At 38.7% G+C, this 957,500-nt stretch overlaps 21 protein-coding genes and 2 long non-coding RNA genes across 29 annotated transcripts in view; 15 read left to right on the top strand and 8 right to left on the bottom strand.

Annotated features, from left to right (window-relative positions):
- The window catches only part of tnrc6bb.1 (trinucleotide repeat containing adaptor 6Bb.1), a 30,180-nt gene extending 7,732 nt beyond the window's left edge, over positions 1 to 22,448 (bottom strand). Inside the window, exons 1-19 of one of the 2 annotated variants that reach the window (XM_081376367.1) lie at positions 22,396 to 22,448; positions 21,197 to 21,264; positions 21,086 to 21,107; positions 17,272 to 17,619; positions 13,329 to 15,209; positions 13,079 to 13,243; positions 12,558 to 12,742; positions 12,361 to 12,435; positions 12,129 to 12,278; positions 11,027 to 11,158; positions 10,825 to 10,947; positions 10,639 to 10,743; positions 8,674 to 8,881; positions 7,688 to 7,831; positions 5,839 to 5,958; positions 5,041 to 5,175; positions 1,656 to 1,742; positions 450 to 653; positions 302 to 366 (exon numbers count right to left, since the gene is read on the bottom strand). In XM_081376367.1, the coding sequence (XP_081232493.1) occupies positions 302 to 366; positions 450 to 653; positions 1,656 to 1,742; positions 5,041 to 5,175; positions 5,839 to 5,958; positions 7,688 to 7,831; positions 8,674 to 8,881; positions 10,639 to 10,743; positions 10,825 to 10,947; positions 11,027 to 11,158; positions 12,129 to 12,278; positions 12,361 to 12,435; positions 12,558 to 12,742; positions 13,079 to 13,243; positions 13,329 to 15,209; positions 17,272 to 17,619; positions 21,086 to 21,107; positions 21,197 to 21,241 (4,194 nt within the window). In that variant the 5' untranslated portion in view covers positions 21,242 to 21,264; positions 22,396 to 22,448. The remainder of the gene's footprint in view (positions 1 to 301; positions 367 to 449; positions 654 to 1,655; positions 1,743 to 5,040; positions 5,176 to 5,838; positions 5,959 to 7,687; positions 7,832 to 8,673; positions 8,882 to 10,638; positions 10,744 to 10,824; positions 10,948 to 11,026; positions 11,159 to 12,128; positions 12,279 to 12,360; positions 12,436 to 12,557; positions 12,743 to 13,078; positions 13,244 to 13,328; positions 15,210 to 17,271; positions 17,620 to 21,085; positions 21,108 to 21,196; positions 21,265 to 22,395) is intronic. The other variant, XM_081376368.1, reaches the window with a different exon arrangement.
- A 15,020-nt stretch (positions 22,449 to 37,468) lies between these two features.
- Positions 37,469 to 63,145, top strand: LOC308695350 (uncharacterized protein). Its single transcript, XM_081373468.1, is given in 10 exon segments — positions 37,469 to 37,507; positions 37,984 to 38,031; positions 40,271 to 40,984; positions 41,572 to 41,613; positions 41,740 to 42,408; positions 44,051 to 44,571; positions 44,575 to 45,278; positions 48,342 to 48,442; positions 48,570 to 50,248; positions 58,269 to 63,145. Coding segments are annotated over 10 exon segments (9,177 nt in total). The 5' UTR covers positions 37,469 to 37,497; the 3' UTR covers positions 62,958 to 63,145.
- A 5,730-nt stretch (positions 63,146 to 68,875) lies between these two features.
- Positions 68,876 to 79,595, top strand: LOC308697363 (uncharacterized protein). Its single transcript, XM_081376542.1, has 5 exons — positions 68,876 to 68,955; positions 74,263 to 74,688; positions 75,079 to 75,120; positions 75,195 to 76,337; positions 77,522 to 79,595. Exons 2-5 carry the CDS (start codon positions 74,457 to 74,459, stop codon positions 79,480 to 79,482), a joined length of 3,378 nt encoding a protein of 1,125 aa, XP_081232668.1. The 5' UTR covers positions 68,876 to 68,955; positions 74,263 to 74,456; the 3' UTR covers positions 79,483 to 79,595.
- Positions 79,596 to 107,936: 28,341 nt separating this feature from the next.
- On the top strand, positions 107,937 to 109,372 carry LOC308695338 (uncharacterized protein; the record flags this gene model as incomplete). The annotated part of the gene is made up of 2 exons (XM_081373457.1): positions 107,937 to 108,386; positions 109,364 to 109,372. The coding sequence occupies 2 exons, from the start codon at positions 107,937 to 107,939 to the stop codon at positions 109,370 to 109,372; spliced, it is 459 nt and encodes a 152-aa protein (XP_081229583.1).
- Positions 109,373 to 110,155: 783 nt separating this feature from the next.
- On the bottom strand, positions 110,156 to 111,043 carry LOC308691812. Its single transcript, XR_014030279.1, has 3 exons — positions 110,996 to 111,043; positions 110,502 to 110,585; positions 110,156 to 110,405 (listed from the first exon to the last, which is right to left on the bottom strand). It is a non-coding gene; the product is annotated as an uncharacterized lncRNA (long non-coding RNA).
- Positions 111,044 to 185,413: 74,370 nt separating this feature from the next.
- On the bottom strand, positions 185,414 to 826,741 carry LOC308697603 (uncharacterized protein). The gene is made up of 6 exons (XM_081376953.1): positions 826,603 to 826,741; positions 782,440 to 782,570; positions 187,611 to 187,818; positions 187,072 to 187,111; positions 186,498 to 186,572; positions 185,414 to 186,407 (listed from the first exon to the last, which is right to left on the bottom strand). Exons 2-5 carry the CDS (start codon positions 782,509 to 782,511, stop codon positions 186,557 to 186,559), a joined length of 336 nt encoding a protein of 111 aa, XP_081233079.1. The 5' UTR covers positions 782,512 to 782,570; positions 826,603 to 826,741; the 3' UTR covers positions 185,414 to 186,407; positions 186,498 to 186,556.
- Positions 204,914 to 208,370, top strand: LOC308687145 (major histocompatibility complex class I-related gene protein-like; the record flags this gene model as incomplete). The annotated part of the gene is made up of 6 exons (XM_081359415.1): positions 204,914 to 205,208; positions 205,312 to 205,599; positions 206,591 to 206,875; positions 207,024 to 207,089; positions 207,189 to 207,193; positions 208,359 to 208,370. 6 exons carry the CDS (start codon positions 204,914 to 204,916, stop codon positions 208,368 to 208,370), a joined length of 951 nt encoding a protein of 316 aa, XP_081215541.1.
- On the bottom strand, positions 212,187 to 222,097 carry LOC308697448 (uncharacterized protein; the record flags this gene model as incomplete). Its single annotated transcript, XM_081376683.1, has 2 exons — positions 221,432 to 222,097; positions 212,187 to 213,034 (listed from the first exon to the last, which is right to left on the bottom strand). The coding sequence occupies exons 1-2, from the start codon at positions 221,886 to 221,888 to the stop codon at positions 212,187 to 212,189; spliced, it is 1,305 nt and encodes a 434-aa protein (XP_081232809.1). The 5' UTR covers positions 221,889 to 222,097.
- On the top strand, positions 259,594 to 277,331 carry LOC308701543 (uncharacterized protein). Of its 2 annotated transcripts, none has more exons than XM_081383892.1 (6): positions 259,594 to 259,645; positions 260,571 to 260,646; positions 267,368 to 267,934; positions 268,000 to 268,542; positions 272,671 to 275,532; positions 276,598 to 277,331. In XM_081383892.1, exons 1-6 carry the CDS (start codon positions 259,616 to 259,618, stop codon positions 277,245 to 277,247), a joined length of 4,728 nt encoding a protein of 1,575 aa, XP_081240018.1. In that variant the 5' UTR covers positions 259,594 to 259,615; the 3' UTR covers positions 277,248 to 277,331. The 2 variants fall into 2 exon arrangements, with proteins under 2 accessions (XP_081240018.1, XP_081240019.1); XM_081383893.1 differs by having other exon boundaries at positions 259,598 to 259,645; positions 268,006 to 268,542.
- Positions 294,068 to 296,040, top strand: LOC308701571 (uncharacterized protein). Its single transcript, XM_081383927.1, has 3 exons — positions 294,068 to 294,297; positions 294,401 to 294,585; positions 294,721 to 296,040. The coding sequence occupies exons 1-3, from the start codon at positions 294,217 to 294,219 to the stop codon at positions 295,493 to 295,495; spliced, it is 1,041 nt and encodes a 346-aa protein (XP_081240053.1). The 5' UTR covers positions 294,068 to 294,216; the 3' UTR covers positions 295,496 to 296,040.
- Positions 297,046 to 315,090, bottom strand: LOC308701553 (G2/M phase-specific E3 ubiquitin-protein ligase-like). 2 transcript variants are annotated; one of them, XM_081383911.1, is made up of 19 exons: positions 314,639 to 314,740; positions 314,074 to 314,214; positions 309,585 to 309,660; positions 309,405 to 309,488; positions 308,111 to 308,203; positions 306,359 to 306,481; positions 305,368 to 305,621; positions 305,181 to 305,273; positions 304,713 to 304,823; positions 304,562 to 304,630; positions 304,432 to 304,479; positions 303,959 to 304,084; positions 303,030 to 303,200; positions 301,571 to 301,960; positions 301,025 to 301,335; positions 300,108 to 300,286; positions 299,468 to 299,640; positions 298,141 to 298,355; positions 297,046 to 297,540 (listed from the first exon to the last, which is right to left on the bottom strand). In XM_081383911.1, the coding sequence occupies exons 13-19, from the start codon at positions 303,086 to 303,088 to the stop codon at positions 297,296 to 297,298; spliced, it is 1,572 nt and encodes a 523-aa protein (XP_081240037.1). In that variant the 5' UTR covers positions 303,089 to 303,200; positions 303,959 to 304,084; positions 304,432 to 304,479; positions 304,562 to 304,630; positions 304,713 to 304,823; positions 305,181 to 305,273; positions 305,368 to 305,621; positions 306,359 to 306,481; positions 308,111 to 308,203; positions 309,405 to 309,488; positions 309,585 to 309,660; positions 314,074 to 314,214; positions 314,639 to 314,740; the 3' UTR covers positions 297,046 to 297,295. The 2 variants fall into 2 exon arrangements, with proteins under 2 accessions (XP_081240037.1, XP_081240038.1); XM_081383912.1 differs by having other exon boundaries at positions 314,074 to 315,090.
- Positions 324,790 to 327,872, top strand: LOC308701583 (GTPase IMAP family member 6-like). Its single transcript, XM_081383936.1, has 2 exons — positions 324,790 to 325,358; positions 327,773 to 327,872. Exons 1-2 carry the CDS (start codon positions 324,876 to 324,878, stop codon positions 327,824 to 327,826), a joined length of 537 nt encoding a protein of 178 aa, XP_081240062.1. The 5' UTR covers positions 324,790 to 324,875; the 3' UTR covers positions 327,827 to 327,872.
- Positions 406,823 to 414,758, top strand: LOC308687137 (uncharacterized protein; the record flags this gene model as incomplete). The annotated part of the gene is made up of 5 exons (XM_081359401.1): positions 406,823 to 407,374; positions 407,440 to 408,045; positions 408,659 to 410,149; positions 413,850 to 414,521; positions 414,643 to 414,758. Exons 1-5 carry the CDS (start codon positions 407,161 to 407,163, stop codon positions 414,756 to 414,758), a joined length of 3,099 nt encoding a protein of 1,032 aa, XP_081215527.1. The 5' UTR covers positions 406,823 to 407,160.
- Positions 430,283 to 444,225, top strand: LOC308687127 (uncharacterized protein; the record flags this gene model as incomplete). The annotated part of the gene is made up of 7 exons (XM_081359390.1): positions 430,283 to 430,331; positions 431,246 to 431,321; positions 432,240 to 432,806; positions 432,878 to 433,480; positions 437,379 to 438,935; positions 439,017 to 440,039; positions 443,582 to 444,225. The coding sequence occupies exons 1-7, from the start codon at positions 430,302 to 430,304 to the stop codon at positions 444,223 to 444,225; spliced, it is 4,500 nt and encodes a 1,499-aa protein (XP_081215516.1). The 5' UTR covers positions 430,283 to 430,301.
- Positions 499,943 to 504,329, bottom strand: LOC308705548 (uncharacterized protein). Its single transcript, XM_081390598.1, has 3 exons — positions 501,365 to 504,329; positions 501,162 to 501,272; positions 499,943 to 500,697 (listed from the first exon to the last, which is right to left on the bottom strand). Exons 1-3 carry the CDS (start codon positions 501,786 to 501,788, stop codon positions 500,213 to 500,215), a joined length of 1,020 nt encoding a protein of 339 aa, XP_081246724.1. The 5' UTR covers positions 501,789 to 504,329; the 3' UTR covers positions 499,943 to 500,212.
- Positions 525,280 to 546,911, bottom strand: LOC308687223. The gene is made up of 6 exons (XR_014029716.1): positions 546,489 to 546,911; positions 545,930 to 546,102; positions 543,934 to 544,044; positions 533,244 to 533,319; positions 533,064 to 533,147; positions 525,280 to 527,617 (listed from the first exon to the last, which is right to left on the bottom strand). It is a non-coding gene; the product is annotated as an uncharacterized lncRNA (long non-coding RNA).
- Positions 628,537 to 634,316, bottom strand: LOC308694627 (BEN domain-containing protein 5-like). Its single transcript, XM_081372258.1, has 7 exons — positions 631,437 to 634,316; positions 630,696 to 630,973; positions 630,013 to 630,140; positions 629,769 to 629,804; positions 629,567 to 629,613; positions 628,839 to 629,046; positions 628,537 to 628,722 (listed from the first exon to the last, which is right to left on the bottom strand). The coding sequence occupies exons 2-7, from the start codon at positions 630,902 to 630,904 to the stop codon at positions 628,595 to 628,597; spliced, it is 756 nt and encodes a 251-aa protein (XP_081228384.1). The 5' UTR covers positions 630,905 to 630,973; positions 631,437 to 634,316; the 3' UTR covers positions 628,537 to 628,594.
- Positions 697,049 to 763,868, top strand: LOC308691831 (uncharacterized protein). Its single transcript, XM_081367394.1, has 3 exons — positions 697,049 to 697,189; positions 750,503 to 752,324; positions 763,167 to 763,868. The coding sequence occupies exons 2-3, from the start codon at positions 750,508 to 750,510 to the stop codon at positions 763,228 to 763,230; spliced, it is 1,881 nt and encodes a 626-aa protein (XP_081223520.1). The 5' UTR covers positions 697,049 to 697,189; positions 750,503 to 750,507; the 3' UTR covers positions 763,231 to 763,868.
- Positions 768,871 to 797,799, top strand: LOC308697382 (uncharacterized protein). 2 transcript variants are annotated; one of them, XM_081376562.1, is made up of 3 exons: positions 768,871 to 769,059; positions 789,253 to 790,993; positions 795,786 to 797,799. In XM_081376562.1, exons 2-3 carry the CDS (start codon positions 789,258 to 789,260, stop codon positions 795,832 to 795,834), a joined length of 1,785 nt encoding a protein of 594 aa, XP_081232688.1. In that variant the 5' UTR covers positions 768,871 to 769,059; positions 789,253 to 789,257; the 3' UTR covers positions 795,835 to 797,799. The 2 variants fall into 2 exon arrangements, with proteins under 2 accessions (XP_081232688.1, XP_081232687.1); XM_081376561.1 differs by having other exon boundaries at positions 768,929 to 769,059; positions 795,783 to 796,210.
- On the top strand, positions 804,608 to 818,923 carry LOC308697396 (uncharacterized protein). Of its 3 annotated transcripts, XM_081376582.1 has the most exons (5): positions 804,954 to 805,127; positions 812,017 to 812,114; positions 812,264 to 812,344; positions 812,904 to 814,458; positions 817,245 to 818,923. In XM_081376582.1, exons 2-5 carry the CDS (start codon positions 812,108 to 812,110, stop codon positions 817,339 to 817,341), a joined length of 1,740 nt encoding a protein of 579 aa, XP_081232708.1. In that variant the 5' UTR covers positions 804,954 to 805,127; positions 812,017 to 812,107; the 3' UTR covers positions 817,342 to 818,923. The 3 variants fall into 3 exon arrangements, with proteins under 3 accessions (XP_081232709.1, XP_081232708.1, XP_081232710.1); XM_081376583.1 differs by lacking the exon at positions 812,264 to 812,344 and having other exon boundaries at positions 804,608 to 805,127; XM_081376584.1 differs by lacking the exons at positions 812,017 to 812,114; positions 812,264 to 812,344.
- A 326-nt stretch (positions 826,742 to 827,067) lies between the features above and the next one.
- On the top strand, positions 827,068 to 856,124 carry LOC308697440 (uncharacterized protein). The gene is made up of 4 exons (XM_081376673.1): positions 827,068 to 827,448; positions 828,903 to 829,186; positions 853,275 to 854,590; positions 855,414 to 856,124. Exons 2-4 carry the CDS (start codon positions 829,129 to 829,131, stop codon positions 855,417 to 855,419), a joined length of 1,380 nt encoding a protein of 459 aa, XP_081232799.1. The 5' UTR covers positions 827,068 to 827,448; positions 828,903 to 829,128; the 3' UTR covers positions 855,420 to 856,124.
- An 85,953-nt stretch (positions 856,125 to 942,077) lies between these two features.
- On the top strand, positions 942,078 to 947,695 carry LOC308695329 (uncharacterized protein; the record flags this gene model as incomplete). Its single annotated transcript, XM_081373448.1, has 3 exons — positions 942,078 to 942,243; positions 944,742 to 946,320; positions 946,986 to 947,695. The coding sequence occupies 3 exons, from the start codon at positions 942,078 to 942,080 to the stop codon at positions 947,080 to 947,082; spliced, it is 1,842 nt and encodes a 613-aa protein (XP_081229574.1). The 3' UTR covers positions 947,083 to 947,695.
- A 9,289-nt stretch (positions 947,696 to 956,984) lies between these two features.
- The window catches only part of micall1b.2 (MICAL like 1b, duplicate 2), an 11,951-nt gene continuing 11,435 nt past the window's right edge, over positions 956,985 to 957,500 (top strand). The window contains exon 1 of the mRNA XM_081380271.1: positions 956,985 to 957,500. This exon is cut by the window's right edge and continues 86 nt beyond it. Within this exon, the coding sequence (XP_081236397.1) occupies positions 957,444 to 957,500 (57 nt within the window). The 5' untranslated portion in view covers positions 956,985 to 957,443.

Genomic DNA, 957,500 nt, shown 5'->3' with positions numbered 1-957,500 from the left:
GGTGGATTGCCGCTGAGTCACTACTAGCCGTTTGTCTGCTGTCTGTCAGCGTCACGTCACCTCAGCTAATCCGCATCTTTGCCCATTTTCGTTTATCCGGGAGTGACGCTGCCAAGATGGCGACGGCCGGCTCCGCCCAAAAATGCTCTTCAGAAACACTACGGTGACGTCACACACACTACGTCCATATTTTGTTTACAGTCTATGAGTTTAACACATTCACATAGAGAACAGCTGTTTGACATTGCGATAATATTTCCCAGTTTCCGCTGTATTTTTGACCGAATAAACTCAGCTGTACCTGTGGCGTGAGGTTCCTCAGTAACAGCCATGATTTTCCCGCCGACGCTCCACCGTCGCTCCACTCTGAAGAACACGATGAACATGAACAGGTTGAGCTTCACGCGGGTCCGTTGCTCGCGTATGATGATTGTGTGTGTCTGCAGTACCTGATTTAAAGGGCGAGTCTGGGCCGCTGGCTCCGCCTCCCCAGGCCCGGGGCATCCGAGGCCCCTCCCCCGACCATGCCTGCTTCTGACTGCTGAGGCCTGGGGGGGGACGGGGCAGGTGAGAAGCGCTCCGATTGGACCGCCACGACTTGCCGTGTCCAATGGGCTCCGGCGGCCAACTGGACTTCAGCTCGGAGTATTTAGCTGGAAACGTTATTGCAATATTACCAGCTGTCTTAGCAATTGAAAAGGCTTAAAGTCCCCCGTAGTCAATAATTTCATGCCTTAAAGGTGCAGTCTGTAAGAATGACAACTAGTGGTCGAAATAGGTACTGCAGTCGAATTCAAAATATTGGAGATCGCCGTTTCTCACGCCTCCTGCTCCTCAGACTGGACGGCGCTCACACAGGTTGCCAGTTTGAGCAGACGCAACAGGAACGAGCGCAATGGACAATGAAAATTGGCAAATTGGCAACGTGCAGTCTCACAGACCAAAACAATAACACACATTCCAGCCTGGAAACGCACATTTCGAAGTAAAATAACTGGCTGTAGAAGTGTTTTTCAGAGAAACGAGTTCGTGAACTTAGCATGTTTCCTCAATTTCTGCAAACATATTATTTTTATGCTGTAGTAGAGTGAAAAGGTTACATACAGCACCTTTAAAGGTGCACTGTGTAATTTTTAGTGCATCTAGAATATAGTGGCCTTTATACACCACTGAAAACATAATTATGTATATGATATTGCAACATCTGTCAACAGATCCTCCTAAATATTACACAATGCACCTTTGAAAATAGTTTTTTCCTTTAAATAAATTCTTCATGTCTTAAAATATCTTGAATGTAACTCTACTCCATCGCCTCATTTAGTATATGCGGTTCTATAAATATGCAAATGAGCCCCGCATCCACTCACTCGCACCAGCTCAGAGATCCACTCGTTGACGATCACACGTTGATCTGATTGGTTACTAGGTAGTTTGTGATGTCAGAAACACCAGCGATTTCAAACCGTGTTTTTGGTTCACTGCCGTTTTAAGGAGAAAATACACAGCAATGGTGTTGACAAATGAATTTACACATGGTTTGTCTTAAAGCATATTAAAAAACACCACATAGACATATAAACAATATTAAAAAACTTGAATTTCACCACAGGGGGACTTTAATAAACATAGTTGGGATGGTTTTGAGGCGTTACCTGTCCCGTGTGCAGAGAGGGGCGTTTCTGAGGCACTGTACGGCCAGGCACCGGGTGAAGGCATACAGGTGCTCAGAGAGTTTGACCCTGGAAAACACACAGAGTCAGACTTATTTAGGCACAGCAAGTCACATTTATAAGGCCTCTACATGACCAACATCTAAAATATATATAAAAAGGTATTTTAGTGTGATTGTACAAACGTCCACTTTCAGCTTGTGTCTCTTTGCTGTGAAATCTTTTATTTATTTATAACTTTTAACAGGACTGAAGGAACTTTTGTTTACTAGATTATCCAGACGTCATTTTATACAAAATTCACGAGTCTAAATTAAGACCATCAGGCTTTTGAGGAAGGTTTATTAGTTCCTCTCTCAATCAATATTGAATTGCACTGCATTATATGTTTTAAAGTCCCCCTGTGGTGATAATCAAGCTTTTAATGTTGTTTATATGTATGTTTCATTTATATATATATATACACTTTAAGTCAAACCATGTGTAAATTCATAAGTCAACACCATAGCTGAGTATTTTCTCCTTAAAACTGCAGTGAACCAAACGTGATCAACGTGTGATTGTTGACGAGTGGATCTCTGAGCTGGTGCGAGTGAGTGGAGGCGGGGCTCATTTACATATTCATAGAACCATGTATACTAAATGAGAGACGGGTGTAGAGTTACATTCAAGATATTTTAAGGCACAAAGAAACTTTTTAAGGAAAAAAAACTTTGTTATTTTGGTGGTCAAAGATGAGTTTTAACCCCCTGAGGTCGACGGTATCGCCGGCGATACCAGCTCGCTTTTTTTTTATCAGTGTAAAAGAAACTCATGAATACTCTGTTGACTTTGATTTTCCATAGGAGTTCCATACATCAATCGATTCTGTTAAATGTGTATTATTTTTGTGTATACTCACAATAAAAACATAGTGTTGTGCTTTTCGACAAATAAAGAAAAATTAACACGAAGCGAGTTCTGCCTTCTCTCTGTCCGTGTAGTCCATTCTGAAACGCGTCCGAAAATGAACCATAACTCAGTGAATACTTTTCACACATACACGTGATATATGTCTTTATGAAGCTTGAAATCTCTTCTTTTAAATGAAGTAATTTATATAAAAAACAAATATTCTCATCTTGTGAAATCTGTATTAAAAGAGAGCGATTCCAGTCGACCTAATTAGAGCTAATTCAAATGTAATGTGACTCCGCCCACGGAGAGCGCACGCTATTCAAACGCAAATGGCTGAGGTAATCCGCGCAATCCTGTGAACGCCCCCATCAGCTCGAGAAAACCAAAACACAAGTTTATTCAGAACATTACTTGCTTACACCGTCTTGCAGCGCTGTGAGGAATAATGAGGAATACGAGGAATACGAGCTGAGGAATACTAGTAAGTTTTTCCTTCTCGGGTTTCTGTTTATTGACGAATGAACGGCATGCGCTCTGTTTTTTCTCCATTATGGACGCGAGCTCTAAAAAAAAAACACTAAAAGACTTTCAAACTTTCACAGAGACCTCAAAACAGAAAGTACAAATCCTTTCTTTAAAACGAATTTCGTTTTGTATCAATTGTATCTTAATTTTAATAATTTTTTCATTAACAACTTTCCTGGATTTAAAGTAAATAAGCCTATCGTCAACGAATGATGATGTTTTAGCAAACTGTATTTCTATACTGAGATGAGTAAAAATCGACTGAAATATGTTGAAATAAAATGTTGGCTATTTGTATAAGCAACGTAAACTGCAAATTAACATTTATATGCCCTAATATTTCATGAAAACAACTTTACAGTCAGGCGAAATATGAAAGACAACATTTTGTTTAGTAGATTTGGGTACAGTTTTTACTGTAGAATATACTGCCTCGTCAAATAAGCTTTTGTTTAGCAATTTCTATATATAAAATAGCCTAATATTTTTGTCAAAAATAAAGTCATCAACTAAGATGTTAGCTGTTCCAATGTTGGCTATATTCAAAGTAATGAATACATAGATAAAATGTAGGCCTATAATCTTTCTCTTTTTTTACAAAGAAAGAGTACACTTGAAATATTGTTGAAATTGTAATTATTGTTGTAATTGTAACCTTTTTAATAAAATAGCACAACATATGTACAAGATAGATGTAAGCAAAATCTTAAATGGTCAATATAAGTCTTCTTCTAAATATCTTTTGTCCAAGCATTGTGGCTCAGCCAGTTTCACACCTGTGTGAATGGCTCATTATGCAGAGTGGGTGGTAATTCAGGTGAAAACCACTCCTCGTTCACGCCCCCTCGCATATTGGCTTTCCAAGCAAAACCTGTTTTACATCAATTTAAATCAATGTATGGTTTTATTTGAACGATAAAGCAAGACTATTTTCACATAATTTTGAAGAAAAAACTATAGGCGACGACATCCACTGGTCAAAAGTCTTATTGACACATATTTACTATGTGTTTTGTGGCCTTAATTCAGAAATTTTAGTTTTTAGTTTTTTCAATATCCACGCATAAACATTATTCTCTCAAAAATTAAAACATGTACATACACGTGGCTCACATATTATGGTAGCCCTGTTTGTGCTTTATAGAGTGAATTTACACCTTTGCCATTAATATGTTTATAAGCAACTGAAAAAAGCACAAATGTAAGAGCATGTCAGAACATCTCAAGGGCCCAGAAAACCGCTCAGACTCCAGAGGGTTAAGGTATAAATAATTGACTACAGGGGGATGTTAAAACTACAGAGCTTTGATCATAATACTAAGCATTTAAATATCTTACTAAGACATTATTGGCAGATATTGATATTTAAAATATAGACATTTTATGTAATCATCTGCTATACTGTTATAAAGATCTCATTGATTTATATCACAAGCATAAGATTTTCATCCTTTTGTCTATATAAATATCAGCATTGGGCCTCTGAATATATTAATATATGAAACTATTATTTCATGTTAGGGCAAATTATATATATATTAAAAAATAATACTTTTTTTAAACTAGATTAAATCAATATTTTCTATTTTATATAGAATTTTGAGTTACATAATAATAAAAATTTAAACATTTGAACACACATTTTTAAATTAAACTTAATACCAAATTACAAGTTTTTCATTAGTGTGGGAAACCTGGCAGAGTGCTTTTGTATGTGATGCTTCAATAAATCAGAAATCCGTCATATTTTTGAGAAAAAAGCCAAACATACAGTTGGTGCAGGTCAATCTCTAGTCTATCTGGTACATTTGAATCAAAACACTTAATATGGATCTTAATCACAGATCTGCTCAAACATGGTAAATACGACACTGATGTAAAATGACACATGAATGCGCGTCTGAAGATGAGGCCAGGTTAAGGTGAACCCTCTCTGACTCAGCACCTGTGTTGTCTTGCAGAAGGTGATGTTCGGTGTCAGCGAGCACGGCGGATCCCATCATTCCCGCAGGGGTCATGTAGGGGTCATGCTCGGGCTCAGGGCTCTGGACGCCCTTCCACGGGACGCCCGGCTGAAACTCTGAGACAGACCAGATATTACAACAGTAAATGCATGTGATCTGAATGGTCTTCAACATCAAATTTAAGGCTTTTCAAGGACCTGTGACAACCCTTTCATATAATATCATACGTCAAGCTGAGCTGAATGCAATGATGAGGAAGTAATAACACAGACGATAAACAGTTTATGAAGATGTCCTTGCTACATCAACCCAACTAGACATTTGCGACTGACTGACTCTTATGGGTTATAATGGGATTTTTACATTTTTATAATGGGAAAAGACCATTGCATCTGAGACAAGCTCTTTTAAAATAATGATTTTAACTGAATAACTCCTGTCAAGCCAGTCAGGTATATATATATATATATATATATATATATATATATATATATATATATATATATATATATATATATATATATATTATATATATATATATACATATACATACATATATATATATATATATATATTCACAAAGAAAACAGATATTTTAAATTGTATAATATTTCACTGTTTTACTGTATTTTTCATCAAATAAATTGAGCCTTGGTGAGCAGAAGAGACATAAAAAACAGTCAATTTTGTATGGTAGTGTAGAAATGCCTATAAATCCGATGTTAGGGTGAGCAAAGTCAAGACAGCTGAAGTAATTTCACTGATTCAAAGAGAGTTACCTGGAGGCCAGGTGGGGTTTGCAGGAGGCGTGTCCATTTTCCCAGCTGTGCTTCTGTGCCAGCCGCCGCCCAACACATCAAACTGAGAGAACGAGCCGCTGCCGGGCATCTTCACCGGCCCTGAACACACACACACACACACACACACACACACACACACACACACACACACACACACACACACACACACACACACACACACACAGAGTTAACACACATTCACAGGGACCCGTGACATCAGCTTATTTCCCACAAATTCTGTGCATTCCGTTTTAATTTATTCTGCGTTCCGTTTTAATTTATTCTGCATTCCGTTTTAATGCTTCAAAAACTATAGTTAAAACTAACAATTCCATTAATCGCTTTAAAAAGTGAAATTTTAATAATTCAAACCAAGCACTGCACATTCAACAGAGGTTTATAAATTAAAACATGGACGATATTGAGTAATATTCCATAAAAAATTAATTTCTATTAAACTGTATTACTGTTTATTATTACCAGGGAATTTGTAGGTATCAGCACTTCAAATTTAATACTTTTTTTAATACCATTTTCAATAAGTTTTTAATAGACGACAATATTAAAGAAAAATATAATAACAATAACAACAGTAATAATGATAATAATAACAACACTTATTTAGGGATACAAATAATAATGTAAAAAGAGTAATATAGTTAATAAGTATAATTATAATTAGACAGATTTTACGATTTCAAAAAGCAACAAGCGAAAATCTTTACTACTGTGTCAGTTTGGTCGCATTTTTAAGTCATTTAAAAAGTGGATTTAAAGGCAGGATTTTTCTAAAAAACTTTTTCCCAAATTTGTTTAAACTGTCTTTATATACCAGTACATAATTAAAATGTAAGTACTGTGAAAAAGAGAGTATACAAATCGAGTGTCTGTAGTCCTCTCAGGACTGCAATAAACACAGCTACTTATTCGATTCACTCCCAGCTCCTCCCTTCTGGGCTCCTTCCAAAGCCACGCCCCCAAAACACATGATGCCGACCGCTCATCTTGGAGGACGCGTTTGCCAGCGCCGAGCGGAGAGGAGCGCAGTGCATGTAGTGACATCATGTCAGAATCACATGTAATAAAATACCTTTATCATTATGAATATAAACAACTAGCATGGCTGTTAGTACTCACTTATCAAGCTAGCGTATCGATACTGGTAAAGTTTATAATGTATTGAGTTTGATTCGGTAACGAGCTAGTAACATAAGGCAAAGCTAAAAACAGGTTGCATTGATACATGTTTTCCCATTACCATTCATTTAATTCGTTCCGAATGGAAATAAGTAGCTGTGTTTATTACGCCCTGAGAGAACTACATACACTCGATTTTTATACTCTCTTTTTCAGAGTACTTACATTTTAATTATGTATTGGTATATTTTTTTTCCAAAATTTGTTTAAACTGTTTATATATACCAATGTATATATAAACAGTTTAAACAAATTTGGGAAAAAATTTTTTTGAAAAAAACTTGCCGACCCTACCTTTAAGACAAGGACTTATTTTTACTTTAAGGAATTTGAGACATTTTAAACTTTAAGGATCTTAAACACCCTATTCACTCTGAGAAGTGCACTGCACTGTACAACAGTAAAGCGTCTGTCATCATTTCTTTAAAGTTAAACCGAACGTTTATTTTGGCGGGTTGTAGTAAAGAGCTGATTCAGATCGTCAGGTGATCAAGTGCACAGCGTTTGAATTATTCATGCAGAATTCTGTGACATTCAGTAAATTCTATTTGTATGACTGGATTCTGCTATTCCGTCTAAGAGCGAATCACAGGGCTCTACATTCAGTGCATATGTGTATGTACTATTGTACCGTTGTGTAGTGTTTGCTCTGGTGGGGAGGGCGTCAGACTGTTCCCATCCATCATCCACTTAAATCGAGACTGAGTCCCACCTCCATCCTTCAATCCAGCAGGAGAACTCATCATAGAGTCCAGATCAGATCCACTCGCAAAACCTGACACAGGCAGATGAAAATTTACTTACGCAATTTCTCAACCTCGCGTTTTGTAACAAATCCTCCCCTCGTGGGTCTAAATGACCCGAAGCCCTAAAAGTATATTGAATTTTTATTTTGTCCAGAAAGCTTATTTTATTTCATTTTGATAATATTTTTTCAATTTTTGAATGCGATTTGTTTGGAGATTTTTTGTTATTTTTTGTTTACCTTTAAATGACTAGATTTCATAAATAAATAAATAAATAAATAAATAGTAATTTAGAAGCACATTCCTCACATTCTTTCAACTTGAATTCAAAATAATTTCATGCCTAAACCTTTTAATTCAGCTCAAAACATCTTATATTGGGTGTCTTATACTGGTCCACTGGGTCCTAAAGTTCTAAAGTCAGTTTCTCTTCAGTATGCATTCAGATACACATGTAAACATTATAAAATAGTTTTTTGGTAAAGTTCTAGCATTTTTAGTTTGAATTTTGAGCATTTTTCGGTTTGTCTGTGTGTACTAAAGCATTCCTCACATTCCATTCATTCATAAGAGGGTCAAATTGACCCGCAATGACGGATTTGTTCCCTTTTTTTATTTCAACCACAAAACTCCTCAAATTCATTACATTTTTTGTGCGTGTTTTCGTGGTTCAAGTGCGACAAAAGTCATGGGGTCTTGGACACCTCTGATGAAAACTCAATTTTTAAAAATATTTCACAAAACAATTCCGGGTCAAAATGACCCGAGGGAAGGATTGAAACCATTCCAAATTCTCATTTAAAGCAAGACATTCTCATTAAACACTTTCCAGTTAAGGAAGTCTGACCGGTCAGTTTGAGGAGGTCCTCACCTGTGAACCCTGCTGGAGCTTTGCTGTGCAGCTCAGATCCTCCCATGGCCGGATGCATTGGCACATCAGGCTGCTTGTGAGCGTTCATGCCCAGGTGATGGAGGTGTGCGTCTGGGTGTTTGGGGATGTGTCCTCCCATGGGGGACGGCGAGAGTTTGGGCCCTCCGACCCCCTGCTGCTGCTGTAGGATAGCCATGATCCGCGCCAACTATGACGAAAACACACCTTAGTGAAAGAGACTTAGCATGAAAACAATGTGCAATCCCAATATTTTCTTAATGAGCATTTATTTTTGTCTTGCATTCCAGTTCAGATATCTAAAAATCCTTAAAACAAAATACATACTTTTTCCATCTTCAATATACAGTTTTGTCTTAAAGCACTGGCAGACTTGATTATACATAAAATAGGTGTAAAAATCTGCCTGTGCAGGAAGACAAATACACTCGTATTAAAGACACAAACTATGAAAACAGGTCTGAATATCTAATGCAGTGTTGCTTCTCAAGTGAATCCATCTCCAAGAGATTTTAGATATTTTATAAAGACGGAAAAAAAACTAATTAAAATGTGTTAGGCCCAAACTGAGCAAAAACATGCAATTTAGTGCAGTTGCTGATATTTATATGGACAAAAATTAAAAGATGTAATAATGATGAATGCAATTTATATCAATTAAATCTTTAGAACAGTATAACAGACTACTTCAGGGTTTTTCCTACATTGAAATTTTTTTGGCGGCCGCCAAAACGATTTTTTGTCCCACCAAAGCCTTATTTGATCTGTAATTGGGTTTTGTGAGTGAAGCAGGCTACTGACGGAGTGACGGAGAGAACGATCACAGCGCCCCACCCCCGCGCGAGCACTCTTCAGTTCTGTCTTTGCTCTCTCCCTCGCATCAAAACCAACTGATCCTAAAGGTCGGAAGACCGAATCCATGTTTCACGTGTTGCATTCGGTGAATATTTTTGCTGAATTAGCGCTGGGTGTGAATTGCAGTCAAAAAAAGTTGCCTTATCTTCTCTTACAACTTGTGACAAGCATTCCGCACATGCAGCTGACATAACTTTAAATAAAAGTTATTTAAAGTTTTTTTTTTTTTTTGTGTGTTGACAAATCTTTCGTGATGTCCTAACAGCCAGGATTCCCACACATCACATCCGCTAAAGTCTGATTCGCGACCTAATGACTCCTTTGAGCCGATTCATTATAATGAATGGTTAAAGCAATTGGTCTGCCCGTCAGTGTCTGAATCGGTGTATAACAAATCATTACTTAGAAGAACATACGAGTCCGATCTCATGAAAGTGCGTATCTATGACACAAATGATATCCAAACGAGCCCTCCTCATCCCTAATCCTACCCAAGGGGTTTACAGTGCGTATCATTTGAATGCAAAAACTCATTTTGGCGTATAAATGATACGAGAAATATCATTTGTGCTATAGATACGTACTTTCATGAGATCGTGTTGACATCTGAAATGATAAAGTAAGTGTGCTTACCTCATTTAGCAAGAGTGTTTAGTAAAATTTAGCCTTAATAATCCACAGTATGTATAGGACAATTATATCTGGACAATCTAGTAAACCTGAGTTGCTTCAGTCCAGTGAGTGTTCATCCTGAAATATTACTAACAATATAAAAGCTAATCTTACGTGTACTTGTTAAAAATCAGTGCAGCTTTCACAGCAATGAACACGAACTGAAGGTGGACATTTGTACAATTATACTAAAAGCCTTTTACTTGCTAAACAAGTCTAAACTATCAATCAGATGATAGAAGGCATGTAGGTTTTTCAGCAAAGTTTTGATCATGTTAATTTAGAGGCCTTAGACATTTGCGTTTCAAATATGATCCAGCAGGCTTTATAGGGTTGAGTCAGAAGAGGGCGCTGTGCAGTTCTTTGGATAATTCAGCAGGGGGCGCTGTGCTAATATCTGGGTGAGCGGTAATGCTGTACCTGCTGCGGGTCGTGCTGTTGTCTTACAGGAGGAGGAAACTTCCTCTGATTCAGAAACTGCTGCTGTTGCTGTTGTTGTTGTTGTTGCAGAATAAGCTGACAGGCCTGGGACAAGGAACGCATATAAAACGTTAATATAACGCTTATTAAACATGTTATTTTGCAGGGCCGAAATGTGAATCATACCAGCTGGAACTGCTGCATGTGTGGATGAATGCCACTGAGCATGGCGATTTGCTGGGGGGAGAGTTGTGGAGGGAACATCCCCCCACCAGGGGGCGCCATTGGCTTCAGCATCGGCCCAGGAACCTGCCGAAACATGGAGGAACCGTGAGCTAATAATAAACGTCCATTTATCACAGTGCTAAAACCAAAAACACAAACTGACCTGAGGTGGCAGGAACTGGGGAGGCACTTGTGCTCGTATCCCGGGGGAAGGGTTTAAGGGGTGCACACCAGCCTGATGCATCCCTCTCATTGGAGGAATCCCACCACTACCATACATATTATGACCCCCGACCTTCAAAAGAACAGCAAAGAAGAGTTCAAGATTATGGCTTTAGAAGGTTTTTTCAAGTCTGTAAAAAATCTACCTATGGACCCCATTGTACCCTTGAGAAAGGTACTTGTCCCACATGGCACCCTAAACAAAGGTACCTAAAAGGTACTTAGGCTGCATTTGAAATCGCATACTTCCCTATTATACAGTAGATTAAAAACATTTCGGACAAGTAGCATGAATTCACAGTACTCATAAAAGAGTAGGCAAAAAGTACACTGATTACCTAATACGACAGGCGAGATTCTGAATCCCATGAGGCCACGGGAGAGGAGTTATGAATGGCAACTGATGCCAGTAGGTCATATGGCAGTGTAGTACATCCAGACAACACACATTAAAACAATATAGAACAAACTTTTTTTTAATCAGATGTGTAGTAATTACATATTCAAAATAGGTACCTACTGAAGTATGCAATTTCAGATGCAGCTATATAAAAAAATGTTTGCAGTTTTTTCCATATAAAAAACAGAAGCTACGATGGATTTACGTATTATGACGCATTTCCAACTGAAACTGCTGGTCAAATTAGACAAAAAAAAAAAAATATTTTGCCATTTGTCATTGTCTTGTGAAAAGTGAGTAGCGCTGCAGATAAATCAAAGACGTTGAATGAGCTTATCACGGGAAGAGCAAATTAAGACATTTTGTTTAAAGATTAGGTCTGCATGGATGAATCATTTACAATATGTGGACTAAAATAAACAGATAAATCAAAAATGAGACCAGTGGCATACACTATGAAAATAAATGGGGTCAAATTTGATATCAAAACCTCAAGTTGCTCGAGGGTCACTTAGGCCTGGAACAAGTTCAGTTGGTCTTCCTTCTCAAGAGGGTTTATGCATTTCTATGTCATGCGATCTCTGTTATTAAATACAATTTTCTTTCTCCTTCAGTGAAGATGGCATTGGAAGAGTCTCAGTACCTTGTCCAGGTAAGGTCCGGTCTCCCCACATGGCATCTCTTTGGAAGTCTGTGAGCGGAAAGCTCCCCCAGTCCTGCCGCCTCTCCGCATCTCACCATCATTCATTCCTCTCCTGTCATGTCTATCGTGACTCATACTGGAGTCTTCATCCTGACATAAACAATCAGCATATTTATACAGCTCTGCAGCATCACACAAGAGCAAATCAACACAGAGGCAAGGACTAGCTTACCGTAACGCCCATGTTTGAGAACTGCCGAGTCACAGGAGATGCCCACGAGTCCCCACTGTTACCTTTAAGTGGGCTCTGGGGGACAAACCAAAGGAGAGAGGGTTGGGAATGTTAAGGTTTGTGCTTCTTAGGAGTCAAATGTTTTCCTTTAGTCTTGGTGAGGTCAAAAGATCTGGCTATGAAGAGCTTAAACATACCTTAGTGTTGAGTCTCCTGGTCCCCTGGCCTTGCCCCCAGCCGCCAGAGTTGTATGTGTTACTTTGGGATCCCCGATTTCCCCAAACACCAACACCACCACCACCACCATCCTCTTCCTCCCAGCTGGAGTGACGGGATGCATTTGAGCTTTCATCACCCCACCCCTCTTGCATAGACTTTGAACCTGAAGAGAATGTATATGAAAATGAGCACAAATTACACAGTGGAAGTGTTCCACCTTGTTCCCGTTAATGCAACAAATAATCAAGAACATTATACTTAGATGTACACTAGTTGCAATTAAAGTTACAGTTTTCCTTTAAGTTTTCATAAATTAATTTAATACCAATATTGAAACTGTGCTAAAAAAGAAATATTCAGTCAAATATTTCAGTCAAAAATTATTTGTGCAATGTCACATCTTTAACACATGGCAACAGTTTAAAAGTAGCACAATTCCATGGGAAAACCACAGGATTGGCAGAATGTAAAGGGCATGTGTACTTGGATAGGCTATTACCAGGCTTAACAGAATGGGAATGTGAGTTTCCCCATCCTCCACCTTTCGCTGGTTCACTCGATTCCCCCCAGCCACTTGGTGCATCATACGATTTCCCCCAAGAAGCCGTGGCACTGTCCACAGATGGTTCGGTGGGACCACTGCTGCGTGCCCATGTTGCAGGAGCTAGAAAGTGTAAATGTTTCAATGAAAGGGATGTGTCTGGTTCAAAATGGTTTAATCGACTCAATATGAGCTGCTGCCTTCTTACCAGAGTTCTTCGATGCGGTTCCAGGCGGTCTTCCAGACGACTGCTGTTGGGCTGGTGCGCTGTTCTTATCCCACAGATTGACGTTCTTGCTGCTGTAGCGTGACGGATCGCCCCATGCAGACGTGCCATCATCGATCTCAATCTTCCGGTTGATGGACTGAGGCGAGGGTTCATCCCACCCACTCGGCTCTACAACTGAAGGCATCTGAGGGATTGGCCCACAGCTCCACCCGGATCCTTTGCCCTGGTCATCCAGCTCTCCTGGACGACCCCTGTCCTGCAAGGCCTTTGGATATCCCGGCATTTGCTGCTGGGTCTGCGATTGCTGCTGCGGTTGTTGATTTTGGGTTTTAAGTGCTGTTTGTTTGTTTGGTATCGGTGATGGAAGAAGCTTCTCGCCCCATCCCTGGTGCGGTTTGACACTGCCGCCCCCGTTACCTCCCCAGCCTCCACTCCGCTGTCCCGACTCTTCCGGGATGTCCTCATCCTGATTCTTGCTGTCACTGCCTCTCTCTTCCTTCCAGCCTCCACCCTCAGGCAATGACGTCCACTCACTACCACCACCCTGTTTCCACTCCTTTCCTTCCCTCCTGCCTGTATCTTCAACCTCCTGGTCTTCTCCCCAACCACTCCCTTTGCGACCAATCCCAACACTTGTTTCTCCATGTCCTGTCCACCCTTGAGCTCGACCCACCTGTCTAACCTCCTGCTTCTGCATTTTGGAGCTGGAAAGATCACCTGCATTCCTCCGGCCCTCTTTACTTCGGTCTGTGTGCGCTTCAGCATCCCAACCAACGTTCCCACTGTCGCCCTCGAATTCCCAGGCAACGTTCTGCTTGATCTGGGTCTTGCCCCATCCCGTGTTGCACAGCACTTTAGGATCCAGGTTAGTGTGATTGATCATGCTCTGCAAAGCTTCTTCTTGGTGAAGGGCCTGACGTCCGGAGGGACTTTGAACCAGATTGTGGGCTTGCTTCCCATCTTCATTGCTTTCTCTACCAGTCGATTCTTTCTCTGACCCATTCCAGCCATCTCCTGCTTTCTGATTGTCTTCTCTTGATCCCACACTGTTTGCAAGCATTGACGAGTCCTGTAAACTATCCATTCTTACCTCAGAGATCTCTCTCCCATCCTCTTTTGATGCTCCAACTGCTAAGTTTGAGGTCCATCCTGTAGCTGCCTGTTTGTTTGAACCTACTGTGTCTTCATCCCACTTTCCCTGAGAGATGCCAGTGCCATCACCTGAACTTCCACCTACTGCATTACTGCTCTTCCCAACAGGGTCTTGTCCTGTATCCCACAAATCCGCACTGGAGACTCTAACATCTCCACCATCATTTGGTCCAGCCCAATCCCCAGTAATGGGCTCTTTGTTCTTGCAAAGAGTCTGGTACAGCGCATTGGCTGGACTCAAGGGTGCAGGAGGAGATTCCTCAGAGGCAGTGTGAGTTAAGAGATCTCGACCTGAAGACGCTCTATCAGGGTCATCAGGGTTGTAGATTTGAGTGCGCTCCTGTTCTCCAGAAGGTGACGACACCTTGGAATTTAAATGTTGATTGACTCCTTTAACAGACTCTTTATTCTCGGACTGTGAGGATGCACCTCCTGCCACACTGGCTTCTGCATATTCAGAGAGTTGAGAAGAACTGTTCATTCCCAGCGCGGCAGACTCATCCATCCCTAACCTGGCAGACTGTGGGGTCTGATCACTATTCCAATGGTCTTCCGGTCTTGGCCATTTCTCTACGTCAGGATTATCCTTGTCCATTCCCTGAGCAGAGGGTTGACCTTCTGAGCCAAGCCCCCATGTGTAATTTGCATAAGTGGGAGTGGCAGAGGCGTCAGACGATGAGTGCAGAGAAACTGAATCTACCGTATGATCTGAAAGAGGAAAAACAAACATCAGAACACACACACAAAAAAAAAAATCAATAATTAATATATGAAACTCACAAATAAACAAACATACTATACAAAAGTTTGGTGTCACTATGATATGTTTAAAGAAATTCATATTTTGATTCAGTAAGGATGCATTAAATTGATCAAAAGTGAAAAAGGAAATTTGTTACACAAATAAATGCTGTTGATTCAAAATTTCAGTTAATCAAAAAACACACTTTATTGTAGTTTCCACACGTCATTAATAGCACAACCCCTTTCAACACTGATAGTAATCAGAAATGTTTCTTGAGCAGCAAATCAGCATTTTAGAATGATTTCTGAAGGATCATGTGATACTCAAGACTGGAGTAATCAGTGTTTCCCATTCAACTAGCCCACCATACTCTAATCTGTACCCCCACAGTTTCATAATGACCTAATATATTGAAATAGGGCTGTCACTTTTGTGAAAAAATCCTGTTTCGATTTTTGAGACATAAGTGTTCTTTGAATCGATTGTAAAATCGATTTTCCATGTCTAAAGACATTTCCATTTTAAACGCCAAATATGGGCAAATCCACGGACAACTAACAGGCTTTAGGACGAACGTAAAGAGGGCGCTTGAGACGCGCACAAGTCAGCAAATATTCCTGATGATTTATTGGCGTGAAGTTTCGTGCACAATGACAAACAGGAGTGCAACATTCTCGAAAAACAATAAGCAGAGTGGACTGCCACAACATAAATGAAAAACATCACTGCAGGCTTCAACATGGCTGTGTTTACAATTAGAAATGTCAAACAAATTTCGCCTACGTAGGCGATTGTAGACCGTAGCCCGAATCTGTATTGTACGCATGATGAGAGTGTCTGCATACCAGCAGAATTCTCAGTTTTGTTGTAAAAAGAGACACAATATGCAGAAGTATAATTTGCTGTTATGCGTGTTTACAGAGCCTGTAGTTGCTGTGTGACGCGCGTTCGCTGTGGGCGTATCGTGACGAGCTGGACGCGCTCCGAGATTGTTAAAATCGATTCCCTATTTTCGTTTTCGAAACTTGTGTTGGTTGGTCCGATCGATTGTGCAATCGATTTTCAAACGTAAAGTGACAGCCCTATATTGAAACTTATCATAATAACATAAAAGATCTTTAAAACTTTTGAACGGTATTGTGTAAATCAAACATGTTTAAAATCTTATATTCTCGAAATCTCTGTTTTCGAGTTGGTTTGATTTAACTCTCTAACCTTGGTTTTAGTTAAGGTTAAAAAAATAAAAATAAAATAATGTATATTTTAAACTTTATTTTAGTCATGTACACAGACTTACAAAGCATAAAAGTAATGGCAAGATGAATTTCTTTTTCTTTTTCTTTCTTGTACATAAATCTTGTACATGTGAAGTTGATGCAATGAAAAAAACAATTTTTTTTTAAATTAATTAATGGGAAATTAATGGGAGACGAATTTTATCAAGTGAAAACTTTTGGTACTGCGGCCAAACAAAATCTTACTGAAAGCGAATTTTTGGAGGCATCAAGCTCAAATTTTAAACACAACTTGTTTAGATTCACGGCTTTGATTTTCTCCCAGTTTTAGAGTAAAACGTTTTTGAAAATTGTAATTTCATATAAAATTTTAACATTTTTCACAACAATAAATGTAAAATTCGGTAACCTTTTTTACGTTCAATTTTTAAAACTTTTTTCACTTCAGCAATAATCTGCCAAGTGTCGTATTTGAAAAGAGATCAAACTTAAGTCTGTTGCTCTAAAGCATTCAAGATTTATGACAGTTTAAGTGAAAAATTTTATTTTCAGGTCTATGCTCAAAAAAGTGAATAAATGGATTATAAATACAGCGTAAATATAATTTAGTACCATAAAATCCTCTAAAAATACACAATATATAAAAAAAAATAGATTATCAAACTAAAACATAGTGCATTCATTGAGATAAGAAAATACATTTCGGCCATTTTTGAACAACACGCGAAGAGCACCAGAGGATTGAAGACCGTTCTGTGTGAACTGTCCCAACAGTTTTAGCTGGACCCACCTGAGGCTTCAGCGTGCTCCTGCAGGGGAAGTCGGGACGTGTTGTCCGCTCCGTTCGCGCCCCCCAGCAGCATGCAGGACAGTGGCGGCTGGCCCCTCTTCAGTAGCACCTTTGGCTCCGGCGTGTTGCGGAAGCGCGGGGGCACTTCGCGGGGCATGGGGCGCTGGGACACCGCGGGGGGGGGCTGTCCGTCGGCCACAGCGGCCCGCTTTGCATTGTTCCCTCCCTCAGGGGGGCCCAACGAACCCCCGACAACAGGACAGGGGGAGGATGTTTCGGCGGGACTGGGTCGTGATGAGGCACAGGTGAGCGTGCTGAAAGATGCCGCAGACGGAGAGGAGCCCGTTTCTGACAAGAGGGGTTAAGAAGAAATTATAAAGGCCTTCTGAAGCGAAGCGATGTGTTTAAGTAAGAAAAATATCCATATTTAAAACTTTCTAAAGTAAAATAACTAGCTTCCGGCCAAATACACCTAGAATGACTTGAAGGTGAGTAAATCATGGGCTAATTTTCATTTTAGGCTGAACTATCCCTTTAATTTCAGAGGGAAAAAGTACTGTATTGTCTCCTATGCCCACAAGAGGGCGCAAGTGAGCGCAATATAAACCAAATAAAGCATGGCATCTTTTATTGAAATGAAATGACACTCACCTTTTTAAGTGCATTTACTTTTGAAACAATTGTTCTTAAATAAAATATAATTTGCTTCATGTGCATGCAAAGAAAATTAGGTTACAATTGCGCATAAAACTGTGAAAGTGTATCAGTAACCTGAGAAAACACGCTTCAACAGAAGCGTACTACAACACAAAACAGCAAACTGCCATTTAGAAACAATCTACTTCTACTCACTACATCTACATATTGTACGTCAACTGGATCTGAGTGCTTTTTGTTGACAATGTTTTCAGCTGATGAACACACGCTCAGCTCTGACTGATGTGAAGGTTTGGTCAAGCATGTCGCTGCACGATTTTAGTCATCAACTGAGAGGGTTTTCGCCAGCTGGAAGCCTTTTCCGGCAATTTTTTAAATTAACAAATCAGCCGCACCGCGTTGTATCCCTAACGTCATAATCATGTCTCGCGCGCCTCTTGACACACCAAAAATTCGAATGCCAAGTTTTGTTTCGATTTGACGAGAAATGACTTCTACAAATCCTCTAAGGTCTCAAGTGGCATTAAATGTCTAAATTCTGCACAACCAAGTGATGCAATCGGCTCCCAAATTAATCACAACACAGCATTTTATTCTAAGCAAAACATATTTGAGAGTCAGAAAAGAGATAGTGATGCACAAAATGTTTGGCAACCGAAATTATTGAAAAATAAATAAATAAATAAAGTTTTGGCTGAAAAAGCTTTAGAGAGCTGAAACCGTTGACTTTACAACACCTGGTTTAATTGAACACGACCCCACACTGAGTTCAATTACATGATCAACCAAACTTTATTTTCGGTTTCAGCTGTTGTTCATTTGGGTTTTGGTTAAATTTCAGTGAATCACTAATAAAAACAAGACAAGACTGTGTACTAATATACCAAAACACAATAGACACTACCAGTCAGAAGTATTGGATCGGTAAGATTTTTAATGTTTTTTTAAAGAAGGATCTTCTGCTCACCAAGGCTGCATTTATTTGATTAATAAATACAAAAGGAAAAGTAATACTGTTAAATATTATGACAATTTAAAATAACTGTTTTCTATTGTAATATATTTAAAACTGTAATTTATTCCTGTGATCAAATCATTACTCCAGTCTTCAGTGTCACATGATCCTTCAGAAATCCTTCTAATATGATGCTTTGATGCTCAAAAAACATTCATTATTATTAATGTTGAAAGATGTTTTTTTTTTCAGGATTCTCTGATGAATAGAAAGTTCAAAAGAACAGCATTTATTTGAAATATAATCTTTTGTGACATTATAAATGACTTTACTTTAACTTTTGATCACTTTAATTCATCCTTGATCTTTATCTTCTATTTCTTTCCCCCAAAAAATTAAATAAAAAATCTTACTGACCCCAAACTTTTGAACGGTAGTGTTTAATGTTACAAAAGATTATATTTTAGATAAATGCTGTTTATTCGTTCTATTCATCAAAGAATCCTGAAATTAAAAATGTAAATAACTGTTTTCAACATTGATAGTAATCATAAATGTTTCTTGAGCATCAAATCATCATATTATACTGATTTCTGAAGGATCATGTGACACTGAAGACTGGAGTAATGATGCTGAAAATTCAGGAATCACAGGAATAAATTACACTTTACTGTATATTCACATAGAAAACAGCTGTTTTAAATTGTAATAATTCACAATATTACAGTTTTTTTGTAGTTTTAATCAAATAAATGCAGCCTTGGTGAGCAGAAGAGACTTCTTTCAAAAACATTAATCTCACTGACCTCAAACTTCTGAATGCTAATGGTGTGTGACGGCTTCAGATTTGTGTATTCGAGAGTTTCACGTATGCATTAGCGTTGTGTATCGACGACAGTCCTTTGAAGATATCAAGAGGATAATTGGCTCATTTTCTCTTTAAAACATGAACTATTATTATTATTATCATCCGGCTAGTATTATTATCAAAAAAATATTAGGACCTACAATTCATTTGCCTTCCCTAATTGTAATAACGAAATCACCACATAATACCGACTTCCATCTGAGGATTGAAGAGGACTCAATGAAAATGTTTTTAAAACCGACTACAAAACTTCATCCCACATCAAAACTGAATTGCAAGGTGATCCACTGACAAACTGTCCAGAGAGCTTGTTATACAAGACATGCATCTTGTTATAGTTGTTGTTTAGGATGACAATGGTTGTCAGTCAACACTGTTTTGTTTCCATAGCACATAAACAAAACATTTAAAGAGACTAATAAAGATACAAATTATTATTATTATTAATGATTACTATTATTACAAAGATTATAGAGGCGTAATGACTGAGCACAGCACAATCATCAGTCAGCGATGAAAACCAAAAGCAGCTTCAAACGCCGACTTAAAGCAAAACTTGTTTGACAAGAAATATTGATTCTTCTCATTTTTTTTACTGTCACATTAATGTATGGTCCACAATATTACGCCAATAAATTAAGATAATTGATAAGCCGTTATCAGCACTGATGCAGGTTCAGCTCTCGTCGTGTCCGAGAGAATCAATGTGCCGTCAATGCAGCGTCAGATGCCAAAAGCTCAGTCCGTTTTTGCTTTCACTTTCAGTCCGAAATTCTCGTCCGAAATGTTCGCACGTTAAAAAATAAACACGGTCACATTTACACACTGCCTCCGAAACTTCCGTCCGTCATAACATTTTTGGGCTCGGGCTCGATTTTCTGCATTTTTCGCATCCATAGTAAGCATTTTAAGAGGTGTTTTGACAATTCAGCACCACCGAGTGACGAATACGGAAAAACGCATGCGAACATTTCGGACTCAGTGTGTAAGGTCCTTAACTCGAGCAACAAAGTTTGCAAATTGCGTGTGGTATCCACAAGCTCGCCTTTTGAGTGAAATATTTCTATGCAACATGACATTTTTCTTCATCAACTGATAGTAAAAGATTCTCATTTCCCGTGATAAATAATTAAATGAATGAGTAAATAAACAAGTAAATATGTAAATGAATGATCAAATAAGTAAACTATTGCAATCCCAATCTCCACCCGCCACCGATAATCGTGTATCGCTGACGATATGACTATGATTTGATTTATAGCTTCTGTATGGTGTGTGTGTGTGTGTGTGTGTGTGTGTGTGTGTGTGTGTGTGTGTGTGTGTCCAATACCAACCTTTTGAGCCGTCTTCAGTGTCCTGTAATAAAAACAAAGTGTTCATCAGATCTCTGTATAGTAATATAGAGTTAGTCTGTGATTTCGAGATGAAACTAGTCTCACACACACCTCCGGATGACTGCGGTCTCCTGTCTTATGGTGACTGTCTTCCATGAACTGCTTCTCCCTTCCTGTTCCTGTGATCGACACACACTCACTCAACATGGGTTCATTGTGCAGCACATTTTTTTAATGGTGGCCTGTTTTATACACCTTGTTTATGTCCTGTGTTTATGCCATACAAGTCGTAAAGCTGCAACTTCAGCAATTTCCAACAGCCAGAGATGTAGCAGTAAAGATTTTATTCTATTATGTTTTTATGATAATATTTACAAACTTCCTTACATAAACACAACATTACATTGATTGTATACCCAGATAACAAGCAAGGGGAGGTTCACAAAACTTGGCTAATGGTCTTCCAGTAACAATGATAGAACATTTGTTCATGCTATAGCGTTTTTAATAATGTTCTCAAAACGTCAGCACAAAACATTATTTATACATCATTTATGGCTTTATTTTTTTTTTCTGAAACGTGTTTTTAATGTTACTTGTTTTAGAACGTTCAGAGAACATTCGAAAAGTAACATTCCAATAATGCCTGCAGAATAATAAAATGGAACGTTCACGTAACGTTCGTATGGCACAAAGAACGTTTTAAAACATTTAACAGGGACATTTTTAAAAGTTCAGAGAACGTTAAAAAATACCGTTTTTTACAACTTAATGGAAATGTTAGCAAAGTAGTTTTGTTAGCAAGGCAATATATCAAAGTACAATGATATTTACCATGGTGCTAAAATATGACCACACTATGATATTATTTATTTAATGTACTTTAAAGACCAATGTGCTACTTGAAATGAACTATGATCACTCGGAATCATTTGTGATTTTTTGACATAAAGATGTTTTATTCATCTTCCTGCATAAACTTACCAAGCTAACGTGCTAATTATGGCGCATTTACACACAGCCATTTAACCGCAAAGAAATCGTTTAATAGCACTTAAAGCGGGTATAATAGTGTTACTGGTATCATTCCGTGTCACATAAGTTGATATACGGCTCCTATACATTTAATTATTCAGTGGATTTCGATGAAAACATAACAACTAAGATACTTCAGATTACGTTGGCAAAATAACAAATATAGCCTTCAAACATCAGTCTAATAGATTATGTGACATATATACATATGCATGTTGATGCTAACTTGAAATATGTTGTGTATGTTTGTACATGTTTGGGTTTGTTTTGCTCACCTCAGTCAGTCCGGCCTGCAGCTGCGCACTGGACGCCGCGCCGATTAACATCCGGGTATCGGTTCGCATCCGAACAGGCGACTGCGACTGCGCGTGCGCAAACACACACACACACACACACACACACACACACACACACACACACACACACACACACACACAGTTTATGTGGGCGCTGCTGACAGACCAGCATAGGGCGCTGTGTGACATTCTTACAGCAATTCTTAAAAGCAGACAATGTATTATTCTGTCCTGTTGTTATTATTATTGTGTTAAATTTAAATTTATTGTCTAATTCTGCACAATGGTAACTTTATTGTATTGTAACTTTATTGTAACAATGGTAAATTTATTGTATGTCTGCACTAAATGTCTGCACTGATCCTGTCACCGAGACAAATTATTTTGTACCCTTCTTTAACCTTTTTTTATTTTTTAATTTTTTTTTTATTGAACAAAGATCACAGATCAAACATGTATCACACACACAAAATAGGATAAGAAACTCAAGGTAAAGCAAGGCAGTAAAGTACATACATTAAGAGAAAGTCAATTAAGAAATGAATTCATAAAAGATTTAAAGCAATAGAAATTAAACATATAATAACATACAATAAATTAATAAGAATAAATAGAAATAAATAACATGGGGGGGGGATAATACAAAATTGTCATCTTCAGGAAGTCAGGAGGTAATTTTTAATGAAACCATATTTTTTTGAGCAACTGAGCAGTTTTTTTCCTTTAACCGCTCAGTGTCAAAATATGATGGAGGCTATGCACGTGACGTCATCGTCGGCCGGTCACGCCCACTGAGTGGCAAAAGACGCGAAAGATACACAAAACACAAATTATTAAACTCTCATGTCCCCCGTAGATGAGAGATTTCTATATTGTGTGTCTGGAAAAAACTCAAATGACGCAAAAATCGTCATTTAGCGTCATCTGAGGCTTTTTTGGCCAGAGGCGAGAGACTACAGTCAGTAGGAGGAGCTACTTCCACATGTTTCAACCCGCCCATAGAGGTATCTCACGATAAAACGGTGTCTTTTAAATTTTGAGTTAACTAGTAGCCAAGTTGTATCATTTCTTCCGATACTGCCCTCTGTAAAAGGTAGGCGTGGTTTGGGAGTGGCCTCGTAGGGCAGCGAAGCAAGTGCATTCTGGGAGTTGTTGTCTTTCATCCACATGAGCACAAAATACATTTTCTGGCTTTTCTCAGTCTAGAAGGCACCAACTTCTAAAATAATTTCACATTTCTACTACATACCCAATTTAAATACACATTTATCTTTCCAGCGGTGAAATATCCCTTTAAGTGTTATTTTATGTGTTTTTCAGTAAAGGTAAAGGTGTTGGTAGTTTATGTTAATGTTTAATGTTCAGTTGGACATTTACAGGAGTTTCTGTCATTGAATGTTGTGGTTACCATTGTGCTGAAGAATGAGGGTAATGAATTATTTTTTGAATCTACTTACATTAAGGTGGAAAAGGACTTTCATCATATAAAAAAAAAGAAAAAAAAAAGATGATCTCAAAATTAAAAGCAATTTTACCAAGCTTGAGAAATCAGGTTATATCTACTGACAGTTATGTTTCAATAAAATCTTGTTTTTCAGGTTGGTTGAATTCAGTTAAAATCAGTAATCTTAAATCATTCATTTCAGCAAAACCAGTTTTTCAGGTGTTTTATCTATTTTTGATTAAGTAAACGCTTTAATTACACGTAAATGAGAATCCTATATTAATCACAAACGTTTGAACGATAGTGCGTTTATCAAAATATATGACATAATATATTTATACAGGTTTATTTCAGTTGTTACAGTCAGTGATGTGTACAATAAAGGACACCAACTAACAAAGTCACAGTTTTAAAACATCGCAAAGTACAAAGCAATTGCACAACTAAATGAAATAAAGTCTGCTTTATTTCTGTAGCGCTTTATACAACAGGCCTACATATTTAATGCAAAGCAGCTTTACTGATTCATTGATTCAAACTGAATAAAATGCTGCTGTAAAGTAGAAAAAATAAAATAAACTTTTAACTTAAAAAAGACAATAGTGTCATTATTCAGATCAATTCAGTTCAATAGAGTTCATCGAGTTTAATTTAGCTATAAAGTATGCAGCTCTAGAGAAAACAAGTTGAAGCTCATGTTGGCTATGCATAAGTGAAGTTTAATTTACTATTTCTGTAGTGTGTAAAGCCAGTGTGTAAAATACCAACTGTAGTGGCTATTTGTCCATAAACTTAAACAAAACTAATACCAAACTTCTCAAATGGCCACTGAGGCTACGTCATGGGTTAGGCTTTACGCATGGTTAGAGGTACCAAAATAAACTAATGTCCATAGCAAAAGATGAGTTCGAGGAGGTTTATTTACACATATAAGCAAGCTCACAGACATTTCCTGCTGCCTCTCTCACGCTGTGGTAAAAAACCATATGCCCTCGCAGCCCGCTGATTGCTCCCACCTTGACCTATTTATACAAATTAACATAGCACCACGTGACCAATAAACGACAATGTAAATAAACAAGAAAATAAGCATAAATGCAAAATAAAGCAAATTAACTTTTAGCAAGAAAAGAAAAGAAATAAATTATAACTTAAGCCTACAATAAACAAAGTGCAAAATAGCTCCAACAACCCAGCCCCTAATTGTGACGTAATTTACCCACAATTAATCTTAGCTTTTAGCACAAAGGAGCTATTTCCTGATTATAACCTAAACACTAAGCTTGAATCTTGCATCTTCAGATTTTCCATGCCTGCAAAAAACAAATAGATAGAAAACAGAGATAGGAGAGAGAATGAGATGCATAGTCAATTGTTAGCCTCCAAGAGAAGACAGAGCTTGGTTATTGGTCTGTCCAGGATGCTGGTCTTCGTTTGGACCTTCACAGAGCGGACCAGTCCTCTTGAGTCAGCTGTGGTACTTAGAACTCTGCCCATCATCCATGAGCCTCTTGGAGCTGTAGCATCAGCGATTACAACAATATCTCCTGGGATGAAGTTTCTTTTTTGCTTTGTCCATTTTTGTCTTTCTTGCATTACAAGCAAATACTCTGATGTCCACCTTTTCCAGAAAAGCTCCGCAACGTACTGCACTTGCCTCCATCTCCTCTTAATGTACAGGTCAGATTTTTCGAACAGACCTGGTGGCAGAATGGGCTTGCCTTTCAGCAGGAGAATGTGATTTGGAGTGAGCGCTTCCAAGTCATTGGGATCTTCTGAGACCTTAGTTATTGGCCGGTCATTGAGTATTGCTTCTACCTCACAAAACAGTGTTTGCAGGCCTTCCTCGTCCAGCAGTTGATGTCCAACAACAGAGGTAAGTACACTGCGCACAGAGCGAATCAGACGCTCCCACACACCACCTTGGTGAGATGCAGCTGGGGTGTTAAAACTCCACGTCACTCCTTCCTGCACAAAAGTCCTTTCAATTTTAGAGTGATTTAAAGCAGCCAGAGCCTGCCTCAGCTCCTTCTTCGCACCAACAAAATTTGTGCCGTTATCTGACCTCATACTTGTCACAGGTCCTCTTCTGCAGATAAATCTTCGCACAGCATTGATGCAGGAGTCTGTGTCGAGGGAGTTCGCCACCTCCAGATGTATTGCGCGGCTGCTCAGACAGGTAAATATCACTCCATATCGCTTCAGCACAGTTCTCCCTCTCCTCACATCCAGTGGTCCAAAATAGTCCACTCCCGCATTTGTAAAGGGTGCGTTATCAGGCACAACTCGTTCCTCTGGTAAATCGGACATTTTTTGTTCTCCAAGTTTTCCTCTGTACCTTCTACACACTGTACATTGTGAGAGAATCTTCCTGGCCGCAGAGTTGGCATTTATAATCCAATACTTCTGTCTCAATCTGTGCAGCATGTGATTGCGTCCAGCATGTCCAAGTTGGTAATGGATGTAACGTAATATGAGCTGGGAAACATGCAGATCCTTCGACAGAATCACAGGATGTTTTACCTCCAACGGCAGGGCAGATTTAGACAGGCGTCCACCAACTCTGAGGATGCCATCTTCGATGAAGGGGTCGAGGCGATACAGAGGGCTGTCTTTGGAAACAGTCTTTGGGTCGTGTTTTAGTGAGGAAATTTCAGTGCTGAATCTTTGGTTTTGTGCAAACTGAATTATTGCCTTTTCGGCTTCCTCCAAGCGCTCTGATGTCAGGCTGGATCTTCCAAGTGCGGCTTTGAATTTTTTAAGCTCCTTTTCCACATTTTCATTCTGCTTGACCACATATTCTTTCCTCTTTTGGCTCAAAAGTAAAAGTCTTTCTTTCAGCTCCAACAACCAGGCCACTGATGTTTTAAGCTTTCTCCAGGATGAGAAATAGTGAATGAGCTGACTGAGGGGATTGTCACTGTGTGTTGTAACAGCATTCACTTTAAGTTCCCTTTTTACCTCTGGATCATCAGATGGGATGGAGGAGGAGTCCAAGTCGAGTTTTGGCCATTCGGAGGAAGACAAATGCAAAAAGTCTGGTCCTATTAGCCATTTTCCTTTCCCAAATTCCTGAGCTCTTAGTCCTCGAGATGCTTCATCTGCCGGATTATCTTTGGTGTTTACATACCTCCACTGATCTTTGTCCGTGGCTTCTCTTATGGTGCTGACACGGTTGGCAACATATGTGTGAAAGCGCTTTGTTTCATTGAAGATGTACTTGAGAACAGTAGTGCTATCAGTCCAGAAAAATGACCTTTGCAATGGCAACTGTAGCTCCTTCAACAGCATTGTGTTCACTCGAACCGCAAGCACAGCTGCAGCAAGCTCAAGGCGTGGGATGGTTAGTTGCTTTAGAGGAGCAACACGAGCCTTGCCTGTGATGAATGAAACATGCACACTGTCAGTACTCTCCAATCTCAAGTATGAAACAGTGCCATATCCTGATTGACTGGCATCTGAAAAATGATGCAGTTCTGCTTTCACTTGTGTTCCAAAGTTCTTGGGTTTGATGCACCGTTCCACTTTAAATCCACTCATATGCTGAAGTTCAGAGAGCCACTCAGACCAATGTCTGGAGACGGCACTGGGGACTGGCTCATCCCATTTGAAGTTCATTCTACACAGCTCCTGTAACAGTAACTTTGCAGGGATTATGAAAGGAGACAGAAAACCCAGTGGATCATAGAGAGAGCTCACCACAGAGAGGATGCCCCTCCTGGTGTGTGGACGTTCCTGCAATGCAGTCCTGAAGCTGAACGTGTCTCCTTGAACACACCATTGCATCCCCAGAGCTCTTTCCACAGGGAGTTGGTCCCTGTCCAAATCCATGTTCTCCAAACCCACTGCTCTGATATTGATGGGAATAAGTGCCAACACATTTTGGCTATTTGTGACCCACTTTTGGAGACGGAAGCCGCCTTTTTTACAGAGAGATGTTAGTCCATGTATGAGCTTCACTGCATCTTCCTCTGTCACAGTGGACTTGAGACAGTCATCCACATAGAAATTTGTTTTGACTGTGCTGAGGACGTCGGGTGAGTATTGCAGTGCATTATCCTCAGCAGTTCTTCTCAGTGCATAGTTTGAGCAGCTTGGAGAGGATACAGCTCCAAACAAATGCACGCACATCCTGTATTCCTCTGGCTCCGTTGTAGCGTCTCCATTGGGCCACCATAAAAAGCGCAAGAAGTTGACATGCTTGTGTGGGACCCGGACCTGATGGAACATGGCGTTGATGTCAGCCATAACAGCGATGGGCTCTTCTCTAAACCGGAGGAGGACACCAATAAGCGTGTTAGTGAAGTCTGGGCCCTGCAGGAGCTGGCTGTTTAATGATGTACCTTTGTAAGTACAGCCGCAATCAAACACAACACGCAATTTCCCTTTGGTTGGGTGATGTACACCATGGTGGGGAATGTACCACACCTTTCCTTGTTTTGGAGTGGGCTCATTTGTGGGAACCTTTTCTGCATATCCTTGCTCCAACATGTTGTTGAGGAAATCAATGTATTGAGCTTTGAATGAAATATCTCTGTTAAATCTCCTCTTCAGGCTCTGGATTCTTTGTAATGCAATGCAGCGATTATTTGGCAAAACAGGATCTTCAACTCTGAAAGGCAAGTCAATGCAATAATGTTCATCGTTAAGCACTGTTGTATCCTTCACAATTTTCATGAATTTAATGTCTTCTCTTGACATCTCAAGTTGTTCATCATATGTTCTTTCAGCAAAGCCATGATTGTACTGCTGCATCAACATATTTTCCAAGTGCTCCACAGATATATGATTAGCAGTTACAACAGTGCATCCTGATTTAACACCAGTACCTCCAGAGTCTCCAACACGAAGAGGCCCGTTTATGACCCAGCCAACTCTGGTCCTCACTGCATACGGTCCACCACATTGACTGTTTATTAGTTCCCATGGCTCCAAAACTTTGGGACAGTCAGTTCCAATGAGCAAGTCCACATCTGCATCTACTTCATGTAGCCTAATGCTACTCAAATACGCCCACTTGGCAACATCATCCTGACATGGCACATTGACTTTGGATACAGGCATTTCCGTTTGTGTCAGAACAGATGGCAGCTCAATAAAATCCTCGGTGTCAAACCCAGACACCTCCAGACCAATTATCACAGTGGTATTAATGGCTTTAGTCTGTCCCATTGTCCTTAATAGTATGTTACAGTTTTTACCTGATACTCCCAGCCTTTCAGCCAGACTTGCAGTGCAGAAGGTACCAGAGCTCCCAGGATCCAAGAAAGCGTAAGTGTGCACAACTTTATTACTTTTCTGACTTTTCACCTGCACAGCCACAATGGAGAAAACAGCAGTATCTTCTTCACCAGCCCCAATATGACCACACGTCTGCTGCTGCTCGGGTACAATGCTCACAGTTTCTTTGGAGGTTATCCTTGAAGTATCCTCCTTCTCCACATGCAGGACAGATGGGTGTTTCCTGTGACACACTTCACAATCCAAACGACTCCTACAGTCTTTGCTTGTGTGTCCATATTTCAAGCACCCAAAACAAACACCTTTCTCCTTTAGAAAGTGAATCTTGTCCTGTTGTGTCTTTCTTCTAAACTGAAAGCATTTTTCCAGAGTGTGATTGGTGAAATGGCAGAACAGACATTTGAGCTGGTTACCATGAGCTGTTAAGTTTTCCTTTTCTTTATGTCCATCCTTTATTGCATTGATGCTGGTGGCAAAGGTACCACTTTTCCTTTTCTGCTTAACTTGAGTGGATAGCTTTGTGTGGCTGGCTGGGGAAACATCATTAATATTTCCAAACAACGGGTCTGAAACAATTTTGACTTGTTTTTCAATAAAATTTACAAAATCAACAAACACTGCTCTGCTTCCAGTTTGTTCCAGTATGTCACATGCCACATTTCTCCACTTTTCCCTCAGTTTATATGGGAGTTTCATTAGGATTGTCCTGAGGTTAGCTGGCATGTCCAACTCCTTCATGTACTTTATATGATGTACTATATTGGAGCAACCTCGAAGGAACAAAGCAAATGACTGCAGAGCATTAACATCCTCAGGTTTTATTGAGGGCCAGTTGTTGATTTTGTCCATATAAGCAGAAGAGATTTTGTGTTCACTGCCAAAATGTTCAATCAAAAGTGTTTTTGCTCTTCGATAACCAGGTTCAGAGGGCAGATGCTGACAACTTCTTACAATGTCTCTTGGTTGCCCCCTAGTGTACTGTTCTAGGAAGTACAAACAATCACTGAAATTTTGAGTTTTATCCTCAATACAATTTTCAAAGGCTCTGAGAAAAGATTTGAAATACAGGGGATCACCATCAAATACAGGTATATTTCTCATAGGCAGAGCAGAGGCTGTGTTTTGTTGGACCAACAGGGCAGTAATTTCATTTTGACGCTGCATGATGTTCAAAATGTCCGGAGAGTTGGTGGATTGATTATTGTCATGAGCATTTTGCAAAACCAGTGGTCGTGTACTTTGTCTTTGAGAAACAGGAATGACATTAGGTATGGGTGGTTGTATTACAGCATGTTTGGGTTTAACACCAGCAGAGACAGAATTTAATAAGCGACTGGAGGAAGGTTCAGAGTTTTCATTGGTGGGCACAAACCGTTCAGCATTTGGATTTAAATCATATTTTCCTGGAATTTCTGACCTTTCCAAGTAAGAGTTCATGCCATCTGATGTTGTAGATGCACATTTTGACACTTTAGAGCCACACTTTGAATTTATTTCCAGAACCTTCAATTTAGCATTTGTCACCTTTAATTCTGCCTCCAGAGCAAGTTGTTCCTTTTCTCTCCTTAAACGTTCCCGCTTGTTCCGTAATTCCTCTTGGTCCTTTTCCTGTTTCCTTCTTGATTCCTCTTGTTCAAGTCTTATTTGTTCCTCCTGCGCCTCCAAAATGTGCTTTTGTTTTAGAGCAGCCATGCGCTCCTGTAATGCTGCTTTATCTGCTTGCGCTAATATTTTTGCAGATGCACTGGATGAAGTTCTTGACAGTTTAGAGCCAGCTTTTGAGCGTGCTGCAGAACCTTTATTGGATACACTGTCCTCAGGCCTAATATCAGTTTGATTATCAGGTGGTTTGATTGGAAGTTCATATGAATGGCCTGCATTTGATAACCACCCTTTGACATCATCAATAAAGCTTGAAAACAGATTTTCCTTTTGTTCAAAATATTTATCTTGTTTGTCCTTTTCATCCTGAGGTATATTCAGTGACACAAATGACAAATGATGTTGTTTTGCCTCATTAACACATGTTATCATTTGATCCAAAAGAGACTTGACTGCATCAATATTGTCTGCAGAATGCATCAATTTATCCATTTGATTCATGCACAATTTGGCTTGTCTGCATTTCGTCGATCTCTTTTCCTGACACGTTTGCATGAAAAACATCATTCCTTTAGCAGTAAAACTTGTGCGCCTCCTTATTGAAAGCGCCGTGTCACTTGTGGCTTTGGATGCAACGTCAGACATTTTTACTTTCTATTGATGTTGGCCAGGTGCACACACAGTTATTTGCAAAGGTTGAATAAAGCACGTACCTTGCGGAACTTTGTTTGCAGCGGTGGTTGCCTTTGCGCACGGAGTTGAATGCGCGCAGTGATTGTTGTTGCGCGCGGCCGTGCGCGTGAACTGTGAAGGCTTTGGGCCAGCTTTTGCGAATCCAATTGCAACAAACATCAATCCTCCACTCCGTAAATGCAGCTCCAGCGCTCCAGTAGCGTCACCGTTATCCAGTACGGTGTCCAGGGAAGCTTTACACTGTCGGATGGGTCGGATTACTTGATGTTTGCGCTGTATCCAGCCCGCGCCTCCGCCACTCCTAGACCCAGCGTTGTCTCGAGCATCCAGGTGAGTAATCCACTTTCAAAAGGGTAATCCAGCAAACAATCCAGAGTCCATTTCCAGGTAAACCAACGATATACATCCAGGGGCGGGTTTTTTACTTATTGTAGTGGCTATTTGTCCATAAACTTAAACAAAACTAATACCAAACTTCTCAAATGGCCACTGAGGCTACGTCATGGGTTAGGCTTTACGCATGGTTAGAGGTACCAAAATAAACTAATGTCCATAGCAAAAGATGAGTTCGAGGAGGTTTATTTACACATATAAGCAAGCTCACAGACATTTCCTGCTGCCTCTCTCACGCTGTGGTAAAAAACCATATGCCCTCGCAGCCCGCTGATTGCTCCCACCTTGACCTATTTATACAAATTAACATAGCACCACGTGACCAATAAACGACAATGTAAATAAACAAGAAAATAAGCATAAATGCAAAATAAAGCAAATTAACTTTTAGCAAGAAAAGAAAAGAAATATATTATAACTTAAGCCTACAATAAACAAAGTGCAAAATAGCTCCAACACCAACCTTTTATGCTGTCTTCAGTCCTGTAATAAAAACGAATTGTTCAAAATGGAGAAACTGTCAAAAATAGGAAGGCTTTTGGAGTCAGTACTGACCAAAACAAAGGTAAGAAACACAACATGTACTTCTGTATCTGAATAAATTAAAATGAATGTCATAAAATCACGATTTCATGGTCCGAAGCTGGCTACCTGACGAATTAACATGACAAACATGACACTCAAATAATTGTATAAATACAATTTATTATTAGGCTCTGTAATATAATTTTATCTCATATTAAATTAGGAAAATAAAGTGGGTTGAAACCAAAAAGCTCTAAACAAATTTTAGAATTGTTAAGACGGCATGAGAAGAAAAAAATCAGCATATGTCTGATGTTTTTTGATCGATTTGATGCTAGTGAACTCTGAAATCAGAACGGATTACTTTTTTTTTTTTTTTTTTGGTTTGAACTGAATACATAGGCCTACACGTGCGAGTGTTTATAGGTGTATGCGTGCGTCAAGTTTATATGTATAAGTTATTCACAAGTGTATATGCATTCATGACTAACATAATATGTATTGGTATGGATTTCATATTAGTGTGCACGTGTATTTCATATATATGTATTTTGAACATCCAATAGTAGCCTATACATGTATATGCGAGTAATTTATAGGTGTATATGCACGTGTGTTATGTACACTGTAAAAAAAATCCTAATTTTACAGAAAATAATTGTGATTTTTTGACGATCATTTTCTTTCATTTTAAATTGTACTAAAAACACTGTAAAATTACAAATAATATCTGTAAAACAAAAATTCAGCTGTTATGGTATTGTGACATTAATGACAAATTACAGTAATTCACATTTTTTATACGGAACATTTATTGTATTTTTCACATAGTATTTTTTCTGTTTTCTTAAATTACATAAAAATGTATGTAAAATTACAAATATAATCTGTAATTTAACAGAAACAAAACAGTTAAATGATAAAATGGTCAAATGACTGGCAGCTCCCCCCAAAAACTGTAAAACATCCTAAATTAAATAAACTGAAAAACACTGTTATTTTACAGGTATTTCCTGAATAATCACGATCATGTACCTTCATTGTAAAAAAAAAATAAAAATCGTAAAAAAAGGGTCAAATGACTGGCAGCTGCGGCTGCCAAACAAAAACCATAAAATTAAAGTAAAATATGCTAATTTAAATAAAGTGTAAAAAACTTTAAAATAAATTTGATGTCACCATGATTGAGATTAGTGTCTGCTTTAGTTGGGCTCATGACCCTTGAGTTTTTAACTTGTATTTCTCTCTGGCTGCTTTAACTGTGTATTTGATGCACATTTGTTATAGCAATAAATGCAGAAGAAAATATCAGAAGATCTTGGTCAGTTAATGGTGATGTTATAATCATCTTATGATGATCTGATTCACTGATATGTCAGTCAAATCTATGAATATATTAGCTTAGAATACATAATATGTAGATGGAGTTTAGCTTTATACAAAGTCTATATTTAGTGCTATAATTTTTCATTTGACCTTTGAAATATTGTGGCATTAGTATTATAACAATCTGAAAAAAAAAAAAAAAAAAAAAAAAAAAAATATATATATATATATATATATATATATATATATATATATATATATATATATATATATATATGTTGTACAGAAAAAGTTTTGAGCTGGTTCATTTTTATTATAGTATAGAAACATCAAGAATCAACATATGAATCGCAACAATGGTTACAACCAACAAAGCCTTTTTGTGACTTCAAATTCTAATCAAATTTTCTAAATGAAATGTAAAAGAATAAGATCATGCTGCGTTTCAGAGATCGAGAACCAGTGGTTTGATCTAAACTCAAGCTGAAGCCGCTGTTCATGTAGAGTGTCTCACACACACACTCCTGAGGGTTTATCAGCCGTCAGACCCAGACAGACTGATGATTATCAATCATAATGTGCCATACATACACGCAAACACTCCTCTCGGCTCTTTCTACATGTGTATTTCAGGGTATCGTGAGGATTTATTGACATCATTAAGTATCATTATAAACTGCTGCGTAATAAACCACAGGAAATAATACTTTACCATAGTAAATACCTGCAGTTTTCAATGAAGCAGTTTAGTTTGTATTTTCACTTTCTTTTCACTCTTAAGTGTTTTCGTTCTTTCTTCCTCAAATGGATGTAAAGATGCGTGAGACAAATGCAGAATAAACCTCAGGGCCCGTATTCATAAAGAATCTTAATGCAAAGAGTAGCTCCTAGTGACAAAATTCTAAGAAAATTCTTAGAAATGTGGGCGTTTACTCTTAAATTTAAAGAAAAAATCCTAGTAAAGAAAAAAGTAATTCAGAAAGCATCTTAACCCTTAAAAGAGGTCTTGAGGTCAAAATTGTTAGGAGCACGGACGAGGACTTTTAAGAGGCTTAAGAGTTTCTTTAGCAGAGGAGAAAATGACAGAAAGACGAAGAAGGAGAAGAAATGTGTTGCAGACAATGGATGACAGTGAGTTAATAAGACGCTTTAAATTAGATCATGCAGGGATCATGTTTGTGACTGATCTTTTTAGAGACACTCTAATATCTCCAACACAGCGCAGAAATGCCATAGCGCCCGAAATGAAAGTAATCACTACATTACGATATTTGGCAACTCGGAAAATTCCATGTTTGATACATTAAAACCAACATTCAAACCACCATTTAAATAGACATGCCAACAATCAGTGTAATTATAAAGAGTGGAAAAATTTTTATCATTCTAAGCCAAGCAAATACCTTATAGGAAATCAACAGCATGGTTAATAAAATAAGGATTTATATATATAATGTGTGTGTGTGAGAACGGTCAAATAGGAAAAATTAGTATGTAATTTCAAAGTGAAGGCTTAGAATAGACCTTACTTAAAATCACTTTTTTCCCCTTCTTGAACAACCAACCAATCACAGTCTTCAAAAGATTGTGTCATACATAGCAACGGGGTCAACCCCGCCTCCTTACTAAGATAAAAGTTTTTGTCTTTTCCTTACTCAGAGTTGCTCTCAGATCAGTCCCGAATTGCTCTTAAGCTAAGACTCCTACGTAAAAGTTTTTAAGCTAAATTAAGAGTTTTCTGAGAGGATTCTTAGAATCTTTATGAATACGGGCCCAGATGTTTGAAAGCAGTGAGTTCTGACACAACAGTTATTTGCTGATCTGATCTTAAAGGGTTAGTTCACCCAAAAATGAAAATTCTGTCAGTAATTACTCACCCTCATGTTGTTCCAACCATGTAAGTCTTTCGTTCATCTTCGGAACACAAATTAAGATATTTTTGATGAAATCTGACAGAATTTTGACTCCTCCATAGGCTTCCAGTGTGACCGAAACTCACCGGCCCAGAATAGTTATTAAAACATCGTTAAAATAGTCCAAGTAACTACAGTGGCACTACATTAAGTTTATCATGCGACGAGAATACTTTTTGTGCGCAAAAACAAACAAAAATAACGACTTTATTCCACTTTTCATTTCCTTCTCTCTGGGCCTCTTAGTGTTTTTGCGCTGCGCGTCTGTGTTGCACATCATCACGCAACACACACATGACCGGCGTCGGCCAATAGTGAGCCTACGTGGTGACGTGTAACACAGACGGGCTGCGCAAAAACACTACGCGAACCAACTAGAGGCCCAGAGAGAAGGAAATGAATAGTGGAATAAAGTCGTTATTTTTGTTTGTTTTTGCGCACAAAAAGTATTCTCGTCGCTTGATATACTTAAGATTGAGCCACTGGAGTCACTTGGACTATATTAACGATCTCTTTAATAACTTTTCTGGGCCAGCAAGTTTCGGTCACATAGCAGCCTATGGAGGAGTGAAACATGGCTCAGATTTCATCAAAAATATCTTAATTTGTGTTCCGAAGATGAACGAAGGTCTTACGCGGTTGGAACAACATGAGGGTGAGTAATTACTGACAGAATTTTAATTTTTGGGTGAACTAACCCTTTAATTTCCAGTTTGGTTTTCCTCTAATAACTGTCCTCTTTAATTCTATTATCCATCATAACTAAGAAATACACATTATAAATCTTTGAAAACTAATGATGTTTTATTAACAAAGTTCGGGAGGAGCACGTTCAAATAATCAAGCAAGCAATCAATCAATCAACTCATCAAACAATTACCATGTCTACCCTATCAGCATGAGAGGAAGCATATATATATTCACTCTGTCAACTCACCTAACTTCCTTGACAGTTTTCAGCATCCCTCCACCACCCCGACTCCTCACTCTTGGCTTGTTCTTTCACAGCCAGGAATACGGGGGGAGTACTCTGGGTTCGGGCCAAATACCGAGCCCGGAGCCCTCTCCTCGGACAGCACGCCAAATACGCATTTATTCTATCTGACTTATTTGTAAGTGTGAACTCGTGAATTGGTAATTGAAATATGCAGTGAATGTTAAATCTTCTTGATCTGTGCAGGTCAGTTTCTCTAGTTTTGTGTCTGAGAAGGAAGAATGTCCTACAGTTAAAGTTGAGTTTATGCCATCTCAACTATATTAACTTCACATTAATTCAAAAAGGTCATAAAGTCATAATCATATAACTTGCACTTGAACTGAGAATGTCCGTAGTGTTTTAATTCTCTGTTTTTTTTTTAGACTTTTTCTAGTTTATTCAACGACTAGTAATTGTCATTCATCTGTACATGAACTCTTTAGGTGTATTTTTGGCAAGAATATACCTAAGAAATGTATGCAAATTTGATTATTTAAATGTAAAATTTGGCAACACTAAAGCATTTATCTAAGTTAATTTTAACATTTATTAATACGTTATTAAAATCAAAAGTCATATTTTTATAATTAATGGACAGACCTGAACTAACAATTAACTGTTAACAAACATTAATACATACTGGAACATGTATTGCTCATTGTTAGTTCACGTTAGTTAATGCATTCAAACATAATGTTAATTAATGTTATCTAGAATTTTAACATAATGCACTCGTTTTGGTGAAGCATTTGGGTTCACCGTTTATATCATAGGCTACATGTTTTATATTTCAGTTTATATAATTCGTGTTTAGTAGATCAGACAGCCACAAAATGAGAGTGATTTGCTTGTTTGTTAGAAGTGCAGAATCTGTCCTTGTGCTTTAAAGTCTCCACAGGAGGGCGCGTGTGAGCTTGTCTTCTCGGTTTACGCTTTCGGTTCAGAAACCTAACGGAGCTGGTGATATAATGGCACAGAGTGCGTGTAGCTTTGACTTTAGCTAACCGAGATATGTGTACTAACATGTTTCTTCACATATCCACCACTCTTATTGACTACGGATCTCACTTAACACACTAAACATTTTTTTGTTTTTCTGTAAAGGTGTTGACTGTGCTGTTGTGCTGCAGGCCTGTGTTTAATGACACTAACACCGACTTTACACTAACGTTTCTTGCTACAGCGAGTTCGTGTCAAGACGAGTCACAACAAAGTTAACTGACAGATTACTTTTTTATTGTTGTTTTTCTATTATGGTTTTTGTTTTTATGTTCTTTGATTTTTACAATGCCATAATAACACAGCAAATTCTAAAGTGTTTATTTTCTAATCTGCTCCCTACCTCAGCAATTCACACTTTTACTTTGCCCAGTATTGCTGCTTGTAAGAATCGTTCAAATGTAATTTGTGTTATTGTGGTGACAGTCAATTGTGATGCAAGACTTTTGTTTCAGTGATTGATCCTTTTCGCAGCAGATGGAGCATAGATCCACCTCCTGAGAGTAAGTTCTAACACCATAAACAATTATATGAAGATTCTGTGGAAATTATAGGCAGTTTATCCACTTAAAAACGGACGAGATTAATTCAAACTCAAATATTTTGTTCACTTTTGTTTAACAACTGGGATGTTGGATTTAAACACTGGTTTAAATTATTTGAGTAAATGTATTTACTGTACTTAAGTATATTTTTGGCTACTTACTGATTATCAGAGATATTAACAATTTGTACTCTCTACTTGACAACATGTTTTGATAATTATATGACCTCTTTACTATCTGTGATGAGTAATGCAATTGTAGTAAAGTATAAAGGTATTTGGGAGTGTGAACACACTGAAAAAAAGTGAAACATCAGTGCAATTCATTCAAAATATATATTTACTTGGTCTAATGGAAAATTGTGATTTTCAGTTTATACCTTCTGTTTTCACTTTGCCTCAAAGTAAGTGTTACACATCACTGAAAAAAATTATACTTTGGATTAACTTAAAACAATTGATGTAATTTTGTTACAGATAATTTTTTTTTAGATTATCTCAAATTGTATTTATGATTTTGTTAAAACCATAAATTTTGATTTAATGTCAAACCAAAATTATTATTTTTTCCAACTCAACGTTTTACCTTAACCCAAAGTACACAGCAAAAACTACAGTGTTAAATTAACACTCAAGAGTGTTGAAGTTAATGAGATAATTAAGTGATTAATTGAGTGATGATTGATCATTATTGAAGACACCTGATGTTAACAAGCAGAATCACTGAAGGAGAAAATCACAAATTGTAAGTTACTGTTATGGTGATCAGTGTTTGCTTTAGTTGGGCTCTTGGCCCTTATATTATTAACTTTAGATTTTGTTTGGCTGTTGTATCTGAGTTATAACTGCCAGATGAACAAAGAAAAAAAGGGATCTGATGGTGTTGGTTGTATTATGACAATCATCATTTGAACTTGATTACTGAACTCATTAAGACCCTTATTCCTGACGAAGATTTATGTTGTTGATCACAGAATAACTGTGATTCTGCATAAATATCCAGAATTTTAGATATAATACAAACGATTTCTTAAAAGTTGTTTTGAAAAAAAAAACAAAACTTTTTTTAGGCACTCACAGACAGATTCAGTCTATGCATCTCAACAATGGTGACGAGTAGAATATTCAATTAGGAAAAGTAAATTACATAGACAATTCAGATCATAATTTATTCATACCGCAATGCATGATGGGAGCCATTAATGAGTTGTGATTGGTGGCAGCCACTGCAACATGCTTTATTATTGTCACCATTGTTGAGATTCACAGGCTGATTATTGATGTCTGTGTTTTAAATGAAACAATGTTTAATAAATATTTTGGATTATATGATAAATACTGAAAATCATAGGCTGTAGAATCACAGAGCTGCTGTAATTAACAAGTTAAACCAAACTATCTCAATAAGTTTCATTTTTTGGATCACAACATGATTATGTCAAAATATAACCAACACCATTAGATCATACTGTCTCCTTGTTCATCTGACTGTTATAAATCAATAACAGCAGACAAGCAAAATTTAAAGTAAACATATAAGGGTCAAGAGTCCAACTAAAGCAAACACTGATCACCATAACGGTGACTTACAATTAGTGATTTTCTCCTTCAGTGATTCTGCTTGTTAATATCAGGTGTCTTCAATAATGCTCAATCATCACTCAATTAATCACTTAATTATCTCATTAACTTTAACACTCTTGAGTTGAGTTGATTTGAGTTGGAAAAAATTACATTTTTGGTTTGCCATTAAATCAAAATTCATGGTTTTAACTAAATCATAAATACAATTTGAGAAAATCTAAAAAAGTTAGCTGCAACAAATTACATCAGTTTTTTTAAGTTAATCCAAAGTATCATTTTTTTCAGTGCACTAGTAGTGGGCATGCTTGTTCACCAAGTGGCTTTACCTCAGAGTTAGCAGTGTTATTGTTGCCCTTGCTTGGTAGCAGATCCAGCTTGGGTGTTTTTTGCATTTTCAGGCCCCCAAAACATGTAGTCATGTAACATCAGTCAAAACGCATTAAAAGTTTTCAGTTTTAGTTGAAAACGGTGTTGTGTAAATGGCCTCTTAAAGGGTAGAATTCACTACAACGATGTTTGATTTGCTGTTCTCCTGTGGTGAATGTTTAAATGTCTTTGTGTGTGTGTGTGTGTGTGTGTGTGTGTGTGTGTGTGTGTGTGTGTGTGTGTTTCAGTAAGCGATCTGAGGATTGTTCTTCTGGGGAAGAGTGTGTCAGAAAACAGTCAATTGGGAAACGTCCTGTTGGGAAGAGCAGCGTTTGACAGTGAAGCTCTTCCAGATGTTGTAGAGAGAGTCATGGGAAGACTGAAGGAAAGACATGTGATGGTCATCAACAGTCCTCAGCTGCTCCAGAGTCATCTGTCACTCCGTCACATCACACACACAGTGAGAGAGTGTGTGTCTCTGTCTGATCCAGGACCTCATGTCTTCATACTCGTACTGCAACACAATGACTTCACTGAAGAAGACAGATACAGAGTGAAAAGTATCCTGAGAGAATTCAGTGAAGAGGCGATTAAACGCACCATTGTGATCACGACTGATGAAGAGACACACGACGCTATAGGTGCACCTGTGAAAGCTAATGAATCAATTCAACAGTTTAATGCCGAATGTGGAGGAGGACATCTGCAGCTTGAACATGAAACAGAGGAATGGTGCTCTATAATATCGCAACGAATAGAGGAGATTCTCAGAGAGAACAGTGAAGAATTTCTCACATGTGAACTATACGATTATGCAGAAGGATCATCGGTAGATGAAGATCACAACAGGTCCTTTGCTTCCCTCAGAACAGAGGAAGACGATGATGGAAAACACCTAGAAACTCCTACTGAGAAAAAGGAAGCAAAAGGGTTTCTTCATAATATACCCCTAATATCTTATTGTAAGTATTCCTACATTTGAAATAACATATTCATCCATATTCAGACACTGGGTTATTGAATATTAGGGACTTACATTGTATAACATTTAACTTGGGTAGAGTGCATAGCAAAAAACTGTGATTTTGACACACTATTGGTAGTAGTATTGACAGTTTTATGTCCCTGTACACACCTAACATCTGAATGACAATGAACAGACTACAGTATCTTTCTTACAGTGTAATGCAGGACAACTTGTCAATTATTTTTCTGTAGCCATTTGATTGATTTAGTTATTCCTGATAGATCAGAGGTATACTCAAAGCAGAAGCACCATGTGATCAATCACAGTTAAACTGATAAAGAAGCAGTTCATGTAAACAAAACTACAGTTAAACAAAGTTTAAGCCATGATGCATAATTGTGTATTGAATCGTGATATATTTATTGTAAAGTGTATCATATCTTATACTAGATATATGCAGAGCAAATTTGAGTTTAAATGTTTAACTAAGAATTGCAGGAAGCCCCACAAGTGAGGCAATGATATATATATATATATATATATATATATATATATATATATTCACACTTTTTTTTTTTACAGTTAGGAATCCAGAGACCAGACTGGAGGATTATCAAGCAAAGAGTAAGTTTATAAATATAGGCAAGTTTTTTAATTGATGTAACATACTAAATTAAAATAATAATAATAATCATAGTAATAATATATCTAAAAATGCTGCAGTAACCTATTTTGTTGTTGTGGTTTAAGGAAGTGTATGCGTGAGCAGAAAACAGAAGCTGTGTTTTGTGTTATGTGGAAGTGATGGAAGACTGAAGGCCTCCGTATCAAAACTTATAAGAGGAAAAAAGAAGTTTCTTCCCCCCTTACACCTGAAAGAGAAAGAGTGTGTGAGGAGAAACCTGGAGCTTCATGGACGTGTGATCAGTCTGGTGGAGCTTCCAGCTCTCAATCGGCTCTCAGAGGAGGAAGTGATGCGTCAGACTCTCCGCTGTGTGTCTCTCTGTGATCCTGGAGTTCATGTTTTCCTCCTCGTTGTTCCTGATGCTCCACTGCCTGATGAAGACAAAGCAGAAATAGAGGAGATCCAGAGGATATTCAGGTCAGTATTCGAAAACCACTTCATGGTTCTCATAATCCAAGAGAAGAGCATGATTAGTAAATGGATTAATTCTAAAAGTCTATATAATACTTCAGCTACTGAGACGTTTCTTCAAACACTTGGAGGTCATCGTTTTGTTCTGGAGAACAGCTCACAGGTTCCAGCTCTACTTCAGGATGTGGAGAACATGATACAAGAGAACAAAGAACGTTTATACACCACCTTCATGTACCTTCAGGATCGAGTAGAACTGGAGAAAAACAAACACAGAGCCGAAATAGAGGAACTGAGAAGATCTATGATGAAAACTCAATCAGGTATGAGTTCATGAAAGTGTGTTGATGTTTGTCGTTATGTGTTCAAATCCTCCTAAGAAGTTGGGAAGTCACTTTGATCAAAGCAAAATGTTGATGTACCTTTTCTAAAAAATGTTCAGCAAGATTTTTTTTTTTTTTAACAAAATGATTCAAATGTAATGTGCAGTGGGTGTGTTTTTGCTTTATGTTTTTATAAAATGTATGTAGATCCTGTAAATTTAATATATATATATATATATATATATATATATATATATATATATATATATATATATATATATATATATATATATATTATACCATGGTCTGGGTGAATACTCGATTCTGATTGGCTGCAGGGTGTCCGTTAAAAAGTGATAATGGACACCTAGGAAAGGCGTCCCGTCAATTTGCCTGATGACAGTTCTAAATGATTGCGCTGGCTCAAACTCACTGATCAACGGCTGCGGTCGGGTCGCTGTGGCCACGTTGCTTGGCAACGCCTGTATACGGGAGATATTAAATAGTGCGCTCGACTTAATTAATCAAAACCCTCACGATTTTTACTCTAAAACACATTAAAGTAATATTAATTGATTAAATATTTCTTTCTTTCGTAAGTAACCTTGGTATAAGCGGGTTAATGCCCTTCGAGGTGTCCATTATCAGGTTTTAATGGACTTCGGCGGAGGCAACCGTCCTCCGCTGCGCGTCGGACGGTTCACGCCTCGCCGTCGTCCATTAAAACCTGATAATGGACACCTCGTCGGGCATTAACCCTTACATATATATATGTGTGTGTGTATATACACACACATACATACATATATATATATACACATATATATACATTCAATTATTTGGTCAATATAAATTCAATTATTCTTTATTTTACATTTACGGTAACACTATTTAATGTGCATGCACAAAATACAACAGTATTTATGATACGATATAATGTACATTTAAAATTAAATATCTACCTTATTATTTTTATTGTAAGAGAGGCGAGGCCATTTGTAAATTGAATTTGTCTGGTTTCCGGTCTCAAACCAGACATATTTTAATTACGCTCTTACAATCGTATCATACAATCTTAAAATCGTATCGTAAATACTGTTGTATTTTGTACATGCACCTTAGATAGTGTTACTGTACATGTAAAAAGCATAATTGAATTTATATTGACAGTAAATAAAAAAATTAAATGATAACAACTCATGAATATGATCTTTCCAACATGACTTGATTGCACCATAACATTGCAATTTTCATGTGCAAAGTGTTTAATGAATCAGCAGGCAGCATAGAAAAACAGGCAAGGTTAGAAGCCAGGGTAAACTGTCCAAACAAGGCAGACAAGTCCAAAGCGCAAGACAAACAGAAAAAGTACCGAGAAACAAAAAAAAAAAAAAAAAAAAAAAAAAAAAAAAAATATATATATATATATATATATATATATATATATATATATATATGTGTGTGTGTGTAGCTAGTATATGTTTTTTCTGATGTAATGAATTTGCCCATTACCTCAACTGGTAAGCACAGCTCTCACTGATATAGAGCTGTGTTGTAGAAACTATGGCGTGGTTGCTTCAGCAAATGTGATATTAGCAAGTGTGTTTCACTGTAATAACTGTTCTTCTCTTGTTGTTTGCAGGTTTAACACACGGTGATATTGGTGTGCGGATTGTTTTGCTGGGAAAGACGGGTGTTGGGAAGAGTGCAACAGGAAACACCATACTGAGAAAGACAGCTTTTAAATCAAAAATGACTTCACGCTCAGTGACCCGAGAGTGTGAGAAAGAAACAGCTGAGTTCAACAGAAGACGGATCACTGTGATCGACACTCCAGGCCTGTTTGATACTGGAGTTGATAATGTTGAGACTAGAAAGGAGATTGTGAAGTGCGTCTCAATGGCGGCACCTGGTCCACATGTGTTTCTGCTGGTGATTCAACTGGGACAACGATTCACTCAAGAGGAGAAAGATGCAGTGAAGATGATCCAGGAGACTTTTGGAGACAAATCCAGAATGTACACCATGGTGCTTTTCACCAGAGGAGATGATCTTAGAGGAACAAGGGTTGAAGAATTTATTGAAGATGATGATAGTTTAAAGAGCATCATCCAGCAGTGTGGTAAGAGATACCATGTGATTAATAACATTGAGACTAAAGATTGAAAGCAGGTTTCTGAGCTGTTCGATAAGATTGATTGTTTGGTAAAAGCAAATGGTGGGAGTTACTACACCAACGAGATGTTCCAGCTGGTGGAGAAGAACATCAAAGATGAACAAGAGAGAATACTGAAAGAGAAAGAAGAAGAGAACAAGAGAAAAGAAGAAGAGCTGAAAACCAAATATGAAGCTGAAATAGAACAAATGAAGAAAGAAAATGAGAGAGAAAGACAAGAGATGCAGAATGAACTGAGAAAAAGTGAAGAAGAATTCAAAAAGAAAGAAGAGGAGATCAAGAAAGAAAAAGATGAAAACCTACAAAAAGAGCTGCAGAAAAAACTGGAGGAGCAGCAGAAACTGTTTGAAGAAGATAATAAAAGAAAAGAAAAGGTTTTAGGAGAGCAGCAAGAGAACTTCATAAAATACCTAGAAGAAAAGCACGAGAAAGAAAAACAAAAACTCCAGGAGAAAATTCAACGTGAAACTAGAGAACAAGCAGAGCGTGAATATCTTATAAAGCTTGAGAGAGAAGTGGCTAAGGCTTTAAAAGAGGCTGAAGAACAACTTCCATGTAGTGCAAAACGAGCTCGTGACTGGAGTCGGTATGGAGGTTTTTTAGGAGCAGCTGCCGGAAGTTTTGTTGGTTCTTATGAGGACATTGTGTGTTGGATTGTCAGTTTTAAAGCTCAAGCTCAAATTCAAACTGAAGGGTGAGTTCAGGTACATTGGGAGAAATCATCTTGAGCACATTCATTTTTACATTTTCCAAAAACATTTTTGTGTTGTGATGGTTGTGATATTAGTGTAACTACTTCATTTCACATTCAGTATTGAATTTGTTCGCTTTGCTTGGTTTCATTCTTTGGTTTTCATGCTTGTTTTTGGACTTTGCACACTGCCATTTGGATTGTAGATTACTCCCTTTTCTCTTTCAAATAAACCTGCGCGTGGATCATAACTTTTCAGCAGTATCGTTACAGATGACTTTGATAATTCCAGTAGAACTTCAAGGAACCACAGTAGCATTTTAATATCGCAATAATAAGTCTCTTCATATTTCTTGTCTGAGTCCAACACCAGAATTGGCTATATTAATTGTCCATCATTTTCATTTTCTTTTTTTTTGCTAGAATATTCAGATTTGACTGTAAAGAAGTTAGGACTTTTTATTTTTTTGACACATTTCTAACTAAGTGCTGTTACTTTCTCTAAACGTGCTGTATGTGGTGTAACACACAATGCATGTTAAATTTATTCTAATATTATATCTAAAACAATATGTATCAAACAACCATGTCAAAATCATGTGTTCCTCCTTCAACGCATTCAACCTTTTAAGTTAGCTCAACTAATTCGCTCCGCTTAAAGTAAACTTAAAAACTTGTGTTCATCTAATGAGTAAGAGGAAGTGACCTTAACTTAAAACTTACTGTCAAGACAGCCAAAGAATGTGTAGCAATGCAGGCCAGCTGACAGTCTTGCCTGGGCCCGGGACTAGATAATCTTAGATGAAGAGAAACTGCACTGAATGATCTTCTACAAGAACATGATGAATCTCGATTTAGAGGAAGTAATCTTGCAGAATGGCTGAATAAAAGAGAAAGAGAGTCTGAGATCATTAAAACAATCCTCAGACAGTTGAAAAGCGTTGAGGTAAAAGACAACATTGATCTCATCAAGATGGATCTGGAGGTCGGGAATCTAGTCAGTTACACATTCACGTCACTGAACTGCTCAGATGTGCTTCTTCAACAAACTGCCTATCTGAGTCCTTCAACACAAGGGGAAACGGATGGGAAGAGCCTTGATTTCAAGCAAAAATCTTGGCTAACTCCTGAGATCCAAAATACCATGAGGAGCAACTTAAAGATATTTAAGAAGTTGATCAATTTAAACAGCTGTAAACAAGACAGATTCATTGTGTCCTCAAAGGAAATGGAGAATCATCCTGGATCCTGCATTATTCTGTACGGAAGTGAATATGATGAAGTTGTTTGCTTTACTCCTCCATCCACACCAGCCTGTCCAATCATTGAAGAGGTCAAAGGTCTGAGAGTAATCTGAGCTCCTCTGTAGCAGGACATGATGGAGGAACCTTCAGAACCACACTACAAACCGAAGCAGGACACAGTCTGGAGATCTGAACCTGTGCTGAAGGATCAACACACATAGATCTAGATGTCGCCTTCGCTACTGCAGTTCATTGGAACGAAACAGTAGCCAAGGCGACATCTATGTATATATCTATACCCGCCCGCGCCCTCAGATCATTTGGACGCGGCTGTGTTCAAGAGGTAATAACGATATAAATACTGCTCGTTTTCTCACACAAACTGCTCGTTTCGTGTCTTAGGCCATCAACGTGTACTTACGATGGGGAATTGTTTAATTTGGACGATGGGGAATTGTTTTAATTTGGACTTTGTGCATGCTCTTTGAGACAGTGACCATAGACCTGCATGAAATGACTGACAGACTAGAACGGTTTGACCTAAAAACATCAAAATTGAAACTACTGCGAAAAAAAAGACACCTACATCTTGGATGCCCTTGAGGTAAGCTAAAACATACCAAAATTTTATTTCAAAGTGAACTATACCTTTAACCGCATAAAAAAAAAAAAACTTTCTCTTTAAAACCTCACTTATCGGGCTTATGCTACTCTGAATAATGCCTGAACTTCGTATTTTGAGCACTTCTTGCGTTATTTTTGCCTCTTCATGATGACTCGCTTAATTTAGTCCTAATTTGTAAGTCGCTTTGGATAAAAGCGTCTGCTAAATGACTAAATGTAAATGTAATCATCCACACACCCCTTATTTCCAAATAAAATCATCTCGGTCTTATTTAATTGGAGAAAGTTATTCGCAAGCCAACACTTAACTTTGGCCAAACATGCATGAAGAGACTGAATGGCACATTTATGCCCATGTTTCAATGGTAAATAAATTTGAGAATCATCCGCATACAGATGATACTGAATCCCAAATTCCTCAAAAATCAAACCGAGAGGAAGCATATAAAGGGAAAATAAAATTGGTCACAGTATAGAGCCCTGTGGAACCCCACACACAAGAGGTGCAACGGAAGAAAAATAATCCCCTAAACTGACTGAAAAAGTCCTATCTTTCAAATAGGAAGAGAAACATTTCAGGGCTAAGCCCTGAATACCAACACTGAATCCTGCTGTACATAAAGCAAGATTGGTTTGATATTTTTAAAGTTGATTCAATGTAAAATAAGTGATTTAATTTAAGTTGAACAAATATCGATTTTATGTCCATCTTGATCTATTTTTCATCACTGAAATAATATTATGTCAGGGTGCAAACCTGATGAAGAAAAAAATTATGTTAAGTTTCAACTTTGATTCAATGTTGGTCCACACAAAAGAGGGTGTAACACAGACTGTTTCAGTTAACTCCACAAAAACACCAAAATAATGATGTTCAGGGATACAAAAAAAAAAAAAAAAAAACCCAGTCACAAACATCATAACTTAAAATAAGACAGCATGCCCTCAGAGCTATACATACCTCTACAAAAAACTTCAACACTGCCTAAAATAAATGTCAATCTTCAAACTCACATACCATGTCAAGCTCAAACCTGCCAAGGTATGTGATTTTCTCTCTCTCCATTTTTCTCTCTCTGTATTTTACCCAGATAGCAGATGAACACTGAACATTGTCAGCAGCTTTTAATGTGTGACTTCACAAACAGTAGCTGAAACCTCACGGATCTGTTTCTCCTCTGACATGTTTTGGTTTTAGTATGGATTCGGTGGGAGTGAATGCGATTGAAACAGCAGCTCTTGGGAGACCCTTCCAGCTCGGCATGCTGTACGACTGCAGAAAGGACATGTTAATACCAGGTACCAAAATATAACATTATCACAGATTCAATATATTACTATGATTTAATGAAAACTATTTTCTGATGTGAAATGCATTTATAATAAATTCACTGTTGAGAGTTAAAACACATTTTTCCTGTTACAGGTATTAGACTTTGGAATAAAGAGCAGCTGCAGCAGAATATTTGCTCTTGTGCCCAAATTAATACAGGATTCAATGTTACAGCTTCAGACTCCATCCAGGACAAATCTAAATTACTAGATATTGACGGTGGACTGAAACTGAGTCTTTTAGGTGATCTCATCCATGTTAGTGGAGCAGCAAAATATCTCAAAGACACCAAGACATCTTTCAACCAGCAGAGACTGACGCTTCATTATCATTCAACCAGCAGGTTTGAAGAACTGACCGTGAATCATTTGCCTTCTGGAAATATTCCTGATGATGATAATGACATTGCCACACATGTAGTGACAGCAATACTGTATGGAGCAGATGCCTGCTTTGTGTTTGACAGACAAGTTTCTTCAACTGAGAACAAAAAATCAGTAAAAGGAGAATTAAAAGTGGCTCTTGAGAAACTGCAGGGCATCATTGCAGTGGGTGCAAATGCTGATCTAAGTGTGAATCACAGCCAGCAAGCTGCAGTCAAAAAATTCACTTGTACATTTTATGGCGACTTCCAGCTACCGTCTAACCCGATCTCTTTTGAAGATGCGTTGAAGGTTTTTGCTGATCTTCCAAAACTGCTGAAAGAAAACCAAGAGCTGACGGTTCCTCTGAGAGTTTGGCTTTATCCTCTGGACAAACTTCACTCAAGAGCTTCAAAACTTCATAAAGACATCAGCATGGATTTGATCATAAAGATAGAATCAGTGATTGAGAGTTTAAATACAGCAGAGATGAAATGCAGTGATTTTCTGAAAGACTCACCTGCTCTGACATTTGCTGCATTCCATGATACAGCACTTAAAATGAAGCAAAACTGCTACACGTACAAGTTGAGACTCGTGAAGACACTCGGCTCTCTGCTGCCAAACATCCGTGGGAATGTGATGAAGGAAACTGAACTGAATGATCTTCTACAAGAACATGATGAATCCCCATTTAGAGGAAGTAATCTTGCAGAATGGCTGAATGAGAGAGAAAGAGAGTCTGAGATCATTAAAACAATCCTCAGACAGCTGAAAAGCGTTGAGGTAAAAGACAACATTGATCTCATCAAGATGGATCTGGAGGTCGGGAATCTAGTCAGTTACACATTCACGTCACTGAACTGCTCAGATGTGCTTCTTCAACAAACTGCCTATCTGAGTCCTTCAACACAAGGGGAAACGGATGGGAAGAGCCTTGATTTCAAGCAAAAATCTTGGCTAACTCCTGAGATCCAAAATACCATGAGGAGCAACTTGAAGATATTTAAGAAGTTGATCAATTTAAATAGCTGTAAACAAGACAGATTCATTGTGTCCTCAAAGGAAATGGAGAATCATCCTGGATCCTGCATTATTCTGTACGGAAGTGAATGTGATGAAGTTGTTTGCTTTACTCCTCCATCCACACCAGCCTGTCCAATCATTGAAGAGGTCAAAGGTCAGAGTGTGGTTCTGAAGGTTCCTCCATCATGTCCTGCAACAGTGGAGCTCAGATTACTGTACAAACAGAAGCATGACACAGTCTGGAGATCTGATCCTGTGCTGAAGAATCAACACACAGTTACTCTGACTGATCTGAGACCAGGAACTGAGTATGACATCAAGTGTGCAGCGGTGGGGAAACTCAACTATACCGTAGACAGTGACGTAATCAAAGTTACCACAGAGGTATGATGATCATTCATCAAATATCACCTGGCAATAAATACATTAAGTAACTGTACAGAAATATTTTTACTTACTCTTATTGCAACTTCAATGACTTAAAGGTACAATATGTAATAATTTGTATCAAAATGTCCAAAAACCACTTGCACAGTGTTACTGTATATATTTCTTTCAATTATGTACTTACATTATCCTAAATGTTTCCAAGAATTTGTCAATTCAGATAAATTTTACTATTTTAAATAGTACCCGTCCCTTGTCGCATGTCAATGATGTAATATCCGCATTATCCCTGGTTTCCGCTCCTAGTGCCAAAGTAACCACGGCGACAGATATGGACAACTGCGTAATTGTTTGGCGGCACGCAGTTGTTGTTTCGTTTTAACATTATAGATCATGGCAAGCAGACTTTGGGACAAAAGGTGAAATAAAACGTGGATCAATATCGGTGTGGCGTTTTCGAGATGTCAAGAGCTTCGCGACAAACTTGGACTTGACAGAGACGCTGCTCTTGCATGTACTTTATTAGACAGGTGAACAAATGTACATAAAACGAATCAATGTTATAAGCTCAACATTATATGAAATGTTAGAAAATTATCAGTATGTTATTCTAATGTTGATCTAGCTTACTGCTAATCTCATATAGCCAACAAACTAACACATAGAATAACATTATAACTTTCAACACACTCAAATGCTGTTTAGTGTGATAGTGTAACATTAGACCAAGTGAAACAGCGCTGCATTACCTCAAGTTTAATTCTTCAAATAATCTGACCTGTGTGAGTAATTCAGCACTTGCGGGTAGTTCGGTGGAATGAAATGTCCTCATTCCTTTATATACGCGGATCTCGCGTATATCTGACATCTGTCTCTCTTTAGCAATCGTGTCCAGCTTCATACCACTGTCATGTTAAAAACATCAATGTTATCACTCATCCAAAAACATTATTAGATCCATCAGCATGACGGCAAGTTCCATGATTCTGCTTATTCACTGCGTCATCAATCTACGCCTTTGTTATTGGTTAGCGACCTCTAGCGGCAAAACAATTACATATTGTAGCTTTAATCAGTTGTTCATTTGAATCAAGTGCGTTTTTCAGCAAAGTACAAATAACCTAGTATTAAAAGTTTAGTTCATCCAAAAATAAAAATTCTTTCATCAATTACTTGCTCTCATATAATTTCCAACCCGCAAGACTTTTGTTCATCTATGGAACACAAATGAAGATCTTTTTGATGAAATCTGAGAGTTTTCTGACACTTAAAGTTCATAAATAGATCGTAAAACTAATCCATTAGAATCAAACTGTTTAGTACAAATTTTCTGAAGAGACACAATCGCTTTATATGATGAAAAGATTGAATTTAGGCTTATATTCTCGTATAAACATTTATCAACTCACACATCACTCTCCACCATTAAGCTGGTGTGTGGTGCGCGTTCTGGGGCCGGTTTCACAAAGATAGACTTTGACTATGGCTTAGATATAGTAGATAGTCAGACTTCAGATAGACATCTAAATCAGACCATTGCACAAAGCACTTAAGACTCTGACTATCTTAAGTAGGACTACACTGCAGTGCATTCTGGGTAAAATCAGACACTTTTCAAAACAAAAAACATGGCGGATCGCGTAAGCGCATTCAACCGCTCAGTGCAGTTTACCCCAGCGGAGAATATGTGTTTGTTGGAAGAGTATAAATGACGCAGTATGTTTTTATGTTTCCACTGTTCGATCGCGCCCGTGCCTCTCTCTCTCTCTGACACACACACACATTCCAGCATTGCAATCTTGACATCGCAGCCTGTTATTATGCAGCGTTCACACCAAACACGTCTATCTTGAACATTTTAAATCCATTCGCGCGTCCAAGGCGAATTAGGACGCGCGTATAACATGAGCGTTTGAAGCGAAATATACGGGCATTCAGAGCTATGACTCCACTATGACTCTACTAACGTTACCCCCTGTTTGAGCAGTCACAGTGTATTGCATTTCACGCATCGCCCGTGACGCTTGCGTATGAAAGGGAGCGCGTCGATCGTTGCTCGCGTTGACTATGTAACGGCCCTAACAGTCACAAGGACATTTTACTTGGGAATGTAGTAACAAGAAGAAATGTTTAAATTATGAGCCATTTTCCCTTTTCTTTTGGCAGTTTGTAATGTTGCCAAGGTAACATAGAGTCTTAGAACTAAGTTAGCCTGGGGGTAAGGTGTCTAATTTTTTTGGTCTAAATTAAGTCAGTCTTTATTTTTGTGAAACAGTCTAACTTGCATTAGACTAGTCTATGAGCAAATTTTAGACTTGTCTAACACTATAGACTGGTCTAAAATAGCTTTGTGAAACCGGCCCCTGGTGCATTATGGCTGCCGTCGCATCATCATATTCCCTCCTTCCATGTAAAGTGCTTTGAGTGCTGAAAAAAGCGCTTTATAAATGTAATGAGTTATTATATTTATTATTATTTGTGGTAAACGGAAGGTCGAGCATGTTCGCTTGATTTCGCATGTTCGCTTGATTTCGCATGTTCGCTTGATTTCGCATGTTCGCTTGCGTGATTCATTCTCGTGTGTTACGCAGCACATTTGAGCTTCTGCAAGAACCAGTGAGGTTCATTCTCGTGTTACTTGGCACGATTATGCTTCCGTAAGAACCAATGAGGTTCATTCTTGTGTTACGCAGCACGTTTGAGCTTCAGCAAGAACCAATGAGGTTCATTCTTGTGTTACGCAGCACGTTTGAGCTTCAGCAAGACCCAATGAGGTTCATTCTTGTGTTACGCAGCACGTTTGAGCTTCAGCAAGAACCAATGAGGTTCATTCTTGTGTTACGCAGCATGTTTGAGCTTCAGCAAGACCCAATGAGGTTAATTCTTGTGTTACTCAGCACGTTTGAGCTTACGTAAGAACCAATGAGGTTCATTCTCCTGTTACGTATTCTTGTGTTACGCAGCTTCAGCAAGAACCAATGAGGTTCATTCGCATGTTACGCAGATCTGCCGCAAGACCCAATGAGGTTCATTCTTGTGTTACGCAGCATGTTTGAGCTTCAGCAAGACCCAATGAGGTTCATTCTTGTGTTACGCAGCATGTTTGAGCTTCTGCAAGACCCAATGAGGTTAATTCTCCTTTTTACGCAGCATGTTTGAGCTTACGTAAGAACCAGTGAGTTTAATTCTTGTGTTACGCAGCACGTTTGAGCTTCAGCAAGAACCAATGAGGTTCATTCTCGTGTGTTACACAGCACATTTGAGCTTACGTAAGAACCAGTGAGTTTCATTCTTGTGTTACGCAGCACGTTTGAGCTTCAGCAAGAACCAATGAGGTTCATTCTTGTGTTACGCAGCACGTTTGAGCTTCTGCAAGACCCAATGAGGTTAATTCTCCTTTTTACGCAGCATGTTTGAGCTTACGTAAGAACCAGTGAGTTTAATTCTTGTGTTACGCAGCACGTTTGAGCTTCAGCAAGAACCAATGAGGTTCATTCTCGTGTGTTACACAGCACATTTGAGCTTACGTAAGAACCAGTGAGTTTCATTCTTGTGTTACGCAGCACGTTTGAGCTTCAGCAAGAACCAATGAGGTTCATTCTTGTGTTACGCAGCACGTTTGAGCTTCAGCAAGAACCAATGAGGTTCATTCTTGTGTTACGCAGCATGTTTGAGCTTCTGCAAGACCCAATGAGGTTAATTCTCCTTTTTACGCAGCATGTTTGAGCTTACGTAAGAACCAGTGAGTTTAATTCTTGTGTTACGCAGCACGTTTGAGCTTCAGCAAGAACCAATGAGGTTCATTCTCGTGTGTTACACAGCACATTTGAGCTTACGTAAGAACCAGTGAGTTTCATTCTTGTGTTACGCAGCACGTTTGAGCTTCAGCAAGAACCAATGAGGTTCATTCTTGTGTTACGCAGCATGTTTGAGCTTCAGCAAGACCCAATGAGGTTCATTCTTGTGTTACGCAGCATGTTTGAGCTTCAGCAAGACCCAATGAGGTTAATTCTCCTTTTTACGCAGCATGTTTGAGCTTACGTAAGAACCAGTGAGTTTAATTCTTGTGTTACGCAGCACGTTTGAGCTTCTGCAAGAACCAATGAGGTTCATTCTTATGTTACGCAGCACGTTTGAGCTTCTGCAAGAACCAGTGAGGTTCATTCTTGTGTTATGCAGCACAATTAAGCTTACGTAAGAACCAATGAGGTTCATTCTCCTGTTACGCAGCACGTTTGAGCTTACGTGAGAACCAATGAGGTTCATTTCTGTGTTACGCGAAACGGTTAAGCTTACGTAAGAACCAATGAGGTTAATTCTCATGTTACGCAGCACATTTGAGCTTCAGCAAGAACCAATGAGGTTCATTCTCATGTTAATTGGCACGATTATGCTTCCGTAAGAACCAATGAGGTTCATTCTTGTGTTACGCAGCACGTTTGAGCTTCAGCAAGAACCAATGAGGTTCATTCTCATGTTAATTGGCACGATTATGCTTCCGTAAGAACCAATGAGGTTCATTCTCGTGTTACGCAGCACGTTTGAGCTTACTTAAGAACCAGTGAGTTTCATTCTTGTGTTATGCAGCACGATTAAGCTTACGTAAGAACCAATGAGGTTCATTCTCGTGTTACGCAGCACATTTGAGTTTACGTAAGAACCAATTAGGTTCATTCTCCTGTTACGCATTCTTGTGTTACGCAGCTTCAGCAAGAACCAATGAGGTTCATTCTCGTGTTACACAGATCTGCCGCAAGACCCAATGAGGTTCATTCTCTTGTTACGCAGCACGTTTGAGCTTCAGCAAGAACCAATGAGGTTCATTCTTGTTACGCCGCACGTTTGAGCTTCTGCAAGAACCAATGAGGTTCATTCTTGTGTTACGTGGCACGATTAAGCTTCAGCAAGGACCAATGAGGTTCATTCTCGTGTTACGCAGCACGTTTGAGCTTCAGCAAGACCCAATGAGGTTCATTCTCGTGTTACGCAGCACGTTTGAGCTTCAGCAAGACCCAATGAGGTTCATTCTCGTGTTACGCAGCACATTTGAGTTTACGTAAGAACCAATTAGGTTCATTCTCCTGTTACGCATTCTTGTGTTACGCAGCTTCAGCAAGAACCAATGAGGTTCATTCTCGTGTTACACAGATCTGCCGCAAGACCCAATGAGGTTCATTCTTGTGTTACGCAGCATGTTTGAGCTTCTGCAAGACCCAATGAGGTTAATTCTCCTTTTTACGCAGCATGTTTGAGCTTACGTAAGAACCAGTGAGTTTAATTCTTGTGTTACGCAGCACGTTTGAGCTTCAGCAAGAACCAATGAGGTTCATTCTCGTGTGTTACACAGCACATTTGAGCTTACGTAAGAACCAGTGAGTTTCATTCTTGTGTTACGCAGCACGTTTGAGCTTCAGCAAGAACCAATGAGGTTCATTCTTGTGTTACGCAGCATGTTTGAGCTTCAGCAAGACCCAATGAGGTTAATTCTCCTTTTTACGCAGCATGTTTGAGCTTACGTAAGAACCAGTGAGTTTAATTCTTGTGTTACGCAGCACGTTTGAGCTTCTGCAAGAACCAATGAGGTTCATTCTTATGTTACGCAGCACGTTTGAGCTTCTGCAAGAACCAGTGAGGTTCATTCTTGTGTTATGCAGCACAATTAAGCTTACGTAAGAACCAATGAGGTTCATTCTTGTGTTGCGCAGCACGTTTTGAGCTTCAGCAAGACCCATTGAGGTTCATTCTCCTGTTACGCAGCACGTTTGAGCTTACGTGAGAACCAATGAGGTTCATTTCTGTGTTACGCGAAACGGTTAAGCTTACGTAAGAACCAATGAGGTTAATTCTCATGTTACGCAGCACATTTGAGCTTCAGCAAGAACCAATGAGGTTCATTCTCATGTTAATTGGCACGATTATGCTTCCGTAAGAACCAATGAGGTTCATTCTCGTGTTACGCAGCACGTTTGAGCTTCAGCAAGAACCAATGAGGTTCATTCTCATGTTAATTGGCACGATTATGCTTCCGTAAGAACCAATGAGGTTCATTCTCGTGTTACGCAGCACGTTTGAGCTTACTTAAGAACCAGTGAGTTTCATTCTTGTGTTATGCAGCACGATTAAGCTTACGTAAGAACCAATGAGGTTCATTCTCGTGTTACGCAGCACATTTGAGTTTACGTAAGAACCAATTAGGTTCATTCTCCTGTTACGCATTCTTGTGTTACGCAGCTTCAGCAAGAACCAATGAGGTTCATTCTCGTGTTACACAGATCTGCCGCAAGACCCAATGAGGTTCATTCTCTTGTTACGCAGCACGTTTGAGCTTCAGCAAGAACCAATGAGGTTCATTCTTGTTACGCCGCACGTTTGAGCTTCTGCAAGAACCAATGAGGTTCATTCTTGTGTTACGTGGCACGATTAAGCTTCAGCAAGGACCAATGAGGTTCATTCTCGTGTTACGCAGCACGTTTGAGCTTCAGCAAGACCCAATGAGGTTCATTCTCGTGTTACGCAGCACGTTTGAGCTTCAGCAAGACCCAATGAGGTTCATTCTCGTGTTACGCAGCACATTTGAGTTTACGTAAGAACCAATTAGGTTCATTCTCCTGTTACGCATTCTTGTGTTACGCAGCTTCAGCAAGAACCAATGAGGTTCATTCTCGTGTTACACAGATCTGCCGCAAGACCCAATGAGGTTCATTCTTGTGTTATGCAGCACGTTTGAGCTTCTGCAAGAACCAGTGAGGTTCATTCTCATGTTACTTGGCACGATTATGCTTCCGTAAGAACCAATGAGTTCATTCTCCTGTTACGCAGCACGTTTGAGCTTACGTAAGAACCAATGAGGTTCATTCTCGTGTTACGCAGAAAGTTTGAGCTTCACAAAAAGCAATGAGGTTCATTCTCGTGTTACGCAGTACATTTGAGCTTCAGCAAGAACCAGTGAGGTTCATTCTCATGTTATGGAGTACGTTTGAGCTTCCACAAGAACCAATGAGGTTCATTCTCGTGTTACACAGATCTGCCGCAAGACCCAATGAGGTTCTTTCTCGTGTTACGCAGCACGTTTGAGCTTCCACAACAACCAATGAGGTTCATTCTCGTGTTAAGCGGCACGATTAAGCTTAAGCAAGACCCAATGAGGTTCATTCTTATGTTACGCAGCACATTTGAGCTTCTGCAAGAACCAATGAGGTTCATTCTCGTGTGTTACGCAGCACGTTTGAGCTTCAGCAAGACCCAATGAGGTTCATTCTTATGTTACGCAGCACATTTGAGCTCCCTCAAGTACCAATGAGGTTCATTCTTCTGTTACGCAGCAAATTTTAGCTTCTTCGAGAACCAATTAGGTTTATTCTCGTGTGTTACGCAGCATGCTTGAGCTTCTGTAAGAACCAATGAGCTTCATTCTCATGTTATGCAGCATGTTTGAGCTTCCACAAGAACCAATGAGGTTCATTACCGTGCTATGCAGTACGTTTGAGCTAAAGCACGATTAAGCTTACGTAAGAACCAATGAGGTTCATTCTTGTGTTACGCAGCACGTTTGAGCTTCTGCAAGAACCAATGAGGTTCATTCTCGTGTTAAACACCACATTTGAGCTTCACCAAGAACAGGTTAATTCTTACAGGTTACACAGCACGTGTGTTACGAGAATGAACCTCATTTCAATCTGTTCATCATATAAAGAGATCAAGTCAAGTCGGTCAAATTTGGACTTAACCGCTCAACTCATATTGATTTTTTTTTAAATTATCTCTTTAATTAACTTTTTGAAGTGTCAAAGTGTCAGTTGCATAGCTGTCAATGGAGGGACAGAAAGCTCTCAGATTTCATAAAAAAAAAAAATCTTCATTTGTGTTCTAAAGATGAACGAAAGTTGTACGGATTTGGCACAACTTTTGGGTGAGTAATACAATTACAGAATATTTTATTTTTGTCAGAACTATTTAAGGTTGAGTACTGGAAAAGACTTAATATAATAAATATCTCATTGTTTTTTTCTGTTAACAGAGAAAAAACAAGGACATTGGAACAGAGCAGAGCAGAGTAGAACAAATATATCATCTATTTCACAGACTTCATCTTGAAGACAGGTACCACAATAAACTGAGACCTGCAGATGTTCTTCAGATATTTGCTCATTCACTACAGTCCCATGAGTCTTGTGCTGAAGAGGAGCTGATTCAGACTTTCCTACAAAAACTACTGATGATGAACTACAGAGCAAGATACATTAAAACTAAAGAGAAAAACAAGGAAGATCACACTCAACTAAGAAACAATCACTCATCTGAAGATGAAAGTGATATTTTTCATGAAATGTCTTTGTCTAGTGATGGAACAAGTCATTCTGAGCGCATTCACCCGATGGATGTTCAGATGGCCGTGTTTCATTGTGCTGATAGTTTCCTGAAGCAGCTGATGGTCACTAAACTGTCCCAGTGTCAGTACGCTCTGCCTCTGCTTGTTCCTGATCCAGACACACAACAGATTGAGTTTCCTCTCTGGACATTCAGACAAATCAACAAGACCTGGAAGATGAGAAACACAAACAATGAAACCATCATTCAAATCCAGCCGATCTGCAATGCAAAAACTCCAATGGTGTCTTTCTTCAGGTTTGGCTCTGTGTCTTCATCCAAGTCTCAGCTGATAAACAGTCTGATCAATGAGAAACACAACACGTTCTTCCACAGGAACTGCCCAGGCAGCAGCAGAACCAGAGTCCTGATGGATGGAGTGGTGGAGATCGCCTGGTTCTGCCCCTCTGGGACAAAAGATGATAAATTCACAGACTGTGTTGCGTTCTGTAATCTACACGGTGATGCAGGAGATCATGAGAAACAGCTGCAGATCCTCACTGAAATGGCCTCAGTCAATGTTGTTCTGCTATCACAACTGGACATGAATGACAAAAGTGCAGCAATAATACAAAACATGTACAGGAACTCAAAGCCATTCATTTGCCTTTTTACTGAAAATGAATCTGCTGTAACTGAAGTAAAGAAAAGGAAATACAAGATTGGTCTAAGAGACAGAAATCATTCAGTTGTACCTGAAGAACTGAGAAGAACCATAAATGTTTGTCTCTCAGAATCATCTTCCACTTTCAGACTTGAAGATGTGTCCAAACACTCAGACATCAGAGTAGATGAGGAAGATGATGAAGACTGCAGGAGAGGAAGAGAAGCAGCACAGCAGATGATGAGTTTACTGGAGAAGAAAGATCTGACAGAAATCAAAGAATCATTTCTGCCTCATCAGGGGAAACTGTGGCGTCAGTGGAGTCAGAAGAACAAACAACTACATCGACCTCGAGCAAATGAGACAGAAATGGACATCAGTAGAAAGAAAACAGAGATGAAGAAAATCCGTGAACAGCAGCATGAATCTGACATCAGGGAGTTTATTAAGATCTTTATTAAAGAAATGAACTCACATGCTACAAACAACATGTATTTTCTTAAATGGCTCAGAATCTTCCTGGATGAATATATCTCAGGTGACCTTTCTGGTCTACATCACAAATACGATGAAATGTGGTCAACAGTCTTAAAACTGAAAGGGAATCATGATGAATCTGAACAACTCAAGGTTGAACAAACTGAACTTGAGAGAATATCTGAGGAACTTCAAGCCGCAGACTTTGGTTTGGAGCACATCATGAGGGAGATCGGTCAGATCTACGAATCATGTTCATCTGTGAAGAAGAACAAGAAAGATCTGCAGTTTGACTTCTCTTCTCTCCCGAGTCTTGCAGCAGAGATGATGATCTCTGGATTTCCACTGGAGCTGATGGATGGAGATGCTGCTCATGTTCCTGTGATCTGGATCTCTGCTGTTCTAGATAAACTCATCCAGAAACTGGGAGACCAGAGAGTCTTTGTGCTGTCAGTTTTAGGGATTCAGAGCTCTGGGAAATCCACCATGCTGAACGCCATGTTTGGACTCCAGTTTGCCGTCAGTGCTGGCAGATGCACCAGAGGAGCTTTCATGCAGCTGGTCAAAGTCTCAGACGAGATGAAAACACAGATGAACTTTGACTATATTCTGGTTGTTGATACTGAGGGTCTCCGTCCCCAAGAACTGTCTGGAAGATCAACAAAAGATCATGATATTGAATTGGCAACATTTGTTGTTGGTCTTGCAAATCTAACCTTGATCAACATCTTTGGAGAAAACCCATCTGAGATGCAGGACATTCTTCAGATTGTTGTTCAGGCCTTCCTGAGGATGAAGAAGGTCAGACTGAATCCCAGCTGTATGTTTGTGCATCAGAACGTCTCCGATATCACAGCTGGAGAGAAAAACATGGATGGAAGAAGACGACTGCTGCAGACACTGGATAAGATGACAAAACTTTCTGCAGAAGAGGAAGTCTATGATGCAGAATATTTCAGTGATGTCATTAGATTTGATGTTCAGAATGATGTGAAGTATTTTGCTCAGCTCTGGGAGGGAAACCCACCCATGGCACCACCAAACCCAAAGTACTGTGAGAATATTCAAGAACTAAAGAAAACTATTATGTCTCATGCCTCAAAATCACATGGAATGATGCTGGTAGACTTAAAAGATCGTATTAAAGATCTCTGTGAGGCATTACTGAATGAACGATTCATCTTCAGCTTCAGAACTGCTCTGGAGATTTCAGCCTACAGGAAACTGGAGACCGAATACAGCAAGTGGTCCTGGAGTCTTCGCAGTGCCATGATGGAAACTGAGAACAAACTACACAACAAAATAGAAAATGAAGCAATTCATGAGGTTGAGGAAACTGATCTTCAAACAGAACTGAAGAAGACAAGTGAAGAAGTGGAGAACTCGATATCAGGATTCTTTGAGAAAGACACAGATGCAGAAATGCTGATTCAGTGGAAATCATCATTTGACATAAAAATGTATGAGCTTCAGGAAAACATTGTGAGAGAAACAAAGAGGAAATTAACTGCGATTCTTCAGCAGCGAGACCTGAAGAAAAAGATTGATGCTCAGAGGACAAATCATGAAAACACTTTCTATGAAAAGAGCAAAGAGCTTGCCTTACAACTCAAAGACAAAGCAAATAATGAAGAAACACTGAAGAAAGAATTTGATTTGTGTTGGGAACAGAGTGTGAATATGATTATCTCAGACACTCCTCCAATCAAAGACATTGACATAATGAGAGATGTGAGAGAGATCCTCAAAAACATCTATAGAAGTGCTCTTGTATACCATTGCAGTGAGACCTGTGATATTTTTACTGTGTCGACATTCTCTCAATATGTTATTTTCAGAAAGTCCTCAAAAACAGTTAAAGAAACATGTGGATTTGTTCAAACTCTTTCTCCAGAAGATGAATCTGAAATAAGATCATTAGTTACAGACATTGCTCAGCAGACAGACAGAATGATTCAGTCATTTAACATTTCAAGGATGGGATACAACATCAGCTGCATTCAACAGCTCATAGATTACATCAAGAAGAGTGTAACAGAACATCAGAAAAGACCAGTGAATTATGTGTTCAAGATTGAATTCTTCATGGATTTGGTTCTTTCTATCAGTAAGAGAGCAAACAAGATGATCACTGACCAACACAGACTGTTCAAGGAAGCCAATGATCATGTTCTCTATTTGGAGAGGAAGAGAGAAGAATATTACAGTATTTTGCAGAAATACTGTCATGGAGCAACATCAGCTGCCATTTTTGGAGAGATCATCTGTCAGAAACTTAAAGAGCCCATTGAGCAGAGTGTCTACAAGAAGACTGCCAGAGATCTGACAGATGAAATAATGAAAAATTGTGAATCACTGAATGGAAACAGATCAGATCTGGAGAAACACATCCTGAAGACACTGGCAGAAGAGGAGGATTTTGACAAATATATGAACTACATTCATAATACCAGAGATCACTTCAAGAGTTTCATCAGAGATGAAGTCAGTCGGTACATCACTGATAAGTTCAGTGTAAGTGTTTTACCCAAGATGAAGGAGAACATTAAACTCCTGCAGCAGAAGATCATGAAAGCAGCACATGGATCTACTGAACATGTTCAAGTGAACAGAGGAGATGTTGGTTTGTGGTTGAAGAGATTCACACAGCAGCTCTCAGATGAGCTGATCTTCTCTGAAAAAGACCTCAGTGGAGTGAAACATGATGATGTTGATGATTTCAACCTCCTAAAAGATGTGATAAGAAAAGAACTTCCTCCTGTAATGTCCTATATGAGCAGTAGATTCAACACAAAGACTTTTCCTGCAAATCTGGACTATAAGTTCAGACCAGATGAGCTTCTGATTGATCACTTCTGTCAGTGCTGTTGGGTTCAGTGTCCTATTCGTAAAGACGTCTGCACCAACACCATAGAAAACCATCACGGAGAGAGAGGAATTAATGTAAGACATTTCCCTCAAGCAAAGTATCTCTGTGCTGTTGTTTGCACAAAATTAGTGGCAAGTGATCAGGATTTCAATGCACCAGATGAAAAGTTCCCTTGTCGAGAATACAGAAGAGCAGGAGGAGTTTATGAAGACTTGAGCATCACCCCTGATCTCTCTGAGCTGCCCTACTGGAAGTGGTTTGTGTGTCGATTCCAAAAAGATCTGGAAAAACACTACAGTAAAACATCTGAGGGGAGTTTTAAGATATCAGATGAATGGAGAAAATACTCAAAACAGAATGCTATTGAGTGTTTGGGCCAATGCATCTAATGGAGCAGAGAGTGAATAGCCGGGCTAGTGCGAGACAGGGCTTTCAACATTCTGGGCCGGGCTCCGGCGCTTCACTTTAACCCGCCGTAACAAGCCTCTCTGGAACAATGTCACACAAACCCATCATTTCACCAACAAATGGAAGTTTTATCAGAAAACTAATCAGAAAGAAATCACTGGAAACAAGCGATCCCAAAACGAACATAATAAAAGCTGCCTTTTGTTGCCATTTTTGTTGTTAACCTACATAAAGTCCCCCTGTAGTCAATAATTTCAACCCTTAAAAATCATCTGTGATCACCAAAATGACATATTTAAAAGTTTTTTCCTTGAACATTTTTTTTCTTAAAGGTGCCCTAGAATTTGTTGAAATAATATTAAAATTTTGTCCCTGATATCTACATAGAGGGTATGTGGCTTAAAAAGCCATTTAAAATGTCCAGAAAAGGTTTTACAGGTCAATTTCCAACCCTATAAATTGGCCCTAGAATGAAATGGTCTGTTTTTACCTTATTTGGAAGGGTCATGAATAGTAATGAGGAGTTCTGCTCTGATTGGCTCTTTTCACTGCGGGCTGCAGGTTTGAGTGAGCTAAGTTATCTGCTAAGTTATCTGTGAGGAACTATAACAGCGTAGTTACGTTAGCCCCTGACATGTTCATGAAATAAACGAAAGTAACATTTGAAAAAAAATAGGGAATTTACACATGCATCCACAGTATTACTTTGTACATTTAACGTTATATGACAATACAGGCAATAAATATGAACCTCAAATAACAGTTACTTTGTCATACTACAGTATTTAGCTAACGTTGTGTATGCTAGTTTGAGTTTGCTATTTGTTGCCGTCATTTACTAGGATCGTAGGCTTGATTCAGATAACACAAGTGTAAATTATCACTACTTACCACTTGCTGGACTATCCACCTTATTCTGCTCTAAACAATGGGCGCTGCCATAACGACGACTCCGGTTCCATACTTCCGGTTCGTAGCGCTTGACCTGTACTAGTAGCGAGAGAAGTTCAGTTTTAACGCTAACCACTCTAAACGTTTACTTTATTGAATGCATCTGATACGGAATCGGACATGGGCATTATCTCCTTATCTTATGCTCGAAACACTCAGTTTCTAAAAAGTTTGAAATCTTCTTTGAATTGTTAAAACAAATAACAACAGCACATGAGAAGCTTGAACATTCTCTCGCTGCTAGTACAGGTCAAGCGCTACGAACGGAAGTAGGCAACCGGAGTCGTCGTCATGGCAGCGCGCATTGTTTAGACTGAGCAGAATAAATAAAGTTAATAAAAGGCTGATTTGACGTTTACTTGACTGACAGGACAGCTGTTTCAGTAGTTGCCTAGCAACATAAAAAACGCAGCGCACTGCTCGTTCTGTGTGATTGTAAAAACTGTACACCTCGCGTTTTCGAACCTGAAAAACGCGTCAGGTGTGATCGGCCCCAAAGGTGGATAGTTGGAATTGCCCCCTTCTTCAGCATTAGACGCTGACTGAAGCCTGCTTGATATTGTCCAAGGTTAGCAAAACAGTCCGTGGTGAAATGAGCAGAGCAAACAAACAACTTAGAATTAATGATTCTTCACCTGCGCAGCGCAGTTCCGTGTAGCACCGTAGCTCTGAAAGGGCTTGGCTTATGCAAATTTTGGAGGCGTACATATTAATGATCCCATCGGTTTCGTCACAGTTGGTGTTGTGTGGAGATTTGCCCGTTTTTCAGGGGTGTTTTTCAAAAACGAGATTTAAACAAGAAGGAGAAAACAATGGTGTTTAAAACTCACTGTATGTAATGTCCATGTACTAAACTATTGTTATTTAACTATGGCAAGTTAAATTCAATTTCACATTCTAGGGCACCTTTAATAACTCGCCACCCTTGCCTCATTTAGTATAAGCGATTCTATGAATATGCAAATGAGCCCCGCCTCCGCATTCAATAAAGTGGTATTTACCATTATTTCACAAATGAAAGAAGACACATAAAGTACTTATTCGGTCGTGTCTATTTCTGTTTATATGTAGTCACAGGACACCATTTACAATTTACAACATAAACCATTTCTGTCAGGACAACTATCGTCAAATACGATTGTCAATTAGCATACAGTTTGGATTGACGGTATAGTTCTGTTCTGGGCAAGAGCTCCATGCACATCCATGCAGCCTAGCATGGATGAGAGTAAGGAGAGCAGCAATAACCCCTATTAACAGAACATCAATTTATTAACATAAATTAATTGCAGATATCGTTAATGTCAATATTTTAATGTAAAAAATAATTAGAGAATTTAGTCTGATTCAAAGGGGAATCAGAATGCCATACTGACTGGAAGAGAGGAAGAGCTGGGGATGGAGGAAGGTAATTCACTCCTGAGAAATGCGATAGCTGTTGATAATACTGAAGGAGCTTATATATGAATACAGAGATAGGCGTCAACAGTCAACATCACCTGATCTCATTTTCTCATGGCTTTTTTTGCCACAACACATGTGCTTTATAAATACTCAATTATAGCAGTCAGAGAAAAGTTTATATTAGAGAGTCAAGGGTCAAGAGCACAACTAAAGCAAACGCTAACCACCATCATGGTGACTTTAAAATACAAAATATGATTTCTTTAAACCGGAAATTAAATAAAGTTAATCTGGTAGTTTTAAGTGAAGCTGGTAATAAGTGTACGGCCATGCATTTCACCTTTTTGTTTGGCAAAATGACATCAGCAGAGGTCAAAATCTTGACATCAAATTGACATTGACACTTTGACGTCAATATGACTTTCATTTTTGACCTGTTTTGTGTTGATGTCATATTGATGTTAAATTGACGTCAAGGTGCCCGCTGGGAAATGAACATAAAGGTCCATGTTTAATAAAAATGTTCACAAAACTTAAGACACAGTGTAATTACCATGGGAAAATCTCAGAGTAAAACTGGGAGTTGTGAAAAATGATACACCGGTGTTTTGCCAGATGAGAAGTTTATCCATGTATCATCTTTTGACTCATTTTTATAACTGTATCATATCTCTTTTAATTTCATTTATAACTGTTTTAATTTTCCTTGCTTTTATTTTGTGATTATTTTAATTCCTTTCTGTAAAGCACTTTGAATTGCCATTGTGTTTGAAATGTGTTCTATAAATAAACTTGCCTTGCCTTAATGAAATGTTAAGTGAAATTAGAAAATATTTAAGAGATTGTTGATTTAGTTGTATACATATTCTCATATCCATATATTCTGTCCTAATGTCCCAAGTAATAATCTCAAGGTTTACTGCTTTACATGATTCTTTTGTCATTGGTGGTGTATACTTAAATAAACATTGTCACATGTGTACCTTACTTCTCACTGCTGATTCCTGATGGTGTAGAGGACAATTACACCGAGTCGCCCCCTTTCCGTTTCAAAGAATAATACAATGGCGAGCACTTTAAGCTTGGTTTATTCTTGCCGCATCTGCATGAGTGCAAATGTGCGAGTGGCAAAAATGATATCATTGCTGTGTGGGTGGTCGTGCGCATTGAGTGCACGAGACCCCATTTCGCATGGCGGTGTGCACGGCATTTATTTAATTTTCCGCGCAGCTCCGATTACAAGGATGCATTCAAGGCTAATCTGGCCGACCATGTACGTCTCACCACATCGGCACCCAGTTTGCACGTGTCTAAAATATATGCCTATACATTTAAATGAGCCTACAATAGCAGAAATTGAAACTTGTGTTGTTGTAATTTAAAGTTGATCAGTTATCCTGCAGGTACAGGGAAACACTGAGCAGTTGTACTGCTTAATTCAGCTTTAACAGTTATAAAAATGCAGATTTGTGAGCATAAGTGGAACTGAAGGTGTGAGAATAAACACAAATTACACGTGATTGTTATCATGGGGTGTATCCTGCCAATCGTGGAACAGCTGTGTCGTCATCATCAGAGGTGAAGAAACTGCGCCATCTGAGTCAACCGGTGGCACAACACATGTTGCTCTCCAAACGCTCTCACATTAGCATTTGAAGCATACGATCCCACCCTCCCTGCAAATCAACGTCCAAAGCCACACCTCCTCCAAAACACATGAACCTGTGTTGTGCCGAATTTTGAGCCCCTGCCAAATTTTTACCCCCCTCATTGAAGTCAGTAGCCTACCTGTTTGCCTAATCCTAACCCCAGCCCTAATCTTAACCCCTCCCCCACAACTAATCCTAAACCTACCAATGCTAGGGGGGTAATCATTTGGCGGGGGTCGAAATTTGGCACAGACCAGAAGTGAGATGACCAGAGACAACGTTATTGGATTACATGGGTCATTCACCGGTTAGAAAACTTTACAGTACAGTGAGGGGAGAAACAGAAGTGCTTACTTGCATACATACGTATGTGATTGTGGAATGACTCCGGTTCAGAAGTTGAGCTGTTGACATAAAGGAAAGACTGCACTGTATTTCAGCTTTATTCATTTGCGATTTCAGGACAAAGCGGCAACACAGTCGAATCTCACTGAATTATCTGCATAGGGCAAAGTCAGCCTACATAACTGTTGTCGGTTCAGAAGTAAAGTTAGGTTGTCTGCACAGCATACGTGAAAAGTGAGGATGACGTATGAAGTTTGCTTACGTGAATATCCTGCGAAGTGGTCTGCAAACACATGTTGACTGACTGGGAACACATGGTATCATTTCATTCGGAACGAACATTTTATGGTCCTATGCCTTCCACAGACATAGTGATTAACATAACATAGTGATTGCTATCAGGTTATGAGGAGACTATCAACCAGCATAACAAAAATGTTTCTGTAGAGAATCACCTATTGCACCTTTAAGTCGAACACACATTTTGTCTTCCTGGTCACATGGTCTGAGGTGCGGCCAAATATTTCATTAGTTCAGAGAGACTTTTGCGTGTGTTTTGGTATTGCCAAAAAAAAATCAAAATGCCTTTTTTTTTTTTTTTTTTAGGATGAGGTATATGAAAAATATGAAAAAGAATTTAGCTGTTTGTTTTCTAAGTGAAGTTTAGAGGGTTAGACTGGGGGATACATGCCACTCAATAGAGAATAACATACAAACCACTTTATTTAAAGTTATTACATTAACTCTTTATATTGCCTTTACGCTGATTAAATCAAACTAACCTGATTTCTGTAGATCTATGTCAGTTGTCTACATATGTCTTTAAATATACGGGGGACAGCATTTTGCACCGCTTCTGTAGAATGGCACAAATGTAACATTATATCTTCACTTTAAATGCCAAATACAAAGTGCATTACTTTAGTTGAATATAAGATGAATATAAGCATTGAGTTTAATATATCGACATGGTTTTCTTGGTTTTGAAGCTCATAGCTATTGTTCTGGTAATCTGGTGAATTTTAATTTGTTTGTGAATTTGTTCACTACATCAGTAATGCATGTGAGAAGCACGCTGAAAAAAAAGGTGTAGAAAACTCTGTAAACTAAACTGTGAAAATCCTGGGGCAACATATCACGAAAAAGTAAACAATGTCATGGCATGTAATGTCTCAGCTAGGTAACTGCTATTAAGTATAATCTTCTTTGAGAAGCAACAGAAAGTGTACCACATCCTGTCTGTCTGTAACGGAAATTACTTTGGTTTTGCTGCATTGCTGCAAATCTTGAGGAAAGTACTTCAGCTCACATATACAAACTTGTTTGATAAAACTTTGATAAATCTGCATGTTTTTTTTTTTTTTAGGTGACATTTTTCTTCTTTTTCAAGTTTTGTTTGATAAAATACCAAGCACACATTTAAAAAAAAAAAAAAAAAAGGAACAAAGAGATTTGTATATTAGCACAAAACTGTTTTTACGTGAACTGTGGTGTAGAAAAGCCACAAAGACAGTGAAATGGAAATTATGCGGATGTGCTTTAAAGCCTCCACAGGGGGACGCATGTGAGTTTTACGCACAGGTTTTATCAAATGTCATAGAAGTTTATGATAAAATGGAGCGTAATGAAGGTATGTTGATCTCTCTTTAAAACTCTCTTTAAAACGTCAAGGTCTGTTACTGTTTGTGTATGTTGGCATTAATTAGTGTATTTGTTGCTTTGTTTTGACTTTAAACGCATGTTTCCGGTACTGAGAGAAAGGAAAACATGAGTGTAAAAATAACAACCAATAAGTTACTTATTTAGTTGGGGTTCATTTTTTATTTTTTTTTTAAATATAATCATCTTACATATTAACATGAATTTTCAATTCCACATTGAATTTTGCACATTATACAATTCAAATTGAAATTTGCCTGCAAAATGCGTCCATAGTTTTAGTGTCTCTTAGTGTAAAAAACAATAATAGCAGCACATCTGACGCATCTTTTGAAAGCTGATTTGTGAGTTGTTTGCATAAAATAATGATAAAAAAAATATTTTGCACAGTGTGATGTATCCCCATCAATATTACCTTTTAAGACTAAAATGTACAAGAACATATCCAGTATGTTTGGCTTTTAAACTATGCGAGTAAGTAACAAAGCTTCCTCCATTACATGGGTGGATCTGTTTTTTATTCGTACACTACCGGTCTCTTCTGCTCACCAAGGCTGTATTTATTTGATCCAAAGCACAGCAAAAAGAGTAATATTGGGAAATATTTCTTTACTATTTAAAATAACAGTTTTCTACAGGAATATAAACTTTTTTTTTTTTTATTCCTATGATTTCAATGGATTACTCCATCATTCTAATGTGCTGATTTGCTGTTGTTGTCAAGTTATGTTTTTCATAAACTGAAAAACCCCATTATAAAAATCCAGAGGAAAATCTTGAGGGAATCACTGGCAAATTAGTCAGCATGATCTTTCTTTTCAATTTAATCTCTGTCTGCCATATTGCAGTTTGATATCAAACAAATGCTAGTTTTAGCCATCAACATGATTCATTTTAACTGACGTTCAGTGCAAGCTGTGTTTGAGCTTTATGTCAAACAAACATTGGGATCAGACATCAACCCAGTTAATTTGTTAATTGTTAATCGAAATTTGATGTCTGTCCGATGTAGGAGTCCATGTCTGTTGTACTGTATCTTACATTAGTACTTTAAACTTATATAAAAAAAATTGCAGCATACTCTACTCGTACTCACTTTTTTTTGTTCCTACTATCCCCCTGCAGCCATAGCAGATTAAGCCAACATAACATTTTAAGACAACATAACAACATGCTTGCTGGGAACATACAGTATGAGTAAAAAATTAAAATTTGTGACCGTTTTTTGTGCCTGCAGTCTGAATGTAGAATATCCTACACTGTAAAAATAAATATGTAGAGAAAAAAAATAAATGGTGAACCGCATGGCAGCACAGGGTGCCAAACGTTTGCTATTAATGGAAAAAACAGTCAAAGACTATCAACTGAAGTAACATGTTTAGACTGCAACAGACAAAAAGGCAAGCCAACCATAAACTACATCAAATTAACATTGAAATATTGGCAGCCCAGTTGTCTTATTGCAATTCCTTTAACAGTATGTTACTGTAGTAATACAGTGAATGTATTTCATTTTAGTCCACTAATAAAGAATATTGCTTAATATAAATTTAAGCTAGAAAACCATACACAAACCATACACATTTCATGGTGTTTTTTTTTATATACCATTCATGATGACACCTGCTGTCCACAATCAGAATCACACTGTCTGAAAAATAAATACATTTGAAAACGGTAAAATGCATGGAAGCACAGGGTGCCAAACGGGTGCCAAACAAGAACAACAACTGACCATTAAGCACGTCTGGGATGTGAATGGCATGAAGCGACCTTGGATGCTTCTGACTCCAAAGGATGAGATGGCCGGCGAGTTGCGACATGCGACGGGAGCACAGACCACCTTGTTGGCTGATGTACGCAACGGTCGCAGTGCTGTCTGTATGGACCAGTACGTATAGCGGCACCTTGAATCGGCTCAGCCCAAGACATACTGCTAGCAACTCGAGGCAGTTGATGTGACAATGCAGTTGGGGACCTGTCCACATGCCCGAGACTGTATGCCCATTGTACGTGGCCCCCCAACCGGTGGCAGAGGCATCCGTGAAGACCATAGCATGCCTGGACACTTGTTCTAGGGGAACTCCTGCCCATAGAAATAAAGGGTCCAGTCACGGGCTGAAAGATTGGTGACAGTGCGTGGTGATGTAAACCTGGTACGGGCCGCTTTGCCACACCCATCTTGGAACTCTGCAGTGAAAGAAGCAACTCTGCTGAAGCAGTCTCATATGAAGCAACTGGAGTGGCGTTACTGCGCCATATGCCCCAGGAGCCCCTGAAAAAGGCTGCTGCCCTGCCTCTGAACAAATTCAAGCAGTTCAACACTGACTAGACGTGCTCCTCTTTGAGGCGCGCTGTCTGTTGACCGCGCTCAGCTTCATAGCGAGATAAGAGATCCTCTGCACGGGGGAGAGTTTGCTCTTGTCCCAGTTGACCTGAAGCTCCAACAGGCTGAGGTGACTGAGCACCATGTCCCTGTGTTCGCATAACTGCTCTCGCGACTGGGCCACTATGAGCCACTCGTTGAGATACTTGAGAATGCGAACCCTGTGTTCTCTCAGTGGAACAATGGCTGCCGCCGCGACCTTCATAAAGACGCAAGGCGAAAGTCACAGGCCGCCCCGAGAAACTTGTCATCCAGCCTTGAGGGTTCGGGACATGATGGAGGATTCCACTCAAGCCCGACGCTCGCGGCGGCCCAGGAAAACATAGCAGTCAGCTCCGGGTCTGATTTGGGCAATGCTACGGTAACACAGCTGAATTATCATCCCCAGAGAACTCGTGCTCACCCTCTGATGCAGCGATCGACATTTGATCATCCGGCAGATCCCCGAAAGAAACGACTGGCTCCGCCAGGAGGAGCCAGCAAGCTCTCTCGGAAGCTCCATGGTTTTTGGTGTGATAAAGGAGTGTTGGGCCTGTGGAGGTGGTCTCGTCAAGGAAGCCAACACTCTAACCCTCAGATCCCCAGTGCTATTAGCCGAAGTAGCCCTCTTCTGATTCCCACCAGAAGAGGAGTTAGATCGGGAGCTGGAACGCTCGTGCCTGCTCTTTTAGGGAAACCGTTCACTCTAGTGCTGAAGCGCCCAGGGGATGGCCACGGCCAACAGCAGGAAATAGTGCAGCCCATTGTGGCACTCAAAAACCAAAACTAAAGTCTCACTGTTGCTGAGTGACAGCAAACTCAGGATGGCTCAATGCCCAGAGCTGTAAATTTTTTTTTTTTCAGTCGTGATCACCGCTGAAAAGCACTGTCACACCAACTCCATGAGAGACTTCTTCCCAGAAACAACGAAAGGCTCGTCGAACACTCTGTGAACCAGTAGAGCTTAACATACACAGTGCTTGGCTCTGAAGCGAAAGGCAAATATGCGATGCACCTACTGCTTGTTATATACCTGTGCTGCGAGGCAATGTTAATGTGCATTAGCTTGTTTAGTTTACACTCAAAGTGGATTGTTCTCTCAAGCGAGATCCCATTTTTGTCGGCCCACCTCCGTGTACGTCAAGAGTGACCGACTGAAAGGGAACGCCACATATTTGGTTGTTGTGCAATAATTTTTCAATCTTTTTGTTTAAAGTGCCCCTATAATGCCATTTTAAAGTCTCAAGATTTTGTTTTGGAGGTCTCCTACAACAGGTTTTACATGCATCAAAGGTAAAAAAAAATGGTTTAATTTTCTCATAATAAACATTGCACATCATCACATTTTTCAATGATTCTCAAACGACTCCATGGATGAATCAATCTCTCTAAATCCCTCCTTTTCGTCAGCTACTGTTACGGCCCTTGCCATTACACAAAAGAGGGTCAACACAGAAGGCTCAGTCCAATAGGTTTTTTATTAACAAACAATAATCATAACATAACGTTTTGGAGAAAAGTAATAAGGGAAACCGAAAACGACCGCCGCACCAATCCCGCCTCCCAGATGTAACAACGGGGCTCTTTATATCCATGCTCCTCTTACACGGTTCGCAGGTGTTGAGAATCTGCTCATAATAAGACATGTAATACACATTTACAACCACTAGAGGGCAGACAAAACATTAATAATCTTTAAAGGGGGGGGGGGGGGGGGGGTGAAATGCTATTTCATGCATACTGAGTTTTTTACACAGTTAAAGAGTTGGATTCCCATGCTAAACATGGACAAAGTTTCAAAAATTAAATTGTCAGTTTGAAGGAGTATTTCTGTGCCAAAAATTGTCCTGCCGGTTTGTCACAAGTTTCGGAAAGTTTTTTTCGAGTATGGGTCTGTGTGACGTCAGTTGGGGCGGAATTTCCTTATACGGGTCCTAAAGGCATTTCTCCATGAATAGCGCGGGCGCACTCGTAGACCAGAGCGAGAGAGCGAAAGCAGTACCTCATCAAAGCGCTGTGCTCGGCTTAAGGGAAGTCAATGTCACCAAAAAAGTGGGTTTTTGGTTGCCAGGGCAAGACAACCCTGCACAGATTCCCAAAGAACCCAGCTTTAAGGGAACAGTGGATGGAGTTTGTTTTTTCAGAGCATAAACAGAGGTTGTGCAAGACTGTTTGTTCCCTGCATTTCGACGATGATTGTTTTATAAACAAAGCCCAGATCGACGGATTTGCAGATCGTCTAATGCTTAAGGATCGAGCAGTCACAATGATAAAGGCTCGCGGTCGTGCGTTGGAACCGCAGGCGGTGAGTAAAACTGCTTCAAATGTCTCTGTGTGTTTTTAGCTCTGCGCATTAGCACAGCTTTAGCTTCGCCTGCACGGCCCGCCTCCACGGCCCGCCTCCAGCCGCTCGTTTTTTTCCGGAAAGACTCGGTACAGCCTATCTTTCTTTTATAAATATAATAAAACTAAAGACTTTTTGGAGATATGAAGGATGCAGTACTACTCTATAGGTACTCAAGATTAACAGGAGATTGAGTGAAAATGAGCATTTCACCCCCCCCCCCCCAACCTTTAATCACTGCGAATAAGAACAATATTGTTTGTTTGATGCTAATTATATAATAAAAAGAAAGACTGATTAAACGAAATATAGCCTGTGCTTGCAAAGATAACATATCATATCATATCATATCATATCATATCATTTCATATCATATCATATCATATCATATCATATCATATCATATCATATCATATCATATCATATCATATCATATCATATCATACATGTATCATATCATACCATGTATGTCTTTTATTATAGAAATACTTTATACACAGCAAATGCTGTTAAAAATTGTGTGTGTGTGTGTGTGTGTGTGTGTGTGTGTGTGTGTGTGTGTGTTTTAGAGAGTGTTGAAGAATGTGTCAGAAGACAGTGAAACTACCTTTTGGGACAAGCAGCGTTTGACAGTGAAGCTCCTCCAGATGTTGTAGAGAGAGTCGGAGTCAACCGTCCTCAGCTGCTCCAGACAAACATCTCAGAGTGTGTTAATACTAGAACACACTAGTTTTAATACTATAAAAACTTCACTTTGGAAAAGATGAGCAGGGTGAAACAAATGCTGAAAGTATTTGGTGAAGAGGCTATTAACCGCACAACTAATGAAAGCACACATGATGCTAAAGAGGCAACTGAACCCGGCTCATCACTGGACGAAGACAACAGCAGACCTGTGCATTCTTTCAAAGAGGTTAAAGCATATGATGACAGCCATAAAGAGAAACATGAAGAAAAAAGGAGTATATCCAGTTTCCTGGGTATCCCAGCACCTTGTATGTATTCAAGATTGTGCTGCATTTTAGATACTTAAATAAACTTGCATTATATGTACAAATGAATGTAATTGCATTTAATGACAACATACAAAATCAAATGCTATATATAGCACAGAGAGGGACATGTTGACACATATACAGACACTTGATCTGATGAATATGGATTTATATCTGATGAATACATATTACTCTTATTAATTTACCAGGCACTTTCATTCATGACCAAAATATTTCATTATTAACAATTTACATCATTGTGACATCACACTATGGTGTCACAATATAGTTAAAAGTGTTAATTATTAATTTAGCAGATGTTTCTTTGCAAAGCAACTTACAATTAATAGCATAACTAAAATATATGTGTGTGTTTTATTTTGATTGCAGGGAGCAAAAGAGAGAGAAGTCCAGATGCCAGTCGCCCTAACAGTAAGTCTATGTGTAAGTCTCAGTGTATTCTACTTAATATAAAAGTCCATTATTTATTTTTGTACGTTTTCCAGTGTCAAAGCTGAATCTGGTTGTGTGCGGGATCAACGAGAAATTAAAATCCTCCATATCAGAGCTGATCCTGCAGAAAACAGATATAAGATCAAAGTGTGTGAGGAGAGACGTGAAACGTCATGGTCGTCTGATCAGTCTGGTGAAGATTCCACAACTCAGTCGGCTCTCAGAGCAGGAAGTGATGCGTCAAACTCTCCGCTGTGTGTCTCTTTGTGATCCTGGAGTTCATGTTTTCCTCATCATCATTCCTGATGCTCCATTCAATAATGAAGACAAAGCAGAAATGGAAAAGATCCAGAAGATATTTGACTCCAGAGAGCATTTAATGCTGATCTTCACCTCCGACCTTTCTGTTGGAGACTTAGTGACAGATTTAGTCAAATCAGAAACTCTGAGATCAATCAGACTATATGGTGATCAGTACAGAGTGATGGGGTTAAAGGAACCTGAAAACTCAAGACAGATACCAGAACTACTGGATTATATAGAGAACTTGAAGACTAAACCATATTCACTTCAGATGTATGTGAAAGCTCAAGAGAACAGAGCCAGGTGTGAAACAGAAGATAAATATAAAGAAGAACTGAAGAGACTGGAGAATGAAAATAAAGACTTAACACAAGAGGACAGAGCCAGGTATGAAACAGAAGATAAATATAAAGAAGAACTGAAGAGACTGGAGAATGAAAATAAAGACTTAAAACAAGAGGACAGAGCCAGGCGTGAAACAGAAGAGAAATATAAAGAAGAACTGAAGAGACTGGAGAATGAAAATAATGACTTAAAACAAGAGGACAGAGCCAGGTATGAAACAGAAGAGAAATATAAAGAAGAACTGAAGAGACTGGAGAATGAAAATAAAGACTTAAAACAAGAGGACAGAGCCAGGTATGAAACAGAAGAGAAATATAAAGAAGAACTGAAGAGACTGGAGAATGAAAATAAAGACTTAAAACAAGAGGACAGAGCCAGGCGTGAAACAGAAGAGAAATATAAAGAAGAACTGAAGAGACTGGAGAATGAAAATAAAGACTTAAAACAAGAGGACAGAGCCAGGTATGAAACAGAAGAGAAATATAAAGAAGAACTGAAGAGACTGGAGAATGAAAATAAAGAGTTAAAACAGAAGATACCATCACAGGGTGAGTGTATTTTACTCTCAAAATCTCTGATAGGACCCATTATGATTTTCTCTGCAAAACCCCCAGTGTTAGTCCCCCTGAGGTGAAAATCAGGGTTTTAATATTGTTTATATGTCTATGTGGTGTTTTTAATATACTTTGAGACAAACCATGTGCAGAAAAAGTCAAGGACCATTTCTGAGTATTTTGTCCTTAAAACGGCAGTGAACCAAAGACTCAGGGCCCTATTTTAACAATCTGAAACGTAGTATCAAAGTACCAAACGCGAAACGCAAGTAACTTTGTGGGCGGATCTCGCAAATCTAAAATGGGTTGGTCTGAAGTAGCTACATTACTCATAGGTGTGGTTTGGGCATAACGTGAAAAAAAAAACATCAGAGCGACATCTCACATTCCCTTTAAGAGCAGGCGTGCTTGTTCCATAGCGGATTGCTATTATAACAGTGGATTTACCAGGCGCACGCCAGGAGCGGTTCTATTATACCAGCGAATTCTGTCTGTGAACTGAATTTCCAGAAAAAAGTGGTTATGCAGCAAGACAACAACCCCAAGCACACAAGTCGTTCTAAAAAAAATTGTTAAAGAAGAACAAAGTTAATGTTCTGGAATGGCTGAGTCAAAGTCCAGACCTTAATCCAACTGGAATGTTGTGTAAGGAAGGACCTGAAGCAAGCAGTTAATTTGAGGAAACCCACCAACATCTCAGAGTTGAAGCTGTTCTGTACCGAGGAATTGGCTAAAATTCCTCAAAGTCGTGCAGGACTGATCAGCAGTAAATCAAAACATTTAGTTGCCATTATTTCTGTTCAAGGGGGTCTCAACAGATACTGAAAGCAAGAGTTCATTTGCCACACAGATATATAAAACTTTTTTTTTTCTTTGTTTACTTTTAGGACTTCTGTAAACATTAGATGATGTTTTGGATCATATTTATGCAGAAATATAGAAAATTCTAAAAGGTTCACAAACGTAAAAATTATATGCTGTGTGTCCTGTCATGATTGTGCCACTTTTGTTACTGTTTTATTACTCTTTCTTCCTTTCCTATAATATAAATTAACAAAGAAGAGCATCATTCTACTTTGAAAACGTATTTAAATTCAGCGGTGATGTCATATATATATATATATATATATATATATATATATATATATATATATAATTTTGTGTTTCATGTTCTTAAGATCAATCAGATGATCCAGAGGGTCTGAGGATTGTGCTGATCGGGAGAACAGGAAGTGGAAAGAGTGCAACAGGAAACACTATTCTGGGAAGAAATGAGTTTCAGAGCCAATCAAGCTCAGATTCAGTGACAACTGTTTGTCAGAAAGGAGTTGGTGAAGTTGATGGTCGATCAGTAGCTGTTGTTGATAGTCCAGGACTCTTTGACACAACACTGTCAAATGAAAAACTGGTGGCAGAAATAATGAAATGTGTTTCAATGTCTTCACCTGGACCTCATGTGTTTGTCATTGTGTTGAGTTTGGGAAGATTCACCAAGGAGGAATCAGACACTGTAGATCTGATAAAGAATATCTTTGGCCCAAAATCTGCTCAGTTCAGCATCGTTCTGTTCACTAGAGGAGACGAACTAGACAATGTGTCCATGGAAAATTATGTGAAGGGAAGTAGCTCTGCTGAACTGAAGAAACTGATCAGAGACTGTGGAAACAGATTCCTGGCTTTCAATAACAGAGAGAAACAAGACAAAACTCAAGTGATTCAACTGTTAAACATGATAGAAGAAGTGAAAAATAGTAATCAGGGTCGATACTTCACTAACAGCATGTTTGAGGAGGCAGAGATGTCCATTAAAAAGAGAATGGAGGAAATAATGAAAGAGAGAGAAAGAGAAATTCAGAGTCAGAGAGAAGAATTACAAACCGAATATGAGATAGAAATGAAAAACATGATGAAGAGACTCGAGGAAGAAAAACAAAGAGCAGACGAAACGAAAATGAAAATGGAGAATCAGTTGAAAGAAAAAGAGGGAAAACTCAGAAAAGAGTTTGAAGAAAAAGAGAAAACAGAACAAAAGATCAGAGAGATTGAAAACCAGAAACAATCAGAAGAGGAAAAACAGCGAAGAACTGAATATCATCAAAAAATAGAAGAGATGAAGAGAGAGATTGAAAATCAGAGATTACAGTATGAAAAACAGCAAAAAGAAAAACAAGAAGAAGATAAAAAGAGAGAAGAGAAATACAGACAAGATCAAGAGAAGATGAGAAATGAACAAGAGCGCATTATTGCAGAATTACAGATTAAACAAGAAGAAGAAACAAAAAATAGAGAATCTGAGGAGAAAATGAGGAATAAAGAAGAAGAAGAGGAGAGACAGAGATGGGAGAGAGAGATAAAAGAGTCTGAAAATGACAAAAAAGAGATTCAAGAGGAAATTAAACGACAGCAGAGAGAATGGGAGGAAAACAAGAAACGACAGATGAGAGAACGAGAGGAAGAAGAAAGAAAGAGAAAAGAGAGACATGAGGAGCAACTGAGAGAAAAACGAGAAGAACTGGAGAAAATGATAAAACAAATTAAAATAGAGACAGAAATAGAAAGACAGAAGATAGAAGAGGAGAGACAGAAACAGAGAAGAGAAAGAGAAGACAAAGAGAGAGAATATGAGGAAAAAACACATGAAATGAAAATACATAATGAACAACTAGAACGAGAGAGAAAAGAGGAGTGGGAGAGAAGAAAACAAGCAGATGATGAGAGACGAGAAGAAGAGAGAAAGAGATGGGAGAAAATGATTGAAGATCTGAAACGAGAACAAGAAGAAGAGAAAAAGAGAAGAGAAACAGAGGAGAAGAACAGACAAGAAAGAGAAGAGAGAGAGCGAGATGAAATAAAACAGCAACATGAAGAGGAAATAAAAGACATTAAGAAGAAACATGAAGATGAAGCCAGAAAACAAGCAGAAGAACTGAATGATTTCAGAGAGAGAAAAGAGCAACTCAAAGAGATGCTGGACGATCGTCAGAAACAACAGGAAATAATGGAAAAACTCTATCAACACCTGAAAGAAGAGAAAGTCAAAGAAATAAGAGAACAAAAAAACAAGAAAGAAAAAGAAAGACAAGAGCTACTACAAGAAATTGAAAAACTGAAAAATAAAAAAAGTTGTGTTGTTATGTGATACTTTGTAAAAGCACAAATATGATATGTCATACAAATTAATGGCAATTTTAAACAACATATTAGGCTATATATATATATAGGCTATATATATATATATATTTTTTTTTTTATTTATTTTTTTTTAACTTTTTTTATGTTATATGATTGAAATGGCTTGCATTTTGGGGAGGGAAGGACCCAGCTAAGAGGGAACGTTCTCATAAATTTGGCTAAGATTCTGATTCTCTCAAAGTTATGAACAAATGTTCTTTCAGTAACATTAAAGGAGTCATAACCTAGTATTACATTGGATACCGACTGCTGTATTATAGTCTTTCAGGCCCTTCTAAAAAAGAAAAGTGGAAAAAAAATAAACACAGGGCTCCTCAGACCCTTATGTCTGAAGGCATTATTGTCTCGCGAGATCTGATGCGATATTTTGGCTGTCGTGGACGGTCATTTTAATAATGCAAATGTGGGACGCGTTGATTGGTGGCAGGAAGGAGGGGGGTTGACACCGCAGGTAACGCTTTAGCATATCATTCCAAAATGACATCATGGCGCCAAGTTATGAATGAACCCAACCTGGCCGCGACCGGCTTCCCGGCCAGTGTATAAGTATGAGGCGCCGTTTAGGGCTTAAATCAAACTTCATTCACGCACACATATATGAGACACGCTTGCATACTTACTAAGTAGTCACACATACATGTATATGAACTCTCCACGCACATACTCATATGAGACGCGAGCACACACACACAAACTCGCGCACATACTCAAATGTATCTATGCTCATATAAGACGCGAGCACACACACACACAAACTAGACGGCGCCTCATATAAGCGTTGGCAATCAATATACAATAGCCGAATTCATGATGATCTCAGTCATTTGTTGTTTGCAAAGTAATGTTAGCAGCCATTCCCCATGTTTACCTCGAAGCTAATACTCCCGATAGCATACAATAGCCGCATTAGCAGTTAGCTGCTCAGTCTTACCGTTTCAATTTCAGGCAAGTCTCTGATGGTTGGAATTGCACCTTTTTCCAAACAGAGCTTCGAGGCCAACTTCGCCTGATATTGCCCCAAATTTGTGTATGATTCCTGTGTGAAATGTTTAGCGCAGACTCCTAACGATAAGCCAGTTGAAAGGGTTGTTGAGACAGCGTCATTAAAAATGAATTTCTTCCACTGGTCCCTGATAGTTTGGTCCGTTTTTGGTAGAGAAAACACATTTACATGTTGTTTGTGGCAGTCAACCACAGAGCAACTCAGGTGTGCACTCGGTTTCTCCATCTTTCTCGACTGAACTGAATATGAGGGGGGAGAGGGGCGGGCTTCCCGCGGCATAGGTTTGCGGTGTCCATATATGGTATATCCTGCCCCGTCATGACATCAAGACGGGGCTGAAATCAAAATCTCATATTTGAGTGTGCGTGCACGCTCGCTGGTTTATTTACCCTGAGGTAAACAAACGCTTCACTTTTAAATATCGGCTTCCCGGCCAGTGTATAATCGTTAGGCAATCATAACATACATTGATTCTCGTGGAAAAGTGAAAATTGCAGGTTATGCAACTCCTTTAATACAATTTTTGTTCAATGTTATCAGGCCTATAATAATGTTCTCAAAAGTTTAGCAGAAAAACATTATTTGTAAATTTTGTGGAAGTTTCAAGTTGTAGAAGTTTTTATGTCCTCAATGTTGGGAGTAAACGTTCTTAAAACAACAACTTGGAACATCCTTAAAACATTTAGAATGACAAATATCTTTAAGTGAATAGGTTTGTGTGTGCTGTTATATATAGGGGTGGTATAATGCCCCTTTTTACAAGATGTAAAATAAGTCTCTGATGTCCCCTGAGTGATTTTGTGAAGTTTTAGGTGCCTGTCCCTTTAAATGCAAATGAGCTGCTGCTGCCGGCACAGAGGGCGGAGCTACAACAGCCTGTGTGTTAGCAGCTCCGATTACTTCACGCAGACACACACTGAAAATGTCAGAAACTGTTCTGCCTTTTATGTTCAAGTCGGAGTCGGACAAAGATGGAGAGACTCAAGAAGCATGAGAACATGTAGAATGCAACAGGACGTTTCTGAATGGTTAGTTGATGAATTTATGTGATGTGGAGTTAACTATCTTCAAGTCTTTGATTAGCATATTCTGTCATGATAATCTATATTCTGTCATGATAATCATGTGGGAACTGTTGTAAGATATGAGCCAGAGAATATATGCGATCATGAAGATAGAACAGGTATAGTTTAGTTTAATTACGGTTATAAACTATGTTGTCATCTTGCTTTTATGGCATGCTATTGCATTTGTGTTATGTACTGTATTGAAATAAATGTAAAAAGATGAATGCGACTCATTAATCTCATTTATGGTAGAGAAAGCTGCTTATTTGAACAAAAGTAACCGTGAATAATTTAATATAAACACAGCTTTTGTGTCTTTATCAACTTTTCCATATAGCTACTACTGGCCCTGATAAACATCACATATACTTACCGCTTGCTCCATTTCTGTAAATCTGAATGAATGACTCTACCCGTTGCTCTAGTCTTCATCAACAGCCCTGCTGGTGAGATCGACTAACAGCAGATGGAGATTATGAATCGATAATCTATTGATATTCCTGCAGTTCTCGGATGTGAAATGTTGTATTTTCTACTGAATTTGAACCACTGAATGTATGGAAGCTTAATAAAATGGACTGAAATTTGCCTGTTAAATATTATAGAATGTATTTTTAAATATAATTAATATTTTGGAAGTGAAATCTGAAAGGTGAGTATGGATCATTTTTAATAATTAAAATGTACCTGAAATGTTTTGAATTAAATTATTCGCAGCTTAAATATAAAACCATGTTGAATTTCAGCCCATAAAAATGCAAGCCCTAAAAATACCATGCATAAAAATGCAAGCACAAGTTAATGCAATGTCCAATTCAACAAGCTTTTTTTTTTTTTCAAACACATTTGGCATTATTTTACTTCCATACCCAGTGTTCCTCATTCCCCAAACAGTCCCCTTAATTAGCTATCAGGACTAGATCCGAAAGCACAACACACATTACACAAAGTTCATTCATTATATTAGAGCTTCGCAAAAGGTGAGCAAAAAAGGTGAGTATCCTGGAAAATACTGTCAGTCAAGAATAACATTTTACATTTAATGCATTTGGCAGATGCTTTTATCCAAAGCAACTTACATTGCATTTCAAGATACACATTTACATTCTTATCAGTTCATGCTTTCCCTGGGAATTGAACCCATGACCTTGGCATTGTATGTGCCAACGCTCTACTGTTTGAGCTAGAGGAATAAAGCATTAAAGGCTGTCAAATATTGCTGTATTGCTTTGTCATGTTCAGTTGCTTAAATCTTACCTTGCATTCTTTGAGCGTTAAAAAGTGCCATGCTGAAATTCCTACTCAACTTCTGTGAACAATCAACACCCCTTATTTTATATGTTTGGCTTTCTGAAACATTTTTACATTGACGAGCACTAACAACAACCATTCGTCTCTGCCGACAAATTTAAGTAACTTAATTAATTTGAATAGACTGGGCCACATTGTCCAGCTGTCCACCAGGAAAAACTGCTCCAGGTACCCAGTCCGCATGAAAACAGGTGGTGCAGACTCATTTCTGTCCCACTGGCTCTCAGTGAGAGCATTTTCATTGCATTTTCATTTTTCACAACAGATTTACATGTGTAACGGACGTAGGCCAGTAAGATCTGTGCGTGTAAACCTCACTCCCCTGGCCTCAAGTGGTGCGCTAGCGACCAATGGTAATATCTGCGGTAATGGCTCCCCGCCCATGTCTAAGACCCTGGTTTGAATCCCGCTCGGAGCGGGTCGTGTAATACTGGTTTCAGTTGGTGCCGTGACCCAGACGGGTTTACACACACAGCTCTTACTGGTCTACGTCAAACCCCCCAAATTTATATATGTGTCCATGCAATATGAAAATGCCATGTAATGGTGTACAGACATCAAGCTGCAAACATCAAGCTGTAGAAAAGAGATTAATTTTATTTTTCAGGGAGATAATTTCAATCAAATACTATCCAATTAATCCAAAGATAGGATAAACGTTTCAGGTAAGTAACTAAAAAAAAAAACATTAATATTGTTAGTTGACACTCATCTTTAGGCTTTGAAAATCACAGAATGGCACAGCTGGTTTTATTCTTCTGTTTTTCAACTTCTTTTAGTAGCTCTTTTATTTCTTCTCCTTTCTGGTCCTGCAGATGTTGATAGAGTTTTTCCAGTAGTTCATGTTGTTTCTGACGTTCATCCAGCATCAGTTTGAGCTCCTGAACGTGCTGCTCATTTCTCTCCCTGAAATCATTCAGTTCTTCTGCTTTTTTTCTGGCTTCATCTTCATGTTTCTTCTTTATGGCTTTTATTTTCTCTTCATATTTCTTTTTCATTTCATTTCTCTCTTTCTCTTCTTTTTCTTTTCTCTCCTTATCCTCTTTTTCTCTTCTCTTTTTCTCTTCATCTTGCTCTTGTTTAAGATCTTCAACCATTTTCTTCCATCTCTTTCTCTCTTCTTCTCGTCTTTCATCATCCTCTCGTTTTATTCTCTCCCACTCCTCTTTTCTCTCTCGCTCCAGCCTTTCATAATGTCTTTCCATTTCAGTTTTCTTTTCTTCATATTCTCTCTCTTTGTCTTCTCTTTCTCTTCTCTGTTTCTGTCTCTCGTCCTCTATCTTCTGTCTTTCTTCTTCTCTCTCTCTTTCAAATCTCTTTCTCATTTTCTCCAGTTCTTCTTGTTTTTCTCTCAGTTGTTCGTCATGTTTCTCCTTTCTCTTTCTTTCATTTATCTCTCGTTCTCTCATCTGTCGTTTCTTTTCATCCTCCCATTCTCTCTGCTGTCGTTTAATTTCCTCTTGAATCTCTTTTCTGTCATTTTCAGCCTCTTTTAATTTTCTTTTCCATCTCTGTCTCTCTTCCTCTTCTTGTTCAATCCTCATTTGCTCCTCAGATTGTCTCTTCTTAATTTCCTCTTTTTGTTTCTTTCGTAACTCCATTATAATACATTCTTGTTCATTTTTCATCTTTTCTTGATCTTGTCTGTATTTCTCTTCTCTCTTTCTATCTTCTTCTTCTCCTCTTACTTTTTTCTGTTTTTCATACTGTGATCTCTGATATTTAATCTCTCTCTTCATTTTTTCTATTTTTCGATGATATTCAGTTTTTTGCTGTTCTTCCTCTTCTGATCGTTTCTGGTTTTCAGTCTCTCGTTTCTTCTGTTCCGTTTTCTCTTTTACTTCAAACTCTTTTCTGAGTTTTTCCTCTTTTTTTCTGAATTGATTCTCCATTTTCATTCTCTCTTCATCTGCTCTTTGTTTCTCTTCCTCAAGTCTCTTCATCATATTTTCCTTTTCCATCTCATATTTAGCTTTTAATTTTTCATTCTGAGCCTGAATCTCTCTTTCTCTCTCTTTCATTATTTGCTCCATTCTCTTTTTAATGGACATCTCTGCCTCCTCAAACATGCTGTTAGTGAAGTACCGACCATCATTAGTATTTTTCACTTCTTCTATCATGTTTAACAGTTGAATCACTTGAGTTTTGTCTTGTTTTTCTTTGTTGTTGAAAACCAAGAATCTGTTTCCACAATCCCTGATCAGTTTCTTCAGTTCAGCACAGTTATATTTGCACACATAATCTTCGATGGACTCATTCTCAAGTTCATCTCCTCTAGTGAACAGAACGATGCTGAACTGAGCAGCTTTATGACCAAAGATCTTCTTTATTAGATCCATAGTGTCCATTGCCTCCTTGGTGAATCTTCCTAAACTCAACACAATGACAAACACATGAGGTCCAGGTGACGACAGTGAAATACATTTCACTATTTCTTCCACCACTTGATCAGTTTGCAGAGTTGTGTCAAAGAGTCCTGGAGTATCAACAACAGCTACTGATCGACCATCAACTTCACCAACTCCCTTCTCACAAACTGTCGTCACTGAATCTGGTCTTATTTGGCTGTGGAACTCATTTCTTCCCAGAATAGTGTTTCCTGTTGCACTCTTTCCACTTCCTGTCTTCCCGATCAGCACAATCCTCAGACACTCCTGATCATCTGATTTACTTTCAGCACCTGAAAAATAATGTTGGTAGAATTAATTTATTACTATCAGGCAGATTTAGGTTTGGTGTTTTTCAATAAAATAAAACTGAACACAAAGCATAAAACAATGTCACAGACTAAATAAAAGTTAGGACATATTAACGTTTCCATCACCAAAACTGAAAAAAAAAAAATGTTTGCAGGGGACTTCATGTCATTGAAAATGTTCTGGCCGTTCAAAAGCCAAAATTCCATAATGAATGTGATATTCCTGAAACATTCTTTTCTAGGAATGTTACAAATCAACATTTTTAATGTTGAGTTGTTAGATTTGCATGACAGGCCAATCGCCCAGACATAAGGGTATATAATGTTGCCAGCAACTCCTTATATTTCATTGACCGATGAACATTATCTTTACATTTGACTAATTCTGCTTTAAACATTTGTGATATACTGATAACCACCAAAATAATGCCAGTAGTAAAAAAAAAAAAAAAAAATTCTACAAGCTGAAGCACATGTTAATATAAAGAATGTGTGTCATACACACAAATACATAACACCATGATGGTGACACACACAACTCTTAAAATATAGGTAACATTTATTTTTAGACATTTTACTAACTATAAGTAACTTTGCAGCTACATGTCAACTAACTGTCATTAGAGTAGTCTATAGTAGACTGTTAGGGTTCGGGTTCAGGTAATAAGTTGACATGTAGTTGCAAAGTTATTTATAGTCAATAGAATGTCTGTTGGGGGACCATCAATAGTGTTGGTAGATAAGCAGACAGTCTACTAATACTCTACTAATACTCTAATGACAGTTAGCTGACATGTAGTTACAAAGGTACTTATTGTTAGTAGAATGTCTAAAGTGGACCATTTAGTTGGACAGTTTGGGTCTTGGCTTTTATGTGAGTGTGTGATCTTTGAAACAGTGTCTACTACTGAAACACATAATTTATTGCAAAGAAAGCCAGAAACAAAGATAATCAGTTGAAATATTTTTCAGCATCATAATTCACTAATTTTACCACTGACCAAAAGGTAATTTCTTGTTAAAAAGTTATATTTACAAACAATACTTTCTTGCCACAGATCAGACATTCTGAATTTTTTCAAATACATTAATGGAAAATAATTTTTAGATACACATCCAGACAACAAGAGTCAGCATATGAATCTCAACAATCGTGTCATGCCATCATTGCTGAGATTCGAATGCTGATTCTTGATGTCTGTGTGTCTAAAAAAGAACATTCCCATTATGTATTTAAAAATCAAAATTCTGAACACTGATCTGTTGCAAGAAAGCAATATTTTTAAATTATTACATTTTAAAGATTATTTTTGATTCTGGCTTTCTTAGCAACAAATTATGTTCGGTAAACACTACTGCAAAGACCAAAAACTCACATAAAAGCCAAGAGTCAAACTGTCCAACTAAAGCAAACACTGATCACAACAATGGTGACTAAACATTTTAAAACATCAACTACTACACCTCTGTTAATTCTCAAAAAAAAAAAAAACTTGATGCAGGACGCAGGGGCAAACTGAATTACTGAACATCTGAATGAGGCAGCGAGACGGGCTGGTAAGGGCTACCGACGACCCCAGACACTGGGCAAGCGGCACTAGTGGAACTATTTCTGAATCAATCCCAGCTCAGAACTACCCTTGGACAACCCAAGAGGTTGATTATTGACTATTTCTTTAATGCCCTTTCTCATTATATAAAGAAAATTATCATGCAAATGCACAATACAAAAATCCACTCACCTTCTGACTGAATCGTCTGCTGCAAGTCATTAATCTTACTTTCCATTTCACTCAGTTTTTCTTGCAGTTCACGTCTGACTCTGTTCTCTTGAGCTTTCACATACATCTGAAGTGAATATGGTTCAGTCTTCATGTTCTCTATATAATACAGTAGTTCTGGGATTTGTCTTGAGTTTTCCAGCTCCTTTAACCCCATCACTCTGAACTGACCTCCACAGAGACTGATTAACCTCTGACAATCTGGGCTGTCATTTATAAAGTCTATCACTGCTGCTCCAAAAACAAGATCTGAGGTGAAGAGCAGAATGAAATACTCAGAAGAGTCAAATATTCTTTTAATCTTTTCTATTTCTGCTTTGTCTTCATCAGTCAGTGGACCAACAGGAACTATGAGGAGGAAAACATGAACTCCAGGATCACAGAGCGACACACAGTTAAGAGTTGCACTCTTCAAGTCCTCCTCTGAGAGTCGATTGAGAGCTGGAAGCTCCACCAGACTGATCAGACGTCCATGAATCTTCTCTTCTTTCTTCACACACTCTTCACTGCTTGCTATTCGACATGAAGGTTTTATCTTTTTCCCTCGTAAAAGTTGACACGGCGACCTTAAGTGATCCATTGCTTCCACACAGCACCAGGTTCAGCTTCTGTTTTCCAGAGAAATTAGCTGACACAAAAAAAAAAAAAAAAACATATACAGTCACACTTTCACAGAAAACTTTTTTAACTCCAATCAGTTTAAAACAACATTATTTCTATTATTGCTAAGACTTAATTAATTACTTACTATTGGGACGATTCCATTTTGGGCTATGCTTTCTTGTATCATCTTTAACCCTCTGGAGTCTGAGGTGTTTTCTGGGCACTGGAGGTGTTCTGACATGCTCTGACATTTGTGCTTTTTTCAGTTATTTATAAACATGTTAATGGCAAAGGTGTAAATTCACTCTATATAGCACAAACAGGGCTACCAAAATATGTGATCACCATGCATGTATATTTTTTTATTTTTAAGAGAATAATGCTTATGCGTGGTTATTGAAAAAAATTAAAATGAAAGTTGCTGAAAGAAGACCTCAAAACTCATAATAAATATGCATGAATAAGACTTTTGAGAAATGGATGTTCTTTCTTCGAGTTCTGGCTTCAAAATTATGTGAAAATAGTCTTGCTTTGTCGTTCAGATAAAACAATACATTGATTTAAATTGATGTAAAACAGGTTTTGCTTGGAAAGCCATTATGCGAGTGGGCGTGAACGAGGAGTGGTTTACACCTTGGAATACAAAATTTCCCACCCATTATGCATAATTAGCCATTCATTCAGGTGTGACTCTGACTGACTGAGCCACAATGCAAGGACAAAAAAGTCCTTGTAAATATGTTTTGTTATTTTATTAAAAAGGTTACAATTACAACAATAATTAAAATTTCAACAATATTTCAAGTGTACTCTTTCTTTGTAAAAAAAAAAAAAGATTATAGGCCTACATTTTAGGCCTATCTATGTATTCATTAGTTTGAATATAGCCAAAATTGGAACAGCTAACATCTTAGTTGATGACTTTATTTTATATATAGGCCTATATAAAAATTGCTAAACAAAAGCTTATTTGATATGTATATTCAGTATATTCTACAGTAAAAACTGTACTCAAATCTAGTCAACAAAATGTTGTCTTTCATATTTCGCCTGACTGTAACGTTGTTTTTATGAAATATTAGGGCATATAAATGTTAATTTGCAGTTTAATACGTATTGCTTATACAAATAGCCTACATTTTATTTCAACATATTTCAGTCGATTTTTACTCATCTCAGTATAGTAATACAGTTTGCTAAAACATCATCATTCATTCACACACGCGATTTAAATTTAAACTGTCTTTTTGCGAGCTGTGGTAAACAGCGCGCATCTCTGCCGTTCATTCATCAAAAACAGAAACCCGATTCACGTGAGAAGAAAAAAAAACTTACAGTATCCCTCAGCTCTCTCCTCGATATACCCGCACTTCTGAGGTAGGCTACTTTTTTCATCAAAAGCTTATGTGGCAGTATATTCTACAGTAAAAACTGTACTCAAATCTAGTCAACAAAATGTTGTCTTTCATATTTCGCCTGACTGTAACGTTGTTTTTATGAAATATTAGGGCATATACAATTGCAGTTTAATACGTATTGCTACGTACAAATACGTACAAACAGCCTACATTTTATTTCAACATATTTCAGTCGATTTTTACTCATAGTAACAGTTTGCTAAAACATCCTCATTCATTCACACACGCGATTTAAATTTAAACTGTCTTTTTGCGAGCTGTAGTAAACAGCGCGCATCTCTGCCGTTCATTCATCAAAAACAGAAACCCGATTCACGTGAGAAGAAAAAAAAAAACTTACAGTATTCCTCAGCTCGCTCCTCGATATACCCGCACTTCTGAGGTACTTTTTTCATTATTGTTATTGCTCACAGTGCTGCTGAGACGGTGTTAAAGTAATGATCTGAATAAACTGATATGTGGGCGTTCACAGGTTTGCTTGGATTGCCTCATTCATTTGCGTTTCAATAGTGCGCGCTCTCCGTAGGCGGAGTCACATTACATTTGAATTAGCTCTAATTAGGTCGACTGGAATCGCTCTCTTTTAATACAGATTTCACAACATGAGAATATTTGTTTTTTATATAAATTACTTCATTTAAGAGAAGAGAATTCAAGCTTCATGCCTGTATGTCTGTTTGCCTGTTTGACTGAGTATTCGCTGAGTTATTGTTCATTTTCGGACGCGTTTCAGAATGGACGACACTGGCAGATAGAAGGCAGAACTCGCATCACGTTTATTTTTCTTTATTTGGCAAAAAGCACAACACTTTGTTTTTATTGTGAGTATACACAAAAATAATACACATTTAACATAATCGATTGATGTACAAAACAAGCATAAAAGATAAAAATTTATATTTTTATTTTATTATTTTTTTGCACTCATACGAAAAAAACGAGCCTATCGCGCCGGCGCGATAGCCGACCTCAGGGGGTTAAAAGAAAAAAATGCATAAATAAAAAACAATGTACAAATAATATATTTACAATACATACTGCTATTCCTAAATCACAAGTATAAAGTCGGGAAGGCTGGGGTCCTTGTTCCGTTTTCTTCTAATTTAGTTTTCTGTTCCTCTTTCAAAGTGTCCAAAATGTTAACAACCCAGATAGCAACATTGTTTCGGCCTGGATCCAGCCCACATCTGGCACTTGTGGAATACGGATCTGGCCCACATGCAGCGTGGAATGACAGCCCTTGAGTGGCCCACTACTGTTTGCCAGATCTGGGCCAAAAGCAGGCCATAGCAATGCCACATGTCAGCCAAGAGCAAAGTAATAAACCAGAACTGGACCTTATCTGAGCCACAAAGTCTGTGTATATTAAATATGGAGTCATTTCAGCCTTAATAAGCCTGTTAACAAGCAGAATCACTGAAGGAAAGAAGAGAACAGAAAAAGGGACGAGCAGAAACACAAGAACTACAACTGACTTCAGACACAGCCTCAGATGAAATCCACTGAAGAGAAAAGAAGACATTAAATCTGTGAAGATCTCAGCAGAGGAGGATTAAACAACTCCACAAACAGCATTACCAGCTTCACTTATTATAACCATCTGATCATTTAATTTCCTATTCGGAATGGAATAACGATAAATTAAAAGATGGATCGTTTATTTGTTTTTTCGTTTAGTTTAATAAACGGAAAATGAGATATCGGCTCGATGTCTCATTTTTCATTTGTGGTTTACAAATCGGTTTATGGCTTTGATATTTCGTTCGCACATCTGGGCGGCGCTGAAACGCCCCTTTCATCTGATTGGTCAAACCGCTTCGTCTTCAGTACAGCCAGCATAAGAGTCCAGAGGTCAGAAAGTAGAAGTCCTGCCATATGTTTATTCCACCCATGAACTCAGTCAGCTGATTTCACTAATTAGTTCTCTCTCCTGTCTGAATTAGCAAATCCAGGAGATTGGAAGAAAATACTGAGCAGGACTTTTACTTTCTGAACCTGGACTTCACACCTCTGAAGAGAACAGAAAAAGAGACGAGTAGAAACACAAGAACTACAACTGACTTCAGACACAGCCTTAGATGAAATCCACTGAAGAGAAAAGAAGACATTCAATCTGTGAAGATCTCAGCAGAGGAGGATTAAACAACTCCACAAACAGCATTACCAGCTTCACTTATTACACTGTAAAACTCAACAATTTAAGCTAACTTATTTCATTTGAGGAACCCGATTGCCTTAATTCAATTAAGTTTATTAACTCAAACAATTTAAGCATAAAAGAATATTTGTTTTGTGTCCAAGTAACTCAACTTATTGTTAAGATAACTTGGGTAAATAAAGTTAATAGTACTAAGTCCATTCAATTAATATAACTCAAATCTATGAAGTACACTTTAAACCTGAATAAGTTGGCAGAACAATCAATTGCCAGTCAAAGCTCTTGAAAGAACAATCAAAGTTCTTAAACTCATAGTACATTAATTCATATTTTTCATTTACTCTCAATGTGAACAATTTTATTAGTGTAAACTTATTTTTTAAAGGTAATCTGTTAACATACTTATTTGCTAACATATTAGCAATAATAGGTTAAACAGAAGCAGTTGTAGTATGAGCACAACTATATGAATAGTTTTTTTGCTCTCAAATCAAGCTGCATGCACCACTTGTCACCATGATGGTAACTATTCCACGCTGTAAAAAAATCGTAAAAAAAGTGTCAAATGACTGGCAGCTATGGCTGCCAAACAAAAACCATAAAATTTAAGTAAAATATTCTAATTTAAATAAACTGAAAAATACTGTTATTTCACAGGTATTTCCTGCATTATTATGATCAAATACCTTCATTGTAAAAAAAAAAACATTAACAAAGGGTAAAATGACTGGCAGCTGCCAAACAAAAACCATAACATTAAAGTAAAATATCCTAATTTAAATAAAGTGTAAAAAACTTTAAAATAAATTTGATGTCACCATGATTGAGATCAGTGTCTGCTTTAGTTGGGCTCATGACCCTTGATTTTATAATTGTATTTTTCTCTGGCTGCTTCAACTGTGTCTTTGATACACATTTATTATAGCAATAAATGCAAGAGAAAATGTCAGATGATCTTGATTAATTAATGATAATGTTATAGTCATCATATGGTGATCTGGTTTACTGATTTATCAGTCAAACATAAATTTATTAGATTAGATTAGATTACGTAGTATGTAGATGGATGTTAGCTTTATACAAAGACTCTAATACCATAACTTTTCACGTGACCCTTGAAATATTGTGGCATCAGTAAATACAATCTGAAATTTTAATAAATATATATTATACAGAAAAAGTTTTGAGCTGGTTCATTTTTATTGTAGTATAGCAACATCAAGAATCAACATATGAATCTCAACAATGGTGACAACCAACAAACCCTTTTTGTGACTTTATAGTAGTTCAGAGTTGATCAGATTTTTCTTTTCATTGTCACCATTGTTGTGATTCATACGCTGATTCTTGATGTCTGAGTGAGTCTATGTGATCCTGTCAAAACATTTTCTGTATAATGACTCATAAAATCTGAGTATCACAGCACTGCAGGATCTTCTATAGCAGTTTTAACATGTAAAGTTAATTAATATTTAACAACTTAATCAGAAATTACACTTCAGATGATATCAATGAAGCAGGACACTACATAATGACTATTATCACTAAAAAGTGACCAATATCATTTGATCTGAGTTTCTTTTGGATTTCTACCATAACTAATATGCATCAAAAACACAGTTAAAGCAACCAGAGATAACTAAAATTAAACACTAAAAGGTCAAGAGCCCAACTAAAGCAAACACTGATCTCCATCATGGTAACATCAAACTTTATTCTTTTCAATAAAGCTTCAACTTCTAAACCTCTGTTAATTCTCAATAAGAATTTTAGTATGAAAGAAATAAAGTCTGGATTGTAATAAGTGAAGATGCTAAGATCCTGAGAGATCTGATAGTGTTTAATGTTCTGTTGGGGTTTAAAGTGTTTCTGTATGGTGTGTTTCGTGTGTCACCGTTGTGTTGAAGAGTAGAGCCTGAGCTTCAGTCCAGGATGAGCAGAGAAACACTGATGAAATACTGCCATGTTGCTTTATTTAACTGACAGTAACTGTGTAGTTGTTGATGCAAAGACATATAGTCACAACAAATCATGCATGAAGTTAACTGCATGTTTTTTAGTAAATAAAAATATCAAATTAAAAATATTTGTGTTTATAACTGTGTTTCTGTTAAAAAAGATTAATGGAAATTTCTGTAAAATAATTTTGCACTTCATTTGGTCCCACTTTATATTAAGTGGCTTTAAGTACTATGTACTTACATGTACTTACATAGGAATTAATAATTTGATACAATGTACTTATTGTGTAACTACATGTTTTTACATTGTACTTACATTTTAAAAATTCCTGCATGTAATTACAGCTGTAATTAATTTATGTAATTACATTTGTAATTACACAGTTGACCCTTCCATTACACCTTAAACCTACCCAATCTACCACACCTGTCCCTAACCTTACCCGTATCACACCTCAATAGCAGCAAAAGTGTTTTACAATACAACATGAACACAATAAGTACATTGTACTTATTTTTTTTATGTAAGTACATTGTACTTAACGCCACTTAATATAAAGTGGGACCCTTCTTTTAAATAAAGATATTTTACTTTATTTTTACGGTTTTTGTTTGGCAGCCGCAGCTGGGCTGGGATTTATTTGATTTTTTTTACAGTGTAAAGCCAACATTAACAGAAATTCTTCTAAATTAGCATAACAAAACATTAATCACTACTAAATCTCACTCTTAACATTAATCTTACAACAAACAAACAAACAAACAAACAAACAAACAAAAAACATAAAATTACACTTAATTTTAGCATTTACTCTCCCTTTCGAGTGCCATCGGCAAAGCATGCTGGGAAATAGACATCCCAGCTGTTTCAGTTAAACTTAAGTTTGTCTAAATTAAAATAAATAATTTCATAAAACTCAAAACAATGAAACAGTTCAGTTTACTTAAAATATATCAGTTCTGTGAACTTGAAAGAAAAAAGAAAGTGCTAAATACTCATACAAGTTAATTGGACTGAACTAATTAGTTTAATTTAAGCTTGTCTTACTCAAACCAATTAATGATTTTGAGTGTTAGGGTTTACAGTGTACTAACCAGACTGACTTTATTTCTGTTAGAACTCCTTATGGAGATGTTTAATTTGAAGTTACCATAACAGTGATTAGCATTTCCATTAGTTGGACTCTTAACTCTTATTATGTTTTTTGTCTTTTTTTGGCTGCTGTCACAGTGTGTTTGTCAAACACATTTGCAGCAGCAAAGAAAGCTAAATTTAACCAGGGCAGGTGATGTTGATTACCTGTTGATGGCTTTGTAATCATAATGCTGTTACCTGAATCACTGCTGTAATTTGTATAATAAAATTGTTTTATTCAGTTAATTTATTAATATTATAAACTCTGTGTTACTGCAGCATGAAATCAAGCAGTATTAGACTTAGCAATTAAAATATTTTAACAACCATGAAAACAAAAATGCTATCTATAGTGTGACACACACACTTATCAACAATGGTGACAATCAAATATATTCAGATAAACTGATCAACTCTGAACATTACAAAAAAAAGCTACTAAATGTCAATACAAAAACAACAGCAAAAAATAAAAGCAAATATTTAGAATTAAACAAAATAATAGGACAATTCAGCTGCATGATTTATTCATGTTGCAATGCATGCTGGGAGTTGTGTACTATGCTGGTACCCAGCATGCATTGCAGCAAGGTACTTTTGATTGTCACCATTGTTGAGATTAATACGCTGATTATTGATGTTTGTCATAGTAGATTGACTTTTAGTGCTCAAGTTTATAAAATTCTTCTAGCTGATTATTATAGTAATGCTGTATCTCATACTGCAATAACTTAGGGTTTGTGATGTGAAAATATTAATGACACAATTACACATAATAACACAATTGTTAGATTTGAAAAGCATCATGATACTTCATGATGATTATAAATCCATCAACAGGTAACCATCATCACCTGATCTCATTTCACTTTAGCTTTCTTTGCTGCTGTAAACATGTTGGACAAACACACTGTCACAACTGCCAGAAAAGACAAGTTACAATCAGAGATAAGAGCCCAATTAATGGAAACATTAATCACTGTTATGGTGACTTTAAATGAAACACAGAGTTAAACCTCTGTTAATTCCCAATAAAAACTTCTGTAGAAGTCTGACAGAAATAAAAGCCCGTTCTCATACCCAAGGCGTCACTTTTTGTCACTTTCAACCATGCTTCAATATCTGACGCTCAAAGCACCCTTTAGCGTCCATATGAGACGCATAACCCTACCACAGACCTAAACCTACCCAACCGAAGCGTCTCATATTGACGCTAGGGGGTGCTTTGTGCGTCGAATATTGACGCTTCCGAAAGCGTCAGTTACATGACGCCTAAAGCTACCCATAACCGAAGCGTCACATATGGACGCTAAAGGGTGCTTTGAGCGTCAGATATTGAAGCATGGTTGAAAGTGACAAAATGTGACGCCTTGGGTGTGAGAATGTGTTGGAAATAAAGTTAGTCTGGTTAGTAATAAGTGAAGCTGGTAATGCTGTAACGACCCGTCTTTTAATTTCTCGTAAAGTCAACACAAAACCAACAGCAAAATTAAAAGCAAAAAGCAAAAATGAAAGAAAATAACCAGACAATTCAGATGCATAATTTATTCATGCCGCAATGTATGCTGGGAGTCATGCATAATTCTTTTTCACTATGTTGGTACCCAGCATGCATTACTGCATGAAACTTTTTTGATTGTCACATTGTTGAGATTCATAAGCCGATTCTTGATGTCTGTGTGTGTCTGTCTACTGTTGAAGTTCGAAATGTTCTAAGCTTTTGCTTTTTAAAAATCCTTCATATTTACTGGTTGTAAGGACTCCGATATATCTCAATAAAATCACAGTGATACCACAATCATTACTGCTTGACAGCCGCAGCTGACAGTCATTGACTGTTTTTTAAAGATATTATTTTTTACAGTGCATTTTACCAAGCCATTCAGATATAACACTGGCAGTTCTTATAGAAAGTCCTCTAAGTTTCTAACATAACTGAATATTAAACACTAACATTAACTAACAACATCTTTCCATTTACAGAAAAACACATAAAATAACACTTTAATCCCTAAATGTACCCTCCTAATGCAGTCTCTTGCAAAGCATGCTGGGAATACATATCCACTGCCCAGTTAGTTGTCAACAAAAATGATTCATGTAGTTTTCACACAAATTAAGTAAACTTCAGTTTTAAATACATTAGGTTGATTGAACACAATTAAATTAAGTTGTGACAAAATATTAAACAATTGTGTTACTTTTGCTTATTTTAATTAATTAAATTTAACAAGAAGGAAAATTTCATTTTTTGAAATGATGAAATTGATGAAGTTGAAACCATTGTCATCCCAATCTCATCAGCTGAGGCTGAAAGAAGTTTCAGTGCTCTTAGGAGACTGAAAACATGGCTCAGAAGTGACAGTTGACAGCCAACAGTTTATTTCTGTTAAAGGGATAGTTCACTTAAAAATGAAAATTCTGTCATAATTCTGTCAAAAACACAAAAGAAGATATTTTGAAGAATGTCGGTATTGAGCATTTTTTCTAAAATGGAGTCAATGGGGTCCATCAACTGTCTGGTTACCAACATTCTTCAAAATATCTTCTTTTGTGTTCAGAAGAAGAAAGGAAATCATACAGGTTTGAAACAACTTGAAGGTGAGTAAATTCTGACAGAATTTTCATTTTTGGGTGAACTGTCTTTAAAGGTGGTATCAGTGATTTCAGGCCCAAAAATATTTTTATCACATTCATCTAATCTTTCCTAACGATCCGCTTGCTGCCCGCCCCATAAGCATACCGTCAAAAAAACGCGTCTCTGTAGGCAGCCTAGGCTCTGAGATCTGCACACAAAAACAAATGGTTTAGCCAAACACTCAAAACCAAACCTCACAACACCCTCCCCCTGTCGGTGATTGGTTCAACACTATTTGTTTTGGTTTTGATTGTTTGGCTAAACCATTTGTTTTTGTGTGCAGATCTCAGAGCCTAGGCTGCCTACAGAGATGCGTTTTTTTGACGGCATGCTTATGGGGCGGGCAGCAAGCGGATCATTAGGAAAGATTAGATGAATGTGATAAAAATATTTTTGGGCCTGAAATCACTGATACCACCTTTAATGACAGATGCAGCTTAGCTTCTGGGGATGACCCCGTCCTCACCAATTTCAAAATCAAACCTACGCCCTTGATTGCATGAAACTGACATTATCATTTCCGATTTAGATGGTAGGAAATTGACAGCACTTTCACTTTTTACTATTCTTTTGGAAGGATTCGATCACAGAGAAGAGATTGAGTAATGAACTATTATTTGCCCTGGAACAATTTCTTCAAAAGAAAGATATGTTTGCCTTAATAACCGACTCTGGTAAAGTACGTCACCTGGATCCTTGGTCTGATTTGCTGAAGGACTATCCAAATGCATACAGAGTCATTTGAAATATACCCGTTGATCACGCATCTTGTGCAGCATTTTGAACTCTTGTTTGACTCAGACACACACAAACATCAACAATCAGCACATGAATCTCAACAATGGTGTCAATAAAAAGTTTCATGTTGCAATGCATGCTGGGTTCCAGGATAGTAGAAAACTCCCAGCATGCACTGCAGCATGAATACAAAAATAAATAAATTATTGCCACCATTGTTGAGAGACAGGCTGATTTATTTTATATCTCTATGTTTCTACAAAACAATTTAACTGTTTCTTTGATTGTGCATGATGTGTTAAAATTCTTTATCTTGGTGATAATGTAACATTTTTGATACACTGTAAAAAAATTCTAACCCTTCCAAATCAAAAATTTCAAGTGACCGATAACATCTAAATTTTTCAATGGGCCCAAGTGAAATTCTGTAAATTATAAAATTAAATTTACAGAATTTCACTTGGGCCCATTGAAAAATTTAGATGTTATCGGTCACTTGAAATTTTTGATTTGGGAGACTTAGACATTTTTTACAGTGTACATGATTAAACTCTGAATGAGTTTAGTGAATGAACAGACTTTATGCTGATTTTGTCATCATGTTCAATATAACAATCTGCATCTACAAATTGTGTGTATTCACAAGTGTTGCTTGCAAAAACACAATTAAGATTCACTCTCCCATGTCTCTTTTTCCTTGTTTTTGTTTTTGCCAGCATTTTGTGTTTAATTGTGTGTGTTTTTTATATTTTTTTATCTTGTTATCTTTTGATTCAATTCTTGCATCCCACTAGCAGATCACTATTAAATCTAGCAGATGCTAACATTGTCTTCAATGGTGTTCAACACACATACCTCTATTAAAATCTCAGAAAAATTGGTTTAGGGTTTCATGACCCTTTAAAGATCTTGGTAGTTTGTTTTGCTATTTACTCTTAGTGTAAATTGCATCTATCTCTATATGCTCTTAGTGCAAACAGCAGCTGCCAAATAATAAACTTTTCTTTTGCAAAACTTTGTAAATTATTTGCTAATAATATAACCTATATAATAACCTATATATATGTATATTTTTCTTATATATATATATATATATATATATATATATATATATATATATATATATATATATATATATATATATATATATATATATATATATATATATATATATATATATATATATAATGTTTACAATTTCACATTTGTGTTTGTAGTTTTGTTTGTGTTTGAGCAACGCATTGCAGGATATATTTCAAGAAATATGTCTTAATTGGATAAACAGTTCAGTAAAAAAAAAAAAAAAAATTATCTGTGGTATTCAGTGTTTCCACAAGCGGTTGTTTATCTCTGTGCGTTTCAGGGTTCAAAGTTCCAGGTGTTTCAGAGTTCAAAGTTCCAGGTGTTTCAGTGGCAGGTGCTTCAGTGGACACCTGAAATGGCGGACAGTATAGGTAAGAGTTCTACAAAACATTTAAAATGCTAGTTTGTCATTAATTTCCTGATTTGTCTTGGTTAAATTCCACTATAGGCAACAATTTAGATGGTTACTACCTTGGATGGTTTTTTTGTATTGTTTTTTTTTATGATTGTAGATTCCACTGTTCCGCAAACCAGGAAATGAAGAATGAAATAAATAAAATAAATGAGTTAATATGCTGTAAGAAACATCAAAGGCAATGTACTGACATTAAATGCTGATTAATTTCCTCAAATTTGAAGAAAGATCTGCAACTCAATTCTTGTGGATTTTGTGTTTGTAGGCATGTAATTGTGTCACATGTATGGCTTTTATTGCGTTCTGGTGTTTTCTCTTAGTTGTTTCTTGTTGTTTGTAAATTGTCTTTTATATACACCTTAATTAGGTGAATATTTCTGATATTTAATATAAAACATAGGCATGACCATTTTCAAATTTGAATGTGGAACATTTTAAGTATGAGTGACAAAAAACAGTAATTGCAAAGTAATTTCTGTCCAGTGGCCCCAAATAAAATATTTTTCAAACAATTTATTTATTATACCCTATAATTATATTCTTTTGATTAGATTCATAGGGTGCCCACATGTAAACTTATGTTTTTAAACAGTTTTTTTTTTTTTTATTTATATACCACATCAATTATTTTGCTGCATGGAGTCATTCATTTTGAAAATTATATAATTTCAAAAAATATATATATTATTCTATCTTTACATTATTATTTTATTAAGCTATGTCTTTATTTAAAGTGATTTGGCTGCTTAAACATATTTAACATGAATTCTTGCTAAATGTAGAGTTAATGTGTTAACAGGGGTGTCGTATCGATAGTGATGGCACCCTATAGACCTAGAAACCTAGAAACTGCCCCGCTTAGGCGTTCTCATTGTTTCATGCTGCCCCTATTTTTGTTGCAGGAATAAGGAGGAGGAGGAGTGGAAGTGCTGATCGACCTACCAGTATGTAAACCAATTAAGTATAACAACAGATGTATGCATAATTGCATTTGATTTGGCTAATCTTGGCAAAAAAACAAACAAACAAAAAAAAAAAACACCAAACCATGTAACGTGTACATTCTTTTAGGGACCGTTCGGTATTTATGGAAGGGGCCACCGGAGGAAAATAGGGGAGGGTCATGTCTTTTTATTCTTTGTTGAGGGGAGGGTCATCCAACTTTTTTTAAGTTTAAGGGGAGGGTCACCCAACTTTTATATTCATGAAAATAGCAACATTTCAAAGTGGCTTGTTTGGTGCTATTTTTTTCCATTTAGCTCCATGGCATGTTGATCTCGCGTTATCAGCCCCCCTTCGATATCAGATGGGTCTGACCCAACAAAAATCACGTTTGCCGCTGTTCGCACACTTCAGTTCGTGCTTAGAAAAAGTGCATCATGTCAGAACAGAATGCCAAAGAAATGTTTTCCCGGCAAAGCTTTAAAGCACGATCTAATAATGAACTTTTGTGAATGCGAATAAGTGCACAGTGTCCTGTGAGTGTACCTCTACCACTGCATTAACATGTGATGTGAACGTACGTCGAGTTTTACAGTATTGGGACTGATCGAGGCGCCAGAACTGCAGCTGATAGAATGTGCGCTAGCGCGCTACTACCATATTTTAGTTTCTATTCTTATTTTGTTTCCACGATGTGTAAGATGTAGGGCTACCACATCTTTAAATTACTATTAGTATTATTTAAGTTAACATTAAATACATAGACCTACACCACAAAAACTAGTTGAGGATAAATTCGTTAAAATTGGGCGATTCCAGTGTTATGGACGTGACATTTGCAGTCAAAACTTGAAATATAAATTCTCAGAAAATGCATTTAATACCAATATGTTGAAACGTCTGAAAGGAGTCAAGACATTAGAAAAATATCAGTCTACAAATGCGTTTTGTATTTAATATGAGGGAAATACACATGTGACGTGACAAAAAATCTTTAACTTTTAGGTGGCAAAATATTTGTTAGTAATTCTATAAATTACACTGTGCAAACCAAAAGATATATACCCACCGGATTAATAAAGATCGGCCTCCACAGAACATCAAATATTATTTTTATTTTATTTTTCGTGTTCGCATTTATGTAAAAAAATAAAATAAAAACAATGTTACGGGCGTGACAGTTCTCCATTACAGACATGACTGCTCTGCACTGTTAGACCTTACCGGGTTTTTTTTACAGTAAAATACTGGCAACACTGTTGCCAGTAATTTACTGTTAATTGTACAGTTCTTTACTGTAATCTACAGTATGTTACTGTATAAATGCACTAAAACTCGAGTTAACTAATTTCACTTGCAGAAACCGACTGTCTTAAATTAACCAACTATCATTTAAATGTATCAACTAAAATGTATAATGCATTAATAAAGTGAGCAAAGTATCACTGTGAACTTACTTAATTTGAAACCACTAAAAAATTTTGGTAAATAAAGAGATTCCCACTGGACCAGCAACTACATCATCACTGCCTTTTAAATAAAGCAACATGCAGCAAATCATCAATGTTTGTAGATCTTCTCCTGAACTGAAGCACAGGCTCTACTCTTCTGCACAATGGTGACCCCAAAAACAAGATTTTACAGTAAAATACTGGCAACAGTGTTGCCAGTATATACCTGTTTTATAACTTACAGTTTATTACTGTTAAAATACATTTTGTGGGTGTGTCTTTTTATCTTACACTGTTAACCCTTTCAACCCCACAGGGAAATCCACACTACAAAGAGTAAAAAGTAACACTGATGCAGTGTTGCAGTGAGTTAATTAAGTGAATATGTAAGTGATTGTTGAGCATTAGTGATGAACACCTGCTGTTAGAACAGAAAATAGAGAAACACAAGAACTACAACTGACTTCCAGACATTTCACATTATTACACTTATTATTAACCAGTATGACTTTATTTCTGTCATACATCTACAGAATTTGTTGTTGAGATGTTTAATAGAAAATGTTTGGTTTTAAGTTACCATTACAGAGATCGGTGTTTGCTTTAGTTGGGTTGCTGATGCTAAAACTTTAGTGTTTCTTTTGCCGCTTGAGCTGTGTTTTTGTAAGTCACACTTGTGCACACACACAGTTTATGAATGATGGTGGTTATGTTGATTATGGTGATAAAATCATCATATAGCCTGTTCATTCACTAAGGAATTCATTCTTACTCATTCAGAGTTTAATCCTCAATCAAAAGTGTTACATTACCACCACTGTGAAACCACAGCAATAAATTATAATGACTTATTATTTTTTTAACACATCATGCATAAACCAAAAGGAACAAAGCTACACTGTCTTTTAGAAACACAGAGATATCACAATTTAGCACATGAATCTCAACAATGGTGGCAATATATTTATTTTTTATTCATGCAGCAGTGCATGCTGGGAGTTTATATTATCCTGGAACCCAGCATGCATTGCGACATGAAACTTTTGATTGTCACCATTGTTGAGATTCATGTGCTGATTGTTGATGTCTGTGTGTGTCTGAGTCAAGTAGGAGTTAAAAAAGTATTAATGCACTATATGATTAAAATGTTCTTTAGAAGACCTGATTACAGAAATGTTGATTTCATGTTGTGGATTCACAGATAAATATGCTAAATATGAAATACCCATAATTCAAAGAATATATATACAGGAAAGATCTGAAAAGCAGACATGTCCAGGATGAGTGTTAAATCATCATAAAAGCCAAAAACAACTAATCGTCTTCTTCTTGACTTCTTCTTGCCATAACAAATGTGCTTTATAAACACACAGTTAAAGCAGCCAGAGAGAGATGTATGATAAGCAGTCAAGGGATAAGAGACCAACTAAAGCAAATACTGATCTCCATCATGGTGACAACAAACTTTATTATTAACTCAATCTCTGTTCATTCTCAACAAGAACTTTTGTACATGTATGAAAGAAATAATCGTAAACTGGTTTCACACTCAGTGTAGCTGGAAGTCAGTTGTAGTTTCTGTGTTTCTCTTTTTTCTGTTCTTGATTCTCTGTCGTTCAGTGATTCTGCTTATCAGGTGTTCATCAGTTTCTCAATTCACTCACTTCTTTTCATTCAAGTGGACTATATTAGTGAACTAATGTAGTGAATAGTGATTGAGGATATAGGATGTGATTGTGAAAACAGCCGCTGAGTGTCGATTTTGAGTAGTATTAATTCACAGTATATTCCTGTAGGCTAGTTTTATTTTCTACAGTATATTACTGTTTTAATGGAAAATGGTATGATATTGTCAGAATTTGGCCTTTTTTTACAGCAAGGGTTAACAGTGTGCGTCTGAAAGCGACTTATAAAATATCCCAGATACCTCAAACAGAAAGCACAAAGCCTTTCTTTAAAGTGAATTTCGATTCTTTATTAATTGTATCTTAATTTTAATCAATGTTTCATCTGTATTTAATAAATAGCCTAAGAAGTAAATATAGTAGAACTGTCTGATCATGACACGGAGGCACGGGCGAGTGAACTGGACTCTTGTCTCATAAATGAACCGAAACTCAGCGTAAGGTATGCTACTTGCCTCATAGACCTGAGAAATATATAGAAAGCTTGAAATGTCTACTTTTAAACAGAACAATTCAAAACGAAGGAAAACAGACTGCTTTCTGCTTTTGAAATGTGCATTTCTCTCTGGCGCGTTCTGAGAAGATCGCGACGCATTGTCAACTTCATTGTCAACTTCATCTTTGCAGTCGACACAGAAAACACTTGTTTATTAATAAACAATTAAAATGTCTCCTTGCTATATTTGCTATATCTGACATATTAGGCTAATAATCATTACTTTTGCCGGTTATTTTGTGACAGCTTTTAGATGCTTTATTCGCAGCGCCACCCACATGTTGAACGAGTCACACCGCATCAGCACCGAAAACATGATTTTTTTTCAAAATCTAAAATAAAAAATCTTGATACGAACCGAATCGTGGGTTTGGTCTATCGTTACAGCCCTAGTAAGATGAGAAAGCAAGAGTTTATGGTGTAAAAAAAACAAACAAACAAAAAAAAAACAATGGCTATCTGAACATCTTTGCAGAAGTAGGCTAATCAATAAATTATCGGGGAGGGTCATGCCTTTTTTGACAACAGATCTCAAAACTCCTCCGGTGGCCCCTTAAATAAATAACGAACAGTCCCTAAGCTAACATTAGAGCAAGCAGACTTGTAAAGTTGCTGCTACTTACATGTTTCAAGTGATAAGCCATATTTGAAGTCGAAAAATGATAGGTGAATGTTTGGATTTCCTGCCGTTAACGATCTGTCTGTTACAACCTGCATGATTTCGCCACTTTTTCGTTTTTTTTTTCTTCTGCGACTAAACGACTTTTGTATGTAACGATGTAATTAATTTTGGTCTGGACCTGGACCTGGGAGTTCACTGGGGGTGAACATTCACGAGAGCCACCCTCTCCCACCACCTCTACATAAGCCAGCCAGTTCCCCAACCCTGTCACTGCTGTTATCGGTCTGTCTTTCAACTCATCCTCAGCCTGTTCCATCTAGTGGTGCGAATCCGCACCGGGCCTTCCAGTTCCCAGCTCCATCTTGTCGTAAGGATCCCCTGTCTCCGCCTCCAGCCATCGAGCCCCTAACTCCACCTCGACCCTCGGACCCTTCAGTTCCACCTTGGCTCCATGCTTCCTCGTCTCCGGGGTGGCCCCTCATCCCATTGGTGCCACTGGGCTCCCTAGTCCCTCCAGGTCCGCCTTGGTCAAGCGTCACCATGTTCCAGCACGGTATTCCTGACCTCTTGATAAGTCTCTGCCTTCCATCCCTGTGGCTCCACCAGGCTCCACCTTTCCTCCGGCTCTGCTGTTGTCCTTAGTCTCTCCAGCTCCACCGTGGTCTTGCGGATCCCCATCTCCACCTTGGCCCCATGAGCTATCAGCTATACCTTGGCCCTCCAGACCTGCGATGTCTGGACACTGGCTCCATATCTTCTCGGCTAAGTGTGTTTTTGGTAAGGCGAGTGTGACTTACCTGGGTACAGAAGTGGGCGGAGGACAGGTAAAACCTGTAGAGGCTAAGGTGACTGCCATTACCGAGTTTCCCGTGCCTACCTCACCGAGAGAATTAAGACGTTTTCTAGGTATGGCAGGCTACTACCGTAGTTTTTGTGTGAACTTCTCTACGGTAGTTAGTCCACTAACAAATTTGCTTAGCCCTGCTCATTCTTTCATCTGGTCTGAGGATTGTCAAAGTGCATTTGAAACTGTGAAAGCTTTGTTGTATAATACTCCTGTTTTAGCTGCTCCAGATTTTGAACGTCCCTTTAAACTTGAGGTTGATGCAAGCGCTGTGGGAGCTGGGGCAGTGCTTTTGCAGGAGGATAATGTCGGAGTAGATCATCCCGTTTGTTATTTCTCCAAAAAGTTTAACAAGCATCAACGAAATTATTCTGTTATTGAAAAGGAAACTCTGGCTTTGCTGCTCGCCCTTCAATTTTTTGAAGTGTATTTGGGTTCTTCAAGTGTCCCTATAGTCGTCTATACAGACCACAACCCGTTGGTGTTCCTTGCAAGAATGTACAACCAGAATCAACGCCTTATGCGTTGGTCGTTGGTGGTTCAGGGATACAATCTCGAAATCAAGCATAAGAAAGGGTCCGAGAATGTGCTCGCCGATGCCTTATCTAGAGTGTAATTTTAAAGATTTGAGTGGAATAAACATTATGTGTTTATTCTTATGGGGAGGAGTGTTACGTCTTATACTGTCATCTGTTTGGAGCTGTTGTTGTTTTTTTTTTTCCCTCCCGTACGCTCTTTCTTTTGTTTCACTTTCACTGTCAGCAGGACGATGCGGCTACCTGATTGGCTTATCCATCTGTCAATCATCTGGGCGACGTCATCGTTATCATTGCTGTTGGATGATGATTCAACGCGCCTACACCAATGAGGGCGCGCCATGTGCCTATAAAGAGCGCACCTGTGTTGGAGGCGGGAGATGACTTTGCGCACACTAGAGCTCTCGCTTGTTAGTTTGCCTGACCTGTACCATTAATTGGATTGATGTGTTCTTTGAGAACTCAGTAATGAGACCTCTGTAAGTGAGGCTCATTTGCGCTGTTTTTTTCCTTGTGAGTATCACCATTTATTCTGTCTGGTGGTTTGATCTACTGTTAAATGGGGGAAGAGAAAAGAACAGCTTAGATATCACGTGATATACATATGCCACACTGAGAGATCAATTTGTGTTTAGAACACCAGTTTAGTGACTTGTGCCACTCCTTGTAAGTTTTGTTTTGTTAGTAAGAATAGTTTATTTAGGGCGTATTTTTGACGTTGAAGATGTTTTGTTTGGTTCTTGCTGGACGCTGATCTAGTCAGATTACATTGTTTTTTAGTTTTTTAGTAAGACTGGTTTTGGTTTTACTTAGTTCTTTGATTTGGCACAAATCTAGCTCTTTTCTCTTTACCTTTCTTTATTATAATCTAACTAATTACTTTGAGGTGTCCTTCTCATGTTGAGACTCATTGTAATAAATCACTTCCCTAAAAAAAACTCAATCGGGTGATGTGTTTGATGTTTTCCAGTACACGCTCATTATTTTAATGTTACATTCCTTAATCCCTCTAGATATTAAATAAGGTTGTAACAATCTGGGTCTCGCCCTTGACTCCATCGCAGGAAATCACATCCCTGATTCCATCTCCCAGGCTTTCCTCGTATCTGCCCTCCTGCAATTCTACCATGGAACATCATGCTGGCTGTGGTCTGGATCCCTACCTGGCTCCTCCGGTTTCTGGCTCCTTCCAATCCCCCTCTTTATTTGCTTATAGCCCTCTACAGCTCCACATCCTCCACCAGAGCCACCTCCCTCTTTCCCTCCTCTTAAATACTCTTTATAGAGCGAGGCTCTGTGTATTTGGCTCTGTGTATTGAAGCCCTCAGTTTAAGTTAGTTCCCTGTCCAGTATCGTTTGTGTGAAATGTGTGTTTGCTCTTTCTAAAGCTCCTGTTGTTCTCTCGGTATTTAAATAAAAAGTATTTTCATTTACTCCTGGTCTGTTCCTAAACAAAACGGGACACCTAGATATGTGTCTGGAACAGACCTACATTTAAGTTTTTATTCACTGAAATAATCAAATAACAATTAACAAATTGACACCTGTTTATCTGCTTTCACATAGCTAAATATGTATTTCAATATATATTGTAGTTGTGTTTTCCAGTAGAATATGTACTTTTTTTATGTACCAATTCTAAATTGACTCCTTTTTCCTAACATGTTTTTCAGTGCCATTAAGGTCATATAGAAAACCAAATCTGAACCTGATGTTGTGTGGAAGTGATGCGGCTCTGAATGCTGTATCAAAATGTTTCAGGGAAGAAAAAACACTTTCCTCGTCACATCAAAGAGAGTTTAGAACAGTGTGTCAGATGGAAGAGAAGCTTCATGGACGTCTAATCACTCTGGTGAAGCTTCCAGCTCTCAAATGGCTATCAGAGGATGAAGTAAGGCATCAGACTGTCCGCTGTGTGTCTCTCTGTGAGCCTGGAGTTAATTTTTTCCTCCTCATTATTCCTGTTGGTCCACTTAACAACGAAGACAAAGCTGAAATAGAGAAAATCCAGAAGATATTTGACTCCAGAGACCATTTCATGGTGCTTTTCACTACAGAGCTAGTTGTTGACGAAAGAGTGACAAAGTTTGTCAAATCCAGCCCGGAATTTCAGAGGTTAATCAGTCTCTGTGGAGGTCAGAACAGAGTGATGGGATTAAATGAACCTGCCAACTCGAGACCGATCCCAGAACTACTGGATTATATAGAGAACATGAAGACTGAACCATACTCCCTTCAGATGTATGTGAAAGCTCAAGAGAACAGAGTCAGACGTGAAACAGAAGAAAAATATAAAAAAGAACTGAAGAGAATGGAAAATAAAATCAAAGAGTTTCAGCTAATGGGTAAGTGTGTAATTTTCATACACAAAATAAGGTGTTCTTACTGTATGTGATTTTCATAATTAAAGCAGCACTAGGTAACTTTTCAACCTTCATAATATATTTCCAAGACTCTTGTGATGGTACATCGACTTACAATAGGTTGAATGACATGTCTGCCATAGCCTGACGGGGTCTGTATAGTTTTTAATCGTACTTTTAAACTTCGGGGTTCGGGTAGTAACATCCGCGCACCAAAAGAACAACAAAATTCGACTGCTTTACGGCATAGGCTACCTCACTTCCCCCAACACGTCCTCACATGCTGTTGGACTTGTAAGTATATTGCTTATATTGTATATCACTCGGACAAGCTTTCACTCGTTGGTGTGAGCTAAAAAGCACCTGGCGTTCTTGTTGATGGATTAGTAACTTAGACATCTTCGGAGGCTATAGCTCGATGTCCGACGATTTGAAACGCGTTGTGTTTATTCCCCAATCGAACTCGTGTAACTGTCTGTCACACGTTTTACCGTCCACAGCATTACTTGACAGACAAAAATAGGACAAGAATGAGGATCAAACAGAAACAACCCGCTTACTTCGAGGCGCACATACAATACAGACTGTGCCGAGTCAGTTAAACAGGGCGCGCGCAGCTCTTAAAGGGGCCACAACTTATTGCCACTCGTTACAGCTTCCATCTGACTGAACAGGGACCGGTATACAGGGGGGAGGGGATCAGGCCGTGAGTGAAGAGACTGCTCTGCGTGAGTGGTATTTACGACAGTAACGTTAAATACAAGTAGGCTAGTCCTCAGCGACTCTAGGGGTCGTTGTTTGACCAAAACGGAATTCCTACCTAGTGTGGCTTTAAGTTCAGTCATGAAGCTTTAAATTCACTGTCTTGCTGTGATCACAGTACAAGTAATTCATAAAATGCATAACCAAATGGCAAATAAAGCCAAGCGTCTTAATTTAATTAATTAGATCATGCATTCAAGCTGTTAAATGTATTCACTGTCAGTGGCAGCACTGTATACTTGTACTCAATCTTTTGATCGAGATCTACTTAAAAGTAGAATTTAGTATGTTAAGTATAATTGGCTTGTACACAGCAAATTCTGGTCTTTGGAATAAACTCCATGCGAGTTAAAATCAACTCAATTTGAGTGTACATGCGTGACCATCAAATAGACTTCAACGCAGAGTTAAAATAACTCCGCTCTTGGTGTTGAATTTTTAACACTTTTTCAGATTTAAAATATAACTCTTTCTGGAGTTAAAATACAAATCATACAGAGAGTAATTGTAACTCTAAAATTGAGTTATTTATAATATGAACTCCTTAACAGTGTCAAAAATCAACGCTTAAAAAATATTGCATTTAACACTTCTTAGAGTTAACATATATTTAACATAATATAATGTTTTATGTGAAAATGATATACTGAACGCCATACTCTCAACTCAGTGCTTTTATTTGATCAAATTCATACATTGGTTTAAAAATTCCATGTATGGACACACTTTAAAATAATATCTGTCATAAAATACTGTAAAAATCTAACAGCAAAACATTTACATTTATGCAGCTAACAGAGTGCCAACTAAAAAAAATTAAATTGTATAAAACAATGTCAACAACACATCACTTCATTATATAAAATCAAGACTGCAGGATTATAAAAAAACATGTAGTGCAGTAGGATTGTGTAACCTGAGATAGACACTTATACATCAGATGAAGTAACAATGAACAACTTCACAGTGAACTCATTTAAATGGGACTTGAACAGCTTGTCAAAAGCACCCAAGGATGTACATGACTGACAAGGCAAGAGTTTTTTGTCCAAGACAATGTAAAAGGTGAAAACCTGTGCTTTCGAAGTCCCTGAGGCAAGAAGGTATAGCTGAGGGTTTCCTTCAGTGGTCAGGATATGATCATCAAGGCTTTGGAATGACTTGAAACACAACATAAATGTCTCTTTATAAACAATTTGTTTAAAAATAGGCATTAACTACAATATTTGGAGTAGGATAGTGTTGTCTTAACAAACCTTGTGAAATTTCACCAGATTCCACCAGTTGTGGAGTGAGAAGATGCAGCAGGACAAGTAAAGAAGCCATGTCGCTGTCCCATTCTGGAGACAGAAAAAAACGTAGTTGTTTCAAAGTATGTTTAGGGCATCTCTAAGTTAGCCCTGTGAATTGTGTATCATAATATATTAAAATGATGAAATATTAGTGGGGTAGTTTTATTAGTAGTTTTTTATTGTGTGCTGGAGAGCAAACTGGATACTGTACATGCCCAAAGCCAAGGGGACTTACTCTTACTATGTTCTTACATGCATCATGATTTTTTTTTAATGTAAAATTTATGAAAAGCATTCACAAAGCATGAATTCATGAGCTTTCATAATAAATTACATTAAGAAATAACTGTGTATTAAGTGTTTTTAGCAGACTTTTTGGGAAATAATCAATAAAAACTTTTTAACCAGAAGATTGATTGGCTCAAGTAACAACATTACTATTTTGATGATGACTGTACCTGGATCATCAGTAGTGTCAGATACTTCATTCAGTGCAGCTTTCAAAAGATGTTTTAGGAGAGCAGTCTCTTTAAGGTTCCTCCTGGATGACTTTCTTTAAAACTGGTGTTCCATTTTTCCAGGAAACTTAAAGCAACCTCTGCTCCAAACATCAGTAAGAAGTCTTGCAAAATCTAATTAAAAAAGGAAAGACAACCATTCAGACATCTAATGTAATGTAATATTTTTGATACAATTTTCATAATCACTGTCATCCCTGCTGGCTTTGACGAGAGAATTTGCTTTACATTCACGTTGCACTATTATCAACATCGTGAACTGACATTAAAGAGAAAACATGTAATTTTTGTTAACTGTTATGTTAGTGTGATTGAAAATGCAAAAAAAATAAAATAAAAAAATGTTTAAGCTGAAAACTACGCACTTTTTAACTATTCACTAGTCTAAAACGTTTATCATTACAATTCAAACCCGTTGCAGGCCAAACGTTACACTTTCACGGCTCAAATATATTATTATCCAGGGTAGACACTGCAGTTAGGACGTCTGTAAAACAGGCTATATGACACACATAAAGTTCCATGGCTGTATAAAGTGTATTACCTCGTCGGCATTAACGTATGGAAGCTCAACAGAAGAAGGTTTCTTGAGTTGAGTCACCATTTGACGGCAAAAAACAAACAAACTAATTTTCAGAAACACGGTGTGAAAGACGGTTAGCCTATCTAATGTTAGTTCGTTTAATCGAGGGGAAAAAAACTCACAAAACAGGCTAACAGCCACTCAATTCAAACACCACGTTCGCCACGGTCATTGACGTTAGTACACACACATATAATGCAACAGCTACGACAAAACGTGTTTCTGTCAGAAAATATCGAACATTTTGAAAAAAAATATATATATATTGTAATAAAAACGTTTTTACATACCTCACGGCGGATCCATTAGGCCTTTAGTGCTGCACCAGGGTCGTGACTCGATCGTGTGGCGCACTTCTTAATATTTAACTCCAGATGTAGTGTTAAAACACGCTTCTGAACACCATTGAATAAACTCCAAAATACAACACAAACAGGGAGTATCCCATAACACAAACTGTAGTCAGAGTTAAAAAATAAACTCACAAATCTAACTCTTTCGCACTTTTTTGCCTAACTCTGGATTTTTCAACTCCATAAATTTGCTGTGTAGTTGTGTTTACTCTTTTGATTGAGTAGCCTATTAAGTACTTTTTTCACATAGTTTTACACAATGTCTTATGAACGTACATTGTTTGAAATGATTGATTTATAAAGAAAACTTACAAGTATACTTGCTGTATAAAACTACTAAACTTGTAGTTTACTGAGAGTATGTATATCAACGTGTACTTTCATAAACTAAAATTGCTATAAGTATTTGACTAGTTAGTATACCTATAAGTTCACTGGTGGTATAGTTGCAGTACAAACAAAAAACTTAGTTGTAAACTAGTTGTGTACTCAAAGTTTACTATTGTTACCCTTAAATTATTCTTAAAAGTAAAAAAAATACACTAATAAGTGGAACCATTTAGTCCCAAGTATACTACTGAAAAAGTACACTTACAAGTATATTTGTAAGTCTAGTACATTGATATTAGAATACTTCCTACATAAAGTATACTTGAAAATAAACTTGAACTTTATTTAAGCATCCCTAATAAAATTAACTTGAAGTAATACTTACCATACCCATTTCAGTTTTGCATGACTATTTTCCAACAACTTTATGGCTCCCTAATTTTTTAATTTATTTTACTACTGTATCATTAAATATGTCAATACCTCCTTAGAATTTTACCAGAAAATGGGATATTATGAGGAACTGTAAATTTTCTTATTTTTTGGGCTTAAAATAATGCCTCCTTAGACAGCTAATTTTGAGAACAGAAAGTGTGATTGTATGTTGAAAGAAAAGGTTATGTCTTTCTAACACTAATTAAAATGTTTGTTTCAGATCATTAATTAATCATTAAATGACCAGTTTTATCAGCTGCTTTTGTTGTCGGATAACTAAACCAACTGAAACTTCTGCAGTCCAGCATAATCCTTTTAAACTTTTGCACTTGTTTTCAGTTAGTCTGTTTTTTATTTATTTTTTCTCTCAATGTGATTTTCAGGTGCTGAAGGTGAATCAGATGATCAGGAGTGTCTGAGGATTGTTCTGATCGGGAGGACAGGAAATGGAAAGAGTGCAACAGGAAACACTATTCTGGGAAGAAATGAGTTTCACAGCCAAATGAGCACAGATTCAGTGACGACTGTTTGTGAAAAGAGAATTGGTGAAGTTGATGGTCGATCAGTAGCTGTTGTTGATACTCCAGGACTCTTTGACACGATACTGTCAAATGATCAAGTGACGGAAGAAATGGTGAAATGCATTTCACTTTCATCACCTGGACCTCATGTGTTTGTCATTGTGTTGAGTCTAGGAAGATTCACCAAGGAAGAAGCAGACACTATGGATCTGATCAAACAGATTTTTGGTCATGAAGCTGCTCAGTTCAGCATCGTTCTGTTCACTAGAGGAGACGATCTTGAGGATGTGTCAATCAAAGATTATGTGAGGCAAAGTAAGTCTGGAGAACTGAAGAAACTGATCAGAGAATGTGGAAACAGATTCCTGGATTTCAATAACAGAGAAAAACAAGACAAAACTCAAGTGATTAAACTGTTAAACATGATAGAAGAAGTGAAAAACACTAATGAGGGTCGATACTTCACTAACAGCATGTTTGAAGAGGCAGAGATGTCCATTAAAAAGAAAATGGAGGAAATACTGAGAGAGAGAGACAAAGAAATTGAGATCCAGAGACAGATATTACAAGCCAAATATGAGATGGAAATGAAAAACATGACACAGAGACTAGAAGAAGAAAAACAAAAGGCAGATGAGGAGAAAATTAAAATGCAGAATCAAATCAGAAAAGAAAAAAGAGAGAAAGAACTAACAGAGAAAAGAATGCAATATATTCAAAGAGAGAAAACAGAACGCGATACAATGAAAAGGAAATATGAAGATGAAATGAAGAAGATCAAGATGAAATATGAAGATGATGTTAGAATAAAAGCAGAAGAATTTAATGAGTTCAGAGACAGAATAGAGCTGCGGGTTTGGGATTTCAAGAATAGGCTGGACGAGCAACATGATCAACATTATCTACTGAAAGAATGGTACGAAGACTTGAACGAGGACAAAAAGCAGAACAAGAAGAAGAATAAAAAATCAAAGGGATGTGTCATTTCTTGATTGATTTTAATGCTTAAATATATCTCTCAAATACTGTAATTATTTGCAGTGCTTCATATTTTGTCAAGCAACGTTTTTCTACATGCTTTTGATTGTAATAATTTGTTTACTGCAATGCCGTTTGGTTTAAAAAAAATAATATGTTTTTAATTATTGATAAAAGGAGGAATTTTGAGTGACACTTTTTAATGAGCACATTTGCAGAATTTGTAGTAGACTGTAGATTTGTAGTACACCTCAGTAGAGTGTGAAAACCATTGGCACTAATGTTCTCTATGATTGACTTGGGCTCACAAATGATTTGATAAATGAAGCCCTGGACTGCTTTGCTTTTATGGTGGATCTTCAGCTCCTGGTCATGTTCCATTTTCTCTAAAATAACATTCTGTTAAACATCTACTCTTCAGATTAAGAAAAAGTATTATGACTTTGTAATCATAGAGACTATACTCTTAAGGAAGTTCTCTTGTATGTTAGTTCACATTGATATTTAGTCATCTGTCCATATAACAGCCTACTACTGAATGTAATCATTATTAAATCAAACATCTTGCAAGAAAATGTCAACATATAATATGTATATTTGAAAGAATATATGCAAGTTAACATGCACAAATAAACACCGAAATTAATAGCACTCAAATACATTCTAAGGTATGTCAATGTTTCTTTTCAAAATACCAATATAACTTTATTTTGTAAAATAGATATTTACTTCCATTTACTGCAGCGGTTATGCATCTCCAGCCCATGATCTCCACAGAGGTGTTTTAAGAGAGTGTATAATGTCTCTTCTCAGTGGGTGTTAAGCGCGGTACAGACTGCACGATTTTAGCAATCCTATAAGATCCTTATATCACACTGTGCGACATGGATCTATTAAACTTGGGTACGACATGTATGTAGACTGTACGATGATGACACCAATTGAATCGTAAGCTATGATGCATGTTTCTATAGAATAATAAAATGTCATCAGCAAGTGCTAGTGGTAAACAAAAAGATAATGATGAATCACACTTTTGAAAGTTGTAGTTTTTATGTGTGCTGAAAAAAAAGAGGAAGCAGCGAAAGAGGAAGGGAAAAGAGCTTGAAGTAATCAGTTTTACGTTTTAGTGCCATATAGCGTTGATTTCATGTTGCATTTTTATTGGCTGTTCAGTAGACGTAGGTCGTAGCAGCAAACACATGTGAGATGATCATGTTAAAATTCTGACACTGTCAGAAAATTATTGTAGGTTATCTTTGGTCGCAAGACCGTGACAATGGCCGTCTCTGAATCTCTCTCACTGTACAACGTAGGACCAGCATTTAAAGAGCCATGACCACAGAAACCACCACGATTGTTTCACGATGGAAATCTTTTGTCTGGGACAGCTGAAAATCGTGCAGCTTGTCAAATTTGCCCCTTTTTGGGTGTGAGCAAAAACATGCCGTTTTTGTGTGTCCCTTTAAATGCAAATGAGCAGCTGCTTCGCCTCTGTTCAGAAGAGGCAGATCCTTTACACGAGCTTCAGATACTCAGCAATAACAAAACGCATGTCTCACTCATCCAAAATCTCAGAAATAACAAATAGCGAGTGCAGCCTTACGGAGATACTCAGGAAAAGTTTGACTTTTAGACACACCTGGACATTTCAGACTTGTGAATACATTTATGTAGTTGTTGTGGAGTTACATTGTTTCAGCTCATTGACTTGCATGTACGGTCCTGTTTAAACTTTCACACAAGTTGGCACAGTTCCCTGAGGTCTTTATAAGACAGCTGTGTTTTTTTTGTGTGTTTTTTTTTTTTTTTTTGTGCTCGTCTGTGCAGCAAAGTCAGATCTGTTTGCATGCTTTGCTCGAACTTTTGCCATTGCATTAGAACTGGTTACATTGTTGTCGCTTTGGAAAAGCAAATGGCGGCGCCGTGGGTGGAAACGTGGAGATTAAAGGGACAATGTGTAGCTTTTTAGGTATTTTATTATCTAAAAGCAATATTTTTATTCATAAATATGTCCTCAATGGTGTACAAATACCTATGCCAATGATCTGACTTATCCTCGTAAACGAAGAATTCGAATTATTAACTTTATATACATGGGACGGGTAGGTCCACGGAGGCTTCCATGTAGTTCCGCCATCTTGAAAAACTATAATAGCAGAGAGGGACAAAAAGTACTAGGCCAACGCGTTTCCACAACGCGCTTTCGTTCAGAGCCAGCGTCACATGACTGAAACCAGCAGAAGCGGAGGAGCAGAGCAGAGCAGAGAGAGGCACTGTCACACAAAAAACAAGGGTTAATGTTGGGATAGCTAATGCAGGAGAAAGCTTTCAAAAGAGACGCTGAAGTTGCCTGCTTTCTTCTCGACAGGTAAGTCAATGTTACGGTCTTAATTACAAGCTTTTCATTGTGTATATGAGTCCACACTCAAGAGTGTAAAGTGTTAAAATATGAGTGTTAAATTAACACTCAAGAGTGTTAAAGTTAATGAGATAATTAAGTGATTAATTTAGTGATGATTGAGCATTATTGAAGACACCAGATGTTAACAAGCAGAATCACTGAAGGAGAAAATCACAAATTGTAAGTTACCATTATGGAGATCAATGTTTGCTTTAAATGGTAAAATGGTAAATGGACTGCATTTATATAGCGCTTTCACAGACCTATGGCCACCAAAGCGCTGTACATAGCCTCACATTCACCCATTCACTCACTCATTCACACACCGACGGCGGTGTCAGCCATGCAAGGCGCCATCCAGCTCGTCGGGAGCAGCTGGGGTTTGGTGTCGTGCTCATGGACACTTCGACACTTGGTCAGGTGGAACCGGGGATTGAACCACCAACCTTTCGGTTTGTAGACAATCTACATGAACCACTAAGCCACTGCCGCCCCATTAGTTGGACTCTTTACCCTTATACATTCACTTTAAATGTTGTTTGTCTGCCGTTATTGATTTATAATAAAGAAAAGTGTGATCTGATAGTGTTGGTTATGTTTTGATATAATCATGCTGTGATCTGAAAATTAAACTTATTGAGATAGTTTGTTATTTAGAAACACATACATCAATAATCAGCCTGTGAATCTCAACAATGGTGACAATAATAAAGCATGATGCAGTGGCTGCCACCAATCACAACTCATTAATGGCTCCCATCATGCATTGCGGTATGAATAAATTATGATCTGAATTGTCTATGAAATTTACTTTTCCTAATTGAATATTCTGCTCGTCACCATTGTTGAGATGCATAGACTGAATCTTGACGTCTGTGTGTGCCTAAAATAACGTGTTTTTGTTTTTTCTTTTCTTCAAAACAACTTTTAAGAAATCCTTTATATTATATCTAAAATTCTGGATATTTATGCAGAATCACAGTTAGGCTGTAAACAACAACATAAATCAAAAACATAATGTTCAAATGATGATTGTCATAACATAACCAACACCATCAGATCACTTTTTTCTTTGTTCATCTGGCAGTAAGTCAGATACATCAGCCAAACAAAATCTAAAGTTAATAATATAAGGGTCAAGAGCCCAACTAAAGCCTGGTTCACACAGCAGGATAATTAGGCCGATTTTAGCCCCGATTCACCCCTTCCGACAATCTTAAGGATGCTCCGATTATCGTAAAATAATCTGATCAGATATTCCTGCCATGTGTGGTGTGTTAAAGGAATAGTTCACTTTAAAATGAAAATTCTGTCATCATAAGCCGCTTTCCGACCGGAGGAAACTTTTCACAGTTCCTAGAACTATTGGCTAAAGTACCCGGATGTCGGCGTGTTCGCACCGCAGGAACTAGGAACGATTTTAGTTCTAGGAACTCCATTTGTAGGAACTAATTTAGGTCCTACTTTGGAGTAGGGTCTAAACCAGCACTATAGGAACTACCCGTGACGTTAGTGTACGCTGATTGACCGAACGCACGCGGAACACCAGCACCCGCCATTTTTAAAACAGCTAGAATGTAAACACACAGATTATAGCCTATATATTTACTCCAGAAACTAACTATACAAACATGGAAAACAGTGATAGATGGGTCTCTAAACATTTATGCTGAAGAGAAAATCCAACGCAACTTTGAGGGGACCAAGCCAAACATTATTATGTATTTCTGCCCAGCTAGCAACACTGGACATCAACCACACGGCATAGGCTAATAACTTTTTTTCATATACTGTCTACTTTCTATAACAGTTCTATCTAATAACGTGTTAGACAGATCGCTAACTAATAAACACAGAGAATGCGAGCATTGTTTGCTCTGGCGTTCTCAGCGCCGCCAAAATAAAGGTCCGTCGTGCCGTCAAAATAAAAGTCACTATGCTTGCATCACTCCCTTACCCCTCCTACCAGTTCCTATGGCCACTTGGCCAGTGCGAACGCAAACAGCAAAACCGAGTTTGGGGGAGAGTAGTTCTTAGAACTGTTTAGAAGTGGACAGTTCCTAGAACTAAGTTCCTGTAACTACTTGGTCGGAAAGCGGCTATATACTCACCCTCATGTTGTTTCAAACCTGTATGAATTTCTTTCTTCTGCTGAACAGAAAGGAAGATATCTAGAAGAATGTCAGTAACTAGACAGTTTCTGGGTCCCATTGACTTCCATAGTATATTTTTTTCCTACTATGAAAGTCAATGGGAACATTGGGATAGATGGTTGCCATTGAAGACCATTCTGTGTATAAAAAAAATCCTGGAATGTTTTCCTCAAAAACCTACATTTCTTTTCGACTGAAGAAAGAAAGACATGGATATCTTGGATGACATCGGGGTGAGTAAATTATCAGCATTCATTTTTTTGAAAGTGAACTAATCCTTTAATTGAGAGGGAAATGCAAAAAGAATACAGAATGGCGCAGCATAAAACAACCTCTGTCCAACTCTGTGTGACTGCTGTGCTCCAGGGGAAACCCCAAACATGGGTCTTAAAGGGTGAAATAACAGTACCTTTACCCTCCGGTGGCTTCTCGCAACCCAGAAAGAGCCTTGGGTACGGGTTATCCTGTGTCAGCTTCTTGTCAACGAAGTGAAACGAGCACACAAACAGGTATTTTGGGGGTGTTTTTAAATTTAAGTTCTTCAGCCATATTCTTTTTGATTCATCGTCTTTTGGGGGATGATGGAAACTGTACAATCGTTGACAGGAACACTCTGATTTAGTTTTAGGCTTATGTTCAAAACACTTAAGTCACTGAATTATTCCGGTTTACTTTATATGTACAGCCGCGAACAGCACATGGTGTCCCTGCATGTATTGCAGATTGACAAAAATATGAGTTAATTGTTATTAAAAAATTATTATTGCTTTGCATTAACCGGCTTGATTTATGCTGCTGCTGTTGTTGTCACTGTTATCTAGCTGTCATATGGCTCTGAGTTCATATTTTTATTGAATTACAATATTTGATCCTCACCATGTTTGAGATTTGTGTGTTGAGTTTTATGTGCTTATTGCAACTTATTTGCTCAGGTGAAAAGGGTACGTCTATCTCAGATTTAACATTTGGTCTGTACGTCCAGCATCAGATTCAGGTAATAACATTAATCTCATTTATGGTAGAGAAAGCTGCTTATTTGAACAAAAGTAACCGTGAAGAATTTAATATAAACACAGCTTTTGTGTCTTTATCAACTTTTCCATATAGCTACTACTGGCCCTGATAAACATCACATATACTTACCGCTTGCTCCATTTCTGTAAATCTGAATGAATGACTCTACCCGTTGCTCTAGTCTTCATCAACAGCCCTGCTGGTGAGATCGACTAACAGCAGATGGAGATTATGAATCGATAATCTATTGATATTCCTGCAGTTCTCGGATGTGAAATGTTGTATTTTCTACTGAATTTGAACCACTGAATTTGTGGAAGCTAAATAAAATGGACCGAAATTTGCCGGTTGAATATTATAGAATGCATTTTTAAACAGAATTAATATTTTGGAAGTGAAATCTGAAAGGTGAGTATGGATCATTTTTAATAATGAACATGTGCTTGAAATGTTTTGAATTAAATTATTCGCAGCTTAAATATACAACCATGTTGAATTTCAGCCCATAAAAATGCAAGCCCTAAAAATACAATGCATAAAAATGCAAGCACAGTTAATACAACGTCCAGTTCAACAAGCTTTTTTTTCCCAAAAACATTTGGCATTATTTTACTTCCATACCCGGTGTTCCTCATTCCCCAAACAGTCCCCTTAATTAGCTATCAGGACTAGATCCGAAAGCACAACACACATTACACAAAGTTCATTCATTATATTAGAACTTTGCAAAAGGTGAGCAAAAAAGATGAGTATCCTGGAAAATACTGGCAGTCGAAAATAAAACAGTAAAGGTTGTCAAATATTGCTGTATTGCCTTGTCATGTTCAGTTGCTTAAATCTTACCTCGCATTCTTTGAGCGTTAAAAAGTGCCATGCTGAAACTTCTGTGAACAATCAACACGCCTTATTTGATATGTTTGGATGTCTCAAACATTTTTACATTGACGAGCACTAACAACAACCATTTGTCTCTGCCGACAAGTTTAATTAACCCATTCTTAATTAATTTACATAGACAGGGCCACATTGTCCAGCTGTCCACCAGGAAAAACTGCTCCAGATCCCCAGTCCGCATGATAACAGGTGGTGCAGACTCATTTCTGTCCCACTGGCTCTCAGTGAGAGCGCATTGCATTTTCATTTTTCACAACAGATTTACATGTGTAACCGACGTAGGCCAGTAAGATCTGTGCGTGTAAACCTCACTCCCCTGGCCTCAAGAGGTGCGCTAGCGACCACTGTTAATATCTGCGGTAATGGCTCCCCGCCCATGTCTAAGACCCTGGTTTGAATCCCGCTCGGAGTGGGTTGTGACCCAGACGGGTTTACACGCACAGCTCTTACTGGCCTACGTCAAACTCCCCCCCTTACACCTCACTCCTCTCTCCAAGGGCCTCAAGAGGTGCAATAGTGACTAGCGTTAAAGGTCGGGTCTTTAGCATTCTTGTTAGCGCGCTGCCTCCTGCACCGGAGACCCCGGTTCAAATCCCACTCGGAGTGGGTCGAGAAGCACAGGTTACACATGCTTTTCTAAAATACTGCTATTTATATACGTGTACATGCAATATGAAAATGCCATTATGTAACGGTGTACAGACATCAAGCTGCAAACATCAAGCTGTAGAAAAGAGATTAATTTTATTTTTCAGGGAGATAATTTCAATCAAATACTATCCAATTAATCCAATGATAGGATAAAAGCTTCAGGTAAGTAACTAAAAAAAAACATTAATATTGTTAGTTGACACTCATCTTTAGGCTTTGAAAATCACAGAATGGCACAGCTGGTTTTATTCTTCTGTTTTTCAACTTCTTTTAGTAGCTCTTTTATTTCTTCTCCTTTCTGGTCCTGCAGATGTTGATAGAGTTTTTCCAGTAGTTCATGTTGTTTCTGACGTTCTTCCAGCATCAGTTTGAGCTCCTGAACGTGCTGCTCATTTCTCTCTCTGAAATCATTCAGTTCTTCTGCTTTTTTTCTGGCTTCATCTTCATGTTTCTTCTTTATGACTTTTATTTTCTCTTCATATCCCTTTTTCATTTCATTTCTCTCTTTCTCTTCTTTTTCTTTTCTCTCCTTATCCTCTTTTTCTCTTCTCTTTTTCTCTTCATCTTGCTCTTGTTTAAGATCTTCAACCATTTTCTTCCATCTCTTTCTCTCTTCTTCTCGTCTTTCATCATCCTCTCGTTTTATTCTCTCCCACTCCTCTTTTCTCTCTCGCTCCAGCCTTTCATAATGTCTTTCCATTTCAGTTTTCTTTTCTTCATATTCTCTCTCTTTGTCTTCTCTTTCTCTTCTCTGTTTCTGTCTCTCGTCCTCTATCTTCTGTCTTTCTTCTTCTCTCTCTCTTTCAAATCTCTTTCTCATTTTCTCCAGTTCTTCTTGTTTTTCTCTCAGTTGTTCGTCATGTTTCTCCTTTCTCTTTCTTTCATTTATCTCTCGTTCTCTCATCTGTCGTTTCTTTTCATCCTCCCATTCTCTCTGCTGTCGTTTAATTTCCTCTTGAATCTCTTTTCTGTCATTTTCAGCCTCTTTTAATTTTCTTTTCCATCTCTGTCTCTCTTCCTCTTCTTGTTCAATCCTCATTTGCTCCTCAGATTGTCTCTTCTTAATTTCCTCTTTTTGTTTCTTTCGTAACTCCATTATAATACATTCTTGTTCATTTTTCATCTTTTCTTGATCTTGTCTGTATTTCTCTTCTCTCTTTCTATCTTCTTCTTCTCTTACTTTTTTCTGTTTTTCATACTGTGATCTCTGATATTTAATCTCTCTCTTCATTTTTTCTATTTTTCGATGATATTCAGTTTTTTGCTGCTCTTCCTCTTCTGAACGTTTCTGGTTTTCAGTCTCTCGTTTCTTCTGTTCCGTTTTCTCTTTTACTTCAAACTCTTTTCTGAGTTTTTCCTCTTTTTTTCTGAATTGATTCTCCATTTTCATTCTCTCTTCATCTGCTCTTTGTTTCTCTTCCTCAAGTCTCTTCATCATATTTTCCTTTTCCATCTCATATTTAGCTTTTAATTTTTCATTCTGAGCCTGAATCTCTCTTTCTCTCTCTTTCATTATTTGCTCCATTCTCTTTTTAATGGACATCTCTGCCTCTTCAAACATGCTGTTAGTGAAGTACCGACCATCATTAGTATTCTTCACTTCTTCTATCATGTTTAACAGTTTAATCACTTGAGTTTTGTCTTGTTTTTCTTTGTTGTTGAAAACCAAGAATCTGTTTCCACAATCCCTGATCAGTTTCTTCAGTTCAGCACAGTTATATTTGCACACATAATCTTCGATGGACTCATTCTCAAGTTCATCTCCTCTAGTGAACAGAACGATGCTGAACTGAGCAGCTTTATGACCAAAGATCTTCTTTATTAGATCCATAGTGTCCATTGCCTCCTTGGTGAATCTTCCTAAACTCAACACAATGACAAACACATGAGGTCCAGGTGACGACAGTGAAATACATTTCACTATTTCTTCCACCACTTGATCAGTTTGCAGCGTCGTGTCAAAGAGTCCTGGAGTATCAACAACAGCTACTGATCGACCATCAACTTCACCAACTCCCTTCTCACAAACTGTAGTCACTGAATCTGGTCTTATTTGGCTGTGGAACTCATTTCTTCCCAGAATAGTGTTTCCTGTTGCACTCTTTCCACTTCCTGTCTTCCCGATCAGCACAATCCTCAGACACTCCTGATCATCTGATTTACTTTCAGCACCTGAAAAATAATGTTGGTAGAATTAATTTATTACTATCAGGCAGATTTAGGTTTGGTGTTTTTCAATCAAATAAAACTGAACACAAAGCATAGAACAATGTCACAGACTAAATAAAAGTTAGGACATATTAACGTTTCCATCACCAAAACTGAAAAAAAAAATTTTGTTTGCTGGGGACTGTTGCAAAAAAAAAAATTATCTGGCCGTTCAAAAGCCAAAATTCCATAATGAATGTGATATTCCTGAAACATTCTTTCAACTTAATGTTTACTAACTAATGTCCATTGTCACGCACAAATGTTTCATGAACATCATATTAACCTTTAAATGACGTTCTAATAAAATTAAGAAAGCTGGACAATTTTATGTTCTAGGAATGTTACAAATCAACATTTTTAATGTTGAGTTGTTAGATTTGCATGACAAGCCACTCGCCCAGACATAAGGGTATATAATGTTGCCAGCAACTCCTTATATTTAATTGACTGATGAACATTATCATTACATTTGACTAATTCTGCTTTAAACATTTGTGATATTACTGATAACCACCAAAATAATGCCAGTAGTAAAAAAAAAAATAATAATTCTACAAGCTGAAGCACATGTTAATATAAAGAATGTGTGTCATACACACAAATACATAACACCATGATGGTGACACACACAACTCTTAAAATATAGGTAACATTTATTTTTAGACATTTTACTAACTATAAGTAACTTTGCAGCTACATGTCAACTAACTGTCATTAGAGTAGACTGTTAGGGTTCGGGTTCAGGTAATAAGTTGACATGTAGTTGCAAAGTTATTTATAGTCAATAGAATGTCTGTTGGGGGACCATCAATAGTGTTGGTAGATAAGCAGACAGTCTACTAATACTCTACTAATACTCTAATGACAGTTAGCTGACATGTAGTTACAAAGGTACTTATTGTTAGTAGAATGTCTAAAGTGGACCATTTAGTTGGACAGTTTGGGTCTTGGCTTTTATGTGAGTGTGTGATCTTTGAAACAGTGTGTACTACTTAAACACATAATTTATTGCAAAGAAAGCCAGAAACAAAGATAATCAGTTGAAATATTTTTCAGCATCATAATTCACTAATTTTACCACTGACCAAAAGGTAATTTCTTGTTAAAAAGTTATATTTACAAACAATACTTTCTTGCCACAGATCAGACATTCTGAATTTTTTAAAATACATTAATGGAAAATCATTTTTAGATACACATCCAGACAACATGAGTCAGCATATGAATCTCAACAATCGTGACATGCTTCATGCCACCATTGCTGAGATTCGAATGCTGATTCTTGATGTCTTTGTGTCTAAAAAAGAACATTCCCATTATGTATTTAAAAATCAAAATTCTGAACACTGATCTGTTGCAAGAAAGCAATATTTTTAAATTATTACATTTTAAAGATTATTTTTGATTCTGGCTTTCTTAGCAACAAATTATGTTCGGTAAACACTACTGCAAAGACCAAAAACTCACATAAAAGCCAAGAGTCAAACTGTCCAACTAAAGCAAACACTGATCACAACAATGGTGACTAAACATTTTAAAACATCAACTACTACACCTCTGTTAATTCTCAAAAAAAAAAAAAACTTGATGCAGGACGCAGGGGCAAACTGAATTACTGAACATCTGAATGAGGCAGCGAGACGGGCTGGTAAGGGCTACCGAGGACAATTGGGCAAGCGGCACTAGTGGAACTATTTCTGAATCAATCCCAGCTCAGAACTACCCTTGGACAATCCAAGAGGTTGATTATTGACTATTTCTTTAATGCCCTTTCTCATTATATAAAGAAAATTATCATGCAAATGCACAATACAAAAATCCACTCACCTTCTGACTGAATCGTCTGCTGCAAGTCATTAATCTTACTTTCCATTTCACTCAGTTTTTCTTGCAGTTCACGTCTGACTCTGTTCTCTTGAGCTTTCACATACATCTGAAGTGAATATGGTTCAGTCTTCATGTTATCTATATAATACAGTAGTTCTGGGATTTGTCTTGAGTTTTCCAGCTCCTTTAACCCCATCACTCTGAACTGACCTCCACAGAGACTGATTAACCTCTGAGAATCTGGGCTGTCATTTATAAAGTCTATCACTGCTGCTTTAACACTGAGATCTGAGGTGAAGAGCAGAATGAAATACTCAGAAGAGTCAAATATTCTTTTAATCTTTTATATTTCTGCTTTGTCTTCATCAGTCAGTGGACCAACAGGAACAATTAGGAGGAAAACATGAACTCAAGGATTACAGAGAGACACACAGTTAAGAGTTGCACTCTTCAAGTCCTCCTCTGAGAGTCGATTGAGAGCTGGAAGCTCCACCAGACTGATCAGACGTCCATGAATCTTCTCTTCTTTCTTCACACACTCTTCACTGCTTGCTATTCGACATGAAGGTTTTATCTTTTTCCCTCGTAAAAGTTGACACGGCGACCTTAAGTGATCCATTGCTTCCACACAGCACCAGGTTCAGCTTCTGTTTTCCAGAGAAATTAGCTGACACAAAAAAAAAAAAAAAAAAAAACATATACAGTCACACTTTCACAGAAAACTTTTTTAACTCCAATCAGTTTAAAACAACATTATTTCTATTATTGCTAAGACTTAATTAATTACTTACTATTGGGACGATTCCATTTTGGGCTATGCTTTCTTGTATCATCTTTAAAAGAAAAAAATGCATAAATAAAAAACAATGTACAAATAATATATTTACAATACATACTGCTATTCCTAAATCACAAGTATAAAGTCGGGAAGGCTGGGGTCCTTGTTCCGTTTTCTTCTAATTTAGTTTTCTGTTCCTCTTTCAAAGTGTCCAAAATGTTAACAACCCAGATAGCAACATTGTTTCGGCCTGGATCCAGCCCACATCTGGCACTTGTGGAATACGGATCTGGCCCACATGCAGCGTGGAATGACAGCCCTTGAGTGGCCCACTACTGTTTGCCAGATCTGGGCCAAAAGCAGGCCATAGCAATGCCACATGTCAGCCAAGAGCAAAGTAATAAACCAGAACTGGACCTTATCTGAGCCACAAAGTCTGTGTATATTAAATATGGAGTCATTTCAGCCTTAATAAGCCTGTTAACAAGCAGAATCACTGAAGGAAAGAAGAGAACAGAAAAAGGGACGAGCAGAAACACAAGAACTACAACTGACTTCAGACACAGCCTTAGATGAAATCCACTGAAGAGAAAAGAAGACATTAAATCTGTGAAGATCTCAGCAGAGGAGGATTAAACAACTCCACAAACAGCATTACCAGCTTCACTTATTATAACCATCTGATCATTTAATTTCCTATTCGGAATGGAATAACGATAAATTAAAAGATGGATCGTTTATTTGTTTTTTCGTTTAGTTTAATAAACGGAAAATGAGATATCGGCTCGATGTCTCATTTTTCATTTGTGGTTTACAAATCGGTTTATGGCTTTGATATTTCGTTCGCACATCTGGGCGGCGCTGAAACGCCCCTTTCATCTGATTGGTCAAACCGCTTCGTCTTCAATACAGCCAGCATAAGAGTCCAGAGGTCAGAAAGTAGAAGTCCTGCCATATGTTTATTCCACCCATGAACTCAGTCAGCTGATTTCACTAATTAGTTCTCTCTCCTGTCTGAATTAGCAAATCCAGGAGATTGGAAGAAAATACTGAGCAGGGCTTTTACTTTCTGAACCTGGACTTCACACCTCTGAAGAGAACAGAAAAAGAGACGAGTAGAAACACAAGAACTACAACTGACTTCAGCCACAGCCTTAGATGAAATCCACTGAAGAGAAAAGAAGACATTCAATCTGTGAAGATCTCAGCAGAGGAGGATTAAACAACTCCACAAACAGCATTACCAGCTTCACTTATTACACTGTAAAACTCAACAATTTAAGCTAACTTATTTCATTTGAGGAAACCGATTGCCTTAATTCAATTAAGTTTATTAACTCAAACAATTTAAGCATAAAAGAATATTTGTTTTGTGTCCAAGTAACTCAACTTATTGTTAAGATAACTTGGGTAAATAAAGTTAATAGTACTAAGTCCATTCAATTAATATAACTCAAATCTATGAAGTACACTTTAAACCTGAATAAGTTGGCAGAACAATCAATTGCCAGTCAAAGCTCTTGAAAGAACAATCAAAGTTCTTAAACTCATAGTACATTAATTCATATTTTTCATTTACTCTCAATGTGAACAATTTTATTAGTGTAAACTTATTTTTTAAAGGTAATCTGTTAACATACTTATTTGCTAACATATTAGCAATAATAGGTTAAACAGAAGCAGTTGTAGTATGAGCACAACTATATGAATAGTTTTTTTGCTCTCAAATCAAGCTGCATGCACCACTTGTCACCATGATGGTAACTATTCCACGCTGTAAAAAAATCGTAAAAAAAGTGTCAAATGACTGGCAGCTATGGCTGCCAAACAAAAACCATAAAATTTAAGTAAAATATTCTAATTTAAATAAACTGAAAAATACTGTTATTTCACAGGTATTTCCTGCATTATTATGATCAAATACCTTCATTGTAAAAAAAAACATTAAAAAAGGGTAAAATGACTGGCAGCTGCCAAACAAAAACCATAACATTAAAGTAAAATATCCTAATTTAAATAAAGTGTAAAAAACTTTAAAATAAATTTGATGTCACCATGATTGAGATCAGTGTCTGCTTTAGTTGGGCTCATGACCCTTGATTTTTTAATTGTATTTTTCTCTGGCTGCTTCAACTGTGTCTTTGATACACATTTATTATAGCAATAAATGCAAGAGAAAATGTCAGTTGATATTGATTAATTAATGATAATGTTATAGTCATCATATGGTGATCTGGTTTACTGATTTATCAGTCAAACATAAATTTATTAGATTAGATTAGATTACGTAATATGTAGATGGATGTTAGCTTTATACAAAGACTCTAATACCATAACTTTTCACGTGACCCTTGAAATATTGTGGCATCAGTAAATACAATCTGAAATTTTAATAAATATATATTATACAGAAAAAGTTTTGAGCTGGTTCATTTTTATTGTAGTATAGCAACATCAAGAATCAACATATGAATCTCAACAATGGTGACAACCAACAAACCCTTTTTGTGACTTTATAGTAGTTCAGAGTTGATCAGATTTTTCTTTTCATTGTCACCATTGTTGTGATTCATACGCTGATTCTTGATGTCTGAGTGAGTCTATGTGATCCTGTCAAAACATTTTCTGTATAATGACTCATAAAATCTGAGTATCACAGCACTGCAGGATCTTCTATAGCAGTTTTAACATGTAAAGTTAATTAATATTTAACAACTTAATCAGAAATTACACTTCAGATGATATCAATGAAGCAGGACACTACATAATGACTATTATCACTAAAAAGTGACCAATATCATTTGATCTGAGTTTCTTTTGGATTTCTACCATAACTAATATGCATCAAAGACACAGTTAAAGCAACCAGAGAACAACTCAAATTAAACACTAAAAGGTCAAGAGCCCAACTAAAGCAAACACTGATCTCCATCATGGTAACATCAAACTTTATTCTTTTCAATAAAGCTTCAACTTCTAAACCTCTGTTAATTCTCAATAAGAATTTTAGTATGAAAGAAATAAAGTCTGGATTGTAATAAGTGAAGATGCTAAGATCCTGAGAGATCTGATAGTGTTTAATGTTCTGTTGGGGTTGAAAGTGTTTCTGTATGGTGTGTTTCGTGTGTCACCGTTGTGTTGAAGAGTAGAGCCTGAGCTTCAGTCCAGGATGAGCAGAGAAACACTGATGAAATACTGCCATGTTGCTTTATTTAACTGACAGTAACTGTGTAGTTGTTGATGCAAAGACATATAGTCACAATAAATCATGCATGAAGTTAACTGCATGTTTTTTAGTAAATAAAAATATCAAATTAAAAATATTTGTGTTTATAACTGTGTTTCTGTTAAAAAAGATTAATGGAAATTTCTGTAAAATAATTTTGCACTTCATTTGGTCCCACTTTATATTAAGTGACTTTAAGTACTATGTACTTACATGTACTTACATAGGAATTAATAATTTGATACAATGTACTTATTGTGTAACTACATGTTTTTACATTGTACTTACATTTTAAAAATTCCTGCATGTAATTACAGCTGTAATTAATTTATGTAATTACATTTGTAATTACACAGTTGACCCTTCCATTACACCTTAAACCTACCCAATCTACCACACCTGTCCCTAACCTTACCCGTATCACACCTCAATAGCAGCAAAAGTGTTTTACAATACAACATGAACACAATAAGTACATTGTACTTATTTTTTTTTATGTAAGTACATTGTACTTAACGCCACTTAATATAAAGTGGGACCCTTCTTTTAAATAAAGATATTTTACTTTATTTTTACGGTTTTTGTTTGGCAGCCGCAGCTGGGCTGGGATTTATTTGATTTTTTTACAGTGTAAAGCCAACATTAACAGAAATTCTTCTAAATTAGCATAACAAAACATTAATCACTACTAAATCTCACTCTTAACATTAATCTTACAACAAACAAACAAACAAACAAACAAACAAACAAAAAACATAAAATTACACTTAATTTTAGCATTTACTCTCCCTTTCGAGTGCCATCGGCAAAGCATGCTGGGAAATAGACATCCCAGCTGTTTCAGTTAAACTTAAGTTTGTCTAAATTAAAATAAATAATTTCATAAAACTCAAAACAATGAAACAGTTCAGTTTACTTAAAATATATCAGTTCTGTGAACTTGAAAGAAAAAGAAAGTGCTAAATACTCATACAAGTTAATTGGACTGAACTAATTAGTTTAATTTAAGCTTGTCTTACTCAAACCAATTAATGATTTTGAGTGTTAGGGTTTACAGTGTAACCAGACTGACTTTATTTCTGTTAGAACTCCTTATGGAGATGTTTAATTTGAAGTTACCATAACAGTGATTAGCATTTCCATTAGTTGGACTCTTAACTCTTATTATGTTTTTTGTCTTTTTTTGGCTGCTGTCACAGTGTGTTTGTCAAACACATTTGCAGCAGCAAAGAAAGCTAAATTTAACCACGGCAGGTGATGTTGATTACCTGTTGATAGCTTTGTAATCATAATGCTGTTACCTGAATCACTGCTGTAATTTGTATAATAAAATTGTTTTATTCAGTTAATTTATTAAAATTATAAACTCTGTGTTACTGCAGCATGAAATCAAGCAGTATTAGACTTAGCAATTAAAATATTTTAACAACCATGAAAACAAAAATGCTATCTATAGTGTGACACACACACTTATCAACAATGGTGACAGTCAAATATATTCAGATAAACTGATCAACTCTGAACATTACAAAAAAAGCTACTAAATGTCAATACAAAAACAACAGCAAAAAATAAAAGCAAATATTTAGAATTAAACAAAATAATAGGACAATTCAGCTGCATGATTTATTCATGTTGCAATGCATGCTGGGAGTTGTGTACTATGCTGGTACCCAGCATGCATTGCAGCAAGGTACTTTTGATTGTCACCATTGTTGAGATTAATACGCTGATTATTGATGTTTGTCATAGTAGATTGACTTTTAGTGCTCAAGTTTATAAAATTCTTCTAGCTGATTCTTATAGTAATGCTGTATCTCATACTGCAATAACTTAGGGTTTGTGATGTGAAAATATTAATGAAACACAATTGTTAGATTTGAAAAGCATCATGATACTTCATGATGATTATAAATCCATCAACAGGTAACCATCATCACCTGATCTCATTTCACTTTAGCTTTCTTTGCTGCTGTAAACATGTTGGACAAACACACTGTCACAACTGCCAGAAAAGACAAGTTACAATCAGAGATAAGAGCCCAATTAATGGAAACATTAATCACTGTTATGGTGACTTTAAATGAAACACAGTGTAGAAAATCCTGCTGTGATCTGATTGGCTGACTGAGTCTTGATAAAGAGCACCTGTGGCCCCTTACTAATTATGTTGCAGTCTCCTCTTGTTTGAACCAAAAAGCTGTTGTTCAGACATGGCTTGTGTGGAATTGTTGCGTTGTTGACCATAAACCAACAATTACCATCACTGCCATCTGTGAAATGTCTACTCCTATATGTCACCACAAATAAACTGGGAAAAGTACTTGATGACTGAATGAGTTTTAATGGACCCACCATTCCAGTAGCAACAGCCAAATCAGCCTAGAACTTTCTGCTAAATTTCTACATGGTCCTTCGAGCCGGAGAGGCAACTGGAATGGAGACTGAGGATGACTGTGTGAAACCTAAACGTTCATCAAGGATTGTAAAACCTCCAAGATGGCACAAAGATTATATGATGACTCAGTTAAATCCTTCAATGCATCCAGCTGGACAATTGTCACACCAGCCAGAAGATTTGAGCCATTTGGTTGCATCACAAGGAGCTTCCATTACTGCTACTCAGAATGAGGTGAAGTCTTTGTCTGAGGAGATTAAACAAATGAAAGGAATGTTGTTGGATGTGGGACACATGATGAAGGATATGCAAAGGAAAAGAAGTTCTTCATTTTCTACTGGTTCTGAATGCAGTTCTATTCAAGAATCCCCTGTTCATATCCCCATACAAGCAAACCAGCAAGATGAGATGAATGCCAGAGATTCTATTGTGGATGAGTTGAGTGAATGTATGCGACGACATCAAACCAAGCAGGATAATGTGCTTTCTACACCACCAAAACTTCAGAGACAAAATACTTTGCCCTCATCTCAGTATGTGCCACCTACCTCTTCAATGCCTACTTCTACAGCAGCCATCACTAGAGGGCCATCAGAGAGACAACACCAGCAGCTTTCTGATCCATGTCCGCCTATTAGGCTTTCAGTTCCACTCCCAGATAACCTCAGGTCACAACCTTTAATGCATCCAAATGTAATGGGTGAAGGCTTAACTCAGCAACAGCGTAATGGTCTTTCATCTTCAGTCAGTCATCATCAAATGAATCCCAGTTTTTATCCCAGTGATCAACAAGTAGGAAGGGACCAAAGCCTTTGGCCACCTGATCAGATGCAGGGAAATGCATTTTGTATGCCCGGTCTTCCGTGGATGCCTCCAAGTTGGCCAGCCTTCCCTCCAAATGGAGGATTTTTAAGGCCTCCATATCTACCTGATTTTTCGTATCCAGTATTATATCCAGCTCATATCCAGAATGTTCCACCAGTTCCTTCAAGGGTTGCAACATTGCCTCCTAGAGATTTATCAGCTGGATTTACTTATGCTTCTCTTGGTCATTCACATCAAACTTCTTTAGAACAGCAGACAACTAGAACTGTACCGCAGCAAGATAATCCTTCCATTATGCACTATCAGAATCCTTTGATACCCAGAGTTATAACCACTGCATCAGCACCTCAGGGGCAGCAAAGAGATGTAAATCCAATAACTGCACTTTCCCCAATTGGAATGCGAATGATGGTACCTAACCAGCATATGTCTATTCATTCACCCGTGAATGTGCCCCACGCAAGTATGACAGCTCTACATTCCTCCAGGTCAGCCCGTATTGAAAGACTTTCATTTCCATATTTGAAGAGTGATGACCCCCAAGAGTTTGCCATGCTGAATATGGCTTTAAAGAATTTGTTACCCTCAGAGGAAACTGAGCAATACAAGTATCATATTCTTCTTGATCATTTGAAGTTGGAGGCAGCTCGACTTCTGGCCTTGGCTTATGCCCATCATTCCCAGCCTTATACTACTGCCTTAAAAGCTCTTCAGAAAAGATATGGGCAACCCCACCAGTTGGTGCTGCGAGAGATTGCTACAATTAAGAACTTACCCGCTGTACGTTCAGGAGATTCTGTTGGATTCGGCGACTTTGCTGTACGGGTACAAGCTCTTGTGGGAATGCTTCAATCCTGGGATCATGAAGAAGGAGCAAAGGAATTATCTTGTGCATCACATGTCCATCAGTTACTCAGTAAACTTCCAGCACATCAGGTTGCTAGTTTTGCAAGATATGCCAAAACCACCCGACCAGACCAGTCCTACAACTTGGTGAATTTTTCAGTTTGGTTGGAAGAGGAATCAGATTGTCAGAATCTAGCTGCCCAAGTGTTTGAACAATCTAAAAGTATGAAAAGGTATCAGGTAAGAGAAGCAAGGCCTACCAAGTCCCAATATCACACAGCTACATTTCTTCATGGCATAAGTCAAGAAGTTAATCCCACTCAAAGAAAGAACTCTGAAACTGCAAACCACGAAATTCTGCGACACGGCAAGAAGGAGGGCCTTAAACCGTCATGTGCAAGCTGTGGCAGTAATGATCATCATCTCAGTCATTGTCCTGAATTTCAGAGCTTTGATACGGCAGCCAAACGGAAATGGATTGTTGACAATAATCGTTGTTGGAGATGTGGTTGGGCCCATAGATCATCTAAGTGTGACTTAAGAGGAAAATGTCCATTGTGTCAAGATCGTCACTTAGGAGTACTGCATGAAGTAAATGTTCGCAAACCAGATTCTAGGATATTTTATTTGAGCCGATCAAGTGGTCCGAACTCTGTTCTTCTGAAAATTGTGAAGGTAGTTCTGAGCCACAAAGGAAAGACTCTGGAGACGTATGCCATCCTAGATGACGGTTCTGAGAGAACTATGCTCATGTCTTCTGCAGCAGAGAGTTTAGGTCTTCATGGGGCGGCAGAATCATTGGTTCTTCGAACCATTCGGCAAGACACCGAGAAAATTGAAGGTGCGACGGTTTCCTTTACCATATCTCCAGCGTCTCACAAGCAAAGTAAATACCAGATACAAAGTGCATTTACTGCTCAAATGATTGACTTACCTGAACAGACTTATCCTGTGCAAGTCCTACAGAGACGCTACCAACATCTAAGAGGCCTCCCTCTGGAGGAGTTTCAGAGAGTTAAACCCTTGTTACTAGTGGGAGCTGATCATCCTCACCTTCTTTGCTCCAAAGAGCGAGTACGTTTTGGTCCTCCTGGAAGTCCAGCTGCTTTGCATACTCGACTGGGATGGGCATTACATGGACCTACTTCCTTGGGTGAGAAGTCTAATTCCACGGCTCAGTGTTTCTTCCAGGCATCTCTCTCCACGGATCAGTTGCATAAAGATGTGGAGAAGTTATGGCAAGTTGACGTAGTTCCTTTCTCTCAGACTCCAAAGCATGCTCTGCGGTCTAAACAAGATAAGAAAGCTCTCAAGTGTCTAGACGAGAAAACAAAGCTTGAAGAAATGAACGGAATCAAAAGATATGCGACTCCTTTACTTCGAGTTGAGAATGCACCAGTCCTTAAAGCATCTCAAGAGGCAGTAATGCCGGCTTTGCGTCGAATTGAGAGACAGCTAGCTAAGGATCCAGAACAAGCAGCTATTTATGAGAAAGAAATTCAGAAACTCATTGAATCTGGATGTGTTAAGAAACTGAAGTTAAATGAGATTAATCTCAGTGACGAATCTTGGTATATTCCCCACCATCTTGTGGAACATAATGGCAAGCATCGTGTGGTATTTAACTGTTCCTATCAGTATCACGGAGAGAGTTTGAATGCCTATTTGTTACCTGGACCGGTTCTAGGCCCTACCTTGATTGGAGTTTTACTTCGGTTTAGAGAACATCAAGTTGCGATAAGTGGAGACATTAGATCAATGTTCCATCAAGTTTGTCTCCTGGCTTCTGATTCTCCTTTGCTACGCTTCTTGTGGCGAAATATGAGAACAAATGATCCAGTTGATGTCTATGAATGGCAGGTCTTGCCTTTTGGTGCTACATGTAGCCCTTGTTGTGCCATATATGCTCTCCAGAAATGTGTTCAAAACCTTCCTGTTGAATTTCAAGATGTGCAGTCTTCTGTCTTGCATTCCTTTTATGTGGATAATTGCCTACAAAGTTTTCCAACTACTAAAGAGGCCAAGGAGATGCTTATGAAATTGCGTTCTTCCTTGGCTGAAGGAGGGTTTGAGATTCGACAGTGGGCCAGTAACCATGTCTCTGTGACTGACCACTTACCAGCCGAAGCTCGTTCAGTAGATACTGACCTGTGGTTAAGTCATGACTGCACAGATCCATGCGAGGGAACTCTTGGATTAAGTTGGTATTGCTCGCAGGATACTTTGAGCTACAAGCACCGTCTAGTGGAGTATACTGTCCTAACTTTGCGAGTTGTATATCGTATACTTGCTCGTCAATATGACCCTCTGGGTTTTATCATTCCATTCACGACACGTGCTAAAGTTCTTCTGCAACAATTATGGATGAAACCTAACAGAGGATGGGATAATCCAGATATCCCGGAGGGGATCAAGGCAGCTTGGAAGGCATGGGAAGGAGAGTTGCCAGATTTGGTCAAGCTCCAAGTACCTCGATGGTATGGTCCAAGAACGAACTGGGAAGATCCAGTCATTAGAGAGCTTCACATCTTCTGCGACGCATCCGAAAAGGCCTATGGTTCAGTTGCCTATTTGCGTCTGGTAAACGGATATGGTGAGATTTCTATATCTCTGGTTATGGCTCGTTCAAGGGTAGCACCGAAGAAGACCATTTCTATTCCTCGTTTGGAACTGTGTGCTGCTCTGACCGGGGCTCAGCTGGCAAATCTGTTGCAAAGGGAACTCACCTTGGATGTTGAAAAGGTGACACTTTGGTCTGATTCCACAACTGTGTTGACCTGGATCCAGTCCGAATCCTGCCGGTACAAGATCTTTGTGGCAAACCGCATTACGGAGATTCTTGAGTATACTAGACCGGATCAGTGGAGATATGTTGACACTGTAAGTAATCCAGCAGATGACATCACTCGAGGCAAGAGACTTGATCAATTGTCCGCAACTAGTTCTTGGTTTCAAGGACCTCCCTTTCTATATTTGCCCCATCAGCAATGGCCAAAATCTCCAGCCTTAAGAACAGAGGAGGTTGGGACAGAGCTGAGAAAACCTTTGTTTTGTGGACTTAATCAAGCATCAGGAAACTCTCTAAAGTATGATGCATCTCAATTCAATACCTGGTCAGAGTTGATTGCAGCAACTGTTGAGAACCTCTCTTTGGACTTAAGAGCTGAGACTAAACCTTCTCAAACACAAGCAGAATTATGTCTTTTGCGTCAAGCCCAGATGGAAGATTTCCCTGAGGAATATAAACTGCTTAAAGATGGTCATGGAGCTCCCTCACACAGCCGTTTAGTTGGTTTGGCACCAGAGTATGATCCCGTTACAGAGCTGATAAGAGTGGGTGGACGACTTCGTCAGAGTGAGGATTTGGATCTTGAAGCTATTAATCCAATTGTTTTAGATCCTGAGAATCATGTTACCAAACTTTTGGTTGCTGATTATGACTCCACTCTGTGCCATCCAGGACCACAAAGAGTGTTCGCTCAGCTTCGTCGGAAATACTGGGTTCTGAGAGGGCGACAGTTAATAAAGAAGATTCAGAGATCATGTCTTGAATGTAGGAAGTGGAAAGGTGTGCCTTCAGTTCCTAGAATGGCCGATCTACCAGTTTCCAGACTTCGCCTGTATAAGCCCCCCTTTTGGTCGACAGGTATGGATTGTTTTGGGCCTTTAACCATCAAAGTAGGTCGCCGACATGAGAAGAGGTGGGGCATTATATTCAAATGCCAGACGACACGGTGTCTTCATTTAGAACTCCTCTCTGGTATGGATACTGACAGTTTCCTCTTGGCCCTTCGAAGATTTGCAGCCCGTAGAGGTAGGCCCTATGAAATATTATCTGATCAAGGAACTAATTTCAAGGGAGGAGAAAGAGAACTCCGGGAGGCATTTTCACAGCTTAGTCCCTCTTTCCAAGAGATACTTGCCCAACAGCAAATTAAATTCTCATTCAATCCGCCATATTCTCCCCATTTTGGAGGTACTTGGGAGAGAGAGATACGGTCTGTTAAGACGGCATTACGAGTAGTTTTGGGAATACAAGTAGTCTCAGAGGAAGTTTTGTATACAGTGCTCGTTGAAATTGAGGAGTTGTTAAACTCAAAACCTCTCGGCTATGTATCTTCAGATCTTTCAGACCCTGATCCAATCACACCAAATATCCTACTGATGGGGCGGCGAGATGCATCTCTTCCTCAAGTGATGTATGCAGATTCAGAACTACTTACCCGTAGAAAGTGGAGACACAGCCAAGTTCTTGCGGATCGTTTCTGGGTCAGTTTTGTTCGAGATTATCTTCCAAGTCTTCAGACTCGTCAAAAGTGGGAACTTGATAGTAATCCTATTGCTCCTTCTGCCATCGTCATGATTGTGGAACCTCAGCTTCCTCGGGGACACTGGCCTATAGGAACTGTCAGTAAGATTTTGCCAAGTTCTGATGGAAGAGTGAGAGTTGCTGAGATTTTCAGCAAAGGGAAATATTTAATTCGTCCAGTCAGCCGTCTGATTGTTCTTCCTGAATTGACTGATTCTGATAATTCAATCACATGAACTTTCTGTAAATGCAAATATGTTAACATATTTGGGGGCGGCTGTAGAAAATCCTGCTGTGATCTGATTGGCTGACTGAGTCTTGATAAAGAGCACCTGTGGCCCCTTACTAATTATGTTGCAGTCTCCTCTTGTTTGAACCAAAAAGCTGTTGTTCAGACATGGCTTGTGTGGAATTGTTGCGTTGTTGACCATAAACCAACAATTACCATCACTGCCATCTGTGAAATGTCTACTCCTATATGTCACCACAAATAAACTGGGAAAAGTACTTGATGACTGAATGAGTTTTAATGGACCCACCATTCCAGTAGCAACAGCCAAATCAGCCTAGAACTTTCTGCTAAATTTCTACACACAGAGTTAAACCTCTGTTAATTCCCAATAAAAACTTCTGTAGAAGTCTGACAGGTGGAAATAAAGTTAGTCTGGTTAGTAATAAGTGAAGCTGGTAATGCTGTACCGACCCGTCTTTTAATTTCTCGTAAAGTCAACACAAAACCAACAGCAAAATTAAAAGCAAAAAGCAAAAATGAAAGAAAATAACCAGACAATTCAGATGCATAATTTATTCATGCCGCAATGTATGCTGGGAGTCATGCATAATTCTTTTTCACTATGTTGGTACCCAGCATGCATTACTGCATGAAACTTTTTTGATTGTCACATTGTTGAGATTCATAAGCCGATTCTTGATGTCTGTGTGTGTCTGTCTACTGTTGAAGTTCGAAATGTTCTAAGCTTTTGCTTTTTAAAAATCCTTCATATTTACTGGTTGTAAGGACTCCGATATATCTCAATAAAATCACAGTGATACCACAATCATTACTGCTTGACAGCCGCAGCTGACAGTCATTGACTGTTTTTTAAAGATATTATTTTTTACAGTGCATTTTACCAAGCCATTCAGATATAACACTGGCAGTTCTTATAGAAAGTCCTCTAAGTTTCTAACATAACTGAATATTAAACACTAACATTAACTAACAACATCTTTCCATTTACAGAAAAACACATAAAATAACACTTTAATCCCTAAATGTACCCTCCTAATGCAGTCTCTTGCAAAGCATGCTGGGAATACATATCCACTGCCCAGTTAGTTGTCAACAAAAATGATTCATGTAGTTTTCACACAAATTAAGTAAACTTCAGTTTTAAATACATTAGGTTGATTGAACACAATTAAATTAAGTTGTGACAAAATATTAAACAATTGTGTTACTTTTGCTTATTTTAATTAATTAAATTTAACAAGAAGGAAAATTTCATTTTTTGAAATGATGAAATTGATGAAGTTGAAACCATTGTCATCCCAATCTCATCAGCTGAGGCTGAAAGAAGTTTCAGTGCTCTTAGGAGACTGAAAACATGGCTCAGAAGTGACAGTTGACAGCCAACAGTTTATTTCTGTTAAAGGGATAGTTCACTTAAAAATGAAAATTCTGTCATAATTCTGTCAAAAACACAAAAGAAGATATTTTGAAGAATGTCGGTATTGAGCATTTTTTCTAAAATGGAGTCAATGGGGTCCATCAACTGTCTGGTTACCAACATTCTTCAAAATATCTTCTTTTGTGTTCAGAAGAAGAAAGGAAATCATACAGGTTTGAAACAACTTGAAGGTGAGTAAATTCTGACAGAATTTTCATTTTTGGGTGAACTGTCTTTAAAGGTGGTATCAGTGATTTCAAGCCCAAAAATATTTTTATCACATTCATCTAATCTTTCCTAACGATCCGCTTGCTGCCCACCCCATAAGCATACCGTCAAAAAAACGCGTCTCTGTAGGCAGCCTAGGCTCTGAGATCTGCACACAAAAACAAATGGTTTAGCCAAACACTCAAAACCAAACCTCACAACACCCTCCCCCTGTCGGTGATTGGTTGGAACACTATTTGTTTTGGTTTTGATTGTTTGGCTAAACCATTTGTTTTTGTGTGCAGATCTCAGAGCCTAGGCTGCCTACAGAGACGCGTTTTTTTTGACGGCATGCTTATGGGGCGGGCAGCAAGCGGATCATTAGGAAAGATTAGATGAATGTAGGGATGGGCGATATATCGCACGATATTGTTATGCGCATCTCATCAGTAAAGCCGGTTCCCTTGATTAGTAGTAAATCGCCATCACCTGCTTTCAGATGGAGCGGTGTTAAATTAACACTCCTGGGGCTGGGAGTGTATATGAGTCCACACTCAAGAGTGTTAAAGTTAATGAGATAATTAAGTGATTAATTTAGTGATGATTGAGCATTATTGAAGACACCTGATGTTAACAAGCAGAATCACTGAAGGAGAAAATCACAAATTGTAAGTTACCATTAAGGTGATGGGTGTTTGCTTTAGTTGGGCTCTAGACCATTATATGTTTACTTTAATATTTACTGTTGTTTGTCTGCTGTTATTGATTTATAACAGTTAAATGAACAAAGTATAGTGTGATCTGGTAGTGTTGGTTATGTGTTGACATGCTGTGATCTGAAAAAGGAAACTTAATGAGATAGTTTGGTTTAACTTGTTAGCAGCAGTTTAGTGATTCTTCAGCCTATAATTATCAGTACTTTACTTATAATTCAAAATATTTAATAAACATTGTTCTGATCTAAAAGACGTTTAAACATAATTATTTAAAACACAGACATCAATAATCAGCCTGTGAATCTCAACAATGGTGACAATAATAAAGCATGTTGCAGTGGCTGCCACCAATCACAACTCATTAATGGCTCCCATCATGCATTGCGGTATGAATAAATTATGATCTGAATTGTCTATGTAATTTACTTTTGAATATTCTGCTCGTCACCATTGTTGAGATGCATAGACTGAATCTTGACATCTGTGTGTGCCTAAAAGAAAGTTTTTTTTAAAAAACAACTTTTAAGAAATCCTTTATATTATATCAAAAATTCTGGGCATTTATGCAGATTCACTAACCAACAACATAAATCGAAGTCAGAAATAAGGATCTTATGGCGCTTTTCCACTGCATGGTACGGTACGGCACGGTTCGGTACGGCACGCTTTGGCGCTTTTCCATTGCATGGTACGGTACGGCTCGGTTCGGTACGGCTCACTTATGGCGCATTTCCACTGCATGGTACGGTACGGTACGGCTCGCTTTGGCTCGCTTTAAATGGTACCACCTCTGTTGAGGTTCCAAGCGTACCGTACCGGTACTAAAATGTGACGTGAAAACACTGCAGATCACTGATTGGTCAGACAGAATCGTCACTACCAGTGTCATTGTATTTGCGACACGAGACCATGCACGAGACAAACCCGCTAGATTCAAATAGCCAGTAGACAACAGCCAACGCTGTAGTTTTTTGCAGTTAAAAAGTTTCTTGCAAACTGTTTCTTGCAGTCAGGGGCGGCGCCGGATCATTTTTAACGCACATATGTGTGTGTGTATGTATGTATGTATATATATATATATATATATATATATATATATATATATATATATATATATATATATATATATATAAATTAGCAAAACTTGGCCACAAAATATTTAATATTCAATTATTTTAATGATCACAAGTTGTAATTTTATTAAATTGAACAAGCGCAAAATTCAGCAATCAAATATTCAAAAAGACTTAATAATAATGTTATTTCTCTCTATAGGCGCGTTTACTACGAATATGGCGATCGTCAACTTCATCTTTGCCAGACACTGACAGAAAACACTATTTTATAATTAAAAATAAATGCACGCGTCCACGGATTTACAAATGCACGTCTTGCTTGTTGCACGCACATTATGTCGAAATAACGAGATATTATGTTGAAATAACATTATTATTAAGTCTTTTTGAATATTTGATTGAATGCTGAATTTTGCGCTTGTTCAATTTAATAAAATTACGCCTATATATAGCCTATATATATAGGCTACTATTAATAAATGAGCAAAACTTGGCCACACAATATTTAATATTCAATTATTTTAATGATCACAATTAAAGTTTTAATTTTATTAAAACGCACGCACTGATTTTTATTTATAAAATAGTGTTTTCTGTCAGTGTCTGTGCATGGCAAAGATGAAGTTGCCGATCGCCATATTCGTAGTAAACGCGCCTAGAGAGAAATGCACATAATGGATTACATAAGAGAGTAGCCTATTTCTTTTTGTTTTGAATTATTTCGTTTAAAGACATTTCAAGCTTTGTGTATTTGAGGATGAGATGCGCTCCAGTTAACGTACAATGCAAGTGACTGCTCGGGCGCCTCAATGATTAAATTGTCTATTTTGCTTCTTATTTATTTTGATGAAAAAATTATTAAAATTAAGATACAATTTATACAAAACGAAATTCACTTTAAAAAAATGTTTTCTACAAAACAAAACTTAATGAAGTGGTCAAAATTATGTCCGACTTGCTCCATGTCTCTCTACTCGTGCTGTTCACTTTTCATAATCAACATAGGCAGATGGAAAAAAATAACAACATTAACTAAATGCGCTTTTTTTTATGGCAGTAGGCTAGTTTAAAACAGTACATTAGGCCTAGACTCTCTATTTGTAAAGATTGCTGCACATTTATTTAATTCTGAATTTTGCACACACAAGTTGTAAGGCATTTGTTCAAATCAAGTTCACGGATAATTGTGCGTGCATTTATTAATCATTATGATACTAAAATCATAACAAAGTAGGCTATGCTTGCTATGTACAAAAAACCAGATGAGCCCAGAATATGAACGCAACGTTTAATTACACGTTAAGAATTTTCATTCCATATAGTAAACCATTATAAGAATGTTTAATTTAATTTAAAAACATCCACATGCCGAGAATCAAGAGCACCATCCCCTGTGTTGTGCGTTTGAAATGTGGCGCGTTTACGATGATGTCATGGCAGTAGAGGCGGCAACTATAACGATCAGTCCCACCCAGTTTGAAGCGGTACTAACTGCAATGGAAAAGCAACCGAGCTAAAGCGAACCGAACCGTGCCGTACCGAGTCGAGTCGTACCACGCAGTGGAAAAGCGAAGCGAGCCGAACCGTTCCGCGCCGAGTCGAACCGTACCGAGCCGAACCGTGCCGTACCATGCAGTGGAAAAGCGCCATTAATGAGTTCAGTGATCAAGTTCAAATGATGAATGTTATAATATAACCAACACCATCAGATCACTTGTTTCTTTGTTCAACTGGCAGTTACAATTCAGAAACAAAAACCAAACAATATTTAAAGTAAATATAATGGCCTAGAGCCCAACTAAAGCAAACACCCATCACCTTAATGGTAACTTACAATTTGTGATTTTCTCCTTCAGTGATTCTGCTTGTTAACATCAGGTGTCTTCAATAATGTTCAATCATCACTAAATTAATCACTTAATTATCTCATTAACTTTAACACTCTTGAGTGTGGACTCATACACTCCCAGCAGTGTTAATTTACTGGAGTTTTTGCTGTGTACAAAGAGCCGTAGTTAACTGACAAGCTGAGCCATATCGCATTAATTATTGCTGCCGATACATCCGCGATATTGATGTGATTTGGCTCAGCTTGTCAGTTAACTATACGGCTCTTTGTAGTAAATGCCGCTCCATCTGAAAGCAGGTGAAGGCGATTTACTACTAATCAAGGAACCGGCTTTACTGATGAGATGCGCATAACAATCGCATGCGATATATCGCCCATCCCTAGATGAATGTGATAAAAATATTTTTGGGCCTGAAATCACTGATACCACCTTTAATGACAGATGCAGCTTAGCTTCTGGGGATGACCCCGTCCTCACCAATTTCAAAATCAAACCTACGCCCTTGATTGCATGAAACTGACATTATCATTTCCGATTTAGATGGTAGGAAATTGACAGCACTTTCACTTTTTACTATTCTTTTGGAAGGATTCGATCACAGAGAAGAGATTGAGTAATGAACTATTATTTGCCCTGGAACAATTTCTTCAAAAGAAAGATATGTTTGCCTTACTCAGGCCCGTCGCGACAAGGCAGGCAAACCAAGCAACTGCTTGGGGCCCCGAGCTGGCCTGGGGCCCCAAGACAACGACTGGTTAAGAATAAAATGCAACGACAAACTGTGTGAGCGCCCCTTTGATAGTCAATGCAGTAAAGTGCAATGACACTGTTATCGGGATCCCCCTCAAGGGGGCCCCCTCAGTAGTCGCTGACAGCAGCCAGCCAATCACGCGATCTCTGCTGCCGGCAAAATACAAAAACTCCTCGGCAGTCATGAAGCGGAATTATGCTTCAGGAAGCCAGAAAATAATGAAGCGAAAGGAATAGGAGGATAAGAACAAACAAGATAGTGGTAAGTAGGGGTGTAACGATACACGTATTCGTATTGAACCGTTCGGTACGAGGCTTTCTGTTCGGTACGCGTTTTCAAACCGAACGGTTCGTTGGACTTGGATCATTTTTCCTGCCGACCAAAATTTCGTTATTTCAAATGTAGGCGCGTTGCGCGTGGCAAGCGCGCTCATTGTAGAGACGCCGGCGCGACCACACATTGCCCAACATCAAATGTGCAAACGTAATGTAAGCGGAACGAAACTGCTCATTGTGTGGTTGAAGGACCGTTGTTTATCAGTTTGGACCAGTGCAGCGCGAGCCGATCATGATCATGCGACACTGTTACTACACAACGCTAATGAGAGATCCAGTAAAGAAAGCATTTCGCCACAGAAGTAATACCATCGCTGCGAGATCTAGTGAGAAACATTCACATAGTTTGGCAGGAATAGTAGGCTATAATGCCTTCAAGTAACGTTACGTCGGTTATATTTTGACATTATGAATACAATGCAAATGTTAATCTTAACTATAATAAACATTTGTTTATAACTACTACAATATAAATACAATTACATTTATTTTTTTTCCAAGGAGCTGTTTTGTTTTATATGCTCCTAAGAAGAGTCAATTATAGCTCCAGAATTGCTCAAAGTAAAAAGAAATCATATTTTATGATGCTAGTTTTAATAAAAAAAAAAGAAGAAAAATAAATAAATCAAGGAAATTGGCATTTCTTTCTTTTTGCTGTATCGAAAACATACCAAACCGTAACACATGAGTATCGTATTGAACCGAACTGTGAATTTTGTTACACCCCTAAAGATAGTGGTGATAAATTACACTGGATAAAATAGCTCCACTTGTCTTGTACAAATAGTGTAATTTTGCAGCAAGTAGGCTAGAAAAAATATGTTTATGTTTTGAACTCTTGTTTGACTCAGACACACACAAACATCAACAATCAGCACATGAATCTCAACAATGGTGTCAATAAAAAGTTTCATGTTGCAATGCATGCTGGGTTCCAGGATAGTAGAAAACTCCCAGCATGCACTGCAGCATGAATACAAAAATAAATAAATTATTGCCACCATTGTTGAGAGACAGGCTGATTTATTTTATATCTCTATGTTTCTACAAAACAATTTAACTGTTTCTTTGATTGTGCATGATGTGTTAAAATTCTTTATCTTGGTGATAATGTAACATTTTTGATACACTGTAAAAAAATTCTAACCCTTCCAAATCAAAAATTTCAAGTGACTGATAACATCTAAATTTTTCAATGGGCCCAAGTGAAATTCTGTAAATTATAAAATTAAATTTACAGAATTTCACTTGGGCCCATTGAAAAATTTAGATGTTATCGGTCACTTGAAATTTTTGATTTGGGAGACTTAGACATTTTTTACAGTGTACATGATTAAACTCTGAATGAGTTTAGTGAATGAACAGACTTTATGCTGATTTTGTCATCATGTTCAATATAACAATCTGCATCTACTAATTGTGTGTATTCACAAGTGTTGCTTGCAAAAACACAATTCAGATTCTCTCTCCCATGTCTCTTTTTCCTTGTTTTTGTTTTTGCCAGCATTTTGTGTTTAATTGTGTGTGTTTTTTATATTTTTTTATCTTGTTATCTTTTGATTCAATTCTTGCATCCCACTAGCAGATCACTATTAAATCTAGCAGATGCTAACATTGTCTTCAATGGTGTTCAACACACATACCTCTATTAAAATCTCAGAAAAATTGGTTTAGGGTTTCATGACCCTTTAAAGATCTTGGTAGTTTGTTTTGCTATTTACTCTTAGTGTAAATTGCATCTATCTCTATATGCTCTTAGTGCAAACAGCAGCTGCCAAATAATAAACTTTTCTTTTGCAAAACTTTGTAAATTATTTGCTAATAATATAACCTATATAATAACCTATATATATGTATATTTTTCTTATATATATATATATATATATATATATATATATATATATATATATATATATATATATATATATATATATATATATATAATGTTTACAATTTCACATTTGTGTTTGTAGTTTTGTTTGTGTTTGAGCAACGCATTGCAGGATATATTTCAAGAAATATGTCTTAATTGGATAAACAGTTCAGTAAAAAAAAAAAAAAAAATTATCTGTGGTATTCAGTGTTTCCACAAGCGGTTGTTTATCTCTGTGCGTTTCAGGGTTCAAAGTTCCAGGTGTTTCAGAGTTCAAAGTTCCAGGTGTTTCAGTGGCAGGTGCTTCAGTGGACACCTGAAATGGCGGACAGTATAGGTAAGAGTTCTACAAAACATTTAAAATGCTAGTTTGTCATTAATTTCCTGATTTGTCTTGGTTAAATTCCACTATAGGCAACAATTTAGATGGTTACTACCTTGGATGGTTTTTTTGTATTGTTTTTTTTTTATGATTGTAGATTCCACTGTTCCGCAAACCAGGAAATGAAGAATGAAATAAATAAAATAAATGAGTTAATATGCTGTAAGAAACATCAAAGGCAATGTACTGACATTAAATGCTGATTAATTTCCTCAAATTTGAAGAAAGATCTGCAACTCAATTCTTGTGGATTTTGTGTTTGTAGGCATGTAATTGTGTCACATGTATGGCTTTTATTGCGTTCTGGTGTTTTCTCTTAGTTGTTTCTTGTTGTTTGTAAATTGTCTTTTATATACACCTTAATTAGGTGAATATTTCTGATATTTAATATAAAACATAGGCATGACCATTTTCAAATTTGAATGTGGAACATTTTAAGTATGAGTGACAAAAAACAGTAATTGCAAAGTAATTTCTGTCCAGTGGCCCCAAATAAAATATTTTTCAAACAATTTATTTATTATACCCTATAATTATATTCTTTTGATTAGATTCATAGGGTGCCCACATGTAAACTTATGTTTTTAAACAGTTTTTTATTTTATTTATATACCACATCAATTATTTTGCTGCATGGAGTCATTCATTTTGAAAATTATATAATTTCAAAAAATATATATATTATTCTATCTTTACATTATTATTTTATTAAGCTATGTCTTTATTTAAAGTGATTTGGCTGCTTAAACATATTTAACATGAATTCTTGCTAAATGTAGAGTTAATGTGTTAACAGGGGTGTCGTATCGATAGTGATGGCACCCTATAGACCTAGAAACCTAGAAACTGCCCTGCTTAGGCGTTCTCATTGTTTCATGCTGCCCCTATTTTTGTTGCAGGAATAAGGAGGAGGAGGAGTGGAAGTGCTGATCGACCTACCAGTATGTAAACCAATTAAGTATAACAACAGATGTATGCATAATTGCATTTGATTTGGCTAATCTTGGCAAAAAAACAAACAAACAAAAAAAAACCCACCAAACCATGTAACGTGTACATTCTTTTAGGGGCCGTTCGGTATTTATGGAAGGGGCCACCGGAGGAAAATAGGGGAGGGTCATGTCTTTTTATTCTTTGTTGAGGGGAGGGTCATCCAACTTTTTTTAAGTTTAAGGGGAGGGTCACCCAACTTTTATATTCATGAAAATAGCAACATTTCAAAGTGGCTTGTTTGGTGCTATTTTTTTCCATTTAGCTCCATGGCATGTTGATCTCGCGTTATCAGCCCCCCTTCGATATCAGATGGGTCTGACCCAACAAAAATCACGTTTGCCGCTGTTCGCACACTTCAGTTCGTGCTTAGAAAAAGTGCATCATGTCAGAACAGAATGCCAAAGAAATGTTTTCCCGGCAAAGCTTTAAAGCACGATCTAATAATGAACTTTTGTGAATGCGAATAAGTGCACAGTGTCCTGTGAGTGTACCTCTACCACTGCATTAACATGTGATGTGAACGTACGTCGAGTTTTACAGTATTGGGACTGATCGAGGCGCCAGAACTGCAGCTGATAGAATGTGCGCTAGCGCGCTACTACCATATTTTAGTTTCTATTCTTATTTTGTTTCCACGATGTGTAAGATGTAGGGCTACCACATCTTTAAATTACTATTAGTATTATTTAAGTTAACATTAAATACATAGACCTACACCACAAAAACTAGTTGAGGATAAATTCTTTAAAATTGGGCGATTCCAGTGTTATGGACGTGACATTTGCAGTCAAAACTTGAAATATAAATTCTCAGAAAATGCATTTAATACCAATATGTTGAAACGTCTGAAAGGAGTCAAGACATTAGAAAAATATCAGTCTACAAATGCGTTTTGTATTTAATATGAGGGAAATACACATGTGACGTGACAAAAAATCTTTAACTTTTAGGTGGCAAAATATTTGTTAGTAATTCTATAAATTACACTGTGCAAACCAAAAGATATATACCCACCGGATTAATAAAGATCGGCCTCCACAGAACATCAAATATTATTTTTATTTTATTTTTCGTGTTCGCATTTATGTAAAAAAAAAAAATAAAAACAATGTTACGGGCATGACAGTTCTCCATTACAGACATGACTGCTCTGCACTGTTAGACCTTACCGGGTTTTTTTACAGTAAAATACTGGCAACACTGTTGCCAGTAATTTACTGTTAATTGTACAGTTCTTTACTGTAATCTACAGTATGTTACTGTATAAATGCACTAAAACTCGAGTTAACTAATTTCACTTGCAGAAACCGACTGTCTTAAATTAACCAACTATCATTTAAATGTATCAACTAAAATGTATAATGCATTAATAAAGTGAGCAAAGTATCACTGTGAACTTACTTAATTTGAAACCACTAAAAAATTTTGGTAAATAAAGAGATTCCCACTGGACCAGCAACTACACCATCACTGCCTTTTAAATAAAGCAACATGCAGCATATCATCAATGTTTGTAGATCTTCTCCTGAACTGAAGCACAGGCTCTACTCTTCTGCACAATGGTGACCCAAAAAACAAGATTTTACAGTAAAATACTGGCAACAGTGTTGCCAGTATAAACCTGTTTTATAACTTACAGTTTATTACTGTTAAAATACATTTTGTGGGTGTGTCTTTTTATCTTACACAGTTAACCCTTTCAACCCCACAGGGAAATCCACACTACAAAGAGTAAAAAGTAACACTGATGCAGTGTTGCAGTGAGTTAATTAAGTGAATATGTAAGTGATTGTTGAGCATTAGTGATGAACACCTGCTGTTAGAACAGAAAATAGAGAAACACAAGAACTACAACTGACTTCCAGACATTACACATTATTACACTTATTATTAACCAGTATGACTTTATTTCTGTCATACATCTATAGAATTTGTTGTTGAGATGTTTAATAGAAAATGTTTGGTTATTGAAGTTACTATTATAGAGATCAGTGTTTGCTTTAGTTGGGATGCTGATGCTAAAACTTTAGTGTTTCTTTTGCCGCTTGAGCTGTGTTTTTGTAAGTCACACTTGTGCACACACACAGTTTATGAATGATGGTGGTTATGTTGATTATGGTGATAAAATCATCATATAGCCTGTTCATTCACTAAGGAATTCATTCTTACTCATTCAGAGTTTAATCCTCAATCAAAAGTGTTACATTACCACCACTGTGAAACCACAGCAATAAATTATAATAGTTGGGGGCCTTAAGCACATAAATAGGTAATTTCACGCAAATTCATCTAAAAGCGCCAAATTTGGCACAGATGTAGCTCAGGTCATACCGAAAGGATTTAGCTAGGGCGCCGGAGCCAGCGACCCTCGGGGCCAAGATGGCGGCCAAATCCAATATGGCCGCCGCCCGAAAAGGGTTCCGGCTTTAACTTTTGAACCACATGAGTTACAAATACAAACTTGATATGTTTTTCAGCTTAATTGATCATGAGAAACACATAGGAATGTTTATATTTATGACCCAGTATATCTGGACCCCTCGATCCTCCAATTCCAATATGGCCGCTGTCCAAAAAAGCAGTTTGGGCTGTAGTATGGGGCCTTGCACACCATTGTTCGCGCAAATTCATCTACAAGCACCAAATTTGGTACAGATGTAGCTGAGGGGATACTGAAATGATTTAGCCAGGGCGCCCGAGCCAATGGTCCCTGAGACCAAGATGGCGGCCAAATCCAATATGGCCGCCGCCTGAAAGGGTTTCGGCTATAGCTTTTGAGCCAGATGAGATACAAATACAAACTTGATGTCTATTTTACCTTCTTTGACCATGGGAAACCCATAGGAATACTTACATTTATGATTGGGTATATCAGGACCCCCCCAAATTCCCTAAATTCAATATGGCTGCTGTCCGAAAAATGGTTTTGGCTACAAATTTTAAACCAAATGCGCTACAAATGAGGATGTGGTGTCTATTTTATGTTTATTGACCACATGAAGTCCATTGGCATATTTATATTTATGCTTGTGTAAGTCTGGAACCTGTATTCTTTTCAAGACTGTGGTTGAAAATCCTTTTTTTTACCACAACTTTGAAGGTTATTCTCAATGTTGATTCATTTCCTTAAAAGTGAAATGGTTTTCAGTTTACCACAGGTGAATACATTTCAAAGTGTATATCATTTCAAATATTTATATTATATCAAATTGTTAAAATAATAATATAGTCAATTTTTTCAAAACTCTTAAAGGTTTGCTTAGCATAACAAAAAAACAGCAATAACATAAAAAAACAACAGTGAATTCTCATGGTCTCTCACATGAATTATCATTATCACTCACAATCACCGGATCTCTCATTGTCTTCACCATCATTGTTTGTACAAGCATGTACATATAGAAGTGCAACGAACTCCGGCTTTACAGCACTTACAGTGCCCTCTACATGCTGTCTTGCAGCCACAGTGGAGGAGAATGGTGCAGGCTTTACTGGCGTCTCCTAGATTAGTCCAGTAAGGTTCCCAAGTCTTGCTCGTAGAGTCCCGATACCATCCCCATGCATTGAACTCTGGGATATCTTGCTTGACAGCGGTTGCCTGATTCCAGTAGAAGCTGGCCTGCAGCAGTGCTCTTTTGATGTGCTGAATCAATGCAGCTTGTGTGGGTGGCAGGTTCTCGAGAGACTTGGTACCATTCGAGAAAAGGTGATGTCTAGCTTCATCTACACGGCTAGAACCACAGCTCTTGCTGTACATGATGACGACCATACGCTCCAGTCTTTGGACATGGACGTCATTGTTGATCTGTTCAGGCTCCAAAATGAGGGTAACCAGAGATTCTGTGAGATCTGGTGTTGCCTCCCAAGCTGCCCATGCACTCTTTTTCCCATGGCACTGGAAGGCTGAGGTTGTGTCACAGCCTGTTAAAGCGTGGAAGAGTGGTAAGGCTAGTGACTTCTGGGGACCAAGATCCTTGCTGATTTCATGAGCAGGAATGTCCCTATAGTTTTTTCTACCTGCAAAGCCGATCCAGAGCTCTGTGAGGCCGAGTGTGTTGAAGCAGATGGCAAGGATGACAACATCGCTGTCGACAGTCCGGACAAATGCCTTTTTATGGCCATTGGCCCCAGCATGTGCAAGATGCAGGATTATTCTTGTATCTGCTTCTAGATGATTACAAGGCTGAAGGGCAGACATGTCATACCCTGGTCTGTTGGAGAGTACAGCATCTTTCTTGGTGGAAAGGAGGAGTATACCTGACATGCCATGCTTGGTTATCTCTTCACTGATATATCCAAATAGTTAGATATATAACAATATATCCAGTATATATATAATAGATATATCCAGTTACGTTTTGGAATTGGAGTTCTCCCATCTATTTTAGTTCTTGATCCGGTTCCTCTGCATTGGTGAGTTTGTGTTTTGAGGTTCTCCTCTGGATATTTATCAAACACAATATCCAATCACGTGACAGATTCATAGCTCATGTGTGACCTTACAAACCAAGCAATATTGGTGTTAACGTAGTCATGGAATGTTTTTTCAGTAGTTGGCTGGACCATTTGGACCATGAGCTATGAATCTGTCACATGAGCTCATCATGTACAGCAAGAGCTGTGGTTCCAGCCGTGTAGATGAAGCTAGACATCACCTTTTCTCGAATGGTACCAAGTCTCTCAAGAACCTGCCACCCACACAAGCTGCATTGATTCAGCACATCAAAAGAGCACTGTTGAAGGCCAGCTTCTACTGGAATCAGGCAACCGCTGTCCAGCAAGATATCCCAGAGTTTAATGCATGGGGATGGTTTCGGGACTCTACGAGCAAGACTTGGGAACCTTACTGGACTAATCTAGGAGACGCCAGTAAAGCCTGCACCATTCTCCTCCACTGTGGCTGCAAGACAGCATGTAGAGGGCACTGTAAGGGCTGTAAAGCCGGAGTTCATTGCACTTCTATATATGCATGTGAGGGTGCTTGTACAAACAATGATGGTGAAGACAATGAGAGATCCGGTGATTGTGAGTGATAATGATAATTCATGTGAGAGACCATGAGAATTCACTGTTGTTTTTTATGTTATTGCTGTTTTTTTGTTATGCTAAGCAAACCTTTAACCCTTGTGTTATATTGCGGGTCAATTTGACCCGTTTAGATTTTATAGTTGCTGGAAATACTGGTTAACCTATGTTTTTTTTCTTGATATTTTGTGACTTTTTCTCATTTATCATCATGAACATGCATGCAAGGTTTCAACATGCTGGTGTTTTTTGACATATACAAACAAAATTACTGTTCCTTTCGTGATGTTCGCGGGTCAATTTGACCCGCATATTTTAACGCTCTAAGGCAACTGTACAGACCCAAAATAATAACATTTCTTGGTTATACTTTGTTATTTTATTTTTTTACTACCTTATGAAGCAAAAAAAATAGGTTTTCCACACTTATTTCAATACAGAAAAATATTTTGTCAGCCAGAGATGGTAAACATTACCTATCATTTATTTTTTCAAGCTACCTGAAATAATATTAAATCTTTTATATATATATATATATATATATATATATATATATATATATATATATATATATATATATATATATATAGTGACTTTTTTGCATTTATCTTCATGAACATGCATGCAAAGTTTCAACATGCTGGTGTTTTTTTTTTTTGACATATACAAACAAAATTACTATTACGTTTGTGATGTTCGCAGGTCAATTTGACAACTGTACAGACACAACATAAAAACATTTATTTTATGTATCAACTGGGCATCAACTCCAGTTCTAAAGTGTAAGGGTATCTAAAAGTGCTCTAACCCAAACCAAAAACACTTGAAACAGCTAAATCATGGTGTTCAGAGTTAATTGCAAATTACAAATGAAAAATTTTGACAGACGCAGATAGTAAAATAAGCTCTCATTTATATATTCAAGATATCTGAAATATCTTGAGACTTCGACATAGACTGCAGGAAAAATTAGCTCAGATTAATTGATTAATTGTTCAGTTATGATGTTCTAAGCAAAAAAAAAAAAAAAGTAAAAAAAAAATGTATATTCAAATGTATATAAATATAATGTATATTAAAATTTTGTCAAAGCAAAACAGTTTTAAAAAACGGTTAAAAAAATGGTTAACATTTTCATTAAATCATATCTTCAGATATATATTTTTTGGAATATTTGACAAATGTTGATATTAAAAGTTTACAGTTTGTACCTGAATCTTTGTTGTTTTTCATAGTGCGATTTTTGAGGAATTGTATTGAATCCAATGCGGGTCAATTTGACCCGGACCATAAGGGGAGTGCACAGAATTCCAACATAACACAAGGGTTTCGAGTTTTGGAAAAATTGGCTGTATTATTATTTTAACAATTTAACATAATATAAATATTGCAAATAATTGTGTCTTATTCTTTCTTATATGATTACACTTTGAAATGTATTCACCTGTGGTACACTGAAAACCATTTCACTTTTATAAGGAAATGAATCAACATTGAGAATAACCTTCAAAGTTGTGGTAAAAAAAAAATATTGAAATTATTTCATTATTTTCAGGTTCCAGACTTACACAAGCATAAATATAAATATGCCAATGGACTTCCTGTGGTCAATAAACAAAATAGACACCACATCCTCATTTGTAGCGCATTTGGTTCAAAATTTGTAGCCAAAACTGTTTTTCTGACAGCGGCCATATTGAATTTAGGGAATTTGGGGGGTCCTGATATACCCAATCATAAATGTAAGTATTCCTATGGGTTTCCCATGGTCAAAGAAGGTAAAATAGACATCAAGTTTGTATTTGTATCTCATCTGGCTCAAAAGCTATAGCCGAAACCCTTTCAGGCGGCGGCCATATTGGATTTGGCCGCCATCTTGGTCTCAGGGACCATTGGCTCGGGCGCCCTGGCTAAATCATTTCAGTATCCCCTCAGCTACATCTGTGCCAAATTTGGTGCTTGTAGGTGAATTTGCGCAAACAATGGTGTGTAAGGCCCCATACTACAGCCCAAACTGCTTTTTTGGACAGTGGCCATATTGGAATTGGAGGATCGAGGGGTCCAGATATACTGGGTCATAAATATAAACATTCCTATGTGTTTCTCGTGATCAATTAAGCTGAAAAACATATCAAGTTTGTATTTGTAACTCATGTGGTTCAAAAGTTAAAGCCGGAACCCTTTTCGGGCGGCGGCCATATTGGATTTGGCCGCCATCTTGGCCCCGAGGGTCGCTGGCTCCGGCGCCCTAGCTAAATCCTTTCGGTATGACCTGAGCTACATCTGTGCCAAATTTGGCGCTTTTAGATGAATTTGCGCGAAAATGTGCTTAAGGCCCCCAACTATAATGACTTATTTTTTTTTTTAACACATCATGCATAAACCAAAAGGAACAAAGCTACACTGTCTTTTAGAAACACAGAGATATCACAATTTAGCACATGAATCTCAACAATGGTGGCAATATATATATTTTTTATTCATGCAGCAGTGCATGCTGGGAGTTTATATTATCCTGGAACCCAGCATGCATTGCGACATGAAACTTTTGATTGTCACCATTGTTGAGATTCATGTGCTGATTGTTGATGTCTGTGTGTGTCTGAGTCAAGTAGGAGTTAAAAAAGTATTAATGCACTATATGATTACAATGTTCTTCAGAAGACCTGATTACAGAAATGTTGATTTCATGTTGTGGATTCACAGATAAATATGCTAAATATGAAATACCCATAATTCAAAGAATATATATACAGGAAAGATCTGAAAAGCTGACATGTCCAGGATGAGTGTTAAATCATCGTAAAAGCCAAAAACAACTAATCGTCTTCTTCTTGACATAACAAATGTGCTTTATAAACACACAGTTAAAGCAGCCAGAGAGAGATGTATGATAAGCAGTGAAGGGATAAGAGACCAACTAAAGCAAATACTGATCTCCATCATGGTGACAACAAACTTTATTATTAACTCAATCTCTGTTAATTCTCAACAAGAACTTTTGTACATGTATGAAAGAAATAATCGTAAACTGGTTTCACACTCAGTGTAGCTGGAAGTCAGTTGTAGTTTCTGTGTTTCTCTTTTTTCTGTTCTTGATTCTCTGTCGTTCAGTGATTCTGCTTATCAGGTGTTCATCAGTTTCTCAATTCACTCACTTCTTTTCATTCAAGTGGACTATATTAGTGAACTAATGTAGTGAATAGTGATTGAGGATATAGGATGTGATTGTGAAAACAGCCGCTGAGTGTCGATTTTGAGTAGTATTAATTCACAGTATATTCCTGTAGGCTAGTTTTATTTTCTACAGTATATTACTGTTTTAATGGAAAATGGTATGATATTGTCAGAATTTGGCCTTTTTTTACAGCAAGGGTTAACAGTGTGCGTCTGAAAGCGACTTATAAAATATCCCAGATACCTCAAACAGAAAGCACAAAGCCTTTCTTTAAAGTGAATTTCGATTCTTTATTAATTGTATCTTAATTTTAATCAATGTTTCATCTGTATTTAATAAATAGCCTAAGAAGTAAATATAGTAGAACTGTCTGATCATGACACGGAGGCACGGGCGAGTGAACTGGACTCTTGTCTCATAAATGAACCGAAACTCAGCGTAAGGTATGCTACTTGCCTCATAGACCTGAGAAATATATAGAAAGCTTGAAATGTCTACTTTTAAACAGAACAATTCAAAACGAAGGAAAACAGACTGCTTTCTGCTTTTGAAATGTGCATTTCTCTCTGGCGCGTTCTGAGAAGATCGCGACGCATTGTCAACTTCATTGTCAACTTCATCTTTGCAGTCGACACAGAAAACACTTGTTTATTAATAAACAATTAAAATGTCTCCTTGCTATATTTGCTATATCTGACATATTAGGCTAATAATCATTACTTTTGCCGGTTATTTTGTGACAGCTTTTAGATGCTTTATTCGCAGCGCCACCCACATGTTGAACGAGTCACACCGCATCAGCACCGAAAACATGATTTTTTTTCAAAATCTAAAATAAAAAATCTTGATACGAACCGAATCGTGGGTTTGGTATATCGTTACAGCCCTAGTAAGATGAGAAAGCAAGAGTTTATGGTGTAAAAAAAACAAACAAACAAAAAAAAAACAATGGCTATCTGAACATCTTTGCAGAAGTAGGCTAATCAATAAATTATCGGGGAGGGTCATGCCTTTTTTGACAACAGATCTCAAAACTCCTCCGGTGGCCCCTTAAATAAATAACGAACAGTCCCTAAGCTAACATTAGAGCAAGCAGACTTGTAAAGTTGCTGCTACTTACATGTTTCAAGTGATAAGCCATATTTGAAGTCGAAAAATGATAGGTGAATGTTTGGATTTCCTGCCGTTAACGATCTGTCTGTTACAACCTGCATGATTTCGCCACTTTTTCGTTTTTTTTTCTTCTGCGACTAAACGACTTTTGTATGTAACGATGTAATTAATTTTGGTCTGGACCTGGACCTGGGAGTTCACTGGGGGTGAACATTCACGAGAGCCACCCTCTCCCACCACCTCTACATAAGCCAGCCAGTTCCCCAACCCTGTCACTGCTGTTATCGGTCTGTCTTTCAACTCATCCTCAGCCTGTTCCATCTAGTGGTGCGAATCCGCACCGGGCCTTCCAGTTCCCAGCTCCATCTTGTCGTAAGGATCCCCTGTCTCCGCCTCCAGCCATCGAGCCCCTAACTCCACCTCGACCCTCGGACCCTTCAGTTCCACCTTGGCTCCATGCTTCCTCGTCTCCGGGGTGGCCCCTCATCCCATTGGTGCCACTGGGCTCCCTAGTCCCTCCAGGTCCGCCTTGGTCAAGCGTCACCATGTTCCAGCACGGTATTCCTGACCTCTTGATAAGTCTCTGCCTTCCATCCCTGTGGCTCCACCAGGCTCCACCTTTCCTCCGGCTCTGCTGTTGTCCTTAGTCTCTCCAGCTCCACCGTGGTCTTGCGGATCCCCATCTCCACCTTGGCCCCATGAGCTATCAGCTCTACCTTGGCCCTCCAGACCTGCGATGTCTGGACACTGGCTCCATATCTTCTCGGCTAAGTGTGTTTTTGGTAAGGCGAGTGTGACTTACCTGGGTAAAGAAGTGGGCGGAGGACAGGTAAAACCTGTAGAGGCTAAGGTGACTGCCATTACCGAGTTTCCCGTGCCTACCTCACCGAGAGAATTAAGACGTTTTCTAGGTATGGCAGGCTACTACCGTAGTTTTTGTGTGAACTTCTCTACGGTAGTTAGTCCACTAACAAATTTGCTTAGCCCTGCTCATTCTTTCATCTGGTCTGAGGATTGTCAAAGTGCATTTGAAACTGTGAAAGCTTTGTTGTATAATACTCCTGTTTTAGCTGCTCCAGATTTCGAACTTCCCTTTAAACTTGAGGTTGATGCAAGCGCTGTGGGAGCTGGGGCAGTGCTTTTGCAGGAGGATAATGTCGGAGTAGATCATCCCGTTTGTTATTTCTCCAAAAAGTTTAACAAGCATCAACGAAATTATTCTGTTATTGAAAAGGAAACTCTGGCTTTGCTGCTCGCCCTTCAATTTTTTGAAGTGTATTTGGGTTCTTCAAGTGTCCCTATAGTCGTCTATACAGACCACAACCCGTTGGTGTTCCTTGCAAGAATGTACAACCAGAATCAACGCCTTATGCGTTGGTCGTTGGTGGTTCAGGGATACAATCTCGAAATCAAGCATAAGAAAGGGTCCGAAAATGTGCTCGCCGATGCCTTATCTAGAGTGTAATTTTAAAGATTTGAGTGGAATAAACATTATGTGTTTATTCTTATGGGGAGGAGTGTTACGTCTTATACTGTCATCTGTTTGGAGCTGTTGTTGGTTTTTTTTTTTCCCTCCCGTACGCTCTTTCTTTTGTTTCACTTTCACTGTCAGCAGGACGATGCGGCTACCTGATTGGCTTATCCATCTGTCAATCATCTGGGCGACGTCATCGTTATCATTGCTGTTGGATGATGATTCAACGCGCCTACACCAATGAGGGCGCGCCATGTGCCTATAAAGAGCGCACCTGTGTTGGAGGCGGGAGATGACTTTGCGCACGCTAGAGCTCTCGCTTGTTAGTTTGCCTGACCTGTACCATTAATTGGATTGATGTGTTCTTTGAGAACTCAGTAATGAGACCTCTGTAAGTGAGGCTCATTTGCGCTGTTTTTTTCCTTGTGAGTATCACCATTTATTCTGTCTGGTGGTTTGATCTACTGTTAAATGGGGGAAGAGAAAAGAACAGCTTAGATATCACGTGATATACATATGCCACACTGAGAGATCAATTTGTGTTTAGAACACCAGTTTAGTGACTTGTGCCACTCCTTGTAAGTTTTGTTTTGTTAGTAAGAATAGTTTATTTAGGGCGTATTTTTGACGTTGAAGATGTTTTGTTTGGTTCTTGTTGGACGCTGATCTAGTCAGATTACATTGTTTTTTAGTTTTTTAGTAAGACTGGTTTTGGTTTTACTTAGTTCTTTGATTTGGCACAAATCTAGCTCTTTTCTCTTTACCTTTCTTTATTATAATCTAACTAATTACTTTGAGGTGTCCTTCTCATGTTGAGACTCATTGTAATAAATCACTTTGATGTTTTCCAGTACACGCTCATTATTTTAATGTTACATTCCTTAATCCCTCTAGATATTAAATAAGGTTGTAACAATCTGGGTCTCGCCCTTGACTCCATCGCAGGAAATCACATCCCTGATTCCATCTCCCAGGCTTTCCTCGTATCTGCCCTCCTGCAATTCTACCATGGAACATCATGCTGGCTGTGGTCTGGATCCCTACCTGGCTCCTCCGGTTTCTGGCTCCTTCCAATCCCCCTCTTTATTTGCTTATAGCCCTCTACAGCTCCACATCCTCCACCAGAGCCACCTCCCTCTTTCCCTCCTCTTAAATACTCTTTATAGAGCGAGGCTCTGTGTATTTGGCTCTGTGTATTGAAGCCCTCAGTTTAAGTTAGTTCCCTGTCCAGTATCGTTTGTGTGAAATGTGTGTTTGCTCTTTCTAAAGCTCCTGTTGTTCTCTCGGTATTTAAATAAAAAGTATTTTCATTTACTCCTGGTCTGTTCCTAAACAAAACGGGACACCTAGATTTGTGTCTGGAACAGACCTACATTTAAGTTTTTATTCACTGAAATAATCAAATAACAATTAACAAATTGACACCTGTTTATCTGCTTTCACATAGCTAAATATGTATTTCAATATATATTGTAGTTGTGTTTTCCAGTAGAATATGTACTTTTTTTATGTACCAATTCTAAATTGACTCCTTTTTCCTAACATGTTTTTCAGTGTCATTAAGGTCATATAGAAAACCAAATCTGAACCTGATGTTGTGTGGAAGTGATGCGGCTCTGAATGCTGTATCAAAATGTTTCAGGGAAGAAAAAACACTTTCCTCATCACATCAAAGAGAGTTTAGAACAGTGTGTCAGATGGAAGAGAAGCTTCATGGACGTCTAATCACTCTGGTGAAGCTTCCAGCTCTCAAATGGCTATCAGAGGATGAAGTAAGGCATCAGACTGTCCGCTGTGTGTCTCTCTGTGAGCCTGGAGTTAATTTTTTCCTCCTCATTATTCCTGTTGGTCCACTTAACAACGAAGACAAAGCTGAAATAGAGAAAATCCAGAAGATATTTGACTCCAGAGACCATTTCATGGTGCTTTTCACTACAGAGCTAGTTGCTGACGAAAGAGTGACAAAGTTTGTCAAATCCAGCCCGGAATTTCAGAGGTTAATCAGTATCTGTGGAGGTCAGTACAGAGTGATGGGGTTAAATGAACCTGCCAACTCGAGACCGATCCCAGAACTACTGGATTATATAGAGAACATGATCACTGAACCATACTCACTTCAGATGTATGTGAAAGCTCAAGAGAACAGAGTCAGACGTGAAACAGAAGAAAAATATAAAAAAGAACTGAAGAGAATGGAAAATAAAATCAAAGAGTTTCAGATAATGGGTAAGTGTGTAATTTTCATACACAAAATAAGGTGTTCTACTGTATGTGATTTTCATAATTAAGTTCAGTCATGAAGCTTTAAATTCATTGTCTTGCTGTGATCACAGTACAAGTAATTCATAAAATGCATAACCAAATGGCAAATAAAGCCAAGCGTCTTAATTTAATTAATTAGATATCATGCATTCAAGCTGTTAAATGTATTCACTGTCAGTGGCAGCACTGTATACTTGTACTCAATCTTTTGATCGAGATCTACTTAAAAGTAGAATTTAGTATGTTAAGTATAATTGGCTTGTAGTTGTGTTTACTCTTTTGATTGAGTACACAGCAAAATCCCCAGTGTTAAATTAACACTCCTCAGTGTTTATATGTGTCCACACTACAGGGTGTTAAAAATTAACACTGAAGCAGTGTTGAAGTTAATGAGATAATTAAGATAACACTGAAGCAGTGTTGAAGTTAATGAGATAATTAAGTTAACACTGAAGCAGTGTTGAAGTTAATGCAATAATTAAGTGATTAATTAAGTGATGATTGGCCATTAGTGGTGACACCTGATGTTAATAAGCAGAATCATTGACGAAAGAGAAAAAACAATAACAGAAAAAGAGAAACACAAGAACTACTGACTTCGAGTCATTACACATTGTTGCACTTATTATTACCAGTTTGACTTTATTTCTGTCATACATCGACAAAAGTTCTTGAGAGTCAACAGAAGTTTAGACGGTAATATTTTATGGAATTTTTCTTTTCAAGTTACCATTTTGGTGGTCAGTGTTTGCTTTAGTTGGGCTCTTGACACTTTTCATTTTTAAATATTAGTTTTTCTCTGGTTGCTACAACTCTGTGTTTATAAAACACATTTGTTACTGCAAGAGAAAATATGATCTGCTCACAATATGTTTTGATGATAAAAACATTATCATCATGTAGTGTCTTGATTCACTGATGTGAGAGTCTAAATTGTTGACTATATGCTTGATGTCTTGTTTTAGTATTGGTGATTGTAGCTCTGAGATTTTACAGTTTGAGATCCAACAGCAATATCAAAAATTTTGAAAATACTTATTAATAGTTATTGTTACTATTATAGTTACTAATAGTTATTGTGTTTAAACACACAGACATCAAGAATCAGCATATGAATCTCAACAATGGTGACAATAAACAAACTAGTGACAAACTGATCAACTCTGAACATCACAAAACAAGCTACTAAAGTCAGAACAAAACAATAGCAAAATAAAAGCCAACAGAAAAAAACAATGAAAATTACAGGACAATTCAGCTGCATAATTTATTCATGCTGCAATGCATGATGTCAGCCATTGATGCGTTCTGATTGGTGGCTCCCATCATGCATTGCAACATTAAGCATTTGTTTGATTGTCACCATTGTTGAGATTCATATGTAGATTCTTGATGTCAGTGTGTGATTTTAAATCCTTCAGATCTTTAAAACATTGCTGAAAGTAACTACTGTAGTGAAAAATTAATAAAACAATTAGATAATCAGTTTATAACGCTGGGTGACATAATTGAATCAGGTCACTAGTAATTTCATCATTGAAACATAACCAGGGCTGCAGTCCCAATAGCATCTTAAACTTAACTTGATTGCAGACCAACTGCAACTAAAGGTCTGTACGATCAAATTAGGCTTGCGATGTTTTCAGGAAACACAGCCCAAATCATAGTTTCTCTTGCCACAACTCATATGCTTTATAAACACAGAGTTGGAGCAGCCAGAGAAATACTAATGTTAAAAAGTAAAGGGTCAAGAGCCCAACTAAAGCAAACACTGACCACCATAATGGTGACATGAAACGAAACATTCCATAAACCATTACCATCTAAACTTCTGTTAAATCTAAATAAGACCGTGTGTAGATGTATGACAGAAATAAAGTCAAACTGGTAAAATAATAAGTGCAATAATGGCTCGAAGTCAGTAGTTCTTGTGTTTCTCTTTTTTCTGTTCTTGTTTCTCTTTCCTTCAGTGAGTCTGCTTGTTATCATCAGGTGTCACCACTAATGGCCAATCATCACTTAATTAATCACTTAATTATGTCATTAACTTCACCACTGCTTCAGTGTTAACTTAATTAACTCATTAACTTCAACACTGCTTCAGTGTTAATTTTTAACACCCTGTAGTGTGGACACATATAAACACTGAGGAGTGTTAATTTAACACTGGGGATTTTGCTGTGTAGCCTATTAAGTACTTTTTTCAAATAGTTTTACACAATGTCTTATGAACGTACATTGTTTGAAATGATTGATTTATAAAGAAAACTTACAAGTATACTTGCTGTATAAAACTACTAAACTTGTAGTTTACTGAGAGTATGTATATCAAAGTGTACTTTCATAAACTAAAATTGCTATAAGTATTTGACTAGTTAGTATACCTATAAGTTCACTGGTGGTATAGTTGCAGTACAAACAAAAAACTTAGTTGTAAACTAGTTGTGTACAAAAAATTTACTATTGTTACCCTTAAATTATTCTTAAAAGTATACATTTATACACTAATAAGTGGAACCATTTAGTCCCAAGTATACTACTGAAAAAGTACACTTACAAGTATATTTGTAAGTCTAGTACATTGATATTAGAATACTTCCTACATAAAGTATACTTGAAAATAAACTTGAACTTTATTTAAGCATCCCTAATAAAATTAACTTGAAGTAATACTTACCATACCCATTTCAGTTTTGCATGACTATTTTCCAACAACTTTATGGCTCCCTAATTTTTATTTTATTTTACTACTGTATCATTAAAGGAGCTGTATGTAAGAAATCTATTTCAATTAATCATAAAATGGCCCTGATGTGTCACTAGACATTAAGAAATCATGTTCATTTCAAATACTTATATCACTGACAACAGTAGTATGGCTAGGATATTGTCATTTAAAAAGTGGACTTGCAGCCCTCAACTGATGTTGATGTTGTCATCTTGTGTTTTGGCCTGACGCGCCTCCCTCCACCTATCTACCAATCACGAAGTCAGTAGTGTTTCGGGATCCGGGTTGCCAGCTTTGCTCTAACCTACCCTAACTCTAGTCGGATAAAAATGTCTAACGTTACTAAATCAAAAAGACCTCGTTATAATTCAGAAATTCGTCGTGACAAAGTCCGAAATAAAACCAGAATTTGTATTGGAGATGCTTTTAAAAGATGGAGACGGCTGAAAACGGAGAAGAATTTGAACACAGACGCCAACGTTGTTATTTTCTCCTGGACAGGTAAGATTCATCTATGCTTGGCTAACTTGTACTTGATGTCAATGGACATTTCATATATTCATGACAGTCGAACAAAGTTATGCATGTTCGTGCAAAGTAACGTAACGTTAGCTCACATGGACGTATGCTAACATTAGCAATGCATTTATAGGAGCCCGTTTCTCTGTTATTATGCTGAGATGCTGAGGAAAACATTAGCACGCCCATTATATGAAAATTTGAAACGTAATTGAGACAGAAGCCTAACTTTACCTCAGAAAAAATTATTCGACATTCGTTCTTCACGTATATCGTGGACTAAGTTACACATGCTGCAAGTTGACATTTCACATCACATATTTTAGCGTGTTATGGACGTGGGCTGCAGGGTAAGTAAAAAAATACAGCTGGCCACTTTCACTTAGCTGCATCAGCTAAATGAATAGCTGTATCTTTGATATTGGTTACACATGGTGACATAGGCTTGTGCTTGTACTTACATTAATGACAGACGTTACAAGTTAGACTTACAGCTACCGTTCTGTCTGTCATATACGAGCATACATCTTTACGATTATATTTAACTAAGGACAATTAGTACATTTTTTAAATGCATAATTACTTATCAAAATATCTCTCATGAAGCATAAACATAATTAACAGAAAAAAACTTACTGTGTACGTCTCGTCGGAAGCTCATTGAAGCAACCTACGTTTCTGCTGAATTCAGCTTATCTGGCAACCTCGAGTGAGGGGGGAGGGGGAGGGGATACACCGCTCTATAGTATTTTTAAAGTGATTGCAGTACCAGTTTTGGCCACAATCCTACATACAGTTCCTTTAAATATGTCAATACCTCCTTAGAATTTTACCAGAAAATGGGATATTATGAGGAACTGTAAAGTTTCTTATTTTTTGGGCTTAAAATAATGCCTCCTTAGACAGCTAATTTTGAGAACAGAAAGTGTGATTGTATGTTGAAAGAAAATGTTATGTCTTTCTAACACTAATTAAAATGTTTGTTTCAGATCATTAATTAATCATTAAATGACCAGTTTTATGAGCTGCTTTTGTTGTCGGATAACTAAACCAACTGAAACTACTGCAGTCCAACATAATCCTTTTAAACTTTTGCACTTGTTTTCAGTTAGTCTGTTTTTTTGTTTTTTTTTTCTCTCAATGTGATTTTCAGGTGCTGAAGGTGAATCAGATGATCAGGAGTGTCTGAGGATTGTTCTAATCGGGAGGACAGGAAATGGAAAGAGTGCAACAGGAAACACTATTCTGGGAAGAAATGAGTTTCACAGCCAAATGAGCACAGATTCAGTGACGACTGTTTGTGAAAAGAGAATTGGTGAAGTTGATGGTCGATCAGTAGCTGTTGTTGATACTCCAGGACTCTTTGACACGATACTGTCAAATGATCAAGTGACGGAAGAAATGGTGAAATGCATTTCACTTTCATCACCTGGACCTCATGTGTTTGTCATTGTGTTGAGTCTAGGAAGATTCACCAAGGAAGAAGCAGACACTATGGATCTGATCAAACAGATTTTTGGTCATGAAGCTGCTCAGTTCAGCATCGTTCTGTTCACTAGAGGAGACGATCTTGAGGATGTGTCAATCGAAGATTATGTGAGGCAAAGTAAGTCTGGAGAACTGAAGAAACTGATCAGAGAATGTGGAAACAGATTCCTGGATTTCAATAACAGAGAAAAACAAGACAAAACTCAAGTGATTAGACTGTTAAACATGATAGAAGAAGTGAAAAACACTAATGAGGGTCGATACTTCACTAACAGCATGTTTGAAGAGGCAGAGATGTCCATTAAAAAGAGAATGGAGGAAATACTGAGAGAGAGAGACAAAGAAATTGAGATCCAGAGACAGATATTACAAGCCAAATATGAGATGGAAATGAAAAACATGACACAGAGTCTAGAAAAAGAAAAACAAAAGGCAGATGAGGAGAAAATTAAAATGCAGAATCAAATCAGAAAAGAAAAAAGAGAGAAAGAACTAACAGAGAGAAGAATGCAATATCTTCAAAGAGAGAAAACAGAACGCGATACAATGAAAAGGAAATATGAAGATGAAATGAAGAAGATCAAGATGAAATATGAAGATGATGTTAGAATAAAAGCAGAAGAATTTAATGAGTTCAGAGACAGAATAGAGCTGCGGGTTTGGGATTTCAAGAATAGGCTGGACGAGCAACATGATCAACATTATCTACTGAAAGAATGGTACGAAGACTTGAACGAGGACAAAAAGCAGAAAAAGAAGAAGAATAAAAAATCAAAGGGATGTGTCATTTCTTGATTGATTTTAATGCTTAAATATCTCCCAAATACTGTAATTATTTGCAGTGCTTCATATTTTGTCAAGCAACGTTTTTCTACTTACATGCTTTTGATTGTAATAATTTGTTTACTGCAATGCCGTTTGGTTTAAAAAAAAATATATTTTTTTAATTATTGATAAAAGGAGGAATTTTGAGTGACACTTTTTAATGAGCACATTTGCAGAATTTGTAGTAGACTGTAGATTTGTAGTACACCTCAGTAGAGTGTGAAAACCATTGGCACTAATGTTCTCTATGATTGACTTGGGCTCACAAATGATTTGATAAATGAAGCCCTGGACTGCTTTGCTTTTATGGTGGATCTTCAGCTCCTGGTCATGTTCCATTTTCTCTAAAATAACATTCTGTTAAACATCTACTCTTCAGATTAAGAAAAAGTATTATGACTTTGTAATCATAGAGACTACTCTTAAGGAAGTTCTCTTTTATGTTAGTTCACATTGATATATGTTGTTGTGTCGGTGCCAGAGTGAATGAAACCAGGGATGATCGCATCCTGGGCAGAGAAACACATGGAGTAGACGAGGTCGGAGTCAAAAGGTTACTAACCACTGACTTGTGAGCATCGGCGCGTGATGTTTCAAGCGCGAAACGTCGATCTCGTAGCTCGGCCTGTCTCTCTAGTACGTCGCGGATCTGCTTCTCCACGGATTCCAGCTCTAACTGCACAGAATGCAGCTCGAAGGTGTCCTCCCCTGCACTCAAAGGTAACGTTAGACACACATCCGTTATATTCGCCATTATAGCAGATGTGCTATAATGGCGAATTATAGCTTTCAGTGATACGGGTGTAAATAAGTCGATCGATAGGCGCGACCACGCGTGTAATGCTAGCGGGCTAAGGCTAGTAGCGGAAGTTCGAAAGGTTGGATATATGTAGCGATATCAGAGCAATCCGATTGTTTTTTAAGGAGAATAGTATTCCAGATATGTTCACACGCTATAAAAATGAAAAAGTTCGTTTGTAAAAGAGTGTAAAGAAGAAAAACAAGGTTTCTGAATTAATTCGACGGAGCTCCAAACACAACAACGCACTCAGTCGCGACGCATGCGCAGATCCAATATATGTGTGTGTGTGTGTGTGTGTATATATTCCATATACCTGTAGAGTAGTGGTCTGAAATGTGACTGAAAAGTGAAGGCTTGTTGGACTTTATGCAGCGCTGCATAGAACCGATCGGCGGCTGACTTGATGCAGTGCATACCGGTTAAAAATTGTGTGCGACTTGATGAATTACATGACCATATATTCTGTCATATAAGCAGTACAAGTATATATATAAAAAGTAAATTAGCCCACAATTTACTTATTATTATTACATTGAATTTTTTTTAAGGGACAATGCATACACATCAATTGACATTTTTTGTTTACACTCATCATATTACAAAAAGAACACATGAAAAACAGAAAACAAATTAAGAAAATAAATACATAATAATAAGTACAATACAAAGAAGGGCAGTACCTAAGATAAGGTAAACCAACTATTGATGATTGCAGTTTTGAGTGTTTTTAATCAATTTCTAGAGTGTAAATTTAAATGATAGATAGCTGGTGCTTTCTCTGAGTTCAGTAGGGAGGCAGTTTCAATAATTTGAGGCCTGTACTGAGAAGACTGTTTGGCCAAACTTGCTACTTCTATACTGTACAACACAGACTCCCCTGGTAGCTGTCCTATTGCCCTGCCACTGCTGTTCTTCGGTTGTATAAATTCCCCCAGTGGTGGAGAGGTGCAAGCCCATGTAAAATTTTGAAAATGAGGCAGGCATCTAAATAATGTAAGAAACTGTAAAAATTGAGTAAGTTATATTTAGTAGTGATATTGCAGTGGTGATAGCTGATAGGTTTTTGATCTAGTATTTTTAAAGTTTGCTTATAAAGGGTTTCTATTGGTTTAAGAGTTGTCATGTTTGCTTGGGACCAGCTTGTGAAACAATATGATATGTGGGAAAAAATCATGGCATGCATAAAAAGTTTGTCTGCCTCTGTGGTTAAATATGGCCTTATGTGTCTGAAGTTAGCCAGATTATATCTGATGGTATTAGCCACCTTTTTAACATGCTTTTTTAAAAGTTAAATTAGAGTCTAAAATAATACCAAGGTATTTAAAATCAGACACAACCATGAGTTTTTCTCCTTCAATAAAAACATCAGCCTGCTGTACACTTGTGGACCTCTTAGAAAAAAACATAGACTGGTTTGTTAATGTTAAGATGCAGATCTGACAATGTTGAAGATTTTATTATTTAGAAAATAAGTAATTTAGCTGTATTTTTTGTACACTATTATTTCCTTTCTGTCTGTGGGTGTCTTTGGATTGACTTTGGAAGCCTGAGAGCAGAATGTGTTGTTGCAGCAGAGAATTCTATTTCAGTAAAGTCACATGGTACAAACGTTCGGCTTTGTTGTAAAATAAAGTCTAATATTTCTGGCATCAAAAATCTCTGAAGTCATTTCCCTGAAAAGAAAAGAATTAACATTTTTAGCCAGTCAGAAACACAGACTTTATATGATTTACATCATTTAAAAATGGAGACTTCAAGCTTTGGAAAGACATATGTGTCATGTCACAGTGACAAGCATTCGCTGAGTTACAGATCATTTTCTGTCACGTTTCAGAATGAACTTCACATTGAGAGAGACGGCAGAACGCGCATCATGTTTATTTTCTTTATTTTACGAAAAACACAACATTTTGTTTTTATTATTAGTGTACACAAATAAAAGACATTTAACAGTTTTGAATGATGTATAACACTTGCCTGTATGACAAAAATCGACAGTTATTTGAGTCTCTTTTGCACTGATAAGAAAAAAAGTGAGACAATCGCTTAATGAATAAAACAGCAGAGCTGCACTCTCAGGTTTATGGCTTCTGTAAATTTGACCTGCCACAAGACTATACCGATTTTGACACTCCTGACGCCTATAATATTTCCCCAAAACAATCAGAACAAGGCTTCAAAGAATTAAGAGGCTTCATTTCCCCAACCTTATAGTGACTAGGTCTTCATGCAAGATCCCATTGAACCAATCAGTTCTGATGTAATGCCTCTATGCTCTACATTAGTAAGAGAGATGTTACAGGAGCCAGACAAAAGTAAAACTAAAAAGTCAAGTGTCAAAAGCCCAACTAAATCAAATACTAATAGCCATAATGGTGACTTCAAACTTTATTTTTTTACTAAAGCTCTATTAATTCTCAATAAGAACTGCTGTAGACGTATGACAGAAATAAAGTCAGTCTGGTTAGTAATAAGTGAAAAGGCAGTAACTGTATTGTTATGATGTTTGTTAAATTCTTTGTAAAATGTATGTCTTTATAGTTAAATGATTTTTTTTATTCAGTTAAGTTTCAGACATGCACAAAGTATTTGCAGTTTAGTAAATGCAAAGAAAGGCACAGTCTGTCATTGTCCGAGTACTCTTTTGTGAGACTTTATAGAAACTTTGAGTAAATTATTGAGATGGGACACAGTGACCAGGTCAGGCCCCCTGGAGCCTCCTCATGAAGCAGACTCAGATTCTATGTAAATGTAAAAAGAGAAGTGCACAACATTGGTGAAGCTGCAGTTTCTGTTTCACTTGAAAAGATCTGTAATGTATTTGCGTCCTTTGCTTCTTTCAAACTAATACATGCTTGTTAGGCTATTTTTTTACAACTGTTTCTTGGCTGTCTTTTGTTAGCATTGAGGAAAAAACTGATAACGGTTATCTGAACTGAAAAGCTCCTCAGAGTAAAACAGTCTAGCCACGGACCGCCCACAGTCAAATGTGTGGCTGTGTGAGACTCAAGAGTGTCCGCAGTCCGTCATGTGCATGCCCACTAAGCAAAATGATGTCTAAAATACATCTTTTCAACGTCAACATTTTTGTCACAAAAGTCGTACATTGAAAAGACATCCACTGAGGAGCCAGAATAAATGTTTTTATGACGTCTTTTTTTGACGTGTTCTGCACGTTCATGGAACCTTCGTACAAGGTTAAAAACTAGTTCAAATGGGGCCATTCTGGACATTTAGATACTGTTTCTGGACCAAATAAACACTCTCAGGATGCCTCAGAGAAACCAGATCTGAAGGAAAGACTTTTCTGGCTCAGACACATGTGCTGCCCTTAATCACAGACATAAAATACAGATACTTTGACTATTTCTGTCAGACATCTAAAGAAGATCTTAGTGAGAATTAACAGATGTTTAGATGTTGATATTTGTTTCATTTGACATCACCATTGTGGTGATCAGTCTTTGCTTTAGTTGGGGTCTTGGTCCCCTTTTTGTGATGCTCGAGAGAAACCAGGGAGACTATCTCACATATTTCATTGTTTTAAAGGGATGTCTGTGGATGAAGAGTCAATCATTTCAGAAGACAAAAGCACGAGTTCTCACCACAATGATTATGGAAAACCAAGAGAGAGACAAAAAAGGAGAAGTGAAGAAGGAAGTCCCTTTTGTAAGTTTTCAGACTTTCTCTTTTAAGATTATGATTCATTAACCATAGTTTCAACAAAATACATTTGAGAAAGTCGTTAAACAACATGTCAAACAGGTTTTAAAATTTGCTTTGACATTTGCTTTGACTCTCAGAGATAACTGATACTAGACCTCATTACATTTTTAAATTGTGCCTAATGCAGTGCGATTTAAGTATAATAAAATAGAACACTTACGGATCGAAAATATATTTCCATATATTTATGATCAATATATTATATGGTGTAAATATACTGAAAAATATATGTAATAATATATTTTAGTAATGTGTTATATAATATGTTGAATAATACATAAGGAATTGCTGCTTTTCATATATTGATGAGTATTATACCACACTGTTAACCCTTGCTGTAAAAAAAGGCGTAATTCAGACAGTATCATACCATTTTCCATTAAAACAGTAATATACCGTAGAAATCAAAACTAGCCTACAGGAATATACTGTGAATTAACAGTGCTCAAAATCTACACTCAGAGGCTGTTTTCCCAATCACACCCTATACCCTCATTCACTATTCCCTACATTAGTTCACTAATATAGTCCCCTTGACAGAGTGAATGAAAAGAAGTGAGTGAATTGAGAAACTGATGCACACCTGATAAGCAGAATCACTGAAGGACAGAGAATCAAGAACAGAAAAAAGAGAAACACAAGAACTACATCTGACTTCCAGCAACACTGAGTGTGAAACCAGTTTACAAACCAGTTTACGATTATTTCTTTCATACATGTACAAAAGTTCTTGTTGAGAATTAACAGAGATTTAGTTAATAATAAAATTTGTTGTCACCATGATGGAGATCAGTATTTGCTTTAGTTGGTCTCTTGTCCCTTGACTTCTTACCATTCATCTCTTTCTGAATGCTATAACAGTGTGTTTATAAAACACATTTGATATGGCAAGAAAAAGTCAAGAGGAAGATGAACAGGTGTTTTTGATCTTTTGTGATGATGTTATAATCATCTTGGTCATGTCTGATTTTCAGATTTTTCCTGTATATTTTATGGGTATGTCATATTTAGCATAAATCTGTGTATCTACAAAATGAAATAAATATTTCTGTAATCAGGTCTTCTGAAAAATAACAACAATATAGTGCATTCAATATTATTTTACTACTGCTTGGTTTAGACACACACAGATATCAACAATCAGCATATGAATCTCAACAATGGTGAAAAGTTTCTGTGCAATGCATGCTGGGTTCCAGGATAATATAAAACTCCCAGCATGCACTGCTGCATGAATAATAATAAACAAAAGAAATATTGCCACCATTGTTGAGATTAATGTGCTAAATTGTGATATCTCTGTTTCTAAAACATAGTGTAGCTCTGTTTTTTTTTTTTTTTTTTTGGTTTATGCATGATGTGTTAAAAAAAATGAGTCATAGTAATTTATTGCTGTAGTTTCACAGGAGTGCTAATGTAACAACCGCAATCATTCATAAACTGTGTGCGCACAAGTGTGACTTGCAAAAACACAGCTCAAGCAGCAAAAGAAAGACGAATGTTTTAGCATCAGCATCCCAACTAAAGCAAGCACTGATCTCTATAATGGTAACTTCAAACCAAACATTTTCAATAACAACTTCTGTATAACAGAAATAAAGTCATACTGGTTAATAATAAGTGTAATAATGTGTAATGGCTGGAAGTCAGTCGTAGTTATTGTGTTTCTCTATTTTCTGTTCTTGTGTTTCTCTTTCCTTCAGTGATTCTGCTTGTTACCAGCAGGTGTTCATCGCTAATGCTCAACAATCACTTACATATTCCCTTAATTATCTCACTGCAACACTGTCTCAATGTTACTTTTTACTCTTTGTAGTGTGGATTTCCCTGTGGGGTTGAAAGGGTTAACAGTGTAAGATAAAAAGACACACCCACAAAATGTATTTTAACAGTAATAAACTATAAGTTATAAAACAGGTTTATACTGGCAACACTGTTGCCAGTAGTTTACTGTAAAATTTCGTTTTTTGGGTCACCATTGTGCAGAAGAGTAGAGCCTGTGCTTCAGTCCAGGAGAAGATTTAAAGACATTGATGATACGCTGCATGTTGCTTTATTTAACAGGCGGTGACTGTGTAGTTGCTGGTCCAGTGGAAATCTCTTTATTTATCAACATTTTTTTGTGGTTTCAAATGAAATAAGTTCGCAGTAATACTTTGCTCACTTTATTAATACATTATACATTTTAGTTAATATATTTAAATGACAGTTGGCTAATTTAAGACAGTCGGTTTTTGCAAGTGTAATTAGTTAACTCTGTGTTTAGTGCATTTTTACAGTAACATACTGTAGATTACAGTAAAGAACTGGCAACAGTGTTGCCAGTATTTTACTGTAAAAAACACCGGTAAGGTCTAACAGTGCATGGTTGCTCCCAGAATGCATTGCTGCATGAAGCATGTCAACATTGTTGAGATTCATATTGCTGATTCTTGATGACTGTGTGTGACTAAATATGATAGTAGTTTTTAAATGCTTAGTTCACAGCGTGTTTAAATAAAGTATCTGATTACCATAACAGCACTGAGCGTCTTGTTATAATATCAGCGTTATTTAAAATGCATTTAACGGCTTAATACATTTTTATCCAGTAATAAATGTTGGGATTAAATCTGTACCACATTGTGCTGAAGAGTAGAGCCTGTGCTTCAGTCCAGGAGAAGACAAAGACACATTAATGATATGCTTCATGTTGCTATATTTAAAAGACAGAAATCTATTGCAGTGATGTCTGTTAACTTCTTTAAATTTATGTTTTTTTATTTATCCAGTTTTCAAATATATGGAAATATATTTTGGTTCCGTAAGGGAATACATGTGTAATTTGTCTGAGCAGTACTTGTTGAACTTTTAAGTTGCAGGCTCTGTCAAGGAAGGTTACTAACAGTGTTCCACAAAAACCTGCATTGTGGGGAAAAAAAAAGAAAAAAGATTTGTTTCAAAAGTTTAAGTTTAAACCAAAGTGCCATCTTTAATATATATTATTAAAGCAGCCATGTGACTTAGGGACTAATGGACTATTAAGAGAGGAATAGGGAACTGTTGTTAACACTTTGGACAGAAAGAGGAACAGAAAACTAAAGTAGAAGAAAACGGAACAAGGACCCCAGCCTTCCCAACTTTATACTTGTGATTTAGGAATAGCAGTACCCAGATGGCAACATTGTTTTGGGCCAGATCCGGCCCACATCTGGTACTTGTGGAAAGATGATCTGGCATGCAGTGTGGTGGAATGATGGCACTTGGGCAGACCGCTCCTGTTTGCCAGATCTGGGCCACAAGCAGGACATAGCAATGCCACATGTCAGCCAAGAGCAAATAAATGAACCAGAACTGGACCTTATCTGAGCCACAAAGTCTGTGTATATTAAATATAGAGTCATCTCATCCTTAATAAGCCTGTTAACAAGCAGAATCACTGAAAGATGAAGAGAGCAGAAAAAGTGTAGCGACACTGACTTGGCATCCGGCCAGATGTTCTGAATTAGCGAATCCTGATTTGCAAAACACAGCTTGTTTCTTCTTGAGTAAACAAAGAGCATTCTGTTTACGACCCCCTTGGGGCATGTTGACCAGCGGGGGCGCCGCTCGGGCTAGGGTCTCCCTGGCACATGACACATTTATAACAAGCCGAGCGTTGAGCAAAAGGGTCGACCTAGTCCCTTGATTCAAATCTCGCCAACTCATGGGACTCACATCCTGACTCCCCCCGAAAGGGTGGGGGAAAGGACAAGAGTTCACAAAAGCAGCCTGAATTCTGAATGACACACACACACACACACACACACACACACACACACACACACACACACACACACACACACACACACACACACATCCTTTGTGTTTAACTTAATATCCTTTTAATGTATGTAACTCAGACTTGTATCTGAACTTCCTGTATGTATGTGTGATTAATGTTGTTTTGATCATATAGTTATGATCTTCGAGTGTTTGGCTCTGAAATGTATTTTTGAAGAATATTCTCCCAGTAGAATCGCATCCCGTAAACCGATCTCATTGGCAGGTCATAAAATTTGACCACCAAGCTCATCCAGCCCTATGCAAGGGAAACAACGGGGGCGCAACATTCCAACGCACACACATTCCAAAACACACATTACACACACAGACACCATCCATGGAACTTTTCAGAGAAAAGTACCGCTAAATATTTTAAATATATTCCTTTTGGTGCTTAGATGTCTTCACATGTCACAATGGAAGTATCTACAATTTTATTGTGTGTTAATCAAATGTAGAATGCCTATAATCGGGTTTTTGAGTGTAATTGTGTATCCTTAAATGTTTTATCTGTCATCCTTGGTATCTGGTTAACCGTCGTGTTTTGACTGAAACACTCACACATGCGAGATTACAGTAAAATGTAATCTTCTGTGTGTACAATCTTTCTGGGTAGAAATGACAAAAATTCATACCATCATAAACCATGCAGATTAGTTGTCCTGACAAGACAAAGAAAAGATCTTCCCGTTCGAAATGTTCTAAGATGATTCGTCCTCCACGCAAAGGAGGCGTACACGGGACACTGATAAAAAGTCCAAACCTTCAATTCTCTCTCTCTTCTCCCTCCTCCAAAACTTTGGAAACCCAAGTCCGGACTGGCTTCGACCTGCTTCTCTTCTCTTCTCTTTTATTTCTTTGTATGTTTTTCTATAGTCTAGTTTCGTTTTCCTATTCACCTCTGTTCATTCACGAGCTGAATGAACTTAGCCTGAATCGTTCCCGGCAACTTCACCTCAAAGAAAGAGACTCGTTGAACCTCCCGCGCTCGCACTCGCCCGGAAGACGCAGCATGCGCACACGCCTCCCCTCAGACGACTCACGCTGCTCTTAAAGACACGCAGGACTCTGCCTTCCATCCTCATACAAAGAAAACCATATGCAAGTATCGATTATTGAATTGAACTTTTAATGTGATTTCTTTGTGGTCTCTCAAGGGCTACTGTCTGTGATTTTTGCCATAGCCTACTGCGATCTCTGATCGCAGATTTTTGCTTTCACTTCCGATCTCATCTCTCATCCTTCTCTCTCTCTCTCATCCTTTTCTGTCATTCTATCCTTCTCTAATTCTGATCATTTTATTCTCTCTCTCACTGTTATTCGTTATCTTGTATTGTTTAACTGTATTTTATGTACATAGACATATAATCCGTGTGTATTGTGTAGTTTGATGTATTCCTTAGTTCGATGTATTAGTCCAATTATTAAATTCCATATGTCCTTGATTGACTCTGTTTTAATTGCCCATGTTACGAAATGTTCAATCTTAGCTATATGCTTTATCTTGGTACGATTTAAGTAACCTAATTTTATAAACACAGAGAGTTGTGTTTTTTTCAAGGCCTGGAAAAGATACCCTTTCTTGTGTTTGTAAGAAGGATAATTTTCCTTGAGAGTTAAGTTAATCTTACGTTTAATGTTTGCTGGACAAACAGATTGTTTGATAGGTAAATTAATTCCATTAAAGTTATCCCATAACTTCGAGCTGAAATAAAACTATTGATGTATTAACCCTCTGGGGTCTGAGGGGTTTTTGGGGTCCTTGAGATGTTCTGACATGCCCTGACATTTGTGCTTTTTTCAGTTGCTTATAAACATATTAATGGCAAAGGTGTAAATTCACTCTATTTAGCACAAACAGGGCTACCATAATATGTGAACAACTTGCATGTACATGTTTGTATTTTTGATAGAATAATGTTTATGCATGTTTTTTTCAAAAACAAAAAACTAAAGTTTCTGAAATAAGGCCATAAAACACATTCTAAATATATGTAAATAAGACTTTTGACGAATGGATGACGTTGCCTAGAATTTTTTCTTCAAAATTATGTGAAAATCATCCTGCCTAATCATTCACATAACACAATACATTGATTTAAATCTTGTAAAACACTTTTTGTTTGGAAAGGCCATATGCGGGTGGGCGTGATTCACACCTGTGGAGTCAATGGGGCCCGCATAATGAGGCTGCATACGTAATGAGCCTTTCATTCAGGTGTGTGACTGAGCCACAAGAATGCAAGGACAATATATAACTGGTTTGTTGTTTTTTTGCACAAATTTTGCTTGCAAATTGTACAATATCCAAGGTAAACATTTCTAGTAATTGTGCAGTTAATTGTTCTCATACTGTATTTTCAGATTTGGAACATATTATCTTCCCAAATGTGTCACTAATAAAGCATAATAAAATTATTTAAAGAGAAGGCTTATAATGACCTTTTAAGATTTTGTTTACATCTATCCTTATATATATATATATATATATATATATATATATATATATATATATATATATATATATATATATATATATATTTTTTTTTTTTTTTTTTTTTTTTTTTTTTTTTTTTAAGGTTATACAATTACAACTACATTTAAAATTGTAACAATATTTCCAGTGTAATCTTTCTTTGTATTCACGATTCATATTAAAACAGTATTTTTGCCAGCTGTAGTAGCTCCACAACAGCGCGCATCTGTGCGTTCATTCATTCAAACGCGATTCATATTATTTAAACAGTATTTTGGCCAGCTGTAGTAGCTCCACAACAGCACGCATCTGTGCGTTCGTTCGTTCATTCATTCATACACAGAAACGCAATTCATATTTAAACAGTATTTTTGCCAGCTGTAGTAGCTCCACAACAGCGCGCATCTGTGCGTTCGTTCGTTCATTCATTCATACATACACAGAAACGCAATTCATATTTAAACAGTATTTTTGCCAGCTGTAGTAGCTCCACAACAGCACGCATCTTTGCGTTCATTCATTCCGATTAGAACAAAGCAAACAGAACTGACCTAATTCCTCAGCGGGATCCGTTTGCTCCTCGAAATGATACTTCCAGAACTTCTGAGGTAAATTTTTGCAGGATTATCAAGATAGTAGTATTCCTCACAGCATCGTAAAGTAGGCTACATAAGTCTGAAAGTGAACTCGCGGTGTGTGTTATCCAGCTGATGTGGGCGTTTCACAGGTTTGTTTGGATCGCCTCACATTTGCGTTTGAATAGCGCGCGCTCTCAGTGGGCGGAGCACATTAAAACTTAATTAGCTGAGATGAGAACGACTGACATCTCTCTCTTTGCATACATATTACATAAACTGTGTGTTGTGTCTACATAAACTGTTATTACAAGAACTGAACACTAGAGGGGGATAGAGAAGGGCGATTGATCAGTGTAGATACAAGAGGGAATGTGAGATGTACATGTGAGTTCGATCTGGATTAAAAGAGTGAGCATCTAAGAATTCCTTGTGCCATCGCATCATTTATTGTTTTATTAAATTAAGTAACAATATAACAAATTGGCGACGAGGTGGTCTGCATCTATATTGCGTGACGATGGCTGCACTGAACGCTCCATTTCCAGAGTTATTTCTGCCCTGTCCGGGTGAGCCCAGCATTCCATTCACAACGTGGACCAGGATGTTCCGCAACTATCTTCTCGTCGTGGGAGCTACAGGTGATGCTTGGCCAGAGGCAAGGAAAAGAGCCTTGCTGCTTCATTGCTTAGGAACCGAAGGACAAAGGATTTTTTATACATTACCAGAGACTGGAGATACACTGGAGTCTGCTATCACTGCGTTGAGTACACATTTCACCCCTGCCATAAATGTTGTGGTAGAACGTCATAATTTCCGGAAACGAGTGCAAGGTGCTCACGAGTCTATAGTGAATTATATTGCTGCACTGAGACAGTTAGCTGCAACTTGTGATTTTCCTAATACAAATGACATGATTCGAGATCAACTCATTGAGCATGTGTCGGATCCTCGAATTCGCGAGAGACTGCTCTTCAGACCTGACCTTACATTGGCAGAAGCTATTACAACTGCGACCCAAGTCGAGTCTGCATCGGAACAAGCAAAGGTCATCGGGGAACGGAGTTTTCCTGTGCAAGCCGTCCAAGTTCAACGTAATGCCGTTCAGCGCAAACAACAAAGAACTACGTTCACCGCAAATACCTTTTCAAAATCTTCTGCACCTGCTGCGCAAACACGCGCATGTTTTCGTTGTGGTTCTAGTGGACACTTGGCTAATGCAAGAGAGTGCCCGGCTACAAGAGCAATATGAAAAAACTGTAATAAAGAGGGACACTTTGCACGCGTGTGTCGTTCGGCTCCTACGCACACAGTTAGAGAAGTTGAGTTACCCGAGTACACGTTACTGTTAATTCAAGGATCCAGCATGCAGAATAAAATCCAGTGTGCTGTGGGCATCCAGACACCCAAGTCCTTTGCAAACGTGGAACTGATCGTGGATACTGGCGCTTCAGTATCAGTTCTGCCTCGATCTGTGTATGAAAAACACTTCAAAGGTACACAATTGCAGCCATCGACAGCGCAACTAGTTACATACTCGCGCTCGCCTATTACTGTGCTCGGCTGTCTGCCAGCTACTGTTATTAAAGACAATGTAGAATGCTCTGCTACCTTCTTTATTGTGGAATCAGGAACTGCTCTAATGGGGATGGACTTGATATCTGCTCTACACCTTTGCATAGAAGGGAATACAATCACTCCTGCACGGGCCGCCGACCTACCTGCTTCTCTTCCTCTGACACCAGTGATGCAGCTTTCCTCTTCTGCACCTGCGACAGGTTGTGTGAAAGGGTTCATGCATAAAGTTAAAGTCGTACACTCCGCTGTACCTGTGCGACAAAAACTGCGACGTCTTCCTTTCTCAATACGTGCTGCTGTGTCTGATGAACTGAACCGCCTTCTCAGCACAGGTGTAATAGAGAAAATTGATGCTTCACCGTGGATCTCACCAATTGTTGTAGTACAAAAAAAGACAGGAGGAATTAGAATGTGTGTTGATTTGCGGGAGCCTAATAAGGCTATTATAGTGGATGCTTACCCTCTGCCACACATGGAGGAGACTTTAGCTGCCTTGTCAGGTGCAACTGTTTTTTCTACCATTGATCTGGAAAACGCTTACCACCAGGTTCCGCTCCATCCAGATAGCCGTGACCTCACAGCGTTTATAACGCACGACGGGCTGTTTCGTTTTTGCCGTGTTCCGTATGGCCTCGCATCGGCTCCGGCCGCATTCCAGAAAATGATGTCAATAATACTCAAAGATATTCCCAATGTACAGAATTACTTGGATGACATCATCTGTTTCGGACGTACACAGCAAGACCATGACGTTGCTTTGGATGCTGTCCTCAAACGTCTAAGCGAGGCTGGTCTACGAATGAATGAGAAAAAGTGTAATTTCCGTCAGTCCTGCTTGCGCTTCCTTGGACACATGGTGAATGGAAATGGTATCCAACCTGATGAAGATCATCTGCAAGCAATAATGCAGGCCCCAGCTCCAACTGATGTCACCAGCTTGCGCTCCTTTCTGGGTATGTTGTCCTGGTATAATAAGTTTATACCTAATTATGCCACTCTCGTTGAGCCGTTGCGTGCATGCCTGCGCCAGGATTCTGAATTTGAATGGACTGATGATGCCCAACAGAGCTTTATGGATGTTAAGAAATGCTTAGTGGACAGTTCAGCGCTTGCCCTATTCAACCCAGAAATGCCAATCATTGTGTCCACTGATGCATCAGATTATGGTCTGGGAGCGATATTATCGCAGGTGTACCCAGATCACAGTGAACGCACAGTGGCATTTGCGTCACGAACCTTAACCTCAGCCGAACGGCGTTATTCAACTGTGGAGAAAGAGGCTTTAGCGTGTGTTTGGGCCGTCGAGAAGTGGCGCACATACCTCTGGGGCAGACGTTTTACGCTGCGCACTGATCACCAGGCGCTGACAACACTGCTGTCTACGCGGGGAGCTGGACGTGCCGGGATGCGCATTGCTCGGTGGTCAGCTCGCCTTCTGTGTTTCACTTATGACGTTGTGTATCGGGCTGGCTCATCAAATCATGTTGCAGACTGTCTGTCGCGGTTGCCTCTTCCTCTCGCTTCTGCTTCTACCTCTGATGATGAGCCAGAGCTGGTCGCTTTACTGTCTACTGCCCTGACTGCGATTTCACCATCCGAGTTCGAAACTGCTGCAGCCTCGTGTCCTGAACTGACCGCTTTATGCACCCAAATCGAAAAAGGATGGCCTGTTTCTGTAAAAGCTGTGCATACCGACCTTCAGCCCTACTACAATGTGAGGAATGAACTTAGTGTCAAGGACAATGTGGTGTTCAGGGACACCCGTCTAGTAGTTCCAGTGACATTGAGACATAAACTAATAACTCTCGCGCACGAAAGTCACCAGGGAATCGTGAGGACAAAACAGCGCTTACGCGAACTATACTGGTTCCCTGGAATGGATCAGATGATCCAGACTCAGGTCTCCTCGTGCGAGCTGTGTCAAAGGCTGGATAAATCTGCTCGTACGGTTACCGCCCCCCTCCAACCGGTACCTTTTCCAGATGCACCATGGAGTAAACTGGGAATGGACATTGTCGGCCCGTTTGACACTGCTGGTTGGGACTGTAAGTACGCTATTACATTAACTGATTACTATTCCAAATGGCCAGAAGTTGCCTTTACATCGTCTGTGACGACAGGGGTTGTTATTGACTTTCTCAATGGTATTTTCAGTCGCCATGGTTACCCGGTAGAGTTGGTTACGGATAATGGGCCACAATTCACGTCGGATGCGTTCACCACCTTTCTGCGAGAAAGAGGCATTGCGGCAGTTCGCACGGCTGTCTATAACCCAGCCGCGAACGGGGCTATAGAACGTTTTAACAGAGTTCTTAAGGACTGTGTACAGTCGGCTATAGTACAATCTAAGCCATGGAAACGTACTGTTACAGACTTTCTCCAAGTTTATCGCTCTACTCCACATGCTACCACGGGAGTTTCTCCCTTCGAATTACTCCATGGGCGGAAGATGAGAACAAAACTGAACGTTGCCCTTCATTCCCCTGCAAGCACTCTCCAGACAACGGATGTTCGCAAGCGAGTTGTTCTTAAGCAATCTCAAATGAAGCGTTATACTGATGCAAAACGTGGAGCACGACGGCTTATTCTCAAAGAGGGGGACAGGGTGCGAGTGCGCAAGCCCTTTCATGTGCCGAAGGGACACTGCAAATTTTCTGATCCTGTTGAAATTCACAAACAAGTGGGTCCGAATACCTACTTGCTAGAGGATGGAAGGAAATGGCATTCCTCACGATTGGCACGAGCTGTTCAGATGCCTGATCCTGCAGCTGAGCTTGCGGAGCAAAGTCCCTTCTGTAATGAAGCTGATAACTTCCCGCAGGTTGAGGAACGTCCGTCAAGAATGCGCAAACCTCCCTCATGGCTAAAGGATTTCGAGACGTAAATGTATAGTTATACATTGCATAGTCTATAGCTTATACGTTCTGTTCCTGTTATAATTAAGATAAGCTTGTTTTTGTGCTCAAGCACTATATTTAAAAAAAAAAAAAATACTGTTCAAACCATTTTACTTCCTTGGGTTATTGCTTAATGTTGGAATGAAACATCTTTTTGTTTTATGGTAATTACTGATAGATTAAGTGGGAAGGAAAATATCTTACGTATTGGGGGGATGTTGTGTCTACATAAACTGTTATTACAAGAACTGAACACTAGAGGGGGATAGAGAAGGGCGATTGATCAGTGTAGATACAAGAGGGAATGTGAGATGTACATGTGAGTTCGATCTGGATTAAAAGAGTGAGCATCTAAGAATTCCTTGTGCCATCGCATCATTTATTGTTTTATTAAATTAAGTAACAATATAACACTGTGAATATTTGTTTTTTATAAAAATTACTTCATTTAAAAGAAGAAAATTCAAGCTTCATGCCTGTGTGACTGTATGCCTGTTTGACTGAGTATTCGCTGAGTTACAGTTCATTTTCGGACGCGTTTCAGAATTGACTTCACTGACAGAGAGTAGGCAGAACTCGCATCATGTTTATTTTTCTTTATTTGGCAAAAAGCACAACACTTTGTTTTTATTATGAGCATACACAAAAAAAATACACACTAAACAGGATCGATTGATGTATAACACAAGCATATAAGATAAAAATTAATATTTTTTTTTATTTTTTTTTGCACTCATACGGAAAAAAACGAGCCTATCGCGCCGGCGCGATAGCCGACCTCAGGGGGTTAATGACGAACCATAACCCGTTATGGTAATCATTCATATATCAATCTAGTTCAGCTGCGATAAATTAATGTAACTGTAATATGCAAAATATTAATCATATTCATGATTAATTATTAAAATTCCCTATAGATCATTTGAGCTAATATTAATATTAATGTACAACCCATTGTTGCTACAAAAGAGACGAGCAGAAACACAAGAACTACAACTGACTTCAGACACAGTCTTAGATGAAATCAACTGAAGAGAAAAGAAGACATTAAATCTGTGAAGATCTCAGCAGAGGAGGAATAAACAGAGGTTTAACTCTCACACCGTGTGCTAACTACACGCGACGCAATAAAATTCCAGCGACAGGCAGTGTGTCTGTCCACACTAGACGCGACCATAGACAGTAAAAGAAATGGACACAGCGACCCCATTGGAACTCAATTGAGACAAGTGAAACCCATTTTTAGCGATTTCTTAGCACTTCCTTTCCTGACGCGCAGACTCAAACCGAGCAAAGCGTTACACGGACCACGTGAGCAACCCGTCTGTCTTCTAGTAGATGTGCCAAGAGAAATCTGAATCATTCCCTTCCGAATCTTGCAGAGACGGAGAGTGTGAGTAGGAATTGTCCATGAGCTTGGAGCAGGATCAACTTTTGCTAGGTATTCTGATTAATTATATTGTCATTTTGCCTCTACGTCCCCCCGATTGCCAGCGAGCTTCTCCTCCTGTCCATACGGTAATCTCTCTAATGTGCGACAAAGAGTCGCTTGGTTATGACGCAATCGTTAGCCTACTTTTACAAAAACTGCTTCTACGGGGCCATAACATAAGCTACAAGGTAATGGAGCATTTTATACATTGTCGTGTTTCTTTAGAAATAAAAAATGGACAAATGGAGTCTTCAAACGCCTCAGATGTAAAGTTATTCGCTGTCAAAGTGACGCCAAAATGAATGGAAGTCAATGGGATTGCTAACGCAAGTGAAGTTCCGCTCAAGATGGCGGCACCCGGCCGACTTCAACTTCCGGTCGACTTCCTTCCCGCTTGGACGCGACACGACGCGACTATGAGATGCCACAACGTCAATCAAAAATCACAGCCAATCAGAACGGCGTGTGGGCGGAGTCTCGCGGCACTAGAGAGTAAACTTGACGGCACTCGCAAGAAAATGGATAAGTAGCTAGGCTAGGACTGTAATTTGCTCTGGCCCCCTTCCTGTTCGCAGGAGTGATGAGATAGTTAGTAGATTATGTTCGCTTAACGGTTGGCTGTCTCGGTGGTGTCCGCTTAATAATATAGAATTCATAGACAATTGGAAAAGTTTTTGGGGCAAACCTGACCTGTTGAAAAGAGATGGTATTCATCCCTCCTGGGATGGTGCTGCTCTTCTCTCTAGTAATATGGCTCATAGTCTCAGAGCTCAAACATGACAATCTGGGGCTCAGGTCAGGAAGCAGACAGACTGGCTAAACCGACTGTCTGCTAGCGGCCTCGCGTCACCAAGGTCAGATACATCCTATCACATAGAGCCTCTTTCACCTAGTTATCATCATATAGAGACTGTGTCTGTTCCCCGAATTTGGAAATCCAAAAAACGTTTAAACCCAACTAAGGATAAAAATTTAATTGATGTTCAACAAATAAAAAACAGCTATAATACAGATGAGCAAATGCTAAAGCTTGGGTTGCTGAATATTCGATCGCTTACTTCAAAAGCACTCGTTGTTAACGATATGATTTCAGATAATAACCTAGATGTGCTGTGTTTGACAGAAACCTGGCTAAAACGATTACATTACTTTAAATGAATCAACCCCGCAAGATTACTGTTATAAACATGAGCCTCGTCTGAAACGCAAAGGGGGTGGTGTTGCTGTAATTTATAGTAATAGTTTCAAAACCACTAAGAAATCAAGTTTTAAATATAATTCTTTTGAAGCATTGGTGCTTAATGTAAAAATATATAGTGTAAACGATAAATCACGTTTGAGATTTGTGTTGGCTACTGTATACAGGCCACCAGGGCACCATACAGACTTTATCAAAGAATTTGCGGACTTTCTATCAGAATTAATATTGACTGCAGATAAAGTACTAATTGTTGGTGATTTTAATATACACATCGATAATGAAAAAGATGCATTGGGATTGGCATTTAAAGACATTGTAAATTCAATTGGAGTTAGACAACACGTGTCAGGACCTACTCATCGTCGTAATCATACACTGTAAAAATTAAAGGTGCCTGGAGGAACCTTTTGGGGTTCTTCACTTTGCCACACCGGCGGAACCGTCTGTAGATCCTCTAGGCACCCTTTAAAAAGGGGTGGTTCTCTGAGGAACCACACAGGTTTCCTGAGGAACTCTTATATGAAGCACTGTGTGGAACCACTGTGGGTGCCTCCAGGAACCAAATTTCAATTTTTTATTATTTTTTATTATTTGTATTAAATTAATTTCATGTTGTTACTACGGTTACCATAAACTTCTATTATAATAAACAAACTGAACCAAATACAAAATAAGAATTGTTTATTACATATTTTAGATCCATTTTAATACATACACTTCAATGCACTTGGGGAAAAAAGCTAGTAATAGATTAATATCAATGAATACACACAAAAAAAAATTGTATAATACATAGGCCTAAGTAACATGAATAATCAACCATGTGTATGCAATAGGCTACACAAGAAAAGACATCTCAACAAAATGCATGGAAAACACATGTTCCATGTAATAAATCAATGTAAAAAATTAAAATTGACTAATTAAAAATGTCCATCTACACTTAATTTTAAAACGTGTTTCAGTTCGCTTAAGTCTGACGCTACTGTTCAGCAATTTTGTGTGGTGCTTCATACATTACATTGCTACACTGCTGACAATGGTCAATGGACCTTTTTGCCTGTGTAATTTCACGAAATTCACAAATGTGACGCACCTTTACTCGCTGCAACATAAAATGCAATCAATTATAAAATCTTCACAAGGGACTTCACAAGGTGATGTGAGGTACTTAAAGGAGTAGTTCACTTTTAAAATGAAAATTCTGTCATCATATACTCACCCTCATGTTGTTTCAAACCTGTATGAATTTCTTTCTTCTGCTGAACAGAAAGGAAGATATTTAGAAGATTATCAGTAACCAGACAGTTTTTGGGTCCCATTGACTTCCTTAGTAGGAAAAAAATATACTATGGAAGTCAATGGGACCCAAAAACTGTCTGGTTACTGATAATCTTCTAAATATCTTCCTTTCTGTTCAGCAGAAGAAAGAAATTCATACAGGTTTGAAACAACATGAGGGTGAGTATATGATGACAGAATTTTCATTTTAAAGTGGAGTATCCCTTTAACGAGTTAGAAAAGTGAAAAGGTGCATCAGCTTCATTTTCCGTTTGTTTTTCCTCTTTTCTGGTGGATGGTCCAGGCACTTCAGTGATTTTCAGGTCTACAGGAGGATTTTTATTCTTCTTCAAACTTGTATTTCAGCTTACCGAGATCCCTGCAAAATACAAAATTTACTGTTACTAAGGTTATTAAAGTGATTGTTGTGAAATTTAAATAATTTCCTCAGCCTTGTGACGTTCCAAACCTGTTTGACTTTCTGTCTGTGGAACCCAAAAGCAGATCTCAGGCATAATGCAACCCCAGTCACCATTCACTTTCACTGCATGAAACACAAGCAGAAAAGAATTGTGTAAATCATTCATGAAACCATTCTTATGTACACTTGTCTAGTTCAATTCAATGCAACAATTTATATAAAAATGGTTAAGCTCCAAAAATGTCCCAGAAAAGATCCTAAAAATAATCAATGAATTCACAACTCATGTGTTATGGGTTGTGTTGTAAGTCTTATGAAGCCATTTAATAGCTTTTTCCTTTTTTTGTCGAAAAAGACCAAACTTGAAGTTATAATTCAGGGTTCAAATGTCTTATATTCAAATGCATATGATTAAGGTATAGCCTATAAAAAATGCATAGCATTATTGGCTCCAAACCAGTGATATTACATGAATGTAACATGAATGAGATTTGAGAGCATGAGGGAAGAAGATTTTCAGAGAATAACTGATTAAAAAACACAAGTACACAGTCAAACAATACAACTGCACACAGAGAAAGTTCATAGTAATAAAGTACTTGCATGTGGTGCAGGTACTTACTGTAATTCAATGTTGCCACTGAAACATTGTACTGGTTGTTCTGGGGAAACAAAATAACAAAGCTGATTATTCACAACATAGTATTTATTTACCACTAAATGGATTCAAAATGATATCTGAGAGAATGAGGGGACCTGTAGGCTGTAGTAAGTAAAGTTAGGCTAAACAAAAACAGACCAAACTATATTAATCTGCTTTTGTTATTCATAACAAACGCCAATGACGACAGCAGGAATCAGCTAAATTAGTTAGGCTGTAAGTTATATCAGCAATTTGAAGACACAGTTGTACAGAATATGTTGAATTGAATGACTAACTTTAAATCAATCTAAGACAATAAGTCAATAATTTCAATTTGTTCATTAGATCAACGTAGTTTGCATCGCGGCTAAAACCTTCATACCAGATACTGTTCAATAAACCATAGCAATAAACGAGTGGTAAACACTGTAAAAACGTAGTAATGTATAGTAAATTTAGTTTATATATGTGTGTGTTTGAATAGTGAGTATTTATATTTCGTTGGCGAGTTTACAAACCTTGTAACGGAGAGCCGAACAAACGGCGGAAGATGCGGCAGGCTTTGATGAGGAGAGCCGTTACTTTCAAACGCGATGACGTATCGTATATGTCGATCAGCTGAGCTTTGTTGCGCGCGAGCAGCGCGAGCACCACTGAAGCGACGACAGCAGAGGAACAGCAGCAGTTTCGTGACTGAATAAAACCTTTATCCTCCTGGTTCTTCTTCTTCAAATAATAATTTATGAACAAGTAAAAAATATTATTTTATTACTATTATTTATTCAATAATAATTAATGATTTTTTTTATTAATATTATTATTATTTAGTGTTGCTGTTTAAGGTTTAAATTAATCAATAAAATAGGCCTATACTAAATAAATGTAAGCTACCCAGGTGAAAAAGACGTAGGCTACTGTTAAATGTATTAAAATGCATTAAAGTAGGTTATATTTGTATTGAAGGCCTACTAAAAACACACTCAAGTTCATTTTTAATAGTAGCCTATACGTATTTTTCACCTGGGTATATATACTGAATCAAACTTAAGTAATAATAGGATAATAATAATATCATTCTGGCCTCACTGAACCACTGGGTTCCTCCAGAAGCTGGCTTTAACATAAGAGATCCTCCAGGAACCACTTAAATGTTAAAAGATCTTCCAATAACCCTTTTATCACATTCAAGTTCCTCTATTTTCCCCCAAAGCACTTTGAGGACTCATGGTAATGAAAAGGTGACTCCAGAACCTCTGAACTAAATACAAAGTGCTTAAAGGATCCCATAAGTTCCAGCAAGAACCTCAAATATTGTCAATGCTCCTCCAGTAACCCTACTATAGGAGAAAGAGCTTTGAGGCACCTAAATTACATTTTTAAGTTCCTTGAGTATCCGACAGGATATTTGAGGCTCCTTTAGTTTTTACAGTGTACTCTAGATCTAATATTATCACATGGAATAGATGTTGATGCCGTTGAAATTCTGCAGCAGAGCGATGACATCTCAGATCATTATCTAGTCTCGTGTAAACTTCATTTAGCCAAGGCTGCAAAGCCGACTCCGTGTTTCAAATATGTGAGACCTATCACTTCTGCTACTAAAGATTGCTTTATTAATAATCTTCCTAAACAGTTTCATCATCTCAGCATCTCAGATAGCTTAGAAGAACTAGATATTACAACAGAAACGATTAACTCTCTCTTTTCCAGCACTTTAGACACAGTTGCTCCGTTGCGCTTAAAGAAGATTAAAGAAAAAAGTCCAACGCCGTGGTACAACGAGCACACTCGGGCCCTTAAGAGAGCAGCCAGAAAAATGGAGCACAACTGGAAGAAAACAAAATTAGAGGTATTTCGCATTTCATGGAAAGAGAGCTCAATTACTTACAGAGAGGCTTTAAAAGCTGCTAGATCTGCTTATTTTTCAACCCTATTAGAAGAAAATAAACATAATCCTAGGTATTTATTTGAAACGGTGGCTAAACTAACGAAAAATAAAGCTTCAAGCACCGAAGTTTCCAAGCAACACAGCAGTAATGACTTTATGAACTTCTTCACTTATAAGATTGATAATATCAGGGACAAAATTATAACTATGCAACCGTCTACTACAGTATCACATCAGGCAGTGCATTGTAGTCTCCCTGAGGAAAAATTTGATTCATTCGTTGCTATAGGAGAGGAAGAATTTACTAAACTCATTAAATCATCTAAATCTACAACATGTATGTTAGACCCTATACCGACTAAGCTACTGAAAGAAATACTTCCAGAGGTCATAGATCCTCTTCTTAATATCATTAATTCGTCTTTGTCTCTAGGATACGTACCAAAAAACTTTAAGCTGGCTATGATTAAACCGCTTGTTAAAAAAACGCAACTTGATCCTTCAGAATTAGTCAATTACAGGCCGATCTCGAATCTACCTTTTCTGTCAAAGATATTAGAAAAGGCGGTATCCTCACAACTGTGTTCCTTTCTTGAAAGAAATGATATCTGCGAGGATTTCCAGTCAGGATTTAGACCGTACCATAGTACCGAAACAGCTCTCGTTAGAGTCACAAATGATTTGCTCTTATCATCCGATCGTGGTTGTATCTCGCTATTAGTGTTACTCGATCTTAGTGCTGCATTTGACACCATCGACCACAACGTTCTTTTAAATAGATTAGAACATTATGTTGGCATTACGGGAAATGCACTAGCATGGTTTAAATCATACTTATCTGACCGTTATCAGTTTGTAGCAGTAAATGATGAGATGTCTCATCGATCACAAGTTCAGTATGGCGTACCACAAGGCTCAGTACTAGGACCGTTGCTGTTCACTCTGTACATGCTACCCTTAGGAGATATCATTAGGAAACATGGCATTAGCTTTCACTGTTATGCCGATGATACTCAGCTCTATATTTCTTCAAAACCTAACGAAACTTACCAATTCACAAAATTAACGGAATGCATAGCGGATATAAAAAATTGGATGACTTGTAATTTCCTACTACTTAATTCTGAAAAAACAGAGTTTCTAATTATTGGACAAAAAACTTCCTCACGTAATAATCTAGAATACTGTCTAACACTTGATGGCTGCTCTGTTAAGTCTTCGTCGTCGGTTAGGAACCTGGGTGTGCTCTTTGATACCAATCTTTCATTTGAAAGTCACGTGTCTAGTATCTGTAAAACTGCATTTTTCCATCTTAAAAATATATCTAAATTACGCCATATGCTCTCATTGACAAATGCGGAACAGTTAGTTCATGCGTTCATGACCTCAAGGCTAGATTATTGTAATGCTCTACTGGGTGGTTGCCCTGCACGCTTAATAAACAAACTACAGCTAGTTCAAAACGCAGCAGCTCGAGTTCTTACCAGAACCAGGAAGTATGACCATATTAGCCCAGTTCTGTCAAAACTGCATTGGCTCCCTATTAAACATCGCATCAATTTTAAAATATTGCTGATTACTTACAAAGCACTGAATGGTTTAGCTCCGCAGTACTTGAGCGAGCTCTTAACGCATTATAGTCCGTCACGTCTATTACGATCTCAAAATTCCGGCCAGTTGATAATACCTAGAATATCAAAATCGACTGCTGGCGGTAGATCCTTTTCCTATTTAGCACCAAAACTCTGGAACAGTCTTCCTACCATTGTCCGGGAAGCAGACACACTCTGTCAGTTCAAAGCCAGATTAAAGACACATCTCTTTGACCTAGCTTTCACATAATACATTATAGACTTCTATAATTTAATGTTAGGCTGCATATAGTAGGTCAGCCGGAACCGGGAACACTTCCCAAAAATCCTGATGTACTCGTTGCATCATGAGAAGAATGGCATCTACGCTTTTCCTGCAGCCTGCCGGATCCAGGCCGTATCCAGATCTGACGAAGGACCTTCGCCTGGACCGATGACAACGCAGTGCTGAAGTGCCAACTAGTCTCTCCCTATGGAGGATCCCACTACCACTCTACAGATAAGGCGTTGTCGGGAAAATTCGTCTCGCGGTCCTACCAAAAAGCAACAAATAAAATAAAATTCCTTATCAAAATTTATAAGGAAAGACAAGTATTCTGTTTAGGCTTGGCTTGTAGGGAATTCCAAACCTGCGTATATTCAAACGCACATAACTATAGAACCCATTCTAAATGCGCATGTGAACGCCATCAGTGTTTCTCACAGGTTCGCATTTAAAGTCTGTGTAGAGAGAATGGTGTCGTCTTAGCGGCCCCTAATTTAATAACAAATGATCATTGCGACGGAAGCAAATCAATTAAAACTAACTTTAGATGGAAATAACTTAACTCTGCTGTACAGCCGAAACAATCTCTGTTGCCTTAAATTATACGCTTATCTCTGTAAAGCTGCTTTGAGACAATCTACATTGTTAAAAGCGCTATATAAATGAAGATGACTTGACTTGACTTGACATAATCAAATTCACAAATATTACACCAAAATACATAGGCCACTGAGTTACTAAAACAAACTTTGTCAAATAATACACTTGTTTGTTCACAGTTTTAACGTTCTTGTTTCCATTTGTTTAATTTTAAGATCTGAGGTGAATTATCCATTGTTGCTTTTACAGCTACAAAGCTTGAACACTAAATGACATTCAAAGTCACATTACACGCTTTTAACAGTAAATAAAGCACATAAACAGCACTTGAGATGATCATTGCCACACTTTGTGTTAGGGCTGGGCGATTTAAATCGCGATATTGTTATGCGCATCTCATCAGTAAAGCCGGTTCCTTGATTAGTAGTAAATCACCATCACCTGCTTTCAGATGGAGCGGCATTTACTACAAAGAGCCGTAGTTAACTGACAAGCTGAGCCAAATCACATGAATATCGCGGACGTATCGCCAGCGATATTTAATGCGATATGGCTCAGCTTGTCAGTTAACTACGGCTCTTTGTACACAGCAAAACCTCCAGTAAATTAGCGGTGTTAAATTAACACTCCTGGGAGTGTATGAGTCCACACTCAAGAGTGTTTAAGTTAATGAGATAACTAAGTGATTAATTTAGTGATGATTGAACATTATTGAAGACACCTGATGTTAACAAGTAGAATCGCTGAAGGAGAAAATCGCAAATTGTAAGTTACCATTATTGTGATGGGTGTTTGCTTTAGTTGGGCTCTGACCCTTTTATATACTTTAGATTTTGTTTGACGGTTGTATCTGAGTTAAAACTGCCCGTTGAACAAAGAATAAAAAGTGATCTGATGGTGTTAGTTATATTATTACAATCATTATTTGAACTTGATCACTGAACTCATTAAAATCCTCCTTTCTGACTTCGATTTATGTTGTTGGTTACTGCATAACTGTGAATCTGAATAAATGGCCAGAATTTTTGTTACAATATAAAGGATTTCTTAAAAGTTGTTTAAAAAAAAAAAAAAATCATTCTTTTAGGCACACACAGATGTCAAGATTCAGTCTATGCATCTCAACAATGGTGAGGAGCAGAATATTCAATGAGGAAAAGTAAATTACATAGACAATTCAGATCATAATGTATTCATACCGCAATGCATGATGGGAGCCATTAATGAGTTGTGATTGGTGGCAGCCACTGCAACATGCTTTATTATTGTCACCATTGTTGAGATTCACAGGCTGATTATTGATGTCTGTGTTTTAAATGAATATGTCTGAATGTCTTTTTGATCAGAACAATGTTTATTAAATATTTTGAATTATAAGTAAAGTACTAATAATTATAGGCTGAAGAATCACTAAACTGCAGCTAACAAGTTAAACCAAACTATCTTAATATGCTTTATTTTTTAGATCACACAGCATGATTATGTCAAAACATAACCAACACTATATGATAACATTTTACTTTGTTCAGTTAATTGTTATAAAACATTAACAGCAGACGAACAACAGTAAATATTAAAATAAACATATAATGGTCTAGAGCCCAACTAAAGCAAACACCCATCTTAATGGTACCTTAATGGTAACTTACAATTTGTGATTTTCTTCTTCAGTGATTCTGCTTGTTAACATCAGGTGTCTTCAATAATGCTCAATCATCACTAAATTAATCACTTAATTATCTCCTCAGCCCTAAATGCCGCTTCATCTGAAAGCAGGTGATGGTGATTTACTACTAATCAAGGAACCGGCTTTACTGACGAGATGCGCATAACAATATCGCGATTTAAATCGCCCAGCCCTACTTTGTGTTTGTTGTTCCAGCACGACGTCACAGAAAAATAGAAACCGTTTCTAAAGGCACTTAATTGTAATGTCTGTGGATCCCCGTCTGAGGATGTTGATGATTATTATTATTTAATTAACTGCTTTAAATGGCTTTTTGGTCACTTTTAGAAAGAAAATGTGAAGAAAATTTGAACAGGGTGAACAGGCTGTGCTGTTAGGTCTGCAAACCCACGTTGACTGACAGGGAACACATGGTATTATTTAATTCGGATCGAATGAAATGACTGAACACATTTTATGATCCTACACCTACCACAGATGATATGATTAATCCCACGATCATTTAATCCCACTGGTCAATTCAATCCCACTGGTCACAATAGTGACCGTAATTTTTTTTTCATTTCTAAGGCTATAAAAATGTTACTAAATGATCTATCAATGCATTTCCAGCAGATATTGAAATAATAAAGGGTCTCAATGAAATATGTGCAGTGTCGCATGTTTACTGTAAATTGTCACATGACCAGAGCTGTTTACTTCCTGTTTGCGCCAAGAGAAGAGGATGTCAGCAAGAAAGCTCCCAAAGAATATGTTAGTAAAGTATGTTAACATAAAGATAGGACATAGATTTTTGGTACACATCATGTTTAAGGTGTCTAGTATTGATATATGCATTTGCAATTACTCAACTTTGTTTAATGTGGTCATAGAACTCACAAACATGTCACCGGCAACAATAGTGACCGGTGGGATAACCCATTGTATCTACATGCTAATACATATAGGCTAACTGTTCTACCTTACTTTCTGCCATACCTGGCAAGTTTTGGATTTGAAAATAAGGGAAATTTTCCGGCGCCAACCCGCCCCCCCCCCCCCCCCATGCTGTGAACATTCATTATAGCCTAAATGAAAACACAAAAGGGTGTATATGAAGAGCATTTATTTAAAGGCTTATTTGCATATTTTCTGTTCATTTATCATTGCTTGTCTTTACATTTACATTTTATTTTCATTCCACACGTTCTTTTCATTTCATATTGCTTTTCTTTTACAGTTTTTCTTTTCATTTTACATAACTTTTCTTTACTCTTTCAGTGAGTTATTGTACAAATTTGTTGCAGACTTTGCATTCGCGGTATTTACATGAGGGTTTTGGTTTTTTGGCAGGAGTGCCCAATTCCGTCTTTTTTCTTCTTTTTTTTAACAAACTTTATTATGAACAATGCACAGGACAATAGGTACAGAGAACACTATAAATACTGTGCGTACCTTCCGTCTCTGTAGTAGCGTCCATCATCCGTCTCTGTTTTTTTTCTGTTTTTTCCCGCGTTGTCACCATAGACTGTAAGGGTTGTCACTCATCATCTGACCTCACACACTGACCTCGCGACAACTGCCACCTACAGTACCTGTAGGCTACTGCAGGTGGCAGTTATCGCGAGGCTACTGACAGACTCAGATTAGGAAGGTTTTTTGTATTTTTTTTTTTACTCCGCCCGGGCCCGGGGTAGCCTATTATTATTTTTTAATAACGCAGGTTAAAAACCGGGAGATTTACGGGAAAATACTAATACGGGAGGACGGCGGGAAAGAAGGGTAAAATACGGGACTTTCCCGGCCAAAACGGGATACTTGACAGGTATGCTTTCTGTTGCTACCTAACTTTCTACCTAATTTTACACAAAGACACACACACACACACACACACACACACACACACACACACACACACACACACTCAGAAACACACACACAAAAACACTGCACAGGTCAAATAGACCTATATTCAGTCTGTCCAGTGGTTGATACAACACAGTATCCCACCGGTCACAACACACTTTTTCACACACTTTTCCATGAAAATTTCTAAAAATTATGATTGATTGTTTCAAAGGGATACTAATGACACATGACTTGGATATTTTTGTGTCTGGGAAAAATTTGGAATTAAATGGGTTGAAGTTTTTCTCAACTGTTTACACACAAATACTGGTACTTGAGACACAATGACCACAACATGTAACTCATTCACCAACCGCTTGAACCAATTCTGCTAAACTACAAGCACAATTCCTGCTTTACACTCAAATTGCAGTTCTAAAACACACCTTTTTCAAAACACTACACACAATTCTCTGCTTTTGGCACAATTTTCATGCAAAAAATCTCTTGTTTTCACAAGGAACACACTGCCATTCAAATATGCACACTGACTCATCACATGGGCAAACACCCGTCACACAGTTCTCTTACGAGAGGTTCTCTCGTATTGCGTAGTTGCTTACGCTACGGAAAGCCTTTCTTTCTCGAGATACTGAAGCCAAAAATTATCCTTAATTTTTATAATCTTGTCAACGCAGTGCGGCAGCCTGCAGACCTAGGGCAAGCTAACTAGCGTGCCCATTGGCTGCCCTGCGGCAACTGCAGCAGCCTACCGCTGAGCCCTTGGCGTGACGTCACGACCAATGAGCGCGCTTGGCGCGCTTAATGCGTCACAGCCCGCGAAAAGGGGTGTGGCTTAGCGTATATAAACAGGGCTCGGAGGCTGCTTCTCTGATTTCTGTCTTTTCAGCGAAGCTCTTCGCATCGCTGCTCTCTGAGGAAGCCGCCGTCGAAACAAGCGACCAGCACGCCGAGGATCTCAGCCTGAGGACGCCGGCCGCCTTCGCCGCCTTCGCCGCCTTCAGCTTTCCCTGCCTGCTTCGCTATCCGGCGATCATATCCTTTACTGCTCTGTGTTGTATGTGTTGTGTGTTCGCCCCGCGACACACTTTTGCATCTAAAAGAGCGCGAGGCGTTGTTGCAAATGCCTCGCTCATCCTGTGGCTCGTGCAGAGCCCCGCTCAGCGATGGAGACCGCCACGTGGTTTGCGCTCTCTGCCTGGGCTTCGACCACGCAGCCCGCGCCCTCTCCTCGGGCGGCTGCGAACAGTGTGAGGACTTGCCGATGTCGACCCTGCGGGCTCGACTCGCCATGTTTGACGATCCTCCACCTTCCCCGGCTGCCTCTTCAGGGCCGCGTAAGAAGAAACGCCGCTCTCAAAGGCCTCCCGAGCCGGTGGTTATAGCTGAGCGCTCGCCGGAGCCCCTCCCGCGAGCCTCGCTTTCTCCTTCTCCCCCGCCCTTCACCGACGCGCAGCGGCCGGCTACTGCCCGCACTGCCGTCGCCTCAGGGGATGAAGCAGATGACGCCGCTGACAGCTGCTCTCTGCTTGCTTCGGACAGCGAGGAGTGGTCGGGCTCTCACCGCTCCGCCTCCTCGACTCCTGAGTCTGGCAGGTCCCGCTCCAGTGTCGACGCGGAGCTTATCCGCCTCCTCACCAAAGCGGTCGACCGACTGGGATTGGACTGGTCCCCACCCAAGGAGCCCGCGCCTAACCGACTCGACGGGTGTTTTCTGCCTAGCCGCCGCCAAGCGCCAGCCTCTAGGTCAGCACCCTTCCTGCCTGAGCTCCACCAGGAGCTATCGAAGTCGTGGAGCGCGCCCTTCTCCGCTAGACTCCGCTCGTCTGTCTCCTCGGCTCTCTCCCAGGTGGACGGGGCCGCCGAGAAAGGCTATACCGGCATCCCTTCCGTTGAGGAAGCGGTGGCAACGCACCTTTGCCCGCCGTCTGCTAGGTGGCGCTCAAAGTCTGCCCTGCCGTCTAAAGCCTGCAGGACCACATCAGCTCTCGCCGGCCGCGCATTCGCCGCCTCCGGCCAAGCTGCTTCTGCCCTGCACTCGATGGCTGTTCTTCAGATCCTGCAAGCCGACCTCCTCCGCGAATTGGACGAGAAGGGCTCGGATCATACAGCCTTAACAGATCTGCGCAGCGCGACGGACCTTTCGCTCCGCGCTACCAAGACCGCTGCACAAGCCATCGGCAGATCTATGGCCGCGCTCACCGTCATCGACAGACACTTATGGTTGACGCTGGCGGATATGAGTGAGTCAGAACGCGCTGTTTTCCTCAACGCCCCGCTCTCGCCCACCGGCCTCTTCGGCCCTGCGGTCAGCGGGATTGTGGACCGCTTCTCTGAAGTGCAGAAGGCGTCGCAGGCTATGAATCTCTTCCTGCCTCGCCGCTCGAGCCCAGCCGCAGGCCGCTCTCAAGCTCAGCCTCCTGCGCGCAGCTCCACACAGCGCTCGTCTCGGCCACCAACCACTTCGCAGCGACGCCAGGGCGGCCGCCCTAGGTCGCGCTCGACCAGCCGTCACAGACCGCCGCCCCCCCGGGGTCCGCGTCCCAAGATAACGCTGAAGTCTGAGCCCGCGAAGTCCTCCTAGCACCCGCAGGGAGGAAGAGATGGCTGAGTCCCGCTGCGGCCGGACCGCCATCAAAACGCCCAGCGCTGTCAGTCCCCTCAGTGCAGGCTACTGCAGCAGCTTACATCGCAGCCAACGAGCCAGTAATACCACTTGCTCGCCTGCACACAAACGCCGTTTTTACGGCGGCCCAAATAAATCTCAGAAAGAGTGTAAATTCGGGCTTTCCGGCTCCGGCCGAGGGTGTTGTAAGTGTAGAAAATGTGCCCACTCCCACGTGCTCACTGCTTCACACAAACACGGTCCCCATGGTAACGCGTTCAGAGCGCTCTCTCATAAAGCGGTCACACGCCGCTCGAGTAATAAGTGTAGTAAAGGTGCCCACAACTCTGTGCTCACATCTACCTGTAACTCGCTCTGCCACTCGGTTACCCCGGGCAACAGCGGCTCAAGCCGAGGGTGTTATAAGTGTAGAAAATGTGCCCACTCCCATGTGCTCACTGCTTCACACAAACAGGGTCCCCATGGTAACGCGTACAGAGCGCTCTCTCATGAAGCGGTCGCAAGCCGCTCGAGTATTAAATGTAGAAAATGTGCCCACAACCTTGTGCTCACACCTACCCGCTGCTCGCTCTGCCAGCCAGTTACCTTGGGTCACAGACCCTCTAAAGCTCCCAAACACTGGCCGTGTCATAAGTGTAAACCCTGCGCCCGCTCACGAGCACGCGCACTCACTTGTAGACATTATAATCCCCACGCCACTCTCGCGCCTGGGATGTTTGACAGCAAATCACGCTCCATCCGATGGGACCGAGCTACTGAACGCTGTACAGTCGGCCAATACTGTTCACCAGCCCCCGTGTTCGAGCACCAGCGGCGCGGGCGCCGCACCTTTATCTCTGATTCAGGCTCCCCATCCCGCGCAGCGCGGCGATCTGAGCCCAGAGACCATTCGACCCCTAGCTATGCATGCGGAAGCATGGGAAGCGATTCAGGGCGCGTCAGAATGGGTGCTGAAAACTATAAAACACGGCTATTCGCTTCAATTCGCTCGTCGCCCTCCGCGCTATACAGCACAGACGGAGACGAGAGTGAGTTCAGAAGCTGCGCACTTGCTTCAAGCAGAAATAGCGAAGCTGCTGCGCAAAGGGGCTATAGAACAGGTTCATCCTTCTTTGAGCGAGTCGGGCTTTTACAGCCGCTACTTCCTCGTGCCCAAGAAGGACGGAGCGTTCAGACCTATTTTAGATCTGAGACATCTGAACAAAGCCCTCATGAGACGGCCGTTCAAAATGATCACAACCAGAAAAATCCTCGCGCAGATTCGCCCAGGAGACTGGTTTATCTCTCTCGATCTAAAAGACGCATATTTTCAGATCCAGATAACTCCCCGTCACAGGCCATTCTTGAGATGGTATCACACAGGAGTGACTATGGGAGTGATTTCACACCGGAAAGTTGTCTCGACAGACGCTTCCAACCTAGGTTGGGGAGCGCTCTTCGAAGGCAGACCGGTCTATGGCCGCTGGTCAGACCAGGAGAATCTCCTACACATAAACTGTCTAGAGATGCTCGCGGTCGAGAAAGCGCTCAAACACTTCCTCCCATTCCTCCACGGTCACCATGTTCTAGTCCGCACGGACAATACATCGGTAGTGGCCTACGTGAATCACCAGGGCGGTGTCAGATCAAAGATGCTCTGCACCCTGGAGGAACGCCTCCTCGTGTGGGCTCAGCACTCTCTGCGCTCGCTGAGAGCCGCGCATGTGCCTGGCCACCTGAACGAGGGCCCCGACAGACTGTCCAGGGACAACGTTCCCCCTGGGGAGTGGTCTCTACACCCCCAAACAGTCCAGTCACTGTGGCGACGGTTCGGCAAAGCGAAAGTCGACCTTTTTGCGTCAAAAGACAACGCTCACTGCCCAGAGTTCTTCTCGAAGAACGAGGACGCGCTGGCCCAGATCTGGCCCAGCAGCCCATTGTACGCTTTTCCCCCGGTCTCTCTGCTGCCTCAGGTCATCGAGAGAATCAGGGAAGCGCGCCACTCAGTGCTCCTCATAGCCCCATGCTGGGAGAACCAAGCTTGGTTCCCGGATCTAATACAGCTGGCAGACTCAGCCCCCTGGCCGATACCGGTGAGGAGAGACCTTCTCTCTCAAGCACGCGGATCGATATGGCATCCCCATCCAGAGCGCTGGTCTCTGCATGCGTGGAGCCTCAACGATTACACGCTAATCTGCCAGACGGGGTCATGAACACGATCATACAATCTAGAGCCCCCTCTACGAGGCGGCTCTACATGTCGAAATGGTCAGTGTTTAACACATGGTGCACTGCTAAGGGGCTCGATCCACAGACATGTGGGGTATCGCGAGTACTGTGTTTCCTTCAAGAGCTACTGGACGCGGGCAGGTCCCCCTCCACGCTCAAAGTCTATGTTGCGGCCATTTCAGCGCTCTCTGTTTCTGAGCAGGGCCGCGCATTAGGAAGGAACGAGCTCGTCATCCGCTTCCTTAGGGGAGCCAGGAGGATGAACCCCCCGCGACCCCCCTCGGTTCCTATGTGGGATCTCTCTCTGGTCTTGGAGGCCCTGAGAGCGCATCCCTTCGAACCCTTGGAAACTGTGGATATGAAATACCTCACGCTCAAAACCGTTTTTCTGATAGCTCTGTCGTCAGTCAAACGAGTGGGAGACCTTCACGCGTTATCTGTTAACGCCGCGTGGCTCGAGTTCGGACCTAATGACTCCAAAGTCATTCTCAGACCGAGGCATGGGTACGTTCCAAAAATTTTGGGCACTCCCTTCAGAGCACAGGTCATTTCCCTCTCGGCCCTGCCGACGCACGGCAGCGAGGCCGATAGTAATCTCCTCTGCCCGGTCAGGGCGTTGAGAAACTACATTTCACGGTCCGCCGCTTTCAGGCGCTCGGATCAGCTCTTTGTTTCGTTTGGTGGGCGCACCAAGGGTCTCGCCGCCTCGAAACACAGCCTGTCCAGATGGATAGTGGACGCTATTGCTGCTGCTTATGCGTCTAAAGACCTGCAGTGCCCATTGGGCGTTCGAGCTCATTCCACTAGAGGCATGGCCTCGTCGTGGGCATGGTCCAGCGGGATTCCCATTCATGACATTTGTGCAGCGGCAGGCTGGGCCTCCCCCTCCACATTTGTTAGGTTTTACAACCTGGATGTTCCCGCCTTGCAGGCGAAAGTGTTATCAGTCTAAGTCTCGCGTATGCCAGCCCACTATCTGTGCGCAGGCTACGTTGTGTGATTTAGCTCTACTGGTTGAGCTGCACTATGCAGGGAATTGTCAGTTAGGACCGGCCGTGCCGCTCCTAACCCCCTAGTGTGTGCTTATGTACGGCGCTAGCCCTCTTCGGGCTGCCCGGCTCTCCGCTATCACGTTCCCCGGGCTCTCCCTGGGACTCATTCAGTGGATGCTGGGCGCGCACGGCGTTGACAAGGGCGTTCCCGTAGCGTAAGCAACTACGCAATACGAGAGAACCTCTCGTGAGAGAACGTTTCGGTTACTCACGTAACCTCTGTTCTCTCTAGAAGAGGGAACGAGTATTGCGTAGCCCGCCGTGCTCGCGCCACGAGCTCATTTCGCTTCATGCGACAGAAACCAGAGAAGCAGCCTCCGAGCCCTGTTTATATACGCTAAGCCACACCCCTTTTCGCGGGCTGTGACGCATTAAGCGCGCCAAGCGCGCTCATTGGTCGTGACGTCACGCCAAGGGCTCAGCGGTAGGCTGCTGCAGTTGCCGCAGGGCAGCCAATGGGCACGCTAGTTAGCTTGCCCTAGGTCTGCAGGCTGCCGCACTGCGTTGACAAGATTATAAAAATTAAGGATAATTTTTGGCTTCAGTATCTCGAGAAAGAAAGGCTTTCCGTAGCGTAAGCAACTACGCAATTCTCGTTCCCTCTTCTAGAGAGAACAGAGGTTACGTGAGTAACCGAAACGTTTTACAATTAGCAATCAGAGCTTTAGCATAAAAGGGCAACAGGTGAGCTCTTCAATGGAGCAATGGGTGCCACTTTGTTTGTTTTTTTGTGTTTTTTTTTACTGTAACTGTATACAGTCAATTGTTCTGTTGTTTTGTATGTAGACCACTGTATGTACAACTTTGTGTTGGTTGGGATGTACACTGTGTACAATGTTTTTGTGGGAAAAATGAAATGTATTTGTTACCGTGTATTTGTGTGTTCTGAGTATAAAAACAATATTCTCAAATATTTTACAACACACTTATGTATGTACTGTCTGTAGTAAGTGTAACACTGAACCAAAAAAAGGCCTAAGTCATTATGATGAATGGAGAAGAAGTGTTTTCCATTCATCATAGTGTTTTACACTGAGCACATCAGTGTTCAACTGGTTCTTATAAATGTCTATTCATGTGATGGTTTGTGTGTGTCATTTGAAAACAAAATACCATTTTGAGAAGAAATAACATTGTTTTGAATGTAAAGTTTCATTTTGCAGGAGAATTGAGGGGTTTTGTCCATTGTGTGTGTTTTTTGATTTGTGTGTAGAGTTCTGAGAATATGAGGCATGCTTTCAGAAAATGTGTGTAAACAATCGAGAAAAACTGTAATAAAAATGTATATTTAGACCACTTAACATAGTAATTTATATCAGGAAATGAGGAGACTACACAACTTTTGTCTTCCTGGTCACATGGTTTAGGGTGTGGCCAAATATTTCATCAGTCCAGACCAAGCGTGCAGCACAAGTCCTGAAAAGTGAAGCCAAAGCGTCTCGATCGCCCCTGGCCGGGTCACCTGGGTGATGCTGAAAGACCCGAAACACCCAATGACCTCAGGAACATCACTGAAGATATATACCAGCACATCCTAGGATGTATCTTTGACGCAAATAAGAACTTATCAAGGCACATTAGGATGAGGTGTTTTAAAAAAAAAAAAAAAAAAAAAATATATATTTAGCTATATTTAGGGCATATATTTATTTTCTAAGTGAAGTTAAGCCACTCTATAAAGAATAACATACAAATCAGATGTAAAGTTATACATTAACTCTTTATATTTCCTAAAAGTGAAACTGATTTCGGTAAATATATGTCAGTTGCCCACACATGTGGTTAAAAAAAAAAACATATATATGTGGGGGGGACAGTGTACCACATCCTGTCTGTCAGTAGCCTAACACAAATCACTTTGGTGTTGCTGCATTGCTGCAAATCTTGATGCAAGTACTTCAGCTCACACATACACACTGGGTACTGTTGTTTGATAAAACTTTGATAAACTTGCTTTTTATTGTGATTTTTTTTGTGTGTGTTTTGTCAAGTTTTGTTTGATTAAATACCAAGCACACATAAAAAAAAAAAATGATGTAACCAACAGATGTGCAAATTAGTATAAAACTGTTGGAGTAGAAAAGCCACGCAGACAACCTTTCTTTATTGCAGTAAACAACTGCAGTGTGAAGTTTTTTTTTTTTTTTATCTGTCCTGTGATATTTGAGTGTACTTTCACACAGTTGCAAACCTCAGTCTGTTTTTTTCTCACTGGCTGTGGTCTTTATTTTTCACCACAAGATTTACACTTCAGTGTGCATGTTTCTCTCAGACCAGATTTCAGGAAATGCGCTTCTCGCTCAAACACATTTCAAATAGGCTATACTGTATTTCCGGGTATCTATAACCATGAAATAGTAAACGTAAGGCTTTCAGTCATAATCACGAGGGTCACGATGAAGATCTTTGCTCTGCTTTGTGTCTTTCTTCTTTATGGGACTTTGCCTTCAATTCAAGCAGGTAATAATTATTATTATTATTATTATTATTATTAACTTGTACGTTTCGACCATCAGTGTCTTCATTAGGCACAAACTTTGTGAAATAGAATACAAATCTTTATTGGTGTAACAGTTTCCTCTCAAAATATTTTCTATGCCTTCTTTATGCCAATGTATTGTAAGGCACTAACAATATGAACCGCATGTCTGAAGTGTGAGGCTACACTCAAAAAAAAAAAAAAAAAAAAAAATCTTGGTTGTTTCAACTCAACTTTGGGTAAAATATGGACCAAACCAAACATTGGTTTATTTATTTTTTTAATTACATTTTTATATTTGGTAGAAACAACACTTCAGTGTTAAAGTGTATCGGACTGTGATCATCTCCCGTCCTGATTTTACTGTGAATGTGAAATGATCTTGAAGTTTTAAGCGAGACCACATGGACACGGATAAGATAAATCACATGTGTAGAAGAACAAGTGATGAAGCCACGTATTAAAATATTAGGACCAGTGTGTGGATGACTAAAAGCCTTACACTCATATGTAAAAGCACTGGACACAGTTTCCACACCCCGACAGAGGGAAGAGTCGGAATATACCCAATTTAACAAGGAGGCAAGCCGATTTTGACATTTAAAAACCAATCGAGGACCTTCTTTAAATATACTAAATTTTTGGATATCTATGTTAATGCCATAAGACTCTGCAAAACTCCACACCCAATGCCGAATCCTTAACAATGCAAACAGGACCATTACATGATTGTTTTTATTATTAACCTTGTATTTTGAGATGTATCTCCAAATTTCTTTTTAACATAATTTAACATAATTTCTCTGTGATAACCACGATTCATAAATCTTAGAGTTAAACCATAGACCATTGCGAGTATGATTCTTCTGTGCCACAGACTGTCTAATAGGAAAACTCTTGATAAGAGCTTTAGGATGAAAACTCACCCCTCAAAGTTTACTCTCGGAAATACTTTTACATCAACAAAACTAATACTTGCTGTGTCACATTTCATAGTAAACTTTAGTAAACATAGTAAACATCATCAATGTACTGTTTATAAAGCACACTCTTGGAGAAAAGAAAGGATTCAATCCATTTAGAATAAAATAATTTTCAAAAACTCCCATATACAAGCAGGCATAATTCGGCGCCATTTTACATCCCATACTGTAGCTGTTCCTTTCACTATTAAGAAGAAATCATTCTGGAAACGAAAATAATTATTGGTCAGGACAATGCTTGTTAAATCCATTAGGTTTCACATCAACCGTTCCATCGGTTCCATCGCCCATAAGCCATCCGTATAGGGGATATTTGTGGGTCTATATAAACTCTGAACATCAAACATGGCGAGAAGAACATCATCAACAGCATATAGTGATTCAATAAAGAATCTCTTAAGTCATGATAATGTAATATAAACCTTTCAGGATCAGTTGTCAGTAAAATGTACAGTTACACAAAAACTACCCAGCCCCTGGGTAAAAGTAATAAAAATGAATCACATAATTATCCAACAAGCTGAATCTAAAATAATAAAAATAATAATTTCATTACAATCATTTTTAAGAGTGCAGTTCTTTTATGCCTTGTTATGGGTATTTTATTCCTCTTCATTGTAGAGAAACACTCGCTGTATTACATTTACACTGGTTTGTCCAAACCTGTGGATCTGCCGGGCATCTATGAATTCAGTGCTATGGGTCTGCTAGACGACACACAGATCGACTATTACAATAGTGAAGAAAAGAGAAAGATTCCCACACAGCCCTGGATGAAAGAGAAAATGCAGGAGGATTACTGGGAAAAAGGCACTCAGTCCAGAAAGAGCAAAGAACAGTGGTTTAATGTCAATGTCAAGATTCTGATGGAACGACACAATCAATCAGGTGAGGAACATTCATGCTGTTTAACCTGCATATACCTAAATTAATTATTCATATTATTATTTTTTACTATTGTTGCAAACATTTTGCTTCATCTCCATTCCAGATCTTCATGTTTTTCAGTGGAGACACGGTTGTGAAGTTGAGCAGCAGGGAGATAAAGTGAAGTTTCTCAAAGGTGTTTCTGACTACGGCTATGATGGAGAGGACTTCCTGTATTTTGATATTAAAGAGTCTCAATGGGTCGCCCTAGTGGATGCAGCTCTACCAACCAAGAGAAAGTGGGACAATGTGCCGATCCTAAACCAATACACCAAAGGCTACCTGGAGAAAGAGTGTGTGGACTGGCTCAACAAATTAAGAGAATATGCAGACGAGAAGCTCAGAAACGGATGTGAGTTTGGGTGTGTTCACACTGTCAGTCCAAATCTGATTATCCGTGCATCCGAATGAACTCTGCATTGCGCTCTATGGAAATGACGTTGTGTTGGTGGGTATACGCAAAAAACAACAGCAACAGCAGCAACATAGAGCGGTTTGCAGTACAGATGTTGTCTTATTTAAAACATGACTCGATGTGAGCTGGCGTGCAGGACTACTGCGTCTTCTGAGGCAGCGGTAGAAGGAGGACAGACGCAAAACATATCACCGTTATATTATAATTTTCTGTGCGCCTGCACTTAAAGGTGCAGAGTGTAATTTTAGCGCCATCTAGTGGTGAGGTTGCGGATTGCAACCAACAGAAGTTACGGTGGCCGACAGGAAGTGATGTCGTCTGAGACAGCAGAAAGTAGCCAGTCCAGCAATGAGGTTTCTTTACAAAGATAACTAAGGAAATTAGGTTTACTTAATTATTCAGTAAAACGATATGTTATTGAGAATATTATTGTAACTTTATTCATCATTGTGTTTTTTTTTTTATTCGCTGAACAACATAGTAACGAAACACGTTTGTCCGTTTAGGGCTCCTGTAGAAACATGTCGATGTAAGGGGACCCGAGGTGTTTGTAGATAGAAATGGCTCATTCTAAGGTAATACAAACATAACGGTTCAAGGTCTTTATACACCACTGAAAACATAGTTATGTATATGATATTGCATTTGTCATCAGATCCTCCTTAATATTACACAATGAACTATTATAACTGCAACAGCCTTGTTTCTGCAGCAACTTTAAGCATGTTTCTTATAACAACGTCTGACGTTTTAATGTAATTTATTTTATTTTTGCCGTTCACACATGCTAAATGTGTTCGGATTCCAATCGGATATTCACAACATTCATATTTGAACTGACAGTCTGAATGATGCTGAGATTTGTTTATTATCTGCAGGTTTCATATAGAGATGAAACTGATTAATCCATTGATTCCTGTGTTTCCAGCTCCTCCAGATGTGCATTTGTTTGTAATAAGGTCTATCAGGGACAGATCCAAGCTGAAACTGACCTGTCTGGTCACCGGCTTCCACCCCAAAGACGTGATGATGACCATTAGGAAAGATAACACATCTCTGCCTGATGATCAGATTGAATCCTCAGGAATCAGACCAAACCATGATGGATCCTATCAGCTGAGGAAGAGTGTGGAGATTGAGGAGGAGGAAAAAGATCAATATGATTGTCTTGTGTCTCACAGTTCCCTCAAAGAACCAATTATCGACAAACTAGGTAGGCAATCTGCAAGCATTCAATTATTATATATACATTGCAATGCCTTTTTCAGATATTATTTAGAATTAAAATATTCAGATATTGTTTCAGCTTTATTCATGTCTGAGAATAGCACTGCACACTTCCTTTTATCATGGTTTTCTAGCTGCCGAATCACTGAATGCCTATACAGCGAATGCTGAAGAACCTTTGCCTGAGCAAGAGTCTGATGGTATGTCTTCACTACTTTTTTTAAAAGCTTTGTTATTTATCAGGCAAATTTCCAATAGATTAGCACTGCAGATTTGACGTTTCACTGTTTCTCCAACAGGACACGTGAGTTCTGCTGAAACATCACACAGCAGCACAACTGTTTCCATATTTTATCTCTCTCTCATATTTCATTTGATCTGGGTATTTTGAAGCACTTTCCTCGAGAAACTGACAAGATTTTCCAGACTCAAACTGAATGCTATGAATGAAATTCAGTCATTAAAAAAATGTAATTAATCAAACGTGTGAGTTTGTCTTTCTGACTTGCATAGAGCCATCAGCATGTTTCCACTGTAAAATAGAATTTCCATCAATATTTTCAATAATAAATCAAGTACATTTTGCCAGACATTTATGCACAGTAACATTATGAATAGCTGTCTCTTGACAAACATTGTAAAATCAAAATTTGACATCTATATCTTTTTAAATTGAAGAAGATAATGTTTAGCAGGTTATATTCTATGAATAAGTCTAAAAAATACTTCTCTAACCTCATTTCTTAGGAAATAATGATTAGACAACAGTACATTTTTCTTCCATTGACATCATCAACAAATTGACTCCAGTATATCATAACATTTGGTGGTGTAAGAGTGTTATTTTGGAACATGTCTATTTTTTAAGCAGTTATTGTTGCAAAAAGCATATTTCACAAAAGCAGGTTTGGGTAAAGAGGAGGGAGATTCAAACAATCCAGTCTCCTTTTGTTTTTTAAACAGCATGCACACACACACACACACACACACACACACACACACACACACACACACACACACACACACACACACACACACACACACACACACACACACACAGGGATTGGACTAGAGTCCTTTACAAACATTACAAACAGTGGTATGAACACACAGGAAAGTGTTTTTTCCTTGAAATAAAGTTGGTTGAATGTCACGTTTAAATCTAATTTTAAATTAGATCGTCACGTTGATTTTGTAATAAATAAATAGATATATGATAAATAAATAAATAGATAATAAAATAAATAATCCACGCTGAAGGTGAAATTAATAGACATGTCACACATAAGTATATTGGATGAAGACCATTTGCATACATATATGTGCACTCCAAAAGCAGGAAGTATAACTTGGTGAGAAACACACTAGATAGTCGAGGTGAACTGTCTAACATCATAAGAGAACTTACAAAATGTCAGAACTGCTTTCACTTTCAGTTTGAATCGTGTGCCGCTGTTTGTCTCCTGAAGGAGGCGCTGTGACTCCATCAGAAACACCAGAAAAAAAAAGCCTTGTCAAATCCGCAGTGATCAAATGTTTTAGCTCAATAACATTAATCAGATGTTAACAATATCTTGTGTAAAGACGATATTTAAACCAGTTGATCACTGACACAGCAGCAGCTCTGTTATAACCAGAGATGTATAGTAACGAAGTAGAACTACTTCACTACTGTACTTAAGTACTAAAAGGCTGTATCTGTACTTTTCTAGAGTATTATTTTTTTCTCCTACTTCCACTTTTACTTAAGTCCATATTTTCGGCGAGTGTAATACTTTTACTCCGATACTTTTTTTATGTGCTGCATCGTTACTCGTTACAATTATAAAAATGTTACGAATCATTCCAAACCCACATTATCACTGCCAGAGCGGTAGATGGCTCTGTCACCAGGTTTGATGAAGCTAGCCCAGCGAATCAAACGATCAAGAAGACCGCGCGTACTCCCGTTCTGCCCAAGGGTGCAGCGATTTGTATTATTTTGAAGCACCCCCGGACGCCGCCATTGGCTAACGGAACCCCACCTGCAGTTAGCATCCCATTGACTCCCATTCATTTTGGCGTCACTTTGACAGCGAATAACTTCACATCTGAGGCGTTTAAAGACTCCATTTGTCCATTATTTATTTCTAAAGAAACACGAAAATGTATAAAAGGCTCCATTACCTTGTAGCTTATGTTATGGCCCCGTAGAAGCAGTTTTTGTAAAAGTAGGCTAACGATTGCGTCACAGCCACGCGACTCTCTGTCGCACAGTAGGAAATTACCGTATGGACAGGAAGAGAAGCTCGCGAGCAATCGGGAGGACGTCGAGGCAAAATGACAAAGTAATTAATCAGAACACCTACAAAAAGTTTCTCCTGCTCCAAGATCATGGACAGCTCCTACTCACACTCTCCGTCTCTGCGAGTTTCGGAAGGTAATGATTCAGATTGATCTTGGCACAGCCACTAGAAGACAGACGGTTTGCTCACGTCACATCTACGTCGTCGAGCTCAGTTTGAGTCTGCGCAGTACGCTGGACCCCCAGGAAGTAAAAGTTTCTAATGGGCTTCACTTTGTCTCCGTTGAATCCAATGGGGTCGCTGTGTCCATTTCTTTTACTGTCTATGGTTCTGCCTTTCGCTCTGCTGCCTGCCTCCACTGAGAACACTTGAGCTTTGTTCAGTTGTTTCGAGATGGAAGAACCAGAACTTCGTGATCGTGGCGGTGAGGGTGAGGGTGAGGAAGGAGACCACTCCTGGCCCTACTAGCCATGTTTTCATTTGTCGGAGTGAAAGACAATTCAAATAGATTGAAGTGCGTAACTGTTAACTGTCATGAGGACGCCGATGAACTGAATCGTTCCTTGTTTAAATAGTTTAAAGTTAGGCTACTATTATGTGTAATGTTATTACCTTGACAAACTATACATCATTAAAATGATATAAGACTCAAGTTTCAGTATTTGAGCACTATTTTATTCTGAGAAACTTATAGGGACAGTTATGTTTTAATTTATGTCAGTTATATATCAGGAAAAAATAGTCGATACCTTTAATATGAATTATGAGCGTCAGCCGCACCCATGCAGAAAAAAAAAAAAAAAAACTCATGTGCGGTCGTCATGAAAGCGCTTGACCAAACAACGTCCCTCAGGGCTTTTAGCTCAAAAATTTGCAGATTTTGATAGATTGATAGATTTCATAGGTTTACGTTAGATTTCTATAGAGAGGAATAATATTTATTTAAATTATTATAACCAAAATGGGCCGATGTAATCATTATGAGCGCTGGATACTCTGATGTAGCCTACTGTGTTTTCAGTCCATACTGGCAGCCAGAGGGCGCCCTATGCACATTAGACCATATATGGAACACATGAAGAAGAGCCATTCCAGGAACTCCCTGACATAAACAAAGCTTCAAGAGATCGCTGTTACATGCTGGTAAATACACAATAAGCTGTAGAGAAAAAAGGCACAAGCAGGGAAGAGAAGAGAGGGATGCTTTAGAGGGGGGAGGGACATATTTGATCTGTTTTTTGTTTACAAAGAGTTAAGCTCAGTGTGTTAAGGTGTTCTTGAACATTCATGTCCTTGTACTGCTGCTTCAGCCAAATTAATTGTGTCCTAAACATTTGAAATAATATAAACAATATGATGTTCAAACTTTTGACTCTTTTCTTTAATAACTTCATAACACAATACTTGTACTTTTACTTTCAGTACTTGAGTAGTAATTTTTTAAATAAACTACTTGCAATACTTAAGTACAAAAAATGTTGAATACTTTAGTACTTCTACTTAAGTATTTTGCTTAAAGAGCACTTCAACTTCTACTCAAGTCACTTTTTTGATAGAGCACTTGTACTTTTACTCAAGTCTGGGTCTCTAGTACTTTATACATCTCTGGTTATAACTGATCTCAGAGCAGCTGCTGTCTGGACGACAGGAGGAATGCTGCACATGCGCACATGGCAGCAAAAAATCAAAACCTGACAGCCTCTGCTAGAAATCTTATAATGGGCCGTGGTTGGATCTTCCATCAGGACAACGATCCAAAACAAACATCAAAATCAACACAAAAATGTGTTAGGGAGCACAAAATGAAGCTTCTGCCATGACCGTCCCAGTTCCCTGACCTGAACCATATAGAAAATGAGTGGAGTGAACTGCAGAGAAGTACCAACATGGATCTGGGAATCTGGGAGAGATTCTGTATGAAGGAATGATCGCTGATCTCTTGTCAGGTGTTCTCCAAACTCATCAGGCATTATAGGAGAAGACTCAGAGCTGGTATCTTGGCAAAAGGAGATTGCAAAAAGTATTTAATAACAGGGTGCCAACAATTGTGGCCAACGTGTTTTGGAGAAAAACATTTATTTCATAATGTGATTTACCCCCCACTTTCAATTCTTTTACTTCAATGAAAGGTTAGATTTTGCACATTTTGTGAATGAAAGATCAAAAGGATAAACAATGCAGATTTATTTTTTACAGCCAGTTTTGATCATATTTACCAGGGGTGCCATTCATTCTGACATTGACAGTATATAAACATAGGCTATAGTTATTTCATTATCAAACTACTTGGAATTATCAATTAAACTCTCCCTCACAGTGTCTGAGAGATATTAAAATATTGGTACAGAAAAACCTTAGAAGAAATCAAAACTTTTACTCTTCACATGCCAATTACTGAATTTTTAAAACATTGTTGCACATGATAACAACTATCATAAATAATGAGGTCTTTGTGTCCCTTATTTAAAATATATATATATATATATATATATATATATATATATATATATATTTATGTATATATATATATATATCTACTGAAACCATCAGCAAAGTTCAGTCCATCAGATTATAAGAGACACAAGGTCTGCTAACAGTTTTACACATTAGATAATAAGGAGAAAATGGAAAGGAAAATAATTTTGCAATATTTTATGCTTTTATTAAATTATGTAATGTTTCAGTACAGTATGTGTCAAAATAATCAAATAACACTATTGTGTGCAGTTTATTTAGTGCTAAAATCAGGCTGTTGGAAAGAGTTTTTAAAATGTTTTGACCTTTTTCCATTTTCCCAGAGAGACAATTTCCAATGAAATGGCATCCCATTAAACAGAAACTAAAGTACTATTAGCTTCATGTAAATACAGAAAATAAAAATAAAGCATTATATTGCTATTTGAGTTTTGATTTTAGACTTTCAGAAATATCACAGAATGACACAGCCTGTTTTATTCTTCAGTTTTTCAGTTAGCTGTCGTTCTTTTATTTTCATTTTCTTCTTTCTTTATGCTAAAGACGCTCTTTAAGCATCTCTGTGAGCTCCAGAACATGCTTCACTTTTCTTTCTGTTGACTCATGAAATTCCTCTGCTTGTTTTCTGGCTTCATCTTGATGTTTCTTCATCATGTCTTTTATTTCCATCTCATATTTGGCTTGTAACTCTTTTTTCTGATTCTGAATTTCTCTTTCTTTCTCTTTCAGTATTTCCTCAAATCTCTTTTTAATGGACATCTCTGCCTCCTCAAACATGCTGTTAGTGAAGTATCGACCCTCATTAGCATTCTTCACTTCTTCTATCATGTTTAACAGTTGAATCACTTGAGTTTTGTCTTGTTTCTCTCTGTTATTGAAAGCCAGGAATCTGTTTCCACAATCTCTGATCAGTTTCTTCAGTTCAGCACAGTTACTTCTCTTCACATAATCTTGTATGGACTCATTCCCAAGTTCGTCTCCTCTAGTGAACAGAACGATGCTGAACTGAGCAGCTTTTGGGCCAAAGATCTTCTTTATCAGATCCATAGTGTCCATCTTCTCTTTGGTGAATCTTCCCAAACTCAACACAATGACAAACACATGAGGTCCAGGTGCTGACATTAAAACACATTTCAATATTTCTTCCACCACTTGATCAATTTGCAGCGCCATGTCATAGAGTGCTGGAGTATCAACAACAGCTACTGATCGACCATCAACTTCACCAACTCCCTTCTGACAAACTGTCGTCACTGAATCTGTGTTTAATTGGCTCTGAAATTCATTTTTTCCCAGAATAGTGTTTCCTGTTGCACTCTTTCCATTTCCTGTCCTCCCGATCAGCACAATCCTCAACTCCTGATCATCTGCTTCACCTTCAGCACCTGAAAATAAAGTTGATAGAATACATGTATTAAATGTGTTATGAACTGGCTTTTTTATTGTTTTATATATTGTTGTGGTCAACTTATGACGTTCGCTTGGTTTTTACATTCAAAAACATGAAAATGAATAAGTAATAGGCTGTTTTCTACCCTGGTTTTAGGCTCGGTTTTTATGGCCATTGAAGACTTGGAAGTAAACGCCCACTGCTATGATTTGATAACAGTTTTGCATATTATAATGAGTTTCATGTAATGCGCGAATCGGTGGGAAGGGCTAAACAGGCAGCGTTGAAGTAGCTGTTGATCTTCTGCGGAGGTGGTGTTTGATACCCTTTGACGTCATAGTTCCCCACTTTGAAAAACCTGTCGTTCACTGTGCCTGGTGTCAATAAAAGCTTTTACTGGACTAACAAGGAAGTTTTCAGTTCTGAAACTTACAGGATATTCTTTTAGTGTGATGACCTTTTATATGTCAAAAGCTCAAGGAAAATTTGATTTCTCAGTTCATCACCCGTTTAATATCATGCAGGAGTTTACTACAAATTTCTCAAATTAATAAAACATCAGTCTCTTGTTGTTTCTGAACCCAAAACATAGAAAACACCACAGATTGTCTTTCAAGTTTGAATAGTTTTGTCTACATTTGTTATGAAAGCAGATGGATGATCTACTAGTATTTTTGATAATCTGAGAGGCGTCTGGTTCTGGTCTGAATACAGACTTTGGGAATGTTTAAAAATAATTATATATAAGTACATTTATGCTGGTGTCTATTGTTTTTCCTGCTGTAAACTTCTTTTACATGATATTTCAAAAACAGAAAGTCTGTATCCATAGCCACGGTGAGTGGGTTTCAAAAACAGCTAGATATGACAAGGGACTGAAAAAAAACTGAAAACTACAGTATATACAGAGAACACTTCACTGTTAGACCTTACTGGGCTTTTTTACAGTAAAATACTGGCAACACTGTTACCCAGTAACATTGATTTATAATGCACTAATAATGTGAGCAAAGTATTACTGTGAACTTTAAACGTCTGGAAAGATGAATGTGTATTTAAATTGGGTCATTTATGTTGTAGAAATGTGAAATTATTTTTGAATTTGGAGCCTTCTAGAATGAGAAAAGCCAGAAAATGTATTTTTGGCTCACGTGGATGAAAGACAACAACTCCCAGCATGCACTTGCTTCGCTGCTCTACGAGGCCACTCCCAAGCCACGCCTACCGGTTAGAGAGCAGTTGTAAACAACAAAGCTAAGCTAATAGCTTTCCGTGAGTCTGCCCAGGTTTTTGAGATCGCACAAAATGTCCGGGATTCGGCTTTTGTGTTCTACAGTCGCCATTCATCATGTTTACTGTGGCGAGCAGGACGAGGCTAGGGCCGCGGGAGAACGACGCGAGGCCGGTGGCGTGATTACTGATGCGCGAGACCTGTGAGACGCACCGGTCTAGTATCTCTCACGGAGGAGCGGGTATTTTCTTAGCAATGGTAAAACGCACATCAACCGATCACTTGTTTAGCGTTCATGTAAACACTACATTCAGATTCACCAATCGGAATGAATTCCGTTAGATTGAAACAAAAGGTGTGCATGTAAACAATGAATGGCGACTGCAGAAAGCAAAAGCCGAATCCCGGACATTTTGGACAATCTCGACGGCCGGACATGTCCGGGAAAAAGAGTATAACCCCTACTACTCAGCTTTCTCCACAGAATAAGAACCTGATAGCTTAGCTTCCAAATAAAGATGGCTGAGACTGCTTGTACATTCTGTGAGTGAGATCCCACTCTCTATGGGCGGGTTGAGAACATGCGGAACAGCTCCTTCTCTACTGGCTGTAGTCTTTAGCCTCTGGCCAAAAAATCCTCCGATGACGCAAAATGACGATTTTTGCGTCATCGGAGGATTTTTTCCAGACAAAAAATACATAAATGAGGGAGGAAAGCATGGTGATTCGAAAATACTACAGGTTTTCTACTGATACAAAGCTTAATGCTAAATCCTGAAGTATCCCTTTAATTTTTTATTTGAGACCACTAAAAAAATATTGTAACAAAGATATTTCCACTGGACCAGCAACTACACAGTCACCGCTTGTTAAATAAAGCAACATGTAGCGTATCAGCAATGTTTCTAGATAGAGGGATCACGTGACTCATCGACAGTGATGCAAGCATAGTTTTCAGATCTGCTTCCATAGTCTTAATTTTTCAGTAATCCTATCACATACTTCGAATACTTCAACATCTATCTCATCATGAATCCTTCCCCAGTCAAAGAAGCACGGAAAAGGGAAAATGAACAATCACCTTTAAAGAAAAAAAAAATTCAAGGATTCTGCCATCTCCAAGGAAGAACTTGATGCAGCTATTGCTAATGGCATAAAGCTAGCCCTCCAAGAACAACAGCGTGGTCTAGATGTGGCCGTAGCCTCCACTGTCAGGGAAGCTGTGGACTCTATCCTGATCCCAGCACTACGTGATTTACGAACGGAAATCCAAAAGGCTAATGCAACTGTGAAGGAGATCAGCAGTGAACTTGAGAATGTAGCGAAATCTACTAAACGGACTCAAGACCGAGTGGACTCTGTTCAGACGGCTGCACGTGAGGACAGGCGATCGGCTATCGAACTAAAGACACAGCTAGACCAGCTCACTACAAAGTTGACAGACCTGGAGGACAGGGGATGAATAAATAATGTAAGGCTAGTTGGCTTACCAGAAGCAGTGGAGGGTTCGGATGCAATCGGCTACCTGAAAGATAATCTTCCCAAGTGGATCCCCTCATTGGTGGACTGAGACATTGACAATGAATGGGCACATCGTGTGTATGGTGGAGGAGAGGCTAACTTCAACAAGCCGCGCACCCTCATCTTCAGATTACTTGCGTTGGCAAGACAGAGCGGCTATCCTTAACGGGGCTCGCCAAGATTATCCAGTAAAGTACGCAGCCAATGGAGCCACCCACTCACGCGCATCCGCTCACCTGCTCATGCCTCAGCGCCAACAGCTGGCACTATCCAGTTCTTCCCCGACTACAGTTCAGCGACAACAGCAAAGAGAAGAGCTTCAGTTCTGTCATGAAGAAGGCTAAAGACATGGGCCTGGAGCCATTCCTCATCTATCCTGCGTGGATTAAACTGCAGTATAAAGGCGAAAGGAAGATGTTCGACTCCCCTCAGGCCGCCAAAGATTTTATCAACTCTCTTCCACGGAGGTCCACCTCTACACCGGTACGGCGCGACGGTGGTGCTACTGACGCAGCCTCAAACCCGACCATAGAAAAGAACCACGCCAGAGAAGGCAATTTAGTGGACATGGAGGAATGAACTTAGATCACCTAACAAGTTATGTAGCCAATGGTCAATCTCAGGATCCTCACTGCAAGGTATTTTGGAATGTAAGTTTAGTTAGGCTACGTCTTATGATAATTACTTTTCTTAGGTACGATCTAAAAACTAGTATGCTAAATTAGCCTTGCTTTACCAGTTCGAGAGGTGATGAATGTATTAATTTTATGTGTTATGACTGTGTAGGCTTGTCTGATACTATAGCCTTGCGTTGGGGTGGATTGGTCACGTATCAGACAATGTTTATGTTCTTACAGACCTACGGATTTTTGCCTGTGCGGTCTGTGTTTGTTTTTGTATACAGTTTTTCCCACCCCCTCCCCTTTACAGATGAGAATGGAAGACTTGCTTTTGCCCATGTTAGCTCCTGGTCCAAATGGACCAGGAGCTGTGTAAATTGGAATGCGGCTACTCGCCCCAAACAATCCCAATCTTATCTGTTTTCGGCCCCCCTAAACCAGCACTGGCCTTGGCCAAGGCCGCTGTTGGAACAACAACTCCCCCGGAAGAGCACTGCAGCGAGACGCTCTTGCGTTCCTTCCCCCAATCCCCACAGACACCTGCTGATTGTTGACTCTGACTGGGACCTGATCAAGGTTGTCTCCATGGCAACTGCTGCGTGACGCTATGACAATCCTGCGGACTGAGGCACCTAGGTTATGATGCCAGGCGTAGCGACTCTCCAGGCCAACACATACACGAACTCTTACAAATATACAGATATGCATTCACTCCCCCCACACCCCATCCCTCGCCTTCGACGCTTTGTACCCCCAGCCTGACAGACGGGTCTGTGACCAGCGCCGAAAATGGCTGCAGGAACAGGATGGCTGCTTTCCTGTGCTGGGTTACCTCCACCCTATTATATGCCTGTTTAACCGAAGCTAATTTGGTTGTGTTTCTCCATCCCCAATGTCACTTCTCTCTCTTTTACGGCCGTGACGAGAGCGTTGCTCTCCTCGGCTGTGAACCGTTCCTGGCGCGCGCCTGGCAAATCCGCCGTTATAATAGCAATACGCCAAGGAAAAAGTGCGTCTGCTCTTAAAGGGAATGTGAGATGATGCTCTGATTGGTTTATTTCACGTTATGCCCAAACCACACCTATGAATAATAAAGCTACTTCAGACCAACCCCTTTTAGATTTGCGCCGGGCGCAAGAGTAATTTATCCCGCCGGGAAAATAGCAACAGCGCCGAGACCCGCCCACAAAGTTACTTGCGCTTTGCGCTTTGACACTTGCATTTCAGATCGTTAAAATAGGGCCCATTGTATGTATGTTTGTATGGACAGATTGATGGCTAATTTCACTGGTTCTTGTACTTGTACTTGTACTTGTACTTGTGACTATGTGACAATAAAGGCTACTACTACTACTACTAGTAGTATACTCATTCATAAATTAGCTTTCACATCCATATACTGCCCAAATGAGCCTGACAGAGATTTTTTTTCTTACAATGGAAGCACATTGTTAGTACAAAATGATTGTTCTTTAGTGGTGGGAGGTGATTTCAATGCAGTCCTTAACAGTGTTGGGTGTAATGCGTTACAAAGTAACGCGTTACTGTAATTAAAATACTTATCCACTGAAAAGGTAAAGTAAGGGATTACTTTTCATTTTTAGGTAATTTAATTACAGTTACTTATAATGTACTCGCGTTACATACTGTAAATTAGTTCAACAGGTTTGCATAAATCAATATTGAATTTAAAATCTAAATGTATCGCCAAAGGTAAAAGTGAACGCTGCCTCTTTAAAATCGTTAGCTGTGTAGTGCAGTTGTGCGTGACGAGTTCGCGGCGCGCTAGTTGGTTACGTTGTCTGAAGTGGAAGATGTCGGCAGAAGCGAGTGGCTGTTTTAGTAAATGGAAATATTCCAATTATTTAAATTTTTTGACACAGGTAGACAAGAACATTACGGTACAATGTAAGCTATGTCCTGGGGAGAAAAAACTATCGGCCGCTGTCAATAGCACAAGTAATCTACTGAAGCACCTGACAAGGCAGCATCGACGAACACTTTTGAGTGATCCATGTTCGTCGACAGATAACGCTACGGCAACCCCTGTTAAGCAGCCAAAACTTGATTTTACACAGGCGGTGCAGAAAGTGTCTGAAGGTGAGCTTAAAAAAATGATTGCAGGCTACGTAGTGGAAGAGATGCTACCTCTGCGTACTGTAGAGTCTCCGTCTTTTAGGCGCATACTAAACAAAATACCTGTGTGTGGCAAAAAAGCAGCCCTGCCCGATCGAAAAACGTTTTCATCTTACTTAGATAAGTGTTACACTGACATGGAAGTCGAGCTAAAAAGGACATTCGAGAGTTTGGAATATATTTCCACGACTGCCGACATTTGGACGAGCCATAACAAAAGTTTTCTCGGAATGACGGCACATTGGATTGATCCTTCTACTTTTCTACGCGGACACGCAGCATTAGCTTGTAAAAGAGTTAAAGGGAGACACACATATGATGTAATCGCCAATGAAATTGAACAAGTCCATTCAGCTTATGGACTTAACTCTAAAGTGACAGCAACTGTGACAGACAACGGATCCAATTTTGTCAAAGCATTTAGAATGTTCGAGCAATCAGATTCTGATGAGGAGTCAGAGGAAGATGAAGAGGTGACATTTACTGATGTTGCACAGACTCTCTCCACAGACTCTGATGGACAGTTTTCTCTCCCTCCACACTTAAGGTGTGCATCACACACACTGAACTTAATTTTTCATGATGTTGAGAAATGGCTAACAGCAAATGAGTCCAAAGTCATCTACAGAAGTGCTATTTCAAAGTGTTCTGCACTGTGGACAAAAGCGAACCGTTCTTCTGTGGCTTCAGAGTTAGTAGATAATTTTTTCAAGAAAAAACTCATAGTGCCTACTTCAACACGATGGAATTCATTTCACGATGCCCTGTCCAGGATCACTGACATTCCAGTTGCGGAGTTAAATACTGTTTGCGCTCAGTTTGGAATAAAATGCTTCAATGATCGGGAGTATCTGTTCCTAAAGGAATATTGTATTGTGTTGAAGCCACTGACTGTAGCGCTAGACATATTGCAAGGAGAAGATAACTGCTATTTTGGAACCCTTCTTCCAACTCTCGAGATTCTAATGTCCAGGACGCTGGCACTGCGGGATGAGCTTAGGATGACAGCATCTCTCCCTGATGTCATTGTTCAGGTAATCTGATATTTATACAAATTGCTAGATTTTTGGTTTACCCATGGCTTAAATCCATTTTTATATTATCTGTCATACTCTTGTATAATGTGAAGTGTCTGATGTATTTTTTTTTTTCCTCATAGGCTATCAAGATACGCTTTTCCTCTATGATGGACAGTAAAAAAGCTCTCCTGGCTGCAGTCACTTTGCCCAAATTTAAGTTACGCTGGATCAGAGAAGAAGAGAAAAAAGACACTGTTAGGGCAATGCTTACTACAGAGTGCCGTGGGTTGCCTCTTGAAGACCAACAGCATAATGATCAACATCACAAGAAGCATGCTGACTCCACTGATGACTTTTTTTCATTTGAGGAGGAGGATTGTACCTACTCTGCTGAAACCGAGGTCATGGAATATTTGAAATCTGCAGGGTCTGACCTGGGCGTTCTTAGACAGTATCCCAGGATTAAGGCCATTTCACTGAGGTACAACACAGCCACACCATCAAGCGCACCAGTGGAAAGGCTTTTCAGCCTGGGCAATCTTGTGCTCACCCCCAGGAGAAACCGACTGTCAAGCAAACGTTTTGAGAGACTTACATTAATGAGATACAACCACTTTTTCAAAAAGGAGGCAGTACAGTCAGCTGAGCACTGAGCAGTAGAAATTAGTTTTTGTTGAAAAACATATGACTGCATACAGTATGCATGAAATATGTTGCTCATTGCTTTGAAATATGAACTATTTACAGCTTGATTAATTATAATAGTAATTATATTATTTGTTGTTCAGATATTTTTCAAAGGAATTCTGACCGTTAACTAAAGGTTACAGTGAATTATAAATGAGTTCATTTTGTTGAAACACATGACTACATATAATATTGTACTCGTTGTTTTGAAAGCAAGTTTCATGTTTACAGCTTGATACATGTCATTTAACTTCTCTTAAGTTTACCTTTTTTGTTATTCAGATATGTAGCAGAGGAATTCTGTTTAACTAAAGGTTACATTTGTTACTGAAATGTTAAATAAAGCTAAAATGCTTTAAAAGGATAAACTATTCCATGTTTGACTCATATTTAATTATTAAGAGTTTCATTTCTATTGTCTATCTATCCGGTCGAGGTTTATAGGGATTTTAAGAAGTAATTTGTTTAATTACTTGTTGAGTAATTCAATTACTTTTTAGACAGAGTAATTAGAAAAGTATTTTAAATACAATATTGATGATGTAATTAGTAATTAATTACTTTTTTGAAGTAACTTACCCAACACTGGTCCTTAACCCGTCTCTTAATAGATCTAATTCAGATGCAATAGCCAATCCTTCATCTACCTTATTGAATACGCTTTTTAAAGATATAAATATTGTGGATGTTTGGCGTATACAGAATGCTACTGCTAGATATTACACATTTTTATGATTATATTTTTCTTAGCCCAACCCTAATTGCAGGACATACGTTCATTACTGTCTTACCAATTCTACTATCTGACCACTCATAGGCTACTTTCTCGAAAACGACAAATATTATCCAGAATGCATTGGTTTCTAGGGTATATTACTGTTTTAATGGAAAATGGTATGATACTGTCAGAATTTTATTTTTTTTTACAGTGTTGCAAATGCGCCATGGCGCGAGCGCAACTGGCTTTTAAAGGGAATGGGAGATAAGACTCTGATTGGTTTATTGCATGTTACGCCCAAAACACACCCATTACTCATTACGAGAATAGGGACACCCCTTTTAGACCATGCGTCTACCCTAAGTGCGCTTGTGTCGTGCACTTTAGACCATGTGCTTAAATTGTTCAAATAATTTCCTTATTAAGATATGTCATTCACAACAGAAAAAAATCCACTTACCTTCAGAGTGAACCTTCCCTTGTAGCTCTTTGATTGCATTCTCCATTTCACTTATTTCTTTCTTATGTTGTTCCTCCAGTTCATGTTTGACTCTGTTCTCTTGGGCTTTCACATACATCTGAGGTGAATATGGTTCAGTCTTCATGTTATCTATATAATCCAGTAGATCTGGGATCTGTCTTAAGTTTTCAGGTTCTTTTAACCCCATCACTCTGTACTGACCTCCACAGAGACCAATTAACCTCTGGGAATCTGGGCTGAATTGGACAAAATTGGTCACTCTTTTAATAAGCTCTGTTGTGAAAAGCACCATGAAATGCTCTCTGGAATAAAACATCTTGTGGATCTTCTCTATTTCTGCTCTCTCATCATTATTAAGTGGAGCAGCATGAACAATGAGGAGGAAAACATGAACTCCAGGATCACAGAGAGACATACAGCGGAGAGTCTGACGCATCACTTCCTCCTCTGAGAGCTGATTGACAGCTGGAAGCTCCACCAGACTGAGCTTACGTCCATGTATCCTCTCCTCTCTCTTCACACACTCTTCACTGCTCGCTCTCTGATTTATCTTTTTCCCTCGTAAAAGTTTGGACACTGAGATCTTTAATGTGCTATCACATCCACACAGCACGATATTCAGCTTCTTTTTTCCATAGAAATTCATTGACACTGAAAAACATATTAAGAGACATACACTGTAAAAAATTGCGCCGTAAAATAACGGTAATATACTGGCAGCTGTGGTTCCAGCAATGTACTGTTAATTTACAGCCATCTACCGTCAATATACAGCTCTCCTTTTTTACAGTATGTTACCGTAAAAATACCAAAGAAGGTAACTCATTTGGGTAACCGATTGCTTCAAACAGTTCGAGTTTAAAAACTACTATTTATACTGATAGTACTGTGAAGTTACTTCATTTGAGTCCACTGAAAATTAATATCTCTTAATATTAAACTGTAAACACCTAATGTGTAATAGTGAATTTATTAAAAAAATTACTTTAACTAAAATCTTTGCAGTTCGCATTTAGCGAACATTAGCATACATGTATGTGCTAAAGTACTTAGCAAGGAGATTGTCACTGCATCAAGAATACACAGTTACTGCTTTTAAATAAAGCAACCGGCAGCGTAACATCAGTGTTTCCGTGCTCATCTTTGACTGAAGCACAGGCTCTACTCTCCATCACAATGGTGACACCAGACGGGGGCAGTCATGGCCTAGTGGTTAGGGAGTTGGACTGGTAACCCAAAGGTTGCTGGTTCGATTCCAGAACCGGTGGGAAATGACTGAGGTGCCCTTGAGCAAGGCACCTAACCCCTAATCGCTCCCCGGGCGCCATACAAAGGCTGCCCGCTGCTCTGGGTGTGTATCCACGTTTGCAGTGTGTGTGTGTTAACTACTCACTACTCTGCTCCTAATGTGTGTGCATTAACTTGGATGGGTTAAATGCCCAGCTCTGCATCTTAAATGCAGAGGTCAAATTCCAAGTATGGGTTACCATACTTGGCCGTCACGTGTCACTTTCACTTTCATTTTTCACACAAAACTAATGAATTAAACTAACAGATCTTTCCTGTATCATCTTGTGCAAAACAACATAAAACACTTCAATTTAATATTTACTCTCCTTATCAGTTATTGACTTTGCCTAACTTTTTTCTATAAACATTTACTAATATTTCAGTGAAATTATCCTCTTTTGTTTAGTAAATCTAAATGTTGCATTTTACAGTATATTACTGTTTTTACTTGATTTTACGGTAATCTACTGGCAGCTGGGTTGCCAGTAAATTGCTGTTTTTCTACAGTTTTATGTCGTAAATTAATTTACAGTTGATTACCGTTAAATTACACTTCACTCTGTGTTCTTTTTATTTGACACATTTAACCCTTTCAACCCCACTTCAGTTTTAAATGAACACTTGTGTGTCCACACTACAGAGTGAAGGAGTAATACTGAAGCAGTGTTGAGTTAATGATATAATTCAGTGATTAATTAACTGATGATTGAGCATTAGTGATGAACACCTGATGTTAACAAGCAGAATCACCGAAGGACAGAGAAACAACAAGAAGATAAAAAAGCGATACACAAGAACTACAACTGACATCAGCCACAGAAGACATTAAATCTCTCAAGATTTCAGCAGAGGAGGATTAAACAACTCTAAAACAATAACATTACTATCTTCATTTATTACTAACCGGAATTATTTATTTTTTCATATATGTCTACAGAAATTCCTATTGAGAATTTACAAAGGTTTAGATGTTGTTTTGTTTCATTTGATGTTACCATTGAGGAGATCAGTGTTTGCTTTAGTTGGGCTCTTGACCCTTGACTTTAACATTAGTTTTGCTTTGACCGTAACTGTGTTAAGACACATTTGTTGTAGCAGAAACAAAACCAACAAAACATAGATCAGGTGTTGCTGGTTATGTTTTGAATGTTTCATCATCACATAATGTTTGGATCACCAATCTCATCTAGAGTCTAATCATATATCTAAAATGTGTTTTTTATTACAGATTAATTTTATATTTCTACACTGTGAATCTACAGCAAAAGATCAAGCATCCTGCACAATCAGTTATGAAGGATTTTTGAACTCATCATTCACTAAAAAATTTGAACTGCGGTTTCAGTTAGACACACACAGACATCAAGAATAAGCCAATGAATCTCAACAATGGTGACAATCAACAAAAAAGATATAAAATCTGAACATTACAAAACACACTATTTAAAGTCAACACAAAACAAACAGCAAAAATAAAAGTAAACATTAAAGAAAATAACCAGAAAATTCAGCTGCATAATTTATACATGCCGCAATGCATGCTGGAGGTCACGCACAATTTTTTTGTACTGCTGGTACCCAGCATGCATTACAGCATGACACTTTTTTTGATTGTCACCATTGTTGAGATTCATATGCCGATTCTTGTTGTCTGTGTGTGTCTGTCTAATATTGAAATTCAAAATATTCTAAAATAATTCACTTTTTAAAATCCTAAATATTTTCTGATTATTAAAATTCCGATAGCTCTCGATTAGGGCTGGGCGATTTAAATCGCGATATTGCGCATCTCGTCAGTAAAGCCGGTTCCTTGTTTTGTAGTAAATCACCATCACCTGCTTTCAGATGGAGCGGCATTTAGGGCTGAGGAGATAATTAAGTGATTAATTTAGTGATGATTGAGCATTATTGAAGACACCTGATGTTAACAAGCAGAATCACTGAAGGAGAAAATCACAAATTGTAAGTTACCATTAAGGTGATGGGTGTTTGCTTTAGTTGGGCTCTAGACCATTATATGTTTACTTTAATATTTACTGTTGTTTGTATGCTGTTATTGATTTATAACAGTTAAATGAACAAAGTAAAATGTTATCTTATAGTGTTGGTTATGTTTTGACATAATCATGCTGTGATCTGAAAAAGGAAACTTATTGAGATAGTTTGGTTTAACTTGTTAGCAGCAGTTTAGTTATTCTTCAGTCTATGATTATCAGTACTTTACTTATAATTCAAAATATTTAATATACATTGTTCTGATCAAAAGTCATTCAGATTAATTCATTTAAAACACAGACATCAATAATCAGCCTGTGAATCTCAACAATGGTGACAATAATAAAGCATGTTGCAGTGGCTGCCACCAATCACAACTCATTAATGGCTCCCATCATGCATTGCTGTATGAATAAATTATGATCTGAATTGTCTATGTAATTTACTTTTCCTAATTGAATATTCTGCTCCTCACCATTGTTGAGATGCATAGACTGAATCTTGACTTCTGTGTGTAAAAGAAAGAATTTTTTTTTTTAAACAACTTTTAAGAAATCCGTTATATTATATCAAAAATTCTGGGCATTTATGCAGATTCACTAACCAACAACATAAATCGAAGTCAGAAAGAAGGATTTTAATGACTTCAGTGATCAAGTTCAAATGATGATTGTCATAACATAATAACCAACACCATCAGATCACTTTTTTCTTTGTTCAACTGGTGATTATAATTCAGAAACAACAGACAAACAAAATCTAAAGTTAATAATATATGGGTCAAGAGTCCAGCTAAAGCAACCATTGATCGTCATAACGGTAACTTACAATTTGTGATTTTCTCCTTCAGTGATTCTGCTTGTTAACATCAGGTGTCTTCAATAATGTTCAATCATCACTAAATTAATCACTTAATTATATCATTAACTTAAACACTCTTGAGTGTGGACTCATACACTCCCAGGAGTGTTAATTTAACACTGGAGTTTTTGCTGTGTACAAAGAGCCGTAGTTAACTGACAAGCTGAGCCATATCGCATTAATTATCGCTGGCGATACGTCCGCGATATTAATGCGATATGGCTCAGCTTGTCAGTTAACTACGGCTCTTTGTAGTAAATGCCGCTCCATCTGAAAGCAGGTGAAGGCGATTTACTACTAATCAAGGAACCGGCTTTACTGACGAGATGCGCATAACAATATCGCGATTTAAATCGCCCAGCCCTTCTCTCGATATGTAAAATCACAATGATATGATAATATACAACACATTACCAAAATAAATACATTAGACAATAAAAAGATCAGTGCATCAGACCACTAGATGATGATTGTGACCATTAACAAATATTCACTGTCATCTAATACGGTTTTCTTTCAGCTTTTTAGAAATAGCAAATGTAAGACACAGCTACCACAGCCAAATAAAAACTAATGATCAAAAGTGGAGGGTCAAGAGCCCAACTAAAGCAAACACTGCTCACCCTCATGGTAACATCAAATTAAAATAAAATGACATCTAAACCTCTCTCACCTTTTAATAAGAACTTCTGTAAACGTCTGACAGAAATAAAGTCAGTCAGTGGTTAGTAATAAGTGACGCTGGTAATGCTGTTTGTGGAGTTGTTTAATCCTCCTCTGCTGAGATCTTCACAGATTTAATGTCTTCTTTTCTCTTCAGTTGATTTGATCTTTTGTCTGTTCTTGTTGTTCCTCTTTCCTTCAGTGATTCTGCTTGTAAACAGCAGGTGTTCATCAATGTCTGAATTAATTTCGAAATTGAACTCAATTAACTATGAAATTATTCACTCAGTCAAGTGGACTATATTAGGGAACTAATGTAGGGAATAGTGAATGAGGGTATAGGGTGTGATTTGGAACACAGCCTCTGAGTGTCGACTTTGAGCACTGTTAATTCACAGTATATTCCTGTAGGCTAGTTTCTCGAAAATGACATATATCACCCAGAATGCATTTTTTCAACGGAATATTGCTGTTTTAATGGAAAACAGCATTTTACTGTGAAAATGTGGCCGTTTTTTTACAGCAATTTTTTACAGTGTAGGACACAGTTTAAGATTTAGTTAACAATCACTTTCAAACACTTTCACTTTCAAAAGTACATATACATATGTACTTGTATGTGTGTCCTGGTAATCCTTACGTTATGGGGACCAAATGATGGCAATACCAGTCATTTTTTAACTTGTGAGGATTTCTTTTATCTCACAATTGCGAGTTTACATCTCACAATTCTGACTTTAATTCTCAGAATTGCAAGATATGAAGTCAGAATTGCGTGTTATAAAGTCAGAATTGTGAGATATAAACTCATAATTGCGTGTTAAGTCAGATTGTGAGATATAAACTCACATATGCGAGTTATAAAGTCAGAATTGCGAGATATAAACTCACATATGCGAGTTATAAAGTCAGAATTGCGAGATATAAACTCACAAATGTGAGTTATAAAGTCCAATTCTCAGAATTGTCTCAGTTTACAGTTTATGTCTCACAATTCAGACTTTATATCTCCCAATTGCGTGTTATAAAGTCAGAGATATAAACATGCAATTCTGAGAAAATTTCTCACAATTGCGACTTTATATCAAGTATTTCTGACTTTATAACTCGCAATTATGAGATAAAAAAAAGTCACAATTAACTTTTTAAATGTTTTATTCTGTGGCAGAAACAAAGCTTCCATAAATCAGCACAAAACTAAATGAAAATAATTAATAATTTGCATTGCTGAAATGATTCCTTTCATGCTCACTTTGTGATGGGTTCATCCTGCATGTCCATCTACGTAAACTGGAACGTAGACCTTAAGAGGGGAAAGATGGATATTATCCATAATCCACTTGTCACTGTATTGTACTGTAATTTTTTTTTTTTTTTTTACAAATCTTCATTAATTATTAATTATTCTTAACTGGAAGCCAATGTTTACCCCGAGGTGGATTGTTTGTTGTGTGGCAAACAGGCCTTAATTCTTCAGGAGTACTCAGGTTAGGATTTCTGTTTTCCTCCACCGTTGTCTCAATGCCCTCCAGAATTGACTGGTCTCCTTTCTTCTGTAGATGATGGTGTGGTCTTTTGCAGGTCTGCAGTGGACGCTCCAGTGAGTCTACAGCATCAGAGTCTATAATGCGCATGTACTCCTTCTGCACTATTCTCGACTCTTGCTTGGACACAGAATCTGGAATTGCAGAAACAACATTTCTAGCAGGTGCAATGTATTAACTACTCACAGTGGCATTTGTGATCACCCTCTGTCTGAATTGTTTTCTTCAAAAGAAAGAAAGAAAGAAAGAAGGTCATCTGAAAGTCAAAGTCAACTTTTGACTGAATCTTCTGCTGCACAGAAAACATTTTTAACTCCAATCAGTTTAAAACAACATAGCTTGCTTAAATAATTACATACTATTGGGACAAATCGATTTGAACTTTGCTTTCTTGTATCATCTTAAAAAAAAAGAAAAAAAGAAAAAGAGTGTAAATTAAAAACAATGTACACAAAATATGTTTACACTACATACTGCCATTCCTAAATCACAAGTTGGGAAGGCTGGGGTCCTTGTTCCGTTTTCTTCTACTTTAGTTTTCTGTTCCTCTTTCTGTCCAAAGTGTTAACAACAGTTCCCTGTCCCTTTCTTAATAGTCCCTAAGTCACATGGTTGCTTGGAATTCTATGAGTTTGAGTTTACTATATCCCATACACAAAAGAAATATATTTGAAATATATTTTCAAAATATATTTTTGGAATATATGCAAATATTTGAAATTGGCCCAATAAATATATTTTAGTTAAATATATGTAAATATATTTTCATATATGTTTACATATATGTTCATATATGTTTTAACTTTTGCTAATTGTTTCATTTGAAATATAAAAAGTTAACATGTTCACAAACAAACAACACATTTTCAATTTATTTTTTAGATAGACCACTTCAGCTGTGGAAGTGGAGCAGTGCTCTACCACTTCCCCTGCCCACATTTTTCCTACTAGTAGCCAACTAGGTGAACCCGGAAATGTTGAGTACACCAAAGTTTTTTTTGCAGAAATGTGAAGTATGGGTCCCCAGCATACAGAAACTGCCGGATGCTAATTCGCATATGTTGAGCAATTTGCATAATTAGCATAATTAGCATTATTAGCTTAATCGTCCATTTTTAGCAGATATTTTACACTGTATGGCCAATTTCTACAATATGTGAGTGGTTTTAGAGGTTTTAGAGGATGCTGATTTCATTTTTGGCATTTTCAGATTTCAAAGAGCTAATTTTATTACATATTTTGATTTATTTAGGCAAATTCTGATTACTTTCAGTTATAATTTTAGGTTATTTTTATGGTATACAAAATAACTTACATTTCAGAATCTTGAGTGCTCTTGCGAATATTGATGCATTGTTTTGGGTGTGGTGAGGCTGAATCCCCTCCTGACACTTTTGAAGATTCAAAATTGCTTTTTGGATAAACAATGAATCTTTGTTAGGCTGAATGTTATGCATTTCTGGAGGGAAAAGCAATGCGGGTATTTGACATAACTTGGATCCTGCAACTGTACGATACATATTAATGGGGTAGCTCTTTAAGACACCCAATGAGATGACATCACCTAAGCCCATCACCATGTGTGATCAACAAACTACAAATATTCACTGTATACATGCCATTCAAGACAGGCCACGCAAGTCGCTAGGGCAACTCCCGAATGGCAGAAGGGCTGTCCAGGTTGGTCCGCAAGTCGCAAGATTCAACGGGGACCCAGTTAACCCTCTGGGGTCTGAGGGGTTTTTGGGGTCCTTGAGATGTTCTGACATGCCCTGACATTTGTGCTTTTTTCAGTTGCTTATAAACATATTAATGGCAAAGGTGTAAATTCACTCTATTTAGCACAAACAGGGCTACCATAATATATGAACAACTTGCATGTACATGTTTGTATTTTTGATAGAATAATGTTTATGCACAAAAAACTAAAGTTTCTGAAATAAGGCCATAAAACACATTCTAAATATATGTAAATAAGACTTTTGACAAATGGATGACGTTGCCTAGAATTTTTTCTTCAAAATTATGTGAAAATCATCCTGCCTAATCATTCACATAACACAATACATTGATTTAAATCTTGTAAAACACTTTTTGTTTGGAAAGGCCATATGCGGGTGGGCGTGATTCACACCTGTGGAGTCAATGGGGCCCGCATAATGAGGCTGCATACGTAATGAGCCTTTCATTCAGGTGTGTGAATGAGCCACAAAAATGCAAGGACAACATATAACTGGTTTGTTGTTTTTTTCCACAAATTTTGCTTGCAAATTGTACAATATCCAAGGTAAACATTTCTAGTAATTGTGCAGTTAATTGTTCTCATACTGTATTTTCAGATTTGGAATATATTCTCTTCCCAAATGTGTCACTAATAAAGCATAATAAAATTATTTAAAGAGAAGGCTTATAATGACCTTTTAAGATTTTGTTTACATCTATCCTTATATATATATATATATATATATATATATATATATATATATATATATATATATATATTTATATACAATTAAGGTTATACAATTACAACAACATTTAAAATTGTAACAATATTTCCAGTGTAATCTTTCTTTGTATTCGCGATTCATATTAAAACAGTATTTTTGCCAGCTGTAGTAGCTCCACAACAGCGCGCATCTGTGCATTCGTTCGTTCATTCATTCATACACAGAAACGCAATTCATATTTAAACAGTATTTTTGCCAGCTGTAGTAGCTCCACAACAGCACGCATTTTTGCGTTCATTCATTCAAACGCGATTCATATTATTTAAACAGTATTTTTGCCAGCTGTAGTAGCTCCACAACAGCGCGCATCTGTGCGTTCATTCATTCAAACGCGATTCATATTATTTAAACAGTATTTTTGCCAGCTGTAGTAGCTCCACAACAGCACGCATCTGTGCGTTCGTTCGTTCATTCATTCATACACAGAAACGCAATTCATATTTAAACAGTATTTTTGCCAGCTGTAGTAGCTCCACAACAGCACGCATCTTTGCGTTCATTCATTCAAACGCGATTCATATTATTTAAACAGTATTTTTGCCAGCTGTAGTAGCTCCACAACAGCGCGCATCTGTGCGTTCATTCATTCAAACGCGATTCATATTATTTAAACAGTATTTTTGCCAGCTGTAGTAGCTCCACAACAGCACGCATCTGTGCGTTCGTTCGTTCATTCATTCATACACAGAAACGCAATTCATATTTAAGGGCAATTCTTAGACTACGGGCACTTTCATGTCCTTTGATCATATTTTATAAAAAAACATTTAATTTTGAAAAATTAACACTTTCATAGTTAAATTTACAATGAAAGTACTTTAGGAACTTTTTACCGGTAGTCTACGATGATTTTTTCACCTTTTTAAACATCATTATACATGCAAATATTGCTGTTTTGTGCTTGTCCCACACCCAGACTTTTGATCTTCAATAATGAGAAAGAAGTGTAAAAAAATTATTTATCTTTTTTTTTTAATTATGACTGAATAAAGTTTCAGTAAAAGAATCAAAACATAATTGAGGTATTTAAGGTCAGACAACTATTAATGTGATTTTATATACAAAATGTAGTTGTCCCACAGTATTGCCGTCATTTCCACCACAACGCTGTAATGTCCCTTTAAAAAGTTTTTTTGAAAGATTGTTTGGGTAGTTTCTATGGAGATGAACAATGACATCACAGCACATGTCTGACATGGAGGAGATTTTAAATTTCTTTAGCAACTTGGATAAGAAAACTCAAGGTAAATGTTGCTTAAAATGAAAATATTTTTATTGTATGTCATTTCCAAACATGGCGTAACAATAAATGAGTTTGTAAATAAATAGATTTTTTAACACAAATAGATGTATTTTGCATGCATGCAATGCTAACTACCAATTCATAGCTAATATGTAATACTAGCTTGGATTTTTTTACAAAATACTGTAGGATTATCATTTCCACCACAGTCATTTCCACCACATTTCCACCACATTACCTTCTTGGGTGGAAATGACAAAGGTGTGGTGGAAATGACATTTATGCTTACAAGGTGGAATTCTTAGATTGAGTGGCTACATATGAATATTTTATTTATTGAAATGTACAACACTAATGTATTTATTCAAATATATATTTGTTTAAATGCCTTTTCATCTATTTTTAAGATGCTGCGGAGGTCATCTGGATAAAGGTCTCACTATTTGTGCTTAAAGTTGTTTACAGCAAGACTGTAACTGTTCATCTGGTTATGGAACCAAACAGACTAATGACTAATGATTTGTTAAATGGGTTTCAACTAAATGTTTTCTGTTTTTCTACATGGACGTCCATTCATTGTCATTTCCACAACACCCAGTCATTTCCACCACCTCATAACTTTTTTAAAAATATGTACAAAATTCTAATCACTCATTAAAAAATTCAGCATATTTTATGGGATAATGTTCCACTTAATGTAATAACACAAGTAGTTATTTTTCTGAAATGTATCTAACCAATGCAATATTATATTTCAGGTTGTGGTGGATGTAAGCTTTGTGTTTGGGCCTCATGACAATTAATTTACTTAATCCACAAATCTATGGTAATTGCAATATAGGTATAAATTGGTAAAACTATGTGTGGAAGTGGTTTTACACTGTTAAGAAATTATGGATATCATAAGAATTTTAAATAATAATCAAATATTTGCATGTGATGGAAATGACATTTGTTCAGTGCGGATCGGAAAATATGTCAAAAAACACCAATTTGTCTTATAATGTAAGTGCGTTCTCTTATGGATCATTAAACTAGACTAGTTATATTTAACTGTTAGACTGTGACCATTTTGATTTGAACAATTTTTTTTACATCAAGTTCACAAGGCCAAAAGTGCCCGTAGTTGAAGAACCACCCTTAAACAGTATTTTTGCCAGCTGTAGCTCCACAACAGCACGCATCTGTGCGTTCATTCATTCAGATTAGAACAAAGCAAACAGAACTGACCTAATTCCTCAGCGGGATCCGTTTGCTCCTCGAAATGATACTTCCAGATCTTCTGAGCTAAATTTTTGCAGGATTATTATCAAGATAGTATTATTCCTCACAGCATCGTAAAGTACATAAGTCTGAAAGTGAACTCGCGGTGTGTGTTATCCAGCTGATGTGGGCGTTTCACAGGTTTGTTTGGATCGCCTCACATTTGCGTTTGAATAGCGCGCGCTCTCCGTGGGCGGAGCACATTAAAACTTAATTAGCTGAGATGAGAACGACTGACATCTCTCTCTTTGCATACATATTACATAAACTGTGAATATTTGCAGGCACGTGCACAGGTAGGGCTCAACCTGTGCAGAGCACATGCCCTTTTTGCCCTCACACTCCGAAGTGCCCTTTTTTGGTGGTGTTTTTTTTTTTTTTTTTTTAAATCAATGCTATTGGTCATCCTTTACGTCTGTCTGTCTGTTTTACAAATATTTAGCCAATGAAAGTTCTTAAACCGAGCTTGTGTAAATCTTATTCGATCCTCAAGCTGTCAGTAAGCTGATAACTCCGCCTCCTCTATATTCACTGAATCAACTGAAGTTCCACAAGCAGCCGCACAGTAGACAGCAGCTGAACGAAGTTTTGCGAAGGGTAAATAAATATCTTGCTGTTTGAATAAGTACTACTAAACACTATGTCTATAAAGGCTCATATATTATTTATTTGATGACTCACTGACTGAGACATGTGGGACGTCGCCTGAGAGAGAGGTCTAGGCTAGCATTTGCCATCTAGTCATACCCAATATATAGCCTAACGCAAATAACTTAAATATCCTGTGCATACAGTAGTATTTCATCTTTTATAAAATGCGATTTTGGCCAAATGTATTTTACAACAGGAAAAACAAACTAGTTTGTAACCTGTTGATGAAAATGTAATGTGATAGCCTACCGCCTGCGCCGTATTAATGACGGACAAAAAAAAATGCACATTTGCACACATTCGCTGGTCAAAAACTATATATTGATAAGTAATACAACAACATATAATTTGTTTTTAACATCGGAAAATCATAGCAGGTGCGCCCCCGCGCTGTTTCGTACTGGAACTTACACAAAGCGATCCTCATCACCTAGGTAACATATTTCTAAGAAATTTCTTCTTTGATTTATGATTGCTGATACACTTAATTTATTAACATTTAGGCTAATCATGTTATGGTAATAATATTCAATTATGGTTAATTCAAGGCTGTTAATATGCATGTATTCGCTATCTAGCTAATTTTTAATCTATATTATTCTATACTCTCCGCTCATCCTCACATGTATAAAATGTAGTAAAACATGGTTTTACTACAGTAATGTTGTAGTAGTAACTAAAAAAAAAAAAAAAAAAAAAAATTACAGAAGATCACTGTGAAATCTTTATATTGTATCATGCAGAATGTAATTCATGATGTAATTCATTCCAAGGCTTCATTTATTTGATCCAAAATACAGCAAAAACAGTAATATTGTGAAATATTTTTAGTGAATAAGAGACCTTCAAGAGACCAACATCCCTTGTCCTCCACAGCACAGTATCAAATTTTTGCCAGGTAGGCGGATACATGTTGGATATAGTAAAGGTATGGCTATAGTTTCTTATAATCTGGAATTGATTTGGACATAATTACTCAAATTCTATTTCAAAATAGTTTGTCAAAAATACTTGACTCATTGCTCTACCTTCCCCTCTTCTCAATGTCATACATAATCATGGTAACCAAATAATACAAATTAGCTAAACAGAATAGCTAAAAAAGAGAATATGAAGAGTTCAGATGCAAAAGCCTCTAAGTGCCATCTGAAAATTTCTTCTAGAATGATCATTTTTATCAAGCTCATATATTTAAGTTCAGTAATTTCACTTAAATGGCAATGAAAATTAGCTATTAATTGTCATTTAAGTGAAATTACTGAACTTAAATATACGAGCTTGATAAAAATTATCATTCTAGAAGAAATTTTCAGATGGCACTTAGAGGCTTTTGCATCTGAACTCTCTCTCTCTCTCTCTCTCTCTCTCTCTCTCTCTCTCTCTATATATATATATATATATATATATATCTGCAAAGTTCATAAAAAAGTGCATAAAGTTCAATAAAAAAAAACAGAATTTTTTAGCTATTCTGTTTGGTTTTGTAAGCTAATTTGTATTATTTGGTTAACATGTTTATGTATGAGTCAAGTATTTTTGGCATATATTTCTATGCAATTTAAAAAAGACGGAGTACACAAGAGCAACAGAAGGTTGCTGTTGTATTTAGGTTAAGAGGCCCTTAAAACCCTGTTTATCTATATTATTATTATGGTTGTTATTAATCGTGAATAAATCTAAAGCTTTTGAGACTATTATTTTGTGTTATTGAATTTGTCATGAAGACGTGACCATTTCTTCCTTTTATGTAGGCTTACTAAATAATTTTGATATAAAAAAAGGGAGGGGGGTGCCCTTTTTCAGTTTCAGCACATGCCCCTCAAAAGGTCTGTGCACGGCCCTGAATATTTGTTTTTCATAAAAATTACTCCATTTAAAAGAAGAAAATTCAAGCTTCATGCCTGTGTGACTGTATGCCTGTTTGACTGAGTATTCGCTGAGTTACAGTTCATTTTCGGACGCGTTTCAGAATTGACTTCACTGACGGAGAGTAGGCAGAACTCGCATCATGTTTATTTTTCTTTATTTGGCAAAAAGCACAACACTTTGTTTTTATTATGAGCATACACAAAAAAAAAACCCACTAAACAGGATCGATTGATGTATAACACAAGCATATAAGATAAAAATTATTATTTTTTTTTTATTTTTTTTTTGCACTCATACGGAAAAAAACGAGCCTATCGCGCCGGCGCGACAGCCGACCTCAGGGGGTTAAAACTCCGCCAGATGCAAGAGTTAAAACTGAGTCTGGCCAACCCGGGTCAGCCCGCCACACCAAAGGCTAACCAAGAGGGCCTCACCTCCGCACCACACAAAGCACACACTGGCTACCACCTTCAGGCAAAATACTATGCCTCACAATTAATTAACAAAAGGCAGCCTCATCATCTTCACTATCCTCGTCTGTCCTGGTGAGTCGAGCAATGGTCCAAAGACACGTATATTCTTCATTTTAGACACACCTTCATCACTGTGACGATCTTGCACAACATTGTAGGCTGACCAGTCCAGGGGAAGAGGAGTAGAATGGAAGCATCCCTCCTCTGTGCTCTAGAAGCCCTCTCTCGGATGCTCTCTTGGACAGTAGCTGTTCTTGGCACTTCTTTCAGAGCGGGTGGAGTCAGCTTCTTAGGGCCTGTATAATGTTCAATGGCAAGACTGCTGTTAGCTACCGGACAGAATTTCTCAGCTTGGAGCTTTGTCAGACGGGGAACTTTTAGTGACGTAATCCCACCGTCTGGAGTCGCCACTCCAGGGAACAGGATCCCTGCAGGATTTTGCGCAAACTGAGTGGCCATAGCATGTCTTGTGCGGCAACCATTGGGTGTGAAGACTACAAGATCAAAGTTATCACCCCAACTGTGGCCAATGCACCTCTTCAGTCCATACCCGCAGGTACTTACACTGAAAAAAATTATTCATTGAACTTAATCAATTTTAGTTCAACTTAACGCATTTGTTTAAATGTAGGTAAAATAAATTGAATGCAACCACTTACGATAAAAGTTTTTATTAAATTCAACGAATCATTTATTTCAGTGTATCCGCATCATCTGAGGCGTATTTGGCAGCTGATTTCCGGAACCCGGAGGACCTCATCATATGTTACAACAAGACCATGCTCATTTAGGTCCCGAAAAAGTTCTGAACTACCTTATGATGAAGTTTTACAGTTAGCCCCAAAGTTGTGTGATTCCAGCTTTTACGGATGTGCTGATGCATTGAGCAAGTGTGAGTGCTGGTTTGGTCACCGTTTCTACCCTGGACACAAGACTGGAGACAAGTCTTAGGAGAGTTGGACTTGTATATTGAATGACCCTTTCATGCCTAAAGCTGCCAAGGTCGTATTCACAAGGCAATGGAATATTCTGGACCTCTCCCCGCACTTTGTCGGCCCACCACAAACTTGTCAACATCATCATCGTCATCATTGAAGAGGCCAGTTTGTCCTACTAATTTGAGTTATTTAGCAATGTACGGCCTAAAGCCAACAATCGTCTGACATCCTTCAACTCTCAGTACAATAACGGCATCACCATAATAATCACACAGGTGTGCTAGCATTTGTTTCCGGCACAAACTCCCAGAATTAGCTACAAAAACATCATGTAATTTGGAGACAGTCCAAGTCACTGACTTGTTTGCACTCATGTGGTCTATGACCGAAGCTAGGCAGCTGTCAATTGGTTTACTAGCAGTTGCATTAGAGTCAATAGGTACCTTCCTGAAAGCATTGTAACACTTGGAGTGATACTGAGCATCAGCTGCAGGTAGGTCTATGATGCCATTCACCCGTAGCTTCACAACTTCTGCCCAATCATCCTGCCGTTCATTAGCCTGGCAAGCCAGACCTACATCAAGATGTTAGGTCTGGCAACTCACCATTGGCACGGCTCAATCCGAGGGGCGGGATAAATGGTTGTCTTTCAAATTCCCTCTTCACGCAATAGGATAGCGCTACAACCAACCAGAGTGTTTGCCCACCATCGGAGCTAGTTGATAGATTAAACTTTTGCCGTATCTGGTCAGCAAAACTACAAACACATCTTCCTTTTTTAAGAATGACTTAAGTGCCGTACTTTGTTCTTTTCTCAAAGAAAAGCTTAACTCCAAGTACTCCAGAGTCGCGGCCAAAGCCGATTGGAAAGACCGCTGTTCGCCAGCAGCAGCCGCCATTCTTTGTTTTCCAAGTAGCAGGGAATTCACGCAGAACCATCACAACTCTGCCATCATTGTTAAGCCCGCCCACCGACTCTATACATGATTTGATTGGCCTGACTAGAGTTTGGTTTTTCCAGCTCGATAGTCAACGGAGAGTTGCTAGACTACACTGGCTGCAAAATACATTTTGCTGCTGCTAGGGTGCATCTAGATTTCTAGGCTAGCCGTTCATCACATTTAGACAAAATCACATCTTTCAAGGGTGGAAGGCCTGGCCTATCTAAAGTCTGACATTTTTTTAACTGGATTCCACCTGTTAGGATTTTTAGAGTCTTTTTCTTCACAAATAAGACCACAGAACAAGCACTGTTTTGAATACTCAAAGGCAGAGAATTGAGAACGAATGATTCGCTTTCCTGGCTGACTCTGACATGAGTGTGACTTGCGTTTGCTCACGTTTCTAGAGCTAGTAGTATATGAGCTGTAGCAAGATTTGTGACATAGCACAGAAGCTGATGGAGCACCATCAGAAGCAATAATGTTTGACAAAGTCTCATGTATGGCTGTGTCTCCAAGCTCTTAATTAGCATAGTAGCGATTCCTTTGGACCCAGATATTTTAAAGTTGCCAACTTTTCCACTGCATGGAGCAAACAGACACTTCTTTCCCAACATTTCGACCTGATCAACCCATCTCTCTTTGTTTTGAAAGTACTTAACCCTAGAGTTGAATGTTTAAATAATCCTCCACAACAACTTGAGAAAGCAGCAATAACACTGAATATTGACTGTTTTTAATCCTTTCCTTATCAAACCACAAGAAGTCTGAATTTAATAAAAAGAAGAATCCGAAATTTTTAAATAATGGTAACTAATTTTAGAGCACCAGATTCACCCACAAAATGGATCTGACTAGAAATTTACAATGTATTGAACAATACTGTCACTATAACTCTGTCCACCTTTTATCTTAATGTGAAACATAAGTAATATTAACATTAAAATGTCAACATTAAATCCCTTGACTGACTTTTACGAATATTAAGTTGATATAAGAAAAAAATATTTGCAAGGTGAATTTCGACTTTAAAACTAGACTATGCTCCCTTGCTTTACAACATACTTATTACAACTACACCAGCTAGCTGCAACAGCTTATTTGCATAAAAACATAACTGGACCTCAAGAAATGTAAACAAATTTAGGTTAACAACATTCACATCAAAGAGCAAGAGCTCTTGTGATTCTGAAATGTGAGATTATTGTGTTTACCATGAAAATAACCAAAAATTTTGGCCGAAATTAATAAAAAAATGTCTAAATTTATCCAAATTTGTTCTAGAATTACCATTTTGAATTCTGAAAGTGCCAGAAATGAAATCAGCATCCTCTAAAACCTCTAAAACCACTCACACATTGTAGAAATTGCCCATACAGTGCAAATTATGTGGTCAAAATGGACGATTAAGCCAATAATGCTAATTATCCTAATTATGCAAATTGCTCAACATATGTAAATTAGCATCCGGCAGTTTCTGTATGCTGGGGATCCATACTTCACATTTCTGCAATAAAACTTTGGTGTACTCAACATTTCCGGGTTCACAATGGGGCTCTATGGGCTGGCTACTACACTGTTAGACCTTACCGGGTTTTTTTACAGTAAAATACTGGCAACACTGTTGCCAGTAAAATACTGTTAATTGTACAGTTCTTTACTGTAATCTAGTTTGTTTCTGTAAAACTGCACAAAATTCTAATTCAAGTTAACTAATTACACTTGCAGAAACCGACTGCCTTAAATTGACCAACTGTCATTTAAATGTATTAACTAAAATTTATAATGCATTAATAATGTGAGCAAAGTATTACTGTGAACTTCTTTCATTTGAGACCACTAAAAAACTATTGTACTTAAAAAGATTTCCACTGGACCAGCAACTACACAGTCACCGCCTGTTAAATAAAGCAACATGCAGCATCTCATCAATGTTTGTAGATCTTCTCCTGGACTGAAGCACAGGCTCTACTCTTCTGCACAATGGTGACCCAAAAAACAAGATTTTACAGTAAAATACTGGCAACAGTGTTGCCAGTATAAACCTGTTTCATAACTTACAGTTTATTACTGTTAAAGTACTGGGTGTGTGGGTGTGTCTTTTTATCTTACACTGTTAACCCTTTCAACCCCACAGGGAAATCCACACTACAACGAGTAAAAGTAACATTGAGACAGTGTTGCAGTGAGATAATTAAGTGAATATAAGTGATTGTTGAGCATTAGCGATGAACACCTGCTGTTAATAAGCAGAATCACTGAAGAAAAGAGAAACACAAGAACAGAAAATAAAGAAACACAATAACTACAACTGACTTCCAGCCATTACACATTATTGCACTTATTATTAACCACTATGACTTTATTTCTGTCATACAGAAGTTGTTATTAAGATGTTTAATTGAAAATGTTTGGTTTGAAGTTACCATTATAGAGATCAGTGCTTGCTTTAGTTGGGATGCTGATGCTAAAACTTTCATTCTTTTGCTGCTTGAGCTGTGTTTTTGCAAGTCACACTTGTGCACACAGTTTATGAATGATTGCGGTTGTAATGCTTATGATGACAAAATCATCATATTGCCTGTTCATTCACTAAGGACTTAATTCTTACTCATTCAGAGTTTTCATTATCTGAAAACGTGTTACATTAGCACTCCTGTGAAACTACAGCAATAAATTACTATGACTAATTTTTTTAACACATCATGCATAAACCAAAAAAATAGAGCTACACTATGTTTTAGAAACACAGAGATATCACAATTTAGCACATTAATCTCAACAATGGTGGCAATATTTCTTTTTTATTATTATTCATGCAGCAGTGCATGCTGGGAGTTTTATATTATCCTGGAACCCAGCATGCACTGCGACATGAAACTTTTCACCATTGTTGAGATTCATATGCTGATTGTTGATATATGTGTGTGTCTGAGCCAAGCAGGAGTAAAACAAATTTGAATGCACTATATGATTGTTATTTTTCAGAAGACCTGATTACAGAAATATTGATTTCATTTTGTAGATACACAGATTTATGCTAACTACAACATAACCATAATTTCAATGATTATATACAGGAAAAATCTGAAAATCAGACAGGTCCAGGATGATTGTGACATCATCACAAAAGAATAAAAACACCTGACCAACTACCTCTTGACTTTTACTTGCCATAACAAATGTGTTTTATAAACTCACTGTTATAGTAGCCAGAGAGAGATGAATGGTAAGAAGTCCAAGGACAAGAGACCAACTAAAGCAAATACTGATCTCCATCATGGTGACAACAAATTTTATTATTAACTAAATCTCTGTTAATTCTCAACAAGAACTTTCGTACATGTATGAAAGAAATAATCGTAAACTGGTTTGTAAACTGGTTTCACACTCAGTGTATCTGGAAGTCAGTTGTAGTTTTTGTGTTTCTCTTTTTTCTGTTCTTGTTTGTCTCTGTCCTTCAGTGATTCTGCTTTTCAGGTGTTCATCAGTGTCTCAGTTCACTCTCTTCTTTTCATTCAAGTGGAATATATTAGTGAACTAGGGAATAGTGTATGAGGGTATAGGGTACGATTGGGAAAACAGCCTCTGAGTGTCGACTTTGAGCATTGTTAATTCACAGTATATTCCTGTAGGCTAGTTTTGTTTTCTACGGTATATTACTGTTTTAATCGAAAATGGTATAATATTGTCAGAATTTGGCCTTTTTTTACAGCAAGGGTTAACAGTGTAGACTAAACCCTTTGGTTACAAGCCTGAAGCCCTAACCCCTAACCAGTAGGCTATGGCTACCCCTTTACTGACTTTATTGGCCTAAAATGACAATTTTATACAGAATGATACACAGAATGCAGTGTTTTCCCTATTTTTACAGAATTTAATACAGTTATTTAATAGAGTTCTATCTATTGTTTAAGTGTACTTCACTGTTGGAGTGTCACTTATACTTGCATCATAAATATTGTGCATATTTTCAATATTTAAATGACTTCAGGAAAGATGTTAATAAAACACAACAATAAATCTAATAATTGCACTTAGTGTTAGGTACGTGCCAGGTAATATTGCCTAATAGTCCTAGGAAAGCAACTATCTGTCATTTTACATTAAATGTAAGTACAGTATTTATTAAAGCTGTGTGTCATAAAACAGTAGTGAAATATTGTAGCCTACTGTTGTGTATAGGGGAAAAGGTAGAGGAATTACTATGATCAAAATACATTTTCGACCCTTCTTTAGCAAGCTAAACATTTTATGACCATATATTTTGTCATATATTTTACATTACATGTTATAAATGTAAATATATTTCACACTTAACATTATATATTTTTGTTATTTCAGAATATATTTCAAAATGATAAATATAAGTGAAAAACAATGCAAATTTGTCAATACATTTGGAATATATGCCACACTGTTAGCCCTTGCTGTAAAAAAAGGCCAAATTCTGACAATATAATACCATATTCCATTAAAACAGGAATATACCGTAGAAAACAAAACTAGCCTACAGGAATATACTGTGAATTAACAGCGCTCAAAGTCGACAATAAGAGGTTGTTTCCCAATCACACCCTATACCCTCATTCACTATTCCCTACATTAGTTCACTAATATAGTCCACTTGAATTAAAAGAAGTGAGTGAATTGAGACACTGATGAACACCTGATAAGCAGAATTACTGAAGGAGAGAGAAACAAGAACAGAAAAAAGAGAAACACAAAAACTACAACTGACTTCCAGCAACACTGAGTGTGAAACCATTTTACAAACCAGTTTACGATTATTTCTTTCATACATGTACACAAGTTCTTGTTGAGAATTAACAGAGATTTAGTTAATAATAAAATTTGTTGTCACCATGATGGAGATCAGTATTTGCTTTAGTTGGTCTCTTGTCCCTTGACTTTTTACCTTTCATCTCTCTCTGACTGCTGTAACAGTGAGTTTATAAAACACATTTGATATGGCAAGAAAAAGTAAAGAAATAGCTGATCAGGTGTTATTATTCTTTTGTGATGATGTCACAATCATCTTGGACTATCTGATTTTCAGATTTTACTGTAAATATTCATTGAAATTATGAGTATGTCATATTTAGCATAAGTCTGTGTGTCTACGAAATTAAATCAATATTTCTGTAATTAGGTCATCTGAAAAATATCATTATCATATAGTGCATTCAATTTTATTTTACTCCTGCTTGGCTCAGACACACACAGATATCAATGATCAGCACATGAATCTCAACAATGGTGAAAAGTTTTAGGGGTTCCAGGATAATATAAAACTCCCAGCATGCACTGCTGCATGAATAATAATAAAAAAAGAAATATTGCCACCATTGTTGAGATTAATGTGCTAAATTGTGATATCTCTGTGTTTCAAAAACATACTGTAGCTCTGTTTTTTTGGTTTATGCATGATGTGTTAAAAAAAAATGAGTCATAGTAATTTATTGCTGTAGTTTCACAGGAGTGGTAATGTAACACTTTTGATCAAGGATAAAACTCTGAATGAATAAGAATGAATTCCTAAGTGAATGAACAAGCAATATGATGATTTTGTCAAGCATTACAACCACAATCATTCATAAACTGTGTGCGCACAAGTGTGACTTGCAAAAACACAGCTCAAGCAGCAAAAGAAAAATGAACGTTTTAGCATCAGCATCCCAACTAAAGCAAGCACTGATCTCTATAATGGTAACTTCAAACAAACATTTTTAATAACAACTTCTGTATGACAGAAATAAAGTCATACTGGTTAATAATAAGTGTAATAATGTGTAATGGCTGAAAGTCAGTCGTAGTTATTGTGTTTCTCTATTTTCTGTTCTTGTGTTTCTCTTTTCTTCAGTGATTCTGCTTGTTAACAGCAGAATTTAATCACTAATGCTCAACAATCACTTACATATTCCCTTAATTATCTCACTGCAACACTGTCTCAATGTTACTTTTTACTCTTTGTATTGTAGATTTCCCTGTGGGGTTGAAAGGGTTAACAGTGTAAGATAAAAAGACACACCCACAACATACATATTTTAACAGTAATAAACTGTAAGTTATGATACAGGTTTATACTGGCAACACTGTTGCCAGTAGTTTACTGTAAAATCTTGTTTTTTGGGTCACCGTTGTGCAGAAGAGTAGAGCCTGTGCTTCAGTCCAGGAGAAGATCTACAAACATTGATGATGTGCTGCATGTTGCTTTATTTAACAGGTGGTGACTGTGTAGTTGCTGGTCCAGTGGGAATCTCTTTATGTGCAATAGTTTTTTAGTGGTCTCAAATGAAAGTTCACAGTAATACTTTGCTCACATTATTAAATTTTAGTTAATACATTTAAATGACAGTTGGTCAATTTAAGGCAGTCGGTTTCTGCAAGTGTAATTAGTTAACTTGAATTAGAATTTAGTGCATTTTTACAGAAACAAACTAGAATACAGTAAAGAACTGTACAATTAACAGTATTTTACTGGCAACAGTGTTGCCAGTATTTTACTGTAAAAAACCCCGGTAAGGTCTAACAGTGCACATATATTTTTGACACTTTAAAATATATTTAAATATATTTCTTTTATGTATGGGATTAAAGATGGCATTTTGCTTTAAACTTAAACTTTTGTAACAAATCATTTTTTTCTTTCACAATGCAGGTTTTTGTGGAACACTGTTAGTAACTTTCCTTCACAGAGCCTGCAACTTAAAAGTTCAACAACTACTGCTCAGCCTCAGACTGTTACAAATATACAAATTACACATGTATTCCTTCACAGAACCAAAATATATTTCCATATATTTGGAAACTGAATAAAAATAATTTAAAAATATTTTAAAACATGGAGAATTAACATCATTAATGTGTCTTTGTCTTCTCCTGGACTGAAGCACAGGCTCTACTCTTCAGCACAATGAGGTACAGATTTAATCCCAAGATTTATTACTGGTCAAAAATGTATTGAGCCGTTAAATGCATTTTAAATAACGCTGATATTATAACAAGAGCAGCCTGGTGCTGTTATGGTAATCAGATAGGCTACTTCTTTTTAACACGCTGTGAGCAAAACATTCAGAAACTACTATCATTTTTAGTCACACACAGCAATATGAATCTCAACAATGTTGACATGCTTCATGCAGCAATGCATTCTGGAAGCCACCATGGTATAATACACCAATTCCTTATGTATTATTCAACATATTGTAAGATATAACACAATATATTATTATTACACCATATAATATATTGATCAGAAATATATGGAAATATATAAGTGTTCTATTTTACTTAAATCGCACTGGATTAGGCACAATTTAAAAATGTAATCAGGTCTAGTTTCACAACTTTCTCAAATGTATTTTGTTGAAACTATAATTAATGAATCACAATCATAAAAGAGAAAGTCTGAAAACTTACAAAAGGGACTTCCTTCTTCACTGCTCCTTTTTTGTCTCTCTTTGGGTTTTCCATAATCATAGTGGTGAGAACTCGTGCTTTTGTCCTCGATTGGCTCTTCATCCACAGACATTCCTTTAAAATCATGAAATATGTCACATGTGAGATAGTCTTCCTGGTTTCCTTTGCGCATCTGATAAACCCATGTAAATATATCTGAGTGCAATTCTGTGTTTGTTTCATCCAGCTGCAGATGTCGACCTCCACAGTCCTTAATCAACTGATGAATAGTGTGCGGTTGCACCATAGTGCTGCCTCCAGTCACTTCTGCAGTATGGCTGATTACAGAACTAATTAATGTGTGTGTCTCTTTATCAGTCGCGAGCACGATGGTGCGTTTAATTGCTTCTTCACTGAACTGTTTCAGCACATATTTCACTCTTCTCACGTCCTCCTCAGTGAAGTCTTCATGCTGAAGTACAAGTATGAAGGCATGAGGTCCTGGAGCAGACAGATCCACACACTTTCTCACAGTCTGTGTAATCTGATGATCTGAGATGTTTGGATTCAGCAGATGAAAAGTGTTAATGACAGTGATGTGTCTGTTTTTCACCATCCCACTGACTGGGATTACATTGTTCTGCTCTAAATCTGTATGTACTTCATTCTCACGGATATCTATTCCCAGGATCAAGTTTCTAACTTTGCAGTTTTCTGATACATTCTTCCCCAGAAGAACAATCCTCAGAGCACACACTGGAAAACAAAACAAAATGAAAAAAGAAAAAAAAAAAACTTGAAAAATCACCACCTAAAAAGTGTAGAAATAGCTACTGTACCATAATCACTGAAAATGTAAACATTTGTGAGTATTTTTGGCTTCAGATTTACATTACTGAATATTAAATGAAAATTTTTTTTGGTTGTGATTCCCGTGTAAATTATTCACAACCAGATTTCCCATTACATATAGACTGTAAGTGAAACCTCAAAAAACAACTGACTGTCACTGAATATAACAAAATGTGCAGCCAAATTATATAATCTATAACTTAACTGACTTACTGTTAGGAGTGTCAGAATTTAGACTTTCCCGTCTTTTTCTCTCTGAAAATAAAATCATCCATATAATATCAGATGTAAAGAATATAATGTAATTGAATCTTTAATGATCATGACAGATTTAATTAGTGACAGAACCGATCAACGACAGAACGTTGTGAAAATATTCAAAAATATTTTAGGAATTTCAGAAAGAAATGTTATTAAGAAAAATATTTAAAAACTAACAAAATGACAAAAAGAGTGCAAGTACATAACATTTTTTCAACTCTTTGAAAATAGGTGGAACTCTTGCTGCATGTGATTTGACTGAATCTAGACAAAATCAAGAAGAAAATTAAATAAACACCTAAAAATACTATCAGTGAAAAAGTGGCAAATGCTCTTCTTATTTTATAAAAAAAAATGTATGAATTACATAAACTTTGAAAAAAAAAAAGGAATTATTCACTGTTTATCTTTATTTACTCCATTGCCACAGTATATACACATTTCAACCTATCTTCTATATGTATTGTAATTTAATTTGTTTCCTACCCATTCTGGATGTTACTTCACCACCAGCAGCCTCAAGCGTTGTGCTGAAATCTGATTTCTCAGCAAATTGCTTCTGCTTTCGTTTGTATGCACATGACGGACTGCGGACACTCTTGAGTCTCACACAGCCACACCTTTGACTGTGAGCGGTCCGTGGCTAGACTGTTTTACTCTGAGGAGCTTTTCAGTTCAGATAACCGTTATCAGTCTTTTCCTCAATGCTAACAAAAGACAGCCAAGAAACTGCTGAAAAAAAATAGCCTAACAAGCATGGATTAGTTTGAAAGAATCAATAGACGGAAATACATTACAGATCTTTTCAAGTGAAACAGAAACTGCAGCTTCACCAATGTTGTAAAGGGACATATTCACACTTCTCTTTATACATTTACATAGAATCTGAGTCTGCTTCATGACGAGGCTCCAGGGGGCCTGACCTGGCCACTGTGTCCTATCTCAATAATTTACTCAAAGTTGCTAATATAAAGTCTCACAAAAGAGTGCTGGGACAATGACAGGCTGTGCATTTCTTTGCATTTACTAAACTGCAAATACTTTGTGAATGTCTGAAACTTAACTGAATAAAAAAAAAAAAAAGTTTCCAAAGAAGTTAAGCATAGAGCTAAAGTAATATTGAAACTACATTCTAATAAATAAAGTGAGCGACACTGGAGTGCTGAAAAGACATACTGTACACGCATTATACCTTCGCCCACAGAGTTGGACTCCGTCATTGGGCCAATAGGTGGTCTTTACAAAGTGGTGACCTCTACGTGATTCTCTTGATTGTGAGTGTCTTTTCAGCAAAATATTGGGACTTGCAACAAGTAAGAGGTTTGATACAAAAGTCAATTACAAACATTACTATTCAGTCCAACATCAGTAGCATGCACACACATTATTTAGATATTGGAATAAAGTTAACTTGAATCTTCGAAAAGATAAGATGGACCTCAAGGAAAGAAGAAGATTATTCCAATCACTAATAGCTTTGTAGTGACAAGTTTTACAACCAGTGGCTGAAAAGATTCCTGGTACAGTAAAGACGAGAGATTGCATATCTCTAAGAGGATACTAAGAACTACGTGGGACCAAGAGTTCTCTCAGATATGGAGGACATTCGAAGTAGGCACATTTGAAAATAAAAAGAAACCAATGAAAGTCTCTTCTTGAATTCAGCTGAAGCCAATTCAATGTATACATTACGCAATGATGTGTCTTAAAAGGACACCTCAGAACAAATCTACATAGAGAGTTAAAAACAACATTAAGTGGCTTAAGAACAGCGTCACTAGTGTTCATGTAGATAATATCAGAATAATGGGCAATATCAACTGAGAAATTAATATTTTCCTAACTTCCAATGAAAAACAATTAACAGATATTTAAAGTGTACTGAGACAACCATATATTATCTTTGTTATATAGTCAATGTGAGGTTTGAAGGTAAACTCAGAGTCCATCCACAACCCAGGGTATTTACATTTTTCGGATTTCACCATAGAGGACCCATCAGCAAAATGCAGTTGTAAGTTAAGAGCATGGTCTTCTGTGCCTTGCCCCAAACAACATACAACAGGACTTTTCCATATTCAAAACTAGGTTGTTACTGTGAAGCCATTTTTTAATCATAATAAAGTCAACTTGTAACCTGGATCTGGTGAATATCAGAGTCAGCAGTATCAATTACTGTATCATCATCAGCATAAAGATGAATCTTACTCATGGAGCAGATGTGTGATAAATCATTAATAAAGATCGAGAACAAAAAGGGTCCTAGAGTGGAACCTTGAGGAACACCCTTATCAACCAATAAATAATCAGACAGTGAACCTAAGCAACACACTGCCGTCTATTATGAAGATAAGAATTGAACCATAATAGAGCACTTTGATTCAAACCTATTGCATAAAGCTTATCAAGAAGAATGTAATGATCCACCATGTCAAAGGCCTTTGAAAGATCAATAAAAATAGCACCAGTTAGCTGTCCCTTATCACAGGCAGAGAAAATATCATTGGTGAACTTTAATAAAGCTGTGGTGGTAGAAAAATTGGGCCTAAAGCCAGATTGAAATGCGGATAAGATATTATTCTGAATAATGAATTTTGATAATTGATTAAAAATTATTTTCTCAAATATTTTGACAGTGGCACAGATAATAGAGATAGGACGATAATTATTCATAATAGAAGCATCACCAGTTTTTAATAAAGGGGTAACTTTTGCACATTTCCATGTAGCGGGTACAGTAAGTATTCAAAAACAGATTAAATAGGTCCGCAAGTGGAAATATCCGACAAATTCGACAAATCTGTCACAATCATAACTGAATATTAGACTTATATATATATATATATCTATAAAATGTACTTACATATCTTGAAAAAGAATTAGAGGTGATGTTATTATCTATTTTAAGAGTAGTTAAATTATTTCTCTTGCCATTTCGTTTCTCTAAAGCAAATAAATAACTTGAATTTCTTTCCTCTTGTTCCAGCCATTTTGCTCGAGATCTTAAATGCCCATTTAGCCATTTCAATAATTCTATTTCCTCTTTTAATTTTTTCATTATTGTTTCTTCTTCCTCTGATTATCCTTAGTCATTAAAACATTTAATTTACCCATAATACTTACTTATTTATTTGGCTATATATATTTTCAACTTTTTTTGTATGTGAATCACTCTGTTATAATATGCTTTTAGCTGTTTTTTTTTTTTTTTACTAAATCACAAAACCTATCATCTGTGTGAATAGTTTTTTTTTTTTTTTTTTTTTCGCAGGGATGAAAGAATTGACGTCATTACGTGAGGAAGTAAAATAACTGGTGAACCGGGTTTTTTTAACCGGTTCATTGAAACGAACTGTCCGAAAGACGGAGAAACTGTTCGTGAGAAACTAAAGACTTGTTCGACTTGAACCGGCGCTGCACAGACCGATCAGTGAATAGGCTTGTTTGAGATGAGCAAAATCTGTGCAGAACCGATCACCGGTGATCACCGCGAGATGCATGCCGGTTAGAAATGTGTCCGAGTGTGGTCCGCCTTGCTCTGATGTCATGCTGACGTATGTCAAAAATATCTTGCGAGTGCAAGGCACACGTGTCGGATTCTGCAGTCGAGCGCAGTTGCTCTCCACTGACCAAAAGCATGATGGGAAACGACTTGCTGACGACACAGTTTAATGTTCATTGGTTTAAACAACCGTGATGTAGCCTATTGTTCTCTTTTAAAATGTTTTGATTTTAAAACTCTAATATCATGTTTTATGTGTATATTTTATGTGTGAATATTCCCAAACTATCTGACAGTGCGATCTCTTTCGGTTATGCGATTTGATTTTTATAAAAAAAAATTTAAAAATAAAAACACATATGTCTGTAAAGAAAAAAAATATTGATAAACATGTAACGTTATTTGGAATGGAATTAAATAACAAGTACTTTGGGTGTCTTGTTCGTTTTATTTATTTCCATATAAAAGCAACAGAACTTGAATTACATCCAGTTTATTAGCAACACTGTGCACGAGCGTGAATCCCGCGATATCCATCTTTGATCTCACAGGTGTCAGATCCACTGCGAGAAGAGAGAACTGTCCCGGCTTGCCTGCGCTTTTTTCACTCCTCCTCTCACTGCAGCCGCTCCTACTCTCGACTACATTTCAGGCGAGGCAAGGCGCATCTCAAACAAGCCTATTGTGTCCGAGTGCGGTCCGCCTTGCTCTGATGTCATGCTGACGTATGTCAAAAAACTCTCGCGACCGCAAGCCGCACGTGTCGGATTCTGCAGTCGAGCGCAGTTGCTCTCCACTGACTGCACTGATCAAAAGCATGATGGGAAACGACTTGCTGACGACACAGCTTAATGCTCATTGGTTTAAACAACCGTGATGGATTGTTCTCTTTTAAAATGTTGGATTTTAAAACTCTGATATCATAACTAACCCTTTAAGTTTAATTCTGCAGGTAAAAACATTTTTCAGTCGTACTCAAAATCTTAAAGGGGTGGTTGATTCTGATTTCATTTTTCTAATTTTAGTTAGTGTGTAATGTTACTGTTTAGTATAAACCACATCTGCAAAGTTAAAACGCTCAAAGTTCAAAGTAAAGGGAGATATTTGCTTTTAAAGAAATCATTTTTTTAAGGACTACAACAAACGGCTGGTAGAGACTACTAACCCTCACGGGTTAGTGACATCACCAACCCTAACATTTACATAAACCCCGCCCCCGGGAACACGCAGTCCATGTTGAGAAGAGGAAGAGTTGTTGTAGTCGAGCACATTTGTGAGTCAGCTCAAACTTTAGCATCCATCTTTTCACATGCAATAGAAAGTCACTCTGTGTGCATCTCACAACAGTTCCTATACGAGCAATTTATATGACAGAATATGCTAATTGAAGATAGTTAACTCCACATCAGCAACATCAATTTATCAACTAACCATTCAGGGTTGTCCTGTTGCATTCTACGTTTTGTCACTTCCAGCCCGTTCTCATCCCAGGGCGTCATTGACTGACGTCAATATGAGACGCAGATAGATAAGGGCCAGAAGGCGCCTCCTAGCGGTCTAACCCTAACCCTACCCCTGACCTAAACCTACCCATAACCGAACAAAGCTCTGTGCTTGTCATATTGACGATAAAGGGTGCCATGTGTGTTCGATGTAGACGAAATGTCAAAAGCGTCAGTATATGACGCCCTAGGATGAGAATGCGTTGTCACTTCTTGAGTCTCTCCATCTTTGTCTGACTCCGTTTAAACATAAAAGGCAGAACAGTTTCTGTCATTTTAGTGTGCGTCTATGTGAGGTCATCAGAGCTGCTAACACATGTAACCCCGCCCTCTGTGCCGGGAGCAGCAGCTCATTTGCATTTAAAGGGCCAGACACAAAACGGTCCGTTTTTGCTAACCCTCAAAAAGTGATAACTTTAACTTGCCGGAGCAGATCATCTTTCTTTCTATGCAAAGTATATAAACTTAACAGAATTCTGATATTTAACCCCTTACACCCTGAAGCCATTTTTAATAATTTCATGTCTAAGTGGCATACTTAAAATAATAACTCTACAAAAAAAAAAAAAAAAGTTATCAACCAGTGTATGTAGAAAACCTTTTAAAAGATTTTGATTTTGGAGGTCCTTGTGTCACATAACTGCTGAGAAACCCCCCCCAAAAGTGATACAATTTATAGATTTGTTTTGTTATTATTCTTGACAGGGCTTGGGCTTGTTCACAACCATGTAAACAGCATCTAAACCATTTTTTATTTATTTTTTATATATCTCAAAGCAGGCCAAAGTTATGGCACTTGGAACCATGGTGGCTTTTTTATCCATACAAGTCCATAAAAGTATTTTTTTAGTCCATAAAAACAAAAAAAATGGCAACTCTCCAAACAAATGATATGAGTGTTTTACTGAACATAAAAACTACTTGCATACCACAATAAATTAATTTATAATTACAAAGAAGAGAAAAAGTATTTATAATTACAAATAATGGATTAGTGGATTCTTCCAGCACTGTTTCAGCTGTGGCTTCTATTCTTTTGTGCATGGTAAATCTAGACATGTCAGTCTGATCAATCAAACCAATCCAAGCACGCTCCAGCTGTAAAACAGTGTCTGACTGCTCTAGACACATCGTCCCTACGACCACACTCGAGATCCAGTTTCCATTGGTTGCTTAAAGGGTTAAAAACACACACACACACACACACACACACTCAAAAAAAATGATTTTAGCTCTTTGTTCAATTTCATTAATTAAAATGAGCATATACAACACAACCCTTCATAGAAATGATTCCAGCTTAATTTCATTAAATGTAATCAATGTAATTTTTTTAAAATTTGGTTTACCAAATTTTTTTTAATTGAGTCAACATGAATATTTTTCGTTCGTCTTAACCGGATGTCACTCAAAAAAAGAATTTTGGCCTCTTGTTAAAATAATTAATTACAATAAGCCAAAGTAACACGATTGTTTAATATTGTCACAACTTAATTTAATTGTGTTCAATCAACCTAATTAATTTGTGTGAAAACTACATGAATCATTGTTGTTGAAATCTAACTGGGCAGTGGATCTGTAGTTCCCAGCATGCTTTGCAAGGGACTGCATTAAGAGGGTCAATTTAGAGAAAAAGTGTTATTTTATGTGTTTTTCAGTAAATGGAAAGATGTTGTTAGTTAATATTAGTGTTTAATGTTCAGTTATGTTATAAACTTAGAGGACTTTCTGTAATGTTTTTGAATGTTGTGGTTACCATTTTGCAGAAGAGTGGCGACTGTGTTTAGGCTGTGGGCTCAGTATTATGCTATATGTGCATTAAACCTCGTGTTCAGGCTGTGGGCACTCAGTATACACTGTGTAAACCTCGCTCACAGACCTGCACAAGTAATAATTCAATTGAACACTAGTGTCTATCATTAGAAGTGACCATATGTGACCCTGGATCACAAAACCAGTCTTATGTTGCACGGGTATATTTGTGGCAATAGCCAACAAAACATTGTATGGGTCAAAATTCTAGATTTTTCTTTTATGCCAAAAATCATTAGGATATTAAGTAAAGATCATGTTCCATGAAGATAATTTGTAAATTTCCCACCTTAAATATATAAAACATTTATTTTTGTGAATGGATGCAGCACTATTGCCAATAGAAATGGACAATTTTAAAGGCGATTTTCTCAATGTTTCGATTTTTCTATACCCTCAGATTCCAGATTTTCAAATAGTTGTATCTCGGCCAAATATTGTCCTATCCTAACAAACCACACATCAATGGAAAGATTATGTATTCAGCTTTCAGATGATGTATAAATCTCAATTTTAAAAAAATTACACATAAGACTGGTTTTGTGGTCCAGGGTCACATATATTCAAATTAACTAAAATTATAATGTTGGTTATTTAAGGCAGGTCAAAAACTAAATGTAGTCAACCTGACAAAACTTTATCTAGCAGGAATGACTAAATTAATTTAAATTCATACAACAAGATTACAACACATTATTTCAAACTATTTAGATTTTGTTGGAAAAATGTAATTCAATTTCGTGGAAAACCTTTCCTTAATTTAATTAAGTTCGTTCAACAGATTATTTTTTTGAGTGCACACACACACACACACACACACACACACACACACACACACACACACACACACACACACACACACACACACACACACACACACACAAATCTTCTTTTACTTTATTCTCTCCCAGTGATGACAAAGACCATCAGTAAAAATATTCTGTGTATTTTTTAAATAATACATGGAATGAAAAACACCAAAAATAGACCTGAATGACATTAATACATACATACATACATACAGTACATTGTATTAATAATAATAAAATTGACATTAATACATACATACATTTCAGGTGCTGAATGTTCGGATTATCTGAAGTGCTTGAGGATTGTGCTGATCGGGAGGACAGTAAATGGAAAGAGTGCAACGGGAAACACTATTCTGGGAAGAAATGAGTTTGTAAGTCAACCAAGCATGGATTCAGTGACGACAATTTGTGAGAAGGGAGTTGGTGAAGTTGATGGTCGATCAGTAGCTGTTGTTGATACTCCAGGACTCTTTGACACAACACTGACAAATGAACTAGCAGTGGAAGAAATAATGAAATGCATTTCACTTTCATCACCTGGACCTCATGTGTTTGTCATTGTGTTGAGTTTGGGGAGATTCACCAGAGAAGAAACAGACAGATCTGATAAAGAATATCTTTGGCCCAAAATCTGCTCAGTTCAGCATCGTTCTGTTCACTAGAGGAGACGAACTTGAGGGTGAATCTATAGAGGATTATGTGAAGAGAGGAAACAATGCAGAACTGAAGAAACTGATCAGAGATTGTGAAAACAGATTCCTGGCTTTCAATAACAGAGAGAAACAAGACAAAACTCAAGTGATTAAACTGTTAAACATGATAAAAATTCTAATGATGGTCGATACTTCACTAACAGCATGTTTGAGGAGGCAGAGATGTCTATTAAAAAGAGAATGGATGAAATACTGAAAGAGAGAGAGAGAGAAATTCAGAGTCAGAGAGAAGAATTACAAACCAAATATGAGATGGACATTAAAATCATGACGAAGAGACTCGAGGAAGAGAAACAAAGAGCAGACGAAGAGAGAAAGAAAATGGAGAATCAATTCAGAGAAAAAGAGGAAAAATTTAGAAAAGAGTTTGAAGAGAAAGAGAAAGCAGAACAGAAGAAACGAGAGACTGAAAACCAGAAACGATCAGAAGAGGAAGAGCAGCAAAGAGCTGAACATTATCAAAAAATAGAAGAGATGCAGAGAGAGATTGAAAATCAAAAATCACAATATGAAAAACAGCAAAAAGAAAGAGAAGAAGAAGATAGAAAGAGAGAAGAGAAATACAGACAAGATCAAGAAAGATGACTCAACAAGCATGCATTTTAGCTGAGGTACAAAAGAAAGAAGAAGAAGAAACAAAAAAGAGAGAATGTGAGGAGAAAAAGAGGAATGAAGAAGAAGAGAAAGAAAGAAAGAGATGGGAAAGAAAAAATAAAGAGGCTGAAACTGACAGAAAAGAGATTCAGGAGGAAATTAAACGACAGCAGAGAGAATGGGAGGATGAAAAGAAACGACAAATGAGAGAACGAGAGGAAGATGAAAGAAAGAGAAAAGAGAGACATGAGGACCAACTGAGAGAAAAACAAGAAGAACTGGAGAAAATGAGAAAGAAATTTGAAAAAGAGAGAGAAGAAGAAAGACAGAAGATAGAGGAGGAGAGAGAGAAACAGAGAAAAGAAAGAGAAGACAAAGAGAGAGAATATGAAGAAAAGAAAACTCAAATGAAAAGACATTATGAACGACTGGAACGAGGAAGAAAAGAGGAGTGGGAGAGAAAGAAACTAGAAGATGATGAGAGACGAGAAGAAGAGAAAAAGAGATGGGAGAAAATGATTGAAAATCTGAAAAAAGAGCAAGAAAAAGAGAAAAAAATAACAGATGAAGAGGAAAAGAAGAGAAAAGAAAGAGAAGAGAAAGAGAAAGATGAAATTAAAAGGAAACATCAAGAGGAAATAAAAATCATAAAAAAGAAACATGAAGATGAAACCAGAAAACAAGCAGAAGAAATGAATGATTTCAGAGAGAGAAATGAGCAGCACGTTCAGGAGCTCAAAGAGATGCTGGAAGAACGTCAGAAACAACATGAACTACTGGAAAAACTCTATCAACATCTGCAGGACCAGAAAGGAGAAGAAATAAAAAAGCTACTAGAAGAAATTGAAAAACTGAAAAATAAACCAGGCAGTTGTGTCATTCTGTGATATTTGTATTATCAAAAACAATATTAATGCTACTTTTATTATTATAGTTACTTCCCACCTTTGTGAAAAAAAGAGTGCTTAATTGTATCGAAAGTGTATTTTTTGTGTACTTCAACTCTTAAAAGTATACTTTTGTGGTGAACATCAGTTAAGATGGCATTGCAGGGACCAGTTTATGGCAAGGCCCCTCTCTAATGGCCAGTATGGAAGAAGCTGTGCCACACTGTGATTGGATCCTTGGTGAATGAACATGTGATCAACAAATGATCAGCAACATCAGATTAGATGCTAAAACAACTGGCAGACACTTCTTACAGGACAGGAAGGGAGACCTTCTGCACCCACCACCACAGAGGAGAGGACTTCCCAATGGTCTACAGGTTGACTCTAACCACCAAACCCATTCCTAAGGGTTAGACAAGAACTGCCATAAAAATTCCTCCTGGATGCATCAGCAAAGAGAGAGGCCACAGAGACCTATCTAAATCCATTCATACATATGTTTGAAGGCCTTGAACTGCAAAACATCCACTTCAACTTACATGAAATTTTATGTTAATGGTTATTGACTGTTAACTCAACAGTTGACGGGACAGACCTATTAACAGAGAAGTGAATGCATGTACGACGACGACTTAATCATTTCTCATCATGTTTGGGCTCTATCTGTTCCATATGATGCCTTGAATATTTTAAAAGAGGTTTGGTAAGGAAGAAATACAAGGGTAAAACGGTAAAGGAACTGTTTTAACACTGCACTTTATGCTATGTAAATGAGTTCCACACTAGGGTGGGCAACACCGTGGCTACTTCAGACACCAGTGGCCAATCACACTCCAGGATCGGAGAGGTGCCGGATTTCAATCTCCTATAGGGATAGATATGTCCCCCGGGTAGACACAGCCTTGTTCTGCGTTTCCAACTCTACGGGGAAGGAGACATTAACAGACACACCACGTCCTGAGTTTCTGACCTGTCCACCAGTTCACCATCCTCCAGTCTAGGGGGATTAATGTAATCTACAAATGTTTCAGTGTCTTTATGTAGATCTACATTAATCCCCCTTGTGTGCAAATGTGTTAGTTTTTTTTTTTTTTTTTTTTTTTTGTATGCTGTTGTATTTGTAACATTATATTTTTTTAATAAAAAAAAGAAAAAAGAAAGTTTAATCAGAAAACTAATCAGAAAGAAATCACTGGATGCTGTAAGGGCATAATTTCCAAAGATAACTTTTGCCTACAGTGCAAATATAACAATGAGCAATTTGCAAATAAAATTAATTTGTAAATTAAGTATTACTTCAGTAATTTATTTTTGTTTAATTCTCTGTTGACCTGTTATGATTAGATGTACAACAGAATGAACAGTATTTGAGTATAAAAATAGTATAGATAAAAGTTTACAGGAAATGTCTTTTGAGTTGCAAAAAAACAAATATTTTTTGGGGATAAATAATTTTTAACCATGGGAGTCTCATCTCCCATTCCCTTTAAATGCCAGTTGCGCTCACACCATGGCAGATTCGCTATTTACATGAAGGAATTTGATAGTGGAAAGACCGAACGCGTCCCCAGAGAGGAAACGGATCTGCTCGTACGCGAGTTAAAAGTGTGCAAGCAGACCATCTACGGGACAAGTCGGATTCCACCATATCTTTATGTACACAATAATAATCTTTCACATTGTGTGTTAAAAATATACACAATGTGTCAAAATACCATCAACACATGCTGTGTGTTGTTTTTAACACATCTCTTTTTAGAGTGAAACAGTTTCTCAGTCTGTGTGTTTTCATGGCCCTGTACATTTAATTATCGTTTCACTGATTTTTACTGTCAGTACATACAAATTAACTGAATGCATTTATTTCCATTAAAATGGATGAAAATTTATAGAAAAGGATTGGGCTTAAACGATTCTTTATTCTGTGGCTTCCTTTGGTGGGCAACGTTAATATCACAGCTTGGACCCCTAATTATAAGATAGTCCTTATGAATCCAGTAAAACATGTTACAACCATATAACATTTATATGATATGGTGGAAAAAATAGTACTACTACAGTACAGTATAAATTGAATGAAATATAAGCGTAATATTGATGTAGTGTATTAGTGTAATGGTCAGATTTAGTAGTTCAATTCTATTGCATATTATTATTATTAGCCTTAAAATACATTTGAGTATACAGTATGAGTATGATATTTAATATAATAGCTGAATAAAATAGTATATATAGCGTAAATTGTAATATAATATAGTCAGTAAAATAAAAATAGTAAATAAAATAGTGAGTTGTGTATAGTAAAATAATATAATGGCGCTTTTCCATTACCAGTACCAGCTCAACTCGACTCCCCTCGCCTCGTCTCGCTTTTCGCTCCGTTTTCCATTGCAGATAGTACCTCCACAGTAGTACCTGGTCGTCATAGCGACGCGGCAGGAAACTGCCGTGACTTCTTCTACGCGACACACACTCAGGACAATGGAGGAAATCGAGTGTATGCTGTTTTTGGATGGATTTGTTTTTTTTTTGCTGTTTTTTATTCAGGATACTCAGCAGTCGTGCCGTGTTTTCACGTCACATTTTAGTTTCGCCTCAGCTCGCTCAGAACCTCGCCGGAGGTGGTACGAAAAAAAGTACCTGGGAGCAGGTACAGGTACAACTTTTACACAGTGGAAAACCAAGCAAGTCGAGCCGAGGCGAGCTGGTACTGTGTAGTGGAAAAGCGCCATAAAAGTATAAGTCATATAGTAATAATAGGCAAAAGAAGTACAGTATGGCGGCGCCGTTGACTTTCGATCCAGCGGCCAATGGGGAGTCTATGTATTTAATAGGCTTGTTTGAGATGAGCAAAATCTGCGCAGAACCGATCACCGGTGATCAGCAAGAGATGCATGCCGGTTAGAAATGTGTCCGAGTGCGGTCCACCTTGCTCTGATGTCATGCTGACGTATGTCAAAAATCTCTCGCGAGCGCAAGGCACACCAGTCGGATTCTGCAGTCGAGCGCAGTTGCTCTCCACTGACTGCGCTGATCAAAAGCATGATGGGAAACGACTTGGTGACGACACAGCTTAATGCTCATTGGTTTAAACAACCGTGATGTGACGAAACTCTGATATCATGTTTTATGTGTATACGTGAATATTCCCAAACTATCTGACAGTGCGATCTCTTTGGGTTTTTTATAAAAAAATAAAATAAATAAAAACACATGTCTATAAAAAAATATTGATAAACATGTATTTGGAATGGAATTAAATAACAAGTACTTTGGGTGTCTTGTTCATTTTATTTATTTTCATATAAAAGCAACAGAACTTGAATAACATCTAGTTTATTAGCAACACTGTGAACGAGCGTGAATCCCGCGATATCCATCTTTGATCTCACACAGATCCACTGCGAGAAGAGAGATCTGTCCCGGCTTGCCTATTCTCACTCCTCCTCTCACTGCAACCGCTCCTACTCTCGCATACTTTTCAGGCCAGGCAAGGCACATCTCAAACAAGCCTCATGTTCCTCATGTAACGAAAAGTGTTTCGTCACAAACCCCGCCCACACACAGCTTTCTTCCTGCTTTGATGAAGGGGATTACAAACATCGACATGCAGGTAACACCTTTACTTTAAATGCACTCTTTTAGTGTAGAATATAACGTGAATATGAATGATATAGGCCTACGACACAAAAGGAAGATTTAAGTGTAATTATGAGTGTAATCAATAACCATGAGCTGCTTCTGCTGCAGAAATCGTTGGTTTCACTTTCAGAAAAACGAAACACACCTGTGTAACTCAGATCATGCCTTGAGAATCATAAAATAACTTTCAGTATATTTTTTGTGCAAATGGAACAATTGTTATCGGTTGTTATGAAGTGTAAAGGTAGGCATTAAAATTACGATTTAAAGGATAATGTTATTGTTGTTTTACACATTTTTCAAGTGGTTTGTTGTTGTCATCAAGGCAGTTGTTAAATTAGATAAGATATCTTTGAGAATATAAGTGTATGCTTAGATAAACAGAAAAACAATAATTTAGTTTTTCTTTTTTTTCTTGTGTGTAAAACCAACACACATAACATATTTTGGATATCACTTCAAAATAAGGTTTCATTAACATTACAGTGAACAATACTTCTACAGCATTTTTTAATCTTAGTTAATATTAAGTTTAACATTTAATAATACATTATTAAAATCTAATGTTGTATTTGTTAACATTAGTTAACGCACTGTGAACTAACTTGAACAAACAATGAACAGTTGTATTTTTATTATCTAACATTAACAAAGATGAATAAATACTGTAACAAATGTATTGCTCATTGTTAGTTCATGTTAGTTAATACATTAACTAATGTTAACAACTTAGACCTTATTGTAAAGTGTTACCATATTTTTAAACAACAGAATATTAAAATATCCAATTATGGATAATAATAATATCATCATTATTAAATATTGTACATGTAGTATAGTAATAATCTTATTACTGATGAAGTAAAATCAGTGTTATCTCTCGTCGGATGATGAAGAGACAGACGTCAGGAGCTGGAGAAGATGATCCACTAACGACTGAAGTTGAACAGAATATCAACATGTCCAGCAGAGGTCAGTAAATATCAGTAATATCAGTCAGTCATTTCTGGTTGAGATATTAACAGCTGGAGAAAACAATCAGAAAACTACAGAGACAGCTGAGTTCAGTTCAAACAGCTCATCATAAACACAAGCATTGGTTACATTAAACAGAACAGCAGAATGTGTTGAGAAAAATATCCTACATAAAGTATGATACAACCTTCTGAATAACGACACTCGGTTACTAACGTAACCTCGGTTCTCTCTAGAGAGGGAATGAGTGTTGCGTAAGTTTAGCTTACGCTACGGGAAAACTCCTTTTCTCGAGAATACTGAAGTAAAAAATTATCCTTTAATTTTTAGAATGTAAAACGCATTTGCTGCAGCAGGCAGACATAGGCGAGACAGCTCGCGCGCCTATTGGCTGCTCTGCGGCAATTGCTGCAACCTATCAGTGCGTCTTGGCATGACTCCAGCGCCAATGGGAAGCCTTCCCGCGCTGTCGTCATAGGCCGCCAGAACAGGGTGTGGCTTCGCCTATAAAACCCCCCTGCACAGGTTGCACAAGTGATTTCAGTCGACTAGAAGCGAAAACCAAAGTGCAGCACAAGCACGGCAAGCTACGCAACACTCGTTCCCTCTCTTGAGAGAACCGAGGTTACGTTAGTAACCGAGTGTCGTTCTCTTACGAGAGTACTCTCGTGTTGCGTAAGTTTAGCTTACGCTACGGGAACCCTATGTAAAACGCTGTGCGTGCTGAATTTCAAACACTTATGTCCCAAGGGCAGTGCCTGGGGCTCATGTAAAGTGAAGCAATCACAGCGGCATAACAGGGCGGGACAACTCGGTGTTATGAGATGGGTGCATTAACGTGTATCCATACAGTTAAGGCAGTATGACCACCTTAAACTGCGTAGGCCACAGGACTTGCAGTATATCAACAGTCTAGTCAAACTGAGTTGGGTAGACAACGTTAATATAGCATTATCAGACTGAAAGCAGTCTGGCCTGTAATGTGGGTACTTCCAGGTTATAAAACCTTACAAATGTAGACAGCGAGGCCCAGCCTGCTGCCATACAAATGTCATGGATAGAAACCCCACTTGACCATGCCCACGAGGCCATGCCCCTAGTCGAGTGGGCCCTCACCCCCAAAGGGCAGTTTAGACCTTTGGATGCATAAGCTGACGCGATAGCGTCCACTATCCATCTGGACAGGGTCTGTTTCGAGATGGCTAGCCCTTTAAGGCGAGACACTACAGGTGAATAGGGTAAAATTTTAAAATGATAGATATCACCATGAAACTTCCTCAGTTGATTACTTTCACAAGTATATAAAAAAAATGTATTACAAGTTTTAGAAATTTGTATGTTTAATTATGCAAATTAGGCATTATCTCATTAAATATGCACGATTTTGCATATATTTTCGGTAGATAGATCTCAACATATGATAAAGCCAGGTGAAAAATTATTTTTTCATTTTGTTTACACACAAGATGAAAATAAAAACTCAGAGGGATTTCAGGATATATGCTTTCATTACCTAGAAAATCAAAATATACTGTCCATAGCCATAAAAAATAGATTTTCACCATATTTATTTTATTAAAATGTCACATAAATCAGGCCAGGAATGATTTATTAACAAATCCCTCTGAAAATATCTTCAGAATACTGCTAAGTGTATAACTGGAAAGTTTGGTGTACATAGATGCTGCATAGGCTGAGATGTTTCTACTGGAGAATGACAAAAACTCATTTTGAGAAAACGGCAGTTAAAGATTTAAATAGCTCTAAATGAGAAATCATCGTAGCTTTAAATCCCCCTTTGGACATTCACGATTGGTTACTGATAGAAAGGAAATGTCCATATTTGGGTTACATAGCGTTGTGCAGGAGACTCAGAGCTTCACAGTGATACCGGTCATGACAGACTTCAGTAAACAGACGGAGCTCGGCGTGTCGCGTTGTAATGCTTACTTCCTGGTAAATTCGGGAGAAACTTACAGCCGCAAGTAAACAAAATGTAATAAAATAAACATCTTAATGTATATTTTCAACGTTTTCTTTATAGCAGCTTGAAAGAACACATATTGAAGGAGTAAACTAGCCCAAAATCTCAAAATTGACCACTGCATGAAAATCGATGTTTTTGCCTGCCGTGTCTCGCCTTAATGCGACCACCGAACGAAACGAAAAGCTGCTCCGACTGCCTGAAAACGGCGGAATACTCCACATAAATCCTCAATGCCCTCACCGGTTAGAGAAGGTTAACCCCTGCCTCACTATCAGACATAGGAAGGGCCGAGAGGGAGATAACTTGCGCTCTGAAGGGAGTCGTAAGCACTTTAGGGACATAACCGTGTCTTGGTTTGAGGATGACCTTAGAGTCATTAGGCCCAAATTCCAAGCACGTTGCGCTTACTGAAAGCGCGTGCAGGTCGCCCACCCGTTTTACTGAGGCTAGCGCCAGCAGAAAAGCGGTTTTAAGCAATAGGTATTTTAACCCTACTGTGTGCAGTGGTTCAAACGGTTTGCCCTTCATGGCCTCGAGGACCGTAGAAAGGTCCCAAACCGGAACCGAGGGTGGCCGAGGAGGATTCATCCTCCTAGCACCCCTGAGGAAACGAATTATGAGGTCGTTCTTTCCTAACGACTGGCCATTTGCAGGGTTTGTGAACGCTGCTTTAGCCGCCACGTACACTTTGAGCGTGGAAGGGGTTCTCCCGCTGTCCAACAGCTCTTGTAGGAAAGAAAGAACCACCGTTACCTCCCCTTTTAGCGGGTTTAAATCATGAGCTGAGCACCACTCAGCAAACTGACCATTTAGAGTTGTAAAGCCGTCTAGTAGACGGAGCTCTTGCCTCTGTGATCATGTTCAGCACTCCCTCTGGGAGGTGCAGTGGTGGTAGTTGATCGCCCACACATGCAGAGCCCACAGCTCAGGGTATGGGTTCCAAATCGCTCCCTGGGCCTGAGACAACAGGTCTTTCCTCAGCGGAATCGGCCATGGAGCCGCGCTCTCTAGTTCTACCAGTTCTGGGAACCAGACTTGATTTTCCCATAGCGGAGCTATGAGAAGTATCGAGCATTTGTTCTCCCTGAGTCGTTTGATTACCTGTGGTAACAGAGCGACCGGGGGAAAAGCATACAGCAAGCGTCTGGGCCAGTTTTGGGCCAGCACGTCCATCTCTTTCGAGAAGAACATTGGGCAGTGAGCGTGGACCCAGGTTCAGGACGCCCGGCACGTGCGCCACTCTCAGTGAGCGCAGATTGTGCTGGCTCCATATGAGGAAACGCTTTGCTATTGTGATTTATGTAGGACACCACTGACGTGTTGTCTGTTCTGACTAGAACGTGGTGGTTCCTCAGTGCAGGGAGGAAGAACTGAAGGGCATTCTCGACCGCTTTCATCTCTAGACAGTTTATGTGGAGACGCTTTTCTGCATTTGACCACAGGCCCATAGAAGGTCTCCCTTCGTATAGGGCGCCCCAACCCGTGTTGGACGCATCTGTCGAGACCACTTTGATTCGTGAAGCGATGCCCAGGTTCACGCCTGACTGGTACCAGCCGGGTCTCGTCCACGGTTTCAGGGCGGAAACGCATGTCTGATTCACCGTGAGACGGAGCAGACCTGAGGTCCATGCTCGCACTGGTACTCGCCGTCTCAACCATAGTTGAAAAGGGCGCATATTCATCAAACCCAATTGTAGTACCGACGAGGCTGAGGCCATGAGACCCATCATCCTCTGGAACACTCTGATGGGGAGATTTTTCCCCACAGTGAATGTCGCTGCCAGGCGCTGTATCACTGCCGCACGTTCTCGCGTCAGGTGCGCCACCATACAGTTGGAGTCCAGTTCTATCCCCAGAAAGGAAATTTTCTGGCTGGGGAGTAGAATGCTTTTGGCCCAGCTGACTCTGAGACCCAACTGCTCGAGATGGGTCAGCAGTAGTGTTCTGTGTAACACCAATTCTTCTTTTGACTGTGCTATAATTAGTCAGTCATCCAGATAGTTCAGGACTCTCACGCCCCTTCGTCTGAGGGGCGCGAGGGCCGTGTCCATGCACTTCGTAAATGTACGAGGTGCCAAAGACAGGCCGAAAGGAAGAACGGTGTACTGATAAGCCCGGCCCTCGAAGGCGAACCTCAAGAAGTGCCTGTGACGGGCTGCTATTTGGATCTGAAAATAAGCATCCTTCAGATCCACTGATATAAACCAGTCCCTGGGTTGAATTCGAGCGAGAATTTGTCTGGTTGTAATCATTTTGAACGAGCGCTTCACCAGCGCTTTGTTCAGGTGTCTGAGATCTAGTATAGGGCGGAGCCCGCCATCCTTCTTTGGTACTAAGAAGTAACAGCTGTAAAACCCCGACTCGCTTCTTGCCGAGGGGACTGCTTCCACAGTCCCTTTTCTCAGTAAATTCGCTATTTCGGTGCGAAGTAGGTGTGCTACTTCCTGATTCACAGAGGTTTCGACCCGGGCTATGAAGCGCGGTGGTCTGCAAGCGAACTGTAGCGAGTATCCCCATTTCACTATATTTAGCACCCATTTTGAAGTCCCTGGAATGCTTTCCCACGCTTTCGCGTGAATGGCCAGGGGTTGAATGAAATCTGGGTTGTGGTCGCTCATATTCGAGGACCCGGAGACCCAGCCATGATGACGTACTTCGTTCATCATGTTAATTTTGAGTGGGGCATACAGTGCTTCGCGCAGTATTTCTGTAACTGGCGGCCCGGTCGTGAGCGCGTGCAGCTGCTTTGATACAGATACAGCTCTGTGGGCCACGCGCCACGTGCAAGCTGTTCACAAAGTGTGTGCGCTGAGAGGCAAACACGTGACCTGCACTCATCACACTGGCAGTGCGCGCGCTCACACATTGAGGCTCTATGTGTGTGCGCGGCGCAGATACAGTCATATTCACAAGCGGGGGTGAGCGCTGTACAGCGGGCACATTTCCTACACTTAGAACATGAACGGCGTGAGCCAGTTTGACTGATATGGACCCTGTGGTGGTGTGGGACACTGCATGGGTAGTGCTTGTGTGTAAGAGTGAACACTGGGGAGTAGGCACAATTCTTACACTTAGCGGTCGGGCGGCTTGAGCCAGCTTTATTGTTTTCGACCTTGAATGAGTGTGACACACAGTGAGGGTAGTGTTTTCGTGTAGGGGTGGGCACTGGGCGCTGCCTAGCGCTGCCTGCTGCGGAACTAGAACGCCGCGGCAGAAAATGTCTCATGGCCTGGGACGTTTGCTGCACCTCTGTAAAACGCTCCGTGAAGCCCTTCACCGAGGGGCTTCACCAAACAAACCCGCTGGTGACAAGGGGGCGTCGAGGAACATGTCGGACAGCGTTAGCCACAAGTGACGCTCAGTGACGGTGAGAGCGGCCATGTTGCGGCCAATAGCTTGAGCAGCGGTCTTGGTAGCTCTGAGAGCTAAATCTGTTGCGCTCCTCAAGTCCGTCACGCACTCCGCAGATGGGCCAGCCTCGTCCAGTGACCGGAGAAGGTTAGCCTGGTGGATCTGCAAAACGACCATGGTATGCAGAGCGGAGGCAGCTTGACCGGCGGTGGCGTAGGCGCGACCGATCAGCGTCGAAGTCGTTCGGCAGGCTTTAGTGGGTAGGCTCAGCTTGGACCGCCAACCCGCAGAGGGCGGGCACAAGTGAGTCACTACCGCTTCCTCGACGGGAGGAACACAAAGATATCCCCTGTCTTTCGCGCTGTCAACCGCGGAGAGCGTCGAAGAGACAGAGGATTTTAGCCTGGCTGGGTACGGAGCTCCCCATGACTTGGAGAGCTCGTCATGCAGTTCGGGGAGGAAGGGAGCGGCCGCCCTCGGCGAGCGCGTGATCCGCGTGGTCCTTTCCCAGACAGGAAGCGCACAGCTCGTGGCGGTCCCCGTCGCTGAGAACGGCTCGGCAGGAGCCGCAGGACATGATGAGCATTGAAAAATGCCTAGCTCTTTTAGAGGAAAAAACGTGTGTGTCGCAGCGGCGAACACACACGGAGAGATTGTAAAGGATATGAGCGCCGGGAGCGCAGCAGGTACAGCGAGCGAAGGTGGCGAATATCCAGCCGGGTCCTTGACTCGAGCTCGTCCCGCTGATATGCTGATCGACGGCGTTGCTTCTCTCTCTGGAACCAGAGAAGTCCTTTGCTGAAGGAGACGAAATCACTTGTGCAACCTGTGCAGTGGGGTTTTATAGGCGAAGCCACACCCTGTTCTGGCAGGCTATGACGACAGCGCGGGAAGGCTTCCCATTGGCACTGGAGTCATGCCAAGACGCACTGATAGGTTGCAGCAGTTGCCGCAGAGCAGCCAATAGGCGCGCGAGCTGTTGCTGGATTATGGGTTATTTTAATTTAAAAAAAATTGAATTACACCTTATATTACACTTTTTATGTGCTTTGCTTCATTTGAGCTGCTAGACCTTAAATTGTTATTGTGTACTGCAGTAACACCTTTAGAGAATCAATACATTTGATCCTATTTTTTTACCTGTTTTTATGAATCAGTTTTACTCACTTCAAAACAAAGTTTGAAATTCAAATTCTGAATGACGATGTTGATGCATTAAAACGAACTTGGTGTCATAAGATGCAACAACCCATACTTCCCTTCTGTTATTCCCTCCGGACACACATTCTCATTATTTGTTTGTTTTATGTAATAATATAAAATCATGTGTTGATGCATTAAAACTAAAGATCTTGGTGTCATAACATGTATGTGTTTCAGTGAGTGATCTGAGGATTGTTCTTCTGGGGAAGAGTGTGTCAGAAAACAGTGGAGTGGGAAACTTCATATTAGGGCGAGCAGCGTTTGACAGTGAAGCTCCTCCAGATGTTGTAGAGAGAGTTGGAGGAAGATTGAAGGACAGACATGTGACCATCATCAACAGTCCTCAGCTGCTCCAGACACACATCTCAGATCATCAGATCACACAGACTGTGAGAGAGTGTGTGTATCTGTCTGATCCAGGACCTCACGTGGTCGTTCTGCTCCTTAAACATGATCAGTGTTCAGCAGAAGATCAAGAGTGTGTGGAGAAGGTGCTGGACTCTTTCTCTGAGCGGGTTTATCAACACACCATGATACTCACCACACAAGAGCCGACTGAAACCAATGACATCCTACAGAAAATCATTCAGAAATGCTTCAGACACTTCAGTCTTCAGAGAAGCAGCTCTCCTGATGATCTTCTGCAGACGTTTGAGGAGATTGTGCAAATGAATGATGGGCGGCACCTGGATTGTGCTGAAGGTTCACAGTATTTCACAATGAGCCAACAGGCCACAGAAAGACGTGAGTGTGATGATATTTGATGTTTCTAGTGATAAATGAACAGTTTTTAAATGTTATTTTATCAGTTTCAGTCGGAGAGAAGCTGAATCTGGTTGTGTGCGGGAGCGACGGCACATTAAAATCCTCCATATCAGAGCGTATCCTGCAGCAGAAAGACAGAAGATCAGGCGTGGATCTTCATGGTCGTGTGATCAGTCTGGTGGAGCTTCCAGCTCTGTTCAACACTCGACTCTCAGAGGAGGAAGTGATGCGCCAGACTCTCCGCTGTGTGTCTCTCTGTGATCCTGGAGTTCATGTTTTCCTCCTCATTATTCCTGATGCTCCACTCAATAATGAAGACAAAGCAGAAATGGAGGAGATCCAGAGGATCTTCAGCTCAAGAATCAACAAACACATCATGATCCTCATAATGCAGAATTCAGAGCATCAGACAGCAGAACTCAATGAAGAAACACAGTCTGTCATTGAGAGTTTTGGAGGACGACATAATTTCTTTGGTCCCACCACACAAGTGTCCACATTGATGGAGAACATTGAGCAGATGGTGGAAGAAAACAGAGGAGAGTTTTTCTCCACAGAGTCATTTCGGTATCATCTCGGGACTACAGGTGAAAATTAGCATTTATGCTATAACCTGGCTCATTTACAGTCTGTACAGAAATGTTAGATTGTCAATTAATGTGCACTGTCCCGAACAAATAAATAAATAAATAAATAAAAATAAATAAAATAAATAAATTTCTGGAGGCACAGATGAAAAAACTGCTGAAATTTGAAGCGATGAAAAATAAAATTCATTCACTAGAGACACTTTTACTACAAGGTAATGACCAGAAAATGAGTCTTAAACTACAGCATGAAACATTACAAAATTATTTGAATTATTACATTTGAATTATATACAGGGGCGTAGCACCAAATTTTGGGCCCTGGGTACAAACCATCTTGCTGGGCCCCCGTACCAAATACCATAGTGATACCAATGGGTGGGGTATTGCATTTTTATCATAAAAACATTTAAAATGTAAACAAAATAAGCCACACTCTGATTAATATATTTTTGTTTTATTGTCAAAAGTACAAGTTAATTGATGATTATTTGTCTGTTTAAAATAAATGCAGACTATAGAATCACAGGGTACACTAACCGCCAAACTAGACATTCAGTCTTTGAATTACGTTTTTAAAATAAGTCATTTTCAATCATTAAGATGTGCTAATAAAAACTTCTGTAGACGTCTGCCAGAAATAAAGTCAGTCTGGTTAGTAATAAGTGAAGCTGGTAATGCTGTTTGTGGAGTTGTTTAATCCTCCTCTGCTGAGATCTTCACAGATTTAATGTCTTCTTTTCTCTTCAGTTGATTTCATCTGAGACTGTGTCTGAAGTCAGTTGTAGTTGTGTTTCTGCTCGTCTCTTTTTCTGTTCTCTTCTTTCCTTCAGTGATTCTGCTTGTTAACAGGCTTATTAAGACTGAGATGACTCTGTATTTAATATACACAGATTTTGTGGCTCAGATAAGGTCCAGTTCTGGTTTATTTCTTTGCTCTAGGCTGACATGTGGCATTGCTATGGCCTGCTTGTGGCCCAGATCTGGCAAACAGGAGCGGTCCACTCAAGTGCCGTCATTCCACGCTGCATGTGGGCCAGATCCGCATTCCACAAGTGCCAGATGTGGGCCGGATCTTGGCCGAAACAATGTTGCTATTTGGGAGTGTCATATCCTCCGCTCCCACAGGAGCTCCGTCTCTGGCATTCCTCTAGTTAACCTTTTTCATTGTCAGCAGTCCATTCTCCTTCCACAAGAGTCAAGTTTCTCTGGCTAAACTTGCCGTCCCCTCACACTCCTGAAGGAGCTCAGTTTCTGTCTAAACTTGCCTTCACTGCGCAGCAGTGTTACATACCCGCTCCCACGGAGCTAAGTTTCTTTGTAAAGTTCTCCAAAGCCGCAGCAATGTCACCTCGGCTCCCACAAGAGCTCTGTTCTCTGGCAAATTTTCTCCACTGCCGCAGCAGTGATGTTTTCTCTACAGTACCTTACTATTCAGAATTAATATTCCCGTAACTCACTTGTTAAAACCCCTACTCGACACATCGCTTGACACCATCCTCCAAGCAGTTTCCCCCAGAACCATCCAATCCTGACTGCATGGAGATGTTTCCTCATTCATCTCCCATATCAACAGCGGTAAGGCTACATTTACGGCACCCCCTACCCAGAGATAAATAATTTACAAACCTCCCTCCTGATCAAAGGGATGCAACGATTCCAGCCCACCCACCCTGACACCAGACAACCTCTCATAGTCAATCCAACCATACCAGTCTATTCTGGCATATCTTCAATGGAGAAGCTATCAGGCTAAATCCCTTCTTGAACCCCTATTCATAGATGATTCCAAAAAACCTGTGACTCGCTTTTGGTTCCAGAAACACCAAAGCTTCATCGATTAAAACTCCTCCAGGTTGTCCACCTGGGTTTTATTTCTCCCTCCAGCGAGCATTGGTCTCCCAGCGGAAGTAGCATGCATTGGTTTCCTCTTTCTCCATCCAGCGAGCATTGGTCTCACAGCAGATGCAATGAGAAAATCTCCCGGTTGAGTACTCATGCTCCTCTTTCCCGTTTTCTCTTTCTGTTCAGCGAAAAAAAAAAAAAAAAAAACTTAATCCTTAATCCTTAATCTTGCTGCTCCCCGCCCATCGGTCGGCAGAGCTTGCCCGTCTGACGCCGTGAGCTGCTCCGGTCAAGAAGCGTTGTGAGCCCTCCCGATCTGGCGTTTCCAAATCTTACTGCTCCTCATTCATCAGCCAGTAGGGCCTTTCCGCCCGGTGCTGTGAGCTGCTCCTGTCAGAGGCAACACGGGCCCTCCTGGTCAGAAACTTAAATCACACTGCTCCTCATTCATCGGCCGGTAAGACTCGCCAGTCCGACGCCGCGAGCCCTCCCTACTGGTTGTTCCAAAGTACGACTGCTCCCTGTTCGTGGGCTAGCAGGGCCTGTCCACCCGGCGCTGTGAGCTGCTCCTGTCTAAGGCAACACGTGCCCTTCTGGTCAAGTAACCAGGCTTTTTCTCAAAACGCCAGCCCGCCAAATCTCTGCGTTTTCGGGGGTGTTTAGTCTGGCGGATGTCCGTTGCTCTTTTTGCTTTTTGGGGAGTACTCAGGGTCCAGGCCAAAATTCCGAACTCAGAGCCCTCCCCCAGACAGCACGCCAAATACGCATAATCTTTATTCTGTTTAATTTGATGTAAGTGTGAACTCGTGAAATTATGTTTTATTAAACAAAGTTTGGCAGGAGCACGTTCAGATAATTAAACCTAATTAATTGAGTGATGATTGAGCATTATTGAAGACACCTGATAATAACAAGCAGAATCACTGAAGGAGAAAATTACAAATTGTAAGTCAACATTATGGTGATCAATGTTTACTTTAGATTTTGTTTGTCTGCTGTTATTGATTTAGAACAGTCAGATGAACAAAGAAAAATGTGATCTGATGGTGTTGGTTATGTTTTGACATAATCATGCTGTGATCTGAAAAATTAAACTTATTGAGGTAGTTTGGTTTAACTTGTTAATTACAGCAGCTCTGTGATTCTACAGCATTTGATTATCAGTATTTTTCATATAATCCAAAATATTTCATAAACATTATTCTGATCTAAATACTTTTAATAAATTTATTTAGAAACACAGACATCAATAATCAGCCTGTGAATCGCAACAATGGTGACAATAATAAAGCATGTTGCAGTGGCTGCCACCAATCACAACTCATAAATGGCTCCCATCATGCATTGCGGTATGAATAAATTATGATCTGAATTGTCTATGTAATTTACTTTTCCTAATTGAATATTCTGCTCGTCACCATTGTTGAGATGCATTGACTGAATCTTGATGTCTGTGTGTGAAAAGAGAGATTTCCTTTTTTTTTTTTCTTTTTTTTTTACAAATTTTATTTATCTAAAATTCTGGATATTTATGCAGAATCACAGTTATTCTGTGATCAACAACATAAATCTAAGTCAGAAATAAGGATCTTAATGAGTTCAGTGATCAAGTTCAAATGATGATTGTCATAACATAACCAACACCATCAGATCACTTTTTTCTTTATTCATCTGGCTGTTATAACTCACTAACAGCAGCCAAACAAAATCTAAAGTTAATAATATAAGGGTCAAGAGCCCAACTAAAGCAAACAATGATCGCCATAGCGGTGGCTTACAATTTGAGATTTTCTCCTTCAGTGATTCTGCTTGTTAACATCAGGTGTCTTCAATAATGATCAATCATCACTCAATTAATCACTTAATTAGCTCATTAACTTTAACACTCTTGAGTGTTAATTTAACACTCATATTTTACCACTTTACACTCTTGAATGTGGACTCATAAACTCCCAGGAGTGTTAATTTAACACTGGAGTGTTTGCTATGTACTATGTTTAATTTGATGTAAGTGTGAACTCGTGAACTTACTACAGGTATGGGGTAATTTGTGCCAAAGCTTATTAAACTCTTTCAGTTATGGAAAAGGAAAGAGGCACAACACTTTATAATTTTAATTGGTATAACTGTAACAATAAACTTGTTTGACATTAAAATAGCAATTTATAATAGTGATCCCCAATTCCCCTGTTGATCTTGTCACTTGAATAAATTAAGATGGTTTCTTACATTTCTGTATGATTTGTTTTGCTTTTAATGCTTTTTAATCTTTTACATTTTCAGGTTCACGTGAAAACACAGATGAATTGAGGATTGTGCTGCTGGGAAAAACTGGAGTTGGGAAAAGTGCAACAGCAAACACAATCTTAGGAAGAAATGCATTTACAGCAGAAACATCTCAAGAGTCAGTGACTAAAGAGAGTCAGAGAGAAACATCTGACATCAACGGCCGACACGTTACTGTGATCGACACTCCAGGACTGTTTGATACTGAACTGACTAATGAAGAGATCCAGAGAGAAATCAGACACTGCATCTCCATGATCCTGCCTGGGCCGCATGTGTTCATCATTGTGCTCAATTTAGGACAACGATTCACTCGAGAAGAAGCAACATCAGTGAAGATCATCCAAGAGACGTTTGGGGAGAAATCTTTAATGTTCACCATGGTGCTCTTCACCAGAGGAGATGATCTGAAGGACAAAACCATTGAACAGTGTTTGGGAAAACCTGGATCTCCTCTGATGAATCTGATTGAAGCGTGTGGAAACAGATATCATGTGTTCAATAATAATCAGACTGGAGACCGAACACAGGTGTCTGATCTACTGGAGAAGATAGACAACATGGTGAAAGCAAACGGAGAGAGTTTCTACTCATGTAAGATGTTCAGACAGATGGAGAGAGAAAGACAAGAACAACAGATGAAGATCCTGATGGACAGAGTCAGAGAAAGAGAAGAACTGGTGGACAAACTGGAAGAAGAGATTAGACAAGAACGAGAGATACTTACAAATGAAATTGATCAAATTAGGCAAGAAAAAGAGAAAATAAAAAAAGAAAAAGATCAACTGCAGATCAAATACGACACCGAAACAGAACGACTGATGAACGGAATAGAGAACGAGAGGAAGAAAAGAGAAGAATATATAGAAAGAGAAGAACAATATAAAACACAAATACAAGAGAAAGAAAGAGAGATACGAGACAAGATGAGACAAGACCGAGAGACATTTAGACATGAAATAGAGCAAACAAGGCAAGAAAAAGAAAAACTTCAGACCATATACAACACAGAAATAGACAAAATGATGAACAGAATAGAGAATGAAAGACAGAATCATGAGAAAGAGAGAAAGAGAGGAGAAAGGGTGTTTAATGAGAGAGAAGAACGGTATAAAACACAAATGAAAAAGAAAGACAGAGAGATCCATGAGATGAGGAGAGAACGAGAGGAATGGGAGAAACAAAAAATAGAGGAAAAGGCCAAAAGAGAAGAAGAGGATGAGAAAAGAAGAGAGAAAGAACAGGGAGTCTGTGATGAATTTAATCAGAGAGTGAAAGAGAGAGAGAGAATGGAAAGAGAGAAAGAAGATATTCAATATAAATATGAAGCAAGAGAAAACAAGATGAAGATCCTGATGGAGGAGAGAGTGGAGAAAATTAACAGAGAAAGAGAAGAACTGACGAAGAAACATGAAGAAGAGAAAGAGAGAATAAAAATGAGGATGATGGAGAAAGTGGAGCAACTGGACAGAGAAAGAGAAGAACTGATGAAGAAACTAGTAGAGGAGAAAGTGAAAATGAAGATGATGGAGGAAGAACTACAAAATCAAGAGAAAGAGAGAAAGAGAAGAGAAGTAGAGTTTAATGAGAGTGAAAAGCAATACAAAAGAGAAATTAAAGAGAAAGAAGAGAGTGCGGAGAAGATGCGTGAAGAGATTAAGAGAGAGCGAGAGGCATGGAAGAAACAGAAACTAAAGGAAAAGATGAAAAGAGAAGAAGAGGATGAGAAAAGAAGAGATAAAGAACAGGGAGTCTCTAATGAATTTAATCAGAGACTGAAAGAAGAGAGAGAGAAAATGGAAAGAGAGAAAGAAGATCTTCAGTCTAAACATGAAGCAAAAGAAAACAAGATGAAGATCCTGATGGAGGAGAGAGTGGAGAAAATGAACAGAGAAAGAGAAGAACTGATGAAGAAACACGAAGAAGAGAAAGAGAGAATAAAAATGAGGATGATGAAGAAAGTGGAGCAACTGGACAGAGAAAGAGAAGAACTGATGAAGAAACTAGAAGAAGAGAAAGGGAAAATGAAGATGATGGAGGAAGAACTAAAGAATCAAGAGAAAGAGAGAAAGAGGAGAGAAGTAGAGTTTAATGAGAGAGAAAATCAATATAAAAGAGAAATTAAAGAGAAAGAAGAGAGTGCGGAGAAGATGCGTGAGGAGATGAAGAGAGAACGAGAGGAATGGGAGACACTAGAAGAAAATATGAAAATAGAAGAAGAGGATGAGAAAAGAATAGAGAAAGAACAGGGAGTCTGTGATGAATTTAATGAGAGACTGAAACAAGAGAAAGAGAGAATGGAAAGAGAGAAAGAAGAACTTCAATCTAAACATGAAGCAGAAGAAAACAAGATGAAGATCCTGATGGAGAAACTGAACAGAGAAAGAGAAGAATTGACAAACAAACATGAAGAAGAGAAAGAGAGAATAAAAATGAGGATGATGGAGAAAGTGGAGCAACTGGACAGAGAAAGAGAAGAACTGATGAAGAAACTAGAAGAAGAGAAAGGGAAAATGAAAATGATGATGATGGAGGAAGAACTACAGAATCATGACAAAAAGAGAAAGAGAAGAGAATCGGTTAATGAGAGAGAAAAACGATTTAAAACGGTAATGAATGAGAAAGAAGAACTGATGAAGAAACAAGATGAAGAGAAGAAGAGAATGAAGATGATGATGGAGGAAGAACAACAGAATCTTGACATAGAGAAAAAGAGAAGAGAACAAGAGTTCAATGAGAGAGAAGAAAGATATAATACACTAATGAAAGATAAGGAGAAGAAAGAGAGAGAGATGTGTGAGGAGATGAAGAGCGAACGAGAGGAATGGGAGAAACAGAAACAGCAAAGTCCAACAAACCGTGAGTAGAAATATTAACTTAATTAGAGAGAGACCTATTTACGCTTGCTAAGATTGTTTTGAGTGCTGTTGAAATAGTTGTGCTCTGATTCTGCATTCACAATCATCTACTGCATTCATGTTAAAATAAGTCTTGAAGAGCTTCATTCATTTGCTGAAGTTTTGCAGGATATTCCTGAAATACAGGCTGAAAGCAGATTAGACACAGTTGTAAACTGTAGGGCTGCGCTCTAATAAACATGTTTCTAGTCGACTAGTAGATGTTGTAGCAACTCATAATGTAATAACTTTGCATAATGTAAAAACTGCACATGATGTAATAAGTATTACATTATTCTTGTAATAAAATGTTCATAATGTAATAATTTTCTCAAAACGAAAAAAAAAAATTATTGAGCTCATAATGTTTTAACAATTTTTACATTATGATAAATGTATTTCATTATATGCTCAACAAAAACATGTGATATTATCATAACTGTAATTGCTTTTAAAACATACAAATATTAGTATTCCCTTTTTGGCGGGAGGAGCAAACGACAGACACAGTGAGAGTGGTGTCAAGCCTCTGAGAGGTATTTATTAAATAAAATAAACAAAAAATGTCCAAAAATGGGAAAATAAAGTGTAGAAATAAAAGGGGATCTGGTGTCCTCGTTGTGCCAGGGAATCGTGAAGGGTAGTGAAGAGATGGGAAGGGTCCAGGTAAGAGGGCGGTGTCCGGTGGTCGCACGCGCTTACAGTAAATTTTAACTTCTACAATTTGTTTTACACTTTCATTTTTTGAAGAATAATCTACTTAGTGTCTTTATTCCAAAACATCCATAAACCATTTAAGGTTATTTTCACGTCTGTGAATGTTTATGTTTTTAAATTTGTCCATTTTTAAATTTAAATTCAACAGTTATTTGAGTGTAAGCAGCATTAATATTGTCCCCATTATTCAGCTACAGCATTAGTATTTACTGTAACTGTAGTATATTAGAAAAGTAAGTTAGAGCAGTGTGTAAAGTACATGTAAAGGTAAAATAAGTGATTGTTTGATCTGTTTTCTTTTTTCATACAGTGTCAAAAATACTGCAAAGAGTGCCTGCTGTCAGTCTCCCATCCAGACGGATTGTTCTTCTGGGTAGAAGTGGTGTTGGGAAGAGTGCAACTGTAAACACAATACTGGGACAAAGAGAGTTTAAATCATATGCCAATAAATGTTCAGATGCTCACGGCACTGTTTCAGGCAGATATGTGTCTGTAGTTGATACTCCTGGACTATTTGACACACTGATGAATCCTGATGAGTTAATGAAGGAGATAGCGAGAAGTGTTTATTTATCCAAACCTGGACCACACGCTTTTCTCATTGTGTTTCCTGTGAGTATGAGGATCACTGAGGAGGATCAGCAGATTCTTCAGATGATTGAGATGATGCTTGGTGAGGAAATGTTAAAATACTCCATCATTCTCTTCACTCATGGAGATCAGCTAGATGAGCCCATTAAGAATCTCATTAAGCAGAACAGTGCTTTAAACAGTCTAGTTGGTCAGTGTGGAGGCAGATATCATGTCTTCAACAATACAAATATGAGAAAAAGAAAGCAGGTGAATGAACTACTGAAGAAGATTGACACAATGATAGAGCAGAATGGAGGAGGACACTACAGTAATGACACGCTTCAAGATATTAAGACATTAAGACAAGAGGAGGAACAGCAGAAATAGAGAGAGGAAATTACAAGAGAAACAAAGGCAAGATCTGTGTCTCTAGTTGATGCTCCTGGATTCACTAACACAAATGAAACCTGAGTTAACGGCATGATTTTCTGTTGTTTGGTCAGGAGGTGTTATAGTACTCCATCATTCTCTTCACTCTTGGAGATCTGATAGAAGAAGAGACCATAGAGCAGGGTTCACCAATCTCGGTCCTGGAGGGCCGCTGTCCTGCAGAGTTTAGCTCCAACCCCAATTAAACACCTGAACCAGCTAATCAAGGTCTCACTAGGCATACTAGAAACTTTCAAACAGGTGTGTTGGAGCTGGTTGGAGCTAAACTCTGCAGGACAGCGGCCCTCCAGGACCGAGATTGGTGAACTCTGCCATAGAGACACTCATTGAGGGTATATGTTTAAGGACAAAGTACAGATTACAGATGTAGACGAGAGGAGAGGGAGAAAAAGAGGAGAATGATATATTTATTTATTGAAAACCCTCAGACTGTATAATTTTTTTTTTTTAAGAATCCTCTAGTAATATTCTGCTTAGGTTTTTAAAGGGGTTTTAAAGGAGTTTTTCCTTTTCACAAGATGTACCCCAAGTTTTAGCTCAAAATAACCCACAGATATTTTTATATAGCATGTTAAAGTTGTCACTTTTTGAGGGTGAGCAAAAACGCCTCATTTTGTCTGTTCCTTTAAATGCAAATGAGCTGCTGCTCCCGGCACAGAGGGCGTCCTTTAACCTCACACACACATGCACTGAAATTTTAAAAAACTTTTAGCCTTTTATGTTTAAACCGGAATCAGAAAGATGGAGATACTCAATAAGAAGTGACAACATGTAGACAACATTTCTGAATGGTTAGTTGATGAATTTGTGTAGCTTTTGAGTTATCTTTTAATCATTGGTTAGCATATTCTGTCATGATAATCTATAAATGGTGTTCAGGGGGCGGGTTTATGAAAATGTTAGGGTTTGTAATGTCACTAACCTGGGAGGAATGTCATGTAGTCTCTACCAGCCGTTTGTTGTTTTCCTTAAAAAGTGATTTCTTTGAAAGAAAATATCTCCCTTTGCTTTGAACTTTGTAACTTTGTTTGTTTGTTTGTCTTGTTGCTTGTCCAATTGTTTTGTGTTGGGGAAAAAAAACAATTTGTCATTGTGGTAATCTGTAATAAAATAATTTTGACTCGAATCAATATTTTGTGCAGGCCTAAACCCTAATAAGTTGAGACTACTCAAATTATTGGAGGAAAGTGATTCCCTCAGTTAAACTGAGTAATGGGGAAATTGACAACTCATTTTAATTGAGTTGACCTAATATGGTCTCTTCATTTAATTAACTTAAGCATTTAAGTTCAATGTACTTAAATGTTTAAGCAGGGTTCGAAATGAGGGGGGTCTGGGGGGGTCCCGGACCCTCCATAAGTCATTAGGGACCACCCATAAGAATTTATTTTGGGATTTTGGGGGGTCCCCGACAAATATATTTTAACATTAAAAATGATTGTAAAAATTATAGGTCTTTAGTGACGTTTTATATTTATAACAGTAATTAATTTATTTCCTAGCGCGAGGCAGCAATCAGGGCAGCTATTAGCCGAGTGAGTTCCTATACAGCGTCACAGGCCCTGTCCCAAATCGCGCACTTCATGTGAACTTTCGGTCTCTCTCGTGCACTTGAATTGCGCGTGCTCGCCGCGTCTACGAGTCCGTAGACTGTCCCATTCAGCATTTTAACGCTCTGAAGTGTGCTCAGCAGCGCCCCCTTTGTACCCTTGAAGCGGTCTTCCGCGAAGTCGGCATAGATGCAGGCTCCACGCACTTTAACTACCCAGGAATCATTGCGAAAGGCCAATCAGACAACGGATGGGAGGAGATTTCGCTTACGGATAATTGTTGACATGGCTGAGAAGAAAATATTACGGTTTTTATTACCTAGATGTATATTTTACTAGTTGTTACCTACAGTTTATTCAAACAATATGGTCATCGAGCAGTGGTTGATGTCTAAAACATAATAATAGTGTGTTTTTTAATACGATTACATTATAATTCATATAAAAACCGAATGTCGGGGCTTTACTGAGTCATATGTAAGCCTAAACATAGTATGAATTTTGAAACCCGTAAATTCATCTGAAACTCATTTCATTATGTGTTAAAATTGTAATCTTAGTTCAAATGGAACATTATGTGTAGCTAGCTACAACTGTATACATCTTTTAAAAAAGCATGATGATGTATCTATTGTCTAATGCCCAGGTGGCATGCACAATATAAAAATATAGAACTGTAAAATTAGGCTGTGTAGTTGACATGGAGATAAGACGTCGGGAGCGCAAAAACGTGATTTCTCCTGTCCAACAACAACCAAACCGTTATTTCCGACGTGACGATCGAGTCTGTCCCAAAAATACCTCTCAATGCGCCCTCGTGGACTCGCGCCAAGGGCCCTATAGGTCTGCACTACATGACGTCACCAAAGTGTGGACTCTGAGGAAGTCCACAAGTCCGGAGTGTGCCATTTGGGACAGGGCCACAGATTTTTGTTGTGGTGCTCCCGCAGACACGCACTGTAGCTGAACGCGGCAAAACGAAACCTCACAAAAGTGAAAACCTGAATGAAAATCCTGTAAGTGCTTGGAAGCTATGGAAGCTTGTTTCCGCCACAGAGTGAAAAATAAAAAAGGTAATAGCGACTTTTTAATCTCACAATTCTGACTTTTTTTTCCTCACAATTGAGAGTTTAGGCTACATCTCACAATTCTGACTTTTTATCCCAGAATTACGTGATATAAAGTCGCAATTGCAGGTTATAAAGTCAGAATTGCGTGATATAAAGTCGCAGTTGTGTGTTAAGTCAAAATTGCGTGATATAAAGTCGCAGTTGTGTGTTAAAGTCAGAATTATGAGATATATACTCGCAATTGCGAGAAATATAGGCTACTTGAAATTCTGACTTTTTTTCTCAGAATTGCATGTTTATATCTCGCAATTCTGACTTTATAATACGCAATTAGGAGATATAAAGTCAGAATTGCATGATATAAAGTCGCAATTGCGTGTTATAAAGTCAGAATTGTGAGATATAAACTGTTCTGAGGAAAAAAAAAAAAAAAAAAGTCCGTCTTTTTTCCCCTTAGAATTGGACTTTATATATCACAATTGTTAGTTTATATCTCACAATTCTGAGAAAAGATATAAACTCGCAATGTGTTATAAAGTCAGTAGCCTATATTGCGTGATATATAGCCTAAAGTCGCAATTGTGAGAAAAAAAGTCAGAATTCTGACTTTATAAGACGCAATTGCGACTTTATTTCATCCAATTCTGACTTTATATCTCGCAATTCTGAGGGAAAAAAACTTGCAACTTTGTTGCTCCAGAGTTAGAGGTTTACCTGTTAGATCATAGCCACTTCTCCAGACACCACTACAATACTGGGCCTAGCCCAAACAATGAAAACATCCCAAGACCATTATCCCACCTTCAACATTGGTCCATATAATTTTGCCTACAGTATATAGTGAGTCCTAAGAGTCCTAAGTCATTTCGAACCCTGTGTTTAAGTACAGATAACTTAAAAAGCCATATATATTGTTTCCTTGTATTAAATAATTTCTAACTCATTAAAACAAGTATTGTTTTTTACATCAACCACTTTTATACATTTATATGTTTATAATTGTATATGTTTATACAGGAGGAACAGCAGAAAGAGGAAATTACAAGAGAAACAAAGGCAAGATCTGTGTCTCTAGTTGATGCTCCTGGATTCACTAACACAAATGAAACCTGAGTTAACGGCATGATTTTCTGTTGTTTGGTCAGGAGGTGTTATAGTACTCCATCATTCTCTCATGGAGATCTGATAGAAACCATAGAGACACTCATTGAGGGTATATGTTTAAGGACAAAGTACAGATTACAGATGTAGACGAGAGGAGAGGGAACGAAGAGGAGAATGATATTATTTATTTATTGAAAACCCTCAGACTGTATAAATGTTTTTTTGTTTTTTTAAGAATCCTCTGTGACATTACGGGTCCTATCATACACCCGGCGAAATGGAGCTCCAGGTGCGACGCAAGTGTGCTAGATTCAGCCTGATGCAGTTTTCATTTTCACGTCCTGCGCCACGTTGTTTAAATAGAAAATGCAATCGCACCCATCTGTGTGCCCATGGGCTGCTGGTCTGAAAACCAGGTGTGTGTTCAGGCACATTGATGGACAGTTGCTATTTTGAGGAACTAAAATAAACCGTGCCACTGACCAACAAAAACCTGGTCTAAAGTCAATGGCACAGTATTGTTTTTTTGTTTTTGTTGTTGTTGTTGTTATTTACAACGCGAGTAGCCTACACTCTTCTTATTACACACACAGGGACGCAGCACACAAATATGCCAAATATTACAATAAATAATTACAATGTAAAAAAAATTATTGTGTACATAAAGATGATAAAGATAAAGATATGGTGGAATCCGGCTTGTCCTGTAGATGGTCTGCTTGCGCTTTAACCTCACACACACACGCGCACACACACATAGAGAGAGCTTTATCCTCGTGCACGGGGAGATGCTTTGCCTCTCTGGAGAAGCGTTCAGTCTTTCCACTTCTAGATTCCGTCATGTAAATAGCGAAGCCGCCATGGCACGAGCGCAACTGGCTTTTAAAGGGAATGGGATATGACATGGTTTATTTCACGTTACGGTCAAAAAACACCCATTACTCATTAAGAGAATAGGGACAATCCTTTTAGACCATGCACCGGGTCTGCTTTCTCTTTCTTTTGTTACTTTTCATTATTCTGTTATATGTATTCTTTGTTTAAGTATAGTCATATGTATTTGTAGTAGTTTCATTTGTTAAAACTCATTATACGCTTGATTGCCTCTGTCTCCTGCTCACACATACATCTACAAAAGCTCTTATTGAGAATTAACAGAGGTTAAGAACCAACCAGACACATATTTTCACAAAGTAAAAGTCCATATGCTGTAAGAAAACAAAAGCACAGAGTTTTTGGGGGGTTTGGAAACTAATATATATATATATATATATATATATATATATATATATATATATATATATATATATATATATATTTTTTTTTTTTTTTTTTTTTTTTATAAACGTTTACTTGAATGGCCACTAAATATTTATAATACATTTGGATGAGGAATTGGTGGCCCTGTAGAGCCAGAGTTTATCGCTTATCAAACACACCTGCAAAACAAAGTCTGGAGCTGAACTTTGCAGGACAGAGGGTAATCACCCATCTCTGGCCTAAATTTAATGTTTTAATGAAAGTTTTGTTTCAAGTCACGATGATGGAGATCAACCACCTGCAAGATATAAATAACCAGATAATAAGACAACGAACAATGTGAACCATGAGAAGAGGGAGGGAGTTTATGATAATAATGGGGTAAATGTATTAAACTAAATGTTTTCTCATTGTTTATAATGTTTGTAAAATGTTATAGTGTTATTTGTGATGTTGGAGGTGATTTGGGAAATAATGAGACAATGATGCAGATTGTAAATATGTTGTATTTCAGCTGATCTTGTTGCACTGCAGAATATGGTTACATTTTTATTTTGTAGTTCACTTTTATTTCTAAAAGTGTGTTAATATTCACAGACTCAGTTTCAAACTGTTACTTGCAAAACAATTACAATACAAAACCAGTGTAAACACTATGAAGAGTAGAGCACTAATGATATAATTATGAGTAAATATCTAACTGCTCATTAAAACACATTGATGTGTTAGTTCACTTGGATACACATTTGGAAACACTCATGATGTTTTCAAATAGAATTGTGTATTAGAAATAGGAATTGTGTATTACATAAAAAATGGTCAAATAAATCAGACCTGCACACTTCATTTAGTTTTGTAATTAAAAAAAAGAAATACATAAGCATAATCATAATCATATGTTTGTCTACAATACAAATAATAATTCAAGCATTAAGCTAAATCTCTCATATCAAAAGGTGCATTGTAAACTACTGCCAGGAATTGATATGTTTAACCACTGCATGCTGGGTAATACAAATGCACTGTAGAAATACAGTATTATATTCCAAGAGTGCAGTTAGATACAAGATAAGTCCTACTGTGGAATTACTGAGAAAGTCATGCAATTGTTAACCTGGAATATACTGTAATTCTACACTAACATTTTTAACAGTAAGATCATGAGAAACATTACAGTATAGGATTATTAACTAGTGAAATAATTGCAAGCTAACTGCTATCCAAACACACTAATGAGGGAAGATCAAACACAACTCAATGTGTTTCAGTGTCATGATGTAAATATAATAATTTACTGCACACTTATAAGCCATGTCCCATTTTAGAGGCTGCATCCTTCCAAGTCCACAAAGTTTGAATCAAGCTTTGTTAAATGAAGCGGTCTTATAGACCTTATGCGCCAGAGAAACGAGGGTGCCGCCATCTTTCGAATATTGTCTTTGAACTTCCGTTTTTGCGGTTGCTCTGTATATCTCTATGGCATTGCTGTCCATGAGTAATTTGCTTTTGAAGTGGATTTACTTAATGTAAAGTTAAAGGTATAGCGGAGGATCTTTCCGAATTTTAGATAAGTCCTGCCCTCTCCACTTTTTGAAAAGTTTGATTGATTCACCAGAATGATTGACAATTAGGAGGACCAATAGTATAGGTGATCCACCCGGAAGTAAAAAAATCCTCTGCTATACCTTTAACAAAAGTTATCATGAGGATTGTAATGTTTAAAGCAGATGTCTTAACAAATGTCAGTAGATCGGAAATATTTTAAAACGAGTCGTTCATTCATAAATACGTAAGATCGCTGTGAAAATACAGACCGGAAGACAAAAGACAACGAGCGCAGCGCTGAAAGGGGCGGGGCTACATAAGGTCTATAAGGAGGAAAGCTGTTGTCGCCTAGCAACTGTCACCTAGCAACCTAAATAAGTTCTAAATATTCACTTTGGTTCATTTATGTACAAAATAAAGAAAAAACAAATCTATAAGATCGCTTTTTGGTAAGACATAAGCCAAATATAAACAGCTTTAAATGGTTTTTCGAACATTTGAATTGTTAAATATTTGAGTAAGTTGAAACCTAATACTTGCATTTAAAAGTCTGGTGAGAAAAGCTACACTTGTTTGTCCTTTGCAGTCTAGGATCCTCGCTCCTGTGACACAATCACGCCTGAAACAGGCAATTGACATCTATAGTAGCGCTGCACAACTCTCCATTTTTGTGTTCTCCTGTCAATTTAATTGTATGTAATTGTATAGACTCCACCATATCCACATTGGGACAGCGTTTTTGGAATTTCAGTCCAGACTGAGCCTCAATAACGTCAATGTGCTTCCGATAGTTGGATAGCAATATAGAAATGTCTTCTACGCCTATCTCTTTATAATTCGGATTTATACATTTTTGAGGTTTTCTTGTATTCTGGATTCATATTGGGCATACGATAGCAATCTGGCTCTTCTACTGTCCCATCTTCGTTTTCAACAATTATCACCTTAAAGAAGTAAGTTGGCTTTACTTTTCCTCCCAAACGCTCCATTTCACTTGAGTCAGACAGATATAAATTCTCAGACCCAGACTCAGACTCAGTATCAGTTCCTTCTGTTGGCTCACTCAGGTAAAGTGGTCCAGTGTACACATGCACATTACGGACGTTGTATTCCAGAACTAGGCCTCGACAATAATTCTCAAGGATTTTCCAGACGCTGCTGTTTAAGTCCCTAAGCTGTGGTGCCATGTTGCTCATCAAGTAAGTGTCATGATAGGCTTCCATACACCATGTGTGATTGGCAGCCGCAGCAAGATGACCTTGATGATAGTGTTCGTCATTAAATGTGTTCGTTCCAAAGCTCATTTGCTTCGGCCAGTTTGGATCCCTTTCAGCTATCATATTTTCAGGTAAAGTACTCTTGTTCAGTATCTCATACACCCATTCAGCATTCTTGGTTCTATTGTCGAATGACATGACATAAGATTTTCTTATCCTTATTTCAGTGTCTGAAGGAACTCCGTCAATTAATTTATAGGTTCTTCTGGCATTTTGTTTATCTTCACTAGATGTACATTTATCAATAATTTGTTCATTATTAAGCATGCCTGAGAATGGGATCCGTATGAAGAAAATCTCTGAAGCCTGACTTGAATGTTTGGATTCCGATGGATCTTTTGCTGAACATCTGCGTTTAAAACCTCCGAACTGAAAAATAAAATAAAAAATGCGTGTTGGATTTACATGATTTGATCATGTACATCGGTTCCACATGAATCAATTAAGTTAAACTAACATAATGTTCACATCATTTCAACATAATTGAATAAAGTCATTTTGTAAACAACCCAATTAAATGAATTGAATTGAATTTCTTTTATTTTTGTCACATGTCTAAATAATAAGATTCCATTAGCTAGCTATCAAACTATTAGTTAGCAAGAGAACTGAGAAGATGACGTTCCTCTTCTACTTCTTTTTATAAAAATTAAAATTAAATTATAACTTAATTAAAAATTAAAGTCTTCATCTACGTCTAAATCTGCGGACATATTTCCAAATACAGTTTTATGTACAGCGCACGTCTTCCTCTGCTTGTAAACAGACAGTGTTGCGCTTCCGGCTATGTCAGGACGTCATCTTATACAGTAGGTGGCGGTAATACTCCTAAAGAGTGAGTGGCCAGTAACAAGAAGAAGAAGTAGAAGAACGGCATCTTCTCAGATCTCGCGCATGCGTCGTGGCGCTCTCGTGAACTCACGTCAGAGGCCCACACTGAAGAAAATGAATAGTTGAATAAAGTCCTTATTTTTGTTTGTTTTTTCGCACAAAAAAATATTCTCATCGCTTGATAAACTTATGGTTGAGCCACTGTAGTCACTTGGACTATTTTAAACATTTTCTTTACTAACTTTCTGGGCCGGCACGTTTTGATCCTTAGAAGCCTATGGAGGAGTGATCCAGCTCTCAGATTTAATCAAAAATATCTTAATTTGTGTTCTGAAGATGAACGAAGTCTTACGGGGTTGGAACAACATGAGGGTGAGTAATTACTGACAGAATTTTCATTTTTGGGTGAACTAACCCTTTAATGAGATAATTAAGTGATTAATTGAGTGATGATTGTTTGACTATTAAAAACACCTGATGATAACAAGCAGAATCACTGAAGAAAAGAGAAACACAAGAACTAAATTTGACTTCCAGACACAGCCTTACGGGCGTTTACATTGTATAAAATTATATAAAATAGTAAACTATATAAAATAGTAAACAGCTGAAAACCCATCTCTTCCATGAGCACTTAACCGCATGAGAGAAAAAAAAAAAAACTCCCCTTTCCCTCTAAAAACTCACTTATCGGGCTTATGCTACTCTGAATAATGCCTGAACTTCGTATCTTGAGCAGTTCTTGCGTTGTTTTTGCCTCTTCATGATGACTCGCTTAATCTAGTCCTAATTTGTAAGTCGCTTTGGATAAAAGCGTCTGCTAAATGACTAAATGTAAATGTAAACTAGACAGAAAATATGATAATTTAAATTAATTTTCCCCACAATGTATTTTAATAATCACAATTTAGAATGTCTGTTCTGTGGCAAGAAATAATTGTTGGTGAAAAGTATATTTTTTAATAACAACCATTTATGGTCAGTGATGAGATTAGTGAATTATTCAAATTAATGATGGTTAAAACTACATCACCTGATCATTTTTGTTTCTGGCTTCCTTTGTAACAACTTGCGTGTTTTGGTAAACATTGTTACAAAGACCACAAACTTGCATAAGAAAGCCAAGAGTCAAACTGCCCAACATCAACATCTAAACCTCTAATAATTCTCAAAAACTAGTTAGTAATAAGTGAAGCTGGTAATGCTGTTTGTGGAGTTGTTTAATCCTCCTCTGCTGAGATCTTCACAGATTTAATGTCTTCTTTTCTCTTCAGTTGATTTCATCTAAGGCTGTGTCTGAAGTCAGTTGTAGTTCTTGTGTTTCTGCTCGTCTCTTTTTCTGTTATCTTCTTTCCTTCAGTGATTCTGCTTGTTAATAGGCTTATTAAGGCTGAGATTACTCTATATTTAATATAAACAGACTTTGTGGCTCAGATAAGGTCCAGTTCTGGTTTATTTCTTTGCTCTTGGCTGACATGTGGCATTGCTATGGCCTGCTTGTGGCCCAGATTGTAACAGTACAGAGACGGATACAATCGCAAGTAAAAGAATGTTTATTTAAAGGTCAGAATACACAGGTCGGGAACAACACTCAGATGTAGGAATGACGCAGGGACTTCAATGGGCAACCCGGTGATGGTGTGCGGTGAACGGCGTGCTCAGGAACCAGGAACAATAAACAATCCAGACGCGTGAACACACAACGAAGCAAATCCACGAAGACAGGAATCCACACGAGGAGATGAGAGCCACACACGGGAACAGGACACGACACCGGGGAAGCCACAACGATCTGACAACATGAGATGGGAATTACTGCACATATAAAGGGAACGGGGATTGAACACAGCTGGCAACAATAATCACCACAATGAGTAACCACACCCACACACACACAACACACACACACACATCAGTAATGAGACAGCCGATTCATGAACCGTGACAGTACCCCCTCCCTTAGGAACGCCTCCTGGCGTTCCCCGATAACCCTACCTGTCGATTGTAATCATCGATAAGGGAGTGATCCAGGATGTCTCTAGCAGGTACCCAACTTCTCTCCTCCGGACCGTAACCCTCCCAGTCCACCAAGTACTGAAATCCGCGTCCCCTCCGTCTCGAGTCCAGAATACGACGTACCGAATAAGTAAGCTCCCCATCTACGAGTCGCGGCGGGGGGGGAACTGGGACTGGCGGATTAATGTGAGAATAAAACACAGGCTTAATTCTAGACACATGAAAGGCGGGGTGAATTCTCCTGTACGCTGGAGGAAGTTTGAGTCGGACTGTCACCGGACTAATAATCTTGGTGACAGGAAACGGGCCGATAAATTTGGGAGCTAACTTGTTAGAAACGGAGCGGAGAGGAATATTTCTGGTAGAAAGCCACACTTTTTGACCCACGACGTATACGGGAGGCTTTGACCGGTGGCGATCGGCCTTGGCCTTCATGCGCCCCCCCGCTTGGAGAAGAGTCTCACGGGCTCTAGTCCAAGTGCGGCGACACCTCTGGACGAAGGCGTGAGCAGAGGGGACCGCGACTTCGGATTCCAGACTCGGAAAAATTGGTGGCTGGTAACCTAAACTACACTTAAACGGAGAGAGGCCCGTAGATGACACTGGTAACGAGTTATGGGCGTACTCCACCATAGAAAGTTGTTGGCTCCAGGACGAAGGATTCTTGGTTACCAAACATCGCAACGTTCTCTCCAGATCCTGGTTGGCCCGTTCAGACTGGCCATTGGTCTGGGGATGATAACCTGAAGACAAACTGACCGTAGCCCCCAATAATTTACAGAACTCCTTCCAGAATTTGGACACAAATTGGGAACCCCTGTCAGAGACCACGTCCGTCGGGAGGCCATGTAACCGAAAGACATGATCAATGACCGTGACCGCTGTCTCCTTGGCTGAAGGTAATTTGGGCAAGGGGATGAAATGTGCCGCCTTCGAGAACCGGTCCACTACGGTTAAAACAACCGTCATGCCCTTGGAGGGCGGGAGGGCGGTAACAAAATCTAGTGCGATGTGGGACCAGGGTCTCGAAGGGACAGACAGCGGTCGAAGTAACCCATCCGGAGGTCGGTTGGATGTCTTACCAGTGGCACAGATAGAACAAGCCAAAACAAAATCGTGAACGTCGCGAGCCATTAATGGCCACCAGAATCGTTGCTTAACTAAAAAACTGGTGCGAGTCACTCCTGGATGACAAGCCACGTTGGAGCAATGACCCCACCGAATAACGTCGGACCGTAACCCCTCCGGAACAAACAAACGATTCGGTGGGCAGCCGGGCGGAGGCGTTACCCCTTCTAAGGCCGTCTTGACCTTCGACTCGACCTCCCATACGAGTGTGGAGATAACTACTTTCTCAGGTAAAATACACTCGGGAGTCACCGGGCGTTCGGAAGGATCAAAAATACGAGATAAAGAGTCGGGTTTGATGTTCTTGGAACCCGGGCGGTACGAGAGAACAAAGTCAAAACGTCCGAAAAAAAGAGCCCACCGAGCCTGCCTGGAGTTAAGTCTTTTAGCAGATCTAATATATTCAAGGTTCTTGTGATCGGTCCAAACGATAAAGGGGACCCCTGACCCCTCTAACCAATGACGCCACTCCTCCAACGCTAACTTGACTGCCAACAACTCTCTGTTACCAATGTCATAATTGCGTTCGGCAGGCGATAGTCGATGAGAATAAAACGCGCAGGGATGCATCTTGTCGTCTGAGGAAGCGCGTTGAGAAAGCACTGCTCCTACTCCCACCTCTGACGCGTCGACCTCCACCACGAACTGACGTGTGGGATCAGGGGTGATGAGAATGGGGGCCGAAACAAAACGACCTTTGAGTTTGACGAACACTGCCTCGGCAGTGTTCGACCACCTGAACGTCGTTCGGGGGGAGGTCAAGGCAGTCAGAGGTGCGACTAGTTGGCTGTAATTGCGAATGAAACGCCGATAAAAATTGGCGAACCCCAGAAACCGCTGTAGGGCCTTACGGGAATCTGGCTTTGGCCAATCTACCACAGCCTTAATCTTGTCAGGATCCATGCGCACTCCCTCAGAAGAGATGATGTACCCTAGAAAAGGAACAGACTGTGCATGAAACGCGCATTTCTCCGCCTTGACAAAAAGCCCATTCTCTAACAGTCTCTGGAGCACTCGTCTGACGTGTTGAACGTGTTCCTGGAGAGACGAAGAAAAAATCAATATGTCATCCAGGTAAACATATATGAACTGATCGACCATGTCTCTCAACACATCATTGACGAGTGCTTGGAAAACCGCTGGGGAGTTGGAAAGCCCGAAGGGCATAACCAAGTATTCAAAGTGCCCCCTAGGGGTATTAAAAGCGGTTTTCCATTCATCCCCCTTCCTGATGCGAACCAAATGATATGCATTACGCAAGTCCAGTTTCGTGAAAATGGATGCTCCCTGCAACCTCTCGAAAGCCGAAGACATCAACGGCAAAGGATAAGAATTCTTTACCGTGATGTTGTTCAGCTCTCGGTAATCAATACAAGGTCGCAGAGAGCCATCCTTCTTCCCAACGAAAAAGAACCCCGCCCCCGCAGGAGAAGAGGAAGGCTGGATGAACCCAGAGGCTAAAGAATCAGAAATATATTTCTCCATGGCCTCCCTCTCGGGAACAGAAAGAGAGTAGAGTTTGCCTTTAGGCGGAGATTTACCTGGCAGTAGATCTATCGCACAGTCATAGGAACGATGCGGAGGAAGAGAAGCAGCACGAGACTTACTGAACACCTCCTTCAGGTCGAGGTACTCCGCGGGCACGTTAGACAAATCCGCTGCCTCACTCTGAAACACAGAACCAGACACAGACGAACAGGCAGACAACAAACAAGACTCATGACAATGGTTACTCCAAGAGGAAACAGAATTATTGTGCCAGTCGATATGGGGGTTGTGTTGAGTGAGCCACGGGTGCCCTAAAACCACTGGTGCTAGTGGTGAATCCATGAGTAAAAAGGAAATGTTCTCGGTGTGATTGCCAGAAGTAATAAGTTTAAGTGGTTCAGTAGTGTGGGAGATTTCGGGAAGTTCTTGTCCATTGAGTGCGTTGACGGAGATCTTGTGGGAAAGGGGAGTGATAGGGATCTGGAGTCTGAGTGCAAGTCCGAAGTCCATAAAATTACCCTCTGCTCCCGAATCCAGCAGTGCTTGAGTGCGATGCGTGGAGGTTGCCCATTTCAGTCTTACCGGGAGGAGGGTCGATGATGGTGATGAGGTCTTCTCGGCGGAGATCCCACCCGATAGTAGCCTCATACTTACTATCGGGCTTGCTCTTTTACCGGGCAGCAAAAAAGGAAGTGGCCAGCCTTGCCACAGTAAAGGCAGAGTCCCTGGGACCTCCGCCTTTCCCTCTCCTCCCGGGAAAGCCGAGCTCTCCCTACCTGCATGGGTTCATGATCTGGAACTGGGCTGACCGCGTTCCCGCCGCTGGCCCGTGGATCCTCAGGATGGTGCTGGAGTCGACTCTGCTGTGCACGAGAAGCCACACGATCAAGACGAGCATCGACCCTCAGCGCAAGATCCACCAGGCCATCCAGGGTCTTGGGAAGGTCCAGGATGTAAATCTCTTTCTGAACGCGGTCAGCCAACCCATGCAGGAACATGTCCCACTGCGCCTCCTCGTTCCATTGGCACTCTGCAGCCAGGGTGCGGAACTGGATGGAATAGTCCGACACCGAGCCATTCCCTTGGCGTAGATCCGCGAGTAATCTGGCTGCCTCCTTACCCGCCACCGCTCGATCGAATACTCTTCTCATCTCCGAGGAGAGTGCCTGGAACGAGGCGCAGCAGATGTTTTGGTTCTCCCACACCGCCGTTCCCCAGAGAGCCGCCTTCCCCGACAGTAGTGTCAACACGAACGCCACTTTAGACTGTTCGGTGCAAAAGGTCCGTGGCTGCAGTGCAAAGTGCAAAGAACAAGCAGTGAGAAAAGCCCTACAATACTCGGGCTCACCTGAGTATTTCTCTGGCGTGGGCAGACGAGGCTCCGGCTGATTCTCTTGCAGAGGCGGGGGGGGTTGAACGGGCGGTGTGGGCGGCGCAGTGGGAACACGGAGAAGTTGTAGCTGTTGGGTGAGCTCGGACACCTGCGTCACGAGTGTCTGAACCGCGCGACCTGTGTTCGCGATCTCTTCTCCTTGTTGATCCATTCTTGTGACGCTGTGCGTGATGAACTCATTCAATCTGGCAGTACTTGCTGTATCCATAGTGGGTCAGATCGTTCTGTAACAGTACAGAGACGGATACAATCGCAAGTAAAAGAATGTTTATTTAAAGGTCAGAATACACAGGTCGGGAACAACACTCAGATGTAGGAATGACGCAGGGACTTCAATGGGCAACCCGGTGATGGTGTGCGGTGAACGGCGTGCTCAGGAACCAGGAACAATAAACAATCCAGACGCGTGAACACACAACGAAGCAAATCCACGAAGACAGGAATCCACACGAGGAGATGAGAGCCACACACGGGAACAGGACACGACACCGGGGAAGCCACAACGATCTGACAACATGAGATGGGAATTACTGCACATATAAAGGGAACGGGGATTGAACACAGCTGGCAACAATAATCACCACAATGAGTAACCACACCCACACACACACAACACACACACACACATCAGTAATGAGACAGCCGATTCATGAACCGTGACACAGATCTGGCAAACAGGAGCGGTCCACCCAAGGGCCATCATTCCACGCTGCATGTGGGCCAGATCATCTTTCCACGTGTCTATGGCAAGCCATTTTAACATTTAAAAGCTAATTTTGACTATCCGGAATTAACATTGTAGATATCAACAATGTCTTTCTGACTAGTCGTAATTACATTTTGGATAGTTGGAATTGTCATTCAAGATATCTGTAACGTAATTGTGACTAGTCGAAACGACAGATAGAGATATCTGTAATTCAGTTTTGACTAGGCAAAACTGAATTACAGATATCTGCAATGACGTCATTGAAAACGATATTAAACTCGTCACACATCTTAAATGACAATTGCAGATATCTGTAATTCAGTTTCGCCTAGGCAGAATTAAAGTTAAAGATATCTCAAACGTCATTATGACTAGTGCAAATTATTGTGCATGACGTTCCTCTATTTTAGATATCCATAAATACGTAATTTCCCCTCCCCGCCCTAATCAAAGAAGAAGTGAGGTTCATTTCCTTATTTCTGTGAATAGAAGAAGAAAGCAGTCATGGCGTTGGCTGTAATCGAAAAAACCACCAGAAAATGGCATGAAATTCAACGAGCCCTCACACAGGGGATTTGTGGAGAGAGAGAACGTCGTTCTATTGAACAGTGTGAAAGAAATCTCGGAAGAATTGAGCATTTGCTATCACCAGACACAAACAATGAACTCAAAAGCAGTTTGGCTCAACTAAAAACTCGAGTAGACGCAGATTTCCATGCTGGGGAAGACAGACGTTTCTCTGTCAGGCGCATTAGTTCAGGTGAGTCTGTTTATCACTGCATTATCATTGCATTAACGTTAAAGGGGAAATCCGGCCGTTTAAAACATTTAGCGGGGTCTCCAACACGTCGCTCGCGAGCTACCAGTAGCTCGTTGCCTGATTTGAGGTAGCTCGCCAAGGGGCCGTTCACTATCGCGTCTTTTGCGCGCTCAAGTTCATTCAAATGTAGGCGCGCGACAAGCGCGCTCATTTTTTCCAGGCGCAACTTTTCAGAATGCCACAAACCATATGACAAGAACCAACCAATCATTACAGGTGTTTTTCTCTTATTTGTTAATAAATCTTGTAGCAAAGCATACAGCAAGCATTTTTCGGTGGTGGAAATCTTTGTCCGTTGTGGAGAGCAGCGCATGTTTGCATAGTAACGACAGACGCCACAGGCAAATCGGACCGAATCTTACTATTAATAATAAAAAATAAGCTAATCATGTGCATTGTAAATATCATTCATTTATCTTTTTTTGACTCATTCTTTTTATAAAAAATGATTTAAAGGCTGAAATATGTGAGGTTTATCTTTTTATAAAACCTTTTTTGTCACAACTTAATTTTAACTTGATGCATAGTAACGTTGCAATTAAACCCTGTTCTTTTTGTAGGGAGAAGAGGCCGACCAGCCATTGATGTTACCAGAGAACACATTGAATTTCTGCTAAAGCAAGGCCATACAATTTCAAAAACTGCTGAAATACTGGGATGCTCCTCATCATTTCTGTACAAGAAATCAAAGTTGCTGGGTATACCTGTTAGAAGTATGCTGTCTGCAATAGATGATGGTGAACTAGAACAACGTGTGAGGCAACTTCAGAGCCAATACCCTAATTCTGGAAATGAGGTAATTGGAGGTCTTTATTTTTAGGCTGTATTTAATTCACATTTGTGTGCCATTGTTTTGTGAATATCATGTCAATTTAGATCTTTTCACAAATCTGTTGCAGATGATAAGAGCCCTGTTGCGCGCACAGGGTGTGCTTGTTACACGGTCCAGGGTGCGTGAGATGTTGACACGGGTCAATCCTACTGCTGCTGCAAGGAGATGGAGCCAGACAGTTGCAAGACGTGTTTATCATGTACCTTACCCCAATAGTTTGTGGCACATTGATGGGAACATGCGTCTCATAAGGTTATTATTACCTTTTTAATATTTTGAAAAGAACTTCAGCAAATAAAAAAAATGGAGTTTACAGCTATATTGTTTGCAGTCTACTGTCAATAGTATCTTCATTTTCAAGTAATATTTGTTTTTCAACCTTTCTAGATGGGGCTTTGTGATTCATGGTGCAATTGATGGATACTCCCGTCTGATTACTTACCTAAACTGCAGCACAGACAATCGTGCCACAACAGTGCTTTCTCAGTTTTTGAAAGCAACATGCCTCTATGCCTTACCATCAAGAGTCAGATCTGACCATGGTGGTGAAAATGTCCTTGTGGCTTTATTCATGCATCTAGTTCAAGGACTTGAACACAGAGGTTTCATAACCGGACAATCAGTTCACAATCAGAGAATTGAACGACTTTGGCGTGATGTATTTTTGCATGTGTTGCAGCAGTTTTACCTTATGTTCTACTCCTTAGAGGATTCAGAAGTTCTAAACCCAGATGATGATGTCCACAGACTTTCACTGCATATTGTTTATCTTCCTGAGATTCAAAAAAGACTGGAGCAGTTTAGACAGGCCTGGAACCTCCATCCGTTGCGAACAGAAAATAATCGCACACCAACTCAACTCTGGACAGAGGGCATGCTCAAAAACATTGCAACAGACAGCACAGCTGTCAACAATGTGTTTGGGGAAAATCCCTACAGCGACCAAAACATTGATGCCATCCTAGCGCAGTATGGAATTCAAACACTGCCTACACTTGATGAGGAAGAGTTCCCAGCTGTTAATGTAGAGCCACCTCAACTCATCCTCACTCAGCAACAACAGACATCTGTACACAATGCAATCCAACACCTTTCTGATCTAAAGATAAAATATCAGGCTTGCTGTACTGCAATTATCAGTATTTTGCAAACTCAGGTATAGTCCAATTCCAAGCCCAGAGACAAAAGTTTATTGGCTGCATATATTATCCAGGACTGACTGTAAGACATTTTTAGTTTAAAGAGCTTTAAGTTATATTTTCTGTTCAAATAAGGCGGTATGGTCGGTGCAGCTGCAGCTGATGCATGGAGCTAATGTCAGGTGTGCTAGATTTGTGGGTGCCAGTCCAAACATTGGCAGTAGCTAACAGCACTGTTGGTGCTGTGTTATGTTTCGTCTTTCTTTTTTTTGTAGTATTGTTGGCTGACAGTATTTGTATTGTTCCTTTCTACTGTTGTTCCTTTTTTGTAGAAAAAAAACCCAGAAAATCATCTAATTAGTATGAATGAGATTTAAATGTTGAACTCTTAATGTATGAAAAATGTGAAACATCTTAAGGTTTAAATTGAATATGAATCAATAGACAAGACTTGAAAATGCATGAAAAAGAAATTCAATTAATCCTTGGAAAAATGGAGAAGGATCTAACTATTTTGAATGGGATTGACAAAATGAATAAAAAAAGATGAATAAACTGGTAATGTATGAAAAAAGATTGAATGTTTAATGGCTTGAATGAAAATTTTAGATCAACAGGTTTAACTGCCAAAAAATCCTTAAAGGGATAGTTCACCCAAAAATGAAAATTCTGTCATCATTTACTCACCCTCAAGTTGTTCCAAACCTGTATGAGTTTCTTTGTTCTACTGAACACAAAGGAAGATGTTTGGAAGAATGTTTGTAACCAAACAGATCTTGGTCCCCATTGACTTCCATAGTATACTATGGAAGTCAATGTATTCTGTAGTCAATTATATATTTTCTGTATTCCATAGTATACTATGGAAGTCAATGGGGACCAAGATCTGTTTGGTTACAAACATTCTTCCAAATATCTTCCTTTGTGTTCAGTAGAACAAAGAAACTCATACAGGTTTGGAACAACTTGAGGGTGAGTAAATGATGACAGAATTTTCATTTTTGGGTGAACTATCCCTTTAACATCAATCCATTAGTCACATTACTGGGGAATCCATCCAACCAAAGGATAGAACGTTTGTGGAGGGATGTATATTTACACGTGCTACAATCATTCTACAGCATATTCTACAGTCTTGAAGATTCTGAACTGCTTGATCCCAGCAACAACCTTCACATGGCATTGAGTCTTTGCCCACAGCTGAAAATTAAGAAATCCCAGCTCTAACTTTTGAACACTCAAATTAACCTTACTCCTCAGCAAATGGAAACGGTTTCCCATGGTATTGACCATATTACAGATTTAAAGATTAAGTTTCAGGTTTGTTGTGCAGAAATTGATAATGTTTTGGTAAACTAGTGTTGCAGATTAGAGTGTTAAAGAATGTTATTTTGTAATATTTTAATATGTAAAAGTTTTAACTACAAGAATGCTCTGTTAAAAAATTAATAGATACTTAGATGGTAACATTGAAAAAAATATATATATTTTCGATGAAAAGCTGGTGAACAAGTGAGAGAACCTGAACAGTTAATGAGCAATGTAACAGTTTTCCACAATAAACACGAACATGCATAATGCAGAACAATGCATTTTATTTTGCAATGATGCACAAACATTTGACTTCAAGGTGCTTCTTAATGGAAATTTAAATTTATAAAAGCTGTACTCAGTTGTGACTGTACCTAAAATTACTTAAGTGTAAAAAGGTAGGCTAATATTAAAGCTTAAAGCATGAGACTTCTGTAAGTCAAATCATTGACAACATTTATTTTATTGCTGAACTATTCCTTAAAAAGAGGAAAAAATAACATTTTAACATTTCATGCAACACCAAAATATGGGCTCTGCATGATCCCCTCTGTCATGTAGGTCTTGAACAGTTCATTATCTGTGTGTATCGGCAGTCGTAGTATAATGAGGCAAGTATTGGCCTCTGGAAAGATTTTCCTGTCTTGATGGAGGAACTCTATTTCCGGGCGGTGGGGGAAACCCAGAGGTGGCACTGTGGAGGCTCCAGTGGCAAACTCCATTATCATTTCAAGAGTGACTCCATCAGTCTCTCCCTCTGTAAAATATATGTACAGAAAAATCACAAACCTCAAAAGACTAACCTAAAATGTGTGGTACATGCAGTTCTTTGACAGCGATATTTTGTTCTAAACAGAATTAGCCAGCCTGTCTAATTATGACTACATCTAGCTGCAGGGTTTCTATATATTGTCTGATTACAAAAAACAAAACAAAAAAAAACACAATCCTAAGTATTTGTTCTGCATAATGGATAGATTTACCAAAAATCTGATAATTTTTCACTTCAAACACTTGTTTTCTTTAAATCTAAGTCATTGTTTTTATTAATCACTGTTTATAGAGGAACAATAGCATAAAACAAATACAAATGACACATTACAAGAGAATTAAAAGCTACATTAAGTAGCGTTAGCATTCTAGCTATTAATTTAAATGCTCCTTTAAATGTGTCCTGCTCAATGAAACAGTCTGAATATAAATATTTACTATAATTGTAATGATTCAGGACAAGGCACAAATACAATTTGGAAAATGGATTTAAGTATTCACTCATTATACTGTAGAAATTTTAAACATGTTGAATTTATTTTTATTACATGGCATACCTTTAACATTACATAAAAACATGTCATACCTTCAACATCGATCAACCAGTCCCTCCAGTAGCATATGGTCTGGTTTTCCTTTGCCCTTCTGTTGCTGCCTTGTGGGGAAAAGTTCACAGAAAAAAGACTGCAGAGGTCCTTTGCTTGAAGGGGCCTCTGCTCATTGACGAACATGTCATTAAAAAGTGCAGGATATTTCTGCATCTCTTCCAGCAAACCGAGAGTTTGCAACCCTTCTGAAAACCTGCATAACAAACAAAGCAGTCAATGGAAGTTTCAAGCTGATGATTAGTTATGTTGTCAAAAAGTAAAGGCTTAATTTACTAACTAAAGTCCTGGGGCCTCATCTACAAAGACTTGCGTGGAATTCATACTAAAACATTGTGTACGGACAAAGCTGTAAATGTGCGTACACACAAAAAAAATCAGATGTATGAATCTCTGCGTACGAAGGATCCCACACATATTCTCTTTGTACATCCCAGTTAACGTAAAACGGAGCGCACATGCACGAGCACAACGCCCCACCTAGTCTCCTCCCTTAATTAGGGCAATTTAAATATGGTAATGAGTCCACTTTGGCAAAAGAAAGCAGTAAGAAAATGGCTAAAGCAAGCGGCAAGATTCGAAACTTTACAGAAAGTGTGTAGGTGCTACTATCGGAGGTAGAAACGAGAAAAAATATTTTATTTGGAACTTTGTCCTCCGGAATTAATAAAAAAAGGAAAAAATATGAGCGGGAGAGTTTGGCTGATGCCGTCAATGCTGAATTATTATATAAATTATTATTATTATTATTATTATTATTATTATTATTGTTATTATTATTATTATTATTATATATATATAAATAAAAATTTTTTTTATTAATATTATATTAGAAATTTATTTTATTTATATACTAAGGGTTGTATCAATTTGCATATGCTTTTATATGTTCTTAATTGCATAATTGATAGAATATTCCCATAAGGCTCGTGTGACAATATATGTAAATTATTTTATAAATTGCAAATGAATCAATGCTTCCCTCGGTTGGTGGTGCGATAGACTTGTAGAACAATTCGTTGTGTAATGTTTGCAACTTCACTTCATTGCCTGTAAGAGTCGCCAACGGACAAAAACAATGAGAAATGTACGTACACTAGACATGAAATTGGCGTGGAGGAACGCACACTCTCGCGTTAATTTCACTGTTAGTACATACGACCGTGAGTGTGAAAGCTGGCGTACGCAAAGTTTTTGTGCGTACGCAAGATTGATACATGAGGCCCCTGGGGTGTGGAAACCCATGAGGGTGAATAATTAACAACAGAATTTCAATATTTGGGCAGACTAACCCTTTAAATCACTTACTGGTCCAAGGCAGCCCGCAGTCTCCCATTCACAAAGAACTCTGCAGCTGACTGGACAAGAGAGTTCCTTTCTGTCAAGTGTGATATATATCTCAAGGCACCAATGATACTTAAGCTGTCTGCTGCTTCTGCAATGGCACAATTTGCCTCCTGAACAGTTGTTGCTTCCTGTATCTAAAACAGTTGCGAAAAAAAGAATGAAACTGTTAAGCAAAGAGAAACGTTCAGCCTGATGGTGGAAAAGCAGCTCTAGATGCCCTGTGTTCTGTATGACACTGATGCCTGCTCAAGCAGAGCTGAGCAACATGTACCCATTAACTGTTTTTATATGTACTTTGAAAGCTGTAGCTCACAATTATGGTAAGGGGCATTATATTTCTGACACACACTTGAGGGTATTTTGTCAATCACAATGCACTGGGTCAGCTGACCAATCAGAGCAGATGGAAGGAGGGGCTTTGTAGAAAACGCCACATTTGAGAGAGGCTGGGCATAGTAGAGGAGCTAAAATAATGCACTGCATATGAAAAATAATGTTTTTTTAAACATTGAAGCACGTCAACATATTTTCCAAATACACATGATCTTTAATAATAGCATCATTTTTAAACAATAATTGAAATTCTCAAACATCTCTGTACCTTGATTAGTTGCTCCCTCAATGTATGATCCCCAACCTCATCCACTGAGGCAGAGGATGTTGGCATGCCACAGATCTGCTGAAAAAGTCTTTCAGAGAAGAAATGTGGGCCAACTCCTCCATGGACGACACACATAGCAATCATCTTCCCCACTGATGCATACAACCTATTCTCCAAAGCTAAAGTAAAACAAATTGCACAATTGGGAGCAAAAAGTCAGAATTGGGAGCAAAAAGTCAGAATTGTTAGATAAAAAGTCAGTAACCTTTTTTATTTTGTGGCAGCTTCAACAAAAACATCTTTGCATATGAAACAGTTACATACACGTGTAACTACTGAATACTTTCACAAATTTTTATTATAACAGCTGTATAGATTAACAGTGTGAGTTGTAGATTATAGGATTATATTTAGATCTACCCTCATCACCTGAAAGGTTGCAGGAACGAGCACTGAGCATTAATCAAGTGAATGCAGTGATCTCATCTTTGCAACATGATTTCTGCGTTCTCACAAAATCATTTTATCATAACTAATAGTGCAAACAAGGTGTAAATAGCATGAGACTAGTGTAGCACTGTCATTATAACGGACATTTTACGAGTCTGGAATCAATAAAACCCTTGAATAAAACCCTTTACTGGACTACCAAGTTAGATATTTCTGAAACAAGCAGAATGTTTTAATAGTACAATGTGAAACTTAGGAAATTTGATTTGTCAGTTTATGAACCCTCAAAAATACAAACACAAAAGATCAAAAAGACTATGACTGTTAAGGTGGAATCCAAAAGCATCATCTGACCAGTAGTGGCGGGAGAGAAAAAAAAAAGCATTTTTTCCATGAATACCAAATAGCTGAATAGCATTAAAACATAACCTGACACAAAAGCTTTCTTTTATAACAGGAGTACTGACCTTGTGTGTCTAGAGCCAAACTCCGGTCTTTCTCATGGCCCTGAAAGACATTCGATTGATGGATGGCCCGCATCAACAACCGCAAGTATTCTCTAGTAGGGCCGCCTTCATCTATTGCCCCTTCCCCATTTTCCTCAGCATCAACAAACACTACATCTAATTTTGCTTGTGGGTTGAATCGTCGCCGCTTGATAGCTTGCAGGCTGCACTGTAGTATGTTTTCTCTGAACACATTTATTTGGTTTGCTGTTGGGCAGATGTTTCCATTGATTTTGCTTTGCAGTTTTTTTAGAATGGTCTGTAGGTCAACCCTGCAAGAGACAAAGATTGGATTGTTTTTAGTCAAATGCTGAACATTATGGTATATTTTAGAATATTGCTAGTTGCATAAAGCCCCGCTCACACATGCAGGGACTTCCAGTCACAAAGCAACCTCATCCCATTATTTTTAAATGAAGAGATGGTGGCTTTGTGTGCGAGTGTTTGTTAATTTGCGAATGCATAAAAAGTATTTAACTAAGTAAATAAGCATATATAGGAACATACTCATCTAGGGCCACGGACCTCCCTTGATCTGTTAGGGATAGATCTACAATGTCTGATTGCTGGGGAGATGGAAAACTAAGTGGTGTCTCTTCATCAATATCAATGACAATTGGCTCTGTATGTTGGTCTTCAAAATTAAAATTTATGAATGGAGTCTGGGCTGTGAACAAAGCCGCAGAGGCCAGAGCGACTGGAGACTGGGCAGGGGATAGAGCCACTGGAGACTGGGCAGGGGATAGAGCCACTGGAGACTGGGCAGGGGATAGAGCCACTGGAGACTGGGCAGGGGATAGAGCCACTGGAGACTGGGCAGGGGATAGAGCCACTGGAGACTGAACAAAGGGCGAATCCACTGGAGGCTGGGCAACATTTACAGGGTCAGTGTTTTTCCTGAAATGAAACACACAGACATTAATGTAGACCAGGGATCAGCAACTCCGGTCCTGGAGGGCCACTGTCCTGCAGAGTTTAGCTCCAACCCTAATTAAACACACCTGAACAAGGCAATCAGTGTTTTCAGGATTACTAGATAGATACAGGCAGGTGAGTTTTTATCAGGGCTGAAGCTAAACTCTGCAGGACAGTGGCCCTCCAGGACCGGAGTTGCTGATCCCTGATGTAGACTGTAATCGCAGACTGAACACAACTGTACTGACTTTACATTTGGGCATGATGAGCTATAATCTGTCATGTACTGGATTTTATTTGGTAAATGTGTTTCCATCTTAGTTTATGTGCATGTTTTCATGCAAAATGCACAGAAATAGGTGGATGGACACATAGCGAGGTTTCAAACATGCAAGACCGATGGAGAGGGGGTTTGAATCACTAATAATAAAACTTTCAACTGATAAAAATGTTTATTTAATGTTATTCATGTTAGATTTCATCTTAACTAAAAAGCTTTCCTGTAGCTCAAACAGTAGAGCGTTGGCACTAGCAATGCCAAGGTCATGGGTTCGATTCCAAGGGAAAGGAAGAACTGACAAAATGTAAAATGTGTACCTTAAATGCAATGTAAGTCGCTTTGGATAAAAGCATCTGCCAAATGCATAAATGTAAATGTCTTTACATGCAAGGCTCATAAATATTTTCTCTCAGGCTAGTAGCAAATTAAATGAAATTGTGGAGGATATTAACTGTGAAAAGATGATTGACAGGCCAGTTTATGGTGTCCGTTTCATGACTGGATAGTATGTCCCAAAAGCTTGCCTAGTCTTCTCACACACTCAAAAGTATGTACTTTTTCTTCACAAAAAGAGCACATACTTTTAGGGCATGGTATAAGTAGGTAAACTGGGACGCAGGGATTCTTAACAAGCCTTAAGAAAACTTAACAGGGACAATCAGGCCAAAAAATGATAACTGATCAATAAAAGGTAATGCATATGGCCAAATCAAAATCATTATGAAAAAAAAAAAAAAAAATTGTTCAAGTGATACTGTCGTAGTAACTTACCAGATAATCAAAAGGGGATGTCCAAAGGACATACAATGTAGAGAACGGTTTGATTCCATGATCTGAAATTGACCCAGTAGAAGTGCTTTCTATAGCATTTGAAGTAGTAGCTTCCTGGATTCTGAACACCTCACTGGCCATTTCATCTGTTCCAATAAAATCAAACAAGACCTAAAAACAAAGAGCCCACGATGGCAAATATTAATAAAGATATCCAGAAATGAGGAAAAATAACTAAATAAAACATCTATGTAAAAAACACCTTAAAGGTATAGCGGAGGATCTTTCCGAATTTTAGATAAGAACCGCCCTCTCCACTTTTTGAAAAAATGCACATGCGCAACACACTACATGCTCCCGAGAGGGAACGCCTATTAAACGTGTGCGAGGTTCTCCTCGTGCACGCTCTGTTTACAATTTGCTGTCGGCATCACTCATACAAGATTACTTTCCAAAAGAAGATTTGCACTTTTTCTCCAAATAGCATGCCAAACTTTACCTGTCGAGTAGAAACTTCGCGACTGAGGCATCAGTGGGAAGCCCAACCTGTGTTTTCAGCGCACGCCATCGTGTGAAACAATCTCCCAAAAACACTCTGATCTTGTTTCTCTCTTCTGAGGCCTTTCTCTTCTTCTCATACAGTTCGTACAAACTTTTTCTCTTGCGACCCTCAGACATTTTCAAAGGACCCGGTGAAACGGCGAGCTTCAATGAATGGCTTAAACCGTAACTCTAGCTCACCACCACACATAAACACCTGAAAGTGCGCATGCGCAGAAAGCGAAAACTAAGGGACGAGCACGTACGACGGCCTTACGTTACATATCACCAGAATGATTGACACTTAGGTGGACCAATAGTTTACACTACCCACCCGGAAAAAGAAAATCCTCCGCTATACCTTTAATCCTTCACAATGAACGTCTTACTTGAATTGGATCAGACATGATGAACTTCCTCTTATTCACATCTCCATTTGGATATTTGGCTTTCAGATATTTTCCATCAAGAGGTTCAACACAGGCTGTCATTCGCTGGCGTCTTTCCTCAATGGCCTAAAAAAAAAAAAAAAAAAAAAGGATATAGATAGAGAGATATATATATATAAACAAGTAATAAAACCTGTTTTAGCGCAATTTTCTGACCTCATGGGATCACAACACTAAGAGATAGTAAATCTTTTCCTGGATTTTTTTTTTTTTTTTTTTGGGGTCCTAAGATTAGACCTTCTTTAACAACGCCGAAAACCCGAAGTCTCTAGGTGGTCTGGTTGAGGAGTAGATAGAAGTGCACGATTGGTGCGCACAGACAGAACAGAAATCATGAGTTAACAATCGCAATTTTGTCCGGTGGAAAATTGCGCTAAAAATTAAACAATAAAATATTTAGTGGCAGCACTAACCTTTTTGCGCTTTTCTTCCAGAACCTCATAGCTGTGCCTCCTTCTGTCCTGAAATACCATATATGTAATACACATTTTGTTTTAAACAAAAATTTAACCTTGGCAAGCAAACTGTGAATAGTCAAATTACCTTTTCTATATCTGCCAACAAAGAAGCATTATATTCTTCATCTTGCTGGGAACGTACAGCTCGCCACTCCTGAAGGAAATAAAGTACAACTATGAGTCACAAATTAGTCATATTTACAACCATTGACAACATCAAAAATAACTTCACTCACACGGAGATTTACAGATTCTGTAGTCTCAGAGCTGAAGGAGATTTCATCAAGTGCTGTAGTGCTGGATGGTTGTTGTGAGTTCTGGGGAATTGCTGCGGATGGTGTCATTACCTAAGAGAAGACAAAAAATATATAATGACAAAGAATTTGTTAGTCACTGCACAGTAAAGAAGTTACTTGAACTGTCACCTAACATTAAATGTGCACTGTGCAAAAACATGTCATTTATATTAAGGTTAATGAAAGGCCAATTCAACTGAATTGAAACTGAAAATATCCATCTGTAGAAAAAACTGTTATCCTAGGGAATGTAACTGCTCAGACATCACACAGAATAAATAGATACATCTTAATACTGTACATTTTAAAAAAAATAACACAAGGGTTTTTATTTGTATTTGTCACTCATCACTAAAAAGTGTATAGTGGACATAAAATCATTAGATGTGCAATCATTTTAATATGGACCTGATCTGAAACCTCTTCTGAGGTCTCATCTACTGCTGGAGCTGCGAGTGGTGGGAATGAATTCTGGGACATGGCAGAGGGTGGTGATGTTACCTGAGCAGAGGGTAACTTCAGTTATAGGCATAGACATTACAGAGAACACATTTATATGATAGTATGATATAAATCCCTGTGCATAATTCCATACCTGCAAAACATTGGCTCGTGGCACGATGTAAAGCCTGCTTTTGCCAACAACAGCTTTTAGTTCCTTCACAGAACTAACTTGCAATTTCTGGATCTTGCGTCCTTTGCCTGTCCTTGCCAATTCAAAGCCTACCAAATTTAAACTGATACGAGGGTAGCTTTGGCAAACAAAGTTGTTTAATTCAGATAAACTCCAGTTTAACACAATCTTTGAGTTTGTGCATCCGGCCTCCGTTGACTCATGCACAGGTTTTCCTAAAAATGGAAAAGTAAACATCAGTATAATCAGTTCCTAGTGGCAAAGTAACATTCATTAGTTGCTGCAAGATCTTTCAGGACTCCTAGCATTCAGGACTCATTTTCAGACATAATCGTAGTGTTGCCAAACCCCAAAAGTACACCTGTATGACAGTTAACCTAAGATCATTTGTGTTTCTACAAAGTTTACAGCTTTGAATCTAAACAAACCCATACACTCCTAAGAAAATTGCAGAAGAAAGAGCCTGGTCTCACTCACAAGGCCATCACACATTTGACCATAATGTGAAAGAACATTAACATACAATATATGGTGTAGCTTGCCTTAGCGTCTGAATGCACCACCCAGATCCTCACACTAACCATAACCACCACTGACTAACTTCAGATAGCTAATGCAAAAGGATTCATTGGGAGGTATTTCTGGCCACTTTCAAAGTGATGCCTTGACATGAGAAAGTGTTGCATAGGTGTAACTATTAAAATGGCTACATGGAAACTTATGGAAATGCATCAAAGAGTAAACTGCTCTACAATATTTCTTTAAAAAAAATGTTAAATGTATTAACAGTCAAATGTTTCCCAATATAGAGACATTACAACAAATCGGACCATACAGGCTCAAGCTAACAAAATTCAAAGCAGCTCATTCCATAGCTTTCTTTGCAAGAAGGTAAGATAAGGTGTACAAGTAAATAACACTCAATTCTTATCTGCTTCAATCTCACATTTACCTAATCCATGTTTAGCCAGTTCCTCAAGTTCTATTGTGGGGGGCAGAAAACCATTATCTGGCCCTGGGAGGAGGAAAAGTTTTGCTTGCCAAATAGGGTTTTCCCTGCGGCCACCAGATCCTCCTGTAAAACACAAATACATAAGTGTCAGCAGTAATTCTTGGCTAAAATGTGTGTGTGTGTGGGGGGGGGGGGGATTCATGCTTAAAATTACTGTAAGCTATTGTTAACATAAGATTTATGAGAGAGATTCACTCTAATACACTTTAATAAAGATGCTGGCATGCATGTTATTCTTGCAATAACACTTAACTTCCTTAGAACAGAAAAAAAGAATTCTCTGAATGCTGAATTCCCCTAAATTAGATTCTGCCAAAAAGATCTTTAGCTTAAAGAGAACTTACAATATATGGCAGAACGCTGTTATCTAAAGCTGAAGGAATTTCACACTTTGTTTATCCTTCTATATCCCTTTATGTTGATTCGGTCGCCTGTAAATTTATTGACACTTAATTTTAAATTTATATGGAAAAATAAAGGGCAACACACCAGCAGGAAATATTGAACTCAACCGTACTCAAAGGAAGGTTTGCATGTTTTAGACTTTTTACCTTGAACCAGGTTTTTAAAAAACTGGTTGGAAAAAAATGTTTAAAGGGGAATTCAGTCTGGTTTTGGATTCCTAATTTGATTTTTAAAAGATGTGGAAATTTAAAATTTTTGCTTTCTTGTGACTTTAAATGTACGAGACTACCTATGAAACTTTCCATGTTATGTCATGGAAGCTGATCTTTAAACACAATTTTTCTCCTCATATCATATGGAACAACCAATATTATCAGCCTGTAAATCATTTTTCTTCCCTTATTGGTTTAATAAGGGCATTGTTTTTTTGTTTCAGACTTAGTAAACAATAGTGGAGACTTTATTCTTAAGATATTATTGAACTATATGGTTTAAATGTATCAAAACAGAACTACATTAAGCTCACGAAGACTAAATTGTGGTTTTAAATTTCAGCTTCCATCTTGCATTTCATCAGTTGTGTAATCTTTCTGTCAGTAAGGTTCTTTTTCACTCGGATGTCTCTGAAAATAAAAAGCTAGATATATAAAATTTTTGTATGATGGTATATCATATTCACAAAGCAAGACAGGCCTACCATAAATTCAAATACCTAAATGCAAAGTATTTTCTTATGATTTACAATTATTGTCATCACTTCAAAAAAAAAAAAAAAACCTCCAATAAAAAAAGCTTTACGTTTTATAAATGTAACTTTTATTTTTTCCTTATCTCTGTATCCCACATGTTCATGGTTCTGTATTTCATTTGTACTGATTTATAATTACGCAAAAAAAAAAAAAAAAAAAGTGAGCTAGGTCTTGTGCTAACAAACTCGTCTTTGTACACTCAATGTTCTCAGTGCTTGAGTTCATAGGGACATGTGTCATGTTGTCGTGCCTTCTTGAGATTTAAGAAATAGCTATTTTTCATGTATATTTGCAGTAGTTCTAGCTGCTAGTGCACCTAGCGAACCCATTCAAAAAGCCATTAGTTAGACCTTAAAAGTGAAGTTTTTATTGTCAATATAAATTTTAAACGAAGTAGCAGGCTACATTTGACTCGAGTACATTCACAAAAAGACCCTATAATGCATTTTGGCAACTGTTTTGCTTTAAGTTATTAAACAACTACCCCGAACCTCTGATAGCACATTAGCAATTCTGATGTTAAAAAATAAAAAATTACCTCGACCTCGATGAACTCGCCGGCGAAATAATCGTCTTGTTGTGGAAAGTAAGGAATCATCATTTCTCGCTGCCAGCTCCTGTCTTGCACGGGCTGCAGCATTAAAAAGACGATTAAAAATTCCTTCGCCCTCTGGCTGCTCCAACATGGTGCTAATCAGTGCTAATTAAGTTAACAGTTAACAGGTGCGATTTGAATGATTAAAAAAACAACGCTCCCGCCTAAAGTGTGATGCGGGACTAATTTGCATACAGATATCTGCAACGTCATTTCGCCTAGTCAAAACTCTAATTTAAGATATCTGTAATTACATTTTGACTAGGCAGAATGAAAGTTACAGATATCTCAAATTTCAGATATCTCTAATCAAAATTTATTTCAAGATATCTATAACTTGATAATAGATATCTACAATTAAATTATGACTATCCCTAACTCCAGTTTGAGATATCAACAACGTAATTTCGCCTAGTCATAACTCCAGTTACAGATATCTACAACGTCATTTCGCCTAGTCAAAACTTAATTTAAGATATCTGAAAAGGAACATTTAGATATCTTGAATTAAGGTGAATTAAAGATATCTTGAACTGGAGTTATGACTAGTCAGAATCAAATTGAAGATATCTCAAACTAGAATTACAGATATCTACAATTCAATTGCAGATATCCGCAATTCACATAGTGGATATCTGCAACTGAATTGTAGATATCTGTAATTATAAACCCCATTCAAATGAATGGCAAAAGTGACGTCATTTGTCCTAGGAAGAATGTCTTTGTGGATATCTGAAATTACAATTATGGATAGGAAGAATGTAGTTGCGGATATCTGAAATGTTCTTTTTGACTAGGCAAAACTGAATTACAGATATCTGCAACACATATCCAGTCTAGCTTTTAAATGTTAAAATGGCTTGCCATACGTGTCCAGATGTGGGCCGGATCTGGGCCGAAACAATGTTGCTATGTTGGACAGTTATAGCATGACGATTCTCTTGAGTTACTTGTTGTTACACTCATTACAAACAAATTTTTAACCAATCTGCAAAATTATAACATAAGCACATTGTTTTCTATCATCTGAGGTTTTATCCATTTGTTTGTATTTCTTCCCAAATTCGCTTGATATCATTCTCTTGCCAGCAGTCATTCTCTGTTTTAATGTCATAGTTAATTATTATTTAGAGTGTTCTACATGGTCTAAGGACTTGAAACAAAAAACTAAAAAGATTGAAAATAAATATTTAATCTAAAGTTTCATCAGATGTGTTTTTCTCGTAAGTGGTCTTACCATTCTGGAATCAAGTTGGAATCAAGCACTCTTGACTCAATCTGGTGTTGGTCTTCAAAGTCTGCAACGATCTTTTTATCAGGTCTGGCCCAAAAAAACAATGAAAAAACAAAAAACCTTTGTGTCAAAATTCTGCTTGATTTAGGACTGAAGTTTATGTAGAGACAGAAAGATACTCACATGATGAGTTTTGTTGAGGATCTGTCAGATAAACAGAAACTTCTGCTGCTCTGATTTACACCAGTTCTGTTTTACTCTGCACACAACACACACACACACACACACACACACACACACACACACACACACACACACACACACACAAACAGGTTTAATAATGTACTCTTTACATAGCGTGTAGACTAAGGTGTTATTAAAAATAAAACGAAAGCTAGTTGCTTGTTGGCTCCTACAATACACCCATCTCATAAAATGTATTCAGAGGAAATACTTTTCATAGACTATAAATTCCATAAAATTCTGCTGAAATGCATATATGACTAATTTGATTGTGACGTGTAATTAATCCATCTTAAAATAAAGTGTTACTGATCTATCTTGTGCAAAAACACATAAAAACAGCTCAGTTTAATATTAACTCACCTTATCAACTATTAACGTTCACTAACATTTCAGTTAAATTAATTATATTGTTTTTTCCTTGATTTTACGGTAAGCTGTGGTTGCCAGTAAATTAATGTTTTTCTACAGTTTGTTGCCGTAAATGAATTTACAGTTGATCACTGTTAAATTGTGTTTCACTGTCTATTTTCATCTTACAACTTTTAACCCCACAGCAAAATACTCAAACGCAAATTGAATTATTTGTGTGAGTAGATTTAATACAAAGTCAATGCAAAGATGCGAATAGACGTGAATTGAATTAAAAAATTGTGCGTCTTCCGCACAAGTTAAAAAATTTCAATTCAAGCGTAAAATTCGTATGACGCGCTGTCGTGCAAGCCAATCAGTTTTCAACAACTGCTTTTTGATAAGTGGGCACCTGTCACCCTCAAGTAATGCTGGAAACGGCTCTCACTCAGGCGTAGTTCTTGGAGAAGACGGTGAAACACTCCAAGTTTTTTTTTTTGTGTGTGTGTGTGTGTGTGTGTGTGTGTGTGTGTGTGTGTGTGTGTGTGTGTGTGTGTGTGTGTGTGAGTGAAATCACTGAGAAGTGTGTGTTCGCCTCTGGATGGTGCTGTGAACCCAGAAACCTCTGCGTTTCAGAGTTCCACAACAGGTACAGGCAAGAGTAATTATCTCCAACATGGTTAATGATGGAGAAATGGCAGAAAGAAATCTAGTTTTTGTTGTTGATGTGCATGAAGACCATAGACAGTGAAGTAAAAATGTAAAGACGCTCCTAATCGCGTGATGTTTTTATTCGTGCGAGTGACACGAGAAACACAAAAACATCCAGCGAGTAATCTAGAGCGAGTAACGCGAAACAAATATACGCATCGCTTTTGGTGTGAACACACAATTACTGTCAACAGTGTTAATTAGACAATTCAGTGATTAATTAAGTGATGATTAAGCATTAGTGATGAACACCTGCTGTTAACAAGCAGAATCACAAGAACTACAAGAAGAACCAATTTTGTGTGAATGTGTGTGTGCTTTTGTTTGTGTTAGATATTAGTTTTATGTGTTAGAATAATCAATTAAGTCATGTTTGTATTTTAAAGAGAAGTGTTCTTGTGTTATGCGCTCACAAATTTACTGTCTTAAACTGCTGATCTAAGTTACCTTGCTAATCCACTGCAGAGCTGATTATTAGCTTGGCCGTAAAATAAGTGATTCTTTCAAAATTCCCTATAAATCAATTAATAATTCCCTTTGAGCTAAATTGACCTGTTTTCCTTACAGTGGCGTCAAATAAACTCTGTGGAGTGTTAATTTTACAGTATGTAGACAAAATGAAGAGCTAAGCATGGCAAAGAGCTTATGTCCTACTGCAAAAATGAGTAAATAAAGGCATTGAGATGATTTTAAGCAAACTGCCATAAATAAAATGACTTGTAATGTGACAAAATTGCTCATTGCTTCTGACCAATAGGTGGCACTGTCACCAAATTAATGTGGTGAGGTCAGGGTGGAGTGTCAATGCCAGACAAAAAGTTTAGTGTCACTAATCCAAAGTGTTGCAGAGATAGGCTGAATGTGAAATCGCCCTTTATATCCTCAAATAAGGCAATATTTGAGGGGCATCTATTTGTAGTGCTGTCTGAAACCATAGTGGATGTTGAGTGCACTCATTCAATCCCAATGTACATTTAACCACCGTCCGAATTTGCTCCCTCGTTTTCATTCAGTCCTTCAAGTGAACTATATTAGGGGACTATAGGGAATAGGGAATGAGGGTTTAGGGGGCGATTTCGGATTCATTCGGGATTGGGTTAGCCCTTTTGGTAACAATCCCTATTGGAAATTATAAATGTTGCAAGTGCATTAACTGCCAATTTACCAATAATATTAAACTTTTTGAACATCCCATCTATAAAAATTACATAAACATTAAAAGTTTTATCACACGTAATACCAAAAATGTTATATGCCCTTGCAAAAATGTTTATGTCGGAGAAACATCGTTTCACTGAACACAGGAGTTTGATTAAAAGAGGTCATGTAACAAAATCAGTTGCAAAACATTTTAAAGAATGTAATCATCCTTTGTCTTCTTTTTTTATTCTTTAGTATTGAACACATAAAAATTCCAGTAAGAGGAGGTGGCACTTACCTAAATAGAAAGAGAGGAGAGGCATTTTTAATCTTTCATTTAATTTTTTTATTTCCTACTGGGATGAATGAAGAGTTGAGGGAATTTTTATAAAAGATAAAAAAATATCTAATGTTTGTGTTTTTTATGAAAACTTCTCTAAATTTGTGCATGTTTATTAACAGTTTTATGTATGTGATTGATGTTAAATTTGTACATTCCCATTAAGAAGATATTCGAGAGCGAAGGAAATCTACCTGTGAGAGGAGATACTAGTGCTCTCGCATCACATGGATAAGGTATTGTCGACATTTGTTATCAGGAGTACATGTTTTAAATGCGACAATGACATTGACCTGCAACAACCCGTGATGTCACTACTAGTGTACACACTAATACACACTACATGAGTATTAAAGGGCATCTAGAGCGCACGTCACCACCTTTTATGTCTTCAGGAGGCCGTTTGTTTTTAAGGCGAATGACAATGATGTCCTCTGACAAGTGCATGTTTCATGAAGTGTGCTCCCTCATGTCCACGGTGGCCCTGTCCCAAATGGCACCCAAGCACTCGTGGTCTTCCTAAGAGTCTGCACTTTTGTGCGTGAATTGGCAAAAGTGCACATCAAGGGCGCATATCGACCGCAGAGGGGGCGCTCGCAAGCACCCTTCTGAGGCCTAAAATTACAAATGGGACACCCTACAACAGGGTTCCTCAAACTTGGTCCTGGAGGGCCACTGTCCTGCACAGTTTAGATCCAACCCTGATCAAACACACCTAGCTGTGAGTTTCTAGTGATCCTAAAGACATTGATTAGCTTGCTCAGGTGTGTTTGATCAGGGTTGGAGCTAAAATCTGCAGGACAGTGGCCCTCCAGGACAGAGTTTGAGGAACCCTGATTTAAACAATAATAAAATGTGTCGATTAGCAAATATTCGCACATTTGCACGTATATTTAAGGTGCGCATCTAACTCCTTTATATTTATGTTTTAAGCACTCAGACGAAATCAACGTTTCTAGGAAAATTATATCAAAGCGGACAGGTTGAAAAGATTATAGACAAGTGTAGGTCATGAATGAAAGATTTGGAAATAAAAATATGACCCTGTCCTTCTCTCAAAATGACATCTTTTCTTTCCCTTTAAAACGCTTGTATAAGTAAGTACCCATCTCCCATATTCCTCTAGCACACATGCCATATGGAAAGACTCGACGCCGCCGTCTGCCACTCCCAATGATGAGAGAAATAAAAGGCTGTCTCATCTCCAGTAAAACACATGACATTTCGGAAAAAGTCAGTTTTGTGTTTATAACGACCTTGACATTATTGATGAACAGACACAGTCTCTCAATAAAATGTGTCAGTGTTTTTATGATCTCTAGTAATCTTCAACCTCTCGACTGGTCCAATGTTTCATTAACTTGATTATCAAAATCCTTTAATTTGTTAATACAAAACTAGGTCACCCTTTATATTATGTTTATTTAACTACTATGCATTAATGTTTTAATTAATCGTTTGATACAATGCACATATTGTGTACATGTTTTTACAGTACTTATATATATTTTTAAATACCTGCATGTAATTACAGCTGTTACTTATCTCTGTAATTACATTTATAATTACACTGTTGACCCACCCTTAAACCACAAACCACCAAACCTGTCCCTAACCTTACCGTATCCCACCTCAATAGCAGAAAAAGTGTTTTGCAATACAATATGAACCCAATTGTATTCATGTTTTGACCTAAACACCCTAAACATGTGGTTAAAGATTACAGCTACCGTATTGGTATGTATTTAGTCAATATAATGTGCTATAAAATCAAATCAATCTACAGTCAATTGTGCAGAACTTTTCCATATCAGACATGACGATTTCTATTAATTGAATACAATTGACATTTAATACAATTGGTATTATTAGGCAATAGACTCAAACCTGGTTGTTTCTTGTCTGTGTGTCAGTCTGTCCAGCTCCTGGAGTCCAGATAGGGAGTGAAAGCTCTCTGCAGGTCTTTATAGAAAGTGGGTGTATGCGTGTGACGTCACTGTTGGCCACACACACTGAGTGGAAAAAAGACTGAGAGGCATCATTAGTTTTCCGCGTGAATCCCGAGAAAAACACACACAACACATGCAAAACGGGAGAGAGCTTTGAGATTGACTGTACAACTAGATTCGACAAGAAATCTGAGGTATATTTACAGACTGCTGAAAGCTACAGAGAAGCAAATGGATCTCAGTTCACAGAAACAACTAGATCATTTTGTGTCAATACCTACGATGAATTTTGGGGTAAAATCACATATTGTATTGTTAGATTGTATTGGCAACTCGTCAATTAAATATTTACTTAAATATTTTATTTAAACACTGACAAAAAAAAAACTGGACATGACGATATAACATTGATATAAGTGATCACATTAATCTATATTGTATTTATGTAAAGCGTTCACAGGCAATCTTTGCTCAGTTGTAAGGAACACTATATCGAGTCCAACCTTCAGTTTAACTGATCATCTTCTGTTTTACTCGTGTTTTCTTAGTTTCTCCTATTAAATCCAGCCACACACAGCTCTTCTGCCTCTCAGTCCGGCTGAGGGAGTGTGTTGGTTGCGGGAAAAGTGACGTCAATGCATTCCCTGTAAACGATGCCTTGAAATCACGTGACATAGGAGAAAGTGAAAGTGTTTGCTTTCTTTTATTATCGTGATTCGTATTCGCCCCAATAACTATAATATATTAAGTTTTACGCGTAATAGTAACCTTTAGAAACGTTCATTTCGCCACACGCGAACACATTATGTTGTGCAAAACACATACACGTATTTATGTGGATCGCTTAGGCAATTTTAATGAGACTGAGTGTCGAGTCAAAGCAAGATCAATCCATGCTCACGTGTCCTGCTGCTGCATTGCAGTGAATTCTTCCATTGTAAAGTGAGAATGTACTAACGGAGCGCCGGGACACATCCGCTTACAAGCGTTTTAAAGGGAAAGAAAAGATCCGACATGATGCCAATTTGAGAGATGGACAGGGTCATATTTTTATTTCCAAATCTTTCATTCACGACCTACACTTGTCTATAATATTTTCAAACTGATTTTGAAGTCAACAAAGCATTGCAACTTATGACAGAGATCATCTGACACATTTTGTCTATATTCAATGATATAATGTCAAGTTTGTAAGACGCTGAACACAAAATTGACTTGTTTTGAAAATGTAATGTGTGTTTTACTATAACATAGCCTCTTTCTTTCTTTCTTTGAGATTATTTATTTGTTTTTTCTGTTCATTTATTCAGTAAAAGGGGGATAAAAAACTGAAGGCTATACTGTGATAATTGAAACCTCAGGATCATCAGCAGAGATCTGACTGTATTAAGAGTTTGTAGTACAGATCATTTGAGTATATGCTGAAAGACTAAAAAAACTGGTTGTCTTGTATATTGTCCAATTGATTTATATCAGAATAAACTATTTGTCATTATCTGTAATATAATCATTTTAACTTACATCAATATTTAATGTTATGCATTGTTTTTAGCCATTTATCTATATAATAAGCAGGCTAATGTACATGCATTGGTTCTCCACAATTGGTTCTCCAGTGTCTCAATATTTATTATCTAAGTCAGTCCTGATTATTCTGTCCAGGCTCATACACAGCAAAATCCCCAGTGTTAAATTAACACTCCTCAGTGTACATATGTGTCCACACTACAGGGTGTTAAAAATTAACACTGAAGCAGTGTTGAAGTTAATGAGATAATTAAGTTAACACTGAAGCAGTGTTGAAGTTAATGAGATAATTAAGTGATTAATTAAGTGATGATTGGCCATTAGTGGTGACACCTGATGATAACAAGCAGACTCACTGAAGGAAAGAGAAACAAGAACAGAAAAAAGAGAAACACAAGAACTACAACTGACTTCGAGTCATTACACATTGTTGCACTTATTATTACCAGTTTGACTTTATTTCTGTCATACATCGACAAAAGTTCTTGAGAGTCAGAAGTAAACAGAAGTTTAGACGGTAATGTTTTATGGAATTTTTCTTTTCAAGTTACCATTTTGGTGGTCAGTGTTTGCTTTAGTTGGTCTCTTGACACTTTTCTTTTTTTAATATTAGTTTTTCTCTGGTTGCTACAACTCTGTGTTTATAAAGCACATTTGTTACTGCAAAAGAAAACATGACCTGCTCACAATATGTTTTGATGATAAAAACATTATCATGTAGTGTCCTGATTCACTGATGTAATTCAGAGTCTTAATTTTTGACTATATGCTTGATGTCTTGTTTTAGTATTGGTGATTGTAGCTCTGAGATTCTATAGTTTGAGATCCAACAGCAATATCAAAAATTTTGAAAATAGTTTGAGCAAAGAAGTTAATGTGTTTAAACACACAGACATCAAGAATCAGCATATGAATCTCAACAATGGTGACAATAAACAAACTAGTGACAAACAGATCAACTATGAACATCACAAAATAAGCTACTAAAGTCATAACAAAACAATAGCAAAATAAAAGCCAACAGAAAAAACAATGAAAATTAAAATAATTTATTCATGCTGCAATGCATGATGTCAGCCATTGATGCGTTCTGATTGGTGGCTCCCATCATGCATTGCAACATGAAGAATTTGTTTGATTGTCACCATTGTTGAGATTCATATGTAGATTCTTGATGTCAGTGTGTGATTTTAAATCCTCCAGATTTTTAAAACACTGCTGGAAGTAACTACTGTAGTGAAAAATTAATAAAACATTTAGAAAAATAGTTTATAATGCTGGGTGCCATCAGTAAATCAGGTCACTAGTAATTTCCTCATCAAATCATAACCAGGGCTGCAGTTCCAAGAACATCTTAAGCCTTACTTGATCACAGACCAGTTGCAACAAATGGTCTATACAATCAAATTAGACTTGTGATGCTTACGGGAAACACAGCCCAAATCATAGTTTGTCTTGCCACAACACATACACTCTATAAGCACAGAGTTGGGTCCGTGTACTTTTTGATCATTTAATTTTCTGTTTGGAATGGAATAACGATAAATTAAAACAAACTCTTTTATTCGTTTTTTAATTTAGTTTAAAAAATGAAAAATTCGATTTTGACTCGATGTTTCATTTTTCGTTTGTGGTTTACAAATAGGTTTATGGGTTTGATATTTCATTTGCACACGTGGGCGGCGCCGAAACGCCCAATTCATCTGATTGGTCAAAACGCTCCGCCTTCAGTAAGCTACGAGCTTTTCTTTCTGTCAGGTAGAGTCAGTACGACAAATCCAGGGGCGGATCTAGAAAAATATTTATGGGGTGGCGAGAGGGGGGCAGGAATTTTTGAGGGGTGGCAAAATATGGCAGACGTATATACACTGAATTTAATCACAGTTAAATTGGCCATAACTTTTAATTTGTTGCTGCCAATAGGGATGGGTATCATTCGGTATTACTATTCTTACCAATATACTCCTTATCGATCCGGTACTTTAACGGTATTCTTATCGGTTCTTTTTGTTATATTAAAAAAAAGGAAAAAAAAAAAATTTAGAACACAATTAATATTGTTTTATATTTTGAAATGTAAAATAAATATACATAGCAAAAGAAAAAGCAATGCTTTAACAAAACAAAACATACGTTATGCAGAAGGGTGCAGGCTTTTGTGTTTTATATACAGAAGACAGGACACCAAAAACAAAGTACAAACACATGGTCAAACAAAAAAAGTATACAATTAAACAAATATACAAATTATAGACCCAGTGCTTTAATTTCAGTAATGTCTGACATAGGCCATAGTAATCGATTGTCGAGTTCACGCGCATAGGTTTAGTTACCAATGATCACGCGCGTGAACTCGACAATCGATTACTATGGCGTTCCACCGAAAACAGGATGTAAACAAAGGTATGAGCGCTGGCTGAATTAACTTCGTTTTTATTAATATCTCTAACATCTACTGCAGTCAGATCCACCCGTGTTCACTCGGAAGGAATCACTCACATTTTCTGTGCACTTGTAATGACACTTAAAGGATGTTAAGAGGCTAAAAAGCAGGCTTACTACTTGCCCTATTGAAGTCAACAGGGTGCAAATTTTAAAAATAGAATAACTCGGTGTAGGCAACACCGATTTTTGTCGTTGTTCTCTGTATTGACAGCACTCCAAATGTACAAAAAAATTAGCTCAATGTTAAAATTGACCGGAGTTCTCCTTTAAGACCAAATGCAGATCTATTCATTATTACGCCTCATATTTTCTCCCAACTATTAACGCCCATACTTAATCCTATTGTATTTGTTATTTCCCCAGTTGTAGCCTGGTTTCATTGCTGTGATATCTGAGAGAAATTGGATTTAATAGGACTGCTTAGCGAATCAAAAGATCGATCTCCTAACTGGCACTGTATTGTGTGTTGTAACGTAACTTCTGCGTAACGGCGACCATCAGTAAACGTTATGGATACAAACAATATTTTATATTTTTTATTAAGCTGTTCTTGTCTTCACTAAAATAAAGATTAGGCCAATCAAAGGGAAGAGTGATCTTACAAATCACGAGGGAGTGTTTGACCGCTGATTTTGGCTAACGTAATAGACTCGCTGTTTTTGCTGATGCTGAATCGTCTTTAGCATACATTCATTACAAATGTAACTTTAAGTTAAACGTGTATTTAAACTACACCTGGGGAAACTCACTTCACCTTCAGAGGCTCTGTCAGGGGCAGCTCTCCAGTAGGGTTGCAAGACACTACGTACTGCAGACAGATGCACTGTGCTGCCTGCCCAGGCTGCCCTGCTGCCACTGGTGAAATTTCATTTTCGCGGGGGTCGCTGCCGTGCTAGTGATGGGTGAAACCATTGTGAGGGGGAGGGGATTCTAAATCGGCGATTTCTGTTTGAGAGGAGTTTGTTGCGGGTCTCATTGGCCTTCAACGTGTAGGCTATGAACATAAAATATCCTTAAAAAATATTATCTGATTTACAAATGGGGTGGCAGCAGGGGTGGCAAGACTGTATCCCAGGGGTGGCAGCTGCCACCCTTTGCCACCCCGTAGATCCGCCACTGGTCAAATCACGCACTATAATAAAATAATGTCTGAAATCACCACTCACTTGTAACTACGCACAATATTTGAAGCAGAATATGTTGCTGGTCACGTAATTCGTGCTGCTGCTACTTGCAAGCGACCCCATTAATGTGAGCCACAGTATAGCCTATGACAGATTATTTTAGCATGATATTTCCCATTGATAAATACAGTGCAAATAGTTCCGTCTCTTTGGATAAAAGGGAAGTGGAAATAAAAATCAATAATAGGCTGAATGGTACCACGATATGTCCGTAACGTGTTTCGTAGATGACCTACCCATAACTGTTACATTAGAGGGGATAACACAGTTTGTACAGTATAAAAAATATGTCTAAAGTTCCCATAAAACATAAAAACCCAACAACCCAATGGGAATCCTTGTTGTGTAAAACATCTGTTCATAATCTGTGATTACACAATTCCAATACGAATAGCACCGGGAGGCGTCTGGAATAACTGCAATGATCAATCCGCATTTTCAAGACAGCTAATTTTACAGTAGGCTCATATTCAAAATGTTCTTGTCGTATACCGCACGACCGCACAAATGCGCTTCCTTATAGCAGACCACCGTTTTAAATAACAGTTTAAAAAAAGATGGTCTGTTATAGTCAGACAGACAGACAGACAGACAGACAGACAGACAGATAGATAGATAGATAGATAGATAGATAGATAGATAGATAGATAGATAGATAGATAGATAGATAGATAGATAGATAGATAGATAGATAGATAGATCTTGAAGTGTAAAGCGTGTTCTCACAGATATGGCTTATTTATGAATGAAATTCATGCATTTATTTGTCATTTAAACTGATGAAAACAGGGAAAGAAAGTAGAAAACACTTATTATCCTGTCGCACCCTCTAGTGGACAGCATTAAGCATTTCGGCCTTCATTGCTCAGAAAAGATATAGAAAAGATATAAGTGAGTCAGACCAGTCTGAAGGTCTGAGCTGAGTTTGGTGATGAATTTAAGTTCTAGGCGGAGTCAATTTCTCATAATATTAATAGGCTACATAATAATAATGTTTAAATATATGCTGGCTTTTTCAAGCCAACATAAAGAAAACTCAGAGAGACTCGACCAATTCAGTAAATATATGTAATAAAAATGTAATAAAAATTGTATTAGTTTTATAATAAAACTACATTTTAAAGGTATCCCGTGCTCTTCAACCAACATGACTTTAAATAACTTTAATTAATCCCAAACCTGTAATTTTGTCAGTACTAATGTACGTTCACTTCTAGCTTCTCTCTTTTCTGTCTCTTTCTTTTCATGTGAACTGAGGCTACACATGCATACATTCATAAATATAATCTTTATTTCTATTCAATTTTCAAAATTATTTATACGTCACACACGCCTACCGGCCTTTTGATGTAAATAAAAGACTAGAGCGGTAAATGTTACGGACATATTATCATTGTACCGTTCAGCCAATCATTAATTTTTATTTCCACTTCCCTTTTTTCCAAAGAGACGGAACTATTTGCTCTGTATTTATCAATGGGAAATATATCATGCTAAAATAATCTGTCATATACTGTGGCTCACATTAATTGGGTCGCTTGCAGCACAAATTACGTGAGCAACAACATATTCTGCTTAAAATATTGTGCATAGTTAACAGTGAGTGTTTTTTTCAGACATTATTTTATTATAGTGTATGATTTGCAGAGCCGGATTAACGCAAAGGCAAACTAGGCACGTGCCTAGGGCCCGATTGGCGGGATGGGGCCCAGACAGAGGGACAAAAAAAAAAAAAAAAAAAGTACAAATGTCCTATCTACAATTTATTTCAATATTTATTAATTCACTATAAATAGTGACGATGTTTATCTTAACCATAGACTGTTACATTACTGCAGTTAAACCAATTAATGTGTGCCGGCTTCTGAAAGTATGTGTAACGAACGCATCCATCAGATGCTGCGAGGCTAAAGCCTAATAAGCACACAAAGAAGCACAGCTCATAATGCAGGTGTGAGAGTTGTCGTCATCTATTTTGGAGTGATTGCAATGTATTCTAAATATAAACTTGTACTGTAGATCAGCGTCATTTCTGGAAAAATCATTCACCGCTTTATTACGAGTTTAAAAGAGCGCGAGCGTCATTAACGTGCCCAGACGCGACGCTTTGAATTTGCGCGTACAATGAATAACATCGCGTCGGGAGCTGACTAGTAAAAAAGCTACAAAATTAAAAGACAAGACGTCTGTATTCTAAGTTAAAAAGCCAACACACTACAACATTTTTAAATGTTTCAAATAGTCTAAAGGATCTCATATCTATGGGTCTATCTTCTAAATTCTGCTGATGATTAGATTCCTGACATTACGCCAATAATTTCACTTTATATATTTTTTTCTGCTCAGTATAGCGATCGTGTCTTTCTCTTCCACTTGATTTGTGTATAGCATATTTAAGGTAGCAATGCAATATAAAAGCACTTATGCTCATCTACTGAAGTGGGATTCTGGAACTGTGAATAAATTGAATAAAACAGCAAAATAACAACAACAACAATAACATCTTCATTAAACAAAAAAGAGATTACCGTAGATAAAGTTTGATTAATATGTACAGTACCGGTAAAAGTCTGGACCCATTACTATTTTTAATGTTTTTGAAAGAAGTTTATTATTATGCTCTACAAGCCTGCATTTATTTGATCAAAAATACAGAAAAAAATATATATGTGTTAAATATATAAAAAGTGATAGTGAAGACTTTTTTAAAACAACTCTTTAATAATCAAAAATCCTGAAAAAAAGTATCACAGGTTATAAAATAAATATTAAGCACCATTTCTAACATTTGATAATAAATCAGAATGATCACGTGGCACTAAATTCAGCTTTGCATCACAGAAATATAAAGTATAGTAAAATAGAAAACCATTATTTTAAATTTTAATAATATTTCACTTTATTATTTTTCTGTTTTTTTTTTATCAAATAAATCCAGGCTTGATGAGCATAAGAGACTTCTTTCAAAAACATTAAAAATAGTAATGTGTCCAAACTTATGTACTGTGTAAGTAAAAATATACTGCTTTTAAAATTAAATGTTGTATAAATAAAAAGGTTAGGAATCATATTTGTTTCAAGTGTTTTTTTTATTGGGGGTGGGGGGCCTCCAACATGAATTTTGCCTAGGGCCTCCTAATGTCTAGAACCGGCTCTGATGATTTGTCCGTGCCGCACTCGTACTGACTCTTATTCTGCCTGACAGAAAGAAAAGCTCGTAGCTTACTGAAGGCGGAACGTTTTGACCAATCAGATGAAAGGGCGTTACAGCGCCGCCCACGTGTGTGCAAATGAAATATCGAACCCATAAACCTATTTGTAAACTACAAACGAAGAATGAAAAATCGGCCCAAAATCTCATTTTTCGTTTTTTAAACTAAACTAAAAAACGAATAAACGAGCTGGTTTTCATTTCTCGTTATTCCATTCCAAATAGAGAATGAAATGATCAAAAAGTACACGGACCGAGTTGGAGCAGCCAGAGAAATACTAATGTTAAATAATAAAGTGTCAAGAGCCCAACTAAAGCAACCACTGACCACCATGGTGACATGAAACGAAACATTCCATAAAACATTACCATCTAAACTTCTGTTAAATCTAAATAAGACCGTGTGTAGATGTATGACAGAAATAAAGTCAAACTGGTAAAATAATAAGTGCAATAATGGCTCGAAGTCAGTAGTTCTTGTGTTTCTCTTTTTTCTGTTCTTGTTTCTCTTTCCTTCAGTGAGTCTGCTTGTTATCATCAGGTGTCACCACTAATGGCCAATCATCACTTAATTAATCACTTAATTATCTCATTAACTTCAACACTGCTTCAGTGTTAACTTAATTATCTCATTAACTTCAATACTGCTTCAGTGTTAATTTTTAACACCCTGTAGTGTGGACACATATGTACACTGAGGAGTGTTAATTTAACACTGGGGATTTTGCTGTGTAATGATGAATGTCTGACTGCACATTATGTGTTATTTTAGATAGCCATTTCTGTATTGTTATACTGTTTTGCAAGTTCATTCTGTGGTAAGTCTCATTCGGCAGATGATCAGATGTGTTGTTTGCGTGCAACTGAAAACTGGCCAAATTCCCATCTAGTTTGTAAATATATTTTAAAATGAAGCAATTCTACTGTCAGCAGTTCCATCAGTCCGCCAGCAGAGGACCTCATCACTCCATTAGGCTACTAATCAGATTCATTACAGCTCATTGCTCCTTATTATGTGTCATGGTGAAGAATTGTTTGCCATTCCCAACTGCAATTATGAGCATAATGAAACTTTTTTCATAGGTACTCAGGGCCATAATGAAATAATTTTTTTTAGTGTGCACTGTTGTTGCTGAGTGAAAGTGTTGTGGAAATTTAATAATGTACTATTTAGTTGGATCAAATGTGGAACAGTACCAAGCTGTGCAGATATAACACTGGCAGTCCTCTGACAGACCTCACTGCACTGAGAGGATCATATGTAAGGGAGTTGAAATATGCCAAATATCAAGTCCAGCCAGTTTCTGAGTTGTCATGAGTGCACAACTTTTGATTTAACACAACTTTACACACTTACAGAAATCCAAAGGTCGCTGTAACAGCTTGTTTCTTAATGTCTGAAGTGCTTGACTGTACAAAAGTGACAAATGAATGAAGATGGCCGATTGGAGAGGATTATCCACACAACATGGTGAGTCTGTTCATTTCTGTTCATTTCTGTTCTTTTCTGTTCTATTGAAATAATGCAGCGTCGAACACAAGTTCTGTGAATTTAAAATCTAAATATTGTATGGAGAGATGAAATACCTTACAATTCCAACAATAAGACATGTCAATTCATTATTTCATCATTAATGATAATACTATTTTTTTAACAGGTGAAGATCAGGGAAGTTCAGGATTAATTAACAGAAGAGGAAGCAAACGTCTGCCTCCAAACAGTGAGTTTTACATTTAGATAAAATATAGTCCAACAAGATATGCGACCCGTGCTTGCAAAATTAGTCGGAATCCGCACAGGATAATTACGAGCTACAGACAAAACAAGTGAAAAATGTCAATTTTGGTTGAATGAGTTTTTTACAAAAATTAGTTCATTAAGCCCTCTTCTAGCGACCCCATTGCTCCAAATAGCAATTAAACATCTAAAAGTATATTTATTTTTTGCATTTTCTGAGAGGAGTACCTTTCCTTTCCTCGTGAAAAATGCTGTTTTTCTCTGCTCGCTTTCAATGACTGGCACTTCCCCTCAGCACAAGTTTGGTATCGTTTTTAAGTGCAGCATTACAACTTTGTGAATATTCATAGCAAATTCTCAATGGCATCAGTATGAACCAAAATAATCCATGCACTAACCACTTAATGATTCCAGGGATTTTTTTTTTTTAACTATCTTGGAATATAATGAATACCTGAATTTGAATAAAATCTCCCATAAGTACAAGACATATATATTGTGTATATGAGGCTAACAGCAATAAGTTTTGTTGGGGTCACGCAGATGTTAAAGCCTCCTGTGGGAACACAATCTTTGGACGAAACGTGTTCTCAGAGTTACTGTCCTCCTTACATTTGTTTGAGAGGCATGATGGGATGGTGCTGGAGAGACATGTGTTGGTCATCAACACTCCTGACCTGCTCAATCCTGCTCTCTCTCCTGAAGAACAAGACCTGAAGAGATTCTTCTATCTGTCTGATCCTGGACCTTATGCCCTTCTTCTGGTCCTCAAGCATGGCACATTTACAGAAGATACAGATGCTCTCAAGCTCATTAACATCATTTTTGGTTCAGGTGCATCTGAGTATGTTATTATAGTCTTCATGCATGAGGAGCAGGAGTATGTGAGTGTTAAAGACTCTGACACTGACAAGAGATCAGTAAAGTCCCTACAGCAGATCTGCAGACGACCACCCTATCATCTACAGAGGAATGGAGACCAGTCACAGGTGCAGACACTTCTGGAGAGCATCGAGAAGATGGTGGAGGAAAACGGAGGCCATCATCTAAAGATTTCTGATGACCCAAGACCTTTCCTGATGAAAGAAGACACAGTTTGTCAAATAAGACGCATAAAGGTAAACCTTTACCTCCAGCTCATTTGAAATATGAATAGAGGATTATTAATAAAAATATTTATGAATTGGATAAAAATAATATATATATATATATATATATATATATATATATATATATATATATATATATATATATAATATATATATATATATATATATATATATATATATAAATATATAAAGTAAGCTTTCTTATTTTTGTTTGACATTAGTCAGTTTTCCACACTGCAAAAACTCAAGTGTTCAATTAACTCTCCTGGGAGACCACACTGAGTGGTAAAATAAGGGTGTTAAAGGAACACTGAAGAAGTGTTAAAGTTAATGAAATAATTAAATTATTAATTGAGTGATGATTGAGCATTATTGAAGACACCTGATGTTAACAAGCAGAATCACTGAAGAAGATTCACAATTTGTTGTAATATGTTTAGAGTAAACACTATTAATGCCCAAAAGTCAAGAGTCAAACTGCCCAACTAAATGATACACTGATCACCATAAATGTGACCAAACATTTTCAATAAAACATCAACATCTTAACCTCTGTTAATTTTCAAAAATAACTTCTGTAAATTAATGGTTAAATATAGTTAATCTAGTTAGTAATAAGTGAAGCTGGTAATACTGTTTGTGGAGTTTAATCTGCTAAGATCTCGAGAGATTTAAGTCTTGTTGGACTTCATGCAGCTCTGCGCAGACCGATCGGCGGGCGGCTGTAAGCAGTGCATGCTGGTTAGAAATTGTGTCCGACTTGAGACAGGGCCGACACCGCGTGACTGTGACGTATGACATCAGCAGCCAGAGGATACAGCCAGAGCAGCTTCTCCAGAGCATTTCACGAGCTCTGATGATGACACAGCTGTTCCACAATTGGCCGGATTCACTGCATGACAAATATCACGTGTGTTTCGTAGTAGAACCCTGTAAGGACATTAGCTCTAAGGGGAAATATTAATAATAATCCATAATTACCAATTATGATTAATTATTAATATTTGGGTCAGTTAATCAGATTAACTTTGAGGTAAGCCAAAGTAATATTACAATCAATTAATCAGTTCCAAAGAACTCTTTGATTATTCATTTATTCTAAGGACAATGTATTGTTCATGGTCGCTGAAAAATAATTATTCCTTATGTACAGCAATTAGCATGTAGCAAGATCAAAATCGTAAAAGGGACTTTGTATGCAAACAGAGGATCAGAAACCAAATTCATAATCCTGCACAAATTTTATTAACTAAATCACAAACATAACTAACACTAAACAAACATAAATACATTCATACATCCATACATACATGCATACCGACCATATCGAGACCAAACATGGTTACATAGACAGTTGGTCTTGTAATAACTACATAGTATCAAAGAGATCATAGTATCAACAGAATTATTAAAAGACAAAACACACAACAGTAAATCATTCTCAAAATGTTCTGGAATGCCTGTTCATTTCATGTCAGTCAGTTCATCAATAAATGAATGCAGGAGAGTTTGTTCTGATATCTGTGGCAGAGTTAGTTACTTGTTAGCATTCCTGAGAGTCATAAAACATCCTATCTGATCGCGGCCATGGCAACCAGGCCCCTTTCACCCCGCCTGGGGGTTGGGACCCTGCTCTCGGATGGAAGTTTTAAAGATTGGTGTGTGCATATGGCAAATAATTGTGTCTGATTTGTCTCAGTCGCTACAACGATTTAAAGTAATTAATTACTGGTACAATTGACATTTAATACAATTGGTATTATTAGGCAATAGACTCAAACCTGGTCGTTTCTTGTCTGTGTGTTAGTCTGTCCAGCTCCTGGAGTCCAGATAGGGAGTGAAAGCTCTCTGCAGGTCTTTATAGAAAGCGAGGGTATGCGCATGATGTCACTGTCGGTCACGTGCACTGAGTAGCAAAAAGACTGAGAGACATCATTAGTTTTCCCTGTGAATCCCAAGAAAAACACACAAAACACATCTAAAACGGGAAAGAGCTTTGAGATTGACTTTACAACTAGAATTGACAAGAAATCTGAGGTATATTTACAGACTGCTGAAAGCTACAGAGAAGCAAATGGATCTCAGTTCACAGAAACAACTAGATCATTTTGTGTCAATACGCAGTATTTTGGGGTAAAATCATACACTAGCCTATAGCCTATTGTATTGTTAGATTGTATTGACAACTCATCAATGAAATATTTACCATCGTATATTCTGCATAATTGGACGTTTTTAAATAAACACCGAAAAAAAAAACTGGTCATGACGATATAACATTGATATAAGTGATCACATTGATGTATCTTATTGTATTTATGTAGAGCCTTCACAGGCAATCTTTGCTAAGTTGTAAGGAACACTATATAGAGTCCAACCTTCGGTTTAACTGATAATCTTCTGTTTTACTCGTGTTTTCTCAGTTTCCCCTATTAAATCCAGTCACACACAGCTCTTCTGCCACTCAGTCCGGCTAAGGCCTGCATACTGTACGCTGAAAGACTAATAAACTCTTTGTCTTGTAGGCTATTTGTCCAATTGATTTGTATCAAAATAAACTATTTGTCATTGTGGTGATCTGTAATAAAATAATTTTAAGTTAAATCAATATTTAATGTTATTATTTTTTAGGCACTTATCCATGTAATAAGCAGGCTAATGTACAGCATTGGTTCTCAATATTTATTATCTAAGTCAGTCCTGATTTTTCTGTCCAGGTTCATATTATGATGACTGTCTGACTCCTACCGTTTTTTATTCCTGTTTTGCTAAATAAACGAACAAACAAACAAATAAATAATCTCAAATAAAAGAAAGAAAAAATAATTATTTGAGTAAGAAAGAAAGAAACAGGCTGTCTGATATCCATTAAAACACACATTACATTTAGAAAACAAGTCAATTTTGTGTTCAGTGTCTTACAAACTTGACATTATAGCACTGAATATTTACTCTATCAAATAATGTCAGATGATCTCTGTCATAAGTTGCAATGCTTTGTTGACTAAAAAATCAGTTTGAAAATATTATAGGAAATAAAAATATGACCTTGTCCATCACTCAAATTGGCATCATGCCGGATCTTTTCTTTCCCTGTAAATCGCTTGCATAAGCGGGTGTGTGTCGGTGCTCCATTAGTACATCCTCACTTTACAACAGAAGAACCACTGCAATGCAGCAGCATGACACGTGATGTATTGATTTTCTGTTTGAACTCAGAGTAAGGGATTTTTATTAGTCTACATAATATCGGTTTCCTCTCATGCTAGCTTTTTATTATTATATTCAGAAATAAGACAAAAATGCATTTAGTAAATTCCTCCAGCGCAGAATTGCGAAAACCTCGATTAAGTCACAGTTAGTGTTGGCCTACTGCTTTTAATTTCATTTATACTAAACAAACAAACAAACAAACTTAAATGACCATCAGTCCTCGAATAGGAGCCAGTTTCAGTATTTTCCACATCTCCCACATTCTTCTGGCCCACATACCGGACGGCGATGACTCAACAGTTTCATTCAAATTGCCTAAGCGGTTCAGATTTATGTGTTTTCCACAACACGTGTTCGCGTGTGATGAAATGAAAGTTTCTAGAGGTTACTATTACATGTAAAACTTAATATAATGTACGTATTGGGGCGAATACGAATCACGAATATGAAAGAAAGCAAACACTTTCACTTTATCCTATACCACGTGATTTCAATGTATGGTTTACAGGGAATACATTGACGTCACTTTCCCGCAACACACTCCCTCAGCCGGACTGAGTGGCAGAAGAGCTGTGTGTGACTGGATTTAATAGGAGAAACTGAGAAAACACGAGTAAAACAAATGATTATCAGTTTAAACTAAAGGTTGGACTCAATATAGTGTTCCTTACAACTTACCAAAGATTGCCTGATGTGAACACTTTATATAAATACAATATGTCTAAATCAATGTGATCACTTATCAATGTTATATCGTCATGTCGTCCAGCTTGTCAGTATTTAAAAACGTCCAATTATGCAGAATACGAAGGTAAATATTTCATTGATGAGTTGTCAATACAATCTAACAATACAATATATAGTGTGTGATTTTACCCCAAAATTCAGCATATTGACACAAAATGATAACTGCAAATCCACTTTTCTCTGCCTGGATCAAGTTGTTTCTGTGAATCTCAGTGATTAATTTGCTTTTCTGTTCTGTAGCTTTCAGCAGTATGAAATATACCTCAATATTTCTTGTCAAATAGTTGTAAAGACAATCTCAAAGCTCTTTCCCATTTTAGATGTGTTGTGTGTGTTTTTCGAGGGATTTATGCTGAAAACTAATGCTGCCTCTCAGTCTTTTTGCCACTCAGCGCGCGTGACCGCAGTCAGTGTATGTGGCCAACAGTGACGTCACACACATACACTTGCTCTATATAAAGACCTGCAGTCACTTTCACTCCCTATCTGGACTCCAGGAGCTGGACAAACTGACACAAAGACAAGAAACAACCAGGTTTGAGTCTATTTCCTAATAATACCAATTGTATTAGTTATCAATTGTATCAGTAATTACTTTAATAGAAATCGTCATGTCTGATATGGAAAAGTTCTGCAAAATTGACTGTAGACTGATTTGATTTTATAGCACATTATATTGACTAAAACACTTCCTGTTTTCGAATGCGCATGCGTCGCGTCTGAACGCGTTGTTGTCTTTGGAGCTCCATCGATTTGATTTATAAATCTTGATTTTATTCTTTAAACTTACAACAAACATTTTCTACTTTACCTCACTGAGAAGCACTACTGCTCAACCCTCATAGTTACAACGCGGACTGTTGAGCAGACGCGTCTCAAGCCTATTATTGATCCAACGCTGGATACTCCTATAGGTTACGTCCGTGGATCACGGCTGAACGCGTCTTCTCAACACTCACTTACAAACATTTTTCGCCTGTCGTGCGTCTACTCTACACCCGTACCACTAAAAAGACGGATTATATCTAAGACTTCAATCATAAATTACAACGCGGACTGTTGAGCAGACGCGTCTCAAGCCTATTAGTGATCCAACGCTGGATACTCCTATAGGTTACGTCCGTGGATCACGGCTGAACGCGTCTTCTCAACACTCACTTACAAACATTTATTGCCTATCGTGCGTCTACTCTACACCCGTACCACTAAAAAGACGGATTATAACTAAGACTTCAGTCATAAATTAGTATTAATATTGATAGCATCACTGGTAGCTTCGTTGCTAACTTACTGTCCATCTGTTAAAATGGCGAATATATCAGATGTAAGTAGTCTACCTTTTGGTGCAGGTGAGGACACATTTGAGCTGCACGCACTACAGTCTGAGCTGGAAGCTGTTGAGAAACAGATCCACGACCTTTTATTGAGACAAGCCGAGCTGATAGACCGGCGGTTAGCTCTTGAAACATCACGCGCCGATGCACACAAATCAGAGATTAACGTTACTAACCCGCTGACTCCGACTTCGTCTACTCCGTGCGTTTCTCAACATCGGTCCCGAGCGCCGAGGTCGCGATCAGCCATGGTCTCGTTCACTCCGGCTCCAACACGCCACCACGAAGCCTGGGTGGTTCCGCAGCGGAAGACGCGAGTCAGGTCTAGACCAAGACTCTCTCCGACCCTCCCGGTTTTCGAGTTATCCACACAAAACCGCTTCTCCCCTCTTCGCGAAACAGAACGCGATGCTGTGATCATCGGCGATTCCATCGTTCGGCACGTACGCGCAACGTTAGGTAAAAGTAAGGTGCACAGTCACTGCTTTCCTGGTGCTCGTGTTTCTGAAATCGCTACTCACGTTCCCGAGATTCTGAACGGTGACGAGCGCGTCGGAACTGTGGTCCTACACGCGGGAGTGAACGACATCAGGATGCGCCAGACGGAGATTCTGAAGAAAGACTTCAGGAATCTGATCGATACGGTACGCAGCACATCGCCTGAAACAATGATCATAGTGTCAGGACCGCTTCCCACGTACCGACTAGGACATGAAAAGTTTAGCAGATTATTTGCGCTAAATGAATGGTTAATGTCATGGTGCAATGAGCAGAAACTGCTCTTTGTAAATAATTGGAATCTGTTTTGGGAGCGTCCTAGGCTTTTCCGTGCCGATGGCTTACACCCAAGCAGATTCGGAGCAGATCTTCTGTCGGATAACATCTCCAAAATGTTAAATACCTTTTGACTAGTAACCAAAAGTCCAAATCATAGTCTCTGCTGCACCAATTTAACTGATATAAATACTAGTGTAGAATATTGCATAGAAACCGTGTCTATTCCTCGTTTAGTGAGATCAAATAATAAATCTACTGCAGGATCTAGGAAAAATCTAATTGTTATTAAAACAGAAAATGTTGCTATTAGTAAACAAAAACAATTTCTAAAGCTAGGTCTTCTAAACATTAGATCACTCACACCTAAGGCAGTTATTGTAAATGAAATAGTCACAGATAATAGCTTCGATGTACTTTGCCTTACTGAAACCTGGCTTAAACCAAATGATTATTTCGGTCTAAATGAGTCTGCTCCTCCTGGATACTCCTATAAGCATGAGCCCCGTCTGATTGGTCGTGGCGGTGGTATTGCAACAATCTATAGAGATATTCTCAATGTTACTCAGAAAGCGGGTTATAAGTTTATTTCGTTTGAAGTACTTGTGCTAAATGTTAAGCTCTTAGACGCTAGAAAAACATCCCTATTATCTCTAGCCTTGGCTACCGTATATAGACCGCCTGGGCCTTACGCTGATTTCCTAAAAGAGTTTGCAGATTTTCTCTCAGACCTATTAGTCAATGTCGATAAAGCATTAATTGTTGGAGATTTTAACATACACGTAGATAATCCAAATGATGCGTTAGGGGCTGCGTTTACAGATTTATTAAATTCATTTGGGGTCAAGCAAAACGTCACCGGACCAACTCATCGTCTTAATCATACACTCGATTTAATTATATCACATGGAACCGATCCAACCGATATAGATATTATACCGCAAAGTGATGAAGTCACTGACCATTACATGGTAACTTGCATATTACGTACTGCTGTAATATGTCATGCGGCGCCGCGTTATCAACCAGGCAGAACAATCCTTCCATCCACCATAGATAATTTCTCAAATTGCTTATCTGATCTGTCTCAGCTGCTCAGTGAACCCAAACAAACAGATTAACTAGAAGAACTAACTAGCACTATGAGCACTATTCTCTCTAGAACATTGGATGTTGTTGCACCTATTAGGCCATCCTTAAAAATATTCTTGTTTGCCGTAACCCGACCGACCCTGTCAATTTAGTACCGACCCAATTATTTATTTATTTTCCCTTTTAGTCCGACCGACTTGCCGGTTGTAAACTTGCGTTAAGACCGACCAATTTTTTTTTAACTCTTCAAACAACTAATACAAATGCAATAAAATAATATTAGTTATTAAGTATTGTGAATATAAATTGCTTAGACATACATACAAACATAAGCTACGTTCTTTCTTTTAAATAAAAACTCGTGGCGCGTCATTATGTTTACACCAGGTTTACGCATGTCACACGGCCTGCAGGCTAAGATCGCTCCGTTTCATTCACTGTCAATGGTTCGCGCTTGGTAATGATGGCTGCGGCTTTACTCTAAAGATTATTTAATTTTTATATGTTGTTGATAATGGTTTATTAAAAAATAAACATGTGAAAGCGTGTTATATAGGCTACATGTCATGTTTTAGTCAGTAATGACGACGCTACTGCAACACGCATCGCCGCAGATGAGAAGCTAAGCATCAACGTGCTATCGCAAATCAAAGTGAAAGTAAGTCGCAGACGCTTAACACACGATCATCTTCATTAAATGTAAAGAAACGAAATGATCTTACCAGGGCTGTTTCCGCTTTCTCTTATTGCGGGCTTTGATTCAGAAATTTTAGCTGTTGACCAATAAAATAATAACTGTTGCTTTCGGTGCACTGCATTAAATCTGCATATAGCGGGAATTAAAGATCGGTTATATCCGCAAAAAAACAACAACACACATCTATGTAACCAGGTGTAAATAATTTAATCGTTTTGATCAATCAGATTGCAATCCGATCTGAGAAAACGCAAAGTGGCCTGGTGTAAACAGCCCCTAGACATCAGTGAAAAATGTTCTCTCAAGACCCCCCCGTCCCCGATTTTTTTTTATTATTAAAAAAATATACTTTTTTATATTATTTTTTATATAAAAAAATATAGACCTACCTACCGACCCTTTTTTTCTTTTTTTTTTGCTGTTACTGCAAACCAAAATATTTTTAAGGATGGCCTTAGATTAAAAAAGGTCAGAGAGAAAATTAAAGCACCATGGTACAACAATACTACGCATGTTCTAAAGAGAGAAACACGTATTTTAGAGCGTAAATGGAAACAAACTAATTTAGAGGTCTTTAGAATCGCGTGGAAAGACAGTATGTCACGTTATAAAAAGGCCCTAAAAGCAGCCAGGGCTGAGCACCTCCGCAAACTAATAGAAAATAACCACAATAATCCAAGGTTTTTATTTAACACCGTGGCTAGACTAACAAATAAACAGACGTCACCCGAACAAAATATCCCGTTACAGTTTAGTAGTAATGATTTTATGAAGTTCTTCACTGAGAAAATAGAAAGCATCAGAACCACAATTGTAAACATTCAATCTTCAATTGCGCCTTATAATTCAGCCTTAATTATCACCCCGCAAGAACAATTGCAGTGCTTTACAACTATAGAACAAATAGAGTTAAATAAACTTATCACTTCCTCTAAAACAACAACATGTTTATTAGATCCAATACCAACTAAACTACTGAAAGAAGTGTTACCTGTAGTGGAAGAGCCTCTTCTCAATATTATTAACTCGTCTTTATCTTTAGGTCATGTTCCAAGAACATTTAAACTGGCAGTTATAAAACCTCTCATTAAGAAACCACAATTAGATCATAATAACCTAGCAAATTATAGACCCATTTCAAATCTTCCATTTATGTCTAAAATATTAGAAAAAGTGGTGTCCGCTCAATTGTGTTCTTTCTTGCAAGAAAATAATATCTATGAAAAGTTTCAGTCAGGATTCAGACCGCACCATAGCACTGAAACTGTGCTCGTTAAAAGCACAAATGATTTACTTTTAGCTTCTGACCAAGGCTGTATCTCAATACTAGTTTTACTTGATCTTAGTGCTGCGTTCGATACTATAGATCACACAATACTCTTAGATCGACTACAAAATTATACTGGTGTTCAAGGACAAGCATTTAGCTGGTTTAGATCATACTTATCTGACCGCTACCATTTTGTCTATTTAAATGGAGAAAAATCGATCATAACTCCAGTAAACTATGGAGTGCCGCAGGGATCTGTGTTAGGCCCTCTATTATTCTCAGTATATATGATGCCACTTGGAAATATTATAAGGAAACATGGAATTAGTTTCCATTGTTATGCTGATGACACTCAAATATATATTTCATCAAGGCCAGATGAAAACGCTAAATTATCCAAATTGACAGAGTGTGTTAAAGATATAAAAGATTGGATGACACGTAATTTTCTTTTATTAAATCCAGACAAAACAGAGGTACTACTTATCGGTTCAAAAAAACGCCCACAAAACCTCTCGCAATACAACTTTAATATACACAGCAAAAACTCCAGTGTTAAATTAACACTCCTGGGAGTGTATATGAGTCCACACTCAAGAGTGTAAAGTGTTAAAATATGAGTGTTAAATTAACACTCAAGAGTGTTAAAGTTAATGAGATAATTAAGTGATTAATTGAGTGATGATTGAGCATTATTGAAGACATCTGATGTTAACAAGAAGAATCACTGAAGGAGAAAATCACAAATTGTAAGCCACCGTTATGGTGATCATTGTTTGCTTTAGTTGGGCTCTTGACCATTATTTTATTAACTTTAGATTTTGTTTGGCTGTTGAATCTGAGTTATAACTGCCAAATGTTATAACTGATGGTGTTGGTTATATTATGACAATCATCATTTGAACTTGATCAGTGAACTCATTAAGATCCTAATTTCTGACTTAGATTTATGTTGTTGATCACAGCATAACTGTGATTCTGCATAAATATCCAGAGTTTTAGATATAATACAAAGGATTTCTTAAGTTGTTTAAAAAAAAAAAAAAACACTTTCTTTTAGGCACACACAGACATCAAGATTCAGTCTATGCATCTCAACAATGGTGACGAGCAGAATATTCAATTAGGAAAAGTAAATTACATAGACAATTCAGATCATAATTTATTCATAGCGCAATGCATGATGGGAGCCATTAATGAGTTGTGTTTGGTGGCAGCCACTGCAACATGCTTTATTATTGTCACCATTGTTGAGATTCACAGGCTGATTATTGATGTCTGTGTTTCTAAAGAAATTCTTTTGAAAGTCTTTTGATCAGAACAATGTTTTTTAAATATTTTTGATTATATGACAAATCCTGAAAATCATATGCTGTAGAATCACAGAGCTGTTGTAATTAACAAGTTAAACCAATCTCAATAAGTTTCGTTTTTCTGATCACATCATGATTATGTCAAAACATAACCAACACCATCAGATCACATTGTCTCTTTGTTCATCTGACTGTTATAAATCAATAACAGCAGACAAGCAAAATTTAAAGCAAACATATAAGGGTCAAGAGCCCAACTAAAGCAAATACTGATCACCATAATGGTGACTTACAATTTGTGATTTTCTCCTTCAGCGATTCTGCTTGTTAACATCAGGTGTCTTCAATAATGCTCAGTCATTACTAAATTAATCACTTAATTAGCTCATTATTTTTAAGTGTTAATTTAACACTCATATTTTAACACTTTACACTCTTGAGTGTGGACTCATATACACTCCCAGGAGTGTTAATTTAACACTGGAGTTTTTGCTGTGTACTTGTGCAATCAAGTACAAACAAGTATTAACTTCCTCAATGTTTAACAAACACCGTCTGGTGCAAACAATCAATACATTTGATTGTCAATTTATAACAAGTCCAAACATATATTAAAGGGGTCATGACATGAGAAACCAAATTTGCCTTGATCTTTTGGCATATAAGAGGTCTTTGTACCATTAAAACGTCCTGCAAGTTTCATAGCTTAAGACGTCCTCCCCATTATAAACGAATCATTTATTTAATCAAGCTCTAAATACAGCTAGTTCTGGATCCATGGTATGAAGTGACGTCACGGTACGAAGTGACGTAGCAGTCATTTGCATATGACCGCCTCTAGCGTAGACAACTACGCTTCAAGCGCAAGATAACTACACCTCATTTCATCATCGCATCTGTCACGCGCTTCACATGTGTTCAGTCGACGTGCAGCGAGTGGGTCTGTTTACAAGAAGATTGCGATGTCACGCATGTGCTGTTCCTGGCTGTGGACAAACAACATGTTTGAATAATAAAAACCCCAGTGTTAAATCAACACTGCTCAGAGCACATATGGTCCCACTCTACAGAGTGTTAAAATTAACACTGAAAGAGTGTTGAAGTTAATGAGATAATTCAGTTAACACTGAAGCAGTGTTGAAGTTAATGAGATAATTAAGTGATTAATTAAGTGATGATTGGCCATTAGTGGTGACACCTGATGATAACAAGCAGACTCACTGAAGGAAAGAGAAACAAGAACAGAAAAAAGAGAAACACAAGAACTACTGACTTCGAGCCATTATGGCACTTATTATTTTACCAGTTTGACTTTATTTCTGTCATACATCTACACACGGTCTTATTTAGATTTAACAGAAGTTTAGACGGTAATGTTTTATGGAATGTTTCGTTTCATGTCACCATTATGGTGGTCAGTGGTTGCTTTAGTTGGGCTCTTGACCCTTTCCTTTTTAACATTAGTATTTCTCTGGCTGCTCCAACTCTGTGTTTATAGAGCATATGTGTTGTGGCAAGAGAAACTATGACTTTGGCTGTGTTTCCTGAAAGCATCGCAAGCCTAATTTGATCGTACAGACCATATGTTGCAGTTGGTCTGCAATCAAGTAAGGCTTAAAATGCTTTTGGAAATGCAGCCCTGGTTATGATTTGATGACGAAATTACTAGTGACCTGATTCTATGATGGCACCCATTATTATAAACTGATTATCCACATGTTTTATTAGTATTTCACTACAGTAGGTACTTCCAGCAATGTTTTAATGTTCTGAAAGTTTTAAAATCACACACAGACATCAAAAATCTACATATGAATCTCAACAATGGTGACAATCAAACAAATGCTTAATGTTGCAGTGCATGATGGGAGCCACCAATCAGAATGCATCCATGGCTGACATCATGCATTGCAGCATGAATAAATTATGCAGCTGAATTGTCCTGTAATTTTCATTGTTTTTTCTGTTTGCTTTTATTTTGCTATTGTTTTGTTCTGACTTTAGTAGCTTGTTTTGTGATGTTCAGAGTTTATCTGTTCGTCACTAGTTTGTTTATTGTCACCATTGTTGAGACTCATATGCTGATTCTTGATGTCTGTGTGTTTTAACACAATAACTTCTTTGCACAAAGTATTTTCAAAATTGTTCATATTGCTGTTGGATCTCAAACTGTAGAATCTCATTGCTATAATCACCAATACTAAAACAAGACATCAAGCATATAGTCAAAGATTTATACTCTGAATGACATCAGTGAATCAGGTCACTACATGATGATAATGTTTTTATCATCAAAATATATTGTGAGCAGGTCATGTTTTCTCTTGCAGTAACAAACGTGCTTTATAAACACAGAGTTGTAACAACCAGAGAAAAACATATATTAAAAAATGAAAAGAGTCAAGAGACCAACTAAAGCAAACACTGACCACCAAAATGGTAACTTGAAAAGAAAACTTCCATAAAACATTACCGTCTAAACTTCTGTTGAATCTCAAGAACTTTTGTCGATGTATGACAGAAATAAAGTCAAACTGGTAATAATAAGTGCAACAATGTGTAATGACTCGAAGTCAGTTGTAGTTCTTGTGTTTCTCTTTTTTCTGTTATTGTTTTTTCTCTTTCCTTCAGTGAGTCTGCTTATTAACATCAGGTGTCACCACTAATGGCCAATCACTTAATTAATCACTTAATTATCTCATTAACTTCAACACTGCTTCAGTGTTAATTTTAACACTCTGTAGAGTGGAACCATATGTGCTCTGAGCAGTGTTGATTTAACACTGGGGTTTTTACTGTGTACAGCTGTTTGTAGTTATTTGTGCTAGACAGTGCCAGTCTGTTGTTGGCGTAATAAAGACCCTAAAGAACACTCCTCCTTTGTATGTTCTCCCTCCATCTGATGCATCTCAGGCAATTATAGAGTAATTAAGAAAAAAAAATTAACTAGTAATATAACTAGTAATATAACGTACTTGGTTACTTACGTAACCTCGGTTCCCTTAGAGATAAGGGAACGAGTACTGCGTTGAAAACGCTGTGGGAAAACTCCTTTTCTCGAGAATATTGAAGCCTTTATTTTAAAACGCATTGCTGCAGCACATGCGAGAGCTAGAAGCTCGCGTGAGCGTGCTGATTGGCTTGTGCAAAGCAACTGCACGAACCAATGGCGGAACAGCAGAGGAGCGCGAGCCAATCGGGGCGCTTGGCACTCTGCCAGAGTCAAGCGCGCGAAACTGCACGTGACAGAAGAGTATAAATACACAGAGAATCCGCCATTTGACAGGTTTAAATCGACTGAAGCGAAAAGACACCTGCCATAAGAGACAATAGCACGGCAAGGCAACGCAGTACTCGTTCCCTTATCTCTAAGGGAACCGAGGTTACGTAAGTAACCAAGTACGTTCCCTTAAGAGAACGTTCTCTCGTACTGCGTTGAAAACGCTGTGGGAACACTATTTAAAACGCCGTGCTTGTCGTCTTTGGACAATCTGACTCACCGAGAGCTCCAGGAAGTACAGAATAGCCTAGGATAAAGAGACCGAATCTTCGGGCCCTTAGATATCCAAACAGATAAAGCTGGGCCAAGGGCCAGTCTTAAGAATCCCACAACACGAGATGACAACCAGTGTCTGAGTCAAAAAACTAGTCTGGGTCCACAGAGCCAGCGTTAGATAGAGACTACTCATGCCTATAAGGCAGGTACCATAGAGGTCTAAGATGTGGACGGAACGGACCAGCCGGCCGCCGCATAACGCCCTGCATAGACATTTTCATAACTAGTCTGGATCCATAGAGCCAGGGCCTAGCTAGAGAGAATTCGTACCTGCGGAGCAGGGACTTTTGGGTTGTAAAGTTTCACAAGTGTGGACGAAACAGACTAGCCGGTCGTCGCACAAGTGTGACAGAAAGAATGTCAAAACCAGCCTGGATCCGCAGAGCCAGAGCTTAGATAGATAGAACTCGTGCCTGCAGAGCAGGAACTTCCAGGTTGTAAAATCTCACAAACGTGGACGGGACGGACCATCCGGCCGCCGCACAGATGTCTTCGATAGGAACACCACTTGACCAGGCCCACGACGAGGCGACGCCTCTCGTGGAGTGAGCTCTAACACCTATGGGACATGTAAGGCCCAGTGAGGTGTAGGCCAGAGCGATGGCATCCACTATCCACCTGGACAGCGTGAGCTTCGTGACAGGAAGACCTTTGGTTCGGCCCCCGAAGCAAACAAAAAGCTGTTCAGACTGTCTGAAAGAGGCTGAACGCTCTAAATAAATTCTCAAAGCTCTGACAGGGCAGAGTGTGAGAACATCACTGAACTCTTCTGAGGTGGGAAGAGCTGACAGAGAAATAACCTGGGCTCTGAACGGAGTTGAGAGCACCTTAGGAATATATCCATGTCTTGGCCTAAGGATGACCTTAGAGTCATTGGGGCCAAATTCCAGGCAGGACGCGCTAGTAGAGAGCGCCTGTAAGTCACTTACTCTCTTGACTGACGCCAGTGCCAACAGCAGGGCGGTTTTCAGGGAGAGAGGTTTTAGGTCGGCTGACCGAAGTGGTTCAAAGGGAGGTCCCTTAAGAGCCCGCAGAACCAAAGAAAGGTCCCATGCTGGGACAGATGGCGGCCGAGGCGGGTTAAGCCTTCTGGCGCCCTTAAGGAAGCGAACTATAAGGTCGCATTTTCCTAAGGAGGCTCCTGCTTCCAAAACATGCTGTGTAGCAATGGCTGCTACGTATACCTTGAGAGTGGAGGGGGATCGACCCGCATCCAGCATCTCTTGGAGAAAAGATAGCACTCTTGAAATTTCACAAGTGTGTGGGTCGAGGTTTCGAGCTAAACACCAGCTGGAAAACACTGACCATTTATGGTGGTAGAGGCGTCTGGTAGACGGAGCTCTAGCTTCCCTGATCGTGTTCAGGACGCCCTCTGGGAGGTCCTGGCGTACCCGTTGAGTGGCCAAGCGTGTAGGGCCCACAAATCGGGACGGGGATGCCATATAGTTCTGCTGGCCTGAGCCAGAAGGTCGCGCCTCATTGGGATTGGCCAAGGGTCTGTCACAGACAGCCGTATCAGCTCCGGAAACCAAGACTGGGTTCGCCATAGAGGAGCTATCAGAAGCACTGGGCATTTCGTGACTCTGATCCGTTCGATGACCTGAGGGAGCATCGAGACCGGAGGAAAAGCATAGAGGGGAAGGCTGGGCCAGTCGTGGGCCAACGCATCCCTGCTCTTTGAAAAGAAGATTGGGCAGTGACGATTGTCTTCTGAGGCGAAGAGATCTACTTCTGCCTTCCCGAAGACCTCCCAAAGCAGGAGAATCGTCTGAGGGTGGAGAGACCATTCCTCTGGGGGAACCCTGCCCCGAGAGAGCATGTCTGCTCCCGTGTTCAACGTGCCCGGCACGTGAGCTGCCCTGAGCGAGCGCAGATTGGTGTGAGCCCATAACAGTAGCTGGGTGGCTATGGCAAGCAGGTTGCGGGACCTGAGGCCGCCCTGGCGATTTATGTAAGATACCACTGACATGTTGTCCGTCCGGACCAATACGTGGTGTCCAGCCAGGTATGGGAGGAAGGTTTTCAGGGCCAGAAAAACTGCCCTCATTTCGAGGCAGTTGATGTGTAGGCGTTTCTCCGAGCTCGACCAGAGGCCGGAGGCAGGCCTGCCCTCGTACAGGGCTCCCCAACCTAAGTTGGAAGCGTCTGTTGAGATCATCCTCCTCTTGGAGACCACCCCCATACTCACGCCCTGCTGAAACCAGCTGGCGTTCGTCCAAGGGGCCAGGGCTTGAACACAGCGCTGATCCACCTTGATAGTCAATCGGCCTGAGTGCCAGGCGTGGGGTGGCACCCGAGGTGCTAGCCACAGCTGAAGAGGACGCATGCGCAGTAGGCCTAGTTGGAGTACTGATGATGCTGAGGCCATAAGGCCAAGGATCCTCTGAAACGTTCTGAGGGGTGCATGAGAGCCCTTCGTGAACGATGCGGCGAGCCGCTGAATCGATAGAGCACGGGCCGGGGAGGGCCATGCTCTCATAAGAACGGAGTCGAATACTGTCCCCAGGAACATGATACGTTGGCTGGGTGACAGAATACTCTTTGAAAAATTCACCCTGAGCCCTAGACATTCTAGATGGCTGAGGAGCCAGGCTTTGTGAGTATGTGACTCCGCCTCTGACTGAGTCAGAATGAGCCAGTCGTCGAGGTAGTTTAGAATGCGCATTCCCCGCTGTCTCAGGGGGGAGAGAGCTGCATCCATGCACTTCGTGAATGTACGAGGTGCCAGAGCCAGTCCAAACGGTAGAACCGTGTACTGGTATGTCTGCCCCTCGAAGGCGAATCTCAAGAATGGCCTGTGGTGGGGATTCACTTGAATGTGAAAGTAAGCGTCTTTCAGATCTACTGAGAAAAACCAGTCGCCTGGGCGAATCTGCGCCAGTATATGTCTGGTCGTGAGCATCCTGAACGGCCGTGACATGAGAGCCTTGTTCAGACGCCTGAGATCTAAAATGGGCCTCAGGCCGCCGTCTTTCTTTGGAACGAGAAAGTAACGGCTGTAAAAGCCTGACTCGCTTAAAGAGGGGGGAACCCTCTCGATAGCCCCTTTTGCTAGCAGACTTAATACTTCGGTGCGGAGGACATGACGTAATGTGCTGCTGACCGAGGTTTGAACCACAGCGCGAAAGCGCGGGGGTCTGCGTGCAAACTGAAGCGAGTAGCCGCCCTTTATGATGTTTATCACCCATTCTGAAACTCCTGGGATAGCCTGCCAAGCTAGAGCCCGAAGAGCCAGAGGCATCATTATATCTGGAACGCCCGGAGACGGGGGCTCGAACTGATATGAGGCCAGGGGAGAAATTTTGCTCGTTTTGTGCTCTGTGTGGGTCGCTGTTAAAACAGCGTTTGGGTGCAGGGGTGCGTAACACGTGACGGGCCCATTGTCTGCATACACAACTGCTCCAGCCGCCTGAACTGAAGAGGGGGCTGTGAGAAGCACTCGAGCGATCTTCGGGGCTGGTCCGGCCGCGGCGGGACATAGACCCCTTTTCCTGCCGGTTAGGACGGCTTCTTGGGCTCGTGGTCGAGCGTCAGCTTCGGTCGAGGGCCCTGGCGCCTGGGAAACGGGAATCGTTTTGCAGGCTTCAGGCGTCGAGTGGTGTCAGCCGCGGGGAGGGGCTGGGGAACCTGAGACGCGGGCTTTTCTGGTCGCGGCGCGCTCTTGGGGCGCCGTTGGACCGAGCTAGAGCGTTTGGGCAGGAAGTGTCTCATAGCACTTGAAGCTTTCTGAGCCTCCGTGAAGCGATCAGCGAAGCCATTAACAGAAGGGCCGAAGAGACCGGATGGAGAGACTGGAGAGTCGAGGAAGGCGGTTTTGTCAGCGTCCCTGATCTCCGTTAACGTGAGCCACAAGTGGCGCTCTAAGACAACCAGGCTAGACATGTTGCGGCCCAGTGCTTGCGCGGTGGTCTTTGTGGCCCTCAGCGCCAAATCTGTAGCACTCCTGAGGTCTTTGAAGGTGTCTGGGTCCGGGCTAGACTCGTCCATAGTGCGGAGGAGCTTAGCTTGAAACACCTGCAGGGTCGCCATAGCGTGGAGTGCAGAGGCGGCTTGGCCGGCGGCAGCATAAGCGCGGCTGGCGAGAGCCGAAGTGGTCCTGCACGGCTTAGAGGGGTGCACTGTTTTAGCCTTCCAACTCCCAGCAGTGGGAGGGCATAAGTGTGCAGCGACCGCTTCCTCTAAAGGAGGTAGAGAAACATACCCTTTCTCTTCAGCGCCGTCGACAGAGGAGAGCGTTGAAGAAGCTGAAGAGCGCGTTCGCGCTGAAAAGGGCGCGCGCCAGCTTTTAGTGAGCTCATCATGAACTTCGGGCATGAAGGGGGCGGCACGTTGACGAGGGGCCTGTTGGCGCCCCGGCAGGTACCATTCGTCGAGGCGGCTTTTGGTAGGCTCAGCTGGGGAAAGCCAGTCTAGTCCCAGTTCTTCGACAGCGCGAGACATGACACGGAAGAGTTCGGCGTCGATGCTCGCTCGAGTGTCAACAGGATCCAGCTGAGAGAGGGGGGCGGGGTCCGCGGAGCCCGACCATTCCTCACTTTCAGATGCCGCCATAGAAACAGCGTCGTCCAGTTCTTCGGACAAACCGAAAGAGACGAGACCTGCCGCTTCAGAAGAGGGGCGTTGGTCGCTCTGTGAGAACAGGACTGGAGATGAAGGCGCGGGCGAAGCGGGCGGGGAGAGACCCGGCGTGCATTCATCCAGATGAGCGCGTTCAGGAGGCCTCTGATCGCGCCGCTTCTTCCTACGGGGCTCACGGGGCGCCGAGGATGGAAGGTGGGCGGGAACACTCAGCGAGGCGGCGGAAGATCTGGCACGGAGCGTGGCAACAGGCATTTCGTCACAGTGAAGGCAGCCGCCTTTAGTGAGCGCTGCCTCGGCGTGCTCAGGGCCGAGGCAGGCAACACACAAAGAGTGTGTGTCAGAGGCGTGCAGGGAGACCCCGCATGAGTCACACACGGTGAGCGGCATTTGCAACAACGCCGCGCGCTGTGAAAACAGCGATTTGCTCTCTTAGAATGCTCTTTTTGAGTTAGAAAAAGGATACTCGTCGGATGCCACAGGGAAATGCTCAGCTTGGCAGACGCCGGGATGCGAAGCAGTTCCGCTGGAAGGCTGTTCGACGACGAGCGGCTTCACTCGGAGAGAATCAGCGACGAGGTGAGTCGAAAGCTGAAGGAGATAAAATCTGTCAAATGGCGGATTCTCTGTGTATTTATACTCTTCTGTCACGTGCAGTTTCGCGCGCTTGACTCTGGCAGAGTGCCAAGCGCCCCGATTGGCTCGTGCTCCTCTGCTGTTCCGCCATTGGTTCGTGCAGTTGCTTTGCACAAGCCAATCAGCACGCTCACGCGAGCTTCTAGCTCTCGCATGTGCTGCAGCAATGCGTTTTAAAATAAAGGCTTCAATATTCTCGAGAAAAGGAGTTTTCCCACAGCGTTTTCAACGCAGTACGAGAGAACGTTCTCGTAAGGGAACTAGTTACTTTCTCCAGGGAGTAATAAAGTAAAGTAAGGCATTACTATTTTTGAGAGTAATATGTAATATGTAATATATTACTTTTTTGAGTAACTAGCCCCAACACTGCCGACCAATCACAGATCTTGCGGTCCGCGTCGCCGCGATGCGTTGTTACATTTTTGAGGAGGTGCGCGTCAGGGTACGGCGAAGGGTACGACGTATGATACGCGTCTATGCGTATGCTACGCCGTACCTACTACGCGCACCCGATGCAGAAGTATAAATTGGCCTTAAGGATGAATTTGTCTGCCAAAACAGCAGCTTGTGACAATGATGATACTTTTTGTTCGTTCAAAAAATCACAACGCGTTCTGGCAAACAACCCTTGAAATCTTCAAGCAAGACTAGCTCTCTCAGTGACGCAAGGTCATCAACTTTTTTTGTGTGACACCATTTATCGAGCAGATTACTTTAACTCTACAAAAGTAGAATTAGAATGTCTTTTATGATTTCGAAACCTCTGCCTATAGGCTTCAGGAACAAACTCATAAGCATGGAGAATTGCCAGTTTTACAGTCTCGTATTTTAAACTCTCCTCTATAGGTAAAGTTGAAAATACCTCTTGTGCTTTCCCTACCAATCTACATTGAAGCAACACAGTCCACACCTCTTTTGGCCAAGCAAGCGAAGTCGCAATACGTTCAAAAGCGCAAAAATAGGAGTCAACCTCCGTCTCCCTGAAATGAGGTACTAACGTAATATATTTGCCTACATCAAACGTGTTCGTTGCCGAACTTGAAACTGCTACTGGGGAAGCACTCATTACATTAGAAGGAACACTCGAAACTTTAGGAGGAACGGGCTGTGTGGCTACACCACCAACAATAGCGTCTAACTCTAGTTCTCACATCTTTACCTGCTTATCCGCCTCAATCTCAAGGGTGCGTATTTTAAGACGCAATTCCACTTCTGCCTGTCGAGTTTGAGCTTTGTCCTGAGCTTCCATCTGCAACCTAGCTAACTGCACTTTTAACCTCGCTTCCCCCTTAGAACCTGAAGAAAAAGGGGAAAATGGATCAAACGGCGGTAAACCTGCCCTCTCAGTACCAAGCATAGGTTCAGATAACTCAGTTGGCACCTTGTCTCTATCTGTTATATCAGGATTAGGAGAAAACCCTTCTGCACCCTCGAACTCTATCTCTGAAGCAGGTCCTACCAATACCTTTAGTTCCACTAGACGGTTCCACACAACATTTTTAATTTCCCTTTTAAGAGCCTGTCTCACTACCGAAATTTGATAATGACCCCCAACAGATAATAAATCATCCTTTCTACATCTTTCAAATTGCTCCACAGTTGGATTCTCAATAAAAGTTTGCAAGTTAAACAAAGTCATGGTTATTATCTCTACTACAATCCACAACATATAAAACCTTAATACACACACAATCCCTCTATCTATTAATCTAGCTGTCTATATATTAGGGCTGTTTTCGACTAAGGATTTTCATAGTCGAATCTGATTCGTTAAGATTTTGCCGTAGTCGACTGATAGTCGAACCTTTTTTTTTTTTTTTTTTAAGATAGCAGCTAGATTTTTTCCATTTCAAACAAAAGAGCTAAAAAAACTAAAAGAAACACATGGTGATACATTTTTAAAATAAAATACATTTTTATTTATTTTATATTAGTAAGCTACAGGACATCGTCTTTCAAAACATGACCTGCGCGAAAGCGGAACATATTTTTTTGTACCCAGCCCTTCTGAAAATGCGAATGCGTCTCTGTCCCCAGCACATTTCAAACCAAACTGACGCCCATGTACCGTATATTTTCCACACTATAAAGCGCACCGGATTATAAGGCGCACATTCAATGAATGGCCTATTTTAGAACTGTTTTCATATATAGGGCGCACCGGATTATAAGGCGCATAGAATAGAAGATACTGCAGTCAAACGTTTGACTGGGTTTGCGTTATGCAGTGGTCACCAACCTTTTCATAAGATCACATCCAAAGTCCAAATATAAACCAAGATCTACCACTTGCAAAAAAAATATGAAAAAACAAGTGGCTGAGCTGTAAAACCTTGTTTATACTCGACGCGTCCGCCTGAGCGCGAAGCTATGGCGCGAAGGTAATAAAAAACTAATATCCGTCTGCTCGGGCAGATTCGGCTTAACAGCGCGCGCGCCTCCGTATCCGAAGATGCACGACTTTGACCCGAATCTGCCCGAGCAGACGGATATTAGTACATCTCATATGGCAAGCCAAAGTATTCATAAACGCCTGGTCGGGCGTCTGATTGCACACTGACACGTCAAAAGCGTGCGTTTCGACCGCCAAACGCGCGTCCCTGACGCGCGATTTGCCATAAAAGCGCACGTTCTTAACGCGCGCTTTGTGGTCACGGAAAACGCGCGTCGCAAACGCGCGGTTTTTGCATCAAAACGCGCGTCCTCGACGTGTGATCTGCCATTTAAAACGCACGTTTGAAACGTGCGCTTTGGGGTCACCGAAAACGCGCGTTTTTGACGCGCGTTTATAATAACAAAAATGGGCGTTGAAAACGTGTGTTTTGACTAGGAAAAAACGCACGCTTTTGACGTGTAAACAGTTAACCCAAACAGGCAGTACAAACGTGTGTGAAGTTTCCAACCAGGCGAAAAGGACGCGTCAGTGTCATTGGCTGCTGAAGGCTTGGGTCTAACCATTTCTGTGGGCTTAGGGGGGTTTAGCTTCTGTTCATAGACTAGGCTACCACCATTTAACATGCCATAGATCAGGTTATTCAGCCTATCTATTTTGTCCTTTTTTGTAGAACTTATAGAAATAATATATTTAAATTGCAGTTTTATCAAAATTTAGATAAAAATAAAATTGCCTTGTTTTTCTTCGCTCATGCCTTTTTGTAAATAAACACATTAGTGGTCATTCTAGCTCTAACATGAATTCATTAACATTTGTGTGGGAAAATCAGTTACGGTGGAAGTAAGCAATCAATGCAGGTTAATCAATATCTGTCTTTAGAGAACAACTTGGACTTTTGTTGTGCTTACATTTGAAGGTATCACAAGCAGGTGGCGCTTATTGAAACCTTTTTGTTCAAATATTGTGCGCTCAACACAGACAAACAGCAATTAAGTACAGAGGTGATATTATCCATTAAATTTTTTTAAGACTTAGTGTTTAAATAGGGTATTTTATACTTTATAGAAGTATTTAAGACTTACAGGATTAGAATGAGAGCTTGTGCTCAGGGCAGGACATATATAAGAACTTAATTTGTCCCTATATTTTTTCCATTTTCTTTTTCTTGTGTATAGGCCAAATAAAATATCTAGATTGCAATTTTATGAAAACATTTTTTTTATCAAGATAAGATTGCCTTCTTTTGCACATTAATACCATTCTAGCTGTATATCTATACCTCAAGTTTTCAAACTTTAAAAGTTAACATTTGATTGGGGAAATGCGTACAGATGTGGTTATTGATCGATGCAGGTATAATGAAAATTTGTTAAGCAACATAACCTTTATATATATACAGGGGTGCACATAACATTTTGGTCTTGTTCTCAGGGGATAACCTGGGGTTGTTGCTTGGTCCTCACATTTTCAAATGCATTTTTTCCTTAACCCACCTCACGGGAGGAACAAATTAGAGGGATGCATAGCCTAATATATTGTTAAATATTGTTATCTGACTATACCTACATCCAAATAAAAAAAATAAAAATAAAAAAAAATCGAGCACACTTTAAAATAGTCAAATTTTTATCAGGCAGTAGGCTAATATGGCCTAGTCGAGTCTATGCAGACTGCTTGTTATTATGGCAACGCCGGCGAAGGAGGTAACTTTACGTGACAAACTCAAAAAAGGATAATTAAAAACAAAGGCAATAGAAGGTCATCCATCCATTTTTTCCCCCAAAACGCTATAAATCCATCCTCAAACAGAAAGCACAAAGCCTTTCTTTAAAGTGAATTTCGTTTTGTATTAATTGTATCTTAATTTTAATCCATGTTTCATTAACCGATTTCGTGGTTTTAATAAATAAAAAAGTAAATAGGCTGTCTTGATTGTTTAGGCTACTTTTTAATTATAGCCTAAGTGTAAAATATTAGGCTGTGTATACCGACATGGATCAATTATTAATATTAAATTTCATCTGTCTTTTGTAGGCATGGGCTAGCTGATGGCGCACCAATGAAAAATCCTAAATGATGTGCCAAAATGCGTTTTCTGTTAGGCTACAATGAAAATATTGTACGGTCAGGTTTGCCGAAGTTCGTTTAATTTAGGCTATTTATTTATTTAAATTATTTATTTATTTTTGTCCATGTGCGCCGATCGGAGTTCACTGCTGATATTCTGAGGTAAGAGAGTTTTCTAGTCTCTGCATTGCCCAATCAGCGGATGGCGGGCGGGTGCGGTTTTGAAAATTGGTCAAAAACGTTGGTGCGGATGGATGGCGGACGGATGATGAGTTTTGCGATGCGGTTGAGGATGAAATAGCCCATCCGCGCATCTCTAGTTCTGAGGCCTATCCAACACCACAGATTGTGCACATATCCCCAAATCTTAGGTACGCAAATGAGGGTTGCGGCAATTCATCTGGTACGCATTGTTTAATTGGGTAGCGCATGCGCACCTGCGCACCACTTATGTGCATCCCTGTATATATATATATATATATATATATATATATATATATATATATATATATATATATATATATATATATATATATAATGACTATAAAATGTATATCACTATTTCAAGCAGGGTGCCACCAAGATGCTTTACAGGGACCAAATTACAGAAACATCCGATAGTTCACTCAAAATTCAAAACATTCTGTCTACATTTATTCACCCTCATGTTATTTCAAACATGCACAAGTCATCCTAATTTTTTAGATTTAACATATGCTTTTTATTCATTTACTTAAATGTGAGCAATGGTAACAGAACTAATTTACATCCTGGGATCAATCAATTATATTTTTTATCCAATTTATTTTCCACAAATGGGTTAGGGTAGCTTGCAGCTATATTTTTGTGTATAGATTGTGTATATTTTGTGTATATTTTTAATATATATATTAAATATAGCTGCAGGCAGCGATTGCGGGCCCAAGCCGGGGGCACAGCCACCCTGGTGCCTTTGGTGAAGGTGAAGTTTCATCAAGATAAGTTAATGTGTGCAGACGTTTTAACACACTTCCTGTGTCCCATTATTTGCCATAAATTCGTTTCCTCACCACGGCCAACCCGTTCAAGATATCAAAAATCTGCTGTCAATAATTCATCCTCTATGTCTTGACTTCATTCACACCGAGTTTGGTGGCAATCGGATAAATTCCCTAGGAGGAGTCTTTCACATTCCACTGTATGTGTTTTCCAAACAACCCTAAATAGTCGACTTCCTGTTGGGCGGAGCTAATAACATAGCTATTATGTAAGTTGTTCGGCCGATGAGATCTGTATGAGTTTCATAGAATAGAATAGAATAGAATAGAATAGAATAGAATAGAATAAATCTTTATTGTCCACCGAAATGTAAATTTTTCTAAGAATATTCTAAGAATAAATTTTTCGAAAAGAATATTTCTAAAAAATAAAATATACAATATAAAAAATCATGATGAAGATAAATATACTTAAATACATCAAGTTAACTCCTTTGTTGTTGGCACTTAATTTGATTAAGGATATTAATGGCATTCGGAATAAAGGATTTTTTAAAAGTACTTTTAGCCAGAGGCACTCTGAAGCGCCTCCCGGACTTCAGAAGTTCAAACTCACTAGAGAGGGGGTGAGTACTATCTATAGTGATCTTTCTTGCTTTTTTACTCAATCTGTCAATGTATATTTGAGTCAATTGTTTTTGTGGTTTTCCTACTATCTTACTAGCCATTAACACTATCCTGTTAAGCTTTTTCTTAAGCTTACAGTTTAAATGGCCAAACCAAGCAGAAAGATGAAAAGTTAAAACACTTTCAATGTGTGTGATATACACAAGCTCAATAATCTTAGTACTGACACCCAAACAGTTCAATTTTCTGAGCAGACTTAGACGTTGTGTGCATTTCTTGTAAATAAAATCTGTATTTTCTATAAAACTCAGGTGATTATCAAGAACCGTACCTAAGTACTTAAAAGTTCCCACTGTTTCAACTACTTAACCATTAAGTAACACTGGCTCTGTTATTATGTCTTGTTTTTTACAGAAAATTAGCTCATTTGTCTCATTTGTGACGCATTCAAATTGATGATTACATGCAAGCATGTTTGATCTATGGACCAAGTTTTCGGACCCCATTCCAGGGGGCGCTGTCGAGCCCCCCTGCCACGCCCGGGTACCAACTTCAGCCCGGCCCTGATGGCAGCGGGTTCTGACCCGTGTGCAAAGTTTCAAGAGTTTTCGAGCATGTTAAGGGCCCCAAAAGTGCCTGAATAGTTGTAAGAAAAAAAATAAAATAAATAATAATAATAATAATAATAAATAATCCTAAGGAAAACAATAGGGCCTTCGCCCTTTCAGGGCTTGGGCCCTAAAAACATGGCACATATAAACTAATGATTTTTGGGTGTGTGTATTGTAAGTTGTATACCATTTCAATTCGTTGAGTTCGTCTGCAGCATACTGCAAAGCACACAGTACTCCTCTGCATTACCTATACATTTGTTAACATTAAAAAGTTAAATGTGAATTCTTTGGGCAATCATGTAGCCTACTAAATGTCAACATACACGACATGAAAAATACTATCTCAGAACGGTTCTGAAATTACATTAATTCATTCTTACATTACTTTTTGCAACCTTCAAGTTATTTTGAGGTATATCTGGATTGTATTTCTGTATATTTGAATATTCTTACTTGATTAAATACATTTTTAGACTGAAGATAGCATCTAAAGAGGTGTAATATGACATACTGTACATTGAAATACTGTACATACATTACCATTACAGAATTAAAATTAAATTAAATTAAAAATGGAGCACCCCAAACAAGTAATTATCAAAAGAAATGACAGCAGTAGATAAATACCATTAGATTCTTCATTTGTGATGTGGAGGCAAACTATAACTCGGGCTTTGATTCTTTCCGTACATTTTTATATGTGTTTTAGAGATTGAATTCAAATCAAATATTAACATTACTGCCCTAACTATTTCTGAATAGGATGTCTACTTCATACATATTTGGAATAGTATGGAAATATAAGGTTCAGATCACTAAAAACCATACATGGAAGTCGAAGATCTCATTGGTGGAGTCTGGATGTCATCTAGTGGAAAATTTTGGTACTGCGCACAATACAATTTTTCCTAAAGCTCATTTATTGAGACATCAACCTAAAATCTGGCCCAGAACTTGTCCAGATATATATATATATATATATATATATATATATATATATATATATATATATATATATATATATATATATATATATATATATATATATAAACAACATTATGTATTGTATACATTTAAAATGTTCATAAACTTAAACTACTTACTTTAACAACTTTGTTTTACTTTACTAATCTGAGAAGTGTACCCTTTTATACCCTGTTAGTTCACAGTGCATTAAGTAATGTTAACAACAACTTTTGATTTGAATAAATATTAGTAAAGGTTGAAATGAAATTTGAAATGAACACGTAGAAGTGCAGTTCATTATTAATTCATGCGAACTAATGTACTTAAATAATGTATGAAACCTTTTTGTAAAATGTTACCAAAATTACAATTGGAAAATAAAAAAACAGTTTTTTCCCTCTTTCTTTTTTTTACCTTGAATGATAACTATTGGATTATAATAACTCACCAATTATAATCCCCTCCTCTGTAAAATTTGCCATTGATAATTCCATGCTGTTTTGCTTAGGTTTAAAGATAATACAAGAGACCTAAACCACATAGGGACAAAGGCATGAGTGAAGAAAAACAAGGCAATTTTATTTTTATCTAAATTTTGATAAAACTGCAATTTAAATATATTATTTCTATAAGTTCTACAAAAAAGGACAAAATAGATAGGCTGAATAACCTGATCTATGGCATGTTAAATGGTGGTAGCCTAGTCTATGAACAGAAGCTAAACCCCCCTAAGCCCACAGAAATGGTTAGACCCAAGCCTTCAGCAGCCAATGACACTGACGCGTCCTTTTCGCCTGGTTGGAAACTTCACACACGTTTGTACTGCCTGTTTGGGTTAACTGTTTACACGTCAAAAGCGTGCGTTTTTTCCTAGTCAAAACACACGTTTTCAACGCCCATTTTTGTTATCATAAACGCGCGTCAAAAACGCGCGTTTTCGGTGACCCCAAAGCGCACGTTTCAAACGTGCGTTTTAAATGGCAGATCACACGTCGAGGACGCGCGTTTTGATGCAAAAACCGCGCGTTTGCGACGCGCGTTTTCCGTGACCACAAAGCGCGCGTTAAGAACGTGCGCTTTTATGGCAAATCGCGCGTCAGGGACGCGCGTTTGGCGGTCGAAACGCACGCTTTTGACGTGTCAGTGTGCAATCAGACGCCCGACCAGGCGTTTATGAATACTTTGGCTTGCCATAATCTCATCATCACACCGGCACCCAGTTTGCGCGTCTAAATCAGTTGTATGGTCTGGTGTTCAGTCTAAAACAAAACAGTTGCGTCAAGTATAAATGCCTCGTCTGTTTGAGGAGTTGCGCGTGCAGTCAGCGGAGGCTCGCGCTCAGGTGCCAGGCGAAAGTATAAACAAGGGTTAAGTCAGCGGTTGTTTTACAGACATTAACATAAGGCGCCAGATCCATAAAGGCGCTCCGGGTTATAAGGCGCACTGTCGTTTTTTTGAAAAAATTAAAGGCTTTTAACTTAAGTGCGCCTTATAGTGCGGAAAATACGTTAGGCTATTCGACTATGAGGTTCATAGTCGAATCAGACCTCTCCGAATCGAATCGTCGAATCCTCGACTATTAGAAGTCAGCCCTACTATATATATATTTATATCTATGTATCTATTAATGTGTCACTATGTGTATTCTCTGAATGTCTCTAGCCTATCAGTCAATGTGTTGTGTAAATTTAAATGTAAGCCTAAATAGCCTATAACTAATCAAATCGCACTATGTCACTATATCATCAAAAATCCGCTATCTCAAAATCAAACTCCTCTCACAAAAACCGGCGATTCGAAAGATTAGATGAATGTGATAATTTATTTTTGGGCCTGAAATCACTGATACAACATTTAATACAAAACTAGGTCCCCCTTTATATTACGTGTTTTTAACTACTATGCATTAATGTTTTAATTAATCATTTGATACAATTCACATATTGTGTACATGTTTTACAGTGTACTTATATTTTTTAAAAATACCTGCATGTAATTACAGCTGTAACTAATCTCTGTAATTACATTTATAATTACACTGTTGACCCATCCTTTACACCTTAACCCACCCTTAAACCTGTCCCTAACCTTACCCGTATCCCACCTATAGCAAAAAAAAAAAAGTGTTTTGCAATACAATATGAACACAATTGTATTTATGTTTTGACCTAGGACACCTAATTTAAAGTGTGACCAAAAACTAGTTTTAAACATGTGGTTAAAGATATACCGTATGAGTGTGTCAAGTCAAGTCAAGTATATTTGTATAGCGCTTTTCACAATACAGATTGTATCAAAGCAGCTTCACAGTATTAAATTAAAATAATACAACAAGGTTTGTTTCTAGTGGAATTTATTGATAAAATCAAATTAGATATCCCCAGAATATCCCCAACTGAGCAAGCCAAAGGCAACAGTGGCAAGGAACCGAAAAACTCCATCAAGTGACCTAATGGTGTCCTAAAACTCCATCAGGTGACCCAATGGAGAAAAAAAAACCTTGGGAGAACCCAGGCTCAGTCGGGGGCCAGTTCTCCTCTGGCGTTTATTAACTAGAGGCCGGATTGTAATTTGAACTGTAAGATTAAAAATATTATATGAATGCCTGGCTGAAGAGATGCGACTTTAATCTAGTTTTAAACTGGGAGAGCGAGTCTGAGCAACGAACACTATCAGGAAGGCTATTCCAGAGTGAAAATGCAGTGTGAAAATGCTCTCCCTCCTTTGGTGGTTCTGGATATCCTAGGTATGACCAAAAGCCTTAAATTAAGTGATCTTAAAGAGCGCGATGGATTATAGGGCGATAGAAGATCCGTTAAATAGACTGGAGCTAAGCCGTTTAGGGCTTTATAAGTAAGTAGCAATACCTTGTAATTAATACGGAACTTTATAGGTAACCAATGTAGTGATGATAAAATCGGTGTTATATGATCATATTTTCTTGATCTAGTAAGAACTCTAGCGGCGGCATTCTGGACTAACTGTAGCTTGTTAATTGAGGATGCAGGACAACCGGCTAATAAAGCATTACAGTAATCTAGTCTCGAGGTCATGAATGCATGAACTAACTTTTCTGCATCAGAAACTGATAGCATATTACGTAGCTTAGCAATGTTTCTAAGGTGGAAAAAGGCGGTTTTTGTAACATATGAAATATGATTTTTGAAAGACAGGTTGCAATCGAGTATAACACCCAGGTCTTTTACTGTAGAGGATAAAGTAACAGGACATCCAAGCTGCTGAAAGATCCAGACGTCAGGGGAAGATGGATGCAGTTTATTTTTCGCGGACGTCCCAGTCACGGCAGTGTTAATTTAAGCGTGTGTTCTCCACATTTCAAGGATGAGTGACAGTTGAGAACAATCGCAGTTTGATGCTGGCTTTGCCAGAAAACTTTTGTACAAGATAAGGCCGTGTGGACTATTCTGGGCTACACAACGACGACGCAAACTGTAAGTAATGTAGGCTATTTAAAACTTAAAACTTTTTAAAAACGTTAATTGCAGTTTAATTCATTATGAATAATCACCGTGTTTTTTAGCCTACTTATTATTTTATGACCGTCATGTTCATGCCCCTTAGGCTATTTAAAGATGTATGCTGTTAAACTGACAAAATAGTTTCACACTTTCTATGTGGACGGGCAGATACATTCTTAGTTGTGTTGATTAGGGCTGCACGATAATGGCTAAAATGATAATCACGATTATTTTGCTCAAAATTATAATCGCGATAATTATTCACGATTATTCTTATTCTTATTAATCTACATAGAAAGACTTAGTTAACGGTTTTGCACAAGTATTTGCGCAAAATCCAAGCAGATTTGGTTTACACGAATTTCCCCAGCAAAGTGAGTAAATATAATAACATGCCAAATTGGCCAGTGATTTGACAGAGATACCCGCCAAAGTTCATTTTTAGCCGCATTTGGCGGGTGTTAATTTCAAACCATCAGACTTTATTTAACCAACTGCTACAACTTCCATAGACAGCAAGTCAATAAATGGCATGATTTAACGTTGAAGCGCTTTGTGATGCGTCTTCAAATTAGATCTTCTAAGCGACACATTTCGGTTGAAAATGAGACAAAGTAAAGATCCAGATCGCTCAGCAAATTCGTACTGCAGAGAAAAATAGTCTAACGTTAACTTACTTGTTGATGCACACTGAAAACGGGCAGTGGCTGTCGTTTTCAACTGATTCACGACACATCTTGAAAACTGGTAAAAACTTAAACTTCAAAAAATAGAACAGTGAAACTCATTTAGAAACAGATTTAGTCACACAAACAGCACAAGTGGCTTGTGAAGAAACAGACTGGCTGTATAACAATTTCAAGCAAACAGAATATCGCTGTGGAGATCAGTGCTTTTCCCGCAGTGTAGAGCGCGCGCGCTGGGTTGCCAGATTGCACCGACTAAGTAAAACACGGAGGGCATAAAATGTAAGAGAAAAGCTCTGTTTGGATAATTCGGGAGATTTAAGCTATTCAGATCTGGCAACCACAAACATCAGTGCTAGTGGGGACTTGTTTACAATGCAAGATAATGCAAATGTCTAATAAAAAAGCGTTTTCAGGATAAAAAACGAGCGGGCAAATATCGCGACGATTTTTAAAAATTAATCGAGAGAGGCAGATATCGTTATCGCGATTAAAATACGATTAATCGTGCAGCCCTAGTGTTGATGGTTCATTTCCTCTGATTCCGACTCAAACATCATTGCAATCGCCATCGCCTCGCACGCATCACCCGTTACTATGGTAACGGTAAACACAGCTCGCAAAATCCGCACGTTTTGACAAGGGGGCGTTAACAATTGATGCATAGGCACTGACGTTATCCAATCATAACAGTGGGTGTTAACACTGAACTCTTAAAGGGGAAACACCCTCAAAACAGACTGTTTGAATCAGAGCATGAGAAACAGGGTGGGAAAAGGTCATAAATCACTAAATTTTAAACGTTTTTTTGTCCAAAAAACTATAGTAATACTATAATTGCACCTAAGGGAACACAATAAAAGAAAAGAAAAAACCATGTCATGACCCCTTTAACTTCCTCAATGTTTAACAAACACTGTCTTGTAAATGGATAAGTAGCTACATAATCAAATTCACAAATATTACACCATTTAAAAAATACATAGGCTACTGAGTAACTAAAACAATCTTTGTCAAATAATACACTTGTTTGCAGTTTCCATTTGTTTAATTTCAAGATCTGAGGTGAATTATATCCAGGGCCGGCCCTAGGCATAGGCGGAATAGGCAAATGCTAGGGGCGCCACTCATCCATAGGGGCGCCAAAATGCGTGAACGAGTGATTTTTTTTTATTTTATTTTTTTTACTAATACTATTTTAAAACCATTAATTCGAAATACTACCAAATAAAGCAAAAAAACTCAAAAACTTAACTAAGTCCTCCGACTCCGCTCTGGCGCATCAATCTCCCCCCACCCTGCGAGCGCTTGAAGTGCGTCAGAAACAGAGCGCGCACGATCAGTTGTTGGTAATTTGTTGTGTAGCGTCGCCTCTCGCCGCATCCAATGTAGACAGCATTGCTTTTGTTTAAGGGGGCTTAACACACTCGAGCACCCCTGTAAAAACGGGCCTGCCAGCTCTAGACACGGTGAAAGTTTCCTGATTGTGACGGATGGCCGAATTTACATGACACATTATAAATGAGCATTATAGTCTGCAATAGATACAGTGTCAAAAAGAAGAGAAGAGGATAAAAGGGGATAAAGACAGAGGTAAAGTGATGGAATGAATGAACAGTTTATCTAATTGCATAGTATTAAGATACTATAATTTAATGGCAGTTATTTTTACCTTAAACTTTATGCTAGCAGTTGTTCTGGGTTCTCCAGAGGCCGCAGACAGTGTGATTTTGTAACAATCAAATCATGTTTTTTAGACGCATTTAGGCCTACTATCACTTTTTTAATTAATGTTTTAATCTTGTGCAGTTTTGGGGGGATATATGGCTTTTTTGTTGTTGTTGTTGTTGTTGTTTTTTTTGCCAAAATTAGTAATGATATTTATTTTCAGGTTTATTAAAATAGCAATGTTTTATGCAAAATTCACATTAAAGAAGACATTTCTCAGTTTCATTCATGGTGAAAACATGAAACGTGCCATAGTTTAGTGGAAGATTGCTACAATCAACTGGAAAACAAACACTTTTGCTGGTGCTCCATGAATAGTTTGTACATGAATGTCATTTGGACGATGACATCACTGTTTTATCCAGAGTGATATAAATGAACTAAATTAATAACTTATTTACAACAAAATTAAACCATCACTGAACTTACTTAAGCTGGACTATGACACTATTTTCTTCTAGATCTGCTGTACAGGAGAAGCAAACTTTTTTGCGTTATTTTCCTGTTATCACTGTAAAGCTGCCTTGAAATAATCTGTATTATAAAAAGCGCTATAAAGGAGACTTGACTTACTTGCTAGATGTAATGCTCTTGCTATTAGTGTTTAGGGTGTAATGTGTGTGTGTGTGTGTGTGTGTGTGTGTGTGTGTGTGTGTGTGTGTGTGTGTGTGTGTATTTAGCCTATATATATATATATATATATATATATATATATATATATATATATATATATATATATATATATATATATAGGCTAAATAATCATGAACACAATGACGGGGTGAAGTGGGCTGTGATGCATGGGGCACCAGGTAAAATCTTGCCTAGGGCAGCAAATTGGTCAGGGCCGGCCCTGCCGCTGCTAGCCATTTTGGTGCCCTAAGCATAATTCCTTTATGATGCCCCCCACCCCGACCCCGAGAAAAAAAACGTTTGTTTTTGCCAGTTTGACTTTTTATTACCAAACATATAACTCAATACCAATAACACAATGGCAGCACCACAGTATAAAATTTAAGAACACTAAAAAGAGAAAGTAAAATCTTCACAGCTTTGCTGACTTTGTAAACATATGTAGAATAGCCAACACATACACATTTGAAAGGGCAAACTTTTTTTCAGTAAACAGAATAGCAAAATAAAAAAAACCTATCAAAATAATCCAGACATGTTTTTCCCAAATTCAATGTCACTTTGAATAAATTACATTTATTAGACAAAATATTCAAACAAAGAATCTCATACGAGAAAAAAATTATAAACATTTAAAACTGAAAGCATGGCAGCCAAGGAGTTCTCCCCCTTTATTCCTTATTTATCAACTATTTGATAAATATAATATAATATAAAAGCATAATAGAATGAGGTGCAATAATGCACACAATTAAACAGTATTGTTTGCTTTACATCATTCATATTGACATTTTATATTTTTTTATATATTTAACAGGAATTGTTAGCCTACCATGTGCACTGCACTGACTGCTAACGTTAACTGTTACTGAGAAAGTATTAACCACCGTCACGTCAAAATAAACCATAAACTACTGCTCAATATCTAAAGAAAGATAGTAAAGAAAGTAACAGCTAGCTGGCGTCAGTTATTTGTAAAACGGGTAGTGTTTAACAGTAAAATCTCAATTTAGCTTGCACCGAAGTTATAAGTTATAATAACATAGTTTGCTAACATTAACGTCAGCAAGTTCGAGGCGCGTTAGCAGCAGCACATTTCCCTTATTTAAGAATGATTAAACATGGACTTACCTGCAAGTGATGCACGGGCATCATCTCGCAGTTTCTTCTTCTTTCTTTTCTCATCCTAACTTCTGCTGTCTTTTAGGGGCCATTTCCAAAAAAAGTTGCCTACTGTCTGTCTGTCAAACTTCGTTCGCGTTCGTCCTTCGCAAAGGCGCCTGCGCGAACAAACGGCACGGACCATCCAAAGCGGGGGGCGGTACTTTCTAGACTAGAGCAATTAAATGATCTTGTTCCCCCTTTTTTGTTACATATACATGGCTAAAATGTGCCTAATAATATTTCTATATTATTAGCTAATGAAATAATATCGGCATTATATATATTTTTTAATTAGGCTATTTTTGGTGCCCCCTCAGCACTTGGTGCCCTACGCACAGCGCGTGATGCGCGTGGTGGGAGCGGCGGCGCTGAGCAGCGGCACTGCGTACCATTTTATGCGTGTGATGATTTTTTCCGTCGATATTGGACCGTGAGTGAAGTTCAAAATCCTATGATAAAGAATAGTTTAGCGTTTAAATACATCGCAAATGTTGAAACATTTGGATTCTAATTAGAGAGTTACGTGAGCCCAACGCCGCTTACTTTCACTTTCGCTTATAAAGCATTTCATTTTGGCTTTAAATGTAATGATATTCAGAACAGAACAAGAATGAAAAAATAACTAAAGGCTTTAGTTATTTTTACATTCTTGTTCTGTTCTGAATATCATTACATTTAAATGATTTGTGTTGAATATGTTTAGTGTATTTTTTACCACATTTTATTGTTGCGTATATTGGTATAATAATACCGCGAAATTCAGTGCGGTCAATATGACCGTTTATGACCGAAATAGGTAAATAATAGGCTATGTTCATTTGTTTGTTTTTTTGCCTTATGTGTAATTTATATGAAAAACATTTTAAATGAAAATACAGACACTTTTAGGAAAAGTCAGGCACCAGCAGGATTGTATTTATTTTTTCAACAAAGTTATTGCAGATATAAAATTCAAAACGGTCAAAATGACCGCCATGGCAGTTCTAGTGGTGAATGAGTTAGCTAAGGCGAACGATAGGGACGCAAAGCCGATAGTTGTTGTCGTCTCCCCTCTTGTTGCACTAATGGAGGACCAAGTGAAGGAGGCAGAAAAGTTGTCTCCGTAGGGACATTCTAAAACGCTTAACGTGAAAAACGCTTAACGTGGCTTACTGTACTAAGACAGTGATAGTAGGCTAAAAGACCAAACTCAGTACACATCATATTTATAAACCATACTATGTATAAAAAATCAGATGAGCCCAGAATATGAACGCAACGCGTTTAATTACACGTTAAGCGTTTTCCTCCCAAGAAAACCGTTATATGAAAAGGCTTAACGTGGCTTACTGTACTAAGACAGTGATATTAAAAGACCAAACTCAGTACAGATCATATTTATAAACCATAGTATGTATAAAAAATCAGATGAGCCCAGAATATGAACGCAACGCGTTTAATTACACGTTAAGCGTTTTCCTCCCATAGAAAACCGTTATATGAAAAGGCTTAACGTGGCTTACTGTACTAAGACAGTGATATTAAAAGACCAAACTCAGTACACATCATATTTATAAACCATACTATGTATAAAAAATAAGATAAGCCCAGAATATGAACGCAACGCGTTTAATTACACGTTAAGCGTTTTCCTCCCATAGAAAACCGTTATAAGAAAACGCTTAACGTGGCTTACTGTACTAAGACAGTGATATTAAAAGACCAAACTCAGTACACATCATATTTATAAACCATACTATGTATAAAAAATAAGATAAGCCCAGAATATGAACGCAACGCGTTTAATTACACGTTAAGCGTTTTCCTCCCATAGAAAACCGTTATAAGAAAAGGCTTAACGTGGCTTACTGTACTAAGACAGTGATATTACATGACCAAACTCTGCACACATCATATTAATAAACCATACTATGTATAAAAAATAAGATAAGCCCAGAAATTGAACGCAACAAGTTTAATTACACATTAAGCATTTTTCTCCCATAGAAAACCATTATAAGAAAACGCTTAGAAAAATACTTAACGTGTAATTAAACGCGTTGCGATCAGTTTCTGGGCTTATCTTATTTTTTATACATAGTATGGTTTATTAATATGATGTGTGCAGAGTTTGGTAATTTAATATTAATGTCTTAGTACAGTAAGCCACGTTAAGCGTTTTCTTATAATGGTTTTCTATTGGAGAAAAATGCTTAATCTGTAATTAAACTTGTTGCGTTCAATTTCTGGGCTTATCTTATTTTTTATACATAGTATGGTTTATAAATATGATGTGTGCAGAGTTTGGTCATGTAATATCACTGTCTTAGTACAGTAAGCCACGTTAAGCGTTTTCTTATAATGGTTTTCTATGGGAGAAAAATGCTTAATGTGTAATTAAACGCGTTTCGTTCAATTTCTGGGCTTATCTTATTTTTTATACATAGTATGGTTTATTAATATGATGTGTGCTGAGTTTGGTAATTTAATATTAATGTCTTAGTACAGTAAGCCACGTTAAGTGTTTTCTTTTAACGGTTTTCTATGGGAGGAAAACGCTTAACGTGTAATTAAACGCGTTGCGTTCAATTTCTGGGCTTATCTTATTTTTTATACATAGTATGGTTTATTAATATGATGTGTGCTGAGTTTGGTAATTTAATATTAATGTCTTAGTACAGTAAGCCACGTTAAGCTTTTTCTTATAACGGTTTTCTATGGGAGAAAAATGCTTAACGTGTAATTAAACGCGTTGCGTTCAATTTCTGGGCTCATCTTATTTTTTATACATAGTATGGTTTATAAATATGATGTGTGCAGAGTTTGGTCATGTAATATCACTGTCTTAGTACAGTAAGCAACGTTAAGCGTTTTCTTATAATGGTTTTTCTATGGGAGAAAAATGCTTAATGTGTAATTAAACGCGTTGCGTTCTATTTCTGGGCTTATCTTATTTTTTATACATAGTATGGTTTATTAATATGATGTGTGCAGAGTTTGGTAATTTAATATCACTGTCTTAGTACAGTAAGCCACGTTAAGCGTTCTTCACGTTAAGCGTTTTAGAATGTCCCTTTCCGGATCGCGCAGTAGCCTGGTGATCACTGTACAGCATTTGCGGCAGATCCGAAACGACCGCAGCGGCGTACTGTTAATGATTAGACCCAGCTTCGACAGTTGACTGAATACATCACTGTCCTTAGTGTCAAATATACATTTAGAATTTACAATTGTTCCTTGAACTCTTAAATTCGATTAACAAAACCAGCAGCTCTCGTTGACAGACATCTTATTCTAAACATAATCCTCTGATCATTTGGACTTCTTGTTTCCGCCGGCCGGTTTCGGCGCATGATGACATACGTCACAGTCAACCACACGTTAGTGATTGGCTATGGCAGATCCTGAGCGACTCTGGGCAGATCCAATAGTTTTGAACTTTAACAGAGAACCCGCCTACAAGGAAGTAAACGTTTCTCAATGGAGCGAGGCCAGACTCTCTGTACAAATGAAATGTACGAGAGTCTGGTAGAACCAGGCTACCTTACACTACCAGTTACTGAAAAAAGTAATATTATTGTAAATATTATTGTAAATATTACAATTATTGCAGTTACTTTGTAACGCGTTACACCCAACACTGTTGGTCGGCTTGGTAGCATCGCATTTCCTCCTACACATTTCCGGCGTGTTCTTCTGCACCGCCCGTCATTTTTAAATTCGGTTCAACCGTCAACAGGTTCACAGGTCACACGTACCATCTCCTCCGACGCCTTCTCTCATTTCTGCCTTTTAGTTTTAGTGATTTCACTAAAACTGTTTTTCCACCTCGATAAGCTCCAACTCCAACATGATCCACTCTCTTTCAGACGCTAGTAGCCTAAACTCAAAACAGCCGCGAGGAATCTAAACACAGTGGAAAATTAAAAACTGCCCCCGCCAACTAGCGTTTCGGTGGTGTAACTGTAGAGCAACACAGACATAACGCAGAAGTATAAATGCTTACGACGGAGTCACCTACGTGCATAGCCTACGACATACACTACGGCGTACACTCGACGCAGAAGTATAAATTGGCCTTTATGCATAAGACTGTTTTTCCTCCACGCATAGATAAGGGCGCAGTAGTAAAAGTCTCTCCAGGTTTTGATCACTCTCTGCGAACGAAATTCATTCCTTCGTCATCGAAAGAAGTTCGGGAGTGTTTTTTTTTGCCATAAGCAAGGTCATTTAATTGCCGACTGTAACGTTTTGAAGTGAAAACAACAGACCGGACAGACGAAAAGTGTTGGCCTGGTAAACGCTGTGTCTTCTACCGAACTGTTTAATTTAGCAGAGGAGGAGATCGTTCCTGATGTGAGTTATAAACCTTTTGTGACAACAGGGTTTATTTCTTTATCTGATGATGGAAATGAACAGAAAGAAATCCATATCTTGAGAGATACTGGAGCAAGTCACTCTTTTGTCTTGGCAGATGTGTTACCTTTGTCAGCTGAATCATATAGTGGTTCGAGTGTTTTTGTGCAAGGTATAGAAATGAGCGTAGTTAAGGTTCCACTGCATCGGGTGTACTTAATTAAAAAGTGCGCTTGTTACAGGTTTTGTGCAGGTTGGAGTACGTCCTTCGCTTCCGGTAAAATGAATTACTTTCATTTTAGGGAATGACTTGGCAGGGGGTAAGGTCATGCCTATGCTAGAAGTAGCCGATGCAATCTGTGTTTCCCTTTTGATGAGCTATCTCGAGAGTATCCTGAGGTGTTTTCGGCGTGCGTAATTACTCGCGCGCAGTCAAGAAAAAGATAAATGATGTTGAATTGGCTGACACTTTTATGGTACAAAAACTGGTTGGTGAAGAAATGACGAATGCCAATTTAGAGAAAAAGTCTAGTTTAAAAGGTCTCGAGGGGGTGCTCAATGATCCTAACCTTTTGAATTTGCCTGTAACTCGCGAGGAGATTATTGCGGCACAAAAGAGGGATCCGACCTTAAATAAGTGTTTCTCTAATGTTGTTCAAGTTGATACTGCTGAGAAGAAACAACCTCAATAACACAGCCTATTTTGTTGATGCTAGACTGTTGATGCGTAAATGGAGCTCTGTCGCTGACACTGAGTTGGACTGGAATGCTGTCTATCAAAATGTCATCCTTAGTGAGTATCATCACAATATTTTATCCTTGGCGCATGAACACGTGTTATCTGGTCATCTGGGAGTGACGAAGACGTATCATCGCATTCTTAGACATTTCTTTTGGCCAGGATTAAAGAGAGATGTGGCTAGATTTCGTTGGACTTGCCATACTTGTCAGTTAACGGGAAAACCGAATCAGTTGATTAAACCCGCTCCTCTTTTACCTATTCCTGTAGTGGGGTAAGCGTTTGAACAGGTGCTTGTTGATTGTGTCAGACCGTTACCTAAGACGAAGTCCGGTAATCAGTTTTTGTGTACGGTCATGTGCAGAGCTACTCGGTTTCCCGAGGCCATCCCGTTGAGGAAAATCACTGCTCCTGTGGTTTTGAAAACGTTAATTAAATGTTTCTCCACCTTCGGTCTTCCTAGGGTTGTACATACTGACCAGGGAACCAAGTTTTTATCACGACTTTTTGCCTAAGTTTTAAAATCATTGTCGATCAAACACCGAGTGTCAAGCACTTATCATCCCGAAAGCCAGGGAGGTATTGAAAGATTTCACCAGACACTAAAGTCCATGCTCCGAAAATACTGCCTGGAAGCGGGAAATGATTGGGATTGTTGTTATTTGCAGTGCGAGAAACCGTGCAGGAGTCACTGGGTTTTAGTCCAGCTGAGTTGGTGTTCGGACACACTGTAAGAGGACCACACAAAATTCTCAAAGAGAAAATGTTGGAAGTTGATTCTGGGTCAGAGGTTCATATTTTAGACTACGTTATTCGTTTTCGGGAACGACTACATCATGCTTGCAGTTTTGCACAAAAATCCCTAGTGATTGTTCAGTCTGGAATGAAGAAACTATATGATGTGAAGCTGTTTTTAGTTCTTTTCAACCTGGGGATGAAGTATTAGTGTTGTTACAGTACCTATTCAGGGTTCTGCATTATCAGCACGTTTTTCAGGACCAATTGTGGTACTAAAGAAAATCAGTGAGACTGATTATGTCATCCGAACTCCTGACAGGAAGCGCCAGTCGAGCGTCTGTCATATTAATATGCTTAAAGGTACAATATGTAAGAATTTTGCATTAAAATATCCCATAATCTCAAGGCCAGTGTTATATATTTTGTTAAGTTGATTACTTACAATATCCCAAATGTTTCCAACTATTTTTAAATCGTGAGAAAATTGCGATTTTAACCAAGGAAACGGGGCGTTAGAGCAGGGGGGAGCTGGGAGTCGCCAGTCAATTGCGTCATATCCACGTTACCCTCGGTTTCCGCTCGTACTGCGTGGAGTCCTGGACAAATGCGGAAGTTGTAGTTGTAGCGTCTATCAAGCAACACACGTTAGCTTGTTTCTTGCAGTCGTTATGGAACACAATTATTCTTTACTGATTGCAGCTGGTTCTGTCGACAAAGTATGCTTAATTTTATATTTTCCAAATGTAGCATTCGGTAATAGTTATGTTTAGGTAAGGGAAGTATTATTGCTTTAGATTTGTGTTTAGTTCATTGACATTGTTTATCACGTCGTGTGTTTATGGCCATGTAAATAAATATAGCATGTGTTATACATAAAGATTAATCAGTATTTTGGCAAATTATGTGGGTATGTTCGAATGTACTTTTACAACAATTGTTTAGAACACGTAAAACTGCGCCGCGTTATCACAACAATGAATTCGACATACAGTAACATCTATGATAACCAATATAGTATTAAACCTTACTTTTCTTGCGGTTAATTCATTTTAATGAAATAAAAGTATGATGAGGTTCAACTGATGATCAGTCTGACTGATTTACATCCACGGTGGAGTTGAAAACGACAGTTCCCATCATTCCACGCTCCTTCACATCGTCATCAAGCTACGCCGCTGTTGTTTGGAATGTAGCGCCCTCTAGCGGCCAAAAAATTCTTGCATATTGTACCTTTAAGTCTTATCACACCAGACATGGTTCACGGAGCGGATCTACTGAGGTGAACATAGGGCCCATGGAATCTTCTATGGCTCTGATTTGTGGACTACCATTAGACCTGAAGGATGAGGTTGGTGCAGTTGATGACATAATCTTGCGAAATACGTCTTAGCAGTGTGCTAAACTGGAAAACTCTGAAATTTTGAAGAATTTGCCGACACATCTTACTCATTTACCTGATGTTCAGATGCAGGACATTGTGGGTGCTGTCACTGATTTTCCATCTTTGTTTGGAGATGTTCCGTCGCAAACTACGGTGCTGCAGCATGATATTAACCCATTTTTTTGTTGATTGCGCATCCTCTATTAAGTAGCATGCATATCGGATGAACGCTGTTAAAGGAGAACTCCGGTCAATTTTAACATTAAGTTCATTTTTTTGTACATTTGGACACAAGTGCACAGGTCATGTGAGTGATTGCTTCGGAGTGAACGCGGGTGAATCTGACTGCAGTAGATGTGAAAGAAATATACATTTCAGCCTCTCAACAGGATGTAAATACAGGTATGTGCGCTGGCTGAAATGTATATTTCTTTCACATCTACTGCAGTCAGATTCACCCGCGTTCACTCCGAAACAATCACTCACATGACCTGTGCACTTGTAATGACACATCAAGGATGTTAAGAGGCTAAAAGCAAGTTTAAAACTTGCCCCATTGAAGTCAACAGGGTGCAAATTTTAAAACGAGGATAACACGGTGTAGGTAACACCGTTTTTTGTCGTTGTTCTCTGTACTGACAGCACTCCAAATGTACAAAAAAAATGAGCTCAATGTTAAAATTGACCGGAGTTCTCCTTTAAGAGAACTATTATGAAGCAAGAAACTGATTATCTGTTGGAGAATGGGTTAGCAAAACATAGTAGTAGTCCCTGGAGTTCCCCTTGCTTGTTAGCGCATAAGTCTGATGGGTCGTTTCGTTTTTGCACGGACTATCGTCGTGTAAATGCGGTTACAGTGCCTGACTGTTACCCGCTGCCCAGAATGGAAGATTGCATCGATAATTTGGGATCAGCCAAGTTTGTCAGCAAGTTGGATCTATTAAAGGGGTATTGGCAGGTTCCGCTAACCCCTCGCGCATCTGAAATCTCTGCCTTCGTAACCTCGGATTGTTTCATGCAATATCAGGTGATGGCGTTCGGGTTACGAAATGCACCTGCCACCTTTCAAAGATTAATTAATTAATTAGGGCTTGAGTTCCTCATTGTAATGCTTATCTGGATAATCTTGTACTGTATTCAACAGTTTCATCTGAAACTCATTCGTACAGTGTTTGAGCATTTAGAGAAAGCTGCGTTGACACTCAATCTAGCTAAGTGTGTCTTTGGTAAGGCGACTGTGACTTACTTGGGCAAGGAAGTGGGACAAGGACAGGTCAAACCTGTGGAAGATACTTTCCTTTGTTGATTTCTTTGGGGTTTTTGGAGAAGGTTAATTTAGTTTAACTAGAACTCATTCTTGTATAGTAAGATTGTTTTTTGTTTTGTTTCTTTCTTTGATTTGATACGGTCTAGTTCTTTTCTATTTACCTTGCCTTTTTTGTTTGTTTGTTGTAAATTCTTTTTTTCTTATTTGGTCATTATTTGAATGTCAATGTAAATATCACAGGGTATTCTTTCATCCCGTTTCTCAGTGGAATAAATCATTATTCTACTAAAAATTAGACGGGTTTGTGTCATATGTTTTCTAGTACACGATCACTATTTAATGTTGCACGCCTTATTTTCCCTAGACTTAAAAGGTTTGTAACATATATATTTGTTAAGAAGAAGGCATACTTATTTCCCAAACATTTTTAGATTCATAAATTATAAATTACTGTGTTGTCTCATGTTATATTATTGTTGTTGTTGTTGTTGTTGTTGTTGTTGTTTTAGACCAGACATCGAAAATGGAACCAAATGGTGTTTTAAACCTTGTCTTACTGGGGACAAAGGGAGCTGGGAAGAGTTCATCAGGGAGAACAATACTGGGACAACAAGCTTTCTCACCAAAGAAAGGTTCCAGTCCTGACACCCGAATTGTTGCTGTGGAATCCGGGACTTTTGAGGATATAAATATCATTGTGTATGACACTCCAGGATTAATTGACACAGACCTGTTTGAAGATAAGATTGAAAAAATACTTGAAAAGATTCAGCAGAGATGTGAATCAGGTCCCTGTGCGTTTTTGCTGGTCATCAAAGCTGACAGATTCGCTGAAGAAGAGAGAAAATTTGTGGAGAAGATTGAGGAGGTGTTAGGAGAAGAGCGCTTGGAGAAAACCTGGATTCTCTTCACTGGAGGAGATGAACTTGAACGCAAAAACATGACAATAAAAGAATTCATTGATAAGTCTGAATTACTAAAGAAACATCTTCAGAAATATGATCAGAGATACCATGTGTTCAGCAACGAGAAAAAAGGACATACTGAAATACAAGTTAAAACGCTCCTTAGAAAAATACATCGGACATGGTGGTTAAAGAGTGAGTCTTCTTAAAATCAAATGTTGAGTTGTGTGTCCTATTGTTGGTAAACTCTATTTCAGTTTTGCAACACTATGGTAGTTTTCATATATAAATGCACAGCTACATTGTTTAAAAAAATAACTGAACATTGTCACATTTTAAAATGTGCATATTTGTTGTAATATGTAATGCCTGTAATGTCAATGTGCTAATGCACATAAATTGTATGCTAATGCACATAAATCATATAAAAAATGTGTTGCTGCCTAACACCAGCAACACATTTACCTCATCACATTTTAATGGTTTCAGCTGAGTTGTTTCTAAATAAATTCCTACTTACATCTGTTTTGTATTTTATACAGCACCAGAAGGAGGAAGACTAACCAGACGGATTCCTGTCATCAGACCAAATGCTCTTGATAAACCACAGATGACTGCTGTCAGTCTCTCATCCAGACGGATTGTTCTTCTGGGTAAAACTGGTGTTGGGAAGAGTGCAACTGGAAACACAATACTGGGAGAGGAAGAGTTTAACTCTGATATAAGTTCGAGTTCCGTAACCAGTGAATGTTTAGAGAAACACGGCACTGTTTCAGGCAGATCTGTGTTTATAGTTGATACTCCTGGATTCTTTGACACACAGATGAGACATGAAGAGTTAGCTAAAGAGATAGCCAGAAGTGTTTATTTATCCAGTCCTGGACCGCACGCTTTTCTCGTTGTTCTCAGAGTAAATGACAGATTCACTGAACATGAGCAGCAGGTTCCTCAGATGATTGAGATGTTGTTTGGTGAAGAAGTCTTAAAATACTCCATCATTCTCTTCACTCATGGAGATCTGCTGAAAGGAAAGTCTGTAGAGAAACTCATTCATGAGAGCTGTACTTTAAGAGATTTAGTTCAGCAGTGTGGAGGAAGATTTCATGTCTTCAACAATGAAAATGAGAGAAACAGTGATCAGGTGAATGATCTACTGAAGAAGATTGACACAATGATAGAGCAGAATGGAGGTGGACACTACAGTAATCAGATGTATGAAGATGCTGAGAGATTCAGACGAGAGGAAGAAGAGCAGAGACAGAGAGGGATAGAGAGAAAAGAGACTGGATTTAATCAATTTCATAAGGAGTATGAGCAAACATTCAGTTATACATCTGGATTAACTCTTGGTAGTATAATAGGTGGATGTTTGGGATTAATTGCTGGCCCTATTGGTGTAGCTGTTGGTGCAGCTGTTGGTGCAGGTATTGGTGCACTAGTTGATTATATTAGATTAGATTAGATTTGATTATATTAGATACAATTTTATCCCCAAGGGGAAATTTAGATGTTACAACATGGACATGCCAGTATGGCGACTGCATCATAAACACTAACATGCACTAAAAAGTATTGCAATTAAGAAAAACAAAACATTATTGCTGCAATGTATTCTGGTGATAATTAGGAGACCAGAACAGATAATAACAGATATATCATTAAACACAAATGAAAATATGATAACTTTTTGAGTTATCTTTTTACATTGACATTAAATTGTACCTAGAATGCTATTTTTTTCAGCTTGACAAATTAAAGGGTTAGTTCACCCAAAAATGAAAATTCTGTCAGTAATTACTCACCCTCATGTTGTTCCAACCCCGTAAGACCTTCGTTCATCTTCGGAACGCAAATTAAGAAATTTTTTATTAAATTTGAGCACTGTCTCACTCCTCCATAGGCTTCTGAGGGACTGAAACTTGCTGGCCCAGAAAAGTTATTAAAGAGATCGTTAATATAGTCCAAGTGACTACAGTGGCTCAATCTTAAGTTTATCAAGCGATGAGAATACTTTTTGTGCGCTAAAACAAACAAAAATAACGACTTTATTCCACTTTTCATTTCCTTCTCTCTGGGCCTCCAGTCTTTTCACGTAGTGTTTAAGCATAGCGCATCTGTGTTGCACGTCACCACGTAGGCTCACTATTGGCCGACGCTGGTCATGTGTGTGATACGTGGTGACGTGCAACACAGACGCGCTACACTTAAACACTACGCGAAAAGAGTCGAGGCCCAGAGAGAAGGAAATGAAAAGTGTAAATCATCATGTAAACGAACACTTTTCTGAAAACTGACAGAGCATTGGCATAATTTTATTTCATAAAGTGGGAGATTCAATTTAGCTTTTTATGGGGCCGGGTTACATCTGCTTGAAATATACATAATAAAACCTAAATTATTGTAACTGCACATAATACTCAGGCGCCTTCAAGAGCAGCATGGACATGAAGTTGTCATGGCACACACAATGCACGCTGAATTCCTCTATGGGATGTGCTGAATGTAACAGGAATTGTAAGCTTCATTTGTATTAACATTGACATAATCAGTGTCAGCCAAGCTAAGCATGCAGAGACAGAAGCATATTTGAATACTAGCGCATTTAACTGCACTGTGATTGGCATAAACAAACATATAGCTACCTTATCCACACGACACCAAAAGCACCTTGTGCAGAAGCGGTTGTAGCTAATTGTGTAATTGCATCTGTTTGAACCAGCTGACCATCGAATGAGTCTGGCAGTGTATGTATGTTGCTGAGCCATCTTATGTGTCAAGTTCGCATCACTGATCATTATATTTAAATAAATATGTTTTCTTTGCACTCAGACTGTGATTACTGCAATATAGAACACAATTTAAAGCATGTTCATGGCCAAGCAATCCTTGCTGTGGCTAACACATAAAATGCAGCATGAAACCCATTCCGAAAAGCAGCTCATTCATTATATTTCTATTTATACCTTAAATTCATAGAATTGTTTTCATGTAATTTGTGTGCTTTGCATTCATGACAGTAGCATATTTAAATGTGTTTTCTGCCTTCTGCATGGTATTTTTCCATTGGCTTCCAAAAATGAACATGCACACACAGTAAATTCCCCGGTGTTAAATTAACACCGCTCTGTGTTTATATGGGAGCCACCAGCAGGGTGTTAAAAGTAACACTGAAGCAGTGTTAGAGTTAATTAGATAATTAAGTAATTAATTGAGTGTTGATTGTTTGATTATTGAAGACACCTGATGATAACAAGCAGAATCACTGAAGAGAAACAAAAGAACTACAACTGACTTCCAGACACAGCCTTAGATGAAATCAATTGAAAAGACATGAAATCTCTCTTATTACAAACCAGTTTGACATTATTTCTGTCATTCATCTACATAAGTTCTTTTTGAGAATGAACACATTTTTAGATGTTGAAGTTTATATATATTTCATCACCATAAAGACTAACATTATTGTTTGACAAATGTCATAACTGACCAAAGGAGAAAACTTGTTATTAACAGATTTTTTACCATAATTATTTATTTTTTTTGCCAAAGATTAAACATTCAGAATTTTTAACTTCTAAATACATTGAGAGAAATGAACTGTAAAGAAACAAACACACACTAACATCAAGAATCAGCTTATGAATCACTACAATGGTGGCATGCTTCATGCTGCAATGCATGCTAGGAGCCATTAGTTTTATAATATGGTGGTTCCCAGAATGCACTGCTGCATGAAGCATGTCACCATTGTTGAGATTCATATGCTAATTCTTGATGTCTGTGTGCGTCTTAAATAATTTCCTCTACAATGTGCAAAAATAAAATCATAATTCAGAATGTCTGTTCAGTGGCAGGAAATTATCATTGGTGAAAAAAAACAACAACTCTTAATAACAAATAATCATTTTTGCTAATCTATGTGATTAGTGAATAATTCTACTTCATGATGGTTAAATCTACATCACTTGATCATCTTTGTTTCTGGCATCCTTTGTAACAAAATTATGTGTTTTGTAAAACACTGTTACAAAGACCACAAACTTTCATAACAAAGCCAAGATTCAAACTAGCCAACTAAAGCAAACACGGATCACCATAATGGTGATTTTACACAAATGTATTATTTCCAATAAAACATCAACATCTACATCTCTATTAATTCTCAATAACTAGTTAGTAATAAGTGAAGCTGGTAATGCTGTTTGTGGAGTTGTTTAATCCTCCTCTACTGAGATCTTGAGAGATTTAATTTCGTCTTTTATCTTCAGTTGATTTCATCTCCTGAAGTCAGTCGTAGTTCTTGTGTTTCTCTTTTCTTCAGTGATTCTGCTTGTTATCATTAGGTGTCTTCAATGCTCAATCATCACTCAATTAATCACTTAATTATCTCATTAACTCTAACACTGCTTCAGTGTTACTTTTAACACCCTGCTGGTGGTTCCCATATAAACACAGAGCGGTGTTAAATTTAACACCGGGGAATTTACTGTGCAGTTATAAAAGTGAAGTTATAAAAATGTGTACAAAAATGTATTTAAATTACAGTTATGGTGACTGTTGTGATACATTGTGATACATTGAAGCATTGCTGATCTCGTCTGCATATTAATGTGAACTAATGTATACATTCAATTCTCTATTATATATTGTGTTGAAAAAGAAAGAAATTAGTTCACAAGCCAATACAGCTTGACACACAGACAACAACGAGTCTGTGTCTTCTCCTTTATTAAAGTCTATTTTTCCCTTTTCCAGGGGTGCAACACATACACTCTAAAAAGAGATGTGTTAAAAAACAACACACATCATGTGCTGATGGTATTTTGACACATGTTATGTAGATTTTTAACACAAAATGTGTGTTAAAATGTAACAGAATAGCACTGGGTGGAGGAGAGTTTGTGTTTATGAAAAAAAATTATAGGTATATTTTATATGGTATCCCATAAAATGCTCTAAAATAAATAAAGCAATATATTCAAATAAATAAATTAAATCTTAATTCATGAAAACTTAAAGATTAACGGTTGTTATTTTTGCAGCCAATCACATCATGCCTCTTTTTCAATGTCTTTTTCAAATGCTGCTTTCACTTGTTATTAATAACCAGATTGACTTTATTTCTGTCAGACTCTACAGAAGCTCTTATTGAGAATTAACAGGTTTTGGTGTTGACGATTCATTGAATGTTTCATTTAAAGTCACCAGAATCGTGATTAGTGTCAGCTTTATTTGGGCTCTTGACCCTTGACTCATTAACATTAGATTCTCTGATTACTGTAAGTGTGTATTTATTTTAACACATTTAAAACAGCAGAAATAATCATGAAAAAATATGCTCGGATGAGAATATTATCATCATGGACATGTAAGATTGTTAAGCTCAGCAAGAGTTTAATATTTGAAAGATGAGTGTAATATATAAAAGATGATTTTTTAAAAGATTAGCATATTGTAATTAACTTGATTAACTTTTAAATACACAGTTCGTACAGATCCTTACAGACTACACTATCAAACAGACATCAAGAATCAGCCCATGAATCTCAACAATGGTGACAAACAAAAAGCTTCATGCCGCAATGCATGCTGGGTGCCACCATAGTACAAATATCATCCATGACTCCCAGCATGCATTGCGACATGAAGCTTTTTGTTTGTCAGCATTGTTGAGATTCATACGCTGATTCTTGATGTCTGTGTTTGACTAGTTTCTGCTGCAGACTAAAATTTTCAGAAAACTTTTTTTATTTTTTTATTATGCACTGCTGGATAGCATTATGTAGCCTCACAAGATTGTGCAATTAAATGTGCACCATTCATTTACTCATAAACTTGATCAGATCAGCATTTGCTGATTATGACATCATCAAGAAACATCTGATCATATTTTCTCTCACCATAACAAATGCATTTTATTAAAATACAGTTAAAGCAGCCAGAAAAAAACTAAACGAAGAGTAAAGGGTCAAGAGCTCAAATAAAGGAGCCATTAATCACGATTCTGGTGACTTCAAATAAAACATTCAATGAAACATCAAAATCTAAAACTCAGTTAATTCTCAATAAGAGCTGGTCTATGTAGATTCATGATGTCTAAACCATCCAAATGTTCAAACAAACTCTTTATTAAACGTCACTGGACTCCATAAACACAAGTTAACAATACGTTTCAGTTTTCATCCAAACACTCAGTTGTAAAAACACAGGAAGTAACTCTGGCAAATACACACCGACTACAGTCACATGTGACACATATCTGACACAACTTGTGTAACTATAACACATTAGTGTGTAAAAGGTTTCAACACACTTCTGTGTAAGAGGAATAACACGTTAGTTGTGTTAAAGGTAATACAAAATGTGTAGTCCTTATAAACACAGAGATTTGTTAAGAATCGACACAGGTTGTGTGTTAAATTTGACACAACATGTGTTGTCCCTGAGCACACAACACATCTCTTTTTACAGGTTGTGTTGTTTTCAACTCATCATTTTGAGCGCCGACACTCACCATCACTGTGAATGGTATGCAGTGTTTGCTATGTTCTCAAACAAACAGACCAGTGTAAATACAAGTTATTTATATACACTATTTTGTAAATTGCTACATTTTAATTAAATTCAAAGTGCGTACTCAGTTAACTGTTATCTCTTCATGACCTTTTGTCAAAAGCAGCATTATCAATTAGGGGTTGAAGTGTAAATAACTGAATAATGTCCAGTACAGTGAGTCTGTCCAGTCATTGAACTTGAAACATTGTGTTGTACTTTGTGTGCACATGCATTCTGTACTCGATTATTGATTAAACTGTTAATATTGTTGCATCTGGCCCTTTCGCTTTATTTTTTAAAATGACACAATTTGTGTGTTAAAATGACTTACACAGTGAATGAGTTAAAATTAACACAAAACTAGTAGTCCTGGAGCTCAGCCACGGATGTGTCAAAATTTAACACAGGTTGTGTCATTTTTAACACATTCTTTCTAAGAGTGTACAGTACCGGTAAAAAGTCTTGACCCATTACTATTTTTAATGTTTTTGAAATAAATTTCTTATTATGCTCTAAAGCCTGCATTTATTTGATCAAAAATTCCGAAAAAAACAGGAATATTCAACAAGGATGTGTTAAATATTAGGGCTGGGCGATATATTGCATGACATTGTTATACGCACATCTCGTCAGTAAAGCCGATTCCTTGATTATTAGTAAATCACCATCACCTGCTTTCAGATGGAGCGGCATTTACTACAAAGAGCCGTAGTTAACTGACAAGCTGAGCCATATCGCATTAATATAGCGGACGTATCGCCAGCGATAATTAATGCGATATGGCTCAGCTTGTCAGTTAACTACGGCTCTTTGTACACAGCAAAAACTCAGTGTTAAATTAACACTCCTGGGAGTGTATATGAGTCCACACTCAAGAGTGTTTAAGTTAATGAGATAATTAAGTGATTAATTTAGTGATGATTGAACATTATTGAAGACACCTGATGTTAACAAGCAGAATCACTGAAGGAGAAAATCACAAATTGTAAGCCATCGTTATAGCGATCATTGGTTGCTTTAGTTGGGCTCTTGACCCATATATTATTAACTTTAGATTTTGTCTGGCTGCTGTATCGGAGTTATAACTGCCAGATGAACAAAGAAAAAAGTGATCTGATGGTGTTGGTTATATTATGACATTCATCATTTGAACTTGATCACTGAACTCATTAAGATCCTTCTTTCTGACTTCGATGTATGTTGTTGGTTACAGCATAACTGTGAATCTGCATAAATATCCAGAATTTTAGATATAATATAAAGGATTTCTTAAAAGTTTTTTTTTTTTGGTTCTTTAAGGCACACACAGATGTCAAGATTCAGTCTATGCATCTCAACAATGGTGACGAGCAGAATATTCAATTAGGAAAAATAGACAATTCAGATCATAATTTTTTCATACCGCAATGCATGATGGGAGCCATTAATGAGTTGTGATTGGTGGCAGCCACTGCAACATGCTTTATTATTGTCACCATTGTTGAGATTCACAGGCTGATTATTGATGTCTGTGTTTCCAAATAAATTCATTTGAAAATGTTTTGATCAGAACAATGTTAAATATTTTGGAATCTAAGAAAAATACTGATAATCATATGCTGTAGAATCACAAAGTTGCTGCTAACAAAATAAACCAAACTATCTCAATAAGTTTCATTTTTCAGATCACAGCATGATTATGTCAAAACATAACCAACACTATCAGATCACATTATTCTTTATTCATTTGATTGTTATAAATCAATAACAGCAGACAAACAAAATTTAAAGTGAATGTATAAGTGTCAAGAGTCCAACTTAAGCAAACACTATTCTCCACTCCATAACGTTGGCTTACAATTTGTGATTTTCTCCTTCAGTGATTCTGCTTGTTAACATCAGGTGTCTTCAATAATGCTCAATCATCACTAAATGAATCACTTAATTATCTCCTCAGCCCTAAATGCCGCTTCATCTGAAAGCAGGTGATGGCGATTTACTACTAATCAAGGAACCGGCTTTACTGACGAGATGCGCATAACAATATCGTGCGATATATCGCCCAGCCCTATTAAATATATAAAAAGTGATAGTGAAGACTTTTTTAAAACAACTTTTTAATAATAAAAAAATCCAGGAAAAAGTATCACAGGTTATGAAATAAATATTATGCAAAATAAATATTATGCACCTTTTCTAACATTTGATAATAAATCAGAATATTATAAAGTTTTCTGAAGGATCACGTGACACTAAATTCAGCTTTGCATCACATAAATATATTTTAAAGTATAGTAAAATAGAAAACCATTATTTAAAATTTTAATAATACTTCACTATATTATTTTTCTGTATTTTTGATCAAATAAATCCAGGCTTGATGAGCATAAGAGACTTCTTTCAAAAACATTAAAAATAGTGTGTCCAAACTTATGTACTGTGTAAGTAAAAAAAAAAAAATTCGAATTAAATGTTGTATAAATAAAAAGGTTTGGAATCATATTTGTTTCAAGTGTTTTTTATTGGGGGTGGGGGACCTCCGGCTTGAATTTTGCCTAGGGCCTCCAAATGTCTTGAACCAGCCCTGCTGATAATGGTCAGATAAGTATGATTTGAACCATGACAATGCAATTCCACTAATGCCAACATAATTTTCAAGTCAAATCTATTTAAAAGAATGCTGTGGACCAGAGGTGGAGAGTCCAGGGGTCAGAAAGTAAAAGTCCTGCCATATATGTATTCCACCCATGAACTCACACAGCAAACACTCCAGTGTTAAATGAACTCTCCTGGGACTTTATTTGGCTCCAGACTCAAGAGTGTTAAAGTTAATGAGCTAATTAAGTGATTGTTTGAGTGATGATTGAGCATTATTGAAAACACCTGATGTTAACAAGCAGAATTAAGAAGAATTAACAAGTAGAAGGAGAAAATCTCTTTTTTAAGTTGCCATTATGGTGATCAGTGTTTGCTTTAGTTGGGCTCTAGACCCTTAAACTAATAACTTTAGATTTTGTTTGGCTGTTGTATCTGGATTATAACTCTCAGATGAACAAAGAGAAACGTTGATCAGGTGGTGTTGGTTATGTTTTGACATAATCATAATTTGACCTGAATCACAAAACTCAATTAGAGAGTTAAGTTTACTTTGTTGATTATAGCTGCCTGTGATTCTAATATTATGCCATGTTAATCATTTTCAATGTAATCAGAAAGATTTCTTGAAAGTTGTTCTGATCAAAGGACTTTGAAAAATTATATTATTTGGACACACTGACACCAAGAATCAGCCTGTGATTCTCAACAATGGTGACAATAATAAAGCATGTTGAAGTGCATTCTGGGTGCAACTAATACGCTGATTTCACACAGCCGCCATTTTGAACTTGAAAGTGAGGCTCCGGTGGAAAGAACCCCGGAAGTACAGATAAACAACGCCTTGGATACCAACCTGAAGCTGCTGCCGCGATTTACACTATTGGAAGATAATATCTAATATAGGATATGTATATAGTTCATTCCTGCTTCATTTTTTACTCTCTGAATTATATATAAAAAAATTATTTTATTTATAAATAAATTTCACTGTATATAGTTTAAAGTATGAAAGAAATGTATGTACAGTTTTAGAATTGACACAACATCATTAAACACAACAATACGCCATCGCATTCACGACTCTCCTATGATTAAAGGTGACACTTCCGGTTTTCTTACCACCGGAGCCTCGCTTTCGATTTCAAAATAACGGCTGCGTGAAATCAGCGTATCAAAACTCATCCATGGCTCCCATCATGCATTGCGGTATGAATAAATTATGATCTGAATTGTCTTGTTTTCCTAATTGAATATTCTTTTTGTCACCATTGTTGAGATTCATACACTGAATCTTGATGTCTGTGTGTGCCTTAAAGAAAGATTTTCTTTTTCAGAACAACTTTTAAGAAATAATTTGAATTATATTGAAAAATCTGGAACTTAATCTGTAGAATTACTGTGATGTTGTAATGACCAATATACATTTAAGTCAGAGATTAGGCTTTAATTGTTCAAATATAACCAACACCACCTGATCAACTTTTCTTTTTGTTCATTTGGCTGTAATAACTCAGATCAACAGCCAAACAAAATCTAAAGATAATCATTTGAAGGTCAACTGCCCAACTAAATCGAACACTAATCTCCATAACGGTGTCTAAAATTGTGATTTTTCTCCTTCAGTGATTCTGCTTGTTAACATCAGGTGTCTTCAATAATGGTCAATCATCACTCAATCAATCACTTAATTAGCTCATTAACTTTAACACTCTTGAGTCTGGAGCCAAATAAACTCCCAGGAGAGTTCATTTAACACTGGAGTTTTTGCTGTGTGAGTTCATGGGTGGAATGAACATATGGCAGGACTTTTACTTTCTGACCCCTGGAATCTCCACCTCTGCTGTGGACAATGGTATCAAATGCAGCACTAAGATCGAGTAACACTTATAGAGACTCAACCACAATCGGATGATAAGAGCAAATCATGTGTAACTCTAATGAGAGCTGTTTCAGTACTAGGGCTGGGCGATATATCGCACGATATTGTTATGCGCATTTCGTCAGTAAAGCCGGTTCCTTGGTTAGTAGTAAATCGCCATCACCTGCTTTCAGATGGAGCGGTGTTAAATTAACACTCCTGGGGCTGGAAGTGTAGCCTATATGAGTCCACACGTGTAAAGTGTTAAAATATGAGTGTTAAAGTTAATGAGATAATTAAGTGATTAATTTAGTGATGATTGAGCATTATTGTTAACCCTCTGGGGACCAAAAACGCGCCGGCGCGTTTTGCTCGTTTTTTTTTTTAGCAATGAAAAATAAACACAAAATGCTCTGTTAATTTTGATCTTTAATTTTCGTGTTATACATCAATCGATCCTGTTCAGTTTCAATTTTTTTTCTGTATACTCACAATAAAAATAAAGTGTTTTGCTTTTTGACAAATAAAGAAACTTTAACATGATGCGATTTCTGCCTTCCCTCTATCAGTAAACTCCCATTTGAAACGCGTTCGAAAATGATCTATAACTCCGCGAAAATTCAGTCAAACAGGCAAACAGACCCACGGGCATAAAGCTTGAGATCGCAGCTGTTAAATGAAGTCACTTATATAAAAAACAAATATTATCAGCTTCTGTAATCTGTATAAAAAGAGAGCGACTCCAGTCGACCTCATTACGAGATGATTCACACTAATGTGACCACTCCCCCGAGAGCGCGTGCTATTCAAACGCAAATTCTGAGAACTATTTCAGAGCTGTGAAACGCCCACATCAGCTGTAAACAAAGCGCGTCGCGACTCCTCGTGAGTGAGACATTATAGCCTACCTTATGGAAAAAAGTTTCCTCAGAACAGTGCTGATATGAGGAGCAATATATCCTGATATGAGGAGCAGATCCCGCTGAGGAGTGAGGTAGGCTGTTTTCTTTTCTCACGTGTGGAATAACGTTATGGAATAACGTTAGTGTAGGCCTATGCAAACCGCAAAAAGATGAATCGCATTTCTATAATATGACTCGCCTTTCTGTGAGATGAATGAAGGGGACATATTTGTAAAGACTGTTTAGTCTAAATATGAATCGCGCGTCTGTTTGTGAAAGAATAAACTGCTTTGCTATAGCCTACTGAGATGAGTAAAAATCGACTGGAATATGTTGAAATAAAATGTATTTGTATAAGCAACATATTAACCTGCAAAAAAATACTATTTTTGTCAAAAATAAATTCATAGACTAAGATGTTAGATGTTCCAATGTTGGCTATATTCAAACTAATGAATACATATGATAAAATGTAGGCCTATAATCTTTTTTTTTTTTTTTTTTTTTTTTTTTTAAAGAAAGAGTACACTTGAAATATTGTTGAAATTGTAATTATTGTTGTAATTGTAACATTTTTAATAAAATAGCAAAACATATTTACAAGAGAGATGTAAGCGAAATCTTAAATGGTCAATATAAGTCTTCTAAATACATCTTTTGTCTCTGCATTGTGGCTCAGTCAGTGTCAAACCTGAATGAATGGCTAATTATGCAGAGTGGGTGTGGGACACTGTAATCTGGTGTAAACTACTCCTCCCCCTCGCATATTGGCTTTCCAAGCAAAATCTGTTTTACACCATTTAAATCAATGTATTTTTTTTTGTGAACGATAAAGCAAGACTATTTTCACATAATTTTGAAGCTAGAACTCAAAGGAACAACATCAATTACTCAAAAGTCTTGTGGACACATATTTAATATGTGTTTTGTGTTCTTAAATCAGCAACTTTCATTTTATTTTTTTCCAATAACCACGCATAAACATTATTCTCTTAAAAATACAAACATCTACATACACGTTGCTCGCATATTATGGTAGCCCTGTTTGTGCTATATAGAGTGAATTTACACCTTAGCCATTAACATGTTTATAAATAACTGAAAAAAGCACAAATATCAAGGCATGTCAGAACATCTCAAGGACCCCAAAAACAGCTTGGTCCCCAGAGGGTTAACAAGCAGAATAACTGAAGGAGAAAATCACAGATTGTAAGCCACCGATATGGTGATAAGTGTTTGCTTTAGTTGGGCTCTTGACCCTTATATGTTTACTTAAAATTTTACTGTTGTTTGTCTGCTGTTATTGATTTATAACAGTTAAATGAACAAAGTAAAGTGTGCTCTGATAGTGTTGGTTATGTTTTGACATAATCATGCTGTGATCTGAAAAATGAAACTTATTGAGATAGTTTGGTTTATCTTGTAAGCAGCAGCTTTGTGATTCTACAGCCTATAATTATCTAGCCTGGTTCTACCAGACTCTTGTACATTTCATTTGTACAGAGAGTCTGGAATCTCTCCATTGAGAAACGTTTACTTCCTTGTAGGCGGGTTCTCTGTTAAAGTTCAAAACTATTGGATCTGCCCAGAGTCACTCAGGATCTGCCATAGCCAATCGCTAACGTGTGGTCGTGACGTATGTCATGCGCCGAAACCGGCCGGAAACATTTACAAATTCAAAATGTATAAGGACAGTGATGTATTCAGTCAACTGTCGAAGCTGGGTCTAATCATTAACAATACGCCGCTGCGGTCGTTTCGGATCTGCCGCAAATGCTGTACAGTGATCACCAGGCTACTGCGCGATACGGAAACAACTTTTCTGCCTCCTTCACTTGGTCCTCCATTAGTGCAACAAGAGGGGAGACGACAACAACTATCGGCTTTGCATCCCTATCGTTCGCCTTAGCTAACTCATTCACCACTAGAACTGCCATGGCGGTCATGTTTACCGTTTTGAATTTTATATCTGCAATAACTTTGTTGAAAAAATAAATACAATCCTGCTGGTACCTGACTTTTCCTAAAAGTGTCTGTATTTTCATTTAAAATGTTTTTCATATAAATTACCTATGTAAATTACACATAAGGCAAAAAAAACAAAAAACAAATGAACATTTACCTATTTCGGCCATAAACGGTCATATTGACCGCACTGAATTTCGCGGTATTATTATACCAATATACGCAACAATAAAATGTGGTAAAAAATACACTAAACATATTCAACAACAAATCATTTAAATGTAATGATATTCAGAACAGAACAAGAATGAAAAAATAACTAAAGCCAAAATGAAATGCTTTATACGCGAAAGTGAAAGTAAGCGGCATTGGGCTCACGTAACTCTCTAATTAGAATCAAAATGTTTCAACATTTGCGATGTATTTGGATGCTAAACTATTCTTTATCATAGGCTTTGAACTTCACTCACGTTCCAATATCGACGGAAAAAATCATCCTCTTCACACGCATAAAATGGTACGAATTGTAGCCTACTAGTACTGAGAAACAGAGCAGTGAAATTTTTATATGTTAGGTTGACTATTTTATTGTTATATTATATTATGGCTATAATGAACAGGCTGCAATGCTGGAATATGGTGTGTGTGTCGGCGGGCGCGGGCGCGATCGAACAGTGGAAACATGAAAACATCTCCGTCATTTTGTTCAGGGCATCTACGAATATTATTTATTTATAAATTATAATTAAACTTGTTTAAATGTACAGTTTGGTGTTGTTTTGTTTTTAAAAGACATCCTAATACAATAAATGCATTAATCTCTCAATTGGGGATTTATCATTAAAGATAGAGTTTTGAATAGCGATCAAAATGACCGCTTGTGGCAGTTCTAGTAGTTATGGAATTCTGCCACTTCTAGTGCTGAGTGAGCTGGAAAATCAAACTTTTCCCGAACCCCGTGGGGAGGAGGGCCACAACATCATGGCCACCAACAAAACTTAGCAAACATTGTTCTTGCTCCGGCTTTAGCTTCTGTATATTCGGCAGTTTTGCAACAACGGACCGAATAGCTTTTCTCACATCTTTCTCCGCTGCCATTACTCCAACTCAAACTGACGCACTACATCAACGTCATTGTTCTCAGCCACTCCCTCTGTTCGCTGATTGGTCCTACAAAAAATTGGTTTCTGGAAACCTAAGAATATACAGCAGTCCCAGACGTAGTACTGAAGGAAAATGAAATTGAGCAGAAGTACGTTGGAGGGCGGAGCCAGTCTAATAATTATCAGTATTTTTCTAATAATCCCAAATATTTAATACACATTGTTTTGATCAAAAGACTTATCAAATTAATTTATTTAGAAACACAGACATTTTCAAATATCAGCCTGTGAATCTCAACAATGGTGACAATAATAAAGCATGTTGCAGTGTCAATCAATCACCAATCACAACTCATTAATGGCTCCCATCATGCATTGCAGTATGAATAAATTATGATCTGAATTGTTTATGTAATTTACTTTTCCCTAATTTAATATTCTGCTCGTCACCATTGTTGAGATGCATAGACTGAATCTTGACATCTGTGTGTGCCTAAAAGTAAAAAAAAAATTTTTAAACAATTTAAGAAATCCTTTATATTATATCATAAGAATTCTGGCATTTATGCAGAATCGCAGTTATTTTGTAATAAACAACATAAATCTACGTTAGAAAGACGGATCTTAATGAGTTCAGTGATCAAGTTCAAATGATGATAATCATAATATAACCAACATCATCAGATCACTTTTCTCTTTGTTCAACTGGTGGTTATAACTCAGATACAGCAGTCAAACAAAGTATAAAGTAAACATAAGGGTCAAGAGTCCAACTAAAGCAAACACTATTCTCCATAACGGTGGCTTACAATTTGTGATTTTCTCCTTCAGTGATTCTGCTTGTTAACATCAGGTGTCTTCAATAATGTTCAATCATCACTAAATTAATCACTTAATTATCTCATTAACTTAAACACTCTTGAGTGTGGACTCATACACTCCCAGGAGTGTTAATTTAACACTGGAGTTTTTGCTGTGTACAAAGAGCCGTAGTTAACTGACAAGCTGAGCCATATCGCATTAAATATCGCTGGCGATACGTCCGCGATATTAATGCGATATGGCTCAGCTTGTCAGTTAACTACGGCTCTTTGTAGTAATTAAATGTCGCTCCATCTGAAAGCAGGTGATGGTGATTTACTACTAATCAAGGAACCGGCTTTACTGATGAGATGCGCCTAACAATATCGTGCGATATATCGCCCAGCCCTAGTCCACACTCAAGAGTGTAAAGTTTTAAAATATGAGTGTTAAATTAACACTCAAGAGTGTTAAAGTTAATGAGATAATTAAGTGATTAATATAGTGATGATTGAGCATTATTGAAGACACCTGATGTTAACAAGCAGAATCACTGAAGGAGAAAATCCCTAATTGTAAGTTACCGTTATGGTGATGGGTATTTGCGTTAGTTGGGCTCTGGACCCTTGTATGATTATTTTAAATTATACTGTTGTTTGTCTGCTGTTATTGACTTATAACAGCAAAATGAACAAAGAAAAGTGTGATCTGATAGTGTTGTAAGGCTGTTTTCGACTAAGGATTTTCATAGTCGAATCTGATTCATTAGATTTTGCCGTAGTCGACTGATAGTCGAACCTTTTTTTTTTTCTTTTTTTTTAGATAGCAGCTAGATTTTTTCCATTTCAAACAAAAGAGCTAAAAAACATATATCACACATATATCATAACATTTCATAAACATGAGGAGCAATATGAGAGAGAAATTTGGTGATGGTTGTTTAGGTACATTAAAGCACGTAAAGCTTTTTCACGCCCATGAGAACCGCGTGGAGTCAACTCACAGCCGCTCCGCTGCCCTGCTGAAAATGTGAAGCAGAAACGCTTAATATCAGATAACGTCCATAATAATTGGACTCTGGGTTCGATTTTTTGACCATTTTCAGTGGTTATGAGGAGCAATATGAGAGGGGAATTTGGTAATCGTTGTTTAGGTACATTAAACAAAGCTTTTTAACGCACATGAGAACCGTGTGGAGTCAACTCACAGCCGCTCCGCAGCCCTGCTGAAAATGTGAAGCAGAAACGCTTAATATCAGTTAGCGTCCATAATAATTGGACTCTGGGTTCGATTTTTTTTTTACCATTTTAAGTGGTTCTGAGGAGCAACATGAGAGGGGAATTTGGTAATCATTGTTTAGGTACATTAAACCACGTAAAGCTTTTTAACGCGCATGAGAACCGTGTGGAGTCAACTCACAGCCGCTCCGCAGCCCTGCTGAAAATGTGAAGCAGATTTTTGAATACATTTTTATTTATTTACATTAGTAAGCTACAGGACATTTCTTTCAAAACATGACCTGAAAAAATAAAATAAAAATGGTACCCAGCCCTTCTGAAAATGCGATTGCGTCTCTGTCCCCAGCACATTTCAAACCAAACTGACGCCCATGTATTCGACTATGAGGTTCATAGTCGAATCAGACCTCTCCGAATCGAATCGTCGAATCCTCGACTATTAGAAGTCAGCCCTATAGTGTTGGTTATGTTTTGACATAATCATGCTGTGATCTGAAAAAGGAAATTTATTGAGATAGTTTGGTTTAACTTGTTAGCAGCAGATTTGTGATTCTTCAGCCTATGATTATCAGCACTTTACTTATAATTGAAAATATTTAATAAACATTGATCTGATCAAAAGACTCAAATAAATTTATTGAGAAACACAGACATCAATAATCAGCCTGTGAATCTCAACAAGGGTGACTATAATAAAGCATGTTGCAGTGGCTGCCACCAATCACAACTCATTAATGGCTCCCATCATGCATTGCGGTATGAATAAATTATGATCTGAATTGCCCATGTAATTTACTTTTTTGAATATTCTGCTCGTCACCATTGTTGAGATGCATAGACTGAATCTTGATGTCTGTGTGTGCCTAAAAGAAAGTGTTTTTTTTTTTTAAACAACTTTTATAGAAATCCTTTATGCTATATCAACAATTCTGGGCATTTACACAGATTTACAGTTATGCTGTAACCAACAACATAAATCGAAGTTAGAAAGAAGGATCTTAATGAGTTCAGTGATCAAGTTCAAATGATGAATGTCATAATATGTGACACTGCCTGTGAAAACCCAGCTAAAGTCATTTTTTTGTGATGTTTTTCAGTGTTTTTTACATAAAATCATCCTACACAATGTAATGAACATTCTGTGAAAATATAACCTTGATATCTTTAAAATTGACTGAGTAAGGCCATGTCAAAGATTTGCTCAAATTCGGAAATTCCAATTTAAAGATAAGTTATTTTTTAAAACTGCAACACATTTGATCCATAGTTATCCTGCATATGTGACTTATAACACATTAAAGCTAAGATTCTCCCCTTTTTAGTGATATATGACACATCAGTGGAAAAATTCTTAAAGTTTTGTAAAACAGATCTATTTATTATGATGTACATGTCCAAAAAGCTAAAAGCATAAAAACATTGAAAACGAATGGGGGTACCACAAGAGCTTTATCGTAGCAACAATTACCATTTCAATTCAGTGGAATGATTTGTATAACTTTATTAGTAAAATGAAATATCAGTGAAATGTCAATAATATATCAATTAAATAACATACCATTTCTCATTCTCTGAAATTATCATTCTCTTACTGGCCCACGGTGTAACACTGAGTAAATCTGGAGTAAAAAATAAATAAACAAATAAAATTTCAAGGGATAGTTCACCCAAAAACTACAATTCTGTCATAATTTACTCACCCTGATGTTGTTCCAAACCTGTATGAGTTTCTTTCTTCTGCTGAGCAAAAAATAAGATATTTTAAAGAATGTTTGTAACCAGACAGTTGACAGCACCCATTGACTTCCATAGGTGCTGCCAACTGTCTGGTTACCAACATTCTTTAAAATATCTTATTTTTTGTTAAACAGAAGCAATAAACTTATACAGGATTGGAATAACATGAGGGTGAGTATGAGTATGAGTAAATCATTTTTGGGTGAACTATCCCTTTAACAGGTCAGTCTCAAACTTTGTACACATTCTAAAATTGTCTAGATGCAAAATAAAATCCTGAGTGACAGCAACTCTCCCTCCTTGAAAAATAAAGAACACTTTTCCCCCATTTAAATACTTGCAGTTGCAAGAGAAACTGATTTTCAGTTTCACATCTGGACTTCCAGCATTCGAAGCAAATTCTTCTTGCTGGTGTTCCCTCTTCATGTTCGCCAGACAAATAGTGGGGTTCAATCACCAGAACTGGCTTGTCCTCCTCATCATGTTGGTCACTGCCTGAAAAAGCAAAGATCATTTTTTTTTTCAATTCAAAGCAAGATACCTAAAAACATGATTGTGTAACATGCAAGAATGGGAAGTGGGTTTAATTTCACATTTAAAATGGATAATGAAGCATTTTATATGAAAATATCAGAAAATATTTTTTCAGTTTAGTCAGACTGGATCTGATTAATTGAGGGTAGGGCATAGGAACAAGAAACAGCCTATAGGTGGTAAGTAGGGATGGGCGATATATCGCACAATATTGTTATGCGCATCTCGTCAGTAAAGCCGGTTCCCTTGATTAGTAGTAAATCTCCATCACCTGCTTTCAGATGGAGCGGCATTTACTACAAAGAGCCGTAGTTAACTGACAAGCTGAGCCATATCGCATTAATATCGCGGACGTATCGCCAGCTATAATTAATGCGATATGGCTCAGCTTGTCAGTTAACTACGGCTCTTTGTTCACAGCAAAAACTCCAGTGTTAAATTAACACTCCTGGGAGTGTATGAGTCCACACTCAAGAGTGTTTAAGTTAATGATATAATTAAGTGATTAATTTAGTGATGATTGAACATTATTGAAGACACCAGATGATAACAAGCAGAATCACTGAAGGAGAAAATCTCAAATTGTAAGTTACCGTTATGACGATCAATGGTTGCTTTAGTTGGGCTCTAGACCCTTAAATGTTTACTTTAGATTTTGTTTGGCTGTTATATCTGAATTATAATTGCCAGTTGAACAAAGAAAAACGTGATCTGATGGTGTTGGTTATATTATGACAATCATCATATGAACTTGATCACTGAACTCCTTAAAATTCTTCTTTCTGACTTCGGGTTATGTTGATGGTTACAGCATAACTGTGAATCTGCATACTTGCCCAAATTTTTAATATAATATAAAGAATATCTTAAAAGTTGATTAAAAAAAATCATTCTTTTAGGCACACACAGATTTCAAGATTCAGTCTATGCATCTCAACAATGGTGAGGAGCACAATATTCAATTAGGAAAAGTAAATGACATAGACAATTCAGATCATAATTTATTCATACCGCAATGCATGATGGGAGCCATTAATGAGTTGTGATTGGTGGCAGCCACTGCAACATGCTTTATTATTGTCACCATTGTTGAGATTCACAGGCTGATTATTGATGTCTGTGTTTTAAATGAATTTATCTGAATGCCTTTTGATTGGAACAATGTTTATTAATATTTTGAATTATAAGTAAAGTACTAATAATCATATGCTGTAGATTAGAATCATAAAGCTGCTGTTAACAAGTTAAACCACTCTATCTCAATAAGTTTCCTTTTCAGATCACAGCATGATCATGTCAAACCATAACCAACTCTATAAGATAACATTTTACTTTGTTCATTTAACTGTTATAAATCAATAACAGCAGACAAACAACAGTAAATATTAATATATTAATATATATATATATATATATATAATGGTCTAGAGCCCAACTAAAGCAAACACCCATCACCTTAATGGTAACTTACAATTTGTGATTTTCTTCTTCCGTGATTCTGCTTGTTAACATCAGGTGTCTTCAATAATGCTCAATCATCACTAAATTAATCACTTAATTATCTCATCAGCCCTAAATGCCGCTCCATCTGAAAGCAGGTGATGGCGATTTACCACTAATCAAGGGAACCGGCTTTACTGATGAGACGCGCATAACATGTGATGCGATATATCGCCCATCCCTAGTGGTAAGCAGACTTCAATTCAGAGTGTAATGAAACAAATAAGCATCATGCCATAAACGTAATTAATTTAAACTGACTAAATCCCAATCAACAAATGTAATAAACATTTAAATCCACTATTTTTGCATCACAGATATGTGTTAGCATTACATTGGCTGGACACTGACAGTATACATTTACATATTTAGTATAAAACAATAATAACAAAAACTTACCGTCAAATTCCTCGTCAGTTTCGTCAAAGAAGTGTCCTGTTCATCATCACAATCATCCTCCAGAAAATAATCTGCAATAAAACCGGTTAAATCATAATTTGGGTTCAATTCCACCGAGATTAATATCAAGCTAGCTGTTTAAAGGGGGGGTGAATTGCTCATTTTCACTCAATCTCCTGTTAATCTTGAGTACCTATAGAGTAGTATTGCATCCTTCATATCTCCAAAACGTCTTTAGTTTTATTATATTTTTAATGTAAAGATAGGCTGTACCGAGTCTTTCCGGAAAAAACCGAGCGGCTGGGGGCGGGCCGTGTGGGCGGTGTGCTATAGTGCTAACCGAGCTAACAACAACACAGAGAGACATTTGAAGCACTTTACTCACCGCATGCGACAGCGAACCTTTATCATTGTGACTGCTCGTGCTCGATCCTTAAGCATTAGACGATCTGCACATCAGTCGATATGGGCTTTGTTTATAATACAATCATCGTCGAAATGCAGGGAACAAACAGTCTACACAACTCCGTTTATGCTCAGGAAAAACAAACTCCATCCACTGTTCCCTTAACGCTGGGTTCTTTGGGAATCTGTGCAGGGTTGTCTTGCCCTGGCAACCAAAAACACACTTCTTTGGTGACATTGACTTCCCTAAAAGCCGAGCATAGCGCTTTGAGGTAACGTAGTGCTTTCGCTCTCTTCTCTCTCTGGTCTACGAGTGCGCGCGCGCCCGCGGAGAAGTGCCCTGAGGACCCATATAAGGAAATTCCGCCCTCTCTTACGTCAGAGAGAGCCATACTCGAAAAAAACCCTCCGAAACTTGTGACAAACCGGAAGGAGTATTTTTGGAACAAAAATACTCCTTCAAACGTACAACTTAACTTTTGAAACTTTGTCCATGTTTAGCAATGGAATCCAACTCTTTAACAGTGTAAAAAACTCAGTATGCATGAAACAGCAATTCACCCCCCCTTTAAGCAAGCAGCTATTTTTCGTTCCTGCTCATACTTAGGTGTCGCCGGCAAAGCCATGGCCATGTCAGATGTCAAAACAACGCATTACGTTACCATCATCCAGCAAATAACACGTAGCAGGCCAAAAATGTCCTTAAAATAAGTTTAATATTATTGGCAGAATACTAAGCTACAAAACAAATAAGCAGTTCTTAAAATATTGGCTATGACAAGAAAAAATCACCACAGACATCTAAACGCGGCTGACTCTCTCTTTTTTTGCATTGTGTTGACCTGATTACCGGAGCTTGCGGTCCGGATTGATATTAAAGTCTGTTTTTACTCTTTCTAGTAGAAAATACACAGAAAAGAAGTTCCTGAACCGATTGATATACGAATCAGCAGTGTTGTTGCGCAAAATAAACCCAGAGACGACTGAAATCAATGTTTAGGAAGCCCATGTCCGTTTTTTTTTTTTGCGCAAAAGTATAACGTAGTGTCAATAAAATCATTAATTTCAGTATTTATCATGTTATAAATGAAAATGTAAGTATTACATCTCAAAACCATTGGTATAATCTATCATTTTAGGCAATAAACACACATGGACTATTTTTGTCATTTTTATGGCTATGACTACTTTGACGCTCGTTAACTCATAATTCGTTTCTGCGACTTTAGCCGGGGTTTCACAGGCGGGTCACATATGTGTCCACACTACAGGGTGTTAAAAATTAACACTGAAGCAGTGTTGAAGTTAATGAGTTAATTAAGTTAACACTGAAGCAGTGTTGAAGTTAATGCAATAATTAAGTGATTAATTAAGTGATGATTGGCCATTAGTGGTGACACCTGATGATAACAAGCAGAATCACTGAAGGAAAGAGAAAAAACAATAACAGAAAAAAGAGAAACACAAGAACTACAACTGACTTCGAGTCATACATTGTTGCACTTATTATTACCAGTTTGACTTTATTTCTGTCATACATCGACAAAAGTTCTTGAGATTCTTTTCAAGCTACCATTTTGGTGGTCAGTGTTTGCTTTAGTTGGGCTCTTGACACTTTTCATTTTTTAATATTAGTTTTTCTCTGGTTGCTACAACTCTGTGTTTATAAAGCACATTTGTTACTGCAAGAGAAAACATGACCTGCTCACAATATGTTATGATGATAAAAACATTATCATGTAGTTTCCTTATTCAATGATGTGAGAGTCTAAATCTTTGACTATATTCTTGATGTCTTGTTTTAGTATTGGTGATTGTAGCTCTGAGATTCTACAGTTTGAGATCCAACAGCAATATCAAAAATTTTGAAATTTTAGCAAAGAAGTTATTGTGTTTAAACACACAGACAAGAAGAATCAGCATATGAATCTCAACAATGGTGACAAAAAACAAACTAGTGACAAAACAAGCTACTAAAGTCAGAACAAAACAATAGCAAAATAAAAGCCAACAGAAAAAACAATGAAAATTACAGGACAATTCAGCTGCATAATTTATTCATGCTGCAATGCATGATGTCAGCCATTGATGCGTTCTGATTGGTGGCTCCCATCATGCACTGCAACATTAAGCATTTGTTTGATTGTCACCATTGTTGAGATTCATATGTAGATTCTTGATGTCAGAGTGTGATTGTAATTTCTTAAGAATTTTAAAATATTGCTGAAAGTAACAACTGTAGTGAAAAATTAATAAATATTTAGATAATCAGTTTATAATGCTGGGTGACATCATTGAATCAGGTCACTAGTAATTTCATCATTGAAACATAACCAGGGCTGCATTTCCAAAAGCATCTTAAACTTAACTTGATCACAGACCAACAGCAACAAATGGTCTGTACGATCAAATTAGGCTTGCGACGCTTTCAGGAAACACAGCCCAAATCATAGTTTCTCTTGCCACAACACATATGCTCTATAAACACAGAGTTGGAGCAGTCAGAAAATACTAATGTTAAAAAGGAAAGGGTCAAGAGCCCAACTAAAGCAACCACTGACCACCATAATGGTGACATGAAAAGAAACATTCCATAAAACATTACCATCTAAACTTCTGTTAAATCTAAATAAGACCGTGTGTAGATGTATGACAGAAATAAAGTCAAACTGGTAAAATAATAAGTGTAATAATGGTTCAAAGTCAGTAGTTCTTGTGTTTCTCTTTTTTCTGTTCTTGTTTCTCTTTCCTTCAGTGAGTCTGCTTGTTATCATCAGGTGTCACCACTAATGGCCAATCATCACTTAATTAATCACTTAATTATCTCATTAACTTCACCACTGCTTCAGTGTTAACTTAATTAACTCATTAACTTCAACACTGCTTCAGTGTTAATTTTTAACACCCTGTAGTGTGGACACATATAAACACTGAGGAGTGTTAATTTAACACTGGGGATTTTGCTGTGTAGACACATTATTTGCTAGATCTAACCAAGTTTCTGTTAGAATTAAGAAATCAAGGTTATATGCACAAATAAGATCATTAATTAAGAAGGACTTATTAATTAAAGATCTGATATTTAAAAGAGCCAATTTCACTATGGTAATATGATCTGCTTTAGAAATCTTACACAGCAAAAAGTCCAGTGTTAAATTAACTCTCCTGGGAGTTTATATGGCTCCAGAGTCAGTGTTAAAATATGAGTGTTAAATTAACACTCAAGAGTGTTAAACTTAATGAGCTCATTAAGTGATTTATTGAGTTATAATTGACCAATATTGAAGACACCTGATGTTAGCAAGCAGAATCACCAAAGGAGAAAATCATTTTTTAAGACACCGTTATGGTGATGAGTGTTTGTTTTAGTTGGGCTCTTGACCCATAAAGCATTTACTACAAATTTTGTTTGGCTGTTGTATCTGAGTTATAACTCTCAGATGAACAAAGAGGTGTTCATTTCTCACTCTCAGATGATCAGGTGGTGTTGGTTATGATTTGATAATCATAATTTGACCTGAATATCAAATCTTATTAAGAGAGTCAGATTTACCTTGTTGATTACAGCAGCCTGTGATTCTACAGCAAATGATTTTCATCATCAATATAATCCAAAATATTTCTTAAAAATTGTTCTGATAAAAAAATAAGTAGAAAATTACTTTATTTAGACACACTGACATCAATAATCAGCCTGTGAATCTCAACAATGGTGACAATAATAAAGCATGTTGCAGTGCATTCTGGGTGCCACCAATCAAAACTCATTCATGGCTCCCATCATGCATTGCGGTATGAAAAAATTATGATCTGAATTGTCTTACTAATTTCCTTTTACTAAATGAATATTCTGTTTGTCACCATAGTTGAGATCAATACACTGATTCTTGATGTCTGTGTGTGCCTAAAATAAAAATTTTGTTTTATCAGAACAGCTTTTAAGAAATCCTTAAAACTAGGTAGAAAAAAAGATCTTATGCTGTAGAATCACAGTGATGCTGTAATCAACAATATACATTTAAGTCGGAGATTAGACTCTAAATGAGATCAGTGATTCAGGTGAAATTATGATAATGTCAAAACATAACCATCAAAACCTGATCAACTTTCTCTTTGTTCATCTGGCAGTTAAAAGATGAAGCTAGGGATGGGCGATATATCGCATCACATGTTATGCGCGTCTCATCAGTAAAGCCGGTTCCCTTGATTAGTGGTAAATCACCATCACCTGCTTTCAGATGGAGCGGCATTTAGGGCTGATGAGATAATTAAGTGATTAATTTAGTGATGATTGAGCATTATTGAAGACACTGATGTTAACAAGCAGAATCACGGAAGAAGAAAATCACAAATTGTAAGTTACCATTAAGGTGATGGGTGTTTGCTTTAGTTGGGCTCTAGACCATATATATTTATATTTACTGTTGTTTGTCTGCTGTTATTGATTTATAACAGTTAAATTAACTGAATATGCTTAATTTCTCTATTAACAGAGGTTCCTTCTCTGCCAGTTCAAATATTGCAATAATATCTCTATTACTTAAGAAGGACAAGCCATCTCGTGACTGTTCGTCCTATAGGCCGCTAAGTCTTCTGAACTGTGAAGTTAAGCTTTACGCTAAGGTCTTAGCTACACGTTTAGAACGCTACATGCCCCATTTAGTTCATCATGACCAAACGGGGTTTATTAAATCTAGATTAGCATCAGATAATGTCCGTCGTTTACTTCACATTATAGATTTTGCCTCCAACTCAGAAGATCAAAATGCCATTCTTTCACTAGATGCCGAGAAGGCTTTTGATCGGCTGGAATGGTGTTACTTGTGGTCTGTCCTCCAAATCATGGGTTTCAGTGATATCTTTATCTCCATGATAAAGTTATTGTATACTAACCCCTCTGCAGTCGTTATAACGGGCAACAATTGTTCAGCTAGGTTTCCAGTTACAAGATCGTCCCGTCAGGGTTGCCCCCTATCTCCACTTTTATTTTCTTTATCTTTGGAACCTGTTGCCCAGGCAATACGGCAGTCAGAGGCTTTAGAACCAATTATTATTCAAGACACATCGCACTGCATTTCTCTGTATGCTGATGATATTTTAATTTTTACAAAAAATCCTTCTAAATCCCTTCCACATCTTCTTAAAATTTTTGATAACTTCAGCAGTATTTCAGGCTATAAAATAAACTGGACAAAATCGGCTTTAATGCTGTTGGGGGGACTGGATGACCAGGTACCACTTTTTAATATTCCGGTTGTTAGTAATTTTACATATCTAGGAGTGTCCATCAGTCCCTCACTTAACCAGCTAACTGCTGACAACTATAATAAAGTTAAAAAAAATGTAGAGGGTGACTTGAATAGATGGGGGATGCTCCCTACTTCCTTTCAGTCCAGACTTTCAGTCATTAAGATGAATATATTGCCTCGTGTTAATTTTGTGAGCAGTATGATCCCCCTAGCTCCACCGGGTGGTTACTGGAAGAAGCTCCATTCAATCATCAATTCTTATTTATGGAATGGAAAAAAGCCCAGAATCAAAGCATCTACTTTACAAAGACATAGATTATCAGGAGGTGTTAATTTGCCCAATTTTGAGTGGTATTCCTGGAGCTTTGTTTTGCGCTCACTTGCTATATGGTCGAATTCAGAGATTATGGTGTCATGGCGCCCCATTGAAGAACGTTTAACATATCCATATTGTTTGTCTAGTCTGGTATATTCTAATATACCCCATAGTATAGTTAAACATGATTTTGGACCAATAATTTCTTATTTTTTTACGGTATGGCATAAAGTCCAGCGATTTGCCAAAATCCCAAATACATTCTTCGCTCAATCCCCTATCTTCAACAATCACTCACTTTTAATTGAGAAGAAACCAATTATGTTCCCTCAGTGGAGCAATAGAGGGGTCTGTGTCCTCAAGGACATCATAGGGGAACAGGGTCTTCGTGCATTCCATGACCTAGAGAGAGCGTATAATTTATCGGGCACTTTTTATTTTTATTTACAGTTACGCACAGCAATGCGCGCTCAGGGTGTTCCTTGGGGTATCGAGTTGGGGAATCATCCCCTTCATGCAATCATTGATACTAAGGGTAAAATTAATGGTATTGTCTCAGAGTTATATAAGTTTATAACCAAAGCTTCATATAAGCCCTTGTCATTTATCAGACTCTGGAAGACAGATATTAACATCTCCCAGGACCCAGACTGGGGCACGGTTTGGTTAAACATATCTCTATCGTCTAGAAACCCTGATCATCAAATGATACATTATAGATTAATCCATAGGTCTTATTTAACCCCGCGAAGATTACAGCAAATGAAACTTAGAGATAACCCATACTGTGAGTTTTGTCCAGATAATACTATTGCTACTTTTTTCCATATGGTGTGGCAGTGTCCAGAGGTCAATAGATTTTGGCATAGTGTTTCATCTATCATGTCTAGTATTATTAAGGGACCCATCCCTCTTTCACCATGCTTGCTTCTGCTCAATGATACATCGTCTTTAAAGCTAACTATTAATAATAGGCGTCTTCTTCTGGCTGGTTTGACAGCTGCCAAAAGAATGATAGTTTGTCGCTGGAAACCACCACATACATTGTCAGTGAGCAAATGGCTCTCTTCTTATCGGGATATTGTTCAGCTAGAGTTATCTACAGCTCGCTTACATTATGCCAAAACTTCTAATATTGACTGTTGGTCAGAGCTATTAGAGAAAATAAACGAAATGATGTAGCCTAGATATGGTCAGACTTTTCCTCTTTTTTTATTGTTTACATATTGATTTGTCTTACATATACGCTGGCCGGGTGTGTTTTTTCACATCTAATTTATGTGTGTGCATCTAATTTATACAATGTGTAATGTTTAAATGTTTAGCTCTATGTGATGTAGATATGGTCAGATTTTTTTCTTTTTTTATTGTTTACATTTTGATTTGTTTTACATATATGGTACCCGTTTTTTTTTTTTTTTTTTTGAGTGGGCATTTAATGTATACAATGTGTAATGTTTAAATGTTTAGCTCTGTGTGGAGAAGTCAGGATGTGCTTGATACTTTCAAGTATGAGATATTTATCTAATATATACAATGTTCAATGTCCCGCTCTGTGTTATATGATGTTATGTGTGGATCTATGTGGATATCATAATGATGGACGGGTGGCAATGGGAAAGGGTTGAGAGGTATGTGTGTGCGTGCGTGTGTGTGTGTGTTCCCCTTTTATTTATTTATTTATTATTATTATTATTATTATTATTATTATTATTTTTTTTTTTTTTATTTTTTTTTTTTTTTACTGTTCATTACCTTGAGCGAATCTTGTTAGGGGTTGGAGGGTGGACTTGGGTTGGGTAGGATATGGGGAGGAGAAGAGAAACAGGTACCAGAATAAGCAAAACCTTATTGTGCCTTTGTTATATGTTTAATGATTATGTAACTAGCCTAAGGTTTTTCTCTCTCTTGCGAAGGTGTTTCCTCTCCAATGTGTACATAATGATTGTAAGAAAATAAATAAATAATTGATCACAAAAAAAAACAGTTAAATTAACACAGTAAAATGTTATCTTATAGTATTGGTTATGTTTTGACATGATCATGCTGTGATCTAGAAAGGAAACTTATTGAGATAGAGTGGATTAACTTGTTAACAGCAGCTTTGTGATTCTAATCTACAGCATATGATTATCAGTACTTTGCTTATAATTCAAAACTTTAATAAACATTGTTCTAATCAAAAGGCATTCAGATAAATTCATTTAAAACACAGACATCAATAATCAGCCTGTGAATCTCAACAATGGTGACAATAATAAAGCATGTTGCAGGGGCTGCCACCAATCACAACTCATTAATGGTTCCCATCATGCATTGCGGTATGAATAAATTATGATCTGAATTGTCTATGTAATTTACTTTTCCTAATTTAATATTCAGCTTCTCACCATTGTTGAGATGCATAGACTGAATCTTGAAATCTGTGTGTGCCTAAAAGAATGATTTTTTTTTTAATCAACTTTTAAGAAATCCTTTATATTATATTAAAAATTTTGGGCAAGAATGCAGATTCACAGTTATGCTGTAACAATCAACATAACCCAAAGTCAGAAAGAAGAATTTTAAGGAGTTCAGTGATCAAGTTCATATGATGATTGTCATAATATAACCAACACCATCAGATCACGTTTTTCTTTGTTCAACTGGCAATTATATTTCAGATATAACAGCCAAACAAAATCTAAAGTAAACATTTAAGGGTCTAGAGCCCAACTAAAGCAACCATTGATCGTCATAACGGTAACTTACAAATTGAGATGTTCTCCTTCAGTAATTCTGCTTGTTATCATCTGATGTCTTCAATAATGTTCAATCATCACTAAATTAATCACTTAATTATATCATTAACTTTAACACTCTTGAGTGTGGACTCATACACTCCCAGGAGTGTTAATTTAACACTGGAGTTTTTGCTGTGAACAAAGAGCCGTAGTTAACTGACAAGCTGAGCCATATCGCATTAATTATTGCTGGCGATACGTCCGCGATATTAATGCGATATGGCTCAGCTTGTCAGTTAACTACGGCTCTTTGTAGTAAATGCCGCTCCATCTGAAAGCAGGTGATGGCGATTTACTACTAATCAAGGGAACCGGCTTTACTGACGAGATGCGCATAACAATATTGTGCGATATATCGCCCATCCCTAGATGAAGCCAAAGATAATCTAATGTTTACAGTTTAAGGGTCAAGAGCCCAACTAAAGCAAACACTGATCTCCATAACGGTGTCTTAAAAAAAATGATTTTCTCCTTTGGTGATTCTGCTTGTTATCATCAGGTGTCTTCAATAATGCTCAATCATCACTCAATTAATCACTTAATGAGCTCATTAAGTTTAACACTCTTGAGTGTTAATTTAACTCTCATATTTTAACACTGACTCTGGAGCCATATAAACTCCCAGGAGAGTTAATTTAACACTGGACTTTTTGCTGTGTAGTTTGTTTATTTACTCTCTGAAGATTTGCCAGATTTACCCCATAGGCTGGACGCAATCGATTTCTCCTATCACTTATTATTACTGGAATAGGCCAATTTGGGATGCTAGCATTAGATGGCACAAACTGAGTGGATGGACAAAGACATAGAGGATTTTCATTTTCGTTTCCAGCAGGACATTCCTAATTTATAGATTGCAAAGTATCTGAAAGCACAGGGAGAGCTGGAAAAACTGTCAATGTATACCAAAGGCCATGTAATTTAAAAGGATAAATGTCAATTTTTTGACTCCTCTATTTAGATGAAGGCCATTTCTTCCAAACAGATCATGTCTAGTCCAAAAATAATCAAAATTCCCAATGAAATTAAAACCAGCAGCAATACAAATTTTTTTTAACCATATGTGCAATCCAAAAAGAAGGCTAAAAAACTCACATCCCCTAGAGGGCAATGGAATGGGACCTGATATGAGGAGTTGTCTACCTGAGGAGTCAGCTTTAAAACAGAGGTTCTCAAAATCTTGGTACAGTTTTGCTGACTGCCTATCCATTACATCATTTGCCCCAGCATGTACAATGACTGATTTTACAGAAGGGTGAAGATCAAGAAGTTTTGGTAAAAGGAGGACAAAATCACTGACCTTACCATCACTAAGTGAGTATGTGATGGCTTCTGGAAGTCTAATTTCTTTAACTATTGAGTCCCAAGAGAAGTTGTGGAGAAAGAGTGTCTTTATATGAGAACACAGCAAGATTGGCAGGAAGAGTACAGATAACAGGAGACTTTGGCTCCAGATTAGGCCAGAGGGCAGTGTAGTCTCCCTAGAGATGATTGCCACCGGGTTTTTTTTTGTTTTTGTTTTTTTTTATTAACATTTTGTCAAAGTACAATTTTAACACGTATACACCATTGAATCAATATACAGCTTCATATATCTGATCTTAACAAGGTGAACAAAATAAGAAAAAAATAAATAAATAAATAAATAATAATAAAAAAAACACATAGATACACAAATGAAAAAAACTTAGGGGTCTGCTTATACATTAAAGTTAAAATAATGAAATAATTTGATTGTTTTGTTTAATTTGTTGTTCTTTTTTTATTTTCAATGCTGTTCCAATATTTTTTAAGGTCTGTAATTTTGAAATTGTAAAAGGAGGGTTTGCTTCTTTGCCAAATAATTTTGTGCAGATAATATTTAGCTAAAATAATAATTAAGTTAATTATATATTTTTCATTGGCTGATAAATTTGGCTCAGTGACTATAAGAAGTATTTCAAATTTGCTTAGAGAAATGTTCTTTTTTATCTTTTGGGAAATAAATCTTTGTAGATGGGACCAAAAGGAAGCTACAAGGGGACAATCAACAAAAACATGCTCAATGGTTTCTCCTTCACAGCCATAGAATGTACAAATGTTACACACAGTTGGAAAAAAAGTACAGATGTTTGCTTTTGAAGGGTAATATCTGTGAACAATTTTAAATAAAACTTCTTTGATTTTATTTACAATAATATACTGATGAGGTAGCAGGAAGATCATGTTCCATAATTTCTTGTCCAGTAAAGTCCATCGGTGTTAACATATAGGAGTACTGGCAGGATCAAGTATGTTTCTAATAAAAGTATTGTCACATCTCTTATCTGTGAGTGGAATACCAGAAATAGTAGGAGAACCGACTGTTACAGATAGAGAAGTATCTGTCTGTATGCTCTGCGCTAAAGAAACAAGACTAACAGGATACCATATTTACCATATTTTTCCATGAAGTGCTCATAAGAATAAAATTAATTTTTTGTATTTAGCAAATTGTTTACTGTATTCAGATTACTTATAAACCAATTATTCAGAAAAAGTGTTTTGTTTTTGTGTAGTATATATTGTTCCAAAGAATACAGTTGTGAGGGGAGAAATTGTGTTTAAAGATAAGATTCCAACATAACAAGTTTTGTTTATGAAAATTGCTTAATTTCACGGGGAGTTTTCCTACCAAAAAAAGGACAAATCAGTAGAAAGTTAAGACCACCAATATTTTCAAATAAGCTGTTTGGAATAATATTCCACATACTATTTGGACACTTGAGGAATCTTTTAATCCAGTTGATTTTTATAATTTGGTTAAATGAAGTAAAAGTTAGTACATTCAGACCACCTTCAGCCAGAGGGTTTGAGAGAACAGACCTTTTAACCTAGGCTTATTCTTCCATATAAATTTGAAGAGAATTTTATCTAATTGGGAACAAGTGGATTTTGGAATATCTAGAGATGAGAAAACATAAGCTGCTGACATCCCTTCTGCCTTACTTAACAGAACTCTGCCATATATGGATAGATCTCTCTGGCAGACCAACAATTTAAATTTGGTTTTGATGGTCTGAGTCACCGGGAGCATATTTAGGTCCAGAGTTTCTCTAGGATTTCTCAATATTTTAATACCAAGATAAGTTATTGTGTTTTTGAGCGGGATATTACATATTTCAGATTTGCTGCTGTCTTTTAGGGGCAGAATTTCACATTTTTTAACGTTTAGTTTTACTTTTGAGAACTTAGATATTGTAGATAAAGCTAGGGGTAGCCTACTTGTTCGATATTTTGCAAAAATAAAGTGGTATCGTCTGCAAGTTGTGAGATTTTGATTTCTTTGTCAAGTACTCCAATTCCCTTAATGACGGATTCTGCAGTCGAGCGCAGTTGCTCTCCACTGACTGCGCTGATCAAAAGCATGATGGGAAACGACACAGCTTAATGCTCATTGGTTAAACAACTGTGATGTATTGTTCTTTTTTAAAATGTTTAATTTTAAAACTCTAATATCATGTTTTATGTGTATACGTGAATATTCCCAAACTATCTGACAGTGCGATCTCTTTGGGTTATGCAATTTAATTTTTATAAAAAAATTAAATAAATAAAAACACGTCTGTAAAAAAAAAAAAATATTGATAAACATGTATTTGGAATAGAATGTCTTGTTCATTTTATTTATTTTCATATAAAAGAACAGAACTTGAATTACATCCAGTTTATTAGCAACACTGTGCACGAGTGTGAATCCCGCGATGTCCATCTTTGATCTCGCAGGTGTCAGATCCACTGCGAGAAGAGAGAACTGTCCCGGCTTGCCTGCGCTTTTTCACTCCTCCTCTCGCATACTTTTCAGGCGAGGCAAGGCATCTCAAACAAGCCTCATGTTCCTCAGGTAACGAAAAGTGTTTCGTCACAAACCCCGCCCACACACAGGTTTCTTCCTGCTTTGATGAAGGGGATTACAAACATCGACATGCAGGTAACACTTTTACTTTAAATACACTCTTTTCAGAGTGTAGAATATAACGTAAATATGATATACGACACAGAAGGAAGATTTTTAGTGTAATTATGAGTGCAATAACCATGAGCTGCTTCTGCTGCAGAAATCGTTGGTTTCACTTTCAGAAAAACGAAACACACCTGTGTAACTCAGATCATGCCTTGAGAATCATAAAATAACTTTCAGTATATTTTTTGTGCAAATGGAACAATTGTTATCGGTTGTTATGAAGTGTAAAGGTAGGCATTAAAATTACGATTTAAAAGATATTATTGTTTACAAATTTCTCAAGTGGTTTGTTGTTGTCATCAAGACAGTTGTTAAATTAGATAAGATAACTTTGAGAATATCAGTGTATGCTTAGATAAATAGAAAAACAATAATTTAGTTTTTTTTTCTTGTGTAAAACCAGCTCCCACACAAGATATTTTCGATATCACTTTAAAATAAGGTTTTATTAACATTACAATGAACAATACTTCTACAGCATTTTTTAATATTAGTCAATATTAGTAATAATACATTATTAAAATCGAATGTAGGCCTATTTGTTAACATTAGTTAACGCACTGTGAACTAATATGAACAAACAATGAACAGTTGTATAACATTAACAAAGATGAATAAATACTGTAACAAATGTATTGCTCATTGTTAGTTCATGTTAGTTAATACATGAACTAATGTTAACAACTTAGACCTTATTGTAAAGTGTTACCATATTTTTAAACAACATAATATTAAAATATCCAATTATGGATAATAATAATATCATCAATATTAAATATTGTACATGTAGTATAGTAATAATCTTATTACTGATGAAGTAAAATCAGTGTTATCTCTCTCCGGATGATGAAGAGACAGACGTCAGGAGTTGGAGAAGATGATCCACTAACGACTGAAGTTGAACAGAATATCAACATGTCCAGCAGAGGTCAATAAATATCAGTAATATCAGTCAGTCATTTCTTTTTGAGATATTATCAGCTGGAGAAAACAATCAGAAAACTAGGAGAGACAGCTGGGTTCAGTTCTAACAGCTCATCATAAACACAACTAGCCTGGTTCTACCAGACTCTTGTACATTTCATTTGTACAGAGAGTCTGGAATCTCTCCATTGAGAAACGTTTACTTCCTTGTAGGCGGGTTCTCTGTTAAAGTTCAAAACTATTGGATCTGCCCAGAGTCACTCAGGATCTGCCATAGCCAATCGCTAACGTGTGGTCGTGACGTATGTCATGCGCCGAAACCGGCCGGAAACATTTACAAATTCAAAATGTATAAGGACAGTGATGTATTCAGTCAACTGTCGAAGCTGGGTCTAATCATTAACAATATACCGCTGCGGTCGTTTCGGATCTGCCGCAAATGCTGTACAGTGATCACCAGGCTACTGCGCGATACGGAAACAACTTTTCTGCCTCCTTCATTGGTCCTCCATTCGTGCAACAAGAGGGGAGACGACAACACCTATCGGCTTTGCATCCCTATCGTTCGCCTTAGCTAACTCATTCACCACTAGAACTGCCATGGCGGTCATTTTGACCGTTTTGAATTTTATATCTGCAATAACTTTGTTGAAAAAATAAATACAATCCTGCTGGTACCTGACTTTTCCTAAAACTGTCTGTATTTTCATTTAAATTGTTTTTCATATAAATTACCTATGTAAATTACACATAAGGCAAAAAACAAAAAAAATGAACATATTTACCTATTTCGGCCATAAACGGTCATATTGACTGCACTGAATTTCGCGGTATATCAATATACGCAACAATAAAATGTGGCAAAAAATACACTAAACATATTCAACAACAAATCATTTAAATGTAATGATATTCAGAACAGAACAAGAATGAAAAAATAACTAAAGCCAAATTGAAATGCTTTATACGCGAAAGTGAAAGTAAGCGGCGTTGGGCTCACGTAACTCTCTAATTAGAATCAAAATGTTACAACATTTGCGATGTATTTGGATGCTAAACTATTCTTTATCATATAGGCTTTGAACTTCACTCACGTTCCAATATCGACGGAAAAAATCATCCTCTTCACACGCATAAAATGGTACGAATTGTAGCCTACTAGTAATGAGAAACAGAGCAGTGGAATTTTTATATGTTAGGTTGACTATTTTATTATTATATTTTATTATGGCTATAATGAACAGGCTGCAATGCTGGAATATGGTGTGTGTGTCGGCGGGCGCGGGCGCGATCGAACAGTGGAAACATGAAAACATCTCCGTCATTTTGTTCAGGGCATCTACGAATATTATTTATTTATAAATTATAATTAAACTTGTTTAAATGTACAGTTTGGTGTTGTTTTGTTTTTAAAAGACATCCTAATACAATAAATGCATTAATCTCTCAATTGGGGATTTATCATTAAAGATAGAGTTTTGAATAGCGATCAAAATGACCGCTTGTGGCAGTTCTAGTAGTTATGGAATTCTGGCACTTCTAGTGCTGAGTGAGCTGGAAAATCAAACTTTTCCCGTACCCCGTGGGGAGGAGGGCCACAACATCATGGCCACCAACAAAACTTAGCAAACATTGTTCTTGCTCCGGCTTTAACTTCTGTATATTCGGCAGTTTTGCAACAACGGACCGAATAGCTTTTCTCACATCTTTCTCCGCTGCCATTACTCCAACTCAAACTGAGTGACGCATTACATCAACGTCATCGTTCTCAGCCACTCCCTCTGTTCGCTGATTGGTCCTCCAAAAAAATTGGTTCTGGAAACCTAAGAATATACAGCAGTCCCAGACGTAGTAGGCTACTGAAGGAAAATGAAATTGAGCGGAAGTACGTAGGAGGGCGGAGCCAGGCTAAAACACAACCACTGGTTACATTAAACAGAACAGCAGAATGTGTTGAGGAAAAAAATCCTACATGAAGTATGATAAAACCTTTTGAATAACCATCAAATAATTATAATAAAATAGAATGCATACTCTTTTGCTAATTTAGTTGTACTTAACGAACATCACACAGATGAATACATGAGCGGATTCACTCCATCACTGATATAAACATACAGAGATGAACACAGATGATGAGGAGAAAACACGTGAATCACGTTTAAATGCTCATGCTTCCTGGATCATCCACTCATACTCATATATTCCCTGCTTTTCATTTAGTTAAATGTAGTTATTAGTTCTGATCTGCAGCTTTAACATGCTCTCATATAAAAGAAGAGCTTGAGAAGAAACAGAGAGGAAGAAAAAGTTGCTGGATCATGGGTTATTTTAATTAAAAAAATAAATAAATTACACCTTATATTACACTTTTTATGTGTTTTGCTTCGTGTGAGTTGCTAGACGACCTTAAATTGTTATTGTGTACTGCAGTAACACCTTTAGACAATCAATACATTTGATCCTATTTTTTACCTGTTTTTATGAATCAGTTTCACTCACTTCAAAACAAAGTTTGAAATTCAAATTCTTAATGACGATGTTGATGCTGATGCATTAAAACGATCTTGGTGTCATAAGATGCAACATCCCATACTTCCCTTCTGTTATTCCCTCCGGACACTCATTCTCATTATTTGTTTGTTTTATGTAATAATATAAAATCATGTGTTGATGCATTAAAACTAAAGATCTTGGTGTCATAACGTGTGTGTTTCAGTGAGTGATCTGAGGATTGTCCTTCTGGGGAAGAGTGTGTCAGAAAACAGTGGAGTGGGAAACTTCATATTGGGACGAGCAGCGTTTGACAGTGAAGCTCCTCCAGATGTTGTAGAGAGAGTCGGAGGAAGACTGAAGGACAGACATGTGATAGTCATCAACAGTCCTCAGCTGCTCCAGACACATCTGTCACTCCGTCAGATCACACAGAAAGTGAGAGAGTGTGTGTCTCTGTCTGATCCAGGACCTCATGTGATCGTTCTGCTCCTCAAACATGATCAGTGTTCAGCAGAAGATCAAGAGTGTGTGGAGAAGGTGCTAGACTCTTTCTCTGAGGAGATTTATCAACACACCATGATACTCACGACACAAGAGCCGACTGAGACCAATGACATCCTACAGAAAATCATTCAGAAATGCTTCAACAGACACTTCAGTCTTCAGAGAAGCAGCTCTCCTGATGATCTCCTGCAGACGCTTGAGGACATTGTGAAAATGAATGATGGACGGCACCTGGTTTGTGCTGAAGGTTCACAGTATTTCACAATGAAGCAACAGGCCAAAAGATGTGAGTGTGGTGATATTTGATGTTTCTAGTGATACATGGACAGTTTTTAAATGTTCTTCTATCAGTTTCAGAGGGAGTGAAGCTGAATCTGGTTGTGTGTGGGAGCGACGGCACATTAAAATCCTCCATATCAGAGCTGATCCTGCAGCAGAAAGACAGAAGATCAGACGTGGAGCTTCATGGTCGTGTGATCAGTCTGGTGGAGCTTCCAGCTCTGTTCAACACTCGGCTCTCAGAGGAGGAAGTGATGTGTCAGACTCTCCGCTGTGTGTCTCTCTGTGATCCTGGAGTTCATGTTTTCCTCCTCATTATTCCTGATGCTCCACTCAATAATGAACACAAAGCAGAAATGGAGGAGATCCAGAGGATCTTCAGCTCAAGAATCAACAAACACATCATGATCCTCATAATGCAGAATTCAGAGCATCAGACAGCAGAACTCAATGAAGAAACACAGTCGGTCATTGAGAGTTTTGGAGGACGACATCATTTCTTTGGTCCCACCACACAAGTGTCCACATTGATGGAGAACATTGAGAAGATGCTGGAAGAAAACAGAGGAGAGTTTTTCTCCACGGAGACATTTCAGAAAGCACAGATGAAAAAACTGATGAAATATGAAGAGATGAAAAATAAAATTCATTCACTAGAGACACTTTTACTGTCACAAGGTAATGACCAGAAAATTAGGATTGCTGCTATTTTATTCTGGAGTAGTGTATTTTTTGTGTGTATTTTTGAACAGCAGAACTGCGAAATTCAACATTCTAATGAATGTTCAACAATCCAAAATGTAAAAAAAAAATCTAAATTCAAAACTCAAACATTCTGACGACATTCAATTACAAAATATTCCATTACGAAATCAAGTTCAAAGGTCAAGCTTCAATGTTCCACAGGAAATGTAAATTATTGGAATATTCAAACTTATCATTTAACCAATTATAGAACTACTATAATTCTTTAGAGCAGTAAAGCTGAAAGATCTGATAAATAATTTTATCTTACAGATACAGAGAAAACAACATAAATGTTTTCAGTTAGGATAAATATATATTATAGAAAAATATAGAGTTTTATTTGGTATAAATATAAGAATGAATATATTTGACTCATCAACAAAATGAAAAATGGCTCATCTATCCCAAACGCCCTATTGATCTACACAGTAAAATGAACTCTGCTCTGAGCACATATGGTCCTACTTTAAGTGTTAAAGTAACTCTGAATCAAATTGATCTAGTTATTGAAATAAATTAAGATTTACATGTTTTTAATTTTCAGGTTCACGTGAAAACACAGATGAATTGAGGATTGTGCTGCTGGGAAAAACTGGAGTTGGGAAAAGTGCAACAGCAAACACAATCTTAGGAAGAAACGCATTTACAGCAGAAACATCTCAAGAGTCAGTGACTAAAGAGAGTCAGAGAGAATCATCTGACATCAACGGCCGACACGTTACTGTGATCGACACTCCAGGACTGTTTGATACTGAACTCACTAATGAAGAGATCCAGAGAGAAATCAGACACTGCATCTCCATGATCCTGCCTGGACCGCATGTGTTCATCATTGTGCTCAATTTAGGACAACGATTCACTCGAGAAGAAGCAACATCAGTGAAGATCATCAAAGAGACGTTTGGTGAGAAATCTTTAATGTTCACCATGGTGCTCTTCACCAGAGGAGACGATCTGAAGGACAAAACAATTGAACAGTGTTTGGGAAAACCTGGATCTCCTCTGATGAACCTGATTGAAGCGTGTGGAAACAGATTTCATGTGTTCAATAATAATCAGACTGGAGACCGAACACAGGTGTCTGATCTACTGGAGAAGATAGACGACATGGTGAAAGCAAACGGAGAGAGTTTCTACTCGTGTAAGATGTTCAGACAGATGGAGAGAGAAAGACAAGAACAACAGATGAAGATTCTGATGGACAGAGTCAGAGAAAGAGAAGAGGAGATGAACAAACTAGAAGAAGAGATGAAAAGAGAACAAGAGACATTTAAAAATAAAATTGAGCAACTGAAGCAAGAAAAAGAGAAAGCAAAAACAGAAAACGAAAACCTTCAGATCAAATATGACAAAGAAATAAACAGACTGAAGAACAGAATAGAGATTGATAGGAAGAAAAGAGAAGAATATATAGAAAGAGAAGGACAATATAAAAGAGAAATTAAAGAGAAAGAAGAGAGTGAGGAAAAGATGCGTGAGGAGATGAAGAGAAAACGAGAAGAATGGGAAAAACAGAAACTAGAGGAAAAGACAAGAAGAGTAGAGGATGAAAAAAGAAGAGAGAGAGAACAGAGAGATTGTCATGAATTTAATCAGAGACTGAAACAAGAGAGAGAGAGAATGGAAAGAGAGAAAGAAGATCTTCAATCTAAACATGAAGCAAAAGAAAATAAGATGAAGATGATGGAGAAACTGAACAGGGAAAGAGAAGAACTGATGAAGAAACAAGAAGAAGAGAAAGAGAGATTGAAGATGATGATATTGGAAGAACGACAGAATCATGTCAAAGCGAGAAAGAGAAGAGAAGAAGAATTCAGTGAACTAAAAGAACAGTATAAAACACTAATTAAAGAGAGAGCAGAAAAGGAGAGTAAAATGCTTGAGCAGATGAAATGGGAACGAATGCAGTGGGAAAAACAAAAACAAGATGAAAGACAGAAAAGAGAAGAAGAGAAGAAGAAAAAAGAAGAACAAGAACAACAGAAATCTGAACTTCACAAGGAACAACAAATTCCAGTTAATGATTGCACAAAGAGTAAGTCAAAATTATGGTCTTTTAATATGTAAAGATCAATATTAATTTAATACTTAGTTATCAGAGAACAGATGTATGAGGCTACAGCATAACATGTCAAGGAAACTGTTATGTTGAAGGAGGAATGGATGGCAGAACATGAGCAGTAGCCTTGCATTCACTTAACTCAACTCTTCTAGTTTTCCCTTTCACACAGTTCTTACATCAGTTGAACATGTAAACACCATAGTACCATCTAGTAGACATGAATAGTTAGGGCTGAGCGATAAAACGACAACGATATGTATCGCGATAGACATGTAATCGATATCAATAAAAAATGTGTTCGATATAACGTTCGCTGATTTATTTTTTCTTCGTCGGAAGAAACCAGAGGTTGCGAAGCAAGTTTGGTTGCATGAACAAACGCGCACTTTCTCAATTTATGGCCAGCAATATTCTCATGTTTAAGGACATTATGGAATTAAGATAATATCTGTACTATGTTATGAGTGTACTGTACTACAATTAAATACAATCGTTGCTAAGTCTGCAGTCTGAACACTTTACCTCAGAGCGTCCGTTAACTGAATGAATTGAAAATATCACCTGATAATCCGATAACATCAGCAATTTTCATTCAAGCAGCTGATTTCTGTGAATGAATTGTTTTATGGTGTGTCCTTTAATCATTACACCTTTTACCTATTTATTAATTATTCTCAGGTAGGTAAGGAAAGTCGAATCTGGAAAAACTATAAGCATTCAAATGTTACTTACAATTTACTCAGAAGACATCCCCGTGGTCAGTTCCTGCTTAAGTCTTTTCAATTACTACTCTGGTAGACAATAATTTGCCAATAATGTAATATAAAGTAATAAATAAAAAAATAATTAAAGTTAACAAAACTTATATAAAAGTACAATAGTAAAGTTACAATAATAAGTTTCAATCAAGGTACAATCAGCTGATATCAGGTGTCGAGAGATACTGCGCTATTCAGTATCCATCTGTCCAGTCTCTCTCTCAGTCTTTTATATAAAGACAGTCCACTGCAGATGCCAGACTCTCTCCTGACGTCATCATATGGAGTGCTGCCAAGTCCTCCACCAAGGCCTTCAGTTGTTTACGGCGTATTCCTTTCCAGTATCTTCAAGCCCTTTTCCTCTTCCTTCTTCTCTTAACCGTCTGTAACATATACCTTAACTAATACATTTTCATTCATCATAAAAACTATTTCTAATACATAAGTGTTTTCTACTCTAAATCAGTCAATACATATATTTCATGCAAGTAAGTAGTTTTCTTAATAATAGTGAAATCACACAATACATTTTCTGTGCAGCATTAGTAATTGGGTTACATGCATGTATTTAAGCAAAAGCATCATTACTACTTAGGTTACATCAGTTTAAAGCAAATCAAGCATTAATCAAGGCAGTATAATTGCAAAATCATCATCTCCATTAACAGAATGTAAAACTAAATGTATATTGCAGTACAGGGTGAAGTCAGTATACATTAATGACGATTTGAGACAAATAAATGTCAATTTAATATAAAACTATGTAAATGGCGCTCTGTGGCGTGGCAGGATTTTGAAAAAGGTCAAGCCGCCCGGTGTGTGTACACACTCATAGAAAATAATGTGTTTGAATTTTAAATACGAGGCGCTGCGCGACGCACAGTCGTGGTTGTGTTGACATATCTGCCTTTATAACTGAGGGGATTATAGTCAGAGGAAGGTTAAGTTTAAAATAAAAAATGTTTAAATTTATATATTTTTCTCCTGGTCCTTTTTTTAAATAGGTCATTTAAAATATCAATAATTGTCTATATCGACTGATATGAAACACTTATATCGTGATACAGTTTTCAGCCATATCGCCCAGCCCTGTGAATAGTACAGCAATGCAATGGAAAGAGAACACAAACCAAACCCTTTTTGATCAAAAGTTAATTATGAATTATAATTTGTTCTTCAAAACGTTCATACGCACACTTCAAGACAGAAGCAGAACATGGATAAACAAAGTGGGCCCTATTTTAAGGATCTAAGCACATGGCAAGTGCACTTGGGTCATGTCCAAATCCACTTTTGCTAGATTAACGATGGGGGAAAATGGTCGGAGCTCCCGGTGCATGATCTAAAAGGGATGTCTCTATTCTCTTAATGAGTAATGGGTTTGTTTTTGGTCGTAACATGCAATAAACCAATCAGAGTCTCATCTCCCATGTGAAGTCAAGTCACCTTCATTTATATAGCGCTTTTAACATTATGGATTGTTTCAAAGCAGCTTTACAGTGATAATAGAAATTACTAGGGGTGTAACGATACGCGTATTCGTATCGAACCATTCGGTACGAGGCTTTCGGTTCGGTTTTCGGTACGCACTGCGTACCGAACGGTTCGTTGGACCATTTTTTCTGCCGACCAAAATTTCTTTATTTCAAATGAAGGCGCGTCGCGGGTGGCAAGCGCGCTCATAGAGTCTGCCGCGACCACAACATCAACTGTGAAGCGGGACTCGCGAGCCCTGTGCGCGAGCCTGATTAAGCAACACCACACAGCGCTAAGAGATCCAGACCAGTAAAGAACGCGTTTGAATTTCAAATGCTTTTTGAATTCGCCACTTAAGTAATAACATCGCTGCGAGATCTAGTGAGAAACATTCACATTTCTCTGTTATTAACGGATCAAACAGCGCTGATATGGAAACCATGGGAAGAAACATCGTGCCATGAATGAATGAACTGGACGATGTCCACAGATCAGCAGAATTCACCGTGGATTTACTGTAGTAACACACTAACTGCAAGGTATGGAAGGCTATAATGCTTTCAAGTAACATTACGTCGGTTTTATTTTGACATTATGAATACAATTGCTGCCCTCAAAAGTTAATCTGATTCTGAACTAAAATAAATCTTTGTTTATACAATATTACATTTCATTTTGTCCAAGGAGCTGTTTTGTTTTATATGCTCATAATAAGAGTCAAGTATAGCTCCATTAGTACATTATTAACAAATAAAAAAAATAAAAAAAATCATACTTTGTGATGTTAGTTTCATTAAATAAAATAATAATTTAAAAAAAATAATTCAAGGAAATTTCTCTGGCATTTATTTATTTTTGCTGTATGGAAAACGTACCGAACCGAACCGTACCGAACCGTGACACAAGTGTATCGTATCGAACCGAACCGTGAATTTTGTGAACCGTTACACCCCTAGAAATTACGTTACAGTGAAGTTGCGAAAACGCAGACGGCGCGCACATGCGCATCACGTGGCCTGGAACAATCGCGCTCGGGGTCGGACCGCAGCAAACAAGCCCAGTGTGAAAGCACCGTCACCTGCCTCCGCAATTTTTCATATCAAAGCAGTGAAGGTGGGGGAGGGGGAAGAAAGAGGACCGCAGATTGATCAGCAGGGCGCGCACAGCGCACAGACTGGTGTGTGGAGGTGAACTGCAGTGAGCCGTTTGAGATGGGAGATGAGGGAACGTTGAGGGTGTGAAACTGCCTCTGTCTAATACTGATGTGTCATTCATGAAATTGTAACAAATCAAAACCTTTGAGTTTTAGCTGCATTTATTTGGAAACAGAGTTGGTATTTATTATTACTATATTTTACTGTAACTATTTTATTTGTATGGTAATTTAGTATGTTAAGTAAAATAAGATATTCTTTAATCTGTTTTCTTTTTTCATACAGTGTCAAAAAAAGCAAACAATTCCCAGCGAAGAATTTGCATCAACTTCCAGGATATTCCTGCTGTCAGTCTCTCATCCAGAAGGATTGTGCTCCTGGGTAATGCTGGTGTTGGGAAGAGTGCATCTGGAAACACAATACTGGGACAGAAAGAGTTCATATCTACACTCAGCACAAAATCAGTAACCAGTGAATCCTCAGTGAAACACGCCAGAGTTTCAGGCAGATCTGTGTCTGTAGTTGATACTCCTGGATTCATTCACTCACTGATGAACTCAGAATTTTTTTTTACAAAACTAACTAGAAGTGTTTATTTAACCAGTCCTGGACCCCATTCTTTTCTCATTGTGGTTCCTCTGAGATTCAGAGAGGAGGATCAACAGATTATTCAGCAGATTGAGATGTTGTTTGGTCAGGAGGTGTTAAAGTACTCCATTATTCTCTTCACTCATGGAGATCTGCTAGAAGGAGAATCTGTAGAAAAACTCATTGAGGAGAACAGTAGATTAAGAGATCTAGTTGATCAGTGTGGAGGCAGATTTCACGTCTTCAACAATAGAGATGTGAATAACAGAGATCAGGTGAATGATCTACTGAAGAAGATTGACACAATGATAGAGCAGAATGGAGGAGGACACTACAGTCATCAGATGTTTGAAGATGCTGAGAGAAGGAGTAGATATAAAAAGCTTCTTAACAAATATCCTACTTGTGGAGCTGTTATTGCTCCAAATGTTGCTGATGCCAAAAGTGGTCTTTTTGAAACTCTTCTTGGATGTGTTATTGTTCTTATTAGTGCAGCTGCTGTTGGAGGTGTTATTGGAGTTGTCGCAGGAGCTTCTGGTGGAGGTGTTGATGGAGCTGCTGTTGGGGCTGCTATTGGAGCTGCTGTTCTTGGAGGAATTGCTCTAGCTTTTGTTGTATTGATTTTACTGAGCTATTTTTTAAGTACAGTGTAAAAAAAAAAGTCCCGTAGCATTTACCGCATGTTACTGTAAAATATATGGTAGCAAAATTTATGTTTTACAGCACTGACCTTACATTTATGGTAAAAAAACGAAGCTGTGGTTGAAAAATTAGTAGTAAAATAATAGTTTAGGTTGTATTACTAAACAATTTGTCACATATGTGTTCCAAAATTGTTATTGATAATTAACAGAGGTTTAGATGTTGATGTTTTATTGAAAATTATAACGTTTGTAGTCAATATGGTGACCAGTGTTTGTGCTCATTAGTTTTACTGTCAGACTGTCATAAATATTCACAAATAACTTTTAAAGCCTGAGGAAGGTCCCACCTCTCAGGGTTGGCTCGACCATTAAGAAAGGTGGAATTTCCAAGTGGGTAATTCCTCTTTTAGGAGGATTTATGACACTGTCTCAAGTTTGGTTAGACATGGGCCTTGCCGTTTGTGTCCATTTATACTCAGATAAATATAACAAACACACATTGCATTCTATGATGAGGCATTGGAGACATGATATAGGTGGGGTTACATTAACTATTAGTTCTTTCCCAACAAGCGATTTACAAAGCGGTTCACAAATAAATGCCAGGCAGAGTTGTGTTCTGTAACGGGCACCTAGTGTTAAGTAGTGTTCATGACATGAATGTTGATATGCCTTTAAAGCAGAACTATACAGCTTTGCCGATTTCTTCGCTGTTTTCTCGCTTTTTGCTCGCGGGTTTCTCTATAGAGCTCCCCCTACAGCTTCGGAATAGATATTTGACAACACTGTCGTCAAAACTCGTTGCCGACTCTCCCCCCTCCCATCTCCTCCTGCTGGTCATGTGCATTTGTTTTCAAAGAAGCCGGCGAACGCACCAAGCCATGTCCACGGAGGTATGTATGATACACAGAAGGCTAGCAAATACATATTTAGACAGTTTATGTGTGCAGTGCCGTAAAGCAATTCGTTACATCGAGAGACCTGATATCACGCGATACTTCCTGACGCTGAGGCCCGCGGCCCGCTGGCCCAAAGTTGCAAGGGTGGTGTTTCGGCTCACAGGCGCTTGGGGGGTGCGAGACGACCACCATTCAACCCGAAAACAGTCATATAATACCAATGACTCCGAAGCTGTTCGGTTAAGGTAAAAAAGTTACTTAGTTCACCTTTAAGATGACTTCTTCTATGGCGTACGTTATTGTATGCATGCTGTTCTTATGTGAGCGTGTTTCAGAGTGTTTTCTGTTCCCTGCTAACATTCGCTCATTGACATGTATGTGAAGACTGAAGAGTGTGCTTAACTGAGAGGAAGCATCTATATGAATCTCGTGGAACTACCAGTTCATTTGTACTTGTCTTGTATCCTTCATCTGGGCAGACTTCAAACTATCTGACAGACATTACAGTTTGTGACATAAAACACATTTTTAAAAAAAAATTTGATTTGAAAATCTCATTTGATTTATTTGTGAGTTTTATACATTTTTGTGAAACTCTTTACATTTATTTGTGGATCTTAATCTATTTATTTGTGAATTTGATAAATCTTTGTGAATCTCTTTAAATTTGTCTGTGAATCTCAATCTATTTATTTGGAATAATGCAACAATTCTAACCCCATTTTTTACAAGCATATATCATCATATATATATATATATATATATATATATATATATATATATATATATATATATATATATATACTCACCTAAAGGATTATTAGGAACACCTGTTCAATTTCTCATTAATGCAATTATCCAATCAACCAATCACATGGCAGTTGCTTCAATGCATTTAGGGGTGTGGTCCTGGTCAAGACAATCTCCTGAACTCCAAACTGAATGTCAGAATGGGAAAGAAAGGTGATTTAAGCAATTTTGAGCGTGGCATGGTTGTTGGTGCCAGACGGGCCGGTTTGAGTATTTCACCATCTGCTCAGTTACTGGGATTTTCACGCACACCAATTTCTAGGGTTTACAAAGAATGGTGTGAAAAGGGAAAAACATCCAGTATGCGGCAGTCCTGTGGGCGAAAATGCCTTGTTGATGCTAGAGGTCAGAGGAGAATGGGCCGACTGATTCAAGCTGATAGAAGAGCAACTTTGACTGAAATAACCACTCGTTACAACCGAGGTATGCAGCAAAGCATTTATGAAGCCACAACACGCACAACCTTGAGGTGGATGGGCTACAACAGCAGAAGACCCAACCAGGTACCACTCATCTCCACTACAAATAGGAAAAAGAGGCTACAATTTGCACAAGCTCACCAAAATTGTACAGTAGAAGACTGGAAAAATGTTGCCTGGTCTGATGATTCTCGATTTCTGTTGAGACATTCAGATGGTAGAGTCAGAATTTGGCATAAACAGAATGAGAACATGGATCCATCATGCCTTGTTACCACTGTGCAGGCTGGTGGTGGAGGTGTAATGGTGTGGGGGATGTTTTCTTGGCACACTTTAGGCCCCTTAGTGCCAATTGGGCATCGTTTAAATGCCACGGCCTACCTGATCATTGTTTCTGACCATGTCCATCCCTTTATGACCACCTACTACTGCCAGCAGGATAATGCACCATGTCACAAAGCTCGAATCATTTCAAATTGGTTTCTTGAACATGACAATGAGTTCACTGTACTAAAATGGCCCCCACAGTCACCAGATCTCAACCCAATAGAGCATCTTTGGGATGTGGTGGAACGGGAGCTTCGTGCCCTGGATGTGCATCCCACAAATCTCCATCAACTGCAAGATGCTATCCTATCAATATGGGCCAACATTTCTAAAGAATGCTTTCAGCACCTTGTTGAATCAATGCCACGTAGAATTAAGGCAGTTCTGAAGGCGAAAGGGGGTCAAACACAGTATTAGTATGGTGTTCCTAATAATCCTTTAGGTGAGTGTGTGTATATATATATATATATATATATATATATATATATATATATATATATATTAGGGGTGTAACGGTTCACAAAATTCACGGTTCGGTTCGATACGATACACTTGTGTCACGGTTCAGTTCGGTACGGTTCGGTACATTTTTGATACAGCAAAAAGAAAGAAATGCCAGAGAAATTTTCTTTATTTCATTTTTTTTAAATTTTTTTTATTAAAACTAACATCATAAAGTATGTTTTTTTATTATTATTACTTTGAGCAATTCTGGAGCAATGATTGACTAGGAGCATATAAAACAAACAGCTCCTTGGAAAAAATTAAATGTAATATTGTAGTAGGCTAGTTATAAACAGGTGTATTTTAGTTCAGATATCCATAGTGAATGTTGCTGATCTGTGGACAAGTTCATTCAAGGCACAATGTTTCTTCCTGGTTTCCATGTCAGCGCTGTTTGATCCGTTAATAACAGAGAAATGTAAATGTTTATTCTGTGGAGAATTAAAATGCTTTCTTTACCGGATCTCTTATTAGCGCTGTGTAGTAAGTAACAGTGTCGCTTGATCATGATCGGCTCGCGTTCATAGACAATATGCTCGCGCTGCACTGGTCCAAACTGATAAACGGTCCTTCAACCACGCAATAATGAGCAGTTTCGTTCCGTTTGCATTACGTTTGCCATTTGATGTTGGACAATGTTGTGGTCGCGCCGGCGTCTCTTACATTATGAGCGCGCTTGCCATGCGCCTACATTTGAAATAAGCAAATTTTGGTCGGCAGGAAAAATGGTACAACGAACCGTTCGGTTTGAAAATGCGTACCGAAAACCGAACCGAAAGCCTCGTACCGAACGGTTCGATACGAATACACGTATCGTTATACCCCTAATATATATATATATAAACATAGGCTATAGTTATTTCATTATCAAACTACTTGGAATACTAACTCGTGGCCTCAAGATACTAACTCGTGGCCACGAGAAAGTGAATTTTTTCAAGGCGAACGTTCCCTTTAATGTTTCCATGGCGACGCCATGGTGATTCTCAAATACGTGTAAGTGGGTGTGTTTGGTCGTTTAAAAACCTTAAAGGACAAGTTCGGTATTTTACACTTAAAGCCCTGTTTACAGATCGTTTCTGATGAAATAGAACGGTTGAGATAAAAATGTGGACACATGCTGCTGTCCCGAGAATTTTAGGTTTATTTCGCTTCTCCCCCCCACCTACAGAATGGCAGCCTATGGGCACTGGAACAATCCTTCCTAAAACGCATTAAACTTTCGATTACAAAGACGTGAAACTCACCGAGTGGTCAGGGGTGTTCACTGATATGCTCACACAAAAATCGCTGCAAAAGATGCTTTCCAACAGGTTTTATCGTAGTTTTTGTCCAACACCATTGACTTGAATTGGATGGGCTGTGTGCGGTACGGTATTACTTCGCCGCTTCTTCTTCTGCTTCTTCTGTGTATTCAATGAAATGCCAGTAGTTTGCTTGCAATTGGCAAAGGTGCATTATCGCCACTAACTGGGCTGTAGTGTCTATTATTCAAGCTCTCAACGGAAGAATCTACGGGTGTGAGACGTTTGGAAAAATAGGTCCACAGTTTTACAACGAATGGTAAAACACCTGTTGGAATGCATCTTTTTCAGCGATTTTTGTGTGAGCATATCAGTGAACACCCCTGACCACTCGGTGAGTTTCACGTCTTTGTAAACGAAAGTTTAATGCGTTTTATGAAGGATTGTTCTATTTCATCAGAAACGATCTGTAAACAGGGCTTTAAGTGTAAAATACCGAACTTGTCCTTTAAATAATCTTGATCTATAAATGAGATGGGCGCCGCAATGTTGTCCTGTCAGTCGGATTTACAGCACGTGATTTCATCAGTTTCTCCCGAAATAAATGCAAGAAAGTGGCCCGGTGAACTGAGAAGAATAGAGTAAACTTTATAGTTCCTTGTCTTGCACTATGTTTGTCTAATATGAATAACACATGTCGGCAAATTATATTTGAATAGATTGTTATTGCTGCTTCCACAGACATCAGTGTGTTTTACAAACTCCAAATGTATTGTTTGACTCGTGCTTATGTGTATTTAAATATCTGAAACCAAAAATAAACATTATGAAGTTGAAAAAACTGCTTTTGTGATGACAGCGCTGAATGCGTCAGACTCCGGCTCATTTAAAAACCTTTATAAATAATCTTGATCTAACATGAGATGGGCGCTGCAATGTTGTCCTGTTTTTTTTACAGCACGTGAATTCATCAGTTTCTCCCGAAATAAATGCAAGAAATTGGCCGGTGAACTGAGAAGAATAGAGTTAACTTTATGAAGTTTGTAAAACACACTGATGTCTGTGGAAGCAGCAACACACTCACACAGCAAAATCCCCAGTGTTAAATTAACACTCCTCAGTGTTTATATGTGACCCTGCCTGTGAAAACCCAGCTAAAGTCATTTTTTTGTGATTCAGTGTTTTTTACATAAAATCATCCTACACAATGTAAACAACATTCTGTGAAAATATAACCTAAACCTTGATATCTTTAAAATTGACTGAGTAGGCTATGTCAAAGATTTGCTAAAATTCGGCCTCAGAAAATCATATTTTTGAGAAATTCAAATTTAAAGATAAGTTATTTTTTAAAACTGCAACACATTTGATCCATAGTTATCCTGCATATGTGACTTATAACACATTAAAGCTTAGATTCTCCCCTTTTTAGTGATATATGACACATCAGTGGAAAAATTCTTAAAGTTTTGTAAAACAGATCTATTTATTATGATGTGCAGGTCCAAAAAGCTAAAAGCATAAACACATTGAAACGAATGGGGGTACCAAAAGAGCTTGATCATAGCAAAAATTACCATGTCAATTCAGTGGAATGGTTTGTATAACTTTATTAGTAAAATGAAATATCAGTGAAATGTCAATAATATATCAATTAAATAACATACCATTTCTCATTCTCTGAAATTATCATTCTCTTACTGGCCCACGGTGTAACTGAGTAAATCTGGAGTAAAAAAAAATATAAAAAAAAATAAAAAAATTCAAGGGATAGTTTACCCAAAAACTACAATTGTCATCATTTACTCACCCTGATGTTGTTCCAATCCTGTATAAGTTTCTTGCTTCTGCTGAACAAAAAATAAGATATTTTAAAGAATGTTTGTAACCAGACAGTTGACAGCACCCATTGACTTCCATAGGTGCCGCCAACTGTCTGGTTACCAACATTCTTTAAAATATCTTATTTTTTGTTCAGCAGAAGCAAGAAACAATGAGTATGAGTAAATCATTTGTGGGTGAACTATCCCTTTAACAGGTCAGTCTCAAACGTTGTACACATTCTAAAATTGTCTAGATGCAAAATAAAATCCTGAGTGATAGCAACTCTCCCTCCTTGAAAAATAAAGAACACTTTTCCCCATTGAAATACTTGCAGTTGCAAGAGAAACTGATTTGCAGTTTCACATCTGGACTTCCAGCATTCGAAGCAAATTCTTCTTGCTGGTGTTCCCTCTTCATGTTCGCCAGACAAAAAGCTTGGGGTTCAATCACCAAAACTGGCTTGTCCTCCTCATCATGTTGGTCACTGCCTGAAAAAGCAAAGATCATTTTTTTTCAATTCAAAGCAAGATACCTAAAAACATGATTGTGTAACATGCAAGAATGGGAAGTGGGTTTAATTCCACATTTAAAATGGATAATGAAGCATTTTATATGAAAATATCAGAAAATATTTTTTTCAGTTTAGTCAGACTGGATCTGATTAATTGAGGGGAGGGCATAGGAACAAGAAACAGCCTATAGGTGGTAAGCAGACTTCAATTCAGAGTGTAATGAAACAAATAAACATCATGCCATAAACGTAATTAATTTAAACTGACTAAATCCCAATCAACAAATGTAATAAACATTTAAATCCACTATTTTTGCATCACAGATATGTGTTAGCATTAGCCTACATTGGCTGGACACTGACAGTCTACATTTAGGCTACATATTTAGCATAAAAAAATAATAACAAAAAACTTACCGTCAAATTCCTTGTTAGTTTCGTCAAAGAAGTGTCCTGTTCATCATCACAATCATCCTCCAGAAAATAATCCGCAACAAAACCGGTTAAATCATAATTTGGGTTCAATTCCACCGAGATTAATATCAAGCAAGCTGTTTAAGCAAGCAGCTATTTTCCGTTCCTGCTCATACTTAGGTGTCGCCGGCAAAGCCATGGCCATGTCAGATGTCAAAACAACGCATTACGTTACCATCATCCAGCAAATAACACGTAGCAGGCCAAAAATGTCCTTAAAATAAGTTTAATATTATTGGCAGAATACTAAGCTACAAAACAAATAAGCAGTTCTTAAAATATTGGCTATGACAAGAAAAAATCACCACAGACATCTAAACGCGGCTGACTCTCTCTTTTTTTGCATTGTGTTGACCTGATTACCGGAGCTTGCGGTCCGGATTGATATTAAAGTCTGTTTTTACTCTTTCTAGTAGAAAATACACAGAAAAGAAGTTCCTGAACCGATTGATATACGAATCAGCAGTGTTGTTGCGCAAAATAAACCCAGAGACGACTGAAATCAATGTTTAGGAAGCCCACGTCCGTTTTTTTTTTTTGCGCAAAAGTATAACGTAGTGTCAATAAAATCATTAATTTCATTATTTATCATGTTATAAATGAAAATGTAAGTATTACATCTCAAAACCATTGGTATAATCTATCATTTTAGGCAATAAACACACATGGACTATTTTTGTCATTTTTATGGCTATGACTACTTTGACGCTCGTTAACTCATAATTCGTTTCTGCGACTTTAGCCGGGGTTTCACAGGCGGGGTCACATATGTGTCCACACTACAGGGTGTTAAAAATTAACACTGAAGCAGTGTTGAAGTTAATGAGTTAATTAAGTTAACACTGAAGCAGTGTTGAAGTTAATGCAATAATTAAGTGATTAATTAAGCGATGATTGGCCATTAGTGGTGACACCTGATGATAACAAGCAGAATCACTGAAGGAAAGAGAAAAAACAATAACAGAAAAAAGAGAAACACAAGAACTACAACTGACTTCGAGTCATTACACATTGCTGCACTTATTATTACCAGTTTGACTTTATTTCTGTCATACATAGACAAAAGTTCTTGAGATTCTTTTCAAGCTACCATTTTGGTGGTCAGTGTTTGCTTTAGTTGGGCTCTTGACACTTTTCATTTTTTAATATTAGTTTTTCTCTGGTTGCTACAACTCTGTGTTTATAAAGCATATTTGTTACTGCAAGAGAAAACATGACCTGCTCACAATATGTTTTGATGATAAAAACATTATCATGTAGTTTCCTTATTCAATGATGTGAGAGTCTAAATCTTTGACTATATTCTTGATGTCTTGTTTTAGTATTGGTGATTGTAGCTCTGAGATTCTACAGTTTGAGATCCAACAGCAATATCAAAAATTTTGAAATTTTAGCAAAAAAGTTATTGTGTTTAAACACACAGACAAGAAGAATCAGCATATGAATCTCAACAATGGTGACAAAAAACAAACTAGTGACAAAACAAGCTACTAAAGTCAGAACAAAACAATAGCAAAATAAAAGCCAACAGAAAAAACAATGAAAATTACAGGACAATTCAGCTGCATAATTTATTCATGCTGCAATGCATGATGTCAGCCATTGATGCGTTCTGATTGGTGGCTCCCATCATGCACTGCAACATTAAGCATTTGTTTGATTGTCACCATTGTTGAGATTCATATGTAGATTCTTGATGTCAGAGTGTGATTTTAAATTCTTAAGACCTTTAAAACATTGCTGAAAGTAACAACTGTAGTGAAAAATTAATAAACATTTAGATAATCAGTTTATAATGCTGGGTGACATCATTGAATCAGGTCACTAGTAATTTCATCATTGAAACACAACCAGGGCTGCATTTCCAAAAGCATCTTAAACCTAGCTTGATCACAGACCAACAGCAACAAATGGTCTGTACGATCAAATTAGGCTTGCGACGCTTTCAGGAAATACAGCCCAAATCATAGTTTCTCTTGCCACAACATATGCTCTATTAGCACAGAGTTGGAGCAGCCAGAGAAATACTAATGTTAAATAGTAAAGGGTCAAGAGCCCAACTAAAGCAACCACTGACCACCATAATGGTGACATGAAAAGAAACATTCCATAAAACATTACCATCTAAACTTCTGTTAAATCTAAATAAGACCGTGTGTAGATGTATGACAGAAATAAAGTCAAACTGGTAAAATAATAAGTGCAATAATGGTTCAAAGTCAGTAGTTCTTGTGTTTCTCTTTTTTCTGTTCTTGTTTCTCTTTCCTTCAGTGAGTCTGCTTGATATCATCAGGTGTCACCACTAATGGCCAATCATCACTTAATTAATCACTTAATTATCTCATTAACTTCACCACTGCTTCAGTGTTAACTTAATTAACTCATTAACTTCAACACTGCTTCAGTGTTAATTTTTAACACCCTGTACACAGCAAAAACTCCAGTGTTAAATTAACACTCCTGGGAGTGTATATGAGTCCACTCTCAAAAGTGTAAAGTGTTAAAATATGAGTGTTAAATGAACACTCAAGAGTGTTAAGTTAATGAGATAATTAAGTGATTAATTTAGTGATGGTTGAGCATTATTGAAGACACCTGATGTTAACAAGCAGAATCACTGAAGGAGAAAATCACTAATTGTAAGTTACCGTTATGGTGATCAGTGTTTGCTTTAGTTGGGCTCTAGACCATTATATATTTACTTTAGATTTTGTTTGTCTGCTGTTATTGATTTATAACAGTCAGATGAACAAAGAAAAATATGATCGGATGGCGCTGGTTATGTTATGACATAATCATGTTGTGATCTGTAAAACAAAACTTATTGAGATGGCTTAACTTGTTAATTACAGCAGCTCTGTGATTCTACAGCACATGATTTTCAGTATTTTTCATATAATCCAAAAATATTTCGTAACATTGTTCTGATCAAAAGACTTTCAAATAAATTTATTTAAAACACAGACATCAATAATCAGCCTGTGAATCTCAACAATGGTGACAATAATAAAGCATGTTGCAGTGGCTGCCACCAATCACAACTCATTAATGGCTCCCATCATGCATTGCGGTATGAATAAATTATGATCTGAATTGTCTATGTAATTTACTTTTCCTAATTGAATATTCTGCTCCTCACCATTGTTGAGATGCATAGACTGAATCTTGAGGTCTGTGTGTGCCGAAAAGAATGATTTTTTTGTTTTCAAAACAACTTTTAAGAAATCCTTTATATTATATCTAAAATTCTGGATATTTATGCAGATTCACAGTTATGCTGTAATCAACAACATAAATCTAAGTTAGAAATAACGATCTTAATGAGTTCAGTGATCAAGTTCAAATGATGATTGTCATAATATAACCAACACCATCAGATCACTTTTTTTTCTTTGTTCATCTGGCAGTTATAAGATACAACAGCCAGACAAAAATTAAAGTATACATATAAGGGTCTAGAGCCCAACTAAAGCAAACACCCATCAGCATAGCGGTGGCTTACAATTAGTGATTTTCTCCTTCAGTGATTCTGCTTGTTAACATCAGGTGTCTTCAATAATGCTCAATCATCACTAAATTAATCACTTAATTATCTCATTAACTTTAACACTCTTGAGTGTTCATTTAACACTCATATTTTAACACTTTACACTTTTGAGAGTGGACTCATATACACTCCCAGGAGTGTTAATTTAACACTGGAGTTTTTGCTGTGTAGTGTGGACACATATAAACACTGAGGAGTGTTAATTTAACACTGGGGATTTTGCTGTGTAGACACATTATTTGCTAGATCTAACCAAGTTTCGGTTAGAATTAAGAAATCAAGGTTATATGCACAAATAAGATCATTAATTAAGAAGGACTTATTAATTAAAGATCTGATATTTAAAAGAGCCAATTTCACTATGGTAATATGATCTGCTTTAGAAATCTTACACAGCAAAAAGTCCAGTGTTAAATTAACTCTCCTGGGAGTTTATATGGCTCCAGAGTCAGTGTTAAAATATGAGTGTTAAATTAACACTCAAGAGTGTTAAACTTAATGAGCTCATTAAGTGATTTATTGAGTTATAATTGACCAATATTGAAGACACCTGATGTTAGCAAGCAGAATCACCAAAGGAGAAAATCACATTTTTAAGACACCGTTATGGTGATGAGTGTTTGTTTTAGTTGGGCTCTTGACCCATAAAGCATTAACTACAAATTTTGTTTGGCTGTTGTATCTGAGTTATAACTCTCAGATGAACAAAGAGGTGTTCATTTCTCACTCTCAGGTGATCAGGTGGTGTTGGTTATGATTTGATAATCATAATTTGACCTGAATATCAAATCTCATTAAGAGAGTCAGATTTACCTTGTTGATTACAGCAGCCTGTGATTCTACAGCAAATGTTTTTCATCATCAATATAATCCAAAATATTTCTTAAAAATTGTTCTGATAAAAAAATACGTAGAAAATTACTTTATTTAGACACACTGACATCAATAATCAGCCTGTGAATCTCAACAATGGTGACAATAATAAAGCATGTTGCAGTGCATTCTGGGTGCCACCAATCAAAACTCATTCATGGCTCCCATCATGCATTGCGGTATGAATAAATTATGATCTGAATTGTCTTACTAATTTCCTTTTACTAAATGAATATTCTGTTTGTCACCATAGTTGAGATCAATACACTGATTCTTGATGTCTGTGTGTGCCTAAAATAAAGATTTTGTTTTATCAGAACAGCTTTTAAGAAATCCTTAAAACTAGGTAGAAATAAAGATCTTATGCTGTAGAATCACAGTGATGCTGTAATCAACAATATACATTTAAGTCAGAGATTAGACTCTAAATGAGATCAGTGATTCAGGTGAAATTATGATAATGTCAAAACATAACCAACAAAACCTGATCAACTTTCTCTTTGTTCATCTGGCAGTTATAAGATGAAGCCAAAGATAATCTAATGTTTACAGTTTAAGGGTCAAGAGCCCAACTAAAGCAAACACTGATCTCCATAACGGTGTCTTAAAAAATTTGATTTTCTCCTTTGGTGATTCTGCTTGTTATCATCAGGTGTCTTCAATAATGCTCAATCATCACTCAATGAATCACTTAATGAGCTCATTAAGTTTAACACTCTTGAGTGTTAATTTAACTCTCATATTTTAACACTGACTCTGGAGCCATATAAACTCCCAGGAGAGTTAATTTAACACTGGACTTTTTGCTGTGTAGTTTGTTTAGTTACTCTCTGAAAATTTGCCAGATTTACCCCATAGGCTGGACGCAATCGATTTCTCCTATCACTTATTATTACTGGAATAGGCCAATTTGGGATGCTAGCATTAGATGGCACAAACTGAGTGGATGGACAAAGACATAGAGGATTTTCATTTTCGTTTCCAGCAGGACATTCCTAATTTATAGATTGCAAAGTATCTGAAAGCACAGGGAGAGCTGGAAAAACTGTCAATGTATACCAAAGGCCATGTAATTTAAAAGGATAAAAGTCAATTTTTTGACTCCTCTATTTAGATGAAGGCCATTTCTTCCAAACAGATCATGTCTAGTCCAAAAATAATCAAAATTCCCAATGAAATTAAAACCAGCAGCAATACAAATTTTTTTTAACCATATGTGCAATCCAAAAAGAAGGCTAAAAAACTCACATCCCCTAGAGGGCAATGGAATGGGACCTGATATGAGGAGTTGTCTACCTAAGGAGTCAGCTTTAAAACAGAGGTTCTCAAAATCTTGGTACAGTTTTGCTGACTGCCTATCCATTACATCATTTGCCCCAGCATGTACAATGACTGATTTTACAGAAGGGTGAAGATCAAGAAGTTTTGGTAAAAGGAGGACAAAATCACTGACCTTACCATCACTAAGTGAGTATGTGATGGCTTCTGGAAGTCTAATTTCTTTAACTATTGAGTCCCAAGAGAAGTTGTGGAGAAAGAGTGTCTTTATATGAGAACACAGCAAGATTGGCAGGAAGAGTACAGATAACAGGAGACTTTGGCTCCAGATTAGGCCAGAGGGCAGTGTAGTCTCCCTAGAGATGATTGCCACCGGGTTTTTTTTTGTTTTTGTTTTTTTTTATTAACATTTTGTCAAAGTACAATTTTAACACGTATACACCATTGAATCAATATACAGCTTCATATATCTGATCTTAACAAGGTGAACAAAATAAGAAAAAAATAAATAAATAAATAAATAAATAATAATAAAAAAAACACATAGATACACAAATGAAAAACACTTAGGGGTCTGCTTATACATTAAAGTTAAAATAATGAAATAATTTGATTGTTTTGTTTAATTTGTTGTTCTTTTTTTTTTTTAATTTTCAATGCTGTTCCAATATTTTTTAAGGTCTGTAATTTTGAAATTGTAAAAGGAGGGTTTGCTTCTTTGCCAAATCGTTTTGTGCAGATAATATTTAGCTAAAATAATAATTAAGTTAATTATATATTTTTCATTGGCTGATAAATTTGGCTCAGTGACTATAAGAAGTATTTCAAATTTGCTTAGAGAAATGTTCTTTTTTATCTTTTGGGAAATAAATCTTTGTAGATGGGACCAAAAGGAAGCTACAAGGGGACAATCAACAAAAACATGCTCAATGGTTTCTCCTTCACAGCCATAGAATGTACAAATGTTACACACAGTTGGAAAAAAAGTACAGATGTTTGCTTTTGAAGGGTAATATCTGTGAACAATTTTAAATAAAACTTCTTTGATTTTATTTACAATAATATACTGATGAGGTAGCAGGAAGATCATGTTCCATAATTTCTTGTCCAGTAAAGTCCATCGGTGTTAACATATAGGAGTACTGGCAGGATCAAGTATGTTTCTAATAAAAGTATTGTCACATCTCTTATCTGTGAGTGGAATACCAGAAATAGTAGGAGAACCGACTGTTACAGATAGAGAAGTATCTGTCTGTATGCTCTGCGCTAAAGAAACAAGACTAACAGGATACCATATTTACCATATTTTTCCATGAAGTGCTCATAAGAATAAAATTAATTTTTTGTATTTAGCAAATTGTTTACTGTATTCAGATTACTTATAAACCAATTATTCAGAAAAAGTGTTTTGTTTTTGTGTAGTATATATTGTTCCAAAGAATACAGTTGTGAGGGGAGAAATTGTGTTTAAAGATAAGATTCCAACATAACAAGTTTTGTTTATGAAAATTGCTTAATTTCACGGGGAGTTTTCCTACCAAAAAAGGACAAATCAGTAGAAAGTTAAGACCACCAATATTTTCAAATAAGCTGTTTGGAATAATATTCCACATACTATTTGGACACTTGAGGAATCTTTTAATCCAGTTGATTTTTATAATTTGGTTAAATGAAGTAAAAGTTAGTACATTCAGACCACCTTCAGCCAGAGGGTTTGAGAGAACAGACCTTTTAACCTAGGCTTATTCTTCCATATAAATTTGAAGAGAATTTTATCTAATTGGGAACAAGTGGATTTTGGAACATCTAGAGATGAGAAAACATAAGCTGCTGACATCCCTTCTGCCTTACTTAACAGAACTCTGCCATATATGGATAGATCTCTGGCAGACCAACAATTTAAATTTGGTTTTGATGGTCTGAGTCACCGGGAGCATATTTAGGTCCAGAGTTTCTCTAGGATTTCTCAATATTTTAATACCAAGATAAGTTATAGTGTTTTTGAGCGGGATATTACATATTTCAGATTTGCTGCTGTCTTTTAGGGGCAGAATTTCAAATTTTTTAACGTTTAGTTTTACTTTTGAGAACTTAGATATTATAGATAAAGCTAGGGGTACTTGTTCGATATTTTGCAAAAATAAAGTGGTATCGTCTGCAAGTTGTGAGATTTTGATTTCTTTGTCAAGTACTCCAATTCCCTTAATGACGGATTCTGCAGTCGAGCGCAGTTGCTCTCCACTGACTGCGCTGATCAAAAGCATGATGGGAAACGACACAGCTTAATGCTCATTGGTTAAACAACTGTGATGTATTGTTCTTTTTTAAAATGTTTCATTTTAAAACTCTAATATCATGTTTTATGTGTATACGTGAATATTCCCAAACTATCTGACAGTGCGATCTCTTTGGGTTATGCAATTTAATTTTTATAAAAAAATTAAATAAATAAAAACACGTCTGTAAAAAAAAAAAAAAAATGATAAACATGTATTTGGAATAGAATGTCTTGTTCATTTTATTTATTTTCATATAAAGAACAGAACTTGAATTACATCCAGTTTATTAGCAACACTGTGCACGAGCGTGAATCCCGCGATGTCCATCTTTGATCTCGCAGGTGTCAGATCCACTGCGAGAAGAGAAAACTGTCCCGGCTTGCCTGCGCTTTTTCACTCCTCCTCTCGCATACTTTTCAGGCGAGGCAAGGCATCTCAAACAAGCCTCATGTTCCTCAGGTAACGAAAAGTGTTTCGTCACAAACCCCTCCCACACACAGGTTTCTTCCTGCTTTGATGAAGGGGATTACAAACATCGACATGCAGGTAACACCTTTACTTCTTTTCAGAGTGTAGAATGTAACGTGAATATGATATACGACACAGAAGGAAGATTTTTAGTGTAATTATGAGTGTAATAACCATGAGCTGCTTCTGCTGCAGAAATCGTTGGTTTCACTTTCAGAAAAACGAAACACACCTGTGTAACTCAGATCATGCCTTGAGAATCATAAAATAACTTTCAGTATATTTTTTGTGCAAATGGAACAATTGTTATCGGTTGTTATGAAGTGTAAAGGTAGGCATTAAAATTACGATTTAAAAGATATTATTGTTTACAAATTTCTCAAGTGGTTTGTTGTCATCAAGACAGTTGTTAAATTAGATAAGATATCTTTGAGAATGTCAGTGTATGCTTAAATAAATAGAAAAACAATAATTTAGTTTTTTTTCTTGTGTAAAACCAGCTCCCACACAAGATATTTTCGATATCACTTTAAAATAAGGTTTTATTAACATTACAATGAACAATACTTCTACAGCATTTTTTTAATATTAGTTAATATTAGTAATATTAGATAATAGTTCAACATTTACTAATACATTATTAAAATCGAATGTAGGCCTATTTGTTAACATTGGTTAACGCACTGTGAACTAATATGAACAAACAATGAACAGTTGTATTTTTATTATCTAACATTAACAAAGATGAATAAATACTGTAACAAATGTATTGCTCATTGTTAGTTCATGTTAGTTAATACATGAACTAATGTTAACAACTTAGACCTTATTGTAAAGTGTTACCATATTTTTAAACAACATAATATTAAAATATCCAATTATGGATGATAATAATAATAATATCATCATTATTAAATATTGTACATGTAGTATAGTAATAATCGTATTACTGATGAAGTAATATCAGTGTTATCTATCGCCGGATGATGAAGAGACAGACGTCATGGGTTGGAGAAGATGATCCACTAACGACTGAAGTTGAACAGAATATCAACATGTCCAGCAGAGGTCAGTAAATATCAGTAATATCAGTCAGTCATTTCTTTTTGAGATATTATCAGCTGGAGAAAACAATCAGAAAACTAGGAGAGACAGCTGGGTTCAGTTCTAACAGCTCATCATATACGCAAGCATTGGTTACATTAAACAGAACAGCAGAATGTGTTGAGGAAAAAAATCCTACATGAAGTATGATAAAACCTTTTGAATAACCATCAAATAATTATAATAAAATAGAATGCATACTCTTTTGCTAATTTAGTTGTACTTAACGAACATCACACAGATGAATACATGAGCGGATTCACTCCATCACTGATATAAACATACAGAGATGAAGACAGATGATGAGGAAACACACGTGAATCACGTTTAAATGCTCATGCTTCTGGATCATCCACTCATACTCATATATTCCCTGCTTTTTCATTTAGTTAAATGTAGTTATTAGTTCTGATCTGCAGCTTTAACATGCTCTCATATAAAAGAAGAGCTTGAGAAGAAACAGAGAGGAAGAAAAAGTTGCTGGATTATGGGTTATTTTAATAAAAAAAAAAAATTACACCTTATATTACACTTTTTATGTGCTTTGCTTCGTGTGAGTTGCTAGACGACCTTAAATTGTTATTGTGTACTGCAGTAACACCTTTAGAGAATCAATACATTTGATCCTATTTTTTTACCTGTTTTTATGAATCAGTTTCACTCACTTCAAAACAAAGTTTGAAATTCAAATTCTGAATGACGATGTTGATGCTGATGCATTAAAACGATCTTGGTGTCATAAGATGCAACATCCCATACTTCCCTTCTGTTATTCCCTCCGGACACTCACTCATTATTTGTTTGTTTTATGTAATAATATAAAATCATGTGTTGATGCATTAAAACTAAAGATCTTTGTGTCATAACATGTATGTGTTTCAGTGAGTGATCTGAGGATTGTCCTTCTGGGGAAGAGTGTGTCAGAAAACAGTCGAGTGGGAAACTTCATATTAGGACGAGCAGCGTTTGACAGTGAAGCTCCTCCAGATGTTTTGGAGAGAGTCGGTGGAAGACTGAAGGACAGACATGTGATAGTCATCAACAGTCCTCATCTGCTCCAGACAAACATCTCAGATCATCAGATCACACAGACAGTGAGAGAGTGTGTGTCTCTGTCTGATCCAGGACCTCATGTGATCGTTCTGCTCCTCAAACATGATCAGTGTTCAGCAGAAGATCAAGAGTGTGTGGAGAAGGTGCTGGACTCTTTCTCTGAGGAGGTTTATCAACACACCTTGATTCTCACGACACAAGAGCCGACTGAGACCAATGACATCCTACAGAAAATCATTCAGAAATGCTTCAACAGGCACTTCAGTCTTCAGAGAAACAGATCTCCTGATGATCTTCTGCAGATGCTTGAGGACATTGTGAAAATGAATGATGGACGGCACCTGGTTTGTGCTGAAGGTTCACAGTGTTTCACAATGAAGCAACAGGCCAAAAGATGTGAGTGTAATGATATTTGATGTTTATAGTGGTAAATGAACAGTTTTTAAATGCTCTACTTCCTCTATCAGTTTCAGAGGGAGAGAAGCTGAATCTTGTTGTGTGTGGGAGCGACGGCACATTAAAATCCTCCATATCAGAGCTGATCCTGCAACAGAAAGACAGAAGATCAGGCGTGGATCTTCATGGTAGTGTGATCAGTCTGGTGGAGCTTCCAGCTCTGTTCAACACTCGGCTCTCAGAGGAGGAAGTGATGCGTCAGACTCTCCGCTGTGTGTCTCTCTGTGATCCTGGAGTTCATGTTTTCCTCCTCATTATTCCTGATGCTCCACTCAATAATGAACACAAAGCAGAAATGGAGGAGATCCAGAGGATCTTCAGCTCAAGAATCAACAAACACATCATGATCCTCATAATGCAGAATTCAGATCATCAGAAAGCAGAACTCAATGAAGAAACACAGTCTGTCATTGAGAGTTTTGGAGGACGACATCATTTCTTTGGTCCCACCACACAAGTGTCCACATTGATGGAGAACATTGAGAAGATGCTGGAAGAAAACAGAGGAGAGTTTTTCTCCACAGAGGCATTTCTGGAGGCACAGATGAAAACACTGCTGAAATATGAAGAGATGAAAAAGAAAATTCATTCACTAGAGACACTTTTACTACAAGGTAATGACCAGAAAATTAGTCTTAAACTACAGCATGAAACATTACAAAATTATTTGAATTATTACATTTGAATTACATAATACTTTTATTCTATATTAGAATTTTATACATTTGTGTTTTTAAACAGCAGAACTTGAAACATTTAACATTTTAAAGTTCCGAAATTAAAAATTTGTAACATTTGAAACCCAAACATTTTGATTGCACAAAAACAAGGTCTAAGGTCCAGCTTCAGTGTTCCACGGGAAATGAAGATTATTAGATTATTAGAACATTCAAACTGATCAGGACTACTACAATTCTCTGGAACAGTGAAGCTGAAAGATTTGCTGCTTTGATTTTTTCTTCTTCTAGTTACACAGAAAAACAACATATATTTTCTTCCGTTATGGTGAATTAATATGATAATGTAATTGTTTTGTTTTAAGTAAATGTATAAAATGTAAAAGTACATATTGAAGGAATTGACTCTGTCTGACTGAACCCACTCACCATATTATGTTTTATTATCAAAGTTCGGGAGGAGCATGTTCAGATAATTAAACCTAATTAAACATCTGTGGAGCACATTCAGATGTGTGTATATACAGCAGACTTACCTCTGTTCATTGACAGTTTAACAGCATTTGGCCGCGCCCTACCTTCCTAACATGTCCGAAACGAGCTCTCCCGTCCGATGAAGAATCTTTCGTCCTTCAGGAATCTTTGCCAGAATCCTCTGGTGTTATCTCGTGGGGGTCAGGCCAAACAAACGGGTCCTTGACGCCACGGGTGAAACATCCGCGATCTCCTTCCGCGCATTTCTCCAAACCGGACCTTTCAATTATTCCTGGTATAGAGAAATGGACAAAAAAGGCCCACCGAGCACCATGCTCGCGTCTCGGGCAATGCAGCCCTCTTCACGTGAAGGAACGGGCCTCCACATTAGGCCGCCGCAGCAGGCCCTCAATAAGCCGTGCCGCAGATTCAGTCCCGGCCAACCAGCTCACACTCTCAACCTCCCCTGGCTGAGTGCTCAGCTCAAAACCTTTTAACGTTTTAATGTCCCTGGTTAAATTTCGCATCGCTTCAGTCGTTGAGTCACGAGCACAGTTATGCCATCTGGATACTCATTTTGATTGGGGGAATACGCGTTTAAATGGTGTCTGTTCAAATGATTTTCCATCATTAATGCGCTGCTTCCTTGTGGTTAAACTCACACGCAGATTGCACACACACAGAATCATTAAGAATCTATCGTTAACACTGTCCTGCAATTTATCTACAGACATCGCTTAGAAACTTAAAGTTATAGCATAGATGTATTTTTATTTTTTAAAGTAATTCAAAATCTGATTCAGAACGAACAAAATTGCCAGGTAATATGACCCATAGAAATGAAGAGAAAATGCAACATTCGCTGCAAAATTCTATGAAAAGGTCTTTGTCTGTTACCATAAGCGAGTCTCTTTTGAACTTCACTAAATAAATGAACCAGCAACAGATAAAGGAACAAACGATCATCTAAATCAGATTGTACTTTGCTGTTTGATGATCATCCAGTATCAAATCGATGCGTCAGTGGTGAATATACGCAGGTTTGTTTATATTAACTGTTTAACTGTTTATGCTTCTCATGTATTCATTCAAAATAAAATAAAAATAATTTAGCAATTGATCTCTCAGCCGCCAAAGGATATTTCTGGTCTCACCCACCTTTCCAGACATTTTAAACTGTCCTAAACGTGAACTGCTATCTTTGCTCGGCCACTTAAACTTAAGATGCGCATATTCCTGCAAGGCTGCCCTCTAAACTATAAACCTCTAAACCTACAAGCTCACCGAATCCATCATTCCCACAGGATCCCACTCACTTCTCACACTGCCACAGCAGTGTCATCTCCACCGCTCCCACAGGAGCTCCGTCTCTGGCATTCCTCTGGTTAACCCTTTTTCACTGTTAGCAGTCCATTCTCCTCCCACAATAGTCAAGTTTCTCTGGCTAACCTTGTCGTCCCCTCACACTCCTGAAGGAGCTCAGTTTCTGTCTAAACAGCGCAGCAGTGTTACATACCTGCTCCCGCGGAGCTAAGTTTCTTTGTAAAGTTCTCCAAAAGCCGCAGCAATGTCACCTTGGCTCCCACAAGAGCTCTGTTCTCTGGCAAATTTTCTCCACTGCCGCAGCAGTGATGTCTTCTCTCCAGTACCTTACTATTCAGAATTAATATTCCCGTAACTCACTTGTTAAAACCCCTACTTGACGCATCGCTTTACACCATCCTCCAAGCAGTTTCCCCCAGAACCATCCAATCCTGACTGCATGGAGATGTTTCTTCATTCATCTCCCATATCAACAGCGCCCCCTACATTTACGACGCCCCCTACCCAGAGATAAATAATTTACAAACCTCCCTCCTGATCAAAGGGATGCAACGATTCCAGCCCACCTGCCCTGACATCAGACAACCTCTCATAGTCAATCCAACCATACCAGTCCGTTCTGGCATATCTTCAATGGAGAAGCTCTCAGGCTAAATCCCTTCTTGAACCCCTATTCATAGAGTATTCCAACAAAGTTAATAATATAAGGGTCAAGAGCCCAACTAAAGCAAACACTGATCACCATAACGGTGGCTTACAATTTGAGATTTTCTCCTTCAGTGATTCTGCTTGTTAACATCAGGTGTCTTCAATAACGATCAATCATCACTCAATTAATCACTTAATTAGCTCATTAACTTTAAAGCCCCACTAGGTAAGAATTCCGTTTTGGTCAAACAACGACCCCTAGAGTCGCTGTGGACTACGTAAATACCACTCACGCAGAGCAGTCTCTTCACTCATAGCCTGATCCCCTCCCCCCTGTATACCGGTCCCTGTTCAGTCGGATGGAAGCTGTAACGAGTGTAAATAAGGTGTGGCCCCTTTAAGAGCTGCGCGCGCCCTGTTTAACTTTCGGCAGTCTGTATTGTGTGTGCGCCTCGAACACCCCGTAAGCGGGTTGTTTCTGTTTGATGCTCATTCTTGTCCTATTTTTGTCTATCAAGTAATGCTGTGGACGGTAGAACGTGTGACAGACAGTTACACAAGTTCGATTGGGGAATAAATACAACGCGTTACAAATCGTCGGACATCGAACAAGCACAGCTAGCCTCCGAAGATGTCTACTAATCCATCAACAAGAACGCCAGGTGCTTTTTAGCTCACACCAACGAGTGAAAGCTTGTCCAAGTGATATACAATATAAGCAATATAACGTTACTTACTAGTCCAACAGCATGTGAGGACGTGTTGAGGGAAGTGAGGTAGCCTATGCCGTAAAGCAGTCGAATTTTGTAGTTATTTTTGTTCTCGGGTTACTACCCGAAACCCGAAGATTAAAAGTAAGATTAAAAACGATACAGACCCCGTCAGGCTATGGCAGACGTGTCATTCAACCTATTGTAAGTCGATGTACCATCACAAGAGTCTTGGAAATATATTATGAAGGTTGAAAAGTTACCTAGTGCTGCTTTAACACTCTTGAGTGTTAATTTAACACTCATATTTTAATACTTTACACTCTTGAGTGTGGACTCATATACACTCCCAGGAGTGTTAATTTAACACTGGAGTGTTTGCTATGTACTCTGTTTAATTTGATGTAAGTGTGAACTCGTGAACTTACTACAGGTATGGGGTAAGTTGTGCCAAAGCTTATTAAACTCTTTCAGTTATGGAAAAGGAAAGAGGCACAACACTTTATAATTTTAATTGGTATAACTGTAACAATAAACTTGTTTGACATTAAAATAGCGATTTATAATAGTGATCCCCAATTCCCCTGTGGATCTTGTCACTTAAATAAATTAAGATGTTTTCTTACATTTCTGTGTGATTTGTTTTGCTTTTAATGCTTTTTAATCTTTTAAATTTTCAGGTTCATGTGAAAACACAGATGAATTGAGGATTGTGCTGCTGGGAAAAACTGGAGTTGGGAAAAGTGCAACAGCAAACACAATCTTAGGAAGAAATGCATTTACAGCTGAAACATCTCAAGAGTCAGTGACTAAAGAGAGTCAGAGAGAATCATCTGACATCAACGGCCGACACGTTACTGTGATCGACACTCCAGGACTGTTTGATACTGAACTGACTAATGAAGAGATCCAGAGAGAAATCAGACACTGCATCTCCATGATCCTGCCTGGACCGCATGTGTTCATCATTGTGCTCAATTTAGGACAACGATTCACTCGAGAAGAAGCAACATCAGTGAAGATCATCCAAGAGACGTTTGGGGAGAAATCTTTAATGTTCACCATGGTGCTCTTCACCAGAGGTGATTATCTGAAGGACAAAACCATTGAACAGTGTTTGGGAAAACCTGGATCTCCTCTGATGAACCTGATTGAAGCGTGTGGAAACAGATATCATGTGTTCAATAATAATCAGACTGGAGACCGAACACAGGTGTCTGATCTACTGGAGAAGATAGACAACATGGTGAAAGCAAACGGAGAGAGTTTCTACTCGTGTAAGATGTTCAGAGAGATGGAGAGAGAAAGACAAGAACAACAGATGAAGATCCTGATGGACAGAGTCAGAGAAAGAGAAGAACTGGTGGACAAACTAGAAGAAGAGATGAGACAAGAACGAGAGACACTTACAAATGAAATTGATCAAATTAGGCAAGAAAAAGAGAAAATAGAAACTGAAAAAGATCAACTGCAGATCAAATACAACACAGAAATAGACAGAGTGATGAACATAATAGAGGATGAAAGACAGAATCACGACAAAGAGAGAAAGAGAAGAGAAAATGTGTTTAACGAGAGAGAAGAACAATATAAAACACAAATGAAAGAGAAAGAGAGAGAGATCCTTGAGATGAAGAGAGAACGAGAGGAATGGGAGAAACAAAAACTAGAGGAAAATGCAAAAAGAGAAGAAGAGGATGAGAAAAGAAGAAAGAATGAACAGGGAGTCTGTGATGAATTTAATCAGAGAGTGAAAAAAGAGAGAGAGCGAATGGAAAGAGAGAAAGAAGATATTCAATATAAACATGAAGCAAAAGAAAACAAGATGAAGATCCTGATGGAGGAGAGAGTGGAGAAAATGAACAGAGAAAGAGAAGAACTGATGAAGAAACATGAAGAAGAGAAAGATATAAAAATGAGGATGATGGAGAAAGTGGGGCAACTGGACAGAGAAAGAGAAGAACTTATGAAGAAACTAGAAGAAGAGAAAGAGAGAATGAAGATGATGATGGAGGAAGAACTACAGAATCAAGAGAAAGAGAGAAAGAGAATAGAAGAAAAGTTTAATGAGAGAGAAAAGCAATATAAAAGAGAAATTAAAGAGAAAGAAGAGAGTGAGGAGAAGATGCGTGATGAGATGAAAAGAGAACGAGAGGAATGGGAGAAACAGAAACTAGAAGAAAAGACGAAAAGAGAAGAGGAGGATGAGAAAACAAGAGAAAAAGAACAGGGAGTTTGTGATGAATTTAATGAGAGACTGAAACAAGAGAGAGAGAGAATGGAAAGAGAGAAAGAAGATATTCAATATAAATATGAAGCAAAAGAAAACAAGATGAAGATCCTGATGGAGGAGAGAGTGGAGAAAATGAACAGAGAAAGAGAAGAACTGATGAAGAAACACGAAGAAGAGAAAGATATAAAAATGAGGATGATGGAGAAAGTGGGGCAACTGGACAGAGAAAGAGAAGAACTGATGAAGAAACTAGAAGAAGAGAAAGTGAAAATGAAGATGATGGAGGAAGAACTACAAAATCAAGAGAAAGTGAGAAAGAGAAGAGAAGTAGAGTTTAATGAGAGAGAAAATAAATATAAAAGAGAAATAAAAGAGAAAGCAGAGAGTGATGAGAAGATGCGTGAGGAGATGAAGAGAGAACGAGAGGAATGGGAGAAACTAGAAGAAAAGATGAGAAGAGAAGAAGAGGATGAGAAAAGGAGAGAGAAAGAACAGAGAGTCTGTGATGAATTTAATCAGAGACTGAAACAAGAGAGAGAGAGAATGGAAAGAGAGAAAGAAGATCTTAATTCTAAATATGAAGCAAAAGAAAACAAGATGAAGATCCTGATGGAGGAGAGAGTGGAGAAAATGAACAGAGAAAGAGAAGAACTGATGAAGAAACATGAAGAAGAGAAAGATATAAAAATGAGGATGATGGAGAAAGTGGGGCAACTGGACAGAGAAAGAGAAGAACTGATGAAGAAACTAGAAGAAGAGAAAGAGAAAATTAAGATGATGATGGAGGAAAAACAACCGAATCATGACAAAAAGAGAAAGAGAAGAGAAGAGTTTAATGAGAGCGAAAAACAATGTAAAAGGGTAATGAATGAGAAAGAAGAACTGATGAAGAAACAAGATGAAGAGAAAAAGAGAATGAAGATGGTGATGGAGGAAGAACAACAGAATCATGACAAAGAGAGAAATAGAAGAGAAGAAGAGTTTAATGAGAGAGAACTATATAATACACTAATGAAAGATAAGGAGAAGAAAGAGAGAGAGATGTGTGAGGAGATGAAGAGAGAACGAGAGGAATTGGAGAAACAGAAACAGCAAATTCCAACAAACCGTGAGTAGAAATTATAACTTAATTAGAGAGAGACTAAGTATTACATTATTCTTGTAATAAAATGTTCATAACGCAATAATTTTCTCAAAACGTAAAAAAAAAAAAAATTGAGCTCATAATGTTTTAACAATGTTTACCTTATGAGAAATGTATTGCATTATAAACTCACCAAAAACATGCCATATTGTAATAATAGCTTTTAAAACCTAAAAAAATTAGTATTCCCTTATAGTACATTTAAAAAAAAATCTAAATCCAGTCTTAAACTACATGTGAAATGCAAAATTTAAAAAAATCATGCATTTATTATTATTATTATTATTATTATTATTATTATTATATTTGCATTAAACCATTGCTATTCCTTTACAGTACATTTTAAAAATCTAAATCCAGTCTTAACCTGAAATCCACCAGATTACAGCTACTACTACAAGTAGTAATGATTTTGTTTAATTTAAACTGACAGAGTGTGTCTGCTTCCCGAACAAGAGAAAGACTGTTCCAAAGTTCTAAATAGGAAAAGGATCTACTGTCTGCGATAGATTTTTATATTCTAGGTATTATCAACTGGCCGGAATTTTGAGATTGCAGTAGAGGTGAATGACTATAATGCGTTAAGAGCTTGTTCAAGTACTGGGGTGCTAAACCATTTAGGGTTTTTTTAGTGATCAGCAATATTTTAAAATGTTTACGAATATGGTCGTACTTCCTGGTTCTGGTAAGAACTCGAGCTGCTGCATTTTGGACCAGCTGTAGTTTGTTTATTAAGCGTGCAGGGCAACCACCCAGTAGAGCATTACAATAATCTAGCCTTGAGGTCATGAACGCGTGAACTAATTGTTCTGCATTTTTCATTGAAAGCATATGCCGTAATTTAGATATATATTTAAGACGGACGAATACGGTTTTACAGATACTAGAAACGTGGCTTTCAAATGAAAGATTGGTATCAAAGAGCACACCCAGGTTCCTAACCGACGATGAAGACCTGACAGAACAGCCATCAAGTGTTAGACAGTGTAAGCCCGACTCAATCGGCCCAATGGAGGCATCTGATCAGCGGGTGAAGGTCCCTGCGAGTCTCTACTGAGGTCTTTACTGTCCTTTCTCATGGCAAAGTAATTTGATTTAATGAAATACATTTTTTTTATTATTTGTATTTCCTTGTTATTTCATCTGACTCCATAAATGAAAATGTTTTAATGATATATGTGCATCATTAAATGTGAAAGAGTGTTTGTTTCTGGATGCGGTCGTTTCCTGTCCTCACTGACGGCCACGATCACTGTCTCGCATTCCTGTGAAACATGTGATACTGTGTTCGTGGGTGGTTCATTTTTTCGCATGGGAACATGACCACGTCGGCACGCCGGTTGACTCTTCTTTCTCCGGAAAGCTTGAGTCCCATCTGTTGTTGGCCAGCCACTGCTTGTGTGTAAAAGCACAGCTGCAGGTCTGAACGACACTCTGGGAGACTGTTGAGATCAACGAAAGCTTCTGCCGGACAAAACTCGATGGGTCTCTCGCTCCTCAGCGCGTCGTGTGGCGTCGAGCTGCCGGGCTGCAGTCCGTTGTAGCGCCCTCCCTGGTGGCCACCAGGAGAGGTCTACTTCAGTAGAATAGCTTGGGTGATCCTGAGAGCTGAGGGCTTCTCCTTTGGGGAACCAACTCCCTAGGGCCCCTCCCTCTCTAGCGCATCACAAGCTGTGCAGCTTCTGGTTGGGATTGCTTGTCCTTCAAAAAAAAAAAAAAAAAAATGGAGGAACCTAGCATTTCATTCAGGGCTCCAGCTGAGGGCAGATGTCGATTGCTGCATCGGAGAGAAAGGGGCTGCTTCGCTCTGGAAATGAGGATGATGCTGAGTTCCCACTGTAATAGTGTGTGTGCTTATGCTGAATCATATCTGGAGCTGACAGCCATGCTTTCCCGGGTCTTTCTCGGATGTGCAGTGAAAACTTAGCTGTATGGTGCTTTATTGGTGCCAAAATATGGAACACCAAAAGTGCCAAATTCTGCATAAAGGTTTTCACCTCTCTCACTACTCTCGATGGTGGGGTGGCTGTGCACTTGACAGGCCACTCCTGCCCTGCATGCGAGGCCAAGGCACTCTTATTGCACGAGGGTATTTCTGAGCCGGGTTGAGCTGCGATTGTCAACTGACCGTGTTCAAGTCACAGCGCAGGCCCTCGGTCAGACGATGTCCACCTTGGTGGTCCAGAAGTGTCCCTGGCTGTCCTTGCAGAGGTGCAAGAGGTCTTCAAAATACGCTTTCTCGATGCTCCCATCCCTTGTGAGGTGGCCTTTTCTGTTGAGAACTGGCCCAGCAGTTCTCCACAGTCAGCAGCAGACTGAATCGCTTCCCCCAACGTACCATTGCTCTCTCCCGGTGGAGGGCCGGGAAACTAATATTTTGAGTCAAAACCTCTGGAGTCACAATGGTACCCAAATTCTCAAAAAAAAAAAAAAAAAGAGCAGTTCCTCTATCCCTGGGTCTGAAGAGGGCCGGGATAGTTTAAATAGGGTTTAAATAATAAATCAGCTCCATAGAGAATTACAAGTGTTCAAGGGCTAGGGCATTCCTTCAGTATTGGACACTCGTGCAATGTAAGTAATGACGCACATCCGAATCCACAAGACAGATTTAAGTTTGCAAGTGAAGCAAATTCACAAGCATTTGTGAAAGAATGGATCGCTCTCAGGAGCTCAATGAATTCAAGTGTGGTACTGTGATAGGTTGCCACCTGTGCAATAAGTCAGTTCATGAAATTTCCTCACTACTAAATATTCCATGGTCAACTGTTAGTGGTATTATTATAAAGTGGAAGCAATTGGGAACAACAGCAACTCAGCCACGAAGTGGTAAGCCACGCAAAGTCACAGAGCGGGTCAGCGCATGCTGAGGCTTACAGTCGCCAACTTTCTGCAGTATATATTATATAGTATATATTATATTATAGTATAATATATGTATAATATATTATAATATAGTGTATATTTTGTAAAAAATAAACAATGTTTAGTTCAGTAAATTTGCTTTACATTAAATTTAAACTTTTTTGAAGAATAATCTGCTAAGTGTCTTTATTTCAAAGCATCCATGAACCATTTAAGGTGATTTTCACATCAAAAGTTAAAGTTAAAGGAACAGTTCACAAAAAAATGATCATTATATCATAATTTATTATTATATTATATCGTGTCATTCCAAAACTTAGTTGGCTATTGATGAATCTCATGCATTGTCGTACTATCATGCTGATAAACAGCTGCACGTAATTGCTCAGCCACACAAATGTATGACTTTCTTTCTTTTGTGGAATGTTTATTTGTTTTTAAATTTGTACAGTTTTCTATTTAAATTCAACTAATCAGTTATTTGAGTGTACGCAGCATTTATATTGTCCCCATCATTTAGCTACAGCATTGGTATTTACTGTATGTTAACTGTAGTATATTAGAATAGTAATTTAAAGCAGTGTGTAAAGTACATGTCAAGGTAAAAGAAGTGATTGTTTGATCTGTTTTCTTTTTTCATACAGTGTCAATACTGCAAAGAGTGCCTGTCAGTCTCCCATCCAGACGGATTGTTCTTCTGGGTAGAAGTGGTGTTGGGAAGAGTGCAACTGGAAACACAATACTGGGACGAAAAGAGTTTAAACCATATGTCAATGAATGTTCAGATGCTAACGGCACTGTTTCAGGCAGATCTGTGTCTGTAGTTGATACTCCTGGACTATTTGACACACTGATGAATCCTGATGAGTTAATGAAGCAGATAGCGAGGAGTGTTAATTTATCCAGTCCTGGACCGCACGCTTTTCTCATTGTGTTTCCTGTGAGTATGAGGATCACTGAGGAGGATCAGCAGATTCTTCAGATGATTGAGATGATGTTTGGTGAGGAAATGTTAAAATACTCCATCATTCTCTTCACTCATGGAGATCTTCTAGATGAGCCCATTAAGAAACTCATTAAGCAGAACAGTGCTTTAAACAGTCTAATTGGTCAGTGTGGAGGCAGATTTCACGTATTTAACAATACAAATATGAGAAAAAAAAAGCAGGTGAATGATCTACTGAAGAAGATCGACACAATGATAGAGCAGAATGGAGGAGGACACTACAGTAATGACACGCTTCAAGATGCTCACAGATCAAGACAAGAGGAGGAACAGCAGAAATAGAGAGAGGAAATATCAAGGGAAACAAAGGCAGATCTGTGCCTGTAGGTGATACTCTTGGATTCACTAACACAAATGAAACCAGGTGTTATAGTACTCCATCATTCTCTTCACTCATGGAGATCTGATAGAAGAAGAGACCATAGAGACACTTATTGAGGGTATATGTTTAAGGACAAAGTACAGATTACAGATGTAGATGAGAGGAAAGGGGAAAAAAGAGGAGAATGATATATACTTATTTATTGAAAACCCTCAGACTGTATATATATATATATATATATTTTTTTTTTAAGAATCCTCTAGTAATATTCTGCTTAGGTTTTAGGGTTTTATAAAGGAGTTTTACCTTTTCACAAGATGTAAAATAAGTATCTGATCCCCAGAGTGTGTATGTGAAGTTTTAGCTCAAAATACCCCACAGATATTTATATATAGCATGCTAAAGTTGTCACTTTTTGAGGGTGAGGAAAAACGCCTCGTTTTGTCTGTTCCTTTAAATGCAAATGAGCTGCTGCTCCCGGCACAGAGGGTGGAGCTTCAACAGCTCCTGTCCTTTTACCTCACTCATGCACTGCACTGAATGCGGTGAAAATTTCAAAAACTTTTAGCCTTTTATGTTTAAACCGAAGTCAGAAAGATGGAGAGACTCAATAAGAAGTGACAACATGTAGACAACATTTCTGAATGGTTAGTTGATGAATTTGTGTAGCTTTTGTGGTTATATTCTATGAAGGACTAAAAATGACAGAACGAAAAATAAATAAATAAATAAATAAAAGTAGAAATAAATAAATAAATGCAGAAATAATAGTAAAAATAAATACATTTTGGTAATATAAATGGCTATTTCTGTATTTTTACATGTATTTATTTATTTATTTATGCATTTCTATATGTATTTATTTATGTATTTATACATTTATGTATATATTTATGTATTTATATATGTATTTATTTATATATTTATATATGTATTTATTTATACATTTATTTATTCCTACATTTATTTATTTCTGTATTTCCACATTTCTACATTTATTTATTTCTGTATTTCCACATTTCTACATTTATTTATTTCTGTATTTCCACATTTCTACATTTATTTATTTCTGTATTTCCACATTTCTACATTTATTTTTCCCTGCGCATGTATGCTAATTGACCAATGGATAAGCCACGCCCCCAAACGCGATGAGCCAATCACAGTACGCATAGCTAACCCAATACACTTGGACATTCTCTGCTTCCTCGTCCATTGCAATGGATTGCGGGGATCAGTTTTCATTCGTTTTTGTTTTTTCTTGTCATTTTGGCTTTTAAACAGTGTGTGTGTGTGATTTTGGTTGGGTGACAGTTGTAGGTTACAGTTTGACAAGAGTTTACAGTTTGACAAAAGCACAATGTTGTGTTTTACACAAATATAAGTAGGCTAAACACTTTGCAGTTTTAATCATGTCCTGTATGATCAAAATGGAGTATATTTTTATGTTTCCACTGTTCGATCGCGCCCCGGCGCCCGCTCTCTGAACACACACACACACACACACACACACACACACACACACACACACACACACACACACACAGTGTCACACACACACACACACACACACATTCCAGCAATGCAATCTTGACATCGCAGCCTGTTCATTATTCTGCGCTCCCACCGAATAGAGCGTCAAATTCGCGCGTATCCGCGTCTAGTTCGACGCTTGAACATTTTGAATCCAAAGCGAATAGGACGCGCGTATAAAGCGAGCGTTTGAAGCGAAATAGTACCAAAATATAACGTTTACACTGTGAACTGTAAATCTTTGTTCTGGAGCTGAAGCTATCGACCTTCTCAACAATAAAATGTTTAATATAACCCTCCAATGCATATTTAAGGCCCTTTTGGTGACATCGAGATGATATATAATCTTTCTGTCTCCAAAAAATCCTCAATTGCCTCCTGTGAAATGTCTCCTACTGTGACAGCTACCATAGCGCCTGTTACCGAATGTTGAATGTTTGTCTGAGTGAGTGGAGGGGGCGTGGCTTAGCCATGTCAATTAGCATACATGCGCAGGGAAAAATAAATGTAGAAATGTGGAAATACAGAAATAAATAAATGTAGAAATGTGGAAATACAGAAATAAATAAATGTAGAAATGTGGAAATACAGAAATAAATAAATGTAGGAATAAATGTACAAATAAATACATATATAAATGTATAAATAAATAAATATATAAATACATAAATATATAAATAAATGTATAAATACATAAATAAATACATATAGAAATGCATAAATAAATAAATAAATAAATACATGTAAAAATACAGAAATAGACATTCATATTACCAAAATGTATTTATTTTTACTATTATTTCTGCATTTATTTATTTATTCCTACTTTTATTTATTTATTTATTTATTTTTCGTTCTGTCATTTTTAGTCCTTCATAATATTCTAGTCATTGATTAGTATATTCTGTCTTGATAACCTATAAATGGTGTTCAGGGGGCGGGGTTTATGTAAATGTTAGGGTTCATGATGTCACTAACCCGGGAGGAATGACGTGTAGTCACTACCAGCCGTTTGTTGTAGTCCATAAAAAGTGATTTCTTTAAAATAAAATATCTCCTATTGCTTTGAACTTTGAGCGTTGTAACTTTGTTTGTTTGTTTGTCTTGTTGCTTGTCCAATTGTTTTGTGTTGTCATTGTGGTAATCTGTAATAAAACAATTTTGACTCGAATCAATATTTTGTGCAGGCCTATCTACACTCTTAGAAAAAAAGGTACACTGTAAACCCAAATAAGTTGAGCCTACTCAAATGATTTGGGGAAAGTGATTCCCTCAGTTAAATTGAGTAATAAAATTGACAACTCAATTTAATTGAATTGACCTAATATGGTCTCTTCATTTAATTAACTTAAGCATTTAAGTTATCTGTACTTAAATGTTTAAGTACAGATAACTTAAAAAGCCATATAGACTTAACTCAAACTTTCCTGTTAATATATTGTTTCCTTGTATTAAATAATTTATAACTTTTTTACATCAACCACTTTTATACGTTTATATGTTTATACTTTTATATGTTTATACTACATTTACATTAATTTAACAGAAACATTGCTCATAACAATAAGATCATATATTTAAGACACACAAACATCAAAATCAAAAGCTAATTTTTAAGGGACTGTTCGTTTTTTATTTAAGGGGCTACCGGAGGTGTTTTGAGATCTGTAGTGAAAAAAGACTTGACCCTCCTTTCGCCAGCAAGAAATTTTTCTATGACCCTCCAAAATTATTGTGAAAAAAGGCATGACCCTCCCCGATAATTTATTGATTACTTCTGTACTGGTTTGCATTTGACAAAGATTGTTTTTTTTTACCACCATGGCAAACGACTAAACTCTTTCTCATCTTGGCTGTAACGATAGACCAAACGATTCGGTTCGTATCGCGATTTTTGACTTTAGATTTGAAAAAAATCATGTTTTCGGTGCTGATGCGGACCAATAAAGCACCTAAAAGCTGTCACAAAGAACCGGCAAACGTAATGATTATGAATAGGCTATGTCAAATATAAAAAGGAGAGATTTTGCTGACTCGCGATCTTCATAGCATTGAACACGCCAGAAAGAAATGTCTGCAGAGAGCAGTCTGTTTTCTTTCGTTTTGAATTGTTCTGTTTAAAAGAAGACATTTCAAGCTTTCTATATATTTCTCAGCCTCAGGTCTGTGAGGCAAATAGCCTACTTTATACACTGAGTTTCGGTTCATTTATGAGACGAGAGTCCAGTTCACGCGCTGGCGCCTCCATGTCATGATTATCTATTTTCTACTATATTTACTTCTTATTTATTAAATCCAGATGAAACATTGATTCAAATTAAGATACAATTAATAAAAAACGAAATTCACTTTAAAGAAAGGCTTTGTGTTTTCTGTTTGAGGTCTCTGTGAAAGTTTTAAAGTCGCTTTCAGAGCGGTCATGTCCGAGAACTGTCTCGTCCGTAACATTATTTTTTTCCTCATAAATGCGCACAAGAAAAATAAAATGAAAATAATATGTTCTGTGGAGGCCGACCCTTCTTCATCCGGTGGGTACACAGCAAAAACTCCAGTGTTAAATTAACACTCCTGGGAGTGTATATGAGTCCACTCTCAAAAGTGTAAAGTGTTAAAATATGAGTGTTAAATGAACACTCAAGAGTGTTAAAGTTAATGAGATAATTAAGTGATTAATTTAGTGATGATTGAGCATTATTGAAGACACCTGATGTTAACAAGCAGAATCACTGAAGGAGAAAATCACAAATTGTAAGCCACCGTTATGCTGATGGGTGTTTGCTTTAGTTGGGCTCTAGACCATTATACGTTTACTTTAGATTTTGTTTGGCTGTTATATCTTATAACTGCCAGATGAACAAAGAAAAAAAAAGTGATCTGATGATGTTGGTTATATTATGACAATCATCATTTGAACTTGATCACTGAACTCATTAAGTTCGTTATTTCTGACTTAGATTTATGTTGTTGGTTACAGCATAACTGTGAATCTGCATAAATATCCAGAATTTTAGATATAATACAAAGGATTTCTTAAAAGTTGTTTTTTTAAAAAAAAATCAGTCTTTTAGGCACACACATATGTCAAGATTCAGTCTATGCATCTCAACAATGGTGAAGAGCAGAATATTCAATTAGGAAAAGTAAATTACATAGACAATTCAGATCATAATTTATTCATACCGCAATGCATGATGGGAGCCATTAATGAGTTGTGATTGGTGGCAGCCACTGCAACATGCTTTATTATTGTCACCATTGTTGAGATTCACAGGCTGATTATTGATGTCTGTGTTTTAAATAAATTTATTTGAAAGTCTTTTGATCAGAACAATGGTAATGAAATATTTTTGGATTATATGATAAATACTGAAAATCATAATATAGAATCACAGAGCTGCCGTAATTAACAAGTTAAGCCATCTCAATAAGTTTTGTTTTACGGATCACAACATGATTATGTCAAAACATAACCAACTCCATCCGATCTCATTTCTCTTTGTTCATCTAACTGTTATAAATCAATAACAGCAGACAAGCAAAATCTAAAGTAAATATATAATGGTCTAGATCCCAACTAAAGCAAACACTGATCACCATAACGGTGGCTTACAATTAGTGATTTTCTCCTTCAGTGAGTCTGCTTGTTAACATCAGGTGTCTTCAATAATGCTCAACCATCACTAAATTAATCACTTAATTATCTCATTAACTTTAACACTCTTGAGTGTTCATTTAACACTCATATTTTAACACTTTACACTTTTGAGAGTGGACTCATATACACTCCCAGGAGTGTTAATTTAACACTGGAGTTTTTGCTGTGTAGTATTACTTTTGGTTTGCGCAGTGTAATTCATAGAATTACTCAAAAATATTTTGCCACATAAAAGTTTAAGATTTTTTGTGTCACGTCACGTGTATTTCCCTCATATTAAATATAAACGTAGATAAAAACGTAAATGTAGACTAATATTTTTCTGTCTGGACTCCTTTTTGTTTCAATATATTGGTATTAAATGCATTTTCTGAGAATTTATATTTCAAGTTTTGACTGCAAATGTCACAACCATAATGCTGGAACTGCCCAATTTTAAAGAATTTATCCTCAACTAGTTTTTTGGTGTAGGTCTACGCATTTTATTATGTTAATAAAATAAAATAAAAGGCGAGACCGAGAGAGATACATGGAAAAATATATGCACCAAACAAGCCACTTTAAAATTCTCCTTTTAAAATGGTCCTGTCCAGCTCAGAGCCCTCTTCGCCGCTGGTCCTGCCCAGCACAAAGCCTTCACCGCTGGTCCTGCCCAGCATAAAGCCTTCACCGCTGGTCCCGTCCAGCACAAAGCCTTCACCGCTGGTGCCGCCCAGCACAAAGCCTTCACCGCTGGTCCTGCCCAGCACAAAGCCTTCATCGCTGGTCCCGCCCAGCACAAAGTCTTCACCGCTGGTCCTGCCCAGCACAAAGCCTTCATCGCTGGTCCTGCCCAGCATAAAGCCTTCACCGCTGGTCCTGTCCAGCACAAAGCCTTCACCGCTGGTCCTGCCCAGCACAAAGCCTTCACCGCTGGTCCTGCCCAACACAAAGCCTTCACCGCTGGTCCTGCCCAGCACAAAGTCTTCACCGCTGGTCCTGTCCAGCACAAAGCCTTCACCGCTGTTCCCGTCCAGCACAAAGCCTTCACCGCTGGTCCTGCCCAGCACAAAGCCTTCACCGCTGGTCCTGCCCAGCACAAAGTCTTCACCGCTGGTCCTGCGTAGCACAAAGCCTTCACCGCTGGTCCTGCCCAGCACAAAGTCTTCACCGCTGGTCCTGCCCAGCACAAAGTCTTCATCGCTGATCCTGCCTTCTTCAAAGCCTTCTTTGCCGCTGGTCCTGTCCAGCCCAGAGACTTCTTCGCCCCTGGTCCTGTCCAGCCCAGAGCCGTTTTCGCCCCCTGCCTCATCCAGCCTTGTGTCAGATTTTGATAATTTGAAGGGTCTCCCGCCTGAAGGGTCTTCTCTGCCATGGTCGCCTGAAGGGTCTTCTCCGCCATGGCCACCTGCTCAGCCTGCACCGCCGTGGTCTCCTCCTCAGCCTGCACCGCCGTGGCCCCCTGACCAGTCTGCTCCGCCATGGCCGTCTGGACCATCCTGGAGTCCGTCCATCTACACCTGGTCCACCTCACCCGTCACAGACTCCAGGATTCAGTGTTTTATATTGTGGAGATCTGGTATTTATCTCATTTTCTGAAGAAACCCTAGTATCTAAGTAGCTAGGTAGTCTTTTGCTGTCAGGTCAGAATAGGATTAAATCTTCACTAGCTTGTTTAATCTATGCTAGTAAATCTAGGTGTGTCCCTAGACCAGGCATGGATTGGGTAATCGGGAGAATCGGGAGAATTCCCGGTGGGCCGCTTCACTTTTGGGCCGGTCGAGGATTTTTTTTTTGTTTGTTTCACATTTCAATGTCACATTACACACGTGGGTTGTACCATGTGAGGGAGTTCTCCCCTCCCCTACTATAGAGTTGGTTGGGTCCATAGCCCGTCTTTTCCAAAACGTTTTAGGTACACTGTTAGACCTTACCGGGTTTTTTTACAGTAAAATACTGGCAACACTGTTGCCAGTAATTTACTGTTAATTGTGCAGTTCTTTACTGTAATCTACAGTATGTTACTGTAAAATGCACTAAAACTCAAGTTAACTAATTTCACTTGCAGAAACCTTAAATTGACCAACTGTCATTTAAATGTATTAAACTAAAAAGTATTTAAAGTATTACTGTGAACTTATTTCATTTGAAACCACAACAAAACTTTTGTAAATAAAGAGATTTCCACTGGACCAGCAACTACACAGTCACCGCCTGTTAAATAAAGCAACATGCAGCGTATCATCAATGTATCTAGATCAGACGTCAGCAACCTAAGGCACGCGTGCCAACACTGGCACGCGGAGGGTTAATCGCTGGCACGCAAGTAAATGCGAGAGAAGTGTATGTATTTCATTCAGATAAAGTAGTCTACCTGCACACAGATCTACATTTTGATGTAATAATTCCTCATAGTAAAAAAAACCTCATTTTATTAAGTTAGGAGTAGAGATGCACCGATTGATCTGCTGGTGACCGAAATTAGCCGATTTTCACGTGATCGGCCAGTCAGTCTGACATGCCGATTTTATGCCGGTCAAATGCACTCGGGCTCCCCATGATTAACATCGCGCAACACCAGCATTACATGTGCACACGGAACGCACATGTAGGAAACCTCGTGAATTACGGCCGTTTCACGCATATTTTTTTCGGCGTGCATGTTAATCAATGAGTGCATTCACACCGGGAGCAGGAGCAGCGCGTGAGCGCCCAACAGGAGCGTCGCATGAGCAGCAGTGAAGCGAGGGTTTCGCCGCCGAGTCTATTTTGTCTGCGCTGCTCACGCTCAATAAAGTGAAAGCACACATTTGATGGACAAAATAAATATGATTTCAAACAAAAGTGCCCAAAATGCACAGAATGTGCATGCCTAGTGTTTTAACAAGAACTGGATTAGGTTATATCAGAAATAAAAGAAAATGAAGACTCAAAAATAATTATATAAAATGTACCCATTTAAACTTGTTTTTATTATTCAGTTTGGTTAAAAAGGTCAAACTCAATGAGAAATCGGAATCGGCCTAGAAAATTGTAATCGGTGCATCTAGGAGTTATAAATACTATTAAATTCTCTATCTAAATCTAAAACAAATTTCAAGAGAAATATTTAAATTTCTGTACTATTTCTGTGTAAGCCATTATGAAAATGTTTGTGTATTTATATGAGTGTGTGTGTGTGTGTGTGTGTGTGTGTGTGTGTGTGTGTGTGTGTATATATATATATAGGCTATGTGTGTGTTGTGGCACAGTGATGAACTCGGAAACTTAAAAATGGCACTTTATGACAAAAAGGTTGCCGACCCCTGATCTAGATCTTCTCCTGGACTGAAGCACAGGCTCTACTCTTCTGCACAATGGTGACCCAAAAAACAAGATTTTACAGTAAATTACTGGCAACAGTGTTGCCAGTATAAACCTGTTTTATAACTTACAGTTTATTACTGTTAAAATACATTTTGTGGGTGTGTCTTTTTATCTTACACTGTTAACCCTTTCAACCCCACAGGGAAATCCACTCTACAAAGAGTAAAAAGTAACACTGAGACAGTGTTGCAGTGAGATAATTAAGGGAATATGTAAGTGATTGTTGAGCATTAGTGATGAACACCTGCTGTTAACAAGCAGAATCACTGAAGAAAAGAGAAACACAAGAACAGAAAATAGAGAAACACAATAACTACGACTGACTTCCAGCCATTACACATTATTGCACTTATTATTAACCAGTATGACTTTATTTCTGTCATACAGAAGTTTTTAATTGAAAATGTTTGTTTGAAGTTACCATTATAGAGATCAGTGTTTGCTTTAGTTGGGATGCTGATGCTAAAACATTCGTCTTTCTTTTGCTGCTTGAGCTGTGCTTTTGCAAGTCACACTTGTGCGCACACACACAGTTTATGAATGATTGCGGTTGTAATACTTATGACAAAATCATCATATTGCCTGTTCATTCACTTAGGAATTAATTCTTATTCATTCAGAGTTTTATCCTCGATCAAAAGTGTTACATTAGCACTACTGTGAAACTACAGCAATAAATTACTATGACTCATTTTTTATAACACATCATGAATAAACCAAAAAAAAAAAAACCCAGAGCTACACTATGTTTTAGAAACACAGAGATATCACAATTTAGCACATTAATCTCAACAATGGTGGCAATATTTCTTTTTATTATTATTATTCATGCAGCAGTGCATGATGGGAGTTTTATATTATCCTGGAACCCAGCATGCATTGCGACATGAAACTTTTCACCATTGTTGAGGATCATATGCTGATTGTTGATATCTGTGTGTGTCTGAACCAAGCAGGAGTAAAATAAAATTGAATGCACTATATGATTGTTATTTTACAGAAAACCTGATTACAGAAATATATATTTCATTTTGTATACACAGATTTATGCTAAATATGACACACCCATAATTTCAATAACTATATACAGGAAAAATCTGAAAATCACAAAAGAACAAAAACACCTGATCATCTGCCTCTTGACTCTTTCTTGCTATATCAAATGTGTTTTATTAACTCACTATTACAGCAGTCAGAGAGAGATGAATGGTAAGAAGTCAAGGTACAAGAGACCAACTAAAGCAAATACTGATCTCCATCATGGTAACAACAAATTTTATTATTAACTCAATCTCTGTTAATTCTCAACAAGAAATTTTGTACATGTATGAAATAAATAATCGTAATTTGTTGTAGTTCTTGTGTTTCTCTTTTTTCTGTTCTTGATTCTCTGTCCTTCAGTGATTCTGCTTATCAGGTGTTCATCAGTGTCTCTATTCACTCACTTCTTTTCATTCACTCTGTCAAGTGGACTTTATTAGTGAACTAATGTAGGGAATAGTGAATGAGGGTATAGGGTGTGATTGGGAAAACAGCCTCTGAGTGTCGATTTTGAGCACTGTTCATTTACAGTATATTCCTGTAGGCTAGTTTTATTTTCTACGGTATATTACTGTTTTAATGGAAAATGGTATGATACTGTCTGAATTACGCCTTTTTTTTACAGCAAGGGCTAACAGTGTAGGCTACCGCGGCATCGCCGGTGGCGCTTACCGAAAGCTGGGCCGGCCCTACCGTAACGGTACGCGTCAGGGAGGATGGATGGGAGGAAGAGGCCAGGAGGTATGGAAGCTTGTTTCCGCCACAGAATAAAACATTTTAAAAGATAATTGCGACTTTTTATCTCACAATTGCGAGTTTACATCTCGGAATACATCAGAATTGCGTGAAATAAAGTCTCAATTGCGTGTTATAAAGTCAGCATTGCGAGATGGTCAAAATTGTGAGATATAAAGTCGCAATTGCGTGTTATAAAGTCAGAATTGTGTGAATTAAAGTCGCAATTGCTTCTTATAGTCAGAAATTGCAAGATATAAAGTCAGAACTGCGTGAAATAAAGTTGCAATTGCTTCTTTTAAAGTCAGAAATTCAGAATTGCGAGATATAGTCAGAATTGTGTGATATAAAGTCACAATTGCTTCTTATAAAGTCTAAGTGAATTATTATTTAACCTTTACATTATTTGTTGAACTATGGTATTAATACAAACTACACAATAGTAACAGCTGAACTGTTGCTTCATTTATCCAAATTGGAAAAAGTGCAAATTTGGAATTCCACCATGGAAAAAGTGGGCCGGTCTTGGGCCTTAACTCCAGGGCTGAAAAGTGGCCCCACTCCGGCCCTGCCCTACACACTCGTGAAACAATAACAATCATTGACAACTAGACATATGGATCAAATTCATGCTTACCCTCCAGCAGAATCTTTCCTGGATCCATCGTTGTCCTTGATCTTGCAAGATATACAATAATGCTCTGTCTATTACTTATAGAACTGTCTTTGTAAGATGAAGAGAGACTTAACAGTGTTTGTCTTTATGAAATAAAAATTTATTGAAATAAAAGATAAAAATTCTGGTTACACAATGATTAATATTTGTAGCAAATAATCATAAGGTTACAGGTTATAATACTTCAGCTTATCCAATCTAAACAGTGCAGAGTGGACGATTATAAAGGCTATTTACCTTGTAAGTAGTTCCAGCAATAGATGTAAAAAATAAATTGTTCTCATCCATTGTTTTCAAGTTAAGATAATACAGAGCAATACAAGCAAAAAGAATCTCAGTAAATAAACTGAACTGGAAGAGAGCTGATTTCTCCCCCAGGAATGCACACGACATCAGAATAAAAAATGCAACAACCAACAGTCAAAAAAGCAGTCATGTGTATATGGAACTGGGTTACATTGTTCCTTTGCAGTTTATTGTTTGTTTGTTTTTCCAGAGGAACTAAATCATGCGACATCAACCTTCTATTGCCTCAGTCAAGGAGGCTTCTGATGTCTACATAGTAATAAGTGAAGCTGGTAATGCTGTTTGTGGAGTTGTTCAACCAGATCTAGAGAGAGTTAATGTCTTTTATCTTCAGTTTATCTAAGGCTGTGTCTGAATAATGTTGTAGTTTGTACTCTTTAGAACTCTTTAGAAAGATGATTGAAAGAATGTTTCAGGAACATCACACTAACCTTCAAATAACATTCTAGTAACATTAAGGAAACTGGACATTTTAATGTTCTTGGAATGTTAGAAATCAATGTTCCTATAATGTTGAATTTTAAATCAAAATTAAGTTGAAAGAACGTTTGAGGAACATTATACCTTTAAAACACGTTCCTCTAACGTCAAGAAAACTGGACATTTTTCACGTTCCCAGGACCAACACTGAATATTTGGAGAACGTTCTTATAATAAAAGTCTGTTAGCTGGGTATGGCCCTCACTGACCTATAAACAACATGAGATTGTTACTCTGCTAGATTCATTCTCTTCTAACCTAATGCATGTATGTAAAACTAATAACATACAGATCGTCGAGGTAATGGTCGAGGTTCGTCAAGGTTCTCACAACTGAGAAAGGGCATAGATAAGGACACATTCTTAAATACAGACTAGCGCTACGAAAACACGCAACTCATACAACCAGAATGGCAAATAACAATGACGAAAAACAGAAACGCCCTTCCTGCCACACATGGAAGAGCAGAAGTGGAAGAGAAACTAGATGTTCTGTAATATTACTAATGAATCATCTTAATTTCTTCAGGACTAACTTCTCTCTGCTGTGGATCCTCTCATGTTTTTTCAGATGTGTTGACTGATTGAATCTCTTGTCACAGTGTGAACACTTGAAAGGTTGTTCTCCAGTGTGGATCCTCCTCTCATGTGTTTTCAGATTTGCTGAACGACTGAATCTCTTGTCACAGTGTGAACACTTGTAAGGTTTTTCTCCAGTGTGAATCCTCTGGTTCCGTTTTAAACTGTTCGCTGAAATAAAAGTCTTCTCACACTCAAAGCACATGTACTCTCTCACACCAGTGTGTATTTTCTCATGTTTATGTAAGTATGGCAGCACTGAAAAACTCTTTCCACACACAGACCATGAATGTGGCTTCTCCTTCGTATGAACTGTCAGGTGTCTCTTCAGGTGTGATGCCCGGGGAAATGTTTTGCCGCACTGATCACATGTGAACGGCTTCTCTCCAGTGTGGATCCTCATGTGAACATTGAGATGATGTTTGCATGTGAATCTCTTCCCGCATTGATCACATGTGAACGGCTTCTCTCCAGTGTGGATTCTCATGTGAATCTCAAGACTGTGGTTGTTTGTGAAACTCTTCCCACACTGAGTGCAGGTGGAAGATTTATTGGCTCTTCTTTTCTTTAAAAATGTCTTTTTAGTCTTGGAGCGACTCAGAGGTTTTTCTCCATGATGTTCCTCCTCCACTTCATTCAGTTCTTCACTGTCCTCGTTCTCTTCCATCTGGTCTGACATGAAAGAAATTTCAGTACATCAATATAATTCTAAGAGAGAAATATGAAAGTGAGCCTTGATGTATTAGCAGAAAGTACTAGACAACTGCTATAAAATATTATGATAATTCTGGTGTGTTTTAACAATTGTACAATACTGCAATATTGACAGAGAAAATGTATCTCGATACTTGTTAGGATTTTTTCGATAACATAATTAAACAATGTTTAGCTGACTCTGTTTTGTTTGGTACAAGCCTGTCATGGATAAATAAATATGAAAATACAACCCCAGTAGGTGGCGGCAAGTCCATGTCTTAAAGAGTGATTAATTGAATCATTAAATGATGTTTTATAAACAAAGTTCGGGAGGAGCACGTTAAATAATCAATCCAATCTACTCGTCATCGACGAGTAGCACAACGAAAAAACATGCAATAATTAAATCCCCCTCCCAGTACCATGCATAGTGAAATGATAGAAAAGACAGATGCATTATCTATGTTAGTTAATTCACCTCATTCGCGCGACTACCGCGCCGCACAAAATGCCTCATTTGCATCGCAGGACCTCTAGACGCGGTTAAATGCGTCTTTACATTGACTTAACATTGAAATCACTCACGGCAGACGCTGAAGAGTGAGTGAGTAATCAAAAAACCTTTGCTTTAGCCTCAATTGAGTGAAACACCGTATGTGTAACTTAGGCCATTCTCAGTGGTGTGACTGGGACACTAACTCTTCTTGAACAGATAATCAGATAATCAGATTGTGATGTTTAAAATATGCTGCCTTCCTTTCGACACACAGCTCCACTGCCCAGCGGACCTGCAACCATCTTGCAAGTGTTGATAGGCTATTACTCGTGAGGTGTAACCAATCACATAGCGCCGTGGGCGGGACATTGAGCATTAATGAGCAAGTCTACAGAGTGGTGATTACAGAGAGGCTGCGGCAGCTATATCAGAGCCAGCCAAAGTTGCGCATTTAGTATGGTCTGAACCCGCCGTCGACAAACGTGCGATATCGATCGTGACGGATTATGCAGAGTTGACAGAAAAACGTTACGCATTGCCGTATCAGATGAATACAACCAAGAATTAAAGCCCCGCCTCACTCAGTTCGGGTACAGGACCTGGTTGAAACACTCATGCATCTAGCTGGCAGAGTGCCAAAACTTCGCCGGCGCCTTCAGCCCCGCCCTAAACACGGTCGAGCCAATGCTGGACTAATATATCTATGGAGGTATTTTGTCATGTCAAATGTATTAATAATGCCATCAGAATGCAACCAAAGCCCAGGATAGCAATAAGTAGTATAAATAATTGTAAATCATACAAAATAAATGCCATGATCACTAGATTTTATACAGGTGTTAGGTTCAAGGTTCAAGGTTCAAAGGTTTTATTTGTCACATACTCATACAGGATGCGCAGTGAAATGTTTTTGTGACACGCACTGTACTTCTGTGCTCATTTGTAATAAAAATAAATGCAATGTAACAAAAATAAATAAAAAATGTACAAATGTTAAAATTCAATGGCTGTTTTTAAAAGTGTTGAAAATGTATTAAAAGTTTAAAAAAAAGTTCAGAATGCAGAGTTCAGAGCTCTGATTGCCGCAGGGAAAAAACTGTTCCTCATCCTTTCTGTACGTGTTTTGTGGCAGCGCAGGCGTCTGCCTGACCTGAGGGTTACAAACAGTTTGTTACAGGGGTGATGGGGATCCTTGATAATCCTTCTGGCCCTGTTGATACAGTATGTGGTGTATAAGTCCTGCAGAGGGGGAAGTGTGGTACCCATGATCCGCTCAGCGGTCTTCACCACCCTCTGCAGGGCTCGACGGTCCCTACAGGAGCTACTACCGTACAGTAATGATAGGCTACTATAATGATTTTGTTAATGGTGATCAGCAACCAAATACTGAGAATGTGGAAGTTACTGCCTTTTGCCTTGGCATGACTTCTCACTTTTTGCTGACAATACAAAGGCAGAGTACAGTAACTTTAAAATAGTGGTCAAAAGTCAAGTTTGAGCTCCAAAATTTTTTTTATGTATATAATTTCCATTACTAAAACATCTATTTGCCAGATTTCCAGTGTCCTACCTATAATTAATTTGATGGGACAACAAAAAATCTTTAAAGTCATTTTTCTCAGTTCCACACTCTAGCGACTTAAGGTCTTTTGCCTTTGTAGGGCAGTATTGTACCTGATATCCAAAATAATCAATATTGAATCAAATTGTGAAATTTGTGTCAATACCCGGCCCTAACTTGAACTGTAAAAACAGCACTTTAAAAATTTTTTATTTTATTTTTATACACAGTAAAATTGTGCTTCAAATAAAAAAAAAAGTATTTGCCTACAATTTATTCTTGTATAAAAGTATTTACATAATATATGTAGTGCCTTCCAGTAAATTACTTCGACGCCTCAGGGGTTTCAATAGATTGTTCATTTTATTCCAGTATAGCATTTTGTCACTAAACTGGTAAATAAACCAAAAGAAAAATAAAATAAATAAATAAATTGAAAACCATATGCCTGCTGGCGTCCATGCATTTCCAACATCCAATTCCAAACTTTTCAACACCTCAAGGATTCCTCCTTTGTCTACCTCTATGACACTAATTGGTGCAGGTGTGCAATTTTAACTCCTTCTGAGCCAAGGCCTTCCAAGGCCGCAAGGTCATAATTCACCAGCAGGGGTCATTAAATTAAATTTAACATAAATGTCACAAATGGCTCCTACACACCGGCCCTCTTATTGCTACCGGCTAAATAGGTACAATAACAAAAAACAAAATATGGAGCCATATTACTAAATATCAGAATATCATATCACAATATACACAGTAAAGATACAAATCTGTTGAATCATCAATCATCAGAATTGTCCACACATATACAAACATGAATACATTAGTTTCATTTGAAACACGTCAATTTTCTTTGTTCATTCGTGACAACATTAATTTCAATTCAAAATAAAGTCCATCAATGCAATCAATCAATGCTCCTTTTTAAAGTCCTTATTGCTCAGTGTATAACGTAAACAGTCCATTATGCCACAATAGGCATTGTGCATTCAAAAGTTCATTTCACTGTGTATGTGAGTGTTTATGTGTATGTACGTATGTGCATGTTGCAAGAAATTCCTTGCTCAAATAGTCCATAGTCCATTGTGCGTGTGTAAAGATCAGTATACATGTCAGTTCCTACAAGGTGAAGTAAACATTACATATACATTGGACATTCATATTCACATTTCATTTTCCAACAATAAGCAAACCTTTGTAATCGGTCTGTCTATAACACTTGTCTTTGTTTTTAAAGTCAAGCTACGAACAATCCCTTTTGAATCTTTCTTTGTGTCAATAACTCTCCCCAACATCCAAGATCCCCTAGGGGCAGTAGGGTCTGCAATTAACACAATGTCACCATTTGCATAGTTTCTTTTCTCTTTAAACCATTTTTGTCTTTCTTGTAGGTTTGGAAGATACTCTCTAACCCATCTTTTCCAAAACATATCAGCTAAGTATTGTACTTGCTTCCATCTGCGTCTACTATACACGTCTGATTTCTGAAATAAGCCAGGCGGTAATGTGGGTTGTCCTTTGAGGAGTAAAAGGTGGTTGGGTGTTAAAGGTTCGAGGTCATTTGGACTATCTGAGTTTGAGGTAAGTGGGCGACTATTCATTATGGCTTCTACCTCACAGATGAAAGTGTGAAGGGATTCGTCGTCTATTATCTGATCCTTTGTTAGTGATAGAAGTATTAGTTTCACCTGTTTTATTAACCTCTCCCATACTCCTCCAAAGTGTGAAGAGGCAGGTGGGTTGTAAGTCCATTCTATGCCCTTTTGTTGCAGAGCAACTTGGAGTTTGTTGCTTTGATTCCATTCCTTTATGGCATTCTTTAGTTCACGATCAGCTGAAGTCAGGTTAGTTCCATTGTCAGATCTTATTTGCCGTACTTGCCCTCGTCTGCTTATAAATCTGCGGACTGCGTTGATACATGAGTCAGTGTCAAGTGAATTGGCTATTTCTAAATGTATTGCTCGAGTTGTGAAACATGTAAAAATAACACCATATCTTTTCACTTCACTGCGTCCTCTTTTTACTATAATTGGACCAAAGAAGTCTGCTCCAACATAGGTAAATGGTGGTAAATCTGGTGTTATTCTTTCTTTTGGCAAGTCTGCCATTTTTTGTTCTCCTAAATTTGAATGTAGGCGTCTACAGAACACACACTCAGACCGTATCTTTCTAGCAAGAGACATTGCTGCTGGAATCCAGTACTGCTGTCGCAGTTTGGCCAACATATGGTTCCTTCCACAGTGGCCTAGTTGTTCATGAATGTGTTTCAACACCAGTTTGGACACATGATGGTGTTTTGGAAGAACCATAGGATGTTTTCGATCCTCTGGCATAGCCATTCTGCTTAATTTCCCTCCTGTACGAAGTAATCCATCTTGCAGAATAGGATCAAGCCTACGAATGTGGCTCTGGCGACTGACATGAGCGTTTTCTTTTTGCAAGGTTTCGATTTCTTCAGGAAATGCCTCCATTTGAGTAAAGCGTACAATTGCATTTTCTGCCTTTTTGACATCTTCTAAAGTAATCTGCTGTACATTCATGCATTTTTTGACTGTTTGCATTTTTCTTTCCACCAGACATTGTTTCTCTGCATTTGAGTTCTTAATGCTCATGTTGTTAAGTATTTCCTTTCTTTTCAGACTTAATTGCAAGAGAACGTCTTTTAGCTTAAGTAGCCATGCTACTGCTCTGGTTAGATTGTTCCAATTTGAGTGATAGTGTATGAATGTGTGAGTAGGATTTTGTTCTTCCTTTACAATTAAGTTCATGATGAGAACATCCTTCTTCACTTCCACATCATCATCATCTTCTTCTTCATGTGTTTGTATGGAAATGTCAGAATTTGTCCATTCAGATTCCTGACGTTTGAGCAATTCTGGACCATTCAACCAAACCTTTGAATTCAGAAGAGCACTGGCCTTGAGACCACGAGATGCACAATCCGCTGGATTTTATTTAGTGTTTATGTATCTCCATTGTTTTACCTTGCTCATTTCTCTGATCGTGTTCACTCTATTAGCTACGAATGTTTTAAATCTTTTGTTTTCATTCTGAATGTACTTCAATGTCGATGTACTATCTGTCCAAAAAATGGAGTTCTCAAGAGCAAGTTGTAACTCTGCTTTGATCAGTCTATCCATTCGTACTGCCAGTACTGCCGCAGTGAGTTCCATTCTTGGCATTGTAGTTTGTTTCAGTGGTGCAACTCGTGATTTCCCCATTATAAATGAGGTGTGCACTTCACGTTCTGAATTTGTGAGACGAAGGTACGTGACACAGCCATAACCACTTTCAGACGCATCACTAAAGTGGTGTAGTTGTGAAGATGTTATCCGATCAAAGCCTTTTGGCTTGAGACATCTGTTGACTCTGAGCTCTCCAATGCAATTTAGACCTGCCATCCATTCATGCCACAGCTGTATGTAGTGGTCTGGTAGGGCTTTGTCCCAGGCATAATTCAGCTTGCAAAGATCTCGCAGAATGTTCTTAGCAGTAAGGACGAATGGAGAGATGAAGCCAAAAGGATCGTAAACTGAGGATATGATGGACAGTATTCCCCTTCGAGTACATGGCTGATGTTTCAGGCTCACTGCAAAAGTCAGTTTGTCTCTTTCTATGTGCCATTGTATGCCAAGAGTTCTTTCTGTAGGAAGATCACTGGATTCCAAATTAAGGTCTTTGACCTCCTTTGCTCTGGCTGCTTGTGGGATGGACATTAGGACTGTTCTGCTGTTACTTATCCATTTGTGCAAACGAAAGCCTCCCATTGAGCAAGCTCTTTCAAGCTCTTTGCACAACATCACAGCATCAGCTTCAGTGGCCACCGATTTCAAGCAATCATCTACATACAAATTTTGCTTAATTGTTTCCACTGTTTCAGGCAAAAGGAGATCTTTGAAATCTTCGGCAGTTTGTCTGAGGGCGAAACTTGCACAACTTGGTGAAGACGTTGCCCCAAATAAGTGCACTGTCATTCTGTGTTCTTTCAGTGGTTGACCTGTGTCACCATTTGGCCACCATAGAAAGCGCAAAAAGTTCACGTGCTTCTCCATAATTCTCACCTGGTGAAACATGCTTTCCACGTCTGCCATAAGGGCAATTGGCTCCTGGCGGAAGCGCAACAGGACGCCTATCAAGTTGCTGGTGAGATTTGGACCTTGCATCAACTTGCTATTCAAGGATATCCCCTGGAAGGATGCAGAGCAATCGAATACAACTCTCAGGGAGCCCTTCTTTGGATGGTGCACTCCATGATGTGGAATGTACCACACCTTTCCGCTTTGTGTTTCCAGTTCATCAGATGGCACAGATTCTGTGTGACCCTTTTCAAGCATTCCTTCTAGAAATGCAGTATATTCTCTATGATATTGTTCATTCTTTTCGAATTTTCTTTTCAGAGACATAACACGTTGCTGTGCTTGTTGGTAGTTGTTTGGCATTATTACTTCATTTTCTTTAAAAGGTAACGGTAAGTAATAATGACCATTTCTCAGTTCCTTTGAACTTTCCATCATAGACACGAACCGTTTGTCTTCGACTGACATCTCTGATTTCTCCTCAGCTGCCAGTTCTGGAAAATCTTGATGATACTGTTTAATCAACAAGTCATTCAAATCTGCTACAGATATGCGATTAACTACAGTACATGAGTGACTTCCTTGCGTTTGACATGTTGTTTCTTGCATGAGCCCATTGACGACCCATCCTAAGGGTGTTCTAACAGCATATGGCCCATTACCTCTACTGTTTATTACCTTCCAAGGCTCCATAAGCTTTGCAGCATTTGTGCCTACTAACAACTCAATGTCAGCATCCAATTTTGGAATCTTCACCTCACGTAAGTATTTCCATTTATCTATTGATTCTTGTACTGGTATGTGTCGTTTTGAAACTGGTAATTTTGTTTGAGTATAGACTTCTGGGAGTTTATGATACAGATGGCCTTCCATACTGCTGACTTCAAGACCAGAGACTATACTGCTGTGGACATTTTTTTCCTGTCCCATTGTGCACAAGAGTATTGTGGTATTTTTACCGGTGATGTTTAACTTTCTTTTCAATGAGTCTGTGCAAAATGTAGCTGAGCTACCGGGATCCAAGAATGCATGAGTATTTATGACTTTATCTGAATTTGAGACTTTTACTTTCACTGGCACGATAGCAAGAGTGCATTGTTTTGATTGACTGACCCCCATTAGGTCATCATCTTCTACAGAAACCATAGCACTACTCAGTGGTTTGTTTCCAGTAAAGTCATCTTTAATTCCATCTTTTTCCTTGCCAGTGTGAATGTGAAGTATGGTTGGATGAGACAGAAAACATGTTTCACATTTCATTCTGTTTTTGCAGGTTTTGCCAACATGTCCCTTTGTTAAACATCCAAAACACATCCCATTTAATTTCAGAAATTCTATTGTCTCACTATTTGGTTTAGACTTAAACTTTTCACAACTTTCAAATGTGTGATTTCTTTCACAAAATAAGCAAGGCCTTTCGAGAGCACACTTATTTGCATTCAGTTTGTGTCTATATTGTGACTCGTTCTTTTTTATTTCAGGTGCCTGAGCAACTGTAGTGGCAAAGCTGGTCCTCCCACTAAGTTTGGTGAACGTTTTTTGTGGTTTAGGTCTTGACGTTACTTTGCTCTCTGTTGAGTTGAGTATGTCGCCGAAAATTGGATCAAGCATTGCCCTGGACTGTCTTTCAATAAAGTCTATCAAGTCCTTGTATGTTGCTCTGTGTTTGTTATCTTGCATGCTACACACATTTGCTCGCCATTTATCTCGCAGCCTAAATGGAAGTTTAGACACGATGAGTCTTAAGTTGGTGGAACTTTCAAGCTCTTTTAGGCCATCAATGTCTTGCATTGTATTGTAGCAGCCATGTAAAAAGAGAGCATATGATCGCAACCCATTGCCATCCTCTGGTTTGATGGTTGGCCAGTTCAAGGCTTTATTCATGTAAGCAGATGCTATTTTATAGCTGTTTCCAAAATTGTATTCTAGTTGTTTTTTAGCTTCTTTATACGCAATGGAGGAATCCATATGCATAAAGCTACTGACAAGGTTTCTGGGTTGGTCTCTTGTATACTGTTGTAAGTAGTATAGCCGGTCATCCATATTAGTAGTTTTATTCTCAATACATTGCTCAAATGCTTTGATGAATGTCCTATATTGAAGAGCATCACCATTAAATATGGGAATTTCTCTATCTGGAAGAAGAGAGAGTGTTTGCTGTTTCACTAGCATTTCAGTAATTTCAGTTTGTCTTTTTAATACATCAGTGACGTTTGTATCGTTGCCATTTGGGTGAATCTCGCTTCCTATTGGTACTGAGACGCTCTGATTTGCATTTTGTTGTGCACCTACAGTTTGCCTAGGGTCAGTACGAGTAGCTGATCCTTCTCTCTGGGATCTCACTGGTCTTTGTACTGTCGCAAGGGTATCATATTCCGTTGGTGTACCGTATTTGTATACGCCCGACACTGAACGTTGTTTTTCAGCTTCTCTGAATACTCTAACCTTTGCCTCTGCAGCAGCAAGTTCGGAATCTACGGCCATTTTTTCTCTTCGTGCTTTTAATTTTGCAATGATTTTTGCTTCTTCGATATCAAGATCAATTTTGTCATTTAAAGCCTGCGCCTTCGCTCTAATAGCTGCGCATTCTGCCTCGGCCCTTAAATGAATGAAAGATTCTCGTGACGCGCAACTGAGAGTGCTTGTTGCTTTACAGCTATGCGTGACACTGTGCGCTACTTGAGATGCGCTATCTTGGGACTTAACAGTGCCAATATCGTCCTGCTCCTCTTCTTTCTCATCTTGATTAACCTCAAGCCAGTTCTTAACACCTTCTAAGAAATTTTTGAAAAGGTGATATTTAGGTTGGTACCAGTCTAAGTTATCAGCCTCCTTTTCGTAGGCATCTTTCGTCAATTTTTGTACAGTTGCTTGTAAACTAATAAACTCAGCGAAAAATCCATCAAACGAGTTAACTTGTTTCCTAACAGTTTCTTTGTCCTGTCCAGCTTCAATAAGACTATTAATTTCATTTCGTTTGCGTGTTAAAACACCAAGCTTTCCCCTACGTGTTGCAATTAACTTAAACAGTTCCTTTTCTTCATACAAATCCTGCTCTTCAGGCTCTTCGTCAGACATTTTTTCAAAGATTAACTCAAAGTTCAACACATAAATGAGAAAACAAACGCAAGTGAAAGGTTCAGTTTGTGGTGTAAGCACGGCGGCTCACATTCAAAGTCATTTTATGAGCGCAGCGGCTCGCTTCAATTCAGCGTTTTACTCACAAACGTCCAAGGAGATAAAGGTTAAATCCTCATTTTTCCAGCGGGAAACGTGTATAATCCACATACTTTAAAGAATGCAGCTCCCAATCTTGCAAGTATTCTTAGGATAAATCCGCAAATCAAACTTTCCAAACGCAGGTGACTTCCAAATGTTCCAATGCAGCAGGTTTTCAACTATGTAGTGCCTTCCAGTAAATTACTTCGACGCCTCAGGGGTTTCAATAGATTGTTCATTTTATTCCAGTATAGCATTTTGTCACTAAACTGGTAAATAAACCAAAAGAAAAATAAAATAAATAAATAAATTGAAAACCATATGCCTGCTGGCGTCCATGCATTTCCAACATCCAATTCCAAACTTTTCAACACCTCAAGGATTCCTCCTTTGTCTACCTCTATGACACTAATTGGTGCAGGTGTGCAATTTTAACTCCTTCTGAGCCAAGGCCTTCCAAGGCCGCAAGGTCATAATTCACCAGCAGGGGTCATCAAATTAAATTTAACATAAATGTCACAAATGGCTCCTACAATATATATGAATGTATATGGAGTGTTATGAAAAGGTGACCTTGAAATTGTGGCGTTAAACGCAACGCGAGACAAGGAAAAATTTGAGTGCACCTAAATTTTGTTCTGGTGCACCCAATTAAAAAAGTTAGGCGCACCAGTGCAACCAAGGCAAAAAGTTAGTCTGGAGCCATGATTATCTGTGTCCTACATGTTTCACTCAACACTGTTACTTCTGACATGATTTTTCTCCTTTCAAAAACAACAGCATTTCTTAAAACTAATATCTTTTTACAAAAACTGTACAGTGTTGTCCGCATTCATCAACCCTGTTACTAATGTTATTATATAAAAAAAAACAAAAAAAAAACAGGTGTCAACACAAACAGGACTACAGTAATATGTGAGCAACATTTACATACAACTTTGTAGTTTTGAGAAAATAACATAAATGGTTTTTGAACAAGCTAGAATTTTAAGTCACTGAAATAAGGCCATATAGTGTTAGGGAAAGTTACTTTGAAAAGTAATGCATTACAATGTTGCGTTACTCCCTTAAAAAGTAACCAATTGCGTAACTTAGTTACTTTTTAAGAAAAGTAAACCATTACTTTTGCGTTACTTTTTTACTCAAACAAACCTTTGAGCTCTGCGGCCATTTTGGATAACAGTGTTTTTGCTAGTTTCTGCTCGACACATTTATCATTTCCATGTCATGCTCCACGTTGTTTAAATAGCAAATGCATTTGCGCCCATTTGTTCGCCCATGGGTGTGTTGATCTGAAAACGAGGCGCATTGTTGGTGCGTGGCTATTTTGAGGAAACTGAAATAGACTGAGCCATTGACCAACAAAAACCTGGTCTAAAGTAAATGGCGCAGTATTTTTTGTTATTTAAAGACACTTTGGATTAGATAATGCGCTTAGATCGTTAAAATAGGGCCCTTAATGTGAGAATGGCTGTATGCAGGGAGGCGAGAAACATCATGAATAATGCTGTGATTCACACCTGAAGAGACAAAGACCCTCCGCCGGGAATATCAATGAGGAATGAGGGAACTATAGAGAATGAATGTGAGGATATTAATGATTGAATCTATTGTTTGTAGCTTACACACAAAATCAAGTTTAAGTTAAAGGAGCTGTATATAAGATTGTGGCCAAAACTGGTACTGCAATCACTTTCAAATTACTCCCTCCCCCTTGACTCTAGGTTGCCAGATATGCTGCAGGATCCAGCAGGAACGTGAGCTGCAGTTTGTAGCTGCAGCCAGTGGCGGTTCTACATTGAATTACACCCTGGGCGAGACCCCTTTCGAGCGCCCCCCCCCCCCCCCCCCCCCCATAAATAATATTTCTTACCCATTGGCAGATAATGTTTTGCTTGTTTTAAGCAAAAACTCAATTTTTATTTATTTCTCCAGAAAACAAGATTTAATATCTTATGTCATTTTACTACTTTAGTAAAATAACGTTATGCATCTTTATTTAAGAAATGTTTGATATTTGGACTGGAAACAAGACAAAAATACTAAGTAGGAAAAGCATTTTTGCAGTGTAATAACTGAACTTGCAACAGTTTTGTTGCAAAGAACAATATTATGGTGAATTAGATCTCGTGTTTGAGTTAAAACCGAATTATTGTTAAGCATAGCAAGAATCATAGCAAAAAGGCTATAAGAGTTATACCCACCAATTAATATTGCCCCTTCATTCATGACATGGATACCGTAATCATACAGAGAAAACATAGTTGCATACCTTTATCTTTCGCTCGTTTCTAAATTGGGCACCTGATGGCTTTGACCTTTCTTGTCCATCTCTTATTTGGCACTCGACATCCACAATCGACATCCACAATCAACAGATTTCCCCTGATCCCCCGTCACTCACGAGTCACGACCAGAAGTCAAGACTAAACCAATTCACCTGGGTGGTGGTGACCAAGTAATCGTTTTGTATTACCTATTTTTATTAGCCATTCAGACCATTCAGAAATACAAAACTGTGCATGAAATATAGAGGCCTGTATTTATAATATTATGAATGAAATGTGCGTTATTTGGAAGAAAGTCGAGGTGTGACTGACTTCGATAACTATATGGATCCCCCTCCTTGTCCGTTCCATTTGGGAGAGACCCAGAGGTGAACTGTCATCCGCGCCCGCGCCTCCGCGCCCCCTCCCCTTTCCCCTTCTCAAACAAACAGCTTCTGTGCACGCCACGGCATCTTCTCAGCAAGCAGGGGCGCCTGCAGCTGAGATTCCCCACACAGTGAAATGATAGATAATAGAAAACCGCTTCGCGACGCAGATTTTTTTTTCTGCTCGTGCCGGCGGTGCCGCCCCCCCCCAAAAATGCCGCCCCGGGCGATTGCCCGGTTCGCCCGTGCCTAAAACCGCTACTGGCTGCAGCTGTGGTAACTAGAGCAGAGCTGGCAACCCGGATGCTGAAACACTACTGACTTCGTGATTGGTAGATAGGTGGAGGGTGGGGCTTCAGGCCAAAACACAAGATGACAACATCAACATCAGTTGAGGGCTGCAACTTCACTTTTTAAATGACAATATCCTGGCCGTACTACTGTTGTCAGAGATATAAGTATTTGAAATGAACATGATTTCTTAATGTCTAGTGACACATCAGGGCCATTTTATGATTAATTGAAATACATTTCTTACATACAGCTCCTTTAAAAGTAGTAATCTGATTATACATTTTCTTTACATAAAGACTTTAGACCTATACTACCTTTCAAAGGTTTTAGATCTGTAAGATGTTTTTAAAGAAGTCTCTTCTGCTCAACAAGGCTGCATTTATTTGATCCAAATACAACAGTGATATTGTGAAATATTTGAAATACAATTAAAAAAAATAAACGTTTCCTATTTAAATATGTTTTAAAGTGTAATTTATCCCTTGTCACTTGATCCTTACATGATTCTAATATGATGATTTGATGCTCAAGAAACATTTATGATTATTATCAATGTGGAAAACAGTTGTGTAATTTATGTTTTCTGGATTTTTTTGATGAATGGAAATTTTAAAAGAACAACATTTATCGATTTTTTTAAACATTATAAATGTCTTCACATATAAGGCATCCTTGTTGTATAAAAGTATTAATTTCTTTACAAAAACAAACAAAACTTTTGAATGATAGTGAATAATGTTTCAAAAGCTTTCTATTTCAGATAAATGCGGTTGTTTTGAAATTTCTATTCATCAAAGAATCCTGATTTTATTTTACACAACTGTTTTCAACATTGATAATAATCATAAATGTTTCTTGAACAGAAAATCATCATAATATAATGATTTCTGAATGATCATGTGACACTGAAGACTGGAGTAATGATTTACATCACAGAAATAAATGGCATTTTAAAAATATATCCAAATAAGAAAACAATTATTTGAAATTGTACAAATATTTTGCAATATTACTGTTTCTACAAAATTGTATCCACAGTACAATTATCACATTAACGATAATGATAAATAGCTGACGCAGGAGAAACTGTACATCTCTTTTGTTTCATTCAGATTTAAAGGTGAACTAAGTAGCTTTTTTTACCTTAACTGAACAGCTTCGGAGTCATTGGAATGGTTATATTACTTATTTCGGGTTGAATGGTGGTCGTTTCGCACCCCCCTGGTGCCCGTGAGCGGAAAATCTGCACTTGCAACTTTGAGCCGGCGGGCCGCCGGCCGCCGCGTCAGGAAGTCTCGCGTGATATCAGGTCTCGCGATGTAAACAATTGCTTTATGGCCAAAAGAAATCTGCTAAAATGCCGTCATTATTGCGCTCCCTCACGCTGTTCGAACCCGGATGAAGAAGACATTTTAAAGAATGTCCCATCTGCTTTGATGTCGTTGATCTATAGCCTCTGGTGTCTGAGAATCACCAACGAGTTTTTACAACAGTGTTGTCAAATATCTATTCCGAAGCTGTGGGGGGAGCTCTAGAGAGAAACCTGCGAGCAAAAAACGAGAATACAGCGAAGAAATCCCGAAGCTACTGAGTGCTGCTTTAATTGCAGGAGAATATTTGTTTTAATTACCAATATGTATACATAAACTACATTGAGAAATGTCCAGCATTTTGGTAACAACGGTTGCAAAAACGGTTAACTATAAATGTAAAATAAAACAGCTATAATATTTAATTTGACCTGATTTTGACAACCATTATGAAAGTTTCTCAAACCTCCCTTTACTGACAATTTGTTGAAAACGAAAAATACTAACAATTACACAATTCTGTACCCATTCAGCATCATGAGTAAATGAAGAATAAACACCAACCTCTTTGTTCTTCAGGATCTTCAGTGTGTTTCATTCTGCAGGGTTCTGGATCACTCATGTTCTCACTGTCCTCTTTAATAAACTCAGTCTTTGCAGATTTCAGCTCTTCCAGATGCTCTGCTGCCGTCTTCACTTGTAGACTGATGGGAATTTACAGCATTTATTGGAGAATTGCAGTGGGAGGAGCTTCACTGATGATGTTATTGCAGTGGGAGGAGCTTCACTGATGATGTGTTTGTAGTGGGAGGAGCTTCAGTGATGATGTGAGTGCTGTGTGTAGCACTTAAGGCTTGTTCGACTTCATGCAGCTCTGCGCAGACCGATCGGCGGCTGACTTGAAGCAGTGCATGCCGGTTCGAAATTTTGTCCGACTTGATACCAAGCATGCCACACAAGCCCTGAAAAGTGAAGCCAAAACGTCTCGATCGCCCCCCGGTGGCTGGTCCTAGTATAGGTCATAAGCCCCGCCTCCCCGTGTTATTCAATAGGACTAAAAACCAACACTTCAGATATCTTTTTTCCGAAGGTGGTTTCTTTGATTTACTGTAGTTTGTATCACGCTGATGTAAATTCAAGTGTTTGTTTTTAAAATAAGTTTGTTTTTAGTTAGTTATTTGATGCTATAAAAACGGTGGTGTGACATCATGATTGACAGCTGTGATTAAGAGGTTCTCTGAGCGAAGTAGTCACTGAAGCACCAACAGACTTTTTTTCGGAAGAGAGCGAAGGGGCGTCGTCCATCTTTTTTTACAGTCTATGCTTGATACAGCGCCGAGGCCACGTGACTGTGACGTGTGCCATCAAAGTATCGCAAGAGCGATTCGAGAGTAGCCGGAGAACTCAGCTAGCGCATCTTCTCAAGAGCGGCTGCACGAGGGCTGATGACGACACAGCTGTTCCACGATTGGCCGGATTCACCGCATGACAACGATCACGTGTGTTTCGTGTTTATTCGAACACCTTTAGTTCCTCTAAAGCTCACAAATCGTTTTTTATAACAGTAACACTCTTTTCATGTCGTTGTGATGTTATATTGTGTCATGTTTATCAAATTAAAACTGAATAAAAAAACATAGACTCCACTTCATTGATAGTAGCTTATGAACTTTATTCTTGTTCAAACAGACGCTGTATGAAGCAGTGCATAAAGTATTGAATTAAAATGTCTCTGAAACATCTGTGTATAATTTGGCAAATATTGCATTTATTTCACTTCAGCTGTGGTAAAGTATGCAAACACCACGTGAGCGGTCACTACGGGAACCAGAAAGTGTCCGAAGGTGTCTCTCGCAACGGACCTGAAGTGATTGTAGTGGGAGGAGCTTCACTGATGATGAATTGCAGTGGGAGGAGCTGATCTGCCTAAACGTGGGGCACGTTCAAGTTCAAAACGGTGCGCAACCTTTTGCTACGGTTTCAGGTTGAACGTCATGTTTCCTGGAAACGGCGTGCACTGGTGTGCAACAGTATGCAACAGGGTTTGAGATAAGATTTCTCTTGTTTGGTGGGTGTGTCAGAACTGCAGTCCAATCAGCAGCAACATGTAACCTATATAAAGCACGCGGTATTAAAGTGAACTCGCACAATGGGTTCAAGGAAGTAATTTACAAATGTGTTCGATGCAGCTCGGTATACGCAACAACTGAGGATATTAGAAGACATGTAAGTTGTCCTAAGTTTTATTGTAAAAATGTAGGATACCAATGTGATACACCTTTATGTGGTAACAGAATTAATATTTTATATGATATATATGTCATTATAATATCTGAAAGCATTCATTAGAATCGCAACTTTTATTGTATTGAACAATATGAATCAGGGGGGAACCAAAGAAACCGGAACCAAAGTGCGAGTATTGTTGCACCGCGCCGCCTAAAGTGACAGACGCTTCCCTTTTCTATGGGGGTATTATTGTTGCATTATTCCAAATAAATAGATTCATATTCACAAATAAATGTAAAGAGATTCACAAAAATGTATCGAATTCACAAATAAATAGATTAAGATCCACAAATAAATGTAAAGAGTTTCACAAAAAAATATAAAATGCACAAATAAATAAAACGAGATTTGCAAATAAATAAAATATTTACAAATGTTTTATAATTTTACAAACACAACTCTGTCTGGCATTTATTTGTGAATCGGTTCCTGTGCATTTGTAAATCGCTGCACACATTTGTAAATCGGTTCCTGTGCATTTGTAAATCCCCTCACGCATTTGTGGATTTTGAAACACTTCTAGCGTCGACGTGCAGACAAATCCACAAATACGTGGACTCCACCCACCGTGTACTCAAGCCAATCAGATAACGGCCACATCGATCTGGCCAATCGTAGCGCGTTCTCGCTTCAACCAATGACGTTTGGCTTTACACTGGGAGATCTTGCTCTGAAATAACTGCTCATTCATCTGCATTTGCTCAAATAGGAAGTGTACGTGTAAAGGCCCATAAAATATTTTTTAAATTTGGATTTTGTTAGAATTACACCATTAAACTGCTTGTCAAGCCAATAAGCCACAATTTTTATGAGCCTTGAAAAAAGGCAGAGAAACAGCACTTTGCATCTCTGTTATGAGAACAATGCGTTATGGACGCGTCACGTTATTCAAGATAGAACAGAAAAGCATCGAGTAGCTGACTAATGAATAACTGGGTTCAACCCATAAATAGCTACACAAGTTTTTAATTTGCATTGCAAGATTTTTATTTGCAGCATCGACCACAGTAGCCTACTACACGCTGATGCTGAGGCTCGTACTGTTATTGGGTGGTCATTTGGGCTCATATATGGTATTCTACATGACATTTATTTATGTTCTATTGCTATTTGTCACCGTGACTGTGCTTTAAAAGGCAAAATCGTATATGTTCTGTAATTTCTTGCATCGTGTCTATCCCGTGCGAGGCTATCTACACTGGGCAAACCGAATGTGCAAAACATTTGTCCTAATTGCGTGAAGTAGCCGCTACATCAGAAGAAGTCCGGGCATCCGTTTACTATCAATGAATGCCCCGCGTCCAGGACACTATCACGAAATATGATTTTTCAAGTAACCAGCACTAGTCAATAAGTAGGCTATGATCAGAGCAATTAAGAGTACGATTATGCAGACATGTCTGCAGCTAAGCAGACGTCACATAGGGAACATGTGTTAACATTTCAAACATGCTAGTTTTACATTATTTGAAACTGCTACGGCAGCAGTGAATAGATAGTGCCTATTTGCTTTTGACGCGCTGTGTCGCGCCTCTTGCCGGTGTAGAGACTGTTCATGATGCTCGGGATCTCTGATTATCATAATTCCCTGAATGTATCCTGATGGAAATATAAAGAGTCCTTAAACTCCAACAATCTTTTGAAAACAGAGTGTTTTTAACACACAGACAGTTCAGCGCTACTACTGCTCCTTTCAAGGATGCAAGAATCAGTTCCCGCCCCGAGTGTAAAGCCAAACGTCATTGGTTGAAGTGAGAACGTGCTACGATTGGCCAGCTCGATGTGGCCGTTATCTGATTGGCTTGAGTACACGGTGGGTGGAGTCCACGTATTTGTGGATTTGTCTGCACGTCGACGCTAGAAGTGTTTCAAAATCCACAAATGCGTGAGGGGATTTACAAATGCACAGGAACCGATTCACAAATGTGTGCAGCGATTTACAAATGTGTGCAGTGATTTACAAATGCACAGGAACCGATTCACAAATAAATGCCAGACAGAGTTGTGTTTGTAAAATTATAAAACATTTGTAAATATTTTATTTATTTGCAAATCTCATTTTATTTATTTGTGCATTTTATATTTTTTTGTGAAACTCTTTACATTTATTTGTGGATCTTAATCTATTTATTTGTGAATTCGATACATTTTTGTGAATCTCTTTACATTTATTTGTGAATATGAATCTATTTATTTGGAATAATGCAACAATAATACCCCCATACTTTTCTCTCATTTTGAGATTTGGATCTGAAGATGGCGGTTCGCTCTTTCTCTCACTAATCAACTGATTCTGTTTTCCAAGTTCGTACTCCGTAAATAAAAAAAGACAATAAGGACTGTTTCCTCCTAAAGTGTAAGAGATGTATTATAACTGTGATGAGTTTGTTATTGAATGTTTGATGAGTAAAGCCGAGTGAGAGAGCCGCGTTTATAATCGCGGGAGAAAGCTTGTGTAAACAATGGCGCTCGCGGCTGTTACACGCAAGTGTATTGAGACTTTGAAGTTGGGAGACGGTGTATTAGTGTCCTCACTCTCTAGTAAGGCTTTATTTTGAGTTTTTGGGTATCCTGACATGTTATAAATATTCTGTAAATGTTAATAGAAGAGAGATATGTTGTTTAAAACTTAAAAGAGATTTAACCCTCAGAGAGTCTTCGGTCACTTCTGACCGAAAAAATTTCTGTTTTGAATTTTAAAAAATCACAGCTTCATCGGAAGGTTATGATACTTGGTGACTTTTATGGCATTAGGTATATGTATGCAAAAAAAAATTGAGGTCATGATCCGAGCATGCTAAGTGGTCGTAAAAAAAATAGTCACACTCAGTGCCTTCGGTCAAAAATGACCGACCCATAGGAAATGAATGAGAAATTTACAAAAATACAAAAATTCTCAGAATTTTTGTCTGTACAATCTACAAATCGGACACGATTCTAAAAAAAAGTACACCGCAGTAAAGGGGTGACACTCTACAATATCAAGAGTGCAAAAAATTCACACCCACCCACACACACACTCATAGAAACACACTTTTATACACATACACACCAATAAATTCAGATTACAAAAAATCTGTTTTGAATTTTTAAAAATCACAGCTTCATTGGAATGTTACGAAACTTGGTGACTTTTCTGGCATTAGGTATGTGAACACAGAAAAAAATTGAGGTCATGATCCGAGAATGCTAAGTGGTCGTAAAAAAAAAAAGTCACACTCATGGTCTTCGGTCAAAAATGACCCCCATAGGAAATGAATGGGAAATTGACAAAAACACAAAAATTCTCTACAAATTGGCCACGATGCAGAAAAAAGTGCTCAGCAATGAAGGGGTGAAACTTTAAAACATCAAGAGTGAAAAACATAACATAATTAATAATTATAATTAATATATATATATATATATATATATATATATATATATATATATATATAATATAATAATTATTAAAATTATTAAAATAATAATTAATAAAATGTTATAAACCTTGGCAAAAAGTATTATTTGACAATTTCTAAAAAAATACAATCAATCCACATCTTAAAAGTAAGTAATTTGGTCCAAAAACAACTAGAATTCACAAGCATCTCCATTTAGAGCTATTACAGGCATCTAGTGGTAAACCCATGCAATAACATGATTTATTTCATTTTATGTTTAATAAATTGATTTATTTTTTTTATTTTTAATTTTTTTCTGAAAGCCTAGTCTCTATTTTAACCGAAAATACCGCATAGAAAAATAAAATAAAAAATAATAATAATTAAAAAAAAAAAAAACCATTATTTTCAATGGCAAAAAATGGACTATAAATATTGCATAAATATTAATAAGTTCAATCAAATTGTCTCAAAATACTAAATTAAAAAGAATAAATATTATAGAACAAAAATAAATTGCATTGGTTTTTACTGGGATGGAGCAAGTTTCATTTTTAGGTGTCCGGTCACTTCTGACCGGGAAGGCACTGAGTGTGACTGCTAAACGAAGACTCTCTGAGGGTTAATACTGAAGTTACAGAAGCAGTTAGCTGTCTAATCTGTGTTTAATAATGAGTTGAACAGTTTTCCCTATGTGTATTATGTTGTGACTCTGAAGTCATTTAAATATTCATTTACAGCCAGAGAGTGTTTAATTCACATAATTGCATTAGTGAGATGATGCATTTCTGAATTTTAATAGAAAACAAATAACCATAAATAACTATCAAGTTCAAGTTCAAGTTCAATTTATTGTCAATTCTTACTCTATGTACAGAACATAAAGAGGATTGAAATTTCGTTTCCCTCAGACCCATGGTGTTAAAAATCCCCAACACAACACTAGACAATTATTAAAAAATATATATATATAAAAATAAAAAATATATATATAAAATCACAATACAAACATTCGGCACATGATCATTTCAATAAGTTATAAGTATAATAGCAGCAATTTTAAAGTGTCTAGTGCATTGTGTTCGTATGTATGTATCTGTGTGTGTGCGCATGTTTGTATGTATGCGTGTGTATATACATGTGTGCATATCCATTGCTATTATGACAAAGAGTCAAAGTTCAGTGCAGAGAGGGAAGTACTAAAAAAGGCAGGAGGAAGAGAGTTCAATTTCCTGACGGCCTGGTGGATAAAACTTTTTGTCAGTCTAGTGGTTCGGGCCTGCAGGCTCCGAAACCTCCTCCCAGATGGCAAAAGTCTAAAAAAGTCGTGTGAGGGGTGGGTGGGATCACCCACTATGCTGAGTGCTTTTTTGGTTAATTGGGAGTTATAAATATCATTGAGGGGAAGCAATGTAGCACCTACAATTTTTCCGGCTGCATTCACTATACGCTGCAGCATTTTCTGGTTGTGAGTGGTGGAATTACCAAACCACACAGTGATGCAGCATGTCAGGACGCTCTCAATGGTACCACGATAAAAAGAGCACATGATGGGTGCCGGGGCTCTAGCTTTCTTCAATTTGCGCAGGAAATAAAGGCGCTGTTGGGCCTTCTTAGCCAGTGATGCGGTGTTAGTAGACCAGGAGAGGTCCTCTGTTATGTGCACACCCAGGAACTTGGTGCTGCTTACTCTCTCCACAGCAGCACCATTGATGGTCAAAGAAGGGTGCTGGGTATGAGCTCTCCGAAAGTCCACAACAATCTCCTTTGTTTTCTCTACGTTTAAACAGAGATTGTTTTCTCTGCACCACCTGGCCAATTGGCACACTTCATTTCTGTAGTTGGTCTCATCATTGTTGTTGATGAGACCCACCACATTTGTATCATCCGCAAACTTAATAAAACGATTTGTGCTATACATTGGTGAACAGTCATGGGTTAGCAGAGTAAAAAGCAGGGGGCTAAGAACACATCCCTGGGGAGCCCCTGTGTTCAATATGATGGTGCTAGATGTGTTTTTACCAACCCGAACTGCCTGTGGTCTTCCAGTAAGAAAGTCCAACAACCAGTTGCACAGAGAGTTGTTTAGGCCAAGCTGGTCCAGTTTCTGTATTAACTGCTGTGGAATGATGGTATTAAAAGCCGAGCTAAAATCTATAAAAAGCATTCTCACATAAGAGTTCTTTGTTTCCAAGTGAGAGAGGGCTGAATGAAGAGCAGTAGAAACTGCATCATCGACGGATCGGTTGGCCCGATATGCGAACTGGAAAGGATCCAGGGAAGGGGGAATAATGTGTTTGATATGTTGCATGACTATCCGTTCAAAGCACTTCATGACAATAGGAGTCAGTGCGACTGGGCGATAGTCGTTAAAAACAGATGGAGTTGATTTCTTTGGAATTGGTATTATTGTAGTAGTTTTAAAGCATGTAGGTACAACAGCCTGGCTCAGAGAAATATTAAAGATGTCCGTAAAGACATCTTTGAGCTCTCCTGCACAATCCTTTAACACCCGACCAGGTATATTGTCTGGACCAACTGCTTTTCGGGTGTTGATCTTGGAGAAGGATCTCATCACGCTGGTCGGAGAGAGACACAGAACCTGGTCGTCATAAGGTAGTATGATCTTCTGTGCATGAGTGGAGTTGTGTGCTTCAAAGCGTGCAAAGAAGTTATTGAGTTCATTTAGCAAAGAGATGTCACTATCACAGGTCTGTGTTGAGGGCTTGTAATCCGTGATTGTCTGGATTCCCTGCCACAGTCTCCTTGTGTCTCTACTGTCTTCAAAGTTCTGGGCTATCCTTTTAGCATACTGTTTTTTTGCCTTTCTGATGCCCCGGGACAGGTTGGCCCTTGCCATTCTCAGGCCCTCATCATTTCCAACTCTGAAGGCAGCATTTCGTGCCCTCAGTAGGCTGTGGACCTCTCCTGTCAGCCATGGCTTCTGATTAGCACGTATGGAGATAGTCTTAGTTACAGTTACATCGTCAATGCATTTGGTGATATAGGCAGTAACCGTCTCAGTATATTCCTGAATATCAGTCTGATAGTTGTAAGTTGCAGCCTTTTTAAACATGTCCCAGTCTGTAGTGGCAAAACAGTCCTGAAGTGCTGAGGAGGCACCTTCTGGCCATACACGTACCTGTCTTTGGATTGGTTTAGTGACTTTCACCCTTGGTCTATATGCTGGTGTTAACATGACAGTGGTGTGGTCAGAAAAACCAAGGGGAGGGAGGGGTGAAGCTTTATATGCCCCTCTATGAGTTGTATATACCAGATCCAAAGTGTTTTCCCCCCGTGTTGGAAAGTCAACATGTTGGTATATTTTTGGAAACACAGATCTAGGGTCTGTGTGGTTAAAATCTCCAGCCAGTATAAGGAATCCGTCAGGATGTACTGTCTGTTGCTCATTAATGGCATGATACAAATCGTTGAGTGCTTCGTTTTTATCGTTATTATTAGTGCTGGGTGGAATGTAAACAGCGACCAGCAAGATCGCTGTAAATTCCCTCGGAATATAAAAGGGTCGGCACTTGAGGATAATAAACTCCACTAGGGGTGAACAATGTCTACAGACTACCACAGTATCCCGACACCAAGCATCATTGATGTACACACAAACCCCGCCACCGCGGGTCTTACCGCCCTTGACGAGGACTCGGTCCGCTCGATGACACGTCAGTTGATCAATCTGAATGGCGGAGTCCGGAATGTTGTCTTTAAGCCACGTCTCCGTAAATACAAAAACACAGCAGTCTTTAAGCGTCCGTTGGACAGATCTCAGTAGCCGTATATGGTCCATTTTATTATCCAAGGAGCGTACATTGGCAAGCAAAATGGTTGGAATAGCCGGCTTGTGTGGGCTGGCCGCTAGCCTAGCCCGAATACCTCCACGCTTTCCCCTCTTCTGTTTCCTCTCAAACCGCTTACGGCGCTTTCTCAGTGGTTGAATTACAGCAGTCGAGGTCGGTGATGTAGTAGGCTGGCGAAGTAATCCTAATGTCTGAAGCTCGTCAATGTCCACAGAGCTTAACTCATAAGAAGCTTTGTTTATGTCTAACATAAACCTCCGATCATATGTGCGCCTAAAATTAGACAAACGCGTCAAACACTCACTCTCACTCAAACTCAACGACTTATACGAGGGTAAACATGTAAACACCATACTGGGACTGAGAGGAGCCGCTGCGTGTGCACGCGCCGCCATTTTGTCTGAAGATGGCGGTTCGCTCTATATAGCTACAAGCATGATTTATCCTTGTGATATTATTGCACTTATTATTGCACTTTAAAGAGAGTGATGTTTATTTTTGCAAAGACAGTATTTTGTGAATGTGAGTTTTAAAGAGGAACACTGATATATAAAGAAAACTTTATTGACATGTTTAAATTGACATTAACAAACTGAAACATGGTTACATTAAGGGAATGTTTCGGTTTAATACCCTGATTTGATACAATTGTAAATAAAGATATTGAGATTTGGATCTGAAGATGGCGGTTCGCTCTTTCTCTCACTAATCAACTGATTCTGTTTTCCAGGCTGACATCAAGAGGTGAAAGTAATGAACCCCTGAAAAAAAAAAAAAAGAATCTTTTTGTTACTGCCGTTACTATATATTTGAAACCGGTAACACCAACATAATGATGTAGTTGTTTATATTTTTAGCTTCATTGCAAGTGTATGACATTTGGTATAGAAATAAACAATGGTAATTAAGTGCTTTTCCTAAAAATGAGAAAGAAAATACAGGGTATTAAAACAATATGAACTACAAATAATGTCAGTATGTGAGGCTAAATAGATGTGTTTTAGTCTGAATTAGGTTAGATGTGTTCTTCCATTTCAGTTTCCACAAATCCCTTCACTCGATTGGGATGTTCTCTTTTGTTCTGGGCGGCAAGTGCAGTAACTGTAACATCGGGCATATTTTGTAGTATTAAACACATATTTATACCGACTTCATCAGGCTCAGAAAATGCTTCACAAAGATCACAAAGAATGGCCTTCTCAGCTGCCATAGTTGCAACTCTTGCGTCATCAGAACAGTGTGTTCAACGCTCCACCGTTTCTGTTTAAAAAACGTTGTGCAATGTTTTGTCGGGGCTGAACGCAGCCCTGATCTGTTTGTTTTATACCAGTTTTTAACAGAATATAAATAATGTAAATTCTTCCAATTATAAATAACGTAAAAAGCAGCAAGCCACAACCTAATGCAGGGCTAGTTGTAACACCCTTGTTTTAAATACTTCCGCACAGGCTAACATTTCGAAACTTAGTGGATTTACTTGTTGCCATATCAACAAATAGAGAAGAGAATTGTGCCAAAATTCATAAATCTTTGGAAGATATCACTGAACATTTATATAACCATAGAAAAAGTAAATTTCTTGTGTTCATTTTTCATCTCTATTTTTGGTGTTTATTTTAAATTAGACAAATCTGATATTATTTGAATCTCCAATATGTTATTTATATGGTTCTTTAATGCTTTGAAGACGACTAGTCGGGTTTAAATCCCAGTTGTGCAGGCGGGGCATGTTGTCACACTGCGTTACAATGAGCCCCTATTAGAACTATGGTGAATAAAAACAGAGACAAGGTTCAGAAATCATTATGTTTTGAACTGTCATATAGCTGTGTTTTCTGGTGTGTCCGCTGTCAAACACAAAAAATATTTAAACTATTTTTTTTATTTTTTTTTTATAATTGTATCTTGTTGAGAAAATATTTAAGTTTGTCTTGTAATTTTTTTTGATTAGATCAGATAGCATCGCTGTCATTACAATGTACCACATGGGGCATGTAAATCTACTTAGGGTTCATATTATTTATTTTTTCTTACATTAATTTAATATGTCTAGTAGCCTACAATTATGTGGTTTTATTTTTTTTTTAATACTCCAAAAGAATGGAGGTGAAATGTGACAACACAAACTGAGAAAGTCAAAAAGCATAGGTTGTGCCCCACTCTCCTCTACATATAGTATAGACAACAAATACCCTCAGTCGGCTGACACCAATGAAATGAGCTTTAAGTGTCAATTTACAGGAGATCTGAAGACATCAGCATAATAAATGAGATGAAAACAGGAACTATTGTCATGAAATAAAGAGTGTTTTCAGCAGATCTGATAATTGATGAGCCTCAGACTATTAACACTCATTCAGCAAGCCATTCAGGATCATCAGCAGATCATCTCACTTTATTATTAATGTTTGCTATTAGAAACACATTTGTCATTGTGCTAATCTGTAATACAATCATTTTGACTCAAATCAGGCCTATTTGTGCAGGCCTATCTATTAATTTAATTATTTTATCCATATAATAAGCATGCTCAAGGTGGTTCTCAACATTTTGTGCGTCAGCACCCAACTGTCACCCCCCTTTTTTTGAGTTGACATGAAAATGCACATTTCGAACTTAAATGGTTGTAATTAAAGAATGCTTTGGAGTATAGACATACAATTGGTCTTGTTTTAAAGAAGACATTTGGCAGATTTTTGTAGAAGTGAAATAAATTAAGAAAGTGAAAAAGAAAAAAAGTTATAGAAGTTTGAGTTTATGGAAATGTCCAATATAAAAAAAATAATTATTCATATTTTATATAAAATATATATTTTTAAAACCTGGGTGACTCTAAAACTGCAAGAAAATCAAAGTCAAAAATCTGAACAAGTTGTGTTTCAAAATTTAGGTTGATATCTCAAAAAATGAGCTTTCAGTAAGATTTTGTTTGGGCGCAGTACCAAACTTTTTCACTAGGTGACAACCAGACTCCATTACTGCCCATATAAGGGCGCCTCCATTTCCATATGTGGTTTGAGTGATCTAAACCATCATTTCCACAATTTTCATGCAATTTATGAAGTAGACATTCTATTCAGAAGTAATATGGGAAGTTTGACAGATTTTGATATTAATTCAACCTCTAAGAAACATAAAATAACACGTATACGCGCTATAGCTCGCTGCCACATCACAAATGGTGAATCTATAATTTTTTTCTTCATATTTGAAACATTTTCAGACCCTTTTTTCTAAAATAATTGAATGGATGCTATCTTTTGAACTCTTGGCATGAAAACAAACAGGTTTCTACCATTCTTTCATGATTTTTCATGTTCATTGCTATTTCAAAATAAAGGTCTGAACACGCCTTAGGAATATGAAAATATTCTTGTTGCAAATTGATAAATTATGGCTCCTCTGTAATTTATTTTGAAAATCAGTCACCAAATATGAAAACTAGAGATTGTAAGCTTTCAAATGATATATAGTTTGTCAAGATTAGTTTAGGTTTAGTATTGGATATTACTGTTTTAAATATGTTATGGATTTGGGCCCACCGGTGGGCCCGTGACAGTTAACAGGTGTATATCCATTATCTAATAAGTCCTGATTCTCCAGTCTGGGTTTAATTTTATGACAACTGGCTGACTGTACAGTATGCAATACTTTAGATAATATGATTTTCTTGTATAATGATACTGTTGCACAAGTTCTTTCTGTGATAAATTATAAAGCAGCTGATCAGATGAATAATGAAATGTTTTACTTTTTTTTTAAAGATCATTGTACTGCCATATCTGCAGATACACCAGTGCACCACTAGAGGACCTCATCACTCCTCATTGCTACTAATCACAGTCAGATTCATCACAGCTGTAATTGTTTGACATTCCCAAGTGTAATTATATTGAACCTCTACTGTATTTTTTAGATTGATTTCATTTAAGAATTCTTAAGAATTATGTATTTTAATTTCAACTTAAAATGAACTTTTTAGGTCTGAAATTATTCATAACAGAGGAATCTAGCCGCAGCCATTTTTAATGATAGCGGGACAGACCCGGAAGATATAGAACAGTTGATCAAATGAGCAATAGGAGAAGAAATTATAGGCAGATTTGAAGAAGTGATGCAGTTGCTGGATCTAACTGACCAGTAGATGAGCTAGTTTGAGGCCACTAACAGAAGATGGGCTGGTGGGATTATGGGCTGAGGTAAAGACCAGTTAGAGGAAACCTCTGATGAGTTTGATGAAAATTTTTCATAAATAGATTTTATTTTCCAAAAAAAAAAAAAAAAAAAAAAAGTGGAGGAAGGAGTTGCAGTCTCTCTTCTCCACCATCTTACGGCCCCTAATGCTGATTGGCTACACACGTTTGTTGTTGTTTGTTCGAGTGTTGGTCCGACTTTTTCCAAACAGTGTTTTTCAAATATCGCTTACCCCACCTTTAAGTAAACCAGAAGACCCAAAACTCAAAACTGAGCCACACCTAAGCCTTATCTAGATAAAAACAATAAATAAAGGTCAATGACTTCAACACAATGGTGCAAGTCATTTGAATTAATTCAGGAAATACCTGTTAAAGTTTTTTTTTTTTTTAATTATGATATTTTAATATATATATATATATATATATATATATATATATATATATATATATATATATATATATATATATATATTTTATTATTTTTTTTAACGATCAGTAGTAAAGAAGGAGATAAATATCCAAGAATAAAAGTTTGAATTTGGATCTGTTCCTGTAATAACGAGAGATACGTCTGAGAATTAAAGATTGATCATTTACTGAGCGAGTTCAACAGAAAGCAGTTCAATCAAGCGAATCACAGGCCGATCCACATGTACAAACTAGGCTCTTCTTTGCTGCTTTTTAAGATGGGTTCAACTGCGTTTGACTGTCATAAATATTCACAAATAACTTTTAAATCTCATTCTACAACAGTTCCTCACTCAAAGCATCACATCCTGAAGATTTGGATTAAATGATCACAGAAATGTTTATCAATTCAATATATTAAATATAAATAATTTGTAGTATTTTTAAAAATGAATCTTAACTGCATTAAAGTGCACGGTCATAATCCTGATTTGGACCCGTTGATCACTGGATTGATCTGGATCCTCACACCAACAATCGGCCCACATGACATGCAGTGTCAGATTGAGGAAACATTCGGGACAAGATCACTTGCTGTGTGGCTAGTGTACCAAATTACATAATTTAATATAAATGTCATCTTTATTGTTAATCATTTAACCATATATTACGTATTTTTACTACAAGCTCAGGTTACAAATTAGATTATCTTATTTTGTGAAAAGTTGTTTAAATATTATTATTATTATTATGATTATTATTATATATATATATATATATATATTTTTTTTTTTTGCATTTGATATAAACTGTATATTTCATTGGTGAACTGGACAATAATTGGATGTGAGTCTAAAGTCTTTAAAGGGAATGCAAATGAGTCACGTGGATGTTTTATTGGCATGTCAATCATATTTGACCTTTGATTTTTAGAACTTCAAGTTGTTGGTGATATAATGGTGCGCAGTGCAGGTAAGATTTACGTTTAACCAATGAGATGTTACCCAGATACTTTAATGTTTAAATGTTTCTTTCATGATCCATCATAATCTAATACTTAGGTTACTTCCATACTGAGTTTATTAGTGTTTTTCAGTAGTGAACTGGGCTTGCTTAGAATTGGGATTTCAAATGACAAAGCAACTACTATGCAAAACTCTTTTTCCAATATAAATTAATCTTGGAGATGAATATTGTAAAATGTTTGTCTCTGTCTGTCTTTGAAAATGATGAAAGATCGACCAATGTTTTCTTTTTATATCCGTGTATGCTGTGCAGTTGTTTTTCCATTCATTAGTGGTTGTTTGGTGTTGGTTTGTTCCCTCCTTTTTTCAGATATTATTTGGACTAATTATAATGGCTGAACAGGATTCTGTTAGCAACTTGCCCAACAAATTATGATGAAATGCATTAGACATATTTGTTCTGCAAATCAAAATCCCTTTCAGTTCACTCAGCGGCCATCTTAGGAACACTCAGTACAGCTCCTATTATAGAGGGAAATACCAAAATGTCAAACTCTGATTCAGTATGACATTTAAAATTAACAAAACATTCTGACATTAATAATAATAATAAAAATTATAAAAAAATGGTAACACTTTATTTTGATGGTCCCTTTTGAACATTCTGTTGACTATAAGTAGCTTTGCAACATGTCAACTTATTCTAACCCTACCAGTCTAATAATACTCTACTGACACTCTAATGAGAGTTAGCAGACATTTAGGTGCAACACTACTTATATACAGTCTACAGAATGTGTTAAAGGGACCATCAACATAAAGTGAAACCAAAACATTATGTTAAAAAATATGTGTCATCTTTTTCCAGCCAATGCAGAGTGTACAGCAAAGACAGACAAAAGTCACAGTTTTATGTAATAAGACGTTGTATTCAGAGGTAGAGGATTCAATGACCATTGGAAATCCATTTCACAATTTTTGGGTAGTGACCAAAAATGAATCTTTTGCTTATTAAGTGTGACAGAGGAATATCAAGAAGCAGCTGGTTGTTGGATCTAGCGGCGGCCTTAAAGGATACTTCACCTCTGGGAAGATGAATGTGTATTTAAAATAGGTCATTTAAGTAGAATAAATGTGAAATTATTTTTGAATTTGGAGCTTTCTAGACTGAGAAAAGCCAGAAAATGTATTTTTGGCTTATGTGGATGAAAGACAACAACTCCCAGAATGCACTTGCTTCACTGCCCTAGGAGGCCACTCCCAAACCATGCCTACCGGTTAGAGAGTGCAGTTGAAAACAACAAGGCTAGCTAGGCTTCTAGTGAGACTCTGTGACGAGTTTGCTCGGGATTTCGAGATTGCCCAAAATGTCCGGGATTTGGCTTTTGCGTTCTACAGTCGCCATTCATTATGTTTACTGTGGCGAGCAGGACGAGGCTGAGGGGCACGGGAGAACAGCGCGAGGCCAGCGGCGTGATTACTGAGACGCACCGTGCGGTCTGGTGTAGAGGTCGACCGATAGTGGATTTTACCGATAACGATAGCTAGGTTGGGCCATACTTGCCGATAACCGATTAATCAACCGATAGTTTTTAAAATTGATTCTGGATAAAAACAAATTGCACCTTGATCATTCATGTTAGTTTGATGGTTAACAAATGGTAAAAAAAACATGTTAGTTTTATGGTTAACTATATGGTTAACAAATAAAAACCTTAATTTAAAAATGTATTAGTACATTTTAATTAACAAACAATGAACAATCCTTATACAGCAGTTATTAACCATATTTAATGTTACATATGGAATTTTATTGTAAGTGTTATCATTTCATATAAATCCAAACAGTCATGCTGAAAGATGGCCAACTTTAAATATCTACAACGCCAGAGCATTGAAATGACAAATATTACATGTATAGTCTCACACTTTTGCTTCTATTTTATAAACACTTGATGATTATTTAATCAAAATAACAAAATATGTATTAAAGCGATGATGAAAAAATAACCGAAATCGAATGCTTTTCTGATTTATGTTTCTGTCGGCTGTATGAACATATCAGTTTGCTATCTTACGTCTCTAGCTTTAAATATGCAACTTCTCAGCATATTTAATGCATAAAAGTGACTAGCTGGATATAAACTAATGCAAATAGATGTTAACAATTGTGATATTAAACATTCGGGTCGGACTTAGTTTATTTTTGTCAGTGTTTTAACCGCTTGAGGTAGGGGAGAGCGGGGCACAACCTAACGCTTTTTGACTTTCTCAGTTTGTGTAAATCTACTTATGGTTCAGAGTATTTATTTTTTTCCCACATTAATTTCCCACATGTCTAGTACAATTATGTGTTTTTGTTTTATTAATACAGTATATACTTTTTTCTTGATATACCCCGAAAGAATGGAAGTAAAATGTGACAACATGCCCCATAGGTGGGGTACATTGTAACATGTGTGGGGCACATTGTAACATAACATATATGACAGCTTAAAATGTTATCAGATCTAATAAAAAATATATACAAAACAAACTAAAATATTTTCTAAATAAAATACAATTAAAAAACTTTTTCATATAAAATAATGGCAATTTTTAATAATTAAATAGAATCTCATTTTTGAGTTTTGACTACGAACACATGAAAACACAGCTATACAACATAGTTCAAAACAAATAAATAATTAGTAATTTCTGAACATTGACTCTCAGTCTTTATTCACCTTTTTCTCACGTTTTCTCAATAAAATTAATAAAAGTATAGAATATAATAGCATATTTCTAATAGGGGCACATTGTAACGCAGTGTTACAACATGCCCCCGCCTGCACAACTGGGATTTAAACCCTGCTAGTGTCTTCTGCTAGTTAGCGAAGCATTAAAGAACTCTCAACTGTTAAATAACATCTTGGAGATTAAAATAATATCAGATTTGTCTTATTTTAAATAAACACAAAAAATAGAGATGACAAATTAACTTAAGTAAGAAATTTACTTTTGCTATGGTTTAATCAATGTCTATGGATATCTTCCAAAAAAATATATAATTTTGGCGGATTTTTTTTCTATATAGTGTTGATATGGCAACTAGTAAATAAACAAAGTTCCGTCATCCAAGCATGTGCGGAAGTATTTAAAACAAGCGTGTTACAACTAACCCCGCGTTAGGTTGTGCCCCGCGCTTCCCTACTACTAATGTTAGCGTCCTCTCAGCCTCGAAGGCAAACAAACAAACTGTTGTGCTGTTCTTTCTCTACTAATGCAGCATTTAGTCAACAAATTAATCGCTTTATAATGATATGAAAAAAAAACCTTTTAGCTGTCGTGGTTTAAACGTGCATCTGAGCGCTCTCCACGCAGCTTGTGCTCTCAGTGCAGCTCGCAGCATCACGTGTCGAAATAAACAACACCAGAGCCCGTCTACGGAGAGCCTTGGCACTCCCTATATTCAGCCCCATTGTATTGATTTTGGTTGCAGTTCCATTAGAATTCCACTGGGGGTGATCGCGAGCGAGTGCAGACTGAATGGGAGTCAATGGGGCTATACGGCTAAATGTGTCTCTTTCACCCGATTGTCGTTGAGAAATCTCAGATTTTATTGTAGGCTTTGCAAGTTCAACATGGGTTATAGGTCGAAAGTTGAATGAACGAGTACTTATTTCTTTTCAATTTCTTACAGGTTGAGTTGTTGTTGCCCATAACACGCTAGCATTCTGCTAATGACGTCAGCATTCTGACGTCATTGACATTTTAAAAGACTTTTTAAACCAAATAAGTGACTCTAAAAAATCTAACACCCAGTAATGTGTAATTTCTTTGCATCTCCTTTCGCATACAACATTTAAATTACTAGACAAAAAATTATATCCTGAGAAAAGTGGGTTTTGAGGGGTATTTCGCCATAGACCTCCATTCATTCTGCACTCGCTCGCGAGCGCCCCCGCATGGATAGAGACGTGTTACTGCAACCAATCCAGAACCCGGAAGTAAGCAGAGAGTGCCAATTCTCTTCCTATTAGACATTCTCTGACAACACGAGGCATCAGTGATAGTTTTTATTACACCTCTAGAGGCCGCTCTTGTACTGCATGATGCCAGCAGAGCCTTCTCAGCTCTCTCTTACTGTGTAATGAATGACAGCGTGCGCTTCTCAGCCGCTCCAACAACGGACGCAAACAGGAAAAACTATCGGTATGTATTTTTGCCGATAACGATAGTTCCACCAATCAACTATCGGTGCCGATTAATCGGCAAAACCGATGAATCGGTCGACGTCTAGTCTGGTGGGCTAAGGCCGGTGATACACTGGATGCGTGGCGTAAGCGTCTCAGCTGCATGGCGTGTCCGTTTATATTTCGGCTCCCATGTTAACAGGTTAGAGCTTGCACACTGCGTGCGTGACACGCGCGTCTCAGGCGGAAAACGCGTGCATGCTAGAAATAGAACCGACACCTATTTTTCACGCGACACGCAAGCGTCTTGGAAGCGTTTCCAGGCAAAATTGAATAGGAAAAGATGTTTATGTGACATTTTGACACGAATACATATTAATAAATGTCATTTTGATGTTTGAAAGTGTCTAGGGTTTGACATAAATGCAAATATAAATGCAATTTAAAAAAATATTATCGATTTTCAAATACTGCACCTGTTAATACAGAACAAAATATTCTATAGTCTATATTGCCGTCAACACTGCCGACGTTGTCTTTGCTGCTATATATTTATGTTTAACATGAAGTATAGGCCTTCCACAACTCTCTCCCCGTCACCAATATGTCACCAGCAGCAGCGCCGCGTCAGACACGCTTCTGGTGTGCAAAGACATGGAAAACGCGACGCAGCCGCCACGCAGCTGACACGCAACAGAAACACCACGCTCACGCCACACATCCAGTGTGTCACCGGCCTAAGTTATCTCTCACGGGGGAGCGGGAATTTTCTTAGCAATGTTAAAACGCACATCAACCGATCACTTGTTTAGCGTTCATGTAAACACTACTTTCAGATTCACCAGTCGGAATGAATTCAGTTAGATTGAAACAAAAGGTGTGCATGTAAACAATGAATAGCGACCGCAGAAAGCAAAAGCCGAATCCAGGACATTTTGGACGATCTCGGCGGCCGGACATGTCCGTGAAAAAGAGGATGGTAACCCCTGTACTGTCTATGTAACCCCTACTACTCAGCTTTCTCCACAGAACAAGAGCCTGTTAGATTAGCTTCCAATACTATATGTGTACACTCTGTGAGTGAGATCCCACCTCCTATGTGCGGGTTGAAAACATGCGGAACAGCTCCTCCTACTGGCTGTAGTCTTTAGCCTCTGGCCAAAAAATCCTCAGATGACGCAAAATGACGATTTTTGTGTCATCGGAGGATTTTTTCCAGACAAAAAAATACATAAATCTCTCCTCGCAGGGGGATATGAGGGTAGAAAGCATGGTAATTTGAAAATACTACAGGTTTTCTACTGATACAAAGCTTAATGCTAAATCCTGAAGTATCCCTTTAAGCATCTGGGGGCCTGTTTCAATAACTAATATGGGGCCCTACCCACATAAAACATAAACATAATAGAGCAGAAAAAGCCGTTTGCGGGGGCGGTAAACGTCACCATGGTAACCGCGGCGCGAGTTTGACCAATCAGAGCAAGTGTTTTGCTTAGAACTGACTTCTCTGATTGGTAAAACTCGTGCCGTGGTTACCTTGGTGACGTTTCCCGCCCCGTGAACGGGTTCTCCAGAAGATCGCAAATAACAAGGTTGATTTCATACCTTGTGGCTTAGGAGCAGAAACTTTAGTTTCACAACCTCGTAGCTCGTGGTCAATCTGCCTTGGATGGTTTAAGTCAAGTCAGTCAAGTCATCTTCATTTATATAGCGCTTTTAACAATGTAGATTGTTTCAAAGCAGCTTTACAGAGATAAGCGTATAATTTAAGGTAACAGAGATTGTTTTGGTTTTATAGCAGAGTTAAGTTATTTCCCATCCAAAGTTAGCTTGATTGATTCGCCTCCGTCGCAACAACCACCCGTCACCAAACTAGGGGCCGCCAAGACGACACCACTCCCCCCACACAGACCCCAAACGCGAACCTGCGAGAAACGCTGATGGCGCCCACATGCGCACCCAGAATGGGCTCTACAGTTATGTGCGTCCGAACATACGCAGGTTTGGAATTCCCTACAAGCCAAGCCTAAACAAAGTACTTGTCTTTCCTTATAGATTTTGATAAAGAATTTTATTTTATTTTGTTGCTTTGGGGTAGGAACGCGAAACGAATTTTCCCGACAACGCCTTATCTGTATAGTGGTAGAGGGATCCTCCATAGGGAGAGACTAGTTGACACTTCAGCACTGCGTTGTCATCGGCCCAGGCGAAGGTCCTTCGTCAGATCTGGATACGGCCTGGATCCGGCAGGCTGCGGCAGTACTTGAGCGAGCTCTTAACGCATTATAGCCCGTCACGTCTATTGCGATCTCAAAATTCCGGCCAGTTACTAATACCTAGAATATCAAAATCGACTGCTGGCGGTAGATCCTTCTTCTATTTAGCACCAAAACTCTGGAACAGTCTTCCTACCATTGTCCGGGAAGCAGACACACTCTGTCAGTTCAAAGCTAGATTAAAAACACATCTCTTTGACCTAGCATTCCCATAATACATTAAAGACTTCTATAATTTAATGTTAGGCTGCATAGATTAGGTCAGCCGGAACCGGGAACACTTCCCATAAATCCTGATGTACTAGTTACATCATGAGAAGAATGGCATCTACGCTAATTTTAGTGTCTGTGTTTATCCCGAGGTTTTCCCGGAGCTAAACCATTTAGTGCTTTGTAAGTGATCAGCAATATTTTAAAATTGATGCGATGTTTAATAGGGAGCCAATGCAGTTTTGACAGAACCGGGCTAATATGGTCATACTTCCTGGTTCTGGTAAGAACTCGAGCTGCTGCGTTTTGAACTAGCTGTAGTTTGTTTATTAAGCGTGCAGGGCAACCACCAAGTAGAGCATTACAATAATCTAGCCTTGAGGTCATGAACGCATGAACTAATTGTTCCGCATTTGTCAATGAGAGCATATGGCGTAATTTAGATATATTAGGTTTAGACATTATGGCTGAAAATCAATATCCTACAGAGAAAATTAGTGGGATTTTGCTGGTCTGTTGGGGCCCCCCTTGTAGGGCGGGGCCTGTTTCAATTTAAATGGGTGAAACATAGGTAAGGCCTAACCTTCTTCTATTTGTCATGCCTGGACATCAATGTTAGATGGGATAGATCCTCCGGAAGTGGAGGTGGCATTATGTGTGAATGTCTTGCAGTAAGTTTAACTCCGTTAATGATTTAGGGGTTAAAAATGATTTTATCCCCTCATGTCATTTATTGTTATAAGTGTAAAGACCCCCCTCAGCAAACAATTAAACAATTATATATATGTATATGTTAAGACACTCTATCTTAGTTTAATTTTCATGGACTTTTAATTTGTAATTTTGAGTCACATGTGTTTCTTCGTTAAATTTCCTGTCACTGCACAGGTTTTCATCATTAGTTCCCTCAATAGGGGTTATGCGCAACATACTTCCAGGTTCTACAAAACAGATATAACTACTTCCGGTCGTCAGCTACTGAGGTAAACACAGCATAGGAATGGCAACCTTTTATAGCCGGTGTTTACAGGAGCTACCCATTTTATCCATTTCAGATGTACATCGTATTGCCAAACGGACTTCCAGAGCCGCGAGTACTCCGTTAGATAAAGGATTTAAGTTTTTACACCTCCTCATTTATTCATGATTATAAAGGTATGTAAGTTAGTATATGTAGCTTTTGCTAATGGCACCCGATGTAGAGTTAGCTAACTATCAGTAAGTTAGTTTAGATTTGTATGCTATCATAGTAGTTTAACCTTTTATATTTGCTTGCAGACGTTTAAAACAATCAAATGAAGACTGCATTTTATTTATTTTTATAAAAAAAAAATTCTGATACTTAAGCATTCGTGACATTTTAATTAAAACAGAAATAAGAATTGTATTATAAAAAAGGCGCAAAATAAGTTACCTCAGAGATCATCTACCGCTGCAGATGCGTACTGTAATGCAAACGGAAATGCTTATACCTGTTTTCCGGTTCGAACGTTGGCCGTTCCGCATAACCCCTATTGATACTTTGCAGTAACGTGATATCTGGTGGGCAACAAACGCGGTTAGTGCATCCAATCGCACAACAACTATCTGGCATGTCGTGTACACCTCAAAACACCAACTTTTGTATATTAAAACTGGCAACGTCCTGGCAAGATCCTTGATTAGTTTACTGGTTTTCGTTGCTAGAGAATGACGTTCTTGCCCGCCAGCCAGTACAACTGACGTCACGTGCAAAGTATCAATTGACCCTTCGCAAAGACCAGCCCACCTTAGGCTACGTTCACACTGCAGGGCTTAATGCTCAATTCCGATTTTTTGAAAAAATCCGATTTTTTTGCAAGGCCGTTCACATTTCCAATTAAATGTGACCTTATGTGATCTCCTGTGTGAACGTGAAATGACCCAGAAGTGACCCGCATGCGCAGAAGAGTAATCAACGTCAACGACGTCACTTGTTGTTTGCGGAAGTAGTTACACATGGATTTCGAGAGCGGAGCTCGTTTAGCCTTATTAAAGTTATTTTTACAACGGAGCCAGCACAATTTCAATCTCCTCATTTTAAGGAGAAAAATAAAAAGGAGGAGAGCAAGGTTTTTGGCCATGGCGTTTTGCGAAGCAGTGGTAGCAACGTCGGTACATAGAAACGTGTGGGTTCGGAGTCGCAGCCAGGAGTGGTGGGATACTGATGTGATTGGCTTCACTAATACAGAATTCATCAGTAACTTCCGAATGTCTAGATCCACTTTTGATTATGTTTGTGCGCGCCTTCAATTTACTCTGTCACGGGAAGAGACATGTCTGCGGCAGCCCATAACAGTGCAGAAACGCGTTGGAGTTGGAGTGTATTGGCTAGCAACAGGTGCGTGCTATCGTACGATAGCTAACTTGTTCGGCATAGCCAAGTCTACGGTCTGCTCCATTGTACACGAGTTCTGTGAAGCAGTTCGCCATGTCCTCATGCCCCATTACATAAAACTGCCCAAAGAGGAAGACCTGCAAGAGGTCATTGAAGGCTTCCGCCAGAGATGGGGTTTCCCGCAGTGTGGAGGAGCTGTTGATGGGAGTCATATCCCCATCATTGCTCCAGAGGATAACCACGCAGAGTATTTTAACCGTAAAGGGTGGCACTCGGTTCTGCTCCAGGGTGTCGTGGATCATCGGTTTTGGTAAGAAATATAGATATTGTTATTATAATAGTTTAAATGTACTGTACTTGCCTCACTTTCTTTTGGTACAACCTGTAACGATCACCAGCTGGAGTGCCTCTGAGAGTCACCAGAGGGCACTCCACACCAGACTGATCACATCACAAACTCAACTTCCCATCATGCCGCTTACCTGGGACTGATTGCACATACACCTGCAACTCATCCACACTCATCTCATCCACCTGCAGCTCATTCACTTACACCCATATAAACCTCTGTCACTTTTCAGTTCACTGCGAAGTATTGCATTGCCCCGGCGTACAATCTCTGAGCGGTTTCCCTGTGTTTGCTGAACTGTTACTGACCTTGGATTGTTTATACCGACTTCTGATTCTTCTGCTGCCTGTCTTGACCCGGATTGTTCATTGGATTGTGATTCCTGCCGCCGCCTGTTTTCAGTTTCTGCTCTAAGATTATCTCTATTGTTCTGTCTGCCCCTGATTTACCCTGCCTGTTGATTATTCTAATAAAGCTGCAATTGGATCTTACTGCGTCCTCCACATCATTACAGAATACTTCGACACTTCAGATCCAGCAGCCGAGAGAGAACCGAGACCCACCATGGACCCACTAATCAGTCTCTTCCGCCTCAGCCAAGGTAACCGATCCATTTAGGAATGTGTTGACGAATTTTGTGAGCTCTGCCATGGGGTAGACTTGGACGATGCAGTCTTAAAGGATAGTTTCCGATATGGGCTTGAGGACATGTTAAATTATCTCATGCCTGACAACACCCCTCAATGGACTCTATGTCAATATATTGAATTCGCTCTGAGGTTAAGCAGATCATCCTTTTCTGCAGGCCCTATGGATGAGGGTTCCCATGAACTTACCACACCCGTTGAACCAGAATTCTGCTATACCTCACCGTACTCTCGTTATGTCGTAGCAGAATTTCCAGAGCCCTGTCACTTCTCTGCAGATCTTCCAGAGCCCCGTCACTTCTCTGCAGATCTTCCAGAGCCCCGTCACTTCTCAGCAGATCTTCCAGAGCCCCGTCACTTCTCAGCAGATCTTCCAGAGCCCCGTCACTTCTCAGCAGATCTTCCAGAAGCCCATCACGACTCAGCAGATTGTCCAGAGCCCTGTCACGTCTCAGCAGACCGCCCAGAGCCTCGTTACGTCGTAGCAGAATTCCCCGAGCCCTCTACTGCTGAGGGGGTGTTTCCAGAGACTGCTCCCGTCATGCCAGCCATCAAGCTAGTCACCGGATCGGTCTATTATCGTCTAGGACTGGTATCCAGTGTGGCCGATTCCCCGCTGAGGTCAGTACGTGTTGCCATAAGGGCCATCGTGCAGGAGTCTTGTCCCGCCGAGACTATCCTGCATAAATCATGTTTCACCGAGACCTTCCTGCCTGAGTATCTTCCTGCCGAGCCTGCACCTCACGCCAGTCCAGCCGAGCCTGCACTTCACGCCAGTCCAGTCGAGCCTGAGCTGTCTTCGCCGCTGGTCCTGCCCAGCTCAGAGCCCTCTTCGCCGCTGGTCCTGCCCAGCTCAGAGCCCTCTTCGCCGCTGGTCCTGCCCAGCTAAGAGCCCTCTTCGCCGCTGGTCCTGCCCAGCTCAGAGCCCTCTTCGCCGCTGGTCCTGCCCAGCTCAGAGCCCTCTTCGCCGCTGGTCCTGCCCAGCTCGGAGCCCTCTTCGCCGCTGGTCCTGCCCAGCTCGGAGCCCTCTTCGCCGCTGGTCCTGCCCAGCTCGGAGCCCTCTTCGCCGCTGGTCCTGCCCAGCTCGGAGCCCTCTTCGCCGCTGGTCCTGCCCAGCTCAAAGCCCTCGCTGCCGCTGGTCCCGTCAAGCTCAGAGTGTGCCGAGCCAGAGCCAGAGCTTCACGTCAGTCCTGCCGAGCCAGAGCCAGAGCCTCACGTCAGTCCTGCCGAGCCAGAGCCAGAGCCTCACGTCAGTCCTGCCGAGCCAGAGCCAGAGCCTCACGTCAGTCCTGCCGAGCCAGAGCCAGAGCCAGAGCTTCACGTCAGTCCTGCCGAGCCAGAGCCAGAGCTTCACGTCAGTCCTGCCGAGCCAGAGCCAGAGCTTCACGTCAGTCCTGCCGAGCCAGAGCCAGAGCTTCACGTCAGTCCTGCCGAGCCAGAGCCAGAGCTTCACTTCAGTCCTGCCGAGCCAGAGCCAGAGCTTCACGTCAGTCCTGCCGAGCCAGAGCTTCACGTCACGTCCGCCCGTCCAGAGTCTCGTCCCGCCGAGACTGAATCTGTTCCTGAGCCTGAATCTGTTCCTCTTCGTCTTTCTGCGCCTGTGTCTTCGGACAAGATGGCCGGCTCCACGCCTGTGTCTTCGGACAAGATGGCCGACTCCACGCCTGTGTCTCCGGACAAGATGGCCGAGTCAGTGTCTCCGGACAAGATGGCCGAGTCAGTGTCTCCGGACAAGATGGCCGAGTCAGTGTCTCCGGACAAGATGGCCGAGTCAGTGTCTCCGGACAAGATGGCCATCGCTAAGCCAGTGTCTGTTCCTGTTTCTGAGCTGGTGTCTGTGTCTTTTCCAGTTCCTGAGCCGGTGGTGTCTGTTCCAGTTCCTGAGCCGGGGGTGTCTGTTCCAGTTCCTGAGCCGGTGGTGTCTGTTCCAGTGCCTGTTCCAGTTCCTGAGCCGGTGGTGTCTGTTCCAGTGCCTGAGCTGGTGTCTGTTCCTGTGCCCTGGCCGCCCGAGGGAGAGTCTCCGCCCTGGCCGCCCGAGGGAAAGTCTCCGCCCTGGCCGCCCGAGGGAAAGTCTCCGCCCTGGCCGCCCTGTGGACTGTCTGCACTGCCTTGGGCACCCGATGGACTGTCTGCTCTGCTCTGGTTGCCTGCACGGCATGCTCCGCCATGGTTGCCTGCACGGTCTTCTCCGCCCTGGTCGCCTGCACAGCCTGCTCCGCCCTGGCCATCCGTTCTGCCACAGTCTGCAGGTCCTTTTCTGCTCCACGGACCTGGCCCTCCATCCCGCCCCCGGATCCGCCTCCGCTCCACCTCCCTCCGGGACTGCTTTTTTGGAGCGTCTGGAAGCCGCTCTTTGGGGGGGGGGCTATGTAACGATCACCAGCTGGAGTGCCTCTGAGAGTCACCAGAGGGCACTCCACACCAGACTGATCACATCACAAACTCAACTTCCCATCATGCCGCTTACCTGGGACTGATTGCACATACACCTGCAACTCATCCACACTCATCTCATCCACCTGCAGCTCATTCACTTACACCCATATAAACCTCTGTCACTTTTCAGTTCACTGCGAAGTATTGCATTGCCCCGGCGTACAATCTCTGAGCGGTTTCCCTGTGTTTGCTGAACTGTTACTGACCTTGGATTGTTTATACCGACTTCTGATTCTTCTGCTGCCTGTCTTGACCCGGATTGTTCATTGGATTGTGATTCCTGCCGCCTGCCTCGACCCTTGCCTGTTTTCAGTTTCTGCTCTGAGATTATCTCTATTGTTCTGTCTGCCCCTGATTTACCCTGCCTGTTGATTATTCTAATAAAGCTGCAATTGGATCTTACTGCGTCCTCCACATCATTACACAACCATACATCTGCAAGAATATTATCCTTGAAAGTACATAAATTCTACCATGGCATATTCAGTAATTTAACACTGTCTTCCAACAGCTTCACCAACATCTATGCTGGATGGCCAGGGAGTGTCCATGATGCGAGGGTACTCCGGAATTCCCCTGTGTACTCACTTGCAGAGAGAGGGGAGCTTTTTCCACCAGTGAGTAATCTAGTACTAGTGATTTATAACGTATACAATCTATCTTTAATTATTTAGATTTTTTTTTGTGTGCTTTTAAATCTAAAGGACACTGAGGAGATAATGGGCGTTCAAGTGCCAATCATGCTGCTCTGTGACCCGGCTTATCCCCTTCGAAGCTGGCTGTTAAAAGGATACTGTGACACAGGGACCCTGACAGTTGAGCAGAAGTACTTCAATGAGCGCCACAGCAGAGCCAGGATGACTGTGGAGTGCGCATTCGGCCGACTGAAGGGCCGGTGGAGGTGCCTTGCTAAACGACTGGATGTGGACGTTTCCTTCGTCCCCACCATAATCAGTGCATGTTGCACACTCCACAACGTGTGTGAAATGCACGGGGAGAATTATGAAGAGGCTGGTGGAACTGTTCCTCATATTGAGAGATGGGCTGAAGGAGGGGGATTTGTAGATGTGCAGCCAGCAAGAGTCAGAGAAGCACTGACTCAGCTTTTTGTTAGCCAACGTTGAGCCACAAACTGGGCTGTCACAATAATTCCTATATCGTTCAACATTCGTACTTTTTGACCTCAATATTTCTCTGTACATATATTTGCATTTTTTGACACATTTTTCTAATGTAATACTATATTTTTTAACCTGCATGGGTTGCGTTTAATCATAGTTTATGTTTATAGTGGGATATTTTTAGTGTTTAAGTACTTTTCAGCTTTACTGTAATTTTTTGGGCTTTAGAGTTAGTTTCTGTGTCTTCAATATCATTTATCACAATATTTTAATGGCTCAATATATTGAATTCTGTTATCTTGACAGGCCTAACCACAAATTACTTATTTGTTTTGTGCTGCTTTGCTGAATTGTTACAATAGCTGCAATAAACAAGTTTATAAATAACATTTCCAATACTGTTATTGCTGTTTCCTTTTTATTAAGAGAAAATAGTGTGGCTATAATAGTGCAAATTTTACCCACGGTTTAACACCGCAGAACAATAAATCTGACAGGAAAACTTCACAGTGCATTAGCAAACAAATACAATACAACATATTCAACGTAGCGTCAAGTATTTTCCATCAACAAATCAAAATAACCTTGCATATCAATAACCTTCACAGTTCAACCTGAACATTGTGCAAAACTGTATCATTAACTGTCATTAATGTTTTAGAACTATTCATAACAATGTAAGGTGGGTTTCATCTTCTTCAGACTGGAAAGGTGGCTGATGATCCTCGTTGTTGAAAGCCTGTTGACCCTGAGTATTTGCCGGTGCCTGGAAAAATGACTGATTGAGACGGGGATGTGGATGAGTAAAGGGCAGTGGTTGATTTAAATCTTGAAAAAAGGGCATGGGCATGGGCTGGGTGGGAGATGGAGAGGAAGCCACAGGAAACCGTGAGGAATGATGAGTAGGAGGATGAATTGGGTTGTAAAGCTGAATTGGTGCCTGGTAGAAAGGTGGCTGTGGAGGCTGGGTTGATCTCTCCATAAATTGAGATATCATGGTGAACATTTTACAATCATGCTCATGCTGAGCTGCTTGCATCTTCAGCAAAAGATCTGTGTCGTCATCTTTAAGGGCACTGGTAATCTTGTCAGCAAACACCTCCAGCGTTGCCTCCATCTTTGATTTTCTTTTTCTCTTCTTGGCAGTAGTAGCTGTAAAAAGAAAAAAAGAACAGATCAAAATAAGGATTACAATGTTTATTTTTTTATTAGTATAACAGTAAAAGCGTCAAGCATTCCAGTTTATATCTTAACCGAGTGCATTTTCTTGGGCTTTACACAAATCTAAAAGCTTACAGCCTACAGACCAGACTAACGCCTCATTTGAAAGCTACAAAATTGATCTCACACTGTTTTTTTATGACCACTCTTCTGTAAATTTTTTGTTGCACTTTCATCATATTTTTTTTATTTCTTTTTGTCACGTTTTCATCACTTTTTTGTCATGTTTTTGTCACTTTTTTTGTTGCATTTTCATAACATTTTCGTTGCTTTTTTTTCAAGAAGCTTTTAGATTTGGGTAATGACAAACTGTAGAAAATGTGCTTAGTTCAGGTGGGGGTTAAGAGGTTAATTGAGTTGGAAAACTATCAAAATACAGCCAAGAACTTTCTTACAAGCAGTGGGTGTGGAAGATGCATGGCTGTTCACTGATGTATCTTCACTTGCTGCAGAAATTTCTTCGGAGGGAGAAGCCGTAGGCGAAAGAGCTACAAGGGTCCCATCACCTGTGTATGCATTTAACAAACTGTCACACATCGTATTTCAATGTTATAAAGTTAAGTCACTTGTAGCTATAGGCCATGTGCAAATAACCCACCTGTATCACCGCAAGAGCTACTAGCTGGGCTGGCCGCGACAGCTGCGGGATCTGGGCTCTTCTCCTCGGGCTCCTCTTGGGCAAAGCAGCTGTCCAACAGTTCTAGTGGCTGAACGCTGGGCTTATCCCCCAAAACGCGGTCCAGCTCTTCATAAAATGGACAGGTGATACGTTGACGCCCACTTCGTTTGTTCCAGTCTTTAACCTCCTTGTATTTGGCTCGGAGGCTTTTTATTTTTCGCTGGCATTGGAGCCAGGATCGTTTGTAACCACGCACGGCCATTTCGCTGTAAATGTTTTCATAAACCACCCGGTTCCGATAAGAGCCCTCGAGTTTGGCCTGAATAGAGCTGTCCCCCCAAATATTAATTAAATCAGAAACCTCGCTTCCCTTCCATTGACTGGTCTCAGCATCGTCCGCCATGGTTGTTGTTTATCTTCCCAAGTTCTCTTTCCCGCCTACTTCAACGCAGAATTATGACGTGCGGGTCGGATACATGCGACCTGGCCGTTCAGACGGAAGTCGCATTTCAAAAGATCGGATATGTATCGGATTTGGGACCACATACCCAAGTGGCCTGGGTCGCATTTGAAAAGATCGGATCTGTGTCGTTCAGACTGTCATGAAAAGATCCGATACAGGTTGCATAGGGGCAAAAAAATCGGAATTGGGTCGTTTCAGCCTGCAGTGTGAACGTAGCCTAAGTTACTGTCGCTATGTCCGACAAGCTACGCTGCTCTCACGCCACACCGTGTTCTCATGCAGTGAAAAATACATCGTGGAGCAGAGAGGAGACTGACAACACGCTGACAGACAGGACAGACCAGGTTACTTTTCAGTTACTTTTGATATTAAACATATTAAACAAAGTCTCACCTTTCAAATTTGGTGATTATTTAAAAGAAATTGAAACGATACGTACCGTTTTGTGGCTCTTAAATGTGTCGTAACAGGTCGCTGTAGAGCATCAGTTAAAGCTGCTCGTCAACCGATCATCTCTTCCTTCTAGTTCATTTATAGCATCAAATAAACATGAATGAACATAAGAAGGAATGTTGTTTTAAACCGCGGAAAGGCGTCAGTACATTCCGTTTTTCAAGTTTAAATCCTCCCATGTTAATCTGCTATCTCTCCTGCCTGCTTTGTCGGACAAAATGGCGGATGGCGGATTATGATTGGTTAGATCGTCTGTCAATCAAGCTCCCTGCGAAGGGTCAATTGCTTGGTATTTAAGTTGCTCTCTTTTCAATGTACTTTTGTCCATTCTCGTTAATGCATCAGTTGAGCTATCTCGCCTTGATTTGTTGGATTACCTTCTGAGGTTGTTATTAAAGACTGTTAACGTATCTTATTCATCATCTTCTGCTTCTACAATGCATGGCAGTATACTTATGAATTGCCTATTTTTATTTTAGTTTTACGCAGACTTCGAAAAGGCAATCATGTGTAAGCAAACATTTTCCTTTCGTGGCCCGTTACAGTAGCCTATGTGTGTTCTCAATATTAATTGTCAAACTAATATCTGCATACAATAGTGCAGTATAAATTGAAACAATAAAATGAGATAAACTGTTTGCAATATAGTGGAACGAAGTGTTCTTGCTCGCAAAACTTTTTCTTTTGATTTCAGGTATGGTGTTCTGATGATTTGTGCTACCGGCAGTGGGTGCAAAGAAAATAAATTCCAGGATGGGTAAGAATCAAGTTAGAATGTATAGGCCAATATACAGTAGGTGAAATGTTGCTATTTCCCCAGTCTAAAGAATCACTGCTTTTTAAAATGTATGGTTAACTTCATCGCAGTGCAGGAAGTAAAAAATGCATGGGCCTAGAACGTATCCTAAATAACTTGCTGTATTTTCTCAAAGTGCTTGTAATGTAACAACATTTAGAGAAGATTTGTTACTTGTGCAGTGTGTTTGGTTGTTTGTTTTATGTTGTGTTTGGATTTGTCCAGACTCGATCATACAGCAGGAAGCACAAAGGAGAGGACGAAAGTTACGTAAGTGTCAAATCACGAAAATAATCACAGAACTTTGAAAATGGTAGAAGTTATCAAGAATGAGGACTAGTTATAGTAAAATGTTACTTTTGTAGAAAAATGTTTTGGAGTGAACTTAATCACAATTATCTGTTCTATTTATAGGCTACTTGAATAATGCTTCTATATATGGGGCGCCGTTTGTAAAGCAGCTCACTCTGAAAATAACAGCAACATTTTGTCACATTTAGCTTCAAACAATGTTTAAAAAACTGGTATGAATTTTTGACGGTCACTTTTTAGCACATTTACAACAATATTTGTCAACTTAGAGATATTTTAAATAGTTAAATATAAATATTAAATGTTACACCTAAATGTTAAATCTAAATGTTAAATCTAAATCTAAATGTTAAATCTAAATCTAAATGCTAAATCTAAATCTAAATGTTAAATCTAAATCTAAATCTAAATGTTAAATCTAAATGTTAAATCTAAATCTAAATGCTAAATCTAAATCTAAATGTTAAATCTAAATCTAAACCTAAATGTTAAATCTAAATGTTAAATCTAAATCTAAATGTTAAATCTAAATCTAAATATTAAATATAAATGTTAAATCTAAATGTTGAATCTAAATGTTAAATCTAAATCTAAATCTAAATGTTGAATCTAAATGTTTCGGGTGAAACTAAATATATAACTAATATGCAAATTCAAAATGCCGGTAACCGGAAGTGCCAAAATAAAAGCGCGAGGAGGTAAGTGTGTGTTTATAGCACGGTTTAGTGTCAAATAACGAATAAAAACCATCTCATCTGAGGAAATGGTCTCTTGGACATGGATTATCGTGATAATAACTACATAAAATAATAATCACGTTTGGAGAAACTGTATTTGTATATGATGACAGAGTGATGACATGACATCCAATCAAAGTGAGCCCCCTCGTGGCTGACTATTATACCTACAGGTCATAAGTCCCGCACTTTTTCATAAAAGTGACACTAGCCTACTCAAATACAGTTTCTACAACGTGTTAATTATTTTAGGTAGTTATTACGATAATCCATGTCCAAGAGAGGCCATTTCCTCGAATGAGATTGTTTTTATTCGTTATTTGACACTAAACCATGCTATAAACACACACTGACTTCCTCACGCTTTTATTTTGGCACTTCCTGTTACCGGCATTTTGAATTTGCATATTAGTTAAATATTTAGTTTTACCCGAAACATTTAGATTCAACATTTAGATTCAACATTTAGATTTAGATTTAACATTTAGATTCAACATTTAGATTTAGATTTAACATATAGATTTAGATTTAACATTTAGATTTAGATTTAACATTTAGATTTAGATTTAACATTTAGATTTAGCATTTAGATTTAGATTTAACATTTAGATTTAACATTTAGATTTAGCATTTAGATTTAGATTTAACATTTAGATTTAACATTTAGATTTAGCATTTAGATTTAGATTTAACATTTAGATTTAGATTTAACATTTAGATTTAACATTTAGATTTAGCATTTAGATTTAACATTTAGGTTTAACATTTAATATTTATATTTAACTATTTAAAATATCTCTAAGTTGACAAATATTGTTGTAAATGTGCTAAAAAGTGACAGTCAAAAATTCATACCAGTTTTTTAAACATTGTTTGAAGCTAAATGTGACAAAACATTGCTGTTATTTTCAGCGTGAGCCGCTTTACAAACGGCGCCCCATATCTATATGTTATAACATTGTGGCACTGATGCTGCTCTCTGTTTCTCCTTTATAAATGTGTTTACTGTTTATTTAACTGCTGTTGTGCGGAAGGAGCAAGGCACATGGCTAAAAAAGGGAGAAAAAGGAATGAAAAGTTGCAGTAAGCTGTTTGGGAAAATATATACTGTCTTCTTTACGTTTTGTTGTTTTGGGGAATTTAGGATGCCTCCAGATACCCATGTTTTTAGGTTGTAACGTTCAGAAAATAAACAACAGCCTTTTAGTGTTTGTGAACTGAATCTTCATATCTTCTATTTCTTCTGAAATTACATGACACAACACTGATGTAAGAAGTGAGAAGCATACCACATCTTTCGGTTTGTGATTCCCAGAAGACAATGGAGAATAAACTGCTAAGATCGCTTCAGTTATCCACTCAAAAATTAGGATGCCATGAGACTAATCCAGAGGGAGAGCAAACACTGTTCAACCACCTGCCATGTACTTTTCTGTTTATCATCAATAACACTTCTATATTGTTGTGTCGTGTATTTTCCCAGAATAAATAATTTTCTCCCTGCTCCTCCCCCAACTATCCCTTGATTCAAAGTCTTTTCCATGCACTAAAATAAACTCTAAAGTTCACACCATCAGAGATACTTTCATTAAATTAAATCCAATCAGACATATTGATGTCAATTAGGACATTTGATACAATAACAATACCTGTAAGTGTTTTCTTTTTCTTTCTTTTTTTTTCAGAGAAAGAGCGAAGTACAAGTTCTGAACGTCCTAACAGTAAGTTAATTCTATCTTTGTTTTTTTTTTTTTTTTTTTTTTTTTTTTTGCAGATATAATATAATTGTTTTTAAACAGTTTCTGGTGAAAGGTTTTTGATTATGTTTTTTTCATTACTAGTATATATAATGATTTAACCCTTTAGGCGCCAAGTTTTTTTTTTTTTAAATGCTGGATTTTCTGCCCCCGCTTCTGTGTGCGTATGGCGTGACATAGCCTGTTACATCAGCTCAGCAGATAGCTAACAGTTTCCCCAAGACAAAGAATGAAGCTTGTTTATCCTTTCCAAACTTTACTCAGGAAGCACTGTAAAACTGCAAAGAACAATACATTTCAGTATTCAATTCAAATACATAAGTTGTTCAGGAACTATATTGACATTTAATCTGTTGAAAGTATAAAAATAAATGCGCTAGCTTAATGCTAACTCCTATAGGAAATTACATTACGAGGCTAACGTTTAGCATATGCGATCAAAATACACATTTAGAACGAACTCAACTTCATAAACAAAGGATCTCATTACTAGTATTCTTAGTGCTAGATGATGATATAACTGTATGACTTCGTACTTACAGGCAAACGTGTTTTCTGGCCGAATTAAATCCAAAGAGACAAATAAGAGACTGCTTAATTTACCAAGAGACATTGAACTGACGCGAGACTACTAGTAAATGTAAACAGCACGCTATGCTATAAGTCGCCACAAGTGGTCTCTCTTTTGCCCAGAAAAACAACAGAACATAACACTGGATTTTGACATCAAAATGTCAAAAGCTTGTGCCTTGAAAGGGCTTAAATATAGAGATCTACTGTAAATTAGAAAAATGTTGGGGATGACTGAAAGTTTATGTGGGGTGTAAATATACTAATCTAATTTGCATATTATGACGTCATCAGGGGGGCGGCCCTATTGAATTTCATAATGTTCAGGAAATAGTAGATATTGAACTGATTTTTGAACTTATTTGCATGTTTTATTGTATTATTCCAAATGATGAGAAAAGAGGAAACCAACAATAACAGGAGAAAGTACAAAATTATTACTATACTATATAGTAAAACGCATGAGAACAGTAGCCTACTTTTTGATCAGTTCATCAGTAATATTCAGGAAATAGTAGATATTGAATTGATGGTGAAATTTATTTACATAAGAGGAAACCAACAATAAAATAGGAGAAAGTACTAAATTATTACTATATTACAATACTTTAGTAGTAAAACACATGTTAACAGTAGCCTACTTTTTGATCATTTCATCAGTAATATTCAGGAAAAAATATATATGGAGTGTTTTTTTTTTTTTGTGTGTTTTTTGTCTTTTTATCCTTATTCCAAATGATCAGGAAAAGAGTACACTAAGACCACGTCCACCCCTGCCACCCCTATCGAGCAAAATTATCTGTTTGTGCTTCGTGAACACTCGCACCTTGCACGGCGGAACCATTACGCGGCAAAGATGTACCGGGAGAAGCGCGCGCGGCTCCATTGCACGGCAAAGATGTAACGGGAGATGCGCCGACGGCAAAGATGTACTGGGAGAAGCGCGGGCGGTACCATTGTGTGGCAAAGATGTACCGGGAGAAGCGTGGGCGGCGCGGCAAAGATGTAAGTTACTAGGAGAAGCGCGATCATTAGACGGCCGATCGTCATTTCCAAAAGGCAAATATTCCTCTTCAGAGTCAGAATCGGTGAATAACATTTGAACGCATTCTCACTGTACAAGTTTTTATTAGTCATTTGACGATTTTCTCTCGCAAATCTCACAATTTACTCAGACGCTTTGAACTGAACTGCTTCCGCATCAATGACACGATTGCTCACTTGCTCTGCTGTTTCCTCCAACACTTTGAATAGGAACATGACGTTATTTTGGTATGAAGTATTACTAATCGAAGTATTACATGTCTGCATCATGTAATACTGCAAGTATCTAGTGGTAGGGAATACAAATGAGATATTACACCATATTAGGATCTACAGCCTGTTTTATTAAGTATGACGTCTTGTCGCAATTTTGCGACTTTGTCGCTTAGAGGGTTAATATGAAATCAAATTGTGCATTAATTCAATTACATATGAATCACAACAAGGAACTCGACAGGGTTTGGCTAATGGGCAACTCAACTGGCGCAGAACGGCGCATGTATCCGGTCCATAGGAGGGGAATGGTGCAGCAAGCCAACACTTTGAGCAGGGCCTACAGTGTTGACTGGCTTCTATGAGAAGAGAGCACACGGGAGAACACCGGCTCGACATCAAGGCTATAAAACCTAGCGAACGTGTTTGGTGTCGCCCAGCCTGTAGCTCTACAAATATCTTTCAGCGAGGCACCTTGTTCCAGTGCCCAAGAAGCAACACTCCGAGTGGAGTGGGCTCACAACCCACTCCACCACTGGCATGGCACGTCTTGGGACTGGTATGCCATGACGATGGCATCGATAATCCAGTGGGCCTCCCTTCTGCTGGCCTCCATAACAGACGAAGAGCTGGTCTGAGGTCCTGAGGCTTTGCTTTCTGTTTAAGTATAGGCACAGAGTACGAACGGGACAGAGAAAAGCCAGGTCTCTGCAGTGCCGTGGGAACCAGAGATAAGTCCCAAGAGGGTATGGTGGTGGTTGGGGGGGTAGGCAGATTTAATTTCCTCATGCCCCTCAGGAACCTGACGAACAGTTTGTGCTTTCCCAAGGATTTTCCGTCTAGTGCATCGTGATGAGCAGCAATCGTGGCAGCATACACTTTGAGGGTGGAGGGAGACAGATTTTGCTCCAACACATCTTGCAGGAAGGAAAGCACAGTACCGACCAAACATCTTCGGCGGTCTTCTGGGTGAGAAGAACACCACTCAACAAACAGGTTCCACTTCAAGCGTAAGCGTCCTTCTACAGAGGATTGGGCCAGGGAGGGGCTGTCGCAAGGAGCATCAGCTCAGGGAACCAGGTTCGGTTGGGTCAATAAGGGGCAACTAGCAAGACCTGCTCCTCGTCCTCCTTGACTTTGCACAATGTCTGTGCGAGAAGGCTCACTGGGGGAAACCCATACTTGCGTAGACCCCAGGGCCAGTTGTGTGCCAGTGCACCCATGCCAAGGGGCCCCACAGTCAAGGAAAAAACAACTGGCTGTGGGATGAGTCCAGAGAGAAAAACAGCTCTACCTATGCGGCTCCGAAGTGGTCCCATATCAGCTGGACCACCTGGGGATAGAGTCTCCACTTTCCTGGGGCCACAGGCTGTTGTGAGAGCTCTTTGACTGCATGATTGAGCAGGCCAGGGATATAAGTGGCGCAGAGCGACCCCAGATGCTTCTGACTCCATAGAAGGAGATGGCTGGGCGAGTTGTGACATGATGGTTGATGTATGTGTTGTCTGTACAGACCCGTAATTGCTTGCCTAGTAGCGGCTTTTTGAGGCGGCCCAGCGCAAAGGCGTACTGCTAACAACTCGAGGCAGTTGATGTGCCTTTGCAGTTGGGGGCCCATCCAGATCTTTGCAACAGCATTCCAGTTGTATGTGGCACCCCAACTGGTGGTGGAGGCATCCATGGTAACCACAGCATGCCTGGACACTTGTTCTAGGGGCACTCCTGTCCAGAGAAATGAAGAGTCTGACCACGGTCTGAGGGTTTGGTGGCAGGCTGGAGTGATTGTCACACAGAGTGTGCCTCTCTACCACGCCCATCTCGAGACTCGGTCATGAAGCCAGTGCTGAAGGGGCCTCATATGAAGCAACCTGAGCAGCGTTATTGCGGCTGCTGATGCCATATGCCCTAGGAGCCTCTGAAAGTGTATCAGCGGGACCACTGTACTGCTCTTAAATGTATTCAAGCAGTTCAACACTGACCAAACACGTTCCCCTGTGAGGCGTGCCATCTGTTTGACGAATCTAACCGAGAAAAGAGATCTTCTGCAGAGGTGACTAAGCACCAGGTCCCTGTGTTTGCATAACTGATCCCGAGACTGAGCTAGTATCAGCCAGTTGTCGAGATGGTTGAGAATGCGAACACCACACTCTCTCATGGGAGCATGGGACCTTCATAAAGACGCGAGGCGACAGGCACAGCCCGAAGAGTAGGACTTTGTACTGATATGCTCCACCCTCGAAGGAAAAGCACAGAAACGACCTGTGTCGCGGGAGGATCGAGACATGAAAGTATGTGTCCTTCAAGTCGATCTCTGCAAACTAATCTTGGGGACGGATGCATCGGAAGATGCATTTCTGTGTCAACATCTTGATCGGAAGTCTGTACAAGGCGCGGATCAAGACTCACAGGGTCAAGATCGGCCTTATGATATATGATAAATAATAATGATAAAGTGTTTTAATTATTTAATTATAATAATTACATTTAATGAATACTGTATAGACAGAGTTATTTTACATTAAATTATTCAATTTCTGTACCTGAATACATTTACATTTACCTAAAAAACATAAAGCATCTCTTATTTATTTGTATTTTTGTTCTATTTTATTTATTTGTGATTGTAATTTGTTTATTTCCTATGCAGATGCAGTAAATCCTAAAATGTTAATGTGGACATTTAAAATTTGTGTTTTTTCCCTCCCAGAAAGACAGCGAAGTACAAGTCCTGAACGTCCTAACAGTAAGTTAATTCAACCAATTTAGCAGGTGTTACATAATTGATTTTATGCAGTATCTGGTAAATTATTATATTTTTTTTTTACATGTTTTATATTAGTCTGCAAGTATATATAATCATTTAATATGAAATAAAATAGTTATTAGGGATGCAGTGATCATGATTTTTAAAGTCCGATTAAATTTTTTTTCTACAAGCAAATTGGCAGATTAGGATACCTGATTACGATTGTTGTTGTTGTTGTTTTTTGTTTTGTTTTTATTGAAAATTTTTTTTAAAAACATGTATCTTCCCCCGACAGAGAGTCCAGGTTTACAGCTGGTATTTTATCGTTCCTTAGAAGGATGCAGGGTTGCGTCCAATTCTAGATATGTGCGATGAGGCAAATCGTGACACAATCAGATCCGAGGACTGCTTTGTCACGGTAGATCTTTAGGACACATACTGCCATATTCTGTCCTTTCTCAACTCAGAAAGTCCCTCGGGTTGCTTTCGGGGGCAAAGAGGTAACAGTATCGTGTTTTTGTCACCCCGTATTTTGGCTCAATGTGGAGAAGATGGCAGTTTAGCATTGAGATATCGTCCTCCCTATATGAAAAACATGGGGGAAACACTTTTTCAGGATTTGTGAGGGATTCGACAACAGTGCATGCACGTCTATCTCCTGCTCTTATCGGTTTGATCCTCACAGCTGTGAGCAAGATAAAGCTAGGCCAGTCACTCACTGTCAAACAGTTTTGAGACTGTTAGGTCTGATGGCAGGTGCTTTGTACTTTGGTTATATGGAAGAAGCCTCGGTTCTTGTCCTAGGGTTCTGTGCTAGGAACTCCTTGTCGTCACATATGCTTCTCTCATATGCTGGGGAGCGATCATGGATGGTCGCTCAGTGTCTCACTCTAGAACTCCCAGCACAAGGAAACTGGTGGGACTCATCACTTAGATCATGTTAACTGCCTGGTTGGTACAGTGCTGGAATTTCTGCAGGATCAATTCTCTGTAGGGCTATCCCCACCACTCTAAAGGTTAAGGTGATAGTGTAGCTGCTTACCATACATCTTTGGGTGGAGTCTTTGGGGAGAAACCGTTGGTGTATCATCAGTGGTGCGTAGATCAGGTGGAGTATGGCGGCTTTGTTAGTCTTATAACAGGGGTATCCCTACAGACTGGTCCCTTCTGCACACATTCGTCAGGTTTTAAAACCTAGATTTGGGCTTTACCCCTGGGTCCCAGGTGATTTCTCTCTTTGTTGTGATCGCCTTATTTCATACAAGACAGGCACTGGTCACTAGGCAGCATTGGTATAAACGTTTCCATTGTGTCAATCTCGACGCAGTACGGGTTCCCTTGAAAGGGAAAGTTACGATTCTAACCTCGGTTCCCTGAAGAGGGAACAAGATGCTGCATCGCTCTGCCATACTTCCGGTGTGCCTGTGATGAACTTGCTTTGGCCTATCACAAGCTGACAATGTTTGGTTTGTGTGTGCTTTCCTGCCATGACATCATCCGCTTATACGCCATTAAACTGATTTCAAAAGTGCTTAAATTACACAGAGTGTTCCCATAGCGCCAATCTCGATGCAGTCATAACCGAAGCGTTTTGTGTTCTTAAAGAGTGTGATGGATTGTATGGCGATAGAAGATTAGTTAAATGCACAGAAGCTATATCATTTAGAAATGTAGAGATGATAAAATTGGTGTTATATAGCATATTATGGTTATATGGCATATATTTTTGACCTGGTAAGACCTCTACACAGAAAAATCCCTGGTGTTAAATTTAAAACCGCTCTGTGTTTATATGGGAACCACCAGCAGGGTGTTAAAAGTAACACTGAAGCAGTGTTAGAGTTAGTGAAATAACTGAGAGAATAATTGAGTGATGATTGAGCATTATTGAAGACACCTGATGTTAACAAGCAGAATAACTGAAGAAAAGAGAAACACAAGAACTACAAATGACTTCAGGAGATGAAATCAACTGAAGATAAAAAACGACATTAAATCTGTGAAGATCTCAGCAGAGGAGGATTAAACAACTCCACAAACAGCATTACCAGCTTCACTTATTACTAACTAGTTATAGAGAATGAACAGAGTTTTAGATGTTTATGTTTTATTGGAAATTATAGGTTTTGTAAAGTCACCATTGTTGGTGATCAGTGTTTCCTTTAGTTGGTCAGTTTGACTCTTGGCTTTTTAATCAAGTTTGTGGTCTTTGTAACAGTGTTTACCAAAACACATAATTTGTTACAAAGGAAGCCAGAATGAAAGATAATCAGGCGATAATTTTAACCATCATGAAATGATTCACTAATGTCATCACTGAGCAAAAATGGTTATTTGTTATTAATAGCTTATTTTTCACCAACGATAATTTCTTGCCACAGGTCAGACATTCTGATTTGTGATTTTTAAAATATCTTGTGGAGCAAATTATTTTAGACACACAACGACATCGAGAATTAGCATATGAATCTCAACAATGGTGACATGCTTCATGCAGCAATCCATGCTGGGAGCCACCACATTATAAAACTAATGGCTCCAAGCATGCATCGCAGCATGAAGCATTTCACCATTGTTGTGATTCATAAGCTGATTCTTGATGTTAGTGTGTGTATATCTCTACTGTTTCTTTTCTCGCAATGTATTTAGAAAATTAAAATTCAGAATGTCTGATCTTTGGCAAAAAAAAGTGTTGATAAAAATACTATAAGTAAAAATCTGTTAATAACAAGTAACCTCTTTTGGTCAGTGATGACATTTGTCAAATATTTTTATTTACGACGATAAAATATGTATCACCTGATCATATTTATTTATTGTATCCTTTGCTACAAATTATGTGTTTTGGTAAACACTGTTACAAAGACAACAACTAATATATAATAGTGATGTTACGTTCGTGAACGAATCGTTCTTTTTGAACGAATCTTTTAGGTGAACGAATCGTTCTCGTTCACGTTATCCATTGACTCATATTTCTCGTTCACTGAAATTCCTCCCTCCACAGCCGCGCGGCGCTATTGCAGCGCATGCGCAGCTCAGTGAACCGGGTACCTCTGTGTTTTCAACCTGTCAAGAATGACTAAACCTCAAGCCAATAGCGTTCGAGTATGAGATGTGACGGAGCATGTGATTTGTTGGATGTAGTGAACGAATATGCCCTTCACTGACTGTGACCGAGTTGCTTTTGAGTCTGAACGAGTGAGATATCTTCTCGTGAATGAACGGGTAGCCTACATGTCGTTCGTGAACGAAAAGAACCAGTTGTTTGAACGATAATGATGGCGAATCGATAGAGCTGGGTTTGTGTTGTCAGCAAATTTGCATCAAAGAAGGAAATTTACACTTTACCATTGTAATGAAAACAGTTTAATAACGCAAGCGTGGTTATATATAGGCTAACAAAGACAAATTAACATTGTCATTTTGTACTTGACTGTTACTTGATTTTAATTTACACTTCTCTTTACCTGCTTTTCTTTTCTTTAGTTTGTGTGTTTTAGACTTAGTTTTGTGGTATTTTGCACTTTGAAAAATTTACTTTACTACTTGTGTTCATTTTGTATTATCAAAAATGAATTAATTACATTTTATTCATGTCATATGCACTTCTCTAAAAAGTAAAACAAACCAAAAAATATGACAGTATTGGTTAGGTCTCATTTGCGTAACGTTAGCAAATAACATTTCAGTTCGGGCTGTGAAGGGGCATGTAATTGGTCGGATCTACTGAACGAATACGCCCATCACTGACCGAGATCTCTCTGTTTCGAGTATGAACGAGAGAGAGATCTCGTTCGTGAACGAATTGATCAAACTGGTACATTTCATTCGTGAATGAGAGTACTGGGTAGATCGGTCATTTAGCATGTGATTCATCTCATTCAAAGCGCAGATATAGGTGTGCACATATAATTGTTTATATTCATATTTAACATACAGAACATCAACGTTTAATATAATCCCAGATTTATGAATGTGTATGTCTGACTAAACAAATAAAATGATAATTATGCTAGAAAACCTTGGTTTGGTCATCTGAACCTCTTATTTAGACTTATTTTATTAATTTAGGAAATAAGGCACAAATTTTAACAAAGCCAAATCAGTTTTTTTTGTAACAAGTAAATACGTTCGTTAAAACATATCATAAATACACTCTTTTTCGCCACCTGCTGCAGTATTTATGTAATTGGAAGAAATTGTCACTGAACGAATCAGTGAACGAGTCTGAACGAATCATTTTGGTGAACGAATTGAAAATGAATGAGTCTCTGAAAAGAATCAAAATTTCCACCACTAATATATAAAAAATAATATAAAGTGTCAAACCGCCCAACTAAAGGGAACACTAATCACCATAATGGTAACCAACATTTTTAATAAAACATCAACATCTAAAAGTCTGTTCATTCTCAAAAAGAACTTCTGTAGATGAATGACAGAAACGGGGCTCTCAAGTGTCACGCATTGAGTGTTACTCATTTCGGTCTTTTGTCACGCACTCCCACCATACATTGTATTTCTCACGCGGAAAAACTATTTATAATATATTCAATATGCTGCAGTGCCCCAAATTCTCTGGCCACGTCGCTCTCACTCACTATGGAACCGGCAGGAATCAAGCACGTCTCCCCTGGAATTCTTAGTCGAGCCTACCACTTATCAGCCAATCAAAAAAAAAGAAAGGGGGTACACAATAGCCAATCAGAAAATAGCACTATTGTATCTGGGTAAAATTTTACGCAACAACAAATGAAAAAAAGCATATTCTGGAATTGTCAAGCTGGTTTGTAATAAGAGAGATTTCATGACTTTTCAGTTGATTTCATCTAAGGCTGTGTCTGGAAGTCAGTTTTAGTTCTTTTGTTTCTCTTTTCTTCAGTGATTCTGCTTGTTATCATCAGGTGTCTTCAATAATCGAACAATCATCACTCAATTAATCACTTAATTATCTAATTAACTCTAACGCTGCTTCAGTGTTACTGTAACACCCTGCTTGTGGTTCCCATATAAACACAGAGCGGTGTTAATTTAACACTGGGGAATTTACTGTGTAGCAACTGCATTTTGGACTAACTGTATCTTGTTTATTGAGGATGCAGGTCAACCTGCTAGTAGTCTCAGCCTCAGACGTCACGCCCACGGAACGTTGGCTAAACGTCTGATGCATATGGTACACTTAACTGGAAACACTTCAGGAATGTCGAAGTCGTCATCTGATTGGTTGAATTTTATCTGATTTCCGGGGGGCGCGAGTGTCGCGTTTATTTTCGGTCTGCCGGGAAACAAAGCGCAGACGTGTGATTGTGGAAGAAAAACTGTTGTGTTTACATGAGTGACAATGAGCATTTATCAAGATCAGCTAAACGTAGGATTCTCAAAAGTATACGTGCACGAATAGATCAATGACTTACTGCTTGTTTTCTTCTCCTTCTTTGATTTTCTATGCTGACTGACTTGTTGCACGCCGGTCTGTTGTTGTGGGGACATTTCCACCCCCCGAAACGTGACGCTGAACGAAGCGAACTGTAATTGGTTGTTTGACATGTCGGTCAAACCGCCTTATGGGCGGGCCTTGGCCAAAGAAAGCTGCTATGAATTCCAGACCTTCAGCCGTCAGTCTGAAGGTCTGGCTACGTGAGACTAACCTGCTAGTAATGCATTACAGTAATCTAGTCTAGAGGTCATGAATGCATGAACTAACCTTTCTGCATCAGAAACAAATAGCCTGTTCCGGGGCTTAGCAATGTTTCTGAGGTGGAAGAAGACTGTTTTTGTAACATATGCAATAAATGCAATATGATTTTCAAAAGACAAGTTGTTGCAGTACATCCTTCCAAATGCAAATTGTGTTCTAAGAGATTTTGTGTTCAGGTTTTTTGTTTTTTGGTACATTTACAGGTTTTTGGTACAACCATTTTTGGTTTAATGTAATTTTCACATTTTACTTAAATTGCGACAGCTGTAATCGATTAAGTTTAATTGCACATTTAATTGCCATTTTTTACCCCTTTAACTTGAATTTGGGGGGCATTTCCATTTATATTGGTGGCATGTTGGCCCCAAGACCCCATTCATTTCCTACCCTGGTGTACAATACTAAAGTTTGAGTTTTTTTATATGTTTTTCAGTGTCTGTGATTTCCTCTGGAAAAAAGAAGCTGAATCTGGTGCTGTGTGGAAAAGATACAACACTTAAGGTCTCTTTGTCAAAACTTTTACGAGGGAAACTGATAAAACCTTCACATCAGAGAGAGAGCAGTGAAAAGTGTGTGAAAAGAGAGGAGACAATACATGGACGTGTGATCAGTCTGGTGGAGCTTCCAGCTGTCAATCACCTCTCAGAAGAGGAAGTGATGCGTCAGACTCTCCGCTGTGTGTCTCTCTGTGATCCTGGAGTTCATGTTTTCCTCCTCATTATTCCTGCTAGCCCTATGACTGAAGAAGACAAAGCAGAAATAGAGAAGATCCAGAGCATATTCAGCTCCAGAGAACACTTCATACTGCTGTTCACCTCAGATCTCCCCGTTGAAGAACCAGGGACAGATTTGTTAAAATCCAACCCAGAATTTCAGAGGTTAATCAGTCTCTGTGGAGGGCAGTACAGAGTGATGGGTTTAAATGGACCTGAACACCCAAGCCAGATCCCAGAACTAATGGATTATATAGAGAACATGAAGATCGAACCCTATTCACTTCAGATGTATGTGAAAGCTCAAAAAAACAGAGTCAGACGTGAAACAGAGGAGAAATATATAGAAGAACTGAAGAGAATGGAGAATGAAAATAAAGAGTTAAAGCAGAATACTCAGTTAGAAGGTTAGTGTTGTTTTTTTTTTTTTAGTTTATGTAGGCCTAGGCCTATCTTTATAAGAATGTAGCCTACACACTTTTCCTTTACAATATTCCAGCAATCATGAGCAATCATGTTGTTAGCCCTGTAATACTGTTGTTAATGTAGAATCAGACTTCATGATTCATGAATGAATCACTCTTTTGAGTCAGTTCCAGGAATTGGTCAAATCTGTAAGCAAAACACATGTAAAGTTATAGGATACTTTAACTTTATTGAAAAATAAATATATATATATTTGCCTAGAATTAATTACAATAAACCTGAAGAAGCATCCCATTGATCGCCAAATGATAAAGAAAGTCTTTAAGTTCATGCTTTTTAAGTTTAAGTTCCAAAACCTGCAAATCTTGTGACTGCAGACAAAGACATTTTTAATTTTCTCTGAAAATAATTCTCTCATGTAGGTTATAATTGGAACATTAAAAATGGAGCTGACCATCGTTCTATCGATGCAAACAAAGTATTTGAATAGATATATAATATCTGAATAGACTGAACAGAATTCTGCTATTCAACCGTTAAATACATTTTAATCATGTTTGGAGGTTCTTATGTTACATCACTGCTGAGGAAACTCCAGAACATGTGATGCAATTTATTAATCAATTTTGTTATTATTCATGCTTGACTATTATAAAGTATATATGACAGGTCATAAAACCAAGTTTGGACTTGTTCACAATGTCAACTGCATCTGAACCAAATTTTGTGTTGATATCTCAAAGAAATCAAAAGTAACAGCACTTGCCCAGCTAACAGATTTTTGTTATAAGAACATTCTCCAAATATTCAGTGTTGGTTCTGGGAACGTAAAACGTAAAAAATGTCCAGTTTTCTTGACGTTAGAGGAAGATATAATGTTCCTCAAACGTTCTTTCAACTTAATTTTTATTTAAAATTCAACATTCTAGGTACGTTAATTTGTAACATTCCAAGAACATAAAAATGTCCAGGTTCCTGAATGTTACTATAAATGTTATTTAATGGTTAGTGTTATGTTCCTGAAAAATTCTTTCAATCATCTTTCGAAAGAGTAACACAAACTACAACTTTATTCAGACACAGCCTTAGATGAACTGAAGATAAAAGACATTAACTCTCTCTAGATCTGATTAAACAACTGATTAAAAATTACCAATGCAGAAATGTTCTCCAAAAAACCTGAAATTGCTGATAAAGCACCAACTGAATGAAAGTCAAAGGTCAAGAGCCCAACTAAAGCAAACACTGATCTACATGATGGTGACCTCAAACAAAACATTTTCAATAAGACATCAACATATAAACCTATGTTCTTTCTCAATAAGAACTTATGTAGATGTGTGACAGAAATAAAGTCAGTCTGGTTAGTAATAAGTGAAGCTGGTAATGCTGTTTGTGGAGTTGTTTGATCAGATCTTGAGAGAGTTAATGTCTTTTATGTTCAGTTCATCTAAGGCTGTGTCTGAATAAAGTTGTAGTTTGTGTTCTTATTTCTCTTTCATTCAGTGCTTGTTCACAGCAGGTGTTTGAATGATTGAAAGAATGTTTCAGGAACATCACACTAACCTTTCAATAACATTCTATTAATATTCAGGAATATGGACATTTTTATGCTAATGTGACGACCTGTGCTTTCAACGGCGTCGAGAGCATCTTGGGCACATAGCTATGTCTCGGTCTTAGGGTGACTCTGGAATCACCGACCCCAAACTCCATGCAGGAAGGGCTCATGAAGAGCACCTGCAAATCACCCACTCGCTTAACTGATGCCAATGCCAGCAGAAGAGCAGTCTTAAGCGATAGTGGCTTTAGTTCAGCCGACTGAAGCGGCTCAAATGGTGGGCCTTTCAGGGCTCCAAGAACCGTGGAAAGGTCCCATGCCAGTATAGAAGGAGGCCGAGGAGGGTTCATCCTCCTGGCCCCTATAAGAAAACGAAAAAGCCGGTTCTGCCTAGTGATTGATCAGCCACAGGAGTTTGGTAGGATGCAATGGCTGCCACATGTACATTGAGCGTGGAGGGCGTGCGTCCCACGTCCAAAAGCTCTTGAAGAAACGAAAGAACCACTGATACCTCACATGAAAAGGCACCAGCTGGCGAAGACCACCATCTTAAGAGTATATAATTGTCTAGTAGACAGTGCTTTAGCTTCAGTGATAGTGTTTAGGACTCTCTCTGTGAGGTCCCCGGATACCCGTTGAGGGGCCACACATGAAGGGCCAACAAGTCTGGGCAGGGGTGCTAAACCGTCCCGTTCGCCTGTGTGAGGAGGTCTTTCCTCAGAGGTATCGGGCAGGGGGCCTCTGCGCCAGCTCTGGGAACCATACCTGGGTCTTCCAGAGGGGAGCTATTAGAAGGACATTGCTCCTGCTCTTCCTGATCTGCTCGATGACCTGAGGGATCATCGAGACAGGAGGGAATGCATAGAGAGGGCAACTGGGACAGGCATGGGTCAGCGCGTCCTTGTTCTTCGAAAAGAACGCTGAGTAAGGGACGCGCCATGACTTCATGAGATCTTTGTGTACCTCAGGGAAGAAAGGCGCTGGTTTGTGACGTGGGGGCCTTCTGGCGCCCGGGCGAGACCATCCATCCAATCGGCTCTTCACAGGCTCTTACGCAATACGAAGTGACCTTTCTCGAAAGGGAACTGGACATTTTTATGTTCTTGGAATGTTACAAATGAACGTTCCTAGAATGTTGAATTTTAAATCAAAATTAAGTTGAAAGAACATTTGAGGAACATTATATCTTTTAAAACACGTTCCTCTAAGGTCAAGAAAACTGGACATTTTTTACGTTCCCAGAACCAACACTGAATATTTGGAGAACGTTCTTATAACAAAAGTCTGTTAGCTGGGGAGATCTCATTATTCTCCCAGCAGAGTTAATTTAAAACTGGAGTTTTTGCTATGAAGTTTCTAACCTTTAAAATGACACCTATTTTGTGTTATTAAACAAGAATGAATGTGTGAATTAATGATAACTTTTAATGATATTAATACATACATACATACATTATTTCAGGTGCTGAATGTTTGGATTATCTGAAGTTTTTGAGGATTGTGCTGATCGGGAGGACAGGAAATGGAAAGAGTGCAACAGGAAATACTATTCTGGGAAGAAATGAGTTTGTAAGTCAACCAAGCATGGATTCAGTGACGACAGTTTGTACGAAGGGAGTTGGTGAAGTTGATGGTCGATCAGTAGCTGTTGTTGATACTCCAGGACTCTTTGACACTGAACTTTCAAATGATCAAGCGGTGGAAGAAATAATGAAATGTGTTTCACTGTCGTCACCTGGACCTCATGTGTTTGTCATTGTGTTGAGTTTGGGGAGATTCACCAAGGAGGAAAATGATACTATGCAACTGATAAAGAATATCTTTGGTTCAAAAGCTGCTCAGTTCAGCATCGTTCTGTTCACTAGAGGAGACGAACTTGAGAATGTGTCCATAGAAGATTATGTGGAAAGAGGAAACAATACAGAACTGAAGAAACTGATCAGAGATTGTGGAAACAGATTCCTGGTTTTCAATAACAAAGAAAAACGAGACAAAACTCAAGTGATTAAACTGTTAAACATGATAGAAGAAGTGAAAAATAGTAATGAGGGTCGATACTTCACTAACAGCATGTTTGAGGAGGCAGAGATGTCCATTAAAAAGAAAATGGAGGAAATACTGAAAGAAAAAGAAAGAGAAATTCAGAGTCAACATGAGACATTAAAAGCCAAATATGAGATGGAAATGGAAAATATGATAAAGAGACTTGAGGAAGAGAAAAAAAGAGCAGATGAGGAGAGAATGAAAATGCAGAATCAGCTGAGAGAAAAAGAGGAAAATCTCAGAAAAGAGTTTGAGAAAGAAAAAGAAGAACAGGAGAAACGAGAGACTGAAAACCAGAAACGATTAGAAGATGAAGTACAACTAAGAGCTGAATATCATCAAAAAATAGAAGAAATGAAAAAAGAGACTGAACATCAGAGATTACAGTATGAAAAACAGCAAAAGGACAGAGAAGAAGAGGATAGAAAGAGAGAAGAGAAATACAGACAAGATCAAGAAAAGATGAAAAATAAACAAGAACGTATTATAGCAGAATTACGAGTAAAACAGGAAAAAGAAATAAAAAAGAAAGATTCGGAGGAAGGAAAGAGGATCAAACAAGAAGAAAAAGAAAGACGGAAATGGGAAAAACAAATAAAAGAGGCTGAAAATGACAGAAAAGAGATTCAAGAGGAAATTAAACAACAACAGAAAGAATGGGAGAATGAAAAGAAACAACAGATGAGAGAACGAAAGGAAGAAGAAAGAAAGAGAAAAGAGAAACACAAGGATCAACTGAGAGAAAAACAAGAAGAACTGGAGAAAATGGAAAAGAGATTTGAAAAAGAGAGAGAAGAAGAAAGACAGAAGATAGAGGAGGAGAGAGAGAAACAGAGAATAGAAAGAGAAGAAAATGAGAGAGAATATGATGAAAAGAAAACTGAAATGGGAAGATATTATGAAAGACTGGAGCGAGAGAGAAAAGAGGAGTGGGAGAGAAGAAGACAAGCAGATGATGAGAGACGAGAAGCAGAGAAAAAGAAATGGAAGAAAATAACAGAAGATCTGAAACGAGAGCGAGAAAAGGAGAACAAGAGAAGAGAAACAGAAGAGGTGAAGAGAAAAGAAAGAGAAGAGAAAGAGAGAAATGAAATGAAAAAGAAATATGAAGAGAAAATAAAAGTCATAAAGAAGAAACATGAAGATGAAGCCAGAAAAAAAGCAGAAGAACTGAATGATTTCAGAGAGAGAAATGAGCAGCACGTTCAGGAGCTCAAAGAGATGCTGGATGAACGTCAGAAACAACATGAACTACTGGAAAAACTCTATCAACATCTGCAGGTCCAGAAAGGAGAAGAAATAAAAGAGCTACTACAAGAAGTTGAAAAACTGAAAAACAAACCAGACAGATGTGTCATGATGTAATAATTATGAAAAAAAAAAAAAAAAAAAACATTAATGCTTCTTTTTATTGTTATAGTTACTTATGGAAGAAAAATAATGGCAAATGTCTTTGAAAAAAAAAAAAAAAAAAAAAAAGTAAAAAAATATATGCATTGCATTACCCGGGATTGCATTTTAATGACTTGTATTTTAAGGGTTTGCATTTTTATGGGCTGAAATTCAACATGGTTGTATATTTATGAATATTTGGTAATGCTGTAGATTACAGCCCGCAATTCTGCGTAATTAAAAGGAATTTACAGCGAACTTTTGGTAATTATAGTGTACCTATAAAGTACTTATGTGTAAGTATAAGGGAACCATATGTAAAGTTTGCGAGAACATACACAGCAAAAACTCCAGTGTTAAATTAACACTCCTGGGAGTGTATATGAGTCCACACTCAAGAGTGTAAAGTGTTAAAATATGAGAGTTAAATTAACACTCAAGAGTGTTGAAGTTAATGAGATAATTAAGTTATTAATTTAGTGATGATTGAGCATTATTGAAGACACCTGATGTTAACAAGCAGAATCACTGAAGGAGAAAATCACAAATTGTAAGCTACCATTAAGGTGATGGGTGTTTGCTTTAGTTGGGCTCTTGACCCTTATATGTTTACTTAAAATTTTGCTTGTCTGCTGTTATTGATTTATAACAGTCAAATGAACAAAGAAAAAAAAGTGATCTGATGGTGTTGGTTATATTACGACAATCATCATTTGAACTTGCTTTAATTGCAACTTAATGAGTTAATTACTGAGCTCATTAAGATCCTTATTTCTGACTTAGATTTATGTTGTTGTTTACAGCATAACTGTGATTCTGCTACATTTCCAGAATTTTAGATATAAAACAAAAGTATTTCTTAAAAATTGTTTTTAAAAAAAACAAACATTCTTTTAGGCACACACAGATGTCAAGATTCAGTCTATGCATCTCAACAATGGTGACGAGCAGAATATTAAATTAGGAAAAGTAAATTACATAGACAATTCAGATCATAATTTATTCATACCGCAATGCATGATGGGAGCCATTAATGAGTTGTGATTGGTGGCAGCCACTGCAACATGCTTTATTATTGTCACCATTGTTGAGATTCACAGGCTGATTATTGATGTCTGTTTCTAAATAAATTAACTCGAATGTCTTTTGATCAGAACAATGTTTATGAAATATTTTTGGATTATATGAAAAACACTGAAAATCATATACTGTAAAACCACAGAGTTGCTGTAATTAACAAGTTAAGCCATCTCAATAAGTTCTGTTTTTCGGATCACAGCATGATTTTGTCAAAACATAACCAACACCATCAGATCACATTGTCTCTTTGTTCATCTGACTGTTATAAATCAATAACAGCAGACAAACAAAATCTAAAGTAAACATATAAGGGTCTAGAGCCCAACTAAAGCAAACACAAATCACCATACTGGTAACTTACAATTAGTGATTTCCTCCTTCAGTGATTCTGCTTGTTATCATCAGGTGTCTTCAATAATGCTCAATCATCACTAAATTAATCACTTAATTATCTCATTAACTTTAACACTCCTGAGTGTTAATTTAACACTCATATTTTAACACTTTACACTCTTGAGTGTGGACTCATATACACTCCCAGGAGTGTTAATTTAACACTGGAGTTTTTGCTGTGTACTGTGCACTGTTAACCCTTGCTGTAAAAAAGGCCAAATTCTGACAGTATCATACCATTTTCATTAAAACAGTAATATACAATAGAAAACAATGCATTCTGGGTTATAACTGTTGTTTTCGAGAAAATAGCCTACAGGAATATACTGTGAATTAACAGTGAAGTCGACACTCAGAGGCTGTGTTCAAAATCACACCCTATACCCTCATTCACTATTCCCTACATTAGTTCACTAATATAGTCGACTCAAACAAAAAGAAGTGAGTGAATTGAGACACTGATGAACACCTGATAAGCAGAATCACTGAAGGACAGAGAAACAAGAACAGAAAAAAGAGAAACACCAGAACTGACTTCCAGCCACACTGAGTGTGATTCTCTTACGTAATTTTCCTCACACCCAAAAAGGGACAAATTTGACAAGCTATAATAAATGATTTGAGGGTATTTTGAGCTGAAATTTCACAGACATAACTTGGGGACACCATAGATTTATATTACAACTTGTGATAAGGGGTATAATATGTCACCTTTAGGACACATTTCGAGGATGTGTTTTTTAATCTTGCAGAAGCTTCTTTTTAATTTCTTGTGTTTCTCTTTTTTCTGTTCTTCTTGTTTCTCTTTCCTTCAATTATTCTGCTTATTAACATTAGGTGTCACTACTAATCATCACTTAATTAATCAATTATCTCATTATCTTCAACACTGCTTCAGTGTTAATTTTAACACCCTGTAGTTGGGCCTACAGTATATGTACACCGAGGAGTGTTAATTTAACACTGGGGACAAAATATTGTATATAAATAACTTTTTGTTAAAATAGTCCACGTGACTACAGTGGTTCAACCTTATTGCTATGATGCAACGAGAATACTTTTTGTGCGATTTTTTTCCACACTATTACATATTTTTGCATCGCTTCATAACATTAGGTTGAACCACTGGAGTCACATGGACTATTTTAACAATCTTTACTACCTTTCTGGGCCTTGAAAGTGGTAATAAAATTGCTGTCCATGGAGGAGTCAGAAAATATCTTAATTTGTGTTCCAAAGAAGAACGAAGGGCTGACGTGTTTGGGTGGGGTTTTGGGTAAACTATCCCTTTAATCTCTTCTACGAGTTTATACAGACTGCAAAATGTGTAAAATTCATTGTTCTTATGTGTATTTGAATTAAACATTCCTTTTCAATGTTATAGGTTATTGATGGGTTAGAAGTTTGTTTGTACATTTTATTACCTGGATGTTTCAGACATCATGAATCTACATAGACGAGCTCTTATTGAGAATTAACTGAGGTTTGATGTTTCATTGAATGTTTTATTTGAAGTCACCAGAATCGTGATTAATGGCTCCTTTATTACAATACAAAACCAGTGCAAACACATCAAAGGAAGAGTACAGAATTATATAATTATGAGTAAATATCTAACTGCTTATTAAAACACATAAATGCGTTAGTTCACTCAGATAGGCTACACATTTGGAAACACTCATTATGTTTTGATAATAAAATAGAATAATAGAAAAAAGACATCCAAACTATAAAAACAATATGAACAATGGGAATTGTGTACATAAAGAATGTCAAATAAATCAGTTTTTATAAGTGAGGTTTATTTTAGCTTCTTCAAAGAAAACACCCTTAATTTGCAGAACTGCACATTTCACAATATTTAGTTTTGTAAATAAATAAATAAATAAGCATAATCATATGTTTGTCTACAATAAAAATAATAATTCAAGCAATTAAGCTCAATCTCTCAGATCAAAAGGTGCAGTGTAAACAATTGCCAGAAATGTACATGTTTAAAGAGTATTATTTTACAATAACACTGCTGAGAATCGACTTTGAAAGATGTGACATCATCAAGAAACTCTACAGCATAATCTATTCATGCCGCACTGCATGCTGGGTAATACAAATGCACTGTAGAAACACAGTATGATATTCTAAGTGTGCAGTTAGATACAAGAGAAGTCCTACTGTGGAATTACTGAGAAAGTCATGCAATTTGTTAACCTGGAATATATACTGTAATTTCACACAAAAAATTATACCAGTGTGTTTAAGATCATGAGAAACATTTTTGAATGGTGTGCATCTATATACAGTATAGGATTATACCTAGTAAAAAGCTAACTGCTAAACTTTCCTTCAGATGGTCAGTTCATCCAAACACACTAATGAGGGAATTTATGAATTTACTGCACCTTCCAAGTCCACAAAGTTTGAATCGAGCGTTGTTGAATGGGGCGGTCTACTGTCCTACGGAGGAAAGCTGTTGTCGCCTAGCAACTGTGACAGCTGCCGTTGATGAGCGGCAGTAACGTTTGTACTGGACTTTATTGAGAGTTATACTCAACTGAAAACAAAACAGGTTTCACAAACTCAATATGTTCTAAACATGTTCACTGGTCCATTTATGTACAAAATAAATAAAAATCTATAAGATCGCTTCTTGATAAGATATAAGTGACATTTAAACAGCTTAAAATATTTGCATTGTTAAATATTTGAGTAAGTTGAAACCCAATAGTTACATTTAAAATAATAATTCAGCATTTTCTCTTAAGTCTGGTTGCATTCTGGGATCCTCGCTCCTGTGACACAATCACGCCTGAAACAGGCAATTGACATCTATAGTAGTGCTGCATAACTCTCCATTTTTGTGTTCTCCTGACAATGTAATCGTCTGTAATGTTATAGATTTCACCAGATCCACATTGGGACAGCGTTTTTTGAATTTCAGCCCAGACTGATCCTCAATATCGTCAATGTGCTTCCAATAGTGGAATAGTAAATCCATTATTTTTTCTTTGTTGTCTTTTATGTCTGCCATGTCGATTTTATACTTTTTTAAGGTTTTCTTGTATTCTGTATCCGTATTGGGCATCCGATAGCATTCTGGCTCTTTTACTGTCCCATTCTCGTTTTCAACAATCACCACCTTAAAGAAGTGAGTTGGCTTTACTTTTCCTCCCAAACGCTCCATTTCTCTTGAGTCAGACAGATGTAAATTCTCAGACCCAGACTCAGTATCAGTTCCTTCTGTTGACTCACTCAGGTAAAGTGGTCCAGTGTACACATGCACATTACGGACGTTGTCTTCCAGAACTAGGCCTCGACAATAATTCTCAAGGATTTTCCAGACGCTGCTGTTTAAGTCCCTAAGCTGTGGTGCCATGTTGCTCATCAAGTAAGTGTCATGATAGGCTTCCATACACCACGTGTGATTGGCAGCCGCAGCAAGATGACCTTGATGATAGTGTTCGTCATTAAATGTGTTCGTTCCAAAGCTCATTTGCTTCGGACACTTTGGATCCCTTTCAGCTATCATATTTGCAGGTAAAGTACTCTTGTTCAGTATCTCATACACCCATTCAGCATTCTTGGTTCTATTGTCGAATGACATGACATAAGATTTTCTTATCCTTATGTCAGTGCCTGAAGGAACTCCGTCAATTAATCTATAGGTTCTGCTGCCATTTTGTTTATCTTCACTAGATGTACATTTATCAATGATTTGTTCATTATTAAGCATGCCTGAGAATGGGATCCGTATGAAGAAAATCTCTGAAGCCTGATTTGAATGTTTGGATTCCGATTGATCTTTTGCTGAACATCTGCGTTTAGAACCTCCGAACTGAAAAAAAAAAAAAAATGCGTGTTGGATTTACATGATTTGATCATGTCCATCGGTTCCACATGAATCAATTAAGTTAATGTTCATATAATTTCAACATATTATAAAGTCTTTTTGTAAACAATCCAATTAAGTTAATTGAATTGAATTTCTTTTATTTTTGTCACGTCTAAATAATAAGATTGCGTTAGCTAGCTATCAAACTATTAGTTCTACAGGTGCTGGTCATAAAATTAGAATATCATCAAAAAGTTGATTTATTTCAAGAATTCAACTTAACAGGTGAAACTAATATATTATATAGACTCATTACATGCAAAGTGAGATATTTCAAGCCTTTATTTGATATAATTTTGATGATTATAGCTTACAGCTTGTGAAACCCACAAAATCAAAATCCCAGAAAATTAGAATATTACATGAAATCACACAGTAATTACACAATAATCCCATGGTCATTGAACCAGGTTTTGGTTATTTTGCCAGTGTGGGCCGGTGCAAATCCTGCTGGAAAATGAAGTCAGCATCTCCATAAAGCTTGTCTGCTGAAGGAAGCATGAAGTGCTCTGGAAATGTCCTGGTAGACGGCTGCGTTGAGTGGACAGCACAGTGGACCAACACCAGCCGATGACATGGCTCCCCAAACCAACACAGACTGTGGAAACTTCACACTGGACTTCAAGCATCTTGGATTGTGTGCCTCTCCATTCTTCCTCCAGACTCTGGGACCTTGGTTTCCAAGTGAGATGCAAAATTTGCTCTCATCAGAAAAGAGGACTTTGGTCCACTGTGCTTTATTAAATCCAGAGTCAACGCAGCCTTCTACCAGGACATTTTCAGAGCACTTCATGCTTCCTTCATTTTCCAGCAGGATTTGCACCTGCCCACACTGCCAAAAGAACCAAAACCTGGTTCAATGACCATGGTATCACTGTGTAATTACTGTGTGATTTCATGTAATATTCTAATTTTCTGGGATTTTGATTTTGTGGGTTTCATAAGCTGTAAGCCATAATCTTCAAAATTATAACAAATAAAGGCTTGAAATATCTCACTTTGCATGTAATGAGTCTATATAATATATTAGTTTCACCTGTTAAGTTGAATTCTTGAAATAAATCAACTTTTTGATGATATTCTAATTTTATGACCAGCACCTGTAATTAGTATTGTCGAGTTCACGTGCGTGATCATAGGTATAACTAACTGTGTGAACTCAACAATGGATAACAATCATTTAATATCTAACGTTACAGATACACGTGGACACAAAAGTATGTTCAGACCACTTCACAGAAGAGTCTGAAGTGTATTTACATCCTGTTTCAAGCAACAGTGGAGAACTCGACAATCGATTACTGTGGACTTCGATCGAAAACAGGATGTAAATACAGGTATGTGCGCTGGCTGAAATAACATCATTTTTATCCATACACAGCAAAAACTCCAGTGTTAAATTAACACTCCTGGGAGTGTATATGAGTCCACACTCAAGAGTGTAAAGTGTTAAAATATGAGTGTTAAATTAACACTCAAGAGTGTTAAAGTTAATGAGATAATTAAGTGATTAATTTAGTGATGATTGAGTATTATTGAAGACACCTGATGTTAACAAGCAGAATCACTGAAGGAGGGAAATCACAAATTGTAAGTTACCAGTATGGTGATTTGTGTTTGCTTTAGTTGGCCTCTTGATCCTTATATGTTTACTTAAAATTTTGCTTGTCTGCTGTTATTGATTTATAACAGTCAGATGAACAAAGAGACAATGTGATCTGATGGTGTTGGTTATGTTTTGACATAATCATGTTGTGATCTGAAAAAAAAAACTTATTGAGATGGCTTAACTTGTTAATTACAGCAACTCTGTGATTTTACAGTATATGATTTTCAGTATTTTTCATATAATCCAAAAATATTTCATAAACATTGTTCTGATCAAAAGACTTTTGAATTAATTTATTTAGAAACACAGACATCAATAATCAGCCTGTGAATCTCAACAATGGTGACAATAATAAAGCATGTTGCAGTGGCTGCCACCAATCACAACTCATTAATGGCTCCCATCATGCATTGCGGTATGAATAAATTATGGTCTGAATTGTCTATGTAATTTACTTTTCCTAATTGAATATTCTGCTCGTCACCATTGTTGAGATGCATAGACTGAATCTTGACATCTGTGTGTGCCTAAAAGAATGATTTTTTTTTTAATCAACTTTTAAGAAATCCTTTATATTATATCAAAAATTCTGGGCAAGTATGCAGATTCACAGTTATGCTGTAACCAAGAACATAACCCATAGTCAGAAAGAAGAATTTTAAGGAGTTCATTGATCAAGTTCAAATGATGATTGTCGTAATATAACCAACACCATCAAATCACTTTTTTTTCTTTGTTCAACTGACTGTTATAAATCAATAACAGCAGACAAGCTAAATTTAAAGTAAACATATAATGGTCTAGAGCCCAACTAAAGCAAACACCCATCACCTTAATGGTAACTTACAATTTGTGATTTTCTCCTTCAGTGATTCTGCTTGTTAACATCAGGTGTCTTCAATAATGCTCAATCATAATCACTTAATTAGCTCATTAACTTTAACACTCTTGAGTGTTAATTTAACACTCATATTTTAACACTTTACACTCTTGAGTGTGGACTCATATACACTCCCAGGAGTGTTAATTTAACACTGGAGTTTTTGCTGTGTATCTTTCACATCTACTGCAGTCAGATTCACCACGTTCACTCTGAAGGAATCACTCACATTGGCTGTGCACTTGTAATGACACATCAAGGATGTTAAGAGGCTAAAAGCAAGTTTAAAACTTGCCCCATTGAAGTCAACAGGGTGCAAATTTTAAAAAGAGGATAAGACGGTGTAGGCAACACCGATTTTTGTCGTTGTTCTCTGTACTGACAGCACTACAAATTTACGAAAAAAAATATGAGCTCAATGTTAACATTGACCAGAGTTCTCCTTTAAGTGATTAATTGAGTGATGATTGTTTGATTATTGAAAACACCTGATGATAACAAGCAGAATCACTGAAGAAAAGAGAAACACAAGAACTACATCTGACTTCCAGACACAGCCTTACTGCCGTTTCACACCACAAGCTTCATCGACGCATATTTTTTTTCCGGCGTGCATGTTAATCAATGAGTGCATTCACACCGGGAGCAGGAGCAGCGGGTGAGCAGCAGTGAAGCGGGGGTTTCGGAGCTGAGTCTATTTTTTGCTGCTCATAGTGATGTAGGACAGTGGTTCCCAAACCTGTCCTGAAGGCCCCCCAACACTGCACGTTTTCTTTGTCTCCCTAATCAAACACACCTGATTCAACTAATCAGCTCAATTAACCCATGTGATAATGAGCTGATGAGTTGCATCAGGTGTGTTTGAGTAGGGAGACAAAGAAAACATGCAGTGTTGGGGGGCCTTCAGGACAGGTTTGGGAACCACTGATGTAGGAGACCAGTCTCGAGACTGATTTCTGCTTTCTCTGACTCATCTCGGACTTGTTCCTTCAAAGACTCGGTCTTGACTCGGTCTCGACCCTGCAAAGACTCGGTCTTGACTTGGACTTGGCATAGGCGGTCTCGTCCCCATCACTAGAATACATACAACTAGAAAACTTTAATTTGCTCTGCATGTCCTAACTATGATTAAAAAAGTCAGGGTGGGCTTAACATGTTGATGACAGAGCAGCACTGTTGAAGCAGTTTAGAAAAATAGGCAGAAGATGATGCATGTGGTAGGATTTTTTTAATGATAGTAAAAGCATAGTCCACATTAAGACGTTAAGACTGCTCCTCTAAACAATTCCCAATATAGCTTAGTCTGTAGGCCTAACTGTTGATTATTAACTGGGGTGATATTAAATCATGAATATGAAAACTGACATGTTTTTATAGTCTTGGTCTCGACTCCTAAAGACTCTGTCTCGACTCGGACTTGCTTCCTCAAAGACTCGGTCTCGACTCGGACTCGACTGTAGCTATTTGAAAACCAACGGACTCGGTCTCGACCCTTCAAAGACTCGGTCTTGACTCGGACTCGGCATAGGCGGTCTCGTCCCCATCACTAGCTGCACGTGCTCAATTAAAGTGAAAGCACACTTTGATGGACAAAATGAATATGATTTCACACAAAAAGTGCTCAAAATGCACAGAATTTGCATGTTTTAACAAGAACTGGAGTTTGTCAGAAAAGACAAAAAAAAAAAGACTCAAAAATATTTATAGAAAATTTACTAATTTAAACTTTTACAATTTTTCAGTTTGGGTGAAAGTATGGTTTATATATAAATAAAAAAAATAAAAAACTATAAACTAGCCAGAAAATATGATAATTTAAATTAATCTTCCCCACAATGTATTTTAATAATCACAATTTAGAATGTCTGTTCTGTGGCAAGAAATAATCGTTGGTGAAAAGTATCTTTTTTAATAACAAGTAACCATTTATGGTAAGTGATGAGATTAGTGAATCATTCTAATTCATGATGGTTAAAACTACATCACCTGATCATATTTGTTTCTGGCCTCCTTTGTAACAATTACGTGTTTTGGTAAACACTGTTACAAAGACCACAAACTTGCATAAGAAAGCCAAGAGTCAGACTGCCCAACATCAACATCTACACCTCTAATAATTCTCAAAAACTAGTTAGTAATAAGTGAAGCTGGTAATGCTGTTTGTGGAGTTGTTTAATCCTCCTCTGCTCAGCTCTTCACAGATTTAATGTCTTCTTTTCTCTTCAGCTGATTTCATCTAAGGCTGTGGCTAAAGTCAGTTGTAGTTGTGTTTCTGCTCATCTCTTTTTCTGTTCTCTTCTTTCCTTCAGTAATTCTGCTTGTTAACAGGCTTATTAAGGCTGAGATGACTCTATATTTAATATACACTGATTTTGTGGCTCAGATAAGGTCCCGTTCTGGTTTATTTCTTTGCTCTTGGCTGACATGTGGCATTGCTATGGCCTGCTTGTGGCCCAGATCTGGCAAACAGGAGTGGGCCACCCAAGGGCCGTCATTCCACGCTGCATGTGGGCCAGATCATCTTAACACGTGTGCCAGATGTGGGCCGGATCTGGGCCGAAACAATGTGCCTATGTTGGACAGTTATAGCATGACGATTCTCTTGAGTTACTTGTTGTTACACTCATTACAAACAAATCTTTAACCAATCTGCAAAATTATAACATAAGCACACTGTTTTCTATCATCTGAGGTTTTATCCATTCGTTTGTATTTCTTCCCAAATTCGCTTGATATCATTCTCTTGCCAGCAGTCATTCTCTGTTTTAATGTCATAGTTAATTATTATTTAGAGTGTTCTACATGGTTTAAGGACTTGAAACAAAAAAAACTAAAAAAATTGAAAATAAATATTTAATCTAAAGTTTCATCAGATGTTTTTTTCTCTTAAGTGGTCTTACCATTTTGGAATCAAGTTGGAATCAAGCACTCTTGACTCAATCTGGTGTTGGTCTTCAAAGTCTTCAGTGATCTTTTTATCAGGTCTGGCCCAAAAAACAATGAAAAAACAAACAAACCTTTGTGTCAAAATTCTGCTTGATTCAGGACTGAAGTTTATGTAGAGACAGAAAGATACTCACATGATGAGTTTTGTTGAGGATCTGTCAGATAAACAGAAACTTCTGCTGCTCTGATTTACACCAGTTCTGTTTTACGCTGCACACAGCAAACACACACACACACACACACACACACACAAAACAGGTTTAATAATGTACTCTTTACATAGTGTGTAGACTAAGGTGTTATTAAAAATAAAATGAAAGCCAGTTGCTTGTTGGCTCCTACAATACACCCATCTCATAAAATGTATTCAGAGGAAATACTGTTAAGTTATGTTTTCTTTTACTGCGCATGTGCAAAAGAGCACCCTTTATGGGTAAGCGCGGGTTTTGTTTTTTGGGAGTTCAGTCTTGCCTGAGTGGCATCGGATGAGTGGCTATGTTGTTAGCGATGGAACAATAAAGAGTTTATTGTTAATTAAGAGTTGTAGTTATTGAGTTAACATTGGTAGCAGAGGATGGCTGCTGCTGGGAATTACAAAAATCCCCCACCGTTTGACGAGAAGACGGCTTACGAAAGTTGGAAAAATGAGATTGAAATCTGGAGACGGGTTACTGACCTGGAGAAGAAAAAACAAGCCTTGGCAGTTACTTTGTCACTAACGGGCCGAGCAAGGGACAGTGCTCTGGAAATTTCCGCTGAGGATTTGAACGATGACACTGGAATGCAAACACTCATAGCGAAATTGGAATCAGTGTTTTTAAAAGAAGAAAAAGATCGGCAATACGAGGCATACACGGAGTTTGACCGGATCACTAGAGAGCGGTGTTTCTAAGGTGGAATACATCGTCGAGTTTGAGCGTCGATACAACAGGCTACGTAAGTTCAAAATGGAGCTTCCTGATGCCGTACTAGCCTTTAAGCTACTCGATACTGCGGGACTTACTGTTAAAGATAAACAGTTAGCACTTACAGCTTGCTCTAGCGTTTCTTTCACTGATATGAAATCAGCCTTGAAAAGAATTTTTGGAGATAACGTTACTTCACCACGAGAGGGCGGCAGTGCACTGCAAAACACAGATAGTGACAGTGCTTATTACACGAGATACTCGGGAAAACGGGGATACAAGTCAAACACTACACAACAACCCCAAACCATAGCTCAAGGTACAAACCCCCTTGATAAATATGGAAGAAGAACGAAATGTGCAATTTGCCAAAGCACGTATCACTGGGCAAAGGACTGTCCAAATAAAAAGGAAAATGTAAGACTGACAAAAGATGAAGGACTAAAAGATGACATTGAAGAATGTAACATCACTTTGTTTTCAAATGAATCTTTGTCTAACACAGAAATTTTCATGGTGGAGGCTTTGGGATCAGCTGTGATTGACACAGCCTGTACAAGAACTGTGTGTGGAGAAAAATGGCTTGAAGATTATACAAGTGGGCTGCCACAGAGTGAGTTACTAAAAATAGATGACAAACAAAGTGCACGACCTTTCAGATTTGGTGATGGCAAGGTTGTTTATTCCACAAGGAAAGTTACTATACCAGCAAGGATAGGACATACTAGATGCAAAATAGAGACAGAAGTTGTTCCTGCAGAAATACCAATGCTTTTAAGCAAGACTTCATTGAAAAGAGCCAGTGCAGTTCTGGACATTGCACATGACAAAGCAACAATGTTTAAACAACCTGTTAAACTTGAATTAACATCTTCAGGACATTACTGTGTGAATTTGAGAGAAGACGGTCATTCAGATGAAAAGGAGACAAGTGAGAACAAGACACAAAATGAAAATGAAATTCTTGCTGTGACAGAAAAAATGACAACAAAAGAAAAGGAGACAGTCCTACTGAAACTACACAGACAATTTGAACATGCTTCAGCTGATAGACTGAAAAAATTATTGGCATGCTCAGGTAATCACGATGAAGAAAGCAACACAATTCTCAAGAATATTGTCAAAAACTGTGATACATGTAGCAGATACAGCAAGCCAAAACATAAGCCGATAGTGGGTTTGCCTATGGCATCAGCCTACAATGAGACTGTGGCTGTGGACTTACATGAGCTTGAGCATGGAGTATGGTATGTGCATGCTATTGATCACTTCACACGCTTCAGTGCAGGGAGTATTGTCACCACAAAGAACCCAAGAGAGATAGTGAAGCACTTTATTCACTGCTGGATAAGTGTTCATGGTCCCCCATGCAGACTGTTTAGTGATAATGGAGGTGAATTTAATAATGACGAAATGAAGGACATGGCTGAAAGGTTTAACATTGAAATTAAAACAACGGGGCACTAGATTGGGCACTAATGGCAAAGAACTCAATGCACAATGTGCATGGTTATAGCCCCTACCAATTAGTGTTTGGGCAGAACCCAAATCTTCCCTCAGTCCTCACCAATAAGCCTCCAGCTCTGGAAACAAGTATGAGTAGTTGGATAGCTAAACAAATCACCACACTACATGCAATGAGAACAGCGTTCACAGAAGCTGAATGCTCAGAGAGGATCAGAAGAGCCCTTCGTAAGCAACTGCGGCCTGTTGATGACAGATATGAAACGGGGGACAAAGTGTATTATAAGCGAGTAGATTGTAATGAGTGGTAGGGCTGGGAAAAAAATCGATTTGATTTAAAAATCGAGTTGGTAGGTCAAATCGATTCATATTTTCAAAAAATCGATTTTTTAGTTTTTTTTTTCTCCCAATACATACATTTTGCATTCGCCAAATCTTCCTTCGGGGTTTCCGTACGTAGAACGCTCCCTGCGGCGCAGCCCTCGATGCTTCACGACATCACGACAAAAAGACTAGCATGTTTAATTTTTTAACGGTCCTTCAAGACGACGACGGCGCGCGAGTGAGTGAGGGAGAGTGAGTGAGAGTGTGTGTGTGCATGTAAGCTATGTGAGTGACCTTGTGTAGCCTATATGTGCGAGTGAATGAGAGTGTGAGACGGCTCGCGATGACTGGTCGTAAACCAATGTGTAGTCTGACATGTTTCTTGTCCACGACATGACAAGATTTTTAGGAGTCAAAATCGTGTAATCTGAACCAGGCATAAGAGTTACCTCAGGATTTTTTGTTGTTTTATTAGCTCAATCCAAATACAGTGTAAATAATTTGGATGTTTAACAATCTTTGTTGCACACTGCACAGTGACTTTTCAGTTAGAGAAAGGGTTTGCCTTTGCAATTTTGTTTATGTTGATGCACTTTAATTAAATACAATAAATATATTTATTTAAAATATATTTACAGTTCACAGTTATTTTGTTTTAAATGGGGGGAGAAAAAATCGAATCGAATCGTAAATCGAGTTTTTTATAAAAAAATCGCAGATTTTTTTAGGGGAAAAAATCGCCCAGCTCTAATGAGTGGAAAGGTCCAGGTGTGGTCATAGGCCAAGATAGTGTGGTTGTATTTGTCAGGCATGGTGGAACCTATGTTCGAGTGCATCAGTCCAGACTAAGAAAGGTGGATGACCCACAAACAAAACTGGAGGACACAGAAAGAGAACAAATGAAAACAGATGAAAATCCCACAAGAACACCAGCAGCAGATCTCAGTGACTCCGAAAGTGAAAATGAGGAAATGACACCAGAAAATGATGAACCTCTTAATGCTGAAGATGTCAGTGAACCTTCTGCATCAGTGCTACCTGAAGAGGATAGTCTTGATCAATCCCACATGCCACAAGCCTGCTCATCCACTAACTGTGAAGGTCTAAGGCTAAAAAAAGATCAAATAGTTAAATACACAGATAATCAAAGTGGACAAATACATACTGGAAAAATCCTCGGCCGAGCAGGAAAGGCAAATGGCAAGCACAAAAACTGGTACAATTTGCAGTACACTGAGCCTGAGGAAATTGAAGGCACAACCGCATCAGTCAACCTAGGACAAATGGACAATGTTCAGGTGATTTCATTTGAACATGCTAAGTTGAGCACTGACTACAATGAAGATGATATATTGATAGTACATGATGATCTCTTCATGCCTGCAAAAAATACAGAACTCAGCACCTGGAAAAGAAATAACGTCTTTGAAGAAGAGAAAGATGAAGGCCAGAAATGCATCTCCACGAGGTGGGTGTGCACACTTAAAGAAACAACTGCTGGAGTTGTACGTAAGGCTAGACTAGTGGCGAGAGGCTTTGAAGAAATGAACACTCAAGACCTTCCCAAAGACTCACCTACATGTGCCTCGGAGTCTCTAAAAATGATCATGGCAGTCATATGTCAAAATAAATGGAAGTTAAACTCCATGGACATTAAAGCAGCCTTTTTACAAGGTAAAGAGCTAACCAGAGATATTTACATTCACCCTCCACAAGAAGTGCAGAACAAAGGAACCATATGGAAGTTGAAAAAATGTGTTTATGGCCTAACAGATGCTTCTTTATTCTGGTATAACAGAGTGAAAGACACCATGCAACAATTGGGAGCTACAGTGTCAAAGGTAGATCCGGCAGTATTTTACTGGGTGGATGATTCCTGCAAGGTGATGGGGATTCTTGCGTCACATGTGGATGACTTTATTTGGGGTGGTACAGATGCCTTCTCCACAAATATCATTCCTCAATTGAAAGCTGCCTTTCAAGTCGGACGGGAAGAACAAGACAGTTTCAGCTACATTGGAATAGAAGTACATTCTAAGGAGGATGAAATACAAGTACAACAAGGAACGTATATAAAAAATCTGCAACCCATCCCAGTGGATCCAACCAGAGCGACACAACGTGAAGCATCATTGACAGACGTTGAGATGGATATGCTAAAATCAAAGATTGGACAAATATTGTGGGTTGCCAGGCAAAGCCGACCTGACATAATATATGACATATCCATGTTGGCATCTAACACAAAGCATGCTACTGTTCAGACCCTGCATTGTGCAAATAAACTTATCAGAAAACTGAAATCAGAAGAGGTCATCTTGAGGTTCCAGTACTTAGGGGAAAACAGTTCTGTTAAATTGGTGGTGTACAGTGATTCCTCAATGGGAAATCTTCAGGACGGTGGCACGCAGGGTGGACATTTCATCATGCTTATGGGGGAAAATGGAAAATTTTCACCTATAGCTTGGCAGTCAAAACGGATCAGGAGAGTTGTACGGAGTACCTTAGCAGGAGAGACTTTGGCACTTGCAGATGGAGTTGATAGTGCAGTTTTTCTCGCTACACTATACTCTGAGATTACCACTGGTGGCTGCTCATGCATCAATGTGCCTATTGTGTGTGTAATAGACAATCATTCCCTCCTCGATGCTCTCAAATCTACAAAATCTGTAACCGAAAAGAGACTGCGCCTGGAAATCAGCAGTATGAAGGAACTTATACACTCTGGAACTATTCGGCAGATCTTGTGGTCTGACACTAAAGAGCAGCTAGCTAATTGCTTGACAAAAAAGGGTGCATCTGCACTTGGCCTTCTGAAAGCTCTCAGCACAGGTGTTTGCTATCTTAAGCACTGAATGGACTTGACAATTATTTGCTTATGTTTTGTCAATGTCTAGTCATTTAAACTGAAGCACTTAAGTTATCCTGTTATAATAATAACAAATGCTTATGTTCTAAACTTGAACACTATTATTTATTTTTTTTTTAAAGAAAAAAGGGAGATTGTTAAGTTATGTTTTCTTTTACTGCGCATGTGCAAAAGAGCACCCTTTATGGGTAAGCGCGGGTTTTGTTTTTTGGGAGTTCAGTCTAGCCTGAGTGGCATCGGATGAGTGGCTATGTTGTTAGCGATGGAACAATAAAGAGTTTATTGTTAATTAAGAGTTGTAGTTATTGAGTTAACAATACATTTCATAGACTATAAATTCCATAACATTCTGCTGAAATGCATATATGACTAATTTGATTGTGACGTGTAATTAATTCACCTTAAAATAAAGTGTTACTGATCTATCTTGTGCAAAAACACATAAAAACAGCTCAGTTTAATATTAACTCACCTTATCAACTATTAACGTTCACTAACATTTCAGTTAAATTAACTTAGTTTAATACAAAGGACTGTTATGTTTTCCAGTATAATATTGTTTTTTCCTTGATTTTACGGTAAGCTGTGGTTGCCAGTAAATTAATGTTTTTCTACAGTTTGTTGCCGTAAATTAATTTACAGTTGATCACTGTTAAATTGTGTTTCACGCTGTTTATTTTCATCTTACAACTTTTAACCCCACAGCAAAATACTCAAATGCAAATTGAATTATTTGTGTGAGTAGATTTAATACAAAGTCAATGCAAAGATGCGAATAGATGTGAATTGGGCGACACGTTTGCCAATATTCGCCTCAATCGCGTCTTCCGCACAAGTTAAAAAATTTCAATTCAAGCGTAAAATTCGTATGACGCGCTGTCGTGCAAGCCAATCAGTTTTCAACAACTGCATTTTGATAAGTCAGTGCACTGGGCACCTGTCACCCTCAAGTACACAGCAAAATCCCCAGTGTTAAATTAACACTCCTCAGTGTTTATATGTGTCCACACTACAGGGTGTTAAAAATTAACACTGAAGCAGTGTTGAAGTTAATGAGTTAATTAAGTTAACACTGAAGCAGTGGTGAAGTTAATGAGAAAATTAAGTGATTAATTAAGTGATGATTGGCCATTAGTGGTGACACCTGATGTTAATAAGCAGAATCATTAACGGAAAGAGAAAAAACAGAAAAAAAGAGAAACACAAGAACTACAACTGACTTCGAGTCATTACACATTGTTGCACTTATTACCAGTTTGACTTTATTCCTGTCATACATTGACAAAAGTTCTTGAGATTCAACAGAAGTTTAGACGGTAATGTTTTATGGAATTTTTCTTTTCAAGTTACCATTTTGGTGGTCAGTGTTTGCTTTAGTTGGGCTCTTGACCCTTTACATTTTTTAATATTAGTTTTTCTCTGGTTGCTACAACTCTGTGTTTATAAAGCACATTTGTTACTGCAAGAGAAAACATGACCTGCTGACAATATGTTTCGATGATAAAAACATCATCATCATGTAGTGTCCTGATTCACTGATGTCATTCAGAGTCTAAATCTTTGACTATATTCTTGATGTCTTGTTTTATTATTGGTGATTGTAGCTCTGAGATTCTACAGTTTGAGATCCAACAGCAATATCAAAAATTTTGAAAATACTTTGAGCAAAAAAGTTATTGTGTTTAAACGCACAGACATCAATAATCAGCTTATGAGTCTCAACAATGGTGACAAAAAACAAACTAGTGACAAACAGATCAACTCTGAACATCACAAAACAAGCTACTAAAGTCAGAACAAAACAATAGCAAAATAAAAGCCAACAGAAAAAACAATGAAAATTACAGGACAATTCAGCTGCATAATTTATTCATGCTGCAATGCATGATGTCAGCCATTGATAAATTCTGATTGGTGGCTCCCATCATGCATTGCAACATTAAGCATTTGTTTGATTGTCACCATTGTTGAGATTCATATGTAGATTCTTGATATCAGTGTGTGTTTTTAAAATCCTTCAGATCTTTAAACATTGCTAGAAGTAACTACTTTAGTGAAAAATTAATAAAACAATTAGATAATCAGTTTATAATGCTGGGTGATATCATTGAATCAGATCACTAGTAATATCATCATTGAATCATAACCAGGGCCGCATTTCCATAAGCATCTTAAACTTAACTTGATCTCAGACCAACTGCAACAAATGGTCTGTACGATCAAATTAGGCTTGCGATGTTTTCAGGAAACACAGCCCAAAGTCATAGTTTCTCTTGCTACAACATATATGCTCTATAAGCACAGAGTTCGAGCAGACAGAGAAAAACTAATGTTAAATAGTAAAGGGTCAAGAGCCCAACTAAAGCAACCACTGACCACCATAATGGTGACATGAAACGAAACATTCCATAAAACATTACCATTTAAACTTCTGTTAAATCTAAATAAGACCGTGTGTAGATGTATGACAAAAATAAAGTCAAACTGGTAAAATAATAAGTGCAATAATGGCTCGAAGTCAGTAGTTCTTGTGTTTCTCTTTTTTCTGTTCTTGTTTCTCTTTCCTTCAGTGAGTCTGCTTGTTATCATCAGGTGTCACCACTAATGGCCAATCATCACTTAATTAATCACTTAATTATCTCATTAACTTCACCACTGCTTCAGTGTTAACTTAATTAACTCATTAACTTCAACACTGCTTCAGTGTTAATTTTTAACACCCTGTAGTGTGGACACATATAAACACCGAGGAGTGTTAATTTAACACTGGGGATTTTGCTGTGTAGTGCTGAAAACGGCTGTCACTCAGGCGTAGTTCCTGGAGAAGACGGTGAAACACTCCGAGTTAACATGGTTAATGATGGAGAAATGGCAGAAAGAAATGTTGTTGTTGTTGTTGTTGTTGTTGATGTGCGTGAAGACCATAGACAGTGAAGTAAAAATGTGAAGACGCTCCTAATCGCGTGATGTTTTTATTCGTGCGAGTGACACGAGAAACACAAAAACATCCAGCGAGTAATCTAGAGCGAGTAACGCGAAACAAATATACGCATCACTTTTGGTGTGAACACACTATTACTGTATATGTCCACATGATAATTAGACAATTCAGTGATTAATTAAGTGATGATTAAGCATTAGTGATGAACACCTGCTGTTAACAAGCAGAATCACAAGAACTACAAGAAGAACCAATTTTGTGTGAATGTGTGTGTGCTTTTGTATGTGTTAGATATTAGCTTTATGTGTTGGAATGATCAATTAAGTCATGTTTGTATTTTAAAGAGAAGTGTTCTTGTGTTATGCGCTCACAAATGTACAGTCTTAAGCTGCTGATCTAAGTTACCTTGCTAATCCACTGCAGAGCTGATTATTAGCTTGGCCGTAAAATTATTGATTCTTTCAAAATTCCCTATAAATCAATTAATAATTCCCTTTGAGCTAAATTGACCTGTTTCCCTTACAGTGGTGTCAAATAAACTCTGTGGAGTGTTAATTTAACTGTGTGTAGACAAAATGAAGAGCTAAGCATGGCAAAGAGCTTATGACCTACTGCAAAAATGAGTAAATAAAGGCATTGAGATGATTTTAAGCAAACTACCATAAATAAAATGACTTGTAATGTGACAAAATTGCTCATTGCTTCTGACCAATAGGTGGCACTGTCACCAAATTAATGTGGTGAGGTCAGGGTGGAGTGTCAATGCCAGACAAACGGTTTAGTGTCGCTAATCCAAAGTGTTGCAGAGATAGGCTGAATGTGAAATCGCCCCCTATATCCTCAAATAAGGCAATATTCGAGGGGCATCTATTTGTAGTGGTGTCTGAAACCATAGTGGATGTTATTGAGTGCACTCATTCAATCCCAATGTACATTTAACCACCGTCTGAATTTGCTCCCTCGTTTTCATTCAGTCCTGAACTATAGTGAACTATATTAGGGGACTATAGGGAATAGGGATTGAGGGTTTAGGGGGCGATTTCGGATTCATTCGGGATAGGGTTAGCCCTTTTGGTAACAATCCCTATTGGAAATTATAAATGTTGCAAGTGCATTAACTGCCAATTTACCAATAATATTAAACTTTTTGAACATCCCATCTATAAAAATTACATAAACATTAAAAGTTTTATCACACGTAATACCAAAAATGTTATATGCCCTTGCAAAAATGTTTATGTCGGAGAAACATCGTTTGATTAAAAGAGGTCATGTAACAAAATCAGTTGCAAAACATTTTAAAGAATGTAATCATCCTTTGTCTTCTTTTTTATTCTTTAGTATTGAACACATAACAATTCCAGTAAGAGGAGGTGGCACTTACCTAAATAGAAAGAGAGGAGAGGCATTTTTAATCTTTCATTTAAATTTTTATTTCCTACTGGGATGAATGAAGAGTTGAGGGAATTTTTATAAAAGATAAAAAAAAGATCTAATGTTTGTGTTTTTTATGAAAACTTCTCTAAATTTGTGCATGTTTATTAACAGTTATATGTATGTGATTGATGTTAAATTTGTACATTCCCATTAAGAAGATATTAACATACATAAATGTAACCTTTTGGTCTTTGTCTTTTTATGTCTTTGTCTTTGTTGATTACAAATTCACTATAAGAACAGAGGCTATTGGCCTGAAATGTAATCACTCGCTTGGCATGTTATGTGATTGGTGTATACCATGCCATCTGACTTTTCAGCCCGTTCTCATCCCAAGGCGTCATAATACTGACGCTGTTGACATTTCGTCTGCATGAAACGCACATGGCACCCTTTATCGTCAATATGAGACGCAGATAGAAATGAGCCAGAAGGCGCCTCCTAGCGGTCTAACCCTAAACCTACCCCAGAACTAAACCTACCCATATCCTGTGCGTGTCATATTGACGCTAAAGGGTGCCATGTGCGTTCGATGTAGACGAAATGTCACAAGGGTCAGTATGTGACGTCCAAGGATGAGAATGCGTTGGACTTTTCATTGGTTATCTGTAAGTTTGAATTTGCCCTTGTTTGTCCTTAAATGAGCATGTGTACAGCTGGGATCTATTAGCCCTAAAGGCCTGTGTGCCGAAACACGTTTGCAAAATAAAGAACACGTTTTTTTCTAGCTCCAGTTTCTGATCATTTTGATCTCTCAGTTTGCTTGTTGTAAATTATTACAGTTCCCTGGAGCTACTGGACCATTTGTCATTCTCCATTTGTCTGCCGTGTGTTTACCTTCAGCTGATGCCAGGGTTAACGGCCACTAGAGCCCGAGCACTCACCCACGGCAGGGAAGGAGCCTGAGCTGGACACTGCACTGATGCCGTAACCGACGTCTGCAACGGAGCTTGAAAGTGCACGTCCAGTTTTGTTCGAGAGCGAAGGAAATCCACCTGTGAGTGGAGATATTAGTGCTCTCGCATTACATGGATAAGGTATTGTCGACATTTGTTATCAGGAGTACATGTTTTAAATGCGACAATGACATTGACCTGCAACAACCCGTGATGTCACAACTAGTGTTACCATGAGTATTAAAGGGCATCTAGAGCACGTCACCACCTTTTATGTCTTCAGGACGCCGTTTGTTTTTAAGGCGAATGACAATGATGTCCTCTGACAAGTGTTTCATGAAGTGTGCTCTCCCGTGTCCACGTGGCCCTGTCCCAAATGGCACCCTAAGCACTCGTGGTCTTCCTAAGAGTCCGCACTTTTGTGCGTGACTCGGCAAAAGTGCACATCAAGGGCGCATATCGACCGCAGCGAGCACCCTTCTGAGGCCTAAAATGACAAATGGGACACCCTACAACAGGGTTCCTCAAACTCGGTCCTGGAGGGCCACTGTCCTGCACAGTTTAGCTCCAACCCTGATCAAACACACCTATGAGTTTCTAGTGATCCTGAAGACATTGATTAGCTTGCTCAGGTGTGTTTGATCAGGGTTGGAGCTAAACTCTGCAGGACAGCGGCCCTCCAGGACAGAGTTTGAGGAACCCTGATTTAAACAATAATAAAATATGTGTCGATTAGCAAATATTCACACATTTGCATGTATATTTAAGGTGCGCATCTAACTCCTTTATATTTATGTTTTAAGCACTCAGACGAAATGAACGTTTCTAGGAAAATGATATCAAAGCGGACAGGTTGAAAAGATTATAGACAAGTGTAGGTCATGAATGAAAGATTTGGAAATAAAAATATGACCCTGTCCATCTCTCAAAATGACATCTTTTCTTTCCCTTTAAAACGCTTGTATAAGTAAGTACCCATCTCCCATATTCCTCTAGCACACATGCCATATGGAAAGACTCGACGCCGCCGTCTGCCACTCCCAATGATGAGAGAAATAAAAGGCTGTCTCATCTCCAGTAAAACACATGACATTTCGGAAAAAGTCAGTTTTGTGTTTATAACGACCTTGGCATTATTGATGAACAGACACAGTCTCTCAATAAAATGTGTCAGTGTTTTTATGATCTCTAGTAATCTTCAACCTCTCGATGGTCCAATGTTTCATTAACTTGATTATCAAAATCCTTTAATTTGTTAATGCAAAACTAGGTCCCCCTTTATATTATGTGTATTTAACTACTGCATTAATGTTTTAATTAATCGTTTGATACAATGCACATATTGTGTACATGTTTTTACAGTACTTATATATATAGTTAAATACCTGCATGTAATTACAGCTGTTACTTATCTCTGTAATTACATTTATAATTACACAGTTGACCCACCCTTAAACCACCAAACCTGTCCCTAACCTTATACCGTATCCCACCTCAATAGCAGAAAAAGTGTTTTGCAATACAATATGAACACAATTGACTTTATGCAGAGCTGCACTACTTCCTGAATTTAAGCCAGCTCCTTTATTTCCTGTCTTACATTACTGGACACACTGATTAATTCAGGTGTGCCTGACCTCAGTAGTCATAGCAACAATAATCAGACACACCTGGATTAATCAGTGTGTCCAATAATGTAAGACAGGAAATAAAGGAGCTGGCTTAAGTTCAGGAAGTAGTGCAGCTGTGTGCATAAAGTCAATTGTTTTCATGTTTTGACCTAAACACCCTAAACATGTGGTTAAAGTTTACAGCTACCGTATTGGTGTGTATTTAGTCAATATAATGTGCTAAAATCAAATCAATCTACAGTCAATTGTGCAGAACTTTTCCATATCAGACATGACGATTTCTATTAAAGTAATTAATTACTGATACAAGTGACATTTAATACAATTGGTATTATTAGGAAATAGACTCAAACCTGGTCGTTTCTTGTCTGTGTGTCAGTCTGTCCAGCTCCTGGAGTCCAGATAGGGAGTGAAAGCTCTCTGCAGGTCTTTATATAAAGTGGGTGTATGCGTGTGACGTCACTGTTGGCCACACACACTGAGTGGAAAAAAGACTGAGAGGCATCATTAGTTTTCCGCGTGAATCCTGAGAAAAAACACACACAACATATGCCAAACGGGAGAGAGCTTTGAGATAGACTGTACAACTAGATTCGACAAGAAATCTGAGGTATATTTACAGACTGCTGAAAGCTACAGAGAAGCAAATGGATCTCAGTTCACAGAAACAACTGGATCATTTTGTGTCAATACGATGAATTTTGGGGTAAAATCACATATTGTATTGTTAGATTGTATTGGCAACTCATCAATTCAATATTTTCTTAAATATTTTAATTAAACACTGACAAAAAAACAACTGGACATGACGATAACATTGATATTGTGATCACATTGATCTATATTGTATTTATGTAAAGCGTTCACAGGCAATCTTTGCTCAGTTGTAAGGAACACTATATCGAGTCCAACCTTCAGTTTAACTGATAATCCTCTGTTTTACTCGTGTTTTCTTAGTTTCTCCTATTAAATCCAGTCACACACTCTTCTGCCACTCAGTCCGGCTGAGTGTGTTGGTTGCGGGAAAAGTGACGTTAATGCATTCCCTGTAAACGATGCCTTGAAATCACGTGACATAGGAGAAAGTGAAAGTGTTTGCTTTCTTTTATTATCGTGATTCGTATTCGCCCCAATAACTATAATATATTAAGTTTTACGCGTATAGTAACCTCTAGAAACGTTCATTTCGCCACACGCGAACACATTATGTTGTGCAAAACACACACACGTATTAATGTGGATCGCTTAGGCAATTTTAATGAGACTGAGTGTCGAGTCAAAGCAAGATCAATCCATGCTCACGTGTCCTGCTGCTGCATACATGGGTTTCTCGGCGACGTCATCACTGCTTGCGCACGCAACCAAGAGGCAAAAGACCCGCGGTCTTCGTACCGGAATAAAGGATTTAGGCTAGTAACAAAGTGGTAGTGTTGTCGCTAAGTCAAAATGCCAAGGAGTTGTTGCGTAATTTATTTACATGCAGGGCTATCTGTTGTGTTTTATCTGCTCATTTAAATTATACGTGTTGTACGTAATTCCAAATCTAGGCGAATGGAAGAGTGGGACAGAAGGAGGAAGTTGTATGTTATATTCTTTCTATTCGTAATTTGACGAGCTGCACATGACCACATAGCACGTAGGCTAGTTGTATGCATCAAGGGATTTGTACGCTCTAATAATTTCTCTTGTATACACACGTGTCTGAATAAGATAATTATATATCAGGCCATACAATTGCTGGCCACTTCTTGTCATCCACAATCCAAAGATCGTCATGTATTGCGTAACGTTAGGGATCCGGCAAGATCTCACCATTGCTGAGATTAAGTTTTTTAATATTTAGATTATAATCGCCACGGTCGGAGGTACTAATGGCTTCCCACATAATCCATCGTCAAATCTTTGATTTACAGTAAAGAAACGTTATATTTGTCATGAAATGTTGCAGGTCGTAAAGTAACGTAAACAAAGTTAACTTATATAAAAGCAAATTCGGGCTCTACAGATGCTGCACTGCTAACATTGGCTATTACATTACTAACTTAGTCTAACATGATAATTCATGCATCACAGTATGTCCGGATTTTGATTCGTAAACAGTTGGACGTTTTAAATATGAGACACAAACAAACAGATCCAACTCTGAAATTGCAGTTTATTATTGAGTCAACAAGAAATTACAAACAATGCGAAATCTACGTTAATTACAATGTTCTTTTACAGAACTCAGCATAACAGATAGCGGTTTTCTGCCTCCTGGATGCGCGCGCATCCGGTATTGTTTTGTATACAAGAAACCCGTGTATTGCAGTGAATTCTTCCATTGTAAAGTGAGAATGTAGCCTACTAACGGAGCGCCGGGACACATCCGCTTATAAGCGTTTTAAAGGGAAAGAAAAGATCCGATGATGCCAATTTGAGAGATGGACAGGGTCATATTTTTATTTCCAAATCTTTCATTCACGACCTACACTTGTCTATAATATTTTCAAACTGATTTTGAAGTCAACAAAGCATTGCAACTTATGACAGAGATCATCTGACATATTTTGTCTATATTCAATGCTATAATGTCAAGTTTGTAAGACGCTGAACACAAAATTGACTTTTTTTGAAAATGTAATGTGTGTTTTACTATAACATAGCCTCTTTCTTTCTTTCTTTCTTTCTTTCTTTCTTTCTTTCTTTCTTTCTTTCTTTCTTTCTTTGAGATTATTTATTTGTTTGTTCTGTTCATTTATTCAGTAAAAGTAGCCTGAGTTTCCCCATACTGCCTTGCTCGCAGTGCGATTTTATTCACGCCGCTAGGCAGTCTGGACACCATGGACCAAATTTTCCCCTGAAAAAGGGAACCAATCACAGAACGGGGAGGGAGCAGCAAGATGATGACGACATCGAAGCAGTTTGTTTATATCTATGGATCCAACATGGCATCAGAATCGACGTTACCTTCTACCCTCATGTTTATCTTTCACAAACGGTAATATTCGCTAAACGCTATCATGTACAAATAAATCTTTGACCCATCGTCTTTTTCCTCGTCGAACTTCTGTCACTCTACATACGTCATCTGGTATAATTGAAGCGATTGGCTATGCATACAGGCGCATTTGATAGATATTCACAGCGCCCAATAGAGCTCGGGCGTAGACGTTATGGAATGATGCATTGTGGGTAACCACGGCCATTTTAGAGGCAACGCAGAAGTGTTCGGAATAAAGTAATAGCGTAGCCGGCACCGAGAAAGAAAGAGAAAAAGTTATGGGCCGTGACCAGAGCCGGATTAACGCAAAGGCAAACTAGGCACGTGCCTAGGGCCCGATTGGTTGGATGGGGCCCAGACAGAGGGACAAAAAAAAAAAAAAAAAAAATGTACAAATGTCCTATCTACAATTTATTTCAATATTTATTTATTAACTAAAAATAGTGACGATGTTTATCTTAACCATAGACTGTTACATTACTACAGTTAAACCAATTAATGTGTCCGTTACAAAGCGGGTGCCGGCTTCTGAAAGTATGTGTAAAGAACGCATCCATCAGGTGCTGCGAGGCAAAAGCCTAATAAGCACACAAAGAAGCACATCTCATAATGCAGGTGTGTGAGTTGTCGTCATCTATTTTGGAGTGATTGCAATGTATTCTAAATATAAACTTGTACTGTAGATCAGCGTCATTTCTGGAAAAATCATTCACCGCTTTATTACGAGTTTAAAAGAGCGCGAGCGTAACGTGCCCAAGACGCGACGCTTTGAATTTGCGCGTACAATGAATAACATCGCGTCGGGAGCTGACTAGTAAAAAAGCTACACAATTAAAAGACAAGACGTCTGTATTCTAAGTTAAAAAGCCAACACACTACAACATTTTTAAATGTTTCAAATAAAGGATCTCATATCTATGGGTCTATCTTCTAAATTCTGCTGATGATTAGATTCCTGACATTACGCCAATAATATCACTTTATATATTTTTTTCTGCTCAGTAGCGATCGTGTCTTTCTCTTCCACTTGATTTGTGTATAGCATATTTAAGGTAGCAATGCAATATAAAATCACTTATGCTCATCTACTGAAGTGGGATTCTGGAACTGTGAATAAATTGAATAAAACAGCAAAATAACAACAACAACAACAATAACATCTTCATTAAACAAAAAAGAGATTACCTTAGATAAAGTTTGATTAATATGTACATACAGTACCGGTAAAAGTCTGGACCCATTACTATTTTTAATGTTTTTGAAAGAAGTTTATTATTATGCTCTACAAGCCTGCATTTATTTGATCAAAAATACAGAGAAAAAAAAACAGGAATATTCAGCAAGGATGTGTTAAATATATAAAAAGTGACAGTGAAGACTTTTTTAAAACAACTTTTTAATAATCAAAGATCCTGAAAAAAAGTATCACAGGTTATAAAATAAATATTAAGCACCATTTCTAACATAATAAATCAGAATGATCACGTGGCACTAAATTCAGCTTTGCATCACAGAAATATAAAGTATAGTAAAATAGAAAACCATTATTTTACATTTTAACTATTTTCACTATATTATTTTTCTGTATTTTTGATCAAATAAATCCAGGCTTGATGAGCATAAGAGACTTCTTTCAAAAACATTAAAAATAGTAATGTGTCCAAACTTATGTACTGTGTAAGTAAAAATATACTGCTTTTAAAATTAAATGTTGTATAAATAAAAAGGTTAGGAATCATATTTGTTTCAAGTGTTTTTTTATTGGGGGTGGGGGGCCTCCAACATGAATTTTGCCTAGGGCCTCCTAATGTCTAGAACCGGCCCTGGCCGTGACAAAAAAAGTTGGCTATACCGTATACTGACAAACTTAATAATGAAGCCAAACAACGCTACTTAAAAAAAAAAAAAAAAAAAAAAAGATTTGATCCCTATGAATAAAGTCTGGAGGTGGCTAATACCAAGCCTCAGTTTCCCTGATATTTTCCTACCTGGTCTGTGGAGTAGCGCTTACATCTCCGATCCAGAGCCGGATTTACAGTTTCCTGTGCCCTCGGCAACAACATTCACACACACATTTTAATTGTTCAATAAACAAATGGTTTTTATTTTGTCACATTTGGCTGCAAAGATGAGGTTGACGATGCTGATTGGCGATCTTCGCTGTAAGTGAACGCGCCAGAGAGAAATGCAAATTGCATACGGATTAACTTACATAAGCAGAGAGCTGTCTGTTTTCTTTCGTTTTGAATTGTTTGTTTAAAAGTAGACACTTTTAGAAAAGTAGAAACTTGTCACTGGAGGCTCACTTGCAGTTCACAAATGGATGAGTGCAAGATCTGCAGATCTACAAAGTAAACGCGGAGAAAACAATCGTTCGCACCGTTAACCAAGCATCAGTAGTGACACACACACACACACACACGTACACTTGTCAGATTCTGTGAGCTACGAAGCTTGTCTATGCGGGTTTGTTACACTTCAGGAGTAATTTATCATACGTGCAATAATCCACTGTTTTCGTCCGGTTGACGACCAGCGGCGACCCAAGCCATTCGACGAAAATAGGGAAAACTAATATGATTTATGAGGCGTTTGCCCTGTCGATCATGAGACCGATTACAGCAGTTCACAATACAGCAATACTGAACCATTTTCCAGAAAATAACCTAAATGAATGACCAAATGATCAACGTTACCTACTGCCTACTATACAGTACAATCTTACTTCCGTACCGTGATTCCCACAATGCATTGCGGCGTGACGCAACGATCCCGAGCTCTATAAACGGCTCTGGGCATTTGTAAACCACGCCTCAAATACAAGAAAATGAACACGTGGTTCCCAGACCAAGTCTCAAATGAGCCTGTACACAACCATCATAAACTGATAAAAATCCATCCAGTGTTTTTTTTTTAATCTCCTTATATGTTTGACTCTCTCTGAAATCAAGCCGGTCGGATGCCCCTCCCACGATTGTGATTGACAGCTGCAGCGTTTCAACACAGACCTGCCCTCGCTCATGAGCGAGCTGTCAATCATAGTCCGCGCGTCATTGTTGATACCCTCACTGGAGCGCTGTCTATGAGCAGAATGGCATCTGCGATTGTTCTTCGGTGTAATAAGGAACACAGCAGTCATTTGGATGTTCCTAAATCTGAGCCGTTGAAGATGCAGTGGCTGAGTTTTGTTTTTGAAGGGATATGCCCAAAGGATTGACGCGGGGATTCCCTCACAGGGATTCCCCACGATCGTCTGCTTTCCTGTTTGCGTGAATCATTTCACACCAGACAGCTTTACAAACGAGAAAAAACGGATCGGTACCAACGTGTTCCTGCTGAACCTCCAGAAGTGAGTGTGATGTTTTATTAACCTTTATATTAGTATTTATATTAATCTTTGCAAATTTGCAAACCTTGCTGCAGGCTTCTCTATGAATGCGGCTGTTTACACTCAGGGTACATTACGGCATGTTTTCTATGTACGACGTTCTCAATATAATTCATAATCCCACGTTTATAATGAATAACACATGGTTATTGTGTTAGAAACGGTGTACCCACAGAACAGAGGGGCGGGGTGAGCAAAGCTCATTATCATTTAAAGACACATGCACTGAAACGGCGTGCTGAAAACAGAGCTGTTTTTGAGCAGGTGAAATGAGTGTTTTCTTACAATACTAATGAGAATTTTTAATTAAAGTATATTACAAACTTTTAATTTAGACCCTAAAGAATCATATTAGCTTGTACAAAAATGGCATTATATGACCCCTTTAATCTACACTACATTTACAGAGGTACTATATAATTTCATTTACAGCTTTTAAACATTTAAAGGGATAGTTCACTTTGAAATTAATTTTTGATATGTTTTAGCTTACCTCAAGGGCATCCAAGATGTAGGTGTCTTTGTTTCCGCAGTAGTTTCAATTTTGATATTTTTTGGTCAAACCGTTCTTGTCTGTCAGTCATATAATGCAGGTCGATGGTCACGGTCTCAAAACACAAGCACAGAGTCCAAATGAAACAATTCCCCATCATAAGTACACATTGATTGCCTAAGACATGAAACGAGCGGTTTGTGTGAGAAAACGAACAGTATTTATATCGTTTTTAGCTCTTGAAAACAGCACACGTCCAAATGATCTGACGGCGCGGGCGGGTATAGATGTATGCATAGAAGTCGCCTTGGCTACGGTTTCGTTCCAATGAACTGCAGTAGCGAAGGCGACATCTAAGTATACATCTATACCCGCCCGCGCCGTCAGATCATTTGGACGTGTGCTGTGTTCAAGAGAATACAACGATATAAATATTGTTCGTTTTCTCACACAAACCGCTCGTTTCGTGTCTTAGGCCATCAATGTGTACTTATGATGGGGAATTGTTTCATTTGGACGATGGGGAAATGTTTTAATTTGGACTTTGTGCATGCTCTTTGAGACAGTGACCGTAGACCTGCATGAAATGACTGACAGACAAGAACGGTTTGACCTAAAAATATCAAAATTGAAACTACTGCGGAAACAAAGACACCTACATCTTGGATGCCCTTGAGGTAAGCTAAAACATATCAAACATTAATTTCAAAGTGAACTATCCCTTTAAGTAAAGATGGTTTAAGTAAATATTATCTGTTTCTTACTGAAACCACAGTCAGAGCTCAGAAGTGAGAGCTTAGATCACACCAGCAGATAAACCAGAAACCAGCAGTAGAAAAAAAAGTAGAAAGAGCAAAAACACAGACAGAACCAGAGAAGAAACCAAGCAAGACTGCAAACGTTCTTATGCCATGAGCACAGCGCTGCAGAAATCTCCTAAATATATCTAGGTAAGACACGGTTGTTGTTGTTTTTTCACTTCAAGTCATTATAGATGAACTGACACTGCAAAAAATGCTTTTCTTACTTTGTATTTTTGTTTTGTTTCCACTCCAAATATCTAAAAATTCTTAAATCAAGAAGCATTTACTATTAAAATGACATAAGAAATTCTATTTTGTTTTAAGATGAAAAGAATACTAATGAGAATGTTTTCTTTTGTTTTAAAGATAAAAAGAAATTTAAGTAATGTTTGCTTAAAACAAGCAAAATTATCTGCCAATGGGGTAAGAAAAATAATCTTGTTTTCCATTCGAATTCAGATTTTTTTCTTACCCCATTGGCAGATAATTTTGCTTGTTTTAAGCAAACATTACTTAAATTTCTTTTTATCTTTAAAACAAAAGATAATTTCTTATGTAATTTTAGTAAATGCTTCTTGATGTAAGAATTTTTAGATATTTGGACTGGAAACAAAACAAAAATACTAACTAAGAAAGCATTTTTTGCAGTGTACAGACTGGAATAAATGAATAATTTCAGTCTAATGATTCTGAGTTGTATGTTTAGCTGGAATAAGATGTTTTGTGACTTCTGAAAGTTGCTCTGCATGTTTTAAGCAGATACTAATTTTTCACTCATTTATTTAATTACATATTTTCAACTGGATATAGCAGAGATCAAAGCCAGACTGGAATATGGAAATGTATCTATTTCTCCGGTTGCCACTCCCGCTAGAGATAAGGGTCAGATGGTCCATCTTCATCACCATCTGTGCGTGTGCAGGTCTAGCAGCTCTTCTTTGGTCTGCCAGCAATCTAATTCATCACAGAAAGAATGGACTCCGAATTTCAGCCTTCATCCTACTCCTCCTCCTCACTGACTTTATTGAGATAATCTTCAGTCCCGTCATAGTGTTAAGCCTTGTCTTAAATATGCACTGGAATTGGGTTTCTCTATCTTTATGGTTGTCATCAAGTCTCTGTGGTCTCCTCCTGAACCCGCTGGTGGCGCTAGAGGGAATTCTCGCAGTGAAATATCCATCGTACACTGCTTCGGTTTTCTCCTCACCCTTTTTCATCACTTTCTACATACTGGCTTTTCTCTTTATCATTATCGGTGGCATTTTTTTGTCAGAATCTTTTAATTTTTATCTTTTCGTGTTCATTATATCAGTGATCACATGGACGCTATCTTGTTTAGCTTTGTATTGTACTGATCGTCACTCTCACACATCCAGAGAACTAGATCGTTATATTTGGGTTGTTTCCACATTCACTCTGCTGGTGCTTTTTCTGCCCAATGTTCTCCTCAGTCTCTTCTTATTCTTTACTACAGATTTCCCTCAGCCTCTTCATGTTTGGTATATTCCTCGTTTCTTGTGGAGTGTGAGATTGATTTCAGACCCTCTGCTGTGTGTGATGGTCTGCAGGCAGAATCTCAGTGTCTCAGTATTTAGACATCACAACCCGACAGGACCAGTTTAGTCTGAGCTTTTTACTTTTCAATTTCTGGGGATGAAATTTGTAATTGCCATTTAGCATACTTAACATACAGTAAGAAATTCATATATATATATATATATATATATATATATATATATATATATATATATATATATATATATATATATATATATATATATATATATAATGTTTTTTTTTTCATTTAATAGGCCTTAAATTGACATTTTTTAAGGTTTATTTTTCCTTAGCAATCACCAAGTAGACACACGTTCAAAATATTATAGAAACTTTTAATGTAATGAACTTGCGTTTTTATTTAATGTGTTTCTAAAGTCTCTGTCCCTGCTGTTTAAATGAAAGCTGTTTGTTAATTTTATTGCATTTTCAAGATAAATGGCCTAAGTAATCAATTACTAATTAAAGAATTAGATTCTAGACATTTTATTCATTAAAAATTTAAAAATCATTAAATTGTATTATTTTTTATTCAACTCTTTACTTGCTATTGTACTCATTCATCCAGATTCCTAAAACATTTTGAGTCTCGCATCGGCCAGCCGGGTAAACGGATCTCATAATCACAAACTCATCAGTCTTGGTCATTAGACAGAGGCGATTGACTTGTATCTTAAAGGGGCATTCCACCCATTTGAACATTGTTTTTTATTTAAAGTGGGTCATATATGTAGTCGAAATGTAAAATAAATTTTGAATTTGGTGCCTTCGTGACCGAGGAAAGACAAAAAATAACTTCAGGACGCATTTGTATGAAAGACAACAACTCCCACAATGCACCACATTGCACAGCTGCGCAAGCCACTCCCACTAATCCAGAAAGCGCATATCTGCCTATAAGAGAAATCACTCTTCCGTCTACAAGGCTAGCTACCACCAGAGCTTGAAATTCATTTCACATTCACACAAAATGTCTAGTTAGTTGGCGAACTCATTAGTGCATTACTCCTCGTTTGCATTTCTTTCGAAAAGGTGAATTATTGCATGGTACCTGCGTGGATGTTCAGTCAGAACATATGCGGTGCGAAACTAGGATAGTTCTCAACACAAACGTCCGTGTCCTCGTCTGATTCAGAGATTTCGTCCAGGAGAAATTGTCATCGTTGAAATTCTTTGCCGCAGACGGACTCTATCTCTGTGTTCGTAGCGGTTCGTAGCTGCATAGTGAGATCACCGGCGCCACCAGTCCGCCCTAACTCGAGCCAGTCCGGGCTCCTCGTCCGCGGCAGGCAGGTCTTCTGCCTCGGCTGCTCTTCGCTATAATGCGGCTTGTAAAGGTAGCCACAAACACCTGATTCAAGCATCAGACTTCCGTAATCCTCTTCCTCTATATCATATTGAGCACTCTCCTCCGCTATTGTCATAACTTTACATCTGTCTTCACAGCGCCTGTTAGCTTAGCTTCAAACAAGATGGAGGATATTGCTTTCAGTTTCAGAGAGTAAAGTCCCACCCACTGATCTGTAATAGGTCTGTAGCGTGAGCGGGTCCCACCCCTGGGAAAGATGAGGACTAGGCTTGTAGTCTTAACATAAATACCCCCCTCTTACACTTCCTCCGACAATGACGCAAAATGACGATTTTTGCGTCATTGTAGGAGGAAGTGTAAGAGGTAAATAATGGATTTCTCCCGTCTCAGGGGAAAATGAGAGAGTATTGCACGACCATTCAATAGTATGATTGGGTTTCTAACAATGCAAAGCTTAATGCAAATGGGTGGAGTGTCCCTTTAAGGCTGTACTCTACTTGCTCATTCTAGAATATATTATTTAGTCCCCATTGATCTGAACAGACTATAAGACTACCAGAGGTCAGAATCATAACCATAGAAACAAGCTGACCAACTTAACTTATAAAGGTAACTTGGGAAATAATAATAATAATAACAATTAGTTACATTTATATAGCGCTTTTTTCTGGGTCTCAAAGCGCTTTACATGGAAGGGGGGGGAATCTCCTCAACCACCACCAACGTGCAGCTCCACCTGGATGATGCAACGGCAGCCAGTGTTGGGGAGTAACGGAATACATGTACTGGCGTTACGTATTTAGAATACAAATTATGAGTAACTGTATTCCGTTACAGTTACAGTTTAAATAGTTGGTATTTAGAATACAGTTACATTGTTGAAATCAATGGATTACATGACGATACTTCTCTGTTTCACGAGTTTATTCACTCTCTAAATAAATTAAGGCAACTCCATGCATTTCCCAGAAGCCTCAATATGAAAACAAAAAAAATGCGCGATTTGCGTGATCAGTCACAATGGAGTCGGAAGAGGAACAGCGGGAGCTAGAGGTAGAGATGGAACTGGAACAACAGAGCAGGGCAAGAATGCGTTTCTATCTTGGAAATTCAAACAGAATTTCACATTAAAGAAAGAGAAGGGAGAATGAAATATAACTGCAGTGCAACCTCTGCTTGCCAGCAACCAACCTCCTTTCAGCGTCGTCCAAAGACTCCACCTCCAATTATTAGGGGTTCAAGCACGAAGTGCTGAAACCCTATTGTAATTGTAAGGATTTTTATTATTATTATTATTATTATTCTCCGCTAAAACGCATCGTGCAGCCCAAACCGTAAGAGCTAGAGACTTGAAACTTGGCCACAAGGTAGTACAAAAATCGAGGAGAGGTTATCAAAGTATGAGCCCGATTGGCCAATAGGTGGCGCTATAGCGCAAAAAAACAAAAAAAATCACTATTTTGCTCATATCTCAATAACCATTTGTCTCAGCTTCAAGTGTCATACATCATTGGAATCCTTGGCTCAAGCCGAACAAGAAATATAGGAGGTATTTTATTTCCGGTATGCAAATTTTTCCGCCATTTTGGATTTTGTCCAAAACCTACTTTTGCGAACTAGTCCCTGGTTTTTCGCCCGATCGGAACCAAACTAGTGCAGAAATGTTCACAATAGTCTGAATATCAATAATTATCGAAAAAAAGTTGAAATTTCGATTCACGGTCGCTAAGGGGCGCCAAAACGTTTGAAGAAGGCGGAGCCTATTTTACTAAAATGGCTATAACTCCAGAAGTAAATGAGGTATCTTCACCAAACTCGGTACACATGTGTAAGAGGTCAATCTGAGGTCACAGTAAAAAAATCGCGGCGATTGGCCACATGGTGGCGCTATAACATGAAAAAAACATAAAATGGGCTATAACCACCTGACCGTTAGTCCGATTGACTTGAAAATTGGTATGCAGTGTCTTTGTCCAAGGTGCCACGTATATCTATGAGGACATTAGTGTATCTCAAAAAACATGGCCGCCATCAGCCAATGAAATTTGAGCACCTATTAGACAAGGTTAACGGAGGCCGATCGGAACGAAACTCGATGGGCATGTTCGACTCATGGCCCTAAAGGTCTGTAAGAATTTTGAAAGAAATCGGCCACTAGTTGGCGCTAACGAGTTTTATGGCTCTGTAATCACGTGGTGTTACACTTATCGTCACAAAATGCATATCATTTGATAGATCTGCTCATCCTGAACAACTTTGCCTCTAGAACCATTGCTGTCAATCAAACCGTTCATTAAATATTCATGAATATGTTAAAAACCTACTTTTGCGAACTAGTCCCTGGTTTTTCGCCCGATCGGAACCAGACCAGTCTAGGACAATTCTCTGGACTCTCTAGATCAATAATTATCAAAAAAAAGTTGAACTTTTGCATTTGTATGGCTGTAATAGGGTCATTTATAAAATGGGCGTGGCAAAATACACTAAAAAGCCTATAAATCCTAAATGAAAACTCAGAACTTCACAAAAGTTGGTGAGCATATGTGACATGACATCATTAACAAGCATGCAACATTTTTTGGAGATTGGACCAAAGGTGGCGCTATAACTGTTAAAAAGCTTTAAAACCATATATTTCCTATGGTAAACTGCCTGTATTGGCTGTAAATAGTCTTTTCCATCTCTGATCATATAGTTTTCATATCATAATGTTCAAAACTAGTGCAATACAATTCTCTGGACTCACTAGGTCAATAATTGTCAGAAAAAGTTGAACTACTTCATTTGGATAGTTATAATAGGTTCACTTCAAAATGTAGCCTTTACCAAGTGTCCCCGAAAGCCTATATCTCTTTAATGAATGACTCAGACCTTCTTAAAAAGCCAGTGAAATATCACTCTGAACATGCATGAAAATTTTCAGACCGATCGGACAAAATTTGCCTCTATAATAGTTAAAAAGGTGAAAATGATATGAATATAATGGCATATTAAGCCAATAAGTTGTATTTTACTGCCCCCTGCTGTTTAAAATTTATAAAATCACTATTTTAACATTTACAATTACATTTAGTCAAAATCCGTCCGTTAAAGTATTAGTATTGACAGTTTTATCACATCATATATTTCAAATGTCTGTATCTACAACATAATGTGTTTGTGTAGTCTTAGGTTTCTGAATAAATTCTGAATCTTCTGATTAATAGCTAACAAAGACTTTGTGAAATGTTTATAGACCATTCAAATATATTTTCATTATGACATATCCCAATAGCATTGAAAAAACAACAACAACATTTGTCTTCGTGTGTGTGTGTGTGTGTGTGTGTGTGTGTGTGTGTGTGTGTGTGTGTGTGTGTGTGTGTGTGTGTGTGTAAGCATGCATGATTGAGTTAACATGGAAAAACTGGTTTGCTTTAGTGCAGAAAACTGCTAAACTATAACTATATAGTTATAACTATAAATCCTAAACGAAAACTCAGAACTTCACAAAAATTGATGAGCATATGTGTCATAACCTGCTAAAGAAGCATGGAAAATTTTATGGAGATCGGACCATAGTTGGCGCTATAACTGTTAAAACGCTTTAAAACCATATATTTCCTATGGTAAATTGCTTGTATTTGCTGTAAATGGTGTCTTCTATCTATTATCGTATAATGTTCATATCATAATGTTCAAAACCAGTGCAGCACAATTCTCTGAACTCTCTAGATCAATAATTATCAGAAAAAAAGTTTAACTTCTTCAAAAGGAGATTTTATATGAATATAAATGACATATTAAGCCAATAAGTGGTATTTTACTGCCCCCTGCTGTCATTTCATCATACTACTCCCTAATATTGTTCAATATTGTAAAATTCATATTTAGACTTTATAAAATCATTATTTTAACATTTACAATCACATTTTGTCAAAACTCATCTATTGAGTATTACTATTGACAATTGTGTTACACTGAGATATGGAAATGGACGAAAGTAAGTGAATGAAATGAAACGAAAGTATAACGGCATTTAAGCCACGCCCCCGAATACAAATTCATTCATAACTCGAAAACGGAAAGTCGTTGCGCGCTCAAATTTTGATGGTGAGGACCTCTCCGGGCTCTTGATCGAAACGTGTCGTCGCGGGCCTCGGGAGCGCGCCCCCCGCGCATCGCGAATCCGCGGGACCCCCGATTTTGAACGGCCATTACTCCCGACCCAGACCACCCCGAACATTGTGTGAGAGCTCGTTGGAAAGGGCGCGTCCTTGGCTAGCTTCGATTCAAATGTGGTGTTATTTGCCCTGGGCATTCCAGAGATAATAGCCCGAACAGATATGCCTTATAACAGTCATAACTCCCAGCCCCAATCGCCCAAAAACACCTTGATGGTCTCATTCAACAGGGCTCCTCAAGCACTATCTGTGCTCTGAGTTTCAGAATTTTTCGCCTTTTGGTTCCTGAGATATAAGTAAAAAAAACAAATTCCCATTCATTCATTCAAACACTTCAACTGTAAAATGTAAGCTATAATACCACTGTTGTCCACTAGAGGGAGCAGCAGGATTACGCATGATCTTTTAATTCGCTTCAGTATTGGGAAATAAACAAATGCTTTAAGAAGCAATCTTTTTTATTATGATGGGTTTTTTTTATTATGATATTTGTATATATTTTATTTTTTTATTATGATTATGAATGGTTTAATTGACATTAGTGATTCTTGAGGCAAAGTTGTTCAAGATGAGGAGATGAAGATATTTTCACAATATCACATCCTAAAAACATTGAAAACATATTTGTGTGTGTGTGTGTGTGTGTGTGTGTGTGTGTGTGTGTGTGTGTGTGTGTGTGTTTGTGTGTGTGTCTGTGTGTGTAAGCATGCTTAATGGAAAGAACATGGAGAAACTGCTTTGTTTTACTGGTGGATAAAAAAAGTCTTTCAAATGAAAGTGAGTCAATTAGTGGTCTTCTACTGCCCTCTGCAGGACATTCTACTTAATAAAATATTTTCATCTGTGCTTTTGCATTAGTTTTTGGACTATATAAAATTACTTTATAAACTTTAAAATTACATATAACACAGTCATGTTTTGTCAAAGTTTATCACTTCATTTTTACTGAGCTCTCAGTTTGAACAATTCTGCCTCTCAGTGATTAATTTGAAATCTGAAAATGGTGTTATACAGAGGAGATTTGCAATTATCATTTTGTTACCTATCTTTTATTTTAAATATCTACATCTACAACAAAATGTGTGTGCATGTGTGTGTTCAAGCATGGTTAGTGTATTAAGTATTATTGTTTAAGTATTATTGTTTTCATTTACATTTTAACCACCAGAAGAACACTCATTGGTTCATTCTGCTCACTAAAATATTATTTTTCATTTTTTTTTCCATTTGAAATATTGTTTAAACTTAATAAAATCATTAAAATAACATTTCAAATCATATTTTGTCTGTTTATAAATCCCACAGACTCACATTGGCTGCAATACTAATGTTTTTGTAAAACACAGACCTGATAGTCTAATCTGTGTGTATTGTGCATATATTATTGATATTATTACTATTGCAAATCATGTTATTGTAACTCATATCTTAATAGAATATTATTTGTAATTTTAATTCTTTATTTCTTAATTGTTTTTTTTTATGATTACTACAGATATTATCACCAAAGATATCAACTACACCTTCACTTTTAGTATTGATACGCTGCACACACAGCACAATCACACACTCACTAATGCATTCAAATAAATGTAATCTTACTGTGCTACTTTATTTGTACATGATTAGAATAAACAGAAATCTAAGAATATTTTTCTTCTTTTGTTAAAGCCATTTCAGACTCCAAGTAAGCATTATATTACTAATCATCTATTTTAAAGGTGCCATACAATTGAAAACTATATTTATCTTGGCATAGTTGAATGATAAGAGTTCTGGACATGGAACTGACATACCACCGTGAGCCTCAAACACCATTGTTTCCTCCTTCATGTGTAAATCTCCTGTTTGCAAAAGACCGCTGAAAAATGAGTGAATCCCACCATAACACCGACTGTCCCGTTGGAGTCAGGATCATTAATATTTATACCCCCCAAATTTGCATTTTCCAGTCCATGTTCTAGGCCAGGCAGTGTTAATGTGGACCTGCACAGCCGAATCATCAGAAGATCTGCAGGTATTGTGAAGAAGCAAGCAAGGACAATAGTGAAAATGGCAGATCATGGATATAAATGTTATGTCTGAGACTGTGCTGCGGATTTGAGAACTTTTCATTCCCTTCCCACAAAAGAGAACTGTCAACAGGCATGGTTGATGTTTACAACAGGATACCTCACCATTTTAATTCAAAGCTGTTAGTTTGCTCTTAACGGAGGCCGATCAGAACGAAACTAGGTGGGCATGTTCGACTCGTGGCCCTAGAGGTCTAAGAATTTTGAAAAATCAGCCACTAGTTGACGCTAACAGGTTTTACGGCTATGTAATCACGTGATGCATATCATTTGATTGATCTCCTCATACTGAACAACTTTGCCTCAAGAACTACTGCTGTCAATCAATTTGTTCATTAAATACTTGCGATTATGTTAAAAAACCTACTTTTGCGAACTAGTCCTAGGTTTTTCGCCCGATCGGAAATATACCAGTGCAGTACAATTCTCTGGAAGCTCTAGCTTATTAATTATATAAAAAACTTTAACTTTACCCATTGGGTAGCCATAACAGGATCATTTAGAAAATGGGTATGGCAAAAAACACTCAAAAGCCTGTAAATCCTAAACAAAAACTCTGACAACTCACTAAACTGCCTTATGTGCTTAAAGACCCTAAATGCTTGAACCCCGCTAAATGCTGCTTGCAGCTTTAATTATTATTATTATTATTATTTTCAAATACGTGCAGTCAGAACTTGAAATAAATTGTCAGAACTTGAAATAAATTCTCAGAAAATTAATTAATACCAATAGTGATGCGTCTGTTTATATATCCATACTGCCTTAATAAAGGAGTCGAGACATTAGAAAAATATCGGTCTACATGCGTTTTATATTTAATATTAGTGAAATAAACATGCGTGACACAAAAAAAATGTTTAACTTTTAGGTGGCAAAAAAATAAATAAAATAGGCCTATAGGCTATATATGGCATAATGGCTATATTGGGTGTAATTCTGTGAATTACACGGCGCAAACCAAAAGTACTACTCACCGTATGAAGAATGGTTGGCTCTCCACAGAACATAAAATATTTATTTTATTTTATTTAAATTTTCGTATTCGCATTTATGAGGAAAAAATAACAATGTTATGGAAGAGACAGTTCTCTGTTACGGACGCGAGCGCTCTGAAAGCGCCACTAAAAGACTGCTTTAAAACTTTCACAGAGACCTCAAACAGAAAGCACAAAACCTTTCTTTAACGCGAATTTCGTTTTGTATTAATTGTATCTTAATTTGAATCAATGTTTCATGAACCAAACTGCCTGGATTTAAGAAGTAAATAGCAGACAATTGCCTTGATAATCAGGGGGAGCCAGCACGTGAACTGGAGCTCAGCTGGTCTCATAAATTAACGCCCGTTTCACACATAATCTGTTTGCAGTGTGTATGCGGTGCGTATTTTTTTTTATTTTTTTTTTTCATACCCATGTTAACAGGTTAGATCTTTCACACTGCGGTCCGTTTATCCGTCCCAGTTGCGGTAGCCTACAGCAGTGCAGCGATCGTCTCCGCACCGAGTCTATTTCTGCTGTGCCGCAAACGCTGAATTAAAGTGACAGCGCATGTTTCGTGGTCAAAATGAACACAGATTGACCTGCAAATGTAGTAATTTCACCATAAATGCATTTAATTACATAAAATGTAGTAATACCATCATAAATGTATTTTAATTAATACTGCTTTTTTTTCACAGTCATCTTTTTACTTTAAGACCGGGTTAAAGCAAGGAAAACTAGGCCTACAGTTTACTTTAACAAGGCGAAATAATGAACAACACTCGTCTGATTCGTGGAGGTTGAAAAACAAGTTATTTGTGGCATGCAAGATTTATTGTATTTAAATTTAAATGCAAAAGAAAAGGCATGAGAGTCGGCTATTTTTGTCCATTTTAAGTTTTAATTTAAAATGTTTGCGATTTTAATAGCCATGTTAAATATGTTACCACTTGCTTGAACAACTTAATCTATAAAGTAATGCATTGATTAATACGTTGTTTAAATTGTTTAAACTTGAATACGTCTATTAAAGAGTGTATATGTGTAGGCTACAAAGAAAATTGCACCGGTGACAAAACTTTTTTTTTAATAAAAGTTGCTGAAAACTTCTGGATTTGAAATACAAATATTGTGTATGTGTTTGTGGTACAGCAGTGGATCAGTTATACCGGTATGCACTGCAAACCCATCATATGTGAAAGCACTATAGCGCGTGCTGCTCTGTAGGCTACCACATACACATATCCTTTCTATATTTGACATAACTTATTCATAATTATTATAATTATTCTTTGTGACAGCTTTTAGGTGCTTTATTGGCATACGTGTCACCAGCGCATAACCGCACCCCCATCACCCCACAAGAACAACCCTGTTTATTAAGCAGGATTTGATGGCCGACACTTATAAAATGCAATTCAATGTGGAAGTAATCCAAGTATTCAGAATACAGTACTCAGATTGAGTAACGTAACGGAATACGTTACAAATTACATTTTTGGGCATGTATTCTGTATTCTGTAACGGAATACATTTTGAAAGTATCCTTCCCAACACTGACGGCAGCCATACTGCACCAGAACGCCCACCACACAGCTTACTGATGGAGATGAGACAGTGATGAAGCCAATCAGTATATTATTACTAAATATACTGTATAGATTGTATAATTATGCCATTATTAAATAATGCCATGATTATACAATGTACAAATCAGTTAACCAAACCCAGAGTTATAAGCATTTTTAATTTTACCAGTAGGTGGTATGGAGCCAGAATAGTCAAAATTATAATTCACGCAAAAAACATGATTCACACATGCGTAGACAATTTCACATGCATGAACCCAATTCACGTACACACACACAAAAAATTCACGTGCGTGAAAAAAATATATTCACAAAAAGCAATTCACATGTGCAAAATCAAATTATATATTCATAAAATGCATTTCACAAATGCAAAACACAATTCGTAGATATACAACTGTGCACAAAAACCTATGAATGTTTAAAATGCCTCGGGTGTGTGTGTGTGTGTGTGGGTGTGTGTGTGTGTTTTGAGAATTTCCTGGCAGCGCTTTCCTCCTACACAGATAAGTCGTACTCTTTAGCTAATCAGATTTAAGCTTATCAATCCATCAATCAGTATCACGTCAGGGGGGGGGGGCTACCTTTAAACTTTCGACCAGTTCATGGCTGAGCATAGGTATTTGTATGGGATGAATATAGTATCAAAATGATGAACACGTGCAAGCACACTTATCAATGAACTTGATACATGTAACAGAAATGCCTTTCAACTTGCGTGTGCAAAATTCAAAATTGAGTGAATGTGTAGAAATTTGTACAAATAGAGATATTTTTGTGAATACAAATGTTGTCTTTTGTACGAAGTGTATCGTAATTTGCGCATGCAACACAGAAGATGTGCATGTGTGGATCAGGTGACACGCGTGCATTCATTGGCGTATTTTCTGAGTCGATTTCATTTGATTCATTTGGATTTTGAGACTTTCTTTTTGCTGTTTTTAAGCATTTCACAACCCACACACAAACAACTACAAATGAATAGGCCTGGTGTTAATTATTAATGTGTACACAACTACCCATCTATTTGACAAATTTACAAATGTGTGTCACTACATTTAAACTAATACAATACAACTTGTGTGTGCAAAATCCAAAATTTAAAACAAACCCCCAAAAAAACATATTTTTGGGACCTTTTGTGAATTCTTGTAACAAAATAGATTGTGAAATAGATATAGCTCATACACGACAGGTGGATTAGAGCTATAATTAGCATCAAGCTACATAACAATTGAAAAGATTAATATTACACTTTTACTCAAAAATCACTTTAAACCACCAACAAGTTTTTTTCCTTGCTAGCAACATTGCAAACACTGATGTGAGAAATTAGTACCTCGCTGAACAGCTGAGAAACACAGGCTGGGAACAAGTAAAATAATGTAAAAACAGAACTTACCAGGATCAGTACAACTTTGCTGCAGAGAATCATCCACCATTGACCCGAGCATTATTGTTGCCGAGTTCAGTGCCACGGTCACCTGGCATGCCGGTCTATCGCCGAGGACAGAGTCGAGAACGTCGAAATGTGGGTTTTGACGTGGGTGACCGACCGAGGTCCTATTTTTGGTCCTTATAATGCTTCTTTAGTTTTTTAAGTTTGTTGCTAGTCTCTTTGACGCTCCTGTTGAAGCCCGCTGCAGTCATCTCTCTCTCGCTGAATTTGCTACCAGTTTCCGAAAACCGGTTTCGTCCGTGAAGCCCCGTCTATTTTACTCTGGACTTCTGCAGAGGACCAGAGTGCAAGAGAGCAGCTTGTTTCCTCCTCGGACCACTGTTGTTTTCGCTTAATCGCATCCATCGTTTTTAGCTGCTAATTCTAAAATGTCGGTCACAAATTTCTGTTCGTCTGTTTTTTTTAGCATATTTACTGAAACAAAAACTATGCTCCTACAGAACAACATAAATCAGATGGTTTTAGAAAAAAAAAACTGTGCTTCTACCTCCACCTAGAGGTCTTCAGTCCTGCTCCTGGAGGGCCACTGTCCTGCACAGTTTAGTTCCAACCCTAATCAAACACACCTGAATCAGCTCATCAAGCTCTTCCAAATCCTTGAGTATTCAAAGGCAGGTGTGCTGAAGCAAACTAAACTCTGCAGGACAGTGGCCCTCCAGGGGCCCGTTCTTCGTACGTCGCTAACTCAGTTAGCTGGATTTGATTATTGACGATTTGGCATGATCTTGGATTGTTTGGTTCTTCGAAGCTCATCTTAGACTTCTTGTCATAGCAACAGGTGCGCAAGCTTAGACCTGCTCGGGAGCAGGCTTATTTTATGTAAACAGGATTAGACTGCGGCTTCATAAGCGGAGCTGATACAGGAAGTCCAGCGCAGCGCGATAGTGCACTTTCTGAGATATATTTTTTTTCTCGTGACTCGTGATATTGTCGTTTACATGATTGATTTGTTCGAAACGCACATTTATTTTCGACTTGTCAGAGTCGGGCTTTAAATACAGCACAAACTGTTTGCATTGCCCTAAGATTATTTGCGAGTGGCTCTTTCCTTTACACTATTGGAGATGCGGAGAACTTGATGGAAAGTGCTGTCTGTCGTGTCATTCTGAGTTTTTCCTGGCGCTTTTAGGTTTAAAAAACAGTTTTAGGGTTTTTTGTGGCATTTCCAAGCAGTTTTTTTTTTTAGGCTATCATAATTTTTTATGAAGATCATGCAATCATGACCATGCCGATTACAGTATATGTCACTCAGGCTTCACAAACGTGATTGGTAGACTATAGGCTAGACCATAGACTGCCATCAAGGCCTCAATGAAGGGGATTATGTGAACAGAAAGGGGGTTCACAATGTAAATGTGCAGCCCAGTTACTATTGTGATTCTTAATATTCCAGATTAATAATATTATATCAAATAAAAAAGGCAGTTGACTAAAATCTTCCATATCACAAAAGTGAAAGCAAAATGGGCAGGATCTGTGCATGACTTAAGCATTTTCAGAGATTCACATTTATGCACATTATTTGAAAGTGGTAAGGAAAGTTCCACAATTAAATATCAAGCTCACTGTATTACATACACTTATGCTGATCCTAACAGAACTGCATTTTTTCATAGGTGATTATGACATGTTCCTGCCTGCAGACAGGTGTTTTATGACCCCATTCTCTGACCCAAACCAATGCAGCTTGTGATGGAAATTTTACATTTAGATGCGTTCTTTTACTTTTAGGTGTGTGCAACTTGTGTTAACGTTGAACATTTATTTTTACTCATAAGCATTTAAAGAAATATGATCATATAAGTTTGCAGACAACAAAATGTCAAAGGGACCTACTGTATACTTTTAAGTGTGAAAAGTATGTGTGCAGCTTTGATAGAAAATAGAGATAGGCAAAAGGTGCGAATGAGATCAGCAGCTAATAACAGGAAACTTTTGCAGACATGGTATTGCTTTGTCTAGATAGAATTTATGTTAGAAGAGATTTCGAACAGAGACATGTTGCCTTTTAAGGTAAACCAAGGCGATCTTTTGAGACAGACCAGGATGTGTTAAGGGTATATAAGCTGGGCAAAAAGGAGAAGTCAGCGCCCTTCCATATCAGACTCTGACTGATGTGTGAACTGCCTTTCTTGGAAGAAATAAAGATCTTTATAACTTTTGAAATCTCCAGCTGTCTTCCAATTATTATTTCCAATTATTATTTAAAGTGGAGAAAGAATTTCCACGACAAATGGCGACGAGGATTGGGAATCGCAAAGCTGATGACCTCCGTGGACGAAGCAATTGATTGAACATCCCAAAGACAAGAAGTCTCTGGCTCCGATACCCCATAGCTAAAAATGCAAGGGATGGGAGAATTGTGGACACCACAGCAGGCCTAGGTGGACGCGATCCCAAATAAAAGAACCAAGCTGCAAAAGCACGGTGAGAGAAAATTATTTACGTAGTAAATAAGAAAATTATTTGCGTATTGAATATTTTTCCTAAAAGGGTCAGGAGTTTGGAATAAGCCTGAAAGTAATTTCCAAACAGGGTTTGAGAATAAGCCTGATAGTAATTTCTCAAATGCCATGTGTTAATTGTTTTCCCAGAAGGGCCAGAGTTTGAGAATAAGCCTGATAGTAATTTCTCAAACGTCCAGACAAGGTGCTGTTTGAAATAAGCCTGATAGTAATTTTCGAACATTTAAGAAGGCACTTGTTTGGGGAAAAGACCTAGCATCGACGGATGTGGGCATTTTGAAAGTCCTAAATTGACGGATTTAGGCAGGTGCGTGGTGGCCACGCTGGGGGGAAGAATTAACACAGTGAATATAGCCTACATGGTGACCACGTGAAGGGAAGGGATTTAAATACGCAAATACAAATACTGCTGAGTAAAATTTGTGCAAAAATGGGTAATGTTAATGATAAAGAGTTGGAGACAGTGGATTTCTCAAAAGGGAATTATTGTTCCATGACCAAGAAAAATGGAACAGGGTGGCATCATAGGATACCACACTTAATTAAATTGTACGGATTTAATGTGTGTTTAATGTCTAAGTGTAAGCCATCTGCAAAAGACAAAGGAAAATTGGACAAAAAGCAAGTCCAAAAAATATACAGAAAAAGATAATTATGACTTTGATGGTCGAATTATAGATGTATGGTTAAATGAGGCAATTACCAGACAAAGAAGACAGATAAACGCAGCATTAACACCATTAGAGAGTGCAAATAGTAGAGAGACAAAGGCAGAAGAAGCCAGAAAAACTTTACTAAACTCTGTTTCTAATTCTTCCGAGGAAATGAGATGGCATGAAAACCCGCCTGGCTGAGGACGACCGCTGTCCGGCTCCCTACTCCCCCTACCAACCACCACCAGCAGTGGCCCTCCACGAACCACGAAGACAACCAGGAGCAATGGGAGGTCAAGATCCTGAGGAGGACAAAGAATTAGAGGGAACGAGTCTGCAAGCAAGACCACCAAAACACCCATAATCGAAGCCTGCTAGGTTCGATCACCCTGCCCTCTGCTCCTCCAGACTACACTCCTCCATCTGCAAAATTTGTAAATGTTCACCAACCCAAAGAGAAGCACAGGCCAGACAATCAAAGATAAGTACGTATGAAGAATATCTGAAAACTGTTTTTCTGGACAGTCTGGACCCTGAAATAGGGAAAAAGGTCAAAACGTCTTGTGTGGGGTACCACCAAGCGCGGCTGGAAGAAATCCGACAACACGCAACGCATCAACAAAAGCTGCTGAGAGACCAAGCCAAGAACAAACAGAAAAAGACTGACAAAGACACTCAACTGGCTCTGCTGAAGATGGGAGGGTTGATGATGGAAAATTACTCAAGAGGAGGAGGAAGAGGTGGTAGAAGAGGACGAGGAAGAGGAGGAAGAGGACGTGGAATGGGTGACCAACCCGCAATGGACCCTGAAGCTTGTTATAATTGTGGGCGAAAAGGACACTGGAGAAATGACTGTCCGGATCCTCCAAAGAAGAGAGGATTGGTCCAACAGCCACCAAAGCCACAAGGAGATTGAAAGAAGGAGGGGGAGGGGAGCGACGGTGAAGGGTCTGACTCCCAGGTGGTAAATATGTCAAATCTTATCTCTTTTTCTGCTCCTTGCAATGAAGAAAATGTGCTTGCTGTTTCTTGCAATGAAGAAAATTTGCTTGCTGACACTGAACGAATGTATAAAGCATTTGCAAAATGACCAATGATTGACATTAGTGTCGAGGGAAAGAAAATTAAGTTCTAAATTGACAGTGGAGTGACGAACTCAGGAATTAAAAACGAACAATTGCCTGATTTAACTGTATTATCTGGAAAATGGGCAACCTCCAGAAGTGCCACAGGGCATCTGGTAAAGGACCCATATACAGCAGATTTGTCTTGTCAGATTGGTGATCGCTCATTTTCTCATGCTTTTCTTGTAACTACTACCTGTCCTTGTAATCTTCTGAGAAGAGATTTGATGTGTAAACTGAAGCTAAACTTGTATTGTGATGACAGTGGCCTCACTGCTGATATGAGTATGGTGCGAATGCCAACTGAAACATTATATGTTTTTGAATGGAGCACTCCTCAGTGTGGTCTGCAAAACAAAGCCGCAAATAGGATGCCTCCTGACCATGATTTCATGGAAGAAAGTGATTTGCATTGCACATATCATATTAGCAGTGAGCCAGATGAAATTTTTGATGAAAAATGGTCTGAACTAGAGATTGAGGAACTGAAAACCTCAGAGTTAGTTTGGTCAGATAAATGGTGTGCTGTGAAGGTTGAATTTACTGATAGCCAAGCATCACTGTATGATTTGGAGGGGGCCGTCCCTCACATCTCTTTAGCTAAACCACTGACTGCAGAGTGGAGAGAATTGGGGCTTTTTTGTGAAACAATGTGACTCACTAAAGATTGGTGGCCAACCACAAAAATGTGTGGCAATCTGAGAGCACAGGGTTTTACAAACAGTCACTAAGGAAAAATATTAAGGGAATCAGAACTCTTAAAATTATGAATAAATAGTACTATATGAATTGCACGTGTTTAAAATATTATACTTTCTATATGAAGGCGTCTAGAATTTGAATCCCGTTATCCCTGGGAGACAGTGAGGAAAAATGGTTTTGATCTATGAGATTCTAAGAGTCAATGGTTTACTGTATGTTTAACTAAGATAATTTTTGTGCATTGTGCATATGGGAAATATGAATTGTGATTTGACAAAAATATTGGTCACTCCATTTCATTTAAAAGGTAATTTTTTAGATTTAATAGAAACAATGTTTTCAATGGTTCTAGACTTTTGAAATCACAAGCTGTCATCAGCAGGGGTACGAGATAGAAATGTTTTTATTTTTGTCCAGGGATCAAAGATTGTGTGAAGATTTCCAAATCTTCTTTTAAATAGCTTATGAGCAACAACAAAAAGTTTGAAAAATGTAAATTGTGCAAAGAATGACAAATTGCATTTGAGAAATTAAAACGGATTCTCTCAACTGCAATTGTAGGTCTATACGATTATTTTAAAGTGTTTAATCTATTTGATTTTGAAAAGTTAGGTTTATGTTCACTGTGTTAAACTCAATCACATGGCGACTGCATCGGACAATTGAAAAATTGATATCCTAACATTCAGACACTGTTGCAAGGGGAATGCCACAGTGTGTCTACGTTCTGTAGTTTCCGTCGGCGAACTTTGTTACCGTTCATATTTGGTGGTATTCCACTCCTAATATATGTTCCCCATTCAGTTCATAAACTGCTAAGGCAGACAAGAATGTATGAATCTCTGGCCAGAGAGGGGTGTGTGGAGTGTGTGAAGTGAGTGTGTGAATTATGGTGTTCTGAGAGACACTTAGATAAATGATGTCAATCAAAACAGCTGTATCTAAACAGATAAAATATGACCCAACAGGGAAAAATATTCCCAATAAAATAACAACCATGGATGAATTTGGCTAACTATTGTGGTATGGGTTATTGTTGTGGCAGAAATAAACAATGCCACACCTGCGCAGCGTATAACTTTGGGAAGGCAGAGCACGCAAGCTTGCCCTGTCCACCCCATACTTAACTTTTTCCTTTTACAGGATGTCATGATGGATCTCATCGAACAGAACTGATTCTGTTCCAAATGTATAAAGTATTGTCTTGTTACTGTTTGACATGAAATTTTACAGGTCTCATCAAAAAGGACGACAGGCCAGACAAGCAGATGAGTTACATGATGTTGATATTAACAAAAATACTTAAGATCTCCATTCACAGGTGAAAGCAGCCATGAAGTGGTTCACTCCACAAACAAGGTCCCATCTGGGGTGCGGTGACACCTCCGTCCAAGCATCTCGACTTAAACTACACCAACCAGCCCTCAACAACCCCACACGCCGACACCAATGACAACGCACAGCGTAAAGTGAGGGACAAAGGGAGTGCTAGTAACTTATCCTCCCTTGCCAACGTGGGAAAAATCCATTGCAACGATTCGTAAAGAATCACCCTGGTGAAGACGGAACGTCCATGGGGCAACAAGATGATCAACACATCTGGAGGATGTGAACCAACTAATGGTTTAGGCTTAGAATACTGTAATAATTAATTTTGTGTGATGTTTATTGATGTTGTATTTGTTTCAATCAAACTGTAGGACTGTATGATTTAGATCTCATGATTTGAACATTTACTAATTAATTAGAATATTCCAGGTACACGTAAATTAAGAAGAGGAAGATTTCTTAATTCTGTAGAGTATAGGGACTCTAAATAGGTACATTACTGTAAAGATAATAAATAATCTAGGGACTATTTTTGAAGAAACTTGAGGGTCTCTAATAAGAGAGGATAAGTTACTTTGCTGGACTCGGTCCGAATAGATAATTGGGTAAACTTATATAGCGATTAATTAATGACTAAATTAAATATTTTTTAGATGTTTCTATTTGTTAAAATAGCAAAAGAAAAACTTTCAGAAGGTGATTGATTTTGGGAAACATATTAAATTTATGGATTATTGTTAGTTAAAGAAGTTACATGGACTTGTTTTGTTAAGAAAGGTCTTCAACGTGTTAAAATTATTATGTAGGGAGCACAAAGTTAAAACCTAGACCAAGAACAATGTAACTCAAACATGTTAAATTTAAAAACTAAAATGAATCTAAACAGTTAAGACATTTCAGTGAAATAGAATATCTGCCCATAAATCAAAATTCTAAAAACTTTCTTAATTCACAATGAAGTTACGGATTTAATGATCTGGATCAATGGATCCATTATGAATTATTCCGCATTGCCAGCAAATAGAGGCAGGACATGTTATGTCCATCAGTTAATTCTGGAAAATAGGATTTTAAGATAGGTAATTAAAGATAAAATGGCAAGAGCTGGTTTGAGCTGAGTTAATTTTAAAATTAATGACATTGTTTGAAACAAAATAATACAATTATTGATATTTGTGTTAAGGATAAAAATGAAAAGATTTTAGAACTTTTTTGGTTAGATTTTATTACACAGATCCTTAAATAGATCTTACTAAGTAAAACAATAGTCTAAAAGCTAGCAAAATATGGTTAATAAAAATGGTTAATCAGCAGGTATCAGCCTGTTAAAGGCCTAATAGATCAATGTGATTCGAAATTTAGCAAAGAATAATGAAACTTGATTCAAAGTTAAAAGGCAATGTACTATGGTATGTTTAGTTCTTTACTGAAAATAGAATTAGATTGCTAGAATTAGAATGTTGGGAAGAAGATGAAGTTGAGGTTACAGTGCCTGAAGATGAGGTTTACGAGAACGAGAGCGAACATGAGTTTGACTAAGAAATTAAATGACCATGGGGAAAATTTACCTGTTGTAAATTACTATGATTATGGAGAAGTAAATGTCAAATTGTGTGTATGTTCTTTGAATGAACATGGGGTGGATTGTGATGGAAATTTTACATTTAGATGTGTTCTTTTACTTTTAGGTGTGTGCAACTTGTGTTAACGTTGAACATTTATTTTTACTCATAAGCATTTAAAGAAATATGATCATATAAGTTTGCAGACAACAAAATGTCAAAGGGACCTACTGTATACTTTTAAGTGTGAAAAGTATGTGTGCAGCTTTGATAGAAAATAGAGATAGGCAAAAGGTGCGAATGAGATCAGCAGCTAATAACAGGAAACTTTTGCAGACATGGTATTGCTTTGTCTAGATAGAATTTATGTTAGAAGAGATTTCGAACAGAGACATGTTGCCTTTTAAGGTAAACCAAGGCGATCTTTTGAGACAGACCAGGATGTGTTAAGGGTATATAAGCTGGGCAAAAAGGAGAAGTCAGCGCCCTTCCATATCAGACTCTGACTGATGTGTGAACTGCCTTTCTTGGAAGAAATAAAGATCTTTATAACTTTTGAAATCTCCAGCTGTCTTCCAATTATTATTTCCAATTATTATTTAAAGTGGAGAAAGAATTTCCACGACAAGCTCTAGCCAGGACAAGGGCACACAATGAAATGAACTTTGGCTACTAAAGGGAAGATTTCAGTGTCTGAAAAGTCTGAGGGGTTGCACACCTGACAGGGCCTGTGACATTGCTGCATGTGCCATATTACACAACGTTGGCAAAAAAAAAAAAAAACTTTTCATTAAATGTTTAATAAAAGACAAATATGCTTAGTTCCTTGAGTTTTATTTCAGTTGTTCTTTGTAAAGAAAAGCCAGTGGTCAAGTGCCTGCAACAAGAGATATTAGACACATGCCTCATGCAACAAATAAAAAGGAAAAGCTATGTCTCCTCTGTCTGTGCAGACTCTTCTGTAGGCCTTTCTGTAGATGTGGAATCCTGTAACTTATATTGCAGCCAAAAAGCATACAAGTATAAATGAAGTAAAGTTATTTATGCACTTGCAGGTAGGCTAGTTCCTCCATATGACAGTTATCTGAGAGGCTTTATTCACTATCCAGTGCAATGGAAACAAATGGACATTACAAAGTCTTATACTTTCTTTCCTTTGGAAAGTTAGAAAATGTCCACTTACTGCACATATTTCAGCCACCACTTTCTTGGGAACAGATACAAGTGTTGGTGTATTGTGTAAAAGTGCACAAAAGAGGAAAACACAATGCCATTACAATAAACTACACTGGGGAAAAATGTGATCAATAATTCATGGCAAAATATTTTTACATTAACATAAGTTTATCAGTTTTCACTTTCACAAGTCAAAGCAATTCATCATTACTCAAGATTTAACAGTTGAAATGACTATACGGCCTTAATTTAATGCAGCAAAAATTATTTTACAGTGTAGCCTACTAAGATCTTTTCTTTTCTTTTTTTTATCTCAGCCTTTTTCTTGGTTGCTTTTATAAACAGAACACCAATTATTTAACAGTGCCTTTTATAAAAGAGACTATAATATAACAAAAAATTACCATTATGTAGAATATTTTTGTACTTCACTTTTATTAGTTCCCATGTTCTAGTGTGGTGACTCTGACATTACAATGAACAGAGTAATTATGCAATTATTAAAATACAAAAATATAGGCTAATAAGTGTTAAAAACATCTAACATGGCCACTTCTAACGGATTTAAATTGTCTGCTACTTTTTGCCAGCCCTCTCTCCTGGCTTTTGTAGACTTTGAGGTGTTCCCTGGCGTTTTGATTAAACATTAAAATTCCGAATAAACTTCGACTATTAGTTCTTGCTCTGCTGAGGAGAAAAGCTGAGCGCGCTCTTTGGCCATGCTGAGCAGCCAATAGCAGCGTTGCTGATCAATGTTTCTACTATCGATACATATCCCCTTTTAAGCCAGCACATGAACGCGCAATTATCTCAGATAACTCAATCCAGCTATACTAATCATATCCGGCAAGTGTGTTCGAAGAACCTAATTAGCCGGATCATGATTAGCACGATGATATCATCTTGGATGTCTCATTTGATCTCGGATGTTTTAAGCAACGTACGAAGAACGAGCCCCAGGAGCAGGATTGAAGACCTCTGACCTAGAGCCTGTTATTTGTTTGGCAAAAATCCAACGCTCCCGGTTCTTCTAGTCCAGTCAGCGCAGGGCTGTGTGAAATCAGCCTGTCAATCACAGTTCGCGCACAAGACACAGATCCCACCCACCTACCTACCTACCTCCCTCACGCATGTGCTTACAATATCACATGTACAAGCTTGAAGTTTGCAGGAGTGTTGGATTGTACAAAGCATGATGGCGGAGAGAAAATCTACAACAAGCTTCCAATTTCTCGGATAACAACCAGAGCTAGGAGGCTCTGTACAATCTCTGTACTATCTGTCTTAGCCCTAGTACTATCATGGGCTGAACAGGTGGCCTACTAGCTGACTACCTACCGACCTACAACCGAGTTTGTAAATCCGCACCCGCCCGTACCCACAGTGCTTAAAACCGCATCCAAACCATTTACCATCAGCAGCACTAATTAACCCGACACGACCCTTAAAATAGAAACGCCACCCGACCCGCACCCAAAATAAAATCAGTTTAGCATATCACATTATAGACACACTTACAACAATGTTTATTTCCAGGTCATACAGAAGTTATTTGTGGCGAGCAGGACGAGGTTGAGGGCCGTGAGAGAACAGCGCGAGACCGGTGGCGTGATTGATGTGATCGGTCTCGTATCTCTCACGGAGGAGCGGAAGCTTAAAAGTAGGAGCGACGACAGTGAAGGACGAGAGAGGACAGGCCTGTGTTTGTGTTTTTGTTATTTGTGACAGCAGTCGTCCATGAGGGGTTGCTATCTTTTACTTTTCGTTTTTTGTTCTTTTTTTATTATTAAAATAGTTATTTTAATAATAAAATTAAAATAAAGTTATTTTAATTTTATTATTAAAATAGTTACACGACCATTAACACAAGGACAACTTCAGCCGAAGTCCATCCATCTCGACGACTGCAGGCAGATCGCGCGCGGTTGTGATATAAGTGAGAGACTCCTGGGAGGGCGAAGGCACAAATAAACTGATATGGATTTTAAATTATTTTATAAACTTGAAATACAGGCACCCGCGGGTACCCGAACCCGTGCATGACTCTGCTGTAACTGTAACCTGCGTGGGTGAAAATTTGAGTTTAACTTTCACCTGTCCCCCTCTGTCTAGGTGCTGAGAGCTGCCAGTGGGAGCAGTGCCCCTTGCGGTGGTGGGTCCCTTGGGGTGTGCTGTGGCTGCGTGTTCACCAAGTGTGGTCATTCCCTTGCTGTGAAATCCAAACACTTTGTGGAGCGAATTACTATGTGAGTGTTTCTTGAGTTTAAAAATAAAAATCTACTTTTGTACTGGACCACTGTCTCTGGCTAATCCATCTAAGAACTTGAGTGCCTTGCTAGAATAAAATCACTAATTTTGGGTGTAAATCCCATCGGGGCGTAGTCTGCTAATTGTCTGGGTTCAAGCCCTGTAAATTTGTATCCCACCTGCCACACGGATGCATCAGGATTTTCTCTCCAACTATTCTGGATCGACTCTGAACGTAGTTTTAAAACTCACTCACACAGACACACACCACTTGAACCTTCCATAAAATAATCTTTCATGAAGGTCGGAAAGGTTGAAGCGAATTACAAGGACATTTGCAGGCTTGATTGCACAGGATTTTGCACAGAAAAACGTAGCCACATATTTGTCACCAACAGATACCCTTAGTCTTAGAGCAGTGAAATGAGCTTTACGTGTCAATTTACAGGAGATCTGAAGACATCAGCATCAAAATGAGGTGAAAACAGGAACTATTGATGTGAAATGGGTAGAACTATATTTACAGCCCTAGTACAACAGTTATCAGTTTAGAAGTATTCATGTGAATTAAACGAGAGACAATGGCCTTCATCACCACAGTAATGCTGTGAATCAGATGCGAGGGAATCGTCATTATGCAGATTGAGGACTGTGTCTCTTATACCTCTAACACACATCTGTGCCATTTGCTACACACACACACACTTATTCCCACTACATACTACTGATCTAGTGTGCTTATAAACTGAACAGAATTGTGCTGAACTTAATATTAAAGTATTTAATGTAAAATCTAGATACTGAAACATATGTTAAAGAACAACAATAACTCAATAACTCGCAAAAACTTAATGCTCATTCTCCCTCAACTGTTTTTTTGATCCTATTATTGGTTCAAAATAGCACTGTCAGCCTCCAAGACTTACACAATAAAGAGTATTTTCAGCAGCTGTTAAATGGATGGTTGATTAGCTTTTTTCGAAGGCTGGATAGTGTTTATGGGGTGCAGTCTAACATGTGTTCATGCTTCATAAAAAAAAAATATATTAAAAAAATCTGCACCGTTGTGTCTCTCCTCCTAAAACGGTCTGATGTATTACTGGTTATAAGAAGCCTCTCCCTCAGAAATACACAACGGGCTCTGATTGGTCAGCTTGGCCCAGTGTGTTGTGATTCGCTAACCGCCTAGTTCACGCTGTCCGGAAACGTCACGTCCGTTACCAGTTGCATGTGCGATCCACACACGCAAAGCAATCCACAAATGCACACCAGAGATTCTCTCTCACACACACACAGCGATCCACGAATGCACACCAGAGATCCACACAAATAAAATAAAAACCGGCCTTCGAGCTGAATCTCCCAAAGGGCTGGATTCATTTCGTTTTCTGACTTGGCGAGACTGAAGTCTAAACATTTTTCACTAAATATCATATACATACATGCAAATGTAGAGTAAAACCAAACCCCTTTTTTATTTTTCAAAGTGAAATCAGAATAGGCTATATAACCTATTAAAATACCATTCAGATAACAGGAAAGCTTTAAAGTATTTATGTAACTGTAGGCAAACTACAAAGCTGTACGTTTTCTTTTGTTTATATTATTGTAGTTCTGAATGTACTTTGTGTAATGTAATAACCCCTCCCCTCACACACTTATGGAAATTAATATATTTTCAGCAATTACCTGTATGTTTTGCTTTCCTTATTTTTAAAGAAAGGATGAATGCTTCAACATAATTTAACCAACAAAGTCAAATATTTCTTTCAACAGAATCCACAAGTATTACCCTCAATTAAACAATTCTCATGCAAACCACAGAGCTGCCAACTCTCATGCATTCACCGTGAGACACACGCAATTGACACTTACCACACGCTCTCACGCCACACATCCATTTTCTCACACACAGAAAAATCGCGAAGCAAAGAGGACACGGAGACCGACAGACTAGACAGAGCAGGTTACTTATGATATAAAAAAATCTCAGCTCTCAGTTTCTGTCACTTTTATTACGAAATGCAAACAATACAGTTTTGCTGCTTGTAAATGTGACGCGACAGATCCTTACCGGCACGTGAACAGATCATCTCTAACTAATAGTAAATAAACACGAATTAACACTTTTGAAAGATACAGTAGGCTACAACTTACCGAAATGTATATTCCTCATACATCGACAAATCAAACAAACAAACAAAGGGGTCAATAAAACAGCTGTAGAACAATGTCACATAATATTTACCTCAGGAAACATTTGATAAAACAACAATGTCAGTTTTTTTATACAAAAGTACAAAAGAAAGTGCAACAGTAACTCATACTATAAATGTCCATAAATATTTCAATTTGATATGTTACTTTTGAGACATGTAAAAAGCCCTGCCCCAACACGACGAAACATTTAAATTAGATTCAATGATGTTTTTTATAATAATAAAGTTATACTAACTTTACAACTACATAATCATACATATGTGTAATGTACATGTGGTATAATCACACTTTATGTAAAAATGCACAGTATTCTCATGAGATCACGTTGATTCAGAGTTGGCGTCATCTGAAGGCCTGTCAAGAGTTGGTCTCTTCACAGGTGTTGGGCATCTCAAGTCTTCATAAGAGGCTGGATCCAGACTGGAGCTGACGTACTCTCTAGTTACCTCATGATGGGCATCCCGAGATAAAACAGAGAAGCAAAAGGAATATAACTAGCTAAGCTGCTGTTCACAACATTAAGCAAAGATAATCATCTAATTGTCATTGAAGATTGTCAGTCTCTGCACATAAAAACTGTTACATGTTAGAGATCTAATTAACTTAATACAATGCATGTAGTTATCATAAAATCAAACCATGTTTCAGTTCATAGTTATGTGGCTGTAGTGGTTGAAGATGAGTGGCATTAGAGTTTGTTTGTTGTAGTATTGGGTGTTTTATCCATGTCATATTGAGAGAAATAACCAACCATCATCTTTCAATAGAGCAGTTTTATAGGCTTTTGTCCTAGATTTTTATCATGTATCCTGACAAATAATGTATTTCTAACAGCAAACACTCAGAATAAAGTGAGATGATCTGCTGATGATCCTGAATGGCTTGTTGAATGAGTGTTGATAGTCTGAGGCTCATCAATATTAACAGATCTGCTGAAAACACTCTTTATTTCATGACAATAGTTCCTGTTTTCACCTCATTTATTATGCTGATGTCTTCAGATCTCCTGTAAATGGCCACTGAAAGCTCATTTCTACAGAGCCCCTAAAGGGAGATGGTGGAAAATGTTTGGGATGGGAGGGAAAAAAAGTACATTTACATTTGTTCATTTAGGAGACGCTTTTATCCAAATCGACTTACAAATGAGAACAGTAGAAGCAGTTAAACTAACAGTAGGACAACGATATGCTATGACCCATCTCAGTTTAATCTAACGCAGTACATGCTCATTTTTTTTAAATAGAACAGAATAGAATAGAAGAGAAAGTTAGTATTACTGGATCAAGTGTTGTCGAAAAAGAAGTGTCTTCAGTCGTTTCTTAAAAGTGGCTATGGACTCAGCAGCTCTGGTTGAGTTAGGCAGATCATTCCACCAGCAGGGAACAGTCATGGTAAAGGTCCGAGAAAGAGATTTTGTGCCTCTTTGAGATGATGCACCACAAGACGTCGTTCACTTGCAGAACGCAAGTTCCTGGATGGCTAATAAGTCCGAAGAAATGAGTTTAAGTAAAAGGGAGCAGAGCCAGTGGTTGTTCTGTTGGCAAACGTCAGTGACTTGAATTTGATGCGAGCGGGAACTGGCAACCAGTGCAATTTTGTGAGGAGAGGAGTACCACATGCTCTCTTTGGCTCATTTAAAGACCACTCTAGCTTCTGCATTCTGGATCAGATGCAGAGGTTTTACTGTGCAAGGCCAGCTGATTAGTTGAATGGTGAAGTTGTGGTGAAGTGTTGGGTTGGCCGGGACCACGAGTAGCTCTGTCTTTGCAAGGTTTAGTTGAAGGTGGTGGTCCTTCATCCAGCCAGAAATGTGTGTCAGGCAGAGTTGTGTGTCTGTGTGTCACCGTACCAGTGATAGGAAAAGCCATGTTTAGTGATGCCATGTAGATGGAGAAGAGAAGGGGTCCAAGCACTGAGCCCTGAGGCACTCCAGTAGCTCAATGTTGGGTCTTAGACACCACGCCTCTCCACGATACCCTAAAGGACCTACCTTAGAGGTAAGACTTGAACTATTGGGAGTGCGGTTCCCTCGCAAAACATCTGCGCTACCTCTCAAAACTTTTACGGTCCTTCGCAAAGAAATCTGCGTTCCCTCGCAAAACCTATTGTGAGCTCGGACAAACACGTCCTGTTTAATGTCCCGCTGGCAGTGTTTCAGAGATCCGTACGTTAACAATGCCCGGTTCATGGAGTTCAGTAAAGTTGGCAATATATTCACAGATCTGAACTTCCTGGATCAATAACTCTTGAGCTAAACTTTGTTCAAACACAAATGCCAGCTATTTCCAAATTATCTCTAAGAGCAGGCAGTGGAGAGACACGTCCTGAGGGAAAGTCTGCAAAGTTCAAAACCCAAAAATGTGTTACTACAAAAAAGTAATTAACTTCAATGTTAAACACTGTAGTGTGACCAAATTCAGTTTACACATCAATTATGTCCTACTAGTCATACCACAACACGACAACAATAGCCTATGCTTTGCATATTATGTATTATACTATGACTATACTATGTCTTTGTAACAGACCAGTTCAGTTTACACATCACTGCTCTAATGCTGGTTATAAAACACCTACGGCTGCCTATTTCAGGCTGGGATGGAAATGCCCAAACTTTGAGGTGTAGGCTACACTGTATGTTTGAGACTGGACTCTGGATTTGCTTGGCTAATTTTATACTTTTATTTTTTGGATACCCTACGATAACCTTTTATCATATATCTTGACTCTGTTTCTAACTCAAAAACTCATAATAAAGTCGATGATCCCTAATGGCTTGTTGAATGAGTGTTGATAGTCTGAGGCTCATCAATATTAACAGATCTGCTGAAAACACTCTTTATTTCATGATCATTATGCTGATGTCTTCAGATCTCCTGTAAATTGACACTTAAAGCTCATTTCATTGGTGTCAACAGACTTAGGGTATTTGTTGCTTACTAGCCTGTTTATGCTTTCTACTGTTTTTCTTACTATTATATTTGGAAGAATTTAAATGATAACATTCTGATATCTATGAGCAAAAAACAAACAAACTCTCTGATTTATATATTTTAGATTTTGGCAGATCAGCTCCTCCCACAGCAATCACATCATCAGTGAAGCCCCTCCCACAGCAGTCACATCATCAGTGAAGCTCCTCCCACTGTAATTCTCTAATAAATGCTGGAATATTCCCATCAGTCTACAAGTGAAGACGAGCAGCAAAGCATCAGGAAGAGCTGAAATCTGTAAAGACTGAGTTTATTAAAGAGGAAAGTGAGAACATGAGTGATCCAGAACCCTGCAGAATGAAACACACTGAAGATCCTGAAGAACAAAGAGGTTAGTGTTTCTACTTCATTCAATTATGATTCTGAAGAACACATTCAAGCACCTCATCACATTTAGATTGACAGTTACACTATGAAATAGGTATTGGATTTTAAACAAATGTTCAGTAAAGAGAGAGAACGGAGAGAGACGTCTTGTGGTGCATCAAGAACAGAACGGCCTATAATAATTAACACCTTTTAGTAGTTTCAGGGCCAGCGCTAGCTATTTGGCCCTAAGCACAAAACTTATCTAAGCGGTCTAATTTGGCAAAATCACATCACGCTCAGTTGCAGGGTTTTTCTAAAGTTCACCTTACCAAGAGGCAGATAGACATTGTATTGAAGCGAAGAAATTAAAATAGGGAACGTTCTGCACTAATAGCCTATGCACACATCTGTAACGTAATAGCCTACCTAGGGGGAAAATTAGCTTTATTTGTGATTCAAATATGACGACGAGGACCCCAACGATTGGCCTTCCTTTCCTTCTCAAACAAACTAACTGCATCTTTAACAGCCCAAGTTTCAAAATTTCCCGGGGAAGAAACCCCCGGACCCCCGTTAAAAAAAAAGACTCAACATGCAGGGCTAAAGCCCCGGATCTTTTGCACTACTAGCGACGCCCCTGGACATGCACGCAAGGGCTACAAAACGAACATTTTTATTTAAAACATTCTTACATGCAAGCAACGCGCGAGCATCATCCCGCTGTCTTTTCTTTTTTCCGCCCCTAACTCTTGGTGCCTTTTCGAGGCCATGTCTGAGGTCGGTGTCTGCCAAATTTGACATTGATTGAGGCATAATCGAACAGACCACTGGGAGGTGGGGAAGGGGGCCACCAGAGGGAGACTGGCACAGGAGATTCACCCTTTTCTCGACTAATTTGGTCTAGGCCTATATTACTGTTGTATTATTTGTTATTTATACTAGTGGCCTATTGTGATGATTTTTCACGACCCAGATTTTTTGGTGCCCCCCCCAAGCACTTTAATAGTTTTTAACATAATTATGTATCAATCTAAAAGTTAGTGTCAAAATACGGTAGTATTGTGTTTTTTAATGTTCATATCATGTTAGATAATTGTGTCATTGATCAAACATATTTAATAGTTCTCACTACAGAAACATGGGATTTGTGCCTATAATGTTAAAAAAATTATAACTGGAAGATCAGAGTACCTCATTCATGGAAAGTTTCAGGGATGTTTAATTAATTTATAAAAAGTCTTAAATTATTATAATATTTTATAGCAGTTGTCTGTTAAATCTGGGATAATTTTTATCTCCACTCACTCCATATTTCTCTCTTTGAATTATTTTGATTATTTAGAAAATGTTATCTTTGTTTCATGTCAGACCTGATGGAAGTGAAGGAGGAGAGTGAAGAACTGAGTGAAGTGGAGGAGGAACATCATGTCAAACCTGGAGAAAAACCTTTGAGTCACTCAAAGACTAAAAAGACATTTTTTAAAAAAAGAAGAGCCAAGAAATCTACAACCTGCACTCAGTGTGGGAAGAGTTTCACATGCAAACATCATCTTGAGATTCACATGAGAGTTCACACTGGAGAGAAGCCGTTCACATGTGATCAGTGTGGAAAGAGTTTCACATGCAAACATCATCTTGAGATTCACATGAGAGTTCACACTGGAGAGAAGCCGTTCACATGTGATCAGTGTGGAAAGTTATTCGGCCGATCAACACACCTTGAAAGTCACATGAGAATTCATACAGGAGAGAAGCCATATGTATGCAATCAATGTGGGAATAGTTTCGGTCAATCAGCAAACCTTAAAAGTCACATGAGGATCCACACTGGAGAGAAACCATTCTCATGTGATCAATGCGGGAAAACATTTCTTCAGGCATCAGACCTGAAGGCACACCTGACAGTTCATACGAAGGAGAAGCCACATTCATGTTCTGTGTGTGGAAAGTGTTTTTCACACCGGCAATCTTTACGTGCACATCAGAAAATACATACTGGTGTGAGAGAGTACATGTGCTTTGAGTGTGAGAAGACTTTTATGACAGCGAAATGTTTAAAACTGCACGAGAGGATTCACACTGGAGAAAAACCTTACAAGTGTTCACACTGTGACAAGAGATTCAGTGATTCATCATACCTGAAATCACATGAGAGGATCCACACTGGAGAAAAACCTTACAAGTGTTCACACTGTGACAAGAGATTCAGTCAGTCACAACATCTGAAATCACATGAGAGGATCCACACTGGAGAAAAACCTTACAAGTGTTCACACTGTGACAAGAGATTCAGTCAGTCATCACATCTGAAAACACATGAGAGGATCCACAGCAGAGAGAAGCCGCACACGTGTGATCAGTGTGGAAAGAGTTTCTCTTTTAAAAGTCAGCTGAAGATACACATGAAGATCCATGCAGTGTAGAAACCACATGACCACAGTCTGAGATCACAGTAAGAAGTTCTTCTTTATGTGCAGAGAAACAAAAGCTGCTTTTCCACCTTCGGGAAAGGTTCCAGTTGTGTTTCCACTTGAGCCTGGTACGGCACGGCACAATTACAAACCGTTCTCGGCCCTGAACTCTCAGCACACTTGGCTAACCGTGCCGAACCGTGACGGAAGAATGTGTGTACTAGTGCTGGATAATCTTTCAAATTCTAAGGCCTAGTCCACACGGACACGGGTATTTTTATAACCGGAGTTTTCCCTCCTGCGTTTTAAAAAAAAAATCCCGTCCACACATGCTCGGTTTAAAAGAAATCTCCGCCTACATGAAAACGCAAAAAACACGCTATCACGCGCTGTCAAGAGCATGCCACACCAGCAGGCGGCGATCGTAAAGACACGTTGGCCAATCAGAAGCCTGAATCAGAAGCAAAAACCCCGGTTTTACTGTCTACACGACAACACTGCAACCGGCGTTTCTGAAAATCCTCACCCTGGCAGGGGTTTTCAAAAATGTTCGGTTTCAGTGACCTGATACTGCGTTTCCGTGTGGACGAACGGCCGAACCGCGTAAAAAAAGTCACGGTTATAAAAATACCCGTGTCCGTGTGGACAAGGCCTAATTCTAATTTGTTCAGTATACATATTACATAAATACGCCCACAGATGGTGAAAAATAGTCTCTTATGTCTCAAGTCAACAAACGTATTTACTTCTAACAAAAAAATTATTTGGCTTTATTAAAATGTGTTTCTAATTTACTCATTAAATTAATAAAATAAGTCAAAATAAGTGGTTCAGATGACCAAAGCATGAAGGTTTTCTTGCATAATTAACATTTAATTGTTTTGGTCAGACATTTACACATTCATAAATCTGGGATTATGTTAAACGTTGAGTTATGTTCCATGTTAAGTATGAATAAACAATCGTATGTGCACAGTACCTATACCTGTGCTTTGCATCTACGGATTGCTGAATGAGATTGACTCACATGCTAAATGACGACCTACCCGGTACTCTCTCAATCATTTCATTCACAAACAAAATGTACCAATGAGATCTCTCTCTCGCTCAGACTCTAAACAGAGCAACCTCATTCAGTGATGGGCGTTGTGGTGGCAAACAATTTTCTATTACTGAATAAGAGACAAACATGTAACAATTGTCTTTAAAGATTATTTATTCCCTACCGTTTGTGTGTCCCAATCTGAAAACGTGTTGAAAAAATTGCCATCTGGAAACTGGCCACGGGTGGTGAATACAGGACAATCAGCCATCTTTTTGGAGTAGGCCTCAGCACTGTGTTTAATTGTGTTCAGGAATTCTGCAACACAGTCATCTTCCCGTCCACAGGAGATTTCCTGATGCTGACAAGTTGTTAGAAATGGCCACTTTCTTTAATAATCGTTGGAGAGTTCCAGTGTGTCGGTGCAATTGATGGCAGTCACATTCCAGTATTGCACCAGAGGACTATCCACAAGACTATCTCAGTCGGAAAGGCTGGCATTATATTGTTCAGCAAGCAGTTGTGGATGGCAAACGTCTTTTCTGGGATGTTTGTGTTGGCTATCCAGGGAGTGTGCATGACGCCAGAGTGCTACGACAGATGTTACAGGCCCCGTGCAGAAAGCCTTGTTTACAGATTAGAAAGTCCTGTGAAAACAGGAAAAAATGAAGAGACAGAAGCAAACGTGTATGCGTCGCACATAATCTCCAGCAACTGTTTATTCAATGTGTTTTTCCACATTGTTTTCAAATAAAGTATTTTTTTCCTAATTAGTGCACAAGTGTCATTCTTTCATTTTCTCAGTTATCACAACAATGCACATTTCACATTTACATTTTCCTTTTTTTCTCCACATAAAATTATACATTATAGCTTTTCACATGGCTCTTTTAAATTTACTCAGAATGAGCTAAAGGGTATTTTATGTATATAAAATCAACACATGACTAAACATGTAAGTAGGGCTGGGCGATTTAAATCGCGATATTGCTATGCGCATCTCATCAGTAAAGCCGGTTCCTTGATTAGTAGTAAATCACCATCACCTGCTTTCAGATGGAGCGGCATTTACTACAAAGAGCCGTAGTTAACTGACAAGCTGAGCCATATTGCATGAATATCGCGGACGTATCGCCAGCGATATTTAATGCGATATGGCTCAGCTTGTCAGTTAACTACGGCTCTTTGTACACAGCAAAACCTCCAGTAAATTAGCGGTGATAAATTAACACTCCTGGGAGTGTATGAGTCCACACTCAAGAGTGTTTAAGTTAATGAGATAACTAAGTGATTAATTTAGTGATGGTTGAACATTATTGAAGACACCTGATGTTAACAAGTAGAATCGCTGAAGGAGAAAATCGCAAATTGTAAGTTACCATTATTGTGATGGGTAGTTGCTTTAGTTGGGCTCTGACCCTTTTAAATGTACTTTAGATTTTGTTTGGTGGTTGTATCTGAGTTAAAACTGCTCGTTGAACAAAGAATTATAAGTGATCTGATGGTGTTGGTTATATTATGACAATCATCATTAGAACTTGATCACTGAACTCATCTTGATCACTGTACTCATTAAAATCCTTCTTTCTGACTTCGATTTATGTTGTTGGTTACTGCATAACTGTGAATCTGAATAAATGGCCAGAATTTTTGTTATAATATAAAGGATTTCTTAAAAGTTGTTTAAAAAAAAATCATTCTTTTAGGCACACACAGATGTCAAGATTCAGTCTATGCATCTCAACAATGGTAAGGAGCAGAATATTCAATGAGGAAAAGTAAATTACATAGACAATTCAGATCATAATGTATTCATACCGCAATGCATGATGGGAGCCATTAATGAGTTGTGATTGGTGGCAGCCACTGCAACATGCTTTATTATTGTCACCATTGTTGAGATTCACAGGCTGATTATTGATATCTGTGTTTTAAATGAATATGTCTGAATGTCTTTTTGATCAGAACAATGTTTATTAAATATTTTGAATTATAAGTAAAGTACTGATAATCATAGGCTGAAGAATCACTAAACTGCAGCTAACAAGTTAAACCAAACTATTTTAATATGTTTCATTTTTCAGATCGCAGCATGATTATGTCAAAACATAACCAACACTATATGATAACATTTTACTTTGTTCAGTCAACTGTTATAAATCAATAACAGCAGACAAATAACAGTAAATATTAAAGTAAACATATAATGGTCTAGAGCCCAACTAAAGCAAACACCCATCACCTTAATGGTAACTTACAATTTGTGATTTGCTCCTTCAGTGATTCTGCTTGTTATCATAAGGTGTCTTCAATAATGCTCAATCATCACTAAATTAATCACTTAATTATCTCTTCAGCCCTAAATGCCGCTCCATCTGAAAGCAGGTTATGGCGATTTACTACTAATCAAGGAACCGGCTTTACTGACGAGATGCGCATAACAATATCGCGATTTAAATCGCCCAGCCCTACATGTAAGGCCTAGAAACCTGAGAATATAGCCTATATATGTAACCCATACATAAACATTATAGTTACTGATTTTAAAATCAGCACTGCCATCACATTACATTAACATTAGTTTTTGTCTCTGAATTGTCAGGAAATAGAACAGTATTAACTGCGTTTGCACTGAAATGGCTGTTTGAAACATTTGGCAGGAGAAATACATTGATATTTATACACATGAACTCTAATAAACCAAAACACAAATTTAATACAAGTTAACTAATGAATGAACGCTATACCTGGTAACTGGAGCCTGTATGAATCAAAATAAATGCATTACACGAGCACATGCTATCACAACATCCACAAAATGTCGGACGATCTACACACATTCACTATCTTCACCAACCAGAACATTTATGCATAAAATACAACAATGAAATGACAACATGAACATACACAAAGATCTCACATGACTCGTATGCATATTGTTTAGTTATTGTGAAAGGCATACCTGTGAAAACAGGAAAAAATGAAGAGACAGAAGCAAACGTGTATGCGTCGCACATAATCTCCAGCAACTATGAGGGCGCTGGCGCGATACAGCTCTTCCATCCCAGTCCTCAATTCACTTTTTAGAATAAAAGTCCCAGTCCTTGTTTAACTTTTTTTAAAATAAAAGTCCCGATCTCACAGACCCAAATAATGCTCTATTAAAATGAGCAAGTTTAAGAAAATAAATGATTTCACCCAGAACCAAAAAATTAACATATTTTAGTATGTCACACAGACATGCCATATTTTTGTAACACTGTCGTTTGTGTTTGAGGACATCTGAACTGTCATACATTTATTATATTCTCCTCCATTGAATAAACCCTTGGATCTCTAAAACTATGCATTCTGTGAATAATTTCATTAGAGCATGTCATGTGAGCTTTAGAGAAGGCTGATAACATGCTAATGAAATATTGTATTGCCCTGTAAACCCCTGTTTGACTAATGTCTGGCCAGGAGCTCAATTCTTGCTTTATGGTCCTCAATCAAAGACCCTATCACACTGCTGCCAACATGAGACATTCTTTTATAAATATTCTTTTGTTTGAATTCAGCAATTATAGCCTTTATTCAGGCATTATGGCTTGGCCATCAACTCCAGGCCCACTATTCACCTATTAGTCTTTATAGAAAACAAACCCCCCAAAAAAGGCATATTCTTGGGACCGTATAAAAAATTGTATGACTCGTAATTTCCTACTACTAAATTCTGAAAAAAAAAACAGAGTTTCTAATTATTGGACAAAAAACTTCCTCACGTAATAATCTAGAATACTGTCTAACACTTGATGGCTGCTCTGTTAATACCAATTTGATACCAATCTTTTATTTGAAAGTCACGTGTCTAGTATCTGTAAAACTGCATTTTTCCATCTTAAAAATATATCTAAATAACGTCATATGCTCTCATTGACAAATGCAGAACTATTAGTCCATGCGTTCATGACCTCAAGGCTAGATTATTGTAATGCTATTATGGGTGGTTGCCCTGCACGCTTAATAAACAGATTACAGCTGGTTCAAAACGCAGCAGCTCGAGTTCTTACCAGAACCAGGAAGTATGACCATATTAGCCCGGTTCTGTCGACACTGCACTGGCTCTCTATCAAACATCGCATCAATTTTTAAATATTGCTGATTACTTACAAAGCACTAAATGGTTTAGCTCCGCAGTACTTGAGCGAGCTCTTAACGCATTATAATCCTTCACGTCTATTGCGATCTCAAAATTCCGGCCAGTTACTAATACCTAGAATATCAAAATCGACTGCTGGTGGTAGATCCTTTTCTTATTTAGCACCAAAACTCTGGAACAGGCTTCCTAACATTGTCCGGGAAGCAGACACACTCTGTCAGTTCAAAGCTAGACTAAAAACACATCTCTTTGACCTAGCATACACATAACACATTATAGACTTCTATAATTCAATATTAGGCTGCGTAGATTAGGCCAGCCGATACCGGGAACACTTCCCATGAATCCTGATGTACTCGTTAAATCATAACCGCATTACCGCAGTCCGCCAGATCCAGGCTGTATCCAGATCCGATGAAGGACCTGCGCCTGAACATGACGACTACGCAGTGCTGAAGTGTCAACCAGTCACTGAAGTGAGGTGGACTCCGGCTGTATCCAGAATAGATGGTGGATCTGAACGTGGTGCAGTGCCGGCCTTATCGACACGACCAATCTGACTTCTGACCTGTAATGCGGCCTGGATCATAATCATACACTGTTCGCTCGTTGGCAGGAGGAGAACTGGCCCCCGACTGAGCCTGGGTTCTCCCAAGGTTTATTTCTCAGTTTTGGTTCCTTGCCACTGTTGCCTTGGGTTTTTGGCTTGCTTAGTTGGGGACATTTAATATTCAACGATATTATTGATCTGCCTAATTAGGGTGGACAATGATGCAATTTTCTTCTAGAAACAAACTTTGTTGTATTATTTTCATTTTATCAATGTAAAGCTGCTTTGATACAATCTGGGGTGCGTTTCCCGAAAGCATCGTTGGCCAACTATGGTCGCAAGTTCATCGCAATGTCCATTGAACCCTATTGGTAACAACGGAACTTGCGACCATAGTTGGCCAACAATGCTTTCGGGAAACGCACCCCTGTATTGTTAAAAGCGCTATATAAATAAAGGTGACTTGACTTGACTTGATTTATTTGCAATAATTTTTGCGCTTGAGCCTCCATTATTACAGCCATCATGCGCCCCGTGAGTCCAAGCAGAGATTGTGTGTCCGCTCTCATGTCCCGCCGCAAGGCATCATCCATTTCTTTGCTGGAACCTCTCATCTGCCCTTTCCAAATACTGCACCAGCTCCGAAGTGCTGTCTCTCTTCCCTTTTCCTGTGTACAACAATGATAGCAGATGACAGATCATGAATGTGTTGTCATAGCATTGTGAATAAGTGTTTTCTGCAGGGAATTACGCGTCTGCATCTGCTACATGATAAAATATTATTTGTGACTGGTATATAGCATCATACTACATCACTATCACTTTATTTTTCGGTCATGTCCCATAATATCCCCCCAATGTCCATGTCCCCCCAACATTATATTGTATATTACAAGTTAATGTCAGATTGACTTTACATTCTATTTTAAACTTCAGTTTTTTTCTAGACTTTCACTTTGTTTTAGGTAGTGTAATCAAATTTAATTGTTAAATATCAAAGCATTTTGTATTTCGGTTAATTAATTTAAATGAAGAATCAATATGAACATTATTTCAGTACCTGATGGTAATATATACAGTATGTACACACATCTCAATGTTTGCATAGTGTACGATGTGACCTTTTGCACACCAAGTCTTGCCCCGTTCTGAAGATGCGTCTCCAGAGCTGCTACACGACGGCGCGGGAGAGCTGCAGCCCAGCGGTGGCGGTAACTCAACGCTGTCATCACTGTCGTTCATGGCAGACAATTCTATAAACAAAAACACAAAGACAGTGTTTTTTTAAAAAGATTTTTGTCCACTACACTTTTTACACTGTTCTGTGATAGCATTCTGTATACAATGAAATCACAGATAATACAATCCTAGCTAGCAACATTGCAAACACTGATGTGAGAAATTAGTACCTCGCTGAACAGCTGAGAAACACAGGCTGGGAACAAGTAAAATAATGTAAAAACAGAACTTACCAGGATCAGTGCAACTTTGCTGCAGCGAATCATCCACCATTGACTCAAGCATTATTGTTGCCGAGTTCAGTGCCACGGTCACCTGGCATGCCGGTCTATCGCCGAGGACAGAGTCGAGAATGTCGAAATGTGGGTTTTGACGTGGGTGACCATTGCCGCTTCGACCGAGGTCCTATTTGTGGTCTCTATAATCCTTCTTTAGTTTTTTAAGTTTGTTGCTAATCTCTTCGATGCTCCTGTTGAACCCCGCTGCAGTCATCACTCTCTCACTGAATTTTCTGCAAAACCGGTTTCGACCATGAAGCCCCGTCTAATTTACTCTGGACTTCTGCAGAGGACCAGAGTGCAAGAGAGCAGCTTGTTTCCTCCTCGGACCACTGTTGTTTTCGCTTAATCGCATCCATCGTTTTTAGCTGCTAATTCTAAAATGTCGGTCACAAGTTTCTGCTCGTCTTGTTGGTCAGGGTACTTAAAGCTGCTGTCGGCTAGATTTTTTTTGATCATATTTACTGAAACCGAAACTATGCTCCGACAGAACAACATAAATCAGATGGTTTTAGAAAAAACCCGCGCTTCTACCTCCACCTAGAGCAGAGGTCTTCAATCCTGCTCCTGGAGGCCACTGTCCTGCACAGTTTAGTTACAACCCTAATCAAACACACCTGAATTAGCTCATCAAGCTCTTCCAAATCCTTGAGTATCCAATGGCAGGTGTGCTGAAGCAAACTAAACTCTGCAGGACAGTGGCCCTCCAGGAGCAGGATTGAAGACCTCTGACCTAGAGCCTGTTATTTGATTGGCAAAAATCCACTGCTCCCGGTTCTTCTAGTCCAGTCAGCGCAGGGCTGTGTGAAATCTGCCTGTCAATCACAGTTCGCGCACACGCCACAGATCACACGCCAGGCCATACAGAAGTTATTTGTGGTGAGCAGGACGAGGTCTAGGACCATGAGAGAACAGCGCGAGACCGGTGGCGTGATTGATGTGAGCAACACCTGCGCGACACCGGTCTCGTATCTCTCACGGAGGAGCGGAAGCATAAAAGTCCCCCTCTGTCTAGGTGCTGAGAGCTGCCAGTGGGAGCAGTGCCCCTTGCGGTGGTGGGTCCCTTGGGGTGTGCTGTGGCTGCGTGTTCACCAAGTGTGGTCATTCCCTTGCTGTTAAATCCAAACACTTTGTGGAGCGAATTATTGTGCGAGTGTTTCTTGAGTTTAAAAATAAAAATCTATTTTTGTACTGGACCACTGTTTCTGGCTAATCGATCTACGAACTTGAGTGCCTTGCTAGAATAAAATCACTAATTTTGGGTGTAAATCCCATCGGGGCGTAGTCTGCTAATTGTCTGGGTTTAAGCCCTGTAAATTTGTATCCCACCTGCCACACACGGATGCATCAGGATTTTCTCTCCAACTATTCTGGATCGACTCTGAACGTAGTTTTAAAACTCACTCACACAGACACCACTTGAACCTTACATAAAATAATCTTTCATGAAGGTCGGAAAGGTTGAAGCGAATTACAAGGACATTTGCAGGCTTGATTGCACAGGATTTTGCACAGAAAAACGTAGCCACATATTGGTCATCAACAGATACCCTTAGTCTTAGACCAGTGAAATGAGCTTTAAGTGTCAATTTACAGGAGATCTGAAGACATCAGCATCAAAATGAGGTGAAAACAGGAACTATTGATGTGAAATGGGTAGAACTATATTTACAGCCCTAGTACAACAGTTATCAGTTTAGAAGTATTCATGTGAATTAAACGTGGGACAATGGCCTTCATCATCACATTATGCTAATGTGAATCAGATGCAGGGAATCGTCATTATGCAGATTGAGGACTGATGTGTCTTTTACACCTCTAATACACATCTGTGCTATATGCTACACACACACACACACACACTTATTCCCACTACATACTACTGATCTACTAGTGTGCTTATAAACTGAACAGAATTGTGCTGAACTTAATATTAATGTATTCTAATGTAAAATCTAGATACTGAAATATATGTTAAAGAACAACAATAACTTCAATGGAGTCAGATTACTTATATTAGAGTCAGAAAACTAAATGCTCATTCTCCCATTATTTTTCATATCTACTTTTATTCTGCACTGTTGTGTCTCTCCTCCTAAAACGGTCTGATGATTTACTGGTTATAAGAAGCCTCTCCCTCAGAAATACACAACGGGCTCTGATTGGTCAGCTTGGCCCAGTGTGTTGTGATTCGCTAACCGCCTAGTTCACGCCAGAGCCGTTAAATATGAATAAATCTTTGACCTAACTTCGGTTGCACCAACCAAACTTAAGCCTAGGCTTAACTACGCCTGGTCTTAGCGTTGCGCATTCATGTGAATGGCCACGGAACGGTTGACCTGTTGCTAGGTTACGCTGTAAACTATCTTCCGCTGTTTTGTTAACTTGTAGCCGTATCAATCGACATGCAGTGGATCTGTGGACATTAATCATGTCTCCAACAGTGTTTTGAAACACACCATTTGCATAAAAACATAGCGCTATTTACAGCTGTAATGCTGGTGTCAATGCTGCGTTGTGGTTCGTCACAAACTGTAAGTCGGGTGACAGCTCTTCAACAAGTTTATCTCTCCAACAGAATCGAAACCTCTCTATCAGCTCCTCATCATTGTAAATGTCCAATCAATGGATTACTTCTGTCCCTAAAAAAAAGCCTGCTCATTGTAAATTCTGTGTATAAGGCGCGCCATGTCTTTACTGCTGAGTTATCAAGTGGTTAGGCCTACTATAGAAACATTATCTGACGGATAACGGCTATTAACGCTATTATATGGCTAGATTTTGAATTTACGCCTGCTACTAGGCGTAAGATTTACGCCCGGTCTTAGCGAGAAGAGGCCTTAATCCTGGATGGTGCAACTGTCGTAACTTTTAGGTCGGACTTAGAATGCTGAGTTAAGACCTACTTACCAGGGGCCGGTTTCACAAAGATAGACTTTGACTATGGCTTAGATATAGTAGATTTTCAGACTTCAGATAGACATCTAAATCAGACCGTTGCACAAAGCACTTAAGACTTTGACTATCTTAAGTAGGACTACACTGCAATGCATTCTGGGTAAAATAAGACACTTTTCAAAACAAAAAACATGGCGGATCGAGTAAGCGCATTCAACCGCTCAGTGCAGTTTACCCCAGGGGAAAAATATGTTTTTGTTGGAGGAGTATAAATGACGGAGTATGTTTTTATGTTTCCACTGTTCGATCGCGCCCGTGCCTCTCTCTCTCTCTCTCTGACATACACACACACATTCCAGCATTGAAATCTTGACATCGCAGCCTGTTATTATGCAGCGTTCACACCAAACGCAAATAGAGCGTCAAATTCGCGTCTATCGCGTCTAGTTCGACGCTTGAACATTTTGAATCCATTCGCGCGTCCAAGGCGAATAGGACGCGCGTATAAAGCGAGCGTTTGAAGCAAAATAGACGGCTGAACAGTCACGATGTATTGCATTTCACGCATCGCCCGTAACGCTTGCGTAAGAAAGGGAGCGCGTCGATCGTTGCTCGCGTTGACTATGTAACGGCCCTAACAGTTACAAGGACATTTTACTTGGGAATGTAACGTTAGTAACAAGAAGAAATGTTTAAATTATGAGCCATTTTCCCTTTTCTTTTGGCAGTTTGTAATGTAACTCATTGTTCCCTATCGTTCGGTCACTACGACGTACGTCGTGGTGAACGACGAATAGGAATCTCGCTAGAGAGGCCAATCTACTTCGAGTGAACTAAAACAAGCCAATGCACATTGGCGTGCAATCATTTGCATCAGCTGTGCAGCCTCACAGCGCGGGTATTTAACGAGCAGCTGGTGTGATTGCACTTCAGCTTTTTGCTTCGGAGCCAAGCACTTCGATTCGTCTACAGGATGCATGGAGAAACAAGCCATTGGATCTCTCTTTTACGGTGCGGGTGTCACAACACGGCAGCGGGGACGGTCATCTCTTCTTTGTGTTTGTTTGTTTTCCTTGGTTATCCGGTACTGAGCAAACAAAAAAGCTGTTTTAACGGCTGGTAAGGTGCGCCGTTAAGAGCGCTCAAAGGCTGTTATCACAGCTGGTAAGACAGCGAGAAGAGAAAGAGACAGCGCACAGACAGGTGCACATTCCCGTCTGTGTTCGCAGTGTCTGTTCCCCCTGTGTGTTTCAGCACCAGTGAGAGCAGTCCCTAAAAGAGCTTACACAGATAGAGAGCGTCTTTTTAAAGATGACTTTCTATCTGTGTGTTTCTGGATGCGGTCGTTACCTGGGCTCACAGGATGGTCACAAACGCTGCCTTGTGTGTCTGGGCATTGAACACGCTGAGGCAGCGCTTGTGGATGAGTCATGTACCAATTGTGGGAAGATGACCATCGCGGAGCTGCGGTCGAGACTCACGTTCCTGCAAAGGGGCGGAGTCCCCGTGCCGCTGCCTCGATCCAATCCTCCTCAGAGGGTGGCTTCAGGCAGCGACATGGGTGACCTGAGGATCACGGTGAGCGCGTCTCCTTCGGGGAACCAACCCCCTAGGAGCCCACACCCCTCTCATGCTCCGCAGCCAGTTGAGCCCCCATTGTAGAAAGCTGGACCATCCTCGCGGTGTGTACCAGTTGTCTCCTTTGGGGCTCCCTGTGAGGATCAGATGTCGATCGCTGCATCGGAGGGTGGGTCAGACTTCTCTGCGGATGACGACTCGGCGCCGTTGCCTCCTTCGGGGGTGTCAACGGTGCCTGAGACGGACCCGGAGATGATGGCCATGCTTTCCCGGTCCGCCAACGGGGTCGGGCTCGTGTGGAATCCTCCACCGTGTCCCGAACCCTCGAGGTTGGACGATTGGTATCTCGGGGTGGAGCGCGCTGGTTCTCAGCAACCCACCCCAGTGCCTTTCTTCCCGGAGGTGCAAGAGGAGCTTACGGGGACGTGGACGGCACCTTTTACTGCCAGAAACCGTTCCGGTGGCTCCTCCTCCCTCACCACCCTTGATGGCGGGGCAGCTAAGGGATACACGCGCATCCCGCCAGTGGAACGGGCCGTTGCTATGCAACTGTGCCCTAACTCCACTTGGCGACCCAGAGATGGCAGGGACTGCTCTCCAGGAGACGATGACTGCATCGCTCCATCCCCCGGAAGAGGGCCGGGTGGAAAATCTTTGTTTTCCTTTTCTTTTTGTTCCGCCGCTGGCCTCAAAACCAGCGGTACCCAAATTTTCAATAAAAGAGCAGTTTCTTCCGTCTCTGGGTCCGAAGAGGGCCCGGAGAGCAGTGGGGGGAGAGAATCCTCACCACTCTCATCCGCCTCTTCTATCGCCAGCAGGCAGCAGTGTGCAGTTCGAGAACGCAACCAAGCCGTCTCCTGCACCTCCCGCCTCGTGGAACCAGGTAAGTGTTGCGCAGCACACTCAGACTCCGCTACGGGCCGCCTCCCAGAGAGAGCCTCCCGAGCCGAGCCCCTGTGTTCCACCTCGCTGCCCCACTCCGGGTACGCCTACGGTCCCTTTGGTCCCGCTTGTACGGTCTCTGCGAGCCTGGCTAGCGCTCCCCAGTCCGTCTCGCTGGCTCATTCGGACCATCAGGCTCGGCTATGCGATTCAGTTCGCCCGGCGTCCCCCCAAGTTTCGGGCCATCCACTCCACTACAGTGAGAGCAGCCAATGCCCATGTCTTGCGCGCGGAGATCGCAGTCCTGCTGGCGAAGGACGCAATAGAGCCGGTCCCTCCAGCCGATATGAGGTCAGGGCACTACAGTCCCTACTTCATTGTACCCAAGAAAGGTGGTGGGTTACGACCAATCTTGGACCTGCGAGTTTTGAATCGGAGCCTTCACAAGCTACCGTTCAAAATGCTCACGCAGAGACGCATTTTCGAATGCATCCGTCCCCAAGATTGGTTTGCAGCGATCGACCTGAAGGACGCGTACTTTCATGTCTCGATTCTTCCTCGACACAGGCCGTTTCTGCGCTTTGCGTTCGAGGGTCGAGCATATCAGTACAAGGTCCTGCCCTTCGGGCTGGCCCTGTCTTCCCGTGTCTTCACAAAAGTCACAGAGGGGGCCCTTGTTCCCATGAGAGAACAGGGTGTTCGCATTCTCAACTATCTCGACGACTGGCTTATACTAGCACACTCTCGAGATCAGTTATGCGAACACAGGGACCTCGTGCTCAGGCACCTCAGTCAGCTGGGCCTTCAGATCAACTGGGAGAAGAGCAAACTCGCCCCCGTGCAGAGGATCTCTTATCTCGGTATGGAGTTGGATTCGGTCGCTCAGACAGCGCGCCTCACAGAGCAACGCGCTCAGTCGGTGCTGAACTGCTTGAACGCGTTCAAGGGCAGGACGGCAGTCCCACTGAAATTCTTTCAGAGGCTCCTGGGGCATATGGCAGCGGCTGCGGGGGTAACTCCGCTCGGCCTGCTCCATATGAGACCGCTTCAGCACTGGCTTCATGGCCGAGTCCCGAGATGGGCGTGGCATCATGGCACTCACCGGGTGGCAATCACACCGGAGTGCCGCCAGACCTTCAGTCCGTGGTCAGACCCCTTGTTCCTCCGGGGAGGAGTCCCCTTGGAACAGGTGTCCAGGCATGCTGTGGTTTTCACAGATGCCTCTGCCACCGGCTGGGGTGCCACGTACAACGGGCATGCAGTGTCAGGGGTGTGGACGGGCCCCCAACTACAGTGGCACATCAACTGCCTCGAGTTGCTAGCAGTACGTTTCGCTCTGAGCCGCCTGAAAAGGCCGCTGCAGGGCAGAGACGTGCTGGTCCGTACGGACAACACTGCGACCGTTGCGTACGGACAACACTGCGACCGTTGCGTACATCAACCGTCAAGGTGGTCTACGCTCCCGTCGCATGTCGCAACTCGCCCGCCATCTCCTCCTTTGGAGTCAGAAGCATCTGAGGTCGCTTCGAGCCATGTATGTCCTCGGTGTGCTCAACCGTGTGGCCGACGAGCTATCGCGAGCTGTGCTCCCGGGAGAATGGCGACTCCACCCCCAGGTGGTTCAGCTGATCTGGAGAGAGTTCGGAGAGGCTCAGGTAGACCTGTTTGCCTCCTCAGAAACCTCCCACTGCCGGTTGTTTTACTCCCTGACCGAGGGAACACTCGGCACGGATGCACTGGCACACAGCTGGCCCAGGGGCCTCCGCAAATATGCATTTCCCCCAGTGAGCCTACTTGCACAGACCCTGTGCAAAGTCAGGGAGGACGAGGAGCAGGTCCTTCTGGTGGCTCCCTATTGGCCCACCCGGACTTGGTTCCCAGAACTCATGCTCCTCGTGACAGTACCTCCCTGGCCCATTCCTCTGAGGAAGGATCTTCTGACTCAGAGACGGGGCACCCTTTGGCACCCGCGTCCGGACCTCGGGAAACACCATGTTTGGTCCCTGGACGGGACGCAGAGGTTCTAGGTGACTTACCCCCAGAGGTACTTAACACCATCACTTCTGCGCGAGCGCCGTCTACGAGACGTGCGTACGCCTTGAAGTGGAACCTGTTTGTCGAGTGGTGTTCCTCCCGCAGAGAGGACCCCCGAAGATGTTCGATAGAGTCAGTGCTTTCCTTCTTGGAGCAAGGGTTGGAGCGAAGGCTGTCTCCCTCCACCCTTAAGGTTCATGCTGCTGCTATTTCAGCATATCATGACAACATAGATGGCAAGACAGTGGGAAAGCACGACCTGGTCGTCAGGTTCCTTAGGGGGGCGAGACGATTAAATCCTCCTCGTCCCCCCTCCATACCCTCTTGGGTCCTTTCCCTGGTGCTCCGAGCACTTCAGGATGCTCCCTTTGAGCCTTTGCAGTCAGCAGACTTAAAGCTTCTCTCCTTGAAGACTTTGCTGCTGATTGCACTGGCCTCGATCAAGAGGGTAGGGGACCTGCAAGCATTTTCGGTCGACGAATCGTGCCTAGAGTTCGGGCCGGGTGACAACCATGTTGTACTGAGACCCCGGCCTGGCTATGTGCCCAAGGTTCCTACCACTCCCTTTAGAGATCAGGTAGTGAACCTGCAGGCGCTGCCCCTGGAGGAGGCAGACCCAGCCCTGGCTTTGCTCTGTCCCGTTCGCGCTCTGCGTATGTACGTGGACAGAACCCAAAGCGTCAGGACCTCAGACCAGCTCTTTGTCTGTTACGGAGGCCAGCAGAAGGGAAAGGCTGTCTCCAAGCAGAGAATGGCCCACTGGATAGTGGATGCCATCGCCTTGGCTTATGAAGCTCAAGGCATGCCCTGCCCGCTCAGGTTGCATGCACACGCCACGAGAGGCTTTGCATCCTCTTGGGCGCTGGCACGTGGCTCCTCGCTAACAGATATCTGTAGAGCTGCGGGCTGGGAGACACCTAACAAGTTCGCTACATACTATAGCCTACGTGTAGAGCCCGTGTCCTCCCGTGTTCTCACCCTAAACGGGTAGAAACATTGTGAGTACCGGCTCTGTCGGCTTGCTGCACCCTACTGTGCACCCTTATTGCTCCAGAGTAAAACCTGTCGAGTCCTCCAAACACCCTCGGCCCGGACGTGGCGGAGCGTCCGGTGCCAGGCCTTACCCGTTGAATCCTTGAGAACCGGGTCTAGGCTGGGTCCCATATGTGTGACCCTACAGGGATCCCATATGTGTATATCTTCCACGGCTGCTCCTAATGGAAGCCCGTGTCTTTCCCTTGGGCTAAGTCACCCATTATTCATATGCAGTACAACCCTTGGGTTAGTCCTAGGGCTGTCAATCGATTAAATTTTTTAATCGCGATTAATCGCATATTGTCATGAGTTAACTCGCGATTAATCGCATTTAATCGCACCTTTTTTTTAATTGTTCTAAATGTACCTTAAATTAATACTTTTCAAGTTTGTAATACTCTAATCAACGTGGGCATGGATAAATATAGATGCTTTATGCAAATGTATGTTTATTATTGAAACCATAGTCAATATAGAGCATAAGGACGAGACATGTTTCAAAGGTCACAGATGTTTTTCAAAGAACTTGTTCATGTCTATTAGACACGTAGAAAGAACAAAAAAAAAAAAAAAATGCCAGGTTACCATTACTTCTCTTTCTTTGCACTAAGCAATTTACTAACACAAACATGTTTAGATTTTTGCATGACAGGGCAGCTCTTCTGAAAATACTAAATGTACATTTATTATTTATTAGCCTATTACATAATAGTTTGTCTCTCTCTGTGCCCATTTTGATGAAGCTAAATTCTCAATAAAACTGTTTTCATTGGTATATTTTACTGTTTCTGTTGTCAAACAACGGAATGAATTTGAAATGGTGTCTGAAACGCGACCCATTAAGACATAACCAGCTCTCCCTTCCAAGACGTTAATCTGCACAAAAATTCTGATAATCGAGCCGTCCTCTGGTGAAATCAAATTCACATAAGATAAAGACAATATCTGTGCTCTGATTTCGGCTATACTTGTAAAAATAGAGAAGCAACATAATATCTGTGCTTAATTGAGTTAAAGCGCTGCTCCTCCGCGCGAGACGCAGAGAGAGAGAGAGAGCGAGAGAGAGAGAGAGAAAGAGAGAGAGAGAGAGAGAGAGCGAGAGAGAGGCGCGCGCGCGTGCTGACAGAGCAGTACCGGCGGTACCGGTAGATTCTCAGAAACTAAATAAGGTTTGCGCGCTTTGTTGAAGGGAAAAAATCGCTAAAGGGGTCTGCAATGTCACTAAGTTAGCAACACTGTGTATCTCCATTTCTCCAACTAGGGGTTGGGCCACGGGTCAAACAGAAAATACGCGCTGCGTTAATCGCACGTTAAAAAAATTAGTGCCGTTAATATGATTTTGCGTTAACGCGTTATTAACGCGCTAACTTTGACAGCCCTAGTTAGTCCATATGTGTATTCCCACATAACTCTTCTTAAGAATGTGGTTCCCGCAGCATTCCCCTCCCTCACTTCGGGCACACTTTCCCAGTGTTATCCAATATATCACTGTATGGGTTATCACGGAACAACAGTGTGGATACTCTTGGTGTAAGCCCTCTCCTTCGTCCTTCCAGGCAAGAAGGTGTAGAGGCTTGCCCAGGGCGCTGGATGGGGTGCAGCAACTGTGGCACTTTGGTAGGGATTCCTATTCGTCGTTCACCACGACGTACGTCGTAGTGACCGAACGATAGGGAACGTCTCGGTTACATATGGTAACCCTCGTTCCCTGAGGGAGGGAACGGAGACGTACGTCCCGTCGCCACATCTGCCGCTACCCGCCGGGGCAACCAGCTTTTCAGGCTTGGCTCCTCAGCAAAAAACTGAAGTGCAATCACACCAGCTGCTCGTTAAATACCCGCGCTGCGAGGCTGCACAGCTGATGCAAATGATTGCACGCCAATGTGCATTGGCTTGTTTTAGTTCACTCGAAGTAGATTGGCCTCTCTAGCGAGATTCCTATTCGTCGTTCACCACGACGTACGTCTCCGTTCCCTCCCTCAGGGAACGAGGGTTACCATATGTAACCGAGACGTTACTGCTGGTTGCCAAGGTAACATAGAGTCTTAGACCTAACTTAGCCTGGGGGTAAGGTGTCTAATTTTTTTGGTCTAAATTAAGTCAGTCTTTATTTTTGTGAAACAGTCTAACTTGCATTAGACTGTCTATGAGCAAATTTTAGACTTGTCTAACACTATAGACACTATTTTGAGTCTAAAATAGCTTTGTGAAACCGGCCCCAGGCGTTAGCCCTGTTGGTGCAACTGGCTCCTGGTGGTGAATCGAGAATCAGTCAACTGCTTAGCCATACATTGATAACAAGCATTCAAACTCCACACTATAAGTAATGTTATAGTCACTTGGATTTTTGGGTGAGTGCATTCCCCTGCCAGAAGCAGAGCGTTTCATAGGCCCATATACATTGAAAGCCTGTGTTTCCTAAACATTTTCATGAGGCTGAGATTACGGAAGTGAGAGTACACACCTACAGTTAGGTCCATATCTATTTGGACATTTGTCATTGTCATTTGACAGTTTCTATAATTATGACTCTGTAGGCTACTCTTGTACATAATTTGAAATGAAATGAGAACAAAAATTATATATATATATATATATATATATATATATATATATATATATATATATATATATATATATATATTATATTAATAATATTTATATGTATATTATAATAATAAATATATATATATATAATTATATATATATAATTATAAATATATATATATATATTGTTATTCAAATGGTTATTCTTACACAACAACATTATGGAAGATTATTATTTTGCTCATCCAACAAATAATATTTTTATTGCATTATGATACCGTATACAAAACTCAACCATTAATTCCGCTTTTCTATAATGTTCAGGATTTTTTTATACTGTCATAGAGGTTGTTTTATGGTGCTTAATTTAACCCCTTGTTTGGGTCTTAAAGACACCTTCTACCTTATTTTGTTTATTCTCAGGTTAGGTAAAGTCAGTCGAATTCGCTCTAAACAATAAGTATATAAATTTCCATACTTACAATTCAGTCGAAAGACTGCTCCGTGGTTTAGTTCAGCTCAATATTTGGTAAAACAGAGACTTAAGTCAGGCGAGCTTCTTAATTTCAATTAAATGTAATTTTTTATTAAATACAGGTTAACTAGTTTACATAAACGGTACTAATATATAAAATAAAAATAAAAGTAAATCAAAACCAATTAATTTACAAGCTTTCATCTTCATGAGGCGCAATGGCAAGGCATCTAACACCGGAGAGGCCGTCCTTGGTGAAACAGCGTCTAAGTTTGACATTCTTTACAATACTTTTTATAGTCCACACGCACTCCGCACAGATTCAGTCCTTTACAGACAATCTGTCCAATCCGAAGTGTTGAACTATCCTCCGTTCTGGAAACCCCCTTGTAACTCCATATATAAAGCTCTTTTTCCTTTGTTCTCCTTTGTTTGCTGCTCTGGACCCTCTGCCTTTCTCCTGCGTCTCATGTTCCTCATCAAACGGGTAATGCTGGCCATTTCTACTTTGCTAAGTTACATGGTTTTCACTACTTAATGTTACTTCTATCTATTGATTAAATGCTTAAACATGAGTACATTATTATCGTTTCTTGCATGCATTATTACAATAAAAAGTTTATTACAAAAACAAGTTGCAGTGTCTCTCTGAACCAAACAGTTCAATAATAAAGACCTTCACAAAACCATCTCCATTGTCTTTCTTAATAAAACAATTTCACAATAAAGGCTTTTACCAAACAAGTTGCATTGTCTGTTCTTAATAAACCAGATTCACAAATAAAAGACTTTTACAAAACAATTTACAGTGTCTTTTCTTATACAACACTCTATTCTACTTGGTTATAAAGTTAGTTAGTAACATACATACTTTATATATGAGGGTTACAGATTAATACAGAATAAATTGCATATATATATTTCACTTCTAAAACTACAATGGTGATTAATATCATATAAATTGCATGTTCACTTGATTTAAATGACAGATGGTCAATTTAAAGCAGTCGGTTTCTGCAAGTGAAATTAGTTTTAACTCCGTTTTTAATTTAGTGCATTTTTACAGTAACATACTGTAGATTACAGTAAAGAACTGTACAATTAACAGTAAATTACTGTAAAAAAACGGTAAGGTCTAACAGTGTATGTTTTTATATCGAAGAGAGTTTGAATCTTAAATCGATCTACGTTTTAATCTAAGTAACGGTCGCGGGGCAAGTTAACTTGATGTTTTGAATGCTCAGAGGCAGAGCACGTTATAAAACGTATTCTTAAAATACACATTTCTGTTTTAATAAATGCTCATAGTAAATCATAGCATATTGCCTAAAACATAGGTACAAAAATAATCAGTGAGACATTTGCGACACATTAAAAATTAGGGTCGCAATGGCATTTCAAAAGGTTGCATATGCGACCATTTTGGTCGCAGTGTAGTTCCCTGAACTGGTAATCTTTTCTACTTCTACTGTTTAGTCTCTTTTACCAAAAACATTTTAAATGATGTGTTTGTCTGTTTATAATAGCAACCAAGAAAAAGGCGGAGCAGAAAAAAACAGGTGGTGGTCCTGCTCCCCCACATTATACCCCAGCAGAAGAGCTGGCCCTGGGCTTAAATATGAACTGACCCATTGTGGAGGGCATCCCTGGGGGCAGCTCTTCCTTAGACCTAAAGCCAGGGACCAGTAACAGCAACACCTTAATTACAGGTAAATAAGTTTAAAATCATCTTGCTACACTGTAAATAATTTGTTGCTGCATTAAATTATGTCTATAATACAAATGGCTGGTTCAGTCACATTTCAACAGCTAAATATTGAGTCAATTGCTTTTGTTATTGTGCTTTTGTAAAGATATTTTGCAATATGTTAATGATCATATTTTTTCCTAGTGTAGTTCATTGTAATGCCATTGAGTTCTCCTCTTTTGTGTAGTTTTACATAATACACCAACACTTTTACCTGTTCCCAAGAAAGTGGCTGAAATATGTGCAGTAAGTGGACTTTTTCTAACTTTACATCAAAAGGAAAGAAAGTGCAACACTTTGTAATACCCATGTTTCTTTTGCGCAGGACAGTGAAGAAACCCTCTCAGATGACTGTCCTTTGGAGGAAGTACTTGTAAGTGCTTAACTAACTATTTAAATTATAGGTGTGTACATATTATTTCTGACTGAGTTGCAGGAGGAAAGGCCTACGGAAAGGCCTACTGCACAAAGTGATACAGAGGTGGGCAGTCTACTTTTCATTTTTATTTCTGTTGCATGAGGCTTGTTGATTATTTATTTTTTTAAATGCCACAGGATGATATCCGTACCCTATACAAACGGTATCTTCAACAGAAAATTGAGTATTTTGATCTTAAAAAAAAAAAAAAATTAAGGGGAGAAATAGAACTTGACACCTTAAAGAAGAAAAAACTGGCACTAGAGATTGAGTTGCTTCAAACTTCAGAGTAAGTGCTAAAACACTATTTTTCACACAGAGTCCTAATGCTGACCTTGGATAACAATATAGGCTATCTTATTGCAGGCAAAAGATGACCATCACTGGCTTTTCTTGAGAAACAATAATTGAAATAAAATTCAATGAACTAAGCATGTTGTCTTGTCTTCTATTATTAATTTAATGAAGGTTTTTGTGTGTGTGTAAAAAAAGAAAAGAAAAATCAAAAAAATCAAAAATGGTGTTCCACAATTCTGTCCCGTGCAGCTCTGCCACTAGGTTGGTCCAAGTGCACTGGCTGGAGGTCATCATCAGGCTGCACCTCCACCACAGGGGTCCTCTCCTTTCTGATGGTGGCAATGTTGTGGAGGATGGCACATGCAACAATAATGTCACAGGCCCTGTCAGGTGCAACCCTCAGACCCTTCAGACACTGAAATCTTTCCTTTAGCAGCCCAAAGGTCATTTCAATGCGTGCCCTTGTCCTGGCTAGAGCTGCATTGTAACGGGTTTGTGGTCCGGGGTTTGGGTCAGGGAATGGCATCATGAAGTACTGCCTGCAGGCATAGCCCCTGTCTCCTAGCAGGATCCCATCATAAGCACCTAGAAAAATGCAGTTTTGTTAGGCTCAGAATAAAATTATGTAATACAGTGAGTTTGACATTATTTTTTTCCTTACCACCTTCAAATAATGTGCATAAATGCAACTCTCTGAAAATCCTGGAGTCATGCACAGAACCAGGCCATTTGGCTTCCACATTTGTTATGTGGAACATGGAGTCACACACCATCTAAAATATGTGTAATCAGTCAACTGCATAGCCAACTTTTGATTTTATTTTTATATATATAATTTCTAATCTGGAATATTAAGAATCGTAATAGTAATTTACCTGCACATTTACACTGTGAAATCCCTTTCGGTTCACAAAATCCCCTTCATTGGGGCCAGGTGGGGCCTTGATGGGGACGTGTGTGCAGCCTATGGCACCAATCACGTTAGGGGAGCCTGAGGAACAAATACAGTACAGTGGTGGACAAAATTGATGGCACCCCTGATAAATATGATAAAAAATGGCTGTAAAAAATACATCTGCATTGTTTATCCTTTTGATCTTTCATTCAAAAAATTCACAAAAATCTAGCCTTTCATTGAAGTAAAATAATTGAAAGTGGGGGGTAAATCACATTATAAAATAAATGTTTTTCTCCAAAACATGCTGGCCATAATTGTTGGCACCCTGTTATTAAATACTTTTTGCAACTCCCTTTGCCAAGATAACTGCTCTGAGTCTTCTTCTATAATGCCTGATGAGTTTGGACAACACCTTACAAGAGATCAGAGACCATTCCTCCATTCAGAATCCCTCCAGATCCTTCAGATTCACAAGTTCATGTTGGTGCTTCTTCTCTTCAGTTCACTCCACTCATCAGGTCAGGGAACTGGGACGGTCACGGCAGAAGCTTCATTTTGTGCTCAGTTACCGATTTTTGTGTTGATTTTGATGTTTGTTTTGGACCGTTGTCCTGATGGAAGATCCAACCACGGCCCATTATAAGATTTCTAGCAGAGGCTGTCAGGTTTTAAATTTTTCATCTGTTTGTATTTGCTAGAATCCATAATACCATGTATCTGAACAAGATGTCCAGGACCTCCAGCAAATAAATAGGCCCACAACATATAAGATCCAGCAGTATATTTAACCGTAGGCATGGGGTACTCTTCATCCCTGTTTGCACCAAACACATCTGGTGAGTTTGCTGCCAAAAAGCCCTTTTTTTGGATTCATCTGACCACAGAATCTGGTCCCTTTTGAAGATCCAGTCGTGTCTGACAACTGAATATGCTGGAGTTTGTTTTTGGAGGAGCGAGGAGGATTTTTCTTGAAACCCTCCCAAACAACATGTGGGGATGTAGGGGTTGTTTAATAATTTTTTTCAGGCTTTCTGACCCCAAGACTCAACTAATCTCTAGAATTCTCCATCTGTGATCCTTGAAGAGTCTTTGACCAATCAAACTTTCCTCCTCACCATCCATTAAGACAATATAGACACACGTCCTCTTCCTGGCAGATTCATAACATCTTTAGTTGATTATAACTTCTTAATTATTGCCCTGATGGTCAAAATGGGGATTTTCAATGCTTTAGCTATTTTCTTACAACCACTTTCTATTTTGTGATGCTCAACAATCTTTTGCTGCACATCAGAACTATATTCTGTGGTTTTACTCATTGTGATGGATGATTAAGGGAATTTGGCCTTTGTGTTTCCTCATATATAAACTCCTGTGAAACAAGAAGTCATAGCTGGACAATTTCATGTTCCTAGTCACCCTGGTGTGCTAAAAAATGTAAATATTAATGAGAATATACTTCAGAGATATTTTTCTCATAAAAAATTCTAGGGGTGACAACAATTATGGCCAGCGTGTTTTGGAGAAAAACATTTATTTCATAATGTGATTTACCCCCCAATTTCAATTATTTTACTTCAATGAAAGGTTAGATTTTTGCGAATTTTTTGAAGGAAAGATCAAAAGGATAAACAATGCAGATTTATTTTTTACAGCCATTTTTTATCATATTTATCAGGGGTGCCATCAATTTTGACTACCACTGTAAGTCCTAGGCTGCTTTTTGGCATGATCATGGTTGCATGATCTTCATTAACAATTATAATGTAGGCTACCTGCAATGGCAAAAAAATTCTGCTTCACAGCCTGTGGTCTTAAGTGGCTTGGAAATACCACAACGCCCCCTAAAAACTGTTTGAGTGCCAGATAAACCTTGCGAATGGCACGACATACAGCACTTTTACACAAGTGTTCTGCATCTCCAATAGTGTAAAGGAAAGTGCCACTCGCAAAGCTATACAATCTGTTTGTGCAGTTGTTAAAGCCCGACTCCGACGAGTCGAACATTTAACGTGTGGCTCCAACAAGTTGATAATGTAGATGACACCCTCCCGTGAAAAACGATATCTCTCAATCAGTAGATTATCGCGCTGTGCTAAAGGATCCCGTCGATCTCGCAAAACGCGATTAATTCGAAAAGCTCTTCGAATTATTCTGGCACCTTCAGCAACAGATTCCTGACGTAAAAACGGACAAGACATGGCTGCGAAAGACTTCCCATATCAACTCCGCTTATAAAGCCGGGATCTAATCCTGTTAACATGAAATAAGCCTGCTCGCGAGCAGGTTTAAGATTGCGCACCTGTTGCTATGGCAGCAAGTCCAGGATGTGCGTCGAAGAACCAAACAATCCAAGATCATGCCAAATCTCCAACAATAAAATCCAGCTAAGTGAGTTAGCGACGTACGAAGAACGGGCCCCAGGAGCTCGCCTCGCTTTCCCTTCCCAGCATAACCTGGTGGATACACAAGAAGCACAATAAGAAATAGGGTTTATAGTTGACATTGAACATTTACAAACATTAAGAATAATTTCTCAGCTCTGTAGGTCCATGCCATGCAAGTGAATGGTGTCCAGAACTTTTAAACTCCAAGGTATGACATAAGTAAATAAGATTTTTAGTTTTCCTTTAGACTAACAACTAGTTTATTCATCACCAATTTACACAAAACGTACCAGGTGTGCAGCATTTGTACTCAAACCCACACTCCAAACAAGTGGAGATTGAGTACATCCTCCAGAAGAGCTGTTTGTAGTGAGACGACTTATTTTTCCAGCATGCAACACCTGAGGTGGAAAAAAAAATTAACATAACATTTAACATTATCAATGATGTTCTTGTTATGCGTTTTATTTTTTTAAAGTCAAATTTACTTTCTAGCCATAAGAAGCACAATAACATGCGTTTCACATTTATTTCACTGATTGTTATGAGTAATAGCCTAGATTTTATAAAATAATTATGATATAAAAACAAATGTTTCAATTACATTACATTGTGGATTACGCAGAAAAAAAGTTGAAAATGAAAACAAGTTTTGAAAGAATTGCATCATGCATTAAGTTAGGAGTCGTATTCTAATATCAAATCCATTTACAAAACGTTTAAGAAATTTACAATTTGAAAATCAATGCAGTCCTAAAACGTACAAAAATTAAACTGCCACAATACCTTATTATGGTCTTCAGAATCCATAATCTGGAGAGCAAACTGTAGAAATGGAATGCAGAAAAGATCTTGTCATACGTTACAGATTTTGTAATTTGTGTGACTACTAAAAAAACTACAGAATTTTTTTGGATACACTTTACCCTTATTCGTTTTTATACTTCAAGACTAAAAAACGCCATTATGAAATGGTCTTTTTCAGAACTTATAATGCTTTTTTACTAAACTAAAAACTGTACAACAAGCTTATCCTTCATCTCAACGGCACGCTGACATGTGAAAGCGGTTTTCTTCTTTGTTTTCTGATGGATCGCAACAAAACTTACACATTACCGCCACCAACTGTGGAGCATAAACCAATAGCTACTACAACACAGGTGATACTAATATAAACCAATCAAAATCCTCTGGAAGTTTGTACAGCCCACTTGCTGCTAACCCACCCATTTGCAGCTGGCTCCGACCTCCGTTTATACCATAGGCTGTAAAAAAATAGGTTTATACCCTACTCGAACTGGCTGGAAAAACTGAACTATCTTCGATCCTACTCTGAGGTCGTGAGGTTTCTCATTCTTCCTCAGTGACCTATGGCAGGTAGCGCGGACACTCACTCTCCCTGTCTCTGGCTCTTTGTTTGACACTGAGTTAAGAATAATATCATGTTATGATCAAAACACTTAAAACAAGATAATATTCGTCAGGCTCATTCAATGTTTAACGTTACCGGTTAGCAAGATAGCTCATAGGCTAGGCTATAAAGTAATGCCAAGCATAGTAAATGAACTTTCCTTCGTAATTGTCAATGTAGCTGGAAATATACATTTTAAACCCCTTCTCCCGCTTGCTCTTTGGGGCTGATGTTGAGGATTGTATAATCCTATGTACATCGTTTACGGTTATCCTTGGCAGGTCCTGCAAGCATCGTGTGTAAAACGCCATCTTCCTCGTTGACTAAAGTTATCGTACTCGCTCTGACAGGAGTAACCGGAAGTCGTGCGGCCTACCGTGACAACCCGGAAATATCGAACGTTCTATTTATGCAACAAGCCAGCAGGTGATGGTCTGCTAGCCAATGGCGGCGCCCAGGGAAACTTCAAAATAATATGAATCCCTGACCCCCGGGACCTCCTGTATATTTCACCCAACCCCGACTTGCCTCGCAAATGGTTGAAATGGCGGTGGTGTGAGTCATGCGGGTAGAAGGATCCCAATAATTAACTCCAAAACTTACAGAAAATCCTCACACTCTTCGTTTATTTTTCAATACAATTTAGAAAATCTTATGTGGTTTTAGTGTTGACCGACTTGGACTATTTTTTTTGTCTATATTTATTTTCGTCGATCTCATGCTTTTAACATTGCACTCTATGCTAACATTCCAGGACTTGCTATGCTAAGATCTGTGTAACTTTATAACGTTAGAACTGATGTAGTCGACGCCTTCTAAGTGAAGTGATGCCAAAAACCAAACGCCAGACAGCCATGACAACAGCCATGCAACCAACTCCCGACGTTGGTGCTAATGTTATTGTGGATATGGATGAGTTGGAAGCAGCTGATTATCTGCTCCCAGATACGCCATCAAAAGAACCAGCTCCCAAAAAAGGCAGGTGCAACGACAATTCTGATGAGCTAAATTCAGCCATGGCGCTGGCCATCATCTCTTCTCTCAAGACTGTAATTAACGACAGAGCCGACATTCTCGACAAAGGTATTGAAGGTCTGAAAACTTCTGTTGAATTTCTTACGGAAGAAATGAAAGACATTAAATGTAAGGCTGAGCGCACTGATAAACGAGTCCATGCTGCCGAGAATAGGATTAACGATCTAGAAAGCAAAGTTATGGAGCTGGCACGATACAAAAGACGCTGGAATCTGCGTTTATATGGCCTTCCAGAACTACAGGGAGAAAATGTCCGTCAGCGTGTTTTGGATGTGTGCACAGCCGTGATTCCTGCTTATGCAAACAAAGTCAGCGATCTCACCGACTCGGTTCACAGGCTTGGGAAAATAAAGAACAGCAATACCGCCGGCGCTACTCCGAAACCACGAGGTGTCATCGTCCAATTTACAATGCGTCACTTTCGCGATGCTCTTTGGAAAGCTGCAAAGAACTCCGCCTTCTTGGCAGACAACCATCTACGCTTCGGCTTCGCCGAGGACCTCTCACCTGATGACCGTGAACGTCGCCAACAGCTATGGCCACTCGTTGAGAAAGCTCGTCAAGAGGGTCATCGTGCATACTTTGTTGGTCCGAAGGCTTTTGTGGATGGCAAGGAGCTGACGCCTCCTAGTAAGATCTCAGGCAATGACTGAATGCAATTTAGTTCACACGCATCTAACCTTAAAGTTTTTGCTTAATGTTCCTGATGCCTTACTACTTTTGCTCGAACGTTACGTTACACACTTTCCTTATATCTATTTAAGGTTAACAGCAATGTGTTAGGTAGCCTAGGCTTTGTAAGGATTTGTTCACAGTTAATTTTATTCATAGGCTACGTTAAGTGGTTTGGCTCTCTCAACTTTTACAGCTATTTTACAGCTAACAATGTTTTCTTTCCATTACTGTCCTAGTTGGTTACATTAATATTTTGAGGATAGTCTTTTTTCTTTTTTTTACAATGGGTTTACTCCTTCTTTCTAATTGAATTATTGCTTGCTATTCAATGTTCCCTAGCATCTCGTTATGTTCCTTTAATACAAGAGGGTTACGTAATGATCTTAAACGGAAGGCTATTTTTCTTTATGCCAAAGGGCTAAATTCTGATTTTTGTTTCTTTCAAGAATCACATGCTAGTCCAGATGATACTAAATTTTGGAAATCTCAGTGGGGAGATGAAGTTTTCTTTTCCTTTGGGTCAACCCATTCTGCAGGGGTTATAATTCTGAAACACAAATTCCAAGGTAAAATTATTGAAGTGATACCTGACCAAGACGGTCATTTTCTGTTTCTTGTGGTGTCTTTGGGTGACATTCTCTTCCTTCTGATAAATGTATATGGCTTTAACTCCCCTAAAAATAATATTTTCCTGTTTAATCTAATAGAGGTTCAAATAAAATCCCTTTGTTGTAAATATCCCAATATACACGTCATTTTAGGTGGTGACTTGAACGAAACATTGTGTGACACTCTTGATCGTTATCCCCCGAAATCTTCGCATAAAGTTTCTCATCTGTCTGATTTTGTTTCACGCCTTGGACTACTGGATATTTGGAGAGATAAGAATCCTGCATCTACTCAATTCACTTGGTCAAATAACTCAGGGTCTCTCAAATCTAGAATAGACTATTGGTTAATCTCATACTCAGTATCACAATTTGTATCTAGTACTGATATTTTACCATCTCCTTTTTCTGATCATAACTGCATCCTGCTTAGTTTAAACGAACCTAGTCATATCCCGCGCTATTTAAATTCATACTGGAAGCTTAACAACTCTCTGCTTGAAGATAAGATTTTAGTTGAAACCATTAACAACAAAATTAATCTTTACTTTAAGAAAGCTCAAATGGAAGGCAAATTCAGCACTAACTGGGAACTTCTCAAATTTGAAATTCAAACAACCTTTAGAAAGGCTGGTGCTAAAAAGGCCAATTTGAGAAAATCATTTGAAGCTGAATTAATCAAGGAAATTATTAATTTATCTAATATTCCTTATGAGACCTTAACTGATAATCAAAAAGCTAATATGACGGATCTTCAATATAAGCTAGATAACTTGTATATGCAAAAAGCAAAAGGTGCCTTTATTCGCTCTCGTAGAAGATGGCTTGAGGAAGGGGAAAAGAATACCGCCTATTTTTTTAAGTTAGAAAAGCATCGTTCTCAATACAATTCTATTAACATACTAGCTTCAAATGGTGTTATATTAACAAGCCACAAGGACATCTCCCATATCTGCAGGGAGTTTTATGAAGGCTTATATCAATCAAAATTTTTTCAGTTGAATCTGGATAACTTCTTTAACTCACTGAACTTAAGTAGTGTTACTACTATTTCGGAAGACGATAAATTATTGTGCGAATCTCCTATCCAGCCTAAAGATATTGCGGAGGCTATTGACCGGTTAAAGCGTAATAAATCCCCTGGCAATGATGGTTTAACAGCTGAGTTTTTTAAGAAATTTGCTAAAGCCATCATTCCTTTCCTACATAATGTCTACGCAGAATGTCTTCACAATGGTGCTCTCCCCCCATCCATGACACAAAGTGTTATTTCACTACTTCCAAAACCCCAAAAAGATCGTTTATATATTGTTACGTCCTAGGACGTATTGTGTTATTTCTTTCGTTTATTTTGATGTTGTTATGTGATTTGTTATTGTGCAGTATGTGATTCGTTATTGTGCAGTTCGTTCTCTCTCTCTCTCCCTCTCTTTCTGTGCAGACTTGATTGGGCTCAGCTGCGGCAGATCATGTTGATGAGCGGGAGCGCTGATAAGCCGAGTAAGACGGCAATGCGGGAGAGCTGCTCGGGCGCGCGTCGTACAGCTCCGCTGTCGTTCTGTCCCTCATCTCCTGCCCCAGACATTTAGTTTATTGTTGAGATTCTAAATGTTGGAGTATGGTTGTGATTCGTTCCCTGTGTGGGTTTGTCATTGTTGATTGATGAGAACATCCGTCTTGTTACAGTGGTATCAAGCTTTCTTTTCTGGTATTGTATTTTGATTTATATTTCTTTGTTTATTTAAGTTGCTACGGATTTATTTTATTATTGATGTCTAATTAGTTTCTTTTGGAAGCCGTAGGGAGGAGGTTGCCAGTTTTATTTTACTTGAGTAATTTTCTCTTGTTTATGATCAGTTAGGGAGTAAGGGAAGTTTCTCTGTGTTTTCTTTGGGGTTTTTCTTTTAGTAGGTAAGTTAGATTTAATTCTCTTTAGTTAGAACCTCTTCTGTTTGTTATTTTGGCTTGAACCCCTCCTGAAGATTCACGCTTCCTGTTATGTTTTCATATGTCAATAAAATCCTCTTTTTGACGGACTCGTTGTGTTTAGTAATATTTGTTAGCGAGCTGGGACAGGAGAAGGGGATAGACGTGTCAATTTCAATTGATACTTGTTGTTTGTTATCGGTTTCCTCGACCCTAGACGGGGAGGGCGTAACAATTGGGGGCTCGTCCGGGAGTTCATTTTAGTCGTTATTTCATTGGTTTTGCTTGGCTGCTTCGAATTTTTCTTGGGGGAGGAAGGTTGTGTAATGGATTTTGATTTAATTAAGTTTACGCTTTCACCTACGTTGAAAGAATTCGACCGGTGTAGAAAAAAAGATCTAATTCAAATAGCAGAATTTTATAATTTAATGGTTCATAAAGAGGCAAAGAAACGAGTCATTAAAGATGAGCTGTATGGTAGGTTAGTTGAGATAGGTATTTTGCCTGGACTTACTCCTGAGTTAGAGATTGAGGAAGAAGTTTCATCTGATAAAGCAGATTCGGTAAGCGGTAAAAAGGTTGCTGGTATAGATCCTATGTTAACTGTTCGCTTAAGAGAGTTAGATCTAGAGTTAAAGAAACAGGAGCATGAAACGCAACTACTTCGATTGAGAGAGTTGGAATTAAAGACCGATCGGGATGTTAAATTGCGTAGGCTGGAGTTGGAAGCCCAGATGCAGCGTAGCAGACCAGTTCCGTCACCGCGTTCCAGACATGCTTCTGGTAGCTCTGAGGGGGGGCAACCTGACTTTGATGTGGGTAAGTATATTAAACTTGTACCTCCATTTCGTGAATCTGAAGTTGACTCGTACTTTGTGGCTTTTGAACGTGTCGCGGCTAAATTGAAATGGCCCAGAGATATGTGGGCGTTGTTGTTGCAGTGTAATCTCGTTGGCAAAGCCCAAGAGGTTTGTGCGGCTTTGCCAATCGATGATTCACTGAATTATGATACTATGAAATTGGCTGTGTTGCGTGCTTATGAATTAGTACCGGAGGCGTACCGGCAGAAGTTCAGGGTGTGTTCGAAGACAGCCAAGCAAACGTTTGTGGAGTTTGCGCGTGAAAAGAGATCGCTTTTTGAGAAGTGGTGTGTCTCTACCAAAATTACAACTCTTGATGAATTGCAAGAACTAATTTTGCTCGAGGATTTTAAAAACAGCTTGCCAGAAAATATTGTAGTGCATTTAAACGAGCAGAAAGTATCTAAACTTTTTGATGCGGCAATATTTGCAGACGAATTTGCGCTTACTCATAAGACTGTATTTTCTGTAATGCGCGCTCCTAAACCCTCCTTTGTTATGGAAGGAGGGAAGGATAAAAGAATGTTGAGAGACAACTCTTTCAGGGCTGATGGTGAAGCACATGCGCAAAAACGACCTGATAAAAAAAGAGTCTGTTTTTATTGTCTTGATCCTGGCCATTTGATTACGAGCTGTAAAGCCTGGCAGCAGAAAGCTGGCGGTAGGCCTAAAGGGGTAGCGTTTACCTCCGTTTCTGAGCCGTCATTGCAGGACGAATCGAATGTATTTGGGTCGTTTCTACAAACGTGTTTAGTCTCGCTTCCAGATGATGAGGAGGTTAAGTCCATAGTGATGCTACGAGATACAGGAGCCGCACAGTCTTTAATATTAGAAAGTGCTCTGCCGTTTTCGTCGAAGTCATATACAGGCAATGATGTGCTCATTCGCGGTATTGAAATGGGTTGTACTCCTGTGCCATTGCATACTGTTCAGTTGAAATCTGACCTTATTTCTGGCAAAGTTTCTATTGGTGTGCATTCACAATTACCTGTGGAGGGCGTGAGTATGATCTTGGGTAATGACTTGGCGGGAGCCAAAGTGTTTCCGTACCCGATCGTATCTGCAGAGCCTAATGTTACCACTCACGTGGCTGCTCTCTCTCAGTTCTCCATTGCTTTTCCGGCATGTGTTGTAACGCGAGCGCAGAAAAAGAAATTTGAGGATGTGGTGGATCTTTCAAGTTCCTTTTTAGCTGCATCGCCAGAGAGGGTAGAGTGCAAATTGCTTGTTAATCCTCAACCGAACATGAGTGATGAGTATTTGAATGCAAACGAAATTCCCTTAAAAGTGGGTAGGGAACAGTTAATTGCTGCGCAAAAATCTGATTTAACCTTGAGTAAATGTATCAGTGCGGCTGTGGACAAAACGCAAATTTCAAATGGGTCTGTTGGTTATTTTTGGGATGAGGAAGTATTGATGCGCTGGTGGAAGCCAGCAAAATCTGAAAGTGATTGTGTCTATCAGATTGTTCTTCCTACCGGGTATCGGTATCAAATCATGCAGCTTGCTCACGAACATCTATGTTCAGGACACCTTGGTGTTACAAAAACATATGACCGAATTTCCAGACATTTCTTTTGGCCAAGTTTGAAGTCGTCCGTGTCTGCGTTTGTCCGTTCTTGTCATGCCTGTCAACGTGCTGGCAAGCCTAACCAGAAGATTCCTCAAGCGCCACTTAAACCCATTCCTGTAGTGGGAGAGCCTTTTGAAAGACTTATCCTTGATTGTGTGGGTCCATTGCCTAAGGCAAAGTCAGGTCACCAGTATCTCCTTACCATAATGTGTGCAGCTACTCGCTACCCGGAAGCCGTGCCACTGCGCTCTATTAAAAACAAAGCCGTGGTCAAAGAGCTGGTTAAGTTTTTCTCTATGTTTGGGTTACCTAAGATAATTCAAACAGATCAGGGAACAAATTTTACTTCACACTTGTTTGAACAGCTGGCAACCGAACTGGGAGTGGAACATCAGATGTCAAGCGCATTTCACCCTGACTCGCAAGGCGCGCTTGAGCGATTCCACCAGACGTTAAAGTCAATGCTGCGCACTTATTGTGTTGAAACTGATAAAGAGTGGGTGGATGGACTACCCTTATTAATGTTGGCCATAAGGAGCACAGTGCAGGAGTCCTTAGGATTCAGTCCAGCCGAGTTAGTGTTTGGACATACAGTTCGAGGACACTTGAAATTGATCAGTGAGCAGTTTCACTCTAAAGATCCTCCCTCTGTGCCAATTTTGGAGTATGTGAGTTTGTTTCGTGAACAACTCTACAATGCTTGGGAGGTTGCTAAAAAGCATCTTGCTGAGTCGCAATCAAAGATGAAGAGCAGATATGACAAAACCAGCGTTGTTCGCAGTTTTAAACCAGGGGATTCTGTTCTTGTGTTTCTGCCTGTACCTAATTCTCCTATGCATGCTCGGTTTGCTGGTCCATATAGCATTGAGAAAAAACTGAGTGATACCAACTACACAGTTTTAACTCCTGAACGACGACGCAAAAGTAGAGTTTGTCACGTAAATATGCTTAAAGCGTATGTGTCTAGAGATGTCCCTGAAGTTAAGCCTGTAGTTGAAACTACGTTGCCTGTTACTATCGTTGCTCTGCCTTCTGTTTATGTGTTAGAGACGGATGGTCTAATTGGAAAGGATGCTCAAGCCTCATGTGGACGACTCTCGAACTCTGCTATTCTGGCCAATTTGCCGTCTCATCTCTCTTACCTGTCTGTGAGTCAGTGTAATGATATTGTTGAACTAATTCACAACTATTCCATGTTGTTTAATGATGTTCCTTCACAGACAAACGTGTTAAAGCATGATATTGAGGTGGGTCAAAGTACACCCATTAAACAGCACCCATATCGTGTTAACCCGCACAAACGTCAAGCTATGAAAGACGAAGTTGATTATTTGGTGCAAAACGGTTTCGCAGTAGCTAGTCAGAGTCCATGGAGTTCGCCTTGTATACTTGTGCCCAAGTCTGACCACTATTTCCGATTCTGTACTGATTTCCGAAGAGTTAACAATGTTACTAAAGCTGACTCTTTTCCTCTCCCCAGAATGGAGGATTGTGTTGATCGTGTGGGTACGTCACGTTATGTAACCAAACTTGATCTTTTGAAGGGATATTGGCAGGTGCCATTGACACCGCGCGCCTCTGAGATCTCCGCCTTTGTCACGCCTGATGCATTTATGTAATATACAGTGATGGCTTTCGGGATGCGCAATGCACCTGCCACATTCCAGCGATTGATGCAGATTGTTCTTTCAGAGGTACAGAACTGTGAAGTGTATCTAGATGATGTAGTGATCTATTCCATGACATGGGAAGATCACTTATTCACCCTGAGTTTAGTCATGAAACGCTTGGTTGAAGCGTCTTTAACACTCAACCTCAGCAAGTGTGAGTTTGCCAAAGCAGTGGTGACGTACCTTGGTAAAATAGTTGGGCAGGGTCAAGTTAAGCCTGTAAAGGCTAAAGTTGAAGCTGTTGTTACTTTTCCTTCACCCACTAATAAACGCGAGTTGAGGCGTTTCTTAGGAATGGCCGGTTACTATAGGGGATTTTGTAGGAATTTTTCCACAGTGGTTGCACCCCTTACTGACCTCTTAAGTACTGAGCGAAAATTCGTGTGGAACGAAGTATGCGAAGCTGCCTTCTGCTCTGCCAAAGATTTATTGTGTAATGCTCCTGTGCTTTCCGCCCCGAATTTCACTGAACCTTTTAGCCTGCAGGTGGATGCAAGTGCTCATGGCGCCGGTGCGGTGCTGATGCAAGCAGATAATGCTGGCATAGAACATCCAGTGAGCTATTTCTCAAAAAAATTCACTCGGTGTCAGAAAAACTATAGCACCATAGAGAAAGAAGCCCTGGCGTTACTGTTGGCCGTTCAACACTTTGAGGTGTATTTAAGTTCTGGTGACCGCGTTGTGGCGTACACGGATCACAACCCTCTAGTGTTTCTAGCTCGTATGTCTAATTCTAATCAACGTCTAATGAGATGGGCACTCATCTTACAAGAATTCAACTTAGACATACGTTACAAAAAAGGTCTAGATAATGTTGTAGCTGACGCATTATCAAGAGCTTACATTGCTGATGCTTAATCAACTGTTAAAAGAAAAAGTGGTCTGAAGTGTTGATGGTTTCAAACTAATTTGTTCCAAATCAGGATTTGTAACTACGGGTGGGGGTGTTACGTCCCAGGACGTATTGTGTTATTTCTTTCGTTTATTTTGATGTTGTTATGTGATTTGTTATTGTGCAGTATGTGATTCGTTATTGTGCAGTTCGTTCTCTCTCTCTCTCCCTCTCTTTCTGTGCAGACTTGATTGGGCTCAGCTGCGGCAGATCATGTTGATGAGCGGGAGCGCTGATAAGCCGAGTAAGACGGCAATGCGGGAGAGCTGCTCGGGCGCGCGTCGTACAGCTCCGCTGTCGTTCTGTCCCTCATCTCCTGCCCCAGACGTTTAGTTTATTGTTGAGATTCTAAATGTTGGAGTATGGTTGTGATTCGTTCCCTGTGTGGGTTTGTCATTGTTGATTGATGAGAACATCCGTCTTGTTACAGTGGTATCAAGCTTTCTTTTCTGGTATTGTATTTTGATTTATATTTCTTTGTTTATTTAAGTTGCTACTGATTTATTTTATTATTGATGTCTAATTAGTTTCTTTTGGAAGCCGTAGGGAGGAGGTTGCCAGTTTTATTTTACTTGAGTAATTTTCTCTTGTTTATGATCAGTTAGGGAGTAAGGGAAGTTTCTCTGTGTTTTCTTTGGGGTTTTTCTTTTAGTAGGTAAGTTAGATTTAATTCTCTTTAGTTAGAACCTCTTCTGTTTGTTATTTTGGCTTGAACCCCTCCTGAAGATTCACGCTTCCTGTTATGTTTTCATATGTCAATAAAATCCTCTTTTTGACGGACTCGTTGTGTTTAGTAATATTTGTTAGCGAGCTGGGACAGGAGAAGGGGATAGATGTGTCAATTTCAATTGATACTTGTTGTTTGTTATCGGTTTCCTCGACCCTAGACGGGGAGGGCGTAACAATATAGAGAACTGGCGGCCTATAAGTCTCCTAAATATTGATTACAAAATCCTGGCCTCTGCACTGGCTAAAAGACTAAAGTGCGTCCTGGATTGTATTATAGATGAATGTCAGTCGGGCTTCATTCCAGGAAGACTAATTTCCAACAACATTAGACTTGTTCTCGATTTAATAGATTATTCACATTTATTGGCAGATGACAGTTTCTCACTCTTTCTTGATTTTTACAAAGCCTTCGACACCATTGAACATCCATTTCTTTTCAGAGCCTTAAGTGTCTTTGGATTTGGGCAGAATTTTATCAATTCCATTCAGACTATTTATAAACACAATAATGCCTCAATCAAATTACAACATGGTACAACAAAGAGATTCAACATAGAGAGAGGTATCCGCCAAGGCTGTCCCATCTCACCCTTTCTTTTCCTTCTTCCGATGCAGCTTCTAGCCACTCACCTTAATTCCTGCAATATTGAAGGAATTTCTATTGCTGAACACTCCTTATTAATTAGTCAACTTGCAGATGACTCTACCTTATTTCTAAAAAACAAGGATCAAATTCCCATAGCTCTGAACAGCATTAAATCCTTTTCTGAAGCTTCAGGCCTTAAGCTTAATATAAATAAATGTGAACTTTTTTCCTTAGGTTCTTCAAATTATGACACGTTATACAATATTCCTGTAAAAGCAGAGCTAACGTATCTGGGCATAACGGTATGCAGAGATCAAAAAAGGAGATCGTCAGTGAATTTTGACCCCCTGATAATCAATATTCAAAGAAAATTAAATTCTTGGTTACAGAGGGACCTTTCAATTTCTGGTAGGATTTTGCTGTCTAAAACGGAAGCATTATCCTGCGTTATATATCCTGCTATGGTCTTGGATGTCCCTCTCGATGTGTGCAGGAGATTAGACAAATTAATTATCAACTTTGTGTGGAAATCTAGGTCTCACTTAATTAAAAAAAGAGTAATGTTAACTGATCAGACATCTGGCGGTTTCAATCTTATTGATTTCTCTCTACTTAGCAACTCTTTTAAAATCAGGTGGATTAAATCATTCCTTAAGAACCCCACTTCTATCTGGAACTGTATCCCTAACTTCCTGTTAAAACCTGTGGGAGGGCTTGAATTCCTTATACATTGCAATTATAATATCTCCAAGCTCCCTTTGAAGTTAGCAAACTTTCACAAACAGTTGTTATCCTGTTGGTCTCTTATGTACAATCACAATTTTTCACCTCACACTTATTTTATTTGGAACAATAAGGATATTACATATAAGAACAAAACTCTATTCTACCATTCTTGGTTTGATAAAAATATCCTTTTAGTGTCGCAGCTTCTTGATGAAAATTGTAATTTCTTGTCTTATAGAGACTTTATGGATGCATTTTCTTTTCCGATCCCACCAAAAGAATATGCAGTTATTTTTGATGCTATTCCCTCTGGTGTTAGAATGCTACTTCAATCCAGTCCTAAAGGCCCTTTTTGTTCTCCTCCCTCTTTAGACTCCTCTAACCTCTATATAGGCTAGATAATTGTCTCTTTATAAGTAGTGAATTCACCAACAAGAAAATCAGATCAATCCTTCTCAAACCTTGTGCTACTGTTCCCGCTTGCATCAGTTTTTGGAATAATAAGTTTGAAAATATCGATTGGAAAAGATTTTGGTCTCTAAAAAATGAGTTCTTGATTACCAACAAAGTTGTTGAGGTTTCCCTCAAGATTGTTCATAAATGTTACCCTTGTAACTATCGTCTGTCTAAATTTCATACTAATATCAAAGAGGAATGCTCTTTTTGTCTGTGTTACCCAGAAACTATTGATCATATTTTTTGGGAGTGTTTATATTCAAGGATCTTCTGGCTTGATTTTTCGAATTATGTGAATAAAAATATTTCAGAAGATTTTACCTTAACTTTAAAAAAAGTTTATTTTGGGGTCCCTGAAGTCCAAAGTGATATTTCTAATAGAGACTTTGTTATTAATCTGCTTCTTTTCCTAGCAAAGTTTTTTATCCACAAATGTAAGTTTATCGATAGAAAACCTCTTTTTTGTATCTTTCTAAAGGACTTTAACCAATACTTGCTCTCTCTTGAACACTCATCAAGCCCTTTGGCTATAAATAGGCTACACATCTACAATGTGCCATGTTTAAGCTATTGAATTCCCCGTAACCTCTTGTATGTATTGTCATTTTATACTTGATATGTATTTTTTTTTTTTTGCAAGTACTTGTACTTATTCTGTTATCACTTTTTACAGCTTCTGCTTGTTTGTGTACTCGTACTGAAATTTATAATAAAAAAATAAAAAAAATTCACCCAACCCCCGCCCCCCCCCACCCCCAGTGCGCCATACCGCTGAATTAGTTGCTAAGCACCCAAAGACGCCGCTATGACGGCAAATCAATGCCAATAATAAACGAGCGCACAACTGATGCGGGCGCGCGCGGTAAATGACTTCCGCGAGAGGATAACAGATCTACACGCGAAGAAACGGGAACTCGCGAGCTCATTCAAACCCTGCGCGCGCGCATAACATCATCTCTGCGCGATACAAGCCCTCTCGCGCGCGCATGATCATTCCCCACGCGCTCGCGCTTGATCTGCTCTCGCCTGCTGCTTTTGCTCGCTCGAACAATTTTATTTTTGGCAGTCGAGGGGCGGGACTTACTGTTTTAATAACCTCAAATGTCATTGGTTATTTTCCCCTTTTCCAGAAGTCATTTGCGATTGGACGCCTGTCCAATGACTCGTAATTCACTTGACTTGAGACATGAGACATCACTTCATTTGTTTTATTTATTGTGGTTTATTGATGTGTGATGTGATTTAATGCATTGTTAATACAGAATAGATTCTTACCAGATACTTTATTAACAGAAAGTCTTATTGCATTGTGTCGTTAAGAGATATTTAGGCTAGACTAATGACACATACATTTTTAGGTAATATAAGTGGTTAATTATGTTTTCTATTAAATGCAAAAGGGGTTCTGGCTTTTCAAGTTAAGATACAGTAGCCTACACAGCATGAATTAGCTTACATATGCCTTTTCAGAATTTGCTACAAAATATAGAGGAACAAAATTAAACCCAGCAAATTAGATATTAAAATATATAGTGATCTTAACCATCTAACTATTAACCTAATAAGAGAAAGTATGAGGCAAGTACAGTACACCATATAAATGATTACACCCCATCTGAACATAACATATCTTTTTTTTTTTTTTAAATGTCCTAGATAAAGAAAAAAATTCTGAATTTGTTTGGGTTTCAGAGGGGTGTAATTATTTATGCCTTGTACTGTATCTTGAGAATCCAGAATCCCTTTTACATTTAATAGAAAATATAACAAACCACTCAAAATTCACATAATAGTAATACACAGGATGATAACAAAAAGCTTACACAACAACTCTTGAATATTGATATAAACAAGTAATGTATCTTTCATCCAAAGCCCTTGTTATATTTGCAACTATTTAATGGTCACGTTTTACATTTCTGAGGTTCACAGAACTAATATAATTTTGGTTGGGTAAACGTAAATAGTGGTGAATGAGAGTAGTGGTAATGTAGTGGTGATATACAGCAAATACAGGTGAAACTCGAAAAGTTAGAACATCATGCAATAGTTCAAAATTAGAAACAAATTCCATATTAGAATATTGTGAAAAGGTTTTCATAAACTGTAAGCCATAATCATCAAAATTATAACAAATAAAGGCTTGAAATATCTCACTTTGCATGTAATGAGTCTATATAATATATTAGTTTCACCTTGTAGGTTGAATTAGTTTCACCTTGTAAGCTGAAATAAATGAACTTTTGCACATTAACTTATTCTAATTTTTCGAGTTTCACTTGTATGACTTTACATTCCCGTTTTTCTCCAATTTCTTTAAGATATTTTAATGCCAATATCACAAATCACAGTGTTATAAATATAAAATGTAAAAATGTATACAAATTTGGGTCAATTTGCAATGCTAATAACCATGGAAATGCGTCATAGTCTGTAGCCTAAATATCTCTTGACAATACAATGCAACAACACTTTCTGTTAATAAAGTTATCTGGTAAGAATCTATTCTGTATTAACAATGCATTAAATCACATCACACATCAATAAACCACAATGAATAAAACAAATGAAGTGATGTCTCATGTCTCAAGTCAAGTGAATTACGAGTCATTGGACAGGCGTCCAATCGCAACTGACTTCTGGAAAAGGGGAAAAGTAACCAATGACATTTGAGGTTATTAAAACAGTAAGTCCCGCCCCTCGACTGCCAGAAATAAAATTGTTCGAGCGAGCAAAAGCAGCAGGCGAGAGCAGATCAAGCGCGAGCGCGTGGGGAATGATCATGCGCGCGCGCGAGGGCTTGTATCGCGTGCAGAGATGATGTTATGCGCGCGCGCAGGGTTTGAATGAGCTCGCGAGTTCCCGTTTCTTCGCGTGTAGATCTGTTATCCTCTCGCGGAAGTCATTTACCGCGCGCGCCCGCATCAGTTGTGCGCTCGTTTATTAGGCCGGTGACACACTGGATGCGTGGCGTGAGCGTGGCGTTTCTGTTGCGTGTCAGCTGCATCGCGTTTTCCATGTCTTTGCACACCAGAAGCGTGTCTGACGCGGCGCTGCTGCTGCTAGGTGACATATTGGTGACATGGGGAGAGAGTTGTGGAAGGCCTATACTTCATGTTAAACATAAATATATAGCAGCTAAGACAACGTCGGCAGTGTTGACGGCAATATAGACTATAGATTATTTCGTTCTGTATTGACAGGTGCAGTATTTGAAAATCGATAATATTTTTTTAAATTGCATTTATATTTGCATTTATGTCAAACCCTAGACACTTTCAAACATCAAAATGACATTTATTAATATGTATTCGTGTCAAAATGTCATATAAACATCTTTTCCTATTCAATTTTGCCTGGAAACGCTTCCAAGACGCTTGCGTGTCGCGTGAAAAATAGGCGTCGGTTCTATCCCTGCTGGAAAAACCAGCATAGACCAGCATAGCTGGTCATACCAGCTAGACCAGCATATGTTGTGTTTTGGTGCTGGTATGCTGGTGACCAGCATGGGATGCTGGTATGCTGGTATGCTGGTGTGACCAGCATGGGATGCTGGTGTGCTGGTGTGACCAGCATGGGATGCTGGTATGCTGGTGTGACCAGCATGGGATGCTGGTGTGCTGGTGTGACCAGCATGGGATGCTGGTGTGCTGGTGTGACCAGCATGGGATGCTGGTGTGCTGGTGTGACCAGCATGGGATGCTGGTGTGCTGGTATGCTTGCTGTATGCATTAATTAAATGCATCCCATGCTGGTCACACCATCACCAACATTGGATGCTGGTTACACACATTGGAAACTATGCTAGTAAACAGTAATAGATGTTAAGGATGGTAGCCTGTTCACCAGGGTGGAATGCAGGACAGCTACATTGAATTTTGGTATGATGAAAATCATGAAAATACAAGCTTACATTAATACATGTAACAAGTTCATTTAATAATAACAAATAAACATTAATACGTTAATACAATAATAACAATTATTTAACAAAAAACAACACTCTTCTGGCTCAACAAGCAAATTACAATAAAACGCATTAACAACAATTGATCTTAATTAAGTGCTCACTATGGGGTTCTAAAAATGAGTCGACTGCTTTGTGCTTTGTACTACACATTTGTCCTTGTCAACAGTAACCTGCTAACAGTTGCCTACTTTTTCAGATAAATTAGTATAAGTTGATGTGTATGCTCTCCGTTTATGTCGTTTTGTTCTGTCATCCTTACTGTATTGATCCTACTTTTTCAGGTAAATTACTAAATGTTGGATGTGTATGTTCTTTGTTTATGTCGATTTGTTCTGTCGTCCTCAGTGTCATCTTAACTGTCGTCTTGTTCTGTCATCTTAACTGTTGTCTCTTTCTGTCGTCTTGTTCTGTCGTCTCTTTCTGTCGTCTTGTTCTGTCGTCTTAACTGTTGTCTCGTTCTGTCGTCTCTTTCTGTCAACAAGACGACAGAAAGAGACGACAGAACAAGACAAGACGACAGAACGAGACAACAGAACAAGACGACAGAAAGAGACGACAGAACAAGACGACAGAACAAGACGACAGAACGAGACAACAGAACAAGACGACAGAAAGAGACGACTGAACGAGACGACAGAACGAGACGACAAAACGAGACGACAGAACGAGACGACAGAACGAGACAACAGAACAAGACAACAGAAAGAGACGACTGAACGAGACGACAGAACGAGACGACAAAACGAGACGACAGAACGAGACGACAGAACGAGACGACAGAACAAGACAACAGAAAGAGACGACTGAACGAGACGACAGAACGAGACGACAAAACGAGACGACAGAACGAGACGACAGAACGAGACGACAGAACGAGACGACAGAAAGAGACGACAGAACAAGACGACAGAAAGAGACGACAGAACGAGACGACAGAACAAGACGACAGAACGAGACAACAGTTAAGACGACAGAACAAGACGACAGAAAGAGACTACAGAACAAGACGACAGAACAAGACGACAGAAAGAGACGACAGAACAAGACGACAGAACAAGACGACAGAACAAGACGACAGAAAGAGACGACAGAACAAGACGACAGAACAAGACGACAGAACGAGACGACAGAACAAGACGACAGAACAAGACGACAGAACGAGACAACAGTTAAGATGACAGAACAAGACGACAGTTAAGATGACACTGAGGACGACAGAACAAATCGACATAAACAAAGAACATACACATCAACATTTAGTAATTTACCTGAAAAAGTAGGATCAATGCAGTAAGGATGACAGAACAAAACGACATAAACGGAGAGCATACACATCAACTTATACTAATTTATCTGAAAAAGTAGGCAAATGTTAGCAGGTTACTGTTGACAAGGACAAATGTGTAGTACAAAGCACAAAGCAGTCGACTCATTTTTGGCACAAATGGAACCCCATACTCACATTTTAAAGTTTTTTTTTTAGTCTGTTAATGTCCATTATTTTTTCTGTGATGAACCGTCCGGCCTTTATCCATCTGGCCTGCAACTCTGTCTCCTCCACATTCTTTCTGTCAAGCCACTCCTTGAAGCAGACTGAAAAGAAATGAACAGATAAATAGTGATGCTTGTGTCGCACCAGAACAAATAAAAATGTATTACTCCATAACCCAGTACTTGGCATCCCACAAAGACCTTGTGGCTACTGCTACCTTTTAATGTCTGAAGTTTCTGGGGGGTTAAAGGCTGCCTGCTGGTTTTGGTTGTGGGGCATTCCTTCCCTGTGAGACTTCTTTCCCCCAGAGTCTTAGTGCCCCAGATTGCCACTGCCAACTCCTTGACAAATAAGGAATCCCGCGTGCTGTTTTGAATCCTTGACCAGGCCTCTCTGCGCACTCGAACATCTCCCCCCAAGTGAATCTGACAAAATTAAAAACAAAAATAATCAAGGTACTAGATTGTACAAATGCAAACAAAATTTATTAAAACTTTAAGTGTACTGTAGTTGGGGGTTCTTATATTAATCCATGCACACAGATGACGAGCCTTAGGAAAATATGTTTATTCAAGTGTTCCATTAGTATACTTCTTTTAAACTAAAAATAAGAATGTATAAGAACCGTATGTAAGAAATGTATTTCAAGTAATCATAAAATGGCCCTGATATGTCACTAGACATTAAGAAATCATGTTGACCATTCCTTTGAAAGATGGAGACGGCTGAAAACGGAGAAGAATTTGAAGACAGATGCCAACGTTGCAGCCTATCTGGCAACCTTGAGTCAGGGGGGAGGGGGAGGGGATACACCGCTCCACAGTAATTTGAAAGTGATTGCAGTACCAGTTTTGGCCACAATCTTACATACGGTTCCTTTAAGTATACTTTATAAAATGAACTTAAAGTATACTTCTTTTTCGTAAGGGGAGGGCAATACTGTACCTCATCTCCCTTTGAAGACACAGATGGTTCCACCAAACAGTCAGACTCTGCAACATATACAAAATAATGTCAATGTACTCAATATACATATTTACCCTCTTGCATCAGGGCCTATAGTTTGGTAAATATGGACCATGATAGATTTCAGATATCTGTGACTGTGAGTAATATATTTGTTATATATACACATGTATATCCTTACTTTGTAAGGTCTCCTTTGGGCTTCGGGCTCCAGGGTCTTTGACAGTTAGAAAGAAAACAAACATATCACAAATATGACAGATGATGGAAAACATGACAACAAAAAATATACTTATAAACCCTCAAAGATCACAGCTGAAGTACTCCAATAACTTATAGTCTTCCCCAATCCCAATGCTATTCCTTTAATTTGTATCTTATTAGCTGGTTTAAATGATGATTGGGGGGGGGGGTGTCCTCTTTACCACTGCACTTTGCTGTTGATGAGGATTTCAGTGCCTTCAGCAATTGTTGCTGCAATTGCATGTTTAGAGAACGTAGTTCTTTATTCTCTGCCTCAATTTCTGCTCTGAGTTTCTCCTGCTCCTCTAACCTATAATAGACGGACATAGTGTATGTCATGATTAGCTGACATTATAAGAAAGAAAAAATATATATATATTTTAATATATTAGGTGTTATCTAGATACTTATAGTATAACCACCTAGTTCTGCTATGGTGCTCTGACAAGCAGGTTAAATCAAACATTGGGCTAAAGATCAATTCTCTTGTCAGAACACATTAAAGGAGAAGTTCACTTTTAAAATGAAAATTCTGTCATCATATACTCACCCACCCTCATGTTGTTTCAAACCTGTATGAATTTCTTTCATCTGCTGAACAGAAAGGAAGATATTTAGAAGATTATCAGTAACCAGACAGTTTTTGGGTCCCATTGACTTCCATAGTAGGAAAAAAATATACTATGGAAGTCAATGGGACCCAGAAACTGTCTGGTTACTGATAATCTTCTAAATATCTTCCTTTGTGTTCAGCAGAAGAAAGAAATTCATACAGGTTTGAAACAACATGAGGGTGAGTATATGATGACAGAATTTTAATTTTAAAAGTGAACTTCTCCTTTAAGGCTATTCAAAAATCACTTACTTGTTTGTAGTTTCCTGTAGTTGTAGAGACATATTGTTTATTTTTTTTAGGTAGAGATGTTGCTTCTTTTTTGCCTCCTCAAAAAGTTTTTCTGGTACAACCCCACCATCATCATCATCATCATCCTCTTCTGACAATGAGTCAGACAGGGTTTGAGCTCTCATTATCTTGCTTGGAGTTGGGCAGAGTGGAGACTGTTTTCTTCTCATTTTTCTCTCTTTTAGCAAGGTTAAGAGATTATTTTGTTTGGCCTCTTCTGCAGCTTTTTTCTGATTTGTCTAAAAACATGGATAAAAGCATAATTAGGAAAAAGCATCACAGTGTATTGCAAGACCCCCACACATCCAAACAAAACAAACAAAGCATTGTAAAAGCAATTACCCTATATGATTATTGAATTGATTAATGATTGGAGCCTAATATTATCACCTGATAATGGTGATAATTTGATAACCTGTATGTGGTCAGAGACACAAAAATACATTGCAGTACATACATGGTTTATGGAGTACATCCCCCCCCCCCCCCCACCAGTTATATTTTCACTATAACTTGCATTCTGTAGTTACATTCAAGTGCCACAAGATGGCACTAGCTGTAATTACAGTTGGCAATAGCTGTAATTACAGTTAACAGGAAAAACGATAGCAGATCAGCAGCAGCCAATAACATTAATTTACCAATTTTACACAACTAAAAAGTTAGCTAACATCGGAACTATAACAGCAATATCAACTTTACATTTATTGCTTTGGCTTCCTCTGCCTCGGAGCGCGACCGTGGAGGCGTGGTCTCCTTCAGGAGTCTCACACGGACCCGCTTACCCTTGGCCAGTTCCTCCTCGATCTCTTCTCTGGACTCTGGAATGTTAATAACACTGAATGTAAGTACTTGAAAGCACCTGCTATAACGTTATACTCTGTCATGCAATACTAACACCGGTAGCATTGCGTCCTCTGTCCTAAGCGCTTACTAGCTTTGCTAGCGCGTTAGCCAAAACTCGTATCCCAGTAATAATAGACGTACTACTAACGTTAGTAAGTTATTAAAGTATTTCCAAGTTGGACATTTATGTTATTTATGAACTATTGGAGATAACGTTATTACGACTCACCCTTTAGGAACAATATTTGTCCCTTGAAAAACTTCTCTTGCCAGCGCACCCAGTAAGTTTTAGTGAGGTCACTAACGTTAAGGTCAAAGTCCTTAATGTAGGATATGGGGACGATTTCTTTACACCCGTCCTCTATATATTTCACATAGGCGAACATATTTTCTATTCTGTTGTATAGTTAGGTAGATTTAAGTAGATTTGTTGAGTGAAGTTGTCTGTAAAATGACAAGTAACGGTTACCTCACGAGCGAATTTAACTCTAACGGCGGGAAGCGCGAGATGCACTGTTGCCTTGGTTACAGACGTGTGTCTTAGCTCCCATTATAGAATGATAAAGTTAAATGGTTTATTAAACACGTCTGTATAACACAGCACAGTTCCACAATGATTATAATGTTGAATCAACAACTCTCTAAAGCAGTTTCAACAATAGCAGTATAAAGCAGTCTTATCATCTTCATGGAGTAGGATTTATTACAGAACTGTTGAATTGAGGCTGCATCAGTTGTACAAAATAATCTGGCAACTAAGTGTCACACTTTTTAGTGCAATAATCCTAGTTATCTAGTTGGCAAATTGCTGGTAAACTAAAAAGCTCAATTAATACAGACAGACAAAGGATTAGAAAACATTTCCAACAATGTTGCCTGATAAATATGATTTATTAATACCCTTATTTTAGTAACGTAAGTACTTTGTAAATTCAACATCCTATTCATGAATATGTCTGATAATTATTATGTCCTTTTTTTAATTTTAGAATGTCAAAACGCAAGTACAAATTGTACTTAGAGCCTAAGAGCAGAGTTACATTTCCCTGTGCAAGACTGAAAAGAGGACATTTGGATGTAAGTCAGTTCATGAGAAATATGTTGTAATCCTGGGTATCAATATTATATAATTATATTGTATTCAAAGAATGTATGACTTCAGTCTTACCTGAAGATGTTCTTTTAAAGGTGGCAGATGGTTCAGGAGATGCAGATGTTGAGGTGAGAGAGTAATTATTATTTTTTTAATTAAAAATACATAATTTCCCATTAGGCTTTACTACATTGAGTACAGTTTTTTTTACTCTGTGCTTGTGCCATCTCTTCATGATCCTGTGCAGACCATGTCTCCTTCTGGCGATATTCAGCTGGATCCAGATGACACGGCCAACATGGTGAGCTCTTCTACCAACCACACCTGCAGGCTTGTGGCATATTGTTTTTTGAAATTGTTGTCTAAAAGTTACTCCTGGTTGTTCAGGTTTTGGCTTTCACCGGTGACCACATAGATCAAGGGGACAGAATCAATCCACACCTGAGCACTGCAGATGTTGAGGTGAGAGCAAGGTTGCCCATAAGGGCCTGTGTCATAATGAAACACCCCCTTCAATTGTATTAATAAATGACAATTTATTTGCAAAATTGTTGCTGCATACCTTTCTGACACTGGGTAGTTTCGCCCCTGAGTCTGGGTGAGAGATGGATCTACTTTTTAAATTAGTAAAAGACATAATTGGGCTTTACTACATTTAGTACTGTTCTTCTTGATCCTGTGCAGACAATGTCTCCATCTGGCGATCTTCATCTTCAGCTGGATCCAGATGACACGGCCAACATGGTGAGCTCTTCTACCAACCACACCTTACAGGCTTGTTGCATGTTGTTGTTGTTGTTGTTGAAATTATTGTCTAAAAGTAGGGCTGGGTATCGTTTAAAGAAATTCGATACTGATACCTTGACTTCGATACCGGTTCCTGAATGGTACTTTTTCCGATACCAATTTTACGAAAGAAAAAAAAATCCGTTTTAACAACATTACCTTAAAAAAATGAAAAGTGAACAGAGATTATGTAAGGGTTAATGCCTGACGAGGTGTCCATTGTCAGGTATTAATGGACGACGGCGAGGCGTGAACCGTACGACGCTCAGCGTACTTCCGCCGAAGTCCGCTTATACCATGGTTACTTGCCAAATAACACATTTTTAAAACATTAGTTTATATTTTAATTAGTTTTACAATCGAAATCTAAAGTTTTTACAAACAATAACTTGGTTTCCCTGGTTACGCCTGACAGGTTATTCACTAGGTGTCCTCTATCACTTTTTAATGGACACCCTGCAGCCAGTCAGAATCGAGTATTCACCCAGACCATGGTATAAGCGCTGAATTAGAGACGGTAAAAATGAGTGGGTCACGCCCGAAAACCGCAACAGGCCAATCGTGGCTTAGCAACCGTATTTAGGCGAAGGGTCAATTCCGAGTCCTTATAGCAGCAGGAATAAAAAGCGGTTGTTAAACTGGATTGTTATGGTGGAAAAAAAGACATGTAGTGTCTCCTAGACTGTATCCTGCTTTTATGAGCCTTCATTTTAAAACACCCATTTGCTGTTTGGTGCATGTTTTGTTGAATTATTTTTTCAAATGTTTCTTTGTGCTTTCAGGTACTGCCTCTTGCTGCCAACCACGGAGAAAATGAAAGTGAAGTTAGACCAGGTTCAAGCTGCGCAAATCTTGAGGTCAGGGCACAACCCGTTCTGTGACAGCAGTCAGTAGGGCTGTACAATATGACCAAAATGTCATATCCTATTTCATACCCTGATAACGATACATATCCCGATAACAGGGCTCTCTGGTAACTTTTTTTTTATTAGGAGCACTTGTGCTCCTAATTAAAAAAATCTAGGAGCACAGTCCAAAATTTAGGAGCACAGATAATTGAACGTTTTTCAATGACACAATAGTACTGTGCCACATATAACATGCACAAGTATGGAGAGCATGAGAAAAGAGAATTCAGAAACATAGCATCTTACAGAAGTTTATGTGATGAAGTTGGGGTCGGCGTGACTGAGACTCATGCTTTTATTACTCAAAACAATAATAAACAAAAGGCGCGCACACAGCGCTTGCACCGTAGCCTCGCTACAGCATTAACGGACAAATCCAGTGAAAAATGCGTTTTCATGATAATCGAATATAAAGTGTTTTATCTTTAAAAACAGATAAGCCTTGTTAGTGGTAATAACTAGCGATTTACTTTTACTTACTCTGTGCCCCATATACTATTGTTAAGAGCTAATCTGTTTTTAAAGATAAAACACTTTATATTCGATTATCATGAAAACGCATCTCAGGGAACTATCGACTCGGTAACCATGTGTTAATTACCCCTAGGTTAATTTTTCACTGGAATTGTCCTTTAACAACACTTTTTCACTTTCTCCGATCACTCTCTCCACCTCCGACGTACGAGTCCTAGTCCTCCTCTCTCTCTCGTCTCTGAGTCGACAGCGGCTTATATCCCGTCTCTCCACGCCAATTACTGCAATAAGACACAGGTGTTTGTCATTTGCACTTGACCTACTTACATACCGCTTGTCTCCTTTCTCTCTCTCCCATTATAGACCGCGCAGAACCACGCCCCCCTCGCCACAGTTTACCTTTACCTACCTTCCTCAATTAATAAAATATTACCGTTGGAATTTCTGTAACTCATGATATTTATTTGCATCATAAAGGTTTATGGAATAAAGAATAAGTTAACGCTATAGTTTAACTGCTTAGTAAGGTCATCACTCTTCCAGTGACAAACATGGCATTAGCTAGATTTGTGGGTAATCTAATTTAGCAAATGTAAGCGATGTTAAAGAGTATTTAGAAGCGACGAATTAGGGAGAACCATTGTCATTAATTGGCTGTTATAAACCCCAATACCGATTTAAATTAAATTAGTTCAGATTGGCCAATAATATCGGACGGCCAATTAAAGGAGAACTCCGGTCAATTTTAACATTGAGCTCATTTTTTTTGTACATTTGGAGTGCTGTCAATACAGAGAACAACGACGAAAATCGGTGTTGCCTACACCGTGTTATCCTCTTTTTAAAATTTGCACCCTGTTGACTTCAATGGGGCAAGTTTTAAACCTGCTTTTAGCCTCTTAACATCCTTGATGTGTCATTACAAGTGCACAGGTCATGTGAGTGATTCCTTCTGAGTGAACACGGGTGGATCTGACTGCAGTAGATGTGAAAGATATGAATAAAAATGATGTTATTTAAGCCAGCGCACATACCTGTATTTACATCCTGTTTTCGGTTGAAGTCCAAAGTAGTCGATTGCCGAGTTCATGCGCGTGATCATAGGTAACTAAACCTATGCGCGTGAACTCGACAATCGACTACTTTGGACTTCAACCGAAAACAGGATGTAAACAGGTATGTGCGCTGGCTTAAATAACATCATTTTTATTCATATCTTTCACATCTACTGCAGTCAGATTCACTCGTGTTCACTCTGAAAGAATCACTCACATGACCTGTGCACTTGTAATGACACATCAAGGATGTTAAGAGGCTAAAAGCAGGTTTAAATATTGCCCCATTGAAGTCAACAGGGTGCAAATTTTAAAAAGAGGATAACATGGTGTAGGCAACACCGATTTTTGTCGTTGTTCTCTGTATTGACAGCACTCCAAATTTACAAAAAAATGAGCTCAATGTTAAAATTTACCGGAGTTCTCCTTTAATCGGTTGGGCTCTACGTCAAACGCCATATACCGTCATATCGCACAGCCCTACTGGTCAGTCATACATTTCTTAGTTTACTGTCATTGTATGCAGACACATGCACTCAGGAATGTTTTTTTTTTTTTTTACATTTTTTGTAGATGTCTTCATCTGGTCGCTTTCTGCTTACATCTGAGCTGCAACCAAGTGACATGGCCCAGCAGTTTAGTTGTGATTCATCATCTGAAGGCAGTGTTTCTGAAGTTGATTCGGAAATTCCAGATATTCCAGAAGATGATCCATTCAGACAGATAGGTTTTGATACAGACATGGATTCAGTACTAATGTCAGCAGGTACAACGACAAAGGCTGAGGCACTGCTCATGGTGATGAGTCATGCAGCAAGACATAATATAACAGGGACACAACTTCATGACTTATTACAGCTCATAAATACTCTGTTTGGCAAAGAGGTGTTACCCAGATCAAAATATTTGTTCAATAAGGTCTTTAAAAACAACTCCGACATTGTGGAGTTCCACTTCTACTGCAAAACCTGTAAAGTATACATTGGCACAAAAGAAGACATACAAGACAAAAACATTGCACAGTGTGCCATCTGTAGTGCTTCAATTGAAATCAGTTCCTTGAACAGTGCAAGCTTTTTTATCAACATACCAATTGCACCTCAAATCCAGACGCTGCTTGAAAATCCTCAGATTCAAAACAGCATGAGCTACAGACACCAAAGGCCACATAATGAGCATGTTATCTCTGACATATACGATGGTGAAATGTATCGAAACTTGTCAAGACCTGGTGGAATTCTGTCAGATCCAGACAATTTGTCGTATAATTTCAATTCTGATGGCTCGCCTGTGTACAAGTCTTCCAGATTTTCTATATGGCCCATACACCTGCATTTAAACGAGCTCCCTCCCAAAATGAGATTTCAGAATGTAGTGCTTGCAGGTCTTTGGTTTGGTACTCAAGAGCCAGTTATGTCTATTTTTCTCAGACCCTTTGTTGATCAGGCCAAAACACTGGCATCCAGAGGTGTGTCTTGGAGAAAAAATGGAACATGTGTGTACAGCAAAATTGTTGGGTTATGTTGTTGTGTAGACTCAAAGGCAAGACCAGCCATGCAAAACACCACACAGTTTAATGGGTACTTTGGTTGTGGCTTCTGTTTACATCCTGGTACTCTAGTAGAAAAACAGGTGAAGTACACTGTGACTGACACAGAATATCCTGACAGAGAAGCGAAGAAAATGCTGGCAGATATGGAGCAAGCAGTAGCACAAAACAGAAGTGTCAAAGGAGTGAAAGGTCCATCACCACTCATAAACATGCCCTATTTTGATATAGTGTGGGGCTTTGTTCCAGACTATATGCATGCTGTCTTACTGGGTGTCATTAGACAGCTCACAGAGCTTCTTTTGAACAACAGTGATCAACCCTATTACACTGGGAGTCCCAACACTATGAGGGTGCTAGAAAACAGGATCAAGGACATAAAGCCACCACACCTGATAACACGACTACCCAGACCCCTTGCAGAATGCAAGTACTGGAAAGCCTCAGAGTGGCGAGCATGGCTCCTGTTTTACAGCTTGCCAGTCCTGAATGGTGTACTTCAACCACGTTATGTGAAGCACCTAGGCCTTCTGGTATCAGCAGTATTTCTACTTCTGAATGAGAACATTACCTTCCAAGAAATCAACAAAGCAGATAACATGCTTTTTGAGTTTGTGGCAAGGTTTCAGTTGCTGTATGGCGAGGCATCTATGACATTTAATGTACACCTGCTAACTCACCTTGCAAAATCAGTGAAATTGTGGGGGCCACTCTGGGCACACTCAGCATTTGTGTTTGAAAATGCAAATGGTGGTCTGTTGAAACTGGTGCATGGAACAAAGTGTGTAGCTCTGCAGATTGTGAACAAATTCCTGTTGCACAGAGCAATACCACTCTTTACCACAAGGTATGCAGTTAGTGAGCAAGTTAAGGAGTTCTGTTTGGAAATGACAAACGACCGAAGAGTAAAGAGTTTCACAAAATGTCAAGACACAACTGTTCTGGATAGTGGCAGAGTGACAGAGACTACTGATGATGAAAAAAGAGCCTTCATTTCTGCACAGAAACATCCACCAGACGAAATGGTAGTGCACAGGAGAATGGTGCATAAAGGACTGGTTTATACCAGCAAAAGCTATAGCCTCAGTAAGAGACGCAGAGACTTTTTTGCAAAGATGAGTGATGGTGTTTATGGAGAAATCCAGAATATTGTATCCTTTCCTTCAGAAGGGGGTACAGAAATTGCTGTCCTTTTCAAAAAGCTCTATACAAATGCCTCCTTTCCTTTATCACAAGGTTATGGGTTTGTGTCACATATCCGACTAGTAAGTGGAAGCCTTTTTTCGCCAGTGTGTCTGATTTCAGTAGACCGGTTAGAGCAGAAATGCATGGTTTTGAAAACGGGTGATCAGACGTACATTTGTGACTTTCCAAATGCATATGAGAGAGACTAGTCTTAATCTTAGATGGTCATTCTGTGAGTTGTTGGTGTTAATATAAGCCCTTTCTGTTTAATATGATTTCTGGCCTTGAGTGCGAAGACCTTTCCATGAATGGAACTGGTTAAGGTGTCATTAGACGGCCTAAATGTGAACTTGGGTCATGTGATAACAGGAGGGGGTGGGAGAAATAATATCTAAAGTCCGAAGAAATATCTAGGAGGACATTCACACTCAAGCCTCTTTTTCTCTAGCTTATTGATCTCCCTTCTCTGGGTGACTTACTATTTCATATCTGTCTGATACTGTTTTGCCACTCCTTTTTTGCATTCTTTATTTGAGTCTGATACTTTATTGACACCTCTGTTCGACTATATTATCTTTGAGTCTGATACTGCTTCGACATTTCTGTTCGACTATATTATCTTTGAGTCTGATACTGCTTCGACATTTCTGTTCGACTAAGCTATATTATCTTTGAGTCTGATACTGCTTCGACATTTCTGTTTGACTATATTATATTTGAATCTGATACTGCTTCGACATTTCTGTTCGACTAAGCTATATTATCTTTGAGTCTGATACTGCTTCGACATTTCTGTTCGACTATATTATATTTGAATCTGATACTGCTTCGACATTTCTGTTCGACTAAGCTATATTATCTTTGAGTCTGATACTGCTTCGACATTTCTGTTCGACTATATTATATTTGAGTCTGATACTGCTTCGACATTTCTGTTCGACTATATTATATTTGAATCTGATACTGCTTCGACATTTCTGTTCGACTAAGCTATATTATCTTTGAGTCTGATACTGCTTCGACATTTCTGTTCGACTATATTATATTTGAGTCTGATACTGCTTCGACATTTCTGTTCGACTATATTATATTTGAGTCTGATACTGCTTCGACATTTCTGTTCGACTATATTATATTTGAATCTGATACTGCTTCGACATTTCTGTTCGACTAAGCTATATTATCTTTGAATCTGATACTGCTTCGACATTTCTGTTCGACTAAGCTATATTATATTTGAGTCTGATACTGCTTCGACATTTCTGTTCGACTAAGCTATATTATCTTTGAATCTGATACTGCTTCGACATTTCTGTTCGACTAAGCTATATTATCTTTGAATCTGATACTGCTTCGACATTTCTGTTCGACTAAGCTATATTATATTTGAATCTGATACTGCTTCGACATTTCTGTTCGACTAAGCTATATTATCTTTGAATCTGATACTGCTTCGACATTTCTGTTCGACTAAGCTATATTATCTTTGAATCTGATACTGCTTCGACATTTCTGTTCGACTAAGCTATATTATATTTGAGTCTGATACTGCTTCGACATTTCTGTTCGACTATATTATATTTGAATCTGATACTGCTTCGACATTTCTGTTCGACTAAGCTATATTATCTTTGAATCTGATACTGCTTCGACATTTCTGTTCGACTAAGCTATATTATATTTGAATCTGATACTGCTTCGACATTTCTGTTCGACTAAGCTATATTATCTTTGAATCTGATACTGCTTCGACATTTCTGTTCGACTAAGCTATATTATCTTTGAATCTGATACTGCTTCGACATTTCTGTTCGACTAAGCTATATTATATTTGAGTCTGATACTGCTTCGACATTTCTGTTCGACTATATTATCTTTGAGTCTGATACTGCTTCGACATTTCTGTTCGACTAAGCTATATTATATTTGAGTCTGATACTGCTTCGACATTTCTGTTCGACTATATTATATTTGAATCTGATACTGCTTCGACATTTCTGTTCGACTAAGCTATATTATCTTTGAATCTGATACTGCTTCGACATTTCTGTTCGACTAAGCTATATTATATTTGAGTCTGATACTGCTTCGACATTTCTGTTCGACTATATTATCTTTGAGTCTGATACTGCTTCGACATTTCTGTTCGACTAAGCTATATTATATTTGAGTCTGATACTGCTTCGACATTTCTGTTCGACTATATTATATTTGAATCTGATACTGCTTCGACATTTCTGTTCGACTAAGCTATATTATCTTTGAGTCTGATACTGCTTCGACATTTCTGTTTGACTATATTATCTTTGAGTCTGATACTGCTTCGACATTTCTGTTCGACTATATTATCTTTGAGTCTGATACTGCTTCGACATTTCTATTCGACTATTTTATCTTTGAATCTGATACTGCTTCGACATTTCTGTTCGACTAAGCTATATTATCTTTGAGTCTGATACTGCTTCGACATTTCTGTTCGACTATATTATATTTGAGTCTGATACTGCTTCGACATTTCTGTTCGACTATATTATCTTTGAGTCTGATACTGCTTCGACATTTCTGTTCGACTATATTATCTTTGAGTCTGATACTGCTTCGACACTTCTGTTCGACTATATTATCTTTGAGTCTGATACTGCTTCGACACTTCTGTTCGACTATTTTATATTTGAGTCTGATACTGCTTCGACATTTCTGTTCGACTATATTATATTTGAGTCTGATACTGCCTTGCTACTCCTGTTTTAATGATTGTTCTCAGCTTTGCTGTTTCTATTGTGTTTTATGTGTTGCTATGTAGGTACTATTTATTTATTTTTATTTTAATCTTTAATCTGGTTGTTCAACCAAAGCACTTTGGTCAGCCAAGTGGCTGTTGTAAACATGCTATATAAATAAAGTGACCTTGACCTTGACCTGAAAAAAAAAACAGAAAAGAAAAAACAGACAGGGCTTATCATTACTATCAAACACCCCCCAGTGTTTAATTTTTATTTTATTTCAAAGTGTTTTTATTGTTTTAAATGTAAGTGTTTAATTTTTGATTAAACATCCTCCACAATACATTGACACCGGATGCTTGTAGGAACATGTTAATGTAATCTCTTATATTGGTGTACATTGCTTGTTAACTGACTGTTTTTTAAACTTAAAAAATTCCCGGAGTTCTCCTTTAAGCATTATAATTTATTAATGTGAATACTGAATGCACTGTATATATTGTCTTGGTAGTAATGGTATCAAGTAATTCCTATAAATGTGAATGTAACATGTAAATATTCTGTTGGAGTAATAAACTTATTTCGAACAGATGTTAATGTTCTAAGAATCTTTAGTTTATTTATTGTAATGAATTTGTATGAGAAAAATAGTGTTATGTGTTGGCCAAGTATTTATGTATTTATGTACTGCCCTTAAAGAACTTCTTGACATTGCTAGCCTAATTTCTATTTAACTGTCTTCTTTTTTAGTAATTTAAACAAGTTAACTTATTAAATGGACCATGTAAGTACTGGCTGCATAAATGTGTACAAAATAATGAGCTAAAGTAAATCACACAAGACCATGCTGGTAGACCAGCATCATTAATGAGACCTTGCTGGTAGACCAGCATCATTAATGAGACCTTGCTGGTAGACCAGCATCACCAGCAAGACCATGCTGGTAGACCAGCACCATTAATGAGACCTTGCTGGTAGACCAGCACCATTAATGAGACCTTGCTGGTAGACCAGCATCACCAGCAAGACCATGCTGGTAGACCAGCATCACCAGCAAGACCATGCTGGTAGACCAGCATCATTAATGAGACCTTGCTGGTAGTCCAGCATCACCAGCAAGTCCATGCTGGTAGACCAGCATCACCAGCAAGACCATGCTGGTAGACCAGCATCACCAGCAAGACCATGCTGGTAGACCAGCAAAACCATGCTGCTAGACCAGCATTGTCTTGCTGGTCCACCAGCTAAACCAGCACCAAACCAGCATAGACCAGCATAAACCAGCATAGACCAGCATAGACCAGCATGGAAATTATGCTGGTCTATGCTGGTTTTTCCAGCAGGGATTTCTAGTAGGCACGCGTTTTCCGCGCGGCTCGAGCCGCGCCTGAGACGCGCGTGTCACGCACGCAGTTATGTGCAAGCTCTAACCTGTTAACATGGGAGCCGAAATAAAAACGGACACGCCACGCAGCTGAGACGCTCACGCCACGCATCCAGTGTGTCACCGGCCTTATTGGCATTGATTTGCCGTCATACGCCGCCGCTCACAACACTAAGCGTAAACAGAGCAAACAAGCAAACTACCAAAGCAAAAGAGACATCAACGTGCAATTTTCTTAGATCGTGTCAACACACAAAAGCTTGATGGATCTGTCAATTATATTTGACATCAGAACGGTCGATTTAAGGGCCCTGCGCCCTTTGCTATACACCATCCTGGAATACCTGCAGATCACAGCCTTCCTGCCGGAGCAGTCGAGCCGGCATCGGGTGTTAGAGGAGAGAGTGCGGGCGATGATGGCTCTTCCCATCGCCCAGGGGAACGAGGACGTAGGGTCAAAGCAGGTAAGAGAAAGGAGGAAACTTACAAAAAATATAGTAGGCTACTGTGAACTAGAAGTGTGTGCTTCACAAAACCATGGTACCTCCACTACACAGTGGGTCTATCACCACAGAACACAGTTAATAATAAACTTTACTTTACAAACTTTACAGTTCGTTAGTTAACATTAGTTAAAGCCAGGGGTGGTATAATGTCCTTTTCACAAGATGTAAAATAAGTATTTGATGTCCAGAGTGTATTTCAACAGAAATATGAAGCAGCACAAATCCTCTCAACATTGATAATAAAAATAATGATTTCTGAAGGATCATGTGACACTGAAGACTGGAGTACTGTAAAAGTCAGCTTTGATCACAGGAATAAATTACACTTTAATATGCATATTACAATAGAAAAAAGTTTTTAAAATTGTACTAATATTTAAATTTAAAAGGCAAATTAAGCCTTTTAATGTTGCTGTATGATTTACTTTTAAATAATTTTTTTTTTCTAATTTTTCAAATTGTTTTCTAAACATGTTACATTAAGGCAACAATCATAATTCCCAATTTATAGTAAATGTATAATACTAAATACGTAAAACCATAGAATTCAGTATGGTATCCTTTCTTTTTCACATGACTGTATATCATAGAAATAGAATTATAAATAGTATTTTACATGTTACTCCCAAAAGCTAGGGATACTTATAGTTTTTAATACTGTTTTGTAGGTGTACTATTTGGTATACCATCACATAATATGGAAATGGAACTGACTAATTACTATATTCATAAACCATAGTGTTTACAAGGTACTACAAGGTAACACCCCTATTATTTCCATGGTATTTTATATAAAAACAGGGTATAACCAGATTTTCAAAAAAAGGACTATAAGCATAGTATTTCCATTGTAATATGTCCCAACTACCAAAATAGATAAATAAAAAAATAAAAAAGGGTATTAGGCCTACTTTAATACACGTCTAAAAAAATTTGATGTATGTATATATAAATATATATATATATATATGCATAAATAAGGCATATATATATATATATATATATGCTCAAAAAACATGGTATCACCATTTAAAAACATAATCATATTTTCATGCTATGTGTCCACAAATATAACTTTTGTACTGTACAGAAACATGTTAATAGCTTGTTCTTTTTGCTAGAGTTTTATTTTCATTGACAAGGAAGGATTGAACAGTCAGTAAATGTCTTGATAGTCAGTATAATAATCTAATTCATGTTTGTCATCTACACATCTACACTTCCTCCACTGAATAAAACAATTCAAAAGATAATTGCGACTTTTTATCTCTTTCCCCTCACAATTGTGAGAAATAAACTCACAATTGCAGTGAGAAATAAACTCACAATTGCAGCGAGAAATAAACTCACAATTGCAAGTTATAAAGTCAGAATTGTGAGACATAAAGTCAGTATTCCCGCAATTGAGAGTTTATATCTCGCAATTCTGACTTTTTATCTTGCAATTTCAGAGTTTTTTTCTTGCATATAGGCCTAAACTCGCAATTGAGAGTTATTAAGGTCAATTCTGATGGAAAAAAAAGATATGTACTCGCATTTCTGACTTTATAACTCACAATTCTGACTTCTTCTTGTGAGATATAGGCTAAACTCGCAATTGTGAGTTCAAAAGTGCAATTCTGAGGGGAAAAAAGGCTGAATTTCTTTTCTTAGAATTGGGTTTATATCTATTCATTCTGACTTTATAACTCACAATGGCGAGATGTAAACTCACAATTGTGTCAAAAGTCAGAATTGTGAGATTAAAAATCACAGTTATCTTTTTTATTTCTTATTCTGTGGTGGAATCAAAAGCTTCCATCCTCTGTACGCTAGTCATCCCTTCAGTTTAATAAAGTTACGTCCAAGATAAATGTGTCCATCTAACAGAGCCTCACAGGGAAGCAAACAGCACTAGAGTAACACAGGTTAGACATCAGGGGTTACGCAAACATATCAGAAAGTGAGCGGACAGCGATGCCACATCCTGTTTGATTCAAGGGTTATTCCCAGGGCTGTGTGCCGTCATGGCAACCTCTGCTGGGGTTAAAGGTCAAAGTTCAGAAAGTATATTACTTGCCTTTTCAAAGAAAGAGACACGGAGGATGTGCTTAACTGATTCAGCAGTGCTCTCATAAAGTTTGATCCCTCTTCAAAGTTCAGGCAAAGGGGCATTATGGGCTTTTTCTCTGAAGAGCGTGTTGGTTTCCCAGTTACTGTATGAGAGGTATGAAATTAAACCAAGTAAATCTTCAAAAACTGTTTCCTCCTCAGTTTATAGACTTAATCCAAGACCTGCTGAGGGAAGTCCAGGCGGCCATAGAGTCCAGAGGTGTTCTGAGACAGGAAGCTGAGGTGCTCATAGAGTCCAGAGATGTTATGATACAGGAAGTTGAGGGGCACATAGAGTCCAGAAATGTTCTGATACAGGAAGTTCAGTCGCTCTCAGAGTCCAGAGATGATCTGAGTCACGAAATTCTGGTGCTCATAGACTTCATATATGCTCTGGGACTGGAAGTTCGGGTGCTCAGAGACTTCAGACATGCTCTGAGACTGGAAGTTAATGTGGTGAATGGTCAGCTCAGCCAGGTGAACGCACACACACACGCACGCGCGCACACATAAACACACACACACTTATATTCAGCACTTGATAACATGTTGTCATCCTCAGCTGAACATCAATGATTGGTTGGCTCTCCGTTTTGTGCCCGTATTGGAGCGGTATTGCAACCGACTGCAAGATCTGGAAAACACCCTGGTGAGTAAGGAATAGTTCAACCAAACATTTCAAATTCACCCTCATGAAATTTCAAAAAGAAAGAAAGTCCACTGTCAAAAGTGTGCCAATGTATGGCGATCTCCAGATCACGCCGATTCCTGTTGAAAGTCCTTTTAAAATAAAAGTATTAAAGCGGTCCGATAATGTCCTCTTCACAAGATGTAAAATAAGTCTCTGATGTCCCCAGAGTGCACAAAATACCCCACAGATATTTTTTATTGCATATTAAAATGGTCACTTTTTGAGGGTGAGCAAAAATGCATTTCTGAATGATTAGTTGATGAATTTATGTAGCTTATGTGTAGTTATCTTCTAATTTAGTCATTGATCAGCATATTCTGTCATGATAATCTATAAATCGCGTTCCCGGGGGCGGGTTCATGTAGGCTAAATGTTAGAGTTAGTGTTGTCAGAGTTTTCCACTTCAGGGTAACTGTTCCTGATGATCGAGATTTGTGCTGAAACAATAACAAGGGCTTTTGGCCGAATTACATTTTTCCTCTCTCTCAGAAAGAGCTAAAGGACAAGATGACCGACCACCCTGTTCCAGACGAGCTCACACAGCGTCACATGGAACGATTCACAGACGGTGTTCATCAGCGAGAGGCAGAAGATCCAAGAGGCATGTCCAGCCCTAATCACTCAACACACAGCGCGAAGTCAATTTAGTGTGTCCTGTAGCTTTCAGAAACCAGTAACCTTTCACAACCATCCTAAACCTCACAGGTTCTTATCGTAGTCATTGTTTTGTCAGAGCAGGCGGCAGCTGCAGTTGAGGCAAACATTGACCTGAATGAATGATTTGCTAAATGTAAATGCATAACCAACATCTACAAGCAGAAACTAAGGCCAAAAACAAAGACATTCATCTCAGCCTCAGGTAGCATGAACTGTGCTTTTGTAAATGACATTCCCTCTTGCGTTCCCAGAGGTTGCAGGACACAGTCTCCGCCACTAAAGACACCGTACCCGTCCTCCCTTTGAACCTTGGTAGCCCGATCAAGGATACCCAGAGACCTTAGAGGCTCTGAAGGAGGTGGACAGACTGAGAGACAGGCTTGAGAGTCTGGAGACCCGTGTGGGACAGCTGGAAGCAAACAAGGCTGATCGGACCCAGATTCAACATCTGCTGGATCTCCTCTCTGCAATGGGTACGACATACACAGCAGGGTCTCAACCGACAACATCCTGCTTTATTTCTATTATTCAATAATAATTCTAATCACATTTATAATTCAGAGGCATCTATAGAAAGAGGCTTATTGCTTGAAAAGATGCCAATGTTAAAACAAGTTTTATCACAGACAGCAACTTTGGACCCTATCTTGCACCCAGCGCAATTGACTTTGTACACCGACGCACGTATCATTCCTATTTTGCACCCGCGCAAAGCGTGCTTTTCCCTCCACAGAAGCACGTCGCTAAACTAGGGAATGAACTTGCGCTCCCTGGGCGGTTCAGCGCAAAAAAGGAGGCGTGTCCCGGCGCAAACGTTCCTTCATGCTATTTTGCAGGTTTAGAAAACAATTGCGCCACTAACCAGGAAAAAATAGTTTAAAGTCAGTGGCGCGTTGCGCATGTTATTCATATGCTATTTTAAGGGCGCATGCTTGGTAATAATCAATGTAGCGTGTGCACAACGCGCATACACTCTCTCATCTACACAGAAGCAGCAGTTTTCATTTTTGCAAATCATACATTATTACGATAGATAGATAGATAGACAATTTATTATATAAGCATACATCTAGCTTACACATTTACCCAAATTATCATACGCCTTTTTAACCGAAGTTAATTTGGGTGGGTTTCTCCATCCCCAACGTCCCTGACGAGAGCATTGCTCTCCTTGGCTGTGAACCGCTCCTGGTGCACGGCTGGTAAATCCGCCGTTATAATAGGAATCCGCTTTAGAACAAGCGTGCCTGCTCTTAAAGGGAATGTGAGATGACGCTCTGATTGGTTTATTTCACGTTACGCCCAAACCACACCTATGAATAATGAAGCTACTTCAGACCAACCCATTTTAGATTTGCGCCTGGCGCAAGAGTCATTTATCCCGCCGGGAAAATAGCAACAGCGCCAAGACCCGCCCACAAAGTTACTTGCGCTTTGCGCTTTGACACTTGCGTTTCAGATCGTTAAAATAGGGCCCATAGTGTTGGCCCAGATCCGGCCCACATTGAATCCACATGTACCAGAAGTGGCCCGGATCTGGGCCGACACTACGTTGCCGTCTGTGATTAAAAGGATAGTTCTGTCATTATTTACTCACCATCATGTCATTCCAAACCTGTATGGCTTTCTTTATCTATGGAAAACAAGATATTTTGAAGACAGTTTTTTCCATTCAATGGAAGTCAATGGGGTCCAAAACAACAATAATAAAAACAATTGACTTTTCACTTAAAAGCCACCATATATCCATCGGTCCCACTTTATATTAACTACTATGTACTTGCATCAAAAAATATTTGTTAGGTACAATGTAATTACAGCATTGATGGTGTATTGCAAAACACTTGTGCTGCTATTGAGGTTGATATGGGTAAAGTTAGGGACAGGTTTGGTGGTAAGGGTAGGTTTAAGTTAGCCTGGTCCTACCAGACTCTCGTACATCTCATTTGTACAGAGAGTCTGGCCACTCCATTGACAAGCGTTAACTTTCTTGTAGGCGGGTACTCTGTTGAAGTTTAAAACTATTGGATCTGCCCAGAGCCACTCTGGATCTGCCATAACCAATCGCTAACGTTTGGTTGTGACGTAACCCAACAACTCAAACTAGTGCACGACCTGTTACTTTTTGTTAATATGCTTGTGTAAGTATGTTTCTGACTTTTTGTTTGTGACGTCTGCAGGAAAGCGGCAGATTCCTGACCATGTGCCGGAGCAGCAGATTCATCTGAGGACTCTTGTGGACAGTCTTCTAGAAGATAAAGAGAAGGTATGAGAGAAAATAATCCAACCTAACCTTTCCTCTAACCCTCTCTTTAAAAACACAGTTTAGGGTTATCAGATTATATAGCCCCTTTCACACAGAGATTCCGGAAAATACACGGATAAAGTGACCCGGGATTTGACCTGGGTTCGTTTGATTTTGGTTCATTCACACTGCCATTGATTTTCCGGAATCAGAGAGTGCGTTCACACACAACCCGTAAAAATCCTGTAAAGACACGTGACATCGATGTGACTTGTAATGTCTCAGCAGGTCTTAAGTTTGCTTATGAGAAACCAAGCTTATCCATTTTTTTTCTCTAATTCGATCATAAACTTGCGCATTACGTACCGTTACACAGCTGGCGAACGATCCCGGCTTCAGCGTCATGGCATTATTACGGCTTTTGTTCACACAGAGCGCGTTTCGGGACTGAACACGGCAATGTTACTAGGTCCCCAACACGGCATCGATCCCGGCATAAATCCCGGGTCGAGTTTGCGTTAACATAGAAGGCCCTCTGGCAATTTGCTGGCAATTTCCCGGGTTCAAAGCGCTGTGTGAAAGGGGCTTATGATAGTCAAGTTCCTCTAAAGGCTGTTTTCATCTGTACAGTTTATGTAATTTTCTAAACAGAACTTCCCGTAGACTTCTATTGTTGTAAAAGGTGAAGTGTGTCATTTGTGTCAGCCTAAACTAAAGCCTGTGACTGAACAACCAATGTCGAGATGCTCAAACAAACAGAGCAATGTATTGATTGAGCCACAATGACACACTGTACACTTCTCAGCGCAATCAATCTAACTGGGATAGGAGAATATATCTGAAGGTACACTATGTAACAACATTTAAATAATGAGTCAATACATCATCAATCCTTCCTCCAAAACATGTTTTTGTCTTACCTTGATTCACTATGGTAACCCTGACATCAACATAGTGTCGGCCCAGATCCGAGCCACATCTGATACATGCGTACAGGGCTCCAGATTGCGACCAAAATGTAAAAAAATGTTTTACGTTAAACGTGGAAGGGGCGCGTCAGTGAATCCGGAATGTGTAGCAGGCCAATGATGACGAGTGTGAAAAGGGAATGGCCACTGTAACTGGCTAATGTGTGGAGGGGGAGGGTCCTAGAGATAATCGAGCGCGCGTAAACGTCTGTGGGAAGGAAACGGAGACAAATATCAATGTCACAGACACAGTCGGATGATGATTCAGAGTCAGAGGTCTGTAAGGTGATAATGCCTGAACCCACCATTTTCGGAAAACTGGCTGAGAGAATTCAGCTGGTTGAGGTACTTTAAGGAGACGAACTCCATGAACTGCAAATTTTGCAGTTGCTACTGCGGGGAACACAAAGTTTGCAGACAGTGTAGGCACTTCACTAGATAGACACAATCTCAGCCTCAAGCATAGAGTATGCCGTGACATGTTGAAAGTGGAAAAAAACGCTACTCATTTCTGCTTCACGGACCGTTTAATAGTTCGAACCAATAATAGACAGCGCAGAGCTTCTCTCGCCAGTCGCGGGCCGATCTCGATCACGCGGCAACACCGTTACATCATGGAGATCCAGTGAAGAAATTCATTGAGTTCGCCACATAATTAATTACATTGCTGCGAGATCCAGTGAGAAACATTCAGATTCGACGCAGAATTCTCTGTTATAAGCCATATCAGATCAAACAGCGCTGACGTGGAAACCAGGAGAAACATCGTGCCATGAACGAACAAGTTATAGAAGGCTTTAGGTCTATAGATCAGCAACATTCACCATGGATTTAATGTAGTAACACTAACTGTAACCATGGTATACTATGGTTATAACAGTAGCAGAATTTACGTATAAATAAATGGACAATTTTTATGATGTAGGCCGAAAATGAGCTTCCCCTCTTTGAAAGACCAGCAGCCGCCACTGCTCTCTAATAGCTACTTTGTCACTCATTTTGCTTTTTAATTAATATTAAGACATTATGAATGATAATAATTAAAGTTAACTTTATCTATACACCTCAAATTAAGATCAGTTCTTTGTTATCCCACAGTGCTACCAAATACTTTCTGTAGAACTGCTGCTGCCCTCAAATGTTAGTCTGGAGCCCTGTGAACTTAAAATAAAACTGCACATTGTAATTTCTGTATGTTAAAGGAACCATATGTAAGAAATGTATTTCAATTAATCATAAAATGGCCCTGATATGTCACTAGACATTAAGAAATCATGTTCATTTCAAACACTTATATCACTGACAACAGTAGTCCGGCCAGGATATTGTCATTTAAAAGTGAAGTTGCAGCCCTCAACTGATGTTGATGTTGTCATGTTGTCTTTTGGCCTGATGCGCTGCACTCGGCCTATCTACCATTCACGAAGTCAGTAGTGTTTCGGCATCCGGGTTGCCAGCTCTGCTCTAGTTACACAGCTGCAGCTACAAACGTGTCGGATAACAACGTTACGAAACCTAAAAGACCTCGTTATGAATATGAAATACGTCGTGATAAAGTCCAAAATAAAACAAGGATTTGTATAGGAGATGCCTTTGAAAGATGGAGACGGCTGAAAACGGAGAAGAATTTGAAGACAGATGCCAACGTTGCTCATTTTCTCCTGGACAGGTAAGATTCATCTATGTTTGGCAAACTTGTACCTAATGTAAATGGACATTTCAAATATTCATGACAGTCGAACAAAGTTATGCATGTTCGTGCAAAGTAACGTTACGTTAGCGCATATGGAAGGAGGTGTGTCATCGAATTGAAAAGGTAAGGAATTGTTTGGGAAATAAAAACAGTGATTCATCATTGACAAAATTAGCAATGCATTATCGGAGCCCATTTCTCTATCATTATGCTGAGACGCTGAGGAAAACAACATCAGCACGCCCATTATGGCAATGTTTTTGTAACGTCCATAACACCAATGAAAAGCACATTGTAGCCTATGATGTGAATAATTTGGCCCACTTGGAACGTTTTGTAGCCTACTTGCATTTCATGCAAGTTCTACAGCCAAAAATAGTAGAATGTCATGTAATCTTTCACATCACATATTTTAGCGTTATGGACGTGTACTGCAGGCCCAGCGGGCACCTTGACGTCAATTTGACATCAACAAATAGTCAAGGCTTTGACCACCATGTATGACATGCATGAATATGCATATTTTCATTATATTTTGTAATTATTTCCTTGTGGTTGTAAAGATGCCTGACAAAGGTATCAATCTGACATGTTTTTTTCTGGTCCCTACATCTCAGGTCAATATCATTGACATTAAATCGATGTTGATTTGATGTCAGGAAACAAGACATCAAATTGATGTGAAATTTATGTCAAAACAATGTCTGAAAAAAGTATATTTATTACTCATTGTAAATCAGTGTGACAACATCTAAAAGACCTAGCCTGAATGATCTTGAAAGTTGTAGACCTAGGTCTATGTATTTTGCATGTGTGTTTTTATATATTTAAATCCTAGCATATTTACATTTAGTTCACGTTTAAAATGACAGCAGACACTATAATTGCATATACTATAAAAGGTAAATTTAATCTGATTTTGAAGCTTGGTATTGAATGATATCAAAATAGCATTAAAATGACATCAACATCATGGCATCCTGATGTCAAATAGATGCCCAGCAGGCACAGGATATAGACTACAACATCGCTCAGACGTTGGGTTTTGGTTGAAAATGAAAGTCGGGTTGACGTCAAGCTCCAACGTTGGGCAGTCGTTGAATTTTGGTTCGAATAAACCAAACAAAAAGGTGAAATGCATGGCCGTACACTTATTACCAGCTTCACTTAAAGCTAACCAGATTTACTTTATTTAATTTCCGGTTTAAAGAAATAATATTTTGTATTTTAAAGTCACCATGATGGTGGTTAGCGTTTGCTTTAGTTGTGTTCTTGACAGTTGACTTTTTATATTAAAATTTTCTCTGACTGCTATAATTGTGTGTTAATAAAGCACAATTGTTGTAGCTAAAAAAGCCATGAGAAAACGAGATCAGGTGATATTGGCTGTTTAGTGTTGTTGATGAACATGATATCATCATGTAAATGGCTGAATCCCTGATCTTATTCAGTGTCTAATGCTTTGATTATATAAGACTTGTGGTTTTAACATTGTTTTATTCATAATAGAAGGCATTTGATTCTAAATTATATCTAACCGTGTATCAAAAAATATACTTATTTTAAAAAAATTATTAGTGTTTAGTGCACAAAAATCTTTAATCTATGGCAGTACTTAGACGCACACAGACATCAAGAAACAGCATATGAATCTCAACAATGGTGACAATCAAACAAAATATCCAGATAATCAGATCAACTCCAGCTGCATAATTTATTTAAGCTGCAGTGCATGCTGGGAGATATGGGTGAGTTTTGATTGGTGGTACCCAGCATGCACTGCAGCTGAAGCATTTCATTTATTGTCACCATTGTTGAGAGACATACACTGATTCTTGATGTCTAAGTAATCATGCCTTAAATGTTTTGAAAATCCTTTATAATATTTGATAAATAACTGCTCTCATGCTGTAAAAACAATTGTCTGCTATCATACAACAACATTAAAAACACAAATCCTATATAACCAAAACATTAGACACTGAATAAGACCAGGGATTCAGGCAATTACATGATGATATCATCATCACCAATTAACACCAACATCATCTGATCTCATTTTCTCATGGCTTTTTTGCCACAATAAATGTGCTTTATAAACACACAATTATAGCAGCCAGAGAAAGTTTTCTTCTAAAAAGTCAACGGTCAAGAGCACAACTAAAGCAAACGCTAACCACCATCATGGTGACTTTAAAAATCAAAATATTATTTCTTTAAACCGGAAATTAAATAAAGTAAATCTGGTTAGCTTTAAGTGAAGCTGGTAATAAGTGTACAGCCATGCATTTCACCTTTTTGTTTGGTTTATTCCAACCAAAATTCAACGACTGCCCAACGTAGGAGCTTGATGTCAAACAAACATTGTATTTATCCTGTGCCTGCTGGGATCAACATCATGACATCTTGACGTCAAATAAATGTTGAATTGACATCAAATGCCAACAAAGCATGACATCAAAATAACATCAAAATGACATCAGCAGAGGTCTAAATCTTGACATCAAATTGACATCGACACTTTGACGTCAATATGACTTTCATTTTTGACCTATTTCGTGACGTAATTTTGACATCAGTGTTTGATGTCACATTGATGTTAAATTGACATCAAATGCCCACTGGGTTAGGCTTGTGCTTGTACTTACGTTAATGACAGATACCTACCGTTACAAGTTAGACTAACAGCTACTGTTCTAAAAATGTACTGTCACATACGAACTACATCTTTATGATTATATTTCGCTAATCGCCATTAGAAAATGTTTGCGATACATAATTACTTCGCAAAACATCTCTCATGAAGCATAAACATAATTAACAGAAAAAAAAAACAACTTGTGTAGGACTCGTCACTTGCCATGGAAGCTCCTTGTAGCAGCCTTCGTTCCTGCTGGATCCTGCAGCCTAACTGGCAACCTTGAGTCAGGGGGGAGGGGATACACCGCTTTACAGTAATTTGAAAGTGATTGCAGTACCAGTTTTGTCCACATTCTTACATATGGTTCCTTTAAGTCTATGTATTATCAAAGCATGTGTCAGTAATACAGTTATTTTGGGGGAAAATGTGAATAACTGCATTGCAAGGTGATTTAAGGTGTGCCCCTAAATTTTCTGCTTGCGCTCCTAAAATTTTAAGTCAGGGGCTACAGCGCTCCTAATAAACAAAGTTAGTCTGGAGCCCTGGCGTACCAGATTTGTTAAGTTCTGTTCCGAATTGTTGTTTTCCACCTCATTTTAAATTCTGAAAATTAAATGGTTCCCTCAATTCAATTCTGAATGACACACAGCACATGATTTTGTCGGATTTATCTTACTTCTGGTTAATTAGTATTTTGGCAATTATTTTTCATCAATTATATGTAGGTCAAACTCAGGAGTTGTTTACACGACTGCACAACTGATGTGGGAGTTGATGAGCAACTTGTGAATAAAAGCCTAAAGTAAATATTTTCCAGCATTTAAAGCGATAGTCTCTTCAGAAAATTTGGACTAAACCGCTCAATTAATATGGATTAGTTTTACGATCTCTTTATGAACTTTTTGAAGTGTCAAAGTGTTAGTTGCATAGCTGTCAATGGAGGAGAAAGCTCTCAGACTTCATCAAAAATATCTTAATTTGTAATCAGAAGATGAACAAAAGTCTTACGGGTTTGGAACGGCATGATGTTGAGTAAATGATGGCAGAATTTTTATTTTTTGGTGAACTAACCCTTTTAAGCCTTGCCTGTGAAACCGGGCACAAGTCTTTTATTTTTTTCTGATTGAATGTAAGTCATACCTGACATGTGGATTGTTGATGGTGTTGCAGGAAACTGGAAGAGACCCACTGGCAGTCCCAGACCCAGAGGTCCAGTGTAGTGGATGCTAGCCGTGGAAGTGACTCAGTGACTCAAGACTCAGCGCAGCCACTCAATTGGGTTATGAGGAGCCAGCTTTAAAGGGGTCCTGTTGTGCTTTTCCATTTTATATTTTATTATTTTATATTATGTTTAAATTTTATTTTACAGAGTCCACTTTTCAAGAACTGCAACGAATGGCTCGTTCAGGCTACAACGCGATTTTTCCAGATCTTATGAAATCATCATAATGTTTCTCATTTAATAATCTCCGCCCACGCAATACGCAAAAAAAGTTGGCGAGGCCTGGCTAAGCTGTGTTAGAGAAGATGAAGAGTCACGTTTGTAAATGATAAATCACGTTTGAGATTTGTGCTGGCTACTGTATACAGGCCACCAAGGGCACCATACAGACTTTATCAAAGAGTTTGCTGACTTTCTATCACTGGCTGCAGATAAAGTCCTAATTGGTGATTTTAATATACATGTAGATAACGAAAAATATGCAGTGGGATTGGCATTTAAAGACATTCTTAACTCTATTGGAGTTGACATTGTCGTAATCATTCTCTAGATTAGATCTAATATTATCACACGGAATCAATGTTGATGCCGTTGAAATTCTGCAGCAGAGCAATGACATCTTAGATCATTATCTAGTCTCCTGTAAACTTCATTTTGCCAAGGATGCAAAGCGGACTCTGTATTACAAATATGTTAGACCTATCACTTCTGCTACTAAATATTGCTTTATTAATAATCTTCCTCATCAGTTTCATCATCTCAGCATCCCAGATAGCTTAGAAGAACTCGATATTGCGACAGAAACTTTTAACTCTCTCTTTTGCAGACACAGTTGCTCCGTTGCGCTTAAAGAAGATTAAAGAAAATAGTCCAACGCCGTGGTACAACGAGCACACTCGGGCCCTTAAGAGAGCAGCCAGAAAAATGGTCCGCAACTGGAAGAAAACAAAACTAGAGGTATTTCGCGTTTCATGGAAAGAGACCTCGATTGCATACAGAGAGGCCTTAAAAGCTGCTAGATCTGCTTATTTTTCAACCCTATTAGAAGAAAATAAACAAAACCCTAGGTATTTATTTGAAACAGTGGCTAAACTAACGAAAAATAAAGCTTCAAGCCCAGAAGTTTCCAAGCAGCACAGCAGAAATGACTTTATGAACTTCTTCACAAAATTATAACTATGCAACCGTCTACTACAGTATCGCATCAGGCAGTGCATTGTAGTCTCCCTGAGGAAAAAAATTATTCATTCGTTGCTATAGAAGAGGAAGAATTCATTCAACTAGTTAAATCATCTAAATTGACAACATGTATGTTAGACCCTGTATCGACTAAGCTACTGAAAGAGACGCTTCCAGAGGTCATAGATCCTCGTCTTAATATCATTAATTAATCTTTGTCATTAGGATACGTACCAAAAACCTTTAAGCTGGCTATGATTTAACCGCTTGTTAAAAAAACGCAACTTGATCGTACAGAATTAGTCAATTACAGGCCGATCTCGATTCTACCTTTTCTGTCAAAGATACTAGAAAAGGCAGTTTCCTCACAACTATGTTCCTTTTTAGAAAGAAATGATATCTGCAAGGATTTTCAGTCAGGATTTAGACCGTACCATAGTACCGAGACTGCTCTCATCAGAGTCACAAATGATTTGCTCTTATCATCCGATCGTGGTTGTATCTCTCTATTAGTGTTACTCGATCTTAGTGCTGCATTTGATACTATTGACCTCAACATTCTTTTAAATAGACTCGAAAATTATGTTGGCATTAGTGGAATTGCATTAACATGGTTTAAATCATAATTATCTGACCATTATCAGTTTGTAGCAGTAAATGAAGAGATGTCTCATCGATCACAAGTTCAGTATGGCGTACCACAAGGCTCAGTACTAGGACCGCTGCTGTTCACTCTGTACATGCTACCCTTGGGGGATATCATTAGGAAGCATGGAATTAGTTTTCACTGTTATGCTGATGATACTCAGCTCTATTTTTCTTCATGCCCTGACAAAACTTACCAATTCACAAAATTAACGGAATGCATAGGTGATATAAAAAATTGGATGACTAGTAATTTCGTACTACTTAATTCTGAAAAACAGAGATTCTAATTATTGGACAAAAAACGTCCTCACGTAATAATCTAGAATACTGTCTAACACTTGATGGCTGCTCTGTCAAGTCTTCATCGTTGGTTAGGAACCTGGGTGTGCTCTTTGATACCAATCTTTCATTTAAAAGTCACGTGTCTAGTATCTGTAAAACCGAATTTTTCCATTAGAAAAAAATATTTATAAATTACGTCATATGCTCTCATTGACAAATGCGGAACAATTAGTCCATGTGTTCATGACATCAAGGCTAGATTATTGTAATGCTATTATGGGTGGTTGCCCTGCACGCTTAAAGGTATAGCGGAGGATTTTTTACTACCGGGTGGATCACCTATACTATTGGTCCTCCTAATTGTCAATCATTCTGGTGAATCAATCAAACTTTTCAAAAAGTGGAGAGGGCGGGTCTTATCTAAAATTCAGAAAGATCCTCCGCTATACCTTTAATAAACAAATTACAGCTGGTCCAAAACGCAGCAGCTAGAGTTCTTACCAGAACCAGGAAGTATGACTATATTAGCTCAGTTCTGTCAACACTGCACTGGCTCCCTATTAAACATTGTATAAGTTTTAAAATATTGCTGATTACTTACAGTCCTTCACGTCTATTGCGATCTCAAAATTCCGGCCAGTTGATAATACCTAGAATATCAAAATCGACTGCTGGTGGTAGATCCTTTTCCTATTTTGCACTAAAACTTTGAAACAGGCTTCCTAACATTATCCGAGAAGCAGACACACTCTGTTATTTCAAAGCTAGACTAAAAACAAATCTCTTTGACCTAGCATACACATAACACATTATAGACTTTTATAATTCAATGTTAGGCTGCATAGATTAGGTCAGCCGGAATCGGGAACACTTCCCATAAATCCTGATGTACTCGTTACATCATAAGAAGAATGGCATCTACGCTAATATTAGTCTCTCTGTTTATCCCGAGGTTTATCGCAGTCCGCCGGATCCAGGCCGTATCCAGATCTGATGAAGGACCTGCGCCTGGATGCGACGACAGCGCAGTCCTGCAATGTCAACTAGGCTCTTTCCTGTGAAGGCCTCCCTCCCCTCCCTTTATCTATCTACAGATAAAGCGTTGTCGGGATAATTCCGGTTCGCGTGGTTACATGGAAGCGATAAAAATTCTGTATTATTGACTGACTACACGCCTGCGCACATATATTCAAATGCGCATACCTATAGACTGAACTTGTAATATGCATGTGCACGCCATCGGCGTTCTCACTGGTTCGCGTTTTTGAAGTTTGCGCAGAAAGAACATAATACGCATGTGCACGTCATTGGCGTTCTCACTAGTTCGTGCTTTTTGAGGTTTACGTTGAAAGAACTTAAGAGTTTTCTGTTAAAACGTTGTCGTGTTAGCGGCCACAAAGTTAATAACTAATGATTGTTGCGACGCAAGTGAATCAATCAAACTAACTTATGCTGGACAATAACTTTATTCTAGAGCTGCTATAAAGCCAAAAACACTTTACTTTAATTTCCTATTATCAATGTAAAGCTGCTTTGGAACAATCTACATTGTTAAAAGCGCTATATAAATAAAGATGACTTGACTTGACAAGTCATTTCACTCGGCGGCCATCTTTGAGACCCATCTTGGGCATGCAAGTTCAGTTCCTATCTTTTTGAATAGGGAAACATCCAATTCTCCAAAACTGTTCGCCAAGGTTATGATATCACCTATGAAACCTGACAACTGTCTCATAAATTTTGTTTCTAAACGCTCAAATCATGACAGAAAACTACTTTGTTACTAACATAACCTCAGTTCCATGAGATGAGGTAACGAGTATTGCGTAAGGCTAGCTGCGCTGACCTCCGGAATAAGAAGCAACAAAACGCCTCTCAGGTAAAAGCTACTGAGGACGCTGGCTTCATTCGCCACCTTTGGCACGCTGTGTCACTGTGCCATCCGGTGTGCGTATCCTTTACTGCTTATTCTCGTGTGTTCGCCGCTGCATTCACACTCTAATGCCTGGTTCAGATTACACGATTTTACATTTACATTTACATTTAGTCATTTAGCAGACGCTTTTATCCAAAGCGACTTACAGATTAGTAAGCCGGAGTGCGTATCCTTTACTGCTTATTCTCGTGTGTTCGCCGCTGCATTCACACTCTAATGCCTGGTTCAGATTACACGATTTTACATTTACATTTACATTTACATTTAGTCATTTAGCAGACGCTTTTATCCAAAGCGACTTACAGATTAGGACTAAATTAAGCGAGTCATCATGAAGAGGCAAAAAACAACAACAACGCAAGAAGTGCTCAAAATACGAAGTTCAGTCATTATTCAGAGTAGCATAAGCCTGATAAGTGATGTTTCGAAGGGGAGGAATTTTTTTTTTATTTTTATTTTTTATTATGAGGTTAAGTGCTCACGGAAGAGATGGGTTTTCAGCTGTCTTTTGAATGTTGTCAGGGATTCTGCATTCCGGATGAGGGTGGGGAGAGCGTTCCACCAGCATGGAACTGTGAATGAGAACGTTCTGGAAAGTGATTTTGTGGCTTTCTGTGATGGAACCACGAGACGTCGCTCGTTGACCGATCGTAGGCGTCTGGTAGGGATGTAGACTCGTAGGAGTGAGTGAAAGTAGGAGGGAGCTAAGCCTGTGATAGATTTGTAAGCAAGCGTCAATGCCTTGAACTTGATGCGAGCAGCGAGAGGTAGCCAGTGCAGAGAGATGAACAGAGGAGTGATGTGGGCCCTCTTGGGCTCGTTGAAGACAAGACGAGCTGCAGCATTCTGGATCATCTGTAGGGGTTTGGTTGCACATGCTGGAAGTCCAGCCAGAAGAGCATTGCAGTAGTCAAGCCTAGAAATGACCAGGGCCTGGACGAGAAGTTGTGTTGCATGCTCAGTTAGGAAAGGCCTGATCTTCCTGATGTTGTGCAGTGCAAACCTGCATGATCGAGCTGTCTTTGAAATGTGATCTGTGAAGGTCAGCTGGTCATCAAGCGTTACTCCAAGATTTCTGACCGACCTTGATGGAGTGATTTATGCTGAGTCTAGCTGGATAGTGAAGTCGTGCTGTAGAGATGGATTGGCAGGGAGGACGAGAAGCTCGGTCTTTGCCAGGTTGAGCTGCAGGTGATGTTCCTTCATCCATGCCGAGATGTCCGCCAGACAGCTTGAGATCCGTGCAGCTACTGTGGGATCATCTGGTTGAAACGAGAGGAAGAGCTGTGTGTCATCAGCATAGCAGTAGTAGGAGAAGCCGTGTGCCTGTATGATGTGTCCCAGTGATGTGGTGTAGATGGAGAAGAGGAGGGGACCAAGAACTGAACCCTGGGGAACCCCTGTGGTCAGTTGATGTGCTCTGGATACCTCGCCTCTCCATGCGACCTTGAATGACCTACCTGTGAGATAGGACTCAAACCAGTGGAGTGAAGTTCCTGTGATGCCCAGTGATGAAAGGCTGGATAGAAGGATCTGATGATTCACAGTGTCGAAGGCAGCAGACAGATCCAGGAGAATGAGGACTGAAGATTTGGAAGCAGCTTTTGCGATCCGTAGGGCTTCTGTGACTGACAGTAATGCAGTCTCAGTTGAATGCCCTTTCTTGAAGCCGGATTGGTTGACATCCAGCTGGTTGTTTAGAGACAAAAAGGATGTTACTTGGTTGAAAACAGCTCTTTCAAGAGTTTTCGCAATGAATGGTAGGAGAGAGATAGGTCTGTAATTCTCTACAACTGATGTGTTTAGCGTTGTTTTTTTCAGCAGTGGAGTAACCCGAGCCTGCTTGAATGCTGTGGGGAAAGTGCCAGTATGGTGCCAGTATTTTAGGCCGATTTTGGCACGATCCATTTGACGCAGGGTGTCGTGGGGATTCGCAAACGACAACGGGCGTCGGGACGCAAGATTCGATCGTTTCATCTTGTATAGTGTGTCATGGTGTGCGACAACCTACGTCGTGTCTGCGATGCTTCACGACAAAAAGACTAGCATGTTTAATTTTTTAACGGTCCTCCACGATGACGGCGCGCTACTGAGTGAGTGAGGGAGAGTGAGTGAGTGAGAGTGTGTGTTCGCGAATGAGTGAGTGAGCGTGTGTGTGTGACTGTGTGTGTGCGCGATAGTGAGTGAGAGAGCATGTGTGTGTGTTTGTAAGAGAGAGAGAGAGAGAGAGTGTGTGTGAGTGAGTGCGTGTATGAGTGCGTGTAGGCTTTGTGAGTGAGAGTGTGTGTACGAGTGAATGAGTGTGTGAGACGGCTCGCGATGACTGGTTTGGAAAACAACGTGTAGTCTGACATGTTTCTTGTCCACAACATGACAAGATTTTTAGGAGTCAAAATCGTGTAATCTGACACAGTGACTATCGTAACAGACACACAAATTGTGTAATCCGGGTTCCTGCAAGGGTGCCGGCAAATCCCCCAGCAGAGGCCCGCCCCCTTCTTCCCCGAAGTTCACAATGAACTCACTAAATCGTGGAAGGCGCCACACTCGGCTCTTATCAAGCCCTCCTTTTCTTCAGCTCTCTCCAACGTCGACAGCGCTAAAGAGAAAGGCTACGAGGCGATGCCCCCCTCGAAGAGGCGGTGGGCGCTCACCTTTGCCCAACTACCGCCGCAGGATGGAAGACTAAGGCTTCACATCCCTCCAAGCCTTGCCGTGCTACATCCGCCCTCGCTGGCCGTACCGGCGCTCCATACGATGGCTGTACTACAAGTCTTCCAGGCCAAACTTCTCCATTCCCTGGACGAGTCTGGACCTGAATCTGGCCCTGCGAGGTACTAAGTCTGCAGCCCAGGCCATCGGCAGGAGCATGGCCAACCTAACGGTGCTCGAGCGGCACCTATGGTTGAACTTAATGGACATGAAAGAGGCAGATGGGGCGGCTTTCCTGGACTCTCCCATCACCACTTCTGGTCTCTTCGGCCCGGCTGTTAAGAGCTTTTCCGAGCGCTACACGGAGCCGCAGAAAGCATCGCAGGTGATGCGCCACTTCCTCCCCAAGCGCTCCAGCTCGGCTTCGTGTCGCCAGAAGAGGAGGAAGCCTCCTGCTCAACAGCCCAAGCCAGCGGCACCGGTCATCCAGCCCCGCCCAGCGGCTGAAGTCCATCGCCGTTCCCGCTCTACTAGATGCGCTCCGTTCCCTGAGAGGCGGGGACCCCGACCCAAGATTGTGTTGGACCCCGGACCTCTTAAGCTGTCCTAGCCACAGGGAGAAAAAGAGAGAATTCGAGTTCCGCCGAGGCCGGACCGATCTCTCAAAAATCCGCAGCAAACGAGCCTGCCACGAAGCACGCATGCCTGCAATCAAACGCCATTTTTAGGCGACATAAATAAAACAAGAAAAGAGCTCTTTTTTTCCTAAAAGAGCGTGAGCTGGCGGGTGGCTTGAGACTGTATGCACAGTGTTTGAGACTGTTTGCACAGTGTGTTTGTGTGTGGAGGTGCAGACCTTGTGGTGGGCACACCTTCTACATCTGTTAAATCTGTTTCGAAGGGGAGGAATTTTTTTTTTATTTTTATTTTTTATTATGAGGTTAAGTGCTCACGGAAGAGATGGGTTTTCAGCTGTCTTTTGAATGTTGTCAGGGATTCTGCATTCCGGATGAGGGTGGGGAGAGCGTTCCACCAGCATGGAACTGTGAATGAGAACGTTCTGGAAAGTGATTTTGTGGCTTTCTGTGATGGAACCACGAGACGTCGCTCGTTGACCGATCGTAGGCGTCTGGTAGGGATGTAGACTCGTAGGAGTGAGTGAAAGTAGGAGGGAGCTAAGCCTGTGATAGATTTGTAAGCAAGCGTCAATGCCTTGAACTTGATGCGAGCAGCGAGAGGTAGCCAGTGCAGAGAGATGAACAGAGGAGTGATGTGGGCCCTCTTGGGCTCGTTGAAGACAAGACGAGCTGCAGCATTCTGGATCATCTGTAGGGGTTTGGTTGCACATGCTGGAAGTCCAGCCAGAAGAGCATTGCAGTAGTCAAGCCTAGAAATGACCAGGGCCTGGACGAGAAGTTGTGTTGCATGCTCAGTTAGGAAAGGCCTGATCTTCCTGATGTTGTGCAGTGCAAACCTGCATGATCGAGCTGTCTTTGAAATGTGATCTGTGAAGGTCAGCTGGTCATCAAGCGTTACTCCAAGATTTCTGACCGACCTTGATGGAGTGATTGATGCTGAGTCTAGCTGGATAGTGAAGTCGTGCTGTAGAGATGGATTGGCAGGGAGGACGAGAAGCTCGGTCTTTGCCAGGTTGAGCTGCAGGTGATGTTCCTTCATCCATGCCGAGATGTCCGCCAGACAGCTTGAGATCCGTGCAGCTACTGTGGGATCATCTGGTTGAAACGAGAGGAAGAGCTGTGTGTCATCAGCATAGCAGTAGTAGGAGAAGCCGTGTGCCTGTATGATGTGTCCCAGTGATGTGGTGTAGATGGAGAAGAGGAGGGGACCAAGAACTGAACCCTGGGGAACCCCTGTGGTCAGTTGATGTGCTCTGGATACCTCGCCTCTCCATGCGACCTTGAATGACCTACCTGTGAGATAGGACTCAAACCAGTGGAGTGAAGTTCCTGTGATGCCCAGTGATGAAAGGCTGGATAGAAGGATCTGATGATTCACAGTGTCGAAGGCAGCAGACAGATCCAGGAGAATGAGGACTGAAGATTTGGAAGCAGCTTTTGCGATCCGTAGGGCTTCTGTGACTGACAGTAATGCAGTCTCAGTTGAATGCCCTTTCTTGAAGCCGGATTGGTTGACATCCAGCTGGTTGTTTAGAGACAAAAAGGATGTTACTTGGTTGAAAACAGCTCTTTCAAGAGTTTTCGCAATGAATGGTAGGAGAGAGATAGGTCTGTAATTCTCTACAACTGATGTGTTTAGCGTTGTTTTTTTCAGCAGTGGAGTAACCCGAGCCTGCTTGAATGCTGTGGGGAAAGTGCCAGTATGGTGCCAGTATTTTAGGCCGATTTTGGCACGATCCATTTGACGCAGGGTGTCGTGGGGATTCGCAAACGACAACGGGCGTCGGGACGCAAGATTCGATCGTTTCATCTTGTATAGTGTGTCATGGTGTGCGACAACCTACGTCGTGTCTGCGATGCTTCACGACAAAAAGACTAGCATGTTTAATTTTTTAACGGTCCTCCACGATGACGGCGCGCTACTGAGTGAGTGAGGGAGAGTGAGTGAGTGAGAGTGTGTGTTCGCGAATGAGTGAGTGAGCGTGTGTGTGTGACTGTGTGTGTGCGCGATAGTGAGTGAGAGAGCATGTGTGTGTGTTTGTAAGAGAGAGAGAGAGAGAGTGTGTGTGAGTGAGTGCGTGTATGAGTGCGTGTAGGCTTTGTGAGTGAGAGTGTGTGTACGAGTGAATGAGTGTGTGAGACGGCTCGCGATGACTGGTTTGGAAAACAACGTGTAGTCTGACATGTTTCTTGTCCACAACATGACAAGATTTTTAGGAGTCAAAATCGTGTAATCTGACACAGTGACTATCGTAACAGACACACAAATTGTGTAATCCGGGTTCCTGCAAGGGTGCCGGCAAATCCCCCAGCAGAGGCCCGCCCCCTTCTTCCCCGAAGTTCACAATGAACTCACTAAATCGTGGAAGGCGCCACACTCGGCTCTTATCAAGCCCTCCTTTTCTTCAGCTCTCTCCAACGTCGACAGCGCTAAAGAGAAAGGCTACGAGGCGATGCCCCCCTCGAAGAGGCGGTGGGCGCTCACCTTTGCCCAACTACCGCCGCAGGATGGAAGACTAAGGCTTCACATCCCTCCAAGCCTTGCCGTGCTACATCCGCCCTCGCTGGCCGTACCGGCGCTCCATACGATGGCTGTACTACAAGTCTTCCAGGCCAAACTTCTCCATTCCCTGGACGAGTCTGGACCTGAATCTGGCCCTGCGAGGTACTAAGTCTGCAGCCCAGGCCATCGGCAGGAGCATGGCCAACCTAACGGTGCTCGAGCGGCACCTATGGTTGAACTTAATGGACATGAAAGAGGCAGATGGGGCGGCTTTCCTGGACTCTCCCATCACCACTTCTGGTCTCTTCGGCCCGGCTGTTAAGAGCTTTTCCGAGCGCTACACGGAGCCGCAGAAAGCATCGCAGGTGATGCGCCACTTCCTCCCCAAGCGCTCCAGCTCGGCTTCGTGTCGCCAGAAGAGGAGGAAGCCTCCTGCTCAACAGCCCAAGCCAGCGGCACCGGTCATCCAGCCCCGCCCAGCGGCTGAAGTCCATCGCCGTTCCCGCTCTACTAGATGCGCTCCGTTCCCTGAGAGGCGGGGACCCCGACCCAAGATTGTGTTGGACCCCGGACCTCTTAAGCTGTCCTAGCCACAGGGAGAAAAAGAGAGAATTCGAGTTCCGCCGAGGCCGGACCGATCTCTCAAAAATCCGCAGCAAACGAGCCTGCCACGAAGCACGCATGCCTGCAATCAAACGCCATTTTTAGGCGACATAAATAAAACAAGAAAAGAGCTCTTTTTTTCCTAAAAGAGCGTGAGCTGGCGGGTGGCTTGAGACTGTATGCACAGTGTTTGAGACTGTTTGCACAGTGTGTTTGTGTGTGGAGGTGCAGACCTTGTGGTGGGCACACCTTCTACATCTGTTAAATTTGCAGCCTGTGATGGCGAATTGGTAACTGTGGGGACAGTGCTAGTGTGCAGTTGTGCAAACTTTATAGCGGGCACATGCCCTACATATGACACATGGAGAAAAGAGCTCTTTTCTTGTTTTATTTGTGTCGCCGTAAAAACGGCTTTTGATTGCAGGCGAGCGTGTTTCGAGGCAGACTCGTTTGCTGCGGATTTTACATTTCCAGCTGCCTGAGAGGGAACTGGAAAATGTGGAGGGATTTTCGAGAGATCGGTCCGGCCTTGTTGGTTTGGTGTGTTTAAGAAAAAAACTTTTTCAAAAAACATGTTTTTCAACATGGTCCTTAAAGCTACACTGTGTGATATTTCCCCCCATCTAGCGGTGAAATTGTATATGACTACCCAGTGAATATTAGTTTCTGTTCCTTTCAATTTCGAGGGCGTTTTAACTCCTACGGTGGCCGTATTATTCCAAGATTAACAAGGCTTCCAGTTCGACTTCGTCCAATTGCGCCTTTAAAACTATCACCTGTGATCCGTCGCAGCACAGATTTATGTTACAAGGTAAACAATACTTTTTCACCATTGACGTGAGGAAAAGTAACGCAAGTTAAACTAGAGGTCGTTCTGGCGTTATGCACAACCATGCTATGGTTAGACAAGCAACTATAAAACTTCGAATTTACACAAATAGGCTGGATTAACTGTCGAGAAGAAAGCAGGCAACTTCGGCGTCCGTTTTAAAATCTTTGCTCCTCATGAGCTCTTTCCATCTGGGAAAAGTATGAATTATCTAATCAACCAATCACATGGCAGTTGCTTCAATGCATTTAGGGGTGTGGTCCTGGTCAAGACAATCTCCTGAACTCCAAACTGAATGTCAGAATGGGAAAGAAAGGTGATTTAAGCAATTTTGAGCGTGGCATGGTTGTTGGTGCCAGACGGGCCGGTCTGAGTATTTCACAATCTGCTCAGTTACTGGGATTTTCACGCACAACCATTTCTAGGGTTTACAAAGAATGGTGTGAAAAGGGAAAAACATCCAGTATGCGGCAGTCCTGTGGGCGAAAATGCCTTGTTGATGCTAGAGGTCAGAGGAGAATGGGCCGACTGATTCAAGCTGATAGAAGAGCAACTTTGACTGAAATAACCACACGTTACAACCGAGGTATGCAGCAAAGCATTTGTGAAGCCACAACACGCACAACCTTGAGGCGGATGGGCTACAACAGCAGAACTCTCTATGGGCTTCTCCCTTGACTTTATCGGACTTCATGCCTCCACGTCCCCCCGATTGACTGCGAGCTTCTCCTCCTGTCTCTACGGTAATTTCCAGAGAGTCGCTTGGTTATGACGCAATCGTTAGCCTACTTTTACAAAAACTGCTTCTACGGGGCCATAACGTAAGATACAAGGTATTGGAGCCTTTTATACACTGTCGTGTTTCTTTAGAAATAAACCATGGACAAATAGAGTCTTTAAACGCCTCAGATGAAAAGTTATTCGCTGTCAAAGTGACGCCAAAATGAATGGGAGTCAATGGGATGCTAACAGCAGGTGAAGGCTTGTTAGCCAATGGCGGCTCCCGGGGGTACCTTCAAAATAATATGAAACGCTGCCCCCCTGGTACGTCTACGCCGATAAACGTCAGAGTGATTCCGCGTGTATGTGTATCTATGTTTTTTTTTCTCATACTAATGACACATGTACGTTTGTTTGTGTGGAAAGCCCGCTTTTATTAACCAACTGTAGGAAGGCATTCGGAAATGTCAACAGGATGGGTGCATCAGCGCGCACGGAGAAACAAGCGCACTAGACAGCAGGTGACTGCGATCCGGATCCGTCTTCACACCGGCAAATCCGCGTCACAGTCACCTCCGTTTCACTGCTCTAAAACGGATCCAGCCCGGGCCCGGTTTCAGTGGGCGAGAACAACAGTCGCAAAACAGATTCGGGCCGTATCCGTAGAAACGAGCGCGCGAAACATTTTTTTCTGGAGTTTAGAAGAGGAGGCTGCCACGGTCGGTACTCGGTATCCTACCTCAAACACTTCACCAAGGTAAGTCACACATGGTCAAACTTTTATTTATTAATACATTTCTTATTGATTATATTGTGTACTCGTTAGCTTTTAACTAACTAATTTTTAACTTAAGTTTTGGAGGTGGCATTGCTCCTTAGATCGGCACTGAATCGTTATGTTAGCTACTAGCTCATATTTATGTTTTAGAGGGCATATGCTAACACGAAGACGACCCAGAGGATTGTAATTATATGTAATTGACGAATTTTAACTGCTTTAATATATTTTCAAAATATTAATTACAATTAACTAACCATTAACAATACATTTGTTACTGTATTTGTTAATGTTAGTTACTATAAATACTAACAGTTGTTCATTGTTTGGTCATGTTACTTCACATTGTGCATTAACTAAGGTTAACAAACAGCCTGCAACATTTTATTTTAATAATGCATTAGTATATATACACATATATGTAGAAATTAACATTAAAAAAGATTAATAAATGATGTAGAAGTGCAGTTAATTTTTAGTTTGTCAACTAATGATGATATTCTCTTCTGCTCGCCAAGACTGGTTGTTTATTCAAAAATACAGCAATGTTGTGAAATATTATTACATTCTATAGTAAAATAGGCTAATTTATGATCAAAGCTATAATTTTCTGCATCATTTCTCCAGTCTTCGGTGTCACATGATCCTTCAGAAATTACTCTAATATGATGATTTGATGCTTAAGAAACATTTATGATTATTATGTTGAAAACAGTTGTACTGCTTCATATTTTTGTGGAAACAACTATACCGTTCAAAAATCTGTAGTAAGTTTAATACTTTTATTAACCAAGGATGTCTTAAATCGATCAAAATTAAGTCAATGACATTTAAAATGTAACAAAAGAATGTATATTTAGTAAATGCTTTAATAATCTTAATTAAATAAATGCAAATACATGCTGTTCAACTTGAACTTTACATTTATCAAAGAATCATGAAAAAATGATCACCATTTCCACAAAAATGTCAAGCAGCACAACCGTTTTCAGCATTGATAATAATAATAAGACATGTTACCTGAGTTCCAAATCAGCATATTAGAATGATTTCTGAAGGATCATGTGATATCTGATTCTGATCAATTTAAATGAATGTTTAAGTAATTGATATAGGCCTAACAGTTTATCCTTTAACTGATCTACGTTATAGAAGAACTATAAATCAGGACTCAGAAGCTTATTAGTTGGAGGTTGATGTTTTTTGCACATATATTTTTTTTCTCAACAGGAGCTTTAAGGAAAAACCAGCAGAAGATAGTGGAATAGTTTCTTGCGGCATCCGTTGATTTAACCTTTGACCCGTGATGGCGGCTGGAAGGAACGTTCAAGAGCCAAAGAGGCTTTAACTGAGGTAAATTTCAGATATAAGAAGCACAGCACAGTACAGAACAGCCGTCATATTTTTTATTTAGTGTGACAATTACATGAATATCTAAAATTCTGGTCTTTTTTTTTTCTTTTTCAGATGCCTCACGGGAATTAAACGGCACATATGAAGTGGTTTGTAATACCATGGCTTTCCTGTCCTGTCCTTGATGTGTTTACAGTTCATTCTATAAAATTATTTTGGTAACACTTTACAATAAGGTTGATTGGTTAACATTAGTTAACTACCTTAGTTAACATGAAATAAGAATGAAATGCACTTTTTCAGCATTTATTAATCTTAGTTAATATTAATTTCAACATTTACGTATACATTAAAATCAAAGGTGATTTGTTAGCATTAGTTAATGCGCTATGAATTAACATGAACAAAACAATGAACAGCTGGATTTTTATTAACTAACTTTAACAAACATGAATAAATACTGTAACAAATGTTTGGCTCGTTGTTTGTTCATGTTAATTTAAACATTAACTAATGAAACTTATTGTAAAGTGTTGCCATTATTTTTTGTATGTTTTTTCTTTGCAGCTTTTCACTGCCTCTGATCAATGCCATTTTTTAGGGATAAATAATGCATTCATGAGGCTTATGTCACTACACAACATGAATACCCATTTAAAACATTCTTTCAAATATACATTGAGAAAAGTTCTGAGATAGTGTCCCTGTTTTAAAGGGAAAGTTCACTGAGAAATGAAAATTTGCTCTTAATTCATTCACCCTCAAGCCATCCAAGATATAGGTGACTGTTTTTCAGTTAAACAGTAAAGAAGATTTTTAGCTGAAACTGGTCTTTGGTGATTCATATAATGCAATTCAATGGTTACTGTCACTTTGAGAGTAAAAAACAAACATATTACATGCAAAACAAGACTGCTGTGACAGGACTGTTTGCAGATGCTGTGGATTACAGGTAATAATGTTGTAAATAATGTTCAGTTTCTTTGACAGACCAATTGTTTTGCTTCATACTACCTCAATGAATCAGAGCCACAGGTATTAATTATGTTTTGCCTGTAATGTTTTTTTAACTCTCAAACTGACTGTAGCTATTGACTTGCATTATAAGAATCATCAAGGACCACATTTTCAGCTAAATATCTTCTTTACTGTTCAACTTGTAGTTGCTCAGCTGTCAATGGTGGGAAAGAAATCTTAGATTTCATTAAAAAGATCTCAATTAATTTGTGTTCAGAAGATGAATGAAAGTCTTATGGGTTTGGAACGACATGAAAGTGAGTAATTAATGACAGAATTTACATTTTTGTGTGAACTATCCCGTTAACGGCAAGTAGAGACTTAAAGGAGTCATAATGTTGTTTTAACTTTGGTACCCAATGCTCTATTATAGTCTTTCAGGCACTTCTAAAAAAGAAAAGTGGAAAAAAAATCAACACAGAGCCCCTCAGACCCTTATTTCTAAAGGCATTATTGTCTCGCGAGATCTGATGCGATGTTTTGGCTGTCGTGGACGGTCATTATAATAATGCAAATGAGGGGCGCGTTGATTGGTTGCAGGAAGGAGGGGGGTTGACACCGCAGGTAACTTCAGCATCATTACAAACTGACATCATGGCGCAAGTTGTCAATGAACCCGACCCGGCCGCGACCTATGGGATTCAACCATACATGTTTGAGCCGGACTCTGAACCAGAGCTGGAAAGTGAAGATGTAGAGTCGATGGAAGGACGTCTACATCAAGATGTCTCTGAATGGTAAAGACAATCATTTTGACTGAGACATACATTAACATCAGTAACGAGCAAAAACGTGTGTTGCTATTTTCTCCCACATAAATTAACCTTTTATTTAATGTAGATTACATTAACGGAGATGTAGTTTTTTTTTTTTTTATCAGCTTACAGTGGTTTTGAGATAGACGTTTACTATCATGTGGTGTTTTTGCCTTGTTTCACGTTGTGGTTATTTAAACATTCAATATTTTTCTTCTTTAGACATGCAACGTGATGTTTTTCTTTGTTTATTATTTATTAAAATACTGCAATAGCTCAATAAATGTGACGGTACTTGTTGTTAGTGAAATTGTAATCACAACCAAAGAAAAAATACACCATTGCCAGATACATTCTTACAGAAGCCCCTCTAACTGAAAGCTATTTTCAAACTGCATGTTTTGCATGAGTTTGGCTAATAATTTTTAGTGGTATATTGTTTTCATACTTGCATTTAAACAGTTTTAGCCACTGAGCATCCTGTACCGTCACTACTGTAGCTGCTAGTGTAAAACAAAGTGGAAAGATGTGGCTAGCATTCGTAGCTCCATTCCCCGTGTTTACCTCGAAGGTAACGTTACATACAATAGCCGCATTAGCAGTTAGCTGCTATTTGTTAACCACAGTAGAGCAATAAAAACACAGTCTTACCTTTTCAATTTCTGGCAAGTCCCTGATGGTTGGGATAGCACCTTTTCCCAAACGGAGCTTCGAGGCCATGTTCGCCTGATATTGCCAGTAGCACCTCAATGCAGTACACAAGATCCGAGGGGAGGAGTCGGATCTTATATAAGGGGTGGAGATTGGTAGGTTTAGGGGTGGAGATGGGTAGGTTTAGGGGTGGGTTTAGGGATCAGGGGGTGGAGACGGGTAGGTTTAGGTATATGTAAGGTGGGAGGAGTTGGATTTTATCCAACTCCTCCCCCTGGATTTTATGCTCTGCATTGAGGACCATCTCGATATTGCCCCAAATTTGTAAATGATTCCGGTGTAAAATGTTTAGCACACACACCTAACGATACGCCACTTGAAAGAGTTGTTGGGACAGCGTCATTAAAAATGAATTTCCTCCACTGTTCCATGATAGTTTCGTCCGTTTTTGGTAGATAAAACACATTTGCATGTTGTTTGTGGCAGTCACCCACAGAGCATCTCAGGTGTGCCTCGGTTTCTCCATCTTTCTCGAGTCGACTAAACTGAATCTGAGGGGGAGAGGGGCGGGCTTCCCGCGGCATAGGTTTGCGTTGTCCATATTTGGTATATCCTCCCCCGTCTTGACGTCAAGAGGGGGAAGAAATCAAAATCTCGTTTTTTCGTGCGCGTGCACGTGGCCTATTTTACAAACCCTGAGGTAAACAAACGGTTCACTTTTAAATATCGGCTTCCCGGCCAGTGTACAATCATTATGCAATCATAACATACATTGATTCTCGTGGAAAAGTGAAATTTCTACATTATGACTCCTTTAAGTGTTTTATATAAACTGAGTAGCCTACTTGTGCAAAAATGATCAACATAAAAAGAAAAGATGCACAGTGGCACTGTTTTGCATTGTTTTGTGAATTTGTTTTAATATGCGTAATAAATAAAAAATGTATCAAAAGATAAAGCCCTTGAATATGTCAAATTTATTGTCCAAATAATTAATCTTTGAATGCATGTTTACTGTAAAGTAGTGGCTGTGAGATAGTGCTGACACTAGATTATCAGGTGGTATTTTAGTGTAAAGAAGTACAGTATTTCAACTTTTTATTGCCTATTAAAGCATTTTGTGTTAAAAACAGGAAAAAATATCAGTGGCATAAGACCATAAGATTAGATCATGTAACTGAGAAGATTCATGAAATTCTAGATATGTATACTACTTAGAGCGAGTGTTTGTGTACTGTCAACAAAATGAGCTGGCCCTGATCCGGCATGATTCTGGATCAGATCCAGAACAGAGCTGGACCAGATCTGGCCCACAATTGGGCCAAATCGCCATAAAGGAATCCGGAGCTGGCCCAGTTCTGGTCCAGATGAGAAAAAACGGATCCGGGCCGGTGTTGGCCCGTTGTGCCAAAAGACACCGGCCCGTGTCCGTTGCGCGGATCTGGCCCAGAACTTACGAAGTGTCTGGGCCAGATATGGGCCAGATGATTTTTGCTATCTACACAGACGCGCATGCACGTGTTTCGTTGTCATGGCTACATAAACAAATTTCCGCACACAGGAAGACGTTATGGTAATACTATGGAAGCTTGTTTCCGCCACAAAATAAAAAAAATAAAAGATAATTGCGACTTTTTATCTCACAATTGCGAGTTTACATCTCGCAATTCTGACTTTATTTCTCAGAATAGCGAGATATAAAGTCAGAATTGCGTGAAATAAAGTCAGAATTCCGAGATATAAAGTCAGAATTCTGAGATATAAAGTCAGAATTCTGAGTTATAAAGTCAGAATTATGAGATATAAAGTCAGAATTGCGTGAAATAAAGTCACAATTGCGTGTTATAAAGTCAGAATTCTGACTTTTTTTCTCGCAATTGCGACTTTATATCTCAGAATTCTGATTTTATATCTCCCAATTGCGTGATATAAAGTCAGAATTGCATGATATAAAGTCGCAATTGCGTGTTATAAAGTCAGAATTGCGTGATATAAAGTCAGAATTGCATGATATAAAGTCGCAATTGCGTGTTATAAAGTCAGAATTGTGAGATATAAACTATTCTAAGGTAAAAAAAAAAAAAGTCCCGTCTTTTTTTCCCCTTAGAATTGGACTTTATATCTCACAATTCTGAGAAAATATGTCAGAATTGTGAGATATAAACTCGCAATTATGTGTTATAAAGTCAGAATTGCGTGATATAAAGTCAGAATTCTGAGATATAAAGTCAGAATTGCGTGATATAAAGGCGCAATTGCGAGAAAAAAAGTCCGAATTCTGACTTTATAAGACGCAATTGCGACTTTATATCTCGCAATTCTGACTTTATATCACGCAATTCTGACTTTATATCTCAGAATTTTGACTTTATATCACGCAATTCTGACTTTATATCTCAGAATTCTGACTTTATTTCACGCAATTCTGACTTTATATCTCGCAATTCTGAGAAATAAAGTCAGAATTGCGAGATGTAAACTCGCAATTGTGAGATAAAAAGTCGCAATTATCTTTTATTTTTTTTATTTTGTGGCGGTAACAAGCTTCCATATGTCTCTCCTCCTAAAACGGTCTGATGATTTACTGGTTATAAGAAGCCTCTCCCTCAGAAATACACAACGGGCTCTGATTGGTCAGCTTGGCCCAGTGTGTTGTGATTGGCTAACCGCCTAGTTCACGCTGTCCGGAAACGTCACGTCCGTTACCAGTTGCATGTGCTTCGGTGTATTGTAAACAAAGGCGTCAATATTGCCTTATCAATTTCAGCTCGAATCAGACTTAGAGAATATTTGTGGAGAGGAATCGAGCAGAACTTGTGCACGAACGGCTGTTACAGGACGTTTCAGAAAGGTATGATTTTTTTGTTCTGTGGTCTCATACTTTTTCTATACGCGGTTATTTAATGCTACTGATTTTTATGTTAAAACACGCAGAAATATCCATGCATTTTATACATTCGTTCTACCTCATAATATTACAATCCTCGAAGAGATCATTTGATCAGCACTCACACACACACTCACACACTTTCTCGCACACACACACAGTCACACACACACACTCCACAAAACGAATGTAGCCAAATATCTGTCGTCAGAACCATGACCACATTACGAGACTGCATGGTTTTACCACAGTAAAGAAAATGTTTAACACCATCATTCAACGATCGCTGGTGGGATTAAAATTAAGTTTGTATGTGTCTGAATCTGAAACAGCTTTGCTACAACATAAATAAAACGATATAGGGATGGAAAACTATGGAGTGAAAACAGTCTCAAAACCTTCCACAAATGCACACACGAGATCCACATGTGCGCGCAGCAATCCACAAATGCACAGAGAGATCTGATCCACACACGCAAAGCAATCCACAAATGCACAGAGAGATCCACACACGCAAAGCAATCCACAAATGCACAGAGAGATCCACACACGCAAAGCAATCCACAAATGCACAGAGAGATCTGATCCACACACGCAAAGCAATCCACAAATGCACAGAGAGATCTGATCCACACACGCAAAGCAATCCACAAATGCACAGAGAGATCCACACACACAAAGCAATCCACAAACTTCAGACTTCAGACTTCACTTGTCTGAAGTTTAAAATCATTGGTTACCCGTAAGCCAATCACATAACGTTTGGTTATGGCGTGTGTTATGCGCATGCACAGCCGCATCTAACTTCCACTGTAAACACATGTATGATGCGAAAACAAAACAATCGAGCGAAATACCGGAGTGAACATGGCTGTGAACGACTTATGCAGATTATGTGAAGTAAATCTACGCATCCACGGTACAATCAGTGTCTACATCACAGCTCTCAGCCCGCCCTCTGTTTGTTGATTGGCCCGGCCGTCCGAAGGCCGCTGGAAAACTGAAAGATAAGCTGCTATCTCAGACTGACGCACAGAAGCGAAATGAAATTGAGTAGGAAGTCTGACGTAGTCAGGCTAGCACTAGTCTCGCGTAGCCAGACCTTCAGACTGACGGCTGAAGGTCTGGAATTCATAGCAGCTTTCTTTGGCCAAGGCCCGCCCATAAGGCCGTTTGACCGACATGTCAAACAACCAATTACAGTTCGTTTCGTTCAGCGTCACGTTTCGGAGCGTGGAAATGTCCCCACAACAACAGACCGGCGTGCAACAAGTCAGTCAGCATGGAAAATCAAAGAAGGAGAAAAAAACAAGCAGTAAGTCATTGATCTGTTCGTGTACGTGTACTTTTGAGAATCCTACGTTTAGCTGATCTTGATAAATGCTCATTGTCACTCATGTAAACACAACAGTTTTTCTTCCGCAATCACACGTCTGCGCTTTGTTTCCCGGCTGACCGAAAATAAACGCGACACTCACGCCCCCCGGAAATCCGATAAAATTCAACCAATCAGATGACGACTTCGACATTCCTGAAGTGTTTCCAGTTAAGTGTACCATATGCATCAGACGTTTAGCCAACGTTCCGTGGGCGTGACGTCTGAGGCTGAGACTAGGCTAGCACTAACCGGCCTTTGAGCTGAATCTCCCAAAGGGCTGGATTCATTTCGTTTTCTGACTTGGCGAGACAGCTGAAATCTAAACATTTTTCACTAAATATCATATACTTACATGCAAATGTAGAGTAAAACCAGACCCCTTTTTTATTCTTCAAAGTGAAATCAGAATAGGCTATATAACCTATTAAAATACGATTCAGATAACAGGAAAGCTTTAAAGTATTTATGTAACTGTTGGCAAAGTACAAAGCTGTACGTTTTCTTTTGTTTATATTATTGTAGTTCTGAATGTACTTTGTGTAATGTAATAACCCCTCCCCTCACACACATATGGAAATTAATATATTTTCAGCAATTACCTGTATGTTTTGCTTTTCTTATTTTTAAAGAAAGGATGAATGCTTCAGCATAATTTAACCAACAAAGTAAAATATTTCTTTCTACAGAATCCACAAGTATTACCCTCAAGTAAACAATTCTCATGCAAACCACAGAGCTGCCAACTCTCATGCATTCACCGTGAGACACACGCAATTGACACTTACCACACGCTCTCACGCCACACATCCATTTTCTCACACACAGAAAAATCGCGAAGCAAAGAGGACACGGAGACCGACAGACTAGACAGAGCAGGTTACTTATGATATAAAAAAAAACTCAGCTCTCAGTTTCTGTCACTTTTATTACACTCTAAAAAGTGCATATGGCTTGTCATTAGTTTAAAGAACTTTTTATACTTAGTTGTCTTGAAGTAAAACAATTGTTTTGGGTGTAATTTAAACTAATTGCTTTAAATCAAATTACAATTTCACGTCCACGTCCAAACCATGTGACTACTGACGTCATCAAGCTTGAGTCGAGAATTTTCTGTTCGGCCGCCATCTTGTTTTGCTGTATGAAGGCCGTTGCGGATCCACAGTATTGGTGAGTAATCCTAAAAATAAGTTTTCATTAAGTTTTATCGCCGTTGATAAACATTTGTATAATATTAAAGTAGAATTCGATGCATTCATGCATGTGTTTGGTTGAATATCTGTTTTATTTTGGTCAGAGTCATCTGATATTTCAAGTGTACAGTTAATGTTAGCTATAACTGTTAGGCCTAGTAACGATGGATAGCCATTAATATGCTTAAGTAACGTTAGTAACGTTAGATAATTTGTGGACTTTTAATTACATTATTTATTTGGGTTTTTCCTGCATTGAGAAATACAAGGCGACCGCCTCCGTCAAATGGCGTGCCCTATCCAGCTGTCCTCAAAACCCAGACAGGCTCAGATTAGGCCTGTCGCGACAAATAATCAGAAATATTGTTACTCAATCATTCACAAATTCTAATATAATGATTTAAGTGGTGTAAAGCCATTTCATATCTTGTTGTGAGGGATAGAAGAAATTTTACATCGTTAAATTAAAGTTTACGCAAACTCGTCTTCCCTCCGCTGCAGCTGTCAATCATTTGATCCATTCAGCATTCAAACAGCGCGTCGCGGTAAAACTCCTTGTCTACCAAATTTAATAATCGTGACAGCCCAAGTTCAGATACCTATTTTCCAAGCAGGATTTTACCACCTTCAACTCATTTTGATCTAGGAAAAACCCTAAAATACTATTTTGTTACTATCGGTAGAGATTGTAACGTTATAATACATTGCGTATCTGCATTTCATTCATTGAGTAGATTGCATAAGTTTCTGACATTTGATTGATGTAGAAACATTGGTGAATGAGAAAAATAAAGTAGCAAGAGTGGTTAATACTTTAAAATGAGTCAAGCAACAGTTAAGTTGGTGTGACTATGCTTCAAATCAAATGACAAGTTTGCATTCTGTTTAAGCCACGTGACCACGGACGACCACGCACGGACAAAATTCTTCTCGACCATCATCTTCTTTTGCTGCAGGAAAACCTCATGGTGGACACAAAATTACATATGGTGAGTAATCTTACAAATTAAGTTAAGTTTGTTTCTATCATACATTTATAATCACATGAGGATCAGTTAACTGATTAATGCAAATAACGTGTTCCCAGATTTGGGAAGAACTGCAGCCGCGTCAACGCGAAGTCCTCAATAAAGAATAACTTCATGAACGTGATCCCCAACGTCTCCTGGTCTCTGCTTTGAAGAAAGAAAAAGTTTACAACAACATATTATTTATAAATATCTAAACTTGCAAAAATTTTGGCTCTTAGGTGCAAAAACATATCCATGCATTTTAATTTTCTTTATGAAAGTTGGTGATTGCTGTGTTTGTCTTTTTTTAAGATACAGATGTTGAAAGACAACAGTTTGGAGTCATTGTAGTCCAGTCAGAAGATAACGGTAAGTAATTGGTCTCTTTTTGGTAAGAGCAGTTGAATTTATGAATTAGCTCTCTGAGTAAGAATTGTTTCCTTTTTTTTTTTGCTTGTGTGTCTTTCAGATTGGCCAGAAAGATGAAGCACAGAGAGAACTTGAACAGTTTTTGTGCTCTGTGAAAGTGATGGTCTAAGCACTCCCCTGGACATCAGCATTGTCATTGGTGGTACTGAGGTTTTACATGAGTTGTCCTCAGTATCATCTGCTTGTGCCATGATGTTTGTAATCACGTACTGAGAACTTGAGGTATCCTGAAGTACTTAAATATACCTTTGTGGCCTTTAAAAAAAATTGTCATGGACATAGCGAAGATGCAAATGGATTTAAAAAGGGTTAATTCATTCAAAAATGAAAAAATTATACTCACCCTCAAGTTGTTCCATCCCCGTAAGACTTTCGTTCATCTTCTTGACGTGTTCACAAAAGCAACACAACACATGCACAAGAACTGAGAAGATGACGCAGATGGGTCTCGATGTAGTGTTTAAAATGGTTCTAAAGTGTGCATTTACTGGATGTCCAAATCGTGAAAAACCAACGAGAAAACGTATAAGTTCCTTGCCAATGATGCTAAATGAATGGCTTACCTTTCAGCCTTTCCCATCAAATGATTGTGAGCGTCATCTTCTCAGTTCTCGCGCATGTGTCGTGGCGCTCTCGTGAACTCACTCAGACCCAAACTCAAGAAAATTAATAGTTGAATAAAGTCGAAAGTTTTGTTTGTTTTTTTGTACACAAAAAGTATTCTCGTCGCTTGATAAACTTAAGGTTGAGCCACTGTAGTCACTTGGACTATTTTAATAATGTCTTTACTAACTTGTCTTGGCCGGCAGAATGAAATTACATAGCAACCTATGAAGGAGTGAGACAGCTCTCAGATCTCATTAAAAATATTTTAATTTGGTGAACTAACCCTTTAAATGTTCCTGCATGTCATGTCTTTTAAGGAGCTTTCAATGTTGATTTGTTTCAATGTTTTTTTGTTTGTTTTTGTTTTCAATGAATTGATGTTACACTGGATGATTAATCAATTCTCTGTTACATTCCTAAATTTAATGCAAGATAATCTGAAATGTCAAGTGACAATTTTACTATAGCAAATGGAATTGATGTATGCATTTATTGATGGATGTTGTTTTTGTTGTTGTACAAAATTACATTGTTGACGGTTTTATTATTGAATGTATTTTTTTTATTTATCAAGTCATGCACTAAAACGGTTTCAGTATTGACTTTTGTAAATCATTTGATTCTTCATCAAATGTTTTTAGAACAAGTGGAAATTCTGGTTTCTGTGAGTTTGTTGGAAGATTGCACTAAATAAACAGTTAAATGTTTGATTCCAGAGTGTGAAAGGCTTATTTTTTCAGACAAAAATTGTTTGTAATTTTGTTTTGTATTTATTTTGATATTTAATATATAAAAGTTTTAAAAATTAAGTTAATCCAAAAAATAATTTATAATTTAATGCTAATTAAACAAATCTCTTTGGTTGAAAGAGTATTTTTACTTTAAGTTGACAATGGAAATGTGATTTGAGTAAATTAACTTTTTTAAGTTGAGATAATGTAAACCGATTACTTGTAACAAGTTGAAGTAATTTTTTTACTTTGATCCAACGACTCATTTTTTTCAGTGTACGAAATGCAGACAATACAGTTTTGCTGCTTGTAAATGTGACGCGACAGATCCCTAGCGGCACGTGAACAGATCATCTCTAACTAATAGTAAATAAACACGAATTAACACTTTTGAAAGATACAGTAGGCTACAACTTACCGAAATGTATATTCCTCATACATCGACAAATCAAACAAACAAAGGGGTCAATAAAACAGCTGTAGAACAATGTCACATAACATTTACCTCAGGAAAGCATTTGATAAAACAACAATGTCAGTTTTTTTAATACAAAAGTACAAAAGAAAGTGCAACAGTAACTCATAAATGTCCATAAATATTTCAATTTTATCTGTTACTTTTGAGACATGTAAAAAGCCCTGCCCCAACACGACAAAACACTTAAATTCCATTCAATGATGTTTTTAATAATAATAAAGTTATACTAACTTTACAACTACATAATCATACATATGTGTACATAATGTACATGTGGTATAATCACACTTTATGTAAAAATGCACACGTATTCTCTTGAGATCACGTTGATTCAGAGTTGGTGTCATCTGAAGTCCTGTCAAGAGTTGGTCTCTTCACAGGTGTTGGGCATCTCAAGTCTTCATAAGAGGCTGGATCCAGACTGGAGCTGACGTACTCTCTAGTTACCTCAGGATGGGCATCCCGAGATAAATCAGAGAAGCAAAAGGAATATAACTAGCTAAGCTGCTGTTCGCAACATTAAGCAAAGATAATCATATAATTGTCATTGAAGATTGTCAGTCTCTGCACATAAAAACTGTTACGTGTTAGAGATCTAATTACCTTAATACAATGAATGTAGTTATCATAAAATCAAACCATGTTTCAGTTCATAGTTATGCAGCTGTAGTGGTTGAAGATGAGTGGCATTAGTGTTTATTTGTTGTAGTATTGGTGTTTTATCCATGTCATATTGAGAGAAATATCAGCATCATCTTTCAGTAGAGCAGTTTTATAGGCATTTATCATCTATCCTGACTCAAATAATGTGTTTCTAACAGCAAACACTCAGAATAAAGTGAGATGATCTGCTGATGATCCTGAATGGCTTGCTGAATGAGTGTTGATAGTCTGAGGCTCATCAATATTAACAGATCTGCTGAAAACTCTTTATTTCATGACAATAGTTCCTGTTTTCACCTCATTTATTATGCTGATGTCTTCAGATCTCCTGTAAATTGACACTTAAAGCTCATTTCTACAGAGCCCCTAAAGGGAGATGGTGGAAAATATTTGGGATGGGAGGGAAAAAGTACATTTACATTTGTTCATTTAGGAGACGCTTTTATCCAAAGCGACTTACAAATGAGAACAATAGAAGCAGTTAAACTAAGTTTAGTCTCAGTTTAATCTAACGCAGTACATGCTATTTTTTTTAAATTTTTTATTTTTTATTTTTAAATAGAACAGAATAGAATAGAACAGAAAGTTAGTAATACTGGATCAAGTGTTGTCGAAAAAGAAGTGTTTTCAGTCGTTTCTTTAAAGTGACTATGGACTCAGCTGCTCTGGTTGAGTTAGGCAGATCATTCCTCCAGCAGGGAACAGTCATGGTAAAGGTCAGAGAAAGAGATTTTGTGCCTCTTTGAGATGATGCACCACAAGACGTCGTTCACTTGCAGCGCGCAAGTTCCTGGATGGCACATAAGCCCGAAGTAATGATTTTAAGTAAAAGGGAGCAGAGCCAGTGGTTGTTCTGTTGGCAAACCTCAGTGACTTGAATTTGATGCGAGCGGCAACTGGCAACCAGTGCAATTTTGTGAGGAGAGGAGTGACACATGCTCTCTTTGGCTCATTTAAAGACCACTCTAGCTGCTGCATTCTGGATCAGTTGCAGAGGTTTGACTGTGCAAGCTGGAAGGCCAGCTGATTAGCTGAATGGTGAAGTTGTGGTGAAGTGTTGGGTTGGCCGGGACCACGAGTAGCTCTGTCTTTGCAAGGTTTAGTTGAAGGTGATGGTCCTTCATCCAGCCAGAAATGTCTGTCAGGCAGGCTGAGATACAGTCGGCTACCGTCGGATCGTCAGTCTGGAATGAGAGGTAGAGTTGTGTGTCATCAGTGTAGCAGTGATAGGAAAAGCCATGTTTTTGAATCACAGATCCTAGTGATGTCATATAGATGGAGAAGAGAAGCGGTCCCAGCACTGAGCCCTGAGGCACTCCAGTAGCTAGATGTTGCAGCGCCACAAACGTTGGCGCTGTAATGGCGACAGGTGGAGAGCGTCTTGTTGCGTGTTAAGTTTGTCTAGTTACTTAGTGTGTTCCCGAGTGCAAGTGTTTAAATTAGTAATATCACGTTTTTTATGAATGTCTGCCCTTCTGGACATCATCATAGTGAGATTAAATCAAAGCTTGTAAAGTACATTTTTCATGATGAGGAAGTGCAAGCTGGTGTTACTGCTTCTCTGGGCAGTCGAACTGCTAGTGGCATTACCTGGGAGTCATGGGGGCGAATTTTTGCGATATAACCGGGACGATTTGCTGCTTCTCCGAAACATGGATTATCCAGCACCGAACTTGGACAATTGGGGAGAGTTTATACCGAGACAATGCGGGCTGGGCCGTGTATACCGGCGGAAATCTCCGATGAGGAAGCGGGGAAGGAGAGGCGGAGTGAAGCAGAGGCTGAAAGGGCTCACCGGCACACAGAAGAGTCCGCCGCTACCTTCCATTATACTCGCCAATGTTCGCTCCCTACGTAACAAATTGGATGAGCTACAGGCAAACATATTATGCCAGTGGGCATATAAGGAGGCTAGTCTGGTCTGCCTCACGGAAACCTGGCTGGATAAAACGATCGTGGACTCTGAGCTCTCTCTGGACGGATTCGGCTCTCCACTCAGACTGGACCGGGACACTGTGAGTAGCATGAAAAAACACGGGGGTGGGTTGTGCGTGTATTTTAATAAAGACTGGAGTAGAACTGCTGATGTTAAAGACTCCTGCTGTACACCTGATCTAGAGCTGCTTGCTGTGTCATTCAGACCCAAATATCTCCCCCGGGAGTTTGGTCAGCTGGCTGTAGTACTTGTTTACATTCCCCCCTCTGGCAACGTCACACGCGCGGCAGAGGCTATAGCGACGCGTGTCCATCAGATTGAATTTACATCTCCAGATTCCCCCGTTCTCATTTTAGGGGATTTTAATGGCTGCAGGCTAAACAAGACACTTCCAAATTACCAACAATATGTGACATGCGCTACTAGAGGTGATAAAACAATTGACCTCTGTTATGGGAATGTAAAGAATGCATACAAAGCATACAAAAAAACACCTCTTAGCACTGCAGATCATAATGTGGTCCATCTGATCCCTGCTTATCGTACAAAACTGCAGAGAGAGGGTGTGACCAAGAAGCTGGTGAAAAGGTGGGATGATAATGCGGTTGAGTCTCTACAGGGCTGCTTTGACAGCACAGACTGGGAGGTGTTGACTCAGGGGAGCAGCCTTGAGGAAGCCACTGAAGTGGTTACCCACTATATCACCTTCTGTGAAAATATGATTGTCCTGCAAAAAACTGTGAAGGTATTTTCTAACAATAAACCCTGGATTACAAAAGCACTGAAAACCACTCTTAATGAAAAGAAAATAGCATTTAACTCGGGAAACAGAATTGAGTCCAAACTCATACAAAATAGACTGAACAAGGAAATAAAATCAGCAAAGAAAGGATATAAGGAGAAAATTGAGAAACTTTTTCGAGAAGGCAAAGCTAGGGATGCCTGGCAAGGCGTTAAAACACTGGCTGGCCTCCCCATTAATAACTCAGCATTATCCGGGACAAGAGACTCTGTCAACATGGCAGAGGACCTTAACCAATTTTACTCCAGGTTTGACCAGTTTGATTATTCACAAGAGAGGAAGGAGCTAATAGATGAGCTCACTCCTATGATATCTGCCCAAGCAAATCTGGAGTTGCGGCAGGAGGAAGTGGAACTCATGCTGAAGCGGATAAAACCTAACAAAGCACCAGGACCTGATCAGATCTGTGGCCGGTTGCTAAAGGCCTGTTGCAGCCAGCTGGCAGGTGTTTTCTGTTATCTGTTCAATCGCTCTCTCTCAGAACATTCAATTCCGTCAACCTGGAAATCTTCAGTCATCTGCCCAATAGCCAAAAAGAGCAACCCCACTTGCAACAATGATTACCGGCCTGTGGCATTAACATCTCTGGTGATGAAAGGCTTTGAAAGGCTTATTCTTTCCCAGCTTCAGGAGGAGGTCAGTTTGCATGTTGACCCCCTTCAGTTTGCATACAAACGGCACAGAGGTGTGGATGATGCCATATTAACACTACTACATGGCATTTATTCCCATCTTGAAAAGCCCAGGTCATTCATTAGACTGGTTTTTGTGGATTTCTCGAGTGCTTTTAATACAGTGCAACCTCACCTGATGGGACAAAAATTGCTCCAAATGGACGTGAACCCGCACCTTATTCTGTGGATCCTGTCTTTTCTGACAGATAGACACCAGAGGGTCCGAGTCAACGGTCACCTCAGTTCGTCTAGGATAGTATCCACTGGAGCCCCACAAGGCTCTGTAATCTCACCAGTTCTGTATACACTATACACTAATGACTGTAGGAGCATTAACCCAGGTATAATATATACTAAATATTCCGACGACACTGTGATCATGGACACTACTAATTCACTACGAGAGTTACAGGCTGAGATGGACATTTTTGCGGAGTGGTGCAAGCAGAGTTGTCTTGACCTCAATGCCTCTAAGACAAAGGAACTGGTTATTGACTTCCGTAAGGATGTTTCCATCATTCCCACTTTGTTAGTCAACAACCAGCTAATAGAAAGGGTTGAATCATATAGATATCTTGGGACAATACTTGATCACAAACTTACTTTCCAACTAAACAGTGAAAACATTTACTCTAAGTGTCAGCAGCGCCTCTTTTTTTTGAGGAAGCTCCGTAGACTTCAGGTTCATCAGTCAGTCCTGATAGCTTTCTACAAATGCTTCATTGAGTCTGTAATAACTTTCAACATATCAGCCTGGTTTGGATCACTATCCAACATTCATTGTAACACACTGAACAAAATCATAACATTAAGTAGTAAAATAATCGGACAGGCGCAGGAATCACTCACCAGTATCTATAACAGGAGGACAAAAATAAAAGGAACACAAATAGCCTTAGACACCACTCATACACTGCACAGCCACTATAGTCTTCTACCTTCAGGCCAGAGATACAGATCACTCATATTTAGGACCAAGAGAGCTATGACAAGTTTTGTGCCCACATCTATTAGAAACATGAATGGTTGATAAATTTAACCACCAATGTGTATGCTCGTGTGTGCAGACCTGGTGACTATTTCTCTTTATTTATCTATTTTTAACGCAAACCTTCTTAATGTTTACTGCTTATTTATCATGTATTTATTGTATTTTTCAAGCTTTATTTATTATTTATTAATTATTATTTTATGGAATTGTGTGTAATGTGTGTGTGTGTGTGTGTGTGTGTGTGTGTGGGTGTGTGTGTGCGTGCGTGTGCGTGCGTGCGTGTGTGTGTGTGTGTGTGTGTGTGTGTGTGTGTGTGTGTGTGTGTGTGTGTGTGTGGTATATTATGCTGTCTTTGTGAAACTGTACACGCATTGATGCTCAATACGAATGAAGTTCCTAACGGATAAATAAAGTTCTTTGAATTGAATTGAATTGGGTCTTAGACACCACACCCCTCCATAAAACCCTAAAGTACATACCTTAGAGGTAAGACTTGAACCATTGGAGTGCGGTTCCCGAGATGCCCTTCATCTTTAGGATTGATAGGAGGATCTGGTGGTTAACTGTGTCAAAGGCAGCAGAAGTTAAATCTTTTGCATTCCCTCGCAAAACATCTGCGTTCCCTCTCAAAACTTATATGCTCCTTCGCAAATAAATCTGCGTTCCCTCACTAAACCTATTGTGAGCTTGGACAAACACGTCCTGTTTAATGTCCCGCTGGCAGTGTTTCAGAGATCCGTACGTTAACAATGCGGTTCATGGAGTTCAGTAAAGTTGGCAATATATCACAGATCTGAACATCCTGTATCAATAACTCTTGAGCTAAACTTTGTTCAAACACAAATGCCAGCTATTTCCAAATTATCTCTAAGAGCAGGCAGCGGAGAGACACGTCCTGAGGGAAAGTCTGCAAAGTGCAAAACCCCAAAAAGTGTTACTACAAAAAAACTCATTAACTTCAATGTTAAACACTGTAGTGTGACCAAATTCAGTTTACACATCAATGGTCTCTTACTGGTCATACCACAACACTTAGTTTGATAAAATATGCTTTTGCATAGTATAGTCATAGTATAATACATAATATGTATTTGTAACACACCAAATTCAGTTTACACATCACTGCTCTAATGCTGGTTATACAACACCAGCGGCTGCCTATTTCAGGCTGGGATTGAAATGCTCAAACTTTGAGGTGTAGGCTATATTTTATGTTCGAGACTGGACTCTGGATTTGCTTGACTAATTTTATACATTTATTTTTTTGATACCCTACGATAACCTTTTATCATATATCCTGACTCTGTTTCTAACTCAAAAACTCATAATAAAGTCAGTTGATGATCCCTAATGGCTTGTTGAATGAGTGTTGATAGTCTGAGGCTCATCAATATTAACAGATCTGCTGAAAACACTCTTTATTTCATGATCATTATGCTGATGTCTTCAGATCTCCTGTAAATTGACACTTAAAGCTCATTTCATTGGTGTCAACAGACTTAGGGTATTTGTTGCTTACTAGCCTGTTTATGCTTTCTACTATTTTTCTTACTATTATATTTGGAAGAATTTAATATTAATATTCTGATATCTATGAGAAAAAAAAAAAAAAAAAAAACTTTGTTATTTATATATTTTAGATTTTGGCAGATCAGCTCCTCCCACAGCAATCACATCATCAGTGAAGCCCCTCCCACAGCAATCACATCATCAGTGAAGCTCCTCCTACAGTAGTCACATGGTCAGTGAAGCCCCTCCCACTCTAATTCTCCAATAAATGCTGGAATATTCCCATCAATCTACAAGTGAAGACGAGCAGCAAAGCGTCAGGAAGAGCTGAAATCTGCAAAGACTGAGTTTATTAAAGAGGACAGTGAGAACATGAGTGATCCAGAACCCTGCAGAATGAAACACACTGAAGATCCTGAAGAACAAAGAGGTTGGTGTTTATTCTTCATTTACTCATGATGCTGAAGAACATTCATGTTAGAAACATTCAAGCACTTCATCAGTTTTAGATAAACAATTCAACTGTGAAATGGTTCCTATAAAGTTTTTTTTTTTTTTAAACATGATCGTTAAAGGGAAGGTTTCATATTTGTTGTTAACAACAGGTCAAACTAAATTTAAATGTTTTATTTCATATTTATTTTATATATGCTTTACAATTTGTAACAATTTTACCTGAATTTTGACCTGAATTTTGTGTGTATTTTTACAAACATGTATAACAAACAATAATCATTCCAAAATGTACAAATTTACAATCTACTCCGCTTTACTGCAAACATTTGTGCTCTGAAATTCACTTGATCTTGTGTTTCTTGTGTCCCACAAGCATATGAAGTCACTGGAAGGAGAAGTTTAGTGTGAACGGCCCATAATAATTAAAGTCCACATGAAATCAAAATTGGCCATATTTACTTTGTTTGCCTAATTTGATCGTTTTGTGGTGAACACTTCATCCATGCAAGTCAATCCACACAAAAAAATTTTTTGGCTTCGTAATCTTTAATCAAAATCTGAAAATGCCCCTCCCCTCTGCATTGGAGGACATTCCCTGATGACGTATGTTTGACGGCTTGGTTTGGGAAACGCTTAACCACTCCCCTCAAACCGTTAACGTTGTCTGCTATGAGCAGAGATGGAGAGGAGGAGCGCTAGAGTAAAACCCTGCCCTCTGTTCAATATTCCTTTTCACGGGGAAATACGTCACAACACCGGAGAAAAGTCGTTCGCAACTTCCGGTTCACGTGGACTTTAACACCTTTTAGTAGTTTTTAACATAATTATGTATCAATCTAAAAGTTAGTGTCAAAATATGGTAGTATTGTATATTATTATGTTTATATCATGTTAGATAATTGTGTCATTGATCAAACATATTTAATAGTTCACTACAGAAACATGGGATTTGTGCCTAAAATAACTGGAAGATCAGAGTACCTCATTTATGGAAAGTTTCAGGGATGTTTAATTAATTTATAAAAAGTTTTAAATTATTGTAATATTTTTTAGCAGTTGTCTGTTAAATCTGGGATAATTTTTATCTCCACTCACTCCATATTTCTGTCTTTGAATTATTTTGATTATTTAGAAAATGTTATTTTTCTTTCATTTCAGAGCTAATGGAAGAGAGTGAGGAGAGTGAAGAACTGAGAGAAGTGAAGGAGGAGAGTGAAGAACTGAGAGAAGTGAAGGAGGAGAGTGAAGAACTGAGTGAAGTGAAGGAGGAGAGAGAAGAACTGAGTGAAGTGGAGGAGGAGAGTGAAGAACTGAGAGAAGTGAAGGAGGAGAGTGAAGAACTGAGTGAAGTGGAGGAGGAGAGTGAAGAACTGAGTGAAGTGAAGGAGGAGAGTGAAGAACTGAGTGAAGTGGAGGAGGAGAGTGAAGAACTGAGTGAAGTGGAGGAGGAGAGTGAAGAACTGAGTGAAGTGGAGGAGGAGAGTGAAGAACTGAGTGAAGTGGAGGAGGAACATCATGTCAAATCTGGAGAAAAACCTTTGAGTCGCTCAAAGACTAAACAGACATTTTTAAAGAAAAGAAGAGCCAATAAATCTTTCACCTGCACTCAGTATGGAAAGAGCTACACAGCCAAACATCATCTTGAGCGTCACATGAGAGTTCACACTGGAGAGAAGCCGTTCTCATGTGATCAGTGTAAGAAGAGATTCAGAAATAAACAAATTCTTGAGCGTCACATGAGAGTTCACACTGGAGAGAAGCCGTTCACATGTGATCAGTGTGGAAAGAGTTTCACACGCAAACATCATCTTGAGCGTCACATGAGAGTTCACACTGGAGAGAAGCCGTTCACATGTGATCAGTGTGGAAAGTTATTCGGCCGATCAACAAACCTTGAAAGTCACATGAGAATTCATACAGGAGAGAAGCCATATGTATGCAATCAATGTGGGAATAGTTTCGGTCAATCAGTAAACCTTAAAAGTCACATGAGGATCCACACTGGAGAGAAGCCGTTCTCATGTGATCAATGCGGGAAAACATTTCTTCAGGCATCAAACCTGAAGTCACACCTGACAGTTCATATGAAGGAGAAGCCACATTCATGTTCTGTGTGTGGAAAGAGTTTTTCATGGCTGCAATCTTTACATAGACATCAGAAAATACATACTGGTGTGAGAGAGTACATGTGCTTTGAGTGTGAGAAGACTTTTATTACAGCGAGCTGTTTAAAACTGCACCAGAGGATTCACACTGGAGAAAAACCTTACAAGTGTTCACACTGTGACAAGAGATTCAGTCTGTCATCACATCTGAAAACACATGAGAGGAGGATCCACAGCAGAGAGAAGCCGCACACGTGTGATCAGTGTGGAACAAGTTTCTCTTTTAAAAGTCAACTGAATATACACATGAAGATCCATAAAGTGCAGAAACCACATCACCACAGTCTGAAATCACGGTAAGAAGTTCTTCTTTATGTGCTGAGAAACAAAAGCTGCTTTTCCACTTTCGGAAAAGGTTCCAGTTGTGTTTCCACTTGAGCCTGGTATGGCACGGCACAATTTCAAACCATTCGTTCACTTTGAGATTCGTTCACTTTCAGTTTGTTCACCAAAATGATTCGTTCATTGATTTGTTCAGTATACATATTACATAAATACGCCCACAGGTGGTGAAAAATAGTGTCTTATGTCTTAAGTCAACGAACGTATTTACTTGTAACAAAAAAAATATTTGGCTTTATTAAAATGTTTCTAATTTACTCATTAAATTAATAAAATAAGTCAAAATAAGTGGTTCAGATGACCAAAGCACAAAGGTTTTCTTGCATGATTAACAATGTAATGGTTTTGGTCAGACATTTACACATTCATAAATCTGGGATTATGTTAAACGCTTTAAACGAGTTATGTTCCATGTTAAGTATGAATATATAAACAATCGTATGTGCACAGTACCTATAACTGTGCTTTGCATCTACGGATTAATGAATGAGATTGACTTGCATGCTAAATGACGACCTACCTGGTACTCTCTCAATCATTTCATTCACAAACAAAATGTACCAACGAGATCTCTCTCTCGCTCAGACTCTAAACAGAGCAACCTCATTCAGTGATGGGCGTTGTGGTGGCAAACAATTTTCTATTACATAATAAAAGACAAACATGTAACAATTGTCTTTAAAGATTATTTATTCCCTACCGTTTGTGTGTCCCAATCCGAAAACGTGTTGCAATTGCCATCTAGAAACTGGCCACGGGTGGTGAATACAGGACAATCAGCCATCTTTTTGGAGTTGGCCTCAGCACTGTGTTTAATTGTGTTCAGGAATTCTGCAACACAGTCATCTTCCCGTCCACAGGAGATTTCCTGATGCTGACAAGTTGTTAGAAATGGCCACTTTCTTTAATAATCGTTGGAGAGTTCCAGTGTGTGTCGGTGCAATTGATGGCAGTCACATTCCAGTATTGCGCCAGAGGACTATCCACAAGACTATCTCAGTCGGAAAGGCTGGCATTATATTGTTCTGCAAGCAGTTGTGGATGGCAAACGTCTTTTCTGGGATGTTGGTGTTGGCTATCCAGGGAGTGTGCATGACGCCAGAGTGCTACGACAGTCACATTTGTGGGAGGTCCTAAGTGACGGAGAATTAGTAGGGCAAAACGAAGTGACCATCTCTGGCTTTGATGTTGGACATTTCCTGATAGGTGATCCGGCGCATGAAGCCATGAAGCCCTTTTCAGACACTGGCAGACTGACCCCTGAACAACACATCTACAATTACAGGCTGAGCAGTGCACGATCGCTTGTGGAGATGTCTTTTGGGAGATTAAAAGGACGATGGAGGTGCCTCCTAAAAAGAAATGCAAGCTGGAGCTGAGCAAGAGAATGGCACTGACCCGGTGTGTGCTCCATGGTGATAATTTCACTGAAGAGCACCCAGACAGGACTGTAAACATTGAGCCTCCTGTTCAGACATTACCTGAGCATGCTCACGCAGAAGGGGCTGACATCAGAGCTGCATTAATGATGCGTTTAATGGCGGGAACGAGTGATTATTTGAATACACCAATGCCATATTTTTGTAACACTGTCGTTTGTGTTTTAAGGACATCTGAACTGTCATACATTTATTATATTCTCCTCCATTGAATAAACCCTTGTATCTCTAAAACTATGTATTCTGTGAATAATTTCATTACAGCATGTCATGTGAGCTTTAGAGAAGGCTGATAATATGCTAATGAAATATTGTATTGCCCTGTAAACCCCTGTTTGACTAATGTCTGGCCAGGAGCTCAATTCTTGCTTTATGGTCCTCAATCAAAGACCCTTTCACACTGCTGCCAACATGAGACATTCTTTTATAAATATTCTTTTGTTTGAATTCAGCCATTATAGCCTTTATTCAGGCATTATGGCTTGGCCATCAACTCCAGGCCCACTATTCACCTATTATCAGAAGTCTTTAAGACTTCTGATAGAAAAGACTTCTTTATAGAAAAGTCTTTATAGAAAAGACCCCCCCCCCCATTCTTTATTCATATGAAAATACATAAAAATCGTATGAAAATCACACACAAACCGTATACGATATTTGCCTGTTAAGGGGATAAACAAACTTTGCTAAATGTAAAGTGAAATAAATGTAAATGAAAATAAAATTGTAAATAGTTAATTTAGCAGCTTGGGTTCTCCCAAGGTTTATTTCTCAATTCTGTCACCTGATGGAGTTTTGGTTCCTTGCCACTGTTGCCTTGGCTTTTGGCTTGCTTAGTTGGGGACATTTAATATTCAACGGTATTATTGATCTGCCTAATTAGGGTGGACGATGCAATTTTCTTCTAGAAACAAACTTTGTTGTATTATTTTCATTTTATCAATGTGAAGCTGCTTTGATACAATCTGTATTGTAAAAAAGTGCTGTATAAATAAAGGTGACTTGACTTGACTTGATTTATTTGCAATAATTTTTGCACTTGAGCTTGTGTGTCCGCTCTCATGTCCCGCCGCAAGGCATCATCCATTTTTTTGCTGGAACCTCTCATCTGCCCTTTCCAAATACTGCACCAGCTCCGAAGTGCTGTCTCTTTTCCTTTTTCCTGTGTACAACAATAATAGCAGATGACAGATCATCAGTGTGTTGTCATAGCATTGTGAATAAGTGTTTTCTGCAGGGAATTACGCATCTGCATCTGCTACATGATAAAATATTATTTGTGACTGGTATATAGCATCATACTACATCACTATCACTTCATCTTTTGGTCATGTCCCATAATAGATCATCAACATTATATTGTATATAGCAAGTTAATGTCAGATTGACTTTATATTCTATTTTAAACTTCATTTTTTTTCTAGACTTTTACTTTGTTTTAGGTAGTGTAATCAAATTTAATTGTTATATATCAAAGCATTTTGTATTGCGGTTAATTAATTTAAATGAAGAATCAATATGAACATTATTTCAGTACCTGAAAGTAATATATACAGTATATACACACATCTCAATGTTTGCATAGTGTATGATGTGACCTTTTGCACACCAAGTCTTGCCCCGTTCTGAAGATGCGTCTCCAGAGCTGCTACACGACGGCGCGGGAGAGCTGCAGCCCAGCGGTGGCGGTAACTCAACGCTGTCATCACTGTCGTTCATGGCAGACAATTCTATAAACAAAAACACAAAGACAGTGTTTTTAACAAAGATTTTTGTCCACTACACTTTATACACTGTTCTGTGATAGCATACTGTATACAATGAAATCACAGATAATATCCTAGCTAGCAACATTGCAAACACTGATGTGAGAAATTAGTACCTCGCTGAACAGCTGAGAAACACAGGCTGGGAACAAGTAAAATAATGTAAAAACAGAACTTACCAGGATCAGTACAACTTTGCTGCAGCGAATCATCCACCATTGACCCGAGCATTATTGTTGCCGAGTTCAGTGCCCCGGTCACCTGGCATGCCGGTCTATCGCCGAGGACAGAGTCGAGAACGTCGAAATGTGGGTTTCGATCTGGGCGACCATTGCCGCTTCGACCGAGGTCTTATTTTTGGTCCCTATAATCCTTCTTTAGTTTTTTAAGTTTGTTGCTAATCTCTTTGACGCTCCTGTTGAACCCCGCTGCAGTCATCTCTCTCTCGCTGAATTTGCTGCAAAACCGGTTTCGTCCGTGAAGCCCCATCTAATTTACTCTGGACTTCTGCAGAGGACCAGAGTGCAAGAGAGCAGCTTGTTTCCTCCTCGGACCACTGTTGTTTTCGCTTAATTGCATCCATCGTTTTTAGCTGCTAATTCTAAAATGTCGGTCACAAGTTTCTGTTCGTCTTGTTGGTCAGGGTAGGCTACTTAAAGCTACTTAAAGATTTTTTTTTTTATCATATTTACTGAAACCGAAACTATGCTCCGACAGAACAACATAAATCAGATGGTTTTGGAAAAAACTCGCGCTTCTACCTCCACCTAGAGCAGAGGTCTTCAATCCTGCTCCTGGAGGGCCACTGTCCTGCACAGTTTAGTTCCAACCCTAATCAAACACACCTGAATCAGCTCATCAAGCTCTTCCAAATCCTTGAGTATCCAATGGCAGGTGTGCTGAAGCAAACTAAACTCTGCAGGACAGTGGCCCTCCAGGAGCAGGATTGAAGACCTCTGACCTAGAGCCTGTTATTTGTTTGGCAAAAATCCACTGCTCCCGGTTCTTCTAGTCCAGTCAGCGCAGGGCTGTGTGAAATCTGCCTGTCAATCACAGTTCGCGCACACGACACAGATCCCCCCCACCCACCCACCTCAAGCATGTGCTTACAATATCACATGCACAAGCTTGAAGTTTGCAGGAGTGTTGGATTGTACAAAGCATGATGGCGGAGAGAAAATCTACTAACAAGCTTCCAATTTCTCGGATAACAACCAGAGCTAGGAGGCTCTGTACAATCTCTGTACTATCTGTCTTAGCCCTAGTACTATCATGGGCTGAACAGGTGGCCTACTAGCTGACTACCTACCGACCTACAACTGATTTTGTAAATCTGCACCCGCCCATACCCGCAGTGCTTAAAACCGCATCCAAACCGTTTACCATCAGCAGCACTAATTAACCCGACACGACCCTTAAAATAGAACCGCCACCCGACCCGCACCCGAAATAAAATCAGTTTAGCATATCACATTATAGACACAATTACAACAATGTTTATTTCCAGGTCATACAGAAGTTATTTGTGGCGAGCAGGACGAGGTCGAGGGCCGTGAGAGAACGGCGCGAGACCGGTGGCATGATTGATGTGATCGGTCTCGTATCTCTCATGGAGGAGCGGAAGCTTAAAAGTAGGAGCGACGACAGTGAAGGACGAGAGAGGACAGGCCTGTGTTTGTGTTTTTGTTATTTGTGACAGCAGTCGTCCGTGAGGGGTTGCTATCTTTTACTTTTCGTTTTTTGTTCATTTTTATTATTAAAATAGTTGAACGTTCGCGGGTTCCTGCCTCCTTCTTCCCATAACATCTAACCTTGTTAGATTATTACACGACCATTAACACAAGGACAACTTCAGCCGAAGCTGTCAAAAGGCCATCCCTGTCGACAACTTCACAATAATCTCCACTAGCTATTCTTTTCGTCAACTCATCAGGATCCATATAAACGACTGCAGGCAGATCCCGCGCGGTTGTGATAGAAGTGAGAGACTCCTGGGAGGGCGCAGGCACAAATAAACTGATATGGATTTTAAATTATTGGATCAACTTGAAATACAGGCACCCGCAGGTACCCGAACCCGTGCAGGACTCTGCTGTAACTGTAACCTGCATGGATGAAAATTTGAGTTTAACTTTCACCTGTCCCCCTCTGTCTAGGTGCTGAGAGCTGCCAGTGGGAGCAGTGCCCCTTGCGGTGGTGGGTCCCTTGGGGTGTGCTGTGGCTGCGTGTTCACCAAGTGTGGTCATTCCCTTGCTGTGAAATCCAAACACTTTGTGGAGCGAATTATTGTGTGAGTGTTTCTTGAGTTTAAAAATAAAAATCTATTTTTGTACTGGGCCACTGTCTCTGGCTAATCCATCTACGAACTTGAGTGCCTTGCTAGAATAAAATCACTAATTTTGGGTGTAAATCCCATCGGGGCGTAGTCTGCTAATTGTCTGGGTTCAAGCCCTGCAAATTTGTATCCCACCTGCCACACATGGATGCATCAGGAAGGATTTTCTCTCCAACTATTCTGGATCGACTCTGAACGTAGTTTTAAAGCACACTCACACACACACCACTTGAAACTTCCATAAAATAATCTTTCACGGTCGGAAAGGTTGAAGCGAATTACAAGGACATTCACAGGCTTGATTGCACAGGATTTTGCACAGAAAAACGTAGCCACATATTTGTCACCAACAGATACCCTTAGTCTTAGACCAGTGAAATGAGCTTTAAGTGTCAATTTACAGGAGATCTGAAGACATCAGCATCAAAATGAGGTGAAAACAGGAACTATTGAGGTGAAATGGGTAGAACTATATACAGCCCTAGTAAGACAGTTATCAGTTTAGAAGTAGGCTATACATGTGAATTAAACGAGGGACAATGACCTTCATCATTACAGTATGCTAATGCTGTGAATCAGATGCGAGGGAATCGTCATTATGCAGATTGAGGACTGTGTCTCTTACACCTCTAATACACATCTGTGCCATTTGCTACACACACACACACACACACACACACACACACACACACACACACACACACACACACACTTATTCCCACTACATACTACTGATCTACTAGTGTGCTTATAAACTGAACAGAATTGTGCTGAACTTAATATTAAAGTATTCTAATGTAAAATCTAGATACTGAAACATATCTTAAAGAACAACAATAACTTCAATGGAGTCAGATTACTTATATTAGAGTCAGATAACTCAATGCTCATTCTCCCTCAGCTGTTTTTTTTTTTACCCTATTATTGGTTTAAAATAACAATGTCCAAGACTTACACAATAGAGTATTTTCAGCAGCTGTTAAATGGATGGTTGATCAGCTTTTTTCGAAGGCTTGATTGTGTTATACATGTGTTATACATGTGTTCATGCTTCATTAAAAAAAAAAAAAAAAAACGCATTATTTTTCATATCTACTTTTATTCTGCACCGCTGTGTCTCTCATAAAACGGTCTGATGGTTTACTGATTATAAGAAGGCTCTCCCTCAGAAATACACAACGGGCTCTGATTGGTCAGCTTGGCCCAGTGTGTTGTGATTCGCTTACCGCCTAGTTCACGCTGTCCGGAAACGTCACGTCCGTTACCAGTTGCATGTGCTTCGGTGTAATGTAAACACAGGCGTCAATATTGCCTTATCAATTAAAGCCCGAATCAGACTTAGAGAATAGTGGAGAGGAATCGAGCAGAACTTGTGCACGAACGGCCGTTACAGGACGTTTCAGAAAGGTATGTTTTTTTGTTTAGATATCTCTTTTTTTTCTATACGCGGTTATTTGTAAATGCTACTGCTGTTTATGTTAAAACACGCAGAAATATCCATGCATTTCATACAATCGTTCTACCTCATAATATTACAATCCTCGAAGGGATTATTTGGTCAGCACTCACACACACAGTCACACACACACACACACACACACACACACACTCCACAAAACGAATGTAGCCAAATATCTGTTGTCAGAACCATGAGCACATTACGAGACTAACCATGGTTTTACCACAGTAAAGAAAATGTTTAACACCATCATTCAACGGTCGCTGGTGGGATTTAAATAAAGTTTGTATGTGTTTGAAACAGCGTTGCTACAAAAACGATATAGCGATGGAAAACACATCAACAAAGGCAAAGCATAAAACGTGTTTTGACCCATAAACATCAGCTTCTGCTTTTAAAGTGGGAACTGCTCCATCTTTCAGGACAAACTTTTTTTGTGAATCCGGTGTGAACTCGCATAGATCCGTTATGACTCTAATGCAGCAACTCTTCCTCTTCTCAACACTGGTGTGTGTGTCTGTATGCAGCTGTATAGCCGCTACTAGCCCTGAGTGAATCATTAGAATTATTTCATGCCGTGTTTCAGACTTATCCCTTAATAAAACATGAACAAATACATACCATAAACTAGAGTATTTGTATTATCTGGCATACATTTGACAGTAATATATTATTTTGCCACAGCCACAAACATAACTTCAAACTGAAAATTGTATTTTAGTTTAGCAATAACTGTATAAGAAACAGTGCAACAAATACATCTGTAGGAATATAAAAAAGTATATATGAATAATATTTTAAAAACATATCTCTTTAAAACTTAATGTCCAGAAACAATTTTGTTAAATAAAAGGCATGTCAGTTTTTTTATACAAAAGTACAAAAGAAAGTGCAACAGTAACTCATAGTACTATAAATGTCCATAATATTTCAATTTTATCTGTTACTTTTGAGACATGTAAAAAGCCCTGCCCCAACACGACAAAACACTTAAATTACATTCAATGATGTTTTTTATAATAATAAAGTTATACTAACTTTACAACTACATAATCATACATATGTGTACGTAATGTACATGTGGTATAATCACACTTTATGTAAAAATGCACAGTATTCTGATGAGATCACGTTGATTCAGAGTTGGCATCATCTGAAGTCCTGTCAAGAGTTGGTCTCTTCACAGGTGTTGGGCATCTCAAGTCTTCATAAGAGGCTGGATCCAGACTGGAGCTGACGTACTCTCTAGTTACCTCAGGATGGGCATCCCGAGATAAATCACAGAAACAAAAGGAATATAACTAGCTAAGCTGCTGTTCGCAACATTAGGCAAAGATAATCATCTAATTGTCATTGAAGATTGTCAGTCTCTGCACATAAAAACTGTTATGTGTTAGAGATCTAATTAACTTAATACAATGAATGTAGTTATCATAAAATCAAACCATGTTTCAGTTCATAGTTATGTGGCTGTAGTGGTTGAAGATGAGTGGCATTAGTGTTTGTTTGTTGTAGTATTGGTGTTGTCATATTGAGAGAAATATCAGCTTCAGCATCATCTTTCAATAGAGCAGTTTTATAATCTTTTGTCATATATCCAGACTCAAATAATGTGTTTCTAACAGCAAACACTCAGAATAAAGTGAGATGATCTGCTGATGATCCTGAATGGCTTGTTGAATGAGTGTTGATAGTCTGAGGCTCATCAATATTAACAGATCTGCTGAAAACACTCTTTATTTCATGACAATAGTTCCTGTTTTCACCTCATTTATTATGCTGATGTCTTCAGATCTCCTGTAAATTGGCACTTAAAGCTCATTTCATTGGTGTCAACATTCTTGGGGTATTTGTTGCTTACTAGCCTGTTTATTTCTGTTTATGCTTTCTACTGTTTTTCTTACCATTATATTTGGAAGAAATTAAATTACAATATTCTGATATCTAGGCCTATGCAGTGTTTCCCACAGAATGGGCTTTATGCACAGCTGCCCCACTTCCTGAAACTCAGGCAGGTCCTTTGTTTCCTGTCTGCCTTTATTGGACAAACTGATTAATCCAGGTGTGCCTGACCACCTGGATTAATCAGTTGGTCCAATAATGGCAGACAGGAAACAAAGGACCTGCCTGAAGTTCAGGAAGTAGTGCAGCTGTGCATAAAGCCCATTAGATTCTATTTGCGTTGGTGTGGTGTTTGGGGACCGGGGAGGGGGTGATTAAGTTATATATATATATATATATATATATATATATATATATATATATATATATATATATATGTTTATATATATATCATATATTTTTATTGACAAGTACACATCCCCATTGCCAACACTTAGTGTCAGATAACTTAAAGACTTTTTGTGCCATTGCTACATTCTATGCTATGACTGCTCCACAGACTTTTTGTTGCAAATTTTGCTCACACACAAACCTGGAACTGGACACACACACACACACACACACACACACACACACACACACACACACACACACACACACACACACACACAACTCACAAACTTACTGACACACTCAAACACAGGCTCACACACTCAAACACAGGCTCACACACTCAAACACAGGCTCACACACACTCACACGTTCAAAAAGACTCACACACACAGATTCAAACACAGACACACACTCAGACCCAAACACAGACTCAGACACACACAGGCTCACACACACACACCAAACTGGACCTGGAGGTGGACACACACAGACTCAGACACACACACACGCACCCCTGGAGATTGAGGTGGACAAAAACCAACACACACCAACCTGAACCTGGAGATAATAATAATAATATAGCTGCGAGCAGCGATTACGGGCCCAAGCCGGTGGCACCGCAACCCCAGTGCCTTTACCTAAAGGCACCGGGGTGGCGGTACCGCCGGCTTTGGCCCGTAATCGCTGCTCGCAGCTATATTATATATATATATATATATATATATATATATATATATATATATATACAGTATATATATATATATACACACACATATATAAATATTACCTTAATTATCTGTATATATTACCTTAATTATCTGTATATATACAGTATATATATATATATATTTATATATATATATATACAGTATATATATATATACAGTATATATATATACACACACATATATAAATATTACCTTAATTATCTGTATATATTACCTTAATTATCTGTATATATATATATAAATACAGTATATATATATAGGCTATATATATATATATATATATATATATATATATATATATATATATACACACACATATATAAATATATAAAAGACAGAAAATATTACTTGACTTACCTTATTCTGATTTTACGATACACTCAAAATATTCCACAACAAATCCTTTAAATTTAATGTAAAAATAAAAATGAAAGTAAGCAGTGTTGGGTTCACGTAACCCTCTCATTAGAATCAAAATGTTTCAGCATTTGCGATGTATTTGGATGCTAAACTATTCTTTATTATAGGCTTTGTTCTTCACTCGTGTTCCAATATCGATGGAAAAAATCATCCTCTTCACACACGCAAAAATGTGCTTGAAACATCACAGTGGAGCGGTGCTTACTGTGAATGTACGAATTGTACTACTGACTATTTAGAGCAGTGTAATTTTTATATGTTAGGTTAACTATTTTATTATTATATTTTATTGCTATAATGAACAGGTTGCGATGTCAAGATTGCAATGCTGGAATGTGTGTTGTGTGTGTGTGTGTGTGTGTGTGTGTGTGTGTGTGTGTGTGTGTGTGTGTGTGTGTGTGTGTGTGTGTGTATATGTGTGTTCATGTTTTTCTATCCCGGTGGGGACTTCAACCTGAATGCACACAGACTCATGGGGACTCATGTCACAGTGGGGACCTAAATAGAGGTCCCCATGGGTAAACAAGCTTATAAATCATACAGAATGAGTTTTTTTCTGGGATAGGTAGGTTTAGGGGTAGGGTTAGTGTGAGGAGATAGAATATACAGTTAGTATAAAAACCATTAAGTCTATGGAGAGTCCCCACAAAGATAGTAAACTGTGTGTGTGTGTGTGTGTGTGTGTGTGTGTGTGTGTGTGTGTGTGTGTGTGTGTGTGGCGCAGTGGACACATAAAAACATACTACGTCATTATACAGTACGACATTCAAACTGCAAAGTGTTAACTTATATTTGTGTACAGTCGCAATAAAACACAACATTGTGCTTTTGTAAAATAATTTCAAGCAATCCACCCCCCGAAAGGCACTAATTTTAAAATGAAACTAAAATGCTCATGGCTGCACGGGCATTCATAACGGTGCGCATCCACGGCGAGGAAATAGCAGATCAGAGTGAACGTTTTTCAGTTAATTCCTACTTCCATAGGAATTCATTTGAAACGCTCGCTCAACCACTATCAATGTCAGTGCGGACGAGCATATTTTTTACTTTCGTTTTTAAGTTGGCGATTCAAAAGCCCCCAGCGGTGTCACACGTCGATTAACCGGTGGTAAAATATTCTCACCGTCACAAACCTAGTATATTTTTATGTAGATACAATAGGCCTACCTGATTTTGAACACAAGAGGGCAGTATAGCCCTATGTATGACTTGACTTTTATGTGACTAAATAGTACAATTACTATTTTTAAACTTATAAATAATTATTAAATTGAAAAAAAAAAGAATAAAATGGGTTTAGTTGTGATATTTGTATACTTTTATATAGAAATAAATGGTTTTTAATTACATTTTTAGAAGATGAGGCTTTTAGTTTCCTTTTTGTACATTACTTTAGTCCCTCACTATAGCAAAACCGTTTGAGATGTTTAATATCCGTTCACAATTTAGCATCTTTAATGTATTTTCATCATTTTGAAAAAGTTTGGTGTGAATAAAATAAACCAGTTAGGAAGAGTGGCTAAAAACTCGAGTCTGAAATATCCAAAAAATCCACATTCAAACCAAAATATCTGACTTCCTTTTGCTCTGAGCTAATAACTGTAAATTAGAAAGTTGTCCGGCTCGGTGAGACCAATATATATTCTGATTTTTATAACTGTTGGTAAAACTAACCCCCCCACTTTTGTCAAAAGCATGTTGAAAGTGACACACTTCCTGCTGCCAGTTGGTGGCGCTATAACTTTGACTCACAATAGTTACATCCATCTGATCGGCCTCTAACCACGAACACACTGCTGAAGTTCCATCAAGATCAGTTAATGTATGCAGAAGTTATTCCACTTCGTGTTTCTCTTTTCTCGCCATAAATTCGATTCCTCGCCACGGCCAAACCGTTCGAGATATCAAAAATCCGTCCGCAATTTAGCATTCTCAAAGTCTTGACTACATGCACACCGAGTTTGGAGGGGACACAGTGAATTTTCTAGGAGGAGTATTTCACATTCCTTAGCAAGCGTTTTCCAAACAACCCATAATAGCCGACTTCCTGTTGAGCTGGCGTAAAACTTGACCGGGGGAAAGTTGTTCGGCACAATGAGATCTATATGTGTACCGAGTTTCATATTAATTCATGCAAGCGTGTTTGATATATGGACCAAGTTTTAGAACCCCGTTCAAGGGGGCGCTGTTGAGCCCCCCAGCCACGCCCGGGTACCAGCTTCAGCCCGGCCCTGATGGCCGTGGGTTCTGACCTGTGTGCAAAGTTTCAAGAGTTTTCAAACATGTTAAGGGTCCCAAAAGCCCCTGAAACCTTGAAAACAAACATTAAACTCAACAGAAAAATCCCTCCCACCCCTCACACACACAGAGACAGACAGAGAGAGAGAAAATTCTCCAGAAAATCCACATTCAAACCAAAATATCTGAGTTCCTGGTGGTCTAAAGTTATGACTGTAAATTAGAAAGTTGTCCGTCTTGATGAGAACAATATACCTACCAAGTTTTGTGATTCTAGGAAAAACTAAGCCCCCATTTTTGACTAAAGGTGGCGCTACTGAGCCATTCCACCACGCCCGTTTCTGAAACTTTGCACATGTCTACTGGATAATAAATGTGATGTGTCTGTCGAGTTTCATGCATTTTCAAGTATGTTAAGAGTCTCAAAAGCATCAAAAAATAATATTAAAGTTTGATGCGTTGCCACGGCAACAGTATCTAAGATATCAATAATCCTTTCACAGGTTTACATCTGCCGTGTGTCTACATTGTACACATAAAGTTTGAAGCAAATCGGGTAAAAATAAGACACTGATTTCAAAGCATTTTGAAAGTGATGTACTTCCTGCTGCCTGTTGGTGGCGCTATAACTTTGACTCACAATAGTCACATCCATGTGATCGGCCTCTTACAACGAACACACTGCTGAAGTTTCATCAAGATCAGTTAATGTATGCAGAAGTTATAACACACTTCCTGTTTCATTTTTTCGCCATAAATTTGTTTCCTCGCCACGGCCAAACCGTTCGAGATATCAAAAATCCGTCCGCAATTTAGCATCCTCAATGTCTTGACTTCATGCACACCGAGTTTGGAGGCGAATCGATGAATTCCCTAGGAGGAGTACATTAAATTCCACAGCATGCGTTTCCAAACAACGCTAAATAGCCAACTTCCTGTTTGGCTGGCGTAAAACTTAGAGCACGAAAGTTGTTCGGCCCGATGAGATCTATATGTGTACCGAGTTTCATATTATTACATGCAAGCGTGTTTGATTTATGGACACGTGTTTGGATCCCGTTCCAGGTGGCGCTGTCGAGCCCCCCTGCCACGCCCGGGTACCAGCTTCAGTCCGGCCCTGATGGCCGCGGGTTCTGACGTGTGTGCAAAATTTCAAGAGTTTTCGAGCATGTTAAGGGCCCCAAAAGTGCCCGAAAGGTTGACAAAATAATAATAATAATAATAATAATAATAAATATAGCTGCGAGCAGCGATTACGGGCCCAAGCCGGTGGCACCGCAACCCCGGTGCCTTTAGTTACCTAAAGGCACCGGGGTGGCGGTACCGCCGGCTTTGGCCCTTCATCACTGCTCGCAGCTATATTTATATATATATATATATAAAAGACCAAAAATATTACTTGACTTACCTTATTCTGATTTTATGATACACTCAAAATATTCCACAACAAATCCTTTAAATTTAATGTAAAAATAAAAATGAAAGAAAGCAGTGTTGGGCTCACGTAACCCTCTTGTTTCAACATTTGCGATGTATTTGGATGCTAAACTATTCTTTATTATAGGCTTTGTTCTTCACTCATGTTCCTATATGGAAAAAAATCATCGTCTTCACAAGCGCAAAAATGTGCTTGGAAACATCACAGTGGAGCGGTGCTTACTGTGAATGTATGAATTTTACTACTGACTATTTAGAGCAGTGTAATTTTTATATGTTAGGTTGACTATTTTATTATTATATTTTATGAAGGCTATAATGAACAGGCTGCGATGTCAAGATTACAATGCTGGAGTGTGTGTGTGTGTGTGTGTGTGTGTGTGTGTGTGTGTGTTCATGTTTTTCTATCCCGGTGGGGACTTCAACCTGAATGCACACCGACTCATGGGGGCTCGTGTCACAGTGGGGACCTAAATAGAGGTCCCCATGGGTAAACAAGCTTATAAATCATACAGAATGAGTTTTTTTTGGAAATGTAAAAATGCAGAAAGTTTTCTGTGATAGGTAGGTTTAGGGCTAGGGTTTGTGTGAGGAGATAGAATATACAGTTTGTACAGTATAAAACCATTAAGTCTATGGAGAGTCCCAACAAAGATAGTAAACCGTGTGTGTGTGTGTGTGTGTGTGTGTGTGTGTGTGTGTGTGTGTGGCGTGGGTGCGATTGGAAAAAAAAAAACATACTCCGTCATTATACAGGACGACATTCAAACTGCAAAGTGTTAACTTATATTTGTGTACAGTCGCAATAAAACACAACATTGTGCTTTTGTAAAATAATTTCAAGCAATCCTCCCCCCAAAAGGTGCTAATTTTAAAATTAAACTAAAATGCTCATATTAGTGATTTAAAACGGTGCGCATCCACGGTGAGGAACGAGCAGAACAGGGTGAACGTTTTTCAGTTAATTCCTACTTCTATAGGAATTCATTTGAAACGCTCGCTCAACCACTATCAATGTCAGTGCAGACTAACATATTTTACTTTCGTTTTTAAGTTGGCAATTCAAAAGCCCCCAGCGGTGTTACACGTCGATTAACCGGTGGGAAAATATCCTCAGACACATACCTAATAAATGTATATTTAAATACAATATTGGCCTACCTGGTAAAAAGTTTTATATACTATTTTGTAGGGCTGTAACGATACGCGATATGAAATCGAAATCGCGACACTCGGATCCACGATCCTGTTTCGCGGTGTGAGAAGGCAAAATCGCGACACACCCCTTCCAACTCTCAGAGTAACGGCCGTTTCACACATACTCCGTATGCGGTGCATATTTTTTCCGTAGCCTACCCAGGTCACACACTGCACGCGGTTGCCGTCCGTCAACCCGTTCCAGTTGCCGTGCGTATACAGCAGTGCAGTGATCGTTTCCGCAACGAGTATTTCTTTTGTGCTGCACGCGCTGAATTAAAGTGACAGCGCATGGTTTGTGGTCAAAATGAAAACAGATTGACAATAAATGCGATTAATTAAATAAAATGTAGTAATCTCACCATAAATGTATTTAATTAAATACTACCTTTTTCACTTTAAGACTGGGGAAAAGCAAGAAAAAAACACAATTTACCTCAATTTGTAAGGTTTGATTGGTGTTTGCAGCACAGGCAGTAAGCCTCAGTTACCTCAGTGTGAAACAGTAGCCATTTAATTTAGCCTACTTTGTAAATGTAAGAGAACTTGATTGAATGAGAATTTTCAACATGCTCGAATCATCACCACAATGGAGTTTAGTTCTGTTTGTTTTTCAACAGTATTTTGTTACAAAGAAAACAGAAGTGTTATAGCTTTGGCTATTTATTTATTTTATATATGGCTTTTTATATTGTTAAAGTCCCCATGAAATCAAAATTGACCCTATTTACTTTGTTAGAGCATATTACTAGTCTTGTGGTGAACAATTAATCCGTGCAAGAAAATATTTTAAAAAAAAATTTTTTACCATAGTAATCTTTAATCAAAATCTGAAAATGCCCCTCCCCTCTGCATTGGAGGACCTTCTCTGATGACGTAGGTTTGAGGAATTGGTTTGGGCAACGCTTAACCACTCCCCTCAAACCGTTAGTCTGCTATGAGCAGAGATGGAGAGGAGGAGCGCTAGAGTAAAACCCTGCCCTCTGTTCAATATTCCGTTTCACTGGGAAATACGTCATAACACTGGAGAAAAGTCGTTTGCAAATTCCGGTTCACGGGGACTTTAATAATTTGCATAGTTAATCTTGTTCTTTGGTGTTCAGTTTGTATAGGTTTTACAAATGTTATTTAATAAAAAATATTGTTTTAATAAAAATCTTTTTTTTTTCTCCCCCCCCCCAAAAAAAAATCGTGATACGAACCGAATCGTGGGTCAAAAATCGTGATACGAACCGAATCGTGGGTTTGGTGTATCGTTACAGCCCTACTATTTTGATGTCCTTTTGGACACAAGAGGGCAGTATAGCCCTATGTTTGCTTTTTTGTTTAACCAAATAGCACTAAATAGCCTGTTTTTAACTTTTTCATTCTTCTTGAATTGCAAAAACAGAATAAAATGGGTTTAGTTGTGATATTTGTATACTTTTATATAGAAATAAATGGTATATAATTACATTTTTAGAAGATTTTTAGTGTTTCATTTTTGGACATTACTTTAATCCCTCGCCATAGCAAAACCGTTTAAGATATTTATTATCCATTCACAATTTAGCATATTTAATGTATTTTCATCATGTTGAAAAAGTTTGGTGGGAATAAAATAAATAGTTTAAGAGGAGTGGCTAAAAATTCAGAGGCTGATTTAGCAAAAAAAAATCCACATTCAGACCAAAATATCTGACTTCCTGATGGCTGGAGCTAATGAATGTAAATTAGAAAGTTGTCCGGCTTGATGAGAACAATATACAAACAATTTTTTTTTTTAATGTAGTTAAAACTAACCCCCCCACTTTTGTCAAAAGCATGTTGAAAGTGACACACTTCCTGCTGCCAGTTGGTGGCGCTATAACTTGACTCACAATAGCTACATCCATCTGATCGGCCTCTTACCACGAACACACTGCTGAAGTTTCATCAAGATCAGTTAATGTATGCAGAAGTTATTCCACTTCGTGTTTCTCTTTTCTCGCCATAAATTCGATTCCTCGCCACGGCCAAACCGTTCGAGATATCAAAAATCCGTCCGCAATTTAGCATCCTCAAAGTCTTGACTACATGCTGACTGAGTTTGGAGGTGATTGAATGAATTCTCTAGGAGGAGTACATCACATTCCACAGCAAGCGTTTTCCAAACAACCCATAATAGCCGACTTCCTGTTGGGCTGGCGTGAAACTTGACAGAGGGAAAGTTGTTCGGCCCGATGACATCTATATGTGTACCGAGTTTCATATTAATTCATGCAAACGTGTTTGATATATGGACCAAGTTTTCAGACCCCGTTCAAGGGGGCGCTGTTGAGCCCCCCTGCCACGCCCGTTTCTGAAACTTTTCACATGTCTACTGGCTAATAAGTGTTATGTGTCTGTCGAGTTTCATCCAATTTCAAGCATGCTAAGAGTCTCAAACGCATCCGAAAAGAACATTAAAGTTTGATGCGTTGCCACTGCAACAGTATCTAAGATATCAATAATCCTTTCACAGGTCTACATCTGCCGTGTATCTACATTATACACATAAAGTTTGAAGCAAATCGGGTAAAACTAAGAGGGTGATTTCAAAGCATTTTGAAAGTGACAAACTTCCTGCTGCCAGTTGGTGGCGCTATAACTTTGACTCACAATAATTACATCCATCTGATCGGCCTTTTACCACGAACACATTGCTGAAGTTTCATCAAGATCAGTTAATGTATGCAGAAGTTATAACACACTTCCTGTGTCCCATTATTCGCCATAAATTCGTTTCCTCGCCACGGCCAAACCGTTCGAGATATAAAAAATCCGTTCGCAATTTAGCATCCTCAATGTCTTGACTTCATTCACACCGAGTTTGGTGGCGATCGGATGAATTCCCTAGGAGGAGTATTTCACATTCCATTGTATGCGTTTTCTAAACAACGTATAATAACCGACTTCCTGTTGGGCTGGTGTAAAACTTAGAGCACGAAAGTTGTTCGGCCCGATGAGATCTATATGTGTACTGAGTTTCATATTATTACATGCAAGCGTGTTTGAATTATTGACCAAGTTTTCAGACACCATTCCAGGGGGCGCTGTCGAGCCCCCGTGCCACGCCCGGGTACCAGCTTCAGTCCGGCCCTGATGGCCGCAGGTTCTGACGTGTGTGCAAAATTTCAAGAGTTTTTGAGCATGTTAAGGGCCCCAAAAGTGCCCGAAAGGTTGACAGTTTTCCTACCGGAAACAATAGGGCCTTCGCCCTTTCAGGGCTTGGGCCCTAATAATAATAATAATAATCCTACCGGAAACAATAGGGCCTTCGCCCTTTCAGGGCTTGGGCCCTAATAATGTCTAGTCTGGTGGCTGTGATATGAACCTACCAACGTCCGTTGCAATGATTTTTGGAATGACTGATCGCGAGAGGAACAAATTACGTTTTAGTCGCATAACATCGGTTAATGGAAACGCCGTCATTTCGCAATAGTTGTAACGTTAATTGATATTTAGAAGAAAAAAAATCGCAAAAGTTTTGCGCGAATCTGTAATGAAACACGACCGCGCTTAACATCTTGACAACTTCTCAGAGTTATGTTGAGCAACAGTGTTCATTATACTAACCATTCAACTCCGGATTGATTCTGGAATCTTCGCTGGGGGAATAAGCATTAAGCACCGGCAACAATCCCCTCTCTACATGCTCATGTTTTGATTCAGATCGTGCGGTAAGAGAAGGAGGGGCTAGTCGTGCCTCCATTGTCAGTTTGTGAGAGAGAGGGGGAGCAAGCAGCGCGAATAAAATACAATTTTACCCATATTAAATATTTTAAAATATTAAAAAATCTGAATCAATCCGTGGCGGTCAGCGTTGATATGTGGCGGGCCGCCACAAATTAATGAATGTATGGGAAACCCTGATCTATGAGCAAAAAACAAACAAAACAAAACAAACTCTGTGATTTATATATTTTAGATTTTGGCAGATCAGCTCCTCCCACAGCAATCACATCATCAGTGAAGCCCCTCCCACAGCAGTCACATCATCAGTGAAGCTCCTCCTACAGTAGTCACATGGTCAGTGAAGCTCCTCCCACTGTAATTCTCCAATAAATGCTGGAATATTCCCATCAGCTACAAGTGAAGACGAGCAGCAATGCATCAGGAAGAGCTGAAATCTGCAAAGACTGAGTTTATTAAAGAGGACAGTGAGAACATAAGTGATCCAGAACCCTGCAGAATGAAACACACTGAAGATCCTGAAGAACAAAGAGGTTGGTGTTTATTCTTCATTCATTCATGATGCTGAAGAACATTCATGAAGAACATTCAAGCACTTCATCAGTTTTAGACAAACAATTCAACTGTGAAATGGTTGTAAAAGGTTTTTTTTTTTTTTAAACAAATGATCATTAAAGGGAAGGTTTCATATTTGTTGTTAACATCAGGTCAAACTAAATTTAAATATTTTCAATGTTTTATTTCATATTTATTTTATATATGGTTTACAATTTGTAACAATTTTACCTGAATTTTGACCTGAATTTTATGTGTATTTTTTTACAAACATGTATAACAAATAATAATCATTCCAAAATGTTCAAATTTACAATCTACTCCGCTTTACTGCAAGCATTTGTGTTCTTCTCGCAGTGAAATTCACTTGATCTCGTGTTTCTTGTGTCCCACATGCATGTGAAGTCAATGGAAGGAGAAGTTTAGTGTGAACGGACTATAATAATTAACACCTTTTAGTAGTTTTCAACATAATTATGTATCAATATAAAAGTTAGTGTCAAAATACGGTAGTACTGTGTATTTTAATGTTCATATCATGTTAGATAATTGTGTCATTGATCAACTATATTTAATAGTTCACTACAGAAACATGGGATTTGTGCCTATAATGTTAAAAAATAATGACTGGAAGATCAGTGTACCTCATTCATGGAAAGTTTCAGGGATGTTTAATTAATTTATACAAGTCTAAAATTATTATATTTTTTAGCAGTTGTCTTTTAAATCTGCGATAATTTTTTATCTCCACTCACTCCATATTTCTCTCTTTGAATTATTTTGATTATTTAGAAAATTTTATTTTTGTTTCATGTCAGACCTGATGGAAGTGAAGGAGGAGAGTGAAGAACTGAGTGAAGTGGAGAAGGAACATCATGTTAAACCTGGAGAAAATCCTTTGAGTCGCTCAAAGACTAAACAGACATTTTTAAAGAAAAGAAGAGCCAAGAAATCTTTCACCTGCACTCAGTGTGGAAAGAGTTTAACACGCAACCATCATCTTGAGCGTCACATGAGAATCCACACTGGAGAGAAGCCGTTCTCATGTGATCAGTGTAAGAAGAGATTCAGAAATAAACAAATTCTTGAGCGTCACATGAGAGTTCACACTGGAGAGAAGCCGTTCACATGTGATCATTGTGGAAAGAGTTTCACACGCAAACATCATCTTGAGCGTCACATGAGAGTTCACACTGGAGAGAAGCCGTTCACATGTGATCAGTGTGGAAAGTTATTTGGCCAATCAACACACCTTGAAAGTCACATGAGAATTCATACAGGAGAGAAGCCATATGTATGCAATCAATGTGGGAATAGTTTCGGTCAATCAGCACACCTTAAAAGTCACATGAGGATCCACACTGGAGAGAAGCCGTTCTCATGTGATCAATGCGGGAAAACATTTCTTCAGGCATCCAACCTGAAGACACACCTGACAGTTCATGTGAAGGAGAAGCCACATTCATGTTCTGTGTGTGGAAAGTGTTTTTCACTGCTGCAATCTTTACATAGACATCAGAAAACTCACACTGGTGTGAGAGAGTACATGTGCTTTGAGTGTGAGAAGACTTTTATTACAGCGAAATGTTTAAAACTGCACCAGAGTATCCACACTGGAGAAAAACCTTACAAGTGTTCACACTGTGACAAGAGATTCAGTCAGCCAACATCTTTGAAAACACACGAGAAGATCCACACTGGAGAAAAACCTTACAAGTGTTCACACTGTGACAAGAGATTCAGTGTGTCATCATCTCTAAAATCACATGAGAGGAGGATCCACAGCGGAGAGAAGCCGCACACGTGTGATCAGTGTGGAAAGAGTTTCTCTATTAAAAGTCACCTGAAGATACACATGAAGATCCATACAGTGGAGAAACCACATCATCACAGTCTGAAATCACGGTAAGAAGTTCATCTTTATGTGATGAGCAACAAAATCTGCTTTTCCACCTTCGGAAAAGGTTCCAGTTGTGTTTCCACTTGAGCCTGGCACGGCACGGCACAATTACAAACTGTTCTCGGCCCTGAACTCTCAGCACTCTTGGCTAACCATGCCGAACCGTGACGGAAGAATGTGTGTACTAGTGCTGGAAAATCTTTCAAATTCTAATGATTCTTTTCAGAGATTCGTTCACTTTCAGTTCGTTCACCAAAATGATTCGTTCATTGATTTGTTCAGTGACAATTTCTTCATATTAAATAAATATGCCCACAGGTGGTGAAAAATAGTGTCTTATGTCTCAAGTCAACGAACGTATTTACTGTTAACAAAAAAATGATTTGGCTTTATTAAAATGTGTTTCTAATTTACTCATTAAATTAATAAAATAAGTCAAAACTAGATGTACCACATGGCGGTACAAAATATGACCGCCGCTCAGGCCTGCACTGGCTTTCCACAAAAATAAATGACATGGAGCAATTTGGCTGTATTGCGTGTTTATGTATATAAGTTGTATATTTTAAAAGACTGTCTGGAGTATTCCTGTGGATCATGGATAATTTAGAGTTTGGGTTTGGGGGGGGGGGGGGGTTTCCGTAAAACTCTAGTGGGGCTACATGCTCACCAAATTTCATGTTCCCCGGTGTTTCGGTGTCCCTGGTATCGTTGACGAAAAATTCAGAAGATGAAAAAAAAAAAAAAAAACCTTTGACAATCCCTACATAATAAGTGGTTCAGATGACCAAAGCTACTAGCATAATTTTCTTGCATAATTAACATTTTAATTGTTTGGTCAGACATTTACACATTCATAAATCTGGGATTAAGTTAAATGTTAAGTTATGTTCTATGTTAAATATGAATATATAAACAATCGTATGTGCACAGTACCTATACCTGCACTTTGCACCTACCCGGTACTCTCTCATTCATTTCATTCACAAACAAAATGTACCAACGAGATCTCTCTCTCGTTCAGACTCTAAACAGAGCAATCTCATTTAGTGATGGACGTTGTGGTGGCAAACAATTTTCTATTACTTAATAAGAGACAAACATGTAGGCTAACAATTGTCTTTAAAGGGCACCTATTAGGGCTGGGCGATATATCGCACGATATTGTTATTAGGGCTGTGCCGGTAAACTTGACAACCGCACCACCGCGGTTGTAAAGCGCCACCGCGGTGGCTGAGTAGTACCGGCGGTGTTTTGTCTAAAAAAAATGTTTGTATATGAATGCTGTTTTACATTAATATTATGACACACAAAGCTTTGTTTACAAAAGAAATAATAGGTTTAGCAATTAAATGTTATATCGCAGCCATGGAAAAGTTTGAATTCATGACGAATGAGAGAGTTGTAGCCTACGTGAGCCCATAAACTTAAGCTTTGTCGGCTTTGAATTCTGGTTTGCGATCTGGTCACCCGATTATTAGCGAATTTAAAAATATTCCATTAGTTATTCCTTATAGAAAGCTTGAATTATCTACTTTTAAACAAAACAATTCAAAACGAAAATAAACCGACTAGCATTATGTTTTCCGTATGAAGTGTGCATTTCTCATCGTCAACTTCATCTTTGCAGCTCGACACTGACACACACACACGCACACAAAACACTTTATTAATAAACAATTCAAATGTCTCCTTGCTATATTTGACACGTTCATAATCATTACTTTTGCCGGTTCTTTGTGACAGCTGTTATGTGCGTTATTTGCAGCACTGCGTCACCCTCCGGTTACATGAACGCGTCACCACTGCATCAGCACCAGAACATGGAGATTTTATTTTAGAGAATGATCGCACAACAGACATTAGAACATTAGATATTCTATAATTAAATCAACTAATCGAATATTCAAAAATCGTGACTCATCCCTGCATGGAATCTCTTTTTTCTTTTCCCATATCTTCACTCGCGTCTCACCCAAAGACGCGTTAAACGTTTCTTCCTTTGTTCGCTTTTAGGTCGATTATTTTCGTATTCTTTACTGTGTTAAAGTAGAAAAACGCTGTAGGACAGATAGCCAACATTTTTACTTGTAAGTCAAATTATTTTTAACACAGTTTGTGCTTGTTAGACATATGATAATTGGTAAGGCGCGTCAAGTTCATTTTGTAAAGCGCGTTTCACACGCGCGGGTGATTTTAGTTTTGCTTTCTCTGGCAGCGCGCAAACAGCTTAAATGCCTTGCCCTTGTGGAAGATAAAATTCGCTCTTCATACCTTTTACAAGTAGAAAACATGTGGATATCAGAAACGAGATCGATGGTCTCTTTCCTGCTCGTGTCCACATCCCTCTCAAAGCGCAGAGCGGTAGGCTTTATCACGCGCCTTTGTGTGGAAAGTTTTTTTTTTTTTTTTAATAGATTCAACTTTATTATATTATGTAAGTTACCAGTATTTACTGATATTTATTTCAATGCTTTTCAGGCTTTAGAGTGTTGTTTCTTTTTTTTTTTTTTCAAAACACCCCCCCCCCCCAACCACCGCAACACCGCCGGTATTTGGGTCCATTACTACCGCGGTGATAAAAAACTGCCACCGTCACAGCCCTAATTGTTATGCGCCTCTCGTCAGTAAAGCCGGTTCCTTGATTAGTAGTAAATCACCATCACCTGCTTTCAGATGGAGCGGCATTTAGGGCTGATGAGATAATTAAGTGATTAATTTAGTGATGATTGAGCATTATTGAAGACACCTGATGATAACAAGCAGAATCACTGAAGGAGAAAATCGCAAATTGTAAGTTACCATTATGGCGATGGATGTTTGCTTTAGTTGGGCTCTTGACCATTATGTTTACTTTAATATTTGGGCAGATGACGTGACGCGTGTTTTTTCTGTAACTAAGTGTAAATGTTTACTGAACTGCATTTCTCAACTAAAACAACACATGCCAGTGGGGCATAGAACATAATTTTATTTTAATATTATGATTTTGGGATGTAAAATGTATTTGGTGTTGTTCATATTTCAAGGTGAATAGCAAAATGTCCTGCGGTGTGACTGTAACATTGATGACTCATCAAATGTAAATATCAGTAAAATAAAGCAGATATGTTTGGAGCAGCTAATAAATGCCTTGGCATTATTTTGTATGTATTTACTAAATTAACTTAAGTTTTCAAAATGCTAAAAGTACTAAAATAATATTTACAGTACATTTAGTTTTGTAACACAAATGCTGTCCTGCAGTGTGACATAGGATATTAGATTTTTGTACTGGCAGTTACATTGACAGCCATGGGGTTCTTTAGTCAAGACCCCTACCAGGAAGTCCCCCAGATGTTTGGATGTGCTAAGGAGGTTAAAAGATGAGTTTTAATCTCTTATTAATTTGATATATTTCATCATTTCTGTCAGACCATGAACGTGTCCATTTTTGATAGTCCTGTGGTGTGACTGATCTAGACTAATCTAGTTTGAGAAAATTTTTTAATATAAAATAAAATAAAATAAATCATATTCAGGTTTAAAACAATGAACTTATTCAGTTATTGTAATGCCAAAGGTCAGTCTTGTATAGCAATGACTCAAAATGGCTGCAAAGGTAAAGGAGTCCTGTGGTGTGACAACCTGTCCTGTAGTGTGACATAATTAAGTCAGATGTCTAGCTAGATTCTAGTCTGTTATGTTTGCAATATTAAACATAAATATAAATATATCTCTGTCTCTCTCTCTATATATATATTAAACAAATATTGCAAATATTAAATATAATATACCTATATTATACATATATTAAACATAAATATATATCTGTCTTCATTATACATAATATACCTATATTATACAGTCACTGATCATTGTTTTTAAAGTCAGTTTTAGGCATAAGCAAAGAAAGGACAAGGAGGTACAGGGAAAGGTTTGCACAGGATGAAGTCAAATTTCTCTTGTTTACTGGAATCTTTGTTCAAAGACCTGAACTGATGATTTTAACATGCTTTTAATTATTTCAGCATGATTTTAATTACTTTCTCCTGAGAAACAAGATATTTGTTTAGTCTTTTAAGTTAAAAATAGAAATTAATGGTCTTTATGAATGGGTCTGATTTGACGCCTCCAAAATGTTAATTATTCAGTATGTTTTTAGTTCAAATTCATACACCAAGTAATAAGATTGTACTGATATGTTGCATTTTCATTAATGTTCAAATAGAGATGCAAATTAATTTGTTTGTTACAAAAGCATTCAATAAATTTCACCATAAATGTTTAATTTCGTCCTGTGATGTGACAGGATGTCCTGTGGTGTGACAACACTTCAAACACAATTAAACGACTTTTACTATGTTAACTAGCTTAAATGATTATATGCATTTGAAAACATTGCATAATATAACTATATAAAAAAATAATAAACATTTTCAAATATTTTTTCTCATTTTACACAATATTTCCACTGGAGAGAGTGGTAAAAGATGGCACAACCAAAGAATATAATCTAAAAACAGCTGTGAAAAAAATATATATGCAGAATTTTAATGATCATTCTTTAAGAATACTTGTTAAACTTGAAACATACCTGATTTGTATTTGAAATTAATAATATTTCAATATTTGAATTTTATAGTAATGTCATGTCACAACGCATGACATATTTTGCCTGGAGCTGTGAGAAAAGCTTTCAGATAAATTCATTTAAAACACAGACATCAATAATCAGCCTGTGAATCTCAACAATGGTGACAATAATAAAGCATGTTGCAGTGGCTGCCACCAATCACAACTCATTAATGGCTCCCATCATGCATTGCGGTATGAAAAAATTATGATCTGAATTGTCTATGTAATTTACTTTTCCTAATTAAATATTCTGCTCGTCACCATTGTTGAGATGCATAGACTGAATCTTGACGTCTGTGTGTGCCTAAAAGAAATATTTTTTTAAACAACTTTTAAGAAATCCTTTATATTATATCAAAAATTCTGGGCATTTACACAGAATCACAGTTATGCTGTAACCAACAACATAAATCGAAATCAGAAAGTAGGATTTTAATGAGGTCATTGATCAAGTTCAAATGATGATTGTCATAATAAAACCAACACCATCAGATCACTTTTTTCTTTGTCCAACTGGCGATTATAATTCAGATACCTCAGACAAACAAAATCTTAAGTTAATAATATTTGGGTCAAGAGTCCAACTAAAGCAACCATTGATCGTCATAACGGTGGCTTACAATTTGAGATTTTCTCCTTCAGTGATTCTGCTTGTTAACATCAGGTGTCTTCAATAATGATCAATCATCACTAAATTAATCACTTAATTATCTCATTAACTTCAACACTCTTGAGTGTGGACTCATACACTCCCAGGAGTGTTAATTTAACACTGGAGTTTTTTGCTGTGTACAAAGAGCCGTACTTAACTGACAAGCTGAGCCATATCGCATCAATTATCGCTGGCGATATGTCCGCGATATTAATGCGATATGGCTCAGCTGGTCAGTTAACTACGGCTCTTTGTAGTAAATGCCGTTCCATCTGAAAGCAGGTGATGGCGATTTACTACTAATCAAGGAACCGGCTTTACTGACGAGATGCGCATAACAATATCGCGATTTAAATCGCCCAGCCCTAGCACCTATTATTATGAGTCTTTTCACAAGATGTAAAATAAGTCTCTGATGTCCCCAGAGTGTGTATGTTAAGTTTTAGCTCAAAATACCCAACAGATCATTTTTTACAGCATGTTTAAATTGTCATTTTTAGGGCTCAGGAAAACGCGCTGTTTTAGTGTGTATCCCTTTAAATGCAAATTAACTGCTGCTGCCGGCCCAGGGGGCAGGGCATCACAAGCTCGCACTCAGAACCAGGACAATCTCATCTGATAATATCAGAACAGAAACTCTCAGTTGCGGTGTTCATTTCGACTCGGAGTCAGACAATAATGCCCACAGAGCCAGAGACTTTATGCTGTATGGAGATAGAACAGATATAGTTTAGTTTAATTACGGTTATAACTTATTTGTCATCTGCTTTTATCCACTATTACAAGCCTGCTGTAGAAAACCCCGTCCGAATGATGACCAAAATATACTGATGAGTTCAATGAAATTCATTGTACATAATCACAGAGAATCACAGTAAGAGCTGAATAAACAGTATAAGAAGTGCGTATTAAAGCCTTATCCATAAACTCTCTCTCTCTCTCCCTTTCATTATCAACGACATAACGCACACAGCGAAGTACACAAAACACTTGTTACAACTAACAGTAAACGAATATGAACACACCTTTTCAGTGGGTGCTAAATAAACTGGTAAACCTTATATCCGTAAAATGACTCGATGAGCTGTAATAAAGTGTGCGCTCGCACTTTCATTTCTTCCGTGTCCAGTCACTTTAGGCCTGTCGCTCTGGAGATGGTAAGCTGGATCACCAACAGTACAGATCCATCCTTGAGTAACAACGAGTAGGCCTGTCACGATAACAAATTTTGCTGGACGATAAATTGTCCAAGAAATTATCGCGATAAACGATAATATTGTCGTACTGAGACCATTTTCATTTAATATAATTATAATGGCATAATAATGCAGGTACACCTTTTCAACGATCTATAAACTTTTATTTCTAAAGAATATTAAACATTGAAAACGGAAAACATTTTAAATATCCAAAAAAATGAACAAAACAACCAAAAACAATGAAAGCAATGGACTCTTAGTGTCTGTTAACAAAATAAATGTCTGTTAATAAAAAAAAAATGAAACAAAATTGCACTTCAAAAAATATTAAATATTAGGCTTTAGACATTATTAAATAGTGATACATTCCATAACAGGCAAAACTGACAGTTAGGACCTTTGTAAACAAATAAAAAAAGCCTCAACAAGCCATATCACCCAAATTTTGCACTGTTACTCCTGTTACTTTGTCAAGTGATTGTGTACTGTCGGGAAGACAGAGACGCACTTTATTGCGTGCATGCTACGCACTGAAAATACTTGGTTAGGATTAGGGGTGAGGAGTGCGTGCGTATTACACGCCATAAAGAGTGTATCATATGCACGCAAAAACTATTTTTGGCATATAAATGGCACGAGAAATAACATTTGTGGTATAGATATGCATTTTCATGTGATTGGGCTCGCTGTCGCAACTCACAACTAGCGTCTTCTCTCTCTCCCGGCAGTAGCCGCAAACAGTCCCGCGGCCGCCGGCGCTTTCCCATACAAAGACCATGTGACTGACAAGCGCCGCCTTCCCACACAAAGACCATGCAACTGACAACAAGAGGGTTCACTCCTCCTATACGCTAAAGAACCGAGCGAGAGTGGTCATCCAGTCTCTTTGGTAGAGAGAGAGAGACGAGGAAAACAAACAAGCATGCAAATGGAATTATCGCGGCCGGAAAAATGATCGAGCTCATTTTTTTTATCGTGCGATTAATCGACTTATCGACTATCGCGACAGGCCTAACAACGAGAGTAAATGAAGACTGCTATGTTCATTCTTACATCCAACAACAAAACACCTCAATTGCTTAGGAGACATTCTTGTCTACAGCGGCTCAAGCGTCGAAACAATGGCGGACTCTGTGTCCAGCTCCCTCAGGGTGGGTCTATGCTCAAACTGAAGTGTCACTCAACAGTCATGGGTGGGGCTTGTGCAATTCTACGTCACATTGCATAGAATCTTAGAACAGCTAATTCTGAGACAGTGCTTATGATTTATTTAGATTGTAAAAAAAAGTACTGGGTGGATTTTTATCATTCTAGGGTAGTTTTGCTCACACACTGCCAACACACATTTATGTTCAAACACCATGTAAAGGGGAATTTTGCATAATAGGTGCCCTTTAAAGATTATTTATTCCCTACCGTTTGTGTGTCCCAATCCGAAAACGTGTTGCAATTGCCATCTGGAAACTGGCCACGGGTGGTGAATACAGGACAATCAGCCATCTTTTTGGAGTAGGCTTCAGCACTGTGTTTAATTGTGTTCAGGAATTCTGCAACACAGTCATCTTCCCGTCCACAGGAGATTTCCTGACGCTGACAAGTTGTTAGAAATGGCCACTTTCTTTAAAATGTGTCGGTGCAATTGATGGCAGTCACATTCCAGTATTGCACCAGAGGACTATACACAAGACTATTTCTATGTCGGAAAGGCTGGCATTATATTGTTCTGCAAGCAGTTGTGGATGGCAAACGTCTTTTCTGGGATGTTGGTGTTGGCTATCCAGGGAGTGGGCATGACGCCAGAGTGCTACGACAGTCACATTTGTGGGAGGTCCTAAGTGGCGGAGAATTAGTAGGGCAAAACGAAGTGATCATCTCTGGCTGTGATGTTGGACATTTCCTGATAGGTGATCTGGCGCATGAAGCCCTTTTCAGACACTGGCGGACTGACCCCTGAACAACACACCTACAATTACAGGCTGAGCAGTGCATGATCGCTTGTGGAGATGTCTTTTGGGAGATTAAAAGGACGATGGAGGTGCCTCCTAAAAAGAAATGCAAGCTGGAGCTGAGCAAGAGAATGGCACTGACCCGGTGTGTGCTCCATGGTGATAATTTCACTGAAGAGCACCCAGACAGGACTGTAAACATTGAGCCTCCTGTTCAGACATTACCTGAGCATGCTAACGCAGAAGGGGCTGACATCAGAGCTGCATTAATGATGCGTTTTAACGGCGGGAACGACTGATTATTTGAATACACCAATGCCATATTTTTGTAACACTGTCGTTTGTGTTTGAGGACATCTGAACTGTCATACAATTATTATATTCTCCTCCATTGAATAAACTCTTGTATCTCTAAAACAATGTATTCTGTGAATAATTTCATTAGAGCGTGTCATATGAGTTTTAGAGACACACCTACTAATGTCTGGCCAGGAGCTCAATTCTTGCTTTATGGTCCTCAATCGATGACCCTTTCACACTGCTGCCAACATGAGACATTCTTTTATAAATATTCTTTTGTTTGAATTCAGCCATTATAGCCTTTATTCTGGCATTATGGCTTGGCCATCAACTCCAGGCCCACTATTCACCTATTAGTCTTTATAGAAAACAGACCCCCCAAAAAAAGGCATACAGTATTCTTGGGACCGTATGTCAATTCTTGTTACTAAATAGATTGTGAAATAGATATAGCTCCTGCACGACAGGTGGATTAGAGCTATAATTAGCATCAATCTACATAATTGAAAAGATAAAAGGGATAGTTCACCCAAAAATGAAAATTCTGTCATCATTTACTCACCCTCAAGTTGTTTCAAAAGAAGATATTTTGAAAAATGTCTGTAACCAAACAGTTGATGGACCCCATTGACTTCCATAGTATTTTTTTTCCTACTATGGAAGTCAATGGGGTCCATCAACTGTTTGTTTACAGACAATTTTCAAAATATCTTATTTTGTGTTTAGCAGAAAAAAGAAATTCCTACAGGTTTGAGACAACTTGAGGGTGAGAAAATGATGACAGAATTTTCATTTTTGGGTGAACTATCCCTTTAATATTACATTTTTACTCAAAAATCCCTTTAAACCACCAACAAGTTTTTTTTTTATTATTAACTTCCAATCACAATCTAATGTGGCTTTTAGTCATATAATGATGTTGAAATATGTTATATATAGCAGTTTATATGCATATATTTATGTTTTATGTACACATTCTTTATTCATATGAAAATACATAAAATCGTATGAAAATCACACACAAACCGTATACGATATTTGCCTGTTAATAAATAGGATAAACAGACTTTGCTAAATATTAAGTGAAATAAATGTAAATAGAAATAAAATTGTAAATGGTTAATTTAAATAAAAATTGTACATAAAAAGAAACAAACAAAAATACTATGGTGATTTATTTGCAATAATATTTGCGCTTGAGCATCCATTATTACAGCCATCATGCGCCCCGTGAGTCCAAGCAGAGAATGTGTGTCCGCTCTCATGTCCCGCCGCAAGGCATCATCCATTTCTTTGCTGGAACCTCTCATCTGCCCTTTCCAAATACTGCACCAGCTCCGAAGTGCTGTCTCTCTTCCTTTTTCCTGTGTACAGCAATAATAGCAGATGACAGATCATCAGTACGTTGTCATAGCATTGCAAATAAGTGTTTTCTGCAGGGAATTACGCGTCTGCATCTGCTACATGATTAAATATTATTTGTGACCGGTATATAGCATCATACTACATCACTATCACTTCATCTTTTGGTCATGTCCCATAATAGATCATCAACATTATATTGTATATAGCAAGTTAATGTCAGAATGACTTTACATTCTATTTTAAACTTAATTTTTTCCAGACTTTTACTTTGTTTTAGGTAGTGTAATCAAATGTAATTGTTACATATCAAAGCATTTTGTTTTGTGGTTCATTAATTTAAATGAAGAATCAATATGAACATTATTTAAGTACCTGATTGTTACGAACTTTAAGAGTATAAGGAATGTACAGTAACATTTATATATTAACATACTGCTGGATGTGAAGTAAGGTGGAAGGACATGACAGACAATCTTTGAAAGAGAAATCACTGGATTTTTATTCACATAAAGCCGAAGCCACTAGATCCAGTAACAACAACAACAATAATAATAATGTGTACTATGTACAATGTAATTGTCACGAACTGCAGCGGGAAACAGCCAGGTGATCCAAATGCAGGCTTTTATTTGAAGGACAATCCATCCATCCATCCATCTTCTACCGCTTATCCGGGGCCGGGTCGCGGGGGCAGCAGTCTAAGCAGGGATGCCCAGACTTCCCTCTCCCTCGACACTTCCTCCAGCTCTTCCGGGGGGACACCGAGGCGTTCCCAGGCCAGCCGGGAGAAATAGTCTCTCCAGCGTGTCCTAGGTCTTCCCCGGGGTCTCCTTCCGGTGGGACATGCCAGGAACGCCTTCCCAGGAAGGCGTCCAGGAGGCATCCGTAAAAGATGCCCGAGCCACCTCAACTGACCCCTCTCGATGTGGAGGAGCAGCGGCTCTACTCTGAGCTCCTCCCGAGTGACCGAGCTTCTCACCCTATCTCTAAGGGAGCGCCCAGCCACCCTGCGGAGAAAGCTCATTTCGGCCGCTTGTATCCGGCATCTTGTCCTTTAGGTCACGACCCAAAGCTCATGACCATAGGTGAGAGTAGGAACGTAGATTGACCGGTAAATCGAGAGCTTCGCCTTGCGGCTCAGCTCCTTTTTCACCACGACAGACCGGTACAGCGACCGCATTACTGCAGAAGCTGCACCGATCCGTCTGTCAATCTCCCGTTCCATCCTTCCCTCACTTGTGAACAAGACCCAGAGATACTTGAACTCCTCCACTTGAGGCAGGAACTCTCCACCAACCTGAAGCGGGCAAGCCACCCTTTTCCGACTGAGGACCATGGTCTCAGATTTGGAGGTGCTGATTCTCATCCCGGCCGCTTCACACTCGGCTGCAAACCGTCCCAGTGCATGCTGGAGGTCCTGGTTTGATGAGGCCAACACGACCACATCATCCGCAAAGAGCAGAGATGAAATCGTGTGGTCCCCAAACCTGACCCCCTCCGGCCCCTGGCTGCGCCTAGAAATTCTGTCCATAAAAATTATGAACAGAACCGGTGACAAAGGGCAGCCCTGCCGGAGTCCAACACGCACCGGGAACAAGTCTGACTTACTGCTGGCAATACGAACCAAGCTCCTGCTCCGGTCGTACAGGGACCGGATAGCCCTTAGCAAAGGGCCTCGGACCCCATACTCCCCGAGCACCCTCTACAGGCCGCCGCGAGGGACACAGTCGAATGCCTTCTCCAAATCCACAAAGCACATGTGGATTGGTTGGGCAAACTCCCATGAACCCTCCAGCACCCTGTAGAGGGTATAGAGCTGATCCAGTGTTCCACGACCGGGACGAAAACCACACTGTTCCTCCTGAATCCGAGGTTCTACTATCGGCCGGATTCTCCTCTCCAGTACCCTGGCGTAGACTTTCCCAGGGAGGCTGAGAAGTGTGATCCCCCTATAGTACTGTCCCCGACCACCACGCGATGTTGCAGAGGCGTGTCAGCCAAGACAGCCCCACAACATCCAGAGACTTGAGGTACTCAGGGCGGATCTCATCCACCCCCGGTGCCTTGCCACCGAGGAGTTTCTTGACTACCTCGGTGACTTCAGCTTGGGTGATGGACGAGTCCGCCTCCGAGCCCTCAGCCTCTGCTTCCTCAATGGAAGACGTGACGGCGGGATTGAGGAGATCCTCGAAGTATTCCTTCCACCGTCCGGTGATATCCCCAGTCGAGGTCAACAGCTGCCCACCTCCACTGTAAACAGCATTGGTAGGGCACTGCTTCCCCCTCCTGAGGCGCCAGACGGTTTGCCAGAATCTCTTCGAGGCCGACCGATAGTCCTTCTCCATGGCCTCACCGAACTCCTCCCAGGCCCGAGTTTTTGCCTCCACAACCACACGGGCTGCAGTCCGCTTGGCCCGTCGGTACCCATCAGCTGCCTCAGGAGTCCCACAAGCCAGCCAGGCCCGATAGGACTCCTTCTTCAGCTTGACGGCATCTCTTACTTCCGGTGTCCACCACCGGGTTCGGGGATTGCCGCCTCGGCAGGCACCGGAGACCTTACGGCCACAGCTCAGAGTGGCCGCGTTGACAATGGAGGCGGAGAACATGGTCCACTCGGACTCAATATCTCCAACCTCCCTCGGGATCTGGTCGAAGCTCTGTCGGAGGTGGGAGTTGAAGATCTCTCTGACAGGGGATTCGGCCAAGCGTTCCCAACAGAGCCTCACAGTACGTTTGGGTCTGCCGAGTCTGTCCAGCTTCCTCCCCTGCCATCGGATCCAACTCACCACCAGGTGGTGATCAGTTGACAGCTCCGCCCCTCTCTTCACCCGAGTGTCCAAGACATACGGCCGGAGGTCGGATAAAACGACTACAAAGTCGATCATCGACCACTGGCCTAGGGTGTCCTGGTGCCATGTGCACTGATGGACACCCTTATGCTTGAACATGGTGTTCATTATGGACAAGCTGTAACTAGCACAGAAGTCCAATAACAGAACACCACTCGGGTTCAGATCAGGGGGGCTGTTCCTCCCAATCACGCCCCTCCAGGTGTCACTGTCGCTGCCCACGTGGGCGTTGAAGTCCCCCAGTAGACTGATGGAGTCCCCAGTCGGAGCACTTTCCAGCACCCCTCCCAGAGACTCCAAGAAGGCCGGGTACTCTGCACTGCCGTTCGGCCCGTAAGCACAAACGACAGTGAGAGACCTATCCCTGACCCGAAGGCTCAGGGAAGCGACCCTCTCGTTCACCGGGGTAAACTCCAACACATGGCGGCTGAGCTGGGGGGCTATAAGCAAACCCACACCAGCCCGCCGCCTCTCACCATGGGCAACTCCAGAGTGGTGAAGAGTCCATCCTCTCCGAGGAGTGTGGTTCCAGAGCCCAAGCCGTGCATAGAGGTGATCCCAACTATCTCTAGTCGGAATCTCTGAACCTCACGCACAACCTCAGGCTCCTTCCCTGCCAGAGAGGTGATATTCCATGTCCCTAGAGCTAGATTCCGTGTCCAGGGATCGGGTTATCTAGGCCCCCGCCTTCGACCGCCTTCGACTGAGCACCGGCCCCTTACGGTCCCTCCTGCAGGTGGTGGGTCCATGGGAGGGTGGCCCCACGTCACTCCTTCGGGCTGAGCCCGGCCGGACCCCATGGGGGGAGGCCCGACCACCAGGTGCTCGCATACGAGCCCCAACCCCGGGCCTGGCTCCAGGGTGGGGCCCCGGCTGCGCCATACCGGGCGACGTCACGGTCCTCTTTTTCTTTGGCATCATAGGGGGTTTTGAAGGACAATCCAAAGAGCACAAACGGGGAAACAGACAATAATCAGAGTCCAGGTAAGCAATCCAAATCAGCAGCAGTACAATCAGGGAACAGGCAGTCGGGTAATCAAAAACAGGCAGGCAAGAGGTCCGAGACACGGAGACTAAATTACTAGATAACTTTGAAACTAGAAACAAAGCTAGATAATGCAGTGTGACACCTACAATCCTGAACACTGAACAAAGGAAACATACAGGTTTAAATAAGGATACTAACAAGCATAATTATCAAACAGGTGCAAGACATAAAGCATAATGAGTCCAGGGTCAAAATATAAAATGAAACCATAAACTAGGAAGGGGCGCCCTCCAGTGGCTCACAAGGGCACTCTAGGTACTGAATGTCACATAACCCCTCCTCTAATGAGCGGCTTCCAGACGCTCCTAAGAGCTCTGGAGGGAGGACAACAGGGGATGGGATGGAGGGCCAGGCCCGTGGAGAGGCAGTAGGCCAGGTGCATGGAGAGACCTGGGGCCTGGAGACCAGAGCAGAACATGAGTCCACAGGAAAGCACGCTCCCCAGGCAGCCAGGGCAGAGTACATTTAGCAAAGCTGGAAGGGACCAGTAACATGGGAAGCTCAGGCATAATCAACAGTGGGATAAAGGTCCATGTAGGCGCCACCTCCATGACCCCCTCAGGAGTAGGCAGTGGTGTAGTGGTCCATGTCGCCCTCGCCTCCATGGCCCTTTTCGGACCCCTACTGCCCCCCCCCAAAAGTATTTGGGAAATTTTAAGGTTCCAGCCTCCGGGCTGGAAACGAGCTCTAAAACAACCTCACGGAGCTTAAGAGGTGGAGCCGGCAGAGCTAGGCACAGAGGCGGGACCGGCAGCGCGAGGAGAAGAGGCGGCGCCGGCAGCACGAGGAAAAGAGGCGGGGCCGGCAGCGCGAGGAGAAGAGGGGCCGGCAACGCGAGGAGAAGAGGCGGGGCCGGCAGCGCGAGGAGAAGAGGCGGGGGCCGGCAGCGCGAGGAGCCTGGGAACGCCCTCTGGAGTCCGGCGAGCCGTGCGAGTCCTCCTCTTTCTCCTGCGTCGGTGAGGGGTTGCTGCAGGGCATGGTGGCTCTGGGTCAGTAGAGTTGAATACAGTCAGCTTGGCTTGGCTTGATCCAAACGATTCACTTATCTCAGGACTTGACTCACTCACGGGACTTGATTCACTACAGACAGGAAGTGACTCAATTGACTCACTCGGTTCGATGGCAGACTCAGCAGACTTACTTGACTCCTTAGATTCGGCCATGGGACTTGACTCCTTAGATTCGGCCGCGGGACTTGACTCAATGCTTTCTGGAAGCGCCGGCTCGGCGGAGCTGACTAGATGCGCAGAATCGGCGAGACCCTCTTGAAGCGGTGTCTTAACGGAATTCACCTGGGGTGCTGGCGCGGCGGAGCGCATGTGAGACGCCAGAGCAATAAAGCCCACATGAAGCAGTCGTGGTGGAGGTTTGACGGACCTTTCACAAAACACCGGTTCAACGGGGCTGTTGAGTGGCGTGAACTTGGCGGAGCTCGAGTGAAGCGCTGGTTCAATGAAGCTTTCCTGATGCGCTTGTTCCTCTCTCGGAGAGCCCACAGAAAACGTAGAACCGCTCATGGAAAGAGCGCACTCAATATACTGGACTAACTTGCTGTACGAACCATGAGTGGGCATATACGAATACAGTGGTTCCGACAGACCTCCACGGAAGAATATCATTAGACATTCCTCGTCCAGGGGAGTTTGGGGAGCCAGTTCCAGAAAGTCCACCACGTACTCTTCAGTGGAACGATCTCCCTGACGGAGACACATTATCTTTGCCACAGGATGCATCCCGAGGACCGGGACCTTCTCAGCCGCTGGATCTGTATAGGTTCAGGATTCTGTCACGAACTGCAGCGGGAAACAGCCAGGTGATCCAAATGCAGGCTTTTATTTGAAGGACAATCCAAAGAGCACAAATGGGGAAACAGGCAATAATCAGAGTCCAGGTAAGCAATCCAAATCAGCAGCAGTACAATCAGGGAACAGGCAGTCGGGTAATCAAAAACAGGCAGGCAAGAGGTCCGAGACACGGAGACTAAAATACTAGATAACTTTGAAACTAGAAACAAAGCTAGATAATGCAGTGTGACACCTACAATCCTGAACACTGAACAAAGGAAACATACAGGTTTAAATAAGGATACTAACAAGCATAATTATCAAACAGGTTTAAGACATAAAGCATAATGAGTTCAGGGTCAAAATATAAAATGAAACCATAAACTAGGAAGGGGCGCCCTCCAGTGGCTCACACGGGCACTCTAGGCACTGAATGTCACAGTAATAATGTAAACAAACAATAAATGGGAAAAGAACAAAAGTGGCGCCAAAGAAAAGAACAGAATATAACAAAACAATCCTTAATCTAAACCTAATCTAACCAAAAAAAAAAAGGTAGAAAATAAACCGAAATCTTCGGTGCATCCGGCACACTAACTAAACTACTTAACAAAACAGAAATACAATGAGTGGCGCTAACTTCTTACCTAGTGTGTCTAGACAGTCATCTGCTACGGGTGCAGTGTATATCGCGATATACAGTCGTGGCCAAAAGTTTTGAGAATTACATAAATATTGGAAATCGGAAAAGTGAATGGACTGCTGAGAACTGGGGCAAAGTCATATTCTCCGATGAAGCCCGTTTCCGATTGTTTGGGGCATCTGGAAAAAGGCTTGTCCGGAGAAGAAAAGGTGAGCGTTACCATCAGTCCTGTGTCATGCCATCAGTAAAGCATCCTGAGACCATTCATGTGTGGGGTTGCTTCTCATCCAAGGGAGTGGGCTCACTTACAATTTTGCCCAAAAACACAGCCATGAATAAAGAATGGTACCAAAACCAGTTGACAAACTGGTACCAAAACCAGTTGACAGGGGAGTTGACAAACAAAAACCCACTAATTCTGACAAACTCCAAGAAGTGATTATGAAAGAATGGGTTGCTATCAGTCAGGATTTGGCCCAGAAGTTGATTGAGAGCATGCCCAGTCGAATTGCAGAGATCCTGAAAAAGAAGGGCCAACACTGCAAATACTGACTCTTTGCATAAATGTCATGTAATTGTCAATAAAAGCCTTTGAAATGTATAAAGTGCTTGTAATTCTATTTCAGTACATCACAGAAACAACTGAAAAAAATATCTAAAAGTAGTTTAACAGAAAACTTTGTGAAAACTAATATTTGTGTCATTCTCAAAACTTTTGACCACGACTGTACTGACCTACGTTCTCTTCCCACTATATCAGCTGTTGACCAATGTCTCAGAGCAAACGAAAAGGTAGACAACACATAACACGTACAAGAGACGTACACAAGAACTCGATTCACTACAGAAAACTCATTGCGCTACAAAAGAGCTCAGTTTGCTACAGAAAACTCATTCCACTACAAAGAGATCAATTCGAGATCGAGAGAGAAAGCATGAATGAACACGCCATTAAACCAGCTGGGTGGCCTCCGATTGGCTCTCAAGCGCCGCCTTAGTGATGACTTACGTCCAACTCGGCCAATCACAGCAACATGCGAGCAGAGAGAGTGAGCTAGAGAGCTGGTAAGTCCCGCCCCTTCCGCAAAACCCCGCTGGACCTCAAAGTTGAAAAACCGTCAATGCAAGTGAATGGGAGAAAATAATTATTTTCTGGTCCCGTTTGAATTGTGCCATGAATGTGAACATATGTTGTCTGTGAATTTTTTTATATAACTTTTCGTGTAAAGAATGATACAATTTAGCGGGTAGAAGTTTGATACGGTTAGACTTTGTGTGAGAGCACTTTGTGGACTACAACTCTCGACACGTTTGAAACGTCACCAGCACTCTCACACGGACACTAGCTCACGGATCCCGCTAAACATGGCTGTGTCTTTGGTGCACTTCACCGCCTTCTTTCAGGGAGAGGACAAAATCGTTGAAGTTGGCGAAAACCACGGGTAAGTCAACTTTATGGGGTGACGTCACATAGGCGACATGTAGTCTTTCTCGCTATGTCTTTTCCACAACTGCTAGCCGAAGAATCATAACATATACTGTCAAACTTGTAACATGAAAAGTTATATAAAAAATTCACAGACAACATATGTTCACATTCATGGCACAATTCAAACGGGACCAGGAAATAATTATTTTCTCCCATTCACTTGCATTGACGGTTTTTCAACTTTGAGGTCCAGCAGGGTTTTACGGAAGGGGCGGGACTTACCAGCTCTAGAGACAAAGAGAAAATAATGAGCACAACAGCCAACACGTGTGAAGTACACTAACGTGCACAGATCAATGAAAACAAAACGCGTGGAACACTTCCCCCCTTAAGAACCAACTATATGGGATAGGTCGAACATATAGTTGTTCAAATGTTTTTACGTTTGCACGTGACTGTTTTAAAACCGTGTTTAGACCTGTGTTTCCCCCTTGTCCGACCCACACCCGTATAGGGTGACCAGATGAGATTGGTTGATTGGGGGGGGGGTAATGAATACTAAAGATAATGAATTTCAAACGAAAGTGACTGAACCAATCATGTTTTTATTAATATAAGTAGCCTACATACATATAATTTGATATAATATAGAGTAACGTTAGGCTATTTTTATACTTCAAACTGAAGTTAATGAACCAATCATATTTTTAACAAGTACATATGCATATAAATTGATATAGCCTAATACTTCCTGTTTCGAATGCGCATGCGTCGCGTCTGAGCGCGTTGTTGTCTTTGGAGCTCCATCGATTGATTTATAATTCTTGATTTCTCTTTAAACTCACTTACAACGAACATTTTCTACTTTTCCTCACCTCATAGTTATAACGCGGATTGTTGAGCAGACGCGTCTCAAGCCTTGTGATCCAACGCTGGATACTCTTATAGGTTACGTCCGTGGATCACGGCTGAACGCGTCTTCTCCGCACTCATTTAAGTTACAAACAAACATTTTTCACCTATCGTGCGTCTACTCTACACCCGTACCACTGAAAAGACGGATTATATCCAAGACTTAAGCCATAAATTAGTATTAATATTGATAGCACCACTGGTAGCGTCGTTGCTAACTTAACTTACTGTCCATCTGTTAAAATGGCGAATATATCAAATGTAAGTAGTCTACCTTTTGGTGCAGGTGAAGACACATTTGAGCTGCACGCGGTGCAGTCTGAGCTGGAAGCTGTTGAGAAACAGATCCACGACCTTTTAGTAAGAAAAGCCGAGCTGATAGACCGGCGTTTGGCTCTCGAAACATCGCGCGCCGAGGCACACAAATCAGAGATTAATGTTACTAACCCGCTGACTCCGACCTCGTCTACTCCGTGCGTTCCTCAACATCGGTCCCGAACGTCGAGGTCGCGATCAGCCATGGTCTCGTTCACTCCGGCTCCAACATGCCATCACGAAGCCTGGATTTTTCCGCAGCGGAAGTCGCGAGTCAGGTCTAGACCAAGAAAACTCTCTCCGACCCTCCCGGTTTTCGAGATATCCACACAAAACCGCTTCTCCCCTCTTCGCGAAACAGAACGCGATGCTGTGATCATCGGCGATTCCATCGTTCGACACGTACACGTTACGTTAAATAAAAGTAAGGTGCATAGTCACTGCTTTCCTGGTGCTCGTGTTTCCGAAGTCGCTGCTCACGTTCCCGAGATTCTGAACGAGCGCGTCGGAACCGTTGTCCTGCACGCGGGAGGGGCCGACATCAGACTGCGCCAGACGGAAGTTTTGAAGAAAGACTTCAGGAATCTGATCGATACGGTACGCAGCACATCGCCTGATATAACGATTATTGTGTCAGGACCGCTTCCCACGTACCGACTAGGTCATGAAAAGTTTAGTAGATTATTTGCGCTTAATGAATGGTTAATGTCATGGTGCAATGAGCAGAAACTTCTCTTTGTAAATAATTGGAATCTGTTTTGGGAGCGTCCTAGGCTTTACCGTGCTGATGGCTTACACCCAAACAGATTCGGATCGGATCTTCTGTCAGATAACATCTCCAAAATGTTAAATACCTTTTGACTAGTAAACAAAAGTCCAAATCATAGTCTCTGCTGCACCAATTTAACTGATATAAATAGTGTAGAACATTGCATAGAAACTGTGTCTATTCCTCGTTTAGTGAGATCAAATCATAAATCTACTGCAGGATCTAGAAAAAATCTAATTGTTATTAAACCAGAAAATGTTGCTATTGGTAATCAAAAACAATTTTTAAAGCTAGGTCTTTTAAACATTAGATCACTCACACCTAAGGCAGTTATTGTAAATGAAATAGTCACAGATAATAGCTTCGATGTACTTTGCCTTACTGAAACCTGGCTTAAACCAAATGATTATTTCGGTTTAAATGAGTCTACTCCTCCTGGATACTTCTATAAGCATGAGCCCCGTCTGAATGGTCGTGGCGGCGGTGTTGCAACAATCTATAGAGATTTTCTCAATGTTACTCAGAAAACGGGTTATAAGTTTATTTCATTTGAAGTACTTGTACTAAATGTTACGCTCTTAGATGATAGAAAAACATCCCTATTATCTCTAGCCTTGGCTACCGTATATAGACCGCCTGGGCCTTACGCTGATTTCCTAAAAGAGTTTGCAGATTTTCTCTCAGACCTATTAGTTAACTTCGATAAAGCATTAATTGTTGGAGACTTTAATATCCATGTAGATAATCAAAATGATGCGTTAGGGGCTGCGTTTACTGATTTATTAAACTCCTTTGGGGTCAAGCAAAACATTACCGGACCGACTCATCGATTTAATCATACACTCGATTTAATTATATCACATGGAACCGATCCAACCGATATAGATATCATTCCACAAAGTGACGATGTCACTGACCATTACATGGTAACTTGCATATTACGTACTCCTGTAATATATCATGCTGCGCCGCGTTATCGATTAGGCAGAACAATCCTTCCATCCACCATAGATAATTTTTCAAACAGCTTATCGGATCTGTCTCAGCTGCTCAGTGAACCCAAACAAACAGATGAACTTGAGGAATTAACTAGCACTATGAGCACCATTCTCTCTGGATCATTGGATATTGTTGCGCCCATTAGATTAAAAAAGGTCAGAGAGAAAAGTAAAGCACCATGGTACAACAGTACTACGCGTGTTCTAAAGAGAGAAACCCGTAATTTAGAGCGTAAATGGAAACAAACCAACTTAGAGGTCTTTAGAATCGCATGGAAAGACAGTATGTCACGTTATAAAAAGGCCCTAAAAGCGGCCAGGGCTGAGCATCTACGCAAACTAATAGAAAACAACCATAACAATCCTAAGTTCTTATTTAACACCGTGGCGAGACTAACAAATAAACAGATGTCTCCTGAACAAAGTATTCCATTACAGTTTAGTAGTAATGATTTCATGAAGTTCTTCACTGAGAAAATAGAAAACATCAGAACCACAATTGTAAACGTTCAATCCTCAATCGCGCCTTATAATTCAGCCTCAATTATCACGCCGCAAGAACAATTACAGTGCTTTTCAACTATAGAACAAAAAGAGTTAAATAAATTTATCATTTCCTCTAAAACAACAACATGTTTATTAGATCCCATACCAACTAAACTATTGAAAGAAGTGTTACCTGTAGTGGAAGAGCCTCTCCTCAATATTATTAACTCGTCTTTATCTTTAGGTCATGTTCCAAGAACATTTAAATTGGCAGTTATAAAACCTCTCATTAAGAAACCACAATTAGATCCGAATAATCTAGTAAATTATAGACCCATTTCAAATCTACCTTTTATGTCTAAAATACTAGAAAAAGTTGTGTCCGCTCAACTGGGCTCTTTCTTACAAGAAAATGACACCTATGAAAAGTTTCAGTCTGGATTCAGGCCGCATCATAGCACTGAAACTGCGCTCGTTAAAATCACAAATGATTTACTCTTAGCTTCTGACCAAGGCTGTATCTCAATATTAGTTTTACTTGATCTTAGTGCTGCGTTCGATACTATAGATCATACAATACTCTTAGATCGACTACAAAATTATACTGGTGTTCAAGGACAAGCATTAAGCTGGTTTAGATCGTATTTATCTGACCGCTACCATTTTGTTTATTTAAATGGAGAAAAATCTATCATAACTCCAGTAAACTATGGAGTGCCGCAGGGATCTGTGTTAGGCCCTCTATTATTCTCAATATATATGCTGCCACTTGGAAATATTATAAGGAAACATGGAATTAGTTTCCATTGTTATGCTGATGACACTCAAATCTATATTTCATCACGGCCAGATGAAAACGCTAAATTATCCAAATTGACAGAGTGTGTTAAAGATATAAAAGATTGGATGACGCATAATTTTCTTTTATTAAATCCAGACAAGACAGAGGTACTACTTATCGGTTCAAAAAACCACCCACAAAACCTCTCACAATACAACTTTAACATAGTAGGATGTCCTGTTACTTCATCCTCTACAATAAAAGACCTGGGTGTTATATTAGACTGCAACCTGTCTTTTGAAAATCATATTTCATATGTTACAAGAACAGCCTTTTTCCACCTTAGAAACATTGCTAAGCTACGTAATATGCTATCAGTTTCTGACGCAGAAAAGTTAGTTCATGCATTCATGACCTCGAGACTAGATTACTGTAATGCGTTATTAGCCGGTTGTCCTGCATCCTTAATAAACAAGCTACAGTTAGTCCAAAATGCCGCCGCTAGAGTTCTAACTAGATCAAGAAAATATGATCATATAACACCGATTTTATCATCCCTACATTGGTTACCTATAAAGTCCCGTATTAATTACAAGGTATTGCTACTGACTTATAAAGCCCTAAACGGCTTAGCTCCAGTCTATTTAACCGATCTTCTATCGCCCTATAATCCATCGCGCTCTTTAAGATCACTAAATTCGAGGCTTTTGGTCATACCTAGGATATCCAGATCCACCAAAGGAGGGAGAGCATTTTCACATTTAGCACCAAAACTCTGGAATAGTCTTCCGGATACTGTTCGTTGCTCAGACTCACTCTCCCAGTTTAAAACTAGATTAAAGACGCATCTCTTCAGCCAGGCATTCATATAATACTTCTAATCCTACAGTTAAATCCGACCTCTAGTTCATAAACGCCAGAGGAGAACTGGCCCCCGACTGAGCCCGGGTTCTCCCAAGGTTTTTTTTTTCTCCATTAGGTCACCTGATGGAGTTTTTCGGTTCCTTGCCACTGTTGCCTTTGGCTTGCTCAGTTGGGGATATTTGGGGATATTTAATTGAATTAATCAATCAACGATACTATTGATCAGCATTACCGAACGTAGACGTTCCACTAGAAACAAACATTGATGTATTGTTCTAATTTATTACTGTGAAGCTGCTTTGATACAACCTGTGTTGTGAAAAGCGCTATATAAATAAACTTGACTTGACTTGACTTGACTTAATACGTAGGCTATAGAAGTATTATTTTGAACACGGTGCCTCGCCCTCGACCGGTCTGACTTCTTCACGCGACTTCTGCCTGCACTTTCAACTGTCCTCCTAACGGCTGCTGCAACTTGCGTTCTCTTCATCTACTCTATAAAGCAAAAAGGGGACAAAAAGTTTGTATTGTCTTTGTGCATATAGCCTAGATGAATTAGATAAATTAATAGAAACAATATAACTTTAAATTCACACTTAAGCAATATAGCCTACCGAGGTTGTGGAGGCTCGACATCAGCATATTTTGCAGAACTTTTCACTGCTGCCAGCACTCCCGTCTTTCCCAGGATGTATTTATGGAACTCTGCACAAGTCATCATTAAATTCATTTTTACTTTGATTTCGCTGCGGAACAGGTTAAATGAGCACCTGTTTCTCACATCGGTCCAGGCACCTTTCATTATTGAAAACACTCGTTCCGAGTAAGCATTGATCATGGGGATGCTCAAAATGAAAGACAGTAGCTTGGCATACTGTGGGAACGCAGACGTGCTCCTGAGTGCTTGGGCCCAAAGCGCACCTACAGGGTGACTATGTATTTCCAGATGAGGCAATATCTCTTTCAGAACACAGCTCTCATTGTAGAACTCATCCAGGTCGAGTTCATCATGCATCTGAAGGGCGGATACAGCGGCCATTAATTCCCTGTAGCTGATTTCTTGCTTTTCCTTAAGATTGAAACACTGGATGTTGAACAGGTGCCCGGATTCTGAGAAGTTGAACCATTTCTCAAGGTATTGCTCCGCGATATCATAAAAATTTGTGAATTCTCTCTTGAGCCTGTCAACCCTAAGATTAACGAAGGAGAGGAGGACGCTGTCAACTTTTGCTCCGAAAAAAGCATCTTTTTTGCGCTGCTGGAGTTTGGTTCGGAGGCCGCTCATAAGTGCATATACTTCAACTGAGGTGAGACTGTCACTCGCAAGACTCAGCACAGCACCAGTGAAAAGCTTTAAAGTGTTTTGCAAGAAGAAGTGTGTGACCTCCAGCTCGCTGCATTCATCTTCCTCTCCATGCTCGTTACCCTGGAGCGCATCTCAGAGGACACGGGGGCACTCCTCCTGTCCCAGTGACAAGAAGTAGCTGCGCACCGCTGGCCAGGTGTTGACAAGTCTGTCAATTGCAGGGTGCAGGCTCAACCAGCGTGTCGGGACGCGACGCAACAGTGTTTGGTACTCCATGTCAGCAAATTCAAACATTTCTTTGAGGGTGGAAACTCTCTTTGCAGAACAGCTGAAATGGTTGAATGATTTTATGACGATAGTCTCCACATCTATTTGCAGTGCATTGCTGGCACGTTTTACTGCATTGTGTATTATGTGAGCTGGGCAGTTTGCGGGAAGGATCTTGCTGTTGATTTTTTTTAGATTTTGGTAAATGGAGTGTTTTCTGCCGAAATTCACTGCCGCATTGTCAGCCGAGTAAGCCGAGATGTTATTGATGCTGAGTTTGTGTTCCTTTAATTTATTCAGTAAAGTGTCAGTGACGGCATCTGCGCTCTCAGCTGCTTGTTCAAAGAAATCAAGAACTCTGTTCTGGATGCCCTGCTCAGGAGTCCAGAATCTCACAGAGATCTGGAATGTTTTCACATTGCCTTTATTAGAGGCATTGGTTGAAATGGAAAATAATATATCTTTTGACTCGAGGCATTGGGAGAAGTCAGATGCGAGGGGTGCCAGGACGTTTGTGACCAGTGCTTCAGCTTTTGTGCGACTGCAGCTAACGAGTTTAGCTATGCCCGAATCCGAGTACAGTTTTGGTGTTAACTTCATCGCACAGTCAAGCGATCTGTATGATTGTTGGTGGGCCACACAGTGGAACACGGAGGTCAGCTCAGCAGCAGCTATTTTATTATACATGGAATCATCCTACTTCTTAAAGAAGGACGAGACCAACGTGTTGGTCTGTACTGTCACGGTGTTGGTACAGTGTAATTTGCTGCTAGCATGCAGCCTAACATCTGCCTCCCCCCGTGAGAGACACCAAACTCTTTCCTACACACTTTGCAGAACGCTTTACTTTCAGTTTCATCATGTAGGGCTTTTGCAATCCATGGATACCTGCCCACCCATTCCTCCCGGTACCTGCAGAGACGTTTTATCTTTTTTGCAGCGTGTTGGGGTTCCGGTACACCAGCCATGTCAATTTCATGAATGAAAATTTGCTTATCAGTGCATATCTTAATGCGCGCCTACGGTATATATATGAAAAAAAAAAAAGATGCTGCAGCCAACGAGCAACCGGCGGGGGCATAATTTAGATTGTAAATGAAAAAAAAAAAAACTAATTTAGAGGTCTTTAGAATTGCATGGAAAGACAGTAAAAGCGGCCAGGGCTGAGCACCTCCGCAAACTAATAGAAAACAACCAAAACAATCCTAGGTTCTCATTTAACACCGTGGCTAGACTAACAAACAGATGTCACCTGAACAAAATATTCAATTACAGTAGACAATTACATTAAGTTACAATTAGACAATTACAGTGCTTTACAACTATAGAACAAAAAGAGTTAAATAAATTTATCACTTCATCTAAAACAACAACATGTTTATTAGATCCTATACCAACTAAACTACTGAAAGAAGTGTTACCTGTAGTGAAAGAGCATCTCCTCAATATTATTAACTCATCTTTATCGTTAGGTCATGTTCCAAGAACATTTAAACTGGCAGTTATAAAACCTCTCATTAAGAAACCACAATTAGACCCACATAATCTAGCAAATTATAGACCCATTTCAAATCTACCTTTTATGTCTAAAATACTAGAAAAAGCTGTGTCCGCTCAACTGGGCTCTTTCTTGCATGAAAATGGCATCTATGAAAAGTTTCAGTTGGGATTCAGACCGCATCATAGCACTGAAACTGCGCTCGTTAAAATCACAAATGATTTACTTTTAGCTTCTGACCAAGGCTGTATCTCAATACTAGTTTTACTTGATCTTAGTGCTGCGTTCGATACTATAAATCACACAATACTCTTAGATCGACTACAAAATTATACTGGTGTTCAAGGAAGCTGGTTTAGATCGTACTTATCTCACCGCTACCATTTTGTCTATTTAAATGGAGAAAAAATCGATCATAACTCCAGTAAACTATGGAGTGCCGCAAGGATCTGTGTTAGGCCCTCTGTTATTCTCAATATATATGCTGCCACTTGGAAATATTATAAGGAAACATGCAATTAGTTTACATTGTTATGCTGATGACACTCAAATCTATATTTCATCACGGCCAGATGAAAACGCTAAATTATCCAAATTGGCAGAGTGTGTTAAAGATATAAAAGATTGGATGATGCGCAATTTTCTTTTATTAAATCCAGACAAGACAGAGGTACTAATCATCGGTTCAAAAAACCACCCACAAAACCTCTCACAATACAACTTTAACATAGTAGGATGTCCTGTTACTTTATCCTCTACAGTAAAAGACCTGGGTGTTATATTAGACTGCAACCTGTCTTTTGAAAATCATATTTCATATGTTACAAGAACAGCCTTTTTCCACCATCAAAGGAGGGAGAGCATTTTCACATTTAGCTCCAAAACTCTGGAATAGTCTTCCTGATACTGTCCGTTGCTCAGACTCGCTCTCCCAGTTTAAAACTAGATCAAAGACGCATCTCTTCAGCCAGGCATTCATATAATACTTTTAAACTTACAGTTAAATCCGACCTCTAGTTCATAAACGCCAGAGGAGAACTGGCCCCCGACTGAGCCCGGGTTCTCCCAAGGTTTTTTTTTCTCCATTAGGTCACCTGATGGAGTTTTTTGGTTCCTTGCCACTGTTGCCTTTGGCTTGCTCAGTTGTGGATATTTAATTTAATTAATCAATCAACAATACTATTGATCAGCATTACCAAACGTGGACATTTTCCATTAGAAACAAACATTGATGTATTGTTTTAATTTAATACTGTGAAGCTGCTTTAATACAATCTATGTTGTGAAAAGCGCTATATAAATAAACTTGACTTGACTCACACACACACACCACTTGAACCTTCCATAAAATGATCTTTCATGAAGGTCGGAAAGGTTGAAGCGAATTACAAGGACATTTGAAGGCTTGATTGCACAGGATTTTGCTCATAACTCCTAGACCATATGTCGTAGCCTCAAGTGTCTTATATCATTGGAAAGCTGGAACCCTGAAGAACAAAACGTATATCTCCGATTTCATTTCCGGTATGCAAATTTTTCCGCCATTTTGAATTTTGTCAAAAACCTACTTTTGCGAACTAGTCCTAGGTTTTTCGTCCGATCGGAACCAAACCAGTGCAGAAATGTTCTCTGGAGTCTGAATATCAATAATTATCAAAAAAAAGTTGAAATTTCGATTCACAGTCGCTAAGGGGCGCAAAACTAATGTTGTGGGAGGAGCCTATTTTACTAAAAGGGCTATAACGCAAGATGTAAATGAGGTATCTTCACCAAACTCGGCCCACATGTGTAGGAGTTCAATCTTGGGTCACAGTAAAAAAATCGCGACGATTAACCTCTAGGTGGCGCTATAACATGAAAAAAACATGAAAAGGGCTATGACGACCTGACCGTTAGTCCGATTGACTTGAAAATTGGTATACAGTGTCTTGGTCCAAGGTGCCTTGTATGTCTATGAGGACATTGGCGTATCTCAAAAAACATGGCCGCCATCGGCCAATGAAATTTGAGCACCTATTAGACAAGGTTGACGGAGGCTGATCGGAACAAAACTCGGTAGGCATGTTCGACTCATGGCCCTAGAGGTCTGTAAGAATTTTGAAAGAAATCAGCCACTAGTTGGCGCTAACGAGTTTTACAGCTCCGTAATCACGTGGTGTTACAAATATCCACACAATATGCATATCATTTGATAGACCTTCTCATGGAGAACAACTTTGCCTCAAGAACCATTGCTGTCAATCAAACCGTTAATTATATATTCGTAATTATGTTAAAAACCTACTTTTGCGAACTAGTCCCTGGTTTTTCGCCCGATCGGAACCAAACGAGTCTAAGACAATTCTATGGACTCTCTAGATAAATAATTATCAAAAAAAAGTCGAACTTTTGCATTTTTCGCATGGGTATATTGGGTCATAAAGAAAATGGGCGTGGCAAAATGCACTCAAAAGCCTATAAATCCTAAACGAAAACACAGAACTTCACAAAAATTGATGCGCATATGTGTCATAACATGCTAAAGAAGCCTGGAAATTTGTATGGAGATCGGACCAAAGGTGGCGCTATAACTGTTAAAACGCTTTAAAACCATATATTTCCTATGGTAAATTGCCTGTATTGGCTGTGAATGGTCTTTTCCTAGGAAAAATTCCTATTCCTATCTATGTTCATATAATTCTCATATAATAATGTTCATGACTCTTAATAAGCATGAAAAATTTCAGACAGATCAGACAAAATTTGCCTCTATAACAGTTAAAAAGGTAAAAATTATATAACATGTCATTAAGCCAATAAGTGGTATTTTACTGCCCCCTGCTGCCATTTCATCATACTGCTCCCTAATATTGTCATATAATTCATATTTAGACTTTATAAAATCATTATTTTAACATTTTAAATCATATTTTGTATCTATTCTCTATTGGAGTATTACTTGACAATTGTGTCACACTGAGATATGGAAATGGACTAAAGTAAATTAATGAAATGAAACGAAAGTAAAACGGGCATTTAAGCCACGCCCCCAAATACAAATTCACTCATAACTCGAAAACGGGAAGTCGTTTCGCGCTCAAATTTTGATGGTAAGGTCTTCTCCAGGCTCTTGATCGAAACGTGTCGTCGCGGGCCTCGGGAGCGCGCCCCCCGCGCGGATCTAGTTCGCGGGACCCCCGATTTTGAACGGCCGTAACTCCCGATCCAGACCACCCTGAACCTTGTGTGAGAGCTCGTTGGAAAGGGCCCATCCTTGGCTAGCTTCGATTCAAATGTGGTGTAATTTGTCCTGCGCATTCCAGAGATAAAAGCCCCCAAATATTTGCATTTGAACAGTCATAACTTCCAGCATCAATCGCCCAAAAACACATTGATGGTCTCATTTAACAGGGCTCCTCAAGCACTATATATGCTTTTTCGCCTTCTGGTTCCCGAGATATAAATTCCCATTCATTAATTCATTAAATCACTTCAATTGTAAAATGCAAGCTTTAATACCACTTTTGTCCACTCGAGGGAGCAGCAGGATTGCACATTACCTTTTCATTAGCTTTCAGTATTGGGAAACAAACAAATGCTTTAAAAAGCAATCTTTTTTATTATGATAGGGCTGTAGCTATCGATTATTTTAGTATTTTAGTATTTAGTATTTCAGTATTCTATTCAAGTAATCGGATAAAAAAAATTGTGGTAAAAAATAGATTCAAGTTAACAACAGCCTTTAAAATGACTTAAAATAGAAATATATAATAACAAGCAACAATAATTGGTTCAAGTAAAGTATCAAAGTAAGTAATTATATTGGTTTTATTGAAGAACACTGTTAAAATATACCCATGTAAAATAAATTATATAAACTAATATAAATATAACTTATGTACATAAATAACAAATGCCTGCAGAGGGCGCCAGCTGCCTGGTTGTTACACTAAGCCTGGCATTATCAAATCCTTGTTTAATATTGTCCAAACAATTAATTCAAATGTCAACTTAAACTTTAATATTTGACCACTTCTGTACGATAGAAATGCTACAGTCACTGTAATTTCTTGAACGAGAACATGTGCACATCAAAACATGCAAATTCAGAGCAAGAGTTTAAACTTTTATTTTGAAATCGCGATGGACAGCAGTTTGAGAAACCCAGATGTGCTCCACAAATGATAACAGTGCAATTATGAAACACAAATTGCGTCCGACTTGCGTTCCCATATTTGCACGTTATTGGAAACCTAAACAAACAGTATGGGATCAAATTCCCGCCAAATATATAGCGGTCGCGTATAAAAAAATAATAAGCGTGAATCAAAAATTTAAAAACACATGTAAAAATATATTGCACAAACTGAAAAAAATAATGCAAAATGATCAGAATAGCAAACAACGTGGTCACGGATCAAAATATAATAAGCGTGAATAAAGAAATAACAAGCATGAATAAAAACTTTAAACACATTAAAAGTTATTTTGCACAAAACTTAAACTTATGGTCATGCTTTGTTAAAAAGTATGGTTTTATTACTGTGTACTTTGTGCTTTCTTGCATTTTCTGCCCATATTTTACTCTTTTGTACGCTTGTGATGTTTTTCTCTTCGCTCTTCTTTCTATGTTCTGCGCTTGCTCTTCCAAATGTTGCAGTTCGAGTTTCATGTAAATTAGGGCGGGCTTAAGCGTCACCATTGGTCCACTAGTTCTAGATTGACAGATACTCCTCTAGCCAATCAATCGAAGAGGGGAGTTGACGTCACACCAATGCGACTCGTGGTGGCTACTGATGCTTACTTGTTATACAGGGGAAGACGACCATCAACAGGACACCTTTAAACTGCATGTGTGCCTGCAACTCAAACTGTTGCCGGTATACGTATACCTGGCAATATGGTATGGTTAAATTCGTCATCCTAACAACGACCTGTTACAGTTATGCCTGTCTGATGATCCATCATTCACCTCTAATGCACTTGACCTGGCACCGCGAGCGTCGATCTTCTCCGAGCAGCCACCACCACCTACTGGCCGTTTTACTTTCATATTTAATCAATAACAAGGATGTGTAATGTCGGTCCTGGGTGCAGAGTTTAGCTCCTTCAACCCTAATCAAACACACCTGAACCTAATCATCGTCTTTAGGATATTTAAGACAGGTGAGGTTTTTAATCGGAGTTGACGCTAAACTCTGCTGGACAGCGGCACTCTAGAAACAACGTTACCTATCGCTGATGGAGATGTTGCTGTATTCAAATTTTAAGCTATATTTAAAACATTAATTCTAAAGTAATATGCAATTATGTAGCTATGTATGTAAACACAGTAAGTTTGTAATAAATCACTGTATTAAATTCAACTGGTTTCTCTATATCTTCTCTGTAACACAATCATTTTCAATAATCTTGTCAAATTTGGCGAGGTTAATAAAAAAAAGGTAGGCAATGCGTCGACAGGTCAAAGTCCTAAAGTCTTCAGACAATGGCCGTTTTTAACTTAGTTTTTGCAACGAATTGTAGTGTTTCATAATTGCAGGATGTTTCGCTTACAAGCAGCCTTAACATATTGACATCATGAGCCAAGTAATATTGTTTAACACCAATTACCAGTGTGCACATTAACATTCTCATGTATCTAAAAAAAAATGAATTTAATTATTTATGTCCAGAGATCAGATAGCTTTACTGCTTGAAAGTCTTTGTAAAGTTAAATTGAACTGCCGTCTTCCCTTGTAAGTGTAGCACTCCTGAAAAGGAGTATAATGGTTAAAGAAAAATGAAATAAAAGAGAGTGCAGCAGTGCTTCTTTGTTGTTATATTTACTCAGAATGAAGTGCATCACGGGCGCGCACCACCCACTGAAGTGTGCGGTGACGTAATCACGCTGGTATGCCAAGCGAAAATAATTAATTTAATAAATGCACATATCAAAGCACAAATAAGAAATTTAACAGTATATAATAGTATTAGAAAAATAACATTTTAGTATATTATAATGGAATTGAAGAAATTGTACAAACATAAACAGCTTGTACCACGAGTCGCATTAGTGTGACGTCAACTCCCCTCTTCGATTGATGGGCTTGATGGAGTATCTGTCAATCTAGAACTAGTGGACCAATGGTGACGCTTAAGCCCGCCCTAATTTACATGAAACTCGAACTGCAACATTTGGAAGAGCAAGCGCAGAACATAGAAAGAAGAGCGAAGAGAAAAACATCACAAGCGTACAAAAGAGTAAAATATGAGCAGAAAATGCAAGAAAGCACAAAGTACACAGTAATAAAACCATACTTTTTAACAAAGCATGACCATAAGTTTAAGTTTTGTGCAAAATAACTTTTAATGTGTTTAAAGTTTTTATTCATGCTTGTTATTTCTTTATTCACGCTTATTATATTTTGATCCGTGACCACGTTGTTTGCTATTCTGATCATTTTGCATTATTTTTTTCAGTTTGTGCAATATATTTTTACATGTGTTTTTAAATTTTTGATTCACGCTTATTATTTTTTTATACACGACCGCTATATATTTGGCGGGAATTTGATCCCATACTACAGCACTGCAGAGACTGAGTTTGCTTGGAGCAGCGTTTACTGTGGATGGAGCTGAGGTAATTTTAACATGTAGGCTAATCTGCACCCATGTGTCTTCTGTGTGAAAAAAAAAAAAAAAACAAGCAAAAAACAGAAGATATATTTATTTAACTGAATCACAGACTTTGTGATTTCACAATGGCACTATGCTATACTATGACTGTAAATGGTTTTAAATATCGCGTTGTCCTAGAAAACTGTAATTCTGCGGTTGTTTGATTCTCGTCTGTGGAATGCACCACTTTTGGTATTTTGACAATTACTCTAGGGGTAAATTGCAATCAAGGATTTTTTTAAATCGAGTACTTGACTATAATTGAGGAATCGTTACAGCCCTATACTGGTAACATAGTTTTATATTATTAGATCACAAAGAAATGCCTATAGACAAATAAATATATTTTCTCAATAGCATATCCAAAAAACGTGTGTGTGTGCGTGTGTGTGTGTGTGTGTGTGCGTGTGTGTGTGCGTGTGTGTGTGTGTGTGTGTGTGTGTGTGTGTGTGTGTGTGTGAGCATGCATTATTGAGTTGACATGGAAAAACTGGTTTGATTTAGTGCAGAAAACTGGTGCAAATCATTAAGTTTAAAGTGAAAGTGAGCCAATAAGTGGTCTTCTTCTGCTGGCCATTCTACTTATTAATGAAGTCTTTTCACATGTGCTTTTGGATTAATTCATATTTAGGGTAGACACTAAAAAAATCACTTGTATAACAATAACTATTATAACACAATCATATTTCGTCAGTGTTTATCCCTTTATTTGCACTGACACTTCACATAATTGCTAGTAATGTGGTAAATCATGGTAAATCACGCTAGAAACATGGTAAGTCATAGTAAATAATAGTAGAATGTGGTGTATTAAGGTAAATCAGTAAGAATCCTGTTAAATCTTTCTAGAACGTGGTTTATCATGCTAGAACATGGTAAATCATGGTAAACTATGCTAGAACAGGGTAAATCATGGTAAACCATGATAAATCATGATGAACTATGGTAAATAATTTTAGAATGTGGTATATCATGGTAAATCATGCTAGAACAAGATCTTTTCCATCTATGATGTCAGTGGTTAAATGCTTGCTAAATAAAACTTAATAACTTTTTATGCTTTTGTGCTTTGAGGCCTTAAAGGCCTTAATTGCTTGAACCCCGATAAATGCTGCTTGCAGCTTTAATTCTTTTTGCTATTGACATGAAATTTTCACCAGATGTTGGTAACAACCCAAGGAATCACTACATACAAAGAAACCAAAACAAATAAGCTCAGAAATTAAGTTATGTGTAATAATGTGAAATGACACAGGGAAAAAGCATTGAACACATGAAGAAAAGGAGGTGCAAAAAGGCATTGAAAGCCAAGACAACAGCTTAAAACTATTAGTAATTAAAAAGCAATCCAGCCCCCTGTCCAAAAATAACAGTTGGTTCAGTCCCAACGGATGGCCTACAAAAAGGTCTCATTGCCAAGGTGTCACACAAGACACATCTCATGATGGGTAAAAGCAAAGAGCTGTCTCAAGACCTTCGCAACCTAATTGTTCCAACACATAATGATGGCATTGGTTATAGGCGCCATTCTAAGCTTCTGAATGGTCCAGTGAGCACTATTGGGGCCATAATACGGAAGTGGAAAGACAATCATTTCACCATAAATTTGCCTCGACCAGTGCTCCTCGCAAGATTTCTGACAGAGGAGTGAAAATAATAATCAGAAGAGAATAATCAGATGATGTTTTAGCAAACTGTATTGCTATACTGAGATGAGTAAAAATCGACTGAAATATGTTTAAATAAAATGTAGTCTATTTGTATAAGCAACGTATTAAACTGCAAATTAACATTTATATGCCCTAATATTTCATAAAAACAACGTTACAGTCAGGCGAAATATGAAAGACAACATTTTGTTGACTAGATTTGGGTACAGTTTTTACTGTAGAATACACATCAAATAAGCTTTTGTTTAGCAATTTCTATATATAAAATACTATTTTTGTTGTATTTGTGTATTAGTTTTAAGATGTTAGCTGTTCCAATGTTGGCTATATTCAAACTAATGAATACATAGATAAAATGTAGGCCTATAATAATTTTTTTTTATTTACAAAGAAAGAGTACACTTGAAATATTGTTGAAATTGTAATTATTGTTGTAATTGTAACCTTTTTACAACATGTTAATTACTTGTTCAGATCACATTTTCCGGTAAAAATTATTATGTTGGTCATACTTCCAAAAAGTATAATCTGTGATTGCGAATGACAGTATCCACACCGGCGCGGTGATTGACAGCTGCACATTCTCCTCAAAACATTGGATTATTCCGCACTGTGCCGCGTCGAAGCACAACTCACGCAAAGTTGATAATTCTGCGAATAACTGCAATTGCAGATTTTGAACAGAGATGATTTTCAGCAGATTTTCCAAAGAGGAAAAACTCCAGACTGAAGTTTTAATTGCAATTTAATAAATTTAGCTCTCTGCTCCTTGCTCCCTGAAACAATTAAACAATTAAAGGGGACCGTATTATGCCCCTTTTCACAAGATGTAAAATAAGTCTCTCATGTCCCCAGAGTGTGTATGTGAAGTTTTAGCTCAAAATACCCAACAGATCATTTTTACAGCGTGTTTAAATTGTCATTTTTTGGGGCACAGAAAAACGCGCTGTTTTAGTGTGTGCCCTTTAAATGCAAATAAGCTGCTGCTGCACGGCCCAGGGGGCGGAGCTTCGTGAGCTCGCGCTCAGTCTCTCAGGACAATTTCATCTCACGGAATGATGATAATATCAGAAACTCTCAGTAACGGTGTTCATTTCAAGTTGGACAATAATGCCTACAGAGTCAGAGTGCTGTATAGAGATGGAACAGGTATAGTTTAGTAGTTTAATTACGGTTATAACGTATTTGTCATCTGCTTGTATGTATCCACTAATAGCCTACAAGTCTGCTGTTTAGGACCAGGTCCGAATGATGATCAAACATGATGATCAAACATATACTGATGAGTTTAATAAAGTTTATTGTACATCACACAAAAGATGAAGCGTCAGTTTTACTCTAGAAAATCACCATAAGAGCTGAGTAAACACAGTAGGCTAAATTTTACGAAGTGCGCAAGTAGGCTACATAAACAAATATCGGTAGAATTGAGGGAGCATTTCTTTGAAAACAAAAATAATTTCACCTCGTCTTCAGCGGCTGCCTCAGATTTCGGGAGTAAATAGAGAGAGCTATGTGGATTAATACATCCAGCCACACAACACCTACAACGCTTGGGAGACATTCTCGTCAGTGCAGCAGCTGTGAACTCGATCAAGGCGGGTCTATGTTAGAACGGCAGTGTCTGTCAACACTCGTGGGCGGGGCCTGTTTTAGTGACGTCACTAAAGCCGCATTCTGAAAACAGGTCGTTGGGAGACAGTGCTGATGATTTATGGGGATTAATAAAAAAGGAGTGAGTGGATTTGTATCACTATTGGGTGGTTGTGTACGCACTATACACATTCATGCAAAAGTGAATTTTGCATAATAGGTCCCCTTTAAACTAATATTGGCACAAATTTTGCTTCAAACCACCTGACAAATGAAGCCACGCAATGGTGACGATGGAGTTAAGACGAAGTTTAAATAAGAAAGAAAAAAACGTGTGGTTTTTAACTGTGGTTTCGCTAGTTATTTGTTATGGGTGTGACGAGATGCTTACTCCACGAGACGAGACACGAGATTGGGTTCACGAGAACGAGACAAGACGAGATTTTTAAACTATTTTTAAGAAATCCTCAATGATGAAATATATGAATGGTAAATAGTCTTTTATTCAACTGAAAATCACAAAATGCAAAACAATTTAGGTGCATTTTGAAATCAACTTGTAATGAATGTTATTTTTAGGGATGCACCGATGCATCGGCTGAACATCGGTAACGGCCGATATTTGCCTCGTTAACTGCCATCGGCCATCGGGAAATAAAAATGACATTCGCCGATGTCACATGGGCGTCAGTTTGGTTTGATATGCTGGGGACAGAGACGCATTCGGAAGTGCATTTTCAGAAGTGCTGGGTACAATGACGCATTTATTTATTTATTTTTCTATGAGAAAACTCCTTTTCTCGAGAAAAGAACGACCATGGTGTGTAGCAGAAGAAGCGGCGGAGTATGCACGATCCGCGAGTGCTGAAGACGTTCTGAAATTTAATATGAACATTCACCCGTGTTTTTTCCCTCATAAATGCGAACACGAAAAATAAAATGAATATTATAATGTTTTTTTTGTTGGGTCAGACAATGATTACCAAATTTCTCTCTCATATTGCTCCTCATAACAACTGAAAAAGAACTTATAAATAAGGTTATAACTGTCAACCAGAAAGTGACATTAAAGGTTTTTTTTGTTTCATAAATTGCTTGGTCTGATTGAATTTGTGCTCATTCTAGGATAGTGTGATCAAGAGCCGAAAGACTTGTATGTTTCAGTGGCACAAAAGAAGGAATAAATAACAAAAAGAAAAAACATCGGCATCGGCATCGGCCATCGGCCAAGTTGTTATGTTAAACATCGGTATCGGTATCGGCCCAGAATTTCCCAATCGGTGCATCCCTAGTTATTTTACTTCTATTTTAAAGAGTTCTATGCAGTAAAGGATGCAAACACTGCTAAATGTTTTGCTATAAACTCTACCGTCTGGCTTCTCCCCTGTACGATTTCACATGAGAAATCTAACTCCTTTCCACAAATCGAACATAAAAAAATAAAACAGTATAAATAAAATAAATATTAATAACTGAAATAACACTTTAAATGCAAACAGTAAGTGTGTATCCATAATCAAAGTAGGCTACTGCTCTCTCAAAACTACAAGTTCAAACAGAAACAATTATTTTTTTCTTCAAGCATGAAAAAGAGATAAATTAACTACACAGAACAGCCTAAGATAATGGTCATGTTCTTTTTCAAGAATATAAGCATGTCAACGATTTCTGGCAGCAGTTGAGACCTTTGGGCAGTACTAGTAGTGCTGCACGATATGAGGAAAAGCTGCGATGTGCGATCATTGTTTAATATTGCGATGTCGATATGACTTGTGATATGTGAATGTTATTTATACTGTTCTCATGTCAATGTACTTTAATAGGTTCTTTGCGCGATAGGTCAAATGTTTATTACCATGCCTGGTTCAGATTACACTATTTTAGCGCGATTTTGGCACGATCCGTTTCGTGGAGATTCGTGAAGGACAACGGGCGTCGGGACGCAAGATTCGATCGTTTCATTTCGTGTGTCATAGTGGGCGACGACAAGCTACGCGTCTGCAATGCTTCAGGACATCACGACAGAAAAACTAGCATGTTTAACTTTAACGGTCCTCCACGACGGGTTGAGAGTGAGTGAGAGTGCGAGCAACAGTGTGCGTGTGTTTGCGCGCGCGCATGAGTGAGTGAGTGAGCGAGGGACAGTGTGTGTGTGTGTGTGTGTGTGTGTGTGTGTGTGTGCATGGAGTGTGTGTGTGATTGGCCCGGCACACAAATTATTTAAAAGTGGCAGGGGCATCTTCAATACTAATTTCACCCTCATGCTCCATCACGCTGACATCAAAACAACTCACGAGACAAAGTTTCACCTCGACGAGAAATCTCGACGCATTTTAATCTCGCGAGATCTCGTCATACGATTCACAGTGTCGAAGACAGCAGACAGATCCAGGAGGATGAGGACTGAGGATTTGGAAGCAGCTTTTGCGATCCGTAAGGCTTCTGTGACAGACAGTAATGCAGTCTCAGTAGAATGCCCTTTCTTGAAGCCGGATTGGTTGACATCCAGCTGGTTGTTGAGAGACAGAAAGGATGTTACTTGGTTGAAAACAGCTCTTTCAAGTGTCTTCGCAATGAATGGTAGGAGAGAGATAGGTCTGTAATGTTCTACAAATGATGTGTTTAGCGTTGGTTTTTTAAGCAGTGGAGTAACCCGAGCCTGCTTGAATGCTGTAGGGAAAATGCCAGTATGGAGGGATGAGTTGATGATGTGTGTGAGTGCTGGTAGAAGTGTGGGAGCGATGGCTTGTAGAAGGTGTGAGGGGATGGGGTCAAGTTTTGTAAATGAAAACTTGATGAGTTGAATCAGGTGTGTTTGATTAGGGAGACAAAGACAATGTGCAGTGTTGGGGTGCCGGCAGGACAGGTTTGGGAACCACTGACTAAATGTGACACGCAGTGATTTTTTTTTTTTCATTTCAGACCTGATGGAAGAGAGCGAGGAGAGTGAAGAACTGAGTGAAGTGGAGGAGGAGAGTGAAAAAATGAGTGAAGTGAAGGAGGAGAGTGAAGAACTGAGTGAAGTGGAGGAGGAGAGAGAAGAACTGAGTGAAGTGGAGGAGGAGAGTGAAGAACTGAGTGAAGTGGAGGAGGAGAGTAAAGAACTGAGTGAAGTGGAGGAGGAACATCATGTTAAACCTGAAGACAAACCCTTGAGTCGCTCCAAGACTAAAAAGACATTTTTAAAGAAAAGAAGAGCCAATAAATCTTCCACCTGCACTCAGTGTGGAAAGAGTTTCACAACCAAACATAGTCTTGAGATTCACTTGAGAATCCACACTGGAGAGAAGCCGTTCTCATGTGATCAGTGTGGGAAGAGATTCACAGCCAAACAAAGACTTGAGCGTCACATGAGAGTTCACACTGGAGAGAAGCCGTTCACTTGTGTTCAGTGTGGAAAAACATTTCGTAGGGCATCAGTCCTGAAGAGACACTTGACAGTTCATGCGAAGGAGAAGCCGCATTCATGTTCTGTGTGTGGAAAGAGGTTTTCACTGCTGACATCTTTACATGCACATCAGAAAATACACACTGGTGTGAGAGAGTACATGTGCTTTGAGTGTGAGAAGACTTTTATGACAGCAAATTGTTTAAAACTGCACGAGAGGATCCACACTGGAGAAAAACCTTACAAATGTTCACACTGTGACAACAGATTCAGTCAGTCATCTCATCTGAAAACACATGAGAAGATCCACAGCAGAGAAAAACCTTACAAGTGTTCACACTGTGAAAAGAGATTCAGTCAGTCATCTCATCTGAAAACACATGAGAGGATCCACACTGGAGAAAACCCTTACAAGTGTTCACACTGTGACAAGAGATTCAGTCAGTCATCAAATCTGAAAACACATGAGAGGATCCACAGCGGAGAGAAGCCGCACACGTGTGATCAGTGTGGAAAGAGTTTCAGATACAAACACAATCGGGAGATTCACATGAGAGTTCACACAGGAGAAAAGCCATTTACATGTGATCAATGTGGGAAGAGTTTCACAATCAAACAAAGTCTTGGGATTCACATGAGAATCCACACTGGAGAGAAGCCGCACTCATGCCATCAATGTGGGAAGATATTCAGCCGATCAACACACCTTAAAAGTCACATGAGAGTTCACACTGGAGAGAAGCCGTTCATATGTGATCATTGCGGCAAAGCATTTCCCCGGGCATCACACCTTAAGGCACACCTGACAGTTCATACAAAGGAGAAGCCATATTCATGTTCTGTGTGTGGAAAGAGTTTTTCACACCAGCAATCTTTACATACACATCAAAAAATACATACTGGTGTGAGAGAGTACATGTGCTTTGAGTGTGAGAAGACTTTTATGACAGCGAAATGTTTAAAACTGCACCAGATGATCCACACTGGAGAAAAACCTTACAAGTGTTCACACTGTGACAAGAGATTCAGTCGATCAACACATCTGAAATCACATGAGAGGATCCACAGCGGAGAAAAACCTTACAAGTGTTTACACTGCAAAAAGAGATTCAGTCAGTCATCACATCTGAAAACACATGAGAGGATCCACAGCGGAGAAAAACCTTACAAGTGTTCACACTGTGACAAGAGATTCAGTCAGTCACAACATCTGAAATCACATGAGAGGATCCACAGCGAAGAGAAGCCACTCACGTGTGATCAGTGTGGAAAGAGTTTCTCTATTAAAAGTCACCTGAAGATACACATGAAGATCCATACAGTGGAGAAACCACATCACCACAGTCTGAGATCACGGTAAGTAGTTCATCTTTATGTGCTGAGAAACAAAATCTCTTCTGTGTAAGTTAGTCAGTCAAATCTCTCCTCTCCACCTATAGCTGGCGCTGTTTCACTGTGGCTGCTGTTGAATCATCCAGGTTGTGAATGAGGCAGACACCTGATGTGATTTTAAAGTGCTTGGTGTGTACACTGCCGTGCAAAGGCAAAAGACCGTAAGACCGTTTTGGTCGAAAATTATGCCGTGTTTCCACCGCAGGAACTTTCCCCAGGAACTAGGAACTTTGGGGTGATACTCGTTGTGTTTACACCGCAGGAACCAGGGTCTAAATGAAGTTCCGGGTAAATATTTCCCCCTTCGAAAGTCCCTGCTCGTGAGGTAGTACTTTTTCAAAGTTCCGGAACTTTCAGGGGTGGGACTTGGGCGCTGAACATGCTGATTGGTTGAGTTCATGCCGCATTTTGATTGGTCGACTCCACGCAGCATTTTATTCAACCACCATCTGTTGCGGTGCATGCAGTAACAGTCGTCTGCTATTCGAATCAACAATGGAGTTTAAAAAAATGCCACCGATGGACCGACGACGAGGTTCAGGCTTTATTAAGCTTAAATTCAAAGGATGAAATCCAGTGGGAAATGTAAAGTCGCACGCTGTTCTACGTCACCAGCCTATTTGTCTAATCTTCACAGTACTTTAGCCCGCGGTGGAAACGCGGCTAGGAACAGGTCTACAAGTTCCTGGTAAAAAAGTTCCTGGGACAAATTGTTCCGGGTAATTTCGGTGGAAACACGGCATATGTTAATGATATTTTTGGCACATTCAATATCTCCTTTATCATGTGGATAAAAGTCTTGAGTCAATTCCGCTTTTTTTTTCGAGTAATAGGTTGTCTTAAAAGTAACTTCCAAAAGCCAAAGAGAAACCAAGGCAGAACACCGTAACACCAGTAATACCGCCAAAGAGCGGTAGGCTTTGTTTTGGAACGTTCAAATTAAGTTACGGTAATCTACCTTTGTTTAGCCGCGCATCAATATGTAGTTACTGTACCGGTGTTCTATCAAATAATGCGACCTATCAGATTGTACATTGTTCTGCGTTTGTTTTACTGTCAATTAAAATTGAAATTACGGTGTAGCCTACTTTGTACAACTTCCATCAGTCCCTTAACTTCTGATGCGTTGTCCTGCACAAACGCGGTCATGCTGTAGCAGATGAATACAACAAAGAACTAAAGCCCTATGGCGTCATTTTTTAGTCAAATGTTATGAGCGTGTAAGACATGCTCACGAGCACATTATGTTATTTCACACGCGCAAAAATGAACCTTCAGCTGGCATGATAAAAGTACTCGCGCACAAATTCAACAACCGAGAGGTGTACAGGTAGCTGCGAGCGAGCGCCTGGCATACTCTCATGCTTGTACAGTGGAATCCTGCTCGCGCGCAGCGGGCTTCTGCTCGCGGAGTGCTGTTTTGCTCGCGCAGTGGATTTCTGCTCGCTCGAGTCTACATGACTTTTGACAATTTGGGGGCGGAAACCAAGGAGGGCACTGACCCTCTTATGATTGGTCACTTTCATCATGGAAAATCTTGGGAAATCCTAACCCCGCCCACCTTCAGACGCAGCGCGAGTCACTCAGCTCGCTCTGCTATTCCGGCTATCTCTGTATATTTTAGACAACGAAAAATGTGATAAAACACCATACTAACTCTTTTCGTTTTCATTTAAAGAAATCTTAAACATGATAGCCACACAAATGTGGTTCAGGCAACGCGTATTGATTATATTCACTGCACATAACGTTTGCCTATTTATAAAAAAAAAAATATATATATATATAAAACACAAACCTGCCTCTTTTCGTTTTAAATATAATATAAAAACATTAAACATTTTAATATGGCCCAGGCAATATGTGCATTTGTACTAAACAACAGATTTTGCAGTAAACAACATTACAGTTTTTAAATTTTTAAATACAATTATTACAATTTAAAATGACAAAACTCAACCCAGTCTCTTTTTGTTAAATTTCAGTTTTATCAATATTAGCCATTATAAAAAAGTAAAAGGTATAAGAAGCTATACAAATAAAGCAAACAATTCAGTCAAACACACAAAGTCAGCGCTCTATAAAACCATACAAAGGTAATGTTAAATAGCTTATAAAGTTATGAAACTTCCCCTCAGCCAAAACGATTGGCCAGGGAATAAATTATAGATTCACGAGACCAAAAATCGCCCGTTAGATATACACAAGACGAATTATATCTCATGTTTAACCACTACAGAGACGCCAGCGAAAGCGGCGAACGTCAGAAAGACTATAACCGAGGAAAGGCTGTTCCAGGCGGGGTACATGAGCGCCGAGCGCCCGGTCATCGTTGTATGGTTAGACAAGCGCTGACTTTGTATGTTTGACTGAATTTTTTGCTTTATTTGTATAGCTTCTTATACCTTTTACTTATACTTTTATCATGGCTAATATTGATAAAACTGAAATTTAACAAAAAGAGACTGGGTTGAGTTTTGTCATTTTAAATTGTAGGCTAATAATTGTATTTAAAAATTTTAAAACTGTAATGTTGTTTACTGCAAAATCTGTTGTTTAGTACAAATGCACATATTGCCTGGGCCATATTAAAATGTTTAATGTTTTTATATTATATTTAAAACGAAAAGAGGCAGGTTTGTGTTTTATATTTTGTTTTGTTTTTATAAATAGGCAAACGTTATGTGCAGTGAATATAATCAATACGCGTTGCCTGAACCACATTTGTGTGGCTATCATGTTTAAGATTTCTTTAAATGAAAACGAAAATAGTTAGTAAGGTGTTTTATCACATATTTCGTTGTAGGGTGACCAGATGAGATTGGCTGAAATTCGGGACGGGGGGGGTGGGGGGGGGTGTTGTTTGGGGAGGTTTTGGGGTAGTCCTACTATGATATTAGACTACATAGCCTATAATAAAATGAATTTTCAAACCTGAACCAAACATATTTTTATTCAAAGATCAACAATCTGTCATTAATATTTAGTCTGCCACAAAAAAAACAATATTAAAATCATGAACTCAAATGTCATTGTGACCAAAAAAAAAAAAAAAAGACTGTTGTAACAGTGCGTAAATCAGACATTTCAGGCTATAAGTCTAACGCTAATAAGCCTTAAATGCCAAAATTATTATTATGACGAAATTGTCGGTCATTAAATAAGAAAACTAAATAATTGTGTAGATGATTTGCTTTGTGTAACCCAACATCAGACATTAGGCCGAAGTTTTTTTTTGCACACAGTGCCGCGACCAATCAATCACTCCTTTACTGGCTGCCTGCACATTCACTGTCCTCGCGGCTGCGGCAACTCGCGCTCGCTTATCAATGCATTTTAATTCGCGCCTACGGTATCTTTGTTGAACTTCAAAAAAAGAAAAAGAAAAAGAAAAAGATGCTGCAGCCAATAAGCAGCCGGCGGGGCTGGCTGCAGGACGACTCCACCTCCACGGACAGTTTTTAATGTTTTATCAGACAATATAAGAATTTGCTTTAGTATAATTTTAGGGACAATTAGGGCCGGATTCGGGATTCGGGACAACAGCTTAGATTTCGGGACTGTCCCGAATTTTTCGGGACGTCTGGTCACCCTATTTCGTTGCCTAAAATATACAGAGATAGCCGGAATAGCAGAGCGAGCTGAGTGACTCGCGCTGCGTCTGAAGGTGGGCGGGGTTAGGATTTCCCAAGATTTTCCATGATGAAAGTGACCAATCATAAGAGGGTCAGTGCCCTCCTTGGTTTCCGCCCCCAAATTGTCAAAAGTCATGTAGACTCGAGCGAGCAGAAATCAGCTGAGCGAGCAGAAATCCACTGCGCGAGCAAAACAGCACTCCGCGAGCAGAAGCCCGCTGCGCGCGAGCAGGATTCCACTGTACAAGCATGAGAGTATGCCAGGCGCTCGCTCGCAGCTACCTGTACACCTCTCGGTTGTTGAATTTGTGCGCGAGTACTTTTATCATGCCAGCTGAAGGTTCATTTTTGCGCGTGTGAAATAACATAATGTGCTCGTGAGCATGTCTTACACGCTCATAACATTTGACAAAAAAATGACGCCATAAAGCCCCACCTCACCCAGTTTGTGTACTGGACCTGGTTGAAACACTCATGCATCTAGCTGGCAGAGTGCCAAAACTTCGCCGGCTCCTTCAGCACCGACCTAAACACGGTTGAGTCGGCGCGGGAATAATATAATTACAGGCAGTGTTTATAATGAAGCAACAAGTGTACTGGTGCATACGACATCAGACCAGCTGTTACAAGCGGGTTATACCTATCACAGTGTCCGGAATAAATACGCAGGACGAGCGAAGTGCACAAGCACAATAATAGGGTAGACAGCTGAAACCACCGCATAATGAAAAGACACAGAACACAGAATGTTGTGCTATAAATGCATTAGTTGTCGAGGTAGTCCAGAATGCGCTCCCCACTCCCCACTCTCCACTCCCCACTCAAAAAGCACTGTTTTTCATGACCGTGAATGTGAGGAGCACGACACATTTGAACATGAATCTCAGGAAGCGCCTGTGATGAGGGCTATCTGAATGTGAAAGTATGCGTCTTTCAGATTCACCGCTATAAACCAATCCCCGGGTCGAATGTGCACGAGGATCTGTTTTATATCGTGATAATTTTGAACGCGTTCTTAGCAAGTCACTCGGTTCCAATGGAAGATAGACTGGAGCTATTTTCACATGTCTTTTACAGGTCTATTTATAATGGTCTATAATGATTTTGTTAATGGTGATCAGCAACCAAATATTGATAATGTGAAAGTTACTGCCTTTTGCCTTGGCATGGCTTCTTACTTTTTGCTGACAATACACAAAGGCAGAGTACAGTAACTTTAAAATAGTGGTCAAAAGTCAAGTTTGAGCTCAATATTTTGTATTGTAAATAATTGTCATTACTAAAACATCAAATTGCCAGATTTCCAGTGTCCTATCTATAATTAATTTGGAGGGACAACTAAAAATCTTTAGTCATTTTTCTCACTTCCACACTCTAGCGAGTTAAGGCCTTTGTAGGGCAGTATAACAGTATAACACTTTTGACCTCTATTTTAGAGTTACTGTACTCTGCATTTGTATTGTCAGCAAAATATGAGAAGTCATGCCAAGGCAAAAGGGAGTAACTTCCACATTATCAATAGTTGGTTGGTGATCATCATAAAAAAAAATCATTATAGTAACACCTGTATAAAATCTAGTGATCATGGCATTTATTTTGTACTATACCATACCATCTTCTTCTGCTTATCCGGGGCCGGGTCGCGGGGGCAGCAGTCTAAGCAGAGATGGCCAGACTTCCCTCTCCTTAGACACTTCCTCCAGCTCTTCCGGGGGGACACCGAGGCATTCCCAGGCCAGCCAGGAGACATAGTCCCTCCAGCGTGTCCTAGGTCTTCCCCAGGGTCTCATCCCAGTGGGACGCGCTCGGAACACCTTCCCGGGAAGGCGTCCAGGAGGCATCTGGAACAGATGCCCGAGCCACTTCAGCTGACCCCTCTCGATGTGGAGGAGCAGCGGCTCTACTCTGAGCTCCTCCCAAGTGACCGAGCTTCTCACCCTATCTCTAAGGGATCGCCCAGCCACCCTGCGGAGAAAGCTCATTTCGGCCGCCTGTATCCGGGATCTTGCCATTTCTGTCATGACCATAGGTTAGAGTAGGAACGTAGATTGACCGTTAAATCGAGAGGTTCGCCTTTCTTCACCACAACAGACCGGTACATCGACCACATTACTGCAGAAGCAGCAAATCCATCTGTCCGTACTGCAGAAAAAGCAAATCGTCCATCTGTCAAATCCGTCTTGATCCGTCTGTCAACCTCCCGTTCCATTCTTCCCTCACTCGTGAACAAGACCCCAAGATACTTGAACTCCTCCACTTGAGGCAGGAACTCTCCACCAACGTGAAGTGGACAAGCCACCCTTTTCCGACTGAGAACCATGGCCTCGGATTTGGAGGTGCTGATTCTCATCCCAGCCGCTTCCCACTCGGCTGCAAACCGTCTCAGTGAATGCTGAAGGTCCTGGTCTGATGGTGCCAGCATGACAACGTCATCTGCAAAAAGCAGAGACGAAATCGTGTGGTCCTCAAACCTGACACCCTCCGACCTAGCAATTCTGTCCATAAAAATTATGAACAGAACCGGCGACAAAGGGCAGCCCTGCCGGAGTCCAACATGCACCCGGAAACAGTCTGACCTATTGCCGGCAATGCGAACCAAGCACCTGCTGCGGTCATACAGGGAGCGGACAGCCCTTAGGAAAGGGCCCCTGACCCCATACTCCTAGAGCACCCTCCACAGGACACCACGAGGGACACGGTCAAATGCCTTCTCCAAATCCACAAAGCACATGTGGACTGGTTGGGCAAACTGTAAACAGTGTTGGTAGGGCACTGCTTCCCTATCCTGAGGCACCGGACGGTTTGCCAGAATCTCTTCGAGGCCAACCGATAGTCCTTCTCCTTGGCCTCACCGAACTCTTCCCAAGCCCCATTTTTTGCCTCCACAACCACCCGGGCTGCAGTCTGCTTGTCAGCTGCCTCAGGAGTCCCACAAGCCAGCCAGGCTCGATAGGACTACTTCTTCAGTTTGACGGCATCCCTTACTTCCGGTGTCCACCACCGGGTTCGGGGATTACCACCTCAACAGGCACCTTACGGACACCTTACGGCCACAACTCCAAGTGGCCGCGTCGACAATGGAGGTGGAGAACATGGTCCATTTGGACTCAATATCTCCAGACTCCCTCTGGATTCGGTCGAAGCTCCGGAGGTGGAAGTTGAAAATCTCTCTGACAGGGGACTCTGCCAAACGTTCCCAACAGACACTTATAGTACGTTTGGGTCTGCCGAGTCTGTCCCGCTTCCTCCCCGGCCATTGGATCCAATTCACCATCAGGTGGTGATCGGTTGACGGCTCCGCCCCACTCTTCACCTGAGTGTCCAAGCCATACGGCCGGAGGCCAGATGAAACGACCACAAAGTCAATCATCGACCTCCCGTCTAGGGTGTCCTGGTGCCACGTGCACTGATGGACACCCTTATGCTTGAACATGGTGTTTGTTATGGACAAGCTGTAACTAGCACAGAAGTCCAATAACAGAACACCACTTGGGTTCAGATCAGGGGGGCCGTTCCCCCCAATCAAGTTCCTCCAGGTGTTACTGTTGCTGCCCACGTGTATGTTGAAGTCCCCCAGTAGAACGACAGAGTCCCCAGTTTGAGCACTTTCCAGCACCCCTACTATGGACCCCAAGAAGGCCGGGTACTCTACACTGCCGTTTGGTCCGTAGGCGCAGACGACAGTGAGAGACCTATCCCCGACCTGAAGGCGCAGAAAAGCAACCCTCTCATTCACCGGGGTGAACTACAACACATGGTGGATGAGCTGGGGGGCTATAAGCAAACCCACACCAGCCCGCCGCCTCTCACCATGGGCAACTCCAGAGTGGTAAAGAGTCCATCCTCTCTCCAGGAGTGTGGTTCCAGAGCCCAAGCCGTACATGGAGGTGATCCCAACTATCTCTAGTCGGTACCGCTCAACCTCACGCACAATCTCAGGCTCCTTCCTTGCCAGCGAGGTGACACTCCACATCCCTAGAGCTAGTTTCCGTGTCCAGGGATTGGGTCGTCGCCTTCAACTGCCGCCCGATCCTCTAAGCACCGGTCCCTTATGGTCCCTCCTACAGGTGATGAGCCCACGGGAGGGCGGCCCCACGTCGCTCCTTCGGGCTGAGCTTGGCCGGACCCCATGGGGGGAGACCCGGCCACCAAGCGCTCTCATGCGAACCCCAAACCTGGGCCTGGCTCCAGGGTGGGGTCCCGGCTGCGCCATGCCGTGCGACGTCATGGTCCTCAATCTTATTTCCATCATAAGGGTTTTTGTACTGCTCTTAGTCTGACCCATCACCTAGGACCTGTTTGCCTTGGGAGACCCTACCAAGGGCATATAGCCCCGGACAACATAGCTCCTAGGGTCAGTCGAGTACTAAAACTCCTCCACCACAGTAAGGTGGCAGTTCAAGGAAGGGGCATTTATTTTGAATTACAGTACTCTGCATTTATTTTGTATGATTTACAATTACTTATAACCGTCTAATTATTGCTATCCTGTGATTTGGTTGCATTCTGATGGCATTATTAATACATTAGACATGACAAAATACCTCCAGTGGTAAAGAGTGGGCTATCTTCAATTGGTACAGAGTGGCATAAGACTTGCTAAGCGCGCTTTCAAAATGATCACGATAAAACAGAATATCATGCACATTCGACCTGGTTTATAGTGGTAAATCTGAAAGATACTTTCACATTTAGCTAGCCCTCATCACAAGTGCTTCCTGAGATTTGTGTTTGAATATGTCGCGTCCCTCACGTTCACGGTCACGAAAAACAGTGCTTTTTGAGACTATCAGAGGGGAGCACGTTCTGGACTACCTCAACGACTAATGCATTTATAGCACAACCTTCTGTGTTCTGCGTCTTTTCATTATGCGGTGGTTTCAGCTGTCTTCCCTATTATTGTGCTTGTGCACTTCGCTTGTCCCGTGTATTTATTCCGGACGCTGTGATAGGTATAACCCGCTTGTAACAGCTGGTCTGATGTTGTATGCACAAGTACACTTGTTGCTTCATTATTGACATTCCCTGTGATATATTATTCCCGCGTCGGCACGACCGTGTTTAGGGCGGTGCTGAAGGAGCCAGCAAAGTTTTGGCACTCTGCCAGCTAGATGCATGCATTAGTGTTTCAACCAGGTCAGGTACCCGAACTGGGTGAGGCGGGGCTTTAGTTCTTTGTTGTATTCATCTTCTATGGCATGACTGCGTTTGTGCAGGACAAAGCTCTTGGGACATCAGAAGTTACAGGGACTAATGGAAGCTGTACAAAGTAGGTAACACAGGCTACACCGTAATTTCAATTTTAATTGACAGTAAAACAGGCAGAAAACCATACAATCTGATAAGGTAGCAATATGTGATAGAACACCATCACAGTAACTTCATATTGACACGCGGCTAAACAAAGGCAGAGTACCGTAATTCAATTTGAGCGTTCCAAAACAAAGCCAAAGTTCTGTCTTGGTTTCCATTATTTTCTCTGAAAAAACAACGGAATTGACTCTCTTGACTCCTTTCTTATCCACATTACAAAGGAGTCTTGAATGTGCCAAAAATATCAATAACTAATTTTCGACCAAAAGCAACGTTACCGTCTTTGGCCTTTGCACGGCAGAGTAGTACATAGTGAAACGCTATTTAAATGCCTCATTCATTCATTAGTTTCATTAGTTGATTGGTTTCTATTAACTTGTGTTCAACCCAACATGAATGTGTGATAGAAATAAAATCTGTCTGATTTTGATGTGATTTTTCTGTTCAGAGCACTGCAAAATCACTCTCTGACAATATACATGGCAGCGCTGTGCAACTTTCTCTTTCTGACACTGCTTATTATGGTATAGATAAAACGTCAAACAGTATTTTCATGTTTTCTAACAGCAGTTCATGTTTTAGTATTTGCTCTGGTGCTTATCAAGAATACAGAGATGAGAAGCTTCCAGATTCTTCCTCTGTTAATGTTAGAAAGGTGTTGGAAATGATGTGATTGCTTACAGATCTAGAGTTCCATGACCAAACTAGTGATTTATAACCAGAGCCGGACAGTAACTGAGTACATTTACTTGAGTACAGTACTTAAGTACAGTTTTGAGGGATCTGTACTTTACTCGAGTATCATTTTTGGGGAGTACTCATGACTTTACTCAAGTACATTTGAGGGGCAAATATTGTACTCTTTACTCCACTACATTTCTATCCATAACTGTGAGTACCCGTTACTACTTATATTAAAAAAAAAAAAAAAAAAAAAGGAAAAAAGAAACATCTCGGAAACCCTCTCAAATGTGATTGGATTGTGCAGGCGCCACTGATTGGGACAGCCTATCAGCAATCACCTTCAGCTTTCCGCCAAAGTCAACTCCATGGTCAGATTTAGATAAGAGACGAAACCATGGACGAAACAATGGATGAAGGTCCATCCCGGGAGCAATATTTTTTTCCCCAGGATGATAGGGGAAGACTCATTCATTAGGGAAGTCATCCCTGATTGGTCTTAACCCCAGTGACGGGTAGGTTTAGGGGCGGGGTTATGGGGGTCATAAGACCCCTAGTGACGGGTAGGTTTAGGGGTGGGGTTAGGGGTAGGTCATCAGACCAATCAGGGATGACTTCCCTAATGAATATTCATGAGTCTTCCCCTACCATCCTGGGGAAAAAAAATCGCATCCCGGGAATGTGCCAAGCCATGGCCCCACCTCGCCAGACTATTTCAATTTTCTGAACAAGTAAATGATAGTTTTCGCTTCAAGTGTTTGCTGTGTTTACCAGTGTAAGCACTGTGGCAGTAGTAATGCAATATTTAGAAAATGTACTCTTGTACTCTTGATACTCAAGTACTTTTAAAAACAAGTACTTTAGTACTTTTACTTAAGTAGACATCTGACTGTATTACTTTTACTTGTACTTGAGTAAAATTTAGCAAGGGGTATCTGCACTTTTACTCAAGTAATGTAGCTGTGTACTCTGTCTGCCTCTTTTTATAACACAAATTATCTTCATGATATTAAAATAGATCATAATTATGCCACAGCATAACCACAGCAGTTGTTGACCAGATTTGATGGGGTTGAAATGACTATTGAACTCATCATTGATCTTGACTTTGGGCTTCACTTTTCATTTCAAGTTTGTCTTTCATTTGAAATCTCACTTGATTTAATGTTTCTTTTAGACTTGATGGACGTGAACAAGAAAGGAAAAACAAAAGCCAAAAAAGTCTCCTGCCCTCAGTGTAAAAAACGCTTCACATGAAAATCAAGTCTGAAGATTCACAGGAGAGTTCACACTGGGAAGAAGCGGCTCAGGCTTTCTCTCTGAAATCACATCTACTCTCATTCTGAAAAAAGACCATTTAACTGTGATCAGTGTGGTAAACAGTTTCTTTGAGCATCAGTCCTGAAGAAACACCTGAAGATTCACACAAAGGAGAAGATTCATTAGTAATATTACAGCAGAAAAGACACGGTGGTGTGTGTTTCAGTGCAGGAAGGCCTTTACTGCGAATGATAGAAAGAGGTGAACTGAAAAAGCATCAGAAAATTCACCCTGGAAAAACCTTTGGAGGCAAAGTTCAGGAGCTGAAGAAGAGGCCTTAACACTTTTAATAGAGACATGAATCTGATATAATTTTTTAACTCGTTCATTTATTGTTTTTCATTAGAACATCTAGTTTCACTTCTTCTCTTCCATGGAAATGCAAGATATACGTTCATGTATCTTTCAAACTGGACTCTTTTCTTCTCTTCTTCTCTTGAGATGCTTTGGCTCTTATAAGTCAGTAAAGAGAGAGAGATCTGTCTAAATCGCTTTCACTTTTTCTTAATGTTTGTATTTGCTTCATGTAATATTGATTAAACTCTTTACTCATTTTATCAATATCTCATTGTTATTTTCCTTTTTTAATTTTCTTCATTCTAGTTCTGAAATTCATGAAGTATCCTGATATGATTGCTTTTTGAGCTTTCCGTGTTTTAAACTTCCCAACAGAGCTTTTAAATGCTTAACTAAATTATCTTTCACTGCACACATGACTGGCATTGAATGAGATTGCTGTCTGTCTACATTATTAACCGTTTCACCCTTGATATCCAGTATCATATAGGCTGTATTTCAAAGAGTTTGTTCTAGTCAGTTTGAGGTTTCATTCACACCATGAGGCTTAAAAGGCCTAAAATGAAGAAATTGCTCTTAATTCAAGCAGAATCAGCAGAAAATTAAAAACAGCATTACCAGCTTCACTTATCACTAACCAGACTGACTTTATTTCATTTCTGTTTTAATGAAATCAATAGTTGTATTTTAAAGTCACCATGATGGTGGTTAGCGTTTGCTTTAGTTGGATTCTTGACCCTTGACAAAATGAGGCTTCCTGAACCACTGAGACCTCACAGCCAAAGGTTCATTACTCGAAGCTTCATTCAGCATTGCTCACTAGTGACACCTAGCTACTGTGCAAAGAAATAGCAGACAAATTAATTCATTCTGAACCATTGTCGCTCCCTCCCTAATTTTATATAAAAAAAAAATTATAAAAAAATGTGTTTTATAAAAATACTTTTATAAATAAAAATATTTATTTGTAATGTAAATATACAAATACATATTTATATTTATTTGTATATTTATATTTAAATGTATATTTTATAAAAAATATTTTTATAAATAAAATTATTTATTTATTTATTTGTGCACTGTTGATGTCTGTAACCTTTCATTTGCAATAATAAAAAGACGTGATCAGACATTTGTCCATTACTGTGTATAATATAAAATATGTATCTTCCTCTGTCTGAATTTACTTGTGCAGTCACACACACAGTTAATTAATTATTCATAAATTGTTTGGATAGTGACAGTATGAACAACAACAGTGACACTGTGTTGAGTGCAGTGCTTATGTTAGAGGGAGTGTAATAAAGTACATTTATTCATTTAGCAGATTATAGATAACATTAAAGTAAACTGCAACAGAATAGTCCAGAAGGAAGGATTACAATAGATTTTTTTTATTGAGAAACAAAAAACAATTATTTCAAGTGTGTTGGGGTTTAGACGATTCCTCTTCTTGGACAAAATCTCTCTAGCCTTGGAAAAGATCCTTTCACAAGGAACAGAGGATGCAGGGGAACGTAAAAATTGCAGTGGTACAAATGAGGACACTGATGCTTCTGTTGAGCCCAGACAGGGGAGGATTCCCTCTTTCTTGCTGGCTCCATTACCAGGAAAAAAGGAAGAGTCACAAAAAGCAAACAAATCCAATAGGGCAATCCAAATCAAAATGCAGTCCAGTCCAGATGCAAAAATCCAGAGCAATCCAAATAATCTTATATAATTAATATAAAGACTATAATATAGCTAGGCCTACTATAATAATATGCTATAACTATTCTAACCTGATCATGTAATAATATACAGCCCCAACATATGACACAATAACGACAATGACAATGATAGTTTTCTAACTCTCTGACACTACTACAACTGCTTCTACTACGACACTCAGACCGAACCGATGACGTATCCACACAAACCGAGGCCTCGTTTTGTCATTAGTCACGTGATTTTCACGTTAACAACACAAGCCTCGAATCGCGGCTTCATCTGGCACGCCCACTTTTTCTCGACACAAGCTCCGACGCCTCGGTTCAAACGTCACGTCCGTTACCAGTTGCACGTGCTGAAACAGCGGTAGCAGTTTTATTTGACGTCGAGAAAGCGTATGATGTGATGTGGAAAGAGGGGCTGATGATTAAACTGGATAAATTGGGTATAGGAGGTAGGGCGTTTAACTGGGTGAAGGATTTCCTGTATGGACGATCTATATGAGTGAGTCCTTTAGATTTTTGGGAATGGTGTTTGATGCTAAGTTGACATGGGCTGGCCATTTTGAGAAAGTCATAGTTAAATGTAAAAAGGTAATAAATGTGATGAGATGTTTGGCAGGAGTGGACTGGGGTGCGAGTAGGAAACCACTGAAGGGGATATATGATGCATTGATTAAATCAGTAATAGATTATGGTTGCATAGCATACAGAGATACAGCTAAAACCACATTGGCTAAGTTGGATGTTGTACAAGCACAAGCATTAAGAATATGTTCTGGGGAGTTTCATACGTCACCGGCAGTGGCAATTCAGGTGGAAATGGGTGAGATGCCTCTGCAATTAAGAAGGGAGCAGTTGACAGCCAACTATTGGGCAAACCTGCAAGTTCAGGATAGGTATCACCCCACAAGAGAAGTTATACAGGTATGCTGGGAGCACGAAAGGGTTAAAAGTCAAAGTTTTGGATGGGTAGGTGATGCTATTGAGAAAGAGATGGGACTAGAGGGAAAGGAATTTAGCCCAACAGTTCCGCTGCCAGTCAGACCACCTTGGCTTCTTTGGCAGACTAGTGTGGATCTAGAGATTTTAAATAGCCACACAAGGAGTAGAGAGGGGTTGGATGTTTGTCAGGCATTTTGTGATAGGATGAATATTAAAGGATTAGTTCACTTTTAAAAAAACTTTTGCTGATAATTTACTCACCCCCATGTCATCCAAGATGACCAGGTCTTTCTTTCTTCAGTCGAAAAGAAATTAAGGTTTTTGATAAACATTTCTCCATATAATGGACTCCAATGGGAACCAAACGGTTCAAGGTCCAAATGACAGTTTCAGTGCAGCTTCAAAGGGCTTTAAACGATACCAGACGATGAATAAGGGTCTTATCTAGCGAAACGATTGGTCATTTAAAAAATAAATAAAAAAGTTTAAATTTTATAAGCACAAATGCTCGCTTTGCTCTGTTCTGTGATGCGCGTTCGTGACGTCACGTAATACGCAATTACGTTGAAAAGGTCACGCTTGAGGTAGGCGGAAGTACCGAGTCAGTGTTTACAAATGTGCAGAAGGAGGACCATATACACATATTCAAATGTCTTTGTGTCAGTTTATTGTTTAAAATGCCCATTTAGTGTGCGTATTGGTGTTTTAATATTAAAAAGCCTAAAAGAACATTTTCGTCAGGACAGAAAAGCGTGACCTTTTCAACGTAATTGCGTTCTACATGACGTCATGAACGCGCATCACAGAACAGAGCAAGGCGAGCATTATATTATGGATAAGCTCATATCAGATAGGTGTGAATTTTGTGATAATATTGAATCTGTGGAACATGTGATTTTTGAGTGTCAGAAATATGAGAAGGAAAGAATAAAGATGAGAGAGGGCATAAGAAGGTTAGGGGGACAAGGAAATTCACTTTTTCTATGCACACTATGCAGCTTTCCGTTTTTGTCAAACAGCGACCCCTAGAGTCGCTGTGCAGTACTTGTATTTAATGTTACTGTCGTAAATAGCACTCGCGCAGAGCCGTCTCTGCACTCACGGCCTGATCTCTTCCGCCCTCTATACATAGACAGTATATAAACTGGACACAGCGACCCCATTGGATTCAACGGAGACAAGTGAAGTCAGTTAGAAGCACTAACTTCCTGATGGTCGAGCATACTGCGCAGACTCACACTGAGCTTGATGACGTTCTTGTTTCTTTAGAAATAAATAATGGACAGATGTAAAGTTATTCGCTGTCAAAGTGACGCCAAAATGAATGGGAGTCAATGGGATGCTAACAGCAGGTGATGGTCCGCTAGCCAATGGCCGCGCCTGGGGAACCTTCAATATAATATGAAACTCTGCCCCCCTGCCTCTAAACCGGTACCTGTTCAGTAGGATGGAATCTGTAATGAGTGGAAATAAGGTGTGGCCCCTTTAAGAGCTGAGCGCGCCCTGTTGAACTGTCGGCAGTCAGTATTGTATTTGCACCTCGAACACCCCATGTATGCGGGTTATTTCAGTTTGATGCTCATTCTTATCAAGTAAAGCTGTGGGCGGTAGAACGAGTGACAGACAGTTACACGAGTTCGATTGGGGAATAAAGTGCAAGTTGTGAGATGCCAATCGCCTCCGTGAGTCTGTCTGTCTGGCCTCTGTAATAACTTCATCTGTCTATTGTGTGTATGTGCAGTGCCGTAAAGCAATTCGTTACATCGCGAGACCTGATATCACGCGATACTTCGTGACGCTGAGGATGGTGGCCCGCCGCCCAAAGTTGCAAGGGTGGTTTTTCCGCTCACAGACACTTGGGGGCTGCGAGACGACCACCATTCAACCCGAAAAAAGTCATATAACTATTCCAATGACTCCGAAGCTGTTCGGTTATGGTAAAAAAGTAGTTCACCTTTAAAGAAGTGTTGGGGAAACCATTAAATGATATGAGTACACTGTTATTTCGATTTTTAAAGGAAACAAGATTGGCAGAAAGGATATAATTATTATTATTAGGAGTTATTTCTTCTAATGTAAGTTTTTTTTTGTTGTTTTTTTTGTGGAAAACAATAACTAGTGATGGAAAATACATCAACAAGGGCAAAGCATAAAACGTGTTGTGCCCAATAAACAACAGCTGCTTTGAAAGTGGGAACTGCTCCATCTTTCAGGACAAGCTTTTTTGGTGAATCTGGTGTCCCTTAGATCCACGTAATGACTCTAATTTAGCAACTCTTCTTCTTCTCAACATGGGTGTGTGTCTGTATACAGCTGTAAAGCTACATTTATTCATTTTAGCTGAATGAGTAGTAAAGCTACTACTAGCCCTGAGTGAATTGGTAGTTATTTTATGTTTCAGACTTTTCCCTTAATAAAACATGAACAAAAGAAAGGATATAATTATTATTATTATTATGAGTTATTTCTTCTAATGTAAGTTTTTTATTTATTTATTTATTATTATTTTTGTTTTTATTTTTTATGTGGTTTAGTTATTTATCTCCGGCCCACACTCCAGTACAGTAGGTGGCGGAAATGCACCATTAATGTTGGATGCCAACCGCCGTTATACATCAACGAAGAAGAAGTTGCATGTGCTCCGGTGTATTGTAAACACAGGCGTTTTGTTTTCATATTGCTTTATCAATTTTCGTATTGCCTTATCAATTTTACCCCGAATCAGACTTAGAGTATATTAGTGGAGAGGAATCGAGCAGAACTCGTGCACGAACGGCTGTTACAGGACGCTTCAGAGAGGTATGTTTTTTTTGTGTAACTTAGATGTCTCATACTTTTTCTCTACGCGGTTATTTGTAAATGCTACTGATGTTTTAAAACACGCAAAAATATCCATGCATTTCATACAATCGTTCTACCTCATAATATTACAATCCTCGAAGGGATTATTTGATCAGCACTCACACATATTCTCTCTTTCTCTCTCTCACACACACACACACACACACACTACAAAACGAATGTAGCACACTACAAAACCATGAGCACATTACGAGACAAACCATGGTTTTACCACAGTAAAGAAAATGTTAACATTAAGTTACCTGATGCCAACAAACACCATCATTCAACGATCGTGAAATGAAGTTTGTATGTGTTTGAAACAGCGTTGCTACAACATAAATAAAACAATAACTAGCGATGGAAAACACATCAACAAAGGCAAAGCATAAAACGTGTTGTGACCCATAAACATCAGCTTCTGCTTTTAAAGTGGGAACTGCTCCATCTTTCAGGACAAGCTTTTTTTGTGAATCCGGTGTGAACTCGCTTAGATCCGTTATGACTCTAATGCAGCAACTCTTCCTCTTCTCAACATGTGTCTGTAATACAGCTGTATAGCTACTACTAGCCCTGAGTGAATTGGTAGAGTTATTTTATGTTTCAGACTTTTTCCTTAATAAAAAATGAACGAATACAGTGAACTAGAGTAGGACTTGGTAGATAAAGATAAAAGATAAAATATACTTTAATGTCCCCCAGGGGGAAATTTGTCTTGGTCTGCAGTCACTGCGACACATACAACGTACCACATAAAATATACACCGAGTATAGACAATACAAACATGCCTCATTACACTGTACCATGAGAAAAAAAAAGAAAAAAAAAAAACGTACAACGCACCAAATAAAATATACATCGAATATTGCAAACATGCCTCATTACACTGTAACAAAAAAAAAAAAAAAATTGCACAACACAGCTGGGGGTAAAAAGTGTACAGGTAACAGTCATTTATTACTGTTTAGCATCTTAATAGCAGCTGGGATGAATGAGTTTTTATAGGCTACCTCTTTAACCTACAGTTCGGCATTCTAAATCGTTTACCTGAGGGGAACAACTCTAGTTCCTTATGTGCCTCCCTGAGCACAGATTTATCGTACAGTGACTGTAGGTAGCACTGCTCTTGGTAGCCTACAATTCTAAAAGCTGTACTGATCAGACGCCCCAACTTGGATTTAAAGGTCCCATGACATGAAATTTTCACTTTCTGAGTTTTTTTAACATTAATATGAGTTCCCCTAGCCTGTATATGGTCCCCAAGTTTCTAGAAATTTCAATCGGTGTAAATCGAGCTTTTGCTATCTTTCTCTGCCTTTGAGAAAATGGAAGCTCAATCGCGCTGATCTTGAATCTCCTCCTTGTGACGTTATAAGGAGGAATGTTACCTCCCCTGTCTCTGCTTTGCCCGCCCAGAGAATATTTTCCGCCCATGAGAAAATGAGCTAGGAAGGAAGTAGGAACGCGCGCGCGCGATTTTAGTTTGTCCACGAGAGATATCATGGCTTTTGAGCGAGCGAAGCATAATAATTGCTCAATAATTGGATGTACAAATGAACACCGAAGGGTTAATACAGAGCTGGGCTTGCTGGACGTCTGAAACTAAAGTCTGGATCACTCTCTTTGGCTCAGCTACACACCTCGGAACAGTAAGTCAACTAATGATATAAGTGTGTTGCTTTACTGTTTATGTTTGCCTAGACTGTTACAGGTAGAATGTGGCTGTCACATTAGCTATGCAGCCATGCAGTTTATGTGTGTGAATACACACACTGTAACGCGAGTGTTGTACACTTCTTTGTTATTTGGATAACCGTTTTCCTGTTGGTTATACGGCGCGCGCGATATCCGCATTTCAAGATCGCAGAGCTTGATGATGTAATTGTAATAAGATAAATTACAGATGTTACAGATCTCTCATGAAAAGGCAACAGTAGGTTAGCGTTAGCTACATGATAATAACTGTAAACCATCCGAATAAAGTACCGTATCCAGACATAATATTTTAAACTAACCATTCGGAAACATCCTGCTGGAACCGCTGAGTTGTTGCTTCTCCATCCGGATCAGATTCTGGGTCAAACTGAAATGCTTGAACGACTGCGTGTCTTCGTGCCATTAATATATCCAACGTAAACATGCACGGACCGGTACCGTTGCGCAAGATGGTCAAGGCCACACCCACCCTCCACCTTGCGCCGCCTTTATCCTCCTTATTAGTATTTAAAGCTACAGACACCGAAACGGCCTGTCTGAAGGAAGCTCATTCTGGGACTGGCTTATAGTGGCTATAATTCTACACCGAGGCTGAATTTTTGAAAAGAGATTTCAGATACAGTACTAGAGACCACTAAGGCCTATATTAAAGCCTACAAAAAGTAGCATGTCATGGGACCTTTAAACTGAACTGAAAGATTACCATACCAGGTCTGCATGATAACGTATCACACTCTCTAAAATCATTTTAAAAAACAGAAACAGGAGTTTGCTATTGACACCAAACAATCTTAGCCTTCTTAAAAAGTACATCCTTTGTTGCAACTAGGGCTGCACGTTTTCAAGTTTTTCATTAACCGTTAACCGAGGCCCTTAGCGGTTAATACTCGGTTAACCATAGTGTGCGCGCCGCAACCCCGAGATAGGCGTAATATGCGGGTGGGACATGTCCCCACCACTATTTTCTAAGGTCGATATTGTCCCCACCACTTTTGAAACATCTCGCGGCACGAATACCAATAAAAATAAACAAAACATCTCCAGTTAACTAGCAGAGCATTCATTTCGTTTTTTTTTTTTTTTAGGCGATTTAGCGCTGAAATGTTTGTTTTTTAAATCAAGTGATCAAAGTGCTCGTTGCCGCTGCGATCGAGAAGGGTCTTGTAAAACGTGCTGAGGTAGGATGGGCGATATATCGCATGCGATTGTTATGCGCATCTCATCAGTAAAGCCGGTTCCTTGATTAGTAGTAAATCACCATCACCTGCTTTCAGATGGAGCGGCATTTACTACAAAGAGCCGTAGTTAACTGACAAGCTGAGCCAAATCACATCAATATCGCGGACGTATCGGCAGCAATAATTAATGCGATATGGCTCAGCTTGTCAGTTAACTACGGCTCTTTGTACACAGCAAAAACTCCAGTAAATTAACACTGCTGGGAGTGTATGAGTCCACACTCAAGAGTGTTAAAGTTAATGAGATAATTAAGTGATTAATTTAGTGATGATTGAGCATTATTGAAGACACCTGATGTTAACAAGTAGAATCGCTGAAGGAGAAAATCTCAAATTGTAAGATACCATTGTGGTGATTGGTGTTTGCTTTAGTTGGGCTCTAGACCATTATGTGTGTACTTTAGATTTTGTTTGGCTGTTGTATCTGAATTGTAACTGCCAGTTGAACAAAGAAAAAAGTGATCTGTTGCTGTTGGTTACATTATAACATTCATCATTTGACCTTGATCACTGAACTCATTAAGATCCTTCATTCTGACTTCGATTTATGTTGTTGGTTAGAGAATCTGCATAAATGGCCAGAATTTTTTATATAATTTAACCCTTTAAAGCCTGACACATTAAAAAAATGTCAGAAAATTATATATTTTTGGAAATTAGATGTTTATTAAGCCTTGAATCAAAATATAAAAATTTTTTTTTTGCCAACTCATTTTGTTTATGATATATTTTTTGTATCATATTTGATACATCAGGCTTTTGGGGAACGTTTTGCTTACAACAGTGTAGATTTTGGATACAAAAAATCTATTATGCCTTTAACAGTTTGAAAACATAGCAGTTTCTGTCTTTGTTCAGGCAAATATGCACCTTACACTTCTCACAGTACACATGTGAGAAGTGATTGTTGGTGCAATGCTTGCATTTTTGCACCAACAAAGTGCAAAGATGCACCTATAGCTTTAGGCGGCCTATAGCTTTTTTATTTATTTATTTGATTTATTCCCATTTGGAAAGAATTTTTTAAATTACTAAGCAACCACTGAATGGAACAACACAAATTATATATCATTTTAAAGCTTAGGATCTCAGCTTTTTAATGCATCTAATTACATTTATTAATTCCTAACGAGTGCTGAGTAATCCCTCTAAAACCAAGTGTACCGCCAGCAGGCGCCATCTAGCTGCGAAAATATTCATTACCATATTTTTAAAAAATCTTGCCTTGATTAACACAAAGTTGATGTCATTTGAAAGTTTAGAGTCTGAATTTTACAGTGAATGTATCCACTTTGAAAAACTCTAAAGTATTGCTGAGTTATTTGCTGATAAATATAATTTCTTTTTTTTCATAATCTATAAAATAATGTACTGCAATGTGTCAAAAACATCATACAGCTCATGAAACATTCTCAGATAATTGAAAATGGCACTTCATTTTTTACAGCATATTATTACAATTAAAATGAGCCCAAAATTAACATAATCTATTGCTTTTATGACAAGATATTCTTCATGGAGAAAAAATTGCCCATGAGGGGGTGTCAAAGACTGTACAAAAAGGCCATCTCTTTTCAAAATGCTGTAATTTTTGATTCCTTTATCCAAATTTTTTTTTTTTTATCCAGATGCAGCTAACATAGGGGGACTTCACTAAAAAAGAATTTTCCTCCTACCTTATTTCCTTCCTGAGTTATTCCATGACAAATAAGAAAGATATACAAAATCATAATAAAATTATATATATATATTGTCTTTTATCCGCTGTTTCTTGGCAGGACAATGTCCAAATGTAATTTAATTTATATTTTCAAAAAATGTAAAAAGAGTTCTTTCAAACGATACCTACCTTTTGACTCTCCTTGCTATAGTTTTGGAGTTATTATGATTATATAATTTGTATATGGGGCAAAATTGGCTGTTTCAGGCTTACCAGTTCATTTCTGTGTGTGTGTGGGTGTGTGTGTGTGTGTGGGGGGGGGTGTGTGTGTGGGGGGGGAGGTGTCTTATTTGCACTCTTGATGTTTTAGAGTGTCACCCCTTCATTGCTGTACACTTTTTTTCAGCACAGTGGCTGATCTAGCTTGTACCACCAAAAGTTTCTCTGAGTTTTCCTATTTTTTCATATTTCCCATTCGTCGCCCGTTTTCGGGCGGGAGGAAGCTAAGTGTGACTTTTTTTTTTACGACCCTTTACCATATCAGAATCATCTCCTTGATTTTTTTTTTTTTTGTGTGTGTTCATATAGGTAATAAAACAAAAGTCACCAAGTTTCACCCCCATCCAATGAAGCAAAAAAAAAATTAAACAATTCGAAACGTTCAAGTTTTCGCCTGTTTTCGGGCGAAGAATCCCAGAGGGTTATGGCATTTCAGTCATTAATTGCCATTAATTGAATTATCCCAATATTGTGTGTGTTTGCATTGTGGTAGTCATAAAATAACATTACTACATTTGACATTACTGTTTAGACTGCTTTATGTTCCATTAATACCTGTTGTATCAAATTTGATACACAATTTCCAACACGATTTACTCGTAATTTAACGATTAAATTATTAAGTAATTATGCATTATTTCAATTCAGAAAGTGTTAAATTAATTATATCAGGCGAAATCCAATATTATTTTTTACCTTAACAACTTGAAATTAGCCTTTATTTTCCTGCCGAAAGCGTCTAGCTTGATTCAACTCGCAGCCGCCAATTTGAAAAGCTAAAAAATCACCCCTCTACTGCCTGCAGTACAGTGAAATTCCACAAGATGGCAGAATACACGTATCAAAATAGATACAACAGGTTTTCAAAGAAAGTATTGCTCTCACTGATTCAGTATATGACTTAGAAACTCGTGTATCAAATATGATACATGCGGCTTTAAAGGGTTAAAGGATTTCTTAAAAGTTGTTTTTTTTAAAAATCGTTCGTTAGACACACACAGATGTCAAGATTCAGTCTATGCATCTCAACAATGGTGACGAGCAGAATATTCAATTAGGAAAAGTAAATTACATAGACAATTCAGATCATAATTTATTCATACCGCAATGCATGATGGGAGCCATTAATGAGTTGTGATTGGTGGCAGCCACTGCAACATGCTTTATTATTGTCACCATTGTTGAGATTCACAGGCTGATTATTGATGTCTGTGTTTTAAATGAATTTATCTAAATGTCTTTTGATCAGAACAATGTTTATTAAATATTTTGAATTATAAGTAAAATACTGATAATCATAGGCTGAAAAATCACTAAACTGCTGCTAAAAAGTTAAACCAAACTATCTCAATAAGTTTCCTTTTTCAGATCACAGCATGATTATGTCAACACATAACCAACACTATAAGATAACATTTTACTTTGTTCATTTAACTGTTATAAATCAATAACAGCAGACAAACAACAGTAAATATTAAAGTAAACATATAATGGTCTAGAGCCCAACTAAAGCAAACACCCATCACCTTAATGGTAACTTACAATTTGTGATTTTCTCCTTCAGTGATTCTGCTTGTTAACATCAGGTGTCTTCAATAATGCTCAATAGTCACTTAATTAATCACTTAATTATCTCATTAACTTTAACACTCTTGAGTGTGGACTCATATACACTCCCAGCCCCAGGAGTGTTAATTTAACACCGCTCCATCTGAAAGCAGGTGAAGGTGATTTACTACTAATCAAGGAACCGGCTTTACTGATGAGATGCGCATAACAATCGCATGCGATATATCGCCCATCCCTAGGTATTATTAATTCGTGCCCACGAAACAATTCACCTGAATATTCACCAATTCACAAAAAAAAAAGGAATAAAAAGCTGTACGAGAATAGTCGGCCTTCACTGAAGAGCTATCTTCACAGGTAAGAAAAACAGTTTAATAATTATTATTAATTCGTGGCCACGAAATAATTCACCTGAATATTCACCAATTCACAAAATATAGGTCTTTAGCATTCACTAATTAATAGTATCAAACTGTTTTTGGCCACGTTGTAATTCGTTAAATCAAAATGAGGGAGGGAATTAGTTCAACGTGTCCACGATTTATTAAAACGAGGGAACAAATAAGTCGTCGTAACAACTAAGTTATTTAGATCAGTGGACAGGGCGCATAAGAACAGTGAGAGAGCCCCGGCCGCGCGCGCGCGCACTCTCACCGCCTTCAGTCAACAACACGAGCGCTGTATTGCTCTCTCTCCCTCGCGCATATCAACACAATAGTAAAAGGTCGGAAGACCGATTGTGTTTTATAGATTAGTAGTTTGTTCATATAAAGTGTTTGATTAACAAGTACATGTTTAGGAAATGCATAATACAAATTGTATGGGTTAATGTAACGGTAAACGGACTCTGCGGGTAAAACTGTTGTGATGAAACTGCGCATGCGCGGGGTAAAACTGCTGGGGTAAAGCTGTGGCTCTGCGGCTCTGCAGACATATTATTGTGCTGCGATCAGTGGCGCGGATACTGTTTTGGCGCTGATCCACTTGTCCGACACGACTGTCGCGTGGTGTCGCGACGCCTCCCCACATTGGTACGTTAAGGGCGTTTACCGCAATGGGCGTGGTTCTGACCGAGCGGGAAATGTAGCGTATTAGAACAGAGGACCAGCGAGAGACTTCCCTCCATCTCCATATGCTGTTCTTCTATTGGATAGACGCGCCGCGTTTAACGGAATTCATTTGCATAAAGATGGGCATCGGCCAGCTTTTTGACGCGCAGCACTTTTTCAAATGAAGCGCCGCCTTCCCGGAATGCTTTGCGGGTGCGACAAAGTCGCTTGACGTCACCCATAGGAATATAGTGGAGCACGGCCCGACAGAAGTGTCGCACGGACAAGTGGATCAGCGCCGTTTGTTTCTGGCTCGCGCACAGCCTTCACTCTCGGACGCGTGCTTTCTTTGACCGCTTCATATTAGAAAACTGGTCTAGCGGTCTCTGGTGGTGCAAAAATGTATTACAACTAAATTAAATGCACGCCATTGACGCCACTTAACCGAGCAAAATGTTTCACTCGGTTACGCAATTTTTAACGGTTAATTGGTTAACCATGGACACCCCTAGTTGCAACCTGGTGCAAAGATTTTCAACATGAATGTGCCAGGTAAGGAAACAATCAATAAAGACACCCAGATACTTATATGACGTAACCTGACGTATTGGTGTGTTGTGAATAAGTACAGGATTAAGTTCACAGATTGATCTTGGGTCAAATATCATCTCCTCTGTTTTTGTGACGTTAACCATCAGATGGTGAGCATCACACCAGTCCACAAACTGGTATTATCTGGCTACATTTGACACTAATATATTATTTCGCCACAGCCACTTGTAACACTAAACTGAAAATGGTACTTTAGTTTTGCAATAACTGCATATAGTTAGGGAAAGTTAGGATTTTTTTTTGCCAATCTGCAAAAAAATTTCTTACCAATAGCTTTTTTTACCATGTGTTCCTATAGGTGTCTAGTAACACCTCCCAATTTATCCACGGCCAAATCCTCGGGGAAACGCCTGGAGAGGCGATCAAAGTTGGGGTGCCCAGACGGCCTGGGTAAAAATAATGAACTTTTTTTTTTATTATTATTATTATTTTTTTTATTACCTTTGAGATGACTAACTAGGGGTTTTTAGGGGTGCCGAATCTATCCCAGCCATTAGTTTTGAGTAAAAATGACTCCAAGTCCATACAAAAACCACATAAAAATGGTTTTATTGAACGATTACAAAACAAAACTTACTAAATCGGTTTAAAGTCGGCATGAAATCAAATTTGACAAATCTTCTTTTTATATGTAATATTGTAGTGTTTATTATAAATGATTTATCTGTGCACTTCATTATTTTTTTAAAATTCATGTACCCTTATAATCTTTAATCAAATACATTACCCTTCCCTCCCCCCTCGAAACGACCTCTCTTCTCTTTCGGTCACGTGCCGTGGAGAAAGGGTGCGGCCAGAGCCGATGAGGGTGCGGCTATCGAGATGCTCTCGAGGGTGAACTTGACTGATAACAGAGAATGTCTAATAAGGATGATAACTTGACTTGACTCATCTTGGTTCGCGGGAATAATAAAATAAAATAAAAAATCCTTCATGGGAGGGTAACGGTGGGGAGTCTGGTGGAGAGAAATCCTCCACAACTGAATGTAAACTGGCATTCAAATCTGCCTCCATTTTGTTTGCAACGCCCAACCTCCAAGGATCCAATCAGTTCCCGAAGGACGAAATCAAGCCCCGCCCTACATTTTTTTCTAATTTCAGAAGCCGTTTCACTCGGATATACGTCACAACAAGGAAAAAATGACAATACTCAACTTCCGTTTCATGCCGACTTTAAAGGGGGGGGTGAATTGCTGTTTCTTGCATACTGAGTTTTTTACACTGTTAAAGAGTTGGATTCCCATGCTAAACATGGACAAAGTTTCAAAAGTTAAGTTGTACGTTTGAAGGAGTATTTTTGTTCCAAAAATACTCCTTCCGGTTTGTCACAAGTTTCGGAAAGTTTTTTTCGAGTATGGCTCTGTCTTACGTAAGATAGGGCGGAATTTCCTTATATGGGTCCTAAGGGCACTTCTGCCGGAAAGACGCGCGCGCGCCGGTACACCAGGCAGAGAAGAGAGAGAGAGAGAGAGAGCGAAAGCAGTACGTTACCTCATCAAAGCGCTCTGCTCAGCTCACCAAAGTGTGTTTTTGGTTGCCAGCCAGGGCAAGACACCCCTGCACAGATTCCCAAAGAACCCAGCGTTAAGAACAGTGGATGCAGATTGTTTTTCCGGGGTTTGTTCCCTGCATTTCGACGTTGATTGTTTTATAAACAAAGCCCACATCGACGGATTTGCAGATCGTCTAATGCTTAAGGATCGAGCAATCACAATGATAAAGGTTTGCGATTGCAGGCGGTGAGTAAACTGCTTAAAATGTCTCTCTGTGTTGTTGTTATAGCTTGGTTAGCACAGCTTTAGCTCCGCCCACACGGCCCGCCTTCAGCCGCTCGTTTTTTTCCGGAAAAACTCGGTACAGCCTATCTGTCTATTATAAATATAATAAAACTAAAGACTTTTTGGAGATATAAAGGATGCAATACTACTCTATAGGTACTCAGGATTAACAGGAGATTGAGTGAAAATGAGCATTTCACCCCCCCTTTAAGGCCAGACACTACAAATTTTTAACTAGCAGATATCACCATGAAACTTTACCAGTTGATTACCTATATTAAGATGAGAAAAAAATGTATTACAAGTTTTCTGAAATTAAATTCTTAAATATGCAAATTAGGCAATATCTAATTAAATATGCGCTAATTTGCATATCTTTTAAAAAACAAAATCTGAGTATTGGATAAAGCCAGGTTACATTTTTTTTTCATTGTGTTCACATATTAGATGGGAAAAAAATTACTGAGGGATTTATGGATATCTACTTTTGTTATCCTGTAAATCAGAATACTGTCAATAGCCTTAAAAAATGATTTTTGCTATGTTTTTTGGAATAAAATGTTATAAATCAGGCTAGGAATAATATATTTACAAATCCCTCTGTATATGTCTTCATAATATAACTAGGTACAAGACTGGAGAAGTTGGTGTATATAGGTGCTACTGAAGTGGAGATTTCGGACTTGGAGACTTGGAGAATGAGAGAAAAGTCATTTTGAGAAAATGGATTTGACTTTTCTCTCATACTCCAAGTCCGAAATCTCCACTTCAGTAGCACTCTCCAGTCTTGTTTATTACTTTTTCCCATCTAATATGTGAACACAATGAAAAAATAATTTTTAACCTGGCTTTATCCAATACTCAGATTTTGTTTTTTAAAAGATATGCAAATTAGCGCATATTTAATTAGATATTGCCTAATTAGCATATTTAAAAATTAAATTACAGAAAACTTGTAATACATTTTTTTCTCATCTTAATATAGGTAATAAACTGGTAAAGTTTCATGGTGATATCTGCTAGTTAAAAAATTGACTCTATTCACCTGTAGGCAGGCCCGGATTAAGAGGACTTTGGGCCCTGGGGCTATGGCAACACCAAGGGCCCCCTTTCATCTGATTGCCACGCCACAGTCTTCTACTGCAATAAATTTGTTTTACTGTTTTTAATCAATGTATTTAATTAATGTTTTTCTTTATCATTATTTATTATTATTATTTTTGCACACTAAGTCCAGGCTATTTAACACATTAACCCTCTACTGCACAGATTTTGATGGAACATCATGATAAAAATTACTCCACATAATTTCTTGGTTCATTTTGGGAACATTTTATTGATAAAACATTTTTACCCCCTCCCCTTCCATAAGTGCATTTATGGCTATTTCTCTCATTTTATATAGGCTAAAGGGACAAAGTAAGCATTAATAAAACATTTGCTTTCTAAAGCCCTAGATGGTAATTGTTTCTCATGTGGATATCTGTAAAAAAAATATTAATACATTTACACTGCATTTACAATTACATAAATGCTATGATTGTTATTTTATTTAATATTTAAATATAAAAATATTTATTTTTTAATTTCTAACTAAAGGGTACATTAAGTATGAAACTAAAACTACCAGTAGGTGGCGGCAAGTCACTGTCTTAATAAGCGAGTCATTCATTCATCCGATTTGTTCAAACGGCTGTTTGATTCAACGACGAAGCAAACGAGGAGTCAATGTATCATTAAATGAACCCATTCGTTCAAAACAGATTATTCAGTAACGAATCACCACTATCAGTTTCAGAGATTGTTTCTGCTGTGGTTTCATTTTGGAATTTCCATCGGCGAAATGACGATAAACTAAAACGTAACTCTCAATGTTAACTTATTGGTCAACCTGATTGTTGCATAACATATATCACATTAGCAATTGTGCTAATATTTGGAGAAAACTGCGCTTTTACTTGTGTGATATATTTATTTTATATTATGTAATATTACAATAAGACAAAAACTCATCGGGGCAAAAAATGCCCATGTACCTTGGATATATTGGACCTTGATGTTCGTAATTCGGCCGGGGATTTTTACGCAGGTGGGTGGTGGGAGAAAAAACACTGACATTCTGATTCAGACTGCAATAAAATCACCTACTATATTCTATATAGCCCATATTGAAAATACCTTACGACTCCACGAGAAACATCCAAATGGTGCTTAACTCATTAACTTACTTCAGCTGCTTGCTTACCTTCTTCAGCGTATAAAACACGCGGATCGATGACGAGGCAGGAGGGTGAAGCTAACTGTGGGCTGCTGCCGCTGTACTCGTGGTCTTCCACGGGCACGGATGAAAGTGAACCCAAGTAGTTAGTTAGTTTAGAAATTTTTGCATCCCTTTTCTGCCTTTCGAGTTTGTTTTTCCTTTTTTGTACATCACTATCACTTTTTTTTCATAATTTTTGAACTCCTGCGGGCGATTTATTCCCATGTTCTATATGAAAGCATAACGAAAAGAGGCGTTTCCCAACGTCATAGCGCAAATTGTAGAGTTAATTTGATTGGCCGGTGAATTATATCAGTCAGGCACATTATCCAAAAACTTCTTGTTATTTTATTATACACAAATCAACCACCTATGACTTGATAATCTCATTTCCTCCAGCCAATCACGGGCCCCCTAATCCCGTGGGCCCTGGGGCTTCAGCCCCACCTAGCCCTTATGTTAATCCGGCCCTGCCTGTAGTGTCTGGCCTCAAAACGATTTAGTAAGTTTTGTTTTGTAATTGTTCAATAAAACCATTTTTATGTGGTTCTTGTATGGACTTGGAGTGATTTTTACTCAAAACTAATGGCTGGGATAGATTCGGCACCCCTAAAAACCCCTAGTTAGTCATCTCAAAAGGTAATATTAAAAAAAAAGTTCATTATTTCGTCTCTCCAGGCGTTTCCCCGAGGATTTGGCCGTGGATAAATTGGGAGGTGTTACTAGACACCTATAGGAACACATGGTAAAAAAAGCTATTGGTAAGAATTTTTTTTGCAGATTGGCAAAAAAAATTACTAACTTTCCCTAACTAATAAGTAACAGTTCAAAAAATACATCTAGGAATATACAAAAGTATATGAATAATATTTAAAATATATCTCTTTAAAACTTAATGTCCAGAAACAATTTTGTTAAATAAAAGGCAATTGTCAGTTTTTTTATACAAAAGTACAAAAAAGTGCAACAGTAACTTATACTCAATGTAAGTAGTCCTTTAAAAACACTAAGTGCAGTCACAGTGTAGTGAAATAAGAGACTTTAATACACAAATAAACCTCAACTTAACAAGTTCAGATTCAACAAGAACAGTATTAAACCAAGAATGAAAATATTCATATTTCAAGTAACTCAGGTAATTTCATTCCCACAACCTGTTGCAATTATAGCCCTTACCTGTAGGTTAAAGATGCTAGACGTTGTTTCAGGGTTTAACCAGTTCAGTCCTGGATCCGTTTCTCTGGGCATTTGCTAGTATCAAAATCCAAACTTCATCAAAATAAAGCTATTCCACTTCGATAATCACTCTTATATGATTATTAGTAGTAGTAGTAGTAGTAGTAATTTCACATAAATGATAATTATTCAAGCTTGATACAAATTCTCATTCTCATTCTAGAAGAAAATTTCAGATGGCACTTAGAGGCTTTTGCATCGGAACTCTTCATAAATAGACCTATATAGGCTATATATATATATATATATATATATATATATATATATATATATATATATATATATATATATATATATATATATATATTAGAGGTGGGCATAGATTAATTTTTTTAATCTAGATTAATCTAGATTAATTTTGAAATTAATCTAGATTAATCTAGATTAAAATGGCTCATTTGAATTCTGCCGAAAGCATTCAGAATATGTGTGCTACCCAAATAATGACTATAAAAGTAGGCTAAGTCTTTGAGAACGGGTTTCTCAAGCCAGGTGGCGCATTAGACTAGGGGCTCATCTCAGGAACTGTTTCCAAAATGCATCACAAACTGCTTGAGAAAGCTGTTCCACTCATAGACTGTAAAAGGTTACTTCTGTACTGTTACCGTCCGTAGGCAACATAGGCCTATGTTATTATCAACTACTATAGGCTATCAATTAGGGATGGGCGATATGGCCTAAAATCTATATATTGATATAGGGTAAACGTACCTATTAAGCTCAAGTACCCATTAAGCACACTACCATCTTGGAGCTCAGATTATAAAAAGAAACAGCAATGTATTATCCTATTTGATGTATTAACCAATTGATGTGTTTGTTACTATATACCTCCTGTAATTTTAAACCAATCAGACCATTGCACACTGAGATATGTGTGTCCATGTGTTCACACTGTCTGGCGGCTATTTTCAAAGCTGTCTGAAAACTTTCACCAGAAGAGGAGCCCCTCAGATGTGCATTTTTTATATGTTTAAGCCTTTATTTTGAAGAAGTACATCTTCTTATTGCAAAATTAAGAGATTAATGTTTAGACTTTTGAATATTATAACCTGGAACCTGGATGTGGGAAATAATTACAGTTAGATCTAAAAGATAGTTTTAGCAACATAGCCCAGATGCTACGAACATAGCTAGCTTACTAGCTGTATAAGATTGTGTGCTACATTAATATATTACTTCACAGGAATTAATGGCTTGTACTTTTAAATCCATAATATTATAATTTTACATTTTATTGATAGTCTTTGGTTTTAAACTGCTGTAATTTTTAAAGAATTCATATTATTGTTAGGTGAGCTTAAAGGGTGCACTACTATGACAATCACACAGCTTCAGTGTGACATCAATTAGAAAAAGCATAATTTCATAGATATTGTCTATAATAGTTGTTCATATTAAAATTGGTATAAACTTAATACATTACCTAGATTATTAATTTAGCTAAATATTTTCCTTTAAATTTTAATTTAATATTTATTAATTAAAAAATGTTTTTGCTCCAATTAAGCACAGTGTGTGCTCCCTTTAAGCTCACCCACATTAAACGTCTATGTAAATACTTAATAATCAGAATTTAAATATTAACTGATGGTTGTCACTATGTTAATCTTCAAAAAAATGATTAATAAACTTATTTTCACAGTCTTAAGATGACAAAAGCTAGACGAAACTATAGTGTATGCCCAAAGATGAAAGAGGCATGTCATACAAAGGAGCCATCAGAAACCTGTCGTATCTGTCCAAGAAGTTTGGAGTAGACAGGAAAGCTCTGACCCAGAGAGTTAAAGGGATACTCCACTTTTTTTTGGAAATAAGCTCATTTTACAACTCCCCCAGAGATAAACAGTTGAGTTTGGCGGTACCACTTTTAGCATAGCTTAGCATAATGAATTGAACCGGACAAGACCATTAGCATCTCTCTCAAAAAAATGATCTATTTAAAACTTGACTCTTCTGTAGTTACATCGTGTACTAAGATGGACGGAAAATGAAAAGGTGCGATTTTGAGAGTATAGTTCCTAGCCATATCAGCCTAGAAAATTTAAACTTTACATTTTCCGTCGGTCTTATTACACGATGTAACTACAGAAGAGTCGAGTTTTAAATAGGAAAAATATCGAAACTCTTTGGTCATTTTTTTGAGAGAGATGCTAATGGTCTTGTCCGGTTATGCTAAAAGTGGTACCGCCAGACCCGGAGATCGGCTGAATGGATTTGAAAACTGTAAAACTCAACTGTTTAACTCTGGGGGAGTTGTAAAATGAGCCTATTTCCAAAAAAAGTGGAGTATCCCTTTAAGGAGCACATTGGTTTGTTTTGTTATTTGATTTTTCAATATGGGTTACATAGCTGAACGTGGACTAGTCTAGATGTTGCAATGAGTTTGAATGACACATCACTATGAATAGGATAGGCTACCTGATCAAATTGAATGCCTTGTTGCTTGATTTTAGTGTTCTGTTTTTTTGTGATTGACTCTGTACCTTCAAATAAAACTTTTTTCAATTATTCCTTAAAAAGGTTGTTTAAAATAAACAAGAATTTTTAATAAAACTTGTTGTGAGCTTATTGGGAACAGGGGTGTGCTTAAAGGGTACAAAACGTACCCATTAAGCACAGCCAGACTTTTTATATTTAATGATGTACATCTTAATTGAAATACTTTTGTCATTTAAAATAAAATGAAATATTATAGTGTGAGAGATTAATATTTTATTTTAAAATAACTTCTTGTACTAAAACCAATATCTTGTGCACTAAAAATGTCTCAATGTAGATTTTGGTGAGCTTAATAGGTACGTTTACCCTACATTGCAGCCATTTGCGATAACGATATACAGTATATTATAATAAAACCATTACAGAACAGGTTACACAGACCCTGCTAAACAACTGCTAATTTTTTTTTAAAGGGTATATGTAGTTTTGAGAACATATATTGTGCAAAACTGTAAGTATACAACATAATTTTGCAGATAAATCAAATTTAAGTACACTAGCTGCAGAGATCTTAAGTAGGTCTAATGTTTATTATAGCTTTGAGCTTATGAAACCCCAAATTTAAAGTTATAATATTGTCTAACTGATGTCTTTTCAGTTAAAAAGAAACTCAACAACGATTCTTAAAATCGGGCGTAGACAGAGATTATGTGTTAACGTTACACCACTAAGATATATTGGATTGAGAATAATACGCGCGCGCTGGTATTCAGTGATATCAGTTTCAGTTTCGTTTTGAATTTGAGGTGGTAGAACGGATTAGTCGTGTGTTAACTTACCGAACCGTTACCCCACACACTCGGATAGTTTGCTGCTGTTTGTCGGACGGCTTAAATCCGAACCAAGTCCAAATAATGGACGTTGCAGCTTTCAGTTTCAGCCGTGTTTACTTAAGATGACGACGACTATGCGTTGCAGCCGGGTTTACCTCGCGGCCGCGGGTAGATTGCGTCATCATAGCTTGTGTAGTAGAGCCATCTCCCAACCCAACTTGGGGAATAGATTAACGGCGATATTTTTTTTATCGCGCGATAAGAGTCTCGCGTTAACGCCGATAACGGCCCACCACTAATATATATTTATATATATAGGGCTGGGTGAATTAACGCGCTAATCTCTGCGATTAATTTGAGATGTTTAACGCATAAAAAAAAAGGCAATTGATGCAGCACCTTTTTTTTTTTTGTCTCGTTTTAATGACTTCCTGTTGCGGCTGATATTGAAATGGCCAAAGGTATGCCGCCCCTCATGTTTGGCGATCAGGTTTCATTCTTACGTGGCTTTCATGAGAGGGTCTTTTCCGCTCTGTGTGTATGTGTGTATGTGTGTTGGTGCGCTGCGCTCTCTGCTCAATGTTCCGCTCTGTGTTTGCGCTGCGCGTTCTGCTCTGTCTTTAACGGCCCAAACGCTCCAATCATGTACCGATCACGCACTGGAAAAGCAAAGTCCGCTCAAATAGTGTCAAATTTCTCAGTAGTAGACTTCTGTTTGCTGAGCTGGTATAGTCATGCTTGGCAACAATGGTAAAATGACCTGCTCTGATCACATGCTCTGGTAATAATAACTTTGTGACTATACTTTGTTTTGATAATTAGTCAAAAAAAGAAATCTGTTAAATCTGAGTATGTTGCATAGAACTGAAGTCAAGTCATCTTCATTTATATAGCGCTTTTAACAATGTAGATTGTTTCAAAGCAGCTTTACAGAGATAAGCGTATAATTTAAGGTAACAGAGATTGTTTTGGCTTTATAGCGGTTCTTTAATAAAGTTATATTCCAGCTAAAGTTATTGATTATTTATTCCCTTCCGTCGTAATGATCATTTGTTATTAAATTAGGGGCCGCTAAGACGACACCATTCTCTCTATACAGACTTTAAACTTGAACCTGTGAGAAACGCTGATGGTGGTCACATGCGCATTAAGAATTGGTTCTATAGTTATGTGCATTTAAATATATGTGTGCAGGTTTGTAATTCCCTACAAACCAAGCCTAAACAAAGTACTGGTGCCTTATAAAAAATTTATACAGAATTTTATTTTGTTACTTCGGGGTAGGTACTTGAAACGAATTTCACGAAAACGCTTTATCTGTAGAGTGGTAAAGGGATCATCCATAGGGAGAGACTAGTTGGCACTTCAGCACTGCGTTGTCATCGGGTCCAGGCGCAGGTCCTTCATCAGATCTGGATACGGCCTGGATCCGGCAGGCTGCAGGAAAACCTCGGGATAAACAAAGACACTAAAATTAGCATAGATGCCATTCTTCTCATGATGTAACAAGTACATCAGGATTTATGGGAAGTGTTCCCGGTTCCAGCTGACCTAATCTGTGCAGCCTAACATTGAATTATTAAAGTATATAATGTGTTATGTGTATGCTAGGTCAAAGAGATGTGTCTTTTAATCTGGCTTTGAACTTAGAGTGTGTCTGCTTCCCGGACAATGTTAGGAAGCCTGTTCCAAAGTTTTGGCGCTAAATAGGAAAAGGATCTACCTAAATCCAGCAGTCGATTTTGATATTCTAGGTATCATCTAGGTATATTATCAACTGGCTGGAATTTTGAGATCGCAATAGACGTGAAGGACTATAAAGTGTTAAGAGCTTGCTCAAGTACTGTGGAGCTAAACCATTCAGTGCTTTGTAAGTAATCAGCAATATTTTAAAATTGATGCGATGTTTAATAGGGAGCCAGTGCAGTTTTGACAGAACTGGGCTAATATGGTCATACTTCCTGGTTCTGGTAAGAACTCGAGCTGCTGCGTTTTGAACTAGCTGTAGTTTGTTCATTAAGCGTGCAGGACAACCACCCAGTAGAGCATTACAATAATCTAGCCTTGATGTCATGAGGGCATGAACTAATTGTTCTGCATTTGTCAATGAGAGCATATGACGTAATTTGGATATATTTTTAAGATGGAAAAATACGATTTTACAGATACTAGACATGTGACTTTCAAATGAAAGATTGGTATCAAAGAGCACACCCAGGTTCCTAACCGACGACGAAGACTTGACAGAGCAGCCATCAAGTGTTAGACAGTATTCTAGATTATTACGTGAGGAAGATTTTTTGTTCAATAATTAGAATTTTCAGTGTTAAGTAGTAGGAAATGACTACCGTATTTTTCGGACTATAAGTCGCTCCGGAGTATAAGTCGCATCAGTCAAAAAATGCGTCATGAAGAGGAAAAAAACATATATAAGTCGCACTGGACTATAAGTCGCATTTATTTAGAAATTTATTTCGCAAAATCCAAGACCAAGAACAGACATTTTTATCAGGAAAGGCAAGTTATTCAACTAACGTTACACAGCAGCACACAGAACAACAGGCTGAATAGGTGTTCGGTGTGTTAACGCAACACATTAACAGTTATTCAGCTACACAATAGCAAAAAAGAACATATAGCCTACCTGGGAGGCTTGAATAGGCTAAATTAACATAAGCCAGCGAGTCCAACAAGAAATTTACCAGTAAACAAGTTCACCAAGCTCCCGCGATCTCATTCCAAAACATCTTCTTCCTCCCTTGGTGTCGCTTCTGAACAACTCCGCCAACTAGAGCGCCCTCTCGCGGCTGTAGACGGTAATGTTTTCTCTTGGTTCATCTCAGTCTGAATTAATTTTGATATATAAGTCGCACCTGATTATAAGTCACTGCTAAACTCAGCCCTGGTGTGTCCTCAGGGATTGAGGAAATGAGGACAGGGGGGTTGGTGGAGTGGCTCTGTCCCAACACCTCATCCATGAGGACAAACCACTGCCAAGTTTCAGTAGTGGGTTTCCCACTCACACCCTCACCTGTCCCAGGACACTTGCAATTACGGCTCCAGTATCTCAGCGATCTGACATAGGGCAAGCAGTTTGGAGAACAAATGCAACAAAGAGTAACGTAATGTAACTTTTATTTTTTTTCGGCCTGTATGGGAGTTGCCTTCCCCAGCAGACCAATTTTCTCCAGAATTGCTCTAATAAAGCAGAAAAGGGTACTTATGAAAAATATTAACACAGCGGTGCATTGTTAGGCCACCAAGGATCCTTTTATGTAACCTTTCTTTCACTGGGAAACAAAGGGTGCATTTGGCGTCACTTTAGCCTTCGTCAATGCAGCCTTCACACTGGGACACAGCTAGGGATTAAATCACAGAAAAACGTGGGCAAACTGGGTCTCACAGGCAAACATAACATGAACACAGACACTAAACGTGACACATGTACTGATGCAATTAAACTTTTTTTTCATTTCAGACCTGATGGAAGAAAACGAGGAGAGTGAAAAAATGAGTGAAGTGAAGGAGGAGAGTGAAGAACTGAGTGAAGTGAAGGAGGAGAGAGAAGAACTGATTGAAGTGAAGGAGGAGAGAGAAGAACTGAGAGAAGTGAAGGAGGAGAGAGACGAACTGAGAGAAGTGAAGGAGGAGAGAGAAGAACTGAGTGAAGTGGAGGAGGAACATCATGTCAAACCTGGGAAGAGTTTCACAACCAAACAAAGTCTTGAGATTCACATGTTAATCCACACTGGAGAGAAGCCGTTCTCATGTGATCAGTGTGGAAAAACATTTATTGGGTCATCAAACCTGAAGAGACACCTGACAGTTCATACTAAGGAGAAGCCACATTCATGTTCTGTGTGTGGAAAGAGTTTTTCACAGCTGAGCTCTTTACATACACATCAGAAAATTCATACTGGTGTGACTGTGAGAGAGTACATGTGCTTTGAGTGTGAGAAGACTTTTATTACAGCGCAATGTTTAAAACAGCACCAGAGGATCCACACTGGAGAAAAACCTTACAAGTGTTCACACTGTGACAAGAGATTCAGTCAGCCATCATCTCAGAAAACACATGAGAGGATCCACACTGGAGAAAAACCTTACAAGTGTTCACACTGTGACAAGAGGTTCAGTCAATCATCACATCTGAAAATACATTTGAGGATCCACACTGTAGAAAACCCTTACAAGTGTTCACACTGTGACAAGAGATTCAGTCAGTTATCAAATCTGAAAACACATGAGAGGATCCACAGTGGAGAAAAACCTTACAAGTGTTCACACTGTGACAAGAGATTCAGTCAGTTATCAAATCTGAAAACACATGAGAGGATCCACAGCGGAAAGAAGCCGCACACGTGTGATCAGTGCGGGAAGAGTTTCAAACACAAACAGAATCGGGAGATTCACATGAGAGTTCACACAGGAGAAAAGCCATTTACATGTGATCAATGTGGGAATAGTTTCACAACCAAACAAAGTCTTGAGATTCACATTCGGGTTCACACTGGAGAGAAGCCGTTCACATGTGATCATTGCGGCAAAGCATTTGCCCAGGCATCACACCAGAAGGCACACCTGACAGTTCATACTGAGGAGAAGCCATATTCATGTTCTGTGTGTGGAAAGAGTTTTTCACACCAGCAATCTTTACATACACATCAGAAAACTCATACTGGTTTGAGAGAGTACGTGTGCTGTGAGTGTGAGAAGACTTTTATGACAGCGAAATGTTTAAAACTGCACCAGAGGATCCACACTGGAGAAAAACCTTACAAGTGTTCACACTGTGACAAGAGATTCAGTCAGTTATCAAATCTGAAAGCACATGAGAGGATCCACAGCGGAGAAAAACCTTACAAGTGTTCACACTGTGACAAGAGATTCAGTGATCCATCAAATCTGAAAACACATGAGAGGATCCACACTGGAGAAAAACCTTACAAGTGTTCACACTGTGACAAGAGATTCAGTGATTTATCAGCTCTGAAAACACATGAGAGGATCCACACTGGAGAAAAACCTTACAAGTGTTCACACTGTGACAAGAGATTCAGTGATTCATCATCTCTGAAATCACATGAGAGGATCCAGAGCAGAGAGAAGCTGCACACGTGTGATCAGTGCGGGAAGAGTTTCTCTATTAAATGTCTCCTGAAGATACACATGAAGATCCATACAGTGCAGAAACCACATCATCACTGTCTGAGATCACGGTAAGTAGTTCATTTTTATGTGCCGAGGAACAAAATCTCTTCTGTGTAAGTTAGTCACAGTCAAATCTCTCTATCTCCACCTATAGTTGGCGCTGTTTCACTGTGGCTGCTGTTGAATCATCCAGGGGTACGTTTGTATTGAAAGCATCGTTGGCCAACTATAGTTGGCTAACGATGCTTTCGGGAAACGCACCCCTGGTTGTGAATGAGGCCGACACCTGATGTGATTGTAAAGTGCTTGGTGTGTACAACTGCCGTGCAAAGACAAAAGACCATAACTTCATTTTGGTTGAAAATTAGTTATTAATATTTTTCCACGTTCAATACATCCTTTATGATGTGGATAAAAATTCATCCTTTATGATGTGGATAAAAATTCAGTCAATTCTTTTTTTTTTTTGTTTGTTTGTTTTTTTTTCGAGAAATGAATTGGTTGTCTTAACAGTAACTTCCAAAAGCCCAAGAGAAACCAAGGTAGAACACTATAACAGTAATACCACCAAAGAGCAGTAGGCTTTGTTTTGGAACGCTCAAATTCAGTTACGGTACGCATGTCAATATGAAGTTACTGTGCCGGTGTTCTATCAAATAATGCTACTTATCAGATTGTACATTGTTCTGCCTTTGTTTTACTGTCAATCAAAATTGAAATTACAGTGTTGCCTACTTTGTACAGCTTCCATCAGTCCCTGTAACTTCTGATGTTCCCAGAGCTTTGTCCTGCACAAACGTGGTCATGATGTAGAAGATGAATACAACTAAAAACTAAAGCCCCGCCTCACCCAGTTCGGGTACCGGACCTGTTTGAAACACCCATGGGTTTAACTTCGCCGGCGCCTTCAGCATCGCCCTAAACATGGTAGAGTCGGCGCGGGACTAATATAATCACAGGCAGTGTTTATAATGAAGCTACAAGTGTACTGGTGCATACAACATCAAACCAGCTCTTACAAGCGGGTTATACCTATAACAGCATCCGGAATAAATACGCGGGACGAGCGAAGTGCACAAGCACAATAATAGGGTAGACAGCTGAAACCACTGCATAATGAAAAGACGCAGAACACAGAATGTTGTGCTATAAATGCATTAGTCGTCGAGGTAGTCCAGAACGTGCTCACCACTGATAGTCTCAAAAAGGACTGTTTTTCATGACCGTGAATATGAGGAGCACAACACATTTGAACACGAATCTCAGGAAGCGCCTGTGATGAGGGCTATCTGAATGTGAAAGTATGCGTCTTTCAGATCCACCACTATAAACCAGTCCCCGGGTCGAATGTGCGCGAGGATCTGTTTTATATCGTGATCATTTTGAACGCGTGCTTAGCACGTCATTCGGTTCCAATTGAAGATAGATTGGAGCTATGTTGTCATGTCTAATGTATTAATAATGCCTTTAGAATGCAACCAAAGCACAGGATAGCAGGATGGCTATAAGCAGGGCTTAATTTGAGCCGGAACATGTTCTGTCACCTCCGGCGTTGGATCCGGAACCTTTTTTATTGGATCCGGCACCTCCTGTGTCACCAAGGAAAATTAATTGCCTAAATGAAAAAAATAAAATTACTGTTTGTGTAGCCTAGTGTTTAATGTTTGTGACACATGACTTGTTGTAGCCTACTAGTTGAGTTTGCTGTTAGCCTCGATTGTTTCACTCAGGGGAAAAATGTCAAAAAGACAAAAAAGTTTGCTTAACTTTTTCAAATACGCTGGCCAGTCAGATCCCAAACAAGCAAAAATCGTTTCAGCTGATCAAGAATGTGGAGACCACGGTGGACACAGCAGTAGCCTAGTATCGACATAGTATCTCGTTATTTCGACAAAATAAGCGGACATTCTAATCTGCATTAAGCCACATTAAACGTTCTTATAATGGTTTTCGGGAGGAAAATGCTTAACATGTAATTGCGTTCATATTCTGGGCTCATCTGATTTTATAGGCTACATAGCATAGCCTACTTTGATTTTAGTATCATAATGATTAATAAATGCACGCACAATTATCCGTGAACTTGATTTGAACAAATGCCTTTCAACTTGTGTGTGCATAATTTAGAATTCAGAATTAAATGAATGTGCAGCAATTTGTAGCCTACAAATAGAGAGTATTTAGGCCTAATATACTGTTGTAGCCATTAAAAAGGCGCATTTAGTTTCATATTTGTTAAAATATTATAATGTTATTTATTTATTTTTTTTTTTCCATTTATGTTGATTTATGAAAAGTGAACAGCAAGACCGAGTAAGATAGGATGCGCAATATGAGACCTGGAGTGGGTCAGACATGATTTTGACCACTTCATCAAGTTTTATTTTTTAGAAAGCCTTTCTATAAAGTGAATTTCGTTTTGTATAAATTGTATCTTAATTTTAATAAATTTGTCATCAACCAATTGCCTGGATTTAATGAATAAGAAGTCAAATATAACAGACCATCATGGAGGCGCCCGCGCGGTCACTTGCATTGCTCGTGAACAGGAGCGCATCTTATCCTAACTTAACGAAAAATACATCAAATACACAAAGCTTGAAATGTCTTTGAACTAAATAATTTAAAACGAAAAAAGAAAAAGGCTACTCTCTTATTATGTAATCCATTAGGCCTATTTATGTGCATTTCTCTCTATAGGCGCGTTCACACGGAGATGGCGATCGTCAATTTCATCTTTGCAGCCGAGTCGACACTGTCAGAGAAAACATTTGTTTATTAATAAAAATCAATACACACATCAACGGATTTACAAATGCACATCTTCTTGCTTGTTGCACACACTTTACAAATTAAGCACTGGCTATAAGTAATTGTTTATCATACAAAATAAATGCTATGATCACTGGATTTTATACAGTGGTCTTTTACAGATCTATTTAGAATGGTCTTTAATGATTTTGTTAATGGTGATAAAACCAAATATTGATAATGTGGAAGTAACTGCCTTTTGCCTTGGCATGACTTCTCACTTTTTTGCTGACAATAGAAAGGCAGAGTACAGTAACTTTTAAGGAGAACTCTTGTCAATTTTAACATTGAGATATTTTTTTTGTAAATTTGGAGTGCTGTCAATACAGAGAACAACGGCAAAAATCGGTGTTGCCTACACCATGTTATCCTCTTTTTAAAATTTGCACCCTGTTGACTTCAATAGGGCAAGTTTTAAACCTGATTTTAGCTTCTTAACATCCTTGATGTGTCATTACAAGTGCACAGCCATGTGAGTGATACCTTCAGAGTGAACGCGGGTGAATCTGACTGCAGTAGATGTGAAAGATATGGATAAAAATTATGTTATTTCAGCCAGCGCTCATACCTGTATTTACATCCTGTTTTCGGTCGAAGTCCATAGTAATCGATTGTTTCGCGCATAGGTTAGGTTTAGTTACCTATGATCACGCACGTGAACTCGACAATCGATTACTATGGCCTTCGACCGAAAACAGGATGTTAATGTTAAAATTGACCGGAGTTCTCCTTTAAAGTTACACTGTGTGATATTTTCCCCCATCTAGCGATGAAATTGTATATGACTACCCAGTGAATATTAGTTTCTGTTCTTTTCAATTTCGAGGCATTTTTAACTCCTACGGTGGCCGTATTATTCCAAGATTAACATGGTTTCCAGTTCGACTCCGTCCAATTGCTCCTTTAAAACTATCACCTGTGATCCGTCGCAGCACAGATTTGTTACAAGGTAAACAATACTTTTTCACCATTGACGCAAGGAAAAGTAACGCAAGTTGTACTAGAGGTCGTTCTGGCGTTATGCACAACTATGCTATGGTTAGACAAGCAACTATAAAACTTCGAATTTACACAGGCTGAATTACCTGTTGAGAAGAAAGCAGGCAACTTCGGCGTCCGTTTTAAAATCTTTGCTCCTCATGAGCTCTTTCCATCTGGGAAAAGTTACTCCTATATTGACTTTGATCTTGCTGATTTGCCTGTCGCGTTGATGTTTTAATTCTCTCTTTTGCTTCCTTGGCGACTCTGCTACATGTCCTCGAAAATAGGCGTGATCCTGGTTGGTTGGTGATCACCATTAAAAAAATCATTATAGTAAAACCTGTATAAAATCTAGTGATCATGGCATTTATTTTGTACCATACCATACCATCTTCTTCTGCTTATCTGGGGCCGGGTCGCGGGGGCAGCAGTCTAAGCAGAGAACTTGATACTGGCGCACTGTCTGTACAATACTGGTGGGCGTCTATCTGTGGGTCGTGTTTGTGTGTCGTGTTTGTGTGTTCACGGAATTGGATGCTGGTGTATGACGTAAGAAGTAGCGTAGGAAGCATCGTGACGAAGAACGAATGTAGAGTTTTGTTTTGCTCTGCTCTCTGGCTGCACTGTCACGTTCGTTCTACGTCACAACGCTTCCTACACTACGTCCTACGTCATACACCAGCATCCGGAAGCCAGTTATTTTCGTTTATAAAGTTTTAAATATGTATATTTTTACGACAAAACCACACGGATTACCCTTAGAAGGACTTTGTTTATCCCCCTGGAGCCGGATGGATTACTTTTGTGAAGGATGCTTGCACATTTTGGGACTTGAAGAAGGTGGACCCCATTGCTTCACATTATAACCACTGAAAGATCGAAGACATTTTCTAAAATAACTGAAAATGTGTTCGTCTGTGAATAATTATGCACAGCAGTTGTTGACCAGATATGACGGGATTAAAATGACTATTGAACTCATCATTGATCTTGACTTTGGGCTTCACTTTTCATTTCACATTTGTCTCTCATTTGAAATCTCACTTGATTTTATGTTTCTTTCAGCAGAAAAGAACGGCGGTGTGTTTCAGTGCAGGACTTTCTTTACTACGCATGATAGAAAGAGATGAACTGAAAGAGCATCAGAAAATTCACCCTGTAAAAACCTTTGGAGGCAAAGTTCAGGAGCTGAAGAAGAGACCTTAACACTTTTAATAGAGACATGAATTCTTATATTAATTTTTAACTTGTTCTTCATTGTTTTTCATTAGAGCATGTAGTTTCACTTTAATTTCTACTCTTCCATGGAAACGCAAGATATACTTTCTTTGTATAGTATAGTATCTTTGAAACTGGACTCTTTTCTTCTCTTCTTCTCTTGAGATGCTTTGGCTCTTATAAGTCAGTAAAGAGAGAGATCTGTCTAATTCGCTTTCACTTAATGTTTGTATTTGCTTCATGTAATATTGATTAAACTCTTTACTAATTTTTTCAACATCTTATTATTGTCATTTTTTAATTTTCTGCTGATTCTGCTTGAATTAAGAGCAATTTCTTCATTTTAATTCTGAAATTCATGAGGTATCCTGATATGATTGCTTTTTGAGCTTACTGTGTTTTAAACTTCTCAACAGAGCTTTTAAATGCTTAACTAAATTATATTTCACTGCACACATGACTGGCATTGAATGAGATTGCTGTCTGTCTACATTATTAACAGTTTCACCCATGATATTCAGTATCATATATACATTTCAAAGAGTTTGTTTGACTCAGTTTGATGTTTCATTCACACCATAGCCCCTTTCACACAGCGCTTTGAACCCGGGAAACTGCCGGCAAATTGCCAGAGTGCCTTCAGCGTCATCACTACGACACAGCATTATTACGGCTTTTGTTCACACAGTGCGCATTCCGGGATGAACACGGCAATGTTACTTGGTCCCGAATACAGCATCGATCCCGGCATAAATCCCGGGTCTTTTTTTTTTTGTTTGAAATTTGCGTTTCACACAGAGATTCCGGAAAGTACACGGATAAAGTGACCCGGGATTTGACCCGGGTTCGTTTGATTGTGAACGCAAACATGTCCCGGGATTGATGCCGTGTTTAGAACATTGGTCAAATTAAGTGAAAATAAGGACTAACCATTGTTACGTAATACGTACCCCTTTTAAAAAAGATCTAGGGGTGAAAGGGGTATAACAAATAAACGGTGGGGAGAGACTGAGAGAACTGCCGTCTCCAAGTCCCAGGGCTGATACACAAGAAAGCTCAGTAACACCAGTTTGAGCAAATAAACTGTAACGGATGGACAAGCATCATGACTCTTTCATTCATTCCTTCTAAATACATTCTTTGCTAAGATTACTAAAGCTTTTAACTATGGCCTGAAACGCCAGAAAGTCTAGGCCAAATTACCCCCTGCCTGACACCTTTTATGGGCCTGCTGAGTTTACCCAGGAAAAGCAGACATTCCACGCGAGTCATGTTTGCCAGCTCCAGAGAGATTACGAACTCTCCCTGCACCTTTACGCACACGCATACACGAACTTTGAAAATTTACTTAGAATATAAGCATGTTATATGTATACAATATACTTTTGTGTGTTTCCCAGTTCATATAGTTTATGATTTTCTAGTTGAAAGAGTGAACTATAAATGCTCCTATTCATGTATACTATAATAACTTCGTATTCCCACCTCCTTTTCTTGCCGTCCTTGGTATCCCTTTAACCGTCTCAGTTTGACTGAGCCACTCAAGGGCGTAGATTTGGTTTGAACATTGGGGGGGTTGAAGTTTGGGTCTGCATATTTTTCATGTGATCGTGGTATAAATATTGGGGGGGGTTGTAATGCATAGATTTAAATATTGAGGGGGTTATCTCCCCCCCAACCCCCCCACAAACTACGCCCCTGGAGCCACTCATATATAGGAGATTACAGTAAATTGTATTATTCTGTATGTACCATCTTTCTGGGTAGAAATGACCAATTCTAAACTCCTTCATAACTTATGGGTAATTCTTCAACTATGGTACTCTTTGAGCTAGACAGTTTCAGAAAATAAAAACATTTCTACAAACAGTTTTTTAGTATCAGTTGGTTTCTCAATCTGTCTAGAAACCTTCCCTTAAGTTGGCTGTGATGATTTGTATTGAATAATATATATATATATTGCCATTTTTACCTGACAGTCCAAGAAAACGGTCATTTCCATCACATAGCAAAACGTGTTTTGAAGAGAAAATAATAAAATATATTCTGTTATAAATATATTTGATTAAATAGCACACAAATCTCTGATCAAATTTGTAATTTATTTATTTTTCAGAAATGTAATTGTAAATATTTTACAATGTTTAAAACACCTAAAACTAGATCACTGGAACATTTCATTTACTTGTCATAGCTCAAAATCATGTATTTCTCAAAGTGTATCTTACCCCTAACTGCACAATTATCAACACCACTGAATATAGTTGTTTTGATTGTATGTTTTCTATATGTTTTACTTTAAAATATGTGTTGTGGTGGAAATGACATGGCGTGGCGGAAGAGACAGTGTGTGGCGGAAATGACAGATAGGCAACTTCCAATTAAAAACTATTTTTCTACTGCTCTGTGTGGTGAACCAGAGCAAATCAATAAGCAACAGCATTAGTGAACAAACAAATATAATCAATATTTTTAAATGAAAATCAATCCAAAAAAAAACCATAAATATGTGTTAAAAATCAGCAAATAATTTCTTCACTGCTTACATGCTGAACTAGAGCAAACTAATGCAAACCCTTTATGTCATCATTGCCTTAATATAACCTTAATATAACCAGTTGAATATAATGTTGAATAACAGATAAAATAGGCAATATTTTGAAATGAACACCTTGTTGCTTCTTCTTCAGGTATCTTTATCTGTCCTTCTTGAGGGGCTTTGCATATTTAAGTGGATCTGATTTTATTCTTTCTCTATATGATCTTGACCTATGCTGTGGTGTTGCTTGCCATCTTAAAGAAAGAGCCAAGACATCATGTCAAACTTATCTATTGTTCTCTTATTTACCAACAATATTGTAACAATAATAAATAATAAAATATTTCCTTACTACCTTAACTTAACCTTTTCTTGCATGAATTATGATAACCTCAGTCAGGATTTTTTTCCTATGTGTTTTTATTGCTCTTAGGGCATGAAAAACAAGATTTGAATTGTTTTTTGTTTGTTTTTTTTTACACATTTTTCAAAGAGATTTTCAGATGTCCACTTGAGTGGACAGCATGCGTTTATAGTTTAAACTGAAGAGATACTGTATTAAACATACCGTAATACAATAATCAAACAGATAATGTATGTGTATTTAACAAACTAATCAATAAAATTATATCAAATCATGTGAAAACTATAAAATATATACAACAAATATAAATGTGAAATATTGCAAAGGCAATTGAACTTCATACAAGTTGCACTTCGCGTGTCTTTTATATCAGAACATGAGGACGTGATTCCATCAGAGATCTCTACAAGGTACAACTGTGGAAACCACTCAGATGCTCCCTCCAGTGTACCAGAGTATGGAGATTTACCCTTATTAGCTGATAATTCTGATTATGTTCAAGACGGACCGACCTGATCTCACGGGAAAATGTACAAATTCTACGAGGTGGCTAATTCGTACGAATTCATACGACTTCTATTGTACCTCAATCGTACGATTTTTGCAAAACCGTACATATTTTACAAATTGAATTATACGAATTCATACGAATGGCCTACCCCTGACCCCGCGCCTAAACCTACCCATCACATGGGTTTAGATAAATTAGCCACCTTTTTATCATTTGTACAAATTCGTACGAATAGGTCGTGAGATAGTGTTAGATGAACACATTTCTAGCATAGCCCTCCTCTGAGAAAACTTAGCAATACGTTTTTATCAATCTCATCTTGAATGATCAGTGTTGGGGGTAACGTATTACAAGTAACATGCATAATGCATTCAGATTACTTTTTGATGTTACAAGTAATGTATTACAAGTAACATGCATTACAAAATCAGATTACCTTATGATGTTACGAGTAAAGAAAAGCATTACAATAATGTGCATTACGTAATCAGATTACTTTTTGATCTAACAAGTAATGCATTACAAGTCATACATTTTTAATCACATAACTTTTTTGATGTCAATGAAAATTACATTCTAATAATACAAATACATTTATTTACAGTCAAAAAAGCCACTGCAGATTATGTATTTTCAAAAACAATATTCGCAGTATAAGTATGAATTGTAGCTGAAATATAGCCATTGATGCATGAGGTTCACTAGTGGACAGATGATTAATCAGATTTTTCTCTCAATCTAAAATCAAAACTTGGAAAATTTTACTGATATGACTCATTAGATATTGCTTGATGCTGTAAAATATTTTTTTTACCTACAAGAGTCTCCTAGGATAGAAGGAAAGGGTGGATATTCCGGAGCAACTTGGCATTTCTGACTGACCATTGGCAATCTTGGTTTGGAGGGGGAAAAATCGAAACACAAAGGCTTGCCACTTGGTTGCAATGTATAGGATGATGCACCAGGGTCCAATGAAGAGGCTGATGTGCAACTAAGCCATCAAAACCCGTGCAAATTTAAGAAAATGTTTTTTTAATAGCTGTCCACTGTAGTGACCACTATGCATGAAAGGGTTAATTAATTATATGTTTTTTTATATTAAAGTTTTAGTATTATAGCCCAAATAATTTGCTGTTTAGCGCGAACAATGTCATTTCCACCACAACCTGTCTTTACCACCACAATGAACACCGTGGTGGAAATGACTGTGGTGGAAATGACATTTCCCCCCTTTTCTCTCTAAAATATCTCTCTAAAATATCATGCTAATATTAATTTTAGAGTTAGCATTAAATATACACAAATTACGCATTATTAAATTAAATTAATCTAGTTATTTGTACGTCCACGTGAAATATGAGCCGTTTGGAAATGACGACTAATAAACATACTCTCAGTTTTAGTCATATTTACCTTGATTTTTCTTCTTTTCATTACCCACTAAAGAGGTCACCCTTTCACCCAGCCTTGTGTTCCACTGTGGAGTTTCTGTTGCTATGATTACTAAGTATACAACCCTAAAACAATGATCCCAGGATTCTATTTTGTACAGTGTGGTGGAAATGACAGTGAACACAAGGGTCCTACTTATGAAAAATATAGGAAAATGTGAATAAATATTGCAATATATATTATATATAATTGAATTAGACATTATTTTATCATTTGTACTTGAAAATCTACATTATTTAAATATTTAATTTAGAATTAAGCGAGGTTGAAGGTACAAAGTCTGGCTTAGGGACAGAGGGAAAACAGTAAAAACCATGCATAAAAGGACTCATATTATATAATAAAAAAAATGATTGAGCCATGATACATTTTTTATAAGTTCCCCTTGGGGTGAAGTAAGTGTGGCAAAAACAAAAAAGAAGAAATGTTTTTTAGTTTTTATTATTTCATCCAGGGACAAGAAAAGTACCATAGTTAAAGAATCAAAGAAAGTTTTTAACTTCAGTGGAGTCAGATTACTTAGAGTCAGATAACTACTCATTCTCCATCAACTGTTTTTTGATCCAATTTTTGGTTCAAAATAGCACTGTAAGCCTCCAAGACTTACACAATATAGAGTGTTTTCAGCAGCTGTTAAATGGATGGTTGATCAGCTTTTTCGAAGGCTTGATTGTGTTTATGGGGTGCAGTCTGTGTTCATTCCTCGTTAAAAAAACTCATTATTTTTCATATCTACTTTTATTCTGCACCGTTTTGTTTCTCTTTAAAACGGTCTGATGATTTACTGATTATAAGAAGGCTCTCCCTCAGAAATACACAACGGGCTCTGATTGGTCAGCTTGGCCTAAAAGGACTTTGGCTTGGCCCAGTGTGTTGTGATCATAGGTTGGCTGCGTTCGAAACCGCATACTCAATGAGTAGGTACTTAATTTCAATGAGTACTTACTTAACGAGCGCTAAAAGAGTAGGTACTTTATTGCCAGATCTCGTTGAGTATGAATGCGAACCGGACATCTGCCATGTTGACGATATCATGTGACCTACGACGCGTTATCACACGCGCAACATTTGAACGACACGTTTAATTCATCTGTCTGTAAATATTATGATATTGATTAAACTTGCTCATTTTGTGGTCTTTTTGAAGAAACTGCTGCCCATTTATTGTGTGAGTACATTTAGGGTTGATTTAAGTTATTATATTTAACCCTACTAATGTGACCCACCGTTTTATCCTTAACGATATTTATTTTTATTACGAAATCCCAAAATTGTCATATCTTGAATATGTTGTTAATTTCTTTAGCTATTTTATATCCAAACATTTTCATCCATAAGCAAAAGTGGCTTACTGGTTTGTTTTCCTCTTTTTCTTATTAAATTTAACTCTCGTTTCATCCCTCAGGCCTATAAATAACAGAAAATGCATTTTTTAAAATGTATTATATAATTAATCATTTAAGAAAATATATATTGATATTCAACCTTATAGGTTTTTTCCTGTGTATAAAATCTCATAATATGTTTGCAAACCCATGATATATATATATATATATATATATGTACAAATACATACATACATATACATACATACATTTATCTCACATTTACTCGACAGCCCTACCTAGAACGGTTTTCCTCAGCGTTTGTAATGTCTGCACAAAGGGAGATTCACCTTTGGAGAAAACTGTTGATTTTATACTCGAAAAATGTAAGTATCTTTATTAAAAATTAATATTACCCCAGAATGAATTGCATTGCTATCCCAGCCCAAAACATACAATAATAACAACGATAAATGCTGATCAATTAATTATATTACTTTTTACTGTAAATTATATAATTCAATAAAACAAACAAAATGTCATGTATGTCATATGAAATAGCTTTGCATGAATACACTCTAGATGTGTATATAGTGAACATCTACATTTTCATTCAAACAATAAATAAAGCATTAATTAATTGTATTTTATTTACTGACAACAATGAGAAATATTAATAAATTAGTAAAAGAATGAATCAAAGTCACCATCACACAATAAACAAATGCATATACAAGTCAACACATGAAACAAAGCTTTATTCAAACTACAATCATGTATGTAGGCTACAGGCGCTGAACCCCACATCCTTCTGCCATCTCAACACAGCGGTGCCCATTCTGCGGCTCTGATGAATCAGCTGACCGCCAGAGGTGAGCCGTGCCTTCGTGCCTGAGGTTGTTGCGTGATGTGTTGTGCTTCACAATCTGAGGCAATAAGGGCAGGTGGAGTGATGGTGGGTCTCATGAGGGCAGGTGGAGTGATGGTGGGTCTCATGAGGGCAGGTGGAGTGATGGTGGGTCTCATAAGGGCTGGTGGAGTGATGGTGGGTCTCATAAGAGCAGGTGGAGTGATGGTGGGTCTCATGAGGGCAGGTGGAGTGATGGTGGGTCTCATGAGGGCAGGTGGAGGTTCTCATAAGGGCAGGTGGAGTGATGGTGGGTCTCGTAAGGGCAGGTGGAGTGATGGAGGGTCTCGTAAGGGCAGGTGGAGTGATGGAGGTTCTCATAACGGCTGGTGGAGTGATGGTGGGTCTCATAAGAGCAGGTGGAGTGATGGTGGGTCTCATGAGGGCAGGTGGAGGTTCTCATAAGGGCAGGTGGAGTGATGGTGGGTCTCGTAAGGGCAGGTGGAGTTATGGAGGGTCTCGTAAGGGCAGGTGGAGTGATGGAGGTTCTCATAACGGCTGGTGGAGTGATGGTGGGTCTCATGAGGGCAGGTGGAGGGTCTCGTAAGGGCAGGTGGAGTGATGGAGGGTCTCATCCATGGCACCATCTCCAGGATTCAGCTCTGTGCTCTTCATCCTCAGTGCTCACACCAGTCTGCTGGCATTTCAGATCCTACAAAATACACAAACATAACACAAAAGCAGTCATTTTAACAGCACAATGTCATTTGATTTCAGTATTATTTAGAAGACAAAAACGCTTTTTTCCACAAATGCCGCCATCATCTTTTCTTGCAGGTCCTGCTCCACCACAAAAGCTGTGCAGCAAATGCATAGAAATCAAGAATCAGAATAGTGCTGTAATAGCTCTGTTTGAAATTACAATAATTAAAATAAACTACAACTTAATATTTAAATAGTTGTTGTTATTCATTTCTGTAATGTCACAAAGCCTTTGATGGCAGCATTCAGCTTGATGAGCCACTCTCCACCGGATAAACACACATCTGTTCATCTGTCCCTGTAACATCCAGACAAGATTCACATTACCTCTGTGATTTATGAGCTCAACACTACATTTACATGTTGAGGTTGTTTTAACTTTTTATCCTACATAAATGTTCCTTAATTTATCAACAGTAGCCTACTAATGGACAAATAAAATAGATAACTTATGTTTAGTTACTTTATAGGTTTGTTCTACATAATAGCACACATACATCACTCAGATGCCTATTTCATATAGTAATCTGCAATTCTTATAGAAGAGTTTCTTGCCAGATATTAAATAGACATTTAGTAATTGTATTTAAGATGTATACGGTTTAAAATGTATGCAAATCCACTTTGGAGACGTATGTGTCCTTACTGGAGCTTCTCTGTTAGCTATACATAATAAAATGTGATTTACAGCAAAATCACACATAGCGTCTTTACATCTTCAACAGTTTACTGTACAGTAGTTCAACACATGCGATCATTTGATTTGTAATACTCACATTTGAAAACAGTCTCGTCAGTCATCCTTTCCGTCACGTTCGAGTATGACCTGTCCTCCTTCTTCTTTTTTATGACGTATCCTCTCGCGTGGCCTCATGGGATAGAAGAGTATCCATCGTTGAACACTCAAAAATCTGGGCGGAAGCGAGTAAGCCATCCGGGAACTTCTCGCCTACTCTTTTATGAATGCTGATGTTTCGAACGTACTGCTTCCTTCACGTACTGTTTTCGCCTACTATATAGTAGGAAAGTAGGCATATTCGAACGCACTTAAGTCCGAATCTCGCGATAATTAGTACGTCACCCAGGTAATTCTCGCCTACTCTTTTGGATTCGTACATACTTTTTCGCTCGCCTACTCTTTTTCCCATACTAAATAGTAGGGAAGTATGCGGTTTCGAACGCAGCCGTTGTGATTCGCTAACCCGCCTAGTTTACGCTGTCCGGAAACGTCACGTCCGTTACCAGTTGCATGTGCTTCGGTGTATTGTAAACACAGGCATCAATATTAGGCTACTTTATCAATTTCAGCCCGAATCAGACTTAGAGAATATTAGTGGAGAGGAATCGAGCAGAGATTGTGCACGAACGGCTGTTACAGGACGTTTCAGGAAGGTATGTTTTTTTGTGTATGTCTCATACTTTTTCTATACGCGGTTATTTGTAAATGCTATGTTAAAACACGCAGAAATATCCCTGCATTTCATACAATCGTTCTACCTCATAATATTACAATCCTCGAAGGGATTATTTGATCAGCACCAAAGCATAAAACGTACATGTCGTGACACATAAACAGCTTGCTTTTAAAGTGGGAACTGCTCTATCTTTCAGGAAAAGCTTTTGTGAACTCGCATAGATCCGTTATGACTCTAATGCAGCAACTCTTCCTCTTCTCAATCTCCACATGGGTGTGTGTCTGTAATACAGCTGTATAGCTACTACTAGCCCTGAGTGAATTGATAGAATTATTTAATGCCGTTTCAGACTTATCCCTTGATAAAACATGAACAAATACATACAGTGAACTAGAGTAGGGTCATTCTACAGAAAAGTCCACTTTTGGCAAGATGTCTTAAGATGTATTTCTTTTTCTAACATTTAAACTTACACCACATTTTTAGATTAATCTTTGACTTCATGAATACGCATAAATTACAGATTTTTTATATTTTTTGTACATTTATTTCAAGACCGCATGTACCATTTTTTTTTTGTCACTGGTGTTACCTTACTTTTTTGGCAATATTAAAGGTTTTTATAAAATATTATTTCAATTTTTTTCAGCACATGTTTTTTTTTAACCTAATCTCCTTATTTGTTGCATTATTATTATGCATGTATGCATAATAATAATGCAACAAATAAGGAGATTAGGTTGAATTTATTTTAATCAGGTTTGTTAAAATTGTGCTTGAATGAGTTTAGTTCATCTGCGCTACCATCTATTTGCTATAACAATGAAAATATTTGAAAACCAGTTAAAATCAAGTAATGATGCAATCCTTTAAATCTTAACTTTTGAGTGTAGCAGAATAAAATGGATGTAACATTATTACTATGTCACATGTGACATTGCATTTAATGTGACAGAAAAAAAGACTGTAACACCAGTGACACAATAAAGTGTATCTATAAATGGAAGTCACTGGTGTTACTGGTGTTACCCATAAGAAAGGTGACACCAGTGACAATTTTCATGAAAAAAATTATTTTACAAAATGGCTGCTGCAAGGTAACAAACCACATGTTGTCAATCATGGTATACTAACTAAATTAAGTAGTTTAATCCATTTGTATTCTAGTTTTTTTACAATTACCTAACAGTAAAGTAGGTCATACCAGTGACTTTAACTAAAAGCTTCATATGAAATCATGAGATAAATGAGAATATTTCTGATAACTGAAAAGAGACAGTGGATCTACCATGGGCTTTTCTTCATAGATATTCAGGAAATTGGAAGAAGGAAGTCGAGTGATGTCATCAGTGTGATTTTTATTTCAAAATTAGAGATTTTTGTTTAACGGTAACACCAGTGACACAACTCCAGGGGACCAATACTTTCATTATAAATTTTGTAATATTTATTCTCCATTTTTTTATTTATATATCATTTACATAATATATATTTGATAATTATGCATACATTATTGTATTTTAAATGGTGTAAAAAATCTGTTATTGACCTCAAAATAAAGCATTTCCCCTCTGTACATGACTGTGGGGATGAGCACTTCTGTGTGCTTGAAATTCTATATAATTAATAAAAATCAAATATTGCCACATTGATGGCTCAAGAGGGTGTAATTGTTCAAATAACATATTGTTTTATTTTAAAATGTAAAGAAATTGTAACCCTAAAGTGTAATGTGTAATATTTCTGTAAAGGCTAGGGACAGAAAAATGGACATTTTCATAGAATGACCCAGTATTTGTATTATCTTACATTTGACAGTAATATATTAATTTGCCACAGCCACAAATGTAACACTAAACTGAAAATGGTAGGCTATTTTAGTTTAGCAATATAACTGTATAAGAAAAAGTTCAACAAATACATTTAGGAATATAAAAAAGTATGAATATATATATATATATATATATATATATATATATATATATATATATATATATATATACAGTGATATTCATAAGTTTAGACACCCATGCTAAAGTTGACTAAAAGAGGAATAAAAAATCAGCTTTTGGAAACTTAACTTAATGCCTTAATTTAAAAAAATTGGAAAAATTGGACCTTTAAGGACACCAATTTTCTTTGTGAATGAATAATGTATTGTAAATAAATAAATGTTCTTCCTTAAAATACAGGGTGCATAAGTTTGGACACCCCTATGTTAAATTCCCATAGAGGCAGGCAGATTTTTATTTTTAAAGGCCAGTTACTTCATGGACAAAGGATACTTTGTATCCTGATAAAGTTCCCTTGGCCTTTGGGATTAAAATAGCCCCACATCATCACATAGCCTTCACCATACCTAGAGATTGGCATGGAGTACTTTCCATAAGATCATCTCTCAATGCAAATCAAACCAGCTATTAGGCTAACTGAAATAAAACCATGCCAATCTCTAGGTATTGTCGGTGTGTCATTGTCGGTGTGTATTTCCATACTGAATAAGCCGGCGTGGCTACTTATTATGCAGCGCTCTGGCCGGCTCTATCTGATTTCAAAATTCAATGAAGATGGACGCCAATAACATTACAATGTCCAGCAATCGATTTAAATAGTAGGTTACATGGGGTTTAATTTGTCGTTTCGACATTTTTTCAGTGTCTAATGCTTTGATTATTGGGCTTATGTGATTTTGTTTTATTTATTATAGTAGCTGTGTGACCTGACAGCATTAGATCCAACAGTTAATCAAATAATATAAAGAATTTTAAAAACATTTAGTGCATTAACCTTTCTCTTCTACATTATTACTTAGACATCAAGAATCAGTGTATGACTCTCAACAATGGTGACAATCAATGAAATGCTTCATACTGCAGTGCATGCTGGGTACCACCAATCAAAACTCACCCATATCTCCCAGCATGCATTGCGGCATTAATAAATTATGCATCAGGATTTTTTGTATCTTTTGTCACCATTGTTGAGATTCATATGCTGTTTCTTGATGTCTGTGTGAGTCGAAGTAATGCCATAGATGAAAGGTTTTTGTGCACTAACTATTAAAAAAATATATATATTGTTTGATAAACAACACTGTTAGATTTCATGCTGTAAAATCAAATGGCTTCTGTTATGAATAAAACAATATTAAAAAGCATTAGACACTGAACAAGATCAGTGAATCAGGCAATTACATGATGATGACTTTGTCGTCATCATCATCATCATCAATAAACAGCCAACATCACCTGATCTCATTTTCTCTTGGCTTTTTCGCTGCAACAAACGTGTTTTATAAACACATAATTATAGCAGCCAGAGAAAATGTTATATTAAAGTGTCAATGGTCAAGAGCCCAACTAAAGCAAACGCTAACCACCATCATGGTGACTTTAAAATACAACTATTGATTTCATTCAAACGGAAATTAAATAAAGTCAGGGGTGCGTTTCCCGAAAGCATCGTTGGCCAACTATGGTCGCAAGTTCATCGCAATGTCCATTGAACTCTATTGGTAACGACGGAACTTGCGACCATAGTTGGCCAACGATGTTTTCGGGAAACACACCCCTGGTTAGTAATAAGTGAAGCTGGTAATGCTGTTTGTGGAGTTGTTTAATCCTCCTCTGCTGAGATCTTCACAGATTTAATGTCTTCTTTTCTCTTCAGTTGATTTCATCTAAGGCTGTGTCTGAAGTCAGTTGTAGTTCTTGTGTTTCTCTTTCCTTCAGTGATTCTGCTTGTTAACAGCAGGTGTTCATCATTAATGCTCAATCATCACTTAATTATCTCATTAACTTCAACACCGCTTTACCTCTGTAGTGTGCACACATATGAACACTGAGCAGTGTTAATTTAACATGGGCGTTTTTCTGTGTACTATTACATAAATCTTACCTGTTTCATTTACATACGACTGACAAATATAAATCACATTCAGTTTATTAATACAATTACATAAATCTTATCTGTTTCATTTATGTATGACTTAAACATATGAATCAAATTCAGGAGTATTGATTGGTTTATGTTAAAACTATGTAATCCAAATGCATGGGAATTTGTTATGCAATTTAAATACATAAATCTTATTTTTAGACACAATTTTTTTTGAGTGTACTGTATATATATATATATATATATATATATATATATATATATATATATATATATATATATATATATATATATATATATATATCACATAGCACATCTTGTTTTTGATTTGAACATTGTCTAGAGTTTATCTTATTTTTTATTCAGTGTACACAAGAGTTGCCTATACAGTTTTATCGGTAGATGCTAAGAGACATTTATTTATATATTACCTGCAAACTTTATTTTTTATTTTTTCTTTGATGGCACATTTTCCTGGCCTTTCTGCTCCCCTCGTGCTTACAGCTTTACAGGGGGGTATGGCTTATCTAAATGAGATGTAAATGAGCCCTATTGTCACTCCCAGCAGGAGAAAGGTGAGAATCTTCAGACGCTGTTTTCTCCCCTTTGTGCGTTTTTGAGTGCCTACCTTTAAATGGCCATAACTTCTCCAAATATTATCAGATTTCCTTGTGTTACACATCGTTGGAAAGCTTGGAGACTACACTTTTAGAATATGTGAATAACTCAAAATGCCCCAGAACCGACATGTGTCCTTACTTTCCGTGACTGGTCACATATGTGTACATAATGTACATGTGGTATAACCACACTTTATGTAAAAATGCACACGTATTCTCATGAGATCACGTTGATTCAGAGTTGGCGTCATCTGAAGTCCTGTCAAGAGTTGGTCTCTTCACAGGTGTTGGGCATCTCAAGTCTTCATAAGAGGCTGGATCCAGACTGGAGCTGACGTACTCTCTAGTTACCTCATGATGGGCATCCCGAGATAAAACAGAGAAGCAAAAGGAATATAACTAGCTAAGCTGCTGTTCGCAACATTAAGTAAAGATAATCATCTAATTGTCATTGAAGATTGTCAGTCTCTGCACATAAAAACTGTTACATGTTAGAGATCTAATTACCTTAATACAATGAATGTAGTTATCATAAAATCAAACCATGTTTCAGTTCATAGTTGTGTTGCTGTAGTGGTTGAAGATGAGTGACATTAGTGTTTGTTTTTGTATTATTGATGTTTTATCTATGTCATATTGAGAGAAATAACTATCATCTTTCAATTGAGCAGTTTTATAGGCTTTTATCATGTATCCTGACTTAAATAATGTGTTTCTAACAGCAAACACTCAGAATAAAGTGAGATGATCTGCTGATGATCCTGAATGGCTTGTTGAATGAGTGTTGATAGTCTGAGGGTCATCAATATTAACAGATCTGCTGAAAACACTCTTTATTTCATGACAATAGTTCCTGTTTTCACCTCATTTATTATGCTGATGTCTTCAGATCTCCTGTAAATTGACACTTAAAGCTCATTTCATTGGTGTCAGCAGACTGAGAGTAATTGTTGGTTTCTATAGATGCAGACATAAATGCTTAGATGTGTCATTTAGTATTAAAACCTGATTCACACCTGAGGAGACAATGCCCCCGCATAATGAGGCTGCATACATAATGAGCCATTCATTCAGGTGTGTGACTGAGCCACAAGAAAGAATGCAAGGACAATATACAGTATATATATATATATATATATATATATATATATATATATATATATATATATATATACACACACACTCACCTAAAGGATTATTACGAACACCATACCAGTGTTTCCCCTACAATGTATTAAGCAGCGGCGCAGCGAAATCTGCAAAATCTTCATATGATCAATAATATCATGACATTCACTTACACACTTTGCCATAAAAGGGGCCGTTCACATTAACGTTCACATGCAAATATTTCAAATGTGGGCGCGCGGCAAGCATAGGTAACTAAACCTATGCGCGTGAACTCAGCAATCGACTACTTTGGACTTCAACCGAAAAACAGGATGTAAACAGGTATTTGCGCTGGCTTTAATAACATAATTTTTATACATATCGTGCACATCTACTGCAGTCAGATTCACTCGTGTTCACTCAGAAGGAATCACTCACATTTTCTGTGCACTTGTAATGACACATCAAGGATGTTAAGAGGCTAAAAGCAGGTTTAGTACTTGCCAACAGTCAACAGGGTGCAAATTTTAAAAATAGAATAACTCGGTGTAGGCAACACCGATTTGTGTCGTTGTTCTCTGTATTGACAGCACTCCAAATGTACAAAAAAATGAGCTCAATGTTAAAATTGACCGGAGTTCTCCTTTAAGGTAAGAAATTCTTACATGTTTGTTATTGTTGCATAAATGTCACATTGCAGTTGAACTGTTGCTAGATATATGGGGAATATTATAATATTTAGACCCGTGTTTACTGTTAGGCCTACTGTGTTTGTGGATATCTGGTCAAACGTAGATATGTATATGGTAACCATAATGTTTTATATTTGAGCGCGATCGCGTTTGAATGTATCAGATTTTGCAGCGCGATCGCGTTTGAATGTATCATTTGAAAAGCAAAACACACTAAACGGCTTCATGTTTTTACTATTATCTCATTTCATATCATCATAACGAATGGAAACATTTGAAGTAACATGATAATCAATATATTTTTCTCTAGCTTGGTTGTTACTGAAATATTTTTATTATTATTTTACCCAGCACTGCGCATAGCCTATGCTTACAAGGCACAACAAACCTGGTGTTCATTTACTATATATTGTTGGAAACATTTGTGTGTGTGTGTGTGTGTATTTTGTGAACTTTAAAAAGCAATTTTAACCAGAAAAATCTAATATTTATTTCCAAAATTGTGCAGCCCTTTCTCTTGATATCAGTATGTTCACTTTTTTTTCAGGGCCCAGATGCCACTGAGTCCTGCCGACTTCAACATTCACATGAGTCTCTAGAACATGAACATGGTAAAGTGAAAATCAAACACCTTGGAAATGAAAGGTATGTACAATGTTTTTAGGAATGGCACAAAGGTCTCTGTCTTTCAATAAGTGCTTTTTTTGCTATTTGTTGTGTCTATTTGGATTATGTTGTGTAAATAAATCCAAACAATTTAAAAGCCATTCTTTTTTAAATCTCCTCATTTACAGTATTGTGCAAGGTTGCTCAGAATGATAGGGGCCTGATAGCTCCTAATAGGGCCGTTAGGGGAGGTTCTTTGTCTTTCTCAGGTGAGAAAAGCCATACATATTAATGAGCTTTCGCATAAGGCGTATTCACACAAAACACGTCGTAAAAATTTTAAATCAATATATTGTCTTCTCTGAATGAGCAGTCAGGGTGATTTTCACATAGTTTTGCAGCAAATATTCTAGGCTACGTCATACAATTTTCAAAAGTCTTGTGAAGAAATAATCAGTAGGGGTTTCATGGCCTTATTTCAGTGAGAATTTTTTTTTTGTATTTTCACAAACCACGCATAAATGTCATTATCTCAAAACTACAAACTTTTACATACATGCTGCTGATATATTATTGTAGCAGAGTTTGTGCTGAATACAGTGTAATTAGACTTTAGTCATGAAAATGTCACAAGTAACAGAAATAACCAGAAATGTCAGAGCATGTCAGAACACCTCCAGGGCCCAGAAAACAGCTCAGACCTCAGAGGGTTAAATCACAGAAACTCGTGGGCAAACTGGGTGTCACAGGCAAACATAACATGAACACAAACACTAAACGAGACCGACGTACTGATCTGCAATTCATTTTTTTTTTCATTCATTTCAGATCTAATGGAAGAGAGTGAAGAACTGAGTGAAGTGGAGGAGGAGAGTGAAGAACTGAGTGAAGTGGAGGAGGAGAGTGAAGAACTGAGTGAAGTGGAGGAGGAACATCATGTCAAATCTGGAGAAAAACATTTGAGTCGCTCAAAGACTAAAAAGACATTTTTAAAGAAAAGAAGAGCCAATAAATCTTTCACCTGCACTCAGTGTGGAAAGAGTTTAACAAGCAAACGTATTCTTGAGAATCACATGAGAATCCACACTGGAGAGAAGCCGTTCACATGTGATCAGTGTAAGAAGAGATTCACAAGCAAACAAAGTCTTGAGCGTCACATGAGGATCCACACTGGAGAGAAGCCGTTCACATGTGATGAGTGTGGAAAATCATTTTTTAGGTCATTAAGCCTGAAGAGACACCTGACAGTTCATACGAAGGAGAAGCCACATTCATGTTCTGTGTGTGGAAAGAGTTTTTCACTGCCGTATAGTTTACAATTACATCAGAAAATACACACTGGTGTGAGAGAGTACATGTGCTTTGAGTGTGAGAAGACTTTTATTACAGCGAAATGTTTAAAACTGCACCAGAGGATTCACACTGGAGAAAAACCTTACAAGTGTTCACACTGTGACAAGAGATTCAGTCAATCATCAATTCTGAAAACACATGAGAAGATCCACAGCGGAGAAAAACCTTACAAGTGTTCACACTGTGACAAGAGATTCATTCATTCATCATATCTGAAATCACATGAGAAGATCCACAGCGGAGAGAAGCCGCACACGTGTGATCAGTGTGGACAGAGTTTCAAACACAAACAAAGTCTTGGGATTCACATGAGATTTCACATTGGAGAGAAGCCGTTCACATGTGATCAATGTGGGAAGATATTCGTCCAATCAGGAGACCTTAAACGTCACATGAGAGTTCACACTGGAGAGAAGCCGTTCGCATGTGATCAGTGCGGCAAAACATTTGCCCGGGCATCACACCTGAAGTCACACCTGACATTTCATACGAAGGAGAAGCCATATTCATGTTCTGTGTGTGGAAAGAGTTTTTCATGGCTGCAAACTTTACATGCACATGAGAAAACTCATACTGGTGTGAGAGAGTACATGTGCTTTGAGTGTGAGAAGACTTTTACTACAGCTCAACAATTAAAACTGCACCAGAGAATTCACACTGGAGAAAAACCTTACAAGTGTTCACACTGTGACAAGAGATTCAATCAGTCAATACATCTGAAAAGACATGAGAGGATCCACACTGGAGAAAAACCTTACAAGTGTTTACACTGCGACAAGAGAATTAGTCGGTCATCATCTCTGAAATCACATGAGAGGATCCACACTGGAGAAAAACCTTACAAGTGTTCAGACTGTGACAAGAGATTCAGTGATTCATCACAGCTGAAATCACATGAGAGGATCCACAGCAGAGAGAAGCTGCACACGTGTGATCAGTGTGGAAAGAGTTTCTCTATTAAAAGTCAGCTGAAGGTACACATGAAGATCCATACCGTGGAGAAACCACATCAACACAGTCTGAGATCACGGTAAGAAGTTCATCTTTATGTGCTGAGAAACAAAATCTCTTCTGTGTATGTTAGTCACAGTCAAATCTCCACCTATAGTTGGCGCTGTTTCACTGTGGCTGCTGTTGAATCATCCAGGTTGTGAATGAGGCCGACACCTGATGTGATTGTAAAGCGCTTGGTGTGTACAGTAGTAAATAGTAGCGCTATATAAATGCCTCATTCATTCATTAGTTTCTTAACAGCCACGATGAGCAACAGACATTTTGTTGTTTGATTGGTTTCTATAAACTCGTGTTCAACCGAACATGAATGTGTGATATAAAAAAATCTGTCTGATTTTAACATGTGATTTGTCTGTTCAGAGCACTGCAAAATCACTCTCTGACAAAATACATGGCAGTGCTGTGCAACTTTCTCTTTCTGACACTGCTTATTATGGTGAAGATAAAACATCAAACAGTATTTTCATGTTTTCTAACTAGTTCATATTTTTGTAGTTGCTCTGGTGCTTATAAAGAATACAGAGACGAGAAGCTTCCAGATTCTTCCTCTGTTAATAGTGGTCGACCGATATTGGTTTTTTGATGGCCGATGCCGATATCTTGGAGAGCAGGGTGGCCGATATAAAGCCGATATTTTTAAATATATTTATTTTAATCAATATTTAATAAATTATAAATAAATTATAAAACACATTTTTAAAATAAACATGCTTTTATACTTTAGATGGCAACTTCTTAAATTTGCAATCCTATTACAGTATTTTTCACTAAGTAATTGTTTAGAAATGTATGAATATGTGAATAAAAAGAAGGTAGCCTAAACACTGTAACAGTAATCTGGTAATTTCATGCTGGTAATCATATTTTTTCAAATAAAGACAAGGTAACACTAATTTTACATACAGCACAGTGAAAACGATATGAATATGACACAGTTGGCAACTGGTTATATATCAGCATATTTTAAAATGAAGGATTTCAAGTTTTTCGATGGCGTCTCCTGTGAAGCTGATCTTCTGTTCGCATTCACTCACTTCGCACGGACCGACCGTCACTTGCAGACAGTAATGCACACTTCACAAGATATCACACAGCTGGATTCAATTAAATCTGCAAGGTTTGTGAAATTAAATGTTTATTAGATATTCAGAGATATGTTTAAATGACGTAGATGCGCATTTGCTAAATGTTGACGGCAAATGAGAAAGTATTTTAGCCTGATTGTTTGCCTTTTCTATTACAAATAATATAAAAGCAAACGCTTTACTTTACTTACTTCGCATAAGTTAATATTTACTTACTTTGTTTACCAGTTCTGTCTAACAAAGTATTAGATATGACCAGGGCCGGAGTGGGGCCACTTTTCAGCCCTGGAGTTCAGGCCCAAGACCGGCCCACTTTTTCCAAGGTGGAATTCCAAATTAGCACTTTTTCCAATTTGGATAAATGAAGCAACAGTTCAGCTGTTACTATTGTGTAGTTTGTATCAATACCATAGTTCAACAAATAATGTAAAGGTTAAATAATAATTCACTTAGACTTTATAAGAAGCAATTGTGACTTTATATCACACAATTCTGACTTTAACACGCAATTGCGACTTTATATCTCACAATTTTGACCATCTCGCAATGCTGACTTTATAACACGCAATTGCAACTTTATTTCAGGCAATTCTGACTTTATATCTCGCAATTCTGACTTTATAACACGCAATTGCGACTTAATATCACGCAATTTTGACCATCTCGCAATGCTGACTTTATGACACGCAATTGCAACTTTATTTCAGGCAATTCTGACTTTATAGAACGCAATTGAGACTTTATTTCACGCAATTCTGATGTATTCCGAGATGTAAACTCGCAATTGTGAGATAAAAAGTCGCAATTATCTTTTAAAATGTTTTATTCTGTGGCGGAAACAAGCTTCCATACCTCCTGGCCTCTTCCTCCCATCCATCCTCCCTGACGCGTACCGTTACGGTAGGGCTGGCCCAGTTATCGGTAGGCGCCGGCGATGCCCGCGGCCGCGGTAGCCTACCTAAAACGTTTTGGAAAAGACGGGCTATGGACCCAACCAACTCTATAGTAGGGGAGGGGAGAATTCCCTCACATGGTACAACCCATGCAGAGGTTGCGCGCTGCAGTGTCAGAAGGCGGAACGTCGTGACATTGAAATGTGAAAGAAAAAAAAAAAGAAAAAAAAAAAAAAATCCCCGACCGGCCCAAAAGTGAAGCGGCCCACCGGGAATTCTCCCGATTCTCCCGATTACCCAATCCGGGCCTGGATATGACTGACAGAGATCGTAAATGAAGACGGAGAATGTGAGTGAGCTCTGTTTGATGTGAGGGGCCGTTCTCTTCTCAGGCACCGGTGTTCTCAGCGCCGCCCGTCAAAATAAAAGTCCGGAGCGCCGTCAAAATAAAAGTCCTGCTTTCAACACATCGGCCAATCAGAAAAACGTATCGGCCGATGCCGATATTTCAAAAATTCCAAATATCGGCCGATATATCGGCCTTGGCGATATATCGGTCGACCACTATCTGTTAATGTTAGAAAGGTGTTGGAAATGATGTGATTGCTTACAGATCTAGAGTTCCATGACCAAACTAGTGATTTATAACACAAATCATCTTCATGATATTAAAATAGATCATAATCGTGCACAGCAGTTGTTGACCAGATATGATGGGATTAAAATGACTACTGAACTCATCAGTGATCTTGACTTTGAGCTTCACTTTTCATTTCACATTTGTCTCTCATTTGAAATCTCACTTGATTTAATGTTTCTTTTAGACCTGATGGACTTGAACAAGAAAGGAAAAACAGAAGCCAAAAAAATCGGTCTCCTGCCCTCAGTGTAAAAAACGCTTCACAAGAAAATCAAGTCTGAAGATTCACATGAGAGTTCACACTGGGAAGAAGCGGCTCAGGCTTTCTCTCTGAAATCACATCCTCTCATTCTGAAGAAAGACCATTTAACTGTGATCAGTGCGGTAAACAGTTTCATTGAGCATCAGTCCTGAAGAAACACTTGAAGATTCACACAAAGGAGAATATTCATTCGTAATATTACAGCAGAAAAGACACGGCGGTGTGTGTTTCAGTGCTGGAAGGCCTTTACTGCGGATGATAGAAAGAGATGAACTGAAAGAGCATGAGAAAATTCACCCTGGAAAAACCTTTGGAGGCAAAGTTCAGGAGCTGAAGAAGAGGCCTTTACACTTTTAATAGAGACATGAATCTGATATATATTTTTAAATCGTTTTTCATTGTTTTTCATTAGAACATGTAGTTTCACTTCTACTCTTCCATGGAAACACAATATATACTTTCATGTATCTTTGAAACTGGACTCTTTTCTTTTCTTCTTCTCTTGAGATGCTTTGGCTCTTATAAGTCAGTAAAGAGAGAGATCTGTCTAATTCGCTTTTACTTTTTCTTAATGTTTGTATTTGCTTCATGTAATATTGATTAAACTCTTTCCTCTTTTTATCAACATCTCATTGTTATTGTCCTTTTTTTAATTTTCTGCTGATTCTGCTTGAATTAAGAGCAATTTCTTCATTTTAGTTCTGAAATTCATAAAGCATCCTGATATGATTGCTTTTTGAGCTTTCCATGTTTTAAACTTTTAAATGCTTAACTAAATTATATTTCACTGCACACATGACTGGCATTGAATGAGATTGCTGTCTGTCTACATTATTAACAGTTTTACCCTTGATATCCAGTATCATATATATACATTTCAAAGAGTTTGTTCTAGTCAGTTTGAGGTTTCATTCACACCATCAGGCTTCATGAAGTCAGAACAATTACTTTGAACTTTAAACAACACATGGGGCCTCATGTACAAATACTTGCGTTGAATTCATACTAAAACATTACGTACGGACAAAGCTGTAAATCTGCGTTACCCCCCCCCCCCCCCCCTCCAAAAAAACCCAGATGAATCACTGCGTACGAAGGATCCCACACATATTCTCTTTGTACATCCCAATTTACGTAAAATTGAGCGCACATGCACAAGCACAACGCCCCACCCAGTCTTCTCCCTTAATTAAATCAATTTAAATATGGTAATGAGTCCACTAATTTCCCTTACTTGTGGAGTTAAAGGCACCTGGCAATAGCCTTTAAGGAGGTCTAACTTTATCACAAAAGCTGCTGACCCCACACGGTCAACACAATCCTCCATACAAGGAAGAGGATGACAATCAGGCTTAGTAACATTGTTAACCCTCTGGGGTCTGAGGTGTTTTCTGGGCCCTGGAGGTGTTCTGACATGCTCTGACATTTTGTGCTTATTTCTGTGACTTGTGACATTTTCTTGGCTAAAGTCGTATTACACTGTATTTAGCACAAACTCTGCTACAATAATATATCAGCAGCATGTATGTAAAAGTTTGTAGTTTTGAGATAATGACATTTATGCGTGGTTTGTGAAAAAAATAAAAATAAAATTGTCACTGAAATAAGGTCATGAAACCCATACTGATTATTTCTTCACAAGACTTTTGAAAATTGTATCACATAGCCTAGAATATTTGCTTCAAAACTATGTGAAAATCATCCTGACAACTCATTCAGATAAGACAATATATTGATTTAAAATTTGTAAGACGTGTTTTGTATGAAAAAGCTTTATGCGAAGAGGCGTAAACACATCCTGAATATGTATGGCTTTCACACCTGAGAAAGACAAAGACCCTCCCCTAATGGCCCTATTATGAGCTATCAGGTCCTGCCATTATGAGCAGCCTTGCACAAAGAATGAGGAGATTTAAAAAAGAATGGGGTATGTCATGTTGAGATGTGCTGGTATCTAAAGTATATGTTATAGATACACGTTGCTTTATACAGTACTCCTAATTTTCTCTGGCTCACCATTTTACATTCTATTCATTTTTGATGTTTTCTAAGAATGGAAATGGTGGCATACAGTCACAATATAATCTGCTTATCCCTTGATTTATATCATTCTTTTTAATATTACTGTCCAATGTCAGATTCAAACATGCCCATCCTGCATATATGCTTGGACTCATTCCTCCAAAATACTTTACAGTCCAGATTTTATTCAAATTGAACAATTCTTTATCCTCTGCCAAATTATTAATAAAATCCCATGTCATTTTATATGCTTGTTATGGCATATCTTTTGTCTTATATATTACTCTGGAATGTCTTTAGAAATTTCCCAGGTAATTATTACTTCATCATTTTTACTTCATCTTATCAAGACTGAAGGTATAGGATAATATTTTATCCATTCTGTATTATTTACTGTACTCTTACTATAATGGCCTAATTATGAGCCACTTGTGCATTGCCACATCTTCCAGCACATCACACAGTCTAAACTGTATTATCATCTTATCAGTTATTGTATTATTCTCTGTTATCTCTCAATATTTGAGTCTTAATTTCATTTTCATCTGAAAATGTTAGCCTTAAACATTCATCTTTGTATTTGTTTTTTATTTTCACATTTCCAATTTCACACACATGTACAGCCTATCCAGTGCATCCTTTTTGTAGACCGGATCTATATGTCTCACCTTTTTTTTCCACAGTGTCTTGATTTATTGTAGTCAAATTCTTATTAAAAATTCGACTACAACCCAGAATACCACCATGACTACTTCTATGTTTATCAATGTTACCACAACACTTGACTTAAACAAGCCTTTCTCTTGTCACTGTGTTATTCTGGGATACCTCTGTTAGCCCAACATCTCGATTCAGACTCTATCTCCTGAAAGATTGTTGTATAATATCAAGAAAATGCAATTACCTGCCTTCTTGTTTATTGTAGATGCCTTTTTGTTACACATATTTAGCCAGTGTATTGGATATAATGCATGTATTGGATATAATGCATTGCATTCAATGTTGTTATTTGTTTTGTTTGTAAAAGATGGCTTATATTGTTTTGGCATAGATGTACAGTAATTGGTTATGTATGTATATGTGACTGTGCCAACTTATGTTGAAGGCAGGGTAGGTAGGATTTTTCTAAAAAAAAAACACATTCCAAATTTGTTTAAACTGTCTTTATATACCAATACATAATTAAAATGTAAGTACTCTGAAAAAGAAAGTATAAAAATCGAGTGTCTGTAGACCTCTCACGACTGTTGCAAACACAGCTCATTATTTCCATTCACTCCACCCCCTCCCTTCTGAGCTCCTTCCAAAGCCACGCCCCCAAAACACATGAACGCGCGACACCAAACGCTCAGGCTCAGCTGGAAGACGCATTTATTATTTACCTGAGACGAGTGAAGAGGAGCGCAGTGAATGCAGTGACATCATGTCAGAATCACATGTAATAAAATACCTAACTTTATCACTATGAATATAAACAAATATGATGCTCACTATCAAGCTAGCATATCGATACTGGTAAAGTTTAAAATATATTTTGTTTGATTCGGTAACAAGCTATATTTAGGCTATAGGTAACGAGCTATATTTATAAGGCAAAGCTAGGTTGCATTGATACACATTTTTCCATTACCATCATCACTGTGATGAAGGTGAATTTCGTGTAAGAGTCATAACATATACGGTGTTTTGCATGTAAGAGTTTCCATGATGAAAACATTGTTGACTCTGATGAGGACTACACTCCGGTGACAAGTACCGCATCGTCGGTTCGAGGACAGGTCCACTCCGGGGTCGAGGGCGAAGCAGAGGAGGCCGTTCAAGAGTGCGGGCAGGGTCCGAGGAAGTAGTTTAGCAAAGTAGCAAAGCAGGCATTGGTACTTTTTGCTGCATTTTCTCAGCCATTGTGCCGCAAACTCCTGCTTACTCGGTGTAGTGAGCTGAATATTTCCGGGAACGGTGACATGTGATGAGTGCACGCAGGGCAGCGCACGCAGTGGGGCGCGGCCATGAGACATGAAGGCATCTGATTGGTTCTTTACACTCGGACCGAGTGGCAGTGATTGGTCAGAGTTTTTACTGTCCTGCAGCTGCTACAGAGGTCTGATTGTTTTCATTCCTTTTTCCGAACCCATAATGTATTGACTACTCTCAGGATGGAAGGACCATTTCACCCAGTATAAAAAAAGTGTTTCTGAACAGGATTACCTACCCTAGCTTTAAGAGGAGCAGAAAAGTGTGATTATGTGTGTGCGCTAGACTCCTAGAACTGTAAATTAACTCAGCCATCTTAGTTGAGTTGATCAAGAGGTGGACCGCTTGCACCTGACTGAAGAAGGATCTGGGAAACTTTGGGGGAGTGTCAACCAAATGCCAGTTGTAAACAAGGAGTATAAAAGACTGATGAACTGACTACCTCGCGGGATACTGATACGCCAGAGCCCCCGACGCCTAGAAGCCCAGAGCTGGGGACAAGAAACCCCGAGCAGAAGATAAGAAGCCAAGAGCTTACTACACCTTTGTTTCAAAACATGACTATTGTATTTTATACTTAAACGATGAAGTTCTATTTGCCTTTATATTTTTGTTTATTATAAAAAGAAAAGTAACCAATTAAAAGAAATTTATTTGATTTAATTAATAGAAATTGATTACAAAATCTGCCTTCTGAGATTTATGATGCTGGAAGACTTTAATGAGAACATACCACAGAGGAGTCTTCTGACCAAATTATAAGTACCTTTTGAATGCTTACGGTTTAGGTCAGATTTGACTTTCTTTACCTTACCTGAGAATAATAAATAAATAGGTAAAAGGTGTTAAGAGTAAAGTACACACCGTAAAACAAAATATAACAAAGTTGAGCTCTCTGTAAGACATCTCTTAGTCATTAATCTTTTAAAGTGGGAACTGCTCCATTTATCAGGACAAACTTTTGTGAATCCGGTGTGAACTCGCTTAGATCCACGTTATGACTCTAATGAGCAAGTTCCTCTTCTCCACATGGGTGTGTGTCTGTAATACAGCTGTATAGCTTCTACTAGCCCTGAGTGAATTGATAGAATTATTTTATGCCGTGTTTCAGACTTATCCCTTAATAAGACATGAACAGTGAACTAGAGTATTTGTATTATCTGGCATACATTTGACAGTAATATATTATTTCGCCACAAACGTAACACTAAACTGAAAATGGTACTTTAGTTTAGCAATAACTGTATAAGAAAAGAAACAGTTCAACAAATACATCTAGGAATATAAAAAAAGTATATCTTTAAAACTTGATGTCCAGAAACTTTTTTTTTCAGTAAAAGGCATATCAGTTTTTTAACCCAGAATGAAAATATTCATATTTCAAGTATCTCAGGTAATTTCATTCCCACAACCTGTTGCAATTATAAATAGCCCTTACCTGTAGGTTAAAGTCCCTGTAAAGTCAAAATTAAGTAGGCCTATGTGTTTTGAGTTTGTCACAGCACAGAAAAATGTGTTATTAGCCACCCAGCCACATTTGAATGATAAAAAAGCAGCCAAATTAATAAAATAATCAAAATCTTGAAAAAATTAGCAGTGGTCTCTACTCTCAAACGCTGGGGGCGTGTCCGCTGGCTCCGCTGAAACCACACCCACTCGCGGGAAAGTTGACTCGTGGGCATGCACTGCCGATGATGGCTCCAGTTGTCGGCGCTACAGGGGATGAACGCCGAGGCGGGAGATAGTCGGCTTGGCCCCATTCACCAGTAACAGCTGATTATCAGTAAATTCCAGTTGTCTCCGACAAAAGTTTATAAAACTATCCTATGTAAAAAGATCATTACAGAGGCAGGTGCTGGTGGTGATCCTCAGCTCTCCATCAAGGTGGCTCTTTGCAAAATTAATCCACCTCTTGTTGATATGATTGTTGTTCATAAATTTAAATAAGATCTGTTTTGTAAGTGATTGCATCAGGTAATATGCCTTTCCGTGACGAAGGCATAGAAAGTTAGCAAACTGTAGGCTGTGTAGTAATAGTACTCGCGATTGAGCGGGAACTGATAGGGGAGGGGCAGCCTCAGTGGCTCCAGTGCGTCATCAAGTAGGGGAGTGTCCAGGAGCTCAGGGGCTCCAGTGCGTCATCAAGTAGGGGCGTGTCCAGGAGCTCAGGGGCTCCAGTGCGTCATCAAGTAGGGGCGTGTCCAGGAGCTCAGGGGCTCCAGTGCGTCATCAAGTAGAGGCGTGTCCTGGAGCTCAGGGGCTCCAGTGCGTCATCAAGTAGGGGCGTGTCCTGGAGCTCAGGGGCTCCAGTGCGTCATCAAGTAGAGGCGTGTCCAGGAGCTCAGGGGCTCCAGTGCGTCATCAAGTAGGGGCGTGTCCTGGAGCTAAGGGGCTCCAGTGCGTCATCAAGTAGGGGCGTGTCCTGGAGCTCAGGGGCTCCAGTGCGTCATCAAGTAGGGGCGTGTCCAGGAGCTCAGGGGCTCCAGTGCGTCATCAAGTAGAGGCGTGTCCAGGAGCTCAGGGGCTCCAGTGCGTCATCAAGTAGGGGCGTGTCCAGGAGCTCAGGGGCTCCAGTGCGTCATCAAGTAGAGGCGTGTCCAGGAGCTCAGGGGCTCCAGTGCGTCATCAAGTAGGGGCGTGTCCTGGAGCTCAGGGGCTCCAGTGCGTCATCAAGTAGGGGCGTGTCCAGGAGCTCAGGGGCTCCAGTGCGTCATCAAGTAGGGGCGTGTCCAGGAGCTCAGGGGCTCCAGTGCGTCATCAAGTAGAGGCGTGTCCAGGAGCTCAGGGGCTCCAGTGCGTCATCAAGTAGGGGCGTGTCCAGGAGCTCAGGGGCTCCAGTGCGTCATCAAGTAGAGGCGTGTCCAGGAGCTCAGGGGCTCCAGTGCGTCATCAAGTAGAGGCGTGTCCAGGAGCTAAGGGGCTCCAGTGCGTCATCAAGTAGGGGCGTGTCCTGGAGCTCAGGGGCTCCAGTGCGTCATCAAGTAGGGGCGTGTCCAGGAGCTCAGGGGCTCCAGTGCGTCATCAAGTAGAGGCGTGTCCAGGAGCTCAGGGGCTCCAGTGCGTCATCAAGTAGGGGCGTGTCCAGGAGCTCAGGGGCTCCAGTGCGTCATCAAGTAGAGGCGTGTCCAGGAGCTCAGGGGCTCCAGTGCGTCATCAAGTAGGGGCGTGTCCTGGAGCTCAGGGGCTCCAGTGCGTCATCAAGTAGGGGCGTGTCCAGGAGCTCAGGGGCTCCAGTGCGTCATCAAGTAGGGGAGTGTCCAGGAGCTCAGGGGCTCCAGTGCGTCATCAAGTAGGGGCGTGTCCTGGAGCTCAGGGGCTCCAGTGCGTCATCAAGTAGGGGCGTGTCCAGGAGCTCAGGGGCTCCAGTGCGTCATCAAGTAGAGGCGTGTCCAGGAGCTCAGGGGCTCCAGTGCGTCATCAAGTAGAGGCGTGTCCAGGAGCTCAGGGGCTCCAGTGCGTCATCAAGTAGAGGCGTGTCCAGGAGCTCAGGGGCTCCAGTGCGTCATCAAGTAGGGGCGTGTCCAGGAGCTCAGGGGCTCCAGTGGGTCATCAAGTAGGGGCGTGTCCTGGAGCTCAGGGGCTCCAGTGCGTCATCAAGTAGAGGCGTGTCCAGGAGCTCAGGGGCTCCAGTGGGTCATCAAGTAGGGGCGTGTCCTGGAGCTCAGGGGCTCCAGTGCGTCATCAAGTAGAGGCGTGTCCAGGAGCTCAGGGGCTCCAGTGCGTCATCAAGTAGGGGCGTGTCCAGGAGCTCAGGGGCTCCAGCGCGTCATCAAGTAGGGGCGTGTCCTGGAGCTCAGGGGCTCCAGTGCGTCATCAAGTAGGGGCGTGTCCAGGAGCTCAGGGGCTCCAGTGCGTCATCAAGTAGAGGCGTGTCCAGGAGCTCAGGGGCTCCAGTGCGTCATCAAGTAGAGGCGTGTCCAGGAGCTCAGGGGCTCCAGTGCGTCATCAAGTAGGGGCGTGTCCTGGAGCTCAGGGGCTCCAGTGCATCATCAAGTAGAGGCGTGTCCAGGAGCTCAGGGGATCCAGTGCGTCATCAAGTAGGGGCGTGTCCAGGAGCTCAGGGGCTCCAGTGCGTCATCAAGTAGGGGCGTGTCCAGGAGCACAGGGGCTCCATTTTAGCCCCGCCTAAAAAATTCCGGAACACAGCAATGGTGAAACTGTTTAACGGTCTAAATCCACAATTCAGTACTTCACAGTTCACAGTCTTTGTAATATGTTTTAGCAATACATTTCTAACATTTATAATGTGTTTAGAATTATTTTTTAGAATTGCCTTTACAGGGACTTTAAAGATGCTAGATGTTGTTTCAGGGTTTAACCAGTTAAGTCCTGATCCGTTTCACTGTGTGTTTGCAAGTATCAAAATCCAAACTTCATCAAATTAAAGATATTTCTAGGAATTATAACTTGAAACTTGTGTAGGGGTATACAGTTTAGACCCAGAGATCAGATATGATGAAAGAAGACCAGGAGTCGTGAAGTTCAATCAAATAAGTAAAAAATTACTGAAGAATAGTTTGCAGTTAAGTTGGTAGAGCCAGCGTCAAAGTCTCACGAGGAGGTCGCAAGCTAACTCTACCTTACACAAAATCTCACACCAATAATTCCTTTACCAAGGACATACATGACATCATCATGTATCGTTGACTTCTGATTGGCTAAGCGAACATAAAGTCTAAACATGAATACATTTTTAATAGATAAATGGGTATATCATCATTAATCAAAACAGTTGGTGCTCAATTCCAAGATTTACGTCCAGGGTGACCTTCCAGGGTCCGAGGAAAGCGTATTCGTGTCTATATGTCGTATATCACAGTGTTAAGAACCTGTAGAGAGTATCAAACACACACACACACAGCACCAAGGAACAACAGTTCTTTTCAAGGCTGAAGAAGGCCTGAGCCCATTATCAGATGAGCAGTCCAACATAACAGGCTGATAAAACATTTCACTCCTCAGAAAGCAGGAATGATAATATCCCCCTTTACTCCTTAGAAAAATGCACATGAGGATGTAAACTTAATTAAAAATCAGGTAAATTTATGTATTAGAAATTGACCCTTGAACTTATACAAGTCAACCAAGATATACATATATAGATGCAGATGAATGAAGGTATACGCAACACTTGAGTACAAATTCCTTCCCGCTGCTCTCTGTATCTCAGGATAACATGCATATACTTGTTTATTGAATTGTTAATAAGAATAATAAAGTAATCATTCAAAATGATATATGTAAATTTAAATTGAAGAGGCAAGGGATTCTGACCCCAACCCTTCACTTGTCTGGACAGTTTTCTGAATCACCACAAAATGTTTTCTTTTTAGTTTAGAAAAATTCTGAATAATACCAAGACAATAAATTCAAAAAAAGGGAAAAAATAACAGAAAAGCGTGTAGGTCTTCAACTGAAATTGCGGCGCTCAGAAACAGGGAACAAAGCCTTTTATACTGTCTCTGTCATTGGGCCGATGCAAGGCCAGTTTTAATCATGCGTCAAGCGGTCCAAATCTCTCCTGCAAATGTAATATTTCACAATTGGGGCATTCAAATTGGCTTTCTAACATAAACCCTCGTACAATGTTTATTAACTTTTTTATTCAGTTACTCATGGACTTTATTCATGGAGACATTTGTCTGAGAACTCGTATCATCTGCTTGCCGTTGTAGTGAGAGGCCCATATCAGAATGACATTTCCTACACAACGGCTGTTTCTGGAACTAAACAACAGAACAGGAAATCACCCACTTTCTGTGAGATGTCAGAAGCAGAAATGCTTGAGCTTTTGAGGAAGATTAGAATCAAAGACTGTTAGAAAGTCTGCTTAGAGCTATGCTGTAAAATGTGAGTGGAGAAGCAAACAAAGGAAGCTTTATTGCTCTTCTTTGCTACCCTCAATCTAGTATGCCAGCTGTTACTAGACTCAAGAAGCCTGCTAGCTTTAGCTATTTTTACATCTGTTAGTTAGTACTAATTTATAATCTGTAACAAGTTTTCTTTTCATTTGATTATTTGAATAAAGTTTGTTAAAACATTTATTATAATCATCTGACTGAACCTTGGATTATTGAGTACAGTTTTCTTCTTTCTGGATCAGGAAATCCTTTCTGGAAGAAACGCACGAGGGGTGAGCATTCTTTTGATAAAAGAATAACTGCCATGTGTTCTGATTTGATCATAAACCCTAGTCAAAGAGGCAGCATGTAACAAGGTTGTTGTTATATTTTAAAAAAGGTTAAAGAAGTACTAAAAAAGATAGATTAAGATAGGTAATCAATCTATAATTTTTATAATAGAATATTAACTTGTATAAACTGATCATCTAACTTCTTGAGGACACGACTAAAGGATAGGCTCTTTAGTTACCGCGAGATTATCTCAATAAACTTTGAGTATGGTTTTAAGATAATTGGGAACGGTATTAATTGTGAATCCATCGCACCGTGACGGGGAAGTAATAAATGTGACTGAAAACATTGATATGTAATATGAAGATGCTTCCTCTTCTCCGTTTTCTTGGCTTTATGGACTTTTCCGGCGTCGTTCAACTAAAAGATTGTCCATAAATATTTCAATTTTATCTGTTACTTGTTTTGAGACATGTAAAAAGCCCTGCCCCAACACGACAAAACACTTAAATTACTTTTAAGGATGTTTTTTTATAATAATAAAGTTATACTAACTTTATAATTACACAATCATACATATGTGTAGGCTTATGTAATGTACATGTGGTATAACCACACTTTATGTAAAAATGCACACACATTCTCATGAGATCACGTTGATTCAGAGTTGGCGTCATCTGAAGTGCTGTCAAGAGTTGGTCTCTTCACAGGTGTTGGGCATCTCAAGTCTTCATAAGACTTGACTGGACTGACATACTCTCTAGTTACCTCAGGATGGGCACCCCGAGATAAAACAGAGAAGCAAAAGGAATATAACTAGCTAAGCTGCTGTTCGCAACATTAAGCAAAGATAATCATCTAATTGTCATTGAAGATTGTCAGTCTCTGCACATAAAAACTGTTACGTGTTAGAGATCTAATTACCTTAATACAATGAATGTAGTTATCATAAAATCAAACCATGTTTCAGTTCATAGTTATGTTGCTGTAGTGGTTGAAGATGAGTGGCATTAGTGTTTGTTTTTGTATTATTGGTGTTTTATCTATGTCATATTGAGAGAAATAACTATCATCTTTCAATTGAGCAGTTTAATGAGCTTTTATCATGTATCCTGAGTCAAATAATGTGTTTCTAACAGCAAACACTCAGAATAAAGTGAGATGATCTGCTGATGATCCTGAATGGCTTGTTGAATGAGTGTTGATAGTCTGAGGCTCATCAATATTAACAGATCTGCTGAAAACACTCTTTATTTCATGACAATAGTTCCTGTTTTCACCTCATTTATTATGCTGATGTTTTCAGGTCTCCTGTAGATTGACACTTAAAGCTCATTTCATTGGTGTCAATAGACAGAGTAATTGTTGGTTTCTATATGGAGATACAGACATAAATGCTTAGATGTGTCATAGTATTAAAACAAACTCAGTAACTGATAACTTTGATTTTCAGCTCCTCCTACAGTGAAATTCATCATCAGTGAAGCTCCTCCCACATCAAACACATCATCAGTGAAGCCCCTCCCACAGCAATCACATCATCAGTGAAGCTCCTCCTACTGTAATTCTCCAATAAACGCTGGAATATTCCCATCAGTCTACAAGTGAAGACGAGCACAGAGCATCAAGAAGAGCTGAAATCTGTAAAGACTGAGTTTATTAAAGAGGACAGTGAGAACATGAGTGATCCAGAACCCTGCAGAATGAAACACACTGAAGATCCTGAAGAACAAAGAGGTTGGTGTTTATTCTTCATTCATTCGTGATGCTGAAGAACATTCATGTTAGAAACATTCAAGAACTTCATCAGTTTTAGATAAACAGGTAAACTATGAAATAGAAGAATATTTTCTGTCTTGTTAGTTTACCACAAATGGTCAGTAAAGGGAGGTTTGAGAAACTGTTTTATTGATTGTCAACATCAGGTCCAACTAAATATTTTAGCTGTTTTATTTTACATTTATAACTGGCTCACATTTTTTTGCAACCATGTTACCAAACATTTTGACATTTCTCAATAGTTTGCTGAGTATTGACATGATTCAATATCGATTGTTTTGGATATACTGTATATATCCGATGAAGTACAGGGCAAATGTTCTCAAGGAAAGAAAATCTCTCAAATAATGCTGTAAACATGGGAGTCCGTTTGTACTACATTAATATAATATTGAAGGTTAAAATTTACTGATTTGTATACAAACACTTAAATTACATTCAAGGATGTTTTTTAAATAATAATAAAGTTATACTAACTTTACAATTACATAATCATATTTCTATGGTGGCTGTCAAAAAAAGTTTACTGATTTATTCAAACATGCATCAAATATTGAACATTGAAAATTATAATGAATGTGTAATGTGGTGCATATATTTATCAAAATCTCCTCTCTAGAATTATTTTTTTCTAGCTGAATAACGAGTTATGGTCACTGAATATGTTTTTTCTTTTTTGTATGATTTATTTATAATTTTTATGATACATACAGGGTGAAAAGAAAATAAGTAAACAACCAAACAAACAAATAAACAGGTATAAGTCAAGTCACCTTCATTTATATAGCGCTTTTAACAATATAGATTGTTTCAAAGCCGCTTTACAGTGATAATAGGAAATTAAAGTGGCAGAGATTGTTTTTGCTTTATAGCAGCTCTAGAATAAAGTTATTGTCCAGCTAAAGTTAGTTTTGATTGATTCACTTCCGTTGCAAAGATCATTAGTTATTAACTTAGGGGCCGCTTATACAACAAGGCTTTGGTCACTTTAAGAAACAAAAAAGAATACAGTTGATAACAGTTACAAATACATCTGACTAAAGTTAATTAGAAACAAACAATCCTTCACTTGAATAAGGTTTGGCCATTTGCTTTGTGAACACTTACACACAGACACACACAAATCATGGACATTGTAGCGTTTATACGCCCACGTATAAATATAATTAATTATTATTCATAACGAATTATGATCAATAATTAATAATTTAAGTATTTTCAGAATTTACTGTAACAGAATCAACAATATGATCATTTATCAGTTCATCCAATGAACAGAAAGCATAAACAATTATTAACTCTAGGAAATATAATATCTTCCTGGCCAAGAAAGAATAACCCCCTAACAGTAAATTAAGAAATAGGGTAAGCATAGGTAACTTTTGATCGAAGTTCAAGACAATAAATTTGATAAGCACATACACAAGTAATCTCTTTTCAAATACAAACAATACTTTATTGATTATATACTAACTCATAACTAACACAAACAAGACTCTATTGATTATCCTAACAACTAACACAAACACACGCGCACACATACACACACATTCATACAGGTTGCAGAAAGGAAGAGAGTAATAAAGAAAGAAATACAAACAGAAGAATGAGTTTGGGAAGAATGAGTTTAAGGGTAAGAGGAAGGAAATTCCGAATTTCTATATGCACTTGTAAGACATGACCTGAACGAACCATCAATCATTAATTTAACCCTTCTATCGTTTCTTAGACAGGTTATTACATTTATCAAAACACCAGTTAAGATTTTAGTCTGGAGGTAGTCTACTTGCGTCTTTGCTTTTGCGTTCCTTTTGGGAATTCCTTTGGTCAGCGTCAGGGTTCGTTCGTTGGTTATGGTCTCCTCGTGCCTGGATAGATGGGGGCGAGGACCAGTCACGTGGTGGCTGGCGGTCGCGGATGGTTGATGCGTCTTTGAAGTTGAAAGCGTGCGTTGCAGCCGTGAATCGTGGAACGAAACTTTGCAGCAAAACTTAACTTAAAACCGAGACTTTCAATCGGAAAAGAAGAATAACACAAAAGAAAGAAAGAAAATAAGATACGGAAAGGAGCTAGATGACTGGAAATTGAATCTAACCCATATCTGCTCTTAATTTGGGTTGATCTGCTCGTCTGTTAACGTTACATGGTTACTAAACCATCGTCTGCCGTCTCCGTCTTTGTTCTGCACTCGTTGAGAGCTCCTGTATCAGAACATTTTGAACGAACTAACTTTTGAACTCCGACCTCCCCGACGCTCTGCGCTGGTTTTTAAAGGGTTTTTTAAAACAAAAAAGGTTTGTTAGGCTACTCCTACAAATATGTCATGACTGCTGCTTTGTTTGCAAAGTCATAAATCATGTCTTCTCTGGGAGGTTTCTCTAATGAAACTAAAAGACCAGATGCAACAGTTTTAGGCAGGATTTTGTAACAACAATGAGAAGGAACCAACCACCGACTCATCTTCTTTTTGAATATTAATTCAAATTCTCTGCTTCTCGATGAATGAGGGGGGGGGGGGAGACTTGTTCAGAACGTCTCATGATCCTCATCCATCTTGTCATCGGGGCCAGGCGCCAACCAGTCGGGCTGTTTAAAACTGACCCCCAGCACTAACGAAATAACTGGTCAATACTATCTTTGTTGCCGAAATTACTGATTGGTTAAGAGAAAGACAGAGACCAAGGTCTCACAAGAGTCCTCCCGAACCAGAGCCATAAATCATCCAGTCTCCAGAAAGTCTGCTTACCAAAGACATTTTTATTGGTTAACTTAAGGAAAAACTGGTCAACGTTTGATAGTTTTGCAAGACGGATCAGTTCAGAAAATGGTACTGCTGACCCCTGCGGCCAACGGACCCCATCTTGATCCCATGAGAGATGAACAAAACCTCTCTTCAGCAAGAACTATCCATGACCTCAGATTGGAATGTCTAAACTTTGCACACCAAAAAGACTTTACCTATCAAGATCCATAAAACTCATTCAAGAACAATTTTCAACGGACTTAAAAACATCATACATCATTCTATGTGTTTCTACGATATATATGTGTCCGTTTAATATGCTTTGATCCCATATAATTCATGTAATTGTTATAATTATAATTATTAGACGTGTGAATGTGTGAAGTGTGTACTGTTTCATATCAATGCTATCTTACGAACACAAATAGCAAGATGACGGGAATTAAATCTGTTTAAAAATGTTCATATTCTGATAATTCGAAATCATGCCTAAACTGCATCTGGTCTTTTAGTTTCATTAGAAAAACCCCTCAGGGAATACATGATTTATGACTTTGAAAACAAAGAACAGTGTCTAATTGGTCCGCTCTCTTCAGAAGGGGAGGACAAATTTTAGTTAAAAACCTTAGACCCAAAACTCTCTGGGCTCTCTCTCCAAGTTCGCTCTCGGGATTTCAAAAGTTAGTTCGTTCAAAATGTTCTGATACAGGAGCTCTCAACGAGTGCAGAACAAAGACGGAGATGGCAGACGATGGTTTTAGTAACCATGTAACGTTAACAAACGAGCAGATCAACCCAAATTAATATCAGATATGGGTTAGATTCAATTTCCAGTCATCTAGCTCCTTTCCGTATCTTATTTTCCTTCTTTCTTTTGTGTTATTCTTCTTTTCCGATTGAAAGTCTCGGTTTTAAGTTAAGTTTTGCTGCAAAGTTTCGTTCCACGATTCACGGCTGCAACGCACGCTTTCAACTTCAAAGACGCATCAACCATCCGCGACCGCCAGCCACACGTGACTGGTCCTCGCCCCCATCTATCCAGGCACGAGGAGACTATAACCAACGAACGAACCCTGACGCTGACCAAAGGAATTCCCAAAAGGAACGCAAAAGCAAAGACGCAAGTAGACTACCTATAGACTAAAATCTTAACTGGTGTTTTGATAAATGTAATAACCTGTCTAAGAAACGATAGAAGGGTTAAATTAATGATTGATGGTTCGTTCAGGTCATGTCTTACAAGTGCATATAGAAATTCGGAATTTCCTTCCTCTTACCCTTAAACCCATTCTTCCCAAACTCATTCTTCTGTTTGTATTTCTTTCTTTATTACTCTCTTCCTTTCTGCAACCTGTATGAATGTGTGTGTATGCGTGCGCGTGTGTTTGTGTTAGTTGTTAGGATAATCAATAGAGTCGTGTTTGTGTTAGAGATTAGCTGTATGTGTTAGTATATAATCAATAAAGTATTGTTTGTATTTGAAAAGAGATTACTTGTGTATGTGCTTATCAGATTTATTGTCTTGAACTTCGATCAAAAGTTACCTATGCTTTTACCCTATTTCTTAATTTACTGTTAGGGGGTTATTCTTTCTTGGCCAGGAAGATATTATATTTCCTAGAGTTAATAATTGTTTATGCCTTCTGTTCATTGGATGAACTGATAAATGATCATATTATTGATTCTGTTACAGTAAATTTTGAAAATAATTAAATTATTAATTATTGATCATAATTCGTTATGAATAATAATTAATTATATTTATACGTGGGCGTATAAACGCTACATTATTTATGGTGGAGAATGCGGGCAGTTTAACCTAAATTGTAAGCATATACGAAGTAATTTATATTTTCATTTTCATGCGGATGAGAGATCCGAACCTCTGAGAGTCTGTGTATGACGTATGCAGCGCGCGCCGCGCGCTCTGTTTGAATGGATGTCTGCTGCTTGAGCTGTTACTCTAGCCTAGTCTGCCTCCCTTCCCGTGTTATTTTATTTTAAACTGCAGTAAAATAACCCAAGATATAAAATCTCACACAATGATAAGGTAAGGATTGAGCGTGTCCCTCAATCTCTGAAATACTTTGATTATAGCGTACTGACGTCTGCGTGTTCCAGCGTCTTTCAAAGCTGTAACTTATGTGTGTTTGTATCAGTCAGAGAGCTGAATGAAATTAAAACTGCAGTAATTAAAATAACCATGTAAAGGACGGACGAGCGTGTCCCTCGTCTAACGTGAACGTTAGTCCTTATTTATCTGATCGTCACTCAGTGCGTGTTCCACTGGGACGAATATTCTCCTCACAGATTAGTCTTTATTTCTCAGGTTGTCCGTGCGTGTCCCACGGCAATTCCCGTGATAAACGATAAGCTTATCTGTGTCTGTTCAATTAATTCTCGTGTAAACACTGCGTATGTCCGAGTGTAGTTGAATAGGAATTATTTAAAGTTGTATTCAAGTAAAGCTTGACGTTGAAACTCAACCAACAGTTAAAAACCCTGTTGTCTTCGTGTGCTCAGATAAAATTGCACAGAGACGATCCACAGAGATCGCTATAATTGTTCCATCTATTACAGCACAAAGCGACCCTTTAAAGTTAATCTCACTCCTAACAAACTGAGTGAAGCCCCACGTCGTAAAAACAGCTACGAGTGGCGTCCCATTTGTACAGTTTGAAATGCGCCGTCATTTCACATAATATTATCAACTGTACGTGCATATTTCTTTGAACATTGTTGAAATGCGCCGACATTTCATGTAACATGCATAACTGTTTACAAACTGCAATTCACTTTTTGCCCACTATCGTTTGTTTTGTCGCCATAGTTACAATCGTGACACGGAAGTCTTAACCAACGCTTCCGGGTGAACTCTGACCAACGCCACAGTGTAAACAAACTGTAACAAAACCCATTTGTGGCTAAGCTAAGCTAAGCTAAAGCTAAGCTAAGTAGTTGTTTACATTGAGGCCTAACCTATATGCTAAAGCCTTAAGCATTATCTACGTTTGTCATTAGTATTAACATCAGTGGTTAAATACCGTGTCTGTTTGAACAACGTTAAAGTGATTTAACCATTTAAACACCTGTTACACCTGTTGGGTTTTTCTTCTTTCCTATTTTACCTGTCTCATACTTTACCCATATTTTTCTGTGAAAAGGAAATTTCGGTTCACAATTATTAATTTCATTTACCTGCATTTTACTTGAAAAGAAAATACTGGTTTATGATTATTAATTGCCAAATTCTAATTTGATTTAAAAAAGGGAAATATTAAATCAATATTTAAGTTTTATTTTTCTAAACAGGTAATTTCTAATGATTTCTAGATTTATTTTTAATAAATCTAATTTCATAATTTTCCTAATTTCTAAATTTCTCTTTTGATTCCTAGCTTGGGAGTGAAACACCTGAGCCTCAATAGGAGACATTGGCATCTCACTACAAGTTTCAAATAAATCAGAGATAAACCTCTCTTACAAAGTTTTATTTGTGAATGTTTAGTTGTTGGCAACTATCAATTCTAAACTCGTAGGTTGACAAAGGCTCCAGAGCCATTTGTGGATCCAATCTCCTTCCCTCCTTTCCTTCCTACATCCTTCCTGTTTTGTCCTGCGTTCCCATCCTTCACATTTGTGGGAAACAAATCTGGAAGAACCATCAATCGAGTCTAAAGAAAGAGAAAGATAATTTTTCCAAAAGAAAACAATTATTAGGTATTTGATTTGTAATCAAACCCTCTCTTGTTCTCCATACTCTCTCTGTCTTTGTAAACACAATTTACAATTTAACATCTTATCCAAGATCAGTTAACAGAGACAAGTGTTGAGCAACCCTCGCCTTCATAGTATCCCAGCTGTAAGCGGTCCAACTGACGGTGTGTGGTGTCAATCCTGTAATACTCGGAAAAAGGTATCAGCATTATTATTGTATTATTTTTCCTTGTAAACATAAACAATAATATTGTTTACCTTTCTGGAAACAGATTCTCACCTATAGGAAGCATTTACGAGAAAAATAATATTTCTCCCACTTAAGAATTTTCTTTCTTGTTTTATTGACATTAGTTTTAACCTCTCTCTCTTTTTCCCTTACTCAGTGAGTGACATAGTCCTCACAGCACGAGTTTAAACCAGCTTTTCATTGATAGAAAATATTTATAAAAAAATATTTCTCCCATTGGAAAAAAAAAACATTTCAATTGAGATTTGTTTTAACCTTTTTCTCTCTTTCACTTAGACATTACAACACTTCACTATTGTTGTACAGTCACTGAAACGACACTTAGCTGTTCAACCATACAGGCTTACACCCCACACAGATCTGTGTCAGTCTCTTCACCCCGGCGTGCCAACATGCCGTGGACGACGAACCCCACTGACGTGGACGCCTGGCTCAGAGGCATCACAGACTGCCTCACACCAAAGACAATTGAACTGTTATTATTTTTAATAATAATCATAATTCTGAGAAGACTCCTGACACATGATTCAAGCCAGAATCAGAACCACAACCACGTGGAACTAACCAAGATCATCTGTTCCCTAAGCAATGCCTTCACAGCCCAGCTGACACTAAGCGACAAGCACATCACCCACCTTCAGGAGGAGCTGACACGTGCTCAAAGCCGCATGGACAAGCTGGAAGTGAAAGTCCAGGACGACTTCAAGCGTCAGACTGCTGAGTTCCTGAGAGAGCTGATGCACACTCAACGCTGCACAGACCAGCTCAAAGCGAAAGCTCAAGTGCCTGACGAAGTGGAGCAAGAAACAAAGAAACAAATTGACAAGCTCCAAGAAGCCCTTGCAGTCACTGAACGTGACAAACAAGAATTAAAGACTGTCCAGATGCACCTGGTAAACCAACTCCAGGCTGCTGAACATCAGCTAGAGAAAGCCAAAGCTGACATTAAAGACAAGAACTCTGAAATTAATGCTCTGAAAGACCACCTGGAAAGGTGCAGTGCTGAAATTGACCATCTGACCCAACAGCGAGATGACGCCAACGACGAGCTCTACGCGGTCAGAGATGAACTCCAGCACATTTTCCAACAGAAACCAGAGCCAAGAAGGGAGAGACCTCCCTCAGCATCACCACTGCTGAGCAGAACAGAGTCCTCCATCCAAGAACTGGCATACAGAGAAAGAAGTGAATGGCCACAACCCAAAACATCACCAGCCTTCACCACAGAACCGTTCACTGCCAACAAGCAACGAGAACTCATCCAGGCAGACTCCAAAGCTGCACAGGGGATGACCTTTAAAGATCTCAACCAGCTGGTTAAGAATATCACTCAGGTCAACCCGAACTCCACGGAATGCCCGGACATCCAGTCCCACATCCGAGATATCAACTTCCACCTAGAGATGAGACCACATGTGACTGACAGAGACAGGTTCTACCTCCTCAGATCGACATCCAGTTCAGAGGTACGAAGCTTCCTAGACCGACAACCTGCTCATGTCAAGTCAAATTACCAGCTGCTATGTGAGACACTGATAAAAGAATTCACAGGCCCAGAGTTGGAACACGGTGTGTTAATCGCCTTGGAAACCAAACAAGGTCGACAAGAGACTCCTCAAGCCTACTACCACCGTTTTCGACAAGCCTTCTTTGGTGCACATAACTCACCTGAACAAGAAGAGGATGTGAACTTCAAAAACCTCTTCCTGAGAAACCTGCACCCCGGATTAAGTCATCATCTTGGTCTTGAGGCCTGTGCAGACACAATGACAATTCAGCAGCTACGTGACCTGACACACAAGGCCCACATCAAACAGAAGATGTCCTCAAAGAAAGGTTTGAAAACATCCACAGTTTCAAACTTCTTCAGCCAAGACACAAGCCTTGCACTGGAAGACAACCAGTGGCATGACAACACCACAGTTCTTCGTAAGAAGCCCAGAGAACGTGATTCCCATGCCGATGACAGCTACCACACCAAACGCATGGAAAAGTCATGGGACCAGCCACGCTTCTCAGGAAACCCACCTCGGCACCACTCAGTTAAGCACAGCACTGAGTATGCCCAAGAACAAGACAGTTTAACCTCAGAAGACATGGAGCAACTAATGAGGCGACTGGAAGTGTTCCTAGAAAACAGGATGGAACGGGAGACCACCGATTCATCTGATACACCTTCATAACGAAGATGACAACCACTTGTTCTACAGCAACACAGAACAAAGTGGTCTCTCACAGTCAACCACTGAGGTACCAGAAAACACCATCCTGGCTACCCATCACTCATAAAGAAACCACCAAACGAGCTCCAAACCCAAGAACCATGTGTGTGCTACAGCAACAACAGTAAGCACCGAAGGTCAGAAAGTCTGTTACAACCAGAAGGCATCATCGGAGGAATGCAACAACGGAGACAAAGTTTTGCACCACAGCTTCACGCAGCCATGCCAAACTGCCTCCCAATGTCTGCCAGAGAACTTCCTGCCTTACTGGTTTGACCCCAGCAGATCACAGAAGATCCCTTTTCTAAGGCAAAGAGGCAGCAAGCTCATCAAAGCTCAGCCATCAAGCAAAGGGGGGAGCGAAACAGACTGAAACAGATCTGACCATACATACATACATACATACATGCATACATACATACATGTACTACACAACACCCCTAACATACTCACTAACATACAGAAGTTAACCACCTCTGCCATGCAAAACATGCAACAAACATGTTTGCCCCCACAGATAGAAACTAACTTCAGAAACTAGCTTAACAACTTAGCTACACTTACCATAGGAAACATGGTAACTATCCATCCAACAAGTACACCTGAGAACACCTCTCATTACATCATGATCCCTGACACCTTAGCTGTGCAACAGTAGTTACAAGTCATATCCGGAGGAACACTCAACTGCTTTGTTTTGTTTTACCTCTTCCTTCCTTCCTTTCCTTCTTTTATTAGGTAAAAGGCCTGTCCACCCCATAAGGGTCAAGGTCACAATAATAGGATTGACACACCACGCCTAATATTTGTAAGTCACCTTAAAACGAATGTGAGCCAGAGAACTCCCTGCATCATTCGTATCACAAATGGAAAGGTAAATTGGTCCAAGCCTAGAACGATTTAGAAGAGAAGAAAACAAACAAATCAAATTTAGTCACAAAATTGATTAATCACCATCCCAAAATAAATTAGGATAACGTCCTAAAATTGAACTAAACTTTATTCAACGTGATTAACTATATTGAGAGAGTGAACCTGTTTATGCCTAGGTAATCTAATGCCCTGCACCAGTAAAGTGACCAGTCATGGAGGTGTTGTCTTGTTGTTTGCTGTTTGTGTTTGCTTCCTCTACTCATTTCTCCAGCGTTCACCGATGCCTTCTACTCAACCCATCAGTGACCGAAGGGGGGATATGTAACAACAATGAGAAGGAACCAACCACCGACTCATCTTCTTTTTGAATATTAATTCAAATTCTCTTCTTCTCGATGAATGAGGGGGGGGGGGGGGGGACTTGTTCAGAACGTCTCATGATCCTCATCCATCTTGTCATCGGGGCCAGGCGCCAACCAGTCGGGCTGTTTAAAACTGACCCCCAGCACTAACGAAATAACTGGTCAATACTATCTTTGTTGCCGAAATTACTGATTGGTTAAGAGAAAGACAGAGACCAAGGTCTCACAAGAGTCCTCACGAACCAGAGCCATAAATCATCCAGTCTCCAGAAAGTCTGCTTACCAAAGACATTTTTATTGGTTAACTTAAGGAAAAACTGGTCAACGTTTGATAGTTTTGCAAGACGGATCAGTTCAGAAAATGGTACTGCTGACCCCTGCGGCCAACGGACCCCATCTTGGTCCCATGAGAGATGAACAAAACCTCTCTTCAGCAAGAACTATCCATGACCTCAGATTGGAATGTCTAAACTTTGCACACCAAAAAGACTTTACCTATCAAGATCCATAAAACTCATTCAAGAACAATTTTCAACGGACTTAAAAACATCATACATCATTCTATGTGTTTCTACGATATATATGTGTCCGTTTAATATGCTTTGATCCCATATAATTCATGTAATTGTTATAATTATAATTATTAGACGTGTGAATGTGTGAAGTGTTTACTGTTTCATATCAATGCTATCTTACGAACACAAATAGCAAGATGACGGGAATTAAATCTGTTTAAAAATGTTCATATTCTGATAATTCGAAATCATGCCTAAACTGCATCTGGTCTTTTAGTTTCATTAGAAAAACCCCTCAGGGAATACATGATTTATGACTTTGAAAACAAAGAACAGTGTCTAATTGGTCCGCTCTCTTCAGAAGGGGAGGACAAATTTTAGTTAAAAACCTTAGACCCAAAACTCTCTGGGCTCTCTCTCCAAGTTCGCTCTCGGGAGTTCAAAAGTTAGTTCGTTCAAAATGTTCTGATACAGGAGCTCTCAACGAGTGCAGAACAAAGACGGAGACGGCAGACGATGGTTTTAGTAACCATGTAACGTTAACAGACGAGCAGATCAACCCAAATTAATATCAGATATGGGTTAGATTCAATTTCCAGTCATCTAGCTCCTTTCCGTATCTTATTTTCCTTCTTTCTTTTGTGTTATTCTTCTTTTCCGATTGAAAGTCTCGGTTTTAAGTTAAGTTTTGCTGCAAAGTTTCGTTCCACGATTCACGGCTGCAACGCACGCTTTCAACTTCAAAGACGCATCAACCATCCGCGACCGCCAGCCACACGTGACTGGTCCTCGCCCCCATCTATCCAGGCACGAGGAGACTATAACCAACGAACGAACCCTGACGCTGACCAAAGGAATTCCCAAAAGGAACGCAAAAGCAAAGACGCAAGTAGACTACCTCCAGACTAAAATCTTAACTGGTGTTTTGATAAATGTAATAACCTGTCTAAGAAACGATAGAAGGGTTAAATTAATGATTGATGGTTCGTTCAGGTCATGTCTTACAAGTGCATATAGAAATTCGGAATTTCCTTCCTCTTACCCTTAAACCCATTCTTCCCAAACTCATTCTTCTGTTTGTATTTCTTTCTTTATTACTCTCTTCCTTTCTGCAACCTGTATGAATGTGTGTGTATGCGTGCGCGTGTGTTTGTGTTAGTTGTTAGGATAATCAATAGAGTCGTGTTTGTGTTAGAGATTAGCTGTATGTGTTAGTATATAATCAATAAAGTATTGTTTGTATTTGAAAAGAGATTACTTGTGTATGTGCTTATCAGATTTATTGTCTTGAACTTCGATCAAAAGTTACCTATGCTTTTACCCTATTTCTTAATTTACTGTTAGGGGGTTATTCTTTCTTGGCCAGGAAGATATTATATTTCCTAGAGTTAATAATTGTTTATGCCTTCTGTTCATTGGATGAACTGATAAATGATCATATTATTGATTCTGTTACAGTAAATTTTGAAAATAATTAAATTATTAATTATTGATCATAATTCGTTATGAATAATAATTAATTATATTTATACGTGGGCGTATAAACGCTACAATTTCTAATTATCAGAATATGAAATATTTTACACAGATTTAATTTCAGTCATCTTGCTAGTTGTGTTCGTAAGGTAGCATTGATATGAAACAGTACACACTTCATTCACACACCTAACAATTATACCAATTACATGAATTATATGGGATTAAAGCATATTAAATGGACACATATATCGTAGAAACACATAGAATGATGTCTGATGTTTATAAGTCCATTGAAAATTGTTCTTGAATGAGTTTTATGGATTTTGATATGTAAAAGTCTTTTGGTGTGTAAGGTGTATGGGCTTGGAAACACCCTGAGGTCATGGGTATTTCCTGCTGAAATCTGTTTGTTTCTCTCATGGGACCAAGATGGGGTCTGTTAGCCACAGGGGTCATGTGACCTCTTGTTAGGGCCCTGAGCAGTAATCATCTTTAAACCGATTCGTCTTGCAAAACTATCAAACGTTGACCAGTTCTTCCTTAAGTTAACCAATAAAAGTCTTTGGTAAGCAGACTTTCTGGAGACTGGGTGATTTATGGCTCTGGTTTGTGAGGACTCTTGTGTGAGACCTTGGTCTCTGTCTTTCTCTTAACCAATCAGTAATTTCGGCAACAAAGATAGTATTGACCAGTTATTTCGTTAGTGCTGGGGGTCAGTTTTACATAGTCAGACTGGTTGGCACTGGCTGATGACAAGATTGATGAGGATACAAAGTTCTGACCAAATCTTGAATTAATATTCAAAAAGAAGATGAGTCGGTGGTTGGTTCCTCCTCATTGTTGTTACAACATTATTAAAAAAGATTAAATGATCCAGAAAAAATAGTCACACTCATATTATTCACAGTCAAAAATGAGTGCATTGGAAATTAATGAGACACATCTCATCTAGTGGAAGCTCATTTTTGAGATTTGGTGCAACCTCAAAACTGCTTGTTTAGATTCATTGATTTTCTCACAGTTTTAGAGTATTTTTTTTTTAATACACAGTAAATTCCCCAGTGTTGGAGTAACACTGAAGCAGTGTTAAAGTTAATTAAACAATTAAGTGATTCATTAACTGATGATTGAGCATTAGTGATGAACACCTGCTGTTAACAAGCAGAATCACTGAAGAAAAGAGAAACATAAGAACTACAACTGACTTCCAGCCACAGCCTCAGAGGCTGTTTACACAATACCATCTTCAACTAAAACGTAAAACTTTTTAAAGGGGTCATATAATGCCATTTTTGTACAAGCTAATATGATTCTTCAGGGTCTAAAATAAAAGTTTGTAATATACTTTAATTAAAAATTCTCATTAGTATTGTCTCATTTTACCTGGTGGTCAAAAACAGCTGTTTTCAGCACGCCGTTTAAGAGCATGTTTGAGCATATATATATATATATCACATATTTATATCAAACTCTTATAATGACACATAATTCCTAATAGTTATTCAAGTAATATTATTTGAATATCAAATATTCAATATTAAATAAGTAAATAAATAAAAATAACAAATTACCAGAAATAAAAGCGAGGGTTAAATAAAAATGTAGTTAATGTAGGCTAATATATATTCCTTTATTTTATGGAATATTCTTTGATTTTAGAGTTGCACATACAGTGGGGGAAATAATTATTGAACACGTCATCATTTTTCTCAGTAAATATATTTCCAAAGGTGCTATTGACATGAAATTTTCACCAGATGTTGGTAACAACCCAAGTAAGCCATACATACAAAGAAACAAACAAAGATAAGTTCAGAAATTAAGTTATGTGTAATAATGTGAAATGACACAGGGAAAAAGTATTGAACACATGAAGAAAGGGAGGGGCAAAAAGGCATTGAAAGCCAAGACAACAGCTTAAAACTATTAGTAGCCTAATTAAAAAGCAATCCAGCCCCCTGTCCGTGGAAATTAATAACAGCTGGTTCAGTCCCAAATGATGGCCTACAAAAAGGTCTCATTGCCAAGGTGTCACACAAGACACACAGGGCTCGCAAAATCGCCTGCCCGATGTCCCGGGGCTATAGTGTTTTCCATTCTGGCTACCAAAATGTCTCCATGATCTGCTTTTGAAGAAATATAGTAGAATCGTGCATTCTATCAGTTGCTGTTCTGGCGCCTGAACAACGCGACGTACATGCTGCGGAACGGGACACTGCAGTTTACAAAAGTTCATAATTTGCATGTGCTTTAATGCCTTGTCGGTTAAACATTTAATTCGCGTGCTGATGCGCTATTCTAACGTGTGTGTTTCTCAGCGCGTACATGTGAAGTTCACATGCACTAAAAGCCTGTCTACCAGCGCCTGGATACTGGACTAAGTTATCTTTTGAGTCTTATCCCCTTCAGACCTGAATTATGTTTTAGGTTTCTGAAAAATATAAAAGTACATTTTCCCAGCTCATGAGGCTTCTATAAATGAGACCAAATTAAAAAAATGTAAAAAATGTTTTGCTTTAATTGTAATTTTTTTTGTCCATTTCAATGGACGTCACGTCAAAACAGGTGTACTTCACAAAAATGTACCAACATAAAATTAAATAATAAACATACAAATTGTTAGTATATACTTAAAGCTTTTTCTCAAGGTCAAAAACTTTTCAACAGTATACCATTTCAACTTTAATTTTGAGATTTTTGTTTTACAGATTGCACATTGTTTGTAACAAACTAAGTGTCTTAGTATCAATCAATATGGTCATGTTAGAGTCATTTTCTTTGCGCATCTTTCTTTTTTTAGATCAAAAACTTGAACATTAAAACATTTCAAATTTAATTGTAAGGTTTTTGCTTTATAGATCGTACATTTGTTTATTCATAACAAAATAAACCCAGGAATCAATCAACACATTCACGTTAGAGTAATTTACTGTGTGCATCTTTGAAACAATTTCTCTGTTAACGATTTTCTTGTATTTCTACAGTACATTACTGGCAGCACGGTTGCCATGCATGATGCATGTATTTCGATTTCCAGTAACTGTACTGTAATTCACTTTACAGTACACAAGATTAGTACTGTAAACTACCAAATAGTACTTTACTGTATTTGTACTGTATTTCGTCATTTGATCTGCTTTTGCTGTAAATTATACGGTGTTGTACTGTAATATCTATATTGATAAATTACTGATAAATATTATTATAATTTTCAAAATAATTACTAATAATGATAATATTATATCATAATAATATAATATGTAGTTATTAGGAAATATAGGCTATAGTGGGAAAAAAATATGGAAATCAATGGCTATACTGTCAACTGTCTAGTTACCGACATTCTTCAAAATATCTTCTTTTGTGTTCAGCCGAATAAAGAAACTCATACAGATTTGGAACAACATGAGGATGAGTAAGTGATGACAAATATCATTTTTGGGTGTACTATACCGATAAAGGGATAGTTCACCCAAAAATTTAAATTGGCCCATGATTTACTCACCCTCAAGCCATCCTAGGTGTATATGACATCGTTCTTCTTTCAGACGAATACAATTGGAGTTATATTAAAAAATGTCCTGGCTTCCAAGCTTTATAATGGCAGTGAATGGATGTTTCTGTTTTGAAAGTCCATAAAAGTGCATCCATCCATGATAAAAGTGCTCCATGGCTCTTGGGGGTAAATAAAGGCCTATTGTAGCGAAGCGATGCGTTTGTGTAAGAAAAAATAATTCATAAAGTTACGTTTTAGATTTATGTCAAATCTGTATGTTTCGTTTGGCCGGAAGCTAGTCATTTTACTTTATAAAATTTTAAATACAGATATTTTTCTTACATCTCCATCTTCCTCATCATCACTCCACATAAAGTCAACATCTGAGATACTTCCATCAGCTATATGTTCAAGCACTTCAAGAACTATATATTCTGCATGAAAAAGTAAAAAAAAAATGTATCGGTACTGTAATATAGATTTTTTATATAAGAAATTTCAATCAGCATTACTGGACTTCAATTACTGGAATGTGATTTCAGTAACAGGCTTTTGAACCCACTGTCCATTCTAATGGACAGACACATTTGAAAAAATCCTGATTTAAAATTTGAAATTCTACAATCGATTTTTAACTTTAATTAATAAGTTCAATCTTTCTATTTTACATACAAACTATGAAATACTGACAAACATATCAAAAAATGTAAATAAAACCACAGAAAATGTTGCTTGCTTCTGTGTTTGGAGTGAAGTGCTGACATGCTTCTCTTCAAAGTAGTGTTTTTTTCTATAATTACTACATGCAGAGCTTTACTGCCATTTGATTGGATGACAAGCGTCCAATCTAATGGACTGCAGACTTTAAACTAGGTGAAATGCTCCAGAAGTAAAAAAAGGGGGGTTGACATGTGATGTCCATTGTAATGGACGCAGGGTCTGAATGGGTTATTGTGCTAATACTGTCAAATACACACAAGGTTTACATAAACAAAGTCGGTTATGTCTAAAGTGAACGCAAACTTGAGAAAATTGAGAGAAAATCTGCTTGTCAAATGCGTGTATAATAGACGCAACGCGCGCAACTCTTAAAGAGACAGTAGCAATAGTAAACACGCTGCCGCTTCTCCTTAAAGGGATAGTTCACCCCAAAATAAAAATTCTCTCATTATTTACGCACTCTAATGTTATTCCAAACCTGTATTAATTTCCTTTTAATATTTTCTAAAATTTTTCTAATATTAATATTTTGAAGAATCTGGCTATCCAAATTGTAGCTGGTCCCCATTGACTTCCATAGGAGAAAAATATACTATGGAAGTCACTGGGGTACATCAACTGTTTGGTTACCCACATTCTTCCAAATAACTTTTATTTTCAACAGAAGAAAGAAACTTATTCGAGTTTAAAACAACTTGAGAGAGTAACTTATGACAAATAGCATTTTTAGGAGAACTATCCCTTTAATGTTAATAAAACAACAAAATGCAAAGAGAAAATCACTCACTGCTCCTGACTGATAACTTTTAATAGTAGCTTTAATAAGTATCAATGTATAATTTATACAGTGAAGTCTATGTTTTGTTTTATTTTCATATTTGTTATTTTTGTTATTTTAATTACTTTCTTCAATGCTACTGTTAAATACACCTACTGTAGCCGAAAACATAAAGCACTGTTTATTTCATTTGTATATTAAGTTGTGTATGAGTAATGTGTATCTTTGATCTTAATATTTAATAACAAAGAAAATGACAAAAAATATCTTCGCCCCTGTCTGCTATTCTTTTTTATTTTATATTTTGTTACCTAAGGCTTTGTTTTTAAAATATGGACATTAATTTGGCTGTAATGCTCAGTCACAAAATAGTAAAACCAACATTAAAAAAAGAATCGTGATAAAATCGTGAATCGTGATTTTTCTGAAAAAAATCGTGATATTATATTTTTACCATATCGCCAACCCCTAGGAGTTGAGCACTGAAAATACATAAAATGTAAATATTTCAACATGTGAATGTGTCTCTTATTATCTCTTTTAAAAAGCCAATTTTCTATTTGTCATTGGTTTGGTAGTATAAATGGTGTATTCCTAGTGAGTTTTAAATTGTTATTTTTTTATTCATTTATATTGCATCTGGTAGTCTACCTGTTACATTAATAGGGTTAGCCTACAAGTTTATCAGTCCAGTAGATTACATGAATAGGGTGGTGGTGACTGCAGCAGCAGAGGTGGCCTGGCAGTGGAGTCAAATTCCCGGCCTGAATTATTGTCCCAGTCCGCCACTGTGTGTGTGTGTGTGTTCATCTGAGTCTCATTGGTCTGTCAATGTCAGAATATTTGAGATGACCAATCAAATCAAAGTAGGCGGGCTTTACACAGATCTATGCTTCTGAGCGCGAATTTGAGCAGAGTGACTCGCTTCAGTTTACGGTCAAGTGCGAGATAAGATGTAAGCAGCTAAACTAAACAACATTTCACATTTGACAGTTTTTTTTAGGTCATAAATGTGAAACGAATGACAAAAATAATCAGACAAACGAATATACTTTTGTCGAATTTCGCAATTTTGAACTGAAAATAGGCCTATGTAACGTGACTAATAATTAGTTTGCTGTCATTGTGAGGGGACATTAAAAAGAGCATTAAAGGTTTAGTTCACCCAAAAATGAAAATTCTGTCAGTAATTACTCACCCTCATGTTGTTCCAACCATGTAAGTCTTTCGTTCATCGTCGGATCACAAATTAAGATATTTTTGATGAAATCTGACAGCTTTTTAACTCCTCCATAGGTTTTCAGAGGGACCCAAACTCGCCGGCCCAGAATAGTTATTAAAAACATTGTTAAAATAGTCCAAGTGACTACAGTGGCTCTATATTAAGTTTATCATGCGACGACAATACTTTTTGTGTGGAAAAACAACAAAAATAACTACTTTATCCAACTATTAGTGTTCTTCAATGTGGGCCTCTGACGAGAGTTCAAAGGAGCGCCAGGACGAATGCGCGAGAACTGAGATTATGGCGTTCTTCTTCTACTCCTACTTGTTACTGGCTGCTCACTCCTATTACCGCCATCTACTGTACAAGATGACGTCCCGGCATTGCCGGAAGCGCAAAACGGTCTGTTTATAAGCAGAGGGAGACGCGCGCTGGACGTCATCTTGTACAGTAGATGGTGGTAATACTCCCAAGGAGTACTCTCGTCTGAACTCTCGTCAGAGGCCCACATTGAAGAACACTAATAGTTGGATAAAGTCGTTATTTTTGTTGTTTTTCCACACAAAAAAGTATTGTCGTCGCATGATAAACTTAATATAGAGCCACTGTAGTCACTTGGACTATTTTAACGATGTTTTTAATAACTATTCTGGGCCGGCGAGTTTGGGTCCCTCTGAAAGTCTATGGAGGAGTGAGAAAGCTGTCAGATTTAATCAAAAATATCTTAATTTGTGATCCGAAGATGAACGAAGGTCTTACATGGTTGGAACAACATGAGGGTGAGTAATTACTGACAGAATTTTCATTTTTGGGTGAACTAACCCTTTAACAAAGCCGTTTTCATGTTGGGCACAAGATTAATAATGAATGTGTACATGTTGAGAATTAATATACAATTTGTAGCCTTCAGTAAATTAAAAAAGTTCAGCTTTAGGAGGGGAAGAGACAGGGCAAGATGAGGAGACTGAGAGAAAAAGAAAGAGTAATGGATAAGAAGTGAGAGCAGGTATTGACAAATAATCTACTGCCCACTGACGTTGTTTTAAAGCTATTTCTTATCCTTTTTTGGTTTTAAAATGTCTTGAAATGGACATATCAGAGAAATAAAAAAAATTGAACCCCCTAATAACCTTAAATGTAGGACCTCTTTGATTATAAAGCCCTGTCTATGGCCCTGTATTAGGAATAAGATCAATAATGAATGTGTACATACTGTGAATGAATTTAATAAACTTAGTTAGGCTACATAGCTTTCCTAGTAGCTTTCAGTAAATTAATGTGTCTGAGAAAATGATTCATAAATGACCATGAATCAGATAAACTGTTTGGATGCCATAATACACACCATATTTGGAGGAGAAATGGCAGTGCACATTACCCTAAAAACATCATACAACGTAGTGTTGGCTCTTGGACAACTCTTCTGATTATTCTTTTCACTCCTCTATCAGAAATCTTGCGAGGAGCACTGGTCGAGGCAAATTTATGGTGAAATTATTGTCTTTCCACTTCCGTATTATGGCCCCAAAAGTGCTCACTTGACCATTCAGAAGCTTAGAATGGCGCCTATAACCAATGCCATCATTATGTGTTGGAACAATTAGGTTGTGAAGGTCTTGAGACAGCTCTTTGCTTTTACCCATCATGAGATGTGTCTTGTGTGACACCTTGGCAATGAGACCTTTTTGTAGGCCATCTGTTGGGACTGAACCAGCTGTCATTAATTTCCACGGACAGGGGGCTGGATTGCTTTTTAATTACTGTAAGTTTTCAGCAGTTGTCTTGGCTTTCCATGCCTTTTTGCGCCTCCCTTTCTTCATGTGTTCAATACTTTTTCCCGGTGTCATTTCACATTATTACACATAACTTAATTTCTGAACTTATCTTTGTTTGTTTCTTTGTATGTATGGCTTACTTGGGTTGTTACCAACATCTGGTGAAAATTTCATGTCAATAGCACCTTTGGAAATATATTTACTGAGAAAAATGATGACGTGTTCAATGCTTATTTCCCCCTCTGTATCTTTTCAAAATGTATAGATTTGCTCTTAATTTCATGTTTTCCTCTCTACTTTAGAAACTAAATCTACTCATTGGAGATTCTTGCTTTCTCCAAAAAATATTGCATTAAAAGCTGTAATTCTCAGCATTCTAAATAAGTATACATCTTTATATCTTTATTAAGTAGCATAGATCCTATACCCAAAACTACATTTTGTATCTTTATTTAGTTTCTTAAAAAAAAAATCTTCCCTGAATTAGGCTACTTCTTGTTCACTGAAGTACTTCTGTTCGCTAGAAGTTCACTGCAACTTATCCAACATCCTAGATAAATTATTATAATTAGAAGATATTTCTAGTGTTGTAAAATATTGCATATTAATTTTCCAAGCAAAATGTATATTTTAGTCAGAATTATTGCGCTCCTATTTGGTGCGCAGCAGCGCTCGTTCAATATGAAGATTAGCAGTAAAATAGATACATTTGCTCGACTTTCTAACATTTACAGATGGAGAATATAACTGTAAAATGTAAGTTTTACACTGAGGGGTGGGGGGGGGGGACATGTCACAAACGCATAAAACAGCACAAAATATATGCTGTTTGATGGTGGTTTAATTATTGCAATCAATAATTTTAATGTAACTGATATATATATATATATATATATATATATATATATATATATATATATATATATATATATATATATATATATATATATATATATATATATATATATATGAATCATCCCTGATTAATTATTAAAATTCCCTAGATATCATTTGAGCTAATGCAGTTACTGTAACGATGCAGGCAGGAATGAAGCGGAGAGTGAATCCAATCGCAAGCACTTAAACAAACAAACAGGTAATCCAGGGTACACGACAGAACACTCAGAACAGGAACCAGGAACAAGGAGACAACAGCAAACATTACAACATCAAGAACTCACCAGGACTGAACTAAAACACAGGGCTTAAATACAAGGGAACACAAGCTAAACAAGATAACAAGGGGGCATGGTTAAACTGAAACACCTGGGAAGACTAATCAACATAACGGGGAACAGCTGAACATGGGACAAGACACATGGCAGAATCACATGACAAGCAGGGAATTACATGCCAGACAAGAACAAGGAACAAGACACAAAACCCACACCGTGACAGTTACATTACCTAATCACTATGCAGGAACTACTAGTGATCTGGACCATTATTTTAAAGTGAAAAAGTGTTTTTCACTTTAAAATAATGGTCCAGATCACAAGTAGTCCTTGAAGAGTGACTAGGTAACACTTGAGTAAGTAGTGATGAATTTTATGACCACATTGAAGGTAAAAGATAATTGCTAACTTCTCTGACACGATAATGTTGTGATTAGTAATTAATTAGTAATTCTTTGTTAGTTGTCATAATTACTTATTAGTTCTTATGATGCCAATCTCGCTTGTAGCTGAAGCTGAAGTGTTAATGTAGAACTACTCATTAGTCCTTCATTACTTCCTGCATAGTTACTTATTAATGACGGACCATTATTATAAAGTGTTACCAAATATTTTTATTTCAAAATGGATCTCTGTGTTAGATAATTAGATAATTGTGTCATTGATCAAATATTTTTAATAGTTCTCTTGACAGAAACATGGGATTTGTGCCTATAATGTTTTAAAAGTAATAATTGGAAGATACATGTTCCTCATTCATGGAGATTTTCAGGACATGCATAATTAATTTATAAAAACTCATCAAAATGATGGGAATATTTTAGGGCTCAGTTTATGTCCTTTGACTATATAATCATATTTCTCTCTTTGAATTTGGATGTTGTCACACGTTGGTTAAAGCGAGGAAGAATGCAGGATCTTAAGGCGAGCATACACTGCGCGATGTCTGTGCGATTTCAGCAAGGAACCTACTCACACTGAACGAGTAGATCGCATGCGATGTAAAGCCAAAGCTCAGGATTTATGTGCTCACACTGTACGGTCCGAACGTCGAGCTGCGACTTGACTGCTCACACTATACGTGTGAAATATGCGCGAATTCGCGCGATAAATCCTCGTGCCGGGTTGTGCCTACGCCTATGGACGATATCATTGTAGCCTATCCAGAGATATTGTCAAAACAAGCATCAGCTATCAATATCAAGAAGATTTAGCATTTCGGTAACACTTTACAATAAGGTTCATTAGTTAACATTAGTTCTTGTATTAACTAACATGAACTAACAATGAGCAATATCATTGTTACAGTATTTATTCATCTTTGTTAATGTTAGTTAATAAAAATACAGCTGTTCATTGTTTGTTCATGTTAGTTCACAGTGCATTAACTAATGTTAACTAATACAACCTTTGATTTTAATAACATACCGTAAATGTTGAAATCAATATTAACTAAGATTAATAAATGCTGAAGAAGTATTGTTCATTCTTAATTCATGTTAACTAAAGTAGTTAACTAATGTTAGCTAATGAACCTTATTGTAAAGTGCTACCAGCATTTCCAATTTATATATTAAATTATTAGTAGGCTAGTATTATTGTATTATTACTATTATTAGGGAAGGCTACTTTTATTATTAAACTGATAGGCTATTATAATTAAATAGCCACGCAACAATTTCATAGCGCATCACCGCATAACCAACGCGTTGTGAGGATAATAAAATATTAGCCTACATAGAAGCTTTACTTCTCCTCATTAAAAATTGTCTAAAACATTTAGGTCGATTACAATGAATTATATACATATAATTAATTATTAACAGTCTATAATATGTCCGAACACTGCAATAATTCATCAATGAAAATTAAAAACAGCTTTATTTAAAAAAAAAATAATAATAATAATAATAAAATATCAAAGTGTACATCGCAGGTGGCTTGGAAGAAGTGGGTAATGGTTAATCCATTTTGCAACACGAACTGGAGGTAAGCAACAATAATAGCTTTGAACTACAGAACTTAAAGATCTCCATTTTTTCGTGTTTTTTTTTTTTTTTTTTTTTTTTTTTTTTTTGCTGCAGATTAAACTGTTTTCGCGCAGGCGCAGTGAGGGAAAAACACTGAGTTTAGGGCAATCGGTTCGTAGCTCTGCTTCAACTGTGCGATATAGTCACGAGGAGCGACCAAAATTTCTAACATGCCAGAAATTCATCCGACCATCGGATTGCCGGTCGTGAGAGGTTAATCGCCTCTCGTTTCCCCCTGTACACTGCACGAACACTGCACGACAAACGACGCACGACAAAGCTGAAAATCGGCCCGACCCGAAAAAGAGTCGCACGAGTCAGAATTCGGCTCAAAATCGGACGAAAATCGCACAGTGTATGCCCGCCTTTAATTGCAGCAATATTTATTTAAACAAACTCTAATATTCACAAACTGGATCAAAAGAAACATGAACAGAACAACCAAACATATAGCAACGACAACAGACAAGGAACAGACTGAAACAACATTGCTTAAATAAAACAGAAGACTGGAAAGCGAGACACAGCTGGGACAAATTAACTCATAACTAATTAACAAGACAGGGATTAAAACACAGAGACACGTGGGCAAACTGGGTGTCACAGGCAAACATAACATGAACACAGACTCTAAACGTGACAGACGTACTGTTCTGCAATTAAACTTTTTTTTTCTTTCATTTCAGAGCTAATGGAAGAGAGCGAGGAGAGTGAAGAACTGAGTGAAGTGGAGGAGGAGAGGGAAGAACTGAGTGAAGTGGAGGAGGAGAGTGAAGAACTGAGTGAAGTGGAGGAGGAACATCATGTCAAATCTGGAGAAAAACATTTGAGTCGCTCAAAGACTAAAAAGACATTTTTAAAGAAAAGAAGAGCCAATAAATCTTTCACCTGCACTCAGTGTGGAAAGAGTTTAACAAGCAAACGTATTCTTGAGAATCACATGAGAATCCACACTGGAGAGAAGCCGTTCACATGTGATCAGTGTAAGAAGAGATTCACAAGCAAACAAAGTCTTGAGCGTCATATGAGGATCCACACTGGAAAGAAGCCGTTCTCATGTGATGAGTGTGGAAAAACATTTTTTAGGTCATTAAGCCTGAAGAGACACCTGACAGTTCATACGAAGGAGAAGCCGCATTCATGTTCTGTGTGTGGAAAGAGTTTTTCACTGCCGTATAGTTTACAATTACACCAGAAAATACACACTGGTGTGAGAGAGTACATGTGCTTTGAGTGTGAGAAGACTTTTACTACAGCAAAATGCTTAAAACTGCACCAGAGAATTCACACTGGAGAAAAACCTTACAAGTGTTCACACTGTGACAAGAGATACAGTCAATCTTCAACTCTGAAAACACATGAGAAGATCCACAGTGGAGAAAAACCTTACAAGTGTTCACACTGTGACAAGAGATTCATTCAGTCATCATCTCTGAAATCACATGAGAAGATCCACAGCGGAGAGAAGCCGCACACGTGTGATCAGTGTGGACAGAGTTTCACACACAAACAAAGTCTTGGGATTCACATGAGACTTCACACTGGAGAGAAGCCGTTTACATGCAATCAATGTGGGAAGATATTCGGCCAATCAGGACACCTTAAAAATCACATGAGGATCCACACTGGAGAGAAGCCGTTCACATGTGATCAGTGCGGCAAAACATTTCTCAGGGCGTCACACCTGAAGTCACACCTGACAGTTCATATGAAGGAGAAGCCACATTCATGTTCTGTGTGTGGAAAGAGTTTTTCATGGCTGCAAAGTTTACATACACATCAGAAAATACACACTGGTGTGAGAGAGTACATGTGCTTTGAGTGTGAGAAGACTTTTATGACAGTGAACTGTTTAAAACTGCACCAGAGGATTCACACTGGAGAAAAACCTTACAAGTGTTCACACTGTGACAAGAGATTCAGTCAGCCAGGAAATCTGAAAACACATGAGAGGATCCACAGCGGAGAGAAGCCGCACACGTGTGATCAGTCTGAGATCACGGTAAGAAGTTCATCTTTATGTGCTGAGAAACAAAATCTCTTCTGTGTAAGTTAGTCACAGTCAAATCTCTCCTCTCCACCTATAGTTGGCGCTGTTTCACTGTGGCTGCTGTTGAATCATCTAGGTTGTGAATGAGGCCGACACCTGATGTGATTGTAAAGTGCTTGGTGTGTACAGTAGTAAATAGTATATAAATGCCTCATTCTTTCATTAGTTTCTTAACAGCCACAATGAGCAACAGACATTTTGTTATTTGATTGGTTTCTATTATCTCGTGTTCAACCGAACATGAATGTGTGATATAAAAAAAAATCTGTTTGATTTTAACATGTGATTTGTCTGTTCAGAGCACTGCAAAATCACTCTCTGACAATATACATGGTAGCGCAGTACAACTTTGTTTCTGACACTGCTTACTTATTATGGTGAAGATAAAACGTCAAACAGTATTTTCATGTTTTCTAACAGCAGTTCATGTTTTTGTATTTGCTCTGGTGCTTATCAAGAATACAGAGACGAGAAGCTTCCAGATTCTTCCTCTGTAGACTGTTAATGTTAGAAAGGTGTTGGAAATGATGTGATTGCTTACAGATTACATGTCAAGTATGCGCCATCTAAAGTTTCATGATCAAACTAGAGATTTATAACACAAATCATCTTCATGATATTAAAATAGATCATAATCGTGCACAGCAGTTGTTGACCAGATATGATGGGATTAAAATGACTATTGAACTCATCAGTGATCTTGACTTTGAGCTTCACTTTTCATTTCACATTTGTCTCTCATTTGAAATCTCACTTGATTTAATGTTTCTTTTAGGCCTGATGGACGTGAACAAGAAAGGAAAAACAGAAGCCAAACAAATCTGTCTCCTGCCCTCAGTGTAAAAAACGCTTCACATGAAAATCAAGTCTGAAGATTCACATGAGAGTTCACACTGGGAAGAAGCGGCTCAGGCTTTCTCTCTGAAATCACATCTACTCTCATTCTGAAGAAAGACCATTTAACTGTGATCAGTGTGGTAATCAGTTTCATTGGGCATCAGTCCTGAAGAAACACTTGAAGATTCACACAAAGGAGAATATTCATTAGTAATATTACAGCAGAAAAGACACAGCGGTGTGTGTTTCAGTGCTGGAAGGCCTTTACTACGAATGATAGAAAGAGGTGAACTGAAAGAGCACCAGAAAATTCACCCTGTAAAAACCTTTGGAGGCAAAGTTCAGGAGCTGAAGAAGAGGCCTTAACACTTTTAATAGAGACATGAATCTTATATTAATTTTTAACTCGTTCTTCATTGTTTTTCATTAGAACATCTAGTTTCTCTTCCACTTCTACTCTTCCATGGAAACGCAAGATATACGTTCATGTATCTTTGAAACTGGACTCTTTTCTTCTCTTCTTCTCTTGAGATGCTTTGGCTCTTATAAGTCAGTAAAGAGAGAGAGATCTGTCTCTTTCACTTTCACTTTTTCTTAATGTTTGTATTTGCTTCATGTAATATTGATTAAACTCTTTACTCATTTTATCAACATCTCATTGTTATTGTCCTTTTTTTAATTTTCTGCTGATTCTGCTTGAATCAAGAGCAATTTTGAATTGAATGAGTTTGATGTTTGTCTACATTATTAAAGGAGAACTCGGTAACTCTAGCGAACTCTATCACTTCTTCACTGATTTTCCGTTTTGTTGTCGCATGTTTTCCCCACGAGCTCCCCCTACAGCTGTGGGGGGGGGGGCGTATATGTCACAACACAGTCGTAAAAAACTCACTTGCGGCGGCCTCCTCCCCCTCTCTACCGCTGCTCATGTGCGTTTGTTATGATCGGAGCAAGCCAACTGTATCGTGTGGAGCTATGTCTACCGAGGTGGGTAATCTGGTAATACATCATACATGCGTGTGTGTTTATGTTGAATTGCCGTAAAGCAATTTGTGTTTCGCGCTCGTTCTCATTCTCGCTTCTCAAGAGACTTCCCATTTCTATCTTGTCGGGACGGTAGTCCCCAAGTTGCAAGGTTGGTTTTCCGCCTGGGAACGCTGGGGGGAGCGGGGAAAGTCACCAATATCACCAGAACAGGTTGTTTAACCATCCAAATGATTTCTAGACAGTTTTATTAAGTTAAAAAAGTTACCAAGTTCTCCTTTAACAGTTTCACCCTTGATCTCCAGTATCATATATACATGTAAAACAGTTTGTTTTAGTCAGTTTAATGTTTCATTCACACCATGAGGCTTCATGAAGACAGAACAATTACTTTGAACTTTAAACAACACCTGGGGCCTCATGTATAAAGACTTGCGTTGAATTCATACTAAAACATTCATACTAACACAAAAAAAACAAAAAAAAAAAACAGATGAATCACTGCATACAAAGGATCCCACGCATATTCTCTTTGTACATCCCAATTTACGTAAAATTGAGCACACATGCACAAGCACAACACCCCACCCAGTCTCCTCCCTTAATTAAATCAATTTAAATATGGTAATGAGTCCACTTTGGCAAAAGAAAGCAGTAAGAAAATGGCTAAAGCAAGCTGCAAGAAACAAAGCTTTACAGAAAGTGATTTGGAGGTGCTACTATCTACGGAGACCCTTAGGGGACCTTTGCAAAAAAAAAATAAAAAAAATAATACAGACTTTCGCGTGAGCACGCGAAACTATTGCGTGCGCACTAGAAACTATCGCGTGCCCACGAGAAACGTTCGCGTGTGCACGAGAAACTTTTCGCGTGCGCACGCGTTACAATTTCCGGTTTGGTTATAGTGTCATTACTACAAATGTGGGAAAAGGGATGATAGAGTGTGCTTGGAGCATGCCTCCAGAGATTTGTCTTATTATAAGGAGTTTGCATTTGAGATTGTTTGTGGACTGTGCTTTACTGTAAGAAAAAAAGCATGAATATCACATAAATGAATATCAGGTCCCACATCATGGATTACATAATCAGAGAGTAGCCTATTTCTTTTCGTTTTGAATTGACATTTCAAGCTATCTTCAGATGTATTTATCATGTATGTGAGGCATACACTGAGTTTCTTTCGGTTAATTTATGATGAGATGCGCTCCAGTTCACCTACAATGCAAGTGACCATGGTGCGCCTCCATGATTATATTGTCTGCTATATATTTGCTTCTCATTTATTAAATACAGGCAATTGGTTGATGAAAAATGTATTCAAATTAAGATACAATTTATACAAAACGAAATTCACTTTAAAGAAAGGCTTTCTACAAAACAAAACGTAATGAAGTGGTCAAAATCATGTCTGACCCACTCCATGTCTCATATATTGCGCATCCTATCTTACTCGTGCTGTTCACTTTTCATAATCAACATAGATGGAAAAATTATACATTATAATATTTTAACAAATATGAAACTAAATGTGCTTATTTAATGGCTACAACACATATAGTAGGACTATAGACTCTCTATTTGTACACATTGCTGAACATTCATTTAATTCTGAATTAGTTGAACATAAGTTGAAAGGCATTTGTTTGTGCATAGTAAAACATATCTGCAACATTTATCAATTTCACGGATAATTGAGCGTGCATTTATTAATTAGGCCTATTGTCTTAATGAATAATGCAACAAAGATGAAGCATGTAAACTGCATTGTTTGTTTATTCAGAATGGAATGAATCGCAAATGGATTTTGACCACTTCATTACGTTTTGTTTTGTAGAAAACCTTTCTTTAAAGTGAATTTCGTTTTGTATTAATTGTATCTTAATTTTAATAAATTTTTCATCAACCAATTGTCTGTATTTAATAAATGGGAAGCAAATATATAGCAGACAATATAATCAGGCGCGTCACGGTCACTTGCATTGCACGTGAACTGGAGCGCGTCTCATCATAAATTAACCAAAACTCAGTGTATGCCTCACATACATGAGAACTACATCTGAAGATAGCTTGAAATGTCTTTAAATGAAACAATTCAAAACGAAAAGAAATAGGCTACTCTCTGATCATGTAATCCATGATGTGGGACCTGATATTCATTTATGTGATATTCATGCTTTTTTTTCTTACAGTAAAGCACAGTCCACAAACAATCTCAAATTCAAACTCCCTATAATAAGACAGATCTCTGGAGGCATGCTCCAAGCACACTCTCATCGCATCCCTTTCCCCACATTTGTAGTAATGACACTATAACCAAACTGGAAATTGTAACGCGCGCGCACGCGAAAGTTTCTCGTAGTCCGTATTATTTTATTTTTTTGCAAAGGTGCCCTCAGGGGCTCCGTAACTATCAGAGGTAGAAACGAGAAAAAAATATTTTATTTGGAACTTTGTCCTCCGGAATTAATAACAAAAGGAAAAATATGAGTGGGAGAGTTTGGCAGTCATCATCCTGGGCCAGAAAATCATTGTGGTCACTAAAGACTCGTTCTCTTCGGATTCTGCCATTAGCAATGTCCTCTAATAAGGCTAAAGCCTAAGGGTTGTATCAGTTTGCATATGCTTTTATATGTTCTTACTTAATTGCATAATTGATAGAATATTCCCACAAGGCTCGTGTGACAATATATGTCAATTATTTTATAAATTGCAAATTAATAGCAATGCTTCCCACAGGTAGTGGTGCGATAGACTTGTAGAACAATTCGTTGTGCAATGTTTGCAACTTCACTTCATTGCCTGTAAGAGTCGCCAATGGACAAAAACAATGAGAAATGTACGTACGCCAGACATGAAATTGGCGTGGAGGAACGCACATTCTCTCGTTAATTTCACTGTTAGTACATCCGACCGTGAGCATGAAAGCTGGCGTATACAAAGTTTTTGTGAGTACGCAAGACTGATACATGAGGCCACAGGCCCGGCTCTAGCTTTGAGATGTAGGGTGGGCCAAGTGAACTTCCTAGTTTTAATATTATTTAATTTTTCCCCATAACAAAACTTGTATCAAAACTTTATTTTATAGCAAAAGAAGTAGGTCTTGATATGTGCAAGGCTCAACACAAAGGAGATTTTCTACAGGTTTATTCTGGTTCAGATTTTTACTTTCCCTGCAAAAATTTTTAATGGACCCACCACAAAAAAAAAAAAAAAAAAAAAGGGAGACGGGGAACTCAACTAATAAATTCAAGCTGAGACTCCCCGCTCCTAACTAAAGTCACAAACTAAGAATAAAATGTAAACATGATGAGATGGCATTTAACAAGCTAAAGAGCAGCCTCCTTACGCTTTATAGCCTGACTTCCCCAGCTCAGCCAATAGGAAACTAAGGAAGACAGAAATGACAACATTACTACAAAAAAAAAAAAAAAAACCTTCAAAAACCCCTTATGACGAACATTAAACCAAGGACCGTGACGTCGCCCGGCATGGTGCAGCCGGGGCCCAACCCTGGAGCCAGGCCTGGGGATGGGCCTCGTATGCCATTGAGTTTCCGTGTCCAGGGATCACAGCCCCTTATGGTCTCTCCTGTAGGTAGTGAGTCCACTGGAGGGTAGCCCCACGTCTCTCTTTTGGGCTGAGCCCAAAAGATATTTGTAAGAATGTTTGTACCAAACAGATCTCGGTCCCCATTGACTTCCATAGTAGGAAAAAAATATACTATGGTAGTCAATGGGGACCGAAATCTGTTTGGTTACAAACATTCTTACAAATATCTTCCTTTGTGTTCAGCAGAACAAAGAAACTCATACAGGTTTGGAACAACTTGAGGGTGAGTAAATGATGACAGAATTTTCATTTTTGGGTGAACTATCCCTTTAACAGCTACGTGTTTTATCTACAAGTTAAACGCTTGGCCAAACAAATCCCATCTTATTAGACGCTGATTAGAATTGCGCATTTGATGAATAAAAATGAGAGGGTTGTGGTCCCTATAAACAGTAACCGGACATGAAGAAGAGCCAATATAAACTTCAAAATTATTAAGGGCCAAAATTAAGGCGAGCACTTCTTTTTCAATCATTGAATACGACTTTTAATGTTTTTGAAACTTTTTAGAGAAGTAGCACACTGGATGCTCAACGCTATTGGTCCCAACCTGCAACAAAACAGCTGCTTCCACATCACTAGTATCAAAAGCCAGTTTAAAAGAACAACCGTATGCTGGGGCAGCTAGGACAGGTGCCTGCATCAGGAGAGTTTTAAGGGACTCAGTGGCATACTGGCATTCCGGTGACCCCTTAAACCCAATTTTTGTACTCAGCAGGTCAGTGAGTAGGGCAGCTACAGCAGAAAAGTTTTTACCAAAACCGTGGTAATACCCTGCCATTCCCAAGAATCGTTGCAGTTTGTGATGAATAGAAGGAACTGGAAATGACGCGATGGCCTAAATTTTGGCATTTATTGGCTTTACCTTGCCATCACCCACAATTTTCCACAGATAAACTACTGTCGCTTTAGCAAATTCACATTTAGCCGTTAATTTTGCCTCAGCCAGCCTATGAAATACTTGTTTTAGCTGATTAATGTGCTCTTCCCATGTTGCGGAGTGAACAACTATGTCGTCCAAGTACGCCTCGCTGAAAGGTAGTGGGCACATTGCGTACCCGAAAAGGCATTCCAGAGTACTGTAAAAATGCTTCAGCAGTGACAAACGCACTAATTTCCCTTACTTGTGGAGTGAACGGCACCTGGCAATAGCCTTTAAGGACGTCTAACTTTATCACAAAAGCTGCTGACCCCACATGGTCAACACAATCCTCCATACAAGGAAGAGGATGACAATCAGGCTTAGTAACATTGTTAACCCTCTGGGGCCTGAGGTGTTTTCTGGGCCCTGGAGGTGTTCTGACATGCTCTGACATTTGTGCTTATTTCTGTTACTTGTGACATTTTCATGGCTAAAGTCGTATTACACTGTATTTAGCACAAACTCTGCTACAATAATATATCAGCAGCATGTATGTAAAGGTTTGTAGTTTTGAGATAATGACATTTATGCGTGGTTTGTGAAAAAAATAAAAATTAAATTGTCACTGAAATAAGGTCATGAAACCCCTACTGATTATTTCTTCACAAGACTTTTGAAAATTGTATCACGTAGCCTAGAATAATTGCTGCAAAACTATGTGAAAATCATCCTGACAACTCATTCAGAGAAGACAATATATTGATTTAAAATTTGTAAGACGTGTTTTGTATGAAAAAGCTTTATGCGAAGAGGCGTAAACACATCCTGAATATGTATGGCTTTCACACCTGAGAAAGACAAAGACCCTCCCCTAATGGCCCTATTATGAGCTATCAGGTCCTGCCATTATGAGCAGCCTTGCACAAAGAATGAGGAGATTTAAAAAAGAATGGGGTATGTCATGTTGAGATGTGCTGGTATCTAAAGTATATGTTATAGACACACGTTGCTTTACAGTACTCCTAATTTTCTCTGGCTCACCATTTTACATTCTATTCATTTTTGATGTTTTCTAAGAATGAAAATGGTGGCATACAGTCACAATAGGGTCAGACAATAATCTGCTTATCCCTTGATTTATATCATTCCTTTTAATTTTACTGTCCAATGACAGATTCAAACATGCCCATCCTGCATATATGCTTGGACTCATTCCTCCAAAATACTTTACAGTCCAGATTTTATTCAAATTGAACAATTCCTTATCCTCTGCCAAATTATCAATAAAATCCCATGTCATTTTATATGCTTGTTATGGCATATCTTTTGTCTTATATATTACTCTGGAATTTCTTTAGAAATTTCCCAGGTAATTATTACTTCATCGTTTTTACTTCATCTTATCAAGACTGAAGGTATAGGATAATATTTTATCCATTCTGTATTATTTACTGTACTCTTACTATAATGCCCTAATTATGAGCCACTTGTGCATTGCCACATCTTCCAGCACATCACACAGTCTAAACTGTATTATCATCTTATCAGTTATTGTATTATTCTCTGTTATCTCTCAATATTTGAGTCTTAATTTCATTTTCATCTGAAAATGTTAGCCTTAAACATTCATCTTTGTATTTGTTTTTTATTTTCACATTTCCAATTTCACACACATGTACAGCCTATCCAGTTCATCTCTCAAGCTTTTCAAGTTTGATTTTTAACTTGATTGCTTAATTCTCTTAATATTTTACTACTACATAATGTAATTTCCAATTGTATTTCATTTAGCACACTCATTATGATTGTCATCTAGACATTCTTCCCAAAATGTATCTGTTTTAATACTAACTTACAACTTTTTCTTTACTGAATACTTTTCACCTCCTAAAGTTACTTCAGCTTTTTATTGGATTCACTATCCCATTTTAAACTAGGAATTGAATTCCTTAATTTCTGCAAAGTTTCATATAACGTATATTTTTCTCTTGTATGCTACTTGCAAACTTTTCTTACATTTACATTTTTTTTATTATATAATGTTTGATTAGGTTCTAAATCAATTGTTATGAATCAATCAATCTCTTTGTCTATCACAAAGGTTGCATCCTTTTTGTAGACAGGATCTATATGTCTCACCTTTTTTTCCACAGTGTCTTGATTTATTGTAGTCAAATTCTTATTAAAAATTAGACTACAACCCAGAATACCACCATGACTACTTCTATGTTTATCAATGTTACCACAACAATTGACTTAAACAAGCCTTTCTCTTGTCACTGTGTTATTCTGGGATACATCTGTTAGCCCAACATCTCAATTCAGACTATCTCCTGAAAGATATTACATAAAGTTGAGCTCTCTGTAAGACATATCTTAGTCATTAATCATTCGGCTCCTTCTTAAACACTCTTCAGTATTTGCCTCTGAAGTTACAAGTTCTTAAGATGCCAAGTTCTTGTTTTATGTGTTAGAGGATTTTTCTCTTTAAATTGGGCTTTATTCCCCTTCTAAAAATCCTCCAACACATATTCCCCTTCTGTCAAGGGTTTTCTTAATTCGTATACTTACAGTGTTAGATATCCAAGCCATTGCCAAAAAAATTACATTATTTGTTTACAGCCTCGTTTACTTGCTTTGCCATATCCAGTCTCATTTCATATTTAGCTTTGTATCATATATGACACATGTTATTGAACACTTTTATTCACGTTCAACTTTGCTTATTTTATTCTCTTTAAAGGGATAGTTCACCCAAAAATGAAAATGCTGTCATCATTTACTCTTCCTCAAGTTGTTCCAAACCTGTATGACTTTCTTTCTTCTGCTAAACACAAAAGAAGATAGTTTAAAGAAGGTTGGTAATTAAACAGTTGCTGGTCCCCATTGACTTCCATAGTATTTTTTTTCCTACTATGGAAGTCAATGGGGTCCATCAGTCGTTTGGTTACCGACTTTCTTCAAAATATCTTCTTTTGTGTTCAGCAGAAGAAAGAAAGTCGTACAGGTTTGGAACAACTTGAGGAAGAGTAAATGATGACAGCATTTTCATTTTTGGGTGAACTATCCCTTTAACTTGGCTCCATCCAGAGACACATTATCAGTAGTTTTATTACCCCGTAAATCTGCATTCTTGCTCGCTCTCTCTCTCTCTCTCTCTCTCTCTCTCTCTCTCTCTCTCTCTCTCTCTCTCTCTCTCTCTCTCTCTCTCTCTCTCTCTCTCTCTCTCTCTCTCTCTCTCTCTCTCTCTCTCTCTCTCTCTCTCACACACACACACACACACACAATAGAATGAGTTTGTTCTGTTCCATTCTAGGATCTTTAATGCAGTTATCACAAATATAGGTAAGAAACCTATCTCTTTATATCGTTTCACTCTTTTTAAATAAAAAAGCATGTTAGAAATCATTTATACTCTTTCTTTCTTTCTTTTTTTTTCTTGGTCTTTAATTAGTTATTTTACATTGTTGGTAAGATACAATGTCTTTTCCTTTAAGGTAATTCGACCTTCCTTCCTTGTTCCACTAAAATCACCCTTTTCTTACTCCGAAGCTCATTTTCTAATTACCATACTGTATGTTTATCAAAATATATACTTTATCTCTCTTAGTAATTAAATCTTTAAAAGGTTTAGTTAATAATAATAAGTTTAATTTACACTGCGCCTTTCCCAAACTCAAGGACGCTTCACAATAACAGTAAAGAACAAACAATCAGTTCATACTTAGATGGACAAGATACATTTGCCCAGTCTAAGAAATGAGCGATTGCAGTTACATATCATATTACAATTAAAATACAAACAGTAACAAAAACACTATTTAAAGTTATATTAGTAATACTATCAGTAACAAGTAGTTAATTATTTTTATCCAATATTATCTACACAACCTGACATTTGTCATTGTATTGTTTATTTTTCTCTTTATCTTTTTAATTTACATTAGTTAAATTATTATAATTTAATGTCTCCTCAATCTTTATCCCATCTTATATCCTTATCATTTGCTTATATCCTTATGAAGTTCCTACTGCACATTTTTCAATTACATTTTTCTGCATACCTCAAAGCAAACTTTCTTCTGACAAAGTATGTTATATTATCAATATTCTGGGGTCTAAAGCATTCTGTCAGTCACTCCTCTATTGCTTTTGTAAAGGGATTTACAATAGTGTATTTTATGGTATTTACCCAAAGACTACAGGTATCTACTGCTACTAATATATATTAATTTCCTACTTTTGACCTAAGATTTAAAGGTCCAGCTATTTACAATCAACACCCTTGGTTGACTCTTTCTGGTGTGATTCTGACATTATTACTTTTTATAATTTTTGTCTTCCCCTTTTTCTTATAAATTTTTATCTTCTCCTATTAATATAATTATTTATATGATCAAATTTAGGTTCACAGAATATTTCCTATATTTGTGCATTTTCCTAATACAATTATCTCATTTTCTTTTAATTATAATTCTTCTTCTTATTCTAGCTAATTTATCTACTTCTTTGTTTCTTAAAGCTATCTCTGTTTTGGACGCTTTGGATAAAAGCGTCTGCTAAATGACTAAATGTCCATGCTGATAAATCACTGCTAAGTCCAAATTCCTAGCTCATTAATCTTCATAAGTCACTATGTTCAACAGATTTTCTGTTAAACTTTACGGACCTGTTCTATCTCCAAATGTCTTAAGTTTGCATTTAAACTTGTCTCAGCCTTTTTGCTATCCATTATAATAATAACTTGTGTAGCATTTATTTATTTTAACCTTTCTATTGTTTTTAATACAGCTATAACTTTTATATATTGAATAGTACCCAGGACTAAGCCCCTGTCTCTTATTTCTTCACACTTTTTATGTTTCATAACATACACCCAGTGAGCATTATACTCCTCAAGAGTTTTTGATCTATCTGTACGTAGCCTACTATCTTACCTTTAAATACATTAATATTTCTTCTCGCATTTTACGCTCTGTATTTAATATCCTCACATTTGGAGTTTATTATCCTATTGGTGCTCAAATCATTTTGGGATTTTGCATTTTATACTTATCTTTAACTTAATGCCCCTTCACCGCTTTATGGATATTAATTAGTCTATTATTTAATTTATTTTGGGGCTCGTTCTTCGTACGTTGCTTATTACATCCGAGATCAAATGATACAAACAAGATGATATCATCGTGCTAATCATGATCCGGCTAATTGAGTTCTTCGAACTCACCTGTTGTTAATGATTAGTATCGCTGGATTGAGTTATCTGAGATAATTGCGCGTTCATGCGCTGGCTTAAAAGGGGATATGTATCGATAGTAGAAACATTGATCAGCAACGCTGCTATTGGCTGCTCAGCGTGGCCAAAGAGCGCGCTCAGTTTTTCTCCTCAGCAGAGCAAGAACTAATAGTCGAAGTTTATTCGGAATTTTAATGTTTAATCAAAACGCCAGGGAACACCTCAAAGTCTGCAAAAGCCAGGAGAGAGGGCTGGCAAAAAGTAGCAGACAATTTAAATCCGTTAGAATTTAAAACAGTTAAAACAGTTAAATCTTGAGTAATGATGAATTACTTTGACTTGTGAAAGTCCCCATTTTTCCCAAGTGTAGTTCATTGTAATGACATTGTGTTTTCCTCTTTTGAGCACTTTTACAAAATACACCAACACTTGTATCTGTTCCCAAGAAAGTGGTGGCTGAAATATGTGCAGTAAGTGGACATTTTCTAACTTTCCAAAGGAAAGAAAGTATAAGACATTGTAATGTCCATTTGTTTCCATTGCACTGGACAGTGAATAAACCCTCTCAGATAACTGTCATATGGAGGAACTAGCCTACCTGCAGGTGCATAAATAACTTTACTTCATTTATACTTGTATGCTTTATGGCTGCAATATAAGTTGCATGATTCCACATCTACAGAAAGGCCTACAGAAGAGTCTGCACAGACAGAGGAGACATAGGCCTACAGGTGGGCAGTGTAGAGCCAACTTTTCCTTTTTATTTGTTGCATGAGGCATGTGTCTAATATCTCTTGTTGCAGGCACTTGACCACTGGCTTTTCTTTACAAAGAACAATTGAAATAAAACTCAAGGAACTAAGCATATTAGTCTTTAATTATACATTTAATGAAAAGTGTTTATTTTTTATATGGCACATGCAACAATGTCACAGGCCCTGTCAGGCATGCAACCCTCAGACTTCTTCAGACACTGAAATCCTCCCTTTAGCCAAAGTTCATTTCATTGTGTGCCCTTGTCCTGGCTAGAGCTGCATTGGTTTGGGTCAGGGAATGGGGTCATAAAACACCTGTCTGCAGGAACATGTCATAATCACCTATGAAAAAATGCAGTTCTGTTAGGATCAGCATATGTAATACAGTGAGCTTGATATTTAATTGTGGAACTTTCCTTACCACTTTCAAATAATGTGCATAAATGTGAATCTCTGAAAATTCTTAAGTCATGCACAGATCCTGGCCATTTTTCTTTCACAATTGTGATATGAAAGATTTAAGTCAAATGCCTTTTTTTATTTGATATAATCTGGAATATTAAGAATCACAATAGTAACTGGGCTGCACATTTACATTGTGAACCCCCTTTCTGTTCACATAATCCCCTTCATTGGGGCCTTGATGGCAGCCTCCACTTTAAAATGAAAATTCTGTCATCATATACCCTCATGTTGTTCCAATCCTTTATGAATTTCTTTCTTCTGCTGAACAAAGGAAGATATTTAGAAGAATATCAGTAACCAGACAGTTTCTGGTCTCATTGACTTCCATAGTATATATTTATTTTCCTACTATTGTCCCGTCGGTCTGGGGTCCGCACTCTATATACTCGGTCTTTTTGATGTTAAGGCGCAGTCCATGCGCGTCTAACCGCTCATTCCAGTCTTGCACTTGGCGTTCAAGCCCACAACGGGTTTTGGCAGCTTGGAAAATGTCGTCGGCGAATAAAAGTGACCAGGGCTGAGACACCTGAATATCCCCTGTGGCAGTATCCATGCAAAGGATAAAAAGAAACGGGGAGAGGGCGGATCCCTGGTGCACGCCAACGGTGGGCGGAAATGTTCCGGACAGGCCTGCAGGGCATCGGACGACGCTGGTGGTGTTAGTATAGAGAAGCTGAATCCATCTTACGTACTCTTCGGGGGCGCCGTGAGAGCGGAGGGAATGCCAGATAAGATCCCGGGGAACACGGTCAAATGCCTTCTCGAGGTCGAGAAAGGCCATGTGTACTTGCTGGTTCTTCTCCCGGTGCCTCTCTAGCAGCAGCCTGACGCCGTGGATCGCATCAGTAGTGCTTCTTCCTCTAACAAATCCGCATTGATTTAGACGGATGGAAACGATCTTCCGGAGGCGGGTGTCAATTACGCGCTCAAATATCTTCATGGCATGGCAAAGCAGCCGAATCGGGCGGTAGGTGTTGCATTCGCTGATGTCGCCTTTGCCTTTCCAGATCGGGACCGTTATGCTGGCAGCCCATGTTGAGGGAATGGTACCCTCATCAATGATCTTATTAAACAGTCGGGCAAGGACTTCATTGCCTCGGTGTCCGAGTAGCTTCCACGCCTCAGCGGGAATGTTATCAGGTCCCGGGGCCTTTCCTTTCTTCATCTTGTTAATTGCAAACTCGACCTCGGCAAGGCTGATCTGCGTTACCGGTCCGAGGATGGGGGCGCTGCTTGTGATCAGTAGATGTGGGAATTCCATGTTGCAAATTGAGTCAAAATACTCTTTCCAGCTATGCAAAATGGCAGGTGGATCCCGAAGGACTTGATGGTTGGCGTCTTTGATATTCGTTACTAGACCAATATCCAGTGTCGAGCGATGGCGGACATTTGCTAGTTTGTAAATTCGGTTGGCTCCTTCAGGCGTGTCAAGCTGTGCATACAGCTCGGCGTGGTGTCGGGCCTTTGCTGTAGCCACCACCGTCTTCGCTATCGAATTCTGTCGTCTATACTCATGCCAATCATCGGTCCCCCGCGAGACACGCCATAACTTGAATGCAGCCTTCTTTGCCTTCGTAGCTTCCTGTACCTCGTCGGTCCACCACCAGATTTGCTTGTCTACAAATCGTCGTCCTGGCTTGGTCACACCGAGGCACTCTTCCGCCACGTCACAGATTGTCTTAGACATGTTTACCCAGAGTGTTTCAACAAGGCTGGTCATCGTCGATGGCGGCGATATGTGTGTTGAACGCGGCAGCCAATTGTGTTGTCCTCTCAGGCAAGCGCCACCACTTGATCTTCTCACTTGCCAATAATCAATCTGGGTCGATCGTCCACCGCTGGTGTAAGTGGCGAGATGGGAATCACGTCTCTTGAAAAACGTGTTTGCGATGACCAGATCGTGTGCCTCTGCGCATTTGAGAATTTGACCGCCCCCTTCATTTCGGGTCCCATAGCCTTGTCCGCCGTGTGCCTGCTCGTACCCTTCTCGCGCAGTCCCAACATGGCCATTGAGGTCGCCACCGATCAGCAGTTGCTCATTGATGTTGATTGATCGAAGATGTTCGTCGAACTGACACCAGAATTCCTCCTTCTCGGCTTCGGTGCATCCAGTCTGGGGGCATAGCAGGAGTCCACCCTCAGGATCGCCGGCCCAGTGTCGATCATGATTGACATGAGGCGATCCGAGATGCGGTTGACCTCAACGACATTGCATACCCTAGCATTCAGATCCAAATGCCGTTTAAGCATTGCAATTTTGATGCGACAGAAAGTTTCAATCAGCCGACGCGTCACACCGTCTGTCACTGACCACCCTCACCGTTAGCCCGATCAAATTAATCATCGGTTTCCGGCCGGCACCTCGTGGAGGTGGTGATGGGATTTTGCCGGCCCTCCTCATCTCTTCCTTCTAAGAGCTTAAAATGACTTTTTTCCACTCTTGAAGTGTTTTTTCTGCCTATTCATTACAACACAATTTATTGCCTTTTATTGTAGCATGCATTAGTCTATCTAAATTCAGGAATTATATCTCTCATATAGCCCCGTTACTTTTTGTATCTTTCTAACTCTCTGGGGTTTTTAGATCTGCTATCCGCTCTTTCATGGATTGCTTAATTCTTTCGTTCCTTACAGATACCTAAGATCCTAAATTAATCTGCCATTACTTCACTTTTATATATTGTATATTCACTCACATATATATTAATTTTTAATCCAGCCTGGGCAAGCCTCACTGAGTTTTTATGAGCATATTCTTCACTAATTACTAATAGTCTTTACTCCACAATCTTTTTATATTTTCCATATAAGGAATTTTCTTGTAAAGCTCATAGTAATCCCTCTTTTAATATAATTTTACTCCATATTCATTTTTATTCTTGTTCAAAATTTACTTTTAATCTTTAAGTCTATTCCTGCATGTAAATTGTCTGCACCTTTTATCATTTTAATGCTGAATTTCTCTCCTACTCATTCACTTTTCTTGTCTTAATAAAATCATTATCTGTAAATTGCATTGGCTCTGTTGTTGCAGGACACTTGAGCACCTTTGTCTAAAATAGATTCTATTTTTCATTAACAAAGGCGTTTCCATCTTTTTTAATGATTATTATACCATTAGATTGTTATTTTTATTCTAATCTTTAATATCATATCTTTAAAATTCAATTTACCCTTTGGTCACAAAAGTTTCTCTTCTACAGGCTAAGCATTTTTCAATGCATCCTTTTCTTATTTTTATCTATTGCTCTTTTTATTCATCGAGCTGTATTTCTTTTCTAATGATGTTTTTATTCTGTTTACATCTTTTTATTTTCGAGTTTTCCATTTTACTCATCACCTGACTTCTTTCCTCTGTGATTATCTTTCCCCATTTATCATATTAAATATAACTTGTCTTTTGTGTACTACTATTTTTATTTCATCCTCACAAATTCCTGCATTATGTTTTGCCAGGCTTTTGTATTCTATTCTTCTGTTTTCAGTCAAGTCAAGTCAAGTCATCTTCATTTTTAAAGCGCTTTTAACAATGTAGATTGTTCCAAAGCATCTCAACAGGGAATTAAATAAAGTGGTTTAAGTATAAGCCTGTTTAAGTTCTAAGCCCGTTCCACAGATGATTAAATTGCTTAATTTTCATTTCAGTGCTTCTAACTCAGTGGCTGTAAGTGGGTTAGGAATAGGATTTCAAGTTATTTTGAAAAAATGGCCAAAAAAGAGAATTACATACCCCACCTTTAATTCATACTATATTTTTCTCTATTTGTTTTTTAGTTACAGTATTCAGGATTGTTACTAATTTATCAACTTTATGATATTCCAACCTACTTCTCTTAGTTACCTTATTCTATCTGTTATAGGTATTTCATCCTCTATTAATAACCATACACTTAATAGTGTTAGATTAGACAATAGTTAGATGCATTAAATACAATCTCCTTTCATTGCGAATATTTCTCCTCTGTCCCTGTTAAACTTCTCACATTGTCAATAGCTTTTAGCTTTTGTTATAGCTATACCAACTTAATCAAATCAAATTCACATTTTTAGATGTTTTAATTATACGATCTGTATAAGCGTTGTGGTCTTCTCTTAACCATTTTGATCCTGTTTTCTGGCCGCATCTGTTAACTACCGCTCTATAAATTTTCTTTGGGTTCCTGAACTCCAGTTGTCCGGATTCCTCTCCTAACAGAAGTCAAAGGTCCCCTTCTATCATCCTTTCTCTGCTTTGCTTCTTCACTCTCCTAGTTCTCAGATATCTCTGAGTTTAAGAGCTTTATTGCTCACTGACTTTTTTATTGTTTCCAGCATTCTCTTTAGTCTCTTTCCTTCTAGTGTTTAATGGTTTTATTTTTTTTTATATTTCTCTCACTATTCTTCTCTTAAATTCATAACATACTTAAAATATGATTGTTTCATATTATTCTTTTTTCCTTTCTTTAACCATCCCTCTTTTCTTTAGCTATTTTTGAAGCGTGATCGGCTGGCTGTTTTCACATGCCCATAAGTCTAGTCTCTGTCAGGATCTATCTCCCTAGTTTCTTATCAGCGCTCTTTTCACTGCTAGGCTTCCTATGTTCCTTTAACTTCTACTTTTGAATTTTTTTGTTTCTTTTCAACTGAAATTTTTCTCCTTTTTTATCTCGTAGTCTTTTTCATATCCCTAACTTTGTTTCACTATTTTCACTTTCTGTATTTATTATTGATGAATATAACTCATCATTTTCTTGCTCTCCGTCTGAGCTGTTTTAAAACTCCCTAGACCTGTGTCCGTCTCTCTATAACTTAGAGACTGCTGTTACGGCAGTCATTGTTGTTACTTTTATTTTATGTTACGTTTGCCTAAACTCCTCTGTATTTCTAGAATTCAACAGGTTTATTTTAAAATATGCCTCTTCTGAATTCTCTATTCCTGTTATTATTCCATTAATTAGAGCTGTTACTGAATTTTCAAACTGTCTTTTCCCCATTAAGGTTAAATTCTAACCTTTCTTCTAATTTCATTCTTTATTGAAGACTACATTATTAATTCAGTTTTTGACTCATAACATTTAGTAGTACATAATTTTGTTCTACAATCTGCTACAATTGTGGTTTACTACGACACATAAGTAATGCATATCAAAGGGCATAATTATAATAAAATAACTGTATATTCCATAACTATATATATATATATATATATATATATATATATATATATATATATATATATAAACTTAATGTCCAGAAACCGATACAAAAGTACAAAAAAGTGCAACAGTAACTTATACTCAATCTAAGTAGTCCTTTAAAAACACTAAGTGCAGTCACAGTGTAGTGAAATAAGAGACTTTAATAGAGTACACAAATAAACCTCAACTTAACAAGTTAAGATTCAACAAGAGCAGTATTAAACCCAGAATGAAAATATTCATATTTCAAGTAACTAAGGTAATTTCATTCCCACAACCTGTTGTAATTATAAATAGCCCTTACCTGTAGGTTAAAGATGCTAGACGTTGTTTCAGGGTTTAACCAGTTCAGTCCTGGATCCGTTTCACTGGGCGTTTGCTAGTATCAAAAATCCAAACTTAATCAAAATAAAGATATTTCTAGGAATAATCACTCTTAGACTTGTCTCGACAGTTTTCCGAATCATCACATAATGGTTTTGTTTTAGTTAAGAAAAATTCAGAATAATACCATAACAATAGGGCCTACATTTAAAAAAGGGAAAAAAAATAACAGAAAAGTGTGCAGGTCTTCAACTGAAATTGCAGCGCTCAGAAACAGGGAACAAAGCCTTTTACACTGTCCCTGTCATTGGGGCAACGCAAGGCCATTGAGAGAACGAAAGAAGCAAACAGAGAAGCAAAAGGAATATAACTAGCTAATCTGCTGTTTGCAACATTATAGAACCGCTATAAAGCCAAAACAATATCTGTTACCATAGGTGTATCTCTGTAAAGCTGCTTTGAAACAATCTACATTGTTAAAAGCGCTAACATATATAAATGAAGATGACTTGACTTGACTATTTTTTGTTCTTAAACTAGAATGTTATTTAAAGGTATCACGTAATGTTCACTATGGTTTCACAAGGACAGAGACTTGCAGGTAACAGGTGATTGTCTTAAAACCATTGCAAACAAGTAAAATGTAGAATTTATTAAATGAAATTTCATTAATCTTGTTTACAATTCTTATGCACCCCATGCACTTATTACTGTATAAATTAATACATAATATATTAATGTATAATATTACATTTTCAAACAAAAATTTATTATACACACACATTATTTCATTAGTGTCCATGTGCATTATTTACTTTTAACATAATTTGATAAATTCATGACTTACATTTCTTTAATCCATAAAAATCTATTTATTTGGTTATTTTATTATAGTAATTACATTATATATGATAAATAATGTGTCGTCCAGATGAGCCTTAATGATGAGTGAAAAGGGTTGTAGATCTCTCTCAAATACTGGTAAAAACTGCTTTCAAGTATGGGTAGGTTGGTATATATATATATATATATATATATATATATATATATATATATATATATATATATATATATATATATATATATATATATATATATATATATATATATATATATACTTTTGCATTGATTTAGCACAATGGGATTTATAAATGTCTAATAAACTGCACGTCAAGCATGTTGTCTGTCATTTCCTCTATGTTGTTCTTGTGGTGTCTGACACAGAGAGGAGAAAATATGCTAAAACTGAAGGTGAGGGTACAGCAGCGTCAGTGCAGGGAGTCGTCATGATCCACTGAATCCCTTTGAGCTTCTTGTGTTGAAAGAGATAAAGGAGAGAAAAACGGGACAAACTATATACAGTAGTAGTATATATTACATGTTGTGGTATTTAGTATTATTCCCCATTTAGTCTAGTGTGATTTGTTTTTTTAAAATGGCTTGCTGCTTTTAAGCATTGTTTTTAATCTCACAAATAAACTTCCATTTCCCTTTCCCATCAATCCAAAAATCAGCTGAGCTGAAACATAATATAGACAGCCTAATAGTCAACAGAAACACAATGTCTAAAAAACTCCGCCCATACGTTTGTTACTCAAAAATGCAATCTAAAATAAGGATTTTTTTGTTGTTGTTATTGCGCATTTAATGAGGAATGAAACGGATATTCTCATTTTATCACTTCCACATATCACACTCCCCAATGTTATATCTAACCCCTGTTTAGAAGCCTTTCCCTCTTCTTACACAAAAAAGGATAAAACTGCATTAAAAGAACGGGTTTAACCATTCCCGTTTGTGGTTTGTTATGCGCTACTACCTTTATCCAATGATCTTTTTTTCTGATAACGTCCCCTAAAACTACTAATTTAGAGAGCGATAATCAGCATGCTTTAATACAAGTTTATTTGATTCAGATGTACTGATAATATACAATCGTATTCTTTAAACGTCTTACCTTTTATAAAAGTCCATCACAAACGGTCTGTTCTACCCATAGACTGTAAGGTTCGACCGCGCTGCTGCTACTTCCTGGAACTATTGAGAGGCTCCACGAGCCGCCATTGCTGTAAAAAAAAGCGTTCCATTTTAGTCAATGGAGTTGTCGCAACTCTCTCTCTCTCTATGGCTCTGGTTTGTTTGTGCCCTGCTCTCCCCTACATATAGTAGCCAACAAATCCCCTCAGTCTGCTGACACCGATGAAATGAGCTTTAACTGCCAATTTACAGGAGATCTGAAGGTATCAGCACAATAAATGAGGTGAAAACAGGAACTATTGTCATGAAATAAAGAGTGTTTTCAGCAGATCTGTTAATATTGATGAGCCTTAGGCCTTGTCCACACAGACACGGGTATTTTTATAACCGTGACTTTTTTTACGCGGTTCGGCCGGTCGTCCACACGGAAACCGCACATTTTTGAAAACCCCTGCCAGGGTGAGGATTTTCAGAAACGCCGGTTGCAGTGTTGTCGTGTAGACAGTAAAACCGGGGTTTTTGCTTCTGATTCAGGCTTCTGATTGGCCAACGTGGCTTAACGATCGCCGCCTGCTGGTGTGGCATGCTCTTGACAGCGTTTGATAGCATGTTTTTTGCATTTTCATGTAGGCGGAGATTTCTTTTAAACCGAGCATGTGTGGATGGGATTTTTTTTTAAAACGCAGGAGGAAAAACTCCGGTTATAAAAATACCCATGTCCGTGTGGACTAGGCCTCAGACTATCAACACTCATTCAACAAGCCATTCAGGAACATCAGCATCATCTCACTTTATTCTGAGTGTTTGCTGTTAGAAACACATTATTTGACTCAGGATAGATGATAAAAGCCTATAAAACTGCTCTACTGAAAGATGATGCTGATATTTCTCTCAATATGACATGGATAAAACGTCAATGATACAAAAACAATTTAGATGATTATCTTTGTTTAATAAAGTTATTTTCCAGCTAAAGTTAATGTTCATTGATTCGCTTCCGTCGGAATGATCATTTGTTATTAAATTAGGGGCCGCTAAGACGACACCATTCTCTCTACACAGACTTTAAACCTATTTTTTACAGTCTATGCTTTAAACGCGAACCTAAATAAAATACTTGAAATACTTCAAAACAACTGCAACACGGTCTTTAACCAAGTTAACGTTAGCCAGAAATATGTTAACAAACGGCAGGCAACGCTGGTTGACCACTATAAACATTAAATACTAGCAGATTTTTATCTTTTAAAAATAACATTACTGTAACTACAAACACATACTACATTCACATGTCAGTGTATTATATACATATTGTAAATCAATTAATTTATTGACTACAAACTACCAAAAATCAAAGTTCTTGCTCTCTAACTCCATCGATTTGAATTGGCGCTGAAGCACTTCCTGGAACTATCTGAGATCTACGCGAATCACGTGACAAGTAAGCATTTCAAACTTCCGTTGTCGCAACTCTCTCTCTCTACGGCTCTGAAACGAACTTAAGCACTTAAGCTTGTTGGTGTCAACAGACTGGGGTCTATCAACAACAGGTCTGTATCTCAACAGAGATACAGACATACATGCTTAGATGTCATTTAGTATTAAAACAAACTCAGTAACTGATAACTTTGATTTTCAGCTCCTGTGGAATTCATCATCAGTGAAGCTCCTCCCACATCAACCACATCATCAGTGAAGCTCCTCCCAAAGCAATCACATCATCAGTGAAGCTCCTCCTACTGTAATTCTCATATAAATGCTGGAATATTCCCATCAGCTACAAGTGAAGACGAGCAGCAAAGCATCAGGAAGAGCTGAAATCTGCAAAGACTGAGTTTATTAAAGAGGACAGTGAGAACATGAGTGATCCAGAACCCTGCAGAATGAAACACACTGAAGATCCTGAAGAACAAAGAGGTTGGTGTTTATTCTTCATTCATTCATTCATGATGCTGAAGAACATTCATGTTAGAAAGATTCAAGAACTTCATCAGTTTTTTCGACAAACAGGTAAACTATGAACTATAAGAATATTTTCTTTCTTGTTTGTTTACCACAAATGGTCAGTAAAGGGAGGTTTGAGAAACTGTTATATTGATTGTCAGCATCAGGTCCAACTAAATATGTTAGCTGTTTTATTTTACATTTATAACTGGCTCACATTTATTTGCAACCATGTTACCAAACATTTTGACATTTCTCAATATAGTTTGCTGAGTATTGCCACGATTCGATATCGATTGTTTTGGATATACTGTATAGGGGAGCGCGGGGCACAACCTAACGCGGGGTTAGTTGTAACACGCTTGTTTTAAATACTTCCGCACATGCTTGGATGACGAAACTTTGTGTATTTACTAGTTGCCATATCAACACTATATATAAAAAAAAAAATCCGCTAAAATTAATTATTTTTTGGAAGATATCCATAGACATTTATTAAACCATAGCAAAAGTACATTTCTTACTTAAGTTAATTTTTCATCTCTATTTTTTGTGTTTATTTAAAATAAGACAAATCTGATATTATTTTAATCTCCAAGATGTTATTTAACAGTTGAGATAGTTATTTAATGCTTCGCTAACTAGCAGAAGACACTAGCAGGGTTTAAATCCCAGTTGTGCAGGTGGGGGCATGTTGTAACACTGCGTTACAATGTGCCCCTATTAGAAATATGCTATTATATTCTATACTTTTATTAATTTTATTGAGAAAACGTGAGAAAAAAAGTGAATAAAGACTGAGAGTCAATGTTCAGAAATGACTAATTATTTATTTGTTTTGAACTATGTTGTATAGCTGTGTTTTCATGTGTTCGTATCCACCTTATTCCTACGCCCCATGACGCTTTGCGCGAATTATGGGTGTAACTTCCGTTAAGATGTAAACAATCAGTGAAAAGGCTCGCTCTATGAACGCAATACGTTAAAAAAGTGTCACAATGAGACGACATTAATCTACTCATCCTTCAACCATCGAACATTAAAAGGAAATTTAAAAGTGTAAAAGCATCAACAACTTTTAACAGACCAAATAACCCCAAAAGCGCGAGTTTTTCCACAGCAATAACGGACGGATTAAATATCACTGCAACGTTAGTAATATAATTTACGTATTATGTAACTAATGTTGCCTTAATCAAAAATGTTCATTAATTTCAGCATTACGTGATATTATTTCAAAGTGATTTCCGTTTTGACAGATTATTACCTGTAAAAACAAACCTGGAAAGAGACGTGTTGATTTGAGGAGAATAACGAGAGATTGTATCGTAAATTAAATTCGGGAGAACAGACCACAAATGTGCAGCATATGTTGTCCTTTTTCATACTTTTTCAGCGGATATAAGAGAAAAAAGAAATCAATCACGAGGAAAAGAAAGCAGCGACTGAAAAGAGCTCTTGCCATAGATATTCTTGTTATAACATGTCACGTTAAAAATACCAAGTATAACGTTATTCTCATGATGTCTGAAAATAAAACATTAAGGAAAATTGACATCTTATCCAGTCAAACTGACAGATCAGCTTTATTTGTAGGGCAACTTTATGATTTGAAATGATTCGTTTCAGCCTTTTTGAATGGAAGTTCCCCAAACCGGAAGTGCCACCCATAATTCAAAACGCAGTGAGGTCGCCAGGAATAAGGTGGATAGTCAAAACTCAAAAATGAGTTTATATTTAATTATAAAAAATTGCCATTATTTTATATGAAAAAGTTTTTTATTGTATTTTATTTAGAAAATATTTTAGTTTGTTTTGTATATTTTTTTAATTAGATCAGATAACATTTTATGCTGTCATATGGTCATGTTACAATGTGCCCCTGCACATGTTACAATGTACCCCACCTATGGGGCATGTTGTCACATTTCACTTCCATTCTTTCGGGGTATATCAAGAAAAAAGTATATACTGTATTGATAAAACAAAAACACATAATTGTACTAGACATGTGGGAAATGAATGTGGGGAAAAAATAAATACTCTGAACCATAAGTAGATTTACACAAACTGAGAAAGACAAAAAGCGTTACTTTGTGCCCCGCTCTCCCCTACATCAGATAAAGTACATGGCAAATGTTCTTAAGGAAAGAAAATCTCTCAAATCATGCTGTAAACTACACATGAAATACACTTAGAATTACATTTACTACACTTAAAGCAGGGCTCAATGGTTTCAGGATTTCTTCGCTGTATTCTCGCTTTTTGCTCGCAGGTTTCTCTCTAGAGCTCCCCCCACAGCTTCGGAAAAGGTATTTGACAACAATGTTGTAAAAACTCTTTGCCGATTCTCAGACACCAGAGGCTAGTAGATCAACGACATCAAAGCAGATGGGACATTCTTTAAAACGTCTTCTTCATTCGGGTTCGAACAGCGTGAGGGAGCGCAATAATGACAGCATTTTAGCAGATTTCTTTTGGCCGTAAAGCAATTGTTTACATCGCGAGACCTGATCTCACGCGAGACTTCCTGACGCGGCTCAAAGTTGCAAGTGCGGATTTTCCGCTCACGGGCACCAGGGGGGTGCGAAACGACCACCATTCAACCCGAAATAAGTATAACCATTCCAATGACTCCAAAGCTGTTCAGTTAAGGTAAAAAGTTACTTAGTTCACCTTTAAATTACATTCAGGGATGTTTTTTTAAATAATAATAAAGTTATACTAACTTTATAATTACATAATCATATTTCTATGGTGGCTGTCAAAAAAGTTTACTGATTTATTCAAACATGCATCAAATATTGAACATTGAAAATTATAATGAATATGTAATGTGGTGCATATAATTATCAAAATGCTCCTCTCTAGAATTATTTTTTCTTGCTGAACAATGAGTTGAATATGTTTTTTCTTTTTTGTATGATTTATTTATAATTTTTATGATACATACAGGGTGAAAAGAAAATAAGTAAACAACCAAACAAACAAATAAACAGGTATAAGTCAAGTCACCTTCATTTATATAGCACTTTTAACAATATAGATCGTTTCAAAGCCACTTTACAGTGATAATAGGAAATTAAAGTGCCAGAGATTGTTTTTGCTTTATAGCAGCTCTAGAATAAAGTTATTGTCCAGCTAAAGTTAGTTTTGATTGATTCACTTCCGTTGCAAAGATCATTAGTTATTAAAGGGTTAGTTCACCCAAAAATGAAAATTCTGTCAGTAATTACTCACCCTCATGTTGTTCCAACCGCGTAAGACCTTCGTTCATATTCGGAACACAAATTAAGATATTTTTGATGAAATCTGAGCTATGTCTCACTCCTCCATAGGCTGCTATGTGACCGAAACTTGCTGGCCCAGAAAAGTCATCAAAGAGATCGTTAATATAGTCCAAGTGACTCCAGTGGCTCAATCTTAAATATATCAAGCGACGAGAATACGTTTTGTGCGCAAAAACAAACAAAAATAACGACTTTATTCCACTTTTCATTTCCTTCTCTCTGGGCCTCGTAGTGTTTTTGCGCAGCGCGTCTGTGTTACACGTCACCACGTAGGCTCACTATTGGCCGACGCCGGTCATGTGTGTGATGCATGGTGACGTGTAACACAGACGCGCAGCGCAAAAACACTACGAGGCCCAGAGAGAAGGAAATGAAAAGTGGAATAAAGTCGTTATTTTTGTTTGTTTTTGCGCACAAAACGTATTCTCGTCGCTTGATATATTTAAGATTGAGCCACTGGAGTCACTTGGACTATATTAACGATCTCTTTGATGACTTTTCTGGGCCAGCAAGTTTCGGTCACATAGCAGCCTATGGAGGAGTGAGACATAGCTCAGATTTCATCAAAAATATCTTAATTTGTGTTCCGAATATGAACGAAGGTCTTACGCGGTTGGAACAACATGAGGGTGAGTAATTACTGACAGAATTTTCATTTTTGGGTGAACTAACCCTTTAACTTAGGGGCCGCTTATACGACAAGGCTTTGGTCACTTTAAGAAACAAAAAAGAATACAGTTGATAACAGTTACAAATACATCTGACTAAAGTTAATTAGAAACAAACAATCCTTCACTTGATAAAGGTTTGGCCATTTGCTTTGTGAACACACACACACACACAAATCATGGACATTATTCCAAAAGATTAAGTGATCCTGAAAAAATAGTCAAGCTCGTATTATTCGCAGTCAAAAATGAGTACATTGAAGACAATTGAGACACATTTCATCTAGTGGAAGCTCATTTTTGAAATATCAATCTCAAATTTGGCGCAACCTCAAAACTGCTTGTTTAGATTCATTGATTTTCTCACAGTTTTAGAGTTTTTTTTTTTTTTTTTTTTGAAAATACATATTTCGGTAACACTTTATTTTAGGGCTCTCACTTTTAACTAGTTGTCTATTAGCATGCATATTACTAGGATATTGACTGTTTATCAGTACTTATAAACCACATGATCTTTGTAAGACCCAGGACCAGATATGATGAAAGAAGACCAGGAGTCGTGAGGTTCAATCAAATAAGTAAAAATTTACTGAAGAATAGTTTGCAGTTATATTGGTAGAGCCAGCATCAAAGTCTCACGAGGAGGTCGCAAGCTAACTCTACCTTACACAGAAATCTTACACCAGTTCCAAGGACATGCATTGCATAAACATTCACTTCTGATGAGCTAAGAGAACATAAAGTCTAAACAATTATACACTCATAGACAGCAGGGTACATTGACATTATTCAAGATAATTTGTCATCCGAGTCCATGTTGATCCCATGATGACCTTGGGGGTCGTCAGAAGGGCCCAGAGATCTACATACCACGAGACCTGCACAGAACATGCAACGCATACACAAAAGCACAAAGAAAATAACAGTTCTACCAAGGTTGTAGAGAGCCTGAGCTCATTGTTGTCAGGACGGATTACCCAAAACTTACTGATAACACCTTCCCTCCTCAGAAGGAGTGCAGATAATATCCACTTTATTCTCTAGAGAAAGAAACATGAAATAAATACAATTTTGTGAATGAACCAGATCATGTAAGTCACATAGAGGTTGACCCCTGTAATATTAATTTGTTTAACAGAGGAAAACACAGAACCAACTAATGAGTCTTCAGGCATTCTGTCTTCCATTAATAATTAGCTGTGTTCCCCAATACAAAGAAACTGTTCTCAAGATCCTCATCCAGGGCCATAAAAATTAGTCACACATTGTCATGTCTTAAAAGTATAGCAAAATATAATCAGAACTGCTGACAGCAAAATAGGATTAAAACTACATATGGATCACATTATGATTTGATTAGTACACAAAATAGGATTAATATAAAACTCAAAAGGATAGGCCTATTGATATAGTGAAGAGGCAAGGGATTTTGACCCCAACCCTTCACCTTATTGTACATCCCTTAATCCCTCGCCATACCTAAACATAAACGCTAAAAAAACTACCTTACTAACTATTAATAAGAAGGAAATTAGGAGTTTATTGAGGCAAAAGTTGTAGTTAATAGTAAATGTGTTCCCCCATGCTGAGGTGTTACCCATATTTTATCTAAACATTTTGAAACAGTACATTTTTTTTTTTTTTTTCCCCAGTGTTGGAGTAACACTGAAGCAGTACACAAACGTTAATTTTGTTAATTAGATAATTAGGTGACAAATTAACTGATGATTGAGTATTAGTGATGAACACCTGATGAATCACTTCAGTAGAATCACTGAAGAAAAAAGAAACACAAGAACTACAACTGACCTTCAGCCACAGCCTCAGAGGCTGTTTACACAACACCTTTTTCAACTAAAAACGTAAAACTTTAAGTGTTTTGGCCATTTGGGGTGCCTGAAAATGCTAACTTTTGAAAACCGTTTTCAAAGTGCAAGTTTGTGAAAACGGTCTCTGTGTAGGTTTCCCTTCCGAGACTTGCAGAGACGGAGAGTGTGAGTAGGAAGTGTCCATGAGCTATAGGAGCAGGAGAAACTTTTGCTAAGTATTCTGATTAATTATTTTGTCATTTTGCCTCCACGTCCCCCCGATTGCCCGCGAGCTTCTCCTCCTGTCCATACGGTAATTTATCTGTGTGACAGAGAGTTGCGTGGTTATGATGCAATCGTTACCCTTTTTTTACAAAAACTGCACGGGGCCATAACGTAAGATACTACGTAAGGTAATGGAGCCTTTTATACATTTTCATGTTTCTTTAGAAATAAATAATGGACATATGGAGTCTTTAAATGCCTCAGATGTAAAGTTATTCGCTGTCAAAGTGACGCCAAAATGAATGGAATGCTAACAGCAGGTGATGGTCTGCTAATCAATGGCGGCGCCCGGGGAAGCTTCAATATTTTCCAAAACATTGGCCCCCTGCGTCATGCACATGCGTATTACGTGTTGAGTCTGTTGTGTTTCATCGCCATCTACTGGCCTGGCAGCAAAATACAGGGTTTTTAGTAGTTTTCGTGGATCCGTGTGAATGGGTATCGTTTTGACAGCGGTGTTGTCTGTGTATGCAGAAAGCAAAATTGTTTCAGTTTGAACTTTGAAGCATATCGTTGTTGTGTAAACGTATCCTTGGATGAAATACTAATAGAATAAGGAGGATATTCTTCTTGGCCAGGAGAATAATCTTTCTTAAGAGTTGATAAAAGATCGTACTGTCGTTTCGGTGGACAAACAGATCAGTTGATTGTAAAATTAATTCTGTTACAATTAATTCTGAAAGCTGATCTAGTTATTTTATACATACACAATTATAACTTGTCATAATTATATATTTCCCTTTTTGAGCTAATTTGCTGGCGTTGTGTGTGCCTCACACCCACACACACCACTCAAACCTTCCATAAAATAATCATTCATAAAGTTCAAAAGGTTGAATCACAGGCTTTATTGCACAGGATATGTGCTGTGAGAAACACACTTTCCTTGATGATGCGCTTGCAGTATGTGTTCTCCCTTGACGGTATTTTCCTTAAAAATGCTCAAAAGACCGTTGTGGGTTAATTTCAGTATATTGGTTTTGGAGGCAAAAGTCTCTGGAATTTACAGCTGCAAAAAGGAGGTGTCCCTGGTTGGGTTTGTGGTTATTCTGGGCCATAGAAATGCCTTAGCATCCTTCGTTTCCTGATAAGGCTGTGGATTTATGCATTGGGGTCACCACAGGGTTTCTTGGCCATTTGGTCTTAAATTTGGGGAACAAAGAGGAGTCTTTTCCTGCTGTCCTGGCATCGCTGGTATGAGATTAGACAAGCACAAAAGGGAAAGGGGGGTGACATCTCTTTTAGCCATCTCGGCACCATGACTGTGTTTTATGACTTACTAATGGTTCGATGGGGAATCGTTCCGAACTGTGGAATGCGGTGTTGGGTTCATTTAATGAAATGGACTGTTCAAGGATAATCCTACAACTTATAATGCAGGAAATTCCCCCACAAACATTGATTCACTAGCAAGATTGTATGAATAGGCGCGCTCAACCCCCAAAACATTTATGGGTGCAAGTTACACAGAAGTACATAAGTATTGTTGTACATAAGTGAATATTTACAAATACAGAATGTTGTTCATGTAAAATTGTACAATTTTGTTGTTAATGCAAATCTGATCAAATCTATAGTACACAAACTCAAAGAATAACAAAAACTTTCATACAAAGAGTAAATATAAACAGTAAAAAAATGACAAAAGGCAGTGAGTGTCAATATTAATATATAGGAGCAATTTTTGTAGATGTGTAAAGGGTGTGTGTTTGTGTGTGCGCGCAGATGCAACTTCAACCTCAGAACATCACTGTTGTTATCACTCACGTATCTGGTCACGCACTGACAAAACAAAAGCCCTTTCAGCCAACCCATCTAAGGTGGAAACAAGAGAGTTGAAGGTTTCCAGTGAGACTCCAGTGTAGAGGAACGAATCGGCATCACTCTGAAGCATGGAGGAGCTGAAATCTTCAGTTTGTGTTGTGGCATCATTGGCCGTCTCATTAACACCCTGCTGTTCACCATAGTTGTGGTCCCAAAGCGATAGATCTTCCCGCTGGGTGGAAACAGTGCTGTATGACGGTTGTGGCACCTCAGGTATGCCCTCATCCTACTGGTCTGTCACTTCTGCTGTTGCTGTAAAAAAGAGCACATGGGCTACATGTTAAACTCTACAGTTTCTGTCCATGTTTCTCACACAGACAACATTACAGTAAAAGCTTATGATAAATGGTGATGGAAGCTCTCCCTCGCTCAGGCTAACAACTACCTGGCCCACATAACAATAGCAGCTAGCTGTACGATAGCCCTCAGTGGAGTTCATAGCTCAAAACCTAGTAACATTCAGTGGACAAAGGAATAAATCATTAATGGCCATGTTTTTAACACATTTACTCATAATGGGCTTATTGTTCATAAAAATGTAGGTTAGACTGCCCACAGATAACACAATCATTTTTGTAGCAGGCCGGTGGAGCTCGTAAAAATGTAAACAATCGGAGGTAGCTAACTAGGTTAGCTGTGAAGTGGTGCTATCGCTAACCAGCTACACAATTCAACATTAAAAGTGGCTTACCTGTCACTTCGACACGAACAATTGCACGTCTCTTCTTCACCACTGGTCTGTCATATCCAAGGTATAATTCCGGGTTGGGATGGTCATCCGTGGGGCGTTTGTCAACAAAATGGTGCGAACAGACATACACCTTTTCCGGTGGATGCTTCAGTTTTAATGTAGCTAACCACTCTAAACGTTTACTCTCTGGCATTGAATGTAGGTCATTCTTATCTTATGCTCGAAGCACTCAGTTTCTAAAAAGTTTGAAATCTTCTTTGAATTGTTAAAACAACCAACAACAGCACATGTGGAGCCTGAACTCATTCTCTCGCTGCTAGTACAGGTCGAGCTATGAACCGGAAGTAGGCAACCGGAGTCGTCGTCAAGGGAGCGCACATTGTTTAGAGCAGAATAAGGTGAATAGCAACTACAACAGACAAGGAACAGACTGAAACTTATTGCTTAAATACACAGAACAGAAGACTGGAAAGCGAGACACAGCTGGGACAAATTAACTCATAACTAAATAACAAGACAGGGATTAAATCACAGAGACACGTGGGCAAACTGGGTGTCACAGGCAAACATAACATGAACACAGACTCTAAACGAGACATATGTACTGGAAACGCAATTCAACTTTTATTTTCTTTCCTTTCAGAGCTAATGGATGAGATCGATGAGAGTGAAGAACTGAGTGAAGTGGAGGAGGAACATCAAGTCAAACCTGGAGAAAAACTTTTGAGTCGCTCAAAGACTAAAAAGACATTTTTAAAGAAAAGAAGAGCCAAGAAATCTACAACCTGCACTCTGTGTGGAAAGAGTGTCTCAGGCAAACAAAGTCTTGAGCTTCACATGAGAATCCACACTGGAGAGAAGCCGTTCACATGTGATCAGTGTGGGAAAAGTTTCACAGCCAAACAAAGTCTTGAGCGTCACATGAGGATCCACACTGGAGAGAAGCCGTTCACATGTGATCAGTGTGGAAAAACATTTCTTAGGTCATCACACCTGAAGAGACACCAGACAGTTCATACTGAGGAGAAACCACATTCATGTTCTGTGTGTGGAAAGAGTTTTTCACAGCTGAAATATTTACATAGACATCAGAAAATTCACACTGGTGTGAGAGAGTACATGTGCTTTGAGTGTGAGAAGACTTTTATGACAGTGGAATGTTTAAAACTGCACCAGAGGATCCACACTGGAGAAAAACCTTACAAGTGTTCACACTGTGACAAGAGATTCAGTCAATCATCATCTCAGAAAACACATGAGAGGATCCACAGCGGAGAAAAACCTTACAAGTGTTCACACTGTGACAAGAGATTCAGTCAGTTATCAAATCTGAAAACACATGAGAAGATCCACAGTGGAGATAAGCCGCACAAGTGTGATCAGTGTGGAAAGAGTTTCAGATACAAACAGAATCGGGAGATTCACATGAGAGTTCACACTGGAGAAAAGCCATTTACATGTGATAAATGTGGAAAGAGTTTCACATGCAAACAAAGTCTTGAGATTCACATGAGAATCCACACTGGAGAGAAGCCGTTCACATGCAATCAATGTGGGAATAGTTTCAGTAATTCTTCTCACCTTAAAGAACACATGAGAATCCACACCGGAGAGAAGCCGTTCACATGTGATAATTGCGGCAAAACATTTCTCAGGGCATCAAACCTGAAGGCACACCTGACAGTTCATACGAAGGAGAAGCCACATTCATGTTCTGTGTGTGGAAAGAGTTTTTCACTGCAGCAAAATTTACATAGACATCAGAAAACTCATACCGGTGTGAGAGAGTACATGTGCTTTGAGTGTGAGAAGACTTTTATGACAGCGAAATGTTTAAAACTGCACCAGAGGATTCACACTGGAGAAAAACCTTACAAGTGTTCACACTGTGACAAGAGATTTAGTCAGCCATCATCTATGAAAACACATGAGAGGATCCACAGGGGAGAAAAACCTTACAAGTGTTCACACTGTGACAAGAGATTCAGTCATTCATCACATCTGAAATCACATGAGAGGATCCACAGCGGAGAAAAACCTTACAAGTGTTCACACTGTGACAAGAGATTCAATGTGTCAGCTAATCTGAAATCACACGAGAAGATCCACACTGGAGAAAAACCTTACAAGTGTTCACTCTGTGACAAGAGATTCAATCAGTCAACACATCTGAAATCACATGAGAGGATCCATAGCGGAGAAAAACCTTACAAGTGTTCACACTGTGACAAGAGATTCAGTGATTCATCACATCTGAAATTACATGAGAGGATCCACACTGGAGAAAAACCTTACAAGTGTTCACAGTGTGACAAGAGATTCAGTCGATCAACACATGTGAAAACACATGAGAGGATTCATACAGGAGAAAAACCTTACAAGTGTTCACACTGTGTCAAGAGATTCAATCAGTCAACACATCTGAAATTACATGAGAGGATCCACTCCGGAGAAAAACCTTACAAGTGTTCACACTGTAACAAGAGATTCAGTGTGTCAGGTAATTTAAAAGCACATGAGAGGATCCACAGCAGAGAGAAGCTGCACACGTGTGATCAATGTGGAAAGAGTTTCTCTATTAAAAGTCACCTGAAGCTACACCTGAAGATCCATACAGTGGAGAAACCACATCACCACAGTCTGAGATCACGGTAAGTAGTTCATCTTTATGTGCTGAAAAACAAAATCTCTTCTGTGTAAGTTAGTCACAGTCAAATCTCTCCTCTCCACCTATAGTTGGCGCTGTTTCACTGTGGCTGCTGTTGAATCATCCAGGTTGTGAATGAGGCCGACACCTGATGTGATTGTAAAGCGCTTGGTGTGTACAGTAGTAAATAGTAGCGCTATATAATGCCTCATTCATTCATTAGTTGCTTAACAGCCACGATGAGCAACAGACATTTTGTCAAGTCAAGTCATCTTCATTTATATAGCGCTTTTAACAATGTAGATTGTTTCAAAGCAGCTTTACAGAGATAACCGTATAATTTAAGGTAACAGAGATTGTTTTGGATTTATAGCGGTTCTTTAATAAAGTTATTTTACAGCTAAAGTTAGTTTTGATTTATTCGCTTCCGTCGCAACGATCATTTGTTATTAAATTAGGGGCCGCTAAGATGACACCATTCTCTCTACACGAACTTTAAACTTGAACCTGTGAGAAACGCTGATGGTGTTCACATGCACATTAAGAATTGGTTCTATAGTTATGTGCATTTGAATATATGTGTGCAGGTTTGGAATTCCCTACAAACCAAGCCTAAAGAAAGTAATGGTGTTTTCTTATAATTTTGATACAGAATTTTATTTCATTTGATCAATTCGGGGTAGATATGCAAATTGAGTTTTCCGGACGACGCTTTATCTGTAGAGTTGTAAAGGGATCCTGCATAGGGAGAGACTAGTTGGCACTTCAGCACTGTGTTGTCATCAGGTCCAGGCGAAGGTCCTTCGTCAGGTCTGGATACGGCCTGGATCCGGCAGGCTGCGTGAAAACCTCGGGATAAACAAAGACACTAAAATTAGCGTAGATGCCATTCTTCTCATTATGTTACGAGTACATCAGGATTTATGGGAAGTGTTCCCGGTTCCCGGTTCCAGCTGACCTAATCTATACAGCCTAACATTGAATTATCTATAGTCTATAATGTATTATGTGTATGCTAGGTCAAAGAGATGTGTCTTTAGTCTAGCTTTGAACTAACAGAGTGTGTCTGCTTCCCGGACAGTGTTAGGAAGACTGATCCAGAGTTTTTGTTCTAAATCTCGAACTGCTGCGTTTTGAACTGTAGTTTGTTTATTAAGCGTGCAGGGCAACCACCCAGTAGAGCATTACAATAATCTAGCCTTGAGGTCATGAACGCATGAACTAATTGTTCCGCATTTGTCAATGAGAGCATATGGCGTAATTTAGATATATTTTTAAGATGGAAAAATGCGGTTTTACAGATACTAGACACGTGACTTTCAAATGAAAGATTGGTATCAAAGAGCACACCCAGGTTCCTAACCAACGGCGAAGACTTAACAGAGCAGCCATCTAGTGTTAGACAGTATTCTAGATTATTACGTGAGGAAGTTTTTTTTGTCCAATAATTAGATTTAGGATTTAGAAGTAGGAAATTACAAGTCATCCAATTTTTTATATCAGCTATGCATTCCGTTAATTTTGTGAATTGGTAAGTTTCGTTAGGTTTTGAAGAAATATACAGCTGAGTATCGTCGGCATAACAGTGGAAGCTAATTCCATGTTTCCTGATGATATCTCCTAATGGTAGCATGTACAGAGTGAACAGCAACGGTCCAAGTACTGAGCCTTGTGGTACACCACACTGAACTTGTGATTGATGAGACATCTCCGCAAACTAATAGAAAATAACCAAAACAATCCTAGGTTTTTATTTAACACCGTAGCTAGACTAACAAATAAACAGATGTCACCTGAACAAAATATTCCGTTACAGTTTAGTAGTAATGATTTCATGATTTAATTGATGATATTAAGAATAGGATCTATGATCTCTGGGAGCATCTCTTTCAGTAGCTTAGTCGGTATAGGGTCTAACATACATGTTGTCGATTTAGATGATTTCACGAGTTCAGTAAATTCTTCCTCTCCTATAGCAACGAATGAATCAAATTTTTCATTTCACATTTGTCTCTCATTTGAAATCTCACTTGATTTAATGTTTCTTTCAGACCTGATGGATGTGAACAAGAAAGGAAAAACAGAAGCCAAAAAATCTGTCTCCTGCCCTCAGTGTAAAAAAACACTTCACATGAAAATCAAGTCTGAAGATTCACATGAGAGTTTACACTGGGAAGAAGCGGCTCAGGCTTTCTCTCTGAAATCACATCTGCTTCTCATTCTGAAGAAAGACCATTTAACTGTGATCAGTGCAGTAAAACGTTTAATTGAGCATCAGTCCTGAATAAACACTTGAAGATTCACACAAAGTAGAATATTCATTCAGAATATTACAGCAGAAAAAAACACGGCCGACGAACATGTGTGTTTCAGTGCTGGAAGGCCTTTACTGCGGATGATAGAAAGAGATGAACTGAAAGAGCATCAGAAAATTCACCCTGGAAAAACCTTTGGATGCAAAGTTCAGGAGCTGAAGAAGAGGCCTTAACCCTCTGAGGTATGAGCTGTTTTCTGGGCCTGGAGGTGTTCTGACATGCTCTGACATTTGTGCTTATTTCTGTTACTTGTGACATTTTCATGGCTAAAGTCTGATTACACTGTATTCAGCACAAACTCTGCTACAACAATATATCAGCAGCATGTATATAAAAGTTTGTAGTTTTGAGATAATAACATTTATGCGTGGTTTGTGAAAAAACAAAAAAAAATTGTCACTGAAATAAGCTCATGAAACCCATACTGATTATTTCTTCATAAGACTTTTGAAAATTGTATCACGTAGCCCAGAATATTTGCTTCAAAACTATGTGAAAATCATCCTGACTGCTCATTCAGAGAAGACAATATATTGATTTAAAGATTTTACGACGTGTTTTGTGTGAGAAAGCTCTATGCAAGAGGCGTGGACATCTCATTATTATGTAAGCTTTTCTCACCTGAGAAAGACAAAAGACACTCCCTAATGGCCCTATTAGGAGCTATCAGGCCCTGCCATTCTGAGCAACCTTGCACAAAGAATGAGGAGATTTAAAAAAGAATGGCTTTTTGATTGTTTTTAATGTATTTACAACACAACATAATGACAAAAATGTTTGACTTGTTCATTCATTGTATTTCATTAGAACATGTAGTTTCTCTTTCACTTCTCAAGTCAGTAAAGAGAGATATTTGTCTAATTCCCTTTCACTCTTTCTTAATGTTTGTATTTGCTTCATGTAATATTGATTAAACTCTTTACTCATTTTATCAACATCTAATTGTTATTGTCCTTTTTTAACTTTCTGCTGATTCTGCTTGAATTAAGAGCAGTTTCTTCATTTTGGTTCTGAAATATCCACTATCATATATACATTTCAAAGAGTTTTTTCTATTCAGTTTGATGGTTCATTCACACCATCAGGCTTCATGAAGTCAGAACAATTGTCCATTCACCCACAGCAGTGTTTATTGACCTCCACCATTCCCCAAATGGCAGAGCTATTCAATAATGTTGAAAAACTGTGGCAAGTTGATGTACGTCCCTTCAGGAACAAAAAGGAGGTCACCAGAACCTGACAAGACCAATATGTTACACCACCTAACTGCTTAGGTGCAAATATTTCCAAGCCCCAAAGGAAATGGTAATGCCCAGCCTCAAGAACACTGAATAGTACCTCGATAAAGATCCAGATCAAGCTAAGCCATATACAATGCTGAAATTCTGAAACTGACCCAGGCAGGAACCTTCAAGAAGTTGAGTTCCCACCAGTTGACACAGTCAGGGGAATAATGGTATATCCCACATAACATGGTGACCCACAACAATAAGAACTGCATTTTGTTCAACTGTTCTTATCATTACACTTTGAGAGCACTTAGCACTCTCAGTAGCACTTTGAGATTTGCTCCAAATATAAAGTGCATTACAAATAAAATCTATTATTATTATTAGTATTATTATTATTAGTAGTACAGAGGTCTGAACCTAAATGAGTGGCTGTTACCTGGCCCCACCTTAGAACCTTCATTCCTAGGAGTGCTGTTAAGGTTCCGGGAGCACACTGTAGCTATTAAGTAGTTATGTAAAAGCCATGTTCCTCCAGGTCTGCCTGCTCTCTGAAGACCCTTCTGAGATTTGTCTGCCGTGACATGAAGGGAGACCAAACTCCATTGGTGTTTGAGTGGCAAGTCCTATGTTACGACTAGCTCGTTTTAAAGCCGCAACATAAAAGAGGAACCAATCCAACACTGTCGTTTGAATAATGAAGATAGTTTTTATTATCTTCAATTAGAATAATTACCATTCATACAAACATTAACATAAGTCTAGGGAAAGGAAAACAAACAAAACAAACTACAACAAAACAAACATTAAAGTTACATGACATAAAGTAAGTATAAGCAAAAGATCAATAAGAATGAGCTGCTTCTGTGAGAGTCATCCCACAGAGAGTGCTGAACCAAATGAAAACTCAAACACTTAAATACTAAACTCTTAACAAGCAATCAATTAACATTTAACAATTAACATGGGGGAGTGACTCAAAACTCCCACAGACTGCCACCATCAGGGAAGGAGTCACTCAGGGTCGTTACACCTCCCAATCCAAAAAGAGGTTCCCTGAAGAACCGACAAAAAGAAGAAGGGAAAAAAAAGAAATATGAACAGCAACATTTCTCTGCAGATATTTAAAAAAAACATCAGGGTAGTTTATACTCATCTCAATAATCCCGTTCCATTTTTCTCTCGAATCTCCTGGGCCCTAGGATAATCGAAGAAAGACAGAGGGAGGGAGAGAAAGAGAAATGCACAAACGCAACAAGAAATTTTACACGCGCGAAAGCGCATCGGCAATCAGATTATCCTTGCCGCGGATATGTTTGATCGACAAATGAAAAGGTTGTAAAATCAGACTCCATCTCATAATCCTTTGGTTTTTACCACGCATCCGATCTAGAAAGGTCAAAGGATTGTGATCAGTGTAAACTACGATGGGACCACAAATTGAACTAAGGTAGACCTCAAAATGTTGCACTGCTAGCACAAGGGCTAAAGCCTCCTTTTCTACAGTAGAGTAAGCCTGCTGATGGCGGTTAAATTTTTTTGAAAAATAACTAACCGGATGTACAATTTCATCGGCATCTTGCTGTAAAAGAACCGCGCCGGCACCAGAAGCACTGGCATCTACTGCAAGGAGAAACGGTTTCTTAAAATCAGGTGCAACAAGTACAGGAGCGTTGGCTAACAGGGCTTTCGCATTGTCAAAGGAGCTCTGGCATTGTTCTGACCACTGGATTGGTTTCTTAGGACTCAACAGATCAGTTAAAGGAGTGACTACACTGGAAAAATTCTTACAAAACCCTCGATAGTATCCTACCATTCCCAGAAACCGACGGAGTTCACGACGGGTACTAGGTGTAGGGAAACTACTAATAGCGTCAACTTTGGCATCGATGGGTTTTACATGACCTCGACCAACCACCTTACCCAGATATGTTACGGTGGCTTTTCCAAACTCGCATTTGGCAAGGTTAATTGTCAAATTGGCTTCGGCAAGACGAACAAAAAGCTCTTTAATTTGGTCAAGATGTTCAGACCAAGAAGAACTAAACAAAACAACATCGTCCAGGTAAGCCTCGCAACCCGATAACCCAGACAGTACTCGATTTACCAACCGTTGGAACGTAGCGGGGGCATTTCGGACCCCAAAAGGCATAACGGTGTACTGCAGGAACCTATCAGGTGTTACGAAAGCAGACAATTCCTTTGCACGAGATGTCAAAGGTACTTGCCAGTAACCTTTCAAAAGATCGAATTTGCTGACATACTGTGCAGAGCCAACTCGATCTACGCAATCATCAATCCTGGGTAAGGGGTAACAATCAGGTTTTGTCAGTGTATTCAGCTTCCTGTAGTCAGTACAAAAACGATAAGTATTATCAGGTTTACTTACAAGAATGCAAGGAGAGCTCCAAGAACTAAAACTGGGTTCTGCCAAATTATGAGCAAGTAAGTAATCTACCTCTTTCTGTAACAACTCTCTTTTTACAGGGTTTACTCGATAGGCATGCTGTTTTACAGACTGAGCCATACCGACATCAATGTCATGTTCAATGACATGAGTTCGAGTAGGGACATCAGAAAAAAGAGAGGGAAATAAACTTACTAACTTAATTATCTCAGTCTTCTCCGATTCAGACAAATGAGACAAATAGTTACTCAAATTAGCAAGAACTTCAGAATTTCGGAGTCGTCCTTCCACTACTCCTCGAGAAGGAGAGAATTCGGGTCCCTTCTCATCAGATACTTCTGAAGTATCCTGACCAACAATAGTTGACACTATATCAACAGGCAAAGAAGTCACAGGAGTCATATAAGGCTTTAACAAATTAACATGACAAACCTGTCGTTTCTTTCGGCGGTCAGGTGTGTTCAAAAGATAGTTGTTATTGGAGAAACATTTTTCAATGGTATACGGACCCATAAACCTAGCCTGAAAAGGACTAGTCAAAACTGGTAACACTGCCAGCACTTGGTCACCTACCTGAAACTCTCTAAATTTAACCTTTCGGTCAAACAATCTCTGCATCTTCCCCTGAGACTTACCTAATTTTCGTTGGGCAATAGCTCTAGCTTCATAGACTCGGTAACGAAAACTGCTTACGTAATCTAAAACATTTTCTGGCGGATCAGAAGTCTTCCATTCATCGGCCAAGACAGTAATAGGGCCTCTAACGGTGTGTCCAAACACTAACTCATTAGGACTGAACCCCATGCTCTCTTGTACGACTTCACGGATTGCTAACAACATCCAAGGGAGTCCCTCTTCCCAGTCACAGTCAAGTTCAACACAATAAGATCTCAAAAGTGACTTCAGAGTCTGATGGAACCTCTCTAACACCCCCTGGCTCTGGGGATGATAAGCACTTGAGATGTTATGTGTGACTTTAAGTTGTTGCATGACTTTAGAAAAGTTTCGAGACATGAAGTTCGACCCTCGATCAGATTGAATAATTTTTGGAATACCGAAAATAGACATAAAACTAGTCAACGCCTTTAAAATTGATTTAGTCGTGATAGATCTCAAGGGGAAGGCTGCAGGATAACGTGTGGATTGACACATTACAGTAAGTAGATACGCATGTCCCGCCTTAGATCGTGGTAAGGGACCAACGCAATCTATAATCAAATGCTCAAAAGGAGTTGTGACAGCAGCAATAGGCTGTAAAGGGGCCAACGGAATTTTCTGATTTGGCTTCCCAGTCATCTGACATATATGACAGGAGCGTATGAAATTAGTCACATCACGTTTGACTCTAGGCCAATAGAATTCTCTCAAAATCCTGTCATATGTCTTCCGAACACCCATATGACCAGCAACGCCCTCATGAGACAGCTGCAGGACGGCTTGACGAAAAGTAGAAGGAACAACAATTTGGATCCTAGGATCTAATAAACTGTCAGAAGGGATGGGTTGTTTCCTACAGAGCAATCCATTTCTGAGGAAATAGACAGGAAGTGAGTGCTGGTCACCTCCTTCATTCACCAAAGAAAACAGATCCTGGAGGGTGCCATCTGACTGCTGTTCTTTAATTAGTTCATCTCGAGAAACACTATAGAGTGGAGATAAAGAACAAATGTTAACACAGTCACTACAATCAACAGAACTTGCAGGGATGGAATCAGATTTTTCTACATTGCCAATGACAGACTGTAACTCAGACACAGGGATCTTATCTTCAGTACCATTGCAAACAGTATTACTTCCTGGGTGAGAGGAATCTACAGAAAAAATTAAGGTATCACTAAGATTAATCTCCCGGTCGTCTGATATTTTCTTGGCCTTCGCTCTAGTAATCGCACATGTAGGATATAAGTTAGGACAGTCAGAGGAGTCATACATTTTTCCTCCAGCAGGAACTACTATAGGTGGAACCCCATCATCTGACTTTTCCCACACATTCCCTCCTGCTAGATCATTTCCAAGTATGACGGCGACACCAGGTACAGGAAGTACTGAACGAACTCCTACAACGACATCACCTGACACAAGCTTGGAGTTAAGATGAATGCGGTGCAGAGGAACTTCCATAAATCCCATCTCAATCCCTCTAACTAAAACATTTGTCCCAGTAGCAGTGCTATCAGACAAAGGCAGAAGTCCTTCCAAAATAAAAGACTGTGAGGCCCCTGTATCTCGGAGTACACAAACAGGAACAGTCTTCTCAGAACCAGGCAAAGACACGGTTCCTTCTGTAAGAAATGGTGAATAATCATTATGACTCTTAACATCATCTACCTCAGAGATATTCTTCTGCATTTTCACAAACTGAGCAGGAATATGGGTTTCACACGATGTAGAAATTAAACCTACTGTTTTGGCAGATCTCTCTTTTTTCTTAAGAATCACACAATCAGAAATTTTATGTCCTGCCTTTTTACAATAGAAGCAAACAATCTCTCCTTTTACATGTGTAGCAACATTGTGACCAGGAGAAGAATGATCAGGAGATGAATGAGAGGCAACATTTTGACGTACAGCAGTCGTTTTGCTTTTACCAAAAACGCTGGACTTAGATCTATGCAGATCATTTAAATGGTTAATCGAGCCTCTGTGAGTAAGAACAAATTCATCAGCCATAAGAGCAGCATCTGACAATTTACTCAGCTTATGCTCATTTAAATACATAGCGACAGCATTTGGTACGCAATGTTTAAACTCCTCCAAAAGTATCAGCTCTCTAAGCTGTTCATAAGTGCTAACTTTCATTGATGAACACCAACGATCAAACATGGTTACCTTTTCTCTGGCAAATTCAAGATAAGTGCACTTCTCAGGTTTAAAAAAACTTCTAAACCTCTGACGATATGCCTCAGGTGCTAATTCGTAGGCTTGTAATAGTGTAGACTTAACAGTTTCATACTCACGGCTTTGCTCGACAGTTAACGCAGAGTACACTTCTTGTGCTCTCCCTGTTAAAACACATTGCAATAATAATGTCCAAAATTCTTTGGGCCATTTTGATGATTCTGCAACACGTTCAAAATGAGAAAAATATTTCTCTACCTCCCTCTCAGAAAATGGCGGTACCATCCTAATGTTTTTAAAAACATCAAATACAGGTGCAGCAGAAACTGATTCATTAGCTGACACAGACTGTGTAGCACTAATCTGAACTGTTTTTGCATTCAGCTCTAACTCAAGCTTCCTCAACTGAAATTGTCTTTCATCCCTGTCTCTTTCAAGCTGCAACTCCAATTTTCGCAAGTCAAACTGCTTCTCTATCTCTTTCTCTTTTAAACTCAAAGCATCACGTTCGGCACGAAGCCTTTCAGCATCAACGCATAACTGCTTCTCCTTTAGAGACATTTCACTAACCTTTACACTGCTGTCATCAACATCATAATCAGGAGACGATTCACCCTCATCAGGGTTAACGTTAATATTTGTAACAACATCTCTTATCTCTAAAATACCCCGCTCGAAAAGTGCGCTTTTCAAAGTGTTCGTTATAGTTTCTTTAAGCTTCTTATCGTTACTCGTTAACTCCACGCTAAAATGCTCAGCAATCCTCACCAACTCTTCCTTCGTGCATCTCTCCAGTAAGATTTCTGAAGGAAACGCGAAGAAATCTTCAATGACTGAAGACATACTTATTAGAGTTAAGCTAACACAATCAAAACAGTAAACAAACACTCGCCTGAGAACGCCACTAACCTACAACGTTGAGACTACAAATCCCATAAGCCACTTCGCCAGGGACCGTCATCAATATGACACGCTGCAAACTCCGCCTAATTACAAGATAGAGGGAAAAAAAAAAACTTACCACAAGTAATTTTCCATATCTTCTTAACAGGCATGACAAACAGCACAGACACAGAGAAATAGTAAACAAAGTGTCACCTTAATTTAAATAAAAAAAAAAAATAATGAGAGACTTCAGTTCCTACCTACTCAAGAAAACTAACTAAACCTACCTAATCTTCGAAGGTGTACCGGACTCGAGGCGGCGTTTAAACGCTGAACTCATGGACAATTGGCCATTTAAACCAAAAGCCTGAAGCGTACCCCCGACAGAGTTTTTAAAAGCTCCGTCCAGAATAACCTTCAAAAATAAATAAGGCAAAATAACAAACTAAAATAACAAACAGTGCCCCGATGGAAGGATTATTAAACCCAGCTGAGGTCACTCTAACTTACCGAAGTCTACTCATTTAAATGTCACACAGGTGAACACAAAACATTATACTTACTCCTGCATGTAACACTCTCGGACGAGCCTCCAATTTTATGTTACGACTAGCTCGTTTTAAAGCCGCAACATAAAAGAGGAACCAATCAAACACTGTCGTTTGAATAATGAAGATAGTTTTTATTATCTTCAATTAGAATAATTACCATTCATACAAACATTAACATAAGTCTAGGGAAAGGAAAACAAACAAAACAAACTACAACAAAACAAACATTAAAGTTACATGACATAAAGTAAGTATAAGCAAAAGATCAATAAGAATGAGCTGCTTCTGTGAGAGTCATCCCACAGAGAGTGCTGAACCAAATGAAAACTCAAACACTTAAATACTAAACTCTTAACAAGCAATCAATTAACATTTAACAATTAACATGGGGGAATGACTCAAAACTCCCACAGACTGCCACCATCAGGGAAGGAGTCACTCAGGGTCGTTACACCTACCCTTCAATACCCTGTGTAGCACATGCTGTGCCAGTTGATTTATACCATACCATACCAACTTCTTCTGCTTATCCAGGGCTGGGTTCTGCTGCCAAACCTGACACCCTCCGGCCCCTGGCTGCGCCTAGAAATTCTGTCCATAAAAAATATGAACAGAACCGGCCACAAAGGGCAGCCCTGCCAGAGTTCAACATGCACTGGGAAACAGTCCGACTTATTGCTGGCAATGCGAACCAAGCTCCTGTTCCGGTCGTACAGGAACCAGACAGCTGTTAGCAACAGGATGCTGCGAGGGACACTGTTGAATGCCCTCTCCAAATCCACAAAGCACATGTAGACTTGTTGGGCAAACTCCCACAAACCCTCCAGCACCCTGGAAAAGGTTATGGAGCTGGTCCAGTGTTCCACGACCAGGACGAAAAACGCACTGTTCTTCCTGAATCTGGGGTTCTACTATTGGCCGTCTTCTCCTCTCCAGTACCCTGGCATAGACTTTCCTGGGGAGGCTGAGAAGTGTGATCCCCCTGCAGTTGAAACACACCCTCCGGTCCCCCTTCTTAAAAAGAGGGACCATCACCCACCACCCCGGTCTGCAAGCCCAAAGGTACTGTCCCCGACCAACACGCGATGAACACGAATCTCTTCGAGGCCAAACGATAATCCTTCTCCATGGCCTCACCGAACTCTTCCCAAGCCCAATTTTTTTGCCTCCACAACAACCCGGGCTACAGCCTGCTTGGCTGGCGGTACCTGTCAGCTGCCTCGGAGTCCCACAAGCCAGCCAGGACTCGGTAGGACTCCTTCTTTAGCTTGATGGCATCCCTTACTTTCAGTGTCCACCACCGAGTTCGGGGATTGCCGCCTCGACAGGTACCGGAGTCCTTACGGCCACAGCTCTGAGTGGCGCGTCGACAATGGAGGTGGAGAACATGGTCCACTCAGACTCAATATCTCCAGACTCCCTCGGGATTCGGTCGAAGCTCCGCCAGAGGTGGAAGTAGAGGATCTCTCTGACAGGAGACTCTGCCAAATATTCCCAACAGACCCTCACAGTACGTTTGGGTCTGCCAAGTCTGTCCAGCCTCCTCCCTGGCCATCGGATCCAACTCACTACCAGGTGATTATCAGTTGACAGCTCCACCCCTCTCTTCACCCAAGTGTCCAAGACATACGGGCGGAGGCCAGATGAAACGTCCACAAATTCAATCATCGACCTCTGGTCTAGGGTGTCCTTGTGCCACGTGTACTGATGGACACCCTTATGCTTGAACATGCTGTTCGTTATGGACAAGCTGTAACTAGCACAGAAGTCCAATAACAGAACACCGCTCGGGTTCAGATCAGGGGGGCTGCCCCTCCCAATCATGTCCCTCCAGGTGTCACAGTCGCTGCCCACATTGGCGTTGAAGTCCCCCAGTAGAACAACGGAGTCCCCAGTTGGAGCACTTTCCAGCACCCCTCCTAGGGACCCCCAGGTACTCTACACTGCCGTTCGGCCCGTAGGCGCACACGACAGTGAGAGACCTATCCCCGACCCGAAGGCACAGGAAAGCGACCCTCTCGTTCTCCGTGGTGAACTCCAACACATGGCGGCTGAGCTGGGGGGCTATAAGCAAACCCATACCAGCCCGCCGCCTCTTACCATGGGCAACTCCAGAGTGGTAAAGAGTCCATCCTCTCTCCAGGAGTGTAGTTCCAGAGCCCAAGCCATGTGTGGAGGTGATCCCAACTATCTTTAGTTGGTACCTCTCAACCTCAAGCACAATCTCAGGCTCCTTCCCCGCCAGCGAGGTGACAATCCACGTCCATAGAGCTAGTTTCCATGTCCAGGTATCAGGTCGTCGAGGCACCCGCCTTCGACTGCCGCCCGGTCCTCTAAGCACCGGTCCCTTACAGTCCCTCCTACAGGGGGTGAGACCACGGGAGGGCGGCCCCACGTCACTCCTTTGGGCTGAGCCTGGCCGGACCCCATTGGGGGAGGCCCGGCCACCAGGTGCTCTCATATGAGCAATCCCGGGCCTGGCTTTAAGGTGGGACATCATGGTCCTCGATCTTATTTCCATCATAAGGTTTTTTGAACCGCTCTTAGTCTGACCCATCACCTAGGACCTGTTTGCCTTGGGAGACCCTACCAGGGGCATATAGCCCTGGACAACATAGCTCAGGTACTCAAACCCCTCCACCACGGTAAGGTGGCAGTTCAAGGAAGGGGCAATTATTTTGAATTACGGTACTCTGCATTTATTTCATATGATTTACAATTACTTATAGCCATCTACTTATTGCTATCCTGTGCTTTGGTTGCATTCTGATGGCATTAATAATAGACAAGACAAAATACCTCCAGCGGTAAAGAGTGGGCTATCTTCAATTTATACCGAGTGGCATAAGACTTGCTAAGCACACTTTAAACATGATCACGATAAAACAGATCAACGTGCACATTTGACCCGGGGACTGGTTTATAGTGGTGGATCTGAAATATGCATATACTTTCACATTCAGATAGCCCTCATCACAGGCTCTTCCTGAGATTCGTGTTTGAATGCGTGCTCCTCATGTTCACGGTCACGAAAAAACAGTGCTTTTTGAGACTATCAGAGGGGAGCGCGTTCCCGATGACTAATGCATTTATAGCACAGCCCTCTGTGTTCTGCGTATTTTCATTATGCGGTAGTTTCAGCTGTCTACCCTATTATTGTGCTTGTGCACTTCGCTCGTCCCGCGGATTTATTCCAGACGCTGTGATATAGGTATAACCCGCTTGTAACAGCTGGTCTAATGTTGTATGCACCAGTACACTTGCTGCTTCATTATTGACACTCCCTGTGATATATTCCCACATTGGCACGACCGTGTTTAGGGCGGTGCTAAAGGAGACGGTGAAGTTTTGGCACTCTGCCAGCTAGATGCATAAATGTTTCAACCAGGTCCAGTACCCGAACTGGGTGAGGTGGGGCTTTAGTTCTTTGTTGTATTCATCCTCTATGGCATGACCACGTTTGTGCAGGACAAAGCTCTGGGGACATCAGAAGTTACAGGGACTAATGAAAGCTGTACAAAGTAGGCAACACATGCTACGCCGTAATTTCAATTTTAATTGCCAGTAAAACAAAGGCAGAAAACCGACAATCTGATGGGAAGCAATATGTGATAGAACACCGGCACAGTAACTTCATATTAACGTGCGGCTAAACAAAGGCACAGTGACTTCATATTGATGCGCTGCTAAACAAAGGCAGAGTACCGTAATTAAATTTGAGCATTCTAAAACAAAGCCAAGGAGCGATAATTGGTGTTACGGTGTTCTGTCTTGGTTTCTCATGGGCTTTTGGAAGTTACTGTTAAGACAACCCATTATTATCTCGAAAAAACTACGGAATTGACTCAAGATACTTATCCACATGATAAAGGAGTCTTGAATGTGCCAAAAATGTCAATAACTCATTTTCAACCAAAAACGAAGTTACAGTCTTTTGCCTTTGCACGGCAGAGTAGTACATAGTAAAGCACTATAAAAATGACTAATTTATTCAGTCATTAGTTTCTTAACAGCCACGATGAGCAACGGACATTTTGTTGTTTGATTGGTTTCTATTAACTTGTGTTCATATGTGTTATATAGACATTCTTAATGAACTTTCAGTGACTTGAGGAGGGAGAGTTAGTGTAGACAGGCAATGTCCTGTGCTGTCTTTGCTATCTTCTGTCCAGGGTGCATTTTATGACTTTATTACAGGGTGAGTTTTGTCTTAGCAGGAAAATCAGTTCTTATAAGGGCACATGGAAACATGGGGTTACAGTACATGTGCATGTACTATGTTACCTGCTAAAAATGTCAAGATACCAACAACACATGATAACAAATAATTTTGATAAAAAATTAGCACGTAAGAAATGACATAAGAAATGTCTTTTACCTGTTCTCCTCGACCGACAGCTGAATGCAATGCTCTGGCTCGTTTAAAATTTTTCAAAATTGTAGAAATGTTTATATCACGTTATCGCGAGAACCGTGATCTCTACTAACTATCAAGTCTCGCGTTGCCAGTAGTCATGTCTCAGTAGGGCTGTTGCCATCTAGCAGTTGAGAAATGTAATTGCATTTGTAAGAAATGAAGACCAGACCGGGCGCAAAAAATTGCGGAGCAAAGAGGTAATTTTAATATCAAACTAATTCTAAGCTCTTAGATTCCGTCAATTTTATTATGAAATTCAGATAAAAAAAAAAAAACGTTTGGCGCTTGTAAATGTGACGTGACAGTTCGCTGAGCACCTCAGTTCAAGTGCCTGTAAACCAATCATCTGTTACTTTTTTATTTAAAGACGCAGTACAACTTACCGAAAGTATACATGATATCGACCAATTAGTGTTTTTCAACCACGGAAAGAGGTCAATATAACAGCAGGAGAACAATGATGTCACATAATGTTACATTTACCTCAGGAAAGCCATTTAATGACCATAGCATGTTAATTGAATAGAAAAAAAATAGCTAGAGAGGATATTTTGCTGAGCACTATATTACATATTTAGTATATTTTTACTTATGTCATTAAATAATTGTTATTATAACAAAAACTGCATTATATTTCATTTAATTTGTTATTTTTAACCTTTAATAACAGCAGATTGGGCCCTCTATGTTTACAGCATTAGGTGAGATTATTTTTTTAAATAAAATTTAAAATGAACATGTATCCAAATTAGTCAAAATTGAATCAAAATCGGAATCAAATCACAAGAATGGAATTGAAATCTTGAAATTTTTGTAAAGCAATAATAAAAACGGTATCCATACCAGTCATTGTACAATGTTTTCACTAAACTTCATAAAATTCTATTTTAGTTACCAAATGTTATGACAATCACAATTACACTTATTGTGATGCAAATTCTCTTTTTTTTCACATAGTCCCCCCCCCCCCCCATTACAAAACAAAAAAACAAAAAACAATCTCACTCCAAGCTAAACTAAAAAGTTGGCAGCCCTGACTGTATAATGTGCTTAACAGAACTGTATAACTTTACTCTGTCATTCTCGTTGGCGTAATAATAGGCAGGCTTGGGAGGGTTACTTTAAAAATGTATTCCGTTACAGTTACAAATTACTTCTTAAAAAAAGTATTCAGTAACGTAATCCAAGTACTATAATATTAAAGTAATGTAACTGATTACTTTTGGATTACTTCAAGGTCACGTATATAAATAATGTCAAGCAAGAAGAAATATTATTTAAAAAAAAAAAAAGAATTTGGTCCAGTGTACAATATTTGCAAAGTATACACACAGGCCTGAAAATATATTTATGTAAATGCTATACAGACATCTAGTGGCTAATGCATAGTATTACAGATTTTTTTTAACTAATTTTTAACAAAAAAATAAAAACACAACATTTACAATTTTTACACAATCTACATATAAGTTTATTTTAAAATAGGCCTACATGTTGACTAAAGCTGTGATCTTTCTTAATTTGACTGACTGAACTTGGGGCGTTGGCAGTGCTCCCACTGCCAACGCCCCAAGTTCCCACTGCCATATTCCCCTACGTTAGACAGCGAACATCCAGTTACGTGAGAAAAGATTAAGAAAGGATATTTTGGGTACTAAAAAAGCTACTCTCCTAATTTCTACAAAATAGCAGAAGAATTTCTATGAATTAAAAGTGATTTTACCTGCAGGCAGCTTCGTTTCTACTAGCTGCAGTGATTCAGTCTGCGTCTGAGGAGATTGTAGAAAGCTGTTATTTGCACATGCACCAGCGCGTGGCACACGTGACTCAGTCATTACTGGCAACTGAACCAGGAACTACTGTATAATCAAGCTTAATATAGTGTTATTATGCCAAAATATTTATTTATTTAGTTTTAAATGAAACCATTGTAATCCTGAAAGTATTCCCCCTTTTTTCAGAATGTAACTATAATCTGATTACTACGTTTTTTGATGTAACTGTAACGGATTACAGTTACTGGATTTTTTATCCTGATTACATAACGCCGTTACATGTATTCCGTTACTCCCCAACCCTGACAAGACAGTGTGTATACATTTCATACTGAAATTAATCCCGTTAACAGTAATGTAATGTTAATGTAATGTTAACATAGTGTAACATAGCTCCACTTAGTACAAATATCTCCAGTTTCATTTCGACAGAGCCATCTCATTGGATGCGCGCAGCACTCTGCATAGGTTGTACCATGTGAGGGAGTTCTCCCCTCCTATAGAGTTGGTTGGGTCCATAGCCCGTCTTTTCCAAAACGTTTTCTCAGGTAGGCTACCGCGGCACCGCCGGCGCCTACCGATAGCTGGGCTGGCCCTACCGTATGTAACGGTAGCTACACGTCAGGGAGGATGGATGGGAGGAAGAGGCCAGGAGGTATGGAAGCTTGTTTCCGCCACAGAATAAAACATTTTAAAAGATAATTGCGACTTTTTATCTCTCAATTGCGAGTTTACATCTCACAATTCTGTCATTATTTCTCAGAATTGCGAGATATAAAGTCAGAATTGCGTGAAATAAAGTCGCAATTGCGTGTTATAAAGTCAGAATTGCGAGATATAAAGTCAGAATTGTGTGAAATAAAGTCGCAATTGCTTCTTATAAAGTCTAAGTGAATTATTATTTAACCTTTACATTATTTGTTGAACCATGGCATTAATACAAACTACACAATAGTAAGAGCTGAACTGTTGCTTGATTTATCCAATTTGGAAAAAGTGCTTATATTTGGAATTCCACCATGGAAAAAGTGGGCCGTTCTTGGGCCTGAAACTCCCGGGCTGAAAAGTGGCCCTACTCCGGCCCTGTGTCTGACAGATGTAAATCTTCTAGTAGCTGTGCATGAAAACTGCCCACGTTAATCTTGCAGAGACGGTGAGCTTGAGCAAATAGTTATTTGGCGTGAGTGAGCAGGAGTAAGTATTCTGATTAATTATTTTGACAGTATAATATATCTATGGGCTTCTCCCTTCAGTCCCTTGACGTCCCCCCGATTGCACGCAAGCTTCTCCTCCTGTCCATACGGTAATCTCTCTACTGTGCGACAGAGAGTCGAGTGGTTATGACGCAAACGTTAGCCTATTTTTACAAAAACTGCTTCTACGGGGCCATAATGTAACATAGAAGGTAATGGAGCCCTTTATACATTGTCGTGTTTCTTTAGAAATAAATTATGGACAAATGGAGTCTTTAAACGCTTCAGATGTAAAGTTATTCGCTGTCAAAGTGACGCCAAAATGAATGGGAGTCAATGGAATGCAGGTGAAGTTCGGCTACAAGATGGCGGCACGCGGCCGGCTTCAACTTTCAGTCGATGGATTACCTGCCTGGGTGAGATCAACTCTCATATTTAATCAACTCTCATATCTAACTGTTGTTCTGTCTTCGTCAACAACACGCGCTTGCACCCCCTGCTGGTGAGGTAGACTAACAGCAGATGGAGAGTATGCTCGGTAATCTACTGCTTTTCCTGCAGTTCCTGGATGTCAACGTAGAATTTTCTGTTGAATTTGAACCACTGAATTTGAGGAAGCAAATTTGCAAAGCGAAATAAAATGGACCAAAAATTGCCTGTTGAATAATATTGTAGGTTGTTTTTTTAAACAGTTTGACTATTTTGGAAGTGAAATATGAAAGGGAAATATGGATTATTGAATTTTTAATAATGAAAATGTGTTTGAAATGTTTTGAATTGAAATATTCATAGCTTAAATATTCAACCATGCTGAATTTCAGCCCATAAAAATGAAAGCCCTAAAAATACAATGCATTAAAATGCTTTGTAATCCATGGTTAATGCAATGCATTTTTTTTTTTTTTTTTAAGTAGCCTAGTGCAATTCAACAGGCTTTTTTGTTTCAAAAACTTTTGGCACTATTTTACTTCCATAGCTCTGGTTCACGCTGTCCGGAAACGTCACAACAGGTGTTACAATATATTCGGTTCCTGAAATATTTGGTTCCAATGGGTGGAGCTATCATGAATATTTACGAGACCATAGCGTGGGCGGGGCGACAAATACAAGCGAGTGGAACAGAAATTATTAGCGTGAGCGCCTCGTTTTGTTTTATGGATTATTTATTTCAAACAGGTAATAAAGTTGAACGAAGTTAATCTTAAACTACTCGTATATATTTTATAAATAATTCATCGTTTTGTAGCATATGTTTCAGTACTCTGAGTTTACCTGAACTATTACAGACCTGATCCTGTAGGAAGCGTTGCAAGACCTACAATAAAGGCATATTTCTCCAAATTTTCCCAGATTAGTTGTTGCTGACATTCTATGATATAGAACTGTTCGTTTCTCATGAATGACTGAGATTAGGATTTTTAAAGGTGTGTGATTGCTGCTTAAATAAATATTTACAAATATATTCTTGTGTCTTTATTCTGTCTCCCAATTGCCAGTTTTAAAATTGTCCCAATTAAATTATAGGCTGATTGTTTAAGACAACATAAGAACTTGGAGTTGCATGTTGCATGCTTTGGGTGTTGCTTTATACTGACTCAACTGAAAATATTTTTGATACACAACCTTTACTTTATTAATGTTAAGCTTCAGATGCATTAACAATGGTTTTCTCTAGCAATGCTTTAGAACGTTGGTCAAATTAATTGATAATAATGACTAACCATTAATCATAAAAATTAGGCCTACATCTTATCAGTTTAGGTCAAGGTCAAGGTCAAGGTAGCATTTATTGTCTCCCTTAGGAGAGATTTGTTTTAGATTAGGGAAATTGCTGCCACATCAAGACATAACACATAACATACAACATATAAAATAAAATAAAAGTAAAACACATTCCAGTCCCAAAATCCTACATCATAAAAACAATACATATATCATATATCATAACACAACACAGCCATCAGTTCCTGCCTCTTGTACCCTCTATTACCATTATTTATCTTCCTGCAGTTGCTCGTTAATTAATTTAATAGACAACGGTAAAAATTTATATTTATATCGGTTATACTTGCATAATGCAACCCTGTATCTCCGACCAGAGTTCATCAGCGTATACTCAGGATACAACACATGCGAAGGGTCTAATAAAATCTTGTTGGCCTGCTGATACAACGCTCAAAAATATCCTGTAACGAGCTAATTGTCTGTCCCCATGATTTTTCCTGCCACTCTCAACACATTATTTATTTGGGCTCTCAATTTTACTGTTAGACTTCCGAACCAAACAATAATTCCATACCTTAAAACAGACTCAATCGTTGCTTTATAAAAAATTAACATGATATTACTGCTCACTCCAAACAATCGCAATCTCCATAGAAAATGTAAACGCTGGTGGACCCTTGTGCACACCCATGATACATGTGTGTGCCACTTAAACTCACTATCAATGTAAACCCCCAAATATTTATATGAGGTAACCTGCTCAATAGCTTCACCATGAACCACAACAGAGCTCCTATGCTATCCCCCACTGATCTGGGGTCTATGATGACCTCTTCAGTTTTTTTAAGATTGATCTGTAGATAATGGTCGTCACACCAGCCCACAAACGCTTCTATAGCAGCTGTGTAGTCGTCAATACTGCAGTCTCTTGTCAACAATTGCAATACTACTGTGTCATCCGAAAATTTTATAATAAATTGATTTGATTGCTGACTAATGCAGTCGTTTGTGTACAAAGTAAACAGAAATGGCGAACTTACGCACCCTTGAGGGGCCCCTGTACTATTCACCGCAACATCCGACAGCACTGAGTTAAATTTCACCTGTTGTGTCCTATTTGTTAAAAAGGAATAATACCAATTAATTATAAAAGGATTAACTTGTAGATTAATTAATTTCTCTAGCAGTTTATGTGGTTGGATGGAGTTAAACGCAGAACTAAAATCAATAAAAAGTAATCTAGCATAGGCAGCTGGACTCTCCAGCTTTTATATGCAAATTGATTCTGATCTAAGGATGGCTCCACTTCCTTACGCAGCTCTCCTATTATTATCTTCTCAAATGATTCCATAGCGTTCGATGTTAAGGCCACTGGCCTGTAATCATTATTGTCCTGAGGGCATGAATTTTTGGGAATTGGAATTACAATAGATTTTCTCCAAAGCTCTGGTACTGTATGCGTATCAATTGAGAGCCGGAAAAGGAGATGCCAGACTAATGTGAGCTCCTCAGCAAATGTCTTTAAAAGAAAACATGACATCCCATCTGGTCCCGTTGCTTTACTAGAGCATAAATTTTTAAAAACCCTTGTAACATCCGCTGAATATATCAATATTCTATCCTCACTGATATTACAGTTTACATTACCTAAAATATCATGACATTCCTTAAAAGTGTCTGTCTCAAATCTCATATAAAAATTATTCAGTTCATTTGCTTTATCAGTTTCATTGACAGCGAACAATGGCTTCTTTTTCGGGGTCATATTGGTCATTCCTCGAATTAAATTCCACAGTTCATTAGTATTACATTTTGCCAACTGTTGTTCAGCCTGTTCCTTATATTGTTTTTGTGCTACCCTTAGTTGCTGGTTAAGGTCCTTTTGTGCTGCTTTAAGTCCCATTGTATCCCCCAACCTGTAGGCCATTTTTTTCTTTTTAATGCAATCTTTAATTCCCCCTGTAATGTATGGTTTGTTATTCGGATACCTCTTAATAGCTCTTTGAGGGATAACTAGATCCACACAAAAGGAGATATATGCCGTAATTGCTTCAGTGACCATATCTATATTTGCATCTTGATAAAAAATATCCCAGTCCGTACAGAGAAAACATCCCTTCAGCTCCTGTATACTGTCACGTTAGATACAAACAAAACCGAGGACTCAAATGCAGCCAAAACAAGAAGAACTTTAATAAAAAAACACAATAACAAAAATACCCACGAGGTGGAAAAATACAAGAAATTCTAAAACAGAACTGGGACTGGAAACAGAACACCAAACATAGACAACGTAACCACACAAGACTACAGACACAAGGAGACTAAATAGGGGAGCAAACAAAGGAGGGTAACGAACACAACAGGTGGGGCAAATTAACCAATAACTAGCTAACAAGACGGGCGGGGCTAACAATGAACATGAGCACCTGACTTAACATAACCAACACCCAAGTGCAAAACAAGACAGGACAGACATGTGACATAACCCCCTCCTTAAGGAGTGGCTTCCAGACACTCCACTAGAACGGGGGGGACAGACCAGGGCGGGACGGGGGGGACAGACCAGGGCGGGGCGGGGGGGACAGACCAGGGCGGGGCGGGAGGGACAGACCAGGGTGAGACAAGAGGAACAAACTGTCCATAGGAGGGCCAGGGTGGAGACTTTCCCTCGGGCGGCCACGGCGGCGAAGACCCTTCGGGCGGCCACGGCGGCGAAGACCCCTCGGGCGGCCACGGCGGCGAAGAACCCTCGGGCGGCCACGGCGGCGAAGAACCCTCGGGCGGCCACGGCGGCGAAGACCCCTCGGGCGGCCACGGCGGCGAAGACCCCCCGGGCGGCCACGGCTCAGGAACAGGAACTGGCGGCACCGTCTCAGGCACTGGAACTGGCACCACCAACTCAGGCACTATATCTGGAACCAACGGTTCTGGAACAGACCCTGGCTCCGGCTCTGGAACAGACACCACCGGCTCTGGGACGGACTCCGGCTCTGGAACGGACACCGGCTCCGGCTCCGGCTCTGGAACGGACACCGGCTCCGGCTCCGGCTCTGGAACGGACACCGGCTCCGGCTCCGGCTCTGGAACGGACACCGGCTCCGGCTCCGGCTCTGGAACGGACACCGGCTCCGGCTCTGGAACGGACACCGGCTCTGGAACGGACACCGGCTCCGGCTCTGGAACGGACACCGGCTCCGGCTCTGGAACGGACACCGGCTCCGGCTCTGGAACGGACACCACCGGCTCAGGCTCAGGAACGGACACCACCGGCTCAGGAACAGACACAGGAACAGACACAGACACAGACACAGGCAGAGACTCAGGAACAGGCACTGGCTCCGGCTCAGGAACAGACACTGGCTCCGGCTCAGGAACAGACACTGGCTCCGGCTCAGGAACAGACACTGGCTCCGGCTCAGGAACAGACACTGGCTCCGGCTCAGGAACAGACACTGGCTCCGGCTCAGGAACAGACACTGGCTCCGGCTCAGGAACAGACACTGGCTCCGGCTCAGGAACAGACACTGGCTCCGGCTCAGGAACAGACACTGGCTCCGGCTCAGGAACAGACACTGGCTCCGGCTCAGGAACAGACACTGGCTCCGGCTCAGGAACAGACACTGGCTCCGGCTCAGGAACAGACACTGGCTCCGGCTCAGGAACAGACACTGGCTCCGGCTCAGGAACAGACACTGGCTCCGGCTCAGGAACAGACACTGGCTCCGGCTCAGGAACAGACACTGGCTCCGGCTCAGGAACAGACACTGGCTCCGGCTCAGGAACGGACACTGTGGGTCCAAAAGGTCTCTCCAGGATTCTGGCTAGACGCTCGAAGTAATCTGACAATGTCCCAGACGCCACCGGCTCGGGCACTGGAACTGGCCCCACCGGCTCGGGTCCTGGAACAGACACCACCGGTTCAAGTTCAGACACAAGATCGACGGCGGCCATCTTATCCGAAGACACAGGCTCGGCGGCGGCCATCTTGTCCAGAAACATAGGCTCAGCAGATGTGACGTGAACATTCCTGGGTGTTTCTAGGATCTTCTGTAGCGTTGAAAAATAATCCAACAATGTTCCAGTGGCCATCTCCTCAGGGAACACCAGCTCTGCGTCGGCCATCTTGTCCGAAGACACAGGCTCGGCAGACGTGATGTGAACAGTCTCTGACTGGGCAGACGTGACGTGAACCGTCTCTGGCTGGGCAGACGTGACTTGAACCGTCTCTGACTGAGCAAAACTGACCTGAACCGTCTCTGGCTGGGCAGACGTGGCATGAACCGTCTCTGGCTGGGTAGGTGTGACGTGACCCGTCCTTCTCCTTCTGCGTCTCGGAGTCCCTGGGATCATCGGCGTTGGAGTCACCGGCGTTGGAACCCTGGGAACCGGCGATGAAAAACACTCGGGGCTGAACCTCGTCGGTCCTTGGTCACGAAACGACCAAACTGGAGAGTGTTGGTGCTCCCTTCTAGCATCTCCTCCCCTGTGTCCTCCACGAATTCCCCTGAATTTAGCGAGACGGGTTCCTCTGAAAGACTCACTCTCCCACGAAACGAGCCCGTGAGTCTCCATGCTGCTGAGTCCTCAAGGTGGTGGTTACGTTCTGTCACGTTAGATACAAACAAAACCGAGGACTCAAATGCAGCCAAAACAAGAAGAACTTTAATAAAAAAACACAATAACAAAAATACCCACGAGGTGGAAAAATACAAGAAATTCTAAAACAGAACTGGGACTGGAAACAGAACACCAAACATAGACAACATAACCACACAAGACTACAGACACAAGGAGACTAAATAGGGGAGCAAACAAAGGAGGGTAACGAACACAACAGGTGGGGCAAATTAACCAATAACTAGCTAACAAGACGGGCGGGGCTAACAATGAACATGAGCACCTGACTTAACATAACCAACACCCAAGTGCAAAACAAGACAGGACAGACATGTGACAGTATACTATCACTTGACCACACCTTAACCACCTTTGTAACTGGTTTACTTTTCTTAAAAACTGACCGATAGGTGGGGAGCAAATGAATAACATTTTGGTCAGAATTGCCGAGGGGGGGGGAGGGAAGGGGGGGCTCTGGCTTTAGCCACATAAGCATCCTTAATATTCCCATAACACTTTTCAAGGATATTATTTTTCCTCGTTCCGCACTTCACATATTGAAAAAACCCTGGTAAGGATCTCTCCAAACAGTTTAGTAATGTTATCATTCTTATCTTATGTAATCTTTTTGTAAACAAGTGAACACAAAAACACACTGGTGTAGAAGGCATGGGTATACCAAAATATTAAGGAAAGGTATATTTATAAATAGCCTACATATTTGAATAATATAGTAAATATTGTATTAGTCCTGCTGTATTCATTTTGTCCTTGATCCCATTTTTTTCTCTTGTCTAACATTCTAGTTTTTACAGATGAATATGAATACAATATGTAATTTTAAGACACTGTATCTTACTATAAAAGTAATTTCGAGTTAATGAATGAATGCTTTAAAAAAACTCAATAATATTTACATAGAAATATGTTGAGGCAGATGTTTTTGTTTATCAATTTTAAACAGTCTAGATCATATTTAGGATAGGTAGATAACTTTATGCATATTCTTTTATATTATAAAAATTATTATATTCTTTAAATGAGAATACTTTTTAATTATATGTCCATATCCCACCACACCTGAGAAACTTATTTTCTGACCTCTATTTCTGTGCAATTTACTACAGCTTTGGCAAATAAATAATTGGTTCAGTCAGTGCATATAGTCTGTGAAGCATTCAACATCCAATGGTGATGTTTTAAAAGAATAACAAGTCTCAACCACAATTCATATAAATAAACCTATACCCATCTTTGTTAAATGTGTAATTTTGGCTGTCAATATAGATAAGGAAATGTTTAAAAACTTGTATGAATTGAAAAAATCGGGAAAGGTTCCTCATGGTGTTTCTAAAAAAAAGGGAAAAAAGAAGGGCACAGAAGAACTTCACAATGAGAGGTGGGTTAAGTAGCCTAACACTTAGTGATGTATCTGTCTCTTCATGATCAAAACATACTACTTTTAGATGAGGTCTTATACTATATTTTACAGTGAGGTTTTTATTTGCCCTAGATGCAAACACCCTTAATTTTGTACTCCCATGCATGATATCAAAGAAAGACAATTAGAAATTTGGCATTGCCAAATAAAAAACTAAATTAAATGAATCAGTTTGCTAGATTTTGTCTACATGGTACATTCAAAACTACAAATTGCATAAACTGAGTATAACATTACTTTAGTTGGACCTACACTGTAAAAAATTTCTAACCCTCCCAAATCAAAAATTTCAAGTGACCGATAACATCTAAATTTTTCAATTGGCCCAAGTGAAATTCTGTAAATTATAAAATTAAATTTACAGAATTTCACTTGGGCCAATTGAAAAATTTAGATGTTATCGGTCACTTGAAATTTTTAATTTGGGACGGTTAGAAATTTTTTACAGTGTATACATCAATCCAATTTAAATAATTATCACTTAATTTGACCAACGTTCTAAAGCATTGCTAGAGAAAACAACTGTTAAAGCAACTGAAGCTTAACATTTATGATAACCTTTGACAGTTGTGTATCAAAAAGATTTTCAGTTGAGTGTAAAGCAACATTCAAAGCATGCAACAACATGCAACTCCAAGTAGCCTATGTTGTCTTGAGCTATCATATATAATATAAAAGCTATTTCAATAATAGCCTACAGACAACTTTGGGAGACAGAATCAAAACACAAGAATTTGTAAATATTTATTTAAACATGCAAATTATTGCATGTTTAAATAAATATTTACAAATATATTCTTGTGTTTTGATTCTGTCTCCCAAAGTTGTCTGTAGGCTATAATTGAAATAGCTAAGACATTTAAAAAGCTTAATCTCAGTCATTAGTGAGAAACGAACTGTTAGGAGTAGTTTGGGACAAAACGCGATCTGAGGCGCTCACGCTAATAATTTCTGTTCCACTCGCTTGTATTTGTCGCCCCGCCCACGCTATGGTCTCGTGAATATTCATGATAGCTCCACCCATTGGAACCAAATATTTCAGGTCAGGAACCGAATATATTGTAACACCGTTACCAGTTGCACGTGCTCCGGTGTATTGTAAACAAATGCGTCAATATTGCCTTATCAATTTCATCCTGAATCAGAATATTAGTGGAGAGGAATCGAGCAGAACTTGTGCACGAACGGCTGTTACAGGACATTTCAGAAAGGTATGTTTTTTGTGTGTGTAGATGTCTCATACTTTTTCTATACGCGGTCATTTGTAGATGCTAAGTTCCATGCATTTCATACAATCGTTCTACCTCATAATATTACAATCCTCGAAGGGATTATTTGATCAGCACTCACACACACACACACACACACACACACACACACACACACACACACTCTACAAAACGAATGTAGCCAAATATCTGTCGTGAGAACCATGAGCACATTACGAGTCCATCCATGGTTTTACCACAGTAAAGAAAACGTTAACATTACCTGATGCCAACAAACACCATCATTCAACGATCGCTGGTGGAATTAAATAAAGTTTGTTTGAAACTGCGTTGCTGCTACAACATAAAACAAAATAAACTAGCGATGGAAAACACATAAACAAAGCATAACGTAGCCTACATGTCGTGACCCATAAACATCATCTTCTGCTTTTAAAGTGGGAACTGCTCCATCTTTCAGAACAAACTTGTTTGTGAACTCGCTTAGATCGACGACTCTATTGCAGCAACTCTCCTTTTTCTTAATGTGTGTGTGTGTACGGGTGATTCTTTAACTATGGTACTTTTCTTGTCCCTGGATGAAATAATAAAAACTAAAAAACATTTCTTCTTTTTTGTTTTTGCCACACTTACTTCACCCCAAGGGGAACTTATAAAAAATGTATCATGGCTCAATCATTTTTTTTATTATATAATATGAGTCCTTTTATGCAAGGTTTTTACTGTTTTCCCTCTGTCCCTAAGCCAGACTTTATACCTTCAACCTCGCTTAATTCTAAATTAAATATTTAAATAATGTAGATTTCAAGTACAAATGATAAAATAATGTCTAATTCAATTATACATAATATATATTGCAATATTTATTCACATTTTCCTATATTTTTCATAAGTAGAACCCTTGTCCCTTGGGTTCACTGTCATTTCCACCACACTGTACAAAATAGAATCCTGGGATCATTGTTTTAGGGTTGTATACTTAGTAATCATAGCAACAGAAACTCCACAGTGAAACACACGGCTGGGTGAAAGGGTGACCTCTTTAGTGGGTAATGAAAAGAAAAAAAATCAAGGTAAATATGACTAAAACTGAGAGTATGTTTATTAGTCGTCATTTCCAAACGGCTCATATTTCACATGGACGTACAAATAACTAGATTAATTTAATTTAATAATGTGTAATTTGTGTATATTTAATGCTAACTCTAAAATTAATATTAGCATGATATTTTAGAGAGATATTTTAGAGAGAAAATGGGGGAAATGTCATTTCCACCACAGTCATTTCCACCACGGTGTTCATTGTGGTGGTAAAGACAGGTTGTGGTGGAAATGACATTGTTCGTGCTAAACAGCAAATTATTTGGGCTATAATACTAAAACTTTAATATAAAAAAACATATAATTAATTAACCCTTTCATGCATAGTGGTCACTACAGTGGACAGCTAACATTTTCTTGAATTTGCACGGGTTTTGATGGCTTAGTTGCACATCAGCCTCTTCATTGGACCCTGGTGCATCATCCTATACATTGCAACCAAGTGGCAAGCCTTTGTGTTTCGATTTTTTCCCCCTCCAAACCAAGATTGCCAATGGTCAGTCAGAAATGCCAAGTTGCGCCGTAATATCCACCCTTTCCTTCTATCCTAGGAGACTCTTGTAGGTAAAAAAATATTGCAGCATCAAGCAATATCTAATGAGACTTTTGATTTTAGATTGAGAGAAAAATCTGATTTAATCATCTGTCCACTAGTGAACCTCATGCACCAATGGCTATATTTCAGCTACAATTCATACTTATACTGCGAATATTGTTTTTGAAAATACAAAATACATGCAGTGGCTTTTTTGACTGTAAATAAATGTATTTGTATTATTAGAATGTCATTTTCATTGACATCAAAAAAGTTATGTGATTAAATAATGTATGTGACTTGTAATGCATTACTTTACTTGTTAGATCAAAAAGTAATCTGATTACATAATGCACATTATTGTAATGCTTTTCTTTACTCTTAACATCATAAGGTAATCTGATTTTGTAATGGATGTTACTTGTAATACATTACTTGTAACTAGGGCTGGGCGATTTAAATCGCGATATTGTTATGCGCGTCTCATCAGTAAAGCCGGTTCCCTTGATTAGTAGTAAATCGCCATCACTTGCTTTCAGATGGAGCGGCATTTAGGGCTGAGGAGATAATTAAGTGATTAATTTAGTGATGATTGAGCATTATTGAAGACACCTGATGTTAACAAGTTCACAAATTGTAAGTTACCATTAAGGTGATGGGTGCTTGCTTTAGTTGGGCTCTAGACCATTATATGTTTACTTTAATATTTGCTGTTGTTTGTCTGCTGTTATTGATTTATAACAGTTAAATGAGCAAAGTAAAATGTTATCTTATAGTGTTGGTTATGTTTTGACATAATCATGCTGTGATCTTAAAAAGGAAACTTATTAAAATAGTTTGGTTTAACTTGTTAGCAACAGTTTTGTATTTCTTCAGCCTATGATTATCAGTACTTTACTTAATATTCAAAATATGTAATAAACATTGTTCTGATCAAAAGACATTCAGATAAATTTATTTAACACCCAGACATCAATAATCAGCCTGTGAATCTCAACAATGGTGACAATAATAAAGCATGTTGCAGTGGCTGCCACGCCACCAATCACAACTCATTAATGGCTCCCATCATGCATTGCGGTATGAATAAATTATGATCTGAATTGTCTATGTAATTTACTTTTCCTAATTGAATATTCTGCTCCTCACCATTGTTGAGATGCATAGACTGAATCTTGACATCTGTGTGTGCCTAAAAGAATGATTTTTTTTGTAAGAAATCATTTATATTATAAAAAATTCTGGGCATATATGCAGATTCACAGTTATGCTTTAACCAAAAACATAAATCGAGGTCAGAAATAAGGATTTTAATGAGATCAGTGATCAAGTTCAAATGATGATTGTCATAATATAACCACCACCAGATCACTTTTATTCTTTGTTCAACTGCAGTTATAATTCAGATATAACAGCCAAACAAAATCTAAAGTAAACATATAATGGTCTAGAGCCCAACTAAAGCAACCATTGATCGTCATAACGGTGGCTTACAATTTGAGATTTTCTCCTTCAGTGATCCTGCTTGTTAACATCAGGTGTCTTCAATAATGTTCAATCACTAAATTAATCACTTAATTATCTCATTATCTTAAACACTCTTGAGTGTGTACAAAGAGCCGTAGTTAACTGACAAGCTGAGCCATATCGCATTAAATATCGCTGGCGATACGTCCGCGATTTTGATGCGATATGGCTCAGCTTGTCAGTTAACTACGGCTCTTTGTAGTAAATGCCGCTCCATCTGAAAGCAGGTGAAGGCGATTTACTACTAATCAAGGAACCGGCTTTACTGACGAGACGCGCATAACAATATCGCGATTTAAATCGCCCAGCCCTACTTGTAACATCAAAAAGTAATCTGAATGCATTATGCATGTTACTTGTAATAAAACGTTACCCCCAACACTGCTCATTCAAGATGAGATTGATAAAAACGTATCGCTAGGTTTTCTCAGAGGAGGGCTATGCTAGAAATGTGTTCATCTAACACTATCTCACGACCTATTCGTACGAATTTGTACAAATGCTAAAAAGGTGGCTAATTTATCTAAACCCACGTGATGGGTAGGTTTAGGCGCGGGGTCAGGGGTAGGTCATTCGTATGAATTCGTATAATTCAATTTGTAAAATATGTACGGTTTTGCAAAAATCGTACGATTGAGGTACAATTGAAGTCGTATGAATTCGTACGAATTAGCCACCTCGTAGAATTTGTACATTTTCCCGTGAGATCAGGTCGGTCCGTCTTGAACATAATCAGAATTATCAGCTAATAAGGGTAAATCTCCATACTCTGGTACACTGGAGGGAGCATCTGAGTGGTTTCCACAGTTGTACCTTGTAGAGATCTCTGATGGAATCACGTCCTCATGTTCTGATATCAGAGGTGGACGAAGTACACAACTTCCTTACTTGAGTGAAAGTATAGATACTACTGGTCAAATATTACTCCGTTACAAGTAAAAGTTGTAAAGACCTATTTTTACTTAAGTAAAATACAGAAGTACTCGTTTTTAAAAGTACTTAAAGGAGCTGTATGTAAGAAATGTATTTCAATTAATCATAAAATGGCCCTGATATGTCACTAGACATTAAGAAATTATGTTCATTTCAAATACTTATATCACTGACAACAGTAGTACGGCCAGGATATTGTCATTTAAAAAGTGAAGTTGCAGCCCTCAACTGATGTTGATGTCATGTTGTGTTTTGGCCTGAAGCCCCACCCTCCACCTATCTACCAATCACGAAGTCAGTAGTGTTTCAGCATCCGGGTTGCCAGCTCTGCCCTAGTTACCACAGCTATAGCAGCCTACGTTCCTGCTGGATCCTGCAGCATATCTGGCAACCTCGAGTCAGGGGGGGGGGGGAGGGGATACAGTGATTGCAGTACCAGTTTTGGCCACAATCTTACATACAGCTCCTTTAAGTATCAAAAGTAAAAAGTAAATGTCAATGCATTGTTTTATTGTTGTATGTAATACTTAAAGGACCGTATGCCTCTAAATCTATGCCTGCATACCTACCCTCATGTCAATATCAAATTTATTTCTAGAACACAGTTCCAGTAGTGGGATTGAATGAGAGATTGATCGCTCAATAATGTCCACAATGGTTTCCGACACCCAAATGGCTGTTCCCTCAAATAGTGCCCTATTTAATTTTTTTTGGGCTTTTAGTATGAATATGTTAGCCTTACTGTTATCTATAAGCTAGTGTGCTCCAAAAAAGTGACAAAATTTGCATTTAGAAGACCAAACCCAGCATTGAAAATGAAAATCAGGTTTATGTCAGAATCCAATGTCAGATTGACATTGATCTCCAACGTTGGATAGATATTGTATTGTGGTTGAAAATGAAAATCGGGTTGACGTCAGAAACCAACATCAGTCGGGTTCTGACGTCAACCCGTCTTTTATTTTCAATTAATATCCAACCTCAATCTGACGTCGGGTTCTGATGTCAATAAGATGCAGGGTTCTGATGTCAACCCGACTTTCATTTCCAACCAAAATGCAACCCTGCAACCAAAATCATCCCTGACTGATGTTACTTTCTACTCAAGGACCTTGACAAAATTGTAGTGGAGTAAAAATTATGATATTTGTCTTTCAAATGTAGCGAAGTTAAAGTACAAAGTACAAAAAATAATACTCAAGCAAAGTACAGATACTCAAAAAGTGTACTTAAGTACAATACTCAAGTAAATGTACGTTGTTACTGTCCACCTCTGTCTGATATAAAAGACACGCGAAGTGCAACTTGTATGAAGTTCAACTGCCTTTGCAATATTTCACATTTATATTTTTTGTATATATTTTATAGTTTTCACATGATTTGATATAATTGTATTGATTAGTTTGTTAAATACACATACGTTATCTGTTTGATTATTGTATTACGGTATGTTTTAATACAGTATCTCTTCAGTTTAAACTATAAACACATGCTGTCCACTCAAGTGGACATCTGAAAATCTCTTTGAAAAATGTGTAAAAAAAACACACCCCAAAAAAAACAATTCAAATCTTGTTTTTCATGCCCTAAGAGCAATAAAAACACATAGGAAAAAAATCCTGACTGAGGTTATCATAAATCATGCATGAAAAGGTTAAGTTAAGGTAGTAAGGAAATATTTTATTATTTATTGTTACAATATTGTTGGTAAATAAGAGAACAATAGATAAGTTTGACATGATGACTTGGCTCTTTCTTTAAGATGGCAAGCAATACCACAGCACAGAGGTCAAGATCATATAGAGAAAGAATAAAATCAGATCCACTTAAATATGCAGAGCCCCTCAAGAAGGACAGATAAAGATACCTGAAGAAAAAGCAACAAGGTGTTCATTTCAAAATATTGCCTATTTTATCTGTTATTCAACATTATATTCAACTGGTTATATTAAGGTTATATTAAGGCAATGATGACATAAAGGGTTTGCTTTAGTTTGCTCTAGTTCAGCATGTAAGCAGTGAAGAAATTATTTGCTGATTTTTAACACATATTTATGTTTTTTTTTTTTTGGATTGATTTTAATTTAAAACTATTGATTATATTTGTTTGTTCACTAATGCTGTTGCTTATTGATTTGCTCTGGTTCACCACATAGAGCAGTAGAAAAATAGTTTTTAATTGGAAGTTGCCTATCTATGTCATTTCCGCCACACACTGTCTCTTCCGCCACACCATGTCATTTCCACCACAACACATATTTTAAAGTAAAACATATAAAAAACATACAATCAAAACAACTATATTCAGTGGTGTTGATAATTGTGCAGTTAGGGGTAAGATATGTGTATACACTTTGAGAAATAGGCTACATGATTTTGAGCTATGACAAGTAAATGAAATGTTCCAGTGATCTAGTTTTAGGTGTTTTTTAGTGTAAACATTGTAAAATCTTTACAATTACATTTCTGAAAAATAAATAAATTACAAATTTGATCAGAGATTTGTGTGCTATTTAATCAAATATATTTATAACAGAATATATTTTATTATTTTCTCTTCAAAACACATGTTTTGCTATGTGATGGAAATGACCGTTTTCTTGGACTGTCAGGTAAAAATGGCAAAATTTATATATTATTCAATACAAATCATCACAGCCAACTTAAGGGAAGGTTTCTAGACAGATTGAGAAACCAACTGATACTAAAAAACTGTTTGTAGAAATGTTTTTATTTTCTGAAACTGTCTAAATGGCCCACCCTGTACGTATAATTTTTATAATAGAATATGATCATCTAACTTCTTGAGGACACGACTAAAGGATAGGCTCTTTAGTTACCGCGAGATTATCTCAATAAACTTTGAGTATGGTTTTTAGATAATTGGGAACGGGATTTAATTGTGAATCCATCGCACCGTGACCAGGAAGTAATAAATGTGACTGAAAACATTATATGTAATATGAAGATGGCTCCTTGCGTGCTTTCGTCTTCCTCTTCTCCGTTTTCTTGGCTTTATGGACTTTTCTGGCGTCGTTCAACTAAAAGATTGTCCATAAATATTTCAATTTTATCTGTTACTTTTGAGACATGTAAAAAGCCCTGCCCCAACACGACAAAACACTTAAATTACATTCAATGATGTTTAATAATAAAGTTATACTAACTTTTCAGTTACATAATCATACATATGTGTACATAATGTACATGTGGTATAATCACACTTTATGTAAAAATGCACACACATTCTCATGAGATCACGTTGATTCAGAGTTGTCTCATCTGAAGTCCTGTCAAGAGTTGGTCTCTTCACAGGTGTTGGGCATCTCAAGTCTTCATAAGAGGCTGGATCCAGACTGGAGCTGACATACTCTCTAGTTACCTCATGATGGGCATCCCGATATAAAACAGAGAAGCAAAAGGAATATAACTAGCTAAGCTGCTGTTCGCAACATTAAGCAAAGATAATCATCTAATTGTCATTGAAGATTGTCAGTCTCTGTTCAGTTACGTGTTAGAGATCTAATTACCTTAATACAATGAATGTAGTTATCATAAAATCAAACCATGTTTCAGTTCATAGTTGTGTTGCTGTAGTGGTTGAAGATGAGTGGCATTAGTGTTTGTTTGTTGTAGTATTGGTGTTGTCATATTGAGAGAAATAACAGCATCATCTTTCAATAGAGCAGTTTTATAGGCTTTTATCATATATCCTGAGTCAAATAATGTGTTTTTAACAGCAAACACTCAGAATAAAGTGAGATGATCTGCTGATGATCCTGAATGGCTTGTTGAATGAGTGTTGATAGTCTGAGGCTCATCAATATTAACAGATCTGCTGAAAACACTCTTTATTTCATGACAATAGTTCCTGTTTTCACCTCATTTATTATGCTGATGTCTTCAGATCTCCTGTAAATTGGCACTTAAGCTCGTTGGTGTCAACAGACTGAGGGTAATTGTTGGTTTCTATATAGAGATACAGACATAAATGCTTAGATGTGTCATTTAGTATTAAAACAAACTCAGTAACTGATAACTTTGATTTTCAGCTCCTCCTACAGTGGAATTCATCATCAGTGAAGCTCCTCCCACATCAACCACATCATCAGTGAAGCCCCTCCCAAAGCAAGCACATCATCAGTGAAGCTCCTCCTACTGTAATTCTCCAATAAACGCTGGAATATTCCCATCAGTCTACAAGTGAAGAATAGCATCAGAGCATCAGGAAGAGCTGAAATCTGTTAAGACTGAGTTTATTAAAGAGGACAGTGAGAACATGAGTGATCCAGAACCCTGCAGAATGAAACACACTGAAGATCCTGAAGAACAAAGAGGTTGGTGTTTATTCTTCATTCATTCATGATGCTGAAGAACATTCATGTTAGAAGCATTCAAGAACTTCATCAGTTTTAGATAAACAGGTAAACTATGAAATAGAAGAATATTTTCTTTCTTGTTTGTTTACCACAAATGGTCAGTAAAGGGAGGTTTGAGAAACTGTTATATTGATTGTCAACATCAGGTCCAACTAAATATTTTAGCTGTTTTATTTTACATTTATAACTGGCTCACATTTCTTTGCAACCATGTTATCAAACATTTTGACATTTCTCAATATAGTTTGCTGAGTATTGACACGATTCGATATCGATTGTTTTGGATATACTGTATCAGATAAAGTACATAGCAAATGTTCTCAAGGAAAGAAAATCTCTCAAATAATGCTGTAAACTACACATGAAATACACTTAAAATTACATATACTACACTTAAATTACATTCAAGGATGTTTTTTAAATAATAATAAAGTTATACTAACTTTACAATTACATAATCATATTTCTATGGTGGCTGTCAAAAAAGTTCACTGATTTATTCAAACATGCATCAAATATTGAACATTGAAAATTATAAGGAATGTGTAATGTGGTGCATATATTTATCAAAAATCTCCTCTCTAGAATTATTTTTTTCTAGCTGAATAACGAGTTATGGTCACTGAATATGTTTTTTTTTTGAATGATATATTTATCATTTTTATGATATATACAGGGTGAAAAGAAAATAAGTAACCAAACAAATAAATAAATGGGTATAAGTCAAGTCACCTTCATTTATATAGCGCTTTTAACAATATATATTGTTTCAAAGCTGTTTTACAATGGAAATTAAAGTGCCAGAGATTGTTTTTGTTTTATAGCAGCTCTAGAATAAAGTTATTGTCCAGATAAAGTTAGTTTTGATTGATTCACTTCCGTTGCAAAGATCATTAGTTATTAACTTAGGGGCCGCTTACACGACAAGGCTTTGGTCACTTTAAGAAACAAAAAAGAATACAGTTGATAACAGTTACAAATACATCTGACTAAAGTTAATTAGAAACAAACAATCCTTCACTTGATAAAGGTTTGGCCATTTGCTTTGTGAACACTTACACACAGACACACAAATCATGGACATTATTCAAAAAGATTAAATGATCATGAAAAAAGTCACGCTCATATTATTCTCAGTCAAAAATGAGTGCATTGGAAATTAATGAGACACATTTCATCTAGTGGAAGCTCATTTTTGAGATATCAACCTCAAATTTGGTGCAAACTCAAAACTGCTTGTTTAGATTTGTTGATTTTCTCACAGTTTTAGAGTTTTTTTTTTTTTTTTTGTTGAAAATACAAATTTCGGTAGCACTTTATTTTAGGGCTCTCACTTTTAACTAGTTGAATATTAGCATGCATATTACTAGGACATTGGCTGTTTATCAGTACTTATAAACCACATATTAATGCCATATTCTGCATGACCTTATTGTACATCCTTTAATCCCACACCATACCTAAACTTAAACGCTAAATAAAACTGCCTCACTAACTATTAATAAGAAGAAAATTAGGAGTTTTAGGCAAAAGTTGTAGTTAATAGTGAATGTGTTCCCCCATGCTGAGGTGTTACCCATATTTTACCGAAACATTTGAAATAGTATTCTTTTGTGCATTTTTCATAACAATAAACATAATTTCAAACAATAAACAACTTTTTTTCATTCAGTTTTTTTTCCGATCTTTCATTTTTGATCGCACCAGAGCAGTGGTTCTCAACTCCAGTCCTCGGGACCCGTTGCTCTGCACATTTTGTATGTCTCTCTTATCTGACACACTTAGTTCAGTTCATGGAGTCTCTCTTAACGAGCTGATGATCTGGTTCAGGTGTGTTAAATAAGGGAGACATACAAAATGTGCAGAGCAGCGGGTCCCGAGGACTGGAGTTGAGAACCACTGCACCAGAGGGTTAATACACAGTAAATTCCCCAGTGTTAAAGTAACACAGAAGCAGTGTTAAAGTTAGGCCTAGTCCACACGGACACGGGTATTTTTATAACCGGAGTTTTCCCTCCTGCGTTTTAAAAAAAATCCCGTCCACACATGCTCGGTTTAAAAGAAATCTCCGCCTACATGAAAACGCAAAAAACACGCTATCACGCGCTGTCAAGAGCATGCCACACCAGCAGGCGGCGATCGTAAAGCCACGTTGGCCAATCAGAAGCCTGAATCAGAAGCAAAAACCCCGGTTTTACTGTCTACACGACAACACTGCAACCGGCGTTTCTGAAAATCCTCACCCTGGCAGGGGTTTTCAAAAATGTTCGGTTTCAGTGACCTGATACTGCGTTTCCGTGTGGACGCACGGCCGAACCGCGTAAAAAAAGTCACGGTTATAAAAATACCCGTGTCCGTGTGGACAAGGCCTTAATTAGATAATTAAGTGATTAATTAACTGATGATTGAGCATTAGTGATGAACACCTGCTTTTAACAAGCAGAATCACTGAAGAAAAGAGAAACACAAGAACTACAACTGACCTCCAGCCACAGCCTCAGAGGCTGTGTACACAACACCGTTTTCAACTAAAAACGTAAAATTTAAGTGTTTTGGCCATTTGGGGTGCCTGAAAACACAGACAAGTTTGTGAAAATGGTCTCTGAATATGATAATGTTATTCATGCACATGTGTATTACGTGTTGAGTCTGTTGTGTTTCATCGCCATCTACTGGCCTGGCAGCAGAATACAGGCTTTTTAGTAGTTTTCGCGGATCCGTGTGAATGGGGATCATTTTGACAACGGTGTTGTCTGTGTATGCAGCAGGGGCGTAGCCAGAATTTTATTTTTGGGGGGGCCCATCTTAAAGGGTACATAACATGCACAGTTTCACCTAATCTCATGTTAATCTTGAGTACCTATAGAGTAGTAGTGCATCTTTAAAGGGGGGGGGGGGTGAAATGCTATTTCATGCATACTGAGTTTTTTACACTGGTAAAGAGTTGGATTCCCATGCTAAACATGGACAAAGTTTCAAAAACTAAGTTGTACGTTCGAAGGAGTATTCTTGTTCCAAAAATATTCCTTCCGGTTTGTCACAAGTTTCGGAAAGTTTTTTTCGAGTATGGCTCTGTCTTACGTAAGATAGAGCGGAATTTCCTTATATGGGTCCTAAGGGCACTTCTCCGGTAAGATCGCGCGCGCGCGCGCAACCGTAGACCAGAGCAAGAGAGTGAAAGCAGTTCGCCATCAAAGTGCCCTGTCCGGCTATAGGGAAGTCAATGTCACCAAAGAAGTGTGTTTTTGGATGCCAAGGCAAGACAACCCTGCACAGATTCCCAAAGAACCCAGCATTAAGGAACCCGTGGATGGAGTTTGTTTTCCTGAGCATAAACGGAGTTGTGTAAGACTGTTGTTCCCTGCATTTCGACGATGATTGTTTTATAAACAAAGCCCAGATCGACGGATTTGCATATCGTCTAATGCTTAAGGATCGAGCAGTCACAATGATAAAGGTTCTCGGTCGTGCGTTGGAACGGTGAGTAAAACTGTTGAACAAATGTCTCTGTGTGTTGTTAGCTAGGCGGGTAAGCAAAGCTAAGCTTCGCCCACACGGCCCGCCCCCAGCCGCTCGTTTTTTTCCGGAAAGACTCGGTACAGCCTATCTTTCAATTAAAAATATAATAAAACAAAAGACTTTTTGGAGATATGAAGGATGCAATATTACTCTATATGTACTCAAGATTAACAGGAGATTGAGTGAAAATGAGCATTTTACCCCCCCTTTAATATCTCCAAAAAGTGTTTAGTTTTATTATATTTATAAAAGAAAAATACAGCTTTCCGATTCTATCCGGAAAAAGCCGAGGTCCTGGAGGCGGAGCTATAGAGTCAAGCGGTAGTGCTTGATTTCCAGCAAACGACAGAAATCTGATCCAGTTGTACTTACATGAATGGGGTCTTTTATCACTGGGACTGCTCCACGTTTTAATAGCAAACGATTTGCAAATCCAGCGTCGACCTGGGCCTTGTTAATAAAGCATTCATCACTGAAATGACCAGAACACACAACCGCACTTCCTACACTCCCGGAAAAACAAACTGCATCCACTGTTCCTGTAACACTGGGTTCTTTGGAAAGCTGAACACTGTAAGCTTTCCCTCACATTCAAATACACACTTTTTTGGAGACATTCTTGAACAAATCCTATGCAGCGCTGCCGATGATTTCCTGTTGAAGCGCGTTGATGTGCGCGGTCTCGCTCTCCTCTGGTCGACGTGTGCGCGGGCGCGCTTTTTTAGGCTATTGAGGAGATTAAGAAGATGAGGCACGCGGGAGTATGAAAATCTCGACTGTTGCTTGTTCTCACACGACAGCATCAAACTTCTGTCATGCTGACACTTTGACCCAGGGGATCTTTTAAAAAACTTTCAATTGTTTTACTCAAAGTCAACAAAAAACCGAGCAGGACCAAGCCATTTTACAGCTGATCGCCGTCAAAAAAGTTCAGGAGGTAGGCTATTTCTTAGCGATGGTGATTTAATGTTGGCTATTTTTAGTCCAGTGCCTGTAGGGCTATACAAGATTACTATTACTAGTATTGACCAAGTTCAGAGGCTGTCATATGTGGATCAACTTACTTTGTTGTGAATTTCAACAGTTAAAATATGAAAAACTTTTATATTGATTCAATGGATTAATTGCATTTTGGAAAAAAATGTGTCATGAATTTATTGCATTTTGGGGGGAAACTAATCCTTTTTTATAATAAATATTTGAAAATAAAAATATGGATTTGAAATTATGTTATTATAACCTAAAATATGCTATGTGAAAGTTTGAAACAAAAAATAGTGGTTTTAATCTTTCCACTCTCTTGGTAAAGAAAACACATTATATACTCAAAATTAATCATAATGAATTTATCGCGTTTTGAAACCAAACTCTTCATATACAACAGATATAGGCTATACAGTAAATGTGGTCATCACTGGCCTGGTTGTGAAGGCGGTTCATCAATTGCAAACAAGTCATTGCGCATTGTGCCGATCTGAGTCGAAGTCTCACCGCTATTCTGTGATGAAATATGTGCGTTTCTGTCTCCTAGCCGCTTCACTCGCTGTCGTCTTGTAGTAAGCTGAAGCAAACTCAGATGTAGATGGCTTATTTTCTCCTTCTCGCTCATCTTTTCGTGCGTAATATTGTACTTTGCACAGCGCTGCCATTCACCGCATGAACTCTCACGCGAAGATGACATCGTAGGTTACGCACAACACGTCAAATCAAGTTTGAAAACAGCCGCATTTTACCGCGCAGTATTTTGATTGATCAGTCTATCAATTAGACTAACACATCAATAATTTCTTATTTTTATTATTTTATTTTAAGCCATCAGAAATCTGAGGGGGCCAGACATATAAATGAGGGGGCCTAGGCCCACCCAGGCTACGCCACTGGTATGCAGAAAACTCAAAGGAATATTGTTTCAGTTTGAAGCATTTCGTTGTTGTGTAAACGTATCCTTAGATGAAATATTAGGGACTTTAAGCAACAGCCTCTGGTGGAACGGCAACGGCATTCTGGCGTTGTATTGCGCATGCGCGAATTTAACTGCTACTTTGTGACGTTCTACTTTAACGGTCTACTACGGGAGAACAGCTGATTTGCCGGAGTCGCTACAACGTGAGAGATTAGGTAAATAAATGTTATGTTTTGTGGCATATGACATTGTAATTGCATCAGTTTATGATTGTACCACTAGTCTTTTATTAAATATGTGTTAAAATGTTTTAAACTTCAGCTAATTTTAACGATTTTTTCCGTTTGTATAAAGATATGTCTGTTGTTAGCAACAACACCTCAGGCAGCATTGAGATTAGAGATGATGTGAAGCGAACAATGTAAGTATTGCATAAACATCCTTATCAAATCCATGTTAAATGTATTACTATGCTATTAAAATATTTTTAATTGGGTAAAGTAGATTAACAGATTAGAAATATATTAATGGATTAGTTATTATTATTAACTTAGTTATCTATCAATATATACTTACTTTTCAAAAATTTGCTATATTTACTTAATGTTTCTTGTTGATTAGAGTCCCTATGGAGTGGAAAGAGCAACATGATGTGCTTCTCTGTAGAGAAATCCTGCTCACAGAACCATACAGGTACAAAAAGGGCAGTGTTGACAAGGGCAAGGCCTGGTCAACTATAGCAGACACACTGAATTGCTCTCAAGAACCCAAATTCAGAGTTATGCAGAGGTCAGTGAGGGAGAGATTCAACTTGATTCAGACGAAATACAAGGCCAGAAACAATAGAGATGAGAAGAGCAGTGGAACATCTGCAGAAATAACAGAACTTGATGAACTAATTGAAGAAATAACAGAGAAAGAAAGAGCAGCTGAGGAAAACAAAGGGAGTGATGAGAGTATGAGGAAGTTAGAGACGGACAGGGCCAAAGCAGAAGAGGCAAGGAAGAAGGCCATGGAGAGGGTTAGCCAGACCAGCAGGAGGCTTAGTGAAGAGGGAGAGGACTGGACAAACAACAAACGTAGGAGAAGGAGTGGGAATGACACCATTGAGTTTTTGAGGGAGAGAAGCCAGACTGAGAGCGCTCTAAGAGAAAAGGAATTATAATTGAAAAAAATACAGGTTGAAGAGCAAGCAAAAGCAGCACAACAAACACAAAAACAGATGAGTGACATGATGCAACTAATGCAACAACAGCAACAGCAAATGCAGGCAATGCAGACTATGCTACTTCAGCAACAGCAACAGCAAGGGCAAGCATTACTTACCCTCATTGAAAATTTGTCAAAGAAATGATTATTCTTTTGAAATTTAAAAACATTTATTTGTGATTTCATTCATAAATCATTCAATGTATAAATCTTTTTGTTAATAATAAAATATAAAATCTGTTAACATAAAATATCATATTTTTAATAACATGTTAGTAGCCTAGACTTTATTACTTTACTTTATGTATATTGTGTGTTTGTGTAAACTAACTACATATGTATACTATATTTTTTGTTAATAATAAAATAAAAATGTGTTATTATAAAATGTCTCATTCTTTTTAAATACAATTCTGGTTTTATATTGTGTGTTTGTATACTATGTTATATTTATTCATTTTTATTTTTAAATTTGTTTATATATACATAGGCCTACATAGCACAGTGTAGTTTTGCATGTATGTGTTACCTCATGAAAAATAGTCACGAATGTGTGGAGGATCCAAGTTAAAAAACTGTGATGTCTGATTACCGTACAGACAAGTTAGTGCATTTCTTAACAAAGCAGATACAACATACAATTTTCCAACACTACTCAAACTAATTTTTAAATTCTTTTTGAAGTCCATGAACTTGAAGTAGTTTGCTATGTCCCCAAACAACCACTACACAGACACTCTGACTTCACTGGAATGACAATGTTTCCATAGATGGTAAATTATTCAGACATACCTACAGGGCCGTACAGATGGGCAATCAAACCATTAGGAATGGCTACTGCCTGGTATTTTAGACTGTGGATGCGTTTGTGTCCATTATATAGGATCCTCTGTGTTACACCTGGTCTGGCAATGGGTCGTACAGTGCCATCAATAAACCCAAAGCAATTATCCAGAGGGGCTCCCATTTGGAGGATGCAGTCAGCATATGTTCTCAATGCCACAGGGTTCAGTATTTTTTCATTCCACTGCGTTATCCTGTGATGATGTGCAGAATATATATAGTCCAGCACGGAGTTTGTGGCCATGCACAGGACTGGGACTTGTCGGTGACCAAACCTTTGCATCATGTCACTGTATCGGCAAGGGTATGCCAGCCTCTTAAGGAGCATACACAGTGCCTCGACTCCTCCCACAACACTTCTCTGATCACAAACGATCTCATTGGGAATCCCGAGAACATCTACCAGAATTGGTAGGTCACATTTTCTGACACGAAATTCATTTAGGCATTCGTCTTCCTCCCTTCCTCCCTTCCAAGGCAAGTATTGCTTACATGGTAAATCAAGGTTTTTAGACTTATTTACATTATACAATAGTAAAAACTCCTCTTCTGACAAAAGATTGTCATTTAATGCCAAAAGCAATCCTTCTCTTGCTTTTTTAAATGCAATTTTTTTGTATCTCAGTAAATGAATTAATGCCGCGTTGCGCTGTCCTGTTTACGGTTGCTTAGTGATTTTTAAGTTCTTGGCTACGGCGGTGTGACAGCATACTTCCGGTTGCCGTAGTCGTTCCATTCGCAGCTGTCGCTTAAAGTCCCTACTAATAGAATAAGGGGGATATTCTTCTTGGCAAGGAGAATAATCTTTCTTAAGAGTTGGTAAAAGATCGTACTGTCGTTTCGGTGGACAAACAGATCAGTTGATTGTAAAATTAATTCTGCTACAATTAATTCTGAAAGCTGATCTAAATATTTTATACATACACAATTATAACTTATAATTAATTGTATATATTTCCCTTTTTGAGCTAATTTGCTGGCGTTGTGTGTGCCTCTCTCACACACACACACACACACACACACACACACACAACTCAAACCTTCAATAAAATAATCATTCATACAATTCAAAAAGGTTTAATCACGGGCTTCATTGCACAGGATATGCGCTGTGAGAACGTCTCAGTTACGTATGTAACCCTCGTTCCCTGAGTAGGGAACGGAGACGTCACGTCGGATGACGACAAATGGGGTTTCGCTTAGAAAGCGTATCACCTTCGAGTATATAAAACGAGCCAATGGCAATGAAATGCCATGGGTCTGCGGAAATTGCATAGCATATCTCCACCCCACGCCGGGGGTATATAAGGAAGTACGCTGGCAACATGCAGATATGTTTCTTCACTGAGGATCCGAGACTGAACTCAGGGGTTCCCAGCGGTACATAGGGCCCAGTGATGCGTGGGTTGATCCGAAATGAGCGGGTGCCTGCGGTCACCCGCGGTTACGAGTCATCCAAAAATATTTTTAATGATATTCGGGTCGCGGTCGGTCGGGTCGTTTGAAATAAAGATGCCAATTAAACCTTTGTCATTTATATAGTTCTAGACACAATTTTCTATGAATACTTTTTAAACATAATTTACACTTTATTGGCTGAATAACTGGCGCGAAGATGACGCACGAGCTCAGTCTGCAGGTAGAGATGGAGGCGGCAAGAGAAAAGGTGAAGACTGGGGAGTGGAAGCTCCGCAAATACACAAATAGAAAGAGCAAAGTGTGGGAGACATTTGCCGAAATAATGAAAGATGATGACCAAAGTGCTGACTTTGTCATGTGTAGGCTACTTCTTGCGATGCTATTTACACATTTGATAACCACAAAACTGGCACGACCAACCAGGCACGGCGCCAGGATTCCAGTTTTGGATAAGCCAGACCAATTGTGGGTGGGCCTTAAATTAAAAACGTTAAATAAAATAAAAATAAAAAAACGTTATCCAATCACTGCTAAACCTAATAAAAAAAATATTGACTAATATAGCCTACTGTTATATTATCTGTGCGTATACATAATATAGATTTTAATAGCTTGATGCTCTTTAAATATTGTGTTGCATTTTAAAAGTAAATCCGCGATCGCTCTCCATGGTTCTGACCAAAGAAGAGCGCTTTGGAATCTCCATTATGCATATACCTGGGCTGCATTTTCCGATAACATTGTCTCTTAGCGCGCTGCGATAACTTAACTAAGGTATACTACTGTCACCGGTGCAGGCCGGGGCGGACTCGGATGACCAGCCGCCCCTGACTCCAGACACCACCGTGAGGAGCCGACACCACAGGCACGCAGCAGACGGACAAAGGAGGAGGCAAGTAATTGAGTTCACAAGTAACAATCTTTATTGAATAATAATCAACTTGAGGAAAGAATAAGCAACTCTTGTCTTCTAAGGCTATTTGACCGGAGTAGCCGCTGGATCGATTCTTCACTGTCTTCGAGACACAATGGTGTAATAGTGGCTGGGAAGGCTTACTCCACAGCGTTGCTGCACATCTGCAGGATTCAGACGGTAAATAACAGGCAATGTTTCTTCGCCCAACAGCAGATTCTCTTATCAGGACATGCAAGGGAAATCGTGACTTTAAAACTCACTTCACAGCGTTGCTGCACATCTGCAGGTCTCAGACGGTAGGTAACAGGTAAGGTTTCTTCCCTTAACAGCAGATTCTCTAATCAGGACATGAAAGGGAAATCGTGACTTTAAAACTCACTTCACAGCGTTGCTGCACATCTGCAGGTCTCAGACGGTAGGTAACAGGTAAGGTTTCTTCCCTTAACAGCAGATTCTCTAATCAGGACATGAAAGGGAAATTGTGACTTTAAAACTCACTTCACAGCGTTGCTGCACATCTGCAGGACTCGAGACGGTAGGTAACAGGTAAGGTTTCTTCTCTTAACAGCAGCTTCTCTTATCAGGACGTGAGAGGGTAATTGTGACTTTAAAACTCACTTCACAGCGTTGCTGCACATCTGCAGGACTCAGGCAGTAGGTAACAGGTAAGGTTTCTTCTCTCAGCATCAAACACTTTCATCAGACATTAGCGAGAGACTCAATAGGCAGCTTTACCAGCGATGTTGTACATCTTCAGAGCTCGGTCAGTAAGTATAACGATTCAGACTTTTCCACAGCTATACGGTTCTTCACAAGACTTGTACTTTCAGAGAGAGAGAGAGGATTAACAGGAGCCTTCAATGAGGGATTACTTCACGACAATACTCAGTGGAAGAGAGGATAATACAAAGCATTACTTCACCAGTTCAGTTGCATCGTTCTGGGATTTAGATGGAGACCAGTAGATCATCTCACAAGAATGAAAGCAGGCGTTGGAAGACTCTTCTCAGCATAGCACACAGCACTCGTGTCCACTACAAATCCACAGCATTAATTCGACGTGCATCAGGTAAGGCAAACAACTGCAAATCACTCACACAGTAGGGCTGATCAGAAGCCTCGCTTCATCCATGCATTTCAACGGGAATATTCAACTCTCAATTCCTCTCCAATGTATCTGAAACAGATGTCCTCCTCAACAGTAAATTTCACATTCACAGTCTTTTCTTCAAGCTTTACATTTGATTCAATGATGAAATTAATTCACTTATCTTTCTTCCTTCCTCTTCCAGCGCAGATCCAAGCTGCAGTTCAATCCAGTAGTATTCCACCAGCAGTTCTAAACGACAGACTCCAATGACAGTTCTTCACTTACACGAATTTCCAGGATCACAGCATCAAATGTAAGCACTCAAACAGGAGATCTTCTACCCCAAAACACAACGACAGAGACCCAGCCAAACAACTGATCAACTGAACACCGATTGACTTTTACCAGTTCCAACCTCGACCTCAACTCGACTCTGAATGGCTCTTTTATCCTCCTCTTGTGAAGCGGAAAGCCTGTGCAAACACCGCTCCTCTCTCCCTCACACCTGTCGTGCATCGGCGGTAATTAGTTTGGACAATATCTCCGCTACACCCGAAACCGGAGTGAGGCGTTACACCAAAATAATTCCCCTCGGGGAACATGGAAAGAAAAACAAGGTTCCGCTTTTCCCAGCATTTTGTCACCCGTGACACTACCAGTAAAGGTAGATCATTGCTAGGCGTCTTCAGGGCTATCATCCACTCGTGAGGCAGAGGCGCTGAGAGGCAGAGGCGCTTACGCCCTCCTAGCAACGGCGCTGTTTTTGGTAAAACATGATTTTGACGACTTCCTTAAGTTTTGTTTTATAGAAAACTCTTTTTAAAAGATTTTCGTTTTGTATAAATTGTATCTTAATTTTGATCAATGTTTTATCAATCAATTGCCCGTATTTATTAAATAAGAAGCAAATATATAGCAGACAAAATAAGGCGCCGGTACGCGATCACTGCATGTGAACTGGAGGGCGCCGAAACTCAGCTTGTGCCTCACAGATTTGATAAATATAGGCTATATTTCAGCGACACAGCAATTACTAAACAATTAAATGTCTCCTTGCTAATTTAGACACATTCATAATCATTACTTTAACCGGTTCTTTGTGGCAAGCTTTATGCGTGCGGTCATTACGCTTATTCCTGTAGGCTAGCCTATTTAAGTAATTAATTTAATATAAAGGGGCGATTTGTCCACGAATGGCTTAAATGAACAACTAGTCAACTAGAAAAAAAATTAGTCGGAGGCAGCCCTTATTCCACATATTTTCGAACCAGCAGGCCATCTGGGTTGGGTGAGCGACCATGAGGGGAGCGGAATATTCAGAAATGCGCTCTCCGCTCACGAGCTCTGATCGGAACAAACCCGAACCTCACTGTCTGCTGAACTTGCGCAGAAACATCAAAATAGACAGCCAGCTTTTTAAAATTGTTTTTAAAACTAAACATTTAGACTATTTTAGTACAAATTATGAGCTTATATTGACGATTTTTTTATAATTCTTGACAAAATTAGAATATTAAGTTTTATTAAGACGCTACGATGAGCATTATAGCTACTTCAGGAAGCGGGTCGGGTACAATATTTTCTTTTCCGTTTTTTGCGGTCCGAGTTGCGGGCGGGTTAGTTGAAAACGTCGGTCGGGTGCGGTTTGTTTATACATTGACCCGCGCATCACTGATAGGGCCCTATAAATTCCGTTTTATTTTTTTCCAAATTCCGTTTTATTTTTTCCCAAATTCCATTTTTTTCGTTTTAATTTTTGGGAATTCCGTTTTTTTTTACCCTTTACTGTTATTTTAGTTGTAAAAAGAGTGCTTTTAATGTTAATGATTAAAATGTACACAAATACAATAGGAATGACCTTAAATGTATTGAGGTAACAAACAAAATTCTAAAAGGTGTTAAATGTGGTTTGATTTGTTTACATTAGTGAGTGTATTAGGCTAACTAATATGAACCACAAGCAATACATTTGTTACTGTATTTATTAATCTTTGTTCATCTTAGTTGAACAAACAATGAAGAGCTGTATTTGTATTATGTTACTTCACACTGTGCATTAGGCTAACTAATGTTAACGAATACAACTTTTGATTTAAATAATGTAGGCTACTGTCGTAAATGGTGAAATTAACATTAATAAAGATTAATAAATGCTGTAGAAGTACAGTTTATTAATAGTTAATGTTAACTGATCTAGTTAACTAGAGTTTAATAAATGGAACATTATTGTAAAGTGTTACCGATTTTGTTATACACCGAAGCGAGTGTTGGACAGATCAGTTGTTTTAACCATTCATTAAAGTGAATCGGTTCAAAGGAGTCATTAGTTCGCGAATCGGACGTATCATTTGCAGACTTGTACACGTTGTGTGATTATCCCAGCAGTTAGGACATCGCACAAGATTTGTCAACACAGAAAACATTTCATCATTGGATAGGTTTTGTTTAGTTTATTGAAAGTGTTTATGTCAGCTGAATGGGTGGAACGCTTTTCAGAGAAGAAGGCAACGTAAAAAAGTTATTGTTTTTTTTGCACAATTCACACCCAGCGATAATTCAGTAAAAAAAAATTGAATGCTCCACGTGAAACTCCGGTCTTCCGATCTTTTACCATCGTGTCAATTTTTTCAGTTATGTGCCCTATCGCAAGCGCAGCAGTCATACATCACTCACTGATCAAATAAGGCTTTGGCGAGACAAAAAGAGAGAGACGCGTGAGTGACAGAGAGACGGAGGGAGAGCAGGTAAAGGAAACACAGCGGAATGAATACGTTGTGTGTTTTATATAGCGTAAACAAAATGTTTTATAACGAAATGCAATATGTGGCGGCCGGTGTTGATTCTGTGACACTTTGCCACAGATTAGTCCATGTGTGGGAAACACTGCACCCAGATTTCCTTCCCCCGGTCTACATTTTCCTCAGACATATGTTTTTCTCCCACACAAAAACAGAATTTTATTCCAAATGTGTAAAATTCCACGAAATTCTGCGTTGACACTAGATTCCGCGTTAATTTGCCAATTCCACGATTCCGTCCGTGATTGCGGAAATTATAGGGCCCTAGGTACAGCTGAAGTGACAGGGAGACGTAACGTTTCCGTTCCCTTCTCAGGGAACGAGGGTTACATGCATAACCGAGACGTTCCCTTTCGTGGTCACTCCGAGTTACTTCGGATGACGACGAATGGGGTCCCCAATCACGCCACCTCGGCTGTCTTCCAGTGCCCTGCATAAGTCTGAGCTCCCTGTCGTGAGACTAGCACGGACGAAGGAGTCCTACTTAACACAGGAATACCGAGGTATACTGGGAAGCATATCTCAGCGGAAATATGCTATCATGCCCAACCGAAGGGGGGGACTTGGAATACACATATGACTCAAAGGGCTGCATATGGAGAATCACTGGGGTGTCCAGTCGCAGGTGGAATATTTCAACCCCAGGGGTGGCAAGGTGGCTTGCCGAGGGAAAGACACATGCTCAGAGAGACTTACAGTGGAAATACACATGTGGGGGTCGCCCAGAGGGGGAACCATGCACATGGAGGCACCTAGCCAAGCATGAAAGCTGCCAGTGGCATAACTCTGGCGTTGACATCGACAGTGCTGGAGGAACTCTGCAGAGAGGCTCACCTGAGGAGAATATCGCACGTATCCCGTCTATGGAGAGGAATGACGAGCAAGCGAAGACACCTGAGCAGAATCTAGTACCGGCTAGTTGAAGCGAGTACATGAGAAGAAACTGGCTCCATTCGGAGATTATAGAATCTCGCGAATGTGTTAGGTGTCGCCCAGCCTGCAGCTCTGCAGATGTCTGTTAGCGAGGCGCCATGCGCTAGAGCCCAAGAGGATGCCACACTCCGAGTGGAGTGGGCCGTCTCACCAAGGGGGCATGGTCGACCTTGCTGCTGGTATGCGAAAGCAATGGCGTCCACTATCCAGTTAGACAACCTTTGCTTGGAGAGAGCCTTTCCCCTTCAGCTTTCCACCATAACAGACAAAGAGCTGGTCTTGAAGGTCCTGAAACACTGTGTTCTGTCTACGTAAGCACGGAGGGCGCGTACTGGACAGAGCAGTGCCAAGGCTGGGTCTGCCTCCTCCAAGGGCCGCGCTTGCAGGTTCACCACCTGGTCTCGAAAGGGTGTGGTGGGAACCTTGGGCACATGTCCAGGCCGGGGTCTCAGGATCACGGGAGAGTTAGCCGTCCCGAATTCCAGGCACGCTTCGTCAATCGAAAATGCCTGCAGGTCCCCTACCCTCTTGATGGAAGCCAATACAACCAGGAGCGCTATCTCCATAGACAGGAACTTAAGCTCCACTGATTGCAGAGACTCAAAGGGAGCACACTGCATGGCAGTTAAAACCACTGAGAGATCCCAAGAGGGTACGAGGGGAGGACGAGGAGGATTCAGTCTCCTCGCTCCCCTCAGGAACCTGATGATCAGGTCGTGCTTTCCCAGAGACTCACCATCAACTGCGTCGGGATGTGCGGCAATAGCGGCCCTCGGTCAGGGAATAAAACAGGTCGCAGTGGGTCGAGTCGTGGGAGGCAAACAGGTCTACCTGTGCGTCCCCGAACTGATCCCAAATCAGCTGAACCGACTGGGGATGTAGTCTCCATTCTCCAGCGAGAGGCCGAAGCCGAGACAGCTTGTCGGCTGCAAGGTTCAGGTCTCCTGGGATATAAATGGATCGAAGCGACCTCAGATGCTTCTGACTCCATAAGAGGAGGTGGCGAGCGAGTTGCGACATACGGGGGGAATGTAGACCACCTTGATGGTTTATGTACGCTACTGTCGCGGTATTGTCTGATCGGACTAGTACGTGCTGGCCCCTGAGCAATGCACGGAAGCAGTGCAGGGCGAGACGTACAGCCAGCAACTCAAGGCAATTGATATACCAAAGGCGCTGGGGTCCTGTCCAGGAGCCCGCGGCAGCATGTCCATTGCACATGGCGCTCCAGCCCGTGGTGAAGGAATCTGTTAAAACAACAACATGCAGAGAAACTTGTTCTAAGGGCACTCCGGCCCGTAGAAAACTGAGGTTCGTCCACGGGGTGAAGGTCTGACGGCAGGCCGGAGTCACTGGGACTTGGAGCATGCCGTGTTGCCATGCCCACCCCGGGACTCGATCGCGAAGCCAAAGCTAAAGCGGTCTCATATGATGCAATACGAGCGGTGTTACTGCGGCTGTGGATGCCATATGCCCCAGGAGCCTCTGAAACAGTTTCAGTGGAACCGCACTCTTGTCTTCGAATGGGAGAACCGTGTACTGGTATGCCCGCCCCTCGAAAGCAAACCGAAGAAACGGTCTGTGTCGAGGTAAAATGGAGACATGGAAGTAGGCGTCCTTCAGGAACCTTTGCTGCAAACCAATCCTGCGGCCGCACACACCGGAGGATGTGTTTGGCCGTGAGCATCTTGAACGGCAGCCTGTGAAGGGAGTGGGTCAAGACGCGCAGGTCGAGGTTTGGCCGTAACCCACCAGACTTCTTCGGTACAATGAAGTAAGGGCTATAGAAGCCGGACTTCATTTCGGCTGGAGGGACAATCTCGATCCCAGAGGAGGCCAGGGGAGGACCAGTGTCCCACGAGGGCGTGCTCTGACAGGGGTCTGGCGACAGAGGGTGATGAGAGGAGCGTGGCGCGTGCTGTCATCCGAGACCGCGGTGACAGAGGGGGATAATAGTGGTGGGACCCGAGGGCGGCGCACACTATGGCCCAAGAACTCTGTGGGCTCAGGGTTGTGTGAATCAGTACTTTCTTTAACCACATTAGGGTATTGGTCGTCGTGGGACGAGCAGCGGGGAGTGGAGAACAAAAGATTCTTCCCCGGCCCTCCACCTGTGGAAGGAGTGGCCCTGCTACCATCTCCTCTGAAGAACTGATCATCAACCCTGAGCAGCCCATCTCAGGCATCTCAGCTTAGCCTGGCGTTTAGCGGGGAGCGGGGCCGGAGAGGGCTGTGGCGCCTTCCTGCGGCTTCCTCCACGACGCGGCCCGGGTGGAGGCTGCTGCTGGGGCCGTGCGGGAGGGTGCCCATGGTGGCGAGCAGGCTGAGGATTCTGTGCCGACAGCTGGGTGGAGGCAGCAGTGGGCAGTCGGGGCAGAATATGCTTAATCGCCTCAGTCTGCCTCTGAGCGGTCGAGAACTGTTGGGCAAAGTCCTCGACCGCACCGCTGAAGAGGCCGGCCTGGGATATGGGGGTGTCGAGCAGACGAGTCTGCTCTGCCTCCCGCATATCAGCCAGGTTCAGCCAGAGATGTCTCTCCTGGACCACAGCTGTGGACATCACCTGACTCAGAGAGCGTGCCATCACCTTCGTCGGTGGCGGCACATAGCTCATCAAAGAGCCTTGGGTCAGTTCTGCCCTCGTGCATGTCCTTGAGCATCTGGGCCTGATAGACCTGTAAGATGGCCATGGCATGCAAAGACTTCGCCACGAGAGTGGACGAAAACCTACAGGCTTTGGATGGGTGCTTAGGGTCACCACGAGAGGAAGCGCTTGTCGGACATAGCTGCATCGCGACAGAACTTTCCACCGGGGGAATCCCAGTGTACCCACGGCAGGGGTGGTAAAAGTACTCAAAAGTTATACTCAAGTAAAAGTAGTTATACATAAATAAAAAATGACTCCAGTAAAAGTAGAAAGTCCTCCATTCAAACATCACTTGAGTAAAAGTACAAAAGTATCCGATTTAAAAAATACTTAAGTACTGAAAGTAAAAAGTAAATATTCAAAATTAAAATATAAATGTAAATATAAATAATTAAGCAGATTGTTTTGGGAGTGATATGCAATGTTTTAATTGAACAAATGATGTGATTAGATACTGCAATTAAGAATTTGTTAGATTTGCAATCAAGAGACAATGAAGCACCTTAACGCAGTAGCCTATACATAGTTCCCACATGACGTCACAACACACGGGCATTTGCCGACCCGGCGCCATTTCTGTGGGCATGCTGTGGGCAGAACATTACACGAAGAAGCTGAAACGAGTTAATTTCGTGATAAAAAGTGAAAATGGTCATCTCCTGCTGGGTCAATGGATGTTCAAATCGTGCCGGAGGTTCAGTTAAATTTGGATTTTACAGTATACCCGTCATTAGACTTCATGAATGTGACAAGACGAAGCTTTTGTCAGAACAACGATGGAGGTTATGGCTGGCGAGGATAAACAGGAAAGAAACTCCCTCAAAACACGCAAGAATTTGTTGTTTTTTATTGCGAGTGTCCACATATAAGTTAACACTTTGCAGTTTGAATGATGTCCTGTATGTACAAAATGACGAGGTATTAAAAACATACAAAAACAACATTGTTTCCACTGTTCGATCGCGCCCGCGACTCTCTCTCTCACTCACACACACACACACACAGACACAGACTGACGCACACACACACATTCCAGCCTTGCAATCTCAGATTATGTCCCTAAAGAACCCGCGTATAAATTAGTTCCGCATTAACTGTTACATTAATTTGCACGCAAGTTTTATTTATTTTGGCGAACTAACTGACTGCTGCGTGAGCATAGGCTGACAAAGAGCTCGATCGCGGCCTCGCGCGTTCTTTTTTTTCAAAAGAAAACCACGTTTTTCATTGGTTTGGAAAGCCAGTGTAATAAATACTTGGGAGTGGGCATGGGGAAATGTATCGGAGTAAAAAGTAAACTTTGTCTTTAATATTGTAGTGGAGTAAGAGTGAAAGTAGATGCAAATAAATCATACTCAAGTAAAGTACAGATCCCCGAAATAACTACTTAAGTAAAGTAACGAAGTATTTTTACTTCGTTACTTACCACCACTGACCCACGGGCAGCGACCTCATCGAGGGAAGGAAAGGCGGAGGAAGTCGACGAGCGATCGCGGGAAGACAATGGTGTCTTCCAGGACCTCGTGACTTCCTCATGCACGTCAGGGAAGAAAGGTATTGGGGTTGTACGGCGACGAGGGTCAGCGGCCGCACCCAAAAACCAATCGTCCAACCGCGAGCGCACTGGGTCGGGTGGTGGGGACCACTCGAGTCCAATGGCCGCGGCTGCCCGGGAAAGCATGGCCGTCATTTCGGGATCCGACTCGGGCAATGCTGGCACGCCTGAAGGTGGCAGCACAGCCGAATCATCACTTCCCAATTACTCCTGCCTGCCTTGTGATGCAGTGATCGACATTGCATCCTCATCTGGAGCGCCAAACGAGATCCGCGGGCCGCGGGGCCTCCGTAGAGGGAATTTGTTTTATATACTCGAAAGTGATAGGCTTTCTAAGCGAAACCCCATTCGTCATCATCCGACGTAACTCGGAGTGACCACGAAAGGGAAACACACTTTCCTTGATGATGCGCTTCCAGTGTGTGTTCTCCCCTGACGGTATTTTCTTTAAAAATGCTCTACGAAGGCATCATTTATGTCGTTGGGAATGCAGTGCGATTATATATTAAAAATATGAAACTCAATTACAGAAGGCTGCTTTCGATTTCAAATACTAACGTACATTTTGTGAAGAGTGATCATCTCTGTGTAAGCGGTTAAATGTTCTTGCATTTCAAAATGCTTTCATGATGTAAAATTAATGTAAACACAGTCAGTTATGTCTTTAAGCCGGGATTAAAGCTACACTGTGTGATATTTTCCCCCATCTAGTGGTGAATTTGTATATGACTACCCAGTGAATATTAGTTTATGTTCCTTTCGATTCTGAGTGCGTTATAATAACTCCTACGGTGGCCGTATTATTCCAAGATTAACATGGCTTCCGGTTCGACTTTTTCACCATTGACACGAGGAAAAGTAACGCAAGTTATACTAGAGGTCGTTTTGGCGTTATGCACAACCATAAAACTTCGAATTTACACAAATAGGCTGAATTACCTGTCGAGAAGAAAGCAGGAAACTTCGACGTCCGTTTTAAAATCTGTGCTCCTCATGAGCTCTTTCCATTTGGGAAAAGTTACTCCAGTATTGACTTTGGTCTTGCTGATTTGCCTGTCGCGTTGACGATTTAATTCTCTCTTTCGCTTCCTTGGCGACTCTGATACATGTCCTCGAAAATAGGCGTGATCCTCCATCAGCAATCTTTCAAATCTGCCGGCATTCACGAGTAATCTCCCCCTCGCATTCTTCACGGTGTCACTGAGTGTAAACGCGAAAGGCGAAGCTTGAATTTACAGGTATGTCCCTCTTTGGCGAATGTATTTTCAAGATGGAGTCGCAACATGGCTGCCTTCATTCGAACCCCTCACCCATATGTACTTTCAATGGCAGATTATAAACTTACGAGAATACATTATTACTTGAAAGAAGTAAATATACATTGAGCACATACATTTTTGAAAGATCTAAATAGATAAAAAACTATATAAATACTGTTCGTTTTCTCAGACAAACCGCTCGTTTCGTGTCTTAGGCCATCAATGTGCACTAACGATGGGGAATTGTTTAATTTGGACTTTTATCTGCATGCTCTTGGAGTCAGTATCCATATGCCTGCATTATATGACTGACAGACAAGAACGGATTGACCTAAAAATATCAAAATTGAAACTACTGCAGAGACAAAGACACCTACATCTTGGATGCACTTCAGGTAAGCTAAAACATACCAAAATTTAATTTCAAAGTGAACTATCCCTTTAAAATAATGGTCCAGATCACAAGTAGTCCTTGAAGAGTGACTAGGTAACACTTGAGTAAGTAGTGATGAATTTTATGACGACGTTGAAGGTAAAAAAAAAGATAATTGCTAACTTCTCTGACACGATAATGTTGTGATTAGTAATTAATTAGTAATTCTTTATAAGTTGTCATAATTACTTATTAGTTCTTAATGATGCCAATATCATTCTGTAATTATTGATTACCTAATAAGGAACTATCTTAGTCCTAAATTTGATATTACTTACTGATTAGTTAATATTGTTTCCATATTAGTTAATAGTAGTAGCTGAAGTGTTAATGTAGAATTACTCATTAGTCCTTCATTACTTCCTGCATAGTTACTTATTAATGACGGACCATTATTATAAAGTGTTATCAAATATTTTTATTTCAAAATAGATCTGTGTTATTTTGAATGTAGCCTAATAAACAACAGCTCTTGAATTAAAATGTTATGGCACTGTTATATACTGTATGTTTAATGTGTTTATTACATTAGATAATTGTGTCATTGATCAAATATTTTTAATAGTTCTCTTGACAGAAACATGGGATTTGTGCTTGTAATGTTTTAAAAGTAATAATTGGAAGATATATGTTCCCCATTCATGGAGATTTTCAGGGACGTGCATAATTTATAAAATATTTTAGGGCTCAGTTTATGTCCTTTGACTTTATAATCATATTTCTCTTTGAATTTGGATGTTGTCACGCGTTGGATGAAGCGGGGAAGAATGCAGGGTCTTAATTCAGCAGAATTTATTTAAACAAACTCTAATACTCACAAACTGGATCAAAAGAAACATGAACAGAACAACCAAACATATAGCAACGACAACAGACAAGGAACAGACTGAAACACATTGCTTAAATACACAGAACAGAAGACTGGAAAGCGAGACACAGCTGGGACAAATTAACTCATAACTAATTAACAAGACAGGGAATAAATCACAGAAACATGTGGGCAAACTGGGTGTCACAGGCAAACATAACATGAACACAAACACTAAACGTGGAAGACGTACTGGAAATGCAATTAAACTTTTTTCTTTAATTTCAGAGCTAATGGAAGAGAGTGAAGAACTGAGTGAAGTGGAGGAGGAACATCATGTCAAATCTGGAGAAAAACATTTGAGTCGCTCAAAGACTAAAAAGACATTTTTAAAGAAAAGAAGAGCCAAGAAATCTTTCACCTGCATTCTGTGTGGAAATAGTTTAACAAGCAAACGTATTCTTGAGAATCACATGAGAATCCACACTGGAGAGAAGCCGTTCACATGTGATCAGTGTAAGAAGAGATTCACAAGCAAACAAAGTCTTGAGCGTCACATGAGAATCCACACTGGAAAGAAGCCGTTCACATGTGATCAGTGTGGAAAATCATTTTTTAGGTCATCAAGCCTGAAGAGACACCTGACAGTTCATACGAAGGAGAAGCCGCATTCATGTTCTGTGTGTGGAAAGTGTTTTTCACTGCCGTATAGTTTACAATTACACCAGAAAATACACACTGGTGTGAGAGAGTACATGTGCTTTGAGTGTGAGAAGACTTTTATGACAGCGAAATGTTTAAAACTGCACCAGAGGATTCACACTGGAGAAAAACCTTACAAATGTTCACACTGTGACAAGAGATTCAGTCGATCATCATCTCTGAACTTACATGAGAAGATCCACAGCGGAGAAAAACCTTACAAGTGTTCACACTGTGACAAGAGATTCAGTGTGTCATCATCTCTGAAATCACATGAGAAGATCCACAGCGGAGAGAAGCCGCACACGTGTGATCAGTGTGGAAAGAGTTTCACACACAAACAAAGTCTTGGGATTCACATGAGAGTTCACACTGGAGAGAAGCCGTTCACATGCAATCAGTGTGGGAAGATATTCGGCCACTCAGGACACCTTAAAAATCACATGAGGATCCACACTGGAGAGAAGCCGTTCACATGTGATCAGTGCAGCAAAACATTTGCCCGGGCATCACACCTGAAGGCACACCTGACAGTTCATATGAAGGAGAAGCCACATTCATGTTCTGTGTGTGGAAAGAGTTTTTCATGGCTGCAAAGTTTACATGCACATGAGAGAACTCATACTGGTGTGAGAGAGTACATGTGCTTTGAGTGTGAGAAGACTTTTACTACAGCTCAACATTTAAAACAGCATCATAGGATTCACACTGGAGAAAAACCTTACAAGTGTTCACACTGTGACAAGAGATTCAGCCAGTCAATACATCTGAAAACACATGAGAGGATCCACACTGGAGAAAAACCTTACAAGTGTTCACACTGCGACAAGAGAATTAGTCGGTCATCATCTCTGAAATCACATGAGAGGATCCACACTGGAGAAAAACCTTACAAGTGTTCACACTGTGACAAGAGATTCAGTGATTCATCAACTCTAAAAAAACATGAGAAGATCCACAGCGGAGAAAAACCTTACAAGTGTTCACACTGTGACAAGAGATTCAGTCAGTCATCATCTCTGAAAACACATGAGAGGATCCACAGCAGAGAGAAGCCGCACACGTGTGATCAGTGTGGAAAGAGTTTCTCTATTAAAAGTCACCTGAAGATACACATGAAGATCCATGCAGTGGAGAAACCACATCACCACAGTCTGAGATCACGGTAAGAAGTTCATCTTTATGTGCTGAGAAACAAAATCTCTTCTGTGTAAGTTAGTCACAGTCAAATCTCCACCTATAGTTGGCGCTGTTTCACTGTGGCTGCTGTTGAATCATCCAGGTTGTGAATGAGGCCGACACCTGATGTGATTGTAAAGCGCTTGGTGTGTACAGTAGTAAATAGTAGCGTTATATAGCGTTCTGACAGTAGGTGGCGCTCATGTCAAAACAAGCAGAAATAAAGCAATATACATAGCAGCGCTGTACAACTTTCTCTTTCTGACACTGCTTATTATGGTGAAGATAAAACGTCAAACAGTATTTTCATGTTTTTGTAGTTGCTCTGTTGCTTATCAAGAATACAGAGACGAGAAGCTTCCAGATTCTTCCTCTGTTAATGTTTGAAAGGCGTTGAAAATGATGTGATTGCTTACAGATTACATGTCAAGTATGCGCCATCTAAAGTTTCATGACCAAACTAGCGATTTATATCACAAATCATTTTCATGATATTAAAGATAGATCATAATCGTGCACAGCAGTTGTTGACCAGATATGATGGGATTAAAATGACTATTAAACTCATCAGTGATCTTGACTTTGAGCTTCACTTTTCATTTCACATTTGTCTCTCATTTGAAATCTCACTTGATTTAATGTTTCTTTTAGACCTGATGGACGTGAACAAGAAAGGAAAAACAGAAGCCAAAAAAATCGGTCTCCTGCCCTCAGTGTAAAAAACGCTTCACATGAAAATCAAGTCTGAAGATTCACATGAGAGTTCACACTGGGAAGAAGCGGCTCAGGCTTTCTCTCTGAAATCACATCTACTCTCATTCTGAAGAAAGAGCATTTAACTGTGATCAGTGTGGTAATCAGTTTCATTGGGCATCAGTCCTGAATTAACACCTGAAGATTCACACAAAGGAGAAGATTAATTACTAATATTACAGCAGAAAAGACACGGCGGTGTGTGTTTCAGTGCTGGAAGGCCTTTACTGCGGATGATAGAAAGAGATGAACTGAAAGAGCATCAGAAAATTCACCCTGGAAAAACCTTTGGAGGCAAAGTTCAGGAGCTGAAGAAGAGGCCTTAACGCTTTTAATAGAGACATGAGTCTGACATAAATTTTAACTCGTTCTTCATTGTTTTTCATTAAAACATCTAGTTTCTCTTTCACTTCTACTCTTCCATGGAAACGCAAGATATACGTTCATGTATCTTTGAAACTGGACTCTTTTCTTCTCTTCTTCTCTTGAGATGCTTTGGCTCTTATAAGTCAGTAAAGAGAGAGAGATCTGTCTCTTTCACTTTCACTTTTTCTTAATGTTTGTATTTGCTTCATGTAATATTGATTAAACTCTTTACTAATTTTTTCAACATCTTATTGTCATTTTTTAATTTTCTGCTGATTCTGCTTGAATTAAGAGCAGTTTCTTCATTTTATTTCTGAAATTCATGAAGTATCCGGATATGATTGCTTTTTGAGCTTTCCGTGTTTTAAACTTCTCAACAGAGCTTTTAAATGCCTAACTAAATTAAATTTCACTGCACACATGACTGACACTGAATGAGATTGCTGTCTGTCTACATTATTAACCGTTTCACCCTTGATATCCAGTATTATATACATTTTAAAGAGTTTGTTTGAGTCAGCTTGATGTTTCATTCACACCATCAGGCTCCATGAAGTCAGAACAATTGTCCATTCACCCGCAGCAGTGTTTAATAATAACTTTAATTTATAGAGCATTTCACAGAACCCAAGGACGCTTAACAAACAACAAGAGAAGGGGGAGGAGGATGAGAGGAGAGAGGTGTGAAGCCAGGGGAGCTAAAGCCCATAGGTATCAGTGAAGAGGTGTGTTTTAAGCTGATTTTTAAAGATTATTAGAGAGGAGGGAGATCGGATGGCAAGAGGAAGCTTGTTCCAGAGTGACGGTGCACCAACACAGAAGACTCTATCACCAAATTTCCGGAGCCTGGACTTAGGGACAGCGAGCAGGTCCTTGTCAGAGGACTGCAGGGACCGTGACTGAGTGTAGGGATGGAGTAGATCAGTAATGTACTGGGGTGCAGTCCATGAAGAGATTTGTATGTCAGGAGGAGGATTTTATTTTTGATCCGGGACTTAACTGGCAGCCAGTGAACCTTCTTCAGGATGGGAGTAATGTGAAGTTTTGTGTGGGTGAGCATCCTGGCCGCAGAGTTCTGTACATACAGGAGTCTGTCATTAGCCTTGCTGGGCAGACCGAACAGGATACCGTTACAATAGTCAAGTCGGTAGGTGATGGAGTGGATGAGGGTCTCAGCTACAGAGTTGGAGAGGCACTGTCGGAGTCTGGAGATGTTCTTAAGATGGTAAAAGTGTTTTTGATGTGTTGTTGGAAGGAGAGAGTGGAGTCCATGATGACGACCAGGTTGCGTACTTGAGGAGATGCAGAGATTGAGCAGCCATCCACATCAATGTCATCAACATTTTTAAGAAGTGACAGCGAGGCAAACACCATGAGTTCTGTTTTGTCTTTGTTGAGTTTGAGATGGTTACTGTCCAGCCAGTGCTTTATGTCCTTCAGGCAGTTGATAAGTGGCACGGGTGGAAGAGGAGTAGAAGGCTTAGTACTGATGTAGAGCTGGGTGTCATCACCATAACAGTGAAAGTGTAATCCATGTTTCCGGCAGGGTTATTATAGTTTAGCATTTTTCATTCGTTTTTATTTTTATTTTGTTTTGAATTTTTGTTTTCAATTTCAGTTTAGTTTTAATTAGTTTTTAAAGTGGGTTTGCTAGTTTAGTTTAGTTTTTATTTTTTGAAAATGCTTAGTTTTAGTTTAGTTTTTATTAGTTTTAGTGTTAGTTTTAGTCTTTTTTTGTAATTTGGGTTATTTGTCAGAGGCAAGATTCAAAAAGGTCAGAAAAAGTATTGTGTAATAATAACTCAACAAAAACATCACAATTTTAGAAAATATGAATTCAACAATAACTCCAGTAGGCCTACATAAAATCTACATATGGGCACAAATATACACAGCAAAATCTCCAGTGTTAAATTAACACTCTCAGTTTTTATATGAGTCCACACTCAGAGTGTTATAAGTAAAACTGAATCAGTGTTAAAGTTAATGAGATAATTAGGTGATTAATTGAGTGATGATTGAGCATTATTGAAGACACCTGATATTAACAAGCAGAATCACTGAAGGAGAAAATCGTAATTGGTATGTTACCATTAGGGCTGGGCGATATGGCCAAAATTTCATATCCCGATATAGCTCATTTGATATCCCGATAACGATATACATAACGATATAGCAATTTTTCTGTTAATTCAGTTCATGAATAGTTTACCGTAAATCCTCTAATATTGGCCTGTATTCCATTACCGGCCGGGTCTCTAACATTGGCCGGTCTCGCTGTTGGCGGAGGTAAATAATTATTAGAACCAAAGTTTTTCTGGGCAGGCCACAACATTATGCTTTTAATAGTAACATGCAAATACCACAGGGGGGCAATGTTTGCTAACGAATCCTATCCAAGCCATAGCTACGGTAGCCTGGTCATGTCAATCACTTCGCTCTTGACTCGCACGTGACGTGAGACTTCAGTCACCGGTAGGCTAACGTTGTTTACCATGGCAGCCGCGGAGCCAAAGAGGATTTTTGGCGAAAATCTATTTTTTAACCCCCTGGGTTCGGCAATCGCGCCGGCGCGATAGTTTTTTTTTCTTATAAGTGCAAAAGAGATTCAAAATATTCTGTTTACTTTGATCTTAATTACGGAGAGCGCGCGCTATTCAAACGCAAATAATCTGAGGCGATCCACGCAAACCTGTGAACACCCACAATCAGTTGGATATGTTCACTTTCAGGTTCACCTCGTTTTCATTTCGAGGAGCAACGGATCCGGTTGAGGAATAGGTCAGTTCTATATTTGCTTTGTTCTAATCGCAATAGTGTCTGTACACGCAAAAAGACTGTTTAAATATGAATCGCGTTTCTCTCTCTCTCTCTGTGTGTGTGTGTGTGTGTGTGTGTGTGTGAATGAATGAATGCACAGATGCGCGCTGTTGTGGAGCTACTAACGGGTTGGGTTGGCTGGTCATCTAGTTGAGAATTAACTTACCCTGGTCTGAACCGCGTCTACTACCGTCTTCCTCCATGTTTGTTTATGTATTGCAGCGTGCATGGGCATGCGTGAGGTTAATTCTGCCGTAAAACGCCTTATCGTGGCGTAAACGATAGAGCCTTATATAAAACGATAGACATTTTCTATCGTCCAGACGATATATTTCGTCATATCGCCCAGCCCTAGTTACCATTATGGTGATCGGTGTTTGCTTTAGTTGGGCTCTAGACCCTGAAGTCGTTAACTTTAGATTTTGTTTGTCTGCTGTACCTGAGTTATAACAACCAGATGAACAAAGAGAAAATGTGAAATGATGGTGTTAGTTGTGTTTAAAAATAATCATTATTTCACAACCAAATAACCTGAATCCCTGAACTCACATTTTTTCATTTCTGAATTAGATTTACTATATTAATAATAACAGCCCTGTCCTTTAAAAGCAAAGTATTTTTAACTATTACAATGTAATCCAAATCATTTCTTAAAGTTGTTCATATCCAAAAACTTTTTTTTTTTTTAACACAGACATCAAGAATAAGCCTGTGAATCTCAACAATGGTGACAATTATAAAGCATGTTGCAGTGCATTCTGGGTGCCACAAACCATAACTCATTCATGGCTCCCATCATGCATTGTGGTATGAATAAATAATGAGCTTATGATCAGAGGTGTCACCATTGCCTTATATTCATACGCTAATTCTTGAAGTCTGTGTGTGCCTGCCTGAGATACCTTTATGAAGTTGTTATTTTTTTTTTTGTAACTGATTTTATCATATGTATTTCATTGAAAAGGTTAAAATGGCATGCTCTACAAGGACAGTGTTGCTATAATCCATAAGGTAAATTTAAATCGGAAATTATGCTCTCAATGAGTTCAGTGATTCAGGCCATTAATGATTGTTTAAACATAGCCAACACCATCAGGGGCCGTATTCACAAAGCATTTTATCTTACCACTAGGAGTACTCCTAAATCGCACTAAAATATTTTAGCTAGGAGTTTTGTCTTAAAAGTTATTCACAACGCCTTTCAGACCTACTCTTAGTAAAGAAAAATGACAACTCCTAAACTAAGAGTGAGTCTTCGTTGCTATGGATGATGTCATTACTCATGCACGAGCTTGACTGAAGTGACCACCTTGATTGGCTGATGATTGTAACGCGGAAATGATTCCAAACACCTCCCCTACGATGATGAGTGACAGGTCTGAGAATGCGTGCGGTGTAGTGCGAAGGACGGAAGATGATGAATAACTGAATAAATAGCCTAAATGAATAAAGAGTAAGGCAAAACAAATAGCCTATAGCCTAATGAAACATATGGATTGATGCAATATCTTTGCAAAATTATTGAATTAATCTGTCACTATATGCCTCTGCCTTACGTTTGCAAAGAGAAATTTTTTTTTAATTTGATTCACAATGAAACGTTACAATTAGTTTACATGCAATGAGTAGCCTAGTTTTGGTTGTTGTTGGTGGCGTTATTGCATCCCTAGTTATGCCTACAATACAAAATTGTTCCCTCGCGATTGGAAGCTGCTGTAGCCGCCGCATACGCATTTCAAAACATCGCAACGTGAAATGCCACAAAAAGCAGTTTGTGAATAGGTCTTAGTGAGTTAGGAGTCCTCTCGACTTCTTTTAAGCTGTCCCAGGCTTAGGTGCTACTTTTAGGGCTAAAATGCTTCGTGAATTACTCTTAGGGACCGTTCGGTATTTATGGAAGGGGCCACCGGAGGAAAATAGGGGAGGGTCATGTCTTTTTATTCTTTGTTGAGGGGAGGGTCATCCAACTTTTTTTAAGTCTAAGGGGAGGGTCACCCAACTTTTATATTCATGAAAATAGCAACATTTCAAAGTGGCTTGTTTGGTGATATTTTGTTCCATTTAGCTCCATGGCATGTTGATCTCGCGTTATCAGCCCCCCTTCGATATCAGATGGGTCTGACCCAACAAAAATCACGTTTGCCGCTGTTCGCAATCGCGCACTTCAGTTCGTGCCTAGAAAAAGTGCATCATGTCAGAACAGAATGCCAAAGAAATGTTTTCCCGGCAAAGCTTTAAAGCACGAGCTAATAATGAACTTTTGTGAATGCGAATAAGTGCACAGTGTCCTGTGAGTGTACCTCTACCACTGCATTAACATGTGATGTGAACGTACGTCGAGTTTTACAGTATTGGGACTGAGGCACCAGAACTGCAGTTGATAGAATGTGCGCTAGCGCGCTACTAGGCTACCATATTTTAGTTTCTATTCTTATTTTGTTTCCACGATGTGTAAGATGTAGGGCTACCACATCTTTAAATTACTATTAGTATTATTTAAGTTAACATTAAATACATAGACCTACACCACAAAAACTTGTTGAGGATAAATTCGTTAAAATTGGGCGATTCCAGTGTTATGGACGTGACATTTGCAGTCAAAACTTGAAATATAAATTCTCAGAAAATGCATTTAATACCAATATGTTGAAACGTCTGAAAGGAGTCAAGACATTAGAAAAATATCAGTCTACAAATGCGTTTTATATTTAATATGAGGGAAATACACATGTGACGTGACAAAAAATCTTTAACTTTTAGGTGGCAAAATATTTGTTAGTAATTCTATAAATTACACTGTGCAAACCAAAAGATATATAGCCTACACACCGGATGAATAAAGATCGGCCTCCACAGAACATCAAATATTAGGCTATTTTTATTTTATTTTTCGTGTTCGCATGTATGTGAAAAAATAAAATAAAACAATGTTACGGGCGTGACAGTTCTCCATTACAGACATGACTGCTCTGCTTCTGAAAGCGACTTTAAAAATATCCCATGCAGAGACCTCAAACAGAAAGCACAAAGCCTTTCTTTAAAGTGAATTTCGATTCTTTATTAATTGTATCTTAATATTAATCAATGTTTCATCTGTATTTAATAAATAGCCTAAGAAGTAAATATAGTAACTGTCTAGGTGATCATGACACGGAGGCACGGCCGAGTGAACTGGACTCTTGTCTCATAAATGAACCGAAACTCAGCGTAAGGTAGGCTATGCTACTTGCCTCACAGACCTGAGAAATATATAGAAAGCTTGAAATGTCTACTTTTAAACAGAACAATTCAAAACGAAGGAAAACATACTGCTTTCTGCTTTTGAAATGTGCATTTCTCTCTGGCGCGTTCTGAGAAGATCGCGACGCATTGTCAACTTCATTGTCAACTTCATCTTTGCAGTCGACACAGAAAACACTTGTTTATTAATAAACAATTAAAATGTCTCCTTGCTATATTTGCTATATCTGACATATTAGGCTAATAATCATTAGCCTACTTTAGCCGGTTATTTTGTGACAGCTTTTAGATGCTTTGTTGGCAGCGCCACCCACATGGTGAACGAGTCACACTGCATCAGCACCGAAAACATGATTTTTTTCAAATCTAAAATCAAACATCTTGATACGAACCGAATTGTGGGTTTGGTCTATCGTTACAGCCCTTGTAAGATGAGAAAGCAAGAGTTTATGGTGTAAAAAAAACAAAAAAAAAACAATGGCTATCTGAACATCTTTGCAGAAGTAGGCTAATCAATAAATTATCGGGGAGGGTCATGCCTTTTTTCACAATCATTTTGGAGGGAAATTATTGCTGGCGAAGGGAGGGTCATGTCTTTTTTGACAACAGATCTCAAAACTCCTCCGGTGGCCCCTTAAATAAATAACGAACAGTCCCTTAGTCAAAAAAATTAGGAGTCCTAAAGTTACGAGTGACACGCCCATTATTTTTAGGAGTTGCTCCTAAATTCGCCAGTTAGGAGCTACTTTTAGCCTTAAAATTCTTTGTGAATACGGCCCCAGATCACCTTTTCTCTTTGTTCATCTGGCTGTTATAACTGAATTGCAACAACCAAACAAAACCTAAAGTTAATAAAGTAAGGGTCAAGAGCCCAACTAAAGTAAACACAGATCACCATAATGGTGCCCATTTTACATTAATTTTCTCCTTCAGTGATTCTGCTTGTTAATATCAGGTGTCTTCAATAATGGTCAATCATCACTCAATTAATCACTTAATTATCTCATTAACTTCAACACTGCTTCAGTGTTACTTCTAACCACTGATCTATATAATGACTGGATAGCTCATGACGTTCTAAACTGCCACTAGGCAGTGAAGCCACCGGAAGTGTTGGAGCGGCCATCTTACGATTCCCTACCAGCAGAGGGCTCCAACGCCCGTTATACAGAGATCGGTAGCTCCGATGGCACTTTTAAGATGCTCCGCTGTGCAGTTAAGAAGTGTAAAACGACGTTCACAAAAGGATGTAGAAAAACTGCCCAAAGGTTGTAATTCAAGCCCTTAAGTAATAATTTATATGCAAAATTGTCGCTATGCCCGTGTTGTTTTCTCCGAGGCAAGAGTAATGCTGCTGCTTCTTCAAAAAAACAACGATAAAACAATCAACAGTAGCCTCAGGGCAGCAATAATCACAATTACGGTATACCGTATAAGTGTCCAAGAGCGACACCATTTGACTTCAAAAGAGCTTCGTGCAGACTCCGTTTACCGTTACATTAACCCATACAATTTGTATTACCTTGACATGTACTTGCTAATCAAACACTTTATATGAACAAACTACTAATCTATAAAACACATTCGGTCTTCCGACCTTTTACTATTGTGTCAACTTATGTTGATATGCGCGAGGGAGAGAGAGCATAGAGCGCTCGTGTTGTTTGAAGGCGGTGAGTGCGCGCGCGCGCGCGCGGCCGGGGCTCTCTCTCTGCTTGTTCTTATGCGCCCTGTCCACCTAAATAATTTGTTGTTACGACGACTTATTTGTCCCCTCGTTTTAATAAATCGTGGACACGTTGAACTAATTCCCTCCCTCATTTTGATTTAACGAATTACAACGTGGCCACAAGATAATGTGCTGAGGTATTATTAATTCGTGGTCACGAAACAAAATTCACCTGAATATTCACCAATTCACAAAAATATAGGTCTGTAGCATTCACTATTTAATTAATATTATCTAACTGTTTTTCTTACCTGTGATGATAGCTCTTCAGTGAAGGCTGACTAGTGTTCTCGTACAGCTTTTTATTCCTTTTGCAAAGAAATTGCCGTTTTTTAATAAGCAGGAAAAATTTCCCGACTTTAAACAAATCCATTTAAATGCTTAGGATGTTTGCGTTGTGAGAATATACAGGGAGACTTTAGATTTCAAAACTGTGTCTCCTTAGGCAATGTTTTCTCAGTTAAATCATACAATTTCCTATTGATTCAATAGAACGCGTGAGCTCACTAGGGATTAGGGAATACCAATATGGCGGCGCGGTGGCTTCACTGTTTATGACGTCATGAGCTATCCAGTCATTCTATATAGATCAGTGCTTCTAACACTCTGAGTGTGGACTCATATAAACACTGAGAGTTAGGGATGCACCGATGCATCGGCTGAACATCGGTAACGGGCGATATTTGCCTCGTTAACTGCCATCGGGAAATAAAAATGACATTCGCCGATGTCACATGGGCGTCAGTTTGGTTTGAAATGTGCTGGGGACAGAGACGCATTCGGAAGTGCATTTTCAGAAGTGCTGGGTACAATGACGCATTAATTTTTTCCTCTCTTTCGCGCAGGTTATGTTTTGAAAGACGATGTCCTGTAGCTCAGGCACGGCCCCAGGCCCACCCAAAACTTTTCAACCCCATTTAAAAAAACTGTTTATATTTTGATGTTCCAATTATTTTGACATGTATGAAATAATAAATCATGCATTTTTTGATTAATTTATGAGAGATTCTTTGATGTTTCGCTGGAGATCTCAGCTGAGTGATGCTGAGATAACAGTAATATTAATAGTACATCAGAAACACTGAGACGAGCTCCAAACAATGATCATATCAAACATGACTGAATTTCTGGCTCAGTTCCTCATCCTGATGCTTGACCTTAGTAAATGTGTTCATGTTTTCACAGAGCTTTAACAGTCATGCATGATTAAATGTGTGTTGATCTTCTCAGTGACAGTCAGCCTTTTGAGTGTATTTTCACACACAGTGTGGAAACATGCCTGTGTTTGTTTACATGCTCTAAGATAGATTGAGCTGTCATTTCAAGTTTATCCCTTTGCTCAAAGACACTTAAGTGAGCTTGAACAAATGGTCAGAATTGTAATATTTCTTTCTTTAACAGCCGTCCATTGAATCATGTTTGAATCTGTTTGTATATCTGTATGATCTCTGTTACTGCATTCAAGTCTTTAAATTACAGTTTATTCATTGGCTGAGAATCAAACCCGAAGACTTCAGCATTGATGTTATCTTTGTTATGTTAAGTTAATATTTCTGTAAATTCTGTATATCTGATATGATCCAGCAGGTGGCGTGTGATTTATGTGAAAACTCCCTGCATCAGGTGTGTGTGTGTGTGTGTGTGTGTGTGTGTGTGTGTGTGTGTGTGTGTGTGTGTGTGTGTGTGTGTGTGTCGCGCATGCGCACTGCTGCCCTCTCGGGTTTTGCGCTACTACCACAACCTGAAAGGAAATGTATCTTATCGGACTTCAGAATCAGGCTCGTGCAGCAGGAGTGTGTTTGTAGATTGTTTTGTTTTCAGACGTGTTGTGATGAAGTGTTTCTATAGAAGTAGCCTATGTTATGAATTCTGTCGGATTTACAGCGCAAGTTTTTGGATCTGTATAGGCTATGTTTATTTACTTCAGTTTGATCTAATCACCGTTAACCCGGAGCAATCGACACTGAAAACAGAAACGCGAATCCTGAACGTGTTTGATCTCTGGTGGAGTTGTTTACTTCTATAAAAAAAGTTTTTGCAGTTGTGTGAAGGGACCGGAGCTGGAATGTAAACCCGAGACCGGTGAACAAAGACATGATTCCTCTTTTGATCGGTGTCTCTATTTCTGTCTGAAGAGCGCGTCCCCGCGTCAACGATGCTTTACCCGGACAGATTGAAGTAAAGAAGTGTGTTTCCCGGTCATGTGTTCAGTGAGAGCTCTCCAGGACTGGTGTCGAGATGTTTGTGAAGGTTATTCT

The sequence above is a fragment of the Scardinius erythrophthalmus genome, assembly GCF_964197995.2.
Source record: "Scardinius erythrophthalmus genome assembly, chromosome: 1".
Classification (NCBI taxonomy): domain Eukaryota; kingdom Metazoa; phylum Chordata; class Actinopteri; order Cypriniformes; family Leuciscidae; genus Scardinius; species Scardinius erythrophthalmus.
The sequence above is the reverse complement of the archived record's forward strand: the minus strand, read 5'-3'. Positions and strand labels throughout refer to the sequence as shown.

Excerpts from the sequence above, each read along its gene's own strand:
- LOC308697363 (XM_081376542.1), top strand. The coding sequence starts at position 74,457 with ATGAGCAGGGTGAAACAAATGCTGAAAGTATTTGGTGAAGAGGCTATT. Across the intron at positions 74,689-75,078 it reads CCTGGGTATCCCAGCACCTT|GGAGCAAAAGAGAGAGAAGT; the intron begins GTATGTATTCAA and ends TTTTGATTGCAG. Across the intron at positions 76,338-77,521 it reads ACAGAAGATACCATCACAGG|ATCAATCAGATGATCCAGAG; the intron begins GTGAGTGTATTT and ends CATGTTCTTAAG.
- LOC308701543 (XM_081383892.1), top strand. The coding sequence starts at position 259,616 with ATGAAGGGGATTACAAACATCGACATGCAG. Across the intron at positions 260,647-267,367 it reads TATCAACATGTCCAGCAGAG|TGAGTGATCTGAGGATTGTT; the intron begins GTCAGTAAATAT and ends TATGTGTTTCAG. Across the intron at positions 268,543-272,670 it reads GTATCATCTCGGGACTACAG|GTTCACGTGAAAACACAGAT; the intron begins GTGAAAATTAGC and ends TTACATTTTCAG.
- LOC308701571 (XM_081383927.1), top strand. The coding sequence starts at position 294,217 with ATGCTGTCTGCAATAGATGATGGTGAACTAGAACAACGTGTGAGGCAA. Across the intron at positions 294,298-294,400 it reads ACCCTAATTCTGGAAATGAG|ATGATAAGAGCCCTGTTGCG; the intron begins GTAATTGGAGGT and ends AATCTGTTGCAG. Across the intron at positions 294,586-294,720 it reads GGGAACATGCGTCTCATAAG|ATGGGGCTTTGTGATTCATG; the intron begins GTTATTATTACC and ends CAACCTTTCTAG.
- LOC308701553 (XM_081383912.1), bottom strand. The coding sequence starts at position 303,088 with ATGGAATCAAACCGTTCTCTACATTGTATGTCCTTTGGACATCCCCTT. Across the intron at positions 301,961-303,029 it reads CATCCCCTTTTGATTATCTG|GAAAAACACTGACCCTGTAA; the intron begins GTAAGTTACTAC and ends GTTTCATTTCAG. Across the intron at positions 299,641-300,107 it reads TGAGGGAGCAACTAATCAAG|ATACAGGAAGCAACAACTGT; the intron begins GTACAGAGATGT and ends CAACTGTTTTAG.
- LOC308701583 (XM_081383936.1), top strand. The coding sequence starts at position 324,876 with ATGGTGCTGGAGAGACATGTGTTGGTCATCAACACTCCTGACCTGCTC. Across the intron at positions 325,359-327,772 it reads GTCAAATAAGACGCATAAAG|TTTCCCCTATTAAATCCAGT; the intron begins GTAAACCTTTAC and ends GTGTTTTCTCAG.
- LOC308705548 (XM_081390598.1), bottom strand. The coding sequence starts at position 501,788 with ATGGCGGACGATGCTGAGACCAGTCAATGGAAGGGAAGCGAGGTTTCT. Across the intron at positions 501,273-501,364 it reads TAGCTCTTGCGGTGATACAG|GTGATGGGACCCTTGTAGCT; the intron begins GTGGGTTATTTG and ends ATGCATACACAG. Across the intron at positions 500,698-501,161 it reads ATCTTCCACACCCACTGCTT|CTACTACTGCCAAGAAGAGA; the intron begins GTAAGAAAGTTC and ends TTCTTTTTACAG.
- LOC308694627 (XM_081372258.1), bottom strand. The coding sequence starts at position 630,904 with ATGAGAAGAAAACAGTCTCCACTCTGCCCAACTCCAAGCAAGATAATG. Across the intron at positions 630,141-630,695 it reads CTACAGGAAACTACAAACAA|GTTAGAGGAGCAGGAGAAAC; the intron begins GTAAGTGATTTT and ends CGTCTATTATAG. Across the intron at positions 629,805-630,012 it reads ATCAACAGCAAAGTGCAGTG|ACCCTGGAGCCCGAAGCCCA; the intron begins GTAAAGAGGACA and ends TAACTGTCAAAG.
- LOC308691831 (XM_081367394.1), top strand. The coding sequence starts at position 750,508 with ATGGAAGAGAGCGAGGAGAGTGAAGAACTGAGTGAAGTGGAGGAGGAG. Across the intron at positions 752,325-763,166 it reads CACCACAGTCTGAGATCACG|ACTTGATGGACGTGAACAAG; the intron begins GTAAGTAGTTCA and ends TGTTTCTTTTAG.
- LOC308697603 (XM_081376953.1), bottom strand. The coding sequence starts at position 782,511 with ATGCCCAGAGAAACGGATCCAGGACTGAACTGGTTAAACCCTGAAACA. Across the intron at positions 187,819-782,439 it reads CTAGCATCTTTAACCTACAG|AAGAAGAACCAGGAGGATAA; the intron begins GTAAGGGCTATA and ends TATTATTTGAAG. Across the intron at positions 187,112-187,610 it reads GTTCGGCTCTCCGTTACAAG|AACAACCAGTACAATGTTTC; the intron begins GTTTGTAAACTC and ends TTGTTTCCCCAG.
- LOC308697382 (XM_081376561.1), top strand. The coding sequence starts at position 789,258 with ATGGAAGAAAACGAGGAGAGTGAAAAAATGAGTGAAGTGAAGGAGGAG. Across the intron at positions 790,994-795,782 it reads CATCACTGTCTGAGATCACG|CAGAAAAGAACGGCGGTGTG; the intron begins GTAAGTAGTTCA and ends TGTTTCTTTCAG.
- LOC308697396 (XM_081376582.1), top strand. Across the intron at positions 812,345-812,903 it reads AGGTTCTTTGTCTTTCTCAG|ATCTAATGGAAGAGAGTGAA; the intron begins GTGAGAAAAGCC and ends CATTCATTTCAG. Across the intron at positions 814,459-817,244 it reads CAACACAGTCTGAGATCACG|ACCTGATGGACTTGAACAAG; the intron begins GTAAGAAGTTCA and ends TGTTTCTTTTAG.
- LOC308697440 (XM_081376673.1), top strand. The coding sequence starts at position 829,129 with ATGAGTGATCCAGAACCCTGCAGAATGAAACACACTGAAGATCCTGAA. Across the intron at positions 829,187-853,274 it reads AGATCCTGAAGAACAAAGAG|AGCTAATGGAAGAGAGCGAG; the intron begins GTTGGTGTTTAT and ends CTTTCATTTCAG.